This window comes from Podarcis pityusensis, assembly GCF_964106645.2.
Source record: "Podarcis pityusensis genome assembly, chromosome: 10".
NCBI lineage: Eukaryota > Metazoa > Chordata > Lepidosauria > Squamata > Lacertidae > Podarcis > Podarcis pityusensis.
Window position 1 is genome coordinate 20,880,480 of NC_138035.1, and position 1,153,433 is coordinate 22,033,912.

Consider the following 1,153,433-nt stretch of genomic DNA (forward strand, 5'->3'; position numbering starts at 1 on the left):
ATCGACTCCGGCAACAAATTAACAAGCTCCCTCTAGAGGAGACAATTTCTATTTGTATCCATCTTTTGAAAGCAGGACCAACAAAAAAAAATTTACTTTTATTTTTCAAATACTTTGTTTCTTTTAAATGCAAGAAGCAACATTGGAGTCAATTTGTTTCTCTTTTTTTTACTATCTGTCAAAAGACGTTCCATTCACAGTCGATGAACTTCCCCATAAATTTCTGTCTCTGACACCCCGTTCCCAGGTTTGAGACAGTGGAAATTTATCTTTCTTTACTCTCTCTCCTGCAGGCTTAAACAGTCAAAAATTCCCCCCCTTTTCTCCTGTTTCCAAGAGGGGTTTTGGTGGTAATATCTGAAGGAAATTTAGACCTTTATATACGACTTTCCAGACTTTAGCTTACAAAGTTTTTGCTTCAATCTTTTTACAAAAAACGGGAGGCGGACTTCCTGTTTAGAGCCTTCCCGCTTCAGTGCCAAATTAAAATGTTTCTTAATCCAATTTTCCGTTCTACTCACGGGTACTTGTTTAAAGTCCAATTGTCCACAGGAAAAAGTCAGTGCTTTCCGGCAACGGCTGTGCGGCTTCACTCCGTAAAAGTAGCAGTTGATTCAAAACACCGCGCCACTCACCCCACGTCGCTTCGGATCCCCGAAAAAGGGTTTCCCTGCGAGTAGGGGAGGCGCTCCTGGTGTCAACCGAATCCCACGTTCCCAGGCTTCCTCCACCTGGGACTTTTAGAGGATCTCCGCCTTCGCCGCGGCGGCAAGACCCGATTTTCACGGAGCGGGTTCCTCTCGGTCAGAGGAACTCCGCCATTGCCGATGGCGCTGACCCGGAAGTCTCCCATTTTAACAAGTTTAATTGTGTTGCATTGTGGTAAGGAAAATCAGCAATAGGGCCTGTGCCAATGTCTCTGGAATCAGCCAAAATAGGTGAAAAAATGGGTGCAGGTGTGTGAATATTTGCCACACTACTCATACTACTGCTATTATTTACTCGTCTGTTGGAGGACACTCATGATACAAGAGAATTGGTGGAATACCAGTTCCTACTGCAACACCTAACCCTGAATTCGCTCACTTTTACCTTGACAGAGGTCTCCCCTAGCTTCCTAGTATGCCATCAAGTCTTATTTTTCCACCTGGAGTTCTGCACTACATAATGGTCTGAAGGTACAGTATATATGACACCGTTCTACTGCAGCTAAGCAGGCTATGATACGGAGTACAGTGGTACCTCAGGTTACATATGCTTCAGGTTACAGACTCCGCTAACCCAGAAATAGTACCTTGGGTTAAGAACTTTGCTTCAGGATGAGAACAGCTGGAGGCCCCATTAGCTAAAGTGGTGCTTCAGGTTAAGAACAGTTTCAGGTTAAGAACGGACCTCCGAAACGAAATAAGTACTTAACCTGAGGTACGACTGTATTCAAAAATCTTCAATACAATAAATGAGAGACCACATGGAAACCATTATGAAAGCTGCTCACAGGAGCACATCTAATAACTGAATAATCTGGAGCTACTTGTTTTGTGCTACTCTATGATTGTGCTATCACAGTAGTTTGTGATTATCTTGAGATCAGCCTCCAGGACCCTCGAGTTAACTTTCTTTGTAATTTTTATTAAATAATAGAATATTAGACACTCTTTAATGCCAGCTATGTAATTAATTACTTGGGGAGGGACCATGCACCCCTCCACTTGCCTCTACCTCCAGTTCCTTCTCTTTCCTTGTTAGAGGATCCTGTGTTTTCATATCACACAGAGAGTGATTACCCAGCCTTTCTCAACCTGTGGGTCCCCAGATGTTGTTGAACTACAACTCCCATCACCCCTAGTTAGCAAGGCCAGAGCTCAGGGATTATGGGAGTTGTAGTACAACAACATTTGGAGACCCACAGGTTGAACACCGCTGAAACCAAACGTAGGATTACAGCAAACTTTCCCACAACAGTTACAACCCACTGTCCTCATTCTAGACCAAGGTTTACCAAACTTGGGTCTCCAGCTGTTTTTGGACTACAATTCCCATCATCCCTGACTATTGGTCCTGCTAGCTATGGTGAAGCATGAGAAAGTAAGGTAGGTACCCACTTAGAGTGAACAAGGATCAGGCAGACACAGCTTTGGAGAAAAAGAAGGTGAGGTTTTATTGCTGAGCAATAAGGACCCAGTTGGAATCTCTTCCAAAGAACTGGGACCCCGACAAACACAAATCCTGAGGTCTTTATACCTGAGCAAATCACAGCAAATCACAGATCATGAGACAGTCACGAACGCCAGCGAAAATTAGCCAATTAGCGTGCTTCTTGCCATGCTTACGGCTCCTGGTCAAGCGCAGAGTTCTACTCCCAACTTCTGCTTTCCGTTGTCTGCACAAATGATGCACAATGATGCACAATCTGACCTTTTCCCCAGTTCTGACAGAACAGGGAGTTTTGGAGTTTTTGTGGTTTGGCCCTTCCTGTTCTTGTGGATTACCGTATTTTTCGCCCTATAGGACGCACTTTTCCCCCTCCAAAAACGAAGGGGAAATGTGTGTGCGTTCTATGGGGCGAATGCAGGCTTTCGCTGAAGCCTGGAGAGCGAGAGGGGTCGGTGCACACCGACCCCTCTCCCTCTCCAGGCTTCAGGAAGCTATCCGCAAGCCGTGGGAGCCCGCAGGAGTTCCCCCGGGCTCCCACGGCTTGGGCAGAGCTGCCTGCACCCCGAAGCCCCGGCTCGCTGAGCATTCGCGCCGGGGCTTCGGGTAGCTCTGCGCAAGCCACGGGAGGGCTCCCCCAGCTTGTGCAGAGCTGCCTCTTATCCCGAAGCCCTGGTGCGCTCTGCAGTCGCACCGGGGCTTCGGGTAGCTCTGCGCAAGCCACAGGAGGGCTCCCCCGGCTTGCGCAGAGCTGCCTCTTATCCCGAAGCCCCGGCCCGCTGAGCAGTCGCGCCGGGGCTTCGGGAGCTCTGCGCAAGCCGCGGGAGGGCTCCCCCGGCTTGCGCAGAGCTGCCTGCACCCCGAAGCCCCAGCCGGCTGAGCAGTTGTGCCGGGGCTTCGGGCAGCTCTGCGCAAGCCGCGGGAGGGCTCCCCCGGCTCGCGCAGCGCTGCCTCTTATGCCGACGCCCCAGCGCGCTGAGCAGTCGCGCTGGGGCTTTGGGTAGCTCTGCGCAAGCCGCGGGAGAGGTCCCCCGGCTTGCGCAGAGCTGCCTCTTATCCCGAAGCCCCGGTGCGCTGAGCAGTCGCGCCGGGGCTTCGGGTAGTTCTGTGCAAGCCGCGGGAGGGCTCCCATGGCTTGCGGAGAGCAGCCTGTTCTGGGGGCTGGGGTCGGGGGAAGCTCGGGCTTCCCCCGCCCCAGCCTCGCACCTTGGGGGGGAAATAATTTTTTTTTCTTTATTTCCCCCCCAAAAAACTAGGTGCGCCTTATGGGCCGGTGCGCCCTATGGGGCGAAAAATACGGTATTTTAACCTGCATTTGAGGGGGATTTTGTACCAGTGTCTCTGATTCATGTCTTCCCCTTGTTCAGGGTACAAGGATGTTTCTAGGGGAAAGGTCGGTTCTAAGTTGCTGTTCCAAGCAGTTTGCAGTTAGCTAAGGCAAAAGCTTTCCTTTGATTCAAAAATGGATTATAAAAATACTGTAAGCCCTGATTATATGTGAGCATATATGAATATATTGTTTACTGATAACTGATTATATGAATAGCATAAGGGTAGCCCTTCTTTCCTTGCCTCAATGGATGATGGGAGTTGTGGTCCAAAAACAGCTGGAGACCCAAGTTTGGGAAATCCTGGTCTAGATCAATCAGCACTCATTTGGCTCATCTGAATAGTCCACCCCAATAATCTCATTTTAATAATATGTAGTTACACATAAACATTTACCTATGTATTTATTAGTTACTGCTCTATTACTGCTTGTCTACCAACATCTGCTTTTGACTGTGATATCTGCCCTCCTACTGATCTAAGGTTAAATGAAATTCCCATGCCTAGCATTCATTTCACCATTGCCTTGGTGATTATCTGTTGCATTCTTTCAGTGTACAAGGACATGTCCTGATTAAAACAGTTAGTTTTTATCTACTAGGACAGGACAGTGAAGGTAATACAGAATATGGAGTTCTAACTGCTCAGAATGGATTCAAACTAGAAGGAAAAGGGAGATTTCTCCTTCAGCTTGCAATGGAAAACATATTTGAAATATAAAAGCTAAAAGAGCAGCAAGAATATATCAAACCAGCAAACCAATGCACAATTACATGTACTGCAATATTTTAAACCCATTTAAAAGAGCAAAGCTAATTTAAAATCCAGTCCACTCACAATACCAACCAACATAAAAAACATCTTTAAACTCATTTAAAAGAAAATATGCTGAAAATACCCTGTCTCTCGTGCCCACCAGTGCTGGGAAGTTTTTGCCTCTGCACATGAGTCTGAGAATGTTCTGATCAGTTCCCATTGAGTTCATGAAACAGTGTACCTTGACCTGTTCTTAACGCATTGTTGACCACATCTACGGAACGCGATTGTTATGTTCTCTCAAGTCTTGTTATAATCAATCACTAGTTATAATTTAATTAGGAGGTTTCATGCCTGTCTAGTTCTGTGCTCCCTTTCCCAACCTTTAATCTATTGGTGATTAATGTAACCTTTGCTTTGTACTTGTGTTAACCAATCAGTAATAAGCACATATGTGGCAAATGCTGTAATATTCAATAAACGGAACTCTCCGAGACTTGCTCGAGAGATGCCTCCCGTATGACACCTTGCCATTCGTCTGCTGGTGGGTCTGTGAGCAGTGCCTTTGAGACTGATCTTAAGGCTCAGACAGGTTGACAAAATCTATTGTTGAACTTAGCTAGTAAGCAGCACTTTAATCACCTGTTATCAGTGGGCATCCATGGAACAGAAAAATGTATATCCTTGGACAGCAAGTGAGAACAGCTTCCACAGCAATGTCAGTCAGATTCACACACCGTTCCATATGGATCTCCTATTTGGGATAATGAATACTAGTATCAGCAACTGTTACAGACAATAATGCAGGGGTCCCCAACCTGCAGCCCATGGGCCGGAAGCGGCCCAAGGAAGCCATTTAACCAGCCTGTGAGCCACCCCTGAACCAAGCCACCTGCTCAGTGAGTCCCCGTGCGCTGCATTAAACCAGCGCAGCATGGTAAATTGGCAAAACTGAAGCAGGAAAGGAAGGAAGTCCAGGCGCGAAATTGCGCAGGGTAAATAAGAAGATACAAAATGTTGAATGTAAAAGTTTATGTTTTATTTAATTTTGTTTTGTTTTTGAAAATCAATAAAAAGCAATAAAAAAACAAACAGCGCAGCATGGCGCAGGGACTCTCTTCCATGGCGTCGGAAATTGCTTCTGCACATTCTCAGATGCTGAAAATCACTTCTGCGCAGGTGCAATTTTTGGCATCTGGGCATATGCAGAAGCGATTTCCAGTGCCACAGACATGCACCAGTCCAGCCCACGGAGGATCTCCGTGGGAGTGATCTGGCCGATGGCCAGTAAGCCTTGCTGACCCCTGCAATAATGGAAAAAAAATCATATGAGTAAGAGCCACCCTGCTGGATCAGACCAAAGTCCCATCTTGTCCAGCAGCATTCTGTTTCTACAGTGGCCAGTCAGATGCCTATTGGAAACTCACAAGCAGGGCATCTAGTCATCTTTGACTAATAGCCACTGATTTAATCCCTTAATTCTATTAAGAAATTTAAATAGTACATTTAAATTTACTAATGATAATGATTTGTACTAAACATGTTGAAAAGTTACCTTTAAATTCTTTGAACACATTCCACTAACAAGTGCTATTACACCGTCATCAGTAACCTGGATGGGACAAAATCAGAATTTTTGTTGGTACACTGAATAAAACTATAGTAACTGTCCACTTCAAAAAACCAAAACATTAAAGCAATCCTGTAAAAAAAAAAAACAACCAACCATAACAACTTCAGTCTGGTTACAGATAGGTAGCCGTGTTGGTCTGTCATAGTCAAAATAAAAAAAATCCTTCCAGTAGCACCTTTAAGACCAACTAAGTTAGTTCTTGGTATGAGCTTTCGTGTGCAAGCACACTTCTTCAGATACACTGAAACAGAAGTTGCCAGATCCTTCTATATAGTGAGAAGGTGGGGAGGGGTATTACTCAGAAGGGTGGTGGGAATGGGAGATTGGCAGATAGCTGAGATGAGCCTGCTGACGACTCTTAACGACTGTAATGGGTCTTACAGGAAAAGGCAAGGGGTGAGAAGGTGAGAAATGGCTTAGTCATGTATAATGGGATAAGAATCCAATGTCTTTGTTCAAACCAGCTTTCTCCATGGTTTTAAGTTTGGTAATGAGTTGCAATTCAGCAGCTTCTCTTTCCAGTCTATTTCTGGTTTTCTTCAATTTGTATGTCTTATAAACTTGAATTTTACACAAATGGAAGCCAAATTAATATATTCTCTTTAAATGACAGAAAAATATTATATATGTGCAATAATGCCACTTTTCAGGCCTTTCTCTGACTTAGTACGAACAAAGAAGGAGTCTCCTTCTTTGGAGGTCTTTAAGCAGAGGCTTGACAACCATATGTCAGGAGTGCTCTGATGGTGTTTCCTGCTTGGCAGGGGGTTGGACTCGATGGCCCTTGTGGTCTCTTCCAACTCTATGATTCTATGATTCTATGATCACGCTAAGCCAAAGCATGGCTTAGCAACAGAAACAGAGGAAACATCCTTATACCAGACCATTGGTCCATCCAGCTCAGTATTCTCTCTCCTGACTGGCTCTCCTACAACTGTAGGAGATCTCCATGGATCTCCAGGGTTTCAGGCAGAAGTCTCTCTCAAGTCTACCTGGAGAGGCCAGGGGTTGAACCTGGGACCTTCTGCATGCAAAGCAGATGCAGAATTTCCTATCTCCCTTTATCTCTCCGTTAGGACTCTCTTTTGTTTGTTAAAACTCAGTATTTTATATTAGCAGTGCTGCTTAGCAATCCATGTATGAACTCTCACCAATCCCTTCTAGCAAGGAAAAAACCAGATTGCTTCATGTACATCCTGTAGTCTAATGTGAAAGAATTAAAAGTTGAAAATACATGAAAGGAGATCGGCCAGGCGGAACAGTATCACTGAATTTATGTTAATGTAGAGAATGAATATATTAATCATGGATGATTAAGAATAGATGTTTGTAGACAGGTAAAGAATTAATTAATTAGATATTAATTAAAGTAGACCTTGAAGGATGATAATGTATGATCACATATTATTATAATGAGAAGGCTGGAGTGGGCTAGTAAAAAGAGTACTGTATAAGGGTTTCGATTTGATTTAGAATTATGACCATAGGTTGTAATTCCTATGGGGAAGTTGTTGTAATCATTTGATTGGCTACTCAGAAATCATTTGTGTAATCTGAAAGTGTATAAAAAACATGGCTTTGCTGTTAGTTTCTGTGCAGCTGCATGGAGTCACAGGACTCTGTTTACATTCCAGAGACCTTGCAGTCTCATGAGAAAGGGAGATGGGATGTGACGTTAGTGGTTTCCTGTTTCCTTTGTTCCTTTGTTCAGTTGCTCTCTGCTTCATAGAGAGAGGATGTCTTTTCTGTTCTGCGTAGTTTAGAAATAAAACTCTTTACAATGTAGCCAAACCTCTCGTCTCTTCCCTGTGCTGGTAACCCTGCTGGATAGAATGTGCTTGAGGCTCAGGTCATTAAACACGTCGGAGGCGATTTCAAAGGCTCAGCTCGGAGGAAGACATTTTTATGGGGTTCTTGGAAGCCTCCTCATTTTTTAGGCTGTGCCTATGTGCATTTGTATTTCAGTCTTTCTATCTTTTCACTTAAAGCCTACATCCATTTCTTCTGAGTTTCTGGAAGGGATACTCCAGTCTAGGAACCCCTTTTAAATTTAGCCAAAAGCTGTGATACTCTGTATGAAGGTTTGCTGTGTTTGTAACTGCTTTTAACCTTTCTGCCATTAGACACCCATTTATTACCTTTCAAACTGTAGACCCACAAAGATTCAAGAATAGCAGACAGTTCCAAGCAAAAGGGAGCTTCCTTGGAAAAGTCACATTCCTGATCTGTAATTAGCTGGAAAAATAAATTTCGCAACAAATTCTGGGGAATATATATTTCTCATTCATATATGTATGTATGTATGTATGAAGAGCAGCAAGAGTCAAAAGAGAAGAAGCAAACAAGCAAAGAGAGGAACAGGAAGAGTACCGTATTTTTCGCACCATAGGACGCACCGGACAATAGGACACACTTTGTTTTAGAGGGGGGAGAACAAGAAAAAAAATTATCCCCCTCTCTGCCCAGCGCCCCTTCATCGAAGCGGCAGGAGGCGCTGCGCAGAGAGGGGGAGAACTTCCCCCTTCTTGTTTTCCCGCTCTAAAACAAGGTGCCGTTTAAGGTGCGTTCAGGCAGCTACCTTGGAAGCCTGGAGAGCAAGAGGGGTCGGTGTGCACTGACCCCTCTTGCTCTCCAGGCTTCAGGTTCCTTTCGACCTGCTCTTTGGGGCTGGCGGGGGGAAGCCCACCACCAGCCCCAAAGAGCAGGTCAGGGAGCAGCGGAAAGGCTCAGCGGAGAGGCTCCTGCCATAGCCGTGCGTCACCTCTCCAGCCGGGAGAGGGTTGCGGGGCTATGGCTTCTTTAGCCCCGCGCGCGCTCTCCCGGCTGGGGAGGTGACGCGCGGCTATAGAGGCTCCTGCCATAGCCGCGTGTCACCTCTCCAACCGGGAAAGGGTCGCGGGGCTATGGCTTCTTTAACCCCGCACGCGCTCTCCCGGCTGGAGAGGTGACGCGCGGCTGTAGAGGCTCCTGCCATAGCCGTGCGTCACCTCTCCAGCCGGGAGAGGGTCGCGGGGCTATGGCGTCTTCGCTCCATAGGACGCACACACATTTCCCCTTCATTTTTGAAGGGGAAAAATTGCGTCCTATAGAACGAAAAATACGGTAGTTCTGATCAGAAAATGGAGAGGATCAATATGGAAGAGACCTCCAAGCATGGTGTAAAGGACGCCGGCTATTTAATTGGTTTTCTGCACTAATGTTATGTGATGAATTGCTCCCTCTGATTATGCTTTATATTAATGCACTTGCATCACTGATTGCACCTATATTTAATTACGTTTCTGGATTTTAATTATGCCATGCCTTTGCCACATTGATTACTCCCTCCAATGAATCGCTCCCTCCATCTGAATAAATGAATTGCTCCCCCTCCTGATAGAAGTACCGTAGTTAATTGAGCCTCAAACCTGCAGATTGTATATCGTGTGATTGCTTCCAATATATCAACTTATAAATCTTGGGTGCTTTCTTTTCTTTCACAGATTCACATATTGCTAAATATTAACCTTGCTTAGTGCAGCCACACAGTGCCTGGTTTACTGGTCAATTCTCACTAGTTTTGGCAGGGTTTCCCCTAGCCTGACTTGATCTGCAGTTCCTCTTCTAGTTTCCTCTTTCACCTTATCTTTTCATTTCCTTTCCTTTCACTTCCTTTTTTATTTTAATTTTGTATCTATACATTATTCTTATTATTCTTATTCTTATTATTACATTACTATTCAGTAGCACTACTCAACCCCATTATCTTCTGTTAACTCTGCATTAGCTGTGCATGCAGCAGCCCTTAACCTCCGGCAGCCTCAGCAGTAGTGTTTCTGCTACAAATAATCACAACAAGCCCAAACTCTTCCTATGTGATACTGCAGAATCTTCGTCTTACCAGCCCTCCAAAACAGGCAGAAACCTGGTCTTGCCAGGCCTCCCTGTCCCCATACTAGTAGACAGACCATGCGCCTACCAACTGTTGCGTGGTTGGATGCCCAGCCAGGAGCCTGGAAGGAGGCGCTGCCTGCCCTAAGAAGGCCGTAGGTAAGGACCTCTTGGGCATTCGTCCTCCAAAAACCAGGGAGCAGAACCACCATGGACGACCAGGTTCCAGGAACATCTAGGCACCAGGTAAGCCCATCATCCTCTGGCTCTTCTCCAGTCGTCAATAGTTGGCTCTCACTGTCTTCCCTTCTTCTCCTTCCATTGTTCATATTACATATTACAGTTTCCTGCATAATTTTACTATAACTATTCAAATCAGTTTTCCACTTTTCTATCAATCAAATATTATTTACTCTGCTGAATTTATTTTAATACTGCACTCTGATAATGTAAGCTACATTAAGTTAAAACCTGCACTCTGATAATGTAAGCTACAAATGTAAAATGGGTGGGAGGGGAAGGGAAATGGGAAACACTAGATTTACAAGCCAAATGACAATTTTTGCAACAAACTTCACTGCAATTTATAGATAAGAGACCACATTTCCTGTGGTAGGCTCAAAACACTCATTTTATCTAATGCAACCACACTAGGCAAAATTAAGGTAACTGTGAAAGCAAAAGAGGCCAAATGCACTTTTATCAAGACAGTATCTCAAAATACCAATAGCAATTTAGTGAAGTAAGAGTCAGTTCTCAAGAGTATCATTTTAATCATGCCATTTTGCAAGATATCTATGCCAACAAGATACGGTATATATTTGCCAACAATCTTACTTGGGTAGATGAAAAATCCACACTATGTAAAGATTGGCAGTTCTGTCCAAGAGCTTGCAGTGATGTATCTGTAATGCTGGAACATCCACCTATGTTAACTATTTGCAAAAGTGGGCAGTGGAGGGCAAGGGCAAGGACTCCACTATCTGTAATGTTGCTACATCTTTTAAAAGAGACTTCACGTAAATAAGGGCATGACAAGGCCAGTGCTGCAACCCCTGTTGGATAAACAAAGCACATCATTCTCATGTTCATCTCCAGAAGTTCAAATAGAAGAGCATATTAGAAGAAATTATAACTTTAAGAGCAACATATCAAAACACTTTGGGCATTAATATTACAAATTACAGTCAAACCTGAGGGATACTAACCTCAAATATCAATTCTGCTTATAACGTTTGAATGCTGGCCACTTTGGGCATCATATTAGTATATTCATTGTGCTCTACTAATAATGGTTGCAATTCAGTATACAGTGGTACCTTGGTTTATGAACTTAATCCGTTCCTGAAGTCTGTTCTTAAACCAAATCTGTTCTTAAACCGAGGTGCGCTTTCCCTAATGAGGCCTCCTGCTGCCAGTGCCCTTCCACCGTTCAGCTTCCGTTTGTAGACGAGGTAAAGTTTGCAAACCGGAACACTACTTCCAGTTTTGCGGAGTTGGTAAACTGAATAGTTCATTAACAGGGTTGTTCGTAAACCGAGGTACTGCTGTAGAGTTAAGTGTCCTTAGGACCACTGGTGTGAATGGGCATTGAACTATTGTTAGCTTGTTCTCATCTAATCCTTCCTTTTCTATTTGTATGACCGGTACCTAAAATGACATTCATTATTTACATTCATATCCCACCTTTCTACTATAATAGAACTCAAAGTGATACACATAGGATTCTGAGATTGTCTCCCAGACTTGGACTTCAGCAAGGTTGATGTATCATGTGCCTTTAGGCCAGGGTGGGGAACTTGTAGCCTTTCAGATGTTTATTAGACTCCAACTCCCAACAGCCCCTGTCACCCTAGACAATGGTCAGGGATGATGGGGTTTGCAGTCCAAAAATATCTGGAGGGCCAGATGTTCCTCACCCTTACTTTGCAGCACACCCTGCAACCTTGTAAGATACCTTGAAGGCAATCTAATCCAACCCCTTGCTCAGTGCAGGATCCACAACGGAGGATGCAACTGCAACACCCCTGAGAGATGGACATTCAGCTTCTGCTTAAATACCTCCAGCAAAAGAAAGCCCTCCAGCTCCGGAAGGCAGCTTGTTCCATTGTTCTGACTTCTTTTGAAGCTTCTTTTCTAACTGCCTAATGTTCTAGCCCAAAACCATCTACTTGTGGGCTTCACATAAGCACCTGGCTGGCCCCTGTGAGAACAAGATGCCAGGCAAGATGCGCCCTTGGCCTGAAGCAGCAAGACTCTTCTTATGTTAAGTCTCTCGCATCTTCAGTTAAAAGCACCTCACAAAGCAGGGTTGCTATTTGCTGGGATGACGTGGTTAGCTGCAGCCAGTAAGAGCAGATGGTGCTCTGGGCTAGATGGATCAATGCTCTGACTTAGCATAAGGCAGCTTCCTGAGTCACGAAAAAGCTCAAAACTACAAAGAAAGAGCATGTGTACAGCCTTCAGAGCAGACGTATGGAAGGAAATCCAATCCTCTGGGTATTTATTTACTAAAAATGATAATGAGAATCCTATTTGGGGAAGAAGAAAACCTGAATGAAACTTAATTTCTCTCACTGTCCTTTGAAATAAATATCACATAGAAAACAAACCTTCTGAAGTGACTGTTAGTCTGTTGCCTTTCCAAATGTTCAAGTTGATTTTCTTAAGCTGTTTGCAGTTACAAAGCTGTTGCAAGGCATTATCTGAAACATCACAGTCCCGAAGGTCGAGTGCCTCTACTGCAGGGTGCAAAACCTAAAATGAAAATATTTTTGTCAAGCTCTACGTGGCGCGGCACAGGAATGGGGAACCTTAGGCCTGAGGGCCAAATGTAATCTTCCATTCCTCTTTATCTGGCCTGTCAGGGGCTGGTGGTGGTTGCTCGCGAGTAACCAGGCAGGACTCCAACCTGTCTTTTACAGGTTTTATTGGTCCAACCAAATACAGTGCAGAAACACAAAGTTCATGTCCGTCCTAGTCGCTTGCAGGTTCCGGGAGTGGCCCCTTCCGGTTTCTCCCCAACATAAGAACTTAGACACCCCAAATCTCTGCCTCCCCTCCTTACGTTTCACCCCTCTGCGTAAGCTGGGTGACAGAAATGGCGTGTCTGTCTCCTGGCCAGCTGGTAGCATCTTTGAGCCCTCCCCTCGCCTGGCTATCCCCTTCCCCCTCCGCTCCACTGGAGGTGTGGCTTTCCCCACCACTAGATGAGGGGCTGCTCCTCAGAAGCCTCGGAGGCTCTCTGTATCCCCCTGCTTCCCTCCCCAGCCCCCATGGCAGTCCCCTGACATGGCCCTTGGGACTCTACCAATAAATAATAAATTCATTTAATATTCATTAAGATTTTAATGAGCTTTTCTGTCCTTACTCACAAAAGACCCTGAAGTACTATCTGCAAAATGCATGTTTGTTACCACAGCTTTAACTTTTGCTCTATCACCTCAAATTTCTTTAAAACAATAGCAGATATGCCTTGTCAGCAACAGATCAGTATTACATCTAATTTATTCCCTCCTGGAAGATCTAGCAGGTATCCCAAGCTTGTCAAGGGGTCAGCAAATAGAATTCTTCTATGGATAATAAAATTACTGTGCCCTCTTTCCTTAGGCAAGCGGTTGATCATTTTGCCAGTTTATTTAAGCTTACGGATTTTAATAGCTTTGCCATTAGAAACTGGCCTGTATATGGAAGATGAGTCATGTTTGGAACAGAACTTTAAACTCGGGCAAAGGTTTCAGCCATGGTTCCCATTTGAGGCTAATGTAACAATTTAGAAGAGGAGTATACTACGCTGATGGCAAATGTTGCTAGATGCAACTCTACTTCATGATAGATTGTCCCTATCAAATCCAGATTCCTTCATATACTGTATCTGAACATTCTTCAAGGTAATATGAGATAATCAAATTCAGCACCAAAGAGAAGAGGAACTAACCTAAATGGCAGAATGGTGCAGGTGTGGATAAATGCAAATGAGAAAATGCAAGTTTTTTGTTTTGTTTTTTAAAGAAAAAATGCAAGTTTTGTTGAAAGAGAAATAATAATTAACTCTTCTGATGCTTAAGTTTGTTACTTGTTCCTAGCTCCTTATCTGTGTAGGAATTTGAAATATAGCTCAATCAGAAAACTAAAAAACAAAACAAAACTTGACATGTCACTGAACTCCAAAGTAAATTTTAGAATGCCCCATATTATCCCAATGACCTGAAGAATGTCCCTTTCAAGATACACACTACTTTTCTGCAATCAAATTATTTGTGTTTGTTCAATACTCATGAGAACATGGTGACCTCAAATGACAACAGCAAATGAAGAACTAGGGGTGTACGATCAATAAGCTTTGGGACATCACAAATCACAGACCCATACATCCAGGACAGCATCCTCTGGGAACTGACATTAAATCACATCAACTCCACCACTTTATTGGGGCACAAGACACGGTCATATTGTTAAAATATGCAGAAATGAATAATGAACTGGGGCACTACACTCCAAAATAATGCCCCACCACAAATCACACAGCCAGGAAATATGGCATTGAATTGCATCCAGCCCAACACTTTCCTGGAGGTCATCTCATAAAGGACACTGTCACTAATGAACTACATGGCTGAGTCTGGATTAGAACCCTGGTTTCCCAGGTCCTAGAACAACGCTCTATCAAATACACAGCCTTGGCTTTGACTATGGAAAAGACAGCAGGAATAAATGCAAATATAAATATGTATTGTTTGTAAGTCCCAATGATGACAACGTGGAGAGTTGTGCTCAAAGTGCCACCTTACCGTATTAATATTTGAATCACTTATCCACCCTTGGACACTCAATGATTTGATCAGTTTATCTTTGATGTTGGGAGGCAAAGGCTTAATATCTTCCGCATATCTGGATATGTTCCTCGTTAAGCAATGAAGGCTTCTGGAGGGGAGGAGGGGAAAGAACAAAAAGTAGTCATAAGATGACACACTTTCTTGGCAACTTGGGAAACAATTATGTAAGCCTGATTTCTTAGACTGTAACAACAGGGACTTCTTTTGGGGGGCGGGGCTATCCAGCACCTAGTACAAAATTAGGTAATGGGGGAAAAAAAAAGATGTACACCAGAGGCAGGGGACCTATGTCCTTCCAGGTATTGTTGTATTCCCATCACTCCTGTCTATTGACTGTGATGGTTGGGGCTGGTGGGAATCCAACATGTTGAAGTCCACCTGACATACACAAACAAGTGGAAAAGATATTCACAAAGTTTACTCATATCAAAAAACATTTAACACAACTTTAAATGAGTTCTAATCACAAATATATGTATATTCAGTTCTGAATGGCTTGGAGCAAGCGTGCAGAACCTTTGTTGCTGAACTACAGCTCCCATCAGCTACAGGAAGCATGGCCCATGGCCAGGGCTGATGGTAGTTGAAGTTAAGCAACATCTGGAAGATCAAAGATTCTAAGGTTCCCCACATTAAGCTTAATTATTATTGAGACATTTAGTTTTAAACCGCACTTTGGGAACTTTGAGGTTCCTCAGATGCTCATCAAGGGCTTCTGAGTGAAAATGATCATTGGCTGAAAGGCAGTTTGCTCAATGTGACTGAATTCCCCTACAACGTGTAGCCAGAGTTAGAGAAATCAATAAATTATGACTTCAGGATTAAGGATAATGAACTTTGCTCTGATCAACAATAAGAGTGAAGGTGACATGGAATAAGGGTGAGGGTGACATTGCTGATTCACATACTGCTTTAGTCACAAGAACAAAGTCGCGCAAAAATGTTGTAACACTGCAGACTGCCAATAAGCAAAATTATTGCTATGTAAAATAAATAGGGCAAACAACTATTTATGCAACATGTTAAAATACTGCTTTGAACTCTTGGTAATATTCCACTGTATTTGAAGAGGTGAATCTCTGTACTGTGCATGACATTTACTGTACAACTACTACGCACTTTGTATCATACAGTGGTGCCCCGCAAGACGAATGCCTCGCAAGACGAAAAACTCGCTAGACGAAAGGGTTTTGCATTTTTTGAGTCGTTCCGCAAGACGAATTTCCCTATGGGCTTGCTTCGCAAGACGAAACGTCTTGCGAGTTCTTGCGAGTTTGTTTCCTTTTTCTTAAAGCCGCTAAGCCATTAATAGCCGCTAAGCCGTTAATAGCCGTGCTTCGCAAGACGAAAAGACTCGCGGAACGGATTAATTTCGTCTTGCGAGGCACCACTGTATTCAGAGGACACTCTGGTAAACGTATGCTAAGACCTCTTTCAGCCACTTGGAATGAAGAGGAGCATTAGGCATGAAACAAAAGTTGTCCTGTAGTTCGATTTCCACATCAGTATTGGGTGTGCTATAGAGTCCCAGTGCCCTGGATGAACGAATGGGTACCCTTCAGCATGCCCCCAGAATCCTCTGCTCTGTGCCCAGGTTCTGCTGGAAGTCACTCTCAGTAATGCTATATAGGCACTTGTAAAGTGTTTGGAAATCTCTATATACTGTAAATAAAATAAGTATGTTGTAGGATTTGATTATTTGATTATTGTACTTCGTATTTTTTATAAATTTTGTGTTTTTAACATTATGAAAACCGTCCTGGAAAAAACATTTGAAGAGCACATAAGCAAACAAACAATGAAAATGAATTCAGGGGCTACTCAGTGTGTCAAGGATTCCTGAGATCAGACAAATTTATAGAAATGTCTCCCAATAGCTAGTAGCCAGTTGAAATAAATCTCCTATTTAGAAACTGTGATGGCTATTTCCAATTTGCTCTGCCTGTGAGTTTCTTAGAGGCATCTCTCTGTCCACTGTTGTCTGCAGAGCTGGATCACTATTCAGATCCATTACAGAATATTTTTATGTAAGCAACTGTAAATTTAATTGTTCAGAATACAAGTAACATGGGAGGTCAAAACTGCTTCCAGTACAATTTTTATCACGTACAGTGGTACCTCAGGTTACAGATGCTTCAGGTTACAGACTCCGCTAACCCAGAAATAGTACCTCGGGTTAAGAACTTTGCTTCAGGATGAGAACAGAAATCATGCGGTGGCAGTGCAGTGGCAGCGGGAGGCCCCATTAGCTAAAGTGGTGAGGCATCTAATCATAGCCTGCATTTTTATCAAGGCTTATAGTTTGATTAGGGTCTGTATTTTAAAATGAGCTTAAAGATTTTCAAATGTTTTATGCCAGGCAAAAGACCAGCTGCCTAAGTACTTTGGCAAGATGTTTATCCTCCTGGACAAGGGGGCCCCCTGATTTATAGCAGAAAACAATTCTCAAAGTCGTAAAAAGGGAATTACAGGCTGAGAGCAAGGTTACACTGACCCTACATAATTAAGAGTTGGTAAATAGTAAAATAAAACCATGTGCCTCCCATTAAATTTGAGCCATATCTTCCTAAGGTTAAAGGCCAAGAGCAAATGGAAAAGAAAGGGGAGTGTAAACAGAAGAAGAGGCTTTTTTCCTATTTTATTTTGAGGCTGTAAACTGTTCCTTCCTTTTACTTTGAGAAGGTTTATTCTTCTAAAAAGCTATCTATGATAATGTATGAAATATACTGGCTTAAATGTAATTATGCAAAGGATCTAGAAAGAAAGAAATGTTAAATTCTTATTTCATAGAGTCATATTGCTGTAGGAGACCAGAGGGGCAAACGAGCCCAGCCCCCTGCCAGACAGGAGACGCCATCGAGCACTCCTGACATATGGTTGTCAGGCCTTTGTTTAAAGACCTCCAAAAAGGAGATCTTTCATTGATGATGCATGAGAATGTGAACCCAAGATCTCTGACATCTGTTTAAGATAAAAATTTAAAACTATTAACCATCTGTTTTGGAGGGCAATAGGGCAAGGAGGGCAAGAGGTGAGCTGGTAATTAAGGTTCCTTGTTGAGACAAATGTAAGATATATGACTACTTATTTGTCATTTATAGATAGAAGAATATATAGCTTTTTGTATCCCATAAAAGGCAATAGGAAATGGGTGTATCTTTTAGGATTGGTTATAGCAATCAGCCAATAGGAAATTCAACCAGGCTGATTGGACAGAGGCAGCCAAAGGAGGAGCAAGGGGGCTGGGCTGAGGGAATATAAGTGCTGGCCATAATGGCAGGAGACCAGGCCAGAGCTTGGTAACCATATACCACTGTGCCTCTCATTTATTTGTCTGACAAATAAATTATTATTTTAATTTCTCTATTGCTGCGTTGAATATTTCATTCCAGCTAAGCGTTAACCACAAGCAGGGTGCTACAGTGGTGCTTCAGGTTAAGAACAGTTTCAGTTTAAGAACTTATGCCCAATTTATTCCCCATACAGACTTCTTAAGCTTCTGTTAAACTGCTTGTGCTGTCAACAGACACATGAGGCTGGTGTGGGAAATACGTTGCTTTTTTCATTGTTTCCCTAGGATAAGGATGCTTTTATTAATGCTTCTTATTATAAGAATGCTTTTATTAGTGGATCCTATTAAGACACACCTACCCCAATATATAGCTTGGCCATTTTTTGAATAGGATGTTTCTAAGCAACTCTTTGCCTTTCCATTACTTCTTAATTTTTAATGATGCTATATTTTTGTTTTTTCATAAAAGTCTAAAGGTCTAAAGAGCAGCTGCCTGCTAAGATAATAGTGAGCATAGAATTTGATAGTTTATAGCTGATAGGGGATATGTTGGGATATCTGATCCCAGGGTCCGGATCCAGTCACCTCGTACCCACGCTGGGAGCGTGAAGGAGTTAAACAACACCAGGGTGTGGTTTCACAGAGAAAAAGGTTTATTGCAAAGTCTGCGCAGAGGCAGCCAGCGGAATAGCTTCCAAATACTGGCAGCCCCCCTATCGTGTCTTACAAGCATTCTTATACCCAGTTGCAAGCTTGTTTCCTCAGTTGCTCCCCAATCAGCAGACAGAGATACAATTCATTACCTTATTAGGTTAGCTAAGCCCCCTTCCCCCCATCCTTCTATATTTTGCTTGCATTCTATATGTTTGCGTACCTACCATAACTGAAGCAGGAAGCCAGGCAGGAAACCACTGCTGGCCTACATAGCTGGCCTAAACATAGCTGAAGCAACTGTGCAGCCATAACTGGAGCAGCTGTTAACTGGCATAACTGGAATAGCTGTTAGCTGGGGCCCTAGTACATGGAGGGGTTAAACCTTCCCTCTCCCTTCATAACCACAAGGGATTCCACCGAATAAGGAATGCAGATTTAGCAAAAGTCATGCAGCTCACTGTTAAGAACCTAGACTCAAGAGCAGCTCGCACCTGTAGCTAGGATATTTGGTGGTCAACTTGGGGTTTGTCCTCTTAGCCTTATCAGATAACAAACTACGGTAGCTTACGCCTGCATATGGAACCAATAGTGGTTAACACATCAAAATAGGACAATTTGAGATAAGAATAAAGGGGTTGCTTGCATCAAAATATAAAATGTAAAGATGCTTTGACAATATTTGTGCAATGATTAACATGGGGAAGTGGGATGGTAAAATGTTAAGGCGGACGCGATATGTTGTAAACTTTGCATGCTCCTCCATGGTGGGCATGTAAAGTAGGGACTTTTTGGCGGTTGGGGGGGCAGATTATATAAACTGTGTTTTTCCTCATTAGGGTGTGCCTGCATTGGTCACCCATCCTTGTTTAACCATGCTTTTCCTTCAATAAAATTCTACTACTTCACCAATTTTTGTCCAGATCTTATTATTTAAAGGATTTTGAGACCTAAGTCTTAGGAACCAGGTTTTTTTGGTGTGGTTTTTTTTTGTATCTCTAACAGCTGGAAAACCAACAGGTGAAGTTTTTCCAGGTATGAGATAAATGCAGGGTCACCCGAGAAAGTCTTGCAGCTCAATGATATTATTATTATTATATTACAGTATTATTAAAAGCACAGCTATAATGGGCCCAGGGTGAAGTTGGTCACACTTCTCAATAGAAGAACAGCCAGGTTTGTTTATTTATTATATTTTTCTATCCCACCTTTCCTCCAAGGGGCTCAAGGTGCCGTACATGGCTCTCCCTCCCTCCTCATGGAATTTGTATCGGGCTGCTCCCTAGCCCAAGGGCTCTAACCACTACTCAAGGCAAGGTGGAATTTCAGCAGGCTTGCTTGTCGACCAAGCCGCACCTGCTGAAACGGCCTCTTCCGCGCAGCTATTTAAAACTGCTCTCTGCACACGCTCAGGGGCACGCTTCTCCTCGTTGATTTGTTGGCACATCCCAGGGGCAGAATCCGGACAAAGGGCAGCAAAGAGGTTAGCGAAGAGGCGGGGAGGACATAATAAGGGTAACGTTGGAGATGGAGGTGAAATAAGGTGGTTTTCCTGGTGCCGGGAGAGGTTCATGGTGGGTGGGGGGACGCACGAGTGAAGACCCCGCTCGCCCCGCCGGCCACTCACAAGTCGAGGAGGGACCTAACGGCCCCGCCGCTTTCGCTGAGGTAACTCATCGCTAGGCCCCGGCAGCTCGCTCTCGCTTTTCCTCTCAGGCCGGGGGATGTGCGGCGTCAGGGACCGTCCTTTAATTCCTCGCAATTCACGGACGCAGCGCCCTCTATGCCTCAGGCCTTTCCTCTGCGACGGAACTCGAATGAGCGAAAGGAGAGTTCGGAATTGGCAGAGCGACCCTAAGCTGAGAGCGGAGCACTTTGGGAAACGTAGTCTTCGGCGTGCGGTACTGAGGCCTTCGGAGGTAGTTTGGCGTCGAAGGGGAAGGGGTCGTCGTAGGTTCTAAACGGGGGTTTAGCTTAGTCTCCCGCCCTCAAGCCCAGCGGAGCTGAAGCAACGTCAGAATAAGCCAAAATAATCCTATAATATCTACTTCTTCTTCTTCTTCTTCATCTCATCTCATTTCGTTTCACTTTTTCCATCCCGCTCGCTGTCTTGGCTTCTTTAGCCGCGTTCAGCCTCTCCGGCCGGGAGAAGCTGCGCACGGCTATGGCAATTCCCCCACCTCCTGTGAAAGCCCACAGGAGCCGCGCACCCTTTAAGGACTCCTGCGGGCTTTTCTACGAGGAGGGAGAAAAGCCCACAAGAGCCATGCGGAGCTTGTGTGCGGCTCTTTGGGGCTTTTCCTGCCTGCATCCCCCCTGCATTTGTAGCACCCTGCTTGTGGTTAACGCTTAGCTGGAATGAAATATTCAACGCAGCAGTAGAGAAATTAAAATAATAATTTATTTGTCAGACAAATAAATGATAGGCACAGTGGTATATGGTTACCAAAGCTCTGCCCCGCCCCCCCAGCCCTGATGGCCAGCACTGGTTCACACTGATGAGGTAAGGAGGATTCTTGATGCAGCTATCCATCATATCCCTTTTGTAGCCTAGCATAAGTGTATGAAATTTAGATAACCTCTTTCCAGTGCTGAATAGTTTGTTTAAAATGTTAGGATTCATTATTGTTTCACAGGATGTGTACCACTTTAAAAGCTAGGGTGCATATCCTAATCTAGTTTTTACAGCTGTGTAGCAGGTGCTGATAAGTCACTGTAATTAGCTGTGTCAGCAATTGTGAATGATATATAATGTCCAGTATGTACCTTACTCTGCCCTGGTGGATGGATGGGTGATGATTATAGACACTATGTAAAATGGAGTTTTGTTATTAAACCATGCAAAGATATTTTTGTGTCTCTTCAGTGTTTCCATCTGTGTGGTCTACTCTGCACGCACTCTGTGGCATATTTCAATGCCCAATATCCAGTAGAACAATGTTTACAGACAGTACCTACAGTACCAATATTACAGCATAGTAAAGGAATGCAGGTGTTGCAGGTATTCCCAGTCAATAAAGACAGACAAGGGTTCTTTCTGAGGAAGGTCAAATTTATTCACCTGCGCAGGGGCTACAGCAAGAATATTTCTCAAAGGCTGCGCCCCAAGTCAGTTTCAGGGGCTCTTCTTATAGTGAGCAACAAACAGCTTTCGCAATATTACTCAAACAGGCTGTAGTGAGCAGGACTATCCACCCCCCTGACCATTCCTCCTAGACACCGACAGGACTTGGCCAGGAAAGAGGAGAGATTGCTAGTTGCTGCATATCACAAGCCAAACAGTAAAGCTGCCACCACCTCCTTTCCTGGACCACCCTCGAAAGGGGTTCAAGGAAGAGAACCCCCCTTCGATATTTACCTGGTTTGCCCAGCCCTGAGTCACTTTATTGTGACGCAGGCAGAAATTCAACAGGTAGGTGCCCAAATGGTAAGGCACCAGTTAAGTTTCCCCGAGCAAAGGCACAGAATACAAGAAATCAAAAAGTCCTTTTCCAAGTTTATTGAACAAGCCACTCAAAAAGTTGCACGTTTCTTAGAAGGTTACAAACAAAAAATAAAAACATTGTAAAATATAACTAGCTAAAACCATACTTACACAGCAACAATAGTTCAAAACACAGTGAATAGTCAAGAACCCTTTCACTGGTCAAATGCTCCGAGGCGAAGTACCAGGGCAAGTTAATAACAGTAACAAAACAATAACAATAACAATATATTATTTATACCCCGTCCATCTGGCTGGGCTTCCCCAGCCACTCTGGGCGGCGTCCAACAAAATATTAAAATGCCATGATACATCAAACATTAAAAGCTTATTCTGTCCTTTGCATCTGAATTTCCCAATCCTTTATCCTTTAAAACCCATGTGGAGGACAGGTTAGGGACCAATCATTTCTTTAGGTTAATTACCAATTTACCAATGGCTGTATGATGAGAATATATCTCCTGATTGTCAGGAGACCAGCACAGCTGAACTCTTGTTTAGACCTTAAGATCAAAAGGCTCTTCCTTCTGTTCCCAGACCTCTCTTACACATACCAGGGTCCTAAATTGTAAATTGCTTGATAGCCTCCTGTGCCTTTTTACAACCCAATCCACGCTCAGGCCCCCAGCTGTGCCAGGGTCTGCAAATCAGATAACATCTCATCCTGCCTAGATTCAAGATGTAATTGACTCACACTTCTAGAGACAGGGAGTTTTAGTTTAAAGAGACGAAACACCCATTCCTCAGAAGGCCAGCCTCACTCCTGCGTGAACCAGCATTTGGCATACCAAGATTTCCCAACTTCACTACACAGGCAGAAAAGCAGAACTTTACTCCAGCAGGCGAAGAAACAGAACTATATTTGGCCTCCTTGCTTCATCTTGTCTGCCTCAAACTGCGAGCATGTGCAGATTTCTTGCTCAAACTGCAATCGTGCAAGTTTAAAAACAGACACCCTTTAGCTTATTTTCTTGTGACTGACTTTCTGGCATAGATTGGATTACATAATGAGGCATCTGATCAAGGCCTGTATTTTAAAATGAGCTTAAAAAATATATTTGCAAATGTTTGTATGTTTCATGCCAGGCATAAAGCAGCTGGCTAAGTACTTTGGCAGTTGTTTATCTTCCTGCTCTGCTGGACAAGGGCCCCCCTGATTTATAGCAGTAACAGGAGACACGTTTCTCAAAGTTGTAAAAGGGAAATACAGGCTGGGAGCAAAGGTTACATTGACCCTACAAATTACAGAATACAATCAAGCTGCAAAAACACTAATTAAGAGTTGGTAAATAGTAAGATTTATTGTTTATTAGAAAATAATACCATGTGCCTCCCATTAGACTCGAGTCATATTTTCCTAAGGTTAAAGGGCAAGAGCTAATGGGGAAAGCAGCTGGCTAGGAAAGGGCGTTGTAAATTGAAGAGGTTGCTTTTGAAACTGTTTTTACTAAGTTCCTTTTCTTCTAAAAATCTATCTATGTTATGTATGAAATATATTGGCTTAATGTAATTATGCAAAGGATTTAGAAAGTAAGAAATGTTAGATTCTTATGTTAGATTCTTATTTCATTGATGGTGTGTGAGAATGTGAACCCAAGATCTCTGTTACCATGAGCCATCTGTTTTGGAGTGAAGGGGCAATAGGGCAATAGGGCAAAAGGTGATCTGGTAATTAAGGTGCCTGGTCGAGGCAAATATAAGATATATGGCTACTTGTCTGCCATTTATGGATAGAAGGAAATATAGCTCTTTGTCTCCCATAAAAGGTAATAGGAAATGGGTGTATCTTTTATGATTGGTTCTAGCAAACAGCCAATAGGAATTTCAACCAGGCTGATTGGACAGAGGCAGCCAAAGGAGGAGCAAGGGGGCTGGGCTGAGGAAATATAAGTGCTGGCCATCAGGGCTGGAGTGGGCAGAGCTTTGGTAATCATATACCACTGTGCCTATCATTTATTTGTCTGACAAATAAATTATTATTTTAATTTCTCTATTGCTGCGTTGAATATTTCATTCCAGCTAAGCGTTAACCACAAGCAGGGTGCTACAATAGCACTTTCGGCTCATCTCCACAGTGGGGGCTGTTGGGGGAGATAGATTCCATTCGGACCCTCCCTCACAGAGAATCAGCAATGGGAAGCAATTGTATGTAATCATGTTGTGGCAAGAATTTGCCCAGGTGAGGGAATAAAAACTCAGAGAAAGACACAATAAAGAGAAATTAAAAAATTGTCCAGTAGCACCTTAGAGACCAACTAAGTTTGTTCTTGGTATAAGCTTTCGTGTGCATGCACACTTCTGCATGCACACGAAAGCTGATACCCAGAACAAACTTAGCTGGTCTCTAAGGTGCTACTGGACAATTTTTATTTATTTACTTTGACTGCATCAGACCAACATGGCTACCTACCTGAATCTACAACCAAGAGAGAGATTTAAGTTGAGCTTCTGGTAGGGACCCAGTTTATTCAAAGAAGTTATAGCAATAGCGACAGTTGCTCTGGAGAACTACCCAAAAGGCACATTTAAATATAGCTTTTATAGGGTTTTCAAATACTGTGCAAGCATCAACTCATAGAATGCATACATAAAGGGAGGTCACAGGTGAAGGAGTTAAAAACTGTCTTGCTCTGCTCTGTTAAATTCTTTCTTCCATTATCTCAGGATATTCTGGAGCCTCAGGACTTTCATTTCACCCTGGTTTGTCTTCTTGACAACCAAACCATCAAAAACAGTCCATAACGCAAAATTCCTATAGCTTCCTACTCCTGGGAAGACTCAAGGTAAGAACAGCCTTTCACAAACACTTTGCTCCTAAACTACGCAAACAGCACTTAGAAATATTAGAAAGGGGTTGAGAAGTTCACATAGTACTGCATAGGAATCATGATATTATAGAAATCAAAGCATACATTTACATAATTATATAGAGAATATGTGTAAGGACTATAAACATAAATTTTATTAAATGCTAAATAGGTTTTTTACTAATCCTATAACAACGCTAATACAGGAGAATGGAATCAGCCATGGAGAATGACTGTAATTAATCAGAAATGGATGAATTAAGGTGTTGAAGAATGGCTATACTTACTCTTAAATGAATGAGAAAATTAGGGCTATACAGAAAGACCTACGGACAATGGATCCCTTACAAATTTGTCCACCACAGTCATGGAAGGATTTGTATGCTGTGCACTGTTACAAGGTTTATACTGGAATTTCTCAGTCAGCCTGAATGAATACTTCCCTTGTAGATTTAGATGGAACTTTTATTACAGAACATGGATCTGTCTTTATTCATTTCTTCAAACAATGTAATATTTGACTAAAACCGGCTACCAGCATAAGATCACAGAAAATCTCCAAATCCTTTGAGTGGAATCTTAGTCACTGCATCATATTTGTTATGACCATATCTACTTGGCTCTAGTTATTTTTAGACAGCCCAAAGGAAAATGGAAATTTCCCAGTTAACCCAACAGAAAAATATTCTTTAAAATAGTACAACATACACAAATAAGTGTAGGTTTATGAAACCTAAGTCCTAACTCTATAAATCTAGCAGATAATCAGTATAATGCTATCTCAGCACAAACCAAAACCACACTAGTTGAATGATAAATCAAACTAATGAGTCGGGTGTAAGTGACCAATCAGGAAATTGTTGCACTCATAACAAAGGAATTTCTATCAGGAAATAGAGATATTGGTTTCACTTCCTTTATTGAATATGGTTGATGAGGTTTTATGTTTAGAATGATTAATCCAGTGTTTCTCAAACTTGGGTTCACAGCTGTTAAAGACTATAACTCCCATCATTCCTGACAACTGATCATGCTAGCTAGGAATGATGAGAGATGTAGCCCAACAACCACCCAAGTTGATTTATGCAATTACAGATGAAGAGATTTAATGCACTCAGAACCTTCAGCTCTCCAGATGTTCCTTGACTAAGCTCTGACCTTGAACTATGCTGGCAGGGGCTGATGTGACTTGGGAGACCAGTCATAAATGGAGAGCCAGGATTTCCCTATCTTTTCGCCTAGAATGTGCCTAAGCAGTGATATTGTAGGCTTATGCCTTATACTTGCCAGGGAATCGTTTGCTCGCGTCCCCAGGACCGAGGAAAGAACAAAAATAGTACCAGGAAAGTTTCTTCTTTGGAGAAAAGAGTTTATTGTGATCTGTGCACAGAGACAGCCAGCAGAATAGTTTCTGAAATCTGGCTGTAACTTTACTAGTCCAGCAAGCATTCTTATACCTGAAAGCATTTACCCACCTCCCAGACCTCCCCCCAAAACTTCCCCAATCAGCTGGCAAGTTTTCAACTTATTCCCTTTTAGGGCATATCTTTATTGCTGGTTAAGCACTGCTGGCTAAGCACTCCCTCCCCTCTCCTTCGTACACGTGTCTTTTCTTATCTTGCATTACTAAAGCAGAAGCGCGAGGCAGGAAACAAACAGCTAACAGCAGCAGTTTCAGCTAGCTGGCTAGGCAGGAAACGACCTCCTGACCTGTCTGATTTATATTTTGCAAGCAACTGCAGCCTTGAGCTGTTTAACCACAATAGCAGAAGTAAGCTTAGTGCAGGAATTTACTATGTGTAGATAATATTAATGATTAACCCTTCTCCTCTTCCTTCAATATCACTGGAGACAAAAGGATGCTTTAGGTTTGAAATGCTGTTAACCTTCCCTACAAGTAGAATTTGGTGTGAACCTATTGTTTTGAATGGAATGGAGCTCCACTGGGGCTTTCTAGATTCCTAAGGCTTTCTTGAGAAGACCTCACAAGAATGCAAAAGTGCAGCCCTAACAGTGAGAACATTATTCATATTATCACATGCCATCCCAGTCTCCAAGGGCTGAGAAATCATAGGGGTTCCACATGCTTACTCAGGGTTGAGTTTCCTTGGAATGAGGGTCAGCTGAGACTGTGGTGTCTTTAGGATATATACAGTAGTTTATTTACACACACACATATATAGCCTGAGCTTAAGATGGAGGGGCTCACAGCATTAACACTCCCATAAGATATTGCTTTTCCATCAGGCACAGCTTTTTCCAGCACAAATCAAATAGGTCTCTGTTTCTCAGCTTCTTAACCTACCACCTATTTTGAGTTCACACACAACTACTCTGGCTATTGTTCTTGGCTCCTCCCAATGTACTGTAGCTGTGTTATTCCTAAACAAGGGATACTCCTGTGAATTAGAAATCCAGGTTCAGCAACATGGGCGCAGCTGCCCCCCTCTAAATCAAGTAAATAAATAAAAATAAAATAAATACTTAACCGACCAATTGTGTCGCAGATAACATAAAACTAGGCCACACCCATGTTTAGCAAGCATACAAGTCATCATGATTCAGCAATAATGTTAACCACTCTTAGGCTTAGAAGAGCAGTGAAAGTCTGCTTCTTTGACAACCCTCATATAGCGGAGCCATGAAGGACCAATTACCGTATGCCTCCTTAAAATACAGCAGGTTACCACTGCAAATACAAAATGCTTGTGTAACATTCCAAATATAGACATGATGAACACAGAGTTTCAACAGTGAATATGCTTACATTACAGATTTCAGCACTAGCTGTAAAATTGTTTTGAAAATTATTTTAAAAGAAAATTAAGGAAAAGAAGGCAAATAGCTATTTCTTATTTTATTTTCTAAAGCAGCTAACAATTTGTCTGCCCTAAATGGCACAATTACATTCACAACAAGTTCCCAAGCATCAGATAAAACCAGGAAGGAATAAAAGTTTGCATTACAAAAATGAGTCATTTGACCAGTTTGCATTTCAAAAGAGTGAATGTTCAAGGAAATGTCTCCAGCAGTCTTAGCACTGCCTCATCCTATTCACTGTTGTTGTTGTTTAGTCGTGTCTGACTCTTCGTGACCCCATGGACCAGGGCACGCCAGGCACTCCTGTCTTTCACTGCCTCCCTCAGTTTGGTCAAACTCATGTTCGTAGCTTCGAGAACAACCATCGAACATGTCCAACCATCTCGTCCTCTGTCGTCCCCTTCTCCTTGTGCCCTCCATCTTTCCCAACATCAGGGTCTTTTCCAGGGAGTCTTCTCTTCTCATGAGGTGGCCAAAGTAGTGGAGCCTCAGCTTCACGATCTGTCCTTCTAGTGAGCACTCAGGGCTGATTTCCTTAAGAATGGATAGTTTTGATCTTCTTGCAGTCCATGGGACTCTCAAGAGTCTCCTCCAGCACCGTAATTCAAAAGCATCAATTCTTCGGCGATCAGCCTTCTTTATGGTCCAGCTCTCACTTCCATATTTCACTACTGGGAAAACCATCCTATTTACTAGTGCCAGCTAATAACTTCTTGCCTGGCAAGGACCTGGACCCCAAGCTTCCCCAGAATAAAACACACGAACGCAGGTATATTGGGTTAATGGGATAAATAAGCCCACAACTTTATTGGTTACAGATGTGAGCGGTATTGGCTTAGGCAATTGGTGAAGCAAGACTATAACCTGACTCCTGCACACTTGCAGGAAGTCTCTTTGAAGGGTTCACCACCGGAAGGGGGGAGCCCTCTGATGTACATCAAATGAGGCCCCCCTCAAGGGTCACCATTGGGGATGTGTCTTGGCCCTAGCCCACGCCCAGGCTTCAGACAGGAACCACACCCCAGGATCCCTTTAACGGGATACCCTTACCGTGGAGGGGCAGGCGGAGGCAACAATCTCCTCTCCCATAAAAGACTTACCCAATGCCGAACCACACAAAGTTGTGACGATTGCTACTAGGTAGGTGAAAATCAAGTGGCTAGAGCCAAGTATGCCAAGTGGGAAAAATTCCTACCCGGTCCCAACAACCAGGCGACCGACATAAGTCATAGCAAGGTCATAGATGAACCACATAAAAGAGGGTGGGTGGGCAGGGAGATCCAACAACTGGAAGCAAAAGAGGCAGCATCCCCTGGCCCCAACATTTAACAGGGTACCCATGCCCCCAGGCAAGCTTCAATTGGACAGGCTGAAGGTGACACGGCCGGGGAACCTGCTGACATGGGCAGCTTATCTCCGCCCACTCTAGGGTCACTATGGAGACCTGGTTCCTGCCCGCAAAGCAGCCCCTCCCTAATGGGGAGCTGACCTAACAAGCTATTGGGGAAGGACTGTAGCTCAGTGGCAGAGCATCTGCTTTGTATGCAGAAGATCTGAGGTTCAATTCCTGGCATCTTCAGATCAGGCTGGGATTGTTTCCTATCTGAACTCATAGGAAGCTACTGCCACTTAGTGCAGACAATTCTGAGCTAGATGGACTAATGGTCTGTCTTTTAAAAAGGCAGTATCCTCTCAACTTGGCATATAAAGGTTGATGTTGCTAGCACCACCTTCACACTCTACTTTGCTCTGGAGGAGAAGCAGTTTGTATCATAATTAAACAAAATCAGTGCAGCTCAGCATTGTGAGACATAAACACTGGTCCCCAGGACTTAGGTCCTGGACCTCTTTGAAGTAATCAAGTCTGGGCAAAGTTGATGATGCAGCAATATTTTATTGAAATTAAACACTTGTGAGTGTCCTGAAAAAACAGGCACACACTTCCTTATCAAAAACATGACTATATAAACCCTTTTCCAGAGCACAAGTCCCTATGTGATGGCCTGGGACTCGGGCTCGGAAACAGAGAAGACTCAGTCTGCACCAGATCCTTTGCCTCAGGCATCACCTGAACCAAGTCTGGGGCCTGATCCTGAAGAGTCCCAGTCTGCACAGGTTCCCCTGCAACAAACACCAGCTGGGCCAAGTCAGGGGCCTGAGCCTGCCCTGGCGCCAGATGCGGGGATTACTTGGTTGCCTTCAGCTGGGCCATCACTTACAGCTGCTCCACTGCCTGTTTGGTATGGGGAGGCTGAGGCGGCCCCTGGGTCTAGTAACCCATCGACACACATCTGAGAGAAGGAGAGACCTGAGTACTTGCAGGAGTGCTCGCCTTCGGGCAAAACAGGGAGGTGAGTCACCGGGGAATCAGGACCGGTCGCTACCCCAACAAAGATAAAAGGCTGTCAGACCCTGCCCTAGGTTGCGGGAGCAACATTACTGTAAGCCAGATCCTGCCTGAGATCCTGTACCTGTCCTTGCCTGGTTTCCTGCCTCGTGTCCTGCCTTGGCTCTGTCGGACTGATTCCTAGCAGAACCTCCGGATTCTGGACCAGTCCTGAACTGTGTTTCACGGGTTACCCCCGGGCCCAGCACACCCTCCTTCGCCGCCCACTAGGAAGGGGTGTTCAAAGTTCACACCTATCACGTCCGCCTATTGCAATGTAAAATCCAACCCCCACTCCCTCTTTCATTCCCCAAAGCCCCTTAATTGGTTAATTTTCCCCCGTTCCCCAAAGCCCTTATTTGATCAAGCCTCTGTGCCCTTACATACTGTTTTAGCAATAAAGCTATGTTCCTTTATTTCACTGAAGCATGTAACACTCTTTGGGTTGGGTCAGTGTGAGAAGTAAAAAGTGGGTCCTAAGACCCTTAATCCTGTTCCTTAAAATACAATCAGAACAAAACTGGTGAAGCAGCAAATAATTTATTGAATACAATACATTCTTTGCAAGAGCAGGTGTCCAAAGTAGGCACATCCAAAAACTGGCAAAACATAAGCTTATATTCACTATACCTGAAGGTTCCCTCCCTTGTCTCCTCATTGGCTGGGTACTGCAAGGGTTACAGCCTATCACGACTGCCTGATTTCCCTACTAAAATTCCCCTATTTGGTCTATGCAATTACTTGCTAAGCCAAGCAAAGATACTGCCTTCTGATCACAAGCTCTACCACCCCCAGTTAACAAGTGTGAGTCGTTCTGGACTACTGATGCTTGTCTACTTATTACAACCACATCTGGACCCCTAGCAGGTGCAAGCGAGTTCTATACTTGCTGAGGCGTAAAAATAAACCGTTTCTCATCTGCAAGCTGCCCCACTTACGAGGGGCCCCACTTACATCCTAACCACAAGCCGTTCTAAATATAAATATAAGCAAGTCTGTGCTGCCTGCAGTTATATAACCGTTGCAGCATTTTGGTGAAAACGCAACTCCTCAATCATTCAGCTAGTAAGGTAAAGGTAATGGTAAAGGGACCCCTGACCATTAGGTCCAGTTGTGACCGACTCTGGGGTTGCAGCGCTCATCTCGCTTTATTGGCCGAGGGAGCCAGCGTACAGCTTCCGGGTCATGTGGCTAGCATGACTAAGCCGCTTCTGGAGAACCAGAGCAGCACACGGAAACGCCGTTTACCTTCCCGCCAGAGAGGTACCTATTTATCTACTTGCACTTTGACGTGCTTTCGAACTGCTAGGTTGGCAGGAGCAGGGACCGAGCAACGGGAGTTCACCCCGTTGCGGGGATTCGAACTGCCAAGCTTCTGATTGGCAAGTCCTAGGTTTAACCCACAGCACCACCCACGTCCAAATCATTCAGCTAGCCTGGTACAAATTCACCTAACCGTAACCTCGTTCAACCCACATTTTACCAGAATATCCTGGCTGCTTATCTCCTGTTTTGCCCAGTCCATAAACTGGCTCAATAGTTCTTTATCTTTGATTCGATAATTTCTTTATCTTTTGTCTTCAGAGTCACGTAGCATCTGGTTCTGCTCACACTTCAGACATATCTCCATTCACACCGTACTGAAATTATCTTCAATTATACCATGAGATCTCTTTTTAGTCCTCACATACTAAACATATACAGTGGTTACATACGCTTCAGGTTACATACGCTTCAGGTTACAGACTCCGCTAACCCAGAAATAGTGCTTCAGGTTAAGAACTTTGCTTCAGGATGAGAACGGAAATCGTGCTCCGGCGGCGCCACAGCAGCAGGACGCCCCATTAGCTAAAGTGGTGCTTCAGGTTAAGAACAGTTTCAGGTTAAGTACGAACCTCCAGAACGAATTAAGTACTTAACCCGAGGTACCACTGTATTCAATTATACCATGAGGTCATTTTTAGGTCTCACAACCGCAGGGAGCGCAGCGGTTACAGTTCCTCGCCTACAGAGGTCGGCGCCGACCCAAGAACCGCCTGCAAACTCCAGGAATCTTTTGCCTCCTCAGGGAAGGCGACTTGATCCTGCCTCCCCGCACCTTCGTGGGCGGGGCCAGGTGGATTTGGGGAGGGGAGAGAAGCGGCTGGTCGATCCTCCTCATTCAGAGCTGAGGTAAATGTGTCAGCGGCTTTTCAGAAAGGGAGCGACTAGAGAGCACTGCTCAGACTCTCCTCTTCTCCAACCTCGCTCGGGACTCCCAACTCGGTTTTGCCCGGCGGCGAGGCTTATCCGGCTTTTAAAAGCTGGCACTTTGGGGAGTCTTTTTCTCTCTTCCTGCTTCGAGAGCGAGGGGCGGAAAGCGCTTCTGGAGAGTCGCTTCCGCTGCTTCCCGGAAAGTTGTCGCCTGAGGCCCATCGGGGCGTCGCCTGCCTCTCTCTCTCTCTTCCTCTTCGGCCACGGCGGAGGATCGCTATCCCGCGGGCGGCGTAGAGACAAAACGGGTACGGGGGGGGGGGCTTGGGAGGGAAAGGACGTGAGTGGGTTCAAAATGGCGAGCGGGAAGGGGGGGGAATAAAAACGCCGCCCCAATTAACGCAGCTAATTGCAGAGGGGGTTGGCGGCTGAGGCTGCGGCGCTGAGGTATCCTCCTCTTCCTTCGCGCCGCTGTGGATTATTTCCCAAGCCTCCCGGCGTCTGAGGCGAGAATTGCGCGTTCGCGCTGGTCGGGCGAAGGCGAGCGCTCTCTTAGCTTTCGGTTTCCCCTCCGCGTTTCTCTCCTCACCCCTGTGATGTCAGGTAACACCGAATCCTAATGGCTTTCTCCCTTTCTCTTTTCCTGCTCCCCACTACGACCGCCTCCCTCGCGCAGCAGAGAGAGAGAGAGAGAGACTCGATTCCGGGCATCGCAAACCTGGCCAAGGAGGTGGCTGGCGCCGTCGCTGCTGCTTTGCGAGGCGTGAAAATCCGCTTCCCGCGAGGATCCCGAGGATCGCTGCCGCCCCGTGGAGGGAAACGATGTCGAAACGGCTCCACACTTGGCGAGGATAAATGGGCCCGCCGTAAGTGTCACGTTTATTTTGTCATTAGATGCATTTTTATAGTCCGTCGTCCCGTCCCGACGCGCCCCCACCCACCGCACCATCTACTTTTTCCATTTAAAGAGTCCATAAAGTGTGGAGAGAGGACTTGCTTCCCCCCTGGTCAGAGGTAAGTTGTTGATCTCTGAGGGCGGGGGGGAGATTGTTTCATATTTTGTTATAGTGTTGGGGGGAGATAAGCACAGTTCGTTTCTCTCCGACTCCCTTATCGCCTTTTTAGGGTTCTGTAACAGTGTGACTGCGCTGCTAGGGCTCTGATCTGATATCCCTTCTTCTCAGAGCCCCCCCCCCCCCAAAGAAACTCTGAAATTTCCTAGCTTGTGTTGAGTTGGTAGTGCTGTTACTCTGGAGACTTGATTTTATTCCTCCCTCACAGATGTGACTGGGTGATCTTCCCAAGGTGCTATTTCCCAATGGTAAAATATTATCTGAATCCAAAGCAAAGTCCGTTACTACACTTTTTTTTGGTAAAAAGTTAAATATGTATTTTAAAAAATCAGGCCAGGATTGAATCTTGCTGTTTTTCAAAGATTATCTTTAGCTGACTTTCGCTGTACCAGAACAAATTCCCCTTGAGTAATTATTTCTATGTATATATGTATTCTGTTTTAAGAATACATATTCTTAAAACAGTACAGTACTGGGAAATTCAGTGGATAAAAGTGAAAAACTCTGAATTGACTTTGAAATAAATATAATCTATTTTCTACTTGTGTATCTTCAGCTCAGTCCTAGTCATGTTTGTTTGAAACTTAGGTTGCACAGATTTAAAAGGGACTGGCTCCCTGGTGTGTATAGAATTGGTATACTCAGCTGCTTGTTATAATTGTACCTCTATTTATAGGAATGCCAAAGAGCTATTTTTTGAGAACCTCTTCCATCTTCCCTGTTACAATTTATGAAGTGTCTCAACAGCTAGAAGCACTAAAATTATTTTTCAAAAGTTGCTTCAGCAAGTCAATGTTTCTTACTGACTGAAGAATATTAAATGTTTGCCACCGTGTTCCTATACAGAAACTGTCCTAGCAGTGTTGGAATGATCCTTGAAGGTTTATGTTTGTAGCACCTAGGTTGACCATGTAAGTCATGGAATTATGCACTTAAAAGTGGTGCACAGAAGAGTAAAATATGATGGAGAGATGGAACTTAATTCAGTGTGGAAAATAACAGTTACATTAGAATTATCTGACTGATAATATTTGATATTAAATTTAATCTATTGTGAATTTTTAGGTTAAGTTGCTCCAATATGCCTAGATCAGGCATCCCCTACCTTTGGCCCTCCAGATGTTTTGGACTACAGTCACCATCATCCCTGACCACTGGTCCTGTTAGCTAGGGATCATGGGAGTTGTAGACCAAAACATCTGGAGGTTGGGGGTGCCTGGCCTAGATCAGATTCAGAAAAAGCAAGCGACATTTCAGAGTATAAAAACAATTAAAAATAATCAAAAATTACGAAGTACAGTAAACTGCAGTATATACTCGAGTATAAGCCAACTTTTTTATGCTGAAAAGGCCTCCTTTGGCTTATACTCGAGCGAGGCGGGTGGCGGTGATGGAGGGACGAGCGGCCTGAAAGGAGCCCTTTCTCACCGCTGGTCCCCCCGCAGCCGCCCGCCTCTGTGCTGTGCCTCTCCCAACTGCGGCTCCTGTGCCTGCTCTGCAGAGGTGGCGGTGGAGGGACGAGTGGCCTGAAAGCAGTCCTTTCGGGCTGCTCCTCCCTCCTCCTTTGCCGCTGTCGGTGGCGGTGGCCAAGGAGGAACAAGCAGCCCTTTCGGGCTGCTTATTCTTCCTCCACCACTGCTGCCGCCACCACCAGGTTTGTGGTGTGGTGAACCGGCTTATACTCGAGTTAATAAGTTTTCCCAGTTTCTTGTGCTAAAATTAGTTGCCTCGGCTTATATTCAGGTTGGCTTATACTTGAGTATATACGGTATATTGAGTTATTGAGTATTATAGAAAGTACAATGGACAGTTTGTAGCCTTAATAGCCTTTACAGATGGTAGGGTGAGCGTTGCTCCCAGAACAGGGAGGAAGGAATCAAATGACACCGAGGTTGATTCAGAGAAAGAGTTTATTCTGCTCTCCAGATAGCCGTAGGCACTTGCGTGGTCAGTTCACAGCAAGTCCAAAGAAATAAGAAATTTCATGCAGTATATATATCCTCCAGGCACCCTCTCCCCCCTTCCCCAGGAATCCAACCACGTCAGCTTATACATGTAAGTTGACATCCATGACCATAAACAGATATTCCTGTTACAGTATTCCTGACCATAAAAGGTTGTTCCTGTTCCTATACTCTTGGGGCAGGAGGTCACCAACTCTAAGAACACTCCTGGCACCGTTCCCAGACAAGGTCTGTGCGTCATTGTGGTCAGGAAGTAAGATAAGACCCAGATGTGTCATCCCTGCTCCACTTTGGAATGGACAAGGCCATTCATTAGGCGTCATGGACTGATAAAGGAGAGAGCTTTGTTTATACAGCTGGGTTCTTGGCTCAAGTGCTCAAGTTAATGCATTTTAGCTAATGGAGGAGGAAAAATGGGATTTTGGGGCCTGTTTCAGACTGACTGCACAGTCAGATTTTACATTTGGGAAACCCATTCCTTCAAGTTAAGGAAAAGAAGGAAAATAAAACTATTGTTATTACTGGACTGTCTTATCCAGGGGTAGGCAACCTAAGACCCGTGGACTGGATGCGCCTTCTCAATCCGGCCTGCAGACGGTCCAGAAATTTGCATGTTTTTACATGAGTAGAATGTACCCTTTTATTTAAAATACATCTATGGGTTATTTGTGGGGCATAGGAATTCATTCATATTTTTTTTCCAAAATATAGTCCGGCCCACCACATGGACCAGCCCATGGCTGAAAAAGGTTGCTGACACCTGGTCTTATCTCTTATATACCCAGCAAATCCTTGTGATCTTTAAGTTCCAAAGTTCTCGGAGGCCCATGGTGCTTTTAGTGTGGCTGAACCTGTATTGAGGAATACGATTTCTGTTGAGATATGACAGGAGTCCACTGTCCACACTTTCCAGAAACAATTGATTTTGTTGTTGTTGTGATAGGCTTTGCTACAAGTGTCCACTTGTTAAGTTTTTAGTCTTGTTTTTAAATGTATTCTTACTGTTGTTTTTAAATTTGTTTTTGTGTGTTTAACTGTCCTTCTGATTGGTTAAGAGCCTAGTAAAACTACTTTAAAATTTGTTCTCTCTCCCCACCCATCCCAAAATATTATTACAATGACTTTAATTCTGGTTTAATTTTGTTCTGATGTCTTGACTTCCACCCCATTCCTAATTGACTTCCCACCTTTCCCAGTTGCCTGGGTTTGTAAGCAAGTTTGTAGGAAATATAAAAGTTATGGGGGATAAAGGACTGTTCTAATCAAGGCAGCCAGGAAAAAAAACCACGTGGTGGCAGTAGTGAAGACCACAGGAGCAGTGTTCAAAACTAACCAGGTGCTAGTCACTTTTTTGCGACTCAGGAACACCCGCTTGTGACCAAGTGGAGATTTTCAGTCGCAAAGTTTATAAAAACTAATCTGCCTCTGGTGGATTCTGAATATAAAGATTTTAAAGGGTCCTTGCCTGATTTGATACATGAAGATAATGCTTTTACATCTTGCGTGATAGGCAGTGATCTCGCCTTTAGACAATATTTGATTTAGCAGCAAAAAGAGCTGTGTTCTGACCCTGAAGAGTTAACTTTCTGTAAATAACCTAGTCAGTTAATGCGTCTTTCAGTAGAAATGTAAATCAACCTGATGAAGTTTGTGAATTGGTAGGATATTTGTTTGTTTGTTTGTTTAGTCCTGTGAAAACACTAGTCCTGTGAAAACAAGAGTCAGTTTCCTCTGGGATATTATTGGCTTAATGCCACAAGTTAAATCTGGTGTTGGCTAGATAGAGTGAAGAAACTCCAAAGCTTTTAAGGTGGAGCCTTACACTCCAGGATTTTGATTTTGATAACAGTTGCTTAAGTTATTTAATGTTTTATTCCTGTGTGATGTATGTTCCCTATTCTCTAATTTGATGCTGATAGGTTCTAGATGAACAATGTGGATCATGAGGATTAGAGCTATTTTAATCTGTGTTTTATTTGGTATTATGATTTTATAACTTCTTTATGCTGTTACTATTTCTGTGTAGAACTGGTTTTAGTATTGAGATACGGGCATGTTATAGTAAATATACTGTATTTGTGGCCTACTTAAGATGAAATTCTAGCATCTAGAAATTTCATCTAAGAAAAAAAGGGATATCATGAATTGATTGTTCAGCAGAGCAGCTGTTGTTAATTGAGCTGTGTTGAACATGAACACTTCACTCGGTTGGCTGGTTTGCCAGATTTCCCCCCACCCCCCAGTTGCTATGAGTATTTTGCTGGCTTGGCCTCCCTGAGGGAACACAAACTCCTGGGCCTGCTGTTTGACTCTTTGGTATGCCATCTGTTTGGAGAATAAAGTCTGCAAAACAGCTGGTGCCATCTCCTGGTGATGACAGTCAGATATACAGAAAATAAATTTGGGGAATGTCCATCACCCTTAGGACCCAATATTGGCTCTTTGTTGGGTGCTGTAGCCTTTTGTGTGTGTAGGGAAACGGCGTTTCCCCTGCTGAAGCAATATATAGTTGTACTTCCAAAACAAAAAGTATTTTCTTTTTGTTTGCAGCACCTTGCCATTTTACAGCTCTTTTAAAAGGCAACTAAATAAACTAAAACTAAAGCCCTGACTAGTTTTCACTGCAAAGCAACACTAGGACTGTGCTATAAATCGATACATCGTTTGATACTGGGTTTTACATCAAATCGTGATAACTTGACATTGCAATTTATCGCAAATGTGTGTGTGGTATACAAAAAGCACAATATTGGAAAAACAGGGAAGCCAACTTCCTTCTGTGTGTGCAGCTCTTGCCAACTCCACCTCAGTTGTTCCCTGCCTCCCACAACGGCAAGAAATTGCTGCAGCAGGCTGACTCAAGTATCTCCAAGCTCTCTGGAAAACGGATAAAGAGTAGAGTGTTTTGAAAACTGAACTATGGTACCTATATTTTTAATGTGAACATCAAATTAAACATGTACAGTGGTACCTCGGGTTAAGTACTTAATTCGTTCCGGAGGTCCGTTCTTAACCTGAAACTGTTCTTAACCTGAAGCACCACTTTAGCTAATGGGGCCTCCTGCTGCCGCCGCGCCACCGTAGCCCAATTTCTGTTCTTAACCTGAAGCACTATTTCTAGGTTAGCGGAGTGTGTAACCTGAAGCGTACATAACCCGAGGTACTACTGTATTAACAATATCTGCTAAAAATGTGTCACTTATCTGACTTTCATATTAATTCATGCTTATCAAAATAATAAACTGTTCCCCCCCCCCACGTGGCGCCTAGACATTTTGTTTTGGCTCCCACAACTCAGGTCCTAGAAGTGCTTTGGCTGCTAGCTTTGCTATCCCAGTTTCTAACACCGTCCCCAGCCTCTCCTCTCTCTGTTAACTTTCCATTCCAGTTCTAAGTTGCTTCCTTCCTTGCTCTGGTGATCCAGCCCCTATTCTCCTCCCCTGCTTCTCTCTCTCTCTCTCCCTCTCTCCCTCTCCCTCTTCCTCTCTCTCTCCCTCTCCCTCTCCCTCTCTCCCTCTCTCCCTCCTCCCATGTGTATGTGTGATATTCTATCTCTCCCCTCCCTTGTTGGTGTGCTTGGTTTTGTGAAGCCAGAGAGGAGCTCCTCTGTGGCACTACTCTGCTGCAAGTTGGAAGGAACTCCCCCCCCCCCCAGTACCATGCTTGGCTTGTAAATTGCTTCAGAATAAAAGGGGGAGGGGAAGTGTGTTCAGCACAGCTGGCAATGTTCTTCAAATACAAAAGGCATCTCTATTGCCAGAGATTGCCAAAATGCAAATTACCCTTGAAAAAAACAGAAATTAAATTTACTAATTTTTGTTCAGTAAAATTTTATCTGTTCTTTCTGATTTGGCTTGGTTTATAAAAGAAATGCAAATTTTCCTGGCAATAAAAATATAATTTTTGTTTATATTTTCTGTTAAAATGTATCTGTACCATTTTTTTTTTTTTTGGCTTGGTTTAGAAAAGAAAATTAACAATCAGATTCAATAGTGATTTATATTTGCATATCTTAAAGTGTTACACTGACTTTGCTTTTTTTCTTGTTTAGTAATGTAATTAATTTTTTAGGGGACATTCTCTTACCTTTTGATATCTATGCTACTGATTAATTTTAGAGAAATTGTGCTAATTTAAACATTATTGGTACAATAGTACTATAACAGTTGTAACAATATGTTAACTGTAAGTAAAAAATTATCAGTTTTACAGAGTTAGACCCATAAGTAGTAGCTGTTGCCAGGATATTACCTTGTTCGCCTCTACATAGCTTCAGCCTTGTTTCAGATACTGTGATATATCGAAATCTCAATGTTTAGCTCGTGCAGTGTTGAACAACCAGATACTGCCCAGCCCTAATCAACACTGAAATATTAAGGTTGCAGTTATCAGTGGAAAGATAATTTAATGGAGAAAGTAATGCAACAGTTTGTTTAATTATCTGTATTCTATCAAAAGTTATAACCAAATAACTAGAAAAAGGAAGCACAGCTTGCTTAGGTTGATATGTAGTGGCTTTCCTTCATTTGAAAGTAGCCAATGAGCATGAGTGTTTAAAGAGCCAATCAGGTGTCATCTTGTTATGGCAATGATCAAATCAGGTCACAGTAGGATTCAGCTATAGATGTTATGTACTGGAGCTGAGAGGAGGATGTTTGTCAGCATGTTATATGATTGCTATCTAGTTGGTTGAGGTTTTTTCCCCTTTCATTTAGTGAGCTTGTAATAAATGCCCTCCCACCAGATGTCAAAGAAATAAACAAACAGCTGTCTGACTTTTAGAAGACACCTGAAGCAGCCCTTTTAGGAAAGTTTTTAATGTTTGGTCTCTTACTGTGTTTTTAATATTCTGTCAGGGAACTGCCATCGGAAGGAAGGGAAGTGAAAGGGCTCACACAGGTTGGGAGAGACTCAGCAGCTGAAGAGGGAACCAGTAGGGGGAGAGGAGCTGGGCTGAGGGAAAGGGAGCTGGAGGGATGGCTCAGAGACACTTCCAGCGAAAACAGTGGGGAGGTTTCAGGACCTCCTGTAGGGACACCCACTCCTCGCCGGAAACTGTCACGCAGAGAGTCCAGAAGACGTGTTTCCGTTAAGGAGCTTTTATGTTGGAAGCGATTCCGAAAGCAACCACTGTCGGAATCTGCCAGCGACTGACGGAGCCATGTTTAAGGGGCTCCGTTACAGACAGAGGTTTGCAAACTTGACCAAACTCTGAGGGACTAGGATTTTACACACAAGCAGCTCATCGTCCCATCACAGCATTCCGACAGTCTTCGTGAGCAGCTTGTGCAGGAGAAGGCATCATGAGCAACCCAGCCGGAACCGGAGAAGCAGGAGCTGGAGCGGGTCCAAGCCTGGAAGAAAGGTACCGGGTGTTGGAGGTCCAGCTAGCGCTGCAGACGGCGAGGCTTGAGGAGAGGAGGGCTCAGGATGCAGACAAAAAGGGGAAAGACACCCAGCTCGTCAGAAAGGTACCAGGATTGGTGCAGAAGTTTGGGGGGGAGCCCAAAGACTATCATGGCTTTCGGACAGAGATGCAATATGCCCTCAATCTGCAGTTTGATGAATTCCCTGACGAGGAATCAAGAGTGGCTTTCGTGATTGGGCATCTTGAAAAGGGGGCGAGAGACTGGGTTAGACCCCTGATGGCAGCGAATAGTGACGTCCTAAAGGACACGATGAAGTTCTTTCGCGCCATGGATCTGATGTTTTCCAGCGATATTGAACAGGGAGTGGTCCGCAGACAGTTAATGGCTTGCAAACAGGGGAGCCGATCTGTCCGTGAGTACTGGACTGAATTCACCATGTTGATCCATAAATTGGGGTGGGATCTATCGGCGGAACCCATTCAAATGCTTTTTGAAGAAGGGCTTTCTTCGGCTGTGAAAGACGAACTTTCCCGGGCGCCCAGGGCGGAGTCTATGGACCAGCTGACCAAATCAGCGCTGACCATAGGAGCGCGCCAGGAGGCGAGAGCATTGGAGAGGCGGGAAGGGAAGGGGGAACGTTGGAAGGAGTTCCGCATTCCAGACATTCCAGAGCCAACTTTCCCGCCGGCAGAGCCGATGGAAATCGGAACAGCGCGCGCGCGCGCAGGTTCAAAGCCCAGTGAGGGGGGAAAGAAGGAGGGAAAAGGCGCCCGGAAATGCTATCTCTGCCAACAGCCAGGTCACTTTGCCAGAGTCTGCCCCCAGAGGAAGGAATGGCAAGGGATGGTAGGAGCTGTGGAGGGAAGAGAGGAAGAAATACCGAAGCAAGTAAAAGCCAACGCCTGGCTGCCACCGTCGGGGCACAGCAGTCAGGCCAAAGAGCAGTGAAAGTGCCCACGCCAGAACCTCCTAAACCCGCCCTAGTGATAGAAGTGGCGCTAGAGCTGCCAAACGGACACCCTCTAAAGATAAAGGCGCTGTTGGACTCAGGCAGCTCCTGCAATTTCATGAGCAAAGAGTTTGCAGCTGAACACCAGATACAGACGATCCCTTTAAGCAACCCCCTGCAGGTGACCACGATCGATGGCAGGGAGCTGTTGGGAGGAGAAGTCAGCTTGCAGACCGTCCCAATGATAATGAAGGTGGCAAGGCACACCGAACTGATAGCGTTTAATGTGGCCACCTTGGGAGGAGCTCCCATTATATTGGGGATGAGCTGGCTAGCGTTACATGATCCGCTGGTGGGCTGGCATCAGAGAGTGGTTTCTTTTGGTTCAGCACATTGCTTAGAACACTGCAAAGAGGGAAAGGGTTTGGCAGGGGCCCAAGCCACCCTAGCAGGGACTGAAGTAACGGAGAACGTGAAGGTACCACGACAATACGCAGATCTCCGCGACGTCTTCAGCGAAAGGGAAGCTGACCAATTACCCCCGCATAGACCCTTTGACTGTCAAATCAATTTACTCCCTGGGGCACAGCTCCCTGTAGGCAAGCTGTACGCCATGTCAGACAGAGAGATGCAGGAGCTAAGAGAGTTCATTGACAAGAACCTGAAGAGAGGGTTCATCAGAGAGTCCAGGGCGGTGGGGGGCAGCCCAGTGTTTTTTGTGGATAAAAAAAACACGAACAAGCCGAGGCTTGTGTGTGACTTCAGGGCCTTAAATGCAGTGTCAGAACCAGTGGCTTTCCCTATGCCCAGGATTGACGACATTTTGACAAGGGTCAGGAAGGGAAAGATTTTTACTAAACTGGACCTAAGGGGGGCGTACAACCTGATACGAATAAGGAAGGGGGATGAATGGAAAACCACCATGTTCACCCCTTTGGGGGCATTTGAATATTTAGTTATGCCCTTCGGCCTACAAGGAGGCTCCGCGTGCTTTCAATCGTTTATGAACCACGTCCTGGGGCCTTTGCTTTACAAGAATTGTGTGGCCTTCTTAGACGACGTGTTGGTGTATTCTGAGAATGAGGAGCAGCATGTGAGAGACGTCAGAGAAGTGTTGAGCAGGCTGCAAGCCAACCAGCTGTGGGTGAAACTGGAGAAGTGTCAGTTTCATACCAAGGAGGTGGAATTCCTGGGGTATCGCCTGTCAGACAAGGGATTGGCCATGGATCCCGGCAAGGTCCAGGCGGTGCTGGAATGGAAAACACCCAAAACAAGGAAGGATGTGCAGAGGTTCCTAGGATTTGGGAACTTCTATCGTAAGTTCATCCGAAACTTTGCCCACCTGACGGCGCCCATTACGGACTGTCTCAGCAGTAAGAAGAAGTTCGTTTGGACTGAGGAGGCGGAGCGAGCATTTGAGGAACTAAAAAGGGCCTTCGCCTCGGAACAACAACTCCTGCATGTGGATTTACAAAAACCGATGAGAGTGGAAACTGACGCATCAGACAGAGCGATTGGGGCGGTGCTTCTGCAGCCAGGGAAGGAGGAGTCAGAGTGGAGACCGTGTGCCTTTTTTTCGCGAAAGCTGAACAAATCCGAGAGGAACTACACGGTGTATGACCGAGAACTACTAGCCATTCATGAGGCGTTCCGGAGATGGAGGCACCTGCTAATTGGCGCACAACATAAGGTGCAAGTGTGCACTGACCACAAGAACCTAGAGTATTGGAGGACGGCACGAGTGCTCAACCAACGGCAAGTGAGATGGGCCCAGGAGTTCTCCAAATTTAACTTTGAGATTTGTTACGTGCCAGGCCCAGAGAACATTAGGGCGGACGCTCTCTCACGCAAACCGGAATATTTGGAGGAGGAGGGAGCACCCGAAGAGAGACATGTCATTCCAGAGGACCGCTGGGTGTGTGGGGCGGCATTGGTGGGACAAAGAGAACTGGTAGAGGAAACAGAGAATGATGAATACGCCCAGAATAAGCTCAGAGGTCTTAGGGGTGAGGGAGAGGAACCAGGGGGTTTCGAGGAAAGAAATGGAGCTTTGTATTACAAAGGGGCACTGTATATCCCTGAAGGAGACTTAAGGGGGAGGGTACTCAAGCAGTTGCACGACAGCCCCACGGCGGGGCATTTTGGACAACACAAAACCATGTGGTTGGTCACCAGGGAATTTTGGTGGCCTAAGGTGAGGGAAGATGTACGGGAGTATGTAAGAGGGTGTGAGCAATGCCAGCGAGCCAAAGGGGAGAGGCGGGCACCGGCGGGGCTATTAGAACCCTTACCAACCCCAGAACGACCTTGGGAGGCAGTGTCGATAGATTTTATGACTGATCTGCCGAAGTCCAAGGGGAAAACAGCCATCATGGTGGTGGTAGACCTACTAACAAAGATGTGCCACTTTGTAGCCTGCTCGCATGCAGTCACGGCGGAAGAGACAGCGAAGTTATTTGTAGAACACATTTTTAGGTTGCACGGGGTGCCATTGAGGGTGGTCTCAGACCGAGGAAAACAATTTACTTCCAGGTTCTGGAGGAAGCTCATGAGCTTACTGCAGGTGGAGGTCAACTTTTCGACTGCCCGGCACCCTGAAACCAACGGGCAGGCGGAAAGAGCAAACGGGGTCCTCCAGCAATACCTGAGGTGTTATGTCAATGACAGAGAGAATGACTGGGTAGAAAAGTTGGCGCTGGCGGAATTTGCCTACAACAATGCCGAGAATGTGTCCACAGGGATGAGCCCCTTCTTGGCTAATTATGGGTGTCATCCCAGGGCTTTCCCAGGGGGAGAAGGGGAGAGATGGGGTGTCCCGGCAGCCAAGCATTTTGTAGAAGAAATGGAAGCAATCCATCGTCAGCTCCAACTCAACTTAGAAAGGGCGAAGGAAGAATACAAGAGGCAGGCAGACAAGAACCGAAGGGAAGGTGAAACCATAAGGGTGGGAGATAGGGTGTGGCTGTCAACCCAAGGGTTGCCGTTCAAAGGAGGTTGTAAGAAATTAAGACCCAGGAGATTGGGTCCCTTTGAGGTCATTCAACAGGTCAACCCAGTGGCTTTCAGGCTCCGGTTACCCAACCACATGAAACTGCACCCAGTATTTCACAGGTCGTTACTGTCACCGTATGAGGGGGGACGAGAAGGGATGGCCACTCGGGGACCGGTCATAGAAGAAAGGGAATGCAGCAGCCATGTGGCAGAAATCCTCGACGCCAGATGGAAGGGGGATCAGGTGGAGTATTTGGTAGCGTGGGAAGGAGAACCGGAGTCAGAAAACACTTGGGTAATGGCAGAAGATATCAATGACGAGGTATTGATAGAAACGTTCCATCAAAGGTTCCCAAGGAAACCTCAGCCTGTGGAGAGGTTCCGGAGGGAATACTTTGGGACCACCGATGAGGAGGAGGAGTTGGAAGGATTCTCGGAATCGGAAGGGGAAGGGGAGATGGACTCTGAGGAGGAGGAGTACTTCGAGACCAGGAACCGCAACAGGTGGAGAGAAGTGTTCGGGACATCGGAAGATGAAGGAAGTTCATTCCGGGGTTTTGCCTCCTCACCGCCCGTAGAGGAGGGGGCGAGAGGGGATGAAGGGGGCCCTGGAGGGGAGGTGGATGTCAGGGAACTGCCATCGGAAGGAAGGGAAGTGAAAGGGCTCACACAGGTTGGGAGAGACTCAGCAGCTGAAGAGGGAACCAGTAGGGGGAGAGGAGCTGGGCTGAGGGAAAGGGAGCTGGAGGGATGGCTCAGAGACACTTCCAGCGAAAACAGTGGGGAGGTTTCAGGACCTCCTGTAGGGACACCCACTCCTCGCCGGAAACTGTCACGCAGAGAGTCCAGAAGACGTGTTTCCGTTAAGGAGCTTTTATGTTGGAAGCGATTCCGAAAGCAACCACTGTCGGAATCTGCCAGCGACTGACGGAGCCATGTTTAAGGGGCTCCGTTACAGACAGAGGTTTGCAAACTTGACCAAACTCTGAGGGACTAGGATTTTACACACAAGCAGCTCATCGTCCCATCACATATTCTGTTGGAGGCCGCCCAGAGTGGCTGGGGAAAGCCAGCCAGATGGGTGGGGTATAAATAAAAAATAATATTATAAAATTAAAGAAATGGTGCAAAGAGGACTGGTCACCCAGAAAGCAATGTAAAATAGTACTATTAAGTGAACAAGGCTACAATTATGAAGAAATTAGAAGAAAAATTGGTGGAAACTAAACCAAAGGTGGCATTTCTAAATTTTGAAGAGGTATAAGGAGACTCGGACACGGGTGGCGCTGTGGGTTAAACCACAGAGCCTAGGACTTGTCGATGAGAAGGTCGGCGGTTCAAATCCTGTGACGGGGTGAGCTCCCGTTGCTCAGTCCCTGCTCCTGCCAACCTAGCAGTTCGAAAGCATGTCAAAGTGCAAGTAGATAAATAGGTACCGCTCTGGCGGGAAGGTAAACAGCGTTTCCGTGTGCTGCTCTGGTTCTCCAGAAGTGGCTTAGTCATGCCGGCCACATGACCTGGAAGCTATATGCCGGCTCCCTCGGCCAATAAAGTGAGATGAGCGCCTCAACCCCAGAGTCGGTCACGACTGGACCTAATGGTCAGGGGTCCTTTTACCTTTACCTAAGGAGACTGTTACTAGAAAATCAGACTGATAAAGGCAAGAAGAGGTGCACAACAGCAAGTGATGATAGAAGAATGAAGAGACTGCCTACGTGACAGAAGAAAATCATCTGGATGTATTCAAGATGACATGGCGCAGTGTAATGTGAAGTTGACTGCAAGGTCTATTCGGCGCAGACTGCAGGAATATGGTCTAAATTCCAAGGAAAAAGCCATTGATACCTCTGTTTGAAAAGATTAAACTGGGCTAAAACCCATGTTAATTGAACAGCGGAACAATGGGACAGTTACTTTGAGTGATGAGACCCAAATCTCCTTGCTTGGTAGTAATGGCATGAAATACGTGAGGAGAAGAATCGGAGAAGATTTACATCCTAATTGTACTACACCAAACATGAAACACCTAGTGTTATGATCTAGAGTTGTATGACAACAAAATGTGTGGGCAGAATTGCATCATTAATGGGAATGTAAATGCCCAAATATACATAGCCCAGACCCTAACCCAATTAAAAATCTATGGAATGGATCCAGCTAAAAAAACTGGTTATGTCAGAAGCTATGCAGCAATAAAACCAAATTAATAGAGACAATAATTCAATCTTGGTTTCACATTATTACAGCTGCAGAACTAAAAAAATTGGTTCATTCCATGGGAAGGTGTTGTTAGGTCGTAATTAAAGCTAAAGGTTACCCAACTAAGTATTAACTGACACTCTGAAAATCTTAGTATATATCATTTTTTCTGTGTTTCACATTTCTTCTTTGACTGGTGTTGTAATAAATAATCCTTCATAAATGTTATTGCATTACATTCTTCATAAAATTATCTTTCTATTGATATAATTTTATAGTATTACCCCAAAAAAGTTGGTGTTATGAACCATCAAGCCTCTGAAATACTTTTTCCAAAGGGTTTCCACAATTTTGGCCACTAGTGTATATATAATAACCAGTAACTAATCAGCAACCAATCTTATAAGTCATTTAAAAAAAATATTTTGCAATCCTTTCCCCTCAGTTTCTTAGCACAATTAAATAGATATCCTTTCAGTTTTGTAGAGATTTTAATTATTTTATTGTCTCATGTTGTACTAGAGCTAATGTTTGCTGCTAGAGCAAAAGTGGTTCACTTTACATTTCCTTATTTTGGGCACTGTGACCTAAGCTAATTTTAAACCTTTGTTTTCTCCCCCCACCCCCGTCCCTTAAGATATTTTCGTGCATCTTTTTGTGAAGGATACTTGTGTATTGAGGGATGTTATGCTTTTAACCAAAATTTGTCACTTCTCTTTGAATATCGTTTGTATTATCTTTCTGTGTAGCAATTCCATATGTATTGAAAAAGTATAGATGTATGGGAACCATGCATTATTTTTGTTTGTTTTTCAGAAACCTTATGAGAATACTGATACTACTGAAGATTAAATAAACTTGGATAAATTCAGAAATAACCAGTCGTAAGTATTGATTTGTTACTTAATTCAGTTGCTGTTCATTTTTTGCAGATCATAGAAACTAGGGGATATGTATATTTTATTGTGCTGCATTACAGTGCCCTGTCATGGCTAATCACAGCTTCCATGAGTTTATGAAGCAGAAACATACACAACCTGTTTTTAATGCAGCTGTCATCATTGTCCCCCCCACACACTTATGCTGGAGTTATGTTTCCAGATCCTGTGTGTATACTTGAAATCGGGTAAAGTGGGAAGGGTGCGGTTGAGAGGGGCTGGGAAGCAGCTCTCTCGGCAGACCATGTCTCTCCCACCCACCTGCCTTCAGTGACCAGAAAGTTGAGCTGGGAGGTTGGTGGTAAGCTTGGGCAATGTATCAACACACCTACCAGGACCAGTTTGAGGGCCAGAGTATGATGGCACCGTCACCTGGCGGTGGAGGGACTTGGGAGCAGCGCTGATTTCACTTGCGGCATACCATTAGGTGAAGCTGCTATTGTTCTCTGGCCCTCAAACTGCAGAGGAAGGAACAAGCTGCATCAGCAAGGCCTGGGGCCGATGCAGCTTGTTCCTCCCTTGGCTGCCCACACCTCAGTGGAGTAGTTTAACAAAGCCCTCGCCCTGCCACTGGCTCAAGCGGTGGTAGGGGGCTTCTTTAAATTGTTCTACACTGCTCTACACTGAGGGGTGCGCGGCCACCTGTGTCTCAGCAGAGCACTTTAATGAAGCTCTACCTCCGGCTCACTAACTCAGCTAGCAGTGGGAGGCTCCTCCCCAGCTGAGCGGAGTGGTTCAACAAAGCCCGCACACTCCTCTTACTTGTATGTGAGACTGAGAGACACCAGGGCTTGCTCACCATTTAGGGCTGGTCAGTGTATCTTGATTGCTTCTTCCTTCCCTGAGGTGGGAAGAAGCAGCTGAGATAAATCCCATGCATTGTGATACATTAGCATGTTGCGGCATTTAGCTGCTAATATGTTGAAAGCCAGGTATTGCCCAGCCCTAGTTGAATAGTCACACCAGTTACCCCTTGCCTAGTTAACCTGATCTTGACTGAGACCATGGTGTATGGGGGGAGGACTTTAACCCCTGGCCCTGCTGCATTCCCAACTGGAATTGCCCCCAAGCCAGCTGTTTACAGAACAGCCAGTTTCACACATTAAAGGCGTGCTAGTGCTGTGCTGTTGTCTTGTTGTCCCTAGCTTTGCATTATCTCCTTGCATTGAATTATTATTATTATTGGCAGCCTGTTCCTGTGCTGGTTTATTTGGAAGTAAATTTGTTACTTGCTCCCACATACATGTGCATAGGATTGCTATATGTCTGAGAATTCACAAAACTACCTCTATGTATTTCCTCCCTGAACTTACAGTGAACTTTTTTTATTGGTGTGTTGTCAGCCCAGCCCACAGGGAATTATTCTGCAGTTCCTACTTTTTAAATATTACTGCATACATGAAAGTATATTTGTTTAAAATCTTTTATTTTCTCCCTCACTTGTCAGATTCCTGAAAAGAAAAGAACTATCAGCACAATGGATTGGAGCACAAGATCTATCCTGACCTCCAACTTTCAGACAAACAATGTTCAAATTCAGGAACAACATCAGTCACAACAATTTACTGCAGCAGATTTTCAAGCAAATCCATCTGTTCAAAATTCTGGAACTTACTCTGGAAATGATCAAACCATAAAAATACTCTCTAATAGAATGAATATCCTTGCAAATAACTTGCCTTTTCAAAATCCTGGAGGCTCCAAAACTTTACATCCTATTCTGCCTAAACCATCTGTACATAATGACGTTCAGCCAGCCCACCTTATTCTTACGCTACATCCCAATTCACTTGGACATGTTTCCTCTGAGAATGCCCAGATGGCTGCTGGCATGACTCAGAATTCGAGTTTGACAAAGAATGTGCATATTTCCTCCCCTGTAGTCGTACAAGGTAGTACTGAAAATCCTATGCAAAATATACCTCAGAAAACAGTTAATCTGCCTATTGCCTTGGATAGCTACAATAATCGACCATTACAGAATCATTCTACTTCTATGACTACTTCAGTATATTGGCAAAAGAGCAAAAGTAATACATGTTCAAAAGGACTGCCAACGCCGATGCACTACTATCATGTTAATGGACCTGCTACCTCCCAAATAGATACTACAGTGCCTTTTAACCAGGCATCAAGTCAGTACTCAAATTCTCAGCAGAACCTTTCATGCCTTGTTTTCCCTTTACAGCAAAATACTCAAAACCAAATCAATGGCCCAAGTTCAAGCCTGAAAGCAGCTTTGCATTCACAATACTATGCCCCTAATACTGTAAGTCCTATACAGTATGGAGTACCAGCTCATCATAATTCTAAGAATGCAGCACAGACCTTCCCTCAAGATCAGAATCCACCACCATACCCAGTTCCTCCTGCACAAAGAAACCATGGACAGTTTGTACTTCGACAGGCAGTTGCAAATATATCCCATGAAAATGTACAGAACTACCACAGTCCGAGGTTGGATCAAAGTAGTAATCTGTATTCAACTCAGCTTAGTGAAAAACATCAATCTGTACCATTCACCCAAGAAACTAATGCAGTAAGCAACACTCCATATAGTGCAAGTGGATATAGGACTTCAAATCAGCTTCCGAATGAACTGGCCAAGTCATCAGTTGAAGTTGGAGCAAGCCTTTGTAACAGTGTGCGAGTTGTTGGAACAGTTCCTTCTGATGTCGCTTTAACACCACAAACGGGTAGGACTTTGGAACAAGAAAAGAATCTAGCTAATGGCTCAAGACATTTTTCTGAGAACTTGAAGGATAAAATAACAAAAGAGAGACTAGCACTGGATGGAAAAAAACTGCATGAATTGAAGAAGGCATTGTTAAAATTAGATAAGGACTATAAAATGAGATGTAAAATGTACCTAACTTCAGTACAGAATGGTCAGGCTGCTAACACTTCCGTTCACAATCAAAATGCTGTTCAGAGTCAAAATGCTGCCACCTCACTTGCTTCTTACAATACCAATCTCAATCTGTCTTTGCCACTGCCAAAGGATTCCAATCAAGCAATTCAGCCTCTTTCACATGATACCACTCAATCATTTCCTCCTATGTCCTACAGTTCTGGTGAAGTCAAATATGCTCCTTTATCAGTGAAAACCAATAATCACTTAGAGCCAATTCTAAGGCATATGCTTAAAGGTACTACTGATGAAAATATGTTATTTAACGATTATGTTGAAAAAGGAGGGTCCCATCATTTGGCCATCAAAGATCATTCATCTAGTGCTCCTATGCTTTCTAGCAGTGATGTATCTGAAACTCGTGTGAATAATATTGATGATGTTTCTAAACTGAGGTCAAACATTACAATGGATTCTACCCAAGTGCCTTTGACATGCACAAAAAATGGTCCTGGTTATGAACTGACTACAAGATCTGCCATCGATCAATTGGGGAATTGGTGTAAGAGTAAAATGGAAATCCCTGGCCAGTATTTTACTGACAATGTTCCGAGTTCAAATCAGAACCCACCTGCCTCAAATGGATCATCCTTATCAAAAAAAGAAGAAAGAGAGTGCATTGAGCAGAGTAACACTTGTCTGCAAAAAAATGAAAGAAAAACTGTAGCTGGGAGCAATGAAAATATTTCTGATACATTTAATTCAGCTTTTCTTCAGAAAGCAACTGTTCAAGAAGCAGGCGTAATGCAGAAGTCCTCAGTTACTGGAAATCCTTCTGTAATGACAGGCGTTAGTTGGGAGGTAGTAAAAAAAGGTCTTGCTTTATGGACCAAAAATTTGCCAGGAACTTTTAAACACTTATGTAAAAATAAAGATTCAACTGTGTCTTTGTCCTTATCAGAAGTTGGAGTAGATGGGGGAAAAACACAGCAGATTTTGGAAAATCTTCCCAGTTCATTAACTCAGAAAGACCAAACTAAAGTTACAGTTGGATCAAATGAAACAACTACGTCTACTGCACCTTCCTCTCTTGGAAAAAAACTTGATGCCGTAAATTCCAATTTACTGAAGGGTTCTGAACTCCAAGTTGCCATTGTTACTCCATTGATAATGTCAAAAGAGTGTATTCAACATGAAGTGCAGAAAAAAACTCATTCATCTCTGTTGGAAGAAATGTATCCAATTATTGAAGAAAACAGTGTATGTAGTTTACAAGAGCTTAGTTCCTTAGTACCAGCTGCTGATGAAGGGGCAGGAGGAACTCTTTGTTCATCTTCAAACACAGGTATTACTGTTAAGAAAGAAGATATAGATATGCATGAAAAAAACACCAAATCCAGTGAAGAAAACTTGATAGTGAAAGCTGAAATGAACAAGGATTGCTTAATTCATCAAGTTCCTCAGAAAGATGTAAAATCTTTCAAAAGTAGTTCAGATTTGCAAGAACCAGGAGATGCTGTTGAAGTTGTGCTGAATGACACTGTGTTCGAGATATCCAGTGTGTGTACTCTTGTACAAGGTGATGAGTGTTACAATTCACAAATAGCTTGTATTTTTAATAGTAGCCCTTTGAAGTCTAGTAAGAAAAATGACACTTCAGAAGAATATATGCCGTATTTGCATCATAGTGAGCAGCATTCTGGCCTTTTGAAAAGTGAATCTGAAATTATCACGAGTGCCTCAGAAGGAGATACCTTTTTGCCATCCCAAGACCGCTTATCAGATGCCACTACAGAAAAGCTGTTAGACGAATTGTCGAATTTAGAGATTCCTCAAAGTGGGAAAGCTTCAAATGAGGGGAATGTCATTGATTCTGAGGAAGGAAAAAGCAGTTCCATGCCCCAAAGTACTCCTCTTTCGGAAGAGAAACTTAAGCAGGATACACTCTATGATTGTATTCATAGTGCAGACTTCAGCAGTGATAATGAGGTGTTACCTGTAAATAAGGGAAACATATTCAGCAGTAGTATTGCAGATGGAATGAACGCTACTGCAAAAGAGGATGCCACAAAAAATGCGCTATGTGAAGAAAATCAACCAGATTCTGGAATCAACACTGAAGCTCCTAAAATAGTACTAAACGATCAACTGACTGAACTCTTGAAAGAATTTCCTTATGGAATCAGTTTTCCAAAGGCTTTAAAAACCCCAGAGAATAACGATTTTGTGACTAAACTAAGTGAGAAAGAAGATGAAGAAAAGCCTCAAAGTTCTGTGGAAACTCCCTCACAAATACAAATAACAATATTAACTTCTGAACAGATGAAAGAAATGTTTCCTGAACGGAGTCAATCTTCCTCTAACATACCACAAAACTGTGAAGTTGACCAGTTTTCAACAGAATTTAAAGATGACTTGATGGAAGAGAATAAAAGGCATAGTCAAACTGATCAAGCTGTACCTTATGACAGCCAAAATATCTCAGCAGAAACAACAGCTGCAAAACCCAGTAAGCATAAATATTGCTGCCTCCAGGGTTGGCTAGCTTCAACAATGGGAGTGGAGCCGTGTAAATGCATACTGCCTGAAAAAGTTGCCTCAAAGCAGAAGGTGGACATTTGTCCACAGTCTAAAACTATATCTAAAGTCAAACCAGAAGCTGATGCAAAAACTGGTCTTCAAGAAAATGAATCTAAAATAGATCCTGAAATTGTTCCACTTTCATCTCTAGAAAAACTAGGCTCTCAAGAACTTAATATACCTGTCAAGCAGGAAATGGAAGAATTGCCACTCCATACATCTTCTCCTACTTTGACGACTGAAACAATTGAAATTAAAATACAGAACCACACACGTGAAAGAGATAATGTCTCTGCAGATAAAACACAGTGTCATTCAAGCACAAAAGATTTAAAAGTGGTTGCTGCTAGAACTCTCTCCAAGATTGAAACCTCTGTTAAACAGAGATCAAAAGAAAAACTTGTTGTAAGATCAAAGACAGATCATCGAAGGAGAATAGAAATAAAGCGCAACACATACCAAGAAAGATATAAAATTAAACGGGACTCCAATGAAACACGCATTATTAAGGGACCAACTTTGAGTAAGGGTTTGAAGAGAAAAATGGCAATAGGAAAAAAGCATAAGGCTTTGGTAAACCCACATAATAATGCCATAAAGTCCCCAAATATAAACAGTATTAAAATTAAGAGCCCTCAACATAAATCTACCATGCTTTCACCAGAACATTTAAATGTAAGGAAGAAATTAGATTTTGAGAAAAACTATGGATACAAAAAAAATGGGGGGCACACGAGGATAAACAATGAACCAAGTAGGACTGAGCATATTGAACACAATGAAGAAAGTATTCAAAGGAAAAGTCTGAAGCTAAATTTGGAAAAATTTGCATATTCGAAAGAGAAGAAAAATGTAGGCAATTACAGAAGTCATTTAGATGCATCACCAAAACACATGAGCCATGCTTCCAATATACTTAAAACTCCCTTCTCGGTTAAAGAGGCTGTGCTAGATACTCTTAATAGAGACAAGCGACTTGAGAGATCTCTTTCTGATAAAAAAACATGTTTCAGCAGAAGAACTGCTATACTGTCAATTTCTCTACAAAGAGAACAAAAGAAAAAATATTTGAACCAAGTTGCATTCAAAAGGATTGCACAGAAAACCATTTGTTTGACAAACTTAGATTCACATTCCAAACCAGTATGGCATGTGAAATCCAGTAGTCTTTCAGCATTGTGTGAGGATCAAAAGAACAGCAGCGCATCCTCTCAGCATCCAGAAGTGGAGAAACCGAAAATGCTTGAGTTCAAAATGTGCCCAGAGATATTGTTTGGAAAATCAGTCTCAGAAGAACAACTTTTAGATGGAAAGAATCTTCCTGAAAAAGACAAAACCCCTATCACAGGTACGGTATGATATGATCAAGCCAACCTGTAATACAACTCCTGTTAAATAGGAAGTTGTAAATGCAGACTGGTATTAGTTTTAGTATTTCCCCTGCTTAAGTTTACATTTTAAAATGTGTTTTGTGTGTGCGTGTTGGTGTCAAGGAGCTGTCAGTCGAGCACAGCTCATCCACAAGGCAGGAAACTTGAGACACAAGATGCTTTTAACTTTTATTAACAGAAAGTAACAGCATAGCAGAGTTCCTCACTAGCTTCACAAAGACTGTCTTAGCAGGTAACCAGTGAAGTAATCTTAGAGGTACTTAGCTAACTTAGATGATTAAAATGCATATACGTAACAGTGGTGAGCTTGAGTACATTTCTTTTTAGGGTTAACATGAATGATATGATTAATTAATACTTAAGCATCCAGAAACCTGCTAAAGGACAAGAAACTACGAGAAGGAAATAGCTGGAGGGAATGAATCATGGTTTATGTTGTCTCTATACTAATGCACCGAGTATGGGATTCAAGCCAGATGAATTGGAGCTCATAATACAGGATGGCAAATATGACCTGGTGGGCATTGCTGAAACTTGGTGGGATGAGACTCATGACAGGAATGTAGGAATTGGGGGGTATAGCCTGCTCAAAATGAATAGAACAAACAGGAAGGGAGGAGGAGTAGAATTATATGTAAAGGATGTGTTCACTGGTGAAGAGATCCAGCATCTGAAGCATAGAAGACAGAGAAACAACAGTGACCTTGCTATGGATGTCTGCTATAGACTGCTAAGCTAGACTGAATAGTTGGATTGTGCCTTCCTAGAGCAAGTAGTAGGTCCTCTGCGTGGAGAAGATGGGGGAACACCTGGCTTTCCAATACTACATGTGAAAAGGATATAGGGGGCTTAGTGAACCACAAGCTTAACATGAGTCAATAGGGAGATGCAGCAGCAAAAAAGGTAATGGTATTGGCTACATCAACAGACTTATACTGGCCAGATCAAGGGAAATAACAGTACTGCTCTATTCTGCCTTGTTCAGACCTCACCTGGAATGCTGGGTCCAGTTCTGGGCACCACAATTTAAGAAGGATATTGACGCATGCTAGAACGTATGCAGAGGAGAGTGACCAAGATATCAAGGTTCTGGAAACCAAGCCAGAGGAACGGTGGAGCAAAATATTAGTTTTCCTCCTTGTCCGTCAGTATTTCACAATTGAGCTGGTTTTGGAGGGTCTTTCAGAGAAATCTACCATAATTATTTGACTTATTCAAACTTTTAGAAATCTGCCTTAGGTTTTTTGTCTAAAGGTTTTTATTGGCTTCTAACATTGGGAGAAACCTATTGTGTGTGGATGGTGCCATTCTGGTTACATAGAATAAATAAAAATGGGAGGAGGAGGAGGGGAAATAAAGAAAGAACATCCCATTCTTCATCTGTTAGCTATATAGATAATTATTCAACACATCCACTCCAAGGTAACACTGAACAGTCCATCTTCTATAGACCAATATTCTCTTCAGTCCTCACACCCAGATGTCATAAGTTCATATTTTTATTCAAAAAGTCTATTAAGAAGTTTCCAATCGTTAGTAAATCTTGACACTGATTTTTCTCTCCTTAAAACACTCATTTCACCATCTTCTCTAAGTCCAGTAAGTTCAACATAAATTGGAAGAGTTTTGGTTTCAGTTGAAAATTGACCTTCAAAACCCTCAGTATCAGTTTATGTACTTGCATGTAATATTTTTAAGCTTTTTTACACATCAATCAAGCATGATAAAATGTCACTTCATTTTCTTGAACATTCTGAAAACCCCGCTGAAACAGACCAAAGTTTCATGTAGCTCAGGCTTTTAGGTGCAACAGCCTCCAGGTAAATTCCCTTGAGTATTGACAAGGCGGGCATTTTTTGCAATGTGTTTCACCAGTGCTTGGCTCTAGAGGGTTTCCAAGTAAAGGAAGTTAATAGATGAGAAATAGCCAGTGAGAGAACAACTTTGTATATTTTGTGATCTATGAATACATGGGTTGCTTCAGATCATTGTACTACATCGACCGTGGGGTGTTTGTGGTTGTCCCTGACCCAAGTATATTAGTCTGAATTTCATAGACAACTGACTGTTTACTCATAACTTGCAATTATCACTTGCAGCTGTCAAAAGTAAAAGAGAAGACTGGTTAAATTACAACCCTGTTAAGAGAAGAAAAACTGAAGAATGTGAAGCTCAAGGTAACTTCTAAAATCCATATAAGGATAATGCCAAAATTAGGGCCAACCCGAATATCGCAAAATAGTGCAGAAGTTCTGCAGAATTCCTCATCAGAAAATTTGCAAATGAAATAAATGGGAGGCAGCAAAAAGTAAGGTAACTTTTTGATTTCCTGTTATAAATCAATAAACTTGATTTTGTGAGGTTGAATGCTAGCTTGAAACTGACTTGGCACTTAGTGAGGCACTTGATGGAGGGAGGACCCTTCATTCTCAGAAGAATAGTTGGTGTCAAAAGCTTCCCTAAGTGCCAAAGTCCAGACTTCAACCAACTCTCCACATTAATATTGTCCAAGGTGGTCTAGTTATGGACAACATATATGTCTATTGCAGAGAACAGATGTAAATACCGTCTTAGGTGTACCACTCTGTCCTGGCAGCTCCAAGATAGTGGTGGAACTAGCCACAGCACAGGATACCATGCCATACCTATATTGCCTCAATAACATGTCTGTTAAGGTTGTGACTTGTCTAGTATTTTGAAGCTTGAGTGAACTTGGAAAGCCTTAACACAGCATAGCGTGTTAAACCAAACTTATTGGCTAGCTGAATATCATGGTTGAATAGTAAAGATGCACTTCTATACTTGCCTACTCAAAAGTAAGTTTTAGCAGATTCAATGGGACTTAATCCCAGTATTGTTTTTTATATATAGCTTTGGAGTTTTGGCAGGAAAAGCTGAATTTCGCAAGTCTGTCTATCTCTATAAATCCTCCAAATTAACAGTGCAATTGTTTGTCACTATTCTGCAGTTAATGATGGCATTCCTCTTGATACTGCAATAAAATTATTGGATGGAATGCCTGTGAAGGATTCTAAAGCTACATTTCAGACCTACAAGAAAATGCATCTGGAAAAAAGAAGCCGAAGCCTAGATAGCACTCCCTTAAACTAAATGTCATAAATGTGAGTAATATCATGGGCATGTCTTGTTTATGGTGCATGTATTTGATGGAATTGGGCCATAAAGTAAAAGTGACTGACAGGGGTGGGCACTGTAAAAATGATTATTGCACACACTGAGATGTTTTATGTTCAAGAAAAGATTCAAAAATTGTTTTCCCGTAGAATTTACAAATAATTTTAACAATTGAATGTCTTACATTTTGCAATTAATAAATTCCCCTGACTGTTTAATTCCATCATTTTGTCTAAAAAACGAGGATGATAGCACTGTAATTGCAGAAAGAAGCCAGTGGATTTTATCCTTTTTAAAAAGACATGTAATGAAAATATAGTTTATTGGTTTATCTGTTTCCTATAAAAACTAAGAAAACAATAACAATATTTTCAACTCACCCCCCTCTCTGAAGAGCAGAGATAGTGTTAAAGAATAATACATTAGAATCAAGACCTAATGAGAATAGACCAAAGTGTCATTCCACAGTGTCCCATGAGCAGTTGATGGACAGAAGCAATGTTCAATAGATTCTGCGTAATCAATAAAATTGTAACATGCCATATAAATACTTGTTTCCTTTTCCAGTTTGATGGTCCTCATTGTGATGTTGTTAACTTATATTGTTATAATGTTGTTAACTGTCCTGTATCTGTAACAATCATAGCATTTTTAAGAGAGAGCAATTTTGTTTTGTCTGAACTTTGGAGAGATAGTTAAAAACATGAACAAAAAGCAGATAAGCCTTGGGTATGCACCAGGGAGCACTGGAAACTGTGTGCTGCTATCCAGTTTTGCTGAACTTTACAAACTTTTCAGAAAGTTACTTTTTACTTTATTTATAATTTTCTGTTATTTGAGACTTGTTGATTTTCAGATGTGTTTTTTTAAAAGGAAAAGTTGCAAATACCTCTGTTGAATATCTCCACTTTGATTGAAATGTAATTGTATTTGAAAACCCAGTTTCCATTTTGACCAAAACTTTGTGAGTCAAAATATTATCAGGATTCACCCAGCCAGTTATTTAAACAAATCCTCTGTAAGCTATATTAGCTAAGGGTTGTACTTAACTGTATTACTCAGCTGACTTTAAGGCTTCTTTCAGCCGAAGGGAAACAAAAATGATTTCCCCCTCCTCCAGCAGCTCTTATGCCCCACTGAATCTTCTCTGGAAGATCCCCAACCATCCGGAGCAAATTTCAGGGTGGGTGCTTCAGGGGGTGGAGCACCCACTCTGAAATTGTTTCCTTCCCCGTTCCACTGCTAAAAGCCTTATTGTCAGTTGAACAACACTCTGGGAATACAACCAAGTATGTTTCCAAATATATGCCCTAGAAACTATTCTGATGTTGAATATTCATTTTTAAGTGCCTTTTGTATTATTTGGTATATTTGATGATACTTTATAACATTGTCATTTATTGATTGTGGTTTTTTATAAAAAAAGTTACATGAACTCAGTGCTACTGTTTCTTAATGCAATTAAAAGCATACTTATTTTGGCAATGGTTGTTTTTTGTGTATTTGAAAGAATACTTGCTTGAATTTTAATCTGAGTGGTTGAAGTAATCTTTCCAAACATACAACAATATCCCTAGGTTCGTCCAAGGCCCTTGTTTGGGTCCACCTATTCTGTGAGCTCGTATAATGTCAACGGAGGTGAGTGGGTGGGGCGTCTAGATTCAAACTGCTGAAGCAATTTAAAACAAAAGCTCTCATGTACGACTATCATCGAGCACTTCATGTACTGTTTGCGTTACATCAGCTATGTGATCAGATAACATCTCAATTTTAGCTTCATGTAGCTGCAGAGCAGCATTTCAGCCACTTGCTAGAGCCTGACTTACATTCCTTTCCCACAGGGGCCTTTATAGTTTTACATCCCCATTTGCCTAGAAGTACCAGACTGTTGCAGATATTAATATTGTGCAGTTTGAAGCGACTGGACGCATAAAAAAAGACTCCTTTTGGAATAAATCATTGTCCAGACCCATAAAAATATTATTAAAACTTATGGCAGAAATCTTTAATAAAAGAAAACAGAATACATCAAATGATATGTACAGACCATTGGTCAGCAAACTTTTTTGGGAGGGGGCCGGTTCACTGTCCCCCAGACCCAGTGGCAGGTGCACATGCAGCGGAGGGGGCTTCTCTCTCTCCCCCTCTCTCCTTCAGCCCCTCCCCTCCCCCTGCCTACCTCCTCCACTGCTGTGCCTGAGGTTGGGAATCGGTGGCGGTGCCTCTCCTTTTCAGGTCAGCTTTCCTGGGTGCCAGGCATGGGGCCAGCAGGCACACCAAGCCTCCAGCCCACAGCACAGCCATGGGAAGAGGCGAGCGGCAAGGCTTCCTATCAAAGCCCAGCCCCCTTCCTCTGCAGGGTGGGGAGAAGCCAGGAAGGAGGAGGGAGGCAGCGCTGCTGCAGTGTGTGTGAGGGAGGGAAAAATCACCAAAAAAATGGAGCCAGGAAAGAAAAAGGGACAAAAATGGCAATCACACTGATCCAAGCGGCCATTGCAGAACTGTTTGAGGGCCAGATCCAGAGGGCAATTGGGCCGGATCCGGCCCGCAGGCTGTAATTTGCTGACCCCTGGTCCAGACTATCCATGCAATGTATTGCGCTGTCCAGCACCGGCTCAGCATCTTCCAAAATATGAAATAATTCAAACAGACCTAAAAGCAAAGGTCTCTCTCCACAGTCTACATTCCAGCCTCCAGACTATTTACTCTTTCCTTCAGGAGAGTTTATTTTATATCCTTCACTGAGTTTTGGAGAAAGACTCAAAGGCAACTCCCTTCAAAATGGAAATTTTCCAACCTAATACCTCTCACATGGTCTAAGGCAGAGGTCAGCAATCTAAGGCCCATGGGCCGGAAGTGGCCTGTGGAGGTGGTTTGACCAGCCCCCCAATCCACCCCCAAACTGAGCCACCTGCTCTCGTGTTGCGCTAAACCAGCACAGTGCGGCGCAGGGACTTGCTTCCACGGCGCTGAAAATCTCGTATGCACAGACGCAGGCACCGAAAAGTGTGGGGTTGCGGCCTCATCTCGCTTTACAGGCTGAGGGAGCCGGCGTTTGTCCACTCTGCAGACAGTTTTCCCGGGTCATGTGGCCAGCATGACTAAGCCACTTCTGGTGCAGCGGAACATGGACACCAGAGCAGCGCATGGAAACGCCATTTAACTTCACGCCGGAGTGGTACCAATTAATCTACTTGCACTTTTTGGCGTGCTTTCAAACTGCTAGGTTGGCAGGAGCTGGGACTGAGCAACGGGAGCTCACCCCGTCGCAGGGATTCAAACCTCCAACCTTTTGATCAGCAAGCCCAAGGCTCAGTGGTTTAGACCACAGCACCACCCACGTCCCTAGTGATGACATAGCAGCATACAGTAGATGGCTACTGCCACACCCTCCCCCCCAAGTTTGCCAGGGATTCAACAAAAGTTTTTAAGATCAAGTTAGCGACTGAGGGACTCCATTGGTTCTGTGCAATTTTGTCATAAGAGACCTAATCATAGCCTTTTGGAAACCATTTGCCTTCAAATCTCTTAACTTGGAGGTCTAACTGCTACAATGTCAAGGGTTTTCCCTTGGTAAATTAGACTTGTGTGTTGTACAAACCTTTTTTCTCCCATCCTTTATAGTGCCCATATATATCTGGGTCTATGAAATGTGACTAATTTAGAGAAGGAATTGAGGGTGGTGCCCTCCACCCACCAGCTCCATATATTCAACTCTTGTTTGGTCTGTTTGTTTTGAACAGGTTATGTCCCTCAATTCCTACATTCCAATCATGAGTCCCATCCCACCAGGTTTCAGTAATACCTACAAGGTCATATTTGCCACCCTGTAATAAAAGCTCCAATTCATCTTGCTTATTTCCCATATTCTGCATTTGTGTAGAGACAACTGAAACCATAAGTCGTTCCCTCCAGCCGCTTCCTCCTTGTACTTTCTTGTCCTTTAGCAGGTTTCTGGAGCACTATCTCAGTTTCTTGTGCACCAATGAAGCTATTATCTCCAGTGCCAGGTGTTCTTCTGTCGTATAAAGCGAATGAAATAGTTACATCCCAAACATAAAAACAAATAGTTCAATATATAAAACAAATATTTAAAATTCCATATATAAAAACAGTCAAAAATAATCACAATAGAGATGCAGACTGGGAGAAAGGTCTCCAGTTAAAAGACTGGTTGAAAGAAAAGTCTTCAATAGGCACCAAAAAGGCACCTGTCTAATATTTAATGGGACAGAAATACAATAGGTAGGTGCCACCACATTAAGACTCAATTCCTATATTGTATGGAATAGATCTCCTGATAGGATGGTAAAAGTACAGGCTCTGGAGGGCAGTGTAAACCTGACCTATTTTTTCTGTAATATTCAAACCATACAATGAGATCCCTTAAGGGACTGCAATCTTTCTTTACTGCCCAAGCACCCAATGTAGCCCTTGCTAGATCATCTGATATTTGTCCAAATCCATTAACCAGTTCACTACAAAAGCCACCATATCCTTTCCTTCCTTTTTGAATATGCTGGTGGCTATAATGATCCTGACCACTTCCTTTCCTTTCCTTTCCTTTCCTTTCCTTTCCTTTCCTTTCCTTTCCTTTCCTTTCCTTTCCTTCCCGTTTTGTTTTGTTTTGTTTTGTTTTGTTTCACTTACAGTTTAATTCATTTCTAACCTCCTGGACCAAATTTCAAGCAGTGATGATTTTCAAGAATTACGGTAGGTGCTTATACAGACTTGTGCATTGTGGATAATGCAATTGTTCTTTGGAACCAAATATCACAGTAAAGTCTGGAATCCTTATAAATCAACAGCATGTAGACCATATACCAAAAAATAGGATTTACAATCACAGAAGCAAATAATTGTTTTGTCGCTAATTCCTTTCCCACAAAATTGTGCTTCTCACTGTTTTAGCAATCCTTTACTGAAGATAACAAGTTGGTTATGTTCACTGTTATTGTATGAAACATCACAATATATTGGGAAGGTACTATCAGTACAGGATTGGACCAGAGCAGACAGTCTGAACAGTAAACCATTTTGCATTCTTCATTCCCTAGCTTTTAAATAACTCCCCCAAAAAACACCAGTAGGGACAAATACTTGTTAACATCATCATTTAGAATACTTTAACTTACAAGGCTAAAATCTAATGAATAAATAAAATATATTGTGCAATCTAGCCCTACCCCACTGCCCCCCTCCCCCCAAAATCAGATACACGAAGAACAAAATGACCCGGAAAGCTGGCTATAGGCACCAGGTTACAAGAGTGTACATGGAAGAGTGTACATGGATCTACACTCAAGTGTGCTACAGAAGAATACCATGAATTTTACACAAAGCCAGTTGATGACTGTCGTTGGCTTAAGGGCAACTACATCCTCGTTGAAACACAGTTTTAAACAAACAGTAAAAGGTTTACAAAGCATACACAGCATGTAAATCATGTACAAATGGATGCATTCAATATTTCCCCTCCCCAACAGCTTTTATTTATTAGATGAATACTTTTCTCTACTTTCAGCTTTAACTGGACTCAATACATGCACAACTCAAAAGAATTAAGGGGGGGGGGAAATAAGGTTATTGCAAAAATAGAATTAAACTAAGAATCTTCAAGTACCTTACATGACGGCCGCTCTGTACCATTCCAATTGCTTATAAAATGAAAGGTCACAGAACCCATGAAAATATCTTTAATATTTTATTGGATTTAAAATAGATCATTTTAGCTGTATTTATAGTAATCTCAAAGTGATAATTTGAACTTTGTAAATAATGAAAACAATTAAAAATTATACCCGCATTACTTGATCTGTTTTAAGCTGATAGAAATCAAAGGGAGGGGGGATTATAGAAAACCACATTTAGAACAAAATCACAATTTACATTGTAATAAAGGCAAATATTCTGCATTAAAAAAACCTGCAGCAATGAGTCAGATGTCAAAGCAAATTACAACTAAGCATAAATTAATTGGTTTGGTTTAAAAATATTCTGGCAAGTTTATGGATGTGTTATACCCATGTGCAAAATTCTTACTGGTTTTAGATGCCTGAAATCTTCTCTCTTTTTACCCAAGACTTACCGTATTTTTCGCACCATAGGACGCAGTTTTTCTGTCTTAAAAACTAAGGGGAGAAGTCTGTGCGTCCTATGGAGCGAATGCAGGGGGGGGGGAGGCAGGCAGGAAAAGCCCCCAAGAGCCACACACAAGCTTCGTGCCGCTCTTGCGGGCTTTTCCCCAGGAGGGAGAAGGGACTGACACGGTCAGTCAGTCCCTTCTCCCTCCTCTAGAAAAGCCTTGAGCAATCTCTCCAGCCGCGGGGAGGCTGCGCAAGGCTAAAGAGGAAGCCCGGGCAGTGAGCGCGATCCATCCCCTCGCTGCCCGGGCTTCCTCCTTAGCCTTGCGCGCCTCTCCAGCCGCGGGAGGCTGCGCAAGGCTAAAGAAGCCAACTTTTAAAAAATCTCTCAATCTCTACCTCTTTTTCTTTTTTCGTCCTTTCTCCACCCCCTTCTTTTCCTCTGGATCAGTGTTTTTATCTAGATTAACGTTTTAGTTTGGAGGGGGGGATATTATAAAAAAGGAAACTTTGCAGCTTTTATTTTAGTATACAATAAAAACAGATTAAACAAAACACAAAAGAAGGAAATAGCACAGAAGAAGAAGAGAAAAGGGAAAGCCATTTACCAGAGGTAGATCTTAACCCTTGCCTCACCTGGGAGCTTCTCTGGGCAGGAATTCCCTCGGCTTAAGTGGGGTAGGGAGAGAGTGGCAGGTAGGGGGTACCTATCTAAACACTGAAGCCACATGTCTCTCCAATGAAAATTGGGAGTGGGCATTTTGTGAAGTGGCTGTGGATCTCCTGCCGCAGACGTGTAGAACTGTATAGAGTTGGGAGGGCCACCCGAGGGTCATCTAGCCCAGCCCCCTCACAGTGTAGGAATTACAGCTAAAGAACGCCAGGCAGATGGTCCCCCAACTGCTGCTTAAAAGCCTCCAGTGGTGGAGACCCCCAACACCTTCCAAGGTCATAGAATTGCAGGGTTGGAAGGGAACCCCAGGAGTCATCTAGTCCAGCCCCGGTGGACAGCAGGCACGATCCATCCCGTTGCGCAAGGCTAAAGATGCTGCTCAAGGCTAAAGAGGAAGCCAAGGCAGTGAGCGGGATGGATCGCGCTCACTGCCTTGTCTTCTTCTTTAGCTGCGCTGGAGAGGTTGCGCGGCTATGGATCCCGCTCGCTGTCTTGGCTTCTTTGCTCTTTGGGGCTGGGGGGGGGACCCAGGCTTCCCCCGCAGCCCCGAGAAGCTCTGGGAGAAGCGGACAGGCTGCACGCAGCCTGTCCCTTGCTCTTTGGGGCTGGGGGGGGGGGAATAATATTTTTTCCCTTGATTTCCCCCTCTAAAAACTAGGTGCGTCCTGTGGTCCGGTGAGTCCAACAGAGCGAAAAATACGGTAAGTGTTTCAGGCTGAGATCCAAAGCCTCATTATCTGCCTCTGCTGTGTCAGATATCTTACTATTTCATAAGGGTTTCAAGTAGCTTCAGGGCATTCACCCAATCATTGGTTAAATCTTATCTTAATGGTTTAATTTGTTGGAAAAGAGCCATTATGTGTCCTTTCCCAATATAAGGTGTTGATTTATTGATAAATGTGGGAGAGGGGTTCAAAGTGAAGATAATAATTTATTTTTAATTTAAATTAAAATCAACCAGATTGAACCAAATACTGTTTGAGGTGGGGGATTGTTCAGTTTCTGGAATACTGGCATATGTTATGAAATTAAACCACAATTAAAGCCATATTTCTTGCGGACTATATATTGGACTATATTGTAGTTTGATTAGTTTGCAGCAAAATTTCATATTTTGAAGATTTGATAACAGTGGCTAGTCGCTGCATCAGCGTTGAAGTCAAATGTCATAAAATATCTGCATCAGATGGGTAATGGTATTTTTACGAGACCTTGCCATTGAAACATTAATGATGAAAGAATGAACTCATGCAGAGTGGTTTGTAATACATAGACACTTAAGGGAATTCTTACATTTCAGCAAAGTTTAGAGGATAAAACTTAAGCTTTTGCTTATGTATCATTATTCGTTTCCAAACAATTTTGAAAAGCACAAAGGAATGTGGGAGTGAGGAGCCCAGTGCAGCTATCTCCAGCTCCCCATGCCTCCCAGAAGTAAAAGTGAGCAGGCTGCAAGCAGGTTGTGTAGTGGCAGCTGGCAGTGTTAATGCTCTCCTGCTCTCCCCGTGGTTGTATAAACAGCAGGAGCAGACAGCAGCAGAAGAAAGCAGCAGGGATCATCAGAGTGGCAAAGATGGCAGCTATGAGAAGTATCAATCGTAAGTGGAAGGCAGGGATTTATGTATTTGTTTCAAATTGTTGCACACTGCCCCAGTCTCCAAGCATTGCGAGATTCCAGGGCTTCTTGGAATGAAGGACTGTAGAGACCGTGGTGTCTTTATGACGTGTAGTTTATTTAGTTGGCAGGAGCTGGGACAGAGCAATGGGAGCTCACTCCATCGCATGGATTCGAACCGCCGACTTTCTGATCCTGCCAACCTAGCAGTTTGAAAGCATGCCAGTGCAAGTACCGGTACATAAATAGGTGTTGCTGCGGCGGGAAGGTAAACGGCTTTTCCGTGCCCTCTGGTTTCCACACGGTGTTTCCATTGCACCAGAAGCAGTTTAGTCATGCTGGCCACATGACCTGGAAAGCTGTCTGTGGACAAACGCCAGCTCCCTCACTCTGAAAGCAAGATGAGCGCCGTAACCCCATAGTCAGCCTTGACTGGGCTTAACTGTCCAGGGGTCCTTTACCTTTATGGTTTATTTACACGTATATACAACCTTGGTCTGAAGACAGAAGTGCCTGGCGTGCTCTGGTCCATGGGGTCACAAAGAGTTGGACACGACTAAACGACTAAACAACAACAACACAACCTTGGTCTATGATGGAGAGGCTTACAGCACCAACACCCCAGATGGTCTTGTCTCTCCCACAGTCACAGCATTGGAATCAAGCAGAAATCAAGTATGGCTCTCACCCTCCGGCTTCTGCCTGCTCCTGGCCCACCTCTTAGCTCACACACACTATGGCTTTTGTCTTCTTCACTTACCAGCCCGGTGAGGGACAGAAGCCCACCCTCAGGCACAGAGCAACTTTCTTTGTTATACCAATGACCATGCTTAGGTGGTAACTAACCTTGAGGCTAATTCAACAATAGAATCCTCCATTAGATGTTAACCCTTGATGGATCGTGTACCCTAGGAATCAGAAGGGACATGCATTATGCAGACTAACCTACTAAACTCACAACAATATATTTATATACCTCAAGACAATCTCTAAGCAGTTGACAAAAACAATACATGATACATACATATGTTTTTTCACATGTACTGTATATATTCCTGGAGACAGGTTGTATGTCTACAGCAATGACCAGAAGAAGAATGGCTTCTGGGAGGAGCGCAGAAAGAAGACGCACTGTGGTACACTTGCACTGCACAATCAGACACCTTCATCTCTCCTGCATCTGTCTACAGCCACAGCAGGCACTGTAATTCTTCAACAGTTTGACTTCACCCTCAAAGGCGTAAGACAGACGGGTGCCAGCACAAAATATACACATACAAATTACAGTAAGCCTGGTTGCCTTACTGTTCTTTCTCATTTGCTCTCAAGCAATCTAAATGGCTTTTCTGTAGCAACAAAGGGAATCCCTAAGAAATGGAAGTGATGGTGGATGTCAAAAGGTGAGCAACTTGACCACAATATATGGTTAGAGGCCAGCAGCTGCCTCCTCCTATACCTGCAAACCAAAAAGGGTTATTCACCTTTGCTCACCAATCCTGATGTAAGACTTTGCTTTTCAATCCTGTCTGCTGACTCCTGGGTCTTGCCCTCAGCTCTGATTTTCAGTTTGCCCTTTGGTTCCAATTCCTCTTTCTTCCTCAACTCTGACACCTGATTTTTCTCAACTCTGAATGCCCATGTTGTTGCTTGAATACAGTCTCCTAGCTCCTGGATGATCCAGCTGCCTGTAGCTTAGCCTTAACACTAGGGGTGAGGGGCATGAAGCGTCATTCTATCCCAGTGCAGTCACCCTGGAATGGATGCAGACTGGCAATACTGTGAAGGAGGGGATGCAGTAAATCTTTAAAATACTGGTAATATCCAGCTAGAATTACACAATTACATTCCACTGAAATAATGCCTACAAAAATATAGTCATTTTGATAGGGTATCAGAGACGAATGCTACTGGTTTCATGAGGCCCCTTTGGGGGCTGCTTGAAGAGCTGGATTTTTTCATCTAGCCTGGTGTATGCCAGGGAAACCCTGAGAAAACAGGAAATAAGAAAGTATGATGTCATTTTGCCATTTGCCCAAATGGGATACAAGAAAAAGCCAAGGGCCCTTCAAAAACAAACAAATGGCTCTTTTGTACTGTGAATAAGAGGTCAAAGTGGCTTGAGAACAGTTGTCTAAGTGTTTTTATAAAAAAAAAAAAAACCACCCCACATTCAACAAATAAAAACCTATTGGGGACTCTGAGATGCTCCTCTTCTTCAAATTACTACTGAGTAACATTTTTTTTAAAAAGTATTAAAATTGATAACTGATATTAAGCTAGTGAAATAAAAATAAATTAAGGTCTTATGTATATAATAAAGGTTCATAAATGTACCAAGCAAACACGTACAGGAGCTGCACAGGAGAGCAGCCATGAAGCCATTTTGACTTCCAAACTGACCAGGTGTTTTCTTTGCAAAGTCAAATGGAAAAGCCTCCCCATTGTCTTTTCCTTCACAAATCCTGTCTTAAGGGTATGTCTGTGTATGAATAGGGTGAACCTGTGACTTGGCTCAGGAACTAATTACTTGTCATTACAAAAGACTGGCCAGGCTCCCCAGGGTATCAATCCAGTAAACATTAACAGGTAACTTGCCAGACAGGAGGTAAACAGCCCACTCAGATTATGAGGTAAACAACCCACTCAGATTTCTGCTTTAGCCCGCCCTTTCTGTGATGTAAGTATGATGTGTCTGGGGGGTGGTCTTAAGCTACACCCCTTCTGTGATGTATGTATGATGTTTCTGGGGGTGGGCTTGGACTCCAAGGTGGGCAATTTAAAATGTCTATATAAGACCAGACACACCTTGGTTCTGGGTCCTCCTCCTCCTCCTGTGTGTGAAGGGGGCACCCTGTTGCAACAGTTCAATAAAGATCAGGCTTAGTAGCTGCTTTGCTTCTCAATATTCTCTGGTTCGCCTCTGTTCTTTCCTCTGACCGATGGAGAACCTACAAAGGACTCTATAAGGGCTCTCTTATGGGGGAATAAGGGCAGATTTTCGTTTATTACACTAGTGTTGGGAAAGATTGAGGGAGTAAGGAGAAGGGGACGACAGAGGATGAGATGGTTGGGCAGTGTTCTTGAAGCTACCAACATGAGTTTGACCAAAGTGCGGGAGGAGTGAAACACAGGAGTGCCTGGCGTGCTCTGGTCCATGGGGTCACGAAGAGTCGGATGCAACTAAATGACTAAACAACTACAAAAACTTTTTTCTACAGTTGTCCCTCCCTCCCTCCCTTCCTTCCTATATAAGAATTAGAGATCCAGGGTGTATATTTTTTATTTTAAAAATATTCCAATATTAATTGTATTGAACCTTTGGCTAGAATGTATTAGGCTTGCATTTGTGTGCTTGGATTTTACGACTCTTATGCGGTATTGCTTTTCTATCTGCCCCTGAAAGTGGCATAAATGGTCATTCAGGATAGTTTGCTATGTCTGTTTTGAGTTAGCACCAGGGTGAAATCCGTTATCTCCAGAGGTTCCAAGGAGCAGATAGGGACATCTGGAATGTCAATAACCCTGTCAAAGGCCTGGTTGCTAAGGAAACAGTGATAAAAAAGACATTTGAGACCCAAATGGCCTGTGGCAGTTAGGGGCATCCCACGGTAATTGTGGGGGTGGAGTTATCAGTATGGAGCCATGCATGTTTCGCTTCTCATGACCTGTAACCTTTATTGATGTATGTAGAAGAATGTTTGATGTTTTATGACTCTTTGTGTGCTATATTTGAAATTGAAATCCTATGTAAGCTTTGTTACAAATTTGCTCTGGGCAGTCTTTTCTAACTGTTGCAATAGTTAATAAACTGGGTCCCTAACTGGATCTGCTGATGCCTCTAGTTCTCTTGGTTCCATATTTTATTGAAAAGCTGTTCCCTCACCTGGGTAACAAACAGGTGGTATAGAAATAAATTATTTCCTTCCTTCCTGTGACAAATTTCATATTGCTATAAATTTAAGGAGGGGACCTCTAAACTCTAGAAATGAATAAATACTAGGATTTTGATTAATTGAGATATGGATTAAAGTACAAACTGCATAGCTGTGCCCGACAGAATTCCTGGGCTATCTTATGCAAACCAACCTGGTTGGCTTAGTAAAGAGCAAGCCTGTTAACATGACAAAAACAGTATGTATATTTGTGCCAACCCCTCTTGTATCAAAATAATTCAGTTCAGGCCCAGTATTGAAGATTGTCTTTGCTGGGGACCTGCTAAATGCCTACAGCTGCTGATGTTCCATCTCTTCTTCTCTACCACCTTGACCACCAGCTTCTTCTTTGGTTGGTTGGTTGGTTGGCTAGTTGCTTCCTCTTTATCTGGGCCCAACAAACTGGCAAACAAGAGCAGCAGTCATTGCTGCTGCCACTTCTGATCTCACCATTCACCCAGTGCACTCTCTCCCTTCACTCTGAATTGTGCTGCATGGTCCTTTTACGTAGCATGTGCCTTTTATAGTGGGTGCAACCTAATGCTCATTTAAGTGACACGTGGCACAATTCTAAGCATGTTTAACTCAGAAGGAACATTATACCGAGTTAGACCATTTGTCCATATGGCTTAGTATCATTGACACGGGCAGCATCTTTCCAGGATTTCAGATGGTCATTCCTTCCCAGCCCTATCTAGACACTCCAGGACTGAACCTGGGACCTTTTGCATGCTAGCATCTGCTCTACCACTGAGCTTCTCTCCTTACCCTGAATCAATCATACTTCAGTGGGCTCCCATCTTTCATAAGAACTTATGGAATTGGAGGGATCCTTTTTTATATAAAAAAATTATACTTTTCAGGTTTATACATTTCACTGATTTTACAATCCTTTTGACATTTCAAAACTTGACTTCCTCCCCCCCCCTTTCTGTGGTTCCTTAAATTTATTTTTAATATCTTATGCATATCCAAATTAACTTAATTTGATCATTTATTCATCAAATATATACTCTTATGAAACTGCAAGTTATTACAATAATCCTGCCAATGTTCGTATCTGTTTACAATTTATCTGTAAATATTCAATAAACCATTTCTATTCTTTTATAAAAAGTTTGTTATCTTGATTTCTTATTCTTCCTTTAAGTTTTGCCATTTCTGCATATTCCATAAGTTTTTGCATCCATTCTTCCTTTGCTGGGACTTCTGCTTCTTTCCATTTTGGGGCAAGTAACACTTTTGCCGCTGTAGTAGTATACATGAATAAGTTTCTACACAGTTTAGGTAGTTGTGTCCCTATAATTCCCAAAAGAAAAGCTTCAGGTTTTTTAAAAAACAAATGTTATTTTAAACATCCTTTCGGAATAAGAGGAATCCTTGAGGCAAATGTCAGGGGGTGACTAGGTTAATCTGTTCAGCTAAAACCCACCAAGAGAATTCTGACACTTGGATGACCAACCGTTTTATTGTAGCAGAAGCTATTAAGGACCAGAGCCCTTTTCCTCCAGTGACTGAATCCATAGTCCCTTCCAGAAGTAACTTTGCATGATCCCACTAGTCATGTTTGCCCTTTCTATTCACTCCCTTTATCTAGTATGGTTGTTTTGAAATAAAGAGCTGTATTTCAGTTTCAGTCTGTCTCACTATTTGCTCTGGATAAGGCCTCCAACTTTTAATTTTCTTTCCTTATGGGAGTGTTGCAGGACAGTTTTATATGTAGTTAGATTTTTGATGGACATCATAATCACTGTTATTAAAAAAAATACTGCTCTTCACCTGAAGATCCCAAGGTGGTTCACAAAAAAATAAAAATAAATAAATCTACTTAGATTTTCCAAATCCATGGAGGGTTTCTTGAGGAGTGGTTTTAGCACTGCTTCCTTCAAGCAGGCAGGGACCACCCCCTCTTGCAAGGAGGCATTAATCACCTCCTTGGTCCAGCCAGCTGTCCCCTCCCTGCTAGTTTTATCAGTCCAGAGAGGCAGAAGTCCAAAGTGCAACTCATCTTCCTGACATAAGCCTGTTTTGCTACCCATGAGGCAGCAGAATAGGGCTGGATACAAATTCTAGTATATACATATATACATCACAAATCTTTCCTACTGTTGAGTACCTCATGTTCCATCTTGCTGGGTGCTGACCTCAAAGAATAGCAAAACAGCTGCCATGGAAGATCAGCAATCTGACATGCCTTCTCCATTCCCAATTCTGAATAATTCCCACGCTGAAATCATTCAGTTTCAAGACATGTACCTGCTTTGACAGGCTTCTTAATGTGGCTGTGTGACATGCTTGCAAATTAGCCCAACCTCAGACTCTGGCTGTGCGTTGGTAAGTAGGCTAAAATCTAGATATAGCATCTTGCCTTTCTCTTTTGCTTTCTGAGATCTTGAGCCAGAAGTGGTAAGAATTCTATGTTTATGCACCCCGGTTTGTTCTTGATGTACATATTCCATGCATTAAGCTACAGGGAATAAGATGGTGTTTTCTGTATGTGTTCCGCCTGGAAAGAAACGTTATGTACAGACCATGATTGGCCTCAGAGAATTCAAATGAAGCAGCTCTTCCCCATCTGTTTCAAGAACTATTTAAAAACCTGCATGTACTGAGAAGAAAAGAGAGAAGCCCAAACCATTGAACTTGCACCATGACCTCCTGAAGAGACCTCCAACATCGGCTAAGAGAGCTCTGTTCAAAATAGATTTTGTTTGGTTGGTTTTGGTATTTTAAACTGTCATTGAACAATGTTAATTTTTATTAAACTATTTATATTGGCTCTTAGAAAAGCAACACTCTGCAGACTATTTGAGTAGACTTAACTGAGCTGTATTGGGTAAGCCACCAGGATGAGAGCTCTAACAGTGTCATAGCCTCCCTACCTGAGTCCTACCTTTGAAGTGATCTCACCCTGGAGCCACACAGCTCCATGTCCAGCCTCAGAGGTGCACACTGAGCACTAGCACCCTTTCCAGCTGCAAGTAACATTCACCACCAGCAGCTTTGTGCTGGCTGCAGTAAAGGCTTTTTAGATGTGTTTGGTGTGTCAAACTACATGGATTTTTGGCCTGATCTACAAAGGCAAACTTCACATTTATCTGGACAAAGAAAATAAGTTAGTGGTATAAAGAGAAGGTGACAGAACAGTTAATGGCACAAGAAACTTTGAAGGATCAGATAATCCCCTCCCAAAGTCTTGTAAAAGTCCTTGCCTTTCCCAACCAGTCAAGATTGTTGGAGCAGAACAAAAACATAAATCATCTAATAATGGGAGAAAGTTGGGCTGTGCATACCAAACTTTTGAACTGGAAAAGCGAGACAAGACCATAAATTAGGACCCTAGAAAAAGGAGTCAGAAGGATAATATCCTACTTGTTTATGGCTTGGATCAAGCAACCTGAGTGTGCACTCATGTGCTTCCATGTGTGTACCGAGTTTGTCCAGCTTCCTGTTATAGCTCGATTGTAAGAAAACCCTGAAGGCTGCACGCCAGAGAGGTGCCTAGGGTGTCTTCACCCAAGACATAGGGCCAGTTTTGTTTATCCTGTGCCTGCAACTGCCCTGAACTCTTGTTCAATGAAGTTGCTGTCTGTGCACACACTGTCATCTGCAATGTGCAAAGGCTGTCTGAACTACATACCTCAGTTTAACTGAAGCTTGTGTTTAACTGAAACTTGTGTTTTCAAATCAGTTGGAAGGTAGTTTGAGGGGAAATGCCTGCCCCCTCCCTCAATAAACTCTGGGATACATATGGATTGTGCCTAATGTTATGTGTACTCAGCTTGAAACACTATTGGTGGAAGTACAAGTGGAGCTGTGCATTGCCAGGCTGTGCAATGAATGCCTCTTTATGGGAACTAATTGTTAGAACTGATTTATTGATAAAGATATCATTTTGGAATGTTTGGAATGGCAAGTGCAGACTGTTTTTTACATAAACTGTTTGGGGACAATACCAACAAAGGCACCTTAGTCTTTAAGAAGGGTATTGTAAGATCTTAAACTACCACAAATCTTTAAGCTTTTATTGTAGCTTAAGGTCTTATCATGCCCTTCTGAAGGCCAAATGAAACTCTACTTTCCTTTAAGGAGCCATTTACTGTCCTCATCCACTGGACAAAATATCATTTGGCTGCAAAGACCTATTTCTTTCTGAGCCCTGTGCTATTTACCTTTGCAGACAAGGTTTGAAGAACTTGAAATATAAAGTGTTGTGTCAATGCCAAAACTGTATGTTATTTCAACTGAGTGATATTTCCCAGCCTGACTTTATGGAAATCATATATTCTAAAATGTTTCCAATGTGATTGGACCAGGCAATTATTCCATAGCAACCAGCATGCGGAATAGCAAGTGAACTCTATAGGCTGTGTTCTTCTCAAAGCCACTGAGCCAAATGATGGAATGAATTTCAGCTTCCTATTTAGAATAGCACAGTCAGTATTGTACCCACTGCTATTATTACATGAATAGGGGGAAACCCCCCCAAAAGGTTTAAGGCACCATAGTAATTTATCAGCTTTACTTCACTGTCAAAAGAGTAAGTATGTGCTAGAGACATGATTTAGGTTTTGTTGTTTAATTTACAAAACCAAGTTTAAGACATACACATAATTTATCAGTGGACATAATGAAGAATGGCTTCTGGGTAGCATCCCTCGGAAAGAAATATTAGATGTGATGTAGAATCTTATGAAGAGGTTGCTATGGTATTTTCGGAGCCCAGATGGAAGTAATCAAAGGCTGAAGACAGATTGTCGATGGTTTTGTTTGTTTGTTCCCCACCCCCTGCATAATTGAAGGCAGTTTGAAAAAGGTATCGCTGCTTATTGATCACTTATGCACTGGGTAATCTGTTTTGCAGGTTTCATATTGTTTTATGACCTGGGACTGTTCCTTGTCTGAAAATTAGGAAAGCTTGGGGCTGGCCCAATACATTTAGTCACCTGAAGCAAACCACACAATGGCGTCTCTCCCCTGCTGCTGGCAGCATAGTGAGATGGAAGTGATCGTGTGGAATATATTTTACTTTATCTGGAAAAAGTACAAAACCAGACTTCTGAACACAACTCCAACACATACCACTCTGTAGTCCCCACACAATGAAGCACACAAAAATCAATTTGTAGTGTTTTGTACTCTCTGGAACTTTCCAGGTTATATACTTCTAGCATTCCAGTTTTGATACCAAGGATTATTGTGTGAGCTCTTTGTTGTCCCCACCCTGCCTACCCAATGCACATAGTAACACACTCAGATATCAGGTTCAAATCCCAACTTCCCCATAAAGCTCACATGGCCACCTTGAGCCAATTCCAACCTCTCAACTTAATCTAATAGGATTGTTGTGAGCAGATAATGTGCGGGGGAAGGGACCATGTACCTTTATTTCCAACTGATAAATGGAATGAAATAAAATTTAAAATAGATATAGTTGGAAAGAACATCTTTGTCCTACAGTACACAGTTCAGCACAAGCCATTCTATGCACCACCTGTCAAGAACTGGCAGGACAATGGGGAGGAGGAAGGAGGATCCTGGTGATGGGTGTAGCTGGAACTGGGACACACTGGGGCAAGCTGGGGAAGGGGAAGAAGAGGTTGGTGTAGAAAGTACTCATGCGGTAACAGAGGGTGATGGGGGGACAGGGATCAGTGCACAAGAACCAGAGCAGCAGGACCCTTCACCAGAGCCAGAGGGGCCCCTGTCTCCACAAACATGGCAGGCTCTGAGGCAAAGGGAGCAACGCTCTAGGAGGCTGAGGCAGACAAGGGCCCACAGCCCAGCTCCCTAGCTGGCCAGGTGGGGCTTGCTAGCTCTGGGAGAAGGTGTGTGATTCCTCAGCTGGAGTAAACTCAGGTTAGGGTCGCAAGCCTCATCAAGCCCAGATGCTTCAATCAGCAGGCATAGTATAAAAGGGCGGCAGAGCTGAGGTGCTGTGTCTGCTCAGATGTCCATGTTGAAGGACCTTAACTTGAATGCTTGAGGATCTCTGCAGGACTGTGCTTTGATTTGGACTCTGGACATGTGGATTGACCCCAGACTAGGGGCTTGCCATACTGACTTGCCGCCAGGTAGGCCAGGGTTACAGGACATCACCTTTGCAATGCATGGTGTATTATTGTAGTGTGCACACATCGACATATGCACCCAGAGATAAGATGCATCAATACCAATCATGAGATTAATTTTAGAGACCTTAGGAAGGAGGCTAAGTCTGCAACCCTATGCACACTCACCTGTAAGGCCAACCGAACTTAGTGAAACTGACATCTGAGTAACCATGCATAAGTTTCTGCTGTGAATCCTAAAGATTGACTGACATGAAGCAACTGAGCAGAGCAACCACAGAAAGAAAAATTTATAAATTAGCACCCGCAGGCAGAAAGGTGTATATATATATATATATATATATATATATATATAATTATTATTAAATTTCTATACTGCCCTTCATCTGAGGATTACGAGGCAGTTTGCAATATAAAACAAAAATACTGTACCCAACATAGTAAAAAATGAAAACAATAACTCTCTCCCCAGTTTTAAAGGTCATAGATTGTTTAGCTAGCCAAAGGCCTGGCAAAAGAGGAATGTTTTTGCCTGGTGCCTAAAGATAGGAAACAAAATGAAATTGAAATGCCTGTGCCACAGTCACCCCACCATGATTTATTATCTTGAAATATTTGTGCCATCGCCAGATCCCCAACATCAGGCATGAGACTGAAAAAATGAAATACTGTACATTCATAGAGCTTTCACATGATCTCATACATCCTTACAACAGCCCTGCATAGGTCAGTATGGTATTTATTATTCCCTTATACATTGGTGGACTGATTGAGGTGAAATGCGGGGCATCTCATGAGTTAATAGCTGAGGTGAGATATGATGCAGGTCATTTGGGGCTCAACTCACAGCAGACCACTTCCACACCACCATTGTATTCAAATAATAATAGTGATGGTTACAATAGACACTAATTATGATGGCAACAACATTTGTCAGCATGGGGCAATTAAATATATGAATCTCTGTGAACCCACGTGTGAAGGGGGACAACAAAAGCCTTTCCATGGGCACCCGATTGGCCACTGGGAGAGCAGGATGATGGACTCGATGGGCCAGACCTGATTCAGCTGGATGATCCTTGTGTTCTCATGGGACACCAATGATGCTCCATAAGGCTGTCCCAAGACATTTTGTTCCCTGAGGCAAAGCACTATATGTTGCCAACTTCTCATCATGTACAGGTGGTATCCAGACTGACAACTGAATCTTACACTAGGGATGGGAGATAGAGTCCTCCACTGCTCCTGAGGCAGCAGGACACATTTGTGAGGAGAGGGGGTCCAGGAAAGGTAGCACAGCAACCAAGTGGAACACCTGGAGGCTTAAAAAAGACTCATGCCTCCCGGGCCCCCTCAGCTGCTACCCCAGCACCTGCCGCCTGGAGAGGGGTTTCCTCACTCTGCCTCATAGGAGCCAACCAATGAAACATTTGAGGCCAGGCTCCCCCTAAGTTGATGGGAATTGCCCTTCGTATGGTGTGCATGTACGTCTTGTGAGATATTTCGTTGGGTGGGGCTTACCTGCCCGCCCAATATCTTATTCAAGTCGGCACCCCTGCCTTGCCCAAGGGTAGGGCCGGCCCTGAACATTGTTAAAAGGCAATGGTGTGGTCTAGAACAAGGCCTTTGCAGGATGCCTCTAGAAACCTCAGTAGGAAACCTGAGGGAAACATATGACAAAGCTCAGAAGAGTGTGCACAAGCACCACCTCAGCATTGGCAGTGAAGAAGGGAGTGTGTGTGTGAGTTGTGTGTTGGTTCTTTCGAGGAGAGCTGTGGGAAGCGTGAAGGGGGGGGGACTGTGCGGTAGACACGCAGCCTCCGCCCCGCCGTCGTCCAAGAGCGCGGGAAGAGAGACGCCGCCGTGAGGAGGAGAAGGAAGAGGCGGCGACGGCGGCGGAGGCGGCGCTGTCATTTCCCCATCTGTCCCTTTTTCCCGGCGGCTGGGAGTGGAGGGAGGGAGGAGAGGCGGTTAAGCGGGAGAGAGAGAGAGGCAGGCGAGGCGAGGCGGCCTCAGGACGTGTCTGTCGGTAGCCTTTCTGGCTGCTCTGCTATGGTAATAAATTCATCCGCCTCGCTTCCCATTATTTGTTTCCTGGGGGGGGGGGGGGCAGGTGACCGATACGGCCAGGTCTGTTTTAACTGATATATTTACTTGTCTTCTCCAAACCCCCCCCCCCACAGGCTGCAGCAGTAACGGCGGCGGCGGCGGCCGGGAGAGGGGGAGCAGGTGGAGAGTTGAGAGACTGCAGTGAAGCTACCCTGGAGACATGGCGGACCAATGCCTCTGAATAAGCAAAAAAAAAAAAGGGAAGGGAAAAAAGGGGGGTTTAAAATAAACAAATAAATCCCCCTCTGCCTTCCTCTCCCTTCTCCTCCTCGGTCCCCAGCGCCAGCTATGATGCCGGGTTGAGGTAGCAAAACGAAGCCGAGGAGCCGAAGGACAAATGGTGCAGCAGCCTCGGGGGGGCTTTGAATTCCTCCTTTCCGCTCCTCCATGGTGCGCCGCATCCCCTCCCTTAGCCTTAAGCCGATGTAGCTGGCTGCTTCTCAGGAGCAGCCTCCCGGGGAGAATCGCCGGCTGCCCTGTGCCTCCTGCATCTTTCCATCCCTCCATCTGTCCGCCCGTCCCTCCTCCTCCTCCCTTTCCCCTTGCATCTCACTCTCGCCATCCATCCTTCTCTTTGCCTCCCCCACCCTTCCAACCTCCAAGGCTATGGCTGCGGAAGAGGTGTTGGAGACGGTGGATCACTACAAGTCCGAGATCGAGAGGCTGACCAAAGAGCTCACGGAAACAACCCATGAGAAGATCCAGGCTGCGGAATATGGGCTGGTGGTCTTGGAAGAAAAACTCACCCTCAAGCAGCAATATGATGAGCTGGAAGCGGAATATGATGTCCTTAAGCAGGAGCTCGAGCAGCTGAGAGAGGTGAGTTGGCTTTGAAGATTTGTGGTGTGTTTCCCTACCCCCCACCCCAGTGTGCTGGTTCCCCCCCCCCCATCCTCCACTTTTTCACTCCATCCCTCACTCCATTTCTTTAAAAAAAGGATGGAAAAGCAGCTCAGTATCTCTTCTGCTTAGAATTGTCCTCTGAACTGCTGCGTCTGATAAGGCTTTGTATTGTAGGCCGGATGATTATAGTTATCCTGGAGCTATGTTTGCTTGAGACTGAAATTGCAAGGTGTGATTTATCACAGGACTCAAGGATCAGCCCTGATCATAGAAGATGCTTAATAATGGATTATGGATGTGATATTTTAAACCTACTACTGACTAAAATCCCAGCATTGCTTAAACTTGCATAGAAAAAACTTCTGGCTTTCAGATATTTTTATGCAAGTATTGTGATTTATTGCTATAAGTGGGTGGCTTGGCTCTTATTCAGAAAAATGGTATGAACATTTAACCTTTAAAAAAACCCCACACATATTTTTATAACAATATAAGCTACAGCAAACTGTGTATGCTGACTTTATGTGTTGACAGACTTTGAGGTTATTTATATGTTTGCTGTAGTTTCACCTGTCAGGGGCATCCACCATCTTTCCTTCAAAATCTGTTTCTGTACCAGCACAGAAAGATTTGCTTGATCTTAAGCAACCAAGCTTGTCTAACATAGGTAGACAATCACATACATGTATAGCTAATCTTTGTGTTTCATTGGGTTCTTTATATTTTTTCCTATTTGTGTGTTTTGAGAAGAAATGCAACAAAGGTTTATATTTAGTGCATTTAACTATTTCCAGAGGGTTCTGAATTCTGTTAGGTTCTATTAAATTGATCAAGTTCAGAATTCTGATATATGTTCATTTTTTGTGTCCAGGGATCATTATATTTCACTTACACATGATAATAGGTGTCAAGGGGTGAACTCCTATATAGGAGTAAGCCTGATTGCATACAATATGACCTGTTTCCACATAAATATTCATAGGATCACATGGCACATAGACAACATCTTTATATAAAAGGTAAAGTATAATGGGCAAGATCTAGTAAGATTCAGCACTTAATACTTTAAATCTTCCACTGAAATCAGTGTAACTTAAAAGTGTTTCTATTATGCTGGATTATGTTTGAGATGAATTCTGTAGACATGAGGAATCACTGTTTTATTTATTTTATAAAGCTATATTGCTACATATGTCATACTGTAACTTAAACTTTATGTTGCTTTTTGCTTTTTTCAAAAGTTCCTGAGACATCTCACTCTTGTTAGTAAGATTTTGTAAATGCAGTTTGCATTTGCTTGGGAGACCTGAGTATATAAACTATTACTTTTTTGTTTATGTCTGTAAATGTATGTGCCACAATATGATCAAAATCTCCACAGTAAAGTTCAACTTTCTTGGTACAAAAAATTCCCAGAGACTTTCCTGAATCACAACAACTGGTATTCTGTGTCAACTATAATGAAAGCTTGACTTGGTCTTGTTCCCCAAAACTTTCTGAATCTCAATATGTGAGAAAAATTGATTGAGACAGGTATTACTTTTTTAAAAAAAGATTTTTATTTTTATAACAAATACTGCATAAAAATCAACATAACCCCTCTGCCCTAAACATATCAGGGAGGTACAAGTTATTGCTTAGAGACTTAGAGTAATGCCTTAAGCAATAGTATTTATTTGTAATAATTTTTAATTAAATTTTCAAAAGTTTGACATACAAATTTCAATGCATAATAAATTTAACTTTTCTCAATTTAAGCAATAGTCACTTGAAGTAATAGTCTTAATATTTGTGATAGAGCTATTGCTGATGAATGTAAATGTTCAAGTAATATATTTGGGATACAGTCATAAAGAGTTCAACAGGAGAAACGACTAGACAGGATTGTCATGAAGATGGCCGATACTTTCCATCAAGCAGGAAATTGAGCGAGGAACTATTTAAGATCTTGCCCAGTTACAACTAGCAAGTGTTTTGAAGATTAGTAACAGAATTTAAGTGTGTATAGCTTGATACACCAGTAATAAGATATCATAAAGAAGCTGCTAAATATATTGGGCCCTGACAGAAATATTCTGCCTGAATTATATTCTTATCTAAACTGTAATTGCTTCCCTCCAAAGGATTCTCCAATAGATGGGTTTGGATTTTGATCAATTTAAAACAGTACTAAATAAGTCTTGAGAAGCCTCATCAGAATTGGAAAATTATTTTGTAGTTCTGTCTTCACTTGGAGGACATTGTTTAAACCCCCTTAAGAAAATGAAATTAATGCTATATAGAAATCTTGCATAGCTTTTATTTTGAGATGATTTTGATAGAATCCCATGACTCTATGTTGACTTCCAATATTAGATTTGTCAACTTTTTAGTGTCACTTAAAAAGAGCCATGTGACAGCTAGAAATTCAAGAGCAGCAGTTTTTGCAAGCATGTAAATATAGTGACGTGTAAACCTTTACATATTGAATTTCTGCCTGATATGCAGCTATTAATAGCAAAGAAGCCTTGTGAGAAAAAGGTGGTAATGGATAGTGAAACAATTTAAAAGTGGTGGTTCATTTTTGGAGTTCTTAACATATCTACAGTGGAGAGAATACGTATTATATACAAGTTCCAGGTATTGTTATTTCTTTATGGTTCCCCAATGTGAATCATTTTTGTAATATTATATATATATATATGTATGTATAATTTAATATAATTTACAGTATTCTATTCCAGGTATCTCATACATGAAACCTTTGCCAAGCCACAGTTTCAAACTAGTTTTCAGCTCATCTTCTAAGTAGTGGATGGAAATCCATTTTCAGCATCTGTTCCCTATACAGTAGTACCTCGGGTTACATACGCTTCAGGTTTCATACGCTTCAGGTTACAGACTCCGCTAACCCAGAAATAGTACCTCGCGTTAAGAACTTTGCTTCAGGATGTGAACAGAAATCGTGCTCCGGCGGCGCGACACCAGCAGGAGGCCCCATTAGCTAAAGTGGTGCTTCAGGTTAAGAACGGACCTCCGGAACGAATTAAGTACTTAACCTGAGGTACCACTGTATGTAAAATGAAGGTGGAGATACAGTGGTACATCGGGTTACAAGCACCTCGGGTTACAAACACTTCGGGTTATAGACTCCACTAACCCGGAAGTAGTACCTCAGGTTAAGAACTTTGCCCCAGGATGAGAACAGAAATTGCATGGTGGCAGCGGGAGGCCCCAGTAGCTAAATCTTTTTTCTTTTTTGTGAAACCAGTTTGCAAAAAAATGCAAATACCAGTACATTACTGCAGCTCTAAGTGTCTCTAAATAGATAATGACATTGCCTGGGCAACTGCTGTCTTCTGGAATGGAACCTCATGTAGACCTTGTGTTTACAGTAGATGAGATACAACCAGCAAGCGGTCTTAGGTAGTTCTTATAGTACTTACAGTCTGGCATAGTATTTACGGGATTATGGTGCAATCCAGTCAAAATTAATGAATGAGGATTACTTCATATGCTACAGTGGACATTAGGTAAAGGTAAAGGTACCCCTGACCATTAGGTCCAGTCGCAGACGACTCCGGGGTTGCGGCGCTCATCTTACTCTATAGGCCGAGGGAGCCAGTGTTTGTCCACAGACAGCTTCCGAGTCATGTAGCCAGCATGACTAAGCCACTTCTGGCGAACCAGAGCAGCACACGGAAACACTGTTTACCTTCCCGCCAGAGGGAAGGTTTATCTACTTGCACTTTGACGTGCTTTCGAACCGCTAAGTTGGCAGGAGCTGGGACCAAACAACTGGAGCTCACCTTGTTGCGGGGATTCGAACTGCCTACTTTCTGATTGGCAAGCCCTAGGCTCTGTGGTTTAGACCACAGCACCACCCCCATCCCACTAGTGGACCTTACTCATATTTATTACACGATGCATAGAATTGTGTTCACCCAGCTTATTATAACTTATTTACCATACTAGACAATATCATTACTGTCCTGCCAGCTCACAAGTACTGTACATCCTTCCAGAAGAGCAAGATTCATGCTATATTAATTCCAGCTATTTTTTATTTACTTAATTTTCTTTTCCCAGACACTTTCTTTCTTTGGCCTGCAATCTCAGGCTCCTGCTTTTTTCCTTTTGGGTCCATCTCCCTGTGATTTACTCCCTGTGATTTCTTGAGGCTATAATCCCATACCTGTGTTATATCCTATACCTGGGAGCAGCCCCTATTGAACTCAGAGGGACTTCCTTTTGAACAGCCACAAGGCTCTTTCCCTTGCACTGAATCTTCCTAGGGTCAAAGGAGCACTGTCAATGGCAACCAGGGGCCAGAGGAGTACACCCAATGACAATCCACAAATCCTTCATCTTGTTTCCCGGTTCAGTATTATTGTCACCACCACAAGCCACAGTGCATAAAATATACATAATACTGAGCTAGGAAAGTAAAAATGTAATGTAATTTAGGACATTATTGCCCTAAATATTTATTTCCCTACTAATCATTTTAGACCATGCTCTGCTTGATGCAGATTGTGCACGCCAATACATTATGTTGGTATATTGGTATACCGTGGTACCTTGGGTTACATACGCTTCAGGTTACAGACTCCGCTAACCCAGAAATAGTACCTCGGGTTAAGAACGTTGCTTCAGGATGAGAACAGAAATCGTGCTCCGGTGGCATGGCAGCAGCAGGAGGCCCCATTAGCTAAAGTGGTGCTTCAGGTTAAGAGCAGTTTCAGGTTAAGAACGGACCTCCGGAACGAATTAAGTACTTAACCCGAGGTACCAGTGTATTAGTTTGTGTTGTTTGTGTTAGTATTAGTTTTGTGGAGTTGATGTGGTATGTGGTAGAGAAAAAGGAATATGATCTAATAAGGAATATGAATTCCAGTAAGCTAGGCAGGCATTATGTCTGCTACCTTGATCTAAGAGCATTCTTTGAAGAGTGAGGAATCATTCTATTGCATTTAGGTTTTCAAAGAACTGGACCAATTAGTAAGAGGGTGAAAAGACAGATACTGTTTTGCTGACTATACAGCTTTCAAGGTTGCAATGTGCATGCAGTAAGGCAGTCTTACAGCTTTAGGGAAGACTGAATGAAATGTTAAAAGGAATGCAAGTCTTTAGAAGCTGATAATAGTATGTGAGGAATGAAGTCCTTAAAGAGGAATGTTATTGTCCCATATCTTTCAAGTCTGTCCATTTGCCCTGTCCCCTTGGAACACTTTGCTGGAATGAGTGGGATGTGTACTACTAGTGGTGCAGCAATAAAACTGTTAGCACATTTGCAAACCTATGCAGGCTCCAGTATGGTTTCAAATTGTATGAGAGACCATGTGTTGAAATTCCTACATTGCGGGGACATGGACCAGATGACCCTTGGGATCCCTTCCAACTCTACAATTCTATGAAACTATGATTCTTTCTGAAAGCTGAGAAGGATTGGGCTATAATGTGATATGTTTGGGTCACCTGCAACCTTTGCTCTGGAAGGGAACACCCTTTTCCATCTCAGGACTGTCTGAGCCATGACACTATTGGGGTACCAGTGGACCTTTAGAAGTTGCTGGAATCAAAACTCCTGTTACCCCCAGCTAGTATGGCCAATGGTCAGAAATAATGTGAATTGTAGTTCCATGACTAGCAACCAATACACTTTCTTCTGCATACTAAGGAAAGGCAAAAACATTGTTATACTAACAAGCCTCAAAAACAACAGCTATTGTCTGAACCAAACTTGAATGACAATGCAAGAGTCTGGGAAGCTGAGACATGCTCTCAAATATGGGGCTAAGAATGCTGACTAACCTTTAAGGTTGCTATAATGATAGCTCAGATTCTACTCAAAAAGTGCTCAGTACTGTGTAAAATTTCTGTTCTTGTTAATAAGGTAGTTTAGAGAATGACATACAAACTCAGTGGCAATCCTATGATCAAGAGACATGTATGTTTTAGAGAATGACATACAAACTCAGTGGCAATCCTATGATCAAGAGACAAAAATCCTGTATGAGAAGACAACCCAGCCAGATGGGCAAGGTAGTAGTAGTAGTAGTAGTAGTAGTAATAATAATAATAATAATAATAATAATAATAATAGTAATAATAATATCCCAAATAATTCAAAACTGTTGTCAGATATTAACCATGTTGCATTTGAAAGGAAAATTATTCAAGGTCATTCTAATCATGACTGGTGTGAGGTTGTATGTCAGAATAAAGTTTTCATTAACTGGGTACAAACATGTTGCTTATTGAAACATATTTAAAACTAAACTATTTTATTTGTCATGCAGCTAAAATGTGATTTCTGAATTCATTGTTTATTGTGTTGCATACAAATTGAATGCTTAACTGCAGGATTCAAGTTCAAGAATTATCTGTTGCTACCAATGAAGTTTATTTATATTTCTTTTGACGACATGTAAACTGCTAAACGTTACAAAATTACATAGAGGAACAGAACAATAACACAAACATACAAGTAAAAGTAAGTAAAACAGTTGTAAAAGAGAGGGTGAAAGAAATCTGATCCTGCCCACAAGCCAACTCATTCTTCTGTGAAAGCTGCAAAAATAAAAATGTTTTTAGCACCTGACAAACTGTATACAGTGTTGGAGCCTAACTTCAATGCGCAGTATATTCCATGTTGGATTCTGCTGTACTGAAAGTCCTAGTCCAAAGCCCCGTGGAATGAGCCTCCAGCTCTTGTGGCATCACAAAGAGGACCCCCCCCCCCCCGATGACTGCAGCAAATGGGCAGTTATACAGGAGGAAATTCACCTTTCTGTGGTCCTTGAATATTACTATTGAGATTGCCTCTGCCAGGGAGGTTATTGGGTAGCAAGACAGGTAGTACACCACCAGTATCCCAAATCTGTCTCTGGCCTAACTTCAGATGCAGGCCCTTTAGCTCCACCATAAGTTGAAGAAGTCTTATGGTAAATTCTTATGAACCATGATGATTGCCCTCCTGGCTCCCCAGCATGTGCTGGTGCTGTACTGAGAGGACCTGGGTGGAGAAATCTGGGTCAAATCAACTCTGCCCAGTTCAGTAATACAGTCATAAAAGGTAAGGTAAAGGGACCCCTGACCATTAGGTCCAGTTGTGGCCGACTCTGGGGTTGCAGCGCTCATCTTGCTTTATTGGCCGAGGGAGCCAGCGTACAGCTTCTGGGTCATGTGGCCAGCATGACTAAGCCGCTTCTGTCGAACCAGAGCAGCGCATGGAAACACCGTTTACCTTCCCGCTGGAGCGGTACCTATTTATCTACTTGCACTTGATGTGCTTTCGAAGTGCTAGGTTGACAGGAGCAGGGACCGAGCAACGGGAGCTCACCCTGTCACAGGGATTTGAACCACCGACCTTCTGATCAGCAAGCCCTAGGCTCTGTGGTTTAACCCACAGCACCACCTGCGTCCTTGGGTTAAATATGCTTCAGGTTGAGCGTTTTCAGGTTACACTCCACGGCGACCCGAAAGTAACGGAACGCGTTACTTCCGGGTTTTGCCACTTGTGCATGCGCAGACGCTCAAAATGACGTCATGTGCAGAAGCGTTGAATCGCGACCTGCGCACGCGCAGACACGGGTTGCATTCGCTTCAGGATGCGAACGGGGCTCCAGAACGTATCCCATTCGCATCCAGAGGTACCACTGTACATCAACTCCCTCATCCACAATTAAGGAGTCGGCTATACAGCTGCAAATAAAATGTTTTAAGTGTGTTTTAAGTGTGATATACAATGTGACATTGTATAGCAATGGTGAGCCTTATGGAAAATTCAATGTATTTTTAAAAACGCTTTTAAAAAAGCATTTCCAAAATGGTTTTTAATATGTTTGTTGATTCCACCTAAGCCATGGATATATGAGGTCTTATTATGAAGCAGTCTGGAGTTTAGAAACAGTACCACCAGGCTAGGGGCAAGGGGGAAGAGAATCCAGGTAGCTGCAGATTGGGAAGGGATGGAGAGCATGACAGTGTATGATGATCATCTCCTTCATCGTTAACCTACTTCCCTCTGCCTGATAGCACTGAAATGGGGACCCCTCCCACTTGTTGCCCAAAACTAACCTTGCACACAGACATTCTATGAGACCCACTAAGCAGTCAAATACATTATCATTCACAGGCAGGCAGTAACTCCAAAAAGCAGACATCATAGCAGCTGGTATCCTATCAGTCATACCCAGATTAAAATTTGCACCCGTTCTACTCCATTTTTTGAGCAACTTTTATATCCTTCCACCTCACACTATTTACCATTGCTCAACAAAGAATTCAGGGTTTTAACCTTTGCTTGAGTGGCAACCTTGAAGGGGCAACTCAGTTGTCACCCTGTCAGGGTGGCTTCTCTAGCGCTGGACCTATTTTCCACATCAGTGTCTCCCCTACTCCAGTTACAGGTAGGTAGCCGTGTTGGTCTGCCGTAGTCAAAACAAAATAATCCCCCCCCCCTTCCAGTAGCACCTTAGAGACCAACTAAGTTTGTTATTGGTAAGAGCTTTCGTGTGCATGCACGCTTCTTCAGATACACTGAAACAGAAGTCACCAGACTTTTATATATAGAGGGGAATTACTCAGAAAGGTGGTGGGAATGGGTGATTGGCTGATAGGTGTGATTGGCTGATAGGTGTGGTAAACCTGTTGACAACTGTTAACAACTTCAGTTGGTCTTACAGGAAAAAGCAAGGGGTGAGATGGCTAAAATTAGCTTTATCATGTATAATGAGATAATAATCCAATGTGTTTATTCAGACCAGGTCTCTCCATGGTTTTAAGTTTGGTAATAAGTTGCAATTCAGCAACTTCTCTTTCCAGTCTATTTCTGAAATTCTTTTGTAATAAGATAGCTACTTTGAGATCTTGTATAGAATGTCCTGGGAGATTGAAATGTTCTCCTACTGGTTTCTCACAAGACCAGTCTTATTACAAGCTGTCTTATTACAAAAGAATTTGTTTTAATGTATTTGTAATATTTTGTTGGAAGCCACCCAGAGTGGCTGGGGAAACCCAGCCAGATGGGCGGGGAATGAATGAATGAATGAATGAATGAATAAATAAATATTTCCTAGGCAGGTTCAAGAGTATACAAGTAGCAAAATCTACATTTCCCTGAATTCTATTGGAAGCCATGTTGGTTTCAGTGGAAATGTACTGTACCCTTGAGCTTTTAAAAATGCAATATTGGATTAATTGTCTTCTATGCATGGATCACTGTTCCCCTCTCTTTCTCCATTCATTTTCTTGTTAACCACAGGGCTATAGCCTCATCATTGTGATTCCAGTAAGATGCTGCTCCAGCAGCAAAATTATGTGAATTCTATGTGAATCCCATAGTAATTTCCATTGGCTTCATTGTAGATCAGTCAACAGAAGAACTGCTTTTAAAGATCTGCAGTTTATAGGTTTGTGGCAGGGAGTCATGCATGTTTTCGTAATCCTTCTGATTCACAGTTGTAGGTATGGGTATCATCCTCTATTAAATGAATTGGGAAAATGTAAATTGTGCATGTGTTGGGGTGGAGCAAGCATTTTAAAACAAAACAGATGTTTTTACTTTTTATTTTTTTAAAAAAAACCCTCTTAAAATAATGATAATTAGGACAAACTGATTGTAGATGGATTAGAGAGACATGATTGTATTTTTCTAGGTTTGTATGTACTATCTACTGTCATAATGGCAAGTGGCTGTGAACCATAATTTTTTTCCTACCCCGAATGTATTTTGACACCGATCAGTTTTTGTACATTTGCTTCCAAAAGAAGCAAGTAGCATTGTTCTGACAGTAAAAACTGCAGCATGGCAAGGTTAAAAGGTTAAGAGCAACCCAGAGAAAAGGGAAGCCCAGTCTCAGTGTTTCGTCTCCAGTGTAACCATATCTGCATGCTGTATGGAAGAGCATTGTGCAGAGTAGGGTTTCAGTGAACTGGAGCTATATGGGAGACCAAAATGGAGTTTATATAATAAAAAAAATGAAATACGCAGATTACAGTGACAAAGATAAGTAATTTCTTTTACTGTTCTATTTATTTCTATCCTACATATAGACATACAATATATATAAAAAATTAATATATTAACACAGTAAATTGGACACATGTAATTAACACTACTCAAAATTACTGGCAATTAAAAAAAATTTGACATCACTAACCACAGAGCCTAGGGCTTGCCGATCAGAAGGTTGGCGGTTCGAATCCCTGTGACGGGGTGAGCTCCCGTTGCTCGGTCCCAGCTCCTGCCAACTTAGCAGTTCGAAAGCACATCAAAGTGCAAGTAGATAAATAGGTACCGCTCTGGCAGGAAGGTAAACGGCATTTCCGTGCGCTGCTCTAGTTCGCCAGAAGCGGCTTAGTCATGCTGGCCACAGGACCCGGAAGCTGTCTGCAGACAAACACTGGCTCCCTCGACCCATAGAGTGAGATGAGCGCCACAACCCCAGAGTCGTCTGCGACTGGACCTAACGGTCAGGGGTCCTTTTACCTTTTTAATTAACACTACTCAAAATTACTGGCAATTTAAAAAATCCTGACATCACTAACACCAGCATTAAATTATTTGAAACTACAGAGCATTTAAGCAACAGAAGTCAAATACTAAAAGGTTTCCAAAGATTATCTAAAGGTTAGAAGTGAGGAAGCTTCTTCAAATTCACGGAGGAGGGGATCCATAACTGGGGTGCTACCACTGAGAATGTCATATTGCTGGTATCCACCAGCTGATCATCCACCAGGGATGGACCAGAGAACCAGTCTCTTGAGGATTCAGACAGGTTCATCTATGCAAAGGTGTGCACCATCTTACTGTTTTTTAATGGAGGCAGAATTAACTCAATAGAAGAAAGATCCTGGATTCTGTTACCTTTATATCCACCTTTCTACCAACATATTTAGTTGTGTCAATGTTCACATGTCATTTCACTTCCACTGGCCTGTGTTCAATGTCTTGAGTGTTTTATTGCACTGATTTAACATCACATCTTTTGACATTGCAATGATGTAAGGGTGGGGCAATTAACATGCACATTTTAAAATAAAATGTAAATAGTAGTCACAGGAATAAATAGCAGCAATTGAGGCTTGTCTCCAAAAAAACATCTTCAGGGATGAGAATTTTACTCAGACCATGGCATGGCAGGGAAGCTTTAAACTATACTTCTCCACCACTTCAGTCCAATTGCTCCTTGCGCACCTGCTATTTACATTTTTATATTTTAAAAAATACATTAATTGTGTGAATGCAATTAATGTGATTTATGTATTATGTCTTATAATGGCATTAATTGCATTCGCACAATTAATGTCAAGTTCAGTTTGGCCCTATAATCCTTTTAAAACCCATAATTCCATCAAGGATAGATCTGACCCTTTCCCTTTATATCTCATATTATATTTAGAAAATGAGTTGCTATGTCTTCCACAATCTGGTATATAATTACTCCTTCATATTTCTGCTGTGTTCTCACTTCCCCATTTCCATCTTCCCAAATGGGAGAAATGTAATTAAAAACACACACAGACCTGGAAAATATTATTACTTGCAGCCAGATCTGGTTGTGAGGCCAAGGAATAAATACCTAGCTATGTATATGCAGCAAATAGCTCAATCTTGGGACTATCACAGTTGAATTTGTGTGCAAACAAATATATTTCCTAGCAACTTTAAAAGCCGTTTTTCCACATTTATTCCTAGCTATAGAAGCAGTTCAGCAGTATAACAAACTGCCCAGAGAACAGAATTGTTTTTGCCATTGAAGTGAACGGAGAGAACCGGCTTGTAAAGGAATTCAATATATGTGAACCAAAGCCTTTGAACTGGTAGCTACAGTATTTAAACAATTAAAAAAAATGCAACTATTTTAGCTTTCTTTGTAATAAAGCCTTCTGTACTTTTGGGGTGATACAGTTGGTATTTTGAGGCAGATATCTGTAGCTCTAAGCGTTAATAACTTTTTTGTTTCAGCAAAAAAGGCTGAGATTCATATCTTTTTAGGAGCAAAACTTCAGTAGGCACACAAAAAAGCAGGAGACTTATGAGTGAGAGCAAAATAATGCAGTTATTCTGCCAATTTCAGTCAGATGAAATGGCCCCATTGTGAACCGCCTCTGTGTGATATTTTCAAAGCTATGTTCGCAAGTTGGGTTGCATAGAAGGAAGGCAAGGGGAAAAACATTTTTGAAAAGTTACACAAAAATCAGTATAGGGCACTTTTATATATGATACTAAATGCAATTTTAAACCTTTCTCATGGTACTGTATTTATGCCTTGTATGAATGCAAGTGAGAAAGTGAGAGGGTACCATTTTTAATTTTATTTATTTCCAAATGTATTGATGACATTGGCATCCTTGGAGAGATCACCTTATTAGAATAGGAGAAAGAGTATTTAAATAGGTCTTTGACAGCCAATTCGGATGGAAATTGCCTTAATGGGGGATAACATCTATGCGATTTGAATGGGATTCAAGAATCTAAAAAACTGCCTGAGAAGACATTGGGGAATTAAAAGCTTCAACTGACTTGGCTTAATTGGGGTATAACAGTTTGTGACAGATAATTTGTTCGATTCTCTTACTTTTTTGTGTGGCTAGGGATGAAATCATTTCTTAGTGTACGTCAGTTTCCAGGAGCTGTCATAACTAGAAAGTGAGTATCCCTTATTCCATAGTTCTGCAAAAGGGGCACAATTTTTAAATTCCTTGAATCAGTCAGACTTCAGATTTTTATCCTGGTCAATAGCTGTGGCTTCTCCATGTTGCCTTTCTTTCTGTTAAATAAATCATGACATGGTGTAATATGAAGTTATATTTACTTAATTTTAAGACCTGCTAAGGAACAGAGGATTCTTATTATGGCCTCATATGTAAAACAACATAATTATTTTTCCCATGACTGTAGCTGCACAAACTTCATCTATTCATTTTTTGCTGTGATTGTCTAAGGTACGTGCTTACCCCATTTTTCCAGAAATGCAAAGACTTTTCAAATGTAGCAGAAAATATGTGGTCAACCCATAGTAAAACCCCACCCCTCATGTGAAGCTACCCAAGATTTCTGGTAAAGGTAAAGGGACCCCTGAGCATTAGGTCCAGTCATGGCTGACTCTGGGGTCGCGGCTCTCATCTCGCTTTACTAGCCGAGGGAGCCGGCGTACAGCTTCCGGGTCATGTGGCCAGCCACATGGCTAAGCCACTTCTGGTTAGCCAGAGCAGCGCACGGAAATGCCGTTTACCTTCCCGCCGGAGCAGTACCTATTTATCTACTTGCACTTTGGTGTGCTTTTGAACTGCTAGTTTGGCAGGGGCAGGGACCAAGCAACGAGAGCTCACCCTGCTGCGGGGATGCGAACCGCCAACCTTTTGATCGGCAAGTCCTAGGCTCTGTGGTTTAACCCACAGCACCACCCGCGTCCTGTAGATTTCTGGTAATTACACCCAAATGTGTCCTAATCCCATGTTCCAGTGAAACATGGTATTTTCCTGGCATTGCAGGGATACAGTGACTACATTGAAGGCTGGTTATGCTGCTTTTGATGTTTAGGTTCTGTTGGGTTGAAATAACAACAGACGAGTAGCAAGTGTCATGTGAGAGGCATCTCTCGAGCAACCCCGAGGAGTCTCTTTTATTGAATATTACAACATTGCCACAGGTGCGCTCGTTGCTGATTGGTTGACACAAATACAAAGCAACTTGTTGCTGATTGGTTAACACAAGTACAAAGCAAAGGTTACATATAGGCATTAATCACCAATAGATTAAAGGCTGGGAAAGGGAGCACAGAACTAGACAGGCATGAAACCTCCTAATTAAATTATAACTAGTGATTGATATAGCAAGAATAAAACAATTACTAATGATTGATCATAACATGAAAGAATATAATAATCGCGTTGCGTAGATGTGGTCAACTATGCATTAAGAACAGGTCAGAGTATAATGTTTTCATGAACTTAATATGAACTGAACATCCTAGGGAGATGAGGGAGTGTCTTGGTATTTAGAACGGGTTGTGCAGCATGTGGGGAGGAAAGCTTAGAAGCAAGACTTCCCATCATGCCACAGTTATGTGCAGAAGCAATGCTTCCCATCATGCCGTAGTCATGTGCAAAAGCAATGCTTTCCTTCAAGGTTCCTCAGGATAAATAGCACACTTAAATAGCAGTGTGCTGTTCATCTGCAATGCATGCAGGAATCAGAAACGAGATAGTGTGAAATGCTTTAAATAACTGCAATTGATTCTGCCTTCCACCTCATGCCATTAGTAAAGAGAGGTAGTGCAGCTTTGCAAGTGACAGGAAGATTATGAATATGAGAACATCTTGGGGAATGAGGATGGGGAGCTGCAGCAGAGGAGGCTGGGAGAGAGCCAGGGAAGTGAGTCAGCATCACCTTGGCTCTTGCCAAAGCAGTGGCTAATGCATGCAGCCTGAACAATGGATGACATCAGTAGGGATCTCAGACAGGAAAGGCATATAATGGTATAAAACTTTTCCTATTTAAAACACTCAATCGCACAGGCTGTAATAGACATGGCAGAACAGTCAACTTGGTAGATTTTGGAGTGGGAAGCAAATGGGATTCAATTTATGGTTAAAATAATTCCCTCTGGTAACAATGGAGCTCTCCTTCCCCTATCAACCACCCTGGTGTTACAGCATTATGACAAGTTTAGAGACGTTATTTTAGCTTTTGACAGACACTTCTCTGCAGCATTTTTTTGATAATTTGATTGTAGAGATGCCATGAAATACATCAGGGATCATTTTACAGATCAGTAACAGTATGCATGGTTTGGTGGAATTGCCCTCCTGACACTGGAACCACTACTGTATATCTGCATATGAGGTAGTGGTAAGGGCGGGGTTATATGGGTGAATACCCACATGGCCTCAACCTTGCAGTCACCTGTCCAGGTAAATAGCAGAGATGCTAGTGTTGGGAAGGCAGCTTTGCCCCTCCCTACTCTGCTACTGGTGCAGATTACCCTTTACCAATGATAATAAAAAAATTCCCTCAAGGAATCCATCTTTGCCTCAGGGTTTGGGTCTTGTCTATATACAGGCAACTCCTCATTTATGCAGGGGTTGTGTTCTGAGGCACCATGCGTGTCGGCAGGATGCGCATAAGTCCACCATGTTCTGCCTCTTTTTGCCCCCTTGCAGTGCTGAAAACAGTGCATTTGTCAGAGGTCGCATGCAAATGGGGAGTTGCCCACGCTGCAATCCTATATATATCCTATACCTTGGAGTGAGCCAGATGAACCCTATTAAACTTGCTTCTGAATAGACATGCATATGATTCTGCTGTAAAAATCTAAAATTATTGATAATCATTTGGCACTTGTGGCGCAAAAACAGGTCCTCTGCTGGTGTACATTATCATTGTCTAATTTCCCCCCTGCATTAATTTTCATCAGCAACACAAGCAGATGTGCACTGCTTAAAAATACTTCACTAAAGTTCAAATGACCTGTAATATGTTATAGCATCAATAGAGTGCTTGATTTTTGTAGTCAGGAAAAGAGCTATTAAATTTCTGCAGCATTAACAAGAGAAGTTCTGTTTAAATATTATTTTCTGCTTAGTGTAGTCAGGATAATTTTGTCCTGGTACGATTAATTATCTTAGTTTAAGGAAGTCACAGAGTATTTCATAAATTATTACTGCCGTGGTCTAAATATTGAAAGACCTTTCCTTTCTCCTTCCAACTGCAAATCAGGAATTTCCTTTTAAATGTATGCATATTCACTGAAATGACCATTACAGAGAGAGCTTTAGAAAAATTAAGGAAACAGCTCTTAGCTGTAGATTGTGGGGACATGGCCTGTGAGGACATTCTTGAGAAACTATGATCATGAAATGCAGTACACAGCTTTTCCATATTTTTTATTATTACATTTGCATCCCACCAGCAAGCCTAAGACATTATACATGGGATTATCCTATGTTAACCTTACAACAGCTCTGCAAGGTAGGTTGAGAAACCACAGGAGGGTAGACTGCTGTTCTGCTCAGATCCTACGTATGAATTTCCCACAGACATCTGGTTGGCCACAGTGAGAACAGGATGCTGGGCTAGATTGGCCATTCATCTGATCTAGCAGGCTCTTTTCATTTTAGTTTTAAATAACTTTTATTCAATTCTAACAACACAACAGTATAACTATTTGACAATGTGTGGCAGTTACATAATTTCTCTATGGAATATGCCTAGCAAATAAGAAAAATGTCTGATTTAGATATTATAGTGATCATCAGCAACAACAGCAAAAACAGAAAAGAGAAAACAAAACGGGAGGAAAGGGGGGAAGGGAGAAAAAGAAATAAGCATAAAAATTTATGAATGAGTTTTTAAAAAACCATACAACATTTGTCAACATTAGTTGAGGAGTAGTTATCATGTAATAAAAACTTGAAGAGTCCAGTAAGTTTGGAGCAGGGATGGTTTTACAGATGTGAATATGAAAATAATTATGAATATAATTATGACTGTGATGAAATAAAGAGAACCTGGGGGCTCAAAACTGTTTCCTTTTATAGAATTGTTCTAGCCATATTGAGCTATATGTTGTTGGTGAGGGGTTGATTATTATCTGGGAAATTTGTATGCATAATAAAATTACATCAAATCGTTGTTAATCTGTCTTTTTGCGGCTGTTCCTTCAGTTATCATAGTTTATTTGTTAGTTCACTGGAAAAGCAGACTCTTCATGTGTGCTTATTGTGAACTCATGGCCACATTGCATGTAATGCGAAACCATGGTTTACTGCTACATGAAGGAGCCTAGCTGTCTTCTACACATGCATATTTCCTGCTCCCCTTCCCTCCTCCCATGCAGCCAGGAAGAGGAATTTAGAAGCTTTCACTTTCACTTAAACACAGCTTGTTCTTTTCACCTGAATGGGGGATTGTGGCTTTTACACTATCTGTGGTTAGTTTCTACAAGTTAGCTTCATAACCCATGATTTGAAAATGACTTGTTTTTAAACTAACTATAGGTAGTGTTATACCACAACCCCCATTCAGATGAAATGAAAAGCTGTGGTTAGGGGAAAGCAAAAGCTTTCACACTACTGTTCCTAGTTCCATGAGAGGGGAGGGGCAGTGCACAAGTCTGGGAGGACACTATGTTTGGTGATGTAACACTAAACCATGGTCTTGCATTGCATCAGATGCTGCCAGTGACTTGTCCCATGCCTTCTAATGAACTTAAAGCCTGAATGGGAATTGACCCCCTATGGAACTCACTCCTACAGGAGGCTGTTGTGGCCACCAACCTAGATAGCTGTATAAGAGGATTAGATAAATTCATGGAGTAGAGGAATATTAACTAATACTAGCCATGGTGACTATATTCTGCCTCTACAGTTGTGACCAGCAATGCTTCAAATACCAGTTGCTGGAAAATAAAGAATGGGAGAGTGCTCTTGTGCTCAAATCCTGGTTCACCACTGTAAAAACAGGATGTTGGACTAGATGGGCCATTGACCTGATCCAGCAGGCTCTTCTTATTTTCTTATGAACCAATCCAAGTCTAACCTTTTCACACAATATGCCATACTGAGGCATCTAATCATAGCCTGCATTTTTATCAAGGCTTATAGTTTGATTAGGGTCTGTATTTTAAAATGAGCTTAAAGATTTTCAAATGTTTTATGCCAGGCAGAAGACCAGCTGCCTAAGTACTCTGGCAAGATGTTTATCCTCCTGGACAAGGGGGCCCCCTGATTTATAGCAGAAAACAATTCTCAAAGTCGTAAAAAGGGAATTACAGGCTGAGAGCAAGGTTACACCACCCTACATAATTAAGAGTTGGTAAATAGTAAAATAAAACCATGTGCCTTGAGCCATATCTTTCTAAGGTTAAAGGCCAAGAGCAAATGGAAAAGAAAGCAACTGGCTGGAGGAGGAGGAGGAGGAGAAGGGGAGTGTAAACAGAAGAAGAGGCTTTTTTCCTATTTTTATTTTGAGGCTGTAAACTATTCCTTCCTGTTACTTTGAGAAGGTTTATTCTTCTAAAAAGCTATCTATGATAATGTATGAAATATACTGGCTTAAATGTAATTATGCAAAGGATCTAGAAAGAAAGAAATGTTAAATTCTTATTTCATAGAGTCATATTGCTGTAGGAGACCAGAGGGGCAAACGAGCCCAGCCCCCTGCCAGACAGGAGATGCCATTGAGCACTCCTGACATATGGTTGTCAGGCCTTTGTTTAAAGACCTCCAAAAAAGAGATCTTTCATTGATGATGCATGAGAATGTGAACCCAAGATCTCTGACATCTGTTTAAGATAAAAATTTAAAACTATTAACCATCTGTTTTGGAGGGCAATAGGGCAAGGAGGGCAAGAGGTGAGCTGGTAATTAAGGTTCCTTGTTGAGACAAATGTAAGATATATGACTACTTATTTGTCATTTATAGATAGAAGAATATATAGCTTTTTGTATCCCATAAAAGGCAATAGGAAATGGGTGTATCTTTTAGGATTGGTTATAGCAATCAGCCAATAGGAAATTCAACCAGGCTGATTGGACAGAGGCAGCCAAAGGAGGAGCAAGGGGGCTGGGCTGAGGGAATATAAGTGCTGGCCATAATGGCAGGAGACCAGGCCAGAGCTTGGTAACCATATACCACTGTGCCTCTCATTTATTTGTCTGACAAATAAATTATTATTTTAATTTCTCTATTGCTGCGTTGAATATTTCATTCCAGCTAAGCGTTAACCACAAGCAGGGTGCTACAATACTGAAGGAAGGGAGGGTTTAGCCCTGTCACAATATAGATTGCCTGAGCAGCTTTGGCTTTAGATTCCAATATAAATTGCCTAAACAGGTTTGGCTTGTGATAGATTGCAATATAGATTGCCTGAGCAGCTTTGGCTTTAGATTCCAATATAGATTGCTTAAACAGGTTTGGTTTATGACACTGGTCAAGTAGATGAGAAGCCACGTAGGCACAAGGAAAAGGCTTACCAAATAAGACAAGGAAATAGGTGAGGAACTTGCTTAACGTGATTATCCCCTTAAGGTAAAATGCTTGGTTGGCGAGTGGTGATTGGTGAAGGGAAAGGTGTACCTTCAGTATAAGAATGCCTGTCAAATGCCATGTATTTGCGGTCAGTCTTTGGAAGTGATTCCACTGGCAGCCTCTGCGCAGATCTCAATAAACTCTTTTCTCTGAAGAGGAAGTTGCTTCTTTGGTGCTCTTTTGCTCTTCTCGGTCCTGGGCAAGCGGGCAAATGAATCCCCCCTAAACTAAGGCTTCAATACTAGCTCTTAAAGCAGGGTTGAGCATTTGACTCATTAAAAAAAGTCAATTGACAAATGTGTTTTTTAATATATATATATTAGAACAGCAAAAACAATATTTTTCTAATCAACTGCTTTTATACGTATGCTAATTTTGAAAGCGTGATTTGTCTCATTTGCAGCAGCGTATGATGTCCTTTACGTCAACTTGAACTGTCCAAGTGCTGTTATTTTTGCGGCTGTTGCAGAAAACAAAATAGTGTCATTGGCGGTCCTAGGCCTTTGTTGCTGATGACAGTTTGAAGATGAGTTGAAGTGATGACTGGTGGCCAGTATAAGAACCTTTATTAGGCTGCTAGGTTAGCTCCTGAGTTTGTAGCTGTAAAAGAAGTCTGATTCCAAGCTAGAGTTTATTCAAGTCTGATATTTCTTGAACAGATATGAGTTTTTGTCATGCAGAAACTTGGGCAACCTCCCTCATATTCAAGGGAGTTTCTTAGTCTGTGAGTCCTTAAAGTGGTTGCCAGTGGTTCATTTGCATCTATTTTATTCTGTGTTACACCTTGTAGTGGGATATTACAGTGGTACCTTGGTTTAAGAACAGCCCTGTTTATGAAGTATTCGGTTTACAAACTCTGCAAAACAGGAAGTAGTGTCCCTGTTTGCGAATTTTACCGTGGTGTAAGAATGGTGGAAGGGCACCGGTGGCAGGAGACCTCATTAGGGAAAGCGTGCCTCAGTTTAAGAACGGTTTCGGTTTAAGAACGGACTTCCGGAACGGATTAAGTTCGTAAACCGAGGTTGAACTATTGCTAGGCTGGTTTAGTTGTTACTGTTTTCTGTGTTCTTTTTGCTGCTGTATGTTATCCATAGACTATTTTTTAAATTGGGTAACTTATATATGGAAATACTAAGCAAACAAACCAGTTTCTTTTTTTGTGACACTATTAGTGTATAATTGAAGTCTTCACAGTGGAGCCTGGTAACTGAGGAGGGGAAAGAAAGATGAACAGATATTTTGCACATGTATGTAAACTATCCAACATGGAGTTTATTCCAATTAATCATAAATATCAGTGGAGCTATACAGAGTAATAAAAACAGGTCCCTACCCCAAGGTGGGGAAATGTGAGGGCACCAGAGGCAGGACAGGAAGCTGGAGGGGAGGGTAAATGGGAAGGAATCCCATTGTTCTCTGGCTTGCAGACAAAATTAATGTGTTTGGGAAGAGAGCGCATTAGGGAGCATGGCCAGAGGGCTTTGAGCTGTGCCCATGCTTGCAACTTAGTATATTTTCCTCAAGGTACCCTTCCCTTTCACATATTGCTGTGAACTGAGCATCAAGGCCTCTCTGTCACGGCTGACTGAACACAGAGCAATCAATACCAAGCAGTGTGATGAAAACATATGACTGAGAAGTGTGAAAAAGACAAAGGACCATCTGGGGGAAATATAGGAAGGAAAGGATGCATATAAAACAAGTGTTATTATGTTGACTGTTCATTTTGTGGATTACTGTGAGCCATAATGTTAGTATTTAAAGAGGCCTTTTTCTTTGGTGGCCTTTACCTCCTGATAAATGTTAGCTACATTCACATAACTTAATTTGCCCACATAACTTAATTTACATATGTTGAATAGCGCAGGAGGAAACAGGATTGTTTCCTTACACAACTGCAATGTGCTTGTATACCTACAGCTGCAAAAACAAGATCCCTGCATTTATGCAAGAGGGACTTGTCACTGTGATTCTGCTTTTTCACCTTGTGTCTAAAATGTGTGTCTTATTTTCTCCATTCTTTAGTCACAAACTATTATTCTAGCGTTTGCCATATATGTAGTCTTCCTGGCTATGGACTGTGAATCCAGGTTATGCGCTTATTTTTAAAGATAACACAGTACAGTCGTACCTTGTTTTGCAACCGGGATCCGTTCCAGAGCCCGGGCCGCTAGCCGAAAAGGACGCAGGGCAAAGCGCCACGTCTGTGCACGCAGGTTTGCCGTGGACACTCTCGGGAACAGACGCTAGATGAGGCGGACGTTCATGGAAGTATTACTGTATATGCTCACAGACAACTACAGTGGTACCTCGGGTTAAGTACTTAATTTGTTCCGAAGGTCCGTTCTTAACCTGAAACTGTTCTTAACCTAAAGCACCACTTTAGCTAATGGGGCCTCCTGCTGTTGCCGCGCCGCCAGAGCACGATTTCTGTTCTCATCCTGAAGCAAAGTTCTTAACCTGAAGCACTATTTCTGGGTTAGCGGACTCTGTAACCTGAAGTGTATGTAACCTGAAGCATATGTAACCCGAGGTACCACTGTACTTTTGTAGCACCCTGCTTGTGGTTAACGCTTAGCTGGAATGAAATATTCAACGCAGCAATAGAGAAATTAAAATAATAATTTATTTGTCAGACAAATAAATGAGAGACACAGTGGTATATGGTTACCAAAGCTCTGCCCACTCCAGCCCTGATGGCCAGCACTTATATTTCCTCAGCCCAGCCCCCTTGCTCCTCCTTTGGCTGCCTCTGTCCAATCAGCCTGGTTGAAATTCCTATTGGCTGTTTGCTAGAACCAATCATAAAAGATACACCCATTTCCTATTACCTTTTATGGGAGACAAAGAGCTATATTTTCTTCTATCCATAAATGGCAGACAAGTAGCCACATATCTTACATTTGCCTCGACAAGGCACCTTAATTACCAGATAACCTTTGGCCCCTGTTGCCCCTTTATTCCAAAACAAATGACTAAAACAGATGGCTCATGGTATTAAATTCTGTCTAAACAGAGATCTTGGGTTCACATTCTCACACACCATCAATGAAATAAGAATCTAACATAAGAATCTAACATTTCTTACTTTCTAAATCCTTTGCATAATTACATTTAAGCCAACAAATCTCATACATAACATAGATAGCTTTTTAGAAGAAAAGGCCTTTTCAAAGTAAAAAAGGAACTCAGTAGAAAACAGCTTCAAAAGAAACCTCTTCAGTTTACACCCCCCTTTCCCAGAGCAGCTGCTTTTCCCATTAGCTATTGCCCTTTAACCTTAGGAAAATATGGCTCGAGTCTGATGGGAGGCACATAGTATAATTTTCTGTTAAACAATAAATCTTACTATTTACCAACTCTTAATTAGTGTTTTTGCAGCTTGATTGTATTCTGTAATATGTAGGGTCAGTATAACCTTTGCTCCCAGCCTGTAATTCCCTTTTACAACTTTGAGAAACTTGTCTCCTGCTATAAATCAAGGGGGGCCCTTGTCCAGCAGAGCAGGAAGTTAAACAGCTTCCAGAGTACCTAGCCAGCTGGTTTCTGCCTGGCATGAAACATACAAACATGCTCATTTTAAAATACAGGCCTTGATCAGATGCCTCACTTTCTTCTTTGTGCAGTCATCAAACATTGCTGTGCTAGGCAGGGGTGGGAAAAGAGGAAAGAAAAAGGACCCTAGGGCTTCCCATATGTCCGGGAAAACCTGGACATGTCCTCTTTTGGGGGACCAACTTGCCCACCTGGGCAGATTTTTACATTTTAAAGGAAATTTCCAGGTTTTTTTGGGATTCAGCTTGGGCTTGGCCTGCTCTGCATACACACTGCAGCTGCTGCCAGCCCGAGCCAGGGAAAGAGGTGTGTGAATGTGGTGGCCCCGCACACCTGTGCCTGTGTACCTCTTTCCCCAGCTCGGACTGGCAGCATCTTGGGCTGTCCTCTTTTTGCTTTTCAAGATATGGCAACCCTACCTTAGACATACCTGAATTTCAAAGTATACAAACTTGGCAAGGTCAGTAATTATCTCATCCCCCAGACCAAGAGAGATGAACAAAAATATCTCTTGGAAAGTGGTTGGACATCACATTTTTTAGAAAAGGAGAATATAAAGAGGAAAGTGGTATAATGGCTGGGATGAGAAGCACTGCAAATCAATATTTGTTTAAATGTATTCCACCATGGAATCCTATGGAAGAAATATTGAATATAAATATAATGAATTAATAATAATACATAAATATGTGGCAAGCGGCATGCTGCATTTGCTTCAAGACTGTGAAACCATCTGTCCGATAAATTCCTTAATTGCTCTGGTCTTGCTGCATTTCAGAAAGGATGCAAAACTATCTTTTTCCGAAAGTGTGGGCATTGCATCCCTGTCTTTTGCATACTGTGGATTATATTTTATTTATAGCCTACTAACAGCCTCGTACCCAGCGTTGCTTGGGAATTCTGAGAAACCAAAAAATCAGTGCAGTTTCGAAAGGTTCAGTCTGGCCTCTTGACTGGTGTCCAGTTGTATCCAAACATTGATAAAAACCTGCTCCTTGATCTCAGGAGCTATCATGCAAAATCTGGTCATGATATCTTAAGAGGTGTTCAAATGCATAGCGAACAGACAAACAACTTTCCTAAAATGCATAGTAGAATGTAATTTGTTTTTCTGAGCATTTTAATTGTTTTTATTGTTTGTTTTCTTTTGGAAGCCACCTCAAACATTGTAGAGGCGGGATATAAATGTTTTAAATAATGCATTGTCTAGACCCGACTCAAGCATTGCTTATTCAAATTGCTGCCACCCTGTGGATTTTTAATGGAATTAGTTTGGTGTAATTGAAATAGGATTTTTTCATCCATGCATAAATCTGTTATGGCGGTGTAATCAAAAGTTCAGATTTTACAAGTGAGGTTTCTATTTTATATTGCTCTCTTGCAAAACATCATATAAGAGTACCATACAGAAGGTAAGAGGACTTAAGAATATTATACAGTTGTGGGATAAGGAATTAAAATTAAGTTATTTTTAGTATCTTAAATACACATGGGAGATTTTCAGAAAAGCTTTATTGTAACTGTATAGTAATATATTAACTATGATTTTTAATATGTGTTAAATCAATATTAATTTTTTTAAAAAAAATACTGACACTGAAAAGGCAAAAACATAAGAAATGGAGAAATCACATTCATCAAAAGTAATTAATAATAGAGAAATCAAAGTGCGAACTGTTTGGTTATCACCAAATACTATTATTATTACTACTACTACTACTACTACTACCATTGCAGTAGATTGCTGGCAATTGCCAGCTAGATTGACGTAAGCTTAAATATTATTACTTATATTTGTGGGAAAGTTAGTGTTTAGCTATACAGACCACCTATATTTCTTTTATGTCCTGCTGTTCCTTTCTTTGAAGACCATAGACTGTCAAATGATATTGCTATACATTTATCCTAAGGAACCTAAACTTTAAATATGAATTTAAGGTTTGTAATGTTTCAGAGTAAATTGGTCCTCTTCTGGAATCTGTCAAACTCGCCTCCCTCCTCCACACTCATTCCTTGCTTACATTCATTTTAGATGCATATATTTCTTTGTTTAGTTTGAGCTTCCTTTGGTAAGTGCCTTAAAACTGTCCCTGCCAACAGAACTTCCATCTTGTGCACAAAAATTAAAAAGGATTTGTGTAAGACTCCAGTGGCTTCATACACCACAGAGTGAAGTCCAATTCTGTCTTATGTTTTTATGTACTTTGATATTCCATGACTCCAGTGTCTGCAAAGCATGGTACCTAAAGTCAACTTCTGCTGCTTCATGAAAGATTGAATGAACATTTCCCAGGCTTGCTGGTAACTTTTCACTGTAATTTGTATGAGTGTGTTCATGGTGTCACAATAGCACAAGCAAATGACGATCATCTGTCCTTGGAGGGCATGCTTTTAGGAAGGCTGTTCATCAGCTGGTAGTGATAAAAACATTCTCTTCTAGCTACCTATGATTTCCTATCACTGAGGTATGTGTCAGCTTTAGGCGATGAGAAGTGCAGTCAACAAATACTCTCCCCAGAGTGTAACACATCACTGCTAAATATGTTTGATTGGTTGCTGGAGTCGGTGACTCAGCTACTGTACATTAGCACAGTGGCTGAAAGGAAAGGGTAATCAGATTAACTCAGCATTACATACATCTACTGCAGTTGGCTCTGGACCACATTAAGGCAGACTTCTCTGCCTTCTCACTTGCCTGCTGTTCCACCTAGCCACGCCATAGAATTTGGCTGGCCTCATGCCAGAACCAGTAACTCCTTGCATGCTGGAAAGGGGCAGGGGATGTGTTGAAGGAGAGATGTTTAGGAGAAAGTGGTAAGAGAGGTAGTGAAGGAAACAAGAAAATAAGATGAAGATGATACCAAAAAAACACACACAAAGGGAATAGAAAGGAGGAGGATGAGAGATGAGAGTTGCTTTGGAAGTGACTGACAGAATTTGGGAGGAGGAAAGAAAGAAACTGGCTGTTGGGGATAGGCATATGGTACAAGTTGAATGTGAAAGGAGAATGGGAGAAGGAATTACTTAGCATTAAAAAAAGGGCAGGCATCCAGGCAAAAAATACTTGGACAATCTCACCCACCATTGCACCCAGTGTGTTTTGACTGTATATGATTTTGGTATTAGGTTTTATCTCTGGAACGTAACCCTGAAGTAAAAATTGGGGTTTGGCTTTTGCTGCCCAACTCCCCATGGAACTGTTTAGTCCCCTAAGTCTATGATCGGTCACAGAATAATGGATGGAGGCAGGATCCAGTGGAAAGCAAGGCAGATACTTATTTTTCTGTTGCAACAGAGTTCCCTCTCCTCCTTCCAAGGAGGGAGAGACCCTGAACAAAAGTGGGCAAGAACCTTTAAAGACTTTTGACATTGCCCAACTTAGCTCCAGGCTAAGTGAGCCTTTGGCTGGATCCAGCTGCAGCACTCTCCAGATGTCCTCAGCCTCCTACTCTTTTGCCCTAGGCAAGTTTCCAACCATTGTTCTACCTAGCTCAGTATTGCCTACACTGACTGGCAGCAGTTTCAGATAGGGATCTTTTTGTGCACTACAAATAAAATATGTGTAGTGTGCATAGGAATTCGTTCATATGTTTTTAAAACTATAGTCCGGCCCCCAACAGTGTGTGAGGGACAGTGAACTGGCCCCCTCTTTAAAAAGTTTGAGGGCCCTGTATTAGAAAGATTGAAAATAAATTATTAGGTAAGTTCTCCTCACTACAATTTGCTTATAAAACTTCTAATTTATATTATCTTAATTCAGTTTTTTTAACATCCCCAAATACGGTTGCTATTGAATTTTGCAGATTGATATGGGGAGAACCTTTATGTATGCCTCTGAGGAGACCCGCAAGTGGCGGGGGTGGCTGCCAAGGTAGGGGCACTGTGACAGGGCCGGATCAGATGAACGCCCGCCTTGTTTGTTCATGAGCAAGCCCCTCAGAGGGGTTTGCAACCGCGTTTCAGAGCTTGTAATGGGGAAATGGGGCAGCGGTGATCCTGCGCCTCGTTCCCTCGGGAATAACGCGCTGGCGCTAGCGCTGGCTTTGCCCAGGTGGGCAGGACCCTGGCAGGCTGGATCTGGCCCATGGACTATAGTTTGAGGACCCCTGTTCTAATATATACCATTGCTTGCATTCATTTTGTTTAGGATTGCAACTGTATTGATGTGGGGAATTGGATGATTTTTTCAGGACTTGAATTTAGAAATCAATCTTAGCTCTGCTAAGAAAACAGATTATAGAAAACCTAATGCTCTTTCAAATGGGCTTAGCAATAATCCATCAATTAAGTTTCTTCATTGTTGGATATTACTTTTCGTTCAAATGAAGGGGGACCACTAATTTGATAATCATTTTCAAATAACTTAAAATCTAAAAAATTCATGCAATTGAGATGCAATGTTTTCATTTGCTAATTAAAAAATATGTAATACATGGGATTCAGTAGGTTCTCCATGGTATTTATTTAATGACAGAATCTTTCATTTGACAGCTATAATTATAATTGATTTATCCTGTCAGTAAGAACTCAAAATGGTAAACATTCTGTGCATGATCACACAAATTATAGCAATGATCTTACAGCATTGCATACTAATGATGGATGTACTACTTTTTGCTATAACAGGAAATGAGTGAACTCCTTGGGGACTGACCCAGACTTTACCTGATTTGCTATTAACAGCAGCACCTAAAGCAGTGGTTCTCAACCTGTGGGTCCACAGATGTTGTTGGACTACAACTCCCATCATCCCTGAGCTGTGGCCTTGCTAGCTAGGGGTGATGGGAGTTGTAATCCAACAACATCTGGGGACCCACAGGTTGAGAAAGGCTGACCTAAAGGGTTAGCCAGACCCTGAAGGGTTGGACAATGGCAGGCAGGAAGAAAGAAACTCTGTGGAGCAAGGGAAATTAATAGAGGGAGGGGTGACAGAAAGAGTTGGGATCCTTTACCCCAGGATATAAGGGAAAAAAGATTTGTGAAAGGGGTGGAAGAAAAATAGGAAGGTGTTGGTGAGGTAGCAGGAGGGAGAGGAAGGTTGAGTAAGAAAAGAAAGATATTTTCCTCACACCATGGAATGGGACTTTTTGAGGAGTGCCATGGTTGAAGCTAGCTGGGTCCAAGCCAGTAGTAGACACTGGTAAGAGAAATAAAGGCATGTGCAAGACTCTGGATGGATAAAAAACTGATGCAAAGTGAAACAAAGCAGAGGCTGAATGTCAACAAAATGGAGACCTTGTGGGTGGGTAGTTGCCAAACCTGAGAAATGGACAGAAATTGTTCTACAGGGGGTCACATGCCCTTTGGAAGAGCAGGTTTGTGGCTTTGGGGTGCTAACAGATCCATCACGGTCACTGGAGGCACAAGTTGTCTTGATGAGTTTTTCATCTGCTTTGGCTCATTCACCAGCTATAGCTTTTGGACAGAAAAAGCCTAGGCACTTTGTTGTTGAGTGGATCTGCATATTTGGACCACATAACACCAGTCCTGAAAGAATTACACCAGCTGCTTTTATTCTGTAGGACAAGATTCCAGGTGTTTTTAATGGTTTTTAAAGCCCTAAATAACTTGGAAACTGAATACATGGAAGAGTGCCTTCTCCTATATCACCCTGCCCAGAAATTACAATCTGCAGGGGAAGCACTTTTGCTTGTTCCGCAGTAGAATGAAATCACTTATGCTGTTATCAGTCAAAGGGCCTTCTTTGCTGTGGCACCTCAACTGTGGAATGCCCTCTTCTCCAAGGAACAACTAGTTTTGACTCTACTATGTTGTTGGTTTTTTTGCCACCAACTGAAAAACATATGTTTTCTCAGGAACATGGTGATGGTTAGTTTTGGTGGGTTAGTTTTATTCCTGTATTAGTTCTGTCCTGGTGTTTCATATGCCTTTGTATTTATATGGTTGGATTGTTTTATATTCTACTCTGTTTTAATGTACTCTGCTCTGAGCTCATTGTCAAGGAAGGGCAGACTAAAGCATGCCTAAATAAGTAACTAGAAGCAGAAAAAGTATTTACTCTCTATCCAGCATGCCACTGCATTTGTTTGACTACTGTGTGGAGCTGGTGCAGCCAACCCTAATATGGTAAAGGTAAAGGGACCCCTGACCATTAGGTCCAGTCGTGACCGACTCTGGGGTTGCGGTGCTCATCTCACTTGATTGGCCGAGGGAGCCGGCGTACAGCTTCCAAGTCATGTGGCCAGCATGACTAAGCCGCTTCTGGCAAACCAGAGCAGCGCACGGAAACGCCGTTTACCTTCCCGCTGGAGCGGTATTTATTTATCTACTTGCACTTTGACGTGCTTTCGAACTGCTAGGTTGGCAGGAGCAGGGACCGAACAATGGGAGCTCACCCCGTCACGGGGATTCGAACCGCCGACCTTCTGATCGGCAAGTCCTAGGCTCTGTGGTTTAACCCACAGCACCACCCACGTCCCAATACCTACCTAAATGTTGAGAAGATACTTTTTTAGGGTGTGGGGCTATAACATTAGAGAAATAGCATTTACTTATATGTTGCATAAGAAAATAAATTAATTATGCACCATTTACACAACAGCAATATTCAAGATGGAAATATGCATTACCATTGTGTGCAGAGTGTGGGGCCCAATCCTACATTCTATGCCTCAGTTAATATATATTCTGATAGAGAAATAAGTAATTCCTAATCTACTTCCATAATGCAAAATAGAAATAATAGTGGACGATTTGTTTCACAGGTTTGTTTTGAGGACAAGCAGGAAGAATACAGTACTAGGCATACTAGATGTGAATTTTTTTTTTTTAAATAAACTTAGTTGTTTTGAGTGCTAAATACTGCTGACAAATTGTTCAGAGATGACACCTTCCAGCCAGCTAAGTTTTGCCATCTAAAAAAGGGCTGTGAATCCAACATGAAAGAAGACTGTAAATCCTGCATGGGAAACTAACATGTCCAAGGGCAAAAGTAGATCCTTTCTTTGTAACTTCAGTTGTCTTATTAACTTTTTCATATCATGCTTTTGATCTGAATCCAGAACTTTTTCTCAGTCCCTTGTAGAGAATCAAAGAACAAATCTGTTGTGTACCTGCCTCTAAACATGCTATTAGATAATAGTAGTTGTGGTGCAGGAGCTATTTTTATCCATAAGCACTGAATGGAATGTGAGGAAGGAAGGGATCACTTAAAGTCTTATACAAACTGATCTGTTGGTAGAAGCACACAGTAGCAAGGAATTGTGGCACAGCTTCTAGTCCTTCAACAGGAGGATTGGGCCCTGTCCATTGTCCATGCCACAGTGTATCACAAAGGATTGTGGGAATGGAGGAGCAGAATCTAGGCAGCTCCCTCCTTAGTAAGGACAGTGCTTTTTTCTGGGAGTACTCAAGGATACGCAGTACTAGCATCTTCCCCCCACCCCCCAAATGTTAAAAGTGTGGCACCTACTATAACAACTTCATGGTGAGTACAGGCACCTTTTTTTCTTAAAAAGACAACAAACCCACTAAGGATATGCATGTTCCTCATAAATTCTACCTCTGTTGCCCGTATTTATCCCATTATACTCTGCCAGCTTCATTTGTAGTGTTGCTGGGATCCTGATAAAGCTTTAACTCCATCCCTCCGGAAAATGAATCCTGTGTAGAAAAAAAACCTAACCATGTTGGTAACCTACCAATACTTCTTAATTAGCTGGTGTGATGATTGTGCTGCATGAGGTAATTCCGTTCTCTGGGGGTTGCCCTTTGTCATTTCAGTTCCTGATGAGCAATGGGTGCGTTTAATGTTGCTTCTCCATGGCAACGGTTCCCTGTGCGAGGGCTTTCATGGTTTTATTTTTATAGCAAACACCTTTCTTTATCAGTATGGAAAATAACAGTTTGAGAGCTGGTGTAGTTCACAACACAGTTTTGGACTAAGATCTGAGAACTTTGATTCTGTAGCCCTTCCTGTTTCTGTGCAAGTCTTTTGCTCTCTCAGCAAGAAATAGTATTCTGGCTAATGGAGCTGTTGTGAGGATGAATGAAATAAGAAGCTATATAGAAACTTGCACAATATGCAGCACAGCCCCATTCATTTCAAAGAAGCTCATTTCCAATCCAAGTAGGTAATTGGGAAATGTTAGATTATTCCTGAAGTAATTTTGATGTGTGTATACTTGTGAGAGAGAGACCCACAAAATTTACTAATAAGGCAATACATTTGTGAACAGAAGATGGCTGATGCTTATAGGATTTTCTGGAAGCAGGATATGTGTACAGAGTATTTCACTAAAAACTCAACATGTCCATGCAGTATTTAGAGGCAGTGACCTCAGAATTTAACCCATGAATGCAAAGTAATCTAATGAGGTTATGAATTAACTGGAGCTTTATTTGAAAGATGCATGCTCATAGCTTCACACAAGCATATAATGAAGAAAAATAATAGAAACCTCTAAGATTCCAAGGATAGTAGGATTTTTAAAAAATGTGTTTCTCATTCTGTCTTGCCAAATACAAGATGGTTCTTTCAAAATTAGATTCAGAAGCAACACAAACACAAGTGAGTGAGAAGGTTACAGATTTTATTCCAAACAGCAAGCAATATATAGTGATACCTCTGGATGCGAATGGGATCTGTTCCAGAGCCCTGTTCACATCCTGAGTAGAACGTAACACGTGACTGCGCGTGTGTGTGGGTCACGTTTCGCCACTTCCGTGCATGTGCGTGACGTCATTTTGAGCCTCTGCGCAAGCGGAGAAACCCAGAAGTAACGCGTTCTGTTACTTCCGCGTCGTTGCGGAGCGTAACCTGAAAACGCTCAAGCTGAAGCATATTTAACCCGAGGTATGACTGTATATATTACCAAGCAGCACTTCGATCTACCACTGGGAAGCCCTGAAGAAGTGGCGAGGTGAACCCCAGGTAGTCTCAGGTTTCACAAGCTTCTCTCAGCTATGCCCCAAAACCATCTAATTTATAGATGGCTGTGCCTTGTTACGTGCAGATACTGGCAGTGGCAGTGCAGGTTTAGCTATTAGGCACTCTGCTCTACATCAAAGACGGTAAAAAGGCCCTCCACCAGACCATACATCAAAGGCAGCCATAAAAGAATTTTTACAAGGGATAGAGAGGAAGTAAACAGAGGCCTGGAAGAGATAAATAAACAGAGGCCTGGAAGAGATGACCATGTCAGATCACTATCTCCTCGAAATCACAATCAGTCTTCTGGAAAAGGTTGCCATTCCATGCCAGGGAACCTGATGTCTGTTGTAGGTACAGTTGTACTGAAATATACTGTTTTGGTGCTGGGCAAGAATCCCCTAAACTCTTGGGTGTCAGATCCTCCCAATAATTCCTAGATTTAGTAAAAGTTGGAATTTATCAAGACCAGCTTCTTAGAGCTAGTTGGAATAACAAAGGGTGATGATGGCTGAGCCAACAACCCATTAAGAGAGCCAACAACCCATTAAGAGATAGCAGATACAAAAGATCAGAGTTTTAGGAGGAAGGAGTAGAATTGCAGTGGGTCTGTGTTCCCTTTAGGTAAGTGAACAGGATATAGTATCCCTTTTCCAAGCTGGGAGGGGTGGGCAGAATACAAAGTGATCCGTCTGTTTTAGTCTGCAGAGAGGGTCAGATGTTATGTTTCGGGTCTCTTGGAAGCCAAGACTGCGGCAATGAGAGGAACAAGACCCTCTTGGGGTGTGAATATACAACACAGGTTGTATATATGTATAAGTAAACCATATATCCTAAAGGGAACACAGACCCTGGTAAACATACCTGCAACCCCTGGAATCTTGCACTGCTTATAGAAATTGGGGTGGTGTGTAACAATACAAAGGATGATAACAATATTTGGGCACCCAAATTGTTTAAAGAAATGGTAGTTGGGACTTCAAGATACTCTGTTTGCCAGTGCATAGAATGATTGATTTTGAATATTTGTTTTGTCTCTGTTTAGGAACTAGCTTAAAAGTTAAGCTGCCAAGTGACCATATCAGACTCTTTCTTGGTGATGGGGAACCAAGGAACCTTTTTAATTGTATTCATAGCTCACTAGCCCATCAGGCTCCAACCTTCCCTTTTCCTCTACTTCTTCAGGTTTGAAATACACTAAGTTCTTGAAACATTACAGCTCATTATTGCTAGTGACCTGAAAGCTGGAACCTCCAATGACATTTCTCAATGACTTGCTTGGCATCATTGCAGTATTTCAGAAACACAACAACATGCTGAACATAAAAGCCAGCAGAATGCCAAAGTAAAGGATGAATGGAGAGGTCATCATGGTTGGTCTAGCAGCAAAGTCTGGCAAGCAGTATCAGGGCCAGCATAATCTTGTCTCAAATGTGCCAAAACTGAAAGTACATGCAAACAACAAATGACAAACATGGAAAAGCAAGTTTCCAAAGCAAGTTGAACACATAAAATACACAGTACATCTGTGTACTATATTACATTTCTACCATTTGAAATGATATTACTTCCCTTTTACGGGTGCAGAACACTGAGGTACAGCGATAAGTAGCTGGCCACAGATCAGTTAGTGAATCCATTACACAGATTCTTACATATAAATAACAGTTAAGGAATAAAGAGAGTGCCTCTGAGTATATGCTGAGTGTTCCCCCTCTCCTCTGAGCAACTGAAGCCACCCCCTTTCTCTCTTCTCCTGCCTTATAATTAAGAAGCATGACCTACTGTACGGTTGGGGAATCTGTGTCTCCCTGGAAGTTGCTGGACTACAATTTGCATCATTCTTGACCAGTGTTCATGCTGGCTGGGGCTGATGGGAGTTTGACTCCAGCAACATTTGGAGGACCTCTCTGGCCTCCCCTAGTGACTACAAAGTAGTTGCACATTTTCCATACAGATTAAAATCCCACCACCTATCTCTTTCTGTGGCTCCTCCCTCATTTTTCATTCAGCAACTATTCATATAAACTCTCTCCCTGTCTCTTAAGCAACACCTATTTTCTGTTCTCAGTTCCAGTGCAGAGCGACTTTCCCTCAGCACCAAATAACTGCAGCAGTCTCTGGCCTTCTCACATATGTAGAATCAGACTTTCTAGTACAAGGGGTGAGACTATGGTCTTTTCACTCAGCAAATAAATCATCTCCTGGATTTTTCTTCTTCCTGCACTTGTTGTCCTCATTCTGTCATTGAATCCAGAGCAGGTTTCTCTTGCATTTCATGTATTTGATGAAGTAGAAGTCCATGAAAACTTATGCCATTATAATTATTCCTTTAAAATGCCAAAAGAGATTAACATGGCAGTTCACTCCGGAAATTAGATATGTAAGTGATAGGAAGACAGGATATAACTATTCTATTAAACAATTGGTAAATGGTATCAAAACATTTTCCTCTCACCTCCATATTGTGTTTTCACTTATTCAGAACTTTGCAGTAAGATAAGCTAACTCGTCGTTCAGACCATGTGATTCTGTTTTTAAAGTAAGGGGGTGGAAGGAAGGTTGATAGGTATCTACTGTTAGATCTTTGAGTTATCCGGAATAGGTCAACAAGGGTTCTGACTACCAATTGTTTAATAATAACAATGACAAAGGAGCTTCTCCCTGCTTCTAAATTAGGCATCTGAGAGGATGAAAGCATGGGATGAAGAATCAGGAATGGATTTGTGTGACATGACTGTGAGCTCCATTCTGGCATTGAGAACATAATTCTATGAGTACAGCCGTACCTTGGCTCCCGAATGCCTTGGGAGTTGAATGTTCCAGCTCCCAAATGATCAAAAACTGGAAGTGAGTGTTCCGGTTTTCAAACGTTCTTTTGGAAGCTGAACATCTGATGGGACTTCCTGCAGCCAATCAGAAGCCGCGCTTTGGAAGTCAAACGTTTTGGAAGTCGAACGGATTTCCAGAATGGATTCTGTTCGATTTCTGAGGTACAACTGTACTTTGTGCTTCTTCTCTGCCACTATTTTCCAGCTGGCTCTGGTTGGTAGATATTGCAAGTTTGAAGTCTGCCCACCCCTACCTTTAATCTTGTCCACTCTAATATCTAGCACAAACTTATTGTTCTTATTACTGATCTTTACCACCATATCTGTTCTGTCAAATTCCAGTTTATCCAAGCTTTTGCTCTTGCAGACCTACCACCCTAAACTGTCCAAAGAGTTCCTCCAATAGACGACTCTGGCCATCCTCTTTTGTTGCCTCTTATACCTAATATGCCTGTGTTGGGTTGTCAAGCCTGTTGGCCTTCAAATGTTGTTAGACGCCAGCTCCCATCAGTCCCAGCCAGCATAGTTAGGGGAAATGGGAATTGTATTTTAGTAACACTTGAATGTTAGCCACATCTGACCAATGTGGCCTTCCTCTCATCCTTCTGATGCCTCCTACCTCTTCCACAAAGTCCTTGGTTCAGCCCCTTATCCCTCATTTCCAGCTGAAATTAAGCCTTCATCTATGCAACTGCATTTCCACATATCTGGTATTCCCTCCTCTCTCCCTGTTATATCCTTCTCTGTTGAACTTTGGGGCAGCTTCTTAGGGCAGGGCCTGGATATCTTTTATGCTACTCTATGCAGTGCCATGTGCATTGATGGTGCAGTAATAAAAATTAACAGTGACAAAATAATAATGTCCTTTCCAGCATTGAGCAGCTGTTAAGAGTAGATATGGATTGCTTTTCCCTTCTGGGATATATGCCTTTCACAATATTAGTAAGTACTTCTGAATACAAAACTGAGAACAAATTTTCTTACTGAATTACAACGAACAGTTACGTTGGGTGTTACCTTGTGTGAACTGAAGTACTGCATAACAAACAAGGATATTATACTCTCAGATGACAGGATGAAAGGACATTAGTGAAATCAATATTCCATTAGAGATGCAGAGTCCATTAACAGTATGTCAATATGACAGATTATTTTCCATCAATGCTGACATCACAGTCCTACATACATTTTCCTGGATCTCCATGAGATAACTGTTCCCTTCACTTAGACCTGTTATTATGGTGTCTCTTGGAGAGGTGCACTATGCATTCCATGCATAGTTAATCTTTTTCCATCTGAGGACTGCACTGAAAGTCAACCACCTTCCAAGGGTTAAATTCCAGAGGTGGGAATGGCCAATATACTCCCAGTGCAAACAAACCCACACATGCCGTCTACACACTCACCACACATGCAGAAATAGTTCTCTCACTCACTTACATACACACGCCACTCTCATTTTAGCTTTCCCTCTCTCTCTGAAGAGCCATGGGAGGAAGATGAAATGCTTGGTAGTTTATTGTTTAACTCTTATGAATAAACCATGACCTTTGATTTGAACAACACAGTAAGCCAAACCATAACTTAGTGCAGTGCAGCAACAAAACTTGCTACAATATGCTCACAAACAGTGGCTGAAATATGTTCACATGCTCACTCTATCCCATGGTTCCAGGTCAGACTCTGGAATAAGACAGAGACCTATCTTCTCTTTACTGAAAGAAACAGAAGCTTTCTTACATGATCACACTGCTCCCCCCCCCCCGTCATCAGGCCTCCACTCACCACAACCAGACAACGCTGCCATGACCAGTCACTGCCCTGTGCTAAATGTGTTACTCGACACTCAGCTCACATCCATGTTGCCGTTTTTGATTCCACACAATACAATGTTGTCTGTTGTGGATGGGAGCCAAGTAGCACATAGACTACTGTGCAAAAGTGCTGCTTGATGCAGCACTTTTATTTATCTACTGTGCAAAAGTGCTGCTTGATGAGGCACTTTTATTGATCTGTTCACACAAATATTTAGCTTATGTCTGCACACAAAGATGAATGCACTGCAAGTTATACCACACCATACTCTGAAGGAGCAGAGGAAGTACAGTTACAGATTCACATACTCACACAGAAAGATTTTAAAAAACCAATCATGGCTTTCTATGGCATACACGGCCTTTTATTGCACATTACATCACCCAACATCTTGGGCATGTGTATTGTCTTCAGGCAGTCTTCAGCCTAATCTTTGTGGGGTCAGCATGGACAACTGTTTGTATATTAATCCTTATGTCAAGAGAATCCAGTTAACCAGTTTGTTTCTCTGGTAGGGATCCTGAATAAAAACAATACTAAGAAATACAAAGCAAAGCTCATCCTTTAGCAATCAGACAGTTTTACCACAAACCACGGCCTTTTCCTGTTGCTTCATACTGTTTTCATACTGTCCCAGCGAAAACAAGCTAAAAGAGCAATTCACAGTAAAATGGATTCTTCTTCAACTTAAAAATTGTCACTAGCAGGAAGTACCTGGTGCTGCCTGGGAATAAAAAAAATGGGGGGGGGGTAATTTTTATATGGGTTTTATATGGCTGGTGTAATATGTGAGTTTTAGGGCTCTGCATGTACACACATGCACACACACAAACCGAGGGCTCCAACCTGACCTGTGGGACACCTGATCTTGTTCTGAATCAATTTGGGAAGGAGGCTATTAAAGTTTAATTATAGTTTATTTGGTCCACCATCTTGTTTCAACATAGTGTCTGACATCCAAACATGCACAAAAACTGCTTCCTCCACCTCAAGAACCTTCATTCTGAGTTGGTTGACTAGATTGGCACTGATTGGAACAGTTTCCCCAATTTTGGCGTAGCTATTTCAAACTGGGTGATGGTATCTTCAGATGTATCCTAAGCAGTCCTGTTTGGATACTTAAAACCAACTTGGATGAAGTCACACTGAAGTAATGTTTCAGTCCACCATCTTGATTCAAAATGGCACCTGGTATCCAAATGTAGATGAAGATTGCCACCTTACCTTTGGGAGCCCTTGTGCTGGCACAGGTTGGAACCATCATGCCAGATTGGGATGGTTCTTTAGAGCCATACAAATTGGTATAATTTGGTTCCGTCACAACAAATTTGGCCCAGTCCCACCAAATGAGGTGATGATATCTTCAGAGGCATCCAAGTTGGACCCATCATGTCAAAAATTGGGCAAAGTCATGCCAAAGTCACATTTTGAACTGCCATCTTTATTCAAAATGGCAGCCGGCATCACAACATTGATGAAACTACTGCCTCTACCTCAGGAACTTTCATGCCAAGTTTAGAGAGGGATCCGAAAGCAAAGACAGCAGACAGAAAGACAGACAAACCATTTGCCAAAATATAAAGATTAGAAAAATGAACATATATGTTAGCGTGAAGCATAATGTCAACCCATGATGAACTTGCAGGTGCACAACCCATTTCTTTTTCGCCATTTGGTCTCAAGCTGTTCCATTTTATCTGTTTGCTTACATATAGACAGATGGCTTTTCTAACCTTCTCACTGGGATTCAGCTCATTAATTCATCCCATTTCTGTTGATTTGCTTTGTTAATAAAACAAGCAATAAGCACTAAGTTCAGACTCCTTGGTTCTGCCATGATTCTCATCAAATTCCTCCCTTAGGACTGCTCTGTCTACTGCCCAGATACTGCATTTCCATAGAGAGCAATTGCCCTTGCCTGTGTATCCCAGTGCAGTACAGTGTCACCAGTTTTAGCAATTCAGCAGAACAATCTTAACCCTTTCCCAACTGAAATTAACATTGTTTTCAAGATTGTTTCCTATATAAGAGGTCTAAAGTTGCATTTCTAGCTGAGGTTTGGCCTTTATCTGGCTTGCTTTGGATATTTATTTTGTTTTCAAAACTATGATGTAGGTTAACAAAACATTTACATATGCTATTTACCAAAATTTAACAAAAGGGAAAAAAATCCAAAATGTTTACATATGTAACATGTATTTCTGTATAAAAGTCATCGCTCCCTGCATATTATATTGTAGCACCCTGCTTGTGGTTAACGCTTAGCTGGAATGAAATATTCAACGCAGCAATAGAGAAATTAAAATAATAATTTATTTGTCAGACAAATAAATGATAGACACAGTGGTATGTGGTTACCAAAGCTCTGCCCCCTCCAGCCCTGATGGCTAGCACTTATATTTCCTCAGCCCAGCCCCCTTGCTCCTCCTTTGGCTGCCTCTGTCCAATCAGCCTGGTTGAAATTCCTATTGGCTGTTTGCTAGAACCAATCATAAAAGATACACCCACTTCCTATTACCTTTTATGGGAGACAAAGAGCTATATTTCCTTCTATCCATAAATGGCAGACAAGTAGCCATATATCTTACATTTGCCTCGACAAGGCACCTTAATTACCAGATCAGCTTTTGCCCCTGTTGCCCCTGCATTCCAAAACAAATGACTAAAACAGATGGCTCATGGCATTAAATTCTGTCTAAACAGAGATCTTGGGTTCACATTCTCACACAGCATCAATGAAATAAGAATCTAACATAAGAATCTAACATTTCTTACTTTCTAAATCCTTTGCATAATTACATTAAGCCAATAAATCTCATACATAATATAGATAGCTTTTTAGAAGAAAAGGCCTTTGCAAAGAAAAAAGGAACTCAGTAGAAAACAGCTTCAAAAGAAGCCTCTTCAGTTTACACCCCACTTTCCCAGCCAGCTGCTTTTCCCATTGCCCTTTAACTTTCTCAGTATACCTTAAACCTTAGGAAAATATGGCTAGAGTCTGATGGGAGGCACATGGTATTATTTTCTGTTAAACAATAAATCTTACTATTTACCAACTCTTAATTAGTGTTTTTGCAGCTTGATTGTATTCTGTAATATGTAGGGTCAGTGTAACATTTGCTCCCAGCCTGTAATTCTCTTTTACAACTTTGAGAAACTTGTCTCCTGCTACTGCTATAAATCAGGGGGGGCCTTGTTCAGGAGAGCAGGAAGATAAACAACTGCCAGAGTACTTAGCCAGCTGGTTTCTGCCTGACATGAAACCTACAAACATTTGCAAATATATCTTTAAGCTCATTTTAAAATACAGGCCTTGATCAGATGCCTCAATATGACCTTTAAAAATGGTCATTGCTATGTGGCAATACACATGTTATGATTCATGTGGAGCAATTTCCCACATCAGTCTTGATATTTCTCTGTCTTTCAAATACAGGACATACAGCAATAATTCAGCTATATGAACAATCTATCCAGTAATATTCAACCTTTGTAGAAGCAGGATGCACTTCCAATTACAGCATGTAACATGGGACTACTTTTACTGTTTTAAACTTACATGTATATATTAGAGCCTAGAGACGAAAAGGGCTCCTGTCGTGGGTGGAGCAGAGGGGGGCAGCTGACTCCCCAGAACAAGTAAAACAATAGAAATACTTAACTAACTGACCAATCATGTTGGTTCTGTCCCGCTAACAAAAGTCCTGGTTAAGCCCATGTCTCCTGGATATTTTAGAAGTTACATAGAAGAAACATCTTGGCATTTCTCCTTGAAGTGAAAAGTGGTATATTAATTTCTTTGAGAATGAAAACAAGAATAATAATCTGTTGTGCAGGGCCAGGGGCAGTGCATCCTGTTTTGCCATTTTCTTAAAAGAAGAAACTTCATTAATTTTTGAAATAAGGACAAAATATGAACAACATGAAAGATGCTGTTACAAGGGGGGGGGGGATAGAATGGATAAGAAGGAAGGGAAGAAAAGGGAAAATAATATCCTAAATTCATGTAATACATCTTTTATAATCACAATCTAAGGCATCAAGAAATCAGTTTACCCTAATCTTCTAAAATACATCCTCTCCAAGCTTCCCCCCTCACTCCCCTTCCCCAATGCTGTCTGTCTCCCGAGTTGGCCTAAGAAGGGGCTCCTGCCTTTGCTATGGCTGTCCCCTTCCCCAATGCTGCAGTGGCTGTCTGTCTCCCGAGTTGGCCTAAGAAGGGGCTCCTGCCTTTGCTATGGCTGTCGGCACCACAAGCCTGCCTTCTTTTTTGCCTTCACACCTAGTGATGCAGGGATACATTTTTTATTTATTCATACATTTACAAATTATTTTTGTGCATATATATAGAGAGAAAGAGAGATCAAGAACAAGAGAGCTAGAGGGACAGCATCTTTATTTAAATGTTCTGCTTTTTTACGTCATCTCTCGCTATATTTGGAGTAGATTCTATTTTTAAGTATATGCGGTTGGAACCCATCCCTTATTTCTGCGAGGAAGCTCTTCAGATCAGAAATCTTTTGAACGCACAGTAGAAGTGTTCTGCCAAAAGTAGGGATTCTTTTCCAGATTCGTACACAATTAACACTGATGCGGTGAAGGATAAAGATTTTATGCAACAGCTAAGAGAAACTATAGAGCAAGATTAATTATGCTTATGTCCCTTCTGTTTTTTTGAGAACCCCTCAGAGAATGACAACAGACAGACCCTTAAAGATGGAGCTCACTGATACGCAACACCTTTGGACTGTGATAAGGTTCTGTCTTATATACTATTATGTCCACATTGATCACACCTGCTATATGGATTATACTTCAGTGACCCTGACATACCAAGTTCAAACATTCTTGCAAGCGTGAAGGATTGCTTTATATATGGCAAGTGGCCAACACAGATAACTTCTAAAACTATCCAGATATCCTCTACCAGGTGATACCATGAGACACAAGCTGTACCATTTCAGCATGTAGCTAGGTAACTTTTAGAGAATAATATGTGAAAAAAATAATTAACTACTATTAATAAATAAGATATAATATTCATAAGTTGAATAGCTCGTTCACTGCTAGCACTCTTTCATCAGGTACTGATGAGATGGCGGCAGGGGGAGAATTTCCTTTGAGGTCCAAACTCCCTTACTTGAGTACCGTTACTTTTAGGAGCCCAACAGTATCTGTTGCAGGAGGCTGTTGAGTTTCCCTGTTAGCTAGTTTTAACTTAAAATTGATCACACTTACTTATTGATTAAAACTTGTAGTCATGATAGCATTTTCTCCCAAGATACTTGTTAAAGAAGTTATAGTGTAAATCATTTACAAGAAAATCCAGCTCCTAAAAAGTCAGAGTTGTTTTCAGCATAGTACTACGTTGAGCATTCCATCAGAACATGGATTTCTCACAGCAGAACATTCTCCTCATCTCCCTCTGTGCCTTCCTGGTCTGTTCTGGGGCTTTCCCCAGAAGTATGCAAGGCTCACTTTGGGGGAGGAGGTGGGGATGAATCCCCTTGTGCTACCACAAAAAATAATTAAATACTGCCCTCAGTTTTTCATTGACAAACAAAAAGCTGCTTTGGTGTGATGTGCTTTGTTAGTCAGTGTACAGTGGCAGGTAGTTCCGCTGATTACAGTCCCATGCCTAGAAAGCATGGGTCTGAGCAGTTTCCCCCTTGACCTGCACTTTCTAGGCTTGATCCATGTGGTTTTGCCCTTGCTCTGCTCCTTTCTCAGGGAAAACCTGCTCTTTAGCTCTAAATTGGAACAAATCACAGTCCACAGAAAACCAGAATTTCTGTTTGCTCTGATTGAGTGCTGAAGAGCAGTTTTTCCTGGGGTAAAGCAGTGGGCAAGAGAAAGTATGGATAAGTTGTAGTTTTAGCAAAAGTAAACTATATAAACCAATGTCTGAATTATTCTGTCAATGGAGTGACTGCTCAAGTGTCTACAGTGGGGGGTTGCCAACCTGGTCCCTACCGCCCACTAGTGGACGTTTCAGGATTCTAGGTGGGAGGTAGGGGGTTCTACGGCACAAGCTGAATCCTCCTTCCATCGAACACTGGTGGGCGGTAAGGAAATTTTACCATCAAGAAAGATGCATTAGTGGGCGGTAGGTATAAAAAGGTTGACTACCCCTGGTCTACAGTATATTCTTGGTTCTATGATTAAGGCTAAAATGAGACTGAAAATTAATTTGTTCAGGAATATTAGAGGATCACATCTGACCTGTTTACAAGGCTTTGGGAAGTGGTAAAAGGCATTGTAAAGCAATGAAGATTATCTTTGCCCATGGAATTAAAACATAATAATGCATTTCTATGCCCCAAGAAGCTGAGATAGATAAATCCTAAGCACCACTACATAAAGGATGCTGGTTGTCTGTTCTTAGACTAATCCTGACAAATGTCTGTTGGCTGAAGTAGTGAGGGAAAGCTTTTTATTTGCGCAGTAGATTAAAACAGAAGCCCCTTTGTCAAGAACCAAATTGTTCGGAGTGTCTTGAAATACAACAAATGCCTCCCCCTGAACTGGGGGAGCTGATGCGTCTTCAAGTGTTCCCTTGAGCTGGGACAAGTCCACCTTCTTTTAATGCTTTGCTGCTGGTACTCTCCCCTCATCCCTGTCTGGCACATCTGATGCCACAGAATGGCTGTTGAAAGCTCTGTTGAGAGTGGGAAGGTGTCTCTTGCTTCTTTGAGTAAAATAATCGGAAGCTTTCATTCTGGTATCTTGTGTTTCTGGTAAGTCAGAGTTGCACTGGCATTAGTAGGTGGCAGGCAGGGTTCAGTATATGCTGTCATACAAATATTAGGGAAGGGCTGTAGCTCAGTGAGTGGTAGAGCATCTGCTTTGCATACAGAAGGTCTCGGATTCATTCCTTGCCATCTTCAGGTAAGGCTGGTAAAGACTCCTATATGAAATCCTGGGAAGATGGTGGCAGTCAGTGTAGGCAATACTGAGCTACACAATCCAATAGTCTGGCATGATATGACTGCTTTTTATGTACACTGGGGCAGCTTTGTGCAAGTTGTTTATTCTAGTTATTGTGCAGTTCAGAGTGAGTGATGGGGCCCCAGATAATGGACATGCTTAGCCTAGAGCAGGAATTTCCAAACTGTATGCGGGGCACACTAGTGCGCTATGGAAAGACTGATACTGTACAAGAAGAAATAAGTTTAATTATTGATAGTCAACATTCATCAAAGATGTTCCTGTTGGCTCTTTCTAAATATATATATATATATATATATATATATACACACACACACACACCCCGTATTTTTCGCCCTTTAGGACGCACTTTTTCCCCTCTAAAAATGAAGGGGAAATGTGTGTGTGTCCTATGGGGCGAATGCAGGCTTTTGCGCACCAACCCCTCTTGCTCTCCAGACTTCAGGAAGCTATCCGCAAGCCTTGCAAGCCCGGCGGGAGGTCCCGCGGGCTCGCAAGGCTTGCAGGCAGCAGCCTGCAGCCCAAAAGCTCGGGGGACAGCGGGGAGGCGTAGCGCCGCCACCCCGCTATTCCTCGACCTTGCCTGGAGGCTGGCGGGGGGGGGGAGAAGCAAGCTTGCTTCTCCCCCCCCGCCAGCCCCACAAGCTCGGGGGATAGCGGGGAGGCATAGCGCCGCCACCCTGCTATTCCCCGACCTGATCTGGAGGCTGGCGGGGGGGGGGAGAAGCAAGCTTGTTTCTCCCCCCCGCCAGCCCCACAAGCTCGTGGGATAGCGGGGATGCGGAGCGCCGCCACCCCGCTATTCCCTGACTTGATCTGGAGGCTGGCGGGGGGGAGAAGCAAGCTTGCTTCTCCCCCCCGCCAGCCCCACAAGCTCGGGGGATAGCGGGGAGGCGAAGTGCCGCCACCCCGCTATTCCCCAACCTGATCTGGAGGCTGGCGGGGGGTGGGGGGAAGAAGCAAGCTTGCTTCTCCCCCCACCAGCCCCACAAACTCGGGGGACAGCGGGGCAAGCCGCTGCCCCATGGAGGCTAAAGAGGCTGTCCTTGAAGGCAGAAGAGGGAGATGGAGCGCTCCGTCTCCCTCTTCTAGCTTGGGGATGGCTGCGCAAACCTGGGGGGGGGGGGAATAAAAATTTTTTCCTTGATTTCCCCTCCAAAAAACTAGGTGCGTCTGTTGGGTTGAAATAAACGACAGACGAGTGGTAGGGTGTCATACGGGAGGCATTTCTTGAACAAGTGTCGGGGAGTCCCTTTTATTGAATATTACAGCATTGCCACATATGTGCTTGTTGCTGATTGGTTAACATAAGTACAAAGCAAGGGTTGCATATAAGACATTAATCATCGATACGTTAAAGGTTGGAAAAAGGAACGCAGAGTTTAGACAGGCATGATCTCCTTCTTATCATGATTGATATGGTGCTACTAATGGACTGAACATTCCAGGTAAGAAAGGAATGTACACAGAAGGATAAGTACAGATTGATATGGTGTGAACTCAAGGTGAACAGAACGTACCAGGGTGGTACGAAAAAAATGTAAAGATAAGTACCCATCATGCATCCTATGGGCCGGTGCGTCCTATAGGGTGAAAAATACGGTATATATTCATTCTATCAGCAAATTGTCCTGCCACATCTCTGTATCAGCTGTGATTGGATCATTCATTCACTTCTGATATGAATTTGCAGTAGAATTATCTGCCTCAGAGGTAGAGAAAGTGGTGAAATTGTGCTTCTCTTGTCAGCTGTTTGGCCTTGTCCATCATCCTGTCAACTCTAGCTGTTCATAAATGATAGGTTAATACTGATGTTATCATACATTAAAGTGTCACTTATAAAGACTGTGATCTGTATAGGCTATAAGGGCATGTAGTGAATGCTGATCTCTGCCATGTTTGACTGTGGAAAGGTACCGAAGAATCTGCTAAGACTCCAGCTCATTAAGCAATTTAGCAGAGGAAGCACTTAAGATTGAGGCTACTAGTTAGGTGCTTTAATTCTCACCCGAAGATAACTGAAATACTAAGCCTTTGTATCAGCTTTTTATTTCTAGTAGTGACTGCAAAAGTAGAACAATCAAGATTATAAAAAAGTTTCACAGAGGTGTCAGTAAATGTGCACTGGCTGCCTTGAGTAAGATAAAATAAAGGTATCTGATCCCTGGACAGTTGAGTCCAGTCAAAGGCGACTGGGGTGCGGTGTTCATCTCGCTTCAGGTCAAGGGAGCTGGCATTTCTCCACAGACAGCTTTCTGGATCATGTGGCCAGTAGGGAGGTATGACCCAATACAGATCCTTTGTAGATGCATCTGGTGATATATAGGGCCAGCAGTGAACATTTGTAATGCACACAATAAACAGGTATTTGAGTTCATGTGTAAAGCATTTAATGTGTGAAGAGCCTATTGTTTTATAGCAGATTTAGTCACATTAAATAACTGTTGTTTACAGGTCTAGTTTACAGCTGATGGGTATCAAACCGTTGGTGAGTTAGGAACTTTCCCTGCATGCGAAGACAGGCTCTGGCAGATTGAGCAGATGAGACCAATAGTGGATCCAATGGTCAAGTAGGCAGTTTTGGCATGTGCTGTAGAGGGAAATGTGGGACAGATGGGACTTGTCAACCTGGGAAGGTAGCCGATCTAGGAGAAGGAAAGCCTTTGCTGCCTTGCAGGAATTGGATAAACTAATTGCATTGGCTATCTGTAGTTTTCTGGCAAGTCTTCAAGAAACCTAATATTGATTTTAAAAGCCCACAGTAGCTTGGATTTGTTTTTCTTTTCTCCTTTTGTTTTCTATAATGCATGCTCTTATTAAAAGACCCCAGGATTAAGGAACTCACAAATAACCTTCTGGCCAGGTTTCCGGAAACTGGTAATGAAAGACTGCTGGCATATGTAATGCTAGATATGACATATGAGACTATTAAATTTTATAAATAATTAAACACAAAGCTTGTTACATACAGTAATAAATAAAAAACGAAACATGAAGGTAGGATGTGTTATGACAAGGAAAGTGAGGAAGGAAGAAGATCTGTTTTTTGTCTTTCTTCTAATTGCCACATCACTATTCTTTAAATAGCATGTGCCTTAGCTTGATACCATTTAGCTTGATTTTATTTATCAATCAGGAATGAGTATTGCATTAGGAAAAATAAGTAATAAAAATGGTTTTGATACATACTGATGATAGAAACGCATGCACAGAGCGAGAAGCACAAAATTAGTGCTTCCATTTCTAAAATTGTCTGGAACATAGACAATTTAGTAGTGGAGATTCTAAATTAATTGCACAGTTCTTACAGAAGCAGAAAACCAATGGTAAGCAGAAAAACGTGTTTTCTAGGTGCTCAGCATATGTTGCTATGTTAGCATTTTAGTTTTTAATAAAAGAGCATTGCTTGGTGGGCTGTTTTCAAAATAAAGCCTATGTAGCAAATTTGCACGAGCTTCAGATGGATTCCAAAATGTACATGGACTGGATTTTGCATGTACCATCTCTTCCATTTTACTTGCTGGTCATCTGAGGGATAATGGGCAGGGATTCACTCCCAGAATTTTTTGGGGGGATTGGGGCGAATCAAAAATATTTCAAAAATAATTTGAAAGCTTGAATACTTTTACCAGGAGAGTAAAGCCCAATAAGTGCTGCATGTATACATATCAGTGGTATACAGCTAACATTGGGCAAATGTTGTCCCAAAAGTGGGGAAAAGGAAGACCCAGGTAACTACTGACCGATGAACTTAATATCGTTATCAGGGAAGGTCCTAGAACAGATAATTCAACAGTTGGTCTGTGAGCATTTAAGAAAGGATGCTATAATTACTAAGAACCAGCATGGGTTTCTCAAAAATAAGTCATGTCAGAATAATCTGATTTCTTTTTTTGATGGAATGACAAACTTGGTGGATCAGGGAAATGATGTGGACATAGTGTATCCTGATTTCAGTAAAGCTTTTGACAAAGTACCCCATGATACTCTTATGCACATTAAGTGATGTGTGAACATGGCCAGTGTCTACTACCATTTCAACTTTCCAGTTCAATTATTTTCTAAAATAAATTTTCTTGCTATATTTTCTTGCTATATCAAGAAGACAGTGTTTTATGCATCATTTTTTCCAAAGTAAAAAAAAAGGTTAAAATGAAAATGCAGCTAATCAACATATGCAGCTAATCAGTAAGTGTGAGAGAGTGTGCTTCATGTTTGTAGTGGTGCCAGTTTCAAATAAGCTTTTTTGAAGATAAGGAATATTTTAAGTAGCATTTTTCCATTACTAATTTTATGCACTTGAAAATAGTATTTAGAATTCCGCTCCACCCACCCAATATCCCACAGCTGCTTTGAATAAATGGACTGCTGCCATGGGCGGGAGACATCCAAGATTGTGTAGTTATGTGGCAACTATTACAAATAAGCTTGTTAAAGTTAAATTTGTATTCAGAGCTGCTGATTTTTATATGCAAAATGCTCGTCAGATTGACAGGTGGGAAGAGGACCCATATAACACCTGGCATAAACCTCTTTTTCCCCTGCCCAGCACAGGAGGAAAGTGAGCAAGCTGAGCAGGGAGAAAGTAGTCTCTCTGCCTATGGTCTGGCATCTGTCTGTATTGCTATGCTGAAACAGAAGAAATAAAAACCATTTATAGAATAGTCACGATGGTTTCAGTGTTTGTTTGGTTTGTTTTTTTTAATAGGAATTATATAGATTCCTAAAGGGGTAACCATGTTAGAATTTTTCAGGAAAAGACTCCCTCTTCCCTAAAATATACACTTGTACATGAGAATATTTAATGTATGCATTTAATGATGAGGAGCAGATGGGGTTCATCAAGCTGGGAAGGCAGCCCATCTAGGAGAAGAAAAACTCTGATCTGAAACCTCCACTACCTTGCAGAGTATTTTTGGGAAAAGAAAAGACTAAGGAGTAAACCCTACACAAATCCAGAGTGGAGTCCCTAAGATGGTTGAATGGCGCCTTGTACGTCTCCTTCCAGCAACTCCTGCAGCCAAGCTGTTTTGCTCTGCTTTCCTTTGGACCACATCAGCGAGGCCAAGGGCATCTGGGCAACTCAGGATACACCGGGCTTGTACCCAGGGAGGTCACTTTGGTGCTGCTAATGCAGCAATTTGACTTCATCCTCAGAGGCACACTGCATTGTCTATCAAGACAAACAGATGCCAACAACAACAAGAAGAAGCAACTGATGAAGTGGACTGTCCCATTCGCAAAAGCCTATGCCATAATAAATGGGCTCATGGTTTGCCTACTACTTTTTGCTAAGTTATAGAACAAAGCTTGGCTAGAGCTTGCAGTTTGTCTGAAGGAAGACAAGCCAGGAGCCAGGGTTTGACAACAAGTGGCACTTAAAAGTACCACAAGGGGCTCTTGCAAGCTGCGTGTGATGCTTTGAAGTCCTGACATCACTGTGTCAGATTTGATACCACTGTGTCAGATTTGACATCATTGTGTCAAAGCCCCACTTCCTGTCAAATTTGGTTCATGGGGGATAATGACCTGACCTGCTGGCTAGATCATATTTCCTACTTCTGCAATAAGCCATGATTTGACCTATTGTTGCATACAAACCAGGTCATTGAGAAGCTCATTGTTGGATATGAGCATTATCTGGTGAGCAGCTTGAATGGCTTTTCTGTGCTTTGTTAAAGTTTGCATTTATCATGTTATGTTGTATTTGTAGTCCAACCATCTATTTCTCTTACATACTAGGAGGATATTTTGCTATGAAAAGAAAATCTATAACTCATCTTGGGCTAATAGATTTTTTCCCTGCAGAATATAAGAATTTCTGTTTGTCACAAAGGTAGATATTTTCTTTCCCTTAATAACAGCCATTCTGGGAAGCCAGATACGTCATTCAAATGCTTCCCATGCCTTTTAGAATATATTGGCATGAATCCCAGATAGAGTTATCTGTTATAGTTTTGGTAACCTGCGTTGGCAAGCTCAAAACTGGAATACTGCTATGCTCTCTATGTGACACTTGCCTTGGGGCTGCTCTGGGCATTCCAGATTGTGCTGAATTCAGAGAGTAGACTTCTGATGGGGGGCAGATGACTGACAGCTTGTGACACCTTTGCTGCCCATATGCTGCTGGACCAAGTTTAAAGCTCTTGTGTTGATATGATATGAAAAGCCCCAAACAATTTGGATCCAGTATACTTTAAGGATTGCCTGAGTCCTAGTATCCCAACTCAGTCACCGAGGTCATCCAGAGCACTAGTGCTAGTTTCCCCCCATGTTAGAGGCCAACTATGTCAATGGTCCCATACTGTGGCATACTCTTCCATCAGACATGCTCGCTTTTGACATTCACATGTCCTTTGAATTAATTTTTATGCCAAAAGGCCTAGCCAGTTCTTGATTGTCCATTTATTTTAAAGATTATTTTGTACTGTGTTTTAATAGCGTATTATGTTTTATTGCATGCTTATTGTTCTGTACTGCCTTGCTGTTTTATGATATGGTGGTATACACTTTGGATAAACAAACCATGGTCTAGCATGTTGTGTGATCCATGGCAATGTGACATTTTGAACAGAGGTCTACTTTGAGACAATATTGAAATGTGAACAGTGAAGATTTATATGTTGGACTTTCAAATAAAGAACAATTTTACTTTATTCATAATATTTAGAAACATTAATGTTATTTTTGTAGCCGTCTTTCCTCTGCCAATTCTCTTTTCTAACTTTCACATAAAACTTCCTTTAGCGATTTGATCATAAATGTAAGGACATGTTTCCCCATTAAACCTTTGCATGCTAATAGTTAATGGTTTAACTGTTTGGCAAAAATCCAGCTCTTTTGCATGAATATTGTTATGCTCTCAGAATATGGATATTTCTTATACCCTTGATATGTGTGCATGCATAATCTCTAGCATTATTGAGAGGTATTTGGCAGACACGAAGAAAAAGCCACTCTAGCAGTTTAGTGGTACTCTAGTAGTTACATATTCAAAAGGCAATATGCATTAAAACTAGTGTTTAAAGGAAAAATTATATATTCACTATCATTTCTCTTTAACTCATCCTTGGTACAGTTTTCATTATGCTATATATCAAGCAGCAGGAAAAAGTACAGGGATATTTTTTTAAGCACGTGTAACAGGAACTCACTAAGTTGTGACTTGAATGTATATTTTTTTGTGAAACAGTAAAATCATTTATTATTCATAGCTGTCAACCAGTTAAATCCATCCGGTCACTCAGTTGTTGTACTTAGGCTAGAAAGCTGGTGACTATGGTACCAGCACATTGCTGGAGAACATGCTGCAACAGCACCATTGCAGGGACAACCCAGCAGCCTGGGAGGTAGATATAGTAGCTTAATTATATTGATTAAAATTAAGAGAATTACTCAGCATATTGTCTGTAAGCCTACTCATATGAGCTACTGCACCATTAAATAAATGTAGGGTAAGATGCTGTGGTGGTGTTCTGCGGTGTCTTACTTGTGTCACAAGCCTTATTAGGACTTTGCACTCGTGTTGGCACTGCTACAGAAACGACAGCTACTATTGCTGGCAGACTGGCATCATGCAAAGCTATCAGACGATACAGAACTGGGATGTCACCACAGTGTGTCTAGGGATTAATTAACTGAGGTGCATCTTAACAGTGTTTCGGTCAATAAAGACCCAGCTCTGTACTTGATATTAAGGTGCCCAGTTACAAACATTCATAGCTTGTTGACATCCATCTGTCTGGGAGACAATGGAGGAGTTCGCCTTTGGAGATGAAGTCAAGCAGTTGGAAGAATACAGTGCCTGCTGTGGCTGTAGAGACCAATATGGGAGATACTGTTATAGCTGGGGCAGATGAAGGTATTCTCCCAGGGATCATTCTGTCCTGTCTGCTCAATAATTACCCAGGAGCAACCTGGTCAGGAGCAACCACTAAGCATCAGGTTCTTTCAATTCTCAGTAAATGGAAGATAGGTAAAGGTAAAGGTACCCCTGCCCGTACGGGCCAGTCTTTACAGACTCTAGGGTTGTGCGCTGATCTCACTCTAGAGGCCGGGAGCCAGCGCTGTCCGCAGACACTTCCGGGTCACGTGGCCAGCGTGACAAGCTGCATCTGGCGAGCCAGCGCAGCACACGGAACGCCGTTTACCTTCCCGTTCACCTTCTTGCTAGTAAGCGGTCCCTATTTATCTACTTGCACCCGGGGGTGCTTTTGAACTGCTAGGTTGGCAGGCGCTGGGACCGAGCAACGGGAGCGCACCCCGCTGCGGGGATTCGAACCGCTGACGATCGGCAAGTCCTAGGCGCTGAGGTTTTACCCACAGCGCCACCCGCGTCCCTAAATGGAGGACAACAAACCTTTAAATAGCAGAAGCAAACTTTATTAATTACTAAAATAATAAGCACAGAAACAGAAACAGGTGCTGATATACAAAGTAAAGATAATTAAAGGATATAACGGAATACTTAAAGATAAAGTTGCAAAGCTAGCTCAGCCATGTGTCATTCCTGCCATGGGGAACCCCAACTACAACGGTTGATGGCACCCCTTATCAGGCCAGTGTGAGGTGCTAGGCGCTCCTGGAAAGCCCATGGCCGAAGTACCATTGAATTGCTGGAGCTGGGGCCTTAGATAGTGTCTACAGAGGCCCTCTGGCAATATTACATAGTCTTTGATACAGATGTTAATGATGTCATGCAGAGTTCAGCCAAAGGCTGTCTTTGAAGTGAGCTAGTTCCTTTGTTCTTATGCTTCTTATCTCTGCCGCTGGCTAAGCCATTACTTTATGCTGGCTATGCATAGATCATAGCACATAAGATTAATACCTAAGAATAACAGTTAAGTTTAAACAGGAGGACCACCATCTGGTGCCTCTTCCCTGGCACTACACATTCCTCCTCTGGTCACTGCTATGGATAAACAACTTGGAGTATTGAAATCAACATTAAAAGTCCCAGTTGTGTTGAAATTTAACAATGTTAGTAAGTTAGTTTTAACACTCAAGTGTCTTCTGGAAATAAGACAGACCCGCCAAGTGTTCCTATTTTCCAGGGACACCCCTAATGTAGAGAAGCAGTCCCAGTTTCTGATTTGATCCCAGAATGTCCCGCTTTTCTTTAGGATGTTCCTATTTTCATTGGAGAAATATTGGAGAGTATGGAGTTATCCAACCCTCGAGCTGTCTGAAGGCAATCCTGTATAGGGAAGTTTTTTAAATGTTTAATGTTTACTACTACTACTACTACTACTACTATTACAGCATTGCTTTCCACCCATCTTACTCTACATATGCAGGTGAAAAACATATCGTATTTTTCGCACCATAGGACGCACTTTTTCCCTCCTAAAAAGCAAGGGAAAATGTGTGTGCGTCCTATGGAGCGAATGCAGGGGGAAGGCAGGTGGGAAAAGCCCCCAGGAGCCGCACACAAGCTCCGTGCGCTCTTGTGGGCTTTTCCACAGGAGGGAGAAGGGACTGACTGGCCGCATCAGTCCCTTCTCCCACCTCCCAGAAAAGCCAGGAGAAGCCGCGATCTCTTTAAAGGGGTTGTGCGGCTTCTGTGGGCTTTTGCGAGAGGTGAGGGAATTCCCCCACCTCCCAGGAAAGCCAGGAGAAGCCGTGCAGCCCTTTTAAAGTGCGCGCGGCTTCTGCCGGTTTTGCGGGAGGTGGGGGAATTCCCCCACTTCCCAGGAAAGCCAGGAGAAACCGCAATCTCTTTAAAGGGGTTGCGTGGCTTCTGCGGGCTTTTGGGAGAGGTGAGGGAATCCCCCCACCTCCCAGTAAAGCCAGGAAAGCCTTGCGCAGCGTCTCCCGGCAATGAGAGGCTGCACGGGGCTAAAGGGGAAGCCAAAACAGCGAGCGGAATCCATCCTGCTCGCTGCCTTGGCTTGTGCCATAGCCGTGCGCAACCCCTCCGGCAAGGAGAGGCTGCATGGGGCTATGGATTCTTTAGCCCTGCGCAGCGTCTCCTGGCAAGGAGAGGTTGCACGGGGCTAAAGAGGAAGCCAAAACAGCGAGCGGGATGCATCCTGCTTGCTGCATTGGCTTGTGCCATAGCCCCGCTCAACCCCTCCGGCAGGGAGAGGTTGTGCGCAGCCTGTACACTGCTTTTTGGGGCTGGGGGGGAAATATTTTTTTTCTTGATTTCCCCCCCTAAAAACTGGGTGCGCCCTATGGTGTGAAAAATACGGTATTTATGAATATATATTTGTGTGTGTATATGTGTTCAAACCATACGATATTTGTCTAAATTTTATAGAGGGACATGTTTCAAAGAGAATTGACCTGCTTTTTGTAAGATATCCAGAACTTAGTTTCCTTTTTTTTTTTTTTAAATATTTTTTATTGCTTTTTTTCCAAATAGAAATACAAAGTCAGATATACAAAGAAATAACAGAAAAGAAAAAGAAAAAGAAGAAAATCATCCTTTCAAAGCATTTTTTCATAACCAACCGGACTTCCCCACGTCTCCCTCACCGTGCGTTCTTTACAATAAAGTTTTTCAGCAAATTTTAACCTTATTTCGTGCATTCTTTTGTTCTTTCAAATACTTGTGGTTTACGTTTAAAATACTTATTGTCAATTTACACTAATAACATATATAATGTTCTTTTAAACATTAGTCCTTTCATTAATATAACTTAGTTTCCCATACCTTAATCTTATTGCTGGAGCTGAATTTCCCTAATCATGCGAATTCTTAACATTCATATAACTTATAAAATTTTTGTAAATAATCTTTAAATTTTTTCCAATCCTCCTCTATTGCTTCTTCTCCCAAATCTCGGATCCTGGCAGTCATCTCGGCCAATTCCATGTAGTCCATCAATTGCGTCTGCCACTCTTCCAGTGTGGGTAAATCTTGAGTCTTCCAGTATTTTGCGATAAGAATCCTTGCTGCTGTAGTTGCATACATAAAAAAGGTTCTATCCTTCTTTAACACCTTCTGGCCGACAATGCCCAGTAGGAAGGCCTCTGGTTTCTTGGGAAAGGTGTACTTAAACACCTTCTTTAACTCATTATAGATCATTTCCCAGAAGGCCTTCACTTTTGGACAAGTCCACCAGAGGTGAAAGAATGTCCCTTCAGCCTCCTTACATTTCCAACATTTATTATCAGACAAGTGGTATATCTTAGCAAGCTTGACTGGGGTCATGTACCACCTATATATCATTTTCATAATATTCTCTTTCAAGGCATTACATGCCGTGAATTTCATACCAGTGGTCCATAACCTTTCCCAGTCCTCAAACATAATGTTGTACCCAATGTCCTGAGCCCATTTTATCATTGCTGATTTAACTATCTCATCCTGAGTATTCCATTTAAGCAGCAAGTTATACATTCTCGAAAGTACCTTGGTCTTTGGTTCCAACAATTCTGTCTCTAGTTTCGATTTTTCCACCTGGAAACCTATTTTTTTGTCCAACTTAAAAACCTCTTGAATTTGAGCGTAGTGAAGCCAATTTTGCACCTTATTCTTTAATTTTTCATAACTCTGCAGTCTCCAAGTTTCTCCTACTTTTTCTATAATTTCCCCATATTTCGGCCAACCAACCTCCATATTAGGTTTTTTCCGGGCCTTGGCCTCTGCTGGTGAAAGCCACCTCGGAGTCTTACCTTCTAATAAGTCCTTGTATTTTGTCCAGACCATAAATATTGATTTTCTAACAATATGATTTTTGAACATTTTATGAACCTTTACCTTGTCGTACCACAAATATGCATGCCAACCAAAAGCATTGTCAAACCCTTCCAGATCTAGGACATCAGTGTTCTCAAGTAGTAACCAATCTTTCATCCAGCAGAAGGCCGCAGCTTCATAATATAATCTCAGGTCCGGCAGGGCAAACCCCCCTCTTTCTTTCGAATCAGTTAATATTTTAAACTTTATCCGGGGCTTTTTGCCCTGCCAAACAAACTTGGATACATCCTTCTGCCACTTTCCAAAACATTCCACTCTGTCCACAATCTGTAGGGTTTGAAACAAAAATAACATTTTCGGCAATACATTCATCTTTATAGCTGCAATTCGACCCAACAAGGAAAGTTTCAATCTTGACCAGATTTCCAAATCTTTTTTGATTTCCAACCAGCATTTTTCATAATTGTCTTTAAATAGGTTCAAATTTTTAGCTGACAAGTGAACCCCTAGGTATTTCACTTTTTTTACCACACTTAGTTCTGTTTCCCTCTGGAACCCATCTATTTCTGAAGATGTCAAGTTTTTCCCCAAAACCTTGGTTTTTTGCTTATTCAACTTAAATCCCGCCACCCGACCAAACTCATAAATCAGTTCTAATACTCTTTTTGTACTAGATTCTGGCTCCTGTAATGTTAAAACCAAATCATCTGCAAAAGCTTTCAGTTTATATTGTTTCGCTCCGACCTGTATTCCTTGTATCGACCGGTCCTCCCTAATCATGTTCAGTAACACCTCCAGGACTGAAATAAATAAAAGAGGGGATAGTGGGCACCCTTGTCGTGTCCCTTTTTCAATTTTGAACTCATCTGTCACCACATTGTTCACTATCAGTTTAGCTTTTTGCTCAGAATAGATTGCTTCTATTCCATTTTCAAACCCCCGCCCCACTCCCATCCCTTCCAGGTTTCTCTTCATAAACATCCAAGAAATGTTATCAAATGTTATCAAAGGCCTTCTCCGCGTTGATAAAAATTAACACAGCTTTCGTATTGATATCCCTAAACAACTTTTGGATCTCAGAGCTACATATACAGACCTAGCAAGACTACTGAGAGGAAACGCGATTCCGTATAGGTGGGAGTTCCCCCAAGGTTTATCTTTTAATTTTAAAGGAAAGAAAATTAAGATTAAAACATCAGAAGATAACCAGAAGTTCCTGCACGATCACGGAGAAGACCTTCAGAAGGGAGCAGCAGCCTCTTGGCCACCGCCACTGCCTGGAATAGCACCGATACCTACACCCTCGGGTCCAGAAGAAAAGGAAGACACCCCACTATAGGAACAACAGATTGATTCAGAATGTCTCTGCAGCTGTACAGTTGGAATATAAATGGCGGGAATTCCCCGGAAAAAAGACGAAAGATTTTTCATATTTTGAAAAAAGAACAATTGGATATTATTTGCTTGCAGGAAACGCATGTGACTAGACTCCACAGGAAGGTGCTAATTAACAAAAGACTAGGCCAAGAATTTATTTCATCAGACAGAGTTAAGAAAAGAGGAGTGGTAATCTACGCAAAGGAGAACTTGTCACCGAAACTTTTATTTAAAGATGAGCAAGGAAGAATTTTGGCAATTGAAATACAAACACAGGGAGAAAAATTTTTGATTTTAGGAATATATGCACCAAATGAGGGGAAATCGGAATTTTACAAGAAGCTGCACGAGATAATGCTGGACTATCTGGACTATACCAACATCATAATGATGGGTGATATGAATGGGGTGGTTTCTACTCACATGGATAAGTCACAAAATCAAAATTTAACTAAAGACGGCAGACTACCTAAAACCTTTTTTGAACTAACTGACAATATGGACCTGATTGATATTTGGAGGACAAGGAACCCCCTAGGTAAAGAAGGAACATTCTTTTCTGAGGCCCACCTATCATGGACAAGAATCGACCAAATATGGACAACTAGAGGACTGGCACCTAAGATCAGAAAAGTGGAAATCTGTCCAAAGACTTGCTCCGACCATAATGCTTTGAAAGTGGAATTGAGACTTACTCCAACCGGTTCTTTCAGATGGAAAATGAATGACACCCTACTAAGAGACCAGGAGATTGTGAAGAAGGCCCAAAAAACTTTAAAGGATTATTTTGAAATTAATTTGAACACTTCGGTGGAAAAGAGAACAATCTGGGACGCAAGTAAAGCTGTAATGAGGGGGTTTCTGATACAACAGAACACAATTAAGAAAAAACTTTGGAATGGAAAAAAAGACAAGATATTAGACAAGATAAGAGAAGGAGAGAAAAAATTGAGACTAAAACCAAAATCAAAAGAGGTTTTAAGAGAAATCAAATTCCACCAAGCTCAATATGCGAAATTGATAAACCAAGAAGTGGAATGGAAAATTAAACAAATGAAACAAAGATCATTTGAATCGGCAAATAAATGTGGAAAACTGCTAGCATGGCAGTTGAAAAAGAGACAAAAACTGAACTTTGTCACTAATCTAGAGGTGGAAGGGAGAAATATTCAGAAACCAGAAGAAATTAGAAAGTGTTTCCAGAAATATTTTAAAAAACTTTATACACAAGGGCCTCAGGAAGTGTCTGAGATAGATAAATTTTTAAAAGCTAATGGTTTACCAAAACTATCTCAGGAGAAGAGGACAATCTTGAATTATAGAATAACACAACAGGAAATCGAGGGTGCCATTCAGAATATGCAACTAGGCAAATCTCCAGGCCCAGATGGACTTACCTCCAAGTACTATAAGACACTAAAAGACTACTTGATACAACCGCTAATGGAGGTTTGTAATCAGATTATGGAGGGGAGGAGGGCACCGGAAACGTGGAAAGAAGCCTTCATCACATTGATACCTAAACTGGAAACTGAAAAGACTCAGCTTAAGAACTACCGTCCCATCTCACTCCTAAATGTGGATTACAAAATTTTTGCTGATATTTTGGCAAGTAGACTTAAAAAAATACTTAATGAAGTAATTCACAAGGACCAGGCAGGCTTTCTCCCAGGGAGACATTTGTTTGATAATACCAGGAACATTATTGATATTTTGGAACTTTTACAAACTAATATCCAGAACTTAGTTTCCAGCTTGGTGTAATCTAGTTCTGCAACTGTGACAGATTTGAATTGTTTTCATTGTTATTATTGTTTATGAAAAATCTGTTTTGCAGTTATTCAGTTAATAGTGTTTGCTTGGGGAATCTCTTACACCTGTTTAAGAAACATACATATTTTCAATCTGTAATTAATTGATCACACTGATTTGTATGGGGTATCTTTTGCTTGGCTTCTGCTATTGATCATTTATGTGGTTTATGTCTTACCCTTTCTTACAAGGTGCTCAAGGTGGGAGATAGGCTAGGCTAAGAGATAGTGACTAGGCCAGTGTTATCAAGTGAGCTTCATAGCTGAGTGCAGATTTGAACATGAGTCTGACCAGTACTAATCCAGCATTCTAACCTCTACTAATATTCAGATTTCCCCCCTTATTTCTAATGACAACAGCATTTTATATAGTGACAGTTAGTCTCTCTAATTATACAGCACATCTCTAATGACATATTTATATTTTTTCATTTCAATAGTCCTTTTTTTTACTCTTGCAGGCATTTGGACAGTCATTCTCAGTACACCGCAAAGTAGCTGAAGATGGTGAGACACGTGAGGAGACACTCCTCCAGGAGTCTGCATCAAAGGAAGCCTATTACCTAGGGAAGATTTTGGAAATGCAGAATGAATTGAAACAAAGTAGGGCTGTTGTTACCAACGTTCAGGCAGAGAATGAACGACTGACGGCGATTGTGCACGACTTAAAAGAGGTAAATCTGGTTTAAAAGTGGTGTGAGATGTAGACTGGATTCTAATTACAGTTTGTTTAAAATGTAGCATTGTATTTCCATTTTTAGGCCAATTAAAAGTAGTCACAGGTTTGTTTAGATTCCATCTGAATGAAGACAACGCTATGCCAAACTAGATCAATTCATGAATTAATCTCTTTAAGCAGAATACCACAACATTTTAACAATAAGCAGATAGGTAAAGGTAAAGGACCCTTGGATGGTTAAGTCCAGTCAAAGGCGAGTATGAGGTGCAGCGCTCATCTCACTTTTCAGGCCGAGAGAGCCAGCATTTGTCTACAGACTGCTTTCCGGGTCATGTGGCCAGCATGACTAAACTGCTTCTGGCACAACGGGACACTGTGATGAGTGGCAGAGCGCACAGAAACATCGTTTTACCTTTCCGCCGCAGCAGTACCTATTTACAGTGGTACCTCGCAAGACGAATGCCTCGCAAGACAAAAAACTCGCTAGACAAAAGGGTTTTTTGTTTTTTGAGCTGCTTCGCAAGACGATTTTCCCTATGGGCTTGCTTCGCAAGAAGGAAACGTCTTGCAAGTTTGTTTCCTTTTTCTTAACACCGTTAATACAGTTGCGACTTGACTTCGAGGAGCAACTCATAGAACGCGGTGTGGTAGCCTTTTTTGAGGTTTTTAAAGACTTTGGTGATTTTTGAAGCTTTTCCAAAACTTTCCCGACACCGTGCTTCGCAAGACGAAAAAAATCGCAAGACGGCAAAACTCGCGGAACGAATTAATTTCATCTTGCAAGGCACCACTGTATCTACTTGCACTGGAGTGCTTTCAAACTGCTGGGTTGGCAGAAGCTGGGACAGAGCAATGGGAGCTCACCACCATTGAGCGGATTCAAACTACCAACCTTCTGATCAGCAAGCCCAAGAGGCTCAGTGGTTTAGACCACAGTGCCACCTGTGTCCCTGTTAATAAGCAGATAATAAAAGTGCACACAGAGGATTTCCCCCCCTTTCCTATGTTGGTCATGTGCTGTCCCTCTGGTTTAGACAGGTGGTCAGTCCCTTTACCCTAGTAGAAGAGAACAAAGATGAATCAAGTCTCCAGACAATCAAGGCCATGTCTGCTGTTTGGTTTTGCAGAGAGCAGAGTCAAATACTCATGGTGGTACTTGCAGGTTTTCATTATGCTTTCTGTGTGTGCTTGTCCACTTCCTTGGTGCTCTGATCTGGCTCCAGTGGCCTATCACTCGAGTCACCGCTTATGCTCCCACAATTGGAAGCATTTCAGACAATCAAGCACAGAATCCTAGATATTGAATTCCGAACCCTATGCAGTGCAGCCAACAAAACCTGTTCCCTATTGGGGTTGGGAATTCCACCCTCGTTTGGCCAGGACACTCCATATTTACACCAGCTTTACGATCCCCACCTACACAGAGCTCTTTCCCTCGCAATATTTAATGTTTTACCATCTGCAGTTTTGCAAGATAGATTCTTGAAAATCCCATAATCTGAAAGATACTGCCCTTGTGGCACAAAACAGGTCAAAACCGTCACACACGTTTTATTTTATTGTCCATTTTATGCAAAAATATATGATAAGTATTTGGCCCCTTATTGAAGGATGGGATTTATTGCACTGACTCTTCCAGAGTGTCTTATCTGCTGAACAATTGTAGTAATGACATTGTGGAGAATGTGGCAAGATTTTTGAGCGATGCTATGAAATTTCCTCATGATGTCTGGCCAGTTTTATCCTAAAGTATCTCCTACTATGTTTTGTTAACTGTGCTGTGTTCTGATCCATGTATAAGATGCACTTTTTTATACCAATAAAGGAGATTGGTTGGTTGGTTGGTTGGTTATGCTAGCCCCTGTTCGTTCTCAGATCAGAATTCTTCTATAGTCAAACGTTTATTTTCTTCAGAAATATTTTTTTCACCAGAAAATTCAGTGCCTCATCTGCATTGAGTGTTTTTCACTGTTTCTCAAAGTGCCTTAAGCAGTTAGTTGTTTAACATATTGATTGCATCATTTCTTGCAGTTTAGGAAGCTGCATTTTCTCCCTCAAAGTTCAATTAACTTAGCTGGAAGCCTTCCTGCCTACTTGCTTTTAATGAATGATCCTTTGTTTATTGGCTCTTTATTGCCAGAAGTAATCCTTGGGATTTTCTGTAGATTGGTGAGTTGAGATTGCCTATGTATGCTAAGCAAAGAGGGTGCAGATTTTCATCATGGCACACACAGGGGGCTTTGTATCTCAAGAGCTTACACTGTTTTCACATGAGATCCTAAAGAAAGTGCCTTTTAGTGTTTTTGCTCTATTTCTGCTGTTTGTAAATATTGTGAATGCAGGGCACACTGCAGAAAGTAAATTAAATGGGCATTCTTAGTAATTCAGACATTCTATTCTCATTATAGATAAACTATGGAAATACATAAACTATGCCATTTTGTGCGGATACCAGGGATGTGCTGGTGCAAAAACCACTGCATCCAAACGCTGTTTGGAGACAGGTGGCAGGGGCTTACGCAGGTAAAAATCACCTGTGGCCACAAACACATGCCAACACACCATCCACCATGCACACACACCCTGCCTCACACGTGCATGGCCAGTCGCCAACATACACATGCACAGCAAGCATATCCCAGTGCACATGGACACATTGGCACTCCAAGGGCATGCTGATTGCAGTTCTCACACATGCCTTGTACTCACTGGCAGCATGGTAGAGCAATACCAAGGTGTATAGCCCACTGTTCCTGGTCTGTGTTTAGAATCCCTTTTTTTAGGTTTTATACCCAGCCCCAATAACATGTTACTTACCAGAGCATGTGGTGACCTAGCAATATTCCCTCATAGCCACCTAGAATAGTGTTGTAAACAAAATCTGCCCTTATTCCCTTATGGGGTATACAAGAGCCCTTATAGAGTCCTTTGTAGGTTCTCCATCGGTAGGAGAAAATAACAGAGGCCAACCAGAGAATATTGAGAAGCTTCCTCTGTTGCAACAGGGTGCTCCCCTCACACGCAGGACAGGAGGAGGACCCAGAACAAAGGTGTGCCTCCCCTTATATAGACATTTTGAAATTCCCTGCCCTGGAGCTCAAGACCACCCCCAGAGACATCATACATACAGAAGGGGTGTAGCCCAATACCACCCCCCAGATACATCATCCCTACATCATAGAAAAGGCAGTCCAGAACAGAAATCTGAGTGCATTGTTTATCTCCTGTCTGCCAGGTTATTTGATAATGCCTTATCTGATTGCCTTTCCTGGTAGTCTGGCCATTCCTTTGAGATAGTAAAGGTAAAGGTACCCCTGCCCATACGGGCCAGTCGTGTCCGACTCTGGGGTTGCGCGCCCATCTCGCTTAAGAGGCCGGGGGCCAGCGCTGTCCGAAGACACTTCCGGGTCACGTGGCCAGCGTGACAAGCTGCATCTGGCGAGCCAGGGCAGCACACGGAAACGCCGTTTACCTTCCCGCTAGTAAGCGGTCCCTATTTATCTACTTGCACCCAGGGGTGCTTTTGAACTGCTAGGTTGGCAGGCGTTGGGACCGAGCAACGGGAGCGCACCCCGCTGCGGGGATTCGAACCGCCGACCTGACGATCGGCAAGTCCTAGGTGCTGAGGTTTTACCCACAGCGCCACCCGCGTCCTTTGAGATGGTAATCACTTAATTCCTGAGACAATGGGAAGGTTCCCTCACCCTCTCCCTCCTTGTAGAGGAACATTTGGTCAGTTTGGGAGTCAAAATGGTTTCAGGACTGTATTCCTTTGCTGCTCCAGACATGTGGTTTATATATTTATGTATGTGTTTGCTTGGTACATTTATGAACATTTGTTACATATCTAAGATGTTAAAATTCTTATAACAATAGTTAGGACCAGTGTGATTTGATACTTAAGGTTCTCTCAAAGACCCCCCAATGGGAGAATGGACCATTTACATCTCCTCCAGCTTTCTGCTCCCCCACTTGACAACCACTCTATAATCTTTTGTTCATAAATCCTTGCCCAGTTGCCTAGTGTGAGTATAAATCACTTCCAAGTGACCAGGCAAGAAAACTTTTCTATATTGGTAGAAAGTTGCTTATTTTTCTTTATGTTTTTAATGTTTAATATTTATTTTTGTTTTTGTAAATGCTGGAAGCCACCCAGAGAGGCTGGGGCAACCCAGTCAGATGGGCAAGGTACAAATAAAATAATAATCATCACCATCATCATCATCCTCTAATCCTTAGAGTTTGCCGTAATCATATTTGTCTGCAAGTAAGTTACTTTAGTGTTTTTGTGATATAGTAATTGCAGGATAATTTTTGTTGCAAAGTTGCAGTAGTAGGAGACCTGCAGCAAATGCTGGTAAATCATGGGTTGTAAATCAGAGCCAAGCGTGCCCTGCTGTTTATCAAGAACCTACATCAGGCTGCAAAGTTTGCAAAAAGTGTCTCTTCAGCTGTTAATAGCAAGTACAAAAGCTGCCAGTAATTGACTTATCCACCTCAGTGTTTGAGCAGTCTGGAATTGACATAAGTTATTTTTAACCAGAAAATCAATACACAAAAAGGCGGATCAGCACTCATGTTTCTCAGTAGTGCTCTCTCATCTGTATAAATCTAGATGGTTCAGTCATTAGTTATTACATCGGGTGAAATCTAGTAACTTTAAGATGAAAGTTTGTGAGTCGGAGTGTGCTGTGAAGTTAGGTAAATTATTCTGTGCTGAAAGCAACATTGGAAGCACAAGCAAGACATAAATTGTGAAGGATTTCTCTCATTTGACTGAATCTCCACCCATAAAGCTATTTTTGATTGAGCAACTTGCCACACCAGTCACATACTAAGAGCATATAGTATAAACCATAAGTGGGGTAGAGCACCTAATTTTAAGTTATGATGAGGCATCTGATCAAGGCCTGTATTTTAAAATGAGCTTAAAAATATATTTGCAAATGTTTGTATGTTTCATGCCAGGCAGAAACCAGCTGGCTAGGTACTCTGGCAGCTGTTTATCCTCCTGAACAGGGCCCCCCTGATTTATAGCAGTAGCAGGAGACAAATTTCTCAAAGTTGTAAAAGGGAATTACAGGCTGGGAGCAAAGGTTATACTGACCCTACATATTACAGAATACAATCAAGCTGCAAAAACACTAATTAAGAGTTGGTAAATAGTAAGATTTATTGTTTAACAGAAAATAATACCATGTGCCTCCCATCAGATTCTAGCCATATTTTCCTAAGAGTCAAAGGGCAAGAGCTAATGGGAAAAGCAGCTGGCTGGGAAAGGAGGGGTGTAAATTGAAGAGGCTGCTTTTGAAGCTGTTTTTACTGAGTTCTTTTTTACTTTGAAAAGGCCTTTTCTTCTAAAAAGCTATCTATGTTATGTATGAAATTTGTTGGCTTAATGTAATTATGTAAAGGATTTAGAAAGTAAGAAACGTTAGATTCTTATGTTAGATTCTTATTTCATTGATGGTGTGTGAGAATGTGAACCCAAGATCTCTGTTTAGACAAAATTTAATACCATGAGCCATCTGTTTTAGTCATTTGTTTTGGAATGCAGGGGCAACAGGGGCAAAAGCTGATCTGGTAATTAAGGTGCCTTGTCGAGGCAAATGTAAGATATATGGCTACTTGTCTGCCATTTATGGATAGAAGGAAATATAGCTCTTTGTCTCCCATAAAAGGTAATAGGAAATGGGTGTATCTTTTATGATTGGTTCTAGCAAACAGCCAATAGGAATTTCAACCAGGCTGATTGGACAGAGGCAGCCAAAGGAGGAGCAAGGGGGCTGGGCTGAGGAAATATAAGTGCTGGCCATCAGGGCTGGAGTGGGCAGAGCTTTGGTAACCATATACCACTGTGCCTATCATTTATTTGTCTGACAAATAAATTATTATTTTAATTTCTCTATTGCTGCGTTGAATATTTCATTCCAGCTAAGCGTTAACCACGAGCAGGGTGCTACAATGACATTATTATATCTTGGTTTTTTCCATTTATTTGTTGAATTGATCCATTGTTTTTTCCTTGTGTTAACTCTACTTCTTGACATGCATTTTTAATAAATCTGTCTTCTTCTTATTTTTTAAAAAATTGTGACTGCTATAAGAAAAAAAACTGCTCCTTTTTCCCTTATGGGATATCCAAGAGCCCATATAGAGTTCCTCTGTAGGTTCTCTATCAGGAGAAAATAACAGAGGCCAACCAGAGAGTATTTAGAAGCAAAGCAGCTAGTAAGCATGATTTTTATTAAACTATTGCAACAGGGTCTCCCACTCCTCCCACGCAGGGAGGGAGGAGAGGAACCCAGAACATCGGTGTGCAAGCTCTTATATAGACTTTTGAAATTGCCTACCCTGTAGTTCACGACCACCCCCAAAAACATCATACATATATCACAGAAAGATGTGGTCCCCAGCAGAAATTTGAGTGTATTGCTTCCCTCCTTTCTGCCAGGATACCTGGTAATGCCTTATCTGATTGCCTTTTCTGGGTAGCCTGGCCATTCCTTTGAGATGGTAAATACTTAGTTCCTGAATCTCTTACGCAAATTGATAGTGTGCTCAGTGTTAAGTTGTGGGTGAACATATCAGATGACGCAGCAATTTCTCCAAAGCATGTCTTTATTTGTAAGCTGGAACAGAACTGAACTGAACAGCAAACAGCTCAGCCGGCCTGCTTTATAGGCAGCCAGCTGTCAACATTGTAACACCAACAACCCAGGGTTTCCTGCCTAAATTAACTGACATGCACCTGAGTGAAAACTATATACAGGATACTCCTGGTGGCCATGGTGAGAACTTCAATACATAACACTCAGCTTAACTTGCCAGACTGCATTTACAGGGAGATGTAAACCCCTACAGTCCAAAGACAAATTGAAAGCTTTCCCCATTTTCTTCCTCCTCTCAGATAAATATTTGAGATCAATTTGGGAGAGTCAAAATGGCTTCAGGATTGTTCTTCTCTACTATTTCACACACATTGTTTGCATGCTTATGTATGTGTTTGCCTTGTACATTTATGAACATTTATTTTATATATATATATAAGGCCTTAGAATTCCCTTAACAATGACAATATAAAACATGTCCAATTGTCTGTATTTCTTGGTATTTAGAAAGCTGTTTTGAGCTTGTGATATAATATATAGTGCTAAGACTCTTGTTCCTTTTTCTTCACTCCCTTGTTTTGGTGTAAAGCAAATATCCTGTTGGATTGCAGACCTCAGAAATATAACTTGTCTCAGAGAAGCTAATTGGACTGTTTGATCCCTAGAGGTTCTTTTGAATCCTTTATTTCTTGATTAGTTGGTCCCCCATTTCTGGCTTGTGATAGAAGCGAGGAACATTTTAATGAGCAATTTAGATGTTGCTGTTTTGTTAAGATTTAGAGCTTGAGGAGGTAATGCATTCATTGAAATATGAAAAGGATGGAAGATGAACAGTTGCCTGTTGTTAATCTGAAATGTTGATTTGCAAACATCCAGATGTCATTGTGTCCATGTTTTGGGAATAATTACAATTTGAGGCAAACTACTGAAGGGACAGGTTACGAATCCAGCGTCGTAAGTTTGTATACGTAAGCTTACATCCTTGAGCACGAACAGATATTCCTGTTTCTGCACTCTTATCTTGGGGTAGAAAGGTCACGCCACTATAGGAGTACTCCTGGTGCCATCTCTGGGCACGTGGGCTGGTAGCCTATCTTGCAAGGTCTTTGCATCAGCGGGGTCAGGATATTTACAGTCTATAAGATCTGCCATAAATCCTTGAAGAAAGAATTTGGGAAGTTTGGGCCCCTGCTCGGTTAGCTGCACTTTAGGTTTGGGTAACCTGTCCCTTCATTACCCAATGCTTTTACATCTAATGTGATGGGGGGGAGTGCTAGTTTTTTTTTTACCAGACCAGAATAATAATTATGTTACAGTACTGTTTTAATAAAATGTTCCAAATGAAGGAGTGAAATGTTGGCTAACATTTGGGAGCCAAACTAGATGTGGGATAGGAGATCTATGAATGGAATCACTCGCTTTTTTAAAAAACAAAAAACAAAAAATGGTAACTAAAGGAGAGAGTAGTTTGGAATCACGCTACACTACTGGGGGAAGTAGGATAACTCTTTCTTTGCCTCAAAGTTGCACTTGAGTGGTCTTGACTTCCCCAGAGTAAGACTAAAAGCTGTGCCCTGGTAACTATGAATAATTTACACCAAATTAAGAGGAAAGTATGTTAATCTTCTAATTCAGTTGCTAGCTTATTTTGATGTAACCTTTATTTTAATTGCTATAACATTGGTAGGAATATTTTAACCACAGAATTATTAACTTAAGTTTGGATGACTGGTAGCCTTTGGAGGGTTATGTTCATTTCCCTCCTTGTAATATCATTATATCTTTTTCTTGAACAGTAGTAGAGAAAAATAACTTTATAACTATGATTTTTAAACTATTGTTTATGTAATCAATTATCTTTCTTTAGTTTATCTTTGATTTGTTACTTGCATGCTTTGAAGTTTCAGTAAAGTTGTTAAATGGCTAAATTGGTCTTATTTCTGGGAAATGGGCACAGATTCCATTCTAAAAGCAGAAGATTATTGGTGGCCCATTGTGCCCATACAACAGATCAGTGCAGATGGCCAAAATCAGCTGTGAAAGAGCAAAGTAGATTTTGAACTATGCAAAGAGATATCCATTCTACTTGTGAAATGTGAAATACCCATTCTTCCACTTCCTGTTTGGAGCTACAGTAAGCCCAGTTGCTCAACTATCCCATAATTGTTGCTGAATAAGGTCTTGTAGAAGGGCAAAACACATACTGTGTAGAAGACAGATCCTCTGACCTCCTTCCCCTTCAATCTTACATCTTGAAAACCAGGTATGTAGTGTTAGTTTGTAGCACCCTGCTTGTGGTTAACGCTTAGCTGGAATGAAATATTCAACGCAGCAATAGAGAAATTAAAATAATAATTTATTTGTCAGACAAATAAATGAGAGACACAGTGGTCTATGGTTACCAAAGCTCTGCCCACTCCAGCCCTGATGGCCAGCACTTATATTTCCTCAGCCCAGCCCCCTTGCTCCTCCTTTGGCTGCCTCTGTCCAATCAGCCTGGTTGAAATTCCTATTGGCTGTTTGCTAGAACCAATCATAAAAGATACACCCATTTCCTATTACCTTTTATGGGAGACAAAGAGCTATATTTCCTTCTGTCTATAAATGGCAAACAAGTAGCCATATATCTTACATTTGCCTCAACAAGGCACCTTAATTACCAGATCACCTTTTGCCCTTCTTGCCCTATTGCCCTCCAAAACAGATGGTTAAAACAGATGCTCATTCTGTCTTAAACAGAGATCAGAGATCTTGGGTTCACCTTCTCACACACCATCAATGAAATAAGAATCTAACATTTCTTACTTTCTAAATCCTTTGCATAATTACATCTAAGCCAATATATTTCATACATAACATATATAGATTTTTAGAAGAAAAGGAAAGGCCTTTTCAAAGTAAAAAGGAACTTAATAAAAACACTTTCGGTTTACAACCCCTCTTTCCCTAGCCAGCTGCTGTTTCTATTAGCTCTTTACCCTTTAACCTTAGGAAAATGTGGCTCAAGTCTCTAATGGGAGACACATGGTATTATATTTTGTTAAACAATGAATCCTACTATTTACCAACTCTTAATTAGTGCTTTTGCAGCTTGATTGTATTCTGGAGGGTCAGTAACCTAGCAACTTTGAGAATTTTGGCTCCTCCTATAAATAAAAAAGGGGGGCCTTTGTCCAGGAGGATAAACATCTGCCAAAGTCTTTTAGCCAGCTGGTCTTTTGCCTGGCATAAAAACACACAAGCATCTGCAAATATATATATATATATATATATATATATATATAAGCTCATTTTAAAATACAGATATTGATCAGATGCCTCATAATACAGATCTTGATCAGATGCCTCAAGTTGAACTAATTAACATTCCTATCATGGAAGATTTTCTGTTCATTAATTCTGTCTTCTAACCTGCAGGCACACCAGAATCTCCAGTGGCTGCTCTTTTTTTATTTTTTGCAAGCCCAGCAGCTGTTGTACAGTTATCTGCCCAGATCAGATAAGTTTTAACGCATTGTCTACCATGCTTCACAAATCTGGATGGCTTCTAAAGTCCCCACTGTTCCTGTGTTTTGGTGGGGGTTTTATCCCTCTTTTGTTTGTTATGCATTTGACACAGAGCACCCCCTGCACCAACCCCCTCCCATAGCAACTTCAGTGTACAGCAGCGGCGGAAAAGCTTTGCCCATGTTGTGAGCTGGCTTTATGCATCTGCTGAAAAAGTTACATTTGTATTGATGAGACAAAATCCACATGCTGTGCATGACTGCAAGAACACAGAACTGACTCACTACGAGGTGAGCTTACTCAGACAAAGTGTTTTCCTGTGTGACTAACAAACACTGTGAGAACAAGCTTTCATTCTTTCTTTATCATAATGCAATTTTCTTTATCATAATGCAATTTCTTACTTTATCTTATTTGGTACATTAGAGTGAAAACAGCTTTTTACCAATTACCATCAAAGCAAGTGAAGCATTCATTGCTGCAACCTCTGCAAAACTATGCACAACAAGAATAGAGTATGGTGAAAATCAGTGTTTTACTTCAGCACTTTACAGCTCTTACAGCAGCAAAATGACTACATAGTTTCCTTTTCTTATAGTGTCCCCTAAAATGAGACCTTCTTCTTAAACCATTTCTGTGAATGGCACCCATGAAAAACATCCTTTGTGTTGGTTCCCACTGAACAAACACCGCTTTGTTACTACTATACAACTCACATAGTTTTTCATGAAACAGAAATAAAAATAAAGACTTTGCCTGTTTTTCTGGGACAGTTATGACATTATACCAAAGAGAAAATGATGTCCTAATGATAAAGGCAAAAGAGACAATGCTATGCATTACAGTGTGTGCTTGGATTCCATTCTCCATGAAGATTATGCTTTATGCCTTAATTTTCTCTTTGACTGAAACCGTAAAACTCTTTATCAATTTGGCACTTTCATGATTCTGCAAATAGGTTCTTGGCTGTCATCATCCAATCTAATAGTTTGTTCTCTGATTTCCCTCAGTACCCCTAAGTGAAAAATGGCAGTGATGAAAATGGCAGGAAGGTGGATAGTGAGAAACCCATGCACTCCACTTTAATGACTTTTTAAATGTATGATTCTGTGCCAGGCAAGCTGTTTACTTTTAGCCATTCTCAACAGCCAAATCCAGTCAGCATCCAGGAAGAGGACACAGGGTCACTCGGAGGTCAGACAGTGGTCTCACTCTTTCATTGTAATGGTCAAATCCACTGTTAAGCTTCAGGATTCAATGAGGTTTTGGGTGACAAATGCTTCAGATATATATAGCTGCCTTTCGCAGCTTCTCTATTTGCTGGGTTGTTGTTTTTTATAGAAAAACCAAGGTGACAATGTTGACATTGACATTGTTAAATTATTGTTTATCATATTTTAGTATGGTGCACCAACTTATTATATAGATGGATGGCATGCAATATTAGCTAGAATAGACTTTGAAATAATTGATTTAAATGGGTGTATTCTGACTAATGTTGGATATCATCTACTTTCTGTTAGGCAAAATAATAATAATAATAAGAAGAAGAAGAAGAAGAAGAAGAAGAAGAAGAATTTTTTATTTATATCCCGCCCTCCCCAGCCGAAGCCGGGCTCAGGGCAGCTAACAGCAATAAAATAATACAACATTCTAAAATCATTTCATTAAAAAATTACTTCAAATCAAATTGATGGCAACCATTGGGCTAGAGTTCTGTGAAGATTGCCAAAGGAGGGAGTTGGGATGTGCCCTGGCCAAAGGCTTGGCGGAACAGCTCTGTTTTGCAGGCCCTGCGGAAAGATGTCAAGTCCTGCAGGGCTCTAATCTCTTGTGGCAGAGCATTCCACCAGATCGGAGCCACAGCCGAAAAAGCCCTGGCTCCGGTTGAGGCCAGCCTAACCTCTCTCTGGACTGGGACCTCCAAGATGTTTTTGTTTGAAGATCGTAAGTTCCTCTGTGGAACTTCCCAATCTTCTGACCCAAATAATTTAATTCCTGTTTCCACTAAAACTCCAAAAGGGGTTCTCTAATTATTATTAGAGGCTGTGGAAAGAGCAATTTTAAGAGCCTTGAAAGCTGTTTCAGCCTCTTTGTTTCATGAAACAGGTTCAGGAGAATTCTTTACAGCGAGTGTCACTCATGGCTTGGCTAATTGACCATATGTTGGTCTTGTTATAGGAAAATCCTTGGGCTCACTTGGATTGCCAAACAAAGACACCAGCCAGGAGTATAGGAGCAAAACAGCAGCCTGTAGGCCTGATCTTTGTTCAAAGACTGTTGCAAGAGGTCTTCCATCCACCCCGTAGAAGAAGCAGGAAGAAGCCCTGAACAAAGGGGTGCTCCCTCTTTTATTGTTGTTGGTGTTTAGTTGTGTCCGACTCTTCGTGACCCCATGGACCAGAGCATGCCAGGCACTCCTGTCTTCCATTGCCTCCTGCAGTTTGGTCAAACTCATGCTGGTAGCTTCGAGAACAATGTCCAACCATCTTGTCCTCTGTCGTCCCCTTGTGCCCTTAATCTTTCCCAAAATCAGGATCTTTTCCAGGGAGTCTTCTCTTCTCATGAGGTGGCCAAAGTATTGGAGCCTCAGTTTTAGGATCTGTCCTTCCAGTGAGCACTCAGGGCTGATTTCCTTAAGGATAGATAGGTTTGATCTTCTTGCAGTCCATGGGACTCTCAAGAGTCTCCTCCAGCACCATAATTCAAAAGCATCAATTCTTCAGCGATCAGCCTTTGTTATGGTCCAGCTCTCCTTCACATATGCAGTCCATCATTTGATGCTACAGCCAATCAGTTATGAACATGCATGGCTGAACCAGTATTCAGTCTGAGAAATGAAAAGCAAGGGGCAACAAATGCAAAGCACTTGTATTTGGAATATAAGGAAAGCTAATTTGTAGTAGTCTGAATAGCTACATACCATTGATGCACACTGTAAATATTTTGATAATAGCAATTTAATTTGAGCATTTCTTCAGCACAGGAGATTGATGTGCACATTTTATGATTAAATGCAAAATCCAGCAGAAACAAAACAAACCTTCCAACCCTTTCAAAAACCCCACCCCTATCTTGTGAAGTGTCTTTCTCAATGTCAATATGTAATTGGTTTAATTATAACCATTCCAACTCTCTCTCCTGGTGATTGGAATTGCAAAATACTCAAGGCATCAAAATAAATACTTGTATAATTTTAGCTCCACCTAATGGGTTATGTTGGTGTTGACAGACCCAGACAAACTCCACTGTAATATCTAAAAAATGTTTTGCCAATGTATTTTGAAAAATGTCTGGCTGTTGGATATGAGAAATTAAGCTCACTAACACTCTGGAAATGCAGTTCCTCTTGGATTAAAAAAAAAACTGGTCAACTGAATCTACCATATTTTTCGCACTATAAGAGGCACCAGACCACAAGCCGCACCTAGTTTTTGGAGGAGGAAAACAAGAAAAAATATATTCTGAATCTCAGAAGCCAGAACAGCAAGAGGGATTGCTGCGCAGTGAAAGCAGCAATCCCTCTTGCTGTTCTGGCTTCTGGTATAGCTGCGCAGCCTGCATTCACTCCATAAGATGCACACACATTTCCCCTTACTTTTTAGGAGGGAAAAAGTGAGTCTTATAGAGCAAAAAATATGGTAGTCCTTTCCATTTTCCCTTCCTGTACTATGGCCAACAACGCTCCATCCCTGCTTCTATGATTCTTGTGGCGCTTCTTCGTTAGCTGCAGCAATCCCTGAAATGCAGGTATATGCAGGACAGTCTTTGTCCTTCATCTTGGCAGTGATATTCTAACATGTACATCTCCACGCTCCCTAATGATATCTTGCCTAGCAGCCAGAAGCCAGCTCCCCTGTTTTCATTTTTAAGACACTTGTGATTGGACGTTCATAGCCTGATTCTGTGTATGTTTCTTTGGAAGGAAGGCTCAGTGAATCCAGTGGGACTTACTCCCAAGTAAGTCTGCATAGGAGCGCAACATACAATATTGTTACTACTAGTGCTGCTAAAGAATATGACATTTTCGACACTAGTCTGGTCAAAACATTTAAACATTTAAAGGGCTAAATAGCAAAATCGAATTCCTCAAGGCTGTCACAGTTGCTTGTGTTTGGGGAACGTAAGTTGCTTTCACATGAGGATATTATATGTCAGCATGTTCTTTAGAAAACTTGAAAGAATCTGTACACATTATGTTTGTTGCTAGTGTCCCAGCTGTACCCGTTCCTTGAGATGTCTGATTTGGCCACAGCAACACACACCTTAGTTGCATCCTATTTGCATTACTGTAACCTGCTCTAAGTGGGGGCCACCTTTGAAAACTGCTCAGAAACGTCAACAGGCTCAGAGAGTTGCAGCCAGTTTGCTGACCAGGGCTGGTTGTAGGCTCCACTGGCTACTGGTCTGTTTCCAGGCACAATTCAATGTTGGTTATGACCTATGAAGCCCTACATGACTCAGGTCCAAGGTATCTGAAAGACCTCATACAAACCTGCCCAGACTCTGAGATCTTCAGAGGAGGCCCTTCTCTCGGTCCTACCACCTTCACAGACAAGCTTGGTGGGGACCTTCTCAGTGGCCGCTTCCAGACTCTGTACCTCCCTCCTTGAAGAATTAGACTGGCTCCCTTCTTGTTGTCCCTCTGCTGGCAGGTGAAGACCTTGTTCCAACAGGCATTGGGGAATTGCCTGCTTTTAATGAAAGAGTTGGTGCTGTGCTGGTATTATTGTAATTATTTTAAACATATTTTATAAATGTATATAGTTTTAATTCTATTAATGTTTAATTGTTCTTTAATGATTCTTCTTTCCATGTTTTTAGAGATTCTTGTTTTTATCTATAAGCTGTATTGAGTCCTGTAAGGGGAAAATACTGTGTGTGTTCGTGTGTATGTATATATTGTTCCAGAAACGAAAATTACATACAGTTACCCTATGAGTTGTAGTCAACTAAGTTCTACTGGAAATAGACTTATTGAAATTAAGGGACTGTGAGAGATAAAAAAAACCCTGGTTCCTTAAGACTTAAAGTCCCAGGATCCTTTAAATAAAATGATCTGGGCAAAATTGGTGAAATATTAAAATGTTATTTATGCACACTTGCAAGTGGGGTGACCGAAGAGCAGGCACTCCCGGATCAGGAAAAACACAGTTTATAAAGTCCCTTGTCCGGACGAAAGTCCCTCCTCGACACAGCCACAGGAAAAGGCGTGCAGAGTTTACAGCATATTGCTTCTGCCTTATTAACATACAGTATTAACATCCCACTTCCTATGTTAATCATTGTACAAATATGGTCAAAAGCCTCCTTATATAAATTAATTGATGTATAAGCAGTATATATTTATTGCGAGATTGTCCTAATTACATACGAAGGGACGGGGGTGGGACTGAGCCTCTTGGGCTTGCCGATCAGAAGGTCGGCGGTTTGAATCCCCATAATGGGGTGTGCTCCTGCTGCTCTGTCCCAGCTCCTGCCAACCTAGCAGTTTGAAAACATGCCAATGCAAGCAGATAAATAGGTACCGCTGTGGTGGGAAGGTAAATGGCATTTCCGTGCCCTCTGGTTTCTGACATGGTGTTCCGTTGCAACAGAAGCGGTTTAGTCATGCTGGCCACATGCCCTGGAAAGCTGTCTGTGGATAAATGCCGGCTCCCTCGGCCTGAAAGTGAGATGAGCACCGCAACCCTTTGACTGGACTTAACCGTCCTTTGCCTTTACCTTTTTACCTTTAATTACATATGTGTTGACTGCAGGTTTTCCTAGTCGGGAGGGGGGGCATGGCGAGCACAGGGGCACTGCTGCCCGCGACGAGTGTCCCAGGGGGGCGGTGTGGCAATGTCACCCCCTCAGGGATGACACCTGGGTCAGCCTGCACCCCCAAACCCCTTCCTCCGCCAGTGGTCCTAGTTACAAAGTGTTAACCATTATTTGTTCCTAATGCGAGCATAAGCTAGCTTCTTACCTGATAAAGCTAAAAAGACAAACACAAATTCAACCACCAAATGTCCTAGTGAGGCATCTGATCAAGGCCTGTATTTTATGATCAAGGCCTGTATTTTAAAATGAGCTTAAAAAATATATTTGCAAATGTTTGTGTTTCATGCCAGGCATAAAGCAGCTGGCTGAGTACTCTGGCAGTTGTTTATCTTCCTGCTCAAGGGCCCCCCTGATTTATAGCAGTAACAGGAGACACGTTTCTCAAAGTTGTAAAAGGGAAATACAGGCTGGGAGCAAAGGTTACATCGACCATACAAATTACAGAATACAATCAAGCTGCAAAAACACTAATTAAGAGTTGGTAAATAGTGAGATTTATTGTTTAACAGAAAATAATACCAGGTGCCTCCCATTAGACTCGAGCCATATTTTCATAAGGTTAAAGGGCAAGAGCTAATAGGAGAAGCAGCTGGCTGGGGAAAGGGAGTTGTAAATTGAAGAGGTTTACTTTGAAACTGTTCCTTTTCTTCTAAAAATCTATCTATGTTATGTATGAAATATATTGGCTTAAATGTAATTATGCAAAGGATTTAGAAAGTAAGAAATGTTAGATTCTTATTTCATTGATGGTGTGTGAGAATGTGAACCCAAGATCTCTGTTTAGACAAAATTTAATACCATGAGCCATCTGTTTTAGTCATTTGTTTTGGAATAAAGGGGCAGCAGGGGCCAAAGGTTATCTGGTAATTAAGGTGCCTGGTCGAGGCAAATATAAGATATATGTCTACTTGTCTGCCATTTATGGATAGAAGGAAATATAGCTCTTTGTCTCCCATAAAAGGTAATAGGAAATGGGTGTATCTTTTATGATTGGTTCTAGCAAACAGCCAATAGGAATTTCAACCAGGCTGATTGGACAGAGGCAGCCAAAGGAGGAGCAAGGGGGCTGGGCTGAGGAAATATAAGTGCTGGCCATCAGGGCTGGAGTGGGCAGAGCTTTGGTACCCATATACCACTGTGTCTCTCATTTATTTGTCTGACAAATAAATTATTATTTTAATTTCTCTATTGCTGCGTTGAATATTTCATTCCAGCTAAGCGTTAACCACAAGCAGGGTGCTACACTAGCTTACAGGTGTGAGCTGCTCTTGTGTCTAGGCTAGCCCTTGTGGTTACCTTATCAGCTATAAACTATCAAATTCTATGCTCAATGATATCCTAGCAGGCCGCTGCTCTTTTAGACCTTTATGAAAAAGCAAATAAAAGCTTCATTTAAATGAAGAAGCAATGAAGAAGCAATGGAAAGGCAAAGAGAAGCAATTTCTAGTTCTATCAGATAATTGCTTAGAAACATAAAAATTGCCAAGCAATACATTGAAGTAAGCGTGTCTTAATAAAAAGCATTAATAAAGGTATCCTTAATCTTTCGGGAGACAAGGGAGATAATGAAAAGGCAACATATCTCCCATAGGGAACTGACTGATAGAGGTGTTGGGAGCAGAATGTATGCATCTGGGGTCTGTAATGTTTGAGCCTGTTTGGATCTTAAGGCCTTATCTCCCTTGAAGTGTAAAAAAGCAGAGTCAGCATGAAGGGGGTGAGAAGTTGAAAAGGTGAAAGGAGTATAGAAAAATGATTGAGGGTTTTGACCAGCAATGTTGATTTCCTGTGTTTTCCTTTGATAGCTAATTGATAACACTGCCATCCCTATAAAAGTTGTTAACCTCTGTAAGTAAGTTAATGGGGTCTTCTTCAATGCAATTGCCTTGTCTTAATAAACAGAGTCTTGAACAGTCTTTTACCCTATTCCTAATGTGAAAGCTTGGCTTTTCTTTCACAAAGGTCTAGTAGTTACACTGGGTCTATTCTGAGTAGAACTTAATTGGCCGTAACCTTATATGCCTTGATCTTGCCTGGTGGCTGCATACTTGTGTGCATCAATAAAACTGAACCCATCACATGCCTTGAGACACAGGAAGCATCTTATCTGATACATGCAAACTAATTGATTTTTAAAAATTATGATAATGATGACAACTGGAATGTTGTAGAGCTGGTGTTGAATCTCTTCCAGCACAGTGCAGATATTCTCTGTGGCCAGAATATAGCTAGCAAGCACTGACCAGTTTCTCAGACAAGATTTATACATTTTTTGTAGAAATGTTTTTGCACAGAGTTTCTATGTCATATTAATATTTAAAGTGAACCAAACCTCTGGCAGCAGTCACAGCAGATTTATGTTGCATGGTTTAGAACTGTGAAAACAGCAGAGATGCAGACCAATAATTGGATTAATCTTTTTTTTATTTTTTTTTAAGAAATAAAGGGAAATTTTACTTGTTCCCAACTGCACCCTGAAAGCATGACATGGGTGAAATTAAAAATCCATGTAAAGTGTTTAATACTATTGTAATAAACGAAAATCTGCCCTTATTCCCTTATGGGGGACACAAGAGCCCTTATAGAGTCCTTTTTAGGTTCTCCGTTGGTTGCAGGCCAACCAGAGAATATTGAGAAGCAAAGCGGCTTGTAAGCCTGATCTTTATTGAACTGTTGCAATAGGGTGCCCCCTTCACACACAGGAGAAGGAGGAGGACCCAGAACCAAGGTGTGTCTGCCCTTATATAGACATTTTAAATTGCCCACCTTGGAGTCCAAGCCCACCCCCAGAAACATCATACCTACATCACAGAAAGGGTGGGCTAAAGCAGAAATCTGAGTGGGTTGTTTACCTCATAATCTGAGTGGGCTGTTTACCTCCTGTCTGGCAAGTTACCTGTTAATGTTTACTGGATTGATACCCTGGGGAGCCTGGCCAGTCTTTTGTAATGATAAGTAATTAGTTCCTGAGCCAAGTCACAGGCTCACCTTATTCATACACAGACATACTCTTAAGACAGGATTTGTGAAGGAAAACACAATGGGGAGGCTCCTCCATATTTTTTTTAAAAAATATTTTATTAAGGATTTTCTTGTTTTACAGAAGTAAGTGTAATGCCTCGTATTTCCCCCCCCCCCCATGTAACATTTTTACAAATCTGTTTCATTTGTTGAGGCATTAGGGGGAGAAGAAAAAAAGGAAAAAAGAAAGGGGGGGTGGAGAGAGGGAAGATGGATGGGGGTGGGGTTGGGTGGCGGTGTTTCTATTATGTTTAATGTATGTAGAGTTTGGTGTCAGCATTGCTTGTGTTGTTCACTTGTGTTCCTTTGGTGGTGAGAGAGGTTGGGGTTGGCCTAGGGTGTGATTGATGGCTTGTGATTGGCTGTGGTGATCTTTGTTTTCGTGTGTGAGTGAGGTGGGTGGGTGTTTTGGATCAGGTTAGCCATATTGATTTGTATGCTGTTGGTGGATTATTGTCATTGTCCTGTTGGGCTGTTTATGTGATAAAGGGGAGCCATACCGGGGTGAAGGCGTCTTCTTCTGTTTGTCCCCGTGTCAGTTTCAGTTTATTAGTTAATTTTTCTAGTAGGGCTGTTTCCCATACTATTTGGTACCATTGGTCCATGCTTACTCCTGACAGGTCTCTCCAGTGTCTGGTTATGGTGTTTCTGGCTGCTGAAAGTAGGTGGGTTATTAGTTCTTTGTGGTGTAAATGGGCATTGTTGTCTTGGAAGGGAGGCTCCTCCATTTGACCTTGCAGAGAAAACGCCTGGTCAGCCTGGGAGTCAAAATGGCTCCATGGCCGTTCTCCTGTGCAGCTTCAGACATGTGGTTTATATATCTATGTACGCATTTGCTTGGTACATTTATGAACCTTTATTATATACATAAGACCTTAATTTATTTATTTCACTATTATTTTGTATCTTTTTTTTCTTTTCATAATAATAATTGCATAAATCAAAACAAGAGAATAGACTCTGTCCTCAGGGATGAGACATGCAAGGGAAGGGAGTAGAGAGGGGGAAATGTAAATTGTTTTAATATTATATTTTAAATTGCTGTAATGTGCCCTGAGACCTTATGGTGAAGGGTGGTTAATAAATCATATTATTATGAATATATGAATAAGAGATGACAGTTTTAGAATGTCAGACTGATGGGTGAGATTTTAGCAAGTATTTAAATCTGTTTAAGACCAAACTGATCCAGCACTGGTGTTTCAACTGATTAGAAATTGTGCAACTGGCAGCAGCTTTTGGTGTCCGCCTGCTGTCTAAGGCAGGGACCTTTCTGTTACACTCTAAGAGCCTCCATGTGTATGGACTTCACACATGACACGTTAAACATGTTGCTATTTGTATGAGTCATCTGTGCATTGCCTTGATGATGTATCTAAGTTACTTTGAGCCCAGAAATCCACATCCATAATAATTCAGTCTGAAACAACAACATAATTACTGCAGGGTAGAGGAAACATTCAGATTTGAAGCAATTAATGTGATATGGATTATTTATCAGCATGAAACCATGAACATGCTTAATCCTAATGCTCTAATTCAGTAGTTCCCAATGGGTGGTCTGCAGACCACAAGGCTCTGTGGCACTAGTCACATAACAAAAACTACTATAGAGATTTTCAAAAGTAGGGGGTCCATGGTTTAGCATTTGAAAAATAGCGTCCACAATGTTTAGCTAATTGAGAACCACTTCCCTTATTCATTCACATCCTTTAAAGACTAAAAATATTGGGGTCTTCTAAAAGGGTGTAAGGTTCACAAAGTTAAAAAGATTTAAAGATATATTTATTGTTTTAAAAGCTTAAACATTCAATCAGGATGGACCATCAGATTACCATTCTTTTTACAAGGTATGCTTGATGTTACCTTTCTTGTTTATCCGGAAACCTGGGGTAAACAGGTTAGATATGTCATAAATCCCTAGCTTAATTTACACCACAATAACATCTCTGTCTGACAGGAGGAAATCTGCTCCTTTAGGGCAAGTTAAGTTTTCATGGAAGGGTTTTCACAAGGTCAACCTCTGTAATGCCAATTGCTATCAATTATTGCAGCCCAGGAGTCAGGAAGTCTGATATTTAAATTCATGTTGAGGCATCTGATGAAGGCCTGTATTTTAAAATTAGCTTAAAGATATATTGGCAAATGTTTGTATGTTTCATGCCAGGCAGAAAGCAGCTGGCTAAGTACTTTGGCAGTTGTTTATCTTTCTGCTCTGCTGGACAAGGGCCCCCCTGATTTATAGCAGTAGCAGGAGACAAGTTTCTCAAAGTTGTAAAAGGGAATTACAGGCTGGGAGCAAATGTTACACTGACCCTACATATTACAGAATACAACCAAGCTGCAAAAACACTAATTAAGAGTTGGTAAATAGTAATATTTATTGTTTAACAGAAAATAGTACCATGTGCCTCCCATCATACTCTAGCCATATTTTCCTAAGGTTTAAGGTATACTGAGAGAGTTCAAGAGCAATAAATTTTGGGAAGAGCTAATGGGAAAAGCAACTGGCTGGGAAAGGGGGGTATAAACTGAAGAGGCTTCTTCTGAAGCTGTTTTTACTGAGTTCCTTTTTACTTTGCAAAGGCCTTTTCTTCTAAAAAGCTATCTGTTATGTATGAGATTTGTTGGCTTAATGTAATTATGCAAAGGATTTAAAAAGTAAGAAATGTTAGATTCTTATGTTAGATTCTTATTTCATTGATGGTGTGTGAGAATGTGAACCCAAGATCTCTGTTTAGACAGAATTTAATACCATGAGCCATTTGTTTTAGCCATTTGTTTTGGAATGCAGGGGCAACAGGGGCAAAAGGTGATCTGGTAATTAAGGTGCCTTGTCGAGGCAAATGTAAGATATATGGCTACTTGTCTGCCATTTATGGATAGAAGGAAATATAGCTCTTTGTCTCCCATAAAAGGTAATAGGAAATGGGTGTCTCTTTTATGATTGGTTCTAGCAAACAGCCAATAGGAATTTCAACCAGGCTGATTGGACAGAGGCAGCCAAAGGAGGAGCAAGGGGGCTGGGCTGAGGAAATATAAGTGCTGGCCATCAGAGCTGGAGTGGGCAGAGCGTTGGTAACCATATACCACTGTGCCTATCATTTATTTGTCTGACAAATAAATTATTATTTTAATTTCTCTATTGCTGCGTTGAATATTTCATTCCAGCTAAGCGTTAACCACAAGCAGGGTGCTACAATGTCACAAAGAAGAGTAAGCCAAAGAGAGCTTGATCCCACTGTGCTACACTCCCAAATCCAGTTGTGAACAAAAGAAAAGGGTGCGATGTCCTGTCATGCTTACATCACTCTGGACAGCATTGGTGATACTTTGGAGCAGCAATATTTTGGCCTTTGAAAAAAAGTTTATGCCCATGCTGTCTTTGGAGTCTTCTTGTAGTCTTCCCTGGACAGTGTCCTACTTGCTGTTGTTGGCTGTTTGCATGAAGCAAGAATACATTTTTGTGTTGAGAAATAAGCCCACATATATCATTAGAAAATAAGTAAGTTTTCTTCCAGTGTTTATGCTTGATATTTTGCAAGAGGTTTTTACTTTTACACTGGGACACAAATTGCTAGGCTCTGGAACTTGCATTCCTTTGTCAAGGTTGTTAGTAGTTATCTCTGCAGGACAGACTTCATTGCTCATTGTTCTGCTTTAAACCCTTAGAGGAGCGAAAGAACACTTAGTAATTGTATTTGATTCCATCCTTTATTCAGTAGATGAAAGTAATGAGATTCTAAAAACTGTGAGAAGGGGGAGGAGGTGATTTTTTCAGCTCAAGAGAAAAGTTTAATCAGGGCTATATTGCTTGTTTTTCCTTCCACGTTTACGTATTTGTGGAGTTTGAGTGGCATTATAAATGGCAGGCATGTCTGGTTGAACAGATTTTTATGTATATGTTAAGTTTACCATTATGGTTTTGCTGGTGTTGTAAGAAAAAACTGCTTCTTTTCCCTTATGTGGTAACCAAGAGCCCATATAGAGTCTTTTTGTAGGTTCTCTATCAGTAGGAGAAAATAACAGGCCAACCAGAGAATATTGAGAAGCAAAGCAGCTAGTAAGCCTGATCTTTATTAACTGTTGCAACAGGGTGCTCACAGCCACATGCAGGAGGCAGGAGGGACCCTGAACATTGGTGTGCAAACTCTTATATAGACATTTGAAATTGCCTCCCCTGTATCTCAAGACCACCCCCAATACATAATGCATACATCACGGAAGGGGCAGTCTACCGCAGAAATCTGAGTGTGTTGTTTTTCTCCTGTCTGCCAAGATACCTGATAATGGATCACTGATTGCATTACCTGGGCCATTTGGCCACTTTTTTGTGATGATAACTACTTAATTACTGAATCCAGGTCACAGGCTCACCCTATTCATACACAAACACAACCTTAAGACAGGATTTGTGAACAAAGAGACAATGGGGAGGATTTTCCATTTCCTTCCTTGCAGAGAAATATTTGAGGTGACTGAAAGAGTCAAAATGGCTTTAGGACTGTTTTCCTGTACTGTTTGCAGACATGTGGTTTATATATTTATGTATGTGTTTGCCTTGTAAAGTTATAAACATTTATTTTATATATATAAGACCTTAAAATTCCTATAACACTGGAAATGAAACAATGACAATATATTTCTCCTTTTCAGAGCAATGAAATGGCAGAGCTGCAGAGAATTCGGATGAAAGATGAGATAAGAGAATACAAGTTCAGAGAGGCAAGACTCCTTCAGGACTATACAGAACTTGAAGAAGAAAACATTACATTGCAAAAGTTGGTTTCCACACTGAAACAGAACCAGGTGAGCACTAACTGGATTTTCAGAAACAGGTTGCAAAAGGAACAATACCAAGATCTGAATTACATACCATTTTTTGAATACAGTATACATTCATTACCAGATAATGGGAGCAAGCAACAGAAGACACTGTTGAAGGAGGGTTGCCAGAAAACATGCTTAGCATGTAGAGGGTTCCAAGTTCAGTGCCTGGCATCTCTTGGTTTAAAAGGGCATTTATATAGTTGGGCTGGAAGCAGCCTTATTTCTTAATTTTATTACCATACATTTGTATGGTCATAGTGCTGCTGCAACCCACATTTGGCCAGCCTGCAACTCAGCGGTAAGTTCTGACCCACCAGCTGAAGACCAGTGACTTAGTTGACCAGTGCCACAAAATCATGTTAATGGTTTAAAATATGGAATATAATGTACTGTAAGTGGTGGATGCTGAACCCACAGAAAAGAGTAATCTGATTACTCCACATGGTTAGATTGCAGTCTATCATGTGACAGCTCTGCTCCATTAAGAGATTTTAAAATGCCATGAGTTGTGAGCTGGGTGTATAGTGGTGCATTTGGCTAAATGTTTGGATGTCAATTTAGCAGTTGCTAGCTCCACCCCACCCCACCCCCCTTTGTGAAGCATTATTAAGCCTTAGGGTCAGGCTCTGAAGATGGGTGGGGAGTTGGCTGCCAGAAGCTTATGCAGGGTCCAAAGAAGGAAGAAGTTGATTGTGAGAGAACATTTCCAAAACTGAAGGGAGTCTCAGAAGCAATCTGTGATATTGCATGCTTGTGGGTCTGATGTTCAAAGCAATAAAGTCAAAATCCCATTGGGGACTCGCAAGCACTTACACTTGCCTAAAATAGCTCTTTGGCACTCAGACTATATTTAGAAGTAATTGCTATCCAACATTATTCTACCCTATAAACACAAATAGCAGATTGTAAGCAGAGGCTGTGTTTCATTTTCTTTCTTTTTGTAAAAATTGACAATTTCTAATCACTTTTGTTTTTTTGTTATGCAGAAAATTGCTCCCGTTTTCAGCAAAAAAAATTCGCTGCTAATTATACCATAGATAAAGAGCTGATTAACTTCTGAGATTACTCATTATATAGTAATTGTGTTACTTGAATAGTATATAAATATATGCTGTATCTTGAACAAAGGAATTAATTTACGTTTCTGCTGCTTGCAAAGAGCCAACTGTCTCTCATTATAAATGAATATTGATCAGCTTGACTAGGGATTTTGGACATGTAGTTTCCAGGGAACATTTATATATTTCTATGCAATCTTTCAAACCTTTACCTTCTCACAATTTTATTTTACTGTGTCTGCTTTTATTCATAACATTTCATTTAACCAATTTTTTAATTTAACCATTCTTAACATACACAAAAAGATGATTGACAAAATAAGTCATATGTATGTCTCAATTAGTATTTTCATTAAAACCTTTTGCTCAGTTGCTTTTGTTACACCATTTTCCTTAAAAAAACAACTTACCTGATGTGTTTTTGAGCAATTTTCTCTCTCAGTGTTCCCTGAATTCTTGTTTTTATGTGGTGAACATATATTTTTCATTTGTGTCTTTAAAGTTTTTTTAAAAAATGGTTATAGAGCCATAGAATCATAGAACTGTAGAGATGGAAGGGACTATGACGGTCATCTAGTCCAACCCCCAGCAATGCAGGAATCTTTTTGCCCAACGTTGGCCTCAAACCCATGAATCTGAGATTAAGAGTCTCATGCTTTACAGATTGCGTTAGTACATTTTTCCATATATGTCTGTAAGTCTTGGGCTAAGCAACATGTACAGTGGTACCTCGGGTTACATACACTTCAGGTTACAGACTCCACTAACCCAGAAATATTACCTCGGGTTAAGAATTTTGCTTCAGGATGAGAACAGAAATCGTGCAGCAGCGGCGCAGCGGCAGTGGGAGGCCCCATTAGCTAAAGTGGTGCTTCAGGTTAAGAACAGTTTCAGGTTAAGAACAGACCTCCAGAATGAATTAAGTTCTTAATCCAAGGTACCACTGTATAAGCACCCGAAACATATTGAATTTTCTATTAAATTACAGAAAAATACTTTGTCACATTTGATGGTACAAAATCAATACATTTTAGTTAAGAGGTAAATTTCATGAAATATGCCTGATAATGTTTATTCTGAAAAACTGTTAACCTCCCCCTGGTTTGGTTTGCACTACAAAATCATCATTAAGAAAGATGTAACATATAACAAACTTACGATAGAATTACAATGGTTTCAGGGCATCTCTACTGACCAGTTTATATAGTCAGTAGAATCTGAGTCCTTTCTCCATTCAACAATTTTAAGTACGTATGTTCAGTCTTTCTTTTCTCTCTCTTTTTTTTGGGTACCTTGATGGGAAGTTCTTGTTCAGTTCACATTGAGTTCATGAAACATCATACCCTGACCTGTTCTTAACGCATTGTTGACCACATCTATGGAATGCGATTGTTATGTTCTTTCAAGTCATGCAATATCAATCACTAGTAATACGGTTTTCATACCTGTCTAACCATGTGTTCCCTTTCCCAACCTTTAATCTATTGATGATTAATGCCCTTGCATTGTATTTGTGTTAACCAATCAGCAAAAAGCACATATGTGGCAATGCTGTACTTAGTTTAACAGATGCAGCAAATGGCAGGTTGTTTGTAAATCCAACTTTTAGTATTTTGAATGTTCTTTATCTTACCTAATTCAGGTTGAATATGAAGGCCTGAAACACGAGATAAAACGATTTGAGGAAGAAACTGTATTGCTTAATAGCCAGCTAGAAGATGCCATCCGGTTAAAGGAGATTGCGGAGCATCAGCTAGAGGAAGCCCTGGAGACGTTAAAGAATGAGAGAGAGCAAAAGAACAATCTGAGGAAGGAACTCTCCCAGTATATCAATCTAAATGATAGCATGTATAATAACCATATTAATATCTCGGTAGATGGATTAAAGTTTGGAGAGGATGGGAACGAACCTAATAATGATGACAAAATGAATGGACACATTCATGGACCCCACATGAAAATGAATGGTGACTTTCGGACTCCCACAGTTAGGAAAGCAGAATCACTGCACCCAGTCTCGGATCTCTTCAGTGAGCTCAACATCTCTGAAATGCAAAAACTGAAACAGCAGCTCATGCAGGTAACATTTGACATGGACCATTAAAAAGGGAGTTTCATATAATGTACCAGATATTGGGCCCGACTACATTTTGCATCCACACGATGGGAGGGTGCTTTGTAGTTCTGGTAACTGCATAGGAGAAAGAATTCCACCAGATGTGGTTTTTCCCATTATAGTGACAGAAAAAATGACAGATGCAGAATTTTATGTTCTGTGCTGCTTTGACAAGCATATGTCTCCCTGTTTTATCTTGCCTTCCTTTTTATTCTCCTCTCCTGTGCCCTGTGCCTAAGTTTTCTTCAACTATATATACTATATATACCTCTGCATCTACTGTTTCCTCCTATGTGCATACAATTCTTTACTTCCTTTAACTATCCTGATCCTCAGGCAGCCTCCCTGGATTCTTCTCCTGTGCAATCCTGGCCCTCCATTCCACCTACTTATAGCCCAGCATTGCAGATACATATACTTACAGAGTTAGGATAAAGTTTGCTTTTTTACATACAGTTTAAACTATTTTTCCATAGAAGCAGATGAGTTTCAAGTTTCACCATGTATAGTTATAAGTTTATGGGTGCTAGACACTCTTAAATTCCCAGTGTTACAACTAGGAAATAGCTAGACCAGCCAGACCAGTGTGTATTAGAGTTACCGGTATTTGTAATAGGACACACCTGTGTGTATTAAGTCGTGTGTTGGACACATAAATCCTGTAATAGCTAATTAAGCTCGACTTAATTCCTCTGGAATTAGCTAATTAAGCAAGGCTAAGTTCCTCAAGGGACATGGGTGGCGCTATGGTCTAAACCACAGAGCCTAGGGCTTGCCGATCAGAAGGTCGGTGGTTCGAAGCTCCCGTTGTTCGGTTCCAGCTCCTGCCCACCTAGCAGTTCGAAAGCATGTCAAAGTGCAAGTAGATAAAATAGGTACCGCTTCGGCGGGAAGGTAAATGGCGTTTCTGTGCGCTGCTCTGGTTTGCCAGAAGTGGCTTAGTCATGCTGGCCACATGACCCAGAAGCTGTCTGCAGACAAACGCTGGCTCCCTCAGCCTATAGAGCGAGATGAGCACCACAACCCCAGAGTCGTCTGCGACTGAACCTAATGGTCAGGGGTACCTTACCTATACCTTTAACTTCCTCATAAGGTGATAGTCTGTGGATGGGCCGTTAAGAAGCCAACAGAGCATCCAAAGAACTTTGAGATTGGGGTGGCATGGAACAAGATAGATTACTATTTTATATGTCAGTACAAGGCCTATATAGCTTGTGTATGACAACAGTAATACAGATGTATTACCTATCAAGATTATTGCCTAGAGCCAGGAACACTGTTCCTAATTATCTTTCTTCCTAATTATATATTCACCTAACATTTCCATAAATTACTTTCCTTTATGTGTCATGGGGTTTGAAATAATAATGGCCACCATCTACTAAACTAATTAGGTTTGGTTTTATTACATCTCATCAAACAAGTTGCACCACTCACACTTGATAGATCTCATTTACTGCTGTTCTTTTCTTTAAAAAATAATAATAATACACTGCTAGTCTAATGGCATTTCCCCCTCAAATTGCCATTAAAATATATCTAAAGTATTTGGAATGGTGTGCATATCTCAACTAAAATTTTCCAGGTTTGGTGGAAATTATTGTTGCCTATGACTGGTGACACAAATATTGGCTTATTTGCATACCACATTAAACCATAATTGAAAACAAACTATGGTTTCACATGAATCAGCAGCATGCAAATGCACACTGCCCAGAAAGGGTCTCATGTTGCTCCCTTTCTGGTGGACAAAGCAAGCTGCAGGCCAACATGTTGTGTCTTCCAAATCTGGGCTCAAGAAACTGGAAGCAGTTAATAAGGAGGATACAAACCACAAGCCTGGATTCAGACAACATAAGCCAGATTCTTGCTTATTTTGTCCATGGTGCAACTGCAGCAAGAGTGAGAGAGGAGCATTGTGGCAGCTTTTGAGTAATGTGCGCCAGCAGTGCTGCTTGCTCACGTAGCTATAGTTTAATATGATGCCTTAACTGGGCCCATGAACACAGAACATGAGAAGGAATTGTTTATTTACTTTTGCTAGCACAATACCAATTGCTTTATAAATAACAGGAACGAGAACAACCACCATCACCACCATAATAACCAGCGAAGGTACAGGTTAAGACATTGTTTCTCTGGCATTTTAAATGAAATTATTTTTTAGGTCTGATGGACAAGGAAGCTATATTTTAAGCACTGAAGCGAAGTCATCTATTTTGCTGTCTCAATTGACTTTGAAGTTGTGATGTATCTGGAAGGTGCTTTTCTTGTTTTTTAACTTGTGCTTTTTTGTTGCGCTATTATTTTAGTGTATTTTTTTATTGTGAACTGACCTAGGATGTATTTTTATGAAGGGCACCATACAAATGCCTTAAATAAATAAAATGCAACTTTCTTGCAAAATTTAAGATACTGTGTGATTTCTTAGGAGGAGGAACTTTCTGACCTCAGCAGTAGCTGAGGTGCCAGTTCCTAGGCTCAGTCTTTTTAAGATACCGATGGGTACTGAGCAGTTAATTTTGCACCCAGGTTCTTTTTTCAGACATTAATATTTTTCTTGCTGGGTTATTGCAGGTGGAACGCGAGAAAGCTATTCTCCTGGCTAATCTTCAGGAGTCACAGACCCAGCTGGAACACACAAAGGGGGCACTTACTGAGCAACATGAACGGGTCCACAGGCTCACTGAGCACGTCAACGCTATGAGGGGTTTACAAAGCAACAAAGAATTGAAGGAGCTAGATTTTGAGAAAGGCCGGGATTCTGGGGAAGAAACCCATGACTATGAAGTGGACATCAATGGCTTGGAGATTCTAGAGTGCAAATACAAAGTAGCTGTCACGGAGGTGATTGACCTCAAAGCTGAAATAAAGGCCTTGAAGGAGAAATACAATAAATGTGTTGAAAACTACACCGAAGAAAAGGCGAAGTATGAGAGCAGGATCCAGATATATGATGAGCAGGTGACAAACCTGGAAAAGTCAACTAAGGATAGCCACGAGAAAATGATGCAGATGGAAAAAGACTTGCAAAGAATTACAGGTGTTGCAAATGAGAACCACAATACACTCAACACAGCCCAGGATGAGCTGGTGACTTTCAGCGAGGAGCTGGCTCAGCTCTATCACCATGTGTGTTTGTGTAACAACGAAACTCCTAATAGGGTTATGCTAGATTATTATAGGCAAAGCAGAGTTACTAGAAGTGGGAGCCTCAAGGGACCTGATGATCCAAGGGGGCTTCTGTCCCCACGGCTGGCTAGGAGAGGGATGGCATCTCCAATAGAAGTGAGGACACCAACTGAGCAGATTTCAAGGGAGAGTGCAGAAGCCAACAAAGAGCAAAGTCCAACAAAGACACCCACAATTTCTCCAGTCATCACAGCCCCCCCTTCCTCCCCAGTTTCCGACACTAGTGACATTCGCAAAGAACCGATGAATATTTACAACCTGAATGCCATAATAAGGGACCAAATCAAGCACTTGCAGAAGGCTGTAGATCGGTCGCTGCAGCTGTCCCGGCAGCGTGCAGCAGCCCGTGAACTAGTACCTATGATTGATAAGGACAAGGAGGCCTTAATGGAAGAAATACTGAAATTGAAGTCCCTGCTGAGTACGAAACGAGAGCAGATAGCGACCCTAAGGGCTGTGTTGAAAGCCAACAAGCAGGTAAGCTGTTAACTGCCCATCTGCCATTAGAAAGGTTGTTGTTGTTGTTGTTTAGTCGTTTAGTTGTGTCCGACTCTTCGTGACCCCATGGACCAGAGCACGCCAGGCACTCCTGTCTTCCACTTCCTTTCGCAGTTGTTCAAACTCATGCTCTCTCACATAATTTATTTTATTTTAGGTACTCTTAACCCAAAATTACTTTAAAAGAACAGTTTAATTAATTTATTGCAACAGTGAACTTATTTCACTTAGTTTTTATTGAACTAATTTGAGCATTCTACATAATAATAAATGTGACATACACTCAAGATTGCATTGAATCCCAGAGGCCTAGGGAACCAATCATATTTTGCTTTTACATGGGGTCAGCTCAGACCTTCTCAAAACTTCAAACAAGCTCCTTTTTCTCTGTCCCTCATCTTTCATGTAATCCCAATTCCTTTCCTCCTTGTCTTGTTCAAGCAAACAATAGTTTGACATTATATGCAAGTTTGGGATTGGAAGTTGCTTCAAACAAACTATAGTGAGGCTTGAATGTAATAGCAAACTATAAACGAGGAGACAAAGGAAGCAACTGGAGCTTATGAGTGGAGGAGGCTGCTTGAACCTGTGGCATACTCCTGTTCGGAGCATTAAATCCGAACCAACTCATAGTGTCCAAAAATTGATAACTAACGCACTTTACAAGAATGTGTATTATGGAATCATAGAAATAGTTAATTATTCAGAGTTCGTAAAGACCTGAGTGGATACACAAACATGTTAAAAAAGACTAGTGTGGATTTGACTTGAGCTACTTTTTTTGCTGCAGTAGAACATGGGTAGAGCAGTCCTATGGGAAGGGAGAAATCTAGGTAGATGTATTTTCCTTTGCCCAGGAAGCTTGAGCTGGGAGGACAGAAGGTGAGGGCAGTTAAACACAAATGTATAATACATATCAGAAAAAAAACAACCAGTTGAAAGTCTGTTTTGGCTAATCAGTTTCTTTCAGTTCCATCCATTTGTATATGAAATGCACATGAAGTAATGCATGTGAACGTTGTGGATATGTTTCTTCAGGAGTGTGGTATTATCAAACTTCCCCTGGATGCTAGATTAAATAGATGGGATTGAAAAAGACTGATTACACATATACCAACCTTTTGGTCTGCTGATAGTAAAATACTAAAATACGAGGTGCAAACCAGCTAATTACGCTACCATAAAGCAATAAAAACAAACAAACCATAAACCAGCTAGGGAGGAATGTTTCTTCTCATCTTTTAATTGTGCTAGCTAGCAATTAACTTAGCTTAAAAAAATTGTATAGACAGCCTACCCAGAAAGTTGAGGTAATTTTAATCTATTTTAGTATTTTAACTTTGGTACTGTATATTTTAAAATAGAGGTGTAATTCTTCTTGATTTTCTTGTTTTATCTTTTTTATAAACTGCTTTGACTTTTTTACAATCAAGTGGTATATACTTTTTATGAAATGAACAAACGTTAATAAGGGTGCGTGTAATAAGAAATTCCGATACATATCAAAATGTGCAAAATGCATAAAAAACACAACTTTTTGAACCAGTCAGGAGCTCTCTGCCCGAGTTGCTCCCACACCTTGCTTACACGAAGATAGATAAGCGGCTCTGAAGATCATGTCTCAGCTCTGCACAACCTTGTTTTGGTAGTGTTGTTTATATGCTATAATGTCATGTGCTACCAGCCTCATGTTATTCTATATTCTGTACCTCTGAATTATTCTTGCTAGTGTTGCAAGGAGATCAGGAATACCTGTTACCCGTTCAAGATATGCTCAAGAATCAATAGACACAGTAATGGAGAAAAAGAAAGTAAAAATTTATTGCTGAGCAATAGAGACCCAGAGGAATGATTTCCAGAGCCTGGGCCCTGAGCCCTGGGGGCTTTGGGTTTATATACAGTGGTACCTCGGGTTACATACGCTTCAGGTTACAGACTCTGCTAACCCAGAAATAGTACCTTGGGTTAAGAACTCTGCTTCAGGATGAGAACACAAATCATGCTCCGGCGGCACGGCGACAGCAGGAGGCCCCATTAGCTAAAGTGGTGCTTCAGGTTAAGAACAGTTTTAGGTTAAGAACGGACCTCCAGAACGAATTAATTACTTAACCCGAGGTACCACTGTACCTTATTCCAAACAGCATTAAACATTACATATTCATATATTTCAGCAAAATCAAACCAATGAACAGGGGCAAAGCCCTTCCTATGTCCATGTAAAGATTGCTTCTGCTTTTCCATGTAAGTTCATAAGAAATCACCAACAGCCTTTACCCTATTTTCAGCAAATAAAGCATAAAGAGGAAAAAGAAACACCTTTGGCAGTTGAAGCCAAAATCCCCCTTTTCTGTTATCAGGCAGATACATTACGTTATGTGGCAAACATCCAATTTCCTGTTTCTCAGGTCAGCATGTCCGTCTCATGCTTTTTTCGTGAGCCTGAGAAACAGTCTGAGGAATGTTCCTTACAGAAAGAATGCAGATGTAGCTAAATATATATTTGCTTTCTACAAGCACAGCAACAGGGCAGAGAGAGACTTTGGGTCTTAAGATTTTAGGCATGTTTAGTGTTAACAATTAAGCATTATTAGGATACATGGTTATGCATAAGGCATAAGGTTATACATAAGGTAAAACTCTTCCAAAAACACAATCAATCCTAAATACAGCTACAACAAACGCAAATGGTCTAACTGCCAAAACTTTAGTCATTGATCCAACTCTGTCACCCCCCCCCTGTTTTTCCTGTAAAGGGATGTGGGTGACGCTGTGGTCTAAACCACTGAGCCCCTTGGGCTTTCCGATCAGAAGGTTGGTGGTTCAAATCCTTGTGATGGGTTGAGCTCCCATTGCTCTGTCCCAGCATCTGCCAACCTAGCAGTTCGGAAGCACGCCAGTGCAAGTAGATAAATAGGTACCACTGCAGCGGGAAGGTAAACGGTGTTTCCATACACTCTGGTTTCCATCATGGTGTTCTGTTTCTCCAGAAGCGGTTTAGTCATGCTGGTCACATGACCCAGAAAGCTGTCTGTGAACATACACCGGCTTTCTCAGCCTGAAGCAAGATGAGTGCCGCAACCCACAGTCGCCTTTGACCGGACTTAATTGTCCTAGGGTCATTTACCTTAACTTTTTACCTTTCCTATATGTAACAACACTAGACAGCGCAGTGCAGTCAGTATATTTACTGACAGGTAGTTCACTAAAAAAGTACAACAGAGTTTCTACCTCTGACTGCCTCTTGTTCTAGGCAGACAGCTTACAAATAGAAGGTGTGCCAGCAAATGTTCTCCCAGCAGAAATTCAACACAGTTGATTTTCCAGCCAGCCACACTACCAACACCTTGTTACAAATTCAGGGCTACTTATACTCTACTTTGTGCTGAATCATTGGCATCTGGCTCTGACTCATGCCTTACATGTTGTTAAAGTTTGTGGGTCGTAATTCCTTTGACCCACTGAGTCTGCTGCAATGGTCCTGCAATAAATTTGACTTATTGCCACTCTGGCTGTTGCGTTGATAAATAACGGCAGACAAAGAGATGTTTGTTTCAGAGCTTGCGTGTGATGAGCCAGATGAAAGTGAGAGAGAGAGAGTCTCTGTCTCTCTAGCCCCACAGCTTCTCTCTTTTATTCAAAGTTAAAAGGCATGGCCACGATGTGCTTGTGGCTGATTGGTTAAAAGTAACACAAAGAAACTGAATTCTTATTGGATTACATATATGTAAGGCGGGCTTACATAGGTTCATTAATCTTTGGTACATGAAAGAAAGTATGCAAGAGCTGCACTTAGACAGGTATATAAGCTCTTAATCCACTTATGACTAAAATTGATTATAATATGACTAAAGCAATTACTGATGTTATGATCATAATATAAACTCACATAATTAATTATACATTGAGGATTAACAGATCATTGTGAACTTAACGTGAACTAAAATAAAAAAAGTGGTATGCAAGGAATGGAATGTAGGGATTTGTGTGCCAGGGACAGGCTTACGCCGTGTGCGTGAAGGAGAGAAGCGTGTCTGATTATAAGAAGCTAGAAATAGTTCCCAGAATGCAAGAGGAAAGAGAACCAGTGTTTTACTATACTGGCACATAAGGATGACATGTCTACACTGGCAAACTCCAATGGCGCCCACACTCTTCCACTCCACACACTGCCACTCTTCTCAGTTGCTGGATAATAGCAGAGTTCACACGCAGCATAAAATGGCTTGTCTGTGTCGACGTGGTGTCTTCAATAGCTCAACACCAGTGCTTCTATTCTATAACTCGTTATTTAGAAGCATAACAAACAGAAAAGAAAAACCTACATAATTTACTGCACGCTTGCAGCTTTCTGCCTCTAACAAAAACGAAACTACCTTTCTCACATTCTCAGACAGACTGCTCTCCAGAGAGAGCTCAGCCCCACAGAGCACAGATCAAAGGAAAATGCCCGGGTCATGTGGGCAGTGTCCCCAGTTAATAAGAACACTTCTGGAGTGTTAACTCTTAACTATCCAGAACCACAACCCATGTTCCTTGATTCACACCTAACAAGCTGCAGGTACAAGAACAGTGTAACCCTGTCTTGACTTTTATCTGCAAGCATAACTTATTCCAACAGGATCGTTTAATTTTGCTGTTGCAAGCTGCCATGTTCAGTGACAGTTACAGGGAATGCACATACAGCAGGTTAAAATCTAGCTTTTCCAGGTGATAGGGCTGGAATTTTGTGCTAGGATTAAAGATGTTCAAAAGAGGCCCGGGTCCTTTATCTGTTGTGATAGCTGCCTTAGCTCCAGTTTTTAGAAGGCTGTGGGGAACGTGTTTTAGTTACTGAAGGCCCTCTTTCTTTTACAACTGAGGCACTGGAACAATCACCCCGTGTATTTGCTACTACGGTGGCACATGGAATCAAGCAATGAGACATTAGTTGGACACCAATAAAGGATGCTGTAATAGTGTTATTTCTAGCATCAGCAGGTATTGGCTTGTAGTTGACATTGGAGGCCCCTTCCAACTCTACGGTTCAAACTGTTTTGATAGCATTCTTCTAAAGAGTTGAGATTGGATGTAGGCACTAGTATTTCAGAGATTTGAAGGCAGTTTGAAAGAGTGTCATGTGTACACTCATCCCACTTGGCTTCCAGTAAGTGGGGTTTGCAGATATTTGTATTGTTTCAAAATATTTGACTGGAGTTGACAGTGGGGCAAAAGAACATTATACAGTGGTACCTTGGGTTACAAACACTGCAGGTTACAGACCCTGCTAACCTGGGAGTAGTATATTGGGTTAAGAACTTTGCCCCATAATGAGAACAGAAATCACGCAGGAGGCCCCATTAGCTAAAGTGGTACTTCAGGTTAAGAACAGTTTTAGGTTAAGAACAGACATCCGGAAAGAATTAAGTTCGTAACCGGAGGTACCACTGCACCATCGGGATGAAGTATCCCTCAGACTGCTTTCACCTTTCTTCAGCCAAAGAAAACTTTTGCCTCATATGTTTGAAATGCAGTGTGTTCCAGTTGTATTGTATAAGCCAGACAGAAATAAATTTGCACTAATGACATGCTGTGTAAATGTGAGTATATTGTCTCAGCTGGTTAAATATTACAGTTGTTGAGCTAAACATAGCATCTTCGCTTCTGTTTCTTGTAGTTTCTGTTCCATCCAGCCTACCTTTACTGTCACAATCAGTATGCTTCTCAATCTCGTTTGCTGGAAACCACAGGAGGGGACAGTGCTGATGTGCTCAGGTCCTGCTTACTGGTTTCCCACAGGCTTCTGGTTGGCCACTGTGAGAACAGGATGCTGGACTGGGTGGGCCACGGGCCTGATTCAGCAGACTCTTCTTATTTTGTGTTCTTAAATATACATACATATATAATGGCTGTGTCTTTGCTTCAGACAGCTGAAGTGGCCCTGGCTAATCTGAAGAATAAGTATGAGAATGAGAAGGCCATGGTGACAGAAACCATGACTAAACTACGTAATGAGTTAAAGGCTTTGAAAGAAGATGCAGCAACCTTCTCATCCTTGAGAGCCATGTTCGCAACCAGGTACCGAAATACTTTTATAAATAAATAAATAAATAAATAAATTTAATTTCGTTATCATATATACCTTGACATAAAGCAATCTAAATAATAAAGAAAGATAGTACATTGGGATAATGCAAGTGATTTTAAAGAATACAGTGGAACCTTGTTTCCCGAACACCTCTGTTATTGTACATTTCGGCTCCCAAACACCAAAAACCCAGAAGTACTGTACTTTTCTGCATATAAGACGAGCTCTGTTTACTTTATTATAATGTTTTAAAACTGGGGTCGTCTTATACACGGGTAGTGGGTATGGGTGATGGTTCCACCCCCTCAAAAGCTCAACAATTCTGTGCAATCCTCCCCCCCAAAAGCCCAACAACTTATACACAAGGGCGTGTTATACGTAAATGCTTCCATTTTCGAACATTTTGCAGAACCCGAACATGTTCTTGCAACCAATGGGAAACCGCGCCTCGGTTTTCAAACATTTTGGAAGCCGAACAAACTTCCAGAACGGATTTCTTTCAAGGACTGAAGTACCACTGTAGTCCATTTATTTCTTTTTCTCATTAAGAGTTCTCAAAGTTCATTCTTGCTTAGCAGGCAGATAGTTAATGCTTACTATTGTAGCACCCTGCTTGTGGTTAACGCTTAGCTGGAATGAAATATTCAACGCAGCAATAGAGAAATTAAAATAATAATTTATTTGTCAGACAAATAAATGAGAGACACAGTGGTATATGGTTACCAAAGCTCTGCCCATTCCAGCCCTGATGGCCAGCACTTATATTTCCTCAGCCCAGCCCCTTTGCTCCTCCTTTGGCTGCCTCTGTCCAATCAGCCTGGTTGAAATTCCTATTGGCTGTTTGCTAGAACCAATCATAAAAGATACACCCACTTCCTATTACCTTTTATGGGAGACAAAGAGCTATATTTCCTTCTATCCATAAATGACAGACAAGTAGCCATATATCTTACATTTGCCTCGACAAGGCACCTTAATTACCAGATCATCTTTGCTCTATTGCCCTATTGCCCTATTCACTCCAAAATATATGGCTAAAGCAGATGGCTCATGGTTTTAAATTTTATCTTAAACAGAGATCTTGGGTTCACCTTCTCACACACCATCAATGAAATAAGAATCTAACATAAGAATCTAACATTTCTTACTTTCTAAATCCTTTGCATAATTACATTTAAGCCAATATATTTCATACATTAACATAGATAAATTTTTAGAAGGAAAGGAACAGTTTCAGAGAGAAGCCTCTTCAGTTTACAACTCCCTTTCCCCAGCCAGCTGCTGTTCCTATTAGCTCTTGCCCTTTAACCTTAGGAAAATATGACTCGAGTCTTCTGTTAAACAATAAAACTTACTATTTACCAACTCTTAATTAGTGTTTTTTGCAGCTTGATTGTATTCTGTAATATGTAGGGTCACTGTAACCTTTGCTCCCAGCCTGTAATTTCCTTTTACAACTTTGAGGTACTGCTATAAATCAGAGGGGCCCTGTTTAGGAAGATAAACATCTGGCAAAGTACTTAGCCAGCTGGTTTCTGCCTGGCATGAAAGATACAAACATTTACAAATATATTTTTTAAGCTCATTTTAAAATACAGGTCTTGATCAGATGCCTCACTATCTTACAGTGCAGTGCAGCCCAGCTGACTTAAATAGGGCTTACTGGTACTTTCAGGTAAGTGTGGTTGGGATTGCAGCCCTAGTCAAACACCCCAACTTCACAAGTCCATTCCCCCGTCAGTCTTTACAGCAATCTCTATTATCAACTGTGATAAAATGCAGATCCCTGTTATGACGTCTTGTGCTTCCAGCGATCACACTCTTTCGGAAATATGGCCTTCTTTCCCAAGAGAAAATAAGACAAACACGTAGTTATTTATGTTATAAGGGCACAGGTTCATTTCAGTTGGGATATGAGGTTATCAGTTATTACAAGCTGAATATGGCCAAGATTCTTTTTATAATGTATTCGAATTACTTTTAAAGGAAAAAAAAAAAAAAATAAAGGCACAAAAATCAAACTTACAATCTTAAAAAGGCGGAGAAACAGGCTTATGAAGCAGTAATATCAAGAGATTTGGGTATACTTAACAGTACTTTGAATTAAATTAAGAGGAAAAATTGATACTTTAGTATGGAGAGGTATTAGGCATATAAATAATAAAAGTTTTCAAATTCCCCAAATCTTTCCTATTTTTACTGCAGAATTTCTGATGAGCTTATACTTTAGTAAAATTTGGGAGTTACTTAATTTGATCGTTCTTTCTTTCTGAGCTTCACTGGAGAGTTTCAATTCTTTTCAAATGCAGTCCATGTAGCAGTTAATATATAAAGCAGTGGTTCTTTTATATTAACAAATTTGCCATTAATAAAGCATTTAGACAGTTGGGAACAAAAAACAAATCAGTTATTGATAAGCATCAAAGTCCACTTAAGTGCAGAACATTGTGACTTTTTGAGTGCTTGGCTTGTACTGAAAGAGAGTTCCTGTAAGCAAAGAAGCTCTGCTTTCAGTATAATTAAATATGCTTCCCTCCAGCTGATTACTAATACTATGACATAATGTCTTGGCTCTGTTAGGAATATTTCTACTTGAAACGTCCTGGGGTCATGTCCATTTTTAATTTACATTGCAATATAGATTACATTAATTTAATTTAATTTAATTTCCTTAAGCAAGTCCCGCCACACCTTTCACCTTTCCAGCAGATCAGATAAATGTTAGTAGCACCATATATAAGTTTCAGAGCAAGTAAGAGATGGGAAACTGAGGAAATAGTGTTCTTCAATGTCTTAGGCCTATCCACACTTGTGCTTGTTGCATGATTTCAAGTCACGGGACTGAGAGGGTTTTTCACTCAAATTGGTTTTGTTCACTGGGTTTCTTGGAGCCTTTTGCTTGGCTAACCATTTTTGATTGCATATTGTTTTGTTTTTCTCTCTCATTGAATTGAGAATAATTCAGGGCAGGTCCATGTTAGAAATGTCTTATGGCCCATTGACTCAGGCAAATTTAGTACCTTTTTCTGTCATGGAAAAGCATTAAATTCGCCCAGACTGCACATAAATATAGCCAGCAGGCAGCAACATCGGTTACTTTAGGCATAGTTTTTCTAGCTGCCATGATAACAGGTGATGGGTACTTTCTTTATATGTAGCTGGTTCTTGCTGACATTTCTCCATGAGGGACATTCACATAATCTGAAAGACACTTCTCTCTCCCTCTGTCTCTCTCCCCAGGTGTGATGAATACGTAACACAGTTGGATGAGATGCAGAGGCAATTGGCAGCTGCAGAGGATGAGAAGAAGACCTTAAACTCTTTGCTGCGGATGGCTATCCAGCAAAAGCTCGCCCTCACCCAGCGTCTGGAAGACTTAGAGTTTGATCACGAGCAGTCCCGGCGGAGCAAAGGCAAACTTGGAAAGAGCAAGATCGGCAGCCCTAAAGTAAGTGAGGAGGCATCAGCCACCGTGCCAACCATAGACACTTTCCTCCTGCATAGTCAGGGCCCACAGCAACCAAACATACTGGTCAGCAGTGGCACTCAGAGGAAAAGGTATGCATGCAGTCGTCTTTATAGTACAGTGCAGTGGCCTGACTTGAATTAAGGTCATTCACTGAATTGCAAATAATGAATATATTTTGGCTGGGGTCGTTGAGAGATGGGGCTGTGTGAAGAAGTGACTTTTCAAAATGTGAAGCCTGGCTAGTAATTCCATCTGCCCATAATCTTTTTTTCTTCCTTTTGATATAGTCATAGATCATATTCTGTTAGCATTTCAGCATATTCTGTATGTTTTGAATGTATCTGCTTAATACATAGCAAAAATAAACCTCTTGATGGGGCGGGGTGAAGTGGAGGGGCATGTCTAAGAGGCATATCCACATCCAGAGGGAAATGATCCTCTGATAAACTAAGGTGCTTATAAACTTTCCTTTTTCTCTTCATTATTGAAATGTGGGTAAGGAATGTGATTACCCTGATGTGCTTCTCAACACCTGTGTTAAAATGAATAAATGTTCAATAGCAGATGACTTTTATTCAAACCCAGAAACAAATGCTAGTGGTTTGCAGAGTTGCATATAGTTCTGTGGCAGTCCCACCAACAGGGGGAGGAAGGTCAAGGAGAAGATGGTGGACAAAAGATCCCCCCACTTTGTGGGAACAACTTCCACGAACAGTATCTAAACAAGATTCCCCCTGTTCAGAGACTTTTAGGGCAAACTTTCATTGTCTGTGTACTACATGTTCAGCATAAATGTTAAATGCAGATATTATAAATGAAATGGAAAATATGCATGATGCCTAAATAATAATTAAATACCTAAATTGGGGGATGAGAATTGGATGAGGGGGCCTGCACAAGATGTGACCCACCAAGCCACACCACCACCATGTATTATGGCCTCAGATTCTTGACAACACTGAAGAAGAGCCCCAAGCAAGCAGCAAAAAACAGATTTTATTGACCCTAAGGTGGACCATTGTACATGGCAGGTGATCTATACTCAGCTTGATGGGTCATGTTGAGCAGCTTGTATTTTCTCTTTCTAAATTTTATAAGCAAAGCTTCCCTTTATAGGAAATACATTTTCCTGTGGGGTGGCAGCAATGATAGGGGTGGTGACAACATTCTGGTTTGCTTCGTGGAGGGTGGTGGTGGTGGGGAAAGGAATGTGATAATGTCATTCAAGGAGCCATTGCTCAGTAATTAAAGTAAAAACTCTTTTGTTTTCGTATGTATTTTTTCTTGGATCTCCTGCAAGACTATTCTCACCTTCCCCTTGTGATCAGAGCCATCCCAGGACTTCAGGGACCCACCTACTGCCTTTATTAAGAACCCCCCCTGATCACACCTCCACAGAATCATTTCTTCTGAGGGGCCCCCCTTCCATGGCCTCCATGAATGAATTCTTCTATGGGCACCGTCTCAGCAAGGAAAAAAGGTTAACCGTGGCCATCCCAGGTAAACATTTTTTCCTTGGGTGCATGTAGTGCAAAATGGCAAAATGATTAGATGAGTATAGGGGGAATCCCCGCCAAACACTGCACATACAATTTTTAATTTGGGCACATTCTTCCGTCTTTTATAGATTTGCATCTTTAGACTGCCCCAGACTACTCCTACATGATAATCAGTAAAACTGTTCTGGAGTATGTGATTGGAAGATTTCATCTGAACTGCCCTCTGCTCATTTCAAGCAAAATTCTCAGTGGGTCACATTTCCCTCTGGCCCAGGTCAGATAGTCAATCAAGGCTTCAGAAGCAACGCTTTATGAATCCAGGAAGGCGAGTCTGTGTCAAATACTCTTCCCTTGCCCCCTCCCCATTGTGCACTGACTTGGGTGCAAATATCCTGGCTTGTATTAAGCCAGAGCTCCTCTTATACCTGAGCCAGGAAATTCTGGTATGTTAACTAAGTAACCATTCCTGTTTGTTAAGCCAGAATTCCCATGGTTGGATGTAGCAGGGAACTCAGACTTACTATAAGGCAGGAGAAGAGAAGCAAGGGGAGCAGTGCTGGGACCCAATGGTCATTCACAGCTTCATAATGCATAGCTTATGAAGCCTTGAATGATTGCCTGAACTGGGTCATGTTACTGTAGTCAAGATGATAATTTCAACTGGAGTTCTGTTAGTGCCTTGGTTGAGCTTGATCCAGTGTTTCATTTGAAGCCATTTGATGAAATAATAAAGTGGTGAAATGAAACAGCTATGCTGACTTGGTTGAACAGTATATTATAATGTATCTTTCAACAGAGAGATGCATATATTCAGAGCTAACATGTTGCCTTTTCTTACCACGTGCCAGTTGTGTTTACCCTGCAAGGTACTGATAACATAATTCAAAGAAATCTTCCAAGTGTAGGGGAACTTTTGAATGGTGTGAAATTTTAGGAAAAGTTAGAATAAAGATAAAACCTTACTGAGTTTTGACACAATGTGTACAACCTAACAGAGGTAATTTCAGTGGTTTAACTGCTTAACTGTGTTGGGTTGAGGCCAAGACTTGAACATTTACCCTGGATTTACCGCTAGTGTTCCTTTCATGCTTTTGTATGTTGTTTACTGACAGTTTGGCCAACTGGAAACAACATGGAAACAAAATGGAAACATTAAGCCTACACAGCGCTGTGTAATGAGGTTAAAAGCTCTTGGTGGTATCCAACATAGTAGTTCTGTTAGTGCAAGGATTTCTTTTTGCACTATGGAACTTCCCTTCCTTCTTTTCTCCCCATATGCCTCTTGCCCCCTCTCCAGATCTGCTCAGGAGGTCTGGGGAAACTCCCAGAGCAGAATGGGGCATGCAGGAAAAGGAGAGGAGAGGGATAAGTTCCATTGCACAGCCAAAAGTCCTTGCAGTAGCAGAAATACATAGCTGGATAGTGCCCTTCATCTGCAACCTTGTGCTACTGTTGTAGATGGAATAGCTTGTTTACATATACTGTAGGAAATGGCATTTTTCACAAAGAAAGTATTTGAAATAGTATCCTGTGGAATTGAAGTCTGTTTCCTGGAGAACCATAATGATTACTTAGAATCATTATGTAAAAGTTGAGGGGGGAAATACATAAAGCAATGCCATGCCTCCTCTTAGTAAAAGGGGAGTATCTTTGTTTTTCAGTCTGAAACCAGCTATAGTTGGGAGAAGCCCTTTGGCCTGTTGATATACATTCTGGGGTGCAAAACTCTTCTTATAATGTGGCTTCTGATCACCCTTGCCTGCTTCTGCAAAAATCATCTCTAAGCTCAGAAGCATGGAAGAATAGACAGCCTCCAAAGCTTCAGAGAAGCAAAGGCTTTATTTTTAGAGGAGGAGTACAGTAGTTTCCACTGTAACAAAATCACAGACTTAAATAAAGCAAATGTATTTGTCAGAAATTTCAAAAACATTTTAGGTCAGCTCCCTGACCCAGTGCTTGCGATTTATGTGGTAATAATGTGTAAAGGACAGCAAGATGTTTGTAAATCTTGAAGCAGGTTTTTTCTATAAGCCAAACCAAATTTTCACCAGAAAGATTTAGGAAGCATATGATTAACTATAAAAGCAAAGCATATTGATAACCAGTGTAGGTAAAGTGTGGCTGAGGACAGTGGCATTCACCCAAGACCTGCCCCTAACACCCTCGCTCCCCCCTCTAGTCTAAATGGAGCTTCTACTCAATTTTAGTTAAATGCAAGTAAAACCCTCTGTGTGGCTGGGGACTCTGATGAAGCAGGGACCTGAACTGCACAGAGTTATTCTGTTTGCGTTCAAACATACACAGATAAAAGTCCCATGTAGGTGGGAGACCAAGCAGTGGGGATGGGGTGATGTGCATATGGATACTGGGGGTGGGGCTTTTGTTCACACCCAGCCCCTGTTCCCATGTTGCCTGAACACACCTTCAAATAGCATACAATAGATTGAGCAGAGACCTCCTTTTTAGAGTACAGCTCACCATCTAAATTCTGCTAGAAAACTAGTTGTTGGTTCTGGTTGCCTAGGGCAGTGTTATATATGGCAAATTATGTCAGATTGATTAGTTCAGCTATACACTGGATTTAGGCATGTCGCAAAAATGGCAGGCCAGGATATCACCATAATGAATTGTGAGAGGCAATCAGAATAAAGTCATTTCCATTCTTGCCTTCATGTCTCCCCTGTACCCTGCTTATTACTTATAACCGCCTCTTTTCTACCTCTCAAAAGTTCTGGCACCAGTGGAACGTTGCAAAAGGCAGGACATCCCTCATGAGGAGCACTTGAGAGGAATTTTCATGGATTTTGCATCTAGGCCCAGTACATGTTACCAAATACAAGGTGGGGGTACTTTTGGTCATTATGCATAGTTCCTCCACCACTGATAATTACGCTGTTGGAATGTGCTAAAGTTGATCCAAATCTGACATGCTTTTGGTGGAAATGATCTGATGTATTTTTAATTCTTTTAAATGGAAGAGTTCTTTTAAATGAAAAAGTTCCTCTTTCCAGCCCCATTGCCCTTCCAATAATACGAACTTGCACTCTGCCTTTTGACTTAGATACTTCATTATCATCTATTATAAGAAATGCTTATCTTTTTTTATTTGTCTTTTAACTGCAACTCCAAAAAAGCCCTACTTAGAGTAGGCTCATTTACATTAATGGTCATGACTAACTTAGATCTATTAATTTCAATGGGTCTACTGTGAGGAAAAATTACTTGAATACAACCCATTGCAAAAACAGGAATATAAATTTTCCAATAAAACCAGTAGTCACTTAACTAAAAATAAAGGCAACATACCCAGACTTTTTGTTATCACCAAACAAAAATAAGTTTGCTTCTAAAATGTAGGCTCAGGCTCAGACAGGCTTCTGGGGGACTCTTGCGAGAGCTCCCACTGAAAATACCTTCTTAAGCTCTTTATGTTGTGAATTAGAAATATACAAGGTAACTTCCGATACTGGCAGATTTTTCCTGCTCTTTTCCTAGTTACACGTAAGAGCAGTCAAGAGGGGATAGAAAAGTGAATGAAAGCAGCAGGAGTGACATCCTTGTTCCTTCATGCCGTAAAAGGTGCTTGTAAGCAAGAGCAGTTCTCTCATTGTATAGAGTGCAGAGCAGTATGAGACTGAGAGGTGTGCAGTCACATGTGCTTCTAGTATCTGTTGGAGCCAACAGTCAGTCAGAGAGTTTTAAACATGTGAAGTGCAATTCAGAAAGCTTTTCTTATTGAGATTATTAATATTGTGCATGTGGAAGCCGCTGGATGAACAAAAACTGACTCTTGTATTGAAATAAAAATTCTCCAGTCTAAAAATATGGTTCAAAAGCTTTACACACAGGACTTAATTTCAAAATAACTTTAAACAATAAAAATTACATTCAGTTAGTTCTGTATTTCTTATACTGGTCCCAGCATAAGGCATAATAGATTACAAATAACTTGTATTCTGTGCTAAAATCAAAGCTCTGTCTCTTCTCCAATGCAACCTCAGGCTGTTTGCTGGAGAGAAAACACACCTGTTTTCTTCAGTAGCTTAAACAAAAAGACACCGCACCCAACATGGATGCCTACCAGATTAGCATATGCATAGATCTGAAATACTATCTCTTTCATGTGACTGTGAGCTAAACACCTTGTGACTGAGCCACAAATATAGTCCCATGATATAGCTCCTTTACAGCTCCTAACCTGGTAGGCCGTTCTTCAACTTGGAAATTTCCTGCCATGTTTCACAGTATACAGTACATGCGGCTGCTGCTACTACTAATTTTATTATTTATACCCCACTGAGTGGCTTGCCCCAGCCACTCTGGGCGGCTTCCAACTTAGCTATAAAAAATAAATTAACACACTATAGAGATATCAGTTCATGGGATGTGTCTCTGTACAGTGCCAGTCACATGTATTAGGGCCAAACTACATGTTACGTTCTTTCAGGTCAGCTCCTGCCCCCTGGTTAAAAAAAAAAAACTAATCCAATCTTCTCCCATCCCAGCTGCCATTTGACCCTAAAGGTGCTGTATGCTGACCTATAATATGTACTTAGAAGGACATCCTACTGTGTTCTGTGAGGCTTACCCAGCCAGCTGCTTTTTTCCCATTAGCTCTTCCCAAAATTTATTGCCCTTTAACTCTCTCAGTATATAAATGCTATAAATCAGGGGGGCCCTTGTTCAGGAGAGCAGGAAGATAAACAACTGCCAAAGTACTTAGCCAGCTGGTTTCTGCCTGGCATGAAACATACAAACATTTGCAAATATATCTTTAAGCTCATTTTAAAATACAGGCCTTGATCAGATGCCTCAAAAGGTCTTTTAAAAAAATTGAAAGTCCTTTTTAAACTATGTGCAGTTTCTTAAATAAAAATGCTGCATCTTTTAGCTCTGGTGCATCAGATACAGTTGGGGGAACCCATCTGATGCATATTCTTTATAATATATTCTTAGGCAGCAGGTGCTGACTTGCTTGGTGCTACGTTTTTAAATACCATTTCACATTTTAAAAGAACATTTAAAATGTTTTGGTACTGCATGGAATTAGATTTTTGTTTTATTTCAAGTGTTAGAGGTGCAGTGGCAATCCTATATGCTTGCTATGCCAGGGAAGAGGATATGCTGCTGCTGCATTGGTGGAACAGCTGCCATATCCTAAGCATGCTAACTCTGGGAGGGGAGGGGAAAACACACAAAATACAAAAATGGTACAAAAATAACAGACATATCCCCAGTGCTCCTAGAAACATGACCAGTGTCGACCAGGAAGAGGTGGGCCAGCAACAATGGCAATATGTTTTCCATGCATGAAGGGCACAAAGCCATGTTGCCATGGCCCCAACATGGAAGAAGCACAGAGAATAAGGTAGTGTCCACAGATACAGCCAGAGAAATTCTGTGCTGTGGTCCTCAAAGCAGACAGAAACACACCCAGGAGTTCACTGGTTTAATTCCACACAAAGAGCAAATCATTAACTTCACCCCATCCTCATCCCTAGTGGAGGAAAGAAATAAAACTACCAGACTCCAGATCCTTGAAATGAAATATGTTGTAGGTGTGACACATATTGAAATAAATTATTTCTCAGGAGCAGGATTTGCTATAGCATTTCATGAACTTGGTAATAATTGCTGCCAAAATAGAATAAAAAGTGTAAGGCTTGGACTAAATTTAATTTCAAGCCCTTGGTTTCCTCTTTGTTTTGTTTTGCCTTTGCCTGCCAGTGGTGCTTACCTGTTTTTGTGCTTGGTATTCTGCAAAGTTGGAACAAATCCACACAGATTCCCCCCCCCCCCCGTTCCTGGTGGTCATCATTTAGTGAAAATGTGATGGCCAGTACAATTGCGTAGACACACCAACAAAGGTTCACCTGCTTTCTGGGGCAGTAGCTCAATACCCCAATGAAAATACATTTTACAGACAGCTTACACACACCACATTGGTGGGAAGGTCCAGGATAGCATAGGGGGAGGCAGGTGGGCAAGTGGGCAATGAGCATTCAGCTCACGAGCATCAAGCATTTTGCTAAGGAAATGCTCTGCCTAAGCTAGGAACCGCACAGGAGCATGCTTCCTTTCCCTTCCACCAATGGGTTTCAGGGGAGTGAAGCATAGGATGTGAAGCCAAATGTACACATTGCTGCATAAGAGCAGGTGGTTACAGCACACTTACCTTTGGCACACAGAAAGACATATGTCCTGATCCATTGTGAGGCCCGTGCTCAAGAGAGGGCAACTGCCCAAGCAAGATGGAGTTCCATAAGCTTGGGTTTTGGAATAGACAGGAAACTCCAGTGCTAACAGACCCACATATGTATCTGGGGGGGGGGGGGTTCCATCGGTGTACTTTTCCATGGCAGAGGCACATTGTGTGTTCTATTAGCATAGTGGGGTTTTGCTAAATCATAAAGCTTATTAGCCAGAGGGTGTTGAGTACCAGATTGCACCCTTGAAGCTTCATCGGAAAATACCATAGTCCTGGTTGTTTTGAACTTTGTGGAATTGTATAATATTGTCTGCTGCATTCTTCGGCCTCCCTGTGTTTTCACTGAACTTGATTACATCTCTTCTTTCAGTTGAAAAATCAGCTTTAGAGGGATCAGATTTAAATCATGTGATATTTTAAAAGCTTAAAAAAATACTTAAGAGGACATTTGAAAATAAAATGTTTTTTTGAAAGTACTCCAGATCTGAGAGCTTACTTGATATAAGCTAAGATCCTTCTCTATGGATGTTTATGCTGGAGTTCAGTTGTCACTGGAAGAGATGTTCCAAAGAAGATGACACTAAATAAGCGTTGATCGTTCCTAGCACACTGTGAAGTGCTGTGTTTGTACTTAACAAATATTTCATATTTATCTGCTGGGACTGACTTAGTAATACTTGTGTGTGGGATGCCCCAAATGTTCTAAAGGCATCATGGGGAAAGAAGGTGAAAACCTATTGTTCCTTCCTTTCATTTAACAATAAATTTGGGAAGTGTTCCAAACAAGATGGCTTTAGTGAGTAGGTTTCTTCTTCTCTCCATCCTTACACCCAGTGATGGTAATCTGGGGTGCAATTGTATGCTTTAAAGATCTGTTTCATCTGTGACATTTTTTGTATGTGGAAAACAGCTCCATTTTAGAACCTTTCTAGCCACATAGTTACTTGAGAGTTTGACAGTTTGTGCTGATGTTTTCAAAACCAGAGGCTGCACAGCTAGGGCTTCTGCTAGTCAGAGATAAACCTTTTTTTCTATCAGGACAGGTCTTCGGTTTCTTAGCCTTATGTTCTTAAAAAGTATCCCCATCCCTACTTATTTATGAGTTTCATTTCCAAAGAAATAAATAAAAAGCACATAATTCCTGTGCATAATTCCAAATTACTCATTTTTTTTAAAGTGAGGAGGATACAACAAACAAAGCATGGAAGTAATTTTATGTTCCCACCTAATATCACAATCCACCTGATAGTTAACTTGCACAAACCCCACTGGAATGAATGAAACCTGTACAAAAACACAGCATTTCTTCCAATAGAGCTCATGCAGGAGAAGTTCCCAGTGGGGTTATGTTCTTGTTTAGTCATCTAAAATCAAGGTCTTTATTCACAGCACATGCAGAATTCTGTGCTGCTGCTTTCCTCTCTGGTCCAACTTAGCCCCCCTGAGAACCCCAAGCATATCTAGGGCTCAAAAGCCATACAGCACAACTGCTGTGCTACAGTAGTTGGTAGAATACTGGATGGAATTCAGTGTTGCGCTCTTATGAACATTCCATCTGCACAAGCATTGCAGCTTGCCAGGTGGAATGATTGCCCGTCTCCTTCCCCTGCATGTTGCTCTGGGGTTCTCCTGAATTCCCCCCAGCCTGTTTCAGGGGGTAGGAGAACAGAGGTGTAGGAGGGTAAAGCCCCATTAATAATAAAAATAATAATTTTATTATTTATACACCACCCATCTGACTGAGTTTCCCCAGCAACTCTGGGTGGCTTACAGCTGAAGGCCTTGCACCAAAATTACACGGTGGGGTGCGTTAGGTGAATTCCACCCCATATTTCTTATTGCAGCTGATCTAGTTGTTATCAATTCAGATTGGAATCTGTTCCAGTTCAGGGGAGGGGGGAGAGATTCAGACTGTTATTGTATATAGCTCAGGTTTATTTCCTGAGATTATTTAAATGATTATTCTTAAAATGTTGTTTTGAATGCATTTCCATTGTTTATCAATAATCTATGCAAAGATGAAAGGGTTAAATCCTATACTTTAAATTTATGGGCAAGTGTCGACCACTGTTTCAGCTCAGCGCAGTCACTTCTTCCCTGAAATACCGTAGTGGGGCTGATCTGGAGCAGCTATATATTTTGGCACCTGCTGCTGATGTCAGATGTGGAGGCCAAGGACTCAGAGACCAACCTGAAGACTGGCGAAGAGATGAGGAACAGCAGACTGGTGTGAATGGGGAGACAGATTCACCAAGAAGCAGCCAGTTGAAAAGGCCACAATCCAGAGAGGGAACAGGGGAAGAGAGGCTGTCCGGACAGGATAGAGCTAAAGACACATCACGAAGGAGAGAGAGTTGCACCGAAAAGGGAGAGACTGCAGAAGCTTTGGAAAGAGCCAGGCAAGGTCAGAGAGGACAGCTCCAGGAAGGAGGTAGGGTCAAAGGAACTGGGAGAAAAAAAGACTGAGGGAGGGGAGAGATGTGAGCCTACTGAAAAGGGGAGAGGGCATACTAGAGGAAGAGAAAAGCCCAGGGGGGAGTATAAAGTCAATGGCCAGTGAGAAAAATATACAGGCCTCCCAAGAATCTATGATTAGAAGCCAGCTGGAATTGACATAGGACTTGCACCATATGGAGGGTCACGTTCCTCAACCCTTAAACAAGGATTAGTACCATAGTCAAAGGGAGGAGCAGCCTTTGGGCGCAGCTGGGTTGGTGGAGCATCAGAAAAGAGGCATCACATAGGAGCATGCAAAGCTCAGGCTCACAGCAACGAGATCTTACACTAAATCATAGTTCAGTACAGGAATGGGGAACCTTTTTCAGCCTCAGGTCCACGCTCACTTTTGGGCAACGTTGCAGGGGACAAGTACCTGTATCTGATGGGCCAGATACAAAAGTGGGAGGAGAAATGCATGCAAATTTACTTTTGTGCAGTAGGGTAGTTTCTACCCACCAAACACTTATCTGTCTTCCATTTATGCAAGAAAGAGACATTATCGGAGGCAGAAACACTTGGTTTGAAGCAGAGGCAGTAGAGGTGTGTGGCTTAGGAGGGGGAACAGGCTGCAGAGAATCCTAGGGCCAAAGAGATAAGCTTGGTGGACCACATTCACATAGAGTTCTGAGATTCCCAACCCTTGGTTTAGTGCAAACTCTCCCAGTGGAACAAGCGGAAGTATGATGTCTTCTGCAGAAGTATGATCTATGTGCTTGGTTCTTAATTTACGGAACGTTGCAAGATTGTGGTGGGACATTTTCAGTTATCCAATTGGCTTGTTGGCCTTTCATAAGGGACCAGCTACATGGACTGCTCCATGTAACTTACAGTGTCCAGAATCCAAAGAACTGCACAATAACTTCCACATGCCCAACTGTGAAACAATAGTCCCATGCTACATAATTGCTGTTTTAATATTTTTCTGATTATTCAAAAGAGTACATTGACTCATATAAAAATGACTCGTGTTTTATAGAGTGTGTTGGCATAGGCAGTTTGCTGAACCATTGCTCAGGATCCATTGGTTCTCTGACCTACAAACTTGGATTAGCATATCTAATCCCTTCTTGTACAAATCAAAGGAAGCTTTTATTGCAGTTCCCTCTATGGAGATTTGTCATAACAATAGCTAACCACTGCTGAGGAAATCAAGGAAATGTTTCACAGTTGTTTGTGACATGGCATGGGTGTGTGTGTAAGTCAAAAAAGAAAAAGTTCAATAGACCCTCTAGGTGCTATATATTCAAATCCTCTTGGATTCTGGTCAATAAATGAAGGGTGATTGTAGTGACAGACCACAGATCCCATTTTTAAATATATATTTTTTTTTAAATTCAGTAACTCTTCTGAAAGCAATAATGGCCTCTTTAATATGCAAATAGTAACTTGATTCTTGTAGTCTGATGTTTCCTAGGTATGATCCCATCTCTCTCACACATCATTTTGAAATGAATTGCAAGCAATTCTGTTTGAATATTGGAGCAACCAAATGTGTACCAATGCAGGTGGATCAAAATTATTATCAGGCAGATTGCAACCCTTTTGTATTCTACATCCAACCAATTCATTCTATGCTGCTCTGAAATGAAAACAGATGCTTCTTATAGAGCAGGGATGGGGGAAACTGTTGCCCTGCAGATGACTCTGGACTACAGTGACCTCTGGCTGTGTTGACCAGGGCTCATCCAAGATGGAATCTAACAACATCTGCAGGGTACAGGCTCCGCAGCCCTGTTATAGCCCCTAGTATCATAGTAACTTTTAATTTTTCTCTGCAGTTTTCACATATCATGTCTTATCCTGTATTTGTCTCATTATTATTTTAGATCTACCATATTTGATATGCTCATTGAATCAAACCAATAAGCATTACATGTGCATATATATTCATTCCAGCTGTGGTACATTCCAGTTGTGTGAAAGCTAATTCCAAATGGTGGGGGGAAAGTTTGCTAAGGGCCTTTCTTGGTTTTAACTTCTTATCAACCCAGCAAAACATACTTTTACCTCTTGGTGCCACTGCTTTGTGCTTTTTCCTCTGGTCTGGTTATGTTTCCAAGCACTACAGACAAGACTGAAGGCATACATTTCATGCTGAGCAATATGATTTAATAGTTGTGATGACACAAATTCACTGCTGTGCTTTGCTTATTACTTTCTCTTCCAAATTTTCATCTTGAGTTTTATACAACAGGACCACCTTATTAAAATCGTATCTTTTACTGGCAAGCAAGCCTTGTGTACCTTCTGCCAAACCTCGCTAAATAAAACAGCTGGAAAGTATTGAAGCAGAATATATGCATAAACATCAGATATATCATAATTTGCTACTAGCAATTGTGAGCACACTAACAGATAGAGTAGAACATAGCTAAAATAAATTTTAAAATGCATTCTTCTCGAAGTTGGTCTTTACAGGTTCCAAGCTTAGCCTGGTTTATCAGTAATGTGGTTGCCTCTTAAAAATGAACCCACATGGATATAGCTGCAAGCTGAGTACAGTGGCTATAGTTGCAAGCTGTGTCAATCAGCTCTCCACAAGGAGGCACCAGTTTCAGGCATACTACAGCAATCTTTGGCATGTTGTACTGTAACCTCAATCATTTGTTGTTTACAACACTTGTTGGCATCTTTTAGGAATTCTTAGCACAAACCCTTGATAAATTTAGGTTCCTGCTGCCCCCAGAACGGTTTAATGAGATTTTTGTGTGTGTAACCTACTTTTTCCATTCCATATGAGCACACTGCATTGTGCTGGACATTGGAGAAGGCAGGCGTATCAATCAGTAATGATGGCTGATTCACACAAGTTGACTTGGTGAATGGCTGCCCCCTTTTCTTTTGCATCCCAGATTGCAGAGTGCATGTTGCAAGCTCGTTGTGCAAGCTGATTGTATTGAAATTTAATGCGAGCCTTTCCACCCAGGAGTATGTCTGCCTGCATTTTGCAGAGGATTTTGGGGTGCATTTGTGGGGAACTAGTGTGGTTTGTGGAGCTGATAGCCCTGCATGAATTTAATGTGCACCACGGAATTCAGCTTAACTGTTTCCCAATCCCAACTATTCCCCATGCTGATGGGGCTTTGAGGAGCAACTTCTGCATCTGCAGCTCTACTGCTCACAATGAGCATTTTGGAAAGTTGGGGAGGATCTGGATCTGATGGGTCTGATGCTGCCAAGCAATGGCAATGAAAGCAGCTTGGGATCCAATGGATCCTGGGTTTATTAGCTGTGGCATAATATTATTTACAACATAACTGCCTCTCCTAATACAACCAGCTAATAATAACATCAAGATTAATGGAATTTCTGTTCGGTTATGCAGTATGTAATATATTCCAGGAATGCCTTTTGGTTGTGCCTTTAAACTCTTGATCCAGTGCCCATTGATATTTTAAATTGAATGTGCCCAGCAGATTATGTTTCACTTCAGACTGATGCCATGTGGAATGATATCAAAATCAAGGTGCTTACAAGATCTTTTCCTACTGTACTATGGAAATTACATGCCACATTTTTAATATGAGCATGTGCACTCCTAGTGCTAAATGTTTTTTGCTGTGTACTGCATAAGGCAATGAAAAAATCATTTAAAAAAATAATCTTCTCTGTCTATTACTTCACTAACCTGTTGACCTGCTGGCTAGACTGTCAGTAGATTTAGTGAGGAATGATTAAAACACTATATTTTATTTTTTTTCAAATTCTTAAAAATATATCACGATTATATTTTAATTACAGGGTTTCACAATTATTCTTTGTATACATGTATTTGTTACATTTTGTAGAAGTGTAATAGAAATGCACAAATACACTACAGATGGACTGCTTTTAACTGTCACTTGCTTTTGAGCAAGGCGTTCTGTCAGTTCTGTAAGTGAGCTATAAATCTCTAATAGAAGGCTTATCTGTTGTAAAGAGTAGAAATTGAGGAGATATTTGATTTTGTTTTGTAATTTAATGAGAAACTAATTCACACTTCTCAAACCATTCCCCAAACCAAAATTACATTTGCACACACCCAAATTCTACAGTGAAGTTCTCCAACCAATATAAATGTATTGGGGAAAATCTGCATACAATTTGCATATATTAGGAGGAAGAATATCCCAAAACGCTTTATATATGGGGAAATTGCTTGTAAAAATGTGTATATTAATCAACAATGCATACGAACATGTGTTTAGTAGGATAAATTTACACAAAAAGGCAGATTTCCCCCCATGAGAATAAGAGGAAAAAAACCTGTGTGGAAATGTGCAGCAGTATATTTAAGACTGGAAAAATGAGAAACTTAGAGAAATGAAATTGACAATTTCATTCATCCCTAGCAGAGGCATATGAAATCTATAGCCCTCCAGATGTTGTTTGACTCCAATTTCCATCCAACATGGCCAGATGTCAGGGATGTTTGGAGATGGAGGACATCATCTTGAGGGCCACAGCTTTCCCATCCCTGAAGTAGAACTCTGTATCTCAATCTCCATATCTTGCAGCAGAAAATTTCATAAGTTAAATATGCACGACAGAGCCAGTACCAGACTATGGGAGCATAATCTGGCTGTTGCTCCCTTGCTCCTCTTAGCTGTGGACAGCAGCACCCTCTTCTTGACCCATTATTAAATAACATAAACCATAAAAACATCAGGCACTGCAAATACGATAAACCACAGTCGTGTCTCCTAGAAATTATTTGTTGCATACGATTGAGTAGCAGGGGGTTCTCAGGTAGAATGTGCCAGCTTAAATGTCTGAATCACCTTTGCAATTGACCGCTATTTTATCTAGTTCTTTTCTCCTGATCTTCTTAGCTGCAAACGCATATAGTGCTACTTTATAAGTTACAAAGTCATCAGTATCACTCAGCAGCCATTTCCCCCTTTCCACCTTGTTCGAGTGTATTCCATTCATAAACAGGGGTTTTATAAATTGGTCTCTTGGTTCTATATATAGCGGGCATTGCAATAAATAGTGGTACAGATCCTGAAGCCGAGGCTCCAATACTTTGGCCACCTCATGAGAAGAGAAGATTCCCTGGAAAAGACCCTGATGCTGGGAAAGATTGAAGGCACAAGGAGAAGGGGACGACAGAAGACGAGATGGTTGGACAGTGTTCTCGAAGCTACCAACATGAGTTTGACCAAACTGCAGGAGCCAGTGGAAGACAGGAGTGCCTGGTGTGCTCTGGTCCATGGGGTCACAAAGAGTCGGACATGACTAAACGACTCAACAACAACAACAACAGGTCCTCTACACAAGGTTGCCCACACAGACAAAGTCTCTCCTTGTATTGTACTTTGCCGTACCGACCATCCACCTCCGCCGAGGGCATCAGTTGGAATCGTAATTCTGTAAAAGCGATTCTTAGTGCAGCAGGTGGGAGCTTTGTCAGATATCTAGCTCGGATGTGCTCCATTTTGATAAGTGGGAACCATGGTGAACTTTTGGTAGCAGCAACTGTAGTTAAATCCCTTTCATTATTAGATAGATAGATAGATAGATAGATAGATAGATAGATAGATTTATATACAGCCGTTCATCTGAAGATCACAGCGTGGAAGCCATTGCCCACATTCCTTTTCCTCCTCTCCAACACCATGGTGATGATTCTCTGGTACCTTGGCTCTGAGAAAGGACCACAGGCCCTTCATCAAAGCTAGACATTTGATCTTAGGGAGGCAGTTAAAAGGCTGAACTGCTGCTTCATAGCTGTGATGGACTGGAGGGGCAGAACAAGTTGAAACTTAAACCTGGCAAAACAGAAGTACTGCTAGTGAGTAGACAATATGTCTTATACAGCCTGATTGGAAGGGAGTTGGATTCCCTATGATTAGGCGTGTAGTTTGGGGATGCTCCTTGATCCACCGCTCTTGCCAGATGTGCAGGTGGTTTGTTAGTTTGGGCCCAGTGCTGCAATCTGTTAAGGTCATCTTGAATCCTGCTTCTGCCTTCTGTGACATTAGCTACCTTTCCTAGCTTGATGTTGTGAGGAAAATGAGCAGAGAAAGGCCTGACATATGGAATGTTCAAGTATGCCTGATATTTTATGTAGACTGACAATTGTGTAAGCTGATAACCATAGCAGAGTGGAGCTTGTCACGTAGGCATAGTGGTAGCTGCTGAAATGGTACATTGGTAATGCAACAGCTGATAAGAAAGAATGAATGAAAACTGCAGGCGCGATTCTGCAGCAGAATGTAACCAATCACAGCGTGCTGCGCCATAGGTTATATCTCGATGCCCACCATTTTTGGTGGACTGGGGATCCTGCTGCAGCAGTAATAAATATCACCCTCCTGGGTGTTCTTCCTTTACGGATTGGTCTCAGTCAATTTGTAACAGTTGCATCTGAAAACGAACTTGGCAGTGTGGAGTTTTCCCACAACAGTGTCATGTGCAAGTTTGATGAGCGTCTCCTCAATTCCTATATGCAAATCACTTATAAAGATGTTGAACAACAATGGGCCCAGGACAAAACCCTGTGGCACCCCACTTGCCACTTTCCCCATGATTATCAGGAACCATTAGTAAGCACTCTTTAGGCATAGTCAACATACGACCTCAAACAACCATTAAATAGTTGCTTTTTAAAAGAAGTTTTTGAAGCTAACCCAGAAACTCCAGCGGGTGCAGAATGCTGCGGCGAGGCTCCTTACGGGGTCCTTGCCGCGGGATCACATTCATCCAGTTCTTTACCAGCTGAACTGGCTCCCAGTGGAGTACAGGGTCAGGTTTAAAGTGCTGGTTTTGACCTTTAAAGCCCTATGCAGCCTAGGACCCTCATACCTATGGGACTGCCTCTCCTGGTATGCCCCAAGGAGGACCTTAAGGTCCATAAATAACAACACATTGGAGGTCCCGAGCTTCAAGGAGGTTAGATTGGTCTCAACTAGGGCCAGGGCCTTTTCAGCCCTGGCCCCGACTTGGTGGAACACTCTGTCACAAGAGACTAGGGCCTTATGGGATTTGACATTTTTCCGCAGGGCCTGCAAGATGGAGCTGTTCCACCTGGCCTTCGGCTTGGACTCACTTTGACCCCTTATATGGGATTTGGTATATAAATTTTCCCTTGGCTTTTTTGCTAGCCCATGTAGGACCAGCGTGGATAGCTGGCACGGGTGAATACTAAAATGAGGCTGCATTTTAAGCTGTATTTTAAACCGTATTTTAATTAACTGGTCCCCCCCCCATTACTTTTTATTGTAATTTAGATTTGGTGTTAGCTGCCCTGAGCCCGGCCCTGGCCGGGGAGGGCGGGGTATAAATAAAAAAATATTATTATTATTATTATTACTACTGTTGTTGTTATTATTATTAGAACTTAAAAACAATATAGAGTTCTAATTCTGTTGTCTGGGTATGAGAGACCTGATACAGTGTGGTTAGTGTGTGGGATACTTTGCTAACATCCCTTTCCTAGATTCAGGTAGGTAGCTGTGTTGGTCTGACGCAGTAGAAATATATAAAAAATAAAACAATTGTCCAGTAGCACCTTAGAGACCAACTAAGTTTGTTCTTGGCATGATCTTTCATGTGCATGGACACTTCTTCAGATACCATCTGAGGAATGCATCTTCAGATATTCATATCTTCAGATATGCATCCGAAGAAGTGTGCATGCACACCAAAGCTCATACAAAGAACAAACTTAGTTGGTCTCTAAGGTGCTACTGGACAATTTCAAACAAATCAATCATGATATACAATATCTTTATTGTCATTGTCCCATGCAGAACACTGAAATTGAAGAACTACATAAAACTACATAAAAACTACATAAAACTACTGCAAAACTACACAAAACATTCAAAAACCCCTAAAAACTCTGAAACCCCATTTTAAAATACACTATACTATAGAGACCCCTTATGCTGCATTTGCGTAGAAACTGTTTCTCAGGCGGCTAGTCCTGGCCTTTATAACCCTATACCTTCTTCCAGAAGGCAGAAGCTCAGACTGCTTCAGTATATATGTGATGTTATGATTGTTATACAAATTAGGGAGGGGCACTCTTACAGCCTTCCCTCCCTCAAAGGATCATCTTGTAGGTCAGAGAAATAGGAAAACAGAGGCAAGGCCAGGTAGTAGAAAGCAAGGCGGACTTTTTCTTTATGGGTCTATTTGCAAAGAGTCCTTCCTGCCCCCACCATGCAAGGAAAGTGAGGGACCTCGGAACAAAAATAGGGAACAACTTCTAAAACCTTTAGAAATGGTCCAGCCCCTTACCCAAAGAACACCCAAAATGTAATACATGGAAATGGGTTGTACATGTAAATGCTCCATTATGTTTCTGCAACATATTTACAAGTCTGTCACTCATATTTGAATAAGGCATGTTAATTGCTTTCCCAGGCTTGCTGGAGCCTTCTGTTGAATTGGTGAACACCTTGGGGTCAGAGCTAATTGACAAAGATTGGCCCTTATTCAAATACATTATTCACTTTTGACAGGTCTTCCTGAGTGATTTGCAAGTGTAAAGCTTTGTTGTGGAGGAATGATGTTATCAAGAACTTCCTGCTACCTGTTCGGAGGGGTCTCAGAGTTAAACTGGAGGCTCACTCTTGCTCTGTGTATTTGCCTGGTTCATGTTTTATCTGTACAACTATTTCAAGGCACATTTATCTTCATGTACCCCAATTTTGTATAACAGGATCTTTTACTCCCAAAATGCATTACTTTTCTTATACAACTTATTTTGAGCAGCAACATGCTAAGTGAAGTTCATTCTCTTAGTTGGAGATGCTTCTAGAGTCTGCAGGATCCTTGTCTCTCTGGTTATTATGGAACCCAAGGTAAACCGGTTTAGATGAGAATATAGTTACGCAAGCTTTACGCTAGAGGTTTTCCTCTTCCTATCATTTAATTTGGGCAAGATTTCTCTTATTAATGGAAGCTTTCTTATCTTTAATAGCTTCCTTTATCCTGTTAGCCCACACACAGACATCCTATTAGAACTGTTCGCATCTTTCACAATTTGTGGTTCATATTTTATCTGAGCATTTGTCATAGTGGTTTTCAATAACCATCATCCTGACTTCCTGAAATGAAGCCATGTTTTGCTTTGAATCTCATTTAAGATTATAGTGCAATTGTGTAGCACCCTGCTTGTGGTTAACGCTTAGCTGGAATGAAATATTCAACGCAGCAATAGAGAAATTAAAATAATAATTTATTTGTCAGACAAATAAATGATAGGCACAGTGGTATATGGTTACCAAAAGCTCTGCCCCCTCCAGCCCTGATGGCCAGCACTTATATTTCCTCAGCCCAGCCCCCTTGCTCCTCCTTTGGCTGCCTCTGTCCAATCAGCCTGGTTGAAATTCCTATTGGCTATTTGCTAGAACCAATAATAAAAGATACACCCACTTCCTGTTACCTTTTATGGGAGACAAAGAGCTATATTTCCTTCTATCCATAAATGGCAGACAAGTAGCCATATATCTTATATTTGCCTCGACAAGGCACCTTAATTCACCTTTTGCCCTTTTATCCCTACACTCCAAAACAAATGGCTAAAACAGATGGCTCATGGTTCTCAGCCAGCTGCTTTTCCCATTAGCTCTTGCCCTTTAACCTTAGGAAAATATGACTCGATTCTGATGGGAGGCACATGGTATTATTATAAATCTTACTATTTACCAACTCTTAATTAGTGTTTTTGCAGCTTGATTGTATTCTGTAATATGTATGGTCAGTATGACCTTTGCTCCCAGCCTGTAATTCCCTTTTACAACTTTGAGGTACTGCTATAAATCAGGGGGGCCCTTTCCAGGAGAGCAGGAAGATAAACAACTGCCAAAGTGCTTAGCCAGCTGCTTTATGCCTGGCATGAAACATACAAACATTTGCAAATATATCTTTAAGCTCATTTTAAAATACAGGTCTTGATCAGATGCTTCAGTTGTAGACTAAGATACATTTGATAGTTTAAGAGAGATTTTCTGCACCACTTTTGATTTTCAGGCTACTCATATTTTGTTAAATCTATTCACATGATCAATCACCAGAGTTCAAAGAAACATTGTCCAGTTTTGAAATCACATTCTCTTGCGTTGTCTTGAGTGCAAGTAGAAGAAATGGGAACCATTTGCTTCTGGATTTAAAGTGACTGATTTGTTATTACACCCCAACAAGGAAAATTGTGGTTAGTCTGAACTATGGTTTATTGAAATAAACCTATATCAAAGTATGATTTCTGAACTTGGCTTGTTCCAATAAACTAAAGTTTAAACTAGCTGAGAAATCATGAAATGTTAGCAACTAGTTCTGAAATAACTTCATTCTTTATGAACAATTGGTTTTCTGAACTGCTGAGGAAACAGTGAAGCCCTTCTGTTCTTTATTACCTTCTGTCAACAACGACAACAACTTACTTATACCCTACTCATCTGACTGGGTTGACCCAGGCACTCTGGGTGGCTTCCAACATAATAAAAACACAGCAAAACCTCAAACATTAAAAAATTCCCAATATAGGACTGCCTTCAGATGTCTTTGGAAGGTTGTGTAGTTGTTTATTTGTTTGACGTCCGGTGGGAGGTTGTTCCACAGGGCAGGTGCCACTACAGAGAAGACCCTCTGCCTGGTTCCCCGTAACTTCACTTTCCACAGTGAGGGAACCTCCAGAAGGGATTGGAACTGAACCTCAGTGTCTGGGCTGAATAATGGGAGTAGTGACTCTCCTTCAGGTATACATTATGTATATTATTGAAACATCTATTTCTGGCAAGAAAAAAAGAGGAAAAACCTGAAATCTGGGGAGGAAAAAATGCAGTAGTGGATTATCGGAGCCTTAAATTTTTACTTAATTTTATGTGAAAATACATCCTGAGTCTTGAACAAAGGGCATTATAAACTCATCGGGAAAGAAAGATTTTACATCCATGGAGCAGAAGCAGGGCAGAAGCAAATATAATTTTAGTGCTGCCAGCCTCAATCAGCCATAAGCAGAGGTCTAGTCTAGTGTCTAGAAAGGCAGATAATTTAAGGAGCCTATGAAACAGATAATTAAAGCAAGGAGACCAATATACCCTACAGGGAGTGCCACATATCCCCCCCACCCAGCATAATTGGAAATTCTGACCTGGGGGAAATATTCCTTCCATTTTACAATGAACAAATTGCTTTTATAGAATTGTCCAATGACTTCTGCTTCTTTTGAGCTTTAAAAACAAGGCAGTAATTCTAGCACCTGCAAATACCTTGCTGAATGAGTGGTGCACATGGCTTGCTCCTCCTAGATTCACTTATAAAGGACAGAACTCTGAAGATCATAGGTCAGTTTGGGAGTCAACACATTAAGACTGACCCAAGAGTGACACATAAGCACTTTCTCATGTCTTTGAAGTGTAACATGAGAAATGCTTTTCACTAACTGGAGGCTTGCGTTCATCGTCTGATGTTACATTAAAGAATACACCCTCAGTCTTAATACAACTATGCAGTGACAGCCTGGTTCTCCAGCACCATTTCTGCTGAGTGTTGCCTTTGTTGCCACAGTTTTGTATTAATATATTCCCTCCCCCTTCCAAGTAATATTCTATACAGATTTTAATACAATCATCATGGTTCAAATCAATACAGTTTGCACTATGAGAGAAGAGTGAAACTAATTTACAAGAGGACTCCAGCTTCCTGCAGGAAGATTGAAAAAGGCATTTTCTGTTACTGCATACTGTAATTTATTATGGGGGAGCAAGAACAGTTTAATTCATGCTAGCAGCAAATACTGCTACATTAACATAGTGTTATCAGCAGTATAACAAACAATGCCTGAGCAATGAGGTCAGCTTCTGAGGCACTCAGTATGTCACTGTACTTCTCTGTTGTTGCACCAAGCTTACGGAATGCCCTTCCAGAGAAGTTCTGTGTGGCCCCAGCGACATTTGCTTTTGGGTAGATAGTAAAAACACATATCTCTAGGAGGCTTTATGTGCTACATTTTAATAACAGTCTGCTGGAGGCTATTTTTTATTTTTTGAATTCCTGACTTATTGCTGATGGCTCCTAAATTGTTTGTTTTAATATTTGTAATTGTTCTATTGTTGATGAGGTTTATATTGTTACGTGCTTTGAGTATTTTTTTTTAAAAAACGAGTAAGTGTGACAAGTGGTCAGGCATATATCCAAACAACAGAGATTTGTCCAGATGAACAAGCTAGCACTCACATCTGCAAGATGTGTTGATGGTCACAAGGTTGGGTCTTGGGGAAAAAGATGAAACAGCTATGAGCTGTGATTTGTCAATAGAACCTCAATGTATGGAGACTGTGTGTGTGTGTGTGTGTGTGTGTGTGTGTGTGTGTGTGTGTAAGTGTTAAGAATGTAAGATGCAGGGGACAAACAAGGGATGAAGGATATACCTTTCATGACCTCCTTGTAGCGCCCAGAGATATTGTCCAGAATGTTAGACCAGATGGACCTTTGATTGAGCACCACCCTCTCTAATAACAAACATAGGTGGTTGAGTGCTGACGGGATTTTAGCCAAAATAGGGCCACTGAGAAACAAATGGGAGGTCTCTGGATGCTGTAGTGCAGTGTTCCCCAACCTTGGGCCTCCAGCTGTTTTTGGACTACAACTCCCATCATCCCTCACTAGCAAGACCAGTGGTCAAGGATGATGGGAATTGTAGTCCAAAAACAGCTGGAGGCCCAAGGTTGGGGAACACTGCTGTAGTGGACTCTGAAAGTACGCAGAAATACAAAATGTTTGTTAAACCTCACAAAGGGAATGCTCCTCCCAAAACAGCCCAGTGCAGTCTGAGCATGCTTAGTAGCCTCTAGGACAGGCTTCCTCAACCTCGGCCCTCCAGATGTTTTTGGCCTACAACTCCCATGATCCCTAGCTAGCAGGACCAGTGGTCAGGGATGATGGGAACTGTAGTCTCAAAACATCTGGAGAGAACCCGAGTAGAGACTTAATATCACAAAACACACAGCAAAGATAATCCTGGAAATATAGGCTGTAAACCCTTTAAAATGTGCCCGTCCAGTGAGTCCCAAAATATCCATTTTAAAAGCTCTTTCCAAGCTATGCTACATACTAGTTTCAGAATCCATTCTGGTCTTAAACAAAATAAGGCTTTTTAAAACCTTGCTCAGAACTCCTCTCATAGTGAAATCCACATTTTGGGGCGGAGAGAGAGAGAGAGAGAGAGAGAGAAAACAAGGGTTTGGTAATCCAATTCTTCTCAAGCTGAAGGGTGATGACATAGGCTAAGCCTGGCAGGACAGTTTATGTTTTTAACCCCTTCATGCATTAATTAGATTAATACATGCTAGAGCTATTGTAGCACCCTGCTTGTGGTTAACGCTTAGCTGGAATGAAATATTCAACGCAGCAATAGAGAAATTAAAATAATAATTTATTTGTCAGACAAATAAATGAGAGACACAGTGGTATATGGTTACCAAAGCTCTGCCCCCTCCAGCCCTGATGGCCAGCACTTATATTTCCTCAGCCCAGCCCCCTTGCTCCTCCTTTGGCTGCCTCTGTCCAATCAGCCTGGTTGAAATTCCTATTGGCTGTTTGCTAGAACCAATCATAAAGGATACACCCATTTCCTATTACCTTTTATGGGAGACAAAGAGCTATATTTCCTTCTATCCATAAATGGCAGACAAGTAGCCATATATCTTACATTTGCCTCGACCAGGCACCTTAATTACCAGATAACCTTTTTGCCCTATTGCCCTATTGCCCCTTCACTCCAAAACAGATGGCTAAAACAGATGGCTCATAATATTAGGGGTGGTGTCTGCTAACTTGGTATAATGCAGGAACCCCACCTTCTCTTACTTTTGCTCTCATTTAATATAGCTAAGATGTATAAAATAATTTCTTCTCACATGGAACAGGATTTTTTAAAAAAACATTTCTTATATAATAGTTATTATTAACATTCATCATTTATCCAGAATATTAAATTTGTAAAGTTCCCAAATTCATAACTTTTTCTAAAAATACTGGAGCTTGCATAGGATTTCAACCTTGATTTCCCCCCGCCCTAGCAATAAAGTACACTGACCAACTCTCCTTTGTTTGGTCAAAAAACACTGTAAAGCTCAGTATGAAAAATCCAGGGGGTATATAACTTTTTGGAATCATGATCATGACTAGAATAGTTCCCCTATAAAGTCACCCCCAAAAAATAAATCTTGTTTTTGGAAACATGCTTTCTCCCCTATTGTGACTTCATCAGTTCAGCACTGAGTTCACTTGATAAAAAAATCTTAATCTCTATTTTTTTCTACCCTACCTTTCTGCACAGTATTTCAAGGTGGCTAATAATTCTATAATAATACAGCTTCTTAATTATATATTACATTACTCAAAGAATAACTCCCAAGCTCTGCCCAGCATTTCAGAGCATTTTGCAATTCAACTGTGTCAGTAAAATAACTCCACACATTGTGGCATGTAATAACCCTCCTGCTGAAGGTAATTTTTCTCAAGGTCATAAATATACTGCCATTCTCTGGCCCAAATACAAAACTTGCTTATATCTATGTGCCACTGGAGGGCAGTGTGGATCTCTAGGAAGAGTAAGGAATTGGAGGCAGCCTGGGTATGAAATAAGATGGGAAGGAAAGGAAAGAAAAGGAAAGGAAACGAGAAAGGAAAGGAAAGGAAAGGAAAGCACACTCAGAGTCACTGGAACCTATAGTAATCCTGGGCCATTAGGTATGCAGCAGGCGTATCTTTGCTGACATTCTGATTTCAAGTTACAGTTGTGTGAAATAGATGTAATGAGTGCTTTGCCACAAGCTGGGATTTTTGCATGCAGTCAACCCTGAAATGAGCTGAGGAATGACATGCTGAATAGCATCTTACGGTTTTGTCACATTTGAAATCTCATCTGAGAGAAGAAAACAGTCAGCCATGCATTTTAAGACTGACATGAATCAGCGCTCAGTAACTTGACCAGGGACGGAAAAAGAGTTTCACTATCTTCTGTGCCTTAGTAGTGTTTTAATCACATCCAAAAATAATATATCTGTGACAATGCTTTCATGTTTATTGTGGGATCAGTGCTCCTCAGGCATGGAAGTTTCATGCACCATTGTTGTTGGCATCACAAAGTAAATTTTAAAAATCCACATTTCATATGTATTTACCCTTTCTACAGAAAACTCACCAGAATTATTAAGTCTCTGTCTGGAATATGAGTGGGGAACCTTTCGCTTTCCCAATGTTGCTTAATGGCAACTCCCATCAGCCCCAGCAAGCTTGGCCAGTAGCCAGGGATGCAGTTGTTAGTTCAGCAACATCTGAATGGCCATAGGTTCACCACACATGGTAGTCTAGAAGCACCTTCTATTTTGAAGGGATCTCCTAGGGGCATATTGAGAATGTTACTATTTTTTTATTTGGGTAGGTTCTCAAGGATTTTCAGCCTCTTTATAGCACCTAGTGAGAATAAAGGGAGATAATCTATAATTCATAGGCTACGTGACTCTTGTGTTTAATTTTTGTACAGTACTTGGAAATTCATATTTGAATATTTTAAAAGACATAATTATGGCCATGTGCATACACTTTCCTGATAAGTGTATAGAATCCAGAAAATAGACTTGCACAACACATTCTCATGTTGTTTTTATGTGTATTTCCGTAATAGGGACCTGCTTCATAACACAACACTATTAACAAAATATTTAATTATATGGATTCAGACTTAGCCCCTGCTCCCCTCAGCAATATGAAGAACTGCTGTTGTTCATCTTATTATTAACAGGCAGTAGTGTTCCTGTCAGATTTTGCAGGGATACCAGTAACCTTTTACCAAGTGGTAAATTAGCATTTGTGAAAGAACCTGTAATGATCTTCACAGTTTATTCCGACCAGCTCTTAAACAGAGCACAAATTCCTCACTAAATCTCTTCCACCACCTGCCTTGTCTGTTTATAGCTTACTAACCCCTTGTGTCATCTCTTTGTATATATGTCTAATTTATCAGTTTCTTGTAGATTGTCAGCAGCCTGCTGCCTCCATACCGCCACACGGCTCACAACTAGCCAGGAGGCAAGACTGCCAGACTGTCAGGTAATACTTGGCTAACTCTTCTCTCTTCTCCTCTTGCTCTTCACTGCATGCTGTGGTCAGTCTGCCACGGACAACAGCCAAGCTTCCCACCATACTTCTTTTCTATGCAGCTGTCACTCCTGACCCCACCTCCCTTCCATCCTTCCACTTCTTAGTTTCTACATGGCTTGTTTTTTAAAAAAAAGAAAAGAAAAATCAAATATATATTTGATTTTTTTGCATTTGTATGTGTGAATACCAGCTGAGAGTCTAGCTAAAGCCTAGCAGAGGAAAGCAAGAAGACTGCTGTTGTGGTCCGCAGCAAGGACAATGTGTTTTAGGACAAATTATCAGCATCCTTGAAATGTCCCTCAAAGCAGAACAGTTCAGGGATGTCTCATGCACTCAGTTACACTAAAAGCTCTTGATTAACATCATTCATTTCATAAGCAACCTTTCAGAGAGAGTCTGGGCTTGTTACTGAGTAACAGTTAATGACAAAAACATGGAAGTAGAAGTTCCTGAGACAGCCTGACTTAATTTTATTAAATGACAACCCGGCCATAAGGCATTTTTTGGCCACTCAGCAGAGTTCTGTTTCTTTGCTGAGAAAAGGGTGTTACAATCTAAAATCTTTGAGAAATAGATTATTTTTGATTTTGTTAACACAGTCCATGAGTAATGTGCTGCTGCCTTGCTATGATGGCTAGGGTTTGGATTTCTTATGAATTGCAAAATAATTAATTAAAGCTGGGTGTGTATGTTTGCTCATTGGGAGCCATTTCAGTCACAATGGGAGATTACTGGCCAAATTATAGGTGCTGTTTTGCAGTTGCTTGGCCTCTCGCAAGACCTCTTTTCAGTGGTTACAATTTAAGACCCACAACTTCTGAAATGTTCAGAAAATAATGTAACTTGATTTCACCTTTCGTTTCAAGTAAAATTGTGTAACCTGCAAGGACAGCCCTTCTCTGGAACCACCAACAAAAAACTAACAGCACAGGCTTCAGTCAGTTGGGAAATAGATGTAGTGAAATTAAGAAAAATGGATGCACTCTTATAAAAACTCTAGAATTGCCGCTAGAAAGCTTAGAAATTCATTTTTTAGTGTTAATTGGTTCATTGAATCTACAATCCATAGCTGGTTGGTTCAGAGTAAGATCTCCTTCATCCATGATCTGATTGTGGAGGCCAGTTTGGTCTGTTTCACTGAAACCTGGGTGGATGAGCAGGGGGGAGTTGGTCTCACCCAGCTGTGCCCACCTAGGTACTCAGTGCAGCATCAAGGCAGACCTGAGGATCAGGGAGGGGGAGTTGCTGTGGTCTATAGAAATTCTCTTTCTCTCTAGACTCTCTGTGCAGCCTCACTGCCCAGCAGTCTCCCTGCCTGAGCTGACAGAGCTGGTCTCAGAGGCAGTATTGAGGACTCCCAGACTGCTGGTTTGGGGGAACTTCAACATCCATGCTGAGGCGACTGGCTCTGGGGTGGCTCAGGACTTCATGACTGCCATGATGATCATGGGGCTGTCCCAGCATGTCATCGGCCCAACGCACACGGCAGGCCACACTCTGAACCTTGTTTTCACAACTGGACAGGACGAGGGTGATCAGAAAGTAGAGAATATTTACATCAATCTCTTGTCATAATCAGATCACTTGCTGTTGAGATTTATAATTTTAGCACCTTCTTCCTACTGCTGAAGCGGAGGACCTATAAGGAAGGTCTGCTGCTGGAGGCTGATGGATTCAATGGGCTTCCAGGTGGCTCTGGGGAGTTTTCTGGCTGCTATGACTGTCACTCCTGTTGAAGCCCTGACCGATCTCTGGAACATCCAAGTGGCTAGGGCCATTGATACGAACGCCCCTGAACGACCTCTCCCACTTTTCTGAGCCTGCTTGGCTCCATGGTATACTCGAGCTTAGCGCGAGGAAATAAGCTGGGAGAGGGTCTGAACATATGAGTGGAGAAAAACTCCAGTCAAATGCAATGCTGAGGGCTCATCATCAAGCCTTCCTCGTGGCAGTAAAAGCAGCATAGAAGTCATGCATTGCATCTTTGTGTTGTCCAGCAGAGCTTTTCTGTGGGGGGTATGGGGTCTTTTACATTCTGGCCCCAAAGAGGTGACAGAATGAACAGTAACTTGCTGTGACTTGTTTGTAAAGCATTTAGAGGATAAAATTGCTTGTTCCTACTGGGACATTAACTTCACCAGAGCCCTGTCTAGTCCTGTTACGTTGGAGCAGTTTCAGTTGGGAAGGCTCCCTGTTTGTGAAATACTCTCCCCAGGGAGGCTTGCCTGGCACCTTCGTTACATACCTTTAGGTGCCAGGACAAAAACATTATTTTTCTTCCAGGCCTTTGGCTAATTAAACAATCTATGGCTTTTTAAACTGCGTGAAGTGGGGGGCGGTTATTGTTTTTGTTTGGTATTATGTTATGTATTTTTGCGTTTTTATATTGTAAGCTATCCTGTGAGCCTTGGATGAAGAGCGGTATATAAATGTAATAAATAATAATAGTAATACTTTTAAAACTTAAGATAATGTGTTTTCAGGATCCATCCTGTGGCTGCAGTTTATCTTAACTGCTTTTAATGTTGAACTTTAAATTGTTGTAACCCACCTGGCACCTGCTGGTAACAGATGATGATGTTGATGATAATCGGCATAGCAAGAGTGCACAGAGACTTGGTGATATATTAATTATTTCCCCCTTTTTTATTTTCAGTCCTGATGTAGCTCTTCCAGAAGAACAGCCACATTCCAGCTCTCAGTGTGCTCCCATCAGCTGTCTACCTAAGCCTCCTCCTTAAGCCTAATCTTCATATGCAACCTAAGAGTCGGGGGGCAGGGAAGCCCCCACAAAGAAACTGAGTCGGGGTTCTCACAGCAAAGGTACAGTTTGCGCCGAAGGAACCATTAGGCATTGCTGCCTTTTTGCTGCATTGATGAGTCCGGACACATATCTATGGTCTTAAAACAACTGAGGATGTATGGAAGAGCACAAAGTACAGTGCCAGAACTGTTCAAGAAGATCATTTAAGGTTCCTCTGGTTACATCCAGATAATCACGGCTACAGTTTGGATGTCAAAATATGTTTGTCCCAGCCATTTGGCTTGTACTGCTAATATGCTGGGAAGTTAAAACTACTGAAACAAAACAAAGAAAATAAGAAAATGTGTTACAAAACCAGATTTTGACAGTTGAGCCACAGCCACAACTCTAGTTTTTCTTTATGTGGATTAAAGGGTGTTAAATATCTTTGTTTTCATTTTATCATATTTGCACCATGAGTTTATTAGAAATACAGTCCATGCCGTGTGAATGTTTTTCTTCTGGGTTGTTTTTGTTTTTTTTAAGTGACGCAGAAATAGTTTACCTAGGGAATGATTCCCCCCAGTTAGGGTTTTTGTTTTGTAACTGAGGATTGTTCACTTGGCCAAAGTGTGTGGCCTGGTGTTCTCTTTTTCTTAATTGCACAAAAAATGTTGAAAGTGTGTTGAATTGGAATGTGAACTTTGGGGGCATTGCAGAAAAAGCTGGATGTGCCCAAATCCTGTTGAAATAAATAGGCACACGGTGAAGCACTTGAAACCCACCAACATCAACAGAATTCAGGCATGTCTAACTTTTCCTGTATTGTGCCCATTGACTTGTACTTTTCTGCTGCACTGGTATTGTTTACGCACTTATTTTATAACTAATATGATATTAGCTGCTGGTTGTTGTTTTAATATTTCACTAGGATCTGATTAAGCCAAAAATGGGTTTTAGTGAACAGTGCATTTAATAATTGTTTCCCTGTGGTTAACTTTTGTGTTTTGGGGAGGTGCTTGTTTTGTTTTAGGGACTTCCCTCCCTCCTTTTTTGCATTTCAGATAAGCTGATGACTTGGTGCTGCTCATTTTTCTGTTTGGTATCTGGACAAAAAAAAAAAAAAAAAAAAAAAGGAAATGAACTTGAAGTAAACATGCTGTGTTATATTATAACTGAAATGTTCAGGATGTTCTTCACTTGCTGCTCCCAAGTTCAGTGTTAACCAGGTTAAAGCCTTCCCTTGGCAAAAGAAAGTCAAGGAAAAAAGAGGAGGTAACTAAATGTAACAAAAAATAGTACATTTCCAGCTGCACTGGGTGGTGAATTTAGCTGTGCAGGTGGGATTGATGTCTTGGACTGAAGATAATTGTTTTAAATTATTGCTCTAGTGCATTTTTTTTCTCCTTGCCAAAACCCCCAGCTACTATAAAGATCTATCTCATTGTCAGTTTGATGACAAATACTCAGGTGACACACAGGAAGCAGATTCTGTTCCTGCACTGCACAGCGTTCCCACTCTAAGAATCTCTCCTTTAACAAATGTTTTGAGGAGCAGTGAGTATAGAAGAAAACCAAGAATATTCAGATTTATTTTGCACATTGCCTGGCAGCGAGTCAGACTGCTGACTAGGCTTAGAGTCATCACTTTTATCCGTCTGTTGCATTCCCCAGATACAATTCTACCCATCCGTGCTAATTAGCAGAATTCTTGCTCTCAAACAGGTAGCCTTAATACATTATAAATAAGGCCTGGGCAGATTCACATCTTTTTGTCTTTCCTACTCGTGCAGTGTTCATATGATCCACAAGGCATAAATGTGAAGATGTCCTGAACCATGCGGCAGCCTTGACATAAATCAAAGGCAGCTGGGATAATTTGGCCTAAGCCATCTGAATTTGAGAGAAAGAAAATGATACATTTATTACCAAAAAATAAAAATAAAGGGAGGACTTTAAGCCAAGGATAGTCTAGATGGCCAATCATTGTGCCTAACAATCATTACAAAACCAGTAACCAAGGTGCTAAAAAACAGAATAGTCCTAAACAGCAATTCCTGTAATAGAATCACAACAGAACAGCTGAGCTTTTGTAATGGATTAGAGATTCAGAGTCAGAGGTAAAAAGTAAGTTAGCAGTGGAATCCACAAGCCACTTGAAAGCAACATATTTTGATTCTTAAGGGCGAATATGTGGTACTTTGGGGACTTAATTAAACAGAAATGCATTGGCTTTAAATGGCTTGTGACTGATAGTCAAACTTGTATGTAAGTCTGCTGTTAGAAACCTAACAGTGCTTTGTACTCATTTATCCTTTTTGTTTCCATGTTCCTTATCTTGTGATATGTTTAACATTTTAATGCTGTATCTTATCCTCATATTCTTATGTAACAAGTGAATGTCTTCAATTCTTCATGTAAACAGCATCTAGGGCTGCCACCTCTAGCTTTACATGGGGTTCTTTCATCAAATAAAATTTAAAAACCTAATAAGTGGGGTGAAGGGAAACAAGGAGCCTTGTGACAACTTAAGAGACCAACACATTTATTTTGAAATAAAAAAATCCTTCCAGTAGCACCTTTAAGACCAACTAAGTTAGTTCTTGGTATGAGCTTTCGTGTGCAAGCACACTTCTTCAGATACACTGAAACAGAAGTTGCCAGATCCTTCTATATAGTGAGAAGGTGGGGAGGGGTATTACTCAGAAGGGTGGTGGGAATGGGAGATAGCTGAGATGAGCTGAGTCGTCAGCAGGCTCATCTCAGCTATCTCCCATTCCCACCACCCTTCTGAGTAATACCCCTCCCCACCTTCTCACTATATAGAAGGATCTGGCAACTTCTGTTTCAGTGTATCTGAAGAAGTGTGCTTGCACACGAAAGCTCATACCAAGAACTAACTTAGTTGGTCTTAAAGGTGCTACTGGAAGGATTTTTTTATTTTGACTATGGCAGACCAACACGGCTACCTATCTGTAACATTTATTTTGGTGAAAGCTTACACCAAATGTTGCACCACAATGAACGTGCTTGCCTTTAAGGTTCTATGCGACTTTCTGTTGTTTTGCTGCAACATGGACTTAACACAGCTAACCTTCTTAAAGCTATTGCACAGGGGTCTGTGATTAAACTAAGTACCTACTAGTCTACTGACATGGGAATCCCATTGGGGGGTAGAGGTGGCAACCTTGTTGGCATAATTTTGGCAAACACTGAAATGAGCCCTTACGAGTTTGTTTTGTATTGGGTATGATCTACTCTAAATTATGCATGATGATTTCAGACAGAAAGAGAGAGCTAAGCACATGCTTAAATCTCATTCACTGAAATCGATATGCCTTAAAAATGCTTAAAATTGGTTGGAACATGCTCTTTATATCTAATTGATTTTATTAAGGATATGTTTCAGCTAGGCCAATGTACTCCTCAGAATACTGGGGCTTGTTCAGATATGAAAACATGAGCGTTGCTGCTTAAGCAGCACTACTGCAACTGCCTCTTATTCTTACCAAACATCTTTTAGAACTACAAAGATATTCTTATTAAAACTATTCCAATGAAGTACATTAATGGCTGCGATCCTATGCATACTTACCAGGAAATAAACCCTACTGAACAAAGTGAGACTTGAAAGTAAAAAATGCACAGGATTGCACTGTTAAGCTTCTGCCCTAAGCACATTTGCTCTGACCTAAGTTCCACTGAACTCCAGGGAACATACTTCCAAGTAATTGTGTTGAGAATTTCAGTTTTTCTTTCTAAAATATATAGCAGTTGGGGGTAGGGAGGTTATTCTTTTGAAATGTTTATTTCCAGAGCATTCAAAGTACTGAAAATTGTAATTTTGGGTCGTATCAAATAATTATATTTGGAGAGTTTTAGGGAAAGAATTAAAAATTGAATGCAAAGATAATAGAACTCCAGTGCAGAGATGGTCATGAGTACCCCGCAAAGCGATGAAGTTACACGTTCCTATCTATATCAGAAGATGAGAGTGCACTTGTTCACCCACACTGTGCAGATGCAAATGAGAGGTGGGGGATTTGCTATGGATTTTCACCCACCTCCATACATGTACCCTGTTTTATCTGGACATGAAAATATCCAGTGCTGACCTTCATTCATGGAAGGCAAATATATAGACCTGCGCTTTCTTCTCTGTGTGCAGTGCAGGTTAGTATGCACCACACGTTTCTGGATGTAGGAAGGCTGCTGCATTATGCCTGCAGTAATGGCTGGGTCACAATTATGTCAAGATTAATTACTAGAAACTCAAGATCTGAGTGCAAAAATGGTAGAATACCTACCAATAGTTCTCAGAAGGCCCCCTCAAAGCTATATATAACCCAAAGGGTAAGGTTTAGTCATGAGAACCTACAAGTCTACGAGTGGAGTGGTTTCAAAACAAGTCAACACTTTGCTAACAAAACTTGCTTACCTGGATATTACTGGTATTAGTAACATTGGACCTTAAACTTAACTATGGCAGAGGAGTGGGACAAAAAATAACTATTGAGTAATCCTGTGCTACTGAAGCCAGAAAGGGTTCAACCTGATATCTAATTCAACAAGATTACAAATGATCCCTTTCTTGGTTGGTTCTTTTCATCTGGTGACTGTTTGACTTTAAATTATGTTATTTCCTTTGTTTATAAAGGTGTCCTTTATTTCAAAATTCCAGGTACTGAGGTACATTAGAATCCAGGTACATTAGAAGCACAGCCATTTCCTTATTTATTTCTTGCTTTAAAAATAGCCTTTTTTCTTCCTTCAATGTTTCTTTCAGTTGTTCATTTCTATACCTAAAAGGGACATATAGTAATCAGATTTTTTATTCCATATATTTAATTTTTTTGGTTCATATTCTGCATAAAAGAAAAAAAAAGAAAAGCAATTAATTGCATTCAGCCTTAAGGCAGAAATGCATCTAAATATGCAATATATTTAAAAGCTTGCATGACGTGATTTCATGTACCCTTTCCCATAACCCTGATGATGAAGCTGAATAATTCTTATTTCATGAGATAGTCTTTCCCGCTTACTGCATATTGGAAATGCACGTCCAATATAACTTTCATCAAGAGACGCACGGCTTAAATCCTCATTGCATTTTAATCTCTCTCCTGCAGAGCTCTTGATAATCCCCTCTATTAAATCTGAAGGTAACAAAGTGATAAATTGACAAGACACAAAGGAAAAAATATGTTGCTGCGAGTGGAGATAATTTGCTGTCAGACTCTGGAGGGATGGGGGCCTTGTGTTTCAATTAGTGTCTTGATATGAAGGTACATGTGCTGCTCATTATTATGATTATTATTATGCACTGATTGTTTTGATTTTTTGCAGCATAAACAGATTTTGTTTTTATTGCAACTTTGACTTTATTATTATATCTGTTTTGGAGATTTGTCAGAAGTGTTTGGTACAAATGTTAGGTGAACAATCTTGCTAACCAGCTCTGGAGGGTGGGGGGTGGGGAGAGAAAGAAGAGTAATCTAGCTTTGAAAACTTGTTTCTTCAGGGGTATGGCTTTGTGCACCATATCTTTGAATTAGACCTAAGTACACCTCACTAGTTATAGACCTAGTGCTTCAAACCCTGTGGTTTGACCGTTAAAGGGTTGATTAAATCAATCCTTTATAAGTAAAGAGAGAGAGAACCTTAAAATCCTGATGTTTTGTGATTTTGTAATCTATGAATGTTCCCCTTTGCATGAATATCCTTATCTAATTAACCACACGAAAGGACATACTGTGTTATACTGTATTCCAAATGGTTTTAAATAATGGTGCAGTTTGCATTAAAATACAATTTGTATACTGCTGTAAAAGTCGGCTGTTCCTAAACTAAATTGAAATTCTGTTGTAAAGCCTTTTTGAGGTTGAATGGAGTATTTCTAGAGGATACAGATAGATGTGCTAATTGACTTAAAGGTTGAATGTCAGAAATTTTTATTGTGTTGCAATTCTGATTTTAAGACAAGAATATTGACCAATTCTGGATTCCAAAACAACTCGTTTTAAAGGCTTTGAATTATTGCCATGTCAAACTCTCTCCCATCCCAGTCTTGATACTGTAGACAATCCTAGATACATTGCTTCGTGAGGGAATCATGTGCTTGTACATGTGTGGTATGATCATGCAGGTTGAACGGTTGGGAAAATAAAACGCTCCAGAACTGAAGAAACTAAATTAGAAGCTAATATACTGATTCTTATATAATTATGTTCCGATTAAAATTATGGTGTAATGCATAACTATCCCAGTAAATAAACTGGCCATTTTTTGTTCCTTGAACTTTGTGCTGTATCTGTATTCTTTAGTATGTCACTGTGTGTTGCTGTGGTCTGTGTGTGCCCACACCTCCGATTCTCTGAAGAAAGGAAGGAAACAGGACTCTATCTGCAAAATCATCAGATGGCAGAATTATCCAGGATATCAAATTTTGCCTCACCCTGGTGAGAGAGCAGCAAACCTTTTTAGATTTCTCTCGTGTGACAGTTATTAAAGTTTCAGGCAATAAAACCACACAGCACACTGAATTATTGTATGCATCTTAGAATGCCTGGTTTTTTTTAAAAAAAGTATTGATTTGGTGCCTGAAATTTGTAAAGTAGGCAAAAGGCACACCTCTTTATTGGTGGTGCCAGGACACTACCAGTGAAAAAGCACTTGGAAGGCTTTTGGAAGAGGACCTTGACATAAGATCTTGACCACAGGGAAGAGGCACTCCTTCTGACATCTGGATCCCAAGCCATTTAGAGATTTTAAGGTAAGTACCAGCACCTTGAAATCGCTCTGGAAATGAATACATACCGATTTTTGTGTGTAATATGAATAAACCTGGCTGTTGTAGTTGAATTGTGGCAGATAAATTCTTCAATAATTGGAGTTTCTAAGTTGTATTCAAGGGCAGCCTCATGTACAATGCCTGACAGTAATCCAGCTGGGAGGTTACTGGAGCATAGATCCATCCCCTTGAGATAACTTAAGCACCTTAAAGGACAATCCCCTGGCCTGAAAATAGGCACTCCTACTCTGTTCCATAGCTGCCTGCACCCATGGACTGGTGATGTGCAGTGGAAGACCTTCAGCTCTTCAGGCTCAGGAGAAGGTGCCCTGAGGGTTTGGCCCTATAGGCCAGGGGTCAGCAAGGTTTATCTTGCCTGGGCCAGACTGGTCCCGTGAAGATCTCTCCATGGGCCGGATCGTGTGTGTGCCCCCAATTTTCAGCGTCTGCGCAGACATGATTTTCGGTGCCGTGGAAGCGAGTCCCTGCACCACGCCGGTTTAGCACCACACGCAATGCGGCTTGTGGGCCAGTCAAACGACCTCTGTGGGCCGCTTCTGGCCCGTGGGCCTTAGGTTGCTGACCCCTGCTACAGCCCCTGGTGATCTGGGAAGTTCATCTGGGGACTTCTGTCTAACAGCCTCAGGTGCAATGGTATCCCTATATTCAGATTCAGGGCATGGAGCTGGCTGCTGAATATAGGGATACCAACAGGTGCCCCTGCAGCCTCCAACTCAGTGCCCCTGCAGCCTCCAACTCAGTGCCCCACTCACTGCTAGATTCAGGGGTCCCAATAATTCCTGTGATGGGGATCAGAGCTATGCATGCCACTGGGCTGTCATGCAGTCTCAGGTGCACTGGGAGACACTATCATGCTGCCAGTGTTCAAGTAAAATCCAGTCAGCTTCTGTACTTTAAATTGAAGATGGGGAGTAAGATCTTGTCCTTTGTCTCAGGAAGCAAGGGCTGCCTGTTCAAAACATTTTCAAAAAATAAATTATCAAAATTCAGCATCAAGGTAACTAAAATTGTGTATAATGCTCCCCCCCACGTACAACAATCCGACTTGTGAAATATGTATAAATTATGCATATTAAGCACTTTCCTTAAATTGCAGTCCTGCTCTGCTAGGCACAGGAGATCTAAGCAGCAGCAGAACGCTGAAACATAACCCTCTGGAAATCCTGCTTAGTCACCATTCTGGCTTCTGAAATGTCACCTGTCAGAGTGCAGAGGCTAGGGCATCCTCTCTGAACAGCTACCAACCCTGGGATGGTGAAATCAGTAAGAACAGTTCTCTTCATTGCTTAGATCACCTTGAGGAAGCCTGGCCCAGTCTTTATAACAGGGGTGAGGGAGTGTCAGCTGACCTGCTGTGGTCCTCTGTTGGTTATCTACTGTGCCTGACTTCTCTGTAGCTTCCTCACTTTGGGCAGGGACAGGTGGTGTTGCACACACTTATAATCTGTGCTTCACGTCCTGCTGTGCCCCCGACACCAGCACTCAAAGTGCTGTCTTCTAGCCAATTTTGCAACATAGACCTAGGCAGGACGGTCACAGCTTTGCAAATAGTTTCTGGTATTGTTTTGGAACTAGATCCCAGTTGGCCATTGTGAGACCAGGAGGCTGGACTAGAGGGACCGGAAAAAATAGAAACCACCTATTATTTATTTCACATTTCTAACCAGCCCTTCATACCCAAAGGGGGAGCCAAGGGCAGTCACAAGAATAGAATAAGCAATTAAAAACAGCAGAAGAGACCTGGGTCAGACCAAAGGCCCATCTAGTCCAGCATCATGTTCTCACAGTGGCCAAATAGATGCCTGCAGGGAGAACTTGAGCATAGCTGTCAACTTTCGGATTTGAAAATAAGGGCTCAGCAGCCTCACCTGTCCCGCAGACAGTCTACGGGATATCTAACAATCCGGGATAGCAGCGGCAAATGGCGCTAGAATGAGGGAATTTCCCGCCAAAAACAGGAAGGTTGACAGCTATGAACTTGAGTGGAACAGCAACTGTCCCCACCTGCAATTCTCAGCAACTCTTATTCAGAGGCATATTTGCCTAGACAGTGGAGGACTAGGTATTGCAGACAGCAGTAAAAACAGCAGTATAAGGACCACAAACCTGAAGAATAATAAACAGAAGATTGGAAACGGCTTCATTATTTCCACCATTGCCTTGGACCAAAAAGTGGGCCGAAATGGGAACGAAAGGACAGAGAAGCACGGTGCAATGTCTGGCTCTTAATCAGAAGGTAAGCTGTGGGCCGGAGTCCTGTGCTGCAGTGCGTTGGACTAGATGCCCCTTAGGCATCTATATTATCGATTCTATAATATCAAGTGGAAAGCATCATATGAAGTAGGCGTCCCCGTCCTAGGCACTCGCGGGAGTCAATCCAACGGAACTCAGCCGGGATTTACCGCAGAGTAAACCGAGTCGAGCTGCAACAACCCTGACATAAGAGCCCGCTTAAAAAGGCCGCGTGAAATCCGCCCGCGGTCGACAGGCTCTCAGGGGCTGCAACTCGAGCAGAACTTTCGTAACAGCAGCGCGCGGCTGCCCCGCCTGAGGAGGAAGGGCGGGCTCTCCTCCCCTGTCTCACCTGGCAGGTGAAGGAGCTCAGAGCCGAGAGTGCGCGCGCCTGCGGCGGAGGCAAGGCAACGCCGGCCAGGCGCGCGCTTTTGGCGCCCGGCCAGATTTGAGCGGGAATTTCGAGGCGGCCGCAAATCTCTGCGCGCCTCTCTTTCCTCCTCCTCGCGGGCGGCGTCTGGCGCTCGGGCAGAGTTGCGACACCAGGCGGGGCAAAGAGGCAGGCGGTGGTTTTCTCCGCCTCCCTATCTCCCGACGCCCCTTCCCGCTTTGCAAAGCGCCCCACAGAGCAGCCGGAGGAGCAAGTGGCAGCAGCCGCCGGCCTCCCTCAGCCTGTAGGGGGCGTGGGAAATGGCCGTGGCCATTCCTGTCAGGGGCTGAGGAAGAGCGGCTTTCTGCCCGCTGCCTGGCGTCTGGTCTCTCTCTGCCCCCTTTCCTCACTTGCGCAGCCGGCGGCGAGAGGGGAAGATGGAGGGGCCCGAGAGCATGGGCTTCAGGCGGGTGGCCATCCGGAGGAAATCCAGCCCCAGCCTCAGCAGCAGCGCCTTGGTCTTCTCCCAGGCCGCCGCCGCCGCCGCTTCGCCTCTTTCCCACCCGGAGAGGAGGAGAGACGTTGCCAGGGAAGCGGCGCCAACAGCGGCAGCAGCAGGTACAACTCGGGCTTCACCTTTGGGCTCTGAGCCGGGACCTCCCTTCCCTTCCCTTCCCTTCCCTCTCCTTTCCTTCCTGCGGTTTGTTGGCTGTCCTGGCGTGGCCCGTCGCGCCCAGCAGCTTCGGGTCTAAGGTCGCGCCGAGGGAAAAGTAAAGTGCAGCAGGAGTTGGAAAGGCGTACTCTGCAAAACTGCAGCTGGGCTGTCTCCCCACACACACCGGGGGAGACCCTGCGGCCAAACTTCCAGAAGTTGCTGCGGGGTAGCCCTCTCGCAACAAAATAGACGATAGTATTGTACTATTGCAAATATACATGCACTCATAGATCAACATAAAGTTTAGACTTCAATATGTTGTAAGGTGTGGTGTCCCTGGCCAGAGGCAGAAATGCTTCTGAGTAATAGTCGTTGGAAAATGCAAGAGGGAAGAGATCTCTCTTGCAGGCTTCCCACAGGCATCTGGTCTGCCACTGTGAGAACAGGATGCTAGAGTAGATAAGACTATTGGCCTGATCCAGCAGGCTCTTGCTATATATATATATATATATATATTTGAAGGACCAGCTGCATTTTACTGCAGAATCCCTTGCCGATACAGTGTTCCCAAACACACCCTCTCTCTTTGTATAAACTTGGCTGAATTCTTAAGTAAACTTGTTTACGATCATGTTCTGTGTCCTCCCCACTTTAGGTATGGAAAAAGAGGAGGGAGCTCCATATTTTGTTTTTGTCTGATATTGGTGCCATTGCATGTTTGGGATGAAGTTTTGTGCAAGTATACTTTTAAAATTCTAAGGTGGTTTTAACTCTCGCCCACTGAAAGATGAAAGAAGTCTCTTATGCCAATTGCAAGTTTTTAATTTTAAAGTGCTTACTTTTTCTAATTTGTGTGGAACACTTTTTTCTATCAAAATAGTGTGAAAATGTGTTATTGTCTATATGATTCTGTTTTGCAGTGTTAGTCCTATGCATGTAAACTTTAAAGTTCTGTTTTTTTTCCTGGTAAAGAGGACTTCTTTGAAATAAAAATTCTCCATCCCTCTCACACCTTAGCAAACCTGCTTGTTTTCAGTGAGCAAACCATCTAGAACCAACAAAGATATCAGTGGAAGATACTTTCTGCACTCTAGGTAAATGAACATAATGGATGCAGAGATCCTCTGAGCAATCATAGGTTTCTATGCCAGGGTAGCCAACATGCTGACCTCCAGATGCTATGGACTACAACTCCCATCTTCTTCCACCATTGGCCATGCTGGCTGACACTGATGGGAGCTAGAATCCAACAATATTTGGAGGGCCACCGGTGAGCCACGTTCGCTGTACAGTGGTACCTCGGGTTACATATGCTTCAGGTTACATATGCTTCAGGTTACAGACTCCGCCAGCCCAGAAATAGTACCTCGGGTTAAGAACTTTGTTTCAGGATGAGAACAGAAATTGTGCTCCGGCAGCGTGGCAGCAGCAGGAGGCCCCATTAGCTAAAGTGGTGCTTCAGGTTAAGAACAGTGTTAGGTTAAGAACAGACCTCCAGAACGAATTAAGTACTTAACCCGATGTACCACTGTACAGTGAAAAGGTATTGCTCTACAGAAAGCTTTCCTTTGGGGAGGTGCTAATCTTGTAGAGTGCTGGCAAAAGCTTTGGTGAACAGTTGCTGGAAGTGGTTTTTGTGTATGCATGTTAAAGGAAGAAGCACTGTGCCCATTAAGGATAAGATACTTGCTGAGTAGACTGTAGCTTCTTTTTATCTACTTGTGAAAGGTAAACTAGACCTTTTAAAAAAATCACTCAATTTAACTGCATGACATCAGTTCCATGTTGGATGAAAATAAACAAAATGGGCATGAGTGCAAATATTTGTTTCATGTAAGGCGTTTGGAAATATGTCAACTATTTAGGTTATTGCTAGGGGGCAGAGAATTTTCACGAAAGCAACAGTACTGCATCCAGAGTGCTGGATAGCTTAGAGCGTGGGGAACTATTCTGTTTGTGTATTTCCTGTTTAAACAGATGGTAATGCTGATTTATAGATTTTTATTTACAGCATCCCCTTTGTGGGTTGCTGCTTTGTTTTTGCCTAGTAAAGAGCTGTAAAAATTGGAATGACAAATATGTATACATTGAGAGAAAGGGAGTGTAATACGTACATCTGTAACACAAAGAATCCCCACCATGGGGTGAGCTCCCGTTGCTCTGTCCTAGCTCCTGCCAACATACTAATTTGAAAGCATACTGGTGCAAATAGATAAATAGGTACTGCTTGGCCTGAAAAGTGAGATGAGCGCCACACCCCATAGTTGCCTTTGACTGGACTTAACCACCCAGGGGTCCTTTACCAACTTTACCAACACAAAGAAAGTTGCTCAAGTTTGAGAGAAACATTAAATTGGGAATGGAGATCACAGTGAACAAAAATCAGAATTGGTTGCACATTGATGGATAAGTGGTCCTGGAAATTGCTATGTTAGGTTAACCTCATGTAAATGGTTGCCATGATGTGTGAGAATCCATAGGTTTCCAGGTAATCTACTTAGCTTTTGGTCAGTGCCCAAACTGGTTCAGAGTTTGAGGTAGAAGGTAGCACTTGTGAGCCAGCATGAGTAGCAGCAAAGCCATATCACACTGGCCAGTCCTTTTTGCCTGCCCACTAGTTGCCTAGTACCAAAGCAAGATACAAGGAGAAGGAAGTTCGTTCTGATTTCTCATGGTAAAAAGGTATTCTCTTAAGGAAGTGAGTGCAAATTAGATTAAATGCACTTTTGTATCATGGGTCGAGGTACATTTGGGATGTATGTAGGGGGATAAGACACTGCATTTATTCGAGTTCAGATTATATAAAACTGCATATCTTCAAGATGCTGCTGTGATACTTCCACTATCAGGCCCTCCAGTCAGACAGCCACATGATGTTTAAATTAATAGTCATTTCAGAAGAAAACAACTTATTTTCCAAAAGAAAGGAAAAAAATCCTCGTTTTCTATGAAAAACGTAGCCTTTGTGGTTATGGAGAATCCTTCCTCACTTCACAAACATGGGTAACTTCTGGTAATATGTATGAAACCTTGTCTCCTACATGCTTAGTAGTGATTTCCTTATTTGCTGGGGTGCTGAGCAACAGAAAAAGATTCTATAACCCTAGGGCTCGTGGACATCCAGTGAAGCTGAATGTTGGAAGAGTCAGGACAGGTAAAAGAAAGTACTTATGTAGTGCATAGTTAAACTGGGAAACTTTGATGGCTTTAAAAGAGGACTGGGCAAATTCCTGGAGGACAGGGCTGGTGATAGTTACTAGCCATGATGGCTGCTCTCTGCTAAGAACTTGCAAGTATTGGAGGTGTGGAACATGAGGAAACATACTGCAAATGCAGTAGGGTAGAGCACTTTGGTTAATCACTACCATTAATGGGCTGCGCACAGAAAACCAGTTTCAAAGTACAAAAGTAGCAATACCAATTCCTGTTATAAACAAAATTGCTAGTACTGTAGGACTTTTTAACAATGGGGGCCATAGCTCAGTGGAGCAGATTTGCCTGAAATGCTGTTTCCCCTGTCTGCAGTGGATTCTCTCTATTGCCTATAAGCATCAGCTACTGCAGTGATACCCAGAAGGGAACCAGAAGACTATCTGTATTCAGTTCAGTGCTTCCTGCAGCATGGGAAAAAGCTGCAAGAAAAGCTGCATTTGTTCTTCATTTGTTGCTGTGTTTATCTAATGTTTCTTATTGTTGTTGCTATCTATTTGTGAAAGCTTTCAGTAGACTAATTTTTTACTTCAGTAATACAGTGCTGAGCTTGTTAATGTTTTATGATATGAAAGTTGGAAGCTCTAAACTAAGTACATAAACTGGTGTGAATTAACCTCCTCCTCCATCCCTCTCCGCCACTGCAGTGCCGAGAATAAATACCTTGGGGCACAAGCTGTCCTGCTGGGAATGATTTGCTACTCACTGCTGTGCTCTTGACTGAAACACATTGATGAGTAGTTTTGTTCTTGTATTGTTTAATGCAAAGAATGACTGAGCTGAATGTGGTGTATGTGTAAAATACATGGGAGTCCTTGATAATATTTTATAATAAAAAGCATCATGCAACAGAAAGAAATACATACCGGTATATGCTATAGTCACATGCAATATATCACTGTATTGTAGAGTTGGAAGGGGACCACGAGGGTCAACCCCCTGCAATGCAGGAATCTTTTGCCCAACGTGGGACTTGGACACACAACCCTAGATTAACAGTCTCGTGCTCTGCCAGCTGAGTTACCCAAGCAGGATAAGTTATAAGAAAAATACTTTATCCTCCTTTGCACAGTTCTTCAGATTGTTGCCTGAAGAGAAACAGAACATTGCAGCATGGACTTAATATATCTCATAAGGAAGTTCTGCATCATAAACAACTATGAAAAAGACTCTCTTCAAAGGTTGCAGCTTCTCCATGTTTTCTAGAGTCTATTTCCGCTCATACAGCTAAAAGTTCTAGTTTCTTACTTCCGATTTTGTGTTTTTGGAGAAGTTTTAATTTTCTGCTTTTATAATTTGAGCTATCAACATTTACTCAAACAACTACTAAATTGACAAGTTCATATAATACCTACCAGGAAGAGTTGACCATTCAATAGTCCTATAACATACTGAGTGGTGCTTTTGCACTGGTCAGAAGATCAATCAATCAATGTTGTGGGGTCTAGTAAGATCTGTAAAAATATTTTGTGGAGCTGAAAGTAAATTACTGTCCAAATAGAGACTGAAAAGTCATTTAAAGCAAATTTCTGTAGATTTGGATTATCAGGTTCATAGGACACAATTCTGCCAATGTATATTGTATTGATTTTGGTGTGGGATCATGCACTTACAGTGATACCTCGCAAGACGAAAAACGCGCAAGACGAAAGAGTTTTCCGTTTTTTGAGTCGTTCCGCAAGACGAATTTCCCTATGGGCTTGCTTCGCAAGACGAAACGTCTTGCGAGTTCTTGCGAGTTTGTTTCCTTTTTCTTAAAGCCGCTAAGCCGTTAATAGCCGCTAAGCCACTGATTGCTTCGCAAGACGAAAAAACCGCAAGACGAAGAGACTCGCGGAACGGATTAATTTCGTCTTGCGAGGCACCACTGTATCTCTTTAAATGAACAGGGCTTATGGTTAATGTTGGCAGAATTGTGACATATGGCTTGAGTCCAGACCTCTTGTAACCCTTGGCTTTAAAGGAATTTGCCTTATTTCAGAAAGGGAGATTGTTGTACAGAAGCTTCCTGCATATTTAGCTGATCATCTCCATCTTTTTACTATTCGCCCAACCACATTGAATTGGATGCATCTTTTTGTTGTTCATAGGGATAAGCATCCTTATTTGGAAGGGACTCCGAGGGTCATCTAGTCCAACTCCCTGCAATGCAGGAATCTCAGTTAGAACATATGTGACAGCTGGCCATCCAAACTCTGCTTAGAAACCTCCAAGGAAGGAGAGTCCACCACCTCTTGTGGCAGTCTGTTCCACTGAACAGCAATCACTGGCATTTGCAGTTGCAGAAGGAATGGCCATTCCAGAGTGGGTATAGACACCAATACTTCACTACTATACTACTACAGTATAATCAAATCGCTTCATGAATTCCTGCTACCATGATTTTTAGAAAGCAGTGACAAGTATTTGAGAGCTGTGGTCACAACTGTCCAGGAAGGTGTTGATTTCCAGCGACCCATTGCAGCTCCAGCAAGGCAGCTGATGGCATCAGCTACCATATTACTGATTAAAATCAATTGGCTTCATCCCATTTTGGGGTAGCAGACCACGTAAATTGGCACACATTTCTGCATGGACCAGAAGCCACCAGAATATTGAATGTTACCCACTTAATGTTCTTTCTAGCAGTGGAGCTTCAAACTCCTCCACTGCTCACCAGTCCTGGGGAAGAAACGCCAAATCTAATGCATGGCCTATCCATGTATGGGTCCTTTGCTATGTTGGGGCAGCCTCTTCAGTTATCTTGGTGACTCTGAAACACTGAGCTGCTGCAACCAGAGGGGCCACAGCATGAATGATGATCTCCCAGCAGCCTGGGGATCTACAGTGGTACCTCTGGTTACGTACTTAATTTGTTCCGGAGGTCTGTTCTTAACCTGAAACCGTTCTTAACCTGAAGCACCACCTTAGCTAATGGGTCCTCCCACTGCTGCCGCGCTGCCGGAGCACGATTTCTGTTCTCATCCTGAAGCAAAGTTCTTAACCCGAGGTACTATTTCTGGGTCAACAGAGTTTGTAACCTGAAGCGTATGTAACCTGAAGTGTATGTAACCTGAGGTGCCACTGTACTCCAAATCAGTGGCTTCAGTCTTCTTGGTAAGGGTGCATTCTAGGCAGTGGGATAGGTATATTTGTCAGAATTGTCAACTTTCGGTGACAAGTGTGTGATTCTCATTCCTCTGTGCCTTGCAAAACATGCTGAAGTCTTCTGACAGGAATGAACTGTGTCTCTACTGAACAAATGCAAAGCGTTGATGCCCAGCAGCTAGGCAAGCTCACCTCTCATTCAGAAGCTTTTTCCTGGCATTGCAGAAACAGGCCTCTGTCAGTACTGAGAACAATGGAGCAGTGATTCACTAGATTCGTTAGTGCTCCCAGCAGCTCCTTTATATTCAGTGCAGTGCATTCCTGGTTTATCTGTCCTTAGCTGCCTGGAGAGGCAGAGCTGTGAACATCCTGACCAGTTAAAGATCTGGATCCTACTTCTATCTGAGACAGAAAGCTGTCTCTGAGCTACACCAGTTCACGCTACAGATGGAAATTTGCATAAGTGAATGCTTCTCTACACACAAGTTTTTGCATGTACAGTGGTACCTCAGGTTAAGTACTTAATTTGTTCCGGAGGTCCGTACTTAACCTGAAACTGTTCTTAACCTGAAGCACCACTTTAGCTAATGGGGGCCTCCCGCTGCCGCTGCGCCGCTGGAGCACAATTTCTGTTCTCATCCTGAAGCAAAGTTCTTAACCTGAAGCACTATTTCTGGGTTAGCGGAGTCTGTAACCTGAAGCGTATGTAACCTGAGGTACCATTATACAAAATTAGCATGTTGGGCAGAACTTGGCTCATAGAATCAATAGCAGAGTTGGCAGGAAACACAAGGGTCATCTAGTCCAGCCCCCTGCAATGAAGAAGAAGAGTTTGGATTTGATATCCTGCTTTATCACTACCCGAAGGAGTCTCAAAGCGGCTAACATTCTCCTTTCCCTTCCTCCCCCACAACAAACACTCTGTGAGGTGAGTGGGGCTGAGAGACTTCAGAGAAGTGTGACTAGCCCAAGGTCACCCAGCAGCTGCATGTGGAGGAGCGGAGACGCGAATCCAGTTCCCCAGATTACGAGTCCACCACTCTTAACCACTACACCACACTGGCTCACCACACTGAAGGAATCTTTTGCCCAGTGTGGGGCTCAAACCCACAACCCTGAGATTAAGAGCCTTATGCTCTACCAACTGAGCTATCACAGACTCCTGGGGAGAGACAGCGCATTGCTTGGAGTTTTTCCATGTTGTGGGCAGTTTTTCTTTTAAGTTGTGAACCATGGCAAATCGCTTTTGAGGTTGTTGCTGCTTTTACAGTCAGCTGGAATATGAATTTTATTAACTAAATAAACACAGTACCTGCTGCAGCAGGGGTTCTAGTGTGCATTTAATCAGGGTAAAGTGCCCTCCCTCTCCGGTTTCCCCCTCCTTTCTTTTTTAAGGATGGAAAAGTACAACAAAGATGGGTAGGTTGTGGGGGGTTTGTTTTGGTAACTGCACTTCAGGGGCTTTGTCTGTTGCTCCAAGAATCATGGCAAGAGTTTCATAACAATTAACAACACAGGGCAATTTCAATTAGTATAGGTTGGGAAATTGCCCAATATTTTTGCATATGTTAGGAATGTTGCTCCATTAAACTTGGTAGATGGTGCACCAATGGTAGTGGAGGTTGATAAAGCTAGTCCTTGAGCATGAGTTTTTTTGGGGGGGGGGCGGGTTGCAGCTTTTTGGTTTAAGAAATTTGCTATTCCTATATGTAGATGCTAGTTGGAACCTGTGTGGTGTAGACCTTGTTCTAGTCATGTTCTCTCAGCCTGGTGTGTGTGTGTGTGTGTGTGTGTGTGTGGTGTTGGAAATTGGGAAACCATGCCCTTCAGAGAAGAGTGGTTGATAACATTGTTTTATTTCATTTTTAAGATAAGTTGAGAGAGGGTGAAATGGGGATTCCAGGAAGGCGGAAAAGCATGAGAGCGTTGTGAGAAGTTACATGCCACAAGTAAAAAGGGGAAAGCTGGGACTAAGAGAGAGAGGGATACACCAAAGAGGCATTTAAAAGAATTGTTTCAGGCTTTGTGGTCTGGTGCTACAAACAGCAGAAAGGCTGAGAGAAATAGAGCATTAAGTGGATTACGGTTGGAAGCAAGTAGAGAAAAGGGCACAGAAATAAAACTGTCAAACAAGAGCAATGGAAAAGGCAAGAAAGGTTGAGCAGAGATTGGAAATCTTACCACTCCAACGGAACAAAGAACTAAATGTTGCTGTAATTGGCTGCTAAGCTGTATGAAACCATCCGCTGTTCTGGTCTTCTAAATTTACTGTTGTTTTTTTCTACCTGAACCAACTCATTCCATGAGAGAGAAATACATTCCGGATAGAGTAGAAATATAATATGATGCCCCTTATTGCCAGAAGTATGACAGCACACTTCTAGAAGAGTAAAGGAGGTTTTTCCCCATATTGTGGTGTTGTAGCAGGATCTGGGCAAACAGGTCTTCTGAGAAATTAACACAGCAAAGTGGATTAGACAGGGGAGAAACTATAAACAGTACAAATGTCTAGTCACTTGGTTCCCTTCAATAACATGTGCTAATTATAATCAAGAAAATGTTCAACCCTGCTTCTTGCAGGTGTCATTTTGAGAGAGCCTCACCCAAGTATTTTCTCCTGAATTTAGTACAATTAACCTCAATTATCAAATGAGTCTTGTATGTGTATTGCATGAGAGATGTTGTTGTTGTTGTTTAGTCGTTTAGTCGTGTCCGACTCTTCGTGACCCCATGGACCAGAGCACGCCAGGCACTTCTGTCCTCCACTGCCTCCCGCAGTTTGATCAAACTCATGCTGGTAGCTTCAAGAACACCATCCAACCATCTCATCCTCTGTCGTCCCCTTCTCCTTGTGCCCTCCATCTTTCCCAACATCAGGGTCTTTTCCAGGGAGTCTTCTCTTCTCATGAGGTAGCCAACGTATTGAGAGATAGTAAGATATAATTATGTTAGTATTAACTTTTAAAAATACATATCTTTTTAAAAAACACTATACAGTTTATGCTTGTGGAGTAAAACTGTATGGTATTTTCGGTTTAGTCGAAGTGAACAAGGTGGTGGCATTCTGTTGTATATAAATCAGGCTTCAAGCTCAATCATGCTTGCATTTAGGCTCCATATTAACAGAGATTCATTAGCATTTCTGTGATGAGGATAACCTGTCTAACTTGTCTGAATGCTTAAAAAACCACAGAATTATTTATGCTGCAGCATGTGGCATTTTTAAAGGTCTGAAGTAAATGGACCTTGTGATGCAGTACTTTACGGGTTTTGTCAATATGAAGTAACGTGAGAACGATCTTAGCAGATAATTAGATCAAGATTTGACTGATGATATTTGGCTGCCCATCTGTGGGTACAAGTCAAACATTTCAAGAGAAATCTAATAGAAACAATTTATCTTCAGATTTATTGACCTTTGTTATGCAGAGTATGACTTGTGAAACGGCTAGTCGTTACCTGTTGCAAACACATGCAGAGATTTTGGTAGCAAAAATAACAAAGTTTTGATATGTAAGAAATACATAACTTGGATAGAAAAGCCATATAAAACATTCCTGGAGTTGATCATTCTCACCACTACAACTTCCCTGCTAATGTAGGAACATCTATCATTGGTAGAGCTCTCTTTCCATTTAAGACTGTCCACTTGTGGACAAACCACTTGATAAAAGAGGGAATGATTTTAAAAGTGATAGCTCCAAGTAATAGGTAACAGAGAGCTCAGAAGTCCCCCATAGATTCTAAAGTCACTTCTGCTTTCTCCATCATCAGTCTTTGTTAAACAGCCCTTTGTCAGACCTTTTTATTGCTTGTTTGTAATAAATTAAGTTCGTTACACCCCCTCCATCTGCTACGTAATCCAAATACTATTTAGATTAGTTATCTGAGGAACATGTGATTTGTGTGTTCCGGGTGTGCATTTCCCCTTTGTTGAATGTAACAGTAAAGGGCAGGCAGTTAGCCTTCACCTTGGAGCAAGGGACCAGTACCTGCCTGCTACATGCAGCAAAGAGGTGTGCAAATGAAAAACCTACTTCCACTACAGCTGAGCCTACGAAAGGTATGATTTCCTTAACTTGTGCCACTAAGCTAGCATGCACAGCTGAGATTTAGGACTGTGGGGAGTGCTATTTGCCTTTCTAGCTTGATATAAGGCATGGGTAGGCAAACTAAGGCCCAGGGGCCAGATCCTTCTAAATCCCAGGAACGATCCAGGAATCAGCGTATTTTTACATGAGTAGAATGTGCCCTTTTATTTAAAATGCATCTCGGGGTTATTTGTGGGGCCTGCCTGGTGTTTTTACATGAGTAGAATGTGTGCTTTTATTTAAAATGCATCTCTGGGTTATTTGTGGGGCATAGGAATTCATTCATCTCCTCCCCCCAAAAAAATATAGTCCGGCCCCCCACAAGGTCTGAGGGACAGTGGACCGGCCCCCTGCTGAAAAAGTTTGCTGACCCCTGATATAAGGAATAGTCTCTGAACTCCTGAGCATTTCAGCATTGCTTATTTTTCATGAGATGGCAGATTCTAGCCCTTGAGACCATGGAGAAGTTTCTGATGGCTGCTGACTTAGATAGCTTTAAAAGAGGATTGGACAAATTAATGGAGGAAAGGGCTATTGATGGCTACTACGATGGAAACGTTATGGAAAAATTGTTTTGATATCGCAAAACATTTCTGATCCATATTATGTGTTTGAGCTTGGTGTTTGAATGTTTATTGTCACTGAGCACGGTATTATGGTAGCCTCTAGCCCTGAGTAACTGCAAACAGACCGAGAACAGAAACACACAGTAAAAACAAATCCAAGGGTGCTGCAAAGATAAGCAAGGTCAGAGAGAGAGATTAAGAATAGGTCCATACAGTTCACATCCCTAAAAATCACTTTTTTAGTATACAGGTTGTTAGAAATGAAACCGCAGTCTCCCAAAGCATTAATGTATGCTTTTCCTCTTAGGGTTGTATACAGATTTGTTTGAGAGATTACAGATTTCTAGGAATCAAGCAAATTGCTCCAATAGTGTTATACAGATACAACAAATTATGTTCTTCCTGTTAGCCTGTGAAGTGCTACTTTTGTGCTAATGCTAAGAAGCTGCTTTTCTTGGCATCTCTAGTTTCTGAAAGGATAAACTAAATTGGATAGAAATAATGCGCTCTTGTTTACTTTTTAAAAGTTCTGTATTTTTTAGATTTATTTTAGAAATTGATAGTGTTAAAACATACTTTCAGTGCATTCTTTCTGCTTTGGTAGAAGGACAGAACTTCAACTCTGGTCTGCTGGGTTGTTCTGCACACATGTAAGTGGATAATATATTCAGGTTTATGTAAATTTATTCCATGTAGAATGCTCCAACTACTGCACAATTGTACTCATTTCACATGCTACCAAGGTTATGCTTAAAATTCTACAAGGCAGGCTTAAGCAGTATGTGGACCGAGAACTCCCAGAAGTGCAAGCTGGATTTTGAAGGGGCAGAGGAACCAGAGACCAAATTGCAAACATGTGCTGGATTGTGGAGAAAGCTAGAGAGTTCCAGAAAAACATCTACTTCTGCTTCATTGACTATGCAAAAGCCTTTGACTGTGTCGACCACAGCAAACTATGGCAAGTTCTTAAAGAAACGGGAGTGCCTGATCACCTCATCTGTCTCCTGAGAAATCTCTATGTGGGACAAGAAGCTACAGTTAGAACTGGATATGGAACAACTGATTGGTTCAAAATTGGGAAAGGAGTATGACAAGCCTGTATGACACAACCTTGATGGCAGAAAGTAAGGAAGAATTAAAGAACCTTTTAATGAGGGTAAAAGAGGAGAGCACAACATATGGTCTGAAACTCAACATCAAAAAAACTAAGATCATGGCCACTGGTCCCATCACCTCCTGGCAAATAGAAGGGGAAGAAATGGAGGCAGTGAGAGATTTTACTTTCTTGGGTTCCATGATCACTGCAGATGGTGACAGCAGATGGTGACAGATGGTGACACCTGCTTCTTGGGAGAAAAACGATGACAAACCTAGACAGCATCTTAAAAAGCAGAGACATCACCTTGCCGACAAAGGTCCGTATAGTTAAAGCTATGGTTTTCCTGGTAGTGATGTATGGAAGTGAGAGCTGGTCTATAAAGAAGGCTGCTCACCGAAGAATTGATGCTTTTGAATTATAGTGCTGGAGGAGACTCTTGAGAGTCCTATGGACTGTAAGAAGATCAAACCTCTCCATTCTTAAGGAAATCAGCCCTGAGTGCTCACTGGAAGGACAGATCCTGAAGCTGAGGCTCCAATACTTTGGCCACCTCATGAGAAGAGAAGACTCTCTGGAAAAGACCCTGATGTTGGGAAAGATTGAGGGCACAAGGAGAAGGGGACGACAGAGGACGAGATGGTTGGACAGTGTTCTCAAAGCTATAAACATGAGTCTGACCAAACTGTGGGAGGCAGTGGAAGACAGGAGAGCGTGGCGTGCTCTGGTCCATGGGGTCACGAAGAGTCGGACACGACTAAACAACAACAACAAATAATTCCTGCTTAGTAATAAATGTATTTATTGGGGTATATTATACTGAAAGCTGATGACATTTGTTTTTGTACCTGAGTACTATAAGTAATTCTGTGCTGTGTGGAGCCACCCACTACCAATATTATATATTGGTATTATATATTTATAATATTAAGTAATATATATTTATAATATTACCCCACTCACTACAAACTCACCTTACTTGTCCACCAGTTTTCACAAACCGTTGCTGTATTTGTAAAACTACTCCTGGAAGACATCGCTTATAACTCGGTGGATGATATCTTGGGAAGTGCCAGATTAAAAAATTAGTCAGAGTGAAGTTTTTACCTGTTTTAAATAAATTCTAGGATTCAATATTTACATGTTTGATTCTTGCCTTACAGTGTGAAGCTGTGCTGTTGCTTTTAAGTGTGAGTAATTATCTGCAGTGCAGAAAAGTCTAAAATCCACATGAATGTGAAATAATGGAATTCTGTGTCTAGATTCTGATATGGAATTTAGTAGGTAAATGCCTGTGAAATCTCATAGTGAATTATAGGTTATTTCTTGCCGCTGTCTCCTGACTCAAGCTCTCTCCCATCTTACCTGTTGCCTCTCCCTGACCTTGAGCAGGCTTCATGGCTGCAGTAGGTGCCCAGAGCAGCTTCAGAGGAGAGTCTCTGAATATCTGGTTGCTTCATATCTTGCAGTGCAAGCAAGCGCACATTTAAAAATAAATTCACTTTCAACTAAAAATTACCTAAGCAGCAGAAAGAAAATTAAATTCCACCAGAAATAGGAAAGTAGGATTAATATACCATATATCTCCTGTTGAGCAGATGCTTTATCACTTATTACCTCACCTTCCTGTTTAAACCTTATCAAAGATACTTAAGGGGATATCTTTGTTACCATTATCTTTGTGCGAGTAACCTTGTGGAAACTTGAGGTCTTTCTCCAAGCATTGCCCTAACGTAATTAATAGCTGAATTCTATGCATGTTGGCTTCGGAAGTTAGTTCTACTCTGTCTCAGTGGAGCTCAACTCCCACGCTAAGTGCGCATGCGACTGCATAATAGCTCTCCCACACGCTATTGCAAACTGCAGAGTAATATTTTGTCATTGTGCCCTGAATCATCATCTTGATTCCCTCTCTCTTCTATGCCCTATGAATAATTATAATGAATTTGAATGTCTGCTCACTCAACCTTTTTTTTTTTTAGTTGATCCTAATTTCTCTGCTGCGAGAATGTTTTTAATTTTTCCCCTAATAAGCCCACATAGGTACTTGCAGTTTACATCTCTTTGTAAAGTGAAAGTTGGCATTACTTGTTTAGGTATAGCTTGTAAAAGTTTCACTGCATATCAGATAGCTGGTAGTTACTACAAAACTTGCAAAGCTACTTCTGTTTTTCTGAAGATATCCTGATAGGCTTATGTAAAATGAATTCCTCGGGTAGAAGGTGGGGATTTTTTCCCTTCTAAATTATTGGCTTTAAAAAATATTTATTTCTCAGTGTATGATAGATACCTGTAAATGAACTGCTCTGGTGACTTGTAATTGTGTGTCGTTAGTGACTGCCAACAAGGAACTATTGAATGCAAATTCAAATTACCGTACTTTTCCATGTATAACACGCCCCCATGTATAAGACACCCCCTATTTTGGGGGACTAAAAATAAATGGGGGGAGATTGCCCAGTGTTCTTGAGCTTTTTTTTGCGGAGGATTGCACAGTTATTGAGCTGCAGTACTATACATGTATCCAGGAGTAAGTCCCATTGAACTTGTGTTGCTTCTGGGTAGACATAGACATAATTGTTCTCTAACTCTTGAAGATACTCATATTTCTCTCTTCTTCTTCTTCTTCTTCTTCTTCTTCTTCTTCTTCTTCTTCTTCTTGCTGTTTGAGTGAATAAAATTTGCTTGGATTAGAGAGAACCCCCTCTATCAATTATACTGGTAGTTTTATTTCCATGGGAAGGGAAGAAGTTTAGCATGAAATAAAAAATAAAGGATATGACTACCCTTCTGCCAGTGTGTTCTCACCCCCTACCCTTCTTTTCTTAAGATTCTGAAAGGCAAGAAAAAAAGGCCTATGTACCAAATCTAACTGTTGGGCGCAAATCTACATTCTTGATCTGAACAAGAACATAGAATCATAGAATTGTAGAGTTGGATGGAATAAACCAGGCGTTGGCAAGGTTTACCTCGCCTGGGCCGGTTCACTTCAGCAGAGATCCCTCCATGGGCCGCATCACGCATGCGCGATTTCAGGCATCTGCACAGACGCAATTTCCCCAGTTTATTGGGGGCTGAGCCAATAGTGACATTCCATATATATTGCTCTGCTAAATTATCACATTGGATTGAATTTGGATTCTGCTTTCTTGCCTATAAGCCTTAGAAGGAAACATTAAATTCCAATAGTGATTCAGCGTCTTTTGTTTTGTCCCTCAAATCACATGGAAACTGTCTAAAAGATAAATACAGTGGTACCTCGGGTTACAGACGCTTCAGGTTACAGACACCGCTAACCCAGAAATAGTACCTTGGGTTAAGAACTTTGCTTCAGGAGGAGAACAGAAATCGCGCGGCGGAAGCAGCAGCAGCGGGAGGCCCCATTAGCTAAAGTGGTACCTCAGGTTAAGAATAGTTTCAGGTTAAGAACGGACCTCCAGAACGAATTAAGTTCTTAACTCGAGGTACCACTGTAATCATGTTGGTCTCCTGCTGTTAAAACAGTAGGAGTCTAACATCTGATGAACTGAACTCTAGTCTACGAAAGCACATACCACAATATGTTTAGTCTTTAAGATGCCGCAAGACTGTCCTGTACAGTGTTGAATCAATTTTCTTCAGCAGCTGATCGTTTCTAAGAAAACAATTTACCCATGGACTCTTCAGCAACATTCCCAAAAGATGAATGCTGAGTTTATTTAACGAGTGTCCATTGATTTTCTTCCCTCATGGCTAAAATATGTAATTTGTGAGTAGGTGGTTTCATCTCAAATATACTTTGAACAATGTTACTAATATGAGGTTGCTAGGCAGCTTCCTGCTTTCTAACAAAAGTCTGGTTAAGTGCAGTAGCAAAGGGATTTGAAATAACTGATAAATTTGTTGCATATCTTTTGGATTGATCAGTACTTCTGTTGCTTCATGTTAGTGTGCTGTTAAATCTCAGCAAGTAGTGGCTTGTTGGGTCAGTGTGCTTCTTTTCTGCAGTGATTAACATATTTAAAGCCATTCCATGCTGCTGGCTGCTTATCTTAATAGGGTGCAGGGAGGATTTCTAATTAATGTCTTTTCTGGTTTGATTCAGTTCTGCCTTGTCTAGTGCATGTTCTCAGTGAGTTTTATTTGTCACAAATTATGTAGGACGGTGGCAATACTCAGTAATGTCATCCTATGGTTGTATCCATGTTATTGATCAAAAATTCTATCAGTATTATCAAGCAGTGTTTGTTGAGTGCTGTTAGCTAATGCAGCCTGTAGTCACAGAACTAACAATTTCCAATACATGTTGCAACAGCAGGAAAATGTTATATTTTGCTACTACCAAAAAAAAAAGAAAGAAAAGAAAACACCATAGTTTTCAGCAAAATGTGTTTTGTTTTTAAATTAAGAATTCCAAAGGTCTATTAACATTCAATTATTATCAGCAAAAAAACCCTGTTTTAATTCTCATTACTTGTTCTCGGTTATGGTTTTGTTAACTGCATAGAAACTGCTCTAGTGTTTAAGTGGTATGCAGATATATGCAAAACAAATGATTTAATTGCATGCCACTCTCACGATAGATAGATCATTAAGACTTCAAGTAGGATGGCTGCCACAGAAAATGGGTATTATTGTCACTTCTGTGCTGCTGCTGTTGTACCGGATAGTTTTATATGAAAGATGCAAAAACCAGTTTACCAGCATGGTAAATATCTTAATGTGTTGTGAAATCTCTTCAACATGCTTCATGGGAAGTGATTCCTAAATGATATGTCTATACCGTATAGCTTTCTTGAAAAAGTATAGGAAAGAAGAGAGAGCCTAGCCAGGAGGTTTAGAACTACTGAAGAAACGTGTTATTCTGCGTCTTACTGTGTTTTATTATTTACTGAAACAATGTAGGAATATGCTCCTCTTTAACTTGCACTAAATCTTTTCAACCAATAGAGGTCAGTGGAGGAAATCTGTAGGAGGGTCATTACTGACTGTTCTACATCTCCACTGCATGAAATGACTGTAGTCAAAAGCTTTCATTTCCTTCAATTTTCTAGTATCCAGTGTTAGAATTGGCTGTATCTAATTGGAGAAAGCAATACATAATAAAAATCGTCTTTGCCTGGTCTAACAACACCAAGAAAAATGGACACTATGATAGAAGTCTAGTGCTTGAGCTATGGGATAAGTATTCATGTTCTGCAAAGTAGTTGTTACCTATTGCTTGTTAGGTCTGCCTGCCTTTTCCAGTCCTTGAAAATAGCCTTTCATTTTGTGTGTGTGTGTGGGGGGGAACCCCTCCCTGAGCATCTTCCTGCCACACTGCTGACTGGCAATATGAAGGCTCTCATGGTGCCAGTCTACTACTGTTTGGGCATGGAAGAGGGAATGGCTGAATTTAATTAATATTTCACTATCCTGGTTGTAGCACACAGATCGTAAACTTTGTTTGCCCCTAAGATTAGGGACGCGGGTGGTGCTATGGTCTAAACCACAGAGCCTAGGGCTTGCCGATCAGAAGGTCGGCAGTTCGAATCCCCGCAACAGGGTAAGCTCCCGTTGCTTGGTCCCTGTTCTTGCCAACCTAGCAGTTCGAAAACACGTCAAAGTGCAAGTAGATAAATAGGTACCGCTCCGGCGGGAAGGTAAATGGCATTTCTGTGCGCTGCTCTGGTTCGCCAGAAGTGGCTTAGTCATGCTGGCCACATGACCCGGAAGCTGTACGCCAGCTCCCTCGGCCAATAAAGCGAGATGAGCGCCACAACCCCAGAGTCGTCCGCGACTGGACCTAACGGTCAGGGGTCCCTTTACCTTTAAGATTAGGTTTAGACAGTTCTATAAATAACACTTGAAGTTTCAAAGGAATATTTTTTTGATAGACAATACTGCTACTCATTTCTTTTAGCCTTAAAAGCCACAAAGGAAGTGAGACACTGCTAGGTCTTTAATTTTTAAACTTTTCATCCCCTGCACTAGATAGATGTGTTAGCATTTAAGATACGAACAGGAAGTTGGCTAAGGGGAAAGAACTGAGGTTAAACATGATACGACCAAATTAACACATTCTTTTCTGAGCAAATTTTCTGAGATGATGGCTTCTCTGGTGAGTTTAATCTATTCCAATGACTAGACTTTATCATTGCTTTCCAACTGTTAATCTTTTTCTTATTTTATATGCTTGGGTTCTGCAAATGTTCCTTGTTAGTAAAACTCTTGACAAAAATAGAAAAAGAAAAATGCAAGTTGTGTAGTGTATAACTCCAATGTGCTGCTAAGATTCTTGTACTGGACGCTGTGACAGTCTCTGAGTAGGAAATCTATATCTGGGTACTTCATTAACTCTCCAGTGTAAATGCATTACTTGAAAGTAAATTCCATGTAGTTTGCTGAATTGATTTCTTTTGTAATATATTTTCTTAGTAGTCTATATAGACCACATTATACATAGGAATCTGATACACAGAAATATATCCTTCAAGTGTAGCATAATACGTTTCTTCTGCTAAAGTATTCATGTTGTATAACCTATGCAGTGGATTCCTGACCAGTGTTCTTGTGACAAAATAAATAATGGTGCCATGTTTCAAAAGCAACTCTTTTCTTCCACAAAGGTCATCTCTGTGACTCCTTTCATAATTTACAAAGGTAAAATCTACACAGGAGCATTCAGCAGTAAGCTTTGACCGCTGGGAATTTCCTGTGGAAAATGCATTGGGGTGCAGCAGCAGATACAGTGGTGCCCTGCAAGACGAATGCCTCGCAAGACGGAAAACCCGCTAGACGAAAGGGTTTTCCGTTTTTGAGTTGCTTCGCAGGACGAATTTCCCTATGGGCTTGCTTCGCAAGACGAAAATGTCTTGCGAGTCTTGAGATTTTTTTCCGCTCCCCCCCTTTATCTAAGCCGCTAAGCCTTTAATAGCCTTTTAGCAGCTAATCCGCTAAGCCAATAAGCCTTTAATAGCCGCTAAACCGCTAATAGCGCTAATCCGCTAAGCCGCTAATAGGGTTGCTTCGCAAGACGAAAAAACCGCTAGACGAAGACACTCGCGGAACGGATTAATTTCGTCTTGCGAGGCACCACTGTATCTTACTATGTGCAACTAAAGGGTAAATTCTGTTAAGGCCAACTAACCAAGAAGGGGACAACTGGAGGTGTAAGTTAGCAACCAGGCAGAGTGGTGGGATGTTTGCTGAAGTAGCCCTGTACTCTGATTGGCTGTATAGCCCTGAGGGCTTTTTTCTTCTGTATGTTTGGTTGAATGTCTTCCTGCTATGTACTAAGCCTGAAGTAAGAGAGAGAGAACCTACCTGTTTGTTTCTCCTCAAATTATATGCTGGCTTTGTTAAGCTAAATTTAACACATAAAGCAGACCAAATAATTTACTTTCCAGTGTACTATACATTATTTCCTTTGAAATATTGCTCAGTATTGTTAAGCATGTATGTGACTGCCTTGCTCTGGAATGAGTTCACAGGGCGAAGAGAACCAACGTGGTACCTTCCAGAAGTGTTGGGAACTACAACTGCCACAGCCAGTTAAACCATTGTTCAGGGATGATGATACTACAGCAGCAGCAGCTGGAGGGCACTGTGTTAGCTACTTCTGAAAGAACAAAAAATCCTTCCAGCTTTGTAGCAAAGTAAACAGTCACAAGCGCTTACAAATCCCCCGCTTCCCTTATCTAAAGGAGGAATATGAAGAAGGAAGTGCTGGTTTTTGCTTGAAAAGCAGCCATATGGAGGTAGCTGTGTTCATTCATGTGCAGCACTAACCACAAAGATCCAGTGACTCTTCATGCCACCTGAGGAACATGTGGCTGTGTGTGAGATTTCGTGGTGGCAGGTTGTTGCACACAAAAGCTGAAATGTGGAGCAGCCACCATATGGTTGCATTTGAAGTGTCCACTGTACAGATGTTTGTCTGTGGATTTTTGCTTATTCTTTATTTCAGGAAGCAAAATTATCTCTCGGGCAAGTTGATTGGTATGCTTGCGGTGCAGAGTTCAGTTGCAGACAAGAAATTAAAAAGGGATAAACTGGGCAGATATTTGTGATACTTCCCCTGCCCTTTAAAGCAAAACAAAGAAAAGCTGTGTTTACTATAGTACCCTGTTTGTTGACATGTTTCAGTACCAGCTGTCCAGTAGCATAGCTCAGCTGAAGATTTACTGGCGACCTTATTACTGCAGTAAATAATCTTGCTTTCCAACAGAACTGGAAATTATCTGAGACACACTGAAGGTCTTTTGGGCATGCAGCTAGGCTTTTTCCCACTCTTGGTGTTTCAGGCATCCAAATAATCAGAATAAAATCCTGCTTTGAAGGAGGACTCCACTAGACTTATTTTTGTCATCAAATTCTTTGTACATTACATTCATGAATTAACATCGCAAATGAATTTGGCTCCACACAGGAGCATCTGAAGAATGTGTGACGGAGGCAAGTAATCTTCAGGCCATGTTTGCTAGATTGAGACAATTTTGTAGTAAGGTTTGCAGTTTATTTGTCAAACCCAAACATATGTATGGGCATTCCTTAGTTAAAGCTGACCAAAACCAAATCAGTCACCCCTAAAAACCTTAGTGAAGAGATGCTTGCAGATGGTGCAGAAAATCATACAATGATGGAATTCCATAGCCAGGTGCCACTACAGAGAAGACCCTACCCTGCCTCAATGAGTTATATTTTGTGGCAATACCTTCAAAATGGCTTCTCCTGCAGCTCTAGCGACCCAGGAAGCCTGCTTATAGGGAGAAGTGACCTTTAGAAAGATAGGTCCTACATCATTTAGGGCTTTATAGGTATTAGTTAGCATACCTTGAATGTGTTTCTGATGGTGGCCAGGGCTGCTCTTTGGTACAGAAAATGTACCGAGTGAACTAAAACTCATTTAGTCGGAACCCCTAGTTTCCTCATCTTCGCAAGGTCGATATTTTTGTTGGCTGCACTGATCTTACTCAAAGTCCTGGAAGCTCTCCAAACCCAGTGTTTGCACTTCTCTTTCGTTCTTGCAATCTTCACAGGTGTGCACAGCTTTTAGTGCGATTCCCTCCCCTTTTCTAAAAGAAGCCCCATGTTTTAAGAAGTGGCTTTGATGTGCGCTCTTGTATTTCATTGTCTGAGTGCTGTGCCTCTTTACATCCTCTTTTCCTCTTCCCCTCCCCCTCCATTGTTCCTCCTCACATCGATTTTTCCCCTGCTTGCCCAGTTGGGAAACACCTGCCCTGCCAGAGCAATGTACTGAAACGTGTTTACTTTTTATTTTTTATAGTTTCAATCCAGAAAGTTGGCTGCTTCCCTCTTTCCCCTCCCCTTCCCCTTCCCCTTTCTCCCACGCCCCTTGCCGCAGCAGCAGTTACTTGTCCTTTGACCCTGGTGCCTGCCTGTACCCTTTGGCTACTTCTTTTGTTTCTGCCCCAGCCATATGGAATCACAGAATAGTAGAGTTGGAAGGGACCATGAGGGCCATCTAGTCCAACCCCCTGCAATGCAGGAAGACGTTGCATTCCCTGAAAGCAGTTGTAGTCCCCAACCTGATGGTAGGCTCCTATTTCCTCTTGGGTGCTAAGAAAGCTCCCCCATCTGACTTGATTTCTTATTTGCATAAGAAATAAAATTTCATGAAACAAAGGATTTTCAAAGAAACATTACATTAATATACCACCTTTCTACCAAAGAGCTAAGAAGGCATACATGGTTCTTTCTTGCCACATTTTATCCTCACAAGAACCTTGTGAGATGGGTTAGGCTGAGAGACAGTGAATGACCCAGTGAACTTCCTGATGGAGTGGGTCTGGGACCCCAGTCTACCAGGTCTTAGTCCAGCACTCTAACCACTACACCACACAGGCTCCCAAGAAAGGCAGGCGAACGTTTCTTAGGAAATGAGTGCCAGCCTGGGAACCACAACTGGAGGCAGCCACAACATGCCCATTTTTCACTTGCATTTTTAGCAACATTTAGGTAGGAGCTATACTGATGGCAAAACAGCCAGGGGTGATGAGGGGTAAAAGTGAAAGTATGCACAAGTCACTGTGCAGGGGGTGGGTGAGGATATAGGAAAAAAGAAACCAAGTAGAGAAAGATAATGGTGGGTGATCTCCCATAAATCCCCAAATCTCATCAGTGGAGACACAAGCAAAGCCCACCCCCTCTGTTTCCCTTAAAGGTAAAGGTTAAGGGACCCCTGACCATTAGGTCCAGTCATGACCGACCCTGGGGTTGTGGCGCTCATCTCGCTTTATTGGGCGAGGGAGCCAGCGTACAGCTTCCGGGTCATGTGGCCAGCATGACTAAGCTGCTTCTGGCGAACCAGAGCAGCGCATGGAAACACCGTTTACCTTCCCGCTGGAGCAGTACCTATTTATCTACTTGCACTTTGATGTGCTTTCGAACTGCTAGGATGGCACTGTTTCCCTTAGAGGTGGCACAAAAGAGGAGGGTTACATATCAGGAGGCAAAGCGGATTTTGAAAAAGGGAAGTGGAGTGAACCTCAGGAAATTATTAGTTAAGGTGCCACTTTACAAAGTGATATTTACTGGCAGCGTAGGAATTGGAAACACTGTCTGCCCACTGTAGATCATTTGGTTTTCAACCAGTGTGCTGTGGCACCCTGGGGTCCCTTGAATGATGGTCAGGGGTGCTACAGGCAACACCAGACTCTGTCCCTCTTTCCTTCCCTCTCTCCATCTGATGCCCTCTTGTATCTCAGCCTTCCAAAGGCTTCTGCTGCTGTTTGTTGCAGCAGCCCTGGCTACAAGCTCCCCAGGCGAATGGTGCCTCTGGGGCTGGCCAGGGGAGAGGAGAGGAGGCTGATGGAACACTCTACAAGAGAGGGTGTTCGAAAAGAGGTGAAGGGGCTGCCGGCTCTGCAGACAAGGGGTGACATAACTGGGCTTGTGAGGCTTTGAGCACGTTTCCCCACAGGGGAGCCGCAGAAAGAATGTAGTTGGTCAAGGGAGCCATGGACTCTTAAAGGTTGAAAACCTCTGCAGTAGATGATATATAAGAGAAACATTTGCTTTTCCTACCATACCTGGTGTAGGAAAAACAACCATTGCATAGCACAGAGGGCCATCTAGAGGCACTCTTGGTGTCTCTGAACAGAAGAGGTGCTGCTGGTTGTTTCACTGGGTTTATACGTACTTGTGCATTTTAGTGTTTAAAACTGAATTGCCAGAGCAATTTGTCTTAAGAAGAAATGTGTGTAAACACATTTGAATTGTAAAAAGAAATGCTACTGGCATGTCAGCACACGGGGCTTTTCTCCCCACCGCCCTCCTTTTTTCCCTTTATGCTAAAACCAGTGACATTCAGTGATCCACAAACTGAAGCTTGTAAATTTTAAAATATGGGCTGTAATAGAGACTTTTACTCCAGGTAAAAGGTAAAGACGTTTACTCCAGTCACCTGTTGAGAATGAAAACGGCTAGTGGGTGAGTCTCATGTACTGCTGGACTAGGGTTGCACGACTTTTACATTCACATTGAATTTGAAATGCTATTGACTCTTTTAAGATTAGAAAGGAATGGGAGAACCCAGCACACACAGCTTAAGTAGCAAGTCCTTTTTTTATTAAAAAAACCCAAAACCATAATGGGCACTTCCTCTTCCTTGCACTTTCAGAACCCTGTTTCTAGAATTGAATCTTTCCACACTGAATCACTCCAGGTTCTGTAAAAGGGATGTGCTCTGTCCAATGCTGCCTCTATGTTATACAAACTTAACAGTAGGAAGGAAACCATTGACAGAAATGTGGTCTGCTTCACTTTGGCCATGGAATGGATTCTTGACTCATTTTGCAATCTCTGAGCCACTAACTTGGGCCAAAATCACACATGCGTTTTAAAAGCACTTTATCGTTGGGTTCCCTTGCTTCAATCAGGCAAGCTTACTGTCATTCATAAATCAAGCTTTCTCCGTACATCTCCCCACCTTTGGCTAACTGCAGCTTTAGGCACCTGTTCTTGTTCTTCTTTTAAGGAAAATAGTTAGCAGTTCCAATTATGTAATTTGGCCCTTACTCACCATGAGCTGTAGAAGCAGAGGGTAGGTGGTGTGTGAAAAGAGGAAGGGGGAGCAGAGCATGTAAGGGGAAGAGAGTGCAGGCAGTTGAAGAAGAAGATGAGCAAACCATCCCTATTAGAAGTGAGTTCTGGATTTTGCAACACTGATGTTGCATTTAAAAGACAAGGATGGGGGGGAGGGGTGTACTCTCAAAAATGGTATTGAAAAATGTAATGAACTTTAACAACATTTTTATTTATTGAATTTATATACAGTAAACATTTCAATGCATTTTGGTGGAAAAGAATTATGCATACTGGATTATTCTGGTAAGGTAGCATCTCTCAAGCACACTAAAGATTGGCTCTAATGTTGATCCTTCTAGTGTTCTAGCTAAAGTCAGAACTAAACAAGATGGGAGCAGGTACACTTTGTCACTCATGTATCCCCGTATAAAGTGTTGGTAGAGGGATTCAATTCTATCCAGGAGCCCTTGGGAACAAGCCACCTGGGAAAATGAACCTTGGCCCACCTCATAAGCCATCTCAGAAGAGGTATTCAGTCCTCTCTCTCTCTCTCTCTCTCTCTCTCTCTCTCTCTCTCTCTCTCTCTCTGTGTGTGTGTGTGAGAGAGAGAGAGAGAGAGAGAGAAAAGAAATGCATCTTCTGTGTTGTATTCAGTGTGCATCTTTCTAAAACAATTTCCAGTGTGATCTCCCCAAACTGGAATGGGACCTTGGGGGGTGTGGGTGAGAGAGAGAATTGTAGCCCTTTGGCTTTTCTACAGCCCCCATCTGGATCAGGGCCCCACACCAGTTATTTGCATGGGTGGCGAGAAAGTTCCCCTGCAGAAACATATCTGGGGGTATTTCTATTAGATCAGGGTCCTCCTCTGTGATGGATGTGTATGTGTATTTAAGCGAACTGACTAGAGTAAAAGTCATTGGGGAGAAGTATGCATGTATGAACTTAATTTTAGTTGCATTTATTTATTTAATTTGTATGCCGCCCTTCATCCGTTGGCCTCAGGGCAGTTCACAACGTAAAAATACAATATAAAAACACAAAATTCATGATTAAAACAAGAGGTGAGGAAAAACCACAAACCAATAACCCCTCCTCCGCTCTGCTGATTTTAATCAGCCAAAGGCCTGGTTGAAGAGGGATGTTTTCACTTGGTATCTGAAGGTGTGGAATGAAGATGCCAGCTGAATCTCCCTGTGGAGAGCATTCCACAAATGAGGAGCCACTGCAGAAAAGGCCTGTTCTCGTGTTGTCATCCTCTGGACCTCTTGTGTTAGAGACACATGAAGAAGGATCTCAGAGGATGATCTCAAGGTCTGGGTAGATTGTAATTCTTTTACTGATGTTTTGTTAATTACATTATATGATTTGTGCTGTACTCGTGATGCTCTTATGTTATTTGTTGTTTGTAAGCAGCTTTGGCATTCATGGAAAGTGGCACAGAAAGACAATACAGTGGTACCTCGGGTTACATACGCTTCAGCTTACATATGCTTCAGGTTACAGACTCCGCTAACCCAGAAATAGTACCTCGGGTTCAGAACTTTGCTTCAGGATGAGAACAGAAATTGCGCTCCGGCGGCGCGGCGGCAGCAGGAGGCCCCATTAGCTAAAGTGGTGCTTCAGGTTAAGAACAGTTTCAGGTTAAGAATGGACCTCCGGAACAAATTACCGTATTTTTCGCTCTATAACACGCACCAGACCATAACACGCACATAGTTTTTAGAGGAGGAAAACAAGAAAAAAAATATTCTAAACGAAATAGTGGATATATGATTTTTGTGGTTCATGCTGTGGCCACAGACATGTGACCTGACAGTGAGTTTGGAGTAGCCCAATGCAAAAATCCTGAGGATCCATGTGGATCCATGCTTTGTAACCACGGAGGAGGGAAGGAAGGGGAACCATGGATCCTCTGCTCATGACTGCAGCAGATCCCCCCCCCCGCCGCCACCTGCAGGCATTCGCTCCATAACACGCACAGACATTTCCCCTTACTTTCTAGGAGGAAAAAAGTGAGTGTTATGGTGCAAAAAATACGGTAAGTACTTAACCTGAGGTACCACTGTAAATCAATGTACAGCAACTCATCAAGGGTTTTGAAGCTTCCTGCTTTTGCTATCTGCCCAGCTCTGCAAGAGTGTCAAATATCTATTGCCAACGTATGATATGAGTCTCTTGGGCTGTGTGTGGCTTGCTGGATCACAAGTTCTGCAGACTTGACTTATGCGGCACTTCCTCCAGAATCTCTTTGCGAGGCAAGCGTTCCTGAAATCATTCTTGGATTCCCACATGAGGGTGGTTTAGTGTAATACAGTGCAAGAAAGAAACGTGTCATGGGAAGAACAGACTGATTTCACTGCAGAGTTGCAAGTTTAAGCACATGTTGTATTTTGTCCTCTTGTCACTGAATTGCAAAGAATGCATTGCTGAAGTGGATTGTAATTATTTTATGCTAAATTTTAAGTGGAACAACAGTTCAAATACAAAGGAAGTTCTTTCAGTTGCCATGGATACAACATATCGCCTTTATGAGCTGTCATTTTTGTCTGGTCTCCAATAATCACTATTTCTTAATCTTTGCAAATTCACACATGCTAAAATCTCATTTAAGTTCTAAATTTATATGGTGGAATGTGAGTCTTCGATCTCTAAAACATGGATGTAAAAAGCTTCTGGGGGACTTTCCCCATTATCCTGCATTTGATACCTTCCTGTTTTAAAACGAAACCTATTCCACAGGTTAGAAGAAGCACAAGTTAGGTGCAAAAGGATGCCAGCACGGCTGAATAGCAAAGTCATGGATTTTTAAATGCCAGAAGATCGCTTCTGAAAGAGCAATAAATTCTATTCCAAAATAACAGTATAAAACAGTGAAGGAAATTGAAGAGTAATTTGGTTAAAAAAATATATATTTACAAACTACAAATATTTCTAGAAGCATATCAGCTAAGAGGCAGTAGGATCTTAACCATAGATGACAATGTCAAAATGATAGTGAAGAAATTTCAGAGAAGGTAAATGAATTCTTCACATCATTATTGTGCTCCTTGGAGGAAAGATGGGATAATAAATCACATAAATAAAAATAATGTTTCACTGCCAGAGGTGTTACAGTACATCTGAGCCACTGTTTTTTGGTTAATGAGTCTCAAGAAGTATATTATAAGGAGTATAGTATGGTATTCAGTTGGGAGTTCCTAATGAATTCAAATGAGACATTATTGATCTGGAAGACTTTTAAACTGATCAAAGCATTGAAGAAAAACTAAATAGCTGGGGTGTTTTCGCTTAGAAAAAAAATGTAATAGGGGGGAAAGCAGCACAAGACCTTGGATTTCTTTTTCATTTTAATAATGAGGAGGGAATCAATAGAAGAACTGTGTTAAGAGTACCAACCATAAAAGTAGCTTTAATGGGGAAAGCTAGTATTTTGATAGTCTAATGAAGCTTCTGCTTCAGAGAGTGGGAGTAGAAGTAATTATTTTATGATAAGATAACGCTCCCTGGTTATAGGAAGTATATGAAACAGTTCTAATGTTAGCAAATGCCATGCATTCAGCAGTCGAGAAACCTTTGTTCTCAGTAATGTCAACGTGCAGAATGTTTGATTAGCTTGTCTGCATTTCAGCCCATGTGGCAGGCGCAAGATAATGTCAAGTTCTGACTTTTAAATTCCAAAGTACTTCTAAATCAGTTTACATGGCTTAGGGTGCTTTAGTTAAAAATATATGCTTTCTCCTGCCTATGTTAGCAAAAGCCATAAGGCTGTCAAAAACCCGGCAAGTCATAGTACTTGACTCGATGGATACCAAGTGGTACAAGCCCTGTCTTACTGGAAGATCATACCTTGGGAACTATCCTCTATCATAGCTAGGTAAGGAGGGATATAAAAAAGCTACTCCTTGAACATTAGGGATAATGATTTATGGAAAAAACAGAAAGCAAGTCTTGGAATTCTGGGTTGCCCAGAGTTGTCTGGCGAATACCTAAGTGGAAGATGATCTGGGAAAAGCTATTTGAAGACAGTGCAGAATTCAAATGTCAGCAATCACATCGCTCATAGGAAGGAGATAGTGATGCAACTGAAAACGTCAGAAATTGGAAAGGGCACGTGGCTGAAATCTTAGTAAAAGTCAATATTGCTTAAAAAGCATTTGTGTAGGCAAACCTACCCAGACATGTAAAGGTTGCTTGTGTTTTATTTCACTTTTAATAATCCTTTGGTTGTTCTTAAAAACCTGCTTCTCTTTTTTTATTGATAATTTTAATGTGTTGTTTTCTATTTTTGTAAACTGCTGCTGAAGATTTTCTTACAATCAAGCAGTGTGTAAGTTTTGTTGAATAAAGTAAATAAAATAAACAACTTTGCAGGACTGTCCTAATTCTGTAAGTATATTTTATGTGAGTACAAGTAGTGCTGTAACCAATCATCAACAATGTTGGTCTTCAGGTAATTGTTGTAAGACAGTGTATAGTTCTTTGAAAAGTTATGCCGGGACCTCATGTTACTAACAATGCAGGGATGCCACTAAAAATTGCATCCCAACATCAAGGCTGTGTACACACCCTTCTGTAGGATTGTAGTTTTTCTCAGTCCAGAATAATTCATGCTCATCTTCAACATGCTGCTTTCAGTCAAGATTGATTCTAGATCCTGCCATCCACAAGGCTGAGTGTGGTTAACTGATATACATCTGAAAACCCTCCCCTTAATTAGGTTATTCAGGCCTTTTCTTCCCTGCTTGTGCCCCAAGTGAAAGGAGGAGGAAGTGTTGACTGCAATCTTGGTACCTCCCCACCCAATTGCTGGGACACTCTACATCAGTTTCCATCTGTGTCTAGCAGGATAATGCTCAATCAATCAATCAGTCAATGCAATGATCTTTTATTTTTGGAATGAAACCAGTTTATAAATAAGCACTTTTCAAGGGCAATAGTGTGTGAGCATGTGTAGACTACTATATATACAGAAAACAAGTACCCACCCTCCATTGATTCTAGTGTAAAATGTTGTGTGTATGCACCTAAGTTGTCTCTCCGCAGATAGGAAAGCTTACCCTTCATTGTGCTTTTCCCCACCCACAGTCCCCATAACTGTCTGCTGCTGGTGGGGAGGGAAGGAAACCCGTAGTATGGGATAAGTGGTTTTATACATGAGGGTGAAAATAATTGGGGTGCCCTTTTCTGGAGCATCCCCTTGTTGCCTGTAATATGGAGCACCACCTTGAGAAATGATACCTAATTTTCGTTAAATCATTGTGATGCAGTGGTTAGTGTTAGACAAGGATTGAAGGGTAACACAGATTCAAATCTCCACACAGCCATGAAGCTGTGACCTTGGGCCAGTCACTAACTCGAAGCCTAGCAGGATTCTTATGATGACAAAGTCTTTGTGTATTCAGGCATGGCCAAACTTGGCCCTCCAGATGTTTTTTGGGACTACAACTCCCATAATCCCTAGCTAACAGGACCAGTGGTCAGGGATGATGGGAATTGTAGTCCCAAAAACATATGGAAGGCCAGGTTTGTCCATGCCTGTATGTAGAAGAACCATGTATTTAGAAACTGGTTTCATTCCTCAAGCTCTTTGGATCAAAGGTGGGATATCAATGTAATAAATAATTCCAACATTTTTTGGTAGGATCTTACACCTTTATGTGGCTGTAAGCAGCAGCTGCAAGAGAACATCTTCCCCGCCCCAGTAGAACATAATAAAAGAAGAAGAATCATAATTAACCCACAATTTGAAACATCTCTCTTTGTGTGTGGGATGTATTCTCTCTTTGATGTTGCTGCATAGCACTTCTGTTTTTCTGATCAAAAGAATGTTTATTCCTCCAGCTGAAGTAGCAGAACAGCCTTAAGTAAAATGGGATGCAGTAAGTAAACACAAATTTCACCTGTGAAATAGGGCAGGGGGAGTGGGGATAAAGCAGCCAAGAGTTTAACCTAACACTGTTTTTTGATTTCCCTGGAAGAGTGAAGCATGTGCTTAAACCTAGTGAAATCAATAGAACCCAGAAGTGCTTAGATTTGTGCCTAATACATTAACAGTTTGTTTTAAAACTTTGAAAAACTCTTTGAAAATTGATTTTTAGCATTTTTCTCTGCAAACGGCTGTTGCTCTATTTTAAATCATTATTGCGTGTTTCCTGGCACACATCACAGGGGGGAACTGTGATGAAATTCAGTACTTCCTTTTTTGAAATATTCTGAGCTTCCCAGTACATTAAGCTCCTTGAAGGAAACGTTTACAACTAAGAAGTGTAGTTGACACCTTGCTTGATGTATATGTTCATGGGGATCTGTAAGTAAATCTACTTGCCAGTTACTGCTTCAGATATTTGTCTGATCTTCCTAGTCTTGTTGGAGTAGGTGTTTAATATGTGTTCTTTGCTTAGTTACTTCTAAACTGAAGTTTTGAAGCCTAACTACTGAGGGGTCTACTAATGTGCTTTATACTCCCTGATGAAAAGTGTCTGGGGTCTAAATGCTTTAGTGCTTGGAGTTTTCTACAGTGGTATCTCGGTTTACATACGCTTCAGGTTACATACGCTTCAGGTTACAGACTCCGCTAACCCAGAAATATTACCTCAGGTTAAGAACTTTGCTTCAGGATGAGAACAGAAATCAGGCTCCGGCGGCGCGGCAGCAGCAGGAGGCCCCATTAGCTAAAGTGGTGCTTCAGGTTAAGAACAGTTTCAGGTTAAGAACGGACCTCCGGAACGAATTAAGTACTTAACCTGAGGTACCACTGTATTACAATAATTTTGATACTTGGCCTTGGTGAACTTCTTTTGTCTTTGTATATGTGAGTTTATTATTACAGCTCATCCAAACTATTCAGTCTGTTTTTTCATGTGACCCTTCCCTTCAGAAGTCCTTTGGAGACCCCAATATAGCACAGATTTCCCAGCAGTTTTAAGTAGCCAGTTTTCTCCGATGTTCCAAACCATTCATGTTGACTCTTCCTCCCAAGTCCGCAGATTAGTTTGGGAGAAGAAAATGCTTGCTGAGAGACATGCTTCTGTCAAAAGACTGGTCATGTGCAGTCTGGAGATGATTAAAAAAACAAAAGAAAAAACCAGTGCTTTATGTTTTGCTATTACTCACAAAACATTCTCTTATACTATGAATAAGGAAGCTCAGTCCTGCAGATCGACCAACTGTGGCGTATATAGTGGCTCATGCAGTTGCAGCTAGAATCCAATCCTTTTCATTTCTCGATTGCAAAGAGATTTCTGGTAGTGGTACTCATGTTGGATCAGGATGTATTTGAGATGGCTGGCTTTGGTGAGGCAAAAATGCCCACAAGAGGCTATACAGAGATAACCAAAGGTATTGTCCTATCAGTCAAGTGTCAAAAGGGTTCTTGTTCCCGAGATGAGCTTTTCTCCATGTGCAAAGCACTCCGCTGACAATGTCATTGATAACCTTGACCCATTTTAAATGACTGAGTAGTTCAGTGTTTTAAAGTTTCAAGCTATGTTATTCTCTCATTTCGCTTCCTAGTCTACAAATATCTAGTTTGTTATCTTGTTCCTCCTTCGTTATGATTAGCTGGCGAAGACTTATTTGTTGATGGAATGCTTCTCTTTTATCTGCTTTCCTTTCCTCTTTATCTCCTTTTCTTTCCCCCTTTCTCCTATCCTGTGCATGATAGCACCAGGCCATAGATGAGCTAGATATGGGAAATTAATGACCAGATCCCAAGTTCTGGCATAGTAGTAAGAAATTTCTGCAGAAAGCTAATTGGTCAAAATCTAAAAAATGCTGTCAGTTTTGAAAAGAAATATCTTGTTGAGGTCTGTTATGTGTCTTGGTGCACTTTTAGTTTTGTTAAGCTGTGGGCTTTTGTTTTTTTTTTAATATAGGAACTTTTTTTGTTCCTCTTTTCATAAGAGAATTGATGACAGTTGAGGTAGGAGGAAGAGACTTCAACATATGCCAAAGTTTCTGGCTTGAAACTCAGAAGCAAAAGTCATTTTAATTGTTGACTAACATTACTGTTAATTAGAGGAAAACCTGTTAACCATGCAGACTGACTCATTATTTAGGTACCAGATATTGAGGATAGTGCTGTTTTCCTTCGCTCTTCTGCTTGATTCTCCTGGACTGACGCTAAGGCACACAGCTGTGGTCACAGATGGATTAGATGCTGTGATTTCATGATCAAATGCCAAGACCTGGCATGTTAGTGAGCTGAGCTGCTGCCTTGACCTAGGACCTGCCTCAGGCCACTAGATTTGAGCTTAAACTGCTTATAAAATGGAGCCTCATGCCAGCTTCTCAGAAAATTAATATGCGAGGCCTAATTTCTCAGGAGTATTTGGAGAAAGATATGCAGTAACCTAGGAGAGGAATTCTGATTCTTCACAGCGGATGGCAAGGTTTAATTCCATTAAATTCCAGCTACAGAAGAGAGAGTAGGAGTGATGCAGCATGAATTGCTGACAAAATATCGTGTACTCTGAAATGTCACTTATTATGGATAATTGTTAGGCATGCTGCAAGCACTGCAATTGGATATCAGACACTCAGATATGTTCAGCAGCTTCCTTCTCTCATATTGTAATAACTTTGCAACAGAGCTTATCATATTCCATGCACACTCAGCACAATAGGTTCATAATTGCTGACCTCTGGACACTACCATTCCATAAATATTTAATAGCAATGTACTTGGTATAGGCCTTAGAATTTAGAGCTCCCTTATAGAAAGGGGGTGAAGTATCTCCAGTATCTTAATAGCCTGATAGTGTGGAATATCATAAGATGGAGGTGCAAGATGATATGAAACCTCCAAGAGGCAATCAAAACAGCTAGTGAGAGTCTTAAGGGTGGAGAGATGGAGAGGAGCACATGAACTGGAGAACAGTTGTTCCATACAGTTAAGAGGTTAAGAAATGCTATAAATTCACCAAAATGCGATGTCGGGAAGCTAGGTAGCAGCATCTGAACCTGATAAAGTCATCAAAAAAGAAGAAGAAGAAGAAGAAGAAGAAGAAAGAAGAAAAAAGAACAGGCCATCAAAATCTCAGTAGAAGAAGCCCCAGACTTGAAACTCAGTAACGCCCATCATATTATATTTTTAGGCACCAGACAAAAAGATTTCTCTTCTCCCATGCCTTTGGCTGATGAAGCAATCTATAGTCTTTTAAACTGTGAGTGGGGTGGGTGGATTATTTTATTTGTTACTATGCTGTATATTTTTGTGTTTTTGTATTGTAAACTACCTCGTGATTCTTGGATGAAGGGCGTTATAGAAATGTAGCTTATTATTGTTATTACTGAGCAGTATGAGCCCTCCTGGTAACCTACTTGTTTGGTAAGACTCTGCCTCTGTTGATCCTTACCAAAAGCATAACAAATGTTTTTTAGGGGCTCTGTTTTGTATCTTTTAATATTTGTTCACTCTGTGTAGACTTACAGGACAAGGACAATCAGGAGTTACTCCTAGATCAGAGGTGGATCACCAGCCCAGTGAAAGGGAGGGAGGAGGTGGAGAGATGCACGGGCAGGAGAGGAAGAGATGTATGGTGTGTGGAGGAGAAACAGGTGGGGAACTCTGTATATGTGGTCTGTTTTGTATGTGCAATCTGTGAGAAGGTGGGAGAGTGTGACTGAGAGAGAACAGGTGAGAAAGCAATGTGAGTGTGTAAAAGATTGAGTGTGGTACATACCTAGAAAAACTGGGACATCCCGTTCTTTCCTGCGAGACAATGGCAGCCATTTTGGGCACCTTGCTCTTACGTGATTTGGGGCCAAGATCTAACCCCTCAAAAAGTGTTTTCTTCAGGTCTGTGATCTCATGCAGCATGTCAAAACATGCTTTTTCGGGTCCATGATCTCGTGCAGGCCCCTAGTATGCTGCTTCTGCTCTTGCTGCTTTCTGTCATGAGCCCATGCATGTCAAGACAGACCTCAGAGGTTTCCTATTAGCTAGAGGCCTCAAGGAGCAAAACTGTATTCTCTAAAATCTCCATGTTGTTAATTCTTGAAGAACATGAGGTCCCTTCCTTGCTGGTGTGTGACTCTTCATCCACACCACCTATGCTATGAAGAATGAACATTTCCTTCTCAGCAGGTGGTTAACTTGCATGGAAATTAATTCCGCAGATATTAAAACCTTGTTTTTAAAAGGATACCTCTAATTAAAGTTGAAGACAACTGTGGGTAGCTGTAGCTGTCAAAAGGGTAGCTGTAGCTGTCAAAAGTAGCTTGGCTTCAGTACACAGGTGTCAGATTGAGATGTATTTCATGCAAAAGTCTATAAATATTTCCTTTGCTATCCATTCCTAGTAGGGGCCTATCAATGCTGTTTGTTTGAGGATTTGTATAACTTGCATCTAGAACCGTAATAAACATAGTGCTTGTTCAAGATAAATATACGTGAGTCCTATTAACTTCCTGGAACAGAGATCTCTTGCTTCCTATGGCAAATATATTCTTCAGCAGGAAAGGAGCAGTGCTTGAAAGCGGTGTTTTCTGATCAGTCTGACAAGCTTGGTGTCTTAATGGGGCTTATTAATAACAGAAGGCTCTTAGTGGCCAATTAATTCAGTGTTGCTGGAGTACTCTGCAGTTCACTAGTTAGTATTAAGTAGCTTAGGTCTAGAAAGGGTTTGTAGCTTTTCCTTTCATCTGGGGAGAATTAAAGGAGTAAGGGCCTTTTCAGTATTTTAAGATCGACACTATAAACCATTAGAATTCGTTCCATTTTTGTTTGTTTGTTAAAAACAACTTACAATAACAGAAGCAAGGTGGGTCCTAAAAATGTGCATTTCAGTTGTTAAAAGCCAGAGTCAAGTATCTTCAGCTTTCATCAAAAGCTGTATAATGAAGGTGCCTGGTGCATCTGTGCATCTCTGTGGAGAGGAAGTTCCACAACTTAGGGGCTGCCACAGTGAATGCCCTCTCCCAGGCTGAGTCTCTAATATTTCTTTCCTGGGCAAAGTGGTTGACAGGGCAGTGGCCAGCCAGCTGCAGGTTTGCCTGGAGAAAGCATTCTAGATCCATTCCAGTCTGGTTTCAGACCTGGTTTTGACATTGAAACAGCCTTGGTTTCCCTGATTGATGACCTCTGTTGGGAGAGAGACAGGGAGCCTGTTGGTTCTCCTTGACCTCTCATCAGTTTTTGACACAATGGACCATGCACCAATTACCTTAAGGAGTGCCTTCCCTAGTATGAACCATCTCAGAAGCTATGATCAGCAGCTGAGGCCTTGTAAGTGGTGCCACCACCAGGGTTTGCTTGGTTGGCACTGACTCATGGTAGGGCCTTTTCAATGATGGTTCCCTGGTTATGGAATGCCCTCCTAGTGAGGTGTGCTGTGTCCATCATTATTCACTTTTAGGAGGAATTTGAAAACAATCAGGGGGAAGCAAAGCAATGCAGGCTTTCTGCTATCTCCACTTTTCGTGAGTGTGGGTACTGTCTGAGCTCCCTTTCTTATGCTGTGCTTTGCTGTATAGGAGATATGACAAGGCCCAGCCCATGTGGAGGGATCCATGTTGCAACTCATGGCAATCATTGGCAACCATTGCTGCAAATAAGGAGTAGTGCAAATTTGCCCGGATAGCTTCCACTAGGGAAGGGGCTGCAGCCAGCTGGCCTGTGCGCCAGTTCTAGGTTGTGTAGACTTGTTCTTGATTGCCCATCAGCAGAGGCGTTCTTTCCCATAGGGCTTAGTGGCTTGTTGCGCCAGGGCACCGGCCTCTCAGGGGCGCCCCAGTGAGTGGGGGAGCTGCACGGCTTTGCTGGCGGCCTCCCCAGCTGCGCCCCGCCAACCATCTTTCCTTCCTACCCTCCTCGGGCCGCCCCCCTCTGCGGGCAGGTGAATTGGTGCTGCTGCTTGTTCTGCTCCCACAAGCGCTCTGTGGCGGCAGCGTGGGCTGCATCAGATGAGGAGCCACTCCTCGACTCTGAGGTGCTGGCCGAGGATGGGCCGCTGCCTTCTCTCCCTTGGCCGCGGGAACCCCCTCAGCCGCCGCCCACCTAGCTACTGTCATCTGAGGGAGCGGCTCCCGAGGGGTCTGTTAAGTTGTGGGTGAACATATCAGACGACACAGCGATTCTTCAAACAGCTATTGTTTATTCACAGGCCAGAACAGAACTGAACTGAAGGGTTCAGTCAGCCTGCTTATATAGAGCTCCAGTACAACGTAACTGTAACAATTTTCTAAAACTATACAATTACTGAACGTCACTTTCGATCCCTAATTTGCATAACTATCTACAGTATCCCCCTGCTGGCCCAGGGTGAGAACTTCAGTACATAACAGAGTCTCCTCTGCATCACTGGTGCCCGCCGCCCCACCACCACCACAGGGCACAGGTGGTGGTGTGGCAACCGCCTCATGCTCCTTGGGCTGCTGGGCAGCAGCGAGAGCGCCGGCAGCAGGTTGTCGTTGTCAGGCAGTGGAGAAGGGGTAGGTGCCCTGAAACCTCGCAAGTGAGGTGGTCCGCAAGTTGGACCCTGAGTTCTAAATTCTGGGAAAGGGAGGGGGCGCCGGAGGGATCTTTGCACCATGGTGCCAGAAGTGCTTAAGATGGCCCTGCCCATCACTTGATGTATTTGCCAGCCACAGCAGTATTGTGTCTATGAAACAGAAGGAGCAAGAGGCTATATTTATGCACAGTCAAAAAGGAATGTATGGTCAACCTGCTCTTTTTGATATGTAGCAGCAACCATTATTAGCATCTCTGGATGTGTTACCATCAGAAAGCTTCATTTTTTCCTCTTCAGGCAAGATTGTAAAAATAACGTTTTCCCATCTGCTATCCCTCAAGGTAATGACATTGGGGATTTTGCTAAGCATGCTTCAGTGAACTATTATGCTGCATTATTATAAGATATACTTGTGGTATAAGAGAACGTTAGGTGAGATGAGTTGCTGCAGGCATAGCACTGATCCACAGCAGCTTTTCAGAACATTCCCTCTTGCCCAAAGTCTAAATATATGCAACAGAGAGAACTTTTGGCTGCTCAGTCAGCTCTAGGCTTGGTGGATACTGAGGCAGATGAATCCAGCAGAAGCACTCAGGCCAAATTCAAGGACTTGCAATATCATTGCTTAATAAATTCATATATTAGAATATCGCAGCATTCCTTGGTAAGGCCACTTGAAAATACAGAAAACAACAGCATGCAACAAAGGCTGCCAAGTATTATAAACCACTTTTTCTAGCAAATCAATATGGAAGCAATCTTTGTTGTACATCTTTTCATTAACACACTTGAGAAGTCAGTGTTTTGTTTATTCCTATATTTGTTGCTACAGGACACTAATAGATATTTTAACGCTACATTAGGAACCTGGTTTTTTTGTTTTCCTGTGGTGATCAATTATAGCCTTTTTTGCTTTTGCTTATGAAGTATAAATTGCATGCACTGCAATAACATTAATTAATTGAAAAGTAAGGTTGAATGAGCACACTTCCACACCATCTGGAAACCTCTAACCTAAATAATAAATCCTGGAGTAAGATAGTAAATACATGTAAGCAGTTGGAAGCTCACTTTTAGATAGGCTTTGGTTTGTACTTTGCATTATTTTAATTCTAATCTGATTTTAATTGGACTTCTGTATATGCTTGCCCTTTGTTGTTAACTGCCTCAAGCCCTTGCGGTGGGGTAGGCAAGCAATTTAAAATAAATGAAATGATTGCTCTGTTGGAACACGAAGCCTGCCCGGGGTGAACATATCATCAAGGTTAAACCCGGTTTTGTTTATGCTGCAGTGTTGTTTGACATGGCAAAGCACCTGCTAGCCTTGCCCAATATGTGCTAAACGCTGTATGGTCCCATCGTTGGGGATTTGCAAAGCTGAAGCACAAAGAGTGATTGTTACCAAATAAGCTGTAGTCACACAGTTCTACCAATAGCCTTAGGAGGGTTGGTTACCATGGAATCCACCATCTGTTCGCTCCCCACTGGAATGTGATTATCCTTGCTGTGTTGGGAACTGGGAAAAGCAGGGGAGTGTGTGCTGCCTGCAATTATCTGCAATGGAGTGTGTTAATGGAAGGCTTGGATTAGTGTCCCAGAGAACGACGCAAGAAGAGATATTTAAAAAAAAATCGAAAGCATAAGCGATTTCTCACCAAGAGAAGCGAATTCAGTTCATAAAAGGTAAGCACTAAATGCACGGTGCTATTGTTTCATTGATGCCAATGTGGCTTATGATATTGATATTTATCAATGAGCTCTTATTGTCAGCCATTCTTTCTATAGATGCTGATCAGCAAGAGGGTGTGTGTGTGTGTGTGTGTGTGTGTGTGTGTGTTTTTGTTTCTGTATGGCGGAGCAAAAAAATGGGGGAGGGGGCAAGGCTCTATTGTCTTATTTTTCAGTGGCTTTATTTTATGGCTTTATTTTTTTAAAATAATCACTTGAATTTGCTTTTAGATACTGTTACCAAATGTACATTACATTGCGTTTCTGCAATAGCATTCTGAGGGACATGGTAGATAGGCATGCTGCGTTTCATTGAATAATGATATCAACACGATTGCTATTTAAAGATTTATGTCTTTTAGGTGTCTGCTAATTTCTATGGTACTGTTATGGAACAGAATAGATAATGTGGTTTTGGTGTGAGGTATTTGTGCAGATGATGCAGGAAATAGCAATGACTGGACGGGAGGGAGGCTCATTTCTCTTCAAACATCATGGACTCGCCCCATTAGACATTATTGTCTAGAGACTTTTTTTGAACAAGTTTTCAGGGGGTGTGTGCATGTAGGAAACAATGCGCTGTGTTTTAGTAAAAGCAAAAGCTGGGGCAACACGGGAAAGTGTCATTCATTTCCTGATGCTTTTTTTAAGAAAAATGGTATGGTTGGTGATGGTTTTTATTATAATTATTTTTGGGTGTGTGGTTTATGTCAAATGCATGGTTAATGTTTTTGTGTACAAATAATATATATTCCTTGACTGAACAAGGGTACAAGCATTATTGTAACAAAAAAATACTAAGAGCAGCATTGCTTGTGTTAGGGTACCTGAACCCCTCTACCACTTTGGAGCTCATATGCTACAAATATCCATGGACTACAATATTTATTTTATATGTGAAGATGTAACCTTTTAATTAAGCTCTGCCTGTCTTTTAATTCAACCAATACATCTGTCTGTTCGTGTGCTTCACATGTTAGTAGGTCAGTGTCTGGGGGAACAGGAAAATGGTTCATGAATCACCAGGCTGGGAAGCAGAAATGGGGGAGGTATTAGATGTTTCATCGTTAGATTTTTGTTTCATTTGCTAAAAAAGAGTATCTGCATTTCACAGTGGCAGCAAATCCTAGTCTTGTATGAAAGTGATGTGAGCCTGACTTAGTTTAGAGACTGCCCCCTTGATAAGCCCCCCTTTCAATCTGTGGGTAGTCAAGGGTGGCCTTTTTCATAAAGCTCTCTGAGTAACAGCCACAGAAATCCCTCCCCAGAGAGGTTCAGCAGAGCCCACGCTCTGGAGCAACACACAACATCTTCTAATGCAGTGAATACGTATGAGCAGGAGTTCTGAGTATGGGATACGTTGGTTTTTAAGGTGCATTGCATTATATTTCACATTTTTATATGCAGCATTTTCTACTGAAATTGGGCCTCCCTCATTGCTGTGACCTCATGATGCGCTTCCTTAAATTTCTGTCTGTTCCCAAATGCAGCAGGAGCTTTCCTGATATGACTTGTGATCTTTGCTTCTCCCATCCAAACACCCATCACCATCTAATGGTCTATTGCTTTCTCAAAAGACTCTCACCTTCCTACCTTGTCCATTCTATGCTTGGAACTGCCTCCAAGAACACCTGTGTGGCACCACTTTTTTCAGATTCTTAGCCCAGCTCACTTTTTCCATGAAACCTTTGCCACCAGCTCCTATATTCCCATATAAGTTGACCTATAATTAATCTGAAGCACTGAACTGAAACAATCACATACTGCTTTCATGTTACTTTATCACCTCTGCTGTTTCTCCTGTGTTGAGTTTTTGACAGTAACCTCCTTAGGCCTGGGACCTGGCCTGTGGTTTTCTACAGAGCAATTGTGCACGTTGATAGGGCTATATTAAACAAATAATTCAATATGCTAGAAGTTATGGGTTTATGTAGTGGTATATGGCACACAAATGCATGTTGACTCAGAAGTAAGTCCCTCAGTTACTCAGAAGTAAGCTGGAGAAGAGTTGTGGCTCAGTGGCAGAGTATCTGCTTTGCACACAGAAGACCCCAGGTTCAGTCCCTGGCATCTCCTGGTAGAGCTGGGTCCTGGGAAAGACTCTCTGGCCTGAAACCCTGAAGATGTTCTGTTCTGTGATAGCGTGTTTTTTTCACATGTGATTGGTACCTAGCTAATTTGATTCTGGCATTTGTTTTTATGAAACTCTACCTGTACTGCCACATCTGCGGGGTTGTACACAAGGCAGCTGTAATTTGCACACTTGTGGTAGTCCCGTTTCTTGGTACCACTGTTACACAGATTGTAGTGATTGCGGTACAGAACCCATATGGAGATGCCCGTGCCCATTTAATGTAGGCTTTTCCTAGCTGATAACTTGGATGCGTGATCTGCTTGCTCCAAATATTCTCATGCTGAGCATCCAGCAAGAAACATGAGCCTAGGATGAGCAGGAATTAATGCTATGCCATCACTTTAAAAATCCAGTTGTTAAAAAGAAAAAGTCCTGGAGGTCTAACCTGTGTAGCTCAAAAGTCTGTATGCTGCATTCTGAAATGCAGTTGGTCCTAAGTTTTGTATTTTTCTAGCTTGATGAACTTTGTTCTAATGGAACTTATTTTCCAAGTGGTAATGTTTATACTTGTATGATAGGTGGCCCAGCTGGTTGCTGGTCATAGCCTTTACATGCGCCATTCAGGCAACTCACTTTAGGAAATTTATCTTTCCTTCTGGCGATTTGGAACAAGAGTCTTTATTGATGCTGCTCTACAAGGTTACAAAAGACGTCAAAAATGAATCCTGATTTTCTTTCTATAGAAGCAGAAGCACTGTCCTATTTCTTTTGTCATATCAGACATGTGGACACACAACATAACATGCTTAATGTGTGTTCTTGCTCACATATGGAAGGAGTAGTTGGTCGAAAGGAAGTCTGACATCGAGTAATTGAGTTTGACTAAATGTATAGAGTCGAAATGAATGGCAAATAAAACTGACCCAATTGTTTCCCAGGAACAGAGAAGGCTTTCTGCTTCTCCCTTTGACACATTATTCTGGAATGCTGTTGGGCATGACTTAGATTCATCTACTGCATTCAGACTTTTGCCCTGCAGAGTTTAATTTTTTTGTTACATTTTCAAGGTTTTAATTTAAAACATATTGCTAAAAGCTTGTGGGATTTTGTTTTCAAAGGAGCCTCTCTGACTCAAGGTTAAAGCTATTAGTCAGTTTGAAAAGGCATGACTTGAAGAAAGAAAGAGAGAGAGAGAGAGAGAGAGAGAGAGAGAGAGAGAGAGAAAGAGAAAGAAGAAAGAAGAAAGACATGGGCCCTGCTTAAAAACCATGCCTTCAACTTCTGAGCAGTGAGGGAGTGAGAACAGCATTCCATGTTGGAGGAGAAATGAGCTGACATGGTTTTTGCCATTTCTGGGCAATCTAAAAAATCATTGAGATATAATATGATTTGTACTTTTGCAAGCTAAGGTAAAATTCTGATGTTTCTCCCCTTTTCTTCAATTCCTCGCAAATTGGGAATTGTGGTGACTTAGCACTAGTAGAGAGTGCTTACATTCAAGTTGGGGCAATGTGTTTTGCCTGCCCAAAACTTGTTCTAGTTTATGTACTTTCCACCTACTGCAGTGCCACCATTAGACCCTATTTTCTTTTAGAAGTGTGCACCCTATTTTCTTTTAGAAGTGTGAAAATGGTAAGATGATATTTTGCACAATCGGTGGCTAAACCAGGAAAAAACCCAATAAAATTGCCTGCAAAATGGTGAAGGAATCAGTTTTTCAGGGAGGTGTAATATCCTATTTCTGGGTGTAGTTTTAAGGTGCCTCTCAAGCAGATGGACCAGTGGTTTGACTCCAATGTTCTGTAAAAGACTGCTGTCTACTGCAGAGCTTCCTCTGTAATGCACAGTTGAGGTAGGGAGTACAGTGGTACCTTGGGTTAAGAACTTAATTCGTTCCGGAGGTCAGTTCTTAACCTGAAACTGTTCTTAACCTGAAGCACCACTTTAGCTAATGGGGCCGCCATGCTGCCACCGCACGATTTCTGTTCTCATCCTGAAGTAAAGTTCTTAACCTGAGGTACTATTTCTGGGTTAGCGGAGTCTGTAACCTGAAGCATATGTAACCTGAAGCGTCTGTAACCCGAGGTACCACTGTATTCACACACTTGACCTAGAACATGATCCAAAATATTCAAGAAAAAGTTCCTTGGCACACAAGCTAATCTGGAAAAGGTTCCTAAAGGCAGAAAGCTAGTGGTCCGCAGTTCTGTGTACAGTCATACCTTGGATCCCAAACACCTTGTGAGTTGAACGTTTTGGCTCCTGAACGCCGCAAACTCGGCATTGAGTGTTCTGGTTTGCAAGCTTTCTTTGGAATCTGACGTGGCTTCCATGGCTTCCAATTGGCTGCAGGAACTTCCTGCAGCCAATCGGAAGCCGCGCCTTGGTTTCTGAACACTTTGGAAGTTGAACGGACTTCTGGAACGGATTCCGTTCAATTTCTGAGGTACCACCGTACCTTGATATTGTATACACTTCAGTTTTCCTTGTTAGCTTAAGTTTTCTAGAGCTGCTTTGTTCCTGGGCCAGTCAGTTCACATCCAGCTTTAGAAATAAGCACTGCATATTTCTGTTTGTGGGGAAATTCAACTAATCCAGCAAAGTGATATATTAGTTGCTTCTGATTTCTTCACAGCTAGTTGTTTCAGTTATATTCTGCTGTTAGCCAGGATTTTGCTTTTTTGATGAACATAATCACACATGACAGGATGAAGCTGCTGTTCACTTTGTGTTCCTTTTAAAAATAAATATGGCCAGATTGTAAAAACTGAATTTCTTTCTTCTTCCTTTTGTCTTTGGCAATAAAATGTAACTATGCAACTAAGAATGAATTTGGCTTGGACCAGCTCCAGGTTTGCGTGGACCCCGAATCAAGGCACAACAATCCTGAACTGGCCGTGTCCACATTCCCTTCCTGGTTTCGGTGGACCATTCAGCTATATTCACTCAAAAAGCCTTTGCTTCCGCACAATCAAAGCACAGACAATCAAAGCAAGTTGTGCAGCATTCAGTGAAATAGGAGTAAGCAGGAAAGTGATATTTCTCATCCTCCCTGTAATGACAGTGGGGTGAGGAAGTCTGATATGGATGCAGGCTTCTTATCCCCCTCTGAATGACTACCTCAATTAAGATGGGAATATATGGGGGGGGGGGAATCCTTCCATTGGCCATTATTAAAGCCACAGTTTAATAGCCTGGATTAAATAAATAATCATTGGTCATATTTTTTTACCAATTAATACCTGCATTTTCAGTTTAGGCTTAGATTTTTAAAAGGATCCTCCCCCATGTTGGAAGCTGCTAATCTTGTCTGCCTGGATGCAGCTGGCTGTTACTAACAAAAAAATCAATGTTCTGTCCTCTAGAGTGCATCAAGTGACCTCTTCTGCTTGTTTCCTGTGCTGTGTCTTTAGTTTTTGTGTGTGCAATAAGAGTCTGTTTCATATTTCACAAAACAGGCCATGCTTCCACATGGTGCTAACAGCAAATATAATGTAATGACCTTAGAATCCTAGCTGGAAGGGCTGTGTGAGCCTCATTTGCCATGCTAAGACAGGAATGTATTGTATCTGAAGGATGCTTCATAGCATGCCTCGTATATTATGCCTCATATATTATGGAGACCCACCCCACCCCCCAAGAAGGAAATTATGCAGCACTTTTAGGAAGTGTTTCATTACTGAATTCTATAGGCTTTTCTTCCTGTTGAATCTAAACATATATTGCATATTATCCAGCCCATGGATTTTCAGTGTTTCCAGGGAGTTGAGGGGGGGGGGAAGCGCACTCTGAACATTGGTTTAACTTTTGGGATGGGTGAAATCAAAGCTTTGAGTTGGGTAGGCTAAATATGAGGTGGCTTGGTTAACATCTGGTCAGCATCCCAGGGGCATTCCCTTTGAAAGTTGGGACAGGAGAACAGTGCTACATCATGATGTAGAATTCTTTGGACTATCCTTATTAGCCATCTGTCCCTCACTTTGCAGCACGTGCAGAAACCACCTTCTTGATCACTGGACCTGCTATTGATCTTGTCTGCTCAATCTGCCAGAGCCTGCCTTCTCATGAAGGGGAAGTCCCTATCTCACTGAGAGTTTAAGACTCATTGGCTACCCTCACCTGCTTTTGCCAGCTAGTCGAAGCCATTTTGCAGGATGTGGCTGCTGTCGCATGCTGACAGCTTCTAGGAGCCACAGGTGAGAGCTGAGTGGGGACCAAAGCCTTCACCAACCTAGCAGATACCACATTGGTGAAGGTTGTACTACATCATGATATAGCCATGGTTCCTATGGGGCATTCTGTCCCAAATGAACACCGGTAGGCTGCTGAGGGCAGCTAACCTACCACCTGAAGCAGTGACATTTTTTTCCCTTTGGTAAAACGCCTTTGCCGCCTCCTCCTTAAAATGTTAAGGCTACCTGCATCTGCAAACTCTTCTGTTTCCCTTCCCACTTTAAGGGGGACAGAAAGGTCCCACAAATGGATACGTGTGTGTGTGTGTGTGTGTAATATTCAACATGGCTTGACTTTAAGCCTGTAGCTTATTCTAGCCTTTTATGTGAAAGCTGCATATTGATCTGTTTTTCATGTCGCTTGTCCAGATGATTTAACTCTATAATATGTGAGAACATGTTCACAGCAGTCAGATGCCAGTTTTTTGTTGTTGCTGGGGAAATGCAGTGCTGCATCAGAATCTAACATTTCATTTGAACACGTCGGCCCAGGGCATGATGAAGGTGACCTCTCCCTACTTGTTGTCTCCAACAACTGGAAACGATATTTTTACCTCTATCCATTTCAAGTTATATTTTATTTATTATAGCTAACAAGTGGTTAGTGCAACAAAATATTGCAGTATGGATAGCTCTTGTTCAGTGTTCCAGCCCAACCATGTTATCTTTTAGGATATTGCATCTTTTAGGATATGCTCAATCCTCATTAGGCTATGTTGGAGCTTCTCCTCGCCCTTATCCTCGCAATATCCTAAAAGATAACAGGATTTTTAACTTACGGAATCATTTTGTCTATAGTTAAAAATCCTAAGGGCGAGGAGAACTGAGTTCACATTCACTGTTACAAACTATAGCATAGCCCATTACCAATACATTCTGAATTTGTCTAGTCATCATATTTTGTATCAATTGCATACATTACTTACATGTAGTGTGAAGCAGTATTTCCTTTTGTTTGACCTGAACCTAATCACAGTGTTTCTCTTTCTGTTGTTCATAATATAAACCCAGTCTCCATCAAAATTGGCTGAAAAACAGGAAAAACAGGAAAGGAATCAACAGACAGTTTTCACAATGGAGGAAAGTAAATAGTGGGGTCCTTCTAGCTATCTGCATGTGGACCATTGCCGTACAACTTGTTCATAAATTTACTAGTGCCAGGGGCAAGGTAACCCAGGTTGCAGATGACCTGAAAATAGTGTGCCGTCCCATACAGATTGTGAAGAGTTCCAAAATTATATTGCCAAAGTGCATGATTAGGCAATTGGGTGGCTGATGGGGTTTATGGATGAGGCTGTTTGTCCACTTGCCATTTGAAAAGCCGCCAGACTCAAATGGTTTGAAAATGTAAAAGCTCTTTAATGACAGTCAAGGAAAGATGGGGTACAAGTGGTATTGTCTTGGGGTTGCACTGAGAGGGAGTAATGTCCACTGAGAGGGATGATGTCCACTGGTGGGATGCTTCATTTTAGTATCTAGTGTTCTTGCTCAGCTGTTCTCCTTTAACAGAATTGGGGAGAACAAATGGAAGAAATATCAAGTTATGGCTTTACCTTCTCTTATGACTTCAAATGCAAGCTCTTTCTGCTTTACTTGTTTTTTAGGAGAGACCTAGGAGTGCTGAGACCACCTAACAATAATGGTACGAGAGGTGCCACTGATTTTTCTGGTGGTAGGACTGATTTGGCCTTTAGGCTGTGGGTTCACCATTTAGAAGCGCTAAGGCGGCGGGGGGGGGGGTATCTCTGGCCCTGCAGATGTCATTGGATGCCAACTCCCATCAGCCCCACCCAGCATGACCAGTCGCTGCAAATTATGTGAGTTGTATTCCAGAAACACCTGGTGTGCCACAGGATAACCACCTGTTTTTTGTATATGATCTTTGATAGCCATTGAGTCACCATGAATTGCCTTTGAATTGTTTCACTGTCAGATTATTTTCTGTTTAATCTTGAAGACAATATCCTCTGCTTTTATCCAAAGGTTTTTTTGCTTTGCCTCTGTCACAACCCTTGATCATATATTTTGATTGTGACCCTGAGGGGCATTGATAACTTGTAAGCTGCTTTGGGATCCTTGTTCGGCTGAAGAGTAGGACAGAAATGTTTTAAAGAAATAACAAATTTTGAGATTGATGGGAATTCAAGGAACTCTTTTGAGATAGACTTTTTATGCGAGGGGCATTTCATACAGTACAGAGACTTTTCTTGGCAAGCTGCCGATACGTTCCATGACAGGCTGGTGTTCCTCTTTCAGACGCATTGTGGTGGGAAGTTTGGACAGAGGCTTCTTTATCTTGGAAACTACTACAACATACATACAACATAAAAGTTTGAAAATTGTGGTTGCAATGAGGCCTTCCCTATCCCTAGTGGGAGCCAGGAGATTTATCCAGGCTATCTGATAATAGAAGCCACTATTCCTACATGGCCCTTGCGAGCAATGCTTTGCTGCTGCTTATAGAAAGCCCTTTTTGTTTTGATCCGGAATAGAGCCGTTGCATATCTCGCAAGTCTGTTTTCCCTACAGACTGACCGCTTGTATGAAATAAGCATTGCTTTGGCCTCATTTGGTCTGAAAATGCTGGAGCCTTGCCATAAAACCTTCCATCTGCCTATATACAGATGCTTTTGTAAATGGAACATGCTTTCTGCTGTACAGGCGACGGCCATTTTGCACGGTTTTTTTGTTCCCGGTCCCTGAGTGCGTAGGCTGAACGCATATAAGCACACCCCACCCTGTTCCATCCCTGTTTTGCCTTCTTCCAGGTCCAAAAGGACCCACACATCAATTGGACATGCCTAAAATAGTTGCCGCCTGTATGCTACAACTGTTTGCCAGTTAGGTTCTCTGTATTTCTTGACAACTCTTCTCTTCTGTGTTAAGTTGTGGGTGAACATATCAGACGACACAGTGATTCTTCAAACAGCTCTTGTTTATTCACAGGCCAGAACAGAACTGAACTGAAGGGTTCAGCCAGCCTGCTTATATAGAGCTCCACTAGAGCACAACAGTAACCATTTTCTGTAACTATCCAATCACTGAACGTCACTTTCGATCCCTTATTTGCATATGTGGACCTGAACTATCTACAGTATCCCCCTGCTGGCCCAGGGTGAGAACTTCAGTACATAACATTCTGGACAAGTGTTCATATTTTTTGAGATTGGGTAGGGAGTCTGTACTTACCCAGAGATAAAGGAAAAACTTATCCCCATTTATCTATATAGTGATGAACTGGAAGAAAAGTCCCAAGCACCTCTGACTTAAACTCGCCTAAACTTGCTAACCTTTGGTGGGTCAATAAATTCTATTCATCACAAGCTTTATCTAACCACTTCTGCTGAGAAGGAACTTCATTACACACCATTTATTGACTAGTATAGCGTTTGCTGCCAATAACTAATAGTGAAAACATCAGAAACCATTATACAGTTCTATTTGTGTATGTTTTTGTTTCCGAGGGGAGTTCTAAAGAAAAATTGCAAGACGTTCCAGGGGCCACCTGGGCTCTGAGGGATTGAATCTGCAACCTGCTGCATGCAATGTTCTTCTGCTTCTTTTAATTAAAACTGGTGTTGCATCAGAGATACCAAAAGAAATGTTAATGTGGAGAGCAATTTAAATGGAACACATAACCTTTAAAATGGAGAACTATTAAGCTCTTTGTTTCAGATTGTTTAAAAGATCTGTAGGATGCCTTCCTCTTAAAAATAGGAGCTAGTGACACACACCCACACCCACATCCCGGTATGCCCTTTAGATTGAGGCCTCAGTGATTCAGTGTTATTTTATCAATGAAAATGGGACGCGGGTGGCGCTGTGGTGTAAACCACTGAACCTTGAGCTTGCTGATCGGAAGGTCGGCGGTTCGAATCCCCGTGATGGGGTGAGCTCCCATTGTTTGGTCCCAGCTCCTACCAACCTAGCAGTTCGAAAGCACGTCAAATTGCAAATAGATAAATAGGTACAGCTCCGGCGGGAAGGTAAATGGCGTTTCTGTGCGCTTCTCTGGTTTCGCCAGAAACGGCTTAGTCATGCTGGCCCCATGACCCGGAAAATGTGTTGTTCGCAACTGGACTTACCTGTCAGGGGTCCTTTACCTTTAGGTAAAGGTAAAGGGACCCCCGACCATTAGGTCCAGTCGTGGCTGACTCTGGGGTTGTGGCGCTCATCTCGCTTTATGGGCCGAGGGGGCCGGCGTACAGCTTCCGGGTCATGTGGCCAGCATGATTGAGAAAGCGATTGGGCCGCATCCGGCCCCTGGGCCTTAGGTTGCCTCCCCCTGCTGCAGTCATTGAAAATTCCTCATAATAATGGGAGGATGATGCTTTGCTGTTGTAAATGGGAATTTGGCTTTGGATTCTGCCACATTGAGCAGCCTTGGAAGCAGTTTGTAAACAAGGGCTCTGTGGTGGGGGTGGGGACACATGGGAAGAACTGAATCTGCATCCTGCATACTCCATACTGTCTTCTCTACAAAGAAGCAAATACATTGATTCTTGAGCTTTTAAAATTCTGTTAATAGAAAGGAGTGTAGGAGTAACCACTGCACCAACAATGAGCTTTCTTATCTTAATGGGCACAACAAAAATTATTGTAGTTTGATCTCTGATCACCACATTGACATCTTTACAATAGGAATGTGTGAATTTACTATTACCATTTCAAAGTGGAGGGATCTGAGCTTTACCTCCTAGGCTCTTGAACAGCTTTATTTCATTGACCTTGGTTAGTCTAAGCACTGCTAAGTACAAATCAGTTGTAGACTTTTTGGATTAGATTAATGAGATGGCCAGCACTGTATCTCCCTTAATCTCTCATGTATCCCCTTATCTTTTTAATCATCCACGGATAACGCAGTTGATCTCTTAACTTTCCTTTTAGAAAACTGAGGTTTCTAGGAATGATAGACCAAGCTTTTAATTGAGAGTGAAATTGTTTTCACATAAGCCTCTGCCATATTTTATATTGAAGACTTTTATTTTCCCTAACTATGGCATGGGTTTGTAATAGCATACCTGAAATGTGTTTCATAAGGTATGGCTGTGCCCCTTAATTTCACCTTGTTGCTTCAACCTAAAAATGCCAATATGTAGACTTTATTTTTATTTGAAAAAGTTGGTCTTTGATTTCAAAATTACCCCATTGTTATGCCCAGCTCACTTCCAGTGTTGACAAGTTTCAGGGGTGTGTTTGCTTACCTGCGTTTAGTTTCCTTTGGAAGGACGTCTCTGGTAGCTTACGGTATTTTACAATATTTATTTGCAAATACAAAGTTTGAGGGCAAGGAAAAGGCATAGCTTAAACCAGGGGTCAGCAATCTAAGGCCCATGGGCTGGTAGAGGCCTATGGAGGTTGTTTGGCCGGCCCACGAGCCACCCCTTTACCAAGCTGCCCACTTGCGCACTTCAATAAACCGGTGCAGTGCAGTGCGGGGATTCGCTTCCGTGGCACCAGAAATCGCGTCTGCGCATGCGCAGATGCCGGAAATCGCAGGCAAGCACGCTCACACGCGTGCACAATCCGGCCCATGGAGGGATCTCCGTGGGACCAATCTGGCCCAGACAAGATAAACCTTGCTGACCCCTGGCCTTAAACAGACACCCTGAGTTCAGCATTTGTACATTAGCCTAGAAGAGACAGCAAGCTGATTTGGGGCTATGGTAGTTTACAGAACCCCCAATCAACTTTCTATGCCTCTCAGTTGGTCCTTTTCTCATTTTTTAAAAAACCACAGTTTTTGTTGTCTCTTATCACACATAAACCTCTGTAGTTTTTAGTTTTTGCAGGTATACCCTGTGGTGGAAAGTTTGAAGACCTCTGTTTAATGTAATTCAAATGTTCAGAACACTTGAAACACATTGGCATGGTTGCACAGCACCCCTGTGTGAGAGGGGAGGACCCCAGGTACATTGGAGGAGGAGCCAGGTGCCTGTGGTTGCCTGCTTTGCAGTGGGCAGTGCCGGATTTATGTATAGGCTAAGTAGGCTGAAGCCTAGGGTCTTTAAATCTAGGGAGCCTCCCCAGCCCACCCTCCCCCCAGCGGGCAGTCTCCCCTCTCCCAAAATTACAAACCCAAGACTTCATGCGAGGGCAGGACAACTCGGGCCCAGCAACTATGAGACCCAGGGCCAGTCAGTGGGTCCCAATTTGAAACTCTAGGGCCCAACTTGAATTTTTTGTGCGGGGCTCTATGGGGCATAATCTTAGAGATATAAATCCGTGTGCTAGGTCATTATCACAAGGTCAGCAAAGTCCTTCAGAAATCAGACCTGTTAATTGAGTTCTTGTGCAAGTTTGTAAACAAATTTTGATGACGTTTTCTGATGTCCTTTAGAGGAGAAATTGTGAATGGGAGAATTTTAAATAACCATCATCATCCTTGGCGTCATTCAATTTTGTTTATAACACTCTTTCATTTTCTTCTAGTCATGAGGGTGGGGGATTGGGAGGGGCCTCACAAGTGGAATAGCCTAGGGCCTTTCTTCATCTAAATCCAGCCCTGGCAGTGGGACTCCTGAGCATGCGTGCAAGAGCACCTACCACATTGCCCAGCAGTCTCCCTGCCTGAGCTGGTCTTGGAGGCAGTGTTGAGGGCTCCCAGACAGTTGATTTGAGGAGAATTCAACATTCATGCCAAGGAGATTGGATCAGAACTTTATGGCTGCCATGATGGACCATGGTGATGTGCCTGGAAGTGAATGTGGCCCTCAGATTGAAAAAGGTACCCCACCTTTAGCTTAGCATTGCATCCCAAACCAGGCTTGTGGTTTATTACATCCGAACCAAGGTCTGTGGTTTGTCTTGCTTCGAACAAACTATGACCTATAGCCAATATTTATTCTGGAGAATGTAATCAGTAGGCTTGCACAGCAGAAATGGTGCTATATTCATGCTCCTAAAGTAGGCCTCTTGGTAAGAGGGTAGACTCCCTCTTCCTTTTTTAAAAAGTGAAACCACTTAAAGTGGAGCCTATATGGCTGCTTATCAGGGATCTGAGTTGCTATAACATGAGATTCTTAATCTCAGCGTCATGGGTTTGAGCCCCACCTTGGGCAAAAAAAATTCCAGCGTTGCAGGGGGTTGGACTAGATGACCCCTGTGGCCTCTTCCGACTCTACAATTCTATGATTCCATGAGATCTCATCCAACTTAGTTTCTATTATTTCTAGCAAGAAGTAGACAGCTATGAATATCCATGTTAAATCAAACAGCACAGGGCAATAACTTGGGCTTTGCCAGTATCACACTTGCTAGGTGTTGTTTTGGCAAAACTACAACTAGAAAATTTTCGTTTTCATTTTTTAAAAAATGAAACTTGCTGAGCCTAGAGATGTTCCAAGACCAAAATTATTTGTGGGCAAGTGGTTTGGCTGTTTTGTGAGTAGTTTTATCTCTGCTAATGTGTATCTAAACGCTACCCTGTTTTTATCTAAATGTAGTGTGCAAGAGGGTTTTCCTTTCTGTTCACCACAATTTAGACATCAGTGGATTTCTTAATAATTAGTATATAACCACAACTCTTAGTTTCCTTTTGATTTGGTTAAAAAAAAAAAAAAAAGTTCCCCCCAGTTCACCTCCAATAAGCAGCTGAAATGTTTGCTCATTCAGGGAAGTTGCTGAAGGCAAAATAACCACAAGTTTAGGAGGCAAAAAAGATACTGCTGGCCGGCTTGTGGAAAGAGCTGTTATTGCATTTAAACTGTGACAGAGTTCAGAGTTTTTAAGCAGCTGAGGCACTAGATGAAAACAGCCTTTGTAGTTTTACAGAGTGCTTTTCTCCAGCAGTTTGAAAGTTACATAAGTTGAACTTCCCTGTTAACTCTTTTAGCTGGAATGAAACCTTGTTCTCCCCCCCCCCCTTATTGCTCATTTGCATGTTTGCCGATACACACTCTGCGCAAAAACAGCTGTGCCTCAAGGGACAGTGGGTCTGGTCATGACTCTCACCCGCTGAAGTGTAAACTTCCAGTGTGTAATGATTTTAGAACTCCTCCTAGATGTGGTCAGCAAAGCTCGCAGCTAAGCAGTATGTGAACCTATCATATGATCCTTGCTCATTGCGAAACCGAGTCTCTGCACGCTTAACGGCACTAGATTGACGTGTGTGTATCTGCATACATGACTGCCATGTCATCTGATCCAGGTAAAGGGTTTCATTCTGGTTTTGTTGCTGCTGCTGTTATTTTTGTGTGTTTACCAAAGTTGCCCTAATCCACATTCTTCCTTCGTGTGTGCATGCACTTCTGATAGTTTTAAGCATGCCCAGATTCAGGAAAAACGTAGCTGTATGTTTGATAAACTAAACTTTCACAAATGTTGCTTGTGTGTAATACTTGTGGAATGTCTTTTCTCTCTCTCGCCCCCGCCCTTTCTTAGTTTCAGTTGGTATTATTAGTTAGGAAAACACAATGTCCAGTTAGTATAGCATGCATAAAAACTGTGTTTTGGCTCTCTTCTGTTGTTTTAACGTGCTTGGAAGTTTTCTTGAGCAACTAAATGGATTGTTAAGTGATTTCTGTTTCCAGTTGGGAATTCTCTGTTTACAGTCAAATCATTCCTAGTTCCTGTTCCTATAAATCATTAGTGATAGTACTGAGAGATCCTTTACCTCTCTCATTTGTAAAATAGCTGTCCTTCCTGGAATGTTAAGAAACAGCTTTTCCTTTAATATGTATAGTTTGTCGCAGCAACAGTTATCGATGAATTTTGTGCTGCTAGTGTGAATTAAAATGCCTGTTTGGTTTGTTACAATTCCCCCAGAAATGCTCATTTCCTTTGAGCACTTAATATTATATATTCACTTGTGTACATTTACACTTTTTAGGGGCAGATGGGTGTTGAAGAGATTAAAAGTCTGGATAATTTTAGGGGCTCTTGATTCACTGTTTACCTTTTTTACGCAGTGTATAAATAGTGGTGTTGAAATTATTTTGGCATTGTGGAAATGAAGGGTCTGCAGAAATCAGTGCAAGAAGACACTTAAATATAATGTTGTTAAAAGTAATGATGTTATCAAGGTCTGGAAATAATAGATTGGTTGCCCAGATATATTTGGAGAAGATCTTCCTTGCTCTAAAATTCTTCTGGTGCTTACAATTAAACATAAAACTTTTTTAAAGAAAACATTATATCACATTATTATTCATGCAGATTCATCAAATTTGACACTGAAAACCAACTGCATTGTTGGCCATTTTCTGAAGTTACTTTAATCCCTTATTTATTTATTTATTAAATTATTTGCATTTTCAAAAACAGGGACAGAGAGCATATTTAAACCCCCCCCCGTCCCACTTACAACTTCCTTGCCAATACAGCATGTATACATACATATACCATATGACTTTCCTTCCACACTTTTCCTGGTTCCCTTTGCTTTTCTACTACTCCCTTATTCTTGACGAAATCGTAATGGCTGAAATTTACTAAAACCTTTAAAGTGGGGAGGCAATTTGCAGAACGTAAATTTGACTTCTGAGTCATGAATTGAATGGTCATTGAAAAAATGTCTCAGGAACATCATTGACATGCTAGCCAAGGCTTGTAGATGCACCTAGCATTTCCAGTCCGAAATGTGAAGGGAGGGGGAGGGAAGGAGCTTCTCACCTTGGGGAAGCCCTTGCCTCACAATCCTCAGGTTGTTTGTAATGCATCCCGGAAAGGAATCACACATGTGCAAAGAATTTTTAAAAGAGAGAAAGTGCTGAAAGAATAAAAACAAAGTATCTTCAGAACCAGCACAAGGGGCCTCCAGATAGCAATTAGATAGATGGAGGCTTGGTTTTTTTAAGCCTAAAATTTGGAGGAACTTCATATCTAAAGGCAATGTACAATCTATTTTCGAAGGCCAAAAGTAATTTGTTGTTATTGTGTTTTCTTTTATAATTATCTGCTGGGATAACTTTAATCAGAGCAAGGAGTTGGGTCCCTTCCAACTCCACTGTTAAAAGAACACACACTGTCTAAATAACTTGGGGATACCTGATCATGTATAGATTACAGAAAGAGATGTATTTGGTATGTGTCAGGGAACTGCCATCGGAAGGAAGGGAAGTGAAAGGGCTCACACAGGTTGGGAGAGACTCAGCAGCTGAAGAGGGAACCAGTAGGGGGAGAGGAGCTGAGCTGAGGGAAAGGGAGCTGGAGGGATGGCTCAGAGACACTTCCAGCGAAAACAGTGGGGAGGTTTCAGGACCTCCTGTAGGGACACCCACTCCTCGCCGGAAACTGTCACGCAGAGAGTCCAGAAGACGTGTTTCCGTTAAGGAGCTTTTATGTTGGAAGCGATTCCGAAAGCAACCACTGTCGGAATCTGCCAGCGACTGACGGAGCCATGTTTAAGGGGCTCCGTTACAGACAGAGGTTTGCAAACTTGACCAAACTCTGAGGGACTAGGATTTTACACACAAGCAGCTCATCGTCCCATCACAGCATTCCGACAGTCTTCGTGAGCAGCTTGTGCAGGAGAAGGCATCATGAGCAACCCAGCCGGAACCGGAGAAGCAGGAGCTGGAGCGGGTCCAAGCCTGGAAGAAAGGTACCGGGTGTTGGAGGTCCAGCTAGCGCTGCAGACGGCGAGGCTTGAGGAGAGGAGGGCTCAGGATGCAGACAAAAAGGGGAAAGACACCCAGCTCGTCAGAAAGGTACCAGGATTGGTGCAGAAGTTTGGGGGGGAGCCCAAAGACTATCATGGCTTTCGGACAGAGATGCAATATGCCCTCAATCTGCAGTTTGATGAATTCCCTGACGAGGAATCACGAGTGGCTTTCGTGATTGGGCATCTTGAAAAGGGGGCGAGAGACTGGGTTAGACCCCTGATGGCAGCGAATAGTGACGTCCTAAAGGACACGATGAAGTTCTTTCGCGCCATGGATCTGATGTTTTCCAGCGATATTGAACAGGGAGTGGTCCGCAGACAGTTAATGGCTTGCAAACAGGGGAGCCGATCTGTCCGTGAGTACTGGACTGAGTTCACCATGTTGATCCATAAATTGGGGTGGGATCTATCGGCGGAACCCATTCAAATGCTCTTTGAAGAAGGGCTTTCTTCGGCTGTGAAAGACGAACTTTCCCGGGCGCCCAGGGCGGAGTCTATGGACCAGCTGACCAAATCAGCGCTGACCATAGGAGCGCGCCAGGAGGCGAGAGCATTGGAGAGGCGGGAAGGGAAGGGGGAACGTTGGAAGGAGTTCCGCATTCCAGACATTCCAGAGCCAACTTTCCCGCCGGCAGAGCCGATGGAAATCGGAACAGCGCGCGCGCGCGCAGTTTCAAAGCCCAGTGAGGGGGGAAAGAAGGAGGGAAAAGGCGCCCGGAAATGCTATCTCTGCCAACAACCAGGTCACTTTGCCAGAGTCTGCCCCCAGAGGAAGGAATGGCAAGGGATGGTAGGAGCTGTGGAGGGAAGAGAGGAAGAAATACCGAAGCAAGTAAAAGCCAACGCCTGGCTGCCACCGTCGGGGCACAGCAGCCAGGCCAAAGAGCAGTGAAAGTGCCCACGCCAGAACCTCCTAAACCCGCCCTAGTGATAGAAGTGGCGCTAGAGCTGCCAAACGGACACCCTCTAAAGATAAAGGCGCTGTTGGACTCAGGCAGCTCCTGCAATTTCATGAGCAAAGAGTTTGCAGCTGAACACCAGATACAGACGATCCCTTTAAGCAACCCCCTGCAGGTGACCACGATCGATGGCAGGGAGCTGTTGGGAGGAGAAGTCAGCTTGCAGACCGTCCCAATGATAATGAAGGTGGCAAGGCACACCGAACTGATAGCGTTTAATGTGGCCACCTTGGGAGGAGCTCCCATTATATTGGGGATGAGCTGGCTAGCGTTACATGATCCGCTGGTGGGCTGGCATCAGAGAGTGGTTTCTTTTGGTTCAGCACATTGCTTAGAACACTGCAAAGAGGGAAAGGGTTTGGCAGGGGCCCAAGCCACCCTAGCAGGGACTGAAGTAACGGAGAACGTGAAGGTACCACGACAATACGCAGATCTCCGCGACGTCTTCAGCGAAAGGGAAGCTGACCAACTACCCCCGCATAGACCCTTTGACTGTCAAATCAATTTACTCCCTGGGGCACAGCTCCCTGTAGGCAAGCTGTACGCCATGTCAGACAGAGAGATGCAGGAGCTAAGAGAGTTCATTGACAAGAACCTGAAGAGAGGGTTCATCAGAGAGTCCAGGGCGGTGGGGGGCAGCCCAGTGTTTTTTGTGGATAAAAAAAACACGAACAAGCCGAGGCTTGTGTGTGACTTCAGGGCCTTAAATGCAGTGTCAGAACCAGTGGCTTTCCCTATGCCCAGGATTGACGACATTTTGACAAGGGTCAGGAAGGGAAAGATTTTTACTAAACTGGACCTAAGGGGGGCGTACAACCTGATACGAATAAGGAAGGGGGATGAATGGAAAACCACCATGTTCACCCCTTTGGGGGCATTTGAATATTTAGTTATGCCCTTCGGCCTACAAGGAGGCTCCGCGTGCTTTCAATCGTTTATGAACCATGTCCTGGGGCCTTTGCTTTACAAGAATTGTGTGGCCTTCTTAGACGACGTGTTGGTGTATTCTGAGAATGAGGAGCAGCATGTGAGAGACGTCAGAGAAGTGTTGAGCAGGCTGCAAGCCAACCAGCTGTGGGTGAAACTGGAGAAGTGTCAGTTTCATACCAAGGAGGTGGAATTCCTGGGGTATCGCCTGTCAGACAAGGGATTGGCCATGGATCCCGGCAAGGTCCAGGCGGTGCTGGAATGGAAAACACCCAAAACAAGGAAGGATGTGCAGAGGTTCCTAGGATTTGGGAACTTCTATCGTAAGTTCATCCGAAACTTTGCCCACCTGACGGCGCCCATTACGGACTGTCTCAGCAGTAAGAAGAAGTTCGTTTGGACTGAGGAGGCGGAGCGAGCATTTGAGGAACTAAAAAGGGCCTTCGCCTCGGAACAACAACTCCTGCATGTGGATTTACAAAAACCGATGAGAGTGGAAACTGACGCATCAGACAGAGCTATTGGGGCGGTGCTTCTGCAGCCAGGGAAGGAGGAGTCAGAGTGGAGACCGTGTGCCTTTTTTTCGCGAAAGCTGAACAAATCCGAGAGGAACTACACGGTGTATGACCGAGAACTACTAGCCATTCATGAGGCGTTCCGGAGATGGAGGCACCTGCTAATTGGCGCACAACATAAGGTGCAAGTGTGCACTGACCACAAGAACCTAGAGTATTGGAGGACGGCACGAGTGCTCAACCAACGGCAAGTGAGATGGGCCCAGGAGTTCTCCAAATTTAACTTTGAGATTTGTTACGTGCCAGGCCCAGAGAACATTAGGGCGGACGCTCTCTCACGCAAACCTGAATATTTGGAGGGGGAGGGAGCACCCGAAGAGAGACATGTCATTCCAGAGGACCGCTGGGTGTGTGGGGCGGCATTGGTGGGACAAAGAGAACTGGTAGAGGAAACAGAGAATGATGAATACGCCCAGAATAAGCTCAGAGGTCTTAGGGGTGAGGGAGAGGAACCAGGGGGTTTCGAGGAAAGAAATGGAGCTTTGTATTACAAAGGGGCACTGTATATCCCTGAAGGAGACTTAAGGGGGAGGGTACTCAAGCAGTTGCACGACAGCCCCACGGCGGGGCATTTTGGACAACACAAAACCATGTGGTTGGTCACCAGGGAATTTTGGTGGCCTAAGGTGAGGGAAGATGTACGGGAGTATGTAAGAGGGTGTGAGCAATGCCAGCGAGCCAAAGGGGAGAGGCGGGCACCGGCGGGGCTATTAGAACCCTTACCAACCCCAGAACGACCTTGGGAGGCAGTGTCGATAGATTTTATGACTGATCTGCCGAAGTCCAAGGGGAAAACAGCCATCATGGTGGTGGTAGACCTACTAACAAAGATGTGCCACTTTGTAGCCTGCTCGCATGCAGTCACGGCGGAAGAGACAGAGAAGTTATTTGTAGAACACATTTTTAGGTTGCACGGGGTGCCATTGAGGGTGGTCTCAGACCGAGGAAAACAATTTACTTCCAGGTTCTGGAGGAAGCTCATGAGCTTACTGCAGGTGGAGGTCAACTTTTCGACTGCCCGGCACCCTGAAACCAACGGGCAGGCGGAAAGAGCAAACGGGGTCCTCCAGCAATACCTGAGGTGTTATGTCAATGACAGAGAGAATGACTGGGTAGAAAAGTTGGCGCTGGCGGAATTTGCCTACAACAATGCCGAGAATGTGTCCACAGGGATGAGCCCCTTCTTGGCTAATTATGGGTGTCATCCCAGGGCTTTCCCAGGGGGAGAAGGGGAGAGATGGGGTGTCCCGGCAGCCGAGCATTTTGTAGAAGAAATGGAAGCAATCCATCGTCAGCTCCAACTCAACTTAGAAAGGGCGAAGGAAGAATACAAGAGGCAGGCAGACAAGAACCGAAGGGAAGGTGAAACCATAAGGGTGGGAGATAGGGTGTGGCTGTCAACCCAAGGGTTGCCGTTCAAAGGAGGTTGTAAGAAATTAAGACCCAGGAGATTGGGTCCCTTTGAGGTCATTCAACAGGTCAACCCAGTGGCTTTCAGGCTCCGGTTACCCAACCACATGAAACTGCACCCAGTATTTCACAGGTCGTTACTGTCACCGTATGAGGGGGGACGAGAAGGGATGGCCACTCGGGGACCGGTCATAGAAGAAAGGGAATGCAGCAGCCATGTGGCAGAAATCCTCGACGCCAGATGGAAGGGGGATCAGGTGGAGTATTTGGTAGCGTGGGAAGGAGAACCGGAGTCAGAAAACACTTGGGTAATGGCAGAAGATATCAATGACGAGGTATTGATAGAAACGTTCCATCAAAGGTTCCCAAGGAAACCTCAGCCTGTGGAGAGGTTCCGGAGGGAATACTTTGGGACCACCGATGAGGAGGAGGAGTTGGAAGGATTCTCGGAATCGGAAGGGGAAGGGGAGATGGACTCTGAGGAGGAGGAGTACTTCGAGACCAGGAACCGCAACAGGTGGAGAGAAGTGTTCGGGACATCGGAAGATGAAGGAAGTTCATTCCGGGGTTTTGCCTCCTCACCGCCCGTAGAGGAGGGGGCGAGAGGGGATGAAGGGGGCCCTGGAGGGGAGGTGGATGTCAGGGAACTGCCATCGGAAGGAAGGGAAGTGAAAGGGCTCACACAGGTTGGGAGAGACTCAGCAGCTGAAGAGGGAACCAGTAGGGGGAGAGGAGCTGAGCTGAGGGAAAGGGAGCTGGAGGGATGGCTCAGAGACACTTCCAGCGAAAACAGTGGGGAGGTTTCAGGACCTCCTGTAGGGACACCCACTCCTCGCCGGAAACTGTCACGCAGAGAGTCCAGAAGACGTGTTTCCGTTAAGGAGCTTTTATGTTGGAAGCGATTCCGAAAGCAACCACTGTCGGAATCTGCCAGCGACTGACGGAGCCATGTTTAAGGGGCTCCGTTACAGACAGAGGTTTGCAAACTTGACCAAACTCTGAGGGACTAGGATTTTACACACAAGCAGCTCATCGTCCCATCACAGTATGCATTGTATTTGCCCAACTTTCCTAAAACTAATGGTTACATTTGGGAGTCTTTGTGGTCACGGTTGTTTCCTAACTTCTTCAGCCATGTTGTGTTTTATTTATCTCAGTTGCAGACAAAGATAATCCAATTATTTTGATGCAACTAATACATAGCTAAGTTCAACTGCTCAGAGCACTGACCTGTAAGATTAGCTCAAGCTTTTCATTCAGTTAATGAATATAAATGAATGTTTTTAACATCAAATTTATATTGGAGAGCTTTCTGAGTTACTATAATACTGAGGCCTGTACTGGTGGGTTTAGTAGATATAAAGAAATGTTATAGGTGACCAACTTCATAGAGCAGGACTCTCTTGGCTTGAACTTTGCACGTAAAGAGCAGCTGGAGGAGGAGGAGAGGGCAGAGGGTGAAGAAAAAGCTGAGAGATGGAGGGCCCCCATCTTCCCATTCTTTGGACCCCCTGGGAAACTCAACAAACCTGCTGTACCTGGAACTGTGGACAGCCTGAGGAAGTACTGTCTACTTTGGGCCTGCCCATAAAAAGCAAGTCTAGAGTGAGACTTTTGTGGGTGACAGGGATGGTGTAACTGTGCATTTTTGTAATACTCTGTTTAAGTTGTCTGTTGTTGCTTCAGTTTTCTGCACACTGCTTAAAGATATTTTAAATATATTAAGCAGTATAGAAATCCATCCATCCATCCATCTCAATCAAGGGAACTGGGAAACCCAGCCAGATGGACAGGGTATAAATAATAAAAAATATTATTATTTTCAAGGCAGAAACAGGAAGTGCAGGAGTGTTGATGAGACATCCAGGTAGATTCTTCATGTGAACATGCAAGAAGGATTGGCTGTTCATTTTCCTTCTGTATTGTATAAGCTAGTGGCTGTTAAGCTTGGCAAGTGTGCTGTGAAATAAGCAATACTGCATAAAGAGATTGTCACATAAGTACAGTGAAATTGCTGCTCTGTTATTAAAGCATTCCTGGACCTTGCTCTTTAACCAAACCAGAAAATGAATTCGCTATTCAGCTTTAGGGCTAACATTCATGTTTAAAATTAACTACCATGATTCTTCTGTAGAAAAACACCAGCCAAAAATAGTTATGTGACTGAGATTGAGTTCCAGGCACTCCTCCTTCAGAAGAAATAGGAGCCATAGGATGGGGATCATAGTTCAGGGTTGTTAAATTCCATTGAATTATTACATAAATTTCCAGTACTGCATACTAAAGATCATGCATTAAAGATTGTGCACACAGTCAACTAATTTATATATTTAACAAGTCTATATTTTTAAAAATGTTTTTCAAGAATGAAGAAAGCAAATGCTCTTTATTGTGAGGAAATCGAGTAAAGCCACTAGGTCAGTATTTTTAGAAACAGGATGCCACAGAAAGCTCACACACACACTAGAAGTTTAAAGACTGACCCTTTTAATAGTAACATTTTTATCATCTCAAAGCATCTCACTTTTCCGAATCAGTTAAAGGTTAGTTATAATTTTTCTGCAGATAGAAGTCATACTTTATAGCAAAACCATTTATTTATTTATTTATTTATTTAAATAGCACTTTAATAACAGTTGACTTCTGTGTGTCTTTGCTATCCATTCAGAGTCCTGTCCCATGCCTTTCCTAATGATCTCCTTCACAGTTCTCACTTTTATCAATTATTTTGCAAAGATGAGATGGAAACTCTGTAGGTGAGCAGTTCCTAGATCAGGAGGTTGGGAAGTTCACAGATTTTGGATAAGATTGCACTTCCTTCTGAATTAACAAGTACATGGTAGTTCAGGGGCACTTCTAGAGCCATCATTGCCACGGGAGGCCCAGATAATTTCTGTGGCAAGATTGGTATGCAAATTTGGAAGGAAACAACACTTTCTAAAGTAAGTGCAGTTTGTTTCACATTTTGTAACAATTCTCTCCAGTGGCGTAGCGTGGGGGGTGCAGGGGGGCGCAAATTACTTGCCTTGCCCCGGGTTAGGGGGCACAAATTACTTGCCTTGCCCCGGGTGCTGACAACCCACGCTACGCCGCTGATTCCCCCCCCCCCATTTAGAATATTCTGGGAAAACCTGTTCTTATTATTTAGTTCTAGTTACAGGTAGGTAGCCGTGTTGGTCTGCCATAGCTGAAACAAACAAACAAAAATTCCTTCCAGTAGCACCTTAGAGACCAACTAAGTTTATTATTGGTATGAGCTTTCGTGCACTGGAAGGAATTTTGTTGTTGTTGTTATTACTTAGTGTTTGGGATAAAAATTATACATTAGGAAACTAGTTCCTGCTGATTTGCATTCAGAGTTCCTCAGTATTAAACTTTCACTTCCCACTGGAAATCCCTTGACCTGCCCCACATCCCCTCCTGAGCAACTTCACAAACTTTAGTTGAGGTGGCCTAAGTAAAGCAAAATGCCCAAAAGAAAGCTCTTTCTGTCATACTGTACTTTCTAACGAGAGCACTTTGAAGTTTGAAGTGGTCCTCTGCAGACAGAGTGATTTACAAGCCTATACAGTACAGGAAGATCCATACATGCAATTAAGCGTTTTTGTGTTGGTTGCTTCAGCAGAAACCTGTTAAATTGCAAAATGTGTCTGAAGCACTGAAGGGAAGGGTTTATGGTATACTGTTTTAGTTTGGGAAGTGGCACTTGGAGTAATGTCCATCCTTATACTGCAAAATTGGCATTGTAAATACAAACCCTAAATGAGAGAGTCTGCATACAAACCCTAAATGAGAGAGGCTGCATTCATACAGATGATGTACACCACAGTTTTGTCACTCAAATTGATCCTTTCCTCTCTTCCTTTCCAAAAAGGAGTTATTAACAATGGTGTTTTACTTGTGACTACGTCAGTGCAGGATTTCCATTCTCACAATGGTTTATTCAACATTTCGTTTTCCTTGCGCATGTCTTTCTAATGTTGGTATAAGGGTTTTCTTTTTTAAATTATCTTAAGTTATAAATAACACAATCCAGTCCATTAAATTTTAGTAGCTACTGCTGCCTAACATAGCTTAAGGTTCCAACCCATATTGTCCTCTATGTCACATTTCCTGATGTCACTATTAGAAAATTCATTCTACATATTGTGCTGGCCTCTTGTTAAGTACAGGTAGCCAAATTCTGCAGCTGTTCTCTCAGAGCATCACATGACAGTGCCCATCTATTGTTTTTGCAGCTGCATTTGTGTCATATTTTTCCTAATATCTTACAGAATTTTGGAACACTTTTCTTTTAAATGAAGTTCTCCTTAATATTGTTCATCTAGCCAAAGACATTCCCTTAGCTGAACTGATGTAATTGTTTTCTGTCTTGCAGTGTAAAGCCTAAGCAAAATTGTCATGTGCAGCTCTGGGGTGGAACAGAGACAGTAGAAAGTTTTTGGCTAAAGTAGTCAAAATATGAATTGGTGTGTCTTGGAAAATACACAAAGCTAAGGATGTACAAAGGGGGCATTTAAATCTGTAAATTGTCCTTGTGAACTGACAGTGACTATTGATAGTGTAATAAGAAGTGTAATTCTTATTGGTGACTTCTAAATTATTTGATAGCTACAGTGCCATAAATTCTGCCTTGTCTATTAAATCACAGCAAAACAAATGCAGCCCTCTATATACTAACCTTGAACATTTCTGCTCATTTTAACATTTTAAGGCAGCACAAATTTAAAGAGGTAGAAAATGCTGAGATACTTGAAATTGTGCAAACTTAGACCTGATAACTTTGTGGTTATGTAAAGTCACAAGGTGAAATCTCAAATGAATTTTCTGCATTTTGCCAAAATATTTTCCCCGAGTTTATACAACACAAGCTTCATTTTCTTATACATTTAAAATATATAAAGAACCAATTATCGTGGTTCAGTTCTGAAAATAAATGTTCATATTTGGAATAGATACAGTATTATTCCTTCTTTGTAGGAAAAATCCCTGTTGAAGTCTAATGCTGCAAACAGAGACCAAAACAGTTTTAAAACCAAAAATTAAAATATGTAATGTGACTCAACTAAGCATAATAGAATATGCCCAGCACTGACATATATCAAATATTAGTTATGAATCAAATACTGAAAAATTAAAATAAGAAATTAATGAAAATGCATATAAAAACTGGAAATGTTTCTGTCCAAATGGTCTTCCTTGGCAGTACAACAAAATAACACAAAATTCTAACCTGTCCTACTAGCATGTTTGTTTGTTTTTAAAAAAATGATTAAATATTTACACAGTATTCAAGAATAGCAGGACCAAAATCAAATGTGTATAATGCCTTAATGTAGTTAAAGTATACTGTTGAGACGACAAATCCATAGATGAAGCAGCAAAAGGGTTGACCTAAAATGCTAACCCCATGTGAAGTCAAATAGCCCAGTCAAACGGAAAGAACAATAAACTATTCAAAAATCTGGAGTAACTCTGTAAAAGATATTCTATTCTTTTAGCAGTGGGCATCAAGAAATAAGTATTCAAGGGTAAAGGTAAAGAAAGAACCCCTGGGTGGTTAAGTCCAGTCAAACTTTGCTATGGGGTGCGGCGCTTATCTTGCTTTCAGGCCAAGGGAGCCAGCACTTGTCTGCAGACAGCTTTCTGGGTCATGTGGCTAGCATGACTAAACCGCTTCTGGTGCAACGGGACACCATGGCGAGTGCCAGAGTGCACAGAAATGCCATTTATCTTCCCGCCACAGCTGTACCTATTTATCTATTTACGCTGGTCTGCTTTCAAACTGCTAGGTTGGCAGGAGCTAGGAGAGAGCGATGGGAGCTCACCCCATCATGCGGACTCGAACTGCCAATTGGCAAGCCCAAGAGATTCACTGATTTAGACCACGGCGCCACCCGCCCCCTTATTCAAGAGTAAAAAGTCTAAATCAAGGCAAACAGCCTAATCTTTTCAAAAACTACTGCTGAAAAAAATAATGCAGAAAAATGTCTCTCATTACTGATATGGTGTTTAGTACTTTATGAAGAAAGAAAAAAAACCAATTTGTGGTTAAAGGGTAGCAGATACAAAATTCGCCCAAATGACCAATGGTAAGATGTTGAAGGACCAGTTAAGAGAAATTAATATAAAACTGGGTTTTATATTTAACTTGTTTACTGTGAAAGAATCCCATGATTCCTCTATGGATGGCCAATTCTGATTAAATATTTTCATGGCTGTGGAGTATCATTCCCCAGCTACTTAATGCAGAGCTTTTACTATGAAAGTTGCCTTCAAGAAAAGGTCTCCAGAGTCAGTGGAAATTGAGACTTGTCTGGCAATCATACTTATGGCCTGTAAAACCACTGGGCAATGTGACTATTAGGTATAGTGGACACAAGGATAAACAAGCAGCCCAATTCCCAAGGCTGTCTTTTAACACACTTTTTTGATGTGGTAGAAGCTGAGATTAATTTGCTCTTGCGTAATTATAACAAACACATTACAGCCACAACTGGAAATTTTGAACGTTTTCCCAGCTTGCTGTACAAATGAAAAATCACCAGCCTTTTTGAGTATTGGGCTCTCCAATACCATGCATAGTTTCAAATTCCACTGTGCACTCTCCTAAAAGTGCATGCAGAAGTTAGGCTTACCCAGGTTTTCCAAGTTGCTGCTCCATATTGTAAGAGGAGACAAACCACTCTGAACTCTGCTATTAACACGGAACAGAATTTATTCCCATCTTCCTTATATGAGCTAGCAAGGAAGTCCATATGTTCAGTCATGTTCACAGTTGCCTTTTCTCCTTCCAGGTGGCAGCACATGTCCAAAGATCTTCATAACTCCACTGTGCACGACGAGCAGCACAACTAGACTGTATGAGCCAAACATTGGCAATGAGGTGGCTCAGAAAATAAATGGAATCGTACCAGAGAAGCCATCTCCACAGCCAGTTTCAATTCCAAAACCACAAGGTCAGTAGCAGCTCATATCTGTGACCAGCTGTTGACTCTCGGAGGCCACCAAGTCAAGTACCTTCCCCAAATATGCAGTATTTTGTGGCACAAATAAAATGGCTCACTCTCACACACTAACTGATCAGGTTTTGTGAGATTGTGGATGCATTGTGGTGAAAATAGCAAGGGATGGATACAATTCTTGTCATTATTTATTTATTATTATTATTATTATTATTATTATTATTATTATTATTTTATTTATATACCGCCCTATACCTGGAAGTCTCAGGGCAGTTCACAGAATAAAATCAAAATATAAAACCACAAAATACAAAATAAAAATATAAACAACCCAATAACGTCCCCCCAAAACCCCCACCACATTTTAAAAGGGCATAGGATGCCAATCAAATCAACCAAAGGCCTGGTTAAAAAGGAACATTTTTGTCTGGCGCCTAAAGGTGTATAATGAAGGCACCAGGTGAACTTCCCTGGGGAGAGCGTTCCGTAGATGGGGAGCCACTGCAGAGATGGTCAGTTCACGCGTTGCCACCCTCTGGACCTCTTGAGGAGGAGGCACATGAAGGAGGACCCCATCTCAGGGTCCAGGTAGGTTCATATGCAAAGAGATGGTCAAAACCAGCACTTTAAATTGGGCCCAGAAACTAATTGGTAGCCAGTGCAGTCAGACCAGGATTGGTGTAATATGCTCAAACCGTCTTGCTCTGGTGAGCAACCTGGCCTCTGAATTCTGCACCAGCTGAAGTTTCTGAACCATCTTCAGATGGCACTGCAGGCCTATTTGCCATAAAGACAATTCCTCCAACTTGCTAATTGAGGAAAGCTTAGGGCATTTTCTTTATTCCGTATGTTTGTTCAGTCAAAGGTCTGCCCTGAATGGAGTGGGAAATATTCAAAGGATGTCTTTGCTATTCCAGGTCTGTTCTGCCAACAAACAACAGGCCCTGACCTGGTTTTGTAGAGTGTTAGTTGGTACTTGGTTTCTTTCTGAAAAGCAGCTTTAAATCTCTGGAAACCAATTGTATCATTTTATATAACTATTGAGTCCCCACCCAGCATGGGAAAACAAATCCAGGGGAAAAAATGTGTGTGGTGTTTAAACTTGCTTTAACTTTTTTTTTTTAACATTATATTGCTGCTGTCTGAAGCAAACAACTACATAAATTTAGCCTGGAAAATGGTAGTTATTACTATCCAGGGGTGCAAATAGGGCATTAGAAAAGAGCAAGAGTTTTTGGAGCATGTTTCCTAGTTCTTTACCAGAGTTAAGGCTTGGATCCATGGATAAGTGAATGAAGTTCACAGAATGAAAGCTTCTTTTTTCTTCACTCTGTAGCCAATTGTGCCCCTTGAAAATCATAGAATCATAGAATCATAGAAATGCCTCACCCTGGTTCCCTTCTGAACCATGTGGGATGGTATGGATGGAAAGCTGTCCATAGCTGTGTAGGCCTAAGCATCCTATATCACATGTTATCTCCAGAGAGAGGTTTTTAGGGGTAGTGTAGGTGGCTGTAGGCCAACTTATTTCAGCATTTGTTTGGCCTTTAAAACAAGGCACAGTGTGTGTGTGTTTACAGTGTTTGCTAAGGTGAAACAACATGTGCATACAGCTCAACATGACCTCAAAGTAAGTGACACAGAGTAGTCTTTAAGGGTTTTTTGGTCCAAAACTAAATGGTTTGTCTAACCAAATTCCTGGAACAGCTTGCACTTTCATAATCATGTAAACAGAGAAACATTAGGATAGGCAGTCTGCTGTATGTCTATTACTTTGGTGTTTTGGAATACAGTGACACAAAATAATGGACTCATGTAGATGCCGAAGCAATGGTCGTCCCAGTCCTGTACTATCTGTTCTAACAATTCTTGGAACAATGGGATGGGATATGTTTAATATTTAAGTGTTCAGTCAGAAATTTTGTTTAGACAAATAGTGAGTTAGGAGGGACATGACAGAAGTGTATATGATGAAATAGATTAGAAGTTTTCTCTCTCCCATAAAATACTAGAACCTGAAGTCATCTAATGAAGCTGAATGGTACAATGTTCAGGACAGACAAAAGCTATATATATATATATATATATATATATATATATATATATACACACACACACACATATATATACACACACACACACACACACACACATCATCAATAAACTATGGAATTTGCTAGCAAATATATAGTGATGATCGAGGGACGCGGGTGGCACTGTGGTCTAAACCACAGAGCCTAGGGCTTGCTGATCAGAAGGTCGGCGGTTCGAATTCCCGCTCCGGCGGGAAGGTAAACGGTGTTTCCGTGTGCTGCTCTGGTTTACCAGAAGCAGCTTAGTCATGCTGGTTACATGACCCGAAAGCTGTCTGCGGACAAACGCCAGCTCCCTCGGCCTATAGAGCGAGATGAGTGCGCAATCCTAGAGTTGTCAGGGGTACCTTTACCTTTATATAGTGATGAACACTAGTGCAGACTGCTTTTAAAAGATCAGGCAGATTACTGGAGTATAAAGCCTTCTGTGGCTATTACTCAAGGATGACTGTCTTCAGATACTAGGTCTAAGAGCACAAAACTCCTATCACAATATCTCAATTTTAATTCATGAGCTACTGCTGCAATCTGCTCCAATTGTATATTTTGTCTTTATGAACACTGTCATTATTGTGTTATACGAGCTGTTCTTTGACCGTAATAAATTATCTTATCTTGAACTTATCAATGGTTTCAGGCTGTGAAACAGTTTATTAAATAAAGTAAGTTGTTGGCCACCACGAGAACTGGATACTAGACCAGATGGGCCCTTGGTATAATTCAACATGGCTGCTCTTAGGTGCTTAATGGAAGGTTGCTTTTAACATTCTTCACCCTGCTCAAGATGCTTTCTGTATGACACAGCTTTGTTATCATTAACACCATCTAAGCTGCTGCTACTTCCATTCAGACTTATTTCCTAGGATTGTTCTGTGGCCTCCTTGTTTCTCAGCCATGTTGATGGTTTTGAGTTCTCCTCCAACCCTCTTACGTTTTATCATCTCTCTCTGTTAGCTAGCTGTTCGATTTCATGGCAATTAGCTGATGTTCACTGGCCTAGATCTGCCTGTCATTTCTAGAGAAAACACAGAGTAGGAAACAGCTCAGTCTCTTAACAGCATGCAGGTGGATGTCAAAGCAGATTCGAAGAACACTGACAGATAAAACAGCTATAATGAGCAATTACAACAGTTCAAAGAAAAACAGGGTGGTGATGGCTGTCCCTCCATAATATTTTGTTAAGTTTTCAGAAGACTTCCATTAACATGGGGAGTAGGAGGAGTTGATGGGTCAGTTACAGATGCTTCATTACAGACAGAAACACTTGGTTTTGATCCTGCTGGGATTCTTGTAGGGATTGTGATTTTTGTTACAATTATTTTTTAGCATCCTGTGCATTTGCTCTCCGTGCTGGACTGATTTTCTTGAGCTATTGTGAGTCCTGAGCATGTGTTTGTGTGTGCATACATAAACTTTTTCATGAGCTTACAGGTAACTTGGTCCTCAGAAAATACCCATTTGTTCCAGATTCACAGGTCATAGTTGTACTTTGCAGAGATTGCCACACAAGGCATGTGACCGACCACCTTTGGCTTGCTGCTCTCTCTCTCTTTCAGTTGTTTTTTTTTTTAAAAAACATTTTGACTCTTTGATTGGGTTTGGAATTCAGGGACTTGGTAGACCATGGTTCAAATCCCCACTGAGCCATGAAGCTTACTGTGTAACCTTGGGCCATTTGCTGCCTCTTAGCCTAACCACCTCACAGGTTTGCTGTTGGGATTAAATGGGGAGGAAGAAAACCATATATACCACCTTGCGCTCTTTGGGGAAAAGGTGTGATGCAGTAAGTGCAATAAATAAATTTGGGAGAGACGGTGGCTTCAGCTGGGAAATTCCTTTCTTCTTCTACTAGCTGCGTATCTAGCCTACAATCTGTATTCCATAACCCCTGATGTGTTGAGAAGCACTCTCTCCCCCTGTGTGCGTGAAAGAGAGAGAGAGCAGCAGCATTCGAAATTGGCTGGGCGCCAGTTGTGTTTTGCGACAGGCAGCCGGCCTTTTGTGATGAAGTGGAGATATCTGGTTGCCAGGTTTGGCCCCTACCATCTCCATCTGGCTAGCTTGTGTGGCTGCGATGCCACACCACTCAGCTGGTCTGTTGGGCAGCACAGCACCATAAGATATGCCTCTTTTGGTGTTGCGCTGCCCCGCTAATCAGCTAATTCATGTGGCAGCGCGGCACCAAGAGACATGTGTGTCTTTTGGTGCCGTACTTCCCCACAGACCATTTGCTTCATAATCTTGCAGGCACAAAAAATGCACCTAGACATATCATTGTGGTGACCATAGCCAAGGTGCTATTTGGCTCCTAGATTTTATAGCTCAGTTTCTAACACTGAGAGACAGACAAACAGATAGAGACTTGTCCACGACTTTCTTGGATTGTAGAATATGCTTTGCTTGTTCCTCTCCCTGATTCAGGCTTGAGCCTTGGTGCTTGGTGTGTGTTTAGTTTCAAATAATCCATGCCCCATCAATGTGTCCATTGGTGTATTTTCTTCTGTAGGTCTGTTTCTAGGTTTACATTTATATACCATTTGATTGTAATAAAACCTCAAAGTGGTTTAAAATAAAGGGAGTGGTCTGTTTTGAGTTATTGCTCAGCCCTGGAAAGAGCTTATTAGGCTAGAAATTACCTTTGAGCATATGCAGAGTGCTTTCCCTTGCTGTTGAATAAATACTTGGTACTGTATTCATAAAACCATTATTGAATGTTTAGAGTGTTTTGCATATATTATCTCAGTTATCCTTGCAACAGTCCTGTAAGGCCATTATTATAATTCTCATATTGCAAATGTTTGAGAGAATGCAGAGGCTGAGAGGATGGCTTACCTAAGGTCACCTAGTAAATTGGAAAGGGCTGTAGAGCATCTGCCTTGTATGCAGAAATTCCCAGGTTCAGTGGACTGGCACCTGCAGCTAGGACTGGATATGTCCCTTGCCCGAAATTCTGGAGTGTCACTGCCAGTCAGTGTAGTTAATGCTGAGCTAGATGGTCTGGTTTTTGTATGACAATGACAAAAACAATGGTCTGGTTTTTGTATGACAGCTTCCTATGTTCCCATTTCAGAGCAGAGATGGGCTCTGAGGTGGGGTCTTCTTCATTCATTTACATCGTCTTATGCAAGCCTGTGTACTATGTACAGAAGGAGTTGCTCTCTGGTGAATTTTGGATTGCAGGCCAGGGAGAGTTTTGTACATGGCATTGAGATAATTTTGAAATAAATTGTTGGACAAGGCACATCTTAGTACAAAGTCAGAGAAGCCAAAGAGGAAGGAGTTGTGGCTAGAAGAGGAGGGGCCAAAGAGAGTCCATCGATGACCTCTTGCCCAAAGGCTCGCAAAAACCTGGAGCTGCTTCAGCTGTAGGAAGTTCCAGAACAGTATTTTACAGTATCAAACCATCTGTGGGCTTTGTGAATTAGCCTTGCTGCTGTGCTCATTAGTTATACATCTCTTGATGAAGTTGTGGAGGCTGGACATGAGGCAGATCTTGCTTAAGTACCTAAGATGATGTAGTTTGTGTGTGTGTGTGTGTGTGTGTGTGTGAGAGAGAGAGAGAGAGAGAGAGAAAATAGACAGAGTACAGCATTTATTTACATGTGTCTCCCCAATTGTACAGGGGTTCTGTTCCTGGCCACCCCATGCATCACTGGGATCTCCCTGTTCCACCTCGTCCCCTTTCAGTGCTGAAAACAGCATGTGTGTCAATGGGAGCGCACGTGCTGATCACGCACAAGTGAGGAGTTGCCTGTATTTATTTACATACAATTTATATATCACTTGATACATAAAACAACAAAAACACCCACAAACCAGTTTACAGAAAGAATGAAACAATAAAATTACCAGCAAAAAGAGCTATTAAAAACATTTAAATAATAATTAAAATCAGTGATCAGCTAAAAATGTCTTAAAACACATGTAAACCTTCTACATATCTGGGCAGGCACTGAAAAGAGTAGAGTTTGGCAGGGAGTACAGAGTACAGTTTTTGTGTTTATAATAATAGCAGAGCTTTCCTGAAAATCAAAAAACCGTAATCTGGGAAATCTGGTGGTTTTGGAAAGGGTTTTAAGAATCCCATAGGCCTTTCTGGGAGTCACAGTGTTGAACAGCTTTGATATATGAAATGCCTCCGAATGCAAAATACAGTATAGTATGTTCCTTTTTCTTCACAGTGCCTCCAAAGCCATTACATCTGCAGAATTCACAGTCATCCATTGCCCACCAAACCCCCAGGCATAAAGCTTTACATTCTACGAAGCCAAGAATGGAGGAAGTTACACCTACCTCTTCTTGCGTATCTAAAGAAAAAACTAGTAAAGTGTCTGATCTCATCAGTCATTTTGAAGGAGGCAGGTAAACAAGTTTGTTTCATTTTTATTCAAAAGGGTACAGGTTAAAAGAAGCATAAGTGACAATGAATGAGGAAATTGTGTGTGCTCCACTTTTACAGCATAGATAGATGGTTGCGTTCAATCTAGTGAAATGCAAAATTGGGAAGCTGATATGTTTCTTAAGGCTATATATTATTCCTTAGTCTCTCCTTTATATTGGGCCAACTCGTTCATTCTGCACACCAAGTATCTTCTTGCTAGTCAAATAAATGGGTCTATATATTGGTTATGGATGTCAAAGGCTTGCATTCCGTTCCTTTAGATAGGGCAGTCTAACTCTCTTACAGTCTTACTCCACACTCTCCATCTGTCACTCACTCTGATTCCGTCCACCATGCCACCACACTTGGCTGCTGTCACTCATGCTTCTGCTCCATTAAACACTCAAACTCAAACAGTTGTCCAGATTTGATTTCCCATGACAATGAGGATCGATTATTATATAAACAACACCCATATCAGTTATGGCACCCATAACCATATTTAAAATACCAGAACAGTTATCAATATTTGTGAAGCGGGATTTCACAACTGAGATGTGGGTTATGTTCTGAGGATTGCGCCTAAAGCCAAAATTATGTATAGTCAAAACACATTGGGTACAGTGGAAGGTGGAATTGGCAAAGTCTTTTCCCCTGGATGCCCACCCCCTTTATATATAATTTTTTGTCAAGCTCGTAAAGCTGAATGCGCACAAGTTAAATGTGTATCAGTTGTGTGTTTACTGTACACTGGTACCTTGGTTTAAGAACAGCCCTGTTTACGAACGATTCGGTTTATGAACTCCGCAAAACCGGAAGTAGTGTCCCGGTTTGTGAACTTTACCTCGGTCTAAGAATGGAAGCCGAACGGTGGAAGGGCACCGGCAGCGGGAGGCCTCATTAGGGCAAGTGTGCCTTGGCTTAAGAACGGTTTTGGTTTAAGAACGGACTTCCGGAACGGATTAAGTTCGTAAACTGAGGTACCACTGTACATTATTATAGAAAGATTCAGAAACAGGATGTGGTACGATTTGTATCAGATTGTAAATCTTAGTTTGTAAACTAGTGTAAAAAAAAGTATTCAAAAAGTAACCATAACAGAATTGCTTTTATCATATACTGCTTCAATAACCCGGAACAGACTTTTAAATTTTACTGGGAATCTACTCCCAGGTACCAGTTCTTAAAGTTACAATCCTTAAAACTAGTGTGAATATGAGTCATTCGGACCAGTATCCTCCCAACAGGACCAGTAGCCCTTTGGACCCTTAGCTTCTAAGCCATTTTATCCCCAGCCAGCTTGCTTAGGCAGCTGGCAGGGGATAAAAAGGTGACATGCCTTGCCTGCAGCATCCAAGCTTCGCAGGTGGTCTCTCACCCAGGTACTGGCTTGCTTGGAGCAGAATGGCTGCAGGTACCAGCGACTGTGCCTTATGCATGCCACACACACAAAAGCTGGCTGTGAGAAGAAGATGGTGTACCTGTGGAGGTGGGCTCTGTTCTGAAGTATGGAGTGTTGCTAGGTTATGCTAAAAAAAGAAGAGAGGTATGCAACTTGGTGGATAATCTTTGAGTGGATGCTCCAGGTGCTAAAAATGAACCAAGGAAGAAAGCAAAGCATAGCAGTGTTCAGGGAGCTGCCAAAGTACACAGCAAAAAAATTTCGTTTTTTTAAAAAATCCAGCTGAAGTGGTATGTTGAAGGAGGAAAAATGAGAGGTAAGCGTGGGCTTTTATGCAAGGTGGTAGGATTTCAAGGAAGAGAGCTGCAGTGAGGGAGTGAGCCCAGGTGCAAGGAGAGGGAACATGGCTGGTGTGGGAAGAGATAACACTCAAAATACTTTGGTGGAAAGGGGAAAGGTGATCCTTTCACAATGATCACTTTAAAATGGTTTGCATGTTCGAAAAGGTGAGGAATAGAACATCAGTGGTGCATACAGTCTCACTCTGAACAATCGCAATGGAATAAATAAAGTGGAGTTTGGAGGAACGGTGAAGGCACATGCCAAAAGAAAATAACAAAGCTTGGGCAAACATTAGGGCAAAGGTTGGGGCATTGCTACATTGGCAGTTTGTGTAATGTAGGGCTAGGAAACTTCAGTGCTCCAGGTGCTGTTGAACTCCACCTCCCATCAGTCCCAGCTATCACGGCCAGTGATCAGGGTTGATGTGAGTTGTAGCTGAGCAACATCTGCTTCTCTAACCCTGAATTTGAAAAAGTAGACTTTATGATGTTTGTTCTGTAACTATCGCCTCCCTTCACCCCACCTCTCCAATTTCTGACCCTGATGAAAAAATACAGAATAACAATGTAAGGTAAACAAACACTTATATGGGGAGAGGCCAGTGCACAGTGGAAGAGCACACACTTTGTATGCAGAAGGTTCAAGGTTCAATCCTTGTCCTCTCCCATAAAAAGGGTTAGGTAACAGGTGCTGGGAAAGACATCGGCTTGAGACTTTGGAGAGTCACTGCCTGACAGAGCAAACAATGCAAGGCTTTGTGTTCTTTTTCAATGTGTTCATAATAATCCATAGAGAAAAATCCAAGAAAATAATTCAGTGCTTCAGCAAGATCTATTGATGTATGTTTAATGTAGGTAGCAAGGGAACATTGAAGTATACGGTGGGAAGAAGTGCAGTAAGGCTTCATTTCATGTCGAAGAATGTTGTGTTTTTAATAGTCATATTTGTGTGCAATGTAGCAAAGTAGAGAGTGGGATGATGCTTGGCTTCATTCCCAATATCATTTTCTCCAACCTGAGCTCTGATATGGGGAATCAGTTGGCTGGGAGAAGAGCAGTGGACGCAGGAAAAGTTCAGATGCTCTCACCTTTACCTTTACCTTTATTAGTTGTAGAAATCCTGGCCACTTTGTGTTTGTTTTAGCTGCACCCAGTCTTAAAAAACGCATGTGATGTAAGCCTTAGTAAGCAGCAAACAGCACTGACTGTAGTATGTTGACTTCAATGGGGTTTAGCCACAAGTTTTACCAAGCAAGTCCTAAGTAAGCGTGAATAGGATTGTAGCCATTCTTGGCCTCTGAAACAATGCTCACCATTCTCTGTGCAAATTTTTGACTCAACTTTGTTTAACATTGCTCTACTGATACTGCTTTTGTTTTTTGTTTTTTGCAAAGAGGATAGGAAGGGTGTTCTGTTCACACAAATGGTTCATGTAATATGAATTAGTTTCCGCTGTCTTTTACTCTCTTTAGCCCATCCATTCCTAGTGAGCTGAAGAAAGAATCCTCTGTTCTAAATGTTGCTAAATCTCAAGGAAAGCATGGGCCAGCACCAGCACCTCAGCCAAAATTCCTCACCCAACACCCACTACAGAAGCAGGGATATAGTACAGATCACTCTCAGGATGTACAGAATCGCACAGCCAATGGAGAAGTAGCACAGAACCAGTTGGACTGCAGGGACAGCACATTGCCGGTTCATAATGCGAGTAGGGCCATTCAAAATGCATCATTTGACAGCAGCTTGGTAAATGGAGAACGAGAGAACATTAGTACAGACGCATTGCAAACTACAGCAGCCTGCAAAGGGCAAACAATCAATAGCTGTTGCCAGACTCCAAGTGTGAACACGTTATTTCCATCGGGAAAAGAAAGTGTAGAAATGATTACCAATACAAAGAACAAACAGATTGAGGAGCACAATAAGCAAGACTCGCATGTGGAGACAAAGGTAAGGCAAGCAGTTTACAAAGAAATGTAGGCTATAAAAACAAAATGTACCTTCTGCATTATTGAAATATATAGGCCTCTGAAGGCCATACAGACCATTTGTATTTGCATTCAAATCTGATAGCTGTATCCCTAATGCTTTTTAGACCACTCTACAGCTTGAACAGTATATCAAAGGAACGAAGAAATTCAACAATACACTTAACTAGACTGCCTTGAAACGACTGAAATTTTAAGTATCTTCCCCTTTTTAACATAGATACAATATACGCACACCAACACAAAATCTATGTATCTTTTGTCAGTTTCTGTTAGAGACCACATTCCATTTATACAAGGCAAAAGCTGTGAAGGAATCCATATTATAGATGTAGATCAAAGAGGCAATACCAGTGGTATCTCTTGGATATGGAAGCTGTTGAGGGAGATTGCCTGGAGGGCCTTCCTGCAAAGGAAGGTTCTGGCTCTGAACACAGACTTCCTGATTGTGTGGACACTTCAGTCTACACAGTGTGGTCTCGGACACTGAAGGGCTTTTACATTCAGCAGAATAGCTGGAACAGTTCTTTTCCTCTTTATGAGTGTCCTCATTAGTAAAACGAGCCAAATGCCAACGATTGCAGGAAGGACATACCAGTTATGAAAAGGGTGTTGACAGTAATTTACAGGAAAAGGCAGAGACAACAGGGTGGTAGTACAAGAACATACAGGAAGTAAATGGGCACACACCTGGAGAAGGTAACGGAAGGAAGCCGTTCAGTATGAGCCTTCTCACCTTCTGGATGATGAACTAATGTTATAACATGTGGCCTTTACATGTTGCAACACCCCAGTGGGAGCAGTTTTTCTGTGGGTTATTGCCATAGTTCAGCTGTAACATTTAGTTTAATAGTCTGTGACCTTATGGACAGGGTCATTCCTGTGGGTCCTTTCCCTGGAATTCTCAGCGCACTGGGAAATGACACACCCATGGTCTCCCTCAGAGGGGCTACAATGGGTAAAGGGCACCCAACAGACATAAGTAGCAAGGAGTGTTTGGACATTCTGTAATACAAAAAGAGTAAAGCAGAAGAATGGCAGCTGCTGTGATATTCATTATTCCATGCTGTGATATCCTGCTGTGATTTGTACGGAGTACAGTGGTACCTCGGGTTAAGTACTTAATTCGTTCCGGAGGTCCGTTCTTAACCTGAAACTGTTCTTAACCTGAAGCACCACTTTAGCTAATAGGGCCTGCTGCTGCCAGCGCGCCGCCGGAGCACGATTTCTGTTCTTATCCTGAAGCAAAGTTCTTAACCTGAAGCGCTATTTCTGAGTTAGCGGAGTGTGTAACCTGAAGCGTATGTAACCCGAGGTACCACTGTATTAAAAAAAAATCATAATAAGGTGGGCTTCTCTTTGGAGTTGAGCGTTCCCTAATCCTGGTCAGCACTCTTGAGTTCCTGGCCAGTTGCAGATCTATCAAATCCAGCTTTCAAAATGGACTAGAAACATAGGGAAGAAAAGGAATGCTTTGGAAAGAACTAGAACCTCAGGATTTTTTTGGGGGGGGGGAGGCAGTCCTGCAGTATCTGGACTCTTCCTTGGCAGCATCTCTCACTGGCTGGCTTCACTCCCTTACTGTGTTTTTTCCTGCCTGAAATGTATCCCCGATGACCCCTCTTCCAGTGTTCTGCATATAGAATCCATGCTCCCTGTTTTTTGTTTAGTGAAATGCCAGGACTAATTTTAGACTTAATGTTCTGCTTTCACTTGATTGTTCCCTTTTTAAAAGTTTCCTCACACAACAAGCCATTATTTTTAAGGCACTATTAGAATTAGGGAGAGTTCAGAGAATACTGTTTTTCCTATAGACCATCTTGCAATTAAAGTATTACATAACTTGTGTAGAAAGAAAGAAAAAACAGAATTCATGACTTTTAGATATCCTACCCTTCTACCATGGGTAGAATAGGCTTATGCTGCTAAGTGCAGTGTTATTTAAACCTATGTGCTCTGGAATCTCATAATCTCATTCAACTGGCTAGTTTCCTTGCACAGCAGAGTACATACATACATACATACATATGTACATAATTTTATTTGTATGCCATCTTTGCATAGTTAAAACCATGCTCAAGGCTGTTTACAACATGAAAAAAATACATAATTACAAACATAACAAAAGAAGTCATAAACAACAAATAAAACATAGAAAAAAATCACAACCAAATTAAACAATTTCCACATGACTAAATAAGATCTAAAATAAAGATACAAAAAGTTAATATCGGAAACAGAAGCAACCCCCCCCCCAAAAAAACACACACACACACACACCTAAACAATTCCCCAACCCAAGAATCTGTTCAGCAGCCTCAGTTAGTCAGGGCCCAACCCTCCCAGCCCAGGTGGGGAAAGGCCTGCAGGGCAGGAAGCAGGCCTTCCTGGATTCACAGCCAAGGACCATGTGTGCCGAGCCCTTAAGGAAGGGCTGGACTACAAGATGTTGTACCACAACTACATCAGCCAAAGCTAGGCTGGCCAGTGGATTGTGGGAGCTGTAGTCTAGCAACATCTGTCAGGCCATTGATTAGTCACTCCTGTCTTAATGCTTGAAAGCAGGATACAGCAACACATCCAACATTGCATCTAATGTGCTTGAAAGAAAAACCATTCATAGAAAATGCAATAATTAGAAGAATTTTGAAGGCTTCTCATGCCTGGTTTATATCTAAGCCAATGCAGCCGTCTTTAGTTTACCAATCTGGAGGCAGAGGTTCTTAGTTTCTCACACTTTGGCCCTCCCAATTTTCTACGACTTGAATTGGGTGAAGGGGGAGAGAACCCTTGTTTGATAAATGCAAAATCTGCAATTGCAGGAAAAATTCAGTAATTATACTGCAATTTCTTCATTCTGAAAATTGTCTGCATTTCCAGGAGACAAATGAACAGAAATGTTACAATATTGCCAATGAGCTTTTGCACACAGAAAGAGCTTACGTCTGCCGACTTGCTCTCTTGGATCAGGTAAGAGTGGGATTTCTTTCTTTCTTTCTCTTTCTTTCTTTCTCTTTCTTTCTTTCTCTTTCTTTCTTTCTTTCTTTCTTTCTTTCTTTCTTTCTCTTTCTTTCTTTCTTTCTTTCTTTCTCTCTCTCTCTCTCTTTCTTTTCTTTCTTTCTGAAATGCTGTTTCTAGCTAATATAAGAGGAAACTCTTACATTAGCAAGGGAAACCTGCTTTGACCACTAAATCAACTTATTAAATTAACCAGTGGATGGCTTCAAAATAATATTTGCATGTTTGCTTGCTTGTAGTTGTAGTTCCATCCTTTGTCTTTATGAATTTGCATGTATCTCCTACCGTCACACACACATTCTACACAATTTCTTTCTGTGTATCTTCTTCTCTTGCCCGCAGACCATGGTAACTGGGACTGCAGCAGTGATGTAGGAACATAGGAGTCAGATCACGAGTCCATCTCGTTCAGTATTGCCCCCAGTGACTGGTAGTGGCTCTCTAGCATTTCAGATAGGTAACATTTCCAGACCTCCCTGGAGATGAACATGGGATCATTGCATGCAGAACAAATGCTCCTCTATTGAGCTATGGCCCTTCTCCACCCCACTATCTTTTAGCAATCTCAGAAAGCACCACCAACACCTTTAGAAAATCCTGAACCTATTGCTATGTTTTAGATCTATTGCCATTAAGACATGCAAAATCAATTCTTTCCTTTACTCAATAAAGGCTTGGTTCTTCGCCCACCCTGCAGTTTGGCCAGGAAAAGTATATGGCATTGGTCACTACTGACATTTACAAATTACAAATGGAAAAAAAAATCCATTTAAATTATGACTAATGAATTAATTGAAATGACTAGGAATTACTCATACTTCTGTTGGAATTATGGACTCTGTGGAGGTGGCACAGAAAAATATTCTGTTTGCCATGTAAATGTCACACAACCCACAAGCTCTGATTCTGCTGTTCTGATTCAATGTACTGTACTGCCGCCCCCCCCCTCCAATATTGTAATAAAACACTTCTGTTCCCAATGCCTTCACATTTTTCATCATATATTGCCTGTCTGCTGAGAATGTTCCTCATCTTCACTCACTGCATGGTTAATTTACCTCCCTTTCATTGGATCATAGCTTCAGCTTTCTTCAAAGAGGCCCATTTTTCTTATTGGCTTATCCTGAATTTCCCATTTGAATATGAAACAGAGGAAGCTCTACATAGCTACCTTTCTTGGAGAAGAAGCTTGACACCTCTTATTAGCTTTAAATTGCTTGCTGCTCAGGTTCTGTTGACTGCTAACATCTTACTACATCTGTTGGCTGCACTAATGCATGCGCAACTGCCTTCAGTTTTCTGAGAAACGACTTTGCTAACAAGTTAAGCAAATAATATGATTAAAAGGTGTAGGAAGCAAACAGACCTTTAATTAAAATTCATACTACAGCCAAAGATTCAGCTGGCAGGTTCAAGTCAGCATAATGAGCCTTACCCCCTCAAGCCCTTTGCCCCTTGGCAGCAGAAAAGGAGAAAGAAATGAGATGCAGCAGACTGCCTAGAATCCTAACTAGTAAAATGTTGACTTGCGGATCATTCTGTTTGCTTCATTTTGCTGCTGCTTCTTTTTTTGCAAGGAAGTGTGATTAATGGCAAGATAGTTCTGGTGGTATTATGAAAGAGGAAGGAGGTCTTTATAATAAATGGACATTTTTAATTAGCTGCAAATTGGCTGCAAACTTTTGTTTGCCTTGTGCCTGCTTTATTTGCCCAGGAATGCGTGTTTTGTGGCTGACTCTCTTTCCCCTTCTTATCCATTGCAGGAGTTTTATTGTAAATTGATGGATGAAGCTAACAGGGGCTCATTTCCTGCTGAAGTTGTTAATAAAATATTTTCCAATATTTCATCCATTAATCAGTTTCACAGTCAATTCTTGCTGCCAGAGCTTGAGAAAAGAATGCAAGAATGGTAAGCAGTGCAGATTATTGGGAGATAATACTCTGTGAAAGACCATGTGAATGTTATCTGTGCCTGTAGGAGGTTCTATGATTCTATTGTAAATTGGCAAGTTGTTTTTGTAGTATTGGGATCCATAATAGTCTTGAAATGTCAGAGAACACAGAATGATTCCCCATGAGATGTCCAGAAATGTATAAGGCAGGCATAGGCAAACTTGGCCCTCCAGATGTTTTGGGACTACAATTCCCATCATCCCTGACCACTGGTCCTGTTAGCTAGGGATGATGGGAGTTGTAGTCCCAAAACATCTGGAGGGCCAAGTTTGCCTATGCCAGGTATAAGATATATTTAACCTCTTCCTTAAAACAGGTATTTTAAATACACAACCACACTTAACATTTATTCAAAAATACTGGGTGTCACAAGCCAGAGGAGCATCAAGAGAGATGAACCATGCATGTATGTAGAAAACTGGCAGCTATACATGATCTAAGTAATACAGTTCCAGCTTTTGCAGCCTGCCTTGGGAGGGAAAGAATATTTTCCTTTCTCATTGTTTGTCAACTCTGAAAGTGAAAGTTCCAGTACTGCAATAAATTATTGGAGGAGGATTTTATATGAATAGGTGAGCTGCAGTTTTTATTTGGTAGGGTTATTAGAGGTGCTTCACTCATGTTTTTTTCTTAGGGTTACTTGTCGAAGCTGTGAGTTAGAGACATAATTTGTTTGTTTAGTTTATGGAATTCTCTTTTTAAAAAAAAAAATCAATCACAAGGTAGTAATCAAGCAGAATACAGTGGTACCTCGGGCTACATACGCTTCAGGTTACATACGCTTCAGGTTACAGACTCCGCTAACCCAGAAATAGTGCTTCAGGTTAAGAACTTTGCTTCAGGATGAGAACAGAAATCATGCTCCAGCGGCGCAGCAGCAGCAGGAGGCCCCATTAGCTAAAGTGGTGCTTCAGGTTAAGAACAGTTTCAGGTTAAGAACAGACCTCCAGAACGAATTAAGTATGTAACACGAGGCACCACTGTATACCAAAAGATACATATTTGACAGAACTGAGGTGCCCATAGTACATATTGTCCGACCTCCCATGTTTATCTCTATAACTGCTTTCTTTTGCCTGTCCAGGGACACAAACCCCAGGATCAGTGACATCCTACAGAAGCTAGCTCCTTTCCTCAAAATGTATGGGGAGTATGTGAAGAATTTTGACAACGCAATGGAATTGGTGAAAACGTGGACTGAGCGATCACCTGTCTTCAAATGTATTATTCAAGAAATTCAGGTAGTGTGCGCGCGTTTGTATGTGTGACATGCTAAATTTCTTGGCAGTCAAGATTGTGACTGCGGCACTTCTGTTTCATTGCTTGATAATAGTGTATTGGGTGAACAAAACGGGTGCTTTGAGGGCACATGGAGTTCCAGATGTGAGAGGCTTGCACTCTTACCCTTTTATTTATGTGAGTTATCCATGTATGTAACGGTGAACTTTCGTACCCGAGTGAGAGCAACCTGTCAGTGGATAATGAGCATGTGCTTACCTGTGTGATATTCCATGTGTGAATTGGAACCCACCCCAGGCTTGTTTAAGGAAATAGTATTATGCACCGTTTGGTTTACTCTGCTTGTCTCTTATACCTACATGGTGTACCAAATAAGTATTTATTTTGGAATACTTATCATGTATTTGTCGTATACAACTTCATAGTTGTATATGAAGTTGAGAGGAGGGAGAAGGAGCGTACCTCTGGCTTCTGTCTGTGTGTGCTGATGGAGGTGTCCGAAATTCAGTACATATCTATTCAGCATTTTATCCTTTGAACTTTAGGAAACAAATGGGGAATGTCAGAAAGCTTTTTACATTTGTCTGGTAAACGACTGACTTTCATTTTTCTGGATAAAAGAGGACATTTACAATGCCTTGCTGGTAAAACAATATGAAATAACGCCAACAAGTGTACCTTATGGTCAGTTTTCAACCCATTCACTCTTATTTCTGTAACATTCATCTTAACACCAACATATAATCACAGTTTTTGATGAGTGGTCTTACTATCTGAAGAATGGCTTCACATTCCTGTAATCAAAGTGCAATTATCTGAAATTCTTCCAAGGGTCAGCTAATGTCTCAGCAATAGTTCTCTGTTGAAGAATATTTTGCAGTTGTTTGATTTGAATCTAGCCTCTCATCCTGCCCCATGGCAAAGACAGTCAGGTTTGAGGTAGTAAACTAGTCTGGGGCAGCACAATGCAAGTTTGTATACACACACACACACACACACACACACACGGACGGACGGACGGACTTCAGAAAGCATAGTATTCTTTTTCTCGAAGAATGAGAAAATTATATCACACTTCCCTCAGCCCATCATACACATGGAGCTGGGAGTGGTGTGAAAGAGAAGAAAACCTGGAATTTCTGTTACACAAGCAGGATGCTTCAATTGCATATCACCCAATGTTTGAATTCTGTTATCAAAACTATATTTTAAAACTAGGTTTATATGACTATGTTTTCTTTTGATATTCCTTTGGGTTTAGAATAGATAACAAAGAGTGGGAAGTATAAAGTCTGTTTACAGATAGTATAAATGGTTTAAATTATTTAATGAAAGCAACACATTTAGCTGAGGATTTCATTTAATAACCAACTTTCTGAGTTATTAAATAAAATCCCTGGATGACATGTATTGCTTTCATTTGCCAATATCACTAAGAGAGTGTTACTGAAATAAAGTATTTTTAAGGGATGCAGAGTGCAAGAGATGCATTTCTGGACCCTCCGTTTCAATACATGTATGTTGTCTTTTTAGAAGCAGAAAGTCTGTGGAAATCTCACCTTGCAACATCACATGCTAGAACCAGTGCAGCGCATTCCAAGATACGAGATGCTTCTGAAGGACTATCTAAGAAAATTGCCTCAAGACTCTCTAGACTGGAAGGATGCTGAAAGTAAATACATTTGTGTGGATTATATATTCAGCATCACACAGTAAATCTGTAAAAGGGGGGATGGACCATTAATATTTCAGAACTATCCCAAGAAAAGGAAACAAAGAACAGCACTTCACAAGAAGCAATTTTTTTAAATACTATATTATTTATTTACTAAATTTATTACTAAATTTATTATATCCCCTTTGTTCAGACTTTCTGGACAAATGAAAATATGCTGTGTTTTCAGAATTTCTTTTCTGAAAAGGAGTGCAGATTCTGAACACACAAACAACACAATTCAAAGCTGATTAGCAAGAGATTTGGGACAGACAAAAGGAATTAATCCTTGACGCAGCACATAATTAATTTGTAGAATTTGGTGCCACAAGATGCGGTGGTGGCCTCTAGTTTAGAGGACTTAAAACGAGATTAGGAAAATTGATGGAGTGCAAATCTCTCACTGGCTACTAGTCTTCATGGCACCAGGTTCCGAGGCAGCATGCCACTCCATAGCCTTTACTGGCGAATGGCAACAGGAGAGGGTTGGCTTCCCAAAGGAATCTGGTTCTTTACTGTAGAACAGTGGTGGCCAAACTTGGCCCTCCAGCTGTTTTGGGACTACAGTTCCCATCATCCCTGACCACTGGTCCTGTTAGCTAGGGATGATGGGAGTTGTAGTCCAACAACAGCTGGAGGGCCAAGTTTGGCCACCACTGCTGTAGAAAATAGGATGTTGAAGTAGATCAAGGGTCCCTGATCTGTTTGGGCCTAGGGGCACATTTGGAAATGCAATAAATGCAAAATACACATTTCAAAGAAGGAAAGCTAGAGGTGCTCAGGACCCCACCATCACTACGCAAGCAACGGGCGTGGGAATACATACACCTTAAGCAAAGCCTTTTACTGGGTTCTAGAGATTTCTTTAGTTGTGGGAAGATGAGCAAAGATGTCATTCTCATAAGGATTTTGTTTTGAGGTGGCTGGAGGGGCAGATAGCAATTTGAACTGATTGTTCATTTGTATTTTCTAGTCCTAAAGCACTGTTCCACCCAGAACTTATTTCATATGCTTCATTCCAACAAAAGATATATTACCAAACCTGTGTCTGTTTTATACCTAGGGACTAAGGCACCTATATCAACTTCACAAAGTCTGATTTTTTTTTACTTCTCTAAGTTTTGACTTTATCTACTTTAAGTTCACATAAGTCTAAGGAAACTTATTGGACTGAGGGCACAATCCTATACATGTCTACTCATAAGTAAGCCTCATTGAGTTCTGTGGGACTTGCTCCCACTAAGTATGTAAAGGATTACAGCCTGAATCTTGTAATTCATTATAATTTGTTGCCAATAAAAAAGTGAAACATGCAAGTTAGCATTTGAAGCCGCTGTTTGTGTATCATAGTAATAGTAATTAACCTTGGGGGGGGGTCATTTTTCTCTTATAGAATCCTTGGAAATAATATCTACAGCAGCAAGTCACTCTAATAGCGCCATCCGAAAAATGGTGAGTGATTTCTGTGAGATTTTTTCCTTTGCATAATCCACATCAGAAGATAAAGCAGGCAATTTGGCAGGTGTCTAAGTAGGAAAGATTGCAATTAAGCCTTTTATATTGGCTTTTTCCAAAGTCTCATGCAACCATTTTAAGGTAACTTAAATGGAAAGGTAGGGCTGTCACATGCTTGGAAAAAAACCTTATTCAATTATATGTATTAGATTCTGATTAAATCTGTATGAATAAATGCAGTTTTGGGGAAAGTACATTCCTCACCTTAAAGCAAGGAATGTGTATGTTTCACAGCAGGTATTGTATCATAAGATGCAATTTACAATGGGGGATACTTCTAAGATGACAGTTGTCATATGTAGATTTTAAGGGCTTACCTTAGAATATTTTTAAAAGCATTGCCAATTAATTGGAGTCACTGTTTTCATCATTAGTTTTTAAAAATGCATTGTTCTAATAAATTAATGGCTAAATTTTGTAGCTCTGTTATCATGCGGTTCAAGTGTTTTACTGGATGAAGCTTGTTACATTTATCTCCCACCTTTCACCCAAGGAGCTCAGAGCAGCAGACATGGTCCTCCCCTTCCCATTTTATCCTCACAATATCCCTGTGAGATAAGTTAGACCAGGGGTCAGCAAACTTTTTCAGCAGGGGGCCAGTCCACTGCCCCTCAGACCTTGTGGGGGGCCGGACTATATTTTGAAAAATAAAATAAAAAATGAACAAATTCCTATGCCCCACAAATTACCAAGAGATGAATTTTAAATAAAAGGATACATTCTACTCACGTAAAAACACGCTGATTCCCGGACCGTCCGCGGGCCGGATTTAGAAGGTGATTGGGCCGGATCCTGCCCCTGGGCCTTTGTTTGCCTACCCATGAGTTAGACTGAGAAAAAATGATTGACTGAAGGTCACCTATTGAGCTTGTATGGCTGAGTTGGTGAATTTGAACCTAGATTCCGCCCATCTTAGCTGGATGCTCCTATCACTACACGCTTGCTCCCAAGTTCCTTTCTTTTCCACTCATTGAATATAGTATCTTTTGAGGATGTTTATTGATGGGATTTTTCTCTTAGCAAGCATATATGTACAAATATTTTATTGGGAAAGTCATTTTGTTGCAAGAGATGTTCATAATTGCAAGCCGATTCCTAATTTTTATTGTAGCAATGCCACCGATCATTTTCATAGAGGACAGTTCTTGCTAAAACAGTTGCATGTTTTTGTTCTTAACGATTTAACCTTTTTCATTAAAAAATTCACAAGTGGCGTGCACTAACGGTTGTCGCATTTTGTTTTGATGGAAAAGGAAAACTTAAAGAAGTTGTTGGAGGTTTATGAAATGTTAGGAGAAGAAGAAGACATTGTCAATCCTTCAAATGAACTCATAAAAGAAGGACAAATACTTAAACTTGCTGCTCGTAATACATCTGCCCAAGAAAGATACCTTTTCCTAGTGAGTATTTGTTTCTTACAACCCACTTAATTTTAGGCTGTGCATAACATTTCTAAATCTGATCTTTTGGTGGATCTTCTATTTTGTTGGTTTGGTGCAGACATAATACTGGCTCTCTGAAAAAAAATATGCTTGCAAACTAGCATGCCTTCATCCTGTACAAATTCCCTCCTCATCCCTTTATTTGTCTTAACCATTGTTTAGTGTTGCATCTGAATTAATGTTAATGAGGTTCCCTCTTAACCACTTCTAGCAAACTTCAAAACTATAAGGAAGTTGGCTTGTGTTGGTGCAATTGTAGCACTAAACCATTATTAAATCTGAAAACACAAAGATTGAATTCTTTTGGGGAAAGGAGCCTCCCAATTTGCAGACTGGATTGATAGGAGTATTTCTACTGCCTCAGTGAATTTGGCTGAGGAGGCACAATACATTTATTATTTTTTACCTTGCTGGTGAAGCTCAAGCACCTTCTGTTACTGCTAGCAACACATTTCTACCTATTAAATGGGCAGTTTTTCTCCTCTCCCTTGTAAACGGGGAGAATAATTTTTACATTTTTTTTCCTGGCCCGCCTCCTCCCAATGGGCATATTGATTAATTCCGCTTCAAGCAGGTATGAAGGATATGCATGTTTAAAGCCTGCATGAGGAAAAAAACTTCACTTATACTCCATTTAAGCTTTAGATGACACAGATGTGGATTAAACCATCAAAGTGATCCTGGAGAATCCTTATGTATACTTAATCTGCCCTCAGCCTAATCCATAATGAGTCCTTCCTTGCAAGCCATTTTATAGTATACTCAAGAGATAAAAAGAGAGAGCTTCAAGTCAGTCTAACTGAATCCCAGGCCCCTTACATACACCAACCCACTAAAGTAATTTATCTATGAAATGTCCTTTCAGTGAGCTGCTGGTTTGTTTGATCATATATGTTAATATATGACGAATATGTTAATAGTTTTAATTCCAGCAAGCAAGCATAATTCTGAGGCCTGTTTTATATGTTAATCCATGCAACATGAAGAAAATCTGAAATGTGAGGAATAGCCCTCTCTTTCCCCCCAGTGTCAATGTAGTTGTCAAAAAGTCATCCGTTTTGGGAAGTTCAAGTCGGCACAGAATATTACCCTCTATTAAAATACATGCCAGCTACTTAATAAACTACTGCTTGCAACTTGCATTCATTGCAGCATTGGTTTTAAGAAGCATGTGGAACGGTAGGGGACAAATAAACTAGCTTTTCTTTTGAATCCTTGGAAGTAGTTAGATTTCATTACCAGTGGTTTCAACAATACATATGAAGATTGCAATAATAATAATAATAATAATAATAATAATAATAATAATAATTTATTATTTATACCCCGCCCATCTGGCTGAGTTTCCCCAGCCACTCTGGGCGGCTTCCAATCGAGTGTTAAAAACAATACAGCATTAAATATTAAAAACTTCCCTAAAATTTATAACTGTAGATGGGCTAGGCTTCTAAAAAAAATTAAGTTGGCGATTCAATAAGCCTTTATGGAGAAGTGCTGCATACAACAATTTAACCCTAGAATGTTTTGCCACGCTGGAAACATATGTTATCGTGTTTGCTTTACTCCCCCCCCCCCTTGCTACCCAGCTGCTTCCTGCCTTAACTGCTGCTACTACTGTGTTCTCTTGCTCTGGTGGGGCAATTGCTGCCACATCGTGAAACGTGAATGTGTGCAAATACATTGCTCATAAACACAGCTGACTGGATAAATTGCTGTTCATAGCAGGGAGTTGTGGCATTTTGTAGAACAGAGACAGCCAGCAAGAGCAGCAATAATGGCAGCAGCAGCAGCAAATGCCATCTTGTTCTGCCTTTTGCTTTAGGAAGCCACCTACACTTACCCAGCTGTACAATAGCTCTTCCAAACACTTTTGCCCACTGCTGATTGATGTTGAGAGCTTAATAACAACTTAAAAACTCAGTCCCAAACAATGAAGATTTCAAATTAATTGATGGAACAGTGATCAACCAAGTGTGCATTTGGCTGTCCTTAATAGGTCAAAGTTACTGCGTGGCAGGCTTCTTTCTGCAATAAATACACATGGGTACCTCATCTATTTTGCGCATTCCTCATGCCTTCCTTCGGGGTTGCCCATCTGTGTGAATGTGTGTTTACCTTCATTCTTGAGTGCTGACTACATGCTTCAAGCGCGGGAAGAGCACAACACTTTCTGAACTACAAATTAGCTTCCTACCCCCACATCTCTCCTCCCTTACATTTTAAATGTAAGCAGTTTTTGAAATGCAAAAGACATAGCAGAAGGCGGCAGCTATAATATGAGTGTTTGATGTAATTTGTAAAAAGTTCCTCTAATTTAGTACATTGGAAAATTTAGCATTTCTTTCTGAAAGCATATTGAACGTTGTGCTTACTGTGTGGAATATGGTGAACACTGGGAGATGTTTGACCTTATTATTGATAACTTGACCGAACTCCTCTATACCACACTTCTGAACATTCCTTTTTTGTTGTGTATGCTGTTTAAGCTTCTCTACCTTTTTCAAGCCTTTTATGCAAGAGAGTTTGTCTTTGTGGCAGCTAACATCGGTTGGTGTGGCTTGTGCTTTTTGCAGTTCAACAACAGATTGCTATACTGTGTCCCCAAATTCAGCTTGGTGGGATCTAAGTTCACAGTTCGGACAAGAGTTGGCATTGATGGTATGAAAATCGTGGAAACGCACAATGAAGAATACCCACACACATTCCAAGTCTCTGGGAAAGAGCGAACTTTGGAATTGCAGGCCAGGTAAAGCAAGATGAAAATTTGAGGTTATTATAGTGGTACTTAATCTTTGGCAATCACTCGTAAGCCGAGTAAGATTGTCTTCCATAAACACGGTTTTAACAATGAGTCTGTAAGTGACTGTGGAGGCCAATTCTGGATCCACACATCCTTCCACAGTGGGGACATTGGTTTCCGGGCGGGAGTTGATCATGGTGTGGATTTGCCAAGTGTGCCTTCCTCTTAGCATGTCTCTCCCTTACATCCTGAGTTTGAGTGTCTTCAAAGCCCATGACACCTTTGGTAAAGGCTGTTCTCCAACTGGAGCGCTCACAGGCCAGTGTTTCCCAGTTGTCAGTGTTTATGCTACATTTTACTTAATAGATACATGTTAAAGTGGTAGGGCCCACGTGGAAAGGTATTTACAACTTGGGCTACAATCATTTTGCACCTGGAATGGATGGATTTTTTTCCAACTCCTCGATCAACCATATCCTTAACCTTGGTGAACCACAGGCTGAGAGGAAGATGCAATTTTATTAAGCTGCCTCCAGGGTAGTAGTTCTGATTATGCTTGCATACTAGCTGAAACACCTAAGGGAAGGCAAAACTGCCCCTCTCAGGTCACTGTCCAATCTATGGGGTGATGATAATCTCTGATGTCTCCAGTGCTGAGAATATCAAAGGGCATCTAGGATATTCTCACTTTGGGAGATAGAAAAGCAGCTGTGAGAAAATGTTCCCTTGTAGACTGATGGAAATATTGAACCAAGCCATACTCAGAGTAGACCCATTAAGGGTCCATCCCATTGCATATCTCTTCCAGTTTTTAGAGGCGCTTGAATGAAAATGTGATAGTCTGTTCATCACATTAGCCTAGCCAGCTTTCCCTCCCTCCACATTCAGTATATTAATAAGTGATAATATTAATCTTCTCCATCCCATAAAATGTGCATTAGCTCTGATTCAAAGCTTAGTTTGCCCAGAGGATTTTCTTTACCAGAAAAGCCTGTATGCATGCTTTCTGATTGCCACTAGAATGCACAATTATGTTGGTGGTCAGTAAGGTTCACTTCATTATAGAACGTTGCTTCCTGTTACGCTCATGATGCAGATACTTCCTTTATTGTTCATTTAGTGTTTGGTAGGATCAGCCGCATTTTTTCAGGCAGATGTGAGAAGGTGAACAGTAAATCAGTATTGTGGGTCTCAAAAGAAGCAGTAAAAGCTCCACCTCTTAGATTTTCCCAACTTGCTGCATTTTACAATATAATACAATGGTACCTTGAGTTACAAACGCCTCAGGTTACAAACGCTTCAGGTTGCAAACTCTGCTAACCTGGAAGAGTTACCTCAAGTTGAGAACTTTGCCCCAGGATGAGAACGGAAATCGTGTGCCAGTGGCGCAGCGGTAGCAAGAGGCCCCATTAAGGAAAGCATGCCTCTCGTTAAGAACAGTTTCAGGTTAAGAACGGACCTCCGGAATGAATTAAGTTCATAACTAGAGGTACCACTGTACAAGAAGAAAAACTGCAAAGACTGTGTTGCAGCTGTTCTTCATAAACAGGTGTTTTGACCTGCTCTACTATTACCTTATCTATATGAACAGAAAAAGTGGAAGCAGGCTTCACACTCCCCTGCTTTTCTCCATCTTAAGGTAAAGGTAAAGGGACCCCTGACCATTAGGTCCAGTCGTGGCTGACTCTGGGGTTGCGGCACTCATCTCGCTTTACTGGCCGAGGGAGCTTCCGGGTCATGTGGCCAGCATGACTAAGCCGCTACTGGCGAACCAGAGCAGCGCACGGAAACGCCGTTTACCTTCCTGCCGGAGCAGTACCTATTTATCTACTTGCACTTTGACGTGCTTTCGAACTGCTAAGTTGGCAGGAGCAGGGACCGTTGCGGGGATTCAAACCGCCGACCTTCTGATCGGCAAGTCCTAGCCTCTGCTTTAACCCACAGCACCACCCGCGTCCCTTATCCATCTTACTTTGCTTTAAATCAGACAGGAAATACCCCTGATTATAAGAGTGCAAGATCTCTCCTAATGCTGGAATTTGAAACCACTGGAGCAATAATTTTCAAATTGTGCAAGGGCGCATTAGAATGCCCCAAAAGAACTGCTAGTGCGTCACGAGAGATTTAAGTAAGTAGAAGGAATTGCATGACTCCAGTCTCCCCAAAGATACAGAGGAGTAGGGAAATAAGCTTCCGAGCTTCTTCCCTGGTGATGATTTTAACGGCAATTTTAATATTGGGGAAGCCACCCTCCGTTGCTTGTTAGAACTCTCTATTCCTATACATCTTGTACACCTAGTGTGCACACTTTTGTGTTTAGATGTTGTTGTTTTTTATTAAGTAAGTTTATGTAGCTGCCCCATGACATCAGTTCTTTGCGTGGCTCACAAAACTATTTTTAGATAGACTTCAAATTGGGCAGTAAAATATTTGTGTGGAGTCACAGATATGATTTATTTGGGAATGTTTTCCTCTTTACTTTTTGGAGGGTGAAGGGAAGGAAATTATGAAAGATGGGAGAAATCCACCTCTAATTATAATTGAATGATTTGTGAATGTTGGAAAGAGTTTCTGTTTGTGTGTTCTATACATACATTACGACTGGATGCAATCATTTGACATTTCCTTACCACTATGTATTGTGGGATGGGGGGAGAGACAGAAGGCTACTGCTAATAATGCCATCGTGATTCATAATTAAAATTTCATTTGAAATAATCCTGCGCAGCGTTTGAATACAGGATGCCAAGCTTTTCTTTTAATGGGGCATTTTCAGTACAGTATTCTCACTTAAGCCTTCTGTGTTCAGATTTACATCGTAGGCAAGTCAAAGTAATAGGTGCCTTCAATAAACAGAAATTGATTTGACTCTAGCTAATTAATGTTTCCTGAACTTGCTTTTAACTGTTATGTCCCAACTGTTTCCTGTAGTTCTGAACAAGATAAAGAAGAATGGATAAAGGTAAATGTGATTTTTTTTAAAAAAATTATGCCACAATAAGTTTGCTAGTTGTTAGAAAGGATTTTGTATTTGCTGCAACAACCTAAGACTGCTGCCGCTTTGGAATCTGCCTTATTTTTGTGCTTCCTTTAAACTAAAACTTTTAATGCTTATTCCTTTTTAAAATTAACGAATATGCTAGCTATAAATCAAGCGTGCTGTGTGACCTCCTTTGTTTTGTCATTAAATTGGTTAGATTTGAAGTTTTAGTAGTTCTGACCCATGCTATTCATTCCAGGCTCTCCAGAATACTATAGATGCTTTTCAGCAAAGGAATGAAACATTCAGAACTGCTATTGCAAAAGAATATGAGGACACACCTATTGAAGTTTCTGTAAGTGGGCACCCATAACGTTTTGATAGGGTATGTCTGAAGCTGCTGGTGTGAAAATTGCACCTGAAAATGCTGGGAATGGCTTTTGAAAGTGAGGCCTCATACTTAGCCTTGTCCCAGTTAGGTTTCCGCTTTGAGGCCTGCGTACACGCTGTACCTTTAAAGCACATTCAAAGCAACTTTCTTTCCCACAAAGAATTCTGGACATTGTAGTTTGTTCCTTACAGAGGTGCAGTTTCCAACAACCCTTAACAAACTGCAGTGCCCAGAATTGTTTGAGTGTAAAAATGTGCTTCAAATACACTATAAACACATCATATGTATCCAGCCTTGGTTTCTTAGTATTAATTCACAAAACACATTTGCTTCCATATGAGCATGTCCTTTACCCTTGTTAGATGCTCATGTGAGAATATGGTTTATTACTGTTGTTGTTGCTGCTGCTGCTGCTTACCATAGTTTATTGTGCTATCAAGATGCACGGTGCTCTGTTTTATGCAGAAGATGCTGCTTTTCGCTTATATGACAAATCACCAAAGTTATTTGCATATATAATGTAACATAGTATAATCAATAAAATGCATTTATGAAAACCAGATCAAAGAGCAGAAAAAATACAGTGTCAATACTTTATGGAGTACAGAAAACGAGAAACATGTATATTCCCAAACTGCTTGTGTTGTGCTGCTACTTTCCCACTGAAAGAAAGTGATTTGTTTTCTTCGCTGCTGCGAATGACTTCATAATTTCTCCACACCTCCCTTCAGACTGCTGAGCTTGGGAAGAGAGCACCAAGATGGATTCGGGACAATGAAGTGACCATGTGCATGAAATGCAAGGAATCCTTCAATGCGCTGACGAGGAGGAGGCATCATTGCCGAGCATGTGGGCATGTAAGCACAAAGCCATGTCTACTAGTTGGTTAACAGATGCTGGATCAGCCCAAAACCTGCTCAGACCCGCCATCTGCTGGTGGCTTCTAAATGCTGCTTTGTTGCCGTTGAGCGAGCCATTGAGCAGTGGTCAAAATGTGGGCGGCGGCTTCACTGTATGAGCCAAACTGATTCCCTTTGCGGACAGCTCAGGAAATTTCCCATTAAATTGTTCTTTCAGCAGTTGGTGATTTTTAAGTCTTGTTTTCCTGCCTTGATGATGATGCAGCTAAGATGAAGACAGTTTTTGCTTTGTTTTTATTCTCTAAGCTGTCACTAATATCTGATTTTTCAACTGATAATCTAATTCAACTAACCTGATTTTTCAACTGATAATCTAATTCAACTAACCTAATTCAACTAATTCAACTAACCTTAAATTTGAAGATTTGTCAGGGTGACTAGGGTTCCATTACTAGTTGAGAGAATTTTATTTCCTTTGAGCTATATCCAGCGAAGTCGTCCCATTTGTGCAAGGGCTTCCACTTGTGCAGTGGAACTGCTCCTTGCTCCCTCAGTTTATTATGGGTTTTGCCTCAATCCTATGGAGGAGGTTTGGTGGTGGGGCATTGGGGGAGGAGAGCTTATTGAAGTTTTGTTGCTCAAGCAGAAGCCCTTGTGTCAATGGGATGTCTGTAGTGGACACAACCCGGCTTGGCCACACTTCCGCTCATCCTGTGCCTAGGAAGCTCGGGTCTGTGTGGTTTCCTATTTGCCCCTGTTTTCTGTTTGGTGCTGAATCAGAGCAGACGTCAATCTACAGTAAACCTGATGGATGTTTGCTCCGATTCAGCAGTAAATATCAGATTTCCCTGGGGGAAAGTGGCGGGACAAGCAGAAGTCTGAATGAGCCCTTAGCTAGGTTAGGTCATTTGGGCCAGCCACCATCTCTTGGCCTCACCTACTTCATAGGGTTCTTGTGAGGATGAAATGGGGGAGGGGAACCATGTATTCCTTAGAAGGAAAAGGTGGTATATAAATGCAACAAAAAAAATAAAAAATAAAATGAGAATCTCAGGTTTAATTCTATTGGGGAAGAGGAGGGAATCACAAAAGCATTGTAATCTCACAACCTAAGCCTGAATTAATTGTTTGTGGGTCTTGGATTGCATTGATTTGGGTGGCAGAGCTAATTCAGGGAGGTTTCTTCCTTGGAACTAGTATGGATGACTTTCATTTTTGGAAATGTCATAGAATGAATGGGGAAGAGGGAAAATAATATTCCAGAATAATTCATTCCCCTCCTCCTCTTCCTCTTCTTAAGGTGGTTTGCTGGAAATGTTCTGATTACAAAGCTCATCTTGAGTATGATGGTGGTAAGCTGAACAAGGTTTGTAAGGACTGCTACCACATTATAACAGGATGCACAGATAGCGAAGAAAAGAAGAAGAAAGGAATCTTGGAGGTATGACATTTAAAGAGTTATTGTGTTGTGTGTAATATGCTCTTTGGCTTACCTTTCATTGGAAGATGATGCATTTTTCTTGGATGGTTTACATGGTACTAATATACAGAGCTTTTGGATTGGACCTGAGACTAGGATTCATATCCTGTGTTTGTTTAGATACAGTCAAAAGCCATCGTTTCACAGAACAGCCACATTGATGTGGCTGCTTAGAGCTGCATCAGGATGGCAACTGCTGTGTATGGCAAGCCATTCATGAAAAAAAAGGCCAAGTCACATGCTTTTGCCTCTGTCACGTAGTGGATCTCTTTGCTTCTGCAAAGCCTTTTATGTCAATAGTTTATGGCAGCATCCAGAAAACTGTGTGGATCAGCCACCAAGCACGTTTTGTGTCTGTCTATCTGTCTCTCGCTATATGTATACATACATTTTAAAAGTAGCCTGCATATGGAGACCATTTTGTTTGAAAACAGACTTAGGTGGATGGATTTGGCTCAAGTCATGATCCCTTGACCACACTTCCCGCCCCCTTTTGAATATGACACATTTTAGAGGGTTGCTGGATTCTTACAGACATTTACAGCTAGTGAAGTTTGGGCAGAGGGAGAAGAGGGAAGTGTGTCTGTACTTGAGTGAGATTTGCAGAGAGTGGGGACTATTGACTAAAAACCAACCAAGGTTGGCAGATGATCTTGAGACTTCAGCAGAAGCTTCCAGTACTATTCTTTCCTGTTTCAACTGTTCTTTAAACTCACCGTTTTGTCCTTTATGAGGCACCCAGATTAGCTAGTCCCCATCTTTATCAGGGACTTATAGAAACACTCTATAGAAGAGCACTCCATTCTCCCAGCATCAGTTCTGTGTCCTAACACTTCCTTGCTTCCATGCCATGTTATTTTGACAAAGAGCAAAATAGTGAATTCACTATCAGGGATTGAGATTTAGCTTGTCTGGTTCCTTCTAACTATTTGACTCAACTGACATTTGCTATACTTTAACTCTCAGCAAATGGATAACATCTTATGTTCTAACTATAATAATCTGAGGAACTCTGCTGTAGCTAAACTATTGGAATTCTCTGAAAGAAAATATTTCTCTTCCACCCTTCCAGATTGAATCAGCAGAAGTATCCGGGAACAGTGTGATATGTAGTTTTCTCCAATACTTGGAAAAATCTAAGACTTGGCAGAAGGCTTGGTGTGTGATTCCTAAGCAGGAAGCCCTTGTATTATATATGTACGGTGCTCCACAGGTACGTAGGGAGAACGCGTTGGACAAAAAATCCTCTGATAGGGTGCATGAAAAGTGGGGTACAATTGCTCCCAGTAACAGCTTTGCAATTATCGACTATGCACTCTGTCCCACTTCCTCTGATTTTTTAAATCTGTTCCCTTCAGCAGACAAATAAGGTGTTTTTCACAGAAATAAATTGTTGTGGAGACCATGGCATCATTCTGCTTCGCTGGTGCTCATCCTGTGATTAATTGTGGGGTGGAGGGGTAGGTAATAAGAGGATAAGGAGACAACTTTAGGATGAGGATTTCTCCATTTCTGCACCTTCTCCTACGGGTGCATATGCCATCTCCATATTTCTGTCTTGCTAAAGACCACCACAATAGAGCTTTCCTTTCCTCCCAACACCTGTCTGCCCCTGCTGGTGTGAGAGGTTTGTGTGAGCGGGGCTAAAGTCTTGCACTCTGATTTCCTTTAGAACGTCTTGGGTTAAGTTGAGGAAACAAATTAGTTATGTAATCAGTTGGTTGATTACTCTCCTCTCCTCCTTCCCAAACCCAGAGCTTTTTAAAAGGTTATTATTTCTGTTTGCTTAGGATGTAAAAGCGCTAGCTACCATCCCTTTGCTGGGCTACACAGTGGATGACACTCCAAGAAGTGCTGACCTTCCACACAGTTTCAAATTGACTCAGTCCAAGTCAGTGCACAGCTTTGCCGCGGACAATGAGGAACTAAAACAGAAGTGGTTGAAGGTCATCCATTTGGCCGTCAAAGGCGAAACACCGGACTGCCCCAATGATTTGCGGATGAGTTTAGAGGACCAGCATGAAAGCTCTGCAAAACTGGAAGCTGAAACTTGACGTAGCAGATGGTCTGTAATGTATTTTTCTCTCTCTCCACTCAAAACTTTGGTTGACACTAATTCTGAAATCAGCAAGAAAGAAGCCAGCCTTCCTGGCTCAACCACGTTTCTTAGCACTTTATGTTGGAAAAGAAAAACAATGTTCATCCTTTTTTTTAGGGAACTTTTTCTTATATTTATGTTGTGTCAATAAAATTAATGTACCCTTCCACATTTCCTTTTTATTAAATGAATGTCTATCAAAGAGTGACCAATATAACCATACCACTCTTCTCAAGAAAATAGCATCATATGAAATGAATGCTATTCAGAAAGAAATGGCTTGTTTCATATTGATGTCAGTACTGGTATATCTTGGCTGCATTCTAGGACTCGTAGCTGTGTCTTAAGATATACCTCCACTTTTGCCAAAATAGATGTGTAGTGGAATGTAAAGACAGTTTGGTTTATTGTATCTAAATTCTAGCACTATTTACACTGACTTGTACATATATTCTATCAATTTGTGTTTGAGAAAAGAACAATACCCAGAGTATCTAAAATTTCTAAATTGTCTATTGAAAACCCTCATTCTTTTTTCCATTTTAAAAATTATTAAACAAGTACAATATATAAGATTTGCAGGGTATGCTATTAGAGAGAAAAATGTAATATACTTAATTTTGATTTGACTTCCTGATACTAGGTTCATGCTGTTTGCCTATGATTTATAAAGCATGCATCCTCCTGAAAATTTAAGCAGATGATTCTAAATTAAAAACAGCTAGTTACTTGTTTATATCTGATGGCATTGATATTTTTATACATAAACGTAGAGCTTAAAAAGCAGTAGTAAGTCAAATGGCATGTAATGGATGTGCAAGTCCTGGCTGTGTTTTGAAAAACATAATAATTCCTCTACTCAGTCCTGTGCCTGTTAACCTTTAGAAGGTGGTGCTACCTTTTTAAAATTACAGCAAGTGCTTCAGTAAATAACAGCCTGGTCTTAAATGATCACTTGTGATCATGTATTATGCCTTTATAGTTGGTCACTAACACCCAGACCTTAATATTATCATCAATCAATCTAGACATCACATCAAATCGTGATTAAGAAATATTAAATATACATAGCTTAGGAGGATGTCTGAATTGACAAGCCATGATTTGAGACAGCAAAAAACACCATTAAGCCATGCCTTGTGCAAACTGTAGTTGACAAATTATAGTTAAAAGTCAGAGGCAACCACATTGAGACGGCAGTGCTGAGCAGAAAATATGAAAGCCTGCAAGTTTCCCTAAACCATGGTTTCCTGTAGATTTGGAAACTCAAATTGTGCTTTGGATTCTAAATTACGGTTGACACAAACAATGATGTGGCATATTTGAATTTAGCTGTTATAACTCTCACTAACCATGCACATGTTGCAACAGTTATTACTACTGTATTAACTGTATTATATGACTCATACCCACTTATACAGTGGGTGCCAGATCTGCCATTGCAATATGTGATTGCACCCACTGTTTGCATGGAATATTACACACTGTATTGTATAACATAATAGACATGAAATCTGATTTTGTAGGGGGTATGGCTTTTTTTAAAAACAAACAAACCTGAATACCTGGACCTTACTTAGTGCATAAAAGGATTCTTAGGGAATTATATCTTCATTACGTTTTGCAGTATTGAGCCAATAAGGACAGTAACAGTTTTGTTGTAACTTGCTAATTTTATCTTGCACCTCCGGATTGGTCTGTGTTCAGTTACTTAAGTTCAAATCTACCTGGCCAGGGGGAAGACACCAGTTTTTAATATTTCTCTGCTAAATAGCCACAATTTGAAGAGACTAAAGGCATAGTCAGACATTTACCTGAACACAAAGGCTTACCCATGGGCAAGAGGCAGGAGAATGCATGCAGGACCGGCACCCACTAGTCCTTGGCTGTGATGGTTCTTCAGGCATTCATGCATTTAGCAGGAAGGTTTGAGGAGAATGCTAAGTACATTCTGTTGAAACTGCTTTGAAATCTCTGTATGATAGGTGACCCCAACAAGACAGGCTTCTGATTGCAGGGAAACTGTCTTCAAGCCTTCATGTTAAAAATACGAAGGTCTGAAGAGATGTTTTATATATCCCATTTTAAATACTTCTTTCATGCTTTGCTCACTTTTGCTAAGTATTAAATATGCAAAGCACTCTTTCCAAAATACCAGTGGAATTGAAATATTAGTGCCCACCCAATGCCTTCCGGATGGGCTTGCTTCACCAATAACTAGATAAAGGAGCTAACAGAATGCTCAAGGTGACAGTCAGTTTGCTGTACTGCCAGTCTGAGCCAACAAACCAGACCCTGTTCTGGACTCATTCAATAATATTCTGGTGAATGAATAGACCTGCACTGGTTGTGCATTCTGTCTTCTTCCTAATGTTTCTATGCAGACGATTTCTGACTGCATTTCTGCATGTAGTACAAAAGTAAACATGCCTATGATGGAAAGAACCTTGTGGTTTTTAGAGAGAAAAGTAAAATTGGGAATCCAGAGAAAGCACTGGGCTCTTTATTAGAGCAATAGTGATCTTACTAGATTAGGGATGAGCCTTGATCCAATCCTATTCCTCTACTGTAGGCCTGAGGTTCCTTTTGCAACTCCTGGGGTTTTTTAGCTGATGTTGCTGCTGAAGTGTCATTTAAAAATAGTTTTTAAAAAAACTTAATGCAAAAGAAAGAAAAGGAATTATTTTCCAGTACTTTGCCTTGTCTTTATTGGAACTTTCCATATTGCTCCTGCTGGGAAATGCTTCCCATTCACAGAGATGTGCCAGCTTCCTTTGCCAACTGATTGGGGAGATCTCTCCTTTCATTCACCCTAACGCAGAATCTCTTGAGTAATGCAGCATCCACCTTTGTTTAGGTTGGATTTAATTTCAGGGACAGTTTTGAGTGGACTCTTCCCTTTTCATAAATGCTGATCTTTCCTCTTCATTTTGGACTTTGAACAGACTATTTCCTTTTCATCCTGGAGGGCAAGGTTGTTGTTGTTGGTTACTACCACATAGTAAGTGCTGCCAGATGTCATCTGGTATACAGAATGTCCATTGCTTCTTGCCATAAAATTGTGTTAATTACTCACAATCACGTTGTGCCAACAAAGAAAAAGAATGCATCAAGGCATAAGTTGCCCTATGTGGCAATTGCGCATGTGCATGAACAACAAAACGTGCGTTTTTTGTTTATCATGTGTGACACTTTACAATCAGGCTGTATCTTTATTCCCCAAACCCATTTGAAATATTTAATTGTACGAAAGGTGTAATATGGAAAGCAGGCCTAAAATAAGCATGTTGGAAACAAAAGCTTCTAACTCATTGTATATTTCTGATGTGGCTCTCAGCGCAGAGTTAATCATTGACTGTGAACCTTTTTGTGTACATGCAGTTATCCTAAATGTTGGGGGGTTTTTTTAAGTGGAAAACCAACTATTACACTTCTACTACAATGAAATTATGGGCAGTTGCTTTTTAGAAAGAGGCCTTATGTTCCTTCCCTGATGAATAGGAGGGGTGTCTATATGGTGGTTTTGGTTCTGGGAACCTTGTTTGAAAGCACACTTTTTGTACCAGGGCTAGTAACCATTTATAGTTGATCACATGGTATGCTATATGGGTTGGAAAGGAATGGAAATGGGCTGTAATTATCCCTATAATGTTTGGGATGAGGGGGCTGGAGGATGGAAAACAAGCACACAGGTAATGTCAGATTTCCTTCATCTTTCCCCTCCCAGTTTGCAGGTGTGTAGTGCAAACCTTGGGGGGAGGGAAAGCATCAATAATAATAATAATAATAATAATAATAATAATAATAATAAATAGCCCCTATCTAGCACTTAGAGAGCACTTCCTATTAAATATCCTAAGCACACTTGCATAGAAGCAAAGTTCCATTGAAAGAAATGAGATTTACTTTGATGTTCAAGTGCTGGGGTCCTTAAGACTCCTGCGTAAAGCACAGCTAATGACTACTTTGTAATAAAGATGAGGTAAATAAGATATATAGTCTGATTTCCTTACCCTATTCTGGCTCCAAAACCTTTTAAGGTACATTCTTATTTCTGTAGGATTTCTAGGACAAAGAAGTGGCCCTTTTAATTTGTTTTCTCCCGAGGCCATCCCACATATGGGTAACAAAAGTTCTGGCTTCTTGGTTAACATTTTCAAGCTGTATCTCATTCTAAGCAGAACTTCTGTGTGTTGCTGGAAAATACTGGAATTTGTGTTCAGACGTCTTAATTTTCATGTTGTATTGGCCTTTTAACTGTTACCCCATTTCTTCTTTTATTTAACTGACTTTTTGACTGGTTCTGTATGGCGTTAGCATGCAGCAAGATGCAATAAGGAAGGAGTGTGTGTTTTTGTGTTTATGTTTATGTACACACTTTGCAACCCAATTTAAGTAATTGCTTCAGTAGAGAGAGAGGGACAGCTTTTGTAACCCAATCTGCATGTCCTTGTGCTTTTACCAATTACTTCTGATGCTAGGTGAAGGGAAACCATAACGGTCTGTGGTTAATGACAATGAGCTGCTCAACTATGCCGAAGAAGGAAAACTTGCTGCAGGTAGAAGTGACAGAGACCAAGCATGCATTGCTGAAGCTGGATCCCCGTTCGCTAAGTGTGGTTAGCAAGGACCTGGTGCTCCTTCTGCACCGATCCATTGATGGTGTTTCATATGATTCTCTTGCTTGACCACTTGAGCAGCACTTAGGTTGCCAGCAAATCACTTGGCTTAAAAATGCCTGCCAGTTCAAACCATAATGTTACCTTGGTGTTTGGTGGATGATCCTCATGGGGTTGGTAGTGATGAGAACCCCACCCACCCACTGCTGCATCAGAGAATAAATTCCATGAACTGTAGTGCACAAAAGGACTGACCACTTGGAATATCCACATTGCCGACAATAAGCCACCCCAAAACAATGCTTGTGTGTCAAATGTTGTTTTTTTAACTGAACATTTTCTGCATTTTTCCTCCTTCAACTTGTAAGGTAAACTTACAGTGTAGAAATACTATGTGCTAGTGTCTTTGCTGCCTTATTTAAATGTTCTTGCATTCTGATACAAGTTGATTTTTAAATACAGTAATTTTGTAATTGCTCAGTTGAGAATGAATTTGGGACTTGCAAATTTATTGGCGTAACCCCCCCCCTTTTTTTTTTCCTTTGCTAGATTTGAATCTACAGCTGGCTGTAATTTGACATATTTGGGGTGTGTGGAATATTGGCCATAATCTTGCCAAAGTTAGTAAACGTAAGTCTCTCTGCTTTCAGTGGGACAGTGAAATTTGGTTGGGTCACTGGAAATGGCTTCAGTGATAGGAAAAACTAAAGTAGTTTGATAAAGCATTGGTATACCAAATGTAATTATCAGTTGTACTTTGACTAAGTGTACTATTGTTTTTATTGTTGCTGGATGTAAATATACTTGAATAATGAAAGAAGTCTGTAGCGCTGTGCCATCTTGATACCTTTAGCTCTATTGACTTCTTACTCTTTAACTCTAAAGCATTTATCCATCTTCAGTGGCATTTTGTATGTGCAGGTGCAAATCAATTGTTGTGGAGTGGCTTTTTCCCTTTTCTTGCAATCCTTCATTTTTCCCGACTAACTCAAGGCTCATCGTGCTAAGAGTGTCCCAGGGCAAGTAACTGGTGTATTGGTTCACAACCGTGAACTGCTTTTTTCCTGAAGGCATAAAAAAGGAACACTTTTCTCCATTTTATTTTCCAAATGATTATAGATTAGTGCACTCGTAAATCTAGGGCTATGTAAACATTGTTCATGAAAAGAGGAGTTAGCACAATCGTTGCTTCCTTCTCAGAGCATGTTGAGCTGAGGGGAAATTTTCTGCTGGTTTCAGCAAATGCCAGATGTGCACAGTGCTGACTGGCTGGTGCCTGTGACGCCACCCTCTTCCCAAAAATATTTTGTTGCATTAAAAAATGTCATTAAGAGAAGAAGAACATGTGCAAAGGGGTGTGTACATGGAGCTGCCCTGTTGGTTAAACTGAGAGGGGAAGCTTGCACATACATGAGCTTTCTTGCCGCAATGCAAACATAAGGTAGAAAGCAGCTCTTTTTGCATGTGGGGCTATTACGATTGTCAAATAAATCATTGCCCATTGCCCCTCAGCCAGGGTTTACAGTAGGAACCGCATGTACCCACAGGACAGTGGATACTGTCATTTAGAAAGACTTGCATTAATTTTAGGGCATGCTGTGGGCAGTATAAGTTTGTACAGATATTTAGCATGCACTCGCTTCTGTACATGAAAAGCAGCAGTGTACATTTTTGCCACTTGTTTGTACAGTGTTCAAAAGCAGGTCAGTGAGCCAGGATCAATCAGAGCTCCTTGGAGCAAACATCCTCAAGAGTTCATGCTTTAGCACTTCACATATTCTTTCACACCTGAAATGAAAAGTCCCTTATTAGTGTAATCTTTGCATTGCTGAAAAATGATGTAACCATCCTCTACCACAATGCTAATGTGATGGATAATAGGATTAAGGTTCTAGATGGTGTCTACAGTTTATGTCACTGAGGAGCACAAACAAAATCCATGGTGACGATTGTCTTGCTTTCATTCATGTAAGCCAGTGCTACTCAGTGACGGTCCAGTTCATGAGCCATCGGCTGCTGGTCTGTGGTGACTCCACCACAGCCCAGGATGGGTGGGATGCTTCAGATACCCAATATGGTACCAACTCCTGGCACATCAGGTGGGGTGGGATTTGCCAGTCCACCCCATGAGAAAGTTTGAGAAGCACTGATGTAAGCAACCATAGCAAAATTAAATGGGAAAGGAGATGATCAGTTTAAGCACAAGTCATGTAAATTATATCCCCCCCATAGGTTAGTTATCTCCTCTTCCCTGGATTTAAGCACCATCTTTTAAGAAGAAATGTGTTTCTTTCTTGATAGAATTTTGCTGGGCAAACTAGAATGTTCTCATCCATGCAAAATAACTCTTGATGACAGTTCAGTCCCTACTCAAAGCTTTCTTCATCCAGTTTAACAAAAGGTAACCAATTTTATAATTTGCACATCTTATTTATGGGATGGCTTGGTTTCCACAATATTTTACACCCAAAGTACACTGTAAACAATTTAAAATCTAATTGGGAGGTACCCATTGTGTAAATGCATTAAAGAGAAAAAATTAAATAATGTTCCAGTTTGGGGGCTACTTTGTTATTTCCCGTTTTCTCAAAGTGAATGTAGATTTGATTTCCCCCAAGATTTTTCTCCTGAAGTAGAAGAGTTCTGTTTTATATATAAAAAACACTCCCCCCCCCGGACATGTAATTCCAGTATTACTCAGTCTGGAGTTACTCCTTGCAAATGCATAAATATATTTTAAATTAAAAAATTAAAGAAAAGGAATAGATCTCATGAGAGATCTAAATCCTTTTTCTAGGAAGAAGGGGAAACTATTTCCCTTTCTGCGACAAATGCAACATACCAGCCAGTGTTCCACATAAAAATGCATAGAAGCTCACCTGCTCTTGGTCTCAAGAAGTTTAGAAGGTGGAAAATGTTACAAGCAGGCAGGGCATGGGGGAAATCGGCAAAAAACAAAACAAAACAACCAACTGCACAACAGTCTTCAGAGTGTCACGCAGCTGAAATATATGGAATATGTCACGAATGATTCTTGTGTGGAAGCAGGGGTAAGTCTTACTTGATAGTATCAGATGAACAAGCTGTAAAACTTGTAAAATCTCAAAGGGTATACGTCTTTGTTTTTTTGCTCTACCATAAATAAAATGCAAAAAGAAAAAGCAACATTTAAGATTGTGAGAGTGGTTATCGTTAAAATGTACATGAATGTAAAATACTTGCAGATATGTGTATATATTTCTGTAACATATGTATATTTGGTCCATAATGGTCGGAGCTGGAATACTGTAAAATTGCGCACTTTAATTCTTGTTGAAAACTTTAAAAATTTGTATCCTGTAAATTAAAAGCATCATTAAATCAGTAATTATTCTCTGTGATTTCAGTGCTCTTGTGCATTTCTCTGTGTAGTTATACTAGGCTTAAAATTCTTTTGTCATCACCAGTGTGGTCAGTCTTGTTGGTAATGTTGAGGAATTAAATGCAGGTGATTTATAAAGCAAGGATAACACACTTAAGGAATAGATAGGGGAATAAAATGACACGTTCTACATAGTGTAGGTTAATATTGTTTATTTTATAGACTATATCATAGTAGAATTACAAATCTAGTGGGCTTCCAGGTTATAGATCAGCCCCTGCAAGATCCAATTAAAAAAAACAACAAGCAGTGGTTGATAGAGTGACACTATACACCAGACTGCATGAGGGATGTGGAATATTTTACGGCAGGACACACAAACACATCCTACAGACTTCCTTCATAGAATCCAGCCCTCCCTAAAATATATATTTTAATTGCAAGTTTGACATCACTCATATAAGGCATTTTCCCTGACCAGCCTCTTGTTTTAGAGAACCAGACAGCCATTTCAGGTAGATAAGACTTGTTAGTGGCCGTGAAGTTTCTCTTCCCACCCTAATCACCTTTTTCATGAAATGTTCCTGAGAATTTCCCCAACTTTCATCTTCCAGCCTCTGGTGTTTTCCCAAAGGCATTATGCATTGATTTGACATTATGACATTATGGTTATTGACATTATGTCCTATGGATGCAAAACACTGGGTATATTAGAGGGCACTAGTTCATTTTTCACTTTTCCCCCATGTCTTAGCTGTCCAGCAAGGCATTAGTAGTACAGTATTCAAAATAGTCAAACTCTTTGATGTCAAAGGTAACTTTGCTCCACTGCTTGTAGGTCCTTCGGCCGTCTGGAGTTTCCACCACAAAATGCTTGATGGCAAGCATGGGAAGTTTGACTTCTCGGTAGATCATTTCCATGCCCCATTCCTGTATGGAGAAAAAGCAGGTCGGTTAGGTTATTGGCAAGGCCCACCCAGGTTTCAAAAGGTGCCACTTAGTTGGGGAAAGCATTAGCCCATGCCAAAAGTAGACAAAACACAAAACCATTTTCACTGAACTGTGACCTAGGAATTTTAAGACTAATCAATTAGGAAAGAACCCTACAGTGTTTCATAATCAAGCCAATAATCTCTAGGGAGAAATGGATGCATTTTGTTTTGTCTGATAGAATACTGAATTTATGAAGTGGCCTCGGTCTAGTATACCTGAAGGAGCGTCTCCACCCCATTGTTCTACCCGGACACAGAGGTCCAGCGGTGAGGGCCTTCTGGCGGTTCCCTCACTGCGAGAAGCCAAGTTACAGGGAACCAGCCTTCTCAGTAGTGGCGTCCACCCTGTGGAACACCCTCCCACCAGATGTCAAAGAGAACAACATCTACCAGACTTTTAGAAGACATCTGAAGGCAGCCCTGTTTAGGGAAGCTTTTAATGTTTGATGCATTACTGTATTTTAATATTTTGTTGGGGTATAAATAATATTATATTTTTTTTTTTTTAATTATTATTATTATTATTATTATTATTATTATTATTATTAAACAACCATTCAGATATGTAGTCCAGCTCCTCAATCCAATGTAGTTAAACACCTTGAGGCTAATTGATTTCAGCAAGCTTGACTGTATGTAACTTTGTTCTACATGGGTGGCCTAGAGGTGCAGAGTTTCAAAATACAGACTAGTTGGGGAGAAGAGGGGATTTCAGCAGGTGGTCATGCAACCTGTCCTCTTTTGCATCTTTCACCTTCAGCTGCACCCAACTAATATTTGCAAAGGTTTAATTACTGGAGCTTGGCTGATTGGGTTCTTGGCCCTTGCCTACTGATCTGTAATGCATGTTCTGCCTTCTATTCTAGCTCCAAGGACCAGTTAGAAGACTCAGCCACACAACAGGTTTCCTCACGCCCAGTTGGACAGAAGTAATGTGAAGAGCAGGAGGCAGAGTGAGCACAAGTCCCTTGGGGCTAGAACCCATAATTAATGGTGAAACATGTAGCCTACTGCCAGGCTTCATACACCCTCGCCCCTTGCTCCCAAGACCTCTTCTATAGAGTAGCTACTCCCTAGACTAATTACAGATTCCCATGAAAGGGAGAGATACACAGCATTTAAACCTTAGGGAAATCAAGGAATTTACATGGCTACATGTTCAAATATGGAATCTGGCATCTCTTACTGAGATGTCCAAGTTTACAGACCTTGGAAGTTTTAAAAACTGGCTGAAGGTGGGTGTTGTCACAAGAATGAATCTAGTGGCTATGAGACTGGTCGTATCCTTTGTCCCAAATCTTACAATCCTTTACCTAGCCACCCATTCTCTCTCCTCAAATACAACAAAAAGTCCCAAAAGTAGGCGAATTAACAAAAATGCACCCTATAGCAGTAATGCCTAAGCCCTGGTTGCACTTACCTGCCCACAATTACTGCAGCTGATGGAGCTGCCTGGCTTCCAGTCCCTAAACTCGCGAGGAATCATCACATGGCTATGTGATGCTCTGTAGTACGGACTAAATAGGGAACAACAACAAACTGGTTACTTAATTTCTTGCTTGTGAGACTAGCTGAATACACAAATCTGTTGCAACCTAGATACCTATTTCAGTTGCTGAGTAGAAAGGTAATGTGTTTGAGGGTCATTTTCAGAGAGCCTCCTTTTTGTTCTGTTGTAAATACTGCACCACATGCCATAAGCATTACATATACAAAAGCTCTTCCATCCAGGTGCCCACCCCTATGCACAACTACATAAAACTTTACATATCTAACAGGTTCAATTATTTTATTGAAAAGGCATTCTTCACTTTATGGAGTTTGCTACAGGAAATGGCTTTTGACTACCTAGAAGGTGTTTAAAAAAAAAAAAAAAGACTGTGCAACTACAAGGCAGAAAGGTCTATGAATAGGTAGCAGCCATAACAACAAAACTGAATTTCCATGTTTAGTAGCAGTATCCCTTTTAAAAATTAAATTCCAGGTGGAAACAAAAGGGAAGGCTCTAATCTATGCCCTGCTTGTGTTTGGCTGCTGTTAAAAAAAATATGCTGGATTGTTTACTGTGTTTAGATACCACTTTTTGTCACAGGTGACCTCAGAGAGGTTTGCATCCCCAGAGCACTTCTCATTCTCTTACTGTTACAGTTTCACTGAAACAGTACAAAGCCCTTTGCAGGCTAAGACTTTACTGCTGGATTGCAACGCTTTTGACTGATCCTCAACTCAAGCAGCAGCAGTATTTATAGTTTCTCATCAGCATGCATAGTGCCTTCCACCGGGATGGCCAAGCTGCGGCACTCCAGATGTTCCTGGAATCACAAGACCCAGCAAAGCCAATTGTCAGAGATGATGGAAGCTGTAGTCCAACAACATCTGGTGACAGATGGCCTTTTGATATGATCTAGGCATATATTGTGCATATTCTTAGAACTGTGCCTGGATCACCTGAGGCCCTTCTTTTTATTCAAAAATACTGAGGAGGAGGACCAAAGTCCCTTTCTCTTCCATTCTGTGAACAAGCTTAAGTTGGTTGGGCCAGCTCTGACTTAGAAAAACGTTGGGTCAACCTCAGCCAAAGTTGGCAGAGCAACAGCCACACACTGGGTTGTCTCCCCTGTTGCTTCCTGTTTGGATGAGGCAAGCAGAATGGAGATTCTGAAAGCTTCTGGTCTTCTTACCTTTACTCACCTGAAGTCGGGGTTGATGTTTATGTGGTGCATATTCTCTATTAGGCGCAGGTCACTGGCATAGCAGACTGCCACATTGCAGTTGATGCAGTAGAAGCACACAGAGTCTGGATCGTGCAGGCGGCGTTGTTGCTCGCGTTCAGCATCCCGCACCCTGCGGCCGACAACAGCGTCACGCTGAAGCTTTTCAATCTAGGAGGGACAAAGGGAGTTAGCTAATTGGGTCTGAGCCGGGAGAGCCTGCAGGTGAGAAGTAGCCAGAGAATCTGGTTCTAAAAAATTCATTCTAGACTCTCCTCCCACCACCCTCCATTTCTTCAGGTTGGCAAGGCTGGAGAGCATTCCTCTCCCAATGCACTCCCACCGATGCTTCTTTTGTTCTACCCATTGAAAACGTAAAATAGCTGCACAGCAAATCATTGCTTAAGTCTTAGCTTACTTTCTTTCAGTGTTTCATAGCTTAATTATTCAGAGACAACATGGTCCAATTAATACCATTTCATGTTCCACATCTTCTTCAGCTTAACTGTTCCTGAAAGATCTGGAGAAAGTAATGGCTAGCCACTATTTCCCCTATACAAAATGGGAGCAATTTCCTCTCTTCCTAGGACTGTCACAAATGAAAATTGCAATAGCCCTCTGTGTGCCTTAAATGAGCAATAACATCTTTTCCCCACAGCAAAGCTACATATTCAGGATGTTGAAGGTCTTGCAGGGCTGTACCACTTCAGAATGCCCCCTAATTAAAAACGAACAGCACAACTTCCTGTTCAAGGAAACCCCAGAGCTTTGGAGAGAAGGTTCCTAACCTAACTTTCTCCCTAATGGACTAGTTTTATATCCCTATCTCCTCCAAAGATCTTGGTTCCCTCCACCCTTTTATCCTCACAACCCTGTGAGGTAGGTTAGAGTAGCCCAAGGCTACCCAATGAGCTTCATGGGGGGGAGAGGATTAGAAACTGGGTCTCCTTAGACCTAGTTGGACACTCAGGCGCAGGGGCCAAATGCAGCCCTCTCTAGCCAGCCCTTGGGATTTTTCCAAGGCCACACCTGTTCCCAGGCCTGCTCCATACCTTACTTGAATGTTTTTGCAGGAACATGAATGCGAGATGACTCACTGTTTTCCCTTCAGTCATAAGGGTTTTGCTTAGGCTCATTGTGCCCTCAGAGCTCTTTAACCATCTATCATTCACTGAGGGGTTATGGTGAGTCCTATATGCCCACAGGAGCATCTTTTGATCAATTATTCTGATTGCAGAACCCTTACAATTCTGTTCCTCTATTCCTCTATTCTAGGAGTTAATTTCTAAGTAAATTACTGACTTGCCTTGTTTATCCTACTGCTTTCAACCCTCAAGGCCAGCTGTTCTCAGTCATGTGCTGAGCCTCGCTCTCTCCCCCCCCCCGCTACACTCCTCCACCCCATATGCTGGTGGGGGAAGGCAGAGCGTGTGCCCGCCTCAGCTGGCATCTCCCAGGTGTCCCTGAACTCTGATAGTGTCTCACTTGCCCAAACGGAAAGGGGTGTGAGTGAGCACGCATTGACCTCTGACTTTTGTATGGCAGGAATGGAATTACTATATATAGATAAATAAGAGTCATGTCTGTTCTGTTTTGCCCCCAGCCTCCCCATCCCCCTCACTGGCATATGGCCCTCCGAAGGTTCCCCCTATAGCTACACTGGTTTCTCCAGGTATTTTTTAATGTTTATACATGAGGGAGCATTCAGATGTGCATCTCCCCCCTCCACATTCTGAAGAGATAGTCCATGAAGAGCTCAACCATGTGATTTTCCTGCATGTATTACTTGCCTCAAAGTGTGTTATTCTCTCCCCACCTCCAAAAAAGGCCACCCCCCAAAAAATGCATGGTTTTACCCCTTTACCAATGGCTTCCTCCACCCTTGCTTCTATCAGCTCTGTGCATCCACCAGCTACCCCCTTTCCCCAAGACGTCCTTTTACCTTTAGGCGGTATTCTCGTTGAGGCTGTTGCAGCTGCAGCTGCTGCACCCACACAATCGCTTTCTCCATCAGGACCTCCAGGGTCTCATTGAGCTTCTCACGGGCGACTTCCTTGCTGTTGGCCTTGGCCAAAACACAGCAGGTGCTGTCCGGGGCACGGGCACGTCCCCTGGCCTGAAAAGGTGACGAGAAGAGTGCTTGCGTCCTTCCCTAGAAATCCAGCCCAGCTGCTCCTCTTTTGCCTGTCCCCTTAGGTAGGGCTGGGCGATACCCGGCTTTCAACATCATGATATATCACCAGCTAACATCACAATATATCAATATATTGTGTTGTCTGAAATAAGGATGGAACTATGTAGAGGCAAACAAGGTATAGCCACGTGGTCCACTCATCCATCATTTCCCATTATAACCACATTGTCCTCTGTGATGCTTGATAGCCATTATATTGGGGAATTGCTGGTTACTTAAAGGACTTGGGGCACAGTCCCCCACCCCCATATAAATTTTCCTATATAAGAATTTATATGTATATGGGCAAATGAAGAGGGCAGATGACAGGGCACTGCACTCTGCGGTGTGCCCAGCTGCCCTATAACAAAGGTTGATTTTTTTACGGTGATGAGGAGTATAAAAAAGCAACTAAAAGGAAGCAGGAGACCCAGGGCCTGGAATAAAAGAACCAGGGTTTGGGCCTCTGTAGCATGTCCTCCCAGGACATACTGAGCACTGTAAGGCTCCCCATGGCAGAGGTCAAGAGTGAAGTTCCCCCCAAGAGTAGTGCTGACTAACCTGCATCATGGCAATCTCGTTCGTCATCAGTCCATAGCGGACGACGATATTACACTCGGGGATGTCCAGCCCCTCTTCAGCCACGCTGGTGGAGAAGAGCAGATTGAGGGTCCCTTTGCGGAACTGGTAGATGACTTCTTTCTGCTGTTGCTGGAGGAAACAACCCAAGATAGGGTGAAAAGATGTGGAGCTTGTTGAGGCAGTGGGCTGAAGCTTCTCTTGCGTCCTCAACCCGAGCGCAAGTGGTTAACATCACATAAAGTTTGGCCTTCAGACCAACTGGGGCTGCCCTCTTGAAATGTGTGTTTGCAGGACATTAAGGGCACAAAAGGATGCCCCTAACATTTTTAGAGCACTTGGGTAGCTCTAAAAGCACCTTTGCATTCTATCTGAGCACATGATCCCTTTCCAGGTCTAAATTTGGGGGGGAAATTATAGCTTTGATACAAAAACTAGCTGTGCACATTGTTGAATGGCTGGTTCATGAGCAGAAAAAGAAAACTCTTGGGTTTTCTTTCCTTTCTGTAGCAGAGTTCTTTTTACAGAAATGTTTTCCTGCATCTTTTATTTCTTTACAGCAGCAGCAGCAGCATTCCAGCTATCTCTTAGTGAAATTCCCATTACAGGAATAAACACCATTTGGTTTTGTTTCTCAGGGTCTTTATTATGTACAAAACTTTACACTGGTCACTAATAATAAAATAAAAACAAATGAAGAAACATAATCTTTTTCTCTTTTTAGCCATCTGGCCAGAGATCTAACGCTGGCTCATTCACGTACTCATTTACGCTGGCCCAGACTTAGTGGATCGCATGCCCTGATAAGGACACCTGTTGCTGGAGGAAATTTCCATTGCCTAGCAACTTGTTCAAGGCCATTTACAAGTTTCTTCTAGAATATTCCAATAGATGTTGTCAAGAAATCTGCTTCCCTGGCACCTCCCCCAATATCCCTGGACTAATTTTGGAATTAAAACTTTGTGTCTGTGTGAAGCATGGAGAAAAGCACAAATCTAATAGACCACCTACTGTTCTAATTCAATAATTGGTACACCTGCCAATTCAGCTTCAAAGCCAGGAGGAAGCCAGGCCCACCCTGCAGCTGATGGTGACCTGTGTGCTCCGTTTTTATGTTATACAGGATCTGTTCTCAGAGAAAATCTTGGTGGTTGCAAGACAGCTGTGGAGCGTGCCAAAGACTGGGATTCTTTTGTATTTGCATATTTTTCTTCTTAGTTTTAATGGGCTGCATTGCCCCCTCTCTTGAAGTCAGTTCACACAAGCGTATTCAGTCCTGGGCAGCTGCAACCTCAGTTGAATGAATCAACCATGATAAGCAAAACTCTTGTCACATGGTGTTACCTCTAACACAATGGCTTTCAATGGAGGCAGTTGACGTGTTCCTCTAGGATATATCAACCCAAGAGAAATCGAGTAATATGCATGCAACTATGAATCTACCCTAAGGTCCCCTTAGGGTCCCCAACATCCCTCACTTGATCTGTGGGAGAACTGTTAATGTTACCTGGGTCATGTGTTTTGTCTGACTGCTGAAGCCAGCCCCGGTCAACACAGCAGCCTTGATCCCGAGTTCACGCAAGTTCTGGTTCCCCTGTACCCATTGGTGAAGGCAATGAGCGCACTGACGTGTCCGGGTGAACACAATGCCCCGCGAGGTCTCCAGTTCTTGGAATTGATTCTGGAGGACTTTCTGCAGCTCATCAAGTTTGGGATTCTCAAAGCCCTTGTCTTGAGCAGTGGCCAAGAGGCGTGCTTTGTAGCCTGCAAGACAAGTGCACAGCACACAGATCTCAGCTCTTGAGTCTGATGATTAGGAAGAATATTGCTTTATCTTACAGATTAAAAACAGTTAGCACAACCAATCAACAATGTAACAGTAAGTGAAAAAACAAAACCCACAAAACTTCAAATGACCCACTGCAGCTTATGGCAACAGTGTCTATTGGAGAGCAGTCAGTCTCATAAACAGTTTCTTTTCACTTGTTAGCTCCTCCTCTTTTTTCTTTCTTTCTTTTTCCAATTTGCTTAATTTATTCCCATTTCGTGTCAGATTTGGAATCCCAAGCTTTACCCAAAAAAAAATCCCCAAAACTTTTTAGGGCAGACTGAAAACAACTCTATGCATCCAGCTAGAGGAAGCAACTCACGGCAGGTTCAGGCTGAGCAGTGTCTTCCTCTGTTTCCCAAAGCACACACAATTTTAGAATGTGTTAAAAAAAAAAAATACAAGGAAAAGTATTTGTGTACCAGTAATGGCTTTCTCAGAGTCTCTGTGATTTTGGGTGAGGGAGGCCAGGGGAGAAGAGGAGAACTGGTTGCAAAACAAGTCGCGGCGGAGAATGGTTTACCTCTCAAGGCCTTCCAGCTTTTGAGAACACACAGGGTGTGGGGTGGGTGTTTGTGGGCATGTAAAAATATGCCCCTGTTTATTCTAAAAATGGCAACTTTTCATTTGTGAACTCCTCCACGTGAAAGAGAAAACTATTCCAATTCAGAGAGATCATGGCTTCAATGCCTCTCATGAGACTGTCCCAGTCTTCGGCCCCCTTTCACCGCCCCTGAATCCCACCAGCACAAAGGTAGGAGAATGGCTCTTTTGCTTTCCCCAATCCATGTGGTTCTAGGATGTAGCCACCCCCAGCTACTAACCAAATGTAAGGGGGCTCAGAGCTGCCCAACAGGAGGGTGGATTCAAAAGGACAGTTTGTATCTGGCCTAGCCTCTGCCCTCCACATTCCTTGAGGAAGAAGTGCATCTTGTCATCAATGTTCTTGCACTCAGGATTGAGGCACTTCAGGATCTGGGCCAGCGCAGAGTCTCTCTTCAAGCGGTAGTTTTAAGTGCTGACCTAGCTGATCACATGGAACTGGGAACTTGCTCCTGGCCTCTGTTTATATGGACTCTTTTGGCCAACTCACCCACCACATTTCAGAGAAGGAATGGACCAATCAGTCAGTTTTGGTTTCTCTCCATTTCTCAGTTTTTCAGTCTTTGATTCAGTTTTCTTTAGTTCTGCAGCAATCTGCATTTTCTTTTAACAAGGTCTCATTCATAAACATTTTAGTGTGAATTTTTCCTAACAAACACATTTTGTATGCAGTTTTGACTAATACACACACTTTTGCAAAAAAACCAAAAAACAACAAAAACCCAAACCCCTAATATAATACATTATTGTACATAATTTTCACTAATATATGCATTTTGGTACACACTTTCCTCAATATATTCATTTCTGTACACATTGGTTGGGGAACTGCATTGCAAAATTCAGAGAAGTGTGAATTTTGAAGGATACCTGCTTTAGTTTGTGTATTGGCTTGAGAAGTTCAAATTAGGTAGTTTCACATTAAAATGCAAGCAGAACAAAGTGGTGGTGGTTTCTGTGAATCAAATTTCTCAGTGTAAGACAGTGTACTTACTGTCAAAGAGCCGGACCAAGTACTGCTCAGCAGGGTTCTGCAACACCTTAGTAGCATTTTCCAGCAGGTAAAACTCATCCAGAATTTTGTAGGCGTCGATCATGCGCACAGTGTCGTTGACCATCAGGGCATCATTGTATTTACGTAGGTGCAAGGCACACACTCGGGTCTTTTGGCAAAAGCGTTTTGCTCCTGACAGTGTGAAAGAGACAAATAAGATAATGGTTATGATTAATCATATAGCTGCCCATCAACCAACTTTCCCTGAGTGGCTTAGAACAGAATTATCAACAAAAGCAATATGCAATGATGATTAAAACAACAACAACAACAATAAAAGATGGCAAAAACCCTATTTGCAAAAAAAGCAGCATGAAATAGTTTACACCCCAGATTTATAATGCCATTAAAAAGCCTGGGTGAATACAAAGGCTTTCAGCTGTCAATGGAAAGACTATAAATAACACACCAGGTAAACCGTACTGTGGGGGGAGGGGCGGGATTCCTGCACTGCAGGGGGTTGGACTAGATGACCCTTAGACTCTCTTCCACCTCCACACTTCTATAGTTCTATCATTCTATGATAAGATCATTTGTAACAGACCCTATATTCAGTCCCCGAAACTTTCCAGAAAAATATCTTAGGATGCAGGTATAATAATAATAATAATAATAATAATAATACATTATTTATACCCCGCCCATCTGACTGGGTTTCCCCAGCCACTCTGGGCGGCTCCCAACAGAATTAAAAGCACAATAAAACATCAAACATTAAAAACTTCCCTGAACAGGGCTGCCTTCAGATGTCTTTTAAAAGTAAGATATTTGCTTATTTCCTTGACATCTGATGAGAGGGTGTTCCACAGGGCAGGCGCCATCACTGAGAAGGCCCTCTGCCTGGTTCCCTGTAACTTCACTTCTCACAGTGAGAGAACCACCAGAAGGCCCTCGGTGCTGGACTTCAGTGTCCAGGCTGAACGATGGGGGTGGAGACGCTCCTTTGGGTGTACAGGACTGAGGCCATTTAGGGCCTTAAAGGTCAGCTCGGAAACATACTGGGAGCCATTTCCAGGAAGGAAGCCACTTAACCTGCCTGTGGACATGTTTCCTGTCCCTCCCGTCATATTCGTGTACTACAAAGCTGCTTACTGAGCACTCACCTTCCTTCTCAAGCGCCACAATTTGCTGCTCGAAGATCTGGGTACCAAAATCCATAGTCAAGTCAGGCTCATTCAGGTAACTATATATCTGTGCCATTATCTCTATCAGTTGTTCTGCAAAGGGGTCCTGAAGATGACAGATCAGAGGAGCGTTCGTATTCAGACAAGGAAAACAAAATCCTATGGGCATGTTTTACTTTGCTCAGAGCTCCAGAGTCACCTTCTCATCATGGTGCCTCTGGTGCCTCTTCACAGTTGCCCTGTAGTTGCAAGAGGACCTTACCTCACGCCTTTGTTGGGACAGGTTATACTGCTTCTTGGGTTGTGGGCCGTAAGTATCAACGTAGAACTTGTGTTTATCAGAAGACATGATTCTCTCAGTGTCCAGGTTGGCACAGATCTGGAAAGGGTTATATATATATATATATATATATATATCATTTATTATACATTTATATCCCACTTCCAAGGAGCTCTTCATCCATGGCTTTCCCCCTACCCATTTGATCCTGGCAGCTACTCTGTGAGGTAGATTATACTGAGATGAGAGACTGTGACTGGCCCAAGGTCACCCAGTGAGCTTCATGGCTGAGTGGGGTTTGAACCTTGGTCTCCCGGGTCCTAGCCCAACGCCCTAGCTACTAGGCTATACTGGCTCAAAGAACAAATTGTAGGGAGTGGTTATGTCAATCACGCGAGCGTTTGAGACATCGGCTAAATCCACGATCAGACCTATAGCCCTTAAAACACCAGTAGGAGTTGACTTACAAGTGATAAAAGTGGAAGAAAACGGGTGAGGAACCCAAGTATGCCTTTGTCACTTGCAGACATGTCAAGTATCTGCAAAAGGTTTTCTCCTTAATATGCTGTGGCTGTGTGTGTTTGTGGAGCATTCCCTCCACAAACTGCTGTGGAGCAGTTGAAACAGTACTATATGTTACCACCTCATCTGGAGCATTGCAAGATACCTTATACCAGGTGAGATTATTTGTCAATCTCCCCAAGTAGTACTGCCTTCTCTGACTGGTAGAAAGTTTTAAGGGTCCAAGGCAGAGAGGTCTTTCCCATTACCTGCTGTACAAGACTCTTGCAGCTGCAGATGCCAGGGATTTAGTACTCTAACATGAATGTTATGTCCTTCTATGTATTTAGTGTTTGTGTGAAACGGGCCTGCAGCTGCAGACCAAAGCAGCCTCTGAATAGAAATAAGGTTAAAAAGGGGGAAAGCAACAATGACAATGCTTCCAATATTTGGGCCAAATGTCTTCCATCGGACTCACCTGCAGAATGTGTTCCCGAGCTCCCTCCAGGGAGCTGGCACCACCCGTACCTAGTGAGGCTGTAAGCCCCAGGATCTGTGGTAAATTCTTTTCGCCCTTCAGCTTTCGTTCGAGGTAGCCCTCCATGATCTTGTTGTAGGCGGTTCCTTTGTGGGTGTGATGGCACTCGTCAATCACCAACAAGGTGAAATCTGCACAGATGACGACGACGACGACATCACAAAATATACAGCCAAGTATGGAAATATAGGCTGTTAGATCTTTAATATCTCCTTAAAAAGTTCATTTCCAAATTTTGTCTCTTCCTCCAGCATAGGAAAAAATCCCCACATGTGACAAGTTAAAAAGGGTTTATTTATGAACACTTCAGTGGTCAGATTCATGTACTTCAGAAAATTGCGCAGGCAGTAAAACTTATCTTAGTTACAAAGTGGTGAAAGTTCCTGGCATAGGAACTCGAGAATGGCTGATGACCAGTTCAAACCTCTTCACATGCTGGAAGATAATAGGCTTGATTACCTATTTCCTCCCCAGGTAAAGCAAGTGTCATAGCTAAACCTGGCAGGACAGCGTACTCCATGGTATTAACCCCTTCACGCATTAATTAGACTTAAGCTTGTTGGTTATATGAGGCTTGTTGCCCCAGAATTATGACCCAGCAGTGGAGGAGCAGCGTTTCCTTCCTGTCCTCCTTGTGGGCATTCCAGAAGCGACTGGCTGGCCACTGTGGAGAAAAGGGTGCTGGACTAGATAGGGCTTTGATCTGATCCAGCTGGGCTCTTATGTTCATCCCACAAGAGGAAGTTATGGCCATCAACTGGGATCACATTAAAATAGGATTAGAAAAATTCATGTAGGACAAGGCTATCAATGGCTACTAACCATGATGGCTATGTTCTACCTCTACTGTCAGAATCAGTATGCTTCTGAATACCAAGTGCAGGATGGGAGAGAGCTCTTGTTCTCAGGACCTGCTTCTAGGCTTCCCATAGGCATCTGGTGGGCCATTGAGAGAACAAGATGCTGCACTAGATGGGTCACTGGTTTGGCCCAGCAAGCTCTTATAACACCTCTTTCCCACCAGATGCTCACCTGTCAGGTCCACGTGCATCTCCTCCTCTTGGCTGATAAGGGCATTTTGAAGGATCTGTGCTGTGCAGATTATTAAGTCACTCATCTTCAACACTTCTGAGAAGAACAGCTTCTGGTTGCTGTCGCCACTGATGGCTGTAATGTTGAAGCAATTCTGCAAGACGCTAAACTCATTCTTCAGGTGTTGGTCCACTAGAGGCACCTGCCAGGGCAAGAATACAGCAGTGAAACATTTTCCGGGAAATGAGACTGAAACCTTGTCTTTTGGTAAGGGACTGTCTGTCTCCCAACCACCCACATCACCTGGTCCTTACCGTGTTGACTAACACAGCCACCTTGCTCTTCTGTACGCTCTCCATGTGCCTCTTACACACATACACAGCTGCCCGAGTCTTTCCGGAACCCGTTGGCAGCCAAATTATGATATTTTTGCCCTCCAAGGCAGGATCAATGACTTCCCACTGATAATCCCGAAGTTCCATGTGGCCACAGTTTTGAGGGCTGGTCTATGGAAAAACTTGGAAGACCAAGAGTCAAGTCAATTCAGAATAGCACTCAGACACAAGTTACTCCTTCCATAACTTGTTGACAAGACTTTTCTGGCTGGGAAACTCCACATTGTCAAGTTCACACAGCAAAGAGATTCAAACACAATCTCTGTTTACCCCTCCCAGCCTCATCGTTACACACCACACATTTAAAGCACACCCTCCACTGCAAAGAACCCTGGGAACTGCAGTTCACCCCATACAGTGCTACAATTCCAGCACCCTTAACAAACTACAGTTCCTAGTATTATTATTTTTTGAGGGGGGAGGGGTGCCTTAAATTTACGGTAGGTATGCAGATAATGAGACTGGAAAGTGTAAAGCTTGGAAACATTGAAGAGTATGTTGGAAAAGATGGGCAGAAAGAAAAGGGGAAGAAAGCCCTGTTTTTCTTGAAACGGATAGTTGAATCCAGCCCAGGGCATCTAGGAGGATGTAGCAGCCAGGAGATTTAAGTAGGTCTGGAGACAACAACCGAAGCTCACCCCCAAGATGTGGGTACCTCTAAGCACACAGAACAAAACAGATGCCAAATAAAATTTTAATTTGGGTCTTCAGTGGGTTCCCTAAAAGCTGGACTTCTAGGTTCCCATTTACCATAGAAGGTATTTTAATATGAATGCCATGTTATATATATATATATATATATATATATATATATATATATATAAAATATGAACATTTATAACGCTGTGAAGCTGCCTGACTTTTCTATACAACGTCATCATCTTTAGTGGGAGACGAAATTTGTGCTCACAAAGAACTGAGCTAAACAGATTGCCGTAACTCTGCTTCTCCCCACACAGAATGCACTTGGGTCTCCCCGAAGCGAGACGCTTCTACCCCCCTCTATTTCCCCCTCATCATCACACACCATACCTGTCTCCGTTTAGTTCTTCTAGACAAGAATGCCACTGCCGTTGCCACTGTTCGGCTCCTTCTTCAACCCAGCTTGGCGAAAATCCCTGGTTCCACCAGTGTTTTCTTTAGTTTCCTTCTTGCCAGAAATCGAAACCTAAAAGCATTTTGCAAACAGTCTCTTTCGGAGCCCCAACCAAGGGGTATCTTGACAGCAACAAACCAGGCCTTTTCAGATTGCATATCATCGAGCAACCCTGCTTGTAGGGTTCCCTTAATTCCTTAACATACACAAACACACACACTTATTTACACACAACCAAACACTGTTCCGAAAGTTGGTTCCTTATACATACATGCAACACTTATTTATTATTTATCTTATTTTTCCAGTATTGTTATTCATGTTTTTATATTGTTAAACATGTTTTATGCTGCTTTTATAATTAAGTGTTTTAAATTTGCTGTTAGCCACCCTGAGCCTGGTTTTTGAACCGGGAAGGGCGGGGTATAAATAATTTATTATTATTATTATTATTATTATTATTATTATTATTCTTCAGGTCAGTTCTCTACATCTCTAATTAGTCTGTGAATGTTCTTTTTTTAAAGTCCTCATGAAAGTTCAATAAATTCAATTCATCAGTATTATAGTGCAAATTTATCCCAATACATACTTGTTTGTCTCCAGTCTTCCTTAATATAAAGCATTTGTGTATTATTATTTCATTATTATTAATAATAATTTTACAATATTATGCTATAATAATGTAATAATAAAAACATTTTTAGTAATGTGTGCCTTTTTTTACACTTCACTTGGCTAGAGAACTGCACTGCCAAATTCACAGAAGTATAAATTTTGAAGGACTGCATTTTGCTTTGAAAATTATTTTGGAAAGCACTATTAGGTAGGTTCAACTATCTGTGCACATTTTATCAAAATTTCCCCTCTCCCCGGCCATGACACCAATCTGCATATGTTTTGCAGGTGCAAATTTATATGTAAAGATGCAAGTTTAGATAAATTTTTAGAAGGGGGAAAAACAAACACTAGTTTTTGCTGTCAGGGTATTTAAGATTTTCCGTGTCCGCTGTATGTGGATTGCCCATTTTGTCCCACCCACAATCAATGGGCAAGAATGAATGCTTACGTACATATTAAAACTTTAAAAAGGCTTGTCCAACATCTAATGAGGCTCAGCCCCCTCACTCTCTTCTCCCACACTTATTCACATGCACATCCATGCAGTCTTTCTCTCTTCCTCTACTTCCACTCACACAATCTCACTCCATCCACCCAACACTCACTCAGTCTCATTGGCATAGCGTGGGTTGCCTGGGTGCCCAGGGCCACCCAGAGGGAGGCAACCAGACAGAGTACACATGCGCAATCAAGTCACCCAGCAGATTGCAGCTGCATATTCAGGAAAAGAAGCGTTCCATTGTCTGGAGAGGTCACTTCCTGGTTTGCATGGAGAAGCCATTTCCAATGGAGCCCAGAGATAGAAACGCGCAGCTGCATGGAGGCAGCACTGGATAATGAAATTCTGCACACCTATCTATTTTGTACCTGGGGCAAGTGCCCCTGTGGTGCCCCCCACGCTACACCACTGCTCACTCCCCCCCCTGTACTCTCCATCGGCATGAATTTAGAAATCTCCTTTCATTAGTCAATATCATCCATACATGAAACCCAGCAACCACAGCTCAAAGCCATTTGTGCCACAAATGGAAAGTAAAAGAGAGAAAAAACCATCACCATGTGCACACCAGTTCACTCAAGAAAGTTAGTCAAGTCACACGTTGTGTATTATATAACTGAGAAATTAAGCATGTGTAGAGAGGACTTTCCAGAAAGCATCTGCTTTAGGGATGGGACCAGAACAGTCAACCTTGGGGAATAAGAGAGAGTGAGAGATCTATTTTTAATAAGCTCTAAGTACGACTAAACAACAACAACAAAGCGGTTGTAACAGAAATGGGACTCTCTCTGAATTCCAGATGGTAGAGACAAACAATAGGGAAATGATCTGTTGTGAACCAAACCTGGTCTTGTTCCCTTATGGGGTACACAAGAGCCCTTATAGAGTCCTTTGTAGGTTCTCCATCGGTGGAGAAAATAAGAGGCCAACCAGAGAATATTGAGAAGCAAAGCAGCTAGCAAGCCTGATCTTTATTAAACTGTTGCAACAGGGTGCTCCCCTCACACGGAGGACAGAGGAGAACCCAGAACAAAGGTGTGCCTCCCCTTATATAGACATTTTGAAATTCCCTGCCCTGGAGCTCAAGACCACCCCCAGAAACACCATACCTACATCATAGATGGTAATCACTTAATTCCTGAGACAATGGGAAGGTTCCCTCACCCTCTCTCTCCTTGCAGAGAAACATTTGGTCAGTTTGGGAATCAAAATGGTTTCAGGACTGTATTCCTGTGCTGCTCCAGACATGTGGTTTCTATATTTATGTACGTGTTTGCTTGGTACATTTATGAACATGTATTATATATCTAAGACCTTAAAATTCTTATAACAGATCTTATGTATTTAAATTGCCCTCTAGAGATGGTTGCCTCACCTGGCCTCATTTTAAACAGCTACCTTCAAAATGTTGCATTTCTCCAAAGATATATCTGAGCAGCTTTGTCTTCCACAACGGGGGCACGGAGGGCGGGGGAAATGAACTGGGGAGGCATGGGGAGGGCATATCTATTTTATTTCCATTTCTTCCACCCCGCAATTCAGAAATATGCTCTAGCGGGCCAGCCAGCTGCGTAGGACAACGTCCTCACGTGCTCAAGTTCGGCTTGAGGGAGACACGTGCACCTCGAGAAAAGGGGCATCGCTCCGCGTTCTGCGGCAGGACGCGCCCCTCCCTGTTCCTCCAAGCACCCTCTAGAGGGCGCTGCGGGGCGTCCCGAGCACTACAACTCCCGCCGTGCCATGCGGCGGCGCGCGCAGGGGCCTCTGGGAGAGAGCGGGCCGGCGCCAATGGTCGTCGTCGGCCGCGGCGGCGCGGGGGAAGGTGGCAACGCGGGCGCCCTTCCTCGCCGCCTCCCTCCTCCATTCATTGCCGTCGCCTGCCTCTCCCTCCGGCCCGCTCCGGAGCGGCCGCCTCCGCCGCCATGGAGGCGCTGATCCCGGTCATCAACAAGCTGCAGGACGTCTTCAACACGGTGGGCGCCGATGTCATCCAGCTGCCGCAGATCGTGGTGGTCGGGACGCAGGTGAGGCGAGCAGGCGGGCGGGCGGGGCCTGCGCCAGGGTGACCTCCTCCGCGTCCGCCCAGCCCAGGGAGGGGTCGCCCTTCACGGCCCCTTGTGAGGGGGGCTGGGCGTGGAGGCGCCCATTGGGGCTGGCTTGCGTTTTAGGATTATTCTGAGGGGAGGTTGGGTTTGCCCTGCAGTGTCTGGGCGGGAATGGACGTCGCTGCTCCTTGCTGCTCATGTTATGACTCGCAGCAGCTCCACGTATTTCCCTCATGGTTTGCGGTGGGGTGGCGCGCAAAAGGCGCCTCGCGACCCCTCGGCGGGTCCCCCCCTCGCGCCCAGCTTCCAGGCGAAGGTCACTCCTTGGGCGTGAGACCCGGGGCTTGGAGAGCACGTGACGCTCCCACAGAGCACCGGTTCGGTTCTCTCCTTTGATAGTCGAGTGGCAAATGCAAAGAAGGGGGAAAGGTGGCCTGTGGCCCCTTAAGAGACTGGCCGGTTCATGGCAGCTTAAAGCTTTATTTTTGGTGCCGTAGCTCTCTCTGTGTGTGTGTGTGTGTGTGTGTGTGTGTGTGTGTGTGTGCTTGCGCGCCCCCCCGCGCGCTCTTAGCTGGAACAGACTAGCCCCTTTGGAATTAGTCGAATGTGTAATACGGAAGAAACAAACAAGGAAACTGATAACGGGGGACTAGTGGAACAGGGTTGTGCCTTCGTTGTGAAGCTTCTTCCCAGGGTTATCTGGCTGGCTACTGTGGGAACTGGTGTGATCCAAGAAAGCAATTTTGATGTCATCTTAATAATAATAATAAAATTTTTTTTATTTATATCCTGCACATCTCTGGGTGGCCTACAACACATATAAAAATATAACAAAACATCAAACATTACAAACAGAAAAGTTCTTTATCATGAGGTTTGAGGAAATATTGAAACTCCCACTGTTTTCGGAATTGGTCTGGCCTCATGTATGCTGACCCTACATAAAGTGTGTTCTCCTCACAACAACCCAGAAAAGCAGGTCACCATGCTGCTTTTTTACAAACCAGGGAACTACCTTGTCAGTTCAGTTGAGATTGATTGTGAACACAGACATATACACTATCTAAATCCTGTTGCACTGTCTACTACTGAATTGATTATTTGGGGTTGAATGGTGAGAGGTGATAAAGCAAGCTAGAGGGTTTAAGAAACTATCCAGATAATGGTTTAGAGATATGATATGGTTCTGCTGCTAAAACTGAGCAGGGCCTTGTCCTTTCATCTGCCTGTCTTGGTGATGAGCTGAGAACCATACATGAGCCTCTCTCAGCTTTTCCAAGGAAGGGCGTGGTGTAAAAAACAGTAATCAATACACAAAGGATGAGAACCTGGAAACAATGTATTTTAATTGATGTGAGGTATCAGGTGTGTGGGGGGGGGGGGATTAAGGAAAACAATAAAGATTTGAGAATAAGAAAAGTCAGAAGGTTTGTAGGCATGGGGTTATCAGGGTGATAATGTGAAGGGAATGGGAATCAGTGGCAGACTATTATCAGGGCTGTATGTAAAACATACTTTTAAAAAACCTCCTTCCAGGTAATTGCATTGTCAAGAGAAGCTAAAATCTATGAACTGTATACATTGGCATGCTTTTTGGGGGGCAAAATATCAATCTGCATTTGGGGGCTATTTTGATGTAATTTACTCTAGATTTCATGGTCATGGCAGGAGCTAGGATATTGAAGTATCTTACCCCTTCCTCCAGTTCTCTGAAACTCAGCCATGTACAGTGGTGCCCCACAAGACGAATGCCTCGCAAGACGGAAAACTCGCTAGACGAAAGAGTTTTCCGTTTTGGAGGTGCTTCGCAAAACGAATCTCCTATGGGCTTGCTTCGCAAGACGAAAATGTCTTGTGAGTTCCTGCGGGTTTTTTTCCCTTCCCCCCCCTTTCCTAAGCCGCTTATCCGCTAAGCCGCTAAAAGCCGCTAATAGCGCTAAGCCGCTAAGCCGTCAATGGGCTTGCTTCGCAAGACGAAAAAACCGCTAGACGAAGAGACTCACAGAACGGATTCTTTTCGTCTTGCGAGGCACCACTGTATCTGACTTCAGATATATCAGCCCACAAGCTGTGAGATATTGGCTCATATACATATGCGAGTAGTAAAGGATCCTAACTCTGCTTTTACCTATAAAATATGGAATGTAATTTATACATATATACACTTTTCATACATGTTGCCTTTTTTATTCAGGTCTAGGAGAACATCTGCTGGTAAATTCCATATCTTTTCTGCTGGGATGTAGGTTCCATTGAGCTCAGTGGAACTCTCTTCTGGATAAACATACTTTAGCTATATGGTTTCCAATATGGACTGTAAAATGTAAGCCTTTCTTGAGTTCTGTAACCTTACTGCCCAGGGATGGGAATCCTCAATAGCTCAACCTTCTAGTATCTGCTCCCCCATCTAGACAGGTTTAACTAGAGCCCGGGGGACACTCAGTTTTAACTTCCCTTATTTTTGTCCTGATTTATCTCTCCACACCCCACACCCCCAGAGGTCATTGTTCCTTGCCTCTCTTCCCTGTTATTTTTGGAATGCTCTTTTTAAAAGGACAATGTGGGAAATAGTGTAATAAGCTGTTCTATCTTTTATCCAAACTCTTCCCCCCATTCATTTATGATTTTTGTGCAATTGGTTTGGTTGACCTTCTTTGGTGAATAGGTGTGCCTTTCAAAAAATGCCAACTCCCTTGCGCTCAAAATAGCTACACCGTGATCCAAGCTGCTATCATGGGAATAATTTTGCAGGTACATTTGAAGCTTCTTATACTGACATTGTTTCATTGAGAACAATGTAGTTAACAGAACTTGGGGTTATATCCAATGCTGCTTTTCCAGCAGCACAGCAGACTTTTGCTTGTGCAAAGCAAATTTCCCTCATTCAGGAATTTAGTGTAGTGCTAATTGGGTATGTGTGCATGGAATGTGGTCCACTCGTGGCAAAACTTTCCCCCTCTCATTCCCACCCCCCAGAGCAGATTTAGGGGATGGGTGAAGAGTCCTCTTGTGTGAGATCTCATTCCGTGCATGTAGCAACTTGGTTGAATTCTGTCCATTGAGAACAATTCCTAGTTCCCCATTTTTAATATGTTTTCAATTTGTAGAACTAAGTGCAATCCTATGCATGTTTACTCAGAAGTAAGCACATCTCTGCTGTCATCAATATCATTATAGGATAAAAAGAGGAAAATGTGCCCTATGCTTGTTATTTATCATTATAATTTAATTTAAAGTTGACTGTACTCCAGTCATCTAGAGCAGGCATCCCCAAACTCGGCCCTCCAGCTGTTTTGGGACTATTACTCCCATCATCCCTAGCTAACAGGACCAGTGGTCAGGGATGAAGGGAATTGTAGTCCCTAACATATGGAGGGCCGAGTTTGGGGATACCTGATCTAGAGGGAAGATAAAACATACTCACTCTATCAGGCATGTGAAGCAGGACTTGTGTTTTCCTAAGTCTGCTTCTGGATGCATTAAGTGGGCATTTATAGTTGTGTTCCTCTGCTTAGAGTTGCTCTGGTATCATTGAAGAATTAGTGGGAATTAGTGGGTAGGATGAGAGATGATCTGGCTTGTAAATAGGCACACTTCTAGTTGCCAATTGTAAGTCAGAAATTGTGTGCTGATGACTAGGAAGGAAAGCTCTCTCTCTGTCACACGCTTACACTCACACACACTGTACTTTCTTTTACAGAGCTCATTGGGGTTTTATTCTCTTTCTTCACCTTTACCCACTTAACAGTCCTGTTTGGTAGTTTGGGCTTGGAGAGGGTGATAACCCGAGGTTATCACTCAGAGTGTGTCTTGGCCAAGGTGGGTTGTGTGTTGAAACTCTACATTCCTAGACTTGGTCAAAGGGTTGAGACATGCAGAACTGCAGGTCCTAAAACAAGTTTATTGGAGTTCTAGTAGGATACACTAACGGGTAGTGCATTTTGCTTTCAAATCCAGATAATCTTTCAGTTTAAGATGAATCTCTTGTTTACGTCTTTATCTCAATATACTCCTTTTCTTGTACTGGGGTTTCTGTATTCTAATGCATTTGCAACATGAAATCTTGTGTTAGCCTTGGATGTTGCTTCATTTTGCATTAAACATTTTTTGTTTCCCCCCTGCAAGCCTTCCTTCCCCCATGCCTCTCCTTGCTTCATGCTTCACTGATACTACTTTTCTTTGGAAATATGCTCTGTTGAACTTAAGTGACCTAATTTTTATTCTCTGTAGGCATGGTTTAGTCCTACTTAGTAAGTGTTTCCCAGTTGGAATTGGAGCAGTATTACACAGAGGTCCTTGACTTACTTTTTTCGCTATATTCTATGCAGATAAAAAATTAATGTTACAACTCATTTTTTTAAGATTGGGTGAACTCTGTTTAGTCGTTGACAGATCTAGGACTCTTTCTAGTGTACGTTGGGGAAATGCAATGAAGCATCTGGCTGGCATAGTCTTCCCCCTCATGGTTGCTTTTGAGGAATTGTGCTTTGGATGTACACATGCAAGTGGAGGCTATCCCATTTTTTTTCAAGTGTTGGAGGAACACACATCAAGAAGAGAAGGGATGTAGCTCAGTGGTAGAGCATCTGTGTTGCATGCAGAATGTCCCAGCTTCAATCCCTGGCATTTCCAGGTCGGGCAGGACCCCATCTGCACTATACAGTGCATTTAAGCAGTATTATGCCACTTTAAACAGTCATGGCTTCCTCCCAAAAATAATGGGAACTGTAGTTTAAGGATGCTGAGAGTTGTTAGGAGACCTCTATTCCTTTCACAGAGCTACTTCTTCCCAGGGAACTCTGGAAATTGGTTTTTCAGCCAAGAGAGACTCCCTCTTCCCGAACGACGCTCTGTGGTTAGAAACATATCATCAGCATTTCTGTCTACGTTGATAGGGAAAACCAGGCTTAATTTTTGATATTTATCTTCTAAATTGGAAGAGTTAATGTTGGTAGCCCTCTAAGGTATCACTTTACCTGGGCGAGGAATTCTTTTCATGCTTGCCAGATAGATGCTTGAAATGGCCTGAGGCTTAGGCCTGTGTCGCTTTTGTCACAACACTTTTAAAAATGTCTTCTGGTGGGTCAAGAAGTAGAGGCACCATGTGGGATCTCTATGCATGTTTAGGAATAGAGGTAGAAAGTAAAAAAAAAAAATGCTAAAAGGCTGAAATGCAGAGCAAATGATAAATGATTCAAAAAAATTGAATTGTGAGTATTTTTCACATTTCAGCTATAGTATCTCTTTAAAAAAAGATCTAAAAATCAAAATTTAATGCCAATATATTATAAACTTGACCAATTTCTGTTGAATGTAATCCATCTAAAGGCCTGGCTCACACATAATGCTAATACATGGTTTATTTAGCCAAAGTTTGGTTTGTAGCAGAGCCGACTAGACTAACAATGATTTGTTTTTTGGCCCCAAACTATGGTGTAAAACAATGGCTTATTGGTTTATGAACCATGGTATTCTTTAATTATCATTTGGCATCACAGTACAGGCAGTGACCATTTTAAACGAGTATAATGGACGTGTGTCTGCTGACCTGCGGATCCTTTTGGACCCCAAAGAGGGAGGAATGGGGGCAGGGCGCGCTCTGGGAATTGCCTGCATGTCAAAACCCAACAGCCTTTCTTAAACATGCTATGTTCAATTTGATTATTTAATTTCTGTACTTCTTAATGGTATACAGAAAACTGAAGCAGCAACAGACAACTTAAAATATTACAAAAATATGGTTACATATTAGAATGTTACATTAATACAAATACATATATGGGTTCTCACACAGGGTCCGTGCTATGGCAGCATGAGGCAAGAACAGCTGTGGAAAACTAACCAAGATTCGGAGAAACAAGCCTGCCTTGTGACTTGTGGTTTGTTGAAGTAACCATGGTTAAAACAGATCATGACTTTGCATTATATGCAGACGTGACCACAGACTGCTTTTCTTTGTGTGAAAATAAAATCCTGGAAGGCAGTCAGTCTTCAAACAAAGGATTTTGTTTATATACAGTTCCTCATTTATACAGAAGAGTCAAATTCATGAATTTCTAGTAAAATGTCATTAATTTCACAGTCCCATCCTGAACACTAACCAAATGTAATTATGTTGTGCAAAATACATGTGAGTTGCATTTACAAAGGTTTTGAAATACGTTGCCAGTCAGTATGCATTAATTGTTAAAGCAACAAATTAAAATGTGTGTGTTTTAGGAAATGTGTTTAATCCAGAATAGATAACTTGGTTTGAATCAATGATTTAAGTAGGTATCTTTAATACTGTACGAATTTGAATCAGTACTTTACTACAGTGTAATTCTATGCATGTTCACTCAGAAGTAAGCCCCATTGAACAATGTGGGGCTCACTATGAGGAAAGAATCTTTCCCAACCTGGCACCCTTCAGATATTTTGGACTATGACTCCAGTCAGCCCCAGCCGCTCATCTGGCAATTCTCAGCCTGGCAGAATAAAATCTAATTGCTGATCTCAGTTTAACAGGCCTGGTAAATTTCCTTGAGAAGCTTGGGTTTCTTCTTTTTACATCCTTGCAAGATGATGCTTTTCCTGTTCTGGTCTACAAATCGAGGAAGTGCAGCAAAGTGAAACTGACACTAATTATCTGTTTATATTGTAAATTCTCCACAGCTTGAGTGTGCGTGGATCCAGTTGAGCTGTGTGCTACAGTGAGTTGACAGTGTGCTACAGATTCACACTGCTTCAGTTACTCTGTTGTAACTAGTTGGGCATAGACATGTTCTATTCTAGGGTGCATTAAGAAGGTGTGACAGCTGTTTCCTGCTTTCTTGCTGCCAAGGTTGCCCCCATTCAGTGTATGGAGGAGTGTTGCTGAAATCCAGATGAAGACTCTTGATGAAAATGTATAATCTTGTTACTAAAGATTCTTCTGTTCTAGCAGACTTTTGTTGTATGAGGAAGATAATGGCTTTTAAACTTGATTTTTAACTGCTGATCTTGTTTACTTGGTTTGTTTGTTTTATGAAATTGTAATTTTAAATGTTGTACACCATTGCTTTGAATTCTGTTCTTGCACTAGAAAGGTTGGATGTAAATAGTTATCTGATAAATAAAACCCTTTTTTCCTTGAAAATCAGTTTTGTCAGTAACCAAAGAAATGGCAGGTTGATGCATCCTCAGTGTAACTACAGATGCTTAATTAAGCTGATAGTGGAATCATAGAGTTGGAAGGGACCCCAAGATCTGCTCCTTAAGAACCCTCAAGGTGGTAAAGGAGTAGATTACTCCTCCCCAACATACTGATCACTCTGCAGCGGAGGTGCCTAACTTGTGCCCCTCAGTGGACTCTCAGTTCCCATCACCGCAGCCAGCATGGCTAATAGTTGGGGATGATGGGAGCTGTAGTCCAACAACATCTGGAGGGCCACAGCTTAGCCACACCTGCCCAGCCTTTAACCAGCCTCAGAAATAAGTCCTTGCAAAAAAAAAATATTAGCCTGCGAGGGGCTAGCAAAGGACAGAGGCAGTGAGTCATTTTTGTGCCAGGCATGGAACTAAACCTGTTTTCTATGATGGTTTTTGTCTTGGGTGCAGAGGAGGGTTGGAGCACCCTATTCATCCTGCCTGCTTGTCATTTGTTGTTGCTTACAGCTACCATGCTAGTGCTGAAATACAAAACTGCCTTTAACCGATTGAAAGACAGGATGCAAATTGCTGCAGACATAATACCTTGCCTTTTAAGAACTACCTCTTTAACAGCAAGTAGAATAAATGCATACAGTGGAACCTTAGTTCTCGAACTTACTTCGTTCTGGGACTCCGTTTGACTCCTGAAACTGTTCAAAAACCAAGGTGCGGCTTCCAATTGGCTGCAGGAGCTTTCTGCACTCAAGCGGAAGCTGCTTCAGATGTTTGGCTTCCAAAAAAAGGTTGAAAACTGGAGCACACACTTCTGGGTTTTCGGCATTCGGGAGCCAAAACATACGAGTACCAAGGCATTTGAGAACCAAGGTATGTCTGTAGTTACTTGGAAGTCCCACGACTGCTTCATGAATTGGGCAAGTGAGTGCAAGCAGTTGTGTGTGTGTGTGTGTGTGTGTGTGTGTGTATGCGCGCGCGCACACACACACACACACACACAGTGTCTTGGGGCTGCTGCCCCTGTTCGCATTGCTCACCAAGCCTCACAGCCTCCTCCCCTTACACCTCAGCCAGATCTCCATCCCCTCACAACTCCTTCAACTCCATATCCTCAAGACTTCCCCTGTGTCCCTCCATCCCTGTTTGAGTCAGACCTCGGCTGCTGTTTAAAACCACCCCTTTAACACCTGCCTCTTTTATTGCTCTGCTCCCCTGCCATGACTTCCTGAAATATTGCAATGAAATGCAAGAAGTCCTCCAATGGGGGTTGTGCAATGGCAGCCTTACAGTTTTGTGTCTATAGGAGGTTTATGTAAAATTCATTCATTCATTATCTCTTTCTCTATATATATGTCAGAAGAGAGAGAGAGAAAATGTACAGTACAGCATTTGAAGGAGACTGTTGAGGTTATGGATGTATGCAGAAGTGTTTACAGTAAAAAACAACCCAAACAAACAACAATAAGCAGTAAGACCAGCAGCTAAAAAGAAAAAAATTGACCCATTTATATTGATACAAATGGAGATTGTGAAGCCAGGCCAGGCCCAAGTTGTCATTTAGGGCTTTAAAGGTTAAAAATCAGTCTCTGGAATTGAGCCCAGAAACTAATTTGCAGTCAGTGTAATTTATGCTCGATTTGAAGAAGGAAATTTATTAGAGCTTATTGGAAGTATATGTCAACAAGTTTTGGAGTACTGAGGATCACTGTAAGGATAGATTATGTCAGAGATGGGGAACCCATGGTCCTTAAGATGTTGGACTCAAACTCCCATTTGCCCCTGCCAACGTGGTCAGGCGAGGGATAGTTTGAGTTGGGTTAGACTGTAACTAAATACGGTTAGCCTTGTAATATTTTTCAGTGACTTTTTATGCTTTTGTAAACTCTAAGCTCTGGCATATAACATTGTAAGTGCCTTTTAAAAATCATAGCTGAGCTTCTGATAGTTCTTGGATTGTTTTCTGAACGAATGCTTCAGAGCATTATGATCCGTAATTAGCTGCTTCTGATAGGTTGGCCTGTTAGTACTGCAGCAAAGGTTCATCAAAATTAGTGATGAAATTATTTAATTATAGTTGCAGAAAGGATTAATAGCATGTAATGGTGTACTTGCATTAGCGCCCCATCTTTTAAATGTTGATTTTTTCCTACTTATCATGGGGCTCTTTCTGAGGCTTTTTCTCCCTCACCAGTTGTACTCACTGTAGAATTGGGAACAGAGTCTGGTCTGGCACACTTCCTCTCTCACTTTCCAACCCCATCTGTTGTATTACTTGATCTAGGGGGGCAGCTGCCCCCCCTACACCCATGCCTGGGAGGCAGCTATAGTTTCCCTCCCTTTCATGCTAGGTTTTCATGAAATGCTATGATGGGATAAAAGCAGAATTGCCAACAGAGGGCAGTCTAGATCTGTTGCAACAGATAGATCCATCTTTTTTTTCAAAGCCTGATTTTTTGGGGGGGAGGTTTTTATTGACACCTGTCCACAACCTATGAAACTCCCAACTCTGTCATTTGTTCAAGGATATTGGAATAGTAGAATGTAATATGCAATTCCTTTGCTTCCTTTTCTGTTTTCAGAGCAGTGGGAAAAGTTCTGTGCTGGAAAGTCTGGTGGGGAGAGACCTGCTCCCACGAGGCACAGGGATTGTCACCCGGCGCCCCCTCATCCTGCAGCTGGTGAACGTTTCTGCAGAGGATCTTCGGAAAAAAACTGGAGACGAAAACGGTAAGGGCTGCTCATAATGGGATGCGATCCTTAAAAGGAAACTACTGTTCAGTTGCCGTTATACAGTCATGCCAAGTTAAGAAATAGCCAGCATTTTAATTTTAAAAGCCGCCGACGCCTTTCCACGGCCTGCGTGTGTTTCACATTTTTCTCTCTTTTTATATCCTGAGGGCAAGGCACAGCTGCTTTGGATTTGTACCACCTGCACAACAAGGAAAGCTTGCTTGTGCCCTTGCCATTCCTGTGGGTGGTATTACTGTTACTCACTCATAGCATTCAGCAATTTTAGAACTGAAGTTGTGTGTCTTCTATTTACAGCTGCCTCATTTTGGGGGTAGTGGGCTACATCGCAATTGCACTTAGCATTTTAATGGAATGCATAGGAAGTTGCCTTATACCGAGCCAGAACATTGGTCTGACTAGCTCAGTGTTGTCAACGCTGATTGGCTGCGGCTCTCCAAGGTTTCAGACAGGAGGTGCTTCTAGTCCTACCTGGAGATGCTGGGGGTTGAATTTAGGGCCTTAGCAGATGCTCTGTGACTGAGCTATACCCCTTTCCTATGCTAAAAGCATTTGACAGAGATTGCTTCAGTTCTCAACGCTGGAAGGTAGGGCAGTATTATAATGATGTTGAGAGAATAGGGGCTTACCTAAGGCCGCCTGGTGCAGAGGATGGCAGAAAGATGGTCCAAATTAGTTGGATGATTAGGAATAGATTTATACGTGTTTCTGATTGCCATAAAAAATAGGAACTGAGAATCATTGCATTCACATCCATCCATCATTATTGCAGGGGTTTTTTCCATTCATCTTGGCTGAAATAATCATTTTGACAGGAGACAATTATTCTCACAGTAACTGGATAATCTTCATTTGTTAGAGAGATTGCTTTGTTTTTGGCTTAGAATAACTGATGTCTGTTTCCTGTAATGGGTTGGAAAGCCCTCAGATGTTTTTAGGGCGGGAGATGGTGGGAAGAGAACTGTGTTCACTGCGCTGGGCTTCTTGGAGGAAAGGTAGGAGAGAACTGTAATAAATAAATGGATTGCAGCTCTCACTTGTTGCTACTTTATTAATGTGTATCCTGCCCTTCCTTCCAAAGCAGTCTGGGGTGGGACATACACAAGAGATAAATCAATAAAAACATCTCCAAAATATATGCAGACTGGGAAAGATCTCTACATAAAAGTCTTGTTGGAAGATGCAGGCCTTCAGTGGGCATTGTAAAGGCAGCAGGAGGTGTTAAATAGAGGCCTGTCTAATATTTAAGGGGAGCAAATCCCAAAAGGTAGGTGCCACAACACTAAAGGCTTGATTCTTATATTGTGCAAAATGGGATTTCCTGATATCTGCCAGAGGCCCTCACCAGTAGGCTGCAGTGAGCAACTGGGTATATACAGTGGTGCCTCGCAAGACGAAATTAATTCGTTCCGCAAGTTTTTTCTTCTTGCGAGTTTTTCGTCTTGCGATGCACGGTTTCCCATAGGAATGCATTGAAAATCAATTAATGCGTTCCTAAGGAAACCGCCTTCAGACCAGGTCCGGGGACCTCTTCTGAAGGCGGGCGGGGGGCGAAAGTCTTTGCCCACCCCCGCCTGTCTTCAAAAGCTGTCCGGGACAGCGGAGAAAGGCGCTGCCTTTCTCCGCTCTCCCGGGAAGGCAGGCAGGGGGGAGCAAAGACTTTCGCCCCCACCCGCCTTCAGAAGAGGTCCTGGACCTCTTCTGAAGGCGGGCGGGGGGCGAAAGTCTTTGCTCCCCCCCCGCCTGCCTTCAAAAGCCGTCCGCGATAGCGGGAAGCTCTTCCCTGCTATCCCGGACTGCTTTTAAAATGCTGGCGGTGGGGAGCAAAGCCTTTCGGCCCCCGCCGGCCTTCCTGGACCTCTTCTGAAGGCCGGAGGGGGGGAAAGGCTTTGCTCCCCACCACCAGCATTTAAAAGAGGTCCCCGGAGATTTCCCTATGGGCTTTCGTCTTGCGAAGCAAGCCCATAGGGAAATTCGTCTTGCGAAGCGCCTCCAAAACAGAAAACCCTTTCGTCTTGTGGGTTTTCCGTCTTGCGAGGCATTCGTCTTGCGGGGTACCACTGTAATGGGCAGAGTGATCTTCCTCTTCTAGCTGCTACACCGTATGAAAACAAAAGAATTCTGAAGGAATAAAGAGACTTGGAGCCACTTGGAGTTTTTGTCAACCAGTTTCATAAGCTGCATCAGAAGCTATTTGACCTGGAAAGGAGTGGTAGTGTCTTGTCTTAACTGGTTCAAAGTTTTGTGCTCTGGTAATGCCTCCTGTTTATTTAAGGATATTGTCCATTTGCCTTCGAGATCACCAAAGCTTTCATCTTCCCTTGAATATCCATGATTTTAATTGAGGGAGGGGAAGAGATTGTGTGGAACCTTTTCTAATTATAGGAACAACAACTAAATCATTGACAATATGTTAAGATGATTAAGTGCTTTTTCCAGGTCCTGTTTCTGATTTAAATATCTTTAATGCTGCCATGTAATATTACATTCTGAAAATAATGACCTGAAATCTTTGCCAGCCTTTGTAAACTGCATGTAATAATTGTTATTGCTTGGAGGAGCCATTTTGCAGTGCAGTGTTGGATTTGTGTATACCTGTAAATCTATTTCAGGCTTTGGAATAAATCTTAGCCTGCTTGCTGTATTTGTGCTGGTTTATTTGAAAGGAGAATCCTCACAAATAATCCACTAACACCTGCCAGCTGAAGGTTTATAACGCACACCCTACTTAAGCTGCCTCTAACAACAACTGGGATTTGGGGAATTATTTGTTTTGAAAGCATCACCTTCTTTGTTTGTGGAATCCCCCAAATTCCCTTGTCTTGGCACAATAAGAGTACAATGCAGTTGAATGAAATGGTTGGCTAAAATAAACCAGAATATGTTGCATTTTTTCATGCTTTATAAATGCTCCTGTTCTCTTGGCTAATTTGTATCTTAAGCCACACCTTTGGCCCTTGGTATGAGGTTATAATAATATTTTCCTTTTCCACAAGTGAAGGAGAGTTTGGGACTTTCCGTATAGCTTCCCCTTTCTATATGTTCTTTTTAATATCCTGTGCAAGCTTTTTCAGCAGGAAAGTTGACACTTCTGTGCTGTTGCCTTTATCTAGGATATATATGAAACAATGCTTGTGTTTCTTATCCTAGTAGCATCAAACATCAGCTCATTTTCCAACTAGCTGCCCATTATACCTGTTGGTATAAAACTATTTGAGAGATGCCAGAAAGTCAAAAGGGAGGATGTCTGTTGAATCTCTGCTGGAAGCATGTTTCACAGCATGGGACCAGTGACACCAAATGCTCGATTTCCAGTTTTGGCCAGCCAGGCCTCTGTAACTTGCAGCATTCCTCCAGATAACCTCCAGATGGTCCTTAAGGCATCCTAGACCCAAGTTGTTTAAGGCAAAATGACATCATAGAATCAAATGCACAGCCTGCCATGATGACACCATGTCATTTTCTGTCACTGCTTCTTGTTGGCTCCCAGATTCAAAGGATGTGATAACCAGGAGCCTGGTCTTTGTGCTCATCTTTCTTTCGCTTGGTTTGGGTAGAGGTGATGGGAATAAGCAAGGGATTGTCTCTTCTGGTCTTCCAGGTCTAAGCAATAAAAAGAGGGAGTATGCTTGTGTGGAGAGAAAGGGCATTATTTCTTTACTTATCCTTTCAACAAAGCCCAACTTCCATTCCAATGGTTTTCTTGAACCCATTCCACTGTCGCAATTTAATATCACCTATAACCCATGAAGCCTTAACTTACCAATAACCCTTGTAACTATAAGCATATTAAAAAGCCAGCCAAGTGCAGTTATAGTATTTAACAAATAAATTAGTGTTTGTTTATGACTGTATTGTGCGGTATACAAACTTATGCGCTTACCTTAATGTAAGCACATTTTAAATGGATATACACTTTGCTAACTCATTACTGTTAAATACTGAAAAGTTTATTTTACACTACTAAACCAAGAGGAAGCAATTAGGTACCCTCTTGAAGCTCTTTTGCCAAATTGCCCTTGTACTTACTCCACCCCAGTTAAGCCTCACCAGTGCTATAACTGATTACTTTTGTTGAAGCTCCTGATTCAACCTCAACTGAAGGCAGCCCTGTTCAGGGAAGCTTTTAATGTTTGATGTTTTATTTTGCTTTTAATTCTGTTGAGAGCCACCCAGAGTGGCTGGGGGAACCCAGCCAGATGGGCGGGATATAAATAATAAATTATTATTATTATTATTATTATTATTATTATTATTATTATTATTATTTACTGACCTACTAAAGTGCAGATATCTCCCCCTGTCCTGTCCTGGAATCTTTTTCTGTCTCTCCAGACATCAGAGCCAGGCATTCTTAACTGCCTCTCACTTCTCCTTCTCCCCTTATCTCTTCAGCCTAAGCCCAGTAATTCATCTAACCCAGCACATCTTTGACCACTTTGCTTGCCTTTCAGGTCTTCTTTCTTCTTCTTTGATGCTCTCTGCTGCCTCCTCCTTCTGCCTGTCCAGCACAGGTGCCAACCAGCCTGGACAGACCATCCCAACTAACCGCTGCTGACCAGTACCTGGCCATATATATGCTTCTTCTATCCCCTCTAGTCCAGGCCCAGCCAATCACACTGCCTGACTAAATATTCTAAACCTGCAGCCACCACCCAGAACATGCCTGTCTTCTATCACTTTGCATACTGAGAGTTCTATCTCCAACCCTCACCAAGTGTCAGTTAAGGAGTCCCAGGGAAAGTTAAACCGACTTTCACCTGAACAGGCAGAAGGCTTCCCTCATCAGATGCATTACAGTGTATAATATCACAATACAAATGCTAGCATGCACTACACACTACCCTTTAAAAGACAGTTTAAACAAGCAGGATTTCTTCAGAGCTCTCAAGGTTGCTTTTACAGTTCATGGGCCTTCATATCATTCCTGTTAGAATGCAATGCCCCTTACAGATAAGATTTTCCCAGGAAAGAGGCAAGCCATACGGATTTCTGCATTCTATTCAAACCCACCACATTTCCATTCTTCCTCAACCTCTGCTCTCAGGCAGTCTCACAGGAAGAAGCCCATATAAGTCCATAACTTATATGACTTCAGACTCCCCTGACCTCGGTGACTGAATACTCTGAGCATTGACTTTTGAAAGTTGTGATACCTTATACATCTTTTTAATAGTTTTAATGTTCTCACATGGCTAATACAGCAAGATGTATTTAAAAGGAGCTAGCCAAATAAGGGATAAATGTAACAAACAACACAGTAGTGTATCTTAATACAGTGGTACCTCGGGTTATATACGCTTCAGGTTACAGACTCCGCTAACCGCTAAGAAATATTACCTCGGGTTAAGAACTTTGCTTCAGGATGCGGCGGTGGCGCAGAAGCAGCGGGAGGCTCCATTAGCTAAAGTGGTGCTTCAGGTTAAGAACAGTTTCAGGTTAAGAACGGACCTCCGGAACGAATTAAGTACATAACCAGAGGTACCACTGTACAGAGATGCAAATTATGAAGTACGGTAGTGATCGCTGATCTTGTGTTGCTGTAAATGCAGGCAGACCATAACTCCCTGATTCTTAGGGGGTCTTTTATTATTGATGAGAAATGTGTAAGTTTGGGGAGAAAGTGGTAACAAGACATGCTCTCCCCCCCCCCCCCAATCAGCTTGGTGTAATTAATTCATGCCCCTGCAACTCTTGACTGTCTGTAATGTTTGTGAATTTTGGCTTTGTTTGGGTCTAAAACAGCATAATAAAGAGACTTAACAGAGTTTTTTCTTTTCTTTTCCCTCCTGCTAATCCTGCTGTGAAAGAGTCTGGAAGTGAAATGTCTAGCCTCATAAGTTTTTAAAGTGGCCTTTCACCTAAGAATTTCTTCTCATAGATAATTTTCTTTTTTCTGGCTGGGTGAGTTAAGGAGGAAGGAAGAACAAGTAGCTCTACAAGAAATTGATATTCTTGTCGCTCCTTTTGGGTTCAAAACAAAAATGTCATTCTTAGGGAAATAAATTAGTTTGAAGATGAGAGAGCAGCATTAAATTTGGAACATGACATTAAACGAAGTAGTGTCAAGGTACCCTTTCACTGAATTTTAAGAGCTCAGGCTGAATGTGGAGTGTAGAAATTGTTATCTTATATAAACAATACAGTTTATATATCAAGTTATCAAGCTTTTTGGAACAAAGTCTGAGATAAATAAAGTGAAACTGGACAATCATTTCCTATTCATAAGCCGAATTTATAAATCCAAGGCAGTTCTTTGTTAGCACAATGTATGAACGGTGGCCGCAGTTCACAATTATGGACTGCAATAACAAACGTTGCCATACTTTTGCAGAATTTGTGGTGGTTTGTTATGTTAGATTTGTTGTTTTTTGGCCAGAAACGTAGGTGGCCAAGAGAAATTGATGTTAAAAAAAAAAAAGAGACAAACTTGGGTGGCGAGGTTCACAATAAAGAAACAAACTGTTTGCTACAGTTGTGGGTTGTGCATCCTTAAGATCACTTTGGCTCAGCATGCAAAACAGAGTGCGATGGGAAGCAAGATAGCATCTGCTCACCCACCAGATGGCACCTGTTCCTCTCATTACGCTAGTTGGGTATAAAGTTGTGCAGGACCTACTTGCAAAAAAGAAAAGAAAAGTCCAGTGCAGCTTGCCCTGAAGTATGCTGGCAGTTTCAAGATTTTATGCAAACACCTCTGTGGTTCAGCCCTGTGTATGATGACCTTCATTGCACTGAATATTGAATAGCGTATATGATATCCAGTATGTGAGTGTCTGGGTTTGGAGGCAATACACCCACAACTAGTAACTAGCTTCTACACGTGTTAAAGCCTTGCCCAAACTGAGCCACTGTGATGGTTTTTCATTTCCTTTAAGTGGTGGTATCTTTCTAAACTACTCATCCTTGCTCATTTTCCCCTTCTAGCTTAAGTAAAATCTATTTGCCAAATGGTGGTTTGTCACTTTGCAGTATTTATGCTAATTAGAGGGAGTTACTGACAGCAGCAGTTATCTCAGTTAATATGCACTGTTAGGATCACCTTGAAATACGTCTGCTGCTAAATTAAGACTGGTTTTCAGAATGTTACATTCTAACTCTGCATTAAGCATGCATGCATTTCTCGTGTGGCACATATGTCTTAATGTATGTTGTGATTCCTGCAAGACTGATAATGTGCTATCACAGAGGGTCTGGAGGGAGGGAAAAATAACCAAACTTTTGATGCTGTTTCTTTTCAACTGCAGACCCTGCAACTTGGAAACATGCAAGGCACCTTTCGAAAGGTTTCCTATTCACTTCTTTTCCTCCTACACAGAATCTGCATGCTTTTGTATTCTAGCCACATGCATACCATGCCACTTTTATTGCTGCCTGCTGTCCTTTATTTGCACATTTACACTCTGGCTGCTGTGCTGAATAGCTGTTGTTTTGCTGGGCCCGCTGGCTTAGTTTGCCGTTTCCTTCTTTCTGCCTCTGTGTCAAACTAGAATGCAATGTAGAAATCTTGACCTATTTTTTAAAAAAAGAAAATTGTGATAAAGTGCTTTGTCATAATAACCATCACTGTGTTTTTTTTTGTTACCAGATTGTACTTTTAAATCTGTGGTAGCAAGAAGTCTGTTGGGAATAGCAAAACAAAGAGAGATGAATTTCAAATAAGTGCTTAAATAATAACAGGACGTGAAAGACTACATGGTGCCATAAATGCGGCCTGTGGCCTGCCAGATGTTGACTCCTGCCAGTCTTGGCCAATGGGCAGAGATTCTGAGATTTAGAGTCCATCAACCACTGGAGGGTCATAATTTATCTGCCCCTTGTTTAATGCAATGGACCTCTCATCAAAAGGACCCAGAAGGGCTTTCCTACTTGTTTTTAGTAAGGAATTAGAGGTCTGGTGGCTCTCCTGTCCCGCTTTCCCACTGGCTGTAGTAGCAAGGGCTCTACATCACAATCACTGGGGGCAGAGGTAGGGAGGAGAATGGTAGGAGAGGAAGAATTGTGTGCCCTACCTGTGTTCCTCCCTGCCGTTCTCTTCCCTGCTGGTACTGAGATGCATGTTGCTGTAGCCTGCAGGGAAAGGGGTTCAGCAGCTTGTGACTGCATAGTAGAGAGTCCTTCCCACCGGCAGCGGTGCCTTTCACTTGACAGTGATCCTGAAACAGGTCCTTGGCCTTGGAACCAACTTGTAGCCCATGACCAAAACCTGGCTGTCTCTCTAAGGTTAAATAACTTAAAAGTTGCATATCCAGAGTTGGAGACCTATCTTGCCAGTGTTCTTACCCTTAAATCCGATTGACCTGAGCATATAATACAATGTGTGTTGCTGGTAGCCACAACTAGAATGTGTCTCTAGAGGACACATGTGCAATGCACTTTCTTTCCTGAAAGAGATGTCGTCAAACAAGCAATGTTACCTGCTACCTTAAGATTCTAGGAAGTGAAATATCACAGGAAGCCAAGGGTAAGACAGTATAGTGGGCAAAATTAGACATATTAGTTGATTTGAAAGGTGTGAAGTCCTCCGGTTTATGAACCAGACCTTCTTAGATATCTAGTTTTTGTTTTGAGAGTTTTCTGTTTTGAATGTTTGTCTCTTTTCATTTCCCCTTTTCTCCCCAGGAAAGCTTATACGAAAGCTTCATTTTGCACATGTTGAAGGAAATTGCCAAAAATTTAGGGTGCTTTGGTGTATGTGATATGAACAGAGCATACCGGACAACAAATTAGTGTCGCCCCCCCCCCCCACTCATTCACCAGATGTCTTGTTCTTGTATGACTGAGTGGCCCCACTTAAGCTACAGTTAGTCATGGCTAAAGCCCCATTTAAAACCATTTATTCTAATAGGAGTCTGATAAGATTGGGGCCATTGCAGATAATGGCATGTTGTACTTGTATGCCACATACACACTTGTTCAATCACTCTTATCACCACGTGTGGGACTCTGGTCAACAAAGTGATAGTAATATATGATAAGGAGTATATGTTAGGCCCCAGTTTTTATCTTATTAGTATAAGAATTATAAACAGAAATGAAGACCTTAGTAAATATTGAGGCATTTGATTTCTGGCGAATTGACACTAGATTAGGGCTGCCATATGTCTGGATTTTCCAAGATATTACCAAGATTTCAAAGGCGGAATTGATGTCCGGGGGGGGGGGGATTTCTGAAAGGTGGCGCTTTGTCAGTCAGAAAATGTGTTTTTTGGGCTTTTTTGTAAAAAAACAAACAAAAAAACCCCCTCAACTTTTTTTTGGGTTTCTTAAAAGAAGCTCCACAACTTTCGGGGTGTCCTGGTTTTTCCTTTTTGAAATATGGCAAGCCTATGCTAGGTCCATTTGACGAATGCTCCTTAAATGCTTGGGGTTTTTGTTTTTGTTTTCCATCACAAAGGTTGAGCATAGACAAACTCAATGGAGAAAATGTACTTGAAGCTGAAAAAGTTGGTTGTATTGCTCCACTTCTTCTCTCATGCCATGACTGTCTCTTTCCAGGGGTTGATACTGAAGAATGGGGAAAGTTTCTGCACACCAAAAACAAGGTACATTTTCTTGATTTTAAAGCCACAAATGCACATAGGGATTTTGGTGTGTGCGTACATATGTGGCGGGGGGGATGTCCTGAGGAAAATGCACTCTGGTGGGCCCCCTCTTCCGTTGGGGGGTTTAGCTGGCATTAGTGGCGGACAGCAACAGTATTGCATGGCTGAAGGGTGCAGTTTTGATTTCCTACAATGTCCCAGTGTGGTACTCTTGTCACAGGCATTATGGGAAATTAAAATGGCAGCTTGACGTGGCCTCCTGGTATTGCTCAAAGCACAAGCCAGGAGAAATAAACAAACAATGGGAGTTCAGGGCAGGCATCAGTGGTGGGTCCTGTCAGGGTGCTAGGACCCTGGCAGCTGCCTGAGGATGTTGGGTGCTGATGTTGAGGGTTTTTTTCCCTTTTCCTTTTTAAAACTTCAGCTCTACTCAGACTTCGATGAAATTAGGCAAGAAATAGAAAGCGAAACCGAAAGGATTTCAGGAAATAATAAGGTGAGTGACTATGGTTGGCTCATCTTTTAAAAGAAGTAATTTCAACACAGAAACCACAATTGGGAAACAATGATGTACATTATTCAGATTGGAATTATTTTGATGCAGGATCTGGAGCCCACAATTGAGAAACCGTCATGCTATTGCTTTCTTAAGCCAAGTCACTTTTATCTAAGTTCTATGTTCCCAAAGAGGCAGAATCTACTACTGACGTTGCTCATAATCTCCAAGGACACAGCTCCTGTCAATCTTCCCTCGTGGCTTTGCATTATTGTCCTAAGAGCATTGCCTTGTTCTGTGAACTAAGAGGAGCTAACTTGAGGCCCTCCAGATGTTGCTGATCTACAATACCCATCCCTGATCCAGTGGAAGCCGTAGTTCAGCAACATCTGGAGGGCCAGATGTTAGCGGCCCATGAATGCTGTCTTCCATACAAAAATCAGGCACATTTGTCAGGCACATTTAGGGACAAATAGCCGAAGCATGTAGACTAAGCAAAATTTCAGACATGGACACCTGAACTGAGCAGTATGCTAGATTATAAAGACAGGTACCCAAATTACAAAAACAACCTAGATTCAAAGGCTAATTTAGGTTCAATGATATCTTGTTTTCTGAAGGTTACAGTTAAGCATGTTCTGGAGAAATTATTCTTTGTTCCTTTTTCCATGGCTTTCTAGGGAATCAGCCCTGAACCAATTCATCTAAAGATTTTTTCCCCTAATGTGGTCAATCTGACTCTTGTAGATTTGCCAGGAATGACAAAGGTAAGAAGGTTTTTGTTGTTGTTGCTGTAGAGTTAACTGATGAAAGTTCTATGTCGTTGGGTTGGGGTTTTTTTTTTTTTTTGCCAAGTGTGAAATGTGTATGAGAGATCAATTAATACCTTGTATTAATTGAGCCAGTGTGGTGTAGTGGTTAAGAGCGGTAGTCTCGTAATCTGGGGAACCGGGTTCGCGTCTCCGCTCCTCCACATGCAGCTGCTGGGTGACCTTGGGCCAGTCACACTTCTTTGAAGTCTCTCAGCCCCACTCACCTCACAGAGTGTTTGTTGTGGGGAGTAAGGGAATGTTAGCTGCTTTGAGACTCCTTAAAGGGAGTGAAAGGTGGGATATCAAATCCAAACTCCTCTTCTTCTTGTAGCAGACATTTAAAAATGTTTCTCGCCAAGATCCCCAGTTATCTCCCTTCCTTCCCCACACTATGCCCAGCAAACCCCACCACAACACTCTGCAATGGGCTCTCTCAGGTCCTTTTGCCTTCCTCCTTTGTTGTCCCTTGGCTGCCTCATCTTAACTACAGCATCACAAAGCCTTTCTGGAATTATGAGAGTCAGTCAGCAACCTTTCTCTCCCTATAATTCTCATGTTTTGGGGTTTCCTTCCTGGCTTTCTCTCCTCCTCCTAGGAGTGGCCTTTAGATGTTGTGCATTAGGAGACCTAACTGCATTTGCATCGCTCTCAATAGATGTGGTTAAAAGAAGGAAGGTCCACTTTCTTTTTCTTCTTCTCCTCACACAGGTGCCTGTAGGTGATCAACCAAAGGATATTGAACTTCAGATCCGAGAACTAATCCTTAGATTCATTAGTAACCCAAATTCAATTATTCTGGCAGTCACTGCTGCCAACACGGACATGGCCACTTCTGAGGCCCTCAAAATAGCACGGGAAGTGGATCCAGATGGTAAGTGGAGGGGGGAAATCAGGTTTCAGCATGTCTGATTTTTCTCTTTCTAGGAAACACACTTGTACAACACAGTTGATGATGTAACTCAGGGATGGGGAACCTTTGGCCTTCCAGATATTGTTTGGCTCCAGCTCCCATCAACCCTGACTATTGGCCATGCTGGCTAGGATGGGAGCTGGAGTTCAATATCTGGAGGACCACAGTTACACCATCCCTGTAGCTGTTACCCCTTAAAATATACTGTATCTACTGCCTGTTCTTACAAATGTGATTTGAAGAAGGGGTAGTTTGCAATTGTAATTTGTGCAATTGAAATGGCAAGATGCTTTCAAAGAGTTACCCGGTTGAAGTGCTTTCAGGCCTTCAAAGTGAAGTCACATCCATTAATTTCAGTGGGTCTACCCCGAGTAAGACTAAAAATTGATACAACTCTACATACATAAACCAACCATGATCTCCCAGAGAAGACTTTCAGGCACCTTTGTCCTTTCTGGTTCTTTTTGCTGCTGCCCCATGCTGAACTAAGCCAAAGTTTGGCTCATCTAAAGCTGGGTTCCTTGCTAGCCTTTGTCATGGATGTGTTTGCAGCTGTGAGCTCCTCTGGGAGAAATGGCAAGCCAGCCTTGGTCCTAGCACAAACTCGCAATTAATCTGAGAATGAGTAAATGAGTAATGGTGAATTTCTCTTCTCCCGCATAGCCGTGTTCACTGGTGCCTTTCCACATTTCCTTTTGTTTTTACTTTGGGTAGCTGTTTCCTAGGCTTGACAAAGTTAACCCATGACCAGCTTAATGTAAAATGACAGTTTTCCTGCCGCTCTGTTAGGGCGGCGCACCCTTGCTGTGATCACAAAGCTGGATCTCATGGATGCTGGCACTGATGCTATGGACGTACTTATGGGAAGAGTGATCCCTGTTAAACTCGGCATCATTGGCGTGGTGAATAGGTGAGTAGCATCAGAATGTGGTCCTTCCGTTACAAAGCAGTGCTTTACATTCCCGTGTTTTTGTGCCCTGTGGGGAGAGGGTTGAGGCCGTTGCAATTACTGGGCTCTTTGGTCCTCAAATCATTCTTGGATGTTTCTAAGACTAGTACGATGGGAAGGCCTAGGAGAATTGTGGCCTCCTACGCCGGTAGGAGCAGTTCGGACCAGTTTATTTGAGGGGTTACCTTACTCCACTTTGCCCATTTGACCGCTTTGATCTGCAGTACAACCACCAACATAGCATTGTAAGAAATGTATCTTCTAGGGTGATAATCACCCACACTTTGGAACTGCCTGCCTATTGAAATCGTTCACAGATGCCTTTGCAGTGCTCTTTTCAACGACTGTTTTGTTCAGGCATTCCTATCTAGACATGTAGCAGCTGACATGGGCTTTGATCTTGTTTTTTAACAATTGGTTTCAATTACACTTTGGTTTTTAAAGTTTTAACTTGGTCTTTTGTTGATAATTTCAGTGTTTTATTTTTGTGTAAATTGCTTAGAGGTTTTTTTGTTTTTTTGCAAGTGACCAGTTTATAAATTTTGTTAGATAAATAAATCTGATGCCAACTGATTTAGGATAGCGTCATGGCATAATGTCACTGTTCCTTCTAAGCCAGAAGAACATGTTAACTAGATTTTGGCAACAGAAAAAGAAAATGAAATGGTATCTAAATTAAATGAAACATGATTAATTTTCTGTCTCATTTTTAGGAGTCAGTTAGATATTAACAATAAGAAGAGTGTTGCTGATTCAATTCGTGATGAGTATGGTTTTCTCCAGAAGAAGTACCCCTCTCTAGCCAACCGGAATGGAACAAAGTACCTTGCTAGGACACTCAATAGGTACAAGGAACTGCTTTGATCCTAGTTTAGATTTTTCTCCAGTTAGAATTGTTTTGACTTGTTCTGGCCCATCCCAGTTGTGTACAGCTTTTTTGCACTTGGCTGGTGAAGCCGGTATTTAAGGGACAAGTGACTGATAACATCCTGATATTTTCAGTTCTTTTGCAGTTTTGAGTCTTGCACGTGGAGGCCATGAATGGAAAGCTGGCAGTTATTTGGGAGGGATTGGATGATTTGGTGTGCATGGCCAGTTTCATCTGATTATTCCCAGTGCTCTTTCAGGATGCCAAACGTAGAATGGATGAGTGACTGTTTTCATTGAGAGGGAAGTATGGGGTTGAGTTACATGTTAAACCTCAGACTTGGGGTTGAATCCAACCAAGTCATTGCATGAGTGCAATGGCTTCTGCAAACAAAAAGGAACTCTCCATCCTGTGCCACCCGCCCCCTCCCCCAGATCTGCTCCAGAGTGTTGGGAGAACCCCCAGAGCAGATATCGGGAGGGTGCTGGAGGTGGGATGTGGCGTGGGGAGTTCCATTGAGCTCATGGAAATTGTTTCACTTTTGCAATAACTTAGTTACATACAACCTTTTGTTTACAGTACTGAATTTTGGATTGTGCTCTACATCATACTGGCAGTATGTGGTATACAAAGTACTATATTTTAAGGTAATTGCCACTGCTACCTTTACAACAGTGGTACACCTGTAAGATAAATTTTGCCTCCCTTATTGTCTTTGAACCACATCATTTGTGGTTGTTGTCTGAAGAAGATCTTTAACTGATACATTTTTTTAGTCTGCAAAAGATTGCGGATAGGATTAGAAGATGAAGTTTTATCTGCGTACACATGCTTTATTAATTACCGCTTATGTCTTGAAGAATAAGAGAGAGAGAAAGTGATGAACAGTTAAAATCTCCTGAGGTTGTTGGCAGTGCTGGTTCCATTTGCCCTAAACCACACCTCACTTCAACCTGACATCCACAGACAGCTCATATTAGGTTCTTGGGGGAGCTGATTTAAATTTGGAAAGAGGGAGCTGGTTAAATACCTTCTCGCAAACTGCTGCTTTCCCTATGCTCAGTGAGCCAGATGAGCTGAAAACAAACACATGCAGAAGATCACCATCCCAGGTCTCTGAAATGAAGTTGAGTTTGGCCCTAACTGAAATAAATAATTATTTAAAAATGGAAACTTTGATTTATAATGAGTCATTGGTCCAATTAGCTCAATATTGTCTACACTGATTGGCAGTGTTTCTCCAGTGTTTCATTCAGACTGGGTACATTCCCAGTTCTACCTAGAGATGCTGGGGATTGAAACAGACCTGCATGCAAGGCAGATTCTCTGCCACTGAGCTATCGCCCTTGCCTCCTACTCTGTAAGGTTTGACCCCCCCCCCCAAAAAAAATCTGTATGTTAGTTTGGTAGAGTTTTCTGTTGAATGGCAGTAGCATAGAATCATGATGGCTTTTTTTTTTTTTTTTTTTTTAAATAATGTTTATTAAGATTTTCAAAAATACAGAAAGTAAGAATTAAAATACATTTCATAGCCTTATTTTCATATATCCACTTTCTGGGACTCCCCCCTTCCCCCACCCCTACCATATTCCTTTTTCATATTGTTGGCTCCACAAGCTCTCAGTTCTGATTAAAAACTTAATTTGTTTAAACCATTATTCGAATTTAAAATTTCTACATTCCTCATCAATACCCTTAATAAAACACAAAAAATTTCTTTCCCAGGGCCCACCCCATTTTCATTCCACAATTTCCCTTTTTTTTAATAATAAAGACACCCCACATACTAGAAATATCAGAAATAAGAAATAAAAGGTATAGTAGATGAAACAAAGCCAGTTCAAAAAAAAAAGAAGTTAACAAGCCTTTGGATTTTAGTTCTCCCCCCCTGTCCCCGGTTTGATTTCCCCCTGACCGCCAGACCATGTTGTCCGCCTGGAATTCTTACAATCCATAAATCACCTATTTCCCCCAACGCCTTGCTGGTTTTTTTTTTTTTTTTTTTTTTTTGTTTCCTTTCATAGTTATTTTTAGAACACTTAACTTCAGATCTTTAATAAAGCTCCCCCCATTGTTCTTTCCAAATTGTAGTCCAGTTTCCTCTTGTCCCGCTGCTGAAACGTTCTAATTCAGAAGCTTAGTAAGTCTGCAGGGATTATTGTTATTCAGGAACAAAAACTTGCGTTCAGTCCCTTCCTTTCTTCAATAGAAAAGTCTATTGTCTCCTTTAGCTGAACACCCTGTAGACAAAATATTATTTCCGTTTTGCAGCTTTCCCAGAAGATAACCAGTCCTGTAAAATTCCAATGGTATTTTTCCACTTACGACCATCTTTGTAATGTCCCGAAACTCCTCTAGGGGGATTGTTGTAACTTTGTCTTCTCTAGTCCAAAAGTCCGATTGTTATCCATGTTTTCGCCATTTTGTATCCAAGTTTTAACAAGTTGTAGCAAATTGTAACAAATTTAGCCAGCAAAGTTCTCATAATAAAATCCTCTCTGCTTTCCGACTTTGACAGCTACTTTGACAGCTGTCAAAATCTCCGACTCTTTTCACCAGGCTCTCTCTTCAATCACCCCGGTTCCCAGGGGGGGGGGGGTTACGTTTCTTCTCCCTCAATTCGTCCTCCAGCACAGTTCTTATGATTCCCCATCGTGGAATTCTTAGTTTTTATCAGCAATACAAATCTTTTTGGACCTTGGTTTCCCCGTCCTTGTCTTGGAAGGTTTACAATAGGGGGGGGACTGACTTCCTTTTTGGATCCCCCCCCGCTCGTGTCCAATTCAAAAAGAAATTCTTTTTTTCCTCCTTTTAAACCCAGTTTCCAAATTACTCACGGGTTGTTGTCTAAAAGTCCGAATTTTCAATGGAAGAAGTCAGCGCTCTCCGCCGGATGGCATGCGGCTGCGCTCGGCAGGGATAGCAGAGGACTCAAAGCACCACGCTTCTCCCCGGCACCCGATCCGTAGCCTTTAAAAAGGCTCCTTCACGAGTCGGGAGGGCGCTAGCGGTGCCAGCCGAGTCTCCATGTCCACGACCCTCGTGGCCGTGGTTTTTAAGGGTCCCCGCATCGCCGGTGCGGTAGGACCCAGCCCCTGCCGAGCAGGCTCCCTCCGGAGCTCGGAGGGAGTCCGCCATTCGGCGATGGCGCCAACCCGGAAGTCCCATGATGGCTTTTAAACTGGTGAAATATTAGGCATTTAAACCCATAGTAAGCTGCCGCTGGGAGAATGTCCCACTTGCTTAAAAGAAAATGATGGTTGCTTAATAACTGAAATGTGCTCATGAAAAACTGAGTGGATTGCATGTTTTGAGCTGTTTTCCTTAAAGTGTTGCATTTTCAAATTCTGTTTTTAGGTTGCTTATGCATCACATCAGGGATTGCTTGCCAGAACTGAAAACCAGAATCAATGTTCTAGCTGCTCAGTATCAGTCTCTGCTGAACGGCTACGGGGAGCCTGTAGATGACAAGAGTGCCACATTACTGCAGCTGATTACCAAATTTGCCACCGAATATTGCAACACCATTGAAGGGACAGCAAAGTACATCGAGACTTCAGAACTGTAAGCACAACTTCTAATTTGGCGTGAAGTTGACATGGATGGCAGATTGTTTAGAAACATTGCAATTAAACTGAAATTTGCTACATTTTTATGAATCCAATGGGCTCAAGTATAGGCAATATTATTTGGCTTCCCTATTTTCCTCCCTGTTGTCTCAGTGACTGTTTTTCCATTTTCCAGGTGCGGTGGAGCTAGGATTTGCTACATTTTCCATGAAACCTTTGGGCGTACCTTAGAATCTGTTGATCCACTAGGTGGCCTTAACACCATCGACATATTGACAGCCATTAGAAATGCTACTGTAGGTATTATCCTTCTTTAACTTCCTGTATAAGATGCAGTATCACTTTGCTGACCTGCACTCTCTATGCAGTGGGTGGAGTTTCAGTGCCTGTAGAGCATACAGCTTAGTGCTGTCTTGGGAAAGGGCACAGCACCCTGGGGAATCTAAATTATTACAACGGAATAAAAATGAATCTGTTTCCTTTTGGCTTGTCTAGGGTCCCCGCCCGGCCCTGTTTGTGCCTGAAGTTTCATTTGAGCTCCTAGTAAAGAGGCAAATCAAACGATTGGAAGAGCCCAGCTTGCGTTGTGTGGAGCTTGTTCACGAGGAAATGCAGAGGATTATCCAGCATTGTAGCAATTACAGTACACAGGTAAAAGAAGGAGCTAATTTGCAAAAATGTGTGTCTCACAGGGTGTGAAAATATCCCAGAAGAAACATATGATGGTGATATGGGTGGCATATAAATAATTTTATCATTTACATGCAGCCGACTTGACTGGGTTGCCCCAGCTACTTTGGGCAGCTTGCAGCAAAATACAAAATCAACATAAAACATTAAAAACTTCCTTATACAGGGCTGCCTTCAGACATCTTCTAAAAGCCATAGTTGTTTATCTGCTTGGCATCTGACGGGAGGGTGTTCCACTAGGATGCATTATTTGGACAGTGCCTTTTGAGAGAACTCTTCTGCTTGGAAGATGGAGTTGACAACTTTAAACTGAAAACTGCCAGAGTACTAATGTGGACTCACATAGGGTTGTGTGTATACATATGCATTCTTGTATTATATTGGGGTGGGCAAGTGATTGTGGTCCTCCAGGCTTCTCTGTGCACAAGCCACACCTCTTACTTGCCCTGCCATGCAGTCTCATCTAATGAACGTTTCCTTGAACTGTGATCATGTGAACTTAGTTTGTGTGATCTATGATTAATTCAGTTAGATAGTTCAGAAGTCAAACTCTTTCGTTGTTTTGTTTGTATTCAGGAATTGTTGCGTTTTCCGAAGCTCCACGATGCCATCGTTGAGGTTGTGACTAGTCTTTTGCGTCGAAGGCTACCAGTTACAAATGAAATGGTAATCTATTGTGGAGCTTGCTGTGTGCAGTGGCACGTTCCTTTTAATGGAGAGTATTGGTGAAAATTCTGTATTCCACTGTGGGCCTAGTTAGACTGATGTGTAAAGAATAATTTTGGGGTTTAGCATAATAGATTTGGAAGACAGGAGTGCCTGGCGTGCTCTGGTCCATGGGGTCACGAAGAGTCGGACGCGACTAAATGACTAAACAACAACAACAACAATAATAGATTTGCAGATGAATACTCCTCAGTGCCAGGATGCTCCCAGCTAGGAATGCCATTATTTCCTTGCGGTTGTAAGCTCCCCTCTGGTCTTAATTTTAATTTATTTTTTCCTGCTTCTATTGGTCCCTTGGGAACAAAAGGGGGATTTGTCTGTGTCCCAAGAAGTTGCAAAAACGTTCTTTTTACTGGCTGCTCTCAGAGGTATCCTGCTGTAAAACTGTGATGCCAAAAGTTTTTTTGTGTTCCCTCAAAATGTATCCATTTAAAAACAGTGTTGGGGTTTTTTTTTTGTTTAACCTGACCGCTCCATGGGTCTCCTGCCAAAAGGCTTTTGTGATCTTCTGCAAAGATGATTTCCATTGTAGGAAAAATGGCCACACCCACTTTTAAAGTTTGGCTACACCCAGTTTGACATGTGACCTCCAGAGGACCAGAAAAAGACTAGCCATCGCTGATGTGATACATTAAGCCAGTAACTTCAGGAGATACATGGTTAAATGCAATGGTGTAACAGCCATCACCAACCTGCTACCTTCCAGAGGTTTGTGTCTGCAACTCTCATCAACCCTTGCCAGCATGACATGATACGCCGACAGGTTGGCAAAGGCTGGTGTAAAATGATTTGCCCTTGGCAGATCTTAGGATCCTATGCTAGTGCTGTGCGACTGAACTGCATTTATAGGGATGTTTTTGCTACTGAGATCAATTCTAGGTTATTTGTCATGAACCCTTCTCTAACATTCACTTCAATGGGCAAAATTCTAAATTTTTAATTATATTCTTTCTCATAGGTTCACAATTTGGTAGCCATTGAGTTGGCCTATATCAACACTAAGCATCCAGATTTTGCAGATGCCTGTGGACTAATAAACAACAACATAGAGGTAAAGGGAGAAAGTCTCTCCATTAATTACAAATGGGTCTGCCATCGCGTGCACAGATAGTTCTATTTTGCAAACTCTGATCTTACTGGAATTACCAGATTTTCCTATCAGCTGCTTTGTATGAATAAAGATTCTAAAGGTGATACCAAACATTGGTCAGACTCCAGGTAGATCCATTAAAATCAATGGACATCGCCTGCGCTTCTGTCTTCTGTGAGTATTGCAACTTAAAAGAAACATAATGATCTTGCCTGGGTTGGGCCACAGACCCATATAGCATGGAGGTGTGTCTCAGAGGACAGCAATATAATTATAAAAAGCTTATAAGGTGGGTCTGTGACTGCAACATTTAGCAATCAGTGGTCATCTGGCTTTGAACAGAAGGGTTTTCTTACATCTGCAGTCAGAATGGATAAAAAAAATCCTTCCAGTAGCACCTTTAAGACCAACTAAGTTAGTTCTTGGGATGAGCTTTCGTGTGCAAGCACACTTCTTCAGATACACTGAAACAGAAGTTGCCAGATCCTTCTATATAGTGAGAAGGTGGGGAGGGGTATTACTCAGAAGGGTGGTGGGAATGGGAGATTGGCAGATAGCTGGGATGAGCCTGCTGACGACTCTTAATGACTGTAATGGGTCTTACAGGAAAAGGCAAGGGGTGAGAAGGTGAGAAATGGCTTAGTCATGTATAATGGGATAAGAATCCAATGTCTTTGTTCAAACCAGGTTTCTCCATGGTTTTAAGTTTGGTAATGAGTTGCAATTCAGCAGCTTCTCTTTCCAGTCTATTTCTGAAATTCCTTTGTAGTAAAACAGCTACTTTGAGATCTTGTATAGAATGTCCTGGGAGATTGAAGTGTTCTCCTACTGGTTTCTCTGTTTTGTGATTCTTGATGTCAGATTTATGTCCATTTATTCTTTGGCGTAAGGTTTGGCCTGTTTGTCCAATATAGAGAGCTGAAGGACACTGTTGGCATTTGATGCCATACACAATGTTAGATGATGAGCAATTGAATAGTCCCGAGATGGTATGTGTGATGTTGTTGGGGCCAGTAATGGTGTTGTCCGGGTGTATGTGGCAGCAAAGTTGGCATCTGGGTTTATTGCAGGCTCCGGTGCCAGTGTCCGTGTTAAGTCTGGTTGTAGTATTATTGTGGGTTAGGAGTTGTTTAAGATTGGGTGGCTGTCTGTAGGCAATGAAAGGTCTTCCTCCCAGAGCTTGAGAAAGAGAACTGTCATTGTCCAGGAGAGGTTGTAGATCTCTGATGATGCGTTGTACTGTTTTAACTTGGGAGCTGTATGTGATGACTAGAGGTGTTCTGTTATTTTCTTTTTTGGGTCTGTCTTGCAGCAAGTTCTCTCTGGGTATAAGTCTGGCTCTGTTGATCTGTTGTCTAACTTCATCTGTTGGGTATTTTAGTTCTGAAAAGGTTTGCTGTAGATCTCTTAGGTGAGAGTCTCTGTCTGTAGAATTGGAACAGATGCGGCTGTAACGTAGTGCCTGGCTATATACAATGGACTGTTTGGTATGTTTGGGATGGTAGCTAGAGGCATGTAGATATGTTTGTCGGTCAGTTGGTTTACGGTATAAGGTGGTGTCCATGCGCCCATCCTGTATTTTTATAGTAGTGTCCAAAAAATGTATTTCTTGCATAGATTGATTCATTGTAAGGTTGATTGTGGGGTGAAAATCATTGAATCTGGTGAAAGGTGTCCAGGGTCTGTTGACCATGTGTCCAGATGATAAAAATATCGTCAATGTATCGCAGATACAAGAGAGGTTTGAGTGGGTAGGAGTTTAGGAAACGTTGTTCTAAATCTGCCATGAAGATGTTGGCATACTGTGGGGCCATGCGGGTGCCCATTGCTGTGCCGCTGATCTGAAGGAACAGGTCATCACCGAATTTGATAAGGTAAGGGCAAATTGGCAGCCGCATCTGTTCCAATTCTACAGACAGAGACTCTCACCTAAGAGATCTACAGCAAACCTTTTCAGAACTAAAATACCCAACAGATGAAGTTAGACAACAGATCAACAGAGCCAGACTTATACCCAGAGAGAACTTGCTGCAAGACAGACCCAAAAAAGAAAATAACAGAACACCTCTAGTCATTACATACAGCTCCCAAGTTAAAACAGTACAATGCATCATCAGAGATCTACAACCTCTCCTGGACAATGACAGTTCTCTTTCTCAAGCTCTGGGAGGAAGACCTTTCATTGCCTACAGACAGCCACCCAATCTTAAACAACTCCTAACCCACAATAATACTACAACCAGACTTAACACGGACACTGGCACCGGAGCCTGCAATAAACCCAGATGCCAACTTTGCTGCCACATACACCCGGACAACACCATTACTGGCCCCAACAACATCACACATACCATCTCGGGACTATTCAATTGCTCATCATCTAACATTGTGTATGGCATCAAATGCCAACAGTGTCCTTCAGCTCTCTATATTGGACAAACAGGCCAAACCTTACGCCAAAGAATAAATGGACATAAATCTGACATCAAGAATCACAAAACAGAGAAACCAGTAGGAGAACACTTCAATCTCCCAGGACATTCTATACAAGATCTCAAAGTAGCTGTTTTACTACAAAGGAATTTCAGAAATAGACTGGAAAGAGAAGCTGCTGAATTGCAACTCATTACCAAACTTAAAACCATGGAGAAACCTGGTTTGAACAAAGACATTGGATTCTTATCCCATTATACATGACTAAGCCATTTCTCACCTTCTCACCCCTTGCCTTTTCCTGTAAGACCCATTACAGTCGTTAAGAGTCGTCAGCAGGCTCATCCCAGCTATCTGCCAATCTCCCATTCCCACCACCCTTCTGAGTAATACCCCTCCCCACCTTCTCACTATATAGAAGGATCTGGCAACTTCTGTTTCAGTGTATCTGAAGAAGTGTGCTTGCACACGAAAGCTTATACCAAGAACTAACTTAGTTGGTCTTAAAGGTGCTACTGGAAGGATTTTTTTTATTTTGACTATGGCAGACCAACACGGCTACCTATCTGTAGTCAGAATGGATGTGTGCAGACGCTGTCCATTCTGGTATTCTGAATGAAAAGTCAGCTGGTGCTTTGTCCTTGTGTGGCAAGAGAATTCCCCCTCCCCTTTTTTCCTTCTACCTTGGTTTTACATTGCTTGTGTCTCATTTGGAAGTTTGCTGATAGGAGTTATTCTTATGGAACGTTACCCGGTAGCCTTTTCTGCTCCCTCTTTGTATATATTCTCTCCAGTGTCTGCCAGTGTCATCATGTGAGTGTAAATGAGGGGAGAACCCACTCAACCACTTTGCTAAGAATTCCAAATAGCTCTGTTTGGAAAGAGAGGACACCCCAGCTTTCCTTTTTATGTGGCATGAGCATATTGAATGTTTTTTATGCTTTTTCTTTCAAAGGAGCAAAGGCGGAACAGGTTAGCCAGAGAGATGCCTTCTGCTGGGTCACGAGACAAGGTGAGTTGTTTGGCTCGATATACTTCATGGAATTTGGAAGTGGTGCCTAAGATCAAGTCAGTCATAATGTTACCACAGTAATTAACAAAGAGCTCCATTTATTCATGGGAGTCTGGAGTTGTTGGGCGGTTCTGTTCCAAAAATTCAAGTGCATGCACTCTTCTGAAATTTCAGCCAAGAGAGATCAAGGAGGCTCAGTTAAAATAATCAGACAAGCAATGCTGACATCATTTTCTGCCCTTCTTGCTTCTTTAGTCCACTAAGCCTCCTGGTGTTTTGGCACCACCCACCCAGGAGACCCCTACTGCTGGTTCTGCCGAGGTTGATGGCAAGGTCTGTCTTTGTTTCTTCCTCTAAGCACTGCATGCTGAAATCATTTTGTGGTGCACTCTGGTAGTGGTTGAACATGATTATCATAAGCATAAGCATTTTTGTCCAGATTTTGCCTGTCCCAGATCATGTGTTGCCAGCTGACAAAGTTGGCTAGTTAATGTAATTACATTAAGGTAGTAGGTTTCAAGTTATGTCTTGGGGAGCCTTGGAGCTTTCTTTCCACTACTGCTCTGTTCCTGTTGTGGGCAGCTTCAGGAGGCTGTTGGTTGTGTGTTCTTAGGGCATTGTTCTTCAGTGTTGGATCACCAGTGGGTGTTGGATCACACTCCCATGATCTCCATCCATCAGAGCCAGGGGTCAGGGATGAAGGGAATTGGTAGCCCTGCAACATCTGGAGATGCAAGGTTGAATAACACTGTTCTGGGTAAAGCTGTGATTTTGCAGCTGTAAGCTGCATCTGTGACAAACAAAAGTTCTGCTTGAGCTGACTCTTGTGCCCTAAGATACCTATTCCCAAATCTCTTGCAACACCCACTTTAACCTTAAATATTTGAGCTGCCAGTCTTTTGTATGAAACTTGAAAATGTGATGATTTAAAAAGTCTGTTAGGTTTATTCTGGTGCGTATCAGGATACAAGATCGCACATTTACCAGCCTGCCTGCCACAGCTCCTTCACCTTGAGCATGTCCAGCTGAAATGCTGCAAGTAGAGGATTGATAAAGTAGGGAATCTGCTGTGCAGAAATAATCCATATTCCAAACCAAACCATTTAACATCATTCATATTTTGGGTATTAAGCCATTGTACCAGTGAAGACTATATATGTATCAAAGGTCTAAGAGGAGTCTGCATGTGCAGGAGATTGGGGATAGGCCTTTGGACACATTCCCATCCCATGAACACCATTTTAACCTTCACGTGTTCGCATGAATGACTGAAGAGGGCTTAGAAAAAAACTGGGATGCTCTGAGTTTTACCATTTGTTCTGTTCAGTGGGAAAAGCCCACTTAATGAGGATGAGAGATTTTCTTAGTTGGGCTGGGGAACCTGTGGCTCTTCAGATGTTGGAGATGGTGGGAGCTGTAGTCCAACAACATTTGGAGGGCCAAAGGTTAGCTATCCTGGTTCATAGCCATTCAACCCACCTAGGGTCACCAAAGGAGCAGATAAGAGTTCACATAATCTCGTAGCCTTCCCCCGTAAGTTTCTCTTGCCTCTGACAGAAACATTGGTCCAGATCAGACAATTGTTCCCATAGCTAAATATAACTGTGTGGCTTAATACAGTGAAGCTGGCACTCAAGGAAAGCTGAAAGAGGGGCTCTCGGCCTCAACACTCTTTCTGCGCTGCATGGTTTATGATCCAGGAATGATAATTCAAACTGAGCCTCTTGAATTATTGAGCATATCAAAACACCAAATGACCATTTTTTAAAAACATCCGCCCATCTCTTTGTTTGATGCTTCCTCTCATCCTTGTGTGCGCTGATGTAAACTCAGTCTTGATTATAATCGGTTGCTACAGCCTATCATCTTTCTCATGTACTTAATAAAGTTTGTCTGTAGTTCTCTTGCTGAATACCTAGGTGTGTTTGCATGTCAACCTGAGTGATGAAACAGAACCAATGGAGAACAAATCCCCTTTCAGCTATGAAGCTCACTGGGTAGCTTGTCACTGTTTTTATTTATTTAGGCAGTTTATAAACCTCCCCATCATCCAGCATGTTGTGGCTTCCAAGGCTGCTACATTCAAACTGAAATATTGAATACATTAAAACTCCATTAAGCAGTAAATATCATGCAGTCGTAATATCAATAAAATCCATCAGAGCCATAAAACCAAACACTAATGCCAGTTGTAAACTATGCTGGAATGCCTGGGCAAGTTGGAAAGTCTTTCTGCTTTTTGGAGCCAGGCAAAGTTGGTGGCATTTGGGCTTTTCTGGAGATGGCTTTCTGTGTGTATTTAGGGCACTATTCAGTCTAACCTTCCTCAATGGTGTGTGTGTTAAATTGAAGATTTAATTTCTTGCATGTAGAATGGGATTAAATGAATCACTAATAATCAAGCATTTGGAACGCAGGACATTTTCCTTGCAAATAACTGATTGGAATTTGGGTATTGTATATTTTCTTTGTATTAGACATCCTCTGCTGTGGGAGATGGAGCTCAGGAAGCCGGAACAGGCAACTGGAGAGGCATGCTGAAAACCTCCAGAGCTGAGGAAATATTAGCTGAGGAAAAATCAAAACCAGTAACGGTCCTACCTGCTAGCCCTCAAAGAGGCCATGCTGTAAATTTGCTGGATGTGGTAAGTTTCTCAGCATAGGAACAAAATTTGCAAGCTGGTACAAGAAGAGCAGGGTGTGCTCCTCACAGAACTTAGGAGTGGGCAGGGTTTGGTCCTTTTGAGTTATGTTCTCAACCCCCATTTTTAAACATGGCTGTCAGCCAAAAGTATATTGTAGCTAGTAGCCAGGATAGAGGTATTCTTTAGGGGTAAAAGGTAAAGGTACCCCTGCCCATACGGGCCAGTCTTGACAGACTCTAGGGTTGTGCGCTCATCTCACTCTATAGGCCGGGAGCCAGCGCTGTCCGCAGACACTTCCGGGTCACGTGGCCAGCGTGACAAGCTGCATCTGGCGAGCCAGCGCAGCACACGGAACGCTGTTTACCTTCCCGCTGGTAAGCGGTCCCTATTTATCTACTTGCACCCGGGGGTGCTTTCAAACTGCTAGGTTGGCAGGTGCTGGGACCGAACGACGGGAGTGCACCCCGCCGCGGGGATCCGAACCGCCGACCATGCGATCGGCAAGTCCTAGGCGCTGAGGTTTTACCCACAGCGCCACCCGCGTCCCAAAAGTATATTGTAGCTAGTAGCCAGGATAGAGGTATTCTTTAGGGGTGGGGGAATACAAATTTATTGATCACCATGAATTCTAAAAGGTACTTTTGGTTTGTGCGAACAAGTACTTAATTTATATCAGCTGCATATTTTACATGCTAACTCTGTACCAAATTATGCACCACTATATTTATACATTCAGTTGGACTATCATGTGCAAATTAGCAAAATGGACAGGGTGGTTCAGATTTCATGCAGTAGGAGAGGAATAGAACATTATAACCCACTCTTTATCTAAAAGGGCTCTCAGAGTGGCTTATAAATCACAGTACAATAATTCAACTAATAGTTTAATAGCAAAATGCTACTGGTTTGTGCATTCTGTACCATCCTGCCACTGTGATTTTTGTAGCCGATTGCACAGACTGTTATTTTAACAGAGGTTGAAATGATAGATGGAGAGAGGTGAGACTCATGGGTTATTTTTAAACAAGGATATGCACTGTTTATACAGGAAATATATGTTATATGGAGTAGCTTGAGTTTTCCCAGGCTGTTTGTGGCTTTGTTAGTGATGATGTTGTCATGTCCATAAGCTTTACTCTATAATATTAAGGGCTGGAAACATGCTCTTAAAAACACAAAGAATAAAAAGCTCAATTTTGAGGAGCTGTGTTCTTAGACCTGGCAAATTTCTCAAGAACAATGTCCATTCACTCCAGCAAAGAACAGCATGTCATCTTTTTTTAAGGCCTAGGATCTATTGTGACTTGTTCACAAGTGACAGCAATGATGCCACCATTTCCCCCAAGAGTCAGGTATGTTGTGTCACCTCCAAGGTTTTAATCTGTAAAGCCTCATATTAACAATTTGTTTTTTTTAAAAAAAATTCTCTTGACACTTGCCAGCATTGTTATGTCACCAGACGGAAGCCACCTCTAAAATACAGGTGTATTTGCCACCTTCTTGTAGTTCCGTCTGAACCTGACTGTCCTTTTTGAAGTCCAGTGGAACTGCAGGCTCATGAAATATTTTTGACTCTGCTTTTTCCTGCATCAGCCTGTTCCTGTTGCACGCAAGCTTTCAGCCCGAGAGCAACGAGACTGCGAGGTGATTGAACGCCTTATCAAATCCTACTTCCTGATTGTGAGGAAGAACATACAAGACAGGTTTGCGATCTTACTTTTTCAGGATTTGACCCTCTCATTGCTTTATTATTAATTCCGATAGTATTTTTTACTGTTCAAAATATACAGTTGAGCAGCTCTATGTAGTTTCTTTCCTGCACTTCAGTTCTAACGGACTGTTTCACAAAAATAACCATGGTGTTTTAGCACGGAAACAAATGTTGCCATATTGCGAGTTATCTTCAGGGTTGTTGTTTCTAAATTCTGTAAATACAAAATACATGTATCATACAACCAATTTATTACCAAATGATAGTCTAAAACCATGTGTTATAAATACCAATGTTAGTCTATCTCAAGAGTAGATCCATTGAAATTAATGAATGTAAGTAACAAGTTCATTCATTTAAGTCAGTCTGCTCAGAGTAGTCTGAGGTGGCCTCAGTAGCATGGAATGCCATATACCAGCTTTGGCTGGTGCCCTAGCTACACACCTTTCTGGACAGGGGTAGTCCGACTTCTGTTACCTACACTCGTAACCTGTAGGCTAGATTGCTGCAATGTGTTATACGTTGGGCTGCTTCTGAAGATGGTTTGGGCACTTCAGCTGTTGCAGAATTCAGCAGCCAGCTTGCTCACCAGGAAAAACAGTTTGAGCATATAGCACTGATCCTAACCCAACTGTATTGGCTGCAACTTGGTTTCTGGGCCCTATTCAAACAGCTGGTTTTGACTACATGTCTCAGGACCCCAATACAAGGACTGCCTCTTTCCATATGAACTAACCTGGACCCTGCAACCATCACTTGAGGTCATTCTTCATATGCCCCCTCCATGAGAGATCTGAAGAGTGGCAACATGAGAATGGGCCTTTTCTGTGGTGGCTCCCTGCTTGTGGAATGTTCTCCCTAGGAAGGCTCACCTGGCACCTCATTACATATTTTTAGGTGCCAGACAAAAATAATTCCTCTTCAACCACGCCTTTGATGGTTAAATAGTCTATGGTCTTTTAAGTGTTCGGGGGAAGGTTATTAATCATTGTTATGTATTTTGTGTTTTTATGTTGTAATCTGCCCTGTGATCTTTGGGTGAAGGGTGGTATATAAATTTAAGAAAGAACCCTTAGCTCCGTGAGTTATGTGCTTGATTTATTTGCTTGCTTGCTTGCTTGCAGTGTGCCAAAAGCAGTGATGCATTTTTTGGTTAACCACGTGAAAGACTCTCTTCAGAGTGAGCTAGTAGGACAGCTGTACAAAGCCTTATTGCTGGATGACCTTTTGACTGAATCAGAGGACATGGCTCAGCGCAGGAAGGAGGCAGCTGATATGTTACAGGTACTGCAGTCCCTTTTCTGTAACAAGCCAAGTTAGTTTTGTTATGTACACTAGTATAGTTATTTTCATACTCTGCCACCGTGAGCCTCACAATTGTGTCTTACATGGGGGTTTGGTTCTCTGAGATCTTGTGGGAGCATCCCAGACCTGGTATGTAGAGGCAAGAACGTACAAAAAGAGCTTTGAAGCTCTCTGCCTTGCTTGGGAAGCAAGGCCCTTTCCGCATGCCGGCTTCACTTTTAACTTGTGGGATTTCAACCAGATGGCCTTCGACGGTGTAGGGTTGAAATTGTTCAAGTTAAACGTGCACAAGATGCGGTTGTACTGGACCCAAAATTTAAGATCCAGTTAGTGCACTCTTTGGCTGAGGTCATGAGACTTTCTACCATTCCTTTTCCAGATAGGACTGTATGCAAAGTTCATTGGCTATAGACATGATCAGAAGTAAGCAGTGTTTTGGCTTGGTTTATGAACCAAACCAACCCATCTTCCCTGAATCTTGCAGCATGTGAGGTCTTGCATCTTGCAGAGGTCAGTGCTTTGTTGGCCTCACCCCTCGTGCTACCATATTCAGCCATCACTTAATTATTGCCCAATGATTTTTATTGTATCACTTTTGTGGTTTATCTCTGCCTGTGACTTGACAAGTATAAATCTCAGCAATTTCTGTTCTTGTCCTAGGCCTTGCAGCGAGCCAGTCATATTATTGCTGAGATTCGAGAGACACACCTTTGGTGAAGGGCTTCTCCAGCTGGATGAAGAAATGGATGACTTGAAAATTGCTAGACGTTATATATACTTATGAACTTCTATGTTTACTGCAGTATGTATAAATCTGCTCACATAAAGACAATTCAGTTTGGCTTTCTACGGACAGAAAAGTATGCTGTACTTGCAAAACAAGTCTCATATAATCAACATATTTTCTTTACTAGTTTCCTGGTGCAAAGACCAAGGTCTGTTCTCCTGTGAGGAATTGGACTGGACTGAACTTAAGGAAAGAACCATGTAAAAATTCCAGTGCCTGGCTTGCTAAATGAGTTGCCTGTGGATAGGATGAACACTGTAGTATTGTGATGTAGCCTTTTAAGCTGGTTTTGCAATATAGGTTTTTCAACCATGAAGAAAGGACACCACGATATTTTCTTTAAGATGAATTTAATTGCATGCACTCTAAAGTCTCAAACAGATAAACCGCACAGTAGAAATACTGCCTTATAACTGTGTAATGTGTACCCTCATGTTTTAGAACCTTAAAAGAAATATCTGGCTAACTTCCAAAATGCATTGGCTATTTTTGTCCTTTAGCTAGATAAATCTGGAGTAAGTGGAGATTCTGCTAAGAAGCGTTATCAACAAAGAAGTAATCAGAATTTGAAGAATCCTCATGTCTGGGACCAAAACCCGTGGACAATCCACTTGTAGAGTTCCAGACTAACAAAACAGCAATATTAAAAGGTATTGTGGCAGATCAGGTTTCTCCTAAATCATTGAAAAGTAAAGAAACTTTAGAAAATATTGGTGTAAAAGCAGCTGGCCTTTAGATTAATTCAATGGTCCCAACCCATTACTGTTTTTGAGCTACTTTCATCTTACGTGTTGGTGTGGTAACTTGCTTGATTGTCTGCCATAGTCACCAAAATCAACAGTAATGACACTTTAGTTCCTTAAAATTTTGTAAGTTTATGTTTAAAGCACAGTACACCTTGCTCACACACATCATTTTTCCTGCATGGAAGGAAAATATGTGTTACGTTGGAAGAACTATGTTTTTAGATTGCTGTGAGGTGCAGATCCTAAGTAGATATTGCCTTCCTCAACCTGTGTACTTGTGGGGAAAAAATAAACCCTTGGCCTTCACACATTGTGTACAGGATTTTATCCACTCAGTCCTTACACAACAGGCTGAAAAGAGTAAACTGAGCTTACATTTGAGACAAAAGGTATTGGACATTAAATGGGAATGTTCAGTAGCAGTTTGAAAACATGCTATTTCTCTCTTCTTCCCCTTACAGTATATTTAAACATAATTGTGATGGTGCCTTTAAGGGTGCAGGCACTTGGAACCCTCCTCAAAAATCATACATACAGCAAGCATATTGAAAATAAAATCATGCTTTAAGATCGCTTCTGATGCTTTGGCAAATCTGTGGCATGATGGTACTTAAGTCAGCCTCCTGAGGGGTATGTTAACCTCCTACTAAGTTCAGTGAACCTGTACCTAGTGCCAGCTAACGTAGAATTATCTCATTCCCTCTATTTCTGTTCTTCAGGCAAGAATGCTGTCACTTAAGTAACCAAAAGGGCACCACCCCATCCCCAAGTAGGCAGTATGGGTGGGACAACCCCTGTGTTTACAGAAATACAAAAACAAAAGACTGACTAGAGGGAAACCCAGTCCAGTGAGGGGTAAGGGTACCCATGAACTGCTGTTGACTGGTGGGGGTCATGCCAGGTAGAAGGAAGAACGGGCTAAAGTAATTTAGAGCATGAAACAAGAACACACTACTGATGGGGCTAAACATCTAGATTGATGTGATCATGTTTCACTAAAGAATTAACCTGTAAAGGTGAAAACTTCCAGAAGTCATTAAGTATCAGGTGTGGGGACATTTGGTCCACTAGATGTTACTAGCTACAACATTCACCATCCCTGGCTGTGCTTGCTAGGACCAATTGGTGTTGTAGTTCAGCAACATCTGGTATAAATTAACAAGGTTGCTGACCTGCAATGGTTAAAGGCCTTTAGAGGATGTTTGATAAATTTGTCAGAGGATAAAAAAAGATAACGTAAGAATTAATTCTGAGTAGATGTCAAATTACTATGCGTTCTAATTTAGCCTGTCTCATCCACTGTTTTAAAAGGTATTGATTTTGCCAGACACATTAAGACATGGCCTGGTGAAACCAATGAGCACTGTCCCATGGAAGTGGGATTCAACATATATCCTTGCTTGCTGGATATCAGAGGTACAGTAATGTGCAAATAGTTACCATGTATGGTGAACCACAACCTAGGCCCCCTTATGTGACCCTCATAATTCTTTCCCAAGCCACACTGGTCATTGGCCTTGCACCCTGAACATTTTTGCATAGCTGGAATGGGTCCTTGAATTCAGATACGGCTCTTGGTTGCCTGGATGGAGGATAGAGGGGACATATATAGAAATTACTGTAAAAAACAAATTTATAATTACGTTTGTTGCTCTGCCCCCATTTGCTGTATTCATCACTGGCATGTGGACATCAGGATACAGCTTTGAGCCAGTAAAAGGTTCCTCACATTAATATATTGCTTATTTATTAATTATTTAAACCTCACTGCCCCTCATCAGATTTCAGGGTGGTACAGGTGGGGAATTAAGTCTTATGGTGGAAACTTAACCTTTTCAGCCCCAATATTGTTTCAATTTATGACACTTCTGTGATAACCATGGATTTTGAAGCACATGCGAATGTTCAACAAGATGCTGAGTATATAGATCATCGGTGGAATACTACCCCTTGAAAGAATTCCTAAAGGCAATCTTGCCCTAAAAAATACTAAACTACACAAGGAGCGGGGAACTTAGCAGCCTACAAGCCACACAAACCCTTTTTACTGACTCTCAACAGTGTTTGTCAAAACTATTGCAGAGTGATGTTTTTGATGAAAGCTTAATTCACATTCTCCAACAACACACATTCCTTCAGCGGTATTTTTTTGGGGGTGCAGGACTGTGTTATGTTTGCAGGGGTCACCATAGCATGCAGCTCCCAGAGCGACAAGAGGAAATGCAGCTTTGGGGACCAAAAAGTTCCCCAGCCCTGCTCCATCTGAATTGAGATCGCTAAGGTTTTAAAGGGCAAGCCGGTCTTCACTAGAAAATCTCTTCATACTGCCATGAAGTTTTCAAATAGACCATTTCAATCTCACATAGTTACAAGTAATATCAGCAGCTGTGAATATATTTAAAATAGCAGTTACTAATGCCACTGCTGTACTAGCACTTTCAGTATTGCTTGCACAGGATTGAACAAACCACGTTTCTACAAGGTTAGCATGCGATGTACTATATTATGCACTTTGAGTCATCGGGGTGTGTGGGTGGGTGTGACTGCATTTAGAGTGATTTTCATCCTGCCTTTTAGGCTTGTGTATCTAAGGCAATGGAACTACACAGCTGTACGTATTTTAAAAAATCACTGTCTAGTCCAACTTAGAATTGAAAACGCATAAGCGAATTGAAAGAACATTTAACCTATGCAGACTGAAGGGTAGTTTATCCATCATCAGTACCAAATGTATGTAGTTACTTTTGTAAATAAAGCTGATTGTGTAGAAACGACAGTTTTACATCAATAAACCACATTTTAAAGTATGGTCAGTATTTAACTTCACTTGCTGAGACAGTTGCTAATGGGTTAGGGGTAAACACTAGGTCACTATGTCAAGTTATATAGCTACAATAAATTTCAGAAGGTGTGAAGTTCGCCAGCTAACTCATTTGTACAAGCAGCCTCTTTGAGTAGGTGTTATTTAAAGGTGTAAAATTCAACCCAAATTTTTGAGATAGGGAGCTTCTACCTACTATGGCAGACTGGACAAAACCACTATTGGATCAGAGGCCCAACTGTTCACATACTGTAACTCTGAGGCAGTAGACCTACATTAACTATACTTTGCTTAAAACCTAAGGAACTCCCTATTAGCTGGGAATCTTAGAACTGCAGACTTGGAAGGAACTGTGAGGGTCATCTACTCCAATCTGCATGTTGTAAGAACAGCTTTTAGGTCTGCTGGACCTCTGTACTATCCATAGAAAGATAAATTACACCCTGAGTTACAAATCCCACACTCCATTACCTGCTACATGGGAGCATAATCTCCATATACATTCATCATAGAGCAACCTCAAGGCATCGACCCCAGCCCATGTTTTGCTCAAAAACAGCTTGATTACAAAGCAGAAAGTTCAACTGAGTAATGAAACAAGCACTATATTGTTTAGGGGAAAAAATGGATTCTTACGTCTTATTAAAACCTAATTGCTGTTGGCATGACAGTGCCATACTCTTCTGTCCTCCAGCTTCTAGAACATAAAATAGTTGATAAAATAACTTGGTTTTAAAAAATTAAAACCCATTAAAAACAATGAAAATTAGGTTATCTGTGGGCTCAGGAGCTAGCTGCCTGGCTTGTCACTACTTCAAACGGAAATGGGTTCTTATGTCACATCCTTTCACATCCTTTCCACACTAACAATGCAAGTAATAATAACTTTCAGGATTAATTTAGTTATCTTTATTGTAGACAAACGTTTTATAACCAATACTTACGATAACATATTTCAACAGTTGCTTTCTTTGGATAAACTCTGCATTGTACCATAGAGTTCCTCCTCATTTCATGATTTAAGTACGAATTAAGGTGCCATCCAATTTCTAGACGATACCGAGTCTCACACAGTGAGAAAAAGCAATTCACACCACAGTTCTTGCGAGTTGTTTGGTGTGTGTTCTCAGTCCATGAAGTAAAATGCACTCATAACATACTTGAAAAGAACCTCAGCATTTTTGTTCTTCGTGTGACAACTGAAGCCATTTCACAACATAGTAATTTCTTTTTCCAATTCTAAGGAGTGACAAGCCATTATTGAGAATATGTTGTCCAAGAACAAGAACAGCATCGGGATCAGTTACTTTAATGTGGTTTATAGAAACTCCACCACTTCTTATGTCACGATACCTTGAAAAAAGAAATTGTACAGTCAATGACACGGCTAGAGCTAGACCACCTTACAATAGTTTAAAGTTATAATAACCTGTCAGTGATGACAAATTAGGGTAGAAACTCACTCAGCCACAGACATACAGGCAATAGCAGACAGTTGAACTCCTGCTGCATACAGTGGTGCCCCGCAAGACGAATGCCTCACAAGACGAAAAACTCACTAGACATAAGAGTTTTCCGTTTTTTGAGTCGTTCCGCAAGACGAATTTCCCTATGGGCTTGCTTCGCAAGACGAAACGTCTTGCGAGTTCTTGCGAGTTTGTTTCCTTTTTCTTAAAGCCGCTAAGCCATTAATAGCCGCTAATAGCCGTGTTCCGCAAGACGAAGAGACTCGCGGAACGGATTAATTTCGTCTTGCGAGGCACCACTGTACTGTGACAGGAGAGGGGAAGAGGAGGTGGCAGCAGAAGTACCATATTGGATCTTCCATCAGGTATGTACTACCCCCCTCTCTGGTCATGGTACCCAGTGGCAATTTGGCCAGAGGGAGGTCAGGTAAGAGATGCAGCCTCACCAGGAAGGCTGTCTCACACAATGAGGCTGCCTACTAAGTAGAAACAGATAAGCTTGAAGCTTGTTTCTAGACTAAGCAGCTACAGAATTAATGCCGCAGAATGTGTAAATATTAACTTACCCCCTTGGTCCATCTACAATAGCATTCGCTTTCCGACACAAATCAAGTACTGTTGTCCCAGGTTCAAGCATCAACTCAACATATGGTGCTTCCCTGAAGAGTTCTTGAAGCTCTTGGTCGGACATGGTCTCTAGTGCTGCTATGTCACTGTAATAAAGGGCCCTTGTGCACCTGGTTTTTTAAAAACATAAAACAAAAAGAGTACTCATCAATATTTACATTATGACCAAGACTTGCAGAAGTAGCTTTTATCAATGTTAGCAACTTAGAAGACTCCTCTGTAAATTCTGCATCTTTGCAAAGCTGAAATTTCCTGTCTGCATTTCCATTAACATTTTGGTCCAAAAATCAACATATTAACAGCCTAAGTCTTCCTTTACCTCTTAGCAGATTCCAGACCTGCTTTCCCATGTACAAGCTTAGTTACTTCAGCAGCAAGCCGTTTCTGGGGCCCCCACTTCTCAGGCTCTTTAGCATGCATTTCCATAATGTGTTGGATTTCCGGAAGAGGGAGGAAAGTGAAAAGCTTCAGATACCTTAAAGGGAAAATAGCCACCATCATCATCTATTGTTTATATGCCCCCCATCTGACTGGGTTACCCCAGCCACTCTGGGTGGCGTCTAACAAATTAAAACATGATACAACATTGAACATTAAAATTTCCCCTATACAAGACTGCCTTCAGAGCCACATTTTGCTTCTGTAACAGACAATGCAGATCTACACTAATTTCAGCCCCTCAATCCATGCTTTAGATTCCGTAAATTTTTAAATTTTTAAAGTAGTAGCATAATCTTGTTAATGACCGAGTAAAAACAAAAATGCATTTTTATGATTGCTTTTTAAAAACTGAAAATACTGAATCTAAGCCTTCTGAACAATATATAGAGGGGTGTCTGTGTCAGTCTAGTTTTTGCAAAACCAACCAAAGTCTTAACGAGTAACTTTGTATTGTTTTTACAGTAACAATATGTGCTTAGGATATTGACAAGACTATTTCTTGCACCAGTACAACAGCACAAGCCCTCTGCACAGTAAAATCAGAGGTGGTCAAAGATGTAGCAGAACCTCAGAGTATTTTGAGACTTAATAAAAACGTTAAAGAACACCATATGCAGGTTTTATAATACAATTCAGTGTTCAAAACTCCCATTATTCTAGGCACCTTTTGCGACAGGGAATTTCATTAGTACGAGCAGTTTCTGAGCTCTGGGAGCAGTACTATGCCTAAGATTTCGGATTAAAACTGCAGAGTGGAAGGAAAGGATGGCCTTTTTCTGCCTCCCCACTTCCAGCTACTCTCCGAAGACTGGAGAAGAGATCCTCTTAAGAATGTTTGGGGAGAGGCAGGGGAAGGACTAGACCAGTGTTTCCCAAACCTGGATCCCCAGCTGTTTTTGGACTACAATTCCCATCATCTCTGACCGCTGGTCTTGCTAGCTAGGGATGATGGGAGTTGTAGTCCAAAAAGAGCTGGAGACCCAAGTTTGGGAAACCCTGGACTAGACCATGTGAAAAATGAACATAATATTTTAGCTACAGTTCATTCATTTTCAGACTTGTATTCTTGTTATAAAAAAGTGTGTCTAGACATTCCATTATTGCGCCCATAACCTAGGTGTAAGGTGCCATTTAGCTCCTAGTTTTCATATCTCAGTTTCTAACACTGATGGAAAGCAGAAAATACGTTATTGTTTATGCAAGGTTAATAACATTTTTTTGCTAACAAACCTCTAAAACCTTGGACACATTTTGAGTGCTGCATTAGTTATTTTTAGCCTGGGCTAGATTGGACCCTTTTCTGTATATATTCTAAATTTTAATTTATGCCCCACCTCTTGCAAAAGGAAATCAGTATGGCATACATAGTTTTTACCCCCATTTGAGTCATGACAATCCTGGAAGGTAGATTAGGTGAGTGTGTGACTGGCCTAAGGTGATTTGGTGTGCCTTTGAGCCTGAGTTTTCCCATTTTTCATCTGACGCTAACCACTACCACACACTAGCAAAGCAGTCATTTTGTTCTAGAACAGTAATTCACATAGATCGATAAGAAACGTACTTGCCTTTTAACAGCGCTATCTGGCTGTCTGACAAAGTACTGATATAACTCAAAGGGAGAGGTCCTATTTCTGTTTAGCCAAACTGCATTGCCAGCAGATTTCCCCAACTTATCTCCAGTGGTACTTGTAATAAGAGGCACCGTTATTCCAAATACATCTTCGCCTGTCACCCTAATAGGAAACAAATTACAATACTTAAGTTATGTTACTTGTCAACAGAACATGGTACACATTTATTTTCAAGACCTACAAACATTTCTACAACAGAAGGCAACCCTATTACCTTCAGCTATCTGTCAAAAATCTGTTGATCTGCTTACACAATGAACTCTCCTCTCCCATCAGTCACTTGCCTCTTTATGCCCAGTTCCTTTAGAGCTCTTGACAGCCAAGAGCCCAAACATGTCATGTGCAGATACATGCCCTCTCTTGAAGAAACTAGTAATGGCACAAGTATTACTCAGACCTAAGTTATATGATATTTTGGTTGACTAGTTCACTTAATACCCCTAGGCCTTGAATGTTAGACTGCCTCCAAGAAATACTTTAAACAAGCACTGGCCATAAAAAGCTGATACTAAAGGGAAAATTAAATAAATTAGATTGGACAGTCTACTGCATAATGATATCAAGCATCCACCTGGTGACTTTTCAAGATAATCAACCTTTTTCTTTTTTTTGATGGAAGCTAAGTGATGCTGGTACAGTCCTCCAGACTGAGGCCATGTGGTGTTAATATGTCCACCATATAAAGGTAAAGGGACCCCTGACCATTAGGTCCAGTCGTGACCGACTCTGGGGTTGCGGCGCTCATCTCGCTTTATTGGCCGAGGGAGCCGGCGTACAGCTTCCGGGTCATGTGGCCAGCATGACTAAGCCGCTTCTGGCAAACCAGAGCAGCACATGGAAACACCGTTTACCTTCCTGCCGGAGCGGTACCTATTTATCTACTTGCACTTTGACGTGCTTTCGAGCTGCTAGGTTGGCAGGAGCAGGGACCGAGCAACGGGAGCTCACCCCGTCACGGGGATTCGAACCACCAACCTTCTGATCGGCAAGTCCTAGGCTCTGTGGTTTAACCCACAGCACCACCCGCGTCCCTCTAGGGAAAGGTAGATAGTATTTATTAGACTTGCTAGCCACTTATTGTGCATAGGTCTCCAAACAGCTCACAACAAAAAATGCATAAATAAGAGGAATATAAAAATATGAATCTACTTTATAATGTTAGACCACTGGTCCATTCATCTATTCTTATTAGAAGCAGGTTTCAAAGTCTCATGTAACCTTTTCAAGTACAGTTACCCAATAACTTTCTAACTAGAAGTAGAGGGAACCAATGATGGGACCTTCTGTGGGAAGGGTGTGTGCTGTACCTGCTGAGCAAGAGATGCAACACTTCCATAAAAGATGTCACCATGGGAACTTAACATAACATAATAGTGCACTGTTTCTCATATTTATTCATTTTAAAGGTAGAAATGCCTTAAGTGTTATTCAAAAACTAATTATCAATATATCTAGTGCTAGTGATGGAGCAGCAGCCTACTGTATGCTGAAGTTCCAAACATACCTATACCAGGGCAGGGTGGGAGTTTACAGTAGGCCCACAGCTTTTATGGATTCCATCTCAGCGAGCTGCAACTGCACAAATTAAATGCATGCAAGGCAGAGAGCTTAAGAACTTTTTGGCATGGAAAGAGCTTTTAAGCTCTCTGTCTCACTTACTGGGCTCTGGGAGACTCTTGCATGGGCTCTGAAGGCCATCACCCTGGTTCCAAGAGATCTCACACTGACTCTGGAAGATAAAATTGCCCATTCAGGGACAGTTCCAGGGGCTGTTTTGACTACAGTGGTACCTTGGGTTAAGTACTTAATTCGTTCCAGAGGTCCGTTCTTAACCTGAAACTGTTCTTAACCTGAAGCACCACTTTAGCTAATGGGGCCTCCCGCTGCCGCCGCGTCACTGGAGCATGATTTCTGTTCTCATCCTGAAGCAGAGTTCTTAACCCAAGGTACTATTTCTGGGTTAGTGGAGTCTGTAACCTGAAGTGTATGTAACCCGAGGTACCACTGTATATGCAATTTCAGCTTTACACGCTACCCCCCCCTGCAAAAAACCGTAACCCCCACGTAAGACGCAATCCTGCTGTATAGTAACTTTAGGCAATACTGCTTGTTTCTTCTCCTGACCGCATATCAAATACCAGAAAACAACAAAACCCAATCTCTGGATTCAAGTTGTACATGCTTATATTACACAGAAATCATATTACAATTATTATGCTTCTGTCTATGTAATTGCTCCAGAGACCTTAGATGGACAGTTTATAAATATAATTAATAAATATCAGAAACTACTCTGAGGAGCTTGTTATTTCAAAGGAGTACACTAGAGTTTTCCATCCCCTCAAATTTCCAATTCTTTAATTTGAAAAATGGTAAAAAATACTTCCAAAAAATGCCTCTCATATTTCTATATCTAAGTGAACTGTTTTATTGACTCAGTGTATGAACATTTTTGTAAAATAACGATTACACATGAAAAAATGAATCAACTCTCAACAGGGGCTCCCAACTGTTTCTCTCAAGTGTCCCTCAGCAGCAGCTGTTCCATCAGGCTGCTGCAGGAGGTGAGGTGGAAGGCAAAGTCAATTCCTTCAAATTTAGCTTAAGAGTAGCTCCAAGACCTGGGCCCATTTCATCAGCTCTGCTAAAAGACCAGCTCAATCAGGAGCCTCTTGCCTCTGAACTTCCCACAGGGATCTAATTGGCCACTATTGATAACAGGATGCCAGACAAGATGGGGCTTGCTGGATCAGGATCCAGCAGGCTCTTCTTAGGTTCCTAACTGCTCCAATTTCAGCTGGCCGTTACGTGCACAACTATTTGTTGAGAACGGATCCTTGGCTTTGTCTGCTTGCTTTCCCTCTGCCCTCCCCACCCCATGCCTCTTCACTTGCAACGCACCTGTCCCTATTGATTAGGTATGTAAGCTACTGCTCTGTAATAACCTCTCCCCCATCCAGCTACCCCAGCTTAAGCGTGGGGGTGAGCACACTCCAAATGCAGGCCTCCCCCACAACTCCTTATCTCGTACTTGGAGACGAGGTCGTGTCCGGACATGATGTTGCCCATCTGGTCCGCTCCTCCCAGCTGGATGCGGCAGCCGTGGTGTCGGTGCAGGTGCAGGAAGTCGTAGGCCTGCAGCGCCGGGTACAGGAACTCGGCCAGCCCCATGCCGCCGGGGCTGCTCAGGCGGGCCTTGCAGCTCTGCCTGCTCAGCAGCGTCCCCATGCGCAGGTGGCCCCCGACGGCGCACAGGAACCCCACCACGGACTCGCGCTCCAGCCAGCTGGCGTTGTCCAGCACGGCGGCGCGGCCCAGGCGAGCCCCTTCCCCGCTCCAGAAGAGCTCGCGGTGGTTGTCGAAGAGCCTCTGGAGCCCCCGGCGGAGGGAGGCCGCGTTCTCCCGCGCGCGTTCCTCCGGGAGGACATCGCGCTCCTCCGCGCGGCCGCTGGGGTCTCCCAGGCGCGCCGTGGCGCCGCCAACCAAGGCCACCACGTTGTGGCCCGCGCGCTGGAAGTGCAGCAGGCCCTGCACCGCCAGCAGGTGCCCGACGTGCAGCGAGTCGGCCGTCGGGTCGAAGCCGCAGTAGGCCGTGACGGGAAGGCGGCCCGCCTCCAACAACCCGGGGAGCTGCTCCTCGGCGGCTTGGGGAGGGAAAATCTCCTGGAACAGGCCCCGCTCGAGCTGAGCCGCTAAGAGACCCTTGGCCGGAGCCCGCGGCCGCTGGTCGTGGGACTGCCGCCGTCCCCCAGGTTCCTGGAGCCGGGGCGAAGCGGCCCTCAGGCCGAAAAGCCAACGGCGACCGGCTCGTAGCGCGGGCGCCGCCATCTTAGCTAACGGAAGGGGGTGCGCGCGCACATGGCGCAGAGCATGCTGGGAGGAGGGGGCGGGGTCGAAGCGTTCCGCCTTCTGCCCTCATGGGGCCGCTTAGAGGGGAGCTTTGGCGTCCGCTGCGGACGTCTTTGTGGCATTAGTTATTGACCAGGCTCCTTGCTTATTTCGTCGAATAAGGAATATGTGGTTTTTAAATAATAATAAAAAAACACACAGATTTTTTTAAAGAATTGCCTTCTTTGACTGTTCTGGACATTGAAGCAGAACTTGCTCTCCCCACTCCACGAAGTTTCCTTAATGCTCAGCAATCCCAAAAAACAAGCGGCCTTAAGCAATGAAGTGTGCTTGGAGATCCCTTGCTCCGACCTAAATTATTAAACGCACAATCGGGGGTATATCACTAAATAAAGTGGCGTGGGAAATAAGAAACTGCCTGTACAAAACAGTATGTTTTAATTTTTTCAAAGGAAAGGTCCAGGGAGGAACTGCTGGACTAGAATATCTGAGCAATTAAATGTTACTGAATCGGTTTCAGTCAAGATCAAGCATGGAAAGGAATTGTCTTTCTTTAGGAGTTAAATTAGCATAACAAGAAGGGCAGAAATAGCAGCAGCGACTGCTCTTTAATTGCTTTATAATCCTAGTCAGAAGTACTGAATTTAGTGAGGCTTACTCCCAAGGTAAGTAGTTTCCAGACTATAGTCTTATTGCCTAGGAAAAAAACCAAAACATTCTGCCTTTCTTGGACACACTGAAGACATCTTGCACAACTAGAAATATCAAAAGGAATACAAATGGCAAACAACAATAAAAGCATTAATCCAACTACAGAGCAATAGCTAAAATAACCAACTGAATCAGCAGGAATACCAACAAATTTTCTGAAAAAGTAAAATGGAATCTTATGCATGCTTACTTGGGAGGAAGCCAAATTTCAAAATTGATTTAATTCTGAGAATCTAGTTAATGAAAAAACAGTGGTACAGAGGGCAGCCAATCATACGTAGGGTGAGGCATTCCACATTCCTTTGTGACATGAGCCATAACTGGGCATTTTTGGTTCATGTATTAAACAAAATGGAAACAGGAGCATTTTACCAGTTCCTGGAAACATGCACAGCACAGAGAATCTCAATAGGAAAGATGAATAAACGCAAACATTCATTATAAGATGTATAACCAGTGGAGTAGTGGGACAGAAACAGCATACTGCTACTTATTTCACAGCAGAAATGATCTCCTATGGTCAGAAAGCCACCATTTAAGCTAAACAGATGAGGGGGCAGGGCAATGGTATATATTCGTCCCCACGAAAACTCTGCAAAACAAAAACAGGGTTTTCTTTGATCAAAGAATCTGTGGCTCTGACCTCTGTGCAACAATGATACCCTGATGTTGCTCACAAAAATCTGAAAAGAAACTGATAACTATTTTAAAATGTTACGGAATCTCAGCTTTCCACTGGGTGGCAGAATTGCACTTAACCTGTATGTAGTAACGCCAGCATTCTATGTGATCCCTGGTAACCAGTGTGCTAAATGCTGCATTTTGACTCAACCTGGAATTTTGGTGTGCCAAACAAGTTTTCATTGTATAATCTCCTTTATGTGCTGATGCCACTCTGTAACCTTTGGGCCATTCAACATATTTTGCTCAAATGTTTTAGTAACTGAGAAAGCTCAAAATGCTCACACAGCAAGTGTTACATGTGTTTTATTTATTTATTTGACAGTAAGTTCTATATGTCTGTATAGAATTGCCTAAACACAGTGGCGTAGCGTGGGGGGTGCAGGGGGGCTGGCCGCACCGGGCGCAACATCTGGGGGTTAGGGTTAGGGGGCGCAAATCCACTGGTTAGGGGACGCAAATCCACGGGTTAGGGGGCGCAAATTACTTGCCTTGCCCTGGGTGCTGACAACCCACGCTACGCCACTGCCTAAACAAAAACATTTTAGGCACATGCCAAAAAGCATACAGCTAAGGCACTTGCCTGATATCAATAGGCAGGAAGTTCTAAAGTGTAGGGGCTGTCACACATTTACATCCCACTTTTCCTCCAAGGAGCTCAAGGTGGTTTATCTTTGCAGCAACCCTGTGAGGTAGATTAGGCTGAGAAACAGTTACTAGCCCAAGGTCACCCAGCAAGTTTTTTTTGCTGGGATTTGCAGCTCTCTGAAACCCAGTACTGTAATTAGAGTTGCCAGCATTTTGCCAATCCTTTTGGTGGTGTTGGGCTAGACTCATTCAAATAAATGAGTGGATCATTTAGATACCACACTTAGTTTAACAGATGTGCTAACTAGAACTGGCAAGTCCTCTGAGAGAAATTTCCATGTTTTAGTTGTTGTACTCTCCATCTTTTAAATGCACGCATCACAGTCCTGCAGATCTCTGTTTGAGCTCCTAGCAGATTTCACAAGATAAGGAGAGGCCTGGTTAGCATTTTTGTGTTTCAATTTCTGCAGATGCATTCCAGGAAGATAACACAACGCAATGTCAATAGCTGGTAGTCAATTCTGCAAGTCAGCACTCATGAATAACGATGGGAATAGAATTGCCTTACATTAACCAGAAGAAATACATTTCCAGGGAATGGTTGTCTTGTCCTTCCTCGTTTACACCACACATCTCTTGTCTGCCCCCACAAATGTATTTCTTCTGCTTTCTAGATGCACCACCTCCCTTGCTTCCGATGCTCATTTCAAGGGGGCTAGTACATTTGGATGCGGGCCAATAAATTGAAGCTACGTAAATCCTAAAAAGATGTTCTCTGTTTTCAAGTATGGGAGGTGCAGAGCCTGCCTATTCTGAATGGGGATGCATTCCTCTGGAATGAACAAGTCCACATCTTGTGGGGTGCTCCTGTATCCAACACTGTCAATGGAGGTTCAGGTGGTTTTAGGGGCTGGGAGTGCTGATTTCTAGCTACAGCTGCTTTTCCAGCTGTGGTCCCTTCTGGGCAGAGATGACTTGGCCACTGAACTCCACACAGCCCCCAGAAATGACTATTGCAATGCACTCCTCACGGGGCTGCCATTCCAGACTTAATTTGGTAGAGTCAACTGGTCCAAAATGCAGCAACCAGGTTACTGGCCAGGGTTCCATTTAGAGCTCACATAACCCTGATTTTAAAACAGCCAGTTTGCTCCCATACCAAATCCAAGGTGCTCACATTGGTGTTGAAAGCCTTAGATCCCAAATACCCCAAAAGCTGCTTCCATCCCTATCGCTTCTCAAGACTGGCAGAGGGGGCTCTCTTGGTAGTTCTGACATCATCAAAAGTCTGGGCAAGGGCAGCCTGGGAGGGTTTCCCCCTCTGTGACAGCCCTAAATTGAGGAACTGCCTTCCCACAGAGGGGTGGGTGTGTCTAACATTTTTCTCGTATAGCTTTTGCTGTATGCTGAACACATACGCCCTGGCCTTTGACGGTTAAGGTACTTTGTTTTGTTTTTCCCAAGTCCTTCACTGACTTTATACTCTTCTGTTCCAGCTGCAATGGTGTTACTACTACTTCTTTTTTTTAAATGGAACTGTTTTCTCCTGTTGTTGCTTTTTAAAAATGTATATTACGTTGCTGTAAACCTGCCCTGGGACCTTATGGAGAAGGGCAGATAAGAAATCACATAAAGATAACAAATGACTTCTTCCCACCCCACCCTGAACTGCTGCTATCATACCTCCTGATCTGTCCTCACTATTAACATTTCCTGAATCTTAACTCCAGAACCAAGAGACTCCCTTCTGAATCAGCATGAAGGCCCAGAACTGGAACTTCTACAAATCCGAGGGAGTTTAAGAAGAATGATGCCTCCACTAGGGGTAACGCCAAGATAAAGAAGCGTTCCTGATAAATTGCAACAGAGCTGAGCAATCCAAGGCCATGTAGTAGAGATAGCCAAATAAGAGAACGTCCAGTAGACTCCTCAGGGTCTCACGCTCCTTCAGGGCCAGGATTCCCCCTATCTAGAGTTTACGTTGACAGATTAGAGCCAGTCACATTATACGGTGTTTACATTTGGGTGGGACTTCACAACTGCCAAAACATTAGTCTTAGATATAATTCATTATCGACTCTAAATGTATTGTTCACATCAGAAGGTGTGCTAAGAGAATTATTTGGAAACTGAACAGAAGGAGAGGCTTACCAAAATGTTGTTTTACATCTGCTACTGAGGCAGTTTCAGGGTCCTTGTATTGTATTGAAAACTTAAATCCAGGGACCTAAGTTTCTATGGGACCACCCGAACCCTTATGTCTCAGCACTGAAATAATCTGCAGGAGCATCACTGGTCATGCGCCGAGTTGGCGAGACTCATTTGACAGCAACAAGAAATGGAGCTTCTATTGTGGAACACTCTGCCAATAAATGTGGAACAGGCACCTTCTGAGCCAACTTTTAAACAACTGCTAAAAACCTTTCTATTCCACCAGGCTTAGACAGGCAGTTAATAATACATATTTCTGTAACAGGTGATTTCTTATTTTAGCCTTTTAATATAGTATTTATTGTATACATAAAGTTGTTGTAAACCACTCTTGATTTTTTTAAAAAATGAATAGTGCGCTTTCTCTCTCTCTCTCTCTTTCTCTCTCTCTCTCTCTCTCACACACACACACACACACTCACACACAGAGAGAGAGGGGGGGGGGAGAGAGAGAATGAAGGCAGGACAGAGGAGAGATTTATTTGAGAGTTTGGGGCTCATTTTGGTTATAGCCAAATGAATTTACACTGGATCCAGTGCTGGATTTACATATAGGCTAAACAAGTTATAGCTTAGGGCCAAGTGGGGCCCCCAAAAAAGTTTAAAGGAAAAAACACCTGGATGTACATTTCCAAAATATAAGATAAAAAACAAATAAAATAAAACCTACATACAGCAACAGTGTTTTGTGTTGTGTAGGCTCCTATTTGTTATGTGCAAATGGCTTTAGATACCTATTAGGTCCATAAATTACCATATAGCATATATTCAACACAAAAAACAGTTGACAATTGTTGTTGACAAAGGACAGCTGGACTTATACAAGGCCCCATTACCCTCAGTAGCTTAGGGCCTCATCAAACCTAAATCCAGGCCTGACTGGATCTAAACTACCTCTTGCCTGGTATATCTGCACAATATAAACTGGTGATGCTCCTGCATCATAAAGTAAACTAAAAACCAAACTGAGGCCTGTGCTGTGTATTTGGAAGATTTGCTGGGGTTGGGTCTGTGAATCTAGATGCTACTGTGTAAACAACTGCGAGTGTTTAGAAATCTTAGCTCAAGTCAGCTGGCTTAGTCAGAAGCTCATATTGCTGAACAAACCCATCTTGGGAGCTCTCTAAACAGGAAGCTCCATGAAAGGTAGTATTTCTGGCTATTTAGGATTAGTCAGACCCTGCACATCCGAGGTTATTTAGAAAGAAAAGAATATCCCAGCAGAGGCCCGATAGGTAAGGTTCAGTTTAGTTAGAGGGCCAAGCTAGGTGTGATGGAAGCAGTCATATTGTTTCTCCCTCATATATTCATATCTAAAATATATGATTAATGTAAATAGATAGTGTTTCTGGTCACGTACTATGGAATGCTTTCCCAGCAGAGATTAAGTAGGCACCCTTACTTTAGACATCCTGGCATCTCTTGAAGACCTTTTGACACAGGCAGGCCTATGCAACTGTTTATACACATTTTTATTACATTTATAATAAATTCCCTCCACATTTCCTCCAAGGAGCCCAAGGTGGCATGCACCGTATTCTTCCCTTCCCTGTTATCTCCTGACAACAATCCTGTGAGATAGGTTAGGCTCAACAACTGTGACTGGCCCAACGTCACAGCCGATTGGAGACTTGAACGGGGTCTCCCTGTCCTAGTCCAACACTCTAACCAAAACTCCACACTAGTTTTAATGATCGCTTTTTAAACTCTGCTGTCATATTTTCAAATTTTGTGCTTCAGCTCAGAGATGCAGGGCTCCTGCTTCTTGTCGGAAGTAAAGCCGGTATATATGAGGAAACCTTGAGCCTGATCTTGAGAAGTCGCCCCTACTAGCCTGACACAACGTGCTACAGGACAAAAATGACATGGCAAACTTGTTTTGCATTGTGTGTTATATCTAGATCAGATAAAAGTCTGGATTCCAAATAATTCCATTTCTGCAGTTACAGACCCCCTCACTTCTCAGAAATTCTAAAAGGCTGCTCAGCAGACTCCTGTCACTGAGATGTTTGGGTAATCCCCTTTTCTGAGCAATAGGCTTATGCACAATCACAAGCCTTTGCTAAATTACTATGAATAAAGCAAGATCTTGAAGATGGAAGTGTTTAGGAATGATGGGATATAAAAAACAATCTAGCACATTAGTGCATCTTCTTGCATAAATAGGATTTCTCAGAGTCACCAGAAGGTGTCTCACAGCACAAAGAGAGCACTTTTTAAAATATTCACCTGTATCAAAATTTGCAAAATGATACATGATGCATGGCATAACTTTCGGCACTAGGTCTTAAGAATTTTCTAAACTTGAGGTTCTCCACTCATGTTTTAAGGTTTAATTCCAAAGGGAAATACTGTAAGGTCTTAATTTTACCTGAGAGAAATGATGTAGCACATACTCTGTACTCTACTTTTCCCACAAAGAGGGCCACTAGACCTTTTCCACCCATCGCTTCCATTTTCTGTTGTTCATTCCAACAAGTAAATAATGGCAGTGGTGAATTCTGTGTAAACAGTTCAGTAAAACCTAATGCAAAACAGCTGGGCCCAGTTTAAACACAGCCCGCACATGGGTGCAGCTTTCCTTGTGTGAAATCCAGCCAGCCATCACAATGAAACCCCTCATGCAAAGGTTTACGCCCAGCAGGAACCAGCTATTGTTCATCAAACACAGCTAAATTGTTCTTTATAATTGTTCCTCCCAGTGCAGATCTGCTGACCCATTGTACATGAAGGCACAGCACCTCGTAAGACAAAGCCAGCACTAATCTCTGAGCAAACACCCCCACCACAACATATCTTCTGCTCTCTTCTCCCTAGCTAGGGTGAAGATTAATGTAAGAACTTTGAATGTACCTTTACTGCCCTAAGAAAGGTGTATTTCTGTACTGGAGTCCTGTACATTCTTGTGACATGACAGATATACTTCCCTTGAGAGGAAGAGAATGAGTGGGCAGAAAGAAATGCAGTATATTAGGGGGAAATGCTTGCAAAAAAAAAAAAGTGCATATTGAAAGACATTTGCACTAAGATGCTGGTAAATTTTCACAAGCACTTTGAAAAGTTCATAAAGTGATGTAGAAAGGTGGAAACGTGAAATTGAGCAAAACTCAAACTGGAAGATTTGCCAGTCCCCCATTACGTATGACATATGATAACATCTGAAAGGGGCAAAGGTTCTGCAACTGCTATGCAGTAGTTGCTGTGACATTTTGAGTTTTCTTTCTTTCTTAATAAAATTGTACGCCGCTTGATTGTAAAACAACAATAACCCTCAAAGTAGTTTACAACGCCTGGTTCGCACATAATGCTAAGCCAAACTAATACTTATAAATCACAGCCACTTCACTCTTCCTCTGGGATCTAAACTGTGCTAATTCCAAACTTGTGCTCATAGTTCATCTCCCTTCATACATTTTAGCTTACCACTCACAGAATTGCAGAGTTAGAAAGGACCCCAAGTACAACCCCCTGCAATGCAATCATGGTTTGTTAGGAGAAAGCAAGTAACGAGTTTGGGTAAACCATAACTGAGCTCCCATAGTGTGGCAGGAGTGAGAGAGGGGTGAAATAGTTGGTCATGATTTTCTCCCTGTGCCACAGTGTGTTTGCTTGCTCATGGTACGCCATCATTTGCGTTCATGCTACGTGCAAACTGGGCTGCTAATTACTGAACCCTGAAGGCAGGCAGCTTTTGAAAGAAATTCTGGTCATAGTTTGAAGACACCAGAATACTAAACGTGCAGGAAGAATGTTGTCAGGCCTTGTATTTTTTTTCAGATAGCCTCTAGCTTGCTTTCTCCCCACCTTTCTTTTAACATCAGAGGGAGTGACCACCATTTGTCAAAATAAATTACATGATTTCCATGATTTATCCTTTCTCCCCAGAAAACCTGTTTAGCAACAGTGGTGGTGGAGCTAGAGAATGGGGCAAGAGAGGTTTCTGCTTTTTGTAAGAGTATAATCAAATTTTGCTTAAGAGCAAATTGTACTTACCAGATGTGCTTGCGTTTGGCATACTGTATCTCCACTTATAAAATGCATTCCCACCCCGGGAGAATATCACCTCTCGCCATTGCAACCCACTTCATATAAAATGTGCTGTAGCTCAATGGCAGACCATCTGCTTTGCATGCAGAAGGTCCCAGGTCCAAGCCCTGGCATCTCTAGGTAGGACCAGAAGAGACTCCAGTCTGAAACCCCCAAGAGCTGCTGCCAGTCATTGTAGATGAAGCGAGATGGGCAAATGCTCTCTGTATAAGGCAGCTTCCTATGTTCCTAACTCTGCTTCTAAAGGGCTCTAAGCAGGGATGTTGGTTAAGGGGTGGACCACCTCTTTCAGCCCATGGGCTGCATTTCCTCCTGGGCAGCTCTCCAGGGACTGCATGCCAGTGATGGGCAGGGATGGAGCCAAAAGTCGGCAGGGCAAACCTTGTGCCTTTTGCCTATGTGCAGTCAGCTGTTTTCCAGACAAGTAGAGTCACAGATTTGTGCCCACACACCTCCACCCTTCATTCAAGAAAGCAGAAGGCATTGCTACAGTGCAAAGACTCGAACGTGCAGGGCAGGGCTGGTGAGGGTTGTGGCCTGGAGAGAGGTGGGGTGACCTGGGGAGGAGGGCACAAAGAGAGGTCTGGAGGGCCACACTGGACCCTTAAGCTCAGCCCCCACTTCTGGTGCATACTGTCTGGGGGTGACTGGAACTCCCATCTGCAGTCCAGTAGAAAGGAGAGTTGTATGCAAGAATGCTCTCCTAGAGATGGCCCAAAGCAAGTTCTGCTGGGAGCTGTGAAGTCTAGAGCACAACTCCCAAGTGAAGAAAAAAAAATAATCAAGCTCAGGCTGGGTACACACCATACATTTAAAGAACACTCTCAAGAATCCTGGGAACTGTAGTTTGCTAAGGGTGCTCAGAATTGTACCTCTGTGAGGGGGTAAACTGCAATACAGTGGTACCTCGGGTTAAGTACTTAATTCGTTCCGGAGGTCCGTTCTTAACCTGAAACACCACTTTAGCTAATGGGGCCTCCTGCTGCTGCTGTGCCGCCGGAGCATGATTTCTGTTCTCATCCTGCAGCAAAGTTCTTAACCCGAGGTACTATTTCTGCGTTAGCGGAATCTGTAACCTGAAGCGTATGTAACCCGAGGTACCACTGTACCCAGGATTGGGGGGGGGCGGGCTTTGCTTTAAAAATATGGCATGTACACAGCCACTAGTATTGCTTTCTGGAGCATCATACAGATGCATTTGAGTCCTTTTTGGTACTGTCACGTGTCTTTTTTTTTTTTTTTTTGCATGCTTGCTGGTGCTTATTCAACACTACTAATTCAGAAATATAGCATTATGGTTCATTCATGCTTCTACTTACCCTGTTGCTTTCACCCAGGAAAACCTGCTGTTTACTGCTGAATTGGAACAAACATCAATTGTGTTTTGTCCGGATTGACATTTGCTCCAATTCAGCACAAAAGAGCAGGTTTTCTGGGGGGAAGCAGTGGGGCAAAGGCAAAACTATGTGGACCCATGTCTGGAAAACATGGGAAATGCAGAACCCATTTGCTGTCTAGTCATGGGACCAGTGGAAATGTAGATGAGCCCTACAGTTGTGTGTTGCATGTCAATTGCATTATAATCAGGTCAGCATGATAAGTGATGCTTCCCCCCCGACCTTTTGAGATGTTCAAACCGTGTCCAGTTAACAAACATGTAGGGTAGAGCCTGCTGATCTTTGACCCCCAGCATGTGCTCATTGAATGCCATTTTGACTTCTGGAACATGGCTTAAGAACATAGGATATTGCCTTATTATACCAAGTCAGACTATTTGTCCACTGTCCAATATTGTCTACCCTGGCACTTGGTTTCAAGGGTCTCGGGCAGAAGGAGGTCTTGTTTGTCGCCTGCTGCCTGATCCTTTTAACCTTTCCCATTGACCATGCTGTCTGGGTCTGATGGGAGTTGTGGTTCAGGGATTGAAACAGGGACATTCTGCATGCACAAACACAAAGGAGGCATAAATGAGGCTCACTGTGTGTGAATGATAGGCAGGTCCAGATTACTCAAAGAAGCCCCATCACAAAACAGGGAAGATCAAGGGCCCAGGCATTGCAGTCAAATGTTGAACCTACATCTATGACTGGCTAGATTTAAAACGGGGATGTTGCTTCTTGTTGGCCAAGCTAGTTTTGTTGTTAATGCTTAGGGCTCAGTGTTGGAAGAAGGCAGTGTCATAGTTGAATACATTTAAATGGAGGAAGGGAAGAACAGCCTTGCCACAAATGGATATGAGTGCCTGCATATAATTCAGTACTTAGTTCTTGTATTGTCAGACTGACCTTCCCCTGCCTTTGCCCCTTTCCTACTTTCTTGCATTCTGTCTTTTTAGCTTGTGAACCCAAAGGCAGGGTGCATCTTTTAAATTTCAGAGAGTTTTTGTGTGAAGGACTAGTCTTCTGAAAAGTGGGGCCAAAATATAAGAAATAAAGCAGAGGCTGTTCACCTGGGGCTCTCCAAATGTTGCTGGACTGCAGCTGCCATCATCCGTGGCCACTGGCCACGTTGGCTGAAGCTGTTGGGAGTTATAGTTCAGTTTGGATGGCTACAGGTGAGTCACCCATTTTAAAGAGCAGCTACTGCTTGGGAATATGCAGCACTTCAGGTTAAAGCTGTCTCTGACTTCGGTCCAAAAGCAATCTGTCAATCTGAAAGCAGAGCCGTTGGAAACAGATTATGACTGGGCGTGGGAAAGTTAAGAACTGTATCGTAGTACAAGGGCAAGTAAAGCCCGTTGTTTATCTCTGGGATTCATGCTGAAGCATAATAATAATGTAAGCAACGCTGGCATTAGGGCTTGCTGCCAACAACTGAACAAGCTGTTCTCTCCTTTGTGCAGGATTAGCCCATGTGCTGCCTTCTAGTTGTTCCTGGACTCCAGTTCCCATCAGCCTCAGCCATCATGACCAATGGTCAGGGATTATGAGAGCTGTAGTCCAACATTAGAAGGCTATCACACTGTCCAGCCCTGTCTTAAAGGTAAAGGGACCCCTGACCATTAGGTCCAGTCGTGGCCGACTCTGGGGTTGCGGCACTCATCTCGCTTTACTGGCTGAGGGAGCCGGCGTACAGCTTCCAGGTCATGTGGCCAGCATGACTAAGCCGCTTCTGGCGAGCCAGAGCATCACACGGAAACGCCGTTTACCTTCCTGCCAGAGTGGTACCTATTTATCTACTTGCACTTTGACGTGCTTTCAAACTGCTAGGTTGGCAAGAGCAGGGACAGAACAACGGGAGCTCACCCCATCGCGGGAATTTGAACCGCCGACCTTCTGATCAGCAAGTCCTAGGCTCTGTGGTTTAACCCACAGCGCCACCCGCGTCACATAGCCCTGTCTTAGGGCTACACTAAAGCTAGACTCAAAGCAGCAACGGTGAAAAGCAATAGAGTAATTTTCTGTGCTCCTTGTTCATGTATGTTTGCATTTAATTAATAGGATTTCTATACTGCTTAATCATCTAAACCTGTAAGCCGTTTGCATCAAATAAACTGTATTGGAGATACACAAACCTGCATTTGCTGCTTTGTAAAAAAATATATATGGGAAGCTCTAACAACAGTGCAATCCTAAACCTATGTATTCAACAGTCAATCCCACTGATTTCAGTGGAGTTTACTCCCCTGTATGTGAGCACAGGACTGCAGACTTAAGTGTGCATAAGCACAGGAGAGGGAACTCAAAAGACAATTTCTAAAAATACTGGCAGCTCCAGTGGGTTCGACACACTCCCTTTGGCTCTCAAAAGCAAATTGCTCAGCAATGCAACAACAAACAGAATTTCACAGCAGGATAGAGCAGGTCACACCCTTGCGTGACTCTCCTGGCTTCTCGGAGAAAGAATGCATTGCTGGGAGGGGTGTGAGGAAGGCTAAATAAATATCTCCTCGCACATACTTAGAAAAACAGCTATTGTAGATGGCCAGGACAGCTAGAAATAAACTAGTATGAAAGGGGAAGAGACTGACCGTTGCAACAACAGAAAAGGAAGATTTATGAAGGCACATAAACAAGCAAGCAAGTGAAAGTACCAGACAGATTTGATTGCAGTGAATCTACTGACCCATGATTCCCAGGTGCACCACACAGCACAGTTGGCAAGGGATTTCTTCCATTAATACCCCACCTTTCTTCCATCCTGGAGGCCAAGCAGCCACCCATCCAGGCACTGAACAGATGCAGGCCAGTTTAGCTTCAGTAAGATTGTCACCTGGACAACCTTGGATGTACCTAGAGTGCTGTCCTCCTTACTGGAGTGAGGAAGACATTTTTCTTTCAAGGGCCACATTTCCACCTGGATACCAGTGGGTCACACCCAGCAATGGGTGGGTATGGATGCAGAGGGACTCTCCCTGCTCCACAAGCTGCTAGGAAAGAGGAAGAGGTCTGAACCGATTGCTTTTGAAATGTGGCTGAGGCCCACCTGCACAACACACACTTACATGAGAGCAAGCCGACTGAACCCAACAGGCGATATCCAATGTTAGTCATGCTTCATTAAAATCAGCAGTAACAAGTCCATCCATCTCATTCGGTCTACTCCAGGTACAACCTAGCTAGGTATCACCTAACAGGTCTATGTTCCAAGTAGGCACATACAGGATTGCATTTTTAGGGAACACACACACACACACACACACACACACACACACACACTGATAATCCCATAAAAAAAGCCCAAAGGAAACCTGAGAAAAAGTAGAGAGCACTCCAGATTTCTAAATGTACCAAACAATGAATCCAGGTGACGAAATTCAAAGCTGGAATAAACAAACAAGCACAGCAGAGCTATCTGTACTGATGCAATTGGGGGGCTTTCCTAAAAACCTATTTATTATCCAAATACTTTTTGCAGGCTGGTGAATCCTTTTTAACTCTATTTGCCATTGGCCTAGTGGCTGCTGTTTTATTCTGAACTGTAATTTTATTTATTTATTGTTTTTGTGTACCTTATTACATATGAAGGATGATGTCAGAATATTTTAATAAATAAACAATGCCCTATAAGTAAGTTGAGGGACGCGGGTGGCGCTGTGGGTTAAACCACAGAAGAAGAGTTTGGATTTGATATCCCGCTTTATCACTACCCGAAGGAGTCTCAAAGCGGCTAACATTCTCCTTTCCCTTCCTCCCCCACAACAAACACTCTGTGAGGTGAGTGGGGCCGAGAGACTTCAGAGAAGTGTGACTGGCCCAAGGTCACCCAGCAGCTGCATGTGGAGGAGCGGAGACGTGAACCCGGTTCCCCAGATTACGAATCTACTGCTCTTAACCACTACACCACACTGACAACCACCACAGAGCCTAGGACTTGCCGATCAGAAGGTTGGCGGTTCGAATCCCTGCGACGGGGTGAGCCCCCGTTGCTGGTCCCTGCTCCTGCCAACCTAGCAGTTCGAAAGCAGGTCAAAGTGCAAGTAGATAAATAGGTACCACTCCGGCGGGAAGGTAAATGGTGTTTCTGTGCGCTGCTCTGGTTCGCCAGAAGCAGCTTAGTCATGCTGGCCACGTGACCTGGAAGCTGTACGCCAGCTCCCTCGGTCAATAAAGCAAAATGAGCGCCGCAACCCCTGAGTCGTCCACAACTGGACCTAATGGTCAGGGGTCCCTTTACCTTTACCTATAAGTAGGTCACTGCAATATGTGGAAGAGTTTCTTCTCAAAGTCCTCCAAATATCAGATATATGCTGGACAGGAACTCAGAGCAGGGCTCTCAGCGTGGCTGCCCCCGTTTCGCTGAGCAGCGCCCCTGCTGAGATATGACAGGTGCCCACTCCTTACTTTCTGTAAATCACTGAGACATTTTTGTTTCAACAAGCTTTTCCAGTTGTATGAAAAGGTGTCTGCCTTAGGTTTATAAACAATAGAAGATGAACACCTACTTTCAAGGTTTCTTTGAGCTGTTTTCAAAACCATTTTTAGCAGTTTTAATTGTATGCTTGTAATCACCACTTGAGTGTCAAGGGCGATTCAAAAATTCATAATTATATTTCTCATTTTTTGAAGAAAGAAAAACCAACAAGCCATACTTTCATTGGCTTGATATAGGAAACAGCAGACAACTGCTGTGTCGCCAACTTCTTTTATGGCCCTGGATCCTGTGCCTTTAACAGCTGCATGCCACGCAGAAAATGAGCAGGGGAAACCTTTCCCAGTGGTTGAAATGAGCCAAAAGAAAGCAGCTTCTGCCCGTACTCAAGGGAATGCAGGCAATTTTCATGCAATAAGAGGATGAAGTTTTGCTCATCGAGTTGCACTCTTGCTAATCGTTGCAGTAGTAGAAACTTGTCAACTTCCCTGCTCCTGTGCCTTTGACAGCAGCAGTGACACATAGAAATGTGGTAGAACATACTTATTCTGGCAGGAAGATAAAGCAAGGGGAAAAGGTTGGACTGCTTCGTTTCAGAATGTCAGGCTCCTGTAGGGCTGCGAGATTTTCAGCTGGGCCTCTGCGCTTGTGCCTTCAATTGCAAAGAATGAGAGGGAGAAGCTTTTCACAGCGTGAAGACAAACTTCAACCACCATTTTCTGCTGCAGATCAAGCGGCTCTTAGAAGGCACTGCTGCAAAACCTGGCTGAAAAGATGGAAGACCAAGCCTGCTCCTAAAGGCACAGGTGAAAAGCAGGGTTGCCTATTTGTTTCTAACAGGTTCCTTACTCCTGCAACTTGAAGACATGGCGAAGGTGGTTTCAGGTGACCTTCCCCCCATTGGTTCCAATACTGTTTGATAGAGACTAGTCCCATTGCCAAAGTGCCTGGCAGCCATGCCCCACTGTCTCTGTGTTCAGCACACATGCAAAAGGGCTCTATGCACCTCCAGTGGTACATTCCTAGAGGCCTTCTTTGAATGCGCACATGTTGGAGGGATGTGGCTGGTAAACATTTTGCTAGAAGGGAGCAGGGCTAGTTCCTGTGCCCCTCCTGGCCTGCCCATTCTCTGAGCATGTGAGCCAGGTCATCTGAGCACCTCTTTTAGCAAGCGATGATGCTATCTCTATGCTGTGATAAACATCCCTGGTTGATTTTTTGCAGACCAAGCCACTGCAGCAAGTCAGGACATTTTCCTGTCCAGCTGGCAAACTTAAGGAAAAGGGAAGAAATAATCACACACGAAACATGAATTGGTTGAGTTCTCAAACTGAATAGTCTTGTGATTTGGGACACTCACAAGTGTGGCTGTCTAAAAGAAATACAAAAGGGGAACCCCCAAGTTCACAGGCATTTTAAAAATAGCTCCATTGGTACATTCTTTCACTTCCACATTGCTAGAAAGTTAGGTTTTAGCAAAAACACACACACACATATGCAGCAATGGCCATTGGAGCATTACGCTAAAAAAACCCACAACAGCCCAGGAAAATGTTTCAAAAGCAGTCTATAAAGAATCTGCCTCCATATTTCAACAGATCTGGCAGACTAGGGCAGTTTTGTAGGAAGCACTGATTAGTAGTTAGGCATAGCAAAAAACAGCAAGCAAAAAAAAAAAAATCATAGAAATTTCTGAAATCCCATTTTCTTTGGTTATTTAGTTTCTCATAATATAAAACCAGGATACTGAGTTGATCCTTCTCCAAAAGTGGGCCAACATATAATGTGTGAATGGTTGTAAATATCAAAGTTGGTACTCAAATTATTTACTTTGATGCAACTTGAACGGCCGCAGGATTTGCAAATTAGTCTTGAGTTCAAAAGGAATAAGAAGCAGTGGTGTAAGGCAGAGATTATCTGGGAAGGGAGGGGGCACTTTCTTCTGGTTATCCTTTGGGAAGTATAAAATCAGTCTCTTGGAGGATGCCGTGCAGCTCTTGTTGGTGAGTTAATGCTGAAGATATGGTAATACCATTTCCTGCATGGTCTCATCGGTCCTTAAGGTCTTTGTTGCCTACTTTTCAGTCTTTCAATGAATTGTAGGCTCTTATTGTCTTGTTATTGATGAAATCAGTCTTCTTAAAGTTAGCCTTGTAAATGAAAAAAATAAGAGAGATTAAACCAAAAGAGTTTAAATTCTCCTGCTTTCACAATATTAGAACCCAGGGTCATCTATGAACACATGGAGCGGAGGTGGTTTGGGCAAGATGGATCTGTGCATGATGCAGAAAACGATGTTTGTTTCAGACTTCTCTACAGAGCTGACCACGTGGTTTGGAGGAAGATATGCAAACACTACTAGGCAAACAGCTTTCTGGAGAACTTGCAGGATATTTGGGTAAGAAAAGGGAGACAGGAAATTAATACTTTTAATGAAATGTGGACTACCTTTATTACTTTTTGGTACAAAACACAGACTAAAAGTTCAGAGAAGAAACTGCTTCATTTTATTATGAAACACTGAACTTTTCTTTAATGATTATACTTTTAAACTGAAGTATTAAATTAGAGAAAATGTGTCACTGGCTTGTCTCTTGAAGACTAAGGCTACAATCCTAACACACTTAACTGGGAGTAAGCACCACTGAATCCAATAAGGACTTACTTAAGTGTAGACATGGTTAAGATTGCGCTGTTAGAGAACTGACTTTGTAAACAGACCTGTAATACTTAAAATCAATTGAAAAACAACAACTGTGACCAACAGGAAGGTTATCGCCCCAGAGCTAGATGACAGCTTACCTTTTTGTAGGCACTGTGGAGATCGGCATGAGACCACAAAGAATACAAGAGGATGGAAGCAGCTCTGCCAGCTTTGCTGAGGAGGAGAATAATAACAACAACAACAGCAATCAGCATTATTTGCAAAACAGCTCAGCTAAGTTAAAAAGAACAGACCTTGCCCATGGGGCATTGAGTCTCAAAAATACACAGGAAGGTACACAACAGAAAGGGGGAATGAAGAGGGAGGGAATCTAGGTTAAAAGGTAGGAAAGGAAAGAAGCACAAGGAATGAGACATGTAGATTATTATTAGTTTAATGCTCATTAAATTTAAACAGCTGCCCATTCCCTGGGTATAAAATAGTTTATTCACAGCCCAGGTGAATAAAAAGGTCTTCCTTCACCTGTCACGAAAAAGACCATGGATATAGCAGCAGGTGAGCCTCTCTGTGGAGGCTGTTGTATAGCCGAGGTACTAACCCCAAGAAGACTTTCAATTTGGTACTTGCTCACCTCATTTCACTTGGCAAGGGCACCTTGAACCAAGCCCTGAAGAGGAACTCAATGTCTGTGTAGGTATATACAGAAGAAGGAGGAGGAGGTCTTTAAGGTGGATTTCAGGAAGCAGTGAGTTGCCAAAGAGAAAGGAGTTGGAGAAGGGGTGAAGCAGGCACAAAATACAAATAATAACCTGAGGTTTAGAAAGGAGGAAGGGATTTTGGCAGAATCAAGATGATGAGAAGGCAAACGGGAAAGAGAGTCTAGAGAAGGAAGTGTGAAGATATTTAAAAGAAAAAGAGCAGGAGCACATGCTGCAGTAAACCAACAGAGAGCAACAGAGGGAGTGTAACAAAGAAGAAATGTGGGGAAAATAAGACACAGAAAAGCCCTCGCTCCCCACCAACAGAATCAAGAATAAAAGGGACAATTATTATTGGGTTGTATCCCATGCTAGTTATGCAAAACAGAGAAGTTAAATATACATGATTAACTTAGATTCCATTAACTTCAATGGGTTTAGTTAGATGAAATCCCCATTATTGTTGTTGTTGTTGTTGTTGTTATATATTTAATTAATTTCTTATCCATCGTTCACCATGAGATCACAGGGTGGATTACATCAATTTTAAAAATACAGTTTAAAAATCAGTTGAAAGCAAATAACCCTACTCAAGAGGATAGGAATTAATATCTGTCTCTCTCTAGTATCAAATGCCATGGTAAAGAAGTGTGGCTAAGAAAAAGGTAAAGCAGAAAGAGAAGACAAGAAGGAATGAGAGAATAAAATATTTCCAGTGGAGGGAGATTGAAATGGATGCATTTTAGGAATATATAAAAGTTGGAAATGGCACAACACTGGCATGGGTTTGAGAACTAGGTCTACAATGCCAGTGATTCTGTAAGAAAATAAAGGGATATAATAACTGGACCACATAACTGCAAGTAGAAACAGTAATAAAGGAAATGTAGTTATCACTCGAGTGCAACCTCTTGAAATGTATTGAAATGTTTTATATCAATCAAACCACTCACTAAACTCAATTGCATGCTGATGCCAACCTAAGCAAATAATTGCGCAGAACAGAGCATGCCAAGCCATGCCCTGAAACAAGGTAGTTCTTTAGCACTGCAGGGATACCACACAGGGATCTCTGGACAGCAGGGCAATGCTGGGGACATTGCTTATTTTGTGCTTTTTTGGGGGGCAGGTATATATGAAAATGGCTCACCTGTCACTCAAGCTGATGTTCAGAACCTTTGAGATGCCATCAGAGTTCAAGAGAAGCCGAGCATTCTGGGAGCTGTTCTGAGTCAGGTTGTATAAAGCATAGCAAGCGGAAGCCGTGGTCTCGTTGGCAATGTCAGAGGTTGGGGCAGCATCTGGAAGCACGGCGACCAAATCTGGCAACACTTCTCTGGCTGGAAGGTGAAACATGATGTGCCCTTAGAATCCTCAAGTTTAAAGCTCTGCAGCTGTCTGCTCAAACGGTATCCAGCAAGTAATATTCAGCATTTTTAATTTGCAAAGCACTTTAGATGGGGTTTTCTTTAAGATGCTTACTGCATAAAAACTTTATGAGGCATGACACTTTTTCATTAGGTTTATCCAGAGGTTGGCTTCCATTTACCAGTGATCCACTGTGCATCTAGGGCCCCACTCACTAGGATGAGTAGGAGGGCCCCCTGCAATCATCCGAAGACTTTTTAAATGTGTCCCCTCCACAAGAGGTCTGGAGGGTGGCAACATGAGAGGGGGCCTTTTCTGTGGTGGCTCCCTGCTTGTGGAATGCTCTCCCCAGAGAGGTTCACTGGCACTGCCATTACATATATTTAGGTGCCAGGTGAAAACGTTCCTCTTGACTGATTAAACCATCTATAGACTTTAAAATGTGCCGGGATTATTTGTTCTGGAGTGGGGCACAGCAGAAGTGGTGCCAGTCCAATCTTGATTCCCTAGTGTGAACAGGATTTGAATGCCATTATAAAGCTAATGGAAACAACCATCACAGATGAAACAACACAGACTGAAGCTCCATTATCATCCCAGATAGAAAACATTAAGATGAATGAAGTCCACACACGCAGCTGTGATTGTTTATTAAGGCAAACCTTTATTATTCCTATTATTAATGGAAGGGGATTTTCATCAAGCACAGCTTTCTTTATATACTTACAATGCATTTAACAGTAATCTGACAGTGAAGTAATTTTGGCCAGTCATTGCACATTTATTTACCTATTTCATTCTGCAGCGAGGTGTTGCGAGACAAGTTCCTGAGCAAGGAGACGGCCGTTTTCTTAACACTTGGACAGCTCACATGCAGCATGTTTCGAATACTTGGGAGGCCGTTGGCCTTCTTGACAATGACTTGGGCTACTCCAAATGGCATCTGTCAGAAAACACACACAGCTTCTTCAGGGTTCCAGTTACAGATGGGTAGCCGTGTTGGTCTGCCATAGTCGAAATAAAAAAATTCCTTCCTGTAGCACCTTAAAGACCAACTAAGTTAGTTCTTGGTATAAGCTTTCGTGTGCATGCACACTTCTTCAGATACACCACGTTGTTCAAGTGTATCTGAAGAAGTGTGCATGCACACGAAAGCTTATACCAAGAACTAACTTAGTTGGTCTTTAAGGTGCTACAGGAAGGAATTTTTTTATTAGCTTCTTCAGGGATAAGTGAAACCACCAGCACAGCCAGTTGTCAGAGATGATGGGAGTTGTAGTCCAACATCTGGAGGACACCACGTTGTTCAAATGTGTCTACACCATAGACTTAGCAGGTTTACAAACCATTCCCTCTCCCAAGGACAGCTTCTGCTCTATGGTAAGAGACAGGAATTCTCAGCTCCCATATCCAACTATAGTTCCCAGGATCTTTTTGGGTGCAGCCACGCCAGCTAAACTGGTCTAAACCAATTATAATTTCATTGCATGCCACTGAGAGACATTAGAGCTAATTCAGTTCCAGAGCTGTGCTAGACACCTAATAGGACGTCCCAGTTCCATTTCAGCCTTTGCAAGATGCTCCCGCAACAATATTACCGCCTGCCCCCTACACGCAGCAGATAAGGAAAGGGAATAGCCTGGTCAGAAATAGTGCAGCTGGTCTCAGAAGAAACTTCTTTGGTTGATGCAGCGGAACTGATGGCTGCTGCTCAACTAACATTGGAGAGCAGAGTTAAGTGGCAACGGCACAGCAGGAGAATGATGCGAGATCCAGCATGGAGGAGTATATCAGACTAGGACAGAGATAGGGAACCTGTGCTGGACTACAGCTCCATAAGCATTGACCATCTTGGCTGGGGCTGATGGGAGCATCTGGAGGATCACAGATTCTCTGTGTTGGTTTCTATTTCCCTCACTGAGCAGCAACTGCAGTCACAAGACATTGTTTTGCATTCCACAGTCAGAGTTACTGTTGGATTCCCACGGGAATGGGAGACTGGATGTGACGTACACTGGTTTCCTGTTTTTCACTGTTCTCTCGGTTTCTTTGTTAGAGAGACAGTTGCTTCTCTGCTCTCACAGAGGCAAGATGCATGTTTGTATTCTCTCAGCATAGAGTGGAAATAAAATTAAGAATGTGGCACATACTGCTTATCCTTCTGCTGTGTGGACTACTCTGCTTGGGCTCAAGATAAGACGAGCCTGTATCAGCTTCAGATGGGCCGAGGCTGGTCAAAATCTCACACTCTGAACAGGGTTATTGTGAGGACAAAAACATATGCCACCTGAAGCTCCTTTGAAAGAGGACGGGGTAGAAATATATATATATAATGCACAGCACAGGGGACAGTGATGGCCTCAGGTTTGTGTGCGTGTCTGTTAGGCAAGGGGCCCCCTTCTCTTCTTTCCTGCAATTGCCGCCCTGTTCTGCCTCTGCTTCTAGTAACAATCTTCCACTGCTGCCTAGGGAGAAAATGGCAGACAAATGAGTTGGTGGCAGCTCTTGTTCCTTCTGCTCCCTCTCTTCCATTGTTCTCTGGTCCTATCCCTCTGGAGGCAGAGAGATGGAGTGGGTGAATAGGTAGCCATGGCAAGAGAGGACCACCACTGGCACCAGGGAGCTCCGGCAATCAGCGGTGGAGCTTCCTGTTGAGATGGGGGCCCAACAATTCCAACCCCCGACTCTGGCCCTAAAAGTTTAGAATTAGATCTCCTTTACTGAAAAACGTGAAAAGCATTTCTTCAGATGATATTTACTGGAAGATCAAGGAGGCAAACATAGTTCTCCCCCCGGTCCTAGCCCAGTGCTGTAACCACTACACCTCACTGGCTCTCTGTATTGAGAGCCAATACAGCAGGAAACTGTAAATCCCTCTCATGAGGTCATCAAAAACATATTGAACTACAGGGGAGGGGCTGAAAGGAAAGCAAAATAAAAGGGGAAATCCCCTCTCTTTCTACTTACAGGTCCACTTCCCGCTGTGAGGTTCTGCAAAGCTCCCAGCGATGCTTCCTGGGTAAAGTTCCTTGTGCTTTTTGCTATTAAGGACAGATATATCCTTATCAGGGTGGAATGCCAGAGGGTTTCAACACCTCGGGGGTTGCTCTTTTCCTCAGGGAGCGGCAGGTCCTGCTGCTGCTAAACATGCAGATGCATTAAACCACAAGAAACAAAACAGTTAACCCTCTCCCCCCCCCCCCCAGTAAGGCTCACCTTTCTGGATCTAACTAAAAGGAACCCAGGGCTAACAATGGGCTGCAATCCTAAATCAGTAACCCTGAATCAGAGTGAAAGGCTGTCTGAAAATCCTTGCAGGATGAGGCTCAGCAGGAACTAGACGTTAAGCCGAACCATTTTGTCTGTGAGTCCATCACAGCATCAGAAAGGACCACAAGGCTGTCTATTTTAATTTCCTCACTGAAAGGTAGGGCTGTCCTTTCACCAGCCCCCTCGCTCTGTGCAGCTGAATCAATGAAACACATTGTCAGCTGTGGCAGGAGCTGCCATGAACCTCTCCCCCTGATCTGGATGTTGTTACCTTCAGAGCAGATGCTTCTGGAGAAGCCTGGCAGGAGCACTCTTAAAGGGTTTCAGACGAGGATCTTGCACAGCCCTACTCTACCTGGAAATGGGAACTTCTGCATACAAAACGTGTCCTCTGCACACTAGGCTGCTTGAAGCTCCTTCCCCCAAATAACAGCCCTCTATTACCTGCTTCGCTTTCCTGCTCCTTGAACCAAAGCATCCAATGCTGCTGTCGCTAGTAGGAACGTTTCTTCTTTGCATGTAGATATTCTGTGCATAGCTACCAGGGAGTTCGGACTCCAGTTGGTAGGAGAGATTGTGAAGGATGCACACACAGTTCTCCGTGGCCTGGAAGGGAAAACAAACGTGCATTATTCTGGCTGTGTAAATAACTGGATGCAATCGCTAAAGATCTGCAATGCACTTTTGTAACTTAGATGTCTGGCCTTAGAATTTCAGAACATTGCATTGTTGCCCTGATTTTCTCCAGTGGTAGCCCAGGTGAAAAGTGCCCCAAACATTTAATGTCTCAGGTCAGCTTTGGATCTTGAGTAGGGCAGCCTTCCCTCATCTGGTGACTTCCAGATGTTGCTGCACCACAATCCCCATAAGCCCCAGCCGGCATGGTCAGTGGTGAGGGATGATGGGAGTTGTAGGCCATCAACATCTGGCACCACCTTGGTTATTTCTGTCCTAGAGACTCAGAAAACCCCTTCATTTGGAAAGCTTACCTTATCATCTGGCTGGTGGTCTGCGGTGGTGCCTTGGATATAATACACCAGCGATTCAATCAACCCTTCACATTCTCTCATCTTTTTCCTCCCTTCAGGGCCAGCAGAGCTCATGTTTCTACAAAAAGGGAAATAAAATTGGTTACAAGGATGCTGTACAATCAGCTTCAGCTCTATGACTGACAGGTTTCTGTTTCTGTAGCAGAGGGTGCTAGTCCCTGTGCAGAAGGGCTCCAACTTCAGGTTGCTACTTAAGAATACACTTAAAAGGCAGGAAAGCAAACTCAGCACTGAAAATGCTCCGGTTTATACAGGAGGAAATCAGCTCTTCAAACAGCCAGCAGGGAACGCCAATGCAGTGCTTTGCTTGCACTGATGATGCAATCTGTAAAGATGAGAGCTGTGTTGTTTACCCTAGATGGGCAGCCTGACCCTGTGCAGACTTAGGCATAGCTAAGCTCACTGGAGTCAATGAGCTTAGGCACACCTTCCCAAGAATTGGGTTGTTAAAGTTATAACTCATCCAAACGCTGTTGTGTCTTGGGTGGTTATCCTGATCCAAGCTCTTTTAAAATTTCTAACAGGCCAGAAACAGCAAGAATTTTCCTACCATAATACATAGGATCTACAGGCATGTTTTCAGCAATTTGGTCCATATTTTTGCTTTCCATTATTATGCAAAAGATCTTCACTAGTCAATGTGCAAGTACCATTGGAAGTTGCATAGCACGATTGATGCAACATACAGCAGACAATACAGCAGCCTTCTATTTAAGCACAAAGAAAATACACACAATTTAGGATCCATCTTGATGAAGGAGTCAGTTCTTAGGTTGATTCTAGTTATAATTAAATCCCCCAAAGCTTCCACCATAGGGCAAGGTCACCACATATGCCACAGTGTGCCTTGGAAGCCACACCCCCTCTAGGAAAGCTGTTTATGCCTCCTTGTGACTCTAAAGTACCTAACTGGTGTATAATTGGTGACTTGAACTTATTTCCTGTGTTTTATTAAAGCAAGCATGTATCTAACAGGTATCATGTTATCTGCAAAATGTCCTCTTGAGAATTCAATCCATGTTTATAGGGGAGCAATCCCTTTTGAAAACAGCAAAGTGTATTCATCAGTAAATATACATAGGATTGGGCTGAAAATATGAAACTAACAAACTTTTTTCTTCAGCCTCCTGTTGATTGGCTTACCTCTTTACAAATAAAGGTTAAAAAGTGTGTGGGGGGCGGAAATCAGAATCTCACATCAGTGAATCCATGAATAAAAAAAGGCAAAATACATCACTAAAGCAAGTTAAAACACTAGTTTTTAACAAATGGCAAAGTGTGGTGTAATTACAGTTAACAAGAGGGAAAGCCTTGATAAAGGATCAGAGTAGTGTCTTCTGATCTCCTGCCCCAGCAAAAACTGCATTCTGAACCAACTGAAGTTCCTGAGCTCTCCCTCTCAGTCAGCCCTTGCCTAGTTACAGTGGTACTTCAGAAGCTGAACTGAATTCGTTCTGGAAGTCGGTTCAACTTCCAAAACATTCGGAAACCAAAGTGTGGCTTCTGACTGGCTCCTGCAATTGGGTTCCAAAGAACGTTCGCAAACCGGAACACTCACTTCTGGGTTTGCGGTGTTTGGGAGCCAAAATGTTCAACTCGCAAGGCGTTCAGGATCCAAGGTACAACTGTACTTCCTAACACTGCCTGAGGACTTTTTGTCTCCTCTCTATAAACTTCCAGATCATTATTAGCCCAAAAGCAGCCACCACTGTGCTCTGTTTTACACAGAGATGCCTGCTGGAAAGAACATGTTCTTTCTTTTGCCAGTTTGCAAGCTTTGTTGACAGTAGCATGTTTGCCGTGGCCTTGCTCATGCACACACAGAGAGTTTTGTAGGTATGTCAGAGCTAAATAAAACAAAAACGATAGGGATGGAGTTTTCAGCACTGATGCTTGAAGAGCAGTGCAGTGGGCGGATTTCAAAACAAAGTGAGTAGCTGCAGTTACAGAAGAGAGATATTGACAGTGGCCCTGCTGCTCTGCAACACGTGCATTTCTCTCTCTGGGGGCATGGCTCTGGAAATACAATGGTTCTGCTGATTTTCTGGGTGGTTCAGCTTGAATGGGAAATGCTGAGCCACGAACAGCACATATTAGCTAACATCTGTGACGTCACAAACACACTACCCTCCTCTAATCCCTGGAACAGTGTTATGCCGCCTTTTTTTTTAACAAGGCAGATGGTACCACCTGGTGATGTGGGGATATGTGAGACATAGGGCTGAAAAGGAGGAGTTTGACTTACTGGTATGTATATCTATCACACATGTTTCAAAACTGGACTTGTGCTATGGTGAACAAGCCGCTATGTGCTTTTTTAGTAGCTTACATTTGTTACCCAACTCAGCAGCTGGAAGATGGCATACAACTCCCAGCCTCTCCTGGTACTTTTGTTTTTGCTTTTTTGGCTACAGAAGAAAGATGTTGAGATCTGAGAATGAGGGAAAGAGCAGGACTTGCTTTGTGTAAATCGGCTTGTTTAACAGCTGAGGCAGAACATTTTAAGGAGGTAAGCCTTAACAAAAAAATTTAAACCCCTCCAATTTGAATGAATATTTCATGCCAAAGAGAAGATCAGATTCTTCAGTGTTTATAGTGTAACAGAAAGCCTTGTGTTGGACACAATGCCAGTTATGCAGTAATTAACACAAACACTACAACAAAGGCAAAATGTCAAATGTCTATCTAGTCCTTTGAATGTCTAAGGAAATAAGTTTACTTTGCTTCCCAAATTTATTCCACAGTTGGAAAGTGAAGCAAGCTCAACAATAAAAAACTGCACTCAGACCATGTGGTGGGCCGGACTATGTTTTGAAAAAAAAAAATGAACGAATTCCTATGCCCAACAAATAACCCAGAGATGCATTTTAAATAAAAGGACACATTCTACTCATGTAAAAACACGCTGATTCCCAGATCGTCCGTGGGCCGGATTGAGAAGGCGATTGGGCTGCAGGTTGCCTACCCCTGGGATAAACATATTGATGTACCTTGAGAGGAGCAGTATATAATTAAGAAACTGGTATTTGTTGTGCCATTCGCAAACTTCGCTCCAATATCAGTTGTAGAAATGAGGAAATGATAACTGTGTACACAGAGAGGCATGTTCCTGCAAATCAGGTACTGGGCCTCTATAACAGCAGCTGTGTTGATAGCTGAGGGAGAAACACACACACACGCGCGCGCACACACACACACACACACACACACACAGGCATTGTGTCCTGGGTAGGCAAGGCGAGTGAAATCAAAAGGGACATGCTTGTTGCCTAACCATCTAACAAAATTGGTTTTACTATTTAATGAGCTTGTTGAAGACTTACACAAATTCTGCCTACAATAAACTGCGTGTATGGCTGCATTCACATGGCAATTTGTTCTGTTTCCCTAACTGTTACTTTCCGTATTATATTTGAGTCTTCACACGATGTAAAACCTACTTCTGGAAATATGGTGGAAGTCTTGCACTCATTTCTGTGTTAACTGTTCTCCAGAAATTTGCTTGCAACTCCATTAACCAAGAAAGTTGTGGGTGTGAATTGATGGGATTAGGGGTGGTATACAGGCAACCTGTTCTTTCCTGCCATTTTAATGGGCAAATCATGGAGGAACAGGAGCATGCATGCGCAGAAAGGGTGGGGGAGCAGTGACATTGCCCAGTGACTTCTGCTGTTGTGCTACACCAGGCCCACTAGTGTGGGAGCCTGCACTTCTAAATTTGCCACTACACTAATATCTGCAATTCCCCAGTATGTGACATGGCACAGTGTCACTCTCACCCAGACATTTCATAGGTCTGAATTTCACCATATAGATCCACCACCATAGGTCAAAGCATTGGCAAAACTGTGTAAAAGAAGAACTTCAAAATCTTCTGTCATCTTATCTTAACAGCAAGAGCATCCTACCCTCGTTGAAAATTACTACAATTTTGTTTTTGCTGGAAAGGCAGGTCAAATAATTTAGCCCAGCTGTTATCTCTGCAAGTCTAAAACCTTTATTAAGAGCAGCTCAGGTGTGTTATGCATAATGTACCATTACATCAACAAGATAGTCTTCTTTATGCAATATAGGCTGCAGGCTATAGGTTTTAAAAAACACCTGAGCAGCAAGTGTATCAGCTATTACAAAAGGAAGAACTAATTAGGGATTTGTAATCTGGCAGATGTACAAGTAGTTAGGTAAATTGTTTGTTAGCAGGTTTCCCTGTGTGCTCTGTCACCAGCTTTTGCAGATCTCTTTTAAGATACACACCGCAACATATATAACTTCACAAAGTAGAAAGGCTCTGGGAATGTTAATTTGGCATTAAAAAAGGATATTTTTAGTGCTCCAGAAGCCTGCAGCTCCGCATATGCTTAGTGCATAAGCAAGGAAATAGAGAACATTTTCAGGGAAAACACAATTGCCCTCCCTACAAGGCAATGCAGCAAACCCGTGCCTGGCAGCAGGCAAACTGTAGCTTAGATAGCATCCCTTTAAGCAAGGAATGGGGAACCTTTATGTTGCTCAGCTATACCTCCCATCAACCCCAACACAGCCAATTGTCAAAGCTGATGGGAGCTGTAGTCCATATGGAGGGCCAAGCACCCTCCATATTCCTGCCTTATGTTTTCATCTCTGCAATAGCAAAACATCAGGAGAAGCCAGGAAGGGATTTCCCCGTTGTAGGACATGCTGCCCTGGGAAGATCTTTTGAACCTGAGCTGAGCTATATCCAGGCAGCAGTGCTTTCGAGGGTCCTGGGATAAGGGAAATGGTAGTTAGTTGCCTGCTTTGTGAAGTTTAAGAAGCAGGTGTAGGAAAGATCTTTTTAAAACCGGCAGGGTTCAGAACTGTCAAGGTTACAGCTTAATTCCGTACAACACAGTAATTAGAATGCCAGCTTTTATGACACTGAAATTCACCCATTGTGAAATAAAGCATATATCTGTTTTATTACAGTTTACTAAAGTGAAGAGCCTATGCTCTCTCTCCCTGCCCCCCCCCCCGGTTAATTATTCTTTGCAGAATTACATCAGTGGCCTTGTAGCACTCCCACAGCCAGGCAAATGTAACTGAATCCATTCAGCTACGACTGTGTGCAATAGAAAACACGGTCTGCTTCCTTGTGCAACCAAGGATCAAGGACCTGAGAAGCAACAACAACCTTTTCCATGGAAATCCTACCCTCTGATGACTGGACATCCTGATGGCTGGCCTCTATACCCACCCACAATTTTTGCTAGATTATCCAAAGTGCTCCCAAAGCCTTTGCTGGCAGGAAATGCAGACCCTTGCCTTTTCCTTGAGGAAAAATAGAAACGTGAAGTCAATGTTCTGTGCCCACATGTTGAACCTTTGACAGCACAAACCATGCTAAGCCCAGCCTAATGTTAAGAGTAGTGGGTTCCATAGTGATCAAATTGCAAGGAAGTGCTGACAGGGAAATCAAAGGCAGGAGGGAGGAAATTTAGGCCCAGGAGTGTGACACTCCAGCTCCCATCAGCCCCAGAAAGCAGAGTTAATGGGCCAGGGATGATGAGTGTTGTGGTCCAATATGTAGAGGGACACATGTGTCACACTTCCAAGTTTTAACAATATTTTTTTAAAAAAACTACAAATCTGAAAATATAAGGTAGGAAACAGCAGGATCCACTCCCTTGCAGGGATATCCGGCCATTTTACACACTTTTAAAAACCTTATTTATTCTAAAAACGTTTTAAATGAGCAAAACTTCTTTCCAGAATCTCCTGTGATGTCCCCCCTTTTCTTTGCAACCCAACAGATTATCCTCCTTCTGTCAGAGCTTTCTGTTATTCCTCTGCAAAGAATTTGAGTTACTTTAGTGCAACACAGTGTGTACGAAGCCTTGACTATTATTATTAAATAATATTAAAAGTCATCAGGTTTTAGATACTTTGGGAGAATGAATGAGACCAAATACTGCCTACATGTTTTCTTCTTGTTTGTTACTTCTTAGTAAAATTGGGTTACTTTTTGGGCTTTCTGCTGTGCTGCTTTCGTTTGATGAGTGTTTGGCTGAAACTGTTGCAGAGCAGCTCTTGATGGCTGCAGACAACGATGCTTCCTGCTAGCGAACATGTTTGCCTGCATCATCTCCATTTGTGGTGACCTTGGTTGCCTGGGCATAAGATCCCTTAAACAACCACCAAGGGGTGTCCAATAGCCTTCAGGGACCTGGCCCAGGATGAAAAACCAGGCTGCTATCAAATCCTCTATGAATTCTAGAGTGCTCTGTGGGAAAACCTCCAGATTGTCTAAGATGGCATAAAAATAGGAACAGTTTCACCAAATAAATGAAGAATTAAATTACTATGGTTTGAATAAAAACACAAGACATCATAGGAAGCTGCCCAGACCACGTTGGACAACATTGGTCCCTCTAGTATTGTCTACATTGACTAGCAGTGGCTATTGAGTTCAGGACATCTTGAGTTTTTCCTGGAGACTGTGAACCTGGGACTTTCTGCCCCCTGAATGACAGGCCCTTTCCCTGCACCCAGCTTACCTCAGGCATCCTGTAGCGTTGTAGAAGATATCTGGGTCAGGTACAATGCTTGATTTCGTATAATCTCTATCTGGCCAGCCCGAGTAAGGGATGAGAACAGTCTCCGTCAATGGCTGCAGGGCTTCTCGGATCAGCAAGATCTTCAGCTGGTCATTGGAGGAGAGATTCCATAGCAAACCTGCAAAAAGCATAGGGAACAAGAAAACAACATTGGCTCTCCATTCACAGGACTTCATCTGGTAGTGACAGGCATTTCCCTGGCTCTTTGATAAAACTAAGTCAAGCTCCAATTGCATGAAGAGCTTCTTTGGCAATCTGGTCATGGATCTACCAGGTTGTCAAAACTTTCCGAAAGCAACCTGTTACTTTCATTGTGTTGGGTGTCAAGGAAAACCTGGGTCTGATCTGGAGATCTACACATATAAAAAAATGTGAATGCAAGAGATTTAACAGCTGTGCTTTCTGTTTTTTGTTTTTTTTTTTGAAATAGATTTTGCAAGTTTCATCTGGCAATATATCACACGCACAGTGGCTCCCCTCTACAAAGAGAACTATTGTTTGTTCAGTTAACTGCTCTAGATTTCAAAACACATCTCCTAAAGTCTTAGCTCAAGGCAGATGGCATTTCAATCTCAGCACCAAACTTCTCCTCTGACCCTTGGCTCAAGGATAATCGCCCTTTTGTAATATGCAGATACAGTAATTGCATTGTCATCTCAGTGGGGAAGGTGGAATAGCAGCATGCACAACTTTGGCATTATTGCCACACCTGTGCATGTTATGACAACAGAAGCTAAGAAACAAGGTAAATAAACCCCACTGAAGGTAGTGTAATGGCCAACGTGTTGGGGTGGACAGAATTTTGGGGCTGGACATGAGAGAAAACGATTCAAATTGTGGATTAATCGTACATCTCAGTGGTTGATTGAGCACCTCACTATTTGTTAGACTAAAATATGACTGATATAAACTGGAAGCCCTCCCATTCCCTTATCTGCCATGTCCAGCAGTTATTTCACAGGAAACCTATCAGAAAATAAATATGGGAAGCTTGAATGAGCTAAGCACAGTAAAATAATTTGCATACTTGAGAAGTATTATAGAGTAGGAGCCAAGAAAGGTAAAGAAAGAGTTGGGAACGTGTGGCACTCCAGATGTTGGACTACAACTCTCATCATCCCTGACCACTGGACATGGTAGCTGGGATGTTGGGAGTCCAACAACATTTGGAAGGTTCAAAGGTTACCCACCCCTGACTTAAAAGCAAAAGCCAGGAACTAGTGCAGTTCAATGGTTAAGTGAGTGAGCTGTGAATCAGAAAGACCTTGGTTAAATCTCACTTTCGCAACTAGAGCGCCTCAATAGTTTTGCCAACTTATCAGTGTGCCCCTGCAAACTCTGGCATGATATGTAGGAAGCAACAGCTGAAGCTTTTCAAAGTGTAGAGGTACTAAGTGACTTCACAGGCTAATTCTTGCACATCACGGCTGCTGTCTAAAGCCCAGACGTAGGGAGAGATTAAAAAGCTGGCAGCTCTATTCAGATAGCAGGGGTGGGGGATCTGTGGCTTTTGATATGTTGTTAGACTATAACGCCCATCATTCCTGACCACGGTGGCTGGGTCTGATGGGAGCTGGAGTCCAACAACGGATTCCCCATCCCTGTCCTAAACCACTGTTAAGTGCTAAGTTGTTGTGTATTGTTAGCCGCATTGCCTGACGTGGAGAACAGTGGGATGGATCAAAATTGCAAAAAGAAGTCAGAAAGATGAAGTCGATGAACTAGCTTAATTAACTGTACTCTGATGGGCACGTGAGTTAAAGGAAATCTTGCAGGGAGAGGTGCTTGCAGAACCAGGCCGTTGGGACATAGCTGCACCGCATGCATGTGACTTCCATAGCCCTTGGGACTTTCCATGGTAAGAGACTTAGAACAAGATGGGTGTGGCTGCCTTTCCTAAGCATGTTTTATTTCACGACAGGTCTGTCTGTCTGTGCTATAATCCTCCTTGCAGAAGGAATGTTCTTCCATTTCTCAGATGTATGCAGTATGAGACAAGATCAAGAGGTTAGACACTCCCTGAAGGCTTGGCTGGCTCCCTTTCAAAAGCTTGTTTTGGCTGCCTCGGCTTTGCCTCTCTCCGTCGCTACCGAGATTACCCCATAATAAAGAAAGCTTTGGTTCCTATCAGCCCTGGCACTCGCTCGCTCGTAGCTCCTCTTCCAAGTGCCTTTCAACCCCTGCAAAGCATTTGCTGCTGATGGAATGGGAAATGAAGCCAGTTTCTTGGAGCTACAGCTTCATGACTTTCTGTATGACCTTGAGAAAGGCGCTTTAGTAGTCCTGGCAGCTAAGTGATGGAAGAGAAAGCAATTTCCACATACTATATACATTTGAGAATTTCCCTTGGACTCATGAAGCCACAGTTGTGTACATGACACAGTGTTTAAGAAAACAAAAACAAAATTCTATTGCTTAGAATGTGCACCAGGATCTGAATACTAAAACCATGCAGATTTGCATAAGTTAAACCATGCAGGTGTGCATAATTTCCTCATTTTGTATAATTTATTCTGCTTTTTCTTGTGTGACAGGGAAAGGGATTACAGAGGACAATGGACACCCTTCTCATTTACCACAGCACATCCATCTCTGCCAGCCCTACTCCTTGGCTACTGATCAGAGTGATAAAGTACAGTGGTACCTCTAGATGCGAACGGGATCCATTCCGGAGCCCCGTTTGCATCTAGAAGCAAATGTAACCAGTGATGGCACATCTGCGCATGCACGTGTCACTTTTCGCCACTTCTGCGCATGTGCGTGACATCATTTTGAGCGTCTGCGCATGCGACGAAACCCAGAAGTAACACGCTCCATTACTTCCGGGTTGCCGCGGAGCGCAACTCGAATGCGCTCATCCCAAAGCACATTCAACCCGAGGTATGACTGTACACATTATTATTAACAACTACTAAATGTATTACCTGCCTTCACCAGCAGGGTGAAATACTCCCTAGCATGTTCAGGATTGCAGCCTTAAAGGCCTTTGAATTGTGGCAATGCTGTTAGCTCCTTGCATAGCTCAGTTTCTAGAGCTGAGTTCAGGGCTGTGAGTTCAAGCCCCACACGGGGGAAAAGATTCCTGCATTGCAGGGGGCTGGACTAGATGGTCCCTTCCAGTGCTACAGTTTCATGAGCCACTGTTTACACGTGTTTTCATGTTCAATGGTTGAACAAATAGAAGGGAACCTCTTCCCTCCCTGGCAGCAGACGGATGTTGGAAAGACAAAGCCAATGCATGCAAGAGGATTTCACCTTAGTTTACTTTTGCTTAGGGGGGGCAAAACAAGAGTTGGACTGAGTAAACAACTCTTGATAAGACTGGAGGTTAGATGGCTTTCAAGGGGGATTAGGCAAATTCATGGAAGGTAAGGTTTACACATCCCGCAGCGCCAAAACCATGGCTTAGTATGAACGTGCTTATTCCCAAAGAGGATATCACACCTAGTGTTTGATGTTGCATTGTGCATTTACTGTTTTTTGTTGGGAGATGCCTAGAGTGGCTGGGGCAACCCAGTCTGATGGGTGGCATCATCATCATCATCATCATCCCTAGGCTTTTTAGGTCAGGGCAGCACTGCAGCTAAGTCAAGGTTCGGCATAGGGTTTTGTGCAGTTGTGGTTTAAGTTTCTTCTCCTTAACCACAATCTGGTAGCTAAGGTTCATCTTATGGTTACAGGTCACAGTTAAGGAGACGTATCTCAGGTTCAGATTACAGTACATGCCAAGACAAACCCTTTGCTTAGTTGCCCTCTGGCTTTGACCTGAAAAGCCCAGGGAGGAGTGAAACATGTGCAAGTTCCTCTCTGGCAGCCAGCATCTTCCTGCGGCCATGGACAGCCACTCTGGCTTGCTCTGACATGTAAAACAGGCCACGGGCCATTAGGCATGCTGGCTATATGGAGTGGCAAGCTGCCAGGCATTGGAAACAGGCGCAACAGAGGGATGTTGCCTTTAAGCCCTTCCTTGTAGGCTTCCCGGTAGTATCTGGTTGGCCACTGTAGGAAACTAGATCCTTGACTAAGCAGGTCTTCTGGCTGTTCCAGCAGGACTTTTCTAATATTTTATCCTCGTGGCTTTTAACAATAGGACTTTTGTTATCTCTGACAGGTGGAGCTCACAGCTCCGGGAAGGAAAGAGCAATACAACCTTGAGATTAAAGCAAACCTTGCACCTGGAAAGATCTAAGACGCCTCGCTACTTAAAAATGAAGTCTAGCTATGAAAAGCAGACCTTATCCCTCCCACCATCATATAGGGAATTTCTGCTGACATCTGCAAGACATCCTGCAGGTTTTTCATGCTGGCTTCTCAAAAAAAAACCCTCGGAAAAAGCACCAAGAAAGAGGCACCCATCCTCCCACCAGAGATTTCGACAACTCCTAGCTCTCACATGTTGCCCGACTCCACAAACATTCCTGAGCAGTGACATGCTAGCTACAAAATCAGCAGAGGTGTTACCAGAGGTTAACATTATCAACTTCTCTGAAGACTCTTCACCCCCACCCCTTCCGCAGCCCCAACAGCCTAATTTGTGGTGATTAATCTGGAGAGGGGCTGTCAGCATTTCAGAGAGTGGGAAATTCTGGCTTGCTGTTCCTTTCCCAAGCCTTTCCACTCTCTGTTATCATGTGCAATGCCGTTACATTATTACACAGGCCTCTATTTAATCATCTGCAATTGATGGGTTAAGAACATCAGGGCTTTGCTCATGCAGTAATTCCTGAATCAGCTTAAGAACAAGAAATTCACAGCTTCCTGGAACACTGGAAGTTATTCCACAAGTTGGGATAAATGAAGGCAAAGTTGTCCCCTTTCCAACATTTTGTCCCAATCTCAGGAACAATCCGTTAGAAAATGTAACATGCACAATATTGTAATCCCATAGTATTTTTCACCTAATTGCCTCTCTTTAAATATAATCAGCAGAATTGGGTGGTGGAGCTACATTTCGCCCTGACATGCTGGCTTTCTAAGTTAAGGGAGTCCCCACTCCTGAAGAACACACAAAATGTGCACCCCCACCTGCAGACTGAAGTGGCCAGCTTTGGTTTACTGTGACGGAGTGAACATTCAGGCTCCTGGAGAGGAGTATCATACACATATCCTCCCTTATGTTGTTTTAGTCTTGCCATGCACTGAGCAAACCCAAGATTATACACAGTGTGTCATGCAAAGCCAGACTCTTGGTTAACCTTTCTCTTCACCAACCATGAGATGCAGCAAATCCTAACCCCTTTTGGAAGCTTGTGCAGTCCTGGGGAACCACAGTCTGGCTTACCGTGATGTGCAGCTGACGTGCTTACAGGTTGGGGATGATGCTCCCACATGCATATAAAAATACTAGGAATCCCCTCCCCCAAACTAAGCATAGCACCACATTTAGACCTTGGGTGTCTGTAACAATCAAGAGCATTTGTTAACAAAAGGTCTGTGCACTTTGAAGGCGGCACTCCAATGCATCAGTGCTGTTTTAATTACCTGTAATTTGCTTCTTAGTCTCCACATCTCTGGTTTGCCGTAACAATCTCAGCAGGGTCGTGATCCCTTTCTGCTCTGACACTTCCAGCTTATTGTCATTGTCTTCAAAGACTAGGTTTCTCAAAGCGCCGCATGCTGCCCTCTGCACATCCTCATTCGGCACACTCAGAAGATCTAGTAGCTTGGGAATCCCACCTAGCAAGTAAACCTGTTGAGGAGAAAGAGGAAGGTGTGTAAGCAAAGAAAAACATTAAGAAAAGATAGCAGCTGCAGAGCATGCTAAGGAGTCTAATGTTTGGAAGTCAATAGGTGGGGCTGGACTTAAGCCAGGATAATTGCTTTTTGACATGATAAAACAAAGCCAATCTCCCCAAACAGGGAGTGTGTGCAGTTGAGCTTAGAATACACTGGGGACAGAAATAAGGAAGAACTTATGACCTTCCAGTTCTTAATACACTCATGAGATACAGTCGCTACCTGATGCACATGGACTAGCTATTAAAAATACCATCCAAAGTTCCAACAATGAACATAATACTTTCTTCTTTAGTATTTTCAGTATCTTTATCCGGTAGCAATGATACAAATATTGTGCTGTAAATCTGCACCTTCAAACTACTGGTAAAAAAAGTATCTCCTGTACTGTTTTAGATCTGCCTTTCTGCATGTGGTATGATCTAATTCAGATGACCATTGAACATACTGGGTCCTTAGTGGTTTATTTGAGGGGTGGTAGTCTTCCTTATGCACCCCACTTTTTTGTACTTCTGCAAACACTTAGGTTTCCCAAAGTATGATTCTTGTGCATGGGTGTTTCTGTTTTGGCCGCATAACCAATAGCTCTCACAGCTTGAACATCAGATATAGAGGGAATGATTGTTATTGCCCATCTGTATCTTTCTCCCTCCCGCCACATTCTCCCTCTACTGCCTCTTGTGTATCTGGCTCATCTTTGTGCTTCCTGGCATATCTCTTTATGGTTTTGTGCATGGGTGGTATTGGGCGCAGCAGATGAATGGGAGTAGAGGTCAGTTAGGGAGCAGAGTTCCTTTGCTCCACTGTTCAACATAATAAAGATGTTTCTTAGATAATTTAATCTTATAGGTCACAAGTTGCCCCTCGGAAAGGGGTGTGCATTTTGATCTGGGCACATGGCATCTGCATGCATCTTTAAAAGCACATGTGCGTGTGCACATCCAACCCTGTTTTACAAAAACAACTAGGGGTGGGAAGGTTTGCTTTCTTTATCAGGGTGATTTATAGTGTTTTGTACTTTTCCCAGTGAAACTCTATGTGATGAAAAAGGGAGGAAAAAATGATCTGGAGGCAGAAGTCGACACTTGGTCAAGCAACATAGAAAAATTGAATTTTTATACGTGTAAATGGCTTAAAAGCTTATCTGGACATTAAGTGATATATAAACAAATAATCAACCCAAGGTAATTTTAAATAGGATTGGATAAAGGCATTTAGTGGGTGGGAATGTGGGACAGGACATTTTCTGTGGCAGCCCCCTGTTATGGAACTGCTTCTCCAGGGAGGCCAGACTGGCTCCATCCCTGATGGAGTGGGGAAAATAAAAACATTCTGCTTGGCTTTTGATGCTTTTAAATCTCGGATGGAAGGTTTTAAACTCTTGCTCTGGGGCTTTTCATGCTCAGTGTTAATTGCTATGGTTTAAACAGGTTTTGTGGCATTTTTCTTTTCTTGTCAGCCACCCTGGGGGGCCTCTGTTAGGGCTGAAAAGCAGCATGAAAATGCTTTTGCAAATAAAGTCATACAGAATAGAGGTGAATAGTGCAGGTCTTTTAATTTCATTAGGTCCACTCTGTGTCAAGCTTCTAACAACCCCATGTTTATTAGCTATGAGGCTATTGAATACTTTGGCTAAAATGACACCTCTGAGTTTAGCAGGAACATGCATGTCACTGGAAGTGAGATGAGAAGCAAAGAGGAAAAGGGCGTGACCTTCACAATTTACTTATCACTTTCCAGTGGTATCTGGCTGGCCAAAGACTGCTGTCTATGGCCCTGGGGTGTGTGATGTTATCTTTATGAAGGCCTTTGATGTTTTTAGGTAGGAGCAGGCTTGGCAGCAGCTTCTTCTCATACCAGTCAGTCTGAATACAGACTGGGTACAGAATCATTCCATCCTATCTCCTACGGATTAGACCAAATTTTCCCAACCTGGTGCCCTCCAAACATTGGGCTACAACTCCCACCATCCACAACCATTAGTCATGCTGGCTAGGAATGGTGGGAGATGCAGTTCAACAACATTTAAAGTGGGGTGGGAAAGCCCTTTTCAGTCTGAGGGTCAAATTCTGGGCAGCCTTATGCCTAGAAGTTGGCGGTGAGAAGGCCCAGGGGCAAAAGTGGACAGAGCAATGGGTGCCCTTTTTGACCTTTTTATAATAGGTCTGCTGAAGGCATGTGAAATTTAAATGTATCAGCAGAAGCTGGAACTGAGCACTGAATCCCTCCCTACTGGAGGAGCACATTGAGACTCCGAGTTTGGAAAACGAGGAAAGCTCAGTTTATTGAAGGAAATACGTGCTTGAAGCAGGATCTTTTCTAAGGTGGAGATTCAAGGACCTATGCTTGCATGTTCTCAGCAGGAGACATACAAATATGAAGTAGGAAATGAGGTCAGTAACCTTGAAATGTTTTGAGGTTTCTCTCTGTCTATTCACTTTCTCCCCAGGCAGACCCATCAGTCTTCAAGACAAGCTGAGCTGCATTCCAACTCTAGTTTTTACACAAACTTGCACACCCCTTCATCCAGGCAAACCAGAAGCAAGATCAGAGTTCAAGGACACATCGGGGCAAAAAAAGTCAAGGAAGCTGTGAAGCAGGGACAGTGAGGGGTTGTGGCTTGGGAAGACAGAGGTGTGGCAGAGGAGGAGCTATAGTCTAGAGAGAGTCCAGAGGGCCAGATGCGGAGAGGCATTTGGCCTCTGATCAGACATTTCCCCACTCCTGGATCAGATAAATGGGTGAAACCCAGAGAGAGCCAAACAGCTGAATTTCTCTTCAAATAAACATCTGCATGGATACATTTCCCTGCAGTGCTGGCATAGTGACATCAATATAATGTAACATTGATAGTATGCTGGTACATTGGGTGGTATACCCCTATCTATAGGCGAGATTGGTGAAATTGTTAGGGCTCCAACTCCAGAGAAATTTGTCAAATGACACATTCAGTTTTGCAAGCAGCTTCTTCAGAATCGAATGGTTTATAGTGAAGTAACTTGTTTATTCTTTTAGTCCAAAGTTATATAATGCAATGGTTTCTCTGGTGAACAAACCTCTCTTTGTGGAGACAGAAATGCACGTACAAAAACATGGAAATGTTACATAATCCTTAGCAGCGATGAGGAGCTTTGTGGTAGAATGAAGAATTTAGCTGGCAGGTGCTGAGAACTCGCAGAAGTGAAACTCAACAAAAGCTCCTGTTACCCTCATGCTTTGGCATGGAACCATGAACACCACCTCTTGCTTTCAGTCAGTTCCACACACTTTCCTACAAATGCTTTTCTTACCCATTTCCAAGCCTTTAAAAATACCCTTATTTTTGGTGGAATGAGTTGCAGACAAGACTGTTTGCTTCTAGACTATTACAGTCTTTTGTGGGAGGGATTCCTTCACAGACCAGAACTAGAGGGTCTGTTGCACCAGAGTGTTTAAACTGACTAAACCGTGTAAACCTCCTCATACCAAAACTGGAGGTTTGCACAGTTAGTCAATTTAAACACTACGGTGCAACAAATCTATTTAGAAATACAAACACAGACTTTCTGTGGTTAGGAAGTGATGGGGAATTGCATTTGAAAGGGTTCAATTATGCGACTGACTTCAATTATGAAGATAAATTCAGTAAAACAGAACAGGAGTAGCCGCATGGTGCTCTCCATGTGTTCATGAACTCCTAACATTCTCCAGTCCCAGCCAGCATGGCCAAACAGGAGCTGCAGTCAGTAACTGGCTACACTTGAAACAAGAAACCAATGCCTATTTTATTCGATCATGGTTCCATGTGAAATGCTGAAGTGTCTATAGCATTGTTCTTTAATTGGTGCAATATGATTGATTCACAAAGTTTAGATGGACCACATCAATAGCTGACTTGCCACCTCTAGTCATGAAAGTCAAAGGCAATTACGGCTGTTAAAAATAGTTTTGCCAGCAATAGACATAGCTGCAGAAGACTTATGTGAACTTCAGTGCATGAGGAAAAAAATATGCTGGGTAAACTAGACTTTTGCTGAGAAGTAGGCAAGAGTAAATGGTCTGCACAGAGCTATCTTTTCCCTCCCAGATTAGGACAAAGGGTTCCCAGGAAAAGCACTGATAAAGTGACAATACTTTGTCTTGGAGAGCTCACCCTGGGAATGCTTGACAACTTGCTATAAATCAGCGGCTCTTTGTAGAATCTTAGAGTTGGAAGGGACCCTGAGGGTCATCTGGTCCAACCCCCTGCAGTGCAGGAATCTCAGCTAAAGCATCCATGACAGATGGCCATCCAACCTCTGTTTTAAAACCTCCAAGGAAGGAGAGTCCACCACATCTCGTGGGAGTCTGTTCCACTGCTGAACAGCTCCTGCTGTCAGAAAGTTTTTCCGCATGTTTAGTCAGAATCTTCTTTCTTGCAACTTGAAGTCATTGGTTTGAGTCCTACCCTCCAGACCAGGAGAAAACAAGCTTGTTCCGTCTTCTGTATTTGAAGATGGCTCTTCTATCTCCTCCCAGTCTCCTTTTCTCCAGGATAAACATACCCAGCTCCTTCAAGGACTCCTCATAATGCTTGGTTTCCAGATCCTTGATCACCTTGCTTGCCCTCTTCTCTACATGTTCCAGCTTGTCAACATCCTTCTTAAATTGTGGTGCCCAGAATTGGACACAGTATTCCAAGTGTGGTCTGACCAAGGCAGAATAGAGTGGGACTATTACTTCCCTTGATCCAGACACTATACTTCTGTTGATGCTGTCTAGAATAGCATTAGTTTTTTTTGCTGCTGCATCACACTGCAGACTCATGTTAAGCTTGTGGTCCATTGAGACCCCTGGATCCTTTCCACAAGTACTGCTAGTAAGCCAGGTGCTCCCCATCCCACATTTGTGCATCTGGTTCTTCCTGCCTAAATGCAGAACCTTATGTTTGTCCCAATTGAAAATAATTTTGTTGGCTTGTGCCCAGTTCTCCAATCTGTTAAGGTCATTTTGAATTCTGATTCTCTCTTTTGTGGCATTAGCTACCCCTCCCAGTTTGGTGTCATCTGCAAATTTGATGAGCATCCCCTCAATTCCTTCATCCAAGTCATTTATAAAGGCGCTGAACAACAATGGACCCAGGACAGAACCTTGCAACATCCCACTTGTTACTTTTTTCCAGGACGATGAGGAACCATTAATGAGTACTCTTTGGGTTTGGTCAGTCAACCAGCTACCAATCTATCTAACAGTTACCTCGTTCAACCCACATTTTACTAGCTTCCTCATGAGAATATCATGGGGGACTTCACCAAAAGCCTTACTGAAATCAAGATACACAACGTCCACAACATTTCCCTAATCCACCAAGTTTGTAATTCCATGAAAAAAAAAAGAAATCAGATTGGTCTGGCGTGACTTATTTTTGAGAAACCCATGCTGGGTCTTAGTAATCACAGTATTCTTTTCTAAATGCTCACAGACTGACTGTTGAATTATCTCTTCTAGGAGCTTCCCTGGTATCGATGTCAAGTTCACTGGTCCGTAGTTACCTGGGTCTTCCTTTCCTCCCTTTTTGAAGATGGGGGCAACATTTGCTTGCCTCCAGTCTGTAGGGACCTCACCTGTTCTCCAAGAATTCTCAATGATAATTTTTATCCATATACTCTCAATCTGCTTTTCATGCTCCAGTTCATGGATTTCTTCACAAGTGTACACATCTTTTATATACGATGCTACTCCTCCTCCCTTCCTGTTTGGTCTATTCCTCTTGCTCTGTTATGGACCACAGAGATTAGATACTGTTGTCTGAATAGTTTTTGAGCCGTTATGTAAACAGCTTCACAACACGCTTTCACAGCTACTGCTATATTAAATATAGACTTGGAACGGACACTGAATTGTGGAGGATGGAGGTGTCTCAAAGATTGTCCAGTCTAAACCCCTGGGGTGAGGACATGTTCTTTGGTAAAGGAACACCGGGTCCTCTCTTCCTTTTATGGCTGGAGACTTGTTAGGCATACAGATTGAGAAAGAGTCATGCCTTTGCACACACCAAGAACCTTTCCCCCTCAGATACCCAGTTCATGAAGCAGGTCTACAGGACTCTTCTCTGGAGCATCCAACATGGTGTCTGTGGGCACCATGGCACCCTCCGATGCTACCCTTGATGCTCACCAAGGCCACTTTCATTTTTTAAAAACCGGATTTTGTTGTTGTTTGTGTGGTCTGCTTCTTTGGTAGGGATATTGACTGCTTTTTTGCCTGCAGTTAATTTGTTTTGTTGTGTGTGTTGGTGCTTTGCCTAGGGGGGGATGTACCACAAGTCCCCTCCCCCAGTAAAATGGGTATTTTGTTGTGCCCATGGCAGTTTCTTAGATTTCCAAATGTGTCCACAATGTTTGGAGAACCCTATTCTTGTTCATAGGGACTAACACCCATACTGAGCAAGATGCTGATATCTGGTGCTATGATGGGCTCAAGCTTGATTTAATTGATGGTTTCAAAAAATTATGAACCTCCATTTGGGAAAAGGGTGACCATGCTTCATCCTGTACATCCTCTATCTGCAAGGCTCACTAGTCCAAGTCCAGTTTAAAGGGAGGGCAGGCTTGGAAGTTACACATCAATAGGCAGCCCCAGTGCAGTAGACTGGGCAGGCACACAGACTTCCCTACAAACTTCCATTCTGTGGTGAGATAGGCTATGTTACAGTAAGCGGGTTGTGTTCTACTCAGAATTAGACCTATGTAAATTTATGAACCCATTTGTCATGTCTATAAATTTCAATGGGACTACTCAAGTGTATGGCCAGCACTGGACACATCCCATTCTTTCAAAATCTCCATCTATACTGAAAAGTTAGCGCACAAATAAATTTTATGCAAACTTATAGCCTTTATTTTTGGCCACCCTCTTTGGGAGGCACCAAGGTTTGTTGGCCAATAAGCTAGTCATTGAGAGCACTTAAAAGACATGTGAAGTTAAAGACCATCTGCATCATTGTGTGAGCTTTGTTTGTTAAAACTCAGAAACAGTGGAGCTGCAGTGGTACCAGTGGCGTAGCGTGGGTTGTCAGCACCCGGGGCAAGGCAAGTAATTTGCGCCCCCTAACCCGTGGATTTGCGCCCCCTAACCCCCAGATGTTGCGCCCGGTGCGGCCGGCCCCCCCTGCACCCCCCACACTACGCCACTGAGTGGTACTGCAGTAGAGAGCTTCTTTTTCCAGTCCAAGGCCTAATTCCCAGCAAGGTTGGGGCAAGTGCCTGTTGCTGCAGTATTTGCTTCCCCCAAGTCCAGAAACAACTGTGGGCCTAGGTTAAGAGACTTTTGTGACACTAGTGTAATCTCGCTTTCTGTAGCATCCCAGGATGGCCAGAGGCAGTATGCTTCTGAATACCAGATGCTGGGAACCACAGAAAGGGAGCGGGCCCTGGTGCAAGTCCTGATTGAAGGCTTCCTATAAGCATATCGTTGGCCACCGTGAGAACAGGATGTTGGACTAGATTGGCCATTGGCCTGATCCAGCAGGCTCTTTTTATGTTCTTACATCCACTGAAAAGCAATGGGATGGCATCCCTGCCCACTTTGAGCACTGGACCTCTCTCAGAAACTCATATACTCAGTCAGTCACATGCAATATTGAAAAGCATATTTGAAATAAGAGAGCACCGAGGCCTTAACAGTAAAAGTAAAGAAAATGTCAACTGGATTATTCTTTCTCCGCCTCACCTAAGTACTGCTGCCAAAGGATTTTTAAAAAGTTACAGATTCCAAAAAATATTTTATTTACGGCAACTTCAAGTAACAATATGTAGCCTTTCCTCCAAGATTTGGAGTCTAGATAAAATTGGATTTCAAGCTGAAAGGTAGATTTGTTTGTCTCCAGTCTGATCCCATCTTCCCCTCTGCATATTAAGCACATGGAGGGGGTTCATCCAGGGGTAAATGAACTAATATCCAAAGAGAATTTCATCCAGAAGGTCCTTCCAACCCGAGTATCTCTTAGCTCCATTATTCTCCCATACCAGCTCCAGATGCAATACTCTGTGTGGAAGAGTAGCCTCTGTAAAGAGCCGCATTAAGTAAGAAAATGGTTTACTCACTTTCCTCCTGGCTTCTGCTCTCTGGAAACTCTCATGCTGTATGAAGACAACTGCTGGAAGGACTCGAGGGGACGAAGCATTTTCAGTCTGCAATATATTTACCGCACGCTCCAGAGTCATCTCTCCTTCTGGATTCCTGGGTGATTTAAACATTAACACTTTGTAAGCCCAGACTGCAAAATGAGCACCAGTGGAACTAACGGATGTTCTTTAGCAGGTTGCGAATGTCAAGCAACAAGCCTGATTAAAAACAACACTGTAAATAAGTAATAGATCTGATGCCCTCCAGATGTTGCTAGACTACAACACCCATTGCCTATGGCAGGCTTCCTCAAACTCGGCCCTCCAGATGTTTTTTTGGCCTACAACTCCCATGATCCCTAGCTAGCAGGACCAGTGGTCAGGGATGACAGGAATTGTAGTCTCAAAACATCTGGAGGGCCGAGTTTGAGGAAGCCTGGCCTATGGTGTCTGCTGGCCATGCTGGCTGGGACTGATGGGCGTTGTGGCCCAACAACTGCTGAAGAGCACTAGGTTGGGGAAGGCTGGATTAACATACTTTCTGTGGTATAAGCTTTTATGGGCCATATCCTGTTTTGTGAAATACATGAACTTACCGCAGTTGGCAGAGGTAAGTAAAGAGATGGGTACAGAGGAGGGAAAAGTAAACAGTGGGTATAAAATACCAGGAAAAGCACAAATTAAAGTAAGGCACACACCCACACCCTACATCTAAAGAACTATGAGCCCATTTTAAACAGTCGTGGCTTCCCCCAAAGAATTCTGGGAACTGTAGTTGGCTAAAGGTGCTGAGACTTGTTAGGAGAACTCTCTTCACAGAGGTCCTTAGGAAGAGAGATTAAGCTGCTCTGGGTATGGTAGCTCTGGGAGCAGGCAAGCACCTCTCCTTTCTCAATAGCAACAACAATAAATTAAATAGCCAATGTTTGGCTGTCCTTTTATGATGCTAAGAATCAGCTGCCTGAGACGGCTGACTCACTTTACCCAACAGTAGGGCTAGCCCTGCTAGATCTCAGCACACTATGTAGAATGTAATAGGTAAGAGTGGCACCATCACATGCTTCAGATGTCACTTGCAGTACAGTTGCAAATAAATAAATTGCCGCTACTGTTGTACATCACTGTACACAACAGGATTCCTCCTTTCCAAGGTTCTACCTTAGATGTTGGACTACAGCCCCAGTTAGCCTGTGTGTTAATGCATCAAACTAGCATGACAGAGAAGCCAACACGTGACTCTTAAGAGGGAGTAGTCTTTACCCACATTTTTGCATGTACTTAAACCCCCCCCCCAAAATAGCCTTAAATTAAGTAATATTAAACATTAGAAAAGAGCAACCAGATTAAATTTAATTGACTGAAAATGTTTAAATGGTTCTAACTGGATAGTCAACTCATTATGCCCTGCCCCATTCAATGCCGGTTTCAAGCAATGTGTTTTGAGCTCTATCCATTTTCTCCTACACTTCTCAAGTGATGATGAAATCAAAATGTCAGCTGCTTATATCTGCACTACTGAGCCAACCTGGAATCGACAGCAAACATCACAAGCCACCTGGGGAATTTCAGCTGTTCTGTTCAATCCAGCTGTTATCCTAACCAGAAGTTCAGTTCTTGTTCTGACCTGACATCTTGAACAAACCCTTTCTGTCCTCCTGACATTGTATACCTTAACAGCTGCAAAGTTAATTTCCGAGTATAGAAAATCATGTTCTTATGACTCAGTAGACTGGAGTAGGAATTCCAGCAATGAGTAAAGCAAGATATTGTTATGAAACCAATACACAGCAGTGGAAATAAAAATGATCTGCTGCCTTTGGAAGATAGTTTATTCCAACAACACAATCCTGAGCATGTCTGCTCAGAAGCCCCATTTAGTTCAATGGGAGGGAAATGTGCAGTGGACTGCAGCCTATGTTATGTAAGATACATGTGCAGTAAGCTCTATGTCAACATGGGAAGGTTAAAATAAAATAAGCTCCATGAGTGCCTATTTGCTGAGTATGCACAGAGACAAGATAAGCCAGATGCTTTCTTACATTGCTAAGCCTTGTCAGGATCTTTGCTGGATTTGCAAAGTCCCATGAACTGGGTGCACTGTTCATGAAAACTAGATAAGATCAAGATGTAAAGCACTGGTGCCTGGTGTGTCTAAAAAAGGGTGGAGTTAAACCTTACCCTGCTTGAGATCCAATGGCGCCGGCCCGTTCTTGAAGCATGTGTCCACTTCCTGCTGCAGCTGCCATAGCTGCTGTCATTGCCATCCTCCTCCCTGTCTCGGCAGTGGTGCTGGTGATGGAAGCTGGTTGAGAGGCCTCCCTTGTGCTCTGCGACCTGACTGTCGTCTGGTGCCAGCTGGACCTGTTCTGAGACTGCCTGTTCTGAGACCAATTTTGGGAAGCGACAGGAGTCCTGACTTGTCCCGTGGCATACCCAGAAGTCGGGTAACTCTCTTTCTCCAAAAGGTTGTTCATGCTCCGACTGGTCCCAATACGCTGATAGACTGGTACCCGTGGGCTGTTTGGGACGCTGTCAACCTCCGTGTCGTTACCGGACCCAATGTAGAACTGCCTCTGCACAGCATACCTTCTGCTTGCAGCATTCTGGCCTCCGTAGCCAAGGATTTCAGAGCGAGCGTACCTTGGAGGCACGGCACCGGATCTCTTGCTTTCGCCATGCCTCACAGTTAGAGCCCTGTGGTAATGGAAGTCGTTTGGGTAGTGTGCCAGTTTGCCAGGGCTGCCATTGGGGGATACCTCTAATCTCTTCAAGGGCTGCCTTTGAGATGTCTCTTCCATGCCCCTGTAGGAGCTATAGGAAAGGATTCTAGGCTCCCAGCCATTTTCATAACTGCTTTGTGATCCTATCTGTTAAACACACACAAAAGGGACAATACAGTCAACAAAAAGAACATCACGATAAGGCAGTGATATGGGGTGGAATGTTTTCTGGGGGGAAATTCCTTTGGTATATGATCCCATGGAAAAATGTGGCCATCGCCACGTCTTCTGGAAACTGAGTCTGTATGCACTTTGTGAGGAAGTATGTCCTGAGCCCTTTGCATTTATTACATTTACAGCTGCCAATTCCTCCAGGAAGCTCAGGGAAGCTGCATTTTACCATCATGATAAGCCTGTGAGGCAGGTTAGGCTAAGAGATAGTGGTTGGCCCCAAGATTACTCAGTGGTTTTCTTGAATGAGTGGGGATCTGAAGTAGAATGCTCTACCTATTTCATCACCCTGGCTAGCATAATTTCCCGCTCCTTCTTTCCTAGCACTTAGCTGTTCATTATTCTTTGAGTTTCTGGGATAAATGTCCCATCTGTCCAGTAGATGTCTTGGATGTTATTAGCAATGAGAGTCCTTCACAGGAGGTTAAGTTACAGTTGGGCAGTTTCCAAAGCATTTCCATTGCCCTATATAACATATAAAAACTTCGGTATTTCCTCAAAGGCTTGCACGACTTTCCCATTCTACCTCCTTTCCAGAGCAGTTACTTTTTTTTGTAATTTAGCAAGAAAACTACATGCAACTACAACAGAATCAAAGACTGAAAACACAGAGAACTCTGATGCAGGTGCAAAGGAGGCTATTGATAATGAAGAAAACAAGTAATTAGATAAATTCAGACACTGTAATTAAAAGCTGGGAGATGTACTTAAGTTAAGCCACACAAGATGATTTAGTCTACACAGGGTCCGCAACCTGTCTGACAAATATAAACAAAGGCAGAATTCCTCTTGGCTCATGTACAATCAAAAGCTCTAGCGTCTGAAATAAGGATTAGTTTCCTTCCTGGAATCTAATATTGTAAGCAAGAATAGTTAGCTCCCTTAAACATTTCTGATCCTGCTTTGTAAAACTAAATGCACCATTCCTTCCTCAACCTCAAACACATCGCTTTTGTAGCAACAATCTCTCTTTCCGTCCTTCGATTATCACATTATCGATAACATAAAATGGAGCCCATTTGTCACACAATGGAACTGGGTGACTAAGCCAATTTTCCTCAGCAAATCTTCTATTTAAGAGATTACTTTTGTTTGTGGAATTATAGCAACGCTTAAGATATGGGTGGCCTTCAAGCATGAGAGGAAAACTCAGCAGGCATTCTCAAGAGTATAAAATGGATGAACCTGACTATGATCCAGCCATTATCCATCACAGCAAAGCAAGGAGGACAGGCATCTGAATTCATTTATACATCCACTGTGTGTGTGCATATTCCTTCAGTGTTCCTTACCTGATAAGATGGATAGTATGAAGTTCCATGAGGAGGTCTTGAAGCAAAGTCTGTTTCATCTGCTATGAACACATATTCTGGAACGCTGGCAGTCCGATGCAGACTCCCTGTACAAAGACACGAGAAATACGTTCACAGCACATTGTGCACATTAATAGTGAACTCAGGTGTTGAGTTACGACGGCTTTACCGTCAAAGTAGGGCTCACTGAAAATTAAGAGAGGCGCATCAACATGCTCAAGAGAACCCTGCAAATTTTGCATAAGAAGGATGGATAATTTTAAGAGGGTCAAAATGCTGAGCCAACCACCTGGCTGAAGCTCAGCAACGCTGGGTCTGGTTAGTGGTTTGGATGGGCGACTCACATCATGGCTTCCATGATGGAAGGAATATGAATAAAATAAAATAAATAAATGTGTTACATTAGTGAGGTCAGTATTAATAAGAGCAGCAATACCAACAATAGCTTAGAAGTGCATAACAGTTTGCAAGTCTATCCTTGCCATTGGTGATCTTAAATTGAGGAAACTGTTCATGCAAGATGACAATTACACATTTTCATGCTGTGGGTGCGTCCATAAACCGCTGTGCTTCTTCTCATTCCTCTACCTCTACAGCTGATCTCCCTGCTTTGACATCTCTTTAATCACTCAGTTACAAACCATAGCAAGCAAGCAATACTGTTCTAATCCCTATCCTCACATTACTTTAAGGGCAACCAGAGAGGAGACATATGGCACATGGTGTGCAGTGCAGAATGGAGAGTTAATGAAACTCTCACATCCATACCTGGAAGGTTAAGTAGTTCTATTGAAAATGGGAGAGGCAGAGAGCACAGGATCCGAGGAGGTCATGCTATTTGAACTGTTGCTCTGTCTCCTCAGCCACAATCTGGTTTCTGTCCTAATTTTAAACGAAAAATTCTCCCAGGCTGTATCTCTCAACATACGGTCCCCCAGCAAATCAAGTCTGCTGATTAAAATGGATTATTTGCCTATGCAATGATTGGGCTGCGGGACTCTTTTGAAGTCAGAAAAGCTGGGAGCGATTACTCTAGATGGCAGCAGGTTTAAAAAAGTGGTGAAAGAGGTTACTTGGTCAAAACCTTAAGAGGAGACCTAGCCAAGAACACTGTGGGATTTTCCTCATTGGATATTTTCAGAGAAAAGGCTAGAGAAACATCTTTTAGTGTAATACTCCATCCCGGCCCTCGCCAGCCTGGTGCCCTCCAGAAGGTTTGGATCACAACTCTTATGTCCTGGCTGGGGCTGATGGGAGTTGCGGTAGATCAAAATATCTGGAGGGCACCAGGCTGGTTTATACATTCCTATGGAAAGCACAGGCAATGCATGTTGAAAACACAGCCACTAGCTACCACCCACAGCTAGATGAGGAGAGCTGATGGATGGACCGGTTGTAACTGATGAGGAGTGTCTGGTTCGTATGTTGTAGGTCCTGCTACCTGCACCTAATGCAGAAGCTTATAATAACCTGTGCAGTCAGTTGGTCCAATGACAGTACCAGCTGTTAGCCCCCTGTTCAGGCAAAGAGTGGTGGTACTTTTAGTGTACAAACTGGGCTCCCACTCCTCGGTCACAAGCCAATCCTAGCTGGCTCCTTAGGGGATGGTGTGTATAAGCACTGAAACTCAGTGCTTGTGGTTTTGAAGTGCTTGGTAGCTTCCACAGTGAACTGATGTGATGGGATAAGTTAGCCCTGTTGACAGAAGTTTGTGACCTGGGTTGCTGTTCCTTTGTCCTACTCCTCTCGGTCCACTCCCATTGCTACTAGGCACTGCACAGAACACCTCTACCCTTCCCAGTTTTGTATACTGCAGTGCTGTCTTTTCAACTGACCCCATGCCTTGTGCATCACACCATAGAAGATCAGGCAAGTCCTGTGAAAGTTTATACAGGTGCTCTATAAAGTGTTATTTTGATTTCGATTCAGAATACACAGGCCCTGGCCTCAGGGTTGGCTTCTAAACAACGGACTAAACATGTCATGCAAACAGAGCAGAGGTAGAAGGTGCAAGATCAGTTAGAGTAAAGATGCAAATGATATTGAGATGGGAAAAATTTCACACGGAAAATGAAACAATTTATAGCTTGCCTGTTTCACATATAGCCAAAGATCAGCAAACAGAAGATGCTTGTCCATATCCACCACTGACACAGATACTGCACGTTTGCTGTGATGGCATTCGTGCAACTTCCAGCATCAGATTAGAAAGTGATAATCCTCAAGGAATGGTTTTGTTGATGATCAGTTGTTAACTGAGATTTCAATTTAAGTTTCTACAGATTAGGGCTTAAAGCATTTGCCATCTTAATCAGGGCGATAAATCAACCACTGCCCTGTCTCTAATGGGACTAAATCAGAGCTGTGCCCTCAGAAGCAACGTTCAGCTAGGATGGTACTGTAAACCAACTTCACAGATATCCACTCCAGTGGAGCAGGCTGCAGTTCCATTGATGGCACTATAAAACCACAGGTGGGGAATCACCAGCCTTTGGGCCAAATCTGGCCAAATGATAGAATCATAGAGTTGGAAGGGACCCCATGGATCATCTAGCCATCTAGACCCATACAGGGATCAAACCTGTGACCTTGGCATTATCAGCACCATGCTCTAACCAACTGTGCTAACCCACGAGGCCGTTTTACTCAAATGATGGCCACCTGCCCCACACCTGACATTGTATGTCCCACTGTCAGCTGACGGGCAGAAGGAATAAATCCTGCTTTTTGCTGGCTTGCAAAGTACTATGTATGGGGGCTCCTAAACACATGAAAGCCAGGAACCACAGTAAGTCTTTCACTCAGCATTTCCCCAAGTGTTAAGCAAAGGCTGGCAAAGCCCCTTGCACTGTGGTTCAACTGGTTGTCGGTTCAACCGGCTGTTATAGATGCTTGGCAAGTGCTGTACAAGGGACTTTGACAGATGGATAGGACATCCCACTTGTCAATCACCTGCCATCGTCTGACAATACAATGGTAGTTTATATAGGTGCTTTGTAAAGTGTTGTCCCACCCACCTGCCAAAGGTGGCCCTCGAGGGTGGGGGGAGATAAGCCAGAAAAATTCCCAATCCTTTCTGGAAATCTTCCTAGGTGTGTCCATATGTCTCTGACTGCTTATTATTTTTATTTATTAAATTTGCATACCACCCTTCATCTGAAGATCACAGGTGGTTCACAGCATAAAAAACAAGAACACAAAATATGTAATAAAAACAAACCAATCACACACACACACACACACACACACACACACACACACAGCCTGCATATAACTCATACTCAACCCATTTGTTTAATACAGGGATTTCCAACTGGTCGACCGTGATCGACTGGTTGATCCCTGGGAGGTTACAGTCGATTGTGGGCTCTCTAAGTGCCCACATTTTTCCTTTGTGGGGGAAAAAAGAACACCCGGCCCCGGCCCCTCGCCCTGTCCTCCATTCGCACATGATCGCTAGAACGAAAGATTGAGTTTTTTGCTGTGAGGCTGATTGTTTCCTTTTTTGTTTTTTGTTTTTGTTTTTGGCTATTACTATTATTTATTAAATTTCTGTACTGCCCTTTATCCAAAGATCACAGGGCAGCTTACAATATAAAAAAACAAAAATACATACCATAATAACAAACAGACAATACCACCCCCAATATTATTATTTATTAAATTTTCTGTTGCATAAAGTACAGTGGTACCTCGGGTTAAGTACTTAATTCGTTCCGGAGGTCCATTCTTAACCTGAAGCACCACTTTAGCTAATGGGGCCTCCTGCTGCCGCTGTGCTGCCGGAGCACAATTTCTATTCTCATCCTGAAGCAAAGTTCTTAACCTGAGGTACTATTTTTGGGTTAGCGGAGTCTGTAACCTGAAGCGTATGTAACCTGAAGCGTATGTAACCCGAGGTACCACTGTATTTGCTCGCCAGCTCTGCCAAAGGCTGATTGTTTCCTGAGAAATTTTTTGGTGAGTGACTTTTACCTTTTCCCCTAAAGACCTGCCCCTCTAAAAAAAGGCCAACAGCTTTGACCTGAACCCCACCCCCAAAAGAGGTAGATCACTGCCAGTTTTTTATTCTGTGAGTAGATTGCAGTCTCTTGAGAGCTGGACGTCCCTGGTCTAATAGATGGGCCGGCTCTGCAGCTAACTCACAGGAAAGTTGTAAGGATGTGGATTAAAAAATGGATGCTGTTCTTCCACCTGGGCAGGGTGGGATTCACATCTAATACTGAACTCAGGTGGTGCGTGCTGACAGAAGTGGATCTAAAACAGGGCCACTGAGAAAGGAGGATTATCAGCATGCTCAGATGAACGCTGATGTTTGCAGAGACACAATAACGCTTTTTACAGACAACCAGCCCAATAACCAAATGAGTACAGAGGACACTCAGTCACCACGGAATGCCGAGTCAGTTGGAAAAGAAAGACAAGCCTTCTTTGTGCGGCTCAAATCAGGTAAGGGTGTGTATGTGTTCAGGTGCTGCTTTTGCACAAATCAGCCCCACCCCTTCCTGTCCCAACCTTTATACATTGAGCATGAAAGTCTGGAGACTCTAACCCTGTTCAGCAGAATACCATTAGAATCCTCCCTGCAGATATTCAAGCATTGGGAGAGGAGGCGAGAGGAGTCCAATGGGAGGAGCTGAATGCCCTGTTCGGAGGGAATTGCTGGCCGCAAGCCTGAACAGAAAGGATCCTGTTAGGAAGGAGAACACACTGCAACGTTTTGTTGCAGGTCCTTTACATCCAGAAGCCAGTTACCAACATCCATCCCGTTCCAGTGTAGATTAAAGCAGGCATGGTTCTCAAAGGCTTGGGGTTACAGGAATTGCTAGCGGAGACAAGGTAGATTGGCTCACATCTGTCTCTCGAATGAGTGAATGGTTGCCATTCACTTGCGTGGGGATAGGGAACCAATGCATTTGCAACACTGGCTGTGCAAAGATTCACTTCACAACTGATGCTGGATAGCCCAGCAACACATTCGCAGGGATCCTGCAGTGTCTGCAATATGTTCTGTTTCTTCCCCAGGGACCCTTATCTTATACAGCTCCTTCACACAGCCTCCTGGTCCCCAAATTAACAGGATGTTGGGCATCTTGCCAGCAATATGCAAAAAGCATATTGTGGGTCAGGAACGCTTAAACCATTTTTGTTTTTGAAAGCCCTATGCAGATTTTTTTTGTTTTCAAAAAACCATGCAGATTTTCGAAAGCCTGTGTTGATTATCTTTTGAATGTCTTTAATACCTGTTTTTAACAGTCTTGTATTGATAATCTGAATGCTTTGTTTTTTGTTCAGGTAGGTAGCTGTGTTGGTCTGACGCAGTAGAAATATATATATATATAAAATTAAAAAATTGTCCAGTAGCTCCTTAGAGACCAACTAAGTTTGTTCTTGGTATGAGCTTTCTTATCTCATTATACATGATAAAGCTATTTTTGGCCATCTCATCCCTTGCTTTTTCCTGTAAGACCAATTGCAGTCGTTAACAGTCGTCAACAGGTTTACCACACCTATCAGCCAATCACCCATTCCCACCACCCTTCTGAGTAATACCCCTCTATTATTATTATTAATTATTATTATTATTATTATTATTATTATTATTATTATATATAAAGGTCTGGTGACTTCTGTTTCAGTGTATCTGAAGAAGTGTGCATGCACACAAGCTCATACCATGAACAAACTTAGTTGGTCTCTAAGGTGCTACTGGACAATTGCTTTGTTTTTTGTAAAACACCTAAAGGTTTTATTACAAACTAGTAGTGTATAAATTTTGTTTAAAAAATAAACAAATTTCAGTAACATTCAAATAAGACTTCAGCCTTAAAATCAAGATGTGTTACATTTACCCTGCTTTACAGATAAACATAGCATCAGAACCCTTAAAGCAGAGTTTTAAACATTAACACAATTCCTTATTATTCTATTTGGTATGTAACTAATCTAATTTAGGCATCTCCTGCTAATTTTTTTTCCTTCCAGAAATACATGAATACCATGTCTGTCTAGAGATAGATTTAGTGGCTTTCCTTCAGCAGCTTTATCTCATTTAATTAGCAAACTGGGCTTGTAAGGGCTCTGCTCTGATCTAGCAATTGGGTTACACAAAGTTCATTTTGGTTAGCTTGCAGGCTCTGGCAATTCTATCAGGCTAGCTGAGCTCTTGGGCAACTTTCTTTAATTGCCAGGAACATCATTTTTAAGGTTTCCTAGAAGGCTGGCGGACCGGTTTCAGAGAAATAGCTCCATGCCTGTCTGCAAATGTGGAAGAGAATCTTGTGGATGCACTTTAAGAGTAACAGAATTATTAGGATTCCTACATTGCAGGGGGTTGGACTAGATGACCCTCGGAGTCCCTTCTAACTATGATTCTATGATATATTAAGATATACTATTTTGTTGACTAGAGTACGCTTAACCAGTTGGTGGGCTCTACTCTATGAATGCGTATGCCACAATAAATGATTTAGGTATTTTAAGGTGCCAGAAAACTCTTCCAGGTTTGTTCAAAGCAGAAGCAATTATGGAGAACAAAGGCTAAGCAGGGAGATTAGATTTCAATGCGAGAAGGAAGAGAGGCTTTACAGCCTTAACACTAGATGTCTCTTCTTCAAAGCTGGAGAGTTGGCAGGCCTATCCCTAAGCTGCACACACAAGGAGAAAGTGTAGCTCATAACATTGAAGAATTAAGATGCAACACATTTTGGAACCTACCAGAATGAAAGTATCTGAAGTAAATAAATAAACAATGGAGTTTGTCAATAGCCTTTCGATGCCTTCAGAGTGGTCCTAAATAAACACTGTTACTTCAGGGGTAGGAAACCACAATTCCAGGGACAAAAAGCAGATCTCCAAGCCTCTCTCACTGGCCCTCAAAACTCCCAAGGCCACACCTCTCATTGTCCCAATATGCACTGCAAATATTTTTGCCTGGCAGGAATTCATCCTTGAACTTAGATAATGCCTGTTGATTGTCTGAACGGAGGATAGAGAGGGGTGTGTCAGAGTATGTGTAGAAACAAGCCTCCTGTACAAAGGTTACTTTTACATCTGTTGCTTCGTCCACTTTTGCCTTTGGCCCTGCCCACCACTGGCATATGGCCCTCAAAAGGCTGCGCAGAAAGGAAGTGGCCCTCAAAGTGAAAAGATTTCCCTGCTCCTCCCTCCCTGGGGTTGTGGCTAATCTGTAATCAGGGTGATAATTCCCCTTATGCTGATACACAGTATTGCAGGAAAGAAACTGAACGATACCCACAAAATATGTAAGTCTGTTGCGTACACGCCTATTTGTTCAGTGATGTTTACTGTTTGGCAAACGTTGCAGCAATTGTGAATAAACGGCTGGTTTTATGTTCCCAGAGCACGGTCTAACTGAGGGAGGGAAACCACAGTGCAAAATTGGGCCCTGCCCCAAGTATTCCAAGATAAGCATGACTGCAATAATTTATTTACAGAGCAATCCCTCATTTAGGATATATTTCATGGAATCATAGAATTGTAGAGTTGGAAAGGACCATGGGTGTCATCTAGGCCACCCCCTGCAATGCAGGAATCCCCCCCCCAACATGGGGCTTGAACCCATGGCCCTGAGATTACTCAATGGAGAAGCCATTGATGTCATTAGGCTCTCAACTGACTAGTCCTTATGATTACTATTAATATCCAAATTGCAATGACATGTGCTCAAAGTATTTATAAATGACCGACAAACACAGGTATTTGCTTGTTTTCATTAAAGTCTAAGTTTACCATGAAGCAGAAACAAGACCAATTTGTTCTTCTTGCTCTACCTTGCGGAAAATAATAAAGCTCAAAGGTACAGAATACAGTTGGCCCTAGGAAGCAATGCAGCGGAGGAAATTGTCAGGTGCAAAGTCCTTATTTGTTTTGAATGAGTGACAATCCATTTCCATGTAGGGAAATTCTTAAAATGGTCTGTTGTGCAGACTGTCACTTCTGATAAGTGCATGCACGCCAACATGCAGGCAGGGTATAACTCTGTAGCCACAGCTCTGTGCCTTTCCAGCAGACATACACCCAACAAAGCGAACACATGTAGAGTCATCAAATCCAATAAATATCCTTTCCTACACAGAAGAATCTTCTATGTAGAAAATCTAGCTTACGTTAATGAGTGCGCAAGCTCTCTCACGTTTTTCATCTCATGCTTTTGTTTATGAACATTATACTCTCAAAATCCCTGACATTTCAAAAATGCAAGATGCCCCAAATACCAGCATATTGGGAAAAAACAAAGTTGGCCAAAAGCAACAAAACAACTCCAAGTAACATAACAATGTCCCAGCTGGTCAAGTGCAAATGCTTTGTAGGAAAGTTAAGTGTTTCTGGAGCTTTCCCCTTTGTAGGTATATTTTGGTAGCTTTGCATGCATAGGCATTGTTCCAGCTTGCCTTCCCTCCTCATTGGCTGGCTTCAGATAAAGAAGTATTTTACAGAGCTCTTTCGATACACTCTGAGTAAACAATTGGGTGGCATTTACCGTAAAACCAGAGACATTGTTCAACATCCAGAAGCTTTTCTCTCTCAGTTTTCTTTTTATAATTACAAATTACACACCCAGGATGACCCAAAGTTTTTATGGCTTCTCAGGAATGAGCAGGATGCTGCCCGATTGTTCCTGCTTCTCTCCTCCTCTGGTGCACACAGGATAAACCAACCATGAAGCCTTGGCTTCCCAGTACACCTGGATGTGGGACTGTGGTTTGTTGCTTTGCAACCAGTCATGATAGGCGATGCAGCAACAAACCATGGCTTCAGGTTAACTGTGGCTTGTTATGGAGCAACAAACCATGATCCTAGGTTCAGACAGAATGGAAAGCCAAGGTTTCCTGGTTTGTCTATCTTCTTTGCACCAAGAAAGGAGTGAGGAGTTAGGTTCCAAGGTAAGTAATCTATCAGGAAATAGAATTTTAAAAAGATTTTTAAAAGATCAGGAAACAGCAGGCAAACTCTCTTGACTTCTGAGTTTTTATTCTGTTGGCAAGTGAAATGCCTGCTAAGAGAGAAAACTTGTGTGAGCTGTTGGAAGTCCTCAGAAGGGAATTCCACAGTCTAGGCATGGCATCCCCCATATCCCAGCCAAACACAAGTCAGATGTCAGTGGGATACACTCATGTGATCTTAAGCAAATGCATTTGGTTCAGTCTTCCCCACTGAATAGGAGGAGTTCAAAACCACACATAAGATTCATTTAACAGCTATGTGCAGGTCCAGTAACATTGGGTGGATCATTAAATCATGTGGGAACTGGCCCTTAAATTTTCCTGTTTGTTTATTTCACTTGATAGCCACCTTTCTTCTGAGGAGTCCCAAGTTTTCCTTCTGCCCCACATTTTATTCTCAAAACAACCCTCTGATGTGGACCAAGCGTGTGTGTGTGTGAAAGAGAGAGTGTAGGAGTGATGCCAAGTCACCCAGTGAGCTTCATAGCTGAGCATGGATTTCAACTTGGATCTCCCCAGTCCTGGACACTCAAACTAATACATCACATTGTTCTCACTCTGTGTTCAGCAGAGCTAGGAGAGAATTGAGGACATCCTACATCTGGCCTAGTTGACTGCTGTGAGGCTGGACCACACATTCACCCACAGAACAACATTGGCACTATTGATCCAGAACACAATGTACCAGAAGCTCAGAATAGCCAAAGACCACCTGATCTTATCCTGTCAATTTCCTGTAGTAGTATATACCTGTGTTAGAATAGTGCACTCCAGATATTGTTGGGACTACAACTCCCATCAGTCATGACCAATGGTCATGCTAACTGAGATTGACAAAAGCTGAACTACATCTGCAGGACACTGCATTCTCTACCCTTGGCCTACACCATCCAAATGCAGAATGCTAATGACATGCCTACAGTCAGTGCTCAAAGTTCACCAGGCGCATTATGCACGTGGTTATCAGCCACTTGTGACCAAGTGAAGATGCTGAGGTGCCAGGATGGTGTCTGGCGTCTCCACTATCTGGGGGTTCCTTGGATCTTGACTGTTTCACACACTAGCAACAAATCCTGTAGAATTCTATCTCTTATATTTTATCTGCGCAAGCAGGATGTATTTCAGGAATCAAAAAGTTGTTTTGAAAAATACGACTTTTGAGCTGCCTGGCCCCATACTGGCAACTAGGCATTGTTTTGGCAACTGTAACCCTGGTTTAAGGAACCATTTGGCACCTAGCTTATATACCGTATATCCGAGTTTCTAACACTGCCTACCATGTGTGGACAGGCAGTCAGATGAAGGCAGACAATTTAGGAAAGGTGCCTTCAGGGCAAGGGGTAATAAATACATGAGTCAAACACTGGGTTGAGAATTCAGACTGACTTATCTGGTGAACCATTCAGCCTTGAGTCACCAGCCCTGCAGGGCAGGGGGGAAATCGTACGAAAGCCAAGACGGGCTGCATGCAAACACAGCCCAAACAGATAAGACCTAAAATGGAAAGGCCAAATGTATGAACTTTTATGTGAGTGAGCAGATAACATGTAGCTCACTGGTTGATGAATGAGGTAATGTGGCAACATGATTTCACACTAAGACGTGCCGAATGAGTTACGCACAAAAGGCAGCAGTTTCGCCACTGAGAGATAAAACTCTGGACAGAGATACAGACGATTATTTACTGAGCGGAAATAATTTGCACAGCCACAACAGGACAGACAGCAACCGTGTGCAAAGCAGGTTATTTGTAGAGCCCAGTCCCACATGACTAGCTCTTACACTATTGGAGTGTCAGTCCCATTCCCCTGTGGTCACTTTGCAGGATGCTATGGCAATGATTCAACTTGGAGGTCACATGGGAGGAGCTGATGATGCAACTACTTCTCACACCAATGTTGCCTCTTCTTGGAGGGTTGGGAAACTGAGAGAGAAGCAAAAAGCAGCTGCAGTTTCTTCTCACATGATCTCAACATCCTAAAGTCAAGAAGCAGCATGGAATGAATCACATGCCAGCAGCAACCACACCACTCTTGCAATGTTGTAAATTGACAACTGTGTGTTGTTATTTTTAAAGAAACAATTCTACGTACTGTGATTTCACTGTTGTTGTCCCACTGCACCCACCATATTGGGCATTTTTATTGTTGCAAAGCTGGCACATAACTAACTACCTTCCTTATGTTACTAGCTCTATAAAACATGGGGCATTATGTTTATGGAGGAAATAACTGCAATTACACATAATAGGGTAGGAAATGTGAATACTACCAACAACTTCATTATGATCTAGGCTGGAACCCTTTCATATTATATTGGAATGACACACCTAAGCCACAAAATGTTTGAGTTCAGGTACAGAATTTGTTGTAACACAAGTCTTTCTGTGTGAAATATAAGCAATTTAATACATATTATTGTACTTAATGCATTAAAAATCACTGGGTAGTATTCAAGTTTTACTTTGAATAGAGTCACTGAAATTAATGGACCTAACTTGGTCAGGTTAATTCATTTCAGGGAGTCTACTCTGAGAAAAACACCTCTCTCTCCCTCTCTAAATCTTCTCCATTTATAAATATGGGGGCAACATCTACACAATATGGTTGTCATTGAAACACTCTGCCCCATTTAATCCAGATTTACCTTTTCCAGGGAAAATATGGTATGTTTTTTTAAAAACAAACCTGCCACCAACTATTCATTCACGGTTTTTACAATATTTACAACATTAAGTCCCACCCCACCAGGTATGGGAGAAACATCTGAATTACCGACTCCTCCACACAGTAAAAACCCATGCAGATTATAAATCTTAAAGCGTCTGTACTAGATCTGGAGGAAAATCAAAACAGACCCCTCTCCCCTTCTCAAGTTTCTGATAAGAGGGGGGGGGGAGGGAGGAGAGCCACAAGTATTTGAAAGAAGAAAGATTGGGCAGGAGAGACAAAGGAGATAACAAACTGAAGAAAGGTGCCAAAGAAGGAACGGTGGGAAGACCTCATTACCCGGAAAGTACCTGGCCAGCTGCAATCCTAAATATTCACCAAGGCACGCACCCCATTATCCACAACAGAATGCAATCCAGACAGGTTTACATAATAATAATATTTTATTTATATCCCGCCCTTCCCAGCCGAAACCGGGCTCAAAGCCGCTAACAACAATAAAAGTAACACAACATTCTAAAATCAAATCATTCTAAAATCAATTCAAAATCAAATTAATGGCAACCATTGGGCTAAAGTTCTATGAGGATTACCAAAGGAGGAGGTCAGACTGTGCCTTGGCCAAACGCATGCACACCACAAAGTCAAAAGTTAAGTAAAAAAAAAAAAAAAAAGTCTGACGAAGGAAAACATTTACATGGAGAAAGTCGCGGGTTCAATGATCCTCGGCTTCTCGTCTGGAAACCCTTGAGGGCCGCTGCCGGTCAGTGCCGACAATACTAGGCTTGACAGAAGCAACGGTCCGACTCGAAGGCAGCTTTCCAACGGGAAAAGCGCGGTTCTCAAGCCCTCACCCATGAGATTTAATTTCTGAAAACTTTGGCTAGATCATGCCCCGCGGGAGGGGGAAGTTAAAGGACTCTGCGGGTGGGGTGAGACTATAGAAACCGTCCAAAGTTTGGGGTTGTTCATTAAAAAAAAAAAGAAAAAAGTTGGAGGGAGGCCGGAAAGGGCCACTCACCGTTGACCATGGAGCCTCTGCTTTTCCTCGCCAGGGTCTGCTGGACCTGCCGCTGGATGCGCAGCGACTTCTGCGCCTCGGCCCGGCCGCCCGACAGCTGCGGGGGCAAAGCCAGCGTGGAGCTGTCCAGCCCGCCCAGGAACTCCTGGCCCAGGACGGTGCGGATGTAGCCGGGAGAATCGACGCCGACGCCGGGACCTGCCATGGCCGGAGAGGGGCAGGCGAGCAGGCAGGTCGGAAAAGCCGGCCAAGAGGACGGGCGGCCGTCGGTGCCTGAGTGACCTGCCGAGCGCAGTTTGCAGCGGCCGCGACGAAGCCTCCACCCCCTGGCGGAGAGCGGGAGGCCGCGCAGCTCGGGCCCCTCCCTCCGCCCGCCCCTCGGAGCGCCACGCCCGACGGGGCCAAAAGGACAGACCTGCCGGCCCTCCCTCGCCTGCCTGCCTGCCTGGGCTGGGCGCGCCGCTCTTCACCTTCAACCGGCCTGGTTCAGTAACGTTTCACTAACCAAATTTGAAACCGTCGTGAGCGGTGCAGCAGCAGCAGCTTGACTTCCCTCCGAGAGTAATAAAGCGAACCCAAGTGACTCCGGTTCGCAGGCACTTCCGTGGGAGCAAGTCCCAATCGACGGCGCACAGCTTGGCTGACTCCGGATTCAAGAACCGGCGTCGGGTGGGGCGGACGGGATCGGCTTGAATGTTTATTGGGCAGAGAGCCAGGCCTCACACAGGTGCAGGCGGGAAAGCGCGCCCCGCCCCGTCTGGTGTTTCATTTACACGCGGCTGCTGGTGGTGGAAAGCCTGCGGCCTTCGCGGTACAGTATTGTTGGACGCGGACATTTATTTTTTGTTAATTTTTTTGACAACTCACATAGGTTTAAGCTGTGCTTTTTTTCTTTAAAATTTTTTTTAGGGGTACTCTCATTTCGACTCAAGAAAATCAGCATTTTATAGTTCAAATCAGGAAAAGCAAATACAGTAAATGGACAAAAGTGCAAAGATTCACTAAATGTTTAGGGGTGTGCGTACCCCTGTGTCCCCCCCAGAAAAAAAGCACTGGGTTTAAGTGCTGCCGATGCATGCCAGTTTTTGTAATCTAATGCTGGTTGTGTGCCAGATGTTCTTTGTAATGTTTTGCTCTCTCTGTTTCTATGCAGTGGAAGATGAAAATGAAACAAAATGGATGAGCTAATGGTGAATTTGGGCCCCGAAGCCCAAAGTGTTTTAGCCACTCCTGCTTTAACAGTTTGTGAAGAGTAGATTATTCCATCTTTTCCACTCACAAGTAGGGGTGATCCAGTTAGCTGGTTGTGATTGACTCATGCCAACTCAGAAGCAAGTCCTATTGATTTAAGTGGGACTTCTAATGAGGTGTATAGGATTTCAGTCTGAGTCCTTTCCCCTGGGATTTGTATGGTTGTTGTTTAGTCGTTTAGTCGTGTTCAACTCTTCGTGACCCTATGGACCAGAGCACGCCAGGCACTCCTATCTTCCACTGCCTCCCACAGTTTGGTCAAACTCAGCTTCAAGAACACTGTCCAACCATCTCGTCCTCTGTCATCCCCTTCTCCTTGTACCCTCAATCCTTCCCAACATCAGGGTCTTTTCCAGGGAGTCTTCTCTTCTCATGAGGTGGCCAAAGTATTGGAGCCTCAGCTTCAGGCTCTGTCCTTCCAGTTAGCACTCAGGGCTGATTTCCTTAAGAATGGATACGTTTGATCTTCTTGCAGTCTCCTCCAGCACCATAATTCAAAAGCAGCAATTCTTCGGCGATCAGCCTTGGTTCATAGTAAAAAGCCCTGGGAATTTTTGAATCAAAGGGCTCATAGAAAAAATAAAAATTCAGTGGCTTTTAATAGCAATTCCCTTCACCCCCCAACCTGATTTCTGTCATTTGAGCACAGAATAAGTGGTGATTCTTTTTCTAGGTAAACAAGGTAAAAAAGTAGGTTCATTGACAGACTTGTGAACATTTTTATGTACATTTTAGTCTCATGCCAATTTCATTCTTAAACTTTCAGAAAACTTCACATAAACCTAAACTTTCCTAAATATCAGAGACAGATACCGTCTGTGCAGATAACAAATTGTCTTTTCCTCCACAGAATTACTATTTTCAGCTGTGACGCAATGCTTTGCACATTGGTATCCTGGTTTTGTCAGTCTCAGGGAGTTTCAGGTAGAAGCCAATCCATGTTTGGAAATCTTCAAAGCTTGCTTCCCCAGCCCCCCAGCCCCCACCCCTTCCCTACCCCAGAAGGAATGTGTGCTGAAATTGGCCAGGGCTCTCCCCTATTATCTTCTCCAGTTAGCATTCTAAGAACACTTAACTTCTACATTCCATTAGCCATGCCTGAGATTCTAACCTTTCTTGAAGATTCCTTATCATGGAATTGTGAATGAGTGGTCACAGACTTGAACAAAAGCTTACCAGGATCCTTAAAGATACAAGCGGAGAATTACTAATCAGTGCAGGAAATCAAGGGCTTAGTCCGCCCACAACAGAGTCTTTGCTTGAAGACCTTCAGGAAAGCACAGGGCACATGGTTTTCCTGAGGGCTGAACTGATCCTTCAGGAGGTGACTCCTTCAGGGCAAATGGAGGACTGAAGAACCAGTTTGGAACCAAATTTTCTGTTTGAACTAAGAGAGAACAGATAGCGGTCTGACAATAAAGCAGCTTGGGGTACCCTCTCTCCTTTGAGAAATAGGAGTGTCTTCAACATGCTCTAATTGTAACATCACATTGAGAAATATTTTGATGAAGATACCCAGTGTCTTCAATGCTGCCTCATAGACGTGGCACATTGCTCTGCAATGCGTTTCCTGAAATGTTGACTTTTAGGTGTCTCTTGAAGACCTTTTTATGCCGACAGGCCTATACAGTTGTTTAAAATCTTATTGAGTAACCAGTTGTTTTAATGATAGTTTTGTACTGCTTTTAAAGGGTTTTATTTTAATTAAAAAGTTTTTACATTACCACACACTGCTTGAAATTTTTGATGAGAGGGCAGTATCTATGAATGAATGAATGAATAAATTTCTCACTGTTTGGGAAAGTGCTGCATGCCTTTCTGTTCATTTGTACCTAAACAACATTAAAGATAGAGAGGGGTAGCACATGATTCAGGGTCAAAATATTATTAAGTAAAACGTTTGCCTAAGCAGATGCAAAACCACATTACCGTTTTCTGTTTCTGCATACCACGTTGTCAGAATCTTGCAATTGCTGTCAGGTTTTTTAAGCGTCTTTCACTTACTGTGGGCAACCAAGGAGATGACCTATCACTGGATAATTTGAAGCACCTTTGGGGCAAAGACTAAGCTTCAAAGGAGAAATAGGTTTATGAGCAGTTGTTGAAACTGGACCTGTTAAGGCAGCCTCAAACTAGTTGCTACTTGAAACTTTTTAATTCTCAGGGTACTTTAAATTAGGCAGCTTTATCAGGCCACATGGTGGTTTGCAAACTGTCTATACTGGAGTTGTTTTTAAAGTGTGTTTTTTGTTTTATCACTTGTGTGCTGCCCTCAGCTCTTTTGGGAGGAAGGGCAGGATATAAATTTAATAAATACACAAACCTGTCGCATTTTGCTGCCTGAAGCAGGTCCCAATTGATGTCCCAGCCCATGTAGGCTAAGACTTTAAAAAACAACAAAACTTCTTGCTGCCCCATTCAGACATCACCGTTCCTGCCTTTATCTTCCACACTCCTCATGGTGCCACTCAAAGCAGGTCACTTTACTCTGCTTCATGGCAGAGCTGGCCCCATTCCTGACTCACAGATTTAATCATTAACTGTCTCCCTAACCAGCTCTCCCCCTGACACGCTTTGGACCTTTCCACAGGAACCTTTGCATTCAGATGGAAAAGGCATCATGCTGTGCATCCCCTTATTGTCTGAGGTGAAGAGAATGAGCATGCAAGGCAAGGTCTAACTGGCCATGGCATCCAGGCTCTTAAAACCTCCTACTTAAGAAGTTCATCAGACCCCACCCCTTAATCTTAGCTTTCCTTTCTGTTTCAGAAGGCATGTGGGTCAGCCCTTTAGAACAGGTTTCCTCAACCTCGGCCCTCCAGAAGTTTTGAGACTACAATTCCCAGCATCCCTGAGTCCTGCTAGCTAGGGATCATGGGAGTTGTAGGCCAAAAACATATGGAGGGCTGAGGTAGAGGAAGCCTGCTTTAGAATCAGCCTCCTCTGACCTTGCTGTAGTTTCTGTCTTTCTTGTTCCCTTCCGCTGACTTTATTTCAAGATTGCTCGCTGCTCTTTAGGCTATTCTGGTTTTCCTGCTGCAGTTTACTTGGTGCTGTGTAGTGGCTAAGTGACTCAACTTCAACTGAGGAGGTTCCCCAGTTCAGTTCAAATCTCACCTCTGCACCTCACTTCAGCTCACTTAAAGGGTTTGGCAAGCCAGTCTCAGTCCACCCCCATCTACAATATGGGGTGTGCGTGTTTGATAATACAGACTTATGACAGCAGTAATGGGCAACCAGTGGACTGTGAGCCTTCAGTTGTTGTGGGACTCCAACCCCATCAACCCCAACCTGCAGGTTCCCTACCCTTGCTTTACAGGGCCAATGTAAGGGTTATAATTGGATGAGAAATTATTTGAACCCTTTAAGGCACTTTAGAATTGTTTATCACCATCATTATCATCATCAGTCATTTTTTTTTTGCTTGTTAGCTGCTTCTAATTCTTCCTAACCTGTTAGTTAAACAGAAAGAAAAGGCAGGATAGAAACATATTAAAAAAACAAAATAAGAAACACAGTAGAACATGGGTAGGGCAAACTAAGGCCCGGGGGCCGGATGCAGCCCAATCGCCTTCTAAATCCAGCCCGCGGATGGTCCGGGAATCAGCGTGTTTTTACATAAGTAGAGTGTGTCCTTTTATTTAAAATGACTCTCTGGGTTATTTGTGGGGCAAAGGAATTCGTTCATTTCCCCCCCTTCAAAATATAGTCCAGCCCCCCCCAAGGTATGAGGGACGGTGGACTGGCCCCCTGCTGAAAAAGTTTGCTGACCCCTGCAGTAGAACCTTGGCTTATGTTACCCTCAGGTAACGTAAACTTCGGGTTGCGAAAGCAGCAAACTCGGAAGTATTTTTTCGGGTCTCACCGTTCGCGCATGCACAGAAACGCACCGTGCGCATGCGCAGAACAGGCGCCTCTGGTTTCAGAAACCTCGGAATCTGACCGGAGCTCCAGAATGGATCCCACCTGCATCTGGAGGTACCACTGTAGAAAGTCTGGGGGGAAGACATACTTGGGCAGCTTTAAAAGAGGACTGGCAAATTCATGGAGGATAATGCTGTCAATGGCTTCGAGTCATGATGGCTACTCTGCCTCCATGGTTGGAGGCACTAATGCTTCTGAATACCAGTTTCTGGAAACCACAGGAGAGGAGAGTGTTTTCATGCTCTTATGCATGGGTCCTGCCTGCCAGTTTCCTGCAAAACAACAAACAACCTCTGGTTATCAGGCTTTTCTTGTGCACTCCATCGGGCCTGAAAGGTCCTCACATGAGCAAAGCACATTGGCGTCCTGAGCTAAGTAAAATATGCACCTTTGGGCATTTTGCACAGGTGGCGGGGACAACCTTTTTGTGGAACACATTCTCGAAACAGCAGCAGTAGTTGCCCTGTCGCAAAGTTGTTCTTCATGTTTTGCAGGAAATAGGGGTTTAAAAAATTGTGAGGAGGGATATGTTATCAATTCACCTTTTGCAGACAGAAGCCGAATGATCATGCATACACGAGATAAAACCTACCTTTTCAAACCAGGTATATGTTCCAGGTGCTTCTAATCTCAGCTCGTTACATACAGTGAAGATACCAGGTAGCCTGACATCTGGCTGGTTGATAGGGGATCAAATACTTATTTCACTCATTATAATGCACATCCATCTCTGGAGTTTTGTCTTCTGGGGTTTCTGGGGTTTTCCTGTTGTTATTCTGTCTCTCACAGCTACAATAAACCTGCCATTAAAATTATGGACTGGTCATTTCTTCGTCAGAGGGCAAACGGGCAAATTTAGCAGGGGATCAAATACTCCCCCCCCCACTGTAACTGTTTTCCACAGTAAGCAAAGCAAAGCAAACAACCTTCAAGAGCTGTGAAATGTAATAGAAAACACCTCCCATCTATAGCAGGACTCTTATTACAAAATATTAAATATTCGGTTATCATTAAAATGTATAGGTAAGACAAATCCCATGGCCTATAGGAGGGCTTCCTAGGTCCATGGAATGTTTTGGATTTCCCTATCCAGGAGTGGAGAGAGAGAGAGAGAGAGAGAGAGAGAGAGAGAGAGAGAATGCCTGCTCTTGGAGAGGAAGCCAGGACTCTGTGAGGTCTCTTCTGCCACTGTGGAAATGTCCATGGCTCCTGCCTTACTGATTCCTGAGCTCCAACATCAGAAAAGGGAAAAGTGGGGGTGCAAGGGAGAGAAAACGACGATACCCAATATTTCCCAGCCTCCCAACCCACCCCTAAGATGGGCAGCAGGGTAATATATCCCAGCTCCAGTACTATCAAATGTATTTTCCCTTCCCTTGGAAACAATGGAAGGGAAATTGCAAATAAGTACTAAAAAAAATCCTGGGAAACTAGCAAACAAACATTGCTCTTGGATCATCTGCCATCGGTTCCCCTACCCTATGAATCATGTTGATAGCAAATTCTTAGGACATTCTAAAGGCAGCCCTATTTAAGGAAACTTTTAATGTTTAATGCATTCTTGTATTTTAATATTGTGTTGGAAGCCACCCAGAGTGGCTGGGGAAACCCAGCCAGATGGGCGGGGTATAAATAATAAATTTATTATTATTATTATTATTATTATTATTATTAGGCTCACAGGAAGCTGCTTTATCAGGCCACTGCTCCTTCTGGCTCATTGGCTCTCCTGGCTTTCAAGACAACCCCTTTCCTACCTGGTGATTCCTGGGACCACGTAGACCCATTGAAGCTAATTGGCATGACTGACTTAAGTTCATTAATTTCAGAGGGTCTACTCTGGGCAGAATACAATCCCAAGTGTTTTGCAATTAAGCACTAATACGCACTTTGCCAACATGACTGTGATTTGAACCGCTGACCTAGTAGCAACTTTTCTTTTCTTTTTTGCCCATATAAATGAACTCAATAGCAGAAAAGATGCTGCAGTGTCACCTTGTGGCTAATTTCAGGAACAACACCCATTAAGAAATGTCTGCCAGTTACCACAAAAAAGCTGTTGAGTTAACTTTAAGTTTTTATGCGAAACTTAGGGAAACCCAGCCGTTCCATAACATGCACATTTGTCTCTGGTTCTCTCTCTCTTACACACACTATTATAATGTTTGGGGGCTTTTTCCAACTACAATTTATTTTTTTTAATACCCAAGTTTGTCCAAATGATCAGTTATTTGTACACTTTATATAAAGGTAAAAAGATAAAGGACCCCTAGATGGTTAAGTCCAGTCAAAGGCGACTATGGGGTTGTGGCGCTCATCTCACTTCAAGCCAAGGGAGCCGGCATTAGTCCTCAGACAGCTTTCTGGATCATGTGGCCAGCTTGACTAAAAAGCTTCTGGTGCATTGGGACACCGTGACGGAAGCCAGATTGCACGGAAATGCCGTTTACATTCCCACTGCAGCAGTACCTATTTATCTACTTGCACTGGTGTGCTTTTGAACTGCTACATTGGCAGGAGCTGGGCCAGAGCAGCAGGAGCTCACCCCATCGCACAGATTCAAACCGCTTCATATATATACTTCATATATGATGATATGCACGGGTTGATGGAATAATGCATTTTATCGTTCCAATAATTGGTAAAACAAGCTCCATTTCCTCACAAACCTATGGTATTTCACTATACCTTTTCTTACTCTTATTAAACCTGTCAGATTAACCATTTCCCACACCTTGGAAAACCATGTCTTCATAGATGGTGGTTTGGAATTTTCCCTGTTTTGGCAGATTAACATTCTGGCTGCTGTTATTAAATGAACCACCACTATGATACCTGAACAAAACCAGTACTGGATCCCCTGGTCAAAATCAACATAGTGGTACCTCGGGTTACAAACGCTTTGGATTACAAACACTTCAGGTTACAGACTCCGCTAACCTGGAAGTAGTAACTTGGATTAAGAACTTTACCTCAGGATGAGAACAGAAATCGCTCACTGGCGGCACGGCAGCAGCGGGAGGCCCCATTAGCTAAAGTGGTACCTCAGGTTAAGAACAGTTTCAGGTTAAGAACGGACCTCCGGAATGAATTAAGTTATTAACCAGAGGTACCACTGTACTGGATCCACATCCAACACAATCTTGTAGTGTTTCAAATGCAGTGTTTTCAACCTACTGGTTAACAGCACTTGCTACAAAACGCCAAATTCCTGGTTCAGATCTCGCCTTCTCCATGAATCCATTGGGTGGCCAAACCCCAATCTGGAATACGGGAATAAGTATGTTGGCCTATGTGATGGGATTTCTGGAAGGATAACTGGAATGGACATGAAATGCTTTGTACCCTTGCAACCCAAAGCTGCATATTGAGTCACAAGACTCAATAGGGATAATGCCCAAGTATGTTGGGTATAGAATTTACATGAAAGTAGGTCTTATTGAACTTAGTGGGACTTGCTTCAAGTATCCTTCATTGTACAGGGCTTCAAATGTCACATCTACCTGCCCATATTTACTCCACCACTGTATTTCCCTTAGATGTTCATTGAGAACAAGAAGCAAGAAGTTTGAGCGAGAGCATCGGTCAGTATGGTGGCTGCTGACGGCAGTCTTCCCAGTAGTCTGAGGCCAGGTCCCCAGTAGCTCAGGAAGGACTGTAGCTCAGTGCTGGAACATCTGCTTTGCATGTAGCAGGTACCCTGGCACTCCAAATTGGGGATGTTTCCAGCCTGAAACCCCAGAGAGCTGTTGCCCATCAGTGTAGACAATACTGAGTCTGTATGAGACAGCTTCCTGTGTTCCTTTGGCTGCTGCTTGGTCAAACTGCTCCTTTCCATTACTTCTGTTTCTTTCTCTGTTGTGTGGCTTATTCATTGGGCATCTTGCATTAGCCATCTGTTAGCCCAGGTTTTCAGCCCCGCTAACCCATATTCTCCAGAGTTGCTTTTACCCAGGTGACCAATTTCAAGCCAGTTTACTCTCATCTAGATTCTTGGAACATCTTCCTTCCATTGCCAATTATTTTTAAAAATCTTCCAATAACTACACTAAGTTCTCTTTCGGTTATGGCACCCTTTCCCAGACTGTAGGTCATTTTTTATTTAGACCATCTGGACTCCGCGGTGCTAAGGTTCTTTCCATTTGATAAGCAATGGATGAAATTTTGTAAAGCAATTCCTGGAACTATGGACCCATCATCATCCCTCTTGTGTGGCACCATTGATAATGGTGATGATTCACTAGTCCCTAATGTGAACCGTGATGCCCATATTGAATCATTCTAATTTGTGTTGGCAGAGCACATCCTTAAAGCATCTTTTAATGATGACTTAGAGAGGCTTGCCATGTACTGATTCATAGCAGCCAATATCGCTGCTAACTGTGGATGGGGAAATGTTCCTCACAATTCCTGCTTAGTGCAAAATGATTGCTTATATATGTGAGTCCATCTGAAGGGAAGAAATTGAATATAGACGACACATTATAGATATAATAGCAAGCTGCTATTATATCCGTCCCTAGATATCTTGACTTTGTCATTTTCATGAATTGTATGAATTGTATTTATGGCTTTAAAGGAGGGTGTGGGCTGAATGTGGCCCCCAGGATTCTTTATCTGGCCCTTGGGACCTTCCCCAGGCTACAAACCATCCCTAGTCTGCTGGTGCAGAAGCGCAAGCCAAAATTCACCTTGGGCACAAGGAAATAGTTGTGCAGTTCTTTGGATTCTGCCTAATAGATGTTCAAGAGTTAGGTTATAGCAGTTGTTTCCTAAATTTTGATAACTGGGGCACAGGCTAGATGTCCCGTCTGGATTAAATATGGAAGGCACATTTGATCCTTACTTTTAATTTTCTTCTTTTGACTCCCAGAACACTGGGCAGGCATCTCCTTGCAATGGCAGGATAGCAATTGTCTTCCAGCATTCCACCTTATTCTTTCCCAGGCGACCAGAGATTACAGGCATGGAAGGATCTCTCAATTTCTGTTCTCTCATTGTTCCACTCTTAAATTTAGTTCTCCACATTTCTGCAGCAATTAGCTTTTCTTTCTTTTTCTTTTTTCTTTTTTAAAAAAAACCTCATGAAAATTCAACAGCATGTTAGTGTGAATTTTTCCTAATAATAAACGCATTTTTGTATGCTGTTTGGACTGATGTTCACATTTCTGAAGGCCATTCCCCCAAATAAACTGTGTCTTTTGTGTGTCATTTTCAGTAATATATATTTTTATGCACACTTCCAATATAGGCATCACAATATTCGGATAAGTGAGAATTTCGAAGGATGGCTGGGGTTTCGGTTCTCCTATTGCTTTGGAAAGTCAAATGAGACAAATTTGCCTTTAAAATTTCCCCTTGTCCCTACCTCAAGGAGAAAAGCAAAAACTCTTTAACCAGGCAGCTTTAGATCATTTGAAGAAGAAAGTTCTAATGAGGATGGAAATGGTTTCAGGGATTTGCACAGATTAAGCAGGGGAAGGTTAACATTGTGGGGTTCCTTGGTCTCCTCTTTGTGCCTCCAGAGGAAAGATGTTGGTGAAATGTTCTGTGTTTATTGTGTACAAATACATTTACATGTGAATATAAATTCCAAGCGGTTGTAATAAAAATGTAAAAAACAACAACTCCCCCTAAAGGGGAGGGGGAATAAATTATTGAAGGCACCACATAAATGAGCTCTGTATTCAAAATGCCATAAAATGTCTCATTAGAAATTAGAGGAGTCTAGACGTTTGGAGAGCTTTGCTTCTTTTTCTTCGAATGATACGAACAGTGAGATAAAATGTCAAGAACTTGTCCTCTGTCTGTCTATAACTTAAGTGCTGTTAAAAATAAAAATAAAATCTATGCAGCTGCAGAAACTATGGAAGTGGCAGTGAGAAGGGTTTTTAAAATATTCGTTAGAGAGATGCATGAAGACAGCAGCCTTCCAGGTTAAATATTTCTTTCATCACATTCTCCATGCTGAGCAATTCTCAATGCTGAGCAAATACCAATGTTTTAAAAAGTGTGGGTGCCAGTGTGTTGCAGTGGTTAAATGACCTGGGAGACCAGGGTTCATATCCCCACTCATCCATGAAGCTCACTGGGCAACCTTGGATCTGTCACTCCCTTGCATCACAACCTACGTCGCAGGGTTGTTGTGGACATTAAACAAGGAGAGGAAGAACTACGTATTCCACCTTGAGCTCATTGGAGGAAAAGATGGGATATGAATGCTATAAGGTAAAGGGACTCCTGACCATTAGGTCCAATCACGGACGACTCTGGGGTTGCGGCGCTCATCTCGCTTTACTGGCCGAGGGAGCTGGTGTACAGCTTCTGGGTCATGTGGCCAGCATGACTAAGCCACTTCTGGCAAACCAGAGCAGCGCACGGAAACACTGTTTACCTTCCCGCTGGAGCGGTACCTATTTATCTAATTGCATTTCGTGCTTTCGAACTGCTAGGTTGGCAGGAGCTGGGACCGAGCAACAGGAGCTCATCCCATTGCGGGGATTCGAACCGCCGACCTTCTGATCGGCAAGCCCTAGGCTCTGTGGTTTAACCCACAGCACCGCCTGCATCACAGTATGAATGCTATAAATAAAATTTAAAAACCTGAGAGTTTATTTAATGTTTTTGCAGAATCCTGCCAATTTTATTTTATTTTATAAAGACAACCTCTGATATTAGGATTCTTGACGTGTATCAGGGATGGTGGGAGCAACGTATGGAGGCCCCAAAGTTCCTCACACTTAATGTAGAAGGAAATTCTGGCCCCAGATGTCACAACCATATCCTTCAGCATGCTTCTTGTGAGAAAAGAAAGTTGAGTGATAACTCTTGAACTACGTATCTTAAACTAATGTATAGTCACATTTAGCATCAGCTATGTTCCCATAGTCAACACTTTATACAGGGCTTAGAAAGACCCTGGGTGACTTGAGCTACTCAGACAACCATTATCAGGATGCTTGATAGAGAGGCTTAATTTTTCCTCTGTAAAAGTAGCACTTGCTCCCTGATGGCGCTACAGAAGTGATAAATCGTAGCTGTAGAGACGATTGCACAGGGTAGCCTCATTAGTCTGGAACCAGAGACTGGCCTCTTTATGTTAGCAGAGGGGGGAGGCCACATTTTACTCTTCAGAAATGGAACGGGATATAATTAAGGGCCAAATTAAAGCCCAGGAATCTGCATTTGTGACAGAATGAGTTCTTGGGCTTATATCAAAGGACCTTAGGAAATTGAATCAGCAACTCCTTTCCCTCAAAGCACTAAATAATCATTTTCTCCTAAATCTTGACTTCTGTAGTCAAGAGGACACTAGTCCTTCACTGTCCCCCTCCTTTTAAAAACTGCCACAATAAAAAAAAAATGAAGGCGTGGAAAGGGGAGAATGGATAAAGGCACATTTCCTCACAAAACCTATTACATAAACTCACCCTGAACTTTAAGGGCTTGGCACAGCCACTTGCTACTCTCAATTTCTTACGAAAGTGTGGGGATGGGATGGGACACACCTATGGTCCTCCAGATATTTCTGGACCACAACTCCCATCATGCCTTACCATTGGTCATGCTGGTTGGGGATGATGGGAATTGGAGCTCAATAACACCCAGAGGGCCACGTCCCCCCCTCTTGTGTTGCAGGCACAGTCCTCAGGGGGAAACCAGGAAAATGGGGCAAAAGTTCAGGCAAGGAGCCAGGACTATGGACAGCTCTGAGTGGAGCCTGGAACAGCTGTAAACTCAAGAGCAGGGTTTTGCTTTAGTTTAAGCTCTAGTTATCTCCTGCTTGGACTACTGCAATGCGCTCTACGTGGGGCTACCTTTGAAGGTGACCTGGAAACTACAACTAATCCAGAATGCGGCAGCTAGACTGGTGACTGGGAGCGGTCGCCGAGACCACATAACACCAGTCTTGAAAGACCTACATTGGATCCCAGTACGTTTTCTTTTTCTTTTTTAAAAAATGATATTTATTAAGCATTTTAAAGCTACAGAAAAAACAAAGAGACAAAAAAGAAAGAAAAAAACAAGGGAAAGGCAAACAACAGTCAAACAATACAAATCAATAAAAATAAAAAAACCAAAACACATCAAAATCCAAAAAACAAAAGTAAACCACAAACATTTAAAAACAGATCCAATATTCCAAAATCCTTAACTGTCATTGCCTTAGTTCATCGACCTCCTCACACCTCCCTTTTTTGTATTCCAGTTATTAATTATAACAGCAAATCCTTCCCATTTTTCATAATATTCTGTCATTAAATTACCTTAATCTATTTTAACCTTATAGTACTATAAAAGACCCTAGAACTTAAAACTTAAATCTTATTTATACCAATTTCTCATAACCATAACATATTCTTGCATAGTTCTTTTTAACATTTCTGCTAAAGCCAAATAGTTTCGTTCCAACATTTTTCTAATACTCATTAATTTTACAAAACAATCCTAAATAATTTTTTTTTAAAAAAACTTTCTTCCAATCTTCATCCAGCGTCTCTTCCTCCTGGTCCCGGGTTTTGTCAGTCCTTTCTGTCCCATCCATCTAGTTCATTAACCTGGTAACCTTATATCCGAGGCCCTTAAGTCTCTTCCATGTCCCTTCCGCAGATCTTCTTCATATTTATACCTGTACTTTACTTTGTCTCCTGGTCCTTTCACTCGTGGAAACTCCAACTTGACAGTATTTTTGTCCCTTCTCGACAGATCAGCCCCTTTTCCATAATCCACACTGAACTCCATATGGTATTTAAAAGCATGTTTCAAAATCCCTCCAAAGTTGAGGACCCCCACAACCTGAAACTCCTCACGGCCCATTGCCAGACTTGAAAAGTCAAAACATCCCTGCATAGGGGGGTCTATCCAGCCCCCCATCTCCAAGCCCAACAAAACTCTATCTCTCCAAATCTGGCTTTTCCAAGTTCATTTGTCAAATCCAACAACTCATGTTCCTGCTGGGCCGCAGCTCCCTCCATCTCTGCCACCCGAGGTCCAACAACAATCTCCTCCCTCATCTGATCTGTCAAAGCACACTCCTGAGTTGATTCCTGGGTGGGTTCTATATAGATACCCACTACCTGTCCAAAATTTCTAATCGCGACTTCCGGGGTGGCGCCACCGGCAATGGCGGACTCCCTCTGAACTGGAGGGACTGGCTCCGCGGTAAACAGGGTCTACTCCGCTACGGCGAAGCGGGGACCCCTTCAAAATCACAGGTGGATGAAGCCTGTGACCGTGGGACTTGGCGGGCACATTTAGCGCCCCCCCAATCCGCTAAGGAACCCACTAACGGGCTCCGAAGTGAGGAGGGGGAAGCGGCGTGGTGCTGTGAGTCAATCGCTATTTCCGTGGAGCAAAGCCGCATAGCTGCTGCCAGAGAGCGCTGCCTTCTTTCCTGGGACAATTTGGACTTTAAAACAAACACCCGTGAGTACTTAGAATCTGAACAAATGGGATATTAAATAAAGATTTGTGAAAAGGACAGAATTGGACCTTAAAAAAAAAAAAAAATCTACTGAATTTGGTACGGAGCGGGAAGGGCTAAACAGGAAGTCACCCTTCCGTTCTTTTGTATATAGAACAAAGCAAAAGCAATTCACACTAGAGCTCAGAGAATCGTTTTTAAAAGAATGATTTCAACATTTTAAATTGGGAATATTTTTTTTTTTTGGACTATTTGAAGTAACTGCAAAAGGAAGTTATTTTCCTCCGTCCTGATCCTGGAGCGGGGGTGTCAGGACTGACGTGAGTTTACCAAGATAATTGTTTTCTGATTGACAGCTAAAAGAAGAGAAATTTGGTGATTTTACTGTTCCCTTTCGAACTCTAAAGGAATATATATGGGCAAAGTATCCTATGTATTTTGGGGAAAAAAAGGGAAACTTTGTAGCAAAAACAAATATAAGTCTTCCCCCTAGGGGGAGCTTTTGAAACTGTAACTAACTCCAAGGAATTGACATCTGTTACAAAATAACCGTGGGAAAGTGTTTGATTGTGCAGAGCAATGTTTTCAGAAACCTTGGTGCGCGTTCTCTACAAAACAAATGCTCTACTGGAAGAATTACATGATAAGGTGAACTGGATGGTCATTTCGACTAGAAATCTTAAACAGGCAGTGGAATGTCTTGATCAGACTGTGGGAAAACATGTGGAGCCTACCCAGGATTCAAACCAGGAGTGTGTTTTGACAGAACAGGAGTTTGTGGCATTAAATCATCAGTGTGTTTTGACAGAACAGACCCAACAGGAGTATGATCCTTCGGATTGGACAAATGAACTTGGAAAAAGCCAGATTTGGAAAGGGAAAGTTCGGTGTGGCTTGGAAATGGGGGGCTGGATTGACCCCCCTATGCTGGGATGTCTGGACTTTTTAAATATGGTAATGGGCTGCGATATGATTGGGACTGTGGGGGCTCTCAACTTTGGAGGGCCCTTGAAACATGCTTTTAAATATTACATGGAATGCAGCGATGAATATGGAAAAGGGTCTGATCTGATGAGAAGGGTTAAAAACATTACTAAGCTGGAGTTACCACGAGCAAGAGACATTGTCAAGCTGGAGTTATCACGAGGAGACAAGGGAAATTACAAGCTGCGGAAGGGCCATGGAAGTGACTTGAGGGCCTCGGACATAAGGTTGCCGGGTTAATAAGGACTGACAAATCCTGGAACCAGGAGAAAGGGACGTTGGATAAAGATTGGACTTGTTTATATCTTTCTTTTTCTTTTTTATTATTAGAATGTTTTACAAAGTTGATGAATGATAGAAAAATGTTGGAAGAAATTACCTGGCTTTAGTAAAGATGCATAAAGAATTATGAAAGAATATTATTATTATGATCACAAGAAGCTGGTAAGGTTAAGACTTAAGTTTTAAACTTTAAGGTTTACTTTATTATAGAAAGATAGGATTAAATTAGTTGAGGGTAAGGTAATGATAGAATTTTATGAAACATGGGGAAAGGATTTGCTGGGATAATTAATAACTAGAATACAAAGGAAGGGAGGAGGAGGAGGTCTAAGAAAGAAGGTAATGACAGTCAAGGGTCTGAAAATAATGAACTTGTTTTGTTTTTTCTTTATTCCTTTTTCTGTATTTTTTTTTATTTTTCTATTTTTTTTTGTATTTCAATTTTTTGTATTTTTACTTTTTGTTCCTGTGTAATCTTTGTATTCTTTGAAAATTTTAATAAATATCATTTTAAAAAAAGCAAAATTTCTAATCGCAACAGTCATCAAATCCGTCTTCTCATGTAACTGTTCCAATAAAGCACTTGTCTTACAGAAAGCACGCACTAGAGCCTCTGAATACATTGTTATGCAAGGTCCCATGATCTTAATCTGTTTGCAGCTGCGAAGCTCCCCAGTTCAAGTTTAATAACAGTTTCACAAGCTCCCTCTAGGGGAAGAACTTCTATTTGTATCAATCTCTTTTCTTTTCTTTTTTTTTAACAACAGATCTAACAACAAAGTTTCCTTTTTCAGATATTTTGTCAGTATTTGTTCCTTTAAAATGCGAAAGAGAACAATGGAGTCACTATGTTTCTCTTCTTTTAACTATCTGTCAAAAACATTTGTCTATAGTCAATGAACTTCCCAAAAACGTCTGTCCTGACATCCCGCTCCCAGGTTCAAGACGGTGGAAAATTACTTTTCTTTACACTCTCTCCTGCAAGTTTAAACCATCCGGAAAAAATTCCCCCTCTTCTCCTGCTTCCGAAGGGGGTTCAGTAGTTTTAAATGATGAAAGTTGATCCTTTACAAACGATTTTCTGAGCTCTAGTTTGCCATGTCCTTGCTTTAATCTATCTACAAGAAACGGAAGGCTGACTTCCTGTTTAGACCTTCCCACTTCAGTGCCAAATTAAGAAGAATTTCCTAATCCAATTTTCCCTTCTACTCACAGATAATTATTTAAAGTCCAATTGTCCAAATTTGATCTGCCACGGGTAGTTGTTTTTGTAACCAAATTGTCCCAGGAAAAAGGTAGCGCTCTCCGGTAACGGCTGTGCGGCTTCGCTCCACAGAAGAAGCAGTTGACTCTCAGCACCGCGCCACTAGCCCCTCTTCGCTCTGGAGCCCGTAGTTGGGTTCCTTTACGGACTGGGGGGGCGCAAAAGGTGCCCGCCAAGTCCCATGGTCACAGGCTTCCTCCGCCTGTGATTTTTTGAAGGGTCCCCGCTTTGCCGTAGCGGAACAGACCCGTTTTCCGTGGAGCCAGTCCCTCCGGATCAGAGGGAGTCCGCCATGACCGATGGCGCCACCCCGGAAGTCTCCGGATCCCAGTACGTTTTCGAGCACAGTTCAAAGTGTTGGTGCTGACCTTTAAAGCCCTAAACGGCCTGGCCCAGTATACCTGAAGGAGTGTCTCTACCCGCATCGTTCAGCCCGGACACTGAGGTCTAGCTCAGAGGGCCTTCTGGCAGTTCCCTCACTGCAAGAAGCCAAGTTACAGAGAACCAGGCAGAGTGCTTTCTCGGTAGTGGCACCCGCCCTGTGGAACGCCCTCCCACCAGATGTCAAAGAGAAGAATAACTACCAGACTTTTAGAAGACATCTGAAGGCAGCCCTCTTTAGGGAAGCTTTTAATGTTTGACTACTGTATTTTAATACTTTGTTGGAAGCCGCCCAGAGTGGCTGGGGTAACCCAGCCAGATGGGTGGGGTATAAATAAATTATTATTATTGTTATTGTTATTGTTATTGTTATTGTTATTGTTATTAGTAGTAGTAGTAGTATGGAGCTACCTGTGGTTTAAACAGGCAAAAGGCAGAGCTTCTAGCTCTATCCCCTCTGGGGAAGCAACTGGTGTTTCCCATAGGGATTCATTTGTCTCTCATGGCCATTTGACATTGTTTTGAAACTGCCGGGAATAATCAACAGGAGTTTTGGAATGAAGTGGAATCAATATGTAGACATCACCCAGCTCTATCTCTCTGTTCCATCTGAATCAGGAGAGGAAGTTCAAATGCTGGACCAATGCTTGCAGGTGGAGATGGGCTGGATGTGGTTGAATAAATTGAAGCTGAACTCTGATATGAAAGAGGTGCTATGTGATCCACCTTCTTGTGTCCATGGGGTAGGAAGGTGGCCTGTTTTGAATGGGGTTGTACCCTCTGGAAGGAGCAGGTCAGTAGCTTTCAGGTATAGTGGATCTGGCATTGTCACCGGAGGCACAGGTAGCCTTGATGATTTGAAATGCCTGTTTCCTGTTTTGAAAGTTCACCAGCTAAAGCCCCTTTTGGACAGAGATGACTTGTCCACTGTTTTGCATGCACTGGAGCCACCCACCTGCCAATCATCTGAAGTGACTATGTCTCTGTTTGAAGGTGAGTGGACATTTGAGTGCCTGAGAAAGAAAATCTAAATTTTCCCTACGATGGTAAAATGATAATAAAATAATTGACAAATTGTTGCCCTTAAACCAAACTCCTTAAATTAGACTGAATGGTAGGGCCATTCCTGGATTAAATGAATACCAGTTTCATGAGAGGTTACATAGTTTAAAATAATCATAAACCACAGAACAAAAGCAAAAAAGACTCTGGAATCCCATCAATAGAACCTGGGATTGAAACTGACGAACATTTTTTAATTCAGTGTCACGATACTGACATTATTCTTAAAGACTGTGATTCAAAGAACTTGATGCTAAAAAAAAACCTCACGTTGGAAGAAGAAGGAGCCTGCAGACATCTAGGATGCTTTCTAATGAGATCACAACCAATAATCAACATAATCACATTAACAATAGCCTAATCCCTGAATCTAATTTTGTGACAATTAAATTAGGAGTTCACTTGTTTTAAACTTTGACAGATGAGGCCCTACTAACTTGTAAGGTAAAGTCATTTTTTGTTTGTTTTACTGAGACAGGAACAATGATTCATATGGGCAAATTCTACAGCACACATGTTTCAGTAGTTAACAAGCTACTTGTTGATCCTGAAGTTTCTATAGTTCATTGCAATACTCAGCAAAGCGTTTTATTTAGCCATCGTTATTACTTGGTTATTACCACATGTGTGTATTGCATTAGTTATATAAGGGGTATTAAAGGAGGGGTAGTACCTCCCTGGCTGAATCCATTACCTTTCAGCTCATGTTGATTTCCTAGGATTAAGAAGTACCTAATACACAATTTAGGAAGTTTGAGACATCACCTTGCCAACAAAAGTCCGTATAGTTAAAGCTATGGTTTTCCCAGTAGTGATGTATGGAAGTGAGAGCTGGACCATAAAGAAGGCTGATTGCCAAAGAATTGATGCTTTTGAATTATGGTGCTGGAGGAGACTCTTGAGAGTCCCATGGACTGCAAGAAGATCAAACGCATCCATTCTCAAGGAAATCAGCCCTGAATGCTCACTGGAAGTACAGATCCTGAAGCTGAGGCTCCAATACTTTGTCCACCTCATGAGAAGAGAAGACTCCCTGGAAAAGACCCTGATGTTGGGAAAGATGGAGGGCACAAGGAGAAGTGGACGACAGGACGAGATGGTTCAACAGTGTTCTTGAAGCTACCAGCATGAGTTTGACCAAACTGTGGGAGGCAGTGGAAGACAGGAGTGCCTGACGTGCTCTAGTCCATGGAGTCACGAAGAGTCAGACACAACTAAAAGACTAAACAACAACAACAACAATAATTTGTTTTGCACACTTGCTAATCAAAGGATTAAGGCATCTAACACGCATCTTAAGACAGGCCTGATACTCATTTTAACACATAAACTCGAATTAAATTCTAACTTTTACTGAGCCCAGGCATTTACTACCCCCAAACCTGTGACAATATATAGATATATGTCTGTATGTAATGCAAGGTATTTAGGGAACATTTTCCATGTTCGCAGAAATCTGCAATATTTTATAAGGTCACACTTCACTTCCAATTGAAATTTACTAGACAAAAGTAATCCGTAAAAGAAAATACTTGTGTCACCAAAGCATGAAGCCATACAGGTGAAAATCTGGAAGCTGATTACTGAAATGTCATGTCATTTACTGTCACTATTTTTCATTATTTTCTTAAAATACCAGTAACCTTTGCAATACCAAGGAGGCTTGCCTGGCACCTTCATTACATATCTTTAGGCTCCAGGCAACGACGTTTCTCTACAACCAGGTCTTTGGCTGATTAATGTTCTTTGGCCCTTAAATGTGTTTTTGGGAGAATGGTTATTGGTTTGTTTGTTTTTTAATATGCATTTTGTCTTCTTCTCCTTCTTCTTCTTCTTCTTCTTCTTCTTCTTCTTCTTCTTCTTCTTCTTCTTCTTCTTTTTTTAACGTTGTGAACCACCTTGTGATCTTCAGATATAATAATAATAATAATAATAATAATAATAATAATAATAGTTTATTATTTATACCCCACCCATCTGCCTGAGTTTCCCCAGCCATTCTGGGCGACTCCCAATCAAGTGTTAAAACAGTACAGCGTTAAATATTAAAAACTTCCCTAAACAGGGCTGCCTTCAGATGTCTTTTAAAGATAGGATAGGTGCTTATTTCCTTGACATCTGAAGGGAGGGTGTTCCTCAGGGTGGGCGCCACTATCAAGAAGGTTCTCTGTCTGGTTCCCTGTAACCTCACTTCTCGCAATGAGGGAACCGCCAGAAGGCCCTTGGTGCTGGATTTCAGTGTCCGGGCTGAATGATGGGGGTGGAGACGCTCCTTCAGGTATACAGGACCGAGGCCGTTTAGGGCTTTAAAGGTCAGCACCAACACTTTGAATTGTGCTCGGAAACGTACTGGGAGCCAATGCAGATCTCTCAGAACTGGTGTTATGTGGTCCCGGCGGCCACTCCCAGTCACCAGTCTAGCTGCCGCATTCTGGATTAATTGCAGTTTCTGGGTCACCTTCAAAGGTAGCCCCACGTAGAGTGCGTTGCAGTAGTCCAAGCGGGAGATAACTAGAGCATGAAGGACGGTATACAAATTTAATAAATTACAATGCTAAATAATAATAATATTAAAATCCTCGAGAAGACACCAAGAAAGACAGGCAAACAAGTGTCAGACCCAACTAGATAAACTACTTCCAAATTTTTCATTCCGGTTGCACGTAGGATTTAATGGAATACATTACAGAAGGAATGGGGAACCTCTGGTCTGGCATCCAAATGTACCCCTACCCAGGCCCCTTTATCTGGCCCTTGGGCCTCGCCCCAGACCACAGCACTGTTTCAGGTGACACCCCTTACTGGTGTTGCTTTGCACCCTTCTTGAGTGTATTCAGCCATGACACAAGGGCCACATTCCCTTCCAGGCAAGCTTTTGAGGGCCACATGCCAGTGGCGCCAGAGGCAAAAGTGAGCAACAATTTCAGGTTTTACCTATATATAGCAGACTTGTTCCTACAAACACTCACTCATCAGCTAAATCCACATCAGCATGGGATATCTGTGAATGGGATGTAGGCCACATCCATACCATACATTTAATGATACCACTTTAAGCAGCCATGGCTTCCCCCAAAGAATTCTGGAAGCTGTAGTTTGTTAAGGTTGCTGAGAGTTGTCAGGAGGCCCTTATCCCCTCACAGAGCTACAGTTCTCGGAGGGGAGGAATATTGAGGCAGCATTAGCACTTCCTAGTACTTTAGACATTTCTCCCTCTGAACAAAAGAATATGACCCAGCAGATCCACTTTTAAAAAATCTCCTCTGTCTTTGAAGGTAGCTTTCCCCTTTAATCGGAATCTATTCGTTTTTTAATCTCCATTTTTCTTCCTGGCCTTTTTCTCAAATCCCTTTGCAGCACTTAGCTGGCTCCTTCCATCTGTTCTTGGCACTTTTAGGAGTGATTCTGAGTTGCAAACTGCAAGAGCAAAATGTGTAAATGGCAGTTTGACTTCTTTTCTGTTTCTTTTTTTGTAGCCCTGTATCACTTTTATATGAAGCTTTAGAAGTCAGATGCAGGATGACAACCCCTTGGGGAAGAGCTGCTCTTTTTTCTGATAGGATTCAAGATAGATGACTACTTGAGAAACCAGTTAATTGTAAATGGGACCTGCAACTAGTTGCTGCAGCTCAGAGTATTTCAGTGTTTCAGCCATTCAGCCATGCTCTCTCCAACAACACTCCATTCCATTCTATTCCCTTCCCTTCCCTTTCCTGCCTGGTTTTCAGGTCCTCCAGCCCAAACAGACACCCACCATTCCATCACCAATGTTCTTTGCAGTTTTTATATCTTTTCTCCTTGGTTTTTATCCACTCCTGCAAACCTGAGTATTCCCTTCTGCACCTCAACAGCTTCATTTTGGCTACACGGCTGTCATAACTCAACCCCTGAGCTCACTATCAATATTTCTATTCTTGATGTTCAGGCTGCTTAGCCATTGCTTAGCAGCACCATACAGAAGAGGGATACATTGGCTGCCTTGGGAGAACTTTAAGGTTTGTAGAGATACAATCCTTCTTGTTCTTAAATAAAATAAAAAAACCCTGTGGGGGGAAATTCCCTGATCTAACAAGGGCTGAGCAAGAGTCTATCCAGCAGCGCCAGCTATTGTAGTTGGAGTCAGTTAGGGCCCGGCCCTCCCAGGTGGGAAAAGGTATGCAAGGCAGGGAACACATCTTTCAGGACTCACAGCCAAGATGATCTGCAAAGGCAGATTGCGCTCTTGCCTGCATCAGCTTATGATATTTCTGCTGTATATTGCTTCCCACTGCAGCTGTAACAATAAAATTTCAAAAATGTCCTTAGCTCAATATACTGACTGCATGCGATTGCTTTATAGGTACAAAAGAAATCAACAACAGCAGCAGCAAGACAAAAATTATTGAATCCCCCAGAGGGTGCTTTCTTGGGAAACACAGCTATGAAAATGGCTGCAGGATACGCAGCTCTGTGTTGGTTGGAACATATCTGAAAAATGTCTGGACATACTCTTCTTTTTGTTTACAGTTTGTTCCCCTCCTGGATCATTTATTTCTAAGTAATAAGAATACAGTTCTTGAACCTGTTTAAGCACTAGGCCATTACGGCACTGCTGTAGAATAACTATGCAATGGTAGGTAGCTACAGACCACAGAGTCTAGGACTTGTAGTTGTCTAGGGTGAAAGGCATTGTTGGCATTGTTTTCTTTGAAATTTCATGATGGCCTTGGGAATCAGCGGGTGTTCTGGAGAATGCCAACAGGATTGTTTTTTTTAAAAAAACCAGGAATTTAAGTAGTCTCTTTCCTTTTGACAAGCAGATGGATAGCCAGCATTCCCTGGGTTGGTTGTGCAGCTAGATATTGACTTCCAACCCCACAGGTCTTTGTGGTAATCTCTCTCTGGGGAGTATGCCACAGAGAAATACTGCATAGAAAGTCTTTCAAGTTGTAGGGGCACACTGTCCATATTTACATACACTCATGTAAAACATCTATTCTGTGATTTATCTCTACAACTCTGTTGGAAGTTCCATACACTATCATGCTGATTATAGTTGAGAGAATCTTAGCAAATCATTCTGCCCTCAGATTCCCTGTTTTGGTCAAAGAATAGCAATTTCAACATTTTTTGTTCTCGAGTTGTTGTTGTTATTATTATTATTACCCCTGACTAGGTTGCCCCAGCCACTCTGGGGAGCTTCTAACAGATATAAAAACATCAAACATTAAAAACTTCCCCTGTACGGGGCTGCTTTAAGATGTCTTTTTTCAGATGAATAGTAATTTATCTCCCTGACATCTGATGGGAGGGCACAAAAAGATTGCAACCACTTGCAAACTCTTCACAATTAAGGAAAAGTGCCCATCAAGGACAGTTTGCCCAGGGTTCTCCTAGACTTGGCACCAACTCTGATCAGCCTCACACGTATACATAAAATGGGGCAGTCAGATGAGCAAACCTAACTGGCCTTCTCACATCTAGTTTGGCCATCTAGTTCAGGTCCAATTTCCAGTGGAAGTGGGCAGATGCCTTTTATACAAGGTTACCACGGCTTCTCCAATTGTCAAGGGGTGTCAACATCAGACTATCACATTGTCGGCTCAGCCTTTGTTCATTTAAATTCTTCTCTGCTCATTTAATTAAACAAGGCTTCAGCTGTGTTTCATGTGGCTCATCAGATTAATCCATCTCATTTCCTATTATTGGAGGAAAAAGATAACTGAATTAGAGTATAAAGTGTCCAGATTTATTTTATCTAAAGTTTGTTTATAAACCTGGTATTAATAGATGTAGTATTGTTTTGTTTATAAGTGTTTTGTCGTGGTGATGATCTCAGCCACATTGGTGTTCAAGTCCAAGTAGAGGCTCCTAAGCAAGAATTCATATTCCAGCCAGGCAAGCAAAGCAAGTGAAACTTCAGTTTCCAATAAGGCAAAGGAAAAAAAAAAAAAAAGATTCAGCACCATGGATAGCTCCATGTAGAGCACAGTCCTGCTATTCATATGCACAGATTCAAACGTTGCTTCAGCCATAGACAACCCCAGACTGAGAACTAAATAGGGCTTTACTCCTAAATAGATGGTTTGCTCCATCTCTGTGGGAGAAGCCATTTCACATTAAAGTGGCTTCGCCTACTTCAACAGCCATTGGCTTGGACAGCGTAGAAGAGACTGTCATTCTGCTGGGGTTTCAGGCCAGTTCATGGGACATATGGCAGTCTAACCTCTTGGAAGGTAAGGACAGTTGAGACTTCGGGGTGGGGGTGGAATGTCACCTGAGGTCAGCATTGTAGGTGATTCTCTTTCTCACTCTTTACACTTCACTTGAATCCATGGCTGAATCCCCTGAACTTGGGAACCATGAATTTAATTAAAATCCAGTTTGTGTTAAGGCTTGAAAATGTTAATTTTATTTGGCTAAAACAATATGGGTTGATTATTGGTAAAGAAATCTCGTAATGTGTATAAAGCTTTGGCTTCACTGTCCATTTGTTGCCCATATGCAGAGGAAAATAATGTGTAATATCATTCTAATCAAGACCCTGTAAATTAAGAGGGTTCAGCAGACTGACTGTCTTCTGATCCTGTTGATCTTTCTTTAGCTAGGGTCAAGAAGCCAATTTTCCCCAGATTGCCCCAGAAGAAAGAAAGTATAATGCAGGTCCATTACAGTATGTGGTGAGACTCTTTGCCTGCACTCTTGTGGAATTTCACACTAATGCTAGATATACAGTATGCTTTGTTTATATTTGATCCACATTCAAAAACTGAAATGATATAAGCTCCTCTCAATAGTATAACTTCATTTTCTCGACATATTGAAAAGTGACATGTTAAAAGCGATAAAGTATAATATTTCCTGTCATCATATTCCTGTGAGTTCTGCAAGAAACAACTTAGCTGCTGAAAATGCAGTTGAAAATCCCCCCTTCTGAATTTCAAGTTGCATTCCACACTGATAGTTGATTACCTGATTCAAGCAAGTGAGACAAGGGACGCATTCAAGAGAAAATGGAATTCTCTTCTTTTTGGCTCTTTTAGCCAATCAAAGCTGGGGGAAGAGTGCATTTGCTATCCCAAATACGGCAGACATATGCTGCCCACTGGAAACTTGCACATTAGTTTTGCTTCATCCCTTCAACTCCTTTTCCCTTTGCACCCACTGGTTCTTTGTGTATGATTTGCAATTATGGAACCCAATAGGACAGGAACAGCTGCGTGCTGTCAGTCACAGAATCTCCAGCCCAGCCCTCTGCTTGCCAACAAGAAAAAAACGGTCGCTTTAATAATGCGTATTGTGCTTGTTCTCCCTTGGAGTTAAAGTAATGGGCAAAGTAATTGGGCTCCTGCAAATGTGACAGCTACAGGCAGTAATCATAGTTGCGTTCTGGTTCCTATGGCAACCGTCATGTTTACATAGGGGCTAAAAAATGACACACTCGTTCTCACCCTCCCCCTTGTCAGGAGAAAAAAGTGCCTCGGGAGAAGGGTGGGGAAGAAAGGTGCCAGCAATTGCTTAGGTTGTGCTACCAGGAAGAAAATATGTTTACTTTGCAAAATGAAATATCAAACATTTAATAGCAAGCTTTTGGATGATGACAGCTTACTTGTCCTTTTTGAGATGTACATTGCTGTCTTAAAAAATTTCTGCCACCTTTTAAATGTGCATATTGCTTCCTCTCCTTTGCCCTAAACAACTGTAAGGAGGGGTTTGCTAACATGCCAAGGACCATATGGATTTAGTCTAGGTACAAAATAAGCAAAAAAACCAACCAAACAAAAACAAAACAAAACAAAACGCTGACACCAAACCCTACATATAGTAAGTAAAATAGAAACATTGCCACCCGACTCCACCCCCACCCATCTTTTCCCCCTCCACCTTTTCTTCCCAATTTCCCCCCTTTTCTTCCCAATGTCTCAACAAATGAAACTGATTTGTAAAAATGTTAGATGGGGGAAAAAAATACGGCAGAGACATTGCAAACACTTTTGTAAAACAAGAAAATCTTTAATAAAAAACAAAATAAAAAAGAAGCAGCAGCAAAAATAAATAAATTAGTATTCTGTGGCTACTGAGTATTCTTGGTCCTAACTGAGCTATATTTGGGGTTTCCCCAGTCCTTAAAACAGTTTCCCTAAAGTCCCCCCCCCTCTGCAAAGTCTTTGGGGTTGGTTTTTTAAAAGTTGTGCAAAAATGAAAACCGACATTTCTGATGTCAGAAAACCAGGAGGGAGGGCGAATGGATTGGACTGTCGTGGACAAGGGCAGAGCCAAACAAGAGTTTTCCACACTGCAACATTTGTTTTGGGTCTTACTTCTATCTATGAGTAAGGAGCTAGGAAGACAGTTGTGTTGCCTTAGTATAGCGGAGCCAGCACAAGAAGCTGCGAATGCATGCTACCAACAGTCACATTGGGACTGAAGGCAGGTGAAGCCAGTGCTCTTTTTTGGGATAAGAAATGAGGAGCCAGTACTTCTATCTTGGTTGCCAGCACAAAATGGCTGCCATGGCAGCAAAAAGAAAAGAAAAAGAAAGCAAAAAAGAAAGAAAGAAAAGAAATCGTGATGGTACTCTGTGCCAGTGAATACTGTTACAAAGACGATACACTAGCTGGAGCCATCCTTTCCCCTCTTAGGTGATTGTGGGGAAGGGGAACTTGGGCTCATAGACGTGAGTGTTCGGGAACTATCTCAAAACTCACCTATCTCCACTCCTAACAGTCCCTCTGTCCCTACAGTAGTCATTGGGGTTTATCCAACTAAGTCCTACTCAGAGTAGACTCATTGAAATGAATGGAGCTAAGCTGGTCATGTCAATTATTTTCTGTTGGATACAACCCATGGGTCCAAGGTATGAGGCTAAAGGCTTTCTTTATTATTTTGCCTCAGGGGAAAGAAAGGGGGGGGGCATTGAATAAAAATGAGTTCTCTCTCCCCTTTCTCTGCCTCCCCATTCATTCTAACTCTACCCCATAAATTTGACAGAGATCTATCTTGGATAGTCCTTATGCCTAGAGCACATTAGCATACACAAATTATTTGCAAGTGGCTGTCCTCCACTGAAATGGTGTAAAGTTATAGGCAAACATTGTTTGCTGTGTTAAATTTGTGTGGGATATTTCATATCTTCATAGTCTTCTACAGGGATATCGATGAAGTTCATCAATTCAGGAAGGCAGAAAGTTCCTATACTGGCCAGTCTTTTGTCTTAATATTGAGAAAAAGGGTTATGAATGGTCTTCTTTTCTTTTAACACACTGTTTCTGTCTGTCAACAGGAGCCCAACGTGCTACGATTAACAGGGCCAGTCCTGCTATGAGACAAATTGAGCCAGTCACCTCAGATGGCAAATGCTGAAGGGTGGGTAATGGGCAGAACAGGGCATGCTGCGTTGACTGACCTATGTCCTTTAAGCTACCTTGCTGCACTTAGGGGGAGAAGAGGACACTCTTGGGGTGGTTTTTGAACACTGAATGGGTACAAGGGAGGCACCACCTTGACCTTGATTTCAGGCAGTGAAATGTCTTGGGCCTGTCTTAGCTATTAAGTAGTTGCAGTTCCCATCCGCCACCTCCAATCAGTTTCTTTCTATGCTAAAAACAACTTCACAAGTTAAATCTCTGCCTCTTGTGCTGCTGGTAAGGGATACTAATCACTATAAAAATAGCAACTCTAGGAGAATATGACAGAATGGCACAGGGGTCCAAATCTGTATCCTATTCATGGCTGCAAATGGAAACACCATGCAACAACCTGAAAACTTCTGAATTTAAGGTAAGTATGTTTTTAAAGCAGTCAAGTGGTAGCCTAAGCTGTCAACAGATGTTCTGTGGAAAGCTTCCCAGCAGGAGTCTCTGAAGACCCCAAAGAGTCTTAATTGTGATAATCTCAGAATCAACAACAAATGCACGGAACAAACAATTAGTTATCCTATCCATACATTTTCTCCCCTAACTTTTCTTTCTCCCAAATACAGACTGCATTTGCACTTGGCCTTAATGCTCACTTGCCTATGTTTTCCTTTAATTATGTGTGTCGTCCTATTCAAAGCTTAAACTGGGGAGGGGGAGTAGGGACATGTGTAAAACTGCACCCCACCCCACAACTTCCTGCATTGAAGAGGAAGGTCTGAAAGGGGCTTCCAAATGTGGGCAGTAGCCAATCTTTGTTATACTCAAGTAAATCCATGGACATGACTAACAAATCATTTCAGTGGGTCTGCTTTGAGGGCTCACCCAAACTTTCCTTTGTTTCTTTGGTCTGTGACTTCTAGGCTTGGGTCTGAGGGCTTTTTCTTTTGTCCTGCCACTTTCCCTGCAAAAGCCAACCATTTACCATTGAAGTGGAACAAACATCAACCAGCAGCAAACCTGACTGATGTCTGCTTCGCTTAAGCAGCAAACGGTGGGTTTTCTCAAAGAAAATGGTGAGATAAAAGAAAAACCTCTTGGACTCGTGCCTGGAAGTCATGGGCCAAAAGAAAATGTGCCTGAGCCCTAGAACTTAAGGGTTTCTCCACACTTACCTTTTGGCCTGTTTTTTCCAGGCAGAGGTTCACACTCCAACGCTCAATATCCAAGCTTGCTTTTTCTTTTTCTTTTTTTTTGCACTCTGAGCTTTCCTTGTGAAAAACCGCTCTTTTAAGCTAGACAGGAGCAAATGTCAATTTGGGTTTCCTCTGGATCAATGTTTCTTCCAACAGAGCTTTAAAGAGTGAGTTTTTGTGTTAATTGAGAGGGTAGTTAGCCAGGTCAATGGCTTTTGCTGTATCCTTAAAGTGGGTTTTTATTGTTTGAAATATTGGTATATGCACCTCTTTAGGTTCCTTGAAATAATATATTTTCATTTTAGTTTGAAACCAGCTATAAAAAGAGCAACAATGTCTTAATTATTTTTTTATTATGTAACGTCACTTTGAGACACCTTTAAATCTATTGATTGCAGTGAATATAACTTAACTTGATACCACTGTAACAAATAAAGAATATGCTTTATTCAAAGCAAAATTCGAAACTTCAAGACTTTGTCAAACACACTCTTCATGAAACGAAGTCCGTTCTCACAAACTTAATAGCTTTGAGCATGCATCTACCGATCAGGCAAGGAACTGGCTTTTTTTTTCTTACCTGCAGAGGGCACTAATGAATACAAATATGCCTTGTTTAAATGAGTACGTGCTTGGAAATACCAAATCTAGGGTTTATTCCGGGTAAAGAGACTCAATAATTCCGTATCTCGTCTCTATGAGCCGTACCTTTATTTATGGTAATGCACAGCTCATGGAGAGACAACATTCATGGCATCACAGTAGGTGAACGAAGCACACGGTTACTGAGGACATTAGTTGTTTGCATTCCTAAAGCTTTTCTTTAAAAACTTTTCACTCTTGTTGCATCCCTTGTTGCCCTGTAAGCCAACACATTTTTTGCTCCCCAACCAAGGATTGGAAGAAGCATCTCCCTCCTTGCTAAATGAGCCTTGGATAAGTGAAGTCTACCCTGTGCCTCTGGGCCCTGCTGTCTAGAGTTCATCATGCAGTGCAAGGCTCAGGCTAGGTGTGATGATGACGACTCAAGAGTATCCCTTACCTCCATAATGCCTCAAGGTAGCAGTGAATGGAGTTCACTGCCTTTCCTTACCTGCCTGCACAGCCCAAACAACCAAATTATTCCAAGTCAACAAGTGGGAGTCTCAGGTGCCAACCAGGGCCTCCTCTAAAATTCCTACTCGGCCTCAGAAAAGGTGGCTAGCTGAAGCCCATATCTTAAAGAGAGGGAGGGAGGGTGCTACAAAGGTAAAAGAGAAGGCAGAGCAGCCTTAAATGCCAGGAGAAGCCATGGCTATTTAAAGAGATATCATAGTGCTTTACAGTAAATGTATGGTGTGAATGCGGCTAGTGTGTGCACACACATACACAACCAATATCCACCATAAAACCACTCAGGTATGTTCTAGATGTTTTTTTGCTGCTCTGATATCCCTACCAAAATGCCCTTTCAATGAGAACCATGTCGGAACTCCGTTCGACCGAGCTGATAAGGCTCATCTTTGGAATCACCTCCTGACAGTTAATTGACGACCTGATCCTTTGATAGGGCCTCAGGCACGTCATCCCAGCAAAGCATCAAAACAGCATGTGGAAGTGATGAGGTTTATGGTTACATTGCTATGCTTTATTTTCTAGCTATGCAGAGAGCAAAGAAATATACATCCTCTCCCTGTGAGAGCAGAGAGCAACTGAACAAAGGAACAAAGGAATCAGGAAACCACTAACGTCACATCCCATCTCCCTTCCCGTGAGACTGGAAGGTCTCTGGAATGTAAACAGAGTCCTGTGACTCCCAGCAGCTACTCAGTGAGAAACAGAAACTAACAAACCATACATTGAAGAAGGCAGGGCCATTGGAGACCAAAGCAACTTTTTAGCTACACCTGAACTGTAATACAATGGAAGTAAGTTTCCACGTACTTTGCTAACCCTCATTCTCTTTGGATGGGTTCTCTTCTAAATATGCTGTGGGGTGGTGGGTAGTTAGGGGCTTTTTTGATGTACAAAATAGCCCCTCCCATTCCATCTCCTTTAATTTGTGTGTGTTTTTAAAGAGCCCACTTCCAGTTCCGTTAATGATCTGGGGATGAGATTCAAAGCAATGTTCCACAGAGAGGACAGCTCATGTAGCACTTAACCTGCAGGAAATGAGCTGTGCCATTTTTTTATTTTTTTACATTTATTTGGCAAAGTGCTAGCACTAAGTGAACAGGCGCAGCTCAGCTCGGAAAGCACTTAGTCGCACACAAGTTCTTCTGTCTTCCACAATCCTTTTCATTATTATTGTTATTTTTTAAATGGGCATGCTCAGCTACAGGAAGGTTTTTTTGGAAAGAGCTTGCTTTCTCTCTGCATTATGGTTTAACTCTGCGCAGCAGCACAGCTCCTAATGAGCTTAATGTACCTGTGGTCAAGTTCCCTTTTCTGGTGCAGAAAGAGCGACGCTGGGACTGTTTTTTTTTAAGACAAATGCAGGGTTGCTGCCATAAAGGCCAAGGCTGTTTATGTATATGTATGCATTTTTATTTGGTCATTGCTAATGCCTAGCAGTTGTTCAAGTGAAAATTCAGTAAAACATAAAACATGCAGTTTTTGTTAAAACCGTTAAAATACTACCACCAGCTTTTAGAACATTTTGGAATGTTACGGTGGTGGGGAAGCCATCAGAAGTTTGAAGAAGGTGGCATACCTTTTCTGAATCTTCCTTGACTGATGGGAGAGGCTGATGAAGATAATTTGAGCTCAGCACAGTGTTTGGTGTCTTCCGTTTTGTCTTAACTGTGTGTTAGCTTACCTCCTCTCATGGTTTCACTTTTCCATGGTTTCACTTTTCCAGGGTCCAGGGGCTGCGCGCGTCCACGCAAAGGGTGCCCCCCGTTTAATGTGGGGAGCGTTCATTCCTGGACCCGCAAGTAGCAGACATCCAAATGAGGTTCTCAGCAGATACCATGTTGCGTTGGAGGAAGAAGAAGTGCACACTGGTATCAGTTCCCCATCTCAGGAACTACAAAACATCCCTTTGCTTTTCTGTCTTCCAGGGAAAGTCAAGCAAAGAAAAGACAATTTATTTATTATTATTATTTTTTGGGGGGGAGAAATTAGTGTAGTCTGATTTATGTCTGATAATTTTCTCTTTGATTGGAACATATTTGTTAGCTGATCATTTGCTTGACTAGCATTTATTTCATTTCAATTCTTTTGTGATACTTAGTGCATATATACAACTTAGACCCCTCATACCCTTAAATGTAGGCTTGCAGGCACTTCCCACCACCCCATGTCCCTGTTAATCTAACTCAGCAAACTGTACCAATGTCCCCACTGTGGAAGGATGTGTGGATCCAGAATTGGCCTCCACAGTCACTTATGGACTCATTGTTAAAACCGTGTTTATGGAAGACAATCTTACTCGGCTACGAGTGATTGCCAGAGGAGAAGAAGACCATCTGCTGCTGTTTCAAGGCTCCTCTACCTAACCTATTTATTGATCAGTCATCCTGGCTTGCCTGCACAAAGCTTCAATGAAGGTTAGACTATGGCTATGTGCACTACTGGCTTGAAACGCAGCAAAATCTTTCCCCCTGCTGTGTTTCAAATAGTTTTCTTTATGTTGCTAGTCACGCCAGAGAGAGAGAGAGGAGCGATGTCTCCATCCGGACTAACACCCCCATTCACAATAAGATAACTCAGAACAATCAAACGCTGATCCTCAACAGAAGCAGATTGGTTATTTGCCCTATGTACAACCGTACAGAATTACATTCACTGGACCAACAAAGAACGTATATATTTAAAAAAATTGACTCAGAGGCCTCCTATTACAAGGTAACGTTATCAATGTAGATTTTCTCCCAAATGACAATAAGTATAATCGAGTGATGCTGACATTTAAAGATGACTCGACCGCAAAACAAATATTAACTAATAAGGAAAAGCTGCAAAGGGTGGGCCTGACAGTGACTCGCCTATTCGAAGTGCCCGGCCCCCCCCTCGCACCTCATCAAATTAAATAAGAAAGACATCTATTCAAAGGTGGTGGAAAACAATAAAGCTGAATATCAGAATAACCACCAGTCGCCTCACGAACTGGGTACCCCCACACTCAACTTCTCCTTTGAAGAAAATACCTTAATTAGTCAATTCTGGACATTCCCACCTTTAATACAAGCTGAAATCCTAGAAAGATTAGAAACGCTAAGAAATAAGCTGGCCGGGAAAGACTTATATAAGGAAACTAAGGTGGATGTCCAAAGAAAGAGTAAGAGCCCTCCCAAAATGATCATCTCACAAGAACTCGATTCAGCGGCTCGTCGACCACGTAACCTTCAGATAAAGGCAGAGATTAATCTACCTGCAATCAAGAAAGTACAACTTACAAAGGAGAACAATGCATCGCTCCCTATAAGGAAAAACATGCCTAAGGAAACCTCACCAGGCTTCTGGTCCAAAATGAGATACTTAGATGAAGCGGAATTAGGCTACAACCAGGTAGAATACCCCCAGGAGGAGGCCTTGTATAGCAAAGGCCCAGTGTCTACCAATGTGAGCACTCTATATTTACCATCTGACACCATAGAACACCTGGGCAGCTCTCCATGTAAGGATGATAGTCGGCTGCCACGTAGAATGGTAAACTCCAACAGTACCTTGGAAGATAATTGACAAGGAGTGGATCTTGGTAAAGCCAACCTTAGCATTTTATCATGGAATATCGCAGGATGGCAAAAAAAGGCAGCTGACCCATCCTTTGCTAAATTTATCCAAGGCTACGACATAGTATTTTTACAGGAGACATGGCTCACAGGGGACCTAGAAGTTAATGGCTTTTCCTCAATGTCCCTCACAGGATCTCCAAGCACTAAAGGGGGGAGAGTCAAGGGTGGCCTAGGCATTTTAATATCTACAAGGTTGAGGGCGTCCTTAGTAAAGTTAGAGACACTGAAACACCTGGCTATGGCCTTACTAGTGAAAAGTAGATTCTTCACCCTGCTACTGATTAATGTATATCTTCCCCCCCAAAGAGGCAAGCAGCTGATTAAAAACACCTGGCATGGGCTGGAAACATACATTGATGGTTTGATGACTCAAACCCCTGCAGCTTCAGTGCTAGTGGCTGGTGATCTTAATGCCAGAATTGGCCAGTCTGACGAAGCACTATATGCACACTTCCACGACTCGCCACCCATCGTGGAAGAAAACCACCTTATACCCACCAGACTCTCAAAAGACAAGGGATGTAATTATGCAGGTCTGTGCCTATTGCGTCTTTCTAACAAGCTGGACCTGGTCATACTAAATGGGCGCAAGAATGGGGAGACTTGTGGGGAATTTACTTTTATATCAAATGCAGGGGCTTCTACTATCAACCATGTTATGGTATCATTTAATCTCCTAAATAGAGCCCTTGAGTGCAAAGTGGAGGAGACGGTTGATAGTGATCACTTACCGCTCTGCCTCCTCTTGGATGTAAGAAAAGACTTATTTTGCAACGATAAACTTGAAGCCCCCAGGTCCTCCAACATGGAGTTGAGATACACACGTATTAGATGGTCCGAAAAGCTGAATGCCGAAACATCTGAAAGGCTATACTCGGACATATTCCTCATGAGAAGAGATAATCTCTTAAACCCACCATGTTCTGAATCTAGAATAATCTTGTTCCAGGATCTGATCTCACTTTTGCAACCCCATCTGATTCAAAAAAAGACATCGCGCCAACCTTTATTCCCTAACAAATCCAAACCCTGGTTTGATCAGGAATGTATTGCTACAAAGCGTTCTTTGCTGGATAAGTACAGGAATTACAAATCAGCGAACTTACCCTTGCTTCCCGCGGAATGGTTTGAAGCCAAACGTAAATATAAAGATCTGATTAAAAAGAAAAAGCTTCAGGCCCAAAGGGGGGAGTGGCAACGTTTATTAGAGGCCTCTCGAAGGAAAGACTCAGCCACTTTTTGGAAAATAGTCGCGAAAAGTTGGCAAGACTCCCCGATTGAAATTGATTATACTATACCAGTTGGGATTTGGGAGGCTTACTTTCTATCTTTATATCCATCAAATCAACATCTGCAGACCCTACCCCCAGCTCCGAGTGATATTGGCGCCGAATGGCCCCTAGTAGCAACTGAAGAGATCTATAGGCTCATCCAATCCCTTAAACCTGGAAAAGCACCCGGCGTAGACAACATTACACCGGAACTCCTTAAGGCTAATGTTGAATGGTGGGCCCCTGTGCTAGCTGCCCTATTTACCAGCATAGATCGATCGGCCACTATCCCTGAGGACTGGGGATTAGCAATCATCATCCCTTTATTCAAGAAAGGGAGCCGATCAGATCCGGCTAATTACAGGCCAATCAGCCTCCTAAGTATCATTAGCAGATTGTACGCTGCCCACCTATGCGACAAATTAGTGGACTGGTTGGAACAAGACCACATTCTTTCAGAAGCACAGGCTGGTTTTAGGGCAAATCGGTCAACCTTAGACCAGGGCCTTGTTCTCCAACATCTTGCGGAGAAATATACATCAAGAAAAGGAGGTTCCCTATACGTGGCCTTTATAGATTTCAAATCTGCTTTTGATTTAATACCGAGGGACAGGCTTTGGGGAAAGCTAAGCGCCGCAAATATAAACAAACGCCTACTGTATCTCATCCACAGTCTATATGAAAATACACGGATCCGGGTAAGGTGTGACCGACAGGGCCACCTATCCAAGGAAATCCAAATCCATCAGGGGGTCAGGCAAGGGTGTGTCCTTGCGCCTACTTTATTTAACTTCTATATCAACTCGCTAGTAGGAAATATGGAGAAAGAAAATGCCCATCCCCCCAAATTGGCTGGTACGCCCCTCCCGGTCCTTTTATATGCGGATGACACAGTTTTAATTTCTTTTTCTTGTGTTGGATAAAGAAAACTTTTGAGATCTCTTACCAAATACTGCAGCATCGAACAACTAACAATTAACTACAACAAATCCAAAGTCATGGTGTTCTCTAAAAAAAAGGAGGAGGCACAAATGGAGAATAGACAATCGCTCAATAGAACAGGTAGCAACCTTTAAATACCTGGGTGTAACCTTCCAGGAAAGGGGCTCCTGGCGCTTTCAGATTAATAATACTATTGCAAATGCAGAAAGATCTACCAAAGCGTTAATAAGATTCTTCTATGGGAAAGGGGGCCAACACATACCGGCAGCCTCCCAGGTCTTTGCTGCCAAAATACTATCACAATTGTTATATGGATCCCAGATCTGCAGCTTTAAAAACCTTACTCTCTTAGAGGCATTCCAAACTAAGTTTTTCCGCTGCCTGCTGGGGATCCCCTCTTGCGTATCCAACATAGCGGTCCGTTTGGAGGTTGGGCAAATTCCTATCAGTACTCGGATATGGATATTGAAGATCCATTATTGGCTAAAGCTTATTTTCTTCCCGGTTGGGCTGGCACCTTTAACCTTATTAGATACCTACCAATCCAAATGGAAAGCTACACTGCTGGAAAAGCTTAAAGGCTTGGGGATCCCACAGCAGACCCTGATAGCGACAGGCTTCGAGAAAGCTAGGACTACAATTCGCCGGCGTATCTGGGACGTAGAATTACAATGCCACATGAGCGAAATGATCAAACATCCAGCAATAAGGGACCATGGGAGAGGTTTCTCTCCAGCTAACTATCTGTCAGGTCTTCAGGTACCCAAATACAGACGGTCTTTTACCCTCGCCAGATTCAACGTTCTCCCTTCTGCCTTACTTCAGGGCAGATTTGAGGGTAAACCATACACAGCACGGGTCTGCCCTTGTGGCTCGTTGGAAGTTGAAACTGCTTCACATGTACTATTATGTTGTCGTCTTTTTGAGGATATACGTTTGACTTTTATCACACCTGTTTTGCAAAAGTCCAGGAAAGAATCGGAACACCATAGTTTAAAATTACTGCTAGAGGACAAGAATCCCAAGACTACATTAAATGTAGCCAAATTCTGTGTGTCTGCAATTAATCGCAGGAAGCAAGTGGTATCCCATAATGACCAAACCCCCAAATGTTAATTACAGGGGGCACGCTAATAATTAACTTTAATTTTTTATATTTAAATCCTTGTTATATTCATATTGTCCTCTGTATTTCTGATATTTCTGTATTTCCTCTGTATTGTCCTCTGTATTTCTGATATATATATATATATATATATATATATGTGTGTGTGTGTGTGTGTGTGTGTGTGTGTGTGTGTGTGATATCTGTGATATTGTGTGTGCTGACGCTGGTCTGTGACCGTATTAATAAATTCATTCATTCATTCATGTCTCCATCCGATGCCCATTACCTGATTTGTTTCCTTGCACCAAACTCCAATCCACTGAAGCCGTCGTCAGCACATGAGCTATGATCTGTGCGTGTGCAATGCCTGTCTGATATGTATACACCTCACTGTAACTGCAGCTTCCATTTTCTAATCAGATGAAAGCTGCTTTGAAGGAAAGCACATCAAATGGTTTCGTTTCTCACACCAGCAATGGGAATGCGCTGAAGCTGGAGCTCATTGGAGGTTGGATGACCACCTGACAGGACATATTTAGCTGTGATTCCTGCATTGCATGGGGTTGGAGTAGATGGCCTTTGGGGTCCCTTCCAACTCTATGATTCTATGGGGTAAGTAGTAATGCGTTCACAGCCTATGCACAGTCTTTATTGACCATTCATTCCGATATGTTTTCAGGAAGTTTATATGACTATGATCATTCATCCTGAATTCATCTTGGTCTGCTTGCAAGGTGGGTCTCTCCTTGTTGACTAGTCATCCCACACTTTTCAATGCATTTACCTGGCACTTTTCTATCTGCAAATAGTCCTTTAAGAAAATCTCTTATCTTTCCAGAATATAATACGGGGGGAAAAAATCAAACACACAAATACATTATATAATAATGCAACTATCTGGTATAAGAATTAAAAAGAGACTAGGAAGTAAGAGGGATCATAATCATCAGAATATCTGCACAATAAAATCAAGCCCCTATATACCCTTACCATCTCTGAATCATGTCATTCCATGAGGAATGTTGGAGGATATGAAATTTCCAGGATCTGCTTGAATCCTTTATGCAGAATACCGACATTGTAGAGATCACACTGCTTTGTGGACCTTCTGTGTTTTGACTGTTTTTGAGTTGAAAAGACCTGTGAACTAATGGCCTAGAATCCCCAGGGATTGGTGTCTAATGACTTCATTTGCACTCTGCAACCCAACAGTTATCTACACTCATTGTTCTCTTGTGGTTTTAGGTGCTTTTGTAATGCTCAGATGCTTGTCATTATTTCCTGCTATGTCAGTTCAGTATGTCAAGTGCTATGTTGTCAAGCACTGACATGGGAAGGATTTTCTTTGAAGCGGAAGATCTGGATGAAAAATTCTCTTTTTTTTGTGAAGATCATGTTGAAGGTACTTAGCTAAAAAAAGAAAACCAAGGTAAGTTTTAAAAGAATTTCATTTTTCAGCCCTCTTCCTGTCAATAAACCTAGCTGGCACTAACCCTGACTGCCTCCTTCTTCCTTTTTAAAAAGGAGTTTGCTGTCGCTAAGGCATAAAGCTTTTGTAGCCATTATAGACATATTTAAAAAAAATGACAATTTACAAATGGTAAGAGCTGCCAAGAGGAAATATTTCATCAAGCTCCACTAAGTTATAACAAGGGAACAAATAATAATTCAGAAGGATAGAACAACCTTTAAGTCAAACTTGAAGGGCACAGAAAAATGAAGGGATTGGATGCAGCTAAAGTAGAATTAAGACAAGAGTGGTTGGCATTAAACTTTCATCGGCGTTAACAGCAATGTTAGCTGTTAAACTTTCATGTTGTTCCTAAGGAAAATTCTGAACACCTAGAATTTTCGTTTGGCTTTCCGCCACATGCTGAAGAGGCAAGGCAGTTTTCATTTTTAGTGTTAACAATTAAACTGGAAGGGAGTTTTATGAAAATGCCCAGAGACTGGCACTTGTGTATGGAGTAGCTTCCACGTAGATGACACCATACATTATATATTATACTGCAAATTTGCAAGGAAAGTTGCTCAGCACAGAAAAAATTATGTGGCCTCCCTTCAGATTTAAGATTCTGTTTTTTATGTGTGTCACTTACTGTGTAGGTCAGATTTTTTAGTTTTCTGTATACTTTATGTTCATATTTTTCTGTTTGGCTAAAGCCTGCATTTGGTGGGAACGCCCCCACGGTGAGATCGGAGTGGCAGGCCAGGCGCCGTGGGAGAAAGAGGCCAGTGATCTTGAGTGGCTGGAGGTCTGGTTTGACGGGATTCCCCCCAAGTGAGAAGCAGACTAAGGAGTGCAGTTCCAGTTACTGTCTGGCAGAATGGGATGCACTTGTTATTGGTCCCTAGTTTATCATTTGTGATCCTAATCTTTCTGCTGTATTTAGGGTTATTGGATGATGATGATGTTCAGATTTGTCTGGGAGACCTTGCTCCGTGGATTACCTTGTGAGTAAACAATGTGGCAGTACAGACAGTGAAGGGGGCATATTTTGCAGCCTACATTGCATCCGGTGGAGATATTTGCATTTCAGTTTGCATTTCTTAGTGCAGAAAGTAGATCTGATGTGTAGAGATATTTCCTGTTCTACTTAATTCAAGAGGGTTCTGGACGCTTCTCTGTGTGAAAGAAACAAGCAGAAGGTTCCTGATGTTTGGGTTATTCCTTCAGAGAAGCTGAGTACAGCTGGCTTAAACTGGTTCTCTTATCTTTTCTGTCAAGGCCATGCTGACTATAAAAGTAAGGCCAGAAGGAGCCTGGGTTTCATCTTTCTCTTTCTATCCCCTTTCCTTCTGGTGTGGTGTTCTGTACATAGTGTTAAACTTACAGTAACTTATAATAAGTCTAAATCTTAAGTTAAGTCTGCTGCAACTGGATTTCTTATGGACAGTGCCAATCCTGAATGTATTGGATTTGTGACCACTATGCTCCTTTGCCTTCAGTAGCAGTAAAGCTCTGCCAGATGAAATACAATTGCCTCTGGTCTATTTTTTGGGAATCCTGCAAGATGTTTAAGTTTTTGCTCTGCTAACTATACTGTGCATTGGAATCGACTCTGGATCAATACTGAGTAGAATTTCAATAACAATTTTGGAGGTTGCTGATGCAGGGAGAGTCCCTGGGGCATTTGAGGTCTCACTAGAACCAACTGGTAAATGCTGCATATTTTGAGGATATGTTTGCTTGACTTTGGAGTGAGTGTGACTCTACAGTTAGCTGCAGTTCTAAAGTATTTATATTCACAGTCTGCGATGTGATGTGGAATCAAGCTGATGATGTAGGGAAGGTGCTTGCTGTGACATAGGGGCAATGCTCAAGGAAGCATCTTGCAGCCCTTTGTTGCCCAATGGCAACACAACAGCTCTGCAGGGCTGCCCATGGGTCTTACTCTCCAGTGCTTTCTGCCACCCCCACTTACTCCTGCAGCCCAGATGGGACAGGCCTGGGGTGCACAAAAGCAATTACAGTGGTACCTCGGGTTAAGTACTTCATTCGTTCCGGAGGTCCGTTCTTAACCTGAAACTGTTCTTAACCTGAAGCACCACTTTACCTAATGGGGCCTCCTGCTGCTGCTGCGCTGCCAGAGCACGATTTCTGTTCTCATCCTGAAGCAAAGTTCTTAACCCGAGGTACTGTTTCTGGGTTAGCGGAGTCGGTAACCTGAAGCGTATGTAACCCGAGGTACCACTGTATTTTTTTTATTACAATCTTAAGTTGTATCCGTTTATTTCTCTGAAGTTTATACTATTGTGTTGACAGCTGTAATAGTTGCCCTTTTTCTTTGTATGTGCTTAACAATTTAATAAAGATTTCTTTTTTTAAAAAAAGGTTATCTCATCAGTTCAGCTGATGCCTTTGTTGTTTACTCAGAGTGTGGCGGTGATCCGCATTCTCTCTGAGTCTCTTCCTGACCTCAGAAGAATTGGCTGGTCACTTACAATTCAAATCCTAAACTCCCACTAGCCTGAATGCCAAGCGTCTAGGAATGTGGGGATTCTAAAACACTCAGGTTGGCATATATATACACCTCAGCAGTCAAATTTATTTATTTTATTAAGAATAAAGTTAGGTGGAATGTAGGCAGAAGGTAGAAACAGAATACAAAATAAACCTGGGCACTGTGGCGCTACTAAACCTAGCTATGCCCCCCCCCCAAACCTGTTCAATACACTTGGCATTCTAGTTTACAAAGAATGAGCAAGCCTGGTCAGCTTCATAGAAGGTCCCGTCTTGGAACCTTGATGCTGGAAAGGGAACTGGGAAGTGACATGAGGGGGTGTTCCCTGTTGCCTTGGAAAAGGAGCTGGTCCAGCCAAAAACTGGTTGGCTTGGGTTAACTATTGACCAGTTTCAAATACCCACTTCCTAAGGCATATGGTGAGGAGGATCATGATGCAGTACTGTTTTGGGGGGACAGGGGGTGGGCAGGTGTGGAGGACTCCCTGGTCCTGAATGGGGTAACTGGGCCCCTGAAGGACCAGGTGTGCAGCCTGGGAGTCATTTTGGACTCTCAGCTCTCCATGGAGGCACAGATCAATTCTGTGTCCAGGGCAGCTGTCTACCAGCTCCACCTGGTACACAGGCTGAGACCCTACTTGCCCACGGACTGTCTCGCCATAGTGGTGCATGCTCTGGTTATCTCCCGCTTAGACTACTGCAATGTGCTCTATGTTTGAGCCCATTGCTAAATACTTAGACTTGTTCTTACAAAAATATGCTAAAGACACCCCTGCATATACTCAAGATACAGCATATTTCATCCAACAGGTTGAACAGCTGCAAGTATCTGAGGCTGCTATTTTAGCTTCTTTGGATGTGGCTTCACTATACACTAATATTCCTCTGGAAGAAATACGCCATCTCATTCAACAATTGTGGGACTCCAGACAGGACCCGCATCCGCCCACCGAGTTTTTGCTAGATTTATTAGACATAGTTTTTTAAAAAAATAACTTTAGTTTTTTAGATCACTTTTATTTTCAATCTGGGATAAGGAAGGACATTGTCAAACTGTTACATCAGCAAGAAGCCAGGTTGATTTTCCTTTTTAAATCCTTACACCCTAAAGGTTTAAATACTGAACTAGACCTAAATTGTTTTGTGTAATTCCGGGTTTGGGTTTGCAGTTGTAAGTGTTGCTGTTATCTTATTCCTGGTGTTGTATATATTAGGTCAGGCATCCCCAAACTTGGCCCTCCAGCTGTTTTGGGACTACAATTCCCATCATCCCTGACCACTGGTCCTGTTAACTAGGGATGATGGGGGCGGGGCTGGAGGGCAGAGTTTGGGGATGCCTGTATTAGGTGCTGTACCTTTAAATCTGGATGTCATCTAATTCACCTGCTGGCGATCTTTATAATGCAACTTTGTACTAACTAACAGTGCCAGCTCATTACACTACTTAGTGGAAGCTGAACCATTTGTAACCTATGTACTCTCTCGGACCTCTCATTTGGTAAAGTATCATTATTATGTTTTATAACTGGATGTAGAATGTTTTGGTATATCATCTCATTGATTGTATCTGAATTAATTTTATTTGGCATCATTCTTATTAGCTGAGAAAGAAAGTTTGAAACAGTCGGTTATCCAGGAAGGACTGTCCTGCTACTGCCTCTGGAGCACCAACTTCTTTCAGCATGCTCACTGCTAAATATATGAATAAGTCGTGAATATAACCAGGCACATTTGTGCTGTGGTTGGGACTTTATACTTATTTTGGAAGGTGTGTTGCCTCAAGCTTGAATCATTCTCTTTGGGAAATCCCCCTACTCTTTGGGAAATTCTCTGAAGTCACATTAGTTGGTGGTACCTTGTATATATTGTATGCCACTTGACTCTATATAGCTACTAAATTGTATCTTCATTCAAAGTGCTGTAATCAAATTATTAGCCTGTCGTGTTGCTTTTAGGTTGCCAGACACTTCTTTCTCAAAGGCATTTATTACACTCTGGCCAGTTTTGCTAAGAAAAATCCTAACCCACTCCATCTCTAGTTCATAGTATTTTTCAGCTGTTGGGTTGTCAAAACTCTTAGAAAGGGACAAAACCCCACAAGAGTCTCCGGTAGGCTTGGAGTCTTCCAACCAGGGATCATGATCTGGCTCCCAGCTCTCCAACTCCGAAGCAGAAGAAATACTTTGCCAAGTCAGGTTCTTTGGGGCCTGGATGGTGGATAAAGCCAGGCCTGGCCATATTTCCAGGAGTACACTTGCAGTTCTTTTAAAAGGCCAGCATGCAAAGGTTCTCAAGCAATTCTCTTACTCATGCATCTCTCTAAATTCAAGCAGGCACTTGGAGTTTAAGTTCGTCTCACACAGGAAAGCCTCCATTTTAGAAACCAATTCTGTGACTTCTTAGCCAAGCTCACACATTTGTAAGAAATTCAAGAGCAAATATGAGCAATGGGAGAAGAAGGGGGACAACCAAATAATACACAACATTTTCAGGTTCCATGGCATAGTTTTAAATCGGCAAAGGGCTTATCCACAGGGCAGTTTGATGTAGATAAGCAGCTACTGATGTCATTTTTTGTTCTTTAATTGTAAATATATAGCAGAATACATCAGAATTGTAATAACAGTACAGCATTTCTCCCCTTCCTTTTTCTTCCCACAGCAACAGGAACAACAATGTGATTGTGATGTTTCGGTAGCAATATTATCCAGAGTGTTTACAGCTCCATCTGAGAGTCTTTGGGAGATGTAGCATGATGATTTTATAGACGACTTGCAACTTATGTGCATTTAACTTGTGTGCATCCAGCTTCCTGTACTTAGCAGTTTTAATTTTTTTGGGGGGTGAGGGCAGGCATCCGGGAAGAAAGACTTTGGCAATCCCACCTGCCCTTGAACCCAATGCCGCTGAGTGAAACAGCCCTTATGACTCCTGCTGTACCTGCAGAGAAGGTGCCAATGCAGATTTATATTATCTAAGTAAAAGAATCTAAGTCAAAGAATACAATGGAAGACGCAAGAAGATGAAAGATTAAATACGACAGATATTTTACCCATTTGTCAATTCCAAGTTCTTAGCCTCAGTAGTTGAAAAAGTGTTCTTTAAATGACATTTTACACCTCAGGCTTAATTGCTTATCACAGCTGATTCCTTTAAGTACACTCAAATCATTTTCTGCATTAAAACGGTTGGCACCTTTCCCACTTTGACATGGAATAAAGTAACCAAGTTTAATTATTGTTTTGAAAAATTACAAGCTGTAAAAAGAGAAAAATTGCCTGACCAAATTTATTAGCGAGAAGTTTTAATTTAATTTTTTTAACTCTTTATTTGTTCAATAAACCACCCCAGGCTTGCTTTAGGATGCATATCACTTTCAAATGAATAGAAGTGGCAAACAACTGCATGGATCATTCCTTGCCTGGAAAGGAGAAGCATTATCTCAGTTGCCACGATATGCCTTCCCCCAGAGGAAGTGGGTTATGGCCAGGTGATCATGATGGAACCAGCAATGACTGCAATGGTGTCCGTAGTGTTTTGACACATTTTAGCTTTTGTATGTTTTAAAGTAGGATTGTTAATTTTTCTTAATTTTACTGCTATATATTTTTTTTTTGGTAAACCACTTTGCAGGTTTTTAAAAATAAATTTTATTAAATAAACAAACAATAAATATAAATAAAATAACACAAGTCAAAACACAATCCATCCTGTAGATTTAAATATCTGTCCATAGTCGCTTACTTGTTATCAGAGGCCCAGAATCCACATTCCTTTGTAAGAAAATATGAAATAAAGTCAAACCATTTTTGTAGGCAAAAATTAATAATATTTCAATGTGTGTGGGGGATGACAAGAAATTTTCTGCACCAGGTACCACCTGACCTTGCTACGCCACTGGCCAGCACACTTGCAAAGCTAAGCAGGGTCCAGTGTGGTTTCATATTGGATGGGGGACCATGTGCTGGGATTCCTGCATTGAAGAGGGTTGGTCTTGATGATCCTCAGGGTCCCTTCCAATTCTACAATTCTATGATTCTAACTAGAAAAAGAATAAGGAAGGCACCTGCAGTATATGATCATAGCAGCCAGATTGTTGCATGCATGAAGATGGATGGACTTCTTATTACCTACAATGGAAGAATGGTTATTGAAATAAATGGATTTGGCTGAGATAGTGAAGTTGATATGCTTAATTACAGAAAAATCACTTGACATTTATTAATGATGGGAAAGCCATTTTTGCACAAAAAGGAACGAACTTGTGATAATCTGAGTTCGAAGACCCGGGGTGGGGGGAAGTTGGTTTATGGAAAGTAGAAGAATTGGATCTAATATGAAGTAAGTTTTGCATAAGTTTTAAAGCTGTTAAGTTTTTAAAACAGAAGAAGTCTTTTCTTCTGTTTCTTTTCTTTTCATTGTTATGTTTTAAAAATGCTTGATATCTGACATTGATTTCTATATATTGTGTTTTCTTTGTTTTTCAATAGCCTTTGAAACCGGCTGGTACAGTGGTCAGAAGACTTGCCTTCATGTCCACAGAATGGAGAAGAAAAGTTCGCCCAAGTTCGCCTGGGTGCAATCACAAAGACCTCTGGCTCCCAGCTGGCTGAGCCTTCTCATTTCCAGCTCACTTTGACACCCTCTGTTCCCAGAGCTACCATTGGAAGAGCTGCTCCCCTTAGCCATGAAGAGTCGGGGTCCCAGCAGCCTTCCCTGCAGGTCTCCCACACTTCCTCCTCCTTGGGCAGTGCTACATTGCAGGTCCCCGAGCAGCTTTCCGAAGAAAGGTCCCAGTATTTTTGTTTCATCCAACATTTGATCCCCAGCATCACCAGAAGCCAAGAAAGGGAGGCTGTAATATGCTCTGGCATCCACCAAAGAGCTTCCTCCCAGGTTGAAGAATGGCCGTCTCTCAGGCAGTGCTTATCACACAATGGCATGTCAGAATTTCATTTTCCATTGCTGGATCATGTGATCCTGTTTACATTCCATACGGCTGTATGTGTGGGAATGGAAGTAAGTCTGTCAGAACTTCCGCTCTTTGCTCTCTCACTCTCTTCTGAGAGACTGTCTGTGTGAGAAGACGCAGCTTACCACTCGTCATGATACTTTTATTTGTTTTTCTGTAAATAAAGACTCTGATGCGACATTTCCGACGCAACCGTGTTTTTGCTGTACTCTGCCTAGCGTGCTCATGCTCACATCTATGGATGTGGGTCGCAGTATTTTACAGGACTACAGCCAGAAAATGTCCTGTTATGGCAATGGCTGAAGTGCTTCCCTCCCAGGGCAAGAAAATCCATCTCTGGATGAGGTTTCTTCTTCCCAGTGCACCACCCAGGGAATGGGTCGCAAGCGTGCAGCGACGTTCTCTAGCCTGCAGTCTGGGAGTAGGAAAAGTGTATTCAAGCTTTGAGGGCATCTCTTTTGAGAGTGGTCTCCAGGGGACTGAGGCTGTTTCGTCTGCCTCTAAGTCTCCAGAGCGGTCTGTTCCAGCTCCGAGCACAGCTGATCTGGTTAAAGTCAGCCAGGGTCAAGGCCAGGATTGAAGAAATGCAGTGTGATACAGGATTGTCACTACTTCTCCTCAGGCAAGGTCAGAAGGGTGGGTGGAGGGTGGAGTTGATGAAGTTGTACCACCTGACCTTGCTACGCCACTGCCTACACCATCATCATAGTTGCAACAGTGGTGGTGGAAGCAGAGCAACTGGACATCCTGGCTGCCTTGGGCATCGAGGGATCATTGCACTTGGGGGACTCCTTCTCTCAATATGCCTCCCCCCCCCCCCAGTTTTGTATGCTGCTTTGAATACAAAATATCCCATGTTGCCTAACCTTGCTTTCTCCATCACTTTTTGTTGAGCTGATTCCGTAGCTGTATTTCCAGTGGCAAAAGTATGTGGCCATCGTAGTGAAAACATGGAAACTCTTCATTTATGTCCTTGCAGGAACACCTCTACCCTTGGGGATGGCCCAGCTTATGGGACTGGGAGGCGGAAAAAGCAGCACAAATCACTACAGGTGGAGGCTGTTGAGGCATGAAGCCTTGCTTACCCGGGGTGGGTATAAATAATAGGACTGGGCCAGAGGGGGCCTGGATGTGGGGCAAAGCTGCCATATTGCAAACCAGACAAAAGATCCGCTGTTCCTCAGGCTCCTTGCAGCTGTGAGGAGGGATTTGGGTTAATGATCTGGTACTCTACATTGGTTGTTTGGGTAAATGTTTTGTGGTGTTGTTGTTTTTTGTCTATTTGTGTGTTTGTGCTTAGAAAAAAGGGGGTTCATTGGTTGTCTCTGTTTGGGAAGGTTTTGCACTGTTGTATGTGGGTATAAAGGCCCATTTTGCTCAATAAAGCTCAGCCTCCCCCCCACCCAAAGTGGCTTGTTGTTTATCAAAGATCCATCAGGAAAAGAACCTGTTTGCATTTGGCAAAACAGCCATGGGCTGAGCTGTCTGTGTGGTGTAGCACTGGTGGTGGTGTCCCATTGGTTATGGGGTGCAAGTCCCCATCAGAGATTAAGTACAGCCACCCCCAGACAGCACTGTGGGTGCTGTCTATCTCATTTGACTCTGTCCTATAAATGTGTCCTCAATAGCAAATGGGAGCAAGCGTTCCCCCCTCCCCCTTTTGACATATTACTAGGCACATTCCACAGCAGAGAGCTCCTATGTAATTACTTTTACAGCAGGGGTCCCAATTTGGATGTATGTTGCTTCATAACGGTTAATTCAGTTTTAAGATGAAGTTCAGTTCCTAGATCATCGCTAGCTGTGGAGATTTCTAGAGTCTTGTTCTTAAGCGGCACACACTATTTTCATGGTTATTAGTGCAGAAAATTCAGTAGCCAGGTGGGTAATGTTCAGATGAAGTGGATCTTATTCAGCTCATTCTTACTAGGTAATCAAGATGTTGTGCCTCGTAGCCTACTTTCAAAGCTTAAGTTTTCTTTCTCAGAATTAGAGAACAGCAGACTGACATAAGCATCAGAGATTGATTGCCAGGGGTCAGAATCCAGATTTTAAGGATAAGAGTTCACTTTTTCATCAAAATGCATGCACTAAAACTTTAATGAAACAGCTAAAAGCTGTCAGCCTATTAAAGAAGTCTTGGTTGTTCCATCATATGAGTTGTGATTAAAATCCACATAAATTTGCATATGAATAAAGTTCTAAAAGCAAAAAGACAATGCATGTTACTGTTTATTTGTATGCCACCTTTCCGTAGTAAATTCTGTTCATGGAAGCTCACAACATGAAAAAACAGACATAGTCAATTAAGTTGCAAAATATAACAAAAAATGCTGTTTTATTAATTTAAATTAATGAAAACATCTCACTGAGAAACTAACAAAATCACACAGTCCTCTTACAAATCATGCAGTTATTTACATTGTTACATTCTAGTTGATTTGCCAAGATAATCATATCTAATGAAGTGTGGTATTGTTCTCTCCACTTATTTCCAACTTTTCACTATGTACCCCCCCCCACCAAAAGAAGTGATGCTGAGACAACACTAAGATATTGGAAGCAACTTGACAAAATGAAAGTGTTTGTTTCTTTTTCTTTCTTTCTTTAAGCACAGACAAAACAAGGCCACTTTTAAAAAGGTGAAAATAGTAAGGTGAATATATATATCTTCAGAGGTACTGTGAAACCTGCCCTGAGGCTGCATTTTAAAATAAAGGAGAACTTGAATTCTTGCACATTTTTTACCCATTCATATCCAAAATGTAACACTGACTTCAAGTTTTACAATGAGCTGAGGCTGAGACTCAACTAAAAGGTGAAACAGCAGAGGCTGAGTGGCAATATTCTGAAGGAGAAAACTGGCTTAAGGCAGAAATTTCAGAGGCAGAGGATGGCTGAAATATTAACTAGCCTCCCTGCAGAAGCCAGCCTGGGAAAGGAAGTTGCATCTGAAAGAAAGGGACCAAGAGACCTTGCACAATACGCTCACAAAGTCCTCCTTCTGTTAATGTTGGTGGGATTCAGGGAGTGGCTGCTATTGCCCTTTCAGCCCCACTGTTAACCAGGAAGCACCCAGAGAGGTATGATAGCCCCTGTGAAGGACAAACTTGCATGGTTTCTTGCAACTGCCAGAGTATATTAAAAAAAATTGAAGAATTTGCAAGGCTTATAAAACTATGGTATAAATATGTATGGAACATAGCAGTTGCTGGGAACATAACAGAGCCTCAGTCATGGACGGAAAAGAACCTGTGGAACATTCCTACGCAGTCTGGTGGGACTTCATAACTATCAGCTGGTGAGCTTGACATTGAATAATTTTTTTTATCAAGCGTATGAGGTAGTTATGCTTTGTATATACCATGCACAGTGATTATCCTTTTGCAAAAGGCTTTGCACTGAAACATTGCTGCTATCTTTTAACACAATGATAAAGTTAAAAGACCATATTAATAGGCTGTGTTCCAGAGACATTAGAGGTTTGGTGGTATGTGAGGATGAATTTCAATCAACCTTTTCATCAAAGTGATTGATACGCCCACATTTTCTTCTTCCCAATCTTGCAGTGACCCTGCATGGACTTGTTTGTAATGAAGCTGTACTTAACCAACCTTGGGATATAATTAAAAGAAGAAAAAGAAATATTGGATAATTACTCTAGGCAACCACTAAGCCAACACTGTCAGCTGTGGAAATGCTCTCTGGAGTATTAAAATACTGCAGTGGCTCAGATAAAATGCTCTCACCTTGAAAATCTGGCAAGTTTACATATAGCAATGCACTATATGTAGAACACCTGAGCATGGGCTAAGTCTGTTTTACCTCTGTGGGCCGAGTGGATTGCTTTGAAAAACAAATTTTATAATTTTGGACTGCTATTACTTTAGATCTGAGAATTGATTACATTTATGTATGAGTTTACATGTATAACATCTGAGCATGGATTAAGTTTGCTTTACCTCTATTGTAGAGCGAGATGAGCGTGCAACCCCAGAGTCGGTCATGACTGGACCTAATGGTCAGGGGTCCCTTTACTTTTTACCTTTGTTGTGCCATATGGGTCACTTTAAGAAAGAAATTTTGTATCTGTGGATTGCCAACACCTATTACTCAAACCAATAACAGTTGCTGCTTACTGCAACCACTACTATGCTATAAGATCCACTATCTTGCAATATTACATATGGTATGTACAGTTGTTTATGGTTTCTATATTATTTTTTCCTGTAAAAATGTGTGAGATTACAATATTGTATTTATTTGCATTACCTAGAGCCTGCACTAATGATGAAGCCTAGGATGGTGAAACAAGGCTAATATTCCGGAAATCCTTGTCTTAGACTGTGAAAGGATTCTGTGGAACTGTAACAATCCTTCATGTAGATTATTGGACTCTACAAACAGACAGGTGGAATAGACACTTATACATGTATGGACCTTATGCATGAACTGACTAGAGAATGAACTGATCCACTGGGTCTTCTGCTTTTTTGTTGAACTTTGAGATGTCTGTTGAAATCTACAATTCGATACAATGGATAGTATACCTTATTTATTCAAAAGTACAGCCAGTTACGTCTTGTGCGTTTATTGAATCTGTGCACAAAACGCCAGGGTCAAGCAACAGGGAGCAGCCACCTCCAAACTACTCTGTGAGCAATTGGCCCACAGGAAGAGAAAGAATGGCTTTCAATAAACCTTGAAAGGTGGAGGGTGCATGCAGATAATGACAGTGGCTTAGGTCTGGGCCTCCGCTCTGTCCCCAGGCAAAATTGTGTCCCTCACAATGATTTAAAAGTAAAAACACACCTAAACACAGGAATCTGCAGTGTAAGAGATTGAGGATAATCTGTGTGTAAAGATTCTCCAGTTTTAGACTTTTAAACTCCAGTATTTTATTGTTAAAATGATCAACTCTGTGAGGGAAGAGACTCCCAGAATTGCAACCAGAGGCAAATCAAATTATTTTAAAGGAGACAGTGCTGTTCAATGAATTACATCCATGGGTCATGGACTTTACAGTCACTGCAAAGCATATATTGTATTATTTGCCTTGAATGACACATGGGATGCTATTATCACAAAATTGGAATCCCTCCTGGAGGTGCAATTATCACTGGACTTTGTTTACGGATGCTTAATGGTGGAATGGGAACACTGAGTCAAAACAAGCCCATAAGTCCCCAAAGAGAGTTGCTACAGGACAAAGGTTTCAAGCAACTGAAAATTCAAAGGCATTGCAAGTGCACAAGTGATTGCTGGAAGATGCAGAGTGGAGTATCTCGACAGCATCAGAGGCAGAAGAGGGAATGTTTCGTGAAAAAGAGAGCCATGACTGTAAAACTGACCAACCGTTCTCTGAATTACATTATTGATTCTGGTTGTAGATAACATATGAGTTGTAAGAGGGAGTTGTAAGAACCTACTCCTGTATCAGAAAGTTATGTGGGTCACAACTCAAAGTGTTAGTAAGTGGGAACGTATACTTGAGTTAGGTTGTTTATTTCCCCTTTTCATTTACCATTTTCTTGTTCCTTACTTTCCCTTTCCTTTATTTCACTTGCTTTCTTGTTTTGCTTGAGAAGCAAGGATGATGGATGTATAATGATTTTTGCTACATATTTTACTATATATACAGTGGTACCTCGGGTTACAGACGCTTCAGGTTACATGATTTCGCGTTGCGCATCATGCCGAACCTGGAAGTACCGGAATGGGTTACTTCTGGGTTTCGGCGCTCGTGCATGCGCAGAAGCGCCAAATCGCAACCCACGTGTGCACAGATGCGGCACTGCGGTTTGCGTTTGCGAACACTGTGGACGTGCCTCCCGCACAGATCACGTTCGCAACCCGAGTGTCCACTGTATTTAAAAAGAGCTTCTCACAATGGGGTTGTTTCTATTGTGCATGTTCTATGATTACAAAGATAAAAGATGGTTGCTATGCAATTGAAATGAGTGAATAGTGCATTTTATCCACAACAGTGCAACCCTTTTCTCTGCTATCATGGGCAGATATATACACAATTACTATAAAAATAGGTCAAGGAAGCAACACTCTGAACTGTATCCAGCAATGTGCAGAACAAGTTGCAATTATAGTCAGGTTCATAGCAAGACCACTTCATTTGTGATTTATTCATTTCAGCATGAACACACTAGATTTTCTGCAGAGGTGTACCTAGGGTTGCTTGCGCCCTTGGCAAGCAGCTATATTGGTGCCCCCTGAACTTTTAAAAATGCAACCGAAGTACATCCAGAGTGAGAGCAAGGCTGGATGTCTGGAGGGCACCAGATTGGTGAATGCTGGCATAAGGCACACATGCAGGGGCCTCAGGCACAGAAACATAGCTGTCAACTTACAGATTTGAAAATAAGGGACCAGCAGCCTCAAAAATAAGGGATCAGCAGCCAAAATAAGGGATTTTCCCAGCACAGGTATGTTCAACATCTGAGCCCCTCCAAGCCAAAGGCAGAAAGCCCAGCCAGCAGCCAAACGAAGCCTCAAGCGGTGGTTCCCACATCGCAGCAAACCGGCAAAGGGGATGCAGCAAGGAAAACCACTGTCACCTCTCCGCTGGGAAGCGCTGAGCAAAGAAGATTTGATTGGCACAAGGCATGCATGCTCCACCCCCCAGTTGTTCTTAGACTCCTTATTGGGTGAGCAACGCAGCCAAGCAACACAGTTGGAGCCTCCCTCCTCCCTGGCTGGCAGGGAGGCAGGGAGAGGAGCTGTTTCCTTTGAAACCTGGGAAATTTAAGGGACATCATCAATAAGGGACAGCAGCGGGACACGGCGCTGGGATAAGGGAGTTTTCCGCCAAATAAGGGACGGTTGACAGCTATGCACAGAAAGAAAGAGGAAATTTGGTAGAAACATTAATTTCAAAGAACACTGGGTGTTTAGGATAGTGGTCTTAACCCCCAGTCAAACAAACCAGAATTAAACATGTCAAAGTTTTGTCTCCATTATTTGCCTCTGTCCCTAATTTCAGCTAAATCGGAGTTGAGACTACAAAGGAGGGAGGAGGTGGCACACTACTTGTGTTGGGCAGGGGGTACTCTAGCCTTTTTCGGGAGAGCCACATTTTAGACATTTTCAAAATAAATAAAAAATAAAAATTGCCCAGGATTTTAACTGATGTTATATCTACTGCCTTTTATATTTTAACTGCTGCTATGATAACTGCTTTTTCCCTGATGTTTTGATCTCTTTTGTAGGCTATCTTGGAAATCTAGATTAATAAAATTATTTTTTTCTTCCAGGGAAAAATGATTTATGAAATGCAAATACAAGAATAAACAAGACTAGGTAAGAAGGAATACTGGGGATCCCAAAGTTTTAAAAAACAGTAACAAAATTGTTCCCTAAGGAAAAACCATGAATTCATAACTTGGTTCAATTAACTTCTTTTAGGTTTTCTTGGACTTCCCAGATCCTCTGGTCAGCTTCTAGGAAGATATCATCTGTGGGTTACCATGTCTCTGTTTGGTGTTAAGCTTGGGCTCTGCACACAAAAATTTTCTTTTTGGCCGTGTTGCAGGTGCTTCTAGAGCTGGTCAAATCTTTCAGGACCTTGTGCTCTTTTCCTTGTGCTGTGTTTTGATGAAGCCCCTTCGGACGAAACAGGGGAATACCCAGGAATTCCTTGTCTTGTCTGCCTGTGCCAGCATCCATCAGTGCCATGTTCTTTTGTCTGCCAACCCAATCATCGTCATTAGACACTTAGAAGATTATTTCATGCCACTCTTCTAATGAATACGACAGACAGAAAAATACAAGAGAAGATGAAGAAATTAGAAAAGAATGTACTACGGCACTGACAATAGGACTTGTATTTTGTACATACCGGATTTGGTGGTCAACTGGAAAGCTGCATTTTAATATATTGTGCCACGATGTTGACTTTTACATTATAAGAAGCTGTATCTATTTTTTTAAGAAGTAGTTTCTAGTAAATAACTTTGCAATTGTTACTATACGGCTTATTACATTTACGTGTTTTTTCAATTAGATTTGCATAATATACCGGTAGGCATTCTGGTGTTTTTTTTGTTTTTTGTTTTGGTAATATCAGTCCAGCATCCAGCATCCCAGAGCATGAACCATTCTCAGGAGGTCTGGTCTGCTTGAATGCTATTTGCAAGTAGCTGTTCATATATTTGTGTAGTTCATTAATATATTTGTTCACTTTGAAAATGCTTCACTGCACCAAAAGCTGTTCTAAGTGACACAGCTCCATTTCTTTATGCAATAGCATCTTCTCATAAGTTAGTCTTTGACTAGCTGCCTTTGCAGCATTGAGAGTCAAAGCCAATGCTTTGTTGTTCTGTTGTATGGAGAACTTAATTATAGAGGAGTTACCGTATTTTTCGCTCTATAACACGCTCCCAACCATAACACGCACATAGTTTTTAGAGGAGGAAAGCAAGAAAAAAAATATTCTAAACGAAACAGTGGATGTATGATTTTTGTGGTTCATGCTGTGGCCACAGACATGTGATCTCACGGTGAGTTTGGGGTAGCCCAATGCAAAAATCCTGAGGATCCATGTGGATCCGTGCTTTGTAACCACGTTTTTGCACCACTGCGGCCCCAGGCAACAATGGGTGCGTGCTTTTTTGGGTGCATGCTGTAGCCATGGACATGCTATGTGATCTGATGGTGAATTTGGGGTGACCCAGTGCAAAAGTCCTGAGGATCCATGTGGATCCGTGCTTTGTAACCATGTTTTAAGTGGGGAGGGAAGGAAAAGCACTCAAGGGACAAGGAACACATGTGGGGTGGGTGGAGAAGGATGCTGTTAATAATGCAGAAGAGGGGTATAAGAGGAGAAGGCTCTTATAAGAGGAGTGGGGAGGAGAGAGAGAGACAGAGAGCCTGCTTGCGAAAAACTTTGCTGCTGTTTAGCGAGTGGGGAGGAGAGAGGGACAGAGAGCCTGCTTGCTTTAAAGGAGCCAACCGGACAGGAGCCGCTTACACTCGTGTAAGCGGCTCCTCTCCTCTCCCGCTTTGCTCCTTTAAAGCAAGCAGGCTCTCTGTCTCTCTCTCTCCTCCCCACTCAGCGGCTCTTCTCCCGCTTTGCTGTTTCAAAGTGAGCCACGGAGGAGGGAAGGAAGGGGAACCATGGATCCCCTGCTCACGACTGCAACAGATCCCCCTGCCACCCGTAGGCATTCGCTCCATAACACGCACAGACATTTCCCCTTACTTTCTAGGAGGAAAAAAGTGAGTGTTATGGTGCAAAAAATACGGTATTTATCGTTTTTGTTCTGATCTTTGATGCAAGAGAAGCATTCAGCTTTGCTGTCTTTAATAAAGACACCATTTTTCTTTTCATTCATACATTCCTTGACTCCTCTTGTGAAGAAAATAGATGTTTCTTCAAGTGCTTTTTTTCAGACATTTTTCAGACAGTCCAGTATTAATTCAATTTCTTTTTTTTTAAAAAGATAACCCTCCCTCAGGCAACTCAGTTCTGTCCTCCAAGCGGCTTCAGCCTCTCCCCTCAATGCTCGGATAAAGAAAGTTTGCCCTTCCTCTTTTGATGTCCTTTCCTTTCTGTTGAAAGGCAATTTGCCTTCATCTCAGAGGTCTCTGATACTGACTGACTACGCTTTCTAATTCTATTCATGGAACATTTATTTGACTCTATTATGTCCCTTTACCTTTTTATTTGTGACTTGATGCAAGGATTACATAGTTTCTGCTTATTATTTGTGAAACAATATAATGTTATAAATATTTTGTTAGAACATTATTAGCCATGTGTTGCTTGTGGTTGTTCAGAGTTTTCTGTTTTTGCAACACAGGGGATTTCCTTTGTTGTATATTGTTGTACCATGGCTAAATGGGCACAAACTTTAGCTTTCTCAGATTTGGATTCTCATGAAATATTGAGTGACATACCTACTTTTAATCTTGATAAGAACTTACCATCCATGGACTTTACTCAACTTTTAATGCACGTATACGTAAGGTTCGATATGAATTCCATGCCTTTTCTTTAAGTAACTACCTTAAAAATAGTCGAATTCCTAGAGCTTAAGATTACAAAGGGCACCTACTTTGTTTCAAAATGATGTGGATTTCAAACACAAATGGATAGCCATAATGAACAAATGCTCTTTTGATTTGATGCTGTTATTAATTCAAAGATCTAAGGCAGAAGTTTTGACTGTACAAAATGAAGTCTCCAACATTAGTGACCAAATACAGAAAACAATTGATAGCAATTCCACTTAGATATCAGCTAAGCTAAAATCATATAATGGTACATAAAATAAAATAAAACAACAAAACCAACTGAAGTAAAATATAGACTTCCCATCATTTTCCTATATAATTGACATTTGTGATTTTGAATGTACTTATCATTATTACCTTACATTTAATATACTTTCTTACAACCTAGTGTACCGATTTCCTTTTATTTCTTAATATTTTATGTACACAAGGGTCATTCAAACACTACCATAGATAATATATCACTGTTATTTTTTTGTAAGTATCTCTTAAACATTTCCCATTTTTGAGAAAATAATTGTTTGGTGTTACCTCTTAACCTCTTTGTTAGTTGAGTCATGAGGAAAGGGTGATTTATTTGAGGGAGTAGAGACATTCTCTTGGAAGGGATCCATTCCTTGGGGGGCAAACAGCTATCCTCTCATGCTGAGAATACTTCTCAGGGTGGTGGTGAAAGGGCTGGGATTTAAGATGACATTGGCGTCATCCTTACTAGGCATAATGGCTTTTACAAAGAGTTTCACTTCAAGGACTTCAACCGGTCCTTTGGATTTATGGACGAGACCAGAGGAACTCTACAGGCAGAAAAATTAGACCAACATTCTCTATGGTTCAATGTCTACTACAAGGCTCATCTAAACTTAAACACCCATAAGTTTGCAGGCTTGGAGCAGGATACCAACTTGGCCAGTTTCATAGAGCAAGTTGTAAACATGTTAGTTTAAAAAAGAGCCAGCCTTGCCATCTATGCCCTGTTGTCGACAAAGCTAGTTCTCCTGAAGAAGAAATTGTGAGATGCTAATGCGGAGTAATTTTTTGATCCAGTTTGCTGATGGAGTCTGCATAGCCTCCACATTGGCCTACTGTACGGTGGTCACAGGTATAGGGAACCAGTCTTCCACCATTTTCTATTCAAGTTCTTGCATTCTTTTGTTTTGTCTGAACCTGTCATGTGGCAAGTTAATACTACTATCTCAGAATCTGTAGTCTCTATGCAGGTGTCCTGTACAGTTATAGTCAACCTGACTAGGTAAAAGCAGTTTAGAATAAACTTCTCGTCCATTTTGTTTTCCTTTTCTTTTTAAAAAGGAAGACATTTACAGATTAGGAGTCAACTCTTATGATTTGGCTTTTGAAACCACTAAACAGACAAACAATATAAAGTGTTTATGATGTTGGATGCTCAAAATGGTTTGATATGTTACTGCCATCATAAGTGACCTTTCTAGTAACCAAATATGCCATTGGAACCCAAAGAGTAAACTGGATTTCAAGGATTTATCATAGGCCTGTTTCAAAAATTGTTGCAAATAGGTTTATTGTCCCAATTATATTAGAAAGAGGAGCATGACAGCATTGTATCTTGGAATAAGCAATATTGGGGACACGTATTGAGCTGTTAAACAATGACAAAAAGTGGTGTATTATTTTTAAATGTACGGCGTATAAAACTACTTTTTAACCCAGGAAAATCTTCTCAAAAGTCGGGGGTCGTCTTATACGCCGGCTACAGCAGCAGCTCCTGCAGCAACTCCCCACCAAAGGATAAAACAACAGCAAATTAAATCAGAGGACACTGATTTCTCTAGATGAAGCTCTCTAGATGAAGCAGAAATACGCTTGAAAATTGGCCCCAGAAACCCCCGGCCACTGGGAAGTGGAGCGGATTTCTGAGCTGGACTGGAGACTGGTTTTTTAATTTTTATTTGGTGTGCGTTGGAAGAGGGGTAGTCTTATACGGCGAGTATATCCCAAACTCTATATCTTAACTGGAAAAGTTGGAGGGTCGTCTGATATGCCCAGTCGTCTTATACGCCGGAAAATACGGTAACTTTGGAATACAGAAAATAAACTGGCAATTTGTTCTGGTGAGATAAACACTATACACCAAAGAGTCCAGTGTGCTCCATAAAAATTTTATCCACATGCTGGGGTAGATTCGGAGTGACCTCTGCCCTTCCTCCACCACCACACATGACCTGGAGACAATGCAAAAATATAGGGTTTTCCATATTCTAAATGTAGCCTATGAAGTTACAAATGCCTTCCCCAATGACTCTCTGTATATGACCATCCCTATTGTTGATCTGCCAGAGGCTGACATTATCTCCTATTTTCCTGAATGTTTTGAATTCATTAAGCAAGTCAAATTAAAGAATGGTGTGGTGTTGGTTCACTGTAACATACCCTCCAAGCACCCCATTTTAAGCAGGACATCCCCGCTTTCCTTGGAAGTGCCCTGGACTCTGCCTTTGGCCCAGGGCACCCCAATTTCTTGTGGCCCGAGGACAGAAGCAGCTCCTGGAGTGGTGGTGGCATTCCCGGCCCCACCAACATGGCACCTTTCTGGGACTACAACTCCCACCAGTCCCTGGGAGAGAGGCACGAATGTGTGCATGAGCAAAGGGAGGAGCCTCAGCTTCCATTGGCCCGACACAGCTGTTGTAATGCTCCTGGGCACGGTTTTTGTAAGGCCTCTCAGGAGCTTCCACTCACCAACATAGATGCTCCACTTCCCCTCCTCTGGAAAGATAGGGAGCAGCTTTTCCTGCAGCAGTTTCTCATGAGTAAACCAAAAAGTACATGAGCCGAGGTTTGTGATAAAGGAGTCCAAGGTTTATTTCTGCGCAGACGTTTTGATCCAGTGGGATTGCTCCGCAAAGACTAGACCCCGAACAAAAGGGATCCAACTGTTTTTATATTCATTTACAGAAATTACAAATTCAGTCACCCAATCAGATCATTTTGTTTCTTTCTCTCTTGCTTATGAAGCTCATTGGTATGCACATGCTGTCTCCTTGTGATTGGTCTGAATTGCAAACAGTGAGAGCATGCGTACTAGCTGGCTTTAGACAAAGGAAATTCCTGGCAGTCTGCTAGATTTTTATTGCAGGTTTAAGTTTCACCACAGTATTACCTAGGTTTCTCCACCATTATCGAGCATGTTCAGATTGTACCAAAACCTCAGTTCAGTATGTTTCCCTGTTATTCATTACCTCAATACCTCACAATAGGAGAGGGCCAAGGAAGTTGGTGTACATTGCCTGGGTTGGAGTAGGGGGTGACTGAGCTGGCTGCGTTACTTATTTTTCTCATATGTGACACCACCACCTCCTAAGGCTCCCCTGGAGCTGACGGCCACTTTCTCTATAGCCTGGCTCTTCACCACAACATTAGTTTACTTTCCTCCTGCCCGTCCCCAAAACAGGCTTCATGTGAATGCTGTTCAGCAACGCTATATAGGCCAAATTGCATCAGGTCTGGTTTTTACTCAGTAAGTCAGTCTCTATTGTCCTGACCCTAAGTAACAAAGAGCATTTTTTATTTTAACCCCTCTAGCTACTGAGGACCATGAGACCAGTCAAGAACATTCCATTTTATGATTCTTGGCAACAGTGTGCAAGTACTTTTTGCAAAGGCAGGGGGTAAATGATAGCAGAAAAAGGGAAGCACCTAATGTTTTTGTGTGCAAGGTGGGAGGAAAGCACATGGACAGGATTCAAACTATGTTTCAATAGCTTAGCATTCCAAAACTGCTGCTTCTCACAGCTTGCACTCAACAGTTCTCTCAATCTCCTCCCGGTGTTCTTCATTTCTACTTCACTTTGCCTAGGGCCAGCTGCACCTTCACAAAAACAAAACAGTCAACAAAAATGCTATAGAGTTGCTGCATCTTAAAAAGTTGTGCACCAGAGGAGATTTTTTAGCATGTGTAGCTTCCCAGATGTTTGCAAGAAATACCTGCTGACATTCATTCTCCTAGGCAACTATTAAATGTTACTTTCCATATGCGAAGTCCACAGCAAAGTTTGAATTAAAAGGGGAAAAACTCCCCAGAACATATTGTTAAGGAAAAATCTAGGTGTGAGGCTGTTCAGTCACCCAGCTCGTTGGGCAGAGTCCGCGGGTCCCTGCGGAATAAAGGAAGGAGTCCAGCCAACCAGAACTAATATCTGTAGACCAAAGTTTATTGATCAATAGGTTCAAAGAGCAAATTTTGAACCCCGAGGATGGGGTGACAAAGACTTTTAAAACTTTCCCACCACATCCCAGAATACAGTTCGAAGGGGAGGGGTTAACCTTGGCAAACATGTCCAGACAAGTCCTTGGTACAAGATTAGCATAAGCAGACATGGGAGGGCAAGACTCAGGTATAAGATTAGCATAGACAAATATGTCTTAAGTACCCACCACCCAAAAGTACAATAGAAGTTCCTTTGCATGTCTGGAGCCTGAGGCGAGTCAGGTGATGAGATTTGGCTTCCCTTGGCCAACAATGAGCCCAGCAATTCTCACCTCTGAGAACTTCCTGGAGTCCTTTTGCCAGGGGAAAACAGCTTTGGAATGGGGGGACCTGGGAAAGGAGATGATTTTATATTATTTTTAAAGCTAGGTGACTTCCCTGAGCTGTCAAGTTGGAAGGATATATTCAGGCATAATATTTGTAATATTTAACTTTAAAGATGTGCCCCCCCCTGTAATTTCTGTAACATTATGAAACCTGTTAAAGAGGATGATAATTTGGTGGAATTATAAAATGTGTATGTATGAAATTTGGATTTTAAACAATGATGGTGGGCGAGTGCGAAGTCATTAGTATTGTAGAGCTGGATATAACTTTTAAACTTGAAATAAAATAAAATATTTTTTTAAAAGGAGAAACTTGGTATTTGCGTTTAAAACTAAAAAGAAACAATCCAGTTTCTAATTTTAATTTTTTTTATGTACTCTGATTTATACACATGAGTGCAGAGAGAGAGGGGGAAAACACTGTTTGGTCAAGCGTTAATAGGATGCAAAATATACAATTCAATTAAAGCTTAAAGTTATGCAAAATAAGCAGAGCGATCATTTTACAACAGCAGTAACTATTGATACAGCAAGGCGGAGTTTTTCTGCCTTCCACACAGCTTCTTGATGAATTACAGATGCTCTGGTTGTATTCATAATGAACTTGTTTGGCTGTAACCTTGTTCATAACTTCATAATTTTATTCCTAAAATTATATATACCACCATCTGAAGAGCATAGGTGGTTCAAAACAAAGTTAATAATAATAAATAACAAAAGTAACTCTTTAGTGATCCCCATATTAGCTTTAACATTTTCTAATCTTTAAGATTAGAATACTTTGCTCCAATACTTTGGCCACTTCATGAGAAGAGAAGACTCCCTGGAAAAGACCCCGATGTTGGGAAAGATTGAGGGCACAAGGAGAAGGGGACGGCAGAGGACGAGATGGTTGGACAGTGTTCTTGAAACTACCAGCATGAGTCTGACTAAACTGCGGGAGGCAGTGGAAGACAGAAGTGCCTGGCGTGCTCTGGTCCATGGGGTCACGAAGAGTCGGACACGACTAAACAACAACAAATCTTTAAGAATTAATATCCCAAGAAAAGATGGGCTCCTTTTGTGAGAAGATGTGGGATACAAATTTAATAAATAAATCTGGAAGAGGGTGGTCAGTTGTGGAGGAGAGGTAAGTAACACAATGCTTGTTTTTACAAGCTATTAAGAACAGCCTTTACCAAAGAGGTCATGGACTTTGAAGCAGCACAAACTCAGGACGAAAAGGAGAAAGGTGCTAAGAGGAAGGCACGTTTGGCAAACCCTCACTGTGATCAACTCCCACCCGGAAACTTATGTCCCCACTGTGGAAGGACGTGTGGATCCAGAATTGGCCTCCACAGTCACTTACAGACTCACTGTTAAGCCCATGTTCATGGAAGACAATCTTACTCAGCTATGAGTGATCGCCAAAGAATAAGAATCTTTTAAAAGCTCTTATTACACTTCCTAGTGGTGCTGTATATTAGAAAAATCTTGCAGTTCAGGCAGATTGTATACAAGAATCTGGGGTTTACCCTGTATGAAAAGGGGAGGCTAAACCTCCCCCCCCAAAGGTTACAAACCTTTGTGCATCAATAGAATAACTTGCATTTTGTATATCAGCCTAGAACATCTTGGGTCTGTCCACATGCATTTTCTGTCATCATTAAGGGGCAGCATATTTCAGACAAGGGGACATAGCTTGCTGAGGAGCACCTAGAGACTTGAAGTGGGGGCTTTCTGGTTGATTCAGTTCTGGCCACCATACTATGCAAGCTTTCAAGAGGGAAAAAAGGAGTAGTGGTGGTGGAATGAACAGATCAGTTTTTGAAGGCAAAGGAAAATGCTAGAGTTCTCCAAATACAGAGTGCAAGATGAATTCAAAAGCAGTTGAGTATGTTTCTTTAGGAGGCAAAGCTACCAGGTGTGTGCCTTTAATACTACCATTTTGAACATATGGTTTAAGTTTGGAGAAGAGAGAGAGGGCTAGTACAGAAAGACTGCAAATGTTTCTCTATGATCCACCACACTGCAAGATATTTGCTTGTTCATTAGGAAAACACCTAAGGCAAAGTGATGAGGTCAGAGGATATGCTAACCAGAGGGAGGATGCAAGATGGCTACCAGCAGAGAATAAACTGCATTTTGTGGAAGACCTGAAGAGAGAGAGAGAGAGAGTTGAATTTGGGGGCTCTGTCAGCTAACAGCATCTTGGGGCACTGGCTGCCTCTACATATCAGATGTGGAAGAAGGAAACATGAATGTAGAAAAAAATATAAGCTGTTCTACCACCTATCATTGTTCAATAAATTTGTATATGAATCTCAAGTATTACACTGAGCATCTCTTCTTAAGATATTTGTTTGTTGTTCTCAGTTCATGGGCATTTGGTTTGCTTAGCTGCAGGAGTGCTATTCTTCTCTTAAGGACCACTGCTTTCTTTGCTGTTGAAGCAACTGAGCTTCCACCATTAACTGTACTTAGTGGAATATTAGAATTGACCCAGGTATATCTGAAAATTGCCCCTCCTGCCAATATATAGATGCCTGAAGCAGGGGCCTCTATTGTTTCTCTAAACAAACACTTACAACCTCTTGGATATAGTTCTAATATAATGCAACTGTTTCCTAGGTAACTAATTGCTATCACCTCACAAAGCTTATCTAGGATTTGAAAAGATAAAACAATTGTATCTAGGAAAAAAAAGGCATTTTCTACCAGTCCTTTATCTTTGCCTTGCACTTTCCTAAGATAAGAGCAAGTATACAAAAGGTTTGCCCAAACTGGAGAGTTTCTTAAGAAGATCTAGAGAGATATTTGCTTTGTAAATTTAAGCTTTCAATAGTTCAGCTTCTACTGTTAAATAACCCTTGTTGCTTGTTGCTACTTATCTAGTAACAAATTCTACCTTTACAGCACAATGTCCCTGCTTAGAAGTAAAAGCAGGTTTCAATATTTCAACTTCTGCTGTTAAAATAACCCTCAGTAACATCAAGCTGTTAAACTGTTCCCCTTTCAAGTTGCAAACTGCTTTTACAGTATAATGTCTCTCCTTGGAACTAAAAGTGATTCAGAAAAGGAAATTGGATCACCAGCCCTACTGTAAAACCCTCATAAACCAGCCTCCCCAAATGCTCTTTGCGAAATCAGTCTTCCTTGTTGCTTCCTTCTCTTTTTATATGGAGGTAGAATCCACTCTCCCCCCCCCCCCTTTGGCTGGTTGGCTGGGTAGATTAAAGCCATGATTCACCTGACTTAAAATCTTGGCACTACTATAACCTTAATTTGCAGCTGAGCTGGATTTTTCTTTCCCCCCCAAAAATATAGGGCTTTAAAAAGTTCTTAAGAATAACAGCTGTTAACAGCTTCCAACTATTTTATTCAGCTGTGTTTCGTTAAGTCTCTGCCCCACCTCATCTCTTCCTGTTACACACAATAAGTCATGACCTTTATAACAATTCTGCCAGCATGCAACTGATCCTCTCATTAGCCTTTGCTCCTTTCAACAAATGTTTGTGGACAGACTGAGTTTAGCTATAAAGGAAATCTGGGCAGCTGCAGTTTCCTCTAGCTTGTGATTCTAGCTTGCCAACCTGTCTTTCCCCAAGAGATTATCAAATAGCTGTGTTTAGAAGGCTGACGTGAGTCTTAGGTAGAAAATGAACCACAAAGGTCCCATGGAAATCAAAAAATTCCTTCCTGTAGCACCTTAAAGACCAACTAAGTTAGTTCTTGGTATAAGCTTTCGTGTGCATGCACACTTCTTCAGATACACTGAAACAGAAGTTACCAGATCCTTCTATATATTGAGAAGGTGGGGAGGGGTATTACTTAGAAGGGTGGTGGGAATCGGAGATTGGCAGATAGCTGAGATGAGCCTGTTGACGACTCTTAACGACTGTAATAGGTCTTACAGGAAAAGGCAAGGGGTGAGAAGGTGAGAAATGGCTTAGTCATGTATAATGAGATAAGAATCCAATGTCTTTGTTCAAACCAGGTTTCTCCATTGTTTTAAGTTTGACCAAGTTTGGATTCTTATCTCATTAGAAGTAATACCCCTCCCCACCTTCTCAATATATAGAAGGATCTGGTAACTTCTGTTTCAGTGTATCTGAAGAAGTGTGCATGCACACGAAAGCTTATACCAAGAACTAACTTAGTTGGTCTTTAAGGTGCTACAGGAAGGAATTTTTTTATTTCGACTATGGCAGACCAACACGGCTACCCATCTGTAACTGGAACCATGGAAATCAGTTGGCCATGAGCTAACTTAGTCAAGCCTAAGGCTGCAATCCTAACTCCACTTACCTTGCAGTAAACCCTACTGAATTCAGTGGTACTTACTTTTGAGTAGGCATGGTTAGGATTGCACTGTTGGCCCACTAAAATCAATGATCCAAAACAACACTAATTCCTTTGCTTTCACAAGCTGGATCTGTTCCTACGGTATTATAAGTTGTGCTCTGGGCTGCTGCAGCAGGTGGCTCTCATTTGCAACACAGCTACTCCCCATACTTCTCTGGAAATCACGACTATCTCAGAACAAACACAATAGGAATTCTCACGTTTGTGGGATTACCTAGTTGAGGATGTTTCAGGGGTGGGAAGTCCAAAGCTAAACTTTCCCTTTTGCTCTTGGAAACATACAGTCAATGAAAAACAATCAAACACAGACTCACACTGAATATAGATCGATATACACACCAGCAGTTTGAAACACAGCAAGGTTCTCACTGCCCTGCTGCATTGCAAGTTAATTTTTTTATCTTGCTGTTCAGATCAGAGGGGGGAGATGTCTTCACCTGATGCCCATTATCTGATTTGCTTTCCCACACCAAACCCACAATTCACAGAAGCTGCCATCTGCTCATGCACTATGGCAGCCTGAAATGTATACATTGGTACCTCTGGTTACGTACTTAATTTGGTCCGGAGGTCTGTTCTTAACCTGAAACTGTTCTTAACCTGAAGCACCACTTTAGCTAATGGGGCCTCCCGCTGCTGCCGCCGCGCGATTTCTGTTCTTATCCTGAAGCAAAGTTCTTAACCCGAGGTACTATTTCTGGTTTAGCGGAGTCTGTAACCTGAAGCGTATGTAACCTGAGGTACCACTGTACAACCATGGCTTCTGTTTTCAAATTGGATGGACACAGGTTTAAGCAAAAGTGCGTCAAATAGGGGCATTTCCCAGGAAGCTACAACCTACTTTTATGGGTTGCAGCTAATGTCACATGCAATTGCTATGAAGTAGGTTAGGCTAAGACAGGCATAGGCAAACTCTGCCCTCCAGATGTTTTGGGACTACAATTCCCATCATCCCTGACCACTGGTCCTGTTGGCTAGGGATGATGGGAGTTGTAGTCCCAAAACATCTGGCGGGCCGAGTTTGCTTATGCCTGGGTTAAGAGGTATTGAATCCTCCTGGCTGAGCAGGGATCAAACCCAGATCTCTCCAGTCCTAGTTCTATATGCTAACCACTACACTACACTAGCTTTCCATGTTGACAAAACCATGGTTTTTGGTTTGCTTTCCCTGAAAGAATAGGAACCTAGCCAGAAAAACAATGGCCAATCCAAGCTTAATGCACATGTGTTCCTCTCTGCTGTGGATGCACTGAGGGGTAATGTGGAATTGATCTTCACTGAGCTTTTATTTTTGGAATGAAACCAGTTTCCAGGAAAGCACTTTTCAAGGGCAATAGATCTAGATTGTGTGTAGACTACATAGGAAAAACAAGTAGTCTCCATTGATTCTAGAATCAGTCATGAAGCTCACATGGTTGCAGAACTCCATGTAGGAAATGTACCTCAGGCAAAGGGACCTTTCTTCCTGGAGAAATGCATTTAGGATCACAGCCATTTTGATGTAGCCTACGCAGCCTTTTCTACTCCCAAGAGAACAGATTTTCTAACAAAGGCCTTAGTTCTCTGACAACCAGGGTCATGTCCTTGTTGAGTCATGCGTTTGCCTGGCAGCTCTTGGCAAAGTATTGTCCTTTTCTGCATGAGTTTCTCTGCTGTTTAACACTAGTAATAATGACCCATCTCCCTGGGATATTGTATTAATGTCAGGTAATGATGGTAAATTACTGTATACACCAAATAACTATTTTATTAGAGCCCCTATTGGAACATTTCTAGCCGAGTGTTTGTTCTTGGAAGGCAACTGATGTTGCTAAGTAGTGGCAGGAGTTACTTAGGGACACAGAGGTGAGACTGTGTCACAGAGCAGAGAGGATGTAGCTACAGCTATCCAATAAATTGTGCCTGTATATATTATAAATCATGCTCAGAGCTAATCTGCTTAGTGTATAAGTTAGAACACAGACATTATTTCTTCTAGTCAATAGCTCCATGTAAACATGAGCCTATTGCTGATCACATGCAGTATAGGTTAATTCATGGATGCAGCAGCTTATGGTGTGCTGGGCGACTGCCACTTCCTTGACGTCTGATCACTGCTACTTTCTGGGAAGTAGAGGGCGAGAGGTGAGGTGGCAGTGGGTCTGGCCTGATGCAAACATACTGACTGGTGGAGCCAATCTTGCCACTGCCTTGCCCTTTTGTCTTGCCAAAGGCAAGGTGGTTCTTTTAAGATGAGACTGAGAAGCAATACAAAATGCACAAGTGAGTGAGAAGATGAAAGATTTTATTCTAAAACAGCAAGCAATGCATTCAGACTGAGCAAACACTTCAACCTGCCACTTGGAAGCCCCCAAGAAGCGGCAAAGCGACTCTCCCAGGTCTCCTCAGTTTGCACAGCCCTGTGGCTGATCAGTCTGTGCACAAGCTTCAGAGAAACTCTACCCGAACCATCGGATTTTATAGACAACCTGTGTAGCTTTGAAGACTGGCCATGTGCAGATCATCCATTAGCCTCATCAAGCACTATCCTCCCAAACTGACAAGGCAGGCTTCACCTCCTTCCAATGGCCCCAAAGCATTTAAAACTGTTCTCAAAACATTCACATTGCAAAATAGCGATGAGAAACCAAAATACATTCCATCGAAAACAGGAGAGGGAGGGAGAAGGAACAGAGGCAGGAAGGGCTCCATGACGGACCACTTACTCCTTGATACATTTTGTCTTCTGGGTGCATTTCCCATACACCTTTCTTCTTTCTCCCTCTTTGCTTTTTTCTTTTTCTATGTTCTTGTCATTTTTTTTTGTATGCAGTCATAGAATCATAGAATTGTAGAGTTCGAAGTGATCCCAGGGGTACCGTAATCTAGAACACGCCCCCCCCGCAATGCGCTGTTGAAAATACAATAAAAGTTATTTACCAAACAACAACAGATTTTTGGTAGACTAAAATGCAGCTGAACAGCTGACTGGTGCTCTCCCTGACTTCCTGGCAGGGCTGTGGAAGTTCTTCCCCGGTTTGTGAATTGGTCTGTGGTGAATTGCACTTTGCACATGTGATTGGAATACTCACCCAGCTTGTAGATACATGTAGAGGTCTGCCTCAGTGACCCTTCTTGGATTTGGGCATCTGAAAACAATACAGATGAGATGCATACATACATACATACATACCTAAACCATTCTAAATACAGCTTAGTGAGAAATGCAATTAAATGTAGATAAATGAGGGCCGAAGCAATACTTGGTCTTTGCAAATGGTATAACAAGAAGTCATTGGATTATAGGGACATGTGACAATGACTCAGGGTGGCAAAGACCTTGGATAGCCTTACTTATCAAGAAAAGCGTTCATTAGTCAGATAAATTTAGATACAAGTCAGTATGCAATTATCCACAACTTCCTGCAGAGCTAGCGTACCAGCCCATTTCTATGCCACGCTCCCTCTTCATTTTCTACCGCCTTTATTTTAAGGGGAACAGAGGCAGAGTCACCCTGTCACATAGCACTTTGCTCACAGTTGGATCTGAAAGCAAATGACACTTCATTCAAATGTCTCAGATGAGAGCTATAGACTGTTGCTGTGCCATCCTGGCTGGCTTCGCATCTCATCTGTGGCCAGGGCGGTCCATTTGTATGATCCACTGCAGGATCTCTTCATATTGCATGCATTCATGAAGTGGACCCAAACCATAGCTGTCAATGTTTTCCTTTTTTAAGGAAAATTCCCTTATTCCGAATAGGATTCCTCGCAAGAAAAGGGAAAAGTTGACAGCTATGACCCAAACTCACAATATAGATCTTAACCTATGGAATCCATAACCATAATATGGAGAGGATCCTGGGGTAGGCGAATTCATCAGTTTATTAACAATGATTTGCAATAATAATAATAATAATAATAATAATAATTTATTATTTCTACCCTGCCCATCTGGGGTTCTATGGAATGTATATGTTTTTATGAAGTATACCTGACAGAGATGGGGGAGAATTTTGTTTGGTCCACATCTGCAGTAAACTGACCTAATCTGCACCTAATTTGATCTCATACACAGATCAGAACATAATTATACTTTGGATTTTGCACTTCTCCAAATTTTGTGACAAAGTTTTTGGCTCAAAAACTCCATACTAAAATGCATACTATTTTTTTGCATATTTTAGGATAAAATGTGTTTGGAAATACATATGCTGAGATAAAATATGATAAGATACATACTTTGGTACACGTTTAGGTGCGAAGTTCCAAGCTTTTTAAGAAAATGACAGATAAATATGGATGGTACAGATGTTTGAATGCATACATGTAAAATTGACATGGACCAGAAACAAAATGATCTGCCCATCCCTACTTGGGATAGGGATAAACAAAGGGAGGGTGGTTGTTACATCCAAGCTTGGTTTATGAACACCAGGAAGGTGATCCCATTGGAAACACAATGTTGAACTAGGTTGGTGTTGGTCTACTCTAACAAGGAAACACCTCTTTAAGATAGTACAAATTCCCTACCTACGTTTCCATCCTCACACTTGATGTCCTCCAAGCAGATGCTGCCCCAGATGTTATTGGACTCTAGCTCCCATCAGCAACAGCCAGCATAGCCAATAGTCAGCGATGATGGGAGTTGTAGTCCAGCAACATCTAGAGGGCCACAAGTTCTCTATCCTGGCTCAAAATGCTCTGAAACCAAACAAAGACCTGCTTATACAACTAAGCAGCTCTCAATCAGGTCTGTTGCTGGGCAGGAGCTCTTTTACATGCAGTTGCCTGAGCTCTATAATGGAAGAAAAGTAGGGTATAAGTGTAATTAAATAAATGCCTGTACTCCACTGATATTTCCTATTTGAATGGTTTTTGTGTGCATGCTTTTGCTGGTCTTTTCAAAATAGTCTCTCTGTGTTTGTACTGATACTTTCCTGCAATGCTGTTCAGCGTGCTTGCCCCATTGTTTTTATAGCCAAAATACCCCCACGCAGGTGGTGCTGTGGGTTAAACCACAGAGCCTAGGACTTGCTGATCAGAAGGTCGGCGGTTCGAATCCCCATGATGGGGTGAGCTCCCATTGCTCGGTCCCTGCTCCTACCAACCTAGCAGTTCGAAAGCACGTCAAAATGCAAGTAGATAAAGAGGTACCACTCCGGTGGGAAGGTAAACGGCATTTCTGTGCACTGTTCTGGTTCGCCAGAAGCGGCTTAGTCATGCTGGCCACATGACCCGGAAGCTGTACGCCGGCTCCCTCGGCCAGTAAAGTGAGATGAGTGCCGCAACCCCAGAGTTGGTCACGAATGGACCTAATGGTCAGGGGTCCCTTTACCTTTACTACCCCCAGCATACCAGAGATAGAGATCAGCCATTTTTTCCAAAACCCGCTCCCAATATTTAGGGGGAAAACCCTTTGGGGGCCCCTAACAGCCCAGTGAGGACTGAGCAAGTTGTAGGGGGATGGAATCTGAGGAGTGGGGAACAGAATGGAGTGGGCAAAATCCTGAACAGCATAGGAAGCTGCCTCATCACCCAGCCTTACCTGGAGATGCCAGGGATTGATACCAGCCCCTTCTGCATGCAAAGCAGATGTTCTTCTGCTGAGGTGCAACCCTCCCCCACTGCAGCATTTTGTTATATATCAAATTATATAAATATCTATTATTTGAAATCTCAGTGCTCCATCTTTCTGATTGATGTTTACCAGTTATTGGTATTTTTTATTGCAGCTGTCTTTCTTGTGGTCAGGAAAATGTCAAAGCTTGTAATGTCATTGTCAATTTCATGAGCAGAAAGAGCTGAGAGAGACAGACAGACATTAGCGGGGGAAGTATAAACTTGATAGATTTTGCTTCTAGGCCTCCTATAGTTAAAGCTACTCCAGGAAAACAAGAGGAACCTCTAGGGTGGCAGCGGGGAGAAGGAGCTTGGCACTTGTGGGTATTATTTTTTAAACAAGGCATGTACATATCAGCTTCTCATCCCCATCTTCGGTAACAGTGATCATCTGTGATTCCACCCATTGCTTGGTTTTATTAGTTGCTGGCATTGGATGAAGAAGAGCAAAGAGGCCTCTTCTAGACATTAATTCTCGACATTAAAAGTGTAGGCTTGATTACATACAACAAGGAAGCATCTCCACCCCATTGTTCAGCCCGGACACTGAGGTCCAGCTCTGAGGGCCTTCTGGTGGTTCCCACACTGCGAGGTTACAGGGCACCAGGCAGAGGGCCTTCTTGGCAGTGGCACCTGCACTGTGGAATGGCCTCTAATCAGATGTTGAGGAGATAAATAACAATACAACCTTTAGAAGATATCTGAAGGCAGTTCTGTACAGTGGTACCTCGGGTTACATACGCTTCAGGTTACATATGCTTGAGGTTACCGACTCTGCTAACCCAGAAATATTACCTCAGGTTAAGAACTTTGCTTCAGGATGAGAACAGAAATCGTGCTCTGGCGGCACGGCGGCAGCAGGAGGCCCCATTAGCTAAAGTGGTGCTTCAGGTTAAGAACAGTTTCAGGTTAAGTACGGACCTCTGGAACAAATTAAGTACTTAACCCGAGGTACCAATGTATAGCGGAGTTTTTAATGTTTAATGTTTTATTATGTTTTTGTATATGCTGGAATCTGCCCAGAGTGGGTGGGGTACAAATCTCCTCCTCCTCCTCCTCCTCCTCCTCCTCCTCCTCCTCCTCCTTCTTCTTCTTCTTCTTCCTGAAAATAGAGAATACAGCTTCTGTGAGAAGCTCTAAGGTAGTTATATTGCAATTACTGAGCATTGCTGAGTTATTCGGAAGAAAGTGATCATCCATTACAGCAGGACTGGGATATTCTAGGCCATGCTAGGCCAAGTGGGCTCAGTATAGGTCCCAATCTGACCCTCAAAGCCATTCCCAAATTGTTAAGCCCTTGAAAATTAATACTTGAACCAGATCCTGTATGTCTGGGCTATAAGGGTTGAACGCTGCTAGAAAAGAACAAGCAGGAGCTTAAAGGGAGCTTCTGATTGGTTCTGATATGGAGCCATGCTTGGAAAGGGCCAATCAGTTGATTAGCATTGCCCAGTGCAACCAAGGTACTGGAGGAAGCAGTTGGGATTCAAAGTGCTTCCTCCAGTGCTTTCAATCCAAAAGGCTTCCTCTGCTTAAAACCAGAGCTATAATTCTCAGCACTCTTAACAAACTATATTTCTCCCTATCATCCATATCTGACTGAATGTCGTATCATCCTAGGGAGAAGAACAATAGCCAGAATTCTCTGTGTGAGTTTGGACTAATGTTGGAAGCTGGAGGCCTGACTGTTCTGTCTGGACCCAAAGCTATGACTTGGGAATTCTCTGGAAACCTAAGAGGGAAGCAAGATCTATTGGGGTGTTAATGAGTGACTCCTTTTTATGCCCAGGCTATATAAATGTGTAAATAAAACTATATATCCTAAAGACATCACAGTCTCTATTGATCTTCATTCCAAGGAAACTGAACCCTGGGTCTCTTGCCGCTTAAAGTGCACGCAGCAATGTTATTCATTTGGTTATTGCAATTATGATGTAAGTAATACAACATGTGAAATCAACCGTGGGTCACTTGTAAAGTGTGGCAAGCTATGGATGGCTTGACTCGTGGTAAGAAGAGCAAAAATAACTGGGTGATTCTTTCACGTTACCGGAGAACGAGAGAGATTGGTCTGTGTTGGATACTTTCGGTATTAAGGCAATCCAGAAAAGCTGAAAAATAAATATCACTGCAATTCTACTAGGCTTTGCCAAAGCTAACAGCAGACTCCTAAGGGGTGTACAAAGATTTATGAAAGCAATTCCAGAAAAGAAAAGAAAAGAATATGTAAGGAAAACAATAAAAATTCACTTGGAAAAAAAAAAAGAAAGCAATTCCAGAGTTCCCAATGCATTTTGAGCAAATTTCTCTTCTTCAGGGGAATAGCTAATAGAAATGAATGTCAAGGGGAAAAAGGACTTTGTGGACATGCATGTCTCTGTTCTTCAAAGCAATAAAAAACTAAGCAGCAAGAAGCTGGAAAAATATGCATTTATTAGTCAGGTGCATTAAAGAATTGTTTGTCTCAATAGCTTCTTTGATTTTGTGTTCAGGTTTCCATTTTTTATACAGTTGCTATAGGCTATATCCCTATGGTAGAGATGGTCTTTGTGTTTAAAAGCAAGACGTACTTTAAAAAATTGTCTTTCATGATCTAAACATAAATCCAAAATCAGCTCTAAAGGAGGAGGCCCTGGAGGCATAGCCATACTATCAGAAGAACTTTAAAAAACAAGCCATCTTTTGAAATCATCAACCTCTTTTCAACTATATGTCCACACACAGATGAAGCACTGGATGACACCAAAACCTTTGGGAAGGCAACCAGATTTATAGCTCCTGCTTTTACTGTTTATTCCTCCTAGAGTTTATGAGAACAGCTTCTGCAGCATTAAGGAGAGCTTTATGAAATTTCGCTGCTTTCCCATTGATTTCTTGACTCAATGGTGCACCCAAGTGTAAATCTGAGCCTCTGGAAGCATCCTCACATGACCTTGTTAACTATGAGCAAACCACACTTTGGACTGGAAAACAACAAGAATGAACGAACAAACAAACAAACAAACAAACAAACAAACAAACAAACAAACAAGAGACACAGGACAATTCAGCATGGCAAAGTACTCCCTCTGAAAAAAGAAAAGAAGTCAGGATAAAAAATGTTATGAATACTCTCCCTCCCCAAAGACCCCACATTAAACTATTAAGAAGAAGCAGCTTGTTGGATTCAGTGGAGCCTCTGTGCTAGCTTCACAGAATGTGGGTTGCTGTTGCTACCTGGGAGGAAGAAGGAGAGAGGCAAGGCAGTGGAAAGGTCAGTGTGGTGCAAACTCACCAGCAGGGCCTATCTGGCAATCCTACTGGTGTGTTTGCAACGTGCCAACCTGTAGCCTCTTAGAGAGAACCAAGGTGCCCGCAAGGTTAGGGCTCTACTGACCTTGATGGTGTAAGAGATGGGGTGGGAGTGGAGTCACAGGCCAGACTGGAAAACAGGAAAGAGGCAAAACTTGCAGGAAGACAACAGCTTGTCTGTTGCACCATGTATATTACAGTTGAGATTATGGGGGTAGAAAAGGTGTTTGTGCTGAAACTCAAAGTTTGCTTAGCACAAGCAAAGGGAGCTTGGTTGAAAAATGGAGGAAGGTTTTTGATGGCTAAGGGTGTTGCCCTTCACCCATTTCATTTCTCCTAATTGAACTGGAGCTGCAAGCTCATTTCAGAGTAGAGATTTGTTTGCCCACTCTTTTAAAAGCGAAATCTTCTTAATTTTAGTGCATGCCAATCAACATATTAGTTTCCAACAACTTCTGTGTTTATCGCCCATTGTATCTCCCAGTCTCCTCCCTCCCTTTCCTTCAACACAGTCCTTGTGATTTCAAGTCCTCACCATTTAATCACTTATCGTTGCTTGCTTTTTAATACTTTGCAAATGTGGATATTAAATGGAAAGACAGTCAGACAGCATGGATGAGAAAGATTTGATGTTAACTGTGATCCATCTGACAGTGGTGCAATTAAACTGCCAGGAAAGAACAACAGAACCTAAAGGGAACCCCCTCCCCCCACTTCCAGCTCCACAGTCTGTGTTGTTTAACAAATAGTTTCAAGCCAAGCACATTTTACAGCGCACATCCCAGGAAATAATTACAATAACTGGCTTTATAATTGCTCATGTGATGGGCAAAGGGATATTAGTCATCATGCAAATAGGTGGAGAAAGGAACCAGAGAGTTTCACATGCTATGCAGGTCTCAAGCATCATTTTTGATTTGATTCTCAAAGCATTGCTTACTGAAGAGTAAGAGGGAAGAGAGAAGGGAGGCATTTCTGTGTGGGGTGGGTAGCCGTAGGGATGGGCAAATCTGTTAATTTCTGATTTTTCCTAACTTAAATTCTTAAATAACATTAATAACTTAAATAACATGCAATTAATAAACGTAATAAACAATAAATCTTACATCAAAAAGTACTCAACCAAATCAATTTCCACATAAATCATTATAAATTCTAAAATAAAGATACAAAATATTAACAACAGAAATAGCACCACTCCCAACAGCCCCCACCCCTTAAACAATACCCAAGAGTCTATTCAGCAGGTCAGCTTTTACAGTTGGAGTCAATCAGGGCTTTGCACTCCCAGGCCAGGTGGAAAAGGCCTGCAAGGCTGGGAGCAGGTCTGTCTATAATATATATAATGTATCATGAAACTTCACCAGCATTTTAGTGTGAATATTCTCTGAATATACACATAATTGCAAAACATCTTTTCCTAATGTTATTTGCATATGTTATTTCCACTAACATTACCCAGGTGTATGTATTTTTTTGGATGCATTACTTGGCTTACATAGCTGGAGAGCTACACTGCAAAATTCTAAGAAGTGTGAATTTTGAATTTTGGCTGTGTCAGGCTTGCATATTATTTTGGGAAATGCAGATTAGGTAGGTTCACCTGCAGATGCAAACTGAATACAATTTCTCCCCCATCCCTCCTGTCAGGAACCGAAAGAAGCTCCCAAAGCATGGGGAAATGGAGGGAAGGACCTTTCTGCACACCACAAACTATCATCAGCTGTGAAACTTCAAAGCTTTTCCCTGGGTTCTGAACAGACACCAAATGCAACTGAAGATGTAGCTACATATTGTTTGGAAGGAGATATTACTTTCTGTAACGTCTTTCAAATAACCACTTACTCTTCTTGAATAATGCTTCTTTCCATATTCTAGGACCACTGAGAGAAAGAAAGAGAGAGAGAGGGAGAGAGAGAGAGAATGAATCTAAAGGGGTCACAGATTTTTGAAGCAATGGTGAATGACTCTGACTGCTGCTGTTTCCAAGCACCGCTGCAGAAGATGGATGACAAAACTCATCGAATTTCCTTCTCCCTGGGCAAAGCAGCTGCTGAAAATCTAGCTGCACTTTCGTGCTCCCACCCTGGGGCATTCTGATTTATATTGGCCTTAGCAAGCTTTTTGCTAGTGAATCACAAGAGGAATCACATACTGCTGGTGACTAATTGAATTCTGAAACACTAGGTACCGCAAAGCCAAAAGACATTATTTTAGGCCTTATTGGCTGCAACTGATACACGGTCAGAGATGTTATTTAACTTGCTATCAGCTCCCACTCTGAGAGCTTTTGCATTGATGAAGTGATAGGCTCATTTCCCTTCTAGCGATCGGGCTAGTTATAGCTTCCCATGGGAGACGGCTTTCTTTCAACAACCCAGCAGAATGCTTTGAAGATGCTCTCCATAGAAACCTTTGCTGACCCCTGAGAGGTGGAGGAAATTTAAGAAACAAATGGAACTTTGGCTTGTTATGAGAACATAACCTTCCTTTAAGCGAGGTCTGAGCCCAGTCGCTTTCCTTTTCCGTTTTAAGACTTCTTCAGCTTGCTCCTTACTCTGGAGGCATCAGACCATTTTTCATGAGGAAAACTCCTTGGCAGGACTGCCATTGCCAGGAACTTAGCAGTCATTTGTAATGCCCACTGACATGAGTGAGATTTGAGAAGATCAGAGGTTGTATTTCAAAGGACTGGTACTGTCTGGAGCAGGACAGGAAATCTCCCAAGAAAACATAGCCCAATACAGGGTTTTGAGCCCTCTTCTGACAAAACAACTATCACAATTTTGTGGAGGTCCAGAGGCTGGTCCTGGAGCCATCTGACACTGAGGTATTGCTGAAGCAATCCTTTGGATGGGAGATGGCTGTGAGTGTAGGTGTGCGTCAAATTTTGAATTATTTCAAATATGGATATTCATGCATGCTTGCCTGCCTATAGTGCAGGAACCTTCCTCTGCGGCAGTTTCATGCAGTGGTGGAATTGTTGCTCAGGAACTAGGTGGCCCTTCACAGATGATATTAGGCACCCAACACATTAGATCATGGGTAGGCAAACAAAGGTCCAGGGGCCGGATCCAGCCAATCACCTTCTAAATCTGGCCTGCGGACGGTCCGGGAATCAGCATGTTTTTACAGGAGTAGAATGTGTCCTTTTATTTAAAATGCATCTCTGGGTTATTTGTGGGGCATAGGAATTTGTTCATTTTTTTCCTTTTCCAAAATATAGTCCAGCCCCCCACAAGGTCTGAGGGACAGTGGACTGGCTCCCTGCTGAAAAGGTTTGCTGACCCCTGCATTAGATGAAGCCATGACTCTCTTTGCTACCCATGGGCTATCATTCAGCATTGAGCACCCCAGGCCAAAAGGGAAACCAGGGGTAAAATTCAGGGTTTCCCTTTTGGAAATATTTTGGAGCGGGTTACACTAATGAATATAAAAAGAGCCCTGCTAGGTCAGGCCAAAGGCCTCTCTAGAACAGTATCCTGTTACCCACAAAGGCCAACTTTCTGCCTCTGGAAAGACCATGAGCAGAAAATTACGGGATCTGTTCTCGTCTGCCACTGTTGGCCATTTAGAAACACACTGTCTCCCAATTTGGAGTTTTCATATCGCCCTCAGTGACAGCAGCCATTGATAGCCTTATTCTCCACATTGATTAATCCCCTTTTAAAGTTGGTTAGGCTACCTTGTCACAGTGAATTCCACAGATTAACTAAGCACTTTGTGAAGAAGAACTCCTTTTTGTCTGAGACATTTTGCTGCCTGGGGTGGACAAGATGGCGCCCTCCCTCCATTTTTAACACCGGCAATGGGCCAGTGTCTGCCACCTCACATGAGGGCAACAGTTTAGGAAGCTAAAGGGAGGCTGTATGGCACACACACATTTCTCCTCCAGCAAAGAGGACTAGATGGGGATCTGTCACTATCTGCTGCCTGAGGCAACTGTCTCATTCTGTCTAATGGTAGGGTCGACACTGCTTTTGTCTGTTCTGTCTCCCATCCCTTGGCTTCACTTCTGGCATTAATGAGACAAGGGAGGCACACCACTCCTTTATTTATGTAACTTCTCATCACTGGCTCTTTCCGTCTTTGCTTACCTTCAGTCATGTGCGTGAGCTGCCTCCACCAAAAATTCATTTCTGTGGGTTGACATTGGGAAAGGTTAATTCACGTCTAATACCTCATTCATGCATACAAGTCATCACTGGTGTTAACAAGTCAGCGAGTGATGACAAGCTTGCAGATGGGCACCAGCTTTTAGTATAATTGGGAAGGAGTGGATCAGCAGCAGTCACAGCTGGAATGGAGACCAGGCTCTGTCATAACAAGTTTTTAAACAAAAAACAAACTTAGTGTGGGCTGTTGCCATAACTGGTATTGCATTGTAACTGAAAGATTATCTGCACATGTAACTAGTTCTGCACATGTAACTAGTTAAGATACAGCTGTACATTTATCTACTCTATGTTTACAGTATCTCCAGGCTTTGTCTTGCACATGGCACCTTAGTATGTTTGTTGTTTGAATGGTTACAAGTCCATCTCTATTCTAGCTATTATTCTAGTAAATTTGGTTTTATACTTATAAGCCAGTTTGTGGTGTTGTTGTTTTGTTGAAAGATTATCTATACATTTAGATTTGTATTATTGCCTACATTTATGTTGGGGAAATTAAAACAGAGTACTCCTTCACAGAGCACATAGTTAAACTTTGGGATTTCCTCCCGCAAGAGGAAGTGATGGCCAATTTGGATGGCTTTAAAAGAGGATTAGGCAAATTCATGGAGGACAAGGCTATAAATAGCTACCACCCGTGATGGCTGTGCTCTGCCTCCATGTTCTGTGGCAGCAATGCTTCCAAATACAAATTGCTGGAAACCACAGGAGGCGAGAGTGCTCATGTGCTTGAATCCTGCTTAATTTCTTTACAACTCCATCAGGTAGATTAGGCTGAGGAATGGGGACAGATCCGAGGTCACCACCCAGTGATTGTGTGGGGCTCAGAACCCTGGTCTTCCAGCTCCTAGTCCAGCTCCTAGTCCAACATGCTAACCACTACACCATGCTTTAAAGCCCTAAATGGCCTCAGTCCAATATACCTGAAGGTGTGTCTCCACCCCCATTGTTCTGCCCGGACACTGAGGTCCAGTGCCGAGGGCCTTCTGGAGGTTCCCTCACTGCGAGAAGCCAAGTTACAGGGAACCAGGCAGAGGGCCTTCTCAGTAGTGGCACCCGCCCTGTGGAATGCCCTCCCACCAGATGTCAAAGAGAAAAACTAGCAGACTTTTAGAAGACATCTGAAGGCAGCTCTGTTTAGGGAAGCTTTTAATGTTTAATAGGTTATTGTATTTTAATATTCTGTTGGAAGCTGCCCAGAGTGGCTGGGGAAACCCAGCCAGATGGGCGGGATATAAATAATAAATTATTATTATATTATTATTATTATTTTGAACACAGAGCAAAACTCTTGATAGAAGTAGTTCAGATCAGTGGTAGAGCACATGCTTCATGTGCAAAAGGTCCTAGGTTCAGTCTCAGGATCCATCCATGGTTTCTCCAGAAAGACTCCTGTCTGAATCCCTGGAGAGCCCCTGCCAGGCACTATATAAATACTGAGCAAGATGGCTCAGTGGTCTGACTTGCTATTATTAAATTTATATATCCCTTGCATGATAAAATGGTGGAAGACAGCTTCCTATGTTCCAGTATTGTGGACAAGCCATAGCCAACTGGGTGTCTTCTTGATATTGCTGTTGCTGTTACTATTATTGCCATTTGTTACCTGCCCTTCAGCCCATGGTCCTGGTGCACGTTGCTGGACCTCAGGTCCCATCAGCCCCAAAAACTATGCCCAACTATCAGGGATGGTGGGGATTGGAACATCTGGAGAACTTCTGGAGGTTGCCTGGTTGGTGAAGACTGTTGCAAACTTACACTGGCTCAGCTATACTGCAAGTTGACTGGTGCTCAATATCTAGCTGGAAGAAGAGGTGGGGGTTCCTTTGTGGAGGTGAGAATTCTTGTGCTGTTTTCTTACCAATTGCCCATACAGTGGTACCTTGGAAGTTGAACGGAATCCATTACTGAAATCTGTTCGACTTCCAAAATGTTTGGAAACCAAGGCGTGGCTTCCGATTGGCTGCAGGAAGCTCCTGCAGCCAATTGGAAGCCATGTAAGCCAAGTCGGACGTTCGGGTTCCAAAGAGCATTCACGAATCAGAACACTCACTTCTGGGTTTGCAGCATTTGGGAGCCAAAACTTTCGACTTGCAAGGCATTCAGGATCCAAGGTATGGCTGTATTTTGTTTGGTTGCCTGCACTTTCACTTGTGTACATTTGCACATTTTGTAATGTGCGAAGGACAAAATGGGTGTATTTTGTTTCATCTCTATACACCAGCCCTGTCCCAATGGGCACTGTGTCCTTGTTCTTCTGGAAAGAGCCAAAGCAGCAGTTGCACCCAAATCTTTGGCAGTGAATTTAAATAATCAGTTTCTCCACTGCAAGCATGAATTCCCACAACAGGCCTCCAAGGTAAATTGCATTTTGTTTCTTAAGTGGACAGTTTGCTAGGAGCAGATGAATTTTGATGTCGCTGGAGATAAGAAACATGATTAGAGTAGAGATCCAAATCAATAAATCAGGCCTCTCCATTTAGGAATCCAATGAGCACAGCATGGGGCAATTTATTTTACGTTCAAACAAATCACATCCAAATTATGAATGCTTTCTGTTTGCAACATTTCATAGGCTGTTTGGCAGCAGAAGAGTAAATAGCAGTAAATCAGTAGTCATTTTACTTGGCTGCATTGTGGAGGGCAAGGAAAACAGTGCCAAACCCCCTCCACTGGCCTGGCTGGGCCCAACTGCCCTTTGACTCCTCCCCCTTGAGCGCTGCCTCCAGCAATGGTCATTGTACCCATTCATGTGGCCCCTGAAAGGTTTCCCAGGAAGGAAAGTGGGTCTTGGGATGAAAAGATTTCCAACCCCTGTTTTATAAACTATAAACCTAGCTTGAGTGCTTTAACAGGAAGATGATATAAATGCAGTAATTAAACTGTGTTTTGGGTTTGCAGTATTCTGTATGTTGCAAAATCCATTCTGGTATCTTGTGTCACTTGTTTTAAGACAAAACCATTTGCACACGTTTGCAAAGGCGGAACAATAAGTGCACTTTTAACACAGACACAATCCGTAGCCCCAAGCTTGCTCATACTAGGAAATGCATGCTAGGCTGTGGTTACATTCAGCACTAGTAAAGAATCTTAATACTGTAGAGCTGAAAGTCATGAACCACTATACTGTTCTTGGGGCTTGAACAGAAATGCATGTATACCACCTGATGAGTGTGTGAATTGATTCCCACCGGTCATTTCCTTGTGTTTGAGGTGGTGGGAAGTCATATTAATGTTCTATCTGTGATGTTTGATCTGTGATGACTCAAGAAAGGTCAGGGGAAATAAGTACCCTCTGAAATTTAAGTTGAAGTTCTATGCACAAGCTCCACTGAATTTTCATAAGGACTTAACTTGGCATTTTTTTAATGTGGAAATGTGGAAAAATGAAGAGTGGAAGAATGGTAGATTGTTTATGTTGCTTTCTAATGAGATTTGCAATTTTATTATTCTTGGTTTCAGGACCTTTAGAGTTATGAATTAATTCTTATTAATATACTAATATCTGTGTTTTACCTAATTTCTAGATTTCAGTGGCTGGTCTTTCATAGCCATATTCTGTATTTGTTATCTCTGTATTGACACAAAAGCAAACATGCCATCATGAATGACTTCAAGAAATGCAAAGTAGGTAATTTTAGATTACTTTATTTCTTCTTCAAAATACATATGAAACAAATAGAATAAAATTATATCAAATGTTTATTGTTTTTTTAAGATATAAAATTATCACAAACTGTACACTTGTTAACGTATATTTGAGGTGTTGTCATTACATAGTTTGATTTCTCTCTCTCTCAGTTGACAAATAGATTTTTCACACATTCTAGGTGATACATTGTAAAAATACAGAAACATGTTGTACATCTCTTAAAGGCTAGTGCAAAAATACAGTTACTATATCATTAATAACAATTATATACTCTCAAGTTTCCACAAACGGCGGTTTATAGCGCATACAAAAAGCCAGGAACATGGGTTGGGAGGTGGGAGAAGTGTGCTTTAAAAAATTCTGTCTATCAAATGCAGAAGCCAAACATGCCAACATGAACAATGGCTAAGTACCAAACCACAAACTGCCTTGAAAAAGTCACAGAATTAACACTGCATAAAGGGTACCAGAAAAGATCCCATTCAGCCAACATCAAATAGCAAAGACTAGGCAGATGGTTTGAAGAACAAATTCGTCCTTCATAGGCTACATTGACCTGGCCCTGTGACTTAGAATATTCCACACAGATAGGCAGTTCAGTTGAGTTGAGTTTGGGCTGCTCAGAGCCAGATAAACTGATGCATATACCAAAGTTAATTGGCAAAACTGCTCGTAGGAATAGTGGCTGCTCCTAGCCTTGCCTTAGCTCCATTGTAATAAAATAGGATTACGTGGGAGGCATGCCTGAATGATGCACAATTCAGCACATTTGAAGCATATGCAAACCCAGTATCCTCTATTGGGACAGGACTATTATCCCGTAAAGCAAGGTTTTATGGGTTATGTTTGTGTCCATATGCATGCACCCTAGATTCCAGATTGAAGTGTGCTACATTTTTCTTCCCCCGCAGGAGCTTCCGTTAGACCAGAGAAAACACGTGGCAGTTCCATAAGTATATATCTAGAAATAGTGTCCATTGACTTTAGTGGTGGAAGGAAAATGGAGATTCAGAAGCCTAGCACAGCCTACTGAAACCAGCTGCTCTCTAGGTGTTTTGGTCTACAATTCCTGTCATTCTCAGTCAGCATGGCCACTGGGCAAGGATGATGGAAGTCCCGCCACACCTAGAGGGTACCAGGTTGGGAAAGGCCAGTCTTGTGAATCCATTGGGAGCATCTTATCTATCAACCGTGTGGATAGTAGTCTATAGTGGGCATTGCACCAGGCTGTAGGTAGCACACTAACTTTGCAATTAATTTGTTTTATAAAACTTTTTTTTTAAAAAGTGCACTGTTACAGTTTTTGCTTTCAAGATTTCCAGCAGCTAGCTATCCCTGCATGAGTCCCCCCACCGTCCCATTTCGGACAGTTAATCCTTATAATCACTTTGTTTAAAAAATAAGCATGTCTGTTCTATATATATATATATCTCTGTGGTAAAAGCCAAAATAGTCTCTGATGAATAAAATATATATCAAAAGCCAGACTCTGTCCACCTCATTTCCATGGAGTAGATTCCCTGAATACAATATTATAAAGGAGGAGAAATGGAGTGATTATCAATGTCCTGTTTGGATCTCTAACCAACCTTACAAAGGCAGATTGCTAAGCAAACCTGTTGACTCCATACTTGGTAGCCTGAGGGCGATGAACTTCTGTTATGACAGTATAGAGCTATAATCTATTTGGCTGGACTCTAAAGAGCATGGAGGTGGTTATGATTTTTCTAAAGGGGTATATGACAGAGTTTGTGAACTCCACGTACAGAGAGAAACTGAACACAATGTCCCTGGAGAATCTTGCAGTGTGCAAAATGGGATGGCAGGCAAATCCCTCATCTTTTGACAACCATTGTCCCTAACATTAGATGTCTCCTACTCTTGTTCAAAAAGAATAATAGATCTGGGCGAAGAGAAGGAGGAAGAAATAAGAGGAGTAACGTGAAGAAAGATGTCACCTAAATTGACCAGTCATTGCCAGTTCATCTTTTAGGAGGCTGACTTTTCCCAGGGTATTTTGTGCTCCTGGAGCTTTTTATATAGCTACGCAAGCACAAAATATACACAGTGCCCATCAGTTATGAAGAGTGCATCAATTTTTTTGGTGCATTCATGATTAAGATTTTGGATGCTTCCAGGCTGTCACTGTTTTTGGGTTTAGGGAAGTTTTTAATATTTAATGCTGTATTGTGTTTTTAATATTTGGTTGGGAGCTGCCCAGAGTGGCTGGGGAAACCCAGCCAGATGGGCGGGGTATAGTATTATTATTATTATTATTATTATTATTATTATTATTATTAGTGGGATTCAACCACATGCTGACATGTCCAGGTTGCACTATTCTAGCTGCTCAGACTGCTTGTGATAAGGAAGTTGCAAGGGAAATACCCTGGAAATTGTGGGATAGCATTTGCTCTAATGCAATGCCATTTCAAACAAATCAGAACGAAAGCTCATTGAACAGCCAGTGCCATCTAATCTCCCTTAAATCAAGTCAAGGGACACGCTCAATAAACAGGTAATCTGGAAGCAGCCTCAGATAAGCAAGGGCTCTTACCTGTCACATGATTAACAGCTTGCAAGTATATTATAAATTGGAATGTGGCAATCAGTGCCTCTGTTCTTCATTCCTGATGGACAGGCAATATATTTAAAATACAGACAACTCCCTGTTTATATGGGGGTTATGTTCCAAGGCACTGTGCATGCCAGCGGAATGTGCATCAGTCCGTCTGCCCTGCCCGAGTCCCTTGCAGTGCCAAAAAACAGTGTGCATGTCAGCAACCACACATACACCAACTGCACGGAAATGGGGAGGTGCCTGTACTCATTTTTGTTCTGATCCTAACCCCCCCCTCCAAAAAAGCAACAACAGTACAACAGAATGAAAGGGCAGGGCAAGGCATAGATCAGGAGTCAGCAAACTTTTTCAGCAGGGGGCCGGTCCACTTTCCCTCAGACCTTGTGGGGGCCCGGACTATATTTTGGAGAAAAAAATGAATGAATTCCTATGCCCCACAAATAACCCAGAGATGCATTTTAAATAAAAGGACACATTCTACTCATGTAAAAACACGCTGATTCCGGACCGTCTGTGGGCCGGATTTAGAAGGCGACTGGGCCGCATCCGGGCCCTGGGCCTTAGTTTGCCTACCTATGGTGTAGATTGTCTGTAGGAAATCTCATCCTTCTCCCCAGACCAGAAATTTTCTTACCAACCCAGTAGTGCGAGCAAGAAACACTCTGGGGATGGTAAAGCCCTTGAAGGTTGTGTTTTTGGAGAATTGAGAACCTCAGTGCTTCCATTGTGATAAATGGAAGAAAAGCCTTTGTGAGTATGTTGGATAGTTTGATAGCTGACAGTGGGGAGCCCTGCTGATGTAGAATCATAGAATTGTGGAGTTGGAAGAGACCCTGAGGGCTTCTTGGTGCTATGTCCTGTAGCCTACATCAATTCCTACTGGCACAGAAGTTTGAGGTGGACAAAGTGCAGCAAAAATTTTTAGAAGAAAATAGCAGAATTTGTATACATTTTAAACTGAGAAATAATTTCATTCTTATTTGTTATCAAAAGTAAACTTTGTTTCTTCATTTCCCATATAAATATATAGACATTTCAAGTGCAAGGGGGCTGGTAAAGACAGACGCTCTCACAACCTTTCATGCAAACAACGGTCCATTACAGAAGGAAACAATTTTTCGAAAGAATACATCACATCTGAATTCTGGCTATGCTGTGACAATTGAGTTCAGAGCTTTCCAAACTGTGTGTTGGCTGCAGTGCGTAGGTGTGTAGTGTTGTGTTATCGTCCCAACTCTATTTCGCTAGTAAAACCTGAATTACTTTGATGCGAAATGACGCATGTTTAAAAAGTGTGACACCAACATGAAAGGTTTGGAAAGCTCTGATCTAGTTATTTCAATCACCATTTTGGGCAACAAGGCAAACGCTTCTTGTTGATGGCTTGCTTGAGTTACACGAGATACATGAAGAAATACAAACCTGGTGAAGATTACAAGCACACATTTCATCTGGAAAATTGTTTCAGGTTTGTAAATGCCTGTGCCCATGCAAGGTGTTACTATACTGAAAGCAGCAAACGTAGGCTGGGGAACCCCAGTTCTCCATTGCAAAAAGGGTGGCCATGGGCTGTGTTTTACATAGTACAGCCTGCTCTTTGAAAGGCTGTCAGAAGACAGTCCTCTGTTTGAAGAGTTGAAGATGACCATCAGAAGGGTGAACCTTGAAGTGCCCCTCAATAGTTAGCACCCGGACAGCCGACTGAACAGTCACCTGATCTGTTATCCCCCCACTATGGTGAAACATATTGCATACCTGTCTTTTAATTTTCATTTAACTGTACTTTAAAATGGCTTTTCTAGGCAAGCCCATCCAAAGCAGCTTTCTCTTCAATCCAATTTCTAATTTAAATTATAGTGATTACCGGTATCTCAAAATCCGAATCTATTCATAACACAATTTAGGCAAATCTGAACCTTATTTTATCCTCTCTTTTGGTGGTTCATGAGTTTGCAGCCTCCCTAAGCATAGAACAATGGGGATATATTTCAGGAGGGTGTTTAATTGGCTCTGCCTGCCATGTGAGCCCAGCAAGTGGCAGAGCAAGTGCTTTGCATGCAAATTTTCTCTGGTCCAATCCTTGGCATCTCTAGTTAACCAATGACAGGCAAGACCTCTGCTGGACACTGTGGAAAGTCACTGTCAGACAGTGAGTGGCAATATTGAGCTGGTTGGGCAACATGCTCTAAGTCAGCTCCCTATGTTGTTTCCAGAGGGACCATAGCACATGCTTCTAATGCAATAGTTCCCAGATTCACTCCCAGGCATCTCTAGGTAGAGCTGGAAAACAGCCTTGACAATAAGTAAAGAGAAGACTGAGCTAATGGACCACTTGGTATATGGAAGCTTCCTATCTTTCTGTGTTCCTAAGTTGCTCTGACCTGCTTTTCTCCCAACAAGGGTTTCAACTGGGAAAAACATCTGGTAGAAGGTGAAAAGCATTGGTTGGGCGGGAGAAGCAGGAGATATCCTCTCCAGCCTATTGCTTCTTCACTTCATTGCCCATCCTCATCTCACCACTTTGGAATGGAGAAGCAACATTTAGAACTCCCAGATCCATGTTTTCTTTTTGCTGCCCTCAATGTAGTTCTGCCACAGAGTTCTCTTCCCATTCATCCCCATGGAGGTGGCTGATTCACATGAACATTCTAACGAGCATACAGATGAGCACCCTCCATTCAAAGGGGGATGTCTAGCATTCAAGATGAAATTAAGCATTAGCGGCAATTTTTCTTTGAGCGAGCCCCTTTCACTTCAATGGTGCTTTACAGAGCAGAATATCTCAAAGCTCCATTAGATGAATGAGTGCTGCATAGGGACCAGTGCTTATAATCTGAACATATCAACATTAAATACATTTACAAGAGACACTTCCCAGTTCATGCTAGTAAATTTTAATGTGATGTTGCCTTGGCTCGTACTGTCAAATTCTTGCAGTGATCCAACACATAGTGCTGTTTGAACAGCTTAGTTAACACAACAAACTGTTACACTGAACACTCCCCCCCCCCCATAAATGCCCATAATTTGGCCACTCGGCACACATTCATTTTTGCTGCATACATAGAAAGAAATGTCAAGTAATCTATTACTATATACTTTTTTCTTTTTTTAAGAAAAAAAGTTGTTTTAATTTAGCACAAGAACAGTTACTGCAAATAGAGAAAGCACAGCAGCAAACAGACTTTGAAAGTCATGATTTAAAAGCAACATTATAGATTCTACATATAGGAAATACTGTTGGTGTTAAGAACGTAAGAAGAGCTCTGTTGGATCAGGCCAGCATTGCATTTCCAGTGGACAGCAAGACGCCTCTGAGAAGCCCACAACCAGGACCTGAGGGCATGCAAAGTATTAAAATCTCGATGCTATCATTCAAAAGTGTAGTATTTTTCAAAAGCAAAACGGAATGGAGTATTTTGTGCTATGTTGAAATCATTATTCCATATTACAGCATTTGCGTTCTGTCTTTTTAAAAAAAACAAAACTAAATAAAAATCAGGTCCAGTTTGGCTATTGATCAGTAAAGAGGCTTTTGAATTTCCCTGCCCTTATCTCAGAATTTGATCAGCTGAATTCTTCTACAACAACTTTTCTCAGCCAAGTGGAAAAATATATAGATAATGGAGGCGGAGAAATCCAGCTTTCTGTTTCCCCTCCCTGCTCCCAAATAGACCTTATTAAGCATACAGGAGGCAGGGAGTATGAGGCACAAATCTCCTCCTCTATCTCCTGCTCCCTGGTTACATGATGTGTGCAAGGCCCCCCCAATCAGTTCAGCCCATGTATCCCAGTCAGGTCAGCTATTCCAAAACACCAGATTGGACCTCCCAATCAGGTCGGGGGACAAATGCACAGTTGTACGATTCACATAAGAATGTATACATGCAAAAGCCTCAGTTCACACTAAGAATGATTGTCTTGGCTCAGCAGGAGGAGAAACATGTGGACACTGCCTAAATATTTACCTAAAAAACTCAGTCTAGGCGTTCCTGCTATATACCCCCTAGCCTAGTCTTCAGCAGTGCCAATCACATTTCTGAACTCTAATCAAACTCTCTCTCTCTATGTGTAGAAGACACACATTTTTTCTCCTTCCCCCTTCTCACTGTCAGACTCCCTCCCCATTTTGAAAACCCCAGATTACTCTAGGACAGTGGACCCAATCTGACCCAGGCCTGCCTCAACCCATTCTGGCTGAATCCTGGGTCAACCTTCACAGATCCCTGCTTTCCATATTGGCAATAATGCCTTGATATTCAGCAAAGTATATCTGAACTCTACTTCTTCAGTGCAAATACAAATGTATGTTTTTGAAAATATCTATATGTACTTTTCAAAATGCAACTGCTCCCTGAAATAATCTGATGAAAAACTTTTTTTTTCAATTATTCACCTGTTCGCTTGCAATGTAGCTGAAAAGAAGTTCACATGTGGGTCACCCAACAAAACATAAAGAAAGAGAAACCAGAATTTGTTTGCTCTTCTCTATAGTCAGCATGTCCATGATTTCAAAAATGAGAAATTAATGTTAATTTAGCCATAGTTTTCAGCTTGGGAAGAATTTATGTGTCCTGCAAGATTCTATGCACATGCTATGACCAGATGAGCAGTTAGGACTGAGCCCAAAGACTGATTTTTTAAAAAAATACCCATACTTCCATTACTGAAAAACATCACTGGTAAATGAATAGCAGTTGACTGGCAGCTGACATTTTAGTCCCAAAACTGGGTGAAAAGGATTTAAGCCTTTATGGCTAAAGACAGATAACTAGTCTTCTTAATTGGATCATAATTATTTTGGGAGAGGAGTTACTCCCAATGGGGTAATACTTATTTTGTCCCATTTTTACCTCTGCTCAAACAGGTTGTGCAGGCTTTTGAAACAATACAAAAGTCTTCGAGACTTGTTGGCGATGCATGATGGAATGCGCACACCAAGAGGAACATCCCTTCTAAAAAATGATGTCTCCAGCTTGAGTTGGTACCAACAAAGCAGCGTCACTGTTTTAGAGAAGCATGCAAGTCACAGCTGTCACAAAGGAAGGCAAACCACTATTAGTAGCACAGGTTGCAATCCTATGCACATTAATTAAGGTGTCTGGAAATGCTGACTCAATCAGCTTAGGCATATAGACCAATTGCATGGTTAGGTGCGGGAATCAGTCTCGGCACTGTCCAGTCTCCCTCTCAGTGTGTATAACCTGTAATGAATACTGGGACCTATACACATACATCCTCTTTGCTAGGGCTGTCTATATTACAGGTCAGTGTACATGAGCCCAGTATTTGACTCCACACTGCAGAAAACCTGGGATACAATCTTGCCTTTGGTCCCATTAATTCAATGAGTTTATGTCATGCCCAGGGTCATATCCATGCAACCTAATCCAAAGCTCATGCAACTCTCATTAGCACCCCGAGCTCAGTGCTATCAGACCCGAATGTGCCATGGAAACATCTGTGTATCTCCTGTTCACTCATCTAAGCATGAGCATTGGAGTCCTCACACACAAGCCTGAGCTAATGAATCAGACATGTAGGCTGCATTCTTGTCATGTGCCTAAGACCCCTATTTGGCTCACGCCCATGCAACTTTGTGCAGCTGATTCCTGTTCCTCTTTGCAGAGGTTGGCTTTTAACCACCTAACCTACGCGCTGATCTATTTGCATGGCTGAGAAGCAGATGTGAACCATCCACCACATATCAAAAATAACATGAGGTGCAGGCATTCTGTATCCAGGATGGCCCATTTGATAGAACCAATTCTACCACTACCATTTTTTATTTTATTTTGGTAGAGAGAGATTGCAATTCGGGCCATTCTACAAGAGTGAGGATGGGATAGGTGCCCAGCTGCCCACCCCTTCAACATGCAAACTGACTGTTGGGTGGGCATACATCTGAACTGGGGCTCACTGAGTTTAATGAGACTAACACCCAAGTAAGTGTGCATAGGATTGCATCATTACATGGACAACACTGAGGAGAAGGGCACAACTAAATATTTTTCCTTTGGTGTTGGATAAAAATAACAGCAACAATAGGTTGTATCCCATGAAGTTGTCCCATTTATGCAAGGACTTCCACCTGAATAGAACTCCTTCTTCCTTCCCCTCTAGATCTGTTCTGGGTGTAGCCCCAGCCCTCCAGAGCAGATGGGGGGGGCATGGGAATCACACAGGGATAGGGATTATTGTTGTGCAAGCAGAAATCCTATTGCTAAGGTGATGCCTTGGACAGATGCAACCTAATAATAATAATGGTAATAATCTATATAAAACAATGGCCCTTGAAATCTCTTCCAAGTTACAATAAAAGCTATGCCATAGCAGTAGAAACCGACGAAACAATAAAAAGTATATGTTCCTTACAGAACACTAATGCTACATTTGTTCATGAACTTGATAGGGTTTTTGTTTTTGGATAGTAGGCGTAAAACAGTGCAAAGTATATTGAAGTTCAATCTTACAGTATTTCATCACCAAAAACATAGCAGAAAGAGAAGAAAGGCCCTTTTGTTACTGAGAGTATGTGAAGAGAAAAATCAGAATAGCTCTGAAAAAAGCTCTGTAGATAGTATGCAGATGCTTGTGAAAACAAACAGCATTTGGAAAGTATTTGTGATGATGGCAAGTAAAAAGGACATTTTCAAAGAGTGTATCACAAGAATTCTGCAAGGGTTGATCTACACATACAGATTTCTGTGACCATAAAGTTGATAGTTTGAGGTACTTCTCCATAAGATGATGCACAAGCAGCTTACAGTTGTTCAGTACCATAAACATCAACTTGTGACAAGTACCCATTTTTAAAAAATGGAACAGGATATTGAAGAAAACCCTAGATAATATCTGGGTTACTACTACTGGTTGGAAAGTCTATGTGTGGTAGTTTTGAAGCAACTTATCCACCTGTTCTTCCCCCTCCATGTGATAGAAACAGGAGAGATGATATCAAAGGAGATGATACCAAACCACCTTGTTTCCCTCCATCTTTATTTTAGCCTGTCCTTCACATGACCTGTGAATGCTGCCTAAAACAATCAAAGTTGTTTTACTTCCTGTCCTAAAATTAAAAGCGGGGAAGAGGGATAGAAAGAGCAGCAACAGCAGAGCAGGAGGGCAGGTTTACTTGCGGCCTACTTTATGAAACAGTTGGGGTAGACAAGGAAGGAGGCTTACTTGGACCTCAACCATTTCCTACCACTGCAGCAGGGATAGGGAACTCCCATCAGCCCTAGCCATCATGGGCTAGGGCCCCATACACCAGGGATCTATGGGAGTCCAACAAGTGCACCACAAATTCCTCACTCCTGCTCTACAGAATTGCCCACCACCACCATTAGTTATCAATCATATCCACCAGTAGAGTATAACTTTAAACACCCAAATGTCCTTTTAAAAAAAGCCAATTTGGCTTATTAAAGTGATAACAGACATATCCAAGGTGCAACTGTGCATACTATGGGTAGGATCTGGAGTCCTGTTGATCTCAGTCCTATTGATTAGTCATGACTAATGCTCCACATTTGATTTCATGTTGTTGGGACCGAAGTGTGACTAACTTAATCCCCATTCAGGCATTGTCACTTTTTGTGTTCAAAGAACATTGGGGGTGGGGGTGGGGTGGGGTGGGCGCTTGGGAAGCAAGGCATGTTGGTCCTGCCCCCAATGTCACCATCACCCCTAACCTCTGTGCATTAAGCATGAAGGTCTAAAGGAGATGAAAACATGCTTAAAATCATCCCAGCAGTTTCAGGTTCTGCATAATCCAGGGTTGCGACTGCAGAGAAATATCTAAACATGTATTGCTGAATGTATTTGGAATATCCCTTGCAAATGCACAAAGGCTTAGAGCAGATATTGGGACCAGGGACTCCCCCTCCATGTACTCTTCAAACATGGTCACTTCTAATGCCTAAATAGGGCTTCAGCCTGGATCCAAACCACTGTGTATACAGTTGACTTGCAACTTATGCAGGAGTTATGTTCTGGGGATAGCTTGTAAAGCCAAAATCATGGATAGTCAAAGCACACTCTCCCAGCACCTCCAAATACTCTTCCAATGTGCATGCAAATGGTGGGTGGGATGGTGATAGTTCCTCGCCCCCGGTTAAATTTTTATTTTTTTCAGCCGTTAAATGTGCATAAGATGCAAGTTGACTGTACCATGATTGGTTTTGGAAATGATGGAAGCTGGAAATGAAGCCCATACATAGATTTTATATTGGACATTTGGCAAATAAATGTGATCAGCAAAAGGGCCAAATCAATTTAGGCAATTGATTTTCAGAAAGAAGAATCAACCTGAAGTCCTCACACCAATCGATCACCTTTATATCAAGCTCTGCACTTGTCTACCTCTTTCTATCTCATGGCAAGACCGGCTTTGAAAGAGGACTGCTTCATGCCTGACATTTTTCCTGCATGGAGATAAATCTCTATCACACCTGAAGCGAGGCACAAGAGTTTAGGGTTTCACAAACAGCAGGCTCTGGTGAGTTACTGCTGCACAAATGTTTTAATTTTGGAGTTTCTTTCAATGCTTCTCCTGAATATAAGGATTCACTGACCTTTCCACACATCTATTGCAATGACTGGTGTGCTTGTGTGGAATGCCGTCAGCAGTCAACATAAGAATGTTTTAAGCCATCATAAACTAACACGGGAGAACAGAGCTCCACAAGTTTCAACTTTTTAATTTCAAATTCAGGAGACAACAAAGCTTGGCTTGCTGACTTCCTGCTACATTGAAGCAAAACAGATTTTAGCCCTCCAACTTACAACACTGAATCTGCATCCCAGAACAAGATGCATCCTGGTACCATTTTGAAAGAAATACTTTTTGCTTTCCTGAATGGATGGCCACTTTCTTTTCTTTTCTTTCTCTCCCCGCCCCCTCCCAAATGTGCTACTCTTTGAAGGCTTTACATTTCTGGTTGCCTGAACTTCAGTGTGCCCCAACTTCTAATGATCTGAATTCACACTGTAGCTTCATAAATGCTTATGCTAAGCTCTTGTTGCATCCAAACATCTGATTATGAATCCTCCAGGTCAATCACATCAATGAAGTTAAGCTGAAATACAATAAAGTGTCAAAGAGTTGCCCCTTTGATATAGCAGAGCAAAGCTATATCAAAGCCCTAGAGGCTAAAGTGCCAAATTAAAGGCCAAACTTGGTGTGATGGTTAATGCATCTTTGTATGTGTGTGTGTTAAAGCAAGCAGGGATTGTTGGACTGATAATTATTGGGAATTTCCTAATGCAAATAGCAGATCCAGAGAAATAAACTTTGACAGGACCACAGTAGGGAAGAGAGATAGAACTCCTCTTCCCCAGTTGCTACAATCCCAATACTTATCAGATCCATCCTCTGGGGCTGCATTTTTTAAAAAGCCCCCCCCCCCCCAAGCCTACACACTTTAAATGCAAAGGTGCATTTAATAACACAGCACACATTGGGCCCAAACATAAGTTACTTTACACATTTCAGTTTCACATTTACACATAAGACATCTTGACGTACACCAGCATTTCTTAAACTTTGGGGAAAGGGTGTGAGAAATCACAGGAGCAGATGGGGTTTGCCAGATGGCCATCCGTGGCTAAGCAGCTCCTGTTTTCCTTGGCTGAATGGCTAACTGGGGGGCAGACCAACCTTTCCAGCTGGGTTGTATAAGGGAGAGAAGGCGAAAAGCTCTTGTCTACACTAAATCTTCCCTTGCAGCTCTGCACCTCAGTTGCACGGCTGGCATTCTTCTGGCTCTCAAGCCCAGATTCAACCCAGCAAACAGTGACAACCCAATGGAGAACAGGGGCTGCATCCAATGTTCTCTCTGTATTAGGGCAAGGGCTCATGCACTAGCAGGTGGGCGAGTTTTCACATTGCACAACAGAGGAATCTGTTGAGTTCAAGGAAACTCATTGCACAACAGATTGCACAATCTATTTTACAGAGAAGTTACCAGCAACCTGTTTATGTAGTTTTTGGGTGCAACTGCATTTCTTTCCTGCCAAACATTTCACCAGTGGAACAAATATACCGCAAAGTGACTTTAGCACTATATTGGATACAACCCCCATTCAGTGTTGGTATGCACCCCAGCTTCCTGAGCACAATTGGAAGGAGACTGCAGTGGGGGGCGGTGGCGCGGATTGGTGATTCTTGGAAGTGCTGATGCTCATGTGAACTTCCTCGAGGAGGCTCTTTGAATCCCACTCTGTATTGGGACCACAGAATGTACAGTACATTCAGAAAGGGGGCGGATTTTAAGAAATACTAGTGTACATGTAAAAATACTGTATGACTGTTAGGCACACTCATTAGGGAGCTGTGATAGACTGCAGTTCCCAATACAAGATTCACCCAGTGACAAACCTGTTTTTGCCTCTATGTAATATATAAAATTTTCACCACTTAGAGGCGAGTTCACAAGAAAGGAAAGTACAACAGAAAGCTTTATGTTGACACAATTTGTGCTATCATGAGCATTATGTTGCTTTCAAGACCTTAAACCCACCTATACTTGTGTCCTTCTGAATGCCTTGTTCAAACAAAGAAAGAAATGACATCTTTTCATGACATCTTTAACAAGTATTCAAGTGAAAGGTAAGTTAAGAATGAGAATTAATGGTATTATTATGCAGTAGAAATACAATGGATCAAAACGCAAAAATCTGATTGCAGGTCATCAGCTAGACCCAAACCTTTTGTAGCATATAGACATGGTGAGCTTGTTGTGAAGCTGGTCATCAAGAATCCACTGTTCAAGCTAGGGTGTAAGTGGTGGTTTTGGTGATGAGCAAGATCCTTGACTGTCAAAACTGGTTGCTCGGCCTGGCAACTAGAAGAAATAAAATATTTTAAGAAGAGTCCTGTTGCATCCAGGGGTCCATCAAGTCCAGCATCCTGTTTCTTATAATGGCCAACCAATTTCCTCACAGAAGTCCACAAGAGCCCTCCCCCCACTTTTCTCCCCAGCTACTATCATTCAAAGGACTACTAGTTCCACCTTGCCATTGTGATCAACAGCCATTGACAGACCCATCTTACCCCATGAAGAGATCTAATTCCCCTCTAAAGTCATCTAAGATAGAGGCCACCACCACATCTTGCGGCACCAGATTTAATCAAGATTGAATTATTGCCAATTGTTCAACATGAGAGAGCACTGGAGAGTCTTCTAGAAGCGTCTGTTGGTCCAAAAAGAAGATATATTTACTGGATTTGAATATTAAATGGTGCATTATCGTGGGGTCAGAGAAGACTGGTGGTGGAGCTGACATCTAAAACTGGAGATCTGGAGGATGCCCTGGGCATTTTTACAAAAGTACCATCTTCTATATTCATGAGCCCCAGGTGTGCATAGCAATTTTGCAGTTATGTGTGGTTAGTTTACCTCATCATCTATATAGATTAGCCAAGTGGCTATTTTTGTGTGTGTGGCAAATTGCGTGTTAAAAATGTCTCGACTAATGAGGAAGACTCACTGGGTTGCAATGTGTCTGGTCTTAAACATTATAAATTTATTGCTTGTCACATCAGTTTGATGTTCAGGCATTATCCTGGATAGATGTGGTTGTATATTACTGTATCTTGGCCATTTTATTTATAGTCTCTTTACATGTTTACATTGTCTTTTGGGATTAAAGTTGGTTTTCACTCTGGCACATATTTTAGAAGCATCCAGTAATATTTTTTGTCCTCATTTTAGTCCATTCTACAGTGGGGTTAATGCCATATGCCTCTCCCAACAGAGCAAATGGCATTTAATTTGGGGGAAATGGTGTTTGCATTGATAAAGTGTTTTCAAAAACTTTCCTGTAATTGTGATCCTATTCAGCTTTTTTTTTTTAAAGAAAAGAAGGGAAAAGAAACAGCAGGGAATTCAGTCCCAGATTTTCTGGTTTTGTTTTTGTCTGAAATACACCAGTATGAATGTTGTTAACAGGTGGCATAGAATGTAAAAGAAAGCCATTGAAAAATTAAACTTGCATTCTCTTCTACAGGGTTTTTCAAATAATTTAATGAAATGCCTAATACAAAACAGGGCTTCTCAGCTTTGTTTGGTAGAAAAGATTTTTAGCATCTTCTTTCGTACGTTGTTCTGCACTTAACCTCTTTTTTTTTGTGTCTCCCTTCACATTTCTATTTGACAAAAATGCTGCCTCACGAAATAGAGAGACCTATTTGTAAAGAAGGTATTAGATAAAATAGTGATAATGAGGAATATCCCTCTTACCTCTACCAAGGGATGCCAGTGGGTTATTGGCTTGCGGGGGTACGCCAGCATTTCATTCCAGTGGTCTCTTCCAAGGCCTTCAGCGTCAAGTCCAGCCCTACAAACTCCAATCACCTCATTGTGTCCCACTCTAGGATTAAAGGTGGAGAACAGAACGTCTAAAGATTATCCACAATGCCACGCGTCCACAAATAATGCAAATGATAGGTAGAAGAGCCACATTCTGCGACAGGAAAAGCTAGATATTTACACCCCAAAGCATCAGGAACATTATATATATATAAATTTTGTTGTTGTTGTTTAGTTGTTTAGTCGTGTCCGACTCTTCGTGACCCCGTGGACCAGAGCACGCCAGGTACTCCTGTCTTCCACTGCCTCCCGCAGTTTGGTCAAACTTGTGCTGGTAGCTTCAAGAACACTATCCAACCATCTCGTCCTCTGTCGTCCCCTTCTCCTTATGCCCTCCATCTTTCCCAACATCAGAGTCTTTTCCAGGGAGTCTTCTCTTCTCATGAGGTGGCCAAAGTATTGGAGTCTCAGCTTCAGGATCTGTCCTTCCAGTGAGCACTTAGGGCTGATTTCCTTAAGAATGGATAGGTTTGATCTTCTTGCAGTCCATGGGACTCTCAAGAGTCTCCTCCAGCACCATAATTCAAAAGCATCAATTCTTCGGTGATCAGCCTTCTTTATGGTCCAGCTCTCACTTCCATACTTATTGGGAAGATTAAGGCCGTATGCAACCTTGTATACACTTACCTTGCAGTATGCCCCATTGAATTATATGGGGCACACTTCTGAGTATACGTGTATATACTCTGTGTTGATGGTGGTGAAAAGCAGACACAGTACTAAATTTTAATCAACCAAACAATCATTCCAATTGCGCTGTAATGATGCACTGCCACCTGTTCTGCTTCGGCAAAGTGTCAGCATGAACACATCTCTGTCTATCCATTATGTTTTGCAGGTATCTTGACAACAGTGGATTTTCTGTGCTATACTGTCTGGCACACTTTCAAATGTGCCCCTTTAACATTTATTATTTTTGGTGAAAAGCACCATTAGCCCCAAGAGCTAGATCTACTGGTATTTTACATTTAATAAGGAAAGATAAAGAAATAAAAGGCTCCTTAATATTCAGGATTCTGAAGCAAGCCTGCACAGCAGCAGTTTGGTGGGAAGCAGGGCTGGCTTCCTATTGAGCCAGTGTGGTATAATAATAATAATAATAATAATAATAATAATAATAATAATTTATACCCTGCCCATCTGGCCAGGCCTCCCCAGCCACTCTGGGTGGCTGCCAACAGAATATTAAAAACATGATAAAACATCAAACATTAAAACTTCCCTAAAGAGGGCTGCCTTCAGATGTCTTCTAAAAGCCAGATAGTTGTTTATTTTTCAGTTTTTAACCTATTGTGAAAGTGCCTACCTACTTGCCATTATTTCTTTACTTATCATATGTATAGGTGTAATGGGTTTAGGGGTTGCTTGTGCATAAGTTGCCGCCACTCCTGGCTAGGTTACCTGGTTGAACCCTTTCTGACTGGACAGCCTCTAGCTTCGTGGCTGTCTCAGTCGCTGGCAGAATCCATCAGTGGGCGTTTCTTGAACTTCTTCCAGCACAAAAGTTCTTTAACGCCTAGTCTCCGCCTAGTCTCCCTGCGCGGAAGCCTTCTGCGCAGGGAGGGTGTGGGCAGCGGAGTACCCGTACTCTCTCCGCTGGTCTCCGGCGAGGAGTCTTGGAGCCTCCTCTCCGATTCCTCCATCGGCCCCCCTTCTCTACTGGTGTTACGCTGATTTCCTTCCCCAGCAGATGGGCTGCCTCTCTCCCTACTGGGACCCTCTCCGGCATCCCTCTGGAGCCTTCCCTCTGCCTCTAGCTCCGATGGCAGTTCCCTGACAATAAGGCTGCCATGCGCTCTCTGTGGGGCTATCCTTGAGGTTGGTCCAAAGACTGGCATACACTCCAACATCTCTCCAATGAAAATAGGGACGTCCTATTCCATAATGATAATTTTACTATTTATACCCCACACATCTTACTGGGTTGCGCCAGCCACTCTGGGCAGCTTCTAACATATATAGAAACATAACAGAACATTAAGCATTTTTTAAAAAAAATCCCTATACAGGATTGCCTTCAGATGGCTCGGGGGTCGGATAACTCCATACCCTCCAACATTTCTCCAATGAAAATAGAGACATCCTAAGGAAAAGTGGGACATTCTGGGATCAAATCAGAAACCAAGACAGCTTCTCTAAATCAGGGACGTCCCTGGAAACTAGGTTGCTTGTGGGGGTAAACTACTGCCAGCTTACTATATAACACCTTGCTTGTTGGGCTTGCCTAGGCTACCAATCTGCTATTGGGCAAAATACAAGGTTTTGGTACATGTAAAACTGTCTACAGCTCAGGAGCAGTTTACTTGACAGACTGCCTTATAGCTTGTATACCCAGCAAGTCCCTGCTTTAGGTCAGTATAAAGATAACACCTGTCATTATTATTCTTACAACAACAACAACAACAACAACAACAACAACAACAACAGTAGATTACTATAGCACCTGCTCTTCTTGAACATCCCTCCCCCCAAAAAAAATCAAAAAAGAGAAAAATGCAGCATACCGGTCATAGTCCATAACAGCGATGGAGAGGCTGACTTGGTCCACATTCTCTGGAGGGATGTCAAAAACGATGGCCTCACTGTATACTGGATTGAGAGTGTTTTTCTTTGTAGTTGTTTTTCTCTTTTTCAGGCGCCGGCCATCGCACATCAGGGACACTTTGACGTATGGATCTGAGATAACAGGAACAGAGGTCAACACAACTGGGTAGGAGGACACCAACATTTCTTACATAGAAGGGAAGGAAGGTTTGGTTCCACCACGAATGCAGAGGAAGCTGCCTTATATGAAGTCAAGACATTGGTCTATCTAGTTCTGTCAACACCAACTGGCAGTGGCTATCCAGGGTTTCAAGCAGGGATCCTTCCCAGTCTGAGCAGGAGACACCAGGAATTAAGTCTGGTACCTTCTGCATGCAAAGCCTGTCTCCTATCACCAGTGTACAGTAGCTGATGTGCTCAACAATGGCTGCTAGGCATGATAGCTATGTTCTCCCTTCAATGGCTGCTAGCCATGATAGCTGCGTTCTCCCTTCCTTGTCAAAAGACATTATGCCTCTGGATACCAGTTGCTGGGAATCTCAGGTGGGCAGAGTGCTCTTGTGCTCATGTCCAGCTTGCAAGCTTTCCACAGGTATCTGGTTGGCCACTATGAGAATAGGATCATTGGCTGATCCAGCAGGCTTGCCTTATGTCCTTGTATCCAGAAATGACACCCATTTATTCAGGGTGGTGAAAAGCACAACATGCCAAACCAGGTTCAATGTCATTTGGGGTGCAGATTGTCACTCTTTTTGACTGGGATTCAGTCACATCCCTGCAAGTTCCAGTGGCTTAATTAAAAGTGGATTTGGTGCTTTTGTGAGGCCACCTCCTTGAAAAATTGGACCCCCCCCCCCACAATAAAGAGTGATGGGAAAATGCATTGGAACGGGTGTGATAAAGACTGTGTGGTGCAACTGAATTCTTGAAAGACCTACACTAGCTCCCAGTACATTTCCGAGCAGTATACCTGAAGGAGCGTCTCCACCCCCATCGTTCTGCCCAGACACTGAGGTCCAGTGCTGAGGGCCTTCTGGCGGTTCCCTCGCTGCGAAAAGCCAAGTTACAGGGAACCAGGCAGAAGGCCTTCTCAGTAGTGGCACCCGCCAGATGTCAAAGAGATAAACAACCACCAGACTTTTAGAAGACATCTGAAGGCAGCCTTGTTTAGGGAAGCTTTTCATGTTTAACAGACTATTGTATTTTAATATTTTGTTGGAAGCCACCCAAAGTAGCTGGGAAAACCCAGCCAGATGGGTTATTTATGGGTTTATTATTATTATTATTATTATTATTATTATTAGTACTGTCATAGACTGGCTAGATGCAGAGGAGCAGAGGGAAGCTTTTAATGTTTAATAGATTATTGTATTTTAATATTCTGTTGGAAGCTGCCCAGAGTGGCTGGGGAAACCCAGCCAGATGGGCGGCGTATAAATAAATTATTATTATTATTATTATTATTATTATTATTATTATTAGTACTGTCATAGACTGGCTAGATGCAGAGGAGCAGTGGGAGGCACCAGCAGGGCAACCGCCAGGAGAAGAAGGCTTAGATGCAGCAGCAGGCAGCTACCATGGCAACAGCAGTAGGGGGGCCAGGGCTGGTGGGCAAAAGTGGGTTGCCTGAGGGCAGCCGCGAGCTCTGCCAGTCTGAGTGCCTGCCAGTGTGGCTCCACCCCAGTGCCTCACCACTGCCACCTGGGCGCCAACCAGCCTGTCTGAGAGGAAGGAAGGGGGAAGGTGCCACCACTGCCACCCACTGAGGAGGGAGGAAGAGGAAGGCAAGAAAGTGCCTCCCAGGCTCTGTTCACCCTTTGTGGTCTCTGTGGGCCCCCCTCTGCCCAGTCCACCAGGGGGATGCAACACTTGCCCCACCCTGGGTGACGACAACCCACACTATGCCACTGCAGAGTAAGGTATGGCATGAGGACTCAGAATCCCAAACAAAACTTGTACTAATCTGCACCAAGACAAGCAGAAGAAAACACAAAACAAATGGAGACTTCCGGGTTGGTGCCTCCGGCAATGGCAGAGCTCCTCCGTTCGGGAGGAACTTGCTCCGTGAAAAACAGGGTCTGACCGCCACGGCGAAGGTGGAGACCCATTGAAACCACAAGCGGGAGAAGCTTGTGAACCTGGGATTCGGCTGGCACCTTTTGCGCCTCCCCTACTCACGGGGAAACCCTGTTTTGGGGATCCGGAGCGACGTGGGGTGAGTGGCGCGGTGCTTTGAATCGACTGCTTTTTTCACGGAGTGAAGCCGCATTGCTGTTGCCAGAGAGCGCTGACTTTTTCTTGTGGACAATTGGATTTTAAACAACTACTTGTGAGTAAAACGGAAAATTGGATTCTTAAATACTTTAATTCGGCACTGAAACGGGAAGGTTATAAACAGGAAGTCCGCCTCCCGTTTTTGTAAATAGACTGAAGCAAAGACGTTACAAGTTAAAGCCTTTGAAAGCTTTTGGCAAAGGATTAAATTTCCACCGGTTTAAAATACAAAACCCCCCTTGGAAGCAGGAGAAGAGGGGGAAATTTTGGATCTAGTGAGCCTGCAGGAGAGAGTGAAAAATCAAATTACCACTGCTCTGAACCTGGGAGCGGGCTGCCAGATGACGTTTGGAGAGAGTGCATTTGACAGAACGGATTTGACAGCTAGCTAAATAAGAGTAAGATACTGTTTCCATTGTCCTTTTCTGCGTTTAAAAAAGAGGAAAAGTAACTGAAAATTTATCTTTAATGCTTGAGTTGTGCCTGAAAGAACTGATACAAGTGGAGACTGTTTCCCTCTAGAGGGAGCTTTTGAAACTGTTACAGGAGTGTAATTGGGGGATTTCCAGCTGCAGATAAGGATTCTGAGAACCAGAGAGTGACCTTGGACCATTTAAAAATGTTGACAGGAGAGGCCATTGTGACTGTTTTATGTAAGATAAGCTGTTCGCTGGGACAGCTTCACAAGAAGATGGATGACATGACTTTCAAAGTTGATAATTTGGAACAGAAAGTGACCAATTTGAGTCAAAAAGCGAACACCAACACAGAAATAATTCAGGACTTGGTACAGGAACCCATTTTGGCAGGACAAATGGTGGAAGGGGAAGGAGGAGGAGAAGGAGAATGCTGCTGTTGTTGAACATAAAATAATACAAGTGAGATCTGTGGCTTTACAGAAGCAAATTGAGGACTATAAGTTGAGGCCTTTTATGATTGAATCTAGGAAAAGTCAGACTCTGAGGAATGGATCCCGGCTTGGATTAAAGAAGGAAAGTTGGAAAGAGCCCTCTATGCAGGGATTAACTGACTTTTGGGACATGGACTCGGGCCTGGAGGAGATTGAAGTTTTGGGGGCCTTTGGACTTGGAGGAATCTTGAAATATGCCCTGAAATACTTTATGGACTGTAGCTTTAACTATGGAAATTTAGCTGATCTGTTCAGAAGGAAGAAAAGGATTGACAGGTTGGAGTTTTGCTCCCCGAGATTTGCTCTTTAGCATTAAAGAAAATGAAGAAGACCTGCAGAAGGGACTTGGAAAAGAGTTAAGAGCCTCGGACATAAGATCACCAGGTTGATGGACTTTATGGAGTTGACGGAAAGGACTGGCAGAATCCGAAACCAGGGAGAGGAGAGGGTGGAAGAAGATTGGAAAATTTAAAGTTTATATATAGACATATGGTAAAACTAATGAGTGATAGAAAAATGGTGGAATGATTTTTTATGGGCTTAGCAGAAATGTTATAAGGAGTTAAGCATATATAAGTATTTTAGTTTTAATGGAAAATAAGGTTAAAAAATACGTTATTTACAATATGATAGAAAATGGAGAAAGATGGAAAGGATTTGCTGAAACAATTACTAGAAGTGGAATACAAAAAGGGAGGTGAGAGGAGGTCGAGGAAACAAGGGAATGAAAGATAGAGTAAGGAAAAGGGATGATGTATGTTTTTAAATTGTTTTTGTTTTGTTTTATTTATGGTTAAGGTTAGGGAGTGGGGTTTGTTTAGTTTAGTTTAATGTGTTTAGTTTTGAGTTTAGGTTGTGTTTTGTATTGTCTATATATTGTATTGTATTTTTTTTCTTTTTGCTTCTCTCCTTTGTTTTTTTTCTGTTTTCTTTCTTTCTTGTTTTTTCCCCTCTTTTTGTAATCTATAAAAGTAATAGACATTATTTTAAAAAAAAGAAAAAGAAAAAAAAGAAAAAAAGAAAACACAAAACAAATGGAAGTGTGGATAGCAAACTAATTCAGCAAACTAAACAGAACATACTTCTAAGTATGTATGTATAAAATTAAATCCTAAAGCAGCTGCAAAATGCACAAGTTAAGAACATTGCTAATGGCGTTTGTAGTGCACTAAGTGACATTTATCAGGAATATGTCAAGGTCTTGGAATGAGGAAATAAAGCACATGATGGTATTCCTTTGTTTGTTATCCGGAAGCTAAAATGACACAGAGTCTCACACATCCTTTAAACCCAAAGCAAACAGAGGGAAGGTTTCATCTGGGCAGAAGAAGGGTGTCCCCAAGTACTTTTCCAGCTCAGAGTAATCTTCCTCAATCAATCAATCAATCAATCAATCAATCAAAGCATGAGAAGATACAGAATTCCTCTCTCTCCCTTGAATCTTTTCCCCTGCTCAAGAAAAAGCAGCTTGGGGGAGGCAATTTTGAGCTGTGGGTGTTGGGAACTGACAGGAAAGGAGAGGGCTAAGCAGTTGCTTCCACTCAGACTGTCTATTGTTTTGCTTTTTGTTTTCAAAAGTGAAGGAAAGAAACATAAGAGATCCATGTATTGTTTAATTCTCCTCGTCTGTGAACTCAAGATCAAATGCCCTGAAATCCTGATGGTAAGAGCCCTTCCCCAGAGAGTCATCACCACCCACAGGTGAAGCTAAGCGAAAAGGAACATTGCACTTACCTGATGAGCCAGTGATGTCCATAGCTTTAAGATTTCTGCATTTGATGACTGTGAGGGTCATCCTCCCTGCTGTTGGCAAATAACAAAGGGAAAACATGATCTCCCCCAAATCTATGCTTTCCTGAAAAAACAAGCACAAACAAAAGCATAGGTTATAACAGGGATGGGCCACCTTTTCCAGCTTGAGGGACACATTCCTTCATGGGCAACCTTCTGGACAGGGGGACCTCCACGCCCGTGGTGGGTGGAGCAAGGGGCAACAGATGGGGTGAACATCAAGGCTGAGGTTACTCAGCATGCCCTGATTCTTGATCTTGTGTTGAACAGCTAGGAGTTCATGGACTCCACTGATAGCAAGAAGCCTGAATGCCTCAAAAATCTTGGAGTTGCCATTGAAAGGAGGAAACTGCTCCTGATGAAAAAAGAAACTTGGGTAGGCACTGGAGAACAGGGGCAGGTCAACTATTTCTGGGTGATTTGTAGTAGATTAGCCAGGGGGAGGCCAGGACTTTCTGCTTCCTCCAGTTGTTTAACGATAGCAACTGCAAAAAGAACCTGCGGGTGGGGGTGCTAAAGTAGACTGCTGAAAGAAAGGTTTTCATGGGGGCAACCAGAAATGAATATTTGGGTGAAATGACTCTGAGCTCAGTTTTGGCAAATAATATAAAATTTCTGTGCTGGCCCCATGAACAGATGCACCCTGCTCCTTAATTCTAAGTGTACGTCTCATCCCACCCCCTACACCACTACTTTGCACCTGGTTTGGGCTGGATGTTGATGATTTAGTAAAACCCCAATGTAGAGCCCACAGGTTTGAAGGCTGCAAACCTTAGATCAGTGCTGGGGGCCTGCTTTGCCTGTAGAAAGGCCAGGTTCGGTCCCTGGCATCTCCAATTAAGTGGATCATATAGAAGTGGTGCAAAATAATAAAAGGTCTCCGCCCGAGACCCTGGAGACCAGGTGCCATCCAGAGTAGGCTGAGCTAGCTGGATAACTACTCTGACCTTTGTTACTAAAGCTACAGAAAAAGCTTTGCTTGCTGCACACAGCAACTCTTTTCCAGCTGAAAGGTTGGAGCTCTCAATCCGTGCTTCTTCTTTTTCCGCGAAGCGGCAAGGTTATTATTTAAAATTCTAAAAAGCAGTTCATTACCAGCAAATCAGGATACAGCCACAGTAAGCCACACACTATAATTGGCCTTGTGTGTCTCGGAGAGCTGAAGGCACTTGTACTAATGTCAGAAGGCAAGAACAGCAATAATGTTCAGCTGCATGCGTATTAGCAGGTCTCTAACGATAGTGTTCTATTTTAGAGGACAAAAGTCCTGCTCAAAATGAAGCACTAGATGATCCTTGAGGCTCTGTATAGGGTATGATGCTCTCACTCTTTTTTGCATGCCGGTGGGCCATTTTGATATTTTTTAAGAACCATCAGATGTAATTTGAAAGCCTTGCAGTCTGAAGTATTTAATGTGATGCAGTATTTACTTAAGTCGCAGGAGTATCAAAGGATATGGATAAAGTTGCAGTGTGGCATGGATTAAAGTTGCAAGCCTAGCCTCTAAATGAGTAAGCTCCACTGAATTAAATGAGACTTACTTCTGAGTAGACCCTTAAATTCACAGCATTAGGTTGGGCTGACACCTATTTGTATGTTCTAGAACAGGCATATCAATGTCGCACCCCTATATATTTGAGGAGTGCTATCTATAACAAAACTCTCCCCTTCTTTTTGTGTACCGTTTCCTCCATATTCAGTTCAGTGAAACACTGATGTAGTATCTCAGAGATGCTTAGAGCAGTGGCTGGGAACCTGTGGCTCTCCAGATGTTACTGGACTTTATTTTAAGAATAACTGAAGAGCAGCTCTTGGTGGCTACTGGTTGGCACTTGTCATTCTCCGCCTCCTTGAATGCCCCAGTAACAGCATTGTTTCAGGGCATATGTGTGTGGTGGTGTCATTTTAAAAAGTGGTGGTGGTGAGGGACACCATTTTCTCCCCCCAAAATGACACACTGCCTTCAGCATTTGAGAGTGAAGGGGAGAGGGAGGTGGCCATCAGTCAGTGATTGCCAAGAGGGATGTCAGCTAAATCCCATGAGAACTTGGGACCAAAAAAATTTGAGCATCCTGATTTTGATCAGCAGGATGTTGGAGGGTATGTCATTGTATTAATAGAACTCAGAGCAGCAAACATACAAAGGCTAAAAGAATTAAAACACGTAAAAACATATTTTAAACAATTCCAGACTGGGACAGATCTTTGTTTAAAAGGCTTGTTGAAATTTCATACATTGAAATGAATGGACATGACTAACTTAGGTCTATTAATTTCAGTGAGACTGCTGTGAGTCAAACCAAGTTGTACACAACCCTATTTTTTGTATATCTGTTTAATTGTCTAAGGTCCATTCTATGGCTTTTCCTGATATTACGTTGTTACCTGTGGCACATTTATTTCATCCTTGAAGATCAGTGTGACATTAATGTATTGCTTTCTTTTTAGATAGCCTGGAGTAAATTGATTGATTAAAAATCATGATTTCAGGGGCAGACATTTCTAATGTGATCAGAAAGAGATTATCTCTATCCTGCACACATCCTGCTCCCAATGTGTAAAGAGCATCATACTCCTTGACTACCTCAAGGACATTTTCTTTCATGACAGACTCCATGTCTGTCCATTCTCATTGACATTGTCCATTCTCCTTCACAACATGCAACTGAGAAGCCAAAGGATGATGGGCCATTTTTTAATGGTGGTGACTGGTTCAAAGGTAATGAAACAAAAATTAGGAATAGATGGACCATTTTTTACAGTGGGAAAGAGGTATACAATGGACCCCATCAAGATCTGTACTGGGATCTACAAAAGGTGCAGACAAATGATCAAGGAGATGGACAATTATTCCATGAGGAAAGCTTACAGTAGTTGGAGTTATTTTTATAGCTTAGCTGGGGAAAAGGTGAATAAAGGGAACCATTTTAGGGTTGTATGAAATTATGTATATTGTGGAGAAATTTGATAGGCCTAACTTCTCCCCTGTCATAAAACTAGAACCTGGGGTCATCCAATGAGTCTGAAAGTTGGGAGATCCAGGACAGACAAAACAAAGTACTTTTTCACACAATACTTCTTCATGGTGTGGAGTAAGGGGATAGGTATAACTAATCCCTCTCTTGTAAAATAGACAGTGTTTAATTAAAGCAGTGGAATTTGTAGTGATGGCCACCAACTTGGACAGCTTTAAAGGGGGATTAGACAAAATCATGAGGGTAGGGCTATCAATGGCTGCCTGTTATGATGATTGTGTACTACTATCTTGAGGATCAGAAAAAGTATGCCTTTTAAAACCATCTGCTGAGAGGACAGGAGCCTATGAGCTTCTCAAAGGTATGTGGTTGGCCGTTGTGAAAACTGAATGCTATCTGAACTAGCAGGACACTTACTGTATTTTTCTCTCTATAAGACGCACCAGACCATAAGACACACCTAGTTTTTGGAGGAGGAAAACAAGGAAAAAAATATTCTGAATCCCAGAAGCCAGAACAGCAAGAGGGATCGCTGTGCAGTGAAAGCAGCGATCCCTCTTGCTGTTCTGGCGTCTGGGATAGCTGCACAGCCTGCATTCACTCCATAAGACGCACACACATTTCCCCTTACTTTTTAGGAGGAAAAAAGTGAGTCTTATAGAGCAAAAAATATGGTATGTTCTTATCTGAGATAGGACAGGACTGAACACTCTCCTCCCAACTGTAAAGTGCAGGATATTTACCATCTTTCTATCTGGCAGTTATTGATGTGGGGAAAGTATGCACCTGAATCTTAGTATATTGGTGAAATGATCTTTGTCCTACAAAGTACAATGCTGTTGAATAATAATTCATGATCTTTTTATATCACGTATCACATTTTGAGATATGCTACTTACTGCAGTGGCACAATGGATGTCTTTCCATACTGTGGCCTCTCTAGAGAGATCAGAGACCTCAAAAAAGTTATCCAGAATGACTTCTCCAATCATATCATGTCTAGAAAATCTGTCAAAATCATATACACTGAAATGTAGTTTCCTGTTGCAAAGTTGATCATAGGCTACAGGAAACTGAAATGTTTCATTGAAGACAGGGTTTAACGTCTTTCTGTGAACCCGTGTCTGAAACTTTTTTTTCCTGTCTGGAAGAAGGTAGATTTTCACATAGGGATCTGATGTACCAGTGAAGTCTTTAGCTGGTAGTTCCAAGGCTTTGACAATGGTAACCAAAAGCATCTCATTTTCATAATCATACTTAAGGGTAAAGTTGAGTTTCCCACAAGTTTTCACATCCTCTTTCTGGCCTTCTGAATCCACAGACTTCTGCTTATAAAGTTCCGGTTTTATCCTTCCAATGCTGGTAGTTGTCTCCCCTCTTTGTAAAACAGGATCTGTCCCCATGTTAAAATCAATGCTGGACACCTGCATTTGCCTTGGCAGATGCCTCCTGAAGGAATTGTGCCTGCATATGCAAAGACAAAGAAATTAACACTGATAATCTCAAAGGGAAAGAGAATAACTTTCATATAGCTAAAAATGAGAGGAGTAAATCAACCACTCACATTTAACAAGTTTCCATTATTGTTATAACTCTCTGGAGAGAACAATTACTAACAACACTAGGTAATCCAGGAAGATAATTCAATGATTCAGTTCAAGAAGAATCTTGACAATTTGGAAGACAACAACAAACAACAGCAGCAGTAAATATAGAGAAGAAGAAGAAGAGTTTGGATTTGATATCCCGCCTTTCACTCCCTTTAAGGAGTCTCAAAGCAGCTAACATTCTCCTTTCCCATCCTCCCCCACAACAAACACTCTGTGAGGTGAGTGGGGCTGAGAGACTTCAAAGAAGTGTGACTGGCCCAAGGTCACCCAGCAGCTGCATGTGGAGGAGCGGAGACGCGAACCCGGTTCCCCAGATTACAAGTCCACCACTCTTAACCAATACACCACACTGGCTACAAAAATTACAAAGGGTTTAGAAAGCAAATCCTATTTGGTAGACTGAAGGGAATGGCCATGCTTAACCTAGAAAAAAGAATCTTGATGGAAAATGGGTACCCTATTTCTGGTCAGTGTGTATTAGAGCAGCAAAAGGCAAAAACGAGAGTGTCAAGTTGCTCAAGAGAAGCTGAGACCCATGGCAGAGACCACTGAGGAATGCTGATATGTGAGAGCAGGGATCAGCAAACGTTTTCAGCAGGGGGGCAGTCCACTGTCTCTCAGACCTTGTGTGGGGCTGGACTATATTTTGAAAAAAGAAGAATGAATTCCTTTGCCCCACCAATAACCCAGAGATGCATTTTTTTTAAAAAGGTCACATTCTACTCATGTAAAAACACCAGGCAGGCCCCACAAATAACCCAGAGATGCATTTTAAATAAAAGGACACATTCTACTCATGTAAAAACATGCTGATTCCCAGACCATATGTGGGCTGGATTTAGAAGGCGATTGGGCTGGATCCAGCACCCGGGTCTTAGTTTGCTTACCCATGTGTGAGAGAATGTATTGGACATAATCTGTTCCCACCTCACAGGCAATTGTTGGCTGCTACAAATGATAACCATTACAAGTGAATTAACCAGATAAGATCTCCAGGGACAAGGGTGCAAACCTGATTTTTTTTTTAAGGGGGTGGGAATAAGTCCTGCCCTGCATAATCAATCACATGACAGGGCATGCATACACCATTTGAATGGCAATGCCCATTGACTTGGGGGGGGCAGCCCCCTTGAGTATTTTATTGGGGTGTGTGTGTGAAGAGACCTTGGCCCCTAGGAGCTGGTTCCTATGTCCAGGGATGATGAGAGTTGCAGTTCAGTGACATTTAAGAATTCTGGGTCCAATTCATTAATAAGATGGCTATCCGTATTAATTTGAAGCATTTCCAGAAACCTGATTGTGCCACAAACCCCACAAAGCTCCACTGGTTGCTTGATGGTTAACAACCTAAAAAGGAGAGGAAGCCTTTCTTTTTTAATATGCAGAAAAGGATGAGAATGGAAGCAGGAGAAGATCAGTAGAGGGCAGGTTACAAAGGTAAATATTCCACTGCTGTTTAGCCGGATCTGAATTCAATAAGGCAGGGGGGAACAATGTTCAAGTGTTCTGTTGAGTACTTTGCCCTGTAGATTACCGTATTTTTTGCTCTATAAGACTCACTTTTCCCCTCCTAAAAAGTAAGGTGAAATGTGTGTGCGTCTTATGGAGCGAATGCAGGCTGCGCAGCTATCCCAGAAGCCAGAACAGCAAGAGGGATTGCTGCTTTCACTGTGCAGCGATCCCTCTTGCTGTTCTGGCTTCTGGGATACAGAATATTTTTTTTCTTGTTTTCCTCCTCCAAAAACTAGGTGCGTCTTGTGGTCTGGTGCGTCTTATAGAGAGAAAAATATGGTACATTGCTTAATTAAAACATTGATGGTTTTTTAACAAAACCCTGTACTTTTTTATTTTTGCAAGGACATATATGTACTGTCATTAAGAGCCAGTTTGTCTGCATGTCCCCTGTTATCCATGCATGGGGAAGGTAGCTGTACCTGTTTAGCACTCTTCAGGTTCTCCATTTTTAGAGTGCACTGAAATAAAGAAGAGACCCAGCTGTGACACTCGCTCTTTCATACCGGGAGTACAAATTGTCCATGAGGAAACTATTGTGTTGTACTTCATGAAAAAGCACTCTTTCCATTTACACCCAGAGTGTCTGCTAAATGGAAAACCCTCAAGTTCTGTAGCCATCTTTTGTTGAACAGGAATGTCAGACTGAACTAAGTGGAAGCCGCGCAGATGTAAGCCTGTTTACTCCCACTGTCTCTTCATCACATTTCATCCGAGTACTCTGACTGCATTCAGATGCAACAATCAGCTGTGGTTTATCAATATGTAAATGCACTCTGGGCTTATGCACCCATTTCATGTATTTATTACATTCGTATCCTACCCCAAGGATATTAAGGTAGTGAATACCCCATTTCTTCTCCCCGACAACAACCCTGTGAAGTAGCTTAGGTTGAGAAGGAGCGCATTTAGCATCCTGGAATCAAATATGTAATAATATTAATTTAGTTATGTCTGTTTGTATAGTCAGGCTTGTGGAGGTAGCTAGGAGGGCTTTATCCATCTTTGGCTAGCTGTGGCCTTACTTAGAATAGATGGACCTGACCTTTGCCATTCATGCCCTAGTTACATCCATACTGAACTACTGCAATACCACTTGCTGGAAGCCGCAGGAGGGGAGAATGTTCTTGTGTTCAGGTCCTGCTTGAAGATTTCCCACAGGTATCTGGGTGGCCATTGTGAGAACAGGATGCTGGAATAAATAGGCCGTTGGCCTGATTCAGCCGGCTCTTCTCATGCTCTTTTGTTCTGTGTTCTGTGTGGCTGCAGAAGCTGCAGTTTGTCCAAAATGTCGCTCATGAACTGGGACATAGAGTGTTGAACCTATGCCAGCTATGTTTGTTGTCTGTTTCAAGTAACCAATCTGAAGGCTCAAACTGAAGGGCTTCTTTGAAAAGTCCATGACAGCCCAGGGCCAGGTTACCCCCAGGACCATCGTTTGCCATGTGACCCTGACCTAGCCCTGAGAGCGGCACGAGAGGGCCTATCCTCTGTCCTATCTCTGCTGAAAATATGATGGGGTTTTTGGGTGCTGGCACTCAAATGATGGAATGCAGTCCCTGGGGAGATAGAATCACAGAAGGTGGAAGAGACCACAAGGGTAATTTCTTCCAAGCCCCTGCAATGCAGGAATCTTTTTGCCCAATGTGGGGCTCGTACCCATGATCTTGGGAGATGCAACAGGCTCATTCTCTTCCTGTTTTCAGCCAAGTGGAAAACTTAACGCTCTGCTGTTTTAAGTTACCTTTGTTTTAGCCTGTCCACTTTTAGCTTTTACCAGTTAGGATTCTTTACAAATGAGACCAGCGCTATCATGGTGCACTGTGGTGTGTTCGTGTTCACTGTTTCAGTCTCTCTGTCATGGTCTGTTATACTCAATCCCATTCCCTCTCCCCACCTGATTTTCCATTCCTCCCCCCTTTACAGTCAGGTGGTACTCCATAGCTGCTGAGCAGACCCTCTCTTCACTGGGTCTAATTTTTGGACTTCTGCAAACTTACTGTTTCCCAAAGCCTGTGGATACTTACCTTTTGTGCATGGACGGTGCTATTTTCATGACATAAGCAACACTGGTGCCAACTTTACGGGGTCCTGGGTGCCTGGGCCTTGGAATCAATGTCTGAGGCCCTGTCAGGCTTCAAATGTGACTTCTGGTAGAATCCAAAAGTCATGTTGGAGTCCCCGTGAGACCTCTGACATGAGCTCTGAGGCCCCACAAGGCCTTGGGAGCACTTCTGCGTCACTCTGACATAATGTGACATCATGACGTCATGACATCACATTACTTTGTAGGCACCATTGGACACCCATAATCTGGGGCCCAAGTCGGCGCCCTTGAGAAGCAACAGCATTCATGTCTGGACATTGGAATAATGAATATTTTGCAATAATAATAATACTACCACCACCACCAGCAGCAGCAGCAGCAGCAGAGGGCAATCTCTCAGTCTGAGCCATTGGAATGGGACAGACTATAGATTAAAATAGCAAAAGTCTTATGATTATCTTTCTTTGATGATGATATGGGAGGTGATTCAACTGCCATCTTCAAATATCTGAAGGGTTGTCAGATGGAGCAAGTTTGTTTTGAGCTGTTTCAGAGGGCAGGACCTGAACCAATGGATTCAAATTACAAGAAAGACGAAAGAAGAACTTTCCAACGGTCAGAGCTGTTTGACAGTGGAATGGACTCCCTCAGAATGGACTCCTTCACTGGAGGTTTCTGAACAGATGGCCATCTGTCAGGGAGTCTTTAGTTGTGGGTGGCTGCATTGCAGGAGGTTGGACTAGATGGCCTTTGGGCTGCACCTTCCAACTTTTCAATTCTATGATTTTATATTGCCATAGTCATTTTCAGCTGCCCTGTTTCTGAAACAGTAACCGTACATCTGTTCACCCCCTGCTTTTTCCTTTCAAAGGAATGTGAGATGTCTTTTCCAAGTTGCCAAATGCTCCGTTAAAATTCAAAACGCCCATTTCAAAATACAGAATGATGTAATCACTAAATTGCAATCTCCCTCTGCCATACCCTCCCATCTTTTGAAGTGCTGCAATGTTATATATGCCACTAACAGTTATTGCCAGGCGGGTGTAATGTAAAGTGGCACTTTCGCTCTAGTAAGCCAATGTCCCAATGCCACGGCAGTTTGCACGGGTTCCGAGTCACAACATTTCAGTGATAGGGCTAATTGATGCGTTAATTATTTAAATGCGTCGTCGTTCCCATGGCAACATGGGAATACTTTTCCGAGTCTGCAGGATCAATGGGCCTCCGTGTGACTGCTGTGCCGAAGTATCAAACGCGCCACCAATTAGGTAGCTGGGATGCCGCAATGTTAATGGCTCACACCTGCTGCCCTGTTTTCCCAGGCTGGTGCAGCCCACTCTGATTTGTTGTATTGCTCCGGGCACTGCTTCATCTCTCCGGCTCCCCGGGTGAATTAAAAAATGCAACCTTTTGCTAGCACTTAGATCCTGGACTACAAAAGCCTTCAGACACCTGGCAACCTGGTTAAGGTTGGAAGCTCATAGAATGGCAGTGAAGTTTCAATTCAGACAGTGGATTTTTTAAAATGGAAATTTGATGCAGAGAAGCAACGGAAGAGAAAACAGCCGGCTGGATTCCTCCAGCAGCTTCTGTGCATCCCTAGTCACCCTCTACATACATTTGGAGGCACGCAAAAGACTAAATATAGTCAAACTGCCCCCACCCTTATCCAGGGACTTCCAATCTCTGCCCAGCTCTCCACTGTTCCACAACTGTCCCTGCACCCGTTTCCCCTCCCTGCTCTTGCAAGTTCTATTGCCCCAAAACTTACTTGACAAATCTGATCTAGGAGACTCGGAGGGTCTCAGAGAGACAATCATGTCTGTGGTAGATGGGTTTTCAGTTTGCTTGCTTAGGATGGACCTGGTGGGAGTGCTTCTTGACCCCACATTTTCTTGGAATCAAAGGTGACCCACAGCATTTTCCTTCAGCTTCATCTGATTTGTTGGTTGTGCAAGGTAGACACATGGACTCAGTTTTGGATGCTCCGAACCAGCATAGGAGGTCAAAACACTCACTTATATAGAGTGTTGCGCCATTCACAATTTGAGATGTTTTCCCATAGAGTTCTCTGTTCCCGTGCCAGGGCTGATTCACATGTGCATGTATATTGCTGATGGATCGTTTTCGTGGATTTCCAGCTTACCTTTGTAGGTACCCTCCAAAGGCAGGTTAAAACAAATCAATAAATTACAGCATAATCCCCCCAGATTTAAAATAGCAGTTAAAGCAGATAACAGCTGCTTATTTATTTAACCGCTGCATCAAGTGATGACTTCTGTCTGTCCATGAGTCGCCACATGCTATTAGCCAAGTGATGAGACACCAATAGTTGAACAGGCATGTGTGAACCAGGCATTAGGTCAGGCATAGGCAAACTCTGCCCTCCAGATGTTTTGGGACTATAATTCCCATCATCCATGACCACTGGTCCTGCTAGCTAGGGAACATGGGAGTTGTAGGCCAAAAACATCTGGAGGGCTGAGTTTGCCTATGCCTCCATTTGATCAAAGATAGCCAACGTGGTGTCCTTCGGATGTTGTTGGACTACAACTCCCATCTGCCACATCCAGCATGACCATTAGTTAGGAATGATGGGAGCTGAGTCCAGCAACAGCTGGAGAGCACATTGGTTACCTCTGCATTACATTGATTTCCATTCAGCTTCAACATGTGTAGAAATGCTTGAATGAGAGATGACTTAACTGACACGTTGACCTGGAATGTCTCTGTGTTGCCTCTGCATCTCTTTCCCTAATTCAAAACCTGCTTTCTTGTACTTACAGAAATGGTAAGATTCTCACTCAGGATCTCCGGAAGGAATCTCCTTGATTAGTTAAAACAATCGAGTCCAACAAGTAGAACATATTCAATTTGCCTTGCTGAGCCCTTGGGCAAACCTTCAGCACCCCTTGAGAATATGTATTATTTGGTATCATTTGTTTTTAATCTTGGTTTTCTAATAGTTGCCATCCATTTTGATTTTCATTTAATCCTTCCTGGCTGTTCTATTAAGAGCAAGGACAAAGAAGTTCAGACAATTTGCCATTAATTATGGCTGCAATATTTTGCATGTTATTGCTTTTCCACCTCTTCACAAAGCCCGAAAACTCATTTTAACCTCCCCACCATTCTTTTTTAAAAAATGCCTCTGCTAGTAATTGTATCTGGAGATTTTCCTTCCGTCTGGGTCAGGCTGGGGCTGCAAGTGGCTGAACCGGAATTCTGACATGGAAGGGTCTCTGGGGTCAGAGTACTAAGAAAGTCTTGCATCCAAAAAACATATTGTATTCTTCAGTTGAGCAGTTTCAGTGCATGCCTACACTTGGACCCCATACTTCTAACCCACATTTCAGGATTGCACAAGGAAGACTAGAGTTAGGATCCACTCCAAATTCCATGGATTAGTCTGTACAATAGGAAAACACAGATTGTGAGGAGAAGAAGAAGAAGAAGAAGAAGAAGAAGAAGAAGAAGAAGAAGAAGAGTTTGGATTTGATATCCCGCTTTATCACTACTTGAAGGAGTCTCAAAGCGGCTAACATTCTCCTTTCCCTTCCTCCCCCACATCAAACACTCTGTGAGGTGAGTGGGGCTGAGAGACTTCAAAGAAGTGTGACTAGCCCAAGGTCATCCAGCAGCTGCATGTGGAGGAGCGGAGACGCGAACCCGGTTCACCAGATTACGAGTCCACCACTCTTAACCACTACACCACACTGGCTCTCTGAAAACCTAATTACATTAAGGCTAGACATCATAAGACCCAGGGGCAGTTGTATTATTAGGGAAATGGAGGCAATTGCCTCAGGAGGTGGTTGTGCCTCCCTCCTGGCAAACTGGCATCTCCCTGGCCCACTGGCTTGGCCTGCCACCTCCTCCATTAGAAAGGTCAAGGGGGTATTTACTCTGGCTGTGAGGCTGTGTGAGTTGCTGCCGTGGTTTGCTACAGTGGCTAAAAATGATGAACAAAAGAAGAAATGAACAAAAAGCCCATGTACTACCACATATTACTGGAAGATTGGGAGGATTAATGCAAGACATTTCAGCACCTGAGGTGAAGTCAGCCTATGTGTGTTCCAGCAGTGGCACCTCCTCCTTCCACTGCTCACCTCAGAGACATTCTTGCTCATGTCTTGTTCTGAGGTACACAAGGTCCTTCTATAGAGCAAAGCATTGTCGGCAGGTTGGTTTTGGAAAGCTCTTGCACCACCACTGCTATTGCAGTGGCTAAAGCAGAGGTGGCTCTCCAGAGGTCGTTGGACTTCAATTCTCATTAGCATGGTCAGTGATCAGAGGTAGTGAAAGCTGGGAGTCCAACAACATCTGAAGGTCCATAGGTTAGCCCCTTCTGCTTTAATATTTTACAACAAGCTATGAAACTTTAGAGAGGCGCTCTCCAAAACCCAGGGCATTATTATTTTTTTTACCTTGGATTTCAAAATACCTTGGTGTGATGGACAGGCCCCGAGTCAGCCTGCTAGTGACCCAGCAACCAATCAGAGCTAGTCAGAATGTCAGTTAATCATGAAGGACTGGTGAGTCAAAAATTCAGCACTTGACGGTTAAAGAGATAGGGGCATGCAGGAGAGGGGGACCTGTTCTGATAAGGATTAGGGGTCAGCTAGGCAGGGCAACCCAGTCTGATTCCCTGAGAGGAAAGTCAAAATCCTAGAAGGGGTTGTGAGAGTGTTTTGGTATAGGAATACTAGCAGCCATTCTAGGTGGAAATAGTCTATCCTGAGACTAGTGTTAAACAAGGGTGCCGATTAAGATTTTAACCTTTTTGGTGAAGAGTGTTTGCCTGATACGAAGCATTGTGTCTCACATGAAAAACCATCAAGCTTAAACTTTTCCTTGAGTGCAAATAAATAAAAGAACTAGCTTTGCATCAGAAGTGCTTCCACATTACATTGAACCTCTGAGTGGGGGATAATAAGTGAACACAGGACATTCTTCACTGGCTGCAATTTAATAAAGAAATACTACCACAAACAGTTAGAGCAGGCCTCTCTACTGTTGTTCACAGGGATAGTTTTAAACACCAAGAAAATTGGTCTCTTTACCGAGCTTCCATTTTCAGTGAGGGAGTCTGTCCCATTTGGCTTCCCTTAGGTTATGCCCCTTGAATTGGGGAGGGACAGCATTTGATGCTCTGCCTCAGGCCTCAAAATGTATTGGACTGGCCACGCCAAGGGTTGAGAGTCTTTTGCCCCTCATGTTCAAACACTCCACTCCTAAATTCACTTTATTTTTGGAGAAAACACTGTTGATCTCGCCTTGGTGCAGTGGATTAAGATACATTGCCCCCAAAGCACTTTCCTGCCATTAATGTCTGGTTCTTTGTGTCCCCCCCCCCCATATAAACAAGGATATTCTTCAGCCTGCCATGGACTCTCGAGTGAAGCTAAATTGCACTCCGGAGATAAACAACAGCAAAGTGGAAATACTTATTCTGGTGTCATTTATTGCTTGTTGGGGATCCAGAGACTTGAAAAATGATTTCTTTTCATAAGCAGGCCCCTTCCTTAATAGCATAAAACATAAAGAGGATGTAAAGTGTTCCAATTAAGATTTCTCACATTCAACTCCCCCCCCCCTCAGCTATACCAGTGAAAGTCCATATTAGATGATTGAGTCTAGAAAAATCATGATGTGAGGTTATCTAAGCTGCTTTTCGGTGGAAACTACTTAGGTTCATTAGTCAGTTTCATTATTGAGTCAATCAAAGACATCCTTGCTAGTGACACAGTGATTCCAGTGGAAGACATCTGAAGGCAGCCCTGTTTAGGGAAGTTTTTAATGTCTGATGTTTTATTGTATTTTTGATATTTTGTTGGAAGCCGCCCAGAGTGGCTGGGGAAACCCAGCCAGATGGGCAGGGTATAAATAATAAATTATTATTATTATTAAAAATGTGAGGGAGAATTTGGAAGATTTGCAGAGAAAGGATTACATAGGCCTAGGCACACACCACTGTTTGTTATCCTAGCACATAAGGTGCAACACGTTGCTGACAACACCTTGAAACTAGCTTCCAGGCAAGTACCTCAGCTTCTAAAGATTATTGTCACGCAGGGATACATAACAGAAGAAGATACGGTACAGCACTGGCAGCTATGGTGGGAAACCAACCAGCTACCAACAGAGACTTCACTGAGCTTCAGATTTCCTTGGCACAGGATAGGAATCTTGGTTAGTCATAATGCTTGCCACAAATATGAGCTGTAAATTTGAGGCAAGCATCTCTCTCTCTCTCTCTCTCTCTCTCTCTCTCTCACACACACACACACACACACAGCGCTTCTTCTTCAGTTTGGATTTTAATTAGAGGTTCAACTCCTCCCTCCCTCTGCCTACCCACCCAAGGACTTTCAACCAGCTTCTGTCTCTGTCTAATCCATCCAGCCACTCAACTTGCTGAAGCTCTGATACCAGCTGCAGAAGGGAGGGAAGGATGGATGGATGCAGATTTGGTGCCTGGAGGTGGCAGCTGCTGCTGATGCCAGCAGCACTGGGAAATGTAGGGTTGCTATGGGTCCCCCCTGCCAATGCTCCTGACATCCTGACAGACGTCTGTCTGTTTGAGATCTGAGATGCATGGGGTTGGACCGCCTCAGCGATAGGGTCTGATGTAACTCAGATGGGTAAAGGTAGAACAAGAATGCATAGTCCCTGGTCAACAAGTGCAAAAGTAAATGCTTTTGTAAATTCAGAAGCCATGGTAGCCTATAAATTTTTAATACATGTCCATTTCCACGCACTGAGCATACTTTAAAACAATTGCTTTATAAAATAAATATTAACCACCTGATGTGTATTATTCCATGTGTATAGCGTTTATACGAGCAAATGGAAGATATTTGTCTAGTGTAAGCTGTATATGATATTTCACCTTAGGGTGCATGAACCATTGGTCTAAATGTAGCGCAGCATGTTTTGTATACAAACCAAATCATATACAGTGGTACCTCGAGTTAAGTACTTAATTCGTTCCAGAGGTCCGTTCTTAACCTGAAACTGTTCTTAACCTGAAGCACCACTTGTGAATGGGGTCTCCTGCTGCCGCTGCGCCGCTGGAGCACGATTTCTGTTCTCACCCTGAAGCAAAGTTCTTAACCCGAGGTACCACTGCATTTAAATGCATCAGTGGGTTAATGTGTACAGTGGTACCTCGGGTTACAGATGCTTCAGGTTACAGACTCTGCTAACCCAGAAATAGTACCTCGGGTTAAGAACTTTGCTTCAGGATGAGAACAGAAATCGTGCTCCGGTGGTGTGGTGGCAGCAGGAGGTCCCATTAGCTAAAGTGATACCTCAGGTTAAGAACAGTTTCAGTCAAGAACGGATCTCCAGAACGAATTAAGTTCTTAACCCGAGGTACCACTGTACAATGAATGGAAAACATAACCATTGACCATTGTTGGCTATGATATTTAAGTTCTGGTTGTTGTAAAGTTGTGTGCTCAGTGCGTGGAAACAGACTTGTATTAACTCAGATTTCATGGAATTATAGACTTGTAGAGTTGGAAGAGGCCTACAAATAGACAGACAGATAATGAATGAAATATATACTTGAATGCTTATATATACTAGAACACTTATATAAATAATTGAAATACACAGTACAGTGCATATAAAAAATAAATTCAGTGGGGGGAGTTTTTGTTTGTTACTATGTTAAGCATTTCCATGTTTTTTATGGTAAAGCATCATTTGAAAAAATGAAATTGGTCCTTTTGTACAAATATGCTGCCTGCACAGCTGAAAAACAAAATCCATGCAAACATGACTTCCCCTAGTGCCTGTCAGACCATGCTGTGTCCTATGCATTTCGTTTATACTATGCGCTTATATCATAGAGATCATTGGTCACTTATTCATATGCACTATACTCATACATGAACTCAACAATTATGGTGCCCACTTATTGGATACATTTGTACTGGTTTATTCTGGTGCAAATATAAAAGAGGCATTTATTGCACATAAATGCAATAATGTACAGTGGTACCTCTGGTTAAGTACTTAATTCGTTCCGGAGGTCCGTTCTTAACCTGAAACTGTTCTTAACCTGAAGCACCACTTTAGCTAATGGGGCCTCCTGCTGCTGCCGTGCTGCCGGAGCACGATTTCTGTTGCCATCCTGAAGCAAAGTTCTTAACCCGAGGTACTATTTCTGGGTTAGCGGAGTCTGTAACCTGAAGTGTATGTAACCTGAAGCGTATGCAACCTGAGGTACCACTGTAAATAATTCACTAAGCAGAAAGTCAGAACTTTTACATTCAGCATCTATGATTATCTGTTTGTTCTCATAGCACTTTTCACTCATGGCACTTGTCACTTCCTAGCTGTCATTTTCTCTTTCTGTGTCTGAAAAAAGTGTTACTTAAATTCTTTCATCTGCAGAGGAGGACATGTGTATTTCACGCCTTGATGTTCCTTGTGCATTAAAATTAGATGCCTCTGTCACTCTATTCATAAAATTTTTCCTTGATTGATGGCTACAGGTGGTACTAAGTGCAACGATATTGTTCTCAGAGATGTCTTGATGTCAGTTAAGGATGGAAGTGTTAACTGTTAAAAGAGTTGCTGTTATTTTCAAATACGACTTGATCACTAAGAGCAGTTAAGTTTGAAATTGCTCCAGTATTGTGTCTCATTTTACATATTTTGTGCCTCAACTGTTATGGGGCCCTCACAGCAATAACATGACACCACCTTTTATTGATGTTCATATTTTCATGCACTCTCCCCATCCTTGGAATATGAGAGCTTTCAGGAATATTTCAAAGTAAGTACAGTACTTTGAATTAAGGAGGACTGGAAACGTTATGTAATATTTGCTAGTGATGTCACAAAAGTCTGTAATTGCATGAGTTGGAATATAAATGTCTCAAATAAAACAAGCAAGCAATAGCGAGCAACATGCCTAGGACTGGAGCATAAGTTGGAAACCTGTAATGTTTTATGAATTGTGCAAATAGTATCTGATATCTATGCTGCAATCTGAGTCACACTGATTTAGAAAGGAATGTCACTGAAATCACCATGTCAGAGCATGAACACAGGCAAACATTTTCCAAGTGGAAAAATTATTTGTTGTGGGTGGGGAAGCACTTGTTATGGCAGTTATACACCATGTGTCATCCTGCTAAGTGGTTAGAGACATTTAACTACTCTCTTGTTGTTTCCCCCAGATTTCTGATGAGGTGTGGCAAGATCTTAGTCATCAATTTATTTATTTTTGCAGGACAGTACAGTCAACTGGTCTGCCATAAGGCTGCAGGTTGCATACCATGGTAACCTATTATTTCGGCAAACAGTCATCTGTTTTAATTGGCCATGTAACCGAATAAACATGGTTGGGATTAGGATGTAAAAGAGCTTTGCCCCTCACTGTACAATTATATCAGCAACTCTAATGTGCAATTTACTGCTACGGTCTCTTTCCTTAATAAGGATATATGTGCTCGGGAGATACAGACTTTAAAAATGACCTATGTAAACCTGCCAATCACACACACACACGCACACACAAAATTGATTGAAATTGTCAGAGAAATCAGTATGTATATTACTAGGGTTATTGTTCCTGCGTCTATTATATCCTTGGCACAAGGCTAAGAATGTGATGTTCATCTGTTTTCATTCCTTAATTCTCAGCCAAATGGTCTTTCTTGGGTGCTTTTTTATTTTTAAAGTGTTAGCTTCTATTTCTCTTACCTTGATGAGGATGCAGGCTCAGTGATCTGCCTTTGCATGCGTGCATGCCTGATTAGATGTTCCTTCAGAGCATTCTGGACCTCTGCTGGAATATCAGGTGAAGTGTGGCTAATTTTCATTGCCGCCTCAAGGATTTTCGTGGAGGGCTTCCCGTTTTCTTTAATCATTTCCTTTTTCTCATTAGCTTCCAAAAACTCAGTGGGAGCGCTGGAGGTGCTCTGAGGGATGCTTGTCGCGTTCGATGTCATCGGCTTGCTCCGCCAGCACGGCCAGCACAACTTCCAGAAGACAAAAAGTGAGACTAGCAGCAAGGCAAGCCCACAGAAGCTGACGACGACTGCAAGCAAGCTGACAGAGATGTCTGCAAAGTACAAGAAGACAAGGTGATATCATCCAGATAGCTTTAATTCGTTTGCTTGCAAGAATCATCAAAGATGTAATGGATATAATTTGCAGACTGATTAATTTTGCAGCCCAAACCCTCTGCTGATTTACTCAGAAGTAAGTCCAACATAAACCTGCATAGATTGTGACCTTCTGACAGTGAAGGCTCTAGCTTTTAGGATGGAGGTCTGGCAATATGACCCCATGAGCTCCCACTAGATCCCTCCCCCAGGGTCAGCAGCAACAGAAGGTGGGGGAGCAGTTACTCCTTCTCTTCTCACCAGCTACCACCCCATGTTGGGTGGAGCCAAAAGTGGGTGTGGCCATCCATGCAAGTTGAGGGGGTGTGACCTAGCTAAGCCTGGCAGGACAGCTTACTTTATGGTCTTAACCCTTTCATGCATTAATTAGAGTTAAGCATGTTGGTTATATGAAGCTGATTTATCTCATAGCTACGTCATCCAACTTGGATCTATCCCACAGTTACACCACCCAGCTTGGAGCATCAGCATCTGGCACACACCAGGACACAACAGTTCACGCCTCTATGTAATGCGGGATGAATAATGACACAATTAATGGCACAAACAGTGTTTCTAACAAAAGAGTTGATCATATTTCATATGCAGCAGAGAGCACATTAAGAGCAAGACAAGGGCTAGAGAAAACAAATGGAAGCAGAAGCAGAAAGTTAAAGAGAAAACATGATGCACAAACTTCTCTCGGAGGGGATTCTTGCATCCCAAATGGACTTCTGCTGCTTACACCGATTCACACAGGCAAGCATTATTTACACCAGAAGTGTGGGAACCTATCTCAGCTGGAAGGTCTTCTCAGTAAGATTTTGAGTGCCATATGCCAGTGATAGGCAGGGCTAGAGGCAAAATTGGACAGAGCCACAAATGTAAATTTCACCTTTGTAAGGTAGGCTAGTTTCTCCCCTCCCCCCATCCTTGATCCAGGCAAGCAAGAGGAACTATTGAGTGCAGGTTCTAACTATCAGGTTCTAACCATGGGGGAAAAACATAGGGTGTAAAGTAAGGCAAGTGAAGGTGTGGCCAGGAGAGGATTCCAAGGGCTAAATTTGGATCCTAGGCCTGAGGTTCTTCATCCCTGATTTACATCAATACATTACACAGGTGTTCCCATTGCTTCTCCCCCTTCTGAGGTTGTAGAGGAATTAAATTTCCAGTTGAAGCATCAGGACCAGGACCTTTATTTGTTTGTTTCGGTTATAATGATGATGATGTTGCCAAACCACAAAGGTTCTCTGGGTGGCTTACAACACAAACAGCAAATTCTAACAAGCACAACAAGGAAGTATGATACAAGGTAACCAAAACAAAAATGGCAATAGATCAAAATGCATTACTTTTTTAAAATACAAAAAAGCCCAGAGAACAAAAACAGCCCTGAAACAATTTGAATCAGCAAGCAGAGGTGAAAAATCTATTGCGCTAAATGTATGCTTGAATCACAACATAACTTGGAAGGGAAAATGAAAAGGTGTTTTCCTGGCAGCAAAAGAGCATTAAGAACACAAGAAGAGCCTGCAGGATCAGGCCAACGGTTCACCTAGTGCAGTATCTTGCTCTCACATTGACCACCCACAAGCAGGCCCTGGGCACAACAGCACTCTCCTGCCCTGTAGTTTCCAGCAACTGGTATTACTTTTTTCAACTCTGTAGGGACAGCAGATCCCCCAAGGATAGCCTTACTCTTCCTTAATTTATCCACTCCTCTTTCAAAGCCATCCAAGGTGGTGGACATCACTGCCTCTTTTGTGAGTGAATTTCATAGTTTAACTATGCGCTGTGTGAAGAAGTATTTCTTTTTGTCTGTCCTGAATCTCCCAACATTTAACTTCAGTGGATGACCCCTGGTTCTAGTGTTATGACAGTGGCCACTTTCTTGATTGTTGTCGCCATCTGCCTGTCTCGAGAGACAATGGAGTGCACCTTTGGGGATGAAGTCAAACTGCTGTGTTAGTAGCACTGAAATGACCTCCCTGGAGCACAAGCCCAGGCAGTGTGTATGGAGGTCCTGGGCTGCCTAGACAACAAGACCCTCCTCTCGGCCTCACTGACGTGATCTCAATGCCATGCATAATTTAAGGTAGGCACCAGGAGGGCGCCTCTGCAGAGGGCATTCCACCCGGGGTGAGGGCACTGTTGAGAAGGCACTTTCTTTCATTGCCACCCACTTTGCATGGGGACATTCATGGAAAGTTCTCCGATGATGACCTCAGATATCAATAAGGTACAATGCCTGAGTTAGAGGATATGCCCTTACAATATATTACAAACTGCCCATATGACAGAGTTAATAGGTTAATAACAAAACAAACAAATAATGTATTTGAAACTTGCTTTGAATGGGCTACTCAGTTCAGACCTGAGTAGTCAACCAAGGCTTCCTCAGGAATTCCTTTAGATCCTTTACCCTCTCTTTTGCTTCATTTCTTCTTGTTTCTTTTTTCTGTGTCATGTCTCATGTTGGTTCAGTCTAACCCCACTTAATGCCTTCCAGAAGCTGTTGGACTACAACACTCATCATCTTTAACCATTGGAATTGCTGGCTGGGATGGATGGGAGTTGTAGCCCAAAACAAATGGTTGTTGAAGCCTGTAAGCTTGTGAATTAGGCCATGTTTTGTTTTGTACATTGTTATAGGTGGATGATGAAGAAGAAAAGAATAAGAATAAACAAATATTAAATTATCTAGGTAGATCTGGTTGGCCAATGTGAGAAAAGGCTGCTGGACTTTGGCAAGTCTTTTGGATGGGCCATTGGCAAGATCCAGCAGGGCTCTATTTATGTTCTTTTGCTCTTAGGTAAAGCTAGAGAGAAGAAGAGAAACCACATCATACTGATACAAAGCTAAGTGGGCTGGAAGATGGTCTGTATTGATTATCATTGACAATCATATTCCTATATGGAATATAACTGGTTGTTAACCAGAGACTGTACCATGCTTCCTCACATTTATGGAGATCATATCATCCATGTGTGCTCATCATCTGATGGATGCAGTATCACGATGATGACCTGCTTTTCTGTATGGGGAACCTCAGAAAGAGCTTTCATCTCTCTTCATGCCACTTCAGACGCGAGATTGTCACTGTTTTCCTGTCCGACATAATTTGTTTGTTATGTTTTGAATCAGAAAAACAATAATTGTCAAACTGGGTCAAGTTGACCTTTCCTGCTCCACCACTCCCAATGCACCACAAAACGCATTTGAAAAGCACCGCTTGCAATTCATTATTCTGTTGTAAGGAACTGGTGGGCTACTGTGCCATGGTTTTGTAACATGGACTCAAGCTGTGCATGGATGGCATGTTGTTGTTGATTTTGTTGAGAAAAAGATGCAGGCCAATTTCAGAATATCCCAACAGTTGCTCTCAGCTAAATAGGGTAGCCAACAGTTCCCTTTTCAACTTCTGTACAATGGCACAGTGCTTGGAAAAAACATCCCACACAACCATTATCTTTTTCAAGGGCAGCCACTTTTGCTTATGTCAAATGAGGACTTCAGTTCCTTTAAAAACGTTCTGGACACTGTGCACTTCAGAGGCAACACAGGTGGCGCTGTGGGTTAAACCACAGAGCCTAGGACGGCGGTTCAAATCCTCGTGATGGAGTAAGCTCCCATTGCTCAGTCCCTGCTCCTGCCAACCTAGCAGTTTGAAAGCACATCAAAGTGCAAGTAGATAAATAGGTACTGCTCCAGCGGGAAGGTAAACGGCGTTTCCATGCACTGCTCTGGTTCGCCAGAAGCGGCTTAGTCATGCTGGCCACATGACCCGGAAGCTGTACGCCAGCTCCCTTGGCCAATAAAGCGAGATGAGCGCCGCAACCCCAGAGTCGGCCACGACTGGATCTAATGGTCAGGGGTCCCTTTACCTTTACCTATATTTTGAATCCTACCTCCCCATAACTTATCTGCATTACCATTTTGAACCATCTTCATGAAAAACTGTTGGTTGTGCTACTATCAAGCAGATCGTTCTTGCAAGGCATCATACCAAGATAAAATCAACCTCATGTTCAGGGGTTCTCTTGGGCAAAATCCACTCTCTCTCTCTCTCCAAGTGAACCCACCTCCCTGCCAGTGCTCAGAAGATCATGTAAAGACTGCTGTGTACTGAGCCAGACCACTGATCCACATAGTTCAGTCCTGTCTGTAATCTCTAGCAGTGGCTGCCCAGGATTTCAGTTGGGGGTCTCTCCTGGCATTGGATGACTGTAGCTTTCTAGTATATTTAGAGTTCCTGTTGGATTTACTGGAACCTATTGGTGCTCAGTTTTCCTGACAGGTAAGTGAGCTCTCAACATTGTAAAGGAACTATGTAATCATCAAGACAAGAAAAGTGCAAATGTACTCTGGCTTCCAGGACAAGAAATGTACTTTGGTGTTAAGGGTAACTCCTGACTAAGCACTGTAATTATTGCCGTTCAGCACCAATTATGGTACGCAGAGGCTGTGAGGACATCTATGGTTGTCTCACTGTTTTGGATTTTTAAGAACTTTTAGATGCTGATGCCTATTCAAGGTTTTAGAAATGGTATTCCTTATCTTGTGTCAGCTTGGAGAGGCAGCTTTTAATTAACTGGATTTGACTTTTAATGCCACTCAGTGTAAACACCATTGACAACTGTCATCTGATAGCTCTGTATTGAAGTGTGTGTGTGTGGGGGGGAATGTGTGCATGTAAATACATACAAATTCTTCCTTGAGGATAATTAGAAGTCAATTTGTCGCTGAAGTACGCACTCATGCTGCGGGTTTAAAAACATATTCCCACTGGATAAAATTGATTGGCAATGTGTAGTGACTGGACTTATCCCTAACCAGGTATAATAGTGCACATAACAGATGCTGGTATACAAAAGAGAAGAATGCATGTCTATAATAACCAGGGAAGGGTCATGCCAAAAAGAATTCAATTATTTATTTTATTGCATTGCATTTATAATCCACCTTTCTTCAATTATAGAACCCAAGGTGGTGTATAAGTGGTTCCAGGGAACCACTCCATATCCATGAAGGCACTGACCAGACCCAGACCTGCTAAACATAGCAAGGTCTCTATTATCTCTATTATAGCAAGGTAACCTTGTGTGCCTTCAGACCATTCTTCTCATTTGTGCCATTGCCAATATAAGCTAAACATCCAGAAATTGCAACCTCCTGTTGAAAATCCTTCCAGATCTATCCTGGCTTCCTCCATCCAACTATCCAAGTTGGTGGCCTTCACTACATCTTGTGGGAGCGGACTCTGACTTTTTCCTCTGGTCCCGGCTTCTGCTTGGATTCCTGAAGTTTCTGAACCTGATTGCTCTTTGGTTCTGGATACCAGTTCCCAATTTCTGATTCCCCCCCCCCCCAGGCCACTGTGCAAAGCCAAGCCCTGACATTCCTTCAGTTGGGATTCCAGAACATTAATTAACACAAATCATGTCTGTTAGCTTCATTGGATCTATTCTGAGTAGGCCTAGCATTGAATAGAACTTGTGGTGATGACTGTATCATGTACCTTTATGGCTGTCACCTGGTGTGGGGCTTCGCATTTCATACTGCCCTCAATGTCATCCGGCTTTATGGACATTGCCAGACAACCCTAAAAGTATGGGGTAGTACAGAGAGAAAGAGCCATGCAATCATTAACCTCCATATTTTAACTGTTTTATATCTATTATTTACCGTGCCCTAGCTTATAGAGTTTAATTTTAGCCTATGTATAGTTCATATGTTCTCTATCGCTGTATATGTCTGTGTTTCTGGTCATTCATTCATTCATTCATTCATCCTGCAGTGCTGTGAACTCTGCCCTCTTTTGTCTCTGCCTCCTCCCACATTGGATCTAGCCCTGCCTGCCATCAGCAGTGGCTCCATCCACCGTTGGCTGTGGCCCCCAATTGACTTTTCCTGTGGGCGCTTCATTTAAGTGTTTTCTCACCCATGGGATCTTCGGGGCAGGGGGCAAAGTAACACACTGAAAGGAGGGCAGCAGCCTTATTTCTCACAAACGGGAGAGGAGAGAAGAACAGTACTTGTACATCTTGTCTCATACCTTGGGTTCTACAAATACTGGAAATTTACTCTCTTTTTTTAAAAAAAGAAAGCTGAGAATCTGGGTGTTGTGGTTCATTCAGGGAAGAAGCAATGACAGCTGCCCCAGGATCCCTAACAAAGGATCCCCAGCAACGTTGTATAAGAATAATAAAATATACCCTTATATAGGGTTGTTTAAAGAGTTACAAGGGAGTCTTCATTGCCCTTACCCAGGCCCAGTGCAAATCCAAATGACTAATCTACAGGTATACAGACAGGCAACAACCTAGCACAAAAGAAGAGCTTGTTTACTTTCCCACCTAGTGGTATCTATCATTCTATCATGCTTAGCAAGTATCCCCCCCCACTGATCTTCACAAGTGGAAGGCTGAAGTGGAGAATGCCACTACAGAAGGATCTTCTGCAGCCAAACTCAATATTCTAACCACTGCACCATCTGCCCTAACCATGAAGGCCACAAAATGTTGCATCACTATTTTACATTGTTGCATAAGAGATACTGTCTCATCAATACAGAGCTGAAATGGCACACAAATCCCCAACAAAATGATGCTTGCTGCTTGTAATTTTTTTATGGTATAGCCAGAATATTCTTTATGTGCTTATTAGGATATAGATCCTTCACTGCTGTTCCTCAAGGGGCACTGCCCTGCATTTTCCTTCATAGATTCATGACATGCAACAATACACTTCTTATACAACAATGCAACAATACACTTCTTGTACAACTGGTTCTGGGTACATACAGTACCAATACAAAGCCCATCACCTGCAAGGGGACATAGGAAGCAGCCTTATACAAAGTCAGACTATTTGTGCATCTATAGTCTACTGCTCTGACTTCGCAACAGCTCTCCCGGGTGTCAGGCAGAGGTCTCTCACATGATCTGCTACCTGATCCTTTTTTAAAAAGCAAAGCAATAATCTGGATATGCTGGATACTGAATCTGGGACTTTTCGCACACAAGGCATGTGCCTCTACCACTGAGCTATGATCCCTTTGCTTGTGAACTAGGGAGGTATCTTGGCTGATCAGTGCTGCGAAAACAAAATTCTGGACTAGATGGTTAACCCAACACATAAGCTTTATGTTCGCATGATTATTATTTTTTGAAACTGGCTGAAATTTTCTTTAGGAAAGGCACAGGAACAGAAGTCATTCCCTGTCCCTCCAATATACACAGACGGAAGTCCTTTCTCTGTCTCTCATGAAAATCTCTCTCTTTCTGCAGTAACAGGTACTTTCAAGCTCTTCTCCTTCTTGCCACCTGTTGCCCTGCTCTCCAGCTTGACGGAAACTGTGTGCCAATTTGAGCAATGATAAGAATGTCAAGAGGGCCACAGGGCAGGGAGATCAATCACATAATCATTCATATATGTGCGTGCGCATGCTTGAGGTATATCTATACATCCTCCAGCAGAGTTTTTTAACCAAAAGTTAAGCTCATCCGCCCCATCCCCAACAACTAGAGAATAACTATCTCTCTCCTGCCCTTCAATTATTATCGGATTATTTTTTAATAGAAAGGAAAATGTTGAAACAGAAGAAGGCGGCATTATCTTTTAAAATCTCTGGTGAATCTCATTAGAGTTCATTAGCAAGGGATGGATGGAAGGAAGCATGAGAGAACATTTTGGGTAGATATGAAATGCCTTCAGCTCCTTCTTGCATTTCTGCTGCCTTGGCCAACATATATGGCATTTGTCTTGAAGATGGAACAATTCTGAACCAAAGCAGAGCAGGAGGTCTAAGTCCTGGATCAGAGTCCCAAGGTCCAGCCATTCAACAAGTGAAGCAAGTAGGAGGACTGCCCTGCTTCCAGGACATTCAGAATGCATTCCTTCCCTCACATTCCCTCTTATGGGGTCACCATCTCCTCTTCTTCCCTTTCTGGAGGCTCTGCACCCTTAAGGAGCTGTGTGCCAAACTGAAAGTCAACACGCACAACTTTCTGCATTTCTATGCCCTGGGGGAAAGCTGAACCAGTTGCATTTCCGCCTGTCGTGCAGCTGTTGCAAGCACAAACAAGATCCCCGTGGAGGAAAAGATGCTAACTTTCCACTCTCATAGCGGAACAAGTCTTTCAGGCAGGTTTTTGCTCAGGGACCCTCTCTTTAAGGAAATTAATCACTGATTCACCGGATATCAGCTCCTGTGTTTTAATGTGCTTCACTAGGAGAACCGGATCTTTCTTTACTTTACCTTTCCAAAGGGCGAGGGGGGTTCCCATTAAAAATAAGAGACATAAAAGGTCTTCCCCATACACTAGCATGAGATTTCCCTTTTCCTTCCCGGAGGGAGAATGAAGTATACATATGAAGTACCTGTGGCTTCTGAATGATTTTCCTTATTCCTTCCTTTACTTTTACCGAGTCAGCAGCAAATCGGCTCTTGAGAAGGACTTCCACGCCGTTTGCGCTCCCGGGGAATCGGGGTGCTAGAACGGCTGGAGCCTGAACCGCAGCTAGGCTGCACAACCCCCACCCCGGGAGGCACTTTCCGACGTGCATCTAGCTAGCTAGCCAGCCACAACAAAACACACGTTTCTGTTTGGTCTCTCACCAGCCCCTTGAGGACACGGAAATGTCCTGCCGAAATTTGGAAAGGACTCCCTTTCCTTTCTCTCTCGCTCTCCCCAGCCAGGGGAAGGAGGAAGGAAGCGGAAGGAAGAAAGTAGAAGGGTAAAAAAAAAGAGAAAGTTCAACTTTCCAGACGCCCACTCAAACCCACTGCCGCGGCTGCCATTAGTGGAAGGAAGCGTATGTCCGCCCCCCCAACCATCAGCACCACCATCAGCACCCCACGCCTCTCGGTTCCAGTCCTCTCGCTCCTTCCTTGAGATGCGATGCAGAGGATCAACAGGAGAGACCGAGTCAGGGGAGGAAAACACAAGGGATGGGGAAGACAGAGGCGGGGAGAAGCGGCGGCCGAGGACGCGGCAAGCAGAGCGCGCCGAGGGATGCGCAAGGAGAGCGAGAGGCTTAACTCTACCTGCGCTGCTTATACCTTGGTTGGTGGTCTCCAGAGGGAAGATGCCCGAACATTTCTCCAACTCCACTTGCCCTCCCAGGCACAACTCGGAGATGATCTGCAGAGCCTTGTGGCACAAGCTGCCCATCCCGTCTTCCTTGTGGAAACTCATCTTGACTCCCTTTTCTTTCTCTCTCTTTTGCGCGGTGGTGTTTATTATTTTTCTTTTCCGATGCGCCTCTCTTGCCTTTTCCTTCTTGAGCTAAGCCATGGCTTTCCTGGGCAAAGGATGCTTCATTCTCCACCTGCTTCCTCTTGGATGGTCATCAGCAGTATTATTGTTGCGAGGCATCCAAAAAGAGGAGAGAGAGAGAGAGAGAGAGAGAGAGAGAGAGAGAGAGAAGGAAGAGGGAAATAAGGTACCAGCTCTCAAGGCATCAGCGCAAAGAGAAGGGAGGAGGGATCGCGGGAGAGACGCGTGTACGCTGGAGAGGAGAGAACAGTCTAAAGGACACGTTGCAAGTGAGCGAAGAGTCACCATCAGGAGAACAAGGATGGATAATTGGGGTGGTGGAGGGGAGGGGGGGGAAGGTTTGTTATATATATAAAGCAACAGAAGAAGAAGAAGAAGCACACTGAGCAACGCCTGTTTGTGCCTTGTGAGGATCGGTAGGAATTTGGACCAATGGCAGCGCAGCGCGGGTGAATGGGAGAGGAGGTGCAGGCGAGGGTCGCCGAGCTCTGGGACTGGACGGTGGGGTCCGAGCGGGCAGGCGCCGCGAGGAGGCTGCTGCGCTCTCTCGCTTGAGTTTCGGGGATGGGGAGAGAGAGGGAGGAGCCGTAGAGGGCCGGGCCGGGCGCTTGTGTGCAGGCAAGTCCCTTGATGCACCCTGCAAAGAGGAGCAGGGGAGTCTGTCCACCCTCTAGGTGGCACAGGCTCTCGGGAGCCTCGCTTTGCAACTTCGCAACAGGAGTGGAGGGCTGAGGCCCAGCTCCGTCTGGGGACTGCGCGCATGTGAAGAGAGTAAGAGTGAGATGGTGCCTGTGCATTTAAGAACTCTGCACTAGGTGGAAATCCAACAGGTGCTGTTTTCCTTTTCCTTTCCCCCTTCTTTTTCCTGCTGTATCCCCTTCCTTCCTTCCTTGCTTCCTTCACACAACCGGAATACAACAATTTAAGGGATCTAAACCCCAATGTAATCTGACCTCACATCTTCAGAAAGGGTGGCAGGTGCATTATTGCTTTCATGTTGTCCTTGTTTTTTTGTAATATAAGAAAATAGTAATAGTAAAATAAAACAATGTAGAGAGTTTCAAACATATAAGTTATGTAGCTGAATCACAGTTAGAACAATTGCTTGTGTGCATAGCTGTCAACGTTTCCCTTTTTTAAAGGGAAATTCCCTTATTCCGAATGGGATTCCTCGCAAGAAAAGGGAAACGTTGACAGCTATGCTTGTGTGTGCCTGAATTTTATAGGCATGTTGTCAGAAGAGCTTGAAAAGTTTCCATGTAGGACAGTTGTCCCCAGTTTGGTGCCCTTCTGGAGGTTTTTGCCTACACCTTCCATCAGTTCCAGCCAATGTTCAGGAATGATGGGAGTTGTAGTCCAACATCATGTGGAAGTCACCAGACCAATCAAACCATGTTGGGAGCACTGACATAGGATACAGCTTGATTTTTTTCCAATCCTCTAACATATCACTGGAACTCAAAATATACGCATTGAAGCTGTTCCATTATTTGGATTTGCCTGAACATGTGGATTCTCACAGTGTGGATGAGGGCAGGGACACTCACACAAACCCCACCCCAAGATCCTGATATGCATTGATACCTCCCCCCACTGCAGTCTTTGACCTGCCCTGTGTTGCAGGAAGCTTCTACTTATATGCATTTGAATATTCATCGCTACAACCATTACTTGCTCAACACAGAAGGTAGGGACTGAGTGCATCAGGTACAGAGTTTGCATGCTCAGGCAGACTCCTTAGCATGCATCTAGTAGGCTCATGATGGACAAAAGAAAGGACTTCTTCAGACCGTGTAACATTAACTCAGGCTATTGAGCATAACATAACAAAACAAAAAAACAATTGGACAACATCACAGAGGATGGGTCCCTCAGCCATGAGGGCTGTATAGAATCTCAATGGCAGTGTGGATCTGAGTCTTGGATACTGGGGATAAATCATAATGCAAGGTCATGATCTGCATGTCTGGCATGTGACTAATCACAGGCATCTATTTGGAGGCCATTGAGAAATAAACGATGGACTAGGGGGATCTTGGGTAGTCCAGCATGGCAATTCTTGTGTTTTTGCTAGTCAAGCAGCACTTTCATAGAGCAACCCCCAAGCTTTTGAATACTAGGGTTCCACCCTGGGCTATATGAAGTCTTAAGTGTCTTTTGACCACAGGCAAGCTCGTCACATGAAAAGACAGTGGAAAGGACAGAGGACATGACTTTGAAGTTCTTTCCTCTTGGTATCTGACATTCAGAGGCATATTGAACATGGACTTTTTGTGTCACCACCATGCCTAAAAGCCACAGCTAGTGGGGGCTGCAACAAAATGTCATGGAGTTCTCTAAGTCAGAGTTCCATCCAAGCCTTTTCCTGGAAACTCCATCCCACCTTCTGGTTTTCCTCCATTAGGATTATTTTTTTAAGGATTTTTTTTGTAACTTCTACAGAAGGTGGGGTTCCTTCAAGCCTTTTTTTTGGCTACATAAGGATCCACTCTCAGAGAATAAGTGTGCTGTTCATATATAGGATAGACATAGTCTCTGTGAATCCCTTTTAGCCTCTGCAAATTCCCTTTTAAGGACATCTAAGAACTAAACCACACCTCTGTTTGCCCTGCCACTTTCTGCTGGGGAAACTTACTCTTTAGTGCTCTTTAGTGCACTAAAGAACACTCTTTAGTGTTCTGATTTAGTGCTAAAGAGTGGGTTTTCTGGGGGAAAGTGGCAGGGTAAAGGCAAAACACCTTGGACCCATGCTTTCTAGGCATGGGGCAAGTGGAAGTGTGGACAAACCATTGGCTAGTGTCCATCACTATCTCTTGGTGCAGAAACTTCAGCGTTGCATATAGATGTATTTTCTTCTTTTTGTCTTGAATCTCTTACTCATCAGTTTCATTGGTTGACCCCAAGTTTTGAAATTATGAGAGAGGATTTTGTTAAAAATCCAAATCCCTTTTGTTCCCTCTCTCCATATAAGGCACAACTTAATAAAACTCTTCTTAAATCTGATGTGGAATTTTATACTTTAATGGGAAATCATTTTTCTTCTCGTTTTCTTTGGGCAGCTATTTTACTGTTCGTAAACTATTCCAGTCTTGAAGGTTGAGGGCAGGCAGCAATCTAAAGTGAAAAGTACATCTTTTGAGACATAACTAGTCAGGTGCCATCCTTTCACCTATTCTGAATGTCAGAGCTCATCCACTTAAACTATTTGCAACATGTTCTGAATCTATTTTTCTCCACCACTGATGTATCATAGGATCTTTAAAAAACCACAAGGTAGGTTAAAATTTGGTGCAAATCCCCCACAAGTATTCTCTCTCTCTCTCTCTCTCTCTCTCTCTCTCTCTCTCTCTCTCTCCAAGAACAACTTTTGCTTCATATGTGGAATTAAAGGTTTAGCTAATTGTGCTGTAATGGTCCTTCAGTCTAATGCAGAGTTGGCTACTATTTCATCCCACACTGAATGAAATGTCAAGACTCCTAATCGTTTTGAATGAACCTGAACTGTGTCCACTGCTGTTAATTCCACAGACCATCCCTGTGTTTAAAATGACACAGAGCAGTGTAGAACAATTCACCGAGTGAATCATGAAACAGCCCTAGGGGATTCTTACACATAATGGCACACCACTGAGATCAACTGTCAATTTCTTTTACTGACTAGTAATTTTGCATCCATGCTGAAGAGAGGGTGGTTTAAGTGTTGGGGTGGAAGTGTCCTAAAATTGCTGAGAAACCTGAAAGTCTTCTTGAAGCTTTGCATCCCATGCTACTAAAAATAGAGCAGAGAGGTTGCACATAAGGAGCCTTATGGTGAATCAGTTCATCGGATTGCCTACTTTCCAGGCGCAAGACACCTTAGGGACTAAGTTACCTGAGAGAGATCCTTCTCCCAGACACACCTGCCAGACCACTGAGATCTGCTGATTGCCCTACAGCCAGCAGATGTCTTTCTGGAAACAGCAAGAAAGAGGGCCTGTGGTGGTAACCATGCTCTGGAATGGCCTCTCACCAGAAAGAAAGAAAGAAAGAAAGAAAGAAAGAAAGAAAGAAAGAAAGAAAGAACTGGGTTGGTGCATGCTGCAAACATTCCTTCTCACCATACCCTTTGCTGGCTGTGGATGCTACACTTTTGAAGACTTTTAAGAATTCTCACTGATTCCTGATTGGACTTGATTCTGAATTGTAGTTGTATATTTTTGTACTGTATGTTATGATACTGCTGTACATTGGCTTGAAATGTTAGCATAACAGGTGGTATATAAATATCTTAATAAATAAATATGCAATGGTCTCCCTCTCTTTTCCTGTGTGTGTCCTGCTATCTGAGATCACTTAACTGGAGATGTCAGGGACTAAACCTGGGCTTAAATTTTTTTTTTTTTTTTGGCATGTGAATTATATGTTTTCTGTATCACTGTGTGATGGCTTGGATTAGATTAGGAAGGGAACCTGTTTTATACTGAGTCAGATCATTGGTCCATCTAGCTCAGTAGTTGCTTTGACTAGCAGCATCTCTCCTGGGTTTTAGGGAGGTGTCTTTCTCAACCTTGCCTGAAGATGTACAGCATGCCAAGCAAGCGCTCTGTCACAGAGATATGGCCTTTTCCCAAGGGATCCATCAGCTCCTCTGCAATCCAATTGTTTTGTGAAATGCTACATTTTCCATTTTGTGTATGCTTTCCTAGAAAATGATATCCATATTCTATTCTCCACCATCTCCAACTTCTTCAGAATGCTCTGCTTCTGCAAGCTATTGGAACCTAGTAGAATAAGTTATGTCAGGCATAGGCAACGTGGTGCCTTCCATATACTTTGGACTATAGCTCCCATCAGTCTCAGTCAGTGATAGTGGATGGGTATCACATTGGAGGGTATCACATTGGCTTTCCCTGAGTCAGGTCAAAGAAGTGTGTGGTTTAACTTTCAGCTAAATGCAAAAGTGCACCAGTTCCATCATTATCCTGTACACTGCTCCATTGGATTTTATTAATTATATTGCATCCAGATTCCACCTTTCCTCCAAGCAGCACCAGGTGGTGTAGACTGACCCTCCCCTCCCCATTTTATCCTCACATAGGTTAGGATGAGATGTAGTGGTTGTTCCAAGATTAAGATGAAATGTGGTTGGTCCAAGCTCAGACAGTGAACTTCATAACTGAGGGTGGATTTGAATCCTAGCCCAACAGTAACTGCTACACTAGACCAGGCTTCCTCAACTTTGGCCCTCCAGATTTTTTTGGCTGACAACTCCCATGATCCCTAGCTAGCAGGACCAGAGGTCAGGGATGATGGGAATTGTAGTCTCAAAACATCTGGAGGGCCGAGGTTGAGGAACCCTACACTAGACTTTTGGGGAACTCAGGGGCCCCTGAATGGGTAGGTCAGCCAATGGAGGACAGAATTCCTGGAAAGAAAGTTTTCCTACCACTACTAACCTTTCCTTGCAATGTGTGGTCACAGATGGGTGGTAATAGGTGCATTCTAGACTACACAATCGCTTCACAGCTGGTGGTGATTAATCCTGACAGTTCTGTAGGTGGGGAAATGGGACATCAGTAGATCACTGGAGGATCACCTTACATCTTAAAGGTAAAGGTACCCCTGCCCGTACGGGCCAGTCTTGACAGACTCTAGGGTTGTGCACTCATCTCACTCTAGAGGCCGGGAGCCAGCGCTGTCCGCAGACACTTCTGGGTCACGTGGCCAGCGTGACGAAGCTGCTCTGGCGAACCGGCACCAGAGCAGCACACGGAAACGCCGTTTACCTTCCCGCTATAAAGCGGTACCTATTTATCTACTTGCACTTAAGGGTGCTTTCGAACTGCTAGGTGGGCAGGAGCTGGGACCGAACGACGGGAGCTCACCCCGCCGCGGGGATTCGAACCGCCGACCATGCGATCGGCAAGTCCTAGGCGCTGAGGTTTTACCCACAGCGCCACCCACGTCCCTTACATCTTATGGATGCTTAAATTATTGTAAAGAGTATTGAACAAGATGGGCATTGGTCTGTTCTAGTGAGGCATTACTTCTTTTCTTAAGCAAGACTGGATAGGGCAGGGATGGGGAGCCAGTGACCCACCCCTCAGGCCTTGTTAGACTTCCTATCAGCCCCAGACAGCACGGTGAGTGTCAAGGATAGTGGAAGTTGTAGTCCAATAATATCCAGAAAGCCACCGTTTCACCATCCCTGGCATACAGATTAATTGTGCCTAGACCATAAGTGATATTTATAGCACAATATTTATAATTGGATTTACACCCCCGCTTGTAATAACAACAATCCCCAAGGAAAATAATTAAACTAAAATGCAGTTGAGAAAATTAATAAGATGAATTTGACCAATCACAACAATTAAAAATAATGGGTGGTAATCAACTAAGTTTTACACAGAGTAGATTCATGAAAATTAATGTGTCTACTCTGCATAAAACATAGGTTGGAAGGCACCCAAGAAGCCCCAATCCTTTGTCTTTCATTAGAAGGTGCTCCTGGTCATTTGGTCACCCCCTTTCTGCATCTTTTCTAGCTCTGTGCTATCCTTTTGGACAGCACAACAGCACTCTCCCCATTAGAACTGACATTCAGAGAAATACTGCACGTGGCAGTGATGTATGTCCTTATGTTCTCAGTGGTTGAACATCTTAGTGGTTGCAGTTAGGGCTGGGATTGTCCCACCTGAAACTCTTTGTAAGCCACTGTCAGTCATTGTGGACAATATCGAACCAGAATGACCAATGGTTTGACAGTGCACAAGGCATCTTCCTTTGTTTTCTTCCTTGTCTCTCCTCTCCAATGTCTCTTGTTTCTAGCTTTAAACTGCAAGCCGGAGAATGATATCTAATTGTTGTACTTGTCTAGCAATTTTAGCAGCACAGCATTATTGAGGATAATAGGAGTAGCATACCTAAAATAAGATCTCATCCACCTATCCTCAATGAAGTTAGTAACCAAGCAGCAGGCTCACATGGCCCCAAATTAAAATCCAGAAATCACCTCCAATTTTACAAATGACAGATGGGCAAAATGACCAAATTAGACAAAATTAAAGGGTTTTTTTGGTGTATGGAAGCACATGTTGCTACTGTGATCTGATCAGAAGGTAATGTGAAGTCCCTTTGCTATTTTCCAGGAAGTAAATCAAGACAAATAAATAAGAGCAAATGTTAATCTAGATTAATGCTTGAAATGGGGTGCGGTTAAGGGGCAGCAAGGACTGCTTTTCTGGGTGGCTGCTCTCCTCTTCCTCCTCTCACAAAGCCTTCTGGGAATATTGCTACATCATCATGCAGCAGCATCACCAGATGGCTTCTGGGGCAAAAACAGTAGCTGCCAGCCAGTGTTCCAGTCCATCATGAGGAAAGACAGGGCCATGGACAGCTGTAAGTGGAGAACTGAAGACTGATGTGTCCCTTTAGTCAGTCTAATCCAGGCATGGCCAAACTTGGCCCTCCAACTGTTTTGGGACTACAACTCCCATCATCCCTAGCTAACAGGACCAGCGGTCAGGGATGATAGGAATTGTAGTCCCAAAACAGCTGGAGGACCAAGTTTGGCCATGCCTGGTAATCCTACCAATCTCCAATCCCCTTGCTTAATCCTTAAAGGACCAGGCTTTGCCCCCCAAAGGCAAGTCTTGTCTTCTGTTCCGTTGACCTGACATGGTCCCTATGACATTGGGTAGGCATGGTGAAGCAGGAAGTACTTGACTTACCAGGTGGCACAGGCTTGGGGGAAGTTGTCCATAAGCTTCCTAACTCAGTTTCCACAGGCTTCTGGTCCAGCAGCCATGCTCTTGGTTGACTCATCATCAATGGCAGCTAATGCTTGGTAGCCACCAAGGAGAGCTCTTTTACCATTTCTGCTGGTAAGCCCTTCACTTCATCCCCCAAATCACTAAACGTTTGAAGTTTGATGGGTGGCATGCAAATGAATAAAAGGACTATCATTATTATTATTCCCACCCATTTACACGCTATAAGTGGGGCGGTGAAGGGAGCACTGTTTTGGCTCAGCCCGAATATCAATGCCAAAGTTTTCAGCCTTCCCACAAAGGCATCCTGCTTTGCAGCAAGAAGAAGCACAGCTGGGAGGAAGGCAAGATGAGGATCTCATTAAAAAAGCTCTGAAGTTGCTCCAGCAAAGACCAAGGTGAAACTGAGCCCTTATATAGCAGCAGCTGCAGGTGGAACCTGGTGGTTTGCACCACCCATGCTGCAAGCTTCTGCTTGATGAAGAAGGTCCAACTTTCTTCATTAATCTCCTGCTGCAATGGAACAGGGGAGCCTCAGGGGCTCCTGGACTGCTGTCTTTACAGGGGAGTCCTCTGAGTCCAAGGATGTTAGTGCCACATCCTTGAATGGGGCGGGGCACTGATCCCACAGGTTCATTGGTTAGCAGTGTTTCTGGGGCTCGCCCTTTGGCCTGTTGCCTCCTTTACCTGATGAAGAGAAATCTGATGCCTGGTCTCTGACATAATGCCCAGCTAGGTATGGTGGCGGTGGCGTGGTGGCGGAGGGGCGGGTATCACATGGAAAGTCATTTGTTAGCTTTCTCTTCTGGAATATTGATGTGTGACCTACTGCGTGGCTTGTATTGGAACGAGCAAGGCTTCCAATTCCTTCTTTTTTTCTTTCTAATCAGGCTTCCAATGCAAATTTATCTAGTTTGCAATATGTGAATGTATTCAGAGGCAAGCTCCCTTACTCCTGAAAATGGTTTTCAATTTGTAATTTGCACTCAGAAATGCTAGCAGGTTATTTTGCGTGTGTTCCTCAGAGTAGGCATTCAAAAAGAAAGTTGCTATGATGATGAACAGTTGGCAGAGATTGTAGATTACTGAAATTGACAAACTTTTTTTTCCTTTTTTATATGGGCATAGAATTCACAGCGTCTGACTCAAGTAATTAACTTGCCTGGGAATTTCCAAGTTCTAAAAACTCACATAAACTCTAAGGGTAGAGCTTTCATCATGTAAATGTGACCTTCACAAATGCAGATCGTGAATATTTCCAAGTCTGGCCATATATAAACACTCATACACCCAGCCTTGCCTCAGGAATTAAGGAGCCCATTGAAAAAGATTGCTAAACAAGCATTTGTTTTAAAATTTTTGCCTTCCCGCAGATACAGCCAACCTACACCAGCCGATCATGCATGGGGAATTACAAACCAGTGTATATGTAGCAAGTTTGAAAATCCAAGTGTTCGGAGTTACCCTATATTGCAGACAGCATAGAAAGACTGAACAATAGTTGCTTACAATAATCCTGCAATGCAGTCCACAGTCCCTTCATTCTTGCTCTCATACCACCTCACTCACAGTTCAGATCCCATGGAGCAGAATTCTCTCTCTGCACCTTCCCTGCTAGGATCTGATTCTGCTGCTAAATGGGGACAGAGACTTAGGAGGAGGGAATGTGTTGGATTTATTTATTTATTTAGATGGGCTTGGGTGCTGCCCTTTGCACAACAGAAATCAAATAAGAGAAAAAGAGTATATAAAAGAACACAATCCTTATAAACAACACTGCAACAACTTACAACAAACCACTAAATAGCAATTAATGGCGGCGGCAGCAGCAACAACAGCAACTCATGAGTCTAATCTTATTTCTGTGATTGTAATTTGCTCTGCACTGCTTCTAACATTGTGTTTTAATTGTTGTAACACATCCTGCAATCTTAGTAAATCATCACCATCATTATTGTCTTGCAGGGGTGCTTTCCAGGGGTGACTGAGTAGTTGAAGGCCCCTAATTCTCAAGGAGAGGGCTGGGCCCCCTCAGTATTTTGTGGCCTGCGGCCGCAGCAACACTTGCAGGGCCTACCTGCAGCCACAGCAGGCCCCGTCAGGCCTTCCCACAGCTGTGACAGCCCTGTTGGACCTCCTCCTGCTGCATGATATATGATATCACACACATGTGCCCCCTCCATGTTGGGTAGAACCTGGCACCTGTGTTTCTGTTAGCTGTGTGGCTCCGTGCGGTCTGAACTATTTTGCACATATGAACTGTAGGGGTTGGAAGTGAATTATACCTGATCCCCAGAATCAGGGCTACCTGCAGGTTTAAAAAAACAACAATATAGAAGACAAAAAGGAATTAAACACAGCAACAAGAACAACCATTTTCATTTTTATTTGCAATGGCAGGATAGTAACAGTGCCAAAATAATTTAGGTTTGACGTTTAAATTGATTCTCACTCCACCTCCCACCCCCCACCCCAGGGCCCCTTTGCTGAGCAGTGAGAGGTTCAGCCAGCTAGTTAGCATTTGGACTCCTTATCTTGCACTCCTGAGAGGTTTTCTTGCCTTGAGTAGCAGGAGTGAAGGAAGGTGGAGAGGATGGTGTAAATTGCTTCAGGCACATCCAGCACAAGTCGTTTTTAGGTGTTCCTTCACATAGAATGCAACACGCTATGCATGTTGCCTCTTTCTCTCTTCTTTACTTTGCCTTCCCTGCCCCCTCCCTCTGTTGCTTCATTTATTATCATTATAATTTCATTTTATTAGTCACTCGACACATAAGGAGTGTCCCAGAGACATACAAAATCTTAAAAGCGCAGAGCAAGGCAAACAGAAAAGAATACATTACGATAAAAGCTGTACAATAAAAGCCATACATAAAACAGACCCAATAAAGCAGCAGCAAAAACTCCGGCAGCAGAAACGTGCTATCAACAGAGAGCAAAATCATCCTAATGCGTCAAATGCCTGGGAGAAGGCATAAGTTGTTACCTGGCATCGAAAGGATGTTACTGATGGCACCAGGTGGACCTCACTGGGGAAAAGCATTTGACAAACAGAAAGTCACAACTGAAAAGGTCCTTTCCTTTGTTGCAGTCCTCTGAACCTGCCTCAGATGGGGCTCCTGGAGGAAAGTCTCAGGTGAAGAGTGAAGGGAGATTTGTATTAGGAGAGGTGCTCTGAAATATATTGTTTCATAGTGGAGACACTTGTCATTCAACATGCTTTCACATTATAAACAAACAAAAATACCTTGCTGGTGCAATCCTTCCCTAGAATGTGAGGAAGAAAGCATGGGCTTCAAAAATTCAATGAAAAGGAAGATGAAAGAGAGGGAAACATCCTTGGTTGTAGGACTGCCTTCACAGAGAAGTTTGTCTGGTACCAGCCTTCAGTGGAGGTTGGTCCTTAAGAGCAAAGGAGCTCTTCCCATCAACCTCAATCTGCCCTCACCCATCCTCCCCACCTGCCCACCTTTCTATTTGCCCTGGAGGTGGCTCTGACACTCAACTTCCTCCTCCTTGGTCTCACTGTTCCCCTTGTAGAACTTGGCATGGAAAAGGAGGGGTACAAAGCTATAATTAGTTGGCTCTGCCTGTCATTGGCACGGTCAACTGCCAGTCCCAATAGGCACAAGCCACCACTGCCAACCATGATGTCTTTTTGATGGTACCTAGTGAAGACTTAAAAATAAATGGTCCAGCATCTTTCATAACTGGGCAGTTGTTTCTGTAATGACTTGCTGGGTTTTGTGGATTCATGGATTTTACTGGTTCTTGGCTGATGCGCCAGTGGTTTGCATTGATTCAATACAATGCTTTGTTGCATTGTTGCATTGCATTTTATTGTAAAAAAAGGTAAAGGACACCTGGATGGTTAAGTCCAGTCAAAGGCGACTATGGGGTGTGGCTCTTATATCGCTTTCCGGTGGAGGGAGCTGGCATTTGTCCCCAGACAGCTTTCTGGGCCATGTGGCCAGCATGACTAAACTGCTTTTGGTGCAACGGGACACCGTGATGAAAGCCGGAGCGCATGGAAACGCCGTTTACCTTCCCGTCGCAGCGGTACCTATTTATCTACTTGCACTGGTGTGTTTCAAACTGCTATGGTTCGCAGAAGCTGGGACAGGACAACAGGAGCTCACTCGGTTGTGAGGATTCAAACTGCCGACCTTCCAATCGGCAAGCCCAAGAGGCTATACTGAACTGAAAGTCGACTTACGCATGCATACATACATTTTACTTGACAGCGTTTAATGTATTGTTGTCATACTTGCTGCATGCAGGTTGGGACAAATTTGTGTCTGCCCCCTTTTAAAAATAAAATAAAATAAAATAAAATAAAATAATAATAACAAAGCAAAAGGGTGGGATATTGTGATGCTGCAAGGCTCCACACAGCCATCCAATGAGGAATGGGAATGGACGTGCTTCTTTTAACTTGGCTCTACCTCTTTCCATGGAATCCTTCAACAGAGACAATGCCTCACCCTCCTCAGCTGCTTTATAACAGTGTGTGGTTAGCTGGTTTCCTTTGGAGGGTAAGGTAAGTATACATTTTGGGGTTCTAACTGATTGCCTTTTTCACCCCTGCCCTCCTGCAAAAAGTTTTCCATGGGTTAATTTTAATTTGCTTGCATCAAGTTAATTTGGTTGGCTAGGCTGCCCGAATTAATCACTGCAGTTGACTACCAAATTGTTGATTCACAGATTAAAAATAAATCATGAACTGCTTAAGTGTGGGAAGTGTAGGTGCAGTATCCATCATTTTGTCCTTTATAAATGATTGTTTATTTATTTGCAGGATGGCTTACCTTCCACCATTTCATTAAAATACCAGAGCTGCTGACAACAGTTACATATACAACAGAAGCACATAAAAAACTGAAACCCACAGATCACTGGTAAGCTATTAAAGAAAGATCTTTCATGCTTCCCTTGGGCATCTGTGAGACCAGGATGCTGGATCAAATGGACCACTGGCCTGATCCAACTGGCTCTTCTTATGTTCTTAATGATTAACCATGGCCCTTCCTCATGTGTGCTCCGCTTAAAACAAAAACAAACAAACAAAAAAATCCCTGGCGTTTACTCTAATTTTGGCTGTGAATCTTTCCGTCACAGAAGTAGAACGTCTGTGCATTCTTTTATATTTGTGCAGCACTGTAACCTACCTTGAGCTCTTGAAGTAAGGGAGGGTAAGGTAAAGGTAAAGAACCCCTTGATGGTTAAGTCCAGTCAGAAGCGACTATCGGGTTGCGGCGCTCATATTGTTTTACTGGCTGAGGGAGTCGGCGTTTGTCCACAGACAGCTTTCCGGGCCATGTGGCCAGCATGACTAAACTGCTTCTGGCGCAATGGAACACTGTGACAGAAACCAGAGTGCACGGAAATGCCATTTACCTTCCCGCTGCAGTAGTACCTATTTATCTACTTGCACTGGCGTGCTTTCGAACTGCTAGGTTGGCAGGAGCTGGGACAGAGCAATGGGAGCTCACCCCGTCGTGGGGATTTGAACCTTCTGATCAGCAAGCCTAAGAGGCTCAGTGGTTTAGACCACAAGTACACAACGAGGTAGACGAATAAGATGCAGAAAACAGTATTTCTGCTGCATCAGTTGGATAAAACCATTACATTACGCAATCAAGCCTTTTGGTTTCTGTATGAGAGATATAGAGACAAACTGGGGGCAGAAGGATTAAAACTGCATATATATTTAAAAATCATTTCTTTTTTGCCTTGACATTTACTCTTGATAAATGAACTACACTTCAACATTTATGGAGCAGCAGGAGACCATTATACGGCTACATTGTTCTAGTCCATTGACATTATTTTGTAATTATCTCTCCTAGCACCAAGTCAGGCACCCTGCATAAGGTAGCAGGTAGGTATAGCTTGCTCCCATCGAGCAACCCTTTTGTATTTTTGGTGGGAGTTAGGTCTGCCTATTTCAGGCTACCTGGATTTTTCATTTCCCATTTACTGCACAGCTATAGGAGCTCAGGAAGCTTCCTTATCCGTCCATCTAGCTCAGCATTGCCAACGCTGATTGGCAGGGACTGTCCGGGGTACATGGCCTTTCCCAGCCTTCCCTGGACAGGCCGGGGATTGAGTCCCTGCCAGTCAGTGCTGACTCAATATAAGGCACCTTCCTATGTTCCTATGATTGTGCCGTAAATGGGATTCACTTGATTGGTCCAGTAGAGCAGATTCCGCAGGACTATGACTGAAGGATGCCATTCAAAGCAAACAAATCTCGAGCCATATATTGATATGAATATAAATAATTTCTTGTCCTTCAGGAAAATCGTGGTGTGCTCTGTATAAGGAACCAGAGCTGGATCTGTGCTTTCAGGTCATGTTTGCACCTATATTTGCTAGGATTGCTACCCAAGTAAAAAATTCTAAGTTGATTAAGCGTATCAGTTTTAGTTGATGAATATATGGCATGTATAATCATATAAATAAGAACAACGTTTCTAAAGCAAGAGATGTGCTTTGGTTCTGGCTTATGCATGCATGCATGGATATTGAAAAAAAAATACAGTCTTTCTTCCTTTATGGGAGAAAGTGAGGAAGGCCTATTTGAAGGTGGGACTTGCCATCTACAGTTTTTAAAATCATCATCATCATGATCATCGGAAATCTGCTGTCTGGTTCATCAGGTACGCCATTTTAATCAATAAGAACTTTAAAATGGATAAATCTAATTTATCACATGTTACATTCTTTATGCTCACCAAGCATTCTCTGGGGGATGCATGCTTTTATGAATGAGGGAAATAAATAATTGATGTAAAACGATTAATGGGCTTTCATTGAACTCCAGGAACAAATCTTAAACTTAGAAGACTAGGAGTCTTATGGAAGAACTTGAGTCTAATCACTATTTATTCCACTTATTCACAATATTTTAACCCATCCTTCAACATAACACAATACCAAGGCAGGATATAAAATTAAAAATTAAACCATGAACAACAGTCCACACAAGCCCAAATAAAGGAAGCAGATAAAAATCAGACGAGATCAATAGCAACAATAATAATACTCAAACCCCAGCAAAATAAATGGTCTCTCTCTTTTTTTTAATACCTGCCAACTAAGGTTTCACTTCATGCTTCTGATGAAGTGGGTTTGAATTCCATGAAAGCTTATGCTTTAATGCACTTGTTAAAGGTACCACAAAACTATCTGGTGGTCTTTGATATTCTGTGCCATTTTGACTGCACAGATTTTATGATTGTGCAGGTTCTTTGGGGTCGATGTTTGGTCTGATTCTTGTAAGCAGCTTTGGGCCCATCTGAGATGGAGAGGAGGATATAAATGGTTAAAGCAGATAATATGTCACATGTTGTGCTGACTTGCTTCTGCTCCATATCATACTGGCTGCCACTGGTTTGCAGGAAACATGGAGAAATGGCACTTCAGCATTACAGGACGAGAGGGAACACCTTGACATAGGACTCTCATTTTCTGCATGTTGAGCATCACAGCTCATTCCGTCCTGACAACAGGGAAGTAGGAGCTTGAATTGCCATTCTGACGCCCACTGTGTTGCACTGTGCCTTTCCCAGCACAACATTATGTGGTCACAGGAGATCTGACACGAAGCCTGGATTTTATAGGCATGGCATTTCTCATTGTAGGGCAAATGGGAAGCTTTATGGGTTACTGTTATTAGCTTGTCTGGGTAATAATTGCAATAAACAGAAAGGGCAGCCTGTTTGTTTTATGTTACATAGATGGAATGAGTGCACATTCTATTATTATTATTATTATTATTATTATTATTATTATTATTATACCTGCTAGTTTAAGATCAGAGTAATGGCTACCTCATGCTGGCCCATGCTCTGCAAAGCCAGAAAATCAGAAGATAAGGCTGATGCCACAATAGACTTGCTTCATGATTAGCAGTGATGTTGTGCGAGGTTACACATTTTGCTTTATTACTACACATTTTCCCTTATACTTTCAGGCACCAATTTAGATATGAAGGACTGGGTGGCTGGGCCCAGCAAAAATGCCCCATGTTGATCATACATTGCTTTATGAAAAGTCAGAACCTGACTGTATTGAGAGAAGAATTCTCCGGTGAGTTGACCAATGCCTGCTTCTGGCTTACATCAGTAGCTGGCAGTGAGGATTAAATAGTGGGTGGTGGATGATTCTGAAAAGTAAAACACATGCATGCTATTAGCTGCAGAGATGTGCAATTGAATAGCGTGTTCCAAGTGTGGCTTTGTGAAACTTTGCTTGTATAAACTGTAGCACAGTGGCTGAGAGCTTGAGGTATCAAGTGATGTTGCTCTTGATGATAGGATGGCAAGTGTTGGCAGCCTCTCATCTGCCTTGGCAGGTTGCAAGTGTTGGTTTAATTTCTGTAAAAGTAAAATACTGGGTATAATAAAAGGAGAATTCCCTAGATGCCTAGATCCAGGTTTGGGGCAAGTACTCTTTGGTGAAAGGACCTCAGCAGAGATTTAACATCACAAAACATGAAACAAAGTAAAGCATGGAATTTTAAAGGCTGCTAGACCTTTAAAATATCCTCTGAGTTACTTTGAAAGTTACCCGCTTCTCTTAGCATAGAAAGAGACCACACCTTTGGTAAGTTAAAAATGGTTTACTTACGAACTTTTCAAATGTCCGATTCATGTGCTTTCCCATACAGCAGCAAGAAAAGACAGGCAGTATAACTGATAGAGCTCACATGGTGAATTAGAAAGAACAAAGGGTTTGGTAACCCTTCCTCCCAAAGTGAGGGGGGGGGGTGATCTAGCTAAGCCTGGGAGGACAGCTAACTCTGTGGTCTTAACCCCTTTGTGCATTAATTAGAATTGAGCATGTTAGTTAAATGAGGCTAATTTATCTCACAGCAAGGACATTTTGATGAGCTTCAGCTTTGGGAAACTATGCTCACCACCGACAAGTGTAACATGGTGTTCTTCATAGAACACCACAGACTCTCTGCATGGTTCTTTGCCACCTCACTGTAATCTATCTGGGGAAAAAGAGCAACCCCAGGCCCACAATGACCTGTGTAATCGCCCTGTTTACAAGCTGGTACATAGCCCCAGTAATGTAGGAAGAGAACCCCTAGTGTATTAGAAGAAGGATGTTAAAGTTATAGAAATGCTACACAGGTTACATTTGTATAAATGGATTAATAAGGACGGGGGACACTGAAACAATTCTTATAAAACGTAGATGTTATTTGAAAATAATAATCTGCTTCAACAACTGCAAATGTCACCGGATCACTACTTTCATCTTTTAAATAACAACCAGCCTTTAAGCATCAACTTTAATATGTTTTGTAAGGATTGCACTTTTGGGCACTAAATAATTAAAAACTTCATCTTATATTTCAGCAGAGGGCACTCAGTACAAATGGTAGACCAGAATTATATGATAAGAAAAGCCAAGTGTATTGTATAGTATTGTACTGTATAGAATCTCCTTGTAAACCAGTTTAACGCACAGGTGTGTTGACACTCTTTAAGACAAAACAACAACTCGTACAAAGTGTAAAGCTGTCTCCTTGTGTCCAGGTTCACATTAAAGGACACAGGGGCCCACCAGGCAGGTGGTCTGTAAGATAAAGTTTCTGTTCTGTATTTTGGGTCGTATCCAACAAAATCTTTGTGGGGGCAGAGCAACTTCCACTCATGCAACAAAACATACTGCCCTTCTCCACCCTGGTCCCCCACCCCACCCCCAAATCTGCTTTGGAAAGTTAAGGAACCCCCAGAACAGATTTGGGAGGGTGCAAGCGTGCGTGAGGTTGGAAAGTTAGAGAGGCATTTTCGTTGTGTGAGTCGAAGTTGTCCCCCTAGTGCAATACCTTTGATGAATAGAACCCTTTATCCTTTTTCTTGCCTCCACATGTTCCCCCTGCCTCTTCGTATTCAGATCCAATGCAAACGTTAAGGAGATTTCAGTAGCCTATCAGGTAACAAAGTGCTGTTAGCTACGGGGAAGCTAGTCAGGTTGTTTTGCCTGGGCTGAAGCCTTCAGAGGCTATGAGTGTGTGTGTGCGCGCACACACACACACAAATGCATGTGTGTGGGGGGTGCCAAACTGGGTATTTGACCTGGGTGATATAAAGCCTAGTTTTGCCCCTGAGAGATGCATCAGTAAATGTCAAATATCAAACTTTGCATACCAGTACAAATAGCTCTGTATGTCTGTGTTGTTGCCAAAACACAAAATATTGTCAGCTTTAATTGTTGTCAGATATAGTTCAGGGTAGGTTTCCTTTAAATCCTTAAAGAGGCTGATTACTACCAGAGCTAAGTATTGAAATTAGGGGTGCATGTTTAATGTCCTTTTTCTGCCCTCCATTACATCACAATGTTACCCAGTCCTCTCAGTTCCCTTCTGTTTTTTTTAAAAAAATAATAATAATTATTGACTCCATCTATGCAAAAAAAAGATAAAAAAGATTCTGAAGATATTTCACAACAGGAAGTAACCTATTGAAAGTCTTTAACAGAGCTGTTTGTACCATTCATGGATTAACTATTTAAGGCTGATAAAATTTTTAACATTTTAATGAAGTCAGCATGCTTTTCTCTCTACGAGCATAATAAATAATGTTGTATAATATATCCGTGCCACATATTTATTTCCTTAAAACAATAACAGCAATGGCTCATTTATAAATAGCTATCTGAAACTGCCCTGGTTGATGATACTGGCCAGGAGTGCAAACAACAACAACAACCTATATTTAGGTAAACTGCATCAAAATAAATTATTGTGGAATAATAAATATTTTTTTGGGGGGCGGGGGCGGGCACACCAACTTTTTTCCTTACTCAGGGTGTCATATTACCAAAGTCTGGCCCCACTCAAAGGAGACATACCTTTTCACCTTTGACACTATATATAATTGTACTCTATTGCAATTTGTTTTAAACTGTTTGTAATATTGTATTTTAACCTTGCAGTAAACTGCACTGAGACCTGATGGTGAAGGGTCAGTAAGAAACAACAACAACTCATGAGAACGTTTTAAGAAATATTGCAAACTGTGTTGTGAAAATGTTGTGAAAAGTAAGAGAAACTGAAATGGATATATTTGTCCATTCTTAATTTCCGGAAGGGCATTTGTCTTCATCATTATTATTAAATTTCTATGTTGCCCTTCCTCCCAGGATAACAGGGTAGTTTACAAAATAAAAACACATAAATGCATAGCATACTAACAAAGAAAAACAATACTCCCCACACCCCACAGTTATTATTATTTATTCTGTGAACTGCCCTGAGATCTTATGATGAAGGGTGGTAAATAAATTTACTAAATAAATACTTTTTTAAAAAAAAAATGTGTCATGTTAGTCAAGTTGCAGGAAAATGGAAAGAGTCTTGTTGCATCTGAAAATTTTATTATGGAATCAATTCAGATGGTATGAACCACATGGATGGCTCCTCTTGAAAAGATATTTTTAGATCCTCAGGTTTAAAGGAAAATGCATTTACTAATCTTGCCTGGACCATAAAGAAGGCTGATCGCCGAAGAATTGATGCTTTTGAATTATGGTGCTGGAGGAGACTCTTGAGAGTCCCATGGACTGCAAGAAGATCAAACACATCCTCTTCTTAAGGAAATCAGCCCTGAGTGGTCACTGGAAGGACAGATCCTGAAGCTGAGGCTCCATTACTTTGGCCACCTCATGAGAAGAGAAGACTCCCTGGAAAAGACCCTGATGTTGGGAAAGATGGAGGGCACAAGGAGAAGGGGACGACAGAGGACGAGATGGTTGGACAGTGTTCTCGAAGCTACAAACATGAGTCTGACCAAACTGCGGGAGACAGTGGAAGACAGAAGTGCCTGGCGTGCTCTGGTCCATAGGGTCACGAAGAGTCGGACACGACTAAACGACTAAACAACAACAACAAATCTTGCCTGGCTAGCCAGGCTCAGAATACAACACTTCCCAATATAGCATGTTTTTGTCAAAGTCTCTCATTCTCCAGCCACAGCAGTCTACAAAGGAAGAGATGGAACCTGGCATGACACCGAATGAGCCATCATTGTCTAATTTCACTTTTCATTAAAACCTGAATGCTTTGATGCGTCCTTCAAAATCACACACAGGAAATAATTGCTTTCTTTGGACCCAGATTGTGATAATGCTATGATTAACTGCAATCACCCCCCTTCCAATTCATTACGGACCTTTGAAGTGGACTTTTTGGGATGGGAAAGATAATGGAGGAGCTGCTCTTTCTAAAGACTCAGGTAATTATTGGACACGAGCTTTAATACCTTTGTGTTTTTGAACCCTAAGCTTAAGTTGTTTATTTGTAACTTTGCTCAGTGGCAGATCATGGCCAGTAAGTTTAATGCAAGTTGTTCTTATTGTCAGCATTTCAAAGTTGTTACTACAAAGTTTGTCAAGTGAAGACCTCTCCTCCGCCCCAACCACCATTCTCAGAAAACGAGTCTTTCTGCAACATGCATGTTATATGGTTGCTTTTTACATTAACGTTATCGGATCAAGGCAGCAGACTGTAAAGTAGCAGAATACGAAGAACAAAATAATCTCAAGACAGTGATGAACTTTGAAGAAGAGCCTTGCTAGGTGAAGACCAAAGACCCGTCTGGTCAGGCATCCTCTTTCTCACATTGGACAACCAGAGATGATGATGATGATAATAATAATAAAAAATTATTTATACCCTGCCCATCTGGCTGGGTTTCACCAGCCACTCCCCAGATCCCTGTTAAAGCTCAGATGTAGCCCTCTCCCATGGTTGCTGAATTTGAATGCCAATTTTGATATGCTATGCTCTTTCTAACTGCTGTTTTTAACAACTTGCTTTCAACCTTAATTTTATGTAGGGGTGTGTGTGTTTGTGTGTGTGTGGTTGTTGTTTTTGTGTGTGTATTATGTTTCATGTTAACTGCTCAGAAGATTTTGCAGTTAAACAGCATACAAGTTCTGTTAAATGTACCTCAGAATTCGAACTTAATTCATTCTGGAGGTCCGTTCTTAACCTGAAACCGTTCTTAACCTGAGGTACCACTTTAGCTAATGGGGCCTCTCGCTGCCGCCGTGCGATTTGCGTTCTAATCCTGGGGCAAAGTTCTCAACCTGAGGTACTACTTCCGGGTTAGCGGAGTTTGTAACCTGAAGTGTTTGTAACCCAAAGCGTTTGTAACCCGAGGTATCACTGTATATTTTATATTTTTTGTCAACTGCTTATAGGCTTTTGCACTTATACAAATTCATATATATATATATCTATATATATATATAGATATAGATATATAGATATATATTTCAAATGCACAATTCAGCCAAAGTTAAACACTACTAAAGTATGATACTGAGCAATGTTACCCAGAAGAAAAAAACTGCTGTTAGAGGGAATTGCTTCAGAGTAAACATACTAAGGGTGGTGCTGCATTTGCCTGACTCTAATCCAGTGATCTGAAGGAAATTAAAGGAGCTTAAATGTGATTGGATAGTGGTCCTTGTGTATTAGTACACATTACTTTACATAAAGAGGCTAGTAGGGGGTGCTCTGGAACAAACTGCCATTCACAAAAAAAAAACCATTGGCTTATATGCCCCTCAGATGCTTTTCATAGTAAATATGCATGCTATTGCGAATGACTAAATCACTACTTCCTGTAAATAGAAAACAATATTATGCTAAGTCCCTTTGGTTCGGTAATGTATTTTGGGCAACTAATTACTGAAGGCTCTCTAGCAACAGTAGACTTGTTGATATACATCTCTTGGGCAATCTTGTATAAATATTGGCCGAATTGTGGCGTGCAGCATTAGTGGTGAGAAAACAGACATTCTGCACATTGATGGCGCTATAGAAATTAATAGTATTGAGGAGCGATTGTAGCTGGTAAGGCCCATGTTTTACATGCAAAAGGTCCCAGGTTCAGTTCTCAGCATCTCCAGTTAAAAGGACCAGGCAGCGCCACATACAAAAGACCTTTTTCTGAGACCCTGGAGAGCAGCTGCCAATCAGTGCAGACAGTAATTGGATAGATAGAGAAATTTCCCAGGTATAAGGCAGCTTTCTATGTTTCTACATATGTGATCAGTACTGGTGGACAATGTTTCCTGGAAAACCCCTTGACCCACTTGTAAAGCTACAGAGGAATACCAGATGCGATCTGTAGTGCAGACTAGCCAATGTGGTGCCCTCCAGATATTTTGGAACTCCAAGCATCACTGACCATTGGCCAGGCTGCCTGGGGCTGATGGGAGTTCTATATGGAGGATATCATGTAGAGTATACCTGCTCCAGGATGCCAGGACACTTCCCTGGAGCAGTAACCTCAGTTCTGGCATAGAGAAGCCTGCCAGCTCCATCAGACGAGTGCACTGGAGGGAGATATCAGGACCTCTGCAGCCTGGCTTCCAATTTTGACTTAAAGAGGAGAGTCCAATTCATCAACCCATCAGCACCAGAGAACAACCCAGTCCCCGGCCATCACGGTCAGGCCTGAGTCCTGCTGATCAAGACCTCTCGAGCATAAGACCCCTGAGTCAGGATCTCAGGAGTCTATACCCAGGAATTCTGCTTCCACAAAGAAATGTCCAACTTGATGCCAGAAACCTATGTCTACCTATCAGTGTAAGCAAAACGCTTGGAAAGACATGTCTCAGAACACAGGAGGAACATTAGGCTCCAATCCAAAAAGTATGGCCCTTTAAACCTTCCATTCCAAATTGAAGGGGCAGAGGGTGGGAGAGGCTACCTAGCCCTTAAAGACTTTGTTGGAACAAGATGCTCACATGGAGCTGTTCTTGGTGCTGGACTAGCTGTCCTCTAATTGCCCCATCATGCTCTTTGTCCGTCTCTAGACAGGACTTGTCTTTTTGCCCAGGTTTTCCCTGTCCCATATAATCAGACCCTGTTTTATGTGTTTGAATCCACTGAATCCCTGGTTTATTTAACTTTACAGTATACACTTTTATGATGCTGCTTTATTGGGTTTAGGTTATGTTTTTGTTTAAATAATTTTGTTTGTTTTTATATACCACACACAGTATTTCTTAAAAAATATTAAGTGGTTCCTAAATGCTTCTAAATAAATTTACCAAGGAGGTCCCACAGACAATTCACATGTGCCCCATGTGAATTGAATACCTGCCCTTGAATATTTTCCAGGAACTTCTGCAATTTGCAAGGATTCTGTGGTGGATGGGCAGTGATTCTTTGTCAGCACCCTTGATTTGAATAATATTTCCTGCATGTGCAAGCCATTGTTCCAGGGAGCAGCTAGCCAGCACAGAAAGATGCAGTAGTTTTTTGACTCTGGCTCATAGAGCAGGAGATTGTCAGACCCGATTCGTGACCTAGCCTGGCAACAGAACCTGGAGTTTTGCAGCCTCAAGTGCTTTAAACCCTTTGTTGTCCACCTTCTAGTCATGTGCAATGTCCTTTGAAGCCCCCCCCCCCCCCACTCTATCACTCTCTGACATAGGCTGGAGGCTCTTTTCAATCCTGGTGATTGAGGCATTGTATTGTCTTTAAAGATGCTGCTGTCCTTGAGTAAAAAAGGAGGGAATCTTATTATGTTATCTGTGTGCCACATCTGAAGAGTACCCACTTGGAAAGAGCACAAAGGAAGAAAACAGTGTTTATGTCTCCCTCTTTCTGAGGGAAATAAAGAACATGCTTTTGTCAGAAAATATTACAAAATATGCCAATGAAATCCAGCTCATGTCCGGAATCAACTCCTTTTTTTGTGCATGAGAGAAAAGTCAAGGCATCAACAAATTATTTCATGCAGCAAGAGACCTCTGCCTTTACTTCTATACCACACAAGTTGTAAGCATATTCTGCAGCAGTCTTTGCCAACCAAGTACCGTCCAGATGTTTTAGGCTACAATTCCAACCAGGCCATGTTGGTTGGGGTTGCTGTGAGTTCTGGAGGGCACCAAGGCTGTTCTGTAGGATTGAAGTCCATGATTCCTGAAGCACAGTCTGCTTTGATCTAACCATCTCTCTCCTAGCTTTGGCATACTTGGTTGTGTGAACAAGTCTGTGCAGCAAAGCCTCCTCTTAAAGCAAACACTGAGGCTTACTGCACCATGAGCCAGAGAGCTTATTGACCAAAGTTTTCTTCCATTCCACTCTACAGCTCCTGATGTGATCACCTTCACCAGGCATGCATATTTGCTCTCCAAACTGAGCTGAGTAATATGCACAGTTTGAGACTGGATGTAATCAACATAAGGAGGAGGGAGCAGGATCACACCCACCATGCCGGTCTTGATCTCATGGTCTCTTTGTCCACAGAACAGAAGTACTTAGAATGTGTGATCTTGCCATAAGCTCCCCACCTATCTCTGTAACATACAGTATAACACATCTCATATCTTTGCCATCATCATGCTGTTGCCCCACCACTAATGGCAACCAATTATGTATGGTGGGCTGGGTGGGGGAAATGCATGCTTAAGAAACGTTGGGATGCAGGATAAAATTGTACTTGATCAGAGGTAGTCAACATGGCATCTTCCAGATGAACCAAAGCTCCCAGCATCCCCAACCAATGGCCATGATGGCTGGAGGGCACCCCATTGTTTAACCCTGTACGAGATCACACAAAATGGAAGGGGGATACTCAAGACAGGGCTGCCATTTTCAGCAACAACGTTGTGAGTATTGTAACATTTACTTCTGCTCCATGTGGGCCTTTGAAATGTACAGCTGTTTAAATTAAGGCTCATGCAAAGGAGCAGTTGCCAGTTTCCGTTTCTGGGAGAGGATGTGGGTAGTTCCCGACCTTTGTTATTATGAGCCTTCTATCTGACCTCATCCCCCTTCTCCCTTTTCAAAGAAGCACGAATGCATTGAAACTCAATGCAACACTTTATATTCCACAAGTATTGTTACTGGGCAGCCGGGCCATTGTGCTTTGTCAGAGCTGTTTTCCAGCCACTAACCTTTCAAATGACTAAATCAAGATGGATGTGGACAGGTAGGAAACGGCATAAATCTGAAATGAGCTAGCAATGCATGAGAAGAAGTTCACACACAGAGAAAAAACAATCAATCAGGCATTTAGAACATCAGTGCTAGGAGAGACTGTTCTGCATGCTTCTTCTTTTTGGCTTCTGATGCTGCTCAGATATCTATAGTTCCTGAGTTGCTGGTGGGCCCTACCTCGGTGGTACCTCGGTTTACGAACTTAATCCATTCTGGAACTCCGTTATTAAACCAAAATGGTTCTTAAACTGAGGCGCGCTTTCCCTAATGAGGCCTCCCACCGCTGGTGCCCTTTCACTGTTCGGCTTCCATTTGTAGACCATGGTAAAGTTCGCTAACCGGAACACTACTTCCGGTTCTGCAGAGTTTGTATACAGAATAGTTCATAAAAGGGCTGTTCTTAAACCGAGGTACCACTGTACAGTGGATGCATGGGTTGTGAATGTGATCTGTGTGGGATGCACGTTCACAACCCTCAGTGTTGCACATGGGTTGCGATTCGGCACTTCTGAGCATGCGCAAAGTGTGATTTAGCGCTTCTGCGCATGCGCGACTGCTGAAACCTGGAAGTAACCCGTTCCAGTACGTCCGGGTTTTAATGGTCCGTAATGCGAAAAAATGCAACCTGAAACGGCTGTAACCCGAGGTATGACTGTAAATTGCTTGTGCTAGAGGCTAAACATACTGAAGAAATATTTCCTAAACATTTCCAACCAAAGTTTCCCTCTTCCATACTGCCAATCTTGGGGATGTTGCCAACAGTACTGCTGTGATTAATGGATCAAAGGGGACATTGGTTCCTCCATATTCTACATGTTAGGCAGAATGATGGCTACCATTTCTGCCCCATTCCATTGCACACTGCTGGCAGCAGTGACATATTTCTGAATACTCTGTAAAAAGTTCCCTGCATGTAATGCGGAGAAAAAAATGTAAGGATTGCTCTACATGTGCCAGTGGTGGGTGGGGCCAGAGGCAAAAGTGGGCAGAGCAATGGATGCAAGTGTTACCTTTGTACAGTAGGCTAGTTCCTAGCAGCCCCTCTCTAGCCTACATCCAAACAAGCTTTGTATGTTAAAGTTAACACTCGAATTGGATTTGGTCACAAAATGGAAGCCAGTGAATCTCTGAGAACCCCTTTTTATATGGTCTTGCCCAGCTGTACTCGTCTGAACCAGACTTGGTCACGCTGACAGATGATCTTTATTGGGAGGGAGACAGAAAGAGTGCAACTGTGTTGATTCTCCTTGAGCTCTCCGCAGCTTTTGAGACCATTGACTATGGAATCCTTCTGGAGTGAATTCAAAGAATGGATGTTGGGGGAACTGATTTACAGTGGACCAGTTCCTACCTCCAAGGCCATTTGCAGAGACTAGAACTGAGCGATCATTGCCATTCCTTTGGCAGCTTGATTGCGGGGTACCAAAGAGTTTGAATTTGCCCCCAAAGCTGTTTAATATATACACAAAGCCATGGAAAGAAGCCTTGTTGAGTCCCTGCCAGTCAGAACAGGATGCACTGGGCTAAATGGACCAGTGGTCTGAATTAGTATAAAAGAGCTTCGTGTGGAAACTGTGAGGTGAATATAGTTTAAAACAGAAAGTGATGCAGAGAAAAGCAAATGTCAAAGGCAGTGGCAGAGCTTCATGCTCCGGCACCGGGGGGGGGGGGGCATGGCTCCCAGTGCAGGGGGGGGGGGCGGCAGCCACAATGGCTCCCTGCCAGGATCGTGCTGCCGGCGGCGGTACGCTCCCCCCACACTCCTCTTCCTTCACCAGTGGTCAAAGGTGCTTTTAGTACTAGTTAGCTGAAAACCAATGACTGCTGCCCACATTAACTCGCGGGGTGGCTTTTGTGTGGTTGCATGCAGCTCCCCCTGGGACTATGAGACTTCCGGCAAGGTAGCTGGCTCCCCCCCCCCCCCCGAGCTGGATACCTGGAGGTTCCCACCTAGCCTCGCCAATTAGCCAATCCCGACTGGGAGGGGGGGCATTGCCAAGGCCAGGTAGAGTTAGGACCTCCCCACACTCACAATAGAGGGTGTAACTTACCTGTTAGTCCTCAGTCAGCTCCAGAACTTCCCCCACCGTGCCCTCCCTCAGTTTATGCCTTCTTTTGCAGTTTAACCTTTTTCTTTACAGCTATGCAGGCACTGCTGCAGTCTTTGATGGTTGCTGTTGAGGGACCGGGAATAAATTTCCATGCATTGGCAAGTTTCGCCTTCCCATAGCAAAACGTCACAACTTTGGTGGTTTTTAGGTCTTGGGCGGAATCCTTTAGTCTATCTTCCCTCAATGGGTGTGTGTGTGAAGTGGTGACCCATGCCCCCCTGTGGCGGCGACCCCAGGGTTCCGTGTTAAAGGGGTATTTTGAGGGGAGGCATTGGCCATACACCAATGGGTTGTCAGTGCTCTCCCCTACAAAACGGCAAAATGGGGGATGGGCTCTTTGCTTGAACAGATGTTCAAGCCCAATCCCCACACACTTTGGATAACCCTGATGTTCCCCAGATCCCCGGCCGGGGACTGGGAGGGATAAACGCTCAATGCCTAAGCCAAGGTCTTCCTACGTCTGAAAGTTTAATAAAGTTGTGGCCAATTTTAATCCCATAACACATTGTCGGGTGTCATTATTCCATCCGGGGGTCGCCTGGGTTTGGGGGATCTCCGCCTGTCCACGCAAAGTATCTCATCTGTGTAGTAGAACATTTTATATCCCTGAGCCTTATGGCTTTTTTTGTGCAATAATGAAGGGGAGCAGCACAAAATGTATTGATCAGCTGACATCCTTGTGGCCATCAATCAGCTCCTTTGGGAGGAAGCAGGGAATATAAATTCAATCCATCCATCCATCCATCCATCCATCAATGAAAATAGGAGATATAAAAACTAAAATGGCCAAAGATTCTCTTTAAAAACAACCACCACCACCACAGCAAAAGTCAGGAACTGTGCAAGGGTCTACATCATAGGTAATCTATGTACTTACAGAAGCCTCTCCTCAGCAGACATCCTTCTCCCTTCATGCAGACAGCAAGGAGGAAAGACTGTGGAGCTGTGATGGTGGATACAATTTTCACAGCAAATACCCAAACAAAGCTACTATCAACCATCAGTTAATAGTTGTTTTCCCTCGCTCACAACACTGGAACTTGCAGACATCCAATGAAGCTTTTCGGTAGTCGTGCCTGTCCTGTGGAATGCCCTCCCAGCAGATATCAAAAAGATGAGCAGCGATGTGATTTCTAAAAGACATCTGAAGGCAGCCCTTTTCAGGGCAGTTTTTAGTGTTTGATAATGTATTGTGTTTTCACTATTTTTGTTTTGTTTCGTTGGGAGCTGCCTAGAGTGGCTGGGGTGACCCAGTCAGATGATGGTGATGGCGATGATCCGAAGATTCAGGATGGATAAAAGAATGGACTTCTTTATGCAGTACATAGATAAACTATGGAATGACCACCAACTTGGATGGCTTTAAAGGAGGATTAGACAAATTTATGGAGGAGAGGGCTATCAAAGGTTATTAGCCATGATGGTGAGGGAGGCAGTGATACTAATTGATGACAAGGTATCTAACATGCATGTTTCCATTTTCTTGTGATAACCATCCTGGCAGCTAACAAAAAGCATACAATCAGTTATTTATCCAAACTATCTTCATTTGGCCCCCTCCATATCCCCAGTGATGCTAATGAAGGGATTGCAGTCAAGTCGTGTTTCGTTATTAAATTAATATCTAGGAACACTATCTCCCCAAAAGCTGTCATGGGCTGACACTCCCAACCTAAGTGGAAATATGAAACTTTTTGTTTTCTACAGCACCAGCTTTTAGAGAACAGATTAATGGACAAAATGAGATTGGGATGTGGGATGTTTTAGCCAGTCTGCTATGCCAACTTTTTGGTGCATTGTCAGCGCTTTGTTTTTTTCTGGGGGTACACATACCCCTAAACATTTTGTGAATCTAAGTTTGGCCTCACTGAGGGGCAGTATTTCAATATGAGTTGGAAAATGAGAGTACCCCTAAACATTTTTTTTAGAGAAAAAGCACTGGTTCATTGTTACCAGGCAAGGATACAACCCCTACCCACATTTTGCAGGCAGGTAAGGGACATAGAGGGATAGCAAGTTACTACAAACCCCTCACTGTTTAACTTTGGATTGGAATGCAGTTCTCACTGGGCTACTGTCTTGCAGAGCTTGACACAAGAATTATATTATCTGGGCAGCTTTGTCATTTCCTTGCACGAGAGACTTAAATCATCTCTGATTAAATATCCTTCTTTACTGTAACCCAATAATTCAGCAGTGTAATTTCCACCAGGACCTTTTCCCGATATATCAAAAAAAGAAACTGTCTGTAATCAACCTTTGTTCCAACAGACTTGATGTCTTTGGCATTGCAGAGCTGACAGGTTTGGCTAAACAGGCTCCAGCTCAATGGTAAAGCACAGCCTTTGCAGATAAATGCTCAAGGTTCATTCCCCAGGTAGGACTGGGGAAGACTCCTGCATTAAATTTTGGAGAGCCACTGCAAGTCAGTGTTGACAGTACTGAGGTAGATGGACCAATGGCAGTGGCGGACCTTGGAGTCTCAAATTTTAGTGGTGCTCTGTACGATGCCAAAATTTGGTGCTTCCCCACCTCCCCTTCTATATTGTGCCTCGTTTTTGAGGCTCTGTGCCTGGTGCACCTGAACCAGCTGCCCTCTTCGTAATCTGCCTCTGCCAATGGTCTGACTTGGTATAAGTCAACTTCCAATGTTCCAGTGCCTTTATATTGCCTGGGGGAAAAATCCATAGAAAGCTGAATATAGCCTTAAAAAGCCCTCTTCAGCTATTAAGTTTTGCTCGTCAGTGTCAATAATACTGAGCTTGATGCACCAGTGGGCTGACTTGGTGTAAGGCAGCTTCCTCTGCTCCTAATGCAGAAGCTCAGCTGTAAAGAAGAGTGGCATTGTTTTTGTAACAGATGACAAGGAAAGGTTATTTCAAATCTTCATGAGCAATAAAAGCAATGGAAGTTGATTGAATTCTAGACAAAAGCTGTGACTTGGTCAGAAGAAGAAAGCGGACAAATCTGTGATTGTTCTTTGGAGGCAATCTTCTTCAAAGTACATCAAAGCCGCAAGAGTCACATTTAATATTATTTCCACTAAAGAAATGTGTGAGTGTGATCATTCACCATCGTCTCCTTTTGGCCTCTTAGTTAGAACACTCCCACCATCTTCCCTGCAGTTTCATTGCCTGGTTTCATGTATCATTTTTCATGGGTTCCAATGAAGAGTGACATGGTAATCCACCACAGGGAGTTTGCACTTATATGTGCATGCATGCACACATGTGCCAAGTGTTTCATTGTAAACATTTCTGATGCATCGTTGTGAGATCACAGCCCTCTTGCCTATCAGGGGGATGGTTAGAGTCTTAAAGTTTTACAGAAGGTAAAGAGATGCCTTATCTCTTTCCTGCAATGTGTCCGAGCTAAGGAGGTGAACCTAGGCTTGCCATACGTCAGGAAAATTCCTGACATGTCCTGATATTCAGGTGTAAAAATGGCGTCAGGGGGGAATTTTGGTGGTTTCCTAAAAGAAGCTCAACAACTTTGCAGGTGTCAGGAATTTTTGAAATATGGATTTTATGGCTCATGATGGACATCACCAATGCTATCCACATGCAAACTTGGCATAAAACCAAACTAAGAAAAGACCAGGCAACAAGATGGCTCCAGATGACAGAAGCACTGAGGAGAGCCATACATGGCACATGAAGGGAATATATATCTGTGTGTGCTGTTGCCCACCAGGGCTGCCTTTCTTAGAAACAGACTGGTCTCCAGGGAGGGAAGCCCATTTTTGGGAGGCAGTCATTAGTTATGGGTTGCCACTGGCAGGCTGGCCCTGACGGGAACCATGAAAGGGAAGTCACTTCATTGTGGTTATCTTTCAAGGTGTGGTGAGGGTGAGAGCACTCCCCCATGGGCAATTGATTGTGGGTACCAGCCAGTGGTGATGGTGGGGATTTTTGTGAGTTAACGTGCAGTCCTGGTCATAACAGAATGCTGCGGGGCTGCATCCCTAGTGAGAACATGGATGCAACTCATGAATGTGATTGGTGGTCATTTTGGTCATTTTGCTTTGCTATATATATCTTTCTTTTGTATTGTTTGGGGGCCATTGCACCAAGAAGTGATATAAAACAAAGCTTTTTTGGGGGGGGGGATTCAACATTGCCCTATAGCAAACTGGTTTAAAACAGTGCAAGCATTTTGGCTTGCCAGATGGAATGATTGCCCCTCTCCTCCCCCCATGTGTTGTTCTGGGGGTTCTCCTGACGCACACCCCAAACCAATCTGGGGCTGAGTGAGGGGTGGAGAAGGGGAAGAGCCCCACTGAGCTAGCCAAAGTCCTTGTGCAGGCTTTCACTAGCAGGACTTGTTAGCTGAATCCTTTTGCTGGATCTTCATTGTTTCCAAAGAACTTTCTTCTGCTCAGGACGGCATCAAACATTCAAGCAGGCTTTCCCAGCAACTTTCCTCCCTCATCTATATTTTGATTTGATACACCTTGCAACTGTACATTTTCTAAAGGCAATGAAATATTCACAAGCTTCCAGGACAGGGTGGGATGCAAATCTCACCAGATAAAAAGGAATAATTATTGCATATCTCATGTTCTCTTTTTATCTAAACATTTCCATGGACCCCATAAGATTCATGCAGGGATGCAGGCACCTCCCCATCTTCCATTCTTCTTCCCTTCCTTCCTTCCTTCCTCCCCTCCTCCTCCTCCTCCTCCTATGTTGTCGTCTTCTTCTTCTTCTTCTTCTTCTTCTTCTTCTTCTTCTTCTTCTTCTTCTCTCTCCTGTCCCCCCTCAATGAATTAAAGCATGCCTCTCCCTCTCCTCCATCCTCCCCCCCCACTTTACCCCATCTGGTCTTCACACCCACCCAACATCCCATGTAGAGGCACTGGGTTAATTAAACCTGGTTTAGAATTGTGCCCTATATCTATTATACTTTCATACTAAAACAAACTTAATGGATTTATTTATGCATGGGTAGAGTAGAAATCACTTATGGTTGCTCAGTAAAAATGCACCCTACCTGACAGACCTTCTACTTCTGTCCCAAATCCTTCCACAGAATTTGTGTAGATACTGTATAAGCAAGCATATCCTCAAATAACTTCTCTGCTAGTATTGGTGCTTGTGTGTGTAAAAGTTACCTTTGGTGGCAAAACAAATGTTTGTTTACTGGAAGAATCTCACGTCTTATTAGTCACAAAATCATTCTGTAGCTCCCTGCTGCTTTTCAATTTAATTAATCAGTTTTACATAATGAAATTCAAGAAGCCTTGAATTGAATTCACTTTTTAAAAAAACACACACACACACACACACACACACACACACACCCCTCTGTTTTATCAAATACCTGAACACACTGGTTCCAAATCCAGAGGAATTTGAGTGCTTCTGAGTTCCATTCATTTCTGCGGGGCTGATTTTGGGGGAGTTCACACATTCGCTGGCCTTTGTGTGGGGAACAGAAGTGTCCTGCCGTTTGTAAGGGGTTAAATGTGAGCTGAGCAACAGCTGGGTACCTTCATTTCACAGGTTGCCTCCCCACTGAGAAAGAAGGAACAGGTTGCAGAAATTAAATTAATACATAGCTTTTTTTACATGCACAATAGTAAACCCCTATGGCCAATGCCTGGCACTAAAGGGAATGCTTGTTCCTCATTCATTTTTGTGGGATTTAGGCAGTTGGAATGTTATGTGTGCAATCAAAGAAAGTTGAAGTATGTCATGGAACACGGGTTTCTACAACATTGACATTTCCTAACTGCTTTGCTAGACTTTTCTGCGAAGAACACAGCCACCTGATCCAATATGTGTGCGCATTTTTCATTTTTCTAAAGACCAATCTATTGGTTCTTGTCTCTTTAGGAGTGAGAAAGATCTAGACCCTTTACAAAAGGTAGGGAACTTTCTTGGCTCTGCAGTCGAGATCCTTTTCAGGGTTGGCCTCAGAGGTCAAATTAGGCAGGGGAGGGACACCCACCTATTATTATTATCATTTATAAAATTTATACATCATGGTCCGTGATATAAACACCCATGAATAGATAACATAATAACAAAATACATAAGAGAATAACAAAAAACAAACAAACCCCACCATGATGTCACATGACTGGCAGGTTGGTTGCTCCACCCACCTATCAAATTCCTTTTTAGGGTTCCCAAACACCCCCTGCCACTGCGGGAAGCAGGACGGCAGGATCCTTAAAATTCAGAATTTTCTATCTCAATGGTATAGCAACAACAGCAGCAGCAGCAGCAGCAGCAGCAGGGAAGAAAGACAGTTATTTCTCCCTTCTGTTTCCCCATCACCACTGCTGCTGCTGCAGGAAGCGAGAGTGAGGTGGGGGAGTCTTTTAAAATGCAGGCTTTTGCTGATGTGTGGTTAGGAGTGTGCCTTATTTCTGAAAAGCAGCAGCGTCCCAACTAAAACAGACTGGTTATCTACAATGATGGACTACTTCCATATTGCTGAACTAACAGGGAGGATAAGAGGAGATATGGTACAAAAAGTGAATAAGGAGTGGGCTATCTTTAAGGAATACATCAAGATTTATGTGGAAAAAGTAGAATTTCTGACAGATATTGAGTGAATCGAGAAAATGATTAGAGTGAAAGGAGAGTAAAGTCAAGATAAAAGAAGAGATTAAAGAAATAATGAAATGCGTTTAAGCTAGTTGGAAAAATAAAGTAGTGTAACAAGAATGGCTGGAAGTGAAGTCACTTAGTGGGTGTTCACGTGTGGGGTAGGTATGTTGATATGTACAGTATAGGTAGGTATTATATAGAGTAATGTAGGTATGTTTTATGTTATGAAAATAAGGTAGTGTGTTATGTATGTGTACTGTGTAAATGTATATGTATGTGTTTTATATGTTGATAAAATTTATATTAAAAAATAAAAATAAAAATAGGAGTGTGCCTTATTTCCACAAATGAAGAATTGGAAGCCCACTTTAAGCTCCTAGTTGTTCCGTTGATGCCCTGCCCTTACTTGCCCCACACATAAAGTCTTGTGTGATGTTTGGTTCATGTTGTTGTTGTTTAGTCGTTTAGTCTTGTCCGACTCTTCATGACCCCATGGACCAGAGCACGCCAGGCACTTCTGTCTTCCACTGCCTCCCACAGTTTGGTCAAACTCATGTTAGTAGCTTCGAGAACACTGTCCAGCCATCTCGTCCTCTGTCGTCCCCTTTTCCTTGTGCCCTCAATCCTTCCCAACATCAGGGTCTTTTCCAGGGAGCCTTCTCTTCTCATGAGGTGGCCAAAGTATTGGAGTCTCGGCTTCAGAATCTGTCCTTCCAATGAGCACTGTTGTTGTTGTTGTTTAGTCGTGTCCGACTCTTCGTGACCCCATGGACCAGAGCACGCCAGGCACTTCTGTCTTCCACTGTCTCCCGCAGTTTGGTCAGGCTCATGTTTGTAGCTTCGAGCACACTGTCCAACCATCTCGTCCTCTGTCGTTCCCTTCTCCTTGTGCCCTCAATCTTTCCCAACATCAGGGTCTTTTCCAGGGAGTCTTCTCTTCTCATGAGGTGGCCAAAGTATTGGAGCCTCAGCTTCACGATCTGTCCTTCCAGTGACCACTCAGGGCTAATTTCCTTAAGAATGGATGCGTTTGATCTTCTTGCAGTCCATGGGACTCTCAAGAGTCTCCTCCAGCACCATAATTCAAAAGCATCAATTCTTCGGCGATCAGCCTTCTTTATGGTCCAGCTCTCACTTCCATACATCACTACTGGGAAAACCATGGCTTTAACTATACGGACCTTTGTTGGCAAGGTGATGAGCACTGTAGCTTCCCCCAAATGGCCTTGCAGACCCTATGGCCAACCTTCTGACTGGGGGGGGGGGGGCAACTGAAAAAGAGGATGGGGGTCAAATATATAACAAGCTTCACCTGCTGAAATCCCCTCTTCTATCAAATGTTTAGGAGTCCTGTCCTCTTTTTCACCTGGTAAGTAGGGTTGGGATTGCAGCACCCAAGGTTTAAAAACTAAAGCATGCCTCTTTGTCTGTGCTCAATAAATCTGTAACCACAGATAAAGGAGCACTTAGATAATGGGTGTATTAATCAGTGAAGTGATCAGGGAAAATCCTCTTTAAAATCTATGGAGATAAATGAATTGTGCCATAATGGAGTAGCCTGAAATCAAAACTTGAATCAAAGCAAGAATAATGATTTAAAGAAATCAGGTTCCCTTTGTAGTTAATTTGCACCCAGTTGTTCAGAAGACACATGAAAGACCTGTGAAAGAAAATTATTCATCGCCACCAGCTAATCTTGAGCAGGGCAAGGTATGTCAAGAATAAACGTTCGTCATACCTGACTTTCTAGCTACCTGCTAATCTTTCTTCATTAGCTAAAAAGCCTAAATTAAGTACGGTACGTTTCATCCAAACCTTTGCCTTCCACCTTGAAAGAAGGTGTACATGTCTCTACCACATATGTGCTTCTTTTAAACTTATTTAAAACATCTTTATATTGCCTTTCAGCTGAGAATTTATGAGAGATCACAGCGCACAATAAAATAATCAATAGAAGAACAGGGTCTGGTGACTTTCACTGTATCTGAAGAAATGTGCATGCACAAGAAAGCTTATACCCAGAACAAACTTAGTTGGTCTCTAAGGTGCTACTGGACAATTTTATTTTATTTATTTATTTCAGTAGAACAACAGTTGGCATCAACGATTTGCTGGAAGAGGTTGTTTCTCCTCCTCCTTAGAGTGACCTCAAGTAGCACCCACTCTGGACCACAGAGCACACAGCATTTATTCACATTCTTTCCCAAAAGATGCACCAGCTCTGTGGAAAGAGGAGTGCATGCAGAATTTTAATGTCCATTTCAAAGGACCATAGGAAGGTGCCTCACACTTAGTCAAACCATTGGTTCATCCAACTCAGTATTATCTACACCAGGGGTCAGCAAACTTTTTCAGCAGGGGGCCGGTCCACTGTCCCTCAGACCTTGTGGGGTACCGGACTATATTTTGGAGGGGAGAAAATGAACGAATTCCTATGCTCCACAAACAACCCAGCGATTTTAAATAAAAGGACACATTCTACTCATGTAAAAACAAGCTGATTCCCGGACCGTTTGCGGGCCAAATTTAGAAGGCAATGAAATTTTATAAATATTTTCATATTGAGATATTTGTAGAATAAATTTGGAATAAATTCTTCCAACTTTTCTTCTTCTTTCTCTCTATTCTTCTTTTTTCTTTTCTTCTTCTCTTTTGTTCCTTTTTTATATATGTGTGCTTATCTGAAATATGTATTTATGTATGTATGTATGTATTTGCAATATTTTGCTTATATTTTGTAATAATTATGTTAAATAAATAATAAAAAAATAAAAAATAGAAGGCCATTGGACCAGATCCGGCCCCTGGGCCTTAGTTTGCCTACCCATGATCTACACTGACTGACAGCAGCTCTCCAGGATTTCAGACAGTGACCTCTCCAGTCCCGCCAGGAGATGCCAAGGATTCAGCGGCAGTGTGGCCCATTTCACTGCCTAAGGCAAAATAGGAACATGCTGTCTCTCTGTCCTTACCTGGGAAGCTGAAGAGGCAGTATCCCAGCAGTAGAGCCACTTCTTTGCCAGCAGCAGTAGTAGTAGGGTGAGTGGGACCCCCGTGAGGTGTCTTTGGCTTCTGCCATCTGAGGCGGCTGCTTCACCCTGCCACATGGGAGGGCCAGCCCTGCAAGGATTGTGGGACCTGCATGCAAAACAATGATGCTGGGGCCTTCCGCAAGTGAATGCTCTACCATTAAGGTACCGACACTTCCTCCTTCAGGGAAACTACCATACAGTGATAAAAATGAGTCAATATGTTTGAGCTGAGTGACACAGCTCATAAATCGAAAATGCATCCGTTTTCTCAAAGGTGTGACATGTGCTGCTTATAATATGATTCAATGCTGTACTTTTACCAGAATAATTCCTCTTTATTTCCTGCCTTCTCCACCCCTCTGCCCGCCTTCTGGTCAGCCCCATGCAGCATTTCAAACCAATTTCACAAGCAAAGCAGGAGTGGTAAAAATCCAGACAGTCACCAACGGAAACTTTGTAGTTCTAACATTTCAGGGAAATGTTTGTAGCACCGTGAACGTATTATATACAAAAAAGGAAAGTGAAACGTCTCTAGATTTCTGAATTATTGATTTGCCCAATTCCCTAAAGATCAATGCAATCAAAATTTTAAAACCAATTTTAAAAGTATTTTTATAGACTTATGTAAGTGAACAACACACTGCTACCGGCGGGTGTTAATACGGTGCTTTGTCAGTGTTCAAATGCACTTCACAGAGAAATCCTTACAACAACATAATAAGGTAAGATGGAATTCCTAAGAACAGGTGCTGCCATACTAAAGGATTGATTTCTCATAACTGTGTCAGCAGTGGCATAGCTTCATGCTCCAGCACCGGTGGTGGTGGGGGGGCAGAGAGTAGGCGGGAGCGGGGCTGGCAAGTGTCCCAGGGGTGTGGTGTGCCGCCCGTAGGGGCGTGGCGCTCATCCTGGGAGCGTGGTGCATAGCTGTCAACATTTTCCTTTTTTTAAGGGAAATTCCCTTATTCCGAATAGGATTCCTCACAAGAAAAGGGAAAAGTTGACAGCTATGGTGTGACGTGTCGCCTATAGGGGCATGGCGGCCAGCGCAGGCGGGGGGCAGCCATGATGGCACCCCGCCGGGATCGTGCTGCCGGGGGCGGTGCGCTCCCCCCGCATGCCTCTTCTTCTGCCAGTGTGCGTCTAGAGTATTGTGTGGCTCTTGTAACAATGCAAGTTCTGCAGACTGAAACAGTTGATTTGGCACATATGGGATAAGCCATTCCTCTGCAAGTAAACTGGCTCCAAGCCATTAAGGATTTTCTATACCAACAATAACAGCTGGAACGTGGCCCAATAACAGATCAGCAATTAGTGCAGATCTCTGAGTAGCGGTGTAATGTGGTGGCAGGATTTCACTCCTATAAGCTTCCATGCTGCAGCATTCTGCATTAACTGCAGTTTCCCAGTATGAGGTAAACCCCAGATTGCAGTAATCCAATGACTGAAAACATCTCCTGGTCTAGAAATTCCCCTCCCACAAACACATTTTTTAAAAGGACACTAAGTGTCAGGGTCCTGCCAATCTAGCAGTTCGAAAGCACGTCAAGTGCAAGTAGATAAATAGGTACCGCTCTGGTGGGAAGGTAAAAGGCATTTCCGTGTGCTGCTCTGGTTTGCCAGAAGCGGCTTAGTCATGCTGGCCACATGACCCGGAAGCTGTACGCCAGCTCCCTCGGCCAATAAAGCGAGATGAGCGCCGCAACCCCAGAGTCGGTCACAACTGGACCTAATGGTCAGGGGTCCCTTTACCTTTTAAGTGTCAGGGACTGGGCAGAGGAGGAATGGTGGAGACTGCCTCCCCATCCTGACCCTTCCAGGGAGGAGAGAGAGGAAGACGGTATAGATTTACAACACTGGTTTGCGGGAGGACACAGCTCAGAAGCAGATGAGGGGGAAAGTTGGGAAATAACGGGAGAGAAGGCAGAACTGGAGCAGCAACTGGCTGACACAGTGTCTTTAGAAAGCATTCTAGAACCTGGCGAGCCTTAAAAGTAGGAGAGCAAAGAGCTCAAAGACAAAGGGCATGTAGCAGCACCCACAGAAGCGACGAATGAGGAAGTGGGAGAGACGGGGGGGTGGAGATTCACTCGGGACATTGTCATTATCCTAGAGACTGGGTTCTATAGCCTCTCTCTGTAATATTGAAATAAAAAAGGACGGTAAGAAACTTTCCCTTGTCTTTATATTTTCCTGGGCAATCAGCCAGAAGCTGCTGACAGCATCCTGACACTAAGGCTACATGGGCCTCCAGTGACAAAGCTGAATCTAGAAGCACCCTCAGACTGTGTACAGACATACAGGGTGTAGGGGGTTGTTTGATTGCTGATGGCACTGACTGCTCCAAGTGCAGCCGGCATTTATGCTGGGTTTCCCCATCCCCTGAGACCACGATTGGCCAGTTTGAACAAAAAATTGAGTGGGCTACCTCTTGAGCCCCCGCAGCCAGCCAAGGTCAATGATGACGTCAACTCATCTGAATCAGGAGAGACTGTGAAAGCTCTGGATTAGTGTCTGAAGACAGTGGTGGACTAGAAGAGGGCCAATAAACTGTGCTTTAATCCTGGGAAGATGGAGGATCTTTGGGCAGTTTCAGTGTTCAGGAGGCAGACAAGTCACACATTTGGAATCAGGCCAGACTCCCTTTGAAGAAGCAGGTCCATAGCTTAGGGATACACCTGGACACATCTCTGTCACTCATAAGACCTAAGGGTACTCAGTGGTCAGGAGTCCCTTCTACTAGCTCGGTCTGGTTTACCGGCTTTGACCATTCCTGAACTTGAGGATGGATAATTGCAACATGCTGTGTGTGGAGCTGCCCTTTGCCCTGGTTTGGGAGCACCAGCTGCTGCAGGATGCTGCAGCCACATAGAAGAAGAAGAAGAAGAAGAAGAAGAAGAAGAAGAAGAAGAAGAGGAGGGGGAGGAGGAGTTTGGATTGGATATCCCGCTTTATCACTACCCTGAGGAGTCTCAAAGCAGCTAACAATCTCCTTTCCCTTCCTCCCCCACGACAAACACTCTGTGAGGTGAGTGAGGCTGAGAGACTTCAGAGAAGTGTGACTAGCCCAAGGTCACCCAGCAGCTGCATGTGGAGGAGCGGGGACGTGAACCCGTTTCATCAGATTATGAGTCCACCGCTCTTAACCACTACACCACGCTGGCAACCATCGTTAAAACAGCTGTATCAATTTACAAAGCCCTGAACAACATAGGTCTAGGGGACCTTAGGAACCACCTGACCTTAGGAACCATACTGCAGGTTTATCACTAAATTAATCTACAAGAGTGTCCTGGTCATCTCTCGAATGGGTGAGCCTCATCTGACAGTAGCATGAAACTGAGCCTTTACTGTCACTGGACAGTTCTGTGGAATGTTCTGCCAATGGAGAACCGTCAGGTGCTTTCTGTTTTCAACCTTTAAACATCTGCTGAAAGCTTTTCTATGCTGCTGCCAAGTTAATGCAGTCAATTAAGAAAACCTATTTCAGTAAGAGTTAATTGATGATCTCTGATATTAAATTTTATGTGGTTTTTATTTTATGTTTGTAAATTGCGTTGACTTTTTAAAGTAAATAGCAGTATACATTTTTTTAAAAAAGAAAGAAAGAAAGAAAGAAAGAAAGAAAGAAAGAAAGAAAGAAAGAAACCATATGATTCTATTATGTAAAAGGCTTATGAAAGGCAGGCTAGGTCACTCAGGAAAGAGTTAATTTGTGAAAGCTACTTCTGAGCAGTTGCTTGGTAACTGAATTTTGCACACAGGCCCACCAGAAAGGCCACGATAGTTGCCTAGGTTGTGATCTATTGCTTATAACTTAATACATATTCTCAAAGAGCTTTGGCTGGATTTAAGTCAGACTGGAGCTGTTTGAGGGCATTTTTTTAAAAAATATATAAAAGTATTTTCTAGGAGTTTAACTGATTTTTCAGTGCTGGGTGTGTGTTACAACTTTTTTGCTTGCTCTCTCACATTTCCAGCAAAGCTGCTTCAGTTGACCTGTTTTTGTTTGTGTTGCCTACTGCTGTAAAATCCAACAAAAATGAGGAGCGCACAAAAGTAACTGGAAACAAAAACAAAAGGCAATGAGAGATACAGCAAAGAGGTTTATTGATCCAGCATGTTTTTGCAATTGCAAAAGATATCCATAACTTCAGATCTGAAGCCTGCATTACATAAAAATAATAATAATGGGTTTTAAATATATATATATATATATATATATATATATATATATATATATCCCAGACAACACAAGAAGAGCACTTTGCTCCCCACATTCAAACCAAATTTTTTCTCCTTTTCTAATCCGGAATGATTTTTTAAATGTATCATTCAGTTCTGCAATTATGCATGTTTTAAATTGATTTTCTATTTACCTGAAGAAGGGCCAGTAGGGTCTGAAATGCACTGGACCAATAAACCACTTTCTTTGTCGTTGTCCCCCCCCCTCGAAGTCTTTTTGTTTTTCTTCCCATTGTTTTAAAACCCAAATAAAGGTAGTTTGATTTTGATTTTGAGGTGAACTACATCACTGTGCAAGTGTCAGGGCCAGAGCTATCAGACAGTAGCCCAGGACCTCCTTAGTCCAGCTATCTGCACACTGGGTGCTGAGTCGAGGGGGCACGGTCTCAAAGCCCAGTAAGCAAGGTGCTGGGCTTTGGAAAGGAGCCACGAGGCTCAGACAGGTCCTGGAGTCCTCCCACCATAGCTGTCAACTTTCAGATTTGAAAATAAGGGATCAGCAGCCAAAATATGGGATCAGCAGCCAAAATAAGGGATCAGCAGCCTCATCTGTCCCAGGCACTCCTGTCTTCCACTGCCTCCCGCAGTTTGGTCAAACTCATGCTGGTAGCTTCGAGAACACTGTGCAACCATCTTGTCCTCATGGTTCAATGTTACTAGTGAGCAAAGTTACCCAGTCAGGATTTGAATCTTGGTCCTAACTTTTGGGGTTAAGCTTCTATTTAGCTGTCCATTAATACTGGCAAACCGTATCTCCCATTCATCTCTCAGATCCCCTTGTAAATCTAAAGTACTGACCTCACCACATCCTGCGGTAAAAAAATTCCCCAAGTTAATTACACATTGTGTGAAGGTAAGTGTGTGAAGCTACAGCATTCCTACTATCAGCTTCAGTGACACATTCTCTCTCTCTCTCTCTCTCTCTCTCTCTCTCACACACACACACACACACACAGAGCCCCTCCGAGCCAAAGGCAGAAAGCCCAGCCAGCAGCCAAACGAAGCCTCAAGCAGTGGTTCCCACAACGCAGCAACCCGGCAAAGGGATACAGCAGCAAGGAAAACCACACCGTCACCTCTCTGCTGGGAAGCACTGAAGCAAAGGCAAGTCCTCAGGCAACACAGCCGATTTGATTGGCACAAGGCATGCAAGCTCCCTCCCCAGTCGTTCTCAGACTCCTTATTGGTGAGCAACTCAGCCGAGCAACACAGTTGAGGAGCCTCCCTGGCCGGCAGGGAGGGAGAGGAGCTGCTTCCTTTGAAATCTGGGAAATTTACGGGATATAAACAATCCAGGATAGCAGTGCGAAACGGCGCTGGAATTAGGGAGTTTTCCGCCAAATAAGGGAAGGTTGACAGCTGTGCCTCCCACCTCCTCCCCAAAGCCTAGTGAGCACTTTCTCTCTTCTCCCTCTGACCATGCATTGTCATCCCACCCCCAATCCTCCCCAATTTTGAGCCTTCTTCCCTTGGGGGTTCCTTTGGGGAGGGTTCCCCAGCTGGTGCCTCTCACCATTCCTCTGCATGCAGCCAGCCCATGACAACAGATTAGGAAAGAGAACACCCTTTTATGGTTCCTTACAATTCCATGGGCCTCTGCTTTCTAGGGGCAAGCTATGTCAACACATCCCAAATCAATATCCCTCTTGTTGGGTGCTTTGCTGTACTGAATTCATACCTATGAAAGTCAATGGAAAGTACAGAAATTTCTCTGCTTTTCTCTGTGACTGAGATGCATGCCACAAAATAAAAATATGCCATGCCCTTCAGACTGAATAAACAGGGACTTAAAAGGACAAATTATAGCAACAGCTAATGACTATAATAGTTCTCGGACTTTTTTTTTTAAAAAATCCATGCTTAATGCTTTGTAATTCCCAAATGAAAGCATTTATGGCATTATAGTGCCTTAATTAAATGGCAAAACAAAAACCTTTAATCATGGTTGAAGTTAACTGAAAACACCACTGGGGAGGGGCAGGATGAAGTAGGAGAATACATAAGAAACAGAGGAAGGGAGAGGAGATGGAAAAACGTTAACCGTAAGAAATGGAAATTCTCTTGCTACCTGTTGAACTGTCTTTAGTGTTTTTTTTAAAAAAAAGATCCTTTAAGTGTGTTTGATTTTTGCACATGTACATTAAAAAATGTATATTGAGGATGTGCCATGTATTCTCTGTTCCAACAGCATCCCTAATCTCAAGTCACCATGTTCTCAGCTTGATAACTTGAGAACCAATGTGGTGAAGCTGTTAGATTCTTGACCCAGGACCTGGCAAATCAGTATGCCACTTTTAAGTCCTTGTAGGAAAGGTTGGATATAAATGTAAAAAATTAAAAAATAGCTTTTTAGTACATACAGTGATCCGTGAAAAGGCTAGCAGAATTGGGAGTTTTGAAAACCTGGAATCAATGGATAGCTGAAAGCTGGTAGGAACATTGGGGGGGGGGGGGTGCTGCGGTATGTGAAACATGAACTCCTATGAAGGGTAGGAAGGCTTCCTGAAACTTCCTATGGCAATTCCCACAACCTGACAAGTTGAATCAGAGGTAGCTGCTTTGCAGATAATTCCCTTTATGGCTGCACACGAACAGAAATGAGCGTTGCTGGTAGTCATTCCAAAATAATTATTTCTTTATGTCTTAAACATTTTATATCCAGCAATTTATGCCTCACTGATGGGAACTCCAAGGAACTGGTTGAAAATTCAATAGAAACAAAGCCATGTATTTATTGTTATTATTATTATTTAAATTTCTCCACTGCCCTTCATCTGAGAATCACAGGGCGGCTTACAATACAAAAACACAAAATTACATACCCTAGTAACAAACAAAAACTGTACCCCCATAGCATTATGATTTATTACGATTTTAAAAAATGATATAAAGAGAGTATGCCAAATTGGCAATTTCAGGTTTGTTGTTTAGTAGTTTAGTCGTGTCTGACTCTTTGTGACCCCATGGACCAGAGCACGCCAGGCACTCCTGTCTTCCACTGCCTCCTGCAGTTTGGTCAAACTCGTGTTAGTAGCTTTGAGAGCACTGTCCAACCATCTCATCCTCTGTCGTCCCCTTCTCCTTGTGCCCTCAATAATTTCAGGGTTATTAGTAGTCAATCCAGTAGGAGGTTCCTACTTCTTTCAGAGGATTTCCAGGTGAGCTCCCAAGCTATCAAACAGAACAGCTAATAAAGAGATGAGACGAGAGATTGAGTTGAATTTTGTCACCTGTGGCCCTTTTATGGATACAGGTGGTTGTTGCTGTTATAGCTCACCATTCCTCTCAGGGGAGTCTAGATTGGGCTATGTTCGCGTTAGTTACCAATTTAATTTATATCCTGTTTGCATATATTGTACAGTTGTTGTTGTTGACCTTTTTCAGCTTCACTGTTTTCCTTGTTTTCCTTGTGATTCTATCTTAATGCATTTATTGCATTTTGAATTTTCTCTCTGAGCCAGCCAGCCAGCCACCTGAGATGCCCATTGCCAGGCAGAAAGCTGGCACATAAATCTTTTAAATGGATTGATTAGCTGTGCAGTCCCAGGCATCTTTAATCAGTCCTGTGCCAAACCCTGCTGTTTCTGGTGAAATCTTCATTCCGTGGGAAATAGGTGCTCATTTTGTCTGCCTCTTTTTCAAAGAGTCTGCGAACATGGTAAATTTTTAAGAGGAAAGGGGCAGGGATGTGGACCCTCAGCCCTCTCTGTCTGGCCACATCCTCTCTTGCCAGGCAAAGGAAACCTGCTGTGCATCCTCCTTGAGCGATTTGACCTGCCTGGAAGGTGTCCTTGAAATGTGATAATGCTTCAGACTCACCGCCACCAGATGGAGGAAAGGGAGGGGTGTGTGAGTCTGTGTAGAAACACTTCTGCTATATAAAGGTAAACTCTACATTCATTGGTCCACAAGAAGGACATAAGAACATGATAAGAACCTGCTGGATCAGTCACTGGTCCATCTAATTCAGCATCCTGGTCTCACAGTAGCCAACCAGATGCCTGTGGGAAACCTGCAAGCAGGAGTTGAGCACAAGGCCGCACTCTCCTCCTGTGGCATCCAGCAAATGGTATACAGAAATATTACTGCCTCCAACTATGGAAGCAGAGAACAGCTACTGGGAGGTAGCCTCTGGAGGACTGCCCAGAAGGAAATGTGGGCCTCACTCTGAAAAAGGTTTCCCACCTGCTTTGGAATTTGCCTACCTTTAGAACTGAGCCAGGTTTCATTCTCAAGAGGTTCTGCACTCATTTTTGGTGAAGGAGGAATATAGGAAGCTGCTTAATCCTGGGCCATTTAGCACATACAGTGTTTTACGCTGACTGGCAGAAGCTCTCCAGAGTTCCGGACTGGGAATCTCTGAAAGACCTGGAGATCTCAGGGATCGAAGCTGGGACCTTCTGCATGAAAAGTGGGTGCTGTACCAATGTGCTACAGGCACCACTCTGGGTGAAGCGTTTACACAGGGGCATCCATGCTTGTTCTGTACCATTCCCTGTGAGAGTGACAGAACATTATCATGTCCCATGGCTCCCAGGGGGACTCGCTCTACTTTATTCAAAGTGTGCAATGGGCAAGTGGTCCCTAGGCTGGCCTCTCCAGGCTGCGGATGCTCAATAATAATAATAATAATAATAATAATTTATTATTTGTACCCCGCCCATCCGGCTGGGTTTCCCCAGCCACTCTGGGCGGCTTCCATAGAAACCAAAAATGCACTAAAATATCACAGATTAAAAACTTCCCTGAACAGGGCTGCCTTAAGATGTCTTCTGAATGTCAGGTAGTTATTTATCGCTTTGACATCTGGTGGGAGGGCGTTCCACAGGGCGGGCGCCACTACCGAGAAGGCCCTCTGCCTGGTTCCCTGTAGCTTTGCTTCTCGCAATGAGGGAACCGCCAGAAGGCCCTCGGCGCTGGACCTCAGCGTCCGGGCAGAACGATGGGGGTGGAGACGCTCCTTCAGGTATACTGGGCCGAGGCCGTTTAGGGCTTTAAAGGTCAACACCAGCACTTTGAATTGTGCTCGGAAACGTACTGGGAGCCAACGTAGGTCTTTCAAGACCGGTGTTATGTGGTCTCGGCAGCCGCCCCCAGTCACCAGTCTAGCTGCCGCATTCTGGATTAGTTGTAGTTTCCGAGTCACCTTCAAAGGTAGCCCCACATAGAGCGCATTGCAGTAGTCCAAGCGGGAGATAACTAGAGCATGCACCACTCTGGTGAGACAGTCCTTGGGCAGGTAGGGTCTCAGCCTGCGTACCAGGTGGAGTTGGTAGACAGCTGCCCTGGATACAGAATTGACCTGCGCCTCCATGGACAGCTGTGAGTCCAAAATGACTCCCAGGCTGCGCACCTGGTCCTTCAGGGGCACAGTTACCCTATTCAGGACCAGGGAGTCCTCCACACCAGCCCGCTCCCTGTCCCCCAAAAACAGTACTTCTGTCTTGTCAGGATTCAACTTCAATCCATTAGTCGCCATCCATCCTCCAACCGCCTCCAGGCACTCACAAAGGACCTTCACCGCCTTCACTGGTTCTGATTTGAAAGAGAGGTAGAGCTGGGTATCATCTGCGTATTGATGGACACCCAGTCCAAATCCCCTGATGATCTCTCCCAGCGGCTTTATATAGATGTTAAAAAGCATGGGGGAGAGGACGGAACCCTGAGGCACCCCACAAGTGAGGGCCCAGGGGTCTGAACACTCATCCCCCACCACCACTTTCTGAACACGGCCCAGGAGGAAGGAGCGAAACCACTGTATAACAGTGCCCCCAGCTCCCAGCCCCTCTAGACGGTCCAGAAAGATGTTATGGTCGATTTTATCAAAGGCCGCTGAGAGATCCAGCAGAACTAGGAAACAACTCTCACCTTTGTCCCTAGCTCACCGGAGATCATCAACCAGCGCGACCAAGGCAGTTTCAGTCCCATGATGAGGCCTGAATCCCGATTGGAAGGGATCCAAATGGTCCGCATCCTCCAGGCGTGCCTGGAGTTGTTCAGCAACCACTTGCTCAATCACCTTGCCCAAGAATGGAAGATTTGAGACTGGGCGATAGTTGGCCATACTGGCCGGGTCTAAAGATGGTTTTTTAAGAAGCGGTTTAATGACCGCCTCTTTCAGCGGATCTGGGAATGTTCCCTCACAGAGGGAAGCATTCACCACCCCGCAGAGCCCATTGCCCAGCCCTTCCCAGCTTGCTTTTATTAGCCAGCATGGGCAAGGATCAAGGAGACAGGTGGTTGGTTTCACGCATCCAAGCAGCCTGTCCACATCCTCGGGGGTATTGGGTTGAAATTGATTCCATGCAACTTGACCAGACAGAGCTCTAGCACTTTCCCGCCCCAGCCCTGCTCCCACGGTGGTGTCTAGCTCCTTCCGAATATGAGTGATTTTATCTGCAAAAAACTTTGCAAAATCGTTCAGGAGATCTTGGGGTCTTCAGCTTGATCACTGAACTACAGGCCTTCCAGTGCATCTGTGAGCAATTCCCCCTGCTTTCTTATAATGTAAGGAAGCTTGCTTGCCAGGAACATTGCCGATGCCAAATGACTTCATCTCCGGTGAGCCTTGGATATGCGATTCCTGTTCTGGGGAAACATCAGCTTGTTGGTTTCTGTTTGTTGTGCGGCAACAGCTTGACTTCTTTATGCCAGAGCAGCAGGTGCCAAGTTAGTTAACACTTGTTCAGTGGAACAAGACAAAACAAAATCCTCCCAGGACTTGAGGCTGGCTGCGGTTTTTCCGAATCACAGCATTATGCTTCTGCAGCAGGTCTCTCCTCCCATTAGCATTTGCAAAGCAGCAGCTGGACCTGTCCCTGGAACAATTGAGGAAATCGTATTCTCAGACTCTGGGCGGGCTTAGCCAATTCCCCTTAGTGGTATGCTCTGGGAATGGTATAATCAGGAAGAAACTCTGCTCTTGTTTAATGGAAAGAAGGGTGTGTGTGAATCCAATGTAGCAGCACTTTAAATATTAAATATGCAAACATTAAGTAATCATTGAACAAATCCTTAATTTGAAGGTAATAAGAGACAAGTTAATCACAGTTAAGTGCTAGAATGATAGCAAAATCATCCTTGTTTCTGTTTACAAAGACACAGAACACTCCTGCCTGTGAAAGAATGACAGGCTACTAAAGTTGAACTAATATTGAGGGCATCTCTACATGATATATTCAAAGCATAATGAATGCACGCTTCAGGCACAAGACTTCCCCCAAGGAATCCAGGAAATGTAGTTGCCCCTTCATGCAGCTACCATTGCCAGCACTTTAAGCATGGACTGAGCAACATGTTAAATGCCCCTTGATTTCCTTTGTTTCTTAATAATGGTAAAACAGGCATGGCAACTTTGATCACACATGACTCTGGATGTGTTGATCTGTTTGCAGGTAGGCTAGGGAACCTTTTGTACTGGGAGCTTGTAAATGTTCCAGATCCACAATGTTGAGAAACTAGGGACCCGAGCCAAATCTGTAGCAGTGTTGCGTCTTTCTTTGTGAAACAAAAGCTCTCCTCTAATGTTCTGAAGGAATTAGCAAGAGCATTGGGGTCATGATGGGGAGACGAAAAGGTAATTCTGAAATCATAGAACACAGCAAGAGCCAATGCTGCTCAGAAGATATATTTCTGTATGTATGTTTTTAAAAAATCCATTGAGGAAGAGGGGTATTTTATTTCTGGTTCTCTAGGATCTCAGAACATAAAGAGCAACACTTGGGAAGGTGTGGCAACCAAAACCAGTGTGGCTGCCTTGGTTATCTTCCCCAGAGTGGAAAGTTGAAACCAGCACTGGATCCAGAATAGTCTGAGTCTGGATATTCCAATAAGCACCTACTTCAATATGAATCTTCCCATAGTTTATTTCCTAGTTGCAGAGCAGGTTCCAGAAGGAAGTACTTGCAGTGGGGAAGACTTCTGCTTGGCCCCTTGGCACTACTGGTACGAGGTCCCACAGTGCTCCATCTTTGTCTTCCTTAGATCTATATGAAGCTTCTGGATTAGATCATCAAGAGATTCAGGAGTGAAGTCTCAAAAGTATGTTGATGACCCTGAGCTCTACTACTTATCAGGTAAGGCCACTGAAGTGCTGAACTGGCTTTGTAATGGGTTAGTTGAGGGTCAATGAGAAAATGGGCTGGACATGGGTCAATAAACTGAAGCTCAATCCTGACATTATGGAAGTACTGTGGTTCAATGATTGCACTGCGATCAGGAAAGAAGAGGGCAATTTGGGAAGATGGCATTTAGCTGGTTATTCCCATCCATGCTCCTACCCAAGTCACATGAGATGGCGGAGCCCAAAAGACACACTTTTCCAGGGCCATGCTCACACAGCATCCCAAAACATGCACTTTGAAGTGCTGTGCAAGATCTTGCTCCCCCCAAGCACTTTTTTTCAGGCAAGATCACAATACCCAAAATGGCTGCTGTGCTCTTGTGGGAGAAAATGGGGTGTGTTGTTTCTTTGGGGACAATTGCAGGGTATGATGTACGTCATCTTGATCTTAGAGGAAAGTATGGGATATAAATGTGATAAGTAAGTAGAGATAATCAGGTCTTGGTCTTGTCAGTGTCTAGATGGGTGAGTGTCTGGAACCTACATGATACTGAGTCAAGCTCAGTATTTTCTACCCTGACTGGCAACAACTCTTCTGAATTTCAGACAGGGGCTTCTCTCAGCCTGGAGAGGCCAAGGGATGAAGCTGGGACCGTCTACATGCAAGGCTCTACCACTGAGCTATGATGTTTCCTTCTGCTCAGAGTTTCTAGAGAGATCCAGTATGTGTGCTGTTTTACGGACTCTAATTCTGAACTTCGAAGGCTGGCAGTTGCCCATGTTTGGCATTAGTAAATATTGCCACAAGGAAAACAGCAGGGTCCCTGCGTTGCTCATGAGGGGACAATTATAATATTTTTTTGAACTCTTGTTAGCAAACTGTCATATTATACTTGTCATTCTAATGTGTCTGTACAAATTAATTATAGCCCCAAAGAGAAAACATTTTGTTCATTGTAATTGTAAGGGCCTCTAGTTTTCACTTCTGTGTAAAAGAAAGGGAGAGAGGGAGACAGAGGGGAGAAAGCCCTTATAGCCATTAGATTGGTTTCATTATACTGTGTAGAGAATGATTATGCTGTGTCCTGAATGAATGCCCTATAAAATATAACAGCAATTGCAGCAAATTACGTTTGTTGGCAAAAACACACACACAGGAAATCATAAAATATTTTTTAAGCTGGGCAACACGCAGAAGATGCAGGGCACAGAATTCACAGTGAGATGCAAAGCCTCCAAACTTCTCTTCCCTCTCCATGGTGCTGAAACAGACAAGAGTGACTTCCACAAAGGGCTATGAAGAACATGACACAGTCCATGGCTGAGTTAAGCAAGTGTGAAGCCTTGTACCACTACTAAACACCACGCACACCATTAATTTTAAAGCACATTCCGACTACCAAAAAATTCTGGGAGCCGTAGTTTACCACTCACAGAACAGCAGCTCCCAGCACCCTTAACAAACTGCATTTCCCACGATTCTTTGTTCAGGTGCTTTAAATGTGTGGAGTATAGTCAGCCTTACTCCTAAGTACCTGTGCTCAGGATTGCAACCTCGAACTCAACTGGTTGGATCCAGTCTAACAGCGCAAGGCTAAACCATGCCTCCTCAGAAGTAAGTCCCACTGAACTCATGTGCAGAAGGCTAGTATGTTGAAAGGGGTCTTGGAGCCATGCATCCACCCCCACCCCCAAAGTCACACTGCCTGTCATCCTCCTGCCATCATGTTGAGGTCAACATCTGTAGCAGGGAGACTTTTCTATACTCAGAGCTCCCTGTGTGATGTAGAGCTCTGATTAGTCAGTCTTTAAAATCATGGGAGGTTCCAGCAATGGTCAGGCTTATTAACCTCAGCCTGATGAGGACAAAGATGGAGGCAGCTGGAAGGGCAATCTTTTCCACCTGCCTTGCTACACCCCATGCCTGGGGGGCAGTATGTTTTTTTCTGCTATTTGGGTGTTTTGTATTTTATCATTAAGCATTGTTTTAGTCTTCAGCAACATGAGATGTTTGTCTGCCCTGTTGATAGTAATACGACTTTTTCTTTAAATTGTGTTCTGTGTTGCAATGGATAATGCAAATCAAATCAAAATCAACCAAATACAGGTTATAGCTAAAAGCATCTGCTAATGAATTATGTTAAAATGTTCTGTTCTGTATGTTGTTGTGGGTCACTCGGAGCATGATTCTACCATTGAAAAGTGGCAAACAAATAAACTCATGGTCTTTCCCTCTACATGCAAGTAACGCGGAGAGGGCTTTGTTTATGCTTCAATGCTAAAGATAAAAAAAGGGTAAAGGACACCTGACAGTTAAGTCCAGTTGCAAATGACTCTGGGGTTGTGGCACTCATCTCACTTTACTGGCCATGGGAGCCAGCGTTTGTCCGCAGACAGTTTTTCCGGGTCATGTGGCCAGCATGACTAAGCCGCTTCTGGCGAAACCAGAGCAGTGCACGGAAACACCGTTTATCTTCCCACCAGAGCAGTACCTGTTTATCTGCTTGCACTTTGACATGCTTTCAAACTGCTAGGTTGGCAGAAGCAGGGACTAAGGAATGGGAGCTCACCCCGTTGTGGGGATTCGAACTGCTGACCTTCCGACTGGCAAGCCCTAGGCTCAGTGGTTTAGATCACAGCGCCACCCGCGTCCCTTCAATCCTAAAGCTTACAATCCTAAGCATGTCTGCTGAGATGTGAGAGGCACTCTTTCTCCAATGGGACTTATTTCCAAGTAAGTATCTTTTTAAATATCTCTGCAGACATGCTTAGTATCTCTGCAGTATCTCTGCAGTAGTATCTCTGCAGACTTGCTTAGGAATGTATTGTTAGTCACTGGCAGGTTGAAAGTCAGAAGGCAGGCAGATGCAGGTTGGTTGACGAAAGACTGAGGTTGGTGGAGCTGTTATCTGTTCACTCTAACAGAGCAACCCCCATTGCTTTCAGAGATGCTGCAACCCATTCATGAATTTCTCAGAATCTCGTTCGTAGTAAGTGACCATTCCTTCAGTCCATTGTTAAAAAAATACCGGCTGTGCTTCCCTATCCCATGCTGTTCTTTTGGCCTTCAGAGTGCATTTTACAATGAAATCCTGTTACCCCTCCTAAGCAACTGCCCGCCCTCGAAATCATTACAATCCTTCCACTGCTGGATTGAATCACAAGCTTACCAGCTATTGCACAGAAAGGTTAATGAGTCTTTGGAGGCATGCATTTTTCATAAGGCTTTGGGTGAGTTGGGAGCCAGCATCTTATATACAATATTTTATTCATTGATTATCAGATGTTTACACATATTAAATATTGATAATATTCTAAAGCATGAGTAGCTGTCACTTCCGCAGCCCCATTCAGATACTAATGAGAAAGATATATACACTCTTACATAGGAATTATGTTGATTTATTTATTATTCTGTTGCTCTTTCTCATGCTAACACTCTTATGTCTGTTCTCCAGTCTCCCGAGCACTGTCCTTTTCTCCAGAAATGCCTCCTTTCTAGTTATTTTTTGTCTTTTATGCCAAAGCCCTTCCTTCTCCTTTCTGTCTACTCTCAGATTTTGTTCTCTTATTTACTAACTTTTCTTCCAATTTTGCTTCATTTTCATCTCCTCTGGTAACAATGCAGCCCTTTTAAATTCTGTTGGTTTCCATTGAATATGATTATTCCATTATTCATGCATCTTTTTCTTCTTTATCAATCGATGTGCAGATCTTATCTACCATTTTGCAAGGGGATTCGAAACCCCTTACAGATACACAGTTCTCTCCTGGTGCATTCTCTGGCTTTGATGAAACCCATGTATCTTCTCAAGTTTCTTGCTATACTTTCCCAGCTGTAATTTGATGGAAGAGGTCTGAGCTTAATAGATTTGGGTAACTTTTTAAAGTTGCATCTCTGCTGTATGACAGCTAAGCAGAGCCACACAAATGTTTCCTTGAATCTGCAGTTTGGTCTGGAAACAGCTGTAATCAGGGTGATCAGCTACAGCTATGCATGACAGCTCCTCTTCTCCTTATGAACAATCTAGTTTAACTAACCTGTGCACTGATATTGGAAAAGGGCCATAGCTCAGTGGTAGAGCATCTGCCCAGGTTCAATAAACAGTATCCCCAGGTATTATTATTATTATTATTATTTATTATTTATACCCCGCCCATCTGGCTGGGTTTCCCCAGCCACTCTGGGCGGCTTCCAACAAAATATTAAAATACAATAGTCTGTTAAACATTAAAAGCTTCCCTAAACAGGGCTGCCTTCAGATGTCTTCTGAATGTCAGGTAGTTATTTATCTCTTTGACATCTGGTGGGAAGGCATTCCACAGGACGGGTGCCACTACTGAGAAGGCACTCTGCCTGGTTCTCTGTAACTTGGCTTCTTGCAGTGAGGGAACCGCCAGAAGGCCCTTGGCACTGGACCTCAGTGTCCGGGCAGGATGATGGGGGTGGAGACACTCATTCAGGTATACTAGACCGAGGCCGTTTAGAGCTTTAAAGGTTAGCACAAACACTTTGAATTGTGCTCGGAAACGTACTGGGAGTCAATGTAGGTTTTTCAAGACTAGTGTTATGTGGTCTTGGTGGCCGCTCCCAGTCACCAGTCTAGCTACTGCATTCTGGATTAGTTGTAGTTTCCAGATCACCTTCAAAGGTAGCCCCACAAAGAGCACATTGCAGTAGTCCAAGCGAGAGATAACTAGAGTATGCACCACTCTGGCGAGACAGTCCGCGGGCAGATAGGGTCTCAGCCTGTGTACCAGATGGAGCTGGTAAACAGCTGCCCTGGACACAGAATTGACCTGTGCCTCCATGGACAGCTGTGAGTCCAAAATGACTTGCAGGCTGTGCACCTGGTCCTTCAGGGGCACAGTTACCCCATTCAGGACCAGGGAGTCCTCCACACCAGCCCGCCTCCTGTCCTCCAAAAACAGAACTTTTGTCTTGCCAGGATTCAAACTCAACCTCAACCTCAATCTCAACCTCAATCTGTTAGCTGCCATCCATCTTCCAACCGCCTCCAGACACTCACAGGACCTTCACCGCCTTCACTGGTTCTGATTTGAAAGAGAGGAAGAGCTGGGTATCATCCGCATACTGATGAACATCCAGCCAAAACCTCCTGATGATTTCTCCCAGCGACTGCATGTAGATGTTGAAAAGCATGGGGGAGAGGACAGAACCCTGAGGCACCCCACAAGTGAGAGCCCAGGGGTCTGAAAACTCATCTCCCACTACCACTTTCTGAACATGGCCCAGGAGGAAGGAGCAGAACCACTGTATAACAGTGCCCCCAGGTAGAGCTGTTGATTGATTTTCATGAAGATTTTATAAACAAACAAACAAATCATGATCTGCTGCTAAAATGTGAATAACTGAGTGAGATAGGAAAAATGAGAAACTTCATAATCTCCACTGATGTTTCTAAGCCTTGTCTTGGATCCGATGATAAGTTAATGTGAAAATGTTCATGGAAAGAAAGTTTCTCATCCCCTCCTCCTCAGGCAACCCAGCTGCACCCCCAAAATCTCTCTCTGGAAGGTCAGGGATCCCTCTGAACAATGTAGAAGGGAGACTGATGCAGGAGGAGGAATTGCCCCAGATTGGGTTTGGTTTCTAAGGAAGTTCACAGAATGAAAGTGTTCCCCCAGCAGCCCCTATGCCTGACCCCACATAGTTCAAGAGGCACCCTTGCCCATAAAGGTAAAGGTATCCCTGCCCGTACGGGCCAGTCGTGTCTGACTCTAGGGTTGTGCGCTCATCTCACCTAAGAGGCCGGGAGCCAGCGCTGTCCGAGGACACTTCCGGGTCACGTGGCCAGCGTGACGAAGCTGCTCTGGCGAGCCTGCACCAGCACAGCACACGGAAACGCCGTTTACCTTCCCACTATAAAGCGGTACCTATTTATCTACTTGCACTTAGGGGTGCTTTCGAACTACCCTTGCCCATAGAAGATGCCTTTTGGGGTCTTTATGTTGCAGATGGCTGTAGAAAGGGTAAATGAAAATGTTCCTTTTACGTAATGGTTAGAGTATTGGGCTATGACCTAGGAAAGCAGGGTTCAAATCCCTACTCAGCAATGAAGCTCACTGGGATGGCCGCCTTGGGCCAGTCGCCATCTCTCAGTGTAACCTCCCTCACAGGGTTGTTGTGAAGATGAAATAGGGATGAGGGGAACCATGTATACCACCTCAAACTCATTGGAAAATAAAGTGGCATATAAATGTAAAAAATAAATAAATACATTAATAGATAAATTTATCTTAAGATACAAACTGTTAATAGTAATGTTCTCTGCATGAGGTGCAATAATAAGAGAAGTCTGTAGATTAGGGAAAGAATTTCCTGAACTTGTGCATTCCTATATTTTGTTCTTTCTGGGAGATGCAATCACAAATGCAGGACAGGCTAACATCATGAACAGAATGCTTAAGCAAGCAGATGCCTTGTGGAAATATCCCATCAATTAACCTCTGGTCCAAGTGCAGGTTCTCTGCACAGCTCCTTGCTATTAAACAATAGATCCTTGTCAGCTGTGTGGCATTATTACTTCTGTGCATATTCCATCCAAAACACACATTTTAACAAGTCATGAGTCAAGAAGAAAGGCTCCTGCAAAGTCACCTCTAAAAAAGCAAGTTTAAGCATTGCATCTATTTCTGGTTTTTAATACTGGATTCATATACGTATGTGTTCAAATCCTCATATGTGAAACTTAAGCTACATAAGACTATCATCCGAATCCATTGTATGTAACCCTTAAGACCCAGGTTAGTGCAATTCAGTGCATACATGCTAGGGGCTGCCACCCCTTGCAAACTACAGCATGATGACATCATTACAATTTTATTATATAGCCATATATATATATATATATATATATATATATATATATATATATAAATGAACTGTAGGTGTTTTGTGTGAATTTGTTAATATTTTGTATAATTTTAATGGTATAAATATTGTATTTATGTTTATGTTTTTAAATGCATTATAAGTCATTTGGAGACCTTTGAGCAACCAGTGGCTAATGTATAATAATAATAATAATAATAATAATAATAATGTCCCAAATGTTTCCTTATTGGAACTTGCCCCAGAAACCCATGTATCATGGCATAGGCTTTTGGGTCAAGCTCCCATCATTCATTGGAAGGGCATGCAGATGCTACAGAGCAGCAGTTCTCTTGGACTCTACTTCCTACCCCAGAGACATGATGTAATCTGAAAGAGATCATATTAAAGGAAGTCAGGTGTGGGGAGAAGAGAGCCATGATGACATGGGAGACCCACAAAATGTTGGAGTAACTGGACATGAGAAGGAGTTAATTTCCTTCATGAGCTAATCACAGGTGCAAGGTCAACCGAGCCAGTTGCTGTGGCAACAGCCCAGTGCCCCAACTATATCTATGATTAATGTATGTCAACTAATATGGTTGTTTGAATCTGTCTGAGTCTGTTAGTTGTCCAGCATTATATCTTGAGTTTTTTTGAGTTATTTAGAGCAACAGAGATACTTCATATTTGTATGTCTCTGTACATTTCTGTACCTACCAGAGCCTACAAGCTGGAACTTATTTGTCTGTATATAAATACATCCAGAGCTGTTTTACTGAGCCTATATCATCTACAACAGTTAAAATTTGGACCTTACTCTGCTTTTCTCTGGTGACTAGTACTGCGGTCAAGATCTGAAGGAGCATCTCCACCCCCATTGTTCTACCTGGACACTGATGTCCAGTGCCGAGGGCCTTCTGGCGGTTCCCTCAGAGCAAGAAGCCAAGTTACAGAGAACCAGGCAGAGGGCCTTCTTGGTAGTGGCACCTGCCCTGTGAAACGCCCTCCCACCAGATGTCAAAGAGAACAACAACTACCAGACTTTTAGAAGACATCTGAAGGCAGCCCTGTTTAGGGAAGCTTTTAATGTTTGATGCATTACTGTATTTTAATATTTTATTGGAAGCCTCCCAGAGTGGCTGGGGAAGCCCAGCCAGATGGGCAGGGTATAAATAATAAATTTTATTATTATTATTATTATTAGGGTTAGGGTTAGGGTTATGAATGTGTATCTCATATCAAATTCCCAACACAAAACCCTACCATCCTCCTTGGGTTGCTGCTGCCTGAGAAAAACAGGCAGATGGTGCAGGTGGAGGTGAGAGCTGAACCTTCTCCTCCACTCCATATGAGGATTCTGAACAATAATGGAGGAGTCAAAGGTGAGGAGACAATAATTCCAGAGCGATAACTTGGCAAAACTGCTGGCAGTTTCCTTCTTTAGCAAATTAACACCACAGATGAAAGGGTAAGACACCTGTGTCCTGCTGCTTGAGTGCCAATTTCAAGACCCCTGATGCTTTACAAGGACAGTTGTTTATTCACCCTGCAGACTCCAAAACCAACGAAGGAACACAACTTTGACTGAAACATGTAGGCAGGAAAACTGCTGGAACCAAGATATAAAGCAAGCAGTAAATGAATGGAAGGAAAACAGAGTCTGGTTGGAATTTAACTTGGCAGATGAATCTGCATTGCAAAGGGCCATTGCTCAATTCAGAATCAGGGAGTGGAAAATCTCATGCGATCTGTCCTGAGCTTTCAGGAACCAGGCGGATTATCTATCTATCACCATTTAAGTATTCAGGGGAACAAGAACAGATGGGCATTTTTAAGCCATGAAGAAATTGCATGTTCTTACTGTAGCTTTGCTTTTCCCACCTGCTCCCTTTCCTTAAAAATAAATCAATAGTCTGCCACTTCTTGTCTCGCCTTCTCTTCAATAGACTCAGAGTAAGAGAACAATCTTCTGCATGTCTGCTCAAAAGTAAATTGTGCTGTGTTTTCTAGGACTTACTCCTAATTATGTCCAAATAGGATTGCAGCTTTGGGGCCAGTGGGTACACTTGAAAAACTGATAAACTTCTATGGGCACCAGTCACAAAATGGCAGTGGAGGGGGTGTGGCATAAAACAAAATGTGCCAAGATCCCATTCAAAAACACAATGCCAGTAACGCTTGCTTGAAAGAAAGAAAAATTTTATTCAGGCTAATAGCAGTACAGGTCCAAAATTCAAGATTCCAAGACACATAACTGATGATGCTATACAGCAGGCATAGGCAAACTCGACCCTTCAGATGTTTTGGGACTACAGCTCCCATCATCCCTAGCTAACAGGACCAGTGGTCAGGGATGATGGGAGTTGTAGTCCCAAAACATCTGGAGGGCCGAGTTTGCCAATGCCTGCTATACAGTTACAAAGATGGCATTAAGCTACAAAGAAGTCCTCCTGACTCCCTGATGAGGCTCTGGGCTCCCCAAGAAGGGCAGTAGAATAGGCCAAGAGACCTGCTCCCTCCTCTTTGACATCTGGAGATATAATGGTTTGTGACCTCTCCCCTTCATCCCTGAGTGCCTGCTTTCCAGCCCCTCATCTTTTTTCCTTCCTCCTCCTCCTGTTGCATTTGTGAAATCACACCAGGTGCTTCTGGAGCAGAGGCAGATGAAGCTGAGATACGCATGACATCAGGGCTGTCAAGGGTAGAAGCGTCTAAAAAGAGGGCCCTATCTCCCTGCCATTATCCACTCCCACTAGCGGGGAAAAGGGACTTAAATCAGCCACCACTGTGCTAGCTCATGGAGAAAAGCTGTTTGTGACTCTCCTCTGTTCAAAATGAATGGGAAAGTGGGTGTCCAATTCAGGCACCAAATGTAATGTGACCATGTTTAAGTGGGGGATGTTCAGTGGATGAAAGGCTGAACCAATGCAAACAGGAACTGAGCAGGAAGAGCAAAAGTCTCTCATGCACTGTGGATTTGTGAGGGGATATTAAACATGCTGGTGGTGCTGTGGTCTAAACCAGTGAACCTAGGGCTTGCCGATCAGAAGGTTCGAATCCAGCGATGGGGTGAGCTCCATCATTGTTTGGTCCCAGCTCCTGCCAACCTAGCAGTTCGAAAGCACATCAAAGTGGAAGTAGATAAATAGGTACCACTCCGGTGGGAAGGTAAACAGCGTTTCCGTGCACTGCTCTGGTTTCACCAGAAGCAGCTTAGTCATGCCGGCCACATGACCCAGAAAAACTGTCTGCAGACAAACGCCGGCTCCCTTGGCCTATAGAGCGAGATGAGCGTGCAACCCCAGAGTTGTCAGTGACTGGACCTTATAGTCAGGGGTACCTTTACCTATTTAACCAAGACTATTCGTAGAGGTGGTATGTTGGTAACCTCTAGGGTAGAGGAAGAAGGCTGAACAAAATACTTATTCATTTCAGTCAGCAATGAGGAATACATTACAGACAAAACAGCACTCCTCATTGGGCTCGGTTATTATCAATTTAGTTAGACCCTATATGAAGCCACTATCTGTGAACAGAAATTAAACAGAGAAATTGATTATTAAAAAAGCAGCACTGTACTAAGTGTCATCAGAATTTTGGATTACCTCCAGCTGAATAACCATAAACATCTCTCTTTACTACTGTTATCATCCAGGTAAGAGCTACAATTTGATGTACACCGTATCATTTCTGCCTTGAGTGCTCATGCTGGGTTGACGTTCAGAATTTAAGCATCATACAAACAATATGTGTAACAAGAACAGCCTTTGGAGAAAGAGTTTGTGAAACGTGATATATTCCCTCTTGAATCTATGATGTGGAATTGTCCCACAATGCTGAAGGTTGCTTATTCCCTCTAAGTCATGGCTTTAAAAACTGTAATGAATCTTCAATGCTAACACATTTCTGATTGATTTGAAATTTCCTGGTGTGTGGATCCCACTAACTCTCCACTACAAAAAATGCCTAACTTAAACACGTATAAACCTGTGCTGAAACAGCCTGTACGAATATTGCATAATACATAAATATTTGCTTCTGCTGCATAATTTATTCTACTGTAAGTGAGAGAGGGTTGGCTAAAGAGTCATGTTGAGGAGGGGTGGGCAGACTTTAGACTTGTGGGATCTGCTTTTCTTCTTTTCTTTTCCTTGATCCCTGAAATCTACCCACTGGAGCCAAATATCTGCACAATGGCTCAATGGAGCAGATGTACACTTAGACCAGGGGTTGTTAATGTGGCACCCATGGGTGTCCGTGTGCCTGCTGAAGGGTTCCCCGACACATGACAATTTCCTTCCTGTTGCTTCTTCTTCTTCTGAGATTAGACTTGAAAGAAGTGTTCCCTTGTAGTCGGTATAGAAAGTTGTGGTTTGTGCATGGTTTCGTTGTGTGTGCGTGTGGTGGCACTCATCAGTTTCTCCAGTTTCCAGGTCCCCAAAAGGTTGGCAGCCTTAAATATGGGTAAAGGGTACTCTGAGCACATGTGCAGCCCTCCAGATTTGTTTTCCTAACCATACCTAAGCTCTCAGCCATTCCACACAAAGGTCCACTCCTGATTTTCCCTAAGTAATCTTCAGTCAGGATGCTCTGGGTCTAATAAACCATATTTTCTCTGTCTAGAAGTTTCCTTCCTTGTGTTCTTGGACTGCTCCCCCCCCCCCGTCTTTTGTACCTCCAGCTCTAACAAATTAAGCTAAAGTCAGCACATGTAGCAGTGAAATAGTGTCATAAACACGACATTCTCATCTGGAGGGAACATGATGAAAATGCATCTCCTTTCAATAATCCTTCCGTTCTTCCAATAATGGTTGCTTTTGGTTTGTGTGGTGACATAGGTAGGTTTGATGAAGCCGTCACATTTCCCCTACTGTTTTGCAATTAGTAGTTAGGTTTTGCTTAGTGTGCAAAGTCAGGGGAACTTGACCCTGAGTCTGTAATATATTGTATTGTATTGAGATTGATATAGATATATAGAGAGGAAGAAAAACTTTGCTCTACTCTCTCTGTGCCATGCATAATTTTATAAACTTTTATCATGCTGTCTCTAATTCACCTTTTCTCTAAACTAAAAAGTCCCAAATGTTGCATCTTCCATCCCCTTGATCATTTTGGTTGCCCTTTCCCGAGCCCTTTCCAAGTCTACAATATCCCTTTTGAGAATCATAACTTATGTCCGGAAATGCTCTGAAACGCTTTGTTTCACTTTTATATCTGAGGAGAATAATAATTGTAAAGGTTCATAATCATCCATTGTATATTTATATATAAAGCAGCTCTGGCCTTTCTCTAAATAGAAGCTGGGAGGTTTTTTGGGGGCATTCTATTAATAAAAAAAGCAAACTAAACTGGTATTCTTTTTTGGGGGGGGGATCCTGGAAACTCACTTCAGCTTAATTGCAGGGCTCTAAGCCTATTGTTTCAGGGGGTGATAGAGTCACTGCAGGGAGAGTGTTTTTAATTGAAGGAAATGTGGTCATTTTTTGAAACTCTGCCATTAAACGCATGGTTTTAACTAAAAATAAACAACCACCATGACTACAATGTATCGCACCAACATGAAAGAATGAATTAGACTCTCCTGCTTCCCCATGTTAAAGAAATCATTCCTAATCCTGAGTCACTACGGAAGTGAATAATTCTGGTTATATAAGGAAAAGGGCAAACTCTGAAGAAATACAAAGCATTAAGTACACATCCATTATCTTCTGCTGACTCCTCCTCTCTCAATACATTTGAAGATAAATAGGCATCTTACAAAGGTGGCACGAAATGGAGGTGGGGAAACTATTGGAAAAAAGAGAGAGCAGTCAGGACTAGTTCAGCTGATCTCTAGCCCTCTGCAGCAGGAGAGAGGAGAAGCAAGACTCATTCCATCAGCAGTGTTGAAGGACCAGCTCCATCAGACCCCTCTTGTCCCTGAACTGTTTCCATTCCAGCTGGTCATTATGAGAACTACTGTTTAACTTTAATAATTGGTGCCTGAGTTTGCTTGTTTTCCTCTTCCATCCCCGATCATTTCCCCTTTTGTGCCATGTCTTCTAGAACCCTGCAGGCAGAAACTGTCCTGTTTTAATTGATTGCATACAAGCCATCCTGGGAGCTTTTTTTCACTGAAGAGCATGTTCTAAATAAAAAATCACCTCACTTTCAGGCAGAGGAAGCCGGCGTTTGTCCACAGACAGCTTTCCAGGTCATGTGGCCAGCATGACTCAATCGCATCTGCCACAACAGAACACTGTGATGGAAACCAGAGCGCACAGAATCGCCGTTTACCTTCCCGCCACAGTGGTACCTATTTATCTACTTGCACTGGTGTGCTTTCGAACGGCTAGGTTGGCAGGAGCTGGGACAGAGCAACGGGAGCTCATCCCATCGCACGGACTCAAACCGCCAACCTTCTGATCAGAAAGCCCAAGAGGCTCAGTGGTTTAGACCACAGTGCCACCCGCATGCCCATTGGGACTGGTAGGGCGAAAGGCAGGGAAATGAACAGTGGATGGAGCCAGAGCCAATGACAGGCAGGGCCAACTGATTGTCATGTTGTCTGCATCTTCTTCCCTGCTGGGTTCTACAAGGGACAACATGGAGCCTAATGAGGAGGACTCAGTGGTAGAGCATCTGCTTTGCATATAGAAGGTCCCAGATTCAATCCCTGGCATCCCCAGGTAATGCTGGGAAAGATCCAGCATTGACAATGCCATGCTGGATAGACCAGTAATCTGACTTGGTCTAAGGCAGTTTCCTAGGTAAGATAAAGGTACCCCTGCCTGTACGGGCCAGTCGTGTCCGACTCTAGGGTTGTGCGCCCATCTCACTTAAGAGGCCAGGGGCCAGCGCTGTCCGGAGACACTTCTGGGTCACGTGGCCAGTGTGACGAAGCTGCTCTGGCGAGCCAGCACCAGCGCAGCACACGGAAACGCCGTTTACCTTCCCGCTATAAAGCGGTACCTATTTATCTACTTGCACTTAGGGGTGCTTTCGAACTGCTAGGTGGGCAGGAGCTGGGACCGAAAGATGGGAGCTCACCCCGCCACGGGGATTTGAACCGCCGACCATACGATCGGCAAGTCCTAGGCACTGAAGTTTTACCCACAGCGCCACTCGCGTCCCAGCAGTTTCCTAGGTAAGATGCGCCAAAAATGTATTGATCCAACAGAATCATCGAAGTTCATGGGAACTGCAAGTTGTACAGTCAATTGCTGCACCAATGTCGCCATGAGATCAATGAAACTCTAATAAGCACTACATAACTACACCTGACAGCAATTATTCTCCTTAAGAAGAGTTGGTAGGCTTGAAATATTCTGAGACTTTCACTTAAAGCATTTTGTATGTGTGTGTGTACCTTATGGTCTCCTTTGTATCTGTTTCAGACGACATCACCTTGTGTGGCCCTTTATCTCTTCAAGATAGGTTATTGTCGCTGATGTCAAAACCTGTCCCCAGCCATTTATTGTGCTTAAGCAGCTACTGCTGCACACAGACATTTCTGGACCAGAGCCCAGAATGCTCCATCCTTTTCTCTCCATGACACACCAACACAGCCACTATTTCTTTTATTTTTTTTTTGGGGGGGGGAAGTTATTATAACACAGGGAAAATGAACCTTAAGAAAACAAAAGCCTTTTGTGAGTGCTCTCAATCAGATCTCTTTTGCTCAAAGAAAGGAAGAAGGATAAAGGAAAACAACATTATATCCCTACAGAGCAATTAACCTTGCCTAACTTTTACTGTTCACTTCCATGTGGTGGCACAGAGAAAGTGACAGTTCATTTCTGTCTGTTGTTCTTGGGATTATTGTACGATCCGTTCTGGAGGCTGGCTGAGTTGAGCTTTTTAATCTGTTTCACTTCAGTCTTTGGTCATCATCGCGGCTCATCATCACCACAGTTTGCTATCATGTGTGCACATTTATTCCAGGATTCACAAGGACTAGAAGCTTTTCTTTTAAATGCACACACACACACATTAGAATCTTGATGGTTCCAGCTCTACACCCCCCCCCCAAATATGTGCTCTAAATTCTCAGAAAAACAATCGATCCTCTGATTTCTTAAAGGTCTTCCTCCCTGAGGAAGGGGCTTTCATTTTTCTGCCTGAGTCTCAGGGCATTTTAAGAATTTCTTTAGAATTTCTGTGCATGCAGCAGGGTTTTGAGCTTGCCTTCTCAAGTGGTCAAGGGTGATGTGCATTTTTTTACTTTTCCAGTAAACACTTCTCCGCCACTCTGCACCCTCCCTGGCCGCCTGTGCGTCCTGATATTAAATGGCTCGATGGGTGTCTGGATAAGCTCAGAGAGCAGACCACTGGTGAGATGATTTGTACGATGATAGGAAGGACCCCTCACAGACACCCTTGGCTGCCTCAATAGGAAGATAACCACTGAACTCTGCATCTCACCCACAAGAGATGTGCAGATGGGGAAGAAATGGCACAGTGGAGAGGAGGGCAGAGGATGGCTCTTGAATACTATATATGAGATAAGAGCCTGGTTGGCAGCTGGATGGATGAATGGGCCAGTGGGGCAAGCAAGTAGGAGATCTGGGGAGGCACCTAAATTTGCTGCCCCTGTTGCTTGAGGCAATTGCTGGATGAGAGAACATGGGGAGAGGCCTCAGAAGATGTTCTTAATGACAAAATAGGTTCATGATGATGAAAAGTGGAGGGTTGCAATTCTGTGCATACTTCCTTGGAAGTAAGACTGGAAACTGAGAAACCACACATATAGTCATTGTGGTCCTGAGCTCCATAAGGCTTTATAGATCGAAAACAGCACTTTGAGTTGGCCATAGAATTGGTTGCCACTGCAGTTGGGTTCCATGACAAAAAGAAGGTGGGATATATAAATGTAAGAAAAACAAATAAAATGAGTATCACACCCAGCTATCCAGCTGACACTGAGGAGATTTTCTATTAAGTAAGTTTGCTTTCTTTTCCTTTGGTAGAGTTGCCGTCCAATAGGGCTACCGAACTTCACATCAATAAAGTATCTAATAACTGTCACTAGCAGCCAGGAGCAGCCATGTCACTTAGGTAAAGGTAGGCCAACTTAATTTCTCACTGATTGATCAAACAGCAGAACTCATCATTTTCTCCTCATGCTGCTGTCTGACAGCACACCATGGTGTATGAAGAAGTGCAATTGGATATACTTTAGGACTCTTTCCAGACGACTCTGAGAGGAAATGTCACCTATTTTTCTTCCGCTCGCTTTCTGTCAAAAAGGGTGGAAGTGTTTTCCCAAAGGGAACTGAAGGAATTATTGCGGGCTCTTTGTCTAAGCCCAACTTCCCTGAGTATCTGTCAGTGGTATTTCCCTAGGCATTTCTGCACTGGTAGCTGTGTATCTGTGCTCCACACAAGGAAACTGAACTGAGGAATGGCAGTTGTTTCCCCTCTAACAGAAGAAAAGGCCCCTGTTTACATGACTGTATGAATTCTGCATCATTTACCTACTGTGTAGGCCAGCATCCACCAACCTGGTGCCCTTCAGATGTTTTGTACTACAACTTCCATCAGCCGCAGGTTGGCTTTAAGACATAATATGGGGTAGGGAGAGAAAAGAAACTTGAGAATATAAAGATAAATCACTATCAGATGCATTCACAACTGTAGATACAATAAATATATAAACCATTGATTATGAAAATCCTAGGAACTATAGTTTGTTAAGAGTGCTGGGAGTTGTTAGGAGAGCTGTGTAACCCTCACACAGCTTCGCTTCCAAGAAGCAGGATTGATTTTTAAACCACTCTGAAAAATGCAGCTCTGTGAAGAGAATAGGGACCTCCTAACAACTCCCAGCACCCTTAACAAACTGCAGATCCCATAATTATTTGGGGGAAGCAATGACAGTTTAAAGTGGTATCATCGTGCTTTAAATGCATAGTGTGACTGTAGACAAAGACAGTTAATTGAATAGAGAGTAAGGCCTACTGAACACTGTATCACAGACATACATAGATTTGGGCTGTAGTGTGTCATATTAAAAACAACAGTGACCTTTGTTTTGGGCAAGTAAAGTATGAACTGACTGGCAGTGATGTTGTGAATCCTTCTTAAAGTGATTTGATAGCTCATTGCATCACTTTAATGCCCAGGCAACTGTGGTCTAACTATTGTGACAGATGAAGCTCTAAATACAGTTGCCAGGAATTTTTGTAACTCGTTTCGAGGAAGTGAGCATTTGTGCCGCTCCGATTTTTTTTCATCCCAAAAAGCAAAGAAGCAGAAATGATACATGTCGCTGATTCCTTGAGCCTAATTCCTTTCCTCCACCAGGTTCCCAAATGCAGGCATACTCTCCAACATTTCTCCAATGAAAATAGGGACATCCCATTCCATAATGATAATTTTACTATTTATATCCTGCACATCCTACTGGGTTGCCCCAGCACTCTGGGCAGCTTCCAACATATATAAAAACATAATAAAACATTGAATTTCCCTATACAGGATTGCCTCTAGATGGCTCAAGGGTTGGATAACTCCATACCTGCCATGCGCTCTGGTTTCTATCATGGTGTTTCCATTGCACCAGAAGCGGGTTAGCCATGCTGGCCACATGACTCAGAAAGCTGTCTGTTGACAAACACCAGCTCCCTCGGCCTGAAAACGAGATGAGCACTGCAACCCCATAGTTGCCTTTGACTGAATTTAACCACCCAGGGGTCCTTTACCTTGACCTTTTTACCACACGGAGGTTAGGGGAGCTCTACGTACATACACTGGTATGTGTGTAGAGTCACTTCCCACAGTGGCTGAACATGTGATCTGCAGAGGGTGGGGTTGGAGGGTGTGCTTGCAGTGGGGGTTGGGGCTAATCTGCAGCACCTTCACAATGATTTTAATGCTTAAGAGGGTTTGCCTGAATACCCTCCTACCCCACACGAGTGAGTTCTTCAGACGATTTCCAGTGCATATCTATGGATGCTTTTTCAGCAGTACATTCCAAAGTCTCAAAGGGATTTACTTTTGCAGCCTGAATTGCTTTGCAACAAGATTAACAGTGCAATCCTGTACACATCTACTCAGAAGCAGGTATGAAAGAAGGCATCAATTAGCATTCTGACCCGTGTCCATCACAGGCAGTGCTGTTTCCATTCTTCTGCAGTTTGGCCTCTGACAAAAACCCTAGTTATTCATCTTGCAGTCTGCTAAGGTGGAATTTTACATAATTAGTTATTCAACTAATTATGCAATTAATTACATTATTCTGCACCATTTGTTCGGATGCAAAGGCCGTTCACTTCAGCACAAAGAAAACACAATGCAAATGTAAGGTGGGGACACACCTCATTAATTACAGGCTGAATTAATTAATTGCAGACTGAAAACAATAGCAGGACATACTGATCATATGTGCTGGATTGATTTCTGTTCCATAGATGGAATGGATAAATAAACGAGCAATTTCCACTCTAATTTCTTTGGGAATTCCCCAATATACTTAGTCAGAAGCAAGTCACATTGTGTTCAGTTGGTCTTAATTCCAGACAAGTAAGTCTGGGGCTGTAGCTTTAGGCTGCAAGCTACAGTAGGAAGTAAGCTCCACCAAACCCATTGGATTGCCCAGTTATTTTATTATTCTAGCACCAAATTGATGGCTTTCATGTAGGAAAGGCCTATCACACATCAAACACCAACAAGAACTTTCATATCACCTTGGCACTTCGATACCATTTCACACATGCACCTGCCGTAAGTGAATGCGGTGAAATGATGTACATGTACATGTGTGTTATTCAGCCCAGGAATGAGAAGATAAAAGAGTTGTAGCAGCTGATGTCTCATCGCTTACTGCCTATTGTCCCCATGCCAACCACCTGCTACTGCTGTTGCTGAAATTGCCCTGCTGTCACTCAGATGATGACTGGGGCCATTTTTGCAGCTTCTTTGCCATTAAGGTGAGAGCTGGCATCCTCCTAAGGCCACTAAACCTTCTGAATTGGAGCCTGATGTTCACAGCCATCAAGTCCGACATTCACAAGGTGAGAAATCAAAGGCTTTGCTCTTTCTTGAACAACCTGCCATTCTCTATATACCACACAATGGATAAAATGTATCACTTTTTTTAATGCAGCTGCAAGTGTAATATTTCAAGCTGACCTTAAGCAAATGAGACACTTGCAATGGTTTCCTTTCTATCTAAAGGAACAAGTGTTGCCACAAAGGTAGGTATGCAGCAAAGCTTCCCTTAAAACATGCTTCAGGGTGAATATCTCTTGAAAATGCAGACATGTTTCTTGCCCTTCTGTTAAATAGATTTTGAGCTATGGATTACAAAGAGGCAGAATATTATGTTGGCAAATACTTGGAGTATTTGGAAACCCTGGTTCACTATGTATCAGGGAATGGTCGGAACAGGAAGACTGGGAAGTGTGCACTCAATCTGATCAGCTTCTCTCCAAAGAAGAGGAGGAAGGGGAAGAATTGCCTAGTTACGAGATAGTGGAGGAGGAAGGGGAGGTGAGAGCGCAGCCGGCAGAGACCTCCCTGGAGAGGATGGGGGATCCTCCATCTCCATGGGCCCATTGGTCCCTCCACATTCTAGAACAGAGAAGGCATAGGGGTGGGACTCCTGAGACTTCCTGTTGGTGCTCAGGATGTTGTTGGGCACAGAAGAAGAGAGGCTCAGAGCAGCCAACATCTCTCTTTGTGTGGAGACATGGATTCTTGTCTTACAACCAGATGACTGAGTAAAAAGGACTATAAAATATGAAGTTCTTGCCTTTGATGCTACCAGAGGGGGAGACGACTCTCCATGCCTGACACTATGCATCATTTCCACTAAGAACATAAGAAAAGCCCTGTTAAATCAGTCTAAAGGCCTATCCAGCATCCTGTTTTGGCATGCTTCTGAATGCTAGTTGCTAGTTGCCACAAGTAGGGAAAGTGCTATTGCATAGATCATGCTCAGGGTCGACTCCAGGTTTCTCGTGGCCCTTGGTCATGAGGTATCAGTGAACCCCTTGTCCCCTCCCTTTTATTGTTATAGTCTCACACCTATTATTATTATTATTATTATTAAAATTTGTTTGTCACTTTATATTGCCCAAGGCAACCCCAAACTACGTGCAACTAACCAACCAACCAACCAAATATACCATCCTACACAGACCCATTAAAATATAGATACATTAAAAACACCCCGCCCACAATGCCTTATGATATTAATTTTGTTTTGTGAATAGCCCAGAAAGATTAGGCTATTGGGCTGTATAGAAATACATTAAATAAAAAATATAAACAATAAATTAAGTTAGGAATGCAGACAATGACCTTCTTCCAGACAACTAGCACACACTAGCTTCAGTGTTTTATTACACGTTTTATTACATTTTATCTTGTTTAACTAGGCACACTTAAGAACTAGTAGCCCAAGATGAAGAAAGCACGTCCCAATTGCAATGAAAAGACACAGCCAGCCAGTGTAATGGATCCTGGATATGTCTTGTGAAACAGACGTGGCTGGAGATGCAGAGTACATATCTGCTTGGCGCTTACATAACTGCCTGCAGGTCTCTGCTGGTATCCCTTGCTGATATTGGGTGAATAATGTAAATCATATTTACAAGATGCATTTTGTTAAAGGGATGTTTTCCAGCCTGTGAGTTAGTAAATACCATTTAACAGTCTGTAAAGATGCAAAGCCTCATAAATATAGATATCTGGTGAATTTGGAAATCTGTGGCTGGGCAAAACATAGGAGATCTATAAGGGAGAAATTAAAAGAGTTTTGATAAAAGTAACAACATTTTCAGGGGAGCTTTGAACAGCCCTAGTGACTATCAGCATCTAACTATGGATACCAGTCTGTGGGTTTGCCACTGGTGCTGCTTGCTGACATAGAAAATGGCAACATTCAGAAGCAATTGGGAGAATATTTCCATCTCCCGAGACATTCTACTAGTCACACAAAAGTTGTCATTCTTCCATCTTAAGTTCAGTTCTCCATGTCTTCACATTTCCACATTTATTTATTTTGAGAGTTCGCATGAAAATTAATCAACAATCTTAGTGTGGATTGCTTTTAATAAACACATTTTTGTACACACATTTTTTGCAGTGCAATTTCCCTTGATTTTTGTTATGTTACTTTCACTAATATATGCATTTTTATGCACACTTCATGCATTTTTGTACACGTTACTTGAATGGAGAACTGCATTGAAAAATTCAGAGAGGTGTAAATTTTGAGGCATTTTAGTCTATGTATTGTTTGGGAAAGTGCAAGTTAGGTTGCTTTGCCTTTAAATACTAACTAAATCAAACCCCACCCCCATCCTAAAGTAAGAGGGGGTGGATCAGTATGCCTCATCTTTCCTTTCAGGAAATGATATCACAATTCATTTATAAACCTCCCTAAACAAATCAACACGTTCAATTGTTGAGGATCTAGCGGGGGTTTGTTTGTTTCCACCAATCTCTTTAATTTTGGCATGTTCATTTGGATGATTTCCATAGTACTCCTTCCCTCAGGAATGGCCTCAGAATTTTTGAAAACAACATTTGAAGGGTTATCATCAAAGCCTGAGATTCAACAAATATTCCATGCAAAATGTATTATTATAATATTACAAATATGGATTCACTATAGTTTTTTTGTAACATTTGTCTTGCCCTGAGACAGTGCTGCAGGCATCAGAACTCCAATACACACAGAGCACACCCTACTTACAATATGTTGTCCATTTAATTCACTGCAAAATTCAGCTCTTTAGGTTAGGTTCTACTATATACATCCCAGCTGTCAATATGTGGATTTTGTTCTCTCTCTCTGTTTGTGTATTTGTGCTTATTAGTTTTCACCTTGTTAACTTGGTTTATCCTCCAGCGCACCTCATTTTTCTTAATCTTCCTAATCAATATGTTTCTTAATCTACTGAACAGATTTGACGAATTTTGGCAGGCCAAACTTGATGCTGCAATAAAAGGGTTGCTCTCAAGGACTGTGCAAAGTTACTTGGGAATAGGTTCTAGGTGTCTTTGTAGAACATAACTTCCAAATATGCATAAGATGGTTAAGAGTTTTCCATTTGTATCTCACACTTTCCTCCAAGAACCAATGCTTCCCCCCCCCCCCACCAGGACGAATAACAGCTTGTATGTGTGTGGATTTTAATCAGGACCTCTCCATGCATAGTGGTCCCAGTAAAAATGCCTCCCATATCTACTAATAACTTCTTTTATTTTATTTTATAAAAAAACACAACCTTTAATGTGATTCCAAGTGACAATGTTTAGCATCATGTCTAGTTTGGCTATCAGAATGGTATTTTTGTTTCATAACATTACTATGAGTAGGTTCAGCTGTGAGACAGTGTCTTTGCCCAAGGCCACTCAGTCAGATTGATAGCTGAGCAACTTATCTCTTTTCCAAAAAAAAAACACCAAAAAAAACCACACACACAGAGACACACAAATCCAGCTGTTCTTCACAATGCCAGTGGCTAAAATCCCCATTCCTCCCAACAATAAAACCATGAAAGCTTGCAGAACTCAGGAGGAAGCAGATCTTTTGTGCCAGATGTGAAGTTTTGGCATCTCCTTGGAACACATGGAATCCACACAGCTTTGTGTTTCTGCACACCTGGCAGACAGGTAAATCAATGAGGGCCATGGCAGGCTTGAACCAATTACCTGCCTCTATGCCATTCCTTCCTCTGGCACACAAGACAATAGGAGAATGCCTGGGGAAAGATCTGAGCAGCTCTGAGGGTTCTGCTCCTTCAATAGAGGTAATCCAACTGAGTGTTCCAGACCAGCTTCAGGGTGATTGTTGCCGAATGGCATCCTCCCACTGTGTTTTCACTGCTCTCAAATGTTAGTTGTGTTTTGAAATCACTTGGTCTCAGCAGGCAGCCTGATCAGGAGAGTGGATGGCATCCCACTGCTTCACACCCTCCATTGCTTTTAGTGCTGCAGAAGGAACTGTGATGAATTGGGCGAGGAACAGAAGGGTAAGGACAAAAGCACAGGCTGGGGAGAGGGAAACTTTTATGATCGGCCTCCCTGAATAGGAATAATTGAAAATGAAGTCTTTAAAAAAAGGGTCTTGAACAGAAAGGATCTTTAAAGACACTTTTCACAGTGATGGACGGGTGTCATTGTCACCCCCACTTCCAGGCACTCCAGAAATCCTGGCTCAATTAAGAATGGACTTAGGAAATACCCAATCCTCTACACAAATAATACATTTCCTCCCTGTGTCCATTCATAAATGTGGCCCTGTAATACTTCTTATCATGTTACCAGGACAATGATGGGACCTGGGAGCTTCCCATCTGCACCTTCTCCTAGAACTTACTTATGCAGAAGCAGAAACAGGAACAGATGCTCACAACAGTATCCCAGCAACCAGAGGGAACTGAAGCTCCTATGATTCCTGACCTCCCTACTAGGGTCTTTGAAATTCCCCATGGTTTCTGATGCCTGGGAAACTGTAGCAGATATTCCAATATCCCCCATTGCTCTAGATCCAGCGCTAAGGGCCTTCTGGCGGTTCCCTCATTACGAGAAGTGAGGATACAGGGAACCAGACAGAGGGCCTTCTCAGTAGTGGCGCCCGCCCTGTGGAACGCCCTCCCATCAGATGTCAAGAAAATAAGCAGCTATCCTATTTTTAAAAGACATCTGAAGGCAGCTCTGTTTAGGAAAGTTTTTAATATTTAATGCTGTATCGTTCCACAGGGCGAGCACCACTACTGAGAAGACCCTCTGCCTGGTTCCCTGTAACCTCACTTCTCGCAGTGAGGGAACTGCCAGAAGGCCCTCGGAGCTGGACCTCAGTATCCAGACTGAACGATGGGGGTGGAGACGCTCCTTCAGGTATAGATGTTAGCTTTCACAATCAACAACCAAAAAAAGTGAAAATGGAATGTAGGAGTGACAGAATGCACTGGTGTTCAGGAGGGAATTCCCCAGCAACTCAAATAGCTTTTTAATGCTTTGTGCTTTTTATTATTATCTAGCAGATAAACCTGTTAAAGGGCAACTTGGTGTTTCTTTAATTCCCTACCTGAATCCTTTTGCAACACAGGTGAGTGCTGGGGGGTTGAGGATCATTGTACAAGTCTTGATGTCAGCGTCAATGATCTCAGTTCCTTTCCATTTTTTAAAAATAGAACTTGGGTCATATCCAAGTAAATCCAAGGGAAGCTGGAGACATTTCATCCAGTGCAAAATTTGGGCAGGATCTCTATGTTATGCTTTGTGGTGTTATGGGTACTATTTCTTTTTTGGCCATTTTTACTTCATATTTGCAGAGCTGCATCTGCTGCAAATCTGCTTCAACCACAGCAAAGCTCTGCATTCAGCATTTGCTTCTGGCTTGTTCAGAACCACTTTAGCCACTCAGACAAAAAAATAGCATAGCAATTATAACACTTGGAAGTCACTTCTACTTTTCGATAGACTAGGAGGGCTAATGTCAACTGGCTCATGTAAGTACATTAATCAGAGCTTTTGGCCAAAGCCATTTAACCAACAGTGGAGGCTTTATTTATTTATGGCTCTCCTGCTGTGTGACCAAGGTATAGAAATAAACACTGTATTGGCAAACACTGTAGGCATTAGATATATGAGATTTTCAGATAAAGTTCCTCTGTGATGTCTGTTGAAAACATTTTAAATGTCCTTTGAATTACTATTTGGTCGTGCTTCTTCTTAAGTACATAATCCATAAAGAAAATTAAGAATATGCTTACATTCTCTTCCACTGAATGGTGCTGTTTCCTACAGATATGGTACATTTAAAAAACAACAACACATACAAAACCTAATGATGTGAGAATGATGGGTCTGTTTCAAACAGCAGCTTATAAACCAGCCAACATATATTCAGAGGTCTCCATGTGACTATAGCAGTCCAAACTACCTGCAGTTGTCTACTCACACAACAGCTGGTACAATAACCTGGAGGCTTCTGGGCACTGGATGGCTGTGTCATGGACCAACCATTGGGACGTCATCCTTGAGACCCTTGACCAATCAGGGTTGGTAAAGGTAGAATTTGACAGTTTAACTGCCAGATAGGGCCTCACTAGGGAAGTAGCTAGGGGTGCTTAGGGGTTTGTCAGACAGGATTATTTATTTACAGGGCAACACAGTCAGATGGGTGGAAAATGAATTAATAAATGAATGAATAAGACGCCCCATTTTCATTGGAGAAAATTTGGAGGGTATGCATTTATGCCTTACTCCAGGCAGTATCATGCATTGAGCCATCACTGCCTGGCAGCACCCTGTCTCAGCCTTGGAACTGTGTCCACTACTCTCTTGTGAAAGCTTTCCAGTTTTGCTCCATAAAATTGAATGGGATCTCTTGAGAACCAGGCCCTATCCTATTTTCATAGACTAATCCTAGTATTGCTAATTGATATGGCCTAAATATTGGAGAGGAAGGGTTCTTATTGATCATCACATCTGGGGTGATCCATCACTCAAGACTATTTGCATGAGTAAAATTTAATTTGTTATGACTTTGCTTATACTTCCCATCAAGAGACGAAGCCTGACATGGATTCCAGATGTGTCTCCCTGAGGAGAATCCAACACATCCAAAGAAAGAAGTAATTGGGATAAAAGGCCATTCCCAGTGCCGGATTTACGTATAAGCTAAAAAAGCTATAGCTTAGGGCCCCACTTTCTTGGGGCCCCCAAAAAAATTTAAAGGAAAAAAACACCTGAATGTACATTTCCAAAATATAAGATAAAAAACACATAAAATAAATCCTACATGCAGCAATAGTGTTTTGTGTTGTGCAGGCTCCTATGATGTAAGCAATGGGCCCCGCCTGCTAGTCTGCTCCCTAAAATATCACTGGTTTGCTCATTTCTATATATAGCGTGCCTACATTCTGCATGTGCAAATGACTTTAGATACCTATTAGGTCCATAAATTACCATATAGCATATATTCAACCCCAAAAACAGTGGCAATTTGTTGTTGACAAAGGACAGCTGGACATATAAAGGGCCCCATTACCTTCAGTAGTTTAGGACCTCATCAAACCTAAATCTGGCCCTGGCCATTCCACAATCTGTTTTTTTCTTTGAGGAATTGCCATGGCAAGGGAGAAAGCTTCTAATTCCGGTGTGAGACACTGGGACAGAAATAATAAAATAGCTTTCAAATCACTTCGCCAACCCACTCTCACCTACAGGGGCATGCCATTTTCAAGACTGTTGTATTCATTCCTCATATTCGCTAATTTCTGCAGACCTTTCGATGGCTGCAACAACACACCACTGCGATGATTCTCCGAGACATTTTCCACAATGACACCAAAATCTGTTTCTCATGCTAAAACTAACGCAGAACGCAGCAGGATCTAAGTGTATTTAGGATTTACTTCCCCCACTTTGCACATCATATCTACTTTCATTTCGTTACATGTTTTGCGTTATTATGCACTTCTTCACAATCCACTTTAGCCTGAACTGTTGTGGATAATTTTTAGCAAGTTTTGGGGTTTTATTGTTGTTGCTGTTTTGCACATTTGCGTCAGTAGAAAAAGCTCCTACGGACTCTGATGGCAGTGAGTGCAAGTCTTTAGTGTTCATTTCAAATCTGCACTTTTAGAATCAATAGATAAAATAAGGCATCAAAGATTCTGATTCATGCCAAGTGCTTTTTTGTGTGGGTGGGGGGCAGATTTTGCCGGAAGCCAGGAGCCAATGTTGCCACTGCAGCTACTTTTCCTTGCTTCTCTGGTGGAGAGGGGTGTGGGGGGGTGGAGGGTCCTGTACTAAATCCGGGTCCACCGTGGGCACCTCCTGCCCCCCCCCCCACTGCTAGATAAGGAAGAAGTGGCAGTAGCAGTGAGAACTTGTGTAGATAACAGGATGGGATGGTGCATTGCTGTAAGGCCGGCTGTGCAAGTGATACTGTCAGCCTGCTCTGAATGCAGAATGATGTGAAGTACTCTTTGAAGAAGGGCCACTGATCCGTGGTAAGGCACATGCACACAAAAAAGTCCCAGATTCAAAATCAAATGTCTCCAAGATGGGCATAGTGTATAAGATTTGGTACAAGGCTCCTTCCTATTTTCCTAGGTGTGGCGTTTGCCTGTTTGTTTGAAAATGTCTGTACAGGGGGAGAGAAAGGGTTAATAGGTAGACCAATAGAAAAGCCAGAGGCGCAGCCTACCTGTTTATAAAAGGGCTTAGCCCGAGGTTTAGTTAGTTGGTTGGTTGGTTGGTTAGTTAGTTGGTTGGGAAAAGGCAGTTGGGAAAGCAGTTGGCAGACAGATGGAAATAGACAGACAGTGCAGTTGATTCTTGTGTGAGGGGAGGTAGAAGAGTTAGAGACAGAATAAAATAAGACTAAGAGGGTAAAGGGTAACAGCGTTTTGAATGGATTTAAAATTTATTTGTGTTTGCAATAAACTACAATCTTCATTGTTAACTTAAGAACCTGACTGAGACTAAGTGATTTACCAGGGAGGACCTGTTGGTGGCAGCGGATTAGTGGTGTACGGGTCAATAGTCTGTGAGACGACTGGGGGCTCTGTATGAATGCCACACTAGGTAATGCTGATGAAGCAGCATTGTGGCAAACTATCTGCTGCTTTCCATTTAATATTGAAACCCAACACAGCAGATGATGATGCACATGAAGAGGCTGGACAGCCACCATGAGAACAGACTGCTGCACTAGATGGGCCATTGGTTTGATCCAACAGGCTAATCTGCATGTTTTAAACAAGGCTATAGGGTCATTTCCTGCCTTCTTCTCATATATGCTTTCAAAAGCCCATCGTGTTCTTAAATTGTACAAAATGCTGGTGTTTCATCATCCCATTTTTCTTTTGGAGTTTTTTTTTTGGCAAAGGAAGTGTTCTGTATCTCAGAGGTACAAAAAAAAATAGTATCCTGATGTGGCAGTTACTATGGCAACTTGGCATGTTTACATAGACAGCTAAATGAAGAGTTTGGGGAGACTGCGAACTGCACATTGTTTCTGTACCTCCTTGGTCTTTTTGCTATTATTCTCCTAGAAAAGTTAAGCGTTACAGTCAGTCATATGCATGCACAACAGAATATTATCGAATGTACAGTTCCTGATGCAGTGTAATTACAGCTTCGGTAGCTCAAAAGAAAAAGAAAAAGAAAATCTGCCATTTGCCAAATCAGACAAACAAGCAGTTAAATCACTTCTTTAATTATAGGCCCCTCAACAACGCTATGTGGTTTTTTCTTTGTTAGTATTGCTTAAAACCCAGGTTGTGCAGTGGGCTGGATGTGCAATTGATTCAATCACATCCTATGGCTTCATGTTTTATGCTATGGATGTGGGTGAAAAGTGAAAGGTGCACTTACTGTCATTTTATGGGGTTCTCCCACCCCATAACTTTGCAGTGAATGTCGGATTTAGAAGTTTTAAAACCAATCCACAGTCCAAGGAAGGAAGAGGGTAAGAAGAACCTGCTGAAGGAGGCCAACAGCCCATCCTGTTATCACAGGTGGTGCCCAAGGGAAGCCTGAAAGCACCAGAGCATTCTTCACCCCTGTGGCTTCCAGCAACTGCTGTTCAGAAGCATCACTGCCTCAGACCATGGAGGCAAAAGCATAGCCATCCTGGCTGGTAGCCACTGATAGCCTTATCATACATGAACCACTCTTGAGAGCTCAGGGAATGGAATAGGGGTTCCTAACAACCCTCAGCAACCTTAACAAACAAGATTCCTTGGGGGAAGCACATCTGAAGGCAGCCCTGTACGGGGAAGTTTTTAATGTTTGGTGTTTTACTGTGCTTAATGTTTTAGTTTGTTGGAAACTGCTCAGAATGGCTGGGGGAACCCAGTTAGATGGACGGCATATAAATAATAAATTGTTGTTGTTGTTGTTGTTGTTGGTGGTGGTGGTGTTATTGTTGTTGTTGAAGTAGCATAATAGTGCTTTAAATGTGTGGTGCGGATGTGGCCCATCCCAGTTTCACCTATGTTCATTCATAAATCAGTTCTATCCTGTTTCTGTATTTGTGAATTGCATTTAATATCAGGTTAGCAAAATAACGGGTCTGCATGGACATTTATGTCCCATGGAATATGCCCATTGTATAGTATATGTAAGATGACATAGTTCAACATTAATATAATGGCAGCCAGGGCCGGCCCACCCATGAGGCAAGGTGAGGTGACTGCCTTGGGTGATGGACTCCACAGGGGCAGCAGATCTTGATGTAGCTTTTTATTCCCCTCCTTGTTCCTGATGTGGATCTTCACTCATCCCTTCTTCTCTAGTGGGTAGGAGGACACAATTTTGGGGTCCGCCTCAGGTGCCTTCCTCAAATACTGATACAAAGACTTACAGGAATTCTGGGAACTTCTGGGTAGATGACCAAGAAAAATGATTGGTACCCAGTTCTCTATGCAGTTGTTTCTTGGATGTTCTGCTGCTGCTCTTGGTCTGCTTTTTTGTCTCTAGCAATTGAGCCAGTCTACCCATAACAAGAAGACCAAAAGAAAATGGCGATAAATACTCAATAATGTCTTGGGGTTGCATCAAAATCTAATTTACAGAACTGTCTGGTCCTAGCCTACTTAATTCTTGGCAAATGTTTCCTTGTTGATTTTGTTGTGCACAAATCACCCATAAAATCACCTGATATCACCTATTTATATCAGGCAGGCACCTTCATAATACTCTTTTTGTCATCTGCTAAAAGCATTTTTGTTTCGACAAGCCTACTCAGATACCTAGAATGCTGGTGTGCTTTTAGTTTGTTGCTTGTTTTATTTTTTTTAAATATTTAAATGTTTTTACCAATAATTTTATAGTTCTTTTTTATTTTACAATCATGCGGTACATATGTTTTATAAAATAAATAAAAACAAAATACCCACCAAAAAATCCACCTTTAAATATTTATTTTACACTATTTTAGTGGAAACCTGTCTGAATGAATTTTCCTCCTGAAATGCGTATTTTCAATTTATTCTTCATTTCATAAAATTTATATTCTGCCCGACTGTAGTAAAATAATATAAATGTACTTTACTATATTTTTGAGTCAAAAACTATGCTGGAACATTTATGCGTAAAAGTTGATGGATAACTAATTTTGAATAAGAACATTAGTCTGGAAGGTCATCACTTTGAACTGAAATTCACCAACTTTGCCTGCTTGGAGACTCAAATTTCAAAACTTTTTTTTAAAAAAAATGTTCCACATTCAAAAAAACTTGAACTGATTCTGGAATTCTCTCTCAATCTTAATTTTATATGACATTTTGTTTCAGGTCTAGAGTCTAGCAAGGACAAACAAGTCTAGCAAGTCCACAAAATTCTACCACAAAGCCCATGTTTCTTATAAACTACTAGGTTTTCCTCCATAGAAGTTTGGCAACAATTCTCCTTTATCTCCCCGGCAGTATTAGTCCTGATGTCAAATGTTGCTGCTGCTGCAGTCATTTCTGTAGTTGATTTCCCCAAGGAGGTTGCTTTAAGGAACCTTCACCGATCTTCTGAAATGGCCCTCAAATACAAATGACACCATGTAACGGGATCCCATTTTGTTTACCATTTCTATAATGAGAATGGCTCTCTTTTCACGTTGCCTTTTTGGAGACTACAAAGCAAGGGGAAGGGGTATTCTTGCTGTTCCTGGATGTTCCTGCACAGCTGTTCCTGTACTGATGCAATGGGAGCCTTCTTTAAGTGATATACAATATATGAGAAGCTCTCCCTTTCAAGGACTTCACAGGAGCTCCTTCTTCAAAGCCGGCACAGGATACTGTTGTTGATGGAGGGGCAACTTCAGAATTCGTAAACTGAAAGAGCTGTCCACAAACAAACTTTTTTCCAGTGGTTTAAAAAAGATATCAAATTGTAGGCTCACAAGTAAAGTTGTGGCTCCTTCCTTCTTTCCACAACACTGCATCATAGCAGGAGAGGTGGAAAGAACCCAAAGGCTCATCTAGTCCTGCAATGCAGAAATCACAGCTGTATGTCTGGCTTCCAGTGTGTGTCTGCGGCTTTGGAGGGCCTCAATGGAGGCCTCTCGGTGGAGGCCTTGGCCTGGTCACTGCTGCAGCGGTGGGGATGGGGCAACAACACATCTTCCAGAGGAGGTCTCTGCCCACGGGCCCATGGAGATGGCACCTATGTCACACTGTGTGATGTCACACGCATGACACATTGGGTCGTCCAGCCAGGCATCCACAGTGGAAATGTTGTGGGTCCTGAGGCACTCAGGGCCCCCCAGAGATGGCTCCTGTGATAACTAATGTTTATAACTAATGTTAAGCAATGTATGAGAACCCTTCAGAGGTTTGTTAAGATAATACCTCCTGCACAGGGTTACCCAAACCCTGAAGAAGAAGAAGAAGAAGAAGAAGAAGAAGAAGAAGAAGAAGAAGAGTTTGGATTTGATATCCCACCTTTCACTCCCTTTAAGGAGTCTCAAAGCGGCTAACATTCTCCTTTCCCTTCCTCCCCCACAACAAACACTCTGTGAGGTGAGTGGGGCTGAGAGACTTCAAAGAAGTATGACTGGCCCAAGGTCACCCAGCAGCTGCATGTGGAGGAGCGGAGATGCGAACCTGGTTCCCCAGATTACGAGACTACCGCTCTTAACCGCTACACCACACTGGCTCTTAAAACAATCTAAGGCCTAATTTTATTAATGTAACAGGTATGAACGATAAATTTCCCCAGCAACTTCTATAAGAATGCACCAAGAAGCTAACCCTGATGGACAACCAGCACATAAAATCGCAATGCCATGAAATAAGAAAAAGTATGCAGCCTTATTAAATAATAAGAAAATCCACAATCTGGAAAAAGCCATAAATGCACAAGGGTCATCTCTATTGTCAAAGTCCCAAAACATTGAGGGGTCTCAGAGTGCTATATTAGCTGTGGAAATGCACCTTTCTCAGTTTGGCCTGAAGAGGATCTCCTGTGGAGCTCTCAGTGTGATGTCAAAAGGTTGTCACAGAACACACTTCTTGAAAAAGCTTTCATATCACATAGTATTCTTCCGAGACATTCATCAGAAATGTTGGCAGGGCAGCAGGAAAACAGTGACTGTATTTCATGTCGCCCTGAACTCCCATTTCCAAGTGGCAAATGTCCTTTGGAGAGCATTTTGCTTGCTTCCAGGGAGGGATCTATATTAGAGATAGGAAACTTTTTCCTTTCCAGCCTGAGATCTATACTATTGCTAGCGCAAAGTTTCTGAGGACTGCCTGCTGGTGGTGGGTGGGGCCAGATGCAAAAGTGGGTGGAGCAACGGGTGGGAATCTTACCTTTGTACAAAAGGCTACATTACACTCAGGCAAAAGTCTACATAAACCCAAAACCTTTTACCCACCCCTCCAACCAAACAAGCAAGATGAATGATCAGAGCCCAATGACACATTCCAGCCAAACAAAAACACTGAGCAGAGCCTATGCGGGGTGTGGCCTCAGTAGATGGGTGTGGTTAGGGAGGGGTGTGGCCTAGGGAGAGTCCTGAGGGCCAGACATAGAGGCTTGGGGGGCTGCATTTGGGCTAAGGTCCTCTGCCTCTCATCTATCTACATGCATACCTGTTTAACTCTCTTACAGCACAATCCAATGAACATCTCCTTGGAAGCCCCATTTATCTGAATGGGGCTTAGTCTCAAGTGAATTTATATAGCCCATGGGGGAGACCATTGGCTTGTGGGCTGGCCCTGTCCTGCTAAGCCTTTCTGGACAACCCACCAATCCCCTACCATTTTTGTGGCAGTGGAAGCAGAGGTAGTGGGGAAGAGGAATAACACCCCAACCTGCCTTTCTCTGCCCCTATGAGCAACAGTAGCAGAACTGGCAGCAGTGATAATATGACTGGCCCTGGAAGAGGGAACCCTTTAAAAAGAAGAAGCCCTCAGCTGTTTTTGGAAGGGGCAATTGAACACGCCAAACATCCCCCTTGGCAGAGCCGCCACCACCATGAGGTAAGGAGAGGCCACTGCCTCAGGCGGCAGGAAACTGTGGGGCAGCAGATCCCGATGTTGATCTTTATTCAGGGTCAGTCCCCCCATGAGGCAAGATGAGGTGACCACCTCAGGAGGCAGGATCCACCAGGACAGCAAAGCCCAGTGTCAGTATCTCTTCCTAATGTAGATCTTCCCTCACTCCTTCCATCATCTCCTTCCATTTTGGTGTCTGCCTTAGGTGCCAAAATGTATTTGTCTGGCCCTTCCCACTAGGAAAGGCCCCATTGGGCTTCATATCTGCTGAGTACTTGTGGAATGTGTTGGGAACTTTCCCTCCTGGCTCTCACCCTTCTTCACAAGAAAAGAGGATGAATGGGTGTGCGTTCTGTATGGGCCTATGTTGTATGTGCATGAGGATATATGTAAGTTGGTCCACCACGGGCAAACAGCCCACAGTTGGTCAAGGGTGAATACCGAAAACATCCCCCACCTGTGCTGTATAGAATTTCAGGCTTAATATTGCAATACAGTCATATAATAATGGACCACACTGCCATGCAAAAAATGCAATTATATAGCTGGAAGGGATTTCGGAAGTCCTTGTTCAACCTCCTGCTCAATGCAGGATCTGTCATCAGGATGCAACAACTTCATCTTTTTGTTGTTTTAAAGAACAGTAGCCTGAGATTCCAACATTCCTAAGATTGCTTTAAATTATATACATATATGGATATCTAATTATTCCCACTCTAACTGAGTAAATACATTTAAGGTCAAAAACTTTCTGGTTCCTTAAAATAAACCAAAACCTGTCCAGTTCCCTTTTCTTAATAATGTGCTCTTGAAATATGTGACTTGGTGGTGAACTGTGTGCGTCATATTTCATCTCATTAAATGTAACATTGTGGTTCACCCATGACATTACCTGGCAGTCATAATTAGAGGGAAAGAAATATTGGCATTTCAATACAGAATGTCCTTGTGGAATTCAAGAGTGGTCCAAAGAAAAGAACTCATCTAGCTCAATTTATTAATGTGAAAAGGTTAAGATGAAGAAAATAATAATCAGCAAGTCACATTGACATTCTTCAATCCAGGTACAGAGTAACATGTGATTTACTTAAACCAGGGGTTGCTCACTTTTCTTTGGTCTGGGAGATGCAATCACCCTTGGGTGTACTCTGCAAGGATCAAATGTCAGCAGTGGGCATAGTCACAAATGAGTGTGGACACACCACACACACTCTCTTGGGCACACAAAATGCACACAGGACAGTCACACACAGGTATACAACCCGCACTTCACAGCTGATCCATCACCTGAAGAGGGGGCTGTGCATGGCGCCCACTCTGGTGAGACAGAGTGGTTTAACCATCATGAGGAATGCTGGGATGTGGTAACCAATTGACGGAAACCAGCCGTCATTTTGGGGTGCAAGGCAAAGAAAAACACACACAAAGGCAATATTTCCATGGACGGAGGGTAAAAAGCTCCTTCCTCTCTCTCCTCCGATTTTATTATCCTTTGTTCTCTCCAGCCGCATGGCTGCATTCCAATGTCTCACGTTACCTACATCCGGTCAAGGCTTTTACCCACCCACAAACGATATAGGGTTACACTGCCCAGGGGGGGGGGGGACATAACTCCATATGAGGTCATGCATTCCAATACATTGTAAAGCTCAGAGTGCTGGTCAGCCGAGGTCAGCAAGGCACCAGGTGGCACTACAAGCCTTTACCATGACTTCCTGGCTCCCACATGCCCTCTTTCTTTATTTATTTAATCAGAGTCATATATGTCAGTACCAATACGGTTATATCGAGCGCGATAGGCGACTCTTGTGAGACCGGAAGCGGGCCGCGGACTGGAGAACCATGCAGTACATACAGAAATTAAAGAAGGAATACATTGTATACAGCAACACAAAATAATGCAAATAACTACTATAATGATCACTAAAATCAATAAATGTCGAAGCCAACTTCCATCTGGAAGCCAAGAATATAAGAATTCTGATTCCAAGCTGCATGGTAGCTTCCTTTCTAGTTTATTAGCCATGCACTGGTGTCACTTCTATAGCACTGAAATTGGTCACTGTATGTTCCTGTAAGAGAACAAGAGCTATTAAAAGTGAAATTCAATGTATATTGACAGTTTGGATATATGCCCCATGATTCTTTCCCCTCCTTAATTTGAAAATAAATGGGTGCAGGCTCATGGAGGGTCAAGTGTACTGGGGGCCAAAAAGATTGCTTAGGGGATATAATATTTGTAAATTGAAAAGATCCATTGACAGGCACATCATGAAGCATTATGCCTGAATGACTGGCAAAAGGCGGCATGTGCATACATAACCAACATTTAGAAGCATGCAATAAACTGGTAAACTTAATCATATCTTGCACAAAAATATTATTCCTCCATATCTTATGATAATTTTCTCCCCTAAAAGTCTTATTCAACAATGCTGTTCTTATAGTTCGAGAGTGGCTGAGCCGTGGATGCTGCCAGCCAGAGTAGGATTCAGGCGACAGCTGCTTGCCAGCCGATAAGGTGAAATATGGTGGCTGCAACTGGATTGTGTCGTCTGCTTCTCTTCCTTGTATAATGATGCAGCAAAAGATGGCAAGGCAAATGGTTAGGAAGGCGCATCCGCGGTTAAAGACTCGCCATGGCCGCACGCATCGAGCTGGAACCCACAAAGGCTTGTCCTCGACGTCCACTGCCGCTTACCCTCGTCCCCACGTGATCAGCGGGACAGGTCCATGCCACGCAGGATCGGGCAAGCGTCGGTACACCACCAAGGGGCGGGGGAGTGCCTCCTCCTTCCTAAAATGCAATTCCGCGGGAGTATGGGTCCTATTATGTGGATATAAAAGATGGTTAAGTACAAAAAGAACTTGGTGAACAGCCGAAGGGATATCTGCTGTTGGTATGCTTCGGCCGCCAAGCTGTTTAAGCAATAGTGTTTTGAACGTCAGGTGTGCTCTTTCCACCTGTGGAGTTAAAGGGTATGCCATGAGTTAATTTCACATTCCACAACATACAAAATTCTGAAAATGTTTTAGAGATATATGCTGGACCATTATCAGTTTTGATACGCGCAGGTTTACCCATGACTGAGAAACAGCGGATAGTGTGCTGAATGACATGCTATAGTATAGGATCAGAAAAGAGAGAAAAGGCAGAAATGTTCTCAGAGCCGCATCTGCTCTTGCATTGCCCTCTGCTAAATACCCTGGGTGCGATGTGTGGGAGCGAAGATGTGCAACATAATAAGGGAACTCTCTGTGCTGAAGTAAGGTTGCAGGGAAAGAAACAAGGAAAACAAGTCAGAATCCAAGGAAGGAGTTATATAAGATATTGGTAAAATAGCAAAAAGGCGATATACATACTGAGTATCCACAATAAGATTGAAAGGTTGGGTAGAAAAGGATTGAAAGGCAAGAATCACAGCCGCTAGCTCTGCTCGCTGGGCAGAAGACTGAAGGGGTAAATAACCATTTCCATTTTCCTCCCTCCTCCCATGTCACCACCCCCCTACTTTTCGTTCCATCCGTGAAGAGGGTTAAAAATGATGACACCTATAAAATCATCTAAAGCAATTTGCATGGCAGCATTTGTTATCAATAAATGCTGCTGTTCAGTCTGTGAGAAAAGTAAATAAATTGAGGTAACATCATAACCGCTTAAAGCTTTGCTCGTGAACGTCCTTTGATAACAATGTCTGATGTGGATTCAATTACGGAATAAATGTTTTTTGGTGGGGTGTGCGGTAGATGTAGCCATTCTATAATGCAGATAGTCTTCTTCTTGTTCCGCCTGAGCATATAAATTCCTGTTGGCAACAAGGTGTAGCAAACACTGCCAGATGCAGCTTGTGTGCAGCACCTCTAGGTGGCGCATGCGGAAAGGTTTCAATGCTTCACTCACAAAATGTTGACAAAGTGTAGGGGAGTTCCGCATGCCTTGAGCATCCACTGACATCGCTGGGTGGGCTGCGAATTGTGATATACTGGCAATATAAAGGCAAACTGTTCCTTGTCTGCTGGAGCCAGTGGGATGAAGATGGTTCAATGTGGCCGAAAGTCAATTGTTCAGAAATAAGCTGTTCAGAAACAAGATGGTGCCATTGCTGCGGATTTTCCTTTTGGTGGAGGCCACCGTTCTACCCACACTGAGGTATCGGTGATCCTGGTTTGCCACGCTGGAAACGTTGTATCGGTGGCTACAGGCTGGTTTTTATTTTGCGCTGCCACCAGCAGATGAGCTGCTGTACCTACAGACTGACAAATGCGAAGCATGGCTGCTGTGTCTGTGGCAGGATTGTGTATTATCGGTTGTAACGCAACCTTACAATCCTCATTGGCATTTCCAAAGGCCAATTGTTTGATAATTATTTGTTTGGCTTCAGGATTTTCAATTTGGCTGCTCACTGCTGTAATCAGCCTGTCCATAAAGGAAGAATATGATTCTCTTGCCTCTTGCCTGATTGAACTCCACCTTGACTGAATACTGGGTTCTGGGATTTTTCTCATTGCTTGTTTAGCAGCAAGAGCAGTATCCCTCAATAAGATCTGCAGCAGTGTGGCTTGTACTGAAGCCTGAGCGAAAGGCTCACACCCCATCATGGCATCCATGACGTCTGCAAGGGTAATATTTGGATTATTCCCTCTTGCTTGTTGCAGTAAAGCAGGAGCATAACCACGACAGGCGATTTCCCATTCATGAGCAAATAATACACCAGCTGATGGGGGTAAAACTGTACGTGCCAAAAGCTTGATGTCATCTGGCACCAACAGCTGGGCTAATGTGGCTTCCAAAAGCGCCTGTGTGAATGGTGCTTGAAGTCCATTTGTCCTGACTGACAATTGGAGCTCTTTCAAGATTTTAAAGTCAAAAGGTTGGTGCTGGGCTTGAGTTCCTGCTGGAGCACCAGCAGGGGGCACAATAACAGGGAATGCCAGGGTATCCTGAGATAAGGAACAGGCAAGGGCTGCACGTTGAAAGGGGGTAGCTGGTTCTGCTGCTGAAAGAGCAGGGTCATTTCCAGCCAGACCACGGTATTTTTGCAGGATTGGGTCCTCTGGTGAGGAACTGCAGTCCGGAGGCTTGGGTTCTGGAGCTGCTGGCAGGGCAAGGATTGGGACAGATGGCAGAACAGCAGACTGAATTAAAGAAGCTGGAGGTTGTGCTGGCAATGCAGCCAGGGAGATATTTTTTGGTGATAAAGAACCCATGGCGTAATGAACCTTGCACCATGCATTTAAAATCCGAACACTTATGTTGGGGAGCTCATGAAAATGTTCACCAATCTTGTCCCAATGTTTTAATTCGCATGTTCCATTCAAAGGGAACCAGGGATAATGTTCATCAATGCACAGAATGAGCTGTATCAAATCACCCTCAGGAACTTCCAATTTGTTGGAGGAGAGGAGAAATTTTAAGTCTTTTAAAAATTTCTGTTGGGGAGTAGTCAAAGAGCTGCCCATTTTTCAAAAATCAATATAATAGAAGGGATCGAACTCACCGGGATCTTTTTAAGATGATTAGCGCTTGCAATCCTTGCCGGACGTAGTGAGCCGATGATATGCACTGCTTGGATCGAAAATCCTCTCACAGTTTCTTTTAAAATCCTCTTAGTCTGCCTCAGACTGTTTGCTTCAAGTTGCTTCTTTTTTCTCTTTTAAAAACCTCAGCCGTATCCTTTTATTCTTCCTCAGAGAGGGCACCACTTGTGGTAACCAATTGACGGAAACCAGCCGTCATTTTGGGGTGCAAGGCAAAGAAAAACACACACAAAGGCAATATTTCCATGGACGGAGGGTAAAAAGCTCCTTCCTCTCTCTCCTCCGATTTTATTATCCTTTGTTCTCTCCAGCCGCATGGCTGCATTCCAATGTCTCACGTTACCTACATCCGGTCAAGGCTTTTACCCACCCACAAACGATATAGGGTTACACTGCCCAGGGGGGGGGGGGACATAACTCCATATGAGGTCATGCATTCCAATACATTGTAAAGCTCAGAGTGCTGGTCAGCCGAGGTCAGCAAGGCACCAGGTGGCACTACAAGCCTTTACCATGACTTCCTGGCTCCCACACTGGGAATCATAGCTCTGTGAGAAGAATAGGGGTCTACACACAACCCCCAGCACCCTTAACAAATTACAGCTCCCATAATTCTTTAGGGGAAGCTGTGACATAGGCAAATGGGGCCTATGTGGACTGTCTAATAATGATGATAGAGCTCACTTTGTGCCAGGAAACAAAGTCTTATGTGCAATTTTTCAGCCTTCGGTTTTTTTTCAAATCCTACCACATATGAAAAAACAAATCCTTTTCTTGACATCTTGTGTTGGTTAAGCAATTAACACAGTAATCAACAGTTTTAAAACAAACATGCACACTAAAGTTCCATGTCTGCTGGGTAGGCTTGCCTAACCAAAAATATTTTTAGTAGCTGTCGAAAACAGTATGGCAAAGGTGTATGTCAGATATTTACAGCATTATAGCATCATGAGATTACGCATTTTCCTGCAAACCACACCATTAAAGAACAAGCCAGTAGGTCTTCCACAACTGACAGCTTCGTATGAGTTGTCTGGTTAATTTAAGCCTTACTCCTAACCTTAATCAGCCTTAATCAACACTGGCTGCAATTGTATATTTTTTAGGAAGTCTGAATGAAATAATTAGGACTTAAGATTGGAGGAAAAGATGTTTCAGATCAGAATGATAATAGTTTTGAAGATAAGATACAAGATCAACCACATCTATCACTTTCTGGTTTATACCAAATTCAATGCAAATGATTAACAGGAATTATGATCACCATTGCACCCCTAAAACATAACCCCCACCTCATTTCTAGACAGACACCCTCTTTACTTTCTTGAAAGGCCACAACAACAGGAAATAAGCGTAAAACAAGACACAATATATAATGTCATGGCCTTGGATGTGCTGCTTAGGTCTCAATTCACCAGAGAAATCAAAACGACTGCTAGCATCTGTGCCAATTCAGTTCTACATTGCCAGTGTAATCACTTAAACCTTATCAGTCAACAATATAATGTCACAGTGACAAGGAAACAGGGGGAAGAAAGTTCAACAGTTTTATCTCTGTTTGAATTATGTCTACTTTACAAACTCCCTCTTTCTCCAGGCTATTCCTAAATTGAAACAAGTAGCTAATCATTGGTGAGATTAGTAACAAATGTGCCCTCTTATTCATTTTGTCAGATCAGAAATATTGGGTGTACATTTCTAATATTGCAACTGATGTCTTTTAATCCACTGCGAATGTAAGGAACCCGATTTTAACTTTCTCCATTTAATCTTTCGCTAAGGAATGGTTTCCTCAGGTCTGATGCAGTTATTGTGAAACCTTTGCAATTCACACGTCGCTGAATATTGGGATGTAGTTCCCCAATGGAAAAAGGTGGGGGACAGAATGCATTTACTAGTGGAAAGCGTGCATAAAGATGTATTATATCAGTTTAAATTGGATACAAAAGTGCATTATATCAAGGAAGCTCACAAATAACAGATGTGGAAATTTTGCTAATTGAACTTAAGCTTCGAAAAATGAGAAACGGAAAGGAATTGCAATGGACAGATTCAACCATCTATAGATCTGCCTCCAGGCTGTTGGATCTCCTTCAGCCTCCAGCTCTTTGACTCTATGCCTGAAGCAAAAGCACAGAACTACATATATTTCCAGCTGTTTTGTTTTAATAAATGCCAACCATCTTGATATAAACAAAACAATTTAAAACAAAGAAAACAAAGAGACTGAGTGAGCATTGCCATTAGGTTCCCCATTCTGTTAATGAAGAAATAATGCCTGATGCTCCACACGTTTCTATCTGTATTCACCCTTCTCAATTTGATAGCTTCATCATTTCAACTGATTTCCATATTTTTATTCCCCAACAACCATTAGCACTAAGTGGGTTCTTATTTTTTTCAATTAATCATGACAAATATTCTTGCTGGTCCCCAAAGATTTATTATGCCAAACTCTTAGAGTTGATGGCTGTTGAGCGGGAGAGTTTCTGGTACTGCTGAGCTCAGATCCTTCCCCCATTTCATTTGAAATTAATTTGTTTTTCGAAAGTTCAACTTCCAGAAGTTTCATGTTTAGTTTTAATCGCTCTTGCAGTGTTTGCAGTGTATCAGAAGATCCTTGGAAAAGGGCCTGGTTCCTAAGTTAATCATACTTTAGAACCAAATAAAATGAAGATGGTGATGATGATGATGGGAAAGTGACCTTTTATTCCCTACATTTTAGAAAAGAATCCAGGCCCTAAGGGAGGGAGGGAGGGAGGCAAAGAGAACACCAGTGCCTGTTTCAGTCGGACTGTCCCCTTATTGACCCACAGTGAAGAAGAAGACGAAGAGTTTGGATTTGATATCCCGCTTTATCACTACCCTAAGGAGTCTCAAAGCGGCTAACCTTCTCCTTTTCCCTTCCTCCCCCACAACAAACACTCTGTGAGGTGAGTGGGGCTGAGAGACTTCAGAGAAGTGTGACTAGCCCAAGGTCACCCAGCAGCTGTATGTGGAGGAGCAGAGACGTGAACCCGGTTCACCAGATTACGAGTCTACTGCTCTTAACCACTACACCATTCTGGCTCTCTAAGTGAGACAACTTATAGGAACTTGCCCCTGTGGGAAGTACTAACTGAGGCTAGCTCCTGCTCCAGTTGGGCTGGTTGATTTGTTTGTTGAGCTTGTGGCTCTTGTTGGGTCTGTCCTCAGCAGCTGTGAGGGATTAGACAAATTTATGGAGGAGAGAGCTGCTAGCCATCAGCGCTGGGCTCTGCCTCCACAGTTGGAGGCTGAGATGATTCTGAATACCAATTTGTGGAAACCACAGGAGGGGAGAGTGTTCTTGTGCTCCAATCCTGCTTGTGGGCTTCTCACAGGCATCTGGTTGGCCATTGTGTAAACAAGATGCTGGACTAGATCCACCATTGGCCTGATCCAGCAGGCTCTTCTTATGTTCTTACATTATTATGTCCATCCTTATGCACTCCTGTACAGAAAAGTTTGCGGAGAACAATTTCACTTTTGGTATGAGCTCCGAGATCCATATACTGGTGCCTTCCTCTCTCTCTCTCTCTCTCTCTCTCTCTCTCTCTCTCTCTTTCCCAATCTTCTTGCTGTCACAATTGCTCTAAAAATAAACAGGCCCATCAGCAATCCTTTTCCTAGCTGTCAATCATAATGGTTACCTGGAGGCATGCCGGAGCTCTGGATGATTGACACAGTGAACTGCTGAAAGGGGTGATGACTCAAAGCCCTCCTCTTTGTTACTCACATGGGAAAAGCTGAGTCTTTCTGAAGAGTGACATCCTTGATTCTGTTACTCATAAGCCTCCATTAAGAGAAACGCCTCCATTAGCTGTAGGCAGCAGTCCTAATTTGGTCATGCATCAAAGAACCGAGCAAAGAAATAACCCTCAAATTTGCAATGCAATGAATAGAAGGCAGAATGGAAACATCAGGGCAAAGCTACTGCAATGGGTGATGTGTCTGAATGTAAGTGCAAGAGCCCAAAGTAGACCTCTCTGCTAGATTACAAAACAGAGATTCCAGAACGTAACAGGACCAACTCTTGAGTCATTGTACTTTACTGCATAGTTCTTACTTGTCTTTCAAAAGTTGCTTATAGGAAGAAAAAAAAGCAAGTTGGGAGGAAGAGGGGAAGAGAGAGAAGTCAAGAACCATTATTCATGGCTGAGTGTCATCACAACAGCCAGGTGAGGTGGGTTAGGCTGAAAGTTGGTCACTGGCCCAAGGTAGGAAGTGAACGGAAACAGCAATGCTTTAAGTGCACACGCTCAGAGTATTTTCTTTCTGTTTAACAATATTGACAACAAAAGAAAAATAACCATCTGCAGTTTTCTGGGAGTGCTCAGGGGCTTGTTTTCATTTTTTCCATGAAATTTTATGCTGTTATAAAAGTGGTAGTCTTTAAGAAACCAGAAGACTATTTCTGTGATAACTTATTTCATGTGTTCCTTTTTTGGGGGGGAGGGGGCCCCTGTTTTGGGAACCGCATCAGGGCCCCCAACCACTTTAATCCAGCCTTGGTTGTATCCAAAATTGGTTCTACTTAAGAGTAGACCTATTCAAATTGATGCACATGACTAAATTAGGCCCATTAATTTTCACAAATTAATCTGCTCTGAGTAAAACAACCAAATACTGCTTCCCTGTTTACCCAGTCTATACTTCCTTCCCCTGAACTGAATTTTAGATTGTAAGCTCCTTACAATCAGAAGAGATCTGCCTTCTAGCCATCTGTAAAGCAATAGACACACAGCTTCAACTCTGTGGATACAAGTTGGGTTGCCAAGTGGATATGCTGGGAACTGTGAAATAAAAGGGGATGAGTAAGTTGTTTCTACTAGTGAGCTGTCATGGAATGGCTGGATGCAGAGGAGTGGAGGGGGAGGCACCAGCTAGGGAACCCCTCTTGGGAAGGAAATGGGTGGAGGGGGAAGGATAGATCTCTACAGAGAGATAAAACACAAGAGGAGCAATCCTCTAGTCCTGGGCTGCAGAACCTGTGGCTTTCCAACTTCTCTTGGCTGATATAGGGCACATTTATATCACTAAGATACCACTTTAAACAGCCATAGCTTTTCCCACAGAATTATGGGAGCTGTAGTTTGTTAAGGGGGCTGAGAATGTTAGGAGCCCCCTGATCTCATAAAGCTACAATTCCCAAAGTTCCCAGTGAGGGGGGATTGATAGTTAAACCACTCTGGGCATTCCATACTACCAAGGTGACAGTAATAGATCCAGAAGTATCCCTGGGTTCTTGTTAAAATCCTGAGAATGAAGGAGCCAGGTGTGGAGTGGCATGCGCATACATGAAATGTGATATTTTTGCTTTTCTTCTTCTTTGCTTCAGGTTTTTGTCTTTGTGATTTCTTACTGAGTACTGGATGATTTATAGCAGCTGGTTCAGGGAGGTTGTTCATTTTTGGCTCTGTCTCTCTTTCTTGAGGTGCAGAATTTTCCACTAGGGTCAGAAGTAACCCATTTGTTATCGTTAAGAATTTTTTCATGTTGGATAGGTCCGTGCATATTAAGTGGACCTGGTCCTGCAGATAGCCGCCTCTCTCCTCTGTTTGGGTACCTTTGGAAGTAACCTGCTGACTTTGAAGATCATTTCCAAGCTCAGAAGGCAGCATTTGTGTCGTTATATCAGTTGTATTTGCCTTGTAGGTATTCTCAGCTAAGGCCAATTCTTGGGCCAGGCTTATGGAGTTGTTTATATTCTCGGGATCTTGTCGGAGCTCTTTAAGCTGAGTTGACCAATCCAGCACAGTGGAAGGGGGAGCAATAACCTCATCTAAGATTAACCCATTCAGGTCCCTCTTTCTCTCTTCCTTTTGGAGAAAATAATGAGTAATTTTACTCTGTCTCCTTCGGGGTTCTGGGGAACTGATTAACGGGACTGGCATGATTCCCAGATCTTTGCAGTTATTTCTAGTAAGTACCATAGTAAATATAGTTGGTTATTGATGGCTTGCTGAAGTCAATTATCTCCAGATATGTTGGCCTTGAATTTGCAGGGCCAGTCAGTGCCATCCAGCAGGAAAAAAAACCACTTTGGGGGGTGTTTCTCTTCCTTAATTTATAGCTTGTATCTAATAAAGTTTGGCGCGACCTTTCATTTGGCAGTGCCTGGCAAGGTGCTCAACCCAGCCCAGCCTAGCTTCTTGCAGCCTCCCAATATGGGGGAGTTAGAGCAGTAAAATAACGAGATAAAATAATGTTAAAACAACAGGACTCAGCACTAGAGGAAGCACTAAAAATAGTTAAAAAGTAAAACGGAGGAGAGGGATAAAAACAAGTACTGAGGGTTGGTTATAGAGCAAAAACTTGCCTTGAAATGAGCCTTAGAGCTGAAGACCCTCCTTCCTCCATTTCGCCTCCAGGTACTTGTATGCATGAAGAATTAATATTCTTGCCAGTTCTGTTTGAAAACAGAACCTATGAGAAGCGAAACACGCAATGGTGTTAGTGTACTGACTTTGACAAAGTTTTACTCTCTTTCAAATCTCTTGCTCTTTGCCATTTCCTTTAATTAAGCTATGCACCTCCTCTTTCAGAGGGACTATAACCCCATCCAGAGAAGGTCAGGCTCCGCCCATCACCTCCAGGGAACCACCCAATAACAGTGCCTCACTCTGTCTGGATTAAGCTTCATTTTATTGGCTGTTGTTACCAAGGCCTGGCATTGACCTAGCACATCCTCTGCCACACCTGCAGATGTAAAGGGGGAATAGTGGTGTGTATCATGAGCATATTGCTGACATTGCACTCCAGAACTTCAGATGACCCCACTCAGTGGTTTCATGGAGATGTTAAATTGTACAGGGGATAAAACTGACTCTTACAGGACCACCACAAGCAACATCTTCTGAGAATAGCCATCCACGTGGTGCAACCACCACAAAATAGAATCACACAGGCCCACCCTGGACAATTGCTCAAGAAGGATACCATGATGGCGGTGTTGGGAAGCTGCTGGGAGATTAAGAAGAATCAACAGGGCACACTTCAGTTTTTCTCTTCTGGCAAAGGCAATCATACAACAAAGGCAGCTTCTGTGCCAAAACCAAGTCTATAAACTGACTAAAATGGATCTAGAAAATTGGTCTCATCCAAGAGAGCCTGGATCTCGCCAGTGCTTACCTGCCCAAGAACCTTGCCCAAGAAGGGAACAGTAACAACCAGCTGAATCTAGTGTGGCCATGCATCCAACATTATGTACAACACCCTCCCTTCAGATGTGAAGGAAATAAGCAGCTATCCTATCTTTAAAAGACATCTGAAGGCAGCCCTGTTCAGGGAAGTTTTTAATATTTAACGCTGTACTGTTTTTAACACTTGATTGGGAGCCGCCCAGAGTGGCTGGGGAAACTCAGCCAGATGGGTGGGGTATAAATAATAAATTATTATTATTATTATCACAGGACCACCCATGAAATATACTCAGAGTCGCAAAGTGATTTCATGCTCTTTATTCAGCTCATAGTGGTGAGGAGGAAAGAATGAAAGTCCCCTCAAAATATCTGCTTTATATACATTATTTACACAATGGGCTGCACATGATTGGCTAATTCTGGAATTCTACTGTAAGCCAATCAGGTTGTGGATTCACTTATATCTGGAGCATGATTGGGTGGTTCCTGCCAACCAATCATACTGCTGCATTGTTCTAGGACCAATCAGACTGCTGCATTCTGAATCCTATTGTTCTAGGACCAATCAGACTGCTGCAGTTTGGATCCTATTCAACTCAGTACATAACACCCCACATCAAGGAAAGGAGGAAAAGGGCTTCATTAAGCTATATGCTATTAGAAGAACCAAACACATTAACATGTGATTTATAGCATTTTGCATTAACATTTCTAAAACTCCAATTAGGATGCTGCTTCCATCATTAGTAAGCAATGCATAGCCTCAAAAAAGCTCTTTATTTCAACCCCCGGGTTCTTGTTAAAATCCTGAGAATGAAAGAACCAGGTGTGGAGTGGCATGTGCATACATGAAATATGGCATCCGTCTTGTATAATGTCATCTGTAACGAGTACCATGAGGGCAAACGAGTAAGAAAAGCAACACAGAGATGTTCCTTTAAAAAGTTAATTATCAATCTAAAACCCTCACGTGACAAATACTGGAAACACAGCGTTGTTTGCGTTAATTCTGATATCTCGGTTCCTCAAAAATATCAGTGTTGTCACGTCCAATCTTTTTAATTAGATCTCCTCCATCTCACTTTCTTCCAGGCTTTCAGATAATGTTGTGATGAAAGCCAGCTAATCAAATGCAAAGGTTTTTGTTTGGGAGAAACCCCCCCAACTCCCCCGTTATTTGGATTTGTGGCAGCTGGGTCATTTAATTATTTAGCAACATGCTTCTAAACCTGCGATTTCCTGGAGGACCATTACCGGAGTGAATGGCGGTTAAATGACAACTGGATTGTTCTCAAACTATGTATTGCGGACTTCCGGGGTGGCGCCATCGGCAATGGCGGACTCCCTCTGAACTGGAGGGACGAGCTCTGCGCGAAACGGGTCTTTTCCGCTATGGCGAAGCGGGGACCCTTTTAAAAATCACAGGCGGATGAAGCCTGTGACCATGGGACTCGGCGGGCACCCTTAGCGCCCCCCCCAACCCGCAAAGGAACCCACTAACGGGCTCCGAAGCGAAGAGGGGGAAGTGGCGCGGTGCTGTGAGTCAACTGCTATTTCCGTGGAGCGAAGCCGCATAGCCGTTGCCGGAGAGCACTGCCTTTTTCCTGGGACAATTTGGCTTCTAAAATAAGCACCCGTGAGTACTTAAACTTTGAATAATTGGACTTTAAATAAGGACTTGCGAGCAGAAAGGAATTGGATTTAAAAATTTACTTCAATTTGGTACTGAAACGGGAAGGTCTAAACAGGAAGTCAGCCTTCCGTTTCTTTGTAGACTGAATAGAGCAAAGACAACGTAAACTAGAGCTCAGAAAATCGCTTCTAAAGGATTGGCTTTCATCATTTAAAATTCTTGAACCCCCCTTCGGCAGCAGGAGAAGAAGGGGGATCTTTTTCAGACTGTTTAAACCTGCAGAAGTGAGTTTAAAGTAAAGTAACTTTCCACCGTCCTGATCCTGGAGTGGGGTGTCAGGACTGACGTTTGAAGCTCATTGACCAGAGACAAATGTTTTTGACAGACAGCTAAAAGAAGAGAAACATAGTGATTCCACTGTTTCCTTTCGCATTTTAAAGGAACAAATATTGACAAAATATCTCAAAAAAGAAACTTTGTTGCAAGAACAAGTAGAAGTTTTCCCCCTAGAGGGAGACTGGGAAACTGTAACTAATTCCAGGGAGCTTGCAGCTGTCACAGATTACAATCGTGGGAATAGGCTTGCGACCTTGTAGGACAATGTATTCAGAAGCTCTGTTGTGTGCTCTCTGTAAAACAAATGCCCTACTGGAACAGTTAACTGAGAAGACGGATTTGATGACTAATGGGGTCAGAATTTTTGAACAGGCAGTGGGAAACTATATGGAGCCCACCCAGGAATTAAATCAGGAGTGTGCCCTGACAGAACAGATGAGAGAAGAGGATGTTGCGGAATCTTGGGCGCCAGAGATGGAGGGAGCTGCGGCCCAGCAGGAACATGAGCCTTTGGATTTGACAAATGAACTTGGAAAAAGCCAGATTTGGAAAGATAAAGTTTGGACTGGTTTGGAAATGGGGGGTTGGATAGACCCCCCTATGCAGGGATGTTTGGACTTTCTGAGTCTGGCAATGGACCGTGAGATGTTTGGAGCTGTGGGGGCTCTTAATTTTGGAGGGATTCTGAAACATGTTTTTAAATACCACATGGAGTTTAGTCTGGACTATGGAAAAGGGGCTGATTTGTTGAAAAGGGTCAAAAACATTACCAAGCTGGAGTTCCCACGAGTGAAAGGTGAATATGAAGAAGAGCTGCGGAAGGGACATGGGAGAGACTTAAGGGCCTCGGATATTAGGTTACCAGGTTAATGCGCTAAATCGATGGGATAAAAAGGACTGACAAAACCCGGGACCAGGAGGAAGGGACGCTGGATGAAGATTGGATTGTTTCTCTTTCTTTCTTCTTTTTTTTTATCACCAGGATTGTTTTATAAAATTGATGACTGTTAGAAAAATGTTGGAACGAAATTACTTGGCTCTAGCAAAAATGTTTAAAGAATTAGGCAAGAATATTATGGTTATGAGAAGTGGGTAAAAATAAGATTTAAGTTCTAAGTTTTAAGGTTTTTTATAAGATAAGATGAAAATAGATTAAGGTAATGTAATGACAGAATATTATGAAATATGGAAAGGATTTGCTGCGATAATTATTAACTAGGATACAAAAAAAGGGAGGAGGAGGAGGTCAAAGAAAGAATGTAATGAAAGTTGAAGATTTGAGAATGATGGTTTTATTTTTATCTGCTTGTGGTGTATTTTTGTTTTTTGAATTTGTATTGTTGGATGTGGCTTGTTTTCTTTTTCTTTTTTGTTTTTTCTTTCTCTGCTTTGTCTTTTTCTGTAATTTAAAATTCCCCCCCAATAAATATCATTTAAAAAAAACAAACAAACTATGCATTGCAGTTTCCTGCATACTACATGTGTGACCTGCAGTTTCCTGCATATTGCATGTCTCAAACTATGTATTGCAGCTCTGCATATTGCATGTGTGACCTATTAGGTTATGCACGGATTCAAAATAGCCCTCAAATTAGGACTTCTGAACCCAAAGGATCCCGAGTCACCGTGGCTGAAGGATTTGGTCTTGGGATAGCTTTCACTTTTGGAGAGCACTTTCTCTGCACGAACATGGGAGACTGCAGCTCAATGTTAGAGCCTCTGCTTTGCTTGCAGAAGGTCCTAAGCTCAACATCTCCAGGTAAGGCTGGAATAAACCTCTGCCTGATACCCTGGAGAGCCACTGCCAGTCAGTGTAGACAATACTGAAGTAGATGTGCTGTTAGTCTGACTCTGTATTAGGCAGCTTGCTATGTTCCTAACTTTTCCACCATGGAACCCTGCGCATTTCAGAGACTTCTGCAATCTATTCAAATTAGGATTGCCAGTGAAAATTTGGACATTTGGCAGCCCTAATTCAAATGCACGCTTCCTGTGGGATTCAGTGTTGGGGCTTACGGAGAGAGTGACCTACGATATGAACAACAGCCCTGTGTTTCTTTATGGAATGATGTAGCTGGAAGGCACATTGTGGGCCAGTTAGCCCAACCTATGGCTCATTGCAGGACACCCATAACTAGAACATGCCCAACAGGTTGCTGCCCAGCATCTGCTTGAGGTCCTTCAATGATGGAGAGGTCACCCCAGCTCCAGTTAAATAATAATAATAATTAATTTCTTATTTGTACCCTGCCCATCTGGCTGGGTTTCCCCAGCCACTTTGGGCAGCTTTCAACAAGACCAAAAATACACTAAAATGTCACACATTAAAAACTTCCCTGAACAGGGCTGCCTTCGGATGTCTTCTGAATGTCAGGTAGTTATTTATCGCTTTGACATCTGATGGGAGGGCGTTCCACAGGGCGGGTGCTACTACCGAGAAGGCCCTCTGCCTGGTTCCCTGTAGCTTTGCTTCTCGCAATGAGGGAACCACCAGAAGGCCCTCGGCGCTGGACCTCAGCGTCCGGGCAGAACGATGGGGGTGGAGACGCTCCTTCAGGTATACTGGGCCGAGGCCGTTTAGGGCTTTAAAGGTCAACATCAACACTTTGAATTGTGCTCGGAAATGTACTGGGAGCCAATGTAGGTCTTTCAAGACCGGTGTTATGTGGTCTCGGTGGCCCCCCCAGTCACCAGTCTAGCTGCCGCATTCTGGATTAGTTGTAGTTTCCGGGCCACCTTCAAAGGTAGCCCCACGTAGAGTGCATTGCAGTAGTCCAAGTGAGAGATAACTAGAGCATGGTACTGCTCCTAGCATTAAGAAGTTTCACCCAATGTTCAGCCAAAATTACCCTCCTGTAATTTCAGTCCTAGGGGCTGAGGTCCCTTCAACCCCACCATTATTTTTTTTGAGGGGGCCATCCCCTGCAAAGTTAATGGGCACTGCCATTCAAATGGTGTGCATGCACTATGTCCTGTGATTGTTTATGCAAGGTGGGGCTTACCTGGACCCCCCAATATTTTATTCAAATTGGCACCCCTGTTTCATTCACTCTAGTTCTGCTCTCTAGGGTTGCAAAGTCTTTTACCTCTTTTACCTTTGTGACAGTCCTTCAGGTATTTTGAGAGTGCCAAACACCCTCTATTTCTGCACACACAGGATCCTAGGCACTGATTCAACTCCTATTTTCCATGACGGTTATAGAGAATCTCCAACAGCACAGGTGAATGAAACCACTTATGCCAAGTTGCTGGAGAGCAACAACAGGAGAGGACTATAACTCTCTCTCTCTCTCTCTCTCTCTCTCTCTCTCTCTCTCTCTCTCTCTCTCATTTTATGTGTTTCAACTGTATAAAGAGAATAAACACATATTTCTAAATCTTAAAGTAGTATAAATGTATCTATGTGCATATTTTGCTGGAGAGCAACAACAGGAGAGGACTATAACTCTCTCTCTCTCTCTCTCTCTCTCTCTCTCTCTCTCTCTCTCTCATTTTATGTGTTTCAACTGTAAAAAGAGAATAAACACATATTTCTAAATCTTAAAGTAGTATAAATGTATCTATGTGCATATTTAATGCAAGAAAATCTATTTGGACAATATTTCAGACAATAAACAACAATCCAGTTAGCAACTAAAGGGAATACAGTTGCAACATAAGTGTGCATTCATTTATTATTGTTTGCTTATTTAACTAATCATTGTTCTTTCACTCATCTGATTTTTCTTCTTATTAGGTTATTGTTATTAGAATTCACCCAAGAATGTATTTAATATTAAATTTCAGTCCCAAGTGTATATGCATAATGTCATTCTGCATTCTTTCATTGCAGTAAGCAATGAATGCACTCAGTTTTTCAATAAAATTATTATCACTTTTTCTAGCCTGTCTTGACCCTGATAATATTTGTTAATTTGACCACTGATGCAATATCCCCAATTTTATATAACCAGTCTTCCATGCTAAGTGTTTCAGAATTTCTCCATGCTTGCACTATGGTAATACAAGTTGGAAGCAAGTTCTTGGTCCTCTTGGGTGGCTTTACTTTAATACATACAAATAATACCATTAATGGGTCATTTGATAGTTCTTATTCTATCATATTTTTAATTTCTTTGAATATTTGTCACCAATGTTGTTTAATTTTAGGATCAGGTTTTTTTTTAATGTGGTAAATGTCTGCATCAGCATACTGACATTGCCAACAATTATTGCAAGAAAATGGTTATATTTTACTTAATCCTTTAGGAATGAGATATCATTGATAATAATTTATGCTAAAATATTTCTGATTCATATTGCAGGTACAATGCAGATCCTTTCCCATCACCAATTCCATGTTTCTCCTGGGGAGGTTGGATTGCCATGTTGTCAAACAGCCCTTGAGATTTGCATTTGTTTGTAATTCCTTGCATGGTGTAAGATCTCAAAGTAAACAGATTTTCTTAATATCTGGGTTGTAATGTGATTAATCTGCAGGTATTCTGATACTGGTAAACATCTCTTATTCATAATATTTTTAATTTGATTATAACTTATAATGGTGCCATTATTATTTAGCAATTTTCTTAATTCTATTAATTTTCCCAGGCTTGAATATCACTCAGCAGTTCTCTCTCTCTCTCTCCCCACCCAGTTCAGAGGCATAAGATTTTGCTGTTAAGAACTGAAAGTCCTGGACTCAAATCGAGGCAGTTTCACTGTGTCAACTACTGACCCAGCCAGGGCCTTTGAATAACAGTGTAGAAATCAGAAACCAGAAGACATATCCTGCAATAAAGAACGAAGGAAACCATCATTCAGATACCGACTTTCATCTGATAAGGTGGAGGGGAATGGTTGAAATTTCTTTCTCTACCTCATTCTGCAGCATAAATTGAATTGGGGTGGAAATAATTTACACTTAAAGCAAAACGCTGAAATGTTTTCATATTCCTTTCAATTGCTTTCTCTGTGTGGAGTCCATCCCCCACCACCCCCTGCTTTCAATAAACAAGTGTGGTAGCAAGGAATTAAAGGGTGCTTCTGAAAATGTTGAATTTCAATTGGGTTAAGAAGAGCATTCCTGGATAGCTGAGTTCAAAGCTGCAGCTTCAAGTTGTTTTGAGATCTAAGTAGGAAAGCCTTGAAGGCCCGGGCTCAGAAAGAGAGGCGAATACTTTGGACATAGTCCAGTCAAAGTTCAAGACTTTTAGGTCCCGTTGATTCTGGAGGGAATGAATTAAGCACATGCTGAACTCTCTCTTGGGAGATCTGCTAGTTTGTACCCTAGAAGCCCTCAGCCTACAACATGATCAGACTTGGAAACTCTCAAGCAAATCATAAACCTGGCACTGTCTTTTGTGATGGGGCTAAATAAAATGTCCTGATCCATTTGCCATTCTATTCACAGAGAGCAAGTTGCAGGCATTTTGGGTTGTGTGTATGAGAGATCCATTCCAAGGTTGTGATTCACATAGTGATATTCAAGCCTGGGAAAATTAATAGAATTAAAAAAATTGGATCCATTTGACTAGCTATAATTGGAGGCTACTATCAGAAGAGGCACTCCAAAAAGTATTTGGGTCCTGAGCTGCGCAGGACCTTATAGATGAAAACCCAGCACTTTGGTTGAAGCCTAGTCAATGTTGAAAGAAAAGGTGCATGTTTTCCATTTGAGTTTACCAAGCAGACATCTTTCCTAGGCCTCACTCATTGCAGAGCAAAGCAGCTGAGCTTTTTCCAAGCCAACATATAGACACCCATTTGCTAGTCCATATCTTGCTGCCAGAGTGGTGAGCCAAGACCGCATTACAAATGTGCTCATTTTGTTTTCTGGAAGGTTGCCAAATACAGAAAGGTTAGCTAATCTGATTATCAAGGTTTTTGAGAGATCTCTCTTGTGCCCATATAAGCAAGAAAAATGCTGGGTGCTGCAAGCGGATTGCATTTATTTCCCCATTGAGTATTTTGTCAGCATTATAAACCTTCCTCACACAGGTGCACATTTTATGTTCAGAGAAATACGGATGCCATTTATGTTCTTTTCCTGCTTTTGTTTTCTGGCAGGGAGAACAATCCGTCCCCTCATTAAGAATGGAGCCAAAGGATACATTCTGTGAAATGTACTAATATGATCCCCCCTCCCATTTTTACTTAATTGAATGGCTAATTGAACTGCTGTTGTTATTGTAATTAGATCTTAATTTGAGAGAGATGTTTGCTTTGGTGCCTTGGATCCTTGACTGTTACTGTGTGCAGCCTGATTTGTCTGGCTTACATGATACAAACAGGGCTGGCTCGTTATATTTTGCTGCCTGAGGTGAAAGAAAAGATGGTCCCCCCCCCCCCAAATGCATATAGAAAGTGCAAATTTGGCAGCTTTGCTTTGAAATGTGAGCTGAAACTCATGTTTCCACCCATCACTATTTCCACCATACAAAATTAAGCATGTATACACTGATAATGAAAGAGTTAAGCATGATGTTGATTGCATGTATGCATACCTTCCAATATTTCTCCAATGAAAATAGGGACATCCCATTCCATAATGATACTTTTACTATTTATACCCCACACATCTTACTGGGTTGTCCCAGCCACTCTGGGTAGCTTCCAACATATATATAAAACATAATAAACCAGTAATTTTTAATTTTTTAAGATTCCTATACAGGATTCCCTTCAGATGGCTTGGGAGTTCAGATAACTCCATACCCTCCAATGAAAATAGGGACATCCTAAGGGAAAGTGGGACATTCCAGGATCAAATCTAAAACTGGGACAGCTTCTCTAAATCAGGGACAACCCTGGAAAATAGGGACACTTGGAGGGCCTGTGTATGCCTCTCGCCATATGAACTGACCTGGACCCTGTGCCCATCATCTGAGCCCCTTCCACATGTGAGGTTTGGAGAGTAGCACCACGAGAACAGGCCTTTTCTGCAGTGGCTCCCCAGTTGTGAAATGCTCTCCCCAGTGAGGCTCCCCCGACGCCTTCATTACATATTTTTAGGCACCAGGCAAAAACATTCCTCTTCTCTCAAGCCTTTGGCATATTAAACAATTTATGGCCTTTTAAATTGGGAGGCGGGGTTGTGTTTTTGGTTGTTACTGTGTTATGTATTAGTGTGTTTTTCTATTGTAAGCTGCCCTGTGATCCTTGGATAGAGTGTGGTATATAAATTAAAGTAATTGATAATAATAATTCTGCGATTAATGTGGAGATTTCCCCCTGCCCTTCATCCTGTTGAAAAACTGCTCCCTCCAAAAAACAACAACAACCCATGTTCTGTATGGGGGAGACACTATCCAGCTTCTGGAAGGCAGATTATTTTTTTCTTCAGGACTTTGCAGAGCAGGAATTAGTTAAACATCCTGCCCCTTTCCTCCTCTCCATGGTCCCACTGTTCCTTAGCCTTCCCACCTCAGAGCATGTCAATCAACATTTGATGATCTCCTTCTACCGGTCAACAATAGAAATTGTCCTTTCATACTGCATCATGGTGTGGTACACTGGTTTGACATCAACTGATAGGAAGTACCTACAGAGCGTGTTGAATACAGCACACGATATTATGGGCTGTCCCGTGAATCTGCTGGATGAAATAGCAGAAGAACGTTGCCTCAGGAGAGTGAGGAAAATTCTCAGGGATGATTCACACCCTGGCCAGCACTTTCTTGATCTCCTGCCCTCAGGCAGAAGATATAGAATCATGATTAGTCGCACTAACAGGGTAAAGAACAGCTTCTATCCGTGGGCTGTTAGGCTGCTGAATGAAAAGATAAGAACAGGGCAACTGACTTTTGGGTTTGGTGGGTGTGCGTCAGTAAACGAGGGGAATTAAGACTAAGAGAACTGAGTGGGGGGTGCTCATGTAATCTCACTATATACAAGTTGTACAAGTGACAATAAAGCATTTCAATCAATTTCAATCACCTGGCAGCAGCTATTTGCATTTAAAACAAACAAAAAACTGCATTCAAGTGCAGAGATTTAGAATGAAATGATCGGTTAGGGTGAGAAGTCTTAACAATCTAGTCAATTTCTGCTACACTCTTCCAGGCTAAAAGTGGGAGAGATGAATTGCGGGGGGGCAGGAACAGCAAGCTGGGTTTGTTTATCCTCTCTAACGGAGTTAGTTCCTGGAAGCTGAGCCCTGGATCTCATCTCTTTATCCACAGCAAAGGAATGCCAAATTTGATTCTCATCCCGCATAAAGTAATGGCATCCCTGCTCAGAGACGCTCTTTAAATACCATGAGCTAAACACCTACAGATGTATTACAGAGCTTGCCGCTACCACATCCTCCAATGTCTGAAGGGATAAAGTCACATCTCTGCAAACTGATGCTACATGTAGCAATGTGACAGATCAGGTCAAACATTTAAAAACTGTCAGTTCGAATGATATCTCTGTGGCATGAGGCTCTGGAGCCAAGCGAATTTGATATTTCCGAGGTCACTTTGCATTTTGTAACATTGCCCTTTTGTAAATTCCATTGCAGAGAGGACATTCTCTCTTTGATTAAGCTGCTGTGACGCTCTGCTGTTTGGCAAAGATTTGAGAGGCATTGTTGACGTTTGCTTACACTGGCACAAGGGACTAAAATACCTGGAGCTAGAGATGATTTCAGGAGTGCTCAAGAACTGCTCTAGATATGCAGTCACACTGAAAGTTATGTCTTCACAGTCCTACAATAATAGATACGGAGAGGGTGTTGATAGCTCCCCTCCAACTCTATAATTCTAGGACCAGTGCAAATAAGTGTAATATAGTTAAAGAGTTTGGCCCCTTAGCCACTGCACTAAATTAAGCTATCAAACCATCTTCAAAGGCAGTCCCATGTAGAGTACATTGTAGTAGACCAGTCTGGATATATTTTCCAGGCATGGATTGCTGCAATAAAATCTCTGGAGACTAGTTAGGGTTATAGCTGGAGAATCAGTCCATCAGAAACTTATATACGATGCTCCTAGTCACCACCAACACCTGTGATACTACAGGTACTTTTTGTACTACTTAATTTTTGAGAGAGAATGCAACTCCATCTTGAACAGACAACATTCTGACCCACAATGCTTCCATCTTGTCCAGATCAGGTTCCAGTTAGTTAACCCTTAAGAATTCCAAAACAGTTTCCAAGCATCTGCTCAAGAGTTCTACAGTGGTACCTCGGATTACAGATTCCACTAACCCGGAAGTAGTACCTCGGGTTAAGACCTTTACCTCAGGATGAGAATAGCGTGGCTGCGGCATGAGGCCCCATTAGCTAAAGTGGTACCTCAGGTTAAGAAAGGTTTCAGGTTAAGAATGGACCTCCAGAACGAATTAAGTTTGTAACCAGAGGTACTACTGTGCAGCCTTCCCAGAAAACACAAATGGGGAGAGTACAGTTGCCAGTGGTGTAGTGTGGGGGGCACAGGGGTGGTTTCCCCAGGTGCAGAATTTCAACACTTGGTGCTGCCTCAATAAGGCTGTGTGCTTCCATTGCTGGGATCCATAAAAAATGGTTTCTCCATTTGAACCTGAAAGTGACCTCTCCAGACAACAGAACAACTCTTCTTTTCTTATCTCTGTAGCTGTGGTCTCCTGGGTGACATAGCCACCCTTAGGCAGTTGAATGCACGTGTGTAATCTGTCCATTTTCCTCTCTCCCCCCAGTTCACCATGAAGCCTGGGCACTGGCAACCCACGCTACGCCACTGACTGTTGCAACTGGGTTCTGCTTGTGGGTTTTCCATAGGTTAGCTAGCCACTGTGGTTAGCCACAATTAGAACAAGATAATGGAATAGATAGGCATTGGCTTGATCCAGTAGGTATATTTTTAGGTAATTTCAACTCTATGTTTTTCTCTTGCAGCTCACCCTTTATCCCAAATAATGTCTAGCTTTGCAGGTAAGAGTGAGGGTAGGATTTGGTGTGGTGTGATGGCATTCAAATACTGTACTACAATCAAGCTGTGCGTTACTTTACCTATGTATGAATGCCAGGCTTTTCTATTCCATAAATTTGAATACAGTGGTATCTCAGGTTACAGACGCTTCAGGTTACAGATGCTTCAGGTTACAGACTCTGCTAACCCAGAAATAGTACCTCGGGTTAAGAACTTTGCTTCAGGATGAGAACAGAAATCATGCGGCAGCGGGAGGACCCATTAACTAAAGTGGTACCTCAGGTTAAGAACAGTTTCAGGTTAAGAACGGACCTCCAGAACGAATTAAGTTCTTAACCCAAGGTACCACTGTAGGGGATAATTGAAGAGAATGGAAAGTCTCCACCAATGCAAATTACCAGTGGGGTGGTGATAGAGGGATCTAGGTCAGGATCACAGTGGGGAGTAAAGGACAAAGTATGAGAGTTCACACACAGACCCAGCATTTGGTCTAATGTAATGTGCAGTTTGGGGCCTTCCACTCTGCCCTACTTAATTGAAGTTCCTTGGATGTCCTGTGAAAATAATAGTGGTCTACATCACATAAGTTGTTTTGATGACAAGGCAGAGAAGCAAATCTTTTTTTTCTACTTTGAAGCTAGCAAGAGATTACAAAACTCGATTAACAGTAATAATAATATTCATAGCAGGTTTAACACCCACAGTGGATTAAGAGGTAAAATGTTATACAAATGTTTGAATTAAAGTTGTTATAGGGGGAGATGTGGTGGGGAGGAAGCAAACAGCTCACAGAGAGTGGGGATGATTCACTGAATCCACTTGGATTTAGAAGTAACAATAATAACTCCCTGCATATCCTTCTGATAAATGTTGCTCCATCTCAAATTATGCCTTCTGGGTTTCAGAATCTCTTTTTAAGTCTTTCAGTTTTAATATTTAAAACCACCTGCTGGACGGAACACAGTAGGGGACATTTTTCAAAGAGATACACAGAATAGGACAAATGTTTTCAAGGTAATGTGATAAATAATTCCAACCGAAATAAAATAAAATAAATAGAATAATTTTTAGATACCTAACTGCCCCTGTCCTGCCCCTCCCCCACAGAATGAGGTGGAATTATCCATTGCATCACTTTGAAAACATCTGTCTTCTCAAGATGGTCAGATGAGATTCTGATATTCATTCATGAGCAATGAATGACAACTATTGGAACACCAAGTTCCATAAACCCCAAGCTAGAAATTCCCTTTTTGTGGTTTCTTTAACACTGTTCCTTTTCTAATCCTGCCTGTTATCTTTAATTTAAATAGGAATCCTCAATTCTGAGTCTGAGAGAGCTATCAGACCACCTCTGTCCACTTTAGTGCAATCACAATCAAAATTCCCCCCCTCCCAACACCCACTGAAAAGAAAGCATTTGATGTTATAGAAGGACTAAAATGCCACACTCATTACAGAACAATGTGGCATTAAATGATTTAATGGAACTTTGAGGTTTAGTTGCATTATTATCCATTCTTAATGATTGTGCCAACTGTCAGAGTTGGGAGGTGAAAAAATACCACCAAATGTTAATTCTGATGAACTTTAAAGATAGCCACATGGGGAGTGACCTGAAATCAAAGCCTCAGACTTCACTTCAAAGGGGGTTGGCCCAGTGGTTGGTGTTTGAAGATGCTCCTAATCTCATTGGCTTTGAATACAGAGAAAGGTGTTTTTTAAAAAAGAAAGGAAAGAAATGTGCATACATGCTCTCAAACATGTTTGTAGCACATCACGGTCCTAAGGGATTGTGTGCGTCAATTTGTTTCTACTGAAAGTAACATTCTTTAGAAATGATGAACAGTGCCAATGAAATATTCAATATTGTTACAATATATTGAATGAAGGCAACTGAACAGATCCTGATTAAAGTGAGCTTTTCACATCAATGAAAGGCCCCATTGTTTTCTTACCAGCCTCCCCAGGTGCAACACACTAAGAAAATCAATGCTAAAGTTGTATATATTAATTTGGGAGTGTTTCTTTTTAAAAAGCAAAAAAGCAAAAGCAAAAAAACCATTGCTTTGCTTTGAAGCTACTGTTGTGTTTTTATTATTTATTACTGTTAAAAATATTTTTTTGGGGGGAGGGGAGGAAACAGCCTCAGGTGGTTTGCTCAAGCTGGTCAGGTTTCTTTTGTAAATGTTGTAAACAAAATCTGCCCCCTTTCCCTTATGGGGTATCCAAGAGCCCTTATAGAGTCCTTACGTGGCTTCCCTATTGGTTGGAGAAAATAACAGAGGCCAGCCAGAGAATATTGAGAAGCAAAGCAGCTAGTAAGCCTGATCTTTATTAAAGCTGTTGCAACAGGGTGCTCCCCCACACTCAGGAAAGTGGAGGAGGACCCAAAACAAAGGTGTGCCTGCCCTTATACAGACATTTTAAATTCCGTGCCCTGGAGCTCAAGACCACCCCTCCAGACATCATACATACATCACAGAAGGGATGTAACCCAAGACCACCCCCCCCACAAACATCATACCTACATCACAGAAAAGGTGGTCTAAAACAGAAATTTGAATGTTGTTGTTTTTCCTGTCTGCCAGGTTATCTGATAATGCCTTATCTGCTTGCCTTTCCTGGTAGTCTGCCCATTCCTTTGAAATAGTGATTACTAAATTCCTGTAACCATGGGAAGGCTCCCTGACCCCCTCCCTCCTTGCAGAGAAAACATTTGGTCAGTTTGGGAGTCAAAAAGGTTTCAGGGCAGACTTCCTCTGCTGATCTATGTACGTGCTTGGTTGGTACATTTATGAACATTTATTATATATATAAGACCTTAAATGTTATTATTACATAAAGCAGCCAGGTGGTAGCATTTGGGTCCAACTCATAATGGTTTGAGACACTTTTGGCCAACATTATACTGTGATACGTAGGACTCCAAAGCCAATGAAAAGGAGGAATCAATGGACAAGCTACTCCTTGTGAGATTAGGAGGCAGGTAGAGGATAATAATGGAAAACCTGCTCACAGTTAGGCTACCTAAATCCTTTTAACTTGAATAGGAATTAGCAGCCCACTTGTGTGCAGGACTGCAGTCAAAATCTCCAACTGCAGCCAGAACAGCAGGAGGAAAGAAGACAATGAGAAAAATGCATTGCACAAGGTCAGAGTTATTATTCTTTTTTAAGGCAGTCTGCAGGTGCCAAGAACAATGGTTCCAGCTACTGCATGATCTGAAACAGCTTCCAGAAATCTTTGCGGAAATGCTGCAGCTATGGACAGAAAGAGGCTTGTGGGCCCAGCAAATGGTGTAATATGTTGAGGGGCTGCCCAACAGAATGCTGGGAACTCATAGTACTGTGTCCAGTTCTGGGCACCACAGTTCAAGAAGGACACTGACAAACTGGAACGTGTCCAGAGGAGGGCAACCAAAATGGTCAAAGGCCTGGAAACGATGCCTTATGAGGAATGGATAAGGGAGCTGGGCATGTTTAGCCTGGAGAAGAGGAGGTTAAGGGGTGATATGATAGCCATGTTCAAATATATAAAAGGATGTCACATAGAGGAGGGAGAACGGTTGTTTTCTGCTGCTCCAGAGAAGCGGACACGGAGCAATGGATCCAAACTACAAGAAAGAAGATTCCACCTAAACATTAGGAAGAACTTCCTGACAGTAAGAGCTGTTCGACAGTGGAATTTGCTGCCAAGGAGTGTGGTGGAGTCTCCTTCTTTGGAGGTCTTTAAGCAGAGGCTTGACAACCATATGTCAGGAGTGCTCTGATGGTGTTTCCTGCTTGGCAGGGGGTTGGACTCGATGGCCCTTGTGGTCTCTTCCAACTCTATGATTCTATGATTCTATGAACTGTAGTTTGCTAAGACTGTGGAGGGTTGTGAGGAGAACCCCTCACAAAGCAGTCATGCTCTCCACCAAAGAATCCTGGTGGGGGCTACAATTCCCAGAGTGGTTTAATCACCAGCCGCTTTCACCAGGGTGCTCTGGAATTATAGCATTGTGAGGAGAATAGGGGTCTCCTGACAACTTTCACCACTCTTAACCAACAACAGCTCCTGTAGGGGGTTCTTTGGGGATAACCACAACTGTTTAAACTGGCATGGTGTATAGTGCAGATTGAGCCCTGATTTGGGAATCAACGTAAGTTCCTGCCCCAGTGGAGAAAGCCCATCACATACACAGCTGTACTTGCATAGGTCCCCCTCAAACCTTGGGACCCTCTTCCACTTGTGAAGTCTCCTATTATGATTTGGGAGCCCAGAAATGCAGGCTACACTAGAAAATGGTGGACCTGGAAGGACCTGCATGAAGGGAACATAAGAAGGTGCCTTATGCAGAGTCAGACCATTGCTCTCTCTAGCTCAGTACATTGATTGGAAATGGCTCTCCAGAATTTCAGATGGGGCACATTCCTAGCCCTACCAGGAGATGCCAGGGATTGAAGCTGTGACCTTCTGCACACAATACAGAAGCTGTACTCCTGAGCTGTGACCAGGTGATCCCAGTACTCTTATCTACTTGTCCTTTCAGAGCTCCTGTACCTGAATAAGGTTTTGTTTGTCTGTTTGTTTAGATTTTGGGCCCAGAGATACCTTCAATATTTTGCAAACACTTTGAGACCCTAAGTTTGAATGCACAAGTATGAAGTACAAATGTCCTGTTTTCACCTTTTCTGTAATCAAGGGATCAAATTCTGGATCTCACCATCATTCGGAAACAATTCCATGAATAAGATGATGAGTAAATGAAATCCAAGCACACACGCACACGAATGAAAGAACAGAAACCTAGGTGGCAGCCTTTTGAGAGTGTATTAAACAGCTATATAGAAAGGTAACAGCAGTAAATGAATAAATGGTAAGCAACACACACATCTCACATTAACTTGGGTTTTAAATAAATAAATAAATTAAATTTGTTGCTTGAAATCTCAGCTGGAAAAAACGGATTAACTTAACAGCAGGATTCCAGTTATAATCAGGTCTCACCTGCTGTTACACCCCTGGCATTGAAGGAAACAGTCAGCCAGCAGTGAAGATGGAACAATGAGGGAACTGCAATGTACTGTTGAGCAGGTTCTAAAGTGACAGTGCTGTTAGACTCCAACTCCCATCTCCCTCGTCCAGCCTGGTCAATGGCCAGGGATGATGGGAACTGTAGCAGTGCAGCAACATCTGGAGGGCCACAAGTTCCCGTCCCTGATGTAAAGGAACTGTATTAGGCAGCAGGTCTGGATGAACCCATATCCTCAGCATGCTACATTGCATGGTGCAATTATCTTGGCACACCTCTGTATGAACAAAGTCTTATAATATATAAAGGAGCAGTGCTAGAGTTCAAACCCACTGTCTAATATAGAACTTTTGCCCAGTTTGGAAGGTGCTTGGATTCTAAGACAATCCAAGGAAGTTTGCGGAAAGAAAGTCTCCTCTTGTCAGGCTTTGGGGAATCAGATCCCTCCCCCAGTGGCAGTAAATAAGCAGATCAAATGAAAGGTGTGTTCTTTAATAATCACAGTGAGAGACAAAGGAATGCATATCTCTCTAGAAATGGCGTTACTTCCAGTAAAGGTTTACCCCCTCCGTTCCCATTAATCTACGTCACTCCTATGTTGGGTAATCTGAGCTTGTTGCTGCTGAGCTCTCTGTTCTATCACTCTCAAAGCCCATGCAGTCGTAGGTGAAGGGGGGTCAGAAGGAGACTTAGTCTGCCAGCTGTCTCTCTCCTGGTGTTTCCTCTTCTAGCTGTTTCTCACCCAGTATTTCCCAGCTTTTCCCCTCTGGACTATGCCCCTCTGCAAACCACTGTTCTAAATCAATACTGTCCTCCTGCCCTTGGGAAGGTTCTGGTGAAGGGGGGGGGGCTCCCACCATTCCTCCTCAGTCCGGCCCCTGACATCTCTGTACCTTCATCTCATCAGAAGCAACCTGTGTCTCATCTCACATCCTTCAGGAGGGCTGCATCCCTCTTGACCAGTTTTCTGTGATTGCAGGGCAGCAGGAGGGGACAGAAGACTTGCTCTCTGTGATCTTCCTTAAGTAAACGTGTCTTAGGCCAATGACTGGAAACTGGAAAGCAGAAGAAGTTGGGCACCTCTGAAGACCAGTGGTAGACAAGTCCCATGTCTGAGGTTAATATACTGGTACATATGCAACCACCGCACATCTGCTGAGTCAGGAATCATGACAGGCATGTAGCCCCAGAGAAGCCGCTAAGAGTTTGTTTCATAACTAAACCGGCTGCATAGGAGCTCAGGGGTAGGTCATCTGCTTTGCATGGAGAAGGTCCCAGGTTCAATCCTAGGCATATCTACATAGGGCTGGGAGTGTCCCCTGCCTGATACCCTGGAGAGACACTGCCAGGAATTGTAAATAATGAACAAGGTGGTCCAACTTGATAAAAGGCAACTTCTTTTCTTTTTATCTTTTTATCTTTTTCTTTATACAAGCATACAAACATACATTTCGTACAATCCTTAAAATATTCAAAAATACCTACATTCAGTCCCGCAGATAATTCCTTCTCCCATCACCATCCACCACCCCTCACCCCACCTTTGTGTTAGAATTCCAATCTACTCAATTGCAATTTCTTTCCACTTCTATTACTTTCTTTCACACACCTTTAACCTAATTTCATGCTTCTTTTTCTGTTAAGTTGTGGGCGAACATATCAGACGACACAGCGATTCTTTAAACAGCTCTTCTTTATTCAGATGCCAGAACAGAACTAGGCTGAGGAGCTCAGTCAGCCTGTTTATATAGAGCTCCAGAACAATGCAACTGTTGCCATTTTCTAAAACTATCCAATCACTGAACGTCACTTTTCGATCCTTCATTTGCATAACTATCTACAGTATCCCCCTGTTGGCACAGGGTGAGAACTTCAGTACATAACACCCCTCCCCACCGAGATAAGGCGTTAGTTACAATCGTAATGGTTTCCTTATATACAGCACTACACGTAATGGTTCAATTAGGCACAAAAGCATATCGGTTACATTTCACATACTTAGACCAACAGTGATACATGTCCAACAACATAGTCCTTTAAATAAGTTGGGCGCTTGGAAACTCTGTCAGATCGCCGGGGACTGGTAGCCAAGTCCGGGGGGCCACACCATTCTTGCTGAGGCTGTGGTGCGACCCTAGGTGGCGTTGAAACCAAATCTCCTGGATCCGCTGATGTGGGTGGAGCCTCTGCAAGTGGAGTGGTCTGAGCCTGTGGTAAGTCTGGCAGACCCTCTGAAGTGGCCTTGTTCGGCTCCACGCTGGCAGTTTGCGAGGGAGGTGTAGGTGGAGCCTCGCCATCTGTAAGTGTCTCTTCTGGAGCCACGAGCGCAGTTGGGGGCACCACGGTAGTGTCCAAGTCCCCAACCCTGCGCCTAAGCTGGTCTATGTGCCAGTGCCACAAGCGTCCGTCTTCGAGTGCCACCTGGTATGAGCGAGGTCCAGTGACTCCCACTACTGTGGCTGGCACCCAAGGAATGTCCCCCACATAGTTCCGGGCAAAGACCTGGTTTCCTGGAACAAATGACCGTGGCGCGTTGGCACAGCCTGGGGGTTCGGCCATGGCAAAGTCTGGGTGCAGCCGGTCGAGCGGTGACCTGAGGTGGCGGCCCATAAGCAGTTCAGCAGGACTCCGCCCTTTGGCCGCATGAGGGGTGATGTGTTGGACGAACAAGTATTCGGTGACCCGCTCGTGCCAGTCTCCCCGGTCCAGGCGCGCCAGTGCCTCTTTTGCCAAGCGCACCATTCTCTCCGCTTGCCCGTTGCTGGATGGATGAAATGGTGCCGTTAGGGCATGGCGGATGCCCATTCCCAAAAGATACCGCTCAAAAGTGCCTGACGTGAACTGCGGTCCGTTGTCGGAGACAAGGACATCAGGACACCCATGCGTCGCAAGCAGGCCTCGCAGCACCCGGATGACGGCCTCGGTAGTGGTGGAGGGCATCAGGGCCACCTCCAGCCATTTGGAATAGGCGTCCACCACTACCATAAAGGTCCGGCCGTGAAAGGGGCCGGCCAGATCGATGTGCACCCTCGACCAGGGTGTCTTTGGCGTCTCTCAGGTGTGTTCCTTAGCTGCCGGGGGTGCAGGCCTCAATTCTTGGCACGCTTGACAGGCGGACACCCAGGCAGTGATAGCATCGTCCATGTTAGGCCACCAGACGTAACACTGAGCCAACGCCTTCATTTTGACGATTCCCGGGTGGCCAACGTGCAGAGCCTCCAGGACGCGTTGACGGAGTCTTTGGGGAATCACGATGCGATCTCCCCACAGCAGACAGCTGCGATGAGCCGAGAGTTCATGTTGTCTGGTTGCGAACGGTTGGAACTCTGATGCAAAAGGCCCTTGTGGCCACCCCCTCCACACCCAGTTGAGCACACGGCTGATGGTGCGATCCTGGGCAGATGCGGAGGCCACAGTGGCAGCCGATACAGGCGCTGCCGGAAGATCCTCAATCAGGAGGAGCGATGAAGCTGGAGCCGGATCTTCCACAAACGCTGGAAGAGGGCAACGGCTGAGGGCGTTGGCATGGCCCATCGATTTCCCCGGGCGATGGACGAGCCGATAGTGGTAGGCAGCCAGGAAAACAGTCCATCGCAGCAAGAGGACCGGTGGAGTTGGACAATCACCGGCGAGGAGGCCCAGGCGCAGCTTGTGGTCAGTGATGAGGTCAAAAGTCCTGCCATAGAGGTATTCATGGAACCTCTTCACTCCAGCCACAAGTGCCAGTGCCTCCTTGTCGAGCTGGCTGTAATTCCGTTCAGTCAGAGATAGCGTCCTGGAAAAGTAGGCGAGCGGTGCTTCTCTTCCGTCTGAAAAACGGTGACTAAGGACAGTGCCGATGCCAAAAGGTGAGGCGACGCAGGCAAGGACCAGCGGCCTGGCTTCACTGTACTGTACCAGCACACTGTCCAATGAAAGGAGAGCCTTGACTGCGTTGAAGGCCGCCGTCTCCCGATGACCCCAGGACCAAGGCGTCTTTGTTCTGAGGAGTCGGTGAAGAGGCTCAGCCACCGTGGCTTTGTGGGGCAGGAACATGTTATAAAAGTTCAGCAGCCCCAGGAACGCCTGCAACTCCGTCTTGTTCTTTGGGATGGGGGCCTGCTGGATAGCGCGGATCTTGGATGTGGTCGGGTGAAGGCCGGAGGCGTCGATAAGATAGCCCAGGAACTCCACCTGTGGAACAGCGATCTGGCACTTCTCCCTCTTTACCTTGAGCCCGGCCTCTTGGAACCTGGTCAGCACAGCACGGAGGAGCTCGAACAGCTGCTGGTGTGAGTCTGTGGACACCAAGACGTCATCAAAATATGGTACCACGCCCGGAAGCCCTTGCAGGAGACGCTCCATAAGGCTTTGGAAGATTCCAGGAGCCACACTCACCCCGAACTGCCACCGGCGGCAACGGAATGCTCCTCGGTGGGTGACGATCGTCTGGGCTTCAGCAGTGGCATCATTGATGGGCAGTTGTTGATAGGCTTGGGCAAGGTCCAGCTTAGCGAAGACCTTACCCTCACCCAGGGAATGCAGCAGGTGTTGGACAACATGAACCGGATAAGCGTGCTGCTGAAGTGCCTTATTGATCGTGCACTTGTAGTCAGCCCAGATTCTCACCGACCCGTCTGGCTTGACAGGCGTGACGATGGGGGTTTCCCACTTGGCGTGGTCAACCGGCTCCAAAACTCCCTGGGCGATCAGCTTGTCCAGTTGTTTGTCCACCTTAGCCTTGAGAGCAAAGGGAACCCGGCGTGGCTTTAGCTTGATGGGGGCGACTTGTGGATCAAGGCTAAAGGAGATGGGCGTACCTGTATATTGCCCCAAAGTGCCGTCAAAAACCTCGGCAAAGTCTTTGACCAGACCCTCAGTCTCTGCGTTAGAGATGCAGTTGATGCCGGTGACTTCCAGGCCGAGGGCATCAAACCAGTCTAGCCCTAGGAGGCTTGGCCGCTGACCTTCGACCACCACCAGTCGGAGCAGGCCCGAAAAATCCTTGAAGGCGATCCGGAACTGGCCAACGCCTACCACGGGAATGTCGTTTCCCTGGAAGTCTCTCAGGTGTACGCGGTGAGAGTTGAGTTGCCTTTTGGACACTCTGAGTACCAGTCTTTTGATGGTGCTCCAAGACACGATGGACAGGGCAGACCCGGTGTCGATCTCCATGTCACATGGAGCTCCTTCAATGAGCACCATGACATTCAGCTTGCGTCGCGTAGGCGAGTCGGTTTGGCCAATCGTGGTTCCAGACGGACAGCGGCAGTTGGTGAGAGCGAAACAGCTTTCCTTGGCAGACTGGAGTGAAGACTTGGACTTGCGAGTCGGTGAAGGGGGGGGTGTCAGACGGAGCCGAACGGCAGACCTTAGCGATGTGGCCCCTTCTGGAACACGTCCGACAGATGGTGTCTCTGAATCGATACTTGGCACGGGAATGGTTGCCTCCACAGCCGGCGCACTCCGGTTGGCCCTTGGACTTCTGTTGGAACTTCCTGTGCTCCCGCTTTGTCTGGTGCACATCATCGTCTTCACTGGAGGATGCCTCATCACTGCTGGCCTCTTCGTGATGCACTGGAATTGGCTCCCTAGCAAGACGCGGGCTGCTGGCCTTGCGGATCTCCTGGGCGGAGCGTTCAGCAGCTTCCGAGGCCACAGCCTCCTCAATGGCTTTCTGCAGCGTGAGGTCTGGCTTGGCGAGGAGACGCCGTTGCAGATGGATGTCCCGGACCCTGCAGACGATTCGATCCATCAGGGCATCGTCTAAGTCTCGGAACTCGCAGTGCATTGCAGCCTGTCACAGGGCGGTGGTGTAGTTGTTGATTTACTCCCCCTCTGCCTGGTTCCGGTGGTAAAACGCATGGCGGGCAGCAATCTTGGACAGCTTTGGTGCGTAGTGGTTGCGGAGCTTCTCTTGGATCGTGTCCCACTGTGTTGCCTGGACTGCTTCAGGCGCAACCAATGCTCGGGCCGTCTCAAACACCTCAGACCAACAGAGGCTGAGGAATAGGCCCCGCTTCCGCTCCTTTGATACTTCTGTCAGCTCGTTGGCTTGGAGGTAGCAGTCGAACCGAGCGAGGTAGGAGTCCCATGATTCAGAGGCTAGCGCAAACGGCGGTAGAGGCACAAGTGAAGCCATGAGTCCGATGCCGGCGAGAAGGGCGATGGATGGAACACCGTGCTCTAGCCAGAACAGTCAGCTCTGAATTGGTTCTGTTCAGTGATTTCGCTCAGTGATTCAGCTCAGTGATTCAGCTCTGCTCAGAGGGTGGCTGCATCTGGCTGTGTTCTGATGTCCATTGATCCCACCTTCGTCGCCAGTGTTAAGTTGTGGGCGAACATGTCAGACGACACAGCGATTCTTTAAACAGCTCTTCTTTATTCAGATTCCAGAACAGAACCAGGCTGAGGAGCTCAGTCAGCCTGTTTATATAGAGCTCCAGAACAATGCAACTGTTGCCATTTTCTAAAACTATCCAATCACTGAACATCACTTTTCGATCCTTCATTTGCATACAAAACTATCCAATCACTGAATGTCATTTTTCGATCCTTCATTTGCATAACTATCTACAGTATCCCCCTGTTGGCCCAGGGTGAGAACTTCAGTACATAACATTTTCTATTACACATTGTTATCCATCTTATTTAGTATTTCAGTATTTAAAATGGAACTTGTTTATTCTAATAGGAGTTCTGATTTTCCAGTATGGTTTTGCAAGTATCCTTTAAAGGCAACTTCTAATTATCATCATCATCAAACCTTTTATTGGCATCACATACAAACATCCAAAACAAATCAATACAGAATTACCACTTCCCCAGTGGCACAAAACATTTGCTAAAAGAAAGGAGGCAGAGCAGTCTATCGTCACATCTCTAGGTCTCCAGGGAGATCAGATGTCTGCAGTGTATTTCAACGACAAAAAACCAAATAGAGATATTTAGCCATTAACTTGGTGAGCTCCTGATCATTCCCCAGTAATAGAAAATGTATGACCTCCAACTTTGGTTTCTATTTGGGGATACAGAGTTGATCTAGAAATTGCTGATGGAGATCAACATATAGTTTACAATTAAGAACCATATGGCAACTTCTAATGTTCCTATGCCTGTAGTCCAGCATTACAAAGGCCTGTTGCTTGGGACCTTTTAATCTCATTTGACACAAAGTGTCTGTCCATTTGCATCAAACTTGATGAAAGTTGCTGATACAATAGTCAGCTTTTGAGAGAGGAGAATATTCTGCTGGTCTCACCTTTTGGAGCTTTGGCTGCATTTTCTTCTTACACAGATCAGATATGTTTTCTAGGGAGGGCTATGAAAGCTTTTTTAATTTTAATAATTAGGTGCTGTTAATTTCCCTATATTTCATCGGTCTCTTTTCCTCCACAGGCTTGGTAGATTCTGCTTTCACCTACTGTTACAATACAACATATAAAAGAAGCTAGAGGAGAATTTATCTGAAAGCACCATTTTCTGATGTAAGAGTTTTGATGAGAGAGAGAGAGAGAGAGAGCGCACGCACAAGCTGTTACCATTTTTCAGGCCTGCGCCCCAGCAACAGGGATGCATCAAGGAGATAATTCATAGAAATAACTAAAAAGTAATTTCTGTACCGAGCCAAGAACTAAGTGCTACTTCAAAATCCACTTATCCCGTATTTTGAAGGCTAGAGTGATATGTACGGCTTGCCTTGGCCTTCTGCTGAACAGGAGAGAAACTGGAGAATAGTATGTGTTTTTATTTTAACTTGCTTGTCAATAAGATGATAATAAAAGTGGCAGCGGTAACTGGGCAACTGCAGAAAAACCTGCTCATTTTGAATAAAGTGGAAAGATCTATAAGAAGAGCCCGGTGGATCATGTCAGTGGCCCATCTTGTCCAGCATCCTGTTCTCACAGTGGTATTATGGTCTGTGCTCTGGGGCGCTTGTTTGATGAAGGGTGGTTGAAAATGAAATAAATATCACCGAGCCCATATGTATCAGATCTGGCTCTACTGTCCCAGTCCCAACCAGGGGTTCGGAAAAGGGGGTTCAGAAATTGGCGTCCTCCAGATGTTGTTGGATTGTCAGGCGGCTGTCAGGAACATGCCTTCTCCCTCTGCCAGCATGCATCCTCCAGGTGCCAGTGAGACCTCAGAGGGAGAAGGGGGGCGAGCTTCTTTACACAGGGAGAGTGACAACAGCCCTCCCCTCTCAGGAATGCTGGCTGCAGATTCCAAGGATAGCGTGAGGCCGACTGAGTCTGATTTGGGATCGGCCCAAGAGGGGAAATAATAATAATAAATAATAAATTTTATTTATACTCTGCCCTCCCCAGCCAGAGCCAGGCTAACACCAGTAAAATTACAGTAAAAACATAATAGGAAAAAAAAAACCCAATTTAAAATACAGGTTAAAATGCAATTTAAAATGCAGCCTCATTTTAAAAGTAGCCCATAGATCAAAACCATAAGGGGAGGGAAACATAAGGGTCAGACTGAGTTCAAACCAAAGGCTAGGCGGAACAGATCTGTCTTGCAGGCCCTGCGGAAAGATGTCAAGTCTTGTGACAGAGCGTTCCACCAAGTTGGGGCCAGTACTGAAAAGGCCCTGGCCCTAGTTGAGACCAATCTAACCACTTTGTGACTTGGGACCTCCAAAATTTTGTCATTTGTGGACCTTAAGGTTCTCCATGGGGCATACCAGGAGAGGCGGTCCCATAGGTACGTGGAAGGGGAAGAGGGGGGAGCCAGTCTTCCCAGAATCTCCTCATAGTCGGTGAAGAAGCAAACTCCAGGATAGACGTCCGTCCCACAGGAAGGGGGGGTCTGGGTCGGAAGTTACTTTGTTGGAAGGGGGGCAGATAGGGGGGCTATCTGACTCATCTGAGGAGGAATGATTAAGGAGGGGCTCCAATTGAGCTACTGTGTAATTACCCAATAAATCCAGGAAACTATAAACCTGTCAACTGGCTGTGTCTTGGTGTGAGAGGAGAGTCATAAATCCTTAACAGTGGCAATGGATCCAACCCCCATGGCAGGTCGCCGGGAACAGATAAGACAAGACAAGGAAAAGTTCTTACCAGCTGTTTTTTGTTCAATGTTCACAGAGAGAGGCTTGGACTTCTGCCTCTTGAAATAATGGCGTTGCCCCGAATGACTCTCCACCCCCTCCCTCTCTCCCTTCATGCATCCTTATTATGGGTTCTGAGAAGTGCCCTCTGCCTCTGAGCTCTCTGCTCTCCTACTTTCAATGCTCGCTGGGTTCTGGGAGAGAGGGGGTCTGGAATGCTTTCTAAAGACACTGTGTTGTCTGATCTCTGGTGCTTCTTCCTCCTCTCCCATTATTTCCCAGCTTTCCCCCTCATCTGCCTCTGAGCTGTGCTCTCCCTCAGACCCCTGTTGTAATTCTGAACTGTCTTCTTCTCTGGAAGGGTCAGGCTGGGGAGGCAGTCTCCACCATTCCTCCTCTGCCCAGTCCCTGACATGGACACCAACTCCCATCAACTTCAGCCCATGTGGCCAATGAGCAGGGATACTGGGAACTGAAATCTAGCAAATATTTGGAGGACTGTAGGTTTCTTGCACTTGATGGAAGCTTAGCGTTGGGTGTCAAGCCATGGTGACTTTTCACAGTTGCTACACTCCTTCGTTGATTTCAATAATGGCAATGCTATTTAAAAATTGCCCAGTTGCAGTGGTTGTTTTGAAAGGCTTGGACTTTTCAACTCTGTGTTTATGTGCAATTTGGCATTCTTGAGAGTCACGAGAACACGCTGGGCTTCAAATAGAGCACCCAAGTAGGAGATCATTTTCTGTTGTGCTGCTGCTGGAGTTCCACTCCCGAAAATGTAATTCCAGTGTTAATAATATAGCTGCAAAAGAAGAAACAGCGGTCATTTCCCCATTGCTTTTTTAATTGGTACAATGAAAACAAATTCTTGGTTTTATCTGAAGTTTGGGGACATACCAGGACCTGAGTGAAAGACAGTATTTCAGGAAGATGTAAAGAGCTGGGTAGCAGGTTTTAAAGAAATAGAAGTACTTCTTCATGATTGATCTATGGTTCTCATTGCCACTGGAATTTGGATAAATACCCCCCCCCCAAAAAAAATAGCAGAAATTTTAGACCGGCAATTTCAGATGTAACTATACAATTTTTCATTATAGATTTTCACAAACCATAGTTTGTGCAGTTCAAATGGAGCAGGTGAGGGGGGGGGTGAGGGACAAGGAGGGAGAGCACACCATCATTTAGGTTGCCCTATAGCACCAAGTCATTATGTGATGTGATGGCTGCACAGGTCCCTTTTCTTGCCTCAAATTTGACAGGTCTTATTCTTTGGAGGGGTATATGGATGCCTTAACAGTGCATGCCAAGGGGATGGAAAACACAGACATTACAGCTACTAAGTCTCTCACTGGGGAAAAAAGGAGAATGAAAATGAGTGTAAGTTTAGTGAATGGATAATGTTTTTTTTATTTGATAATCTAATCTGGGTTCATATCTGCAGTTTAGCAACACAGTGGGATCAGCAAGTTAAAGCATCACCTGCAGTAACGACCACTGACTCACTGTAATAAAAAATGAACTAGTATTCATACACAATGCTCAATTCAGAGAACAATGCCTAATTCACACTGTATTATCTTCATACTGAAGATTATATTGCGTGGACAGGCGGAGTCCCCAGATCCTGCACGGTCCCCCCGTCATGTGGAATAACGACTCAAGACAACGTGCTATGGGATTAAATTGGCCACAACTTTATTAAATTTCAAATGTGGGTAGACCTTGGCTCAGGCATTGGGCGTTCTCCCTCCCCGGTCCCCAGCCGGGGACCTAGGGAGCATCAGGGTTATCCAGTGTGTGTGTGGGGGATGGGCCGGCTCTGGAGAACATATGTTCAAGCAGAGATGGCCGCCCCCGTAACGCCGCCGCCGCAGGGGAGAGCAATGACGACCTTTCGGTGTACGGCCAAAGCCTCCCTTCAGAAAACCCCTTTAACGGGGAACCCTGGTATCGCCGCCGCAAGAGGAAGATGGACAAAAGGATTCCGCCCAAGGCCTGATACCGCCAAAGTTGTGACGTTTTGCTACGGGAAAGGCGAAACCTGCCAATGCAGGGAAATTCCTTTCCGGCCCTTTAACAGCGACCTTAACGTAGCAGCGCCCGCATACCTGTGAAGAAAAGTTAATCTGCAAAACCTGTGAAGACAAGTTAACCTGCAAAATAAGACATTAACTGAGGGTGGGTAGGGTGGGAGAAGCTCTGGAGCCAAGTGAGGATTCCTAGGTAAGATCCTCCCTCTATTGTGTGGGCAGGTAATCCCTCCCCTACCTGGCCTGGTCTCCTTGGCAACGCTTCCCCCAGGTGGGATTGGACAACTGACTGAGGTAGGCGGAGACCTCCAGGTATCACACCTGAGGGAAGGCAAAGCCAGGCCTATGCTGTTGGGGCCACTCCAGATCTAGGGGCTGCACGCGTCCACGCAAAGGGCGCCCCCCGTTTTAAGCGGGGAGCGGTCATTGTGATCGTTGAAGAAAAACGTTAGCAACATAAAGAAAATGTAATCCAGTACTTAGAAAATAGTAAGAATTAAGATCAGAGTAATTTAAATGAGAGGCTTGTTATTTCCTAACCCAACTGAAGATTTGGCCTTTTTCCTAACTTCCTCCAGCCTAGTTTTCAAGAAGAGTTTCAAAGTTTTGAAGCATTTTGGAGCAAAGTTCATATTATATGAATGAGGCTTTTAATAGCAAAAAATAATTGAGTAAGGAAAGAAACAAAAAATCAACACTCTTTCCCAGGAGAGTCTTCTGACAAACAGCTTTCAACCTTCAGCTGTCTTTTTAATTCTGACACATGCAAACTCATCATCAGCAACAGGGATACTGACTTCCATAGCTGAGAGGGTTCTTTCCACGCAGCTTACTCATTCCCCTCTTATTTGCATGCCACTAATGAGCCGTTTTAACTTTGTCAGAGAAAAAAAGAAGAAAGAGTTATTGCTTTTCTTTTCCTTTATTTTTAAAACAGAGTTCTAATTATCTTCCGGAAAACTGCAACATATTTACATGAGCATGTAAATATGGTTATTCATTAGAAAGACTAGCTCTTAAAAATGGTCCTGGAGATTTTTCCTGGCGTTATGCTAAAGACCTAGAGAAATAAAAACCCTAATGGGCTGAATTCCTCGCCCCTAGGACCTTCCTGGTTTCCAAAATAACAGAAAATGCTCAGCGCCACTGGCAGCCTACAGTTCTTGAACCTCTTTAGCGGAAGTCATGACAGTTATGTTGGTTAACATTTGCGGTGCAACTTTACTGTTGTCCAATATGTTTTCAATAGCTAACAGGGTGGAATTCCTTTATGAGGGCTTGATGGGAAGATATGGCACGAGTAAGAGAGACAAAAGTGCCAGCTTTGATTTCTCTCATTTTTCCAGTCTTCAGTTCATTTCATCCCATTTCCACACCAGTTTACTTAAAAACAACCCCCCCAAAATCAACATTCATGTGCATTTTCATACACATTTCTCCTATTATATGCATTTTATTCCATTTTGACCAATATATACTTTTTGTGAGCAACGCTCCCAAATGCAATGCATTTTTCTGCATTATTTTTATTCATACACACACACACACACACACACACACACACACACACATATATATCACACTCCATTTTTGAAAAATGTATTTTTGTAGGCCTTTTTTGTTTAGAGAATTGAATTTTAAAAAAATCAGAGGAGAAGGAGGAGAAACAGCATTTTGGGTAGCATATTGAGTCAGGATTTAGGCTGGTTCACATTAAAATCCTAACTGAATGAATTTCTTCCCTGGACATAGGCACCATATTTGCATGGGGAAAGCACAAATGCAGGTAGGTTGCTGGAGTCTGATATGCATGCATGTGTTTGTGTCCCACTGCCAAAGAGACAAGCCATTTTTAAAGAAAGACTGGGAACTGCCGAAGCAAATACAGAAGGCTAAGCTTAAGCAGCTATGTGTCTCTCTCATTCACAAGTCTCCTTTGGGGTCCCAGTCTTTGCACAATCTAACTTTGCTTTTCTTTCATTCTGTGACAAATAAAGCATCAGTGAAATTTCATACAGTCTCCTGCCTAGTGTATCGAGGAGTTAACAGAGGCAGGAATGTGCTCATTGACAGACAATCAATCAATCAATCAATCAATCAATTGCTTTTCTTATTTCTCTGTCCTGTCAATCTCAAAATTGCAGCTAATGAACCTCATAAGTGAAAGGCAACCATATGCTGCTCTATTGCATTTGGAGGAAGTTAAAAATAAGCTCTGTTCCAGGTATGTGACTGAGCTGTATTGAGCTGTAAAGTCAGCCAGCCCAGACCGTATGCTTAGCAAGAGATGAGGAGGAAGGCAGAGATCAAACTATGTTCACTTTTAAAAAGGGCCCCGCTGTCATAACACATCAGTCTGTTCACACAACTGAACTCTGCCGTGATTTCATAGCTTGACTGCTAGTGAATCAGACGAACCACTGAGAGATATGGCACATTGACAGTGAAATAATACTTATGTAGTGCTATGGAAGAAACTTGAAAATGATTAAAACAGTATAAGGCTTCCTGAGAACAGCTGTCTGGGAGCAGTTATTTTAAGGTGCAAACCAAAAATGATTAGCAGGATATATATACAAAGTACTGACTGAACCAGATGCTCCCCTTAAGCTCCACATAATTACGCCATGTATACCAGAAGTTAACTCTTTCTTCAACATCAAGCTTCAGTGTACCTGAGGGCAACAGGCTAGCTGAGGAGGCACAGGGCATCATCCTGCCCTGCCCCCAGCTACTGCTCCCACAACCAGCTTCCTAGCTCTGCCTAATGGTAGAGCCGGTCCTGCTTGAGATAGGAGACTAAGAAAGAGATTGTGACCGGCTCTGGCTAAGAAAGAAAATGCTCACTGGAACAAAAGCCTGCTGAAATGTCTGCATGGTGCTTTGCTTGCGTGGGTTTGAATCCTACCTTTGTCACCAGTGAAACATACTCGGAGTTGCATAGTGATTTCATGCTCTTTATTGCAGCTCGTAAAACAGAACCCCCCAAAACTCAAGCTTTATATACATTATTTACACAATGAGTTCCATCTGATTGGCTGATTCTGCTTCCCTCCTGGAGCCTGATTGGGCTGCTCATGCAGTCCAATGAGTTGTTGCATTCTAGGATCCTACCAGCTTAATAGGCTGATTAAAATATACTCGGAGTCAAGTGTGAATTTCATGCTCTTTATTCAGCTCATAGTAGCAATGAATGAAGCTTTCCCCAAAACGTCTAGCTATATATACATTATTTACACAATGGGCCCTGCGTGATTGGCTAACTCCGGGCTGCTCCTGTAGGCCAATCAGGTTGTGGATTCACTTCCTCCTGAAGCCTGATTGGTTGCTCTGGCAGGCCAATCAGGTTGCTGATTCACTTCCTCCTGAAGCCTGATTGGCTGCTCTGGCAGGCCAATCAGGTCACTGATTCACTTCCACCTGGAGCTAGATTGGATGGCTCCTGCAGACCAATCAGACTGCTGCATTCTGGATCCTATTGTTCTAGGATTCAGCTCAGTACATAACACTGATGAACTTCCTCCTGGGGTCTGATTGGGCTGCTCCTGAAGGCCAATCAGGTTGTTGCATTCCAGGAGCCTACCTTCCTAGGATCTAGGATCCAACCTTAGTACACAACACCAGGGAAGTTCCAAGTCAGGTCAGGGGCACCAACTCCATAGAGCTGAGGCCTCTGCAGCCCCCTAATGTCCACTGGGATGGGGCTCAGCTCCCCCAAATCTTGACGGGGCCAAGGAGGCCTGACAGTAAGTCACTCCGGGCTGCGCAGCATCTCCTGATGTGGCGCAGCCTGGTTGGGTGAACATCTGGAGCCATGAGCCTTAGAAGGTGAACCATCTCAAATCCTTCCTGTCAATTTCTCTAATTCTGCATAGTCCATTAATTTCATTTGCTATTCTTCTTTTGTCGGTAATTCTTCTTGTTTCCAGTTTTGTGCCAATAATATTCTTGCTGCCGTTGTTGCATATAAAAACAATTTACAATCTTGTCTATTAATATCATCTCCTACAATGCCAAGTAAAAATGCTTCTAGTTTTTTTAATAAATGTATATTTCAACATCTTTTTCATCTCATTATATATCGTCTCCCAGAAGTTTTTTACTTTCTTACATTCCCACCACATATGATAAAAAGATCCTTCTTTTTCTTTACATTTCCAACATTTGTTACTTATTTTATACATTTTGGATAATTTCATTGGTGTAATATACCATCTATACATCATTTTCATCACATTTTCTTTCAAAGCATTACATCCTGTAAATTTTAATCCTTCTTTCCAAAGTTTTTCCCAATCTTTTAACTGTATAGTATACCCAAAATCTTTGGCCCAGTGTATCATAACCGACTTTACCTCTTCATCTTTCAAATGCCATTCCAACAGCAATTTACACATTTTAGACAATATTTTACAATCATTATTCAATACTTCTATTTCAAATTTTGATTTGAAGGCGAATTCATGGCAACATCTTAGAGCTGGGCGGTAGCAGCACAGGGAAATGCCTTATAGGGTTTTTTTGTACTGTTCACCTAGCCTTGCATCCTCTACTCCAGGCAAGGGAGATGCCCCTGTTCAGCTCAAGGGCCATATTCCTTCCTGGGAAACTTTCTAGGGGCCACATGCCAGGCATGGGCAGGGTCAGAGGCAAAAGGGGACAGAGCAGCAAATGTTTTTCTGCAGGAGGCCAGTTTCTAGACGATGTCACAGACCCCTCTCTGTCGTCTTTCCAGGCAGACAAGAGGCGTTATCAGAGCTGAGGGGCCTGCTCAGAGTGCAAAGCAGATCCTGGGGAAGGGTGACAGGCACAGCAGAGTAGAGACTGGTTGTTATTTCTTAAAAACAACAACAAAAAACAACCCTGATAATCATGGCTTTACAAAGGATCTCTTTCCCATGGTATATTCACGAAACCAAAAGCAGATGGAAACTGTGCAAACCCAGTTTATTATCATCCGCTTTGTGAAATGCTCTCTCTACAAGGAACGGGTGTGCCTATCACCACAGATTTCACAAGGATGTACGTTGTCATAGCTGTAAACATGTGTTAAGTTGTCATGACAACCTCCATCGCTGAAGCGTCAAAGAGCTTGGCAGAGAGGGGGACGGGCAACATCAGGCAGGAAACTTTAAGAACATAAATAACTGGGAGTTCTCCTCCTTTCTACTTCTACAGCACATTTCATTTGTAGAGTGTCTCACAACTTTTGCTGGGAATCCCACCTTGCAGTATCTCTTGAAGGCAAGTCAATATAATATTTATTGATTTATTGATTATTGATGGGGCGAGAAAAGCTGCTTCCTCAGTGCTTCCCAGGTACATTTTTTTTTTTTTTTTTTGCCTTTAGACACTCAGGTTTAGGGACAGCGCACGAAGAACTAGGAAAGCAAAGTGGTGGCAAAAGCCACTATTAAGGTTTTAAACTCCAGGGTGAAATGACCAGTAATTTCTTCTTTTGGCTGACAGCTCCTTGGTGCCTGTGCCCGATTATGGGGTTTTTTTTTTGTACTTCCACAAAAACAGCATTCTCCTGTGCATAGGTGGTTCCATTTTGGCTGTGTAATGATCAGCACTCATTTTTGCCCCAGAAGCCTTTGTACTCTTGCTAGTAATGGCACATGCAGAGATGCAGATCCACCCTCCTCCTGACACCGGCATCGCCCCTGCTTTACCTGGATGGGACTTTGAAGCAGATGTGGAAAGGCTGAGGCCATGCAGGCACACTGCCAGAACTTGTAGGGTGGTGATCTTGCTGGCGCACCCACGCAACCCCAACTCTGGAACCACCCCACCGTCACCCTGTCCAGGTGAGTAGCAGCAACACCAGTATTAAGAAGTGGGACCCTGGAAATTACAGGCTGGTTAGGTTAAAACATGTCCCGGAAAAAGTGGTGGAAAGCATTGTTAAAGATAAAATAACCAAGCATATAGAAGATCAAGCCTTATTGAAGCAGAACTCACAAACCTATTTGACACTCTTTGAGAGTGTCTACAACGATATGTTAGGATATCTGAACCTAAGGGGTCCGGATCCAGTCACCTCGTGCCCTCGCCGTGAGCGTGAAGGAGTCAAGCAGACACCAGGGTGGGTTTCACAGAGAAAAAGGTTTATTGCAGAATCTGCGCAGAGACAGCCAGCGGAATAGCTTCCAAAGACTGGCCGCCCCCCCTATTGTCTTACAAGCATTCTTATACTTAAGCTGCAAGCTTGGTTCCTCAGTTGCTCCCCAATCAACAGGCAGAGATACACTTCATTACCTTATTAGGCTAGCTAAGCCCCCCCTTTGCATATATTGTTTGCTTTGCATTGTATATGTTTGCATGTTCAGCACAACTGAAGCAGGAAGCCAGACAGGAAAACCACTGCTGGCCTACATAGCTGGGCATGTTCAGCACAACTGAAGCAGGAAGCCAGACAGGAAAACCACTGCCGGCCTACATAGGTGGCCTTCATAGCTGGAGCAACCTGGCCTGCATAGCTGGAGCACTTGTTAGCTGGAGCGCTAATACATGGTGGGGTTTACCCCCCCTCCCTTCACCTACAGATAGAAGTGATGCAGTTGGCATTATGCAGACTTTCCAAGTGTCCCAATTTTCCAGGGCAGTTCCAGATTTACAGAAGATGTCCCAGTTTCTAATTTGATCCCGGAATGTCCTGCTTTCCCTTAAGATGTCCCTATTTTCATCGGAGAAATGTTGGCGGTTATGCATTATGTACTTGCACGTTCAAAAAGCTTTTGACAAAGTACTCCAATGTGGTTTAAAGATCAATTCCTCTTTACAAGGATTGCTAAGAATTGTAGCTCTGTGTGGGGGAATAGGTGCGCTGACTGATTAAAGTGGTATGATAACTCTTTCAATGTATTGTTCAAATGTGGCCTTTGCCTATGTTTCTGAGGCCTGTTACAGGAATAATATATGGGACAGATAAGGAGTTCAGAAGAAGACTAGTGGATTAGCTATTAAAGTCTTGTTCCCTGCTTGAGTCATAAATGACTGAAAATATAAAGTTCTTGCAGATGCTTTTGCGTTTTACATGCTTCAACCTTGTCTGTGTTCACCTCTAGTTTGTTAGCCTGAAATCATTAAGGCAAACAAGTAGACCTTTTCATCCACCTAAGCTCATGTAGAAGAACTGCTTCAGATAATGATGGTTCTGACTAGTTAAATGAATGGGTTTTAGCTAGCACATAAAGTTAAATGTCTGGCTTTGAAGTTGAAAGGAAACATACTGTTATCAGGCCAGAAGTGAGACTTTTTGTTCAGTTTAGGGAGTGCAGATAGAAATAGGGATTGGAGCAGGCAATCCATTTGGTTTGTATTTTAATGAAACCAAATTTTCACTTTTTCAGCCCAAACCAGGCCCAAGCAGCACTTTTTCTGGGGGTACTCAAATGTACACAGTACTGGCACCACCTCCCTCCCAAAATGTTATGAGTGTGGCACTTACTGCTGCAACTTCATAATGAGTATCAACATTCCTCTCCCCGCCAAAAGCACTGAGCCCAAGTACGGACAGATCCTTGATAACAACAGTGCGTTTATGTAATAGCCCTCAAAAATGCAAATCCTTCTGGAGGTCAGCATTTGTTTGCACCATCCTTTTGGAAAGTGTACACAAGGTTGCTAGGCGACAGTACGGGAAGCAAAATATAACCTCATGAAAGGAAGAGATGAAAAGCGAGCAATTTCTCTTCTTTTCTTTCTTATTGGTAGGTATATAATGCACTGCCACATATGTAAGATTAGAGATGACAGCCTGATTGCATAACCTCTCATGGTTTGAAAACCACAAACAGTGCAAGCTACCATGATGCAGCTCAAAAGCAGCAGTGCCTGCAGGAGGGAGCTGTTTTGCAATAAGGAAAGTGATGCCTGTTGGTTTTAACTCGTATGTAATATTTCAAAGTACTCCACATCCCATGATCTCGATAATCCTTACAACAACCCTGTGAGGTAGCTTAAATACATGCAAAGTACAGATAAGGAGTGAAGCTATATCTCTTTGCTTGTTTATATAAGGCATTTATTTGTTTCCAACTATGAATCTCTCCCTATTAACATCTCCAAGCAATTTAACAATAAAAGCACATATAAAACCATTCCAACAACACCTTTAAACCCAACAAAACAACAACTTTAAACCCAAAACAGACACAGACTATGATAAAAAATATCCACTTAAAAGGCTGGGTTTGTGCTGTTGTTTACTGGGGTAACAACAATGGCAGCACATATTACAGCTGGTACAATAAAAAATAGGCCGAGTATACTTTTAAATGCAGAATAAAACAAAACTCATTGCTTTCATGCGTGGGATGACTCTTAAAGAGGAATGATAACATATATTATTGAATCAACCAAATCCATTGATGTGATTGGCTGGTTGGATGCAGAGGAATGGTGAGAAGAACCAGCTGGGGGAAAAAGACTCAGAGCCCAGGAAGTGGTGCTGGGATGACAATGAGTGGTCAGAGGGAGAAGTGGGAGAAAACGGGGGGGGGGGGGGAGAGAAGGTGTCAGAGGCTTAATTGGTATCAGGGATTGGTGAGTAAGGAGACCCTGCGGCAGAGAGAAGCCCAGAATCAACAGAACAATATAAAAGGACTTGCAACAAGTTACAGATACAGGTAGGTAGCCGTGTTGGTCTGCCATAGTCGAAACAAAATAAAAAAAATCCTTTCCAGTAGCACCTTAGAGACCAGCTAAGTTAGTTATTGGTATGAGCTTTTGTGTGCATGCACACTTCTTCAGTTACAGACTTATGTATACATAAAAAGTTAAATACCTGTGGGTATGGTTGACAGCTAAGAATATAAACATATTCAAGCATAACTATGTAAATATTTGGAAAGAGATAAAGAGAAATTTAGAGATTTGGGATAGAATGAATCTATCTTTTTGGGGAAGAATATCAGTGATAAAAATGAACGTATTGCCAAGAATGTTGCTTTTATTTCAGTTGATACCGGTGACTGGCAGTGCAGGACACTTCAAGGAATGGCAAAAAGATATTTCTGGATTTATCTGGCAGGGGGAGAAACTAAGGATAAAATATAAACTGTCAACAGATGTTAAAGAGAGAGGAGGCTTCGCCCTGCCAGACTTAAAACTATATTATGAAGTGCCCTGCATTTGCTGGATCCAGGAATGGATAATATTGAAAAATGCAGATATTTTAGCTATAGAAGGTCATGATAATAGATTTGGATGGCATGCATATTTATGGTATGAAAAAGCAAAGGTACACAAAGGTTTTCAGAACTATCGAGAGAAGTCCAGAATCAGAGGCAGAAGCTGAAGCAGGAGAGAGGGAGGAGGGAGGCCAAGAAGCAGAGATGAGTCAGGCTGGTGAAGAGTCATGGGTTTACCTTTAGGACTCCCTTTCCAGCAGAGTACAGTGGTATCTCGGGTTATATACATTTCAGGTTACATACACTTCAGGTTACAGACTCCGCTAACCCAGAAATAGTGCTTCAGATTAAGAACTTTGCTTCAGGATAAGAACAGAAATCCGGTGGCATGGCGGCAGCAGGAGGCCCCATTAGCTAAAGTTGTGCTTCAGGTTAAGAACAGTTTCAGGTTAAGAACGGACCTCCGGAACCAATTAAGTACTTAACCTTTGGTACCACTGTACTGTTATCGCTTGGGTATATAAGGGGTGAGACAATCTTTCTGTATAGGGATGAGACATGTATAGTTCCTCATACATGCAGCTTATCCAGAGATGGGGGGGGGGGGGAATGGCTCACAATAAAACATTTAAAATTAAACATGTTTTTAAAAATAGCCTAAGCTGCTTAACACTGGAGCCGACTCTACCAATAGGTCAAATGAAGCAGCCTCCTCAGACAGTAGATGAGAGTAGGCAGTTTGGAAGACAGAGCCTTGTGGAGCCTTGTGGGGCCATGCTGCCTGCCTTCAAAGCGAGCTTGCTGCCCTTCAGGTGCAATGGAAGGTGCTGTCCCCTTTTACAGTGCTGAAGTAAGAGAGATTTGCCAGTCTGATTGACATTTGCATGTGGAATGGGGTGGGAGGCAGAGGTGTCATCCTTTCCTTTGCCTCAGGCAGCAAAATGTCTTGGGCCGGCCCTGCTGAACACGACTGAGAGCAACAACATGAAAAGTCACCAGAAAAAAGTGATTTCCCCACCCTCATGCAATTACAGTTAATTTCCCAAAATGCAAGCCCCAAAAAGTCATCTAGGGTGTGATGGAGAGACCAGTTTGCCTCAGGCCACCTAGCAGTTTGCATTTATTATTATTTTAGAGTGAACAATGGCTATTGAAGTCAAAGTCCCCAAGTAACCCTCGTGATAGGTCTGCTGTCTGCAAGGCTTTTCTCCCCCTTCAGTAATTATTGCAGTGCAGAATATCATTTAATTCTAATATCATTTAAATTGTAAATAAAATAGCTGTCCTGTGGCTAATTGAACAGCAGCAAACATCCATGAGTGCCAAGCATGTTCCACATACTGTAGTCTAATAGATTGCTGCTGGATTGTTCAAGGTTAAAAACTTGTTTGACAGAAAGCAACCACTGTTATCTGTCACAAGCAAGAAAAATAGGTATTCTGAAGAGCTCCAGGGTTTTGTAGGTTAGCTCCCTCCCCCACCCCCACTCCACCAATGCAACACTATCCTGAAATATGTGAAGTGATTTGCAGTTTTAAAACAAATATACATAATAAAATTACATGACTGGGTAGGCTTGGCTAAACAATAGAGCCTGCCAGAATCAAAACAGAGAAGGGGCCTGCCTGATATAAATAGGCAAAGTAGGTGCTGTCACATGGAAAGATTAATTTCTTGCAAGTGAGGAATGGACATTAAATGGCCCTTGTAAAAGTTCCAGCTCTGGGCTGAAGGAGGCAAGTATTCACATTAGGGTAAGATGATTCAACTGAGAACACAACCCCAAATCTGGTGTGTGCGTGTTTTGATGATCTTGACTTCAGTGCCCACCCTTCTAAAATTCAGCGTGTTACTTTCCTAGGTGCACCTCCACAATGTATGGCGTTTTCATAATAAAACCATTGAGAAAAACATCAACAGAGAGACAAAGAAATTCATTTTCATTGCAAAATTCACTGCAAATTTCCAACAGCTTTTTTAAAAAAAATCCCCCCTAACAGTGAATCAAGGATGCACAAATCTTAACTTTTTGCAAATTTAGACCCTGAGCTGAATTGGGCTGTCTCTGATGTGCTTTGGGCTGAATCCTGCTTTTTTCCACAATGCCAAATTGGGTTCCAAACCAAATCTTTTGGTCAGTGACGACCTCTGGCTTACTAATGCCAGTCTATTTTGTCATCGAAACCACTATGTGAGCAGTACTGCTTTAACCTAATTGTGATTAAAATGTATGTTAAATGTAATTGTCACATTCCATACTTCCTGCTTTTTATTTCCCTCTGATCATATTGCTTACAGCACCCTCATTTCTACACTGACATGTATACATACCTACGATCTGAAGATGACACTTCAGATTAAGTGGACTCTAGTCCATGAAAGCTTATGCCACAATATACTGGTTTGTTTTTCTGGTGCTATAAGACACATTGTTGCTTTTAAATCTGTGTATCTGAAGAAGTGTGCATGCACACGAAAGCTTATACCAAGAACTAACTTAGTTGGTCTTTAAGGTGCTACAGGAAGGAATTTTTTTATTTGTTGCTTTTAAAATAAGTGAAGCACTTTGAGCACATCAGGAAAAAAAGCTGTGTGCATTCAAAGCATATCAGTATTGTAGCAAAATCTTCATCAGAGGCACTTAGGGCTCCATAGCTCTTTCAGAACATTTTCTTCTGCAGCTGTACCTTTGTGAAGGTTCTCAACAGAGTAAAGGCTGAAGGCTGAAACAGCTACACAGAGCTGAATGTATATCCTGTTACCGTAAGACTGCCACGAGAATCGTCTATGTTGTACAAGTTGTTTTCTGTTATCATATGGTCTTCCATAACCTGCATCACAACAGCTTTATTGTGGAAACGTTAAGCAGTTTCTGATAGGCCACAGAAAAATCCAGATAGAATGGGATGCAGAGACAGATGGGAGCAGGGTTGGAGAACCTCAGACCTTGAGGCCAAACAAGGCCTTCTAAGTCAAGACTTTCTTCAGGTGACACACCCCTCCCCAGCCCTCCATTTACATCCTCCCTGAGTGTTTTCCCTGGCTGCAATGTTTCCTTGAACTCTGTGAATGCCTCTCTTGTTTGTCTGGAGGATTGAGAGGGGCATGTGAGAGTAGGGAGAAGCAAGCCTACTGGATAAAGCCTACATTCCTTGCTCCAACCAGGTTTGCCACTGGTCCTGGCCACCGTTGGCTAGATGGTACCTCCAGCATCAGGAGCAATGTTAATCATGTCTCTTTCTTCTAACAACAAGTGATAGCATATTGCACTGCCAATTAGCTCCACAATACAGCTCCTGTGTCTTGCTCCAGAAGCGATCTGGGTAGGAGTATATTTCCATGGGGACCAGAAGATTGGCATGAAGCCACTTCTCTCACTCCCTCCTTCACTTTCATTCTATCCACAACACCCTGCCCATCCCTGACATCTCTAGGTAGGGTTGGGAGAGACTCCTGCCCCAAATCCTGAACAGCCACTGCTGCCAGTCAGTGTAGACAGTACTGAGCTAGTTGATTCTGGCTCAATGTAAGGCAGTTTCCTGTGTTCCTTGAAACAGAGGCTGAGTATCTGAAGGCACGGTTAAGTTGAACAGTTGTATCAGAGACTTGCACATCAGGCTCTGTGGTCCATGGGGCAGGGTATGGATTACTTCTGATGTTAACCTGTACCATTTGCATGGGGTTTTGTGGCATCAAAGAGGCATGCATCAGGAGGACCTCCTTCTTCACCTTAAGGGTGTAGCAGGGGGAAAGGGTTGGAATTCGAGGCAAACGTTACTCCCTGCAAGCTAGGCTCACCCAGTCAACATGCTTAGGAGCCTGACAGAGCTTGGGGATTCCCCCCCCCCATAGTTTCAGCCCCCCCCCATGCAGTTGCATAAATTCATTATGTTCTTTAAAAAAGGTAAAGGGACCCCTGACCATTAGGTCCAGTCGTGACCGACTCTGGGGTTGCAGTGCTCATCTCGCTTTATTGGCCGAGGGAGCTGGCGTACAGCTTCTGAGTCATGTGGCCAGCATGACTAAGCTGCTTCTGGCGAACCAGAACAGCGCATGGAAATGCCGCTTACCTTCCCGCCAGAGCGATACCTATTTATCTACTTGAACTGCTAAGTTGGCAGGAGCAGGGACCGAGCAACAGGAGCTCACCCCGTCGCGGGGATTCGAACCGCCGACCTTCTGATCGGCAAGTCCTAGGCTCTGTGGTTTAACCCACAGAATAAAGTGGCCTGAGTTTTACACCATATTCAGTATCTTGTCTCATTATTTCTGGTCTCCTAACGCAACAGCCTTTCTTCAGCATTCCCCCCAAAAGAGAGAGAGAGAGAGAGAGAGAGAGAGAGAGGGCACCCAAATTGAGGTTTTGCACATTGCACTTACATTTAATAAATCAAAGGTCAGATACAGGATCAAATATGCATTTTTAAACAGTTGAGCACTGTACTATTCACCAACAGTTTCCACTGCTTTGAGGTTAATTTTATCAGCTCGAGAATTTTTATTCCTTCAGTTCATTAATCTTTTAGCCTTTTGTGCCAAACCCTGACTTATTTATAAGTTCTTCAATAGCTTACTCCATGAATAAATTAGAGGAGTGAATTCAGAGTCTTATGAGAAAACAGCAACGCGTTTATGGCTGGCCTCTGCTCCTTCCGGGAAATAAACGAAATGTACAGAAGTCTGATAATTGGTACATTTGCTCTTGTTTACCCAGCTTGAAGGCAATATACACATCAAGTCCAAAGCTTTGGGTCAGTGATATAATTATGTTGAGCATTCCTTGTTCCAACTGAGCTTCAAGTAGGTTTGAAGTTGGACTGCAAATAGCATTTTTTAGACAGTGCTTCGTGGAATATTTTCCTGCAAAGATTTTCAGGATAAGGAGGGCCTGAGATAGCCTCAGCCGTAACTTTTTAGGCTCTTCTTCACAGCTTTCCCCCAACCTAGGCTGTGTTTCTGCTTTGGAACTCATTCTCAGGTGATCCCAAATAGTAAGAAATCTCTTAACCTCAAAGGCAGCCTTTTTCCATATGAATCTACCTGGACCCTGAGATCATCTTCTGAGGTTCCTTTTCGTGTGCCTCCTCCTGAAAAGGTCCGGAGGGTGGCAACATGAGAACAGGCCTTCTCTGCAGTGGCTCCTTGTCTGTGGAATGCTCTCCCCGGGGAAGTTCACCTGGCGCCTTCATTATACACCTTTAGGCACCAGACAAAAATGTTCCTTTTAAGCCAGGCCTTTGGCTGATCTGATTTACATCCTATGCCCTTTTAAAATGTGATTTTTTGGGGGGGGGGAGAGGGGGCTATTGATCTGTTGTTTTATTGTCATTGAGTATCTTGCCGTTTTCTATGATTTTATTCTGTGAACCGCCCTGAGACCCCCCGGGTATAGGGCGGTATATAAATTCAATAAACAACAACAACCAACAATAACTGATATGATGGGACCTTGGCATCTAGAGATGCTTCCTCATTTCTCCCTGTGGTGTTTGCCTCCTAGGTGGGTCATAAGGAAAGGGTTAAAATGAGTGTGATGTGATTGGCCAGTGGAAACTGATAGGAGGAGTTAGAGTGAGAGTGGGGGTTGTGTGAAAGTCAGTCGAGGGTTGGGAGTTGAAGAAGGAAGAGGGAGGATATAAGTCTGTGGGTTGGTCGAGTTGTGTGGTGAGAGAGTGAGAGGAACTGTTAGGTGGCATCAGATAGATAGAAAGTTGGGATAATCAGTTTGAAGTTGTTAGGAACGAATAGGACAGTTAAGAAACTAAGATTAAGAAACTGCCAAGAAAAATTAACTGAAACCATAAGCTTGTTCATGCCTATAAAATAAACTTGATTATTTGTTAATGTTAACAACTGTCTGATCTCCGTGTGTCCCCGTGAGAAACGGGTTGGTGGCAGCGGAGAAAACAATTACAGTGGTGGCACAGGGTCAATAGACCGTCAAACGTCCAAGGGCCCTGTGTGATCGCCACACTCCCCATTTCTGAATTTAGATGTTTAGATTCACAGAACAGTGTGTTTCCAAAATAGATCATAGAGGATGTTAAATGGGCAATGGAAAGTGCACCCCAGTCAAGATTCAAATACAATTATAGGTCCCGTTCTGTAGCTTCTCTCCCAAACAGCCCTTTTTTTTCAAAAAGTGGAATCATTTATGCATATCTGTTTCTTTGTCACTTTTTTTAAAAAAACAGTTTATTAATAAACCAAATATAAAGAGCATAAAGAAATACCATTACAGGAGTTTGAGAGCAGCATAATGTTGGACATTATCGTTGAACTTTTTGTTTCAAAATATATTAAAAGAAACACAACATCAATTTTCTCATAAACTCACTAGGCTGGTTTGAATGTATCCTTTTGAGATAAGTTTGCTTAATCATAAGCAAAATATCATTAAAAAATAAAGTAAAACACAGCCCTTTTGGTATTTTTAACAGAAGTAAATATTATGCTTTCAAATCCGTGCTCAGATGGGACCATTCTACTGACTAAAAATATTACCAAGTCGTATGGCTAGAACTGTAAGCGGCTCTTTTACATGGGGGAAAAATCATTTTAATTGCTTCAGGAACAATGAGCTGATGCAAGAGCAATTAATTTCAGAAATTAATTATAGAAATTTGCCTTCCCTTTTTGGAGGACAGGCAATGCAGAATATAATGTAGAAGCATTACGCAAAAGGAACAGGAGAAATCTCCATATTTAGTGACCATCAGACAAAGCCAATTTAGAGGGAAGACACTGCTTCCACCTCTCATTTTGAATGGGACATCATGCAGCCATCCAGTGTTATAAGGCTAAGCAATAGAAAGGGTAATGAATTGCTGTTTTCAGCCCCCTTCTCTGAACAATTGCCCAAAGGGGTTGTTTTCTTACTACTAGTGGGAGCTTTGGTGGAAAATTCTCCCTCCCCAACAACCTCAGGCTTATATAAATGTTATACTGATGTGTCTTTACTCCATTTGGAGCACACATTTTGAGTGCCAGTGCTTAATCCAGCCCTCTATCTCCTCTTTAAGCGATACCTTTAAACTACCTGCTGATTTCATTGTCGAAGGCTGTCACTTTTGACCCTGGCAAAAAGCAACCAAAGGAGGAGGCCACAAGTATGAGCAAAGGTGATTATTGCCTGCCAACACGAAGCTGTGGAAGCCAGTTGATTCACAGCTGCACATCTGACTCCCCGGACAGATTAAATAGCAGCATAAAGCACAAACATTTCACTGGCACAAGTCAGATAAGCCAGTGGACAGAAGTGGGTTTACGGATCACGTTGACAAGTTTCAGAAGATCCCACTATCACAGCTGAGAACCAGCCTTATCATTAGGCAGAGTGAGGCAGCTGCCTCGGGTGGCAGATCTGAGGGTCACAGAGCAGAACAAGCTGTGAGCGCCACTCAGCTTGCCCTGTCCCATAACACCTCTGAAGGAACTCCAGGGTAGGGCAACAGCCTGGCAAGGCTGACCTTCAACAGGTACAGCTGCTTCTCAACTTTTGTTTGTTGTTACACTCTGATTCAAGCTGTAACACCTCAGGATGCAGCCATGAACTGGACCAGTGCCGGATTTACTTATAAGCTAAACAAGCTATAGCTTAGGGCCCAACTCTCTTGGGGGACCCAAAAAAATTTAAAGGAAAAAAAACTGGATGTACATTTCCAAAATATAAGATAAAAAACCAAATAAAATAACACCTACATACAGCAATAGTGGTTTGTGTTGTGTAGGCTCCTATGATGTAAATAATGGGCCCCCAATCATTTTAAGTTAGAGCTTAATAATTATTTCACTATTAATATACTTCTTCTTAATTGTATTTCATTTAAACAATTACTTTGATAAAATACATATTTTGTTATGTGCAAATGGCTTTAGATACCTATTAGGTCCATAAATTACCATTTAGCATATAATCAACACAAAAAAACAGTGACAATTTGTTGTTGACAAAGGACAGCTGGACATATAAAGGGCCCCATTACCTATAAAGGGCCTCATCAAACCTATATCCGGCCCTGAACTAGACCCAGTATTTTCGTATCCCCAATGGGAATTGTATGACATCTTCCTGCAGAGGTTGCACTCACCCCAAGGACTGGGCAAAAGCCTGGCACCACTTCTTTAACATGGGGGTCTATTGAGTTCAGTTCCAAAGAGCACTCCAGACTCTCCTCTTCAAGACACTCCCTTCTATATGAGGCGTCTAGAACAGGGCTGACAACCTTTGTGGCCAATGGGTATGTCTGGAATTTTCATAAAGTGCTGTGGGCACTGGTCACAGGATGGCAGCCATGGGGGCATGGCCTAGCTGAAAACAGGTGCCATGGGGTGTGATGTAACAACAACAAAATGGCTGCCACAACTAAAAGAGCAGAAAAAGAGACAGGAGCTCAGAATGGTTCAGAAATGGCTCCTCACCACCCCATTGTTCCATCAATGGGGGAAAATGCACCTATATTAGCCACTCACAGAGAGAAGCTATGGGCACCTCTCCTCCATTCAGAACAAATTGGAGGGTGGGAGTCCAATTCTGGCATCCAATGAGACATGGGCATGTCTGGTGGGAGAGGCTGGGCCAGTGCAAAGAAAAGTAAACAGTATTTTGTTCCGTGGGGATTTTGAGGGCTTTTTATTGAGAGCTTTCATGGGCACCATAGGAGGTACTAGTGCCTGTGAGTGCCACACTGGTGACATGTGGCCTAGAGACTCTTGAATATGCTATCCAATTACAATCACTTGGTACGCAGTTACAATCACATGTTCCTGATTACAATCACATGCTACACAGTTACAACCGCATGTTCCCAATGACAATCGCAAAGGCTCAACCTCTTTTCAGGAAGCACTGCATATCCTTCAAGTGTCCTGATTTTCCTGGGACATCATGGAATTACAGAAGCCACACCGGCTTCTGATTTGATCCAGGAATGTTCCTGTTTTCCCCCTCCAGTACCACCACTGCTGAGCTCGAAGAAGACCTTGGGGAAGAGGATGAGGTGGCGCTTGTATCTGGTGCTGGCATTTGCAGTGGTGTTGCGTTCTCACGAGAGTTATCTGGTTCCTGCAAGTGCGCAGCATCAAAGAAATGTGTCCCAATTTTCATCATGGGAATGTTGGAGGGTATGGCATCGTAATGCTTTGATATCCCTATTTTGATAAAGAAAGATACCTGGGTCCCTTACTCCACAGTGGAATAAAATGCAGCTCATTTTCAAGCTAATAGCGCTAGCTGAGATACTTGTAGAATTATATTTTTGCTGGAGCAGTTCCATTCAAGGATGGAAAATGTGATGCCTGAAAAAACAAAGTTCAGTGAACTAAAAGGCAATTTACACCATTGTGACTGAGTCAACTAACACAAGCTAGTTCTTTTGGCATGTTTAAATAAGAAACGGGTAATGAGAAAACTGTAGCTAAACAATTGAAACCTCTTGTCAAGGCATTGTACATAAGCACATGAGCTGATGCTAACAAAAGTTTATTGGCAAATAAGCAGCAGGCTCCACTTTTGCTGCAAAGGTCACTGACAAATGAAAGGATTGTGTAATTCTCTGCAAGGGCCTCGATACCAATTTGGTGAGTACCGCCCCAAGCTTTTACATGACTCGAGACTAGATTGCAGAAATAGCAAAGGATAGTGAGCGATAAGCGCAATATCTGTAGACTGAAGTTGCTGCTAGAGGAAGGCAGGACAGCAATGCAAACTTAGTATGCTAGATGTTCACATCATCCCAACCAATTCTCCCCCAAAAGGAATATAAGCAATAAGCCATCACTTTAATGAAATTCGAATTGTCCCCCATCATCATCATCATCTAATAAAATCCTTCCACAGCTGACCTTTTACATTTCTTGGAAAAAAGTTGTGATCTCCCATTTATAAGACATGAGTTGGCATCCATCTTCCCTGATGCACACCTGCCCTCTGCTTTATCTGAAAGTAAGCAGGGATTCTGAAGAACAAGCTTGGTCACTCACCCAGCATTTACTGCACACAGATAAGCAGGAAATTATACCTTTTATAAGTTCAGGCTACCAGGTTTAATAGACTCCACAGGAACTGGATGGATCAAACAAGAGTACAGGACATTCCATCTCTCAAATGCTTTTTCTTTTGCAGGAAAGAGAGCCAGTGAGTAAAGTGATTTGAATGATAATGACCAGCTGTTTTCAAAAAACCAACTTCCTACAGAAAGGTGCATAGGAACCTGCCTTATACTGAGTCAGACCATTGATCCACCTTGCTCAGGATTGATCACACTAGTTGGCAGTGGCTCTCCAGGGTTTTAGGGTAATGTTTCTCCTAACCCTACTCCCCTGCTCTGCCCTAAGAAAACATATTTGTAATTTGACTCAGTACTTTTAACTCAGAATTGGCAAGCAGCTGTCTTTTTCTTTTCCTCCCTGCTTTCATTGCTCCAGATTGCATCTCCTGGTATGCCCCGTGGAGGACATTTTGCAAGGTGGTTAGATTGGTCTCAACTAGGGCCAGGGCCTTTTCAGTACTGGCCCCGACTTGGTGGAATGCTCTGTCACAAGAGACTAGGGCCCTGCGGGACTTGACATCTTTCCATATGGCCTGCAAGACAGAGCTGTTCCACCGGCCTTTGGTTTGGACTCAGTCTGACCCTTGTGTTTCGCTCCCCTTATGGTTTTGATCTATGGGCTACTTTTAAATTGAGGCTGCATTTTAATTTGCATTTTAACCTGTATTTTAAATTGGTTCCCCCCCCCCATTATGTTTTTACTGTAATTTTTCTGGTGTTAGACACCCTGAGCCCGGCTCTGGCCAGGGAGGACGGGGTATAAATAAATTTATTATTATTATTATTATTATTATTATTATTATTATTATTATTATTGCCAGCCAACCATATGGAATTCAGCCCATTTCAGTTTAATACACACGACTGCAACTAGGAAGCTGGCTAGATCGGATGTAATCCAATGGGTCTGAACTGTCAACAGGAAGACCAATATTTCATTGTCTCTCTTTTTCTCTTCCCAGTAAGCGTTTCTGCCAGCACTTTGCAGCCTCCCCAACTGCGTGTGCTTATTGATGTGAAAATACCACATGGAAGGAACTGTCTCATTGAAGAGTGGACACCCGGGAAGGCAGCAGAGTGCAAACCGCCAATGAGACAGAGAGATGTAGATGGGACGTTGTAGAAGGAATGACAGGAAAGATTCTCCTAAGCACACTTGTGGGAATTTCACTGAAATTTTATCTACCCTTTTGATAGTTTTTGAATGTAGTTGCTTTTCTCATTCACTGATGGAGGATGGTTGTAGGGGGGAAGCACAGCACATTTGTGGCACAGCAGCACTAGAGAAAACACACCCAGCAGTGCTTACTGGGAACTTTCCATGGTGCTGAATCTGAATGTGTATTACAAGTCAGGGCACACTCTCCAGAATCTGACATTGTCTGACGTGACCTTGCTGAGACGTCCACACCATCTATGCCAGACATTTAAAGCACAGGGCTTCTCCAGAGAATCTTGAGGACAGTATTTTACCTCCCACAGTACTACAACTTCCAGGACCCTCAACAAACTACCGGTCCAAGGGCTCTTTGGTGGAAGCCATATGCTTTCCATGTGTAGTGTAGATGTGACCTTTACCTGGCATGACCATTCTAGAAGATACTTTACCTTATGTAGCCTTATCCCTTGTGCATCAGAAGCCCCAATGGAACAGGTGGCTTCTCCATGTCCTTGCTTCCTCCTAGTCCCTACAATGTTCCTTAAAACTTTCCTGCAGTAGCCCTGCTTTTGTGACCACTCTAATATTCCTATTTACAATGGACCCCCCCACAACACTAATTGCCTCACCCAACAGAATTGCCTCACCCTCGTCCCACATTGGTAGATGCCATGTGCTGCTATACACATGCCTACATGTTCCCCACTCCCCGGGATAATCTGCAATGACGTCTACTCCTTTCCTCTCAACCTGTCAAGGTTGGAGAGCCAGAGAGGTCTAGGGGTCAAAGAGGGAAGAGGCATTTTTTAAAGAGAGAGAGATTGCAACAGGTGCAGTAGGCCAATCAGGTTGCTCTTGCTGATGTCATCAACCTATGACGAGGGGCACCTAGCTATCCAGAAAAGGTGCACTTGCATGGAGCTGATTGAGACAGCACTCTGCCACCTCCTGGTTTCTGTTAAAGATGGAATTCATTTTCCCTTCCTCAGTCGCCCTGCAGTGTTGGCCAGTGGTTCATACTAGCAAGCCACTTCGCTGGCTGCTTTTGGGCATAATAAAACTGACCAAACTTCAATGATGTGGGAAAGCAGTCTACAAAGACTTACCCATCACTAACAGTAGACTGAATTTGGAGCCCGGGTTGTAATGGCGTGAACTAATTGCATCAAACGTGGCCCAGTGCTTATGCTTTGATATAAAGAAAAAGATTAATAATAATAATAATAATAATAATAATAATAATAATAATTTATTATTTATACCCCGCCCATCTGGCTGGGCTTCCCCGGCCACTCTGGGCGGCTTCCAAAAGAATATTAAAATACTATAATACATCAAACATTAAAAGCTTCCCGAAACAGATTCTGTAGTCAGCTGGAAGAAATATGCAACAAAACAAGCAAGCAAGCAAAAGCAGGAATAAAAACTCCCTGTGCGAAGAGTCGGACACGACGAAACGACTAAACAACAACAACATGCTTTTTGACTAGCAAAAATAGAATTCTGCAAATTGACATAAAAGAAGCAGGAAAGAAAACAAGCAATGACAGAACATGCTGGGCACTGTGTTGTTTTTGGTTCTTTTTCATTGTAGCCCTTGCAGAAACAATAAACATTTCATTCAGAAGGGCTGTAGGTCCCTGGAGTACCAACTAAAATGAACAAAGAAGGCTAAAGCAAAACATTTGCTTTCGTTTTGTCTTGAGTCTGAGTAAATATAACAACTGGGAAAGACTCAAAAAATAGTGCCGTGCCAGGGACAAACAGCAAGTTTTTGCTCTTCCTACCGTGGCAACCTAGGATTGCAACACTTTCTTCTCAGAGATAAAGCAATTCTCCAACATCTATACAAGGTGCTTTGCACAGAGTCAGATTTGTGGTCTACCTAGCTCAGTATTGTCAACACTGACTGACAGCAGCTCTCCAGGGTTTCAGGCCGGTGTCTTTGCTCAGCTCTACCTGGAGACACCAAGTACTGAATCTAGGACTTTTGAACGCAGTGCATGTGCTCTGCAGCTGACCAAGGCCCTTCCACAAAAAGCTCTCTTTCCAATCTCTAACAAATATGAATGCAACTTTTACAATTGAAACAAATGCACATACGTGCAATGTGCATTTGCACAATCATATCAAAATTCTTTTCACTTGGAATTCCTCATACCTGAGGAAGGACCCCGATGTTTGCCAGCATTGACCTGTGTATTTGAGAAACTCATTCAATCAACCAAACCCTAGCCTAACAGTTCAGCAATGTAGACTATCTCCAATGTTTTCTGTTCAATCCCTGTTTGTAGGCAGCCCCAGTGTTGGCGATGAATAGTACAGTTGCTTCCACTTGGTGAGATGGCAACACAATTGGACATGACCTGATCACATTCATAATGCTAATTAAAAAGTCCTTGGCAAAGGCAAAGCATGTAAAAAAGCACCAAGACACAAAGAAGATGTTCTTGAGCGCTACAGCCCTCTAATGGAGGAAAGAGTACCAACATTTCAAAATTCATCAGGTCATCACAAGCTGAGAGAGATGCACTGGCTGCCAATTTGCTACCAAGCCAGGTTCAAAGCCCAAGACAACTTGAGTCCAAATTACTTTGAGGACCAGCTGGTTCCTTATGCTCCATCTTGATCACTGAGATCCTCCGGAATGGGACACTTCTGGTTGTTCCCCGCAACCCCAAAGTCCAGCTGATCATCACTAGGGTCAAGCTTTTCGTGTGACAGGTCCTGCCCTGTGGAACTCCCTACCTGTAGAGGTTCAATGAGAACCATCCCTACTTTCTTTCGGATGTCTCTTGAAGACTTCCTTGTCGGGACAGGCCTTTGGACCACAAATTTTCTTTTTAATCCAGTCAGCATTCAATGGTGTTTTTAAAACTATGTTCTTATGGATATCTTTGCTGGTTTTCTTTTTGTATGTTGTGTTCCATCACATTTTCTTCTGTGTCCCTACCAATCATGCCTATGATGGTGGCAGGGCCCAGAGAAGGGCCTCCTCTGAAGATCTCATAGAATCATAGAATTTTAGAGTTGGAAGGGGCCCCAAGGGTCCAACCCTCTGCAATGCAGGAATAACCTGGGCAGGTTCATATGAAGGAATGTTGTTGTTGTTTAGTCGTTTAGTCGTGTCTGACTCTTCGTGGCCCCATGGACCAGAGCACGCCAGGCACTCCTGTCTTCCACTGCCTCCTGCAGTTTGGTCAAACTCGTGCTGGTAGCTTCGAGAAAACTGTCCAACCATCTCATCCTCTGTTGTCCCCTTCTCCTTGTGCCCTTCATCTTTCCCAACATCAGAGTCTTTTCCAGGGAGTCTTCTCTTCTCATGAGGTGGCCAAAGTATTGGAGCCTCAGCTTCACGATCTGTCCTTCCAGTGAGCACTCAGGGCTGATTTCCTTCAGAATGGATAGGTTTGATCTTCTTGCAGTCCATGGGACTCTCAAGGAGTGAAGGAATATGAAGGAATAGAGTCTCTCAAATAGCTTGGACCCAAGAATTCTGTACTACATGGGATTTTGGCCTCTTGGCAATGTGCAAGACGTCCTGAGATGCACCCATTGCACATACAGTAGTACCTCGGGTTACAAACACCTCAGGTTACAAACATTTTGGGTTACAGACTCTGCTAACCCGGAAGTAGTACCTGGGTTACGAACTTTACCTAAGGATGAGAACAGAAATTGTGTGCTGGTGGCATGGTGGCAGCAGGAGGCCCCATTAGTGAAAGTGGTATCTCAGGTTAAGAATGGTTTCAGGTTAAGAACGGACCTCCAGAACAAATTAAGTTCCTAACCAGAGGTACCACTGTACTGGAGATATGCCGGTGTCTGTATCACACCATTTAGATTACCAGACGAAAACATTCAACTCCACTTGCCATGACACAGTAGTATATCAAAACGGTCATGTCGTCCAGAGACACAATCATTGCCAACTCTCATCACAAGACAGATGTGGGGCTGATTGCCTCTTTGTTTACTGAAAACTGAGGATGGCAGAAACAATGTTTTGCCATCCAAAACCTATTTCAGGTGGCAGGTGATGATCTCCAGCACAAATCAAGTTGTTGTCCCTGGGGAAGCAGGAATTCATACGGAAACTTCATTTCACTGCTATCAGGTATCTGTATGAATTAGTCATCTGGAACAACTTCTCTTGATTTATCATGCACGATTCTTTTAGCTGTAACACTTGGCGCTACAGCCAGGTCCTTCAGTCCCCCTCCATCCCCCGCCCTTTACAGAAAAATTTCAGATGAGAAATTGTAAAGCTGAGGTTTTTTTGCAGCTCAATTTCCTGGTTGCCATTAGACGTTCCCACCAAACTGCTGCAGTTTGAAGTAGGAGACCTCCGTTGCTGATTGGATTCCAGATCTCTACAGAGGAAGGCAAGAGGGAAGTGGAAGGAGGAGGTTTTTATTTCTCATTCTTAGAAGAGAAGAGAATCGTGTATTTCATTTTTTTGCATGAATGCTTCCCCCTCCCCCCAATTCCTTCCTCAATGTCTGATGGGATTCTTTTTAGTTTCCTTCAAAGTTATTAATGAAAAGTCAGGAAGTTAGCCTGGTCAAATGTAATTTATGACTGGGCTTTACATCTGGAGAAAACAGTATGTCCAATTTGATTTGTACAAATGCCATGCACAGACCTCAGACGCCACATTATTCCCTACTCTGCCTTCAGTTGAGCAGTGTAGGGTCACCCCCCTCCCCCAATCCAAAACAAGCATGCAAATAGTCAGGAGTATCTGGTGCTTGTTCTCCAAATGCAAAATATTATATTGCCAATAGGCTACAGTAAGGAAAAAAGATAACTCCAAAAGCCCAGAAACTTGACCTGCTGCAAGAGATTCTGAGACGGGAGGAGGGTTAGAAGAACACATTTTTAAAAATAGAATATCTAAATCAAAACTTCTACAGAGATGATAGATAGATGATAGATAGATAGATAGATGATAGATAGATAGATGATAGATAGATAGATGATAGATAGATAGATGATAGATAGATAGATAGATAGATAGATAGATAGATAGACAGATGATAGATAGATAGATAGATGATAGATAGATAGATAGATAGATAGATAGATAGATAGATGATAGATAGATAGATAGATAGATAGATAGATAGATAGATAGATGATAGATAGATGATTACAATTGATAAGCCAGGACAGAAGCAGCAAACACATTATACATTTAAAGTGCATGACTTGCCCTAAAGAATCCTGGGGGCTGTAGCTTATGCTACACAGAGTTGCAATTTCAAGCACCCGTAGCAAAGTACAGCTCCCAGAATTCTTTGGGGCAAGTCATGTGCTTTCATTGCAGCCATAGTTAAAATGTAACTGCCTGCTGGACTGAAGCATCTACATGTCTATCTTTCTACCTGGATCAACACAACTGCACGTTTTTAGGGTCTCTCCATGGGGGTGAGGCTATTGGAGCTGTCAGGAGGAGCTGCCGCACATCAACATTTTATCATGACGCAACTGCTGGGCGTGCTGGAGCTAGTAATCTAAGCCCCACTCTCAGTGGAAAAGCACACTCTGCTGGAGAGCCACTGCTTCAGGAGTGCCTCCTGCCTGCCTTCTTTTTCTGGCCTAATGGTAAGCAACTGGGTGAGTCATGTACCAAAGAAAATGTCTTTTAGCTATTAAGGTATGTTGGAGGTGCCCTGCTTGTTTCCCCAGCCTTAGTTTCTCCTGGGTAAGTGGCAACATGAGACAGGGATTTCTTGGTGGTGGCCCCATGATTATGTGACATTCAGTTGCCCCATGTTGGTATCACTTAGGCATAAGGTAATAACTTTTCCATTTACCCAGGCATTTGGAACACAACGAACCTTCTTTGATGACTCTGCTACTTTTCCTGTCTCTACTGCTGCTGTGTCGGTCCTGATTTCTTTTCTGATTTGTTGTACTGTTAAAAGGACTGCTGTGTATGACATCAGGTGTGGGGCAGGTGAAGACCTAGCTCAGCCCAAAGGGAGTTGCTGTGATTAGCTGATTCACCTACCTGCAAAGGGCACATAGGATATAGCCTGGAAAAGAGAAGACTCAGAGGAGATATGATTGTTGTTGTTGTTTAGTCATTTAGTTGTGTCCGACTCTTTGTGACCCCATAGACCAGAGCATGCCAGGCACTCCTGTCTTCCACTGCCTCCCACAGTTTGGACAAACTCATGCTGGTAGCTTCGAGAACACTGTCCAACCATCTCGTCCTCTGTTGTCCCCTTCCCCTTGTGCCCTCCATCCTTCCCAACATCAGGGTCTTTTCCAGGGAGTCTTCTCTTCTCATGAGGTGGCCAAAGTATTGGAGCCTCAGCTTCGTGATCTGTCCTTCCAGTGAGCACTCAGGGCTGATTTCCTTAAGAATCGATAGGTTTGGACTTCCGGAGGCGGCGCGAAACGGCAATGGCGGTCCTCTTCAGCTGCTGAAGAGGGGCTCCGCGGAAAAGGGTCGTGCGCTGCGGCACAGCGACGACCCACTTAGATAAACCACGGGTAGAGTGAGCCCGTGGCCGTGGGATTCGGCGGGCACCAGGAGCGACCTCCGAAACGAAGAAGGGACCCCGTAAGGAGCCCCGGAACGTAGAGGGGGTAGCGGTGCTGTGAATCCATCGCTCTTTCCGCGGAAGTGAAGCCGCGCGGCTGCTGCTGATGAGCGCTGACCTTTCTTCTTTCAACACTTGATTTTGAAACTACTTACTCGTGAGTAAGAAATCTGAGACTCTATTTGAACTTAAATTTGTAAATTTTGGCTGAAAGCGGGAGACGCTAAAAAGGAAGTCAGTCTTCCGTCTTTGTTTAAAGCATCAAGCAAAGTTTTATTAAAACTGAAGCTTTGAAAGGAGCTTAAAAGAAGTTGGAATATACCCTGCAAATTTGGACTTGATTGGTTAAAAGTAAAAGAAAAGTTAAAACTATATTATAAGTGGACAGAGACTGTGATCTTCCTCTCTATTCTTTGTGGATTACAAAGTTACGAACTCAGCTCTCGGGCTGTCTGGATACAAAGTAACATCAGACAGCGGTAACTGTGTATGAGGCATAAAGTTATATTGGGCTACTTTGTAAATTACAAGAAAGGAACTGTGGTGTGCACCTTTGTAAAGAACTTTTATTTCTGCAGTTTAAAGTGAACTCAGAGGGCTCTCTCCCCTGTTTTGGTCTCTATTTAATTTTTATTTGGGAACTTAATGGTGGAAAATTTTTATCCTTCTCCCTAATTTTTTGGGGAGCTCCCCCTGCTGGATTGTGGAACTATTTGTCTCTGAGAACTGCTGCCTGCCTTGGAATTTTTTTTGTGCTTGGCTGTTTATTTTCTAGATTGCTTTTCCCATGGGATTTACAATTTGACCTTGAAACTTGGACAGCTGTGGAATGAGTGGTGCAGCAAAAACAAGGGCTGCTAAGAAAGCAAAACAAACTGAACTGTTGCAATCAACTCTGCCAGTGCAGGTACGTAGGTCATCTGTTCCAATTGTGACAGGTCTACAAGAAGGCCAATCTAGACAGCCAGCTTTTGGGGATATGGCTGCAGGAGGGCTAGACCCTGTATCTAAAGAAATATTGGACCAGCTGGCGGCATTAAACAAGAAAGCAGATGAACAAGCGACCAAATTTGACCAGGTGACAGCTACAATAAATAGATTGACAGACCAAGTTGCCCAAAACACACAGGCAATAGGAAATTTTGAAAAAAGTATAACAGAAAATCGAAAACTAGCTGAGGAAGCAAGTACAAAAGCAGACCTTAATAAAAAAAGGATAGAGGAACTTAGTGGGGAAGTAAGACCACTGAGTAGACAGGTTACTGAACAGCAAGCGTATCTGTCGATGGCAGAATTGAAAAATAGGGAAAGCAATCTTAGGCTTAGAAACATCCCAGAACTAGAAAAAGAAGACTTGATTGGCTATTTGACAGCAGAAATATCCAAGTTCTGGGGTTTGGCAGAAGAGAAGGATTTCAAAATTGTCACCGCTTTTAGATTGGGAAGAGTGGTCAAAAAGGATAAACCAAGAGATTGCTTGATCATTTTGAGATACAAGCAAGAAAAAGAGAACATACTCGGCCTACATTTTAAAAATCCATTGGTGATACAGGGAAAGACAGCAGAAATCTTTAGAGATATACCAAAACAGTTGTTGGATTTAAGAACTACATATAAAGACCTGGCAAGCTTACTGAGAAACAACTCAATCCGATACAGGTGGGAATTCCCTCAAGGACTATCTTTCAGTGTGAAAGGGAAGAAGGTAAAAATTAGATCAGCAGAAGAGCAAGAAAAGTTCCTAAACGATTACGGGGAGGACCTTCGGAAAGGAACAATAGGTACTTGGCCACCCCCCACGCCTGGTGCAAAACCAGATCCACCTCTGGATATAGACGACAAGGGAGACAACCCCATTGGTTGACAAATTGAGCCAGGATGTCTTTGCAGCTTTTTAGTTGGAATATTAATGGCGCAAACTCCCCCGAGAAAAGGAAGAGAATTTTTCATATATTGAGGAAAGAACAATTAGACGTCATTTGCCTTCAAGAAACTCATGTAACTAGGCTCCATAGAAGAGTATTAACCAACAAGAGACTAGGCCAAGATTTTACATCATTAGATAAAGTCAAAAAAAGAGGAGTTGTGATATATGCAAAGGAGAGCCTAGCACCAAAATTTGTGTTTAAAGATGAACAAGGAAGAATTTTGGCGATTGAAATACAATCACAAGGAGAAAAATTTCTGATAGTAGGAATTTATGCACCAAACGAGGGGAAATCAGAATTTTATAAGAAGCTGCATGAGATAATGCTGGAATATATTGACTATACTAACATCATTTTGATGGGAGATATGAATGGGGTTGTCTCCACGCATATGGATAAGTCACAAAATCAAAATCTGACTAAAGATGGCAGACTACCTAAGACTTTTTTTGAACTTACAGACAATATGGACTTGATTGATATTTGGAGGACAAAAAACCCTCTAGGTAAAGAGGGAACATTCTTTTCTGAAGCCCACCTATCCTGGACAAGAATCGACCAAATTTGGATATCTAGAGGACTGGCTCCTAAGACTAAAAAAATAGAGATCTGCCCCAAAACTTGCTCCGACCATAATGCTTTGAAAATAGATTTAAGACTCACACCAGCTGGATCCTTCAGATGGAGAATGAATGACTCCTTGTTTAGAGATCAGGAGATTGTGAAGAAGGCCCAAAAAACGATGAAAGACTACTTTGAAATAAATTTGAACACTTCGGTGGAAAAGAAAACAATCTGGGACGCGAGTAAAGCTGTTATGAGAGGGTTTCTGATACAACAGAATACCATAAAGAAAAAACTTTGGAATGGTAAAAAGGATAAGATTTTGGAGAAGATAAGAGACGGAGAGAAAAAGTTGAGACTTAATCCAAAATCAAAAGAGGTTTTAAGAGAAATAAAATTCCATCAAGCACAATATGTGAAACTGACAAATCAAGAAATTGAATGGAAAATTAAACAGATGAAACAAAGATCATTCGAGTCGGCTAATAAATGTGGGAAGCTGCTGGCATGGCAGCTGAAAAAGAGACAAAGACTGAACTTTGTTACCAATCTAGAGGTTGAAGGAGAATGTATTCAGAAACCAGAAGAAATTAGAAAGTGTTTCCAGAGATACTTTAAAAAATTGTTCACCCAAGGACCCCAAGTGGAGATGGAGATAAATAAATTTTTAAAAAGTCACGGCCTGCAAAAGCTTACACAAGATAAACAAACAGCCCTGAATTACAAAGTATCACAACAGGAAATTGAAAGTGCCATTCAGAACATGCAATTGGGCAAATCCCCAGGCCCATATGGACTTACCTCCAAATATTATAAGACATTGAAGGAATATTTGGTTCAACCATTAATGGAGGTATGTAACCAAATTATGGAAGGGAAGGGGGCACCAGAATCGTGGAAAGAGGCATTCATCACCTTGATACCAAAATTGGAATCTGAAAAGACTCAACTTAAGAATTACCGTCCCATCTCACTCCTAAACGTGGATTACAAAATTTTTGCTGATATCTTGGCAAATAGACTGAAAAAAGTTTTAAAAGAAGTAATTCATAAAGACCAAGCAGGCTTTCTCCCTGGCAGGCATTTGTCTGACAACACCAGGAATATTGTTGATGTTTTGGAGTTACTGCAGACAAATTTGAATACAAAAGCAGCTTTGATTTTTATAGATGCGGAGAAGGCCTTCGATAATATATCTTGGAAGTTTATGAAGAAAAATTTGGAAGGGATGGGAGTGGGAAGGGCGTTCCAGAATGGTATTGAAGCAATCTATTCAGAGCAAAAAGCTAAATTGATAGTAAATAATGTGGTGACAGAGGAGTTTAAAATTGAAAAAGGAACACGACAGGGGTGCCCCTTATCACCCTTGCTATTTATTTCTGTCCTGGAGGTGTTGCTTAACTTGATTAGGAAGGATCAGCAGGTGCAAGGAATACAGGTCGGAGGAAAACAATATAAACTGAAGGCTTTTGCAGACGATTTGGTTTTGACATTACAGGAGCCAGAATCTAGTACAAAAAGAGCTTTAGAACTAATTTCTGAGTTTGGTCGGGTGGCGGGATTTAGGTTAAACAAACAAAAAACCAAGGTCTTGGTAAAAAACTTGACACCTTCAGAAATAGATGGGTTTCAAAAGGAAACAGAATTAAATGTGGTTAAAAAAGTGAAATACCTGGGAGTTAACTTGACCGGGAAAAATTTGAATCTATTTAAAGACAACTATGTAAAATGTTGGACCGAAATCAAAAAGGATCTAGAAATTTGGTCAAGATTGAAACTTTCCTTGTTGGGAAGAATTGCTGCCGTTAAGATGAATGTATTGCCAAGAATGTTGTTTCTGTTTCAGGCCCTGCAGATCGTGGACAGAGTAGAGTGTTTTGGAAAGTGGCAGAGGGACATTATGAAGTTTGTCTGGCAGGGCAAAAAGCCCAGAATAAAATTTAAAATATTAACAGATGCAAAGGAAAGAGGGGGATTTGCCCTGCCGGACTTAAGGTTGTATTATGAAGCTGCATCCTTCTGCTGGATGAAAGATTGGTTTTTGTTAGAAAACACTGATGTCCTAGATCTGGAAGGGTTTAACAATGCTTTTGGATGGCATGCATATTTGTGGTACGACAAGGTGAAGTCTCACAAGATGTTTAAAAACCATATTGTCAGGAAATCTTTGTTCATTGTCTGGACTAAATACAAGGACTTAATTGAAAATAAGACTCCGAGGTGGTTATCACCGATGGAGGCTAAGGCCACAAAAATACTTAATATGGGGGGTGGCTGGGCAAAATATTGTGAAATAATAGAAAGAGAAGGTGACACTTGGAGGTTGCAGAGTTTTGAAAAATTGAAAGGAAAGGTGCGAGACTGGTTGCATTATGCCCAAATTTTAGAGATCTTTAAAAAAGATAAAAAAATCGGCTTCCAGGTGGAAAAATCAGAATTAGAATTGGAATTACTTGAACCTAAGACGAAAGTGCTTTCAAGAATGTATAACTTGTTGCTTAAATGGAATACTCAAGATGAGATGGTTAAATCAGCCATGATTAAATGGGCACAAGACATTGGATACAACATTATGTTTGAAGACTGGGAAAGGTTATGGACCACCGGTATGAAATTTACGGCATGTAGTGCCTTAAAAGAAAACATTATGAAAATGATGTACAGGTGGTACATGACCCCAGTCAAACTTGCAAAGATATACCATTTGTCAGACAATAAATGTTGGAAATGTAAGGAGGCTGAAGGAACATTCTTTCACCTCTGGTGGACATGTCCGAGAGTGAAGGCCTTTTGGGAAATGATTTATAACGAGTTGAAAAAGGTATTTAGGTATACCTTTAACAAGAAACCAGAAGCCTTCCTCCTGGGCATTGTGGGCCAGAGAGTGTTAAAGAAAGATAGAACTTTCTTTTTATATGCAACTACAGCAGCAAGAATTCTTATAGCTAAATATTGGAAGACACAGGAGCTACCCACACTGGAAGAGTGGCATACGCAACTGATGGACTACATGGAACTAGCCGAAATGACGGGCAGAATCCGAGACCTGGGAGAAGAGGCAGTGGAAGAGGACTGGAAAAAATTTAAGGACTATCTACAAAAACATTATAAGCTATATGAAAGTTGAGAATTTGCTAAGTTTTGAGGAAAACATGCTTCAGTATTGAGAATTGAAAATGATTGAAACTAAGTTATAACGGTGAAAAGTTTTAATTTGGAATATATAAATAGATGAAAGTACAAAAACATACGAAACAAGGTATTAATTTGCTGTATAATACTTTTTTATTGTAAAGAATGCAGGGATGGAAGATTTGGGGAAGTCCAGTTGATTATGAAAAAAGACGTGGAAATGTGAATTTTCTTTTTTCTAACTTTTTTTTTTCTTTGTAAAACTGCTTTTGTTGTGTAAATTGATGATGGATTTTGACTTTGGAAAATAAGCAATAAAAAATATTATTAAAAAAAAAAAAAAAAAAAGAATCGATAGGTTTGATCTTCTTGCAGTCCATGGGACTTTCAAGAGTCTCCTCCAGCACCATAATTCAAAAGCATCAATTCTTCGGCAATCAGCCTTCTTTATGGTCCAGCTCTCACTTCCATACATCACTACTGGGAAAACCATAGCTTTAACTATATGGACCTATACGGAGATACGATAGCCACCTTCAAATATCTAAAGGCCTAGCACATGGAAGATGGAGCAAGCTTATTTCCTCCTGCCCTGGAGGGTAGGACCCATCTGCCATGGGTGCTTTAGCTAAGAGTCCTGCACTGGAGGGGGTTGCACTAGATGACCTTCGGGGTCCCTTCCAGTTCTACAATTATATGATTTATTAACTTTGTGCCCTAGAGAAGTGCTCAGAGAAGGTGACTTCAAAGTGTTGCACACCTTGTCAAATAGAAAGGGCATGCATGCCTCCCTCTTTAAAATAAAAGGAACCGAGTCAATCTGGGAGACATCAAGTGCAAATCTGCCTTGAGATTCTGTAATACACTGAGTAGCTGGACTTCTTAATAAAAGTAAGAAAGGAAAGAATTTTTTAAAATTTGAAATGCCGAGATTACTTGATTAAATGATTAAATGATCCCAGTGGACTAGAACTCCAAACAGCTGTGCAAAAACTTTCCAGCAGCTCTTAACATATTGTTATCTGCATGACTTTTTCTGAAATGAAAGCCAGTGAAATTGCTGTCAAAAGAGCAGGCAGCACAATATAATAATCAAGGGCTTAGCTCTGGGTTTCTGGAGAAGGTCTTCGAATTCTCAGTAAGCTTTCCTTGTACACCCATTTAATATAGCCAAAGACATTCTCAAGGCAACAATACTCTGTCTGACTACATTTTGCAGGTTTTAACCTCTGCAATAAGTCATCATGGCTTAGCTTGGCTTTTCCTCGATGTCTCAGGGGAGACTCTTGATGGATCGAAGACCCTGGGCTTTTCAAGCAGATGCATCTTAATAAGGAGATACAATATTAGCTCCTCTTTTTGTCAGTCTTTGGACATGTTTATTGCTAAAAGGCGCAGTGTTTTGAAGATGTGTCTAAATATAAAAGATCCATGTTGACCTGATTGCTAGCCAAAGTGCAGACTGTAGAGAGACAGAGAAAAGAAAAGGGACAGATTTTTATTTATTATCTATTATGTTTCTATACCACTCTTCATGTGAGGATCACAAGGCAGTTTACAATATAAAAACACAAAAATAGCAGCAATAATAATAACGTAGCAGCAATAATAATAATAATAATAATAATAATAATAATGATAATGATAATAATAATCGCTTCACAGTTTAAAAGACCATAGATTGCTTAATCAGCCAAAGCCCTGGGAGAAGAGGAATGCTTTTGCCTGGTGCCTAAAGATATGTAATGAAGGCTCCAGGTGAGCCTTCCTTGGGAGAACATTGCACAAGCAGGGAGCCACCACAGGAAAGGCCCGTTTTAGTGGTGTCACCCTCTGGACCTCTCACAGAGGCAGCTTCACGCTGCAGTAATCTAACCTAGAGGTTATTAGAGCATAGACCACAGAAGTTAGGCTATCCCTGTCCAGTTATGGTTGCAGCTAGACCCCCAGCTGAAGCTGATGTCAGGCACATCCACTGCCACCAAACATAAGCAAATAAATAAATAAATAAATAAATAAATCCGGTTTTCAAATGGATCGTGTGAATGTGCTGTGCCAAAAATGGCTGAAGTAATGCCAAAGGCACATTTTAGTCCGCCATCTTGATTTAAAATGGCGGACAGCATCCAAACATCAATGAAGACGCCCCTGAAACCTGGGAACTCTTGTGCCAAGTTTGTTAAAGAGATACCCCACATTTTCCTTCTCCAGTTTGTCCCTGTTGCATTTCTCCTTCCCATTTCACAGTGTCTTATTTCACCTTCCTTTGCGTACCTCTTTCAGTGTGAATAGCTTCCTCTTGATGGGCAGACAGATGCCCAGCTTTACAGGAGAGCAGCTGCAATCTCCAGCCAGCAAGCCTTGCTGCAAAGGAGGAGAGAGGCCGGTCAGCGGAATGGAGAAGTGTTTTGGGGAGGGGGCAAGGAAGTAGCGTCACATGAGCACTTGCCTGAATGGAGGATAGGAAAGGATGTGCATAGATGAAGGAACTGCCCCAGGGAGAAGGAAGCATTGTCACGGCAAGCAAGCAGGAAGGAGGCAGGGAGGACAGTCCCCGGATTTGCGAATAAGTCCCCGGACAAATTCCAACCCCTGGAATGTCCCCGAATTTCATCTAATGTCCCTGGGAAACGCAGCAGCAGCAGTCTCAGCAGCCCGGAGCAGTTGGCTCTAGCTGGCTTCAGAAGCTGCTCAGAAGTTCCCATATGATGGTGGTGCAGGGGCTCTAAGATGCAGCTTCTGGGCTGCCTCCACCTTCCCTGACCCCAGCAACTAAGCTGTGAAGGGAGGCTTCATGCTGCCTATCGGAGCAGTCTCCGAAATCCTACTTGTGTGCAAGCAGGAGCGGGGCGGAAATCTATCCCTTCCCAGCTGAGGGATCCCCGCCCCCTCCTGCTTGCACGCAAGTAGGAATGGGATTGGGGATGCTCCAATGGCCTCACCGCCACTGCTCTCGGCCCTCCTTCTCCACCTTCCATGCCTGACCCACTGCACACCGCTTCCCCACCACCGCCACTGAAGAACCAACAACTCAGGGGCTGCCCAGGCTCATGGAGAAAGAAGAGATGCCTTGGAGGGAGGGGAAATGTGGCAGTTGGGGTCAAGGTGGCGGCTGCCCCTCTGCTACTACCATCGCTGCAGCATCAACGTCCCGAAAGTGTAGTATTTATTTATTTATTGTGTCCCCGGGTTCATTGAAAAAAAATCTGGTAACCTTACTCTGAGCTGTCAGTCATGTATGGTTTTGCATGAATCTTAGAAAGCAATGCTGTATAGCTGAGCAATAATAACCAATTAATTGAAATACCATAAGCAGACCAAGCTCTTTCATCCAATAAATCTACGTTGGAACAACTATTTCAGAGCAGAAGCTATTCTCTGCTTTCACAAGGGTACAGGGGGATGTAAGGTTAGACTGAGATCATCCCAGACTTCAAAGAGTCCTTATTGATTGTTTGCAATAAGAACCAAAAGGATTTAAAAGCATGCTTGGAGCAAGACCTTTGCTTGTATATAGTAATGGCACAAAGACACTTTGACAGGGAACTAGAAAGCAAAAAAAATAGATTCATGATGTTCATGAACGAAAGCCTGCGAGATGTGATATTCTGCATCAGTGATCCCAGACAGGCAACTGTTTTGGGTAGTATTTCTTTTTGCCATCCAGTGTGATTGCTGTGGGATTGCTACATGGTTTTATTCTAGTCCGCTGAATCCGAGTAGACATCATTTTGACAAAGATGCTTTGAGAGAGCAAAAGAATACAAGGTGGAAATAAGAGTGAGTTCTGGAATGGCTTTGAAGGCCCTTTTAACAGGGCTGCGTCCAAGTGGCTGCTTGAAATTTTGCCAACTTTTGAGAATGTGGTATCTTTTTTTCCAAATTTTGCAATTGGGAATACGGACAGCAAGATGAATAATGTGGTTTTTGGAGGAGGATAAACAGCAACGTAACAGAAACCATGCTGCATGCAACACATACAGAGCAGAACAGAAAATGAGGGCTTCTGGCATCCCTATCACGACCCACAGCACGGCCACATCCTCATTTAAAGCATTCTTATATCACTTTAACAGTCATGGCTTCCCCACAAGAATCCTGGGAAATGCAGTTCATTAAGGGTGCTGGGAATTGTAGCTCTCTGAGTGGTCTCCAAGCATCTCTCAGTACTCTTAACGAACTACGGTTCCCAGGATTCTTAGGGGGAAGCCACCACTATGGTGAATGCTCTAATTGTAGGGTGTCAGTGTGGCTGAAGATTCTGCTTTCATCCTTCCAAGTTTCTCTTGGAAGAACCAGACAGTGACACCAGGGCAACAACTGGGCACGAGAACAATACTTTGGAGGGGAGAGTCAAGGTGGCTCCAAATACAAGAAACACACCTGCAATTCTCATCCCTCAATGGAAACTGTTAAGTTGTGGGTGAACATATCAGACAACACAGCGATTCTTCAAACACCTCTTGTTTATTCACAGGTCAGAACAGAACTGAACTGAAGGGTTCAGCCAGCCTGCTTATATAGAGCTCCAGTACAACGTAACTGTAACAACTTTCTGTAACTATCCAATCACTGAACGTCACTTTCGATCCCTTATTTGCATATGTGGACCTGAACTATCGACAGTATCCCCCTGCTGGCCTAGGGTAAGAACTTCAGAACATAACACCAACAGCTCACTCAGTTTGGAATCAGGCTTTCACAATACATTTCTGAACTGTCCAATTAAAAACATGTTCTTTATGACATGGACATTTTGTTTAATGCATTCTCAAGCTACTTTTCCTTGACCCCCCCCCCCCCCAGTCCTGGTCTACTGTGTCTACAAATACCGAATATTTTTGCTATCCTGCGCCAACAGATCCACATGTCCACGATGTACAAAACTACAAGTGGGTTGTTTCTTTGAATGCAAGGGCATGCTTGCTTCACCAGCTGCAACTTTCCCTGTGGCTCATAATTACGATCCCATCAGAATCCTGTTGTGCATTGTTAACGTCTGCAAAGCTGCCTGATTCCCTGCAGCCCTTTGCTCTTCCTGTCACACTTTATTAATTAGAAGTGATTTTTTAATTACTCAGGAGTTATGAGCACATCTGGGTGATCTACACGTCTTTTCTCAAGGTAAGCAACACTGCTGCATACACAACGCATTCCCCAGGAATCAAACTACAGTACTTTTTAATCTCTCTTTAAAAAAACATTTTATTACAAAAACTAAAACAAATGGTGGGTGCAAAAATGATCACAATCTCACTACAAAACACACCTTTCTTGCAAAACAAATATGGTTGCCTCTGATCTTGAAGAGTGATATTCCAATACTTAATAGATAAGATCAGTGTCTGCCAATCTTTTAATAAGGGCTGAGGAACTTTTGAACCTCCAGATGTTGTTTGACTACAACTCCCATAATTTCCAACAAATGGCCATGCTGACTGGGGTCAATAGAAGATAGCATCCAGCAACATCTGGAGAACCATAAGTTCCTCATCTCTGGTAAAGGTAAAGGGACCCCTGATCATTAGGTCCAGTCATGGCCGACTCTGGGATTGCGGCGCTCATCTCGCTTTATTGGCCAAGGGAGCCGGCGTACAGCTTCCGGGTCATGTGGCCAGCATGACTAAGCTGCTTCTGGCGAACCAGAGCAGCGCACGGAAACGCCATTTACCTTCCCGCTGGAGTGGTACCTATTTATCTACTTGCACTTTGACGTGCTTTCGAACTGCTAGGTTGGCAGGAGCAGGGACCGAGCAATGGGAGCTCACCCCTTCGCGGGGATTTGAACCGCCGACCTTCTGATCAGCAAGTCCTAGGCTCAGTGGTTTAACCCACAGCGCCACCCACGTCCCTTGTCATCTCTGGTACAACATGCCAATGGTCATCCAGAGAGTCTGCTTAAAATGTCACAGTGCAAAGCACTCTCCTGTGGCTGAGGTAACATGAGTATTCCTCAGGGACATCTTCATTCCTAGGGCATGTCATAGAAATCTGACAAAAACAGAAATGGGAGTGGATAGAGCCCAGTGTTCACTGGTTTGCCCCATGTCTGGAACTCAATCCAGTGAATGTGATGGGTATTCACTGCTGCTGCTTTCAGCCTGCAAATGCTACGAAACTGATAATATTTCCCCAATTTGCATTGTGTTTTCTTTGCCATGAAAGGAATCAGATGGAATAACATAATAGCAATGTAATTTACGTTAATTCCATAATTTTGCTACAGCGGACAGACAAATTATGTAGTTTGGGCAGAAGACAAACAGAAGCAGAATGGGCAAATACAGGACAAGAAGGAACGTAGTTATGATGTATATAAAGCAACCAAGAAAAATGCTCTTTTTAAAAAATATCTTTTTTCTTAACATCAAAAGCAGACAATACACATGAAAAGAAAAACGCACATTAACAACAAAATAATATAAATACAACATGGAGATGTTGATGATGGAGTCTAAAAGGCTAAAAAAACTGGGAGTAAATGAACTGGGGAAAATTATAAATGGGGTATAAAAACATAACTTGCATTATATAATGAAGGAAATGGGGGAGTGGGGAGAGAAGTTTAGAGAAAATTTTAATGTTTGAAGTTTTATTCTGTTTTTAGTGTTCTGTTTTTTTATTAATAATAATAATAATAATAATAATAATAATAAAAGGCATGGCCTGTTCACAAATGCTGCCATGTAAGACCATATGCTCTTAATTCACTCAATGGGTCGATTACTCTCTCTCTCAATCTCTTAGTCAAAATCAACTCAAAAAGCTGCTCTTCATCAAATTACAGTTTGATGAAAATAGAGACATCCTAAGGATATTCCATAATCAAATCAGAAACTGGGCGGCTTCTGTTCCTGGAAAATAAGGACACTCGAAGGGTGTGCACTCTTGGGCAGCTGCTGGGACCCAAAACTAGTGACACTTGCCCCCCACCACTGCCAGTTAGGTAGGGTTGCAAAGGTCCGGAATTTCCTGGACATATCCGGAATACTGTAGCCACAAGCAGTGTCCGGGCGAAAATCACCAAAGTGTCTGGGGAAATCCATATGTATGTCAGCAGTTAGGAGGAACATCATTTATATTCCCCACATGTGAGCCTTCCATATCTGGATAGAACCATCCGAATGTTTGTTATCCTCAGTAGCATAGCTCATAGCTCCAAAGATTTTCATGCGGAGCCATTCAGGAATGCCGCAAGTTAGATTTCCTCTGGGACATTAAATATGCCAGTCAGAAGTTAAACTGAGCTTTTCAAACATTTCCTGGTTTACTCAAACCCTTCATGATTTTTGCTCTAGCTCTTTAAATCATAAACCTCTCTCCCTTCATTTTCCACCTGGTTTGTCCTTTCCTGCACAGTGTCCCACTTGAATTACATAAATTATTATTGGTAAACTGTTCCCGAAGCCAAAATCTCACCGTTTATCAAGCATGATGTGTCCTCGTTTTGTGAATCCAGCTAATTAATTCTGCTACTCAAGTTTCTCAGGGTTTTATGTGCCTTTGCCCTCTGTTTAAATATTTTCACTGGATACGATAGGCAGAAATTAATTTGGGTTTGTAGACCTGGAAGGCAAAAATGGCCTAATCTTGCTGCACTCCTGCTGGCCTCATAATTGCTATTTTTTAAGTGTAATTATATTTTATCCTCTTTCATCTTAATATCAGTATTATTTTAAGCTGTTTTGTAAGCACAGCGAGTTTGCCTTGAGTGATGAGCCTGCTCAAAACCTGCTCCGTGCTTCGGATAAGAAGAGTAAAGCTTTTGCCAGCTTAAGAACAAAGCTCAGCCTGACTTAAATGTCACCTTCAGATGTTAGAAAGGTAGCAGATTATGAAGATAATGAAAAGCTGCAGCCTGTTGCTATGTTACGAGTCACTCAGAACTGACATGTCAGGACAAACAGCAATGAAATGAATTCTTACTTAATGACCCTCCCAGGGCCTCGCGCTTAATATTCAGAGGTGTGTCAAATAAAGAAATAATTAGTTGATGTTTCTTAGAGTATGTAGCTGTACATCCTCAAAGATTTTCAGTATTTCCTGAAAAAAGGTTCAGATTCCGCCAGTTCTGACAGGCTTTGCCAGTCTGGAACTCTCCAAATGCTTTGGATCACAACTCCCAGAAGCCCCGGCCACCGCCATGATGAATCATCAAGATGACACTTAGCAAAGGTTTACAGTGACGCCACAGCACTTTTCTGATGGCTTCACCACTTTACTTGGCAAGAACAATCCTCTGTCAGCTTCTGGTTCTATTACTGATGTGGAGATTTCATATTATTGTTAATTTTCACCTGTGACTCAGAGTGTGCTCGCAAACAGTGTGGATCAAATGCGTATGTACTATACATTGCCCAAATCCATCTCATCATATTATTTTGTCTGGTAAATTGCCTAGCAATTTTCCTGAGGAAGAAAACATGTTTCTGTACAATTCTGCTTGTATAACAACAACAACAACAACAACAACAACAACAACAACATATTATTTATACCCCGCCCATCTGGCTGGGTTTCCCCAGCCACTCTGGGCAGCTTCCAGCAAAATATTAAAATACAATAAATCATCAAATATTAAAAGCTTCCCTAAACAGGGCTGCCTTCAGATGTCTTAGAAGAAGTCAGATAGTTGTATGACTGGACAAGAGACATTACAGTGCTGTTTGGTGTAATAAGCTCTCTTTTTTCAATGTTTTATTATTATTATTAAAGTTTTCTTGGTTTACAAAGGTATGCGCAATGTCTCTTTTTTCAAGTTACATTTTCCATAGGTCAGTTTCATTTGTTGAGACATTAAGGTTACATTAGGAAGAGGGGGGGGAGAGGTGGAGGGGGGAAAGACGAGTGGGGGTGGGGTCGGGAGGCGATGTTTCTAATTTGCTCAATGTATGTGTGGGGTTTTGTGTCAGGCCCTGGGTAAGCATCTGGAAACCCTGGAATCTCCCACCACTCAGAGATTGGGGTGACGTGCATCAGTATAAAACCCATACATTGGGTGGGGCCATATTATTCTGACCCCTGGCCTGCAGCTTTGAATGGAAAGACTATATCAGTCATTGCAGCACAATTCTATACATCTCTACTCAGAAAGAATTCCTAATATATTCAATGAAGGTAACTTCCAGGTTAAATGGGTATAGGACTGCAGGTTGAAATCCTCTGCTAACTCACCTGCAGCTATAAAAAGGCATAGGATTATAGCATTGTTGTTGTTGTTTTTTAAAAAACATATTCTAAGGAGCCAGGCAGGTAGCAGCTAGCTGAAGGCAGACATGTAACATATAAATTCTTCAAGATATATTTAAATAAATCAAGTACAGTCGTACCTTGGTTTTTGAACAGCTTAGTTCTCGATTGTTTTGGCTCCCGAACGCCGCAAACCCGGAAGTGACTGTTCCGGTTTGTGAACTGTTTTTGGAAGCTGAACGTCTGACGGGGCTTCCGTGGCTTCCGATTGGCCTCAGGAGCTTCCTGCAGCCAATCAGAAGCCACACTTTGGTTTTCAAACATTTTAGAAGTCAAACAGACTTCCGGAACGGTTTCCATTTGACTTCCAAGGTACGACTGTACCATCATCTTTGAAAATACATATCATTTTGGAAAATAGGCTTTGAAACTAAAATCTGTACTTTTTAAATTATTATTCTTAACAAAATAATTATACCAAACTCTAACTAGCAACTACTGTGTTGTCTATTATGTATAAATACATGGAATGGACTAATTGCTTCTTCCTATCTGCCCTGTGCCCAAGCAACCTTGAGAGAGCAGGTGCATTTTTGTCAAAGAGAAAAAGCTTATTATTTAAGATTTATGTCATGAGAGTGGATGCCAAGTGCTCTTACACAAGGTCATTCAGAGACCCATTGTTATTCCACACGTGAAAGTGTTAACTGTGCTTCATTAGGAAGGGTTTTTTCCCCCTTTTATTTGGGTTTATTTCCTATTTGCTTTGCAGCAATTAAGTATTGCCTGTCCGACCTGTAAAGAGAGATTTGTCACCCTGAGAACTATTGTGATGGGTTGGCAGGCCATATATAACTTAACAAATAAAATAATAAAACGAAACAGCCAGTAAGAGATACAAGGCGAGCTACTAAAATTAAATCATAAATCACACCGAACAGAATTTAGTAGGATGCAACCCAGAGTCGACCTGTTGAAATTAGCAGACATAAGTTAGGTATATCCGTTCATTTCAAGTGCTCTACTCTGAGTAGGACTAACATACTGGCTACGACCCACTGTCTCTTTCATAAAACAAGAATTTCTTCAACAATTCTCAGAACACTGTTAACTAAAGGCTCGGTCTCTGGTAAAAGCCAGGGACCATCAATATGTGATTTTTTCCTGACAATTTAATATTTTTTGTTATAGCTGATCAATATGGTTGGAAGTTAAGCAAACTTCATGCTGCTGAAGATGCCTTATACCGAGTCCGGCTGCTGGTTTGTCTAGTTCAGTATTGCCCATGTGGCATGGCAGCAAATCTCCAGGATTTCAGGTAGAGGACCCACCCGCTTCGCCCTATCTGGAGACGTTGGGAACTGAACACAGTATGCATGCAGTGCAGACTATGACTGTTCAGGTAACGATGCTCATGAACATTCAGTCAGTTAAGATGTCACAAAAGAGCTTTCCCCTCCTGTTTGAGAGAGAAGGGCACATGCACCTCTTCTAAGATCATGCTTGTCATCTGTAGTTCTGTGAATGTGTGTGTGCCAGATTAATCAGCGCACTTGCTTGGTCAATCAAAAGTTTTATATACATACATACTGATGAATCCAACTGCTAAGTGCTTAGACGATAACATATTTTGGTTAATAGAAACAGAATGATACCGAGAACACAGGGCTTCACAGTGTGATGAGAAAATTACTCAGGGGCAAGGACTTTGGAAATGTAACTCATGCTGCACAACACAATAAGGCTCATTATAAGCTGAACCCTGATTTGCACAAAGCTGTCGGGTTGTGTTGAGTGCATTTGGAAACCTGCAGTGACTTCGCACCAGGCAGCGAGCGAATGCGAAGCTCTTATGGATGCTGTGCTGCCAAAATAAAATGAAATAAAATAGAATCAAATCACAATTGAAGCCCACTTGCTTTCATTCCGTTGATACGCAGATCTCAGTTCCCAGCTTGCTGATAATTGTGCCCAGTTTCTGCTGCATCACTAATAAATCTTCATGTTCAATTTGAGGTTGCATGGCTACTGTTAAAAAACCACGCACTGCCCATGATCCCATGCGACCCCAGTGAACAAATTTCAGCCACTTGGATTATGTAGCTACTTTCCAAGCAGTTTTGCAACTTGGAGAGCATCTCCAACAATCCAGACTTGCCTTCGAAGCAGCTATAGAGGTTCCAGACTTTTCAGATCTTCTAGGAAGGTAGCAAAGCTTTGGTGAAGTTGGCTGAGTCACAGTCAGTTAGTTCTTGCAGTAACTTGACAGTATGTGTGCTCCTTTTATGCGATACTCTTGACTGAATTCTCTGCATCTGATGACTGGCTCTGTGGGGTCCAACATAGCTCTGAATTGTTTAAAGAAGAATGGGAACCTTTTACAAAGTACTTAAAGAAACAAGAAAATGAACTGGACTCCTTGGCAGGTTTTGAATAAATATCCACAAACTTCTTATTGGTAATATATAGATAGATAAATTAAGGATCTTTATAATTTTATAATATGCAGAAATTAAAATGTGCTGAAAAACCAGAGCTGAGGGAAGTATGGGCGGGTGGGTATTTCTTTTTGGGGAGGAGGGAGGGAAAAACAGGGGGGGGGGGAATGAGGATGATATGTTTTTGATAAATTGTTATGTTGAAATTCCTAATAAAAATATTCAAAACAACAACATAGCTCTGAATTGTAAAAATAATAATTGTATCCCCCTTTTGCTGGGGAGGGGCTGCAGCCGAGTGATAGAGATTTTACATCACATGGAGGAGGAGTTCCCAGGTTCAATCCCCATCATCTCCAGGCAGAACTCTTCCTTGAAATCCCAAAAAATCACTGCCAGTCAGTGTTGACAAGAATGAGCTAGATGGACCAATTGTCCAACTCTGCATAAGACAGTTTCTTGTGTTCCTATGGTTCTTCTGCATCAGATATCCACAATTCATGAACCATCTGAGTCAAATGTAGCTGAACTCCATTTTCCCCCAGTCCAAGGCAAGCAACAAAAATGGAAGGCTTACTGCAGGGCTTTGAGGGCCACATTGAATGTTCACCCAACATTCAGCACCTGCACACACAGTGGAGGGGAGCACACACAAACATTGGAAAGCTCTCCCTTCTGCCATGGGAGATGCTCCTTCTATGATTGGTTTTACACCTATTTATTTGCCCTGGTTTTCTCGGACCATGGAATGTGGTTGCTAAATTTGTATTTTGTTTCGTCAAAATGATATGGTTAGTAATGCTTCCCCATTGCTGTTATTCTATATTGAGATCTGTATACTGCTTAGAGACTTTGCTTGAATGTTAAGCAGGTTATAAATGAATAAACAAACTCCCCTCTGCCACACACACACACACACACACACACAGAAGCATTTTTACTTTCTAGGGCAGCGCTGGTGTAGGAAGGTCCAAAAGCAAAGCACCGTTTGTCATTGCAAAAAGGAATAAACATAAATCTAGTGTGGTGCCATGGCTGGGAGATCTTAGAGCACTTCTTCCTGCTTCCTAAGAAGTACAGTGGTACCTTGGAAGTTGAACGGAATAAGTTCCGGAAGTCCATTCAACTTCCAAAATGTTCAGAAACCACTCTGTGTAGAAGCCTGTAGAATCATAGAGTCATAGAATCGTAGAATTGTAGAGTTGTAGGGACCATGAGGCTGGTCTAGTCCAAACTCTGCAATGCAGGTGTCTTTTTTACAAGGACCAAACCAGGATGTAGAAACAAAGAATAATCAAGCATATAGGACAAAACATGATAGCTTGGGGAAGACCACACATCTCATGCAAGGAAGTCCTTTCCAGAGACTTCTTCTCAGGCCCAGCCCTGCTGTTATGCAGAGTGATGTAGCTACCTCAGGCAGCGGATTTCGGGTTGCATGAAAAGGCAGGAAATCATTTGTTTTTATTGTATTTTTTGGCTCATGGAGGGAGACAGCAAACTAAATTTAATTTTTGGCAACCATGAGTGCACACACTCTTCCTTGCTGATCCAATTGTGTGCATAATTGCATTCTCAACTGCTACCCCCCCATCCCCTGCCACAAAGCACAGTTTTAATATGCATGAGCAAAAAAAGTGTGCTGGCAGAAAGAAAGAAAAAGCCAGATGAGCAATAGAAATAGAAAACTGCCCGTGGCAATACCAAATCGAGAATATGGCACTTCCAAGATCAGTTATTTGCTTTGCACAGCCAGAAGAAACATGGACTCTGGATCTAGTTATGTCACGGAGATGGAGCAGAATAGGGGGGACCAGTCCATTTATTATGTTGGGTCAAGTTGCAGCATCTTTGAAATGCCTGATACTAGATCTTGATGCTGGAGCAATTAAACAAATTGTAGAAGTGTACCACCCTATGCCCATAATGATTTGCTGCTGGAAAAAGGAATCTGCCCACCTACCTCAGTAATGCTACACTCCCTAGCAGAGGCGTATTGGTTCATTTTTCTTTATTTTATTTCATTAACTTTATAAGCCACTGAATTGTAAAAACAAATCTCAAAGTGGTTTACAAAAAGACAAGGCAATAAAATCGAGATGGATTTTTCGACCCTACTGCAAAACATACAAAAGTTAGAATACTAAAACAGATTAAAATCACCTCAACTTTCTAAGCCTCTGGGTAGGCTTGTCTAAACGGGAATGTTTTTAGCAGGCACTGAAAAGAGTATGTTGAAGGAGCCTGCTTAATCCCAAAGTGCAGGGGCTGCCCAATGATCAAGTTCTTACAAATGTGGAATGAGAATTATGTGGCACCTGTAGTGCCAATTCTGTTGATCTTAATCAGGCATAGGCAAACTCGGCCCTCCAGATGTTTGGGGACTACAATTCCCATCATCCTTGACCACTGGTCCTGTTAGCTAGGGATGATGGGAGTTGTAGTCCCAAAACATCTGGAGGGCCGAGTTTGCCTATGCCTGATCTAAATGGTCAAGTGGGTACGTGTAAGGTGATGTTGCACCTGGAGACATCAGGGATTGAGCCTGGGACTTTTGGCATGCAAAGCAGAGGCTCTGCTCCTAAGTTACAGCCCTTCCTCTTAAATAAGGACTGATTTAAACAGGAACGTAAGATCATCTTTGGTTCATCTAGCTAAATATTACACACACTGACTGGCAGTGGGTCTCCAATGTTTCAGAGTGGGTTCTCTCCCATCCTTACCTGGAGATGCTGAGACCTTCTGTATTCTGCCACTGAGCCTTTCGTCCTTCTCCGCAGTCAAAGGCCAACCTGGATAAATAATTTCATGGGTGTAAGGTGAACATTGCCAATCAAATACCAGCCAAAACCAAAGTAGAAAGTGTGTGTGTGTGGGGGGGGGGGTCTTCCTCAGATGAATACCACCCGAGGAATTTGGAAGAATACCAGATCACTTTGCATAAGACCAGTGAAATTTCCCCAGAGGGATCTGCACATTTGCTAAGTCACTTCAGTGATGTGTCGCTGAATACCAGAGTTATTGATCTGCTAGGTTCAAGGAAGCCAGCAGAACAAAGTCTCCTGGTCCAGAATAAACAGAAAGTCTGGTGTGGCTTTGGGAAGGAAAGCACAACATATTTCAGCTGTTATTACACTTTACCATCCATGTATGTGAATTGCAAAACAAACAAAAAACCCCAGAACTTGAAAAAGCTGAACATGTTCCTAATTATTTTTTTTCCAACAAGATTTAGATTTATTGCGGCCATTGGCCCATATCGAAAACAATACATCAGAATTTATCCATAAACAATACAATTTAAACAGTTCCAAGTTAAAACACCCTTATAAAACCAATTTTACTTTAGTTAAGTAAACACTATACACAATAAGCTCCCTCTATGTAAACCGCAATTCCGATCCATCAGATTTTGGGGGGTATACGTCTTAATTCTGGCACTTATTGATGGTTCTTAAGTTTAGCTAAGCTGTCAGAAACACACAGTGATCCATTTCTCCTCTTTTGAAATAAAACATTACTCAGATATCTAGCGATTGCAAGGGATCTACTTGTATCTTCGTCGTTTAATAAGTATATTATTTGGGCTTCCTGAGGACTGCCCGCAATTCTCGATAAATATGGGGCCAGAAACTTGGACCGTGAAGCCGAATGTAATGGACAACAGAAGATTATATGATATAACGATTCTATAGATCCGCTTTTACAGTCACAGAAGAGTGAGATCTGTCCGTTGGAGAGTCTGTTACCCAACACGTTTGATGGGAAAGCATTGAATCTAGCCATTATAAAGGCATACCTGTGCGTCACCACAGATAAGGTAGTTAAGTAAGATGGAAGTTTCGTTGGTGGTGTTAAGCCAAGGTTTATCGGCGAACAGGTGCCACCACCTGTCGCAATATTAAATTGTAAATCCATCTCCTCTAATTTGTGGGTTATAATTCTTTTGGCCAAAGTTAAATCCAATTTTAATAGTTCAGATGGAGATAGTCCTAAGGACACAAGTTTCCCATGTATTATTTTTGCCCAGGGGCTAGGGAAGTCATCTCTCCAGAGGCATTGTATCAAGTGGAGATTTGGAAGTTTATGCCATAAAGCCAGCCAGTAACAGAGGATGCATTTCCATAATGTGGTTTCTAAAGATGTAACATTTAGTTCCAGTCGTATAGCAGTATTGCTTACACACCTGGGTAATTTTAACAACCTTCTTAAAAGCTGGTTTTGGATTACCTCCAAATGGGTTAAATTAGCAAAGGACCCCCATAATGGGACTGCATATGCTATTGTTGCAATCACCTTTGCCTTGAAAACTTTTAACACTGATGGAATATGGAAAGCCCCATCTGAAAAGAAAAAACGCAATAGCGCATAGGAAAGGGCTTTAGCTCTGTTTAATACACATGCAACATGGACCTTCCAGCCCATGTTGTGTTGGAGAAAGACTCCCAAGTACTGAAATTTAAAGACTTGGTCAATAGCTTTTCCGTCTATCCTCCAATTATAGGTTTTTCGACTCTTGGTGAAAATTAGGACTTTGGACTTAACATGGTTAATTGTAAGAAAATTTGATTTGCAGTAAACATCGAAGATTTTTAATGCCCTCCTAAGGCCGACTCTTGAAAAGGATAGGATCACTGCGTCGTCTGCGTAGAGTAGAAGGGGGCAACGATATTGGGCAAGACGGGGGGCGTGGATCGTTTCTTGAGCCTCTATCAGAGGCGCCCTCATATCACTTATAAATAGATTAAAAAGGGTCGGAGCAAGGATACATCCTTGGCGAACACCTCTGTTGATAGCTACTGAGTTTGAGAGGTCGCCTGCCGGAGTGATTCTCACCCTAGCGGCCGATCCGTCATGCAATTTAGTTATTAGCCACAAAAGTCTTTTGTCTATTCCCCATCGGGCTAATTTTCCCCAAAGCAATCCTCTGGGGATGCTGTCAAAAGCGGCCTTTAAATCAATAAAGGCCGCACAAAGTTGGCCTCTATTTGGGGAGGAGTATTTCCGGGCAAGGTGGTATAAAACTAAGACCTGATCAACCGCTGACTGATTCGGTCTAAAACCAGCCTGTTCAGGCCCAATCAGGTTGTTCTCTTCGGCCCACTTAGTAAGCTTAGTTAACAAGAACCGTGCATATATTTTCCCAATTAATGACAATAAACTGATATTCCTGTAATTTCCCGGGTCATCTGTCGAGCCTTTTTTATGAATTGGAACAATAATCGCATCCTTCCATATTCTTGGTACCTTCCCACTGTTGTTTACGGCATCAAAGGTAACGGCCAAGATTTTCGCCCACCAGTCAGCATGAAGTTTTATAGCTTCTGCCGGGACTAGATCAGGACCGGGGGCTTTTCCGATTTTAAGATTAGAAATAAGTCCGTGGATTTCTTCCGGGTCAGTGGGTGGCCAAAGAGGGAGCTGCTCATAGACTCCATCGATTGTATTAATATTAAGGTCTGGTAAGGCAAAATAATTCCTTAGAAAGGATTCCCAAATTGGGGCAGGAATAACTGTTAAGGGGTATCTTTTAGATTTTCTGTTAACCAACAGCCAGAATTTTCGGGAATTACGGGTACTTGAGGCAGCTATAAGTGCTTGCCAGCGGTTCAATTGCCATTCCTGTTTGGCCTTTTTCTGCACATATTTGTAAGCAGATTTTGCCTGGTAGTACTCCTTGGGAAGCAGAATCGCCCCTAAGGATTTGTAATCATTATAAATAGCACAAAGATGTTGTTTGGCTTGTTTGCAATTACGGTTAAACCACGGTGCACCTATCTTGGGGTGGGCCCAATTTGCCTGGTGGGTTGGGACAGAAAAGAATGATGTGAGGTCATTCGACAGATTGGCAAATAGATTAATAGTTTGATCGTGATCATATGAAGTTATGCCAAGGGCTGAATAGGTTTGTATGATCTCCTGCTGAAAAAATTCAGAATATTTTTGAGCCTGCGTTACAGACCACTTTATACCCTTCACTCGTAATGTCGTATTAATACCCTCTACCGGGTTTTCTGCATTAGTATCTAATTGAGTTAGATGACCGAGCTCGTCCCCGTGCCAGTCTAGGTCAAACGTAGCAGCAAGTGGAAGGTGATCACTATAGTGAATATTGCCAATCTTAAAAGAGAGAGCTTTCGAGATCAGGTCACTCGAGGCTAAAAGGTAATCTAGTACACTGTTTGATTTTATGCCTAGGTGGGTATACTCCCCCGGTATATCAGGAGGGCAGCAGCCATTCAGGGGTTCTAAGTTTAAGCGAATAGCCATCTGGTAAAGAAGTACTCCAGCCTCGTTTACTTTAGAGTCTTTTGAGGCTCTCCCTAAGGCATGTCTCAAATCATAATTGTCAAGGCATGGAGCAGTCCACCATTTTGCTTTAGTTAAATCAGCCCAATTTGCTGCTATACGTGCGTTGAAGTCGCCACCAATTAAGAATTGGCTATTGGCATATTTGACTCGGCATGATACTAAATGATCTTCTAATATTTCCCATCTATCATGCAGTTCAAGGGACGAACCCCCTGGCGGGAGGTAAACATTAGAGATTAGCAGTGATACTTTTCCCCCCGACATCAACCCGGATAGAACATAAGGGGGAGCAGTCAAAACTAGTGAAAATTTGAAATGCAGCTTCAGTGAGATACCAATTACTAGACCACCTTTCGGCCGTCCTCCTTTCTGGGAGGGGTAAGCTGGAAGGGATAATAGGTCGAATCCGTTTATGACAATTTCACCCTCCTCCCAAGTTTCTTGCAATAGAATGATATGAAACGAGTTGATATACGACTGGAATTCTGGGTCACATTTTTTCCTACGCCAGCCAGCTATGTTCCAACAGAGGATCGATATTGGTGGTTTTCTGGATTGTCCGGCTAACCGTCATTTAAATTCTTGTGGGGGGCTCTTATGCGACCAGGACGCTCCCTTAAAGAAGTCCGTTATTTTCCTTTGCTGAAAGTTGTCGTCCTGGTGTGGTGAGTCTTTTGCTCTGGTGCACACCGGTTGTGGGGAGTCTTTTGCTCTAATGCGAGCCGGTTGTGGCACGATCGACTCACGAGGGCCAGAATTTTTGGGGGGCAGAAGAGAGTTAGCATCCTGGTGGGTAGGGATAATATTTGGCGTTTTTAGCTGTCGGGCCCAACTAGACTCTGAAGAGGCTCCTGCCAAGTCCGCTGGAGCCGTCCTCTTTGGGGGTCTAACCGATACACTTGTGATCCTTTGATTTATATGTCCTGCTGGGTCTTCAGTCCACTCTGTGGTGACCCTCGACACTGTAGTGTCTTCCTCACGTAATTGTTGGATGTTTGGTGGACAAGAGTGCTCTGGAGAAGCCTGACTTGGAGTGGCCACTGCCGTCTCAGATCGTGGATGGTCTTCGATGTATGTTGATTCCAAGTCCGGCATGGAGGAATGAAGGGACAACGATTTATCCAGGGGGGTGTTATCCTGAGTTCCATTCTTTGATCGGTTAATCACGGAGGGAACAGATAAGTCTATTAGAAGCAGGGATGAGTTACCAACGTGAAGGGGAGGAGAAGAGTCTGCCTCCAGCAGTGAGACCTTCCCATCCAATGCAGAAGGCACCTTATATGCTGGGTATTGGGGAATTGCTGTTTCCACCTCCATGGGGCATGGCACCGCTAAATTAGAGTGGGTATTATTCGTAGAAACTCCATTGCAGGCAATACTTAGGAGCTGAAGTTTAAGTAAGTCTAGCCTATTTATAATTTCTTGTTGTTCCATCGCTGGTAACTCTCCAAAGGAGGCGATAAGCTCTCTTTCCTCCTGGGGTGTCAGAGAGTTACTGGCACAATCGTAGTGTTTAGTTGTAGGAGTGGAGGCATTTTGGAACTGGCCCAGACATGGGGTGTGCAGCTCAGCCCTCTTTTGTGGTTCAGGATGGGAGGGTTGTGCCGTCTCCTTGATTAATCCCTCCGATAGGAGGGGTCTAATTATGGAATCCATGAAGACTCTCGTTGGAAAAATGCCAAGACTATTCAAAAACACTTTTTGCTTAATAATAAGAGAGGGGATTTTTGCAGAGTGGAAAGCCAGCATCATTCTCTGATATCTGTTCTGTTGGATTAAGGGAAGCACAGCACAAAGATCTATTTGTGATGTCTCAAGTTTTAGAAGCCATCTGAGGTGTTCTTTAGTCCCATGTAGCGTTGCCCAACTTGGGTCCCTTTCCCGGAAGGTTAGGGAAATCTTCCTTGGATGTAGAGTCAGGGATTGGCGATTCATTGAGGGGTTGAGATTATATTTGCAGTTCTTTATACGATCAGTGTTTGGTGGCGCTTTCTGCCGGCACAATGGAACATCTACTGCCCCATCTTGGGCTGTCTGTACCGGCTGGTCATCCAGTTTTTGCTGAAGGCTATGCAGTTGAGAGGATAGGCCATCAATTCTCTTAAATATACAGTTTAGAGTTCTAATTATTAGATGGAGTTGCTCACAACCTGTGCAGTCCGCAGATTCGGCTACCAACACCTCCTTCGGATAGGGACCATCCCCATTTGTGTTACCATTGGCTTTTCCAATTTGTAGCGTCTCAGGGGCCTCATCTTTTGATGTTGTTTCAAGGGCCGTTAGAGGATCGAAACGATTTTGAATTGCTATTGAGTAGATACATTCCTCGGGGCCTCTCCCACCTTTAGGTAAACCCTTCCTTGATTGCTTAGGCCTCGGAGAGGATAATGCCTCGTCGGGGTCTCTTGGGCGTTTTCCATGGCCCATAAATCAATTTTGCAGGGGAACCGACGTGAGCACTGTGCTGGGGAGCTCCTTAAATCCTTTAATCCTTTACTCTTCCTCACAGGAATACTACCACTTCCAGGAGAGTGGTGCCGTAAAATTACTCACAGTAAGGCAGCCAGTTCAAGCCTCTTCCTTCCCCTCTTACTTGTTCCTAGGATTTTTGAAACAGCCCGGTTCCAGCAGTCGGGCAAACTTCACTTCGCAATATGCAGTAAGCTAACAGCTAAAAGAAAATAGCTGGTTGACCGGGCAGAGGATTTATGCCCAGGAAAACTTTTCACTTATCTCTCCCAGTTAGGGAGGCGGCGGCAGCCGTGGCGGCGAGTCCGGGGGGGTCGGAACAACCCAGATAAAACAAAATAACACAAGTGGAGCGAGATTAAAAGACAGCCAGCACAGCCAGCAGATCATTAAAACTCTCGGATAAAAAACAAAGGAGGATAAAACCGCTTAAAACCACGTAAAACTTTGATGAGGGTAAACGAAATTACTTGGTAACTACCTTCGTCGCCATCTTGAGGAAGTCTCAACCTGTTCCTAATTATTGTGGAGGAATGATTAAACTATTTGCAAAGGGAAACATTGCCATCTAGCTTCCATTGCCCAAAATGTCATTGTGCTAGGTTTATTTTACAAAGTTTGCTTATATCAATTACTGAAGGAAATATAAGCATGAAATGAAAGGGTCCAAAAATTGGAGCCAAAAGTTGGAGTCCAAAAATTCCTTGAGAGTCACAGGTATATAGCTGGATGGGAAAATGTTCAAATTTGCCCCCTGTAGATTGGAGATTATGACTCCGTTTCTGTTTTTTGTTTTTTAAATAATATTTATTACTTTTCCAAAAATTTAAACACTAAAAAAACAATACAATACAATACATTAAACTAACAAAATGAAACAAAAACAATAAAATAAATCAAACAATTTCATTATCCCATCTTTCATTCACTTATTTCCACAACCTCCTCACACCTCCCTTTTTGTATTCCACTTCTGTTAATTATTTCAGCAATTCCTTTCCATCTTCCTCTGTTTTCTATCCTATAATTATCTTAACTCATTCTAACCTTATTTTTTCCTTTAATACTCTATTAATCTATTTATACTTAATTCCTTATAACTTTTCTGCTAAAGCCATATAACTTCATTCCAACATTTTTCTAACATTCATTAATTTTACAGTATTACTGTAAATAGTCTTTAAACTTTTTCCCGTCTTCTTCCACCGACTCTTCTCCCTGGTCTCGGATTCTGCCAGTCATTTCCGCCAGTTCCATATAGTCCATCAACTTCATCTGCCATTCTTCCCGGGTGGGTAAATCTTGTGTCTTCCAATACTTCGCGATGAGTATTCTTGCTGCTGTTGTTGCATACATAAAAAAAGTTCTATCCTTCTTTAGCACCAATTGGCCGACCATGCCCAGGAGAAAGGCCTCTGGTTTCTTCAGGAAGGTATATTTGAATACCTTTTTCATTTCGTTATAAATCATCTCCCAGAATGTCTTAATCCTTGGGCATGTCCACCAAAGGTGAAAGAATGTACCTTCCGTCTCATTACATTTCCAACATTTATTGTCGGGCAAATGGTAAATTTTTGCAAGCTTGACTGGTGTCATGTACCACCTATAAATCATTTTCATTAAATTTTATCTTAGGGCATTACATGCTGTGAATTTCATACCTGTGGTCCATAACTGTTCCCAGTCAGCCATCATTATGTTATGTCCAACATCTTGTGCCCATTTAATCATAGCTGATTTCACCGTTTCATCCTGAGTGTTCCATTTCAACAGCAAGTTATACATTTTTGACAAATTCTTAGTTTTGGAATCTAACAATTCTGTTTCCAATTTTGATTTTTCCACCTGGAAACCAACTTTTTTGTCCAAATTGTATGCCTTATGACTCCGTTTCTGTGGTCATTAAATGAATAAAGTATCTCCACTGAGAAAAATCCACTAATGTGGGTCTCTGGTGCCATCTTGTGTTTGTTTTGTAAAATTTCATTATTCAACAAACTTGAATGCATTTCTAACAGCTAAGACAAAACATGACCATTTTGATACATGAATCCCGTTTATCAGCTATAATAACAAACAACTTCCTCTGTGCCCTCCATTGACTCATTCAACTTTGTTGAAGTAGCAAGGCTACGTCCATTCAAAAATGGGAGATTTGTGGAATGTAGTGGTGGAACGAAACACACACACACATTTCATTCCGTCATCAGCAAAATGGCATTGTTTCATTCTACAATTACAAAAAACTTTTATTTTTAACAAGTTTCTTGATTGGGACAGTAAAGCACATTGTTAACAGAAACACACACACTGTTGTTGTTGTTTAGTCGTTTAGTCGTGTCGGACTCTTTGTGACCCCATGGACCAGAGCACGCCAGGCTCTCCTGTCTTCCACTGCCTCCCCCAGTTTGGTCAAACTCATGCTGGTAGCTTTGAGAACACCGTCCAACCATCTTGTCCTCTGTCGTCCCCTTCTCCTTGTGCCCTCAATCTTTCCCAACATCAGGGTCTTTTCCAGGGAGTCTTCTCTTCTCATGAGGTGGCTAAAGTATTGGAGCCTCAGCTACACACACATATAACTATAGGACAGATCCTGAAGTTGAAGCTCCAATACTTTGGCCACCTCATGAGAAAAGAAGACTCCCTGGAAAAGATCCTGATGTTGGGCAAGATTGAGGGCACAAGGAGAAGGGGACGACAGACGACGAGATGGTTGGACAGTGTTCTCAAAGCTAATAACATGAGTTTGACCAAACTGTGGGAGGCAGTGGAAGACAGGAGAGCCTGGCATGCTCTGGTCCATGGGGTCACAAAGAGTCCGACAAGACTAAACAACAGATATGCATAGGATTGCATGGCTGCAGTTCTGGTCACCTTGCTTCCAAAAGGCAATTCTAAGAGTTGGGAAAAGTTCTGAAAAAGAACCACCAAAATGATGAAGGCTGGCTCCCTGCTTGTGGAATCCTCTCCCCAGGGAGGCTCATCTGGCGCCTTCTTCATTAGGCAGCAGGCAAAATATTCCTCTTCTCCCAGGCCTTGGGCTAACTTTCTATGGATTTTTAAACTCGGGTGTGTGTGTGTATCTGTGTGTATGTATCATTATGATTGTTACTGTTATGCATTTTTGTATTTTTATATTGTACACCTCCCTGCGACCCACAGGTGGTAGTACTGTTGTTGTTGGTATCCGTCTGTCTCCAGAGACATTGCCGTGCGCCTCTGGGGGGTGAAGTCAAACCACTGCGCCAGCAGCACCCAAGTAACTTCCTCCCCAGGATGCAAGCCTGGGAATTGCGCGTATGGAGGTCCTGGCCAAGCAACTTAACGGAAGCAGCTCGGTCGGCGCCGCAAACTGAGCTTAGCCAAGCGCCACCTTCGCCGCTGAATCATCAGCCTGCGCGCGCTTCCTTCCCGGAGTTACGAGGGCAGAGAGAGGAGGAAGCGAGGCTGCCTAAGGTGCGCGCCGCCGAGAGAGCAAGGAGCACCCCCGGATAGGGCTCTTGAGAGGCCCATCTAAAGGCTCAGCCAGTGAGGGAAGCCGGAGTTGGGTTGGGAGGCGGGCACCCGGAAGAGAAGATGCTCTGTGCTGCGCGCGAGGCTCTCCAACTGGAAACGGAGGGGCGGAAAAAGGCGGCTGCGCGCAAGCACCATGTTTCAGTTTTTGGTGAGTCTTTTCCCAGGGGTGCAGAGGCTGGGTTGGCTTGGGGCAGGGGTGGGCAGGCGTCAGGATCGAAGGTGCCCTTTGGATCTCTCTCTCTCTCGCTCTCTCTCGCTCTCTCGCTCAGATCCCCCAACCAGGGCCGAGCGCAAAAGAGCACATAGTTAGAATGGGCACAGATCCCCGTTTTCAGTTCCAGAACTTGAACTCAGCTCGCGGTGCTTTCAGGGGAAAGTGTAACCTTGGCTAACTGTCTTCCTTTCATTAGTTTGGAAGTTCTCTCTGTTGCTGCCACTGTAAAACAGAGTGGGAGTCAAGAAACTCTTACCGATTTGCTGTACAGTAGTAGGCCACCCGGATTTCGACCAGTTGATCCCGCGATCTAGTGAGGGCAGAGGAAGAGAGGCGAATTTGCTGTCACATTGGGCCTCTAGAAGAGAAAAAGGGTGGTTTGCCTACGAAAGACCTTTTAAATGAGCAGAGGAATAAATTAAGGCATCGAGAGGGCAAGCCTGTAAGTGGGAGTAAACCCCAAGAAAAGCAGTGGGCTAGGTGTGTGTAGGATTGCACCGTAAAACATTTATTTGGGAGTGCATCCCTCTGACTTCAAACTTCTGAGTAGATACACAAAGAAGGTTGTGTTGTGAGCCTGGAAACTTATACAGTGGTACCTCGGGTTAAGAACTTAATTTGTTCCAGAGGTCCGTTCTTAACCTGAAACTGTTCTTAACCTGAGGTACCACTTTAGCTAATGGGGCCTCCTGCTAACGCCACGCAGCTGGAGCACTGTTCTCATCCTGAAGCAAAGTTCTTAACCCGAGGTACTATTTCTGGGTTAGCGGAGTCTGTAACCTGAAGTGTCTGTAACCCGAGGTACCACTGTATATCCCTTCCCACGCCCAAGGTCTGTTGTTGTTTATTAAATTTGTTGGTCGCTTTTGTCTTACCCAGGCCAGCTCAAAGCAACTTACAAACAAACAGAGATAAAAACAGAGGCATCTAATGTTTCCCCATCCCAATTGTTCTAAGGATGAAAGCTTTCTCCTGACCCACATTTGTGGCAGCTGTCAGCAGCTCAGTAATATGGCATCTATTTGGTAGTGTCTGTAAACTGCTGTTGTAATGACACTGTTCAGTATTTTCTCAGCATCATTTCACATGGGTTAAGTGCTCTTCTGTTCCACTTACAAATCATAAGAGCGGAATAACTGCTCTGAGGAAGGTCTGGCCAGCCTAATGTTCTCTTTCCATTAGTGATGTCTTTGGAAACTCACAAGCAGGGCATCAAGATAGCAGCCATCTCCCCTTGCTTGTTCCTAGCACCTTCTTGATACATTCCTGGGCTTATTTTGTCTTTTCAAACACAATCAAGCTGCTTTCCCACACTGTCATCTTTGTATGCCTTCTGCCTTAAGCTATCTATTTCATGCAGCCTGACAACGCTTTCCAGAGGCCGTACAACCCCTTAACATATCTCAGAAAACAACACTGGTTGTTGTTTTAAATAAAGCCATTTAATTGTGTCCTGTATATATATTGGAACTATTGGACCTGTGGATCTCCAGATATTGCTGAACTCCATTTCCTATCAGCCCCAGTCAGCATGGCCAACAGCCAGGGATGATGGGAGCTGTAGTCCCAACAATGTCTGGAGGGCTATAGATTCCCCACCTCTGCCGTGCTGGTGGCTGCAGTAGGCTAGATCATGCCAGATGTGCTCAATAGTGCATCTCAAAACTGGCTGCTCCACCATCTTAAGAGTGTATTTCTCATTATTGGGGACCAACACAATTACAGTGGTACCTCGGGTTACATACGCTTCAGGTTACATACACTTCAGGTTACAGACTCCGCTAACCCAGAAATACTACCTCGGGTTATGAACTTTGCTTCAGGATGAAAACAGAAATCGTGCTCTGGCGGCGTGGCGCCAGTGGGAGGCCCCATTACCTAAAGTGGTGCTTCAGGTTAAGAACAGTTTCAGGTTAAGTACGTAACCAGAGGTACCACTGTACTATTTGCCTGTCAAATTTCTCCTTGGGATTCCCTGGATTTTGATCCATTGGGGGCCTATGCGTTTCCTTTTAGATTGATGCAACAATATCTTTGCATCAGTTTTGCTTAAGTGCTTTGGTGATAGCTCCTGATATTTGTTAATGCATTTTGACATATTTATCCCTGTGACCTTTCACACAGCCAGGCAGTTTGCTGGACCAGTTGTTGTTAGTGCCCACAACATACCAGAAGTTTCCAAGTTGTGGGTTTCCTTTTTCTTTTTCTAGCTGTCTCTAGAAAAACAAGATATTAACTTGTCCATATCCAAAGTTCAACTCGTTTCATGCCTGATAAGGTGCATGTCTTCTACTCTTCCCCTGTTTGTTTCACTGAGCTGCTGCTGCAATCCTAGACCCACATACCTGGGAATAAACCCCTTTTGAAATCAATGGGACTGAACAGCATAATTCTGTGCATGTCACCTCAAGTTCTTTGGGAGAGGGCTGTTGTGCTCTGGTCCTGTTTGCTTGCAGGCTTCCTGCTGGCAACTGGTTGCCCATTGAAAACAGGATGACAGAGTAGATGGACCTATGGGCAGATCCAGCAGAGTTTTTCTTATGTTTCAACCTGGATGTTGAATTAATGGAACTTCAGATTTCTAAATATTGGTTCAGAAATGTAGTCACACCCTCATGTGGATAGGTAAATCAGCCACATGTATCAGTGTACTGCAAATAATGTACAGTCATACCTCGGGTTACAGACGCTTCAGGTTGCGCATTTTCAGGTTACGGATGCGCCAAAACCTGGAAGTACTGGAACAGGTTACTTCCAGGTTTCGGTGCATGCACAGAAGTGCCAAATTGCAACCCGCACGTGCACAGATGCGGCGCTGCGGGTTGCGAATGCTGCAGGTTGCGAATGTGCCTCCCGCACGGATCACGTTTGCAACCCCAGCGTCCACTGTATTACATATATATTAGCAAATGCAAATCTTATGCACATTGGTGTTCTCTCTTGCTGTTTTCCGTGATGCATAGTTGCTACCCTATTGCAAAACAACTACTGCTTGCTCCACTGCCGTGTTAAAAAGGGAAGGTGGGATGCTGGGGATGGAATGGTTTCTGGCCAGGGCATCTGCACCAAGAGCTGAACAACTTCCCAGCATTTTCAGGTGAAACACTGAGAACCGGAATCACAGACTTGTAGAGTTGGAAGGGACCATGAGGGTCATCTAGACCAACCCCCTTTTGATGCAGGAATCTTTTACCTAACGTGGGGCTGAAACCCATGGCCCTGAGATTAAGAGTCTTATGCTCTCCCAAATAAGCTATCCATAGTCAGTAGAAGTCTGGATGTCTGCTGGTTGGCCATTATAAGCCAGGCAGGCCAGAGATTCCCTGCAATCACCTGATTACTGACCTCCCTGTCAAGATCTTCCATAATGGCTCAGGATACTAATCCTAGCCACCCTTGAGCCAGCCACATAAGCACTTTAAAGCCATTTCTGTGGGGAGGGGTCAAGCATATGCTTAACTGTCCCATTGAAATGAACTGTCCCATTGAATTTGAAATACGTGCTTTTATTTTCCACTGGATTGTTCCTGCTGTATTCCTGGGACTCCCTTGGGCAACTCACGACATCCCTGATTCTTACGCTTCTTGAAATACAGTGCCACACAGATGTTTGCTTCCTGAGCTTTGGCTATATTTTGATCAGGCATTAGTAAGATGCATGTAAAGTTCAGAGGTTCACATGTCTCCTTTGCAGTAAACATTAGGACCATGGTCCCATAAACAGAGCTACCGGGTCTCTTATTGAAAGACATTCTGTGTGCTTGAGCAAGAGGCAATAGAACTGCCTTGTTATTCCACCCTTCCTCCCGGGAACTTGGAACACAAAAGGCCATAGGTCAGTGGAAGAGAACATGTTTTGTATGCTGGTCTCTAGTTCAGTCTTTGGCACCTCCACATACGGTTGGGAGATACACCCGTCTGAAACCATTGAAAGCTACTGCTGGTCAGCATAGATAGATCATACTGAGCTAGATGGACCAGTGCTCTGACTCAGTCTAAGGCAGCTTCCTGTGTCCCTGCCACAATCCTGCGAGGTAGATCAGGCTGAGAGTGAGTGACTGGCCCAAGGCAACCATGAGATGAGTCTGCTGGATCAGGCCAGGGGTCCACCTAGTCCACCTTCCTGTTCTCACAGTGGCCAAGCAACATAATCTCAGCATAACCATTAAAAAGGATTCCTGAATTGACATACAAATTGCGAGACAAGGACAACTGTGACTTCAAGGAAGAATGGGAACTTTATACAAACTGTTTAAAAACACAACAAAATGAATTGGACTCTTGGCAGGTTTTGAATAAACATATATAGATTTACTGTTGATAACATGGTAGACGGATAATGTAAGGATTTGTATAATTTTATAATATGCAGAGAATAATATGTGCTGAGAAATCAGAGAGAGGAGCTGAGGGATGTCTCTGGGGGAGGGGAGGGAGGGTTTGAGGGGTGGGAAAAAAGGGGGGAAATAATGAATATGTTATGTTTTGATAAGTTGTCATGTTGAAATTGCTAATAATAATAAAAAAAATCCTGAAAATACAGGGAAGTAGCATCCTCTAAAATGTGCAAGAGTTCTGTGGAAGACGCATAGGATGGCAAACTGATGCGCAGTAGGTTTTCGAAGTTTGGGCAATCTGTGCATTGGGTGTGGCTGCACATTCCCTTTGAAATGCGCTCCCAGTGAACATCAGACGAGCACCTAGTTACTGGCATTTAGGCATCTACTTTAAGCTCATCTGTTCACCTAGGCTTTCCCTGGGAGGTGATCTTACTATCTTCTTGCAGCACGGTTTGGAAATCACAGGCCTCAAATCAGCCCCCAGGCAGCACATCTGTCTGTCCAATTTTAATAAAGTTGCTCTGTGTGGAGGGTCTACATATTAAAGTTCTGGGTTTTTGGGGGGCTTTGTATGTGATGCTCCTGGTGATTGTGGCTCAGAGATGTGCTTAGAGAGTCTTGCAACCTTTAAAGCTACTTTCTCTAACCAGGTTCCTCCAGATGTTTTTTGGACTTCATCTGACCACTGGTCATGCTGGCTGGCTTTGATGGGATCTGTGGTCCCAAACATCTGGAGGACAACCAGACTAGGGAAGGCTGTTGTAAATGGCATCCTGTGTCCATATTTAATTCCAAGTCCAGACTTTTAATTAAATTATTGTGGGTGTTTGTGTAATTTTACAGTAAATCAGACTTTAATTCGTTTTTCTCTTTTATTTATACAGCTACCTAGCTCAGATGCTGATCTTTGTTGAGAGTCGGCCTTTTGTTGTTGTTGCTATTGATTTTCTTTTTTAAATGCTTCACAATCCAAAGCAAAGTCGGAATCGTTCGAAGGACGTCTCTTATTTCTCTGGCTTTGTCTCTTATTCCTCTGGAGTAGATGTCTGATGTTCTCTTGCATTGCAAATCCACAATAAAAATCACTTCTGTAGAAGACTTTCTGATTAGTGTCTGAGAACCGGAAGAATGGAAGAGGGAAAAGCTGACATATTCAGCCTTGCCTTCTCTTCCCTGTTTTGGTAACTTACAGTGTCGGGACTCTGCTCCTTCCTAGTTAAGACTGTTGCAGGCAGATAAAGGGATAATCTCATAAACGGGGCTTTTGTTTTTCAAAAGACCAAAGTAACTATGTGCTTTTTTAAAAGACTATGCATAAAATTAGGATAACTGTGGGAAGCCCTATACATTCCAGCCAGTGTTTTGCAGTCCTCACTTGGCATGCAAATTGCCGATTGTCAAACGGGCTGCCAGCTTTTTCCCTCCTAAGACTATTTAAATCCACTTGCAGATGCCGCAGCAAGTAAAAAGTACTTTAAAATATCGGAAAATGAGCTGTGTGTAGGCCCCACAGGGGGAGGGTATTTTGCTTCAGGAACTGACCTTTTATGAACTCAGAAATAAATGTGCCAGAGTACATGGTTGCCACTACCCTAAACTCTGAGGGTGGGATTCAGTGTTGTGCTGTGATGAACTTTCCATCTGCACAAAGCATCACAGCTTGCCAAATGGAAACACCACCACTTTCCCCACCCACATGCTCTGATATCAGGCTTCACCTGACACAGAATGCCACAGAAGAGAGAATCAGGATGCAAGATGGCCTTAACAGAATGGAGAACTGGGCCAAAACTAACCACTGGCCTGATCTAGCTGACTATTCTTATGTTCTTAACATGAAGATAAGGTAAAGGTAAAGGGACCCCTGACCGTGACTGACTCTGGGGTTGCGGCGCTCATCTTGCTTTATTGGCCGAGGGAGCCGGCATACAGCTTCCGGGTCATGTGGTCAGCATGACTAAGCTGCTTCTGGTGAACCAGAACAGTGCATGGAAACGCTGTTTACCTTCCCGCTGGAGCAGTACCTATTTATCTACTTGCACTTTGAGGTGCTTTCGAACTGCTAGGTTGGCAGGAGCAGGGACCGAGCAACGGGAGCTCACCCCGTTGTGGGGATTCAAACCGCCGATCTTCTGATCGGCAAGTCCTAGGCTCTGTGGTTTAACCCACAGCGCCACCTGCGTCCCATCAACGTGAAGATAGGTGTGTCCAAATAAACCGGATGTCAATGAACAACAATTCCCCTCTTCCCTGGCTGCTGGGGGTTGTAGTTCAGCCACATCTGGGTGGCCAAAGTTTTCCCCACGCCTAAAATAGACAGAGCCAGCTGAGACCATGTTGTTCTCATATAGATATTTGATCTGTGGTTAGCTTTGCCCGTTGACATGCTCCAGCAACTGCCTCAGAGCAGTCAATTTTTCCGACCACCAATCGATGGAATGGTGCCGGTACGCATTTTATGTTCTGTTGGCCTGAAAGCAAAAGAGGTGGGGGGAGGAGCGAAGGAGGAGTGAGTGGGTACTGCTTTTGAGATGCAGTCTGTTCCCACACCACACCCCTCAGTACCCGCAAGTACATGGCAAGCGAAGCAGGACACTGAGGTCCATAAATTTGTTTTCTAAGAGTGGAATGGTAAGCATGACTGTGTTGGAACCAAGATAAATTAGGACAGATGTACCGAAATACTGGATGGGCAAGGAGGAGAAAGGAGAAGTTGGATTAAGAGCAAGGATATATATATATATATATATATATATGGAGCTGGATCATGAGATGGAAATCTTGTTAGGATGTTAGTTAAAAGAGATACGGTGCCGATGTGAAGCATTTTTTGAGAAGAGTTGGATGCAAATGATGTCTTAGCTTCCAGCTAGACTAAATGTCTCTTGGCCTGTTTCAGGCACTGCACTATTTCAGAGCAAGGAATGCGGCAAATAACTTTGGGGTACACTGTGTGTTTTGTGACGGCACATTCATATGCAGCGGAGTCCAGCAAATCATAAACAAGGCAATGTTCTTTGTTTAATGTGACTGTAAAAAGAAGCCAGTGACTTGAAAAACAACAACCTATTTTACTTTTGAAACTCAAGAGTGTTGGTTTTGCTGTATGAAAGAGGATGGCTTTTTTTGTTTGGAAATTGGCCATTGTATCCTGGACTGTTCTGAGACTGTGATTCCTAAGTGACCTCCAGACCATGCAAGCCACTAGGGGTGTTTTTCGAGAGCTGTAGCAGGACAATCAGACTGGAGTTCTGGCACCGTCCTCAAACTGGCTTCATTCATACATATACACACAGAGCATCTTCAAGGGTAGCAAAAGCAGCATATATGCATAAAATAACATATTACACAATGGGACACGGGTGGCGCTGTGGGTTAAACCACAGAGCCTAGGACTTGCCGATCAGAAGGTCAGCGGTTCGAATCCCCGTGACGGGGTGAGCTCCCGTTGCTTGGTCCCTGCTCCTGCCAACCTAGCAGTTTGAAAGCATGTCAAAGTGCAAGTAGATAAATAGGTACCGCTCCGGCGGGAAGGTAAACGGCGTTTCTGTGCGCTGCTCTGGTTCACCAGAAGCAGCTTAGTCATGCTGGCCACATGACCTGGAAGCTGTACGCCGGCTCCCTCGGCCAATAAAGCGAGATGAGTGCCGCAACCCCAGAGTCTATCACGACTGGACCTAATGGTCGGGGGTCCCTTTACCTTTACCATATTATACAAAGTAAAATGGATGTAATACAAACTCATTTTTTTAAAAACAAGGCAGTTTTATAGGAGCTATTATCAAGCACATGGCCATGCAACCTGTTTGTTTGACTTTCAGCACTGAAATGAGTATTAGACCATGTTCATCTTTGTGTAGCACTGAAATTAGTATTAAATACTATTTAGCTGCATGTAGCATGTGTTAATTAATTAATATCAAAACACCCACATGGGGGGGGGGGCGGAAGCTTTGTTAGCTTTTCAAGTAAAATTTAACCCGTACAAGAAAATGCATAACAGGAATGTTGCCTGTTAATGTGCCAATTGACAAAAATAAGTGCTACGTGCCATCCTCCTGAAAAGTCATATATTAAGTTAATAACTGATGGTATGGAAAAGTGAGCAACCAGTTTTTAATTTTCCATAGAACCTTCTTAATCACTGTATTTCCCCCAAAAGAATGTGTTTTATGACCATGACAGAAGACGCCGGCTCTCTTTATTATTCTGTTGCGTGCTTGCTGCCTTGTAGCCGGATGTTAATTAGGAAACAAGTCATACTTTATTATTATTTCTTAAAGTTGGCATTCCGATATTGGCACACCAAGCTCCAATCCACAAGCAACTTTATGTGCAAGATTTTAAGGGTTAGGCAGATTGTTTGCTAGCAATCTGACATTTTTAAAATCTGTTCTGCCCTGAGACATTGTTGGGAGAGGAGGCACACTTCCTGTCACCTCCCCTTATTTCTCCAAATCCTGCCTCTTGTTCTTCCACTTCTGCCAAGGACTTGGAGGATGACCACTTCATTCCTTGCTGGAAGAAATGATACTCTAGCAAGGTGGGAAGAAACCCCATTTGAAGGCAGTTTCTCCCAGGACCTAATGGCAGCAGATTAAGAAGTGGTGGTGCCAGAATCTCCAGAGGGGAAGCAGCATAATGCAATCAAGTGAATTGGGCAGAAAGAGAAGTTCCCATCTTCCTCTAGCGTAGCCTTCTCCTACCACCCATGTGTTAAGATGCTATTGCCAACCCCAATCCCTAAAATCTTGAACAGTGAGGACTTCACTGCATACTTGTTCTTCTCCGATAATGACGAGAGGCATTTAGATGCCTAGCGTGAGGGTAACATGTATGGTTTGTAACCTATAATTTCTTCAAGCCAATCTGGTGTAGTGGTTGAGAGTGTTGGACCAGGACCCAGATGTCCACAATTCAAAACCCCATGCAGCCATGAAGCTTTACTGGGTGACCTTGGGCCAAAGGGGGTTGTGAAACTGAGTTTTTCATGGTGCACACAATCTGAAATTGGCTTTGCTCTCCTGTTGCAAGCACTAGATTGACTAGCTCCTACAAAGTGTGATATATGAATTCTCAGCTCCTGAAATAGTGTCCCCACTTTTCCAAGTTTAATTGTTTAAGGCAATTTTAACTTTACTGTACATTTTTTTTTATTCCACAGCTCTTTCTACACCCAGTGGCAATAAAATCTGCATTTCTTTTGTGGTTGAAAAATAGATCCTCTTGTGGTTAAACCAGCAACCACAGGCATTGAAATATTTTCACCACTTGGCGACACATTTATTTATCCATTTAACATTGCAAGATTTGAGGACTTTATCATCCAGATGGAAGAGGTTTACGAGGCCCAAGCTCTCAGATGCTGGATTGGGAAAAACAAAAACCCTTTTGCATAGAGTGGTCACTGCTGGGTTAGGATAAACCTTTAGTCTGTCTTAAGTCAGGGTTTCGGAGTCTTTTTCAGCCTGAGGTTCGTATTTCTTCATGGGTAGTCTTTTGGGGGCCATATACCAGTGGTGGTTGGGAGCGGATGCAAACGTAGGCAGAGAAGTGGATGAAACCTTTGTGCATTTCTACCACACAAAAGTCGATATGTGTACAGACACTTTTCTCCGCCTTCCTTCCAGGAAACCAAGAGACCTTGTTGATGTTTAGTGGCACATTTCCAGTAGGCAAAAACACTCAAGGAAGATGTGCCCTGTGAAAGACATGTGCAGCTTGGGGAGAGTCCTGAAGGCCACATTTGGCCTCTTGAGTCTGTGGTTCCCCATCCTAGATCTATGACAATTTCATAGTGGGCATGCAGTCATATTGGATCCAGTGTCAGGGGTCAGGGCATGGCATGGTTGGACATCCACCAAGGTCCATGACCTGGGAAGGGGCCCACCACAGAGACGCTGCCTGCTCTACTACCCCTCAGTTTAATTATTGGCACCCCTCTGATCGCTTGTGCTCCAGCCCGGAGTGGATGAGTTGGTGAGAGGCAATTGCAGCAAAGAGGAAGCAGCGGCTTTCTCCTTTGCAAGCAGCAATGGCAGTAGGGAGAAGGAGGGGGACCCCCCCATGCCTTTAGCATGTTACATAACATCACCACACCCATGAAAAAAATCCCCTGGCACTTGTCAAGTGCCAGGAAGTGTTTGAAATTTTTACAAAATTCCTGCATTTGTACTGAAAATCATGACTGAAGGAATTAATTACAGTATTTGCTACGTAGCTTAACTTCCGAAGCAAGCATTATGAGCAGCAGAAACGACTTGCCAAAAACCAGCAGCTGAGAATGTGACAAACACTTTAATGAGTATCAGGTTTGTTTTGAAACTGGCAAAAAGTTTTTTTTGTTTCAAAAAGCTTAATGGAAAAGAAGCTATATCCTTAAGCACATTCACCAGATGGGAGAAAAGTATAATCTTTGTCTATCCTTTTTATTTCTTCTTTAGGTTGGTTTTGCACTTGGCAATGTAGTTGGGATGTATCTGGCCCAGAACTATGATGTAAGTATTATTTTGCTAGTTTCCTATTGCTGAGCTTCTATTAACATTGTTTATGGGGTTGCAGTTTTGTGGTAAGGCAGTTCCATGTTCTGGTTCATACCATTTTCACATGTTCACTTAGAAATCCACTCTGTCCTGTTTCCTTGTTAATCTGATATATTTTAAAAGTCAGTACCAGTTGTCTATCAGCAAATTTTGAAGTGCAGGAGCCCATCATGACAGACCCTATATTCATACCCCTATGGAGAGTCCAAAAACGGAGTCAGCTGCATTGACCCTTATCTAACACACATAAAAAGATAAGAAGAGCTTGCTGGATCAGGCCAGTGATCTATATAATCTAACATCCTGTTCTCACAGTGGCCAACCAGATGAAGCCCACAAGCAGGACCTGATGTAGGCGCTTCCCGCCTCACACAATAGATGAAGGGGGGCATGCCCACATCATTTCATTGTGCAGTATATTTTTCTGCCCTTTAGAGTTGGCAGCCATTTTATGTGATGTAGCCTCCACAGCAGCCATTTTGTAACAGGTGCCCACAGCAGTTTCTCAAAATCCCAGTGCTTCCACTGGCCCAAAAAGTTTGGCAATATCATTGAAATTCTACTCAATTTAATCCAGAGCAGATTCCAACGTATAGTTAGCGCAGTAACAACTTAAACACGTTGCAGGATTCCCCAAAAATAGACCAAAGGCAATTGTATTTCATCCAATAGAGCTTTACTGCTACTGAAGGCAAATAAGCATAATGGTCACAAATCCAATACATACAGGATTGGCACTGTCCATAAGAAATCCAGTTGCAGCAGACTTAACTTAAACTTACAATAACTTATAATAAGTCTAAACCTTAACACTAAGCATACTACATATAGAACACCAGAACAAGAGAGAGACAGAAAGAGAGAGCCCTGTTGTAGGGTTTCAGAACCAAACAATAATTCTCTTCCCCCTGCCCACCTGCCAAACACCCAGCCTTTCTTACCACACAGACTGATGAAGATAAATGGAAAGCTTGCTCACTGCATTGTGGCATTTTGGTTGGCCTACTGATGGTATTGCCATGCTACAGACAAAGAATTCTGTGAACAGTAGAAGATTCTGATATCCTGTTCTGCTTTCAAATAGGTTCCGAACATTTCAAAGAAGATTGAAGACATCAAGAGAGACGTGGAAGCTAGAAAGAAACCTCCGAACGACAAATGATGTTTACCTAGCCGTCTCTGTATTAAATGTAGATCATGTAGTTTTGCCACTAGGTCGCAGATGCCAAACCTTCATGTGGCTTTTCTGGATTTCCTCCAGATGTGTAGTCTTGAAAAACCAAGCTGCCCTCAGGCTGAAGTGTCACCACATCCAAGGGACCTTCTAGCACTTTCTGGATATTTGACTTCTTTTTCTTTCTTTCTTTTTACCCCATGTGTAATAAGAAAAACCATGCAGGGAGAGACTAAGAGATTGGACTATTGTTCTCAGTGTTTGTTTTCAATAATATTTTCTATTCAGTATTAATTTGATTTCGAAGTAGAGTAATGAAATTAATTATTCCAGTGTGACAATCAGTAATGGTCTGGCTGTAGAAGTGACTCATGAAAGAAATTAAAATGCGTCAGGAATTAGCATCCAAAGATTTTTAATGGTATTTTAAAAATTAATTCAGTGTTTTTTTTGTACAACCTATTTGTAACATACTAAATCACAGATAAAAATCCTCCTCTCTTTCCCCCCTCTGAAGTGAGAGGCTTTTTTTATTTTAACCTTGTTGATTCTTATGCTGTGTATTTTCCATGCAAAAGAAGTGCGAATTGTTGAGCAAATCAGAGAACATTGAAATAAGTTTCTGGTCTTGCTTTCAACCATTTTCTTCTCTCAGGCATTTTGCATGGTTGCTCCTTAGATTCAACATTGGTTGCTTTTTTAAAAGTCTTACAACATGCCCAATAACAAAGTTGTTCCCTGTGAAGAGGAATTGTCTCTCAAACTACTTTGAGAATTGTAACTCTGTGAGGAGAATTTGAGTCTCTTGACAACTCTGAACACCCTTAACAAAGTGCAGCTCCTAGAATGCTTTGGGGGAAGCCATGGCTGTTTAAAGTGGCATAACAGTGCTTTAAATGCATGGTGTGAATGTGGCCTAATTCTTGTTTTGTCCCTGGTCTGCTCTCTGCTGAGTTCCATAAGGGAATCTCCTCTCCTGAGATAGGTGGCAAATTAGCAGGTATGAGGGGGTGAGAGCAGACTGAAATGGGTAGAACAGTGCCTCATTCACCCTAATGAACGAGTGTCCACTATTCAGACATTCACTTACATGCAGTCAATACTGTGCGAACTGGGAATACAGGGCCATGGGTGTTCGGCCCATGCTTGTCCCTTCCCAAAGTTGTACATACAATTGGGAGGGTATCTGCATTAAGGTGGTCCATGGGATCCCTCTCTGCAGCAGTTGCCATGGAAAACTCATGGGCTGCATTCCACTGGGCAGATTTCTGAGGCATTAGCATGGGTACATTGGAGGTTGGGGGTGTGGAGCCTGAGGCTTGAGAACTAAATGTGGCCTCACCTTTGTTCCCATATCCACTTCATTTCTTGGCTGGAATGTGTCCTTGAACTCTGACAATTCCTCCCTAGAGGGAGGATGAAGTATGTGAGTGTGATGACGCTGGGGGCAGATGCTCCTTCTTCAGTGGGTGAGGTTGTGGACTCCACATCAGAAGGGAAGCTGCACCCAGGATCAGCCCCAGACAGGACAAACCCATAGTGTCATTGCTCCGTGGCCCACGGATTTATCGTTTCCACTCTCTGGCTCCAAAGATCCCATCACAGAAGCCTGAGTACAACCAGAGTCTTGCCATCTCTGTAACCATTGTTGATGTTCTCATGGACTTCTTGAAGACATCTGGGTGGTCATGGTGTGTGTGTGTGTGTGTGTGTGTGTGTGTGTGTGTATCTGAGAAGTGTAAATACTGAAGTATGGTGAGCTATTTCAACCAATAAAATGTGTTTACTTCACAGTGAATGAACCGGGAGATTATTCCCTTGACTGGAGCTTGAGGTATATATTTATACAACCTTACATACTGAAACCAGCAATTCTCTTGGATTATGTCCAAGAGCAGACACCCCCAACCTGTGGCCCTCCAGATGTTTTGGCCTACAACTCCCATGATCTCTAGCTAACAGGACCAGTGGTCAGGGATGATGGGAATTGTATTCCAAAACATCTGGAGGGCTGAAAGATGGGGATGCCTGTCCTAGAGCTTCCTTTTTTTCTTTTTACTATATTTTGAGTCTGTGACATACATGTGCACACTGTTATGCCGTGGTAAGAAATCCCCTCTTCAAATGAGAATTTTTTGCGCTAAAAGAACTTGAATTCCTTCACAGGCATTTTATCAAAGAATGTTTTTGCTTCCTTTCCCAGAAATGCAGAGTGTCCATTCTGTATACAGTACAAGGAAAAACAGAGGGGTCGCCCCGACCTCATTTTTAAGGTTCCTGCTTATTCAGATCTGCCAAGCAATTAACTTTCAGGCAAACAAAGCTGGTTCTAAACAAAGCCAAGAGACATTCTGGTGTCAGTACCCATTAATGTGAATTGAGTGGACTTCTTACGTCTCTTTTGAGATCTGCAGTCCTTTGTACATCAGCGGCGATGGCTTTCGAAAGTCACTAATGGGTTTCTGAAGTGCCAGAACTATTTGGGAAGGGCACCCTGGTCTGTGGTGCTGACATAATTTTGAAGGTTCAAGTAGTAGCAAACACAGACCAGGATTAGCATAAACCTCCATCTACTTCCATGCCTGCAGGCAGAGATTCTCTCAACCCTTGGTCCATCTAGCTCAATATTGTCTACACCGATTGGCAGTACCTCTCCAGGGTTTCAGGCAAGGGGCATTCCCAGCGCTACCTGGACATGCCAAGAACTGAACCTGGGCTCTATAGAGTAGGTGCTCGTAATGTTACCAGTCGTGTTGAAGAGTGGATCCACATTGCTCCTCATTGCAAGAAAACAAACAGAATTGTAATACCAGGGATGTTTGTCTACTTAGAAGTCCGAAAGAGGTATGCTTCTCTTCTAGTCTATTGGCAATGCCCATTTCTATGAAAAGGGAGGCAATGGAGATGTCAAATGTCAGTGCTGAATTTGTGGCTGAAATCACTTATGCATTCAAAGCAAGAAAGGGAGCAGGCAGGGTTGAGGATATGTATGTTTGTTGTTATACTTTAAAAAAAAATCAGTGAAGATAATTAAAAAATAAAATAAATGTAGGTCGATACGAACACCAGTTTTTCCCATGCTGTGATTTTTCATCTGTGAGGGTCTAGCAAGTGTAGCATCTTGAGCAATGCTTGCAAGAGGTACTGATAGATAGATAGATAGATAGATAGATAGATAGAGTACTTTATAGCAATACTCAGGACAGCTTATAATGTAGGAAAAGAGGATACTTGGCTGTATGAAGGTTCTTTTTCTTCTGTCTTTGACCAAGGTTCAGGAGTGTATTTGTGAATCCGTAAAATAGCCCACAGTCCCTGCTAATGTTGGAAAGGCTCAGTGTGCTTTCTCCGAAGAAGGTCCCAGGTTTAGTTTCTGGCATTTCCAGGTAAGGATGAGAAAGAACTCTGTCTGAAATCCTGAAGAACATCCACTACCAAGAAGTGTAGACATGGCTGACTAGACAGGCCAGTAGTCTAACTCAGGGTATTGGCAACTTCCTATCAGCCTCTGTTCCTAAAACACTGCAAATCCCAGGCCTGAATGCTTCCACCTGTACTGCCATGTCCGGGTTACTTCTTTGCATGTTTTATCAATGCATCTGAATGAGGAAAAGATACCAATGAAGCTGAAGGAGAAGTAGTGGCCCTCTAGATGCTGTTGGATGACCATTCTTTCCCCCCATATTAATTGTCTCACTGGGGCTGATGGGAGAGAGTCCTTCATCTCTGAACTAAATGGAATGGGAGATATCATCTTGTTCCTGCCGCACTCCAAACATCAGATAAAAACTTGCTGTTTTAACGGAGCTGTGGAGTTATCTACAATCAATAACTTACAGTTGTCACACTGAAGCTAATTCGGTGCTCAAATCCAGTTCTCTCTCTCTTAGCAGAATGGTAAAATTATTTCAGATGCACTTAATTGAACGTATACATTTGGGCAACAATGGTGGCATTCTGTGTCCAGCTGGGCAGGACTTTTGAATCTGGAAATGGTTTGCCCTGGAATTGCCTCTTTAATTTTGAGATAATCAAAACAAGTGTCCTAATAAATTACCCAAGGCATTTCTAATTCAGTTGCTTTCCTATATATTGCTCAAGACATTACTAGTTTAGCTGTTTTCTATTTTGTTGTTGTTTGTTTGCAACTTGGTCTACATGCACAGAGAATTTTCTTTGTTGTCAAGTCATCCACTTAAATTAACAACTCAGTGGGTGGCCACTTCTACTTCTCCCATCATGACTGCCAACTCCCTTCTGGTCACGGACGTGCCATGGACCAACAGAATGAAGTTCACAGCCCTGGTTGGAGAACCCTTGACGTACTGAGTGGGTTCATGCCTGAGTAGCCATTTAAACCTGGGTCTCTCTACATGCTGCTGGAATAGTGTGGGAAGAAGTCACTGTAGGGGAAGTGGATCCCAGGATGATGAGGTGAAGTGTGAACTGGGTCTCTGTCACTTACCAAGCCAGCCATCTCTACATGTGGAGGCTTGTGGCACTGCTATGTCATCTCCACAGAGGGCTGCAGAGCAGTGTTCCCCCACAAGGAGGTACTAGATGGTACACAGTACTGGCACCTTTCTTTTTTGTTTTGTTAAAAAGTTTGTAGCAGCTTCACAGTGAATACCGGCACCTATTTTTCTAGGGAAAAAAGCACTGCCGCAGAGTACTCACTCGGGCTTTCAACATCTCCATTAATATGTCTACAGATCACAATAATTTCCAAAGCTTGAATAATTTATTTTATTCACAAGCAATTTCTACAGCATAGACATTTTTATTAGCATCAGAGGAGCCCTCCCCTTTAATGGGGAACCCTCCCCGCAATAAAACTGATCCTAGTACAGTTACTGTGGTTAACAAAGGCTCTATTTATTTCTGTACACATCCAAGAGTTTCTGGTTACATCAGTTATTAAAATAATATGCCTATTGTAGAGGCCTGGTATTTAGTTTGGGAGAGATTCAGGTGTAAATTGTTCTCTCTGGGAGTCTGGTTTGCCACCTCAAGGCTGCCCCCGTAGTGTAGTGTAGTGGAAGGAGAACAGAGATCTAGGAATGTATATATATTTAGAACAGGAATGATGCATCATCTGCAAGAGTGCCAGGCATCTGAAGGACGCTCCTTGCTCTGGCAAGTGAATGTGGTGTTGATGAAGCTTTCAAGTTTTACTTGAAAAAACATCATCTGCCACAGAAGGCAGATGAACATCAAAGTTGGAGAATGAGGAAAATAATTAGCCAGAGGCTGTATATCTGCCTCCCCAGCTTTCTCTATCACTGGGTTCCTTCTTCATGCTAGCAGTTTGGTAACTGAGTCCATCGCAAGAGTGCATAATGCAGCCTGATGCCCTCTGGCTGTTTTTGTTTAATTTATTATAATATTTATGCCCTGCCTTTCTTCCAAGGAGCTCCAGGTGGCCTATATGGTTCTTTCCCCTCTTCGTTTTATCATTGCAAGAACCCTGTTAAGTTAAGTTAGACTGAGATACAATGACCGGCCCAAGATTACTCAGTGAGCTTCACAGCTAAGGTGGGATTTGAACCCTGGTCTACCATGGACCTGGTCTTCTCCCTGGACCAAAGGGCAGCTGTGCAGATAACCCTCTGGGCTTGAGCAATTGGCTGATCTAACTGGTTCTTCCTTGTTACCAAATAAATAACTCCACATACAACTTTTAACTTTTTCTTTTAAAAAAATGTTCTATAGATATATACATATAGATACAGTCTTCAAAACACACTTTGGATGTTGGGACTGTGGGCGCTGTGATTTATGTATCAAGTAAAGAAGACAAATTGTCTGAGTGTTCTGTAGAACAAAAATGGGTTTTCTGTGGAAAAGACGGGGGAGTGAGGGATCAAAGCAATTCCATGGTATTGCTGAAAAACAAGAATAATGCATGCTTTTCCCAACCCCTTCAGTACTAGATGGCAGAGATATGGTGATTGTTAGGGAAGCCTCCAACAGAGTTACTTCTTACTTAGTTCAGGTTAATGGAACAAATATACACTCAAGTGTTTTCCTTTCTTAACAGCTGTGCAAATATTTTGCTCCCAACTTGCTGTGAGCCAGCAAGTTCTGTGGACGCTGACTATGATGGGCCAGTGACATTGCTGGCTGCTGCCCAGTCTGGAAACTTATCCAAGTGAAAGAGTCTAATTCCCCAAGTATTTATTGCCACTGTAACAACCACTAGACCAATCAGATTGACACCAAAGCCAGCTTTGATCTATGAATGAAAAAAACAAGGGAAACAGACCACATTAATTGTCATCAGTTAAGGCAGGACTTCTCCTCTCAAGGTAGCAAGGGGTACAGGTAGACATGCCTTCAATGAAATTATGAGATTAATCATTTTTCTAAAATGGTCTGGACAAAATCCTCAACGTTAGCAAGGGGTGGTGAGATTTCAGTTCATCCTAGAGCAGGTGAGAAATCTCTTTTGTACTGTGGTGGTTTTCCACATTTTAACACAAGCACATCCACAACCACACCTTCCTTTGGCCCTTCTCCATCTGATCCAGTCTGCTTGTAAATTGTGCTAGTAACTTCATTGATGAAGCTGCTGATAATGGGGTAGGATAATTCTCCTCTTGGTTTTGCCTTTGTGCCATATCCAGGTAACTCATTCTGCACAACACCTGGCTGAGAACCTGACTCTAAGTATTGCCTTATTTCAGGAAACCTCAGACCCAAGGTAAAAGGTATACATGCATTTAAACCAACACATGCCTGTCTCTATGCTAGTGTTTTCATTGCTCTCGTAGAAGTGCATGTTGGGGTCATGGGCATGTGGGTTCTGACATAAACATGTAGCAGAACTGGGGTAATATCTAGATGGAGGATTGTACAGAGGTAAGAGGCTCTTCCTTGGTCCCTAGTCAAGATTCCTCAAGCACATTCCTTGTGCAATTCACAGAAATGTTGACATCCAATCCGAACTCACAATTGAAATGATAGATGCTATCCAGTTTCAAATTTTGGGGAAAGCCATCATTTAAGCACCACAACAAAACAGTTGCAGTGTTAACTTGATTATTATCACTGCCCCTTATCTAACCAATTTGCTCATTGATCATTCTGGATGCATCACTCTTGGTACTTACCATATCTTTGATCTGGCAGTGCCCATAATTGAAGACAATGGCATTTGGGGGGTTGCCCACTGGCAGCATCACCGCAAAAGAGATGCACATGGTGACAGGGATCAGGGTGTACAGAGGGTTGATTTGTAGGGTTTCCGACTGGAAAGAGAAAGGGGAGATATGAGCATTTGTAGTCAAAGAAAGTAGTAGACTACCAAAACCTATTCCTCGCAGGAAACCATTGTTTTTCAGAGCCAATGTCAGGTAGTAGATAGAATAAGGTAAAAGATAAAGGACCCCTGGACGGTCAAAGGCAACTACAGGGTTGCGGTGCGCATCTCACTTTCAGGCCAAGGGAGCCGGCATTTTTCCACAGACAGCTTTCCGGGTCATGTGGCCAGCATGAGCAAACCGATTCTGGCGCAATGGAAACCAGAGCGCACAGAAATGTCGTTTACCTTACCGCTGCAGCTGTACCTATTTAACTACTTGCACTGGCATGCTTTCAACCTGCTAGGTTGGCAGGAGCTGGGACTGAGCAAAGGGGGCTCACCCCATCATGGGGATTCAAACTGCCGACCTTCTGATCGGCAAGCCCAAGAGGTTCAGTGGTTTAGACCACAGCACCACCCGCATCCCTTAGTGGATAGAGTATTAGATCAAGGCCTCCAAAGTGGTACCTGTAGGCACCACTGCACCCAAGTCCCCTTGTCCTTTCATTTTTAAAATTTGGGCTGGCGGGGGTGCAGGTTCTGGTTGTTTGCCCTGGGGGAGGGGTTGCCTTAGGTTGGGGGCAGAACGTTACTTTTTTTGGTCTGTGTTTTATTTGTTTTGTGTGAGGGGACTTGGTGTTTTGCTTTCTATTTGGGAGGGGCGGTTGAGCCCCATCCATTTTTCTTCTGTGAAATGGGTATTTTGTAGTGTCCACAACAGCTTATGGGTCCTAAGAGGTTGCTGACTCCAAGACTAAGGCAGCAATCTTATATCCATTTACCTGAGAGCGCTTACTTTTAGGTACGCACGTGTAGGATTACTTTGCAATAATAAGTTTGTTTCAGCAAGTTTTAGGGTCTTCATTTTGTATTGTTTTCAAACTTATTTTCAGTTGTATTTGTACTGTTTTAAAAACCATTTTAGCTGTTTTAAAGACATGTCTGCAAGTTGCCTTGAGACATATCTGTAACTAGGTGATTGATTGATAATAAATTGATCCAAAGTCTGTACTCACCATGCTGCATAAAATAGGTAGGAAGATGGTTATAGTTGCTGGGTTACTAACAAACTCTGTTACTATGGAGACCAGGACACAGGCCAACAGACTGACAGCCCAAGAGGGAAGGCTACTCAGGGATAACATTTGTCGCCCAATCCATGTGGAAAGGCCGGAAGTCTGTGGGGGAAAGACATTGGGTGAAAAAAACTGAAGTTGGACATCTCCAGTCCATCAGCATCTTTTCACGACATCAGTCTCACTACTCTGCAGGAATACATAATGGACTGGCCACTACACTGAGTTGAGCACATATAACTGAATACAGTGGTACCTCAGGTTACAGACGTTTCAGGTTACAGACTGCTAACCCAGAAATAGTACCTCAGGTTAAGAACTTTACTTCAGAATGAGAACAGAAATCATGCAGTGGCGGCGTGGCTGCAGCAGGAGGCTCCATTAGCTAAAGTGGTACCTCAGGTTAAGAACAGTTTCAGGTTAAGAATGGACCTCCAGAACGAATTAAGTTCTTAACCCGAGGTACCACTGTACCAAGTTGGGCTATGTGGCCTGGGTTCTGCTAAATTAGCAGAAGATAGCACAAGGACCCTCAGTAACACAATGGGGCTTTCCCTCTTCTCTGCCCCCACCTTCCAAATGCCCTGCTTGGAGATACTTTCTCCGATACCTTCCTGTCATGGAGCAAGAGGAGGCAGTGGGCTTGATGCCTGGTGGAGAAAGAGAGTTTACATGGGCCAGAAGCCAGAGAAAAGGCATTGGTTACTATAGTTTTCTTAATAATTGCAGCAATGATTGTATTTAAATTAAAATGCTCACAATAACTTTTGTTCCCTAAGTAGGTTTTCCTCATAAATTTAAGATGACCCTACAATTCTGATTTGGCAATCCCTGTACAGTAATCTATTTCTGCAAAACTGTATGTGTGTTCTTAGTATAGTGCACTCTTGCATTTTTTATTTTTTAAAAAAGTTGTTCAGAATAGTGAGTGGGGGATCTCTCATCATAACGGGAGATTGCTGAAAGAAATGGTCTTCATGTTGCTTCCACTTCAGTATGCTTATGTTAATCTTGTCTTCAGAGTAGAGTAGGGAAGCGAAGCGGGGGTTATTGTTTTGCTGTTTTGTTTTAGCTATTTACTTGTTTTTATCCTGTATTTTATTCTGTGAACCACCCTAAGATTGTATGATGGGTGGTATATAAATCTAATTAATAAAATAAAATAAAAATAAAAATAAAACTAAGGATTGAGCCTGGGGCCTTCCTGCAGCCACCAGGAATTCTTTGGCTTCATGCTTTTGGTCTATTGTGATTTTACTAACTGGATTGCATTAACATTCATTTATAAATTTTGCTCAATGCATTTTTATGTATTGCTGGAACCCATCCTGGAGATCATGTCAACATGATGAAGGATGGTGTACAAATTAATAGAACTAAATCAATGTTTTTGACCCACTTCTAAATTCGGGAGGGACCGAGGGTCTCAAACTGGGGTGAGGATTTCCAACTGCAGGGAATTCACTGCAGTGCTGAATTCACTTCATCTCTAACTGTGACTAGGCCCCAATATTACAGTGAAAGTCATCCAGCCATCAGTCTTCAGAGTATAATGTCAGTCCAGTGTCATAGGGACATCTGTAGAACAGGAAGGAGAAAAAGAGAGAGGGAGGAAGCTCAAAGAATAGTATCTTAGGGGCACCAGAGAGAGTGAAACTGAGTGACTAGGGTGTGTGTGACTTGAGATAAAACAGCATTCTTTTGAAGAGAGTTACATCATTGTTAAGGAGCTCTGACATGTGTGGATCCCAGTTTTATAGCACAGGGGGTTATCTGGGGATAATGGTGTTACCTTGCATCCAGCTGCTAAAGCATAACCTCCTCCAACCAAGACCACAATCTCCCAGGGCATGGTTTTCTCAAAGTCCTTCCAGGTGATTATTGGTTCCCCTGCGTTAACATTGGTGGAATTCGGAACATCTCCTGCATCAAAGGAAAACACAGATCGAAAAATAAAATTGCCATTTCCCCAGGTTCTTTTGCAAACTCAGATTGGCGTGGAACACATTGTCAGGAAATGTTCACAAAGAAACACAGAGTCCTGGAACAGGACTGACAGGAATGAAGACATCCTCCCTCTACATTGGTTGCTTGTTCTGAACTTTTTAAAAAAAAACAAAACCCACAAATCTAGTTAGAAACTGGAGCCTATATGAAACCGCATACACTGAGGATGTGCCGAAAAAGAAGGCTTGGGTTAAAAGTGGTCTCACTTAGCAGTCGCAAAAGGCCAACATTTTCTTCTGAGGGGCAAATTGTTGTTCCTGTTCTGCTTTCAATTTGCTGAAGTGAGTGTGTGAAGCAAACTGTGATCATGCCCAGCTGAAACAAGCCTGGAGAATCTGAGGTAAGGAAGAGGCAACCCCTAAATTGTGGAATCCCCCCCCCCACCAAAAGGTTTGTTTAGACCTTTAGCTTCTGCAATATGCTGAAGATACACCTCTTTAACCTGGCCTTTGACATTATATATTGGGAGGGGAGGCTGATGGGACAAAAGAGCTGAGAAAATGGAAGCTGGCCCCAGCCAGAGCCTAGTGAAAAGAAAAGCCTCAGGGAAAGAAGTCTGGCCCTCCTATAAAAAGTAAGAATTTATTAATCTAGCAGAAGACCACTGCCTTCTTTTACAGCAGCCTTACCCAACGTTTTGGACTACAACTCCCATATAGCTTAGCCAGCATGGTTGTATGATGCTGGGGTTGATGGGAGTTGTAGTCCCAAACATCAGGAGGGCATCATCTTAGGGAAGGCCAGTGTCAGGGAACTGCCATCAGCTCAGAGGCGAGAGATGGAAGGGCAGTTGTGTTACAGGGAGCCTCCGAAAATCTTGCGAAGCAGTTCCTCTTCAGGTGAGGAGGAAAGCCCCACCTCCAGTGGAGAAGAGGTGCAGGGACCAGGGGATGCTAGGGAGAGCTTCAAGCCGAGCAAACCGGAGAGGCGGGAAGTTCGCCCCTGCCAGCGCCCATTCTGTGCAGTAGGCTCTGGTGCAGGGAGGGATGGAAAAGGTTGGGGGCGACGCGACTTTTATGCTGGGGGAGGTACAAAAACCGACCACTCCCAGATTCTGCTAGCGACTGAGCCAGACATGAACTTACAACTCTCTTCACTGTAAATAGTTTGCACCAAGAATAAAGTCTGGAAAAGACAGGTCGGAGTCTTGCCTGTTTACTCTCGAGCAACCACACCATCATCTGACAGCCAGTTTTCAGGAAAGCCTCAGAGTTCACAAGCAAACTAGAATGCAAATGGCTGGAATTGCCCCCATGTGGTTAATCATCATACATCATTGCCTCTTACCTACGTATGTTACGCAAATGCTCCCAATGGGAGCCAATCTGGAAACAAGTATTATCTGAAGCTCACTGTTGTGACTGATTTGAATGTGTGAACTCCCCTGCAGGTACTTTGTGTGTGGCTGGAGACCAAAAGGAGCTAATACAAGATGTGTCGAGTGCTCTTATGTTTGAGTCCCTCATACCTTTCCTCTTCTTTCCAAAGCATGGCTTCTTTGCTGGAATCAAGAAGAGGAGGAACCCAAGGAAAACAGAGACTGTGGCATCGGTCCGATAGCCTTTCCTAGGGAAGAGACATGGGAGTTGTTTTATAGAAGGCAGGGAAAACAGGCAGCAGAGATCTGTGTGGCTCCTCCTGTTTCCTCTTAATGGTTTGTTGCAAGTTTTACTGGCATGCTGCTCATGTTCTTGCAGTTCTTAGACTCCATGTTACACCCCCAAAACACCACGCCATATATTTTATACATGTTATAGGAACAGTAACACCAGGGTGGGTCCTAATATATATCTCAAGTGTCAAAGGCCATGACAAAGAGATGTGTCTTCAACATGCTAGGAAAACTACAAAATGAAGGTGCCAAATCTACCTCTGTGGGGAGGGAATTCCACACCATGGGGGCAGCCCCAAAAGATGCCCTCTCCTGAGTTGCCATCCCTCAAATCTCTGAAGGTGGTACAACAACAAAGAACGTCTCAAATCTTACAGCCTGAGAGGGTCTGGAGGGAAGGAGATGGTCCTTCAGATATTTGGGGCTGAAGCTTCACATATGTATCTTCAGAAAAACTGAAAAACTACGTTTGTAAGTTGTGGCAGCGCATTTATTGCCATAAATGGCTTAAGGGTAGCATAGACCGAAGGCCTTGCCCACAAATTTATTGACAGCTGCACACATTATTATAGCTAGGAAGTGGAAGGGGCAAGTATAATTTAAATGGAAGAATGGCATCAAGAGGTGTGGGATATAGCTATTAATGATAAATTGACATGTGTCATTAAGGTAAGACGGGGAATATGCAGGAGAAATGATTTTGAGGAGATATGGAGGGTGCTTGTAGAATTTGTACTGTTAAAGTGGAAAGGGGTCAAACCATCGCAAGAGGTGTTAACATTTTGGGAGGTTGGATAGTTACAATGGAATGGTCTCGGTGGTGGTGGGGCGTTTGCCTGACACCAAATGTGGCGCTGGAGGCCTTGTTGACATTTCAGTATTAAATATGGCACCAAATATTACACAGGTCCTTCTTGCCCACTCTGCCCCTCCCAACTCCACTTGGAAAAGTTATTGCTATGAACTAGGAACTTACTTTCCAAAGAAGGATGACCAGCCTGGGACAAATCCAGGCTCCCTTGTAAACCAGAGCAAAGTCATCAAGATGAAAAAGAACGCTGTCACCCACTCTGGATAACTAGAAAGGAAATGGGACAAGGGGAAGCATTTAATACTAGAGAGGCCAATAAAGAAAGATTTTACCGATTAGCAGTTAGCTCTTTTTTTTTTTAGTTAAAAAAACAAACACTCAGCTCCTCAGTTGACAGCTGTGCATGTGTAGCAACGGGCAATTTTTCCATCCTCTCAGTTTCTCATTTTCCCAATCTTAAATTCTCCACATTAGTTTATGATTTTTTCAAAGTAAAGAGTCTGCCTGAAAATCCATCAGAATTTATTCTAATATGCACCTTTTTGTAAGCAATTCTTTTCTAGTATGATTGTTTCTACAAAGCAGGTTCCCCTAATATAATGCATTTTTGTATGTCATGTTCATTAATGTTAATTATATGCTTTTCTAGCTGCACTCTAACTTGATGAATGCATTTCTGCTTGGCTGGAGAACTGTACGGCAAAGTTCAGAGAAGTGTGAACTTCAAAGAACACCTGAGTTTTGCTTCATGTAATGTTATAGAAAGTACAAATTATGTAACTTTGCCTTTAAATGCAAATTGAATCAAATTCTCCGATGCCTATGCATGAGAAGCAAAACCTATACAGTTCTTCAAATATTTAAAGGACTAGAAGACAGAACAGACTCAAGAGGTAACACAGGCAATTTCTGTATACCTAGCCAGACCATTGGTTCATCGAACACAGTATTTTCTACGCTACTTGGCAATGGCTTTCCAAAGTTCCAAACAAGGAAAATGCTCAGTCCTACCTAGAGATGCCGGGGATTGAACCTGGGACCTTCTGAATGCAAAGCAGGTGCTCTACCACTGAGCTACAGCCCTTCCCCTTGGGTGGAAATGGAAGGGAAGCAGATTGTGGCTGAAGCTCAAGAGAAACTTCCTACGGATAGGAGCTGTTTGACAGACTGACTTGGGAGGTGGTGGATCTCTCCTTTGCTGTAGATATTTAAGAAGAAACTAGACAGGATGCTGTGAGTGCTAAACCTGGTGATGTTTAATGTCCTTTCCAAAGCTATGACTCTATGATTTTACCTAATATTTCCCAGTTTCTCATATTCTTCCTGGATTCTCTTCTCAGACATCTCTTCCCGTCTGGTCTTCTTCTTCTTGCTTAGTGAACATGTCTCTTTAAAACTGAAAATAATGTGAGGCATGGAAACAGAAAGCAATTAGAGTTGTATAACTCGGTTTGCACCAAATATTCTCTATTTTCATCACTCAACTTGAAATCCATATACTGGACAAAGGTGAGCCAATTACAATCCCTCTCTCAAACCCACCCAAACTGTACCATTTTTGGGTGATAGTGAAAATAAACAGGGGTAGATCCCCTTCTGCATAGTTTCCACTGAAATGTGGTTTCTCTTCACAGGTGGGGAACCTGTGGCCTTCCAGAAGTTGCAGGACTACGACTCCCATCAGTCTTAGCCAATGTGCCCAAAAGTCAGGGATCATGGGCATGTAAGGAAAAACTGTAACTGTGACTGTGAGCAGCCGATAGTCAGCACTGAAGGCAGTGCATCCAATGTCATCTGGAGGGCCAGAGATTCCTCACCTCTGAGCTAAAATGAGCTGGCCCCTACATCTCTACCACCTGCGTTTTGCAAGAAATGGTTCTGAACACAGCATGAAAAGCTGGTGCAATCTGCACCTGAGCAAAGAGCATATCACAGTAAGCCCCACAGCACTCAGGTCAGGACTCTAGCAACAAGACTCTACCGCAGCAGTAGCAGCTTATCAGAAGAAAGTACATCAAGCCAGCTGGCCGCCGTTCTTGAATACTGCTGATGCAGCTGGCCAAAAGGCAGAACTTCAAACATAATGCCGCTGTTATTCTCCAAACTCCACTGACTCAGCAATCGGTCAGGTGACTCATGGAATCGACAATGCTTCTCCATTCACGATAAACCTGTTCTTGCTCTTTAGCCTCCTCAGGAAAGGGGCAGCTCAGTAGCAGAGCACATGTTTTGCATGAAGAAACCCCCAAGTTTGATTTCCACTTAAATGGTCATGGAGCAGACAATGAGAAGGACTTCTACTGGAGCCACTTCAAGAGCCACTGCTGGTCAGAGCAAACAACAAAGGGCTAGAGCAGGGATAGCCAACATGGAAACTGTCAGACTCCAACTGCCATTAGTCTCAGCCAGCATAGTCAATGGTCAGAGATGATGGGAGTTGCAGTCCAGCCATCAGGAGGAAACCATGTTGGCTACCACTGAGCAACAATGTGGGATGACACAGCTTCATGTGTCCTTCTTTCTGAGCGCACAACTTATTGGGAAACAAGGCATCCTTTGGGAGAGCCAATACATTCTATCTCCTAGCCTCTGACTCACTCACCCTCAGTCAGTGAGTCTGTCATCACAGCCAGAAAATATATATTCATTTCTCTGAATCAACAGCACCAGGGAATCAAGTCTTGGCTAGTTTTGAAGCTTCACAGGAGTGACCCTATTTACAGGGTAGCTTCCTCCTCTGGTGCGTCTTTGTTTTTGTACCTCTTTGTACTTCTCCAAGCAGGATTCCACCACAACCCCTGCTCCTCCATGCTGCAAAGAGCAGCTGGAACCAAGGAAAAGTTGCCCTTGATGCAGCCTCCCACAAAGTTGGCTAATTTTGTGGAACCAAGTGCTGAAATCCAGTTACACAAAGTACCTGGGGACAAGGACACGGAACATAAAAAGAAGCTGCTGGATCAGACTAAGGGCCAATCTAGTTCAGCATCCTGTTCTCACAGTGATCCACCAGATACTGCAAGCAGGAAGCGAGCACAACAGCACTCTCTTCACCTGCGATTCCCAGGAAATGGTACCCAGAGGCCTACTGCGTCCAACAATGGAAGCAGAACCTAGCTATCATGTCTAGTAGACTCCAATAGCCTTATCCTCCATGAATTTGTCTAATCCTTTTTTTAAATCACCCAAGTTGGTGGCCATTACATATCACTTATAGGTGCAATAGGTAAGGTAAAGGGACCCCTGACCCTAATGGTGACAACTGTGGGGTTGCAGCACTCATCTCGCTTTACTGGCCAAGGGAGCCGGCGTACAGCTTCCGGGTCATGTGGCCAGCATGACTAAGCCGCTTCTGGTGAACCAGAGCAGCGCACGGAAGCGCTGTTTACTTTCCCGCCGGAGCGGTACCTATTTATCTACTTGCACTTCGTGCTTTTGAACTACTAGGTTGGAAGGAGCATTGACCAAGCAACGGGAGTTCACCCCGTCGCAGGGATTCGAACCACTGACCTTCTGATTGGCAAGTCCTAGGCTCTGTGTTTTAACCCATGGTGCCACCCACATCCCTATGGTGCAATAGTTGTAGTTTAATTATGTGGTTCTCAGCAGGGTAAGTGACCTACTCAACTAGGGCTCATCATCTTCAATTCTGGGTATTGCCATGCAAGGTCCAGGTTTCTTTGCCCAATCTCTGGGTGGCAGGTGAATCAAGCAGGGCGTCCCAGCCTTCTTTCTCCTAACCTGCCTAGCCTGACTTGTGCTGCATTCACTCTCTCTTGCCTCCCGCCCTTCAGTTTCCCTTTCCTCTTTAAAGGGGTCTGGCCTCACCTCTGGCTCTGCCCTCTACATACTTGTGACAATTCCAAAGCCTCTTGTTGTTATCTAAGTCAATCTGAGGTAGGAAGGAGCGAATCTGTCAATTCTGGTTTCACTCAGTTTCTCATTTTCCTAGCCTTAAATTTAGTTTTCCACATGAGTTTGCAAATTCTTTTTAAGTTCTCATGAAAAGTTATACGCATTTCTTCTAGAAACATTTTTTGCAAGCAATTTTCCTTAATATAATGCATGTTTGTATGCATGCACAATTTTTTATGCCCAGTTTACCCAGCATATGCATTTTTGTATATGTTTACCTGACCGGAGAACTGCATTGCAATATTCAGAGAAGGGCAACTTTTTAAGGATGACTATGAATTAGGTCGATTCACATTCAAATGTGAACTGAATTGAATTTCTTCCCCATGATGTCACTCATAAATGACAGTGCCCATGCCACACTGGGTTGATGCTGGCAATGCCAGGATGGCATAGGGGCATCTCACCAAACCCTGACACTGTCACGATAAGAATCAAGCTTCTGCTCAAACAAACCCTGTTCCGAGGACCTTCTTGCCCCCATCTTCTCCCTTGCTTTGTCCTACACTTTTGACCCACTGTCTAGGTCAGAAAGAATAGTCTTTGGTGTCTTCACATATTCCCTCCTCTTGAACTATTGCAGCATCAGGTTTCCAGGGGAATATATTCCTGAATGAACTGCAGTAAGCAGGAGTCAGAGATTAATGAGCCTCAGAATCCACTAATGTTTCATAATAGGTTGCTAACGCTTTAATTCCCTTACGGATTTTTTAAAAAACCAACCCTTGTTAGAGAGAATATTTGGAACTGTAATGTGGAATGCAAATGCTCTTTGTGAAAAAGAACTGTGGATCATGTTAGGACTTGTCGTGGGATTATAAATTATTTCTGATTTACTATAGCCCCCCCTTTTTTGCTAGGGAACAGACAACTTATGGGACTGAATGGTAAAGCACATGGAACAGATCCATATTTAATGCCAGAAAAAGCCAGGGGCAACCAGAGGTTTTTAACATCTTCCAGCTATTCATGTACTAGCATGAAAACTATTTCTTTATTTAGCATAGTTCTCAATGTGACTTGAAGAACAGAAGGCTCTGGTTTTTTTAAAAAATAAAACCTCCAAATATAATTGATTAATAAACTCAGGGTCATGAGCCCCACATTGGGCAAAATATTCCTGAATTGCAGGGGTTGGAGTAGAGGAGCCTCATGGTCCCTTCCAACTCTACAGTTCTATGGTTCTAAGGGAAATCTTCACCTGCCAGCAACAAGAGGACATGGAAGTTGCTAGGCAGATATCCTTTGGCAAAGAATTCCAAAGAGTGGGTGCCAACGCAGACAAGGTCCTACCTTAGATACCTTCCAATCTTTCATCTGAGGAGCAAGGATACATGAGCATCTCAACAGTCAACCAGAACAAAGCTGCACTTTTGCAAGCAAATGGTGCCCGTGAAAAGCCAACAAACAGGACCTGGGAACAACAGCATGCTTCCCTCCTGCGATTCCTAGCAACTGGTATTTAGAGGCATACTGCCTCTGACAGTGGGACCAGAGCTTAGCCTCCATCATGGCTAGTAGCCATCAATAGCCCTTTCCTCCATGAATTTGTCTAATCCTCTTTTAAAGCAAGCTAAGTTAGTGGTTGTCATGGGCCAGGAGTCACCTTCATCTGCTGAGCAGTAGTCTGCAGGAGCAGGAGGCAAAGTGACTCCACCCGCTACTGATCAGCCTTCTTGCTCCTAATGAGAACCAACTGGCTCCAGCTTTCTTAAGCAGGGTTTCGAGCCTCATTCAGTTGCTGGAAACAACATTTGTCATTACTGGCCAAACCTTGCTGCTTCTTGCTTCTCGTGACCTTGGACCCTCAGCTTTCTTGACCCCTGGACCGTCTGACTACATTGGCCTTTCTCAACTTGTTGGTCCCCAGATGTTGTTGAACTACAACTCCCATCACCCCTAGCTAGCAAGGCCAGAGCTCAGGGATGATGGGAGTTGTAGTCCAACAACATCTGGAGACCCACAGGTTGAGAACCACTGGACTACATGAACTGAGATACTCCTGACCTTAGGACTGGACTGGACCTTGTATACGGACTCTGCCTTCAGGCAAGTTCCCCCCTGAGACACAGCTGGTTGGCTGGTTTCTCCCTCCACTGAGCTCTGCTGTGGCAGCACAGGACTACGACAGTGGCTATTACTGCCTCCTGTGGGAGTGAGTTCCATGGTTTAAGTATGCATGAATCTCCCAACATTCAGCTCCATTAGATGTCTTCCCATGACAAAAGTATTGGACATCCAATGATGCAAAATGGTGGACGTTTCTGTGAGCTTCTGCATGCAAAACATATGCTCTACTGCTGAGCTGTGCTGAGCTTTTACGAAGTTCTTGCAGACCCCACTTACTTGCATCCAAGGAAAAGCCAATGCATCCAAAACCAGGTCAGCACCAGCATGATGAGGGAGATGGGTAAGCTGAGTAAGAACCAGGTTCCAAAATTCACCACTTCAGCATTGGGATAATGGCTGTAAGGAAATCAAAAACAGCCACTTTGTAGTATGCTTTTTCAGGCAGCATCAGGGACCTATACGATGCTTTTCCCTTTTCAAGTTCACCTTGTGTACTGCCTGCTTCAGGGTGCCTTTAAAATACCAAGTAAACAAATGAACAGCCCCCAAAAAGATTAGTATAGCTCAGTTGGTTAGAGCATGGTGCTAATAGCACCAAGGTTGCAGGTTTGATCCCCAAATGGGACAGCTGCATTGCAGGGGGTTGGACTAGGCGATCCTTGGGATCTCTTCCAACTCTACAATTTTATTATTCTATGAAAAGTCTTCATCTGCCAGCATCAGAAGGATAAGGAAGTTGCTATGCAGAACTCCCTTGACGTAAGTTCCATAATAGACAAGTCAGAGCATTACCGTATTTTTCGCTCTATAGGACGCACTTTTCCCCCTTCAAGAATGAAGGGGAAATGTGTGTGCGTCCTATGGAGCAAAGACGCCATAGCCCCGCGACCCTCTCCTGCCTGGAGAGGTGACGCGCGGCTATGGCAGGAGCACCTCCGCTGCGCCTTTCCGCTGCTCCCTGACCTGCTCTTTGGGGCTGGTGGTGGGCTTCCCCCCTCCAGCCCCAAAGAGCAGGTCGAAAGGAACCTGAAGCCTGGAGAGCGAGAGGGGTCAGTGCACACCGACCCCTCTCGCTCTGCAGGCTTCCAAGGTAGCCGCCTGAACGCACCTTAAACGGCACCTTGTTTTAGAGCGGGAAAACAAGAGGGGGAAAGTTCTCCCCCTCTCTGCGCAGCGCCTCCTGCCGCTTCACTGAAGGGGCGCTGGGCAGAGAGGGGGAGATTTTTTTTCCCTTGTTCTCCCCCCTCTAAAACAAAGTGCGTCTTATTGTCCGGTGTGTCCTATGGTGCGAAAAATACGGTAGTTAGTTAATTTCGCTCCGTATTGGTGACTCCGACTCTCCATAAATCTTTCCCAGTCCTACCTGGATTGAACCTGGCTCCTTTTGCATGCCAAGCATGGGCCATAACACCGAGTTTCAGCCTTGGATGTGTAATCTGTGAAATGGCCTTCAGGGTAACCTGAGAGATAGCAAGTTTTGGCTCTTTGGTTGGCTGAGCAAACACAATAGGTTCCATTGTGGAGAACTCTATATAAGAGATCTTGAGGGGGCGGGGGGAATTCAGAGCACTGTCCTTAAATTCTGTCTTCCCCTCTCAGGCATTTTATTCCCTCCCCCTCTCTCCCTCCCCTCTTGCTAATCGTTAAACAGTAAATTTGCATGAAAATATTCATAAAATCAGATCGTTTTTCTTTTGAAGTAGTTTAGGCATGCCTTTGGCTTCATTAATTTCCCATCTATTGTTAACATAATTTGCTACATTAAAAAGCATAATGATGTTGCACTTGGAAGATTATTACTTTGCAGGGGGAACAAATCACTAGAACAGATGGAGCCGTCCCAGAAACAAAAGGATTCCCCCCTCCCTGCCGCCACCTCCCCTTCAATTCCAGAGCCTGTAGTGATAAAGAATTAGAGAAGAGCGTAAATAGAAATGAAAAAAGAAGCCTGTTGCGTCTAGGGTACGGTTAAAAGAGCGGTGACAAAGTCCGCCGGTTCAAATGTGTACTTCAGCGAGAACTCTCTCTCTCTTGAGGAGCCTGAAGCAGGTCACTATTTCTCAGTCTTTGCTCACCATCTGTTATACGGGGACTGTCTTTGCTTCCTTTCAGGGCTCTTATAAGGGTCACCAGGAACCAGCTCCATGATGAAGGAATGACCGCCGGGTGTGGAGCACACTTCCACCCGCAGACAAGCCATAGCTGTCTGAACACCATGCCCTCTATTTAACCTTTGCTCTTTTGGTGGTCTGCCATGCCCTGTCTGTGACCTTTGTCTCCTTCATCATACATTGTTCAAGGGGAAAATGACACAGTGGAAACAGGTGCCAAAATAACTTTGTACCACCCCACGATCTCAGGATTGGAAGATGTGTAAAGGTCACAGTCCAAAATGTATCTGACTGGTTTTGCATATTGTGCTAATAAAAAGAGCCTCAGCAGAGCTAGCTGGCAGCTTGCTTGTGCACAGCTCACCTGCATTACCAACTCCTGCCATTCACTTCACATGGCTTGTAACCACACCAGGTTAACAGGTCTTTACACTGGTCTTGCTAAATGTGCACTGCGCATGCATTACTCACTTGTTGAAATACTCCAGGAAGATGAGGTTTGTGGAGGTGCCGATGATGGTTGTGAGTCCCCCAATGGTTGCCGCGTAGGAGATGCTCAACGAGAGGCACTTGCAGACCATCTGATCATGCTTGGTTGGGTACCGAGGCTTACAGCTTAGGTCTAAACTTTGAGGCTGAGGTGGCAGAACAAGGATCTGAGCCTGTAAAGAAACCACATCATTTAACACATGTCTGTATCTTGTAATTCTTGGGTGTTGTAAGCTGCTTTGAGACCTACACTGTGAAAAGCAGGGTGTAAATTTTAAAATTGAAAGCAAAATGCAGGGCGGTCCACACCAACCAGCACTGCAGAAAATCACAGGGCAGATATTGTTAAGCATAAATGGTTTAATTCACACTGAAATGGGAATGGCTATGAGTATTGGTGAAAGGGTTTAACTGGAAGTTTCTACTGAAGCTAAGTTAAGAGCAGAAAGGGCTCTCTGAGCTTCATTGATGGGTTGATAAATATGCTTTCTGTGTACCAGGATGCCTGTGTTCTGCAGACAGCTTATTTTCTCTAAGAACTAGAAAGATTCAGAACAGGTGTCTTCTCCAGTTCCCTGAAAACTGCTTCGTCAGTGACAGAAATAAAGGCTCAACAGTAATCAGGCTGCTGAGCCACATGCAGCCTTGCGGGAAAGATTCAGTTCAGACAGGTTTTGTTAGGAGCTCATAATCCTCAAATCACGTGAGAAGTCCAGGGCAATAGTTGGCAGACTTTCCGCCTCAAATTAATCATGTCTGGAATGGTCTAGGGCAAATTGCTCTCTCATTCTCTCAATCTAACATTCATCTCTCAAATGGGACGCGAGCCAAGCCTAGCGCCACATGAGCCTCAACACTTCAGCAGGGGCTGGCATTGAAATGGGCCTCCTTTAAAATATTTTAGTCTGATCAACACTGGGTGACCAAGTCTTTCAGCTGCCATTTTAGTTCTCCGCAACGCTTAAGAGTGACACTATAGTATATGAGAGAAAAATCATCAGGTGTTGATGACTAATTAGGGACAGTGTTGCGGCCACGACGTAAGTCAAAGAAGGGTGGGGTTATCAACACAGGAGAACCCTGCAACAGGGCACTTTGTCAAGTCAGGATCCAGCACTACACACTGAGGGAAATATCACTTTATGATAGACTGTTTAATATAAAAAAATAGTAGGAGTATTATGCATATGAAAAGTAGTGGCATATCGCACCACTTTCCTGGTGGGATCAGACCAGAAATGAATGAAACTTAGGACAAGGAGCTTAGTGCTTGCCAGGGTCAAAGGGAGTCAGCAGACACCAAGAGCCCTTCCAATATCATCACCCCGGGCAGTGTCCTGCTTGAGGATACTGTCAGATGCTGGGTGTGATGTTTTTGATGTATTTCTATTCCCCTTTGGTTTTAATGTATTTATGTGGGGGGTTGTTGTCTGTTTGCTTGTTTAGAAGTCGCTTTGGGTTGCCTTGGGCAAGATAAAGTGACTAACCACTTTAAAGAAATAATAATAGGGTTGGAAGAAACAAGTTGCCCTCACTGGTTTCATCACCCTGCTTTATACCCTGCAGGATCACCCCGAGGTACAGAGGTCCAAGGGAAGGAAAAGAGCTGGAGAACAGAGCTGGAAGCACAGTGCTTCTCTGGCAGCATCTCAAACATTCCCGAGTCTTATGCATGAGGAGGAAGCAGGGCTCTAAAGGCACATGTTCTGGATCAGGACTCTGAAGATCATAGCTGTCAACGTTTTCCTTTTTTTTAAGGGAAATTCCCTTATTTTGAATAGGATTCCTCGCAAGAAAAGGGAAAAGTTGACAGCTATGCTGAAGATAGGTTGGGTAAGGTAGGGCCACAATACAGATTAAGCTGCCCAGGCGCAGCCGAAGCATCGCTGCAGCAACATCTGTCTTGCTGTGCTCCCTGGGGCTCTGCACTGGACAGCTCCCATGCTAAGCTGAATGTTCTTATCCTGGACCCCTGGGGACAGCTTTTGAACTGCATAGCTGCAGTGGCAGGAACAGAGCCACAAACACAAACAGTCCCTGTCATCAAATGTTCTGCTTTTTCCAAGCAATGGTGATAAATAAACCTGGGGTTATTCATTGTCTCTCTCAATAGCGGAGAATGTTCTTACCTGAGGCAAATGCTGCCCGTTGGTCTTGGAGCTCACAGTTCCAATTGTGTTGGCAATCATGTGTACGCCGTTCATGTTCTATATATAGGAAGAGAAATCCCCCTTCATTAGAAAACAACTCTTTCAGTGCCATTCCAGGACACCAGTTGGATGGAAGCCAGTTTGAAATTCCTGTGTGGATATTTCATGTTATCGGAAATATTCTGTGCAATTCACTGGCAGAGGAATGGGGGGGGGGAGCGCACCGCCCCCGCACCATCAGGGAGGGGGGATACCATTGCGGCTGCCCCCCTGGACACGTGCTGTGCACCCCCCACTGCGCCGGGTGCCATGCCCCTGGGATGCATGCCACGCCCCCCAGGACGCACACCAGCCACACACCAGCCTGCTCTCTGCCCCCGGTGCCAGAGCATGCAGCTTCGCCACTGGTGCAATTACAGAAACACTATGAAAGCTGCTGCCTGATCCAGTAAAAAATAAGTTTTGATGTAGAGCAGGTCTTTTCAAGTCAAGACAACACTTACCAAACAATTAGGGCCAAATAAAATGTTATTCTTAATGCACACCATGCAGCCACATTGACCAGGAAGTCAGTGGGTGAATCAAAATGCATAAGAGGAGGAGGGATTGTGTGAGCGCAATAATTTTATGTAATGCATGGGTTGGCAAGACATCCCATGCTTCTGAAGGGGGCATTTTTTTCTCAGGTGTGGACAGGGCATGAGACAGCCAGCATCAGAACATCCTTTCTCCACTTTTGCCCGAAATAGAAAAGGTACAAAGAAACTGGCTGCTCTTCCAAAATTACTTCCTTTCCCATGCTTCAGGAGATATGTTTGCATTTTGTATTAAAATTCTACATGTGGGTTTAAATTATAACCTAAGCAGGCATCTCTACTTTTAAGCACCAAGGGATCTAGAAGTGGAGTGCTAATGGGGACAGGATTAAGCCACCTTCAAGTGTTTGGTAGTACAATTCTTTCGAAAATCGGCTTTTGCCAGCCCCCTCACAGAACCACTGCTTATGTAGTCACCTAATACCCAATGTTAAGTATTGTAATTATTAGGTAGTCACTTGATCATCTGAAACCCTAAACACCTGGTGACTCACAACAAGAGAGGTTCCCCTGCCCTCCCCCATCTCCAAAGAGCAATCACTGCCTATGAGAAAAAAATGCTTCCATTTGTGGATGGTTTGGTTAGTGGATTAAAAAGGATTGTTAACACATTCCCTGTACATTAGGATCAGAGGCTTCAGGAGGAATCGGATTCAGTTCCCTGACCACTGGTAAATCAATCTACCCACACATTAATGCACACTGCTTGACCCAAAGGATGGGGGCATATGAAAGGTGTTACTCCCAAGTGAATGCAATGTTAGCCGGCCCAATAAAAACATTGTGTAACTGGCTTTCTCTCTCAAGCTTTGTGGTACCTGAAGGCTTGCTAATGAGAGCGTTTACATAACCTCAAACACAATAAATTTCAATGGGGGTAATTCGTATATTCATCTGTTAATTCATAAGTACTAAGAGATCAAGTTTTGTATGTGAACATGGGAATTGGAAACCACCAACACATTCTAACTCCACAATGGTAGTAACACCCCATTAATCAGTTGATGCCCCCCGACCTAAAGTAAAACTGTAGCACAACCTGGGGAAGATATCAAGGCACCTAAGAAATTGCTTTAGGCCAAGTCAGGTCACTGATCCTTACGGGAGGCCAGGTATGTCAGTTTTGTTCTCAAATCAAGTCGTTTCTCCCTAAAAGGCAAACAAATATCTTCTTCACCATCCCTCTCGGCCTATCTTGCTTGGTATTTTTCTCTCTATACTGATTGGCAGTGACTTTTCAGGGCTTTGGGCAGGGGTCTTTTGCAGCCCTGGCTGGAGATGATGGCGACTGCACCTGGGAGCTTTTGAATGCCAAGCAAGTGGGTTCTACCACTGACCTCTGGTCTCCCCCTGATTCACACTACAGGCCTGCGCTGTGCATGCAGCCACATCAGACCTCTGTAAGCAGAACAGAAGTGCAGCATTCCTCTAAGCATAGAATGTTGTGCTCCTCCAGACACATTAAAGGGAAGAAAACCATGCAGTCCTGTGTTGCTTTCTGTAGAATCAACTTGTTATTTTACAGAGTGGATTCAGCCTACGAAAATATACCTTGGAATGCATCAGAGAGCTGAGGTCAGCAGTTGTAGCACTGCAAAAAAAAAGAGGATAATTAATGTTGATTTGCCGCTGTACAATTGCATACCATGCAAATGAAATATGGCATTCTAGATGGGGTCATCCAATTCTATGCTTACAACTACCCAGTAACGAAGGCTAGGCTGACAATGATTGGCCCAAAGGAGTTTCCTGGCAGAGTAGAGACTTGGTTCAAGCCAGATCACCACTGTGGTTCACCCAGGTGTTGTCCAGTTCTGAGAAGGTACAATGCTGGAATGGGAAATCAGTTGCTTCACGTGGAGTGGGGCTTCCAATGTTGCTGGACATGGCGGGAAGGAGTTGCCCTGCACCAGTTTCCCCACCACTGAGACTAACATCAGAATAAACCCTTATAGCGTAGTTCCCAGGGTTCTTTGAAGAAGACCATAGCTTTATATGAACTTCCCTAGATTGGTAGGTTAGAGATATGTCCATGGCACCACCTCTTTATCTTACAGGAAAGTCACAGGTTGAAATACGAGAGATGCCATAACTTTGCTTCTGTTTGCTTAGATCTGGTTCTGTGCCTGCTGCACAGAACCAGTATGGATGAGTGAGGAGCTTGCCTGGGCAAGAGAAAGGGAGAAAGGAGGACTGGTTTCATTTCTTCATTCTTCTCCTGGGCTTTCGATGTTCTGTACACTGATTGGTAAGTTATCTTTAAAGAGAACAGGAGAGTGGGCTTTTGGAATCAGGATAAGGCCCATGGGAAGGGGAACGAGTGAGCCTGGATGACGTCTTTAGTCCTTAGCTTCTGTTCATCTCTCAGGATTCCAACCTCCCATCTTTGGCAATCACCTGTGAGAGGTTTTAGTCCAACTGACAACTGTCCCTGTGCTTAGAGAAGCTTGACTGCAAACTGCTTCATTCCATAAGCAAATTGAGCCCTCCAAGTCATCACACCAGCCCAGCCAATCGGTGTTTGCCACCACAAACACATAAGGTATATACTGTATGAATTCATATGTATGCATTCACCACCCTGGGACCTTCTGGCAATGGGCAGACTAAAAAAGCTCTAAAAAAAGCAAACAATGTGAAAGAAAATTAAATTACCTGGCTGCATCCACACTATACCTTTAAAGCACATTTCCCTCCCTCAAAGAAGTCTGAGGTTTGTTAAGAGTTGCTGGGAATTGTAACTCTGTGAGGGGTGAATTACAGGGCCCAGAATTATTGTTTGGGGTGTGGGGGTGTGCTTTGAATGTGCTTTCAAAGTATAGTGTGTACACAGCCTTAATTTCCACCTGAAATAATAATAATAATAATAATAATAATAATAATAGTTTTTGCTGTTGATTCAATGTCTATACCACCCTTCATCCAAGCATCACAGGGTGGTTTACAATACAAAAAACCACAAAATACATAAGCTAGTAACAAACAAAAACAATAGCACCCCCCCCCCCCCAGTTTTAAAGGCCATAGATTGTTTAATTAGCCAAAGGCTGGGGGAAAGGGGAGTGTTTTCACCTGGTGCCTAAATATATGTAACAAATGAAATGCCACTTTGCACACAAAATTCCAGCCACCACCACCATGAACCATTCCTGAGTGTGTCTGCTTCATGTTATACATCCCATTATATATTCCCTTAACATCTAAAAACCCTTAAAATAAAATAAATCTTTGTGATCATGCCATTTGCTGCTCCTGCTTTTATATTTTATCTCATTGTGACCTGAAAGGGTTCAAATGTCCATTAGAGCTGGACGGGCTTCATTCTTACTCCTCGTTGATGAAAAAGAGCTCCAGGGACGTTTGCCCGCGCTTTTCGCCAAGACCTGTAGCAGGAGAAAAAGGGGTGGAGTGGTGGCGCCTGTTTCTCCTATATGCATTTCAGAATTTTTGTACGCTAGGATTGGACTTAGCCTTCAACCCTTCCCTCCCCGCTTAAAAATGCATTTAAATAAGTAAGATAAATATAATGATGAGTTACTAAAAATAATAATAATCAAATGAACAAGAGAGTGTTAAATTATTTCAAAGACTGCTTATCCTTATATAGACCTGTAAGATCATTTAGTTCATCTAGGGAAATTATACTCATGGCACTACACCCTACAGAATATCATAGAGTGGTGACCCCAAAATGAGCATTTCCTGATGTTGCCCCTGCACTGTGAAATGACCTTCCCTCTGACATATGTGGAACAGCTCCAGACATCTTATAAAGACTTGACTTTTTGCCCAGGCTTTCCCAGTTTGGATCCAGTTTTACAAGTGTCGAGTCTTCTGAATTTCTGTTCTGTTTGCTTTTGTGTGGGTGTTTTTATACTGCCGTTTCATTAGTTTTGCACAGGAACACAGGAAGCTGCCTTATACCGAGTCGGACCATTGGTCCACCTAGCTGAGTATCGCCCACATTGATTGGTAGAGGCCGTCCAGGGCTTCAGTCCAGGTTGTCCCTCAGCCCTACCTGGAGAGTCAGAGGACTGAGCTTCCTGCATGGAATTCAGTTGCATTTTTGTTTCTGTTGTAATCATATATTGCTTGTTTTTTAGACCGGCCGCACACTGACTGCTTAGAGATTTTTGGAACATGAAGCGGTGTGTAAATGCTTATAAATAAATGAACAGAAGTGGGTGTCACTATCATGTACCTATAGTCTCCCGTTCTTCCAGGATGGTGTTGCCAGTGGTACCATTCATCTCGCGGTCATCTTCGGCATTCACTAACTCCTGCAGCACTGCTTCCACAATGGGCATCACCATGGCTGTGGTGGACGTGTTGGAAAGCCACATGGACAAGACAGTTGTGCAGCACATAAAGCAAAGGAGCAGCCTAGAGAACGGGAAAGGAAAGCCCTTTGGGGGAAACTGCAGATTCACGAAGGAAAGCATAGTTCAGATTCATGTGGCTTAGAATGAAATGGGGGTGGGTGGGGATTTCTGGAAGCTCTGAGTGAATTCATGCACTTTTGAACTTGCCCTGCACAACTTAAAGAAGTGTCAAAGAGGAAAAAGGCCAGGGTGGGTAGCCCTGTCCAACTTAAGGGTTGTCCTCCCTTGTGGGTCATCCTTTGGGGGGCAAACCCAAGGGTGGGAGGGGCCAGAGATAAATGTGGTTGCAGCAACAGCTGTGGCTCTTTCCTTTGCACAGTAGGCTACACTCGAGCCATGCAAAAGTTGGAAGTCCAACACACACATCACACAAATACACATGTCTCTCCATCCGGAAAAGCAAGGGACATTATCACACAGTTCAAGGGGAGCGTGGCCTGGAAAGAGTCCTGAGGGCCAGAAAGGGGAGTCTGGGGGACTACATATGACCTATAGGCTAGAAACATGATCATCATCATCATTATTACCCTCCCCAACTGGCTGAGTTGCCCCAGTCATCCTGAACTGAGAGCAGAAATTAAAACAGAATCAACAAAGCAATGAGATGACAGACCAAAGAGAGAAGAAGTTGGCAGGAAGAGGAAGGGAAGAATATTTTCATCCTATTGAAGCAGACTCCACACTTGTCCTAGTGATGTATCTGGAAACCTAGTGACTTATTTATTAAGTGTGTGCCTTGCATTCTGTCAGCCCACTGGGCTCCTGAAGCAGTGCTCTTGATGGCTAATAAGCACCACTTGACACTTTAATGACAGCGCTGTGTCTTTCTTTTCAACTGCTCTCCTTCCCTCTCCCTCTTTCTGTAATGGGCCAGGAGTCGGCTTCACCTGCTGAGCAGCAGCCTGAAGGAGCAGAAGGCGAAGTGACTCCACCTGCTGCTGGAGGGCCCATGACACTCTTCCTCTCTCCCTCCATGCTGTGAAAAAGCAGGTTCACTCACATGCCTGGTTTCGCTCCGGCCATCATCACCATGCGCAAGGCGATTCGTTTGTGCAGATTCCATTTCTCAACAGAGGCTGCCACACAAATTACACCCATGAGGAGCAAGGTGGTGTTCTTGATGTATTCAGCAGCTACCTGCAGAAAAGACGAGGTAGGGGATGATAAACCTCTAGGGAGAGCTGACTGCTGGCAGAGAAACATCCTAGGAGCAGGTGTAGAAACAGCTAGAAAAAGCTTTTCCCCTCCCCTACCTAGACTTTCATTCATTTTTATTTTTCCCTTGTCCCCTATGTCCCCTGTTCAGTCTGATTCATAAACCACAGCAGAATTAGACTTCTGTCTAGAGCTGGAGAAATCTCCTGGTTTGGGTAACTTTCAATTTCTCATTCTCCCAGTCTTAAAATCAGCTCTCCACGTTTCTGCAACAATTTCTGATTTATTTTTTTTAAAGAAATCCTCAAGAAACAGGCCCCAAAGTGACCTTTAGAGTCTTAATAAGCTTCCAACCCCAATATCTAAAATGCTGCCTTTCTCCATATAAACCTGCCCAAACCCTGAAATCATCATCTGAAGCCCTTCTCTATGAGTCACTCAAAGGACCTTGAAGAGAACAGGCCTTTTCTTTGGTAGCTCCCGATTTATGGAATTCTTTCTACAGGAAGGTCTACCCAGTGCCAACTTTGTCATCATTTCGGTGCCAGCAAATATTTTTTTAATATGCATTTTCATTACTGTATTACATTCTTGGAAACTTCTTTAGGACTTATGGAAAGTCATCTGTAAATCCAATCAGCAAATCTGCAGAGCCACCCATGCCCCAGGGGCTCCCAGGCCATTGCTGGCAATGTGTGAACTGGCTACCAAATAAGCATGCTTACAATGGGTTGGCAGCTTTCCCCCCAAAATACTGAGGCTGCGTACACACCACACATGTGAAGTACATTGCACCCCCCCAAAGAATCATGGGACCTATTGTTTACCCCTCAAAGAGTTCCAATTCCCAGCATCCTTGTCCAACTACAGTTCCCAAGATTCTGGGGGGAAGCCATGTGCTTTGAATGTGCTCTGAAGGAATGGTGTGGCTGCAGCCTCAGCAGCCTCAGCACACAGCAGTTCTGGAAAATCGGGGCCAAGTCACTATGGTAAACTGGAAAGCATGACGAAGGTTTTCTCCCCATTCAAGCTGGAGAAACCTGCTGCCTATTGCACAGAGCCGTGTGCTTGTAAGAACATTAGTCTTTGTATCTGCCACCCTGCAAAGAGGTATGAAAGGGATAAAGTGGAATAATAAAGGCTTTTGTGCTTCTGGTTGACATGGATTCTTTTCTTTCCATTCAAGATTACGCTTATTAAAACAATGGTTGCATGTGCTAACCAGGGGTTGGGGTGGAGGTCGGAGAGAAAGTTTATGACACAAGCCAAGAAGAGTGAGAAAAGAACATGAAAGTGTCTGTGAGGAACCTTTTTAACTAAGGTGCTCTATTTTCATGTTGCATTTGCACATATTTTTTAAAAGAAACTCTACTCTGAGAACTTGTTGTTAATGGGAAGCATAAAAACAATGTAAATAATGAATGAAGTGTTCTTTGCTCTGTCCAAAAATACAGATTGGTCAAGGAGCATGAATTTTGCAGTGCACATCCCTTAGTCGTAAAAGCAGGTGTTATGTGTTGAAAAGAGAAATGTGCATGCCTGCTGCTCTCCAGTACTAGGGAGAAAGTAATACAGTTGGCCCCAACCTTCAAATACAAAGTCACGGAATGATCCGACATAATAGAATCACAGCATTAAAGAGATCAATTAACCCAGCTCCCGTGCTCAGTGCAAGATCTGCAATGCAGACTACAGCCTCAGTATTCCTACCCCCTGGCCAATGTTTAAATACCTGCAGCAGACAGCTCTCTCTCTTCCTCCTGAGGCAATCTGTTGCCCTGTCAGATAACTCAGACCATTAGGGGGTTGCTCCTAATGTTGAGCCAAAATCTGATTCCTTGCCATTTCTGCCCACTGGTTCTATCCCTGCTCAACAGAGAGCACAGATTCTCCATCTTTCTTGTGTCTGCCCTGCAATTGTTTGAAGGGCCGGCATGCACAGGTGACTCAGGCCCCAGTAGCATGGATAAGAAAAGTACACGTAAAGTCTGACCTCGCTGGATTTCATGACTCCAAACAGTGGGTAGAGGAAAGCAGGAACAAGGGCTGCTGCCCCAAGTGGCACTGCCTCCGAAACCCAGTACACTGCCGTCACGATCAGCACGTAGCCACACGAGGCTTCCTGAAAGAAAGAAAGGGAGGAGAAAGTCAAGTAAGCTGTAGTGAAGCAATGGCATTCTCTCTCACAAGGTACAGTGATGGCTTAGGCAACTTCATGGAGGAAAAGGCTATCAGTGGAACCTAGACATGGTTTATTGATTGGTTGATTTCCAATATTTATAGAATGCTTTTTGCTATCAGTGGTACCTTGGTTCTCAAATTTAATCCATTTCGGGAGTCCGTTCGACTCCTGAAATGGTTCGAAAACCAAGGTGCAGTTTCTGTTTGGCTGCAGGAGCTTCCTGCACTCAATCAGAAGCTGTGGAAGCTGCGTCGGACATTTGGCTTCCGAAAAACGTTCTCAAACTGGAACACCCACATCCAGGTTTGTGGCGTTCGGGAACCAATTTGTTCGGGAGCCAAGCTGTTCGACTACCAAGGCACCACTGTAGATGGTTGCAAGTTGGTTTACACAACAATCGATAGAATAATCCACCAATTCAAATTATACAGTGTTTAAAAGAAACAGAAACTGCAGGTCCAAATGCAAGGACAATAAATAGACATTGCACAACCAACTGAGAGCATCCTCTAATTTATTGCTACAAGGCATTCCTATCTACTTACTCGGCATGTTTAGGGGAGTTACTTACCAGGCAAATTATTCAGGGCTGATGGTGCTGTGGATGGAAGAAGGACTGAAGATCTGTTGCAGGCAAATTGCTCAGGGGGTTTATTGTTTATTTATTTAGGTCAGTGATGGCCAAACGTGGCCCTCTAGCTGTTTTGGGACTACAATTCCCATCATCCCTGACCACTGGTCCTGTTAGCTAGGGATGAGAGGAGTTCTAGTCCCAAAACAGCTGGAGGGCAAGTTTGGCCATCACTGATTAGGTGATTTAAATCCTGCCCCTCATCACTCGGACTTCAGGGTGGGTTACAGCAGTGTCAAACCCAATAAACTTGAACATCTCCATCTATTCAGTATATAACTCAAGTATCTCTTGGGCTTGGAACTGCCCACTCAGAAGACCAGGTGGAAGAAAACAGTCTTCATTTGGTTGCCAAAAAGAATATACAACCTAAGTGCAGTGGGGAGAGTATTTGATAACTGGCTGCTATTGCTGAGAAGACCCTCCATTGAGTTACAGTTCCTTCTATGCCAGCATTGTTGAAAGAACGTCCCAAACCAACTTGAAAGCCCTGGCAGGATTATATAGGGAGAGATGCTCCTTCAGTCTACATTGATGCAAGTGTAGAAAGGAGAGATTCTGGTGTGCCATCCACTAGCTAAGGGGAGCCCATCTCTCCCAACATCACCACCACCTTTATCCTGGTCCAGACAGAAGAAACTGGCTTCATCGCTTGTGTAGATGAAAAACCAGGCCAGGCTGCTCTAGTGGCTGCAGCTTTAGACATGCACACAGCCACTCTTGGAAAGGTACTATAATCTTCCATCCTTAACTTTGTTTTGGTACTTAGCCATTATGTAACTCTGATTCAAATGGTTAAGCTCTCCAGCACAGGGTCCATTATTATTCCTTCGTTAGGGGATCTGACTGTATTAAAGAACAGAGGCCATTTCTCAAGCGCCTGTAGAAGCAGAAGCAATCAGAATTGGCAGCTGCTGTGACTCAAAGCTCTGATATGCATGCATGAAATAAAAGCGTGTGAAAATCATTGGTTGCCCCATTTCACCCAGTGTAAGAGAATGCAGTCAATGGGCCAAACGCAATGGATGTTTAATAAACTGGCAGGAATGCCTTCTACTGATTCAGGTTATTTGTCCATCTAGTCCACTATTGTTTGCTCTGACTGGCAGCTTCCCACCAGCTTGAAGCTGATCATTTGTGGACATCGTAAATAAATTGCTGTTTATTCTGTGTATTGGATGTTTTTGTTGGTTTTAGGTATGCTTTCCTCTGCCAGTTTTTGGTAATTTTCTAGTGATTTTGCTTTATATTTTGCAGCTGTTGGCCACCTTGAGCATCGCTTGATGGAAACAACAACAACAACAACAACAACATTTATACTCTGCCCATTTGGCTGGGTTTCCCCAGTCACTCTGGGGAGCTTACAGCATATATAAAAACATAGGGAGGATGGAAATTGAACAAATGAATAGGATTGCACTCAAAGTAAGGCTAAGGAGATCATTCCATAACTTGGAGTCCAAAAACATTTGGAGGGCACCAATTTGGGGAAGGCTGATTTAAACAATTGCCATTTCTCTCCAGGGCACCTGACTCGATCCTTATGGAATGCTAAGCAGGCTAAGGATGTGCAGAGCATCCCTAAGATATGTCACTAGTGTCACTGAAATCCTTCCCCCCACTTTGTCTCAGTAAACCTCAGAAGTTTTACAACCAAGCAGGAAATTCCAAATCCCAAATCTGCCTCACAGTTGGGCTTCAGGGCAAAACTTAGGTGGAATCTACACACGTATTAAAAAACGCTGTGAAAATGCATATATATATATATATATATATATATATATATATATATATATAGTTTTGAATTATATATTGTATTTGCCATAGCTAACCATCGCCACCTAGTGTCACATTTGTATATTGCACTTTACAATACACTTAAAACGTTTGATTTGCAGCTGTATTGCTGAGTCCTTAGTGACCATCAAGGATCTACAGGATTCTTTCCTACTGCCCTCAAGACATTTTGCTGTTTAAGTGTCTTTGTTTCCCTCAGATTTTTCATCTGAACAGGAACCTTCAAGTCAGGGATGGGCAAGCAGTGCCCTGCCAGTGTGGTCAATAGTCGGAAATGATGGGAGTCGTAGCTCAGCAGTATCTGAGAAGAGTGTGCTGGCCCATCTAGTCCAGCATTCTGTTCTCACAATGGCCAAACTGTTGCCCTTTGCCCTCCTGCGATTTCCAGCAACTGGTATTCAGAGGCATTTCTGCCCTCAAGCATGGAGACAGGGCATAGTCACCATGACTAGTAGCCACCATTATCCTTTATCCTCCATGAATTTGTCTAATCCTCTTTTAAAGCCGCCCATGTTTCCCATTTCTGGTTTAAGTGAAATTCAGTGGGAACTCCCCCTACATGTCCACAACTGATGGTGATGATACGGCGTCAATGTACATCTGATGAAGATTATCCCCAAAACACACAGCAGGGAATATAAATTATTTGCTGCAGACATTTCTTCCTCTGATCTTTTGAACTCACTGCTAGCATTGATGACTTGGTTATGTGGCAGGATATTTACACTGGCTGCGATTCAGGAAAGCACATGGCTTAGAGCTGTGGACGCCGCAGAATATTCTGCTTGTTTTCCAAACAGCACCCTCTGACTCTACTGCAAATAATTGAAATTGGAGAGGGGTTCCAGAGCAATTTGTCATATGGAGTTGAGCGATGGGATGGAGGTTTGCTGTTTGAAGAGTGAAAAAGGAAAACAAAAGAGGAACACAAAAATCTGGCCGAAGGAGCGCAAGCTGACCTTAAGGCAAGCGGAAAGATATTTTGAATGTAAACAGCTTTATTCAAAAATATTCACAAGCCACCTTTGCACTGTGCAAACCGCACTAAATCAAAGCATGAAGACCAACAATGAATCAGAAGCAGGGAAGCATCTGGACCGCTAGATGACAAGGGAGTGAAGGGTGTGCTAAAATAGGGCAGGGAGACTGCAGAGGAGCTGAATGAATTCTCTGCAGTTATAGTGCAGATTCTAGGAGGTGGCTGTGCATCAATTCTGTGTGTCCCTCAAATAATGAGGCAAATCTGGGTGCTTCTGGGCAAACTCTCACTTTCCTCAGTTAGGTGGTACTGTTAGCTAGGACCGTTTTGGAGGATCAGAGATTCCCCGACAAATTAAATTCATCAGTTGCTTTTTCGCCAAAATTGACTTACAATATATAAACAAATATGTACATTGAAACTGACATAAAAGAAAAAAATATAAAAGACAATCCTTTTGTTTAAAGACAGGATTAAAACATCCCACCCCTACCAGGCCACAGATAATTAAGAGCCAAAGGCCTGGCAATAAAGAAACATTTTCATGTATGACCTCAAGCTATGTAATGATGGTGCCAGGCGAGTCTTCCCCAGGGAGAGCATTCCACAAGCAGGAAGCTACCACTGAGAAGGCCTTTTGTCATGTTGCCACCCTCCTGACCTTGTAGGCAGGGCATACAAAGAAAGGCTTCATATGATGATTGTAACGTTTAGGTTGGTTCATGTAGGGAGAGGTGATGCTTGAAGTCTTGAATGTTGCCTCATCTCATCCCCTCACCTCCTTCTTTTCTGGGAAATGAAACTAAACTGAGTGGGGAAATGCCTAGAACTTGAGAGCAGAGGGGTGCAAAGGTGAAGGATCTTTCATTCTGACAGAGAAGTCTATCTTTTAATCAAAGTGAATTATTTCCTCAGCAATCCTATTATCTTTTCCATTCTCCTGCCATGCTGCTGTGGAAGCATCCCCCCACCTCCCCCAAGAGGTTGGATAAGGTTGGATGTGACAGAGAATGGATCATGGGGCGCATTAAGTGGCAACAGATACTCAGGGGAGGGGAAAGATTCATTCAGCCAATGGTAATTCAGGAAAGACTTATCAGACATGGATTTTTAGAAGAGATTTAAATGAGGCTTAATGTATGCATCTTTCGTATGTAAAGAATGGATATTCTACTAGCAAAGCTGCTTATGAATGTCAAAAATGAAACAATAAACCAAAGCAAGTATCAAAGTGGCTGAACATAAGAAGACCCCTACTATCCTACTATCCAGCATAAAGTAGGGCTGCCATAGGTCCAGGATTTCATAGGCGAAATTGACTTCCAGGGGGGTGGGGATTTCTGAAAGGTGGTGCTTTGTCCTGGATGTTAGGCAAGTCAATTGAAAAATCTTGCTTTTTTTGGGGTGTTTTTGTAAAAAAAGCTCAACAATTTTGGAGTGTCCTAGTTGAAATTAATATGGCAACCCCAGCATAAAGATTCAATACTTTTTCTATTGGCCGCCAGACGTCTAGTGATAGTATCACTGGAAATCCCAGATGGAGCTACTTCTTGAGATGTGATTCAATAATATTTGGGATCTGGTGAGTTCAGAATGACTAACTGGGCTTAGAAGAATCGTGAATGGAAGAAACCTGGTCTTTCTTCCTTGTTTTCATAGGTAAGGGAAGAAGAAAGCAAAGCTCTCCCACCAGACTCACAAACCTGTCTGTGGAGAACCTATATGGACTGCCAGTGTTTTAAGATCATGTAAATTGACATTTGCCTGGCACCTGCTTCGTATAATATAGGCAGGTGGTTTAAAGAGCTACATTTTCTCAGGTTTTAATCAACACATTGTGGCTGTTTTTTTGAGCAGCTTTAGAACTGCTATGGTTAAAGGTAATAATAATAATAATAATAATAATAATAATAATAATAATAATAAAGAACCCTCTTACAGGGAAGGACTGAAGCTCAGTGGTAGAGTGGTCTTGCATGCAGAAGGTCCCTGGTTCTGGCACCTCCAGATTTAGGAAGGACAATTGGGAAGGACTCCTGCCTGAAACCTGGGGAAGCTACGGTCCATCAACATAGACAATACTAGATGTGCCAGTGGTTTGACTGTGTATAAGGCAGCTTCCTACATTCCTACATCAGACCAAACCATTGACCATCTCATTCCCACAGCATCCAATCAGGTTCCTCCAGGAAGCTCACAGTCAGGGCATGAGGACAATAAACCTCTCCCATTGTCTCTTCACAGCAGCAGCTGTCCACTGCCACACTACATTTGGACCTCAAGATGCCATGCAGACATGATGACTAACAGCCAAGGGCTGACTGGCAAGCCGTCAGGAAGAAACAGCCGTTTTATTAATCTCAGCTAAACCATAATCGGCCTCCATGGGGCAATTTAATGATCAAGTAACTAGGCTATCGGATAACTGGGCTATTTAATGAAGAAGTGCTTAGAAGCCAGCTTGTCGTGAGTAGGCACTCTGCGCTAATTTCTTTCCATTCCACTTGATCCACAGAGAAACACCGCAGGGTTTTCTTTCTGATTGAGTTACGCAATGTTAAATTATTGTCTGTGCTTCGATTCTTCGTGCAGAACACAAAAGGATCAGTTTGATTAGTCATTCTAAACTGCAGCTTATGATCCTCCAGAGGGAGGCGAGCACTGCAGCTGTGTTTCGCTACTAAAGATGGTGTCTTGGAAACCAGTGGACACATGGGATACTTGGGTGCTGGTTCAATGCCTTATCATTCGGCATGAGTGAATCTGCCGATTTCATAGAACTGTAGAGTTGGAAGGGAACCTAATCCAACCCCCTACAATGTAGGACTCTCAACTAACAAACCCATGGCAGACGGCCATCTGTTCATTTCAGTTTCTTATTTCTCCCAAGTTCAGCTCTCAACATTTCTGCATCATTCTGCATTTTGTTTATTGTTTATGTTTGTTACTGTGTTGTGTATTTTTGTGTTTCTATGTTGTCATCTGCCCTGTGGTCTTTGGATGAAATTTAATAAATAATAATACGGTAAGCAATTCCCCCTAATATACACATTTTTGCAAATCTACATAACCCCTAATATAACAGTAAGCCCTGCAATTTATCTGGGAATTACATTCTGGGGATTGTGACTAAAGCCAAAATGGCATATCGTCAAAACATAGTGGGTTCAATAATGGGTGGGATTGCCAAAGTCATTTTTCCCAGATGCCAGCCTCCTCCCCTTTAATCTTTTTTTTTGCCAAGCATGTAAAGCTGAATGCACACGAGTTAAAGGCACATAAGTTGTGGGTTTACTATATATTATATTATTTATATTGTACCATCCTTTATCCAAAGAGCATGGGACAGTTCACAACATAAAAATACAAGATAGGAACACACTGTCCCTGCCCTGCAACTTTCTCAAGTGTGTTTGTTTGGCTGGAATGTGTCCTTGAAATATTATAATATCTCTCGCATGTCTGGATGGAGATATGAGTGGACCTTGTAGGAAGCTCTGAGAGAGCAAAGCATGCAAACATCCATCTTATGTTTTGTTCTGCGCAAGAGAGACATGCATGGTGAAAACTGGAGGAAAACCAGGAATGGTTTAATTGAATTTTTAGGCTTTTACAAAAGAATCAAAGCGAGCAGGGAGTGAGAAAGTTGAATTGAATCCGATCAAGCACATTTAATAGCATGATATTTCTGACTTGAGTTACGGTTCCCAATCCTAAGCCCACCTTTTCCAACCTGGTGCCCTTCCACTCTCATCGGCACAGCTTCAGACGATTCCATGAATTCGCAAAACCACAGAGAAGAGGTTTATTACCACTTTTCTGCCTTGATAGCCAAAGAGAACTTCCATCTGCAGGGGCACTATAGCCCTGACAACCAACTGCTGCAGCCAAAGAACAAGGGGAGGTTGAGCATTGAGCACCTCAGCCCAGAAACCTGCACTCCTTGTCAATCTGCTGCTGGGCCAAGTTCAAGGGTGTTACTGCTAGTATATGAAGCCTGTCACAGTTTACCTGCAAGATTGCTTTACTTCATGCATGCCCACTCAAACCCCTTTGGCACTGTTACAGGTTTCACATAATACTCATTCAGCACTTGGAAGAAATCTCTCTTTTGGTGTGGCTGCGCCTGCACTTTGGAAACTGAGGCAGGCACCTTCCCTGTAATCTTTTCAGCACCCGCTAAAAGCAATTTTGTTTTGGCAAATCTATCCAGGCATGTGGAATGTTGGCATGCCCTTTAAGCTGGTTTTCAGCTTGTGGCTGATTTTAACTATTCTTTGAGTGTTTCAAACAGCCGTTTTCCAACTGATCTAAAATTGTGATTTTAAGCTGTATGTGGGGCATTGTGAGTGATTTGTGGGCATTAGAAGGGAAGCATATAAATGTTCCCATGAAATAAATATATGGAATTTCCTGTTCTGTGCCTCTACGGACTAAAGGTGCAGATCAGCCCATAGCAATCCACTTGAATTTGCATTTCTCCAAATTTTGTGATGCAGTTCTCAGAGGTTTAAATATAGCAAAATATGCATTTAAGTCAGGGTGGCCCTGTAGACCTCTGCCTCAGGCCCTCATAACTCTCCCCAAGGCCACCAACCCCCTCTCTCTGGGTCATCCCACTTATTAGCTCTGCTTTGCACCCTGAATGCTTTTGCCAGGCTGGAATGTGCCCTTAAGCACTAGTAATCCCCACTGCTTGTTCAGATGGAGGAGACAGAGGGCTGGGTGAAACTAGCCAAGGTAAAATTTTCCTTGCTTACCCCACCCACTTTTTCCTCTGGCCCCGCCTACCACTCACATGTGTCCCTCAGAATGTTGCCCAGGAGGGAATGTGGCCCTTGAGCTGAAAAGGGTTTGCCACTCCCAATTTCAAAAGATAGTTTTAGAGGAAAATACACATTTAAATATGAATATGAAATGCAGATTAATGCAGGAGTGGAACAGAATTGTGGGCAAAAGCATACAAAAGTAAAATGGACTGGAAGCAAACCTGTCCATCCCTTATTTAGTTCTATATTAAGTAACTGCCTGCTGGCTAATTTGATTTTTTAAATTCATCATGCCGTCATTCCATCTTCATCATCGCACCAGGTCTGTAAGCTTGTAATTGCTTAACTCTTGTCAGCTCAAGAGAGGCAAAAGGAAAGGAAAAAAACCTCATTTATCTTCCTTTGCCTCGCTCTTCGTTTACTTGTTTAATGAGGTTGAAATTTGTTTTAGCTGACTTCGACTTTGCCTAATTTGCCAATTTGTTCATTTGTTCACTCCAACCCTGATAAACAAGGGGACACCATTAATTAAACAAGTTGCAAACAAATTAATCAAAAGGTGCAACTCGACTTCATTAAAACAAACACCGTCAAGTTAGCGACGCTGCCTTCCTAGAGAGCATTTGCGGCAGTGCAAATTCATTTGCGAAAGGAAACTCGTCTCCAAAATTAATGAGGAAATTTCATCTGCCTTTTCCTTCACTTCAAATGATAATGCAACTCAGCTTCATTCTTTGATTAAGATTATCACAGGAGTCCAAGGAGAACTGTTTCCCTTTTCTCATGTATTTTTGCACTCACAGCTGCATATTTAAATCTAGAATCCAAGACTGTAAACAGGACTTAATTGGAAAAAGGCACATGGCTGCTCAGCCCTGCATGTAATCACAGCATGTTTCTGGGCATGTGCAGAGCACATTTTTTCTCATTATAAATGAGTATCAGTATTGGATCTGAAATGGTTTTTATATATTTGTTTTAGCTTGCAGATGATAGATAAATAGATAGGCTGGCAGACAATGAAAGCATCGAACAGCACGTCAAGCAAGTTTGCTGAACACTTCTGAGAAGCTACGGATAATGCAACAGATCCAACAACGTGGGACACATTAACACCACATGGCCTCAACCTCGAACAGCCTTTCTTAACCTTGGGTCCCCAAATGTTGTTGGCCTACAACTCCCATCATCACTGCTAGCTAGGGATGGTGGGAGTTGTAGTCCAACAACACCTGGGGATCCAAGGCTGAGAAAGGCTGACCTAGAAAATAGTGCAAGCATCACTTAGCTTCAGCGACCGAAGACGACCTGAGCATTCCATCCTCAAAGCTCTATAACGTCTTCAAATATCTGAAGGGCTGTCGCATGTATGATGGAGCAAGTTTGTTTCTGCTGCTCCAGAGGACCTGAACCAATGGATCCAAATTACAAGAAAGGAGATTCTGACTAAACATTAGGAAGAATTTTCTGACTGTAAGAGCTGTTTGACAGTGGAATGGACTGCTTACTTCATTGGAGGATTTTAAACAAAGCTTGGATGGTCATCTGTCAAGAGTTCTTTGAGCCCCTTCTAACTTTACATTTCTATGAGTCCACCCTGGAAACAGCATCATTTTCATTGGAGTAAAGCTGGAATCCAGAACAATTTGCTATAAGAATTTAATTTATATATTTAAAACTGTTTTTAATTGATTTATATATGCAACTGTTTTAACTCCTTTTGCACACACAATTGTCTTAGAGATGTTTTTGTTGCATTGAGAAGTTGCTTCGAGAAGTGATTCCCCAATGAAATAATCAAGACTGAGTAGCGTCCTATGGTGATCCCATGCAACGGAGGCAAAGGGGCTGCCACCTTAATGTTGCATTTGAACCCCACTTATTCAATAGGGCTTACTTCTGAGTAGAGGATTGCACCGCAACTCTCCCTGCTCCCCCGCATGCACCTTCCTGACCGCTTGCCAAGAATGCTTTGCCTAGTTGACCTGCTAACTCTTCTCCTTGAGCACATTAATTTATTTATCACAGTTATAACCCACCTTTCCTAAGAGGAGCTCAAGGTGGCGTAAATAGTTCTCCTCTTCCCTGTTTTATCCTCAACACAACCCTGTGAAGGTAGGTTAGGCTGAGCTTGAGTGACTGGGTTCATCCCATCCCCTCTCAGCCATGGTTCTGGTCCAGCACTCTAACCGCTATTCCAGGCTGGCTCCCAATCCAGTTATGGTGAAAATGAGAGGACGGGGAAGCAAAGTACTTACACTGCTGGGATATAAGAGAGGCAAAGGAAGCAACAAGAGTGGAATCAGGATAACCAGCAACAGGTTTCTGGCGCGGAGCAGCTCCTTGACTACTGTCATCCTTCTGTTCCTGGTGTATCTCCTTGATGACCCAATGGGAATCCTCAGGGTCTTCCTCCAGCCCTGGGGAAATGGTTCCCTCCTTCTATGGAAGAGTTATTGGCGGCTCTTGCTTCTTTTCTCCTTTAAGGGGATGTTGCGAAATGCATTGGAGAGTCTCTGCCTTTATGTAGGACTGACTAGTGCCTCCTCATGACCATCGCACCATAAGTGTCTGAGGAACATAATGTTCTTCCTTCTGACCACCACCAGGAAAATCACCAGGCGGCCTCCGTGGAGCCCATTTTCTTTTCGCCTCCCATCACGTTTGTTTGCTTGGAGTATGAATCAGGTAGGCAGAAACCCAAACGTTTTTTGAGCCTCGCTTTCTTCTTCTTGCAGGTATGCCCACTTTCAGGAGCACCTCAACTAAAGAGTTAGCATCCAGTTTAGCACAAATTAAAATAGGGAAGAAAATCCACAGCTTAAAAAAAAAGAAAAAAGTATTTTCTCTCCCTCTCTCTCCCTTTATGCTTTTTGCATTCTTTCCTGTAACATTTCTCAACTGCTTAAAGATTATCTTTCTGCTCCTTTCCCTCCCTACCCTCAGATCAGCAGTTCTCAGGGAATGCACAGAGAAGCAATTCTTACACAGATTACCTTCATCTTGAGATAAAAACTTGAGAGGAAGTCCCAATCTATTGCAGCTCACCAATGGGAGGGATGGAAAGGAGCCCGGCTCCGCCTGCTAAGAGGATGGCATTGGAGGAAACCAATATCCTTCCAAGACAAGTGCTATTCCCTCCCTCCCCCCAACCCCTGGCCCCACCACCCACCTCAGCTGCTGGGCAGTGTGACTGCTTCAAGGCCAAGGAATGGCTGTGAAAATATAAACTCCCCACTGGCAATGCGAAATGATTCACTTTTTACCTCACGTTGTTCGCCAGTTGCAATTTTAGCCATTAAAACCGATAAAGCAGGCCTGTACAAATAGTGGTGCCCATAATATTAGTCAGGGGCCATATCGTTCTGTAACCTTTGGCTCCTGCCTCAGGTTCTCAAGCAGTTCAGTCTCTGTGGGAGACGATTTTAGTAGAGAAATATTTGATGAAGGGCCACAACTCAGTGGTAGAGCACCTGCTTTCAGACCCTATTTTCCAGGGACATCCCTGATTTAGAGAAGCCATCCCAGTTTCTGATTTGATCCCAGAATGTCCCACTTTTCCTTAGGACGTCCCTATTTTCATTGGAGAAATGTTGGAGGGTATGGAGTTATCTGATGCCTGAGCTGTCTGAAGGCAATCCTGTATGTAAAGGTAAAGGGACCCCTGACCATTAGGTCCAGTCGCGAACGACTCTGGGGTTGTGGCGCTCATCTCGCTTTATTGGCCAGGGGAGCCGGCGTACAGCTTCCGGGTCATGTGGCCAGCATGACTAAGCCGCTTCTGGTGTACCAGAGCAGTGCACGGAAACGCCGTTTACCTTCCCGCCGGAGCGGTACCTATTTATCTACTTGCACTTTGACATGCTTTCAAACTGCTAGGTTGGCAGGAGCAGGGACCAAGCAACAGGAGCTCACCCCGTCGTGGGGATTCGAACCGCCAACCTTCTGATCGGCAAGTCCTAGGCTCTGTGGTTTAACCCACAGTGCCACCCGCGTCCCCTAATGTCCCACTAGGACGTCCCTATTTTCATTGGAGAAATGTTGGAAGGTATGGAGTTAGCTGATCCCCGAGCCGTCTGAAGGCAATCCTGTATAGGGAGGTTTTTTTTAATAGTTAATGTTTTATTATGTTTTTATATATGTTGAAAGCTGCCCAGAGTGGCTGGGGCAAAGACGTGTGGGGTATAAATAGTAAAATTATCATTATGGAATGGGACATCCCTATTTTCATTGGAGAAATGTTGGAGGGTATGTGCTTTTGCAGGTTCAATCCGTGACATTTCCAGGTTGGGCTGGGAATGTGCCCAGCATGAAACCTTGGAGAACTGCTGCCAGTCAGTGTAGACAATACTGATCTAGATGGACCAGTGGTCTGACTCAGTATGAGAGCTTCCTATATTCCGATGGGCTTGAAAGTACACTGAACCCTGGTGCACGGAGTCAACTGCAGTTCACCCCTTGAGGGATGGGTTTGCCTTCCTTCCGGAGCTTGAGTTCTGTTTACACACGCTTAGTAATGCTACTGGAAAAAGCTAGCTAGCTTTTATTTTTGATTTATTTAATGGCCACACCACACTTTGCCTGTTACCCTGAAATTTACTCATTCCTAGCCTGGGTCTGGGGTGTAGGCCGGGGAAAGAGGAGAAATTCAATTCAGTTCACATGCAAAGGTGAATCTACCTGATTCTCTCTTTCTCTCTTTTTGAAACAGAATGTGAACGGAAACACAGCCCCGATCAAAATTTGAACTTTTCTGAATTTTGCAGGGAGACTGCCTAGCAGAAATGTGTATATTAGAGAAAATTGCATGCAGAAATGTGTATGTTATGAGAAATTTCCACAGAAATGCTGGTGAATTTTCTTGAGAACTCTTTCTTTTTCTTTTTAAAAAAGCAAACTGATGTAACAAGGTGAAGAATGGAATTGAAGATTGAAAAAGTGAGAGAGTGAGAGAAACCAAAAGTGATGGATTTGCCCAGCCCTACTTGAGGGCAATGACTTTCCCCCTCTGGGAGCCTTTTCTGGCTGGAGAGTGGGATAAAAATCATGTAAACAAATGCATTTATTAAATGTATAGATGTATAAATGAGACTTATGACGCTCTTAATGGCTTCCTTCTTTGTTCATGTGCCAGAGGTTTTTAATGTATCAAAGAAGAAAGGTTTAAAAAACAGTTCATAGCAAAAAGATGTGAAGTGGTAAACCTCCCCATCCCAAAGAGGAAAAGTACTAATATATTTTTAAAGTGACTCCCCCACTCCCAAGCAATGAGAAGATGAGTTCGTAGAGGACTGGCATTTAGTTAGAAAATCAGTGAAACTTGAAATTAGGGTTGTTTTCAACTGACTGGAATTAAAAATAAAATAAAATGCTGGATGAGCTTTCTTGGTTCTGTGCTTGCTGCCAGAATTATGTGTGCAACTGCATTAATGGCCAGAATCTGGGGCACGTTGCCAAAGTGTTGTTTTTGAGTAAAATCAGAATCTTTTGACTGAAGGTCAGTTGCATCATTGTCATCTCGTGTGCATGCTTCTTCTCAAAGTAGGAAATCCAGAGGAACCCACCTGAAGACCTCCAGCACTGGACAGCTCATCATCCCTCTAGGTCAGTAGTCTTCAGCCTTTTCTGATCTGGGATCCACTTTTAACCCAGAAATGCATTTGGGGATAGAGAGAGGTGCTGCTGTTGCAGGATCAGGCCATGATCTGGTAGTGGGTCCACCTACTAGTCTAAGACCAATGCTTTAGATAGTTGGTTGCATTGTCAAGTGACTCTTACCATCAAGAAGTATCTTACAACATTCAGCTGACATCTACCTTTCTGTAACTTAAGCCTGCTAATGCCATTGCTGGATTTTGGACAAGATGGCCTCTGTGGAATTCCCTTCCCTAAGTTCTATATTCCAGACCCTCCAAGTGTCCCTATTTTCCAGGGACGTCCCTGATTTAGAGAAGCCATCCCAGTTTCTGGTTGGATCCCGAAATGTCCCACTTTTCCTTAGGACATCCCTATTTTCATTGGAGAAATGTTGGAGGGGATGCCAAGCCATCTGAAGGCAATCCTGTGTAGGGAATGTCCCCCCCCCTCAATATTTAATATTTTGTCATGTTTTTATATATATTGGAAACTGCCCAGAGTGGCTGGGGCAACCCATTCAGTTGTGTGGGATATAAATAGTAAAATTATCATTATGGTATGGGGCGCCCCTATTTTAATTGGAGAAATGTTCGAGAGTATGCCTGCATTCCTGCTCTAAGGATATGCTTGGCGACCAGCTCATTATCTCCTGGTTGCCTCTCTAGCTTTTCTGAGCACCTGGAAAGACTTTTCTTTTAAAAAGAAAACTAAATTAGATGGTGGTGATAAGGGCTTTTAAATACCTTGTGTTCACTTTCTGCTGGCTTTGTTGCTTATCTCCACTGATAAATGTACCTTGAATCCAAGCGTGCCTCAAAGCACGGGTGTTTTGCTTCTTCGTTAGAGATGCTTTAGTAAATAAAATAGACCTTTATGGATGTCATTCCCATATTTTGTGCTTCTGACATTACCCACAGTAAAAGAGGAGAGTGGAAGCCAACAAAGCTCTATTTTACAAGCAGGAAGCAGAGGGTTGTAAGAGTTATTTCTAAGGTTCATTGATCCACTGGGAGCCCGAGGGTGTTTTATGCTTTGTTTGTATATGTATTATTCAGAGAGCTAGCAACGCTGGCTCTTAAATCAACAACACTCCATTTTGACTGTGGGAGAAATCCCACTGTGCTGGGAAATGTGCTTTAGAGTTTAACAATGGCTCTCTATATAAAGAAGGGGTGATGAAGCCCAGGCCTGAAGGCCAAATGCCCCCCCCCTCTCTCTCTCTGGACCTTGGCACTCTCCCCCTTCTTTGCCCACCCCCCAAGTATTTTTGCCCGACTACGCGGGTGGTGCTGTGGGTAAAAGCCTCAGCGCCTAGGACTTGCCGATCGAAAGGTCGGCGGTTCGAATCCCCGCGGTGGGGTGCGCTCCCGTCGCTCGGTCCCAGCGCCTGCCAACCTAGCAGTTCGAAAGCACCCCTGGGTGCAAGTAGATAAATAGGGACCGCTTACTAGCAGGAAGGTAAACGGCGTTCCGTGTGCTGCGCTGGCTCACCAGATGCAGCTTGTCACGCTGGCCACGTGACCCGGAAGTGTCTGCAGACAGCGCTGGCTCCCAGCCTCTAGAGTGAGATGAGCGCACAACCCTAGAGTCTGTCAAGACTGGCCCGTACGGGCAGGGGTACCTTTACCTTTACCTAGAATGTGTCCTAGAACTTTGATAATGCCTCTTGCTTTCCTTGATGGGGGATAGAGGGGTTGTATGAGTTTAAAATATACATGTGTTGCTCGGTCTACCTTTGGCTCTGGCCCTGCCCAGCACTGGCATGTGACTCCCTGTAAGACTGCCTAGAAATGAATGGAGTTTCACAGCCAAGGAATACACATGGCAAAGAGTTAGCTCTTTATTGTCAATGGGAACACTTGCAGTCGCTTCGACATCTCTGAATTCCTGCACACACCAATCTGGCATCTAGGCAGCTAATCCCAGGTCTATGGAGCAGTTTCAGCAGAGTCAGCTCCCTAGTGGTGGCAATTCTTGTATTCTGCTGACCTGGGCTGTCTGTCTCTCCTAACTGCCTTCTTCCAATGCACCACAGACAGCATGTTTAGGTAGGGCTGTCATATGTCTGGGATTTCCCAGATATTACTAGGATTTCAAAGGCAGAAGTGACATCCAGGGGGAATTTCTATTATTATTATTATTATTATTATTATTATTATTATTATTATTAAGTTTTACATTTAACATTTGCATTCACATGTAGATCATAATCATATACAAACAGGATTCTCTGAATCCCTGGACTTCCCTCCATTTCCCTTCCATGGGTTCCATAGTTATTCTTTTCCAACTGCATCGTATGAACTCAATTCATACCATAGTTCTTGTTACCTTGCAAGTGTGTTTCTTTTAAATCCTGCCAATGTTTTTCATTGCTTACAGTGTTCTTTTAAGTAACTTATAAATTTTCCCCATTCTTTATTAAATTTATTATCTGCTTAGTTTCTGATCTTCCTGGTTATTTTCGCCATTTCGGCATAGTCCATCATCTCTGTTATCCATTCTTCTCTGGTAATCCAGTGAGAATTTCTGGAAGGTGGCGGTTTGTCCTGGATCTTTGAGAAGTAAACTGAGAAATCGGGGTGGGGTTGTTTTTTTTGGCATTTTTGTAAAGAAAAGCTCAACAATTTGGGTGGTTTCCTGGTTTTTACTTTTTGAAATAGGTTTAGGAAAGACCCCCTAACCAAGTGGGCAGACAGAGGGACAATTATCCCTGGCAGGCTGTACATTCCAGCAGGCAATGTGTGAGCAGCTGCACTGGTCTACTCCAGGCACATCTGAATCTATAGAGATGTGATCTACTCCCAGTACAGTGGTACCTCGGGTTAGGTACTTAATTCGTTCCGGAGGTCTGTACTTAACCTGAAACTGTTCTTAACCTGAAGCACCACTTTAGCTAATGGGGCCTCCTGCTGCTGCTGCGCCGCTGGAGCACAATTTCTGTTCTTATCCTGAAGCAAAGTTCTTAACCTGAAGCACTAATTCTGGGTTAGCGGAGTCTGTAACCTGAAGCGTATGTAACCCGAGGTGCCACTGTACCTCGCAACATGAAAAGAATGCCACCCTCAGCGGTGCGTCTGCACACGCGCAGGTTGTGATTCGCCACTTCTGCGCATGTGCTTGACATCATTTTGCACCTCTGCACATGCGCGAGCGGCAAAACCCGGAAGTAACCCTTTCCAATACTTCCGGGTCACTGCGGGACGTAACCTGAAAGAACGTAACACGAAGCGGACATAACATGAGGTATGGCTGTATAATAAAACTGGCAGTGATCTACCCATTGTCATTGCTCAGAGTTGTTGAGCTTTATTTAGGAAAGGGTTGCATAAAATCACTCACCAAGCAGTCCACAACCATCCCTCCTTCCCCCACTGTACCACAGACGAGGGGAATACAAGTGGCGCCAATGGAACATGGCGCTGGGGGCGGGGCACATCACGATCGCTCAGGAGCAACCAGACAATCTCTTTTTTCACTCCCACGATCGATCTGGAGAACCCTGGCGATTTACCTGGCGACCACAGTCAACTGGTTCAACATTGCTGGTCTACTCGGTGTGACACATGGTGGCAATGGCATGTTGTTGCATTAGATTGAGTGGAGGGTGAACAGAAGCCAGGCAGAGTGGTGAAGAGGAGTGAGAGGGCAGAGCTGTTTTTGCATGGTACCTCTAAACTCTCTGAGATCCATCACTGGAGTCCCGTGACACAGATGTGGTCCTGCTACACACATGTAGTCGGATTCCTTTCCCCGCTGCATGTCAAACAAGATGAGCTGCCTGCTGTTGGTTCTCTGACTGGCTGACCAAATGCGACCTAAACTAAACTATTCATTCTGCAGGGGATGCAGCAAAATTATGACTCACGCCACAGAGTTACTCAGTCACAGGACAGGAACAGCCAGGAATGGTGTAATTACACAGCTAGTAGAATCTTTGATCTGCCATTGCTGAACAGATGTCTGAGCCCACACAGAGTCAGCTCTAGGCTTGGAGCCATACCAGGACGTTGACGCTGCTTGGGCCCTTTCAGTCTGACTGCGAGTGCTCTGTTTTTGGAGATATATATAAATATTAGTGTTCCTAGAAAATAAATGCTGACTCTCCACCGTTTCTGTGCAAAGGGGCTTCAAAAGCCACTGTTGCTAAGGTTCCTCGTTTAATTTGCAGAAATTGTGGGATTATCTCCCCATTACTTTAATATCATCTCCAATCTCTAAGGAAAGTGAGATCTGGATAACTCAGTCTTCATCTCTTATAGTGGGTAACACAAAAATAATTGTGTCATCCTCTCTTAACCAAGCTAAACCAAAAGTATGTTCTAGGCATGTGAAGCAACCACAATATTCATTTTGTATCTGTATCTAGCAATGCGAAAGAGCCTGATTTGTTTCAGATCTGCTCTGTGTTGTTCTGGTTTGACATTTGAGTCCCAATCTGACCTGTTAAGTCCGAAGCTCTGTTTAGCCCCCATTGACTAGAATGGGAAATCTAAAAGCGGCTATGACTTCTTTTCACATAAGTGGATGTGATTTGTAGGCCAAATAGCCCTTGCAGAATGGATCAAGTCTGCCAAAGTTCAAACAGCTCCATCCAGGGATTTCCATGCAGGGAACATTTAAGGTGGTTTGTTGTTTGTTTGTTGTCTGAAAGAAATAAAGTATTTAATTGTTTTATTTTATTCCAGAATTGGATGCAAATTGCAGGCACAGTTCCCACTTCTGAAGGAACGAATTCTGCCAAATTTCTGACAGGTAGCTACAGCAGTTCTCCTACAAGGTCAGACTACCATTTTCAGGTGGGAAAACAAAAAAAGAATCACATTCCCTCCCCTAATTTGATCGGGGGAATCTGTTTGAGAAATGGGGACATGAGGACAGTTAAGTAACCTGTCAAAGTTCAGACAAATAGTTCCAGGGGCTATCATGCTAGGGGATTTTATCTTGTTATAACAAAATAGAAAAGTCACTGTTTTTTCTCCCCACTCCCCACTTCCTAGAAGTATCCCCCTTGAAGAAAAAAGAGAGGGCACTATGATTTCTGATGGTTTGTTAGGAAAGGGGATTATTTTCTTAGACCCCAGTAGTCTAACTCTACTGCTTATGCCCTGTTCTTGCAGCCAGAATATGGAGGAGAAAGGCAGACTGCATGTTTACTTCAACATTCCTCCTCCAAATCACTGACAGTGACGTGCACTGGGAAAATAATTCACTGATTAAAAGATAATCAAAATGTCCATCAAAATGAAAGATCCCCCATCTCCCCTCTCCTATATATTCCCTCTCCTCTCAAGTGCTAGACATTTTACCATTCAACTTGATTTCATTTTTCAGGAAAGGAAAGGAAAGGAAGGTCATGAACAGAAATTTTGGGGGACGGAGGAACCGAGGCAACAGAACTACTTCTTTGGGGATTCCCTAATTCACCTGTTAATAGCCTGATCTAACTCAGGAGCATGACATCGTGACCGGAATCACCCCAATTTGCCTCATTACTTGAGGTGCACACAGAGCCAATGCATAACCCTATTATTCCCTGCTGAAAAGCTAATGAATTCATCAATGAGAATTTTATTGAATGGGTATTTTCTCCACCGTGGATCCCAAACATTCACCAGTTTTCAAGTCAGGAAAAAAAAAAAAGGCTGCGATTCTATGCATGCTTATGAGGGGCAAGGACCCATAAAATACAACAGGACGATCCTGAACAGACATGCTTAAAAATGCCCTGCAATGCTGTTTGCACAAACAACTCTGAGGCCTTTTGACCCTGGATGTATGTGTATCAAAGCAACTGCCACTCTTCATATGCACATTCACATAAACCTAGAGGGAGTAACAAGAGGGAACATCAAAGAACCAATGATTCATTCACTTAGAGTAAAATGAAGGTACCCTAAAAGTTAGGATCAGATTAACTGATCTCGATGTATAAGTCTATGGACATTAATTTTCCCTATACAGATTTTGCATGGTTTATACTGATTCCACTCGCCAGTGAGTGGGAGAGAAAATGGTGTTTTGGGCTTTGTGGCTACCATAGTATCTGAAAACAAAGGGGCATGTTGGTTGCCAGAGAAATGTCCTTGGTTCTTTATATAAATTAATGTCAGCTGGGATGGACAGATTGGTGCATCTGTCCATTTTGGTTTCTCCCACTTTCTCACTTACCCAATTTTAAGAGCAGTTTGGTGCATCGTTTCAGAAAATGTGAACCAGGTAGGCTTGCATGAAAATAAGAAACAAACTGAAGCAGGCCTAGCCTGGGATGGGACTCCAGGATGATACCACTCTACAGAGAAGTAATATGTGAATAAGGTTGGTGAGGGAACAAGGAAACATTGCAATATTCCCTTCTCTCCTGTGCCCTCCCCATTTGGTCACTGATTGTCAGACAAAGAAAATGAAATGTGTCTGGGGGTTGAGGTCAGCTTGCAAGGAGAGTTTTGGGAGACAGCAGGCTGGCAGGACTGAGATGGTGTTTTGAGTCCTCAGACTGGCTCCGCAAAAAAAAAAAAGGTAAGGTGTCTCATTTTTCCTTCTGGGAGAACTCAGTTAATTTCCAAACTAATCTGAGCGGAGCTTTGGGGAAATCACTTATCTCCATGAAAGGCTGTGGAAAATTCTACATTCACTGTGCTTCATACAAAATTCAGATTATTTAAAGGAGAAAAGAATAAGAAAGGAGGATTCTTAACTCATTGGTTCCATTTCAGAAGCAGGCACAGGCAATTTGTAACTCCCCAAATCCAGGGAGAAATTCAGACAAGGAGAAATTTCAGAAGCATGTAAAAGATTTTTCAACAGGTGCCCTCTAGGAGGAGCTAGAGAATAAAGAATATTTCCACGCCTGCAGTCCTAAACTTTTTATATATACAAAAACAAAGCAAAGAGGCAGATGTGCTTCCTATTAAAGTAAATTTCTGGACTACAAAGTCCGTTGAGATGAGGACGTCTGGCTGGTTGAGAACGTCAAGTCGTGCTTCAGGGCCTTGTAGAGACCCACAAAGGATTCAGCCCACGTGTCTTTCTGGTGACCTTGGGACTGAGCTGCCCTATAGGCTGTGTAGACCATGGTCAACACTGTCCTTTCGAAATCTTCTTTCTTTAGCACCCCAGGGTGGCCCAGCAGCCTGGCATTCAGTCGGCGAATGTCCGTGATGCTTTTAGGGATGACGTCATTGCAGAGAGTGTCAAATGCAGTCGCCTTCCTCATCGAAGCCAGCTCCTCATCTTTGACAGAGATCTTCAGGTCGTCGTTGATCTGCAGCTCACTTAGAAGAAGCTGGGGGCAGAAACACACAGAGGAGGAATGAGGCAAAGTTGTCCCAAAAGATGGCAGGGCATCTGCCTTTTGGAGTGGTACCTTCCAAACAAAACTTGGCTCATTTGCTGTTTGGGAGAACCCAGCCATCCTCCCACAGGAACAATGCATAACATTTAGGTTAAATTTAGATTGTTTTTATTGGAACATAAAGCAGACAAAGGGGCTGATTAGTTTAAAAATAAAATGGCAGGAGGCAGGTCAGCAGCCCTTACAGCTGTAGTCCATCACTCAGCTGTGTCTGAGACCACGTTCTTCTGAAGCCAGCATCTAACCCACCATCTACTTGGTCTATGTTTTCTGTTAAAATATTGCTCTGGGGCTGGGCCACGGAACCTGTGGCTTTCCACATGTTGTTGGACTTCAATTCCCATCAGCCCCTGCCAGCATAGCCAATAGCCAGGGGTGCATACCCATCAATATCTTGGAATCCCACTGTATTTGATTGCTTGTATTTGATTATATGTTGTTCTTATATTCAACTAATAAAATATTCAAAACAACAACAACATCTTGGAATCCCAAGAGGTGTGTCTTCCCACCCATGTTCCTGTATGAGTCACGGCACCCAAAATGGTTGCTGTGCTCTCACGTGAGAAAATGGGATGTCCTGTTTTTTCCGGGACATTTGCAGGCTGTGCGGGACGATGGTTCCCTATTCCTGCTTTATGGTGACAACTTTAAGCATGCTTATTGGTTTCAGCAAGGAAGCTGCAGATTGACAGTGACAACTTCACAGTGATTCTGTGATTCTATATTTGATGTGGGAGAGAGCCTTTCCATATGCCTCGTTCTCTAATCACAGTAAACGGATTCTTCAGGGTTTTTCCCCTAATGCCTGTAACTTTATTTCAGCAGCGTGGATGGCTGCTCTTAAACATGAGAGCAAAAGCCTGCAAATAAATGCCATGGCATCTTTCCGCCAGTAGCATAGAGCAGGTGAGCAGGTGAGTCACTGCTGGTTACTGAGAGGAGGAGGATGGGCGAGACAGCAGGAAGGCAGCATGGTGCAAACACACTGGCGGGAGCACCAGGTTGGTTTTGCCAGTGCATTTGTGCTGTGCCACCTACCTGCCACCTCACCCTTTGTAAACAGCAGTAAGTCAACAAGTGCTTCTGTCCCACCAGGCTGTCCGACACCGCTCTGCACCAAGCTCCTTATTCTCTGTGCTGCCTTGAAGATATTGTCATATCTGGTATATTTCTACACAGAAAGATGGTTCTCTGGTGTATACTGAACCTCAAACAGAAGGTCCACATCATCCTGAGACTTCTGAAGCACTGGGTTGAGGAGAGCTGCCGAAGACCTCTTCACTCGCTGAGCGGATGGGAAGAGCATCGCTGGGGAGGAAGGGAGAGATAAGAAAGAAGCTGTTGCGCTCACTGTGCAGCTGCCCCCGCTACCCACCCCAGCCTGGCAGGGCTGCTGTTTTTCAGAGCTGCTGCTCATCAGGCAGAAATGCAGCCTTTCATTTAAACCAGACCTTTTGAACTTCTGCCCGACATTGTTAATAAATCTGGTATCTGAGCTCTGACAAGCCTTGGCTCAAACTGAAATAATTGCTCCCTTTTTAGCCATTCTGTACCTTCCTTCTAACACCATATTCCAAGACTTTCCTTCTTGTTCTAATGGGGAAGATTATTCAGTCTGAGGCCCAAATTCCCCTCTGAGCACAAGGCATTATGGGAATTCAAGGACACATTCCTGCCAGGCAAAAACACTTGGGGTGTGTAACAAGAGGCATAGAGGGGTGTGCTTGAGGAGAGGGGGTGTGGCGGGTGGAGAATTCTGAGGGCCAGATGGAGAAGGCAGGGGGCCGTATTCACTTCATCCAGGCCTGAGGTTCCTCACCCCTGTAATGGGAGCACAGTAAGAACATATGAACATAATGTTCTGCTGGATCAGGCCAATGGCCCATCTAGTCTAGCATCTGTCAGGAGTTCAGCCTACAGTCACGTAGGAACCTGGCAGAGACACATGCCCGACTGGCATGTTCCCTCCCTCTTGGTCGATAGTTTGGGAGCTTCAAAAGCTTTCTTCTGCCCGAACATCACAGCGACCGATGCCAACGGACACCGGCACACTTAGGGATCCGCAGAGTCTTCGCATCATTGTGTGACAGACCTCAGCAACTCAGCATTTTGGCTAATCTACTTTATTTACATATAAACACACATGGAGCACTGCAACATGGCTCCCTCTCTCTCTAACATCAGACAGCAAAGAGAAAAAGGACAAAGGACATTAGTCCCACTTCACTGAACACAGTAACACAAACATCCTGTCCCCGTCACTTCCCACTCGGTGGAGTCAAAACATATACTGACAAAAATCCCATGACTGCAGTCATGGAGCAGGAATTCTAACATTCAAAACTCCCTCTTCCACCCAGTGGTTTCAAACAGCTGGCATTCAAAAGCATGACTGCCTTTCAGCATGGAGGCAGAGCGTGGTTGTCATGACTACTGGCTGTCAACAGCCTTATCCTCCATGAATTTCTCCAATCCTCTTTAAGAGCCATCCAAATTGATGGCCATCTCTATCTCCTGTAGGAGATAAAGATTTTGCCCATTGTTTCAACCCTTTGGACCCACTCTATGGAGGTGAGATCTTTAAATCAGAAGTCCTTTTTTATTATTCTTTATATACCTAGTTGGCCACTGAAAAAACAGGATGCTGGACTAGAAAGAACTGAGGTTGATCAATGTCCATCCGCCCCCCCCCCACGTGTCATCCTCACAATGGCCCTGTGAGGAAGGGGGTTGCAATCCTGGCCTCCATTTCTCCTCCTCCTCCTCCTCCTCCTCCTCCATTCCTTTTAGGTTCTCCTCTCCTTTGCATTCCCTTCCCTCCTGCCTAAGCTGCAGCACCTTCCGCACAATGTTCTGCCTTGAAATCTTGAAGTGTTAATTGCTTAGTAATTAAAACTTCAATCACCCAGCAGTTACAATGTTTATTTGCTAAACAACCGCTGGCAGGGATCCAGGCTACAATGATCAAATTAATAACTTTTAAAGCACCGTTCTTTGGGGAACATAGCTCATGGAAAGGTCTATTCCCGAGGGATAGATGAATTAATCCATGGCAAAACGACTAAGGGCTCACACAGATTTCCTTTCATGCCACCGTTTCCAGACCCTCTAAGTGTTTCTACTTTCCAGGGACAGTCCCAGATTTACAGAAGCCATCCCAGTTTCTGATTTGATCCCAGAATTGTTGGGTATTCCCTGGCTCTCTAATTACTTATGGCTTTTATTTTATAGCTGATGAAAGGCGATCTTGAAAACCTCATGCCCTTCCATCCCAGGCCACTGGGCACGTTAAGACTTCTATCTCCTCCCATTTATGCACGTGGTTTCTTGTTTTGTTAGCTTGCTCTTCCTTAGGCTTTACTCAGTAAATGCATCATCACCAATTGCCAGTGATTCATTTTGCAAATTGTGCAAAAACAAAAACAGTCTTGAGATGGAGAAACATGTGCCGCCAGTATTTGGCCCAGTGTTTACAAAACCATGCAGAAACTTTTCTGCTGACTCGGCTTCCCCCTACACCTACACCAACGCAGAGCTGTGACACTTGTTCCGTATCAGAGAATAGGATGGCAGGATTAATGCGATTTGCCATCTCCATCTTCTTCCCCTGGAGGAGTTTATGTAAAACAATTATTTCATCTCAACATGCACTAATTTATTTTAATGATGCCTCCGACTCACATCATGTACAGTAATTGTGACTGCTTGGGAGACAGGAGATCCCTGATCCAGCATAGGACTGGATTTCAAAATACACCGAATTGGGAAACTCTCAGCACAATTAATGCTCTGCTTTGCTTTGGACCACATCAATGAGTCCAAAGTCTTGCTCTCTGGGCAGCCCAGGACCTCCACACATGATGCCCAAGATTGCGTCCCAGAGAGGTCACTTCAGTGCTGGTCACTTTAGTGCTGCTATTGCAGCAAAAACAATGTGGGAGGCAGCAGTTACTATGACTTGCAATGGCTTTCTGGGATCTCCAGCATATAGTCTTTCCCATCACCAGCTGCTAATCCCTATGTTAATTGGGGAGGGCAGGGACTGAACCTGGCTGTGCCCTTCTGCTGTGCCCTGACCCCACTGCTTCTTGGTGGTTTTCTTACTGTTCTAATATTTTAACCAGATGTGTGACCCTCCAGGTGTTGTTGAAGAACCTCCCTCAGTCATGCTATCTGGAATTGATGGGGTTCGGAGTTCAAGAGCATCCAGATAGCCATAGGTTCCACATCCATACTATAAGGAATGTCTGCCTGTAGGCAGATCGAACAAGCCCGCTAAAGTAGGGATGGGGAACCAGTGGTTACCCTTGCACTGGAGGACTCCAACTCCCATCAATCCCATACAACATGGCCAATGACCCGGGCTGATAGGATTTAGAGTCTAGCAACATCAGGTGTAGCTTGCACAATAACCTAGAACACCTCTGCTGGTTCTGGTTTCTTTCTTTTTACTATGGAAGGAGGTGGTCAGTGGGTGAAGGCATGGTGGGTGCTTTCAATTCAGAAACAAGCCAGCACTTCATCCTGCTGCAGCCACTGCCAGCCCGCTGCGGTGCTGTGCACCGTGTGAATCCTCAAATGGCCCTGGGAAATTGCTTAATTCAAAGTGCATTGGCTTTGCTGCCTGCCAGGCACACAGCGAAAGAAGACAAGCAGTGGGAAACCAGCATGAAAGAGGATAACTGGCCACTCTTCCTGGTGGGCATCACATGGAGATGCTGGTTGCATCAGACAGTACTTTCAGGTGGGGACTGTTGACATGGCCTCCACTATTTGTGTTGGCACGGTGACAGAATCTGACCATTGCAAATTCCAATGCGAACTGCTTTTAACTGCACCTCCTGAAGGAGAATATAAGCATCCACTGGATTTTCCACATCTCTAAATGTTGCAGTATGGCATCCCAAAATACATCCATTCCCCCCCCTTTTTTCAGTATTTAAGGAATTTTTATTAAAGCAAGAATCTTATAATCCAAATTATGGTTCTTTGCTCAGCTATCAATTCCTACTGTTAAAGGACAGTTAATTTTCACTCCCATGGGGAAGATAAATCTGTCAGCATCGCCCTAGAGCCAGTGCACCAACTGGACTCTTGCACCTCAACCCCGACTGGGCTAGGCGAGCTGGGTAGCACCGCCAGAGACCTCCTTCTCACAGGAAACGGTCACAGTGCTGTGGACTCACAGCTCAGAGCTGAGAGCACCGGATTCACTGTCTCAATAATACAGTCGTTGCGCAGCAGAGTTTTGCAGAGTCTTGCAGAGTATAAACCACTCGGAGAGCAGCTCTGTAAAATATCTTCCTTTTATTCTATAACTACAACTATGATACAAAGCTATATACAGAGCTGAATATTCTAAGCATAAATCAATGCTACACTGAGAGTCTGCAGCTGCTCTAACAGCAATCTTATCTCTAGGATCTCCAACACTCTCACTCTCTCCGATACACTGACTGACTGACTCTCTCTCACACACACAGATATGTTGCTGGGCAGAATAAGTAGATAGGCAGGACACGCCTCCTTCTCTCTGGAGAGTCAGCAGAGACCATCAGGAGATGATCAGGAGATTCTTGGGTATGGGAGGGGTGAAATCTCCTCATCCTCCCCCATTTCATCCGACCATTTCAAGAATCTTTAACATAACTGCAATTTGCACATACACTCCAAAAGTTGTTCTCTGCTTACAACCTTGGTTAACATATCTGCAGGTATCTCTTTTCCCGGCATATAAAACACTTTTACAATACCATTGAATAAGCAGCTTCTGGAAAAATCTTCACACACATTTCTTCCTTTCAAATACAAATTGAGATTTCTAATTAGGCAGATTTGAACAAACCATTTTTCAGAACTCAAATACACGCTTTCCTTCAAATATCAGGTAAGGAAATAAATAAAGCGTTTTGTGCTACTACTCTCAGCACACTTCATGCTAGGTTTGAAAACCCCAGCAGAGTTGCTCGTGACCGCAGTCTTTGCAAACTCTTCAGAAAACCTTTTCGGTGGTACACCCTTGGTTGTTCTCTCGGACCTGCGCAGAACTCTTTGATCCTCTTGTTCTGGTGCTTCCTCCTCTTTGGGAGAATGGGGAGCTAAAGTATATGAAGCTGCTAAGTCTGAGTCAGCGTCAGACTCACCTGAGGCTTTTGGGCTCTGATAATCTGTGCCATCATCTGGAACTACATTGGCATCAGGATTATCATCACCAACAACACTTGCCTCCCTCTTAACTTTCTTTGCCCCTTTTGCACCATCATCACAAATGGGATGGCACTGAAAAACGCCAACTCTGTCCCATTGTGGATTGTCATCAATACTCCTGGTCAGCCTTATGGTTTTCGTGTCTGTGATCAGAACACGATAAGACCCTTTCTCATATCCTAGGAAAACACCATGTTCTCCACGCTTGCTCAGTTTGTCACCCTGCGAGGTGTGCACCCAAACCTCCGAACCAAAAATTTTAAAATGCTTTACACATGGCTTTCTTCCGTGAAGCATCTCATATGGGGTGCAATTTACACTAGACTGGTATCTCCTGTTATACACATGACAGAAAAACGAAAGAGCTTCGGCCCAAAAAGGATTGGGTAGCCCCGAATCATGTAACAGCGTTCTGATTCCTTGCTGCAGGGTCTGGTTTACTCTCTCACATAAACCATTCTGCCAGGGTGATCTGGGCGTGGCCGTCCTATGCTCAATGCCCTGTTCAGAAAGAAAACTCTCAAACTCTTCTGAACAAAACTCTCCACCCCTGTCTGTGAAAAGACAACGTACATTCTCATTATGTACATTTCTGAGCCATTTACAAAACTGGCGAAACTTGGTAAAGGCTTCAGACTTTTTCTGCAGCATATAGACCCAAACATATTTCGAATAGGAGTCTATCAGAACCATGAAAAACCTTGAATTGCCTCTAGAGAGCGCTAGAGGCCCCACTAAGTCTGCATGAATGACTTCATATGGTTTCTTGGCCTCTCTCCCAGACTCTGTACCTTTGGGAGCTTGCCGTGCCTTACTCTCAGCACAAGAAACACATTTCATGTGGTAGGGACATTCTTTCAACTTCATACCCTGAACCATATCAGGCATTTTTGCCACAGCCTGGAAATTCAAATGACCATAAACGCGATGGTAATAATGAATACATTGGTCATGCAACTTCTCATTCTTATCTACAGATAAATTGCAACACTCTTTCTCAGTTGCTTCTGCAGTGCCTGTACCTGAAACAAAAGGCAATTGGTACAATCCATTTACACATTTTGCATACAGAATGAGCTTGCCATCTCTAAGAATTTCACAGCGAGATTTAGCAAACACCACCTTAAACCCTTGACGATCAAGCTGGGAAACACTCAACAAATTGTCCTGAATATCAGGCGCATACAGGACATTCTTAATAGTTGCATTCAGGCTCTTTAAGAACACAGTTCCCTGAGCCATACTTGTGAGAACTGTCCCATCTGCTTGATGAATTTCTTTCTCTTGCTCCTCAAGCTGAACAAAGAGATTCTTATCTTTGGCCACGTGGTTTGAACAGCCAGAGTCGACCACGAAGAAACTCTGCCCACGTTGACTGGAACAGCGAGAGATCAAGGCCTTTGAAGTAGCAGGTGCATGGGGATTTCGTCCTCCTCCCCCTCTGCCTCTGAAGTTTCCCTTCTTCTTTGAAGACTTCTTACACTGGAAACTCAAATGGCCTTGTGCTCCACATGAAAAGCACCGCTTCAATTTCAAAGCTTTAACAGCAGCAGTTTCACTTTCACTTTCCCCTGCTGAAGACTCAGGCACATTTTCAAGCATATTTTTAACAGCACAGTCCCGGCTTTCTTTAACAGCCTGTCTGCGATCCCACTCATTCAAGAGCACGCTAGACACATAATCTTCTGTTAGCCGGTCAGAAGGCATTGTGGAAATCTGGGCAGCTACTCCATCATAAGACTCATCTAGGCTATTGATCATTAACATTGCAAACACAGCCTCTGAAATAGCCAGGTCTCGCTGAACAAGGTCCTGTCTGAGACGCTTTAATTGAGATAGATGGCTAGGCAAATCACCACCTTTCTCCAACTGCAGCCTGCACAGCTTCTTAAAGAAAATCACACTGGAACCAGCATTTTGTCTAAGATGCATATCTCTCAACTTATGCCAAACAGCTTGTGCAGTCTCTTGACCCTCTAAGTTCACCAGCAAGTGGTCTGAAACACTCAAAATAATTGTCCCTCGGGCTTTCATATCTGCAGCATGCCACTCAGCCCAATCATCATCATCCTTATCTGGAGGGTCATCTTCTATCGTGTGAAATAGCTTCTCCCTCTGTAAAAGCGCTTTCATCTTTACTTGCCAAACTGCATAGGTTTCAGGCGTGAGGAGAGGAAAGGACAGAGCCATCTGGCCAGAATGTGCACAGGCCATGTCTGCTATTACTTAGAGCAAGACACTTCCCTCGTGCAACACAGATAAAGCCTTGACTCCCTCAGCCACTCTCTCTCCCACTCAGAGCGCAATTAACAGGCAAACAGGGATGCTATCTTCTTCCTTTGGCAGTCAGCAACATACCTCCATAAATCAAGCAGCAGCAAGAGCAACAGCGGCAGCTTGAACACTCTGCTCCAAAACAGCTCTGCTTCTGGGCACCGCAAATCAGTCCAGCATGCAGCGTCTGTTCCACCGTCCGGCAATCAGCAACAGAAACCTCTGGCGACTGGGACGACTGGGACGACTGGGATGACTGGAACAACGCCAGGTCAGACGACTGGAACAACGACTGGGCCCATAACCGATGTCAGCATCGCCCTAGAGCCAGTGCACCAACTGGACTCTTGCACCTCAACCCCGACTGGGCTAGGCGAGCTGGGTAGCACCGCCAGAGACCTCCTTCTCACAGGAAACGGTCACAGTGCTGTGGACTCACAGCTCAGAGCTGAGAGCACCGGATTCACTGTCTCAATAATACAGTCGTTGCGCAGCAGAGTTTTGCAGAGTCTTGCAGAGTATAAACCACTCGGAGAGCAGCTCTGTAAAATATCTTCCTTTTATTCTATAACTACAACTATGATACAAAGCTATATACAGAGCTGAATATTCTAAGCATAAATCAATGCTACACTGAGAGTCTGCAGCTGCTCTAACAGCAATCTTATCTCTAGGATCTCCAACACTCTCACTCTCTCCGATACACTGACTGACTGACTCTCTCTCACACACACAGATATGTTGCTGGGCAGAATAAGTAGATAGGCAGGACACGCCTCCTTCTCTCTGGAGAGTCAGCAGAGACCATCAGGAGATGATCAGGAGATTCTTGGGTATGGGAGGGGTGAAATCTCCTCAAAATCTACCTTCCACTCTCGGCACTAGGTCGTCAGCACCCTGACCGTGATCTCACTGGTATTATGCCATAAATTATAGGCATTTTGCTGGGGTACCTCTAGACTGTCACTATTTTGCAGGAAGGATTCATCCACACACCAACACTTTAGTTTTCCACACTCAAAATAGATCAAATTGCTCTCTTGCTCTAGCACAACAAATCCACTTTCAAAAAGAATCAGGCTTCTTTGCAGTTTGGAGAATGACAGGAGCATGCACTGAAAAGTGTGGAATGACTGAATGACCAGCAGGCATAAACACCTTGCAAGCAAAGCAAAATGAATGAAGGACAAATACTCATTGCCATATAACCACTCAGCAAACAAATCAGAACAAATGCTCAATAAATACTGTATATAATCTCATCTCTGCTTAAGCTTTGCGCAAGAAAATTGGAATGAATGCTTGATAAACAGGGTGTCTGGAGCGGGAAGCTAGTCATATATTTTTAAAAGGCAATCGTTTTGCTTAGAAGTTAATGCTTCTAAGAAATAGAATGCAAGAACTGGTCCTGACTAGCAAAAATGTGTTTATATGTCTGCTGATGCTGCCAGGGCAGGATTTGGGGGTACAAGCCCAGGAACCCAGTCAGCAGAATGGGCAAGAGGGTCCGCTGAATGCAACAGGACTGGTGTGCCACATTTTGAAGGAAGTGATGTAATGCAGCAGTGGCCAGGGACAATGGGAGCTGTAGTCCAGCAAGATCTGGAGGGCCATAGGTTCCCCATCCCTAATCTAAAGAGAGGCCATTAAGCCCAGTCTCAAATTACCTAAATACACCTAAGTTGCTATTAGATGAAGTGATCATGCAATATCCTTTCAGAGGACAGAGAATGGACAGGGAGGAAGAGAATTATCCCACATACCATATTTTTCGCTCTATAAGACGCACCAGACCACAAGACGCACCTAGTTTTTGGAGGAGGAAAACAAGAAAAAAAAATCTGAATCTCAGAAGCCAGAACAGCAAGAGGGATCGCTGTGCAGTGAAAGCAGCAATCCCTCTTGCTGTTCTGGCTTCTGCGATAGCTGCACAGCCTGCATTTGCTCCATAAGACGCACACACATTTCCCCTTACTTTTTAGGAGGGAAGAAGTGAGTCTTATAGAGCAAAAAATATGGTAATTCCCAAATTCAATCACAGCTGCAATTTGTAGAATGCTTTGAAATCTGAAGATGCAGATTTAAAGATGAGGCCCCAACTCCACTTACCTGGGCATAAGCCCGACTGAATTATGTAGGATTGTGCTGCAAATCCTTTGAAACAGCACAGATGTATGCAAAATTGTTTCACTGTAAGGAATTCATTCCAAGCAGGAGGAAACACTTGATGTCATGGGGCAGTTTGGCTCAGCAGATGAGCCCCACCATCATGGAATTAAGGGTGGGGTGCCCCCATTTTCCAGGAAGTCTAGAAAGGAAAACCAGACTCCACCAAATGATCTCTTCAGAGAACATGACATAAAGCCAGACTCCAGACAGAGAACAAGCGATCTCTCCAAATGCTGCTCTCATTACAGTGTTCTCTGCTCTTTTCCTCTTAAAGAAGGTGAGGCCCTGGCAATGAGCCTAATGGCTAAGAGCCCTCAGGCTCTCGTGCGTCTGGCAAAAATTGCCCTTAGGTGGGTTTGAGAAAGGGAGTGGTCAGCAGGCTAGGCTATTGCGGGTGGAATCACTCCCTCTTCTCCCTCTAGAAGGAGGAGGAGCAGATTTTATGCTGCAAAAGGAGTCTACTGTCTCCTGCTTATATGAATTCAGCTCTTTCATAATCTTAGAAAGCAGTACTCTTATTTAAAAATGAATCAGAATAATAGCTGGTCTGTGGAACTTCACTGAGTGCCAATTCTAGCTAGGCATGATTTGTTTTTATTCTTGAGGCAGAGCCGTGGAAAAGATAATCATAACCTCAGGCAAGCCAAAAGTGTGACCCTGTAGACAAGAAGCTTCTGTAAGTGTCTGTGAATATTTGCATTTATGTGGAATTAGAGGTATTGGGTTTGATCCAGACTGATCTGGGGTTAGATCCAGACTAAAAGTGCAGGCCTAACTCTGTCCACTCAGAGGTATTTCCTACTGAATTCAGTGGGATGGGTGATCTTATTCCCAGGTGCTTTTAAAGCAGCGATTGGATGGCCATCTGTCATGGATGCTTTAGCTGAGATTTCTGCATTGCAGGGGGTTGGGCTAGATGACCCTCAGGGTCCTCAACAACTCTAAACATTTATGATTCTATGATTCAGGTAGGGATGAGTAAATCTGACAATCATCTTGCCACATAAAGATGGGCAAATCTGACAGTTTAGGTTGCTCCCTGTCTCTTCTTTTTCCTATCTTAAATTCAATCCTCCACATTTCCACATCAGTTTGCAATTAAAAAAAAAAAGCCTTTGTGAAAATACATCTGCATTTTAGTGCAAACCTAGTCCAAATATACACTGCTTTGACTGCATTTTAGCCTAATGTAACCTTTTTGCAAAGCTTCAGGATACTTGAACCAGCCGAATGGTTGGTTGGGATAGAGACGGCCTGAGAAAAAACAGCTTCCTCTTGAGATTTTATTCCTTTTCCTAGGGACACTGAGAAGGAGGCTAAAACCTTGACATTTGGCAACCCTAGCCAGGATTGGCAGACAAGTCGTTCCAAAAATATCTACCACATCTCTGTGGTTATTTCATGCTGCACTTATTCACAATGAACCCTAAATGTTAATAATTAGCTGGATTTGCCGTGTGTAGGCAACCCATTTTTTCAGATGTCACTGACCGCATAGTCCTCATTCCATGGAGACTGCTGCATATGGCTCATTAGAGACATCTGTCCTTAATATATCCTGCCCTGATTCAACTGACAATGGATAATTATTGTTTGTTTACAGCTTCTTGGGGGGGGGGGAGAAATACATTTTTTTAAGCGTTCAGATTAGTGCCGCACCAAATTTTGGCCACTAAAAATATGGGGGATAATAATATCCCACCCACCCCTTCCCCACACTGCACTGCAACCAAGCCATGATGTCTCATTGATTCAGCAACAAGCTTGGAATAAAGAAGGGCACTGCACTTTGAGAAGGACATAGAGCAGGGGCTGATGGGAGAGGTAATCCAATAACATATGGGGGTCACAAGCTCCCCATCTTTGATGTAGAAAAAGTGGTCCAAAGGAGGTCAACAAAGATGGAAATTGGAAAATAGGTCTTGTGAAGAAAAGAGGTAAAGGAGCTCAGTATGTTTAACTTGGAGAAGCGGAGCAGGGTGAGGCGGAACTGTTAGAATTCCTTCTCCATTATTGCAGTCATGGGATTGTTGTCTTTCACATGACCGTATATGTTTTGACTCCACAAAGTGGGAAGTGACAGAGACAGGATGTTTGTGTTACTGTGTTCTGTGAAGTGGGACTATTGTCCTTTGTTCTTTCTCTTTGCTGTCTGATGCTAGAGACAGGGAGCCATATTGCAGTGCTCTATGTGTGTTTATATGTAAATAAAGTAGATTAGCCAAAATGCTGAGTTGCTGAGGTCTGTCATGCAATGCTCCGAAGACTCTGCAGATCCTTAAGTGTGCTGGTGTCGGTTGGCATCGGTCGCTAAGATGTTCGGGCTGAAGAAAGCTTTTGAAGCTCCCGAGGGAGAGAACATGCCAGTCGGGCATGTGTCTCTGCCAGGGTCCTACTCGAGTGTAGGCATACTTTGGATACCTGAAGCATAGAATCATAGAGTTGGAAGGGATCCCTAAGGATCTAGTCCCAACTCTCCAAAGGATTCCACCTAGAAAGAGGGCAAAGACTTGTTTGTTGCCCCAAGGAACAGCGCATGATCTAAGGAGCTTAAATTCCAGGATGAAAGATTTCAGCTGAACAGTAAGATAACAGCAAAAAGCAGTATGGACAATGGAATCAATTACTCACTGGTAGGGATGGGGGGGGGGTTGAAATTTGATCCAGTTTGCATTGAAAGGGGAACCTGCCAAATTTCTCAGAAACAATGTGTGAACACAGCTATGCCAGATCTGCATTCTCTGAGACACAGGTATCCTTCAAAGTTCACAGGGGAAAGTGCATACAAAAATGTTTATATTAGGAGAAATTTGCATGGAAAAGGTGAAGGATTTTCATAAGGACTAAATCCGCCCCCCCACCCCCACCCCACAAAGTGATATGGAAGTGTGGAGAACTGAATTTTGAGATTGGAAAAATGAAAAACCGAGGGGGAAATGAAGTTGACAGTCGCCCATCTCTAGCTAGCAAGTGAATGAGTGTATGGACCCTCTGTCATTGGAGGTCTTCAAGTGGAATGGCACTGGGCAGTGGCTGTGGTCCTCTAGATGTTGTTGGATTCCAACTTTCACAAGTCCCAACCAGCACAACCAATGGACAAGGATAATGGAAGTTGCCATCTTGTGACACCTAAAGGGTGTCATCTCTCTATCTCTGGGTTTCCCGCAACAAGCAGGGAGTTGGACTAGTTGACCTACGATACCCCATAAAACTGTATAATTCTATGGACAAATTTGTTTCAAAATATCCAAATCAGGCAAAGGCTTTCTCTCTTTTAATTTTTTTAAAAATTACAAATTAAACTTGTCCTGTAAGCCAAAGTTCTCTTGAAAACCTGTGGATTTTGGGGCAGTCCCAACAATCTTGGCTAAGAAGTGTTTTTCTTCTCCATTACAGACAGTGCAATCAAAGCAAACACAGACCCAGTGCCAAATAACAGCGGAGAGATCAAACAGGTTAGGACATTATTACAGACTTCTTCTTTTTTTCATTTTAGCCACATGGACCTCAAAGTAACCCATGAACTTGACTTTCCCTATTACCTAGCAGTGCTTAAAGGACTCCTGGTAAAATGCCATCTGGAATCTGCTAATTTACAAGCATAGATGCCTTTGGGCACCTTAAGGAAACGGGGGTCTCTATGGCCTTGAAGCGTGATCAGTTGCCCTGTAAGCCACATTTTACATTAAAAAGTGGGAAGGGCAAGCAATCTGGGTCCTGGCCACCCCTTAACAATGCCCCCACTATTAATCACCAGCAAAACGAACCAGATATTGCCATATTCCATACCAAGCTCTAAACATTTCCAGGGAGCTTTTTCGAATGCAGTGGAACATTTTGATCCCAGCAGAAACGAAAAGGGAAACTCCCGTTAGTTAAATATCCAGTTCTCTAAGGGGGATCTGAGGACACAGAAGCACATCCAGCTGAAACTCATCTGCTTCCCAATCTACGTCTCCGGATGTGCCTTTTCATGCAGACGGGGTCAGGCATTCCTATTTGGAGCCATTGGTTCTTGCACATGAGTAGAGATGGATCCAGCACCCTGTATATGAGCAAGATGATTATTGCAAGTGGTCGTTTGCCTGCCTCCATAAACAGTACAACACACAAATAAGTTACCATGCTTTTTTCCTCTAAATGATGCTCACAAATCCTCAATAACCCTAAGAAATGAACGTGTACGGTACCCCAGCACTGGGAGTGATATGGAGTGACAATTGAAGGGGTCCTGCTAATATACCTTAGAGACAAGCAGTGTCAAAAGGGAGGCTTTTAGCCCCTGCCACTGAACGAGAGGCCCAGTGTGCTTGCCAGATGGCGGCACAGTGGTTAGAGTGTTGAACTAGGACTTGGGAGACCAGTGTTCAAATTACCACACAGCCAAGAAGCTTGCTGGGTGACCCTGGGCCTGTCACTTTCAGGCTAACCTACCTCACAGGGTTGTTGTGAGGATAAAATGGGGAGGAAGAAAATTAAGCATTCCCCCTTGAGATTTTTGGAGAAAAGGTGATATATATATATGTATTAAAAATAAAAACAAAGAATATACTTTAGCACCATGCAGGAGGGCAACTGCCAAGTGCGCCACAACTCTTGTGAAGGCCACTTATGCCATCACTGCTGTGTACTCAGGAAGGGAAGTGGAATCTCAGTTCCAAGGGCCAAATGTGGCCCTTGGGAGTCTCCCCAGCTCACACACATCACTGCCCCGACTCTGCATCCTCCTTGAGATTGTGGGGAGCGGTTGGACTGACCAGCTCGTGACCTTGGACTCTGATCCTGCTTTTGGCTTAACTGGATAGCATACTCTCCAACATCTCACTGATCAAAACCAGGATGCTCATTTTTCTTTTGCCCCCCCCCCCAAGTTCTCGCGGGAGCCAGCTGACTTGCACCAGAGCGCTGGACCAAAAAAATGGGACATTCCGGGATCCAATCAGAAGCCAGGATGGGTTCTGTAATTCTGAGATGTCCGGCTCAAGTTGAGATGGTTGAGGGGTACGGGATGGTGTGATGGGTGGGTGGGTGTAGAAACCAGCCTATGGTACAAAGGGGGAACTGACCTTTGTTGCCCTGCCCACTTTTGCATCTGGCCCCACCCACCACCAGCATGGTTCCCTGGAAAAATGCCCAGAAACGAATGCAGCCCTTAGGCTGAAAATGGTTTCCCATCCCTGCACTCAAGTGTAAGAGCCCCAACTGCTGGATCTCCTTCCTCCATTCAGAATTCCTTGGCACAAAAACTGGCTGTCTACCAGTGAGTCACCAGAAGAGCCATTGATGGAGCCAAAGCTAACCAGGCTAGCCCCCAGCAGGCTCTCCAAATTGGTTAATGGCCACCCAACTGGCGCGGAGAACACTGACTCATGTGTGTTAAGCACCATGGCTCCTGCATATCACTTATTCACCTTCTACACATGTGTCTGGCCTGACTGATTTCTGGATAACCTAGAAAGGAATGTAGATCTCTGTGTTGCTACAGATTAATTTTTTTACATGTATGTGATGGTAACAACCCAGGCTGAACCTAGATTAAGTAAAAAGTTCTCATTCTGACATCTGCACTTTTAATAGTAAAAAAGTATTATCCATTTTTAAACTCCCATTGGCTTTTAAAATTCCCAGAAGGACTCCAGAAGCTTTCTATGCTATAGTTAATCATTTTAAGGTGTGACGTATCTGTGCCATGAGAAAATGTTATGCGGCAGATGAATGGACGCACAGAGGCAGGGCTGGGGAGGTTGCACACCATAACCAAGTGTCATTTTGGCTACCTGGAGCAAATGCCTTTGGCACTATGCTATCACCTTCAGAAGTAAGTCAACTTTTCTTATCGGAACTGATAGCAACAAGCAACACAGCAGGATAAGCTTTGAGAAGCATTGAATGATTCTGTTGGTTTGCAGGCATACAATGCATTCTGTACCACCACTTTGCATGTAAGCATTCTGGTTCTGGGGCAGATTCATGTTCCACCTGATCCCAATTATACAGGACTGCAGCAGCATCCTAATAATATGTCAATCAATCTTCCCCCCAACTAGTCCATGCCATATGTTGTGCAAATAATGGTCATTGGTGACTGAGGCTGGTGGGAGTTCTAGTCCATAGTATCTGGAGGGCACCAGGTTCAGAAAAATGGAAGACCATGTCAGGGGAGTTGTATGGCTCAATCCCAATTTAGCCTTGCCTTTTTTTCTGCGCTCACACCTAGGTGGTTACATCTCCACTGTGAAAAAGTGAAAAAGTATTATCCATTTTTAAACTCCCTTTTTAAATTCCCAGAAGAACTCCAGAAGCTTTCTGGAGTCCTCCTTTGGGACAGCCCAAGTATATCAGCAAGTGAATGTATTAGATGGAGTACAAGGATTGCCACAGCAGCACAGTGTTTGCAACCAGAACCCACAACAGGAGCCAATCTGAAGTATTGCTCTGGTGTCATCAAATGGGGCAATGCTATAGTTGATCATTTTAAGGTGCAATGTATCAAGGCCATTGCCTGCCTTTCTGCGCTCACACCTAGGTGGTGACATAGGATGAAGCTATAGGGAAGTTGCTTCTAAGCTGCTGCGGTAATATATGAATAGAGGTGGATGAATAATATACACTCCTCTTTTAAGAAATGCTGCTACTTAGCTTTCCTAAGATGAGATGAGGCCCAGAGCTGGGTTTAAAGGCACATGGTACAGAGACCCCTTGCTGAAGCTAAGCATTTCTGGCTCTGGTTTTGCAAGCTTCTTTGAGATCAATAAAAGAATGGTGATATACATATAATAAATATACATATAATAAATAATGGTGACAGCCGGGTGCGTGTGAAGTTAAGTTGAAATAAAAGAGGCACGCCAACATTTCTTTAAAAGAGGAATCAACCGTTCTTCCTTAATTTCCCTTTACATTGCGAGAAAAAGCAGAGCTCAAGATAGGATTCCACCGCAATGTGTTTAAAATCAGCCAGGCTCAAATGCACATCTGCATGTGGTTGAGCGTAGCAAAAAAATTCAGTTCAGGTCTTCGGCTTGGAGGGTTTCTGTTTGTGTGAACAGAGTCCACGTAAAAACATATGAGACCAATTAGTAGTGTTCGTTTACAGGACTTAATTCCAGATAGGGACCCTGTGGTTTCAATGTCCACCTTTTACAGCTGGAAGAGAATCTACATTAAAGTTAATTTTTTGCAAGAAAGAAAACAGGGGGCTGTTGTATGAAGTGGATGAGAATAGACGAACATAAGCAAACAAACAAATATGCAGACCACTCTCAAGAGCTGGTAGAGGGAGTTGAGGAAAGGGAGCCCTCAATTGATCTCTCCTGTGCAACACCTCTGTTTCTCTGCTGTAAGCAATTTATATTTATAACTCTTACCTCGGTTCCACCTGGGAGGCACAGTGGCATGAACATTGTAATATAACAATAGCAGCAGCACCGTCTTCAAGTGCATCCTTGATTGTCCAAAAATAGTGCCCTAGTTGTGCCTATAGGTTAGGCCTTTCTTCCCAACCTTCTCCTTGTATCTGTAACAGCCAGCAAATTCTTCTCCTCTTCCCTCCTGGTAGCAGGAAAAACTTGCTGAGCGCAATTTTTTTCCTGACAAACTAGCGGCACCTCGCCTTAAACCAAGTCTCTTTGGGATCAGGGAATTCATTTGCACAGACGGGCTCTGTTTTATATCCACATCTGGAATGACTCATGACGCATGTGAGTTTGCTGGCAGCTGTGGGGGTATATAAATATCATTACATTTTTGTATTTCAGTTCCATTCAGTAGTCAGGCCACTTGGAATTTCCCTGTGTCAACAGACACAAGTAGCTGTATTAAGGAGCACTATTAAATCTTTAGGGTTGCAGTCTGCTATACGCATGTCCTCGTGATCAAAGCCTGAGCTCTTGGAGTGACATATTGGATGCATAAAGGAGGGAGTGGGTCGTGCTCATTGAGAGAATGTTCTGTTTCTCTCGGTGCCAATTTATTTTATAGAGAACACTGGAAAAGACTTCAGCCAATCAGGTCACTACTGGGTGGAAGGTGTGTAGAAGTCAATCCTTGACTTGGATTGATGCTCTTGTAAAACAATATTTAATAACAAACCGGACACATTTATGGAAGATGTAGTGAGCTTTTAGTGAGACCACATTCATATTCTCACAGCATGCCGTTTGAAGAATGAGCATGATCCAGCCAAAGTTAAGTGCTTTTAAGGTTTGCTGTTTTTGATGGCACATCTTTAAGCAAAGCTTAATTCTCTCCCATTGAATTCATAGCACCCTCCAGATTTTTGGGTGTGTGTGTGTGTGTTGAACTACAATTTCCATTGTAGTTCTGTCCATTGGCCATGCTGACTAGGGTAATGGGAACTGTATTCCAACAACTTTTGGTGGGCACTTCATTGGTAACCCAGGGCTAGATTGCTCCAAATGTTAAGTGCCATTATGAAAATGGATTTAGACACCCCCTGCAGATTTTTGGCGAATTCTATAGGAAATAATAAGCCTCCATTCTCTAGTTCACTCCTCCTCAGCCTCTGATGGTGCAGCATCTCTGAGAACCCAGTCTGCCATCTTGATGTCGTTCACAGCACCATGAGTCAGGGGCCTAGTGAACTGTTGCATGACAACAGCCGTACATGTTTATTATGTGCAAAATATACACATGAAACAGAGGAAGGTTGCTTTTCTTGAAACCATGTGATTACCTTGTGGCATAATTTTTCTTTCCTTTTCAGTGCAGAGTACAAACAGTGTCTGGATCTTAGTCAATTTTTGTAGAGGCAGTTGTAAAGATTGTTGACATGCTGTTCAGAGTGTAGCCGGGCAGAACGTAGATTGGGATCTACTGGCAAATCTCTGGGTGATGTTTGTTAGATTGGCAAGGCCTTCTGACTCCCTATTCTCTAACAACAGCAACAAACCAAAACTCCCCGCACCTTCTCCCCCAGATTAGATTGCTGGGGAAAGTATACTGTCCTCATCACAAATTCCCTGAGTGAGTATGTATTCAGAGGCACCCTCACCCTTTCTTCTTAATAAGCACCATCAGTGGAGTAGACCCACTGAAATTAATAGCCAAGAGTAATGTTGCTCCATTAATTTCAGTGGGCTTACTCTGAGTAGCAGTTAGTTGAATGCAACCAAGCTGAGCCACAATTTTGCACTTGGTGGGCCTCATGGTTCTAGTAAGAGCCAAAGCAGATGCACAAATCTGAATTGTGTCGGTGCCTACTCCTGGTCTGCCATCCTTCTACAGAGATTCAGCTGAAGAGGGTGCCCTATGCTGGCTACTGAGAAGCGTTGTCCCAAGCAGCAGTCTAGCTACATTTTCCCCCTGTTAAAAAACAGGGGCGGAAAGGGGAAGCCACCACTGCTCACCACTATTTCATTTAGCACAGGCATAGGCAAACTCCAGCCCTCCAGATGTTTGGGACTACAATTCCCATCATCCCTAGCTAACAGGACCAGTGGTCAGGGATGGTGGGAATTTTAGTCCCAAACATCTGGAGGGCCGGAGTTTGCCTATGCCTGATTTAGCACTTATGTACTGTTTAAGATAAAAACACCGAAACACCATACAGTATAAGAATATACCACAACAATCAATATAACATTTAATCAGTGGAATATACAGCTGAGGTCAGTCACCCCACCTTTCTCTCCAAGCAGCTCAAGGGGCAACGCATGATTCTCCCCATTTTCATTTTCACCTCACAAGAATCCTGTGAGCTAGACGAAGTGATAGTGTCTGGCCCCATGAGCTTCACAGCTGAGCTAGGAGCTGAACCCCAGTCTCCCAGGTCCTAGTTGGGCCCTCTAACACTATGCTGTGGATACCTGGCATTCACACAGAAAATGCCTTGTACATGAAAAAAGCTCCTGCCTTCACCAAGCCTCCAGCACATGCTGCGCACGTAGCTTGATCAGTGTTGGCAGCACCATGTAAACAGGCGAAACCATCCTTGGGCCAAGAGCTACTTTGGAAACACCCTCTGGTGAATGAGCCTTCAGTCTCTTGATGCAGCCGTTGCCTGGCTACTCCGCTTAGCATATAGTCTCGCGGCACTGTTCTATTTGGGGAATCCTCAATGAGGTGTGTACATTTTAATGAAGGAAATGCAGCTCTGGAAGCATGAAGTCATTGCAGCTAAAAATACAAGAAGGGGAACGTTTCCCTTTGCATGGAGCCAGTGTAAATATACGTGTGTGAATGCATCAATGGTCCCAGCAAGCCACGTGATGCTAGTGCAGTTCGTTCCAGATCACACCCATAAGACATACCTTTTAAGAACCATCAGGTTAAAAAATGGTCCACAGGCACTTGATGTAGTTCTATGGCTGCAGTTAACCAGGTTTGGCTCTTCTACCTTCCTGGATGCCACTTTGAGCTCCTTGCAAATAGGATTGCTTTTAGTTATATTACATCAGACTATTTGCCTGTTTTGGTCCAGCATTGCCTATTCCCCCGGGGTCTTAGGCAGAGGTCTTTCTCATCAGTTGCTACCTGATCTCTCTCTCTTTTTAACTTGAGATACTGAGGGTTGAATCTTGGACCTTCTACTTGCAAAAATCACCTGCTCCACCACTGAGCTATGGCCTCTCTCCTCATCTTCTTGGAGCCCTTGGGAAACAAGCAAGGCACCCTCCTTAGTTATGAGGAAAGCAACAACGCTTGCAATAAGTTACCTGAACCAGTCAGGGGCAATAGACAGAAAGGCAGCCTATCCTTTTCTTGTAGATTCTTCCTTAAAGAACTACTGGTACTTGTTGATATGTGGCCTGGGTTCTCAGGCTTCCTTCCTTCCTACTTCTTCTCCAAGTCCATTAGTGTTAGCAAGCGTTAGTGTTAACCTCTTGACTCCATACTGGCCACCTATAAGCTTATGCACAGAATGACTGTTTGCTATGAGGAATAGACCTTCTCTATTCTTTCAACCTGCACTCTAGACTCTCTATTTTTGCACTCCACTGTGATGATACCAAACTCCAACATTTTTTACCTGTTGCTTTTCGGAAGCGAGTGTCTTTGTTCTTTTGTCAGAACAAGTGGGTAGGTTGGTACAGTGGTTTACTTGGTCATAGATAAATTTCATTTCCAGTTCATGTCTCCAGGCTCATCTGCCATTTTCCATTTCAGCTGCTTCCCATTGTGTCTCCATGCCTCCCATGTGTTCTCAGTTGCATTCTTTAATCAAAGGCCTCGTGCTCTTATCCACACGCAAAATTTCTTAAATATATTAATGGCATGAACTTGCACTCAATCCTGTGCATTCCTGGTCAAGTTGCATCATGGGCTTTGTGGTTTTAAGGCTGCATAAACAATAGTTAGCAGCGCCTTGGAAGGAAGCCTCTAATTCTTCAATTCCTCTGTGGCTCTTTAATTGCTAAGTATAGACCACTTTGGAGTGTCAGTGTAACTGGAACACATTTAATAGTACCAGCTACTTGTACATAAGAAAGTACACCCTAAATCCAGGCTGACAATCTCTTGGATGCTGGTGATAAATTTTTGAGATCCCCCCAGGAGTCCCTTCTTTAAGAGTTTTGATCCAACCTCCCAAAGACAGAACTCATCTCTGCAGGAGTTTAGCACACCAAACTCTTTCCCAGATGTCTGGAAATTTGGGAGCTATCCTGTGAGCCCAAGTTACAGAAGCAAAAAACAGTCATTTGCTTGTTGGAAAGCTGGATAGGTTGTTTGGAGTACAAGCAACCTTCTCCTAGTTCAAGAAGGTTCATCCCAATATGGAACAAACCCAGACCCTTTCAAATTTAGGCCTGGCCCATATTGGGCTTCGCCTGTCATTTCTGCCAGCCTGCTTCTCTCAAATCCATCTGGAGGCCAAGACACCAGTAGGGAATCAGAAAGGTGTCTCTCCCTCCCTGGTAACTAGATTGCTGTTTCAGCGCCACTAAAGCGCTACTAACCCTGATGGTCTGCCTTTACTGCTGGAGGCAGCATCCTTCGGAATACCATTTGCTGGAAACTGCAGGAGGGGTCCTGCATATGGGCTTCCCATAGGCATCTGACTGGCCATTGTGAGAACAAGATACTAGACTAGATGGGCTACTGGCTTGATCCAGAAGGCTCTTTCTATGTTCCTAGCAGTGTTCAGTCATCAGAGAACCTGGGAAAGGTAGTTCTCTAAGGCATCTCAGTCTAGACCAGCTTTCTCAGCCTTGGGTCCCTCCAACTCCCATGATCCCTAGTCAGCATGGACAGTGGCCAGGGATGAGGGGAGTTGTACTTCAAGAACTTCAAGAACCCAAGGTTAAGAAAGGCTGCTCTAGACTAAGGTCTTCTATTATGGACCCACATGCTTCCTGGTTACTTCCTGGGATGCTATCCGTGAGAATACTTAGTGCATTCCCTTCAGTAAAATAGTTTTGTTTAGGCTCGACATGACCTCAGAGCCCTATTATTCACTGGAAGGTTCTGGCCAGTCCTTTATTCTTCCTGGGAAAAGTTGAGGACTCTTCTTACTATAGGGCACTGCCACTTATCAAGCACAGTGTTTTAAGTTACAGAAGCCCTTACAATTCCGCTCCTCTAATCATGGAGTTAACTTCAGTCCTCTTATCAGTTGAGCACATTCCCCACTTGAAATCAGTTTCCCTTTTCCATGGTGGTTCATGGGTCTGGTATGCTTCTGTCTCTAGGCATCAAGGTCAGTTGCTCTCAGCTGTGTGTTCAGCCTCCCCCAGCTGCACCCTCTCCTTACATGCCGCTGGGGGAGAACAGAGCAATGACATGCCTCAGACAGCATCTCATACTATCTTGGCATGAGAGGAGGAGGAGGAGGAGGAGGAGGAGGAGGAGGAAGGGAGATCTCACATGGGTTTCTCAGAGAGACTTTGCTGCTTCCTTCTGCTGCCTGGAATGTTTTGGCACACAGTATTGAAACAAGGAAGCCTGCTATGTAGGCCCCTGCCGAATGGGACACTGGAAGGGTCTGTGCCTTGGGGAGAGTGCTGGTTAAAGAGCCGTGGTGGGCAAGATTGGGCCTGCAGATCAAAAGCCCGCTATGCCTTATTTAGATGGTTAAGAGCTATAGCAAAGGTGTCTTGGTCAGATTGTGCCACTGTACAATTCTGGACTCACATTTTGCATCAACGACAGAACATAGAGAGCTGCCTTATGCTGAGTTAGTCTGTTGGTCCATCAAACTCAGTACCGTACTGACTGGCAGCAAATGCCCAGGGTTTCAAGCAGGGGACATCTGAAGTTGCTGAATACTGAACCTGAGACCTAAAACCGGGCATAATCTCCTGGTGCTACCTTGGACAAGGTGCTTCTTCTAGCTCTACCAGTGTCAAATATAAGCTGGGTGCGGTGCAAAGCATCACTGAATTCTCAGGAATGCAGGCTGCTGAAAAAAAGGGGTCAGTTGCCCCTAACTATAATTAAACTTAACTATTGCTTTATCTGGGTCAGATGTGGTTGGTACTGTGTTAGTTACATCACTCTGATTAGAGGGTATGCTTGTCTGAATGACTTTCAGGAAAACATACAACCCAAGTGGCAGTAGAGACTGATACAGGAGAGACATGTTTAGTTGTAGCTGGGGCAGATGAAGGTGTCTGATTTTGCTGCTGCATTTCCTCTCTCTGCGCTCCCCACAATCAAATCATTTATGACAGGCTTCCTCAAACTCAGCCCTCCAGATGTTCTGAGACTACAATTCCCACTATCCCTGACCACTGGTCCTGCTAGCTAGGGATCATGGGAGTTGTAGGCCAAAAACATCTGGAGGGCCGAGTTTGAGGAAGCCTGATTTATGATAATGACTTTGAAAAGCTGGGGTGAGAAAACGCTAAGGCCCAGGGGCCAAATGCACCCCTCTGGGCTTCTCTCACTGGCCCTTTGAGCTCTCTCATAGAATTATAGAATTGTAGAGTTGGAAGTGACCCCAAAGCTCATCAAGTCCAACTCCCTGCAATGCTGGAATTTCAGCTAAAGCATCTGTCAGGGGTTCAGGAGCAGAGGCAAGGGCAAGGGAGGAAACAGAGAGCGAGGGGGAGGAGGCAGAAGAAAAGATGAGTGATGACGACGACCCGAGATCTCCGAGTCTTTCCAGTGAATCAGAAGATTCACAGAAAGGAGCACCAGTGGCCAGGGCAAGGGGGGAGCCTAGGGGGACACCCCAGGAAGATAGAGCCAGAGGGGACTCAGAGGGGAGCAGTTGGAAATCGGGACCAGCGTCACCGCCAGAGAGCAGGGAAGAGGAAGGGCGCCAGGGATCAAGCGCTGGCAGCTCACAACAGGGGGGAGGGCACGAGTCAGGAGTGGCCACACCTCCATCGGGGAGCGAAGAAACGGTCAGACGGAAGGTGGAAGGTTGGGCGCGCGCAACAAGTTCAAATGCACAGGAAGGTGGCGCAGTAGGCAGCCCGGAAAGGGAGCCAGGTCCTAAAGCCCGCCGAAAGGAGGGAGAAGAGTCAGGGGGGTCAGCGTCAGCGTCAGAGGAATCCCGGAAGGAAGAGACCCCGGGGGGCAGAGGGACCCAGAGAAGAACAGTCAGGCGGAAAAGGTGGAGCAAGGCTAGGATATTAAGTTGGTGTACAAGGGGCGGAGACTCAGATGGAGCTTCGCCGATCTAACCATTAGACGTAGGGTTGCACGCAGCAGCTTGAGAATGGAAACTGTAACTCAATAAAGACTTTTATTTAATGATCGCTGGCTAGCGTGATCCTCTGTGAGCTAGGATCTGGAAGCAACTCTGACAGTAAGCTCCATCTCTTAGATTGTGGGCATCTACAGCCTCGCGGAGAGGAGAGAAAGCGGGTGCCTACTAGCGAGCTCACGAACGGCAGACAACATGACGGCCGAACAGCAGATAGTGGAACTCAGAGAAGCAGTGTCGCGCCTGAATGCCGAGGCTCTTGCATCCAGGAAGAGAGAGGAGGACGCAGCTGCCGCCTACAGGGATCTCCAGGTCAGGTTGGAAGTGCTTACGAAGCAAGGGCAACTGACACCCAAACCGGAGGGGATTGGGTTGGGGAGACGAACAGGCGGTTTGGTCTCTCACTTCGATGGGAATTTGCAACAGTACCCCAACTTTAGAGCAGATGTAATGTGTGCACTGCAACTGCTGAACAAAGACTTTAGAGATGAGCAAGAGAAGGTGGGATTCATCATGTCCCATTTGCATGGAGATGCTAAAGCATGGCTGCGCAATTTGTGGAGAGATAAGGATCCGGCGCTCCAAAATGCGGATGCCTTTATTAAAGCGATGGATGGGTGCTTTTTGTCAAGCATTGACGTGGATCTTGCTCGGCAGCAGATACATGGACTGAAGCAAGGGAGGGCCAGCGTAAGGCAGTACCATACCCGCTTTTTCGCTTTGGTCAGTGCTCTGGAATGGGACAGAGATTCGGCTCCTGTAAGAGACCTGTTTTGGGAGGGATTGCACGGCTCGGTTAAAGATGAAATTGCGAGGGGGGAGAGACCCCGGACCACGCAGGAGATCGTTCAGAGGGCGCTGGCGGTGGGGGTGCGGCTGGAAGGACGTCCGTGGAGCAGTGGCGAAGGGCGTGGAGGGCGCGAACCAGCCAGGGGCTCCTCCTTCCTTCCCAGAGAAGCAGCGCGTGCGCAATCCACGCCTCCGCCAGGAGGAGGAGCGGAACCTATGGAGGTTGGAGGTGCAAGGGCTCAGTCAGCAGCCAGAGCCCTAGCACCGGCAGCAGTGAAAGCGAAGCCTCCTAGAGGGAACAGGAAGTGTTACATCTGCGATGATCCACAGCATATGGCGAAAGAGTGTCCCCAGAGGCTCCACAAGCACACTGCAGCCTCAGCAATGGTAACTGCAGCAACGCAGCAAGGACAACCACAGCAGGGAAACGACGGAGTCTGGTTGGAGGAAGAGGCACTGGGGCCCAGCCAGACGTGTCAGTGAAGCAGTCCCCAGAGATTTTACAGCCCATGGACCCCCTCCCGCCCAAACCGGTAGTGAGGCTCACCGCGTCGCTCCAGCTGCCCAATGGAATCACCATGGACGTGCCAATCACCATTGACTCCGGAAGCAATGCGGACTTTATAGGGCAGGACTTTGTCGACCGGCACGCTATACAGTTGCTGCCTGCCACGCTGCCCCTGCAGGTTGTCACGGTGGATGGCAGGGAGCTGCTAGGGGGGCAAGTGGTGAAGCAGACGCCACCAATGGTGATGCGACTTGGGAATCACAGGGAAATCATCAGCTTCAATGTCACTCAACTATCGGACACGCCCATTGTATTGGGCATGAGTTGGCTGGACAAGCACAGCCCGACGCTGGCTTGGTACCAGAGGCAGCTGACCTTCGGCTCTTCCTTTTGCGCTGAACACTGCATCGTGCCCAGGCAGGAAGGAGGGGAAGAGGAGTCACAGCTGCAGCTAGGCACGCTGCAAGCGGTTCCCCACAAGTACGCGGAATTTTTGGAGGTTTTCTGCGAGAAGGAGGCAGACAGGCTACCCCCCCACAGACCATATGACTGCAAAATTGACCTGCTGCCGGGGGCGGCGCTGCCCAAAGGGAAGCTGTATTCCATGTCTGAGGACGAACTGCAGGAACTCAAAGAGTTCATAGATCATAATTTGGAGCGCGGTTTCATCCGAGAGTCCAAGGCAGCGGGGGGCAGTCCGGTATTCTTTGTTAAGAAGCGGGACACGCCCCAAAAAAGACTTGTAGTGGACTTTCGCATCTTGAACAGTGTGACCAAGCCATCGGACTTCCCCATGCCCCGAATCGACGACCTCCTCGCAAAGGTACGGAAGGGCAGAGTGTTCACCAAGTTGGACCTGCGAGGGGCATACAACCTCATTCGCATGCGGGAAGGAGATGAGTGGAAGACAGCCATGTTCACGCCCCTGGGCACCTACGAATATAGAGTTATGCCTTTTGGATTGCAAAATGGCTCCCACGTTTTTCAAGCTTTCATGCATCACGTGTTGGCGGGGCTCCTCTACAAGACGTGCGTCTGTTTCTTGGATGACATCCTGATCTTTTCGGAATCGCAGCAGGAGCATGACAGACACGTCAAGGAAGTGCTGAGCAGGCTACAGCAACATAGGCTTTACGCCAAGCTGGAGAAGTGCCAATTCGACGTGACCGAGGTGGATTTCCTGGGCTACAAGTTGTCTGATAAAGGGCTCGCCATGGACAGCGCCAAGGTCCGAGCAGTGTTGGATTGGAAAAGCCCACGCAACCGGAAGGAGGTCCAACGGTTTGTCGGCTTCGCGAACTTCTATCGCAAGTTTATCAAAGGCTTTGCGATGCAGACAGCGGCCATCACGGACACGCTCAGCTCCAAGAAAAAGAAGTTCATCTGGACAGAGCAGGCGGAGCAGTCCTTTCAGGCACTCAAGCGTCTCTTCGCATCGGAAGAGCAGCTGCTTCATGTCAACCCCAGCAGGCCGATGAGGGTGGAGACAGACGCTTCGGACAGAGCCGTGGGAGCAGTCCTGCTGCAGAAAGACCCGCAGGGGGTTTGGAGGCCGGGAGCGTTTTATTCAAGGAAGCTCAGCAAGTCCGAACAGAACTACACCATCTGGGACAGGGAGTTGCTGGCCATTCATGCAGCGTTCAAAGCGTGGAGGCACTTCCTGATCGGCGCCAAGCACACGGTGCAGGTCTGCACGGACCACAAGAATCTAGAGCACTGGCGCACGGCACAGTTCCTGAACCAGAGGCAGATACGTTGGGCTGAGTTCTTTGCGAATTTCGACTTCCGAATAGAATATGTCCCGGGGGACACCAACATCATGGCGGATGCTCTCTCCCGTAAGCCACAGTACCTGGAGGAGGCAACGCCAGCGGCCGCCATGCACATCTTCGCACCGACAGTGTGGGCGTGCGCGGCGGCAACAGTTGACCTGGATGCGGTGCGACGAGCGTTGCAGGATGACTCCTTCGCGCAAGCAAAGATGGCAGAGGTGCACAGGGGCACGGCAGCGACCGACGAGTTCCAGCTGCGAGATGGTTTGCTCATCCGTAAAGGGGCCATCTACGTGCCGGGAGACGAACTTCGCGCCAAGGTACTGCAGCAGCTGCACGACGCGCCCACTGCCGGGCACTTTGGCAAGGAGAAGACGGTGGAATTAGTAGCCAGAGACTTCTGGTGGCCCGGAATGAGAGGGGAGGTCGCGGACTACGTGGCGAGGTGTGACACCTGCCAGAGGGCCAAACCAGTGCACAGACCGCCGGCCGGACTGCTGGAACCGCTGCAAACTCCGTTCGAACCATGGGAGAGAGTGGCCCTGGACTTTGTCACGGATCTGCCCAGCTCGAGGGGCAAGACGGCTGTGCTGGTGGTGGTGGACTTGTTCTCCAAGATGGCACATTTCATTCCGTGTGCGAAGGTGGCCACGGCGGAACAAACCGCCAAACTGTTCATAGACCACGTGTTCAAGGTTCACGGTCTGCCGCGGTCTATTCTGTCCGACCGAGGGCGACAGTTCATCTCGAACTTCTGGCAGAGGCTGATGGGCTTCCTGAACGTCAAGATCAACCTGGCGTCGGCTAGACACCCGCAGACCAACGGGCAAGCGGAGCGGGTCAATGCCATCATGCAGCAGTACCTGAGATGTTATGCGAATCAACAGCCTGCGACGTGGGTGGATTACCTGCCTCTCGCCGAGTTCGCCTACAACAACACGAAGCACGTGTCCACGGGGGTCACGCCGTTCTTCGCCAACAACGGGAGGCACCCCAGAACCTTCCCGGGACTGGAAAGAATGGGGGAGGGGGAGCCGCAGACAGCAGATGCGTTCGCGTCGGAGTTGCAGGAGGTCCACGATCAGCTGCGGCGGCACCTGGAGCTGGCTAAACACGCATACAAGGTACAAGCGGACAAACACAGAAGGGTTGGCGAAGAGATCCATGTGGGAGACTGGGTCTGGTTAGCAGCCCACGCAGTGCCGGCCAGGTCGTTGGCGAAGAAGAAACTAGGGCATAAACAACTGGGGCCCTACCAAGTCGAAGAACAGGTCAACCCGGTGGCTTTCAGGCTGGCTCTTCCGGAGGGTTCCAGAATGCATCCGGTGTTCCACAGATCGGTGCTCACTCCCTACAAGGCACCTCACAGGTTTCAGGAACCAGGAACGGCACCGGGTCCGCTCCGAGAGAGAACCGGGCAAGGGGGAGTGGCACAGGAGGAGCGCATCAACGAAGTCACGGAGATTTTGGACTCCAGATGGGGGGAAGAGGGGGTAGAATACCTTCTCGCCAAGGAGGGCACCCCGGCCAGTGCCAACAGCTGGGTGCCGGGCTACGCTTTAGACGAACCTCTGCTCAAAGAAGAGTTTCATGCCCTCTTCCCACATAGGCCAATGCCAGCAGACTTTTTCGACGACTGGCTTTTCACGCCCACGCTTTCAGCCAGCACGTTCCGGGGGTTCGACTCGGACGAGGAACCGACACGAGACGCCCGTTCCCCGGAGGGGTCACCCTCGGGATCTGCTTCAGAACCCTCGTATTGGTGGGATGATCGACCAGAGGAGCAGTTCCGCAGAAGGTGGCTGGAGGGTCCAGGACGAGCAACGTCTCCAGAAGGCAACGAGGGAGAGACGGACATGGACGTTTTCGGGGACGACCCGGGTTTCGAGCACGGCGGCACAGAGATGGAAGCGGAGGTGACCGTCGTCAACGAGAGCAGGGAGGAAGAACCGGAAGACTTCGGATGGCGGCCCGCCACGGGAAGCGAACTGTATCCGACATTCGTCCCCCTGACACAGCAGCACCCAGATCCCGCACCGGAAGGAGGGGAGGGGGGAAGAGGGGGCTTCGAGGGGGGGATGGATGTCAGGGGTTCAGGAGCAGAGGCAAGGGCAAGGGAGGAAACAGAGAGCGAGGGGGAGGAGGCAGAAGAAAAGATGAGTGATGACGACGACCCGAGATCTCCGAGTCTTTCCAGTGAATCAGAAGATTCACAGAAAGGAGCACCAGTGGCCAGGGCAAGGGGGGAGCCTAGGGGGACACCCCAGGAAGATAGAGCCAGAGGGGACTCAGAGGGGAGCAGTTGGAAATCGGGACCAGCGTCACCGCCAGAGAGCAGGGAAGAGGAAGGGCGCCAGGGATCAAGCGCTGGCAGCTCACAACAGGGGGGAGGGCACGAGTCAGGAGTGGCCACACCTCCATCGGGGAGCGAAGAAACGGTCAGACGGAAGGTGGAAGGTTGGGCGCGCGCGACAAGTTCAAATGCACAGGAAGGTGGCGCAGTAGGCAGCCCGGAAAGGGAGCCAGGTCCTAAAGCCCGCCGAAAGGAGGGAGAAGAGTCAGGGGGGTCAGCGTCAGCGTCAGAGGAATCCCGGAAGGAAGAGACCCCGGGGGGCAGAGGGACCCAGAGAAGAACAGTCAGGCGGAAAAGGTGGAGCAAGGCTAGGATATTAAGTTGGTGTACAAGGGGCGGAGACTCAGATGGAGCTTCGCCGATCTAACCATTAGACGTAGGGTTGCACGCAGCAGCTTGAGAATGGAAACTGTAACTCAATAAAGACTTTTATTTAATGATCGCTGGCTAGCGTGATCCTCTGTGAGCTAGGATCTGGAAGCAACTCTGACAGCATCCATAACAGATGGCCATCCAACTTGAGCTTAAAAACATCCAAGGAAGGAGAGTCCACTACCTCCCACAGGAGACCATTCTCAAAGCCTCCTCCCCAAGCTACTCCTTCTCTCCAGAGGCCACAACTTTCACTGGTCTTGATCCTCCTCCGCACCTCTCAAGCGGTTTGACATACTGAAATGTGTTACTGAGTTGCATTAATGCCTCTTGCTTGCCTGGAAGGCTGGAGAGGTGTGTGTGAGGAGTGGAAGCCCTCCTACACCACCCACTGCCTCTGGAAGACTAGAAAATGCAGGCCTTGTGATGAAATATGTTCCCAGCCTCTGAGGTTAAGCCACGACTCAAACCCAAGACTCCTGCGTTTTTGCACTGGCTTGATTAGCTGTACCTCTTCCAGCAGCATCAGCTTGGCTGAATAAACACCGGGAAGAGGATGTTCAACACCCTCCAGATGCCTTTAATCAGCCCAAAGGCAACTTTTCACCCCTTAAAAGGATGGCTCACAGACTTCCAAGGAAAAGTTACTTGAAAAACAGATGATTGGCAGCTGAATCTTGTTAGTAACCAGGGGCTCTTGGTTGTTGTTGTTTTTGGTCTCGGCCTAAAGTTGCTCGCAGTAAGTCTTTATATGTTGAGGGAGAAGCTGAGAAGCTCGTACAGTGGTACCTCGGGTTACAGACGCTTCAGGTTACAGACACTTCAGGTTACAGACTCTGCTAACCTAGAAATAGTACCTCGGGTTAAGAACTTTGCTTCAGGATGAGAACAGAAATTGTGTGGTGGCGGCACAGCGGCAGCGGGAGGCCCCATTAGCTAAAGTGGTACCTCAGGTTAAGAACAGTTTCAGGTTAAGAATGGACATCCAGAACGAATTAAGTTCTTATCCCGAGGTACTACTGTACAAGAACTCCTAAGAAGCTGAAGGGATTGGAACGCCCTTTGAACATTTCTTGTTTTGTATCCTTGTTGGGACAGTTCTTCAATATGTAGGGAGGATTCTTCAAGCCACCTTGATGGCCCACAAACTCCAGGTAGTTGGGAGTGTCTGTGCAGTGATCACACATATGTCAGCCAGGTTGCCATCACTGGAAAGTGGAACATAGGAAAGCAGGTTCCTGCCTTACATGATGGCAAACAATTGGTCTATCTAGCTCTGTATCGTCTATACTGACTAGCTGTGGCTCTCCATGAATTCAGGCAGGACATCTGGTTGGGAAAGTCTGGCTGAGACACGGACTGCTGCTTGCGTCTTGCATCCTGTGAAGATCACTCCCGTCTCTGTATCCACTGGGACAGTGACAGTCCCCCTTGTTTTTGTGTATGGAGGTTTCTAAGTTCTGAAGTGCAAATCTGCTACTTGGGATCCTCCACAGCCCCCTAGCAAGAATCCAGTGGCCAAGAGCCAATCCAAACTTTGAGGCCACAACCCATCACTAAATAAAAGAGAAGGCTGCTAGGGATATTATGGAGGGAACATGTTCCAAAACAAATCAGACGAAGCTCCATGCCACAAAATGCTGCTAGAATCATAAAGGAAGGTCAACAATGTGAAGAATTTCCTGCCTTGCAGCTTGCAAAGTCAACAACCAGCACTCCAAATGTTCACAGATGAAGGATTTATGATTAATTCTTCAGAAGAGCACCAGCGTGTCTTTTCAGTAAATGCTATCAAGCAGGGGGTTTTTTTTAATTTAAAAGAATCCAAAGAAAGGAGGTCGGACCCTTAAAAGTGAAAGGGATTTGATACTGAAAAGACATACTAAGTGGTGCCTTTTCTGTAGCAGTGAAACCAGGTTGAACAGCAGCAGCAGCCTGTGGCCAGATTATCAACAATTAGGTTGGTTAGTTTGACTTTTTCAGCCTCAAGGGGAAAACAACAACAACAACAACAACAACAACAACAACAACAACAACAACAACAACAGGAGATGCTAAGTGTGAGGATGGGGAAGATGGTGCCAGGGTTGAAGCAAATGCCTTGAATAGTACTGCCAACAGGGTGTTTCACAGAGCTCAGAAACAGCATGGTCGCTGCTCCAGAGAATTTACAGTCTACACTAGATTGAGATTGTTCTGTGATACACCCAAATAAACAGTTGTCACACTCTCAGCATAGAGCAGTAATTCTTCAGAGGGTTTACCATGGCATGCTAGTTTGCCACAAGAAAATTTGATTGACTGGTTGGTTGCATTTATAGCTCACCTTTTTCTCCCACGAGTCCACAGTGGCCTAAATGGTTCATCCCTTCCTCATTTAATACCAACAGCAACTCCATGAAGGATGTTAGGCTGAGAGGTGGTGATGGGCCCAAGGTCACCCAGCGAGCTTCAGGGCTGAGTGGAAATTTGAACTTTGATTTCCCAGGTCCTAGTCTGACACTCTAACCACTACACCACACTGGCTCTCAATTACATGGACGGTAATGATTTGGGTCATCTAGAAGACCAATTGCAGAGATATATGTAAATGCTTGAAGCTATGTATTTCAACTGCATGTGCATATGTACAAATACAAACCATACAGTCTAGAATACGAGCAGCAAATCCTTTGCACTGTCTTACTGGGGGAAAGCTCGTCCTTTGTGAAACTTGAAATATGTGTGGCTTAGTGTGCTCACTCTAACACAGGGTTGGGCAGCCTGTGGCTACCATGACTAATGGTCAAGGTCAAGGATGGTAGGGTTTCAACAACACCAAGATGACCACAGGTTCTCCATCTCTGCTCTAAGGTTACCATAACGTTTTCAGGAGCTATACATTAAACTCTCAGAGAAGATTTACTCATTTGGGCATTGGTTAGAAGAGTGAATGAACGAGCGTTCACTGGGTGTTGCTACGCATTTTTTTGGCAGGACACTAAAATACCTTTCACATTTCAGGGGTGTGTCTGCATGATCATTTTTCTTAATATACATCCTCCCTGTCTCCTCTCCAAGCCTTTTCCAGCCTAGCCTTTCCAAAGCAATGGAAAGAAGAGAAAATACCTGCCTTGTTTTTGTCCCTGCATTAAGCACATACATAGCTGGATGGAACATTGCTAACGTCCACACCCTTTGTGGTAGCTAAAGGCATCCTTGAACATGTCAAACATGGAAGGACACATCTCGTCTGACTTGCTTCGTCTTCTCTGCTGCTTCTTTTCATTTTTGATCTTTTCTGTGCATGCTTTCAGCACTCATCTTGGATTTAGACATTCTGCTGAAACGACAGCATTTCAATATTAGATTTTGGCTCATGGATGATGTGGCAGGCAGGACTGGGTGGGTTCTGCTGTTCTCCACAACTGTACTCTGCAAGTACAGGATGTGATATTTAAGGAGAGAATGCAGTGTTCTTTCATGCTCTCATTTAACCATAAAACATAAAACAATAAAACCATAAAACAAAATAAAATGCATTTTTTTTAAAAAAAAGCTAATTGTGAGAAGTGGCCATATTTTAGTGGCTAAGCACATACTTTGCATGCAGAAGATCACAGGTTCAATCCTGGCAACCTCAAGGAAGGATTGGGAATGTTATCTGCCTGAAACCCAAGGGCCAGGCAGAGATGTAGAGACATCTCATTTGTGTGCCGAAGGTTCCCTACCCCATCCTAGATGTCAGAATTTAAGAAGAGTTACGGTACATCTTGCTCTGTTTTCATCAGCACCCAAACAGCAGGCATTATGGCTGCTCTGCCTTTCACTTTCTTACAACTGTTTGCACAAACCTTTCCTGGAAGCAAGTGAAGAAGAATTAAAGCTACAACGTTCCATCTTCTACCTTTCAAGAATGGATGTCTATATTTTATTTAAAGGGGGGGGGGCAGAGAACACGAGAGAGGGATTACGCTACAACAGATGCCAGCTATTCTGAAAGTGAGATTAACTATAAACATTAGCAAACCGAGAAAGGAAAGGGAATTTAACATAATCCTTTTTGAAATTATAAATTAAAGAAGGATGATCCCTTCTTTCCTCCCTCCCATTCTATTTCATCTCCTATCTTGCCTTCTTATTTTTATTTTGACAGTAAGCCCAGCGGAAAACATCAACAGCTGAGCTACTTCTCCATTGCAAGAGGGTGGGGGAGCCCAGCATTTAGAAGGGCATTTTGCAAGATTCACAGGTTATGCATCCAAAACAATGGGTTCTTTTGTCCCGTCCTTGCCATGAAGAACGTGTCTATTCTCCTGTCTTTAATAGCTAGAAACGGGAAAGAACTTGAGAGATAAAATAGGCACAAGCATATGTTCCGGCAAGATAATACTTCTGAAGTTCCAATTTTCTCCCAGACAAACTATGGACTGCTGTCACTGAAGCCTTTTATACAGCACAAGAGCTCTTACTGATGGGAACAACCTACTGGGAGGACGGCGTAAATGGAGCTGATCAACCAAGAGAAAATGATGCTACTTCAGAGTAGAGTGCTGGGGACAGAAGGAGAAGGCTGAAATAAAGAGCCTGTGCTCTCCCAAGCTGCAAAATGGAATAAAGCAAAGTAAAAGCATGCAGGTTGCATATGAATTTGCACTATGCGGAAGTACCTTTTTTAAAAAAAGAAATAAATCTGAATTTGTCCTTACCATGGAAAAGCCAACAGTACTTTGTTAAGGGTGTTTGGAATTGTAGCTCTATGAAGGGTGAACGATAGTTCCCATAATTCTTTGGGAGGAAGCCATATGCTTTAAATGTGCTTTAAATGTATAGAGAATATACAGCCCAGGAAAGTGTGTATGGTACAGCAGCCTGGGTGTATAGCCATAGAGAATATTCAGTAATAGCAGTAATAGGTGCTAACATAATCATTTTAGCCTAGCTAAATGTTTTAACGTATGTGGCAGGACAGGAAACCCATTGTCTCTATTCAGACCCCAGTGAATGGACCCAAACTCAATTACTAAAACTAGTGGAAATTAAGATTTGGAAAATGCATATCTCCTTTTAAAATGGCTGGTGTGGAATCATTTTGAGCAATACTAATACATTGGTATGCTTTAAATGGTTTATATATGTATGTAGTTTAATTCTATCAATGTTTAATTGTATTTTAATGATCAGTTTTTCTGTTTTTAGCAGTTCTTGTTTTTATTTGTAAGTTGCATTACAAATCAGGGAGAAAGGTGGGGAGAAAGTAAATAAATATATAATAATAATTATAATAATTATAATTTTAGGGGAGGGGATATTCCTGCTCAGACCACCCAAAGAGCATTTTTTGCAATTTACTGAAAACCTCTGAAACAACTGGATTCCACAAACATATTATAATTCACAGTGAATACGTAGCATTTCCTGAACAGTTTTGTTTAGCTGGAAAACATGAGTTGCCCTTTGTCATTCAGGATGCCAGATAACAAATGACTGCAGCAAAATTTATCTTATCCCTTTGACAAGAAGTCACCTTAAAGTGCACTCTGGTGAGACAAGACCATGGTGAAGAGAATGAATTATTTGTCTGTTGTCTGGAACTTCGTAAACTCCCTAAATTTTAATGCTCACAATGAGTAGGAAGAATGTACTTGTTTAAAAACTAATTAAGAAGCCCATATAAAGAAGGTTTCACTCCTTTATTTTCTGGAGGGCTCATTTTCTCTCTGCACAGGGCTCCCTACAACATGTGCTAAGCATCAGTATGAAGGAAGCTGCCTTACTGAGTCAGAGCTTTGGTTCATCTCAATCAGGATTGTCCACAGAACTGCTAGGAGAATCTCTGGCCCTCCAGATGTGGCTGAACTTTCATCATCCCTGGCTGAGGCTGCTGGGAGTTGCAGTGCATTGACATCTGAATTTATCTTAATGCTGCCAACGTTTTCAAAAGTACACAATTTCCCCCCATATATTCAATAAACCTTTTCCAATCTTCTTTAAACATATGTTCTTTTTGTTCTCTTATTAAATACGTTGGGTCCGCACGCTGTGCATATTCCATCAGTTTAAGTTGCCATTCTTCTTTGGTTGAGACCTCGCTCGTTTTCCCTTTTTGGGCTAATGAAACACGGGCCGCAGTAGTGGCATACAGTGGTACTTCGGGTTACAGATGCTTCAGGTTACAGACTCCGCTAACCCAGAAATAGTACCTCGGGTTAAGAATTTTACTTCAGGATGAGAACAGAAATTGGGCGGTGGCAGTGTGGCGGTAGCAGAAGGCCCATTAGCTAAAGTGGTACCTCAGGTTAAGAACAGTTTCAGGTTAAGAAGGGACCTCCAGAACGAATTAAGTTCTTAACCCAAGGTACCACTGTACATAAATAACCTTTTTTTTGACACCTGGGAATTATCCCTAACAGAAGGACTCTGGGTGTTGTTGTTTTTTGGAAAAGTGCTTTTAAATTTTTTTTAAATTCATTATTAATTATTTCCCAATACTCTTTTTACCCTTTTACAGGTCCACCACATATGAAACCAGGGGTTCAGGCAGGAGTCTCTTTCAGAGGATTGAACCTGGGACCATCTGCATGCAAAGTAGTTGCTCTACCCCTGAGCTGCTTCCCCTCCCAAAGCAGGATGTGATGTCACAGCAGTGAAGAAAAGCAATAGCACACATTGAGAAAACTTCATGCGGCAGCTGCTTAGACAGGTACAAGTATCCACTATCAGCCCCACCAAGCAGGAAAGGACTGGTAGCAAAGGTTGGCATGATCGAGGCCCACACTCCAGTAAGGGGCCCACTGCCAGTCTCTTGGCCCTTCTTTTGCTCTTCCCTCTTGCTGTTGCTGTTGCTGCATGTTTAGCTGTCATCTCTGAGCAAGAAAGCAGGCACAGTAAAAAAGAGAAATAATAATAACTTCCACTTTTCTTCAGTGGTGTAGCAAAGTCAGGTGGTACCCAGTGCAGAAAATTTATTGTCACCCACCTCCACATTGAAAGTTTATTTTTTTTTACCTGTATAAATGTTTTGACTTTATTTCATGGGGGGGGGGGGAGCCAGAGCTGTTGAGTTTTTTTTTTGCAGAGATTGTGTGCCTTGCAACGAGGAGTCTGCCGGCTGCCCTACAGCTGAGGGGGAGCCGTCGGGAGGACTGTTTTGGCAGTGGGAAGCCTGCGCAGGCCAAAGCCACAGTGTCTCTCACAGATGTTGAGTGCCACACAGCATTTTTTCACCCCCTCAGAGGTGACACCTGGGGCGAACCGCACCCACCTTGCTCTGCCCCTTCTTTTCTTATCCTGCTTTCCCCAAGAAGCATTGCTGCTTGAATCCAGAAAAAAGCTGCAAGTGACTTGGCAGCATCCCCTCCAATGTGAAAATGATTTGCCTGATTTTACAAGCTTGGACTTGCGGACTCGAATTGTCAAAGACTTGGAGGCACTAGCGACGGTCCTTCCTGCCACAACCATTTTTTGGTCGCAGCTCCTGGGAAGGCGCACATGGCGCAAGAGTTCATGCCCAGCTGCTACGGACAGAGCCAGAAGGCGTGTTGATCGCACTGCTTTTCGGAGGGTGCTTGCTTTGGGTGGCAGGCTGATTCCACACCCGGCAATTGCTTTCAGAAATGCGGCCCTGTTTAGGGCGGATGGTGTGCGCCTGTCGGATGGCGGTAGTGATGTATGGCTCACTGGAATTGCAAAAAGTTTATTAGATTTGTTGTGGGAGTGAGGGTATTGGCGGCAAGCGATTGGCTCGTGTGGCGGTTAGGCATTGGCTTATGGTGAATGGGGGAGGGGAGGTCGGCCCCTCCATTTTCAAGGGTATTCCATTAAAGGAAGCCGGGGTCTGGTTCCTCTCTGAAGTCTGCTTGAGGGTGAGGGCCATGCCAGGCCTCTGGGAACACCAGGGGAGATGCAGGCGGGTTCCCCCGAAGCAATTTCCCTTTGGGTGGGTTACCCTTACAGACTTCCTGCAAAGGGGGCAGGAGTCAGATATAGTCTTGCCAATGCCTAAGCCAATACCGCTCTCATTTCTGTAATCAATAAAGTTGTGGCCAAAATATTGCCCCAAAACCTTAAACAAAATATCTGTGTCTGTGTGAATTTATTTACCCTAATGGGGGGTCGGCTTGAGGGTCTTGCCACGCAACTACGAAAGCCATCCTGGCTTCTGATTTCATGCCAGAATGTCTCTATTTCCCCCACCAGTGCCGCCACCGCCGCTGAGCTTAGAGAAGAGGATGAGCTGGCACTTCTCCCCTAGCAGCGGGGGCAAGGGAGCATTCTGTGGCCTCTCCATGGCCTCTCTACGGCTTCCACTGCAGGCCTCCTCCCTTGGGCAGTTCATAGTGGCTGCTGTTTAGCGGGTGAGGAGAAGCTGCTGCCATGGCCCAGCCCCACATGGTGCACAGGTTTTGAGATACAGGCAGAGGGCAGGGCCATCTTGATCTTTTTCACGCTTTGTGCAACTGCAACTAATCTTGCCCCTTTCTAAATTTCTTTTTATTGGTGTGTGTTTCTTTTTGTAAATTAGAAGATTTACAAAACGATTTAGAAGAAGAAAATAAAATAACATTGGGATTGAAATCGGGATTTCTCTGGACAGTGGAGGGCATGTGTGCCGTGCCCCATTGGTATAGTGCTGGTGAGACTTGTCCATCTTCTGATAGGAAATGCTCTGCTGGAGGCAGGGGCAAAAAAAAGGGCGGTCAAGGTGGGTCAATTGTTGGAGAGTGAGAAATGCCCCTATTTTCATCTGAGGAATGTTGGAGGGTATGGAGAAGAAAGTGGGCCAACTATGGGATGAGAGACATTGAACGCATGTTGCCCAAGAGCACAAGGCAGTGGACATATAGGATCAGTTTCCTTCTCCTAGATGGGCAACCTTCCCAGGTTGATGAGCCCCATCTCATCATCATCATCATCATCATCATCATCATTATCATATGCTAACAAGTACTAAAACCCAGCAGCAAGCATTTAGTGTCACTAAAAGTGGTAACAACAATATTATTGAACACAGAAGTGAAAATCTCCAGTGCGAGTCCCAAGTTTTCATCTTTACATGCCCTTTTATTTAAGAACCCAGTGTGAAGACATTCATTTCCAGTTGCTTGGAAACCTTCTGCCTGGGGATCACTAAATGAAGTCTGGCCTCTGACCCAAAGAGAACCTTGTCAAAGCAACAGCGGAAGCACCTCGCTGCTGAAAAGACTTTCAACGGACAGCATAGCAGCATTTAATCTGGTGTTTGCTCAGCCCCCCTAAACACATTTTAATCTCTCACATTAGTTAACAGCTGGGCTATGCAAAGGAGCCGAAGGCCATCTTTTATTTACACTGCATCCCCATTAAAGGAGAAGTTGAACTTCGGTGCACATTTCTAGTATATTAGGACTGGTGAAATAATGCTGGTGATTTAATTTGTTTGTTTGTTTAAAAGAGGGAAGAGTTTAGCGGCGAGTCAAGGCAATTTGCTAAGCAAACTCTGCAGCAGGGGGTGGATGGTTGGAAAGCCTTGTAAAACATGTCTTGAACAAGGTTCAAGGGAAGAACATCCTAAACAACACCAAATAGGGCTTTATTTTTATTTTTATCAAAAAAAATTTATTGGTTTTCCAAAATTTTTGAACAAAGAAACATGCATCTTAACTGTACTTGATCCAATTTTAGTAACATTGTTAAGTGACTTCCTCAAATCCCCCTGGCTGAATTTCAATGTACATCACTGTAACAGTTTTCCAAAACCAATTTTCTCATAAAATTAACTTAATCACTTAACATCCTACTTTGTTTTCATTTTGACTTTAAACCTATTATTCTCTAACATCACATAATTAAATCCTAAGCCTATCTGGTATTTGCAAGTTTTTCCAATTAAGTTATCTTAGCATATTTAACTAAATAGTCTTTGAATTTCATCCATTCCTCCTGGTACTCCTCCTCCTTCTGGTTGCGGACTCTTCCAGTCAGGCCGGCTAGCTCCAAAAAGTCCATCATCTTCATCTGCCATTCCTCCACTGTCGGGACTTCTTGTGATTTCCAATTCTTAGCTAAAAAAATTCTAGCTGCAGTTGTGGCATACAAAAACAATCCAAACCTACTATTCCAAGAAGAAAGGCCTCTGGTTTTTTAATAAATGTATATTTCAACATTTTTTTCAATTCATTATAAATCTTCTCCCAGAAGTCTTTCACCTTGGGACAGGTCCACCACATACAGTGGTGCCTCGCAAGACGAAATTAATCCGTTCCGCGAGTCTCTTCATCTTGCGGTTTTTTCGTCTTGCGAAGCACGGCTATTAGCGGCTTAGCGGCTTTAAGAAAAAGGAAACAAACTCGCAAGAACTCGCAAGACATTTCGTCTTGCAAAGCAAGCCCATAGGGAAATTCGTCTTGCGGAACGACTCAAAAAATGGAAAACTCTTTCGTCTTGCGCGTTTTTTGTCTTGCGAGGCATTCGTCTTGCGAGGTACCACTGTATGATAAAAGGTACCCTCTTTTTCTTTACATTTCCAGCATAGATTGTCACTATTATGATATATCTTTGCTAGTTTTACAGGAGTTTGTAAAACAGTTTGTCAAATCCCTCTAAGTCTAAAACATCAGCATCATCTAGTTGTATCCATTCCTTAACCCAGCAAAGAGCTGCTGCTTCAAAATAAATCTTTAAATCTGGCAGGGAGAATCCCCCTCTTTCTTTTGAATCCGTTAGTAATTTATATTTAATTTTGGGTTTTTTCCCCTGCCAGATAGATCTAGATAAAGCTTTCTGCCATTTTCAAAACATTTCACATTATCAATAATTGGGAGGGCTTGAAACAAAAACATCTTTGTCAATATATTCATCTTAACCACAGAAATCTGGCCCATTAATGAAAATTTTAAATTCAACCAAATCTCTAAATCTCTCTTAATTTCATTCCATAATTTCTCATAATTATCTTTATATAAATTCAAAATTTTCACCGATATTTAACTTTTTTCACAAAGAGTAGGCCCGTCTTTTCTTGTAGTGATTTCCTTTCCTCATTGTCCAGATTTTACTCTAAGACTTTGGTTTTGCTCTTATTTAGCTTAAATCCTGCTACCTGTCAGAACTCCTGTATCGTCTCCAGTGCTTTTACTGCACTGGAGTCTGGATCTTGGAATGTCAACACCAAATCATCTGCAAAGGCTTTTATTTTATACTGTTTGGATCCTACTACTATACCTTTAATTTGTTCATCTTTCCTTATCATACTTAACAAGACCTCTAGGACCGAAATAAAAAGCAGGGGGGAAAGTGGGCACCCTTGCCTGGTACCCTTCTCAATTCTAATTTCCTCTGATACCACATTATTTACTATGATTTTAGCTTTTTGTTCATGATAGATCACATTAATACCATTTAAAAACTCTTGACCAACCCCAATACTTTCTAAATTGTATGTCATAAAACTCCAAGATACATTATCAAAGGCCTTCTCCACATCAATAAACATGAACATTGCTTTGCAATTTTTCTTGCTTCCAACTTTTACAAAATATCTACAATATTTCTAATATTATCTTTCATATGTCTTCCAGGCAGAAAACCTGGCTGGTCTTTATGGATATATCCTGACATAACCTTCTTCAGCCTGTCGGCCAATATATTAGCAAAAATTTTATAATCCACATTAAGTAGAGAGATTGGTCTATAATTTTTTACATTTGATCTATCTTGATCTAAGACCAAATAGGGTTTTATGCTCTTTTGACCAGGGGCTGGGCTGCTTGCATATTTTGATCAATACCTTATCAAAGTCAAAGCTAACTGAGAACCATCTTCTTACGTCCATGCAGGCCTCCTTGTAAAGTTGCCAAGCTGAGACCTGAATAACATGCATCTCTAGTTAAAATCTCTCAATGAAGGGAAGTCAGCAGAGGTCTTTCCCACTACCCAGTCCTTTTTAACTGGTAATGACAGGGCTTGAACCTGGGACCTTCCACATGAAAGCAGGTGTTTGACCACAGAGCTATGGTCCCTCAGCTATCTTTCTGCATTGGCCGTGCAGCATATCTGAGCCTCAGTCAGTATGAGAGAAGGCAGACCACGACTGGGGTGAGGGGGACAGTTGGGCCCTTGGGACCCTAGCATTAGGAATAATTAACTATTATCTTGACCCATGTAGGACTGGGCCTTAAATGGATTGGCAGCATCTATGCTCTAGATATAACATACTCCCTCACAGTCTGTTGAAAACGTTATGATCAAGAGACAATACAGCTGTGGCTGTACCATCTGTGTGCCATTGGCACCACCGGAGCATTTAGGAGAGCAATCGCCATGACTGTTTTGTTGTTGTTTAGTCGTTTAGTCGTGTCTGACTCTTCGTGACCCCATGGACCAGAGCACGCCAGGCACTCCTGTCTTCCACTGCCTCCCGCAGTTTGGTCAGAATGACTGTTTTACAACGTGTGAATATCCCTACAGAGTCTCATGAATCATTGGATTCTGAGCATTTCTCAAAAGCTCCAGAAGATGTTCCCATTTGGTCTAGCTGGTACCAGATGTGGATATGATGGTAGGGAGCTATTTGGTTTGTTTGTTTGTTGCACTTATATCCCACCTTCCATCTGCCATGGAACCCCATGTGGCAAGCAGGCAGTTCCCTTTGTGGTCAGCCAGCCACTGACCAGACCCACTTAGCTTCAGCAAGGTGATGGCCCTATGTTCCTTCAAGCCATAACCTGAGACCAGCTTATGGTTTCTAAAATGAAGCCTCACAGAAGCAGATAAGATGCATGAATTTTGTACAAATCAATACTGCTTCTTCCCTACCCTCTCTACATTTATCTTTACCCTATCCCCCAACAAAATGGCTGTTGGAGTTATTTTAGCAACCGGCAGACTCTTTGAAATGAACATCATGGCAAGTTTCAAAGAAACACAAGGGAGAGCATGGCAAATATGCCACAATCTGTTTGCTTCTGGCAGCCAAAGCTATTTATATTATGGTAGCGCCGTGTCCCCTCAAGCGCTCTTTTACTTCTTGTGTTTTAAATGGAAGCCGCAGAGTCCCCCTCTGGCCTGCTGCTTTGCTCTTTGATATGGCAGAAAGACTGAGATTCTGAACGGAGCCTTTTCCTTTTTCTTCTTCCAAATCTCTCTGGTAAGTCCCATCCGCATTCCACAGTCTCGTCATTCCCATATTTCATTTAAAGTGCAGCTTTATCTAGATAATAGAAAGCGGCGAAAGGAATCGCTGCGCAGTGAAGAAAGATTCAAATGCCACTTAGGCTTCTCTTGTCATAATGCTTATTTCAGACTAGCTCTTTTAGGGATGCGAGACATTCAGAAGTACTGCCAGCCTTCAGGGTAGGTTGGGGAGCTTTCTTCAGCTCAAGGTCTGCATTCCTTACTTGGCAACCTTCGGTGAGAGAGGCTAGTTTCTACACATGCTCACATACCTGCCTCATCCAGGTAAGCACATTCTGATACCCTCCAACATTTCTCCAATGAAAATAGGAATGTCCTATTACATAATATGGGACGCGGGTGGCGTTGTGGGTTAAACCACAGAGCCTAGGACTTACAGATCAGAAGGTCGGCGGTTCGAATCCCCACGACGGGGTGAGCTTCTGTTCCTCGGTCCCTGCTCCTGCCAACCCAGCAGTTCAAAAGCACGTCAAAGTGCAAGTAGTTAAATAGGTACTGCTCCAGTGGGAAGGTAAACGGCGTTTCCGTGCGCTGCTCTGGTTCACCAGAAGCGGCTTAGTCATGCTGGCCACATGCTGTAAGGCAGCTCCCTCGGCCAATAAAGCGAGATGAGCACCACGACTGGACCTAATGGTCAGGGGTCCCTTTACCTTTTACCTATTACATAATATAATAATAATAATAAATAATAAATTTTATTCATATCCTGCCCTCCCCAGCCGAAGCCGGGACTGTAATAATGTTGTTACAGTCGTACATTGGTTCTCAAACGCCTTGGTACTCATACGTTTTGACTCCTGAACTCCAAAAACCCTAAAGTAAGTGTTCTGGTTTTCTAACGTTCCTTGGAAGCCAAACATCCGACGCAGCTTCCATGGCTTCCGACTGAATGCAAGAAGCTCTTGCAGCCAATCAGAAGCCGCACCTTGGTTTTCTAATGGTTCCAGGAGTCAAATGGACTCCCGGCACGGATTAAGTTTGACAACCAAGGTACCACTGTATTTATATCCCGCCCATCTGACTGGTTTGCCTCAGCCAATCTAGGTGGCTTCCAAAATGCATAAAAACATAATAAAATATTTTAAAAAAAATACTTCCCTATACAGGGCTGCCTTCAGATGTCTTCTAAAAGTTGTATAGTTACTCATCTCCTTGGCTCGGGGATCACATAACTCCATACCCTCTGATGAAAATAGGGACACCCTAAGGAAAAGTGGGACATTCTGGGATCAAATCAGAAACTGGTACAGCTTCTGTAAATCTGTCCCTGGAAAATAGGGGCGCTTGGAGGGTTTGCATTCCAGCCATGCAAAAGCTGGAGGGTGCAAGGAGGGTGCAAAGCAGAACTGGTGAGGGATGTGGTTTGGGCCTGGAAAGAGTCTCAAGGGCCAGATAAACAGGCCTGGAGGCCCGCATTGGATCTCTGGCTTACTTAAGAATGTAAGAAGAGCCTTGTTGGAACAACAGGCCAATGACCCATCTAGTCCATCATCCTGTTCTCACAGTGGCCAACCAGACACCTGTGGGAAGCTTACAAGCAGGACCTGAGCGTGATAGCAACCAGTGAGGCAGCACAATGTTGCTCTCCCAGCTTCCCAACTGGGGCTTACTGGGAGAGAGGAGTGAGGCACAGAGGGCTTGATCTGGTGTGGCATGTGATGGCATAGTCAATCCAATGCTTTTGGATTGGATTGAGGGTGTTGTTGGGGGAGATTTGCTGTTATTGATACTAATTTTTTGTATCTTTATTTTAGATCTTACAATTTACTGTATTTTTCCGTGTATAACGTGACCCCATGTATAAGACAACCCCTATTCTGGAGAGCCCAAAATTACTCTACCTAAGCCGAGAAGAGCAAGCAAGCAGCCTCCTCGCTGACGATCCCTGCTCCCGCCATGGCTCCCGCCCTCACTTACTTACCATATTAACCTGTGTATAAGAGGACCCCCAATTTATCACTAAAAAGTTTCAGGGGGAGAAAGGTTGTCTTATACATGGAAAAATATGGCATGTGGAGATTCTTCAATTTGGTTGTGGTTTTTTGATGTTTCACTTTTTGTTTATGACTTCTTTTGCTTTGTTGCAATTATGAACTGTTTTCATGCTGTGAGCTGCCTTGAGCATGGTTTGAACTATGGAAAGGTGACATGCAAATAAATTGATGTATGTATGTATGTATGTATGTATGTATGTATGTGCTCCCATTGCCATGAACCACACTGGGCCTCACCCTTCCTCTCTCTCTTGATAAGCACTAGTGACCTATTATGTTGGGAAGCTGGGAGAGCAATTGTGCTGGTCCTGGGGGCTAACCGAGAGGCGAGGTCCGAGTCCAGTCCGAGGTCGAGGGTGCAGTATGAAGGCAGTCCAACAAAGCTGAGGCTGGGTCCAAGGCAGGGAGTCGGGTGAGGTCAGGAGCTCCAGCAGGACAGGGTTCAGGCAGGAACAGGCTACCAACAATGTTGCTCCCGCAACTTGGGACTGGGGCTGGCTGGCTTTTATCTGCCCCGAGGCATAGGGCGGCCCCGGTCCACAGGTGACTCACCTCTCCTGGCCTGGAGGCAAGCACTCCTCCTGCGGGAACTTAGTTCCCTCCGCCTCTCTGCCCTGAGCCTCTGCAGCTCAGACCCAGAGGCAACCTCAGCTTCCTCTGACTGGGCTGAGGGTGGAGCACCTGCAGGCAATGGGTCCTCCACCCCCTCTGGAGCCAGAGCAGACTCAGTTGGTGCCTGCACCTGAGGATCCAGCACAGGTGAGGACCCTTCAGGCTCATGCCCCAGCCCCAGCTCAGCTGGTTCTGTGCAAGCTGGGATTCCTCAGGTTCAGCCTCTGAATCTGATTCCCAGGCCATCACAGCAAATGGTGCTACACTGGCAACATCTTACCAGCTACTACACTTCTTACTTTTGATTCCCAGCAATTCAGAAGTTTACTGCCTCTGACCGTGGATGGCATAGTAGCCATTATTAGCCTCATCCTCCATGAATCTAATTCCCCTTTAAAGCCATCTAAGTTGGTGGTTTAACTATGTGCTGTGTGAAGAGGGACTTTCTTTTCTCTGTCCTGAATCTTCCAACATTCAGCTTCATTGCATGTCCACAAGTTCTAGGCTGAATACGATTTTTTTAAAAAAACAACAACCAACACTTTAAAATATATATGGAATTTCCCATTAGCTTACCATCGCCATCTAGTGTTACATTTGCATTATGCACTTAAAACACACTCAAAACGTTATATTTGCAGATGTATAGCTGAGTCCCTAGCGTTATGAGGGAGAAAAACTTTTCTGTATCCACTTTCTCCACAGCATGCAGAATTCTATACATTTCTATCATGTCACTTCTTAATCTATTAATAGATTGATCTGTTATTAGTTTATTATCAATTAAAGTTTGCACTTCTTGGAACTGGGAAAAATAACAGCTGAAATATTTAAGCCAGAAGTTATGGGAATCGCTGTTGTCTTGGGTAGCTGTTAGCATATCAGCATCACACCAGCTGCAGTTGTTTTAGTGCCAGCACATAAACAAGACAAAATTGTAATCTACAGTGAGCAGAAGATATCACTGCACCAGGAAAGGCAAAACTTTATTATGATCTAAAACATTTATACAAAAAGTGTTGCTAAGAGTTTAAAATGCAGCCTTAATTGAGAAATGCAAAATCAGCTATTCACATGCATTTTTTGTGTTACAGTATTTATCCCGTCTGCCACAATACCATAATCTCCAGATGTTAACACATATTTTGATCGTAAGAGAAACAAGAAATATGAGCTTTGCAAACTTCTGTCGCAAACCAGCATATGGTCACAATCCTTTAACTACTTAGAAGCTTGTTAAGTCACACCAAAGAAAATAAGAGCAGCTGATAAATAGGTCCCCAAGTCTCCTAACGTGTATCTATTTAAAAGTAGAAACATCTGTAAAAATTAAGTTTGAACTTGTGAAGGAGCAAGTTGGTCTATGACTTTCTCATAATTCTGAATAGTGCCAAAACTCATTCCCAAGATAATAAAGCAAAGAAGGGCTGCCTAATGAATGCCTGTGTGGTAATAATTAGTGAAGGTGTCAAAATCTGGAATTGGGGAAGAAACAATAAATGCCCTTCAGTTCAGAAAATAATGAGCTACTATGAGCCAAACTCAAATCTTCACAGTCCTTAGTCCTCTTTCTTAGTGGGTCACCCTCACACCAGCCTGATAATTCAGGGTTCTAGAATCAGAGTTAAGAACCCATGTAGGATTCTGAGCTATTCAGAAATCAAACACAAGTAGAGCATCCCCATTGCAGAAGTTCAGCTTGAATACATGGAGACCTGCAGAGACAGGCCTCTGAGAACACAATGGAGGGGCAGGACCAAAGATTGACACCCCCTGACAGTTGGAATTGCATGAGAGGTAATGATTGAATAGGGCTTATAAAGAATGAACGTTACATTCTACCACATTTGGTGGGCGTGCAAGAAAACAAATGCATTGTGGGAAATGATTTACAATGAGTTGGAAAAAGGGGTTTGGGGAAAAACCAGAGGCTTTTCTACTAGGTATTTTAGCTGCAGAGATTCTGAAGGAGCAGAAATGACTATTTTTGTACACAACGGCAGCAGCGCAAATACTAGTGGCCCAGAGATGGAAAGACGATAAAGTTCTAACCAGAGACTAATGGCTGATGAAGATGAGGGACCATGCTGAAATGGCGAAATTGACTGGGAAAATCAGAAACCAGGAAGAGAAGAACGTTAAGATGGAATGGGACAAATTTACAATATACTTAAGAGAACACTGTAAACGACTAAAAACTTTGGCAGGATTTGAGTAATGCTTGTAATATACAAAGAACTAATGGTAAAAATGGATTCTTTGTTTAAAAAAATAGAGGAAATAAGGGAGGCAGTTGGAAAAAAAGATTGATAATGATAACCATGGAAGGGCGGAGGGGAATCAAAGGACTCAGGGAATCCTAAATGATTATGTTGATGTGTAATGTTTGAATTCAAATTTGTTATGTAAAACCCAATAAAAATATATTTAAAAATAAAAAAATAAAAATAAAGAATGAACATTTCATTCTTCTATATAATGAAACATTTGTCATGATAGAAGATGGCTGAAGCTCGCTAGAACATAACGGGATTGTGTTAATGCCATAAGAAAGGCGTAACTAATTTTCTCCAGAGTAGAAAACAGTAGCTTTTGCCTTGTGATAATAAAACCCAGATGAGAGAACATGCCAATTGTGTGCCCACTTCTTGAACCCCTTAAATAATTTGGTATGATCTGAGTAGCTTTGGTACTCGTTTTGAAAGTAATTCACATATTTTAAAATGTTCAGTAGTCTGACACTCTTGGCATAATCTCAAAAATCAATTTGAACTTCTATTTTCTTTTATCATTATTCATGTAAAATTAATTCAACGGCACCAAATCCAAGAGCAAGCTAATCATTTTTGTTCTGTCTGATCAAACATTTTCTTTATAGCTTTTTAAATGAGTTTAGATAAATCTGCTTATTTACCGATGGGCTGATTAGTTAATTTATAGCATACCTTATTCCTTTTTGTCGTATGGAAGGAGTAGCGATTTTCTAGTTTCTTCACAATATTCAAAGGGTTACCTGGGGTGGGCTCTTCCTTTCATAAATGAAACGGGTAAGAAAGCTGGAGCAGCATCTCAGCTTGCAATAAGGCTTGCTCATTGGTAAATTCAAGATGATATTGCAAAAATGTGTTCTGGAGACTAATCCTGATGCTCTGATGTTGCCTGATGGAGGGGGGGTAAGGATATGATAGGAGGACTCATCTGTCATTTGGGGGTGGGGCTGTCTACAACTGAAGATGCCCCTGCTGTGCCCACAGAGAACTTGGCAAGATGGACAATTTGGCAAGACTAACCACAGTTTTTGCCCCAGCCAAAATGATGTGGCAGGCTTCTAGATGTGGCAGTACCTCTGCTACATTGATCTTCCTGATCCTACTTAGAATTGCTCTGTTTGAGTGCAGGTCTATGCATGGCTATCCAGAAGGAGAGAGGTATGAATCTCAGTTTCTCAGCATTCACCCAAGCTTAAATTTAGTTCATCACATTGGCAAGTAAGATGTGACGTTTTAAGGATTACTTGGCTGGTGAGGAATGCTTGCCCTGTTCCCATCCACCCCCTGAAATGTCACTACATTTTACAAAGAAAGTCTTCTCCCCATTCGGATAAGAGTCTTCAGTCTTCTCGATATGTTTTGCTTGTTTTATGAATGGAAGCAGAAAATAAAAATGTAAAAAGATACCTTGCTGACTCTATAGCTGATTCAAATAGTCAGGGAACAGTTACAGCTCTTCTATATGGAGATCATTGTGTGTGTGTTTCTGTGACAGTAAACCTGTGACTCTACTAGTGGGGTGGCATGCAGAAATTTAAAAGATGCAGCTTGTCCTCATCACTGCATTGTCATGCTGGGAAAAATCTGTGCCTGTTAAAACTGCTTCCTGTGATGCAGTTACTAATTTATCAAGAGGCATAGGAGCCCTGCCACACTTCCAAAAGATGACAACCATGTGACTTTATTATATCAGACACTGATTCGACATTTGCAATCCTTAGGCAACTGCCAAGGGCTACAAGGCTGCCCCCACTGCTGGTGTCTGTCCCCTGTTCCCCCTATATTTATTTTATTTTCCTGCTCAGGGACTCCAAGCTGCACCAGGCAGCTGGATCTACCCATCTTTTTAAAATTCACAGTCCTGCTCCTGTCTTAGCATTGCTCTGGGGCATTGTGGGAAATTCAAGTGTGGCAGATGATCTATGTTTATCCATGCGAGTTTGCGATGAGATGTTTGTTTAATGTTTCTGTTTTGGATTTCACATATTTCATGAGGCTAGTTTAGCCTGAGGAAAGCAGGAGATTAGCAAATGTTAAGTTGTCATGGGTGAGGCAGTTTTGGGCACACACGGCAACTGTTGCTAAGGGGTTTGGAAGGCTGGGAAAGTTGGGGAATCTAGCCAGAGAGGGCAAAGAGACAGAGGGTTTGTTGTGAATGTATGGAGTGCATCTGGTGAAGCACTATGGCATCATGCAGGATGCGCTATTGGCATCAAATGTTGCACCAGCCCCTCCTGCGCCCATGTGAAAATGACTCACAGTGCAGAACTTATCACCTCAGAAACAGAGAAACAGCTCTAGCCTAACATTCTAGGGGATGATTTTTCAGGCTTGTTGAGGGGTTATGCCTTGATCCCTTGGCCGCCATTCCTCTGAGTGGCTGTTACAGATTTGGGAGCTGTTTTGAATTAACACCTTGATAAAAAAAGATTCAGGCTGCTGGCGTACACTCTAGACTTAAGTTCAGCAGGTATTCAAAACAAGATAGTGTTTTGCTAGCTACGAAGACCAGGACAAAGGCAATGTTTGGAACATTCCAGTTACTGCTGATGGCCAAGACAAAGATCCAGATGACATTGTGAGATGTTGAAGAAAGTGTCAAAGGGTTTGTTTTTCTGCTCGTCTGTGTAGACAGTGTTTTGGATTCTCAGCTGCCATTCTAGATATGATGCTTGCCCCTTGCAAAGCTGTAAAGCAGAGAGTTGTGGCATCTGGTGCTGATTTTGCCAGTCGCCTTTTGCCCACTCATGCTGTAAGCAGGATTTCTGTTTTGATCCACAACAAATGGGTAAAGGAAGGTATGCTGGCACCAGTAGTATGGGGCTGTGTGCACACTGTACCTTTGGCACAGTCTTTCCCTCAAAGAATTCTGGGCACTACAGTTTGTTTAGGGTTGCTGGAATTGTAATACTGAGGGGTAAACTACAGGAGCTGCTGCTGCTGCTGCTGCTGTTGTTAGATTTTATATACTGCCCTATACCCGGAGGTCTCAGGGCAGTTCACAGAACAAAATCAAAATATAAAACCATTATAATTTGTTTAAGAGACCACTGTAAGCAGATGAAAACATTAGCAAGATTTTAATCTCACTTGTAATGTAACAAATGCTATGGACAATATAGTTAGATATAAAACGTAGACTATAAAATAACATGCAGTTGGAAATGTTGACAGTAGGATATGGGGAGGTCTTGAGATTCAGAGAAATCTCATTGTATGAATATGTATTTGGTACTGTAATTAATTTACATTTGTAAAATCAAATAAAAATGATTTCAAAATATATAATCAAAATAAAAACACCAACCCAATAACACCCCCCCAAAAAAGAACCACATTTTGCAAGGGCATAGTATGTACATCACCTGGAAGTGCCGTCTTCCTGATTGCCAGGTGGACAGGTAGCAATGCCTTTGGTTTGTGATACCCACTAATATATATTTGATGAAGTCTAGGAATAAGAAACCTGGTTCCCCACAGATCCTTGCCTTGTGCTCTTGTGATGCTTGCCTTGTCTTCTTCACACAGCGCATAGTTAAACGATGAAACTTCCTCATGCAGGAGGCATTGATGGCCGTCAACCTAGATGGCTTTAAAAGAGGAGAAGACAATTTCATGGGGGAGAGGACTATTGATGGTCTATAGCTATGATGGCTGCCTCAACAGTTGGAGGCTGAGATGCTTCTGAATACCAGTTGCTGGAAACCAGAAGAGGGGAGAGTGCTCTTGTGCTCAGATACTGCTTGTGGGTTTGCTAGGGGCATCTGGCTGGCCACTGTGAGAACCCACCAGGCTCATCTTGTGTTTATGAAGTGTGAGTGGGGAGTTCCTCCTGTTGCTCAGTCTCACTTCAGTCTAAGCCCATCCCTCCTAAGACTTCATGCTTCTGATGTTGGGGGGGGGGGAGAAAATAAGGATCGAAACAGTCACACTGCATGTGTCACCAAGGAATGACTATGTGTCCTTTGGTGCTTTCACAGCAAGGATGGGGGGAGGAGTGCAAGAGAATAGAGCGCAGGAAGTGAAATAATCCCAAAGTGCAGGTAGGAAGTGGAAGGCAGGACATGAGATTACACACACCCTGCTGATGCCAGAGATTTAGGAGCAAACATTTCCTTTGTACACACCTGGGATTCACCACACACTGACAAAGCAGACAGTTTTCAAATCAGAATGAACCTATTTTGGGGAGGAACCACATCAGAATGCAGAAACTCTGAGATACGTGTGGATCTTGGCTAACATCATGTTTACATCGACTCAAAAACCAGCAGCGGGAATGTCAGGTTAACCACTAGTGTGTATACAGCTTAAGTACTTGGAAAGCATAAATTGAAAGGTTTAGGTTTTTCCAAGTTGAAAACTGAAGTCTCACCCCAACTTCTCCAGCTGTTAAAAAGTTCCAAATCCTAAATCTATCCCTCCCAAGCTGAAGGCTTGGGAGAGAGAAATTGGAACAGCGTCTCTTTTTGTCCTCAGGAAACCTACTGCAGAAAACAATCTCCGCTGATCTCCCTTTCCGCACAGTACACAATAGCTCATAGTCAGGAAAAGGCACATCATTATCAGTGCTGTGCTCTGAGGAATGCCTCCTACAGTGTGGCGCTGGCTGGTGAGAACTGATGGGAATGAAAACAAGGCTGCCTCCTTTTTTTCTCACACCAAGATCAACTACTGATCATACATTTGCAAGTAAAATAAAAATAAAAATCCTCACACACCAAACATTCCCAGTTCATCATCTTACCTTTACTTTGCTGTGCAGTATTATTGTAGTACCTCGGGTTAAGAACTTAATTCGTTCCGGAGGTCCGTTCTTAACCTGAAACTGTTCTTAACCTGAGGTACCACTTTAGCTAATGGGGTCTCCGCTGCCGCTGTGCCGCCAGAGCACGATTTCTGTTCTCATCCTGAAGCAAAGTTCTTAACCTGAGGTACTATTTCTGGGTTAGCGGAGTCTGTAACCTGAAGCGTCTGTAACCTGAAGCGTCTGTAACCCAAGGTACCACTGTATTATTATTATTATTAGTTAATTTTTTATACCATCCCTCATCTCATAGGTCTCAGAGCAGTTCACAACATAAAAATACGAGATATAAACACAAAATACATTCACAAACCAAACCAAACCAAACCAAACCAAAACAATCCCCTTCCTCATTTCCTGGTTTCTACACAATTCTCTCCTTTTGCCAGAGCTGCAGGTAAAGGCACACACAGTTTTGTCCCCAGCCTAAAATCCCTCAGGTCATCAGGTCAAAATTCACTGTAGTTCAAACCCTGGAGCTTGAGACATTCTGAGTTTTATAGCTGAGTATTACCAGTGGGTAGGTGATAGTGACATTTAGGGCATACCAGGTGAAGCTCTAATCCTAATTCATAGGAACACAGCATACACAAAGTCAGATTATTTGTCTACCTAGGCTGCTCTAAGGCACAGGTCATTCCTGTCATCTGCTACCACCTTCCACCTGATATTTGAAGATGGCTATCATGGTATCTGCTCTCAGTCTCCTCTTATCCAGGCTGAAGATACCCAACTCCCTCAACTGTTCCTAGTAGGACTTGGTTTCCAGATGATCCTTGATCATCTTGGTTGCCCTCCTCCACGCACGTTCCAGCTTGTATATCCTTCTTAAATTGTGGCGCCCAGAACTGGACACAGGATTCCAGGTGTGGCCTGAGACTAGAAAGGGCTAGAGAGATTAAAGCCCTAGATCAGGGATGGAGAATCCTCCAGATGTTGTTGCACTCCAACTCCCACCCATCTCACTTAGCGTGGTCAGTAGTTATGGATGGGGGAGAGCTGTAGTTCAGCCCTTTCCTTGTCCCAGACAACATCCACCAGTCTCTGTACGCTGTGCTAGGTAGCCCAACTATCTGGCCTGGGGGAAAGGCAGCTTTTTTGTGCTCTTAAAAATAAATATCCTACTGAAAACCTTGTTCTTTAGGCATTACATCCCCAAATATATATTCTTCAAATCCACATGGAAAGGGAGTGTGACTTTGACACTTTATCGCTGCTTAGAGGAGGTCTGTCAGTGCTGTCAAGTTCTGTGCTGAGTTCTGTACATTTTTCTAATAGGCAAGGTTATAAAAATAAATTCCCTCGAAAGGATTTTAATGTTGACTGATACCCGCAACCTGCAATTATTCTCAATGCATTTTGCGCAACATAATTAAATGTTAACCTGGGGGCAAGCAGATCAAATGAGGCATGCGACAGAATAAATCAGAAGGCTGAGGCTCTTTGTCCTCCACGAGATGGCACACTTTTCTTAGGTTAACAGGAGAGTATGGATGGAAGCTGGTCACTTGCTCTGTTAGAAACATTACATGCTTAACATGACTTTTGTTGAGTGCTTTCACAGCTGCATTGGAAAGCCAGATCTTCGCAGAATGTGCTTTAGTTGGAGGAGCCCAAAAACTAAAGGAAGCACTCCTGCAGTCCATGGGAATGGTCATAAGGATCCATTTGAACTTACCTCATCTTTGTCCTGAGTGGGCTACTGTCACAAAGGTAGGGATGACAGACATCACCCCTCCTTTCACCTCCCTGGAGTTTTCCTCCACAGAGCTACAATTCCCAGAGTTCCCTGGGAACAGGGGTCTCCTAACAATTCTTGACACCCTTAGCAAACTACAGTTCCCAGGATTCTTTGGGGGGAAGCCATGACCGTTTAAGTGGTATGAGAATGTGAAGTTCAGATAGGGCCATTGCCTTTGTTTATTCAAGCTTGCTACTTGATCGGTTTTTCACAGCGCAATCTTATGCAAGTACCAATCCTATACCCACTGAGTGTCCTATACCCTTGGAAATGTATGCCCACTTACCTGGGAGTGAGCCCCACTGAACTCAATAGAATTTACTTCCTTGTGGGCATGTATAGGACTGAACCATAAGAATGCTGCATTCAAAAATATAACAATCAGCAGGAACGCCTTGCCTTCAGGACTATTTGCATCACTCAAAACGTTTAGTAAGTAAAGCACAGATAAGTTGAATTCCATTATGAACAAAGGAACAATGATCTATGGGAGAAATCAATCCTTGAAGTTACTGGAAACTATGACTGAAAATGTGATTGAGTACTCTAATCATTCTGATTCACCCTAAATAAAGGTTTGAAAATTATATTCAATTGAATTCAAAAAATAAGAATGAGAAGGCTCACTTAAGCATCTTAGATAATTTCTCTAATTGCTCATAATTGCAGATGAAGGTAAAATTGCTCATTTATTAATCTGTTATGACAGTTTGCTACTGAAGTCCTTGCAGTAAATTTCTTGAAAAATATTTATTCCTGAGTTGGTAGTGGTATAACTGCCTTGCTCTAATCCACCATCTGGGATTTAAGGGAAGAGTTTACAAATCAGATGATCAGGTTTCTACAGGGCTGGATTTAGGTTTGATGAGGCCCTAAGCTACTGAAGGTAATGGGGCCCTTTATATGTCCAGCTGTCCTTTGTCACCAACAAATTGTCGCTTTTTTGTGTGTTGAATATGCTATATGCTAATTTATGGACCTAATTTATGGATGCGGGTGGCGCTGTGGTCTAAACCACTGAGCCTCTTGGACTTGCAATCAGAAGGTTGGCAGTTTGAATCCCCACGATGGGGTGAGCTCCCATTGCTCTGTCCCAACTCCTGCCAACCTAGTAGTTTGAAAGCATGCCAGTGCAAGTAGATAAATAGGTACCACTGTGGCGGGAAGGTAAACAGTGTTTCCATGCACTCTGGCTTCCGTCACGGTGTCCCGTTGTGCCAGAAGCGGTTTGGTCATCCTGGCCACATGACTTGCAAAGCTGTCTGTGGACAAACACCGGCTCCCTCAGCCTGAAAGCAAGATAAGCACTGCAACCCCATAGTTGCCTTTGACTGGACTTAACCATCCAGGGGTCCTTTACCTTTTTACCTTTGCCTTTATGGACCTAATAGGTATCTAAAGCCATTTGCACATAGCAAAATATGTATTTTATCAAAGTAATTGTTGAACTGAAATACAATTAAGAAGAAGTATATTAATAGTGAAATACAATTAAGAAGTATATTAATAGTGAAATACAATTAAGAAGTATATTACTAGTGAAATAATTATTAAGCTCTAACTTAAAATGATTTTTTATTCATAACAAACTTAATAACGCAAACACTTTTTTCCTTTAATTTTTTGGGGGCCCCCCAAAAGAGTGGGGCCCTAAGCTATAGCTCGTTTAGCTTATACGTAAATCCGGCAGTGGGTTTCTAACCAGGTTTGAGAATGACTTCAGCATGGAAGACTCCTACGACTTTCTTGTTGTTCTCTCTCCACTTTTGTGAGAGGGTGCTGCCATGCCCACACTGCACAAAGCATCGTTTGTAATGTAGCAATTTTAGTTGCATTTACACCCACCATATTTCATCCATACCAAGGGGCAGAGTATGGTGGAACATGCCTGTCCCATACATGCTTAGACATTCCCCTTTCTCCCTGCTTCCCATCCACTCACAGCTCCATCTTTCTAAGCATACTCACAATCACGGAGCACATTTTTAAATCCTTCGCCCACAGGAGGCCTGTCTCTTTCTGCATGGTCGGAATCAGGTGTTCCTCAGGGATTTAAAACCAATGTACCCATATGCTCAACAAAGAAATAAAACCCTATCCCTGAAAGTGCTAAGACAACACGCTCCCCACAAATAATATAAAACAATACAAGCTGGGAAGCAAAGTCTCCCTGTCATTTCTAATTCTATTTCAGGTATAAGTGGGAAGAAGGAGAAACTTTGCATGGAAACCGTTTTCTGGGGAGCTGTACACAGAAATCTAGTTGGTCCTTGCCCAAGAAGAAGAAGGATGTTTGACTGCCTTTCGTTGTTATGCAGGTTTTGTTTCCCTTATCTCTGATGAGTCTCCATTTGGCTGCAGCGTTTATGCAGTTAGTGTAATAACCACAGATTTCAGAATGATAAAGCTCATGCGCTTCTGTGTGACTGATGTCCACTGCCACCCCTTTTACCTTGACGGAGATTAGCATCCCTTTAGAATGCAAGCGGAAAGACAAGATTGCAAGAACCTGCTTGAGAGTGGAAAAAAGAAACTTCCCAGGGTCTGGCTTCTTTCTAAATTCTTCTACTTTGCCAACATGTATATACTTTAACAGACATTTAAGTGAAAGTATGCACATTTTATGCAGATCAGCTGCCTCTTTTTTCCTCTTTTGTGTGATGCACTCTTTTTTTGTAATGTGTGAGTGCCCCCCCTGTGTTTCTGAAAGGGTTTCCACGCCTTCTTCCATTGGCAGAACAGCCGGACAATTAGCAGAGCCGGCCCTGCCATTTGACAGGGTGAGGTTGCAACCTCAAGCAGCTGATTTGGGATGTTACGAAAGGGCAGAAAATGGTATATTATATTATGATTGTTTATTATATTTTTACTGTTGGGGAGACGCACTTGTGGGATTTTCTGCCTCATGTCCAGCACTAATAATAATAATAATAATAATAATAATAATAATAATGTGTACCCTGCCCATCTGAATGGGCTGTCCCAGCCTCCAGCATATACAAAAACATCATAAAACATTAAAAGCTGCCTTCAGATGTCTTCTAAAGGTTGCACAGTTCCTTATCTCCTTGACATCTGAAGGGAGGGCGTTCCGCAGGGTGGGTGCCACTACCAAGAAGGCCCTCTGCCTGGTTCGCTGTAGTCTCACTTCTCACCGTAAGGGAACCACCAGAAGGCCCTTGGAGCTGGACCTCCATGTCTGGGCTGAATCACAGTCACTTGGCTGGCCTTGAACACTACAGTGGTACCTCGGTTTATGAACTTAATCTGTTCTGGAAGTCCGTTCTTAAACCGAAACCATTCTTAAACCGAGGCACGCTTTCCCTAATGAGGCCTCCCACTGCTGGTGCCCTTCCACTGTTCGGATGCTGTTCTTAGACCGAGGTAAAGTTCACAAACTGGGACACTACTTCCGGTTTTGCAGAGTTCGTGAACCAAATCATTCGTGAACAGGGCTGTTCTTAAACCGAGATACCACTGTATGCACTTTTCTTAAACCGAGGTATAGGGGGAAGGGAAGTTCCACCTGCAGCAAAATGTCTTGGGTCAGTCCTGACAATTAGGAATGCTGAGGATTTATTTATTTATTCGGGGGGGGGGGAGCAACTTTGTGTAGGTTCCAAAGCAGTGGTTAATTTTCAAAGAAACATCAAACCTGCCTGCCAGGCATGACTCTGGTCTGGAATGTTAAGTATACTTGTTTATTTGTGTATTGGAATGGGAAAAAAAACCTCTGTATGTGTATGGCTAAAGGTTTAACATTGGAAAATTCCATTGAAACTAAGCAGGAGCAGCAGAGTACCTAAGAAGTTTATAATTAACCAATAATGTATCTCTGCTGCTCTCTCATGACATATTTAGCTTATATCATGTGGGATATTCAGTTGCGAATCTTCGTTTTGTGTGAGTTGGTCTTTGTTTTCTCTCTGAAGCAGTGGAGAAGAAAAGATGTGCAAATGATTCTCTCCAGGAACAGAGCCTCAGGCTTCTAATGGAGGCTGTGAGAGAGACAGAGCTTTGATTTCAGTTCCAGGTAAAGCTATCTTCTATTTCTAAGATACAGTACCTGTGCTTGGATAAGCACATAATATTATGCAACTATTTGGATTTAACACTGTTGTTCTAAGTGTCTGTTTTGAAACAAGTTCTGTTGGTAAAGCTTTTGAATCATATTTTTGGACTGGACAGCTTTTATTCATACTATTGCTTCCAATAACAGAAATATGGAAGCCATTTCTCTTTAGTCTAGATAAGAGAGCACAGCTATGTTAGGCAGTAGAGAGGGAAAGCCACTCCGCACATGATAAAAGCACTCTGAGCCTTAGAGACATGGAGTATTCTTATGAGGTTAAGCTTAACAAAGGCAGGCTTACTCAAATTAAATCCTCCTCCCACTAGAGCAAAGGGATTTTAATTAGTTTCTTTTTTGGGTGATTTATTTCCTCTTTTTGGACCTAATGTTTACTTGGAAGGAAGCTCCATTATGGTCAATGGAGCTTACTTCCATGGAAATGTTGATAAAATTTCAACCACAGAAGAACATATTGTTACATGCCACCCCAACTTCCACAATTCCATGGGTCCCAGGCCTGGAAATTAGGCATAGCAAAGACAGTGGTGCCCTTAGGATATATGGTTTATTTACTCATACAGTGAAACCTTGGTTCCCGTACAGCTTAGTTGACGAACAAATCAGCTCCCGAATGCCGCAAACCCAAAAGTAAGTGTTCTGTTTTGCAAACGTCTTTCGGAAGCTGAATACCCGTTTCGGCTGTTGGCATTGTTTCCAGGGCCAAATAGCCAATCAGAAGCCACGGCTTGGTTTTCAAATGTTTTGGAAGTCGAACGGACTTCCAGAAAGGGTTGAGTTCAAGAACCAAGGTAACACTGTTTATACAACCTGAGCCTACTGTGGAGGGACTCACAACATTCACTCCCTAAAAAGGTCTTGTTCCTCTCAAAGCCGCAGTATTGGATCCAATCAGAAATCCAACTTGCTTCTCTGACGCTCTGCAGCTGACAGCATTTTGAACACTGCCCTGTTTCCCCCCAGCTCTCATCCCAGGAAACCTCTAAAATTCTACTCCAGAGGCTTTTGTTTTTCTAACTAATTCTGAGTTGAGAGAGGGCCCCTTCCCATTTGCCCTCTGGCGCACAGACAGTCCCTTTGTCCCAGTTAAGGACCCATCTTAACAGCCATCCCCGGTCTGGTTCCTGGCTTGTCTTTTTAACATGCTCAATTCAATGTCTTGCGCCCAGGAATTAGAAGAGTCCCACCATAAACCTAAAACAATATTGAAATGTTCCAGAGTCAAATGCTCTTCCTATTTTCATCACCCACTTCCTGTATATCTGACCACTGGGAATTAACATTTAGAGGAGGTTAATGGATACTGGCAGATTTCATCTGGCTTCTGCTGGTGCTATTATTATGAGGCGGATTTTATTATGGCTGTGTTTCATCTCACGGCAAAGTTTCTTTTTAATGCATTTGTTCTATATTGCTGTACTCCCAGGCACCTTGAGCGACCTTACAGGGCAGAGCTGCAGTTTTATAAAGCTAAAAATAAGTAAGTAAAACAAATAAACTCCATCTGTAAGTCTGCTTTCCAGAACTAGGGATGCAAATTCAACACAGGGAAGCAATCTTTCAAACTCCACCAGCAAGATAAATGGTCTAAATCAGCAAATAATCTGCTCTTGTCTCCTTGTCTAGGACAGTAGCCAACTCTGAGATGAAATGTGGCAAGACATGACAAAAGTCCTACTTGGACGATATTCCCTCATGTGAATAACATGACCTTCTTCCCCTTGCATGGGTGGCAGGGGGCAAATCCAATGGGGTTGTGGGGGCGGGCCTACTGAATGGTGCTCCCCTCTTCCCCTCTTTTGATTGGCTGCATAGGTGAAAGAGTGGAGCCCCATCCACTGGCCCCACCCTTACATCCCCATTGGCTCTTTCCCCTGCCATCCATGCAAGGCAGGAAGGTCTAACAAGGGAATCCTGACCTTTGGCTGTTGGTTCCCCCTGTGATGCAGAACCCTGTGCAACCTCCTACTTCAGGTGCCCTCAAGATGTTACTGGACTGCAATTCCCATCAGCCCCAGCCAGTCTGGCCAATAGCCATTGTGTTCCAACAATATCTGGAGGGCACCACGCTGACTACCCCTGCTCTACTATCCTTTCTGGGTGGTTCTTTCTCTTCCCTTCTTTCTCACTGTAGGTTCCAGTCTCTTTTATTTCTGGATCTGTTACATCTCCTCCAATCTCCCTCCCAATCTCCCTAGACCAAACCCGTCCCCCCACCTTTCAATATATTTTTTATTATTTTCCTCCTTAAACAACATTTTCAACGTTGCAACATTACAATATCAAACACAAAACCTCTCTGCTCTGCTGAGCATACGACTTCCCTCCTTCCCTTGAGCAGGTTTTCCATTTCTAATCCAATCGCACAATTTACATCTTTAACCTATTGTCCATACTGTAGGATTTATTTCATTCCTGCTAGTGTTTTCAAGTTTTTACAGTTCTTATTCAAATATGCAATAAATTTACTCCAGTCCCCTTGGAATTTCTGATCATCCTGGTCTCAAGTCCTGCAAGTCAGTCTGGCCAGTTCTGCAAAGTCCATCATCTTCACCTGCCACTCAGCAATGGTAGGCACCTCCTGTAACTTCCACTTTGGGGCCAATAAAGTTCTCGCTGCAACTGTGGTATACATAAACAATCTTTGATCTATCTTTGCAATTTCCTCTCCCATCAAACCTAGCAAAAATGCTTCCGGTTTTTTGGGGAAGGTGTATCTCAACATCTTTTTTAGTTCATTATAGATCAATTCCCATAATGTTTTTACCTTGTCACAGGTGCACCACATATGATAAAAGTTACTGTCTGATTCTTTACATTTCCAGCATGTTTTATCTCTGATTCTATACATTTAGCTAACTGGTGTCAAATACCATCTGTACATCATCTTCATTACATTTTCTTTTAATGCCATACCAGCTGTAAATTTTAAATTTTCATTCCACAATCTTATCCCTGAATCAAATTCAATGTTATACCCAAAATCTAGTGCCTATTTTATCATAACTTCTTCTACTTCCTTATCTTTAGTAAAGCATTCTAACAACAAATTGTACATCGTGTATAATAATTTACTTCTACCTTCCAACAGCTCGATTTGGAATCTTGATTTTTTATTTTCAAAACCAACCTTCCTCTTATCTACATTAAATATATCATTCACTTGATATTGCAACTGACCTGTAAATAAACCTTCAGTTTGATCATACAGCTTAAGTTTTCGACCTTGCTTGGTTTCCATCAAAATCTCTTCATATGTAGCTGTAATGGTTCTAGGGGTTGCTCGTGCGTAAGCCGGTGCAAACACCTGGCTGGGTTGCCTGAGTGAACCTTTTCTGTCCGGACAGCCCCTCACCCGTGGCTGTCTCAATCGCTGGCAGAATCCGTCAGTGGGCGTTTCTTAAACTTCTTCCAGCAAAGAAGCTCTTTGACGCCTAGTCTCCTCCTACTCTTTCTGCGCGAAAGCCTTCTGCGCAAGGAGGGCATAGGCAGCGGAGGACCCCTACTCTCCCCGCTGGTCCCCGACAAGGAGTCATGGGACCGCCTCGCCGCTTCCCCCATCTGCCCCCCTTCTCCACTGGTGCTATGCTGATTCTCTTCCCCAGAAGATGGGCTGCCTCTCCCAATCCCGGGACGCTCTCTGGAATCCCTCTGGATCTTGCTCTCTCCCTCCGGCACTGATGGCAGTTCCCTGACAGTAACCCACCTTCCCTCTATATTTAATTTTTTAACCGTCAATACCTCAGTGGGTGAAATCCACCATGGTGTTTTCTTTTCCAATAATATTTTATTTCTTTCCCATACTTCATATGGGAAACTCTTTAGGCCCCTGCAATAGCTCCTTAGGAGGGGAAGGGCTGTGTCCTAGGCATACCACAGAGCTATCCAAGGTTACAGTAGGCATCAACAGTAGATCCTGGATGGGAACTGGGCCCAGCAGCAGACCAAGGATGCTGATACAAAGCCTGACACACCCTGCTGGCAAAATGTCATCTTCTGAAACAATACTTTCATCGCTGGATATGCATCACTCAAGCATCCACCTGAGTTAATGAGCAACACAGGGCACTTCTAGATGAGAGCTTAATTTGCAAGCAGGTCACTGTGATATCTTAAGGGATCAAAGGGATGGAAGAAGAGGAGGAGGAGGAGGAGTTTGGATTTGATATCCCGCTTTATCACTACCCGAAGGAGTCTCAAAGTGGCTAACATTCTCCTTTCCCTTCCTCCCCCACAACCAACACTCTGTGAGGTGAGTGAGGCTGAGAAACCTCAGAGAAGTGTGACTAGCCCAAGGTCACCCAGCAGCTGCATGTGGAGGAGCGGGGAATCAAACCCAGTTCACCAGATTATGAGTCCACCGCTCTTAACCATTACACCACACTGGCAAGTGCCCTGTGAGGAAAGGTTGAAGTGTTTGGGACTTTTTAGTTTAGAGAAATGGTGAGAAGACATGACGTGATAGACGTGTAAAATGATGGTGTGTGGCACAGAGAAAGCGGATACAGAAAAGTTTTTCTCCCTCTCTCATAACACTAGAATTTGTAGACATCCAGTGATGGTGACCCTTGGAAGATTCAGGACAGAAAAAAGAAAACACTTCTTCATGCATCACATAGTAAAACTATGGAACTCCCTCGCCCAGGAGGCAGTGAAGGCCACCAACTTGGATGGCTTTAAAGAAGAATGGGCAAATTGGACAAGTTCAAGGAGTGACCAAAAATGGCTGAAGGGTGGTTCGCAAAAATAAGGTAATATAAAAACATAACACATAATCAACAGAAACATTAAAATAATTTGCATGAGTTGCATCGTTAATGACAGGATTGTTTGCAACAGGCTTTTTTTAATTAATGAGATTTTCTCTGAAAAGTGCAAATCTGGGAGATGCGTTGTTGTTTTGGTTGTGTGCCGCTGCAGAAAGCTTGCATTCATGAGGACCATTGATTCCCCCCTCCCCCCAAATAAAATACTCATATCATTCCCCCTTCCACTTCTGCGTACAGCCTTTATGATAAAGAGCCAGGGCTTTTAAGGCCTTCGAAGACCCAGAGCCGAAATGAAAAATCACTTCATATCTCGGAAGAGAGACAGAGAGAAAGTTCAACTTCTTCTCCAGGCCCTTATTCATCATTTGGCTGAAATATTTAAAATAAATATGAACTCAGAAAGAGAGAGAGAGAATGTTTCCAGAGCAGAAGGGCATTCGGCTGTCTAGGGGAAATGAAGGGCAATCTTGGGAGATTAGGAGAATGCCAATGATGAAAACTGAAGACAGAAACAGAGAAGAGGAATGGCTGCAGATCTTAAAACTTGCTGACAAATTATCCTGCATCAATGCCATTTCTCTTTTCCCCGAGAGTTACGAGAGTTACATTCCTGAAAGCCTGTTAGAAGACATTATTCCTATCAAGCAAAGGACACTGTGCAACCATGCTAATGAAGAGGAAAGAAAGAAAGAAGAAGGAGCGAGCTCAGAATTCAAGGAATTTCATTCCAGCCCAACTGAGAAGTGCGCACCAGGCCAGAATCAAAGGTGTCTTTCTTTCAAATCAGGAGTGGATATCGTTGAAGGAATGTTAATCAGCTTGTGGCTTACAGGAGAAACAGAGGCCTTGAACACTCTCGGGGGAGCAAAAGGCTTTTTTGGCATTCGCCATTGGTAAAGCCATGTGGTAGAAGGGGGATCTGTGACACAGCTGTAAAGTGGGAGATGGAGAAAGGAAGGGGTGTTTTAAGGCAGATGACTTAAAGGTGGGAGAGGGGTGCTGAAGTCTTCTCCTCCCAGTTGTGCAGTCCCTTCACAGGATGATTTTCTCCAGTGCTATTTTTCTAGAAATAGAGGTGCCAGAACTCACCATGAACACCTCCCTTGTTGGCGCCCATCTGAGAGGTCCCAAAACTGAGTTCTGGTGAGTTCCAGCTGAAAAAACCCCCTATGATTTTCTCCCAGCTAGACTCTGTGAGAAAGCTCTGTCAGGAGAAAGGCAGCTGGAAGGAAGTACATAAGAACCCTGCTGTGTTCAGGCCAAAGGCCTATCTAGTCCAGCATCCTGTTCTCATGGTGGCCAGGTATTTGCCAAAGGAAGACCATAAGCAGGACCTGAGGGCCACAGCATTCTCCTTGTTTGTGACAACCAGCATCTGGTATCTGGAGGCAAATGTGTCTTGTGAAGAAATGTCCGAAGTACAGTGGTACCTCAGGTTACATACGGTTCAGGTTACAGACTCCGCTAACCCAGAAATATTACCTCGGGTTAAGAACTTTGCTACAGGATGAGAACAGAAATTGTGCAGCGGCGGCGCAGCGGCAGCGGGAGGCCCCATTAGCTAAAGTGGTGCTTCAGGTTTAGAACAGTTTCAGGTTAAGAACAGACCTCCAGAACGAATTAAGTTCTTAACCCGAGGTACCACTGTATTTTAAAAATGTTTCAGGGAGGGGAAAGACCTAAGGGAAGGAAGATCACTAAACAGTCCAATGAGGACTGAACTGAATGCTGTCTGACTGCTGTAGGGAAAAACCAGAAAACCAGCAAAGGCTTGAGGTGGGGGGGGGGGACAGATAGAATGGAATCTCCTGGAAGAGCATGTGGCTTCTTTCTCTACCCTTCTCAAAGGAAGTTGTCAGGGACTGAACCTGGCTAGGTAAGGGCTACTGGCCTAGAACAGATCTGTGAGAAAAGACCAGAGGTCCATCTAACCAAGCATTTGGTCTCCAAGAGTGGTCAACCAGATGTTTGTTGGAAGCTGAAGAGCAGAGCATGAAGGCATGGAGCTGTCTCTGCAGTTGTCTGCTCCTGGTATCTGAGGTAACTGCCTTTGAACTCCATTTAAAACTATCATGTGCCGTGGACACAGGGGAATGGTGGGAGGCACCAGCTGGGGGAACCCCCAAGGGAAGAAGGCTCAGAGCCAAGGGATTGGTGATGGGATGACATTGAGTGTTCAGAGGGTAAGAGAGGGTAGACTGGGAGGAGGAGCTGTCAGAAGCTGAAGCGGTAACAGGTTTTAGTGAGAAGGAAGAGGTTGTGGCAGGGGGCAGTCCAGAATCAGAGGCCAAAGCGGAGGCTGGAGAGAAGGGATGCCAAGAGGCAGAAATTAGTCAGGCTGGTGAAGAAGCCAGGGTGAGGAGCAGGAGAGGTATGAAGAGGGAGGAACAGAGTCAGGTGTGTCGGCATAGTCTCAGATTGTTTGGGAAGGAGCTTGGGGTGGAGGAGATTTAGGCAGCTGTGGGAAGGCGGGCAGCTTCAGCCTCCACAACTGCCTCATAGGGACAAGACCTACTGAGAAGAGTTCTATTCTCATTAGGCCTGGCACTACTGAGCAGATCCTGTTTCTTCTAATAAAGAGTTAACTTTCCTTACTCCGCGTAATTTATTCCTGACACCCACTTCTGGCACCATGATTAAGAGCCATTTATAGACTTAGCTTGCTTGAATTTGTCTAATCCAGTGGTTGAGGAACCTGTACCACTTCAGATGTCATTGGATGCCAACTCCCATCAGCCTCAACCAGCATGGCAAATGGTTAGGGACATCTGGAATCCCACAGGTTCCCCACTTCTGGTCCACAATATGCTGGTGACGGTTACAGCAGAGATTCCTCCCACTCTTTCCCCCCTCCTGCCAGGCCACCAGCACCCCATGTAAGGCTGGGCGATTGTTGCTGTGTCTTTCAAATTGCAACTGAATGGAAACAATTGTTTTGCGACTTGCTGCATCCCTGTTTTGCAAAACAGGCCATTTGAGAGAAGCCCACACCGAGAGGACACAACGCTGCTATTATTTGCTTTATTTTCCTATCTCCGACAAAAGCTGCCGCGCGCTGCCGCGTTGCCCTGACACTTAACCCCAGCTAAGAAGAAAAGGCTCGATCAGGATGTGTCAGGGATCATTAAAAATAATTTGATTCCAGCCCCCGTTGCTTCTCCTTCTGCCTTAAAAATGAGTGGCAGCCTGACTGACAGCCGCGGCGGAGAAAGAGCAGAACTTGGGAGTGCCACCGCTCGCTGCTCGCTCTGAAATTAATTGAAGAGGAAAGCATCACTCCGAAAGAGGATGGAGCTAGTGGAGGAGAAGCAGTACTGGGGTTACGGTTCTTTGGCTCCCTCCGTTGGCTTCCAATTAGAAAGCCCCACCACCGACGTTGCAGGTCAGCTGTGAAAAACGAAGGGGTCCAGTCGTCATCGTGACCCCAATGCCCCTTGCCCAGAAATGCAGCTTGACGACTGGCTGAAGGCTGGCGATTCAGAAAGCGTTACAAGAATTAGTCAAAGCAAGGCCAGGCGGCAACCAAAGGCCACACTTTTAAAATTTATTTAGTCTTTTGCATAAGAGACTCGGGACATTTCCCAGTGGCATTTTTAGGACAAGGCGCCTTTTTGTTTTCAAGGCAATCAGGAGAAACAATTTGCTCGCGTCCTTCAGATAGCATGCAGCGTGGGAAGCTGCCTTATTATACCAGCTCGGGCGATGCCTAGATACATGCCACACATTTCAAGCGTGTTGCTTCCCTCCTCCCTCCCCGAAAGCTCCCAGAAACTGTAGTTTACACCCCTCAGAGCTACAGTTCCCAGAACCCCAGAGAAGCCACCATACCCAGGAGTCTTTGGGGTGGGAGCAATGTATTTTAAAGGTATGGTACAGAATATATCTGTCCATTTAAGTCCTGAGCTCTTTTGACTCCTATGGGATACCAAGTGTGGGGCAGGTTAAAAACCTGGCTCAGTCAAAAGGGGGCTTGGAGGTCCTAATGATCAGTTGATTGGTAGTGCTGCCTGACTGTCAGGTCTTGCTGAGTCCCTTCCAAAGAGACTTTGCACAGGATTTTGCAGGTACCAGCGTTCAGCTGATTGGGGATGCCTGCAAAGTGCTTTGACTCAGTCAGACCCGACAATCAGCTGTATGTTGTGGCTTGCCAAGTCTCTTTCAAAGTGCACTGCAAGGCAGCAGCCTGAAAAGCAGCTTCTCAACAAGACTCTCTCCCAGCTCAATCTTGCATGCAATCGAGAAACTCTTACTGCTCAACTACAGCCCTTCCTCTTCATTCCTATTTGTAAATCGTTTGACTCGATCAGCCTTCTGGTTATTTACTTAGAACGAAGAAGTTCTACGGAATGACATCTGAGCCAAAACTGTTTCTTGGGGACATTTCAAATCTGAAGAGAAGGCAGACCTTAAAAATAAAAAGCACTAAGGAGCTTTTTCAATCCCATGTCCTTTTTTTGTGTTTCCCTGAGGATGTAATGGTTGGCCTCAAAGTCTAATGAGGTCAAAAGGAAATCACTCTCTCTCTCTCATTTTCATTACTTTGCTCGCTAGCAAAAAACCAACGCAGCAGGCAGACCTAATGCAAGACACAGCACATCCCTAGGCAAAGCCTCCACCACTCCTTGCCTGCGTGGCTGAGCTGGATGTTGGCCCATGGCAGGTCACATGGGCTGCAAGTCTATCTGGAGCAAAAGCTCAGTTTTCCTTTGGACATTCTCTTCAGCCCACAGGCTTGACTGAAAACAGAGGGAACCTCACAGAGCCATGAAAGCTGAGAGTTGCTTCTGGAGTTCCAGTGGGATGGGGGTGGGGGGAGTGGAACTGTGAAGGGCATGGCTCAGGAATCAGAATAATAAAATTGTAAAGTTTGAAGGGACCCTGAGCGTCATCTAGTTCAACCCCCAGCAATGCAGGAATCTTAACCAAAACATCCATGACAGATGACCATCCAACTTCTGCTTAAAAACCTACCAGGAAGGAGGGTCCACCACTTCTTGTGGGAGTGTGTTCCACTGTCAAGCAGCTCTTACTGTCAGAAAGTTATTCTTGATGTTTCGGGCCCTACCCTCTGGAGCAGGAGAAAATTTTTTCACTGTACCTTCCATGTGACAGTCCTTTAGGCATTTGAAGATGGCTATTGTATCTCCTCTCAGTCTCCTCTCATGCAGACTAAGTTCAGTAGTTTAGTTTAGCTGGAGAAGCCTCCTTTCTTGTAACTTGAAGAGAAACCTTTGATTTCAGTTCTGTCTGAAGTAATTTAATATTACTAAGAAGCCGAAGCTGTGCTTGGACTAGCAAATGGTTTTATGCAACTATTTGTATGTAGCCTTATTTATCTTTGTGTCTGTTTGAAGAAAGTTCTGTTAGGGACTAAAATTCTGTACCTCTTCATACAACAAATGCATTTTTTGGGGGGGAGTTGTAGCATAAAGAGGAATGATATATGAATGGCCCAGTACCAACCCACCACTAATGCACTATTAATACATCAATGATATGTTGCAAAATATCCCTGCAAAAAACCTCCCAAAACACACCAGGGTTTTTTATTGGGGGGCGGGGTTTGAGAAATACAGCGAAGAAGCAGTCACCTTCCTGGCCATGGAACAATTTACAAGTCAGCTGTTATTCCTCGGGTATGTTTTTTTCATGAGTTATGTCAATGGCTGAAGAATAAATCTACTTTTTAACAAAAGCTCAGGGGCATTTTGATTGAGTCATGCACTAGTTTTTTTTTAAAAAAGGTGAATCTAAGTTCATGTGCGCAGGAGTTTTAAAATTATATGCTTAAAATGAAAACAACACGTATTCTCAACAACATTTATTCCATAAACAAAGCACGCACACTTGCACTTCCATTACCAGCAGCAGCAGCAGTAGCAGCAGCATGGCATATCTCTTACAGATTCAGGATAAAAGTGATATATTAGCCGAACACAGCTTTGGGAATAGGAAGCTGCCTTATACTGAATACTATTGGTTCATCTGTCTGTACCCAGTGTGTGTGGGGGGGGGGGATAACCAATGGTTCATTTGGTGTCCGAAGAGGTTCTTTTGTGAGCCTTCAAGACTCCCTCCCCCAAATTTAAAAAACACCAAATACATTACTTCTGTGGTCCCCCTGCTGTAATAACATGATTTTGAAATGTTTTTGTGCCCTCCCAAGTTCCTATTTTAATTTTCTAAAATACTGACTGCTGTGATGCTCTGGATGACAAAATGTTTTAGTGAATCCTAAAGTCCCCATATCCCTGCGCTGCAGTTTAAGAGGTCGTAGCCATGCCTCCAGGCAAACCCAATTGGCCGGCTGGGGGGGCATGATGTGGCCAGGGTTCCTGCTAATGTGGGCTGCGATACTCCGCCCACTGCCAGGTCACTGCGAGGACCTGGATTCCCACCTGCAAAGTAGCCCCTCCAAAAAGGGGGAGCTGACTTCTCTTTGTACTGCTTTTCTACGGCCAAAGGGGACCCGCAAAGCCTGACACTATCTATCTATCTATCTATCTATCTATCTATCTATCTATCTATCTATCATCTATCTATCTATCTATCTACCTATCTATCATATATCTATCTATCTCTAAATATTTGCACTAGTTCATCATCACACTGTTTTCATTGGCTGCTTCCTAAGGTTTTAAATTCAGGAATGGGGAAAGGAGGACGGGGGGGGGGGGGAGGTGGCACTCGTGAGTGTCATAAATGACTGGGGTGGGGTGCATTTAAGGGAACGTGATGGTGACAGAAGGTTGGGGTGAAACCCAAATGTAAATCTTCATTTTCCTGGTTTTTATGCACTTATCTTCTGTGGTTTACCCACCTTCTGGAAGCAAATGAGTTTTTCTAATGGAATGGCTAATTGGTCCATCTTATATTTAACAGGGGGGTATTGGTGGCGCTGTGGTCTAATCCACAGAGCGTAGGGCTTGCCGATCAGAAGATTGGTGGTTTGAATCCCGTTGTTCGGTCCCAGCTCCTGCCCATGTAGCAGTTCGAAAGCATGTCAAGTGCAAGTAGATAAATAGGTACCACTCCAGCGGGAAGATAAATGGTGTTTCCGTGCGCTGCTCTGGTTCACCAGAAGTGGCTTAATTATGCTGGCCACATGACCCGGAAGCTACCTGTGGACAAACGCCGGCTCCCTTGGCCTATAGAGCGAGATGAGCACCACAACACCAGAGTTGTCCACAACTGGACCTAATGGTCAGGGGTACCTTCACCTTTTTTACATTTAACAGGGGAGGGGAAATAACTTTAGGCATTTCTTTTTTGTAAACATTCACTGGGCTTCTCTTTGCATTCTTATTCAGATTTCTTTGGACAGTCTTTGGGCCAATTATTCAATTAGAGGGGTGGGCGGTTCTTTAATAGCTGCCAACAGTAAAACCAGTACTGCACACAAGTCCTCAAGTGAATCGTGTAACCAATGTAAGGAATTACCCTGACCTTTAAAGCACATTGTTCTTGAGCGATGGCACTTGGGAGCCCTCCAATTAAACATAAAAGTAGTTGTTGGGGTTTTTTTCTTTTTTAAGAAGACATTTTTCTCAATTTCGTTCTACTGAGTTCAGCAAAACTTTCCCTTTTGAAACAATTACACCTCCCAAATTCCTTTGGCACAGGTCCATCCAATTATGGCACAGGTTATTTGACAGGCTAAGTCTTACATTACAGGTGAAACTCGGCTCTCCGTTACCGTGGCTCACATATTTGCTTTGCCTTCTAATACAAATCTCCGACTGGGAGTGCAAAGCAATTTGCAGGGACAAAGCAAACAATACAAATGAACCCAAGGCTTGTCCTTCCTTATCAGCTGCTAATACAGTCTCGGTCTGATCCGTCCTGCAATTATGGAGGCAAGGCTGCTTAGGATGCCTTGAGGACACTTCCTCCGTGCCCCCTCCTCCTTTGTGACTCAGCAACACAAGACCTAGGCCTACTTTACAAGCAAAGGAAGTCAGGCCACATCTCCAAACAATGAACGTTCAGACAATTTCTCCTTGTGCTCCTCAAATGATAAACCAGAGAAGGAAGGAAATGAGAACTCTGGAGCCAGGGCTACAAAACCAGCTGCTAATACCATAGATACCTGAGGCATTTCTAACTTGTTGTTATTTTCAGATGGAATTCAATCGCATGCCAGTAAATTCAGGTTGCAGAATTAAAGATGATCTGGATCTCTTGCACAACATTCCCTGAAATATCAGATTTTTTCTGCGGTAAGGAAATACACTGGAAAGGGTAGGAGAGCACTTGCTTGATGTTAAGGGTGCTTCCTGAAGGCCTGTTCATTGAGCATTTGTCCTCATTTGTTTGCAGAGAGATTAGACAACAATAGCTATTTTTTGAGCATTCATTCTGATTGCTTGTGGGGAGGTTGGATGATGGTTGGCCCGAAGCAAGCATCTGCTTTTAATGTGCATCTTCTTCATCACATTGATTCATTCTATAGGCAGGGACTTTGACTTTTAAGAACATGAGAAGATCCTTCTGGATCAAGTCAATGGCCCATGAAGTTCAGCATCCTCTTCTCACAGTGGCCAACCAGATGCCCATTACGGGAGACCCAGAAGCAGGATCTGAGCACGAGAGCCCTCTCCCCTCCTGGGGTTTCCAGCAACTGGTATTCAGAGGTATTGCTGTCTCCAAGTGTGGAGGCAGAACATAGTCATCATGGCTATGCTGCGAAACCATGGGCATGACACAAAATAGTTGATGAAACATAACCGTTATAACAACATTTTGCAAAAGCTTTTCACACACTGTAAAAGAGGACGAAACGCATGGGTAGAAGTGAAGTTTAGACTCACCGCAGAGGGTTAAATGTGACTTACATTTCAAAAAGCCTCGAATTTGCTTGGCTGGGTAATTTGATCTGTAGGCTAAATTGAGTCCTGTAAAGGATTGATTGAGACGTCTTACATTTCATTAAGATCGTCCCATACGGACTATGTTCCAGATCTAGGAATCTTGTTCATATCACCCTCCCCTGTTCTTCTGCAGAACAGCATCGTTCATAGATGAGTAGAAATGGTGGCTCTCATATAGGTGTCAAGATAAGCTTGACGTATCATCCTGCAGGAAGGGAATGCTGATTGGGTAAGCCGGCAAACGCAGTGCAGGTGTGTGCTTGTGCGTGATTAGCCGGCACAGTCAGACGCAAGGCACAAATTTGCATGTGTGCAGAGCAGAAGCCTGGGCAAAAACCAGACTGCAGAAAGATATCCGGTGCCGACTTTTAGCACTGCTAATGAACTGGGGGGAGAGTGGGGTTGTAACTAGCAGCCATACCCCATCAACTGGGCCAGGATGAGAGGAATTGTCATCCATTAACATCTGGGTGCACCGTATTAGCTATACCGATCTAGTATTTCAAGGCAGAAGTGAGATTCAAGCAAAGTGGGACTGCTTGATTCATAACTCAAGTCTTTTAGGCACTATATTACACCACTGAAAACAACTACTTCTCCTAATCACCCCCACAGGCCTTTTCCTACATGCTGACTGCTTACTGAAAAGGAGAGGGGAAAGTAATCAATATATAGTAGAGAAACATATTGCCGAATCACTCTCCGGCACCGTCTGTTTTATCTTGCCCTCCATGCTGAGCTCTTTCGGAGAATAAGCACCATTGTCCTTACGGGGATTGTGCATGCTTTTCCCCCTACACACCGTTTTTCTTTCTCTCCCTCATTAAATAAGTTTGGAACTTTAATTTCGAAGCTAGGAAAGTTTCATTTCAGGGTAGGAGAGCCAAAGGAAACATAGGGCCGGGAAGAGGTGTGCGTTGGAAGATACCCCCGAGAACGTCACCCGCTCTGATGGGTAACAATGTAATTAAGTGTGGCTGACAGGAAACAGTTCTCGTTGCCCGTTTTCAGTAGCCCCGTACAATTAGAGAAGAAGCAAGTGGCAAATTCAAGGGAGGCGTGAAGTGGAGGGGAACCGGAGACTTGGAGCTGTCAGTGGGAAATAAATTGGTTGGTTCTACCTCCTTACACCAAGTTGTCAAGTTGAAACATCTCAAGCTCCCCAGCCAGTGGCTGCTGGAAAACAATGGCCTGGGGACCTCCCCTTTCCCACCCATCAAATCACTTAATCTCTGCAATAGTGCACCATTTCAGCATGGGTTCCAAGTGAGGAAGCTTCTGGGGGGTGGTGAAAGCTTGCTAGAGGCATTGGGTACAATCCACTTGTATGGTAGTTTCTTCTGTGCCAAGTCCCACTGAAACAGAAGGGGGTTGCTCAACACAGAGGCAGGGAACCTGTGACCTTCCAGATGTTGTTGGGCATCCATTCCCATCAGCCCCAGCCATCATGGCAAATGGTCAGGGATGATGGGAGCCGCAGTCCAGCAATATTTAGAAGGCCACACAACCTTGGCTAAAGACCACAAGTTGTTGTTGTTGTTGTTCCTGCTCTTCACCAGCAGGTCCCAGTGTGGATTGCACCAATTTAAAATTCAGAATTAAATGCAGTTTAAACACAGTACAATCGCAGGAATAGGGTGGGTCTTGAAAACACATACCTCAGATGTCATAGGCATAGGAATTCCACATAATTGGCCAAATCCATGTGTTAAGCAAGTAACTTTTATATGTTCTAGGAAGAGAAGTCAACTTCTCATGGCTCACTGCATCCCTACCAGTAACACAGATCTTGCCAAGAAACCCTGGAAGTGGGGGTCAGACAGTCATGGGTGCCTGTTGAATCCATCATCATTCTTTAGAAACCACAGCTCCAACTATCATCACAGGGAGTGTATTTCAGAACTGGCCTCTTTCAGGCGCAAACAATACATCCAGACTTCCGTCAGTAGCTGAAGCCATCCAATGCCTGTCGCTTGTTACTGGCATTTGTTTCTCTCGTTTCTTTAAATGGGGTGGACCCCAGGGCACCCCTTGGAATTGGAGCCTGCCATTTGGCTTGACAAAAATGGCAGCTTCTCATGAGGGGATAAACAACACCTTAAGAGAGTGAGAGACACTAGGAAGTTAGGTACAAATAATCAGTGCATCTTATTGGTAGCTGGCCTCTGTATGGTCAATGATCTGATTTTCTCCGATCTTCTGCAGCCTCTTTGGGATCAGGGGACACGGGTGGTGCTGTGGTCTAAACCACTGAGCCTAGGGCTTGCTGATTGGAAGGTCGGCTGTTCGAATCCCTGTGATGGGGTGAGCTCCCGTTGCCCGGTCCCAGCTCTTGCCAACCTAGCAGTTTGAAAGCACGCCAAAGTGCAAGTAGATAATTAGGTACCGCTCCAGCGGGAAGTAAATGGCATTTCTATGCGCTGCTCTGGTTTTACCAGAAGCGACTTAGTCATGCTGGCCACATGACCTGGAAAAACTGTCTGCGGACAAATGTTGGCTCCCTCGGCCAGTAAAGTGAGATGAGCGCGCAACCCCAGAGTCATTCATGACTGGACTTAACTGTCAGGGGGTCCTTTACCTTTACTTTTAAAGTGGGAGCAGGAAAGAACCTCAGGCTCAGGGCCAAATGCTGTCACCTTCCAGCATCCGTCAAAACACTCACGCAACACCCCAGGTATTGTTCTCCTACCTTACAAGAAGATATCACTTCAACTGGGAGGGGAGGTTACTCCAATTTGTCTCTATAGCAACAGGGCAACCTCTTTCTAATGTAAACGACAGTACTTAACTAGCTAGCTTAGTTCCCTAACCTAACAAAGGAAGTGATTTGGTTCCTTTCCCAGTTATCAATTCTACCTCAGCTGCACAGGTTTGGAAGATATCATCCAGACTGACACACATACCCCAACCTACAACACTATATTAGTAAATGTAATATAGCAAATAGCAGCTTATGAAGGGAAATTGCTTCTCAAAAATGTAGTGAGAATACAGGCAGATATCTCACTGGACCAACAAACTTATGCAGGTAAAAACATACACACACTCTCGCTGGCTGGGGAGAGCAGACTAGGCAGGGGTCAGGATTGTGCCAACCAGCTCCTGACTGTTTATTTCTCTGTAGGTCTGCTCCCCAGTTTTTACTTCCTTAGACCTATGGGTATTGGTTACCCACAGGCTATAATAATAATAATAATAATAATAATAATAATAATAATAATAATTTATTATTTGTACCCCGCCCATCTGGCTGGGTTTCCCCAGCCACTCTGGGCGGCTTCCATAGAAACCAAAAATACAGTAAAATATCACAGATTAAAAACTTCCCTGAACAGGGCTGCCTTAAGATGTCTTCTAAATGTCAGGTAGTTATTTATCGCTTTGACATCTGATGGGAGGGCGTTCCACAGGGCGGGCGCCACTACCGAGAAGGCCCTCTGCCTGGTTCCCTGTAGCTTTGCTTCTCGCAATGAGGGAACCGCCAGAAGGCCCTCGGTGCTGGACCTTAATTCTGTCTTTGTTACTATCTCTCCTGATAAGCCTGCTAGGCAGCTGGGCAAGGGAGGGAAGGAAACCACTGGGTACCATTTATCTCTGGAGAAAGATGAGGGCCTAAGTTCTCTCTATATTGCATCCCAGGGGGAAGTGTGTGTGTACTTATATATAGAAATATATATATCCTTCTTGCACCAGCGATTAATAGGAAGGGAAAAGAAAACTGACTGTGATTTGTAAGGCCTGGCTTGCAAACCGTGAGCATTCCCTGCCTTCTCCTTTCCTTCGTTGTTTTTGTTTTGTTTTGTTTTGTTTCGAAAGCCTCTTCTCATATTTTATTGCGTTAGCAGAGCAAAGCCAAACAGCACACAGTAAGACCCGCAACTTGCAAAGTGAGCCTATGCCAAATCCATCTATCACCCTGAGAAATCAAAAGAGTAATAACAAATCATCTCTTAAAAGTAAATTGCTTTTGAGGGTTAGCACGTCGTTTCCTTTGCTTACTAGCTTTTGGGGGGGTAATCAATTTATGTTGAGATTTCCCCATTCATTGGCTGCCTGACCTTTATAGAGCATGGCTCCAAGGGGTAGCAAGATGAACAACCTCTTCAAATGTGGGACTTGCCAATATATTCAGGTAACGCTTCTTCTAATATCTGTTCGACGGAGCTCCCCCCTCCTTACAGTGCCACAGATTAAAGTGATGCAAAGAGCAAGGACATGGAATACTTGGACCTGGTGTTTTTTTTTCAGCCAGAGTGCAGTTCCGGCACCTCTGAGGTGGGTGCCATTGTGGGCCGGTGCTCTCCCCTCCTGCTTCCTGCCTTTACGTACTTCTGAGCTGCCCAAAATGAACTTTTCAAGTCAAAATGGCAGCTGGCCAGCGTGCACCAGTCTACACTTTCTTTTAGAGCTATGACTCCACTTAGCTTCTAGCCGCTCCTAGTTGCGATTGGTCAAGCTATGGGGCAAGGGCAATTTGTATTTCCTTTTCTTCATTCCATCTCCCCCATAGTGGCGGCAGGTTTTAAGCTTTCAAGTCAGGCCTCTTCCACTGCATGCGTTTGTGCAAAAGCTATCCTAGCCACCCACCTGAATCTAAGAGAATAAGAGCGGTGGGGGCCATTTATTTGACCTGCAGCAGAACCAGGGATGACCCCCCAAACCATCTAGGGAGACAGCTTGCTTTAGTTTTCAGCGGGAGGTGAATGTGGCTGTTGTCAAACCGGTATCTGTTCGGGGCTGCCCTGAGTCTCCCAACAGTTTACTGTAGCAACTTCATGGTGATTTCCGGCACCTATTTTTCTGGGAAAAAAGCACTGCTTGGGTCTCAAATCTGGGTGGGCACAAAAGAGGAGGAGCTTCCATTGAAGGAGGGATGCAGGATGAGGCCCCATGGCACTCTAGAAGCTGCTGGACCCCAACTCCCAGCACCCCCCACTTTCTGGCTTCAGACTTGTGCTGTGAATCTTGACTGCCCCCCTAAATCTAAATGAGCCCTCCCCATTACTTTGAAATGGGACAGAGAAAGAAAGAAGGAAGAATTTAGAAGGAATAAAAAGGTAAAGGGACCCCTGACCATTAGGTCCACTTGTGGCTGACTGTGGGGTTGCGGCGCTCATCTCGCTTTATTGGCCGAGGGAGCCGGCGTACAGCTTCCGGGTCATGTCACCAGCATGACTAAGCCACTTCTGGCGAACCAGAGCAGCGCACGGAAACACCGTTTACCTTCCCACCAGAGCGGTACCTATTTATCTACTTGCACTTTGACGTGCTTTTGAACTGCTAGGTGTGCAGGAGCAGGGACCGAGCAACGGGAGCTCACCCCGTTGTGGGGATTCGAACCGCCAACCTTCTGATCAGCAAGTCCTAAGCTCTGTGGTTTAACCCACAGCGCCACCCGTGTCCCTTGTTAGAAGGAATAGTGTGATTTAAAAGTTTGAGGAACCTGCATTTTGTGGAGGTTCCTTCCCTCCCCACTTTGAATGTAATTAGAAGAAACCAGCAAGCGATTCCTTTGTGTAGTCTAGTCTAGACCTTTAGCTGCTTGTGCATGATGCTTGCCTGCAGATCTCCCCTGTCACTGCAAGGTCACTTCGCTTTGGTCCACGTGAGACTATCTTCCCGCAGCAGACTTGTTCTTTGCCATCTGCGGCACTTGGTCCCAGTTTATTCATGTGGGGCACAGCCAGTTCTCATCATTGAAATGCACATTAAGAAGTTGACTCTGAGCCTCTTTGCGAGACATTCTGCCTCTCTAAACAAAAGGCACTGTGATAAGGGACAAAACTGAGTTTCCATTTGTGAACAACTTTCTATTTTGGCTCCTGTCGTTTCTGAAGCAGCTATCAGAGTCTGCTAGCCAGCCCTGGCCAATCACAAATCCCTTCAGATAGCCCCCAAACCTTCAAATTACGTCTCTCCAAAGTAGCTCTAATCTCCACAAATTGCTTTCAAGGATGGCAAGTGCAAAACCAGGCTTCTCTTCTTGATGCTTGCTATAACAGCTGTGGCAAAGGAGTCTGGGCTGATGCAGAAATATTGGGAAAGAGCACTCAACTTTTAGGGGACACTTTTGAGGACTAGTTCAGTGTCATAGGATCATAGAGTTGTAGAGTTGGAAGGGACCCTGAGGATCCTCTAGTCCAATCCTCTGCAATTCAAGAATCTCAGCTAAAGCATCCATGACAGGTGGCCATACAAGCTCTGCTTAGAAGCCTTCAATGAAGGAGGCTCCATCACCTTCCGAGGGAGTCTGTTCCACTGTCAAACAGCTCTTGCTGTCAGAAGGATTGTCTGCATGTTTCCAGAGAAGGGGCCATCTTAGTCTTGAGCAGCAAAAGGAACTAAGAACCAACCATTTGATCATGTATTATGGACAAGGTTTGGTGGGCTTGAGCCCCAATCCTCGGACGCACGAAGTGTTATAGCAATCTATGTGGTCGGGTGATGGGGGGCTGTCAAAAGTAAAATGCAGAAAATTGCAGGCACCGAGGACTACATGCATAACACAAAACAGTTTTTGAGGAAATGTTACATGCCGGCATTGGTAAGCCTATTGACACAGATAAGGTGCTAAAAATCCTTTGTTAGGTTCACTCCAGAAGTGATAGCTTCAAAACTCTTGATGTATTGTAATTCGGCACTTTCATGGTGCAGTCTCCCTTTGAAGTATCTTGGCTCCAGGGTGTCCTGGAAGGCTGAACTGTTCTGCCACTGTCTAAGAATGTGAATTGTGAGCCAAGAAGTTCAAACCCAGGCTTTACTCATTCATTTTGTATACCCTGCCTTTCAACTGAAATGGTTTTCAGTGTGGTTTACAATACAGCAGGTTGTAATAATGGGATGAGGGGAAGGAATTCTCTCTCTCTCTCACACACACACACACACAGAGAGAGAGAGAGAGAGAGAGAGAGAGAGAGAGCTTGCAGCCTTTAGTCCTTTGATGGATGGGGTCAAAACATAAGAGGAGTCAGCAGTCTCTTCTGATGTTCATAACATGCTTCCCTTTAGTTCCGCAGTCCCAGGGCAACTAGCTGTCGGATCAGCGAAACACAGGAAGCTGCTTTATACCGAGGCAGGTCATTGGCTTGTTTAGCTCAGTATTGTCTACACTGACTGGCAGCATCTCTCAAAGTTCTCAGACAGAGTTGTCTCCCAGCCCCACCTGGAGATGTTGGGGATTGATCCTGGGATTTTCTGCATGCAAAGCAGGTGTTCCACCACTGAGCTGTGGCAACTCTCAGCTCTCAACATCCTTAACTTCAGGATTCTTTGGGGAAAGAAGCCACGGGTGTCTAAAATGGTATGGCATGGCTTTAAATCTGTACAGTGCAGACAGTGCCTCTTCAAGTCACTTTCTGATGTTCCAAGGAAGCTGTATCAGCCCTGTTACAAGGGACATAGGTGGCACTGTAGTCTAAACCACTGAGCCTCTTGGGCTTGCTAGTCAGAAGGTCGGCGGTTCAAATCCCCACAATGGGGTGTGCTGCTGTTGCTCTGGTCCAGCTCTTGCTAACCTAGCAGTTCAAAAGCACGCCAGTGCAAGTAGATAAATAGGTACTGCTGTGGCAGAAAGGTAAACAGCATTTCCATGCGCTCTGGCTTCCATCACGGTGTTCCGTTGCACCAGAAGCGGTTTAGTCATGCTGGCCACATGACCCAGGAAGCTGTCTGCGGACAAACGCTGGCTCCCTTGGCCTGAAGCGAGATGAGCTTCGCAACCCCATAGTTGCATTTGACTGGACTTAACCGTCCAGGGGTCCTTTACCTTTTTTACCTATCATCCCTGTTGCAGCTCTGGTCTCTGCAGTTAAAAACAAAAAAAAGCAGTGCAACTTGCTTCCCATTTACTTGTACAAAGTTGCAAGCAAAATTCACCAGACCATATCCAGCAAAAGGAAACAAAACAATCTCCTCTTCTGCCTTCAGGGTGAGCACAGAGAACTCAAGAACCTTTTAGTATTCAGTATCAGCAGGATACTTCCTTTGTCTGGAAGAGCAATATTTCCAGCAGGGATACTCCTGTTGATGGATTACCCAATCTTGTTGTCCAAACCATATATATATATATATATATATATATATATATATATATATATCGTTCCTCCTCCTCTCCTATGTAATTTAGAGGTGTCCCTGACACCCCCAGATACAGGGCAAAAGTGGCTGATGAAGCAATCAGGCTGCTGCAGAGAGGGGTGAGCAGGTGGAATTTTAAGTTACAGGATAAGGCAGCAGCAAGCTTGTGTTGCTGTTGTTGTTGTTGTTGTCGTCGTCCCCCATCGTAGGGATGGTGATGTCAAACCAGTGCAGCATTACCAAAATTACCACTCAGGAGAGGGGATCACTTCTTTGCTGAAAAGGAAGTTGGGTTTGGAATTGGGGCTGGGGGAGCACTGTTCACCTGCTCTGATCATCTGCAAATCCTCCTGTTAGGGAAGAGAGAGGTCAGGCAAGGACAGGTTTCTGCTGGTCATTAGATTGCAGAGCATGCAAAATGAGCCAAGCATGAAACAGCCTGTTGTAGGAAGCCAGGACGGATTGGGAAGTGACCTCTCTTCTTGGAGTGATGATTTGCACAACCCTCCCGGGTCTACTTTCTATGGATTTCCTCTCTGCTTAGGCGTGCGTCTCTGACACCCGCAGAGAAGCGACAAGAAAGTTGTGTGCACATAACATGGACCGTCATGAAACTTGTCCCTCAGCATCTTGAAAGTGTTCCTCTGCCCATGAAAGAGGCTTGTTTTTCCCGCCTCATTCTCAGGATGCTTTAAACGAGAACGTGGAAACTTTTTCGACCTTCCCTCTTCTGGGAGCCACATTCCGGTGGTGGGCGGGGCCAGGGAGGAAGTGGGTGGAGCAATGGAAGTAATTTACAGGGTGGCACTGTGGTCTAATAAACCACAGAGTCTAGGGCTAGCCAATCAGAAGGTAGGCGGTTCGAATCCCCACGAGGGGGGGGGAGCTCCTGTTGCTCGGTTCCTGCTCCTGCCAACCTAGCAGTTTGAAAGCATGTCAAAGTGCAAGTAGATAAATAAGTACTGCTCCGGCGGGAAGGTAAACGGCGTTTCCGTGTGCTGCTCTGGTTCACCAGAAGCGGCTTAGTCATGCTGGCCACATGACCTGGAAGCTGTCTGCGGACAAATGCCGTCTCCCTTGGCCTATAGAGCGAGATGAGTGTGCAACCCCAGAGTCATCCGTGACTGGACCTAATGGTCAGGGGTCCCTTTACCTTTACCTTTCAAATACACAAAAGTCAGAAAAGTATTCTATACAGAGACATACCTCTCTCTGTCCATGCAAGCCAGAGGTACTATCAAAGTTTCCTGCCAGCCAGGGAAGCACACTGGAAGAGGATGTATAACAGGGGCAGTTAGGGAGATGGCTGTGGCCTGTGGATGTCCTTGTTTGCCAGGATTGGACTCTTGCCCTCCCTTCCAATCAGAACAAAGGAGAGACACAAAGAGCTTTCCTTAGTGAGTGATTGAGCTGGTAGCTAATTTTTTTTTTTTTTTTTAATATTTATTGGGGTTTACAATAAAAATAAATATAATAAACAGTATAACATATATCTTAACATAGTTTCACATTTTCTTTGGACTTCCTCACATCTCCCGCTCCCACTTTCATCGTTGTAACTTTTTGCCAGCAATTTATTATCTTATTTGCATTCTTATGTCCCATCTGTATATTTATAATCTTATAATTCTCCAAAAAGGTTTATATTTTCTCAATCTCACTTATTATCTTAAATCATCTAATTTAGTGGTGCTCAATTATTTATGATCTAGCATCCTGCTTAACATTCACTCAAATTACAATGTTTTTGTAAATAATTCTTAAATTTCTTCCAATCCTCCTCCATCTTCTCTTCTCCCAGGTCACGGATTCTGCCGGTCATCTCGGCCAGTTCCATATAGTCTATCAGTTGCATCTGCCATTCTTCCAGTGTGGGTAGATCTTGAGCTTTCCACGAGCTGGTAGCTAATTTAGGCTCATTCCCCACCATCACCAATAACTGGGGTGGCTCTTGGGGAGAGGAATGCTGACACCATTTCTTGGTCCTCTGTTTCTGCTCTTGATCATTGTATTTATAGCCCACTCGGAGTCAAGTGTGAATTTCATGCTCTTTATTCAGCTCGTAGTAGCAATGAATGAAGCTTTCCCCAAAATGTCTAGCTATATGTACATTATTTACACAATGGGTCCCATGTGATTGGCTAATTCCAGGCTGCTCCTGCAGGCCAATCAGGTCACTGATTCACTTCCACCTGGAGCTGGATTGGGTGGCTTCTGCAGACCAATCAGACTGCTGCATTCTGGATCCTATTGATCTAGGATTCAGCTCAGTACATAACACCACCTATTCTCCAAGGAGCTCAAGGTGGGGCATATGGTTCTCTACCTCTCCGTTCGATCCTGGCAAAAGCCCTACGAGGCTGTGACTGGCCCATGGTCTCCCAGTGAGCTTCATGGGGATTTGAGTGAGGATTTGAACTCTGGTCTCTCTGGTCCTAGTTTGGCGCTCTAACCACTACACCACAATGTGCGGCCTAAATCTTGAAACTAGCAAAGAAGAAGTGCTTGCCAAGTTTCTTACCAAATTATTGGGCTGCCGTGTGAAAAAGCAAGGCTGTGCAGGTGGAGATTGGCTGGGAGGGTGGGATGAGAAGCAGGCTCTTGGTGGAACGAATGGTATGTGGGCCAATGTTGCTTGCTTCCCTGCTGAGACCACCAAGTCCCACTTCCAACACAGGGGAATAGACCAAGGCAGAAAGTCAGATAAAGAATGCCAAGGGAGTTGGACCTTCATCTATTTCCTTCTCCAACATTCATCCCCTTCCGTCTCATTAAACAACCTCTCTCATTAAGCCTTAATTTTATTTACAAACTGTGATCTCCAAAGCAGCATTCCATTAGCATTCATTTTGTCATTAAGCAAAATTTTGTAGGGTTTGGCGTCAGCGTTGCTTGTGCAGGTTCTCTGCTGTTCACTTGTGTTCCTTTGGTGGTGAGAAAGGTTGGAGTTGGCCTCTAGGGTGTGGTTGTTCATTTGTGGTTGGCTCTGGTGGTTTTTGTTTTTGTGTGTGAGTGGGGTGGATTTCTAGCAATTTCTACCAACGTACACAGTTTTGCAAGCATTTTGTTTTTGCGTTTTTAAAGCATTTTTGCATGTTTTTGTCATAATATATGTGTTTATGCACGTGTCTCCTGATATACTCATTTTTGCACACATGTTTTGTTTGGAAAACTGTGTCACAAAATTTGGAAAGGTGTGGATTTTAAAGGATAGCTCTGTCTCAGCTCGTGTCTGGTTTCAGGAAATGCAAATTAGGCAGGTTTGCCTGAAAATGGGAACTGAACTAAATTTATGCCCCATCCTTTCTTAAAAAAACTGAGATGAACTTGAAAGACCAAACCGTTCTGTCTGTCATCACTCTGTGTCTGCTAAATGCTGCCGCTGCTACCACACTTTCAGCAGTGTTCCAAGATGACATTTCCTGCAGCAAGATGATGTGTTGAAAGATGCCACTAAAATCTCATGCGAAACGAGGCAGGCATTAAAAAATGAACAGACGAAAACAGGCAGCTCAAAGCTGCAGCCAAAGCTTTCCAAAGCCACACATTCCAGAACTTGATTTTTTAAAAAAATAAAAATGTTTACATTAGTATTTAACTGGTACATTTCAAAACCTCAAGTGTGAGAGAAATTAATGTGTTAAAGCCAAATGAAAAATATTGTTCACTTAAATGATAATATGAAACTGTGGGGTTTTTCTTTCTTTTTTAATTAAAGTTCTTGAGCATAAGCTCATTTGTCTGTCCGTCTCTCTCGAGTAGCAGCACAAACAGCCTCTCAAGTGCAGTTGTCACATTATAGCAAACTAGTTAAAGTCCTTTGGTGCAGAACCTGCCTGGCAGTGTAAACCAAAGTTCATTAGCAAGGGCACTGTAGTGGAGAGGGCTGGGGCCCCTCAGCTTTCCATTTCCATACATACATACTTTTTCCGTTGAGTGCTATATATGAATAGAAGAGTTAAATGGATAACTTTTCAGCTGTTCCACATTCTGTCATTTTATATGCATGTTTTCACCAGTGATTATCAGCTGCTTTGTGGAGGAATGCAAATCTTTCTTTCTTTTCTCTTTCTTTCTTTCTATCCTTTTTACAGCAGCTTAATTGTTATCAATTCAATATCGCTAGAGCTTTATGATTTCCCCCTCTCCAGCCTGCCCCCTCCTGTAAACACACAGAATATTAGCACTCACTGTACGTATGGATCATTTGGCCATACGGCAATCATTTTCCTATAATGAACTGCAGCGCTTATATTAAAGGCTGATCTGGGTCTGTGAGCTGAGACGGAGCAGAAGATGGCAAAAACCCTTTGGTGGAAAGGCTTATTGCAATCAGAATTTAAAGCTGATCTCAGGAGAGAGGGGGGTGGGGAGAGAGAGAGAGGAGCTAGTGGGCACTACAGTACTATAGGAATATAGGAACATACTGAGTTGGGCTAGTGGTCCACCTAATTCAATACTGTCTACATCAGAGATGGAGAACCTGTGGCCCCCAGAGATCGTTGTGCTCTAACGTGCTGACTGTGATCCATCCACTGGTAACCTCTAGACTTGACCACTGCAATGTGCTTCATGTGGGGCTGCCCTTGAACTTGATCTGGAAACTGAAGTGGTGTCGGTGGGAGATTCCGGCGGCACAGCTGATCTCCTGGGGCCGCCTATCATCAGCAGGAGACCCCTCTGTTTGAAAGTGGCTGCCAGTGGCTACTTACTACCAAGCTGGATACAAGGTTTTTACTACTAGTATCATAAAGCCCTGTATGGTTCTGGGCCAGGGTTTCTGAGAAGTCACCTCTCCCTCTACATCCCACCACTGTGGGTGAAGATTTGTCGATCGGCCACACACCCCTGTGCTGTGAACTGAGCCTGTGTCTTCAGCATTGTGGCACCAGTTCTCTGGAATTGTGTCTGCATAGACGTGAAGCGAGTCTCAGCTTAGTTACGTTTTTGACATACATTCCCTCCCTCCCAAGCCTTTCCAAATCAGTCTGTTTAATTTCAATTCTTGTTGGTTTCTATACTATTTCAATATCTGCATTGTGTCATATATTCTGTTTCCGTACCCTACTTTTTAGGCCAATTCATTGTTTAGCTGTTCCACATTCTGTCATTTTATATGCATGTTTTCACCAGTGATTATCAGCTGCTTTGTGGAGGAATGCGAGAACGACAGAGCCCTGCTGGATCCAGCCAATGGTACTTCTTCCTGCAGCACATAATCAAACTATAGAACTCAGGAGGTGGCCGCCAACTTGGATGGCTTTAAAAGAGAATTAGACAAATTCATGGAGGAGAGAGCTTTCCATGGCTCCTAGCCACAGGGGCTATGCTCTGCCTGCAAGGCAGCAAAACTTCTGAATAGCAGCTGGTTGGAAACACAGGATAAGAGAGTGCTCAAATGCTGCTTGCGGATTTCCCCCAGGCCACTGGTTGGCCACTGTGAGAAGAAGGATGCTAAATTAGATGGGCCATTGGCCTGATGCAGCAGAATCTTCCTGTTTTGGCTGACTGCTGCATTAAGTCAGGGGCAACCTGAAGAAGAAGAGTTTGGATTCGATATCCCACTTTATCACTATCCAAAGGAGTCTCAAAGCCGCTAACATTCTCCCTTCCCTTCCTCCCCCACAACAAACACTCTGTGAGGTGAGTGGGGCTGAGAGACTTCAGAGAAGTGTGACTAGCCCAAGGCCACCCAGCAGCTGCATGTGGAGGAGCAGGGAAGCGAACCCGGTTCACCAGATTACGAGTCCACCACTCTTAACCACTACACCACACTGGTTCTCTGTGGTAGGTGGGACCAGAGCCCAAAGTAGGCACTGCTACTCTATTTTCTCTCTTTCTGATATCCCTTTCTCTCTTTTCCTCCCCACCCAATTGGCTGCAAGGGGAGGAACTGATGGCTCAAACTGATCAACTTCCCTCCTGCAGGGCCTGTAAGACAGAGCTATTCTGCCTGGCCTTCAGTTTGAATTAGCTTGATCCTCTATTCCCTTTTCCCTTTCCTCTTCTATGAAGAAACCCTTTCTGGGACCCCACATTTAAATTATTCCCTGGTCTCCTTGCTGGCCCTAGTAGGACCAACTTGGCCAGTTTAGCCCTGGTTTGATGTCTACTGACTGAGTCCCCCCACCCCCCAAAAAATGATCCCTGAATTTTTGAATTTTATTAATATTGATGCTACATTTTATGTTGTATTTTATGCCATTTTTAAGTCACATTTTAATCAATGTTTTATATTTGCTGTTAGCTGCCCTGAGCCTGGTTTTTAAACCGGGAAGGGCGGGGTATAAATAATTTTTATTATTATTATTAATTGTTCCATCTGTTTTTTTCCTCCCCCCTTCTCCCCTCCGGGCTACCCCCACTTGCATAAAATTAGTTCAAGGGCCATGGGTTGCCTACCCCTGAGGTAAGTTGCATTAACTTTTTTCACATTTCCATAACACATTTCACAGTTAAATAACATCCCTGTGACTGTAATCTTACATGCTTGCTTGAGAGCATTGAACTCAGTGGGGTTTACTTTTGAGTAAACCCAGAGGACCGGACTGAGCACAGATCTGCCACTGGAAATTACATTAAGAACAGCTCTGTCAGTGTTCCCCCCCCCCCCGCCCCTCCTGGACGACTTGAAAATCGCTGAGCGTCTTGGCAGACTGCTTAATTATTTTTCCGCCTGTTGTAGCCATTGTAATGCACTGTGCTAGATGCTGCATCATTTAATATTTTTTTATTGCTTTCTTATATTTCGTATTTTACTGTACTGCAGTTTGAATTCAAACTGTAATGCAACAAAATGCAATGTGCGAAACAAAAGAGGCAAACAAATTAAAAACTAAAAAATAATTTGACTATTTAATGTGATAGTCTTCAACCACAAATCCACAGGCACAGCATGGGCCACATGTAGACCACTGGTGATGTGCAGACCACGTTTTGGGAACCCTGGAGCATTGTGCTTGTACTCTAAAGGAAAGAAAAAAGTCAAATTGCTCAGATTTGTATCATTAAATTGACTGGATTAAATTCACATCCAGCAGCTTCGATGGTTAACCACACACACGTATAAAGATGAAGTCAGAGAGGAAAAACAGACTAGCCATGCAGAGAAAGAGCTGTCGAGCTTTGTGACACATTGCGCATAACCTTTCGGTGCTCGGGAGAATTTCCTCGGAAGAAGATCTAACATTGTTTTCCTCTGCACTCTCTATTTCAAGCTTTGCTGAATTCTTTCTAGATGGTATTTGCTCACCCTGTAAGCCACAACTCTCTGAAGCTAAGAACCACCAAGTTGTGCGTGGTTGTTGGATTTTTTAGGTGATGGTTTTCTGCCTAAATGACCATGAAATTATTAATTGGTTCTCACCGCTGCTCCTGGGAAAAATGCCATCTGGAAATTTACATTCTGTCACATAGCTGTCCTCTGCAGGAGAGACACTCAGCCCACAACAGCCACCTTGGAATTTATAGGGACCTCCCAATTTCTGCGTCAAAACCGGTTCTTCGGAAAGTTTGCAAGAAACGAATTCCATGATTGGTGCTCATGCACTCATGGATGTGCATGAACTAAAGTACAGTTGTACCTTGGATCCCGAATGCCCTGGAACTTGGACTTTTTGGCTCCCAAATGCTGCAAACCCAGAAGTGATTGTTCCGGTTTGCAAACGTTCTTTTGGAACCCGAATGTCCGACAGGGCTTCTGTGGCTTCCTGCAGCCAATCAGAAGCTGCAATTTGGTTTTCAAATGCTTTGGAAGTCAAACGGACTTCCAGAACAGATTCCGTTCGACTTCCAGGGTATGACTGTGCGATTAGCATTGCTTATGTTATAAGAATTTCAAGGTCAAAGTGGGAAACCTCCCCATTGTCTCTTTCCTCAAAAATCCTGTCCTCACAATTCCTGTCTTAAGGGCACAGTCAAGATATGAACAGCATGTGGGCCTGCGACCCACTGTGACCTAGATTCAGGAATTAAGTAGTTATAATAACAAAAGAGTGGCCAAAACCCAGATAATACAATCAGGTAACTTGCCAGACAGGAGATAAACAATGCACTCAGATTTCTGTTGTAGACCGCCATTTCTGTGATGTATGTATGATGTTTCTGGGGGTGGTCTTGGACTCGGGCAGGCAATTTAAAATGTCTATATAAGGGCTTGCACACATGGCTTGGGGTCCTCCTCCTCTCTCCTGCATGTGGGGGAGCGCCCTGTTGCAACAGTTAATAAAGATCAGGCTTACTAGATGCTTTGCTTCTCAATATTCTCTGGTTGGTCTCTGTTATTTTCTCCTACCGATAGAGAACATATAAAAGGACTCTATATGGGTTCTTGGGTACCCCATAAGGGAAAAGGAGCAGGTTTTTTTTACTTATATCACTTAGCATCTAAACATCAAAGTCTCACTTAAGAATATAGGTAAAGGTAAAGGGACCCCTGACCATTAGATCCAGTTGTGGCCGACTCTGGGGTTGCGGTGCTCATCTCGCTTTATTGGCCGAGGGAGTCGGTGTACAGCTTCCGGGTCATAGAATTAGAATTATAGAGTTGGAAGAGACCACAAGGGCCATCGAGTCCAACCCCCTGCCAAGCCGGAAACACCATCAGAGCACTCCTGACATATGGTTGTCAAGCCTCTGCTTAAAGACCTCCAAAGAAGGAGACTCCACCACACTCCTTGGCAGCAAATTCCACTGTCGAACAGCTCTTACTGTCAGGAAGTTCTTCCTAATGTTTAGGTGGAATCTTCTTTCTTGTAGTTTGGATCCATTGCTCCGTGTCCGCTTCTCTGGAGCAGCAGAAAACAACCTTTCTCCCTCCTCTATGTGACATCCTTTTATATATTTGAACATGGCTATCATATCACCCCTTAACCTCCTCTTCTCCAGGCTAAACATGCCCAGCTCCCTTAGCCGTTCCTCATAAGGCATCGTTTCCAGGCCTTTGACCATTTTGGTTGCCCTCCTCTGGACACGTTCCAGTTTGTCAGTGTCCTTCTTGAACTGTGGTGCCCAGAACTGGACACAGTACTCCAGGTGAGGTCTGACCAGAGCAGAATACAGTGGCACTATTACTTCCCTTGATCTAGCTGCTATACTCCTATTGATGCAGCCCAGAATTGCATTGGCTTTTTTAGCTGCCGCGTCACACTGTTGGCTCATGTCAAGTTTGTGGTCAACCAAGACTCCTAGATCCTTTTCACATGTACTGCTCTCAAGCCAGGTGTCACCCATCTGGTATTTGTGCCTCTCATTTTTTTTGCCCAAGTGCAATACTTTACATTTCTCCCTGTTAAAATTCATCTTGTTTGTTTTGGCCCAGTTCTCTAATCTGTCAAGGTCGTTTTGAAGTGTGATCCTGTCCTCTGGGGTGTTAGCCACCCCTCCCAGTTTGGTGTCATCTGCAAATTTGATCAGGATGCCCTTGAGTCCATCATCCAAGTCATTGATAAAGATGTTGAATAAGACCGGGCCCAAGACAGAACCCTGTGGCACCCCACTAGTCACTCTTCTCCAGGATGAAGAGGAACCATTGATGAGCACCCTTTGTCACCCTCTGTGGCCAGCATGACTAAGCCGCTTCTGGCGAACCAGAGCAGCGCACGGAAACGCCGTTTACCTTCCCGCCGGAGTGGTACCTATTTATCTACTTGCACTTTGACGTGCTTTCGAACTGCTAGGTTGGCAGGAGCAGGGACCGAGCAACGGGAGCTCACCCCGTCATGGGGATTCAAACCACCGACCTTCTGATCGGCAAGTCCTAGGCTCTGTGGTTTAACCCACAGTGCCACCCGCGTCCCCACTTAAGAATATAACAAGAGGCTATTGAATCAGGCCAATGGCCCATCTAATGCAGCGTCCTGTTCTCACAGTGACCACTCAGGTGCCTCTGGGAAAGCAGCAAGCAAGACTCAAGCACAAGAGCACTCTCCCTCCCAGTGGTTTCCAGCAACTGGGGATTTAGAAACAATGGCATTCCACACAATGTCAGGCACTTCACATTAATTCATATCCTTATTGCAGACCCTCCAAGTGTCCCCATTTTCCAGGAACAGTCCAGGATTTACAGAAGCCCTTCCGGTTTCTGATTTGATCCCAGAATGCCCCAGTTTTCCTTAGGAACTCCTTATCTTCTTTGGAGAAATGTTGGTATGGAGTTTTGTGACCCTCAAGCCAAGGAGATAAGTAACTATACAACCTTTAGAAGAAGGCAGCCCTGTATAGGGAAGTTTTTTTTAATGTTTAATGTTTTATTATGTTTTTATATACATACATTGGAAGCCACCCAGAGTGGCTGGGGCAACCGATGGGAGGGGTATAATAATAATAATAATAATAATAATAATAATAATAATAATAGAATAGGACATTCCTATTTTCATTGCAGAAATGTTGGAGGGTATGTTATTGGGTCGTATCCAACTAAGCGATACTCAGAGCATCAAATGACCTTGTGAGCAATTTATCTGAGGCTGTCTATAAATGTAATACGAAATATAAAAAAGCCACAATGAAAGGTCCAGTCATTATGCGTGGGAACGGATTGGATTTTTTCCTCTTCCTCCAAAGGTTTTCCTTTGCACTTCTCTGCAAAGTTTCCTTATCGACAGCTGCCCCTGGAGACATCAGCGTGGAAGTGCAAACTTTGTTTTACACCTGCACTACGTTCCAGTGCAGGATGTCAATTAAAAAGCAAAAGGGGGGGGGGGAGTGGGAGCAGGACAGGCTTTCCAGCAGACTCAATCTGTTTTAATGTGACATTAAAGTTGATTGTGAAAAGAAGCTGACAAGTGATGACTCCATCGCTGCTAGAGGAATGACATCCCCTTTTGTTCGGGGAAAGAGTGGAAAGAAGATCTCTGGGCCTTTGTTCCACCTGAGCAGCAGGTGCTTTGCAGCAGCTGCGAAACTGGTATCTCCTGTACATGGTTTCCAAGTTTGCAGAGTTTGTTGTGTACTGAAAAGTAAACTTGCATTACAAAAAGCCCTCTCTTTTATATTGAGCCAGTCCAGGGGAGGCAGGTCCGTCAGGGCAAATGGTGCACAGACCCACAGCCTGCCCCCATCCAGCCTGCCTTCATACTCACGAGTCCAGTGGGTGGGGGCCTGGCTGTCAGCTTTCTTTAAGTCTCACTTTTGCCCTTGTATCTAGATTCAGGTAGGTAGCCGTGTTGGTCTGACGCAGTAGAAATATATATATAAAATTAAAAAAATGTCAAGTAGCACTTTAGAGACCAACTAAGTTTGCTCTTGCACATGAAAGCTCCTACCAAGAACAAACTTAAAGGTAAAGGGGAAAGGGACCCCCTGACCATTTGGTCCAGTTGCAAACTCTGGGGTTGCGGCGCTCATCTCGCTTTACTGGACGAGGGAGCCGGCGTACAGCTTCCAGGTCATGTGGCCAACATGACTAAGCCTCTTCTGGCGAACCAGAGCAGTGCACAGAAACGCTCTTTACCTTCCTGCTGGAGTGGTACCTATTTATCTACTTGCACTTTGTGCTTTTGAACTGCTAGGTTGGCAGGAGCAGGGACCGAGCAACGGGAGCTCACCCCGTCATGGGGATTCGAACCACCGACCTTCTGATCGGCAAGCCCTAGGCTCTGTGGTTTAACCTACAGCGCCACCCGCGTCCCACAGAACAAATTTATTTGGTCTCTAAGGTGCTACTGGAGAATTTTTTTAATTTCTTTTGCCCTTGTAGACAGCCGTATAGCATCAGTTGTTGGGCAGGTGGTTGCACAAGCAGAGGGGGCGCATACACTGAGGGCAGGACTCTAGCCCAGCCCCTGCTGAGGCCGGAGGGACCTCACCCCAATTGGAGCAAAGTGGGCCTGCACTGAGCTGTCTGCCTGCCCAACACAGGGAGGGAGGAGCCTGGCAGGCCGATGTGGCCCTTGGTTGGCAGAGAGGAACACCAGTTCAGGCTGTGCTGGGGGCACCTCTCTGGGGGTGCTTGGTTCACTGCCACTCAAAAATTGTGTGCCTGGGGTCACGGCCCCCCTAGCAACCCACATGCTTCACCCCTGCTTGTAGAAAACAGTAGGAAGGAAGATGGGACAGAACTAAGGACCTAACAACAAAAGAAAAGCCTGCTGGATCAGGCCAGTGTGGTGTAGTGGCTAAGAGCGGTAGATTTGTAATCTGGGGAACCGGGTTCGTGTCTCCGCTCCTCCACATGCAGCTGCTGGGTGACCTTGGGCTAGTCACACTTCTCTGAAGTCTCTCAGCCCCACTCACCTCACAGAGTGTTTGTTGTGGGGGAGGAAGGGAAAAGGAGATTGTTAGCCGCTTTGAGACTCCTTCGGGTAGTGAAAACGCGGGATATCAAGTCCAAACTCCTCCTCCTCCTCCTCCTCCTCCTCCTCCTCCTCCTCCTCCTCCTCTTCTTCTTCTTCTTCTTCTTGCCAGTGCCCCATGTGGACCAGTATCCTGTTCTCACAGTGGCCAAAGAGATGCCTCATATCCATGCTGTATACCTGAAGGAGCGTCTCCACCCGCATCGTTCAGCCCAGACAATGAGGTCCAGCTCCGAGGGCCTTCTGGTGGTTCCCTCATTGTGAGAAGTGAATTTACAGGGAACCAGGCAGAGGGCCTTCTCAGTAGTGGCACCTGCCCTGTGGAACACCCTGACATCAAATGTCAAGGAAATAAGCAACTATCTGAGCTTTAGAAGACATCTGAAGGCAGCCCTGTTTAGGGAAGCTTTTAATGCTTGATGTTTTATCATCATCATCATCATCATAATAATAATAATAATAATAAATTTTATTTATATCCTGCCCTCCCCAGCCCAAGCGGGGCTCAGGGCGGCTAACAACAATAAAACAGTATAAAAGTATAGCATAAACAACACTCTAAAATCATTCATTATAAAATTAATTAATTAATTTTTTATCATGTTTTTAATATTCTGTTGGGAGCAACCCAGAGTGGCCAGATGGGCAGGGCAAAAGTAATAAATTATTATTATTATTATTATTACATGAGTGAAAATCACTGCACCTCAGGCCTTCTTGCGCAAGGGGTAAGAATGGATGTTGGTGGCCGTGTGTTGTACTTTACAGAGGAGAGTCCTCTATTTGAAAGTTTCAATTTAAAGGGCTGTCTGGTCCAAAGCTAAAGAACTTCAAGGAGGGAGAGCAACAGAGCCATTGAAATGATCAACAGAGCCATTGAAATGATCAAATGATCAACATCAGCACATTTAAATATTATGCAAATCAGCACATTTAAATATTATGCAAATCTTTTGCCCTCCTTTTGGGCAGTGCATTTCCTCTTTTTGGGTGCTGCATAAGCGGTCTTCCTACCAGGAGAAAAAGAAAGGCAATATCCCTCTAGCTAGATTGAGTATTTGTCACCCTCTGGGACCATTGCAGTACTGTACCTCAGAGGACAAACAAATTCTTAAAAAATCAAGTCCTATAGACATTTGGGACAGAGACCGTGGCTCTGGAGAGCAACACTAATCAAAAGTATTATAAGAATTGCATTTCAAGAGAAATCTCCATATGCAGCCTTTGACAACCACCAAAGATCATAAACATCTCCCTCATTCTCCAGATTCTTTGATTTTATGATTGTCACTTCAGGCTTGTGGTTGGTTTTTTAAAAAACAAAAACAAAAAACAAGCTAGGCTGCAATCTGTCACTGTGTCAAAAGATAACAGAACTGCATTCTGTGTATCTAATGCAATTCCTTTTGTTCTCAGAAACCTCTTTTCTCCCCCATTTAAGTCAAAGAATCTCCCGACCCGCTTCCAGGTGAGACGCAGATTGTAGCGGGATAGTTGTTCACAGCAGGTACAATGCAGTAGGTTTGCATACTAACAATAACTTCCAAAGGCAGCTGTTTTTCAACCTCTCTAGAAAGGGAAGGAAAAACCCCAGATGGGATAAAGTAAAGTTTTGAATGCTGCAGAAATGAAAAAGAGGGAGGAGGCAGCGGCAAGTGAGGAACAGTGTGAACGCTACAGGTCAACCCAGGAACGCAGAGAAAGGATGCAGTTGACAGAATCTCATCTCTGGGAAGCGCACAGGGAAATCTTTGACATTAATTTGCAGCGCATTGTGCTACCTGCCCCTCTTTTGGCGAGGCACCTCTGACAGAAAAACCTTTTGAGCTCTGCAAAGCGGGAATGAGAGAGCTCCCTGCTCCCCAAGCAACTGTCTGTTAAGTGAGCGCTGAATTTCCTTAATAGACAAGAGAGAAGAACCAATTTGTGAGCCAACTGTTTGGCAAATCCTCATTATTTATACAGGCCAAGCAGCTAGAGAGTTCTCCACCGCAGGCTTGCTGCTGATCTCAAGACTGTGATGTAATAGAGATATAAATATGAAGCCTCTAGCCACGTTCCAGCAGTCAGCTAAATTGGAGACCACTTCTGAGATTTTCTAGAGCAAGGGTAAGTGGAATCTGTGGCCCCTTCAGATGTAGCTGGACTATCCCATGCTGACTGGGGCTGATGGGAGTTGCGATCCAAGAACATATGGAAGGCCACAGATAACCCATCCCCGATCTTGAAGCAGGGGTGGTTAGGTAATCTTAGACTCTGGACTTAATGGAGCAATGAATGTACACATCCTCATCCATTCCTCTCTACCCTCCACCCAGGGAAGCAAGAGGCATTATCAAAATTCCACACCATATTCCAGCTAGACAAAAATATTAATGACCAGTTAGGCGTGCAGTCTTGAGTTTTGAAGGCCAGACAGAGGAGGCTAGAAGGGTACCTTGGCCCTGAGGTTCCCCAACTCTGCTGTAAGAGATCTGTTCTCTTATCCTATGATGGCTGTGTGCTCACAAACCTTTGCTCAGAGATTTTCAAATGCCCAAATATATCATGCCTGTTGCAATATCCTTACCAAATGCTTGCTGACACTTTTGAAGATCTTGAAAAGGTTAGCGAGGCGGGACTTACCTTTCCAGAAGCCATGTCGGCAATTTATCTGCAGCTAGGACTTCTCATTCAATAGGCAAGTTCAAAAATACCCAGCTGTCTTCTGCAGAGTCCTAAGGGGAGAGTCAACCCTAAAGAGAAAGCCTCTGGCCAGGCTTTCTGAAATGGAGAGCCAAGTCAGTCACTGACAATGGCAACAAGGATGAAGAGCTCGATCAAGCACCCTCCAGTGAGGACTCTAACAGCCGTCAAGACACCTGTCTGATGGAAGAAACGTGTGGCAGGAGCTGCTTTGTCTTCCTGGTTTGGACTTGGTCATCAGCTCTGATCCTAGATCTGATTGGGGGAGCAGGGGTGTTCCAACAGCCCAATCCACCATGGACATTGGTGATGACTTGCTGCTCTTTTAGAAGGCCAGAATCTGCATAGACAGAACTCTATAACTGCGTTATAAGAACTGCCTCATGGGTCGGCAAGCTAAGGCCCACGGGCCGGATCAGGCCCAATTGCCTTCTAGATCCAGCCCGCGGACAGTCCGGGAATCCAGGCAGCTGGCATAGCGCACACATGCAATGGTTTTTGCGACTCAGCCAGGCTTGAGGGTCAAAAGTGAGGCCTAAGACAAGCCCCTTCTCCATCTGTCACGCGCGTGCACAGAAATCTTTTCTTCCAGGGTGGGGGGTGGGGAAGAGGGAAAAGGAGCCACAGTTTGGATTTCCACCATGGAGCTGCCAGTGACTGACCTCAGGAAGGGCAGTTGTGGTGGCAGCGGCATGGAGGTGCCTCGGGAGCGATGACCGACTGTGTCTGTGGCGCTCCCCACCAGAGGAAGCGGAGAGCGCCTGGGCGGCTGCACTCCGAAGCAGTTATGCGCTCTGCTGGGGAGGCTGCTCATTAGTTACACGGTGCGAGCCATGGAAAGGTAAATAGCTGCCGCCACCTCATCTTATCTCACACAGGGAAAATAACGTTTTTGCTTGAGCAGCACCGGCCTGACTTAGCGTGGCCAACGGCTTTTCCCTTTGCCCACGCATGTGTACATGCTCTCCAGGGCTGACAGGAATGGTGCGCTTACCTCAGCCCCCCACCCCTCACCCCACCTTACAAGAGAAATAATAACTGTCAACGTATAAAACGCAAAGGAAGCAGCATGGGTGTGTGAGGGGAACCCCCCCCCCAAGCACATTTGGGCAATGTTGGGGTTGGTCCCAAGAAGGGTTTTTGCCAAAAATGCGGGTCATAATCATGGCAACATATAGTCCGCCCCCCCAAGGTCTGAGGGACAGTGGACTGGCCCCCTGCTGAAAAAGTTTGCTGACCCCTGAACGATACCTTCAAGAACTTGTTCCTAAGGTTGCTTTCACCTCCTCCCTCCCATTCTCTTTTTCCTTGTGTGTCATGTGCGCCTAAGGGCAGGGACTGACTCATTACTGCTTTTCATTAGCTACTCTGAGAGCCTTTTCTTTGCTAAAGGGCAAGGTATAAATGCCTTTAAAGTGAACTTCAAAGCAACACTCAAGGGTGCTACTACCCAAAGTGAAATTTGGGGTGCTATTTGGGGTTGTGGTAAGGGCAACATTATACCCCAAAACTTGTGAGCTGGTATCTGTACTGTTTTCCTCTGACCCTTGCCAACTTCCCTGTACATCACCATCTTTCCTACATTATAAAAGCCCTAGATGTGTTCACTCCGAACACTCATTTCAATTGGAAATACCAATTGTGAAATCATTATTCCAAGACTTTTGTATCCTCTTCCATTGTTTTTTGGGGACAATATGGCCAACAAAAGATTAAAAACAAGCTTCCCTGCAGCGAAGTGCTAAGGGTCATAATGAGAGAAATCAGTGCCATTGTTCCTGCATGTGCTTGAGGGCAAGTTGGGTTAATTACAAGGGAACTCATCAGCCTATTACAAAAGGACATAATGATATACCTTCTACTCTCCATTACAAGGTAAAGGTACAAAACCCACAAAGTGCCGTAGCTTTGCCATATCTCTGCACTGCGAATTAAGAGTGAGCTGTCTTTTCTCACAGAAGGGAAGGGGTATTAAATGTAAGCTGGGTGAATGATCAGAAACTTGGTTTGGAAAAATCCCCGCCCCCGGTCCAAATTTAATTAAAAGTCAAGAGTTCTGTCGGGACAAGTCTAAATGCAATATTGGCAACCATGTGCTAATGGTGGTGCTTGTTATGAATCATTCCAATTAAACACAAGTGTTTTTCCCAAGTCCTGATTTGAATGGATCCACAAAGCCATTTGCTAAGAACGCAAGAGCCGTGTGCCTATCTCCCCAATTTCAGCTAATCTCCCTATACCTGTCACCTGAAGAGAGCCCTCAGCTCCCAGGAACTGCTTTTCTGGGAGTGTAAAGATGTTGCAGTGGGAAGGATTCAGGAAAGTCCCCTTTGCACAAGCTTGTGGTCCTCGGAACCTCAGATCTCTTCTGGTCTCAACTCTAGCCTTCTTAAAGTGTTTACAGACTACTCCCATTACTTTATTCAAAAGGCAGGGCTGCATGTGTGCCACACGTTTTTTGTCTTTATAAAAAAAAGAACTGCACACAAAACCTTTAATTTTTGTATAAATTATGCACATTTGCACAACTGAATTTGCAATTTGCTGCTTCACATGATTCGTTTGGGCTACACAAATCATGAAAAGAGGCAAGCTCAGGATGCTGAAACCCAGCACACCAACCACTCAAGACATTTCACTGCCTCTCTTACGAGAGAAAGTATTGCCCACACTCTCTTCAGCGTGACTTTGCAGCCATGAAGACTAGAAACCTTTTTTAAAAAAAATAAAATAGGTGGCTATATCCTGGGGGAGCTGCATTACGGCCAACTTCACATTCTGTATCCCCACCGAACCACACTTTCAGGGGCAACCATTTGGTACTTCTCAAACGCACATTGGTTTTTGAATTGTGCTGCATACTAATCAATAAAACGTGCAATTCTCTGGAAGCTGCACTTTCACAGACTCAGGTAAGTCACCAAGTTAGAGCCACATCTTGTACTCTTCAGTGAGCTATACTGTACCATTTTTAGAGGCACAACCCTTCATAAGAGCTACTTATGGTGAGCTTCATGGGTTGCTGAAGGGAGTTTCCTGTAGCTAGAACAGAGTGTAAAATCTATGCTTTTCAAATGATGTGTGTAAATAATATGGGAAATTGAAAGAATCTGTTCTGTCAGTGAAATAATTTAGAAGGAAAACTGGACACAGTGCAACATGTCTTTTTAAAGGCCCTGCTGTGAATCATTATACACTGCAGAGATGGAGGCTATGGTAGCTTAACTGGAAAAACTATGAAGCAGCTATTATAATTCACAGACCAAAAGGAGCCCTGTGTTTCCCAGCTACTCTTAAGAGAGAGGGAGCTCTAGGCCCTGGAATTTTTTAGAGTAGGGGCTGGTTTATGTTTACAACAAGAACACTGCCTAACTTCACCACTTGCTAAAGCCATCATTTCTTCTTCTTCTTTTTGCGTGGGGTGTGTGTGACAAGAGAATCATGGGAGTCAGGTTAATTGCAGATACATTCATATATGCAAATAACTACACTCAACTCAACACCAGATGCATTAATCCTCAGTGCTCAGGCATACTCTTCAAAAACAGTAATTTATTGCTAGGTTGAATGCCTGAACCTGCCCAGGCCTTGGGTAATCAAGTAATTGCAATTTAAGTGAGGCATATGCATGCATGTATTCTGTATTCACACATCCCTTTAATATGGGAATGTTTCTTTTCAGAAAATTAAGAGTTGTAATGTAGAGTTATGAGCATCCCCCAAAATTGTAGGTTTGCTGATCTAGGTAATGTGTGTTAAGGGACATGTTCTGCATCCTCATCTAACTATGAGAGAAGAATAGAACATAAAATCAGAGGCAGCAGGATTATAATTTTGAGCTGGGAGCTTCAAAGTACTTAATCAAGATAGGCCTTTCCCAAAATATGAGGTTTGCCATTTTAACTACCTTAATATCAGAGTAAGAGTGGGGTACACAAAACGGGTTTTACAAAGGATTTTAATGAAGTTGCAAAGTGCTAGATGCAGAGAATTATAGTAGAGCTATAATTCTATAAGGTTGGCAGTCGAGGGAGAACAGCGTGGGAAGTATACAGAGGCAGATAAAGCTTCAGATTTTTCTATAGCACAATTCAAGTTTATTCCATTCATTCTTGCAACACAAACTTAACACAGTATCATTTAGCAATCCAATGTCTATGAACCATGATAATGATAAACCAAACTGTGTCAAAATAGTTACATTGTGGAAAAAGGTCAAATATCAAAATGCACAAAGCACTATTTTTCCTCCATCAATTGGGTAGAAAGATGTGATTGTTTTCCCCATTTATAAAATATAAGACTGTTCAGTTTGAGATTTAGCATGCAACACTGCAACTGCTCAACTAGGACATTCCACTCTTACCAGCTTCTTCTATCCATCAATTAACCCATTTAGTACTGCATTAAAGAACTAAGTTAAGAAAGCAATGCCTATACAAAGGGGAGCAGAAAGCTTTAAGACCGCAAGTCATTATTTTAAATTGAAATCTGAAATCTGAAAGTAAAGGAAGGATATTGGTGCTAGAATTTGATTTCTAGAGTGCTAGCTTTGACTTCTCTTAGTTTCCTACCTGGAAAAAGAATTTACTCCAAGAGTTCACTATCTAAGAGCTAGCATGAGACATTGGTAGCCATCATTTTTCTTCTGAAAAGCAGGATATGATATGAATAGCACATGATCTGTTCACACAAAGATCTAAAGTTGGGTTTGATTTCTTGATTTCTAAGACAGAAAACAGTGGGTGGACCTTTTATGCCATAGCAAATTCAGAAACATTAGTTTGGCTTAGAGCAAACTCTTACGTATTCTGACCCAAGTGGCTAGAATATACTTTATTATAGCCACACATCAGAATCCATCTCTAGTTGCGAATAAAGATGTGCCAGAAAAAAAGAACTGTGCAAAACGCCAACATGATAGTTCTTAAAGAAAAGGCAAGCAGGCAGAGCCTCAAATGTTTGGGCAACGAACTGCACGAAAGAGGCTCAAAGTGACCCAACACTATCTAAGGAGGATTGAAGGCGAATGGACACAGGGTTATGAAATAGCCAGTCATGAAGCACAATTTCAATTTCTCCTTCACTTGATCCATCAGATCTTTCATTTAACTTCAGGAGATATTAAGTGGATCATGCCTACTATGACTAAGAACGTTTGATTTAAAATTAATCTGAACATGTTCATTTACTCAATTAGCATCTTCATAAGCAACGCCTTTCGTGTCGCATAGGAAGGTGAACATGTGACTACACAGACTCTGCATGCAAAGCTTGCTATTTCTATATCACATTCCTGCACCAATACAAAAAAACAAAAAACAAAACCAGATTAACATGGTTCTACTTTTAAGAAAGCCTTTAAAGAATCTAGTTTCTTCCCCCCCTTTGCTGCTGAATATTTGAATGTTGGGGGTGGTATCAGTGCTAATAAGGGACAAATAAATGGCAATTTAAGATGTAACGCTAGCCTGCAATTTTGCATTGTCTATAGAGGCCTTATTCCTAATTCTGTTTTACTAGGGTATACAGAGGGTTTTCCCATTTAAATGAAATGCTTTCAAAATTGAAAAGGTACATTCAATACTATGAAATGTGTATACAAAAGCACACGCCAGTTACCTGGATGACAATGAAGACATTGTATTGCACATCTTGATGCAAAGTCAGTAGAAGCCTCAGTGGGAAATTTTTAACATGATACAAAATTTATCATGTGCTATTTGCCCCAGCATCTTCTAATCAACACATTAGCATATTACAAAACCTTATGCCTGAATGTTCTTTAAAAATGTCATCTTGAAGAGTATTTGTGAAATGTCACGTACAAAGAAGCATCCTTTATTGGGCAGCAATAAAGGCAGGGTTTCCTTTGGAAACATGACTATTTAATCTGTCAAATTACATTTTTCATAGACAATGCCATAGCAGTGACTCAAATCTTATTTCAGAGACATATGCATTTTACAAGATCAATGTGTTGAGGATGAAACTAGGGCAAAGGAAGCTCCTGCCTTCTTTAAAAGAATGAAATTAACTTAAACTGAGAGCCATTCCTTCTTTAGTAATTAAGATACTTTGAGTCTAAATCTTGAAGGGCAAAGTCATCATCCTCTAGCACCAATAGGTCTGGAGCTGTCACTTTCTTCCAGTTAATATTATGATGTGCTGGGGTGAGGAAGTTCCAACTGGAAGTCTTTGAAGAGCAAATCTTACCCAGAACTAAGCACTGTCTATCATCTGGCTGGTTCTTCACAAAATGTTTGGATGGTGGAAAAACCCCCACACGATTTTGATCATCCCTTGGCACCCCGTTTTGAGATGCATTCCTGCTATCACTGTATATTCCATGTTAAAATAGGCAGCCAAAATTAGTGTGGCATCCAACTGTTAAATACCGGGGAATGATAAACCAAAGCCTTCAGCATTGCACAACCTACGTAAGGCACAGGGATACAGTTATCCCAGTGCCTTGACTGGGAGATGACAGCATAGCAGCACAGGGCTGCTACTGCCTTTACAAGTTAGAAAGTACAGGGATGGAGCTTCTGTCTGACAAACTTCCAGCAAGTCTTAGAAGAACAAGGAAAGTTTGCAGACTAAATTTCAGACTCCATTCTTCGCCCCTTCTCCAGCAGAGGTTCAATTTTGCTAGAAATGGGGGAAAATTGTACCCTGAACAAAGTCCTAAGGAGAAACCAATTATATGGATTTCTACTTTCTCCAAGCAGGTTGTCTTTTTGATAGAGGTACCTAACTAGTCTGATTTACTGTGATTTTTTTTCCTCCCTCCCCAATATTTAGCTGAAGAAGCTGGAAGATACAAAGAGTGACAGACAGGCAGCAGTGTGAGGCCACAGGAGAGACATTAGATCTCAGTCCATCCGTCACTGGAGAAGAGCTTTGATTGCCTGATTGTCAGTGGCTTCAAAGGCAGTCAGACCATCTGGCCCTCTCACAGTCTTATCAGCACCCTGTAAAGAGAGGAGAAGAGCTGTCACTTTTAGAGAAATGGTGGAATTACATGTACCAGAATCAGTTTCTCGTGAGAGGGTCCTGGTACGTTTGTTTTCTTACTTTATAGTCTATATAATTTCTTCAACTAGAGTCACATTGGCTTGACTAGGGCGTGTACATTAAACAAGAGAGATCATTTTCAATTCATTCACCATTAAAAAGACAGGCTTTAAGTAATCTCACAATCCAAACAGCACATTTAAGTTATAGAAAGCTTCATGCTCCCATGAAGACACCTCAGCCTCTTGGGCCCACTTGAATAATAGTATTTTCAAAGTATTAATATACATTAAAGTTTTCAATCAAAAGACTCAGTTCTAGTTATCTTAAGACAAAATGCCAATTAAATCCAGGTGAAACCATGGTTCCCAAACCTTGCCTACTTGACTCCTCTTCTGATTCAGAGCCACAGCTTCAATCCTGTTCCAAAGCCTTTACTGGCTTTGCATATACACCGGAGTTTTACCATACACCTTTAGTGGCCTGGGATCCATTCTGCTAAAGACCTCTCACAGCTCCAGGGTGGAATTCAAAGTGATTGTTCTGTCAGTGCAAACATTTCTGCTTGCCTGACGGACTGCTCTTCTCTCTCTTCCCCACATGTGGTGGTCTGGGGTTTTTCCCCCTGACACCTTGCCCCCCCAGTAGTTTTGGGTGAGAGGAGGAGGATGGGTAGCCCTGTTGTATTAGCAGGACTCGTGGTGGTTCCTGCTACTGCAACAATTTAGTTGAATCTGGTCCCAAGTGTTGCAACTTTTGAAGGAAAAGGAAATTAAAGAACTCTAGATGACATTGACCTGTACGCCTACAAGTAACCTTCTGGAGCTTTATATATAGGCGTACAGGTATATATATACATGTGGGCGTACATATATGTAGGCGTACAGTGGAATATAAATATCAGACTTCCAGAGCATTTCCTCCACACCCACATGCACCTCTACAAAATGTTGGAAAAGGTTACGCTCTACAACAGTTACTATTCCTAGATGCAGTCATTTCAGAGATAAAAGGATTGAAACTCTGTCTAGTTAAAAACCTACCATATTTCCTCGAGTCTAATACACCAGTGAATCTCATGCACACCTCAATTTTCAGAATGTTGAAACCAAATGAAGTATTTGCTGCTGAATGTAAAAGTGCCATCGAATCGAATGCACACCTTAATTTTCGCAACGTAATTTGGCCAAAAAAGGTGAGCATTACATTCGAGTAAATGTGGTAGTTAAAAGCACTTTAATTATTGCAGACATTGGCCTAGAAGAAAGGTTGATGTACTCCTTCAAGTTAGACTGTCAACTTTCCACAGGTTTGTCTGTCTTTTAAAGGGGATGTCAGGTGGGTCTGAAGTACCACAAGCACAGAAGTATGGCCCAAAGATGCTTAATGGCTCCACTCTGTCAAAGTCAAGGCTGTAATAGACTATAGCCAATCACTATGATTAGTATGTCAGCTGTGTCTGGGAACACTCATTCACTTGAAATCGCCACACTCGAAAATTTTCCAAGTACACCTTAGTTTGAGGTAAAATAATAAATCAATTTGAGCATGTCAGTCTCCACATTATTTGGAGTACATTTGAGGAAAATGGCATGAGAAAAGAACACAAAAGGGGAAGAGGGCAAGAAATGACGTTTGGCTTGAGTGCTCCTGTACTACTTGCAGAAGGAGGAAAATTAAGGAACAAATGTTTTCTTTACTGAAGATCCTACAGGGGTCTTAATGTTCCACAAGATTAGTAAACATCTATGTTGCATTATGAAGCTAGCATAGATTTAATTTCTTTTTAACCAGCCTGCAGATTGAAATAATGTGTCTTGCTTTTTGGGTAAAGGGTTGAGGAATGTTTCCTACTCAAACTAGAAACTCAAGAGGTTTTGTCAAGATACAAGGAAAAGTATAGAAAGAAAACCAACAGTACTTAAAAATAAATGAATCTCAAATACAAACAATGTTTCAACTATAGGACTAAAAAGATTGTTAAAATGGGGGAGAAATACAATCATGCATATGCACCGATGCCATCAACTCAGTGTAGGGTAATCAAGGCAGGTTGATCTAAAACAACAAAACATTTGGCAGCAAATTTATGGAAGTGATCAGCAGGTGAGGGGAGTTTTAGCACAGCAAGCCACATTTCAGTGATCCAGGATCCACTGAGATCTAAACATTGTAATTGCTTTGCTTTTTCTTCTTCTTTTTTTAAAGTAATCCACACAATCAACTCATTTGTGATAGAACAAACTCATACTGATGTGATCAAATATACTTTCTGAATCAAAGGCAGAAACTACTGGCATTGACAAAAAAATAACCTTGAAGGTCTTTTCCAAATTTTCCCTTTGTTCTTTTTATACCCTTCCCATATACTCAGTACCAGAGTTGAAAAAGCGCAAAGTGACACTAACTAGCTTCCAAGCCTTTATTTTAAAGTCAAAAGATGAATCTACAGACTTTTGACTCCACAAGTACTTTAAGGACAAAGAATACAATTCATAACCTACTTCTGCTGGCTTGAAGTTTTAGTATGAGTGAATCCTAGCAAGATCTCTCTATATTTTTCAGACAAACAGCAAGTAAGCACACACACTTTTAACTCAAGAGAACCACAGTATTTTGTTATCATGAGATGGTATGTGTCCTATACAACCTCCGAAGGGGAAAAGCTCTCAGAATAAATTGGCTTTATTTTCCTTAGTTTGAGAATGTTAAAGTCAACCAAATACTAGGGCTGTGTGCATTTGCTTCAGACAAATTCCAAATCCAGAACCAAAGTGGGACATTTCATATATTTGGGAGTCAGCCAAAGCAAAGCAATTTCCTTCTGAACTGTTCCAAGGCAACTCTGTCTGTTTCCAACATTTCAGAACCTATTCAAATGCACAAACACTGAAAATTCGTACTCTCGTACCCCTAGATGCTCTCCCTGTAAAGAAAATACCAGGGAAGTGGGGGTGTACTTTAGTGACTGACAGCTGTAGCTCTCAACCAGAGGATTTTACAGGGCTCTTTTTTTTTTAACTTCCCGTCAGTACCCAAGGTGGAACTTACCAGAAAGTCTTCCAGTGTTTTTCCACTGCTTTTTGTGACTGTGTGGCAAATAGCAGCAGTACTGAAGGCTTTAAATAATGGACTGAGAAGCACCAATAATTCATGGTTCACACCCAGTCGCCAAGGCAGACAGGAACATGAAGTCCCACTGAGTCCCCATAACCTGAGTCAAGCTCTCCCTGTGCTTTCTCCCTGGCTGCTGATACAAGGAGGGCAAGGCACCATTTTCTGGCACCATCATAAGCCTGCAAGAAGCTTATGATGGGTAAAAAGATATAGGTACCAGAGTTTGTGGAGGTGCTGGGAGATAGCTGCCCTTGTCACCTCTGCTGCCTACTTTGTCACTGCTTATAATAAAAATGCAAGTGATGAGCAGGGCTCCCATCCCCCCCAAAAGGAGGATACTCCCCTCCCCTCTTGAAATAATATGGGAGGGATGTGTGCAGGAGGAGCTTTAGATGCACAGATGCTCTTACTAGAGAGCCAGTGATGAGATCTGGGCTTCCAAGTTCTGAAACAGAGAAAAGAGGACACACACATACACCCTCTTTGCCTGAAAGAAAAGGATTTTGGTGGATCTCTGGGGGCTTCACAAGCAGGTAGGGTTATATAGTTATATATAAACTGTTAGGCTGCCCAACACAACTCCTCATTACACCTGTCAGCATGAAATATGGCAAATTTCATCCTATAGAAGAGACTATTATGTCTACAAGTTTTATCTCATTATGTCAGAGAGCAGAACAACTATAGCTATTTGTTGATTTCCCCATTGTAGTCACTGGGGGCACCAAGTTTCAGATTTTCCAAAGCAGGGTTCTGATTCTGACCAGAGGTGAAGTGTGTGGTCTGTGAAATGGTTTCAGCCAAATTTGGCCACATTCCAGATTGTCTATCCAGTGTGCTAGAAAACATGTAGCCCAAACTTTGTAACAGAGCACATCCTTTGTATGCAGGAGGCTGAAGGCTGACTCACCAGCATCTTCATCTATGTAATTTCAGGTAACAGTATTGGGAAAGAAACCATGAAGAGCCAGTCACCAATCAGATTCGCCTGTTTTGTGCAGTACAATGGTGTGACAAGCTCTCACTTAGAACAAGCTTTTATCTACTAAATATGTGGCTCTTCTAAAACTTCCTGTAGGAAGTTTCTCTCCTTGCTTGACTAGCCTCTACTTTGTAGTCACATTGAATCTGGCTATCCTTCTCACTGCAGTTGCATTTAGAATTCTATAACATCAGAACAGCTCAGAAGATAGCTACCTAAGGGGACTTTCAAGACTAAATCATAGCAAAAAGGAAGACACTGTTGACTGTACGCTTAGATTTTCCTAAGTTATGTTAAAAGCCTTGTCCTTAGCTTCTCTTCTTCTGTCTCTTGTCTGTTTTAATATTGTAAGCCTATGGGCACGGATTTCCATTTTTCCATTTTTGTATAGTGCCCACTGGGTAATACTGACTAAGTAATAGGAAAGAGCCACTGAGATCAATAAGCAACTTAACAGAGAGGAGAAAATTGCAGGGGAGAAATATTAGACACAGGAAAGGTTAAGCATCCTTACCTCTCATCTGCTAAGTCATAACCAATGTAAGTCCATTGATTTCAATGTGTCTACTCTCAGCATGACTTAGCTGGATTCCACCCAATGAATATTAGGCTTTTAAAAAAATAAAAATGATGAAATGCTTGAAGGCAGTGTGGAATTTGTTAAGTTGCTGAATGATTAACAAACCACCAGGCAGGTCTCCGTTTCTTACCTTTGACAGGAGTAACTTCACACAAGACACATGGCCTTCATAAACTGCTGAAAGGAGTGGAGTGATATTGTGTTTGTCTGGAGCCTGTAAGAAAGAGAAATGAAGTTACACAATAAATTCCATCTACAATATACTATATCTAATAATGCTCAGATATCACATTCTTGGCAGGTGGGTATCTGCCAAAAATGGTACTGTTGCACACAGAACATATTTAGCCAGCTGCAATGTTGCTAAATGAAAGCAAGTCCAGACCTACACTTTACTTCTGCAAAAGCATGTCCCTAATTTTCCTGAAATGGTTTACAAATGCTGTTATTTATTGGAATTGGTTACCAAATGAAATTACATCAGGCTACAGCAGAGGGAAGGATGGGAGGCAAGGCCATTCCAAAAGAGTAGCTCCTTTAAGTCTCCTATTCTCCCTGAAGTGTTTCATCTCAGCTAGTCATCATAGGAACTTCATACATTTAAGAATTTGGGCATGGATTTTCTTGATTTCCTCTTTCCTATAGACTCTGTCCCCCTTTTGTATCATGGCCTTTAGACTGCAAGCCTAAGGGTAGATGTTGCCCTGTTTGTTATTGATTCATCTAGGATATTTTTTGGTTGAAGAACAGGTTGAAAATATTTACATAAAAACTTAGTATACAAAACACATTAGAAAACTGGCAGACTTTAACCTGAATAGAAGACAGTTACTGCAGACAGCAGTTTCTAAGATAATACCAACTACTATTATCTTACTAGAATACTAATAATGAAGCAGATTTATCCTCTCATAGGTCTAATATGAACCAGACAGAAATTGCATTGTATCAAATAAAATGGAAGTGTAAAAACTCACTTCATACAAATTGTGTAGTGAACTGTTGATTCATTCAAATGTCTGAGCCATTCAGATTAACCAGATTAGTTATTTTTAATTATCGGCCAGTTACTGAAGACTGGAGACATATTAGTTTTCACAGAGCTGAATGTAGCATAAGAGGCATTTTACTTATGGATGCATCTCATGATCCCTTCTAATGAATAGTCTGTTTTTGTATTGTTTAAAATACATGCAAAACCTGTTTGAAGAAGAGGCAACGGTGGAGCAAACATTGCTGCTGCTGCTGCTGCTGCTACTACTACTACTACTACTAATAATAATAATATGCACATACATCCAAGGACAACTATGCCTCTACATCATTGTTTTGAAATGCACAGAAAACTATCATTTGTCTTCAGTCAAAGACAGAACTAAACCAGAACAAGACAGAGTTTTAATCAACATACATACATTCATATCAGCTCCTTTTAGTAGAAGGAACTCCAGGATCTCAAGCTGTCCACAGTCTGCAGCATAGTGAAGAGGTTTCCTCCCACCTTCCAGTGTCCGATTAACATCTTCACCCTTCAGAATTAAAAAAGTTAATAATTTTATATAATTCTACATCAAATTTAGCTCTGAGATCTAACTATGGTCATTACTCAAACATAGCAGACAACACTTGCTTAAAACTCTTGCTCAAAACACTTGCTCAAGACATTACAGCAATATGGGGAAGGTAGTCTGCAAAGCAATGCCTGATTTCAAGAACCAGGAGTGTCAAAATTTATATCCATAGTGCTTTTTGCAAAGCAATTTGTTTTTCCTGTTCCATTCATCCCTCTACACCTCCTTTAACTTTCCCAAACTTTGATCTGTTCATAGCTTGAAGGTTCACCATTATTAGGACTAATAAATGTACAGCAGGTGGTATTAACACAGCAGTGAAATCTTACTAATACTATTAGAAGTTATTTAAGAAGTAGATGTTTTGGAAGCATGACCTCTCAGTGGCATGCGCAGACATGGCGAATCGCGACCCGTGCATGCGCAGACGCATGCATTCGCTTCAGGATGCGGGGCTCCAGAACGGATCCTGTTTGCATCCAGAGGTACCACTGTATAGTCCGGCCCCCCACAAGGTCTGAGGGACAGTGGACCGGCCCCCTGCTGAAAAAGTTTGCTGACCTCTGTTCTACATCATGTTTCTTTCATAGGCCACAAGATGCTTTGTGATGCAACCAAGAAGCCCATAAAGTCAACTGGTATTCCCTGGTACAGTATAGTGATTCTGAACCTAGAGGTTCTACACAACTATTAACAGACATAATATCCACAAAATTTATTGTTTTTCTTGATTAGATTAAAAGCTACTACCAAATTCTGTATACTGCCCATGTCTTTTGTTTGTTATACTTTCAAGTGTTATATAGAGTACTTATAGCAAGCACTGTATGAAAATTCTGAAGGATCCACACACCACAAACATCTTGAAAGATTGTATCATGTCCCAAGTGCAATGACCCAATAAATTCCTTAACTCAAATAATTAGCAGATTCCAAGAATGTAGCAATTTACTCTGTCACAATATACTTTTTGGCATACTTCTGGCACAACAACAGTATTTCTAAAGTACTAGTAGTGACTTTTCTTTTATGGTTCAGAATTTTAGAACTGCTGAATGTCCCTTTCATTTATTAGAACTCAAAGGCTTCCAGACCATATAGATACTGTGCTTCCAGCTCTGAATAAGACTCTTGATAAAGTCTAATCATTTAAATTCCTCCATTCATTTGCATCTCGAATTATAAGACTGAATTAAATTTTTATTGTCTTTACTCATTTGATGCACCATGACATCAGAACATTTAAAAAGCACAATGAATAAATTTAGTGATAAATCTTTTAATTGTGCAACTCTAAGTTTATAATTTAAAATGTTCATTGCTTTTCCTTCTGATTATTAAGCCAAGCCAACTATCTTTGCTTTTGCCTGTCTTTTGCATTTCCCTTTTGTTACACTAAAAGATTATTTCTTTGAATACTGAATTCAGTCAAACTGTTACAGAATGCTCATCAGCACTAATGCCCTAATCACTTGAGACCACTGAATGCACCTCTTGTTCTGATAATACCAACTCCTATCCTGAACACCAATATAAAAATCCACTTCATGTACCTTCTTCTCAGCTTCTAACTAATAAGCACTTAAAGGCTCTTTTCAGGTCAATATTACCTCCTCTATTCATACATGTAATGCATAACCTAAGGGAAATATGTGTCAGTATAAGAAAACCTATTTATTCATTCTAAGAAAAGGATTCTTATAGTATATCCCTTCAAGAAGAAGTAAAAATGAAAGTCTAGATTCCAATTAAAGTTTTTGAAGTGTCTCAAGACTGAAAACATATCCCAGAAGTCTTATATTTCTTCACGGTGAATGTAAACCATCAGATAGTGGAATAATTCTCTCACACATTAAAAGGTTCTGGGTTGGCTGCAGTTACTTAGGAAAAAGATCTCGAAGATGAAAGCAGCAAGCTCTCAGAAGTCAGCAACTTGGCTTTCTTAAGACCAACATTATTCGGAAAGGAACTGAGAAGACACAAAGTTACAAACCCCTATAAAATATAAATCTAAAGTCCTCATGTCACACAAAGAACTCAATACAAATTTCAAAAGTCCTCTGCAAGTGATCTGCTCCTGCTGGGTAGAAAGCAGGAGGGAAGGAGAAAGAGAGAAAGAGAGAGAGAGAGAGAGAAGGGGGGTCTTCTTTTGGCTCTGTCCCAGTCCAATCCTTCAAGTCAGCCCTTCTCACAATTGGCATGTGCCCAAGACATTACTCCCGAAAGAATGCAGGCCTCAACAGAAAAAGAAAGAAGGAAAAAGATTGCCCACTCTGATCTACAGCAGGCTGATTTTTAGAACACCTATTTGCTCCAGTTTCTTTATGTCAAAGAAAAGGAACCACAGAAAGTAGAGAAAAGAGCAACTAAATTATCAGGTGAGAAGCATAAATTTGCCCAGAGAAATACAAGACATAGATTTGAGTTTTTTCAAAGCTTCGAAGACTCAAGGAATGTTAAGATGTTTAAAATTAAATGCGCTGGTGGAAGTTAATAGAACTCAACCCAAGAACTGTGGTTACCTTGATGAAACTGACAAATTATCTGATTTAAGGCAAATTTAAGATCGAGGACATCAAATTTGCTACATTCCTGTGGTTAGAACTGATTAAGTGTTGTGTATACTGCCCCGTCTAGCTTTTTAAACAAGAGAGGCAGCAAATGAGGAAATGTGAACTCTGGACCAGGCCTCCTTAGCTCTGGAAGCAAGAACATCTCATCCAGGAATAGCTGGTGACATGGTTGAGCCTTTCTATATGCCAGTGCACTCCTTTCTGTATGTCAGATTACAAGAATCTTAGAACCACAATATAATCATTTTGATACTGAAATTTTCACAGCAAGCAGGTACATTAATCCAACACAAGTACAGGCCCAATAGAAAGGAGAAGAGTTGTCTGAATTGGGCCTTGGTTTTAATTAAGAGTTTTTCAGTTCTTTGCTTCAGACTCTCCAACCCTTAATCACCTTGTCAAATCTGCCAGAAAAACAGGAAGCTGATGTGCTATATGAGCAGGCAAAAACAAAAGTCTCCCTGTCTATTGAATTGGCACCAGGCTCTTTTATTGTACAGTGGTACCTCAAGTTACAAATGCCTCAGGTTACAAACACTTCAGGTTACAAACTTTGCTAACCTGGAAGAGTTACCTTGAATTGAGAACTTTGCCCCAGGATGAAAATGGAAATTGTGTGCTGGCGGCGCAGCGGCAGCAAGAGGCCCCATTAGCAAAAGCACGCCTCTAGTTAAGAATGGACCTCCAGAACGAATTAAGTTCATAACAAGAGGTACCACTGTATTCTTTTTGGCACCTGCTTAAAATATTTTTGTTGAGGGAAGCTATTCAGACAAGTAGATGTTAATGTGTTTACTGCTGATTGTAACTGCTTTTTAAACAAATGCTTGAATTACCTATTTTTAACTGTTTTATTTATAATGGTAATATTTCTTACAAACTGCTTAGGCTTTGCTACAATCAAGCAGCATATAAATCTTGTTAACAGAAACATAATATAAAATGTGGCCTTCTACATATTCTTGAACATCTAGTCCCATATGTCCCAGCCAGCATAGCCAATGGTCACGGATGAATGGAGTTGTAGTCCAACACCTGAAGGACCACAGGTTTCCTATCCCTGGTCTAACCAAGTCTCTAAACAGGAAGTCTGGAAATAATGTTTGGGGTGGAGGAGAAAGGGACAGTTTAAAGAAAAATGTTTAAAGTGAACACTAGAAAAATTTGAACATGAAACCAGCAGAGGCTGCTATCAGGAGCTGACACAGATCAAGCAGAAACAGAAAGGATCTACTGTAGTGAAGTCCAACATATCTTTGAGTACAGCAGATAGCACCAGAAATGCATGGGCTACAAGACACAGAGGGATAGTACTATTTATTGGGCTAGTTGAATATACTCATGACTCAGTTAGAGCTGATGAGACTTTCACACTGAGAAAATTGAGTTCAGCCAATAGGTTTTCATAGAATCCTACTTGACCCGAGTTGTGCTCTAGACCTACCCATTTGTTGCAGTGAATCCAGAGCCAGAGCATCCCTAACAGATGGCTATCCATCCTATGCTTGAAGAATTCCAGGGAGGAGCTCATCAAAACCCTAGGTAACTGGCTCCACTGTCATACTCATTACTGCCTCCAGGCAACAGAGGACAAGGCTTTTGCCCCTTTCTACACAACAGCGTTCCAAATATTTCAAAAGTGCTATTAAGCCCCTTCTTAAACTTCTTCTCCTCTCCAGGCTCAACAAACCCGGTTCCTTCAAACTTTCTTCACAGGACTTGTTTTTCATACCAGTGACCATCTTTGTTGCTCTCCTCTGAACCTTGTTTGAACTTGTTCACATTCTTCCGATAGTGCAGCACCCAGGAATTCGAAACAGTACTCAAGATGAAGTCTGACTATTGATTAATTTATTATGAATCAAGACCTGTCAAATCAAACCCCATTATAAGCCCATTCACATTTTTAAATTATTTGTGCCTAACTGCAGTCAATTGTACATGCATGGCAAGCTGATTAGCTTCTCTTGTCACATAGGTTTATCACAGAATCACAGAGTTGGAAGGGACCCCAAAGGAATTTCAACTAAAGCATCCAAGACAGATGGCCATCCAACCTCTGTTTAGAAACCTGTTTAAAAACCTCCCGAGGCAGTCTGTTCCACTGTCAAACAGCTCTTAAGTCAGAAAGTTATCCCTGATGTTAAGTAATGTGCTAAGTAGACATCTGTGCAATTCAAATACAAAAAATGGAACCTAGAACCAGCAGATTCATACCTTCATAACTCAATAGAAGAGGCTGAACATATGTTTATGACTACTTCACACAAATATGATCACCACTATAATGTCCTGTTGTACCATATACACCATAGGATCAGACAAAGACGCATTCCATATTACTAATTGCACCCTAGGGAAGGCAGCTTTCTTTCTTTTATTAGCCTAGAGGAGGAGGATGGAAAAGTAGATGACTGCATCTCTCTTAACTCTCTGTTTGCATGCTATTTCAAGCTGGAAAGAACCCCACAGTTGTAGCTATTGCTATTGTTCTTTAGCACAATATTTAATACCTGCTTTTCTACAGAGTACCCAGGGCACCTTAAAAAAATAGAAGTGTTGTTAATATATAAATTGATTAACATGACCACCACCAAACCCTAACACAATAAGGATATTGTATACAAATCAATTTTTTAAAGTGATATATGTCTATCCTGGAATTTGTACATCATTTACAAATGTCCTACATAGGCTGCCTAAATTCTTCACCAAGTATTCTTCAGTACAGGTATCAGTCTACAGCAGGCACCTTGTTCAAAATTGTTTGCCAGAGCCTACACAAATCTATAGCTACAAGCTGGGTGAAGTGATTTTGTTGTAGATACACTTACTTTCCCTCTTCCCTGACATTCAGGTTTTAGAAACCTACATCCTTTCATCCTATAAGACTTTTGCGAAGTAGAATAGCCTAATTCTATAGTATATAAACCAACAACACTAATCAGACCAAAGGTCTACCCAGCTAAACAGCATACTTTGAAAGCAACCATACTTGGGTACTTTCCAAAGTTGTTACACAGGAAGGCAGTAGTTTCATGGATTTAAATACTGAAGTGTCCCAACTATTTAGTGAATGAGTTGGGCAAGTCTATGTAATTTAAAAGCAAAGGGGGAACACTGATGAGGAGGGCAGAACTTTCCTGCCTGCAGCTTCTATCCTCAAGTGGTTTCCTCCTGGTAACCCTCCTGGTGGGTTAAACCACAGAGCCTAGAACTTGCCGATCAGAAGGTCGGCGGTTCAAATCCTTGCGACGGGGTGAGCTTCCGTTGCTTGGTCCCTGCTCCTGCCAACCTAGCAGTTTGAAAGCACGTCAAAGTGCAAGTAGATAAATAGGTACCGCTCCAGTGGGAAGGTAAACGGCATTTCCGTGCACTGCTCTGGTTCACCAGAAGCAGCTTAGTCATGCTGGCCACATGATCCAGAAGCTGTACGCCGACTAATAAAGTGAGATGAGCGTCGCAACCCCAGAGTCGGACACAACTGGACCTAATGGTCAGGGGTCCCTTTACCTTTAAGTAGCCTTAGCTGCCAAAAATGCCTTAACACAAGAGCCCCAGGGGGCTTCAGTGTCCTCACTTCTTTCTACATGATTAAATGTGAAATTGCCCCTAACACCTAGAACTATTGCCCTAACATCATTATTGCACCCAACTTCTACCAAAACTTCACTGCCTTCCATTTCCAGGAAACTGCACCTTGTCCAAGGACACCCAATTTTACAGCGAGGCTTTGGTAGTTGAAAGCCACCATTTCTATCCCATCTTTACTCCAAGTAGCTCAATTTGGTGTATATGGTTCTCTTTACCTCCATTTTATCCTCACAACCACCCTGTGAAGCAGGCTAGGCTAAGAGACTGTGGCTGACCAGCGTCACTCACTTATTTTCATGGCTGAGCAATGATTTGAACCCTGGTCTCTCAGGCACTGGTTTAACACCAACCACAAAACCAAACTGGCTCTCTTATAAATCTGCCTACCCTATTTCTGATCTCAGTTACACCACTAGCCCTGGAGGCAGAAGGCTCTGCAGATCAGCTATTTGTATATTTGGCCACCAGAAACATGAAAGTAGACAATGAAATCCTTTTGCTGACCAGCTCTTACTTCCACCCTTGCACGGAACAGCACAAGAGGCTGTCATGCCCACTTTTTAATAAATGTTTGAATAAGAGAGAATATATAACTGAATGGCAAAAGGTGCCTCTCACCATCATGCATGCTTCTCCAGTTCTAATGAGATGGATTAATTAGTTCTTAACACAACTTAACTAGTTATACACTCTCAACCGGACTGGCTAAAGAATACTAAGGTCTTAATCCTCCACACTTAGTTTTTCCAATGCTACTTTATTTTATCACCTTTGGCTCAATAAAAACCTAGTGGGTACTAAGGTCTTCCATTCAATGTTTCCATTGCTATTTTAGTGCATCACCATTTGCTCAATTAAAAACCCAGCAGGATGTTGAGACACCTATCTCATTTCCTTCACACACTTATCATGCTGCGATTATATTTTGTTCCCTGCTAAATCAAATCAAATAAAATAAAATACAAGTACAGATACAGCAGGTAAGGACCACACATTGAAGAAAGGGTGTGGCTTTACGTTTGCAGCATACAATTCACTCAATAATTTTGGAGTGGGGCAATTCTGCCCTCTAACCCTTGGGGGGGGGGGGTTCAGAAAGAGCGAACTGGGGAAAGAGGGAGGATGCTTGAACCTCTATAAAACCGAGGAGGGACGATAGCACGCTCTCCACAAGCGAGCTCAAGCATAAGGGTGGGCGGGGACTAGGCCTCTAACAGGAGGAAGAGGCAAAGCCTTCCCTTCAGCTTCCATCACGGCGTCAGGAAAGATGCAGCTCCACGACGAAGGGGGGCGAGCGGGGAGGGGGTCACCCACCATCCAAATCATTTCCGGTGCCCTGGAGTGAGGCAAGAGCACCCCTGAGCATGTGTCGATTGCGACACCGACACACACACATGCGGTCTCCAGAAAGTAGCAGGGGAAGAGCTCGGGCCTGAGCCCCGGCACCTTTAGTTTGCGAAGCAGATGACGGCGGGTCCTGTGAGGAAGAAGGGGGAGCCCCGCCTCAAGGCCAGGAAGCGGCGCCCAGGCTCTCCCGCCCTCCCTGCCTGCCTCCCCGCCCCCCCGCCCCCGGCGGCCTTACCTTGGCCACGTAGTCCTTCACCTCGTCCAGGTCTCCGTTCTTGAGGGCCCACATGAACTCCTTGTCGGACATAGCGGCTGCCGCCCTGACAGGGGACACGGCGAGAGGGCCTGGCAGCGTTCGCGCGACGAGGGGCGGGGGAAGAGGAAGAGGAGGAGATGGGCGGGGCTGGACCGGAAGCGGGCGCGGCGTTGGTGGCGGCGGTTGGGCTGCTGCCTCTCGCGGCGGTGACGGCCGTTGCCACGCCAACGCCGCTCGCTGCGCGCGCCTTACTCACGGAGAGGCCGGCAAAGGGGGAAACTTCGCGTCCGCCATTAACGTTTCGAGTCGTTTATACTTTAAACGAAGTGTGCTTTTAAATTAACAATAACCCAAAAAACCCCGCCTTTCGCATCTCTCCCCACACCGCTTTCGCTCGCTCGCCCCGCCCCCACAGAAAAAAGAAAAGTGAGACAAGCCCGCGGAAGCGCACATGCGCCATGGGGGCGGTATCCGGTCCTCAGCCGCTTTAGCCGCCTCTTTTTTCCCTGTGCCTTGGGCGCCGTAAGGAAGGCACGGGCTGCGGAGCATGCGCATGCGCAAGGAGGAGCGTCCAAGTCGCTCATGGAAACGAGAATGGACCGGCGGATTAAAAAAAAAAAAAAAGCGCGCATGCGTGTTATTCCCTCCAGGTTAGCTCGTTCAAATTTAAACCGGCTAAATTGTTGGGTAGATTTCGTGCTCGCGCATGCGTAGATGGTGTTGGCTGTGATGGGCAGTGAGGCTTTCTGATTCACCAATAATTTAAGGTCTCGAAAGCAGCTCGATGCTCTCAGGGTTTACTCTGAGGTAACACCCCCCCCCCCCCCAGATTTCAACGGGGCTTGCTCCCCTAAGTATACGTGCAGGTCCTTCTTAGAACTAGGTCCCATTGAGTTCAGCAAGGCTTACTCTCAGGTAAGTGCAGCTTTAGGCTGCAACCCTGTGCACGCCAGTAGCTCAGTCCTAACCATGCCTACTCAGAAGTAGGGCCTGTTGAGTTCAATGTGGTTTACTCTTGGGAAAGTGGGGTTAGGATTACAGCCGTACTCCTCTGACACTCAGTGGGACAGGCTTTTGAGTAGACATGCTGTGACAGGACAATCCTATACAAGGCTGCTGAGGGGTAATCAAGCTCTTGAATTTATAGCTCTTGAGATCGTAGAACAAATGCCAAAACTTCAAGGAAAAAAGGAGGTGGGAATATTTTCTTAACATTTCTGCTCCTGTTACCCTCTTTAGCAGAGGTGCATTTAGTTTCTTCTTTTGCCTGAGAATTTCCGACTAAGAAGGCACAGTTGGCACCAGGTAGAGATCCCTCTGTTCTCCCAGGCATTTTAACATTTTCCATTTTGGGAAGATTGCTGTTGGTTCTGGTTTACTCTTTTCTTGTTTGGGCTTTGATTTGTTTTTATCTCTCCTTTTTTGGCTGTACCTGTGTTTTGCATGAATTAGTTCTTATTCAAGCTTTGTCTGATTTTTTTTTCCTCATGAAGGGCAGTCAGCAAATATTTTTAAAGTCCAGGGTTCAAATACCCACTCAGGCATGAAGCTCACTAGGTGACCTTGGACCAATCAGCATCTTTCAGCTTAGCCTACCTCACTGGATTAGTGTGAGGATAAAATGGGGAGCGGGAGGTATGCCATTGTCAGCTTGTTGGAGGAAAGGTCAATGTAATAAAATAATTCCTGTGTTCACTTACTTGGGTTTAAGTCTCATTGAAATCAACAGGACCCCACTTTTCATTCAAACAGGCTCCCTGTATCTTAACAGGTCAGTACCAAACAAAAAAAGTTTACAGTCTTAACAGGCATGACACAAAAGGAATAAGGGTTGGAGAGGGAGGAGGCACATGAGTCGGTTGATAATGTTGCCATAATTTATTGTGTGCATGTAGTACATTTGTTACCATTAGACAGGACAGCCTCTGCTCACAGAAGCCTTCAAGTACATTGCTGATTTATAAATTTATATATTGCATAATAAAAACCCAAGCAGTTTGCATAAAAGCAATAAAAATGCAACAATTTTCAATAATGTTTCCTTTAAACTGAGATGGAAACAAAACTATATAGCACAAAGAAAGCTGAACAGCACTGAAAATTATGTGCCAGTCTAGGAAATATTTGGTAGACATAAATGTTTCTAAGCGGCAATTAAAGGTGATTACTGTTTCCGCCTTACAAATTGCTTAAGGGCATTCCATAGGTTGGGTGCTGTCACCAAGAAGGTCTGCTTCCCTGTTGTCATCAAGTGACAATTGGCAGAGTCTCCTTCAAACATCTACCAGGGATCTGCTAGCTGGTTTGCTACATACAGTATTGGTGTTGTATAGAAGGTGGGTTATCTCTAGGATGTATAACCTCTGTACAGTGTCTTCTAAGTAACAGTGGTAGGAAACAAAATGTTTTGTGAGTAGGTGAACGAAGGAAAGTTTCTGGGGGAGTGCCAGCAAAGAACTTAAAGCTAGGGCAGCAGGAATTGGAGCCAAGTTTAGTCATCAGAGTATAATAAGAGCCCTGCTGGATCAGGCCACTGGTCCATCTATTCTATTCCTCCATTCTAATCTTACAGTGGCCAACCAGATGCTTATAGGAAGTCAGAGTTGTATAGTGCTGAACATTTTTTTCCACTTTTCGGTCTTTTGTGGCATCATTTTTAACAGTTTGTAGCAGCAAACAGTGGGGCGTCACTTTCATTCAAGTGGTGCTGTTCCATGACAACCAAAAAAAGTATACTTTCCACCTTCCAAGGAAAGTAAAATGAAAGTATTAGATTTTAAATACTATTGAAGCTGTGCGACCTATTATGAATCTCAAAAATTAATACAGTTCGGTACAGCTGCATGATTATGAAAAGGCACCATTAATATAGAGAGACCTGCCAGCGATGCCTCATTAATGGAAGGTAAGCATGTTGGAGGATCCTTGGGTTTTATTTCAGTGACTTTTTCCTTTCGCCTTTGTACTGCTGAACCTTGAAAATGTAAAGAGCTTCAAGAATTTTTGAAACAAAAACTCCTGACAGGGGTTAAGTGCTCATTAAAATTAATAGGACTAGCAAAGGAGGTTGCTTCCAAGAAAACAAAAATCTGGGAACATTTTGGCCTGAATAATGACTGATTTCACTAGTAAATGGAGAGGTGAGCAATACAATATTTTTCTGCAGTCTTACCCCTTTTTCGCTTAAGAAAATAAAACTTTTTTTAAAAAAAAAGGTATGAGGCATAACCTCTCAAATATAATTAATTTTGAGTCTGGCACCCTAATCCTATATATTTGTATATGCTTATCAATGTACAAATATCCCAGAGGCATTGGAATAATACTGATTTGTTTATTTTTTAAAAAATGACATGCTACTTTTCCCCTTGAGGTAGGTTCACCCAAAGCGGCTTACAAATATAGAAGCAAACAGAGACCCAATAGCCAAAATGCAAAAGATCAAAGAGCCATGCAAACACAGTGAAGCATCATTGATACATAAAAGTATTTGTAGTCTCTCTGTTATCAAGTCCAGGCTGGTTGCACCCCTGTATATGATGGTCTAGAGGGAGGGCAACGCTATGGTCGGTCTCTTTAGTACTGAGTGGGCTATTTTTGGCTGCCAGGAGCACCAACTCCGTCAGGAGAGACGTTACCTTTTCTAATTTGATGTTAATTTCCTCCACTGTTCTTGCAGTCAGCAGACAGTGGTCCGCGAGTATTTCTGCATAGAGCGGTGCCCCCTCAGATGGTAGTTCATGGGATAATTCATGAACGCTCATCTCAGCATTCTCCCCTGGGTGATCTCCACCCATTAAAGCATCCCCACCTACCTGGGAATGAATCCTATTTGGTGTGGTAGGTTCTGAGTTCTGTGCTTTTACAAAATCGTCCATTTTGCTCTGCTTGCTCTTCTGTGGGCTCCCTTCTGGAGATGAGGCCGGTCGTTTCTTTTTCCTAGGCATTTTCCAGGGATAGAGCCGCTGTAAATCAGAGCAGCTTCTGCTGTAAATCAGGAAGCTCTCTCTCTCTTTCTTATAAAAGCCCTGTACAATGGAACCAAACTGCAGGTCCGATGCGGTCGACAGGGACAGCTATCGAACAGCATCGAGATGACTAGGGGGGTGAGACAGGGTTGTATTTTGGCCCCCACATTGTTTTGTCTATTCTTAAATGACCTAGAAGAGAACTTAATGGACCCAGATGGACACATTCCAAAAATAGGAATGAGAAGGACCCCTTTGTTGTTGTATGCTGATGACGCGGCCATCATCTCGCATTCCAGACCGGGCTTGAATTATCTGTTGAGGAAATTTTCTGATTACTGTTCTGGAAATGGTTTATCCATTAATTATGAAAAATCTAAAATTTTAGTCTTCGAAAGAAGATTCTCCCAGTCTAAATGGGTGCTGGATGGCCATAACCTTGAACAGGTAAAATACTTCAGTTACATAGGGCTCACATTCCATCATGCAGGATCTTGGAAGCACCATTGGCAAACCTCCCTTCAAAAGGCGGAGATTACAAAGCTAGCCATACATAGATTCTTCTTCACAAAGGGCGGCAAATATGTTCCAGCAGCCTTAAGGGTTTTCAATGCAAAGCCCGTTTCCCAACTCCTGTATGCAGCAAATGTCTGGCATAATGGGGACCTGCCAAAGCTAGATGGCTTTCAGGCAAAATTTATACGATCTCTGCTGCAGGTACCTAACTGCGTCCCTAACTCCGTACTTCTGTTGGAAGCTGGTGAATGCCCAATTTCAGCTAGAGCGTGGTGGGCTGCCCTAAAACATTGTCTCAGGATTTCAGTGTTTAATCTAGGGAAGGGTCTGTACCAACATTTGACCAATGAGGAATTCGTCAGCAAATGGTAGAAAACCATGGCTAAAAAAGCCACCTCTATTGGTCTGTCTCCCTCCCAACTGTATTACCTGGGCTATGAAGGCGCCCAAAAGGTTTTAAAGCAAAGATTATGGGACAATGCACACGGTGACTTGCGATCTCGGTCACACACAGTCTGTAGTCCGCTGGCAGCAGGAGTTCAATATGGGTATGTCTTTGAGTTAACAGCTTATATCAAAAACCTAACAGTACCTAACTATCGAAGGCTTTTCACCAAAGCCAGACTGAATGTCTTCCCCTCTGCAGTGCTGGATGGTAGGTTGAGAGGAGTTCCCTACCAGGACAGACTTTGCTCATGTGCTCAAGACATCGATTCCATAGATCATATTTTGTTACATTGTGCGAAGTATGAGCAGGCCAGGGCTGAACTGATACTACCCTTGCTGGTGTCTTTCCCAGGAAAGTCAGAGGCTCACTATGTCAGGTTCCTACTGGAAGACCGGACAAAAGCTAGAACGTTGGCAGTGGCAAAGTTTTTATCGGTGGTTGCAAGAACAAACGAGTCCTATATTCCAAACAAAGTGCTTGATTAACCTGGAGGTAGACTGTATGAACTCTGTATTAATTTGTAATGTTTTGTTGGGTCTCTGGACCGTAATAAAGATTGATGATGATACATAAAAGTGGCAATAGAATCAAAACCGTGCTTAAAAGGGGGGTATTTTCAGTTTCCAGCACATCTCCAATTGCTAGGAGGTCAGAACACTCAGGAAATAGGAGGTAGTACTCCTTTCCTAAGCTCTAATGTTTCCTTTCAATGGTGCTTTGCAAGCAGAGGTGACTTGTGCAAGGAAGAGGCACAACCAATTTTGCCATGGGCCTAAGCAACTTCAAGCATCTTGATAGGCCTGATTTGGGCTGCGGAGGACGCTAGGATTGCGTTTAGCCCCGAGAGCCCTCCGGCCTTATATAACTTCCTGTTGTCCTAACCCATCACATAAATCAGGACAAAACCTCCTGATGATAGATCCTGTTATCTACGCAAGAGCTATGCTTTCTTTCTAAATGCCTTACATCCAAGAGTTCTAACCACAGAGGGCCTTCTCGGTGGCTGTACCCCTGTTATGAAACACCCTTCCAACAGGGATCCTTTTAGCATCTACAACACTGCCTTTAGTAGTAGGTAAACACTCCTGTTCAACCAAGCTTTCTGATTATTCTGTTCTGCATTACTTAGAGGGCATATCTGTTAGCGTAGTTTGCTTATGCTGGAACAGCTTTTTGTGTTGCTTTTATTGCTCTTTTTGAGACATTGTTCCTAATCTGGTGATGGTCATTCTTGTTTTTGTTTGAAAATGGTTCTTCTTTGCATGAGCTGCCTTGAATACTACTGTGTATCAGAAAGACAGCACAAACATACTGTCTGGTGGATAGGAAATATTTGTTTTATTTAGCAAAATGTTATACTGCATAATTAGAAAGAATTCGCTCAGCGATTTGCATAAAATAATCTAGAACTTTCATAAGAATTTGCCGATAAAATCAACAGTTCCAAAAACAATGAAATAGAATAAAATTACTGGTCTGGGTATAGGGTTGTCTAACAAAACTTTTTAGCGGGCATCAAACACAATGCAGCTAAGGTGCCTGTCTAATGTATTAATATTGCTATGTTTGCAGTGCAGTTGATAAGCGCCAGGGCAATCTCAACTTGGATGCTGCTTCTGCTGCTGAATAGCTCTGACTCAAATCCAGTGTGCACTTTCATACCATTACTGACTTTGACTGTGCTGACAGCGGCAAAATCTTTTGCCAGAGAGCAAACGGGGCTTGTCCACTTGCAGAATTGAGACAGGAAGTAGCAGATGTTTTTCTTCTGAGTAGGATCTGTCAAAAACTGTACAAGATATCTGAATATGTTTCACTTCTGATTTTTGTAAGCTCTGGAATTTTTTTGAGCTAAAAAGCAAGGTAAAAAAATCTTCCAAATAAAGAAGGGAGCAATCATGACTCCCACCCACCCAGCCCCGTGGGGCTTTATGGAGTACAGGGGTGACTTCCACATCTGCAGCTTGGCCAGAGATGGTAGCCAGGGCAGAAGGTGGGTAGGAAGTTTCATCGGGCCCAGTGCCATTAAGGAATGGAAGTGAGCTCAGTTTTGGATCCAACCCCTAAAAATCATGTAAATTCACAACTAAATAACTTGGATGCATTGTTATTTGCATCTTTCGCTGGGCTGTACTTACATGCTTTCATTTTTTTAAAAAAAAATCCCATAGAAGGATTGTCTTTAAAATATTCCCATATAGCAACCTTCCCCAACCTGATGCCTGCCAGATGTTGTTGGACTGCATCCCTCATCAGCCCTAGTCACTATGACCCATGGTCAGGGATGATGAAACCTGTAGTCCAAATTGTTGGGAAGGCTGTTAGTGGCAGGTCTTTGGAGCAGGGAAATGCAGCAGTGTTGACTTACCACATTTTGAAATAATACACATTTGCATCTAGAGAGCTCTCCCCCCATTATATTTAGAGGGTTGGATGCGGGTGGCGCTGTGGGTTAAACCACAGAGCCTAGGACTTGCCAATCAGAAGATCGGCGGTTCGAATCCCCACGACGGGGTGAGCTCCCGTTGCTCGGTCTCTGCTCCTGCCAACCTAGCAGTTCGAAAGCACGTCAAAGTGCAAGTAGATAAATAGGTACCACTCCGGTGGGAAGGTAAACAGCGTTTCCGTGCACTGCTCTGGTTTACCAGAAGTGGCTTAGTCATGCTGGCCACATGACCTGGAAGCTGTACGCCGGCTCCCTCGGCCAATAAAGCGAGATGAGCGCCGCAACCCCAGAGTCGGCCACGACTGGACCTAATGGTCAGGGGTCCCTTTACCTTTACCTTATGCAATATTAGTCAAGGGTAGACATATTGAAGTTAATGCACATGGCTAACGTAGATCCATTCACTTCAATGGGTCTACCTCTGAGTAGTAGGTAGCTGGATACAAGTCAGAGTCTACAGTTGTCTAGCTGCACATTTGTGTCATCCCTACATCTTGTAATACGTCCTGTAAGGTTATTATACATTTTGTGAAGAATTTTCTTTTCTCTGTCCAGAAACTACTGCTGATTACTTTCACTGACTTCTATTGTGTGTGTGTGTGTGTGTGTGTGTGTGAGAGAGAGAGAGAGAGAGAGAGAGAGAGAGAAGCAGTTTCTCTCTCCACACAGTTCATAAATTTATAAACCCTCTTTCTGGCCCCTCCTTCGTCATCTTTGTTTTGTTTCATTAATCCATTTGTCACACTTAACTGTCATGACTAATAGCCCTTGATAGACCTATCCGCCATGACTTCTTCTAATCCTTTTTTGTACTAGTGAAGACAGATGCAATATTTAAGGAGCGGTCACAGCGGATTCTTCACCCTTGCATGAGACCCTCTGCAAAATTTGCATAAGAAGCATATGTGCCAGTACAATGGTTCAGCCACTGGGTTTAACCCGCACCCCTTGCTCCAGTCAAGCACGTGAAGATTTATTCATTAATACTTTCATTCTTCATCTTAGTAAAGAACAAACCCACAAACGTGTTTAAAGGATGCTCTTGAGGATTGTAGATGATGTAATGGAATAGCCAACCAGTGCCCTTCATAGCCAGCTCTTCTTTGGTTAAGAATGAATCATGCTGCCAATTTTTGGAACACATTTTCTAGAGCTCATGCTGGGAGAAAAAGAAGATATTACCTTTGTATTAAATACTGTAATCATGGAGTAAATTTTGAAGTACAAGAACTCATCATTGTAGCCCCTAAAGTCCTTAACCATGCCCCCAAGGAAAGTCCAAAAATTCAGGCAGATGTGCTGATCCATTAAACACATAAACAGAGCAGCAGTATACAGCATTATACCCAGTTTAATTAGATTCACTGTCTGTGCTTTTGTTCATCAAGTATTGGAGAGTAAGCTCCATTGAACTCAGTGCTTCTTCTGACTGTACAAGTTTGAGATGTACAGCAGGTGGAATGTTAACAAAAGCTCTTCAGCCTGCTGAATTGCAACCTTTAGTTTTCCGTTAGAAATGCAAATAGGCTTGCAAAAAACAACAACAACTAGGCTTGCAAAAACAACAACAACATTTAAACTACTAGTTTGAAGTAGGAACACTATGAAAGAAAAGGAGAGAAGAATCTAGCCCATGCTTGATTGCTTTTCCTCTCATTCTCTGACTTGCTTGATGCTGAAAGTGTAAATCTCACCATATCTTCCTCAAGTGCTTATGTGTTTTTGTGTGTGTTTCCCCCTCTCAAATATGACTTGGCTGGAATGTAGTGTTGTACAAGGGTACAAAAATTGCTCTGCCACTTTTGCTTCTGGCCCTGTCCACTACTGGTGCGTGGCCCCTGGAAGGTCATCCAGGAAAAAATGTGGCCCTTAGGCTGAAATAGTTTCCCCACTACTAGCGTAGGCAATATTGGGCCAAACACACAAATAGCTTGACCTGGCATAAGGCAACTTCCTGTGTTCCTTTGCTGCTGCCCCTGAGGAAAGCCCAGCTCCTATACTCTCCACATGTGCAGAGTGGCTGTCTACATTTCTGCATTGATATTTCATTTCAGCATTGGACTCTTGTTAGATTGCCGTGTTTTGTTTAATCTAGCACAGTTGTTTTTTAAAAAATTTCAGGGTAATGTTTTCACCCAAAGCTCCATATTCTCTCATATATATATATTCAGAAACTGCTTCTGTTCACATGTGCCACAAGTCTTACATAAACCAGACAGGCGGTGGGAGCAAGCTCGTTGCTGTGACATTTATTACACTGAGCACGAGGCTTCTATTCTGGTCCCCCTCAATACCAGGTGCCACTCTAGGTGGCAGGTGGTAGGTTTTAATCAGCGGCTTTGCATTGCTTCATATGTTAGCCTTGTTATTTTTATCTCTTTTTGGGGTATGTTTTTGCTGTATTCCTTATTTGAGCAGCTTCTAAATTACTTGATAATTAATGCGGCAACTCGTTGCTTCCCCTGAATACAGAGCCCAAGCCGGTGCAATCCTTTCAGTGACAGCTATTTATACATATATGTGTGGCATGGGCTGTGTTTTCCTCCCCCATGTTTCAAAGCAGGGTACATCTCACTCCACCCCCAGTGTGTGCATCTTGGCTTCCCTAATATGCTTTGTGCAGCTTCCTGCATTGTGTCTGATGAGAAGCTCGACTCGAATCCAGATGGGGGGAGTGTTGCATTGCTCTGCTCTTGCTCCTTTCCCTGCGAAAGCCTTGCCATGCTGCAGCCAGATATTGCAGCCTTAATTACACCTGCTGTGCCTCCCAAATAATGTGAATTCATGTGGGGCGGCAATGTGAAGAGGTGCCTTACTGTGATTGCTAATGACTTCGGATGCTGGTCAGTTGCATAGCTGCCCTCCTTTCACTTATGAGATTTGCTGCTGCAGCAGTTTAGCTCGCCAGTCTCCCCGGGACTGCAATTTATCCTGATGAGGAGCTTGCCTTTTCTGTATGGAAACAACAGTTAAGGCTCATCTTCACTGAAATCATAAGGGTAGGTCTCTGTATAATCTTATGGACCCTGCAGATTCTTGAAAAGGATTGAAGAGCTCAATAGACTATGCAGTAAATATTTTTCAAATAATTATAAAAAGCATTGCCACTGGAGTCAGATGACCATTGTCTTTGCAGTGATTTTTCTATTTCCAGAATGTAAAGGTTGTGCAGAAACAATCACACAGTTAAGTTCCACACTTGTGACATCAGTCCGGCATTCTGAAATCCAAACTAGTACAGTATATTATCTGACAAGGCCTTATGGTTCTGGCCCAAGAGCAACTGGTTTCACTGGCAATGAGGGCTGATGGGACATGGAGTTCAGCAATATCTTATACCCTGTCTTATACCGAATCCTTAGTGAATAGAACCCACCACTGTTAGATCCCAAGACTACATAGAGATGGATGCTGGGAGTTCTTTACATCTTCCATGCAAAGTTCCTGGTTGAGACCATCCAACTAATGATTCTGGATGACTTCTTCACAATATATCGTTTCTGTAGAACAAAATGCCTGGGTGTCCAGAGTGAATGAAAAAAAAAAAAATACACATGTTCATTGTGTGTGATTTTAGCAGGCTACATGGTGAAGCAGTTATTGAATAGTTGTGCTGGGGAGATAAGTCACTTTGCAACAGAATAAGATAAGCAGTTCCCAACCCCTCCACCCCCACCCCCACCCCACTACTAGTGTTATGTACTGAGTTGAATAGGATCCAAACTGTAGCAGTCTGATTGGTCCTAGAACAATAGGATCCAAAAGGCAGCAGTCTGATTGGTCCTAGAACAATAGGATTCAGAATGCAGCAGTCTGATTGGTCCTAGAACAATGCAGCAGTATGATTGGTTGGCAGGAACCACCCAATCCTGCTCCAGATAGAAGTGAATCCACAACCTGATTGGCTTACAGTAGAATTCCAGAATTAGCCAATCATGTGCAGCCCATTGTGTAAATAATGTATATAAAGCAGATACTGTGAGGGGACATTTATTCATTCCTCCTCACCACTATGAGCTGAATAAAGAGCATGAAATCACTTTGCGACTCTGAGTATATTTCACTGGCGACGAGGATGGGATCCCGCTGAGCTGACTGCCACACACAGCACCGCAGCACCGCCAACTGCCGCACCGCTGCCTCGCACCGTGTATCCAGGCTTCAGCTCCGGGGCACAAGGAACTCAGAATGGCAGCCAACAGCAGCTTCTCGCCATTCAACCCAGCATCTGGAGACTGGGAAGCGTACGCCTCCCGTTTCACCTTCCTCCTAGAAGCCAAAGGGGTCACCGACAAAGAAGACGCCAAGAAGAGGGCGATATTCTTCAGCGTCTGCGGAGAGGAGACGTTTGAAATCGCCCGGGCTCTCCTTGCGCCTGAAGACGTCGCTACTGTTCCATACAAAACAATAATGGAACAGCTGAAGGGGCACTTTTCGCCGCAGCCCTCAGTGGTGGCTCGTCGAAATGCCTTCTACGCAAAGCGGCAAGCCCCTGGGGAAACCATAACTGGGTTTGTGACCTCTCTCCGCCAAGCCGCCCGGTTCTGCAACTTCTCAGAGCTGGAGAACATGCTTCGTGACCGCCTCGTCGGTGGCCTGAAGGATGAGAAGCTGCAACGGCGCCTCTACGCTAAGAAGGACCTAACGTTCCAGGTCGCTCTGGAGGAGGCCCTGGCAACAGAAGCTGCCGAGAGGTCGACCCAAGAGGCACGGCCGAGCCTGCCATCCCAACCGAGGGTCCACCATGAAGACCTCACCGACGACTCAGGATCCGACAGGGAGGAGGTGCACCGAGTACAGCAGCGCACTCAAGCAGCGCACAGACCACAGCTGCCTCGACGAGAAGGAGGGAACTGCGCAAGCTGCGGGGAGAGTCACGAGAGGAGGACCTGCCGTTTCCGCAACGCAGAGTGCAGGCAGTGCAGAAAATCGGGACACATCGCCCGGGTGTGTCGGGCTCGGCCCACCCGACACCAGGCATCAGATGACCAATCCAAGAGCCCCAGGTCCCGGGGCCCAACGCACCAAGGCAACTCGACGGAGCTCACGGACTTCCAGGTATACCAGTTGCCCCACCCCAACGTAGAGAAAATTTATGTAGAGGTACAGATAGAGGGGGCCCCATGCCGCATGGAGCTTGACACGGGTTCAACTCTATCCATAATCTCGGCAAGGACCTTAAGGAAACTGTGTCCCACTGGGGGTCCCAAACTCAGGCCGGCCCCATTCACCCTCCGGGACTTCCAGAAACGTAAGGTCCCCACAATGGGGGTGGGGACCTTCAGGGTGCAATACCGAGGGCGGACGCGGCAACTGGACTTGCTTGTGGTCAAGGGCCCCTACATTAGCTTACTGGGATTGGCATGGTTTGGACCACTGGGGCTAGCTGTCACCGGGGTGAACCACACTAGCTTACAAGTGGACGTGGACGCCATATGCAAGGAATTTCCAGGGGTTTTCGATGGGAAATTGGGACAGTATACGGGCCCCCCCATTGCGCTACAGCTTGACCCCGCAGTACGACCGGTCAGGCTCAAGGCCCGCCGGGTCCCGTTCGCCTTGAAACCCCGTATAGACGAGGAATTGGACCGACTCGTAGAGCAAGGAGTGCTGGAGCCGGTGCCTAATGCTCCCTGGGAAACCCCAATCGTCACACCCGTCAAGCCTAATGGTTCGGTCCGCATCTGCGCAGACTACAAATGTACCATAAACAAGGCCCTCACGGCCCACGCATACCCAGTGCCAGTGGTCAGCCATGTCCTTGCCACCCTGGCTGGGTCGAAAATTTTTGGCAAGCTGGACTTGGCCCAAGCATATCAACAGCTGCCAGTAGATGAGGCCACAGCAGAGGCACAGACGATTGTGACGCACAGAGGAGCGTTCAGGGTAAAGCGGCTGCAATTCGGTGTCAGCGTGGCACCAGGCATATTCCAGAATATAATGGACTCTCTCCTTAAAGGGATTCCTGGCGTCACCCCCTTCTTCGATGATGTGTTGATTGCCGGCCCCACACCAGAGGAGTTTGAGGACCGCCTCCGCACCGTTCTGCACCGTTTCCAGACGGCGGGTCTCAAGGTGAAGCGGGAAAAATGTCTACTAGGAGTGCCTCAGGTGGACTTTCTGGGATTTATGGTGGACGCAGAAGGGGTCCACCCGACTGGGGACAAGGTACGGGCCATTTGTGATGCCCCAGCGCCCAAGAGCAAGACTGAACTTCAGGCCTTCTTGGGACTATTGAACTTTTACCATTCCTTCCTTCCCCACAAGGCGGCGGTAGCGGAGCCCCTACACAGACTCCTGGACAAGCGGGCCCCTTGGGTGTGGGGCCAGCGCCAGGAGGCCGCATTCCAGGCAGTCAAGGACTTGCTTGTCTCAAACTCGGTCTTGGCACACTTCGACGAGAGGCTGCCGGTGGTGCTAGCATGCGACGCCTCACCCTATGGCATTGGAGCTGTCCTGGGGCACCAACTCCCGGATGGAAGAGAGGTACCGGTGGCGTACTTTTCCCAGACACTCAACACAACCGAGCGGAACTACTCGCAAATCGACAAGGAGGGTCTGGCAATCGTAAAGGGAGTAAAAAAATTCCATGATTTCTTGTACGGGCGGCCCTTCACCGTGGTGACTGACCACAAGCCGTTGCTTGGCTTGTTTGCCCCCGAAAAGCAGACCCCCCAAGTGCTGTCTCCTCGCGTCCTCAGGTGGTCAATTTTCCTTGCCAGCTACCAGTATGCACTGATTCACCGACCTGGGAAGGCGATGGGCCATGCGGACGCCCTCAGCAGGCTACCACTACCGGAAACAGGCCCTGACCCAGCACCTGCACAAGAGGTTATGAGCCTGGAGCTGCTTCCCGACCGCCCCATTCAGGCACAAGAAGTTGCACACCATTCCAAGAAAGATAGGGTCATCTCCCGGGTCCTGGACTGGGTGTGGAGGGGATGGCCCAGCAGCAGCCCCGGGCCAGAATTCGCCGGCTACACAACCCGCAAACATGAACTGTCGGCCCACAAGGGGTGCCTGTTATGGGGAAGCAGAGTCGTTGTTCCCCAGCCCCTCTGCAAAAGGGTCCTCACAGCCCTACACGAGACACATCCAGGGGTAGTAAGAATGAAGGCCCTTGCCAGGAGTTATGTGTGGTGGCCGGGGATCGATGGAGAGATAGAGGCCTGGGTCAAACACTGCCAGGCCTGCCAAGAATCCCGCCCAGATCCCCCAAGGGCCCCAGTCCAGTCCTGGGAGTCCGCCCGAGCACCATGGTCACGCCTGCATGTGGATTTCGCTGGCCCCTTTCAGGGGAAAACATTCTTCATAGTGGTGGACTCCTACACCAAATGGCTGGAAGTCGCACTGGTACCGTCCACTTCCACGTCCGCAGCCATCCGGGTACTACGCAGGCTGTTTGCAACCCACGGGCTCCCTGACACTCTCGTCTCAGACAACGGGACTGCATTTACGTCAGGAGAATTCCAAACCTTCACAGCGCAGAACGCCATCCGCCACATCCGTTCGGCGCCGTTCCACCCTGCCACCAATGGCCAAGCAGAACGCATGGTGCGGACCACCAAGGACACCCTTCGCCGCATGACGCAAGGGGACTGGGAGTACCGCCTTGCCACATTCCTTCTAGCACAGCACAGCACCCCCAGCTCAACGACTGGCCGGAGCCCCGCTGAACTACTAATGGGTCGGCGCCTTGCAATCAGATTGGACCGCCTTCACCCCGATAGAGCTCAGGATGAGGTAGTGGTGGGGGAAGGCAGGAACCCCCGGACCTTCGAGGCCCAGGACCCAGTGTACGCAAAGAATTTTGGGGCAGGCCCAGCATGGGTACCCGCCACAATCACCAGGGTCACTGGCCCCGTGTCGTACGAGGTGCTAACGGATGGGGGGCAATGCTGGCGCCGCCACTGCGACCAGATACGGCGACGATTCCCGGGAGAAAACCAGGAGGAGGACAGGTCAGAGGAGTCCCAAGGGAACAGCGGGGCAGTGAGGCCCATAGAGCAGGAGGGGCCAGCAGGAGAGGCAGAATCAGTAAATACAGAGAGGACCCGTGAGGCCGAAAGGACACCGGAACCAGAACCACGACTGAGCGAGCCGGTTGCACCAGACCAAACAGCCGCATCACAGCCAGCATCCTTGGAACACGAGCCAGAACCCGGAGCCCGGACCAGGGAACACCCCAGGCCACAACGCACACGTAGGCCGCCGGCATACCTTGAGGACTATGAATGCGACCTCCCGGGCAGGACTGGAACTTAGAGGGGAGGGGTGTTATGTACTGAGTTGAATAGGATCCAAACTGTAGCAGTCTGATTGGTCCTAGAACAATAGGATCCAAAAGGCAGCAGTCTGATTGGTCCTAGAACAATAGGATTCAGAATGCAGCAGTCTGATTGGTCCTAGAACAATGCAGCAGTATGATTGGTTGGCAGGAACCACCCAATCCTGCTCCAGATAGAAGTGAATCCACAACCTGATTGGCTTACAGTAGAATTCCAGAATTAGCCAATCATGTGCAGCCCATTGTGTAAATAATGTATATAAAGCAGATACTGTGAGGGGACATTTATTCATTCCTCCTCACCACTATGAGCTGAATAAAGAGCATGAAATCACTTTGCGACTCTGAGTATATTTCAACTAGCTTAATTGCCGAAAGGTAGTCAGAGAATCTGGGCTGCTTGCAGGAGCCTGGAGGGAATGTGAAGAGGAACCACCACAACATTGTCCTAGAAGTGACAAGCAGCAGCAGCAATAACAACTCCAGGGACTCCTGAGATAACTTGAAAATACGAAGTGCACAAGCTTGTGTTTGCAAACCTGTGGTTCGTTCCTTCATTAGGAAGCAAGGGTTGTCTGTGGCTCCTTGTCGGGTGTTGGTTTGTCAGCAAAGCTGGCTTTGCTAGTGCATGATGTGATGGGTAAAAGGGAATTTAAAAGAGGTAGACTGGCAAGAAAAGGAAGCACAGCTACAGCATCTGCCATGTCAAACAAAACGGCTATAGCCTTGAGTTGGCCGCCATATGCTGGCCCCAATTGCACATCACTTTAGACCAGCCTTTCTCAACCTGTGGGTCCCCAGATGTTGTTGAACTACAACTCCCATCACCCCTAGCTAGCAAGGCCAGAGCTCAGGGATGATGGGAGTTGTAGTCCAACAACATCTGGGGACCCACAGGTTGAGAACCGCTGCTTTAGACCATCATTAAAGCTTAACTATGGTTTAAAGAGCACACATGCTGGTGCATGAGACACAAACTGTGGACACTTGTCCCTTTCCTGCTCCTGCCACACATTGCCAGGAGCTAAGCAATGGTTTGGCTTAGTGCAGGTTAGAGTTCAGCTAACATCCTCAGTCAGGTTTGCAAGCTACGGTGGTACCTTGCTTCTCGAACTTAATCCATTTGGGAGTCCCAAAACTGTTTGAAAACCAAGGTGCGGCTTCTGATTGGCTGCAGGACCTTCCTGCACTCAAGTGGAAGCCACATTGAACATTTGGCTTTTGAAAAACATCCGCAAACCAAAACACTTATTTCTGGGTTTGCGGTGTTCGGGAGCTGATTTGTTTGGCAACTGAGCCGTTCGAGAACCAAGGTACGACTACTGCAGAAAGGTAGAATCCACATTTCTCCCTCTGCCCCACTTTTTCTTCTGGCTCCACCCAGAAGAACCTGCTGGATGAGGCCAATGGCCCATCTAGTCCACTATCCTGTTCTCACCGTGGCTAACCAGATGCCTGTAGGACCCAAGTACGAGAGCACTCCCCACTCCATGGGTTTCATAGCATAAAACCATCATGGCTAGCAGCCATTGATAGCCTTATCCTCCGTGTGCGTCCCAGAAGGCACGGAAAGGAAAGGAACCTAATAAGTGTTTCTCATCCCTGAACGGTTGGGGCAAGGACAAAGTTTTGCCTTGCTGCGGTGCTTGAAAGAATACGGGGCCTCTTTTTGCGTCCTGTCAGCTTATAAAGCCAAAAGGGAGACCCTGATCAGGTCATTTATCTTTCTTAACTTTTTTTCAAAGCCTTGAAAATTGTCAAATCAGGGAATGTCTCTTTTGATCAGGGTGCATGATACCTTCTTACTGTTAATCATTGCTATCTCCTTCCTCCTGCTGCCAAGCAATTGGTATCCAGTGCTACTTTCCCATGCCTGTAATGATTTATTCATGCCATGTTTTAATTTCTCAGCAGAGCCAGGGATATTGATTGCTCAGCATGGTGACAAGGGGGAGGAATCCATATTCATTCTAGGGGGGAAAGTATTTAAAGACTTCGTTGCTGCAAGAAAATAGCTAATGCTACTTCATGCATTGCTTCAGTATTTACATCCTTTGAAGTGAATGTCACCATTCTGATAAGTTTCTTTTATAGCTGTTTTTTATTGGCTTTCAGCTGTCCCTTGATAACCCCCACACTTCTAGGACTTTATGCTGTGCTTACCTTAAAAAATAATTCTGATGTCCCAGGTGGATACATTTCTTAGCTGGTCCGGGGCTAGGTACATCTACAATCCATTCTAGATCATGTTTTTGATAGTGTGAGGCAGTGTGTAAGGAGCTACTGGCTCTGCAATCAACCCCACCATGTGGTGGACAGTTGCATTGCAGGTGGCAACTTCTGAATAAAGTACTATACAGTTATGTCCTGGACAAGAAAGAGTATAAAAGACTTCCTGTTTCAGCTGAGCTGTGCTTGAGCAGCAAGGTCTACCTGAGTTCCAGGAAATTTCCTGAAAGTTTAGTTAATGGGGTTTTTTTGGTCCTGATTCGTTCCTCACTCCTGTCTCACTGTTTATGTCAGGGGTCAGCAAACTTTTTCAGCAGGGAGCCAGTCCACTGTCCCTCAGACCTTGTGGGGGGGGGGGCTGGACTATATTTTTTTTTGGGGGGGGGAATGAACGAATTCCTATGCCCCACAAATAACCCAGAGATGCATTTTAAATAAAAGCACACATTCTACTCATGTAAAAACACGCTGATTCCTGGACCATCTGCAGGCCGGATTTAGAAGGTGATTGGGCCGGATCCGGCCCCCGGGCCTTAGTTTGCCTACCCATGGTTTATATTCTCTTTCTATCTTGCTCTTTGTTCCTGGTTTGACCTACAAGTCTTGGTGCCTGTCTCAGCTCAGATCGCTGTTCATGGCTCAGTCCTGACATACAAGGTGAACATAGGACAGGGGTCTAGATTCAGGTAGGTATCTGTGTTGGTCTGACGCAGTCGAAATAAATAAATAAAAAATAAAAAAATTGTCCAGTAGCACCTTAGAGACCAACTAAGTTTGTTCTGGGTATAAGCTTTCATGTGCATGCACACTTCTTCAGATACACTGAAACAGAAGTCACCAGACCCTTATATATATAGTGGGAGGGTGGGGTGGGTTTTTTCTCAGAAGGGTAGTAGGAGATGGGTGATTGACTCAATGGGTATGGTAACAACTGCAATCAGTCCTACAGGAAAAAGCAAGGGATAGTATGCAGATGACCAAAAATAGCTTTAGCATAGGACAGGGGAAAGCATTGTTTAATGTTTGGATAAGATACAAGGATTTACTGGAAAACAAAACTCCAAGGTGGCTGTCACCAATGGAAGCGAAAGCCTTGAAAAAGCTCAATATGGAGGTCAAATGGCCAAAATATTGGGAAATTTTGGAACAAGATGGAGACAGATTGAAATTGCAGAGTTTTGAAAAACTAAAAAACAAAGTGTGAGACTGGCTTCATTATTATCAGATAATGGAGGCATACAATTTGGACAAGAAAATTGGCTTCCAGGTGGAAAAATCAAAATTAGAAACAGAACTGTTAGAATCCAAAACTAAGAATTTGTCAAGAATGTATAACTTGCTGCTGAAATGGAATACTCAGGATGAAACGGTGAAATCTGCTATGATTAAATGGGCACAAGATGTTGGACATAACATTATGTTCGCTGACTGGGAACAGTTATGGACCACAGGTATGAAGTTTACGGCATGTAATGCCCTAAGAGAGAATATTATGAAAATGATATACAGGTGGTACATAACCCCAGTCAAGCTTGCAAAAATCTACCATTTGCCTGATAATAAATGTTGGAAATGTAAAGAAACTGAAGGTGCATTTTTTCACCTTTGGTGGACGTGCCCAAAGATTAAGGCTTTCTGGGAGATGATATATAATGAACTAAAAAAGGTATTTAAATATACCTTCTTGAAGAAACCAGAGGCCTTTCTCCTGGGCATAGTCGGCCAATCGGTGTTAAAAAAGGATAGAACTTTCTTTATGTATGCTACAACAGCAGCAAGAATACTTATCGCGAAGTATTGGAAGACACAAGAGTTACCCACACTGGAGGAATGGCAGATGAAAATGATGGACTACATGGAATTGGCGGAAATGACTGGCAGAATCCGTGACCAGGGAGAAGAGTCGGTGGAAGAAGATTGGAAGAAATTCAAAGATTATTTACAGAAACATTGCAAAATTAATGAATGTTAGAATGATGTTGGATTGAAGTTAAATGGCTTCTAGCTGTATAGGTTTTAAAGCTATAAATATATTAAGATTAAGGATTAGGATTAAAAAAGTTAAAAGAATGGAAAAATTGGTTTCAAATAGGTAAAAATCTAATGTCATAATATATTAAGATTAAGGATTGGGATTAAAAAGGAGGGAAAGAAATTGCTGGATTAACAACCGGAATTGGAATACAAAAGAGGGAGGTATGAGGAAGTCCGGGAAACAAGTAAATGTAAAGGAAGTTATGAAAAGACGGAATTGTTTTTAACTGTTTTTTCTTTTTTTTCCTTTTTGTATTTTGTATTTTCTATTGTGTATTTTTCTTTTTTCTTCTCAAATTTCTCTTGTTTATTAATGTGATTTTATTTTTTCTGAAACTTTAATAAATATTAATTAAAAAAAAAAAGGACAGGGGTGGCTCACCTGCACCCTGAGGTCAATATCTAGCCCCCTGGAGGTTTTTTGTGACACATATTTTTAAGTCATTTTAACTGTTCTCATAGGGCCCCCAGTGCAATGATACTTTGATTCCAAAAGGTTTTTGGGCATCACTGAATGTGTCCAGGTTTTTTAAAAAGCTCTCTCTCTCTCTCTCTCTCTCTCTATATATATATATATATGGAATATAATATGACCACTTGCAGGGAAGCCATGCTGAGATTCTGTAATGCCAAAAAGTTTCTGTACTTAAAACCCCCACATATTTTACTTGACCATTCCCATGGATACACCTGTCATTGACATGGTCAGGTAGGAATGTGCTGCCAACAAGCATACCTATGTGGACATGCCTATTGCCAGATGTGCAAGGTTCACCTGAAAGAGTTTCAGGAGAATGGTTAGCTTGAAAGGGAGCTGTTAACCCAGCAGAACTGCAGCGGAGCCTGAGACTTTTATAGCTAGTTCCTCACTTACCAGATTTTCTGCTGGGTTATTTTGAGGGACAAAACTAGGGCTTTGCAAGGGGAAAGGCCCACTGCACTATCCCTACAAGTCCCCTTCTAGTGCTGCAGCAGAGATGTTTTAAGACTGGTGCTGTTGAAAATGTAGATCAGCCCTGAAAGCTACAGAAGTCATCCAGACATCCTCTTGTGTTAACCTCCCATTGAATATTCTGTGTTCATATACATATCTTACTGCATATCCTTTAACCAATATGTCTCACTGCATGTCTTCTGTCTTCTGCCTTTCCCGAACATGCTGGCTCTCATCCCAGTTAATTTTTAAAGAGTTGCTCTCAGAATATTGGAGGCAGATGCTGCTCCGAGTCGAGAATGATTTGCTCTTGATTTTAATAAGTTCTTAAGAGCACACCCAATTGTCAGATGCCCAGTTTCTGAGCATGTACTTAGCATTGTGCTTGCCATGAGGTACCTTTCCCACTGGAAACTGCAGTGCTGTGTCAAACTCAATACCGTTTCTCAGCAGAGACAAAGGTAAATGTCAAATTTCACTTGTCGCCATGGTTTGACACCTGCCTCAATCTCTGCAAGGAATGTGCCAATCATCTTTACCCTTTTCCGGTTTGTTTCATCGGAAGGTGTTAACTCTGGTCAACCATTTGTCTGTGTGCATGAGCTGATTCTGTGAAAGGGGTGTGTGTGTGTTGTGTCAAGTGAAGAGGTGACCTCTTCTCTGGCCTTGTTTAGCTAACAGCTAAAGATGTTTTCTTTCAAAGGGTACAGATGACTAGGAGATGCTTGCTCAATAAGCATTGCTGGCTGGTGGCCCATAGATAGTTTTACGTCTTACCTCCTGGGTTGGGGGAAATGTGAAGGAGAGAGAAGGTTTTGCAGCTGACTGAGGGCATCTAAGGGAACACTTTCCTCTGGGGAAAACCTAATGTTCCTCTTAAGATGAGCAGTGCCTACATATTGGCCTGCTTTCTCATTCTCTCTCTCTCTGTCTGTCTCTCTCTCTCTCTCTCTCTGTGTGTGTGTGTGTGTGTGTGTACTCTCTCTCTCTCTCACTCACTTACATGCAAGGAGATGGGGGAGAAATACGATTTTGTTTGCATTTTAATGGAAAACTACCCAATCCACACTGCTCAAACCAATATGGGAAAGAAACACAGCTATCCTTGCAACTGCATATTTAGTAGTGGAGTTCCACAACCCAAGCAGTGTGTATAAGAATGCATATATTAGGGACATGAGTGCACAAAAATGCATATGTTGGTGCAAATGGCAAATATGCATTGAAACGAGGGGAAACCACTTGCAGAAATATGTAACTCAATCAAGCCTGCGTACAACGATGTGCCTTTTGAAGAAATTCACAGTAGAATACCGTACTGATGAACTTTAAATAGCAACACCTGAAACCCCTACAACTTTCTGCAGAAGTGTGGAGAAACTGAAACTGACATATTTGTCCTTCCTTAGCGATACAGCTGTGGTTCTCCAGCCTCACAAAGGAAACTGAAGAGAAGCTGTTCCTGAATTTTCCTACTGCTCAGGAAAGTGGGCAGCTCCTAACTAGAGAAGAAGTAGGACACTCACCCTGCCGCTCATTAAAGTGGGAGAGGGAATAAAAGAGAAGAAGATGGTTCTGTGACTGATAGAAAACTGAAATTTCATACACATCTCATAAAACATACCTGGATTACTTTTTTATTTATTTAAATAAAGCTTTGAAAGATCGACATTGTTGAATGGTTTCTTTAAATGTAAAGGTTCATCATTGTTCCACCCGATGTGTATGTCTTTAAGGGGCCAGAGCAAGGGCCAGAGCAAGATAACGAGACCCAGCTTTACAGCTGTGAAACATAGCAGGTGCTGCTGAGTTGTATTGATTAAGCTGTGTTGGCAATTGGGTGTAGTATATAAGGAGCAGCACCTAGCTCTCCCATTACCCTGGGGGATGGGTTGGTGGTTGGGTCTGGTTTGTTGTTGATGTATTTAGTGTATAAGGAGTTTTTGTTTTTGTAATTAAAACCTTGTTTAAGTTATTTTTGAGTCCCTTTTTAATGCATGGTCTCCCCAGCAAGCTCTCTGCAGTGCTACCATACTGCAAATAGCCAACAGATATTTATATCTCTCTTGCTTGAAATATACAAAACCCTTTCACATATAATGTATCCGCATGTCTAAGGTAGAGCAGAGCGGCACCACTGTCCTCAACCCTTTAAGCACTCCCATGTGAGTGGGATCCCCGCGTGATCAAGGTATCATCACATGTAACCTTTTCCGGACTTCCATGGTGAACCTGCAGGTGCCAAGGTGCTATACTAGTATTGGCAAACAAGGCCCTAAATGGCCTGGGACTGAAGTTCCACAAAGAGCACCTTCCCCAATACCAACTATCTCAGGCCTTCAACCAGCAGGGGAGGCTGTCTTGGTGGCACTGTCACTAGAGGTTGCCCAGTTGGCAGAAACCTGTGACGGGGCTTTCTCAGTATTGGTCCCCCATCTGTGAAATGCCCAACCTCATGAAGTGTCTCAGTCTCCCTCACAATTGTCGTTTAGGGGAAATTTGAAAACATTCCTTTTTACCCAGGCATTTGCTGGTGGAAAGATCTGTCCCCGGTGACCCTGAAATTATACGTTTTAGGATTGTTTTTAGGCTTTTTACTGTTTCTACTGTTTTTTGAAGGTCAATTCTTACTGTTTTTAGAAGTTTGAGTGTAGTGTTGACACCACTGATTTTGGATTTGGAGAAGGAGCATCTTTATCCAAAAATAAAAAGCCCTTCACCCTAGGGTGCCAGGTAGAGAACACACTGAATTATTTGAGATCCCTCTGCAAAAATAAGATGAAGAAGCTTTTCAGTTTTACTGTCTCTCTTTCTCTTAGATGAGCAAAAGAAAAAAGGCCTGTTAAAACTTTTTCAAACTTTTTGTTTCAATTTCTAGCATTCAGTTTGAGTTACAGACTTTTTCTACTTTGCTTGCATGCTCACATTGCTCTAAACTGCTCTTAGAGTCACTGTCTGCAGATTTCTTGGGTTTTTTAATGTATGAATTTTTATGGTGTGAACCACTTTGAGTTTATTTTTCAAAGAAAAACAGGATATACCTTTCTAACTATGGCCCCACTGTTTTCTGAGGTTTGCTTAATGGTAACATGGAAGAGACATCACCTTGCCAACAAAGGTCCGTATAGTAAAAGCTATGGTTTTCCCAGTAGTGATGTACGGAAGTGAAAGCTGGACCATAAAGAAGGCTGATCACCGAAGAATTGATGCTTTTGAATTATGGTGCTGGAGGAGACTCTTGAGAGTCCCATGGACTGCAAGAAGATCAAACCTATTCATTCTTAAGGAAATCAGCCCTGAGTGCTCACTGGAAGGACAGATCGTGAAGCTGAGGCTCCAATACTTTGGCCACCTCATGAGAAGAGAAGACTCCCTGGAAAAGACCCTGATGTTGGGAAAGATTGAGGGCACAAGGAGAAGGGGACGACAGAGGACGAGATGGTTGGACAGTGTTGTCGAAGCTACCAGTATGAGTTTGACCAAACTGCGGGAGGCAGTGGAAGACAGGAGTGCCTGGCGTGCTCTGGTCCATGGGGTCACGAACAGTTGGACACAACTAAATTACTAAACAACAACAACAATATGGAAGAGAGCCTTTTGAGTGTCCCAGCTCTGGAACATCATCCCTTCTGAATTTTGAGTGGTGTTGATGCTGTTGAACATTCTGCATCAGCTAAAGACCTGGCTTTTTGCCCAGGTCTTTGCTGGAGTTTAATGTCAGATTAAGTGCTGCCACCTCTCTACTACTGGCATTGTTGTTTTATGTGGGCATATTTATCTTTGAACTTGTAACCCACTCTGAAATTGCTTGCAATAAAAAGCAGAACACTGGCAAGCCTTAGGCCACCCCTGGAATACAGTGTCCAGTTCTGGGTACCACTGTTAAAGAAGGATGTTGACAAGCTGGAACATGTGCCGTGGAGGGCAACCAAGATGATCAATGGTCTGGAAACCAAGCCTTATGAGGGCGTTGGGTATGTTTAGCCTGGAGAAGACTGAGAGGCAGTATGATAGCCATCTTCAAATATCTAAAGGGCTGTCACAAGCAACTTGTTTTCTTCTGCTCCAGAAGGTAGGGCCCAAATCCTTGCATTTCAAGGGGTCAGGCCAGATGGTGTAGTGGTTAAGAGTGGTAAACTCCTAATCTGGGGAACCGGGTTCATGTCTCCGCTCCTCTACATGCAGCTGTTGGGTGACCTTGGGCTAGTCACAATTCTCTGAAGTCTCTCAAGCCCAACTCACCTCACAGAGTGTTTGTTGTGGGGGAGGAAGGGAAAGGAGAATGTTAGCTGCTTTGAGACTCCTTCAAGTAGTGATAAAGTGGGATATGAAATCCAAACTCTTCTTGGGGTTCCTTCCAATTCTGTTATGGTTTTCCACCTTAATGCTTGTCATGCTATTATAGCTACTAAGTCAACTTCAAGTTTTGTTGTTAAGATTTAAGACATCCAAACAACTTGGGACTAGGAAAGCTAGCTGACCACCTCAGACAAAGCTGATCTTTAAGATCTTCAGAGGAGCCCTGCATGGTCATTCCATGGCCAGCAAATCTTTACCTAGTTGAAAATACGGAAGTAGGACTTCTCAGTGATAGCACCCACCCTCTGGATCTCCCTCCCTTGTGTAATTGACCTTTAAACACCTATTGATAATGCAGGACTTTGGTAATACACTGCCCTGAGTGAGGACAAAATTTGGCACACACACCTTTTCCCCAATATTATCTATTTTCACAATAATTCCTTTTGGTACAGTTTCCATTTTTATGGATCTTTTCAGTATAAAATAGGTTTATTATTATTATTATTATTATTATTATTATTATTATTTATTAATTATTAGTAGTAGTATTATTAGTATTTTCTGTCTGCAGTGCTCGACTCCCTGTGTGGAAAAACCACCCACACCACCCAAAATCCAGCACTGGATAATGTATTTGTTTACCCAAGGTTCCCTGGACTCTGACTCTTAATTTTTCACATGACTCAGTTTTATTTGTGCTGTGCAGATGCATCTTAGTTTTTACGAAGTTTTGTTACATGTAACATTTTTATTATGTGAACCCCTTAGTTTTTTATTATACTAAGCAGCATAGTAAATAAATGAAAACCTGGTCAACAAAAGTATGTTCAAGAGCCATCTGCAGCTTTCCATTTTCTTTCTAGTTACCTCATTTAGATTAATGCCTAAATTTACCCTGAAAGGTATTTACCAATGTGTGCTATTTTGGAAAGAAAGAAAAATGCAGAGCCAGAATCTCTATTATTTGCATAGACAAATCTCTTTGCAACCACAATTTTGCTCATCGGTCATTTTTCACTACCTGATAGTGTGATTTGTCATTAAATGCTATAGCAGGCATCAATAACATGCTTTTGTGTTAGTAAAAAAGAAAAGAAAAGGTGTTTTTATGCAAGATGCCGTAGTTCACAACTGAGCAATATGTAAGATTTTTCTTCTAATTATTCCCTTCTTTTGCAAGATGAGTTCACCATGTAATGCTTCTCGCTGAAGCCATCTCATCTGACCTCTGCTGGCAGTTTGAAGTAAACCGCGGAATGGCCTTAAAATTATCATTCTGCATAACTGTTACCCATTTGTGTAAATCTGATCTGGAAAAATTAAATGTAATGCAGGGGCAATGTAGCAACATTAATTGGGAACAACCCTCAAATCCAAAGTCTGATCTCTATGGCTTCTCAAACTATAACCTTTCAAAGCCTCCATCCAATATCCCCTTTTTTACAAAGGAGGAAAATGTAAGCCTTCCTCCTTCAACAGGCATTTGGCTAGATTTTATTTCCTTTGCTGGCATGTGAGTTTGTAAATGGACATAACCTTTCCTTGCTTGTATTATTTGTTATTAGCTGATTTAAAACAAACCAACAAACTGGCATTTTCATGTTCATTTGCATTTTAAGATGTCTTGAGCAGTTTCAGGGAAAAGGTGGGATAAATGATCGGATCCTGTGTGCAAGGGCACCATGTTTGTTTAGTTTTTCTGTTTATGTGCCGCCATCATTTTTAGTGGAATAAATGTACATTGAAAGCATAGTTTCTGCATTAGGTTTTTCTGGATTGGGTCCTAAAGAGCAGCAGTGGGGAACCTTTGGCCTCTAAGCCTACTTAGCCCACCTGGTCTTTTATTTTGGCCAAGCCACACCCACCCGCGCTACACCTGATGACATCTTGGAACCCTCCTATTTTCCATCTAACAGATGCTGCTGCTCCTGCCCCATTCTGGCTGGCATCACAGCAATCACAACAAAGAAAGCCTTTGCAAGCCCTGACAGCTGATCACCGACGCTTCTGTGAACAGCATTGGGCAGTGTTAGGATCGTCCTACTCTCATGTAGGACCTTTGCAGAGACACATGCCCAACTGGCATGTTCTCTCTCTCCTGGTCGATAGTTTGGGAGCTTCAAAGGCTTTCTTTTGCCCGAACATCACAGCGACTGATGCCAACAGACATCAGCACACTCAGGGATCCACAGAGTATTCCGGTTCGTGTAACAGACCTCAGCAACTCAGCATTTTGGCTAATCTACGTTTATTTACATATACAACACTCGGCACATTCTGACATAGCTACTTCCTCTTTCTCATCAGACAGCAAAGAGAGAGAACAAAGGACAATAATCCCATTTCACGGAACACAGTAACACAAACATCCTGTCTCCGTCACTTCCCACACTGTGGAATGAAAACATACACCATCATGTGATAGATAACAATCCCAAGACTGCAAACACGGGCAATGAATCTCCAACATCCTCCCCTGATTCGTGCACTTTGTTGCAGTCATCAGTGTAACTGCAGCAACCATACAGCTGTCATACACACAGTATACCCCTGTACCACCCGTTCCACCCTTGGAACTACCTGTAACTGGCCTGGCCTTGGGCCTTACCATCTTGCACTTCTGACTAGTCTTGGCGTCATAACCCTTCTGACTATCAGGAAGTCTCACACTTGGCAGTCACCTGATGTCATTGTGGCATTGGGGGGAATTAACAGTTGGGTGGCCCAGCCACCTATCACATGACCTACGGGGAAGGTAAAGATCCAACTCATTGGCCAAATGGGTTCCCCTGCTTGAAAAAAATCCAGCTATGGTCACAATAACTCCATACATTTAAAGTACTGTAATACCACTTTCAATGGCTTCCACAAAAGTATCCTGGTAACTCTAGTTTGTTAGGGATGCAAAAATTTATTTAGAGACCCCGTTCTCCTCACAGGGCTACAATTCCCAGAGTTCACCGTGAAGACGGATTGATTGTTAAGCCTCTCTGCGACAACTGTAAGTGGGATACAAACTGTTGAGACAAATAAATGAAGCTTTTATTTAGATTTAAATGAAACTGGAGTTGCCATTCAAAAGTAAAAATGAATGTGAGGTCCCTTCTTCTGGCAAAACACCTGATATATTTGAATGCACCCCCCATTTTTATGATTATGAAATGAACATTTCATAAATATTAAAATGTTTTAATAGATTTCATGCATTCCTAGGTTTGCCACCAGGTTTCACCTAAACTGAAATGGGAAAGAAACTGAGATAATATGCCTCTTGGAGAATAAGAATTTTCAAAGGAAGCCAAGAGATTTGATAAGATCAATAAATTGTTCTGGTTGGGCGGAGACTACTTCTATTTTGTGTGTCATCCATATGATCAGGGATGGGGAACTAGTGGCTCTCCCGATGTTGTTGGACTTCCATCCCTTTAAGCTCTGATTTATTGTCTGATGTCAGATCTTACAGGGCAAGGCAGGCCAGGAGTTGCAAAGCCTCGAGGGAGCAACTGCCTCTGACAGAACTTGAAAGCAGACTGGACCTTTTAAAGCCTCGACTGCCCACACATCCTCTCCCAGGTTCTACCCTCTTATGGAACAATTAGATCTTTAAAGGGCTGACTTCCTGGGATGAAACCCTACATGTCTCCTACACTCTGTGGCCTCCTGCCCTGCACCATTGAACTGGTGAGATGATGTGGGAAGCCCTAGGTTCTTCAGAGTCAGAGGGAAACTGCTGTGAGGGTTATGATGACTCCTATAGCTTGGTTCTATAGGAGGTTGTCCTGTGGCATATCTGTCAACTGGCAGGCCCAGGGGTCTCCTGAACTTCAGCAGCAGGCCTAGAGGTCTGAATCTGGTCTGACTCCCTAAGCTGGTGCCTCTTCAGCCTCTGACTCCATGCTGGACTCAAGGGTCACGACATCCAAACAGCTTGGTCAGTCATAGGAGACAGTGTAACTTTTGGAGGGCCACAGGCTTTCCATCCTTGCCCACAGACTAAGCATGGGTACATTTCAATTTTCCTGCTCGTCAAGTGTGAGCTGTCTGCCAAAAATAGGTTGCTCGGGAGCATAGCCTTGGAGAAAAGGAACTATGCTTTCAGACTTGCCAATAGAAATAAGTGTTAAAATACAGTCTTCTCATTAGAAACCACAATGTGCTACGAAACGAACAAAACTGTGAATTAGATCTTGGTAGATCAGGCAATGTCTTGCCAAATTAATGGCCTAGCTCTTGAGGAAGCTGTGCCACAGGCCCTTAAATGAGGATTGCTATTATTATTACTGTCTTGGTTTCCCAGGTAACTCTTCATAGTCAGTTAATAAGTGGCTGGTGCAAGGTCCATTGCCTGAGTGCAAATTTGAACACTCTTGCTTTCCCCCAAATCTGCTGCTTATATTTATGAGCTTCCACAAGTTGAGTACCAAATTGCTAAGCGTCCATAGTTTCTGGATACTAATCCCTTTATCAGTATTCCTTCTACGAAAAACATTGACTAATTTGTAAGCACATCTCCTTTTGTCAGTTGGGATATGTTTAAAATACTTTCAGCTTACTGGAGAATGTACCTGCTTTTGGGAGGCAGGTATGGAATGAATTTGAGCTACAAGTAGGAATAATATGTTGTTTCTCAATGAATGATTGCTGGAAGCTAGACAATGATGTTCAATATCCTTCACTCTTCCAGAGAGAGGGAGAAGTTGAAGTACAAAAATATACCTTGAACTCGCAGACTCAGCTCATGGTGAGGTGAAATGAGAAATTAGGGTGAATAAATATTTTCCCAAATGCTGTTAACCTGCATAAATAAAGGTTAGATCTCAAGAATCTTTATTTCTTGCTTCTCTCATAATTCTGTAATGGGATAATCAATGCGGTGCCCTCTGTAGGTTGCTGAACTCCAATTCCCATCAGTCTAAGCCAGCATGGCCAATGGTCAGAGATGATTGGCATTGTAGTCCAACGACATCTGGAAGGTACCACATTAACTACTCCGACACAAAACTTCCTTGCTGAATTTTATATTTCAGAGTGCTTTCCCATGATTTCATGAATTGTGGCTGAAAGGCATGCTTTCACAACAGAAGAATGGCCGAGCATTTCAGATGAGAGTGGGAAATGCCAAGGCTTTTAAGGAAGAGCTATTTGCATAAAGCCCTTTGGATTTGACAGGTTCTACAATTCCTGTGCAGTATTTTGTATATGGTTTTGATCTTTGATATTTTCAATTGCTAGCTTAGATTTCACACTGTGCATCACAAATGCTCTGTAGCCAAGACATCAATAACGCCAGCGCAGGCAAAGCATTTTAAGTGCAAGTCTATTATTTCCTGTAAAGGTAAAGGACCCCTGACAGTTAAGTCCAGTCACGAACAACTCTGGGGTTGCAGCGCTCATCTTACTTTACTGGCCGAGGGAGCCGACATTCGTCCGCAGACAGTTTTTCCGGGTCATGTGACCACCATGACTAAGCCGCTTCTGGCGAAACCAGAGCAGCGCACGGAAATGCCGTTTACCTTCCTGCCGGAGCGGTACCTATTTATCTACTTTCACTTTAACATGGTTTCGAACTGCTAGGTTGGCAGGAGCTGGGACGAGCAACGGGAGCTTACTCCGTTGTGGGGATTCGAACTGCCAACCTTCCGATTGGCAAGCCCAAGAGGCTCAGTACACTTAAAATACTCCCCCCCCCATTTAACAGTCACGGCTTCCCCCAAAGAATCTTGGGAACTGTAATTGGTTAAGAGCATTGGAAATTCTAACTCTCTGAGGGGATCCCCTAACAACCTCCCCCTCCCCCCTCAGCAGCTGCAAATATCTGGGAACAGGCAGAAGGATTTCCAGGTCAATAGGGTTTGTCATTAGCATGGGGATTGTGTGGAAGATCAACTGTGTGTCAGCAAGTCAGGAGGTTAAAGAGCTACAAGGACAGTGTACAAGCAAATCAATAGGTTGGTTCATCTCTGGTCCCAATATATAAAAATGGAAATTGCTTCCCCTCATTGTGAAAATTTTCCAAATATCATACACTCTGCTTCCTGTATCTAGTTTCTAATCCAGGCAGAAGGCCTTTTTGGTAGTGGAGCACCTTCCCCTCAGATGTCAAGGAGATAAAGAACCACATAATTTGGTATTGAAGGCAGTCCTGTGTTGGGAAGTTTTTAATGTTTGATGTTTTATTTATGCTGTAAGCCACCCAGAGTGGTTGGGGAAAGCAGTCAGATGGGTGGGGTATTATTATTATTATTATTATTAGACGACTTTTCTTCTTGCTCCATGATTGCTAACTTTATGCAGGCACCAAGTTAAAATTGCTGTGTTTACCCACTCAAGTGAGGGACTTTGTTGGAAATTCTTAAGTATATATTATCTACCACAGGTATGGGAAACTTTTGGCCTTCCAGATGTTGCTGAGCTAGAACTCCTCTCACCCCTGGCTACTGGCCATGTTTGCTAGGATTGATGGGAGTTGTAGTCCAGCAATATCTGAAGGGCCAAAGACTCCCTACTCCTCATCTATCAAAACATCCTTATCCACATATCTGTTGACACATCCAATCAAGCCCACAAGGTTGGTAAGCTTAGCTAGAATTTGTGGAAGCCATGCTGAGCATTCCTCAGCACAGCTTGTTCTTCTACGTTTGATGAATTTAATAAGAATGTACACTGATTTAAACATAACTGATGTTAAGCTACATTCTTGACGCCACACTTCCCTGAATACCCATATAAATAAATCAGCATCACGTCAAGAGATCAGCATCGCATTGGCTACTTTCCAATCCTCCAGCACAGAAGCTGGTTTTAGTGACAAGCTGCATCTTTTCTGAGAAGAAGCAATTTCACATATGAGTCGTCTTGGGTGGATGCCATCCAGAGTTGGTGACTTGTTAATTTTTAATTTGTCAATAAACCCTGGGACGTCATCTCTTATCACTTCTACTTGACTCGCTTTGTCAGATTGTTCCTCCTGAGAAGATTGGTTCAGGCAGCGGTATCTGTCTAATGTCTTCTGCAGTGAAGACAGATGCAAAGAATTCATTCAGCCTTCCTGAAACCTTTTAATCCTTTAGAAATCCTTACACTTTTCTGTCCTCTGATTGTCCAAATGTCTCCCTAATTAGTTTGCTTCTTTTGTCCTTGTTGAAGGTGTGTTGGTTTTGGTCCTTGTGTTTTTGGCAATTCATTTATTAAAAATTATTGCCTACTTCAATCAATCAATCAATCAGTGGCTTGGATATATTGATTGTAATCATCAAGAGCCATGCATTCCATATTGTGGGCCCAATGCTGGGGTACTCCCCCTCACCATGTGATCAGACAGCCCTCTCCCCACCCCCTGATTTAAATTGAATTTCCAGCACCTTGTGAAAACATCTTAAATTTCAGCAGTTATTTTAAATATCCCCCCCCAATTGAATAGTGGGCTTTAACTGATTTTTTTCTTTTTTTGTTTCTTGTTAACCTTATAATACGCTGCTTGAACAATCCATTTATTTAAATAAATAAGATTTTAAAATTTAAGCTTTTAAATCAATGCAGCTGAAAATGAAATAAAATACATTTGAAACAGAATCCAAACGGAAAGGGAGCAGAATTCGTTTGTTTCATAAAAGGAGAGATTACATATGAATTACAGTACAGAGAAAGTACAAAAGCAAAATAAAACAAATATTTTATATATTTCACAAAATTTACACACAATTTGTTTGTAATAAAACCTCAGTGCTGTTTACAAAATAGCAGCCAACCAATAGAAAATGATAGCAGCAGTGGAAACTGCCACCACTACCCATAAGACAAAACTTGATTTGACAACAGAATGAGTTTAGGGATGGGGCCAGGTGGGCTTACTTGGCAAGGGAGTTCCACAGCACTGGCACCACCACTGGAAAGGCCCTGCCCCCTGCATTAATACCAAATTCTTTCTTCATGTGCCTGATTGCCAGCTTACATTTGTTGAACAGCTGTGTTTAATATATCTTAGTAACTCATCAGGAAGATGGCAAGGAAAGGGAGTGCACACACTAATCATGGAACCGGGAGCCCAGTGGCTGCCATTGATAGATGTAGCTTTACATACCCCCTTTTCTTTCCTGTAATCACTTCTACAAATAGTGAACTCAGGTGGTGAGCATTAACTGAGAAACAAGAGGCAGGTATCCACAAGGAAAGGAGGCCTTCAAGGTTTGCAGTTCACAAAAATCTACCTCCAGACCTAATTGAATAATCAAAAATCAGCACAATGAAGACTGAGTATGCTTGTTAGTGTTGGACCATTCACTGTGAGTTGGAAGATAAAAATTTAAAAAACTGGATGGAGGGCATTGCTGATTGGCTGGTAACCTATTTAGAGGTGAGTAGCCTATAACATTTTGTTGTAGATCTCATCCGTGTCCAATGGCTAAATATTACCCGCAATATTTCATGGTTTACTAGAGAACAAAGTTGAATTACAGTACCATTTGTAGTATTATCATGGTACTTTGACCGTGGACATAAAACTTTTTCATCTGTTTAATTTTTAATCTATGTTTTATAGCAATATTGGAGATACGGGATAAGCTTACACAGTTACCCCAGCGATTTCATGTTGACATCATCGGTTTGTAAAGGCAGAAGACAGCTCCACTGACTTATTACAAGGTTAGGGGATTTGATGATGTAATGTAAGGCAGATGCTGTGGAAATAGGATATCAAATAAATGATAGCTTACCATGATTTCTTTCTCCCCCCAACTGAAAAATAAATTTTGAAAGCCTTAAATACTGGGACATTTCAAACAAATGAATTTGTCTGTGCTCAGATCTGTGGGGTGTAACAGAAAAACAAGGAAACATTAAATGAATTTCGCTGGAAACAAAAAAAGGGGGGGGGATGCTGAAATTGTCAGCTACAGAAGTAACTTCACATGCTGTTTTTATGAACTGTCCTACCTTGTCTCCATGCAGAAAAAGAAAAAGAAATCACATTTAAAAGAATGGGTATAATAAATGATAAGCTGGAAGGATCTCCAGCTGAATGCAGACTTTTTCATATGGGATGTGTGCTTGAATGCACATTCAAATATCTATCCAAAGATCTATTTCAGTGTGCATTCTGTCATGGCCAAATCCGGAGCAGGGCTTCACAGAGAGGGCAATGTGATTGATTTGCCTTCCCTGACATCATCATGTAGACAAACCCTCATAGTCACTGCGTAACCCAAATTGGTTGTGATCCCTTGGTGAAAGTGGAAAAAGAAACCTTGTTGAAGTTAACAAAATAGCTACAAACAAGTATTGACTGGGAAACAATGATCACCCAAGGGCAGCGGTGGAACAAGCCAATTGGGTGCCTGGGGTGGGGCCAGCAGCCCACGGGGCGGGGACAGCCAGGGCAAGACTCTCCGCAGAGCCTCTGAGGAGTCTGCTTGCCTCCTCCCACTCAGCCGCCCTACAGCTGAGGGGGAGGAGGCGGGCAGACCATTTGGGGCAGCACAGAGGCTGTGGGTGCCCAAGCCACCATGTCACTCCCAGGAGAGAGTGGGTGCCGCCTGGCATTTTGTCACCCCCTCAGTGGTGACACCCGGGGCAGACCACCCACAATGCCCCCTTCCTCTGCCCCTGCAAAAGGGTAGGAGAAACTGCAAAATGGGAGTTTGCAGGACACCATTGGCAATGATGTATGGAAGTGAGAGCTGGACCATAAAGAAGGCTGATCGCAGAAGAATTGATGCTTTTGAATTATGGTGCTGGAGGAGACTCTTGAGAGTTCCATGGACTGCAAGAAGATCAAACCTATCCATTCTGAAGGAAATCAGCCCTGAGTGCTCACTGGAAGGACAAATCGTGAAGCTGAGGCTCCAATACTTTGGCCACCTCATGAGAAGAGAAGACTCCCTAGAAAAGACCCTGATGTTGGGAAAGATTGAGGGCACAAGGAGAAGGGGACGACAGAGGACGAGATGGTTGTACAGTGTTCTTGAAGCTACCAGCATGAGTTTGACCAAACTGCAGGAGGCAGTGGAAGACAGAAGTGCCTGGCGTGCTCTGGTCCATGGGGTCACGAAGAGTCAGACACGAATAAACAACAACAACAATTGGCAGTGGGACTTACTTATGAGAAAGCATTTCAGAAGAATTTTGATATTTATTGAAAATTGAAAATTTTTTTAAATTACAGAGAAAAAACAAAGCAGAAAAAGAAAGAAAAAAGAAACAAAGAAAAAACAAAACCACATCAAACAATACAAATTCAAAAAACAAAAATACGCCGCAAACAGACAATAATAACTCCATCATTCTCAAATCCTCAACTTTCATTACCTTCTTTCTTTGACCTCCTCCTCCTCCCTTTTTTTGTATCCTAGTTAATAATTATCACAGCAAATCCTTTCCATATTTCATAATATTCTGTCATTACATTACCTTAATCTATTTTCATCTTATCTTATAGAAAACCTTAAAAACTTAAAACTTAAATCTTATTTTTACCGACTTCTCACAACCATGATATTCTTACCTAATTCTTTAAACATTTTTACTAGAGCCAAGTAATTTCATTCCAGCATTTTTCTAACATTCATCAATTTTATAAAACAATCCTGGTAATAAAAAAAAGAGATAAAAATAACCGAGTCTTCCTCCAGCGTCCCTTCCTCCTGGTCCCGGGTTTTGTCAGTCCTTTTTATCCCATCAATCTAGCGCATTAACCTGGTAACCTTATATCCGAGGCCCTTAAATCTCTTCCATGTCCCTTCCGCAGCTCTTCTTCATATTCTCCTTTCACTCGTGGGAACTCCAGCTTCGTGATGTTTTTGACCCTTTTCAGCAAATCAGCCCCTTTTCCATAGTCCAGACTAAACTCCATGTGGTATTTAAAAACATGTTTCAGAATCCCTCCAAAATTGAGAGCCCCCACAGCTCCAAACATCTCACGGCCCATTGCTAGACTCGGAAAGTCCAAACATCCCTGCGTAGGGGGGTCTATCCAACCCCCCATTTCCAAACCAATCCAAACTTTATCTTTCCAAATCTGGCTTTTTCCAAGTTCATTTGTCAAGTCCAAAAGCTCATGCTCCTGCAAGGCCGCAGCTCCCTCCATCTCTGGCACCCAAGATTCAGCAACATCCTCTTCTCTCATCTGCTCTGTCAGGACGCACTCCTGTTCTAATTCCTGGGTGGGCTCCACATAGTTTCCCACTGCCTGTTCAAAAATTCTGGCCGCATTAGTCATCAAATCCATCTTCTCATTTAACTGTTCCAGTAGGGCACTTGTTTTCCAGAGAGCACACAACAGAGCCTCTGAATACATTGTCCTACAAGGTCACAAATCCATTCCCACGATTGTAATCTGTGACAGCTGCAAGCTCCCTGGAATTAGTTACAGTTTCACAGTCACCCTCTAGGGGGAGAACTTCTATTTGTTCTTGCAACAAAGTATCCTTTTTGAGATATTTTGTCAATATTTATTCCTTAAAATGCGAAAGGAAACAGTGGAATCACTATGTTTCTCTTCCTTTAACTATCTGTCAAAAACGTTTGTCTCTGGTCAATGAGCTTCAAACGTCAGTCCTGACACCCCGCTCCAGGATCAGGACGGTGGAAAGTTACTTTACTTTAAACTCACTTCTGCAGGTTTAAACAGTCCGAAAGAGATCCCCCTTCTTCTCCTGCTGTCGAAGGGGGGTTCCACAATTTTAAATGATGAAATCCAATCCTTTAGAGGCGATTTTCTGAGCTCTAGTTTACGTTGTCTTTGCTTTATTCTGTCTACAAATAAATGGAAGGCTGACTTCCTGTTTAGACCTTCCCGTTTCAGTACCAAATTGAAGTAAATTTTTAAGTCCAATTCCTTTCTGCACACAAGTCCTTATTTAAAGTCCGATTGTTCAAATTTTAAGTACTCACGGGTGCTTATTTTAGAAGCCAAATTGTCCCAGGAAAAAGGCAGCGCTCTCCGGCAACGGCTATGTGGCTTCGCTCCACGGAAATAGCAGTTGACTCACAGCACTGCGCCACTTCCCCCTCTTCACTTCGGAGCCCGTTAGTGGGTTCCTTTGCGGGTTGGGGGGGCGCTAAGGGTGCCCGCCGAGTCCCATGGTCACAGGCTTCATCCGCCTGTGATTTTTAGCAGGGGACGACAGAGGACGAGATGGTTGGACAGTGTTCTTGAAGCTACCAGCATGAGTTTGACCAAACTGCAGGAGGCAGTGGAAGACAGGAGTGCCTGGCGTGCTCTGGTCCATGGGGTCACAAAGAGTCAGACACGAATAAACAACAACAACAATTGGCAATGGGACTTACTTATGAGAAAGCATTTCAGAAGAATTTTGGCCAAGAAGAAGGGTATTGTTGGATCATATAGTGCTATGCTAAGTGATGTGTGGAGCTCCCATCTCTAACTGCGGGAAAGCCATGCCTCAGCAAAGCTAAAGCAAAACTGCCATCTGCTCCTTATACACAGTCTGCTAAGCATTCCTTTCCAAAAGCAGCCCTGCAGGTGAATTGCTTATTCAGGGGACCATCTACAGCCATCGAGAGACATTAACATCATTTTGTCAAGTCCCAGGCTGGAGTCAGGCATTGCTTTAAGGCAAAAACCTTAGTGATAAGAACCATTCAAAGCAAACCCATTCCCAGTAATCAGACAGCAAACTTGCAAATTTGAAGGCTGGGACCTCACTTAACTTATAATTAGGCTGTAAGCCTGTGAAAAAGGCCCGTTCTTAATGTTTAATCTAGCAGTTTTCGGTGCTTTATAAATATTATGATGAACTTTTCTGGGAATAAAAATGCATGGGATTGGACTGTAATGGCTGTATAATGTCCAATGCACAGTCAAACAAGTGCAAATTTCTACCCAAACTGTAGCTTCTAAATAATAATATTAATATACCCTGTCCATTTCCTATAAATGTATTCTGGTATTTTTGTGGTGTTTTTTCACTCTAAATGTAATATAATGTTATAGATACAGACTAACTTCCTTTGATCAGTATTTATTATCTTGTCACTTGCCTTGATATACCGGTAAAAAAAATGCAGCTGCTTTGATAAATGGATTTGAAAGGTTATCTGGTTTCACATAAGCTTCTGCAAGTTGCTTCTGTATATTATTCTGCTGTAATGTTATTTTGGAGCTTCTTAAAGCTATGCTTCAGGGAGGCAGGGGGAGAGAATTAGATCCTTTGAGGCAGAAGGGGAAAACGATCGCTGAATCATTATTCACTCTTTCCTACCCCCTACCCTTGTTTAGAGATGGTGTGCAAGAGTATAATCCCCTAGAGAGAGAGAGAGAGAGAGAGAGAGAGAGAGAGAGACTTCTGCACAAAACAGGGTGCTCTACACCAGTGTTCTTCAATCTTGGGTCCTCAGAAATTCTTGGACTACAGCTCCCATCATCCTCAAGGATGCACACCAAGGTTGGGGAACTGGTGACCCTCAAGACGTTGGTGGACCACAACTCCCATCGTCCCTGACTACTGGCTGGGGCTGATGGGACAGTTGGAGTCCAATGATACCTGGAGGGCTACAAAACCCCAATTGCTGATTTAGCAACTGGGGCTATGCTGAATCCTTGAAACTGGTTAGCAATTGCACCCTCAGTGGGTTAAGCTCTTAGCTCGTATCTAGGTGGATGTCTGTCTATACATGCAATCTCTGCTACCACTGGGCAGCAAGAATGGGGATATGCTTAAGATAGATATGAGTGTGTGGAACCAAGCCTTATGAGGAGTGGTTGAAGGCTGGGTATGTTTATCCCGGAAAAGAGACTGAGAGGAGATATGATCACCGTCTTCAAATATCTGATGGGCTGTCATATGGAAGATGCAGCAAGATTGCTTTCTCCTGCTCCAGAAGGTAGGACTGGAACCAATGGCTTCAGAAAGGAGATTCTGACTAAACATCAGGAATAACTTTCTGACAGTAAGAGCTGTTCGACAGTGGAAAATACTCCCTCGGGAGGTTGTGAACTCTCCTTCCTTGGAGGTTTTTAAGCAGAGGTTGGATGGCCACCTGTCATGGATGCTTTAATTGAGATTTAGTGGTGTTGCAAGGGGTTGGACTAGATGATCCTCAGGCTCCTTTCCAACTCTGCAATTCTATGAATCAACGGAAGCTGCCTTATACTGAGTCAGTCTCTTTGACCATTTACCTCAGTATTGCCGGGTTTCCTTCTGTGAAATGAGTACATTTTTGGTGCCATGAGAGTTTCAAAATCTGCCCCCTTTCCCAGATGACAATAGTTTTTTGGGGGGGCCTGACCTACGTGCTTCAATATCCACCAGTCCCAGTTTCAGGTTTGGGAGGAACTGTGACGTGCCCTCAGGAGGGCTCCTATTCTGCCTCACCCCCATTCTAAGGCTTGAGAGTGCCAGGAGTGCATGCCGGAGCCAGGCCCTGTGACTGGTAGGGCTTCGCAGGACTGGGCCTTTCCTAAGTTTGTTCTGAAGAGGCAAGGCGTGGCCACACAGGTGAGGCCGATTGGTAACTCACAGCACCTGGTGGCAAGAGCCAGGAAGGGATATAAGGTCAGCATTTCCCTTTGGCTGTTTGCTACAGCAACATGCTTCCTGCCTTGCTGCGTTTGGCTTCTTGACTCCTGGTTTCCTGACCCTCGGACCCTTGACTCCCAGCTCTATGACCCTTGGACCCTTGGCTTCCGGACTCCTGGCTTCCGGACTCCCGTTCCTGCTCCCACCCCGCCATCTTGCCCCCAGTCCTGATGTCCTCCGCCAGGACTTTGACCGTCCATGACAGAGAGTGAGTGTTGGTGTCCAGAGGCAGCCAACACTTCTTTTCCCTTGCCTGTCCTCTCCTTTTAGGTCTGACAGTGAGAATGAGGAGGCCTGTGAAGCCCAATTCACATTGCCCAGAGGGAGAGAGAAGGCAGCAGTTGCTGCTCTTTGGACTGGTATTTGAATGAGCGGAGATGGAATGGCAAGTGCTTCCTGTCCACTGATCCTGGATAGGAGAGGACTGCATGTGGAATGGATGGGAGCTGATGGGGAGGAGGTGGAGACACAGCACAGGTACTCAAACCTTTTTGGCACCCAACCTTTACCACTGCTGATTGGGGCAGTTGCTGTTTTTCAATAGTGGCTTAGCAGGGATCAGTTCTGGCAGACCCTCCTAAGGCACTGGGGCCTTAGGATAAAAAGAAAAGAAGAGCCCGATTGGATCAGGCCAGAGGACCATCTAGTCCAGTGGCCAACCAGTAGCCCACAAGCAGCACCTGAGTGCAATAGCTCTTACCCCCCTGCAATAGCCTTATTCTCCATGAATTTGTCTGCTCTTTTAAAGCCATCCAAGTTGATGCCCATCTCTTGTCGCCGCTGTCCGACAGTGCCAACTCCTGATGCCAGTCCTGGTATTCATTTCCCATTTTGTCTCAAAGCTCATTTGACTTTCAAATGACTTTCAAGACAAAGATCGAGAGGGCAGCTGAGCATGTGGGAAGAGAATGGCGAGTAACTGTTAGCTCTCCCTTCATTTACAGGTATAATGATATGCTATCTTGCATCTGCAATTAACCTAAGCTTTAAACTCTTATCGGGCAGAGGGGGCAAGAGAGGCTCCTCATCTACGGTGAACTGAGTCTGCCATGAGCCAGGAAGTTGCTGCAAGGACAACTTTTGGACAGGCACAGAAAATGGTAACGTTGCATTTCTAACCATGTCTATTCAAAAGCAGTTTGGTTGTTTTTAGTTTAGACAAAAGGCAAGTAAGAGATGACATGATAAAAGCTTGTAAAATTTGCAGGGCATGGAGAAAATGAATAGAAAAGTTTTTTTAAAAAAAATAAAATTAAATCATTTTTAAAAAAATATTTTTATTAAAGATTTCTTTACAAAAATATGTGCGTTGTCTCTTTTTTCAAGTTGTGTTTTCTAAAGATCAGTTTCATTTGTTGTGAGTCATTAGTGTTACATACAGTGTTAGGAAGAAAATGGGGAAAGAGAGGGAGGGGGCATGGAGAGTGGGGTGGGGTCGGGTGGTTATGCTTCAGTTCTTCTACTTAGTGTATGTGTGGGGTTTCATGTCAGTGTCATTTGTGTGGGTTCTCTTACTTTTCGCTTGTTGTATTTCCTTGGTGGTGAGAGAGGTTGCGGGGGTGGCATAGTTTGTGGTTGGTTGTCTTTGGCTGGCTGTAGTGAGATTTGATTTTGTGTGTGAGCGGTGTGTGTGTATTTGAATCAGATTGCCAGATTGATTTGTATGCTGTCAGCGGATTCTTGTTGTTGTCTTCTTGATAGAAAAGCTTTTCTCCCTCTCATAATAGCTCAGTTGGTTAGAATGCAGCACTTGTAACACCAAGGTTGCAGGTTTGATCCCCATATGGGACAGCTGCATATTTATGCATCGCAAAAGGTTGAATGAGATGATCCTCAGGGTTCCTTCAAACACTACAATTCTATGATTCTGTGAGAATTCGGGGACATCCAAGCTGAATGTTGGAAGGTTCCAGACGGATAAAAGAAAGCACTTCTTCACACAATGCTTAGCTAAACTATGGAACTTGCTCCCACAGGAGGCAGCGATGGCCACCAACCAAGATGATATAAAAGAGGATTAGACAAAATCATGGGGGAGAAGGCTGTCAATAGCTACTAACCACAATGGCTATGTTCTGCCTCTATGGTCTGAGGCAGTGATGCTTCTGAGTACCAGTTACTGGAAAAACAGGAGGCGAGAATGCTATTGTGCTCAGGTCTTGCCTGAGGGTTTGCTAAAGCCATCTGGATGGGCACTGTGAGAAGATGCTGGACTAGATGGGCCATTGGCCTTACCCAGCAGGCTCTCTTTATGTTCTTACATTTTTATGTCCTATTAAATCCAATGGACCTTACTCCAAGGTACATGGGGTTAGGATGGCAGCCCCTAGAATCATATCCATGGAGCATAAAGAGCAATTGGGTGGACATGCTGAGTTTGCAGAGACTTTGAAAACGTTCTCCCTTTTTTATTTTAGCTGGACAAATGTTAAACTTTAGCAGCAGCAGCAGCCCTGTAAAAAGGAAAGCTATTGAACAGGGAGAACAGGAAGACGCTGGCTTATCTGAAGCTGGGTATGAAATGTTATTTCAGGGCAGTGCTAGCAAATTCCTATTATATTTCTCCCCCTCCCTGTCAGCTAATCCGTGGAGATAGAATGATGAAGCTGCTGCACTGAAGGGAGACATCTCCAATTAGAGGTGGAAACAAGAAAAGGGCAAAAGGGGAGAAAGGAAAACAGGAAGATTATTTTGGAAGCAAGGTACTGAACCGTAGCTTATTAAATAGACTGTCATTTTTATCTATCCCATTAACACATTCAGCTGGGGATGGATCCGTCGGCCGGAGAGTCTTCTGGATCTCTTTGCCAAAAGGGTTCTGGTGCTTGGTTTTTACTCGCAGCAACTCCTGGTTGCATCAGATCCTGCAGTTGTGAATTTTGCTTTCTCATGGTAACTGTCTGTCCTTGTCTTCGGGGTTCACCCAAACAAAGCCCTATTGGTGTCGAGCACTATGCGATTATTTGATTTCTTGCTTTGATTCACAGAATCACAGAATTGGTGGGAATCTGGTGGGACATGGAGGAGGAAATCCAGAGCATTCCCAGTTGATGTGAACTCAATCTTTGCTTGCAGAGCTCCAGCAAAGGTGAAGCCACCAGCTTTCTGGGTAACTGATTTGATGAGTCATACCTCTTTAGTCTTACTCAGTTTCCCATCATTTCCTTCCTCTGTTAGTGACTATCCTTCCAATAGCCCCTTGAGTTAATTTACGTAAAGGTAAAGGACCTTTGGATGATTAAGTCCAGTTAAAGGTGACTATGGGGTTGCGGTGCTCATGTCGCTTTCAGGCCAAGGGAGCTGGTGTTTGTCCACAGACAGCTTTCCGGGTCATGTGGCAAGCATGACTAAACAGCTTCTGGCGCAACGGGATACCATGACAGAAACCAGAGTGCACAGAAACACCATTCACCTTCCCGCCACAGTGGTACCTATTTATCTATTTGCACTGGCATGCTTTTGAACTGCTAGGTTGGCAGGGGCTGGGACAGAGCAACGGGAGCTTACCCTGTTGTGGGGATTCGAACTGCCAACCTTCTGATTGGCAAGCCCAAGAGGCTCAGTACACTTAAAATACTCTCCCCCCCCATTTAACAGTCACGGCTTCCCCCAAAGAATCTTGGGAACTGTAATTGGTTAAGAGCATTGGAAATTCTAGCTCTCTGAGGGGACCCCCTAACAACCCCCCCTCCCCCCTCAGCAGCTGCAAATATCTGGGATCAGGCAGAAGGATTTCCAGGTCAATAGGGTTTGTCATTAGCATGGGGATTGTGTGGAAGATCAACTGTGTGTCAGCAAGTCAGGAGGTTAAAGAGCTACAAAGACGGTGTACAAGCAAATCAATATTGTGGCTTAATCAAGTGGCACTACAGAAGCAGAATAGGTTAAAACTACACAAACATGGCTTAGTTTCCTGTTATTCCAATGAACAGTGTGCGCTTCATCCCCCCCCCCCCAAAGAGGCAGATGCAGTTTTGAACCCAACCATGCTTACTTTGCAGGAATCTGAATGGGAAAACAGTTTTTACATAATGTAAATCACTACTTTTCCACATCAGTTTGATATGTGATATTTTAGGAAAAGCCCTCATAAAATTTTGTCAGCTTTTTAGTGTACATTTCTCCTGAAACACACATTCTTGCAAGTAAATGTTCCGTAACATAATGCATATTTGTATGTTATTTTCATTAATATATACATTCATTCATATAATGCATACATGTCTCTAATACTGTATATGCATTTTTGCCAATTTTGTGGGGTGGGGTGACAACACTGCAAAATTTCCAGAAGTGCAACTTTCAAAAGCTAGTTGTGTTTTGGTTTGTGTATTGTTTCAGGAGGTGCAAACTGGGCAGTTTCGCATGAAAAGGCGGACTGAGCCAAATTTTTGTCCCTCTCTGGGAGGAGGGGTTGTCATTTCCTGAACTGCCAGCAGTAAACTGTTTACACCTATAGGCCTTCATGAATAATGAACAGTAGTGATTATGATTGCTCTCCTCTGTTTTGCTCACAGGTTACACTGTTTTCCGGAGCCGTGGCGAATGAGAGTGCGACATGTCATTACAATACATTAACAGGGGTGATTGTTGGCCCCAATTTGCTTTCAACAAAGAGTTGGCCTTTAGTTACTTCCAGCAGGCACTGGCAATTACTGAATTTTTAATACCCAAATTCCCAGATTTCACTTTAAATGCCATTTCAGGCCACGATAGTGCCGAAAACGGATTGCCATGCTGTAAATTCCTCGAGAGGAGAAATTACTGTAAGAAAATGGGGCATTGTGAATATATATACACAAATCAAAATACAGCGAAAGGTATAACCTGACTTTCAGGCAACTCTTGAAGGGTTTTTTTTAATAAAAAATTTGGATTAGTTAGCTAACCACTTTAATTACTATTTGCATAGTTTTTGTTTTAACTATTGTACATCAGGCAGATATTTTATGATATGGCAGCAGAGAAATACTTTTATAATTTTATCAATAAACAATAGCTTAGAGTAGACCCTAACTCATCTGGAAGTAGCTTTAGTTAGTATTTTCTGTTTTTCTCATCCTTGACTTACCTTGTTTGTCTTCCTCCCCTTACTCTTTTCCTTAAAATTAGATGTTAAAGCTCTTCCATTGGGTTTTTTAAAATAAATACGTTTTACTAATATATTCAGTATTGTAAAATTTATATTTACGCTATTTCCCCCCCTTTTGTATACCTGTGTCAGTGGTGTGCCTTTTTGTTTTGTTTTGTTGTCTTTTCCTTTTAAATGATGTATACCCACTGAATCAAAAATTAGCAATTAAATGACTATTTAAAAAAGAGAAAGATTAGACTTGAGAAACACCCACCCACAAATTGTTGGTCACAGGGAGAGCACTTCTGCACTTTACAACACAAATATTCACATAGCCTTTTAAAAAGAAAAAGGGAGAAGTTGCTCCCGTCTCCTGCATCAGTTGATTGCATCCAACTGAGTCCCTGGAATTGTGGAAGGACTTCCATTCATGCAATGAGATCTCCATTGCAATGCCCCTCCTCTGCAAATCCGCCCTAGAGGGTTGAGGGAGAGAAACCTCAGAGCCATTTTAGTTGCTTGGGCACACAGAGGGAGGGGAGAAGAAAGTCCATTGCATAAGTGGAGGTCCTTCCATAAGCAGAATGACTTTGTTGGATACAACCCAACTTCGTTCCCAGTGCCCTATTTACATATAAGCTAAACAAGCTATAGCTTAGGGCCCCACTCTCTTGGCCCCCCCCCCAAAAAAAAGTAAAGGGAAAAAAACTGGATGTACACTTCCAAAATATAAGATAAAGAACAAATAAAATAAAACCTACATACAGCAACAGTGTTTTGTGTTGTGTAGGCTCCTATGATGTAAGCAATGGGCTAGCCTGCTCCCTAAAATATCACTGGTATAGGGTGCCTACATTCTGCATGTGCAAATGGCTTTAGATACCTATTAGATCCATAAATTACCATATAGCATGTATTCAACCCAAAAAACAGCGACAATTTGTTGTGGACAAAGGACAGCTGGACATATAAAGGGCCCCATTACATTCAGTAGCTTAGGGCCTCATCAAACCTAAATCCGGCCCTGATCATTCCATAATTGTTGCTTTCCTTTCCTTAACAAGTACCATTCATGCACATCCCCTGTTGCTCCATAATGACAGCACCAATGTTGTCCTCTTTTTTTCAGAAATGTTCTTATTTCATTTCCACAACATAAATATAAACAGCATAATCAATAAAGTGCAGCCTTAGCACATGATGAGAAAATGCCCCCATTCCTTAAAAAGAATTTGTTCAAACTTTTAGTGATCTGAAACTTTTTTTTTTTAAAAAAAGACAATATAAGACAATATTTTTGTGTGTGTGTGCAGTCTTTTTTGCCTTGTGTCCCCATTTTGTGGACTGTTTAAATAATGCACAAGCATTCTGGGCCAAAAAACAAAACAAAGGTGGCATTCTACTCGGTGCTACCTTTGTCTCTGCCTCCCTTTCTCAAAAGGAAGACAAAAGCTCTCCTTTGTGTAACATGAACACACAGCAGGGGAAGGCTGAACAACAGAGGTTCAGAGAGCCTGCCTGCTTGGTTGTCCCGAAGGAATTGAGCAGATGTGAAGAGCAGGAGCCTTTGCTGCTTGGGGCGATAGATCCACTCTGCCTCTCATGCTGTTCCTCTCAAAATGGGCAAAGAGTGGCTTTGGAACAGAGCCTGAGATGAAGCAGCAGCAGCCTGCTGCCACGACTCTCAACCTGTTTGAGTGCATCTCTTCACAGATGGGGACACTTGTGCATTTTGTAACGACACCAAGGAGTACCAATCCCCCCAGCCGCTTCCTTTCTGTACAGTGGTACTTCTGGTTATGAACTTAATTCATTCCGAAGGTCCGTTCTTAACCTTTCTTAACCTGAAGTACCACTTTAGCTAATGGGGTCTCCCACTGCCGCGGCGGCGGCACGATTTCTGTTCTCATCCTGAGGTAAAGTTCTTAACCCGAGGTACTACTTCCGGGTTAGCGGAGTCTAACTGAGGTACCACTGTACTTGCAAAAATGGTATTCCATGCTGGTGCTACACTTTGGAAGTCTCTTGAGAAGACCCCATTCCATGGACCCCGCTCCTTCAGTGAGGCACCATTTGCACAACAGTTTGTTCCATTTCCCCTACCTTTCTTGTGCTTTATTTGAAAGTGGAAGCATGGAAGTGAAAATTCAAATATAATGGGAAAATTAATAGTTTGGGAACCATCGGGAAAACAAGAATGCACTGCTGTGTGAATGCAGCCGGAGTTTACCTGAATCTTCCCAGGAGCAGGAGGACAGCATAGAATTGGAGCAGTGGTTTGCAGAGGGGCATAGTTCAGAAGGCAGAAGCTGGGAAATACTGGATGGCGAACAGCTAGCAGAAGAAACAGCTAGCAGAAGAAACTGGAAGAGAGAGAGTTAACAGATTCAGTCTCTGGATAGCATCCACCCCCCTTCCCCAAAGTCACGGAGAACTCAGAAAGTGTCAGAACAGAAAGCACAGAGGCTACAAACTCAGATTACAAGACGTAGGAGTGACGTAGATTAATAGGGGTGGAGGGGGGTGTCCCTTAATTGGGAGCACCACTATTTCTTGGAGATGTGTTCTTTGTTCTCTCGCTGTGGTTATTAAAGATTTCAGTATTTTGGGTTTAAGCCACTAGAAATTATTGCACATCACAATATTGCACATTGCACATTACTTTCCTTCTGGCTGTGCAGTGCACATACCATACCTTTAAATCACATTTCAGCACCACCAGCAAAGAATCTTGAGAGCTGTAGTTTGTTAGGGGGTGCTAGACATTGTAGCTCTGAGAGACCTACAGTTCCCACAATTCTTTGACATGGGTGGATGTGCTTTAAATGGTGCGTGCACAGCCTTTGTTTACATGCCCGTAAGAATTATTTTGGTGTTTGATTCTCTCTTATTTAAGTGGAGAGAAATAAAAGCCCAAATCTCCAGGAGGAAGAAGCAAAGTAATTTATTTAAATCACACATTTGTACTTTCCTGTTCAAATGTAGCGTGTTATAGCATAAAATCCTTAGTGCTGTGCTTGAAGGAGTTCTACATTAAGTTTCTGTTGCTTTTGTGTGCATATGTTGCCGTTTTACAGCTGCACAGAGCACCAGGTGTATTTTCAAAGAAGATTAAGGTACTGCATCGGAATGATTCCATTTCTAATCAGCAAAATCCATTGTAGCTGGGGATTTCAATTTAAATATCATTGTGTTGTTTTAGAGGATGAGGAAAAGACTGGGGGTGGGGGGAGAAATGAAAAAGAGCAAGAATGCACAGCGTCACTAGGAATATAGGTGACTTCTAGATGGCCTGTGTGTTGAGCATTCATCATGATTTGTTTGCAAGGAGATTAGATGACTTTGCATCATAGCAAGTGTTATCTCACACATTTCCCCATCACTTTCCTTATCACAAAAAGTCTGATCCCTTGGAGAGGCAGGCCACTGCAATCGCACAAGCCTAAATATGTGGCATGCAGTTGAGTCCCGCCTGAAAACAGCAGCAGTCTGGAAGCACCTATAATGAGAAGGGTGACGTCTTGGAGAGACAACAACCCACAGCTCATTTCCCGATAAAGGCCTCATCTGTGCTATACATTTGAATCACTATTACACCACTTTAAACAGTCATGGCTTCCCCCAAAGAATCCTGGGAAATGTAGTTTAAGGTGCTAAGAGTTTTTAGGAGAACCCTATCCCCCTCATGGGACGTGGGTGGCGCTGTGGTTTAAACCACTGTGCCGCTTTGACTTGACGATCAGAAGGTTGGCGGTTCGAGGCCCCGCGACGGGGTGAGCTCCCATTGCTTGGTCCCTGCTCCTGCCAACCTAGCAGCTCAAAAGCACGTCAAAGTGCAAGTAGATAAAGAGGTACCACTCCGGCAGGATGGTAAACAGCATTTCTGTGCGCTGCTCTGGCTTCACTAGAAGCAGCTTAGTCATGCTGGCCACATGAATTGTAACTCTTTGAGGAGGATAAAAGGTAAAGGGTAAAGGGACCCCTGACAGTTAAGTCCAGTTGCAAACGACTCTGAGGTTGCGGTGCTCAACCTCAGAGTTGTTCACGACTGGACTTAACTGTCAGGGATCCCTTTACCCTTTACATTTTATCCCCCTCATAGAGTTACAATTCCTCAATTTCCCTGGGAAGAGGGATTGGTTGTTAAACCACCCTGAATACTAGCTCTGCAAGCAAAATAGGGGTATTTTACTATTGTTTTTTGTGGGGGAGAATGAACATGTTTAACAGATCCTGAAAACATTAAGACTAGCTGGTTTGAAGCCATTAATTCCATAGTCTGGGTAATCCAAATATGGCTAACACTTCACTGAGTTCAAAGGGACCCAGAATTTTCTTCCATTTCAGCCTTGGGACATTTACTTGCCATATCTGAAGTGCAATATAGTATTTAGATCTGTCCATTTCCATCTCTCCGTGTTTCTCATTTTTCTAGCCTTAAGTTCTTTTTTTTTTTAAAGTACTCATGAGAATTTCAGTGTTTTCGTGATAAATTTTTTACAAACCAATTTCCCCAATGTAATTTGTGTATGTTATTTTAACGATACATGCATTTTTATGCACACTTAAGCACTTCTATGCATAAGATTGAAGCCTAAATTTGAGAGTGGTTTTAGCTCTCATTCTTGGCAGATGATTTTCCCCAAGCTTCAACGAAACATTACCTGTCGAAATTCTACCTGTGACGCTGCTGACAATGAAACACAAGCTTTTGCCAGGATAGGAATAAAAAGTGGCAAGGCTACTAAAAGGCTTAATAACTCCTCTAGTGCAATAACATGGTCATTGGAGTAAAATTGACAATTGTGTTGAGAGCAGAATGACTGCTGGAGAGCTAAGCAAGCCAAATCACGCATTTGCCGTGACAGAGTGTGCAGAATGAGAAGTAAGTTATGGGATATGATTTTAGAAAATACAGGTAGGGGAAGGTTGGCTGGATAGAGTGTTCTGGCTCTGCTTCTTGGGCCGCATCTGCTGATTTATGGCGTAGATTGAACTGATTTGTCACACAGCAGGTGACTTTCCAATTTGGTATTTGCCCTTTGTGTCACACAGGACGTAATCTCAGTGGGTATAAGATTGTGGTAAAGCAGACACAGATGCGTCTCTCTGCCATGGCCTCCGTGAACTGCAAATGTAAGGATAAGTATTCACTTCATTGTAGGGGCTCGTTGTATGAGATAATTGCCCGTAACTGGGGCACAGGCACAAGGCTGACATCACACTGAAAGCGATCATTACAACACAGGGAGAAAGGGAGTGAAGATGTCCCAGGTATGGTGGGGGGTGGCGGGACCTGCTAGCACAGGGTTGGGGAATAGATCTGGCTGGCAGTCCAGAGCATTACCTCCCCCAACCCTCATCCCCTTCCGAGAGCTACTATTCCCACAGTTCCCTGAGAAAGAGGGATTGGTCGTTAAACTACTCTAGGAATATGTGTGTTGGAAGCTGCCCAGATTGGCTGGAGCAACCCAGCCATGGGTGGGGTATAAAGATTGTTACAGTGGTACCTTGGTTTTCAAATGCCTTGGTACCCAAACAACTTGGAACCCAAACACTGCAAACCCGGGAGTAAGTGTTCCGGTTTGCGAGCTTTTTTCGGAGGCTGAATGTGCTCTGTTTTGAGTGTTGCATTTCCAATTTGAGTGCCACACTTCCATTTTGAGTGTTACGCTGATGATTTGAGTGCCACACTTCTGTTTTGAGTGTTATGCTGAGGTCTGTCTGCTTTTGCTATTTATTTTGCATTTTTGTTTTTGCGGCTTTATTGTTTTGTTTTTGTGACTGTGTGGAACCCAGTTCATCTACAGATTGATTGACTGTGTGACTTCAGTACATTGTTTATTGCTTTCATTTTATGGATCAATGGTCTCGTTAGATAGTAGAATTCATGTTAAATTGCTGTTTTAGGGGTGGTTTTTAAAAGTCTGGAACTGATTAATCCATTTTGCATTACTTTCTATGGGAAAGCACCCCTTGGTTTTGGAACGCTTTGGTTTTGGAACAGACTTCTGGAATGGATTAAGTTTGAGAACCAAGGTACCACTGTATTATTACTACAGTAAAACATCAAACATTTAAAACTTTCCTGCACAGGGCTGCCTTCAGATGTCTTCTAAAAGCCAGATAAGATATTTATTTCCTCGACATCTGCTGAGGAGAGCATTTCATAGGGTGAGCACAACTACAACTCCCATTATACCTGACCATGCTGGCTAGGGCTGATGGTGCAACATTTGGAAGACTGCATGCTCCCCAACCCTGCTTTAAAGAATGGAGACAGTGCCCATGTCGCATGTTGGGAATCAAGTAATAAGAGTTCAAGAGATGTATGTGACATGGGAGCCAATCATGCAGGGCCCCAGGTGCCAGGGCACCCACAAATTTTAAATGAAGGGGCTGCCCCCCGAATACTATCCCATGATGCATTAACACCCCGTGCTATGCGCAAGTGATGTCAGCATGCTGTGGGCATCCACTGTCATGGGTTCAAGGCAGCGTGCCCTTATGTGCATGTGTGAATTGGTCCTGCATTTCGAATGGCGAACTCCTTCCTATGAAAAGTTCTGATTGCTCAGTTGGACAGTCAGTCTTTTTAGATCAGTTCCTTCCCTGACTTCCATAGGCAAAACATGCAAAAACTTGTCCTTCTCAGGAAACTGCTGTTGAATCTCGATTACCGCACAGCATTCATTAAGCAGTGAAGGACTAATCTTCATTGTATTGCATTGTTATCTCCGTTCTCTGCTGACCAATATTAATTTAGCAGAACAGAAAAACTCCTTATTCACACGATGGCTGAAATATATTAGTTTCTTTATAGGTAAGTGAAGTGGAAATCTGATATGTGGAAATAAGCCTTATTCCATTACCTCCAATATCCCAGGAAAGCGGGGGTCTGTTAAACGGTGCCTTCCTTGGGACTCACATTAGCTAAGTTCATGCAGTACAAAAGGCAAAGTTAAGTCAAATATTTTTGCTATTGGTGTTTTAATCAAGTAAGAGACCTCTTTCCTGGATTCTTAACTGGGGACTTGCATTTAAAAAAAATAAAAAAAATCTGCATTTAAATTGAGATTCGGAAATATACAGCCCAGGAGCTTACAAGTGCTTCTGTTTTTTTTTTTATCCTCGAGTGTGCCATATAAAAAGAACACGATGCTTCTGCTTAATTCTTAAGTGCCATAAGATGCTACTTATAAGGAAGTTAAAACTGGAGATTTTCAAAGGAATCAATATGCCACTTGGGAAATAATCGAGAAATGGAGAAAGGAAATACAGTATACTGGCTTCAGAATAGGACACTTTATGGGTAACTTGGCATTTGCGCAATTGCTCACCCCGCCAGAAGTCTACATATTGCAGGGATGTGAAACCTTAGGTCATAGAGACAAATATGGCCCGCCAGGCCTCTCTGTCTGCACGCCCCCCCCCCGCGGGGGGACGACTCCTATGGTAAATACACCCCACTGAGAATCCCTTCTATGAGAAAGGAATGAATGAGAAAGGAATGGAAACATTCCCGTTAATTTCTCCCATTAGTTTTATTTTCATTTGTGACTACCTTTTAATTTTGTTCCTCTCATTCATTTCTCGTAGGTGGGATTCCTGCAATGAACAAACAGTGCAGCATTAGTAAACAAATTGGGGTCCCAGGTTCAGTCCCCACTATCTCCAGGTTGAGCTGAGGGAGTCCTCTGCAGCCAATCAGGGTAGGCGATAGTGAGCTAGATGGACCAATGGCCTGGTTTGGTATAAGGCAGCTTCCTGTTGCAATGATGTCTCCATGCCACAGTTGTCAAAGCTCTGAATCCATTTTATGACCATGCCCCCTTCAACACTGGTGCCAAATGGGAATACTTTATTTTTAAAAGGTAGCCTTTTGCAATTGCTTCATGTCATGCTTCTCCTCAGTTCTGTGCCGCTGCAAAGGTTTGTCAGCAGGACACAGTAAATCCCTTCCCATTGACAGGTGTGCCTTGCATGTGACGATGAAAGTCTGAACGTGGTAATAGCCGAGATGATGGATGTTTCAAATAACAAGATTATCACACAATAGCCTCAATCCCTGTGCGGAAAGCATAAATTGTGTGAATCCGCCCTTTGTTCCGGAGAGACGTATCTCATTTGAATTGCTGAAAAGACAATTTAAGACAGAAGATTTAAGGTAGTTGTTTGGGGAGGGCGGGGGGAAGATTTCTGAGCAGAGGAGCTGCTCATTATTAGAGCGCATTGCCTAAGGATTAGTAGGAATGTTATCAGTTAGACCAGGCCTGGGGAACCTGCGTCATCCCAGATGTTGTCGGACTTCAACTCCCAGCTGCCCCAGCTGCCATGGCCAAGCAATGTTCGCAAGTCAAGAAAAGCGCCTAGAAAACGTTTATCATTATCTAGATGCCTGTCATGGCTACAACCTAGAGATGTAAGGGACTTGTAGTCGTATAGATGTCTTGGGACTCTAACTCCCATTATGACTAATCACTAGCCTTGCTGGCAATGTTTAAACCCCTATCCCCACCCCACATCTTATGCTCCTCCTGGTTTGATTTTGACTGCTTTGCACCGACTTCTGATGCCTGCCTATGTGTTATGCACTCCCTTCTGCTACCGCCACAAATGTCTAACATCTACCAGATATGGTGAAAGTACACCTGAAGGTGAACTAACTCAGCAGTGTCAGTCTGTGCTAACTGGTAGCAATTTTCTGAGGCAAAGTCCTTACCTTGCCAAGCCCTGTGCTTTTGTGAAACCATGTACACACCACACATTTAAAGCACATGGCCTGTCCCAAAGAATAATGGGAACTGCTTTTTTAAGGTGAACTTTAGGACAGGTTCTTCTCGGTAGTGGCACTCAAATTGTGGAACGTCCTCCCCTCAGATGTCAAGGAGATGAGTAACTACCGTATTTTTCGCTCCATAGGACGCACTTTTTCCCCTCCAAAAATGAAGGGGAAATGTGTGTGCGTCCTATGGAGCGAATGCAGGCTTTCGCTGAAGCCTGGAGAGCGAAAGGCATCGGTGCGCACCGACCCCTCTCGCTCTCCAGGCTTCAGGAAGCTATCCGCAAGCCTTGCAAGCCCGGTGGGAGTTCCCGCGGGCTCACAAGGCTTGCAGGCAGCAGCCTGCAGCCCCGGCGAGTGTCCGCAAGCCTTGCGGGCCCGGCAGGAGGTCCCGCCGAGCGCGCGAGGCTTGGGGCAGCAGCCTGTCGCCCGAAGCACGGGGAGCCCTCCGGAGGGCTCCCCGTGCTTCGGGCGAGTGTCTGCAAGCCTTGCGCGCCCGGCAGGAGGTCCCGCCGAGCGCGCAAGGCTTGGGGCGGCAGCCTGTCGCCCGAAGCACGGGGAGCCCTCCGGAGGGCTCCCCGTGCTTCGGGCGAGTGTCTGCAAGCCTTGCGCGCCCGGCAGGAGGTCCCGCCGAGCGCGCAAGGCTTGGGGCTGCAGCCTGTCGCCCGAAGCACGGGGAGCCCTCCGGAGGGCTCCCCGTGCTTCGGGCGAGTGTCTGCAAGCCTTGCGCGCCCGGCAGGAGGTCCCGCCGAGCGCGCAAGGCTTGGGGCTGCAGCCTGTCGCCCGAAGCACGGGGAGCCCTCCGGAGGGCTCCCCGTGCTTCGGGCGAGTGTCTGCAAGCCTTGCGCGCCCGGCAGGAGGTCCCGCCGAGCGCGCAAGGCTTGGGGCGGCAGCCTGTCGCCCGAAGCACGGGGAGCCCTCCGGAGGGCTCCCCGTGCTTCGGGCGAGTGTCTGCAAGCCTTGCGCGCCCGGCAGGAGGTCCCGCCGAGCGGGCAAGGCTTGGGGCGGTAGCCTGCAGCCCGAAGTACGCGAGGCTTGGGGCGGCAGCCGCAGGGGGGGGGGAATAATTTTTTTTATTCATTTCCCCCCCCCAAAAAACGAGGTGCGTCCTATGGGCCGGTGCGTCCTATAGAACGAAAAATACGGTATATAACATTTAGAAGACATCTGAAGGCAGCCCTGTATAGGGAAGCCTTTTAATGTGTAATGTTTTATTATTTTTTTATATATGTTGGAAACTGCCCAGTGTGGCTGAGGCAACCAGTCAGATGGGTTGTATAATAATAATAATAATAATAATAATAATAATAATAATAAATACCCCTCACCACAATTGAGAGGTAGCTGAGGGGTGCAAGGAAGGCTATGTGTCACACATAGCCTATGTCTCTCAACATCTCACTGCCACCATTTCAGCATCTGCTGCCTAAGCTTGCCACCTCAATCTGCCTAATGGTAGGGCCAGCCGTGTGTGTGTGTGTGTGTGTGTGTGTGTGTTTATTGTGACAGATGCAACCAATAAAGCAGAGCCCAAAGCCACAGGAGGACTTGGCAAGTCTCTATACCTCAAGCTTTTCAGCAAACTTCTAGGATTCCAAGGCAGCTTAAAAGGAACTTTTGAAAGAATGGCTTATCACTGGTCCCTGGACAACTGACATTTGAAAAAGTTGCTTTTGACACTAAGAACATAAAGCTTCTTTCATGGTCACCAGTGCACAGAATTTTGCTAGAATCCTGAGGAGTTTAGGAAAAAAGAGAGATGAATAATCTGAGATTCCCCATCATTATTTCCCCAAATCATCAGACTGTTACAAATATGTTACAGTTTGTTCATCACCAGCTGAAAACAAAACACGGTGTGTGTTGTCCCTGGAAGGGAGGTATAGATCTCAGTGTGGAGTTTCTCTTACCCCTCCTTTTCCACTCCTAGCTCAGAGGTAGAGTAAAGCCTGATTATTATTTTATTTTTTTGCGATGGGATTATTTTCACTCCTGCCTTCTCAGCTGTTAATTCCACACTGCAGGATCCCTGGTCGAAAGGTGAGCAGCCAGGTGGGAAAGGCTTAAAATCTTTTTTTAATTCATAGGTACTGATATTTTAAAAGAAGCAACAAATCACAACAATAATTTGCTTGAAGATACAAAGCTCTGCTGGGGGGAGGGAATTGGGGGGGGGGAATCGACGAGGATCAGAGTGAGAAATGCCTCTATTTTCATCTGAGGAATGTTGGAGGGTATGTAAATGTAAATAAAACATTTTCACCTAGAAGGGGAGCATATAAAATTTAGCAAGTGGGGTGCAGAATCCAACCCCCAAATGGTGCAGAGTTTTCTGACAGTGACAAAGCCTCCTTGGAAGCTGTCCGTACAAAACCCTCCACCTGCCCAGGTCTGTGAAGAAGCTGAAGTCCTGCTGAAACAACTCATTGGCTATTTCCCTTTCTGGATCGCTTCCAGCAAGATATCTCAAAGCAATTTAACAATATAAACAAGTGCAACCTCCCCGACCTACATAAAACACTTGAAAACAGTTTCACATATAAAAGCAATTAAAAGAAAGTCATATAAAAAAAGGATTAAAAGAGCTTCCTATATATTTTAAAAAGCCAATTTTCGTATCTAGTGCAGATACAAATACTACAGTAAAAGGGTTTGGGGGCAGGGGGGAGAAAGTACTCAATAAGTGCCCCAAAGGCAACAGAGATGGTGCTTGCCATATTTTGTAATATGGGCAGGGGTGGAGGAAGGGGGTGTGGTGGGTGCGGGAAGCCCCGGGTGTCACCACTGAGGGGGGTGACAAAATGTTGGGCAGCACTCACCGTGGGGCCTGCAGCACACCCGAACCACACATCTCTCCTCACTCGCTGCCTCCTCCCCCAGCTATGGGGTGGCTGAGTGGGAGGAGGCAGGCAGACTCTGGAGGCCCCATCCACCCCGTGCCTTTGGGTGGCTCGCCCCACCCCTGGGCGCGCCGCCCCAAGCGGCTCCCTCCGCAGCTGAATATGGGTGCTTTACAAAGAAATCTGCCACCTGCAGTTCAGTGGTTCAACCACACGGGGCAGGGCACACACTGATCCAGCTCCCCCCAACATTGGCTGACTGGTGGAGCCCATAAATGCCTCTGCACATGTAAAACACCTTCCCCACATTAGCTTTGCTTCAGGGAGGGATCCTGTTTTCCCCTCGGAGAATGTTTCCCCCTTTCACTGAATGCTGGGGACGACAGGTGGGGAACTGTCTCAAGTAAACAGGACTACCCTGATCCTGTGATTGCCTTCATACGCATGTACGCATGGCTGAGGTGGGGGCCGCATCAGCATGTTTAGGGTTTTATCTATTTATTTAGCATGGGTTCATTTTATTTTATATATTTATCCGTCACTTTTCAGATAAACAGGTGCCTTAACCCCACCCCCACTCCCACTCCCAAATCCCAAATCCGATCTCTGCATCAGGGCACTCCTAGGAAACCGAGAGCAATGAAAATGCCATGAATAATTAGTGTGTGGTTAATTATTCTTTAATGAGTCTCTGGGTTGTATAAATTATTGAACTACTCACTCAGCTTCGAGACCCATAATTAATAAGTGATTAGGAAAATTCAAAATGTTAGGCTGGGAAAGTGGAGGGAGGGGGCAGAGGGGCAAAAATGATATCGCTGATGTTTACATTAAGGAAGCATGACTCCCAAATCATTATAGATGTCTAATTATATTGCAGCCAGCGGCGTAGCGTGGGTTGTCAGCACCCGGGGCAAGGCAAGTAATTTGCGCCCCCTAACCCGGGGCAAGGCAAGTAATTTGCGCCCCTAACCCCTAACCTGCCGCCGCTGCCAGCTTCTTGCTGCTGCCTGGGCCGGGTATTCACAGTTCTACAAATCTTTGGCGCTGGCTTGCTCCATTAGTTTAACTTGGGGGGGGGGTGAGAGAGAGATTGCAATCGTGCTATGTGCACCGAGAGGGGGGGCACGGTTGTAACGCAGTGGGGGGGGGGAGAGAAGAAGAGAAACTAGCAGGAGAACCTTGATTTCCCTCTGCAGCTCTGTGGGGAAGGAGGGCGCAGACTGGGCTCCTTCCTCGCCACAAGATCCCTCGGCTGGCCGGGCCCAGGCCCCGCGGGGCTCCTCCGCGCTCCCCTCTCCCGGCCGGCAGCGCCTGCAAAGGCTGCGGGTTCCGCTGCTCCTCCGTCTCTCTTTCCACTGGTAGCGAGAGCGGGTGGGAGGAGGCCACCCGGGAGCCGGAAATGGGCGCCAAATAAGGAGAGCGGGGGGCCTGGATCCTGGCCTTGTTTGGCGTTTCCCCTCGGCCGGTCGCCCAGCCAAGCCCGCGGCGGCAGCGAGGCGATGCCCGCGCAGGGGGGCGCCCACCCCTCGGCCCCCGCCCGGCACTGCCGCCCCAGCACCTGCCCGCTCCTCCCAAGGGGCCTCCTCTCCCTCCCGCCTCTTCGCAGCAGTCCTCGCGGGGCGGACAGGCTCGACTCTCCCCTCCCTCTTGCGCCCCATCCCGCGCCCGATCCTGGCCAGGCTCCGGCTCCGGACCTCCTTGCTAGCGCCTGCTACTCCCCCTGGTCACCCAGCCCGACCCCTCCTCCCAAAGGAGCTGAGCCCCGAGGCTCTTCGGCGACTCTGGAGGTGGCGAGTGCGCCCCCCCAGATGTTGCGCCCGGTGCGGCCGGCACCCCTTGCACCCCCCACGCTACGCCACTGATTGCAGCCAGATAATTTTCAGTCCATAAAGGCAAGTGATGATCTTGAGCTCTTGGCTTTATTTTATCTCTCTCTTTCTTCCATCATTTGCATTGCCTTGTTTTGACATCGTGCTTATTCAGATCGTCCTGGGCTGAAGCTACAGAGGCACAGCCAATGAGTTCTCCTAAGGATGCTGAAGTGTGTGCCTGTGGTGGAAGAATGAGGCAGAGCTCAGTCATGGCAAACTCCTGCCATGACCGTAGGAGGCCTATGTAAGGTACAAGTTTGGAGTGGCTTGCTTGGGAAGGAGCTAATGACTGCACTTGCTTCCCAGTAGGTGGATTACTGTTGCTTAGGAGGAGGGAGAGGAATAAAGAAGTCTGGGAAGTCAGCATGGTGCAAACTGGATTGCCACTGCTGGTGCGTTTGCACTGCATCTCTTGGCCTGCTCCCTTGCTCTTCTCCTTAGTGGCAGTAGTGAGTGACCTACCATCCAGGAAGCTACCCTAGCGGCGGTGCCCCACCTGCTTCTAGCGCAAGGCAAATATATGACAAAATGTTGCATTGTGAAGTGTGTTTTGTTAAGGGTTTTAGATTCTCCATTCACCTGGTTTCCACAACCTTAGGAGATTCAAGACTGATGAAGTACTTTTTCACGCGGTGCGTAGTTGAAACTATGAAAATCACCCCCACTGGAGGCAGTGATGGCCACTAACTTAGGCAGCTTTGAAAGAGGATTGAGCAAATTTGTTCTTACTGTATGCCAGTTATCAGATAGTGAAAAAGGGGTAAAGGATCCCTGGACAGTTAAGTCCAGTCAAAGGCAACTATGGGGTTGCAGTGCTCATCTCGCTTTCAGGCCACCGACAGCTTTCTGGGTCATGTGGCCAGCATGACTAAACCGCTTCCTGCTCACTGGAACACCGTGATGGAAATCAGAGCTCATGGAAACGCCATTTACCTTCCCGCCACAGCGGTACCTATTTATCTACTTGCTTTCAAACTGCTAGGTTGGCAGGAGCTGGACCAGAGCAACGGGAGCTCACCCCGTCACGCGGATTCGACGGGGTGTGCCACCCGCATCCCTTCTCAAAATGGCTTCCCATTACATGCCAACTGCCAAATAATGCCAGTTACAAAATATATGCTCATGATATCCCATTTTAGATTTTGTTTTCTGTGTATAATGAAAATGGTATATGAAGTCAGATATCAGATCACTTAATGTAAGAAATACTATTATGTGTCTTCTGTCAAGTGCAACCAAAGAGAGTCTTGCATGCATGGCAGAGTGGGTAGTAATTGCAATCAGGGGTTTTTCATGTGAGAGACCAACCTATAATAGTACCAACTCTCTGTCGGCCATCTGTTGCTCAATGAGAATGCATTAATGGACTGATTTGAATCAAAAGCATAATGGACTGAGATGTTCCATTGATAATATTTCAATTAATTCTTTCTCTCTTTTCTAATCTCAAAGCGACTTCTGTGGAATGCTCTCCTACAAAAGAAAACACTTCTCCAGAGTTGGGGAAAGCAAAAAAATTCCATTACACAGAGACTGGATGGCCGACTGCATAGTAATGAGTTCTGGAGTTCCATCTTTTGACCCTGTCTGGAGAGAGATTGTGCCCTCCCTATCGAACTGTCTGTACACTCTTAGAGAGAGATACTGAGCTGACATCTTATGAATCATGGCTGTAGATGGTTCTTTTGTAACTATTTGGAAAGTCTTGAGATTTTTCCCCAGCCTTAGTTTTTACAGTTCAAATGTATCCAGTATCCTACAGTTTATTATGGTTTGGGCAGGAAATCCATATTCGTACAGTGGTACCTATGGTTGCAAACGGGATCCATTCCGGAGCCCCATTGGCAACCTGAGCAGAATGCAACCCGCGTCTGTGCGTGCACAGGTTGCGATTCGCCGCTTCTGCACATGTGCGTGATGTCATTTTGAGTGTCTGCGCATGTGCGAGCAGCAAAACCCAGAAGTAACCCTTTCTGCTACTTCCGGGTCGCTGCGGGACACAAGCTGAAAAGATTTAACCCGAAGCATCTTTAACTTGAGGTATGACTGCACAGACATATGTACAAGACTCTCCTTTGATCTTCAGAGATCTGAAGATTCTCCTTTAATATATGCATTATCCTTCGATCTTCAGAATGGGACATCCACATTTTCTCTCTTTCTAATATTTGTATAGGTCTGTTGTCACACTGTAATGACAGTCTGGGTTGCTAGGGGGCAGAAGAGGTACATAGATTGAGCCTAGACTTGGTAGTTGGCCATTGCAGGAGTCCACCTCAGAGCCTGAATAGGTTGCTTTGGCATGAGGAGGACAGGAAGTGGAAGCACCGTCACCATCTGCTGGGGGAGGCTTCTCCTTCCCCCTCTTTCTCGCTGGCACAAAGGGAGACTTTTTCTTGCACCCCCAACATGCAGCAGCAGGGGAAACTGCCACACATATCCACACCACCACTTGGCAAGGACGCCAGGAGGGGGGACTACCAGGTGCCTGGAAAATTACATGTCCCTAGATGTCATTGGTGCTTGGGATGCTGTCATTGCAGAGAAACTTCCATTGAGGCCATGCTGCTACTGTCATCTCAGTTTAGGGGGAAGGAAGAGGGGTTGGCTATGGTAGAGCAAGAGACTCTTAATCTCAGGATCATGGGTTTGAACCCCATGCTGGACAAAAGATTCCTTCATTTCCAGAACAAGCTCAGGACACACCATGCACATGCTTCAGTATGGCTCGGACTTGATGACCAAGGAAATTGACACAGTACAGGGAGGGGGTTGACAAAGTCCCAGTTCATTTGTTTAAAGTAATTAGTTTTTTTAAAAAAATATATTATAATATATAGGTAAACAAGCACAGAACATCAAACTCTACAGTTCTGTGATTCTACGTTCATAATTAGCGCAAAGATCTCCAAGGAAAGTGGCAAGAAGAAGAAATAAAGAAGGTGGCATCGCAATTACAGTTGCATTCGGAAATAAAGATATTTCCGGAGACATGTAGAAAGTCATACTGTGGTTCGTGTATGTCTGTTTTGTTTTTTGTTTGGAGAAAACAAAGCTTATATCCCCGGTAACTAGTTAAATTACATTTGCATTTTCCAAATTTTCAGGGAAGCAGGCAACAAGCTTTGAGCTTTGGCACTGATGACATGCTGTGTTTGATCAGCATAAATGAATGCCATTCACTTTTACAGAAAAAAGCAAAGGGCTGCACCGAGGGATCATGTTATAATGGGGTTTGATGCAACCCCATTGTACCTGGCTGTACAGTGGTACCTTGGTTTACAACCATATTCCGTTCTGTTATGTACTGAAGTGCTCACCCTGGGCCAGCAGGGGGATACTGTAGATAGTTATGCAAATGAAGGATCGAAAGTGACGTTCAGTGATTGGATAGTTTTAGAAAGCGTGTTCTCCCTAACAGAGAGCACGTGTTGCGGTTGGGGGAACAAGCCACCCTGCCGTTACTGGGCAGATTTGGTGAGGAACCCAAGCCTTTAAGTGGTTAAAATTGGGTTGCTGGGGAGTTTTGATTGTTGCCAATTTGGAGGAGGGGTCAGAGTCTTTAAATACAGGGGCCAGACGTTGGACGTCCTCTTGGCCGTTTTGCACCGGATCACCCGCCCTCCCTCCCTTTAATAGGGTGTTTTTTTCTTGATCACTTGACCTTGCTATGCCTGTCATGGAGTCGTCCGCCTTGGAGCGGGGGCCTGGTAGGAATTTTGCCATCTGGCTGATTGGCTGGTGCCATTTGGTTTTTGCCTACTGCGTAGCAAATCGTCACAACTTGTAAGGTTGGCGGTTAGGCATTGGTTAAATTGGTGCTTGGAGGGGTAAGTGCCTATCCCTCCAAATGATGCGGAAGGGGAATTCCGTTAAAGGAATCCAGGGGCTTGCCATTCTTTTCGTCCTTGTCCCTGGCATCGGACTTGGGCCGTGCAAGCCCCACAGGAACATGAGGGTGAGAAGTGAGGGACTGATGCCCAGCTTCATTTTCTCACCCAATACTTGTTTCCCACGCTGGCTTCCGTTGGTGTCCGGAAGGCCAGCTCTGTCCCTGAGGGCAAGGACAGATAGTCATAACCAATGCCTAAGCAACCACTCACATTTTTTGTATTTTGAATAAAGTTGTGGCCAAAATTATGCCAAAAACCTTGAACAAAAATTGATGTGTGAAGTGTGAATTTTTTGGGGGGTGGCATTGTTGGGGGGTTGCAAAGTTGCTACAGTTACCTTGTTCTGGCTGACTGAGCTCCTCAGTTCAGTTCTGTTGCAGCTTACAAATAAAGAGCTGCTTTGGAAGAATTGCTGTGTCATCTGATATGTTTGCCCACAACTTAACTTAACACGTTCCGGAGGTCCGGTTGTAAACCAAAACAGGTTGTAACCCAAGGCGCGCTTTCGCCAATGGGGCCTCCCCAAAAAATAGGTTGTAATCCAAAAAAAGGGACACACACTTCTGGATTTCACATGGTTGTAATCCAAAATGGTTGCAAACCAAGATACCACTGCTGGGGGTGGGTGTTGCATGTGCCTTCACAAAGCTTTCCGTCTGCTGAGGTCCCCAAAACATACCAACACTGCCTGCCCACCCACAGTAATAATGATAAGCATTTAACTAATTTTACTTATTTGGATTTTCAATTTAGTGATCTGGACACCAACCTCCACAAGTCAAATTTACTGCATTACCAAATGTTCTTGCCAGGAGTGCTTGGGAGACAAATGGCTAAACCCAATTGATTTTTGGTAGGCCGGACGAATGAGGATCGACTTGGAAGTATTACTGAGCACCACCAGCACACCGAGGGAAGCGGGTGTGGGTGTGTGAGATATAATTTAAATCCTCCAGAAAATGGCACGAGGGCTTTAAATATGTATAGCAGCCACTGTAAAAGAGAAATGGGAAATAAAAAAGCCCCTTTATTCCCTCCAGAAACAGCTATTTTCTCCATCTGTCAGCAAGAGTAGAATTTACTGTCCTACAAAAAGAGTAACAAAAAAGTTAAATGTTCCCCTGGAATATGGGAGAGCAAACTGAATGCAAATGAAGTCCCTCTCTGAAAGAAACTGTCTCTTCCCATTTGGTAAAATGCAGGTGCTCAGTCTTAATGGCTTTATTCGGCTGCTGCTGGGAGAATCTAGAGTGGATCTATAAGGAAGGGAAAGAAAATGGCATTATTTGCTCTTGCTCTCTTCCTGTCCCATATCTCACTTTGAATAATAGAGCTATTGAAACTTGAGGTGCAAGTAAAATCAATTGCAGAAGAACTTGGCTGGGGAAGTATTTCGTAGACCTGGTTGAGTTAAGTCTTCTGGTGTTTAGTAAGGGCAACAGCTGAATAAAAATATGTGAAGAGCAAGCATTGCTTAGAACAAGAGTGGCCAACCTTTCGGGGCCAGTGGGCCCATTTGGAATGTTGAGAGGGTGCTGTGGGCACCAGTCACAAAATGGCTGCCATGAGGATGTGGCATAAGCCCCAAATGGCTGCCACATCTAAAAAAGCAGAAAAAGAGACAGTCACAGTTTGAGCAATATATAGGATGAGTTTGGTCTTCGTACACAGGATGGAAGCAAGTCCCATTGCACTGAATGAGGTTCATTTCCTGGCGAATGTTTTTCAGACTGCACCCTTAGGCTTGCTTTTTTCCCTTTCTGGACTGGACTCCAAGGCAGATGGAATCCAGACACTATACCAGTGTAGGAAATCTGTGTGATTCACTTGGTCTGAAAGTGATGCAGATAGCAGTCCAAAATAAACTAGAGAATCCTGACCATTGGTCATGCTGGCCTCCCAACACCTGAAGGACCAGAGGTTCCAGCTCCCCTTCTTTAATTCTCAAGAATATTGTACCTGAATATAAGATTGCACAATAAATATTGCAAGTAAACAAGGTGCATTAAGGATTATACAGTAAAACAGTTGCACTGAGTTTATTGCGCTGACTAGAAAATTAAACAAAAAGATGCATTGGTTGTTGTTCTTCTTCTTGGCATCTTAGCAATTCTTGGTTGTCATTTGTTAATTCTATCCACGACCACTAATCTTTTGCAGTACTGAGTTATTTTAATGAGTTTCTCAGTGCTTGTTTCTTACTTTTCCTAATATCTGCACTTAGGTCACCAAATTAGAGGGAAGCATTATAGCGGAAGCGCAAATGAAATGAGGAGGTTCATTAACAGACTTAATGCCGAAGTCACAGCTATTAGAGATGTGAAAATATCTGTAAGTGTCACATGGAGGAGAAGGGGCACGTGTAGATTAAGGGGTTAATTACTTGAATGCATCTTCAGAAGAAACTGAAGTTAACAGTAAAAACTTCTTCTCTAAGGGTCGATTGTGGGGGTGGCAGTGGGGGAGGGAATCACTCTGAGCTACTGGCAAATGCCCCTGGGACAATTGGGACTGGCTGATCTGAATTCAATAAGTCAGTCAAAAATAAGGACAGATGTCAAGCTGTCATCAGGATTCCAGTTCTATGCTGGGCATCCATACAGGTGCTCTTGGTAGAGGCCTCTGGGGAAAGTGGAATAGGAAAGAGGGGCTGCATGTGCTGAACCACAGGGATGATTTGTTGTTGTTTAGTCGTTTAGTCATGTCCGACTCTTCGTGACCCCATGGACCAGAGCACGCCAGGCACTCCTGTCTTCCACTGCCTCCCGCAGTTTGGTCAGAAGGGATGATGATAATCTCTCCTAATAGCGGATTTAAGTGGTGAGTGCCAACAGGATTGTTGCGAAAATGCATACCTGGTAAGTGTCCTGGAAAAACCGGGACGTCCCTTTTTTATTGCGAGAAAATGGCAGTCATTTTGGCGGCTGTGATCTTGTGTGATTTTGTGGTGTGATCTGCCCCCAATTTGCAAGGTTGCAACACCTTGTGCCCTCAAACTGAAAACAAGAAAAACTCAGTTCTCTGACCAACACATCATGAACATATTTACTTTGCTTGTCTCACTGAACGGTTTGATCACATCCACACCACACCTCTTATAGCATTTTAACAGACATGGAAAATCCTAGGAATGGCAGTTCGCTAAGGGTTCTTCAAATTGTAAGTATGTGAGGTCAGCACCCTTAGCAAATTACAGTTCCCGTGATTCATTGAGGGAAGCCATGACTGTTAAAGTCATTTAAGTATGCTTTGTATGTATGGTGTGGATGTGGCCAAGAATTCACACTGTGATAACACAGTCCTGTTTGACCTTGCCCTCTCCAGGCTCTGAGATTGCTCTAGGCATTAATCGTCCACAGACTTTCCAAGCAGTCTTAAGGGATAGAAACTTGTGTGTTTATTTTTAAAGAAAACTTTTCAGGTTGTTGTGGTTTGCAGTTTGCATCATTGCAAGCACAGAATGATAATTGCTACCCTTGTATCCCATCTTTCATCTCTGATTGTCCACTGCTGGGCTGGCAAATATTTCTCTGCTATCACAGTGCTATGAAAAGTGACCTTGTAGTGGCAACCAGACCCAGACCCACTAAGCTCCTGCATAGGCATTGCTTGCACCACCTAACCTGGCTCTGTAGATCTGGGCTGCCTAATTGCATAAACCAAAATATTATTATGGGCTGAAGATGCTTTGCTGTTCAATATCTGGGTACAGCCTTTGACTCTTTGACGTCCGCCACAGAGGATTCTTTCACCTTTCAGTATGTGATGTTGTGCCACACTATAATAGATGGTTGCAACTACTCTATTTGGAATGAAAGATGCTTGTTTAGAGTTTGTTATAGCTTTTATTCTAGATGGAAAAGTCAGGCATTGATTCAGTTATTTTATGTATGACCAGGCTTGCCGGGAAATAAAATATTTGGCCGGCTCCTTCTTGGAGAACTGGCAGACGTTAATTGAACGGAACTCCGCTGAGGTTAGAGGCCAATATATCATGTTTTTACCTTTTCCTTGAAACCACCCTCAAAGGACACCTTTCTGAAATCCAGACGTATGGCTAAATGAAATACAGGGTGATTAATTCAGCAGCCAGCTAATATTAGGGTTTGGGTGTAGATCTGTGGTTCAAATTGGAACTTTTGAAAAACAGGCAGCTTTGCAAAGGCCCAGATTTTGTTGGGCGTCATCTCAGCCTCAGCCAGCATGGCCAATGGACATAAGACCATCTTAGCTCTGAGTTGTGGAATCCCAGTTGCAGGCCTTTTTCCACCTGACCTGGGAGGGCAGGGCCTGACTGACTCCAACTACAAAAGCTGAGGTTGCTAAGCAGACTCTTGGGCTGAACAGTATGGAGAATGGGACATGGTAGGGCATTTGCATTTCAGGCAAAGTTGGGAGATCCTTTGCAGGTAAGACATCAGAGGAATATGGGGGGGGGGGAGTCAAAATATACAGTGGTACCTCGGGTTACATACGCTTCAGGTTACATACATTTCAGGTTACACACTCTGCTAACCCAGAAATAGTGCTTCAGGTTAAGAACTTTGCTTCAGGATAAGAACAGAAATAGGGCTCCGGCGGTGCAGCAGCAGCAGGAGGCCCCATTAGCTTAAGTGGTGCTTCAGGTTAAGAACAGTTTCAGGTTAAGAACAGACCTCTGGAACGAATTAAGTACTTAACCTGAGGTATCACTGTAGTTGATAAACAATCCTGTTTTCTTATGGGTTTCCCAAACATACCTAGTTCAGATTTCCAGTGACCTTACCAACTCAGCAGGGTAGGACTTTGGGCTGGTGGTCTACAGCCCTACTCAGAATGGCAGTAGGGCTGGCTTGCCACATTTTGTAATAAGCTGCCATCTAAAGCGCATGGTGAGGTCACAATCCTAAGCATGTTGACTCAGAAGTATGCTCCACTAGCTTCAATCTGTGTCACTCTCAGGTAAATGAGGTTTAGGGCTGCAGTCATAATTACTTTATTGCGACGCATTTTAGCACTTCTCGAAGAGTCTCAAGTGAAACGGGGCAAACGTGCAGGGCCCTGAGCTGCATTTAATTCCTCGCAAATTACATTTCTAGGACTTGGTGCAGAACATCTGATAATAAACAACTGCATTTCAGATGCACTGTGAAAATATTGGATTAATGGATTACGCACTACAGTGCACCTTAAGCAACTGTATTTTAATGTACCTGCAACAGTTTGCATAAATTCCCTGCTGACGCACCCTCACCCCTATAGGAGAGCACATTTTATAATATACGGAATGAAGATTTTAGAGGCTGGGTAATATAATTCATGATCAGAGTCTCCCCTGCTGAGGACAAAAGCTGTACATTTATTCACATTAAAGCACAGCACACCGAAGTGTGTCTAGTCCAAGTGGATTAAAAATGATGTTTGAAATTCCTGTGCTCCTTGGAACTCCACATTATGGATTTCAGCAGGTTTCTATGCTAACTCAACCTTTTCTTCTTTTGAAAGAGATAAACGGAGTTCCGCACAGTTTGCTTTTCTGCTTTCAAGGAAGGATGTGTATCTACTTACTCTTATTTGTACAAATGAGTAAGCATTTTTCCTTTAAGTCCTTTTGAAATTGTTCTCCTCCTTCCACTCTTGCTAGGGCTCCAGAGACTGACATCAATTTTTAAAATATGCTTTTCTTGCAATTTATTTATTTATTCTGATTAGAAACTCCCGTCTTGTAAATACTTATATAGCAGCTTAAATACAAAATCAAGTATAAATATTCACAGCAGCCCTATTCAATATGCTATATCTGGTTCCCAGCATTCTGCTGCATATCTCTAATCTCCAATATGTCTGTGATAGGCTGACCGTTTCATAAATTGCCCCCAATATTTTTTGTAACATTTTGGGGGGCAGATCTTAGAATCTTGCAGACCTGAGTGATCTGTAACCGGCTGCAATAGACAGTACCTCAGCTAGATGGATTAATATAGAGAATGCTTTCTTAGTCAAAAAGGCTGGGCTAGATGGCTTGATGATAGTCTTGCTCACACCCAACCATAGTTCAGTGGTAGAACATCTGCTTTGCATGCAGAGGGTGCCAGGTTCAAACTCTGGCATCTCCAGGTAGAGTGTGTCAGTCAGTGTGGACAACATTGATTTAGATGGACCGATCATCTGACTCACTATAAGGCAGCTTCCTTTGTTCCTAAGGAAAGAGATGCAGAATGAAAAAGTAGAGGGACACCAGTTCTCCAAAACAAAGCAGTGAGCTATAAAGGGACATTTATATTTTATTGATGTACAGTCATACCTTGGAAGTCAAACAGAATCCGTTCCGGAAGTCCATTTGACTTCCAAAACGTTCACAAACCAAAGCGTGGCTTCTGATTGGCTGCAGGAAGCTCCTGCAGCCAATCAGAAGCCAAAGAAGCCCTGTCGGACGTTCAGCTTCCAAAAGAACGTTCGAAAACCAGAACACTCACTTCCGGGGTTCGATCGTTCGGGAGCCAAAACGTTCGAGAGCTAGGCTGTTCGGAAACCAAGGTGCAACTGTATTGCAATTATATCCCATCTTTCCCCCGAAGGAGTTCAAGGTGGCATGTGTGGTTTTCCCCCTTCTCACGTGAGGTAGGTTAGGTGGAGAGGCAGTGACTGGCCCAAGATCACCCAGTGAGCATCATGGCCAAGTGGCGATTAAGACCCTGGTCTTGCAGATCCTAGTCTGACGGTCCCAACATTGGCCAGGTTGATCTTCCCTTGCTGGTGTTCTTACTTGAAGAGTAATTGATGACTCTTGTTCCTTTGGGAGAAGAATGGAGTCTGTTGGTTCTCCTGGGACAACACCTTGTGCACTCCAGTTTAAGATTGTTACAAGTGGCAAATATTGGGACTTTCCCATCATGTCCTAACCCTCTCCCTCCCCCTCCCCTCCCCCTCCCCCCATACTTGTTGTTTTGCATTATATCTAGCTTGAGGAAAAGTTCTGGAGAACCCAAAAACTTCCTCAGTACTTTGTGACATTTGGGCTGGTCCCAATATAGGCAATCTCCTCCTCCTATGACTCCAAAGGTGCCATCTTACTGACCACAGTCTCAGTGATAACAGACACAAGGAAACATAGTTAATAAGGCAGCCCAGCTGGAGTGACCACATCTTTTATCAGGGAAGCCAGAAAGAATAGCCTTAAAAAGTGATAAGAGAACACAATTTATTATTGTCAGGCACTGGGTGATCTCACCCAGAGCCCATTAAAATGCACGAAGAAATAATCTCAATTGCCTTTTTTTTTGGTTGGGTTTGCCTTTAGTACGGATTAGCCCCAATAGGCAAAGTGCCCAGTGGCAGAGCACATGCTCTGCATGCAGAATGTCTTGTGTTTAGTTCATGCAGTTCATTGAGTCAAGTGATTAGCAATGGCAAACCAGCCGAGAATTTCAGTAACTTCAATCACCTCATACTTTGAGAGCCAGTGTGGTGAAGTGGTTAGAGTGCTGGACTAGGACCTGGGAGACCGGGGTTTGAATTCCCAGTCTGCCATGAAGCTCACAAGGGGGACCTTGGGCCACTCACTCACTCTCAGCCTAAACCTACCTCAAAGGGTTGTTGTGAGGATAAAATGAGGAAGAGGGGAAGTATGTACGCCACCCTTAGATCCTTGCTATTCTCCCCAACCTCCCTCCTCTGGCAACCTGCGCAGAATTTTGCTCAACGGTTGCCATTAATTTGATTTTAATTAATTTTTATAATGAAATGTTTTTGGAATGTTGGATTATTTGATTGTTTGATTATTTGATTGTTGTTAGCCGCCCTGAGCCCGGCTTCGGCTGGGGAGGGCGGGATATAAATAAAATTGTATTATATAAATAATAATAAATAAAATTTATTAATAATAATAATAATAATAATAATAATAATAATAAAATTTTTATTTATATCCCGCCCTCCCCAGCCGAAGCCGGGCTCAGAGCGGCTAACAACAGTAAAATGATAAAACATTCTAAAATCATTTCATTATAAAATTAATTCCAATCAGATTAATGGCAACCATTGGGCTAGAGTTCTGTGAGGATTGCCAAAAGAGGGAGTCAGGCTGTGCCCTGGCCAAAGGCCTGGTGGAACAGCTCTGTCTTGCAGGTCCTGCGGAAAGATGTCAAGTCCCGCAGGGCCCTAGTCTCTTGTGACAGATTGGAGCCACAGCTGAAAAAGCCCTGGCTCTGGTTGAGGCCAGACTAACCTCTCTGTGGCCTGGGACCTTCAAGATGTTTTTGTTTGAAGACCATAAGTTCCTCTGTTAGGCCATTTGTCTCCATAGCACTCCAGGCAAGAACATTGACCAATGCAAGCAATTTAATGCACACCACTTAGTATTTCAGCCTCTTAGCATGCAAATGTGTATAACTAAGCATTACAGCATAACCCTCAACTGTCCTAATTAAGTCAAGCTATCCCATTTTGGGGGACCCAAAAATGTGCGAGAGCGACTTCCAGGTTGGCGCCTCTGGCAATGGTGGATTTCCTCCGATCGGGAGGAATCTGCTCCGTGGAAAACAGGGTCTGAACCGCCACGGCGAGGCGGAGACCCATCAAAAACCACAGGCAGGAGAAGCCTGTGGACGTGGGATTCGGCCGGCACCCTTGCGCCCCCCCTACTCGCGGGGAAACCCGATTTCTGGGTTCCGGAGCGACGTGGGGTGAGTGGCGTGGTGCCTTGAATCGACTGCTTCTTTCACGGAGTGAAGCCGCATTGCTGTTGCCGGAGAGCGCTGACTTTTTCCTGTGGACAATTGGAGCTTAAATAACTGTCCGTGAGTAGAACGGAAAATTGGAATAAGAAATTTTTTTTAATTTGGCACTGAAGCGGGAAGGTCTAAACAGGAAGTCTGCCTTCCGCTTTTTGTAAATAGATTGAAGCAAAGACACGGCAAGCTAGAGCTTAGAAAATCGTTTGTAAAGGATCAATTTTCATCATTTAAAATTACTGAACCCCCCTTGGAAGAAGGAGAAGAGGGGGGAACTTTTTCTGGACTGATTAAACTTGCAGAAGACAAGTAAAGAAAAGCAATTCTCCACCGTCCTGAACCTGGGAGCGGGGTGTCAGGACAGACGTCTTCGGGAAGTTCATTGACTATAGACAAACGTTTTTGACAGATAGTTAAAAGAAGAGAAACATATTGATTCCATTGTTCCCCTTCACATCTAAAAGGAACAAAATATTGACAAAATATCCGAAAAAGGAAACTTTGTTGTTAGATTTGCTTTAAAAAAAAAAAAAAAAAGGAGAGAGATGGATACAAATAGAAGCATTTTCCCCTAGAGGGAGCTTGTGAAACTGTTATTAAATTCGAACTGGGGAGCTTTGCAGCTGCAATAGATTAAGATCGTGGGAACAGACTCTGACCTTCAACAACAATGTATTCGGAGGCTCTGGTGTTGGCCTTTTGTAGGACAAGTGCTTTATTGGAACAGTTACATGAGAAGATGGATTTGATGACTGTTGGGATCGGAAAGTTTGGACAGGCAGTGGGTACTTATATAGAACCCACTCAGGAGTTAACTCAGGAGTGTGCTTTGACAGATCAGATGAGGGAGGAGGTTGTTGCTGGACCTAGTGAGGCAGAGATGGAGGGAACTGTGGCCCAGCAGGAACATGAGTTGTTGGACTTGATGAATGAACCTGGAGAAAGCCAGATTTGGAGAGACAGAGTTCTGTTTGGTTTGGAGATGGGGGGCTGGATAGACCCCCCCTATGCAGGGATGTTTTGACCTTTCAAGTCTGGCTTTGGGCCGGGAGGCGTCCGGGGTTGTGCGGGCCCTTAACTTTGGAGGGACTTTGAAACATGCTTTTAAATACCATATGGAGTTCAGTGTTGACTTTGGAAAAGGGGCTGATCTGTCGAGAAGGAACAAAAACATTGTCAAGCTGGAGTCTCCCCGAGTGAAAGGAGCAGAAGACAAAGTAAAGCACAGGTATAAATATGAAGAAGATCTGCGGATGGGACATGGAAGAGATCCAAGGGCCTCGGATATAAGGTTACCAGGTTGATGGACTAGATGGATGGGATAGAAAGGACTGAAAAAACCCGAGACCAGGAGAAAGAAACGTTGGATGAAGATTGGAAGAAAGTTTTAAACAATTTATTTAGGAAAATTTTGTAAAAGTAAAGAGTATTAGAAAAATGTTGGAATGAAATTATTTGGCTTTAGCAGAAATGTTAAAAAGAATTATGTAAGAATATGTCATGGTTAAGAGAATTTGGTATAAATAAGATTTAAGTTTTAAGTTTTAGGGCCTTTTATGGTAAGATAAGGTTAAAATAGACTAAGGTAATTTAATGACAGAATATTATGAAAGATGGAAAGGATTTGCTGAGATAATTAACAACTAGAATACAAAAAAGGGAGGTATGAGGAGGTCGATGAAACAAGGTAATGACAGTTAATGATTTGGGAATATTGGATTTGTTTTTAATTTTTTTGTTTATTTTTGTTTTTTGATTTTGATGTATTATGTGTTTTGTTTTTTTCTCTTTTTGATCTTGTTTTTTTATTGATTCGTATTGTTTAAATGTTACTTGTTTTTTCCTTCTTCTTTTTTTGTTTCTTTGTAATCTTAAAATTCTCAATAAATATTATTTAAAAAAAAAATGTGCGAGAGCATGGTGCCCAAAACATTCACATATTTTGGGCACCATGCTCTTGCACGGGTCACATGACTTGTGCATGGACATGGAGCACATATACTAATGATGGTCCTGAACTTCTATAATTGGAGGACTTGTTATATATATAAATATTTTTATTAAAGGTTTCTTGGTTTACAAAAGTATGTGCAATGTCTCTTTTTTCAAGTTACATTTTCTACAGATCAGTTTCATTGTTGAGATGTTAATGTTACATTAGGCGTAAAGGGGGAAAGAGGTGGAGTGAGTGGGGGTGGGGTCGGGTGGCAATGCTTCTATTCTACTTAGTGTATGTGTGGGGTTTTGTGTCAGTGTCATTTGTGTCGGTTCTCTTTACTATTTGCTTGTGTTCCTTTGGTGGTGAGAGAGGTTGGGGTTGGCCTAGGGTGTGGTTGTTTGTTTGTGATTGGCTGTGGTGAACTTTGTTTTCCTGTGTGAGTGGGCCTTTTTATATAGTGGGGTTTGAAACATGCCAATATTTGCAAATATTTTTGTCTAGAAATTTCCTTAAGACCTTTTAAAACCTTTAACCACTTCGGATAAATTCCTAACTTGCACAAAGTCTTGCCAAGAATACTCATCACGTCCACTCCCCTTTCCAATATTACACACTAAGGGGAATATAGTTAAAGGAGCAGTTAGATTTCTAACACGTTGCTTTCATTGCCTGTTTCATTTCCTAAGCAAGAACTGCGGTCTCCCTTGCTCACTTACATTAGCCTTTTCCTATTATTTTGGAAAGTATATTTTCAATGCATACCATATTGTTTAGGGAATACACACTGCAGAAACTGCTCAGGGGTGGGAAAACAACCTTGTTTGCAGATCCATTTAATCTGCTCTTAGCTGGTCGCAAACTCCTACCTTTATTTAACATCTTAATAACAAAAAGAATTTCCTTACACCCTGGGATGCCAAGGATTACATTCAAATCCTCCTTCTGTGTTGGCTTTATTCAGTCAAAATCGACCCATCATTTGTTCAGTCTGAGAACGTTTTTGAGAAGGTTTCGAAGAACTGGGCATGATCACTGTGTTCTCCTTCCATTGTCAGAGGCAGTGTCCCTCTGCATGCTAGTTGTTGGGAATCACTGGCGGGGCGAGTGTCCTTGTGCTCAGGTCCTGCTTTCAGGATTACCATAGTTATCTGGTTGGCTACTGTAAGAACAGGATGCTGGACCAGATGAGTCATTGGTCAAATTCAGCAGCATTCTTCTTATCTTTCTTTTTTGTTTCTTGTTATAGACCAAAAGACAAGTCTACTTTCAGACCTTGGTAGCCATTAAGCCGTTAAGAACGGACCTCCAGAACGAATTAAGTTCTTAACCCGAGATACCACTGTATAGGTAAAAGGTAAAGGACCCCTGGACGGTTAAGTCCAGTCAAAGGTGACTATGGGTTTGCAGCGCTCATCTCGTTTTCAGGCTGAGGGAGCCGGCATTTGTCCACGGACAGCTTTCAGGGTCATGTGGCCAGCATGACTAAACTGCTTCTGGCGCAACAGAACACCGTGATGGAAACCAGAGTGCATGGAAATGCTGTTTACCTTCCCACCGCAGTGGTACCTATTTATCTACTTGCACTGGCATGCTTTCAAATAGCTAGGTAGGCAGGAGCTGGAACAGAGCAACGGGAGCTCACCCCATTGTGTGGATTCGAACCGCCAACCTTCTGATCGGCAAGCCCAAGAGACTCAGTCACCCACTTCCTACATCTACATCTACATCTACATCTACATCTACATCTACATCTACATCTACATCTACATCTACATCTACATCATCTATATCCAAATCTATCTTGCACATGTGAAAAAAGCCCTATACAGTTTAGCAGTCAGATAGCTAAAAGAAGTGCTTTTTCTCCCTTGTGGGACATCTTTGGGAGAAGAAAGACTAGAGAGTAAACCCTATGCAAATTTGGAGTGGAGTCCCTAAGACAGTTGGATGGCACCTTGTGTGCTGGGATGTCAACTTTAATAACATTGGGGGGAGGTAATCCCCGCCCCTCATAATCAATCACATGATGAAGTGCACTCACAACATTAGAATAGCAATGCCTATCAACTTGGGGGGTGGAGCTGGCCCTGTCAAATAGTTTATGGGGGGCAAAGGGACCTCAAACCCTAGGAATTGGCTCCTATGCTTGTACCCCTCCTTCCAGCTACTCCTGTACCCAAGCTGGTGCCAGATGCAATGCTCTGCTTTCCTTTAGACCACATCAGTGAGGCCAAAAGGGGCTCTTGTCATCTGGGCAGCCCAGGTCCTCCATGCACATTGCCCAGGCTTGCGCCCCAGTGACGTCACTTTGCTGCTGCTAATGCAGCAAAAACAATGCAAGAGGAAGCAGTTACAAGTTACTGGTCTCTGCAGCCACAGCAGCGCTGTGATTCTCCAACAGTTTGACTTCACTGCCAGAGGTGAAGTCCTCCATTGTCTCTTGAGACAGACAGATGCCAATACAGTGGTGCCTCGCAAGACAAAATTAATTCGTTCTGCGAGTTTTTTCGTCTAGCGAATTTTTCGTCTTGCGAAGCACGAAATCCCATAGAAATGCATTGAAATTCAATTACAGTAATGCGTTCCTATGGTCAAAAAAAGTCCAAACAAAGCCAAATTTGGTACAACAAGAGTTTATTAAGTGCTCTTTAAAGTCACACATACTGTAAAGAGCATTTCAAAAATTGAAGGAACAATAAATTAAGTTTCTAAACATGACAGAAAAACATTTAAAAATCAACAAAGTGTACAGTACATTTTCTAAGACTCTGGGGGACAACTCAAAGAAGGTTCCTCTTCCACTCTTTGCTTCTTGCTGAAGAACCTGTCCATGGTCTGCTGCTTCATCCGCCTTTTCAGCACCTCCCTGAAAGGCGACATGACTCTCGTATCAAAAGTGTTCGCAAGGTCATGTGCCACATGCTTGTCAGGGTGGTGCCGCTGTGCAAAAGCCTGCACATCCTTCCACTTCAGGCAAATGTCCCTCAGTTCTTTGGAGGACAGCCGTTCCTCAGTTGCTTCCTCCTTTTCCAGCGAGGCCTGCTCCTGCGCAGCCTCTGCCTGCAGTTCGACCAGCTCCTGGGTGGTCAGCTCGTGGTCGTGCTCCTCCACCAACTCGCTGATGTCATCCTCTGTGACCTCCAGGCCCATGGTCCTCCCCAAGGCAACAATGTCCTGCACCACTGTTGACTCTGGTGCATCAGAGTCACTTGGTGCCACACAGTCCGGCCACAGGCTGCGCCAAGCGCAATTCAAATTTCTCTGGCTGATCCCGTTCCAGGCTGTGGTGATCATCTTCAAGCAGGTGACGATGTCGAAGTGGTCCTTCCAGAATTCCCGCAGGGTGATGGTGGTGCAATTAGTCACCTCGAAGCATCGCCTGAAAAGCTCCTTGGTGTAGAGTTTTTTGAAATTGGCGATGACCTGCTGATCCATCGGCTGGAGCAGTGGCGTGGTGTTAGGCGGCAGGAACATGATGCTGATGAAGCTGAACTCCTCCAACAAGTCCTCCTCAAGGCCTTTAGGATGAGCAGGAGCATTGTCCATCAGAAGCAAAGCCTTCAGCGGCAGGTCGTTGTCCAGCAGGTACTGTTTGACAGCAGGGCCAAAAGCAAGATTGACCCAGTCCACAAACAGCACACGTGTGACCCAAGCCTTACTGTTGGATCTCCACATGACACTCAGCTGCTCCTTGTCGACCTTGTGTTTCTTGAAGGCCCGTGGGTTCTCTGAGTGGTTCACCAGCAGGGGCTTGATCTTCAGGTCGCCGCTTGCGTTGGCACAGAAGAGCAGGGTCAGACGGTCCTTCATGGGCTTGTGGCCAGGCAACTTGGCCTCCTCCTGTGTGATGAAAGTCCTTTTCGGCATCCTCTTCCAAAACAGCCCGGTCTCGTCGCAGTTGAAGACCTGCTGTGGAATGTAGCCCTCCGTCTTCACAACCTCCAGGAACTCCGCTGCAAAGTCTTCAGCTGCAGAAACATCAGAACTGGCAGCCTCTCCATGCCTGACCATGCTGTGGATTCCAGATCTTGTCTTGAACCGGTCAAACCAGCCTCTGCTTGCCTTGAAGACTTCTGGCTCGCCTGAGGTTCCTGGCTGTTCCCGGACGAGGTCTGCGTGCAAGGCCTTGGCCTTCTCACAAATGACGGCCTCAGTCACTGTGTCCCCTGCACGCTGCTTCTCTTCTAACCAGATGAGCAGCAACTTCTCCACCTCCTCCAGAACAGCTGGGCGGTTCTTCACGATCCTGGTGACTCCCTTGGCTGCATCAGTCGCAAGGATCTTCTCCCTCATCTTCAGGATGGTCCCGATGGTCGATGGATTCCTCCCGTACTCCCTGGCGAGGTCTGTCACATGCATTCCACCGTCGTGCTTCTGGATGATCTCCTTCTTCATTTCCAGCATAACCTTCTCCTTCTTCCCCTCGCCGGCCTCTGCAGCAGCAGTCTTCTTGGGTCCCATGGCAGCACAGCTCCTACCTGCGCAAACCCCCCCCCAAAAAAATCAGTGCTTCACATCCAAAAAATTCAAAAGCACCCAGCCACCCACCACACAGAAATTCAAACCCAGAACCAAGTCCTTGAATTCCAAACACTCCAACCCAAAATCCAACCCCCCCCAAAAAAAGTTTTAAAAGTTTAACTGACCAAATGGCTGCAAAAGAAGTTTTGGAAAAGCTTCAAAAATCACCAAAGTCTTCAAAAACCTCAAAAAAGGCTACCACACCGCGTGCTATGAGTTGCTCCTCGAAGTCAAGTTGCAACTGCACCTCTTCAAGCAATGCACCCTGGGTATTAACGGTTTTACGAAAAAGGAAACAAACTTGCAAGATGTTTTTGTCTTGCGAAGCAAGCCCATAGGGAAATTCGTCTTGCGAAGCACCTCAAAAAACGAAAAACCCTTTCATCTAGCGAGTTTTTCGTCTTGCGGGGCATTCGTCTTGCGGGGCACCACTGTAACTGGTATAGAGTCAGTAGTGGCCCCTAGGAAGATGCGATATGATACCACTAAGCAACCACCCTTTCCTCATGTGCCCTGTCTGGTTTGTTCATAAACCTATGGGAGCCCCCTTGCCTGTCAAGGCTTCAGTGAATCCTATTACTCCAATGGCGGCAGCTAAGAAGCAGATAAAAGAAAAGCGTTCTTACCAATTAGTTTATTCAATAATCACAGCAAGCGACAAAGGAATGCATCTCTCTCCTAGAAATGGCGTTGCTCCAAGTTAAGTCCCACCCCACCTTCGTCTCTCTCATATGATGTCATTCCTGCACCGGTTGGTCTGGGCTTTCTGTTTCTGAGCTTTCTGTTCAGCTGCTCTCGCAGCACACCTAGTTCTGGAGGGGGGGACTCAGGAATGCTCTCCAAAGACACTGAGACTGTTGGTTGCCTCTCTCCTGGTCAGGGGCGGAGGAAGGTGTGTGTGGTGGGGGCGGGCCACCCCGAGTGTCACCATTCCAGTGTGGTGTAGTGGTTAAGAGCGGTAGACTCGTAATCTGGTGAACCGGGTTCGCTTCCCCACTCCTCCACATGCAGCTGCTGGGTGACCTTGGGCTAGTCACACTTCTCTGAAGTCTCTGAAGGGAAAGGAGAATGTTAGCTGCTTTGAGACTCCTTTGGGTAGTGATAAAGCTATGGTTTCCCCAGTAATGATGTATGGAAGTGAGAGCTGGACCATAAAGAAGGCTGATCGCTGAAGAATTGATGCTTTGGAATTCTGGTGCTGGAGGAGACTCTTGAGAGTCCCATGGACTGCAAGAAGATCAAACGCATCCATTCTTAATCAGCCCTGAGTGCTCACTGGAAGGACAGATCGTGAAGCTGAGGCTCCAATACTTTGGCCACCTCATGAGAAGAGAAGACTCCCTGGAAAAGACCCTGATGCTGGGCAAGATTGAGGGCACAAGAAGAAGGGGACGACAGAGGACGAGATGGTTGGACAGTGTTCTCGAAGCTACAAACATGAGTCTGACCAAACTGCGGGAGGCAGTGGAAGACAGGAGTGCCTGGCGTGCTCTGGTTCATGGGGTCATGAAGAGCCGGACACGACTAAACAACAACAACAGCAACAGCAACAAAGCGGGATATCAAATCCAAACTCTTCTTCTTCGCTGCAGAGCCTGCAGCGCGCCTGAGCCACGCCCAAGCCACGCGTCTCTCCTGGGAGTTTTGCGGTGGCTTGGGCACTCGCAGGCTCCATGCTGCCCCAAATGGTCTGCCCACCACCTCCCCCTCAGCTGTAGGGTGGCTGTGTGGGAGGAGGCAGGCAGACTCCTCGGAGGCCCCGTGGAGCGTCCTGCCCTGGCTGGCCCCACCTCCGCAGGCAGCTGGCCCCGCACCTGGGCGCAGGACATGCACACCGCCCCAGGTGCCCGATTGGCTTGCTCCGCTGCTGCTCCTGGTGCTTCTCTTTCTTCCTGCTATTGCTCTTCTAGTATTCCACAGCTTCTGTCCTCTGCAGCCTCTGAACTATGCCCTTCTGCAAACCACTGCTCTAAATCTACACTGTCCTCCTGTTCTTGGGAAGATTCAGGAGAAGGGGGGCGGCCCCCACCATTCCTCCTCAGTCCAGCCCCTAACATCGCCCCGCCTTCTCTGGGAGACAATGCCCCATCTGAGAAGTGGAACAAACAAACAATTAATCAGCAAATACATGACTATTAGATGTGCCACTGCTAGATAAAAAATAGAATTTGGAGCCACCATTACAAACTAGATGCCTGACTCAGCTACATTACTAAAAAAATTAAAAATTAAATAAAAATTCAATGCGTTATAACACTGTGATACCAGATGGCGCTGTAGAGTTCAATCCTTTGGTAATGTGATTTTGCAATATGAGCTTTACAACGTGTTTTCCTGAAACTTTTTTTTACGTGTCTAGATCCAGCCTAGGATTTTTAATGTGGTTCAGCAGGGCCCTTCTTGCCTCTTTCAATACTGAACACTGTGGAACAAAATTGAAAGATTATCTGAAAATATAGATCTCTTTCTTAAAATAACCATTCTGTTGAAAAAGAAAAAGAGCAAAACCTCCCAGCCTTCCTGTCCCCATTTTGGCAGAGAAAACAACAGAAAGTGACACTGCAATATTACGTTGAAAAGAAATGGGAGGATTTGCCGAGCTTTGCCAATTTGGACAATTTTGTTTATAAAACGTAAAGAGACAAGTCTTGTCATCCTGGAAGGGATTGTGGGTGTTGCTGCCAGCCAAGGCCACAAAAGGCAGGCACACAACTCAGCTCACAGCATTTAGGGGTTCATTTGGCAAGGCTATTGTCCACATAGCTTCAGCCATATGATAACTGATGTAAAGGCAGAGAGAAGTACAACATTTCCCTAAAACACACACTCATTCCTGCTTGTGAAGAGAAGACCCTGCGGCCCTCAAGTACCTAAAAATGTCACAGATGTGCTTGTACTGGGCATATTTTCTAGGCACGCAGGTAAAAAAGGTGATCATAAAATGCCCAGAATAGTATGGTGGGACTCACAGCAAGCAGGATATTGCAGTGGGCTGGACTGCAGACTCTCCAGCATGGATGCAAAAAGAGACATGTTTGCAACACCTGAGTTCTGATTCCAAGGAGGCTGATGGCTAAGCCCTTCCCTGCTGCTATTATATGTGTTGCTTCAGTCAGCTGGTTATACCCAGCATTTGTTCACTCTGCAGTCTCCTGTCTTCTACTGATGCAGAAGCCAGGAGTTGTGTTTGTTGAAACATACACAAAAGGGGAAAAGAAAGACAACTGTCCTGTAACAGATAAAAAAATATGCATCAGCAGCTGCAGAGTGTGAATTAAAAGACTGAATGAAAATGACCCTCCCTCAAACAAAGAAATATTTGCCACATCATTTGCAGGTGGTGAATAGCAGGTAGGAAGCTGGGCTGGAATGTTTCTCTCTGCAATGTTTGCTTGCTACTTGCATCAATTCCATCCCAGAAGAACGTAAGGAGAGCCCTGAAGGATCAGGCCAAAGCATCCTGTTCTCACAGTGGCCATCCACATGGTTATGGGAAGCCCATTTGCAGGATATGAATGCAACAGTGCTATCCCCAGTTGTGATTCCCATTCCGCAACCACCAATGGGAAGCATTCAAAAACAGTAGGTTGTATCTAATGAAGTTCTACACAGAGTAGAAATTAATGATTAAAATAACCATTAATGGTTAGTCATGCCCATTAATTTCAGTGGGTCGGTTCTGAGTCTTACTAACATTGGACACAAGCCAGTATTCCCCATTAGCAGTGTTGTGAAGTGGTAAGGTCCATTCTATGACCACACTGGCATCGTGCATTGAAAGCACTATGATAACACTTTCTCAAAGAATTCTGGGAGCTGTAGTTTGTTAAATGTGTGGAGAGTTCTTCGGAGACCCCTAGTCCCCTCCCAGAACTGCATTCCCTAGAGTTCTCCAGAAGAAGTATTGGTTGTTAAACAACTCTGAGAATTGTAGGTCTGGTGGGGGAAACAGGAATTTCCTCACAACTTCCTTACAGCGCCTTTAACAAAGTACACCTCCCATAATTCTCTGGGGGAAGCCACACAGTTTAAAGTGGAATCATGGTGCTTCAAATGTGTAGTGTGAATGTGGCCTATGTTCTCTGGACTCTACCACCATACGGTCCCACCATTGCATGAGTACATTGGCATTGCTCACCCTTTGCCTCCCTGAGTCCTTTTGCTTATATACCAGGATGACGCTACTGGCACACACACACAAAGTAACTTATGATGGACGGTCCCGTTTTCAATATGGCAGACTTCAAGCAAAACAACACTAGACAGATTTATTTTGTTTGACATCTCCCCTGACGGCTTGCCCCCACAGACGGCTGCTTCCATAAACTGCAATGCCCTCTCATTCATCAGCCTAAGCGGCATTCTGCTCCACAAACATTATTATCTGTCTTATCTTCTTCTCCCCGCTCTAAAGGGCAGGAGAGAAACACCCACAGCTTTCATTATTATTGTTATCTTTGAATTTTTTTGACCTGAATATATGGTTTCTTTTGCTCACTTACTCTGTTCCCTCTAGTCCCCATTTTTTAAACAAATGAGAGAATCTCAAAGAGTACAGTCTCAGAAAGATTTGGGTGGGAAATTGCCTTGCAAGAATGAATAGGATTTATATATTGTCACCAGACAGCTCTCGGTCTTTTATTTGTTTGTGTGTCTGTCTGTTGAAGTCTATGAGTTAAAGCATTTTTATAATTTGTCTTTTGATGAAAAGATGGGCAAGAAAGAAACTCAGGGCTCATAAGGTTGGTCAATATAATCTAATATATAGTCTATAATCTATAATCTAATATAACCATGCACGTTGTTGTTGTTGTTGTTGTTAGCCATTAGTGTGCAAAGGCATTCTACAGAGTACAAAAGGACAGGACCCAGCCCCAAAGGAGTTTACAATTTGACACAGGGGAAATGGCAGAGAAAGGCGAGCGAAATGGAGTCAGGTAAACAGGGAAGCAATATGCCATTGACCCTGGGGAACATTTTTACGATTAGAATGAAAGTACTTTGGTAGTACATAGGTTGAGTTACAGTAAGGCAGGGAAACTAGGGGGCTATGCCAAAGGCTTCACATGAAGTGTGGGGTCCCATCAAGCTCTTCTGTCTTCGTTCTGGCACCCTGGTTTCTGACCAGTGAAGGAAAGTTCTGGAAAATACATGTGAGAGGAAGGGAATGGAGAGAGAGAGAATATTTGGAATGCAATTTTTTAAAAAGAAATTGTTCTGTGAAATACTTTACCTCAGAATGATGATCTTGAATGTAATAATTTTCTGTTTCTATTTGCATGATCATTCCATGACTGAAGTATTTCATTTTACTAGTTCTTCTACTCTACTGTTATAATCTCCCCACATCTCATTGTGATTCTCCCACAGCTTTGGAGTATCTGTTGTAGATTGTCAGCCTTCTGCGAAGAGATCCATCAGATCACCAGTGTCAATGATTCTTCAACATCAGCTCCGTTGGACTGGTCATGTTGTTTGGATGCCTGAGCATCTACTCTACTCCCAACTCAAGAATGGAAAGCAAAATACCGGTGGACAACAAAAGAGGTTTAAAGACGCTCTCAAGGCAAATCTAAAAAAATGTGACATAAGCACTGATAACGAGAAACACTGGCCTGCGAGCACTCCAATTGGAAAACAGCCTTTATCAAAGATGTCATCAACTTTGATAAAGCATGAACTCAGGGTGAAAAGGAGAAAGGAGCTAAGAGGAAGGCACATTTGACAAACCTTCACCGTGATCAACTCCTGTTCAAAAACCTATGTCGCCACTGTGGAAGGACGTGTGGATCCAGAATTGGCCTCCGCAGTCACTTACAGACTCACTCTTAAGACCATGTTCATGGAAGACAATCTTACTTGGTTACGAGGGATTGCCAAAGATGATGAAGATGATGCATAGCCAGTGGCCATTACTCAAGTCCTGCCTTAGGGTGGATTGCATCAGTAACATCACAGGTTGGTCCATTAGGACAAATAGGGCACGGTCCCACCAACTTAAGTTTATTCTTAGCCAGCCCCCACTTGCTAACTTCCTTACAACCACTCCAGGGCTGGCACTACCTGCCATCTTCCTGCTTCTTAGTGACAGTGTTGCCCTTGTAGAACTCAGCAGGGAGGTTAGTATCGTGATGGTTAGTAGCCAACGGTATCCTGATCCTCCATGAATTTGTCCAATATTATTTAAAAGCCTCCTGAGTTGGTGGCAATCAGTACCTCTTGTGGGAGCAAACTCTGAAGTTTAACTATGCACTTTGTGAATAAATACTTTATTTTATCTGTCCCAAATCTCCCGATATTCAGCTTCACTTGATAGGCCTGAGTTTCCCCCATCCATTTTCTCCTTGGTCGTTCCACATTTTTTTGAGAGATCAAGGCTGGGGAACATGACAAAATTTATGGCAGAATTACTGGAGTTTAGAAAAACTTACATTGCTTTAAACCTTTTATTATGTATCAAAAGATATCTCCTTGTCAGAGTGGTGTCAGCATTCAATTTCTCTAGGAGGAAAGGCAGATAAAACCGAATGTATAAAATTAATGTGCTAGTCTGTATTTCACATTGATGTGGATGACTTTAGTTCTAAAAAGGTAGGACTGTTTTACTCTTTCATACCTTGCTAATTTTTCCCCTCTGTTTTCTCTGTTCTTATCTAAGTGATCTAAAAGAAAGAAATCTCACTCCGATTCCTCAGAAATGTGAAGAATTCATAAGTTAGGACTTTTTTTTTTTGCTCATAATACTCTATAGAACTTTTTGAAAACAGAACAGTAGAATAAGTCCCGTACAAACAATCCAAATGTGTTATTTACACTGAATCTGAAGAGGACTATACAAAATCCTGTTTGTGCACCTGAATCTTCCAGCAGCAAAAGTCTCTAAGGGTTACAGCGCTTACCCAGGGTTCAGTTCCCTTGGTTGGTGGAGACTGTGATGCCTTTAAGATACCTGGTTTTATTTATGCATACATACAACCTAAGCATAGGATGGAGGTGCTCACGGCATTAACATTCCAACAGATCTCGCTTCCCCATTAGGTTCCTAGGCAAGCCCTGAGCAACAGATTTGGGTCCGGCACAGAGTAAGACATGCCTCTGTATCTCTAGCTTCCAGCATCAGCCTAAACTCACTCAAGTACTTGGCCTATTCTTCCCCATCCTAGGATAACATGGGATAGGATGTGGAGAGTGTTGAGGGGAAGCAGGGGATGGTCCATCTAGCTCAGCATTGTCAACACCAGGGATGGTGCCTGAATAAGGGACAGAGATGGGTGTGTGAGGACTACTGGATAAAGGTATCATTTATCTTCATTGCTCTGGCTCTGCATGTGGCCCCCAAAAGGCTACTCAGAAGTGAATGTGGCCCTTGGGCTCAGATATGTTCCCCACCCCAGGTCTACACTGACTCCCAGCAGCTCTCCATGGTATCAGAGGAGATGTCTTTCCCAGCCCTACCTGGAGACAACAGGGATTGAACCTGGGACCTTCTGCATTTAAAGCAGATGCTTTGCCACTGAGCCATGGTCCTTCCCCAGCAAAGGAGTCATTTCCCCACTGCTATGGCAATAGGTGCCCTTAAGATGGCTGCCCTCAGAGTAAATGACCATACAGAATCTAGCCACAACTTCTGAGAGCTGGATATAGAGCGAAGCAAAGAGCTTCTCCTCCTTTCCCCCTTAGAGAACACACAATGAACAGTCCTTCATATGTTGAGATCATATCAAACTCAGCTGTGACAAGTCCATATCCATTGCTACACATGGTTTTATCCACGTGTATACCCCCCTTATGTCCCTTGGGAAGTTGCCTTATATATCAAGACAGACCTTGGGTCCATCTTGGTTCAGGATTGTCAACAGCAGTGACGGAGAACCTGTGGCCTTCTAGAAGTTGCTGGGCTACAGTTCCCTGAACTTTGGACATGCTCACTGGGGCTTATTGTGTTTGGAGCCCAACAACATATGCAAGACCACAATGTCTGCATCCCTAGTCTACAATGACAGGTAGCTTCTCTTTTGGATTTCCCAGTGACTTAATGTGGAACCATTTACATGCAAAGCATATGCTGTGTGCTACAGCCTGTCCCAAATAAGGCAGGAGCCATGATTGAGAAGGCAATGGTGAAAAGACAGGTGATAGAAGGGGAAAGAGACACAGAAGAGAAAAAGATGTCATCCCACAGTGCGCTGATTAGGTTCCCTGGTTGGTGAGGAGTGTGTGTGTGTAAATTGGAATTTTGCAGGCAAAACACTGATGCAGGCTGTGTGTGTGTGTGTGTGTGTGTGTGTGTGTGTGCGTAGGACAAAAGCCCCAATGCACTCAATAAAAACATAAACAGATTTTGCTTTGTATGACATACTTTATTACAACCACGGTGTATTTGCTCTTGAAAAGGGATGCACCTGTTTGGTGTTGACTGAAAAACTCAGAAGCAATAATCCATTGTGGACAGCATGTGTGTGTTGTCTGTTAAGCTATGCTGGAATTGATTTGTTTGGACTGTTTCCTCGCCATTTCTACATCATCTCCAATTCCTCTGCCTCCCCTAGCTCCTTTCCCCCCCTTCCTTCTGGCTACTTTTAATGCACATCAGCTAAAACAGGCTAAAGTAGATTTGGCCGATAAGCCCATTTTAAGCCGCTCCTGTCGAATCCTAATGCATGATTCATAGTCTTCGTTGAATTCAGCCTCTATATTTGGTTGTTCTCAGGAAAATATGCATGAGAACAGTGAATCAGCCTATTGGGGAAAGAATGGGTGCTACTCCCACATTATTGATGTATTTTACATATTTATAATAAACTACTTCATACCCTGAAGCTATTGAAGCAGTGTACAACTAGCTGAAAATAAAATAAAATCCAAAAAAAGTTCTAAAAACAATTGAACCATTCCTACAAATACTAAAAAAAAAAGCCATTTCTACACACACAATTAATGTTCCATAAATTACTGGGTCACAACGCGGGTGAAGCCTTCTTAAACAAAAGTGTCTTCAATAGATACGCAAACATCATGATACTTGGTGCCTGTCTCATTTCAGCTGGTAATCGATTCCAGAAGGCACAGATGCTACCCAAGTAAAGTTCAGTTTGATATCCCACACCTTTTCATCACAGATCATTCAGAGGCAGTTTACATCTCTATTTTAGGATTTCAAGCATCTCTTTCAATGGGATCCATGATGTACCTCTAGCATGACAGAATGCTACCTTATGAGTTTGTGAATTCTTTTGATGGGAAAGGACACAAAAATTGAATACAAACTTAAGGATGAAACAGCTTTTCATTATTTACTTATTTTATATCATCTATCTATCTATCTATCTATCTATCTATCTATCTATCTATCTATCTATCATCTATCTCCTGCCTTTCTCCCAGGTTGTGATTCAACACTACGCGCGCGCGCGCGCACACACACACACACACACACACACTATAAAATACAAAATAATAAAAAGAAAGTGGTCAGGGATGATGGGAGTTGTAGTCCAACAACATCTGAAGGCCAGAGATATCAGGAATCAGAGCCCCAAAACTTGGGACTCACCTGGCTGTTGCTTGAATAGCAGAGTTGTGGAACTTTGGTGTAAATTCCGAAAGGACACAGGCAACAGAAAAGTCTTCAGTAGAGGTTTACAAAGGCATTAAATTGTACAGTTTGTTGCTAGATCCCTAGCATGGCAAAACTTTGCTCATTTAGAGCAAAATCCAGTTGCAGCAGAAAAATTACACCACACCATTACAAAATGCAAAAATGAAAGTAAAAACCAGAATAGCAGCATGAGAGAAAGAAAGAGAGAATAGAATAGAATAGCAGAGCACAATGGGCAGACAGGTGATATAGTCTGTCTCCAGGGCTGGATCACACATTGTGTGTGTGTGTGTGTGTGTGTGTGTGGTGGGCATTTTCATATGCACACTGTAAATATTCACCAAGCCTATGTTCTCAGGAATGTATGTCTTAATATGTGCCTACACATTCAATTTCTGATTATCTAACAGAGCCTGGGGACAGGGTTCCCTCTTTCTCTTGGAGAACAGTCATGTCTATGAGAGTTTATTATTTTTCATGCCATCTAGAAATGTTACACATTTTGAAAAAGCTATTGGGCACTACATAAGCTACCTACCAAGCTGTCTAGGTGAATTTTCAGATCTCAGGTGTTCTGTAAGACAAGCTGGAGATTAGGCAACTGGCTTGTCAAATTTGCTTACATGTTTTTCATGCAACAACATCGCCTCTCCTCCCTCCCTCCCTCGTCGAGTGTTACAGCTGGCTGTAGGAAACATGACATTGTTTCTTGCACCAGGCCATGAGCAGCTTCACCATCCAAAGCTGTACCTTCTTGTTTCTTTTCTTTTCTCCAGGGGTTTCTGTAAGGTGGGAGGAGGCACAAGGTGGATTGAGGCATACTGGTAGACTGATGACACATTAGCACTAGACTATGGAGAGTTTGTGACTCCCTGTGGTTTAGCAGCCACAGAAGGACCCCCTTCCATCACTAAACTGGGCTGCTGTACCAAAACCATGTCAACTCAACATTTCTAACCATTCAGAACTGTCTTGTTCCTAAGCCTAAGGGCAAAAGCAAGACTAGCATTCTGCATAGTCTTGAACTGCTTTAACACACATAAAACTAGGCTTCAAGCAGAGGTTTTCTCCACCAAGCGATGGATCGCAGCTGACATTTTCCAAGCTGAAGCACCTGTCTGTTCATTTTACGTCTAAAGAAGTTTGGACAGTTAGCAGGTCGATGAGAATGTCAAGATTAAGGGTGAATTTACATGGTTACCTTATATTCTAAAACCATATTCCTTCCACTGATCCCACAGTAAAGGTAAATGGGAAGCACAGTATGCTTACCTACAGCTCCACAACTCTTCCTTTCCCCTTCATCTTGTCTATTCAGTACAGCTGTACCAGACGGCCGGCCCTACCATCCGGCAGAGTGAGGCATCTATCTCATGTAGCTGATCTTGAAAGGGAAGCAAGTTTTCTGTTGTTCCTTTCCTGCTAAGGAGGGAGAGAAGTGGTTGAGGGATCCCTCCCACCCCAACTTTCCTCTTAGGTACGAAGCTAACTGAGAAGTATGAAAACATGCAAGAATGAGACTGAGGAGCCCAAAATGACTTATTTCCTGCTTCAGATGAAGGCTTAATGGTCCACATAAAAAAGTGGCAACCATTGGTGAAATACATAGCTGTCTTAAGATTAGTGGGCCATCTCATAATGACCTGGCTAAGTCACAGGACTCTTGTGACCCAGTCTTATGCTCTACTCAGACGTGAACACTGCCTCTGTCTAGAAATGGCCAAGAAATTATTTTCAATATGAAGTAATCTGAACTGCAATTCCCAGACCAATGGGAGAATCCGAATGAGATTCTGCATTTTTCTAACTTCCAAGAACATAAAAACTGTGTACATTTAGAAAGAAAAACACAACTTTTCCTGGCAAAATACAAGTTTTAAAATACATTTTTGCACTGAAGATAAGTGTAGAAATAGAATGGATTGAGTACATGTACGAAATTAGTCACTAAATCATTTTTTTTATCCTCCGTTAGCTCAGGACTGCAAACTTTGTTTCTTTATTAATATTGAGGCAACTTTATTATTATTTATTTATACTAACTCAGGAAAAGCTCTGTGACCGTTTTCTCGGCTAAAACGAATTCTCTAAGGTGGAGCCATGTTCAAAGTCATTAAGGTATGCATGAACCAGCTTGATCAACTTCAATCTGATAAAGATGATTTATACCCTTTCAGATGATCTCCGGTAGAGAAGGTCAAACATATAGGGATTTTTCTTTCCCCTTGGCCTCAGTGGCTTGTGATCAATGAGAACTCCAAAAGCTTTAGTCTCCACCTCGGAGGAATAATGGAGATTAATTGTGTCACTAAGTCAGCAACCCATTCAAAGCTTCTGTTTATATTAGAAAACCAAAGCCCATAGCCATGCTTCTTGGAAGAGATGTTTGAGGGATCGAGAAAGGAGATATACCTGCAGACAATTGCTAGACTGTCACTGTGGCACGTTGGGGATTTATTTCTCCCCATGCAGCCTAGAATCCATCTTGCACTTGGCAAATAAAAACTAGTGTTGCGTTTAACTGCTACTTCTATTCTCCCCTGAGACCAGGAGACCCATTCCAAAATGACTTCTTCTAATTTACTCCAAACTCTTTTTGCTTAGCCCTATTTTTCTCTCCCATTTGTGTGTGTGACACAGCCGTACGTTGAGTGCTGCACAGGGCCTATTTCTGAAGGTGGGCCCAAGCATGTAAGTCAAACTGAGTTTCATGGGGCTTACTCCTTGGTAAGCCGTGTTTTCTTTTTTGAGCTAGAGAGCACTGGAGCAGAGCTATCCTCTGTTTGCCTGTTTGCCAGATGCCAGGCTGGCCATTCTGTGAGCCTTGAGCCACTGTCACCATGCCTGTCTGTGCTTTCTGCCCTCCCTTTTCTCTCCCCGTCTCTCTCTCTCTCCCTCCCTCCCTCTCTCTCTCTCTCTTTCTGAGGGGGCAGTTCCGGCGCCTTTCCCCCCAGAAAAAAAGCTCTGCTGGTACGTGTGCTAAGGACAGCAGCCTTAATCCCAAGTGTACAGGATTGCATAATTCTCACGTGATCCTGTGAAATTCCTTCAAATTCATTGTACCATGTTCACTGACTCCAATGGGCACCAGTCATGATACCTATAAATTACTTGCCATATGGGTGACAGAATGCCTCTGAAAATCTGTTGCTGGGAATCACAAGCACGGTAGTGCTGTTGTTCTAACTGCCTGCTTGTTGGTTTCCCATGGGCTTCTGGGGGGCCACAAGGGCGAGAACAAGGTTATGGACTACATGGGCCACTGGCCTGATCCATTGAGAAACTTCTTATTCTCTTAAATTGCAAGGAAGCAGAGTTCACCTCGACATTGAGAGGAGCTGCCTATTGATAAGGGCTGTTCGACAGTGGAACAGAATGGTCCCAGAGACAGAAGATTCTCCTTTGCTGGAGGCATTTAAGCAGGGCCTGAATGGCCATCCATCAGGATTGTAGATTCCTGTTTGCATAGGGGGCTGGATGATCTGTAGGGTCTCTATAGATTCTATTCTGACGGGCCAGTGCATTTCCCTCTCTTAGAAGGAACCCTATTTAAAAAGTCCTTTCTTCTTCTGACAAAACTCTTGGAGGGCATTCCTTTTGCCCTCTGTAGCCTCAGAATGTGGCTATCCGTAATCAAGTGGCTAGTTTTTTAAATGTCCCTGTAACACCACCCCCAGCCCTGTTTTAAAGACGAATGTCCACAGATGCCTATGCTTAGCATGACAGGAGAGGGGAGCCAGGAAGGCAGACTAAATCCCACTTTGCCTGCACAGCTCTTTGATAACAGCCGTGTGGCTGGGATTGTCAGGAGACAATTTCTTCTTCTTTTTTCCATTTCACATCCCCAGCTCATCCCTGCTTTCCATTCTATGCGGTGCAAGAAAACATGCCTGCATATCTTTGATATAGGGCGGTACATTTGGGGAAATCTCATGGCAATGGAAAGAGGATTTAAAGCAAATCCCTAAAAATAGAAATGGTGGCAGTGACACAAAATGAGAATTCAGGGGGGTGGGGGGTGGGCTGTGGTCTTCCAGAGGAAAATGACATCTTTTCAAATGACATCCTCCAGCTTTTCAGACTAAGGCTTGGCATGGAATATCACTTTCCTAGTAGAAAGGGCCAGTCTTGTAAAGCCACATTCAATCTGTGTATCAACTAGTGCTGGGCAATTTTTGCAAGGCTTTGGGGGGTTTTGGGTGGGGGAAGCAAAATGCCCTCCCTGTGTTCCAGGGGCAGCATTTCCCTGGGAACATTATAATGTCTCTAGGACATTCTACCACAGAAATGCAAGCACAACTTGCAGGGGGCAGCAAGGCTTTCTGTATGTGTTTATGTGCAAAAGGAATAAAAGCCTTGTTGTTAGGACCTGAAGACCGGTGCCCTAGGTGGAGATGAGCCACATAACTGCAGCCTCTCTCAGGGGAAGAACCTTCTAGATCAGGCTATTGGCAGGAAGGAGTATAAAGCACTTCCTGTCCCAAATGAATTTTCACTTGAGCAGCAAGCTTTATCTGAACTCTAGTGTATCTTCAGTTAGATAACTGTTTATTGTTTGTAGTCAATGGACATTTTGATAGATGCCGCAGAAAACAAAGACGACAACCCAAGAGTAATTTGGGACAAAAATATGCACACAGCACCCGACTGTTTCTGTATGCCTATGAACCTTAGATGGATTAGCGGGATTAGAGATAACAACATGCAGGAGGAGCTATGTTGTGTACATAAGCCTTTAATTAAAGAGTGTGATTAATAAAGTTCCAAAGATTGAATAAAAAACCACACCATTCCAGCTGACTATTTTCAGAGAAGTGTGTTTCTAATATGAATCAAATGAATGCCGTGACCCATGCGTGACTGAATGAAGTGGACTTTCTGTTACCAAATAATACTGTTTTCATTAAAGGTCACTGGTTTTCACTCATTTGCCTCCTCTTTTTCAGAGACTGCATGCTAATGTAAACAAATAGCGACTTTTGGTGTTCAGGAAGTGTTCAGGAGCCCGTAAATGAGCTCTGTGATGAACTACTGCTAAGGAGAGATCTGCAAAGCAGGGATGAGCTGGGGGTATGGAATGAAAAAGATCTGATGCTCTCAGTGCAGTGTGCCGGGAGAGTTCATGGCATTCGTTCATCTCTTCTGGGATGAAGACAGGTGGTTCACCAGTCAGGGTTGCCACACACCCAGGATTTCCCAGACATACCTGGAATCCAGCTGTATCTACCTTGGTCTGGGTGGAAATTGTAAAAATGTCTGGCAAAATCCAGAAGTATGACAGCCCATGTTGCCAGTGCTGTTTCCCCATAAAAACAGCTCAAAAACGAGGAAAAGCTCAACAACTTTTCTGTCCAGATTTCCACTGTTTGAAATATGGCAACCCTACCACCAGTGGAATTGGATAATGCTGCTTCATTAGAGCTGTAGGAGTGTTAGTGCTGGGATAGTGCAATACCTGTCCTCGGGGGCAGGAAGCATGTGGGGAATGTGCATGAAGAGGAGTAGTAGTAGTAATAGTAGTAGTTTGGATTTGATATCCCGCTTTATCACTACCCGAAGGAGTCTCAAAGCGGCTAACATTCTCCTTTCCCTCCCCCCCAACAAATACTCTGTGAGATGAATGGGGCTGAGAGACTTCAGAGAAGTGTGACTGGCCCAAGGTCACCCAGCAGCTGCATGTGGAGGAGCAGGGAATCGAACCCGATTCACCAGATTACGAGTCCACCGCTCTTAACCACTACACCACACTGGCTTAGGGTGGTTTGCTAGGCAAACTTGATTTGTTCAGATGCATTTCTCCATGGATAAGCTTGACTGGGGAAAGGCTCATGAGAAGAATATTGCTGTTGACATCTTTCCTCCAGTTGTTCAAAAATTTCCTTCCCTTGAGAAAGACGCTTCCATTTTCCTCCCTCATTCACAGGGCAATTTAGAATTTCTGGTGTGTGCAGGGTTTGGAGCTTGCTGTATTGTTGGAATGTGACCAAGGCATCATTCCTTTTCCTCAGCACTCTGTACCCTCCCCAGCTGCCCACACTTCCTAATCTGAACAAGTTTCATGGGAGGACTTACCTCATGGGGTCTTACCATGAGCTTTCATTGATGTGCAGGAAGACTGCAGAGTCCAGACCCATGAGGAGACAATAGAATGAAGAAAATGACACCTGAATAAACACCCCTCAGTCATCTCAAGAGGTAGGTAATAAATACAGTCAAATACCCATCAGAATTTCAGTGAAATTCTCTCTCCCCCCCCCCCCCCACCATTTGGTAATTTTCAAATGAAAATATATCATTAATTGATGGGAAATGCAACAAAAATATGGGATGATTCTTTGGCACAGCATAAGAACATAGGGACGCGGGTGGCACTGTGGTCTAAACCACAGGACTTGCTGATCAGAAGGTCAGCGGTTTGAATCGCCACAATGGGGTGAACTCCCATTGCTCGGTCCCAGCTTCTGCCAACCTAGCAGTTTGAAAGCACAGTAGTGCAAGTAAATAAATAGGTACCACTCCGGCGGGAAGGTAAATGGTGTTTCTGTGCACTGCTCTGGTTTTGCCAGAAGCGGCTTAGTCATGCTGTCCACATGACCTGGAAAAACTGTCTGCAGACAAACGTTGGCTCCCTTGGCCGGTAAAGCGAGATGAGCGCCGCAACCCCAGAGTCGTTCGCAACTGGACTTAACTGTCAGGGGTCCTTTAGCTTTTTAAGTACATATGATGAAACTGCAAGCCTGCAAATGGGACATGCTGCCCACCTGAAATTTCCAGCAACTGGTATTCAGAGACTTATTGCCTCTGACCATGAAGGTAGAACATACCTATTGTTGCTAGTAGCTGTTGATAGCTTTGTCCTCCAGAGCCCAAATGGATCCCTTGGTCCACCCATAAACAAGATTAGGAACTCGGATTATCTCTTCACTGAAGCAATATTGTACTTGAACAAGCTGAAGTGTCCACTTTGCAGGGACTTTATTCATCCCTGCATTTGGGTTGCGATGAGCTCTGGCCTTGTTTTCTGTTCTGTGACCTGTGAAGGGCCAATCACTGCAGGAACAAGGCGCATGTGTGTTTGGCTCTCTGATCTTCTACAGTGCAATATTTCCAAGTCAAGGGTGCAAACACGACTTCAGGACAGCTAGGCTGCAGTGAGGTATATTTGGCTGCCCTTGAGATATTCATTCTAGCTGCAGGCTGTGATATCCTTTCCCAGATGAATTTTGTTGTGCCGGCGACTGAATAAGCTGCTAATAACATCAGCATTTTCTTTAAGGAAAAAAAAATGAATGTGAAGATTCCTCTTGCTTCAGTACTCTTAGAGTACTTTCTTTGAGACAGCACTGCCATCATTCCTAGTAGATGAACTAAAGATGCAGGAAGAAATTAACCAGTTAGAAATTTCATCTCTATATCCTACAGCTCATCAGCTTGGAACTGAAAGGATCTGACTAGCAATCTGTCTCATTCACCCAATGTACCAAAACAGTAACAGGAACTTGAGAAGCCAACTCTTATAGGTCAGAACTCTAAACAAGATACCTTATATCTATAAATACAACTGATGGCTGTTCTGAGACCTATAGAAACAGAAAATTCAGACTTTGAGGTTGGATTCTGGTGGGAGGTAGAGGGCCATGACTATTTACTGCTGCGAGAGCTCAGAACCTTGGGGCTGATGTGGAAACAAAGCCCCACAAGTTCTGTTTTTGGACCACCCACTTAAAGTGACTTCTCCAGGCAATGGAACTACAGTACTCTTCTTTCCTTATCTCTGAGGCTGTGATCTCCTAGGTCAGGCATGTCCAACTTTCAAGAGACTGAGGATGCCAAGAGACAGTTGAATAAAAATGCATACTCTGCCCGTTTCCCTCCCTCCCACCCCCTCCATGTGGCCCCGGGGGCTGGCAACCCATACTATGCCACTGGCAATATTAGATATGTAATAATAGCACTTCCAGCTGTGACACTGGAAATTATGACATGTGCCCACCTTCCTAAAACTGCTTGTTAGCTTGATGGAATGAAGGTGTACACCTTTTGTCATTTCAGTTATCAGGGTCATGTTTATTTGACGGTGGACCAAGGACACACAATGAAGTTCAACACAAAGTGAACAGCACCAATTCACAATCAGTGCCAAAATGCAAATATAATAAATGCTTCATGTCAAATACATCTCTCCCTCCTCTCACTTTGTGTGTGTGTGTAAAAGTAACTGTATTTTTTAAAAACCCAAGAGTGAAAAGAAAAAGAGCAAAACAGATTTTGGCATAGTTTGCGTACAAATTCTCCCTGGTTGAAAATGCAAGCATCAACATGACAATCATATTCACAAATGTTTGGCTGGGTTCTAGTTAGCTTTGGCAAAAGAAAAGAAGCCCCCAAAATGTTCCTACAATACTTTTCTTTTTTTTTCTTTTGCATTTTAGGCTGCAGTCCTATATTCCATTATTTCAGTGTAAGTCCTGTTGAACTCTGTTGGACTGCTTTCTAAGTAGACATACGGAAAATTGTGCCATTAATCTTTGATATATCTAAGGGTAGACCTCTGAAACCTGATTGTGAATCTTGCCCTTCTAAACTACGAATTTCCTCCCTACGAGAAACACACTGCATCTGTACATTATGGGAAAGGGAACAACCTCCATAAATGACAAGTACTAGGAAAAGCAGGACTGGGATCCACAATTGGCACTCCTGGGCAGATGCCAGGGGCCCCAGCATCCCAGCAGGGCTCACTACTGACATTTGCCTTTGGACCCTTTCTTCAAAAAATGTTCTGCCCGGTGCCTCAAGCAGCACTGGATGGCTGGGTCTAGCCACCACTTAAATTTCCCACAGTGCCCCAAAGTGATTCTACATGATGGCACTATAGGAAATTAAAATGATACCTAGACTCTTCTGTCTGGTGCTGCTCAGAGTACCACAGCCCCCTCCACTGGATAGGCCCCAGGACTCACTGTTGGATGAGTGGGTCCACCAGGAGACAATTTACTCATGGATCTCTCAGACCTTAGGAAAATGTTGCCTTTCATAGGAAATGCCTTCTCATACTACAGAAGAACCATCATTAACAGTGCAAACCTATACTTGCTTAGCTTCCTCCCAGGCAAGTAGGTTTAGAATTGCAGCTTAAAATATATTAAGTATTTTCTTTGTGGGTGGGGTGGAGACAGCAGAAGCATTTTTGACATAGAATTTTTGAATGATGAACATTAAACTACACCTGCGTGCAATGAAAAATGGAAGGGAACTTTGGATCGGCATATAATTGAGTTCAGGTATTTTCAAGATCCTCTTCCCCCTTGCCCTCTCTCAATTTACACCTCCACCGATTTGCAGGGACTTCTTTGACTCCACGAGTTGCTAAATCTAAACTCCACTTTCAAAAGGCGCACACTCCCTTTCGTTCTCAATCACTTTTTAACTTGATAAGGATTTTCCAATCAGCCCCTTTCATTATCTGCAGGCAATATTAATTCAGGATGTATTCATGTTGAACAGTTCTATCTTATCTGGAGAAGGAGTGGGGAACACAATAGAAGTGGTAATATTCTTAGACTATAATTATATTCACACTTGACGTGCCACTGGAATTACTTGCAAGTTAAAAATAGGGAGCAGGGGAGTTGTTGAATCTATGGATTAGCGATGAAAGGGCACTTAATATCAGCTTTAGCAGATGGGAATCTCCCCAGTGAAGAGTTCACGTTATTATTTCTACCGTAGAGTTGCTCAGCCAAAAGAGTTCTGAGCTGTTTTCTCAGGCAGTCAAGGCCAGATTAAGGCATGAGTTAACTGGGCTGCAGTCCGGCACATTCTGTCTCAGTGGCCTCACTAACATTATAGACCCACCTCCAAAATGTCACACCTGTGTCAGCCACTACTGAGCACAATATTTTGTTCTGCCCACGAATAATTGGGATACACAGATATGGAGACTAACTCTGTGCAGATGTCCATGTTCTGTGCATGGACATCAGGTTTGGGATGTCAAAAGTGGGACCGGCAGTAGGACCCAATGGCACCTTGTATTTGAGAAGACTCCTCCATGGCATTCGTGCCTAGAAGGATCTTCACATCATTTTGCTTCCAGAAAAGCACAGAAGATGATGTTCTACCAAGTTGGGTATGGAGCAAGGGGTCCACCAGGACCTGCCAACAGAAGACTTACCATGCTCTTGATCCAGTCCTGCCACAATTACTGGCCATTGAAAAATCTGCTATGAGACCCCCATTACTGGTGCCAGGCTATTTTGTGCCCTAGGCAAGGCTTGCAGCCCGACCCCAATTGCTAACTTCAGTTTTCAAAAACAGATGCTTGGTAGAAACAAAATGAAAAGCCACATAACTTTTAACTTTATTTTAAACAGCAAGAATAGGTCACACAACGACCTTTGATTATCTTTCTCAAATAGAAAGGAAAATGTTTTAGCGCACAAATCATTTTGAATAATCTTGTGAATTGTGAAGTTACTTGGGAACAGGCACTCACGGATAAAAACTGAGCAGGATTCCACGGGGCATCAGTTAAATCTTGCTGGGAGCTGGCATGCTGAGCAAACAGAGAATCAAATCCTGCCACCCTGTCCATCAGCTGATGTCACACCTCATTGGAGTGACATCAGATGATTGGTAGGAAAGTGCAGACCAAATTTGGCTCCATGGAAGATCAAGATTGACCCTCAGACTTGAAGTCCCCCACCACTTTTTTGTTTAAACAAAATATTGAAACAACCCTCTCAGAGGCCAAAACAACCTCTTTCAGGCCTCTCTTCCATGTGGGTCAGAATTTAGCTATCCGTCAGATTGAACTCTTCTCCCAATGTGGGAATGCCGTTCTTGGCAGTTGAAACTGATCAAAATATTCATTTAAATGTGTATTTTGATAGAAAATCAGATTGAATACATTTTTAGACTTTGAAAAAAATCACATATTAATGTGGGAATGGAATAGGATTATGGGTAAAAACATTCAAAATATTTGCTCATTCCTACTGATTGCTAGATGATCTGGAAAGTTCTGCTGACAAACTGAATTGATTTTTAATATTAGCTGTAAAAATAAAGTGGGAAGGCTTGTCAGAGGAAAATCAGAACAAATCATAGATAAATGCAGCTTCAATCTTCATCAGAACACCTCCCTTACAATCAAGACTTTTTTCAGCCGGAACTCACCAGAACTCAGTTCCAGCACCTCTCAGGTGGATGCCATTGCCATTCCAAGAGAATAAGGGAAGTGTTCATTGTGAGTTCTGGCACCTCTTTTTCTAGAAAAATAGCATTGCTTACAATGCAATCCATATACAGTACATGTTTACTCAGAAGCAAGCCTCACTGAACTCTCGGCTATAATCCTATACAAAGTTACATTGAAAAAAGTCCTACAGAACTCAATGGGGCTTGCTTCTGAGTAGACTTGTACAAAATTGCAGTGTTAGTAGTGCTTAATGAGGGTGACAGCTCTGGAATAATAGTCCTGATGTTGGATTAAGGAAATAACTGTGTGTTGCCTCCAAAAATATTTGTTTTAAGACACTTACTCACTTTCACCCTAACATGACTTAAGTTCTTTTTCTTACAAATTGCCTCGTTGTCCAAGGCTACCAAAGTCCACAAATGAACTATGATTTACCAGGTGTTTTCCATGCACATCAAAGTTCAGATTAGTTCCCTTGGGACATGGAGTTTTTATTGTCTGCAGTTTGTTTTAAACATGAATACCACTTGGTGATGTTCGGCGAGAAATATATGGCGACCATCGGGACCTTCTGGTCGGCACCAAATGCATTATGTTTAAATCAATTTCTCAGCTTCGAAGAGCCTCTCAAATAACAGTGGGGGGAGAAAGTCTTAACCCTGTTTCAGCTCACCGACACTTCAGAGTAGAAGCAAACAGGCTTATTAATGCCTTGAAGTAAACTAAGGTTCCATGATGTAGATCAAAGGCTTTTGATCCTTTGTAAATTCTGTATCTGAGACATGTCTGGTGTCACTCAGAGATGAATAGGAAATTGCCTGGGCATCAAGAAACACGTTGGACTTTGATTAAATACAAATAAGAGGAAAATTCCACTTGGAGAAAAACAGAACAGGTTAGGAAGCTAGAAACAACAACAACAACAACAAGAATAATAATTTTATTATCTGTACCCCACCCATCTGACCGGGTTGCCCCAACCACTCTGGGTGGCTTCCAACAAATGTAAAAGCATAAAGGTAAAGGTAAAGGTACCCCTGCCCATACGGGCCAGTCGTGTCCGACTCTAGGGTTGTGTGCTCATCTCGAGGCCGTGAGCCGGCGCCGTCCGAAGACACTTCCGGGTCACGTGGCCAGCGTGACGAAGCTGCAGCTGGTGAGCCAGCACCAGCGCAGCACATGGAAACGCCGTTTACCTTCCTGCTATTAAGCGGTCCCTATTTATCTACTTGCACTTAAGAGTGCTTTCGAACTGCTAGGTGGGCAGGAGCTGGGACTGAACAACGGGAGCTCACCCCGCTGCGGGGTTTCGAACCGCCGACCATACGATCGGCAAGTCCTAGGCACTGAGGTTTTACCCACAGCGCCACCCGCGTCCCTGTAAAAGCATAATAAGACCTAAAACATTAAAAACTTCCCTATACAGGGCTGCCTTCAGATGTCTTCTAAAAGTTGTATTTATTGTTACAGTGGTACCTAGGGTTAAGTACTTAATTAGTTCCGGAGGTCCGTTCTTAATCTGAAACTGTTCTTAACCTGAAGCACCACTTTAGCTAATGGGGCCTCCTGCTGCTGCCGCACCGCTAGAGTACAATTTCTGTTCTCATCCTGAAGCAAAGTTCTTAACCCGAGGTAATATTTCTGGGTTAATGGAGTCTGTAACCTGAAGTGTATGTAACCAGAGGTACCACTGTATTTATCTCCTTGATATCTCTTGGAAGGGAGTTCCACAAGGTGGGCACCACAACCGAGAAGGCCCTTTGCCTGGTTCCCTGTAGTTTCATTTCTTACAGTGAGGTAAGCACAAGAAGGCCCTCGGAGCTAGAGATCTCAGTGTCTGTTCTGAATGATGGGGGTGGAGATGCTCCTATCAGGTATACTGGGCCGAGGCTGTTAAGGGCTTTAAAGGTCAGCACCAACACTTTGAATTATGTCCATAAACGTCCTGGGAGCCAACATAGATCCTTTAGGACTGGTGTTATTTGGCCCTGTTGGCTAAAAGAGGGTGCGTTGGGGATTAAGATTAGGGTGGCCATTTACACATCACCCAAAGGGAGCAGGGATAAAAGAAGACACATATATGCATAAAATTTGCATAGTCTATCTATAGCTGTGAATTTAGAAATAATTACTATAATTGGAATAGAAATACAACCCAGCTCACCATAGCAGGGAAGACTAAGACCTGGTAGTGGTGGTTGATAGTTATTTATCTTTGAATTGGACATGGATAGGACAGCTGTTCAAACAGAGGACCCATTTAGATAGAGGACCAGATCACTACTCAGGACTGTCCTTTGAAAAATAAGGAAGGTATCTAAAGAGTGTGTTAGGTGTAAAGCAGGGTAGGGAAGCTTTGGGTCCCAACTCCCATCATCCTTGACCTCTGGCCATGCTGGCTGGGGCTGATGGGAACTGGAGTCAATTGGATATGGTTGTGTTTTGAGTGGCCCCCAGTTTGAGTGTCAATTTCTCAGATCAATTGGCTGCTCAAAAAGCGGGCTTTGCGGCACAAAATGGCACAAAACCAGCACATCACTTTGGCACCGGGTTGGAGTCCATAGGACATGGTTTTGGCCCTTTATTTGTGACTCCAGTTTGAGTCTCAATTACTCAGTTTGTGGGGCACCACAAAACAAGGGTTTTGCAGCCGAAAACTAGCCCAAAACCGTGGCACCTGTTTGGAGACAGTTGGACTCCAAGGTTGGATTTTTTGGCATTAACTTATGACCCTGATTTGCTTTGTCAATTACTTGGTTAGGTCTGGGGGAACAGCAGAAAATGTGGGGTTCGCAGCACAAACGACACAAAACTAGCATCAGTTTGAGAGTGACCTGGGTTTTTGGGGTCACATATTAACAAAGCTCATGAGAGCTAGCCGAGACAGATTCTCAGCTGATCATTTAATTGCTAGGCACGCCACTGCTCTTGCTTAGCTTCAGCTGAATCTCCCAATGCTACACCTTTAGCAGCACACATACAGACATATACAGAATTATTTTCCATTGCGTAACCAGGCGCGACAGCCCCAGCCCCCAGGGAATGTGGGAAAGGAAATCAAGACTCTGACAACATTATGGAATTAATATCAGGCCACAATTTTATTAAACTTCCGAATGTAGAAAGACCTTGGCTTAGGCCTTGGGCGAGTATCCCTCCCAGCCCCCCAGCTGGGGAACTGGGGCACATCAGGGTAAATGGGATATGGGTGACGTAAGTGTAGGCAGGTAGCCAAGCCCATATCCCCTCAGGCAGGGTAGTTCACTGACAACCTTTCAGTGTATGGCCAGTGACACCCATTTATGTAACCCCTTTAAGAGGGGACCCTGGAATCACCGCCGCAGGGGGGTGAGTCAGCACTTCACCCCCCGCCCCATTATAGGGAAGAAAGACTAAAGGATTCCACCCAAGGCCATAACCGCCAAAGTTGTGACGAATTGCTACGGGGAAGACAAAACCTGCCAATGCAGGGAAATTTCTTCCCGGTCCTTCAACAGCAACCACTCAAAACCGTAGCAGTGCCCGCTAAACAGGAATAAAAAAGTTAACCTGCAAACAAGAAAACATGAACCAAGGGAGGGTAGGGAGGGTGACTCTCCAGAGCAGACTGCCTGGCTAATACTGGCTCCTCCCCCTGTTTATAATGGGTCTGGCCCCACTTCCCAGGAAACGAAACTTAAAGCTGAGGCTGGGTGTGAACCTCTGAATAATACACTGAGAAGCAGGCCAGCCCCCTTCTAATAGCAAGTTCCCTGGGAACTGTAGCACCGCACACGATCCTGCAAAAGGCACCCACAATACAGTGGTACCTCGGATTAAGTACTTAATTCGTTCTGGAGGTCCGTTCTTAACCTGAAACTGTTCTTAACCTGAAGCACCACTTTAGCTAATGGGACCTCCTGATGCTGCTGCGCCGCCAGAGCACGATTTCTGTTCTCATCCTGAAGCAAAGTTCTTAACCCGAGGTACTATTTCTGGGTTAGCAGAGTCTGTAACCTAAAGCGTCTGTAACCTGAAGCATATGTAACCCGAGGTACCACTGTACAAATATCACAATGTGATTGACAGTACCACTGTATAGTGTGAGTGCTCATTTCATTGTTCAATTAAACAATTATATTTAACAGGTCTTTCTCTTGGAGTTGCTAGGAATTGAACAGCATTCAAAGCAGATGCTCCACTACTGAGCCTCAGCTCTCTGCCTTTTAGGTGGAACAGACCCATATTATTAACCCTACTCACATGGCGGCAGAATTCACAGCCCTAGAGGAGTGTTGTGGGATAGCCCCACATAGAAGGGGCTTGCACATGGCTACAAGAGGAAAGGAACATATAGGAATGCTGAGCAGGTCACAAGATTGCTGGCAATCTCCTCTTGTTTACAATCCGCTAATGAAAATATCGACCTAATACACAGCAGCTGTGAAAAAGGCAAATTTCATGTTCGGGATCATTAGGAAAGGGATGGAAAATAAAACTGTCAGTATTATAAGACTTTTATACAACTCTATCGTGCAAACTCACCTGAAATATGGTGAACAGTTTTTATCACCTCTCATCAATTTTTTTAAAAAAAATTTGAGCTGGAAAATATTCAAAAAAGGGCACTCAATGTGAACATGGGGTTGGAACAACTCCCTATGAGGCAAGGTTGCAAGATTTGGGGATTATTAGTTCTTTAAAAATGTGACTAAGTTGGGCCATGATAGATGCATATAAAATAAGTTTTCCTCCCTCTCTCATAATACTGGAATTTGGAGCCATTCAATGAAGTTGAATGTTGTGAAATTCGGGATAGGTAAAAGGGAATACTTCTTTACACAGTGCAACTGCAGAATTCATTGCTACAAGGTAGAGCAATGGCCACTGACTTGGATGACCCTAAAAGGAGATGAGACAAATTCATGAAGGATAAGGCAAGCCACAGTGGTTGTGTTTCACCTCCACTGCCTCTGAATCCCACTTGCCTGGAATCTCTAGAGGGGAGAGTACAGTCATGCTCAGGTCCTGTTTGCCAGAGACATTTGAGTGAACAATTACTGGGAAATGCTATTAATTGTTTTATTTAATTTTATATATTTATATCCCACCTTTTCCCCAAGATGGGTTCCAAGGCTGCTTACAACATTTAAAAACACCAATTGTAAAATACAGAATAAGAAAAAGAAACTAGTTAAAAACAATAATTTAAATACATGACAATATATTTTAAACTAGCAATTAAAATGTAATTTGCCCTGAGAGTGACCAGCCTAATCTGCACCTTATGGCTCATTCAGACTTCTTTTTATGTTTTGTTTCTAGACACAGGTCCCTGCTTTAAAGCTCTCTGCCCTGGTGCTTTTCCTAAAAAACCCCACTCTTTACTGCTGATTCAGAGCAAATGGAGATCTGTGATAAACCTAAATTGCCATTTATTCTGATTCAGCATTAAAGAACATGTTTTCCTGGTGAAAGCAGCAGGGTGGGAGAAGTGCTCAGTCAGGGGGCTTGAAGTGCAGACCTGTACATAGAAAGTGCAGGGCAAAAGGTAAGTGTGGATGAGTCCTTATTTTCCAAAGGCCAGTCTCAATAGGAAGGTCTTCGCCTGCAGATGGAAAGATAACAAAGAGGGAACCAATCTTATCCCTCCTGGGAGGGAATCCCACAGTATGGTGGTAGCCGCAGAAAAAGCTCTTCTATTTCTGATGTTGATGGAAGAGAAGATGCTCACCCAAAGATCTTAGCATATGGCAGGTTCCTATAGGGAGACATGATCCTTCAGGTAGCCTGGGTCCAAGCCATGTTGAATTATGCCCAGAAACGGATTGGTAGTCAGTGAAGTTGCTTTATCAAGGGAGTCACATGCTCCCTGTAAGCAGCCCCAGTCAGCAGCAGCCAAAGATGATGCTAATGAATTTTGTTTGTGTTGCTCCATTCTCCTTTTGTCAAGATGGATGGAGTGTGAGAAGTAGTCTTTTCAAAACTGTGCAGATTTAGTGAAACAGTAAACAGAGTGCAATCCTGAAACTTGGAAGAACTGCGGAGGGAAGGAAATGTTCTGCACCAGCCTTTTTCTGTACAGTACTCTGACATTTTTGCCTCTCATTATTACTTCATAAGCATTACCATTTTCATGTAAATAGCCCTATTTACACTAAGTGAGAAAGCACTGGGAGAAAAGGACATAGAGTAGACAAATAAAGGTTGATTTCTCTCCCACATATTCACCGGCTACCAAAAGCTTTCACAATGCCTAGGAAAATTATTGGAAGTCATGGTCTGGTTCTTGCAAATGCCATTGTCCCAGAGAAAAACCTGTAGGCTCCAGATAAGAGCTAAATAGTGAAAGAAGCATGCAAAATGGAATTTATGAAAAAAATAAAAATAAAATTCTCTGAGCCACTCAGGATGGAAATTTGCCGGAAGTTGGCTTCCTCTGCCTTTTCAGAGTATGCTCTGGGCCCTAAGAGAAGGCAAGGACTTTAAACAGCTGAAGCCAATGCACTGATGGATCACAATGGAGAAAGACAGAAAAGACTTTACGAGGCATTTGGCTATGCCGAGACCTGGTTGTTTATCCCATCTTTCATGAGTTGGGATCCATAGAGTTTTTAAACAGAGAGGAGGGAGAAAAGGCACAAAACTCTATCTGCCCATCTCATCAAAAGGCTCAATTAAAATATCCTTGCTTCTTGTCCCCAGGTCAGACGGTCCAAGCTGCTTTTCTGGGCAAACAGCTATTCACCTAAACGTCATGTTAACAAAAAAGCTTATAAAGCAAAACCATAGAAAAAGCAGCGTGGAGGGGGAAAAGAAGCTTTGCCTATATTGTCACACAGCCCTGAAAAGCATTTCAATTTGGGGAGATTTTTTTTTTTTTGCATGGGATGGAATAGACAAAAATGTTTGCAGGGTGTATCTGTTAATCTGTTGCTGAAGCAAACACATCATTTTTGTCTGTTTGCAAGGGAGAGTGGGTTGCATCCAGGGCTGAGGGCAACCAGCCCTGCCTCCCTTATTGCTAAAACAATGAAAGGTCCTGCTGCCTAGGGCTGTGATGCTGGTTGCAAGGGAATGTGTGCTCTATCCAGGGCTGTACGAGTCCAGCCCCTCCTTTCTGGTGGCTCAGACTGTGCAAGAACTGGATGCCTGGGATTGTGCTGGTGTACTGAGTGAAGAAGCCCCTTTCCACAGAGATTATGTCAGCTGGTACTAGTCAGTCCCGTGTGTGTGTGTGTGTGTGTGTGTGTGTGTGTGTGAATGATTATAAGTTTGCATTGAACTGCATTAACTGTTTGTTGACTTCTTTGTTCTTGCTTTACATATTCTTATGTGGCTTTCTTCAGATTATTAGAGAAATAGAAATGCTTGCAAATTTTCAACACTTTGTCATCATTGTGAGCCGTATTGTGCTCAACATTATTACTGGAAAAGCAGCATGCAAATACCTAGTCAAATCAAATCAAACAGTGCAAGTGTGGGGAATGGGTGGAGAGATGCATTCCCTTTTGAGAGACCTTCCAAGAGTGAAATGCCAACGGTGGATGGGGTCAGAGGCAAAAGCAGGTGGGGAAACAACTGCAAATGCCATTGTTGTACAGTGGGCTAGTGTCTCCACACGTTCCCACACTTCTATCTATCCTCCATCCAGACCAGCAAGAGGCATTAGTTCAAGGACACATTCCAATCAGGTAAAAATACTTGATTGTGAGACACAGCAAATAAGGGTCGTGGTCTGGGAAGAGGAGGTGTCAGCTGGGCACAGAGGGCCAGATAGAGAGGCTAGAAGGACCACATTTCTCTCTCTCTCTCTCTCTCTCTCTCTCTCTCTCTCACACACACACACACACACACACACAATTTTGACAGTGCCATTTTGGGGCAACATGTCATGACCTGGGGGTATTGAGTTCCCATTGAGGGGTGGGGCTGAGCACATGCATTTGGAGACTGGAAAAAGGAAGGGTCCTCAGAGCTGATCTTAGGTATCTCTAGTGCCCCAGAATCTTGAGTGCAGGAGAACTCCATATTGCCAGCAATTTTCCAGACATATTGCTGACATGCTGCCCTCCTATGACTCCGAAGACTCCATTCCAGAATGTTAGCAGAACCTCGGCCTCTCTTGTGCTGTCAAAGTCTATGGCTGTCGGAGCAGGCCAGGTCCCTTTAACTGAAGAGATTAGGAATATCATGGGATGGAGCTAGCCATCCAAATGGAGCTGCAATCCCGCCGAAGCATCTGTGTGGGCTTGCGTGTTGCTGGAGCAACATTTGTATTTTAGTTCTTTGATATGTCAGTGTCCCATGAAGCTTTCTGAGATGCTATGTGTGATGGGTAAGGGAAAGAAAAGCTGAGTCTGGAATTAAGAACTGAATCAGGGCCACTTTGGACAGATTGTAGGGCTTGTGGGATTTCTTTAAATTTCCCTGAGCTGAAGTGGCGGCCTCTGAAGTGCTTTGACGCATTTTGGAGATCTTTTTTAAAAATGCTGCAGACATGCTTGCCATACCTGGAAAATGGCAGGGCGAGAGAAGGGAGATAGAGGTTTTTTGTGTGGTTTTTTTGTCATTGACAGGTTTGGCTTTTAATTAAAGGGAATGATGTTAGCTGGGCTCTCCGAGCACAGTGCTTTGGAGAAGGGATGCTGGTGTATCACCTTGTTCTTGTCTGTTCAGTGCTTTTCTGCTAGTGGTGCTTGCTTGGAAAGTGCTGTACATTCAAGTATTCTGCTTCTGCACCACATGCCCACACACCTACTCCTGTCAAATTAGTTTTCTACTTTGTTTCTGTGATGTTCGGTGCCAGCTGAGCAGAACCCAAGTCAGAAGTTGTTCTTTTTATTCCTCTCAACTCCCCGCCATTAAATTTAAAGTTGCTTAGTGCAGTTCCTCACCTTCTCTGGACTGACTTGTCTGTAATTTGGTAACTTACCTATGAAGGCCTCTTTCAAGTAAGTTATTTTCATACAAATTACTCATGAAACAATAGGGGTGATCCTTTTTTTTTTAACTATCCACAAACTGTAAAGGCTCTCCTTGCAGAAACCTGCTACAGCTATCCTTCTGACATTTTGTATGATTCATCACCTCAGAAGGGACTCCTGTGTCTGCAAATTTTATTTAATTCTGCTGAAAAATAAAACGCTATAATTATTTGTCTGGGGGGGGGGGCAGGTGTTTCTTCAGCACACAGTTAAAGTATAAAAAACCCCCAAACTCATTTGCATGCAATTTGGCAGGCATTAATATACTATTAAGGCTACTATGCCTTCAAGCTCTGTCCACTTCTGTAAAAAGAAAAAAAAGTACATATTTGTTTATCTCCTCTACATCCTCAGAAGTGGATTTGGAGTTGGACTGTGAGTCCAATCAGGCAGCAATCAAACCTGCAGCCAAATTGGTCTGAAGCATTTCAGACAGAAGACAGACAGACAGACAGAAGACTCTTTTCTGAAGTGCCAAACTGGGATATGGATCAAGTCTTGTGGTTGATGTACACATCTGCTATATGCACTGTAAACACCTGGTTTCTTTAACTTACCTTGTTCTGTTTTCCCCCAGAACCTGGATTTGGCTTTACTTTGCCTTGCTTAACCTTGTTTTGCCCTGTGTGGTCTCCCCTGGCTCTACTTTTCTGGTTTCTGAACTCTTGCTTCTCTCTCCCCCCCCCCCCACCATTAGACCTCTTATTCTGCTGTAGCAATTGGCAACAGTAGAAACCTATTATTCTAACCTGCATTGAATCCAAAGGCTTTATTATTTAGGGTGTTGATAGGTCCAAACTTTCTCCCCAATCTAGAAAGAGAGATTTGTGTATGAATCAACTTTCTGCATGCAAAGCCAATACATGTGGATGCATGTTCCCAGACCCATTGCAATGCTCCTTGTTACATGCAGGTGGTTTCCTGCGATTAGAGCTGAATCATGCTTGGCATTCTAAAGATCAGCTGAGACTGTCCTTCTGAGCATACGATAATTGCACAACATTCATACCAGCCCATGCAAAGAAAGCTGGTGTGGTGTGGCATCATCATTCTGACATAGAGTATTTCAAAACTGCAATAATGTAAAGCTTGTTTTGAAAATGGCCATTGCAAAATGCTTATAAATTCAACTCACGGTTGATTTATCCATGTTTAAATAATGTGGCTATTGAACCGCCACCCATTTTGTCATCTGGTGCTGTTTGGAGAATAAGAAAGGACTGGTGCTGCTCAGAATCTGAGAATAAGACAACCTCCCCTGTCTCCAGCCTGGGTTGTGTGTTAGACTCACTAAACTTGCACAGCACCTTTGTGCTCTTGGAGAATAAAATAAAATAAAGGAAACTTAGCTGAAACTACTCGTAGTCGTCTGTTTCTGACCCCAAGGTAGATGCCTGCTTGAGAAACGCCATGGGGAAATGATCAAAGCAGGGAGTGTGGAGGAAGCATAAAGGACAATATCCTTCAGCCATGAAGTTTTTCCTCCCCCAGAGCAGTTTCCTGATCTTTGTGGATAGAGATAAATAAATAAACCTTTCTCCCCTCTTCTCTGACTCAAGTGTTTGACAGCACTGGGGATTGGGCTGGAGCTGGTGGAGATGTGCACAGCTGACATATGGCTCTTTGGTGTATATGTGTGTATGTTTCTTAACAGCTCTGGGCTCCATCAAACACAGACCTATGGGGCATTGACAGATTATTTTTCTATGCACTTGTACGATGCTTATTATTATTCACTCTCAGTATTCGGGTGGTGCCTTGAAGCTCCTAGCAGCATCCCATCCCAATTGTTCTAGGAACCAGACAAACACCAGTCTGTACTTCTGAAACCGCAATGCCTTCTCATTTCTCTCCCTCTTTATACATATTTAAATGGAAGCACAGAGGGGTATACAACATGTTCACATATTATAAAGTTAAAAATGATGCTCATAAGTTCTTGTTCCACAACTCTTTACCTGAGGAGAATGTGAAACAAAATATGTAACACCCCGCATTTCTGTCCTGGGCTTTCCCCAAAGAGCTCTGGCCAATGCTCCAACTGCTACACCCCACTGATGGCTAATACATCTATCCTGTTTTTATTTTACAGGTAGGAGTGATTTTCAGCAAGGTGGATGAAATGCTTGACCCCTTCAGCTGCTCCATCTCAAGCTCCTATTGTCTAGGTGTGAGTTTGGCCTTCCCAATGAGGAGTTGGAACAGAAAAGGAATGTTGAAGAGGTTCCCAAACTGTGGTCCATGGACCACCAGTGGTCCCTAAGCTTCATTCAGGTGGTTCACAGCAAGTCTGCGAAGAATAGCTAGAGCAACAGCTTTGAACAACACATGCAGTGACGGCTGTGTCATTCCTAGAACCCAGCAGTTCACCCAAAAGGTGTGTGGAATTGACAAAATGGACAAATCCATTGCATTAAATATTCACATTGATTTTTAATTGTATTTCATTACATTTTTGCACTGTATTTTATTGAACTACAGTCTGAATTCTATGAAATTCAAATCACAATACAATATAGTATAATATATAAGCAATAAGCAATGGAAGCACATTTAAAAATCGCACAGCACCTGCCCCAGGTGCTTACAACAGGCAGATAAATGGTCTTCCAAAACCCTCAGCAATTTTCAAGTGAGAGAAAAAGGGGTTTGGGAACCAGAGTGATGTGTGAACCAGTGGTTTTATTTTTGTGCTTGTCTTGCTTGTCAACTTTCAAGACAGTAGCAACAGGAAATAGTATTTTTTGGGGTATGAAACTTCCTTGTCTAGACAAATCAGGGGCAGGCAATGTCATCCACTCCAGATTTTGTTGGACTCCTATCAGGCTCAGTCAGCATGGCCAATGGCCAGGGATGATGGGAGTTGTAGTCCAACATCTGGAGCATGCCACTTTGGCCCTTCTGCTGAAAAAATACAATAGGAAAAATGGCATTCTCAGGTTATGACAGAGTTCCAGTATTCTGAATTCATGGGGGGAAACAAACACAGACTTTTCTCAGGAAAATTGGTTTCCAAATGTTCCTCTTTTACTAGAGTAGAATAGCTCTTCATATGGTACATCCCTCTCAACAGACACATACATGCTAAAGGCTGAAGGCCTTCGTGAGAGTATTTTGATTTTTTTCTGGCACTCAGAACAGTGGGATGAATAATGTATAACAAATAATTCATGCTATGATATTTCCCCTCATCCCTTTTCTGTGTTGTCCATCTTTGTCTCTCCATCCCAACAAACACATATTTTAATTTATTCATCAAAGAACGTCTGGGAATAATTCTGAGTATAGATCATGTTCCAGGCAATCTCTGAGGGCTATTTGAGATGTTCAAAAACCAAGCACTGAAGCGATTGGTCAGACCGGATTAGAAACACTGGTCATATGGATTTTGTCTCTGGCTTCGTTCTGGAAGAGCAAATTCTCAGAAGCTAGAAAACAGTCTTCCCAGGAGTGATTAATTCAATGGCAGCCAGGCTCTTTGTTGAATGCCTTTTGTGGCTACTTTATCTCAGGCTGCAACAAATGTTATGGCACAGATGTGGCCATTGCTGAAAACAGCCCCAGGTCAATTTTATTTTGCGCATTTATTATGGGGGTTTCCAGAAAGTTCCCAGGCCAGGCTATCTCCCACCTCCTGCCCTTGGAAGCCTAGTCATACTAAGGGTGTGAAATGACTTTGTCATAGGCATGTTCACACATCACACTGAACACAGGTACAACCTGCCTTTCCAAATGTTTGTGAGAAATGTTTGTGTTTGTCCATTTCTACAGCTCAACTGTTGTGTATGCATACAGTACGCTTGCTGAGTATTGCATGTGAATTCCTCTGCAAGTTTCATACTATATAACCTGTGTGCAAGTTTCATACTATACAATGAGTGTGCACAGATTGTACACTCAGCAAATGTAACATGTGAACACTCCTTATGCTACAAGTTTCTCTGTCTGTGCTCCATTTCATTGGCTGCTGATTCTGGAAGCAATGAAGCTTATCATGTGATGATAGGTCATGTTGCATTTTCATAATCCTAGACATTACTGAGAAGGAGACACAGGGCAATTGCTTTTTGGTTGTAGTAGATCAGCAGTCATCAGCTCTGCATACTGACACCCCATGGAACTGCAGTTTAGAACACTAGTTTTCAATTGGTGGGTCAGAACCAATGCAAGATGCAACAGGAGCACGGCCACCATGCAAATATTTGGCAAAAGCTGAAGAAATTGGCTCCCAAATGCATGTTTGGGTTAAAAGTGGGTCCTGGTCTGTAAAGGTTGAACATACCTCAAGTATTGTCCAGACCAGGGGTGTCAAGCCTTCTTTAGCCTGAAGGCCACATTCCCTTGTGGACAACCTTCTGTGGACCACATCCCAGTGGTGGGCTAAATGGGAGCAAAAATGGGTGGGGCCATAGATGAAAGTGCTCCGAGAAACAGGTGTGACTCTTATCGCTGTACACTAGGCTACATTCCAGCTGCATGAAAGCCAGAGGTTTCTGCCTCCCCTTGCACACACACACATCTTTCCATCTTCCATCCAAGAAAGCAAGGGGCATTATTATAGTTCCAAGACATGTTCCAGCCAAGCAAAGTCCTCAAGAAGGTACATACAGGACCGGTGAAAGGTGTGGCCTGGGAGAGAGTCCAAAAGGCCACACAAAGACACTTGTAAAGCCATATTTTGCTTGCAGGCTGGAGGCTCCTGACACCCTTTCCAGGCCATGGTCCCACCTAGATAGGAAAGGTTATACAGGGTTTCCTTTTGGGCCTCATTTTCTGCAGAACTCAGCAGCGGGGAGGATGGAGAAACCAGAATTAATTGATTCTCCACCTATCATTGGCTCTGGCTCTACTTACTGCTCTCCTCCCTGCCCTCTGCCCCCCCTCTTAGGACACAGGTATACACCCGTAACTAAAATGTTTTAAATGTGTTGTAAAGTGCAGTACAGTGGTACCTCAGGTTACATATGCTTCAGGTTACATACGCTTAAGTTTACAGACTCCTCTAACCCAGAAATAGTGCTTCAGGTTAAGAACTTTGCTTCAGGATGAGAACAGAAATAGTGCTCCGGCAGCGCAGCAGCAGGAGGCCCCATTAGCTAAAGTGGTGCTTTAGGTTAAGAACAGTTTCAGGTTAAGTACATAACTCGGGAACGAATTAAGTACTTAACCCGAGGTACCACTGTATACAATTGTGACAGTAGACACCGACAGTGAGCTATAGCAAATTCGAGGCATTTTTCAAAACGATTTAAAAAAAAAAGTATTTTCACAACATTTTAAATATGTGTGTAGATTCCACCCTAGTCACAATGGGCACAAGCACCCACTGGTCTCTAGCCAGCCTCTTTTGCATAAAAGAAAAGATGCCACATCACAGATGGGCCTAGACCAGTGGTTCCCAACCTTTTTTTTGGCCATGCCCCACCTAGACATCTCTAAAATCCAAATGTCCCTGACCCCCATGACATATAATTTTTATTATTCAAATAATTCTTATTATTCAAAAAGTGAACTCCTATTCATGTGGAGGAAGCCTAAAAGGCCATTAACTGTTAATAACTCAATTCTCAAGTTGCCCCCCTTAAAAACCAAATTGCCCCCTGTGACGTTAACATATGAGAGTGCTGGAGGTGAAATAGTTAAACAGGTTATCCAGTCAGGACCCAGGGGGGTGGAGTCAGAGGGACTATAAAACCAGCTCTGGGAGGGGCAAAGAGGAGTTCGTTGGGAGTTGGGTGGTTGGTTGGAGTGGGAGTGAATTGGGATAGAGTCTGTGGGTAGGCTGAGTTAGCGTAGCGAAATAAGCTGAGTCAGGAACAGTTACGGGCTAGGAAGACAAGTAAACATCTGAGAGGTGATTTAGTGAGTGAGAGCAGGTAGCGGAAGTTATAGGTCTGGATAGGCACCCCATGAATGTAATTGACCGATATGGTTTATGAAACCACACGCTTGTTAAACTGCAATAAATAAACAGAAGTTTATGTTCCAATTTAACCCTGACTGGACTCAGTATTGTACCAGGTAGGGCCTGGGTGGTGGCAGCGAGAAATAAAGTGGTGGCACAGGGATCAATAGACGGTGAAATGTCCAGGGACCCTGTGTCATCACCACACACCCCTGTGTTGGGAACCACGGGTCTAGTCCAAGACTGAGGGAAGGAGCTACTTTGCAGAAGTTGTGTGTTACCATAAAGCACCAATGCTGCAGCAAGCAAAGGCTCTAGCAGCTCAGACAGCTGCTTGTGGCTGGAAAGCCAGACAGGATGTTTGTGACTGTTGCCATGGGAACAAAGGGGCAGTCCATTCTGTACTGAGCACCGGATGTTAGCTCAGTGTGTGTGTGTCATATGACCTGTACTGGAAGTACTTGGGAGGAGTTTCTCCTTGCTGTTGTTGAGTGCAGACATGATTCTCTGTACTGATGTAAGAGGCAGAAATAAATGATGTAAATAGTTTTCTGTCTGCTTCTTTCCCCTCCCTGGGGAGAATGCAGGGAGGGAGGAAGGAGGAGGGTGTGTTCCTCTCATACATCTGAGAAGAATCGCCGGACCTCGCCTGCTTATCAGCAGAGGTTGGGAGACGCGGGGAGGTCGACAGGAATATCTGCCGGTGCCTACGCTTGTGGCACATTCCTCTGACCCAGGCAGAATTCCAACAGTGGCAGCCTTCGGATGGTTGCGATTCATCGGACATCTGCATGAGAGGCTGGTGGATTGTCCTCCTCTGCTCCAAGGAGGAAGAGAAGCGTCTGAAAGCAGCCAGAGGCTCCACAGACAGCTGGTGGAAAGAAGAGGTGTTTTCCAGAGCAACAAAGTTCAAGGTATGCTGCATTTCGGGCTAAAAGTGTGAACGCAGGAAGATTAATTCCCTGGTTCACGGAGCTGCGTTTCAAAGAAAACAAAAGCTCCGGAGGAAGAGGCCTGCTGCTTGAAGGCTGAATCCTGCATTCCACAAATTTTTGTGGTAGATAAAAAGTCCTATTGAAATGCATTGTTGCTAGGCAACGGAAAGTTGGAAAGTTACTGGCAAAGGGGCTGGACTGTGAGCCTGGGAAAGCGAAACAAAGCCACAGAATGTTTTGGCTACAAGGTTTACGAGCTCTTGGAAGGGACTTTTCAATAGCAGCCTGAGTTTAGCTGCCTGGTGCAAAGAGCGTAAACAATCTGCAGTTTGCTGCGTGAGAAAGGAAAAAACAACTGTTGGATTTTACAGTTTGTTTGAGAGTGTGGGCTGGGAAGCTGAAGAGGCTTGGCTTCAAGATGGATGCCAAGAAAGGAGCTTTGCCTTGCCCACCTTCCTTGACCAATGACAATTATTCATCTTGGTCTGTAAAGATGAAGGCCCTGCTGCAGAATCAGAGGCTTTTTGATGTAATTGAAAACCCCATCCCTGCAGCACCAACCGGAGGTTGGGAATCACGGAATGTAAGGGCCAGGACTGCTATAATTCTGTGTGTCTCAGATGATCAGTTGGTGCATGTTCAGCATTTAGAAAATGCGAAAGAAGTATGGGACACGCTGCGTACAACGCATCAGAGAGATGCTGGTTCTTCAGCGTTGCTGTATTTTGAGAAATTGACCAATCTGAGACTTGCGCCTGATGGAGATGTTCAAGCGCACCTGACAGAAATGAAGTTTCTGCGTCAACAGATGGTGGAACGCAATTTCCGTCTTCAGGAGGAAGTGTTTTGCTTCATGATGATAAACAGCCTTAGCCGCACCTACAAGGTTGTTGCCAGTCAGCTTGGTTCCCTACCGGCCGCGCAGCTGACCGCGGAGAGAGTTTGTGCTGTGGTCCTGAATGAACACGACAGACTTGCTGCACTGGAAGAAAAAGACAGGGGGAGGGAAGAACAGAGTTCTAATTTCCCCACTGCTGATGCTACTGGAGAGCATGGTGTAGCATTGAGTGCTGTCCGATGCTACAATTGTGAACAGACTGGGCATCTACAGCGAAACTGTAAGAAGCCGCGCCAGTCAAGAGGAGCAAAGAGCAGCTCTACGAAGCCTCAGGCGTCAGGCAAAAGCCGTACCAAGTGCCAGGTGAAACCTGCAAAGGCTATGATGGCGAAAGGAACCACGCCAGATGTTGGGAACTCGTTCATAATTGACACGGGCGCAACGGTTCACATGTGCCCGCACAGAGGACTGTTTTCGACGTTGAAGAAGCAAAGCTTCACTGTGAAACAGGCCAACGGTCAAGAGTTGGAAGCGACTGGAATTGGGACTGTGTATCTTGAGAGTCTGAACTTGACTATAAGTGATGTTTACCTGATTCCAGAACTGAGATTTAATCTGCTGAGCGTGTCGCAGATTGCAAAGAAAGGACTGAAACTGTCCTATGATGCTAAAAGCTGCAAGATCTACAAAGATGGAGAACTGTTTCTTACTGCCAAAGAGAAAGATGGACTGTATTTGTTGACTTTTGATCAAAGTGATTACATGAAATGTAATTCCTCTGTGTCTAACGAAATCTCTCTTGCAGTGTGAGCACCAAGACCAGTGTGAGCACCAGGAAGGTGACTAAGCTCACCAAGAAGGTCAACAGAGCATTTCAGCGGGTGTATGCTGATGTGATTGGTCCTCTAGAACCATCTAGAGGCGGTGCACGATTTTACCTTGTGTGTGTGGATTGTTTCACTAATTATTCTTGGGTTTATATGATGGAGAAACCACAAGAAACTTTAGAAAAGTTTCAGGAGTTTTGTGACAAGGTTAAAAGTATGCATGATGCTAACATTGATTGTCTTTTCACAGATGAGAAGCAAATTTTTCTGTTGCAGAAGTTTCAGAAGTTCCTGGTTGGAAAAGGGATAGACCACAAAGTGGCAGTCTCGCAAGAAGCGTGGAACAGGGGGGTCTGTGTGAAAGTGAACAAAGAATTGCAAAAGGGGATGCATGCGCAATTGCTGGGTTCACATTTGCCACATGAATATTGGGCCGAATCGCTAGCGTCCTATCTTCATGTGTGGCTGAGAAAAGTCTCAACAGAGTTGGGATGTTCTCCTTTTGAGAAGCTGTTCAATAGAAAACCTTCTGTTGCCTATTTTAAGGTTTTCGGGTCTCATGTGAGAACAGAAGCTCCAGGTGGTGTAAAGAATGCCAGAGGCATTTTTGTGGGTTATGAAAAGGGTCTCTACAGAGTAATTTTGTCTGAATCTGGTCAGGTGATTCTCACAAAGTTCCTAGAGAGTGCTCCAAAGCAAGAGCGGGTAGTACAGACATTTCCCACAGGAAACGATTATGATGATGATGATGATGAGTTTGATCTTATTGAGTTCAGTAGTACTGATGATGACAGTGAGAGCTCAGAGAGTTCAGTTGTAACAGTCATTGAGAGGAAATCTCACACAATGGATAGACCTTCACAGGTGAAGGAAGAACCACTGATTGCTACTGGTTCTCAACAGAGTCCAAAGGTTGAACCAGTGAGCACAGAGGATCAGAACCTCTTACGTAGGTCTGAGAGAGCAACGAAGGGTGTACCACCCAAGAGGTATTCAAAGGAGTTTGCTAACCTTGCATATGTTGCTATTGTAAACGACCAAGGACAGATTGAAGCTGTGTCTGAGTCAGAGACAAAGGCACAACCGGGAGTTGTTAACCGAGGTAATGCGAAGTCACACAACCAGAGAGGCACATTGGTTAAACCAGTGGCGGGTAGTTCCAAGGGTGGAACTGAAACAACAGGGGAATGTTATAAATATAACAACTGTTTGTTTTCTTCTCTGGATGACGCTTTGCTCGCAGCACACATTGATACTTTAGGGGGAGTATGTTACCATAAAGCACCAATGCTGCAGCAAGCAAAGGCTCTAGCAGCTCAGACAGCTGCTTGTGGCTGGAAAGCCAGACAGGATGTTTGTGACTGTTGCCATGGGAACAAAGGGGCAGTCCATTCTGTACTGAGCACCGGATGTTAGCTCAGTGTGTGTGTGTCATATGACCTGTACTGGAAGTACTTGGGAGGAGTTTCTCCTTGCTGTTGTTGAGTGCAGACATGATTCTCTGTACTGATGTAAGAGGCAGAAATAAATGATGTAAATAGTTTTCTGTCTGCTTCTTTCCCCTCCCTGGGGAGAATGCAGGGAGGGAGGAAGGAGGAGGGTGTGTTCCTCTCATACATCTGAGAAGAATCGCCGGACCTCGCCTGCTTATCAGCAGAGGTTGGGAGACGCGGGGAGGTCGACAGGAATATCTGCCGGTGCCTACGCTTGTGGCACATTCCTCTGACCCAGGCAGAATTCCAACAGTGTGCGTGTGACGTTCAAGAGGCCATTAACTATCACCATATTCGCTTGTGTCGTGCAACTGTTTCATACAAACTCCAAAGCGCTGTGATTTGCAAAAAAGAAAAAAGAAAGGGGGGGAGCGCTGTCACTTCCCCCAAATTCATTTGCTCACTGCAAGATTTTGCTGGGGAGGGGATGGCTGTTATTAACCCGAGGGAAAGGTTGTTGTTGAAGTGAATTCCCTCAGCCCTTTTTCTTTCAGTTTTGTGGCGTCTTTACTTTCCACTCTCCTGCACCTTGCTGACACATCCTGACCACCAGCGGGAGTGCAAGGTAGGTGAAAAAAAGGACACCCCCCATGCCCAACTCGCTTTCTGTATGCACACTGTATATTGCCTCGCTGTTATAATTATCCCTGTACAAAGTAGCACTTTTTTGAATGCAATTACTGCAGGAGGGTGGGGGAAAAGAGACTCCAGAAGGGCATGCTAAATTCATCAAGGCTGGAATAAATATTGATCATGCAGCTAGTAAAATGACCAGATCAACATTTCAGTATTCCTTGAACATCTGCTGTTTGCTCCCCACAGATCTTCCGTGCACTGTGCCCAAGGAAATAAATGTCTAAAGCATTATGCTGAAGGAACAAAAAATAAATAAATCACCTTTGATTACAGGGGAAACACGCACCTTTACATCATTTTAGCTCATCTTTTTAAATCAGTGCATTCTTCACTAGGCATATTAAAATATTTTCTTTTCCTCCTGGAAGCTTCTCCACCACCACCTCAGATGTTTCACCCATGGAAGATTCTCCAAATTCAATTTTTTCTCTAGGCAAAATTCAGATTTAAAAATCTGAAAGGAGCAGATGAGGCTGCTTTATATACTAGAACAGACTGTGGATTTTTTTTTAAAAGACATCCTAAAAAAATCCTAGTATTTTAGTGTTCAATATACACATTTGTCCAATATATACATTTTTGCAACAATTTTGCTTTAATGCATTGAGCCTTAAATGGAATTTTTACCAATGCACATTTTTACGCTCACTTTTCCCTGATGTAATAATTTCTGTACTCATTAATTGGACAGAGAACGCACCACAAAATTTAGAGAAGGACAAATTTTGAAGGATAGCTGTGTTTCAAATTAGGTAGGTTTGTATTAAAATGTGAACCAAACCGATTTTCTTTCCATAGTCAGGATGAGATAGCATCACTCTCAGTAGATGCTTGGAAAATGAGACTTACCATTTGGTCCTTTGAGCTCACTCAGGCTGCCTGTTTTCCCAATGAACTTCCTTCCCCCTTAACTCAAGAGTTAGTGGATCAGTCTCAAGGCTGTTACACTGATTTGCTTGAGATTCTTGTATTGCAGGGGTTGGACTAGATGACCCTCAGGAAGAATGCAATGATTCTATATCCCCTGTGACAGTTTTACAAAATACACAAAAAGACTGTTCCAAAGGAAATTTCTTATTATCCCTGTCCATAAAAGCAGAGGGCACGACATTAAATCTTAATTCTGTAAAAGCAATCCTACGTGGAGCTAAGGCAATTAGATCCAGATAATTAGCTTTCTGATGATCTAACTTAATGCACGGGCACAGTCTCCAAAATCTTGAGGAATGAATAGTGAGTATATAAGCTGGAAGCGCCTTTCCCATGCACAAAAGCCTTGGCTGTGGTTGAGACACAGTTTGGATCTCGGTCAATTGGCTATCAAAATCTCTATTAAGTGTATGTAAAGTAATTACTCTCTTTTGGAGGTTTAAGGGGCAGACATAAGCGATAGAAGCCAAGCACAAAGATAGCAGAGATAATATTCTGTTATGAAAACATTATAAAAACACCGTGCATTGCAAGAAGAGAATACTGGACTAGGCTCACATTTGCAGCAGACATTGAAATCACTACGATACCACTTTAAACAGACCATCCAAAGAATTCTGGGAGCTGTTATGCGTTAAGGATGCTGAGCATTATTAGGAGACCCTTATTTCCCCTCCCAGAGCTACAATTCCCAATCAATCCCTCTTCTCAGAAACTCTGGGAACTGTAGCTCTGTGAGGGGAGTAGGATGGATGGTGTGGGTATGGCCTAGATGGACCTTTTGCCTGACACAGTAACACTCTCCTTATGTTCTTATGAAGGACCTCCAGTATATTCTAAATCTGAGAATGAAGAAGATTTGGAGTGAAGGTTGTCATAGACAAAGAGATATGGAGAAGCTTTTCTGTTTGTCATTTAGTTGCTGAATATTCTGAGCAAGAAGCGACGGAGGATTACTCTTAACACCATATGCAGAATCTGATCACCTTTCTTGTTTATGTAGCACCAATTATGTTTGCATAATTGGGAATCTGGAGAATTGAGAATCAACAGAAGGGGCAGCCACAGTGGCAGCTCAATAGAAAGGGAGTATCTCATAGCGGGGGTCCAGGTAATTGGGATTTGACTGTATTCAGAATGTAAAAGAATAGCCCAAATTAATAGGGGGGAAAAAACCATTGTGTTTCCTCTTCTCTTTCTGACATTTAAATCTGGAAGCCCGAGTGCAGGTTTCTCGATGCTGACAAAAACAACAAACCCAAAACCTAAAGACCTTCACAAAGCAACAGAATAGCCAATTAAGTCTGAATAATTCAATATGAGGAAAGAATAGGGGCATAGGAATTTTCACAGCAAGGCACAGTTGCTCCTCCAGATCTGGCTCTCTGTCTCCCACACAGGTAAGAGCAGCTATAAATTTGCATTGATATTCTAAATATGGGGCAAGGCAGCAGTGTCTTATACAACTAACAGCTCCTACTGGGGTGATGCTCTCCAGATTTGTGGCATCATCCTGGCCCATTGACTATGCGGGCTGGAGCTGTTGGGCAGGGGTGGGGAACAGGATCTAACTGATGAGCTGGATCCCACGCTCCCTGCTCCCACAGGGGGCACTTTGACAGGTGAGTGGGGCTCACTCCATCCAGGACCACACAGGAAGGGGGAGGAGGTAGCAAACACTGCCTTCTGTTGGTGCTTATTTGCATGGAAAGGGAAACTCCCATTGATGTCGATATACATAACAAAAAATGTGCATGTTAGTTGCATTCATGACATTAACGTCACATCTAGTTTGGCCCATAGGAACACAAGTAGCTGCCTAATGCAGAGTCATCTAGCATGGTGTTTTGTTTTTCCCCCAATTTTTTTATTAGTTTTCCAAATTTATGACACATAAATCCACAAACATGAAAAGAAAATATTAAAAAACAAACAAACATTTATCCTAACTGTAATAATTCCACTTTTGTTAACATTGTTAGGTGACTTCCTCGAATCCCCCTGGCTGAGTTTCCATATAAATCATTGTAGTAGTTTTCCAAAACTATTTTCACATAGAATTTACTTGGTTGATTAACATCTTTCTTTCTTTTCATTTTAACAACATAGTATTCTACAACATCACATATTTAAATCCTAGGCCTATCTGATACTCGCAAGTAATTCTATTTAAGTTATCTTAACATATTTAGCTAAATAGTCTTCAAATTTCTTCCATTCCTCTTGGTACTCCTCCTCCTTCTGGTTGCGGACTTTTCTGGTCAGGTTGGCTGGCTCCCAAAAGTCCATCATCTTCATCTGCCATTCCTCCACTGTTGGTACTTCTTGTAATTTCCAATTTTTGGCCAACAAAATTCTAGCTGCAGTTGTGGCATACAAAAACAATCTGACATCTTTCTCATCTAGCATGGTGTTGTCTGCACTGAATGGCAGCGACTGTCCTCTCTTTCAGATAGGAGATGCTGGGAATTGAACCTTGGGTATTCTGCATGCAAAACAGATGTTCTACAACTGACCCATGGTGCTTCCTTAGGGGATATAGGCTGACCTTCTTCTTGATCAACAGCAAGCCACAACCTGGATGCAGTATTCTCGTGTGTCACAGGGTGTGCATCCATGCTGCAGGGTCCAGGATGTTCCCAAACCCATAGAGACATAGGAGACTGTCCTATGAATCAGGCCCATTGGTCCCTCTAGCTCAGGAGAGTCTACAGTGACTGGCAATGGCTCTTCAGGGGTTTAGGCCAAGGACAATTCCCAGCCCTACCTGGAGATATGTGACATGAAACCTGGGACCTTCTGCATGCAAAGCTAATGCTTTACCACTGAGCTATGGCTCTTCACCTGTGATAGCAAAGGTTGAACTCAGAGATGATGCCAGGCATCAGCATCCATGGGCAGGTGCCAAGGTCCCATTGACCTGGAAAGACTGACTGTCACCCAGAGTCTCTTGCAGCAACATCTTTCCACTTGCCTACCAAATCAGATGGCGAAGTGCAGCAGCTGCTGCTGTTAGCCCACCCACCTTTCTCACAGTAACAGGTTGCAGTCTCAGGTGCTTCTCCTGAATGTTGAAATCTATCCCCAACAGCTGTACAGAGTATTGGTTTTAATTGTATCCATTTTCTATTCTTGGGTCAAGTGATGATTCCCTAATAATAATAATAATAATAATAATAATAATAATAATAATAATTTATTTATACCCCGCACATCTGGCTGGGCTTCCCCAGCCACTCTGGGTGGCTTCCAACAAAATATTAAAATACAGTAATGCATCAAACATTAAAAGCTTCCCTAAACAGAGCTGCCTTCAGATGTCTTCTAAAAGTCTGGTAGTTGTTGTTCTCTTTGACATCTGGTGGGAGGGCGTTCCACAGGGCGGGTGCCCCTACTGAGAAGGCCCTCTGCCTGGTTCCCTGTACCTTGGCTTCTCGCTGTAAGGGAACTGCCAGAAGGCCCTTGGTGCTGGACCTCAGTGTCCGGGTAGAACGATGGGGGTGGAGTCACTCCTTCAGGTATACTGGACCGAGGCCGTTTAGGGCTTTAAAGGTCAGCACCAACACTTTGAATGGCTGCTTGGTTCTGTCCTGATCCATTATGGTGTTCACCACCAATAAAAGTTGATGGCCCAAGCAAGATGGAAGCCAGTAGATCTAAGGGTATGGAACAGACTGGAAGCTACAGTAAATCAAGGTCAGGACCTTGGACAGGGACCACCGTTCTGGCGCAGGAGTAGTCTTTCTATATAAACATTTTGGGTTGTATCCAACAAAGTCTTCCTGTTAGCAGAATGACTTCCACCTGCACAATGGGACATTCGATCTCCATGCTTCTCATGCCCTTTCAGTTCTGGTCTGGGGGTTTCCTCTGTGGGGTGTGTGCACACAGATAGAGGCGCAGAGAGGAATCCCCATTGTGTGGGCAGATGTCCTTGCACTGACGGGAAGACACTGCTGGATGCAGCCCAACCCATTTCTGTAAAAAGAATACCTAAAACCACAACATCTTGCCATCCATACAGTAATAAAACGTAGACCAGTACTTGTCCAAATCCATTTAGGAAACAATGTGAAGAAAGATACAAACAGAGATACTGATCATTGAATACAACCCATTTATATTATATTATTAGGCTGAATTGTTGCCAAATGCTGCATGCGAGCTGTTAGTAAGCATTTTGGTTTAATGTGGATATTCTGTTTGTATTAAACATGAGACTGGGAATTAAGAATTGCATTCTTAACTTGTATGTAAGTGATGCCCTTTCTCTGCCATCACTTCCCATCGTTTGTACATAAAAGAGAGAATTCTCATCCTCTTCCCCATTACCAAGCTGCAGCAGCTGGCAGTTTCTTCTAATGTTGGGGAAAGGAAAAATGAGAAGACACAAAATGCAATGGGGGAGTAAGAATGCAGGTGTACAGCAGAAGTGTCTTTATTGAGTTCATCACATTTTTGGATATCAATCTTTTTTCAGGAGCACAATCAACTTTAGCAAGTGAGCTTGAGCTCCAAGACCAGGCTTCCTCAACCTCTGCCCTCCAGATGTTTTTGGCCTACAACTCCCATGATCCCTAGCTAGCAGGACCAGTGGTCAGGGATGATGGGAATTGTAGTCTCAAAACATCTGGAGGGCAGAGGTTGAGGAAGCCTGTCCAAGACTCATCATAGTTGCACCAAAGTGTGCCACTCTCAGCTCCAAAAAAAGTACCTAAGTTCCTTAAAATGTGTGTTATAGGATATAACCCATTTTGAAATGTATGCATTGAAACAAAATGAGTATTTAAATGATAAATGATATGCATCTTGTGATAAATACTTATTTAGTAAAGGTAAAGGGACCCCTGACCATTAGGTCCAGTCGTGACCGACTCTGGGGTTGCGGCGCTCATCTCGCTTTATTGGCCAAGGGAGCCAATGTACAGCTTCCGGGTCATGTGGCCAGCATAACTAAGCTGCTTCTGGTGAACCAGAGCAGTGCACGGAAATGCCATTTACCTTCCCGCTGGAGTGGTACCTATTTATCTACTTGCACTTTGACATGCTTTCGAACTGCTAGGTTGGCAGGAGCAGGGACTGAGCAACGGGAGCTTCACCCCGTTGGGATTCGAACCTCCAACCTTCTGATCAGCAAGTCCTAGGCTCTGTGGTTTAACCCACAGTGCCACCCGCGTCCCATAAATACTTATTTAAATACACACAAAAGCAAGAATATTTGTAACTCTTTTTTTTTGAAAAAAATATGCTGATAAATGGAATGGATTTGTGAACGAGTACGTGCAAAATGGGCAGACTTATGAATGCAGATCTGCAAAATGGACAAGGACCAGAAATGAACTGATATTCCCATCCTTATTCACAGGTCTACTTTTTAAAGGGGGGGGGATGTAATCATTTCCCTTTAATATGCATCAGTTCTTTTACGCTGAGTGGTTAGGCAAAGGTTACAAATTAAGTCTGACTCAGCTTGATAATGTGCCCATCATCTACATTACCTCAGCAATGTCACTGCTGTTTGTGAAGTCATCATTTTTCTTATCCTATTCCTTGTGTGACTCCTGGAGCATTTTGGTTTCACCTGCTGTTTTGTGTCCTCTTCTGGGATTTGAAGCCGTGTATAAGTAACACAGTGCAAAAGCAAAATTTCAAAGGGCAGCTTTTCATTATTATTTTTTGCTCTGCTCTCAGATCCATACTATCTCCCTGCTCAAGGAGAGTTTAAGAATTTTATGAGGAATCATATTGACACTGGCTTTCTTATATTTCTAAGATAATTGCTGAATATCATTAAGAGAGATCTCCATTTGTATGACTGAGAACCTCCCTGGAAAACAGATATTTCTGATCTATATTTCATCTAGGCAAGCAGAAGAAAGTTGGAAAGGTGATTATTGCTTTCCCCTTCCTAAGGCCGAAAAGAACTTCTCCAAAGTGCTCAGAACTTGCACAAAGATTCTGTGTAGAAAAGTGGATCCTAAGAGTAAGTCATGTGTGTGGCAATGTCAGCAGAGGCTCATGGGGATTGGAGCCACCAATCAGTGAGAGCCTTATGTTTGCTTGTTTATTTTTATTATTACATTTCATATAGCTCACCTTTCCTCTAAGGAGCTCAAGGTGGCATACAAGAATCTCATCCATCTCCATTTTATCCCCACAACAACCCTGTGAGGTAGGCTGAGAGATTTGAGCCCTGATGTCCCAGGTCCTAGTCCAACACTCCAACCACTGCACACTCACCCCTGCTTGCATGCATTCCCCTCACCCGGAATTGTTTTCATTAGCTGTCTTTAATGCACAAGGATGTTATGATACGACCATGCCTGATTGGCAGCACGGTAATGTTACTAGGAGAAGGCCATTCCTTTAAGCAAGGCAGATGATTAAGCATTTTGCAAACGATATTCTTTTGTTTATCACGAAACCTCACAGTACTGTTCCAATTTAAATGCAACATATAGATGTTTTGGGCAATATCTCTGGACACACTATAAACTGGTCCAAATCGGAGTTGGTGTTAATAGGAAATAACGTTTTGGTTCATGCATTTAAACAATACCAATTTCATATTTGCAAAGACAACATAAAATAACTAGGCATATTAATAACACAAGGTTTATCTAAATTAGTGTCATCAAACATCAACAAAATATATCATGAGGTATCACTAGACATTGACAGATGGGTGTCATTGAACCTGACCCTGTGGGGAAAAGTCAGTTGAAACTGAAATACTTTATTGTCACTTGTACAACTTGTATATAATGAGATTACACAAGCACCCCCCACTCAGTTCTCTTAGTCTTAATTCCCCTCGTTTACTGACGCACACCCACCAAACCCAAAAGTCAGTTGCTCTGTTGTTATCTTTTCATTCAGCAACCTAACAGCCCACGGATAGAAGCTGTTCTTTACCCTGTTGGTGTGACTAATCATGATTCTATATCTTCTGCCTGAGGGCAGGAGATCAAGAAAGTGCCGGCCAGGGTGTGAATCATCCCTGAGAATTTCCCTCACTCTCCTGAGGCAACGTTCTTCCGCTATTTCATCCAGTGGATTCACGGGACAGCCCATATTATCTTGTGCTGTATTCACCACCCTCTGTAGGCACTTCCTATCAGATGATGTCAAACCAGCGTACCACACCGTGATGCAGTATGAAAGGACACTTTCTATTGTTGACCGGTAGAAGGAGATCATCAGGTGTTGATTGACATTGTTCTTCCGCAAGACTCTGAGGAGATGAAGTCTGTGTTGGGCTTTCTTAACCACCTGGGTTGTATTTATTTTCCAAGTAAGATCTTCACTGAGATAAACTCCTAGGAATTTAAAGGAAGAGACTCTCTTCACACAGCCCTCCCTGATGTACAGCAGGGCTAGTTCTCCTCTCTTCCTCCGAAATGCTCTTAAAATGAACATAATACCTAGACTAGTTTATATCTTAAGAGGAATTCCAATTCACATACCGTGAAAATACTTTCTCAAATGGAAAGAGGTGAAAAAGAGCTACCTGACCATGTGTTAAAATCCATCCCTCCTGTTTGAACACTTTTACTCCTTTGACAATGTTAGCCAAATGCGGCAGCTAGTTCTGGTTCAGATTGTGTTACGTTTTGATGTTCTACTTACTGGACAAGCAACGGGCTTGGTGGTTCTCCTACAAACTCTTTATTCACTTTGAACACATTTGCAAAATATGGTGATCATGCATACTCTGCGAAAGATGAAAAAAGTTGTTCCAATTTCAAACAAAATCCAGATCGTTAAGGAAGATTTCACGATTAATCTTATCAAAAAGTGGCGGGCTTTTCTCTCCCCCCTCTCTTTTTTATTCCACTTGATCTTGTGGATTAATCCTCAGAAGCAGCCAACATTCCAGCAAAATGTCTGATTAAACACAGTGGCTTGATGTGTATTTAAAATGATCAAAGTGTGCAGCATTGAATCCATCTTTTTCCCCCTGAAAAAAAAATAAAAAAACCAGAAGCAAAGGGATAATGTTCAATCCTTTAAATGAAAACAGAAAAATCCCTGTTATTTGGCAGCAAACTGATTGCTCTCATACAGCACAGTGGAACGGCACATCTTAATATATTCAAGGCATACAATTGAATGCAATTTTTTAAAGATAGAAGTTTGTACATATTTATGAATTCTGACAGCCAAAGTCACCAGAAGTACAGGCTTCCTCTGTTGGCCAGCAAAATCATTATTTTACCAGGTAATACCAGAAAACAGGGAATCTGGAGCCTATGGCTTTGTAACTGATTCCAATCCTGACCATCTTACTGTGTCTGGGCTTTTCTACTGTGATGATATTATCAGTACTGGGAAGCTATAACTGCTTCTTCACCAGAAGCACATTTCTTTACTGGCTCTGTCGTTTTACTGCTGCTGAAGGCACTCTGAGAATGGCCTCTCTCTTTTTACACTCTGAGAATGTTATTGGGCCAGGAACATGTGCATGAGAGGCCCATTTTGTAGACGAGATTCCTTCATGGACTTCTTGGGAGCAGAGGAAGTCATTCATCCTCCATATTCGCACGCTGTGGCTTGGGAGAATTCCTTTTACCAAGATGGTGCTTTTTGTTTGCGTAGACCCAAGGAGCTGTAATCCTGATATGCTGTTTGAAGGACCTTCTCTCTGGCATTGGCAAGGTTGTATTGTATGATCAGAGGACCTTAGGATTTGGTAGAATTAAGCTGTCAAGAGATGAATTCTTTTTGAGGCAGGTTTGCAGGGCCCACCCTACCCTTAGGCAAAGCGAAGTGCGCAGGCGTCCATGGGGTGGGAGTCAGTTGCCCCTCAAATGATCCATAATCCACAGATACCCAGTTTTCCTTGTGTGTGTGTGTGTGTGTGTGTGTTTCAAACGTGCATTTCTATCATATACAGTGGTACCACGGGTTACAAATGCTTCAGGTTACAAACGCTTCGGGTTACAAACTCTGCTAACCCAGAAGTAGTTGCTCTGGGTTGCAAATGGAAATAGCATGCTGGCGGCGCAGCAACAGCAGGAGGCCCCATGAGTGAAAGCGCACCTCAGGTTAAGAACGGTTTCGGGTTAAGAACGGCCCTCCGGAATGAATTAAGTTCGTAAGCCGAAGTACCACTGAATAGACCCTGAGAGATGAGGCAACATGTACAGGCACTATTTTCTCATTTTGTGTGTGAGAGAAACTTGCCTGCTCCCTCATTTCAGGGTTTTATTTTTCACTCACCCCAGGAAAATCCCTGCAGATGCCTGTGATGAAACATGCACCTCAGGCAGCAGATTCTGAGGAGTGGGGAGTGATTTCAGGACCTTGGAGGACAGAGCCGTGTGTTAGCATAGTGACTTTCGCAGACAGAGAGAAAAGAAATCCTGATAGCTCTCTACTGAGGAAACTGAACAAAGACAGTGTATAATTTCAGGACAAATAAACAGAGAGCTTTTGTCTTTCTTATATTCAGGCCTTGTACATAGCGGGGAGACATTCAACTAAACATACAAAGGGAAAACTCCTGCAGAAATACACAGCCAAGCACACCATGTGCTATCTCAGCAAATATTATACCACTCTCTGCTTGCTAGGCAACACCTCGGCCACCTCCCCACTTGGTTAGCTGACTTACTTTTAACATAAATAACCAGTGAGGAGGAATTAAAGAACCTTTTAATGAGGTTGAAAGAAGAGAGCGCAAAATATGGTCTGAAGCTCAACATCAAAAAAACGAAGATCATGGCCACTGGGCCCATCACCTCCTGGCAAATAGAAGGGGAAGAAATGGAGGCAGTGAGAGATTTTACTTTTTTGGGCTCCATGATCACTGCAGATGGTGACAGCAGTCACGAAATTAAAAGACGCCTGCTCCTTGGGAGAAAGGCGATGGCAAACCTAGACAGCATCTTAAAAAGCAGAGACATCACCTTGCCAACAAAGGTCTGTATAGTTAAAGCTATGGTTTTCCCAGTAGTGATGTATGGAAGTGAGAGCTGGACCATCAAGAAGGCTGATCGCCGAAGAATTGATGCTTTGGAATTCTGGTGCTGGAGGAGACTCTTGAGAGTCCCATGGACTGCAAGAAGATCAAACGTATTCATTCTTAAGGAAATCAGCCCTGAGTGCTCACTGGAAGGACAGATCGTGAAGTTGAGGCTCCAGTACTTTGGCCACCTCATGAGAAGAGAAGACTCCCTGGAAAAGACCCTGATGTTGGGAAAGATGGAGGGCACAAGGAGAAGGGGACGACAGAGGACAAGATGGTTGGACAGTGTTCTCGAAGCTACAAACATGAGCCTGACCAAACTGCGGGAGGCGGTGGAAGACAGGAGTGCCTGGTGTGCTCTGGTCCATTGGGTCACGAAGAGTCGGACACGACTAAACAACTAACAACAAACCTTTAAGGTACAAACTGAATTATCTCTGCTGTAACCCTGTGTGTGCTATACTATGCATATCAGTGTGCAACTCCATATCGGCAGACAACAAAAAAGCAAAATGAAAGTGAACAGGTGCCAGGGGCAGCTCATGTTTAAATCACTCATAACCCACGTAAACAACCATCTAATTGACTTTCTCAAGACATAAATGCAGTTAGCGCCAATTAGGCATTGTCCTGACGAGGACAATTTCATGGAATGCTGCTTTCACCCCATTACCATGGAAGAGGAACAAAAAGGTATGCTACACTTTTCAAAGGCCATTCAGTGATCCACAGCAGAAGTAACAGCAATTGTTTTTATTTTATTTATTTTTAATGACATTGACTTGTCACAAATACAGATTATGCTGGGACCCTTTGGGCAAATGCTAATGTTTTCTTGGCATTCTTGTGCCTTAAATAAATAAATAGCAATAATTATGCAATACAATTCCAAGAACCTTCCATTTTTGTTGACAGATAGCATTAAAGAAACAGGCATTGGTAGCAACAAAGATCCTCATCTTACATAAAAATCTATTCAGCAAATAAGGTAATGTCAATGTTGTGGAAAGTAATAATTCCACCCTGGTCTGGCCAGATCTGGATCAGTTCTGGGACCTCATTTCAAAAAGGACATTGGATACATTAACACAGCTGTTTATTCCATTCCCTGGTTTAATTTCTCTATTATATTTGAGCTTTCAAAGTTACTTCTGGAAATCTAGCAGAATCCAGTGGAAGTGCTCATTTCTGTGTTAATTGGTTCCAGAAATAATCAATTTGCAACCCCATTAACCCTGAAAATTGTAGGAGTAAAGTGACAAAATTTGGGGTGGTATAGAAGCACAAAGTTCTTTCTTGTTGTTTTCGTGAATCAGGCACGTGCAAAAAACATTGGGGAGTAACAATGTCGTACCACAGCCACTGGGGTGAAATAAATTTAGTGTGACTTGTTGGTATATTGGCCAAAAAAGCACAGTTCCATAATGCAACAGGTATAGCAGTGTGATAGGAATGTAAAAATGTAAAAAAACAAAACCAGGATGGAAGTGCTAGCTATATAATCAGGAAAACACAAGTGTGTGAATGCACCCAAAGAGATCCAACAAGACAGAATCACAGAAGACAGAATCAGGATTCAAGATGACCTCAATAGAGTGCAGCACTGGACCAAAAGTAACAAAATGAATTTTGATAGGAACAAATGTAAAGTTTTACACATACACAGGAAGACCCAGCTGCATAAATATAAGACGGGGGATATTTAGCTTGAGAGTACTACATGAAAAGGATCAAGGGGTCTCAGTAGACCATAAGCTTAACATGAGTCAATAGAGTGATCCAAAAGCAAAAGGGGAAAAAGAAAGAAAGAAACACTATGCTAGGCTGCATCAACAGAAATAGTGTCCAGATCAAGGAAAGTCACAGTACCGCTCTATTCTGCCTTGGTCAGAACACATCTGGAATCCTGTGTCCAGTTCTGGGTGCCACAATTTAAGAAGGATCTTAGAAAGCTGGAATGTGTGCAGAGGAGGGTGACCAAGATGATCAAGGGTCTGAAAACCAAGCTTATTAGGAGCGGTTGAAGGAGTTGGGTATATTTAGAATGGATAAGAGGAGTCTGTAGAAGAGATATGAGCTTATTCCCTGGCCTACTGCAAATTTAGTGACGTTACTGTTTCTTAATTTCCCCTGGGACATCAGAATGACTAAAACCATGGCTTGGTAACAGGAGACATTACAAAAATCAATTTTTAGAAATGTAATAAATAAATAGAAATAAATCGGAACCTGAGAACAGAACACCGCCTTCTTGGAGAAGGCTTAAAGAGTTTCCTGTCACTAAGCTGCTCTTTCATAGAAGCATGCCTTGTTAGAAGTGGAGGGTTTTATGTTTGTTTGCTTGTTTTTTTGCATAAAGATGTTACAAAGAACAGCAGCACAAGCTCTTCCATGAACCCAGACAGTTTCCAAATCGAGATATATTCGTTTTTACGCACAGTAGGACGCCAGCTATTTAGACACTGCGTGAAATCATGTTTACATGCTGCTGAATTAATTTCCAAGCTGTTAATGGAGCCTGACTTGCTAAATGCTGGATTCTCAGCAAACCCTGCCTTCTTAGACAACAGGCATATTCTTACATAAGAACATGAAAACATAAGACGAGCCTGCTGGATCAAACCAATGGCCCATCCAGTCCAGCGTCCTGTTTTCACAATTGCCAACCCTCAAGCAGGACCTGAGCACAAGAGCTCTCCCCACTCGGGTGGTTTCCTTCATCTGGTATTCAGAAGCATTACTGCTTCTGATGGACTAGTAAAGGTAAAGGTAAAGGTACCCCTGCCTGTACGGGCCAGTCTTGCCAGACTCTAGGGTTGTGCGCTCATCTCACTCTATAGGCTGGGAGCCGGCGCCGTCTGAAGACACTTCCGGGTCACGTGGCCAGCGTGACGGAGCTGCAACTGGCAAGCCAGCGCAGCACATGGAACGCCGTTTACCTTCCCGCTGGTAAGTGGTCCTTATTTATCTACTTGCACCCGGAGGTGCTTTCGAACTGCTAGGTTGGCAGGCGCTGGGACCGAACGACGGGAGCACACCCTGCCACGGGGATTCGAACTGCCGACCATGCGATCAGCAAGTCCTAGGCGCTGAGGTTTTACCCACAGCGCCACCCGCGTCCCTCTGATGGACTAGATGCTTACATTTTGGTTTGCTAGCACACGCCATGAAATCAGGGAGGGAAACATGTGGTCTTTCACATGTTGCTAAACTCCAGCTCCTGGCAGGCCTAAGGTTGAGAATGATTGGAATTTATTTTATTTATTTAACAGCATATATAAAGCATTTCAATCTTTTCTGAATCTCTCAAGCGATATGTGGTACAGTGGAATCTCAGTTCTCAAACGCCTCCATTGTCATACGTTTCGGTTCTTGAATGCCGAAAACTCGGAAGTAAATGCTTCCTTTTTGGAATTTTTTTTTTGGAACCCAAACGTGCAACATGGCTCCCGCTGAGTGCAAGAAGCTCTTGCAACCAATGAGAAGCTGCGCCTCAGTTTTCGAACGTTTTGGAAGCCAAATGGGCTTCCGGAATGAATTTCTTTTGAGAACCGAAGTACCACTGTATAAAAAAAGAAATGAGCAATGGATTGTACCCAATGCCAGTTGTGCTCAGAGTAGACCCATTGAAATTACTGGCCACGACTAATTTTGGGTCCATTAATTTCAGCGGGTCTGCTTTGAGTGGAAGCTGGTTGGCTATCAAATAAGACAAAAAATGGGGATGGGGAGTTTTCATGCACACAGCAAAAAGGCCCTCTCCATTGTCATCACCCACCAAGCCTCCTTCAGAGCAGGGGTGATGGAGAAGGGCCTCAGGAGATGATGTAAAGGTTCAGGTAGGTTCATAGTGGGAGAGGCCTTCCAGAAGATATTGAGGTCCAGGCAACTGGACCAGTGGGCAATCTTTGTAGTACCCTCTCCCCCACATTGAGGGCCCAACTTACATAGCTGCAAAAGAGGTTGACAAGTTAAGGTGACCTGGGATAGCTCCGTTGGTAGAGCATAAGACTCTTAATCTTGGGGTCATGGTTTTGAGTCCCACATTGGGGGAAAAGATTCCTGCATTGTGGGGGTTGGACTATAGATGATCCTTTGGACCCCTTTCAACTCTGCAATTCTGCGATTCTGTGAAAGTTAGCTACAGACAGTGCATTTTTTTCCCTGGGGGTACTCAATGGAACGCAGTACCGGCACCCATTTTCCCCAAATGTTAAAAATGTGGCACTTGCTGTAGCAGCATCATGGTCAGTACCGACACTTTGTTCCCTAAAACAACAACAACAACAACAACAACAACAACACTGGCTACAGAAATAATTATTGATGGGAAGATGGAGAGCTTGGCTTGGCCCATTTCTTAGGAAGGTATTTTAGTCACAAGAGCAATGATGGCAAAGTGGGCGTGATCTAGGTCTGGCTTCTCTTGCTGCTGACAATTCGTGGTCTTCTGCAGCAGCGTCAAGTGATGGCAAATGGATGGATAGCTTTGGTCTTTCCCTACTGTTGTTGGTAACTAATGGCCTTTTGTAGGAATTATGGTAGCTCTGTCGATTTGCATCAAGCATAGAAAAGGCCAGGTGTCATGGCCAAGCTGCCTAAAATGTCAATTTAGGATGGCTTTACACAAAACATTCACCTTAAAACTGCTACGTTAAGTAGGCCAGCTCCACACTTTGTTTAGGAGTCTGCTTCAAATTTCTTCTGAGCGGCAAATCCACTGATAACATCTTTGTAAATATCCCTGCGAGACTGTGCATCTTTAGATGACAGGTAATCAAAGCTTAGTTATGCTCGGATATTTTCTTTAAAACAGAAAAAAACCACCAAAAAACAACAACACACAAAATGATAAATAATTACTTTAAAGTACCCACTTGTGAGAATAACATTTCTCATCCATCTAATTGCCAGCAGCCAGTGTCTTTCCACCACAATAACTTTACAATGATTCATTAGCTTCTATTGGGGGATGAAATGGATCGTCTTGTTAACATTGAGACTGATTTAAATGGCTGATTTCTCTCTACACTAGAGGGTTATTTTGTACATGTCAGCTTTCCACATACCCACTAATCCCCAAATAAGAATAAAGCACTTGGAAAGATGGCAAGGGAACTGTCCCATTGTTGCAGAGTGAGTGCAACTGCAACAGTGTACGATGGCATCATTGAGATGGAGAGGTTGCAAATTCACGTTGGTGCTTATCTAAGATATTTTGATTCTACCCTTCAGCCAGAAATGGCTCCCAGAGTGGCGCACAATCTAAGGGACACAGCACAAAAGGAAAAGGGAGTGGGAAGGAGGAGGTGCAGGGAGCCAAACTCAGGCGCAATTTCTTTGCTACAGAGTTCTTGTGATGATCAGCTGAAAGTGGAAAGAGTTCAAGGGCAGTTACTAGCCTTTCAGTGGACTGGATGGAAAGATCCCGAAGTCTCTCCCCTCCTCTATAGTTTCGTGAAATGGCTACTGCAGGTGACAACCAAGAGAGGAGAGGGAGCAGCTGGCAGTGTGGAGTGGGATGGGTCTGTGTGCCTTACCTAGTTTCCTAAAGCAGAGATTGCAGCTGGTAACTAAGAGAAAAAGGGGAGGTGTGGCAGGGAAGTCAGCAGGGTGTGGGCACAACAGCAGGAAAGCTCTGCCATCTTCTCCTTCCCCTCTCAGTTACGTGTAGCGAACTCCACATTGAGAAGCCAATTGAGTAACACCACCCCACCTCTGGAGAGGAGCCAGTTCAGCAGAGTCAATCCTCTCTCCCTCTCCTATATCCTAATGGACATACACATCAGCTCCTAAGGACTGAAACAGGGCCCCCCCATTCTTTTTTGAGGGGAACAGGCCCCCTCTGTGTTCAGATGGTGTACAGTTCTACCTCCTGGCTTCTCGCAACCTCAGGACATTGTGCGACATTGTGAGTGTGACGTCAGGACATCACATGACATTGTGTCATGTCCCTCAAATCAATTTGAGAAGATTGGTAACATATTCTTTACCTGTTTCTTTCTTTCTTTCTTAAATTTCTATCCTGCTCTTTCTCCCAGAGCAGCAAATCGGGGCTCAACAGAGCAATTTAGAAAACAATCAAATATCCTCTCAGTTAAAGCATTTCAAGGTTGCCAGGAACAGTATATTTCAGCCACCCAATGCCAAGGTGAACCAGAATGTTTTAAAATCCCACCTACATGGCACATTGTCCATCCATGATACACTGCAGTGAGCAGACAAGAGCTGCATTTGTACATGACATTAATTTCATTACTTTAACTGATGATAGGATTAGCGCTTCGGTCTTGTTTTCTAGCATTCCTTTCACACTGCAAATGTCAGGAATATGGAATAAACTACAGTGCGGATGCAACGAAGGGAACAGAACATGAATCCACTCTGCTCTCATTTTGTGGCCCCCTGGAATTACCTTCCAAACACATCTTATGTAATGTATGGTCCCTCTGTTCTCACACAGCCACCCACTGCGGTGTAGAAATTGCATTATGGAAATGCATAGTCTCCAGCTGCCCTAAAAACGCTAGAGCCGTCACGAAAATCCTTAAGCCACCATGGCTTCTCACTGTGTCACACTGAGTCCTGAATTCTCATCTTTGTTGAGGAACGCTAACCAGAAATGGCTCGATGTTGGGGGAAGTGGAGAGAAAAGTGGCTGGGGAAACCCAGTCTGATGGGTGGCATCTAAATAATAAAATTATTTTGTATTATTATAAGAGAGAGGTGCTGACTGTGAGTGCCTCCTCCTCCTCCTCCTCCTCCTCCTCCTCCTCTGCTGCTGCTCCTGGGAAGGGGAGGGGAGGGCAAAGAGTCTTGCGCCGGGTCCAAGGGAAGAAGCCAGGCTGGCTGGCTGGCCAACTGACTAGCTGGTAGAGTAGCTAAGTGGTCACTGTAACTGTATATAATAATATATGGCTGTCATTGTCAACTTCAGTGATTGGACCTAAGCATCTCTGAAATAAGCAGTCAGAATTTTGTCTTTATAATTCTCCCCTCCCACACACTTCTCAGGAAATATAGCATAACCTACTTTCAGTTCTGATTAAGGGGAAGAAAGTGACTATTTTTCAAAGCGGTATAATTTATTTTTCTTTTCTTTTCTTTCTTTCTTTTTAAAAAAATCTTTAGACATTGCACACGGTGAGTTAAAGAAGTTGTGACGAGTAGTGTTATCAGCAATTAACTTAAGCCGTGCAAATCCTTTTGCTAAAAGACTGAAATGAATTGTGATGCTGAGTTAATTGGGAAAGTCCACGAACAGAACTTTCAAGCTTTTTTGGAAACCTGATGTGGTTTTTTTTGTTACAGATGTGTCAGCACAAGCATTACATAGATGTACCAATCATCTCATAATAACCAGCTGCCTGGTGGAAATGTCTCATTAGCATGGGTTGTTACTGATGAACAATTCGTCGTAGCCCAATTATACTTATCCCTCACCCTTTTAAGATGTGCACTTTGGAAGATAGATTTGCCGACGCCATGCCAGTTATCCCGTCATTTGCTACCATAAAAAGAGTCATCAAAGCAGATTATGCTGAATGTTACTATAAATTGTAGCACTGTTTGTTCTCTGTTTATTTGATTAAGTCTGCAATCCTAACTTCACTTGCCCACTGAATTCAATAGGATTTACTTCTGGATAGACATGAATAGGATTGTGCAGTAACCCTAAAAATGAATGCCTGAATGGGAACTGGACATTTTTTGCACCCTGAATCTACTAAGTTTCAATATAGCTCTTATTTATGTATCAACACATACCTACCTACAGTTGTACCTTGGTTCTCGAATTTAATCCATTTCAGGAGTCCGTTCGACTCCAGAAACGGTTCGAAAACCAAGGTGCGGCTTCCAATTGGCTGCACGAGCCCAATCAGAAGCCACGTTGGACTTTCGGCTTCCAAAAAAGTTCACAAACCAGAACACTCACTTCTGGGTTTGCAACGTTCGGGAGCCGATTTTTTTGACAACTAAGGTGTTTGACTACCAAGGTACAACTGTACTTACCTGTCTATATAGTAACATAAGAGGAGCCCTGCTGGATCAAACCAAAGGCTCAATATTCAAGCCTAGCATTCTGAAACCTACAGCGGCTAACTTGATGTCTCTGTGAAGCCTACAAACAAGCAAAAGTATTCTCCCACTCAGATTCCCCAACAACCGATATTCAGAGACCTACCACACATAGCTTCACAGTAGCTATGGATCTATCAGCTTATCCACGATGAATTTTTCTAATCCATTTTTAAAGCCTTTTAACTTTGTGGCCGTCACTGCATCTTTCCTCAGTGAATTCCAGGAGTTAACTATGCACTGCATAAAGACATGCTTCCTCTTGTCTGTCCTAAATCTCCCAACTTCCTTCTTCGGCCACATCCACACCATGTATTTTAAGCCATTCAACAGCCATAACTTCCCCCAAAGAATTCTGGGAACTGTAGAGCCATACATTTAAACCACTACAACAGTTTTAAACAGTAGTGGCTTCCCCTCAAGGAATCCTGGGAGCTGTAGTTTGTTAAGGAGCTTGAGAGTTATTAGAAGAACTCTATTCCCATCCAAAGCTACAGTTTCCAGAATGATTTAACAACTTATCCCTCTTCACAGGGAACTCTGGCAATTAAGGAACTCCTAAGAACTCTCAACCTCCTTAACAAACCACACTTCCCAGAATTCTTTGGGGGGCGGAATGTGGCTGTTTAAGGTGGTATCATAGTGCTTTAAATATATGGTGTAGAGAACTACCGTTTTTCCAGTCCGACAAATGACAGTTCCTGGTATTTGGGGGGGATGCTATGACTGTTGAAATGAGGTAAGAGTGCCTTAAATGTATGGGGTAGATGTGACCAAAAGGACCCCAGGTTCTTGTATTATGAGAGAGGTGGGAAAATGAGCTAACTATAATAAAGATGTTGCCCTTTTACACCATTAGTGACTTGTGTCTTCATTCAGGAGGTGGTGGAGTCAAAGGTGACAGAAAATGATCTTACTGTTCCTGTTCCTGTGTTGTGACAAAGACACATAATCTCTCATCTTTAAGACATTTATGAATGATGAGCTCAGGCTGCTGTTCTGCCACTGAGCAGGTGTCATCTCCTCCCAAACCCAACGTTCTTCATCATATCAGGTAAGTCTGAAGTTTCCTGCCAAAGAAGGTGCTAAAGGCATTATATTTCTGAAGGCTGGTTGACTGACACCAGAGTCGCAGCGTTGTCCTCAGAGTGCTTTTGGCATTACCTAAAGGTTCCCATTTGTATTCTGTCACTGGCTGAGAGCTCCTTAAGAAATAATAATTGACATCAAACCCGTGAAGCGGACACTGTCTTGCCTGAGTTCCGCCAGTCTCAATACTTCCCAACCACTTATCACCAGCTCTTGCTTCCAGGGTCTTAAGCGTTTTTCAATACCAACCACTTTCTCCCGATCAATCTGCAAAGGCAATGAAGGCAAACTGAGTAGAACAACGGAAGAGCTACCTGCCAATCCAGCGCATATTTGCTCAGACGTTGGACACACTGGGGTGTCATTGGTGCAAATGCCTGGTCGCATTGGAGCCATTCTGCATGGGGTGATCCCACCCTATGGGGTCAACCATGTGTGAATCAAATGGCAGGGCTGATCCTGTGGCCACCCCAACCATATAAGTCTGTGGGTGGAAGTGGCTTTTGTATGTCCCCCTAGCTTTGAGATGGGTCACAGTGGGACATCACACGTACATGCACTGATGTGGCTTATGGAGCTATTTAAGTTCCCAGAGCCCCTGCCATTTTGCAGTGTACACCATCCCTTCTGGAGTATAGGGTAAGGAAGAACCTTCCAAGGGCCACATGGCAATGGTGGGTGGGGCCAAAGTCCAAAGTGGGCAGAGCATCTAATGCAAATTTTACTTTCGTACAGTAGCGTAGTTTCTACACGCAGAGTTGTCTCTAACTTCCTCCCTGGCTATTCCAGCCAGACAAAAATGTTTGGGCTGCAAAGCAGAAGAGGGCAAAGGTGTGGTCTGAGGAGAGGGGTGTGGCCTGGTAATAATTATGAGTCTCAAATAGAGTGGCTCTGAGGGCCACAGATGCCTCATGGTCTGATGTTTCTCTCCCCTGGGGTAAAGTTAATTGGCCACTTCTGGGCTTCTCCTCAGGATCAAGTATTTAGAGATGGCAACATTAGTGAATAGTTGGCACTTTCAATGTCACGAAATGCCCTCCCAGCATTTTAAAGTTAAAAACAAATTATTCAGTTTTTTAAAAGAACCAAACAGATATTTAATTCCATAAAGTTTCAAGGTGCTTGAAAGGTGTGCTTTGGGGTTTTTTAATGGGTACTGATTTGTATGGGGGAAACAAACATTTTGATGGTGAGAAGGGCTAAGAAGAAATCAGAATTGGATTCTCAGACAAATGTCTGCACTCTGGCAGTGGGGGTGGGGGTGGGCAGTTCCTTCTCAGGGAAGTCTGATGCCTACGCTCTTGTATTTTAGACCTCCATCTTCACCAGTGGAGCAATACATGCTAAGGCCTCTTCAGCCAGCAAAGGTAGGATTGCTCCCTGGTTCATATAATTGCTTTTCATAGTACTCCCTTTCAACACTCTAGGATACATTTGTGTGAAGAGTGGTCCACAAATACAGCTCAATCAATCAATCAATTGCTTAACTGTGGCTGGATTCTTCCCATAGATGTCACAGTCATTTCTGGAATCACCACTCCTTTCGATTCATGCATCCCTCCTAGAATTGCCTTTACACTTGAGGCGAGGGAAAATGTCATCATTTTAGATAGTTTGTTTACTGTAGATGTTATATATCCTAAAGCAAGCTGTCATGCGTTAATTTATGGTTTGCACATGAAAGTGTCTCCTCAGGTAATGGAATAACCTTTTGTAGCACAATAGCACAGAAGTGAGCACTAGAGAAGTGTGTTATTTTTTAGCTTTAGAGGTACTTTTGAGTTCTATCTTGCAATTGGGTATGTGACTGCACACAAGGGATTTAATTTAATTTCCATCACCCTTTTGTGTTTCGATTTACAAGGGAGCATTGCATGCCACACCTCTGTACAGAAGATGAAGGAGGGCAAAATGTTTGGAGTCATTCAGCAGCTGAAGGAGGAAACCCCCTTTAAGCAAACATTCCATTTAGCAACAATCCGGGGTCTCCAGTTTACATTTCTAATTGCTCATTCTCCAGCTGGTTGCTGGGGAAACAGATGTTCAGATTTCTCTAACTGTAAAACAAAGGCAGAGGGGGGAAAATAGGGGAAGTGAGGTGCAGTGATGCAGTGGCCCTGCCACACAGTTTCTGACCACACAGACTCCCCAGTGCAATAATATATTCTTGGCCTGCATTCCATTCACAGAGAGGAAAATAAGTCAAATCTGGCTTTGAGCACAACCACATTCTGGCCGTTGCTAGTTTCAGAAACCGCAGAACTGCAGGTGCTTGAGGATTTCCTTTGGTCCATTTTTTAAAGTGACAAGACCGGGTTCAAACTCAGGTTAAAATGCTAATCCTTTGGTTTCTGCACATCTTTGAATTTTGTTTTACAGTTCTCAAATTTTGCGAATGTACCATTAGCTATATGAGAATGTGTGTCTTACATACAATGCACTGAAAACAAAAATGTGTATTTCAGGATAGAATACTAGGGCTGTGCATCAGATCTGGCTGAACCCTAAAACAAACCAGCCCAATCCAGCCCAATTCTGATGTTGGCTGGGTTGAGTAGAGACATCCCTGAATCAGCCCAGGTCAGCCCACCTGGAGCTGTCAAAAGGCGGGGAAGTAAGGCAGCGGGGTGGGGTGAGACTAAAAGCTAGCAGCTTGTGTAGGGTCTGTCTCACCAGTATGTTCCCTGTAGAGAAGGCACTGGTGAAACAGCATCCAGCATGACTGAACTCTCCAGCCCTCCTCTCCGCAATAGTTTAGAATCAGGGAGCACCCTGTTCTCTGACCCTATATTGGCCCCTGTTAGCATCCAAAATACATATGGAAAGGGTTAATGTCTGAACGAGCTGCAAAGGTAAAGGTAAAGGGACCCCTGACCATTGGGTCCAGTCGTGGATGACTCTGGGGTTGCGGCACTCATCTCACTTTACTGGCCGAGAGAGCCAGCATACAACTTCTGTGTCATGTGGCCAGCATGACTAAGCCACTTCTTGCGAACCAGAGCAAAGCACGGAAATGCCATTTACCTTCCCGCTGGAGTGGTACCTATTTATCTACTTGCACTTTGACGTGCTTTCGAACTGCTAGGTTGGCAGGAGCAGAGACAGAGCAATGGGAGCTCACCCCGTTGTGGGGATTCAAACCACCGACCTTCTGATCAGCAAGCCCTAGGCTCTGTGGTTTAACCCACAACGCCACCCACGCTGTAGAACCCTGTTATTAACAGTCTTGTGAGTCTTAACAGTCAGAGCAGCAGGTATGTTGTGTTGTGCTGTCTGCCTCTGAGTCAGAGCATCCGTCCGTCTGTAAATGTTTGTTAGTCCGGAACATTTTAATCTATGTAAGATGTTTTAGCAACTAAAAGAAACATCCACCTGCATCGTATACATATTTGATCTGCAACTGCAAGTACACTAAACACTATTTGTTCTTAAAATTTTAAACTTGAGTGTCTTGTGTAGTTTTTATAGGAGGGAAAAGTGAACTAAGGGGTCAAATGACCCAAGGCTGTCTTCCACGCACTCTGTGAATGGTAACTACATTTCACACGATACATATATGGCAGAGGTGAGGAATGAATCTCAAACATCTTAAGGGATGAACCACCTATTTCTTTCCAGCTGTAACTGGTGCAGTCAAAACTGGCATTGAATTAACCCTTTAAGAACAAACGGTGACAATCCAATGGTGTGTGTGTGTGTGTGTGTGTGTGTGTGTGTGTGTATCCTTTCTTCAGGTAACAAATCACTACTATGCTGCTCTGTTTCAATACCACTTCCAGGGGGCTGTGTTAAAAATTGCTCACCCTCTTCAGCTTTCATTTTTAATGATCAATTGTAGAAATAAATGATATACCTTTTGCATATATGCCTAAAGGTGACACGGTGTGATTCATGACATGCCAGCGCTGCCGAGAAACCCAATACGCTGCAGAATAGGTTGTCAATTTCTATGTAATTACTCCAGAGCTGTCATTCTGAGCGTGGGCCACAGTACGGTGTCTGTGCTCAGTGCATTATTAGTGCCTAAGAAATGCAAAACCCGCCCAGGCAATTAATATTCCTCACCCAGCCGTTGTTTATTACTATGGAGTTATTACCATGTTATTCTTTCCCGATCCTATCTTTTTGAGTTTGTTTAATTAATCAAGCCGGCGTTGCATTGCCATTCCGAACATAAAACACTGCGGCACAGATTGGGTCGTTAGCAGTCCACGTGCTCAGCAACACACCCAGCTTGCTCTGGTCCTGGTTTTTATTTTTTATTTTTGCAGAAAGTTCTGAAACAAATGCTTTAGCAAATGGAACCATTTCCCTCCCGGTTCCAGAAATAGGTTGCCAGATGAGATGCTGTCGCCTTGTTGTTGTTTATGCAGGTGCTTCTGGTTTGCTTGAGTAATTTCTTCCCCCCCTTTTACCTGAAGAATAGGTGTGATTAATGGGAACGAACAAAGCATGGCATGAGAATGCTTTTCACCTGAGGTGCATAGAAGATGGAACGGAAGCCCAATTCTGCAGCGCTCGTTTTAGCAAAAGGATAAAAATGTATTCCCCTCCAAGTAATTCCCACAATTTCATCTCCAGGGCTTGCATTTGTCTCCATTTGGATATAGGGTTGGTTCCCCAACCCCACCCCCCCCCAAAAATAATGTGACTTCCCTTGGCAAAGCTGAGATTCTAAAAACAGATTGCATCTGGTTCATTCTTAGTTCTCAGGGCCAAACCATATTTGCTTCCGGGGAGAGGCTTCTGGGACCATCAAGGCCAAGCCTTTCCCCTGTACCTACCATGCAAGATATAGGACAAGGTGAGACATTCGCTTTTTTTTTTTTTTTAGTTCTCCCTCCCCCTATTTTGGATTGCTCTGTTAAGGTTGGTTCACATGTTACACTGAACACACCTACAAACTGTTTCTGCTATGAAGGGAGAAACTTTTGTGTGAAGGAGTTGATTTGTACAAGCCAACCGTTGATTTGTACAACTCAACTTTTAGGAACACAAGTACACAAATTGTACGCTCAATGAATGCTGCATGTGAATAATTGCACAAGTGTACTCTTTGTGTACACTGCTACACAGAATGTATAATCATTGACTGCCATGTGTGAACACCTCTTTGGTTTACATAAAGTAATGTACTTGAGTAGCCACCCATGAATATATGAAACACTTAGCATTTTTCTAATATTCATTAATTTTACAAAACAATCCTAAATAAAATTTTTAAAATTTTCTTGCAATCTTCATCCAACGTCTCTTCCTCCTGGTCCCGGGTTTTGTCAGTCCTTTCTATCCCATCCATCTAGTTCATTAACCTGGTAATCTTATGTCCGAGGCCCTTAAGACTCTTCCATGTCCCTTCTGCAGATCTTATTCATATTTATACCTGTACTTTACTTTGTCTCCTGCTCCTTTCACTCGTGGAAACTCCAACTTAACAGTATTTTTGTCCCTTCTCGACAGATCAGCCCCTTTTCCATGGTCCACACTGAACTCCATGTTGGAACGAAATTATTTGGCTTTAGCAGAAATGTTAAAAAGAACTATGTAAGAATATGTTATGGTTATGATAAATTGGTATAAATAAGATTTAAATTTTAAGTTTTAGGGTCTTTTATAGTAATATAAGGTTAAAATAGATTAAGGTAATTTAATGACAGAATATTATGAAAAATGGAAAGGATTTGCTGTGATAATTAACAACTAGAATACCCAAAAGGGAGGTGTGAGGAGGTCGATGAAATAAGGTAATGACAGTTAAGAATTTGGGAATATTGGATCTGTTTTTAAATTTTTGTGGTTTATTTTTGCTTTTTGATTTTGATGTGTTATGTGTTTTGTTTTTGTTTTTTGATTTTTATCGATTTGTATTGTTTGATTGCTGTTTGTTTTTCCCTTGTTTTTTCCTTTTTTTCCTCTTTGTTTTTCTGTAATTTTAAAATTCTTAATAAATATCATAAAAAAAAAAAGAAACACTTAGCATTACATGAACAACTGGTGCTTAAATATTTCAGCCTATATTTTGTGCTTCACAAAGTGGGTATGTTATACTGCAGTTCCAGCCTTGTACAAGATCATAGGCATTTGGTGATAGACAAACCCAGATAGACACCACCAGATCCCATGTGGTGTAAAAAAAGATTACTTAGCACACAGCTGAGCATCTAAAACCAACTGAAGTAAAAGTTCCCCGCATTTTCAAAAGCTCATTCAGAGAATGCGAGATGAAAAATGCACACCATGAGGGTTTCAGTCAGACTGCAGACTAGCTGAGAGGCACCAACCGCTTCAGCAAGCAAAACTTGCCAGGAGGTGTCGGTATATCTACCTCTCTGTGTCTACACTGCAAGCTTACATTTGTTTCATTATACTGTACTAGTTTATTTCATTCGTCATTTATTTCACAGGTCTATAAACCGCCTCACAGCCAAAGCTATCAGAGTGGTGAACAATAAGATGGAATGAGACAAAAAGCAAAATACCGTATTTTTCGCCCTATAGGACGCACCGTCCCATAAGGCGCACCTAGTTTTTTGGGGGGGAAATAAAGGGAAAAAAATTATTCCCCCCCAGGCGTGGGGCTGGGGCGGGGGAAGCCTGAGCTTCCGCCAACCCCAGCCCCCAAACAGGCATCTCTCTAAAAGCCGTGGGAGCCCAGCGCTGGATCCCGCCGCTTGCGGAGAGGTGTGCGAAGCCTGGAGAGCGAGAGGGGTCGGGTGTGCACCGACCCCTCTCGCTCTCCAGGCTTCAGCAAAAGCCTGCATTCGCCCCATAGGATGCACACACATTTCCCCTTCATTTTTGGAGGGGGAAAAGTGCGTCCTATAGGGCGAAAAATACGGTATACAGATTCTCTCAGGGTTGGAGTCCAGCATAGGTCATCAACAAAGCAATAACTCACCCAAGGCCAGTGAAGTTAACTCTTTATTCAAGGAAATTTGCAGCAGCCTTTGGATATGTGCAATAAAACTGACTTTTCAAGGAAACACCTGCAGCTCAGGCCTAGTGGTCTTAGAAACTCTTTCTAGGAGGTCTTGCCTTAATGAAGCAGTTGTGAGGACTGTAGTTCTTCCCAGTGCCCACTAGGACTCCTTCTCTCCCCACACAATCTCAGGCTGTGTCTGCACCCAACCACCCTCTGCTCCATTTTATTTCTGTGAGTTCTAGGGCTCGCACCCGACCCCTCTCGCTCTCCAGGCTTCGCACACCTATCCGCAAGCAGCGGGAGCCCAGCGCTGGGCTCCCACGGCTTGCAGAGAGCTGCCTGTTTGGGGGCTGGGGTCGGCGGAGGCTCGGGCTTCCCCCGCCCCAGCCCCGCGCCTGGGGGGGGGGGCAATAATTTTTTCCCCTTTATTTCCCCCCCAAAAAACTAGGTGCGTCCTATGGGACGGAGCGTCCTATGGGACGAAAAATACGGTATATCTGGCAGGGGGGGAAGCCAAGAATTAAACATACAATTATGATAGATATAAATTGACAGAGATACTCTCATGTTGTAATTAGCTGTGTTTCCCCAAACCTGCTTGAAGAATTCTCAGGAAAAAACCGCTCTGTTTTTTTCTGAGGGATCTTGGAGAGTTTATAATATTGTGATCAGTAGAGAAGCTGTTCATCAATAATACTCACTGGTCCCCCTTTTTCCCTTGCAAAGGATGGGGCTGGCAGCTGAGGAGGGCAACTTTCAACAGCAGCATTGTCTCCGTGACTGCAGAATCACATGTAAGGATGGTTTATTCTAGAGAGATGAATGATCATGCAGACTATGGAACTTGTAGCCACAGGAGGCAGTGATGGCTACCAACTTGGATGGATTAGATCATGGGTCCTAGCCATGATGGCTATGATATCCATGGGCAGAGAATGTTTCAGAATACCAGTTGTTGGAAACCACAGGAGGAGAGAGAGTTTTTGTGCTTGAATTCTGCTTGTGGGTTTCCAAAGCCACTTCCGCCTTCAGAGGAGGTGGGATTGCAGGCTGCATGCCCCTACCACGCGCACAGTGGCTGGCTCTCAGCCTCCGCGCGATTGAGGGAATCCCAGGCCGTGTCATCCCCTGGACAGCCAATTGGCTGGCTCAGGGTGTGTGACCTGCCCAATTTAATGCAGGAGCAGCCAGGGATCTCCCTCTTTTGTCACCTCCAGCTGCTCCAGTTTCCCACCCACCCACCCTTTAAGGTTTCGTCTTTGACCTTGCTATGGACCTCGGTTGGTCGCTGTTAAGGGGCCTGGTAGGATTTTTTTCCACTTGGCAAATTGGCACCAGCCAGTTGGTTTTCGCCTACCTCATAGCAAATCGTCACAACTTCCTTGGTATTGGTGGTTAGGCATTGGTATTGGTATTGTTATGTAGATGAAGGGGGGAGGAAGTGCCATCACCTCCCCCGCATATTGAAGGGTAGTCCGATAAAGGATTCCAGGGGGCGTGGCCCTGTCTGAAGCCTGTGGAGGTTAGGGCCTAAGGCACGCCCCCCAGCGGTGACCCCGGGGGAGATTCTAGTTGATGTGCATCAGCAGGACTCCCCCTACTGCTGGTTAACCCTTCCCGGACTTCAAGCAGAAGGGCTGAAACCGGATAGTTGGTTAGGACCAATGCCTAAGCCAATACCGCTCATCACCTGTAACCAATAAAGTTGTGGCCATATTTAGCCCTTAAATAATTGTGTCACGTGTCTTTATTTCCACTGGGGGGGGGGGGACTTGCCACACAATAGGCTTTTAGCTGAACACTGTGAGAACAGGATGCTGGAATAGATGGGCCTTTGGCCTAATCTGGCACCCTCTTCTTATGTCCAAACATGTATACCATAGAATACTTACCTGCAATGCTTTTTTTCTTAAAAAAATGTTTAGGGGTACTCTCATTTTCCTACTCATATTGAAATGAGGCCAAACTTAGATTCACAAAATGTTTAGAGGTTTGCGTCCCCCTGAAAAAAAGCACTGCTTACCTGTAACAACAACAGCAACAGAACACAAGCTACTCACTTAATGCCCAAAGGGTGAGCAAAGTTTCAAACAATCAATCCAAAGAGCTTTTGGTTACCCCAGTGTGATCAAACCCATCCATTTACACATAACAAATTGTGTCAGATAGCTCCTCCAAACTCCAAAATGTCTCCGTACCCTTTTGGTTGTTGTGTAAAATGCATTTCAAACCAGTTTGCCAATTCTAGCCTTCTGAATCTTGTTAAGTCTTCCTCTCCCCCCCCCTTTCCCCCCATTTTAAACAATGAGGCCTCTGTGCCCAATATTTCCCATCTATGCAGGGTACTTAATGAAATCACTTCTTCGCCATAAAGCAAACACATTGCGCTCCTCAAGTCTCTTGCTGGAAATTTGTTTTCTAGCTCTTGAATAATTCAGCGTTATTCATATTAATGCCAAGGTTAGTACAGAGTGCTAACAAATGACAGAACAGTGAGGGGGGGGGACTCTAAAGAACAATATGACTTTGCACTGAGGGAAACAAACAGGGGTCATGCTCACACCATTTAAAGCACGTTTAAAGCACATGGCCTCCCCCAAGGAGTCTTGGGAAACATAGTTTATGTCTCACTGCTAGAGTTTCCAGCACACTTAACAAGCAACAGTTCGTGGTTCATTTGGGGAAAGCCATGTGCTTTAAAAGTTTGGTGTGGATGTGGCCAGGGACAGGTGCACACTAAGAGCTGTTAGGTGGGTGTGAGACCGCAGCCTAGGGTAGCCTTGGCTGGCCTGGTGCATTCCGGTTGTTTTGGACTACAGTTCCCATCAGCCCCAGGCAGCACATACCCATATTTCAGTGAAGGCTTTTTAAAATTTGCATATTTAAGCAGCAGTAAGCAAAGAGAATACTTTTTCCAGCACAGGAATTCCCAGGCATTTACAGTTCTCAGAGATAATAGAAGAAGAAGAAGAAGAAGAAGAAGAAGAAGAAGAAGAAGAAGAAGAAGAAGAAGAAGAAGAAAGAAAGATGATGATAGATAGATAGATAGATAGATAGATAGATAGATAGATGATAGAGATAGATAGATGATAGATAGATAGATAGATAGATGATAGATAGATAGATGATAGATAGATGATAGATAGATAGATAGAGAGAGAGAGAGAGAGAGAGAGAGAGAGAGATAGATAGATAGATAGATAGATAGATAGATAGAAAATAAAAAACAGTTGCATGGGAAATTGAATGACAGGCTATTCCTGGGGTAAAGACTCTGATTGCATACCACCCAACTTTTTCAGATAAAAAACCAGGACATGTGTCTTCCGGGACGTGTTTCCAGGTGAGTCACATGACCTGTGCCATGCTCTTGCCCAGAGAAAAGCTTTTTTTAAAAGGCAAGAGCACAGTGAGCATGCACACTGTGAGAGCTTGCGAGCTTTCGACATCCAAAATGGCCACCACGGTCTCGTGAGAAAAAACCAGGATGTTTATTTTTCCCGGGACACTTGGTGAGTATGTGATTGGGAAAGTTTCCACTGCTGCTAACACTCAGGACCATCATTTACACAACACTTAGAGGTTTCCAAATGGAACACAGGAAATTCTTATATGAAGGAAGATTTTTATCACAATGTTTTTAGCGGGAGGGTCAGATTTCCTTAAATGCTTGGCTGCCATATCCTCCCCATAATTCCTGAATTTACTAAACATTAGAATTAATCAAGGTTTGTTTAAACTTTGCCAAGCATGGAAACCTCCTGGTTCTAGTTATGCTGAAGGCAGCCCTGTTTAGGAAAGCTTTTAATGTCTGATGTTTCATTGCTTTATTATTATTATTATTATTATTATTATTATTATTATTATTATTTCTGTTAGGAGCTGCCCAGAGTGGCTGGGGAAACCCAGCCAGATGGGCGGGTATGAATGAATGAATGAATGAATGAATTTTATTATAGCCAAACCAGCATGGAAGAGGTAGCTGGATGGGACAAAGGCCAGTGATGGCCCTTCAGGGAAACCATCAGAAAGCAAGATGGGGAGTAGGGCCCCTTCAAAGGTGGATTTAGGGGAGAACATGAGCTGCAGTCACACAGGACGTGGGCTGCCTTCAGTTGTCTTCCAAAAGTCAGACTGTTGTTTATCTCTTTGACATCTGATGGGAGGGCATTCCACAGGGCGGGTGCCACTACCGAGAAGTCCTGGTTCCCTGAAACCTCAGTTCTCGCAGTGAGGGAACTACCAGAAGGCTCTCGGAGCTGCACCTCAGTGTCCAAGCTGAACGATGGGGGTGGAGACGCTCCTTCAGGTAGGAGGGGCAGAATTCCAAGTGAGCTGAGAATGATAGGCTGAAACAAAGAGACACAGAGGATGGCTTCTTGCTGTCCTTTGGATCTAACACTGCCGTTATGGGGGAAGCCAGAGCCTCATAGGATGAGAATGCTCTGCTATCCCTCCAAATGTATGTATAAATAAAACCACACATTTGTATATATGTGTAAATAAAACCATATATCATAAAGACACCGCAGTCTCTGCTGTGCCTTATTGTTCTGAAACAGGGGTTAACCCTGGTAAGCATGCCTGCAACTGCAGGAATCTTGCACCCCTCATGGAGATTTTGGTGTCATGTAAAAATATGTTTCCTATCCATGCTATAGACACTTGGTTGGACAGAGTTTTGTGCACAGGGGAACTGCCTGAAGTTTCACATAATGGAGGATAAACTCCGCATAAACTCTGTGAAGATACTGCAATATCTCACTGCACATTGATGCTGCTGAAGCGGTTCTCCTTTTGTCCCACAGATGGGAAGGAATTTCAGCAATAGCATTTGAACAAAACTTAATATATCTTCTCCTCCTCCTCCCCAACTCACTTCAAAGCCAACAATATTTTCCATCCCAGGATCTCTGCTATTTACTCACATTTCATTTCCAGAAAAGGTCATCTTCTGTAAACAACTGTTCAGCTTGATAATTGAAGATTATTAGAGCTTAGCAAGATCGCGTGAGCATCTGGGATCCTGCTTTAAACAGCATTCTTAAAAATAAATAAATCCCACACTTGTTTTTTTGTTCCAGTGGAGAATTTGCTTTAAAGGAAGAAAGAAAGGGGATCTAAATTGTGCCATTAGCCTGTGCTTCATGCCACATGATTTCACACTAAATAACTCATTGCGTACTGTACTGAGGCAATGTGGCATTGCGTTGGCAATAGCAATTTATGCTGACAACCCAAAGTGGCATAAACACTGAAGAAGTTAACAAATGCCAAAGCTAAGGGGAACTGACAGTCTGAATGCATCTCAGGTAATTCAGATACTTCGTATGCTGCATCTAGGTGCTGAAGTTTCAACACAAATGGAACATCCTAATCAGTTCTCCCTTCAGGATAGATGAGCATTTATTTGTTTGATTCGTTATTGGTTCATTCTTTTGGTGCTTTCTTGGAGAAAGCTCCCTGCAGCCCATCCCAAGAGTTAACAGTGTGCAATCCCAATAATTTATGGTTTGTGATGTTGGCATATGCATCTGGATTGTGTTTCACGCAAGGGCGGTGCAAGACACCCCAATTCACTTTGGGGGTAGATGCAGGGTTCCTGATGGGGCTCTGATTTGGACTGAGTCACTCCAGGCCCAACATGACCTGGGCCCTGAACTAGATTGGGGGCCTTGCAAAGCCATAGGATTGGGTGATATGTGTGTGGGTGTGTGGGTGTGTGAAGGACATAATTATTGGAGATTCATTCCCATGTCTGCAGTCATGGGATTGTTGTGTATCACATGACGGTGTATGTTTTCATTCCACAGAGTGAGAAGTGATGGAGACAGGATGTTTGTGTTACTGTGTTCCGTGAAATGGGATTATTGTCCTTTGTTCTTTCTCTTTTTTTTTTTTAAATAATTTTTTATTAAGGTTTTAAACAAAGAAAAAAGAAAAACAACACACACAAAAAACAACACAAAACTTAACAATAAAAACACAAAACAAACAATTAAAAACAAACTCTCTTTTCCATTTCCAATTTTAAATTACTTATTTTCTGGACTTCCTCATACCTCCCTCTTTTGTATTCCAATCCACATTATTTGTCCAGCAGTTTCTTTTCCACTTTTTTAATCCCAATCTTTAATTTAATAAAATGTTAAAATATATAACTTCAACTTTTTTAAACCTAATCCTTGATCTTAAGGTCATATAGCTTTAAATTTTTCCCTTTTATTATCAAATTTCCATTTCTTTAAACATCTTTAATCTTGATCTTTAATCTTAATCTATCCTTAACTTTAACCTATACAGCTGGAAACCACTTATTTTCAATCCAATATAACTCTAACATTCCTTAATTTTGCAGTGTTTCTGAAGATAGTCTTTGAATTTCTTCCAGTCTTCCTCCATCGACTCTTCTCCCTGGTCACGGATTCTGCCAGTCATTTTCCGCCAATTCCATATAGTCCATAAGTTTCATCTGCCATTCCTCCAGCGTGGGAAGTTCTTGTGTCTTCCGTCCTTTGTCTTGCAAAGCCATAGGATTGGGTGATATGTGTGTGGGTGTGTGGGTGTGTGAAGGACATAATTATTGGAGATTCATTCCCATGTCTGCAGTCATGGGATTGTTGTGTATCACATGACGGTGTATGTTTTCATTCCACAGAGTGAGAAGTGATGGAGACAGGATGTTTGTGTTACTGTGTTCCGTGAAATGGGATTATTGTCCTTTGTTCTTTCTCTCTTTGCTGTCTGATGAGAAAGAGGAAGGAGCTAAGTCACAATGCTCCGAGTGTTTTATATGTAAATAAAGTAGATTAGCCATAATGCTGAGTTGCTGAGGTCTGTTACACAAGCTGCAAAGACTCTGCGGATCCCTAAGTGTGCAGATGTCTGTTGGCATCAGTCGCTGTGAAGTTCGGGCCGAAGAAAGCTTTTGAAGCTCCTGAACGATCGACCAGGAGGGAGAGAACATGCCAGTCAGGCATGTGTCTCTGCCAGGGTCCTACTTGAGAGTAGGACGGCTCCTGACAATAATTTTCCTGGCCTCCTTTATTGCCAACCAACTGTTCTCCACTGTTTTGAAAACTCCAGATCACTACAGGTACACCTGGTTCAGAGTGATCCAGGAGTGCCTTGACCTGATCTGGAACAATCTCAAACCACCCTGATTTCAAAGAAAGTTCTTCCTGAAGTGTAGTTGGATCTCCTTTCTTGTAACTTGAAGCCATTGGTTTGGGTCTTACCTTCTGGAGCAGGAGAAAACAAGCTTGTTCCCTCTTTCATGTGACAGCCGTTTGAAGATGGCCACCATATCTCCTGTCAGTCTCCTCTTCTCCAGGCTAAACATGCCTAACTCCCTCAACTGTTCCTCATTAGGCTTGGCTTCCAGACCAAACTCTGCACATATTGTGGCTTGTCAATAGCCTTCTTAAATTGTAATGTCCGGAACTGGAAACAGTACTCTAGTTGTGTTTTGACCAAGGCAGAATAGAGCAGTACTATGATCGGGACTCTATACTTCCGTTGATGCAGCTTAGAATAGCATTAGCTTTTTTTGCTCCTGCGTCACATTGTTGACTCATATGAAACTTGTGGTCTACTAAGACCCCTAGATCCTTTTCATATATACTACTGGCAAGCCAGATGTCTCCCATTTTGTATTTATGCAGCTGGTTCTTCCTGTGTATGTGTAAAACCTTATATTTGTCCCTATTGAAAATCTTTTTGTTAGGTTGGCCCCAGTTCTCCAGTCTGTTAAGGTCATCTTGAATCCTGGTTTCATTTTCTGCAGCATTAGCTACCCCTCCCAGTTTGGTGTCATCTGCAAATTGGATGAGCATTCCCTAAATTCCTTCATCCGACTCCATCATTTTTGTCCACAAAATTGCACCAGAGTGCTGGACCAAAAACAGAGACATTCCAGGATGCAAACAGAAGCTGGGATTGGTTTTTGTGATTCCGGATGTCCTGCTTAAAACTGGACACTTGGGGTGTGTGTTGGTTTGAGACAGACAATTACTAAAGCAGCAGCTCTCTTAGAGGTATAGTGTGTGGTCAGCCAGCTGTCACGCTTGCCCTTGGAGCTGCAAGCCTTCCCAGAACTGAGAAAATGGACAGAAGGCTCTCATTAATCTAAAATGGCGGCATGTGTGGCAGATACTGACAACAACAGGAATGCCCAGGAGCTGGGCCAATGCCAGGGACAAATCTCATATTTAATAGTGGGCTGGCCCTGAGGCAAATAAGAGCACAAATCAACCAGCTTGTGTATGATTTTCCGTCCTGTGATACCAGATTGCCAATACATTGCTTGGAGCAGGTAGTTTATGAGTGATTATAGCACTTCCCAAGCAACCAGAGCCATTTGGGCACAGCCTTGCAGCCTTCGGCAAGAGCCCAACATGTACGCTAATTGGCTAACTACACACTCCCTGTCATTCCCTATTACTTGAGTGGGAATTAGAGTATGATTCTTTGGAATAAGTAGGGAAATGGAGGTAGGAGCAAGAGATGCAGTTTTGTCAACTGGCAACGTTCACTGGTGTTACTGCCCATTACTGAACTGCCCATTAAAAAGAACTATACCTATATCAATGCCAGAGAGAGAGTGAGAGAGAAGGAGAGTCCTGTACTCTTTTGAATGGGACATATACTTGTGCACAGCTAACATTTGACATTTGGACTTATCCAAAGTTTGTGATCCCATTCTCCAACAAAAATCTGTGGACAAAAAAATGCACAAATGGAAGAAAGTATGCATACAAATGCCTATCACAGAACTGAAGAGTTGGAAGGGACCCTGAGGCTCATCTAGTCCAACCCCCTGCAATGGACCTCTCCTTACTTAGTTTCACTCACATTGACACAAATTAAAGAGAACTGAGGAATGGTATGACTGTTGATGACGTTTTTGTGGTCGTCTTTTGTTGTATGTCCTTTAAGTGCCACATTGATGTGCTATTGCACTCTAATCCACGGTTGAAAGTTCTCAGTGGGGCTGGAACATTAGACATTTACATCAAAATAACATTAGATTGTATCCAATGTTAACTACACCCAGAGTAGACCCATTAAAATTAATGGACACTACTAACTTAGATCTAATTTCAGTGAGTCTACTCTGTTGTATACAACTCATTATTTTCATACGTATTGTTTTGGCGTTTCCCTCAGTTGCAAGGATGCCACTGTCATTAACTGAATGTGTGTGTTTGTGTGTGTGTGTGTGTGTGTGTGTGTGAGAGAGAGAGAGAGAGAGAGAGCGTGCAGGCCCTTTCAAATTCACCTCTTTAGCTTTAAGGAAAATGCAATTGGCAACATTAATTTCAGTACGTTTAATGTATATTTATAGTCTTCATGGCACCTGGTTCCAACATGTTGTCTTTGTGCTACAAAGTACCTACACGTCTGTTACTCACAAGGGATGCTACTGAGCTGTAATTTTCTTTATTTTCCTTTCCAAGTCTCTGCATATGTTGGGGAAATCTGTTGCTCACTTCAAGCATAACTAGGAGCTGTATTTAAACAACCTATTCAAAAGCAGCCTGCAATGGCATGCCAAGTTCTGGGTTTTGAACAGACAGCTATCTCTCCAAGTGGGGAGGAAAACAATATTTCTCTGTGGCCAAAATGTATCCCCTCCTCCTTCCTTTTTATAAGCCATTTGAAATCTTTTCTGCCTCACTAGCTGTGACACACAAAGAGAGCCCATTTATTTTAAAGCAACCAAACTTAATCAATCACTATCACTTAGGGATATATAGGGGGGGAAATGACATGCTACACTGCTGCACTATGTAGGACTCTGTCTGCTTGTCTCTCTGTGTTTGTGTGTGTGCACGTGCATTTCAGTTTTGGAGGGTAGTCACAGGGCTGGGGCCACCAGGTGGCACTTGGAGGCAGCTGCCAAGGCACAAGTGGCCTAGTGCAAGGAGATGGTCCCAATGCTTGCCTGTTCCTCAACTGGCCAACCCAATTGCTGTGTCTGTAATTGGCTTTAACAATCCTTAATTCTGAATTTTAGATGGTTATAATCCACCTTGTGGCCTGCTGGCAAGAAATTTAATAACAGCAGCAACAGCAGCAGCAGCAACAAGAAGCCCTACTCAGCCCTACAATGACATTAATCATGTATATGAATTTCAATGGGTCTACTCTGAGTAGGACTAGCATTGACTACAAACCATAGTCTAATCTCCATGTAAGATCTGTGCAAGCAACTGTACTCAATAACTGCTCAGTTCACCTGGAGGAGGCCCCTATCCTCTGTCTCTGGCAACTTGGGTTCTTCCCCTACAGCTCAACCACATTAATGTGAGCAGAAAAAAGGGTGTGGTCCCACCATGATACATCTTGCCATGTTTAACGAAACCCTCTCCTGCCTGCCTTACATCTTTAAAATACCTGATGCACATTTCTTCAAGTTCAGAACTGAGGAATACAGTGGTACCTCGGGTTAAGAACTTAATTCGTTCTGGAGGTCTGTTCTTAACCTGAAACTGTTCTTAACCTGAGGTACCACTTTAGCTAATGGGGCCTCCCGCTGCCGCCGCACGATTTCTGTTTTCATCCTGAAGCAAAGTTCTTAACTCAAGGTACTATGTTAGCAGAGTCTGTAACCTGAAGCGTCTGTAACCTGAGGTACCTCTGTACAGTGGTATCTCGTGTTACATACGCTTCAGGTTACAGACTCCGCTAAGCCAGATATAGTGCTTCAGGTTAAGAACTTTGCTTCAGGATGAGAACAGAAATTGTGCTCCGACGGCGCGGCAGCAGCAGGAGGCCCCATTAGCTAAAGTGGTGCTTCAGGTTAAGAACAGTTTCAGGTTAAGTATGGACCTCCGGAACGAATTAAGTACTTAACCCGAGGTACCACTGTATTGCGCAGTTAAGCAACAGCAGAACTTAGACCATTTCCCTCCCACTCACAGTTTTACACGTCCCTTTTGAAGCACAGGTAAAATGATGGCTTACTGTGCTCCTGTCTGTTGAACAGGGCTTCCCATAGGTTCTGGGAGCACTGATAAAGTCTCCCCTCCCCCCTAACCACTGCCATGTGGTTATAGTTAATTTAGAACCCAACCAGGTGTATGAGTAGCTCCAATTATTTCCCTCCAAGTCCCCCAAAAGAAACACCTTGCATTTGTCAACAGCAAATTTCATGGCTGAATTGTTCTCTGTGCATAATTTACATGAGAAGTTAGCACTCGCCATGAATTGAACAACACACCTATTTGGGGCTTTTTATGAATGCATTTGTCATTGGGTAATTGTTTGACTGATAGTTTATGCAAACAAATTCCAGCCCGCGGACGCCTTCCTTCCAAACAGTGTGTGTGTGTGCAGCAGCAATTCGCTATTCATCCTCCATTATTTATAGCACAGGATTGGTCGGCAGTGGGGAGAATTCACCAGGTATCATTTTTCCTTCCGGATGGGCAACGAAGCAAATAATAGCAGCTTTTGAATGGTAAATAGCAAAACAAAACAGGAAAAAGTGCCCTTGCTCATAACTCTTTGTGAATAAGGGGGATCGTGTGAAATAACGGAGCTCGCCAGACATTCCTGTGAACAAAACCCCAGTGTAAGCATTGTGAAGGGCGGTAAAACAATTTGGGATGGTAATTCATGTGGCGAGAATCAGCTGATGGCCTTATTTGCAAAAGAATGGGGAAATCACTATATTTCAAGCTCCTTGGTAGGTGCTTCTTGCTTCTAATAATTTTGGGCCCCAAGACAATGGCAGACAATAATTTGCACTGAAGTGGAGGAAAGTCAGACTCATAGCAATGGGTGGCTGGGAGGCAGTGCTATGATGGCTCAGGACATCTACCGGTAATTACTGGCCAGCTCAGGGGAGGAAACTCATGTTTATCTGCTCTGAGCAGCAGACTTCATATCTCCCTGACCTCGTGGGAGGAACTACTGCACTTTTTCCTCTTACGGTGCTTCACCAAATCCTATGGAAATTTTACAGATGAAGAGAGGGCAGGTTGCAAAATATCCCCTGAAAAATAACCACCCAAATATATATTTTTTAAAGTTCTTGTTTATGCCTGTGGAACCACAACTGTTTCCCTTTTCTGGGCTGTTCTTTTAGAACCAACTTGGTCCTAGCCAGTCAGGGATCATGTTGAGAGTATGCGGCTAACCTCATGGCACCACAGAGGGTCTATGTGTCAGCTTCAATAAGAGCAAGCAAAACCAATGCATTTGTCGACACCTAGAAAGAGAGCAGGGAAGAAAGACACCAGGACAGCTTCCTATTTTAGCGTGCTGAGATGGGCTGATTTGTTTCACATATTACAGTACCAAAGTGAGTATGAGGTGTGGCATATTCAGGAGAACACCAAATCCTCTACTTACTTTTTAGCTGGCAAGACTACACCTTGGTGCCAGTTACAGAACCTGGGTGGTTTAAGGGAGATTTACAGAATCCTGACCCTCCAGGTGCATAACTCCCTCTCTAGATTTGTAAAACCAGCCCTGTTATGAGTGTTTTTTAGATTGGTGGTAAATACCTTCTGATTCCATCAAACCATTGACATTATATTGCACACCTGCTTGTTGTTTTGTTTTAATGGCTATTTTAATGTCCTCTGCATCGGCAATATGGTTATTTTAATGCTGTGAGCCACTTTGGGGAAGCTTTTGAGGACCACAACACCGCATGATTGATTGATGTGCTTACCACATGCACTGGCCCATTCTTGGACAACTTGCACCAGGCGTGCTATTTGCAGGCATTGCTAAAGTTAAATGCAAAGGAGTCAGCCTTGGCAGGGTATGTAGGCAGGGTGAAACACTTACTTCTTGTACTTTTAGCTCATGAGTTGTCTATGTTGTGGGTGAGCCAGTAGTAAAAGATTCTGAACCAAAGTTGGATTCAGCACCACGTGTTGACCCATTGAACCCAATAGCCGTAGTTAACTTTGGTTGATTAATTTCAGTAGATCTACTCTGAGCAAAACTTAGTTGGCTACAGCCCAATTTACTTGTTTTGCAACTGTGAAATGACAATTGAACTGAGATGCCAGTACGATATATGAGGATTATGATATGATGTAGGAGGGAGCTTCCTGGTCATGTGGCCAGCATGACTAAGCCACTTCTGGTGAACCAGAGCAGCGCACGGAAACGCTGTTTACCTTCCCGCCAGAGTGGTACCTATTTATCTACTTGCACTTTGACGTGCTTTCGAACTGCTAGGTTGGCAGGAGCAGGGACCAAACAACGGGAGCTCACCCCGTTGCGGGGATTCGAACCGCTGACCTTCTGATCTGCAAGTCCTAGGCTCTGTGGTTTAACCCACAGCGCCACCCGCGTCCTAGAGTGTAAACCTAGGCAGCTGTTAAAAGGGGGTGGGGGTGATCTGGAAGAATTAGAAGCAATTGTATTAGCACAGAGGGAAATAGGCTCATGAGTTTCAGTATAAAGGTTTTAAATTAAAGATTAAACCAAAGCAACTGGCAATGGACTAAAAGAGTGCCAATCATTTACTGCATCTTTAAATGGATGAATAAAATGATATCTGCAGATACTTAGAAACGAATCCTTAGCTAGGTAGCACTGGAGGTTAAAGAAGAATCAAGGGCAAATGTGTCATTTAGGATCCATTAGGGACAGCTAGGGAAGTCCATGCATGCAAATAAGTGCTCTAGCAAAATTGGCTGGTAATACCTCATGGGCAGGAAACATTGCTTAGCTGCTCAGTTGACCAATGGCTGGTGGAAACTCATTCCTGTGGTCACTCATGTGGAGGCAATGGGCTCCATGGTTTTTATCCTTCATAAAGTATTGCAATTTGCTGCATCTTAAAATTCTGCTGCCAACAAGTTCAATGAACCCCTCACAGTGTGTGGCAGGATGATTCTTTTAAAACTCTACCCTCAAATTTCTTGGAATGTAAATTCAGAAAGTCCATTCGAGTCATCAGGTTTGGAACGGGGTGCTATGAAGGGGATTCTACCTCAACCCCCCAAATAAACCATGAGGGTTTGTTTTGTTTTGAAGAAGGACAGTGAGTCTAGGTAAGACCAGGGGCAGCTTGCCAGCTGGGGTGCTGCACTGCTGTGCTATTTTCTCTGCAGGAGAGTTGCAGTTCCTTCTTGGGAGGGAAAAGCAGTGGGGAGGTTGGTGTGGCATTAACTGCACCACCAGAGCCAACCCAGCACTTCTACTTGTACGTTTAGATACCTCTTCCTCCTGTTGTAAACAAAATCTGCCCTTCTTCCCTTATGGGGTATACAAGAGCCAGTATAGAGTCCTTAAGTGGGTTCCCTATCGGTAGGAGAAAATAACAGAGGCCAACCAGAGAATATTGAGAAGCAAAGCAGCTAGTAAGCCTGATCTTTATTAAAGCTGTTGCAACAGGGTGCTCCCTTCACACGCAGGAGGACAGAGGAGAACCCAGAACGGAGGTGTGCCTGCCCTTATATAGACATTTTAAAATACCTGCCCTGGAGCTCAAGACCACCCCATCATACATACATCACATAAGGGGTGTAACCCAAGACCACCCCCCACAAACATCATACCTACATCACAAAAAAGGTGGCCTACAACAGAAATTTGAATGTTGTTGTTTTTCCTGTCTGCCAGGTTATCTGATAATGCCCTATCTGATTGCCTTTCCTGGTAGTCTGCCCATTCCTTTGAAATGGTGATTACCCAATTCCTGAGACAATAGGAAGGTTCCCTCCCTCCCTCCCTCCTTGCAGAGAAAACATTTGGTCAGTTTGGGAGTCAAAATGGTTTCAGGTCGGTCTTCCTGTGCTGCTCCAGACATGTGGTCAACACATCAATGTGTGTGCTTGGCTGGTACACCTATGAACATTTATTATATATATGTGTGTGTGTGTATGTATATGACCTTAGGGATGTGGGTGGTGCTGTGGGTTAAACCACAGAGCCTAGGACTTGCCAATCAGAAGGTTGGTGGTTCGAATCCCTGCGACGGGGTGAGCTCCCGTTGCTCGGTCCCTGCTCCTGCCAACCTAGCAGTTCGAAAGCACGTCAAAGTGCAAGTAGATAAATAGGTACCGCTCCAGCAGGAAGGTAAATGGCATTTTCGTGCACTGCTCTGGTTTGCCAGAAGCGGCTTACTCATGCTGGCCACATGACCCGGAAGCTGTACGCCAGCTCCCTCGGCCAATAAAGCGAGATGAGAGCCGCAACCCCAGAGTCGGCCACAACTGGACCTAATGGTGAGGGGTCCCTTTACCTTTATAAGACCTTAATTTTTTTATTACACTCCCAATCTGCAGCAAGGAGAACCAGTCAATAGAATATCCCTACCCTGGAGCTTCCTGGTCTACTGTCCGGTGTTGAGATGCTCCTAGCGAAGAAGATGGCATGTGGAAGAAACCAGCCTTGTGACTGAAGTCTGCTTCCTTTTTCTCGGAGAACTATCTAGGGAGCACCGGGTTGGCAAAGGCTGACTTGGAGCAGAGATGTAATTAAAATTCACCAACCTCTCTTGACCTGGCAAAGGAAATAAACATTCTTCCCATGTGGTTTAGCTGTGAAATATCTGCTGACACACATCCCTGAAGTTTATAGAGATTCCCCTAAATGCCAAGGACAGGAGTTGGCAATTAATTCACAGATAACGGGCTGACGTTTATCTCCTTGGTAAATTAAAGAAAATTATGCATTTTCCTCTTGCAAGTCAAAGCACTTTTATTAAACAGCGATGTGGGAAATGCTTGGCATTATCTTTGGAGGGAGGGAAGATGCCTTGCAAAAAGCAAAAAGCAAAAAACCCAAAAACCAAAAACAACCTCTCTAACAAAGCGTGTTGCAAAGAAAATGAAGTTGACCATTAGCACAGGTTGTAGTGGGGCTTTGTGGTTTCAGAAGCAATTTAGTTGCTAACAGCGAAGCCCACAGAGTGGGCAGGGAGAGCTATCCAGAGTCTGCAGAGCTTATCAGACAGAACTTAAGTTTGCACAACAGGAAGAATTCCACCAGAGCGGCTGGATCAAAGGCTGAAGTTAAAAGGGGGAAATCGTCTTCAGAAGAAGGAAGAGAAGGAAAGAGAAGCCACTCTGAAGTGTGCGGGGGCAGGGGGGACATAGGAAGGCAGCAATCACAGGAAAGCGGGTGGGTTTGTAGGGGCAGGCTTTGAAACAAAAAAGAAGAGAGTGATTGTGATGAACTGTGATGCAGTGATGTGCACATTATTATTATTATTTATTAATTATCACCTTCCACACACATTTCTCGTGGCAGCTAAAAAAAACCCAGTTAACAACACAGAAAGTGGCAGCTGATAATTTTTTAAAAACAAAAAAATTATGAAGTTGAAACCCTTTGCGGAGAGACCTATTCAAATGCTTATTTTTTTATTAATTGTTTATTAAATCCATATACTTCTGGATCTGAAGCTTAAACATCACAATGTTGTAAAGATTAGAAGTACTTTAAAAAAAAAAACTTTACTATAGGAATGATAGTAAATTAATTATAAATAATTATATCCAAAGAATAGATAAATCCATTTCTGCCTAGCTTGTTCATCTTGTTTGAAATGTTGTCTCTCACCCCCACAACTTTGCAGTCCAGTCTATTGGCTACTAGAGAATGCTTCTTTCTAATCTAATTTCAGCAGTGAGAGGGGCATGGGGACTCAAAGTGACTCACAGCCAGTGCCGGATTTATGTATAAACTAAACAAGCTATTGCTTAGGGCCCCACTCTCTTGCCCCCCCCCCCAATTCACTATTAATATACTTCTTAATTGTATTTCAGTTCAACAATTACTTTGATAAAATACATACAGTATTTTGTTATGTGCAAATGACTTTAGATACTTATTAGGTCCATACAGCATAAATTACCATATAGCATATATTAAACACAAAAAACAGCGACAATTTGTTGTTGACAAAGGACAGCTGGACATATAAAGGGCCCCATTACCTTCAGTAGCTTAGGGCCTCATCAAACCTAAATTGGGCCCTGCTCACAGCCAATATAAAAGTAAACCAAAATAAAAGCTAAGTACATTGCTATACATAGGTGGACTAACACATCCTACCCACCAAAAGAGGCCACAGTATCTAAAACTCTCCAAGTCAAAGGCCCAAAACCTGGCTGAAAAGAAACATTTTTGCCTGGAGCCTAAAAGTAGTCAGTGATAGCACTCAGTATGCCACCCTGGGGAGAACATTTAATTTAAGATTGGGGGGAATCAGAAATGGATAGAACTAAAATTGACAGATTCATCCATCACTCAACAAGGAGCTTGCTTCAGCAAAAGCTGGCTCTCCCCAAACAATGTAGAGCCCTCATTTCATAGGGAAGCACTTCTCAAGCTTCGTCCCTTCACACAGTCACTTAAACTCATGTAGGGAGGCAGAGCTAGCACACTCTTCCCCACATACCCTAAACTGCAGATATGCCCTTAGTTAGGGCTACATATATGCCCTTAGTTAGCAGAACACTGATTATGAAATTCCTTAGGTTCCTCAAAAGCTAATTTCCCTTTCTAAACAATACTTTGCATGCTATTACCCACAATACTTTGCATTCCACAGCCATCATTTTTCTTCTTCTTCTTTTTTTGCAGGAAATTGATTCTGATTAGATCGGAACTCATGCTTGGGTCTGTCATTCAAGTGCATTTAAGGAATTTTAAGCAGGCAAAATAAAGTATCAAGTGTCCATCTTAAAATCTGAGTGATGGTGCTTTGGGTTATCATTAAGTATAATTCAGGAAATGCCAAATTTAGAACAAATACCACCAGATTCATTTTCTCCTCATCTCTCAATATGACAGCACCTATGTCAAGAATGTCTACAGAGGGTTATATAAATAAGGTCATTCTCCTCCCCCTTTCAAACATTTTGCAGGCATCTCTGCTGGAGATATGTCTATTCCTTTGGACTCAGAAGCCTAAATATAGAACTGGAGATTCAAATGAGTCATCGTGAAATTCAAAATTCGTGCCCCCCGCCCAAAAGTTATGGAAATGTAGTTGGGCAAATTATTCCCAAGGACCTGTTTATTAAACAAAATTTGCTTTTTGTTTGTTAACTGTGCTTAAAGTGTTGTTTTTCCTCTAGCTCGTCTCAGACAATGATAGTTTCGGATATTCCATATAACTCACTTGCCTTTATCAATAAACTATGCTAACATGAGCTGGGGAAAATATGTGGAGGGAGTCTAGCCCCACCAATTGCCATGATGGTCCAGACATTCAATGGATGTGGGAAGAAATTCCACATGTATATGGATGGATCCAGGTAGAGTACTTCTACAAAAGGAGGGATTCCAACTGGAAGACCTTTCTCAGTATACAAATTCTGGCCTAGGGCAGAAGTTGGAAACCTTTGGCCCTCCAGAGGTCACTAGACTATAAATCCCATCAACCTTGACCATTGACCATGTGTCAGGAATGAGCCAGCTCCAAGCGAAAGTTTGCAGCCAATGGCAGAAAGCAGCCAGAAACAGAGAGGCTTAGATAATAGTCAGACAGGGGAGAGCCGACAGCTGCAGAATTTGGCTCTTCCTGACCTTGACACGCAAGCTGATAAGGCAGTAATTGAAGGCAGGCTAGAACACAGCCAAAGCTTGCCGGAAGCACAAACATGAGCAAATAGATTCAGAGACAACTCAGAACAGGAAGAGGTTGGAGCTGATCCAATAAGTCCATACAGTCGGCGAATGGGAGGGTTGTTAGACAGGAAGCAAAACAAGAGATGTAAGTGTTGGGATACTGCCAGGGAGACAAAATCCATCATGACTCCACGTCGTCTCCGGACGTCCATCGATCTCCCGTAGACACGTAGTATCAGCAATTAGCGACACGAGCTCCAGAAATAGCTTGCCACATTCCAGAGCTGATGCACGCTCTATCAGCAGATAATGCACAGTGAAAGATGCACTCAGGAGAGCATTATTTACAAGTTTATTCAGCGTTGATCAGAACAAAGAAAACATGACTGCCAGCTTCAGTGTCTCAGACAGAGAGAGAGAAACGAAAGCATAGACACAACAGAAACATCCTGTGAACAGGAAATACGCAGGCTGTGACACAAACATCCTGCTCCCTTTTAAGGTGGAACGGAAATATCCTAACAGTAAGGTGAGAAAGTTCAATATATTCTGTAGACATGGGAAGGACTCTTCAGAAGGGTCATCTTGAGTAATGATGCCAGAGGCTTTGTTAGAGCTGTCTGGAGCTATCTGTTTTTGCAATAAATCCTCATTTTTAATTACCTACGCTTACTGTGTAAGCAGGGAACCTGGACTCCTGACACCAAGATGGCTGGAACTGATGGGAGTTGTATTTCAGCAACATCAGGCTGGCCAAAGGTTCCTCACCCCTGGCCTAGGGGAAATGGGAATGTCTTAGAGAGAGTTTCAGGGGGCAGATAAAGAAGACTGCTGGACTGGATTTGGCCTACAGGCCACAGATATCTCAAACCAGTTGTAAAGTTTATAAATATGTCGTGCACACAAAGCATACCCCACAAGAGTCCTGGGGAAAAACGGGAATTCTGTTTTTTCTCATGCAAGAGCATGGCAACCATTTTGGGTGTCATGATCTTGCGTGATTTCACACTGAGATCTTGCCCTGAAAAAGTGCTTCCCCCCCTGAATAAAGTGCTTGGGGGCCCCACGGTCACCCCAAAATGTGCATTTATGGGCACTGTGTAAACACAGCCCAGAAAATGTGTGTAAAGCTAGGTATCTAGCAGGCCACTGTGGGAGACTGAATGCTTATGTCTATCCAAAACTAACAGTTATGGTTGCACTAACAGCATTAACACAACAAAATGTACTGCCATTAACTCCTCCAGTGGGGGAATGTGCTGTTTTTGCCTCCTTGCGCAGTTTCCCTTAAAGGAGAGGCTCTCCCTTTGGTTAATTACAATGTTTACAGAATCTTAACATGCAAAACCATAGACATATGACGTTGCTTCAGGGTAAGTCTCCCTATAGTACACAGCATTTCAAGTCACTGCAGAAGGGAAACAGTGAGCCCAGCTTCAGAAGAGAGTTCTCTCCAGTCCCCCTGTGCAGCATTCAAACATTACAGGACTCAAAACTCCATCAGAACTCGAGCTGAGCCTTGGCTAGACAATTCCATGTGTATACATTTAACAGCCATTAGGTAGAAAGTGGCTTTGTGGTATACTGATACTGACAGACTGGATTTCTCCTAGGGCTGTCAGGCGGCTGTTGGAGAATGAAGGCCTTCGGCCGCAATGGATCAAAACAAAGCAGATTGTTTACCCTAGGCTAGGAGGAACAGTACGAACCCTCCATTTTCTCCTCCTTTTGTAAGATACTTGCTCTCCCAGAGGAGGAAGGCCTGGCAGATGTCTCCAGTCCTCAACCCCCACCACAGACTTTGGTCACAGAAAGAGGACCAAAGCTAATTAGCGAGGGTCAAATCCCATCACCGACCTACCATATGGGATTGCTCTTAGGAATGTTGAACTAATAATGCCTGTGAACACACTAAAAGCTCTGCATTGGATTATGACCTCTGTTTCTCAGCCCAGTCTTCCTGAAAACTTATCCAATTCCTGATTCAGTGTGATGCTTGGGATTACTTTGGGACATGTGTTGGCCACGATTGTTGGGGAAAGGCCGTGGCTTAGTAGTAAAGCATGCAGATGATCCCAGGTTCAATCCCTGATGTCTCTAGATAGGATTGGGAGAGAGCACTGCCTGAAATCCTGGAAATCTTCCACCAGTCACTGCAGGAGAATACTGAGACTTATAGCCGAGATCTGTATAAGGCAGCTACCTATGCTCCTGTATCCTCTTGGCCCTTCCCAATTCTGTTTCACACCCCAATGGAAAACCCCCAGTTCTTCAGCTGCATATACTAAGTTGTCCCTAAGTGCGTTCAGAAGAGTGCTTAAGCAGATTGTCAGCCAGTTCTGCAAGGCAGATCAAAAGTCCGTTTTGTGGGAGCCAGTTATGAATTGCCACAAAAAGAAGGGGATTTGTATCACATACAAAAAGGATCCAAATATGCCTAAATATCGCACATGGCAATTTATATGTGCAGATTCACATTCTGAAATCACTACCATCGTTTTAAACAAAATGCAATAGCTCTTACCACAGTGTGGAAGACAACCTGAGTGTTTGCTGAGTCTGCATGTTACTAACTGCTGATGGACAACCTCCGGGCTCTTCCTATCCCTTTTGATGGCACCTTATCTTTAAACCGAAGGAAAGCAGAGCAATACGTTTGGCACCAGCTTGGGCTGCAGGAGTTGCCAGAAGGAGGCGTACAAGGTGCCATCCAACTGCCTTGGGGACTCCAGATCTGTGTAGGGTTCATTTCCCTCTACAGCATGTGTAGAAACTGCCTTCTTGTCCATTGAACCTACTATTGGTCTCTTCTTCGCAATCCACCGGAGCCTGTCTTCGCATGCGGGGGAAGTCCCTAACTCACTGAGGGTTTGAAACCCATTGGCTACCCTCACCTGATTTAGCTGGACAGTCAAAGCCATTTCCTGGAGTGGCCACTGTCGCATGGTGACAGCTTCTAGGACCCATAGATGAGAGTTGAGTGCAGGATAGGGACCAGAAAAGCAAGAAACTGAAACGGACAGTTTGACCCATTCCTAGTTTTGGAAGCGGATGCATGTCTCTGTTTTGCATATTCATAGGTGTTCCCCTTTAAAATGTGTGTTGCTGCTCACTTAAAAGATCCATTGCTTTTTCCTCTTTGTACAGATCAGCAGAGAGGCGTCTTGTTTCATTTAAAGTCAGAATCAAAGCGGCAGCCTCTCTTTGGTGCTTGGTGGCTTTTTGAAAAAGGAACGGGGGAGGGTGGGCGGGATCCACACAAGGCCAAGGTTACCTTATCATGCTCTGTAGGGATGATCAAAGAAGGAAAGCTCTGGTGTGTTGCCTCTTCAGCAATTTTCTATCCTGCTTTCTGGAGGGAAGAAGGCCAGAATGGAACGGCATGCCACCTTGGGAGATGACAAAGCAAAGGACCTTAATCTTATTAAGGGGACACTTGCTAGAAAATTCTGCAGCTGAGGCTCAGTCACGACAAATTCTCCTCTGACTGCATGTATCTCTTTCAAGGTCCCCCCCACTCACCCGCCAAATAATCCCTGGAATGTGACCTGCAGAGTAATAGGGAAGAAGAGGAAGTTGGTGGATGCTAGTAAAAGCTTGGCGCATTTGCATCAGTTCATTGTTTGGTCTCTCTGCCAAAGCTGGGCTTGAGGATTTCTTGAAATAAAGTGCTCAGTTGGTATTGTAGCTCTTCAATCTCCCTGGTTTACCTCCTGCCACTAAAAGCTGCTGAGAAGAAAAAGTTTCAAAAGCATCTCCAGAAGAAACTTGGGAGTTTGGTAGAGGAAGGAGAAGATGCTGTTTTGGAATGTAGCCGGCCATGAGGTTTTGGTCATAAACACCAGCACTGGTCCACCTCTAAGAGGCACTCCTAACTAGAATGTCCACTTCGAGTTGTCCCAAAAGAGGAAGAGCACCACCAAAAATGACAGCATATATTTGCATAATGAAACTTATTTGCATTATATGTTTGAATGGGAATTTAGAAATACTTGCTGCTGTATAAATGGGAATGCAATACAAACATCTCCTCCACTTGCACACGATCAGCTCACATGCAACCGCGCATATGTGTGGCACTGGGAAATAATTAAATAACTAAATTCATACCAAGAGATGGAGAGTCCTCTGGTTCACGAGGAGACCCTGCCTGGAGCCTGGAGCCCTGCTTGCTTTTCCTTTTTAAGGTTCTTTAATTTTAAACCAGACAGGGACTGGGCATCCCTTCAAAAAGAGGGCCTCTTGAATAGAGGACATCTTCAAATAAAAGAGTGTCCTCTGTAATTTAGGACTCATGGCCATCTTACTCATGATCGGGCATTATCAGGATTTCTGATAGTGATGAGGCTTCCAACCACACTCAGCTGAATGTCTGTAGTAGACCTTCATGATCAAGAAGCCAAGGTCAGCATAAGCAGGGATCTCCATTGAAGGCCACATGCATTCACCAAAACGTATGAACATAGCTCCTAACAGTACAGTGGTACCTTGGTTCCCAAACGGCTTAGTTGTCAAACAAATCGGCTCCCAAATGCCGAAAACCTGGAAGTAAGTGTTCTGGTTTGCGAATGTTTTCCAGAAGCCGAATGTCCGACTCGGCTGTGATGACCTGGGACTCAAGCTCAGACTCGGAACCAGAGGAGTCTCAGTCTGCACCGGATTCTTTGCCTCAGGCATCATCTGAACCAAGTCTGGGGCCTGATCCTGAAGAGTCGCTGTCTGCGCAGGTTCCCCTGCAACAAATACCAGATGGGCCGAGTCAGGGGCCTGAGCCTGCCCTGGCTCCAGATGCGGGGATTACCTCGTTGCCTTCAGCTGGGGCATCATTTACAGCTGCTCCACTACTGGCTTGGTCAGGGGAGGCTGAGGCAGCCCCTGGGTCTAGTAACCCATCGATGTCTCCCGAGCTGCAGAGACTAAGGTCTGAGAGAAGGAGAGACCTGAGTACTTGCAGGAGGAGTGCTCGCCTTCGGGCAAAACAGGGAGGTGAGTTGCTGGGGGATCAGGACCGGACGCTAACCTGACAAAGATAAAAGGCTGTCGGACCCCGCCCCAGGCTGTGGGAGCAACATTGCTGTATGCTAGATCCTGCCTGAGATCCTGTACCTGTCCTTGCCTGGTATCCTGCCTTGGCCCTGTCAGACTGACTCCCAGCAGAACCTTCAGATTCTGGACCGTGTTTCACGGGTTACCCCCAGGCCCAGCACAGAGGCTTCCACAGCTCCTGCAGCCAATTGGAAGCTTTGCCTTGGTTTTTGAACCGTTTTGGGAGTCGAATGGACTCCTGGAATGGATTAAATTCGAAAACCAAGCTTCCACTGTGAACCAATATGGTGTAGTGAATAGAATGTAGGACTTCAACCAGGAAATCCCACCTCTGCTTGAAAGATCACTGGGTGACCTTGGAGACGTTTTTCAGTATAGCTTATCTTACAGAGGTGGTTGTCAGGATAAAATGGGACAACTCCTTTTACACTGCTTTCATTTCCTACCTGGAATAGTGAGATATAATTATAAAATAATGCATACAGATATCTTCAGTACAGTGGTGGCCAATGTGGTAGCCTCTAAATGTTGTTGGACTCCCATCAGCCCCAGCCAGCACTGCAAATAGTAAGGGGTGATGGGAGTTGTTGTCCAACAACATCTGGAAGGCAGTACATTGGCTGTCCCAATGACTGTATCAACATGTATGTATGTATATTTGATGGGGCAAGAAAGACACACTGCAATGAAAGTTCACTCAGAGGGTGGCCTCCACAATGCCTTATCAGAAGCTACATTAGAATTAATGAACATGACTAAGTTAGGTTCATTAGTTTCAATGGGTCTACTCTTGAGTAAAACTTAGTTGAACCCAGAGAGATTTCATTTTGGAAAATCATTTTTTGTTTCAATTTTTTTTTATAGCTCTCTCTCTCTATAATACTGCACACATTTTATCTCGTTTAAATGTTGGCTCCTTGTTTTATTGGCATGTTCCTTTTTTCTCATTTCTCTCCCTGCCCCCCTTCCAACCGATCTCGCCTTTTGCCATAACCATGTATGCACATTAATCTGATTACTGATTGAACTGTCACTGGCAAGATAAACTTGTTTACCTCCTTGCACCTGTGTTGTAATTAATGGATTTATGTACAAGAGATAGCAAAAGCTGGGAGCTACTAGTCCCCAAATTCCAAAGAAGACTTGCCGTGTTCTAGAAGGCTTCCTCATTGTTTCACCTCCATTTATTACAGGTTTAAGCATCGTGTTGAAAATGCTCCTTTGTCCTGTTTCAATAGGCAGCAGCTGCTCAAGCTAATGTCAGTCTGAAACCGCCAACATGTCCCATAAAAGAAGTTGGTGGAATAGTCATAAATCATCCTCCGAACCAAGCTAACAAAGTAATCATTGTGTGACAGAAATATAGGGGGGGAAATATTATTAATAAAAATATGGAGTCCCTCCCCCGGCAATCTTCCCACAAACATTTGCATCCCAGCCGAAGGAGTATGAAGACATTTGAAGTAGGTGTGTATAGAATTGGAAGAAAATCCATTTGGGAAGGGGTGGGATACCTCAGACCTAGCAGCCAAATACAGTATATAAGATTAGGCACCGGACTTGAAGCAGCTGCGGAGGGGGCAGATTGCACACTTTCAAATTAGAGATAGAAAACAAAGGCATGTTTCTCACAGAATATGCATACTGACTGGAGAACGTGCACAGTGCCCGGAGAATGTACAAAATGAAACCAAGATATGCATGCTGTATATATCGCCTGGCAAATGTGGGCGGTTTCCTCTTCATGGACAGATTATGTGCACATTCTCTGTGAGGCCTGGTGGTAAATGTGCACAATGAATGGCTCTATTTATTTAATAATAACTTGTTGCTATATTGCTATACAGTCATACCTAGGGTTACAGATGCTTCAAGTTGCATTTTTTGGGGGGTTATGGACCGCCGAAACCTGGAAGTACCGAAACGGGTTACTTCTGGGTTTTGGCAGTTGCGCATGCGCAGAAGTGCCGAATCGCAACCCGCATGTGCGCAGACATGCAGCTGCGGGTTGCGAACATCCATCCCGCATGGATTACGTTTGCAACCCGAGCACCCACTGTACACATTAACAGCTGAACTTACATTACTCTCTCTCTCAAACACATGCACAGGTGCACACACATTAATAATAATGATATTTATTTATTTATTTATTTATTCATTCATTCATTCATTCATTCATTCATTCATTCCCTGCTCATCTGGCTGGGTTTTCCCAGCCACTTTGGGTGGCTTCCAACAGAATATTAAAAACACAATAAAACATCAGACATTAGAAACTTCCCTGTACAGGGATGACTTCAGTTGTCTTCTAAAAGTTGAATAGGTATTTATCTCCTTGACATCTGATGGGAGGGAGTTCCACAGGGCAGGCGCCACTACAGAGAAGGCCCTCTGCCTGGTTTCCTGTAATCTCACTTCTTGCAGTGAGGGAACTGCCAGAAGGCCCTTGGAGCTGGACCTCAGTATACACACCCACCCTCTAGTCACCTGTTCATAAATTGTTTTAATTTATTTTTAATTAATTTTAATAGTGTACCTTGCATTGGAACCAGAGGAGCCAGCTTGGGGGTTTATTGGGGATGGGGCTGATATCATGTGTGCAAAGTCAGGACAACAAGAGGAGCCAGGACAGAGCCAAACACAGCAGCAGAGCAGCTTCAACTCTTCTTCCCCTCCGCAGCAGCAGCAGGAGGAGGAGGAGGAGAGGAAGAGAAGGAGCCGGCCACTGAAGCCATGCTGTGATTGGCTCCATGCTTACCCTCCTCCTCCACTTGACTTTTTTGGACATTGTGGGACCCCGACCCATATAAATAATGATATTATTATTATTATTATTATTATTATTATTATTATTATTATTTCCGTGCCAATGCCTGTTTGTAAAAAAAAGAGAGGGGAGAGTTAAATGCAAAATCAGCCTAGCTCTCAACCATTCAGGCATTCTTCTCCAAATCTTCTGTTTTCTAATTGTGTTCTCTGGAATTGCTTATTAATTGGAGGATGATGCAATTTTGCAGTAGTGCAGAGGCTTCCTTGAGTTCCTTCAAAAGTCGATTTTATGGGGGAAAGAATTACTTAAGCTGATAGTCTTTCAGGGGAAGGGCAGAAGTGTGTATGTGTGTGTGGAAGCCAGCCGCAGTAATTATTGCAAGGAGCAGAATCATGTCTTTACCTTCCGAAGAATTCTGATTAATGGGAAGAAGAGACAGGGTGGCATCAGAATAATGACACGGTCCACACGGAGGCCAAAGATATTCATTGAGCCGCAGTAGCAAAACAGCCTAATCTTTCTGTTTATAGAGAGGCTCTAATGAAGTCGTGGGGGGCTCTCGGGCTATTTTTGTGTTTTGCTTCATTTTGTTTGCCTAGCGGGTTATCTGCTCGGCTTGATTAAGAGCTGGGACAAGGTTGATTTACATATATTTCTATGCTATTATAGTCTGTCATTTATATAGCACTGTAATGCCACTGACTTAACGTGCCCATAAATCCTATTGAAGTCAATAACGTTGAGCAATCTACATGGTCCAATCCTAAAGAGGCGTCAGACTGGTGATTTGTGAAACCTGCAAGCGGAATTCCATTTTCCAAGTCCATGGAATATTCAGCCAGCCTTTATGGATTGCTTGAATGGATTGGGTCACTTTGCCTTCCAGCTCTTAGATAACATCAGGTTTTTCACTCAGGTGCCCAGAGGGGTAAGCCAGCTGTGGATGATGTCTAAGCTGATCTACTGATTTGACATGTGTTCTATATTTGTTTCATAGAATTGTAGAGTTGGAAGGGAACCTGAGTTTCATCAAGTCCACCCCATGCCACCTCAACAAGATCATCCATGTCAGGTAGCCATCCAGTCCCCGCTTAAAAATCTCCAGTGAAGAAGAGTCCACAACCTCCTGATGTCATGGGCTAGGAGTCAGCTTTACCTGCTGAACGGCAGCCTGAAGGGCGAGAAGGCGGAGTGACTCCACCTGCAGCTGATCAGTCTTCACAGACATAGAGGAGAAGGCATGGATGAGAACCAGCTGGCTCCGGCCTTCTTAAACAGAGCTCTCAGCAGCAGTCAGATGCTGGAAATAATGCCGGTGGTTCCCAGCCATACCTTGCTGCTTCTTGCTCTCCATCTGGACCCTTGGCTCTCTGATCATCTGGATTCTCTGACCTCTGGACTTCATATGTGGATTCTGCTCTCAGGCAAGTGTGCTAAAGCCCAGAACCCCCTTAATAAGCCTGCTTCAGTTCAGGATTCAGACTTAGGCACCATCCCTCATTTTGATTCCCAGTGCTTCCCACTGTCCACATCATAGTAAGTCTATGGCATTCTTCCTGGAATACCTCAAGCTGTATTGTGAGTCGCACTTCTTGGGTGTGAGATTACAGATCTTGATTTCCCCCTCTCACGTGTCCCCCTGCTCAAAAATACGGTTGACCCTACCAGGAAGCAGTTGTGAGGCATTAGAGGACAAAGGTGTGTGTGTGTGGCATGAGTCCTGGCAATATCCCCTAACTGGCATGCTGACATACAATGATGTTCTCCGTTGCCAATATTGAACAAAGATTTAACACACACACTATTCAGCTTCTGAATGGCTTAATAGTGAATTCTTTATCCCAGGGAACTGTAGTTCCATGAGGAGAATCGGCATCTCCTAACAGTCTTAACAACGCTCTTAACAAATTACATTTGCATATCCTCCAACATTTCTCTGATGAAGATAGGGACATCCTATGATGATGATGCCTCTCCCATTGACGCACACTCTGGGCGGCTAACAAAATATATAAAAACATAACAAAACATAAAAACATTTTTAAACCTCCTTATACAGGGCTGCCTTCAGATATCTTCTAAAGGTCGTGTAGTTACATTTCTCCTTGGCTTAAAGGCAAAGGTAAAGGGACCCCTGACCATTAGGTCCAGTCGTGACTGACTCTGGGGTTGCAGCGCTCATCTCGCTTTATTGGCCAAGGGAGCCGGCGTACAGCTTCCAGGTCATGTGGCCAGCATGACTAAGCCGCTTCTGGCGAACCAGAGCAGCGCACGGAAACGCTGTTTACCTTCCCGCCAGAGCGGTACCTATTGATCTACTTGCACTTTGACATGCTTTCGAACTACTAGGTTGGCAGGAGCAGGGACTGAGCAACGGGAGCTCACCACGTCGCAGGGATTCAAACCACCGACCACCTGATTGGCAAGTCCTAGGCTCTGTGGTTTAACCCACAGCACCACCCACGTCCCTCTCCTTGGCTTGGGGGGGGTCACATAACTCGGCATCCTCCAACATTTCTCCAATGAAAATAGGGATGTCCTAAGGAAGAGTGGGACAATCCAGAATTAAATCAGAAACTTGGGATGGCTTCTGTAAATCCAGGTCAGTCCCTGGAAAATAAGGACACTTGGAGGGTCTGTACTTTCCATGGTTCTTTGGCAACACCATGACACTTCAAAGTAGAATGATACTGCTTTAAATGCATATGGGGCCATAGCTGAAGCTGGTCCTCCTCAAAAGTATGATGTTAGCTCAGGAAAAAACAACATGGAAAAGAAGCACTGTGGGAAAGTTACTGAAATAAGAATTCTCCAGATGTAAACTTTAACATGCAACAAGTCTGTTTCCATTTAAATGCATAACGGGTACCAGTTCTTTGATAACTGAGACATGACTACTTTTCTTTGGGAGGGGAGATCAAGGATCAGGATTAAACAGCAAAACTGTCATCTTCACAAGACCATGAATTCTAACACTTTCTGTTAAATTTTTTAAAAACCCCCAAAAACAACAACTCCAGGATTCTGTAGCTCAGCCTGTCTCCCATTTGCAATATTCTTTCCAATCCATCACAAAGTCAACATTTAATTCTCACTCGTTGCAACTCCAAAATGATGGAAGTGGCATGCTTGCCTTCATTAGGAACCACAACGGCAGCCAGTCAAAGGGCAGCTGGGAGGCGACTCAGTCATGCACCACCAAAGCTCTTCAGAAAGCAAATACCAGCCATGCTAAATTAACAGCTTCTTGTATCTACGCGATGGATGTGCTCCTTTAATCAAATGGCAACTCCCTCCCCCCCCCACACTTAGAGTCGAGGCCTATCAATGAAGCTTTACGAACTGAGGAGAAGCATAAGATGCTCCCCTGCAGGAATGCCCTTCCAGATGAAAAGAATGTGTTAACTAGGGTTGCCAGATTTCAGAAAGTGAAAATCTGGACAAGAAAGTTGTTGGAAAACCCCCACTTAGAACAGGGGTTGCCATAAGTTCCGGTTTTCCCGGATGCCATTTTCGGAATCAATATCTCGGCGATGTCCATGGTTTTCTGAATTTATGGCAGCCCTGTGTTAACACTGGGGAAGCATGAAAGAAGAATCAATAAAGCAGAATGCTGTGCAGATGGTCCAGTATAGATCCACAATTGATGCATTATTATTGCATCAATGACATGTTGCAGAAAACACCTTCTGCAAACCCAAACATACCATTCTGGAGGGCCCCTAAATCTGCAGTACTTGGTGGAGAAGTGGGAATCTGAAGCTGGTTCGCTCCCCTTATCCTGTGCCCTGCCAGACTTGAACAGAAAGAATGAAAATGAAGGCCAAGGAAGACTCTACAACATTCCATTTGTTCCTGAGTTGCTAATTCCCTCCTATTTCTTTTAGAAAAATATTCTTATCTTTATATATACCTACATAACAGCATAACAAACCATCAGCTAAAATGACAATCATTGGCGAATATAACTTCATATGTATATTTCATATTTATTCAACATTTCTCCTCCCATTGAAAACAATGGAAGAGAAAGAGGAGATTGAGAATTAAGATGCAGACCTGATCCCCCCCCCCTTGTTTTTGAAGGTGTGCCAGGGGACTTGGATAGGTCTGGAGCCTTTTTCATTTCACTTAAAACAACAACAACAACAACAACAAAATACTGCCTTTAACGACCCACCCCTGCGAAAACATTCTTAAGCAATTGAACATGGGACACAGGTGTGGATAATAAACCTGCAAAATGAGCATCTCAGTGTCTTAAAATACATGCCTTAAATAAGGAACAGTTGCATAGAAACTAAAATATCAGAAAAAGAATTGCAAATGTATTTATAAAAGTTTTTCTCCCTGCTCCTCTCTCTTTGTGGCATCTGTTGAACAAAAAGAAGTTTGGTTGGGATGGTGGGGGGGGGGAGAACATGGATTGCTGATTAATTAATTCAAAGTGGCTTGCTAATTATAGTTTGTTGCAGGTTTTGTATAACCTTACATAGGAAGCTGCCTTACTCTGAGTGAGAATATTGGTCAGTCTAGCTCCATGCTGTCTATACAGCGCTACCTCTGGTTATGAACGCTTCAGGTTATGAGCTCCGTTAACCTGGAAGTAGCTGCTCCTGGTTGTGAAAGGGAGACCCCATTAGTGAAAGCGATAAGAATGGTTTCAGCTTAAGAATGGATCTCTGGAACAAATTAAGTTCATAACCAGAGGTACCACTGTATTGACTTTGAGTGGTACTCCAGGACTGCAGACAAGAGACATTCCCAGCCCTATCTGGAGATTCCAGGATTTGAACCTGGGACCTTGTGCACACAAAGCAGATACCCCACTACTGAACTACGGCCCTTTTCATAAATGAATCATCAACTACAACAATAGAACTGAAGAGCCTGGGGAGAGGGGGAGTCATATTGCTTCACTTTACAGCTTCAATAAAAAAAATGGCTTGTGATAGCACAGTTTATTCCAGTCATGGTTTCTTCAATAAACCGCATGCCATCTCACAGAAAAGCAAGCTATGGTTTGTTTCTCCAGTGCTTGGATTCCCCCCCCCCCCCGATGCTCTTGCAAGTCTTGGCAAGCATCTGGGATGGGGTTGTGAAACAAACCATGGCTAAGAAAGGTTGTTGGGTTCAGACATAACACCAAACCATAGTTAGTACAAGTCATGGTTCATAAGCCAGCAAGAAGCCAGACCTTGGTCAGTCTACTGGGTTCAGTTCTGATATTCAAGCGAACCAGATACAGTGGAACCTTGGTTCTCAAACAGTTTAGTTGATGAAGAAATCGGCTCCCGAACACTGAAAACCTGGAAGTAAGTGTTCTGGTTTTTGAATGTTTTTCGGAAGCTGAACGTCCAACGGGGCTTGTGCTTTAATGCAGGAAGCTTTTGCAGCCAACTGGAAGCCGCGCCTTGGTTTTCAAACATTTCTGGAGTCGAACGGACTTCCGGAACAAATTAAGTTCGAGAACCAAGGTACCACTGTATATGCTAACCAAACTATGGTCTAATGTTATATGTGAAGCAGACCAGGGGGAATCCAGCCTTCTCCTGTCTGCATAGCCTAAGTCTGCTACTGCTATCTATGTATCTTTACTTGTGGTAAAAAAAAAATGAGGTGCCAGTAATTGTATATTGATAGAAGTGCATGGGTGTCAGAACATGTGGATGCTATGGGTAAAAAACAGAGGTGCTGGTACTCTGTGCCAGTGAGTGCCAGAGAGAGAGAGAGAGAGAGAGAGAGAACACTTATTTAAAAATGCAGCAAATATATTCTGACATGTGAACAATAGAAGGTTGAAATCATCAGTTATATTCAGTACATTTGAAGAAGGTGTCTTCAGAAAGCCAATAACACATTTTAGGGTAGCTGATGTACTGGGAAGGAGTTTCAGGAGAATATATTAACTTAGTAATGTCCTATTTTTTACTTTATTTTTGCTTCTTTCATATTTTTATTTTAAAGGGGGGCATTGGAGAGCTTTAATGAATTCTTTCCCCTGATGCTTTGAAATGTATACTATATTCTCCTCTCCTTTTAAAAAAAGCAGTTATTTGCAAAAACACATTAACCACTGAGCGTGTTATTATATTACATTAACATGAAAACCCATAATGAAAGTTGGTCTTTACACTGGAACGCGTGATCACATAAAGTACTTGATTTTGTATCGCAACAGCCTCTTAATCCTATTATACATACCATAGCAAATGGAGAGTGTAAATGTTCACGACGTTCCCTGGTATTAAAATCTAATGGGGATTTTCGATGAACATCACTTGGCAAGCTTGTCTCTTCGCAAAGGCTGCACTTACATTTCCTACAGTGGCTTCCTTCTTCTTTTCTTTTGAATTAAAATAAAATAAAATAAAATAAACCCAATCCTGGAATCCTGTGCCAGTACCAAATGCCCAAGAGGTTTAAAGACATCAGTTTATGTTCAAATGGCAGGCAATGTGGCGACAAAGGATGAAACTATTCATCAGCGAAGGAGAATGAGCCCCTCCTGAATTGGAGTTCCATCACAACTGGAGGGCCAGTTTCCTCCATCCCTGGATTATTAGATCAGACTAGAAGCAGGAAGTCCTACTAAGCCAGTGATGGGTAGCCTATGTATCTCCAGCTGTTGTTGGATAACAGTTCCCATCAACCCCATGGACAATGGGCAGGGACGAGTAATGGGAATTCAGAAACATCTGGAGTACCACAGGTTCTCCACATCAGCATTAGGCAAAAAAGCTCATTGTGTGACCTTGGGGCCAGTTGCAATCTCCCTCTTTAAGCCTACCCTAAAAAGCAGAGACATCACCTTGCCAACAAAGGCCCGTATAGTTAAAGCTATGGTTTTCCCAGTAGTGATGTATGGAAGTGAGAGCTGGACCATAAAGAAGGCTGATCACCGAAGAATTGATGCTTTTGAATTATGGTGCTGGAGGAGACTCTTGAGAGTCCCAAGAAGATCAAACCTAACCATGCTGAAGGAAATCAGCCCTGAGTGCTCACTGGAAGGACAGATCCTGAAGCTGAGACTCCAATATTTTGGCTACTTCATGAGAAGAGAAGACTCCCTGGAAAAGACCCTGATGCTGGGAAAGATGGAGGGCACAAGGAGAAGGGGACGACAGAGGACGAGATGGTTGGACAGTGTTCTCAAAGCTACCAGCATGAGTTTGACCAAACTACGGGAGGCAGTGGAAGACAGGAGTGCCTGGTGTGCTCTGGTCCATGGGGTCAAGAAGAGTTGGACACAGCTAAACAATAACAACAACAACCTCACAGGATTGTTGTGAAGAAAAAAGGGTGAGGAAGGCCATGTATGACACCCTGATTTCCTTGAAAGAAGAGAAGATGAATGTTAATGCAGGCTGCAGGCATAATAGGAAGTGGGTCTATTATTCTGTATTCTGGTTTATAATCCACCCCGTGCCATAATCCCCTGAGGAAATTGCCTGCCCGCACCTCCAGCTATGTATATCTGAGCTAATGTTGAGCAGATGCTTGAAACTCTCCTTCGTGGGAATTGCAGTTGACAGCCAGCATAACAACATCTGTTTGATAGTCCTCAGAAATAGCAGGCTATGGACCTGGACTTAATGGCAACGAATGAATTCTGCAGCTCCCAGGATTTAAGCTACACAATAACATTCACTTGCAAGCCTAGAGTAAAAGCGGAGTCCTCGGCTCTACATAAGGTTGGGTGATAGTGCATCATGTTTGGCCAGCTCCTGTGTGCATCTGCATAATAATAATAATAATAATAATAATAATAATAATAAAATTAAAATAAAAACTTTGTAGCCTGTCCATCTGACTGGGTTGTCCCAGCCACTCTGGGTAGCTTCTGCCTCATTATTTTGCATCTTTAGAAAAAGGAGGAAGGCAAACTTCAGGAACATAAGGAGAGGGCATGTCCAATCTAAACTGACAGCAATTAGCAAAGCATTTGTTTCAGCTAGTTTATAACAATATATAAGCACCATATAATTATGAAGTGTAAATGAATTATTCTAGTACTAGGGGTGGAAGGATCCATCAATTTTGGTCATCTCAATTTATTATTTTCCAATCTGAAATTCAGTTCTCCACATTTTTCAGCAATTTCCAATTTATTTATTTTTAAACCCTAAGGAAAATTCATCAGCGCTTTAGTGTGAATTTCTCCTAATCAGCACATTTTCTTTGCAGTTTTGACTAATGCACACATTTTTTGCCAGCAATTTCCCCGAATACAATGTATTTCATATGTCCTTTTTACTAATATCTTTATTTTTATCCACATTCCCCCTGTTATATGTGCATTTTTGTAAACACTGATTGGAGAACTACACCTGAAAGTTCAGATAAATATGACTTTTGTTTCGGAAAATGTGAGTTTTCTAGATTTGGCTTTGAATGCATACCTACCCAGAACTGAGCCATCAAGCGAGATCAGAGCTGGAAAAGACTATCATTCCTGCCCAGGCAAAATAGGTAGCCTGAACAGGAAGTGTTTATAGCCCTTTTGCCAGAGGAGGCTGGTGCCCCTTGGGACTGGTAGGGTTCAAAACAGGGAGAGCAACAGGAGGCAGAATGACTTCCTTACTGGTTGTAACTAGGGAAGCAGGCAGGTGGGGGCTGGCCGAGGGTTGGCGGGGAAGTGCGCCATTTCCCTTAATTGCCTTCTGCATGAAGTGAACCAGGGGCATTCCTGGATGGTGGAGCCATTCCTATATCTGGGATGCCTTTCCTGCCAATAGCAGAGGTGGGGAACCTTTTTCAGACTCAGGGCCATATTCCCTAATGGGGAAATCTGGGGACTTCATGCCAATGGCAGGTGAATGCCAGGTGGAGTGGAAAAATGGGTGTAACTCGTTATAATGTAGTCCAGGTATTCTCTAACCATGGTCCATGGATCACCAGTGGTCCATAAATTTCATTCAGGTGGTCCCTGGCATATCTGTAAAGTTATGATGTAAATCCATTCAGGATGCAGTACAGTGCCTTGCAATTGGTGCAACAGATAGAAAAATCAGTCAGTGGTCCACCAAGACACTCAGAAATGTTCAAGTGGTCGCTGGGGAAGAACCACTGGTAGAAGTTGCGTTCCAGGCATGCAAAAGGTGTAGGTCTACACACACACACACACACACACACACACACACACACACACATCTATTCTACATCCAAGAAATGAGTTATTATGAGGGTATTAGGTATGTTTAGCCTGGAGAAGAGAAGACTGAGAAAGTGATACGATAGCTATCTTTAAATTTCAGAAGAGCTGCTACACAGACGACAGATTAAACTTGTTCTTTGCTGCCCCAGAGGGCCCAAACTAATGTATTCAAATTACAAGAAAGGAGAGTCTCACTAAATATGAGGAAGAACTTTCTGATAAGAGCTGGGTGACAGTGGAATGGACTCCTTCGGAAAGTGGTGGACTCACCTTGACTGGAGGGTTTTAAACAGAGGTTGGACAGCTGTCTCTTAGAGGTTTCTTAGCTGTGATTTCTACTTTGTAGGAGCTGGATTGGATGGCCCATGGTGTCTCTTCCAACCCTATGATTCTATAATCACAGCTGAAAGGCACATTCCAGTCTCAAGTAAAAGCTCCATTACTTTGGGAGGGGTGTGGCCTGAGAAGAGTCCTGAGGGCTAGACAAAGAGGCCTGGAGGGGCGATGACTCCCATTGAGGTCCCCCACCCATGTAAATATTGACAACATTGGAAACAAGGTGGGCCCTTGCAACTCCTCCTCATCTAACTCCTGCAAGATGGAACAGCAGTTTTCCAGCACTATCTCTTGGGATCTGTAGGAATGGATGAATCCACCTAAATAGTATGTAACGTCCCTAGATCCTGAAAACTACACCTTGCTCCTTCCTGAATTGGCTCTCCATCCACTTCGAATGGGCTCTAACCTTTCCAACAGCTACTTTCCCATACGCTGCTTTTGAAGATATCTTTACTCTGGGACTGGGTGGGTTTATTTATTTTTGAGATAGGGAGAGCAGTGAGAAAAGGTGACACCGGAATAAATGGGCACAGTCGTTCTCTGTGACCCACGCAACCCTGAAACGACACTTGTGTGCAAGATGCTACATTGTTGGGCAATCATCTCATTCCTGATAAGTGGGCAGAAATGATACAGCCCTAATGTGCTACATATCCTAAGGGAGGATCTGTCAGAAAAGCCATTCAGGGAGAAGCTGCGTGGTGGAGGTAGAACTAAAGATGGAATTGAGCCTGGCATGAATATGTTTATGACCTTACTGTACAAATCTGCGTCAGTGGCTACCCTCGCACTTTGTCAAAGAGCCCCTTTCTAATGCTCTTGTCAGCTCTGGTTACAGAAAGCCAGTCAGTATTATCAAAATACTTTGTTCAGCCAGGAGCACAGTGTCAGGATCAATCAGTCCATCTTGTCTTGCTTACTTTATCAATATATTTTGAAGAAAAGAACAACAAAACCCTTTTCTGCTTGCAGCACGTGAAGATTGAATATTGCTTTGTACTTAATTATTCCCTTGACAGCAAAAAGCTCATGCAGTGTTAACAAATCAGATTACAAATGGAAGACTAGTGGCGGCTGGTTCATGTGGGCAAATGGGGCACTGCACTGCCATCCTCAGCCTGCCCTTAGGCAACTGTCTGCTTCATTAATTTATTCCCGTTCCGGGGATGGTACAGGCTATCAGCTTCTTCTTCCTCCATCTCATTGTTGCCCTTGTAGAACTCAGTCGGGAGGAGGATGAGGACAAAACTAAAATTAGTTGGTTGTGCCTGTCATTGGCTCTGGTTCCACCTACTGTTGGGCTCCCTGACTTCTGCCCTACCAGTCTCAATGCACACCAACCTCCACAGCAGAGAATGTTAACAGTGTAGGAAGTGTGAGATAGCCAGCCTCATATAGCCAGCCTGCTTAAGTCTAATCAATGCATGAAGGGGTTAAAACCATAGAGTAAGCTGCCCTGCCAGGCTTAGCTATGTCCACTTCCCCTTATCTTGGGAGGAAAAAGGTAATCAAGCATATTGTTCCAATCTGAGAAACTTGGTGTGTGAAGAGGTGGGAGCTGGTTGCTCTCAGCAGCCATTCTTGAATTCCAGTAGAATTAGCTTTGCTGTGCAACACAATCCTCTCCATGTTTGTTTGACAGAAGGGTCACAGCAACACCACACATTTCAAGAACAGTCCTTTCCCCCAAAGGATCCTGGGAACTGTAGTTCACCCCCACAGAACTACAATTCCCAACACCCTTAACAAACTACCTTTCCCAGGATTCTTGGGGGGAAGCCATGTGCTTTAAATGTATGCTGTAGATGTGACCTAAGACCCACTAAGTTCAATGGAGCTTACTCTTAGGTAACAATGCATAGGATTACACTCATGTGATCAGACCCTATGAATGTTTTCAGCGGGTCTGACGCTGTTATAAGGTCCTGCCTGAGGGTTTTTCAGAGGCATCTGGGTGGCCACTGTGTGAGCAGGATGCTGTACTAGATGGGTCATTGGCCTGATCCAGCAAGCTCTTCTTAAGTTACTATAGAAAGTGTGTTCAGGATTGCAGCATTAGCTGCCTTTTCCTGCTCTCAGCTAAGCCCCGCCATTACCAAATGTAATTGCACAGATTTCAAGAGAAGAAATAAAAGTTGATAACGGGGGATAATAACCGGAAAAACAGCAATTCCCACTTTGGTCCCTGGCTTCGGAGAAGGACTTTAAAGTAGTCTTTCATTCTGCATCCGTCTTTCTTTCCAAACACAGGCTTGAAGAATCCTGAGCCAAGCATGACTGATCCAGAACAGACACTGGAAGGAAATCTTAGAAACCCAGAGGTGGTGGAACATATTGATGAACACTGTGGCTGGCACAATTTCTTCTGCCTCCTTCTTGTACCTAGTGCCCTGAATTGGCTGCAGGAGCCCAAGGGGAGAGGTGGGGAAAATTCTACATCTGGTTTTCTACATTGAACAGTCAGCTGATGCCTGGGAAGATTATCGCAGTGCAAATCCAAAGCCGATGTTTAACCAGTTGGAGGTTTGATCCTGTTTTACTGGAAGAAATCAATGGGGGCAGCAACGTGTTGACTTGCCAGCATCTATTGAAACCCATGCCAGGTTAGAACCATCTATGCCAGGGCTTATCTCCAAGTACTTTGAGTCCTGCCTTCCCCGCAAGCTCTTCCCCAATCTGTGCCAGCCTTATCTCTTATCTCTCGTGCCAGTGATTGGATGAAACCCATGGCCTGATTTCTGACCACCTCCATCATCTCGGCTGCTGTCAGAGGGACGCCTTGCTCATCCTGTGGATGTTTTGCATCTCCAAGGCCATTCTGTAGCAAGAGAGCAGGGTGGGGTAACATTCTCATGTCAGGGGCCGTATTCCCTTCTGGGGAACCTCCTGAGAGCCACATGCTAGGGCTGAGTAGGACCATAGGGGAAAGTAGCTGGAGAAACAAAGGTAAATTAAACATCTGCAGTCGGCTAGTTTCTACTCACACATCCTTCTCTATGCTCCATCCATCCAAGCAAGAGACATAGTCAGAGTTCAAGGACAAATCCCAAATCGAGGGGCAGTGAGGGATGTGGCCTGAGGAGAGCTCCATGGGCCAGACCAGTCTTTCCCAAACTTGGGTCTCCAGCTACTTTTGGACTACAGTTCCCACAATTCCTGGTCCTGCTAGCTATGGATGATGGGAGCTGTAGTCCAAAAAGTGCTACGTTCTTATGTCCTCAGTGCTTTTTTTCTGGGGGGATGCAGGGGTACACATACCCCTGAACATTTTGTGAATCTAAGTTTGGCCTCATTGAAGGGCAGCATTTCAATATGAGTAGGAAAATAAGAGTACAGTGGTACCTCAGGTTAAGAACTTAATTGGTTCTGGAGGTCTGTTCTTAACCTGAAACTTTTCTTAACCTGAAGCACTATTTCTGGGTTAGCGGAGTCTGTAACCTGAAGCGTATGTAACCCGAGGTACCACTGTACCCCTAAACATTTTTTTAAGGGGGGAAAAAAGCACTGTATGTCCTTATACTATTTTTCGCTCTCCGGGTGGCTCCCTCGTAGGCAAGAAGTCCTTAAGAGGAAGAGTCCTTTGGCTCTGTAGTAACTTCCTCCGGGGGGAAAAAGAAAAGAAAAAATGCTTGGAAATTGGATGACAGGAAAGACAAGGTAATTTGTCTCGGCGTTTTGACAGGCTCTGATATTCCATCACAGGCAGAAGCAAAGGGAAGCCCCATTTAATTTGCATGATGAGCGACAACGTTTCGGAGGCTAAAAATGCATTTGAATGGAAATGCTCAGAAGTGAACAATGCATTTATTAAAGCAGTTTCCTGATTAGGCACTGGAGGAAATAGCTCTTCACACACACCCCATCCCATTTCACCATCGGAACTGCTTTACATAAGCAATAACCCAGGGAAGGGTGCCTATTTATACCGCCGCTTCATAGGCATGCTGTGGGTATATTATGAAATTTAAAAGGTAGATGAGCTCCAGCACTCAAGTACACTGGACTTTATTGGCATCAATCCCATCTTGGTTCAGGATCATTAGATATGCAATACACCCCCCCCCCCCCGCATTCAATACTCACAGGAACATTGGAAGCTGTCTTATCCTGAGTCATTGGTCCATCCAGTTTAGGATTTTCTACATTCACTGGCTCTCCAGGGTTTCAGGCACGGGACCTTCTGCATACCAGAAATATGTCCTCATCTTGTATATAGTTAATAAAGTTTATCTTATGTTTATGTATTCCGCAAGTTACTAATTTGAGAATAACACACCGACTGGCACCCATTCTCTGGGGTTTCATATAGGGGACATTCCCAACTCTACCGGGAAATACAAAGGATTCAGCCTGGTGCCTTCTGAATGCAAAACAGATGCTCTACCACTAAGTTACAGCCATTTCCCAGCAAAGGGTAGGATGGTGGAGTGGTCTGACATGGCTCATCCTCACTTCAACACATTCACATCAAAAGAGCAATTCAATGTAAACTGATTTTGAAATGGATGCATATTTTTTAATCTCCATGATTCTTATTCTTTTATTGACTATTTTGCAAGACACATGCATTTAAATGGTTCTGGTCTACCTGCTAACTTTTGGGTCCATGAAAGCTATATATGGAGGCTCTGGGCATAAATAGAAAGGGATATTCTCCTGTCATTCTATTGCTGCATAGCGGTCTTCTCTGTCCTTTTTTTCTTTCTTTTTTGGTACTGTATCCTTATAGACCTTATGGATTCAATGTAAATAGCTGCTTTTGTGTGTTGGCAGCTTTTCTTTTTCTCCTACTGACAGCAGCAAGCCTTGCTTTGTTATTTATACCTTTACAACAGCCTGTGGTGTTGTATTTCGGAAGGTACCTGTCTCTTTTACAGAAAAGTATTGTTTTGTTCTGTATGCTGATGCTTGCTGTAGTGTGGCACCATTTCAAGGGCTACAGAAGGGATTCAGGATGACTGGCTGGTAAAAAACATGTTGTTAAACATATAAAAGTGTGTGTGTGTATGACCATGTGTTCTGAGGCTGATCTATTTCTGTGATTTTTATTTTTCCTCCCCGCTTGGGATGTGGGGAGGGGGGCCCTGCATTCATTTGCAGGTTTCCTGCTTCATTTGGTGAAAGCTCTTGCAGAAGGGTAGCTCCATTATTTTGCTGCAGCAAAAACACCTGATGAACCTGAGAAAGGCTAACAAATACAGTGGTGCCCTGCAAGACGAATGCCTCGCAAGACGAAAAACTCGCTAGACGAAAAGGTTTTTCAGTTTTGCGTTGCTTCGCTAGACGAATTTCCCTATGGGCTTGCTTCGCAAGACGAAAATGTCTTGCGCTTTTTTCTTAAAGCCGCTTGAAGAGGCGCAGTTGCGACGGACCGTGCTTCGCAAGACGAAAAACATCGCAAGACGAAAAGACTCGCGGAACGAATTATTTTCGTCTTGCGAGGCACCACTGTATATTGTTACATGTCACCCCCAATCTCCACAGTAGTGCGAGTTTCCAGGAAGTTCCAGGCGCTTACTCAAAGTTTGTGTTTCCTTTGGAAATTAGGCACGGCAGAGTCTGACTTCCAGTTTAAAAGTCCAAGCATTGATTAAATCCTAAATCCATGAATTATGGGTACCGTGCACCCACAAACTCTGACACCCAAACTCATAACAATATCACAGCGCTAGCTTTTGTGGTCTAGTGTCCACTTAATCTATTCTGTTGGCAGGAATTTTACAAGGACATGGGAAGCACCAGATTCCCTCCTGATGGAAGATCAGACCTAGAGACAGAGGGTTCTTGAGATACTATAAGTAAACTGGGTTATTTTATTCAGAAGACTTTTTTTCAGAGAACAGAAATGAAGCAAATATTAGATATCCCCTCCTCTCTCACACACACATTCTTACACTTATACACACACACACACACCATCCCAAAATAGGGGGGGAAATCACACAAGTCAGCTTTTCAACTTACACAGTGGTTTTGCTTCATGGCTCATAAAATGTGTAACACCTCTTTTTTGGTCTATAGGCCAAAAATGTGTAACACCACTTGATCACCCGGGGCCACTTTTCCACAGCATGTGCAGGGACTCTTAACGCCAAATTCAGGATTTCTCATTTCTGACTGAGTAGCCTGAAAGTTCACTGGCCTAAAGTCGTAAAAGTGGAAGAAGACTCCTACTGGGTCAGACCAAAGATCCATGCAGCCCAGCATCATTTTCTCCACATTGACCACCCAGATGCCTCCAAGGATGAGTGAGAATTGCCATCATGAGATGGCAAAGGGGCCATTCCAGGCCTCTTTGCCATGCCAGCCTGGGAACCATTACAGCAAAAAGACATTTTGGACCCCCTACACTTTCTCTCCTAGCTGGCACGAGGGCCGAATCTGTGGATGTGCTGTTAGCAGCCCCATTTCATCAAGCTGTGCTACTGCTGGCTATGGGTTAGGATTGCAGCCTACGTTACCTATAGGTTATCTTCAACTAAGGCCATGTTGGCGACAGGTCAGCTAACTAATATTGAATCGCACAGCTATATACAACATGGATTGGTTTTCATTATGGATTTGTAAGGCGCCTCAAGATTCTTTGTTTTTTTCTTCTTCCCATAAATGCAATGCAAGAAGTAAATAACACAAGGGTAAATTCTATTAGGAAGAAGCTGCTAGACGCCATCAGGTTTTTTCTACGAGTGAATCAGGGGGCTGTCAATATAAATCTCAAACTATAAAGAACGAATCTGGAAATCATTCCAAGTTGGTGCTTGAAGAAAGTGTCATCAGGTTGATCATAAGATCTATAAATAATCTGTTCAAATGCTGCCACCTCATCCATGTACAGATATCATAACAATAGGACGTGGGAGAACTTCTCCCCACTGCAGTTATAATAATTTTTTCCCCCACACACAATACTGCAATTATGAAGGGGTTCTAACTTAGTGGATTGTCATTATTTTAAAGTGCAAGAACAAAATGACCTCTTTTTGCCTACAAAGTCTTTACCACCACTTGAGGTATCGTTAGAGTAGCACCTGAGATCCTTTGCGAACAGTGTGAGATTGGTGAACACGGCTGCATTTGAAACCCTGATTTTGTGGAATATACTGTGGATGAAAGAGAATTTTGTTGGGTCCACATTTTTAAGTGAAAGGGCCTAACTCACACCTCTTGGACTAATACAAGGATGTGACTATCATGATCTTTAGTGGTAGCTGAGATCCACTGGATCCAGAGCTGTGTTCTCAACCAGCATTGGGTCTGTTCTTGGCCTGATGGCTTTGTCAGTCTGAAGCTGGCACAAGAATCAGGCTCTAATCTATCTGACCTCCCCCACCACCTTTTTGCTGCTGCCCCTATAAGTAGCTGGGTTGTGCCTGAAGCAGTAGCTCTGCCACTAGGGCCGGCCCACTCATAAGGCAAGGTGAGATGACTGCCTTGGGCGGCAGTCTCCACAGGGGCAACAGATCTTGATGCAGAGTTTTATTCCCCCTCCTTGTTCATGATTTAGATCTTCACTCGTTCCTTCTTTCCCAGTGGGGAGGGAGGTGCCATTTTGCTGTTTGCCTCAAGTGCCCAAATGTATTGAGCTGGCCCTGTCTGCCACTCTTTGGAGCCTCACTGGCATCAGAGAGCAGCAGGAATTGTCTGCCTGGGTCACAGACAATGTGACCAACCTCAGTGCCACGGAGAAGGTCCTGCTTCCAGCTGAAGATGACTTCCACTCCCTTAATAAGAGAATACAGAACAGCATGGATCTTGAGAATGAGACCAACAAAATGCCAAGCGAGAAACTTGCCTTACCATGCTGTGCAAAAACAGTGCCTCACTCCACAGCCAGCAGAGCCCAGGACTCTGACACTGAAGTGTCTGGCTTTACCCAGCCAGATAATGAAAAGAGCTGCTTGAGACATTATCTCTTCCACCCAAGAAAGCCCTCCCTTTTCCTGGATCCCTAATTGCCATGTACTTTACCTGGCTTACTGGCTCTGCCTGGATCTTCTAATTACAAGAAACATCTTAATCACTGTGCAGCAGCAAAGTGAGTGTAATATTGTGACAACACCTACCAGTACAATGAATTGCAGATGAACAGCATCACTGTTACTCAGGAACAAACTTTGCTCCTTCTGCTCTTTCTCTCTCACACACACACTCTCTTTCTCCCTCTCTCTCCTTTTAAAACATCACTCTCCCGCAGTCCCGTCTCGTCTGTTATAAAGCAATCCTATTGTGGGCCTTGAGGACATTCAAAGCACTCAAAGAGCTCATTAATTTCCGTCTGATGTGGTTTCAGGCCACATGCAAGGAGGAAGCGAGAGGTCTTGGTGGTATTGACACATGGTAATTTGGACCGGATTTCCTCTCTCCCAATGTGTGTGCAAATATCCTTACATAAATCCTTAGATAAATAAATCAAGGCATGGCCAGAAGGGCTTTCAGGAGAAATAAAGCAAAACAAACAATTTATAACGTGGAGGGTGAAATACTGCATTCCAAGTGAGAGGAAGCGGATTGCCCCATATCTTGTGCTCAGTAAGTTCTGCCCTGTGATCTGGCCTCATAGACTAGTGCACCAAGCCCCCTAAAATTCATTTTGCAGTTCTCATTGTAGTTGTATATTTGGGGCTGATAGCAGGCATTGCCTGATGAAGCTGCTTTCCAGTCTGGGAGAGTTGTGTCCCTGCTGTAACTGCTGACCCTTACTTCAGCAGCTCAGTTTATATGTAATGCAAAGCCATGGTTTGGAACTATATGAGGTAGCCTCAGGTTCAGATGCTCTCCTCTTTCCTAGTGCACTGAGATCAGTTCCTTCCCAGTGAATTAGCTCCTTCCTGGTTTGTGGCAAGTCAATGTGAAGTTACATCCACACCAACAAACGATAGTATTCGCTAGAACCGTGAAGCGGATCTGGACAAATCTCAGATCTAAAATCACACTTTCCAGAACAATATGCAAACGGAAACAAAGCCATCCCTCAAAATTTGCACTTTTCTGAATTTTGCATTGCAGTTCTTCGCTCAGGTCAGCTCACAAGACTGAAGATGCAGTTCAGTTGTTCGCCACCTGGGGTTGCTGTGCACAGATGCAGAAACTCACGGCACATTTTCCACTTAGGAAGCATGCCAAACTCTAGCCCTGGTGGGCTCACCACAAGAAAGCCAGCTGAGGCTCTGTGGTTTCCTGGTTCTAGCCACAACAGCTTCTGATGACAAGCCTTCTGCATCTATTATGGTGTGAAAGAGGCAGGCCCAGTTTGCCAAGCCGCAGTGAGGAAGGTGGCTCCACTCTAAGGAGTCAGAGCTGTCCAGCTGCAACTCTCTGAAGCTGTTTATGAGAAGGTCTGAGCTTGGAAACCAACAAAGCTGAGCAGATCCCCCTGTGGTCCCATGCATTACTCAAGCAATGCAGGGCACTTACCTAACTTCCAGCACTGTGCAGCAGCCTGCAGCCCAGTGCCGGAAGGCAATTAGGGGCACAGAAAGTTGCCTGACAGCCAGCTGACACTCTTTTGTATACTCTTGTCTATACTGACAGGCAGTTGTGTCTCTCCAGGGGTCTTTCCTGTCATTTGCCCCCTGGAATCCTTGAACTGCCAGTACCGGAGATTGACCCTGCTGCCTTCTGCATCCAAACCACATGTTCTGCCATTGAGATACAGCTTTGTAGGATCATGAAGAAACATAGGAAGCTGCCATAACTGACTCCTGTCTCTCTGGTAAACACCAAACGAGGGAGCAACATCAATGAAGACCAACCGAAGCTAACCCTGGGGTTCCTGTGGTCCTGGCATGGCCCTAGCCCCCCAAGCGGACTTCGGACAAGATCTAGGACCCCCAGATTCCTTTACCGGAATACCTTTATTCATGGAAGGGCAGGTGATGGCCGCACCGCCCCTCCCACACACTTCAATAAGCCAAACCTTACAAAGTTGTGATGATTGCTAAGGGGGTAGGCAAAAACCAAGTGGCTACATCCAATCTGCCAAATGGAAAAAAATCCTACCCAGCCCCTGCTCCAAAGCAGGCGACCCCATCCAAAGCAAGGCCAAAGCATCACCACCTAAAATTAGGGAGGGAGGGCGGGTGTTCGGCAGCATGATGCAAGTTTCCCCAGTTACGTCGCACTGCCACTTTTATAGGCCCCAGGAATCGCGCCAACTGCCCTGATTGGCCAAAACAGCCTGGCGCGATCCTGGGGCCCAATGGATAAGGCTTGGGCCATGCCCGGCAACAACTCTCCCAGCGGGGGTGCCTTAGGGGCCCATGCGCAACCAGGATCCTCATTAAGGAGGATCCCATTTGTCATAGACTGGCAACCGCTGTCCAGGATTTCAGGCAGGGATCTCTCATAGTTCTATGTGGAAATGGTGAAAATCAAACCTGGGACCTTCTGCATGCAAACAAATGGTCTGCCACTGAGCTGGAATGGTTAACTCAAAAGTCTTGCCGTTGCCGGAGTTTTCCTGCCTTTGCGTACTAGTTCATCACTGGAAACTTCTTCCTACCTTCCTGCACAGTGCTGTGTCATCCACTGACTTGCTTCTTCTGTGACTGCAGGCTTTGAGGAAGGCTTGGGGGCGTTTTGAGCCCCGCAACCCCTCAAATTCACCATTGGCAGTCTCTCTCCCCCCCCCCCTTACAGGCACACAGAAATAGTTCTGGCCTCCACTAGATGGTGCTAACCTTGTGCAACGCTCCTTTTGCAGCAATCGCTATCAATAAAGCACAGCTTTGCTACACTGGAGATAATTATTTTTCAAATCTGGCAGAACTAGCCACTGCTCCATAATTCATGCTCTGCACACTGCATGACAGCATTAAAGGCATACTGGCTTAGATTCTCCCCACCCCTTAATTAGGGGCTTGGAGAATTTAGTCATAGATAATCTGCATTCCGTCAGTCACCCATGGGCACAACAACAGGGTAGTCCACGCATTTTATAGAACACTGATCTCTTAATTAGATACAAAGTGGGATGACTTCTTACAACCGGGGAATTGGAAGCGTTTGGTCTAATAAACGCTTCCTTCCAAATAGGAGATCCATACATGGATCTCTGGCTGTAAACAGAACGGCAGCGTTTACTGCAAGCAATCCAAATGCTGCTCTGCCTTCAGGTTGGTTCGCCTTGGAGGGAATTGGCAATGCAAAGTTGCTTGTGCGCTCATTTATTTTTATAAATACATCGGTGGCATTCAGTCATTAGCAGAACAAGTGCCTGAAGTGCAGCAGCAGCAACAAGAGCGTAAAAACGGTGTTGCGACTTGGGTTGGGCCTTAAGGAAATAAGAAGAGCCTGCTGGGTCAGGCTAGGGGCCCACCTAGTCCGGCATCCAGTATGGTGTAGTGGTTAAGAGCAGTGGACTCGTAATCTGGGGAACCGGGTTCGTGTCTCCGCTCCTCCACATGCAGCTGCTGGGTGACCTTGGGCCAGTCACACTTCTCTGAAGTCTCTCAGCCCCACTCACCTCACAGAGTGTTTGTTGTGGGGGAGGAAGGGAAAGGAGAATGTTAGCTGCTTTGAGACTCCTTCGGGTAGTGATAAAGCGGGATATCAAATCCAAACTCCTCCTCCTCCTTCTTCGTCTTCTCCTCCTCCTCCTCCTCTTCTTCTTCTTCTTCTTCTTCTTCTTCTTCTTCTTCTTCTTCTTCTTCTTCTTCTCACAGTGACCATCAGTTGCCCATGGAAACCCACAAGCAGGACCCTAGCACAAGAGCATTCTGCACTCCTGTGGTTCCCAACAACTGGAATTCTGCTGCATTACTGCCTCTGACCACGGAGGCAAAGTTGCCATTGGCTAGTTGCCGCTGAGAGCCTTCTCCTCTGCAAATTTGCCCAAACCTCTTTATAAACCACCTAAGCTGGTGGCCATTCTGCCTGAAGAAATATTGCCCTTTGCCTCTCCTGAAGCTTCTAGCATTCATCTTCACTGGATTTCCATGAGTTCTGGTGCCATGAGGGAGGGAGAAAAATCTTTCCTCTATCTGCTTTCTCCATGGCATGCATCATTTTAGAAACTTCTATCATGTCACATCTTACTCTCCTTTTCTCTAAGCTAAAAGTCCCAAATGCTGCAACCTTTCCTCATTTTTGAAAGGGGGCAGGGATTTGTGTATGTCAGTTCTTCACATGCCAACATCAGTTTACATTTAAAAAAGAAGTCCTCATTAAAATTCACAATTATTTTTAATGAATTTCCCTTGATATACGTACATGTTTTTGTATGCTTTTGTGGCGGGGGGCAATGTACCAATTTTTGGTACTTTTTTTTGCAATTTCCCCATATACAATGCATTTTTTTTGTATGTTATTTTCACTAACAGGCATTTTTATGCTTACTTTTACCCTGATATATGCATTCTAATTAGTTGACTTGACCACGGAACTGCATTGCAAAATTCAAAAAAGTCCAAATTTCAAAGGATGGCTGTGTCTCAGTTTGTGTCTTTGTTTTGGAATGCATGGATTAGGAAGCTTTAGATGTGAACTTGATCAAATTTCTCCCCATCCCTAGGCAGCAGCAAACAGGCTCCATGTGTGAATCTGAGCTGGTATCCCAGGGAGTTCTACGTCTGGTACGACTGCACCGGACACGCTCCTCCAGATCTGCCTTTGAAGGAACTATGAGGGTCATCTAGTCCAACTCCCTGCAAAGCACAAAGTTTTTGCCCAACATGGTCCTTGAACCCATGACTCTGATCTTAAGAGTCTTGTGCTCTAGAAGAAGAAGAGTTTGGATTTGATATCCTGCCTTTCACTCCCTTTAAGGAGTCTCAAAATGGTTAACATTCTCCTTTTCCCTTCCTCCCCCACAACAAACACTCTGTGAGGTGAGTGGGGCTGAGAGACTTCAGAGAAGTGTGACTAGCCCAAGGTCACCCAGCAGCTGCATGTGGAGGAGCGGAGATGCGAACCCGGTTACCCAGATTACGAGTCTACCGCTCTTAACCACTACACCACACTGGCTCTCCGACTGAGCTATTCCAGCTCAACTGTGCATCTTTTCTCTCTTCCTATTTTAAATTACATTTTATAATCAGGGGGCAGCTGGCCAGGCATGAGCATGGTTACAGATATACATTTTATTATTTCTACTTTAAAATACATCTTATCCCTTTCTACAAGAGAATTGTGAATAAGATGTTGTGTTTTCCATCCAAGCAGCAGAAGTAAATTCCATTTGATTCCTGCAGTCCTGGTGGCAGTATGATTTTCAGGTGAGTTTAAAATTCAAAGCTATAGAAGCTGAGGATATTTTGTGTGTGTGTGTTCTGGGCTGGCAAACTACCTTTTGCTGCAAAGTATCTGGTAAGCAGAAGCGGCTATAAAGAATGGAATGGCAGTGTAAGGGGGAGAAGAGAAATGTTTACTGTGTGCTTCACTGCTGAAGCAAAACATAAGGATGTCTAACGGGGGGTGGGGATAGGATCAATGCCTAGCTGAACGGCTGCATGGAAATCACATAATAAATTATAACACAAATCATAAATATACCATCAAACATATCATAAAGTGGACAGGGTATATTTTGAAATGACAAGCCCATTCCTAGACTCAGAAGCGGGGAAGTAGTAAAACATCAGCCAGACCAGAGAATGCCATTAAATATATATAAATATATATATTTTTACTTGCCAGCAAAATGAAAATGGGATAAATTGATGAGTGTCTTTTGAGAGGGCTCAGATTAATTGCAAATTCATTTTGCACTCAAATGTGCAACAGATTTTAAGCCATTTGAGTGGCATCTTCAAGTGTGCTGCAACAGTCAGTGGCCCTTGACCTGTTTTCCACTAGCAATAACCCCACTCTGATTTAACCTTATAGGTTATGACGCTGTCACTATGCAGTGAAAGTAGAAAGTCGCTCTGCAGTGAAAGTAGAGGCATTAGTGGTGGAAACTAATTTTTTTTAAGAGACAATTCCTATCAGGGGTTTGCAGAGATGAGAGGGTTTCTCCCATTGGATTGCCCTGGTTTCTCCTGCCTTATGTTTTATTCTAGAACAGAGCCAAAACGCATTACCACAACTTTACCACTCCTCTCATATGTGGAGAAATTGGGGTTCGAGGAGGCATAGTGGTAAGTGTGTGGGTGTCAAGAGTGGTTTGAGCGAATCAACAACACTGTAAAAAAAGGCAGGACTTTGAACGATTAGTTATATATTTAGTTCCATAGCCAGGAAACAAGTGCACTATATGTGTTTTTCTCTCATTCTGTCTTCTAATTACACTGTAAAAATACCCCCCGCCCCGTATCATCCCTGTAGGCTGCTTCCTGCTGTGTTTACTTCTGAATCTGTTTACAGCTCTTTACAAGTCTTTAAAATAAGCTTCCATTAAGTCCTTTGCCAGTTTCCTTTCTTTGGCTTCTCAAGCAGTTTCATAAAACTTGTTTAAAAGCATCATCAAGCAAATTAATCAAAACGGGAAGTAAAACTCCCTAGTAAACAAAGGACTGCAGTCGGAAGTACTGTTATTTTCACCGCCAACGCCACTTGCTTCAACACATCATTGTTCTGCTGACTTGTGGAAGTAGCTCCCAGAGAATCTGCCTGATTTGATATCAGATTCAGGTACACCAAGATTAGCCCAATCCGTGCTATCAAACCCAAATAACAAACCCAGACTGGAGATCATAGAATTATAAAATTGTGCAGTTGGAAGGGACTCCATTCCTAGCCCAACTCCTTGCAATGCAGAAATCTCAACTAAAGCATCCATGATGGATGTCCATCCAAGTTCTACTTAAAAACCGCCAATGAAAGAGAGTCCACCAGCTCCCAAGGGAGTCTGCTCCACTCTCAAGCAACTCTTACCATCAGAAAGTTATTCTTGATGTTTAGTTGGAATCTCCATTCTTGTAACTTGAAACTACTGGTTCAGGTACTACCTTCTGGAACAGGAGTAAAAGAGCTTGCTCCATCTTACATGTGAGAGCCGTTAAGACATGGGTAGGCAAACTAAGGCCTGGGGGCTGGATCCGGCCCAATCGCCTTCTCAATCCAGCCCATGGACGGTCCAGGAATCAGCGTGTTTTTACATGAGCAGAATGTGTCCTTTTATTTTAAATGCATCTCTGGGTTATTTGTGGGGCAGAGGAATTTGCGCGTCGAGGTCCCCAAGACACCCCCCCCCCCAAGAAAAACACAATTGACACTTAATTTTTGTTTAAGGTTTTTGGCATAATTTTGGCCACAACTTTTTTCAAATACAGCAATGTGAGTGGTTGCTTAGGCATTGGTAGCACTAACTGCCCCCGCACAGGGACAGCTCTGACATTCGCACCCCCCGCGAAGTCAGGAAGGGTAAGTCACCTGGGGGAGAGAGACGGGACTGGGAACCATGCCTCACCTCTCCCCAGCATGCTCCCAGGGGCTTGCGTGGCCCTAGCCCCTTGCCAGGGGGTTTCGGACAAAAGCATGGGTTCCTTTAACGGTAAAACCCTTCAGCAGCAGCAGCAGCATTTTGGAGGGGCAGGCACAGCCGAATCCATACCCCTCCACCAGCAGCAGCAGCATTTTGGGGGGCAGGCACAGCCAAATCCATACCCCCCAGCAACCAATTCCAGACCAATGCCTAACCGCCAACTGAGCACTGAAGCTCACCGTCAAACCACTCACAAATGCAACCCTTCCTTCAATCCCAAAGCAACTGCATCCAGCCAGGTGTCGTTCCCCATAGGGGAAAGATGCACCCCATCTGCCCTAAAGAGGGCAACAGCCTTGAAGGAAATAGCAGGGTGCAATATCACAGAACCACTGTTATTTTATTTTATTTATATATATTTTATTTTATTTTATTTTATTTTATTTATTTATTTATTATTTTATTTATTTTATTTTCCACCGCCTTATTAACATGCTTTCTGGCCTGCTCGGTGGTAGTTTGTCTAGGCATTGGTTCCGACTATCTGCACCTGACCTCAGCAGGGCAGCACTGACGACTGGGCCCCACCATATCGTCAGTACAAGCAAACATCGTGGGGGAGCAATGAACCAGGATCAGACTCAAGCGCACCCCAAATGCTCCAGGGACCCTTGCGTGGCCCTACCCCTCGAAAGGGGTCGACAAAAGCATGGCGAATCCTTGGATTCCTTTAAAGGATTACCTTTGCGCATTGGAGGGGACAGGTGCTCCGACCCCCCCTCCAGACTACCTTGAACCAATGCCTTAAATTATTTTGAGTCCAGGGAGAGCTGCCATCAACTCATCCAAGTCCTCCTGCATGCACAGCTGCTCCTATGAAAAAAAAGGAAATAACAGACAGGCATCAGCACAGACATCATTGGTGACACTTCCTGATGTAACCCTTGTCAGCATCAGACTTCCAATGACCAGTATTCACAATCCTGTCTACTGACAGGCCCCCAGTGTGCAGCCTTTGCAGCAGCCCTATTCGGAAGGAATGAGGCGTGTTCAGCGGTAGGCAAACCGCAGGCCATAATAACTGGTGCACGACGTAAGCACATTGATGCCTGGCTAACGGGAACCCATTTTCATGCACTAAGAGCGGGCCAGCCCCCAGGGGAATGAAAAGCCAAATATTTCTGGTATCCATAACTGGGCAAGGGCCCTCCTCACCTGGGAGGGGAAGCCTGATGGTGGCACTCCTGCCCACTAGGTCTGTTTTAGAGTTCCCCACTCTAATGACCAGCTCCAAAGCAGATAAGGAAAAGTCCTGAAGCAATAAGCCTCCAGACTCTCAGCCCCGTGCTGGCTCCAACACAATTTTCCCAACCCTCAGTGCGCCAAAAATGCAATGGAATACTGAGAGGAGTCTCGCCTTGATCTTTAACCAGCAGACAAGTTATAACTTGTTGCAGATACTGCATTGGTAAAAACTGACCGACTTCCTGCCCATTGTCCTATGAGGTTGGAGCCTATTCCAACCTTCCAAGGAGGACAGACTTTATACAAGGGTATCTGCAAATTAAAGCTTTACTATAACAGACATTATAGGGACGCGGGTGGCGCTGTGGGTAAAAGCCTCAGTGCCTAGGACTTGCCGATCGAAAGGTCAGTGGTTCGAATCCCCGCGGCGGGGTGCGCTCCCGTCGTTCGGTCCCAGTGCCTGCCAACCTAGCAGTTCGAAAGCACCTCTGGGTCCAAGTAGATAAATAGGGACCGCTTACCAGCGGGAAGGTAAACGGCGTTCGTTGTGCTGCGCTGGCTCGCCAGATGCAGCTTGTCACGCTGGCCACGTGACCCGGAAGTGTCTGCGGACAGCGCTGGCTCCCGGCCTATAGAGTGAGATGAGCGCACAACCCTAGAGTCTGGCAAGACTGGCCTGAACGGGCAGGGGTACCTTTACCTATAACAGACATTGCAGCGGACTGAATACTGATAGTTTTAACAGCACATCCAATCTGCAGCAGGTGGACCAAATATTGCAGGATCTGCTAGAGGATGGGGGCCAGTTCTTCTGAATGGCCGAGGACTGCCAGCTTAAGGCTAAGAAATCCATCCAGGCCTTCTCATAAGAGCTAAAAGCAGAAGGGGAAATGGAAGCTGCTGCTCTCTGTAATTGACAACTAATTGTTGTCAAAGTGCCACAGGTGGTCTGGAAAGTCTGGCAGTAGCTGAGGGTCTGGAGCCCAGGATCTGAAGCGCTCCATCTGAAAATGGGATAGAATGTCAGCAACATCATTAGAGGATCCCGTAATCAAGGAGAGCATAAAGCACAATATTAAACCTTAAGCAGCGCAGCTCGAAGCGTGAGCGGAGGGGCAGAGACTCTGCTGGAGCGTGAGGACTGTTTTGCCAAGACGCTCACCACTGCCTGGTTATCAGACCAAAAGCAGATCCGATGGTCACTGAACTCCTCGGGCCACATGTGAACTGCTACTACAATGGGGAAAACTCAAGAAAAGTTAGGTCACATGATTGCTTCACCACACCGGGCTTGAGGCCATGGCTATGCACACCAGCAGCCCCTGAAATAAAAAACCAAAGGGCAAAGATCCAGCAGCATCAGCATGAACCTGAAAATCCCTGTGCAAGTTCAAGGTATCCTGCCATGGCGAACTACTATTGCATTCATTTTGGAATTGCAACCATCGCATGAGATCTGCGTATCACCTCACTTGGTAAGCATACACGAAGGTAAGGGGACCTCAGGCCGCAGGCAGCCTGGCCTAGCGGGAATGGAAGGGGTGGCCTGGGGCAACCACTCTGCATGCAAGATTAATTAAGTGACCCAGCAAGATCGGATCTGATGAAGCATCACTTGCTACAGAGGAAGTATTCCAAAATAACTTCCTTCAAGGCAGACAGCTTCTCCATAGGCAAGTGGTATGTTTTAGCAACGATATCCATCTGGATCCCTAAATAAAATGGGAATATGGGCAAAAGGTATTGAGCTATTGCTTGCCAGCTTCCAGCCCCCGCTTGGGCAGGGGGCATCTTGTGCTGCCATCATGATATGTAAATTTACAGGGCCGACGCTGGCCAGAACCCCTAAAGAGGTCCCGACAAAGCTGCCACCGAGCCAGCTTCTTTTTCAGACACAAACTCAGTGCAATGCAAAAGCACACTCTGTGCAGTGCACACACTCCATGCAATGCAACTACAATCCGTGCAATGCAACTACACACTCTGTGCAACACAACTACACACTCCGTGCAATGCACACACAAACACTCCATGCAAATGCAACTACCCACTCCGCTCAATGCAACTACCCACTCCGTGCAATGCAACTACACACTCCATGCACTGCACACACCCTCCGTTCAATGCAACTACACACTCTGTGCAATGCACACACACATTCTGTGCAATGCAACTACACACTCCGTGCAATGCACACACACTCCGTGCAGTGCAACTACACACTCCGTGCAGTGCAACTACACACTCCGTGGAGTGCAACTACACACTCCGTGCAACGCACACACACTCCATGCAATGCAACCACACCTTCCGTACAATGCAACAACACACTTCGTGCAATGCAACTACACACTCCGTGCAATGCACACACCCTCCGTGCAATGCAAATGCAATCTCTCACGCCATGCAATGCAATGCCAATGCAGCCCGTGAAGTGCCGTGCCCTGCAACGCACAGAGCAAACTGCAATGCGGGCACACAAAGATGCTTTCTCCCGCTTGCATATTGCAAACGTGGCGCCCGTTACATCCGTTGCAGTGAGGGAACCACCAAAAGGCCCTCGACACTGGACCTAAGTGTCCAGGTAGAGCAATGGGGGGCATGTAGCTGTCCCATACAGGGACCAATCCTGCAACCTAGGCACTACTGGCACAATGCGCTGACCAGCTGATCTATCCAGGATGATCCCTAAAGACCCAGGACAGCACCTGTAGAGGTCCAAGGTGATGTCTGAATCATCATCCCTGCTCCTCTTTGCCCTCCTCCTGGATCGCAGCCTCCAAAGATGCTTCCTTATGGAAGAAGGCACCTGGGGCGTCCACAAGTCATCCTCTGCAGGAGAGGCATCCTCTTGAGGCATCTGCAAAAGCCCTGTCATAGTCTGCAAAAAACTAAACAATGTAAGGAACCGGTGAAACCAATGCTTCATGCACCACATGGGGACACTATTCAGGCCGGAAACGCTTCCAGGCCATCGAATTCTAGGGCAAAGCCCTAGGATCACCTGCTAGGCCAGGCATAAATGTTTCCAGTGAAATAGCAAGCTCGAGGCAGCCCACCTTTTAGAGGGAAGCACCTCCTCAAGAAACCCAAATTTCTTTTTATTTCCTTTCTTTTGGGGGGGGGGGCAATGATATCACAAATGGGCCCAACTACCCAGCCACAGAATAGTCCAAAAGGAGCAGTTTGTTTTCTTTTGTTATAACAATGGCTAAGAGGGGGAAATGAACCCTGTCTCCCAGGACCTAGTCCTGTCCTCTAGCCACTAAGCCACAATTCCTCTCTAAAGTAGTGGTAGCCACTATCAGGGCAAAACAAACTTGAAGAAAATAAACTTGTTCAGAAACAGCATAGTTAAAGAGCATACACAGAGTGCTCATAGTCATTGGAGGCACAGAGACCCTGGCTCCACTCTGTCTGCCCCAAATATGCAATAGCAACTGAGCCTGCTAGCAAGATACGTTCTTACGAGAATGAGTCACATGTCACAGAGACTTCACAATTTACTGCTAACTGTAGCAGGCTTAGGCCTGAATGTCGGCCTCACTGCTTCTGCTCTTAAAAATCTTTGACTCATTGCAATATTAAAGGAAGCTCAAAATGGTGCTCCTGCCCAAGGCTAGATTAAAATTCGGCCAACAGCGCTGCACACACCCAAAATAAAGCCACCTTTGGGGATACTAAAAACGAAAGTGATTCCAGCTAGGCTGGGAACAGTCCTGACTAGCCCCACAATTAACAAACAGTTAAAATGAGGAAAACCTTTCTGCAAAAGAAAGCCCCTAAATGGGGTCTCTCTCCCTATTGGGAAAGACAAGCCAACGAGGATTATGCACAGGCAGCGCTCACAGGTACAGGGAGGATCTTCTCAAAGGGCAGGGTAAGGGGTGGGGTGGGAAATCAAAGAGGAAAAGAAAAGGCGTGGAATTAAATTAATTAAGGGACTAGAGAGGATTAAAGAGAAGGGGGAAATAAAGAAATGTAACCAGACAATGAGAAGATAACTCCACGGTCCAAGTGCTCCTGGTGATCCGAAGCATGCAGCGAAAGAGGACATCCGTTGCTGCGTGCCTTGTATTTAACAAATAGGGCTGTCAATCACTAATTGGCAACATCTAAATTTCCCCAGTAACAGCCCGCCCCTGCTTACAGGATGGCCAAACCATTTGCCTAGTAACAGTGAGGTGTCTTGTCAGCCCCGCCCGCAACCTGTGCTCTCCATGAGGGAGAACACACTTTGTTATCCTGCTTTGTTACACAAGATTTTTTTTTAGTGTTGCAAGTTTTAGATATTTTTATTATATACTCTAATTTATGTGTTGTGCTCCTTTAAAGGAGAGAGCAGTATGAAAATGAAATAATCGATACATAACTATGGTGGTGATGCTGCTGCTAGCTAAGTATGCAGTTGGACAAATAAAAAAAAAAAAGAGAGGCTGCAATAGAGGAGCAATAGAGGCTCCTGTTGTCAAGAAGAAAGCCCTGTTGAACTCAATGTGAGCAGACACATATAGGACCAAGATGTAAGTTGTTACAATGCTAAAGGCTTTCTGCCTTTAGGTAGGCTGCCTTAATCTCAACTAAATATCCATTTCATTAGGCCCAGCTGTATATCTAACTAACTTGGATTCAAATCTTGTGTTACTTGCTTAATTATCCTGCGCTGTCTTTGCTCATCAGTGCCTATTATGGGAACGCATTTACCTGTGTATAAATAGCTCCATGTTCCCCCTTTTAATCAGCACATCTCCTGATTAATCCATTGATGTCATCATAGTCCAGCGGGTGACATCACAGCTTATCATTATCACCCCTGGTGCACTGATTCTTTCAGGAAGTAGGAGGGAGGTGATGAGAAAGGGAAGTGAGTTTTTGTCTTGCACAAATATCCTGCTAATGATGGGGAGGGGGAAAGCAGCTCTAAGGGAAGGCTGTACTTTAACTACCAGGTTGTTCTTTGGAAATGTGATGTACCACAAGAGCTTTGCTCTTTACTTGTAAAGATTGAAGCTTGGCTTTGAAAAGAGCTTCTAACTTCTAGAGGTGAAAAAATTCCCGTTGGAAGATAATCTTCTCAGCTTCCTGCCCAAAGAAGGAGACCAGCAGCAATGGAAAGCAGTTTTAATCAACACAGATGATTCCTCCTTCTCTAGGACAGATCCACCCAGTGAGGGAGACCAGTGGCCACTAATAGCCATGGCTTCATCTTTGCAAATAAGCCTCACATAGGGATGGAAGGGTTTATTTTTGTAAACCACTTAGAGGTTTGTTTGGTTATGTTTTGCAATCAGGCAATATGCACAATTTGTTTAATAAAATAAATAAGGAGCTGCCAGTTTTGTATTTCTCCATTTCTCATTTTTTTTCAGTCTTTCTTCTTCCTCCTCAGACTTCTATACCACCCTTCATCCGAAGATCACAGGGCAGTTTAAAATATAACCCCAAAATACAAAAATTCTTAAATCAGCAATTGCATTAAAAAAAAAAAAATCCTCATGAAAATTCATCGACAATTTAATGCAAATTTCTACTAAATTTTTTTTAGGGGGATGCAATTTGTACCATTCTTTTTTGCAAGCAGTTTCCCCTAATACAATGCATTTTTGTTTGTTATTTTTACTAATAAATACTCATTTTCACGCACACATTCCCCTGATATACACATTTTTGTAACCATTACTTCATTGGAGAACTGCATCACAAAATTTGAATAGCAGCAGCTTTTGAAGGATGGCTTTGGTTTGAGTCACAACCCCATATGAATAAAAGAAGCTTCCATATCTTGAATTAAATTGTTTTTGAGCTAGATTGGCCAATCTGCTCTTGCTACCTAAGATCCTGGATATATCAGGGATTGAATCTGTGACTTCATGTATACAGAAGATGTGCTCTACCCATTGACCTATGGACCTTTTCCAGCTGTTTTGATTTCTAGGAAATTTACATAGATGTATTCAACGTAGTTTTCATTACAACTCAAATTAATTTCACCCCAACAGTTCTTCTCTACAAATGTTGACTTTCCATATCCTTTGAATAGTCAAATATTTGCCAAGGATTCACCAAATATTCAATATCAGTATTTGTCATTGGTATTCATTTCATTTACTCAGTATTCATCATATCAGGATTTGTTATAATTTGTTCTTATAATTGATTTCAGTACTTGATAGTAGACTAGGAACGGTGTTTCGTATGTTGATATTATTGGATTGCATCTGTACAGGCGAAACAATCTCAAAATAATAGCAATTCAATAACAAATACAAGAAAGGTAGCCCCTCTAAAAATAATAAAACAAAAACTAGTGTTGCTGCTGCTACTCTAAATCTGTCATTTGGTAAACCACCATTGCATAGGTTCTCTCACTGGTCATCAACTCCCTGCCTTTAAAGGCACTTTACAAGGAGATTCCAGCACAGAACTATTGAATTACAACATATCAAGTAATTCAGTTGTATTACTTGTTGCCTAATTGAGATCATTCCACTTCAGTTGTTAATTAACTTAATGATGCCAGGATGTTTATGTTATTATCAACATTGGTTTGTGGATGGTCGCTGTAATTATTTTACATATATTAAGCTTTAGTGAAATTTTCACAGTCTATAGTATTTTCATGCCATTTCCCTATGAATTCACTCCAACAGTTTTCCCATGTGTAATATACTATATGTGTAACATGCAAGATGTACATATGCAGGATAACATTCCATGTATCTAATGAAGTAGATTCTGGTCCACGAAAGCTTATGCCATCGTAAATTTGTCAATCTTTAAGATGCTACAGTAAGATGCTACAGTTGTTTTCTTTCTCGTGACTCTGTATTGTTCTCCTCTATTCGTTACTGTCTTCATAAAGTAACGACCTTAGCTGTAGTTTTAAGGAAGCTACAGGAGGCATGATTTGGCTTAAACTGGTAGTAGTGAGTTGGTGGGGCTTGGCAATTTCATACAGAGCCTCCTGATGTGTGCATGATACAAGATACTTCTCATTCCTGCTCCAGTGAAATGGAGAACTTTTTTCAGCCTGAGGACCACATTCCATTGTGGGCAGTCATCTAGGGGCTACATGCAAAAGTGGACGGGGCCCAAGCTATCCTCCATCCAGGCAAGGAAGAGGCACATTCAAACCTCACAAAATGCAGGTTCACTATAGGCCCAGTGAGCATATAGAATCCCAAGGGCCAGACAGACAGGCTTAGAGGCTGCATTTGGCCCTCAGGCCTAAGGTTCCCAATAATAATAATAATAATAATAATAATAATAATAATAATAATTTATTATTTATACCTCGCCCATCTGGCTGGGTTTTCCCAGCCACTCTGGGTGGCTTCCAATAAAACACTAAAATACAATAACCTATTAAACATGAAATGCTTCCCTAAACAGGGCTGCCTTCAGATGTCTTCTAAAAGTTTGGTAGTTATTTTTCTTTGTACCTAAGGATTTAACTGAAGCATCCTTATAATATCCCTATATAACACAGATGGGACAAAACAAAGACATTTACCAGTGACAGGTAGTAAAAATGAGACTTCCTCTGGTAGAGACATTCTGGGAATGGAGAGGAGAAAGAAGAAACCACAAAATTACTTAGGTCAGCAGGCATGTCTTATCATTATACATTTCTAGGGTTCAAGGTGTGCCATCTGACCTATTTGAGCTTAGTTATGGCAAAGATGGTCTGATGACACATGAGAGCATTACCTTGCTGAAGCCAAGCAGGACTGGGTCTGATCATTGCCTTGATAGGTGGCCTCCTGGGAGCCACATCCATGCAACCTTGAGTTCCATGATGAAAGAAGTGTGGGAGATAAATGTAAGAGTATTAAATTTAACTGGTGATGTTCCACTTGTCTACCTGTCAGAGGTAGCATGCCTCCAAACACCAGTTGCTGTGAATTGCAGCAGTTGGACTTGGCTCCTGCTTGTGAGTTTCCAGTGGGCATCTGATTGGTCAGTGTGAGAACAGCATGGTGGACTAGATGGGACTTTGGTCTGATCCAGCAGGCTCTTCTTATTTCAAATTAAATTAATTTAAGAAGACTGAATCCCCACTGGATGTGCTGAAGGTCACCTTAAGCTTGAGTTCTGGCTGATCACAACATGGGCTGCATTCAGATGGGAGGGGGGGCTCATCAAGGAGAGAAGGTGACAAGTTTCGAAGGCCTGTTTTCAGATCTCACTACAGAGGCGGACTTGGGAATGCCCTTAACACTGAGGGGATCAAGCCTCCCTGATCAGAACCTTCAAATGGGATACTTGAGATTAAATGAAGCTTTCACAGAACGTCGAGTTTTCGTTTCCCTGGGCTACAGCACCGAGCAGCACTAATCACCATAATATGCTAATTTGTTAATATGAATAAAATGTTATGAGCTTGGATGTTACTACATAAGTGATAAAAATAAGTTCTACAAAAGAAAGTGAGATTAATCTCTGAGCAATTGATGGTAATTCAGGCAGCCGGCAAAGGAAGGATGAGAATTCTCAATCGGCGTTGCCCTTGCTCTTCTCTAGGGTTCTTGGACTTTAACCAAGTGATTATGATATATAATTAATGGGGCTGGGGAAATGGGGGGGGGGGATTTCACTTACAGAATATCCAGGCTCCTTATTTTCACTGGAGATGCAATTGCTCCCCAGACAGAGAGAGAGAGAGGCAAAGAAGTAATTTCAAGTTTAACGTTTTCTTTTGATATGTATATCACTCCCCCCCCCCCATCTCAACTTAATTGGCTTAAAGGGTAGTTCTTCCCAGAAAATTGAATCTGGCTTCACAGGGCACCATGTTTATTGTCTCTCCATGACTTCCGGAACAAATTGGATGCCTTTACAAGCTAGCAGAAGATTACAGATATTTCACACACACCCCTGCCCCTGTGTGTCAGCATCACAAACTCACCCTGGGATCATCAAATCAAGCTGTGTTCTTTCCTGCTAATTCTTCTCCTTGTTATTCTTCTTTCTTTCTTTCTTTCTTTCTTTCTTTCTTTCTTTCTTTCTCTTTCTTTCTTTCTTTCTTTCTTTCTTTCTTTCTTTCTTTCTTTCCTTCCCCCTTTTGTTCTTTTAGCTTTCTTTGTTGTTATTTTTGTTAAATGCCAACACTGCATGCAAGCTTAGTGTGGCAGACAAAGGGAAAGGCAGGGCACAATCTTCAAACTGCTTACTTTGAAAGACAGGCTTGGAAGTTAATTCTGCTTTTCAGTTCCATTAATCACATTTCGGGATGGTAGACCTTGGCATCATAGCTGTTTGTCTCAAGGTTTGGGGGCTGATTCATGCAGCCATTTGCATGATTGAGAACAGCACCATCAGCTAATGGACTTGCATGTGTGAATGGTCAGCCACTAACACAGTTTGGTCCAGTGTTCCTCTTGAAGGGCTTGAGTGTTCATTTTGTGTCTTGGTTTCCTTCCTTGAAGCTTGTGTTGAGGTATTATCTTGATAGCCATCGTGGAACATATTAGTCGGTGATCTGTCCAGCAGTTGTTGGTGCTCGTCATAGCTCTGGTAAGGAGCACATCATGGCGATCTTTAGCACAGACAATAACATAGTCTAAGAGGTGCCAGTGGTTTGACTGAGAATGCCTCTATGAAGTTTTAAATTTATTTTTCTGTCGAAAGAGTATGTTGGTAATAACAAGGTTGTGCGCTGCACATATTGTCAAAAGTAACAGCCTTTACCAAAGGTGTCATGGGCTTTGAAGACACTTGAACTCAGGACGCAAGGGAGAAACATGCTAAGAGGAAGGCACACCTGGCAAATCCACACCGTGATCAACTCCCACCCAGAAAACAGTGTCTCCACTGTGGAAGGACGTGTGGATCTAGAATTGGCCTCCATAATCACTTACAGACTCATTGTTAAAACTGTGTTTATGGAAGACAATCTTACTCGGCTATGAGTGATCGCCAAAGATGAAGAAGACTAACACAGTGATCTCCTTCAAGATCTCCTTGCAACACCTCAAAGCCAGTGGCTTTCAGTAGAGAGAAAGTCACAGCAAGGTGTTGGGAGTTGTGTACAGCACACAGGAGCCCTGCACTGCCTAAGCTAGCCTGATGACATAAAGTGTGGTGGAAGATACTTTTCCATCACCAGTCCCATTGTCTTCTGTACATGGAATGTAGAGAGGGCACCATTTTGCTTCCTCAGGCAGAAAAATGCCTGGGGTCAGCCCTGTATTACAAATATGTACCTTTCTGAACAGGAGACTTGCCTAAAGGCTTTGAACTCTTGATATAGTACCAAAGTGGATATAAATACTGTATGCTCATACTGTTTTTTTGGGGGGGGGGGTGGGATGGGGTGGTTTGTGTAATGGACATGTAGAAGAGCATATTTAAAGCCAGAGTCAACATTTCAGTACAAATCAAAGCCTCTCACTAGTGACTTCATCAAGTGAATTGAATGGCCAAGAACTGAGAATTACTGGATTTTCAGGAGTGCAAGTCCTGTAATCTCCCAAGATGAAAGACGCATCAAACGATTCTACATACAGCAAGGTAGAAGCAAGCAAAGGCCCAGGAAGCTTTTAGATTGTGGCTGTGAACCTTTTTTTTTCAGTCACAGCTACCAAGAATTGATAGCCAGGTTTTTTTGATCTGAAATTCTTTTTGAACTGGAAGTTTGCAAAGAGCAGAATTTTCCCATCTTCATGTGCTTTAAGGGTAGGAAATAGAAAATGGAGCCAAGATGATAGGACCATTCAAAGCTAGGTCACTAGCTGTTGTTTGTCATCGTTACAACTACAGCAACATGCCCACCACAGGAACATCCTTCCTTAGGCCACATCCGTGCCATACATTTTAAAAACATGTAAAGCACATTCCTCCCCAGGACTCCTGGAAACTTCAATTTTATTAAGGGTGCTGGAAGTTGTAGCTCTATAAAATAGTTCCCATGATTCTTTGGGGGAAGGCACGTGCTATAAACACGCTTACTCTCAGTATAACAATGTAGCATACAGCTATGAAATTCAAAGTATGTATGTTGGGAAGGTTGACTTCAAGTTTCTATGAAACATTTGCATTCCCATTTCTTTCACAGAAAGAGCTGAAAAGGTAGCAATTCTGAAGAACTTGACAAGACCAAAGACCCATCTAGGCCACATTCACACCATACATTTAAAGCACTATGATATCACTTTAAACAGTC

At 43.2% G+C, this 1,153,433-nt stretch overlaps 13 protein-coding genes and 10 long non-coding RNA genes across 65 annotated transcripts in view; 11 read left to right on the forward strand and 12 right to left on the reverse strand.

Moving 5' to 3' along the window:
* Positions 1–20,693, reverse strand: part of AMN1 (antagonist of mitotic exit network 1 homolog) — a 23,195-nt gene extending 2,502 nt beyond the window's left edge. The window contains exons 1-6 of the mRNA XM_081024075.1: positions 20,145–20,693; positions 14,530–14,662; positions 12,352–12,496; positions 10,577–10,794; positions 5,792–5,848; positions 4,879–4,990 (exon numbers count right to left, since the gene is read on the reverse strand). Coding sequence (XP_080880201.1) covers positions 4,879–4,990; positions 5,792–5,848; positions 10,577–10,794; positions 12,352–12,496; positions 14,530–14,662; positions 20,145–20,194 — 715 coding nt within the window. The 5' untranslated portion in view covers positions 20,195–20,693. The remainder of the gene's footprint in view (positions 1–4,878; positions 4,991–5,791; positions 5,849–10,576; positions 10,795–12,351; positions 12,497–14,529; positions 14,663–20,144) is intronic.
* The window catches only part of LOC308486888, a 48,737-nt gene extending 22,180 nt beyond the window's left edge, over positions 1–26,557 (reverse strand). Inside the window, exon 1 of the long non-coding RNA XR_013991364.1 lies at positions 26,466–26,557. This is a non-coding gene — a long non-coding RNA (uncharacterized lncRNA). The remainder of the gene's footprint in view (positions 1–26,465) is intronic.
* A 6,353-nt stretch (positions 26,558–32,910) lies between these two features.
* Positions 32,911–59,132, forward strand: RESF1 (retroelement silencing factor 1). 2 transcript variants are annotated; one of them, XR_013991327.1, is made up of 5 exons: positions 32,911–33,073; positions 47,569–47,636; positions 49,138–54,469; positions 56,612–56,825; positions 57,481–57,619. XR_013991327.1 is itself a non-coding variant. In XM_081023934.1 (5 exons), the coding sequence occupies exons 3-5, from the start codon at positions 49,168–49,170 to the stop codon at positions 57,621–57,623; spliced, it is 5,523 nt and encodes a 1,840-aa protein (XP_080880060.1). In that variant the 5' UTR covers positions 32,911–33,073; positions 47,569–47,636; positions 49,138–49,167; the 3' UTR covers positions 57,624–59,132. The 2 variants fall into 2 exon arrangements, 1 of the variants encoding a protein (XP_080880060.1); XM_081023934.1 differs by having other exon boundaries at positions 56,612–56,689; positions 57,481–59,132.
* Positions 59,133–77,592: 18,460 nt separating this feature from the next.
* Positions 77,593–207,958, forward strand: BICD1 (BICD cargo adaptor 1). 20 transcript variants are annotated; one of them, XM_081023978.1, is made up of 12 exons: positions 77,593–78,076; positions 78,205–78,949; positions 137,330–137,542; positions 161,166–161,318; positions 164,040–164,477; positions 167,091–168,182; positions 174,106–174,257; positions 177,508–177,825; positions 179,037–179,236; positions 181,965–182,075; positions 203,914–203,989; positions 206,697–207,958. In XM_081023978.1, the coding sequence occupies exons 2-12, from the start codon at positions 78,737–78,739 to the stop codon at positions 206,779–206,781; spliced, it is 3,051 nt and encodes a 1,016-aa protein (XP_080880104.1). In that variant the 5' UTR covers positions 77,593–78,076; positions 78,205–78,736; the 3' UTR covers positions 206,782–207,958. The 20 variants fall into 20 exon arrangements, 18 of the variants coding, with proteins under 18 accessions (XP_080880104.1, XP_080880115.1, XP_080880117.1 ...); XM_081023989.1 differs by having other exon boundaries at positions 203,904–203,989; positions 206,697–206,833; XM_081023993.1 differs by having other exon boundaries at positions 77,597–78,076; positions 177,508–177,715; positions 179,065–179,236.
* A 2,061-nt stretch (positions 207,959–210,019) lies between these two features.
* Positions 210,020–216,126, reverse strand: LOC308486872. The gene is made up of 2 exons (XR_013991341.1): positions 215,701–216,126; positions 210,020–213,238 (listed from the first exon to the last, which is right to left on the reverse strand). It is a non-coding gene; the product is annotated as an uncharacterized lncRNA (long non-coding RNA).
* Positions 216,127–216,184: 58 nt separating this feature from the next.
* FGD4 (FYVE, RhoGEF and PH domain containing 4) lies at positions 216,185–322,456 on the forward strand. Of its 7 annotated transcripts, XM_081024003.1 has the most exons (18): positions 216,185–216,814; positions 282,668–282,829; positions 289,110–289,290; positions 292,525–293,002; positions 295,921–296,010; positions 297,822–297,967; positions 299,096–299,252; positions 300,784–300,922; positions 302,358–302,416; positions 303,733–303,879; positions 306,495–306,667; positions 309,593–309,623; positions 309,901–309,996; positions 310,764–310,889; positions 312,193–312,333; positions 313,445–313,585; positions 314,163–314,437; positions 319,639–322,456. In XM_081024003.1, exons 1-17 carry the CDS (start codon positions 216,634–216,636, stop codon positions 314,424–314,426), a joined length of 2,712 nt encoding a protein of 903 aa, XP_080880129.1. In that variant the 5' UTR covers positions 216,185–216,633; the 3' UTR covers positions 314,427–314,437; positions 319,639–322,456. The 7 variants fall into 7 exon arrangements, with proteins under 7 accessions (XP_080880129.1, XP_080880128.1, XP_080880134.1 ...); XM_081024002.1 differs by having other exon boundaries at positions 216,186–216,814; positions 314,163–322,456; XM_081024008.1 differs by lacking the exon at positions 216,185–216,814 and adding an exon at positions 227,118–227,211 and having other exon boundaries at positions 314,163–322,456.
* A 189-nt stretch (positions 322,457–322,645) lies between these two features.
* DHX58 (DExH-box helicase 58) lies at positions 322,646–354,940 on the reverse strand. Of its 5 annotated transcripts, XM_081024023.1 has the most exons (15): positions 339,852–339,943; positions 339,034–339,166; positions 337,293–337,428; positions 336,180–336,382; positions 335,866–336,067; positions 334,774–334,964; positions 333,777–333,893; positions 333,494–333,620; positions 332,331–332,522; positions 330,413–330,669; positions 328,888–329,037; positions 328,096–328,269; positions 326,134–326,324; positions 324,863–324,959; positions 322,646–323,380 (listed from the first exon to the last, which is right to left on the reverse strand). In XM_081024023.1, exons 4-15 carry the CDS (start codon positions 336,345–336,347, stop codon positions 323,201–323,203), a joined length of 2,046 nt encoding a protein of 681 aa, XP_080880149.1. In that variant the 5' UTR covers positions 336,348–336,382; positions 337,293–337,428; positions 339,034–339,166; positions 339,852–339,943; the 3' UTR covers positions 322,646–323,200. The 5 variants fall into 5 exon arrangements, 4 of the variants coding, with proteins under 4 accessions (XP_080880149.1, XP_080880150.1, XP_080880147.1 ...); XM_081024024.1 differs by lacking the exons at positions 339,034–339,166; positions 339,852–339,943 and adding an exon at positions 354,842–354,940; XM_081024021.1 differs by lacking the exons at positions 339,034–339,166; positions 339,852–339,943 and adding an exon at positions 354,671–354,940.
* Positions 340,245–380,994, forward strand: DNM1L (dynamin 1 like). 4 transcript variants are annotated; one of them, XM_081024014.1, is made up of 20 exons: positions 340,245–340,500; positions 350,226–350,373; positions 357,642–357,680; positions 359,893–359,939; positions 360,364–360,435; positions 361,116–361,202; positions 361,956–362,118; positions 362,947–363,067; positions 363,820–363,951; positions 367,332–367,538; positions 367,719–367,839; positions 368,039–368,194; positions 368,810–368,899; positions 369,918–370,010; positions 373,438–373,494; positions 373,750–373,827; positions 375,972–376,139; positions 377,733–377,842; positions 378,975–379,134; positions 379,816–380,994. In XM_081024014.1, exons 1-20 carry the CDS (start codon positions 340,399–340,401, stop codon positions 379,870–379,872), a joined length of 2,208 nt encoding a protein of 735 aa, XP_080880140.1. In that variant the 5' UTR covers positions 340,245–340,398; the 3' UTR covers positions 379,873–380,994. The 4 variants fall into 4 exon arrangements, with proteins under 4 accessions (XP_080880140.1, XP_080880142.1, XP_080880141.1 ...); XM_081024016.1 differs by lacking the exon at positions 373,750–373,827; XM_081024015.1 differs by lacking the exon at positions 357,642–357,680.
* LOC308486878 lies at positions 355,504–357,034 on the forward strand. Its single transcript, XR_013991351.1, has 2 exons — positions 355,504–355,675; positions 355,892–357,034. It is a non-coding gene; the product is annotated as an uncharacterized lncRNA (long non-coding RNA).
* LOC308486886 lies at positions 376,146–377,549 on the forward strand. The gene is made up of 2 exons (XR_013991362.1): positions 376,146–376,314; positions 376,720–377,549. It is a non-coding gene; the product is annotated as an uncharacterized lncRNA (long non-coding RNA).
* YARS2 (tyrosyl-tRNA synthetase 2) lies at positions 377,853–391,508 on the reverse strand. 4 transcript variants are annotated; one of them, XR_013991334.1, is made up of 7 exons: positions 390,706–391,508; positions 387,609–387,776; positions 385,922–386,077; positions 385,542–385,712; positions 384,454–384,862; positions 384,146–384,206; positions 377,853–378,064 (listed from the first exon to the last, which is right to left on the reverse strand). XR_013991334.1 is itself a non-coding variant. In XM_081024053.1 (5 exons), exons 1-5 carry the CDS (start codon positions 391,500–391,502, stop codon positions 384,682–384,684), a joined length of 1,473 nt encoding a protein of 490 aa, XP_080880179.1. In that variant the 5' UTR covers positions 391,503–391,508; the 3' UTR covers positions 384,404–384,681. The 4 variants fall into 4 exon arrangements, 1 of the variants encoding a protein (XP_080880179.1); XR_013991333.1 differs by lacking the exon at positions 384,146–384,206; XR_013991335.1 differs by lacking the exons at positions 377,853–378,064; positions 384,146–384,206 and adding an exon at positions 381,732–382,270.
* A 596-nt stretch (positions 391,509–392,104) lies between these two features.
* On the reverse strand, positions 392,105–543,856 carry LOC308486885. Its single transcript, XR_013991361.1, has 2 exons — positions 541,673–543,856; positions 392,105–393,444 (listed from the first exon to the last, which is right to left on the reverse strand). It is a non-coding gene; the product is annotated as an uncharacterized lncRNA (long non-coding RNA).
* On the reverse strand, positions 406,886–452,250 carry PKP2 (plakophilin 2). Of its 2 annotated transcripts, none has more exons than XM_081024011.1 (13): positions 451,935–452,250; positions 439,258–439,364; positions 437,193–437,881; positions 434,994–435,129; positions 426,676–426,883; positions 421,135–421,312; positions 414,563–414,680; positions 414,018–414,179; positions 413,271–413,444; positions 411,093–411,246; positions 410,086–410,275; positions 408,375–408,450; positions 406,886–407,722 (listed from the first exon to the last, which is right to left on the reverse strand). In XM_081024011.1, exons 1-13 carry the CDS (start codon positions 452,137–452,139, stop codon positions 407,654–407,656), a joined length of 2,466 nt encoding a protein of 821 aa, XP_080880137.1. In that variant the 5' UTR covers positions 452,140–452,250; the 3' UTR covers positions 406,886–407,653. The 2 variants fall into 2 exon arrangements, with proteins under 2 accessions (XP_080880137.1, XP_080880136.1); XM_081024010.1 differs by having other exon boundaries at positions 413,271–413,441; positions 451,935–452,247.
* Positions 543,857–543,861: 5 nt separating the features above from the next.
* Positions 543,862–583,822, reverse strand: SYT10 (synaptotagmin 10). 2 transcript variants are annotated; one of them, XM_081024047.1, is made up of 7 exons: positions 583,487–583,822; positions 574,018–574,378; positions 560,025–560,589; positions 556,094–556,214; positions 551,133–551,304; positions 548,500–548,629; positions 543,862–547,101 (listed from the first exon to the last, which is right to left on the reverse strand). In XM_081024047.1, exons 1-7 carry the CDS (start codon positions 583,620–583,622, stop codon positions 547,030–547,032), a joined length of 1,557 nt encoding a protein of 518 aa, XP_080880173.1. In that variant the 5' UTR covers positions 583,623–583,822; the 3' UTR covers positions 543,862–547,029. The 2 variants fall into 2 exon arrangements, with proteins under 2 accessions (XP_080880173.1, XP_080880172.1); XM_081024046.1 differs by having other exon boundaries at positions 583,472–583,822.
* A 178,462-nt stretch (positions 583,823–762,284) lies between these two features.
* LOC308486868 lies at positions 762,285–775,097 on the forward strand. The gene is made up of 3 exons (XR_013991337.1): positions 762,285–762,459; positions 773,309–773,362; positions 774,492–775,097. It is a non-coding gene; the product is annotated as an uncharacterized lncRNA (long non-coding RNA).
* Positions 775,098–779,303: 4,206 nt separating this feature from the next.
* On the reverse strand, positions 779,304–817,635 carry SLC13A4 (solute carrier family 13 member 4). The gene is made up of 16 exons (XM_081024037.1): positions 816,872–817,635; positions 806,249–806,377; positions 804,101–804,237; positions 802,920–803,101; positions 802,047–802,101; positions 800,270–800,309; positions 798,102–798,179; positions 795,955–796,145; positions 793,649–793,768; positions 788,685–788,786; positions 787,556–787,657; positions 786,436–786,533; positions 784,753–784,883; positions 782,901–783,062; positions 781,694–781,831; positions 779,304–780,816 (listed from the first exon to the last, which is right to left on the reverse strand). Exons 1-16 carry the CDS (start codon positions 816,968–816,970, stop codon positions 780,679–780,681), a joined length of 1,902 nt encoding a protein of 633 aa, XP_080880163.1. The 5' UTR covers positions 816,971–817,635; the 3' UTR covers positions 779,304–780,678.
* LOC308486876 lies at positions 812,103–825,819 on the forward strand. 3 transcript variants are annotated; one of them, XR_013991347.1, is made up of 3 exons: positions 817,221–817,301; positions 820,159–820,217; positions 824,939–825,819. It is a non-coding gene; the product is annotated as an uncharacterized lncRNA (long non-coding RNA). The 3 variants fall into 3 exon arrangements; XR_013991346.1 differs by lacking the exons at positions 817,221–817,301; positions 820,159–820,217 and adding an exon at positions 812,103–812,310; XR_013991348.1 differs by lacking the exons at positions 817,221–817,301; positions 820,159–820,217 and adding an exon at positions 823,316–823,496.
* Positions 825,806–845,925, reverse strand: FAM180A (family with sequence similarity 180 member A). The gene is made up of 3 exons (XM_081024089.1): positions 845,625–845,925; positions 828,815–828,915; positions 825,806–827,535 (listed from the first exon to the last, which is right to left on the reverse strand). The coding sequence occupies exons 1-3, from the start codon at positions 845,698–845,700 to the stop codon at positions 827,179–827,181; spliced, it is 534 nt and encodes a 177-aa protein (XP_080880215.1). The 5' UTR covers positions 845,701–845,925; the 3' UTR covers positions 825,806–827,178.
* A 29,550-nt stretch (positions 845,926–875,475) lies between these two features.
* LOC308486874 lies at positions 875,476–887,413 on the forward strand. 3 transcript variants are annotated; one of them, XR_013991343.1, is made up of 3 exons: positions 875,476–876,220; positions 885,436–885,783; positions 887,177–887,413. It is a non-coding gene; the product is annotated as an uncharacterized lncRNA (long non-coding RNA). The 3 variants fall into 3 exon arrangements; XR_013991344.1 differs by having other exon boundaries at positions 875,495–876,220; positions 885,436–885,559; XR_013991345.1 differs by having other exon boundaries at positions 875,496–876,220; positions 885,436–885,559; positions 887,174–887,413.
* Positions 887,414–927,968: 40,555 nt separating this feature from the next.
* On the reverse strand, positions 927,969–945,219 carry MTPN (myotrophin). Its single transcript, XM_081024094.1, has 4 exons — positions 945,044–945,219; positions 937,139–937,252; positions 935,854–935,937; positions 927,969–931,001 (listed from the first exon to the last, which is right to left on the reverse strand). The coding sequence occupies exons 1-4, from the start codon at positions 945,113–945,115 to the stop codon at positions 930,915–930,917; spliced, it is 357 nt and encodes a 118-aa protein (XP_080880220.1). The 5' UTR covers positions 945,116–945,219; the 3' UTR covers positions 927,969–930,914.
* A 136-nt stretch (positions 945,220–945,355) lies between these two features.
* LOC308486873 lies at positions 945,356–948,401 on the forward strand. The gene is made up of 2 exons (XR_013991342.1): positions 945,356–945,979; positions 946,558–948,401. It is a non-coding gene; the product is annotated as an uncharacterized lncRNA (long non-coding RNA).
* Positions 948,402–985,712: 37,311 nt separating this feature from the next.
* Positions 985,713–989,888, forward strand: LOC308486884. The gene is made up of 4 exons (XR_013991360.1): positions 985,713–985,865; positions 987,345–987,467; positions 987,753–987,874; positions 989,283–989,888. It is a non-coding gene; the product is annotated as an uncharacterized lncRNA (long non-coding RNA).
* A 30,619-nt stretch (positions 989,889–1,020,507) lies between these two features.
* Positions 1,020,508–1,022,667, reverse strand: LOC308486810 (tigger transposable element-derived protein 1-like). Its single transcript, XM_081023928.1, has 2 exons — positions 1,022,525–1,022,667; positions 1,020,508–1,022,356 (listed from the first exon to the last, which is right to left on the reverse strand). The coding sequence occupies exon 2, from the start codon at positions 1,022,337–1,022,339 to the stop codon at positions 1,020,639–1,020,641; it is 1,701 nt and encodes a 566-aa protein (XP_080880054.1). The 5' UTR covers positions 1,022,340–1,022,356; positions 1,022,525–1,022,667; the 3' UTR covers positions 1,020,508–1,020,638.
* Positions 1,022,668–1,153,433: the final 130,766 nt, after the last annotated feature.

Excerpts from the sequence above, each read along its gene's own strand:
- BICD1 (XM_081023978.1), top strand. The coding sequence starts at position 78,737 with ATGGCTGCGGAAGAGGTGTTGGAGACGGTGGATCACTACAAGTCCGAG. Across the intron at positions 137,543-161,165 it reads TTGTGCACGACTTAAAAGAG|AGCAATGAAATGGCAGAGCT; the intron begins GTAAATCTGGTT and ends TCTCCTTTTCAG. Across the intron at positions 179,237-181,964 it reads GTTAACCGTGGCCATCCCAG|TTCTGGCACCAGTGGAACGT; the intron begins GTAAACATTTTT and ends ACCTCTCAAAAG.
- PKP2 (XM_081024011.1), bottom strand. The coding sequence starts at position 452,139 with ATGGCAGGTCCCGGCGTCGGCGTCGATTCTCCCGGCTACATCCGCACC. Across the intron at positions 437,882-439,257 it reads CATACTATCCATCTTATCAG|ATAGGATCACAAAGCAGTTA; the intron begins GTAAGGAACACT and ends TGTGTTTAACAG. Across the intron at positions 414,180-414,562 it reads ACCACCAGCCAGATGATAAG|GCCACGGAGAACTGTGTGTG; the intron begins GTAAGCTTTCCA and ends TTTCCCTTCCAG.
- RESF1 (XM_081023934.1), top strand. The coding sequence starts at position 49,168 with ATGGATTGGAGCACAAGATCTATCCTGACCTCCAACTTTCAGACAAAC. Across the intron at positions 54,470-56,611 it reads AGACAAAACCCCTATCACAG|CTGTCAAAAGTAAAAGAGAA; the intron begins GTACGGTATGAT and ends TATCACTTGCAG. Across the intron at positions 56,690-57,480 it reads TGAAGAATGTGAAGCTCAAG|TTAATGATGGCATTCCTCTT; the intron begins GTAACTTCTAAA and ends ACTATTCTGCAG.
- LOC308486810 (XM_081023928.1), bottom strand. The coding sequence starts at position 1,022,339 with ATGGGACCCAAGAAGACTGCTGCTGCAGAGGCCGGCGAGGGGAAGAAG.
- YARS2 (XM_081024053.1), bottom strand. The coding sequence starts at position 391,502 with ATGGCGGCGCCCGCGCTACGAGCCGGTCGCCGTTGGCTTTTCGGCCTG. Across the intron at positions 387,777-390,705 it reads GGACACGACCTCGTCTCCAA|GGTGACAGGCGAAGATGTAT; the intron begins GTACGAGATAAG and ends GTTTCCTATTAG. Across the intron at positions 385,713-385,921 it reads GGTCTGGAATCTGCTAAGAG|GTGCACAAGGGCCCTTTATT; the intron begins GTAAAGGAAGAC and ends TTAAAAAACCAG.
- SYT10 (XM_081024046.1), bottom strand. The coding sequence starts at position 583,622 with ATGAGTTTCCACAAGGAAGACGGGATGGGCAGCTTGTGCCACAAGGCT. Across the intron at positions 560,590-574,017 it reads GAGCCTGCATCCTCATCAAG|GCACAATTCCTTCAGGAGGC; the intron begins GTAAGAGAAATA and ends TTGCATATGCAG. Across the intron at positions 551,305-556,093 it reads GGACATCACTGGCTCATCAG|ATCCATACGTCAAAGTGTCC; the intron begins GTAAGTGCAATG and ends CTGTTATCTCAG.
- MTPN (XM_081024094.1), bottom strand. The coding sequence starts at position 945,115 with ATGTCCGACAAGGAGTTCATGTGGGCCCTCAAGAACGGAGACCTGGAC. Across the intron at positions 935,938-937,138 it reads TAAAAGGAGCTGATATGAAT|GCTCCAGACAAACACAATAT; the intron begins GTATGTATGTTG and ends TCTTTCTTACAG. Across the intron at positions 931,002-935,853 it reads TGAAGTTACTCCTGTCAAAG|GGTGCTGATAAGACTGTGAG; the intron begins GTAAGAAACGGA and ends CTCTCTTTACAG.
- DNM1L (XM_081024014.1), top strand. The coding sequence starts at position 340,399 with ATGGAGGCGCTGATCCCGGTCATCAACAAGCTGCAGGACGTCTTCAAC. Across the intron at positions 357,681-359,892 it reads TGCAAGGCACCTTTCGAAAG|GGGTTGATACTGAAGAATGG; the intron begins GTTTCCTATTCA and ends GTCTCTTTCCAG. Across the intron at positions 373,495-373,749 it reads CTGCTGGGTCACGAGACAAG|TCCACTAAGCCTCCTGGTGT; the intron begins GTGAGTTGTTTG and ends TTGCTTCTTTAG.
- FAM180A (XM_081024089.1), bottom strand. The coding sequence starts at position 845,700 with ATGCACTTGAAGACGGTGCTGCTGCTATTGTTATATTACAATGTTCAT. Across the intron at positions 828,916-845,624 it reads GCCTCCCAGGTGGAACCGAG|CGATGCTCTTCCCATCCGCT; the intron begins GTAAGAGTTATA and ends CTTCCTCCCCAG. Across the intron at positions 827,536-828,814 it reads ATGTGGACCTTCTGTTTGAG|CTTCTTCTAAGTGAGCTGCA; the intron begins GTTCAGTATACA and ends TTCTGCCCCCAG.
- FGD4 (XM_081024003.1), top strand. The coding sequence starts at position 216,634 with ATGGAGGGGCCCGAGAGCATGGGCTTCAGGCGGGTGGCCATCCGGAGG. Across the intron at positions 296,011-297,821 it reads GACTTGCTCTCTTGGATCAG|GAGTTTTATTGTAAATTGAT; the intron begins GTAAGAGTGGGA and ends TATCCATTGCAG. Across the intron at positions 303,880-306,494 it reads AAGAAAGATACCTTTTCCTA|TTCAACAACAGATTGCTATA; the intron begins GTGAGTATTTGT and ends TGCTTTTTGCAG.
- SLC13A4 (XM_081024037.1), bottom strand. The coding sequence starts at position 816,970 with ATGACAGTAGTCAAGGAGCTGCTCCGCGCCAGAAACCTGTTGCTGGTT. Across the intron at positions 803,102-804,100 it reads GCCGGAGCGAAACCAGGCAT|GCTGCTCCTTTGCTTTATGT; the intron begins GTGAGTGAACCT and ends CCCGTTCTCTAG. Across the intron at positions 780,817-781,693 it reads ACTGCCAGATCAAAGATATG|ATCAAAGCTGGCTTTGGTGT; the intron begins GTAAGTACCAAG and ends TTTCATTCATAG.
- DHX58 (XM_081024024.1), bottom strand. The coding sequence starts at position 336,347 with ATGGAACTTCGGGATTATCAGTGGGAAGTCATTGATCCTGCCTTGGAG. Across the intron at positions 333,621-333,776 it reads TGTCCCAACAAAGGCGTGAG|GACCCCTTTGCAGAACAACT; the intron begins GTAAGGTCCTCT and ends TGTCATCTTCAG. Across the intron at positions 332,523-333,493 it reads TGTGGCGCTTGAGAAGGAAG|GAGCAAAACGCTTTTGCCAA; the intron begins GTGAGTGCTCAG and ends TCACACTGTCAG.